Consider the following 932,082-nt stretch of genomic DNA (forward strand, 5'->3'; position numbering starts at 1 on the left):
TTTATCTGTACCGCATCAGCCCCAAGAGAAAGCAAATTCATCTTTCAGAGTTACTTCATTGTGTCCCAGGATTGAGTCCAGCTGGACCTCTTTGGGTCACATGACCAGCTTTGAGCAAGAAACAGTGACAAGGAGACTTTTAGTGCCTGATTAGCCAGACCTGTGTTCTATTGCCTGTTTAGTACTGAGGCAAGAAACTCTCTACCAGAAACACATGGGCTTACTTTGAGGGTTGGGTAGTTTCCCAGGGAAAATCAGGAATTCTCAGAGAATATGGGGATGGGCGAAGCATAGGGTTGCTGGATAAAATGACAGGATTCTCATTTAAATTTGAATTTCAGACAAACAACGAATGTTTTTAGTATAGGTATGTGCCCAATGTTGCATCAGTTTTAGTATAAATAAGTCCCATGCAATATTTGAGACATTCTTACACTGAGAAATTATTCATGTTTCCTTGAAATTCAAATTTAAATGGATGTCCTCTATTTTTATTTGCTAAGTCTGGCAACCCTAAATGAGCAGAAGCAGCAGAGGTCCACTACAGAGATCGTATTATTTACATTTTTCACATGAAAATACTTTAGCCCAGAGCAATTTCATAACAAGCCCCCAAATCATACACATATCACAGATCTTGACAGGATATTATCTCACGGCTACCTGGTTATAAAGCCCCTGTTTATTCTACTCCCAACCTTACCGATCCCAAACCCCTTAAAATGAGAGGCACCAGGCATTCCCTGGAACTAAGGAACTAATCTTGGCATTCAGCTTAGTAGTGCTTACCTGGGGTTCATTGAGATTAGCTCCTGACTCATCAACACTAACTTCAGGAAGATCAGCAAACATTTGCAAGCTTCACTTTTTTCTAAGAATTCAAATTAACCAATGTTGTATAAAACGTGCCTTTTCCCACTGGGTCCCTTGAAGAGAAAGATAATCTGGGAAGGAACACAGAGATTACACAGAAACTGACCTCCATCACACACAGCTTACTGAAAAAGCAATAAGAAAGAAAGGGTTTTTTCTAGTGTTGGAGCCAGAGGGTTCCTCGTGACAAGAAGAGCTGACAACTTGGATTTTACAGCAGATCAGGAAGGTAAAAACCTAACAGAGGGCTTAAAAAGAAGAAAAATCTTGTTTCATTGGCTTTAAGTACATAGAGTAAACACCTAATTTTAGACTCAGTTTTATCACACCAGTGTCACCTGCTTTGCTGTCATTTCAGGAAGAAAAATGCAACTGGTTCCATTTCGTTTCCTGATACAGCAGATCCACAGTTTTCTTTAATCACCTCACACAAATTGTATATTAAGGTTAAATGAACCTTTATTTTAACTACCGATCTTCTCACTGTGCTTACGAACGTCCCTCTGGAGACGAAGTACAAAGAATTGAGAATGTAGACAGGGAAAGGGCCAAGAGAATGCCTGCTTAGATGGATTTATTAGCTCATTCGGATGAAGATTAGCCCGTCACTTACGGACACTCCGTCTAGATGAAACCAAAACAAGAGGTTGCTTCAGACAAAATAGTAAGGCGTAGTAATGAAATCAATAATTGGATTCAGTTAAGGAGTAATAATCGGAGTCAGTTAATGATGACTGAGTCCTGTTCAGTCCATCCATGTTTCAAGAATTGAGATAGGCTGGAACCCTTTCCCAGAGTGCTTGCACTTGCACCTGGACAGATGTCTCCTCCAGCAACAGCATACAAAGAAACTAGAAGGGACTAAAAGTACCTACACAAATATTATAACTACAGGCATGGGCGGGTGGGGGGGGGTCAGCGGGGAGCAAATTATGAACAATAAGATACAAAGAGGGCACAAACTAACTGCCGCTTCTGAAGTCCTGGGAGCAAAAGCAGGGTACTCTGCACACATAGCACCACCAAGGGGGTGGGCAGCCCACCTAAGCCACTCTCCAGCCCGACCCACCAGCCCACCTACCCTCACCCCATTTAAGGACCAGGGCACCAGTTTCTTGTTTTTGCTCCCTCCTGCTGCCACACAAGCCCCAATGAAGCCTTGCCTGAATTCCTCCTGTGGTGTCCTATCAATTTCTATCGATTAAAGGGTCCAAGGACCCTAGTTGGTAACAGAACGATCCAGCACCACCAAGTTGAGATAATCAGGAAGAAAACAATCATAACCATGACAACAACACCACTTTCAATGATGTAGACTCTAAATACTTGTATTAGCTTATTTAACATTTGCAACAATTACATGAGGTAGGTTTTCTTTTCACATTTTACAGATCAGGAGCCTGGGGTTGCAGGATTTGTAATGAAACTTGCTCAGTGGCAGAGCTGGGGTTTTAACACAAATCTATTCAGTTTCAAAATCCATGCCGTTTACCACTGCACCATACTGCATCTCTGGGTTGCAAAATAAGTATGAAAGCAAGGTCAGAAAAAGCTTTAAAAAACCTTTTAACGATGTTCGAAAGCATCTTTATTCACACACTGGCTACTCATCAAAATAATGTAAGTAGATGCCCTCTAAGATGCTTTTCAGGAAAATAATCAGGGAATCTGTCTTAACTGTGGGACGCAGAGCTTTCACCGGTGCGCTGATGCTCAGGGCTCTCATCTCAGGGCCTGACCTAGCACTTCCTTCCCTGTTTGGCGCCTGAAGGTCCCAGCAGAATTCCCCCACCTGGAATGGGCACTGTGGCTCTTATTATGTGGAGAATCTCGGGTGGTTCTTTGTGGCTAACACCCCAAGCAGAAGGGGATGAGACAACCTCATCAAACACCACATCCTGGGTGCTGTATTCTCAGCCCTGCTGCTCCTCTCTGTACCCCCTTTTATTTCCAGTCCAGGATGATCCACCAACCAGTTAATTTAAAAACTACTATTCTTCAGGACACAATTAAAGAACCATCCAGACATATATTTTGGAGGTAAAACTCATATAGGGGCTGGTATTCATTTTTCCTGATGCCCCCAAATTCCCAACCTGACCCCCCACCACTTACTCAGCCGTTCAGACCACCAATCCTCATGGATTGGTCAGATAACTAATCACCTATGGCTGTGGGGTTGATAGGGTGCGTGTTAGGGTGAAAAATAAACCACAGCCATCTGGCTGAGGACTCACAACGTGTTTAACTCTCTGATCAGTTTTGTGCGTGGTGTTACCTCTCAGATTAACTGCGTGCTCTTTAACAAGGACAATACGGAGTGACCTTAAACCCAGGAGAGTGAGTCCCCAGTCCCAAGTGATGAGTACAGAAAGTTATATAAGGAGAACTGTTATTTTTTTCATACCTCAAGTCATACTTTCACATTTCATGTTTATCCAAAGCCAACCTTAGTGAGGTTGAAGGAAAGAGCCTGTACTGGGAACTGAATCCAGAGAACCCTGTTATTATATTGGCTGCCACTAAAAAGGGGGGGATTTGGGGGAAAAAAACCTTTTAATCCCTTTAAGACTGATTACAGAATTGTAGAAGTTCTCTAGAACTTTGTCCAGATTGCTATGCTTTTATGATTCTATATAATCTAGTAAGAGGAATCTTTTTACCTAGAAGCATCTGAGTACTTGACTCAGTTCAGGCTGCTGTAACAGAATGCTTTGGTGGGATTGGGTGAGACCGTGTCTCTGGTTTGCAGATGGCTGTGTTCTTGTTAGGACCTCATGGAGGCTGTGTGGAGTGGGTCTAGGTCTAGTGTCTCTTCTTTTTATAAAGGCATCACTCCCATCATAAAGGCCCCATTCTCATGGCACACTGGCATCAGGGCTTCAACATATAAATTTTGGGGAGACAAACATTTAGTCCATAATAATACTTTCTGTCTAAACATTATTATCATTATACTCATTAAAAAGTATTTAAGTGTCTGCTAATGTTTCTGTGCCCACAAGAATTCCACAGACAGGGAACTTTCCTGGGTAATTCTTTTTTTTTTTTTTTTGCAGTATGTGGGCCTCTCACTGCTGTGGCCTCTCCCGTTGCGGAGCACAGGCTCCGGACGCGCAGGCTCAGCGGCCATGGCTCACGGGCCCAGCTGCTCCGCGGCATGTGGGATCCTCCCAGACCGGGGCACGAACCCATGTCCCCTGCATCGGCAAGCGGACTCCCAACCACTGCGCCACCAGGGAAGCCCCTGGGTAATTCTTAAATAGTGCTTATTAAGCACTTGCTATGCTCCAAAAACTGTGCCAATACATGTTCTAATCTTTAAAATAACTCTTTAGGGTAAACATTATTACTCCCTCTTTGCAGGTAAGAAGACTAAAGCTCAGTGAAGTTTGTAACTTACCTAAGGTTAAAAAAAGCTAGTTGGTAGATGCAGTAAGATTTAACCCTAAAGAACTAGATTCTGCTTCTGGTCATAGGTATGAACAGAAAATTAGTATCCTTTCTGTATTACTTTGTTGATGAAAGTAATAAACAATCTAAAATAGGAATAGAAAAGATTTTTTCTGAGCCAAACTGAGGACTGTAGCCCAGAAACTAGCTTCTCAGATTACTCTGAGAAACTGATCCAGAGACGCATGGTTTTCAGCACAGTTTTATGTCTTGTCAGAACAAAGAACAACATCAAACGAGTCAGGGATATATTCCTTCAAGGTTTCAAAAAAAAACAAAAAAAACAAAAACAGGTCAGCATGTACACAGCGAGTCTCTATGGCCTTGGCACCTGGGAAGGGAGTCTTATTGAAGGAGGACCAGCATTGGCGTCCCAGGAAGGGAGGCATTTAATCTTTATTTTTAACACGATATTCTTTACATCTGGTCCGTGTGCCCTTTAATAATTAAAGCAGATCTACAATGTTCGATAGACCACAAACAGGCAGTTTTCATTAGCGTAAAATTCAAGTTAACTCATGTATAAGCCGGAATGATTTCCCCATACCTCAGTATGTGAAAATTTCTTTTATCAACTGCTAAGTGGAGTAAACTGGACAGAAAATGCAAGAGATGGAGGAATATCATGTCATTCCTCTGATGAAGTATAGCAGAGTTATTAAGGGATTGATAGTTCCGTAGCCAGGGTTCAAATTCTGCTTCTGTTACTAGCTTTGTGACCTTGAGTGTTACCATGTGTTTCTGATGTTCTGACATCTGAGACCCCTGGAGAGGCTGCCCCTCCCAGGCTTAGCCTATTTCTAGAAATATTAAAGGACTCACCTGGAAGTTCACCTTTTCCCTGCAAACCGACCAATCCAGAGCCTGTATCCTCAACAGCCTCCATTAGGGGACTCCTACACACCAGGCCACAATCCGCCTGCCTTAATCACCCCTACCAGACAGCTAGGGGCAGCCCTTACACCCTAGAGCCAGCTGAAATTGTTCAAACTAGCCAACCAATCCTAAGCCTGTTTACCCTGCCACGCCCATTCCTTGTCCTGGAAGGAGAATAAAGGCTCTGGCCGTGTCTTCCTCCTGCTACTTCTGCCTGCTGACCAACCCTGGTGCTTCTCTGCGTGGCCTTCCGTGGCGTGGCGTCATCAGTGTGGTGTATCTCCTCCACCCGGTAACAGTAAGAAGCTCTTTTTTAAATTACAGTTGTTTCCTGATCTGTTGGCTTTTCCATACCTGAAAGTTAATGAAATCTATGTTTTGAAACACCTTGGGAAATTCATTTAGCCTCTTTGAGCCTCATTTTTTTTCTTTTTCTATGAAATTGTTGCTCACGGGTTTCTATATGAAAATGTGCATGAAAGGCTCAGTACAGAGCCAGGCTTGCGGGAAGAATTCAACTGGTAGTATTGATATTATCCTTAATCAGATTATTAGTATTGTTACATAGCATGCCTCTGGAAAGCATAGGCCAAATCTGGTTCACCTCTGCATGCATCTCTAGTAGCTGACAGAGAGAAGACACTCAAAAAAATTTGTTGAATTTTAAGTAAGTTAAGGCGTTTATTCTTCTCAGAGGTCCCTGTGACTGAAATTAAAGACCTAATTAAGCAACCTGCCTTTATGAGCAGAGTGCCGTGAATTAGCTGCACCTTTGCAGGATGGCTGAGCAAAACCATTCGTTCTTGGGTATATGTATTTTAATTTATTTTCTAGGTCAACACATGAACATAGCTAAACACACAAAAACAATGAAGTGACGGGACAGTTCTTCCACGTACACTTTTCTCAATCCTGCACTATAAACTATTAAGAGTTTGGAATTTGGGATATATCCTTTGAGGAAAATTTTTAAAAATGCAATAAATAATAGATGTTCTTCCCTCAGAGCCTGGTGTCTGCCGGGGACGAATCATTGTCACATTAAGTGGAAACGGTGTGCATCCTTTATTAACAGGGCTCTTCTAAAATTGCTGCATCTTCCTTGTTTTATTCTGATGGTGAATTCCAGTGGCATAGCGTAGCAGTGAGTCCTGGTAAGTGAAGTGGAGCCACTCTCAGGAACGCTTTGGACTCAAATGACAATTAGTGAGGAATGAGATGGTCTGAATTTCTGTCCCATATGTGCAGGCTCTGATCTGCCTCCAACATGGATTTCTTTGCTCTGCTGGGGAAACGTTACCCAGTGCGCCAAGCAGGAAGTGTTAAGAGCAGATACTGTTGTGTCTGGGCAATCATTTCTTGGAACCTAAAATTCTCTATAATAATTTCAGAACTTATGGTGGCTATGGGGGAACAGGATATGAGAGAGAAAAAATGTGGTGCTGTGGGAAACTCCTAAATACCATCAGCGCTGATGCTGACTGACAAGGTGATTAAGCGGTAATGGCTACAGAATTGCGCACGGATCCCCTTCTCTCCTTAATCTTGCCTCTCAGGTTGCCCTCTCTGTGGGCTGATGCGGATTGGTTTAAAAAGGAACAGAAGTTCTCTTTTTCCAGGTCATAGAGTCTCCCTTCTTTTCTTGCTGTTTGTCTTTTCACTTGTGTTGCGATATTTAGCCCTTATTTTAATATATATTAGGGCAATAGACAAGTTTGGACCCATATCAAGAACACATACCTTCTTGAGAATTTATGATTTTCTTTTTTTTAGAGTTTTTTTAAAGTACTTTTAAACACTGATTTTACATGGCCAAAATTGCTTGTTTTTTTCTAACAATGGCTAACTATTAGGGTTGGCCTGAAAAAATAATCTCTAAATAATATTAAAATCATTACTGTGTGCTAGAAACTGTGCCAAGTTTATTGCATTTATTACTTCTTATCATTACAAAAGTTCTCCAGGTTATACATACGTATGTTACAAATGAGGAAACTGAGACTCAGGTTCAGGTGGGCAGCGAAAGTCACTCAGGTGTAAGTAGTGGCTTATAAACCCTACAACTGAGGTATTTTTCTATCTGCTCCATTTTAGTGCTTCAAATCACTATCATTTTCAGTGAATTCCTAAAGTATGAAAAAAGCATTTATTTGGTTATTTAACATAGACATTCACATTATTTGTGTCCCTGGGTAGATTAAGAAACAGGAAAAAAGGATAGATTTTCTGGTTGATTCAGATATGTCTAATTCCATAGCATTTCTGAGGAAAGCTGATCTTTTCAGTCTTGTCCAGGCTCCAAATTGCGTGTTTGTAACTGGATGCTTTTTCATTTCCTGTGGAAACTTTCTCCTCAATTGTGAGGAGTCCCAGGAACGCACCAGGCCCCCTCCTGATGTCACAGTCCCCAAAGCTGAGCTAGGGTGGCAGACATGACAGGATTTCATGAAGACCTGGGATTAGGTGGGCCTTTTGATGAGGCATTTAATTTGGAGTTTAGCTTTAGCACTCTTTCACACAGCAGTTACCGCTGAGTGGTGGATAATGCCTGGGGCCTAGGCCTTTAATCACCGGATGTTTGTTCTGTCTTGCTAGAGTGATGTCTTCAGCTTAGCATAGAAAACAATACAAGTTATCAAACAAAGCTGCTAGAATGTCAGCGAACAAGCACGTGTTTGAAAAGTTTAATAAAAGTCGCCCACAAAAGGCTCATCCTAGGGATAAACAGTGAAATACAGAGGAAGGAGAGGGCTGAGTTTCTCCCCTGCCCCTGCCCAGGACCCAGGGAACCAAAGGGCAGCCAGCTTTCTGGTTTGTTCCCTCTCTTAGCACCCACAGGAACCAAAGGCCATTGTGGCTGTGATTTTTTTTCCCCCCATCTCTTTTTCCTTCCTTTGTTTTTGCTTCTCAAGTGTTCAAGGCTTAAAGCAGAGGGGGTTTGCTTGTTGTTTTCCCCTAGCCTTATCATAAAGTGTTAATGCTGAGAAACTGGAAACCTCTCAGGACTCATGCCCCTCTGTGGCTTCAGCTGTTCAGTGGTGACAATCCCCAAAGGCTACATACCGTACAATTCCAACTATATCGCATTCTAGAAGAGGCAAAAATATGGAGACAGTAAAATGATCAGTGGTTGACAGGGTATGAGGAAAGAGAAGAGTACATAGCTGGAGCACAGAGGACTTTTAGGGCAGTAAAACTATCTGTATGATACTATAATGGTGGCTATATGTCATTAAATACGTGTCAGTACTCATAGAATATACAAGTCCAAGGGTAAACCCTATTGTAACTATGGATTTGAGGTGATAATGATGGGGCAATGAAAATTCATCAATTGTAACAAATGTGCCACTCTGGTGTGGAATGGTGATAGCAGGGGAGCTTCGCGTGTGTGGAGAGGTGGACAGGGCAGATGGGGCGTATATGAGAACTCTTCCTGTACTTTCCACTCCGTTATGCTGTGAATCTAGAACTGCTCTAAAATATTAAAAATACACACAAAGATGAAGTGTTAACAAAAATATAATGAGAATTTTTTTTAATCAACATAGTTCGATGTTATTTTCTAGATATCAAGATAGGTTGAATGATTTATAAATAGATGGATAAGATAAATAGATATAAGTACTTGTATAAAATTATAAAGTACATGTTATTTTAATAACAAGGTGTTGACTATTCTGGGTCTTTTGCCTCTCCATATATACTTTAGAACCAGTTTGAGATAGCTATAAAATAACTCGCTGTTAATTTGACTGGGATTGCATTGAATCTATAGCTCAAGCTGGGAAGAACTGACATCTTGACAATATTGAGTCTTCCTATTCATGAACATGGAATATCTCCCTCTTTTTTAGTTCTTTGATTTTGTTCATTGAATTTTATAGTTTTCTTCATATAAATCTTGTATGTGTTTTGTTTGATTTATATCCAAGTATTTCATTTTGAGGGGAGGTACTAATGTAAATGGTCCTGTGTTTTTAATTTCAAATTCAACTTGTTTATTGCTAGGAAAGCAGTTGACTTTTGTACTCAAACTTTGTATCCTGCAGCCTTGGTGTAATCACTTATTAGTTCCAGAAGATGTTTGGTCAGTTCTTTCAGGTTTTCTGCCTAGATGATCATGATATCCATAAATAAAGACAGCTATATTTCTTCCTTCCTAATCTGTATCTCTTTTATTTCCCTTTCTTGTCTTATTGTATTGACTATGACTTCCAGTATGATATTGAAAAGGAGTGGTGAATGGGGACATCCTGTCTTCTTCCTGATCTTAGTGGGAAAACATCTAGTTTCTCACCACTAAGTATGATGTTAACTATAGGGCTTTTGAAGATGTTCTTTATCAAATTGAGGAAGCTCCTATCTATCCCAAGTTTGCTAAGAGTTTTTATTATGAATGAGTGGATTTTGTCAAAGGCTTTTTTCTGCATCTGTTGATATGATCATGTAGTGTTACTGACTTCCATATATTATATATTTTTTGGAATTGATACTTTTACAGTCAATTTCTCTCTGACTGATTTAATCTTCAGCCCACCCCTCCTAAAGATTGACTTTGCTTCTGTTATGGGGTTAGGCTAGGGCAGATTAATCCAGTCAGGAATTGAGCTAATTTGAAATTGGGTTTCTGTCTTTGAAAACTCCCTGTTTCCAGTTTACCTTTATTTCCAGTGTGTGACCCCTATTGTGTGGTCCTTTAAGGTTGGTTACAACTGGAAATCTGGAATACTTGACAAGGCGCTTTCTCCCTAGTGGTTCCTGAGCTCTAAGTTTTGTTGTTCATTCCTGTGAAATAGCCCAAATCCCTGCTCAGATTCTCAGTTTCTCTACCCTCTGCTCACATTCTCAAACTCTGTGCCGCAACTTTGAACTAGCAAAGCTTAAAGTGAAAAAGTGGCACAAATATGGGCTTCACCTCTCTGTGATTCCCCTCACTCTATGCTTTTAGCCCTGGACTAACTTTTTGCTTTGTTTCTTTTTTAATCTCCAGTAGTGAATTTAAATATATTTAATAATATATTCGTGTTTTTATTTACTGAAGGAGAATTGGTCTGAATTGTTTGTCCACCAGTGCCAGAAATGGGATTTTTGTTCTTTGTTTTTGAAAGATATTTTAGCTAGGCAAAATTTTTTTGACTGTCTTTTTTCTCAGAACTTTGAAGTCATTGCTGTTGTCTCTGACATTGAATAATGCTGGGAGAAATCTCAGTCTCACCTTGACAATGGATTTGAGTTTTCTGCTTAGGTACCTAGCCTAGGTATCTAAAAATAACTTTTCTGTTCCTGACCTTTTACAGATTGCCTAGTGTATGTCTTTGTATAAAGCTTTCAGGATATATTTTTCTTAAAAATGAAATAGAAATTTTTTGATATACAAATTTTTGTCTTTAGAAATTAAAGTATTCTTGCATTATATTTTTCCTATTTCTTGTAGTAGTCTCTACCAGTTAACATTGTGGTATACTGTTGTCTGTTGAATTTCTTTAACTTATTTTTACTGTCTTTGTCTTTTTTATTTTCTGTGTTTATATTATGTTTTACATCTATGTCAGTAATTTGAATAACAGAAATATTCTGTTACTTTCTAATTTATTTAAATGCATAATGTTTTTGGTTTTCTTTCTCGTAACAATGGTTTTTGTACTAGTTCCCTTCTTATGCATCATTTTGTTTTAATGTGTTGTCTTTTGAGTTCTTTTTGCACTAAGATTTTATAATTTGAAACAATGAGACATTTACTTCTAATCTTTGAATTTTATTTTCATCTATCATGGACTTGTTTTCTATTATTTGCTTACACAGTGCATTTGTTAAGGTAATGCTAGCTGCCATAACAAAGAAATAAAAAATATCTATAATGTTTCATATGCAATATAAGTTTATCTCTTATATGGGCATTCCTGAGAGTGGACAGCTCTGACAGGTTTCCTCCCAAGAACCCAAGCTCTTTCTCTGTTGTGGCTTTACCATTTTCAACACGTAATTTTCAGAGTCAACATATTTGTCTGTATGAAGCTGGTAAAATGCAAGCAGCCATATTGTATCTAATTTGGAATTTTTCAATGGGCCAGTTCGTTCTTCCTTCTTCCTTTGACCCTCCTTCTCTTTCTTTCTTTCTTTCTTCTTTCATCCTTTCTTTTCCTTTTATTTTTTCTTTAGACTAGCCTAGTAGCCAAGGTTGCTTTATTTTCTATTTTGCTCCTTTTTGGGAGTCTGAATCTACACATTCTATTTCTTCTGATACATTGTGGTTAACCTTCAGACACGCCCCATAGAAGTATATCTTTGCTTTATTATTTTATTTTTATTTTTCATCATGAGCTCTAGTGAGAGCTGAATACTTTGTATTATTTCCATTTTTCTGCAGCCTGAGGAAATGGCAAAGAAATGGGTAAAACTTAGCTGAGGTGGTGTGTATTCTTAGTTGGAACAGCTTTAATCTGTTCTCTCTCCTGAGACTTTCATAATGGAAATAATGCAGTAGTAACATTTATTACTGTGGCTAGGGTGAACTGGTTACACCATTCTGATGAGAATAGACCAGAGAGATTGCTTTTCCAGGACTCATTGCACTTAATCTAGGTGGGGGAGGGAGGGATGCACTCTTTCCTTGGCAACACACCTTTATATAGCCCTCAGGCTTTTCCATCTCTACGAGAAGGTTAGTTCCCTACTTCACTTTTTTCAATTACCTATTATAGGGATTTACAGTCTTCTTTCCAGTGTTCTTGTCATTATAATCCAGAATTTCCAAAGTGTTCTCAAGTATGCAAGTTGTTCAGTTCCTCTGGATCCTTAGAAGCTAGAGTAAATATCCGTTACCATACAGTCACACAAAGCAAAATAAACATGTCACCTCATGTCCCCTGACTATAAACAGGGCAACAAATAATAGATTCCTGATAGATAAGAAGCCACCCTACTGTAAAAATAAATGGTCTACCTACATCTCTAATAAAGGAAAAGGGGTTCCTAAATCTTATTTCCTCTAATGAGGCTTTTAAATTATTTCCTTTTGCCAAAGCCACACAGAAAACTTAGGGCTCCCCTAAAGAAAAGCTTGCCTTGGATAAACTGGATCTAGCCTGGCATTAAGTGAGGGTTTCTACCTCAAAACTCTCCTTTTGGCAACCCAAATAATATATTGAAGGGTAAGACATTTATAGTCAATTTAGATTTATTAATGAAAGAAAAAGAAACAACTTTTATGTTCCCAAATAGAGAAACAATTATGTACACAATTGTAGTTCTCAATCGTGGAAGGATTGTGATGCCTAAAAATGCTTAAATAGTTGTAAATGACATAGCAAACACTGTGATAAAATGTCATACCAAGTTGTCAACTCTGCAAAGTCAGATACCATGTCTGCTCTTCACCATTTTATCCCTATGCCTATTACAGTGTCTGGCTGTATAGATGGACTGGAGGAGCAAATAAATGAAAGGTCAGATCTGACCATAGTTGACCCTTGAACACGTGGGGGTGGTGGCGCTGACCCCCTCACAGTCAAGAATCTGCATATAACTTTAGAGTCAGCCCTCCATATCCAAGATTTCACATCTGCAGATTCAACCACCCACAGATCATGTAGCACTACAGTACGTTTTTTTTTTTTTTTTGGATTTGCTTTTGTGTATTGTGTTAACTTTTTCTGTGTAACAAATTTCCCTAGAACTTCGTGGTAAAATTTATTATCACACACTTTCTGTGGGTCAGGAACCTGGGCATAGGTTTAGCATGTGCCTCTGACTCAAGGTCTCTTAAAGGGTTGCAGACACACTGTCAGCTGGGCTGGAGGTCTTATCTGAAGTCTTCACTGGTGAAAGATTCATTTCCAAGCTCACTCATGTTCTTGGTAGGATTCAGTTCCTTCCAGGTGGTTGATGAACTGAGGGCCTCAGTTCCTCACTGGCTATTGGCCAGAGATGCCTTTAATTCCTTGATACATGGGCTCCTCCATTGCGTACAGTAGGTATTTATTGAAAAAAATCCACATATAAGCAGATCCATGTAGTTCAAACCCATGTCCAAGGTCAACTGTACTTTCCTTCAAGAAAAGGCAGATCAGGTGATAGGTGCTCAATGTAATCAATTCCAAGACACCACTTCCAAATAGAGGTACATATCTAAAGGATACTACCTAAGATACTACACAAGTTAACTTTTTTTTCTCCAAATGGAATTTGAAGTTTTTGAGTCTTCTTAATGAATTCAGTCCATTTAAAAATCTCAAAAGAAATATACATCACATTGAAATTCTACCAAGTTCTAAGCAGCCACATTCTTTTTTTCTTAGCTCAGCTCCTAATTACTATAAAATTTTAACAAGTAGTTCACACATTCAAAATTCTGTGCTCTGCTCTTCAGATACCCCAAATCCTTTAATCATCTCAGCACTGCCAGCTGTGTCAGCACAGAACCAGGGAGGAGTACCATAGCCAGTGAGGAGTGGAGTGGCCCAGGGCTTCCTTCTTTCAAGCCTAGAGTAGCAGACAGGATGCAAAGTAAAGCACAGTCACAAAGCTTGGGTGTGTTTTTCAAAGACCAACTGAATATTTAATGAAAGGGGAAAGTTTTCATTAAGCTGAAGAATCAGAGAAACCAAAAAAGTTTGAGACATTTCTCTTTTAGAAGAGTCAGGAAATAGCAACTTTGAAATCAAAGAATGTTTAGCGTTTTGAATACATGGTCAGGTATTTTTAAAATACCGACTCTGCAAAGTTACCTGTAAGCGTACAAAGGAGAACAGTATGACAGTTTTCATTTCTCAGCACTTCAAAGTTTATTCATCTGATCATCACAATTTTGTGAATTACTTGACTTATACTCAATGGGCTAATAATTCATAAAAGAGATACGTTGTCCATTCATTCGTTTATTTATTCATTCAGCAGATGAGTGTAGAGTTGTTTTCTAAGCACAGGAGAAAAATACACATCCAGACCGTGTTGTGCAGAGGCAGACAAATGAACAGATAAGTAAGTGCAGTAAAATTCTGGCTGGCTGTCAGGAAAAGACACATAGTTTCATCCCTACCTCATTCTGTGAAGTAAAATAAATCCAAAATATTCATGTGGCATTGCTTAAAATGCATACAGAAAGACTCAGCTTAAATGTTTATGCCTCACCTTTTGAATGGTGGGAACAGATAAAAATAGTTAAGCAGGAAACATGCTGTTATATGTAAAGACTTCAAGTTCTTCCAGGTTTTCTAGGGGCCAGCCAGCAGAGGGAGAAGAGTGTGATTACCTGTGTTTGCATCCCAGCTCTGCTTCTTTCCAGCTGGGCGAACTTGACTAAATTATTTAATTCCACATACCTCATCGTCCTGAAATTTGAACAGTAATAGCACTTAGAGGGTTTGTGTGGGAAGTACATCAAGTTAAGACACCTAAAGAACTTAGACTGTTGCCTGGCCCATAAAAAGTGGTATATGAGTAAAAGCTATTATTACTCGAGATAATGTCATTTCATAAATGAAACACACAGTCTGAGCACAATAATGTAAAGTCTATATATATTCATATATATAAGTAAATGCACATATAAAACCATTTCTGAAGCATATAAATTCAACTGTTAACAATAATTAACCTTTAAGTGAAGACTAGGAATGTGAGGAATTTTTTTGACAATGAGAAGCTTTCCAATTGTCCCAGCAACATGTATTGAAAAGACTTATTTCCCCCACTGAATGTTCATGGCACTCTTGCTGAAAATAAGTTGACCACAGACACATGGGTTTATTTCTGGACTCTTGCTTCTATTCTGCTGATCTTTATGTCCTTATGCCAGTATCACACTGTCTTGATTACTCCAGCTTTGTAGTAAGTTTTGGAATGGGGAAGAGTGAATCTTCCGATTTTGTTCTTTTTAAAGACTATTTTGGCTACTCTGAATCACTTCCAATTCCATATGAATGTTAAAATCAGCTTGACAGTTTCTTCAAGAAATCATCTAAGATTCTAATAGGGATTACCTTGAATCTCCAGATCAATTTGAGGAATATTGTCGCCTTAATAATATTAAGTCTTCCAACCCATGAACATGAGATGTTTTTTCCTTTTTATGTAGATCTTTAATTTCTATCAACATTATTTTGTATATATTATGCACTTCTTTTGTTAAACTTATACCTGAGTATTCTTTGTAATGCTATTGTAAATAGAATTGTTTTATTTGATTGTTCATTGCAAGTATATAAAAATCCAATGGCTTTTTTGTATATTGATCTTGTATCCTGCAGTCTAGTCAAACTCACTTATTCTAATAGTTTTCAAGTGGATTCTTTAAGAATTTCTGTGTATATAGTCATGTCATCTACAAGTAGATACAACTTTACTTCTTCCTTTCCAATTTAGATGCCATTTATTTTGTGCCTAATTTTCCTGGCTCGAACCTCCATCACAATGGAGGCAAGAGTGGACATCCTTGTCTAATTCTTGGTCTTAGGGGGAAGAAACCAGTCTTTCATCATTTCGTATGATGACAGCCTTATATTTTTCATAGATGCGGTGGATCAGGTTGAAGTTCCCTTCTATTCCTACTTTTCTGCATGTTTCTTTAATCTTAAAAGAAGGTTGGGTTTTGTCAAATTCTTCTTCAGTATTGATTGAGATGATCATGTGGGGTTTCTTTGTTTATGCTTTTTTATTGATAATAGTGTGTTAATTTTCAAATGATAAATCAACCTTGCATTTCTGGGACAAATCCCACTTAGTCATGGTGTATAATTCTTTTCATATGTTGCAATTTGGTTTGCTTGTATTTTGTTGAGAATTTTGATGTCCATATTCATGAGAAATGTATTTGTAATATTCTTTACCTGTTTTTGGAATCAGGGTAATATCAACCACATAAAACAAATTGAAGAGTGTTCTTTTCTATATTTTGGTATACTTCATGAAGAATTGGTATTAATTCTTTAAATGTTTGGTAAAATTCAGCCATGAAGCCATCTGTTCCTGGGCTTTAATTTGTTGATAATTTTTCAATTACTAATTGAATCTATTTAATTACTGTAGATTTACTTAGATTGTCTCTTTTTTCTTGCATCAGTTTTAGGAGTTTCTGGCTTTTTAGAAAATGTGTTCATTTCATCTTAGTTATTTAAAAATAACTATACAACTTTTCATAGTATTTAATTTTTTGTGTTTCTGTAAGATCAGTCATAATATTCCCTCTTTCATTTCTAATACTAGTAATTTGAGTCTTCTGGGGTTTTTTCCTTAGTTAATCTAGCTAAAGGTTTGTGAATTCTATTGATCTTTTCAAAGAATCTGCTATTGGTTTCATCAATTTTTTTCTATTTTGCTATTTTCTACTTCATTAGCACCTACTCTAATCTTTAGTATTTACTTCTTTCAGCTTGGTTTAGGTTTAGATTTCTTTTTTTTTTTTTTTGATCAGTTGCTAAAGTGAAGGGTTATGCTATTAGGCTGAGATGTTTCTTATTTTTTAAAATAGAATTTCCCCTAAAGATTGCTTTAGCTGCATCCCATAAGTGTTGGTATGTTGTGTCTTCACTTTCATTAATCTCAAAGTATCTTCTAACTTCTTTGTATTCCTGTGACCCACTGGTTGTTTAGGAGTGTGTTTTTAAATTTCCACATATTTTTGATTGATCCAGTTTCCTTTCTGTTATTTCTAAATTATGCATATTTTAACACAAAACCAATAGATAAGATGGGATGAAATACTGAAAATATCCTATTAACTAAAAGACAACAGTAGTCAAATAGTGACATGTTAGACTTACACCCAATCATAGCAATAATTACATTAAATATAAATCAACAAAACACTTCAATTAAAAAGCAGAGATTATCAGATTAGATAAAAAGCAAGATACAACTTTATGATGTTGATATTAGGTACTATAAGTATAGATACTGTAGGTATCATTAAATATAAAGACATTAAAAGTAAAGAACAAAAAATATATATTATGCAAATATCAAGCATAATACAGCCAGTATGACTGCATTAATATCATACAAACTAAACTTCAAGACAAGGGATATAACCATGGAAAAATAAGGCAGTGTTATAACTATAAAAGGGAAAATCCTTTATATAAACATGTATGCATTTAATAGAATTTCAAAATATATAAAGCCAAAAAAATAAAAGTTAGAACTAAAAAGAAAATAAGCAGGTCCACAAATACCTTTGGATATTTTAACACTTCTTGCTAATTGATAGCAAAATCCAATAAATGATTAAGTGTACAGAAGATCTGAGTAACACTTGGATTTTTCTAAGGTTAGGTTTCCTGAGAAACAGACTCAGACAGATGTTAGTGCACAAAAATGTAATGAAGACTACTTTTGTAAACAACTTTAAAAAAGTGGAAGAAGCAGAATTGAACAGAGAACTAAACTGCTATGATATAAAATCAAGTATGGTCTTGGTGTAAGGGTAGACAAATACTACAGTCAGAAATGACCAATACATATACAGTTCAATAGGTAGCTGATGATGCCGGGATAACTCAATGAGAAAAGAATGGTCTGGCTGACAAATGTGACTTGAAAAGCTGGTTATCCATATAGAAAAAAATGAGCATAGATAAATATAGCATATTTTTATATCTATCATGACAAAGGACTTTTGTCCAGCATATCAAAACTATTATGAATCAATTCTAAGAAGAAAATAAATTTAAAATGATAAAAGTCTTGAACAGCACTTTTCAAAATATAAGAATGGCTTATAGGCACATATTGTTCAACTTTATTGTCGGGAAAATGCACACTGAAATCATAATGAAAAATGGAATCAAAATCAAAAAGAAATTTAATACTTTACTTTTTAATTCTTGAAAAATAAAATTAAAGATGAAATCTAAAATCAGAAATTGAAGCTAAGACACCATGGATGAAGTCATGGTTTTAAAAAAATGAATTTTTTAAAATACAGAATTAAAATTAAATGATTATAGAAATTATGGTCATGGTATAGAACATAAATTTTTAAGTTTGATCATGAAAATATCATGTGCATATTAGGATCAGAAGTGGGAAGAGAACATTAAACACTTTAATTTCATCAACTATTATATAAATGATGTTCTAGCTATTGTAGGTAAATTTTTGCTACAGATGTCAACTAGATGCTTATAGATATATAAGTAAAATACTTTCTGGTCAAAATTTTCAAAATAATTATTTTTCTATACGTATATGAAGTAACTATAAATGTGATGAGGTAGCCCAAGGATGCATTTATGTTGAAGTACCATGCTCAAAATCATCGTCAGGCTCAATGATGAAAGGTGTGCATTAGAGTCTATAGAGGTTTTTCTTGTACCTACATACAAACAAGTTCTGTTAACGAGAGAGCATTTGTAAGTCCAATGTGTTCGTAAGTCCAACAAAATTAGCCTAGGTACCCAACTAACACAATCAGCTATATAGTACTGTACTGTAATAGGTTTATAATACTTGTCACACAAATAATACATAAAAAACAAAAAATAAAAACATTTTAAATCTTACAGTGCAGTACCTTAAAGTACAGTAGTACAGTACAACAGCTGGCATACAGGGGCTGGCATCGAGTGAACAGGCAAGAAGAGTTACTGACTGGAGGAGGGAGAGGAGATGGGAGATGGTAGAGCTGAAGGATCATTAGTAATAGGAGACAGAGGGCAAGCTGCAATTTCACTCACGCCTGACGTTGACAGAAAGCACGTTCACATCTTTGAAAGTGTGGAACTTTGAAGGTTCGTGTGTAGGGGACTTACTGTATACGCAAAAGGAATATTTAAATAAAGTAGTGAAACAAAGGTAGAAAAAAAATCCCCAGAAAGCCGAGATACCAACAACAAGGTTACAGGAATATATCATGTATTTGAAATAAGCTTGGAACTGGCAGAAACTAAAGAATTTCTGCTCAACTCAGCAACATAAGTATATGTGAATATTCTGAGAGTTTTGCCATCATCAGTATGACTCGGCTCCAAACTCCCAATCTCTATATGCTTCTATTACAAGTTACATATTCCTTGAAGGAAAACGCTAATGGGCCCATCTTGGATCAGGATATCTGGCTGTGGACAAGAGGAGAGGGTGATATTAAGCAGACCTGGGCTAGTAGCACCCTCTCCAGTACTCTCAGAGAAGAGGAAATAGTTTTGAGCTAGGAAGACACACCAAGATATTCATACTACATCAAATGTCCAGTTTTCTTTTATTCTCCATCTTTTATTCCCAATTTAGAACATTTGTTATTTCTTTTGTTGAAATTACCTTCTTGCATGTATCTCAGGAAAAGCCAGACAGGATTTATCTAGTTCCATGCAAGTCATTTTTCTCCAGTTGTTTTAATGGTGATAAGTTTTCTTAAAACATTTATTTGAAGAATCATCTAGATCAATTAAGTAAAAAACTAACAATGAGATTTTTCACATTGTTTCTCTGAGTCTTATACCATTAAATTAAAAAGCAGTTCTAGGCTTACATTGAGTAAGCCCAGTTTAGCTCTCAAATAATTACTAGGTAGGTCATGTGAAATTAATTTTTTAAAAGTTACATTATGAGGCAATTAATTTTATCTCAGTTACCTAGATTTGTCCAAAGAAATTCTTGAACCTTAATTATTTGCCACATACTGTCAAATTCAACAATTCTATAGCATTAAATCAAGAAAGTAAACAACTTTAAAGATATACATATTAGGAGTAAAAATATTAATTGCAATTTATCAGTTTCTCATTGTTAATATTTCATTGCTGGCTTCATGAGGAAATTAGATTTAATAATACATATAGTTTTCTCATGCTACCATTTATAAAAATGGTACAGTAGAAGGATCATTGGCTTTAGGAGTAGACAAACTGAATTCAAATCTTAATTCTCTTTTAGCAGGCATATAATTGTCTTCAATTTCCTTAACCACGGTGATCTCATTTGAGTCACATATAATAGAAAAATGATGTATAACATTATTTGTTATGAAATAAATTGATAATGAAAACATTAAGGCAGAACCTCACACATAGTGGTTGTTACATAAATGGTTACACTTATAAGTTTTTCTTATAAGATATGAGAAGGAATGAACAGAGAAATGCTGACATATGGCTGAACATAAAGGATAGTGAATGAATCCTTGCTGAAGAAGGGGGAGGGGAGAGAATGAGAATGAATAGAGAGAATTTTATGATTAGTATCAGGAGACATCAACAAAGGTATGGAATAGACAATCTTAAAAACAGCAAATGGAAAACAAGAAGAAAAGCTAATAGTTTTCTATTTCCAGAAGCTGTATTCTTCTTCAAATATACAGAATCTGTGGTGCTTTAGAAATAACAAAATGCTCTTTGATAATTTTGTCTACGTTCTGTGGTGATAAATAACCTTTCTTACGGCCCCTATGTCAGATAACTTAGACTAAGTATCAAATAACTCCCTAAATCTCAGTGACTTCAACGGAAGTTTCATTTTTGCTCAAGCTATATGTTCATTCGGGGTTAAATTTAACTCCTTTTCTTCATTCTGGGACACAGGATGAAGGAATGACCCCCATTTGGGACATTTCCAATCTCATGGCAGAAGAAGAAGGGAACAGTGACAGAAGGACATGATAGTTCCAAAAGCTTCTACTCATCAATAATGCCCATCACTTCCGCTCACATTTATTGGGCAAAACAAGTTATGGATAAGACCGAAGTTTGTAATTTGGGATATTCAGTCTTCCCACAGGAAAAGTAGAGAATATGTTGTGTAGTAATATAATAATCTAAAAGAGGCTCCATCCCTTTCTTCTCTTCCAAAAAAATATCTTACGGATTAGATAAGTACTTAAATACTGCTATGGCCGTAATTTGATACTTTGCTTTTCCTTAGCAGTAGAATGCAGGATCCTTTCACTGTATGTCAGGTATATCCTAAACAAACAAGAATTCTCTCGCATGTCTGGGGATGATCTCAAGATATATAAAGGGTTGAACACTGGCCTTTATCATGCTATCAAAATATTATCTTTAGCTGACATGAATTGTTATACTACCAAAATATTTGGAGAACGATTGAAACCCAATTCTGAGGAAAATTTCTGAAGTCTAAAACATGTAAGAGTTAGAAAAAAAAAAACGTTTAGTAGGAAATAGAGGAAACTAGCCTTGTTAGTTCAGCAAGTTCATCGCTGATATCTGCTGGATAGAAAATTAAGCAAAAAATTGAGTCAGCTTAGGAGAACTGTTGTTCTGATTGGCATGTGTTGCATTAAAAAAAATTCTAGAATTGGCTATTAATTTTTTGGGGGGGACCCATCCAATTACACTTGGAAGTCACTCTTTTATGGTATTATGATAGTAGCTATGGCCAAACCCCCCCCCCACTATTTCACAGTAATAGTTTATTGAAAAATTTGACCAATCGCTCTGTCAGTATACATTAAGCTTTCCTGTGTGCTAAGCATTGTGATATGCATGGGAATGATCTCTAACAGCTTCCAGTATTAAGGTTACTCACTGTATTAGAAACTTGATTAGCTACCTATGTATAACGTTTCACCTTGCCTTATTGTCGTGAATTCTGAAGGTTCTGAGATTTTACTCTTCTTGCAGACTAGCAAGTTAACCTGCCACAGTTTTATGGATGCTGGTAGATTACAGAGACTCCTGGTTCAGAAAAGGACTATTTATTACTCATAGTAATAGTGAGAGCTAGAGTAGTTCCCTTTTTTTTTTTTTTTTTTTTTTTTGCATTGTGAGTCCAAATCCCAATTCCTATGTGGTTACGTGAAGAGGAACAGAAAGCCCTTGCACATGTTCTACAGGAGAGAAACTGTGATTAGAACCCTAATATTTTGTAATAGGAACTAAGCACGCCTGTCCTTCGCTCCAGTGGGAAATGTTACTGTCATTATATTTGAGAGTAAACATGTTTTCTCTTAGCTCTGGTGTGTGGAGGGGAACACTGTATTTTCAATGCTGTTCTCTCTACAAACATCTTTAAAAGGATCAGAGTAAATGACTGTAAATTCCTCCTTTTATAAGACATGCAAAAATATGAGAGGTCCCTGGAGAATTCTTTCCCAACAGTATCTGCTCATTGGTACTCATCTTGTCTTCTGGCGAATTTCCCCATGAGTACGCCGCTGTTTTTCATACTTATTGATCTGAACAATGTAGTCCATTGATTTGCTTTATATGCCTTAGCTATTTACTGTAGTTACAGTTGATTTTACGTTTTTTTGTCTTTTAACCTTCATACTAGCTTTTTAAGTGGTCGATCCACTGTGCTTACCATATATTTGCCTTTAGTAGTAAGATTTTTTTAAAATATATTTTCTTATTTCTAGTTATGGCCTTTTTTTTGCTTAAAGAAGCCCTTTTAATATTTCTTGTACGGCTGGTTTAGTGGTGATGAACTCCTTTAGGTTTTGCTTGTCCTGGAATTCTCTCTCTCCAATTCTGAATGATAACCTGACCAGGCTGAGTATCCTAGATTGTAGCTTTTTTCCTTTCAGCACTTTAAATGTTATCACACTGAATGAAGGAGGTGGAGAGTTGGGTGAAATAGGTCAAGAGGATTAGGAGGTACAAACTACCAGTTATAAAATTATAAAATAAGTCACAGGGATGTAATGTACAGCTCTGGGAAAATAGTCAATAATATTATAATAGCTTTGTATGGTGTGTAACATATAAAAATATCACTATGTTGTACATCTGAAATTAATGTAATGTTGTAAGTCAACTATACTTCAATAAAAGAAAAGAAAAGGAATGCATCAGCAGGACTCCAGCTAGCAGGAGGCAGCCAGTCTGCAATATTGACCATTCCCCACAGCTGGACGCAGCCAACCGAATGAATTCCGTAAATCTTCAGGGTCTATTACAGAAATACAAGTGACTTTCTTAAAAATATGCACTGACCTTTCTACGTGGTCCAAAATCGTAATCCAGGTACAATAAGGGGCATCAGTGATTTCAAGTTTCATCTTGTCCCACAAAGAGGAAGTCTGTGGCAATTCTATCCCATATCACAGCTCTGGCCATTGAGTTGTTGCTTACCTGAATGGATTTTAGAGCTGAGATGGTATGATTGATCATGTCAGCCAAGTTAAGGGCCAATTTCATACAATCTTTCCTAACTGTGTATCTCCCATTATAAGAATAACTGCCCACAGGGTGTGTATAAATAATGAGCCATTTATCTCTCAAGAAATCTCCTGAGTAAGTAAGGGTGACCAGAGTTGGGGGAGATTTCCACAGTCATCTGAGGGTTATATGGTCTACTGATAGTGTTTTCTTAAATGCTTGAAGGTCTTCTGAGGTCAAGTCATCGTGCTTTCAGGAGGAAGTCAAGTTAAAGCCTGACTTACACACAAGAAGCAAATGGACATGGTACCCTTGGGAATAAAGTGCTATTTACAATCGTTGGTGACCCCAAAGTAAAACCTCCATTGGTCAGGGTCACAGGTTAACAGGGCATCCAACATGCTCATTTGTTTAGTCGATAGATCTTAGGATCCCCAGCTCAGTTAGATGAGAACTTGTCTCAATTATATTTGGAGAAACTGTTTGAGGGAAGCCTGTCCCGTTTGTCTGTGCTACCAGTTGGGAGGAATTAACCTCATGGGACTGAGGAAGGGCTTTAAGAATGGAGGTGGGAAAAAGATCCAGATGTGTTGACAGATGTACTAAATGGGAGATATAGGAGATGCTTTTTCCAATAGACTTCTCTGTGAGGTTAAGAAAGATGGTGATCAAATCATGGTCACAGATACCTGGTGGGGGACGGAGATGGTACCTCAAGTGGTCAGTTCAATTTAAAGCTCTTACAGCATTTTTGGAGGACAAAATCAGGAAATTTTCCTTTGTGAAAAGGCTCTAGAGGTAGTTCTGAAAAACAAAGATTGTTAACATTCCTCCCTTCTGGTGTCTGAGCCGTTTCTCGCTCTGGTGCCAGGATGTTGTTCTCTCTCCACTGCCGCAAAATCAGTGTGCCCCATTTCATTATCAGTAACTTCACTTTTTTTTTTTTTTTTTTACGATCATCCCCTACTCACAGCTAGACTTCTCATTGAGAAAGGCCATGTATGAGAAAAAAGGGCATTTTTACAAAATTACAGAAACCTATCATGTTCCCCAGTTTGGCCTGGATGGGCCACTGCAGGGGGACTCAGTGAGCAATGTAGTCAACCATTATCCTGATAAAGGACAATGTCAATCCAACGAGGGAACTCAAGTGGTTGAACCAGAATTAAGTTTATGTCCTTTATGCCCCCTTTTGGCTGCCATCCAAAGGGTATACCAACCAAGCTGGCCTGGGGTTTCCCTTAGGGGAAGGTAAAAAGCTTCATGCCCAGGAATGGTAAGGGAAGAATCCTGAATTTTTAAAATGGGTTTGTATAACCTTCTACCCCATTGATTTTGATCATTACCCAAGAAACAGCTGAAAGGAGATGATACTTTTCTGGGGATAGTTGCATCCAGTGTCCAAACTGCCTTACTCTAAGGTAGGTTGGAGCAGGAAGAAATGAGAAAGGTAGAATTAAAAACTGACAAACAATTTCAGGGAATGATTTCACAATGCACAATATCAGATATATGTGGATGGAAGGAAACATTGAAATTTCATCAAATATCTTGATAATCAACTCATTAAGTGATTTTTTTGTGATAAAAAACTTACTAGACTGCAAATAATTTGGAAGGCCAAATACATGACAAGGACTAGTTTCAAAGGACACAACTGTGGCCAGATACAGCTGATCATACAGGAACATCATGACAAAAAGTGTAAAGAGTACTGAAACACCACTGTTAGCCTTCAGAAGGAGTCAAAGCTTTGATCTAGTCAAGCCAAATGAGTGGGTAAGAGCTATGCCTTGTCCAGTGTGGTTTCCCACGCTACAAGACAAATGGGTCAACTTTTGTCATGAGTAACAAATCTGGCAAGTGGTGGTAACAGAAATGGTACATGGGACTTCCCTTGTGGCACAGTGGTTAAGAATCCACCTGCCAATGCAGGGGTTGTGGGTTCGAGCCCTGGTCTGGGGAGATCCCACATGCTGTGGAACAACTAAGCCCGTGTGCCACAACTACTGAGCCTGCACTCTAGGGCCCGTGAGCCACAACTACTGAGCCTGTGTGCCACAACTACTGAAGCCCACTTGCCTAGAGCCTGTGCTCCGCAACGAGAGAAACCACTGCAATGAGAAGCCCACACACTGCAACGAAGAGTAGCCCCCGCTCGCCACAACTAGAGAAAGCCCGTGCACAGCAACGAAGACCCAACGCAGCCAAAAATAAATAAATAAATTTATATATATAAAAAGTGGTACATAAAAAATGGAGTCCTTGAAATTGTGTCCAGCCTATGATGGTGGCTGTGTTGCCCTATCTGGTATGATGCTGAATTCAGGCAGCAGTGATGGCAATCTGAATAGCACAGGCTCTAGCCGTCAGTCTTATCAAAGAATGGACCCTGACCATGGTCATCTACATGAGTAACCAAGATGACTCCATTAATAGCCATGATTTGTTTTCACAGTTTGTGGCCCCAAAGAGGGTTTACTTTAGTCTACCAGTATGTAATGTAACAAGTGGTAGACCAAACAGCTAGGCCATTGGCAAGAGCCCAATAGCCAGTACAAAATAAGAAGGTTCACCAAGGCAAGTATTACCTGCCAAAGAGAGCGATCGCATCCATTTTGGTTCTTCATAGCTGGTGCTGAGGTTGAACAGCACCATTGGGTTTCAGCTTAGGCGTGCCATCACACCAAAGACGCACAGCCCAGGCAGTGTATTGAGAGGACAACTGCACCAGTTATGCTCTCAATACACTGCCTGGGCTGTGTGTCTTTGCTGCGATGGTTGCTTCAGACAGTGGAGTTGCTGAAGCAACTTCAGACAGTGGAGTAAAGGATAAAGATTCCCCCAAAGGCATAATTGTCAGGTTAATAGAAGGCCAAGTTGCTGCCTGGGACAGGCTTACCGATTCCATTTGGCAAGTGAGACTTGATGGGCCCTTTCACAACCTGTTAGCCATTGAGTCTAAACCGACCCATGCCAAGATGGGACTATCGGGCTGGAGAGTCATTAAAGAGTCTAAACTGACCCATGCCAAAATGGGACTATCGGGCTGGAGAGTCATTAAAGCCGCCATAGGGCCAACGTTCAGTATCAGCAAGAATCCGATAGCAAGCCAATAGCTGCTTTTCCTTAAGAATGTTCCTGGTAGCCGTGGGAAGAAGTGGCAAGTCCAAAACCCAAGGGAATGCCTGCAGATGGAGGCTGTCTCTCTTTGCAAGGGGACCCAATCGACAGAATCATCAGTTACAGAGATGTGTAGCTTAAAGGGTCATTAGAGAAATCCAAGCAAGATGAATATAATGAAAGCTATACCCAGGCACAAACATAACCAACCTGCTGAAATCTAGGGATTAACAAGAAATTCTTTCAAGAAGTAAGAGAAAAAGTGATACATTACATAAAAAATAATAACCATAATAGCCAACTTCTTGTCAGAAAAAGGTCAGCAGAAAATGGAAGGGCATCTTTAAATTGCTGAAAGAAAAAAAAATTCTTTATCTAGAAAAACTATCCTTCAAACCAGAGGGCAAAATAAAAATATTTTTAGATTAAAAAAAAAAAGTAGAGAATTCATCTCAAGCACCTTGTGTTGTAAGAAATGCTAGAAAAAAATCCTTCAGTCTAAAGGAAAATGATACCAGATGATAGCCTGAATCTCCAGAAAAAATATCATGGGCAACGGTAAATACAGAATACTATATATATAAAATACCAATTTCTTCTCTTAGTTAAAAAAACCCCATATATTTAAAACAAAAATTTAACACTGTATATGTTAATATATATGGATATGAATATATGATAGCACAAAAGGCAGGGTGTTAAATGAAAATATTGTTACAAGGTTCTTATACTTTACACAAAATGTATATTTTAAGTAGATTGTGATAATTTAATGATTTATACTGTAACCCCTAGAGCAACCACTAAAAAAAGCAATGCAAGGAAGTACAGCAAAAAAGCCGAAAGATGACTCAAAATGGAATACTAAAAGTATATTTGTTTAACCTAAAACTGGAAAGGAAAGAAGGAACAGAGTGACAAACTGATGATCCAAATAGAAAAATATTAAATGGCAGATTTAACACATGCATATTAATATATAGGTGGGTATCAGCTCGGTGCTTTGTCATCACCTAGAAGGTGGGATAGGAAGAGTGGGAGGGAGACGCAAGAGGGAGGAGATATGGGGATATATGTATACGTATAGCTGATTCAACTTTGTTATACAGCAGAAACTAACACAATAATGTAAAGCAATTATACTCCAATAAAGATGTTAAAAAATAAAATTTTAAAAAGTGAAAGAACTTTAAAAAAAAAGGCAGAAATCAGACTAGATAAAAAGCAAGATGCAACTATTCTCACAGAGATGCATTTTAAATATAGAGTAATTTGTACTTGATATTCTCGTTGACAATAGTCACACTATCTTAGCTAAACTTAAGTCTATAGTTTGCAAATATATAGGTAAAAAGTGTGGAGATTGAGAGAGTCAGACTGGAATTTATTATTGTTATTCTCACAAGAGAGCAGTCCTAAGTCCTACAGAGAAAAACATGAAAATCTGAAAGACAAAAGAAGAAAAAACTGGAATGGGGGACAAATTGGATACAAAATGGGATGAAAGTGTGAGAAATGACTTAGGACTTATTACAGAGGCATTTTGAAATTAACATTGAGCAGCGTTTTTTTTGCCCAGTGATTTTAGTGGTTAGCATAAAGAGAGTAAATATAGTTTTGTGCATTTGATTTCTTCTCCCTCTTTCCCCCCCTTTTGACCTCAATTAGTGACAAATATGTTCCAGAATGGGGAGAAGCTACCGTCCAGAGCCTTAAATTGTAAGAAATGGCAGAATTGAAGCAATTCATGAGAGAAGAGAAATTTTCTACCAATTTTGTTCATAAAGGTGTTTTTTTTTTCCCCTCCTATTCCTTAGTTAAATTTCTCCTTCTAGTACTGTCAAAATGCTCAGCTATCTTTTTCTCCTTACTAATTCTTACATATAATCTTACATGTAATGGAAAAGCTTATCATCCCCAGGAAGTAAAACTCCAGGTACAAAATATAGTCATAGTACAAAGAATCCATTGTGTGTTCGCCATCTCAACTCAGTATACAGAGACATGCACGTTATCACATTATGAGAATCCGAAGTGAATTCCACACATACAAACCTATTCAATTTCAGTATCTCTACCTTTTGAATAAATGATACCTAAAATCAAATCTGCTTTGGTTTTTCCATGAAGCAAAAATAGGATTCATCCTATAGGATGAATCTTATTTTTGATCCTATTATAGGATTCATCCTATAGTCATTCTAGGGACCCGCCTGGAGAGTTGAATTGATTGGAGAGAATGTTGTGTTCATTACCCTTTATATTTGTTATTTTTTGGCCAAGTCTCATGGAGATGTTTTCTGAACAGATTTTTTGATTTTTTTTTTTTAATGTCAGTGGTGCCCCTATGTTCAGATTAGTTTTATAAGCTCACAGCAGGATAAAAAATAACCTCATGGGGAGAATATCCCTGAAAAAGAGACATTAATAATCCAAACAAACCCACTGTCCTGAAGAGATAAGATAGGAAGAAATGAGTAGAAGGCTGAATGTAAATTGAACAAGAGACATCAGGTACACAAAAGACTATTCTAGGAAGGAACCTACCTAGTATTCTCCATTTGAATACACACAGTGTTAGACACTGATGTAGTGATTTACTAGAGTAAGCATTGCAAGGCTGATAAGAGTTCCTGTATCTTCCAAAAGCACATATCCTAAGTCTTCAAACATACTGCATTACAAAGTCAGTTGAGAGAGCACCATCTAAAGTAATTCTACAGTTTTCTTCCCTTCCCAGTCCTGCTGAGATGTCATCAGCTAAAGCAAGGAGACTTCGCATTCCATGGTAAATAGAAAGTATTTTGGAATGTAAATCTGTTTCCATAGTGTTAAAAAGTACAGTCTTGGATAAAATATATACTTTTGGAATAGTTATTGATTTTGTGTCTTGGGCTATATATTATTCATTTGTGTGGAATGTACGGGACAGAAGCCTTATTAGGACTGTGTTCTGTACACACAACTGCTTACCTGTTCCATCCACTCAGGGCACCAGAGTTTTGACTCTAATTTTATAAGATGGTTTCCATTCAATCCTGTATCGCAACAGGGAGGACTCTTTAATTTGGTAGTGTATGAGAGGACAAAAAAGGACCATAAGAACTACATAACATTTCATGTGCTCACATATAATGAACTCTAAAGTAATTCAATGGCTTTTGGTGTTTATTTGCTGTTCTTATTACCAAGGAGCAGATAATTTCTAACCGTGTAATAAGGGTCTAGTTCTGCTCTTCTCTGTGTTCTCTTTTTGGCTATGCTCAAAAAGAGAAGTCTGCTTCTTTCTTTAGGTTCTAATGCCTTATTTTGTTTTCACTTTTGCTCATGGGACAGCCTTTAGCAGTTGATTTCCATAGAAGCTGTATTTTACTCCCGTGAGTTCTGCTCAATGCTAGCTTCCAATTTTTCACATTATCAAAAATAGCTGTGGGGGGCTTCCCTGGTGGTGCAGTGGTTGAGAGTCCGCCTGCCGATGCAGGGGACACGGGTTCATGCCCCAGTCCGGGAAGATCCCACATGCCGCGCAGAGCGGCTGTCCGGAGCCTGTGCTCCGCAATGGGAGGGGTCACAACAGTGAGAGGCCCACGTACCAAAAAAAAAAAAAAAAAAAAAAAAAAATAGCTGTGGGCTCTTGCAAGCTCCTTCCCTCTCTCTGAGGCCTGTGGCTGTGCTCTCTGTCATCTGTGTCCTCTCTGTGAAGTCAGTATTATCCTGGGTGCTGTTGAGATGGGAGGGGCATTTCAAAACCTCTTCAGTGGAGAAAGTCATTTTCTGCCCAGAGACTTTATAGAAAAGGCACTGCACTCTAAGCCAATGTAATATGATGTTTCAAAATTGTGAGACTCTCTTTTGGTTGGTACTGGGAAGTCTCCAGTACCTTGGAGGTGGTTGAGAGCTATAGGTATTTCCCTTACAGACTCACTATGAGGTAGTAGGTTACAGTGAAAACAGATTCTGTTACGCATATCAGGATTTGTTAGCAAGCGTGCACAAAAATAATCATGGAACATGTTCGGTAATATTGATGTGGTCCCAGGTCTCTGTCCATTTCACTGTTCCAACATCACCGTATGTGATGACTAAAGGCAGATGTGACATCATTCTAGAGGCAGCACTGACAATGTTATAGTTGGGGCAGATGTCAAATTCTCTGATAGGCGATTATGATGGTTAATTTCTTATGTCAATTTGACTGGGCCATGGGGTGCCCAGATACTTGGTCAAACATTATTCTGAGTGTCTCTGTGAGGGTGTTTTTGGATGTGTTTAACACTTAAGTCAGTAGACTGAGTAAAGCAGATTGCTCTCCCTAATGTGGGTGGGCCTCAGCCAATCAGTTGAAGGCCTGATAGAACAAAACAGCTGCAGTTCCCCCAAATAAGAGGGGAATTCCTTCTGCCTAAATGCCTGTGAGCTGAGACATGGGTTTTATCTTGACTTTGGACTCAGACTGAAACATCAGCTCTTCCTGGGTCTCAGGCCTGCCTGCCTTCAAACTGGAGTTTTCACCATCAGCTCTCCTACGTCCAGCTTGCCTCCTGCAGATCTTGGATCTTGTCAATCTCTGTAATTGCTTTAGCCTGTTCCTTATAACAACATAATCTCCTATTGGTTCTGTCTCTCTGGAGAAAGCTAATATAGTGATAAAATACAGGTCTCATTACATAAGCCTAAGACAACATTCTGTAGGACTGGGTTTGCTGTCTCTTACTCTCTGTTCTTACAAAGGTCCTGGAGTGGGCCCTGCTGCCATGAGCAGTAACTCTCCTCCGCACTCATATTAAATGCCACTCAGTTCACTGATGAAAACACATTGTATCACCCAGTATGTTAACTTTGAAGGGCCCTGATGGTGACTGGAGATAAAGACAGCTAAAGCCTCTGGACAGGAGAATACAGAGTTACAGGCTGGTGTATTCCCAGTCAAGGCACTTTAAATGTTCACTCAGTGCCCCTAAGTTATAGATTAAAATTAACACACACACATATATTGTCTGTACTGAGGTATTTTAAAAGTAAGTACAGACAATATAACAAAACAGGCTCCTTATTGCCGGTACATTGGCAGCAGAACCCTTTCTACATAAGCTAGGAATTTCCTCTCAGCAGTGTAACTTGAGCCCTTCCTGTTTTAGTCTACATTCTATATTATGGGGCTTTGTGAGAAATATGGCATTTCCTCTTTTGTACAAGACCAAATCTTCAGATTCAGGCTTTCTTATCAACTTTTAAGAGCATTTAGAGACAGGTGTCTTCACGTGACACATTCTCACAGGCTTGTATTCAGAATCTTAGCACACAGGTTTTTCTGAAGATAGGACATTTCATTTTCCAAGTATAAATGCATCTTGCAGCATTTCATGGAAGCAAATTGCATGGCTTCTGGGTTCTTTTGAGTACGTGAATTCACAGACACAAAACAGATATTCACTCCATATTATCCCAGCCTCTCAGTTGGATAGCTCTTTCTTTAAAATGATTCCAGTTCCTACACACTTTCCTTCATGTTCATGTTCAGTTCCTTGGAATAAGAAAATAATATATACTTCCCTGTCTTTTTACAATGTTTTAAAAAAGAATACCTTAGGACATGGGGCTGGTCCTCACTACCCCCCTGTGAAACCCTGGCATATAGATGGAATTATCCAGGGACTAAAACCTCTTCTCTTTCGATAATAACCTTCGTACTTTAACATCGCCATTGCTGGTCACCTTCCAGTGTTGACTCAGCTTAGCAATGCCACCAACGCACTGATTATCGATAACCGCTAGCTAACCCTGCTAACTGTGCTGGTTTTCAGCCTCAAATGCAGTGACCAATTTAAATTCCACATATATGAAAAATATGTGGAAATATCAAGCCAAAGGCGATATCAAATAAAATGTCTCTCCCATCAATTTGGTACTCAACACAAGAGAGCAACACGTTGAGGGAACTTCTGCGTCTAACCTGAGTGCTTCTGGGGAAACAGTTGGTTCCTTTCCCCTGGATCCTTCTCGAGTCTCATCAGGCCATCAGGAAAGCTTCAGCTCCATTTTGGGTTTTTCGGTATCATAACAACATACTCCTTAATTAAGCTCACAGCTTATTATTGGGGAAAAATGTGGGCTGTTTCCCTTGGATACAATCTGAAATGGAGGCATCGGGCCTGGTCCCCAGGTTCCGCCAACTAATGTGCAAAAATAGTTTTCACGATTCCTTAATAACAGGCCAATTAGCTAAAAGCAATAGGCCAGTGAGTTATTTGACTGAGTTACCCTGGTAATTGGCTGAATTTAGCAGCCTGTTTAGTTAAAATAAGTAACCTGGAAATATCAAGTTAATTAAGTGGGGTCCCTTCTTCCTAGTATGTTAGAAACTACTAGCAATCTCTATGGCCTGATTGGATGGATTGTTGCAGCACTTTCTAAATTCGATGACACAACCAGTGGGAGAGGAAACAGTGATTTTATGATTAATTTTGCTCTTGCATCCTCCTTCCCATCTCCAGAGTGATTTTGGAAGCCCCTGTGAAGTCCAGAGAGGCTGCTAGAGGCTACGAATGTCAGATAGTTTTATTTTGGCAAGTTTTAGTTTTACTCCATGGATCTGAATGCCTGGAGGGTATGGGAGGGTACAGGGCTGCAGCTTCAGACTGCCTTTGGGTCTCAGGTAGAAAAAGTATCCTGAAACAAGATTTCAAGGGAAGAAAAAGAAGAGCATAGTAGAAGCTTATGTGGGTGACAGGGAAGAAGTACAGTGCAGAAAGCAGAGAACGTAATGACCTGGCGTGACTGGGCATCACCCCAGTCACCCCCAAAAGTGACACAGCTGAATTGGTTTGGAGGGATTAGAGCACCTCAATGGGCTGGGGCAGCAGAGTGAAGTGCCTATTCAATAATCAGATCAGGGGCTCCCCTGGTGGCGCAGTGGTTGAGAGTCCGCCTGCCGATGCAGGGGACACGGGTTTGTGCCCCGCTCCGGGAAGATCCCACATGCCACGGAGCGGCTGGGCCCGTGAGCCATGGCCGCTGAGCCCGCGCGTCCAGAGCCTGTGCTCCGCAACGGGAGAGGCCACAATAGTGAGAGGCCGCCTGTGCACTGCGATAAGGAAATGCAAATGTGACAGAGTTCAAGTAGGGGGGATAACGCACCATGTCTTCAATTGACAAGTTCTAATTGTCCTGTAGGGCTGGGAAAGGCTCAGCTTTCTAAGGAATGCACTTCTAAAAATACCAGGCAGAAACCTCAGGCCTTTCAGGCTGCTTAGAAATCTGCGTGCCCTTTCAGTATCTCTCATTTAAGAGAGCACCCAGCCTTGCAGTGTTCAGCTGGTGTTAAAGCCACCGAAGGGGAGGAGCTAAACAAATGGGCGTGTAGCAGGCTGAATTTCCAGGTCAGCATTTTGGAAGCCAGGGTTAAGACTGTTTTTGTTTTGTTTTTCCTTAAAGCGGTGTTGGTAACTGTTCAGAAGAAAAGTTCTGGAGTCATATGGCTTCACATTCTGAGAGCTCTGCCACCTGTTCTGCCACCCTGAGTCGCTTAATTTCTGTGCCTTGCTTTACTCAACCTGTAAAATGAGGAGACTCATGTTGTTGGGAGGATAAAAGGGACGATGGGTATGGAGGGCTTCAGGGAACTTGGCACAAAAGGATTGATCAACCAGTGTTCGCTGTGATTTCTCTTGGAGCCCACATCCTGTATGTGCCTCGGCTGAAAGAAAGCCTTTAGAATTCCATGCCTATCTATGAAACAGAAACAGAATCATGGGCATAGAGAACAGATTGGTGGTTGCCAGGGGGAGAGGGTTGGGGGAGGGATGGAGTGGGAGGCTGGGGTTAGCCGATGTAAGCTTTTTTATATAGAATGGATAAACAAGGTCCTACTGTATAGCACAGAGAACTACATTCAATATCCTATGATAAACCATAATAGGAAAAAAAATAGAATTCCATGCTTTCTCTTGACAATGAGAATGTGCATGGTGGCGTGGTCCCTTTCTGTGTGCCTTCTTAAGGGAGGGATTTGGGTGGTGATTAAAGGAAGGAAGCTGACAAAGAGACCTCCAGGGAATGGGGGTCTCCCTCAGAAGTGTGCTCAGAGGAGAGTGCCGGGCTCCCACACACAGACAAGATTGGGGGATCATTGCTGTTTTAGTCTTCTTTTCTTTCCATATTTAACTGAAGCAACAAAGCTTCTTCATGTCCATTCTTGGCATTTTCATCACATGCCTTTGTCTGGTCCCTGGTTTCACAGTGGGATAGCTTGGTGGTGCTAAGCTATTTCCAAAAATCTGTTGGAAAACAGCTTTTGAAAGAAAGAGGCCAAGCACCTTACCCAGCTAAACTACATCACATACTGTGAGGAACCAAAACCGTTTGCTCAGTTAATGAAATAACAGTCTTTCACCTACGGCTTACATCACCTTGTCAGTTCAATTTACCTTCTTGCCCATTTTCCCTTCAGAATGCAAGGCTTTCGGAACTGAGCTTCATTTCTTTCTGTGGAGACACTTTTTATATTCATTTAGTTACTGTGTGGCATTTTTCTGTCAGAAAGACCGCATTTGCTGTCATGAAATGACCCTAACATAATAAACCATGAATTATCTTTAAAACCTGGTAAAGGATTTTGAAGTTATAAACAAGTAATAAAATAATTTGCAGGCACTGTTATTTCCCCACCAGATTTCCCTAAAGAGACTATTCTGTGGCAAGATCGATTTATTATACAAATCATTGTAACGCTGGTTAATGGCTATTCCGATTTTCATTTACTTTACTTTCAAATTGAGAGAGAGCTACGGGTGGAAGGTGTGAGGGAAAGTTCCAGTATCAGGTTCACTGAAGAATTAGAGAAAGAATTTTAAAGTGAGTAAGCACTTTTAAGATCTCACATCATGTTTAATGTAAGTATAAGAAAGGGGGGAAATTGCTTTGAATCTGGTATGGAATAAAATTTTAAATGTTCTTGTATATGCATACACGTTGACATTTTATGACAGCAAGTGGTATGTCATGCTATGAAAATTGCTAGGATCAAAGATGTACCAAGAGGACTGTTCTTTTTCTTTTTTTTTTTTCTTTTGCCAGTAATATGTGTTATCATTTTATAACAAAAGCTCTCTCCAAAGAACACTGACCAAGTGTGTGTATAACACACGTGTGTGTGTGTATGTGTGTGTGTAGCTAGTTCACTGACACTGTTAGTCATTGTGTTTGCTAAATTATCTCCTCTTTTTATTTTCCAAAATTTCAGTATCTCAGGCATTTGGGACGGTGAGAGAGAGAGAGAGAGAATCAAATATTAACTGATTTTTCATAGTTGTATATTTTAAAATGCCTAAAATGGAAAAATAGATTAAAGAAGAAAAGAAATGGAGGTGAGGAAGAAACGATAAGAGAAAAAAGACAAAGGAGAAAGGTAGAACAAGAAGGAAAGTGATGGGATATTGAAGAAAAAGAACTGGAAATCAGGGAAAGGAAGTGAAAAAGAAAGAACGAGGAGACACTGTCTCTCAATTATCCACAAGTAAGGGGCTCAGAAATAGTTCCTTGAGGGAAGAACATCTTTATTAAAGAATGGGAGAAAAAGACAAGAAGGAAATGACTACTGCCTGTCTCATGATTGAAGAGATAATGGGAAAAGGAAATCTTGCCAACCGTTTACTAAAAGGACAGAAAGCAGACCTGAAAACAGTTTTGAAAAATCACCATCTCTTATAGTCCACCTCCTCCAATACACATAATTCACTCCCTTTTTATTTATTTTTCCCTGAGCCCTGTAACTATTAGGGGTTGAATTTGTTTGCCTGGCTTCCTGTCATTTAAACAAATTGGGAATTTACAGTCCACTCACACAAGAAGTCTGAAGCCAGGTGCTTGCAGACATTGGTCCTGCTGCCAAAAGGTCTCCACACCAGGTTTCTTTGTCTCCCTTGGCTTTTCATGAATAGTTTTAAGAGGACTATTGCAGCACCAGCTCTCATTCTGGCAGCAGGCACGAGGGAAGGTGATGGCAAAGGGTAAAAGGGTGTGAATCCATTGAGACTATTCCCTTTAAAGAGGCTTTTAAGGAAGATCTGTTAATTACTTGGACTTAGATCTAGTTGGTCAGAATTGCTCACTTGGCCATCACTGTTTGAGAGAGGGACAAGCTAAAGCAGGGGTTTTGGTTGTCTGTTTAAGCTTAGCCCTTTGTTGCTGCCCTTAAAATTGGGATGCCAGTAAAGAAGGAAGGAATGAAAGCTAGGTAGACAGCTCTTTTCAAACTATATACATTAAATATACTGATGTTAAAATAATAGATGGGACTGGCCTTACTATTTTGTTGCTGATGATATAAAAGTATTGTATATTTCAGTGACTACTTACGTCTTAGAAAAAATGATTCGTCCTAAAACAGAACTAAATGTTTACCAGTGGCTGCATTTTTTTCCTTTTTAATATACTCCAGATAATCACTGGGTGAAGTTGAAAAATTGACTTAAATAAATGTAAAGAATGAACTATCTACATGAATGAAATCAACAGGAATAAAAAATATGAAAGTACTTGTGTCCATGACATGGATGTCCGCAAATCTCTGGAAACACTTGGGAATCGTTTGTAAGCAAGATTCCTTATTTTAAAAATAATAACAAGCATGTTTGGCACTTTCTCATGGGGTTTTATGATAAAATAAGTTAGGATTAGTTTGTCTGCATGAAAGAAAAAAATAACAATGAGATAAAAACACGTAAAAGGAAGCTAATCCAGTCTCATCTGGTGATTTCACGAATGACTCAGCCACCTCCTAGTTTTCTGCTCAATTATCTTCACTACAGGGCTTCCATTTTCAAGTTTGCTTCATGAACAAAGATGACTTCTAGGGTTAAGTCATCTTTATCTTCAATACAGACAATACACAAGTAGAAGGAAGGACAGAGAGGCTGTGGAGCTGAGTCAACTTCCCCCTAAGTAACTTTTGTGGATGTCCCATACTGCACCGCTGTATATGTCTTACGGGCTGTAATGTAGTCTCATGCCCACACCTTGTGGAAAAGAAGGCTGGAAAAAGCAGTAGAAGGTTGATTATACTGTCACTCTAAATAAAAATTGAGTTCTGTTTTTATGGAAGAAGTAGAGAATGGATATTGGGCGGCAATTCTCAGCATCTCTACTTCCAGCAGTTAGCAGGGTTCTTGACACACTGTGTACCTCAGTAAATAGGGCAGTGGCCACCCAGCCCAGTGCATGCTTAGAAATAGTTACTTCATGCCGTACATAATGCAACAATTACAGCAAAGCCAAAAGGTTTTGGTTGCTAGTGGTAACATGTGTACCTCTGCAGCCTCTGCCCTGCTCGTGCTCATGGTCAGGCTAGTCTTAGCTTTTGATAGCCAAACCCCCAAATCCAAAATATCCGACCTTGAAAGCTTTGCTAAATAATAAAGATATCAAGGAAGCTTTGTGTGGGGAAAGAGATGTTGATCACTGCACGTCCTGCAGGAAATGTCCCTGGATGACACTTTAAACCACTTGGTCTTCCTTCATGGGTGTTTCCCTCTGGTAACATCTCCCCTCTCTTCCAATCCTTTCTTCAGAAGTTTCTCCTGCCTTCTGTTCAGGCCAAACTCTTACTCAAATTCCCAAAGCCTTCGTATCTCATTTATGGTAACACCAACAGCCCGGAAGTCCTTGAAACAAGGACCAGTGTCCCTTAGTTAACCTTATTACTTATTCAACAGTTGTTAGCTAATAGATACGATAAGGTTCTGGATTCTTAGCAGAGTACAAACGTGTATAAAGCATGGTCACAGGCTCCAGAAGTTAACTTTGGTATAATGTAGAATGTCAGTTCCATGGGGACAAAGCTTGTTCTGCTTGGTTACCAGTGAGTGCTGTGAGCATCAGTGAGAAAACTCGTCAACAAGGCTTCATTTCTAATGGGGCCCAACATACCTTTTCTGCAGCTCCTTGATTCGAGAGATTTGATTTATTTGTAACAGTAGAAGAAGGTGTGCTCCCCACAGGGCTAATAAACATAGCTATATTTATTACACTTTAATGTGTGCCAAACACAGTGCTAGGTACCTTACAGATGTAATTTCATTTCATCCTCTAAACAGTACATTGAGCTAAGTATTTCAAGCAGAGGATAACTAAAATACTTGAGGGAGACAGGGGTCTTGACTAAAATTGGATAGTGTTTTCACCAATACAGAAAAAAACTATAAATTGTGTTTCATAATTTATGTGGATGTTTTCTACTTTTGACGGTTTTATTATAATCTCAGTGATTAAGATATTTCCTACCCAGCAATCCCTGACCTGCATTTTGGAGGTTGAGAGCAAGGTACCTGTCTCTGTTCTCTGTACCTGGACCACATATACCTTACCTAAGATAATTAACATATCTATGAAGTATAGATGAGGAAGCTGAAGCCTAGAGACATGAAATAACTTGCCCAAGGTTATGTAACTAGTAGCAGGACAGGCATTTAAAGCAAGAAGTGACCAACCAGAAAGTTCATTCTCTTAACCATTATGCTGTTCAGTTTTTTAGGTTCTTAATATTAGGGGGGGGCTTTCCCATAAACAAAGAATTAAACTTTTGGGGGTCAAACCTTGAAGGACCAGATCACTCATTAAAAAGAATATTCTGGTAAATGTTTAATGACTGGCTGTCAAAGAAAGAAAACCAGCCCCGATTTTTAGCATTTGCCAATTCTGTGCCATAAATACCCCTCTCCTGGCTGGTTTCAAGCAACCAAGGTGACAACATCCAAAGAGGGGCTGGGAAAGGATGTACACGAGAGGCTCTTGTTAGCCACTGTGAGCCCACGTGTCACTGATCTATGATCATTAGTAACAATACCTGTGCTCTGCGTTAACAGTTAATTAGATCACTAACCAATCTGTGAACTAACAAAGGTAGTATGTTGTGTGGCAAAGGCTTAAACGGTTTAACCAAGTCAGTCAGAATTGAATCCTGGCCACACTACCAAATAGCTACGTGCCCATGTGATTGTGGGCAATTTACCCACCCTCTTGGAGCTGCAATTGCTTTATCTCTTACATGGAGGTTAACACCACCTACCTCAGGAGATTTGGTGAGTTTTTAATGTAATAACATATGGAAATTGCCTGATAAGGGTGAGTGTCAAGTATATTTAGTTGCCTGTATACTAACACTTATTTCTCTTCACTCATTTCATTGACAAGCACTAATTGATTACTAAATATAAAAGAATAATATTTACTGGCTTTATGAACTATTTTTGTTTTCTTAATCATAATCTTATCTTACCTTTTGTTTTCCAACTTTTCAAAGAGATGCTAATGTAAGAAGTATTTTAGTTTCCTCTAATGCTACTATTAAACAAACAACAAACAAAACAATACACAAAACTAGCACAGGTTAAATAGTGACTATTACCTTGGTCTCAGTAGGGAGTAGTGGGATTTCCTCCATCTAAATAAAGCAGCAAATACTCAGATCCTGCCAATTATTCAATACTATGAGACGGGCTTCCCTGGTGGCGCAGTGGTTAAGAATCTGCCTGCCAATGCAGGGGACACGGGTTCAAACCCTGGTCCAGGAAGATCCCACATGCCGCGGAGCAACTAAGCCTGTGTGCCACAACTACTGAGTCTGCGCTCTAGAGCCCGCGAGCCACAATTACTGAGCCGTCATGCCGCAGCTGCTGAAGCCCACGTGCCTAGAGCCCGTGCTCCACAATAAGAGAAGCCACCGCAATAAGAAGCCCGTGCACCGCAACGAAGAGTAGCCCCCCACTCACGGCAGCTAGAGAAAGCCCACGTGCAGCAACGAAGACCCAACACAGCCACAAATAAAATAAATAAATTTAAAGAAACTACTATGAGACAACATGCAGGCTCAGTGTTGCCAGATCGTTCCATTTTGCTGAAGAACCAGGAATCAATCTTCTGGTGAAACCTCCTAATTTTTAAACATCTTCTTTTAAGACACTATAAAACCAGTACTCTGTAAGCCAGATCTGACAGATCAGCTACCAGTTTGCAGCTTCTGAATTAATGGATAAGGAGGGCTTGGGTAGTAGAAAAAGTGGAGAGAGAAGCCTGAACTAGGCAGAGAGGCAGGGATGATGAAGGGAGGGGCATACTCAGGCAGAGTAGGGAGCCTGCCATGCTGGAGAGAAGCACTCTTGCGTAGATAAGCTAGGACCAGTACCTTTGGGAGAAATTGAGCCTGGTCTATCTAGTAGTCCAAGAAATAGGATTTTTCTTCCATTAAAAAATGGAGAATTTTTTTTGTCACCGAACGTGACATAATTAATCTGATAGTAGTTGGAGATGAATTCAAGAATGGGAAGCGGAACGTGTGTTTTCAGAGCCTCATCCTTGGTGCCAAACTCGGTGCCAAGTTTATATCTGGCTTAGCACTTTATACTTCTGCTGCAAATGGGGAAGATATTTTATCCCTCTGGGTCTCACAGTAATAAGACTGTTATGAAGATTAAATGAATTACTGATTCTGAAGTGTTGAGGCAGTGCCTAACACATAGGAAGCATTCAAAACAAACTTAGCTGTTACTGTCAGTGTTCAAATAAAGGAAATGAGCAGCGTGAACATTAGTTAAGAGGTTGCTGTAAATTGCAGGTGTAAATGGTTCGATGAAAGGAAGTCATTTATGGCCATAGATAAAGAAATGAAAATGTAAAAGTAAAGACAGTGTTTTTCCATTTTTAAAAACATGGCTAATAAAAATGTCCTACCTTGACAAATATAAGGACTTGTTAAAGAGAAATCTTATGATCATGGGAAGATGAGTTCAACTTGAGATGTGAGTAGAATTCGAGATAAAATATATATAAGGTGCTGTCATCAGTTGTGTAGAGCAAGATAGATTGCACTTTAGATACGACACATTTACTGAAAAGGGAATGGTGTGCAGCACCTTGTGTTCAGTGCTTTAGAAGAAAACCAGATATGTGAAATGCAATCTAAGTCCTTCATCAAACGATATGCGTTTTATTTAACATGGCAAATTGGACAAGGACACACATGGCCATTCCACCAGTAAACGCTGGACAAATGGCGGCCACGAGTGCTCTGAGTGTTCACAGGACAGAAGGATAAAGTAAGTTGGAGATGGAGGAGCGTGGGGGACTAAGTCTTCCTATGGGATGTGTGACAATGCGGTGCAGAATCTGGAGGGAAGAAAGTAAGCTTGAGAAAAGATACACTGGGGAATGTATAGGTATGTTGGTTGGGGATCAAGAATCAAGTTAGTTTGGCTGGAATGTGGAGTTTTTTGGGTGTGTGTACACATTGTTGAAGCAGGAAAGATTGGGTAGGGGCCTATTAAAGAGGGTTCTACTGTCAGGATGAGGACTTTCCCTGTATAAGGTGAGGAGTTTGCACTGTGCACTTTGGCAATGCAGTAATACAAGGAATCTCTGCTTTTGAAACATGGCCATTTGTCTACGGGACTGAGTCGACAGATGAGGCAAGTACATGAGGTACGATCTGCATGATTTTGTTCTATATGAGGGTACTTGGAGGAGGAGATTAGATATGCCTTTAAGAAAAGCAGCAAAATTCTGCAAAGCAGCTGGTGCCCAGGAAAACATCTGTAATTCAGGAAAGAGAATGGGATTTAAATTGCAAATTTAATAATCACCTAGAAAGCATTGTTGAAAGCAGAAATTAAACGAGATTTTCAAAGGAGCATATTCAGAAAAAAAGAGATTCTGTGTTAGAGCCTTGGGTGATACCCACATGGAAGGAATGGGAAGAAGAAGAAAACTTAGTGAAAAGGACAGAGAAAAAGGGTCATTGAGGTGGAGGAAAAGCTGAGACAGGGCCCTGTTGTGGAAAACAAAGATGCCAGAGTGCTGGGCAGCAGAGAGCCAAAATCATGCTTGGAGGTGAGTTCCTGGGGCACCTCCACTCTTTTCCCCCAAAGAAAAGAGGACCTGTGGAAAAAGGATAAGGGACCCCTGAGCTCACCCAACTCTGCAGAAGTCCGTAGTATTCCAAATTATAACTACAGCTGCAATTGGATATATTGGAAATTCATCTATGTGATATATGCCTATGTAAATTAAACTTATTTAGATTTTATAAAGTTGCTTACTTTTAATGGAAATGTCTGTTTCTATGTAGACATATCTTGATAATGAAACCCCATAGCACTAAGGTAATAATTCTGTAGTTGAAGATTTATCAAACTTGGCACTAGTGACATTTTGGACTGGATATTTTGTGGTGTAGGACTGTCCTGGGACTTGTAGGATGTTCAGCAGTATCCCTAGCCTCTGCCCACTAGATGCTAGAAGCACCTCTCAACAGTTGTGACAACCCAAAATTTCTTCAGTAGCCAAATATCCTTGGGAGGGCAAGATTGCCGCTTCCCCCTGCATTGGGAAGCACTGCTATGGTGTAACAGTAGCCAAGGAAAGTTTTTTCTTTCTTTCTTTCTTTCCTTCTGCAAGGGGAGAGAAAACATACCTAGGCAATGAAGTTCTTGGAGTAATAAAATTAATAGTTACCATATTTGTGACATCCAGATCTTTATATGACATAAACATAGACATAGACATATTCATATATTTGCAAAGAGAAGGTTACACTTTCGACCATGGAGAGGAAGAGGCTGAAGTTATAAAACCACAGAATAAATTATTATATCTAAACAGATATGCCAGAGGGTAGTATTTTCATTTAGTGGCAAATACAATTAAACAGACATTCAGTTTGAAGCAAATAAAATCCTCCACGTATCTGGTGGCATCTTTATACTGATATAAATTGCAATGAGAAGCAATTTGTATAAATCACTATTATTCCAGAGAGAGAGATATAGACCAAGCAAATCTAATGTGACAGATGTTATAAATGTCATCATTATGGTTTTTCATTTCAATTCAAACGGTTCATAGACTTCTGATGGTATCAAATAGGGGATTGGAGCTTCTACTGTCCAAAAAGACAGTAGGCTTGTCACATAGCAACTTTGCGCAGGTTGAGCATTTTTACCTTTTTGTGGATAAAATGGGCTCCATTATATGGTCTTCAAAGCAAATATCTTAGAGTCTCAGCCTATTCCTGATCCATCTGAAATAACAGATTAAGACGGAACAAGAAAGAAAATAATTCTAGTCAGTGTGTAAACAATTTTTGATGTCTATGTAAAACAATAGTGGATTTTATATTTTTCATATCAAAAAATATTAAAATGCACGATACAGGGCCATATCAGTAGTTCACAGAGGTCTCAGTTCTCATATGCAGAGAACATAAAACTGTCCTGTGCAGAAGTTGGCAATTTCATTTTCCTCCCTCAAATGCAGTGGATGATGTAGGGCAGAATTTATGTGTCTATAAATGTAGGTTTGTAAGGCTATTTCATGAGAAATATTATTTCCCCTGAAGATCTTCCCTAAAACAGCAATATATGGCTATCTACTGGCTAGAGAGTCCATCTTCCATATTTGTGGGTTTCTCATCTGCTGATTCAACCAACGGCAGATCCAAACGTGGTTCGTTGAACTTGTAGATGCAAAACCAGTGGATACAGAGGGCTGAGGGTCAAGCGTATTCTTTGCACTATACCATTTTATGTAAGGGACTTGAGCATCAGGAGATTTTGGTATCCAGAGGGACTCCTGGAACCAATCCTCTGTGGATACAGAGGGAGGACTGTATATTCTTTTTGTGTGTGTGTGTGGGGGGGGGAAAGTTTAAGGAGTTTATTTTAGGTTAATACAATTTAAATTATGTGACAGCATGATTTAAAATATGTGACAGCATGATTTACTGTTCTTTTTTAAAATTAACTGTAGTTGACTTACAATATTAGTTTCAGGTGTACAACATAGTGATTTGATGTTTTTATACATTACAAAATAATCACTAGTGATTTAGTTACTCTGAGTCTAGTCACCACCTAACAGCAAAGTTATTACATTAGTATTGACTACATTGCCTATGCTGTACATTATATCACAGTGACTTATTTATTTTGTAACTGGAGGTTTGTATCTCTTAATCTCCTTAACCTATTTCACTTATCCCTCTGCCCCTCTCCCCTTTAGCAACCCCTAGTTTGTTCTCTGTATTTATGAGTCTGTTTATGTTTTGTTATGTTTGTCCAATTGTTTTGTGGATTCCACATATAAGTGATATCACACAGTATTTGTCTTTCTGACTTATTTCATTAGCATAATGCCCTATAAGTCCATCCATCCCTTATTGGACATATCATGTGCAAATATCTTCTTCCATTCAGTAGGTGGCCTTTTCATTTTGTTGATGGTTTCCTTTGCTGTGTAAAAGCTTTTAGTTGAATGTGGTTCCATTTGTTTATTTTTGCTTTTGTTGCCCTTGTCTGAGGAGACAGATCGAAAAATTACTGCTAAGACGGATGTCAAAGAGCATACTACTTATGTTTTCTTCTAGGAGTTAATGGTTTCAGATCTTACATTTGAGTCTTTAATCCATTTTGAGTTTATTTTTGCATACAGTGTAAGAAAGTGGTCTAGTGGCCATTTTTTTACATGTCCAGTTTTCCCATAAACATTTATAAAAGACTGTCTTTTCCCCATGGTATATTCCTGCCACCTTTGCCATAGATTAATTGACCATATAAGCATGGGTTTCTTTCTGGGCTCTCTATTCTGTTTCATTGATCTATGTGTCTATTTTTCTGCCAGTACCATACTGCTTTGATTACTGTATCTTGGTAGTATAGTTTGAAATTAGGAAGCATGATACCTCCAGTTGTGTTCTTCTTTCTCAAGATTGTGTTGACTTTTCAGGGTCTTTCATAGTTCAGTACAAATTTTAAGACTATTTGTTTTCATTCTATGAAAAATCCCATGGGTATTTTGATAAGAGTTGCACTGAAACTGTACTTTGCTTTGGATAGTATGGACATTTTAACAATATTCTTCTAATCCATGAACACATTACATCTTTCCGTTTATTTGTGTCATCTTTAGTTTCTTTAACATCTTGTAGTTTTCAGAGTACATGTCTTTCACCTACCTGGTTAAATTTATTCTTATGTATTTTATTCTTTTTGATGCAATTGTAAACGGGATTGTTTTCTTAATTTCTTATTCTGATAGTTCATTATTAGTCTATAGAAATGAAACAGATTTCTTCACATTTATTTTGCATCCTGCAACTTCACTGAACTCATTTATTCTAGTAGTTTTGGGGTAGAGTCTTTAGGGTTTTCTAGATATAGTATCATGTCGTCTGAAAATGGTTGATAGTTTTACTTCTTCCCTTCCAATTTAAATGCCTTTTATTTCTTGTCTGATTGCTGTGACTGGACTTCTAATACTATTGTACATTGAATAAAAGTGATAAGAGTGGGCATCCTTGTTCCTGATCTTAGAGGTAAAACGTTCAGTTTTTACTGCTGAGTATGATGTTAACTGTTGGCTTGTCATATATGGCCTTTATTATATTGAGGTATGTTCCCTCTATACCCACTTTGTTGAGAGTTTTTTTTTTTTAAACCATAAATGGATGTTGAATTTTGTCAAATGCTTTTTTTGCATCTATTGAGATGACTGATCACGTGATTTTTATCCTTCGTTTTGTTAATGTGGTATATCATATTGATTGATTTGTGGATATTGAACCATCCATGTATCCCTGGAATAAATCCCACATGATCATGGTGTATGTTCCTTTTAATGGATAGTTGCATTCAGTTTGCTAATATTTTGTTTAGAAGTTTTGCATCCATGTTCATTAAAGATATTGGACTGTAATTTTCTTCTTTTGTAGTGTCTTTGTCTGGTTTTGGTATTAGGTTAAGGCAGGTCTTGTAGAATAAGTTCAGAAGCTTTCCTTCCTCTTCAATTTTTGGAATAATTTGAGAAAAACAGGCATTAACTTTTCTTTAAATGTTCGGTAGAATTCACCAGTGAAACTGTCTGGTCATGGGCTTTTATTTTGAGGGGAGTTTTTTGATTACTGAATCAATTTTACTGATAATTGGTCTGTTCAGATTTTTAAATTTCTTCCCGATTCAGCCTTGGAAGAGTGTATGTTTCTAGGAATTTTTCATTTCTTCTACAAGGGCTATCCAATATTTTGATGTATAATTTGTATTTTTGTGGTATTGATTGTAAATTCTTTCATTTCTGATTTTATTTATTTGAGCCCTCCCTCTCTTTTTCTTGATGAGTCTGACTAAGGGTTTGCCAATTTTGTCTTTACAGAGAATCAGCCCTTAGTTTCATTGATCTTTTCTATTTTTTTTAGACTTTATTTCATTTTTTCTGCTCTAATTTTTTTTCTTTCTTTTACTAATTTTAAGCTTTGTATTTTTCTTCTTCTTCTTCTTCTTTTTTTAGTACATTTAGATATAAAGTTAGGTTGTTTATTTGAGATTTTTCTTGTTTCTTGAGGTAGGCCTGTATTTCTATAAACTTCCCTCTTAGAACTGCTGTTCCTGCATCCCACTGATTTTGGAACATTATGTTACCATTTTCACTTGTTTCCAGGTATTTTTGGATTTTCTCTTTGATTTATTTGTTGACACTTTGGTTTTCAGTCACATGTTGTTTAGTCTCCACATGCTTATATTTTTTCCAATTTCTTCCTATAATTCATTTCTAGCATACTGTTGTAGCCAGAAAAGATGATTAATATGACTTCAATCTTCTTACATTTACTAAGACTTGTTTTGTAGCCTAGCACGTGATCTATCCTGCAGAATGTTCTATGTGCACTTGATAAAAATGTGTATTCACAGTTTTGGGGTAGAATGTTTTGTAGATATCTATTAGGTCATCTAGTTTAATGGTGTCATTTAAGGCCAGTGTTTCCTTATTGATTTTCTGTCTGCATGATCTATCTATTCATGTAAATGGAGTATTAAAACCCCCTATGATCATTGTATTGGTGTCTGTTCTCTCTTTAAGTCTATTAATATTTGCTTTATATATTTAGGTGCTTCTATGTTGAGTGTATATATCCTTACAAATATTATGCCATCTTCTTTGATTGGCTCTTTTATCATTATTTAATGCTCTTTGTTCTAGTCTTTGTTTTAAACTCTATTTTGTCTGACATGCGTATTGCTACCCCAGTTTTTTTTTTTTTAACATCTTTATTGGAGTATAATTGCTTTATAATGGTGTGTTAGTTTCTGCTTTATAACAAAGTGAATCAGTTATACATATACATATGTTCCCATATCTCTTCCCTCTTGCGTCTCCCTCCCTCCCACCCTCCCTATCCCACCCCTCTAGGTGGTCACAAAGCACTGAGCTGATCTCCCTGTGCTATGCAGCTGCTTCCCACTAGCTATCTATTTTACATTTGGTAGTGTATATATGTCCATGCCACTCTCTTACTTTGTCACAGCTTACCCTTCCCCCTCCCCATATCCTCAAGTCTATTCTCTAGTAGGTCTGTGTCTTTATTCCCATCTTACCCCTAGGTTCTTCATGACCTTTTCTTTTTTTCTTAGATTCCATATATATGTGTTAGCATACGGTATTTGTTTTTCTCTTTCTGACTTACTTCACTCTGTATGACAGACTTTAGGTCCATCCACCTCATTACAAATAACTCAATTTCGTTTCTTTTTATGGCACTACCCCAGTTTTTTTGTTGTTTTGTTTCCATTTCCATGAAATATCTTTTCCCATCCTTTCACTTTTAGTCTTGGTGTGTTTTTAGATCAGAAGTGAGTCTCTTGTAGGAGGCCTATACAAGGGTCTCATTTTTAAAATCCATTCAGCTACCATATGTGTATGTATGTGTTGTGTGTGTATTTTAATTGAAGTACAGTTGATTTATAATGTTGTGTTAACTTCTGCTCTACAGCAAAGTGATTCAGTTATACATATACATACATTCTTTTTTATATTCTTTTCCATTGTGGTTTATCTCAGGGTATTGAATATAGTTCCCTGTTCTACACAGTAGGACCTTATTGTTGATTCTGTATGTAATAGTTTGCATCTACTAACCCCAAACTCCCAGTCCATCCCACCCCCAGCCCCCACTTGGCAACCACAAGTCCATTCTCTATGTCTGGAACTCTGTTTCTGTTTTGTAGATAGATTCATTTTTGTCATATTTTAGGTTTCACATATAAGTGATATCATATTTGTCTTTCTCTTTCTGACTGACTTCACTTAGTATGATAATCTCTAGTTGCATCCATGTTGCTGCATATGGCATTATTTCGTTCTTTTTTATGGCTGAGTAGTATTCCATTGTATATACGTACCACATCTTCTTTATCCATTCATCTGTTGATGGACATTTAGGTTGTTTCCATGTCTTGGCTATTGTGAATAGTGCTTCTGTGAACATACGGGTGCATGTATCTTTTTGAGTTTTAGTTTTGTCCAGGAGTGGGATTGCTGGATCGTATGGTAATTCTATTTTTAGTTTTCTGAGGAACCACCATACTGTTTTCCACGGTGGCTGTACCAACTTACATTCCCACCAACAGTATAGGAGGGTTACCATTTCTCCACACCCTCTCCAGCATTTGTTATTTGTAGGCTTTTTTTTTTTTTTTTTTTTTTTTGCGGTACACGGGCCTCTCACTGCCGTGGCCTCTCCCGTTGCGGAGCACAGGCTCCGGACGTGCAGGCCCAGCGGCCATGGCTCACGGGCCCAGCCACTCCATGGCACGTGGAATCTCCCCGGACCGGGGCAGAACCCATGTCCCCTGCATCGGCAGGTGGACTCTCAACCACTGCGCCACCAGGGAAGCCCATTTGTAGGCTTTTTAATAGTGGTCATTCTGACTGGTACCTCATGGTACTTTTGATTTTCATTTCTCTAATAATTAGTGATGTTGAGCGTCTTTTCATGTGCCTATTGGCCATCTGTATTTCTTCTCTTGATAAGTGTCTATATAGGTCTTCTGTTCATTTTTGTATTGGGTTGTTTTTTGTTTCCAGCTTTCTAATTGTTGCCTCTGCACTTGGACTTGGAGTGAGTTTGTGCATGAGCCCTTTAAGAGCAGAGTTTCAATTTAGTACAGCCCTCTGGATCTCCCAAACTGAAGCCCCATTGGATTTCAAAGCCAGTTATGGGAACTTATCTTCCATGTGCCTATAGTCAGACCTGGGGTGTTTGATGTGGGGGTTCAAACCCCTTGCTCCTTGGGGAAGACCTCGATGGTTGTGATGTCCCCTCCTGTTTGTAGGTCACCACACTGGGGTTTGGGTCCTGACTAGATGGTGTCTCTGCTCCCTTTATCCATCTCAATGTGTTTTTTTTCCTTTATATCCTTAATTGTAGAGGAGACGTTTGGCTACTCTTTAGGTTGTTCTGAGAGTGAGTTGCTCTATATATTGTGGCTTTTGTGTGTTCGTGCAGGAGATGAGCTTAGGATCTTCCTACTTCACCATCTTTTTTTTAATTTAATTTTTATTTTTTATTGGAGTATAGTTGATTTACAATATTGTATTAGTTTCAAGTGTACAGCAGTGATTCAGTTATACATATACATATATCAATTCTTTTTCAGATTCTTTTCCCATATATAGAATACTGAGTAGAGTTCCCTGTGCTATACAGTATGTCCTTGTTGAATATTTATTTTATATATAGTAGTGTGTATATGTTAATTCCAAACTCCTATTTAATCCCCTGCCTCAGCATTTCCCCTTTGGTAACCATAAGTTTGTTTTTGAAGTCTGTGAGTCTGTTTCTGTTTTATAAATAAGTTCATTTGTATCATTTTTTAGATTCCACATATATGATATCATATGATATTTGTCTTTCTCTGTGTAACTCACTTAGTATGATAATCTCTAGATCCATTCATGTTGCTGCAAATGGCATTATTTCACTTTCTTTATGGCTGAGTAATGTTATTGGGTTGACCAAAAAATTCATTTGGTTTTAAGTAACAATAAAAGACACATTTTTCATTTTCACAAAGAACTTTATTGAACAGTGTATTCACTAACCAAACAAACTTTTTGGCCAACCGAAAACATCATGTATATGTACCACATCTTTATCCATTCCTCTCTTGATGGGCATTTAAGTTGCTTCTATGTCTTGGCTCTTGGGAATAGTGCTGGGATGAGCATAGAGGTGCATGTATCTTTTCGAATTATAGTTTTCTCTAGATATATGCCCATGAGTAGGATTGCTGGGTCACACTGATAGTTCTATTTTTAGTTTTTTAAGAAACCTCCATACTTTTCTCCATAGTGGTGGTACCAGTTTACATTCCAACCAACATTGTAGGAGGATTCCCTTTTCTCCACACCCTCTCCAGCATTTATTGTTTATAGACTTTTTGATGATGGCCATTCTGACCAGTGTGAGGTGATACCTCATTGTAGTTTTGATTTGCCTTTTTCTAATAATTAGCGATGTTGAGCATCTTTTCATGCTATCTCACTGTCTTGATCCCATCTCTTGACCATGTAATCTTAACAGCAAAATGAAGACTTTATTTTGAGAATCTTTTCAGAATTTTAAGTGTAATACTCATTATATGCATAAATATGTATTATATAATAATCTTTATATGATTTATTTTATATCAGAATGCAGCAATATTAAAGATTATTCCTTTGACAGGGCAGATACCCATGATATCCAAGAATCCCGAGTTTTATTAGATCTTATGGGCTGGATTGTGTCCCTCCCAAATTCATGTATAGAAGAAGCCCTAACCCCCCACTGTGACTATATTTGGATATAGGATCTATAAGGAATTAATTAAGATTAAATGATGTCCTAAGGGTGATGCCCTAATTCAATATAATTAGTGTCCTTATAAGAGGAAGCGACATCAGGGTTGCACATGCTCAGAGAAATGGCCATGTGAGCACACAGTAAGAAGTTGCCATCTGGAAGCTGGGAAGAGAGACCTCAGGAGAAACTTAATCTTTTGACACCTTGATCTTGGACTTCGAGCCTCCAGAAATGTGAGAAAAGTAAATGTTTGTTGTTTAAGACACTCAGTTTGTGACTGTGATATTTTGTTATGGCAGTTGTAGCAGACAAATACACCAAAGAAGGTCACCTTTGCCTGAATTTCCCAAAAGTCCTATGCTCACTGCTATCATCTCTTAGACTTACAGGAACATACAGACTTTGAAAGATTCTGCCTCTTCAAACATCTCCAAAATTCCCTAGGAATGCGTATGTTTATATCCACAACTGAGAATTTAGTGAGACTTGCTATTCTCTCCCAGTAGAATAGCAATGCATGTGTGCCTTTCAAGAGAGGATTCTACAAACCTTTGACTTAATGATGTTACCCAGGAAAATTTGGACTACTACCATCTTGTCCATTGCTCCACAAAGATAATCATATAAAATCTGACATAAATGCTACTGTTCTTGACAGATTATCCTGGAAATTTCATTGCTGCCATGATATTCTAGATGTCATTTCTACAGAAGTGAATGGGGCTGCTGCTACCACCTCTGTGGTATTTTGTGGGCACAGATTTAAGAGCAGCAAGGGCAAAGCCCCTAGTCACATGAAGCTTGTAATATTGTGGGAGAAGCAGCAATTGAGTTATCTTGTAATTAAAATGAGAGCATTTTCATGTAACTGAAGTACCTAATCTTGGAAGTTGGGGAAATTTTCTCTGAAGAAGCACCTTTAAGGCTGAGGCCAGAATGATGAATAGGGGTCAGCTACTTGAAGAGTTAACCAGTGAAGAGAATTAATGAAGACCTGAGGAAGCACAGAGCTGGGGAAACCCAGGCAACAGAATACCCATATGCTAGACCATAGTGAGCATGCTCAATGGGGCTGGGTTAGCAGTGGGAGAAAAGCCTGGTAAGAATACACACTAGAGGAGGATAGGGAGAGCCCATGTGACATGATACCTTGGAAACCACATTTTGTGTCTGGCAAAAAGTGAAATATACTTTGTAATACTTCCAGGTGATTAATTTTACTATGCCAAGTAATCATAAAACAAATTACCTTGAAGTGATAGTTAACATGTGTATTGGCAGTAACTGAGTGGTCAAGTGAGATTAATTCAATTGATTTCGTTATGTGAGAGTATTTCTTTGGAGCTGGTGCAGAGACCACCTGTGTTGGATCTGTTGCTTGAAATATATTCCTGTGGGAAGCATTTAAGGTGTTGGAGACAGAGCTAGAGAGTGTGTTCACAGTATGTAAAAACTCTGACTCTTGATAAGAGTCTCCGCTTGCCAAAAAAAGAATGGGGTTGTCTCTTAGTTTGTGGCAGCCCCAGAAGTCAGCTGCCTGAAGACCTCTGAGACTAATTGTTTGCCAAACCAGAGAGTTGCCCAGACTCTGAGAATTGATACTGCTAGGAACAGAACTCCACCTTTCTGCCATATGCTGTGTCTCCAGCAGGAAGGCAGAAGTGTGGGTTCCTCCTGCTGCGTTAAATGCCTCACGTAGTCTTAGATAAAAGAACATTATCTTTTATGACAGGTCAACAGAGCTAGTAAGTTTATCCTCAGTTTACAATGTTAGTAGAGAAATACTCCTGCTTACTTTAGAAATCATTTCTAAGTCAAAGTAGTTTTTGAAAGTCTTAAGCAGCAGGTGCCTCAGCCACAATCTGTTATAACGCAGCCTGATAATTCCAGCAAATGAGTCTTAAATGCAAATGGCTCAACAATGCCTTTAGCTTATAATTTATTTCTAAGACACTTACTATTGTCTACCCCAGAGCTGTTGAAATTGTTTAAGCTAGAAAAATAGTGATGGCTTTAAAAATGAAAACTAAGTAATTAGGGATGGCCCTCACAATATCCCCTGGGTAATCACTGGATCCATAAAGCAAAGATAATTGGTGAAATAAGACTTTAAGTGTGTATCATTGTGGAACTAGTTGGTAGTCTCTACAGTAAAGATTGGGACATTGTAGGTAAAAGAAATCTTGGTTTGCCCAAACTTTATTTTCACCTATTTCTCATTCAACCACGCACTGAATTCTTTTTTTTTAATCAATTGCTCCTGGGTCACATGGAGGCACAACCTAGCAACTTAATACTGAGCACTGGCTGTACACCAGACATGTACTAGGGGCTGCCTGGGTATGATGGGGAAGACGAAAATAAATAAGAGCAACACTTTTTTTCCTCAGGAGAATAACACTTAATGGAAGACAGAGAAAGATACATTAATAAATATAATACTGTGAAATGACAGGTACTAAAAGTGAAGAATGAAACGTGCCATCAGACCAGGGCTTTGGTGCCAGTTGATCATGAAATAAGGAAAATGTATAGAAATTTTTCATAAAGTTAAATATTTAATTGAAAGGACTTAATTCTAAGGTAAATGTCCTTCCTGATTTTTTTGAGGTGAACATGATTCTTTTATGAAAAGATGGTGATATAGACGGTAACATGGGAAATTCTGTGATGGACTCAATCTCTTTCCTTTAATGGATAGAACAGCTAAATATCTGAGATCCACTGTTTCGAGAGCTGAAGAGGAACCATTCTGTGACTGTATTTAAGGATGTCTTCAGGAAGGAGGTAGCTTTGAGGTGGGTCTGCCTTGAATGAACTACTCAGCATTCTATCTGATTTTGTTCTCTGCTGCCCACAATTCAAAACTAAAATGTTGTTGATAGAAGAATAAATGTTGAACAGATCAATCTAGTCACCTTAGCATTCTGAAAATAGTGAAAATGTTCTTTACAATCAAGAGATGTAACTCATACATATTGTATTAGTAAAGTCTCTTTCCTTGAAAGAAAAAGAAATCAGGTCAAGGAAAAATGTAAACACTAAATATAAAAACCCATAAGTATTCCCTAAAAGTCAAGAGAGAACTACAGCTGGGCCTCAACAACAACAGCAAAATTAAGCATAGCCACAACCACAACTCCTAAGTTCACTTGTTCCAATTCAAGTTATGAACAGACACTAACCTGTTCTCTCAGTATAAATTCCATATTCCCAGGAGATCATCTGCTTAACTCAGCATGAAACAGTCAAATTAATTCCATCCTGGGATGAAGATGGGGAAATGGACCCATGGGTTTCTGTAAAGTAATAATCATATGTCAGATACTCTCTTAAAAGCAGTACTTGTATCAATATTATTTAGGTACATTAGAGAATCAGAATCAGTATTGTATTTATTATTTAGTCCACCGAGCAATTCAGTGAGGAAGTATTATAATCATCATCCTCAATTTGGAGAAAGGGAACTAAGGCCCAGTAAGGTTAAGATCTTTGTTCAAGACCATATAACACTTAAGTAGAGGAGCTGGTATGAAAACTTATGTAACTTGGCTGTGGAGCCAGAGATTATGTGACATAACCCCTAGGCTCTCATGCCTGTGGATGAGAGAGCAATTCCCTCAAAAAGGGGGATCATTGTGAGCTGCAGGGTAAATATATGAGAGCTATTCTAACTGCAATCACTGAAGGATTCAATCATTCAAATTGCAGGAAGAGCTTTATTTTTTAAGATAACTACAAATGGAAAGTTAATTTTTAGAATGTGCAATTAGGATATGACCACAGATATAGCATATTATTAATCTTGTTCTCATTTTGATACAGTTACGTAAATATGTTCTACCTGACAGAGAAAAATCAATTACACTGTATTAAAATAGGGGTAAGATAATTGTCATGCTGAATTCTTTCTTATTGAAATTACAATATTATATAATCTTAAAATTAAGAGAGAGAAGAACAACTTATGGATATTTTAGTATCCACACATTAATGAATATACTGCTTTGGACATTAGAATATAACTTGACCATAACAGTTATAAATATCAAGTCATTTTAAGTACCATAAGACAATGCAGGGTTATCACTGTGATAAAACACGACATCCAAGATGAGATGGGGAAATGTTATTTAAAAGATAAATTTGTGCAGTCCCTCCCATTAGGAAACTTGCACAAGCCTCTTAGATAGCCTCATCCACCAGAGGGCAGATAGCAGAAGCAAGAAGAACTACAATCCTGCAGCTTGTGGAACAAAAACCACATTCAAGAAAGATAGATAAGATGCAATGGCAGAAGGCTAGGTACCAGATAAAGGAACAAGATAAAACCCTAGAAAAACAACTAAATGAAGTGGAGATAGGCAACATTCCAGAAAAAGAATTCAGAATAATGATAGGGAAGATGATCCAAGACCTCAGAAAAAGAATGGAGGCAAAGATTGAGAAGATGAAAGAAATGTTTAACAAAGACCTAGAAGAATTAACAAACAAGGGCTTCCCTGGTGGCGCAGTGGTTGAGAATCTGCCTGCTAATGCAGGGGACATGGGTTCAAGCCCTGGTCGCGGAGGATCCCACATGCCGCAGAGCAACTAGGCCTGTGAGCCACAACTACTGAGCCTGTGCGTCTGGAGCCTGTGCTCCACAACAAGATAGGCCGTGACAGTGGGAGACCCGTGCACCGCGATGAAGAGTGGCCCCCGCTTGCCACAACTAGAGAAAGCCCTCACACAGAAATGAAGACCCAACACAGCCAAAAATAAATTAATAAACTACCCCAACATCTTCTAAAAAAATAATAAATAAATAAAGAACAAACAAACAGATGAACAATACAATAACTAAAATGAAAAATACACAAGAAGGAATCAATAGCAGAATAAGTGAGGCAGAAGAATGGATAAGTGAACTGGAAGACAGAATGGTAGAATTCACTGCCATGGAAGAAAATAAACAAAAAGGAATGAAGAGAAATGAAAACAGCCTAAGATACCTCTGGGACACATTAAATGCAAAAACATTCACATTATAGGGGTCCAAGAAGAAGAAGAAAAGAGAGAGAGAAAGGACCCATGAAAATACTTGAAGAGATATAGTCAAAAACTTCCCTAACATGGGAAAGGAAATAGCCCCTAAGTCCAGGAAGTACAGAGAGTCCTGGGCAGGATAAACCCAAGAAGAAACACTCTGAGACACATAGTAATCAAATTGGCAAAAATTAAAGGCAAGAAAAAATTATTGAAAGCAACAAGGGAAAAACGACGAATAATATAAAAGGGAACTCCCATAAGATTAACAGCTGATTTCTCAGCAGAAACTCTAAAACCCTGAAGGGAGTGGCATGATATATTTAAAGTGATGAAAGGGAAGAAGCTAAAATCAAGATTCCTCTACCCGGCAAGGATCTCATTCAGATTCGATGGAGAAATCAAAAGCCTTACAGACAAGCAAAAGGAAGAGGATTCAGCACCACCAAACCAGCTCTACAACAAATGCTAAAGGAACCTATCTAAGTGGGAAACACAAGAGAAGATAAGGACCTACAAAAACAAACACAAAACAATTAAGAAAATGGTAATAGGAACATACATATCAATAAATACGTTAAACGTGAATCGATTAAATGCTCCAACCAAAAGACACAGGCTCGCTGAATGGATACAAAAATGAGACCTATATATGTGCTATCTAAAGAGACTCACTTCAGACCTAGGGACACATACAGACTGAAAGTGAGGGGATGGAAAAAGATATTCCATGCAAATGGACATCAGAAGAAAGCTGGAGTAGCAATACTCATATCAGATAAAATAGACTTTAAAATAAAGAATGTTACAAGAGATAAGGACACTACATAATGATCAAGGGATCAATCCAAGAAAAAGATATAACGATTATAAATATATATGCATCCAACATAAGAACACCTCAATACATAAGGAAACTGCTAACAGCTATAAAAGAGGAATCAACAGTAACACACAAGTAGTGGGGGACTTTAACACCTCACCTACACCAATGGACAGATCATCCATACAGAAAATCAATAAAGAAACACAAGCTTTAAATGACACAAGAGACCAGAAAGATTTAATTGATATTTATAGGACATTCCATCCAAAAAGAGCTGATTACACTTTCTTCTCAAGTTCACATGGAACATTCTCCAGGATAGATCACATCTTGGGTCAGAAATCAAGCCTCAGTAGATTTAAGAAAATTGAAATCATATCAAGCATGTTTTCTGACCACAGTGCTATGAGATTAGAAATCAATTAGAAGGAAAAAATGTAAAAAAACACCAACACATGGGGCCTAAGCAATACACTACTAAACAACCAAGAGATCACTAAAGAAATCAAAGAGGAAATTAAAAAATACCTAGAGACAAATGACTCTGAAAACACGACCATCCAAAACCTATTGGATGCAGCAAAAGCAGTTCTAAGAGGGAAGTTTATAGCAATAAAACCTACTTCAAGAAACAAGAAATATCTCAAACAATCTAACCTTACACCTAAATGAACTAGAGAAAGAAAACAAAACCCAAAGTTGGTAGAGGGAAAGAATTCATAAAGGTCAAAGCAGAAATACATGAACTAGAAACTAAGAAAACAATAGCAGAGACCAATAAAACTAAAAGCTGGTTCTTTGAGAAGATAAACAAAATTGATAACCATTAGCCAGACTCGTCAAGAAAAAGAGGGAGAGGGCTCGAATCAATAAAATTAGAAATGAAAAAGGAGAAGGTACAACAGACACCGCAGAAATACAAAGCATCCTAAGAAACTACTACAGGCAACTCTATGTCAATAAAATGGACAACCTGGAAGAAATGGACAAATTGTTAGAAAGGTATAGCCTTCCAAGAATGAACCAGGAAGAAATAGAAAATATAAACAAGACCAATCACAAGTAATGGAACTGTGATTAAAAATCTTCCAACAAACAAAAGTCCAGGACCAGATGGCTTCATAGGTGAATTCGATTAAACATTTAGAGAAGAGCTACACCCATCCTTCTCAAACTCTTCCAAAAAATTGCAGGGGAAGGAACACTCCCAAACTCATTCTATGAGGCCACCATCACCCTGATAACAAAACCAGACAAATATACTACAAAAAAAGAAAATTAGAGAACAGTATCACTGATGAATATAGATGCAAATATCAACAAAATACTAACAAACAGAATCTGACAACACATTAGAAGGTTCATACACCATGATCAAGTGGGATTTATCCCAGGAATGCAAGGATTCTTCAATATATGCAAATCAATCAATGTGATACACCGTATTAACAAATAGAAGAAAAAAAACATATGATCATCTCAATAGATACAGAAAAAGCTTTTGACAATATTCAAAACCCATTTATGATAAAAACTCTCCAGTAAGTGGGCATAGAGGGAGACTACCTCACCATAATAAAGACCATATACGACAAACCCACAGCAAACATCATTCTCAATGGTGAAAAACTGAAAGTATTTCCTCTAAGATCAGGAACAAGACATGGATGGCCACTTTCACCACTATTATTCAACATAATTTTGGAAGTTCTAGCCAAGGCAATCAGAGAAGAAAAAAAACTAAAAGGAACACAAATTGGAAAAGAAGAAGTAAAATTGTCACTGTTTGCAGATGACATGATACTATACATAGAGAATCCTAAAGATGCCACAAGAAAACTATTAGAGCTAATCAGTGAATTTGGTAAAGTTGCAGGATACAAAGTTAATGCACAGAAATCTCTGGCATTTCTATACACTAATGATGAAAAATCTGAAAGAGAAGTTTAGGAAACACTCCCATTTACCATTGCAACAATAAGAATAAAATACCTAGGAATAAACCTACCTATGGAGACAAAATACCTGTATGCAGAAAACTGTAAGACACTGATGAAAGAAATTAAAGACGATACAAACAGATGGAAAGATATACCATGTTCTTGGATTGGAAGAATCAATATTGTGAAAATGACTATACTACCCAAAGCAATCTACAGATTCAATGCAATCCCTATCAAATTACCAATGGCATGTTTTACATAACCTGAAAAACAAAAATTAAAATTTGTATAGAGACACAAAAGACCCCCAGTAGCCAAAGCAGTCTTGAGAGGAAAAAACGGGACTGGAGGAATCAGACTCCCTGACTTCAGACTATACTACAGAGCTATAGTAATAAAGATAGTATGGCAACTGGCACAAAAACAGAAATATAGATCAATGGAATAGGATAGAAAGCCCAGAAATAAACCCACGCACCTATGGTCAACTAATCTATGACAGAGGAGGCAAGCATATACAGTGGAGAAAAGACAGTCTCTTCAATAAGTGGTGCTGGGAAAAGTGGACAGCTACATGTAAAAGAATGAAAGTAGAACACTCCATAACACCATATACAAGAATAAACTCAAAATGGATTAGAGACCTAAATGCAAGACTGGATACTATAAAACTCTTAGAGGAAAACATAGGAAGAACACTCTTTGACATAAATCACAGCAAGATCTTTCTTGATCCACCTATAGAGTAATTGAAATAAAAACAAAAATAAACAAATGGGACCTAGTGAAACTTATACGCTTTTGCACAGCAAAGGAAACCATAAACAAGACAAAAAGACAACCCTCAAAATGGGAGAAAATATTTGCAAGTGAATCAACTGACAAAGGATTAATCTCCAAAATATATAAACAGCTCATGCAGCTCAATATTTAGAAAAGAAACAACCCACTCCAAAAATGGGCAGAAGACCTAAATAGACACCCCCAAAGAAGACATACAGATGGCCAAGAGGCACATGAAAAGCTGCTCAACATCATTAATTATTAGAGAAATGCAAATCAAAACTACAATGAGGTATCACCTCACACCAATTAGAATGGGCATCATCAGAAAATCTACAAACAACAAATGCTTCAGAGGGTGTGGAGAAAAGGGAACCCTCTTGTACTGTTGGTGGGAATGTAAATTGATATAGCCACTATGGAGAACAGTATGGAGGTTCCTTAAATAACTAAAAATAGAATTACCATATGACTCAGCAATCCCACTACTGGGCATATTTCCAGAGAAAACCATAATTCAAAAAGACACATGCACCCCAATGTTCATTGCAGCAGTATTTACAATAGCCAGGTCATGGAAGCAACCTAAATGCCCATTGACAGATGAATGGATAAAGAAGATGTGGTACATATATAGAATGGAATATTACTCAGCCATAAAAAGGAATGAAATTGGGTCATTTGCAGAATTTGGGTGGATCTAGAGAGTGTCCTACAGAGTGAAGTAAGTCAGAAAGAGAAAAACAAATATTGTATATTAACGTATATATGAGGAACCTAGAAAAATGGTACAGATGAACCAGTTTGCAGGGCAGAAATAGAGACACAGATGTAAAGAACAAACGTATGGACACCAGTGGGGGAAGTGGTGGGCAGGGCATGTTGATGGAATGAATTGGGAGATTGGGATTTACATATATACACTAATATGTATAAAATGGATAAGTAATAAGAAACTGCTCTATAAAATAATAAATTTCAAAAATCCAAAAAAATTTTAAAAACAGAATAAATAAAAATAAAAAGATAAATTTGTGTGTGTGTGTGTATGGTAAATTTTCTTGATCCAGGAAAATAATATGACAAACTAGAATTTGCTATGGAAAAACTGTGATGTATCTCAATGTCTTAAAGGAATATTCAAGAAAAATTAATCAACTGAAGGGTGGAAGAGGCCAATTATTCTTTTATATAAACATAAAAGTAGGTTGAAAAGTAGATTAAATATACACGAATCATATAAAACAGCAATTTTTATTAAATATTTGCCATAAAAAGATGAAGAAGAATAAAAATATATTCATAAGGAAGAAAAAAATCAACGTTAGAAAAGGGAAGCGTGGAATCCTCTATGTAATTATTAACTATTCAAATAAACATATATTGAGTATTTCAGATGCAAGGTAGCTGAATGGAAAATACAATTTCATTAAATTAGTAGGTAAATGTTTTGGTTTAAAAATTCTATCATGAAAATGCTATTTTTATAAATGTATTAAAAGTCTTGCATAAACAAATAGTATGAAAAGTACACTTATTTTTAGTCAATCTAAAGTGAACATGAAGATGTTTTTAACCCTTAGGAAGCTGGAAATAGGAAAAAACAGCCCTAATTTTTCAGCCTAAAAAAGAGCTGGATTCCCCCTTTTCCTGTAATGCAGGTTTAAAATCTAGGCCAGCTGATCCTACAGGTACCTCAGATTAGATGTGTCCCCAAATCATCTCATCATGTTTTTCCTCAAACAAGACACACATAACTTTTCAGTTCATCTCCTTTTCATTTCCATAGCAACTTCCTCCTTGCCTCTATTACCCTGCCCCTATTCCATGTTACTAAAATACAGATCAGAGTTGTGTTCTGCTTAAGTATATTGAATGGATCTCTAGGCCTTTGGATAATATGCACGCTGCTTATTATGCTATGGATAACTCTCTAGAATTCAACTCTCCTCTACTTCTCAAGAATTCATTCCATATTCCCACTTATACCTGTGCTCCTGTAATTATGGTCTAATTATAGTTTCTGAATATTTCAGGTATCCTATACCTCCATGATATCCTGCCTCTGTTTTATTTGCCTGGAATGCCATTCCCCAGTCTATCCCAAAACTTAGTTCTAAATCCTTTGAGAAGACTTCTCCTGATCATTCCAGGCAAATTTAGTATCTTTGGGCCTCTAATATATTCTGAACATGCTTTTTATAATGCTAAATATTTTATTGCTAAATGTTTTATTGTACCATACCATTCATGAGTCTTTCTTCCCATAATAAACCATAAGTTTCTTGAGCATAGCATGCATATCTATTTCATCTTTCTGTCCCCCAACCCCTAATGTTGAGTAGGTGTGGTTACATACTAGTATCCTAGCAGTTGTGGCTACACAATGTCCTAGATAAACTAGAAAAGACAAAGACATCCTGGATTGTAGTGACTTATGAGATTTTATTATCTTTCTGAAATCAGGACTATCAAAGCAAGTAGCAAACAGAACTCCCATGGCTATCTCAAAGGCATATATTTTGACATATGTTTATATCAGAAAAAATATTTCTTCTCTCTTTTTAGTTATAATTTGCTTATGGATTTTGGCCTTTATATGTTAACAGTGGCATCATTTTGAATAATGATAATGCCTTTCCATTATTTGTCTTACCTTACCACACACGATAGGACGTTTAAAATAATATTGAATAGTAGCAGTCATACTGTGCACCCTTGAGTTACTCCTAATTTTCAGAAGAATACCTCTGACATCTTCATTAGCAATGATAAGTCATGTAGATGACTCACATTAGGCTACGGGAGTTCCCATTTATTGTTAGTTTGCTAGAAGTTGTTATCATTAATGAGTATTGAATTTAATCAAATGCTTTTCATAATTTTGAGATAATTATTTCTCTTTAATTTCTAAATGTAGATAGTTACACGTATAAATTCATTTTTAAATGTTCACCATCCTTGGGAAAAACTGATAGAGTCATGACATTTAAAAAAAATTTATTTTGTATTGGAGTATAGTTGATTAACAATGTTGTGTTAGTTTCAGGTGTACAGCCAAGTGATTCAGTTATACATATACATGTATCTATTTTTTTTCAAATTCTTTTCCATTTAGGTTATTACAGAATATTGGGTAGAGTTCCCTGTCCTATACAGTAGGTCCTTGATGGTTAATTTTTAAAATATAGTAGTGTGTATATGTCAATCCCAAACTCCCAATTTATCCCTCCCTCCCCACCTTTCCCCTTTGGTAACCATAAGTTTGTTTTCAAAGTCTGTGAGTCTATTTCTGTTTTGTAAGTAAGTTCATTTGTATCATTTTTTTTTAGATACTGCATATAAGCAGTATCATATGATATTTGTCTTTCTATGCCTGACTTACTTCACTTAGTATGATATTCTCCAGGTCCATCCATGTTGCTACAAATGGCATTATTTCATTCTTTTTAATGGCTGAGTAATAGTCCATCGTATGTATGTGCCATATCTTCTTTATTCATTCATCTGTTGATGGACATTTAGGTTGCTTCTCTGTCTTGGCTGTTGTAAACAGTGCTGCAATGAACACTGGGTGCATGCACGTTTTGAACCATGGTTTTCTCCAGGTTTACACCCAAGAGTTGGATTGCAGGGTCATATGGTAGTTCTACTTTTAGTTTCTTAAGGAACCTCCATACTGTTCTCCATAGTAGCTGTACCAATGTACATTCCCACCAACAGTGTAGGAGGGTTCTCTTTTCTCCACACTCTTGTCAGCATTTATTGTTTGTAGACTTTTATGATTGCCATTCTGACTGGTGTGCAGTGATATCTCATTGAACTTTTGATTTGCATTTCTCTAATAATTAGTGATGTTAAGTATCTTTCTATGTGCTCTTGGCCATCTGTATGTCTTCTTTGAAGAAATGTCTGTTTAGGTCTTCTGTGCATTTTTTGATTGGGTTGCTTTTTGATATTGAGCTGCATTGGCTGTTTGTAGATTTTGGAGATTAATCTTTTGTCGATCGCACCGTTTGCAAATATTTCCTCCCATTCTGTGGGTTGTCTTTTCATTTTGTTTATGATTTCCTTTGGTGTGCAAAAGTTTTTGAGTTTAATTAGGTCCCATTTGTTTATTTTTGTTTTTATATTCATTACTCCAGGAAGTGGATCAAAAAAAGATATTGTTGTGATTTATGTCAGAGTGTTCTGCCTATGTTTTCCTCTAAGAGTTTTATAATATCCAGTCTTACATTTAGGTCTTGAACCCAGTTTGAGTTTATTTTTGTGTATGGTGTTTAAAAATGTTCTAATTTCATTCTTTTACATGTAGCTGTCCAGTTTTCCCAGCATTACTTATTGAAGATACTGTCTTTTCTCCATTGTATAGTCTTGCTTCCTTTGTCATAGATTAGTTGACCACAGGTGTGTGGATATATTTCTGAGCTTTCTTTCCTATTCCATGATCTGTATTTCTGTTTTTGTGCCAGTACTGTGTTGTTTTGTTGACTGTAGCTTTGTAGAATAGTCTGAAGTCAGGGAGCCTGATTACTCCGGCTCATTTTTTCTTGCTCAAGATTGCTTTGGCTATTGGGAGTCTTTTGTGTGTCCATACAAATTTTAAGATTTTTTTTTCTGGTTCTGTAAAAAATGCCATTGGTAATTTGATAGGGATTGCATCAAATCTGTAGATTTCCTTGGGTAGTATAGTCATTTTGACAATATTGATTCTTCCAATCCAAGAACATCTTATAACTTTCCATCTGTTTGTGTCATCTTTGACTTCTTTCATCAGTGTCTTACAGTTTTCTGGGTACAGGTCTTTTGCCTCCTTAGGTAGGTTTATTCCTAGGTATTTTATGCTTTTTGATGCAATGGTGAATGGAACTGTTTCCTTAATTTCTGTTTCTGATCTTTCATTTTTAGTATATAGAAATGCAAGTGATTTCTGTGTATTAATTTTGTGTCCTGCAACTTTACCAAATTCATTGATGAGTTCTAGTAGTTTTCTGGTAGCCTCTGTAGGGTTTTCTATGTAAACAGTGACAGTTTTACTTCTTGTTTTCCAATTTGGATTCCTTTTATTTCTTTTTCTTCTTTGATTGCCATGACTAGGACTTACAAACTTATGCTGAATAAAAGTGATGAGAATGGAAATCCTTGTCTTGTTCCTGATCTTAGAGGAAATGCTTTCGGTTTTTCACCCTTGAGTATGATGTTAACTGTAGGTTTCTCATATATGTCCTTTATTATGTTGAGGTGGATTCCCTCTATACTCACTTTCTGGGAGTTTTTTTTTTTTTAATCATAAATGGGTATTGACTTTTTTCAAAAGCTTTATCTGCATCTATTGAGATGATCGTATGGTTTTCATTTTTCAATTTGTTGTTGTGGTGTATCATACTGATTGATTTGCAAATATTGAAAAATCCTTGCATCCCTGGGATAAATCCTGATCTAGTCATGACATATCTTTTTAAAGTAAATGTTTGGATTTGGTATGCTAATATTTTTAAAAAGATTTTTGCATCTATGGTCAAAGTTGGCCTGTAATTTTCACTTTACTTATTTTTGGTCTTTTATACTTTCTTTTAGGGCTTTAATAATTACATTTTCTATTGTTTATCTTGTATTTACACTACTGTTCATTAACTGTAAATGTGGTCATATTATTAGGGTTGTATTTTTCTTTTTAAATGTGCCTAATTCTGTTGTTCTCGTCTTTCCTTGTGTATCAATTCTAACCTTCTATCTAAGAATGTAAGCACTATTGAGAATTTCTCCAAGATCTCACAATAATGTATAAATAGGAATATGAATATAAAAGATATATTAATATGCATTCAAACATATAGATGATTTTATAAAAATTGAAAACCCTACACCATTTTCTTACTTTTCAGCACTTTGCTTTATTCACTTGATATTTCACAGAAATATTTCCAAGTTAAATGATAACTCTAATTTCTTCTAATGGCTGCATATCGTTACTTATTAAACAGTTCTTACTGAAAGCCATTTACCTCTATTTTTTTTACTATGAAAAATGCTGCAATTAACATTATTGTATACATGTTGTTATACACTGGTGGTCTAATTTTATTATATCCTAGGAAATAGGTTCCTGGAAACATGTAAATGTATATTTGATTCTTTCTCAGTAAACTTTTAATAACATACACCATACGTACTGAATGGTGCACAAATCATAAATGCACATCACATAGTTTAAGATATAGAAGATTAGTAGTACTCTATAGTTGAACATTACATAGACTCAGACAGTATACACTCTTTTTTTTTTTCCTCTGAGTATTTGGGTTTTTTTGTTTTTAATTTTTTTTGCCTATCTTTAATATTTTAACAAACATTTAAATGTATACATTTATTGGCAAATCTTTTAATGTGGAGCCAAGGCCTTTCCTTTGACTAGGATCCAGTGATGGAGCTTCTCACTGTCTTCTAGGCATAAATAACACCCATGATACAATGTCAAAGATTCCCAGGTTTGTTTTCTTTAACAAAGAGTGAAAATGTAAAGACACTTGTGAAGCAGTATGAAAACAGAATCTGGCAGCTGCCCATATTTTTATGATTTTTCCCTAATCTTTTATAATTGACTCATCTTTATCCATCTGATAGTAATTTGTCTTTATGGAGTCTTTCCAAAGGTTTTCACGGAAATGATGGCTTTCTCTATTTTAGCACACACATTTCATCAGTTTTCATTCCATTTAATTAAGTTATGCCAATCACAGTAACAAGAAGACCACATATAAACAGATTTGGGAACAGAGTGCCTCTTGGTAAGCATTTAACTCAGTGAGTGGGCATCTTCCCCTTTATTTAATTTTTATACAGCAGGTTCTTATTAGTTATCTATTTTATACATATTAGAGTATACATGTCAATCCCAATCTCCCAATTCATCACACCACCCCCACCCCCCACCCCTTTCCCCCCTTGGCGTCCATACATTTGTTCTCTACATCTGGGTCTCTATTTCTGCCCTGCAAACCAGTTCATCTGTACGATTTTTCTAGGTTCCACGTATGTGTGTTAATTTACAATATTTGTTTTTCTCTTTCTGACTTACTTCACTCTGTATGACAGTCTCTACATTCATCCACATCTCTACAAATGACCCAATTTCGTTCCTTTTTATGGCTGAGTAATATTCCATTGTATATATTTACCACATCTTCTTTATCCATTTGTCGAAAGGCATTTAGGTTGCTTCCATGACCTCGCTGTTGTAAATAGTGCTGCAATGAACATTGGGGTGCATGTGTCTTTTTGAACTATGGTTTTCTCTGGGTATATGCCCAGTAGTGGGATTGCTGGGTCGCATGGTAGTTCTATTTTTAGTTTTTTAAGGAACCTCCATACCATTCTCCATAGTGGCTGTATCAATTTACATTCCCACCAACAGTGCAAGAGGGTTCCCTTTTCTCCAGCATTTGTTGTTTGTAGATTTTCTGATGATGCCCATTCTAACTGGTGTGAGGTGTTACCTCATTGGAGTTTTGATTTGCATTTCTCTAATAATGAGTGATGTTGAACAGCTTTTCATGTGCCTCTTGGCCATCTGTATGTCTTCTTTGGAGAAATTTCTATTTAAGTCTTCTGCCCATTTTTGGATTGGGTTGTTTGTTTTTTTTAATATTGAGCTGCATGAGCTGTTTATATATTTTAGAGATTAATCCTTTGTCCGTTGGTTCATTTGCAAATATTTTCTCCCATTCTGAGGGCTATCTTTTCCTCTTCTTTGTAGTTTCCTTTGCTTTGCAAAAGCTTTTAAGTTTCACTAGGTCCTATTTGTTTATTTTTGTTTTTATTTCCATTACTCTAGGAGGTGGATTAAAAAAGATCTTGCTGTGATTTATGTCAAAGAGTGTTCTTCCTATGTTTTCCTCTAAGAGTTTTATAGTGTCCGGTCTTACATTTAGGTCTCTAACCAACTTTGAGTTTATTTTTGTGTATGATGTTAGGGAATGTTCTACTTTCATTCTTTTACATGTAGCTGTCCAGTATTCCCAACACCACTTATTGAAGAGACTGTCTTTTCTCCATTGTGTACCCTTGCCTCCTCTGTCATAGATTAGTTGACCATAGGTGCGTGGGTTTACCTCTGGGTTTTCTATCCTGTTTCATTGATCTATATTTCTGTTTTTGTGCCAGTACCATATTGTCTTGATTAGTGTAGCATTGAGGTATAGTATGAAGTCAGGGAGTCTGATTCCTCCAGCTCCGTTTTTTTTCCCTCAAGACTGCTTTGCTATTCGGGGTCTTTTGTGTCTCTGTACAAATTTTAAGATATTTTTGTTCTAGTTAAGTAAAAAATGCCATTGGTAATTTGATAGGGATTGCACTGAATCTGTAGATTGCTTTGGGTAGTATAGTCATTTTCACAATATTGATTCATCCAATCCAGGAACATCATATATCTCTCCATCTGTTTGTATCATTTTAATTTCTTTCATCAGTGTCTTACAGTTTTCTGCATAAAGGTATTTTGTCTCCCTAGATAGGTTTATTACTAGGTATTTTATTCTTTTTATTGCATGGTAAATGGGAGTGTTTCCTTAATTTCTCTTTCAGATTTTTCATCATTAGTATATAGGAATGCAAGAGATTCCTGTGCAATAACTTTGTATCCTGCAACTTGACAAATTCATTGATTAGCTGTAGTACTTTTCTGGTGGCATCTTTAGGATTCTCTATAGTATCATGTCATCTGGAAACAGTGACAGTTTTACTTCTTCTTTTCCGATTTGGATTCCTTTTATTTCTTTTTCTTCTCTGATTGCCATGGCTAGGACTTCCACAACTATGTTGAATAATAGTGGTGAGAGTGGCCATCCATGTCTTGTTCCTGATCTTAGAGGAAATGCTTTCAGTTTTTCACCATTGAGAATGATGTTTGCTCTGGGTTTTTCATATATGGTCTTTATTATGTTGAGGTAGTTTCCCCCTATGCCTACTTTCTGGAGAATTTTTATCAAAGGCTTTTTCTGCATCTATTGCGATGATCATATGGGTTTTTTTCGTCTATTTGTTAATATGGTGTATCACATTGATTTGTGTATATTGAAGAATCCTTGCATCCCTGGGTTAAATCCCACTTGATCATGGTGTATGATCCTTTTAATGTGTTGCTGGATTCTGTTTGCTAGTATTTTGTTGAGGATTTTTGCATCTATTTTCATCAGTGATATTTTTCTGTAATTTTCTTTTTTTGTAGTATCTTTGATTTTGGTATCAGGGTGATGGTGGCCTCATAGAATGAGTTTGGGAGTGTTCCTGCCTCTGCAATTTTTGGAAGAGTTTGAGAAGGATAGGTGTTTGCTCTTCTCTAAATGTTTGATGGAATTCACCTGTGAAGCCATCTTGTCCTGGTCTTTTGTTTGTTGGAAGATTTTTAAACACAGTTTCAATTTCATTACTTATGTTTGGTCTGTTCATATTTTCTATTTCTTCCTGGTTCAGTCTTGGAAGGTTATACCCTTCTAAGTGTTTGTCTGTTTCTTCCACGTTGTCCGTTTTATTGGCATAGAGTTGCTTGTAGTAGTCTCTTAGGATGCTTTGTATTTCTGCAGTGTCTGTTATAACTTCTTTTTCATTTCTAATTTTATTGATTTGAGTCATCTCCCTCTTTTTCTTGTTGAGTCAGGCTAAATGTTTATCAATTTTATCTTCTCAAAGAACCAGCTGTTAGTTTTTCTGATATATGCTGTTGTTTTCTTTGTTTCTATTTCATTTATTTCTGCTCTGATCGTTATGAATTCTTTCCTTCTACTAACTTTGGGTTTTGTTTGTTCTTCTTTCTCTAGTTCATTTAGGTGTAAGGTTAGATTGTTTATTTGAGATTTTTCTTGTTTCTTGAGGTAGGCTTCTATAGCTATAAACTTCCCTTTTAGAACTACTTTTGCTGCATCCCATAGGTTTTGGATCATTGTATTTTCATTGTCATTTGTCTCTAAGTATTTTTTGATTTCCTCTTTTATTTCATCAGTGATCTCTTGGTTATTTAGTAATGTATTGTTTAGCCTCCATGTGTTTGTGTTTTTTACGTTATTTTCCCTGTAATTGATCTCTAATATCATAGCATTGTGGTCAGAAAAGATGCTTGATATGATTTCAATTTTCTTAAATTTACTGAGGCTTGGTTTGTGACCCAAGATGTGATCTGTCCTGGAGAATGTTCCGTGCGTACTTGAGAAGAAAGTGTAATCTGCTGTTTTTGGATGGAATGTCCTATAAATATCAATTATATCTATCTGGTCTATTGTGTCATTTAAAGCTTGTGTTTCCTTATTAATTTTCTGTTTGGATGATCTGTCCATGGGTGTAAGTGAGGTGTTAAAGTCCCCCACTATTATTGTGTTACTGTCGATTTCCTCTTTTACAGCTGTTAGCGGTTGCCTTATGTATTGAGGTGCTCCTATGTTGGGTGCATATATATTTGTAATTGTTATATCTTCTTCTTGGATTGATCCCTTGATCATTACGTAGTGTCCTTCCTTGTCTCTTGTAACATTCTTTATTTTAAAGTCTATTTTATCTGATATGAGTATTGCTACTCCAGCTTTCTTTTGATGTCCATTTGCATGGAATATCTTTTCCATCCCCTCACTTTCAATCTGTATGTGTCCCTAGGTCTGAAGTGGGTCTCTTGGAGATGGCATTTAAATGGGTCTTGGTTTTGTATCCATTCAGTGAGGCTGTGTCTTTTGGTTGGAGCATTTAATCCATTCACATTTAAGGTAATTATCAATATGTATGTTCCTATTACCATTTTCTTAATTGTTTTGGGTTTGTATTTCTAGGTCCTTTTCTTCTCTTGTGTTTCCCACTTAGAGAAGTTCCTTTAGCATTTGCTGTGGAGCTCTTTTGCTGGTGCTGAATTCTCTTACTTTTTGCTTGATTGTAAAGTTTTTGATTTCTCCGTCGAATCTGAATGAGATCCTTGCTGGGTAGAGTAATCTTGGTTGTAGGTTCTTCCCCTTCATCACTTTAAATATGTCATGCCACTCCCTTCTGGTTTGTAGAGTTTCTTCTGATAAATCAGCTGTTAACCTTATGGGAGTTCCCTCTATGTTATTTGTCATTTTTCCCTTGCTGCTTTCAATAAATTTTCTTTGTCTCTACCTTTTGTCAATTTGATTCTATATGTCTTGGCATATTTCTCCTTGGATTTATCCTGCCTAGGAGTCTCTATGCTTCCTGGACTGGGCAGCTATTTCCTTTCCCATGTTAAAAAAGTTTTTGACTATAATCTCTTCACATATTTTCTCAGGTACTTTCTCTCTCTCTCCTCCTTCTGGGATCTCTATAATGTGAATGTTGTTACACATAATGTTGTCCCAGAGGTCTCTTAGGCTGTCTTCATATCTCTTCATTCTTTTTTCTTTATTCTGTTCCATGGCAGTGAATTCCACCATTCTGTCTTCCAGGTCACTTATCCATTCTTCTGCCTTAGTTATTCTGCTACTGATTCCTTCTAGTTTATTCTTTATTTCAGTTATTGTATTTTTCATCTCTGTTTGTTCTTGAATTCTTCTAGGTGTTTGTTCTTTAATTGTTTTAGGTCTTTGTTAAACATTTCTTTCATCTTCTCGATCTTTGCCTCCATTCTTTTTCCGAGGTCCTGGATCATCTTCCCTATCATTATTCTGAACTCTTTTTCTGGAAGGTTGCCTATCTCCACTTTATTTAGTTGTCTTTCTGGGGTTTTATCTTGTTCCTTCATCTGGTCCATAGCCCTCTGCCTTTTCATCTTGTCTATCTTTCTTGAATGTGGTTTTTGTTCCTAGGCTGCAGGATTGTAATTCTTCTTCCTTCTTCTATGTGCCCTCTGGTGGATGAGGCTATCTAAGAGGCTTGTACAAGCTTCCTGATGGGAGGGACTGGTGGTGGGTAGAGCTGGTTTTTGCTCTGGTGGCCAGAGCTCAGTAAAACTTTAATCCACTTGACTGCTGATGGGTGGGGCTGGGTTCCCTCCCTGTTGGTTGTTTGGCCTCAGGCGACCTAACACTGGAGCCTACCTGGTCTCTTTGGTGGGGCTAATTGCGGACTCTAGGAGGGCTCATGCCAAGAACTTCCCAGAACTTATGCTGCCAGTGTCCTTGTCCCCATGGTGAGCCACAGCCACCCCCCCTCCCGCCTCTGCAGGAGACCCTCCAACACTAGCAGGTACGTCTGCTTCAGTCTCCTATGGCATGACTGCTCCTTCCCCTGGGCCCTGATGCACACACTATTTTGTGTGTGCCCTCCAAGAGTGGAGTCTCTGTTTCCTCCAGTCCTGTCGAAGTCCTGTAATCAAATCCCACTAGCCTTCAAAGTCTGATTCTCTGGGTATTCCTCCTCCCGTTGCCAGACCCCCAGGTTGGGAAGCCTGACATGGGGCTCAGAACCTTCACTCCAGTGGGTAGACTTCTGTGGTATAAGTGTTCTCCAGTTTGTGAGTCATCCACCCAGTAGTTATGGGATTTGATTTTGTTTTTGTTTTTGTTTTTGTTCTGTGGTACGCGGGCCTCTCACTGTTGTGGCCTCTCCCGTTGCGGAGCACAGGCTCTGGACGCACAGGCTCTGGACACACAAGCTCAGTGGCCATGGCTCACGGGCCCAGCTGCTCTGCAGCATGTGGGATCTTCCCAGACCGGGGCACGAACCCGTGTCCCCTGCATCGGCAGGCGGACTCTCAACCACTGCGCCACCAGGGAAGCCCTATGGGATTTGATTTTATTGTGATTGTGCCCCTCCTACCATCTCATTGTGGCGTCTCCTTTATATTTGGATGTGGGGTATCTTTTCTGGTGAGTTCCAGTGTCTTCCAGCTGATGCCTGTTCGGCAGTTAGTTCTTTGTTCCCCTTCTGATGAGAGGTCTGTTAGAGGCAGTCAGCCATCTAGTGCCTAGCTGGTTTCCTTGGAAATGGTGCCATTTGGATCTCAATGTTGGTCTCTGTTATTAACAGGTTTTGCACACAATAAGTTTGAGCTTTGGTGAGAGAAATTTCAGGCTGCTGAGCTTTGTAGAGCCTCTACCGCTCTATCAGGGGTTCATTGAACATGAGCTCATTGAGCAAACATCAGAGTGCCTGGAGAGAGAGGCTGACTTCAGAGAATGAATGTTGTGCATCTAATTATTGAGAGTGTCTGATGTGGATAACCTCTGGTGGGTATTTATGTAGAACATTTTTGTACTCTGTGCCAAGATATACATCAACTTACTTCACTCTCAGACCTCACTGTCAACTTTTTTCAAGTCTGTAATTTATCAGCCAGCATATAGTGTCACCTAGGAATTGGTGTCAGTTTTTACTATGAGCCATCTCCATCTTATGTAAAGTGGAAAACCAACCCACTGGGAAGATACCCCATCACCACTCTCTTTCTCTTTTCTCCATTTCCACCTAGGACAGCACACTGTGTGTGTACAATTAATAATGCAGATCTTTCGTTTTTTCTTTTTCCATTAACGGGTCTTACAGTATTTTCTGTGAGGCTGTAAGTTGGGTGAGGAAGAGACAGTGAAGCAGAAGGTGTAGGCACTGAAATCTGAACCACTTTGTGCATTTTACCCACACACTCTGGATTGCTAGTGTTGGATTGTGTGCAATTTCCACTTTACAGTGCAGTGACTGCTGAAAATGTCCCAATTTTATGATTGGTAAATGTACAACACCAAGTACATAATAAGTGATTTAGATTGCATAGATACTTGGTACCCTGTAGTCATGTATTCAGTTTCTTCTTGTGCCCAGTCAGCAAAGCAGAGGCTGCTTTCCAACTTGAGTATAGTTGTCAGATAAAGAAGGCCAGCAGGACATAACCCAGCTCCAGAGTGCTCAGGGTCTGCAGTGTGGTTCTTCTATGGGAGTTTGCTAGATGTTTTATTCAGCATCTCTCTAGCACAGATATTTCCAAAACAGTATGTCCACAAGTCCCAAGTCCCAAATGACAGGGCAGCATGCACTGCACGCTATACTTGCTGCAGAGCCTTTTTGCTTCAAGCCCTCACTCAAAATCAGGAGGCTTTCAGTTAACAGAGTAAATACCTTGAAACAGTGTGCTGGAATAAATGATAGTTACCCCCAAATTTAGAGTACCACTACCATTGGGTCTCTTTCTTCATTGGTGAGCCGCCATCCTATTCACGGGCTCTGCTCTCACAGAGTCCTCTGTGAGAACCCATGCAGAACCCATGGATACGGAGGGCTGACTGCACTACACCATTTTATGTAAGGGACTTGAGCATCCACAGATCTCGGTATCTGTGGGGATCCTGGAACCAATCCCCCGCCCATATCGATGGACGGCTGTGTAGCAGGGTTTTTTTTGGTGGTGGTGGTGGTGGTTGGGCTTTTGTTGTTATTGTTTTGTGGTGGTGTTTTTTGTTTGTTTATTTTACAGAAGATACTCCAGAGTGTTACAGATCAGTGGGTCCAGAAGCCTCACTGTGGCAGGCCTCTAAATGTTCATGGGTATTTGGTGCCCACCTCTGGCACACATTAGTTAGTTAGTTCTTACTCATTAGGTTCAAAGAGGAAAATATTATCAATATAAGGAGCCAGAATAATATTTTTTTGGCTATCAGGAAAATCAAGCTCCCTTTGGAATATATTATGGACAGAGAATAGGAGGGTTAGTATAGTTCAGTGACAAGATAATAATAGCATACTGTTGTCCCAAAGATGTGAGGACAAACAGCTTCTAACTAACTTTGCACATAGTAATAAGGGAAGAAGTCGTCAAGTTAATATCTGTATACTGGGTGCCAAGGAATGTGGTGTTTTGTTCCTGAAAACTACCACATTCACGAAGACCACTGTAATTGACATCATTGCCTCATTAAGTTTGTGCTGATGTATATTAGAAAACATGATGGCTTTTGCACTGTTCAGACAAGATAAAAGGGGATGAATGGCTCTCATTACGAGGGTCAGAAGATCATTTTTTGAGGACTGCTGACTTAGAACACCAGTTGGTTACCTGAACCAAAGAACAAGGGCTATTATGATAGGTAGGGTTCTCAAAATATGATGCCCAGACTAGAAGCATTGCTATCACTTAGAAACTTAGACATGCAGATTGATGGGCTCCATCAAAGCCCTACTGAGACAGAGACTTTGGAGGTGGTACCCAGCAATCTGTGTTTTAACAAATCCTCCAGAAGACTGTGATGTATGATAATATTTGAAAACTACTGTTCTCTACTATTTAAATCTATACCAAGTCTTAATTCTTGGACAGCGTAAATCATCACAGGATGTCTTTGAGCTTTTGAGATGGATTGGAGTAATAAGTCTACCTATCACCTGACCTCTGTAAGTCCCCTCTGTGATTTGTGAAACATATTAATATTTTCAGTACCTAGGGATTAGCATTAGTGACTAGCCAGTACCTAATTTTATCCAGAAGGTCTGTGCATTTCCACTTGTGTAATGCACAGAAATGGTGGGAAATGGCCACAGGCATCTCTGGGTAAGGTTTGATCTATGATTTTTAGTATACTGCTCTGGTTACATTGTAAGGTCTGCTTTTCTATCAAGGAATTCTAGGTCCCTTAAATTAGTTTAAGTCTGGGCATTTTATAAGAGGCCACAATCCTCTACTGTAGTTAGTCAGATCTGTGCCACCAGACATTGACTCTTTCTCCCTATATATGTAAAGCACTACCTTAATAAATTTTAATCTATTTTTAAATTGAAGTTTAGTTGATTTACAATATTTGTTAGTTCCAGGTATACAGCAAAGTGATTCAGTATTTTTACAGATTATATTCCATTATAGGTTATTACAAGATATTGGGTATAATTCCCTGTGCTATACAGTCAATCCTTGTTGCTAATCTATTTTATGTATAGTAGTTTATATCTGTTACTCCCATAGCCATACTTTGTCCACCCCGCCCTTTGGTAACCACAAGTTTGTTTTCTGTGTCTGTGAGTCTGTTTCATTTGTATATACATTCATTTGTATTGTTTTTTAGTTTCCACACATAAATTATATCATATAGTGTTTGTCTTTATCTGACTTATTTCACTAAGCATAATATTCTCTAGATCCGTACACATTGCTGAAATTGGCAATATTTCATTCTTTTTTATGACTGAGTAATAATTTATGGAGATTTTATATATATATATAAAATCTCCACATCATCTTAAGCCAATAACTTGTTGATGAGCACTTGAGTTGCTTCCGTGTCTTGGCTATTGTAAATAGTGCTGCTATGAGCATTGAGGTGCATGTATCTTTTTGAATTAGTGTTTTCATTTTTCCAGGATATACACCCAGGAGTGGAATTGCTGGATCATATGGTAGCTCTATTTTTAGTTTTTTTGAAGAACCTCCATACTCTTTTCCACAGTGGCTGCACCAATTTACATTCCCACCAACAATGTATGAGGTTCACTTTTCCCCACATCCTCTCCAACATTTGTTATCTGTAGACTTTGATTCTGACAGGTGTAAGGTGATATCTCATTGTGGTTTTGATTTGCATTTCTCTAATAAATAGCAATGTTGAGCTTTTTGTGTGTGTGCCTGTTAGTCATCTGGATGTCTTCTCTGGAGAGATGTCTATTCAGGTCTTCTGTGCATTTTCTGATTGGGTTATTTTTTTTGATACTGTGTTGTATGTATATGTTGGTTGCATTGTTGGCAAGTATTTTCTTTCATTCCATAGGTTGTCTTTTTATTCTGTTGATGGCTTCCTTTGCTGTGCAAAAGCTTTTAAGTTTAATTAGTTCTCATTAGTTTATTTTTACTTTTATTTCTTTTGTCTTAGGAGACTGATCCAAGAAAATATTACTATGATTTATGTTAAAGAGTGTTGCACCTGTGTTCTCTTCTAGGAGTTTTATGGTTTCAGGTCTTACATTTAGGTCTTTAATCCACGTTGAGTTTATTTTTGTATATGGTGTGAGGGAATGTTCTAATCTCATTGGTTTACACGTGGCTGTCTAGCTTTCCCAGAACCACTTGTTGAAGGGACTGTCTTTTCTCCATTGTATAATCTTGCTTCCTTTGTCATAAATTAATTTTAGGTGCAAACGTATATTTCTGGGCTCTCTATTCTGTTCCATTGATCTGTGTGTCTGCTTTTAGCCAATATCATGCTGTTTTGATTACTGTAGCTTTGTAATATAGTCTGAAGTCTGGGAGGGTTAAACCTCCAGCTTTTTTCTTTTTTCTCAGATTACTTTGGCAATTCAGGGTCTTTCATGGGTCCATATACATTTTAGGATTATTTGTTCTAATTCTGTGAAAAATGTCCTGGGTATTTTGATAGGGATTACACTAAATCTGTAGATTGTTTTGGGTAGGTTGACCATTTTATTGATAATAATATTGATTTTTCCAATCCAAGAGCATGGGGTATCTTTCCATTTCTTTGAATCATCTTCATTTTCCTTCATCAGTATTTTATAGTTTTCAGAGTATAGGTCTTTCACCACCCTAGTTAAGTTTATTTCTAGGCTTTTTTATTCTTTTTGATGTAATTTTAAACAGGATTTTTAAAACTTTCTCTTTCCTATAGTTCATTATTAGTGTATAGAAATGCAACAGATTTTTGTATGTTAATCTTTTTTTTTTTTTTTTTTTTTTTGCGGTACGCAGGCCTCTCACTGTTGTGGCCTCTCCCATTGCGGAGCACAGGCTCTGGACGCACAGGCTCAGCGGCCATGGCTCACGGGCCTAGCCGCTCTGCAGCATGTGGGATCTTCCGGGACCGGGGCACAAACCTGTGTTCCCTGCATTGGCAGGCGGACTCTCAACCACTGCGCCACCAGGGAAGCCCTGTATGTTAATCTTATATGCTGTAACTTTGCTGAATTCATTTATTAATTCTAATAGCTTTTAGGTGGAGATTTTAGCGTTCTCTATACACGGTATCATGTCATCTGCCAAGAGTGACTGTTTTACCTCTTCCTTTTCAGTTTGGATACAGTCTATTTCTTCTTCTTGCCTGATTGCTGGGGCTAGGACTTCCAAAAAATATATTAAATAGAAGCAGCAGGAATGAGTATCCTTGTTCCCGGTTTGGAGTGCTAAAGCCTGTGCCGGGCTTAAGGCAGGACTTCCTCTCTGCACCAGGGCTGTCAGGGGCAGGGTCTGCTCCCCAGGTGCTGGAGCAGAAGCCCTGAGGGTCAAGTTTGAGCAGGCTCTGTTCCCTTAGAGTGCATGTTTTGCCCCAAAGGAGGGGAGTGCTGAAATAAGTGAGGGTTGTGCACTCACTAAGGTTCAACATGCTGCCTGTGCAGCTGTTCACTGCTCTGCTTTGATGAAGGCCAAGGTTGTGTCCCTTCCCTGTTGTGGTTGTCCCAGGTCTAGTACCAGACTGTGGCATAGGGTAGGTGGGGCTGACACATTCGCTAGGCTGGGGCTGGGGTTCGGGCCATCGTGCCTGCAGGAATTGAAGGGGTGGCACTGCTATCAGAAGTTTGTGTTGCTTCTGTGGTGCTGATTGAGTATCAACACTGGCTGCTGCTGGCCCTCCTGGACCACACCCCAGGCCCCTGAGCCTCCTCTGCATCCCTGGATCAAGTCTTCTCCCAGGACCTGTCTGCCCCAGATCCCTCACCAAGCAGTGGTGTGGAGTGAGTAGAGCAGGGCTGTTCACCCAGCTTGGACTGGGGAGTGCAGCAGGGTGACAGCTGCCAGTGCAGAGCTCTTTCTGCCCTGTTTGCTAGATGGCACCCACACACTCCTGGCAAGTGGAGTCTAGGCTTCTCCACCCCTTTTATCTATCCTAGTGGTTTTCCCAGCAACCAAGGGGGCTTGTCTCCTCTGCAGGGGACCCCAGGACTGGGCCTCCCAGTTTGAGGCTCAACCTGCTGACTCCCCAGGGCGAGGATCTGCCCTTGCTGCCCTTCTTTTCCTTTCATATCCCTCCCAGGGTCACTGGTCCCAACCTGATACCCCTTTTCCATCTACCTGGTTATGTGGAAATCCTTTGATTATATAGGAGTTCTGCTGGCTTCCAGTTAGTTTTCTGTAAGAATTGTTCTACATGTAGATGTAGCTTTGGTGAGTTTGTGGGGAAAGGTGTGCTCCATGTCCTCCCACTCCACCATCTTGGTCCGACTTCTCAATCTGTTTTATTTCTAGGGAACTTGTGATCAATTAACAGTCACCACAGACCCCTATGGGTCGGAATATCCTGATTATCACACTGTTCCTGTGAATTTTGGTGAAAATTGTGCCGAAGTTTTGTTGCTGACTTTTCAGTATAACAACCTGCCCCTTCCCATGTAGAATCTTATTATTCTCTTTAAAAACAGGGATCTCAATTCCATTGCAGCATCCTCCAGACTTATGTCTGACCTGCAGAAGTTAGCTACCAGAGAACTTGTTTTGGAAACTGGTGCTCTTTTGTCAATGTATTTTTTAAAATTTTTTCTTTCGGTTTTATTGAGATATAATTGACATAGAACACTGTACAAGGGTAAGGTGTACAGTATAACGACTCGACTTACATATATTGTGAAATGATTACCACAATAAGTTTAGTTAACAGCCAGCTGGGGGAGCCAGATGTCCACCCCGGGTTCTCTTTATCCCACCGGAGGAACTACCTGTAGGCTCAGGGGAGTCCTCTAGGTTTGGTGCTTTTCCAGCCTGGGGGAAGGGCGAGGTGGTCAGTGTGTAGCCATTACTGTTACCCTTCTAATGCCGTCCGTCTCTGTCTCTGAGGTGCAGGGTGTGCTTCAGCCACACCCCCATGTGCTAGGATTTTCAGTGTCCATAAATAGTTCTTAGTTGTTCTTGGAAGGGGAAGTGAGGTCAGGAACAACCTCTGACGCCATCTTGGTGACATCACTCTCCCAATTTGCCAATGTATTTCTTAATGCGTTTCTGAGCCTTCCATGAAGACAAACTTAGTGGGTGGCTGAGCAGCTTCAAAGTAGTTCCATTCAGACATCTCCGTCTCCTTAAGCTTTTGTTCTCTTCTTCTAGAGCAGGTTTAATCCACCATTGAATCCAGGCTTAAATTAGCCAACCTAGATGTCTATTAATATGACTGCTAGATGCTCAAGGTAACACATTAAATCATGAATTCTGGGCGACAATATAAACTCAGGTTAATAAAGTCTTATATTGTTTTGCATTTTTGGTCTAACATCCCTAGAATCTACTCACATGAATGCTCCTCAGATTCCTGCCTAAACAAAGTTGATGAATATTTTCGTTTTTCTCACCAGGTCTATACTTGATATTGTGATCTAATTCTCCTGTGAGCCTCTAGGAAGTAAGTAGTGATGGTAATTGGTCCTGAGAAGAGTTGGCATCTTCTGTGATAACAACTTCCAAATGTTTCTATGCAGGGAGAAAGCTAGTTCCATTAAAAAAAATAAAATGGGGAGAGGAGATGTCTGTTTGGTAAAGGAGTCCTAGGGATATTTGATGGTTTAAAGCAGCAGTCCCCAACCTTTTTGGCACCAGGGACCGGTTTCATGGAAGACAGTTTTTCCATGGATTGGGCGAATGGTTTAGGTGGTAATGTGAGCAATGGGGAGTGGCAGAGGAAGCTTTGCTCGCTCCTCCACTACTCACCTCCTGCTGTGTGGCAGGGGTTGAGGACCCCTGGTTTAAAGTTCACAAGATTATTTGTGTCTGCTTAAATGCCTGGCCCCATTTCTCAGAGTCCCATGATTATAATCAAGACTTGGGCTTATGTTTCAGCCATAATTGTCTGGATCCACCAGCTGGCATATAGGTGTTCTAATTTTTCACCTAAGTTCTAAATTGGCATTCAGGGCCTTTGATTTCTTTCTTTCCCTCCCACCCCTCTAGGTGGTCACAAAGCACTGAGCTGATCTCCCTGTGCTACATGGCTGCTTCCCACTAGCTATTCCTAGGTATTTTATTCTTTTTGATGCAGTTGTAAATGGGATTGTTTTCTTAATTTGTCTTTCTGGTTTTTCCTTTTTAGTGTATTGAAATGCAGCTAATTTTTGTATATTGATTTTGTGTCCTGTAACTTTACTGAATTATTTTGTTAGTTCTAACAGTTATTTTGGTGGAGACTTTAGGGTTTTTTATATATAATATGTCATCCACAAAAATGAAAGTTTTACTTCTCTTTCCAATTTGGATGACTTTTATTTCTTTTTCTTGTCTAATTATTTTGGATAGAACTTCCAATATTATGTTGAATAAAACTGATGAGAGTGGGCATCCTTGTCTTGTTCCTGATCTTAAGGGAAAAGCTTTCAGCTTTTCACTGCTGATAATGAAATGATGCTAGCTGTGGCCTTGTTATATATGACCTTTATTATGTTGAGTTATGTTCCCTCAATACCCAGTTTGTTGAGAGTTCAGTATCCATAAATGGATATTGAATTTTGACAAATGCTTTTCCTCCCTCTATTGAGATGATGATATAATTTTTTTATCCTTCATTTTCCTAATGTGGTGCATCACATTTATTGATTTTGTAGATGTTGAATCATCCTTGCATCTCTAGAATAAATCCAGCTTGATCATACTGTGAATTTGGGTTGCTAATATTTTGTTGAGGATTTTTGTATTATGTTAATCAGGGATATTGGACAGTAATTTTTTTTCTTTTGAATTCCTTGTCTGATTTGATATGAGGGTAATGCTGGCCTTGTAAAATGAGTTAGGAAGTGTTCCCTTCTTTTCTAATTTTTTGGAGACTTTGAGAAGGGGGTGGTATTAATTCTTTGAATGCTTGGTAAAATTCACCAGTGAAGCCATCTTGTCCTGGACTTTTCTTTGTTGGGAGGTATTTGTTTACTGATTTCTCTCCTTACTAGTAATCAGTCTGTTCAAATTTTCTATTTCTTCATGAATCAGTCTTGGTGGGTTGTATATGTTTCTAGAAACTGATCCATTTCTTCTAGATTGTTGAATTTATTGACGTATAATTGTTCATAGTAGTCTCTTATCCTTTATATTTCTGTGGCATCAGTGATAACATCTGTTTCATTTCTGATTTTATTTATTTGGGCCCTCTTTTTTTCTTCGTGAGTCTGGACAAAGGTTTGTTGATTTTGCTTATCTTTTCAAAGAACCAGCTGTTAGTTTCATTGATCTTTTCTATTTTTTTTAATCTCAATTTTATTTATTTCTCCTCTGATCTTTATTATTTTCTTTCTTCTACAAACTTTGGTCTTTGTTCTTCTGTTTCCCTGAGGTGTCATGTTAGGTTGATTATTTGAGGTTTTTCATGTTTACTGTTGTAAGCATGTTTTCCTATAAACTTCCCTCTTAGAACTGCTTTTGCTGCATTCCCTGTTTTGGTATGTTGTATTTCCATTATTATTTCTCTCAAGGTATTTTTTTAAATTTCTCTTTTGATTTCTACTTTGACCCATTGGTTGTTTAGTAGCATGTTATTTAATCTTCACAATTTGTGAATTTTTTCAGTTTGTTTCTTGTAATTGATCTCTAGTTTCTTGCCATTGTGGTTGGAACAGATGTTTTATATGATTTCAGTCTTCTTAAATTCATTAAGACTTCTCTTGTGGCCTAATATATGATCTATCCTGGAGAATGTTCCATGTGCACTTGAAAAGAATGTGCTTTTGATGGAATGTTCTGTATACGTCAAGTTCATCTGGTCTAACCTGTCATTTAAGGCCAATGTTTCCTTATTGATTTTCTGTTTGGATGATCTAGCCATTGATGTAAGTGGCACATTAAAGTCCTTTACTATTATTGTATTGCTGTCTGTTTCTCTCTTTAGGTCTGGTAAATTTTGCTTTATATATTTAGGTGTTCCTGTGCTGGATGAATAAATATTGACAAATGTCATACAGTTGATCCTTGAACAATGCAGGGGTTAGTGGTGTTGACATCCCATGAAATCAGAAATTTGCATGTAACTTTATAGTCAGCCCCTTGTATAGATGGTTCTACATCTGTGAATTCAGCCATGGATTGTGGAGTACTATAGTATTTTTTGAAAAAATCAACATAAAAATGGACCTTTGTAGCGCTCTCTCTCTCTCTCTCTCTCTCTCTCTCCCCCTCCCTCTCTCTCTCTCTACCCTCCCTCCCTCCTTCTCTCCTTTTGGGATCCCTATAATGTGAATGTTAGTCTGCTTGATATTTTCTCATTAGTCTCTTAAGCTATTTTTACTTTTATTTTTAATCTTTTTTATTTTTCCTGCTCTGATTGGATGAGTTCAAATGCCACGTCTTCAAGTTCACTGATTCTTCTGCTTCGTCTCGTCTGTTGTTGAACCCCTTTGGTGTAATTTTAGTTCGGTAGTTATATTCGTCAGCTCTGTGACTTCTATTTGACTTTCTTATATTTTCTGTCTCATTGTTGACGTTCTCACCATATTTATCTGTTCTTCTCCTGAGTTCAGTGAGCATCCTTATGACCATTACTTTTAACTCTTTATCAGGTGAATTACTTATCTCTGTCTCATTACGTTTTCTTCTTTTGTTTCCTTCTGAGTTTTATCTTGTCATTTTGTTTGGGACATTTCCTTTGTTTCTTCATTTTACTTGACTCTTCGTGTTAGTTTCTATGTATTAGATGAAACGACTCTCCCAGCCTTGAAGAAGTGGCCTTGCGTAGGAGATTAACCTTATTGTTCAACTCTTCCCTAGCTCTTGGTTATCTTTCAAACCTTTATGATTGTCCCAGCAGCCTATTTTATTTCTAATAGCTTCCAGTAGTTGAGTATTTGCCAGGACCTGTCAGTATCCCACAGGGGAGGATCTCAGTCAGCACCTAGATGCAGGCTGATGCAAGCCAGATCCTAAGGCAGCAGCTTTTAAAATGATCAAATGTATATAGTCCTGTGGGACCACAAGTGTATGACCTACTGGTCACCAGAGCCAGGCCATCTGGAGTCGTCACCTGGGTGTCAGTTGCAAAACTCCATGCTCCAAGCAGGTGTATAAACTCCTATCTGGGTGATACTGGGGAACTGTAGCAAGGCAGAGGGAGAGTGTAAACATAGCATCCATTGGCCTACATTCCCTGAGAGCACCTCCATAGGCCTCTCAGTGTGTGCCCAAACCTGAAGCCTGGCCCTCGGGCTGAAACTCCAGAACAAGCAAATAGGCCTCTTTCGTAGAAGGACTTGGGGTGCGTTTCAGTCTGCTACCTGTGCAGTGCCCTGGGGGTGTAGCCTGCCGAGAACTGCAGGGGTGTTGCAGTCCCTGGGACCCAGTAATGCAAGCCACTTGACCACCAGACCCCTGGGTGGCAGTCATAGAAACTGGGGTGCCAGATGTGTGTCAGAGCTCCCCTCTGGGAGACACTGGCACTCAAGAGCACTGCAGAGGGAGAGCACACGTATAATGCTGGCCCTCCAAGGTCTCTGGAAAGCGTTATACTCAGCCCTTAGGTGTGTGTTTAATTAGAATTCTGCTCCTCAGGCTGAAGCTATGATGAGAAACTAATAGGCCTCTTTCACAGAAAGATTGAGCTCCTGGGTCTGTTGCCTTTTGCTGAGCCCTAGGAGTGGTCGCCCTTTAAGAATTATTTGTCGGTTGCTTTTAGTCCTGTGGGACCTGTGAGCATAAACCCCGCTGGCCACCAGGGCCAGGTGATGTAGAGCTGTCCCCTGGTAGCAGCCAGTAAAATTGGGGCACCAGACAAGGGTATAAGTTCCTTTCTAGGGAATACTGGCAAGCTAGAGTAAGGCAGAGGGAGAGTGCAAAGATTGTCTCGACTGGCCTCTGTTTTCCGATAGCCCCTATGCATGCCCCTAGGTGTGTACTAAACCAAAAGCCTGACCCTCAGACCAAAGCTCCAGGATAAGCAAGTAGGCCTCTTTCTCAGAAAGATTGGGAGTGTGTTTCATTCTGCTGTCTGTGCAGTGCCCTGGGGGTGGTAAACTGCCAAGAGCCATCCCTCCGATCGTTCTAGTCCCGCAGGACTGGCCCCCTGACCTCCGGAGCCAGGTGATCAAGGCACATGCCCAGGGTGGGCCCCACAAAAACCAGAGAACCAGAGAAGAAACCCAGAGCACCAGACACATGTAAAACTTCCCCTCTGAGAGATCCTGGCACACTGGAGTGTGGCAGAGGGAGAGTGTGCAGATGGTAACTGCTGGCTGGAGCGAGGCAGAGGGGGAGAAGAAGGATAGTGCCGCTGGAAAGAAAAAGAAGATGGTAAGTGAAGATGGTGCCCACCAGCCCCTGACCCCAGAGATGATCCCAGCAGACTTCTAGGTATGTGGTAATGTAGATGCCTCCCCCTCAGGCTGATGCTTTAAGAGTAGCAAGTGAGCTTCTTTCAAGATCAGCTGTTTCCCTGGGGCGAGTGAGTACGAGTGTGTGAGCCCTTTAAAAGCTGTTTCTTAGATTGCTATTGCCTTGTGGGTCTCGTGGTCATGACCCCCAGTGGTTTTCAAAGCTAGGTGTTTGGAGGCTCATATCTCAGGTGCAGGTCTTAAAAGTTGGGGTGCCCAATGTGGGGCTCAAACCCTTCACTCTACAGGGAGAAGCTCCTGATGGGGGTCATTACTCCAGGGGCGGGCCTTATGGCAAGATTGCATCTCAGCTTCTCCTACCCACTTCATTGTGGGTTTTTTTTGTAGTTCACTTGATATGTAGTCATTGTTTAGCTAGTTCTTAGGTTTTTCTCAGAGGAAATTGTTCCATATGTAGCTGTAGATCCAGTGTGTCTGTGAGACGAGGTGAGTTCAGGATCTTTCTATGTTGCCATCTTGAGCCAATGACATCAATATTTTGATTTCCTATCTGTCTAACTTACTAAATTCTCTTACTTACAATTTTAAGTGTGTCTGTATATTCCTTTGCATTATCTACTGAGACAGCTTTTTATCTGTAAATATTTTTTTTTTCCCTGATTTCACAATCTTTGTAACTTTTCCTCCCATCTTTTCTGGTTTGTTTCTCACTGCCTCTTTGATCAGATCTTTATTCCAAATGAGCTGTCCAAAATGATTTGACCTTTATGGAATAAATAAATTTAAGTTTATGCAGCAGCCTTCTGTGGATTTCTTTTCTGCTGGCTTTTCAGCTGGCGGTTTCTTGGTAGCAACAGCCTTTTTTTCTTTCCCTCCAAAGCTTTCAAACACCAACAGTCTTCTTTTCTTTCTACACTACCACTGGCTTCTTGCCTGGAGCCCCCTTCTCATCTGATTTGGCGTCTAGTGCTGTGTTGTCTACCTGGACTTTGTGATTCTTGGCCTGGTGAGGAGTGATGTTCCAGTGCACGGTTTTTGCGTATGGGTTTAGCTTCAACATGATTCTCAGGTTTTTAAGTGGATTCTTCTGTAGGAGTCTGTGATGAGTCTTCTTGCGTGGTTCTTGGAAGGATCTTTGGATCTCTGGGCTTTTCAAGATTCTGCTAAGGCCTGTATTGAGCATTTTATGCATGGGAAGGTCGCAGTCATTCTTGAGGGAGGCAGCTTTGCACCAAGTGCCGTGCACATCACATCCTTTTGTGGAAAAGCGCTTTCAGTCCAAATGCAGGAACGTCCCACACGCCCACCAGGAGCAAGTTTCAACACGTTTGCTTTGCTTATTTTAAGCTGAGTGATTTTAGGAATGTTTCTGAAGTCCTTGATAATGCAGGGCCCCCTGTGCTGGATACAGTGATAGCTTCTCATTTTGCTTTGCCAGCTCTCATTGGCTGAGAGGCATAGACCTTTTTGATATCATTCCAGGCCCTAAGCTTCCTAAGAAGCAAGATAACCTCCTTGGTCTTCTGGTAGCCTTCCGCTTTATCTTCAGCCACCAAAGGAAGTTCAGAAACTTCCTCAGTATGATGAGCTTTAGACAGGACCAGCACGGGCAAGGCTGAGACAGGGCACAGCAAATGGTACATCACTTCTGTGTTGCGTTCATGCTGTGGGTGCCAGTTGTGCCAGTGTTTCTGGTTGATGCCAACATGCAGCCCACAGTACGTATTTCCAAAAGCACCCTGGCCGTAATCATGGGCTAAATACTGACTACCTCGTAAATAAAACTGTAGGTCACTTTCTGGCATCCCTTGTGCTTTCTTTCTAAGACACACACGCTTATTGGACATCTCACTCTTCAAAGCAAGGAACGAACTTACTGGGTGCGGATTGTGGAGGTACCAGCAAGGTCATGCTAGTCTAAAGAAGAGTGAATTCGTTGGCAGTTCCAACCCAGAATTCTTGATGGCTATCTGGGGGACAGGTACCAACACTAGAACAAAAACAAAGGTTCCTCAAAATTTGGGAACTGGACCAATGACCAGATGAAAAGCAAGCTGGATGTGCACATGTTCTGGGATGGCTGCCTGAAGCCCAGAGGATTTCTGATGCACTGTCTTTATGGACAGGCGTTGCTTGCTGTGTGTATTGAGCTGGCATGAAAGTATAGCAGCAACTGGGACACACTGGCTTTTGTCTCTTAATCTGCAAGCCCGTGGTTTTCTAGTGGGTGACAGTGTGATGATGATTCTCAGCTCATATGAAAAAGCTAATTCTTTATGGTAATATAAATCCATCAACCATGAGCTGAGCATAGCTGTGAAGAAAATTTGTCAGGTTAAGCAATTGTAGCACCTTGGTGACACAATATTTGACAGAAACCACATTTCTGTTACATTAAGGCATCCAAGTTGATCTTTTAAAGCATGCCTTTCTCTTTTTTTTTAAACTGTATTATTGTAACACGTCACTTTTGAGCATCTAGCAATATACCATCCTGCCCTATTGCTCTTGAATTTGATATGAGTGAATGTCTGCCTTAAAATGCTCACAGTAACACGTTCTTTGCTCCCCAGCCCCCAGGGAACAATGTTTTAATTAACATATACATTATACAAATATCTGCTCATCTTGGTTTTCTGCATGAAAGGGATTGAAACTTATTCCACCAAAGAAGCAAAATCAACACACTCAAAGGCTGGGTACGGGTGTATTAGCATTTCAGAGGCTCAAGTGTCATAACTGGTTTAACTAAACAAAGCTGTAATGTACATTTCAGAAAACTGCCAGGAAGGAAGATCCATTCTGGATTTGAATCGAATTCAAATAAATCCAGCACCATGTATCCGCGCTCAGCATATCCCTACTAGGGTTTCTACAGTTTATTTGCAATGAAAATCTTAAACTTGTTTGAAAAGAGACAAAACTGAAAGGTTTGTCCTCACAGAGTCATGGAAATATTTTGTGTCCTTAAGAGTGGTTAATGGTGACAAGCTGTTTTTCAATTTCTACCTTGGTATAATTATTAAAATTTTAACCTTTAATTATAAATGTATTCATTTTGTTTGGGAGGTGGACTAAGTGAATAGATGGTGTATAATGCCTAGAGTCAGATTGATCAATGGTAGTGAGGAAGGCACACCAGCTGTTATGTGTACATTTATATGTTTCTGCAAATTGATAGGAAATCGGTCTTTTAAAGGAAATCTAGGAAGCTAAGGAATTGGGATTACTCTTTAGTACTTAAAAATTATTTTTCATCTATTCTGAATCTTCGGATGAGGCAAGATGCTGGTGTAGTGTTATAATATTTCAAAGATACAGTGCAGATGGAAAGCTAACAACTTTAAGATCTGTTGAAAGAATAAAATCAACAGAACACAGTTTTTCAGGTTAAAAATAAATTGATAGGATTTCTTTTTTCCTTCAAGTCTCTGTTTATTTGTCACTCTAGTTTGTGTGAAACATTGTATCTTATTCTTCAGTTAAAATATAAAATATGAAAAGTTTCTTTTAGAAATACTAAAATGAGAGGCAATTATTCCACATTATGAAGCCCACCAGAGCTGCAGCATTGCACAACTGCGGTTGGAATTGTTCATATAGAAAATGGCAGCCCCGCCGTGCACCTACTTGTGAATGGAACTTGCCGGTGCTGAGCAATGCCCGGCAGCCTCCATGAGGGCTGTGAATGTTTCTTATCTCTTGTATCAAGTACATAAAGAGGAGGACTTGAAACTCTTCACTAGTTTTCCACTCTCTGTCTCTCCCCCACTACTGACAGCTCTTTAAATTACCTGAGTATCTTCTCCATTCCCCTGGAGGTGATTAGCCTCATTGGCTTGTCCTGTTATTGTGTCCAAGGGAGATGCAATACAGAGCCCTTAAGAGAGTACTAGCTTCTTTTTCTGTGAAAGATAAAAGAATAGGAACAATAAACCCGGATTCTTCAGTGACCCTATGTAGAGCACAGCCACACCTTCTTGCTTGACATCACAGACAAATCTGTATGAAGATCTTAGTTTGCAATGTGATACCCAGCCATTCTTAACATTGGTTAGGCTGGGAGATTGCAGATCATAGCCTGTCTTGGTTAAAAGATTAATACCGTAAGTACTTGCAGGCCTATTCTAGTGGATTCGTTACAACTTATTGATGGAATCATGTTTCAAAGTACTTACCTCATCTGTAAAATGAGGACAATTCTTTCTTGGCTAATGTAGTGACTCTACAATGTATTAATATATTAACTCTTGAATGGTCTCAGGTCTCCTCTTGTTGGTCTTAAATTTGGGTCCCCTGAGGAAATGCATACACACCTATGTATATGTGTGTGTGTGTGTATATGTATATACATACATGTGTATCTGTGTATACACATCTCTATATGTATTCTCAGACAATTTGAGTTATGGACAAACTTTCGTAAGTTGTTTTCTTGTGGCAATGGCTTTGGATCCTTTCAATTTATGATGCAATATTTAGTGATTGAAGATTTCTGTACATTTTTACCTCTTTTTATTCAATATCTCTGCCACTTTTTGCTATCTCCTGCCTGTGTTCCAATTGCGTGTTTCATGGTAACATTTTTTGTTATATATAAGTACAATGATGTTAGCTAGGTATTAAGCAGAGATATTTGGGTAAAGGGTCTGATAATAGAAAACTTGGGGGAAAGTGCCTATTACTCCATTTTAAAGACACCCTCTATAAAAATAATGTCTGTACTGATCATATGTACTAGGGGTGAGTGATCACACACAAAAAGTCCTTTGACTGCTCCCCTTGTGCTTTTAAGTATGCAGCAAATCAATAGTGTTTGGTAGGGCTTCCCTGGTGGCGCAGTGGTTGAGAGTCCGCCTGCCGATGCAGGGGACACGGGTTCGTGCCCCGGTCCGGGAGGATCCCGCGTGCCGCGGAGCGGCTGGGCCCGTGAGCCATGGCCGCTGAGCCTGCGCGTCCGGAGCCTGTGCTCCGCAACGGGAGAGGCCACAACAGTGAGAGGCCCGCGTACTGCCAAAAAAAAAAAAAAAAATCGTGTTTGGTAGAAAGATATTTGGGAGATTTGAGAAATAAATTGAAGCTGTATTTTTAGTATCCAAAACAACAACAAAACGAGGCTCAAGTGGTTATTTATCCCGGAAATGAAAACCAAGCCCATGGAAAATAAACATGCATATCTAAAACTCTAATGTATTCATGGCCCTTCAGAAACACAATTCTGATTGGCTGTGTATCAAAATCTCTTTGGGATTACATTCTCCGGATTTTAAATTTATAAGGGAAACACTGCAAAACACAGCATCTGTCAGATATGATGTGAACTACTAGCTTAAGGCAGTTAATATTTCTACATTAGTTTGCACTCCATTTCTTTTGATGATGTCATATCTTTAAGAAGCTGGGTTTTCATTGATTGTTCTGACAAAAAATAAATACTGAACAAAAATCAACATGGAATGGGAAAGGAGGCTGGCAGCATCCAATCTGATGCCTTGATCTGATAAGTTCCAAGAGTTGGGGACTTCCCTGGTGGTGCAGTGATTAAGAATCTGCCTGCCAGTGCAAGGGACATGTGTTTGATCCCTAGTCTGGGAAGATCCCACATGCCGTGGAGCAAGTAAGCCTGTGCACCACAACTACTGAGCCTGTGCTTTAGAGCCTGCGAGCCACAACTACTGAGTCCACATGCCACAACTACTGAAGACCACGTGACTAGAGCCCGTACTCCGTAACAAAGAGAAGCCACTGCAATGAGAAGCCCGCGCACCGCAACGAAGAGTATCCCCCGCTCGCCACAACTAGAGAAGAGCCTGCATGCAGCAACGAAGACCCAATGCAGCCAAAAATAAATAAATTTATTAAAAAAAAAAAAGTTCCAGGGGCACAAATCCATTTAGTGTGTAACTGTGGCTATTTAAAAATGAAACATATTCTTTTTCTCTTTTAATTTATATGTATTGTTTATTCAAAAGTTACTAAGTTGTTAAGACATAAATTATTAACTTGTCTGAACCTAATTACTTCATAAACAGGATGATTAGGTTTTTGTCCTATCGAATGTCGTGGAAATATTACTGAGACACTAAGTGTCCTGTAAACCAAGGGAATCTGGGAACCTCTGAATTACACAGTTTTGTTGTTTGACACTTGAAAACTTTGGATCTGTTGTTTTTCTTTGAAAATAATCGACAAAGGCCAAGCGATACCCTAGGAAGTTTTTTTGGCAGGTGTGCGTATGATTTCTAGACTATGGCTAAATGTTCCCCAGATCACCAGTCTCTAACTCCCAATGAATTGAACTGGCGTTTTCTTATTTAGATAGTTTAGTTTAGTTTAGTTCTACTTTCCACAACGCTCACTTCTGGTGTGAGACCGATGAGGCGGCTCCACGGTAGACAAAGAAGTTCTTTACTAGGGGGACTCCTAGTGATTTGGTTCTGAGAAGCCCAGCCATAAGGAGGTGTAAGTGGGAAACCATTGCACACTGCTTGATGAAGGAATTGTTACATCCAGGTTTGGGATTCATTCTTGGACCAACCTGAGAAAGTGAAAATTATTCTCACCTTGGTCCTCATTCCAAAGGACGTGAAAATTATTTTAAATCTCCAGGGCAGCAATACGGAGCCAATTAGCCGTCACCTTTCCTCTACCTCATCAAAAAGTCTTCACTCTTCAGTGTTTAGCTCAAATTCCATTTTCTTCCTGAGTCTCGCCTTAATCCCCCAAATGAAGTTAGTCCGAGGCTTCCTTGGGTACTCATTTATATCAGTGTTCCTTATTGTTTATTTGTGCTTCCCCTAGTTTGTAAATTCATGAAAAATATAAATATATTTAGGAAATCTTTGTCCAGTTGTCCTAATGAGCTTCATAATCTCAGCAGTAGCCACAGACTCAATGACTTTTTTTGTCTTTTGGAAAACAAGTATCATTAACAAATTATTACTATTGTCCATTGCAAGACTTCTTAACCTTCTGACACTCATATAAAATGATAATAATTCTATAACATATCAGGATAAATGGATAAGGGGCATGACTGACTGAGGGGGAAGGCTCTGGTCACCCCCACTGTTGTGAGGCATTGATATCTCAGCGCACCTGTAACCCATGGGTGGCACACCAGTGCACTCTGATATATCGATTGGTAAGCTGGGTTTTATTGTACTTTGGTTACAATAACATTTTTGTGTATTCTCAGAAGACAACTTATAAACATTATAACAAATGTAATGTGTAAATCTTACAAAACTCCCATAAAATCTCTCTGTTCCAAAATCACTGAGCTTGCTATTTAACATTGTTACTGAAGTACTGTGCAGAGCTTGCCAGGAAACCCATCTCTCCCTGGGGCTTCTGCCCACAGAGGGATGTTCTGGGGTCGAGTCATTGAACAGTAGTCTTTTGAGATTCCATTACTGTAATCGTTTCTCATTCATGGACTATTTGCTGGACTGAGATCTGGAGTGTAAGTCAGGGAAGTAACACAGATGCATAGGCCTGAGTCAGTGCAGGGTAAGGAATGTAAAAAGTCATCAGACCATAGTCGTCTGGATCCATCATGTAACTCCACTGTTTAAAACCTTACAGTTGGGCTTCCCTGGTGGCGCAGTGGTTGGGAGTCCGCCTGCCGATGCAGGGGACATGTGTTTGTGCCCCGGTCCGGGAAGATCCCACATGCCGCGGAGCGGCTGGGCCCGTGAGCCATGGCTGCTGAGCCTGCGCATCCGGAGCCTGTGCTCCGCAATGGGAGAGGCCACAGCAGTGAGAGGCCCGCGTAACGAAAAAAAAAAAAAACAAAAAAAAAAACCTTACAGTGACTGTCCCAAAATTTGGAATATAATTCAAATTCTTCACCATGATTTCCATGGTTGTACGCTGTACACTGCTTATTTCTCTAGCCTTTCAATCATTCCACAAATAGTCATTGAGTACCTACCATATTCCAATCACGTGGGATATGTATGTGAACAAAATTAAGATTTTTGCTCTCATGGTGTTAACATCTGAATGTAAAGAAAAAATAGATGATAAGCCATAAAATAAACATGTAAATAGAATTTTAGAGGTGACAGGGCTGTGAGAAAAATAGCTGGGGAAATTATAGGGGATTGAGAGTACCAACAGGAATGGAGTCAGCAATTTTTTGTGTGTGTAAAGGGCCAGATCATATTTTAGACTTTGCAGACTGTAGGGTCTCTGCTTATAACTCTTTGCAGACTGTAGGGTCTCTGCTTATAAAGACAGCTACAGATAAGATGTCAACGAATGGGTATGGCTATGCTCCAATAAAGCTTTACAGAAACAAGCAGTTGGCCTGATTAAACTGATGGGCTGTAATCTGAAGACTCCTAGATTACAGGATTAAATCATCACTCAGGAATGCATCATTGAGAAGGTAGAATTTGGGCAAAGTTACTTTCTGTCCCATTGTCCTATATCATTTTAATCAGAGCATTTATCACGTTAACATGTTTTACTAGGATGTTTGTTGGCAAGCTTTGTTTCTGTCTCTCCTAATGAGTAGGTACCTACCATGAGAGCAGTGAGCTGATTTCCTTTTTGCTCAGCACCTAGAAGAGTGATGGTACATAGGAGATAGTCAGCAAGTATTTAAGTGAATGAGTGCAGAGTGAATGTCATTCTAAAGAGAGCAGCCTATATTTAGTTCCAGCAAATTATAATCATGAGAGATTGAGGTGTTTGTCACTAGATCTTCTGAGTTTGCAAGAGATTCTAGAGATCCAAATTTATATGTAAAATCTCTCAGTTTCAAATGACTGCAACTAATAGAAAATATAAAAACATTTGCGTGTCAAACTAAATATTTGTGCAAACATTTATCCAGGACTTCTATATTCATTTATGGGGTGAATCAGTTGGTGTTTTCACTTGAGTATCTTTTCTACACTGTGTGGTATGAAAGGTGATTTAAGTGACTTGTGTAGGTCAATGGGTAGTTAGTAGCAGTATAAATTGCACTCACTTCTTATGACTTCCTACCAAATATATTCTCTGCCGGTAAGAACTGCACATGTTAAAATCCCATAGATTTTGGTTTGTTGTGTATTCCTTGTCATTTGTCTCTAGGTATTTTTTTAATTTCCTCTTTGATTTCTTCACTGATCTATTGGTTGTTTAGTAACATATTGTTTAATCTCCACGTTTGTGTTTTTACAGTTTTACTTTTGCCTGTAATTTATTTCTAATCTCATAGCATCGTGGTTGGAAAAGATGCTTGATATAATTTCAATTTTCTTAAATTTACTGAGGCTTGATTTGTGGCCCAATATATATCCTGGAGAATATCCCATGTGCACTTGTGAAGAAAGTGTATGCTTTCTTGCTGCTTTCAGATGGAATTCCCTGTAAATATCAGTTAAATCCATCTGGTCTAACCTGTCATTTAAGGCCTGTGTTTCCTTATTGATTTTCTGTCTGGATGATCTGTCCATTGGTGTTAAGTGGGGTGTTAAAATCCCCCGCCAGTATTGTGTTACCGTCATTTTCCCCTTTTATAGCTGTTAGTATTTGGCTTATATGTTGAGGTGTTCCTATGTGGGGTGCATATATATTTACAATTGTTATATCTTCTTGGATTGATCCCTACATCATTATGAAGTGTCCTTCTTGTCTCTTGTAACAGTCTCTATTTTAAAGTCTTTTTTTCTGGTATGAGTATTGCTACTCCAGCTTTCTTCTGATTTCCATTTGCATGGAATATCTTCTTCCAATCCCTCACTTTCAGTCTGTATGTGTCCCTAGGTCTCAAGTGGGTCTTTTGTAGGCAGCATATATACGGGTCTTGTTTTTGTATCCATTCAGCCAGTCTATGTCTTTTGGTTGGAGCATTTAATCCATGTACATTTAAGGTAATTATTGATATGTATGTTCCTACTAACATTTTCTTAACTGTTTTGGGTTTGTTTTTGTAGGTCTTTTTTCTTCCCTTCCTCTTTTGTTATCTTCTCCTGTGATTTGCTGACTATCTTTGGTGTTGTGTTTGGGTTGCTTTTTCTTTTTTGTGTGTGTATCTCTTGTAGTTTTTTGGTTTGCTATTCCCTTGAGGTTTTGATATAGCAGTCTATATATGTACAAGGTTGTTTTAAGCTGCTAGTCACTTTCCCACCTAGAGAAGTTCCTTTAGCATTTGTGGCAAAGCTGGCTTAGTGGTGCTGAATTCTCTTAGCTTTTGCTTGTCTGTAAAGCTTTTAATTTCTTGGTTGAATCTGAATGAGAGCCTTGCTGGGTAGAGTATTCTTGGTTGTAGGTTTTTCCCTTTCATCATTTTAAATATATTATGTCACTCCCTTCTGACCTGCAGAGTTTCTGCTGAAAAATCAACTGACAACCTTATGGGGATTCCCTTGTACGTTATTTGTTGCTTTTAATATTTTTTCTTTATCTTTAATTTTTGTCAGTTAGATTAATATGTATCTTGGCATGTTCCTCCTTGGGTTCATCCTGTATGGGACTCTGCACTTCCTGGATTTGAGTGTTTCCTTTCCCATGTTAGAGAAGTTTTCGGCTGTAATATCTTCAGATATTTTCTCAGGCCCTTTCTCTTTCTCTTCTCCTTCTGGGACCCCTGTAATGTGGATGTTGGTGAACTTAATATTGTCTCAGAGGTCTCTGAGATTGTCCTCATTTCTTTTCATTATTTTTTCTTTTCTCTGTTCTGTGGCAGTGATTTGCACCACTCCATCTTCCAGCTCACTTATTCATTCTTCTGCCTCAGTTATTCTGCTATTGATTCCTTCTGGTGTATTTTTCATTTCAGTTATTGTATTGTTCATCTCTGTTTGTTCTTTAAATCTTCTAGCTCCTTGTTAAACATTTCTTGTATCTTTTAGATCTGTGCCTCCATTCTTTTTCTGAGATTTTGGATCACCTTTACCATCATTACTCTGAATTCTTTTTCAGGTAGATGGCCTATCTCCTCTTCATTTAGTTGTTCTTGTGGGTTTTTATCTTGTTCCTTCATTTGCAGCATATTTCTCTGTCATCTCATTTTGTCTAACTTTCTGTGTTTGTGTTCTCCTTTCCACAGGCTGCAGGATCGTAGTTCTTCTTGCTTCTGGTGTCTGCCCCCTGGTGGGTGAGGTTGGTCCAGGGGCTTGTGCAGGCTTCCTAGTAGGAGGGACTGGCACCTGCCCTCTCGTGGGTAGAGCTGTGTCTTGCCCCTCTGATGGGTGGGGCTGTGTAAATGGGTGTTTTTTGAGGTAGCTGTGAGCTCAGTATGACTTTAGGCAGTCTGTCTGCTGATAGGTGGAGCTGTATTCCTGTCTCGCTGGCCTGGGCATTCCAGCTCTGGAGCCTATAGGCTGTTGGGTGGGGCCTGGTCTTGGTCCAAAATGGGGACCTCCAGGAGAGTTCACGCTGATCAGTATTCTCTGGGGCCTCTGCCACCAGTGTCCTTCCCCCACAGTGAGTTATGGCCAACTCCTGCCTCCCCAGCAGACCCTCCCAGACTTCTAGTCAGGTCTAGCCCCAGTTCACATGGACGTCTTGCTTTGTGGTGGGTCCCAGTGCACGTGAGGTCTTGTGTGCACACTCTAAGGGTGGAGTCTCTGTTTCTCCCTGAGTGTGGAGCTCCTGGACTCAGGCCCCACTGGCCTTCAAAGCCAAATGCTCTAGGGGTTCTTCCTCCTGATGCCTGACCCTCAGACTGTCTTGGAGGGCTATTTTAATGTGGAAACATCCCTGTATAGCCTCTGCATGTTTAATATTTTTTGATGCAAGGGCTGTTTTTATTTTTATTTATTTATTATTATTTTTTAAAATTTATTTATTTTACTTATTTTTGGGTGCGCTGGGTCTTTGCTGCTGCACGCAGGCCTTCTCTAATTGCGGTGAGTGGGGGCTACTCTTAGTTGTGGTGAGCGAGCTTCTCGCTGCGGTAGTTTCTCTTATTGCAGAGCACAGGCTCTAGGCACGCAGGCTTCAGCAGCTGTGGTGCACGGGCTCAGTTGCTCTGCGGCACATGGGATCCTCCCAGACTGGGGCTCGAACCCATGTCCCCTGCATTGGCAGGCAGATTCTCAACCACTGCGCCACCAGGGAGGCCTAACAAGGGCTGTTTTTAGAATGGATGTCTGCTACCTCTTCCCTCAGTGTATGCTGGCCATTATCCCCTTGATAGGAGGTGTGACAGTTGTTGTGGTGACCTAAGCCTGCAGTGGATATTAAGCGGGGCCTCCCCTTTGCTCGGTGGCTGTTACTGCTTTGTCAGGGGCAGGGTCTACTCCCTAGTTGGTGGAGTAGAAGCCCCCAGATCTGTTTCTGAGCTGTGTTTCTGATCTGTGGTGTGAGCTAGGTGGGATTGGAGCACTCCCACTGGGAGAGAAACCACTGAGTTTTCCTCCTCTGGAGGTGTTCACCTGTGAGTATACTCTGTTGTGTCACTTTTCACTCATTGTGCTGGCTCACAAATTACACTGTTGTTGGAACTGCTCTCAGCCCCACCTTAATCATGGGTATGAATTGATGAATTGGCCCTGGTGTCTCTCGGGCATTGTTTTCACCAGGCCACCAGCACAGATCCACCAAAGGCAGGTCCCAGAACTGCAGGAATTGTGTACGTGGACCTGCTGTGGGAGCTATGGAGGCAACTCAGATTCTGGCCTGGTCCAATCCCTGCATGTACATGCCCACAAAGCCCACAGCTGCTAAAGCTAGACCCATCTCAGCTGTGGGAGCACTCGTCCGTTCAGATACTCCACAAGCACTGAATTTACAAAGCAGCATCAGGGGTGTATATTGGTGGTTTCTGCAGCCACGAGGAGAGATTTCAGCTTCTCTTCCTTCATTACATGGCCCCTGGTTTTCAGCTGTGGTTTCAGCCCCACCTCTGCCTGTGTTCCTCCCATGAGCATCTGCGTCTCTAGAGTATCTGCTTCCCTAGAGCATCTGCTTCTCTAGGCTGCCCTAGAGCACACACAGCTGCCCAGGCAGGCGGGGGCGGCGGCAGTGATGGGTGGTGGTGGAGGGGATGATGGGCGAGGCGCATGAGCCCACTGGGCCTGGTGGGTCCAGAGGAGGCATTGGTGGGCAGGGCAGGTGAACCTGCTCAGGCACATGTCCCTCCTAGTGCCCACGGAGGCAGGAGCTGGTGCATGGGGAAGGGGGCTGCAATGGCAGCCCCGCCTCTTATGCACCACTCAACAATTACACCCTGCTTCTATGGTGGCCTGGGCTTCTTCCACTAACATTCCCAGTTGTGGAGCTCCTTACTCCCATCCCTTCACTATGTCTCTTCACAGCCAACAGCTGTCCCCTTCCTGGGTCTGCTCTCCAAACCCCATGTTCCAGCACCCAGCCCCCTTCTGCACCAGCAGACACATGACTCAGGCTGGGGCATGCAGGGTTGCAGCATGTACCATCTGTGTAGGTTTTTTTCTGTCCTGCCTGCCACAGACCAGATGCTGTGCTCTCCTTTGAGCCCCCAAAACTTCCTTTCTGTCCCAGTTGATCTCCCTGCTACTGAGGGGGCTTCCCTCAGAGGGGGAACCTCTCCTCTCCTTCAGCTCCCCACACCCGGGGTGCAGGTCCTGTCCCATTTCCTTTTTTCTTCTTTTCTTCCTTTCATCCTAGCAGGTTGTGTGGGGATTTTTCTTGTCCATTTAGGTGTCCAAGGTCCTCTGCTAGTGTTCAGCAGGTGCTCTGTGAGAACTGTTCAATTTGTACATGTATTCCTGATGTAACTGTGGGGAGAGGCGAACTCCACGTCATCCTATTCCACCATCTTGACTCTGCCCCCTAAAATCACATTATTAATCTTATACTTAGTAAATGGTAACAGAACTATTAGTACATACTAGTAATTTTAGTTTTTCCTACATTTTTCTTTATTTTTCTTAATTGAGATAAAATTCACAGATAACATTAAGTTAACTTCAGGTATACAACATAATGATTCAATATATGTATATATTGTGAAGTGATCACGGCAATAAGTTTAGTTATTATCCACTACCAAATATAGTTACAAGTTATTTTCTTGTGATGAGAACTTTTTTTTAAATACTGCAGGTATTAGTCATCAATTTTATACACATCGGTGTATACATGTCAATCCCAATCGCCCAATTTGTCACACCACCACCCCTATCCCCCCGCGGCTTTCACCCCTTGGTGTCATACGTTTGTTCTCTACATCTGTGTCTCAATTCTGCCCTGCAAACCGGTTCATCTGTAACATTTTGCTAGGTTCCACATATATGCGTTAATATACGATATTTGTTTTTCTCTTTCTGACTTACTTCACTCTGTATGGCAGTCTCTAGATCCATCGACGTCTCAAAAAATGACCCAATTTCATTCCTTTTTATGGCTGAGTAATATTCCATTGTATATATGTACTACATCTTCTTTATCCATTCGTCTATCGATGGGCATTTCAGTTGCTTCTATGACCTGGCTATTGTAAATAGTGCTGCAGTGAACATTGGGGTACATGTGTCTTTTTGAATTGTGGTTTTCTCTGGGTATATGCCCAGTAGTGGGATTGCTGGATCATATGGTAATTCTATTTTTAGTTTTTCAAGGAACTTCCATACTGTTCTCCATAGTGGCTGTATCAGTTTACATTCCCACCAACAGTGCAAGAGGGTTCCCTTTTATCTACACCCTCTCCAGCATTTGTTGGCTGTAGATTTTCTGATGATGCCCATTCTAACTGGTGTGAGGTGATACCTCATTGTAGTTTTGATTTGCATTTCTCTAATAATTAGTGATGTTGAGCAGCTTTTCATGTGCTTCTTGGCCATCTGTATGTCTTCTTTGGAGAAACGTCTAATTAGGTCTTCTGCCCATTTTTGGATTGGGTTGTTTGTTTTTTTGATATTGAGCTGCATGAGCTATTTATATATTTTGGAGATTAATCCTTTGTCCGTTAATTCATTTGCAAATATTTTCTTCCATTCTGAGGGTTGGCTTTTCGTCTTGTTCATGGTTTCCTTTGCTGTGCAAAAGCTTTGAAGTTTCATTAGGTCCCATTTGTGTATTTTTGTTTTTATTTCCATTACTCTAGGAGGTGGATCAAAAAAGATCTTGCTGTGATTTATGTCCAAGAGTGTTCTTCCTATGTTTTCCTCTAAGAGCTTTATAGGGTCCAGTCTTACATTTAGGTCTCTAATCCATTTTGAGTTTATTTTTGTGTATGCTGTTAGGGAGTGTTCTACTTTCATTCTTTTACATGTAGCTCTCCAGTTTTCCCAGCACCACTTATTGAAGAGACTGTCTTTTCTCCATTCTATATCCTTGCCTCCTCTGTCATAGATTAGTTGACCATAGGTGCGTGAGTTTATCTCTGGGCTTTCTATCCTGTTCCATTGATCTATATTTCTGTTTTTGTGGCAGTACCATACTATCTTGATTACTGTACCTTTGTAGTATAGTCTGAAGTCAGGGAGTCTGATTCCTCCAGCTCCATTTTTTTCCCTCAAGAATGCCTCGGCTATTCGGGGTCTTTTGTGTCTCCATACAAATTTTAAGATTTTTTGTTCTAGTTCCGTAAAAAATGCCATTGGTAATTTGATAGGGATTGCACTGAATCTGTAGATTGCTTTGGGCAGTATAGTCATTTTCACAATATTGATTCTTCCAATCCAAGAACATGGTATATCTCTCCATCTGTTGGTATCATCTTTTGTTTTTTTTTTCCAGTACGTGGGCCTCTCACTGTTGTGGCCTCTCTCGTTGTGGAGCACAGGCTCAGTGGCCATGGCTCACGGGCCCAGCCACTCCGCGGCATGCGGGATCTTCCCGGACTGGGGCACGAACCCGTGTCCCATGCATCAGCAGGCGGACTCTCAACCACTGGGCCACCAGGGAAGCCCTGTTGGTATCATCTTTAACTTCTTTCATCAGTGTCTTGTAGTTTTCTGCATAGAGGTCTTTGGTCTCCCTAGGTAGGTTTATTCCTAGGTATTTTATTCTTTTTGTTGCAGTGGTAAATGGGAATATTTCCTTAATTTCTCTTTCAGATTTTTCATCATTAGTGTATAGGACTGCAAGAGATTTGTGCATTAACTTTGTGTCCTGCAACTTTAGCAGATTCATTGATTAGCTCTAGTAGTTTTCTGGTGGCATCTTTAGGATTCTCTATGTATAGTATCATGTCACCTGTGAACAGTGACAGTTTTACTTCTTCTTTTCAAATTTGTATTCCTTTTATTTCCTTTTCTTCTCTCATTGCCATGGCTAGGACTTCCAAAACTATGTTGAATAATAGTGGTGAGAGTGGCCATCCATGTCTTGTTCCTGATCTTAGAGGAAATGCTTTCAGTTTTTCACCATTGAGAATGATGTTTGCTTTGGTTTGTCATATATGGCCTTTATTATGTTGAGGTAGGCTCCCCTCTATACCCACTTTCTGGAGAGCTTTTATCATAAATCGGTGTTTAATTTTGTCAAAAGCTTTTTCTGCATCTATTGAGATGATCATATGGTTTTTATTCTTCAATTTGTTAATATGGTGTATCACATTGATTGACTTGTGTATACTGAAGAATCCTTGCATCCCTGGGATAAATCCCACTTGATCGTGGTCATGGTGTATGATCCTTTTAATGTGTTGTTGGATTCTGTTTGCTAATATTTTGTTGAGGATTTTTGCATCTATATTCATCAGTGATATTTTTCTGTAATTTTCTTTTTTTGTAGTATCTTGTCTGGTTTTGTTATCAGGGTGGTAGTGGCCTCATAGAATGAGTTTGGGAGTGTTCCTTCCTCTACAAGTTTCTAGAAGAGTTTGAGAAGGATGGGTGTTAGCTGTCTTCTAAATGTTTGATAGAATTCACCTGTGAAGCCATCTGGTCTTGGACTTTTGTTTGTTGGAAGATTTTTAATCACAGTTTCAATTTCATTACTTGTGATTGGTCTGTTCATATTTTCTATTTCTTCCTGGTTCAGTCTTGGAAGGTTATACCTTTCTAAGAATTTGTCCATTTCTTCCAGGTTGTCCATTTATTGGCATAGAGTTTCTTGTAGTAGTCTCCTAGGATGCTTTGTATTTCTGTGGTGTCTGTTGTAACTTCTCCTTTTTCATTTCTAATTTTATTGATTTGAGTCCTTTCCCTCTTTTTCCTGGTGAGTCTGGCTAATGGTTTATCAATTTTGTTTATCTTAGCAAAGAACCGGCTGTTAGTTTTACTGATGTTTGCTATTGTTTTCTTTGTTTCTATTTCATTTATTTCTGCTCTGATCTTTATGACTTCTATCCTTCTGCTAACTTTGGGTTTTGTTTGTTTTTCTTTCTCTAGTTCATTTAGGTGTAAGGTTAGATTATTTATTTGAGATGTTTCTTGTTTCGTGAGGTAGGCTTGTATAGCTATTAACTTCCCTCTTAGAACTGCTTTTGCTGCATCCAATAAGTTTCATTTGTCTCTAGTTATTTTTTGATTTCTTCAGTGATCTCTTGGTTTTTTAGTAACATATTGTTTAGCCTCCATGTGTTTGTGTTTTTTACCTTTTTTTCGCCTGTAATTCATTTCTAATCTCATAGCATTGTGGTCAGAAAAGATGCTTGATATGATTTCAATTTTCTTAAATTTACTGAGGCTTGGTTTGTGACCAAAATGTGATCTGTCCTGGAGAATGTTCTGTGTGCACTTGAGAAGAAAGTGTAATCTGCTGTTTTTGGATGGAATGTCCTATAAATATCAATTAAGTCTATCTGGTCTACTGTGTCATTTAAAGCTTGTGTTTCCTTATTTATTTTAATTTTGGATGATCTGTGTATTGGTGTAAGTGAGGTGTTAAAGTCCCCCACTATTTTTGTGTTACTGTCGATTTCCTCTTTTACAGCTGTTAACAGTTGCCTTATGTATTGAGGTGCTCCTATGTTGGGTGCATATATATTTATAATTGTTATATCTTTTTCTTGGATTGATCCCTTGATCATTACATAGTGTCCTTCCTTGTCTCTTGTAACATTCTTTATTTTAAAGTCTATTTTATCTGATATGAGTATTGCTACTGCAGCTTTCTTTTGATGTCCATTTGCATGGAATATCTTTTTCCATCCCCTCACTTTCAGTCTGTATGTATCCCTAGGTCTGAAGTGGGTCTCTTGTAGACAGCATATATATGGGTCTTGTTTTTGTATCCATTCAGCAAGCCTGTGTCTTTTTGTTGGAGCATTTAATCCATTCACATTTAAGGTAATTATCGATATGTATGTTCCTATGACCATTTTCTTAATTGTTTTTGGGTTTGTTTTTGTAGGTCCTTTTCTTCTCTTGTGTTTCCCACTTATTGAAGTTCCATTAGCATTTGTTGTAGAGTTGTTTTGGTGGTGCTGAATTCTCTTAGCTTTTGCTTGTCTGTAAAGCTTTTGAATTCTACATCAAATCTGAATGAGATCCTTGCTGGGTAGAGTAATCTTGGTTGTAGGTTATTCGGTTTCATCAGTTTATCATGCCACTCCCTTCTGGCTTGTAGAGTTTCTGCTGAGAAATCAGCTGTTAACCTTATGGGCTTTCCCTTGTATGTTATTTGTCATTTTTCCCTTGCTGCTTTCAGTAATATTTGTTTGTGTTTAATTTGTCCCATGTTTATTACTATGTGTCTCAGTGTGTTTCTCCTTGGGTTTATCCTGTATGGGACTCTCTGCACTTCCTGGACTTGGGTGGCTATTTCATTTCTCATGTTAAGGAAGTTTCGACTATAATCTCTTCCAATATTTTTCTCGGGTCCTTTCTCTCTCTCTCCTCCTTCTGGGACCCCTATAATGCAAATGTTGTTGCATTTAATGTTGTCCCAGAGGTCTCTTAGGCTCTCTTCATTTCTCTTCATTCTTTTTTCTTTATTCTGTTCCGCAGCAGTGAATTCCACCATTCTGTCTTCCAGGTCACTTACCCGTTCTTCTGCCTCAGTTATTCTGCTATTGATTCCTTCTAGTGTAGTTTTCATTTCAGTTATTGTATTGTTCATCTCTGTTTGTTTGTTCTTTAATTCTTCTAGGTCTTTGTTAAACATTTCTTGCATCTTCTCGATCTTTGCCTCCATTGTTTTTCCGAGGTCCTGGATCATCTTCACTATCATTATTCTGAATTCTTTTTCTGGAACGTTGCCTATCTCCACTTCATTTAGTTGTTTTTCTGGGATTTTATCTTTTTCCTTCATCTGGTACATAGCCCTCTGCCTTTTCATCTTGTCTGTTTTTTTGTGAATGTGGTTTTTGTTCCACTGGCTGCAGGATTGTAGTTCTTCTTGCTTCTGCTGTCTGCCCTCTTGTGATGAGAACTTTTAATAATTTAATCTCTTAACAAATTTATATATATAATAGTATATTATTAACTATGGTCACCATGCTCTGGATTACATCTCTAGGACTTATTTATTTTCTAACTGGAAGTTTGTAACTTTTGATGTTTTTACCCATTTTACTGACCCTTACAATCCCTACCTCCCAACTCTGGTAACCACCAAGCTGTTCTATGATTTTTTTTTAAGATTACACATATGAGATCATATGGTATTTGTCCTTCTCTGATTTATTTCACTTAGCAAAATGCCCTCAAGGTCCATCCATGCTCTCATAAATGGCAGAATTTCCTTCTATTTTATGGCAGAATAATATTCCATTTTATAGATATCACATTTTCTTGATCCATTGATCTGTTGATGGAGGGAACAACTTAGGTTGGTTCCATGTCTTGGCTATTATAAATAGTACTGCAGTAAAAATGGGGTACAGATAGGTTTTTTAGTTAGTGTCTCATTTCCTTCAGATAAATGCCCAGCTATTGAATTTCTGGATCATATGGTAGTTCTATTTTTAATTTTTTGAAGAACCTCATACTCTTTTCCATAGTGGCTGCACCAGTTTACATTCCCACCAACAGTGCACAAGGGTTCCCTTTTTTCCCACATCCTCACTAACACTTGCTATTTCTTGTCTTTTTAATAAAAGCCATTCTAATAGGTGTGAGATGATATGTCATTGTGGTTTTGATTTGCATTTCCCTGTTGATTAGTGATATTGAACACATTTCATGTACCTGTATGTCTTCTTTGGAAAAAAAAATTTCAGATCCTCTCCACATTTTTTAATAGAATTGTTTGGATTTTTGCCATTGGGTTGTATGAATTCCTTAAATATATTAGATTTTAATTGCTTATCAGTTATATGATTTGCAAATATTTTCTCCTGCTTTTTCATTTTGTTGATGGTTTCCTTTGCTGTGCAGAAGCTTTGTAATTTGATACAGTTCCACTTGTTTATTTTTTGCTCTTGTTGCCTTTGCTTTTTTTTTTTAACATCTTTATTGGGGTATAATTGCTTTACAATGGTGTGTTAGTTTCTGCTTTACAACAAAGTGAATCAGTCATACATAAACATATGTTCCCATATGTCTTCCCTCTTGCGTCTCCCTCCCTCCCACCCTCCCTATCCCACCCCTCCAGGCTGTCACAAAGCACCGAGCCAATATCCCTGTGCCATGTGGCTGCTTCCCACTAGCTATCTACCTTACTACGTTTGTTAGTGTGTATATGTCCATGACTCTCTCTCGCCCTGTCACAGCTCACCCTTCCCCCTCCCCATAACCTCAAGTCCATTCTCTAGGAGGTCTGCGTCTTTATTCCTGCCTTACCCCTAGGTTCTTCATGACATTTTTTTTTCCTTAAATTCCATATATATGTGTTAGCATACGGTATTTGTCTTTTTCTTTCTGACTTATTTCACTCTGTATGACAGACTCTAGGTCTATCCACCTCATTACAAATAGCTCAATTTCGTTTCTTTTTATGGCTGAGTAATATTCCATTGTATATATATGCCACATCTTCTTTATCCATTCATCTGATGATGGGCACTTAGGTTGTTTCCATCTCCGGGCTATTGTAAATAGAGCTGCAATGAACATTTCGGTACATGACTCTTTTTGAATTATGGTTTTCTCAGGGTATATGCCCAGTAGTGGGATTGGTGGGTCATATGGTAGTTCTATTTGTAGTTTTTTAAGGAACCTCCATACTGTTCTCCATAGTGGCTGAACCAATTCACATTCCCACCAGCAGTGCAAGAGTGTTCCCTTTTCTCCACACTCTCTCCAGCATTTATTGTTTCTAGATTTTTTGATGATGGCCATTCTGACTGGTGTGAGATGATATCTCATTGTAGTTTTGATTTGCATTTCTCTAATGATTAATGATGTTGAGCATTCTTTCATGTGTTTGTTGGCAGTCTGTATATCTTCTTTGGAGAAATGTCTATTTAGGTCTTCTGCCCATTTTTGGATTGGGTTGTTTGTTTTTTTGTTATTGAGCTGCATGAGCTGCTTGTAAATTTTGGAGATTAATCCTTTGTCAGTTTCTTCATTTGCAAATATTTTCTCCCATTCTGAGGGTTGTCTTTTGGTCTTGTTTATGGTTTCCTTTGCTGTGCAAAAGCTTTTGAGTTTCATTAGGTCCCATTTGTTTATTTTTGTTTTTATTTCCATTACTCTAGGAGGTGGGTCAGAAAGGATCTTGCTGTGATTTATGTCATAGAGTGTTCTGCCTATGTTTTCCTCTAAGAGTTTGATAGTTTCTGGCCTTATTGTTGCCTTTGCTTTTGATGTGAGATCCAAAACTATCACCAAGAGCAATGTCAAGAAGCTTATCACCTTTGTTTTCTCCTAGGAGTCTTATCGTTTCAGGTCTGTGTCCAAGTCTTTAATCCAATTTGAGTTAATTTTTGTGTATGATATAAAATGGAGGCTCAATTTAAATCTTTTGTATGTGGCTGTCCAGTTTCCCAGCACCATTTATTTGAAGAGACTATCCTTTTCCCCACTGTATATTTTTGGCTCCTTCATAATCAATTAATTGCCCATATATGTGTGGGTTATTTCTGCATTCTCTATTTGTTTCCGTTGATGTATATGTCTATTCCATACCAATACCATACTTTTTTGATTACTAAAGCTTTGTAATATAGTTTGAAATCAGAAAGTATGATGTCATCAGCTTCATTGTCCTTTCTCAAGATTCCTTTGGCTATTTGAGGCCTTTTGTCATTGCATAAAAATTTTAGGATTGTTGTTCTATTTCTGTGAAAAATGCCATTGGAATTTTGATGGAAATTGCACTGAGTCTGTATATTTCTTTAGGTAGTATGCACAATCTAACAATATTCATTCTTCCAATCCATGAGCATGGAATATTTTTGCATTTATTTTTCTTGTCTTCAGTTTCTTTCATCAGTGTCATGTTATTCAGTGTAAATATCTTTCACTTCCTTGTTTAAATTTATTACTAGGTATTTTTTTTTTTTTTGCAATTGAAAATTGGATTATTTTCTTAATGTCTCTTTCTGATAGTTTGTTATTAGGGTATGGAAACACAACCAATTTTTAAAATATATTCATACTGCATTCTCTAAATTAATTTATTAATTCTAACAGTTTTTTTGGTATAGTCTTTAGGGTTTTCTATATATAATATCATGTCATCTGTAAATAGTGAATTTTTATTTCTTCCTTTCCAATTTGGATGGCTTTTTTTTTTCCCCCTTTTTTCCCCCTAATTTCTCTGGCTAGGACTTCCAATACTATGTGGAATAAAAGTGGCCAGAGTAGACATCCTTGTCTGTTTCCTGATCATAGAGGAGAAGCTTTCAGTTTTTAATATTAAGTAAGATGTTAGCTGTGGCCTTCTCAAATATGTCTGTATTATGTTGAGGTACAATCCCTCTATACCCAGTTTTTTGAGAGTTTTTATCATAAATGGAGGTTGAATTTTGCCAAATGCGTTTTCTGCTTCTATTGAGATGATCATATGTATTTTTATCCTTTGTTTTGATAATGTGGTATATCACATTGATTGATTTATGGATGTTGAACCAACCTTGCATCCCTTGGATAAATCCACTTGATCATGGTGTATTATCCATTTTAATGTATTTGAAAATTCAGCTTGCTAATATTTTATTGAGGATTTTTGCATCACAATTAATCAGGGATATTTACCTGTAATTTTCTTTTCTTGTAGTGTTCTTGGTTTAGTACCAGGCTAGTCCTGCCTCATCAAATGAGTTTAGAAGTTTCTTCTCCTTTTCTATTTTTTGGAAGAGTTTGAGAAGGATTGGCATCAGTTCTTTAAATTTTTGATAGAATTCCCCAGATGAAGTCATTTGGTCCTGGACTTTAGTATGTTGGGAGGATTTTGATTATTGATTCAATCTCCTTACTAGTAATTGGTCTGTTCAGATTTTCTGTTAACTGTTGTCTTTTAAGACTCCATTTCATTTAATTCCATTCTGACCTTTATTATTTCCTTCCTTCTACTAACTTTGAGCTTTATTTGATCCTCTTTTCTGTTTCCTTGAGGTGTAAATTTAGGTTGTTTGAGCTGTTTCTTGTTTACTAATCTGGGTGTTTATTGCTATGAACTTCCCTCTTAGAACTGCTTTTGCCGAATCCCATAAGTTTGATACGTTGTATTTCCATTTTCATTTGTCTCAAGATACTTTATTTATTTATTTTTGCGGTACGCGGGCCTCTCACTGTTGTGGCCTCTCCCATTATTGAGCATAGGCTCTGGACGCGCAGGCTCAGCAGCCATGGCTCACGGGCCCAGCCGCTCCACGGCATGTGGGATCCTTCTGGATCGGGGCACAAACCCGCATCCCCTGCATTGGCAGGCGGACTCTCAACCACTGCACCACCAGGGAAGCCCTCAAGATACTTTTTGATCTCTTTCAATTTCTTCTTTGACCCTTTGGTTGTTCAGTATCATGTTGTTTAATTTCCACATATTTGTGACTTTTCCAATTTTCTCTATAATTGGTTCCTGTCAAAGACACCTGATATGATTTCAATCTATTTAAATTTATTAAGATTTATTTTGTGGCCTAATATCTGATTTATCCAGGAGAATGTTTCTTGTGTGCTTGAGAAGAATGCATATTCTGTTGCTTTTGGATGGAACGTTCTTTATATGCCTGTGATGTTCATCTGCTCTCATGTGTCTCATAAGGCTAATGCTTCTGCATTGATTTTCTATTTGGATGACCTATATATTGATGTAAGAGGGGTATTAAAGTCCCCCTACTATTATTGTATTATTCTTGATTTCTTACTTTGGGTCTTTAATATTTGCTTTATATATTTAGGTGCTCCTATGGTGGGTGTGTAAATATTTACAAATGTATCCTCTTGTTGAATTGACATCTTTATTATTGTACAATGACCTTCTTTGTCTCTTATTAGAGTTCTTTGCTTAAAGTCTATTTTGTCTAATATAACTAAAGCTACCCTATATCTCCTTTGGTTTTCATTTCCATGGAATATCTTTTCACTTTTAGTCTGTGTGTCCTAACATTTGAAGTGAGTCTCTCATAGGCAGCATATAGACAGGTTTAAAAAAAAAAAAAATCCATATAGCCACTCTGTCTTTTGACTGGAGAATTTAGTCCATAGACATTAATGTAATTTTTGGTAGATATAGACTTATTGCCATTTTGTTAATTGTTTTCTGGCTGTTTTCTAATTCATTTCTTTCTTCTACTCTTGCTCTGTTTCCTTGTGATTGGCTGATTTCTCTAGTGGTATGCTTAAATTTCTTTCTCTTTAGTATATCTGCTGTTGGTTTTTGCTCTGTGGTTAGCATGAGGCTTACATATAACAACTTATATTTATAACAGTCTATTTTAGTTCATATATCATCAGTTTGAACACATTCTAGAGCTCTACATATTTACTCCTCCTCCCACATCTTATGTTTTTGAATTCACAATTTACATCCTTTTTATCTTGCATATCCATTAACAAACTGTTATATTTTTACTACTCTTGTCTTTTAACCTTCATACTCCCTTTTTAAGTGATTAACTCACCAACTTTACCACATTAGATTATTAGATTATTCTCACTTATACTATGTATTTGCCTCTACCAGTAAGATTTACATTTGCATACATTTTCCTGTTACTAATTAATGTCCTTTTGTTTCAGCTTAAGAAATTTCCTTAACATTTCCTGTAAGGCCTGTCTCATGGCTTTTTGCTTCCAGACAGATGTTGCTTGTCTGGAAATCCTTTATCTTTCTTTTAATTCTGAAGAACAACTTTGCTGGGTAGAGTATTCTTTCTTGGCAGTTCTTTTCTTTCAGTACTTTGAATATATCATGCCACTCCCTTCTGGCCTGCAAAGTTTCTGCTGAAAATTGCTGATATTCTTATGGGGTTCCTGTAGGTAACGAATTGTTTTTCTTGTGTTGCTTTTAAGATTCTTCCTTGTCTTTACCTTTTGAAAATTTAAATATAATGTGTCCTGGTTTGGGTCTCTCTGTGTTCATCTTATTTGGAACACTCTGGACTTCCTGAATCTACACATCTGTTTCCTTCCTCAGGTTAGGGAATTTTTCAGCCATTACTTATTTAAATAAGTTTTCTGCCCTTTTCTCCATCTCTTCTTTTGGAAATCCTATAATGAAAATCTTGCTCCACTTAATTTTGTCCTGTAAGTCCCTTAGGTTTTCTTCACTCTTTTTCATTATTTTTCTTTTTGCTGCTCTGATTGAATAAATTTGTCTTGTCTTCAAGTTTGCTGATCTATTCTTCCATTTCATCTCATCCATTGTTGAACTCCTCCTTTAGTCTGTTTTCTAGTGCAGTTATTGTATTCATCAGCTCTGTGACTTCTGTTTATATGGTCTTATATTTTCTGTCTCTTGTTGGAACTCTCAGTTTGTTCATGCATTCTCTTGACCTTGATAAGCATCTTTATGATGATTATTTTGAACTCTTTATCAGGTAAATAATTTATCTCCCATTTCATTAAGGTCTTTTCTGAGGGGTTTTCTTGTTCTTTCATTTGGAACACATTGCTCTGATTTTTCATTTTCTTTGACTCTCTTTGCTGGTTTCTATGGAGTAGATAAAACAGCCATCTCTCCCAGTCTTGAAAAAGTGGCTTTTTGTAGGACATGAACCTTTGCATTCAATCCTGACCTTTCTTGGTTCTCTCTCAAACCTCTTTGATTGTCCAATTAGCTTACTTTGTTCTTAGTGGCTACCAGTAGTTGAGGGTTTGCCAAGAGTCGTCAGTGTTCCAAATGAGAGGATTTCTGGTAATAACACCTAGATTCAGGCTGAATGGATGCTGGGTCCTCAGGCAGCAGCTTTTAAACTCTGCAGATATACTTTTTCCAGAAAAAGACTGGGAGATGGACATTTCTGTCTGTCCCTTCTGCACCTAGCCCTGGGGTAACAGACAGTTAAGAACTGTCTCTTTGTTTGCTATCATGTTGAGCCCATGAACAGACTGCACTGGCCAGAGCCAGGCTCAAAGGGATGTGTCCACTAGGCAGCAGCCACAAAAGCTGGGGTGCCAGACATGTGTACGAGCTCCTTTTTGGAGATACCAGTGACCTGGGGTGAGGTAGAGAGACAGCCCAAAGATAGCACTCACCAGCCTTTCTGGTTTCCAGAGAGGATTGCAGTTGGCTCCTAAATGTGTGCCTGTGCTTCAGACGACAGCTATAAAGAAAAGCTAATAGTCCCCTTTCATGGAATGACTGGGCATTTCCGTCTGTTGCCACCTTGCTGTGCCCTGGTTGGGGGGAAGCTGGTTAAGAAATGTTTCTCTTATAGCCCTGTGGGACTAATAATGTGTGGGCTAATATAAGCCCCACTGGCTACCAGATTTAGATGTTCAGGATGCCCAGATGCCTGGCTGGCAGCTGTAAAAACTAGGGCACTAGACGTGTGAACAAGCTCCTTTCCCGGAGATGCTGGGGACCTGGGGTAAGACAGAAGGAGAGCTTCAAGATGGTTCCCACCAGCCTCCATGGCCTTGGGAGAGTATTTCAGTTAGCCCCTAGATGTGGATTAAATTAGATATCTGCCCTTCAGGCCAAAGCTTTAAGATATGCAAAGAGGCTCTTTCACAGAAATTCTGGACACTTTTCAGTTGGGTGGCTCTGTGTTGGGCCCTGGAAGGTGCCCACAATGAGTCCATGCAAGCTTTTTAAGAAGTTTATTTGTTCACTATGGCCTTGTGGGTCTTGTGGTCACAAGCCCTGTTGGTTTTCACAGCTAGATGTTTTGAACGCCTGTCTCTCAGGTGCAGGTCTTAAAAACTGGGGTGCCAAATGTGGGGTTCAAACCTTTTACTTCTCAGAGAGAAGCTGGGGATTGTGTCTCCTGATGAGGGTCATTGCACCAGGGGTGGGGCTTACGGGTGTCTCAGCCTCTCCTACCCATTTTGATGTGGGTTTTTTCTTGTGTGCCTGATGTGTAGGAGTCACTCGGCTAGTTTCTGGATTTCTTTTGGAGGACTGTTCCAGAGGTAGCTGTAGATTTGGCATGTCTGTGTTCAGAATTCTTCTGTGTCGCCATCTTGAACCAGAACCCCCTTTTACATTTATTGTTAATGTCTACCTAAGGAGGAAAGTGATTTCATTATCTCACTTTGTGAGTCAAACAACTGAGGCAGAGACAATTTGTCATCCTTGCATAGGCTCATACAGGCAGTAAAGGGCACAGCTAGGATTCGATCTCCGAAGCAGGGTCTCTTGAACTACCATGAAGACTACTGAAACTTTAGCTAAAGTGAACTAATGAAAGGACAATTCTAGGAGCTGTTTCCTCAACCACAGTATTGACATAAGCTATTCTCTTTTCATGTACTTTTTTCCTTTAAAACCATGGTGCCATTGAAGAAAATCAGTTAGTGTTAAAATGGTTAACAAAAGTCCTAGTATAAATGAAAACATCCTCTATCTTGCTCATCGTATCACATTTCTAACAAACAGTTCCATTTTCTCGGGCCTCTCGGTTCATTTACATGTCAGTGTTTGCATTATTATTAGAGCGGTTTGTTCTAATGTTAGCTAAGCTTTAAATATTCCTTCAAAGCTACTCTGTGTAATCATGCTTGGCTCCATTTCATAGCATAACCATTAGTGCTGAGAATGTGGGGTAAGAGTCCTTTTTCTCTGTCAGTGATTTCAGCTGTCAACCTCTAAAACAGTGACACAGGGAATCTGTTAGCAAAGCTGTTTTCGTCGAAGCATGGGCTGTTCAGGAGGGAATAAGAAGTCTGCAACAGTTAACATTTCAGTCTCGTGAGCACTTTATTGGCTATAAATACAAGTCAATACCACAAGAGGGCACCGTCTTACTTTCCAACATCTACAATTACAAACATCGATCTTCATAAAATGGTTTCAGCTTTTTCATGTGTTGTTTTAGATTTTGAAACCTTATAAAAGCAAGACTTGCTACAAACAGGATCAGCGTTCGATATATATTAAATGAGGTCAGATAATTAAATTCAGAAAAAGAATTTATAAATAGTCAATAAGAAAATTGAAATTACAAAAGCAGCGTTTTTCATCCTTAAACTGAATTACAACTGTGTGTGGTTAATGCTATATCTACATGGCTAAGTTTTTGTTCAAATACACAGTTTTAGTGATGAAATAATTAATTTACCTCTTTCTCCAATATAACCACCTATTACTTCATTTGTACACCCTAACATTCAATACACATTTCATTCAAAACCACCTAGCTTTCATCTAGTCCAGCAATTACACACGTTCCATTTGTTTTCAATAGATGCAACCCATGAAGTACCATCATCCCCCTGGCTACAAAACAAAATACAATTTGTAAAGGTAAAAACTCAGAGAATTTCTGAAATGGTAACCCATTCTCTCTATGTTCATGAAAATAAGCAATCCAATTTGAAAGTCTTTGAACTGATGTAAGCTCTAGAAAACTCAGTGTTGAAGGATGGGAAGAATAAGGATTTGCACTAACATAGTGCATAACAATGCAGTGTCAGGCGACTCATCATTTACAGTAAATGCCTTGGTTGGACTTTCCTCTGGATTGTCATCATGCTGCTAAGGATAAAGTTTATACTCGAGTCTGTGGGAATTCCATCATGTTTTCTTCTTCCCATTTCCAAGCAGGAAGAGAAGGGTTTTCAGGTCCCTTGGGGAAATCAAAGAATTAAACACACCCACAAACAACTTGAAAGCAAAATGGCAGACAAAATAATCCTTGACTCCGTGTCCAAATGAAGTTGAGTCAATATTACTTTCACAATATTTGTATCCTGCCTCATATAACGCATCATGAGATTCCTCAAAAAACTGAGAATTCTGAGAGCTACAAAAGAGAAAGCAGTTAAGGCAGTTGATGTCTACATTTGGATTTCTTCTTCAGGTTACATGTCTACGTCTCCGTCGTAGGCTAAGGTCAGAGGCTTCTGTTGGGGAAGTGTGCTTTGATGTGGTTTTGGCTTCTTGCTGTAAAGGGAAAAGAATTCCTGAGATAAAGAAAGTTCACAGAGCTCTGTTTCACGTGCCAGACACAATTGTGAGGTACAGAAATTCAAGTGGTTAGACAAAAGATTGATTTCTCTGGACTGGTGGGTTCCTTTTTGGAATATTGGTGTACTTTGACCCTTAAACCAGGAGAAGCGTTTGTTTTTTTTTTTTCCAAATCTTAAAAATGGTTTAGCGGAAACAATGAATTTGGTAAAGGCTACTTTCCTTTGTTTATATGCAGTAATGCGAATATCTGTTGCTAATTCCTGAACTACTACGACCTCCACGGCACAGATGTTTAACATCATAAGTAGCTAGCACAGCCAGACTCCCACGCCTTACTCTGCTCTTGTTTTCGAGTAAACATGCTTCTGCTCTGGCCTGAATCCTGACATCTAGCTGCTGAGTCACCAGAGCCTGTCACGAAAATTTCACTGGTTCTGCACCAGCCAAAGCTATTCTCCCCTGGTCTCTGTTCTCCTTGAGGTCTACCACGTTGCCAGATCAGGGGGGGCTACCATTCCTTCTCACAGAGAGAGAAGCTGAACTTGAGTTACATTCCTAAATCACACAGTGATGCCCCAGATCTGGGCGAAACATGCTGCATTACGCTCTTTGATTCTCAGTGTGCGTGAATCTCAGTTGAGGAGTATTTATAGTTTGAATTCTACCACGCAGTGCCCCACCTCCCACGGTTCTGTTTCCCTTCCCTCCTCAGTGCCTTGGCTTTGCTGTGACTTCAGAGCTCAGCTCTCTTCGGGTTGTCCTAAGCAGCAGGGGAACCATCAAGTGTCAAGCCCTGTGCTGAGGATTTACAGAAGGTATCTCAATAAAGCCCAGGACAGCACTGAGAGGGAGGCATTAGGATGACTGCTACTTGACAGTGAAGGACTAGAGAAGTTATTTACCTTCCCTCAAGTCACTGAGTGAGTGGCACAGCCTGGAATCTAAGTGCATCTAAAACACACAGGACAAATGCCTTTAACCCTTCAGTGCATCCTCCCTCTATCTAATTCATTAATTAGGCACTTGGTGGAAACTTTGTCTGTATGTATTTTTATACTTCGAGTGAATGTAAATTAAAAACAAACATTTCAGTGTGTACAACTGGCTGGCATTTCGAACACTGTGTTAGAGTGTTGCATAACCATCACCCTAAAGGGAAACTGGTCCCATTAAGCAGTGTCTCTCCGTTCTCTTACTCTGTCCCTGGCAACCACATATCAACTTTCTGCCTCTGTAAATTTGCCTATTCTCGATATTTCATATGGAATCATACTATATGTGTGGCCTTTGGGGTCTGGCATCTTTCACTTAATGGTTAAATTAGAGAATCGTTTGATATGTGAATTTTACCACAAAAGAAAAAGATGTTTGATAACATGGTTGTAGGGAGAATCTCCTAGGTTAAAATACTCAGGTTCTCATTCAGGAGAAATTGTTTTTTGATGTTTGAAGCGATTTATAGATGCTAAAGAGGTAAATTACAACTACAAGGAACCAGAGATCCTACTGTGTCCCTACCCGGCACCCAGCGTGTAGCAGGTGCTCAGTGTATGACTTGCTGAGTGCTGGCTGCAGGCAAACACCTGCCTCTCAGCAGAGGGGAGGAAGAAATATGCTTTAAATTTTCTGTGGAGGCGTCCTTGGCCTATGATTTCCCGTTTCCCAGGTCTGTTCCACTTCTCAAGAGCAGTTACTGCATAATTATCTGAATAACATTCAACTTTTCTATATTAAATATATGTATATTCCAGTGTCTCTAGTCATATTGCCAGGCCCAGGCTCCTGATCAGTTATCTATTTTATATATAGTAGTGTGTATATGCCAATCCCAATCTCCCAATTTATCCCCCTCTCTTTCCCCCCTGGTAGCCATAAGCTTGTTTTCTACATTTGTGACTCTATTTCTGTTTTGTAAATAAGTTCATTTGTACCATTTTTTAGATTCCACCTATGAGCAATATCATATGATATTTGCCTTCCTCTGTCATACTGAGCAAAGTAAATCAGACAATCTCTAGGTCCATCCGTTTGCTGCAAATGGCATTATTTTGTTCTATTTGGCATTTGCTAAGGGCTGTTTGACAGAGAAATGGGAGAGCTGAGTCCTGGGGCGTGGGGAGGAGGGATAGAGATGGCTGGATCTTTACAGAGACAATAATATTTGGTTACCAAAGTGGATGGGGGGATGAGAGATAAATTAGGAGTTTGGGATTAATATATACACACTACTCTATATGAACTAGGTAAACAACCAGGACCTACTACATAGCACAGGTAACTCTCCTCGGCATCTTGTAATAGCCTATAATGGAAAAGAAAGAATCTGAAAAAGAACTGATGTGTGTGTGAGTGTACAACTGAATCACTTTGCTGTACACTTGAAACTAATACAACATTGTAAACGAAGAATTCCATAAAAAGAGACAATAATAAAGTTGGCCAGCCTCTAGGACTGTGCCTGGAAAATTCTGCTCAAATATGAGACAGATTTTTATAGCAGCTTCCAGGTATGGAATTATTATGAACACTGTGTTCACCTCTAGGAAAAAAAAAAAAGAGAAAGGGGGCTCCCAGTATCTAGGTCTTGGATTTTTGTGGCTCGTGGTGTGTGTTGGGATGGTTGTGATGAAGGCTTCATTTCATATGCATCTTTTCATACTGTGTAAGCTCTCAATAGACAGATACTAAAGTCACGTCTATGAATGTGTGAGATCCGAGAACTTTTAGAGAGTTTAAAAGTTAGCAAGCACTGAATAAGGCGGTGATTTTGCTGGGGAGCTGTGGCTTTACAAAGCTTCCTGGCTGGTTAAAAAGAGCCCTAAGAGGAAGAGCTGAGTGGGAGGCTGCCCTCTGCACAGGAAGCAAATAGGAGACTTGTCCTTCGAAGTCCCTGCTCCCTTTCCTTTATTAGGCAACTCATTTAGGAGCCATTTTGTAAGTCACTTTCTCTCCTCAACTCTGGTATCGGGGAAGGTGTGACCTCCTCACTCCTACTAAATCAGGAGCCACCAATGCCTGGCCCATGGGCCGCCGCCACCCCTAGGCATCCTGTACCCGCGGTGGACGTCTCCTATCCATCACATTATTGTTTACTGCTGAGCCCAGGAATAGCCTCATAACTCTTCTTGACAGCCACCATCACTTTCAGAGTTGGCCCAAGGGAGAAAACCAGTATGCAGCCCCGGCTGTAAGAGATCATTGATGGACACGTTTTAAAGTCACCTCTTCCATGACCATTTGCGTTTTAGCAAAGGATCAACCCATTAAGCCAGAAACGTGAGCTCATTGTAAACGGGCAGGCAAGTGCTGGCACTTCTCAGCGCTCTTGAAGTCAAGCCACAAGGACCCATCCCCAGACCAGAAGACATTAACAGGCAGCTACTCAGGAGGACCGAGCCCCGGAAGTGGCGACACCACCTTCAAACTTTCAAATTTGAGAGCCCCTTTCCTGCGTTGTGCTGAGCAAGGTAGAATAGCTGCAGTTCTCTGAGTGATTTCCAGACACTATGTCTAGATTACCTACAAGCTCACCCAGTGGTCGTCTCCACTAAATTACCTCATGAGTCTTTATTGCCAGGGGAGCTGGGCATCAGTAATATTATTTCAAAAACTCCAAATGCTAATGGCAGACGTGCAAACGGTCATATCTGAACGAAGCAGTCCTTGAGAAGACTGTTTTTCTCCAAACATGTCCAAGTTTTTATCATAAATTGCCTTCATCTAAAGTGTACACCTAACACCTGGCATATTTACTAGAGCAGCTCTCTTGTCCCAAGCTTTTTATGTTGGGGAAGAAAATATAAAATCTCCAAAACTGTCATCCTCTAACTAACTCTTCTGCAAGCTATTTAATAGAAATAGATGGTGTGAAAATAGGTATTTGGATTCTTTAGGCAGCTCCTATATATCACAGTAAATGTTTTGATATCAATAGGTCTGTACCCAGGTCTGTAGCTTACTTGGGAAATGAAGAGCCCCTAAAAAATGTGAAAGGTGTAGACACTACCTCGAGTCTAAAGAGTTTTTAGGATTACTCAAGGGAAAGAAACTACAGAGACTGCAAGTCCAGTGGAAAGAGTGTACATTTGGGGGTTAAGACAAACGTGGAGCTGATTTCACCAGGCTGATGTCCTTATGTAAGTTATTCAACTTTTCTGAGGATTACTTACTCCCCCTTTAAAAGGAAGGTGATACTAGCAACGCCTCATTGGATTATTATGAAGACTGAATAAGGCAATCTATGCAAAGCACTTTGTTTGATGTATGAATATTAGATTTTTTTTTTCCTGGCAGCCCGGGTGTGATCCCTGGTCAGGGAGCTTGATCCTACGTGCAATAACTAAAAAAATCCCACATGCCACAACTAAGAGCCGGCACAGCTAAATAAATAAATAGGCCTATCAACACACCAGGGTATAAGGAAACAGTAGAAAATGAAGTTGAAATTGTTGTTTGGGCTCAAATAGTGGAAGACTTTAATTGACTGGTAAGGCAGCCAGAACATGACTTTCATTTTGCTGTCAATGGGTGTCTGTCTGAGGAGGAAAGGGGCTGATCACTTGGCTAAGTTTTAGGAAGATTAATCTGGCTACAGACTGCTGAAGGCAGCATTTGTAAAGAATCCAAATATGGAAGTAACTGTGCTACTTCCAACAGGGGATTATTAAGGCTGGGCATTGAGGATGAAAAAAATAGGTATGAGAAATACTGTACATAAATATTTATATAATTTGGGCACAAAAAAGTAAGGGGCAATTCCATTGATCTTTTATAAAAAAATTTTCCAGAATATTCTGTTTGTCATCAGAATTCAGTGAGGCACCTAATTAATCCCTAGCACCTAGAGTTATACAGAAAGGGCCGCAATAAATATTTATTGTTGAAGGAATAGATTAAGGGTAACACAATTTTAAGTTGAAGGAAATGGAGAAATGTAAAAGGGTGAAATTTACGACTTATTAAATTTTAATTTTTAATCTTTTAGATATTCTAGGGAAGAAGGAACCATAGAATCTGGAATTGGGGATGTGGCTATGAAGTAGAACACATCCAAGCTTTCACAGACTAATAGACTAGCTGATTAGCTTACACTGTATTGGGCCATTGCTTTGAGAGCAGTGTCTCTTCTGTCAACCCCTTATGTTCTTTGTTGCAATTTAAGACCTTTTCCTTCTTCTAATCTTTTTTAGTGGTGAATGCTTCCTATCACTCTCAACCTCATATTCAACCTCATATAGGCCTTTCCACTTCACATTTGTCCATTAAGACAGGACCTAGACAATACTCACAAAACTTACCAATTCAAACATAATTGGTCAAATCATTTGATTTTAGCGTAAACGACTAACTGAAGGTGTTCCTTTTTACTACAACACTGTGGAAATGTTAGTTGGATAGAAAGCCAACTTCTAGAAATTCAATCACTATAGGTGGCAGAAAAAAATGAAAGTCACTTAATTTTCTTCACTAACCTTCACTGACCAAGAGCAAAGATTTAAAAACCTGTGTAACCTTGGAAGTACAAGCTAGAAATACAAAGAGTGGATTTGAGTTGCAATTAAAACTTGGGTGAAAATTCTCAAGGAAATAGTTTGAGACAGATGATGAATATAAATATCTTGATTTAGAGAAAAAAAGGAATACTTTGATCTCATGAAAATTAAAATCCTTTGAAAATTCTTCTTAGGAAGCTAATAAAATATTCTCAACACACTTGAAAACATTCAAACGTATTTACTTCTGTCTGGTTTCAAGACCAGCTCATCAAATAAAATATATTCTATACAATAACTAATCATCATTTTCTGAGAATAACATATTTTTAGGAACTAGTCACTTACAAATTGGGGTTCCTGGAATGGACAGTTAAATTTTCTCTCATGGCTGGTCAATGTAGATAAACAGCTGGCTCTACTATTCAAAATTTACTAATAGGTTGTTTGAACCAACTGGTCAATTTAACATAACTGGTCAAAATTGGTCAGTTTGAGAAGAAAATTTAAGAACTAGAATTATCTAGAGTGATGGTTCTCAGCCTTGCCTGGATATTAGAAATACCTGGGGTGCTTTTAATTATTCCTGCATGTGGTCAGGTTGTTCGGAGGCTTAAATCAGATTCCCTGGGGCTAGAAATATCAAAAAGGGAATGTAAAGATACAATACCTTTTAAAATCGCACCTCCAAAATAAAATACTTAGGAATAAACCTGATCAAGAAGGTGAAAGACTTATATGCAGAGAACTATAAAACATTAATAAAGGAAATTGAAGATGATTCAAAGAAATGGAAAGATATCCCATGCTCTTGGGTGGGAAGAATTAATATTGTTAAAATGGCCATACTGCCTAAAGCAATACACAGATTTAATGTGATCCCTATCAAATTACCCATGACATTTTTCACAGAACTAGAATAATCCTAAAATTCATATGCAACCATAGAAGACCGAGAATTGCCAAAGTAATCCTGAAGAAAAGGAACAAAGCAGGAGGCATAACCCTCCCAGACTTCAGACAATACTAAAAAGGCACAGTAATCAAAACAGCATGGTATTGGCACAAAAACAGACATATGGATCAATGGAACAGAATAGAGAGCCCAGAAATAATCTTCAACAAAGGAGGCAAGAATATACAATAGCAAAAAGACAGTCTCTTCAGCAAGTGGCATTGGGAAAGTTGGACAGCTGCATATAAATCAATGAAGTTAGTTAGAACATGCTCTCTCACCATACACAAAAAAGACTTAAGACATGACACCATAAAACTACTAGAAGAGAGCATAGGCAAAACATTCTCTGACATAAATCGTACCAATGTTTTCTTAGGACAGCCTCCCAATGCAATAGAAATAAAAACAAAAATAAACACATGGGATCTAATCGAACTTACAAGCTTTTGCACAGCAAAGGAAACCATAAACAAAAGGAAAAGACAACCTATGGAAGAGGAGAAAATATTTGCAAATGATGCAACCAACAAGGGCTTAATTTCCAAAATATACAAATAGCTCATACAGCTCAACAACAAGAAAACAACCCAATCAAAAAATGGGCAGAAGACCTAAATAGACATTTCTCTAATGTACAGATGGCCAATAGCGCACATGAAAAGATGCTCAACATTGCTAATTATTAGAGAAATGCAAATTGAAACTACAATGAGGTACTACCTCACACCAGTCAGGATTGCCATCATTAAAAACTCTACAAATAACAAATGTTGGAGAGAGTGTGGGGAAAATTACACTGTTGGTGGGAATGTAAGTTGGTGCAGCCACTATGGAAAACAGTATGGGAAACTCTTTCTCAGAAAACTAAAAATAGAATTACCATATAAAACAGCAATCCCACTCCTGGGCATATATCCAGACAAATTCTAATTCAAAAAGATACATGCACCCCTATGTTCACAGCAGCACTATTCATAGTAGCCAAGACAGGGAAACAACCTAAATGTCCATCAACAGAGGAATACTACTCAGTCACAAAAGAGAATGAAATAATGCCATTTGCAGCAACATAGATGGACCTAGAGATTATCATACTAAGTGAAGTCAGAAAGAGAAAGACAAATACCATATGCTATCTCTTATATGTGGAATCTAAAATATGATGCAAATTAACCTATCTATGAAACAGAAACAGACTCATGGACATATAGAACAGCCTTGTGGTTGCCAAGGGGGAGGGGGTTGGGGGAGGGATGGAGTGGGAGGTTGGGGTGAGCAGATGTGAGCTTTTATATACAAAATGGATAACCAACAAGGTCCTACTGTATAGTACAGAGAACTATATTCAATATCCTGTGATAAACCATAATGGAAAAGAATATAAAAAAAGAATATATGTATGTGTAACTGAATTGCTTCTGTACAGCAAAATTAACACAACACTGTAAGTCAACTATACTTCAATAAGCAAAATTTAAAAGAAAAAAAGAATCAAAGCTAAAAAGTACAGATCTAAATCAAAATTCTAAAATGGGAAAGCCCTGACTAATGACTCGCCTCTTATACCTTCTGATAGTATTTGAAAACCAAATAAAAGAATGTTATTTCAAACAAGGACAATAAAGATAATGATTTCCCATTTCAACTATTCACCATTTCTACTGTTGATGATTATTTGTGAGTTCAAGGGTCCTGTTATAATGGCCAATGATCTTAAGTTTTCTTTTAGTATAACATGCCACCCATGAAAATATGGAATATTAACTTTTTACTAGTTAGTACTTACCAAACAAAGTAGGAAGTAAATACGAGGAAAATCACGATAAGAAAACCACCACCTGAAACGCCATAAACCCAGATTTTCACTCGGCCATCTGTTTAAAATAGAAAATAACAAACTTATCAACAAAAGCTTTATTTCTTATCTAAATTAGTGTATTATTTATTTCTCAGCTGAATTCTGAGATTTGCGTAAGTCAGAAGCATAGGTGGAAATACCCACATGTGACAGCTATCAGATGTCAAAAAAAAAGATGAAAATATAAAATGTAAGATAGTCTATCATTTTTTCACAATGCCAAACAAAGACCAGAAATCAGTACTTCATAAAATCTAACAACTGGCAGGATAGTTTGAATTTATTTTCATTTGTATATACTTCTAATACAAAAGTACTACAAAACATATACATATGTGTACAAGTATATATTATTTTGGACTTGTTATCTGCTGGAGTTAAAAAAATAGAACCAAACAGTCTAATCTATTTTGTGATTTTTACTGTGTGAGGTATACCCTGACTGTATGTATGGTGTGTGTGTGTGTGTGTATAAATTTGAGTTGTTTCTGGAAATCTCATGGTTTTTGCTCTTCTTTACATGAGCGCACAGTTAACTAAACTTAGAATTGCACTGATAGTAGCAATGCCTTAGCATCTCAAAGGAACTATGTTCCTTTCTGAAAGATATACACACAAAAGGTTCATTATACTACATGAATGTAATTAACTGTGGGTCCAAAGAACATATCAAACTCTTAGGCTAAAGACTTTTGCCTTCTGGGAAGATGGCAGAAGAGTAAGACGCAGAGATCACCTTCCTCCCCACAGATACACCAGAAATACATCTACACGTGGAACAACTCCTACAGAGCATCTACTGCATGCTGGCAGAAGACCTCAGACCTCCCAAAAGGTAAGAAACCCCCCACATACCTGGTTAGGGCAAAAGAAAAAAATAAGCAGAGACAAAAGGATAGGGACAGGTCCTGCACCAGCAGGAGGGAGCTGTGAAGGAGGAAAAGTGTCCACACACTAGGAAGCCCCTTCGCGGGCAGAGACTGCGGGTGGTGGAGTGGGGGAGCTTCGGAGCCGCGAAGGAGAGCACAGCAACAGGGGTATGGAGGCCAAAGCAGAGAGATTCCAGCGCAGAGGATCAGGGCCGACCGGCACTCACCAGCCAAGAGGCTTGTCTGCTCACCCGCCGGGGCGGGCAGGGCTGGGAGCTGAGGCTCCGGCTTCATTCGGATCTCTGGGAGAGGACTGGGGTTGGCGGCGAGAACACAGCCTGCAGGGCGTTAGTGCACCGCGGCTAGCCGGGAGGGAGTCTGGGGAAAAGTCTGGACCTGCGGAAGAGGCAAGAGACTTTTTCTTCCCTCTTTATTTCCTGGTGCGCGAGGAGAGGGGATTAAGAACGCTGCTTAAAGGAGCTTCAGAGACAGGCGCGAGCCGCGGCTAAAAGTGCAGGCCCCAGAGACAGACATGAGACGCTAAGGCCGCTGCTGCTGCCACCAAGAAGCCTGTGTGCGAGCACAGGTCACTATCCACACCCCCCCTTCGGGGGAGGCTGTGCAGCCCGCCACTGCCAGGGTCCTGGGATCCAGGGACAGCTCCCCCGGGAGAACGCACAGCATGCCTCAGGCTGGTGCAACGTCACGCCAGCCTCTGCAGGCCTGCCCTGCACTCCGTGACCCTCACTATCTGCCCCGCCCCCCCCCCCCCCCCCCGGCCTGAGTGAGCCAGAGCCTCCGAATCAGCGGCTCCTTTAACCCCGTCCTGTCTGTCTGAGCAAAGAACAGACGCCCTCCGGTGACCTACACGCACAGGCGGGGCCAAATCCAAAGCTGAGCCCCTGGGAGCTGTGAGAACAAAGAAGAGAAAGGGAAATCTCTCCCAGCAGCCTCAGAAGCAGCGGATTAAAGCTCCACAATCAACTTGATGTACCCTGCATCTGTGGAATACATGAATAGAAAACGAATCATCCCAAATTAAGGAGCCCTGTGGATGAAAGGCTCTTGGTGCTGCAGCCAGGAGTTAGTGCTGTGCCTCTGAGGTGGGAGAGCCAACTTCAGGACACTGGTCCACAAGAGGCCTCCCAGCTCCACATAATATCAAACGGCAAAAATCTCCCAGAGATCTCCATCTCAACGCCAGCACCCAGCTTCACTCAACGACCAGCAAGCTACAGTGCTGGACATCCTATGCAAAACAACTAGCAAGACAGGAACACAACCCCACCCATTAGCAGAGAGGCTGCCCAAAATCATAATAAGTCTACAGACACCCCAAAACACACCACCAGACGTGGACCTGCCCACCAGAAAGACAAGATCCAGCCTCATCCACCAGAACACAGGCACTAGTACCCTCCACCAGGAAGCCTACACAACCCACTGAACCAACCTTAGCCACTGGGGACAGACACTAAAAACAACAGGAACTGCGAACCTTCAGCCTGCAAAAAGGAGACCCCAAACACAGTAAGATAAGCAAAATGAGAAGACAGAGAAACACACAGCAGATGAAGGAGCAAGATAAAAACCCACCAGACCTAACAAATGAAGAGGAAATAGGCAGTCGACCTGAAAAAGAATTCAGAATAATGATAGTAAACATGATCCAAAATCTTGGAAATAGAATAGACAAAATGCAAGAAACAGTTAACAAGGACCTAGAAGAACTAAAGATGAAACAAACAATGATGAACAACACAATAAATGAAATGAAAAATACTCTAGATGGGATCAATAGCAGAATAACTGAGGCAGAAGAACGGATAAGTGACCTGGAAGATAAAATAGTGGAAATAACTACTGCAGAGCAGAATAAAGAAAAAAGAATGAAAAGAACTGAGGACAGTCTCAGAGACCTCTGGGACAACATTAAACGCACCAACATTTGAATTATAGGGGTTCCAGAAGAAGAAGAGAAAAAGAAAGGGACTGAGAAAATATTTGAAGAGATTATAGTTGAAAACTTCCCTAATAAAGTCCAGGAAGCACAGAGAGTCCCATACAGGATAAATCCAAGGAGAAATACGCCAAGACACATATTAATCAAACTGTCAAAAATTAAATACAAACAAAACATATTAAAAGCAGCAAGGGAAAAACAACAAATAACACACAAGGGAATCCCCATAAGGTTAACAGCTGCTCTTTCAGCAGAAACTCTGCAAGCCAGAAGGGAGTGGCAGGACATATTGAAAGTGTTCAATGAGAAAAACCTGCAACCAAGATTACTCTACCCAGCAAGAATCTCATTCAGATTTGATCGAGAAATTAAAACCTTTACAGACAAGCAAAAGCTGAGAGAGTTCAGCACCACCAAACCAGCTCTACAACAACTGCTAAAGGAAGTTCTCTAGGCAAGAAACACAAAAGAAGGAAAAGACCTACAATAACGAACCCAAAACAATTAAGAAAATGGGAATGGGAACATACATATCGATAATTACCTTAAATGTAAATGGACTAAATGCTCCCACCAAAAGACACAGATTGGCTGAATGGATACAAAAACAAGACGCATATATTTGCTGTCTACAAGAGACCCACTTCAGACCTAGAGACACATACAGACTGAAAGTAAGGGGATGGAAAAAGGTATTTCATGCAAATGGAAACCAAAAGAAAGCTGGAGTAGCAATTCTCATATCAGACAAAATAGACTTTAAAATAAAGACTATTAGAAGAGACAAAGAAGGACACTACATAATGATCAAGGGATCAATCCAAGAAGAAGATATAACAATTGTAAATATTTATGCACCCAACATAGGAGCACCTCAATACATAAGGCAAATACTAACAGCCATAAAAGGGGAAATCAACAGTAACACATTCATAGTAGGGGACTTTAACACCCCACTTTCACCAATGGACAGATCATCCAAAATGAAAATAAATAAGGAAACACAAGCTTTAAATGATACATTTAACCAGATGGACTTAATTGATATTTATAGGACATTCTATCCAAAAGCAACAGAATACACATTTTTTCTCAAGTGCTCATGGAACATTCTCCAGGATAGATCATATCTTGGGTCACAAATCAAGCCTTGGTAAATTTAAGAAAATTGAAATTGTATCAAGTATCTTTTCTGACCACAACGCCATGAGACTAGATATCAATTACAGGAAAAGATCTGTAAAAAACACAAACACATGGAGGCTAAACAGTACACTACTTAATAACGAAGTGATCACTGAGGAAATCAAAAAATACCTAGAAACAAATGACAATGGAGACACGACGACTCAAAATCTATGGGACGCAGCAAAAGCAGTTCTAAGAGGGACGTTTATAGCAATACAATCCTACCTTAAGAAACAGGAAACATCTCAAATAAACAACCTAACCTTGCAGCTAAAGCAATTAGAGAAAGAAGAACAAAAAAACCCCAAAGTTAGCAGAAGGAAAGAAATCAGAAATAAATGAAAAAGAAATGAAGGAAATGATAGCAAAGGTCAATAAAACTAAAAGCTGGTTCTTTGTAAGGATATCAAAAGAATTAGAAATGAAAAAGGAGAAGTAACAACTGACACTGCAGAAATACAAAAGATCATGAGAGATTACTACAAGCAACTCTATGCCAATAAAATGGACAACCTGGAAGAAATGGACAAATTCTTAGAAAGGCACAATCTGCCAAGACTGAATCAGGAAGAAATAGAAAATATGAACAGACCAATCACAAGCACTGAAATTGAAACTGTGATTAAAAATCTTCCAACAAGCAAAAGCCCAGGACCAGATGGCTTCACAGGCGAATTCTATCAAACATTTAGAGAAGAGCTAACACCTATCCTTCTCAAACTCTTCCAAAATATAGCAGAGGGAGGAACACTCCCCAACTCATTCTATGAGGCCACCATCACTCTGATACCAAAACCAGACAAGGATGTCACAAAGAAAGAAAACTACAGGCCAATATCACTGATGAACATAGATGCAAAAATCCTCAACAAAATACTAGCAAACAGAATCCAACAGCACATTAAAAGGATCATACACCATGATCAAGTGGGGTTTATTCCAGTAATGCAAGGATTCTTCAATATATGCAAATCAATCAACGTGATACACCATATTAACAAATTGAAGGAGAAAAGCCATATGATCATCTCAATAGATGCAGAGAAAGCTTTTGACAAAATTCAACACCCATTTATGATAAAAACCCTACAGAAAGTAGGCATACAGGGAACTTTCCTCAACATAGTAAAGGCCATATATGACAAACCCACAGCCAACATTGTTCTTAGTGGTGCAAATCTGAAAGGAACAAGACAAGGTTGCCCACTCTCACCACCATCGTTCAACATAGTTTTGGAAGTTTTATCCACAGCAATCAGAGACGAAGAAGAATAAAAGGAATCCAAATCGGAAAAGAAAAAGTAAAGCTGTCACTCTTTGCAGATGACATGATACTATACATAGAGAATCCTAAAGATGCTACCAGAAAACTACTAGAGCTAATCAATGAATTTCGTAAAGTAGCAGGATACAAAATTCATGCACAGAAATCTCTGGCATTGCTATACACTAATGATGAAAAATCTGAAAGTGAAATCAAGAAAACACTCCCATTTACCAAAGAATAAAATATCTAGGAATAAACCTACCTAAGGAGACAAAAGACCTGTATGCAGAAAATTATAAGACACCGATGAAAGAAATTAAAGATGATACAAATAGATGGAGAGATATACCATGTTCTTGGATTGGAAGAATCAACATTGTGAAAATGACTCTACTACCCAAAGCAATATACAGATTCAATGCAATCCCTATCAAACTACCACTGGCATTTTTCACAGAACTAGAACAAAAATTTCACAATTTGTATGGAAACACAAAAGACCCCGAATAGCCAAAGCAATCTTGAGAACGAAAAATGGAGCTGGAGGAATCAGGCTTCCTGACTTCAGACTATACTACAAAGCTGCAGTAATCAAGACAGTATGGTACTGGCACAAAAACAGAAATATAGATCAATGGAACAGGATAGAAAGCCCAGAGATAAACCCACGCACATATGGTCACCTTATCTTTGATAAAGGAGGCAGGAATGTACAATGGAGAAAGGACAGCCTCTTCAATAAGTGGTGCTGGGAAAACTGGACAGCTACATGCAAAAGTATGAGATTAGATCACTCCCTAACACCATATACAAAAATAAGCTCAAAATGAATTAAAGACCTAAATGTAAGGCCAGAAACTATCAAACTCTTAGAAGAAAACATAGGCAGAACACTCTATGACATAAATCACAGCAAGGTCCTTTTTGATCCACCTCCCAGAGAAATGGAAATAAAAACAAAAATAAACAAATGGGACCTAATGAAACTTCAAAGCTTTTGCGCAGCAAAGGAAACCATAAACACGACCAAAAGACAACCCTCAGAATGGGAGAAAATATTTGCAAATGAAGCAACTGACAAAGGGTTAATCTCCAAAATTTATAAGCAGCTCATGCAGCTTAATAACAAAAAAACAACCCAATCCAAAAATGGGCAGAAGACCTAAATAGACATTTCTCAAAAGAAGATATACAGATTGCCAACAAACATGTGAAAGAATGCTCAACATCACTAATCATTAGAGAAATGCAAATCAAAACTACAATGAGATGTCATCTCACACCAGTCAGAATGGCCATCATCAAAAAATCTAGAAACAATAAATGCTGGAGAGGGTGTGAGAAAAGGGAACCCTCTTACACTGTTGGTGGGAATGTAAATTGATACAGCCACTGTGGAGAACAGTATGGAGGTTCCTTAAAAAACTACAAATAGAACTACCATATGACCCAGCAATCCCACTACTGGGCATATACCCTGAGAAAACCATAATTCAAAAAGAGTCATGTACCAAAATGTTCATTGCAGCTCTATTTACAATAGCCCAGAGATGGAAACAACCTAAATGTCCATCATCAGATGAATGGATAAAGAAGATGTGGCACATATATACAATGGAATATTACTCAGCCATAAAAAGAAACGAAATTGAGCTATTTGTAATGAGGTGGATAGACCTAGAGTCTGTCATACAGAGTGAAGTAAGTCAGAGAGAGACAAATACCGTATGCTAACACATATACATGGAATTTAAGAAAAAAATGTCATGAAAAACGTAGGGGTGAAACAGGAATAAAGACACAGACTTACTAGAGAATGGACTTGTGGCTATGGGGAGGGGGAAGGGTTAACTGTGACAAAGCGAGAGAGAAGCATGGACATATATACACTACCAAAGGTAAGGTAGATAGCTAGTGGGAAGCAGCTGCATAGCACAGGGAGATCAGCTCGGTGCTTTGTGACCGCCTGGAGGGGTGGGATAGGGAGGGTGGGAGGTAGGGAGACGCAAGAGGGAAGAGATATGGGAACATATGTATATATATAACTGCATTTTGTTGTGAAGCTGAAACTAACATGCCATTGTAAAGCAATTATACTCCAATAAAGATGTTAAAATGCAAGGAAAAAAAAAACCTTCGTGAGATGAAAAACAATCAAAATCTATTGTAAACAACACGTGTTTGGAGGAAAATCACAATTACTTTCCATTGTATTATGACTACCTATTACAATTTTTGCTTACAAGACACTTTCAAGCCTCAATCAGGTTTTAGAATGAGGTTTCAATGTAGTAATGATATATTTCTATGGTCATACAACTTTTAACAAAGCTTTGATTCTTGTCTCTTTGTACTAATGATGAAATCCCCTATTCTGAATTTTTTACATTTGCAATAAGAAAAAAAAGTCTTTCCTGAGTGAGAATGCATCTGTCATCTTATTACCCCTTAACCTCATAGAGCTGAAGTATTGGAGGATACAGTGTTTTTCAATCCCTAGTACAGAGGTATGTGGTCCATGACCTTTAAGCCATGTTACTTAAGAAGAATCAATATAGCTTTTTATAACAGCATAATGGATAGGATCAACGTTCAAACTATTAAAAAAAGATAATGTAGTAAAAAGTCAGTCTTCCTGCCACCCTCTCTGAGCGCCCTACACAGCCACTACCACTGTAACCAGTTTGCTTGCGAACCATCTTACAGTTTTCTCTGCACATGCAAGCAAATGAGTACAAACACAAAATACCTGCACTTTTTAAAAAAGACGCAAATGGTGCGCATCACTCACTTTGGTACTTCTTTTCTACGTCACAATATATATTGGAAATATTTGCATGCTAGTTCATAAAGACAGGTCTGTCTCATTCTTTTCAATACCTCTATGAGACATATTGCATAGTTGTATCTATTTTTGTTTTTCTGTTATTCTACTTATAGACTTTTAGGTTATTTCCACTCACTTGCTATGTAATAAGCAGTCATATAATGAATATCATTTACATACTTCTCTTAGTATACGTGTGTGTATATTTGTATGATGAATTCCTAGGAGGAAAATTTTAGGCCGAAATGTATGATAGATTTTTGCCCAATTGCCCTCCTGAGAGGCTGCTCAAGTTTACAATCTCATCATGAGAACCTCATGAAAGTTATTAACTCTCCCCAGACTAAATATATATTTTACATATATACTTGCACACATACATACATATGTATACAATAGTGTATATGTGAATATACATATGTGTATATGTGTCTTTGTGTGTGTATCCGTATATATATACACACACACACATGCACATACACGTATACTCACATACGTGCTATTGATGCTTTAGTGAGATCTCCTAAGGTTAAGGACCTCAAGTGTGGATCTGGACACTCATTTCCCTGGAACTTCACCCTAATTCTCTTCCTGAAATAGGGTCTACAAGCAGTGGGTGAACCTACTAGCTACATTTCATATCATGCTTCCCTCAAATTTAAGTCTATTGCTATAAATTAGCTAAATGTCCCTAAACGTCACAAAATGAATAAGATATTTTTGAATACCTGTGGCATGTGCCCCGACATACACAGGAATCAAAGCTTGAGTAAGATATTGTGGCCATCCTTAAAAGTTAGTTAAGGAGTGTACATCTTGTTTCTTCCTCTAGATGTAGGGTCCTTTGTGCCTGGGCTCTGGTTTTGCTTCATTTAAGCGTGTCATCGAGGCACTTTGGTATGGCCAACGCCTAGGGTCTGGGAGGAAAGTTTCCAAGGTATACATTGGCTGAGCTTTCTGCGTCTCTTCCCTCTCAATGCTCCCTTCCCTCAGTCATTCACAGCATTTTATTTTCTAGAAGAGGTACGTACAGTAGGCACGGAGAATTTTGCTTTCATTTTCTGCCCACTTCACAGAGTGCGAAGTAGAGACCAGTGCTTTGTAAAGACCTTATTGGCCTGCCTTTCAAACCTTCCTGTCACTTACTGGTGGTGTGTCCTTGGTCAAATTAGTTTGCCAATTTCAGCATCCTAATCACTAAAATGGGGATAATGGCATCTCATTCTGTGCAAGAACATAATGAGTCATGCACCACAACCAGCATGGAACCACAGGGTACACAGAAAGCATCTAAAAAATGTTCATTCTTGTCCTTAATACCCACTAATTTTTCAGTCCTGCAGGCCTGACAATGTGCTAATAGTCATGACAGTCGTGCAGGGCGGGTGCCCCTAGACTGATTCGTAGATGAGGAAACTGTTCCGGAGAGGTGAAGACACTACAGTCAGTCACAAAATCCGTACCTTCTGAGCTATGATGCCAGTTAAGGTCTGTTGGCCTCTGAAATTGATGCCCTTTACTATTTCACTGGTGTTTCTCAAACCAGATAGGGTCCCTGGACATTCCCCTAGGTACCTACCTGCATGTTCCTGAGAATCTATTCCAATTTTTGCTTTTAATTTCAATTATATACACAAATTCACAGTTATAAAAATAAAGTCTTTGGCAGAGATAATTTACAATTCAAATATTTTTAAAGATTAATATTTTGGGGCTTCCCTGGTGGCACAGTGGTTGAGAGTCCACCTGCCGATGCAGGGGACACGGGTTCGTGCCCCGGTCTGGGAAGATCCCACATGCCGTGGAGCGGCTGGGCCCGTGAGCCATGGCCGCTGAGCCTGCGCGTCCGGAGCCTGTGCTCCGCAGCGGGAGGGGCCCCAACAGTGAGAGGCCCGCATACCACAAAAAAAAAAAAAAAAAAAAAAGATTAATATTTTGGTTCCTTAAGTCAGTGTCTCTTAAACTGGGATTGACAGACTTATCTTCAACCACCCCATGAGAACATTTTACACCACACAACACTCAAATTTGAGAAAACTTGAACTAGACCATGTTGGTTTTTTCCTTCTCTCCTCTTTTCCTTCTTCCCTCCATCATGAGCCGTGGTCACAATCTGAACCCCAATCCCCCATGAGAGAATTTACATTTCTGACTCATAACCGATATGTACCTGGATCAAGGGGTTGAAGAGACCATCCTTTAAAAATATCATGTATTTTTGAATTCACAGGTCTGTTTTTCCCAGCAAGATTTTTCACATCAGCTTTTTTGTCCTCTGAGCCAGGTACTTTCATGCAGTAATCCAGGAAACCATTGGATCTCATGATCTCTGTATAGCCCTTCTCACAGCCGCACACTCCACCCTATAGCAGAAAAAAATGTTGACGGTTACACAGTTGTGTAGATGAAACAAGAACGCTTTAACTGCTGGGCACCTAACATTCGCATGGTATGTCATGGCAATTTAGGGTTTTCCAGCACCAGACTTGCCAAAGAGGTGAAAATTCAATAAATAGTTCATCTTTTTGAATTCCGATGTCAACCCTTAAATAAATCATCAGTTCTTTCTGGTGGTTTATAATTCTTATACCTTCCAAATATGAAATCACAATTCTTTGTCGATAGTGGGCATTAACTACAACCTTTTCTCTCTTACAGAGATGTTTAAAGCATCTAATTAAAAATTAGCCTCAACTCTTCCCCCAGCTGTTTCAGATTCCTGCCCACTCACTCCAACCTGCCCTTGACACTGAGAAGCAAAGCAACAGGAGTTATGTACATATCTTCTTTGAGGTCTATTTCTGCCTCTATCACTTTCTGCCATTGATCACTAACTAGTCTGAACTGCCTCTCCACTCAAAGGCTTAGTTCTTCACTCAGAGGAGACAGCCCAAGACTGTGGAGAAAAAAAGACTTCACCAAAGGCACATGTCCAAGAGAGGGAGGAGAGAGAGAGACAGAGAGAGATAGAGACATTGATATCTTGTAGTAATCCGAGTGTCACATCACATCATCACATTCCTAGTTGGCGTAATGACAATATGACCTTCATATTTGTGGATTCTTGGTAATTTTCATGTACAATAAACCTTTCCAAGAAACTGATTATGATAAAGTATAATGGACAAGGATTTCTATCTGTCTCTGGAAGTGAAACTGAAAATAACTGCTCTTCCTTCCTTCAGCAAACATAAAAGCAAGAGAAAAGAATAGAAAATAAGCATACGATTATGAATCTCTATAACTCTGCTATTAAGGCTCCTCACATAAAACTATATCTGGAATTTTCTGAACAGCTTTAATAGCCACTCACATCAGTCCTTATGCATCAGCCAGATTTACTTAGGTCATCAACTCTTGAACACATGATTTTGAGAAGCAACAGATACTAAAACTAAAAATAGGGTACCACAATCTTCCACAAAAAGTAAAAGAGACTTCCCTGGTGGCGCAGTGGTTAAGAATCCGCCTGCCAATGCAGGGGACACGGGTTCAAGCCCTGGTCCGGGAAGATCCCACATGCTGCAGAGCAACTAAGCCGGTGTGCCACAAGTACTGAGCCCACGCACTGCAACTACTGACGCCCACGCGCCTAGAGCCCGTGCTCCGCAACCAGAGAAGCCAACGTAATGAGAATCCCACGCACTGCAATGAAGAGTAGCCCCCACTCACTGCAACTAGAGAAAGCCCGCGTGCAGCAACGAAGACCCAACACAGCCATACATACATACATACATACATATTTATTTTTAAAGTAAAAGTCAGAAAAGCATATAATTAATAAAAGCCTACAGTTTAGGTAGCACTCATATAATAATGCCAATTATTATAGTATTTCCAGTGGTTTTAATTGAAGACATTATTCAGTGTTCAATGGGGAGAACTAATTACGAAAAATTGGTATATGCTCAGCTATGAAAGCCATCTTTTCAAGATGCATCTCTATTTAGTTTGAGTGAAAAGTTGTAACCAGTCACATGCCAAAGTTTCGAGGGAAATGGTAATTTATGTTTTATTAAAGAGGGTATCCAGAGAGTTGGGGGAAAGCCACACCTTCTACTTAGCAACAGCCTTAGCCCATGAAGTTGCTGCTGATCTCTTTTTTTCCAAACTGGAAGCTTGATCACTCACTCGCTTTTCTGTGGTAAAGAATTAACCTAACTTGAAGTAGAAGAGCCATATTAACAGGATGGAGCGCTTGAATCATTTTTAACCAAATCATTTTTGGAAAGAACACACTATAAGAAGAAACTCATTTCTTTGAAAGACAGGGAACACCTTTCTTCTATGCGCACCGCACACAATGAGTGCCACTGTTGAGAATACATGGCACATTTTGCATTAATTCCTGAGCAGTGGTTGATGGGAATTAAGGCAGGGAAAGGGGAAGAAAAAGTTCTGCTTTAAAAAAATGTATACACACACACACATATAATTATTACCCATAACCACATATTCAGCTTATGTAAAATCAACTAAAATTTAGACACAGTACAGTAATCATAGTGTAATCAATTTTAATACATAATATTTAGCAAATATGAACATGCCCTTTTTAATATCTTTCAAAATAGTTTAGGTATATGAAAGGCTAAGAAGGAGGAAATAAATCAACTGAGAACACGTTGATAAACAGAGGATAAACAGAGCTAAGATAGATTAGATATCTGAAAGACGGGGTCGGCTATAGGTGGATTTAGAGAAAAAAAGGCTGCTTTCTTGAACACATGCCCTGGAGAGAAATTCTTAATAGCTGTGATTACTCCTGCAAATGCCTCTCTGTGGTATCGTGGGCCCATGGAATTGCTACTTGGGCTGCAGGAGACTGGAAAACATCAGACAGCATACATATAACACAGCGATTACCATACTCGTCCAAGCCTCCAGCACATGACTCACCTGTGTACAGTAGGAGAAAGGTTTTCTGCAGGCCGGGTTACACTGCCGAATAGCAGCAGGGCGTGCCTGAGGGGAACAGCCTCCTACAAAGGAAATCCCACCGTCATTTACAGATTTTTCTATGATGAACACTCATTTCTTTTCCTCTCTGGCACTGGCTACCTTGTAACAGTATTATCTTTAAAAAATCTGTTTGCTGACAGTGTGGCCCAGTTTTATATGATTGATTACAGTACTCCAAGGAAGGGCTGTTTGAGATGGGAAACTCTGCTACAGTAGAGAAGCTGTTTACAGTAGAGATTTTATACCTGTGCATTGGCAATGTGATTCTATCATATGGCCATGCTTCAGGGCAAAGCCTGTGCGTGTCAGGATCAGTAAAAGAATTGATGAAATCTCAAGTGAAGTTCAGGAGCAGAAAATACATATGCGCGAAGATCTTTCTACATGTTTTTTTTCCATCTCCCGCATACCCCAACTAGGCACTAGACCAATTCCCAATAACCAAACGGTAAAAGAATGCCACTAATCAATTCATGGGACCACAATATCAAACATTTTGGTAACATTTTAAATGTATTTCAACCCGAATACACACACACACAGTCACATACATACTCCCACACCTATTTTTAACAGCAAATGTATACACTCCAGGAGGGATAATCATAGATCTGACATAGTACTTGCAGGTCCTTATTAAATATTTTTGGGTAAATGGATGGAATAATGTCTCTATAATCTGAAAATCACTGAAAATTAGTCATGCCTTCCTGGATTCAAGGTACTAAGCAAAGGAGTTGGCATATTACTCAAGGGCAATATTTAAACTATATTTATATACTACTGGTTGCATTTATAGATTCTAGCCTCTGCATTACTATAATTGTCAAACAATTATAGTTTATGATTTTGTAACTAGCGAAAAGCTTTGGGCTTAAGGCTGTGTAGGGACTAGATCTACATTTACCCTAAGAATGAAACAGCTAAACTCTCACTGTTACTTGAAAAAATAAAACAAATAATCCTCGCAGGAAAAACAAAACAAAACAAAACAAACCACCACCAGGATCCGGAATGAGCAGGTAGGTGTGAAATTGATCATGTGGGTGTTCGTGCTGCCAACACAGCCCCGTTGCTGCCAACAGAGTTTGGAGGGGGTGTTTTGCACTCAAACCAGGGATCGCCACCATGCAGTGTGTGAACCCCATGGGGAGAGGATCTCCTGGGAGTCGGGAAGAACACGTTAGAATTTGTACAGTTTATCTAACATGTTAAATTTTAAGAATGAAATTAAGCTCTAATAATACTTAGCAGGTGACACTGGTAGCCTGAACTCATTCATCAGAGGGCCCCGTGATGTACACTGGGCACTCCATACAGAGAATTTGATAGTGGAACCCGTACCAGTCCATTAACTCTCAGCATATTGCAGCGTGTGATGCTTTCTGTGTTCCTGGTTAGGTAGATTTACAGTATATTAAGTTTTAACAGTAACTTACAAAATGGACGAGCAGCTTCAAATAAATTATTGTACGGAAAAACTGTGGATTAAAGGGACAACCACTAATGCAAAAACAGGTAAACTAGAAAAAGGTGACGCTAACAATCTTGCTATTCCAAAAGAAAAATCAAAATTCTCCTATTCTGATGAGCTCTTAATCAGCCACAGGACTAAGTAAAAAGAATGACAATTTAATTTTCTTTGATAAGAAGGCATGAAAAAAAAAGCCCTTTAAAATGACTGAGAAGACCATTTGTAGAATCAAATTGCATTCACTGTCATAAATGAAGACACCTTCCCTCAATCTACAGTCAGATATTAAATAACAGTCATGACTAACACATTGTTAAAAAGTGAAGCTTTCAGTACCTGAACATAAGCATCTATAATTTAAAGCAAAATGTTTTTTTACATCATTAATGTATTTTAATTTTTATTATATCCTTATCAACCCTTTTAATTTCACTTTCTGTACATGTTTCATATCATGATACATTAGCACAGTAGTGAAGGATTTTAGAATATGTTGAGATCTGTTCTCAAATACTTTTTACTGAAAAGGTACATCTTTAAAAATTTTAGAGACCATTGTTTTAAACTAACATCTGTCTCTTTCAGTCTTTGTCTCAGATCATGATATTTAAGGAAATTTTATTGTGTTTCAGCTTATTTTTTTTAAGTTGTCTGATATATGGGACTTCAAATAGAAGTGTTTGCTTTCTAAGATGCAAAGGTCTAATGGCAACTTGTCGTGAAGCTCATCTAAGGCCACTGCCCAGTCCTCCTTTGCTTATAATTTGTACGCTAATTCTTCTCACCACCAGCAACACTCAGAGATCTTTTTGAAGTGCCCACGGGAACCTCAGGCAGGAATACCTGTGACGTTAATGCCATCTGAACGTTGGCACCATACAGTTCGTTCATTATTGTTCCAAAGACTTGCTTTCCATGTGTAGTGATAACATTTACCTCCTGCAAGTAAATATGAGAACAGCGGTTCTATTATACGTCACATCGAAGCAGAATAAGCATTGATCAATCAAGGCTAAGAGTTGAAAAGTGCTCTTGGTACCTGTACAAGGGCGTGTTTCTACAACCTGCTGGGGGCAACTGTCTTGGTTCTCAAAAGACTGAATTATAAATGTCCTTGACCTAGACTGGCGACCCATAGTCTCGAAGCTTCTTCCCTCGATGCAGGTCAGTTCACACGTGCTCCACTCTGACCATTCCGTTAAATGGCAGTCTCCTGGAGGATTGCGCAGCACAGAGCAGAGGAAAGAACGTGAAAACTGGCCCTTAACACCATTTACATGCACAGGTTCACGGTGAGATTTGTGTGGGGGTGCAGTGATGGGGTGGGTTCCAGAAACTATGCATTCCACACTGATAAATTTTCTAATTAGAAAGTACTAAGAATGAGGAAGTAATCTATGGTTTAATCTAGTTGAGCAAAAGAGCATCAAACACTAGACTACCATCATTTTGCTTCCAATCATGGCAGTTTTATCTAGAGAGCACTGACTACTAGTGATAATAAAATTTTTAAAAGGAAGTGTAAAGATTACATCAACTCAGTTTTTAAAGAGCAGCGTAACATCATAAAATAGATGTTCACAGAAATCATATAAAGGGAATAAGTCAGTTACTGAAGTGGAATATCTTTGAACTTAAAGAATGTTTAATAATCTAAACATACACACATTTATGTGTATACATATATGTCCATATGTAGGTATGTGTTTTTACACACATATGTTACATGCCATGTTATAAGGATATATAAGGATATATTAAGCCACCTTAAACTCATGTCATATAAGCTAAGCTGTGTTATTAGGATTAAGATAAACTCATAAATCTTCTGTAACTAATAATGACCTTCACGATTACATAGAACTCGCCTGTTTAACAGAGTGTTTCTGTGCACTTATAGCCTTACTTGTCCCCACCCATGTCATCACCCAGGGGTTCATCCACTCATGGATTCCGTCAATATTTTTTGAGCGCTGGCCAATGTGCTCTCAGGTCAGGTGTTATTAACACATTTTCTAGATGAGGCAACCTCTGCTCAAAGGGACCAGACTGTATGTCCCAGGTAAAACACCAGTGAAGTGATACTGACAAGATTCTAACTTAGCTCTTAAATTTCCAAGTCCAGTGCTTTTTTTCCCCCCTCTGGCCTACTTTGCCTCTGTTGAAGCTGTGAGGTATATTCCAAAGTGATAACCACAATGACAAATGAATTAAAGTTAGTTAAAAACTTCAACTTGGACGAGAGAGAACTCAGGAAATTAATAGAAAAGAAAGAAATAAAAAGGTCACCGTGGAAGGCACTCCTGATCATTTAAAATTGCCTACCTGGGCAAGGCACAGAACATGGCTGCTTCAGGATGCCGTCTTGAAAGGGCATCTCTCCACACAGTGCCTTGTCTACAGGTACAGTCCAGTGAGACATTGAACCACTGTGGACCACACAGGAGAGGCTGCGGGTCTGGACTCCTTCCCCACAGGCTCCACCCTGTCAGAGGAAAGGACGCTGTCAGCAATACCCAAATCATGATCATCTCAAAGTTTGGGCTCCTGCCATCTCTTGCTCAAATAAACCCTAGTTGCATATTTCGGCAGCTTCCTCCTCTTGAGAGTTATCTTTCAATTGTTGACAATAAGGCATCCCTGAGCAATTCTCCTAGAGCCGATAGAGCAACTAAAAGTACAAATGCAAATCTATGCCTTGGAACTTATGCACTCAGAATATGATGATTCATTTTGGAACTCAGCCAGGATTGACTGAAAGAGAAAAACAATACCTAATTTGTCTAGGTGTATGTGATAAGATGGCCCAGTCCATAATCACTCCCCCAAGAGAGCGTGTACAGCCACAGAGCATACGTTTCTCGTTTGCTTTGCTTGTTTTTCTTTTGTAGGGAATTCCGTAGTTTCTCACATGGATTAGGTGTGGGTTTCCAGTAAAACGCTGATTTTCTCTATTGCCACGAGAAGTTGTTTTCCCAGAATGCCTTCTTGTGCTGAATACTATTCTTTGAAGATATTTCATACAAGTCCCGCTTATATTATTCTTGGCGACTAGAAAAAAATTGTGCAGTGTCTCACAGAAACAGAAGCTTAGAATTGGAAGGCACTTAGTGGTTAACTAGTGCAACTGTCTGCCTGATGAAAGATTTCCTAACGTAACATTTTTAGCAGATACTCGTGAGATGAGTATTATCTCCTCCGTTTTAGTCAGGTGCTCATACTTCAAAAAAAGTCCACTGGCTATTTGGGTAACTGTAGAGGGGTAGCTCTGTTTTTGCATAAATGCCTTAGAAAACAGAGCCTAAGACAAAGCTTCTATACTAAGGAGGTGAAATCCCGGGATAGCAAGAGTGAGGGTGAAAGAGCCATCGCAGGTATGGAGGAAAAGGAAATATAAGGTAGTGTGTTGTCAACTGGCCTAAACTTCCGAGCAAACACAGCTGGTTTCTTGGTCAATCACATCTTCTAGACAGGCTGTAGGACCATCCATGAGGTGGGGAGGGAGGAAAAAGGGGGAGGCATTACATGCAGCTCCTCCTTGGATTCAGTCCTCACTGATCAACCTTCACCCCACGGAGTATTAACTCCTCTGTACTTCCAACGTATGTTACTCAGCTCCCACTAAGTCCAGAAATTGATGGAAGAGCTAGAGCTTTCATGACTACTACTGGTATGGATGGAGAGAGAGAGAGAGAGAGAAGGAGAGAGAGGATAACCCTCTGCACGGGCTCTGTTGCTGCAGATAAGGATGCTCCACGTTACAAATCATTATTAGGTGACGGTCAGACAACTGGGCTCTGTACTGGGAAACTGAGTTTCAGCTCCTTCTTATTTCCCACCCCCCTCCCACCCCAACAGAACCCAGAAACTGCATTGTTAGGCCTGGGAGCTTCTGTGGCCGTGGCAGCAGCAGGAGTGAAGAGGGACGGGGTGGGCAGCGAAAGCAGCCATGACGGTGCTTCTGGGCGTGCAGCAGGGGACCCAGGGGTTGACGGGCCTGCTGAGCACCAGCCAGGTCAAGGCACTGCGGCAGCGGCGGCTGAGCGTCAAGGGCAGGTTGTGGATGGACTGCCGGATGTGCAGGATGGTACAGAGTGGCTGCTGAGAAAAATTCTTTACAGAAGGAAGTTCGGATTCAAAGCCACCCTGGCAGAAAGGAAAAGGGGAGACTTGGAGGAGACTTTTCCTCTCCTCCTCCTGAGTTGCGGCAACGTAGGGCCTGATGAAACTGAGTAGACACACACATAGGAACGACCACCTCCTTTTCTAGAGCCGTCTTAACAAGAATTATGATTTGTTTATCTAACAAGGGCAAGCCCCGCACTGGATCTATCAATACCTCATAGCTGCTCTAATCATCTCTACGGTCATTGTGAAATTGTTTAAAACAGGCACCCTAATTTTGAACCTAAGTGTGCTTTTTTTTTTGGAGAAGTAGAAGTTCAATACCAATTCACAGTATATTCATTCAAACCAAATGTTCTGGTAAATGTTCACTCCCTAAAGTGGAAAATACCTAGTGTAAGTTAAATTTCTGTTTGGGGGAGGATTCTCTCTATCACTTATTATTCCAGATGATGGATCCATGGCAGAATTGTCTAAGGTGTATGTTTCGCTATAGAGTGTCGGAATTCGTGAACTTGGAGTCTGAAGATACTGCAGCATGTCTGCAATTTGAAGTTACTGCTCTCTGGAACCTCAGGTAACAAGGAGATGCAATTGATTAGAGCTTTGTTTGACATTCCAGGAGATGGGGTTTGCAGAAATGACAGGAAACAAGTCTACATCAGGGATCACTTTAAAAACCAAGACGAACAATAATATGCTCCTAGTATGTATCCACGATCAACCTTAATCTCATACCTTGACAACAACAGCTACTATAGGAAGAGAAATCACCATCAGCATGATAGCTTCATTCATAAAGCAAGCATTCATTCAATCTCACTCACGAGACTTCACACGCTAGGGCTTGAAAACAGAGCCAGGTTTCTTGAGCCAGATGGTCAACAGCAAGGATTCTGTCACTGACTCTCTCCTGTCCAGATCATTAAGGGACTTTATACTCTGAATCGGCATCACCAGATGTGGATCAGCAGATGGTGCTAATAATCATAATCAGAGCTGTAATCAAACCTGTAACAACAGCCTCAATTTATTGAGCTCTGAACTTACGTCAGATACTATGCTAAGCACGACATATTAGTTTGTCTATCCCTACCAAAACCCCCTAGCAAAACAGCTACTCTTGCTACCCCCCATGATACACATAAGAAAACAGAGGTTTGGAGAGTTTGAGAACTTGACACAAACTGCAGAGCGAGGAACTGGAACAAGTTTTGACCAAAATGAGGCCCTGCTGGACTCCAGAGTCTGAGCTCCGAAACGGGTTTTGCAGCGTACGTGTGGATGCGTGGTAGCAGCTGGGGAACTTGGAAAGAGTTAGGAAACCCTGAAAAAAAGTGAAGCCTGAGGATAAAGATGTCCATTTGCAAATCCCTTTCCACATAAGGTGGAGGCAGGATTGGCATATCCACTGAGCCCTGTGCGAGCTCCTCTTATTAGGGTTCGGTACATTTGACGGCAATCGGCCACTTCAACATCTCTACCACCTCCAGTGAATGAGCTTTCAACCTGCATTTGGCAGGTCAGGATATTACAGAACGAGGAGAAGCAGGACAGCTGTGGGAGAAGTGCGCTTCCTTTGTGTGTGGAGGCCCACGTGTATTTTAATCAGGAATTCCCCAAACTCAGCTTACATAAATGTTTAAGAAAAGGCAACTCGTTGAAAAGATACTGTGTCAATTTACCTCACAAAGCATTCACAAGTAGGCTTTGAAGAGCGGGAGTACAGTTCAAGCTCAGGAAAAACTCAACTCAGATATCATCAAGATTCACTTTCTCTTTTGCCTCTGCTTTTTAGTGTCACCTTCTTTGTTCTTCTTGCTTCTAAGTGACTAACTTTACCTACAAGGTGGGAAAATGTGGCAGCTAAGAGTTCCTGAAGATAGTATCTTTGAACAGCTTCAATGCCATTCCAAATTCTTGGGGAAGAATGCTGACTGGCCTCCTTTGGGTAAGGTGCCCACACAGGAATAATTACTACAGACTTGGTTTTTGAGAGCTTTGCCTGGATTGAGTCCAACTCCAGTTGCCTCCCGAGTGGAAGTGTCAGTGAGGGAATAACCTCATCTAGAAATCTGAGACACTTCTCAAATTTCTAGATACACCTGCTCTCGTGGTCTCCAGGGCCTCTGTGCCCAGGTATCTCCGATAGATGCCACAACGCCCCCTCTCTATCCCCACCAGCACTGCTACAGAGAATGTTCGCAACCCACCACTCCGGCCCCTGTGGTTCTGGCTAAAGCTCAATACGTGACAGCAAACTGAAACATTACATTCGACATTTCCCCTTAATGTTCCTATGGGACAAATCGGCAGACATGTCTATTAGAAAAAAAAAGGTTCCTGATACCTGAGAAGGTAAAAGGGAAAGCACAAAAGAACATGTGAGGTACAGTAGCAGTTGTATGGCTGGTAAGACATGGAGTGTGGAGTTTGTCCCCCATCCTTCCCCTCCCCTTCCTGTGTTTTCTCTCCTTTCCCCTGCAATAGGTTCCTGAATTCTTTGAATTTATTTTCTCTACTTTCTCAACAACTATCAGGAGACATCTTCCTTCCATTTTCTTAATTGTAATTCCAAGCAGCACTTAAAAAATTGCTGAAGGTTCAGGAAAGAGGGTTTTAGACTAAGTAGACAAAGTATTCATATTTAAAGCTATTAGGTTACTATTTAATTAATTAGCATGGTTACCTTATTTTCTGTAAAAAGGAGACTGAACAAATGTACCCCGCATTTTTGTTCCTCTGGGACTTATTAAAATACATGGGCATTTAACTTCTGCAAGATAATAATACTGCATGACAATGTCATCCTGACAGGAACGCTAAACATCTCCATGAGAATACTCTGCAGATTTCTTAATGCATAATCAAAATTACTGTTACCTAATTAAAATCTGCTTTGGAATATGAACTGAAGGATAAACCAGTAAAATAAGAATAGAGAAAATCAACGTGCTTTTTCTTATACAAGAAGCCAGAGAGAAAAATGCCGTAGAGGATCTTTGCTGACCCAGCAAAAGTTCTGGGTATGTGATATATTATGATGTTACTAGGCATTTATATTTCAGGTCAATAAAAAGCAATCATTGAGGAAAATGTAGTAACCTTGGTTCGTGTAATAATGTTAAAATATAACTTTCATACACTTTTGGTTTTCTGCCCACATGCAAGATTTTGTCTAAGTCTAAAAGTGCTTTTTTAGGAAATAGAGTCTACAGCAAGCTGTGCATTTCCATAGCATCAGGGTTTTGCCTAATTGCATAATGCTTTGATATTTCCAACAAGCCAAGAAGATAGAGAATTTTTGAGGATGCCAAAGAGACTGGAGGTCCCCTGAACCAGCTTATTATAAATAGTGCCTAATGAACGGCTATTTATTTTCCTAGCAATATCACTCTGTGTGAGGTTAAGTCATTTGGTTCTTTTTTCCATGTTCTCCATTGCATAAAAATACACCATGCCAGGCCCCTGGTATTGTGAAATTTGTTCCATCAGCACATAGGTTTGACTAGACAAGTGCTTTGGACATACTGAGAAGCATTTCTCTGTCATTCCGTGACCTACCTCCAATTTACATGCAGACCAGTTGCTGAGGACCCAGCTGTAGCAGGGGGTCACTGGGCAGGTTTTATGCTGGGTAAGCTCTGTGGGGCATGGCCGTCCTTCTCCTTGGGTTGGCATAATGATAAATCGAGTCCGGCTCATTCGACCTAAAACGATAAGGAAGATGTCAGCTTTTCCCTTAGAGTTTGGCTTGGAAAGGGAATTAAAGGACAGAATGTTGCCTTACATACAAAAGGCTTCATTAAAACACACTGAACTTTGTCATGTCCAGGTTTCAGTTTTTCTGCCATTTTAATTGAGGTTTCTATGGAGACACAAGTTATCTGAGGTGTGCATCACGCTTAAGGATCTGAAATTCTGTCTGTCTTCACTTTAGCCGGCTTAAGTCCAAACTCTGTATTGTTGCCAAATAGACTGATCCCCATAAACACTGGCTGAATGTTAACAAATATTTATCTATTAAGCTTTAAAATAATCCAAGCATCCTGCCTTGGGCTAGGGATATAGTGGTGAAAACGCCAGATGTACCTTCTACCTTCACAGACTTTATATTCCATGCTAGGATTACAAATATTAAACAAAAATAGAGTTGTATCTTCTTTGTTAGGTTCTAAATCAGAAAGTAAGGTAAAAATGGCATATAATCCAAATTACCCTGGAAAATTCCCTAGGAAGGTGCCACCCTGAGGTTCCAATAGTGTCTCTCCATTAATTCAACATGGCCAATTTTCCTAGATTTTAGGACCAATTTCTTTTTTCACTGAGTACAAGATAAAATTGTTGACTTGTGTGAAGAAGCCATGTTGTTTGAAACACATATGTTCAAATGCTGGTACTCCATTTCCTAATGAAAGGAAATTGGTTAATAAGAATAGCTCAAGAAAGAGTAGGGCTCCCATGTCATCTTATACCCACTCCTAGGCATCAGGTCACAAGCTCATTAAGTGGAAGAGTGGATGGAATTTAAGTGTCTTTGTTTCTCTCTCTTGCTCTCCCTCCTGCTCCCTCTTGTCCTTGGTCCTTTTTTACTGATGAGGTATGATGTGCATATAGTTTCATTACTATTAGCTATCTGTGAATTATCTGTGAATCCATGCCCTTCCATTGGTGTTATAAAGTTAATTATGTAATTGTATCTGTGATAAATGTTAAAGGAAAAACAGAAGGTTCTATGAGAGCATGTTATGGGGATGCCGCCCAGTCTGGGAAGGAATCAGTTGAGCAGTTGAGCTTTAAGCAGAAATCTGAAGGAGCAGAACAGGTTTGAGGGCCTGACAGGCCAGTGTGGCTGGACAGAAAGAGCTAAGAAGAGAATAGGTTGAGGGAATACTGTTAAAGCTATTAAAAGTGGGGTCTTTTAGTTGATGTCAAAAGATTCTACATTTACCTCGTAAGAGAAATGGAAAGAGAGTAATGACTTCACTTCTGCATAGAATTCACTTGAAAACCTTGGCTAAGAATTCCCACATGCCCTCAAGTTCAGGGAGAAGTAAGGGTAACTCACACCTTCAGTGAACTAGACCTCTTAGTGACCACCAGAATATTATCATAGATTTGGTGGTAAACTAATTCTCTCTGAGAAGACCCTTTAGGAAAACTAGGAAGTTGTAGTCATTGGATTCTAAATTCCCTGAGGCCTGGGATTCTGTCCCTAACATGGTACTCCATATGTATTAAACACTAATGGAATATTTGTTTCATTCATATTTTTATTAATTGTCTATATGATATTATCTGGTATCTGAAAATGTGTGACGATATATCACCGTAATTATTTGGAAGATACCATGTGGTAAGCAATTTTCTAAATACTTTAAATATACTGACTCACTGAATAATCGTAACAACCCCGGAGGAAAATGCTATTATGTTTCCATATTATAGATACCACAGGCTTTGCGAATAACAGAATCTACCCATTCTGCCCCCTGGGCACTGAGGAGAACATATGCTTTGGACAGATGTTCCTTCCCAGCACCACTCAAATCAAATCATACAGGTTGGACGTCACCTTATTCATATGAAACACTGTCCCTGCTTGGTGAACACATGTGGCTCAAGATTTCACATTACTTCTTGTTTCAATACTCTTCAGTTTTATGATAATCTTTATGTTTATTCTCTTGAACTAAGTATCTATTACCCAAATGTCATTATCATTGCACTCTGTTCTCTATCCATCTGTGTAAGAATAATGACAATGTAGTATCACTTTTATCACAGCTAAAGAGGTTCTATTTCATTAAAACCAAATAACTTCAAGCTTGTTCTTGAATTGATGGCATGCATCACGGCCATTGCTTTAGGACTATTTTATTTATTTCCATTAAAGTGACAGATATTTTCTGCTGGACATCAAGGTGGGGGGAACCTAATGAAGTCAATGGAAAAAAAAATGATGCCATTACGTTTTGAAATAATGAAGTCTTACAACCACTCATTGAAAGCACATCCATATGATTTCTCTGCCTGTTGCTATCCAAACACCAAGATACGATTTTCAAACGATGCCAGCTTCTATCAAGAAGCATATGACCTTGGTCCAGTTGGTTTGCATATCAATAAATTGATTTTTTAATTAAATAAGATAAAAAAAAAAAGAAGCATATGATCATTCTACATTTTGAAGTATATTATCATGTTTAATTGGCTAATATTAAAGTTCGTAAGAAAAATATTGCTAATGAAGGCACGAGGGTATAAAAGGTAACTACTGCACCTCAAGTTTCTTTGGGTTACTTGATATCTTTTAATAAGTTCCTTTTTCTAAGTCAGGGGTATTTGGCTGTATAAGTTAAATAATCAGAGAAAGTATCCCTTAAATTAGGCACTTTCCCCACAATTCCTGAAGTTGTAAATATAAAATCTAGCTACATGGAATACAGATGGTATAGAAAAGGAGGCCCACCATTTCCAATGGTCTCTGGAATTCTAAACATCACACTGGATGTAATATTCAACCTTGCACCTATCTCTCGGCAGTAATTATTCTATTATAAAAGGGACCTCTAATGGCAGGAGACTTAAGGAATTGTTTTGTGACAGTGATTTTTCATGAGAGGAGAAAGCAGGGGAGGATGTGGGCAAATGCAAGATATATAAAGTTATGATCTGATATAGAATATGAGAAAAAGAACATTTTAAAATAGCTGATGAATGGCGCAAAGAAACCTGGACTTGGCATCAAAATTCTCTAGTTGGAAACAGTTCTCTCAAATTAACAGCTAGTAAATGATGTGACTGTATGAAAGTACTTTAACTCCTCTGAGCATAAATTTCCTCTCCTGTAAAATAAAATTAAGTATACGGAGAGTCATTATCTGAGGATAATTCATGCTGGGGAAAATGCCACTTAAAAATGAATGTATTTCAAATAGGAATTCAATTATTTTTAATAAATAATGAAAGATGTCTAAATGGGACTTTTTCTGCAAGTAAAAAGTATGCAAGTGGGTTTATTTTATCTAATATCAACTACCATGCAGGTAATTGCAACTATGCAGTTATTATTAGGACAAAGAATAAATCAACCATTGATATTTTTTACATAATTTTATGATGACCCTATGAAAGTTTTATTCTATTGTGACTAGCTTTTGCAGTTTGATCATAGAAGCTTTGTTATTTGAGTCACTTTTCATCCATTTTCTCAAGAGCTCTGCTTAATCTTTGGTGTACAGATTGCTCCATTTTGTGCCCCTTTTTTGTGGGTAAACATTCCATTTGCAGCTAGAGATGGACCAACAAATACCTTGATGCAATGACAGGGCATGTGCGTTAATCCAGGAGACTCGTTGACTGGGGGACGGCTTTATAAGTGGTCAGTTCAACAGCAAATACTTTGATAGTATGAGGGGTTCTGCTTCCTATAGATCTCACAATTATGCTGATTCGGGTGAAGAATACTGAGATGATGAGGACTCCTTGGACTAATCTCATGTTGCATATGAATTTAAAAATACCCTATATGAACTACCTTAACAACGTAACTAAAATAGAGTAGGTGCTGGCTAAATCTTAATATTTTTAGTCATTTATTTTGACAACTACTATTTCATATCAATTCCTAGAACTGGCCCTGGAACAAACCTGTAATGGGTATATAAAGCATGCTACTTGTATTCTATTGGGCTTTTTCACATTAAATGCACACAGCTGCGAAGTCCACAATGATTTAGCCTGGTCCCACCCAACCTCTTACACCCTAGCCTACACTCCTTTTGCCCTCAGAGTAAGAGTGAAGGTGGCTGCCGTCCACATCCTCATGCTTCCAATCTAAGAATAAGAGAAATTTCTTGGACGCTCTCCAGACAACTCATTTGGGTTTATGAATCTATTTGAAACCTGAATTCAATAGTTGATATAGACAATATGTTTAATGGGTAATACCAATGAGATATAGAAACTGATTCTCTTATTCATCTGCACTTCAGGCTATAAAAGAGAGAAAAGTACTAGCTCCAAAATGTTTCCACTTGAATAAAAACCCAGATTACAGTAGGTTAAGTTTGCTAGCAATTCTCTCTGAAACTTTTCCTCCCCTCCCTTTAGGAATATTGGGAACTCATTATAAGCAACAGTGATACTAGGCCTACTGTTAAATTAGCAATAATTTCTGGCATTGAATGAAAAAGGATTGCACGGTAAGACTTCCAGAAGAAAATAGATAGTGGGGCACACTAGTCGTAACACCCCCCCCCCCCAAAGAAAGGCCAATACTGGTATCTGCATACAGGTTTAAAGCATATTGGACCAGATCACACTCCCATTGAACTCAGCAGCGGTCAGGCTTCACTCTGAGGTTCCACTGACAAAGGGGATGTGGGAAATTTTAAGCAGTAAAAAAAAAAACCCTCAAAACTCGTTACATAGGGCTTCCCTGATGGCACAGTGGTTGGGAGTCCGCCTGCCGATGCAGGGGACACAGGTTCGTGCCCCGGTCCAGGAAGATCCCACATGCCGCGGAGTGGCTGGGCCCGTGAGCCATGGCCACCGAGCCTACGCGTCCGGAGCCTGTGCTCCGCAACAGGAGAGGCCACAGCAGTGAGAGGCCCGCGTACCGCAAAAAAACCCCAAAACAACAAAAAACTCTTTATATGTTTGTCAATGTATACATTCATAAAAAAGAGATGGAGTCAAACACAATGGTTCTCTGTTCTGACCATACACTCAGATCCAGGGAGCCAGCCACCAACACTGTTACAGTGATAGGCTCTACACAATGGTTCTTCTGTGGCCCTGACAGATGCTCATTGAATTAACTGAAAATCATGGTTTTGATAGCTCTGGACAATTTGAATACGACCCAGGCACACAATGCAAAGTACGTTTGAATGGGAAATTGGAAAAGGAAATATAAGAATAGAGCAATGACGAACTTACCTGTTTAATCTTAAATAGTTCATTAAATATCTGAGCAATTTATATGAACATACCTATAAACTCCAACGTACCGTAGCCATGTAAATACGAAGACAGTAGTATATGAAGTCACTTTGAGCTTACAGAATGGTATTTGAATATTACTATTACTGGTTCGCTTTCCACCTGGGAACTATTTTTTTTTAACATAAGTTACATTTTCAAGGCATGTGCGCAACCGTTGGCAGGGAATGGTCTTCCTGAGCTGACATCTGTAAGGGTTGGCCAACCTACACCACAAAGAATGATGTTCAGTGTCACTAACCTCAAGGTGATGATGGTCCTTCCTGATATGCACCAAAAAATTAGGTTACTGAATAAAATGTTTCCACTTTTAAGTATTTGCTACTTTGAATTGACTCTTAAGCCTTTGGTGGCTGTTGCCTAGTATTAGTCAGTTGAAAATACTAGCAGATTACAAAATAAATGAAAACAGAAGCAAAGGGATACTAACAACCACCTCGTTAATAGCTGGTCAGGTCAATCTATTAATCAATTTTCATCACATATGTCTCTGTGGTTAAGGCAATTTATTGTATAATACCTTTTGTCATTATAAAAGTATTCCTCATTATGGAGGGAGGGTCTAAATTAATTGAGTGAATACAATGTTCTAGGATATAGAGACGATATAGCATATTCTTGCTTAGTTCTGTTCCCTTCCTTATCCTGCTTTCTTTGTTTTCTTTCCCCTGAGAGCACCTGTTCTCCCCACCCGCCTCAAATCTATCGCTTCAACAAGAATCCCAGTCTCATTTCCTATGTGATAAACTGAAGCCCAGAGAAATTAAATAATTTTTGCAAAGTCACACAGCTAGAAGGATGGGAACAAAAATTGCTTTTACTCCAAAAGCATCTGCTTTCCAACAAATCTCACCTGGTCCAAGTCAGGTATCAGATGCTATGCTGAGGTCATTAGGCCACTTGAACAAGTTTGAGAAGTACACTTAGGCCTCCCCTCTGCAATAAATGGGTTACCTGTATTCATACATTTCATATTTTCCTTTAGAAGAAACTACTTACAATTATGGTATTAACACCTTACTCTGTGATAACTCTTTATGTGCTTTGGGGTACTTGTCAGAGTAAATTTCTGAAAGCAGAAGTAAGTTAGATTGTCTATAAAATGCTCAGTTAATTTCATGCAGTTCTTTATGCCGGACATCTGGTTTTTACTTCTCTTAACACACATCATCTGGAATTTTTATCCAAGTTTATTTTTTAAGTGCCAAGTTTGTTGTAAATATACAGCCTGGATTGACATGGATTGGGGATCAAGGTTATTTTCTAATATGACGGAGTGGAGAAAAACTACGATCTCGATCTGCAGCCTCAAGATAGATCTTCAGCATGTGTCTGGCATGGCTGAAGACGGAAGGTGCAGTAATGATTCTGCCTTCAGAGCTACAGTCCATGAGTTTCCCCTATAGAGGGACTCCTTGGCTTGTCTAAAAATGGCTTCAGGCATCCAGACACCTTTCATCATAGAGAACACTCAAGTTAGGCAAGGCAAAGAGTCCATGAGTTTTTCAGAGTAAAATAGATGAGCCCCAGCCATAACCATCTATTTGGGGGTGGGGTTAGCGAAGTAAGGAAGTAACAAGACCACAGTTTTAGAGGTCAAGATAGACCATGGTATCACGGGAGTGAGCTAGGTCTTTTAAAGGCAGAAGATTAGGCACCGTTGCCTTTGCTTGGAGATAGAGCTCCAGATTTCTCTGTGACAGTGCGTATGCATTCTAGCTGCTTATTTTCAGTTCTATTCCCAATAATCACATTTCAGACCCATTAAGAGGTATCAAAACTTGACAGACCACTGTTAAGTATACAGCAGAAATACCCCCAATGAGGCTCTCTCCATGAGATGCAAGATGACAAAGTCACAGAGAGTGATTTTAGCAATCCTGGAGCTATTCTATCAGTCTCACACATTCCCTATCTGGAAGACTGGCTCCCTGCAGCTATATTCCAATTAGATGGAAGAGATAATAATATGCAACACTGCTAATTATGAGACAAGTATACATTTAGGAGGCTTAAAATTCAGAGAGACTTAAAGCCCTCACTGTCCTTTATGTTCCAATCTGAGATCCATTTCCTCTGCTTATTCTTAAATACACCTAAAAATTATGAGAATTTTTATAAAGTGACATAGCACCCAACCCAGGACCAAGTACATAACATGAACATTTACATATACAGTGTCAGATGTAAAGGGGCACAGTGGAGAAAATGGGGCTTAGAAGACACCTGAACTTGGGTTCAAATCTTTCCTCTACAACTGACAAGCTGTGTGACCTTGAACAGGTTACTTATTTGCCTGTCCCCATACCTGTAAAGTTATGCCTATAATTTCATACTACTCTTGTAAAGAGCTAAAATACTCCTGGTACCAATAATTGTGCCTTTGACCAATAGATATTAAAAAGTAATTATTCTAATATTTCATCTTTTTACCGATAAAAGATAGTGGAATAAAAGGCTGGCTCAGTCTTACAACTGGCCATTGGAAAAGCCAGCTTTAAAACTGGATATTCTTCTCTAGTCTTTCTTTTTTCCCATTCTACAATTCAGCTGCTTGTTCTCTGTCATAGGAACTAATTACTTGATATAGTCAATAAGTTTGAGCTGTTATAACTATTGGACTGTGTGTGATCAAGGATATGACACTGATCATGTTTTATTCAGACACAAACTGAAGGTTACTGGCTTGCCTTTTAAAATCTTTAAACAAAAAGAGAAAGAAAAAAGCTGGAAAGCACAAACTTGTGGTGCTTTGGAGTTAATACAAAATTATTATTTTCATTATGGACCAGAGTGGACAGAAAAATCATATGCCGTCTGTGAAACACAAGAGGCAGGCTGGATTACATAGTATAGAAAAATATTATAAACTCATACACCCTGAATTAAAAAATATGAAAGAGGAACAAATCATAATCTGGGATTAACAACCTTCTTGGAACGTTTTGCTTAAATAATAATTATGAATAATTCATGATATGCTAAATTTAGGGAGTTCTACATTCCACTGAACTGATGAAAATTCAACAGACAAAGATCATGACTAATCCAAATATTAAGCTCTTCTATTACATGCTTTGATCTTTGAAATCTATCTAAAAAGATCCCTTAGTGGAAGTCTAGAATCAGTCTCTCTTTAACGTGAAATAAATTGGATTCAAGCTGTTCTAACCTTGAAATCTTTAACACAATTAGAAAGTATATGCCAAGCATCGGGTGTACATTAAAGAGACAACCCAGACGCTTGGAAATAAAAAAGAGCTCCCTTCAAAGTTTCCCCTCAGATCCATATAGTTCTGTGGGTTTGATGGGGAAGTGTGGCTATGGGGAAGCATCCAGGACACCCAGCTTGCCAGGATTTGCCCGACAGCCCGGTGATTTCCTAAACGGAGACAACGGTGTGCAGTTTGCTCTTGGTAGAGAAGTCAGCGGAGAGCCGCAGGCGCTGAAGCCAGACTCCCTTGCAACTTGCTTGCGCACTTTCATGTGGCTAAATAAACTGTCTCCTCTTGTGGTCCCTGCCCCATTGCCGTCACCACTTGGAAAAAAGAAAGCAGCTAATACAAAAGACAGCTGCGGGCCGCATAGCACAGGGAGATCAACTTGGTGCTTTGTGACCAGCTAGAGGGGTGGGATAGGGAGTGTGGGAGGGAGACGCAAGAGGGAAGACGTATGGGGATATGTGTGTGTGTATAGTTGATTCACTTTGTTATACAGCAGAAACTAACACAATAATGTAAAGCAATTATACTCCAATAAAGATGTTAAAAAAAAAGAATAATAAAAGGTGGCAAACTTATATTAATATAAACTGACTATGGAAAGGCCCTAAATAAATATATTCTGAATTGGAAAAATAAAATAAAATAAAGTGATTATTGGAAAAAAAATTTAAAAGGACAGCTGCGGGCACACCGTTTTAGAAGAGACAAGGCGCAGATGTTTTTCAAGGGTAGTTTCCAACCTTTTCGGCGCCAGAGTTTGGTCTCTTTTAAGAAACAAGTTCATCTGTGCCACACATCGCTGCATTTGATTATTTGCTGTTTGTCCGTCACTTTTAGCTTGTGCTGCATGAGGATTAAGGCATGATTTAAATGCAGAGTTGTCTCATTTTGGAAACGGTACTATCTGCCAGGGGGCTGGTGATCAGAAAAGAGAGGTGCTGGAAGAGTACTGATAGTTTGAGGGCTGGTAGAATAGAATAGAATAGAATAGAATAGAATAGAGCAGAACAGAACCACAAAGGCGGTCTCAGCAGTGTCCTGACGGTAGCTGCCTAAAAATTCAAGGACTATGTGTCCTATTCTTTGTACTGGTCATTTTATTTATTTTTTTTAAGATGAAGATTGGGCACAAATATAATGTATAAATAGTCCTTTTTATATTTTTGTTTGTAGGTTCTTATATAGAGCCTTGAATGCAACAGGTAGTCAAAAAATGCCTGTGAGATTGAACCCTGAGAAGCCTAGCAAAGAAAACGCCAGTTACAAGAACTACGGCACCTTGTCATTCAATTCTGACATAAATATCACCTCCTCAGTGGCCTCTCTTCCCACATCCCTCACTCCCCTGCAAGACACTTGTTATTGTCCATCACATAACTTGTTTTTTGTTTCGACACAGCACTCATCAGTGTCTGTTACTTTTGTGTGTATTCACTTGTCTATTTGCCGTCTCCCTGTCTTGTCATCACCATCTAGTTTCCTACTAGAATGTTAGTTTTATGAAGTCAGGGGACTTTGTTTCCCTGGGATCTTGTCCTTTCTATACATGGTGTATCCTCAGCTCCTGGGAGAATGCCTGGCTTTGGGGAAACTTCCAGTGAGGATTTGTGAAATATATGAGTAAATGTCTCTACAGCCCTGACTTAAGAATAGACGTCAAAATAGCAGGATGACCATATAATGTATTTTCTGCACTGCCACTTTTGACAATGAAAGAGTGCACCAATAGGTGTCAGGATAAGGATAATAGATGTAAACTTTATAAATCCTGGTTCAATGTATAAAGGAAAAATGGAATACATATACATTTAGATTCCTGGAAGGTTTGCCAGGAGTATCAGGATTATGGAATATTTTTTAAAAGGCATTATTACATCTTAATTCAGGAGATCAAGGCATCTAAAGGTCAAGAAAGGATTCTCAAGAACTTATCCTAGCAGACCCTTAGAAGCTAGCTAGAAGTGATTTAAAACTAGTGCTATATTTATGTGCCAATGGAAACTATCAAATGACTTCCAAGTGCTTTACACAATTCGATTTCTCTAGGTAGTTAACATCCCTTCTTTAGTCCTTCTGTGCCTTAGGTCACACGATGACTTTCCTTAGGAAATTTTCCATCGTTTGTCTTTGTTTATTATTCTAAGGATTAGAAAAGGTGAATTTAAGTTCAAACTCAAATTGCCTAGAAATCTCTAATAGTGGGATTCAGATTTGGAAAGTAATTTTCCTTGTTTGTTTTTGTTTTTCAAGTAGACTAACGAGGTCTCATGAGCCCACAGCACTAACAGAACTGCTTGAAAAATTAAAGTCATATTTTATAATACTAAACTTACAATTGGGGGTCTTAGTTTCAAAGGTAGTGTATTAGCATAACATGGAGATCTGTTACGTTTCACTGACTTTGTACAGTGGCAGAATTAGGATATTTGGGGCAAAAATAATGTTAAACAGATCTTCTGTCTCCTTGCATTGAACACGTTCTTGAGTAATGATACTCGACTTGTGAGTTTAATTAGAGAGAGAAGAAAATAGCCCCTGGCAGGGGTTGGCTGCCTTTGGGCTTACGATCCAGTCTGCAAGCTTTTCCCCTTCAAACTTTCCCCTATAGTCCAGAACCACCTGGGCAGTGACAAACGTTAACTGAGATTTCCCCCATGTGCCAGGTACTGTGCTTCATGGGAATTAGAGGGGTTCACCCATGAAGAACCCAAACAAGGTCATTGATTCCTTAGACAGACAGATATTAAAATTGATTCAGGGACTTCCCCGGTGGTCCAGTGGGTAAGACTCCACACTCCCAATCCCCGGTTGGGGAACTAGATATTTGCATGCATGCTGCAACAAAGATCCCGTGTGCCGCAACTATGACCCGGTGCAGACTAAATAAATATATAAATAAATAAATAAATATTTTTTTAAAAAAATGCCATTTGAAACATTGTAAATGTTCATTCTAATATATCTATATTGACATGATGACAAAATAAAAAATATAAAAAAACTGATTCAATTTATACATAATTAAAGTATTAGAAGGTGATAGTGGGGGTGATGGTGAGATATTCCACAGGAGGCAAGGAATCAAGGTGGAAGGGAGCATACACTCAAGATCGTGACTGAAATATACTATATCACAGCAGAGAGATCCAACATGATAGTGGAGGGTGATGGGGATAGAGAGGCAGGCATGCGGGAGATCCTGCAGGTCCTCGTGGACCATGCTCACAATACAGGACTTCATCCCTTCTCTACTTTTCCATGCTACCCTTTATGGCTGTTCTCATAGCCGTAGGAGAGTCACACCTCCTAGCAGAGGCCCATGAGGACAAGACTGCAGTGCTTCTGGCTGTGGGATAACCAGGGTAGCTCACGCTGGACAGGGAAGCAACCAGTTATTCACATCACTAATGCAAATAACACCTCTAGTTTAATGAACTCATCTACATGTAATATTACCTATTTGTTTACTGTGTACTGTCCCTCAACTAGATTGTAAGCATCATGAGAAGAGGGAAATTGTCTTCCCGACCCCCTCACTGCTTCATGTCCAACACATTGTACTATGACTGGCACATTAGTATTTGTTTAATGGATAAATGACTCTTAAGTCAATAGGAAAACAACTGTTCGGATTTGCATTTTCAAAATATTACTTAGGCTGTGATTTTAATGTATGGACTTTGAGTGGGGTAAAAGGACGAGATGTGAGAGTGGACCATGAGAGGAACTGAGTCTATGGGAAAATCTTTACAAGACCCTAGGGAGTCTCTGATAACACTCTTTCCTGCTGGTGCGTAGGAAGGTGGAGATGGAAATTAACACATAATAAACACCAATGCTGTGTCAGGTACTGTGCTACACGCCTACATATACTTCATAGCATTTAATTCTCAAACCCCAAACAAAGCCTCTAACATGTGCATGAATTCCATTTTAGAGATGAAGAAGCTGAGACTCAGAGTAAGTCATTTGCCTAAAGAGCTGCAATTTGAAACTCGATTTACCCAACTTTAAAGTTGATGCCCAGCTGGGAACTATACATGCTGCCCAGTCAGAATATTTGAGAAACTAATATAGGTCAATCAATCACTGAAATCTTGGTTCTAAGATTTGCCATTTGGTTTCCTGAGGTGCTTTGCAGGCTCTCGATTGTGCAGGAAATGGCATGCTGTTATTTCTGGACATTGTGATTCCCAGATTTTCATTTTGAGTGATGCTCTTTATGGAAATAAATTTCAGCTTCCTTAGCTGTGTTTTTCTAAGGCATATCCTGAGTACTGTTGTCAGCTCTGCCCTCTCCAGGATCTTGGAGTTGACTTCGCAGGTGAGCCCCTTTTCCTGCTACATCCTGCGTTTGCTCCTCAGACAATCCCAACTAAGGCAGAGAAGTATTGATAGCCCCAGTATGCTCATTTGTGAATAGCTTAGCAATGAGCCCATATCCTAGTTCCAGTGGTCCAGTCACAGAGCTTCTAAAAACCTCCTTCCAAATATCTTTGTTTGGTGATCAGATCCAGGTCTTTTAACCCCTTTCCCCATCAGATTCCATGATTCCTCCAACATGCAATTCTTCTTCCCTCTTCCTCCCCTACTTAATGACTAACCATATAGCAGGATTTTCCCTAGGTCCCTATTCCAAATTTCTGACATTTACCTTGTGATAAACTGTAACTCTTTTTCAGGATGAGAACCCTATCCTGAACCACAGCTCTGTGCTTGCCTGTTACGCTCTCCTCGTTCTCTTTACATGGACACATGTTTTGGTCCCTACTTTAGCCTGACGGCTGGAGTGCCACATATGGCTGCCATTTGCCTAGCTCGCGAGTATCAGCTGAATTCCTTGCCATTGTTCACTATTTACCCAGGAACTTATAGTATTAATAGCTATCTGTTCAGCAAAGATTTATACTCCCTTTCCTCCACAGGAACTGTTTCCTCCATAACACTGTTGCTAAGAAGTGACTGGCCATCCAGAAACTACATTTCCTACTCTGCTGTCTTGCACTGAGCTGGAGAAGTGCAACCAAATTTTATCCGATGGAATATAGATAGTAGAGATATACGCAACTTCCAATCTGGTCCATAAAAACCTCCACAGGACGAGCTGGATAGCACCCTCCAGAGAGACTTGATTATGTTTAAGCGGTAAGGCCTCCATCAAGCTGTGTCCGTGGTTGACTTCGTGAAGCAGAAACTACCCCTTCCTTTATGGGAGTGAAAAATTAGTTTCTAACCTATGATATGAAGCCACTGTGACTGGGGGGTTTTACCTGATACAGGAACTAATTTTACTTATAGGATACATCTTCTAAAAGCCACAGAGGCTAACATTTTTTGAATTGGTTGAACTTAGGACCTTTAAAATAAACACCATCCCATGGGGTCAGTGGCCCCTCTGGGGTCTGTTACTGTTACTAGGCCAGTTCTTCACCCTCTGCCTCATTATAAAGGACTGATACTACTCAGCCAGAAAAAAAGAACGAAATAATGCCATTTGCAGCAACGTGGATGCAACTAGAGATTATCATGCTAAGTGAAGTAAGTCAGACAGAGAAAGACAAATACCATCTGGAATCTAAAATATGGCACAAATGAACCTATCTATGAAACAGAAACAGACTCACAGACATAGAGAACAGACTTGTGGTTGGTTGCCAAGGGGGAAGGGTGTGAGGGAGGGAAGGTCTGGGAGTTTGGGATGAGCAGATGTAAACTAATATATAGGAAGGAAAAACAACAGGTCCTACTGTGTAGCATGAGGAACTATAGGCAATATCCTGTGATAAACCATAATGGAAAAGAATATTAAAAAAAAGAACGTCTACTATGTGCATAACTGAGTCACTTTGCTGACAGCAGAGACTGGCACAGTATTATAAGTCTACTATACTTCAACAACAAAAAAGAAACATTAAAAAATAAAAAAGGACTGATAGGAGGCCAGGCTCGTTCCCTCTGCTCCCCTGGGTCAGCCTCATGTGATGTCCAGCTTGGCCAACATGCCTTATCCCGTGTGTCAAGCTATGGCATACGGAGAGATACTTAAAGACTAAATTGTTTTGTGGGAACCAACACAGGGAAGCCACATACCTCCATGGCCACAAGTCTGTGAGCACTCTGTCCAAGCCGTCCACCCCGAGAGCTGACAGTTGACCACGCATTCCACCAGGCAGTGAAGGCTCATCCTCTGAGGCTTCTCCAAGTTATGCTGCAGATGGGAGGGAAATGTGATTGTACTGGAGAATTCACAGCAACATCCAATCAAATCACTATCCTTTTATGGGATAATAATCTTTATTCTATGAGAATAACCTTTCTACATTTTTGTGGGGAAAAATATCCTGGCTTGTAGAAACTGATGGCAAGCCTAGAAAATGATGGTCCTTACTTCACGAAATAGAAACTTGTCAGCCCCAATTTTTTTTTGATAAAATCCTCAACTTTAGAAGTAGATTGGCAGTTAAGGTACCGGGAAAGCAGGCAGTTATGTGACACAGAGATCTGTCCTGTCACTCAGCCAGCAAGGAACCAGGAGGATGCCTCACTGTTAAATCTAGGCTCCTTGCCCTCTAGATGGGCCAACAGTACATAGAGAGCTCAAATTAATAGCTACCTAGGCTAAAATAATAAATAGAAAAAGAATAAAACTCAAATCTACAAACCATCTAAAGTTTGTAAAAAAGACCAATTAGCTAAAAACAATCACGGTCTTAATCAAGGGAAAAGTTGATGATACTGTTTCTTTTCCTCTTATCCTCTCTGAAATCCACATCTAGGCAAAATTACACATTTTCTAATGGCCAAGGTAGAAGAGGTCTTAGTGAAAGAATAAATCATCCAAGAAACACAGAAAGAATAATAAAAAAAATTCTGTTTTAGGAATCACACACTGTGTGATCGGGGAAAATGCTAACACTCAATACAAGTTAAATATTAGCAATGTCCACGCTGAGATAAAATTAATGATTATAGCATGCTTACTTGCTAAGTGGGCAAAATAGAAATGACCACATGGGATCTAGGACCCATTTGAGATATATAGGTATTCTAGTTAGGTTAATTTGGGACTTTAACGTTCTTTAAATATTTGCTGGATATATGGGAATTTAGAAAGCAGAGAAACTGATTTTTCTATTAATGAATAGTTTATATCGCTCTTTGTATCAAAAGGAAAGATTTATTATGTACACTAAATGTAAGATTTTCACTTATTTGGAGTTGTTGTAGATTGGTGATTTATTTGTCTTGAAGCAGACAACATCTTGACAGGGAGATGAAATTAAACAAAATGTTAAAATAAATCACTGACACTTGCTGGACGGAACTCTGCCCTGTATTAGCCAGTCTCAGCATTTCATGAAATGGGATGTTCAATTTCAGATGGTCTAGTCTCAGGGCTGGTGTTGGTCCATGGTGATACTGTTGGTTTAAAGAGATGTTATGGCAGTACTTAACAAGGCTGAATCAGGATCGGTGAGGAGGGTTTTGTTCTGATTTTAATTTCCACTTGTGGACTCTTCTTACTTAAGGAGAAATGGGACAACTTTTATTTTGCTGGTTTCCGTGGAAACCTGAGCTAACTGGCCCCACCTATTTCCAATTATTCCAAAGACTGTTTTAGTGATTCTTATAATGGGACAGCATACGGTCATCTTTATTTCTATTAAACTGCCCCCATCGTGCGTTTCACTTATACGTTGGGAAGGAAACGCCAACTTTCTTGGAACAGGTTTGATTACGGTTTTTGTCCAAACTCCACATATTTTGTCATTGGGAAAAAAAGGGAGCAATAAAATGACAAAAATTCAAAAGCCACTAATTTGAAACTTGGTAGGCAGGCATTTTGACTTACCTTGCAAAGAAAAATGCAACTGCGCTAATTACCTAGCAATCATTTGCTCAGCAAATTAGCAAAGTATTCTAATAGCAAGTGTCAGTATTCATCTTATATGCAAGGAACAGTGTTTCCTATTTAGGCAAATGAATCACCCGCCCGATACAAAGAGTCATATTTAAATATTAGAGTCACCTGATGTCAATAGTTTGTTGGCAAATAAGATCTTTAAAATAATGGAAAAAACTATATTTTTAATGAATCCATTTCCCCAATGCAAAATGACCTTTCCTGGTCATTTTAACTAAGTTCAAACTAGTGAGATATAACTGTATGATACTAGTACCTCTACTCTAACTGAACCTAAGCTGTGATGAGAAGAAATCAGACTGTCATTTATATCAAGCATTGTGGAGGCTGCAGACCAATATTCAAAAAAATAAACAAACAAACAAAGCCATGGGTGCGGGATACAAGTATACACAACTCACCTGCTCACACTGGTCCACACTAACAGGCTTGCCATCACTGCGCACACAGCTCAGAAGGCGGGTCCTGACGCCTTGCCCACAGGTCGCATTTTCACTCAGCTGGCACGTGCTCCACTCTACAGGCACAGGGTCACCACACTGAGTTTCCAAGTTATGACCATGTGAGCAAAATACAACACACCTTTGATCCTCTGCATTGGTGGAGGAGAGTGTGCACAGAATCCTGAAACCACTTTCAAGTGGCTTCTAAAAGCATCCTGCAATTCTTTTATTGAAAAACAATCAATCAGATCACCAGATAACAATGTGGGCTACCTTCCTAAGTTTGGTTTCTTGAGGTCAAAAGCCAAGTAATTTTTAGAAACCATCTCATAGTTGGCTGAGGTAGGAAAAGAGAAACACTAAGCACAAGGGCAAGGAAAACCAGTTGGGAATCATCTATTTGCTGGGGATAATTGAGAGAGGAAAACACCAACAACAACAACCACCAGAAATGATGCTAGTCTTTGATGTAAACTTGAAGATGTTTTCAAGGAATAAACATAATTTTCTAAATCATTTGGTATATTTGGTACATTGGAGCCAAGAGAGGTACCCCAGAAGGGAAAGGGGGCAAGATATATGCACTATTTCAGGAACTCTCGTTTTAAGAAAATTATTCTCTCATGAGAGAAGCTTTTGTCAGTTTGGCTAATTGTATTACAAACTGGACACCAGGAGTTAGAATAAACCATCCCATGACTAATTCTTTTTAAAAAATCTTATTTTGTTGTTGTGGGTAGAAAAAAAAAAGATCCTAGATCATATACAGTAAGACCCTATCTAAGGAGATTTTTCATATGTGGTAGATGATCTAAGAGTTTAATAGGAAGAGCAAAGCCATATATAGTAAAATCAGCATTTTAAAGACATGCTCTTCCAGTAAAAGGAAATTTTACTGTATTTCTCAAAAATTATTATGAAAACTAATGATCCGAAGGACCTTTAACTAAAGAAAAAGGGAACATACGCCAGGTCAATGTTTACCTATAAAGACAATCAGACAGCCCCATAGAATTCCCTAGGAGGTTCTCTACACGAGAAATCTCGGTAGTGCCGCTGTGTCCTCCGTGGGGAATTAGTTTCAGGAAAAGGCTATTGTTTTGCCTCTGCAGGCATGTGGCCATTTGGTCATCAGTACTGAATTCTATGCTGAGACAACCGCTTCCACATTTCGTGGCATTCTGTGTGTCTGCCGCTCCAGGGAATGGCAGGGAGCAGATCAGCGTGACTACACAGTCCTCTGGTATCAGACACTGAGCCCTGTGGTGCCCAAGAGAAGCCCGAGCTGTGTCTGAATGAGGCCGTGGTGATTTTCAGTGCCTCTAAAGCATCCCTATCCAGTCAGGTCCCCCATTCATCCTGCGTGAGCCCCACAGAGCAAGTACAGCACGAGCTTGGCTTTCTTGAAATGACAAAAGCCATGGACCAGCTCCATTCTATGACAGCTTGGTTCCTTGCTTCGTGGTTTTCAACCGTACCTGTTAGATTGTACTGGAACTGGAAGCAATTTTCGTTGAGGAGGCAGGGCCGCACCTGTGAGTCTTCAGCGCACGTCCTTGAGCTCAGTGACGGCCTCAGCAGATGGCGGGTTCTTCTCTGCGTTGTGTGTGGATCACACGACTGTGAAGATCAAAGAGCAGGCAGAGTCAGAAAGGACCCCGTGTTTGTTGATAAATTCTACGTGCTTATCTGTATACACGGAGACACACGTACAGCAGCCACAGGGTAGAGACTGTTGAGAGTATGAAACAGAATATTTAGAAAATAAAACCATTATGGGATTCAATGTAAATAGTTTGGGGGGTTTTCACCTGACAGCTCTTTCTTGTTCTACATTACGATGAAGCCTACATTTCTATCTCCCATGTATAGGTAGGCACATGAGACTATTTTCATCCATTAAACACTCTCTATTCTAAAATTCGTCTGCCACGTAGCAAGAGACGCATGCATTTTGATGTTTCAATGAATGAAGAAAAGGAAGATAATGTCCCTTGTGCCCTCAGATAGTCTAGCCGAATAGAAATAATCACACAGAACATTTTAATGAGAAAATCATTTAAAAAAAAACAGAGAGAGGGAATTATGAAATCAATATTGCCGGTGTACCAAAACTTTTCTCTTATTTGGGAGGACCTCTGATCCACAGAAGATGAGCCACTGCATGCTGTTGCCATTTCAGCAAAATAAATGTACAGATATGAACTTCAAAGATCTCCTGCAAAAATCAAAATCTACCCAGGGGTCTCACATGTCCTCTTATAGCCTCAACTCATATGACATTCTTGAGCCAGGTAAAGCTACCTGCTACCTGTCATCCATCTGCTCTACTCACAGAGGACCTTCAGAAGTTCCCCCCTACTGGAATAATCTCCTTTCACGTGTCCTAAATCCTATACTTCTTCTTCTTTAGAACACTAACCAAGGCTTCATCGTTGACAGTCTTTCTCTTAAGAATGACAGATCCTTCTCTTCCTTCCTAAGCAACCCATGCTGAAGAGCACAGGCTTTGATTCTAAACATATACATATATGTTCCACCTGCCCTTACATGATCATTCTTTGTTTCTTTATTACTCTGTCTCCTTTTCTTTATAAACTCTTTGAAGGCATGATGGATCATGATTTCTACTTCCCATATCACTCCCTGAAAATCTTGGTATACATTTTACCCACAGTGGTTGTTCAATAAACACCATTAAATATGGTCACTACAACGTAATTCCAGACCCAGAAACCTCGGGCACATAGATGTTTAAGCCACAGGAAAAAGAAAAGTCTCTGAAGTGATGTCATCAAATCATCATTTCCATATTTGGGATGTTTTGTTTATTTTTTTATTCCTTTACCTTTTCAGATATTGTAGCAAGAACAACCTGTAAACTTAATCTTGGCTGTTAATCAAAATGATAATGTTGGATGGCACTGAAATATGCAGAAAAATGCCACAAAAGTCTCTTCTAATTTTAAATGTTTAGAGCCATTGAAACACATTTACTATCCATGTGGCTTTATAGTTAAATCGTCTGTCAATACTTTTAAAGTCATTTTATGTTTTAATTGTATCAGATTGTCTCTAGATGATCAAGAAGAGCCATTGAAATCAGGTAATTATTCTGCATTATCTGAAAAGGAATCCCATGCTAAATGCTTACAAATAATTTCTTATTAGTTCACCAATTTGTTCTCATGGGAAGGAATAATAACTTAAATGATTTACCAATGAAAGAAAATGAAAGTATCTTAAAAGATACTCCTGATTAGTGTTCCACTACTTTTCTACCTTATTAAAATCAATTAATGTTTGAACCAAAGGAGCATGTGTAAGGATTATGAACCTGTTTAGCCTAAACCATCAAATAAAGCAAAAGAGAAAATAACACACACAAACATGAACACACAATTGAAATTACTATGTAACCTTGAACAATTCACTTACATATTCTGTATCTTAGTTCTTCATCTAGACCTGGGTGAGAAAGGGGTTTGAAGAAGACAGGGGCATAATTTGATAGTCTTTAAGAATACCTTCCCTCAGACCTCATATGCGTATCAGTCTCTAGTCCGCTGGATATGCTTTTAAGATGATACCCTCTCTCTGCCTGTCATTCATAGCCATGTAGACTTTAATGATCACTTTCTAGAAATTAATATATTGAAAACCAACACTGCAGCTAACTGTCTTACTAACGCTATCCATAGAAACAGGCAAAGAAGAGGTGCAGATGACTGAAATCCACAAACACAATCCAACCTAATCTCAGGTGATATTTGTACATTCTACCTTTTAAAATTGCCCTAGTGCTGCTAACAGGTCATAGATTGACTTGGTGGGTCTCCTCACTCCTTTCTCTTCATTAGCTATTTATTGGAAGTTCATAAGATAATGAATAGGTCACTAGGGAGATGAGGGTGGGCTAAGAAAAAAAGAATGACAGAGGCAGCTTACACCCAGATGATTTCTTTATTGGATCAAGACTCTTCAGATATAAACTGGGATCTTTTCTCCCCTACAGTATTTATACAAAGACATACTGTCAACTTCCTGAATAGAGAAGTGAGAAACTGATGTGTTGATAACTAACTGAAAGTCAACTTTGGACCAGTCTCATTATAAAGGACAAAGTTATATAGCTAAAGTTTATTTGCTAGGGAAGGAGATGACCAATAAGAACCAGTAGAATCTGGTACATAAGCCCTTTTATGAGACTAGATTTTTGAACTCTGAAAACCAGCACTTACCTTAAAGTTCAATCCTTCATTACGACATTGTGCCTTCACACCTTTTGTTCTCTCTAGCAACAAGGCCTTTACCCCTGGACCTGACCTAAATATTTGTATTCATCTGTCAAAATTAAATCAGATATTCCCTCTGAGAGCCTCCACTGACTTCCCTGTACTCTTATAAATGGAATCACCACGTGTAGTAAACATTTGCACTGCACTAGTATTGATATGTGTGTATTCCTTCCCATGGGCTATTTGGAGAGCATGTGTCTTAATTTTCTTAGACATTGAGAGCCTTGTCCTGTGTCTGGCATACAGTATGTAAATAATAAATATTTGGTGGTGTAGGATAATTTGGTTCTTTCTGGGCGATAAGACCGGATTTTTGTAAGCTGCCATTAGCAGACAAAAGGTCAACCCTCGACCATGATCACACTGTCTAAATGTAAGGGTTCCCCATAGGTCTGTATGTCTGATAAAATGAGAATATAATATTTTCTCTCCTTCCCATACTTTTTCTATAAAATCCAAATGGTATTTCCCAGAATTACAGTCTATCATTAAACTAATAAATTATATCAGTAAATGAGTTTTTAATTTACTCATATAAAATAACAATTTAGATGATTTATCTTCAATAAATCCAACTAAGAATGTATAATTTGATACTTTTCTCACAACACTGAACTATTAACAATGACAGTTTAATAAAACCTGGCATAAATCCAGGTACCTGTGAATTGAAGTCGCTCTGTAAATTTCTTGTCTTGAGATAAGCATGACTCCCTAAGGCCTGGCCTTGTCAGCGCCCATCAGATATTGAAACCCAAGGCCTTTACTCTGTTACAGGGTATCTCTGATAATTCTGAGAGTGTCTCTCCCTCATTTAGCCAATTAGCCCTATTGTCAGTCAGTAGTTCTGCGTTCTGTCTTTCATGAGGCAAAAAATAAAAAAAAACCATTGCGATGCTTTGTAAGGAAATTTTTGAATGAAACTAAACCCTGATTCTCAAAGGTTGATAAGAGAAAACCTCTAGGATAGAAAAATTGCCTGAAAAATGTTACTCATGCCTCTCTTGTTTAAAATATTTCTCAGAGATTCTGAGAAACCCATTACAGGCATGAAAAATAAACGTTCTTTGTCTATCATAATGCAACAAAGAGAGCAAAGTCAAAACCATACAGACTATATGCTCAGTAAAATGAAGTGACAAGTTGTCTCCACAAACCTCAAACTATGAACAGGTGGGGACCAATGACTGAAGTTACGGAACTGTGTGAAATCAGCATCCAGCAGGAGAAAGAAGAAGGTAAAAATGGGCATCTGACATACCCAAGAATACCAAACTGGAAGACTAAACCTGGGAGTAGGAGATTTTTACATTCTCCAAAAGCAGATGACTATAAGGGATCCATGGAGAGATCAGTAGGTGATTATCAGTTTGGGCAAAGTTTCTCCTTACAGTAGTACTTCCACAAGGAAATGAGAAAGGATGAAAGAATTGGAAGGTTGCCATTTTGTGTTTCCTAAATGATAAAGAGTTTAGGCTTTGACCATCAATGATAGCCAAGCACATAAAAAGGGATAACCACACCTCGCGTGCCTCCTGAAGAAGAGCACATCTTCTATGGAGGAGTCTTGCCAAAGACCCGAATCTGATTAACTCTCTGCATCCAACTTCCAATTTATGGGAAATTCCAGGACAGGTGAACATGTTAAACTTCACCACGGGGATGCAATTTAAGAGACAGACTGGGAAATTCAATAGGAAAGGTGACCTGTTTCCTTACCAATAAATTGCTGGAAGTAAAAAAAGAAAGAAATGGAAGAAGCTAGATTAAAAGAGATTTGAAGACATACATAAAAACAAGCTTGAACTTAATGGCTAGCCCACACAGATTACAGATCTAAAGAAAAAGTAAGAAAAAAGATTATCATAGAAGTCTGTGCAGAGTTGCCTTTTGAGGGAAGTGAGGAGGTTATAAGCTACGAAGCTTTTTGTACGTCACTGGCAAGTTTCTATCTCCTAACCTGGGTGGCTACTTCAAGAGTGTTTACCTGATCATTAAACTGTACAGTTTGTTTTACATGGTTTTCTGTATTTGTGTTAAAATTAATATTTTAAAACATTTTAAAAAGTTATCTCTCCTATCATCCTTGGAAAATTTAGGTTTCTTTTCATTATGGGATTTGATATTCTCCTGATAGCAGTCTTTCCCGAAGTATGTCGTTTTCTACAGTGTGTTAACAGGAGCCGAGAGACAAGAGTTTCACAGTCAAACGCATTTAGGAAATACTGAGCTAAATAGTGCTAAACAAGGATCTTTGTAATAGATCTTTACTATGTTTTTACAGAGTCTTCTATTAAGGCATCAAAATCTGTTTTCTCCTCTCTTCCAGGGCACGGGAGTAGACCATATATCCCAGCCTTCCTTGCAGGTGGGCGTGACCAGGTAACTGAGTTTTGACAAATGAAAGGTAAGTAGGAGGCTATGTGTGACACCCCACCTCTCACCCCAAAACCTCCCACAGGCTTTCCTCTGTGCTCTTCACCCTCTCCAGGGATCTGGAACGGTGATAACTGGAATGGCTTTGAAAGCCAAGCTTGAAGATGGCAGACGCTCCATTAGCCTGGATCCCAGGATGACTGTGTCGGGCAGAGTGTCCTATCGCTACCATGAAATCCCACCTAGGACTGTTTGCTGGGAGATAAATAAAATTTTATTCCATTTCAACAGTTACAATTTGGGGTTGTTTTTGCAAATAATCTATTATTATACTATATATTGTGATTCTCTCAGAGTCTCAAACTTTTATGTATCCATTTAGCATTCCACATAACACATTTTGGGAAGCATGGACTTGCAGATTTTAAGATATAAATGAACAGGAAATTCTTCATAAATTACAAATGTATTAATTTATTATCCATATGAATCAGTTGCTCTCCTTAAGAACTCTTCTAGTAAGGTTTCCTTTCACTATTTTTTTTTTTGGCCATGCCATGCAGCTGTGGGATCTTAGTTCCCTGACCAGGGATTGAAGCCAGGCCCTCGGCAGTGAAAGTGCAGAGTCCTAACCACTGGACCCCCAGGGAATTCCCTCCATTTACTTTAAACAAATAGTTTTTGAGAAAACATTAAATGCAAGGCACTGTACCAATGAATAAAACATCATCTCAGGGAGGATTTTCCTTTTATGCTTTGGATTTCCAAGAGATCATGCCTTGTCTCCCCCATAGATTTACATTTTAGAAGCACATTTTAAGGGTTTAGAAGGAAATACAGTTTTTTCATCTTCCCTATAAAACAAAGGTGTTTACTAAATTTGCCTCTGAGGAAGTTAAGTTTAGTTTACTAATTTGTGTCTGTTGTAAGGGAAGGTAGCAGGTGAGATTGATCTAGGTCATCTGAAGAGGTGGTTTTTGCAAACTTCAAGTTATGACAAATTAGTGGGTTGTGAACACACTTTTAATAACTAATAATTTTATAGTGCTTACTATGTGCTGGTCACTGTTCTAAGTTCTCTAACTCATTTCATCCTCATAACAGCCTTGTAAGGTAGATATATTATTTTCCCCATTTTACTGATAGCACAGAATAGTTTAGTAATTTCATCAATATCACACAGCTAGAAAAGGGAAAAGCCAAGATTTCAACACCATCAGTCCAATACTACAGTCCATGTGGACTATGTTCTCAGTTTAGTGGGTAAAAATCAGCACTTTAAAAACTGACAGAGCATAGCATGGAATATGTCTGTCATATACTCAGGGTGAGAATTATTTCATGAAACTGTTATTTCTGAGACATATATATACATGTATGTGTGTGTATATATATATATATATATATATATATATATATACACACACACACACACATATATACATATCTCCAGAAGTAAGTGATGACGTATGTGATCATTTGTGATATAAAATGGATTTCTTACAGTGTGTCATGGCCGAAAATGTTTAAAAGCCACCAATCTAATAAAAAATGCTTATCAAAGGAACTTTTCCATTAGACTGTCATGATCATTGTTGCAAAACTGCTTTTTCCATTATGTAGGTATGTGGTTTTTATTTTCCAGGTATAAACTATTACTCTATTTAAGAGGTAGATGTTCATCCTATTTTTCATTCTACAGTATTTCTATCAAAAAACCTCTTTTATTCTTTAAATACCAGGATTAATTTCAGGATAGAACAATTATTAAGTTTTTATCTATAAAACCCACACTTGGTCTTCCCTGGTGGCGCAGTGGTTGAGAGTCCGCCTGCCGATGCAGGGGACACGGGTTCGTGCCCCGGTCCGGGAGGATCCCACGTGCCCCGGAGCAGCTGGGCCCGTGAGCCATGGCCACTGAGCCTGCGCATCCGGAGCCTGTGCTCCGCAACGGGAGAGGCCACAACAGTGACAGGCCCGCGTACCACACACACAAAAAAAAAAAAACCTCAGAAAAAAACAAAAATCAAACAAAACTCAGAAACCACTGTTCCCCATTTAGGCATGAGCTAATACACAGTGATCTTAGCCCTAAGGGGGTTCTCCCACAGTAAGGCACAAAGAACATTCCAGCACCTGTGATTTCACTCATCTCATCTAACGATCTGGGCATTCTCTTAACCTTAGCCAACCTCTTCGGCAGATACACCCAGTACTAGAGTAGTGGTTCTCCAAATGTAGTCCCAGTACCGTACCAGCTGCATCAACATCAACTGAGCACTTGTTATAAAGGCAAATTATGGATCCCATTCCAGACCCACTGAATCAAAAACTCTGGGTGGGGGAACCCCCAGCAACACCAGGGGTGGGCTTCAGCAACCTGTGTTTTAAGAAGCCCTCCAGGTGATTCTGATATACTCTGTAGTTTGAAAGCCACTGTCTTTGAACCACTGTTTGAACTTTCTATGTACGATAACAAACTCCTAATTTTCCATACCCCAGCATCTTCCTCTAGTCTTTCCTATCTTTTTCAATGGCAACTCCAGCCATCCAGAGGCTCGGGTCAAAAACTCCAGAGTCAGCTTTGATTCTTATTTACCTTACACCTTGTAACCACACCCTGAGTAGATCCTTTCAGCTCTAACTTCAGAGTAAAATCCATGATCCAGCTGCTTCTCATCCCCTGCACCAATCCTACCCTGGTCAAAGTCACCATCACCTTTCACTTAGATTATAACAATAAGCTCCTATCTGATTCTGCCCTTCCCATTCGATGATTATGTTGAACTATGGCACCAGAATTATCCTTTTAAAATAATGCAAGTTAGATCACTCCTCTCTGCCACACTCTTCAGTGATTTCCCAACTTAGCCTGAAAACCAAGTCCTTTCCTCGGGCCTACAAAGTCCTGCCCAGTCTGGCGCAGCACTGCGTGTGAATGCTCACGGCGTTCTATGCTCCCTGTACGTGGCTTCATAAACCACTTCCTAGTTGTTCCTGGACAGCTGCAAGCACTCTTTGTCTCAGGGCTTTTGTTCTTGCTGTTCCCTCTGCCTGCAATGCTCTTCCTCCCACATCTGCATGATTTGCCCCCTTACTTCTTTCAGGCTCCTGCACAAATGTTCTGCTACTTGAGAGGCTTTCTTTGAGCAGGCTATATAAAAACATCAGTAACTCTTCCATATCACTTTGTTTCCCTATAGATTTTTTCTTCTCCATATCACTTACTACTACCTGATATGCTATATACTAAGTGGGTGTTTCCTGATGTGTTTTGTTTGTTTTTAATTATCTCTCTCCCCTGTATCAGAACGTAAGCTCTGTGAGGCCTGGAACTCCTAGAGGAAAACATAGGCAGAACACTCTTTGACATAAATTGCAGTAATATTTTTTGGACCCATCTCCTTAAATAAAGGAAATAAAAACGAAAATAAACAAATGGGACCTGATTAAACTTAAAAGCTTTTGCACAGCAGAGGAAACTATTGACAAAATGAAAAGACAGCCTACTGAATGGGAGAAAATATTTGCAAATGATATGACCAATAAGGCATTAATATTCAACATATGTAAACAGCTCATACAATTTAACATCAAAAAAACAAACAAAAAAAACAATTAAAAAATGGGCAGAAGAACTGAACAGACATTTTGCCACAGAGGAAATGCAGATGGCCAACAGGCCTATGAAAAGATGCTCAACATGACTCATCATCATGGAAATGCAAATCAAAACCACAAGATATTCTCATTGATTCCTGATATTTCCAGTACCTGGAATATGCCCAGGCCCATGAAAAATACTCAATAAATAGATTTTCACAAACTGTGTATTAGTGAGTGACAACCCACACCTTGCAAGGGCACTCTGGCCTTCTCATTGGCTCAAACAGAAAAAGCATTTATCACTTAGTCTCTCCAGGACTTTGGGATATGTAATGAGTCAGATGAGATTAATGAATGTAAGCATTCTGAGTTCTGGAAATTTTGGATTTTGCAAGTGCAGGGTACTCTTATTATTACTGTAGTTTGCACAGGTCAAAAGATAGCATACAACAAAGGAATATTTACTATGACATCATAGCAAACATGATCACAAATTAAAATACTGTAAACTAAAATTACCGGTCAATCAGAAGGGCCACAGGTTAAATTCCTGGGTCCTACAATGATTGGCTCTGTTTCTTCTGATACTTTACCCTAGATGTGAGGGGTCCAAAAAGATATGCAAACCTATGTATAGCAGAATAGCCTCTTAGAGCTTCTGCTTGTCTTTCGAGAGATTAAATGGATAATAACAATAGAGACTGAGACTATATTCTGGATGTGGCCCTATCCCCCAAATAATAGCAAAAGGCAACATTTATAGTATGAAGACATACCTAGCATTGTGTGGTGAACATTCCGTGAGATTATCTCCTTAAAGCCCTTCAACCTCCCAGTGATCTAGGTGTATTTTGAAGATCCTTGTTTTTACAGATGATAACACTGAAGGTCAAAGAATAAAACAACTTTATAGTAGGTGCTCCAATCAGGATTTATATCTGGCAGGGCCCTTTGTCCCTCAGTATCTTCAACTGTTCTGCTTGAAAAGTAGCAGTATTTGTGGACCATGTTGAGGTGGGGACAGTGGCTAAAACAAGGCATCACAGTTTCACTGTGGTTATAGTGACTGTGGTTGTTGTGACTGCTATTTATTTTAACCTGGAAAACATTTAGTATGGACAATGGTAATGAGAGATGGAAAGGAGAGAGAGAACAGACACAAGGAACTATGGCTTATAAACCAACCAAAAAGCCAGGCAAATCACAGACTGAAGAATGGGAGAGTCAAGCTAAGGTTAGGACAACAAATAAGGCTTCCTGCCTGCCTTTGAGGAGCCTGCAGTTCATGAAAGATATTCCCAGTCTAGAGGCTGGCTCGTCAGATTTAGGGAGTTAATTGGAAGGAGTACCAGACACGTGTCTTAGTATAATGGGACTGACAAGAGCAGGGGCAGAAGCTACGATATCATCAAGATGATATAATGTTCCCGGGAAGGCTTTGCCGGACCATTGCAAAGAGGAAGTTAGGATGACACATAAATATCAGGAGATTTTTGCTTAGCTAAGATGTTTGGGTAAAAATTTTATAATGGTCAGGGACAACCCCACATAGTTCTTTCGGCTGGTATTTTATGACACCAAGGAGTTGTGAAGGTACATATTTATAACCCAATCAGAGGCCTTGGAACAGATGAGTGATGTATGGCATATCCAATCAGAGAATGCTACTGTCACCTATTTATATTATTGCTGGGGCTTGGGAATGAAGAAAGGAGAATGGCCTAAACACAAGCCAAAATACTTTCAAAGTCATGAAAGAGAAAGAAAGATGGAAGAGACTTAAATATGCTTAGTGAATGCAGTATGGTTTGGAGCCTGTAATGAAAGGAATGGAAATGCTACAGAGGGCATTATTTTGACCACTGAGAACATGGGAATATGGCCTACAGTTAGCTATAAGTATTGTGTCAATATGGCCTACAGATTAGCTATAAGTATTGTGTCAATAGTCAAGAATTCCTTCACTATTCTGTGATTATGTTAGAAAATATCCTTGTACTTAGGAAATGCATACTGAATTAACAATATTATGGTGCAAAGGGGCATGATGCCTTCCTCATATGCTTAAATGGTTCAGAAGTAATAATAGGGTGTGTATGTACGTACACATATACCATTATGTTTTCATGTGTGTGTGTGTAGGGGAGCAGAGAGAGTTAATAAAGCTTAGGTGGCTAACTTCAAGATTGAGGTTATGAAGTTTTTATAAATTTGAAATATTTCTAAATAATTTTTGTTCAGTAAGAGAACTATAAATGACACTGGCACACCAATGTTCAGGAGACACTAATGAATGTCATAAATGAAGCTCAATTCATAGCCATCTCTTTGGCACCCAGAGGATCCTAGGCAACTCCTACTTGAATTGAGGGCAGATAAACTCCTAATCTCAATCTCAATCACTCTCCCTCTCCTTGCTTTCCTTCTCTCCTTCTCCTTCTTCCTTTTTAAAAAATGTCCCATGTGATGCTTACCTCTCTTTCTTTACTCTAAACTCCAACCATTCAAGGACCAAATAAAAAGACAAGCCAGACTAAGCAATAAACTGCACTGGGGCTCCTGGCCTATAATGGGCCCCAGGATGCCATCTGGAATGAGAATCCCAGGATAAAAGGTTTGGTCTCTGTCAGCAGTGTAGGAGTGCCGGACCCCTCTTTCGACCCCAGAGAGACTGAATGAAAGTCAATTCTCTGATATTTTTGTGCCCCATTCCATTTCCAGTCCCCACCATAAACTAAAGAAAAGGGGTCCATCACTGCATCAACAGAATGTGTCAGGGATCTCATTCTCCACTTTTGCCTTTCCTCTCCCACCGAAGAGTACTGGGCCCCTTTCCTCTCAGAAGTATCTTATCCTCTGGTAGCCAAAGTCATTTGACCTGCTAGAGGAAGAAGTGTTATCAAGTTCTGTACACGGGGCTAACGACATAGAGGGCGCCCGCACGGCACTCTGATCTGGGTTCATTCTTCCTAGTCATACCATTGCTCTAGGCTCTCACTCACACTGAATCTTTTCTTCCTTTTTTCCCCTCCTTCCCCATCACTCCTCTCCTCTCCTTTGCCGAACTAAACCTTACCCATCTCTGAGATTTCCTAAGAATGTTCTCTCCCTGGAAAACTTCCCTGATCCTCCCAGAGGTTAGAAAATGTGCCAACGTATGCTCTCATCACACCCTTCGCTTTTTCCCTATTAACAGCTTCTACTCTGTTGAAATGGATTAGGAATTTTCTGCATTCCCCATTAGACTGGAGGTTCCATGAGGACACGGAATCTTCACTGCCACAGCCCCAATGCTTAATATAGCATTTATCACAGAGGAGGCACTTAATACTGGTATTCACATAATACTTACAATTTATTTTTGTACTTATATGCTAGACACTGTGTTAAATGATTTACACATATCAGTCACCACTCTAACTTCTGAGATGTGCACTACGATTCCAACTATTTAACTTCCTGAGGTTAAATAACTTGCCTGAAGTGCCAGTACTAAGAAGGGAAACAAGGAGGAAAGAAAATACAGTGCATTGGGGATGCTTCTAAGGCTCAGACTTATTTCCCACAACTGTTATTCAGCATTGCTCTGTACCTAATGCTTGCCTCTCAACATGGAAATGAGGATCTCCAAAATAGACATGCAACCAAATTGCATTTTATCTGGGCACCTCCTGGAATGGGGGAAAAATCTGCAGGAGGAGACTATGGTCTCCATAAAATCTGTAATTATAAACTAATTTTAAGGTTAAAAACGCCCACAGTATTTCTACCTGCAAGTACTATTATTTTTCTCTATTACTACCATGTAGCGAATATAGTATTTTAAAACTTAAAAAAAAAAAAACCCTGCAAATATGAAAACCTAAGGAATACTAATAGGATATGATGAATCTAATATAGTCAAACACATTACATCCTTCTTTAAGAAACCATAGTTCACTTGAAATTATTCATAGGGAGTTTTCAAGGTAATATGTATATTGTGACCAAAATGGAAAGGAAGTTAAGACTTGGAGAGGAACACATAAATTTTAAAAAGCTGAAGTGTGTACAAAAATCAGCAAGAGAGCTCTCTGTCCATTAAGACCCGTCAGACATAACCATTTTACGGAGAGGTTCCCTGGCAATCAGTGCTGTAGTGCACCGTAAGAGAAATTATTTTTTCACATTTTTTTTCCCATGTAACCAACCTGGGGGATTAAAACGATGCAAAGGAGGACCTGTAGGATAACCCTCTGGTTCTATAAACACATGTTTAAAATTCAAAGTGAAAACCTGGCCTTTTCTTCTTGGACATGAAACATACATTTGGGATGGAATAGAAATCACAAGTAAAATGGAATACGGATCACAAACCTGAGTTCAAAACCATTAATACATAGTAGTTTCACAGGAAAGTTAATAAAAGCCATCATAATAATGAAATATCATTGACAGTGAAGACAGATCTCACATAGATCAAAGAGGAACTGAGTCATTTCAGAAAATTAAATTTTATAGTTCACTATTTTAAAAAGTTGAAATAGTTGCTCTTTTCATACTTTTTGAAGAAAACTTTGTACCTACTTTCAGAAAGCTATGAGCAGGGCTTCCCTGGTGGCGCAGTGGTTGAGAATCTGCCTGCCAATGCAGGGGACACAGGTTCGAGCCCTGGTCTGGGAAGATCCCACATGCCGTGGAGCAACTAGGCCCGTGAGCCACAGCTACTGAGCCTGTGCGTCTGGAGCCTGTGCTCCACAACAAGAGAGGCCGCAATAGTGAGAGGCCCGCGCACTGCGATGAAGAGTGGCCCCCGCTTGCCACAACTGGAGAAAGCCCTCACACAGAAACGAAGACCCAACACAGCCATAAATAAATAAATAAATAATTTAAAAAAAAGAAAGCTATGAGCAATTACAAATATTTATTATAAGTGAATTTGGGCTCTGCCTCTGATGTTTTTAAACATTACTAATGCTTTTAAATATTACTAATTTTTGATGTACTTGTAATGCCAATAAAATCATATTTGATACTCCAGAAAGCAGTTATTATACACACTTTTACAGACTAGTAAACAGAGCTTCAAAGAGTGTCAGCAGCCTGTCAAAGTGACACAACATAAAAAGCAGAACAGAAATCAGAACCTCAATGTCCCCTCTTTGCTGTCTTCCTGAATGTCAAGAACTGCATCAAGTACTTTTTGTTTAAATTTGCTAACACCAACATATTCATTTATTAAACAAATTATTTTCATCCAGTACTATCTTTATATGTCTGCTTTATGAACAATGTTTTACCAATATTCATTCAATACCAAGAAGACTAATATTATTATTCTAACAGTGGCTAATTAGTCTTCATTTCCCCGTTTTAAATTATATGGGTGACTAAAATCCTCCAAGTATACTTCAATGATCTGGATGCTCCTATATCAAAACTGTCCTATAAAGAAAGAGATTTTTCAGAACCTATGTTAGCACATGGTGATTATGAAGCAGGCACTGGCAGAAGTCAATTTCCTTAAAAACCTGAAGTCATTGCCTCCATAAATAAATAAATGTCATTTTCCTGTGTCTTTGCTTCTTCACTCATTGATTTACCCTATGTGTAATTCACAATGAAGTCAAGACAGTGAAATGAGATCAGATTGAGAGTACTGTGAAGAACAAAAAGCATTCTACAAATACAAAGGAGTGCTGTCCGCACTGCAACTGGGGGGGCACTCAAGTGAGGGGGGAGCTCATTCTGGGCTGTGCCGAGAGACAGCAGTTCAGCAAAGCATCATCTGAATGAAAACCAAGAGCTAGCAAGTTCCAACTCATCACCAATTACCTGAAGGTTGGAGCCACTCAATCAAGTGCCAACAGAAACAAATTGAAAACTGGTGGAGCACAAAACAGATGGCAGTCAGACAGACCCTGGAATGTGAGTTAGTGAGCATGAGAAGGGCTGATGTCCGTTGAAGCAGCGTCTTTGGGGAGGGTAGACGCACATGTGTGGTGTGGCACTAACAGCCCCATTGCAAGGAATCTCTCTACTCCCTATTGCCACAGACTCAGAAATAAGTAATATTTTTTTTAACATCTTTATTGGAGTATAATTTCTTTACAATGGTGTATTAGTTTCTGATTTATAACAAAGTGAATCAGTTACACATATACATATGTTCCCATATCTCTTCCCTCTTGCGTCTCCCTCCCTCCCACCCTCCCTATCCCACCCCTCTAGGTGGTCAAAAACTACCTAGCTGATCTCCCTGTGCTACGTGGCTGCTTCCCACTAGCTATCTATTTTACATTTGGTAGTGTATATATGTCCATGCCTCTCTCTCACTTTGTCACAGCTTACGCTTCCCCCTCCCCCTATCCTCAAGTCCATGCTCTAGTAGGTCTGTGTCTTTATTCTCGTCTTACCCCTAGGTTCTTCATGACCTATTTTTTTTCTTCTTCTTAGATTCCATATGTATGTGTTAGCATACAGTAACTGAAACCATTTCCACTAAGATCAGGAAGAAGACAAGGTTGCCCACTCTCACCACTCTTATTCAACATAGTTTTGGAAGTTTTAGCCACAGCAATCAGAGAAGAAAAAGAAATAAAAGGAATCCAAATCAGAAAAGAAGAAGTAAAGCTGTCACTGTTTGCAGATGACATGATACTATACATAGAGGATCCTAAAGATGCTACCAGAAAACTACTAGAGCTAATCAATGAATTTGGTAAAGTAGCAGGATACAAAATTAATGCACAGAAATCTCTGGTGTCCTTATACACTAGTGATGAAAAATCTGAAAGTGAAATTAAGAAAACACTCCCATTTACCACTGCAACAAAAAGAATAAAATATCTAGGAATAAACCTACCTAAGGAGACAAAAGGCCTGTATGCAGAAACTTATAAGACACTGATGAAAGAAATTAAAGATGATACAAATAGATGGAGAGATATACCATGTTCTTGGATTGGAAAAATCAACATTGTGAAAATGACTCTACTACCCAATGCAATCTACAGCTTCAATGCAATCCCTATCAAACTACCAATGACATTTTTCACAGAACTAGAACAAAAAATTTCACAATTTGTATGGAAACACAAAAGACCCCGAATAGCCAAAGCAATCTTGAGAACAAAAAACGGAGCTGGGGGAATCAGGCTCCCTGACTTCAGACTTTGTAGCTATACTACAAAGCTACAGTCATCAAGACAGTATGGTACTGGCACAAAAACAGAAACATAGATCAATGGAACAGGACAGAAAGCCCAGAGATAAACCCACGCACATATGGTCACCTTATCTTTGATAAAGGAGGCAAGAATATACAGTGGAGAAAAGACAGCCTCTTCAATAAGTGATGCTGGGAAAACTGGACACTTACATTTAAAAGTATGAAATTAGAACACTCCCTAACACCATACAAAAAAATAAACTCAAAATGGATTAAAGACCTAAATGTAAGGCCAGACACTATGAAACTCTTAGAGGAAAACATAGGCAGAAAACTCTATGACATAAATCACAGCAAGATACTTTTTGACCCACCTCCTAGAGAAATGGAAATAAAAACAGAAAGAAATAAGCAATACTTTTAAAGGATAATTTAAAGTGTATGCCGTCAAGAAGCCTGGTGTGCTCTCTTAGCCTGGAGGCCCAATGCAACCAGAAAGAGGCAAAGGAAAGCAACAGCGGTAAACGTGTGAGGGAGCAGATCACTGCAAGTTTGGAAACTCAAGCACGTTAACGGAGGCACAGTTTCAGAGCATTCTACTGAATAGACATGATGAATTTTCATAAGAATAGAAGAGCTTACCATAGTTATGAACAAATAGGTCAAGTTGAAAGAACACAGATGCTGGCTTTTGAAATAGGCTCAATTTCAAATTCGGACTCTGCAACCTCAGGTATTATGAGTATAATTATTTATTCTACTTCTGTATCTTTCACTTTCATCCCTAATAAAAGAAGGCTATATTATGAGTATTAAATGATATAATGCTTACCAAATGCCTAGCACAGAGAAACACTTTTTTTTCGCCCTTATTTACAGGAGTGGTTCCAAGGATATAATTGAAATCAGTGGGCTATATTGTTTCCAAAGCTGAATGCCCATTTTACTTCTGATGTGTCCTAAATTCTAATAAAATTGATGGCGTCCAGAGGAGACAAAATGTGTCTGCATTGGTTCCCATATGATAATGTGGGGGGGGGGGAGCGGGAAGAAGGAGGAGGAGGGAGGAGAAGAAGAAAGGGGAGAAGAGAGAGCACAAAGGAAGCTTAAAGGCATTGGAAAATGGTTACCCCCTGTGACTACAAGCCTACAGGGAATTCCCGAGTCTTCCAAGAAGGATGGCTTTGTACGGAAAGGGCAAAAGGATACCTGAGTGAGTGACCCAGCTGTGAACAGGGAGTCACTCCATATGCTTCTGGTGGATTCTTTCCTATTATATATTAAACCCTCTACCTTCTATTAAAAAGTAAAGCTTTATAAAAGCATTCAAAATGAATTTCTTTGAGCTAGATGTTTGCCGATCTAGCTCATATGAGAAGGGAGAATAAAAAAAACAAGAGAAAAATCTCCAAGGTTTTCTTTGGAGAGTTGCAAATCATTGAATTATGAATTACACAGGTATTTACAAGCTTGGCCTACGTAGAGTATAGTAATCTATAAATGCTGTGCAAGTGATTTATGGCACAACTGTTCTAACACATTAACAATAGCAGGAAATAGATTTAATTTGTTCTCAGGGAGGCATATTTACATTATTCACAACAAGCCATTTACAGGGAAATGTGCAACCCTTAAACTAAAGTGAATGCATCTCTAGTGGGCTTTGAACAGTAATAACTGTCTAATAAATGCTTGTAACCTAACTTACTGTACAGCCAATGTAAATGTTCACTAGCTATCCTGTAAGCACTTTATTCTCTGAATTAGCAAACAGCTGTGGGACGCATGGCAGAATCTGTAATCTGACGAAGTTCTCTGAGTACTGAATGATAAAGAACCTACTTTCCTTGCTGAGATTTTGCTAAAGTGTGCAAAAGAAAACAGTCTTTTATTCCTGATCCTATATTCTAGATTTTTCAGATGTAGCAGAATGATATATTTCAAGATTCTGAAGATCTCTAAGCATATGTGGCAACTGTCTGAAAATGTACCACCTGGCAGACTACCATGGCATTGGACTAATTTGCATTCTACTGCACCAAGACAAAAAAGCTGTCATAAAATTTATCCTGTTTTTATAGCTCCCATATATCTTACTTTTTCAAAGTTGTGCTGAGATTTACTCTTAAACTACCCCTAACATTAGGTACTTCCAATATACTAATCTCCATTCTACCAAATTTCAAAACCACACAACACATTACCTCATACTCATGATTCTGGAACCTGGACTACCAGAAATACTAGTTTCAAACGTTTTTTTAACTTTTTGTGTGTGTGAAATACCATATAACAGCTTAAATATTTATGAAAGCAACAAACGTTATAATTCTTATATTCTATTGTTTCTATGGCAATGCACGTTCTGTAGCATCTCTGAAACTTATACATGCTCATCTTGCTTTTATGATTACTACCTCACTTCAAACCTTTATAAATAATGTCAAATATATAGTAATGGGGGAGTAAATGTATTGATCAAAACACTGTTACTGGACCATAGAAAACACCACACACTGCTACCAATTGTGAAGAGAAATGAAGAAGAAGGTTCTTTAAAAAACTAAAAATAGAAGTACCATATGATCGAGCAATCTCACTCCTGGGCATATATCCAGAGAAAACCATAGTTCAAAAAGATACATGCACCCCTATGTTCATAGCAGCATTATTCACAATAGCCAAGACATGGAAGCACCCTAATTTTCCATAGACAGATGAATGGATAAAGAAGATGTGGTACATATATACAATGGAATATTAATCAGTCATAAAAAAGGATGAAATAATGCCATTTGCAGCAACATGGATGGACCTAGAAATTATCATACTAAGAGAAGTGAGTCAGGCAGAGAAAGACATATATCATAGGATATCACTCGTATGTGAAATCTAATTTTGAAAAAGATACAAATAAACTTATTTACAGAACAGAAACAGACTTACAGATATTGAAAACAAACTTATGGTTACCAAAGGTGAAACATGGGTGGGGAGGGATAAATCAGAAGCTTTGGATTAACACACACACAACATTGTATACAAGATAGATAACCAATAAGGACCTACTATCTAACACAGGGAACTCTACTCACTATTCTGTGATAACCTATATGAGAAAAGAATCTGAAAAAGAATGAACGTATCTTTATGTATAACTGAATCATTTTGCTGTACACCTGAAACTAACACAACGTTGGAAATCAACTATATTCCAATAATATTTAAAAAGAAGAAAAAAAGAAAAAAAAAGAAGAAAGAGGAAGAAGAATAATATGAAGAGGAAAAGGAAAAGAAGGAAGAGAAGGGGAAAGAAGAAGGGGGAGGGGAGAAGTCAGAAGAGGAGGAACAAGATGAAACGGGGGATGGGAAGGGAAGGGGAGAGAACAAAGAGAGAAGGAAGAAAAGAAGAAAAATAAAAGAAGCTATACATGTTAGAAACTCATAGCACAACTCAATTTGTGTGCACTTTGATTAATGTGACTGAAGTCAGTTAATTTTATTTCAATGTAAGATAAGTACAAGTTGAGATACAGCTAGGAACTGTTTGATACTTGATCAGAGTCTGTTTAACTATGAGGATAAGATTTTGGTTTCAGGAGCATTACCTGCTTATCTGAGCAATCAGAAAATGATGTTGGAACACAGCTAAATGACGTGCCATTAAAGGAATATTTTTAATGGAAGTCTTTAAGAAGTGTGCAGTTTTCAAAACATACTAATTCTATATGCTGGCAATTTAAAAATAATTCCTTAATTTGCCATGCAAAACCTTTGTTCTCTGTTCCCATTTAGATGAATCCCTGCAGTTTGTTAATAGCTACACCGTACTTGAGGTAAGACACATTCTGCCCTGTCCATGGAGGATGCTATATCATACAGTATGTATTCTTGCTTTTTGCCCGTGTTTGATGACTTGATCATCTTTCTCAGCTTCTTGGGTTTACAATGATCTCATGACCCCACAATAAGATTTAAAGGCTGAAATATATTTGACTATTTTGTATTGCTCTCTGTTTTTGCCACTTGTACCATTATTCAATACTTAATAATTTGAACTTAAATATTAAATAGACATCTAATATAACCTTCCCCTAAAGGAGTTTGTAATAAATTACATTATTTTAAGAAGTTTTGTGTGACTAATACATCATTCATGATGCATCTATACCTATGTTCATTACCGTATGTGTAAATGTGTGTATGTGTATTTTTTAAATCAGATTCCTCATAAAGGACAATCAGCAAAAAGGGATATTAGCTTATATATAAAAGATCGTTCATTCTGATCAAAGTGAAAGTTGAGTTCTCCCAAACCAAGCCAATATAGTAAATATTTACTTAAATTGCTCTGGATCAATATTTGAAAAAGTTTTAAGTTAAACTGATTTGGAAATATACAAACAAGACAACAAAAGTGTTAGGAATCAGAAAGTTTTTTTTTTTTTTTTTTTTTTTTTTGGCGGTACACGGGCCTCTCACTGTTGTGGCCTCTCCCGTTGCGGAGCACAGGCTCCGGACACGCAGGCTCAGTGGCCATGGCTCACGGGCCCAGCTGCTCCGTGGCATGTGGGATATTCCCGGACGGGGGCACGAACCCACGTCCCCTGCATCGGCAGGCAGGCTCTCAACCACTGTGCCACCAGGGAAGCCCAGAAAGTATTTTTATGTATTATACAAACAAGACAACAAAAGTGTTAGGAATCAGAAAGCATTTTTATGTATTACATCACTCTCAGCCTTTTGAGAATGTGTGTGTCTCTTGGTTTTTAGGATGTGTTTCCTTTAGGGCTGCTTAGTTGGCCATATGCTATATATATGATATAAAGCATGCCAAGACTTATGAAATGCTCCACAACAATCTTCTCATACTACTTTCCATGAGAAGATATGAACAGACTGACAAATAAAAGGAGCAGGTGTGACACTTTCATATCTTTTCATATCTCCTTTTAATTAAATATTGTCATTTGGAATAGATAAAGCAGTATAGGAAATGCATCAAAGAGGAGGATTTAGGTTTTGGAGACCATGATATATACTGTGGTGATGAAATATAAGGAAAGGAGTCCATCTCATGAAGACTGGAAAGACTGTGTTTTCTACAGAAAAAATAGTGCTTTTAGCACTAGTGCTTCTAGCATAGTTATGACATATAAGGTCAATTTTTGAAAATTAATGAACATCAATCAACAATGGGAAAGTGAAAATAGCAATTTCATTTATAGTACTGAATAACATCAAAAACCAGAAGCAATAAGTTAACATATGCAAGACGTCTATATTGAAATCTATAAAACATTGCTGAAAGGAACTAAAGAAGACCTTAAAATGGAGAGATATACCAGATATTAATCCTCTCCAAATTGATCTACAGATGCCATGCAATAGCAATCAAAAGCACAGCAGCGTTGCTGGAAGAAATTGCTGATTCAATTTTAAAATTTATATGGAAATGCAAAAGACACAATAGGTATGACATTCTTGAAAATGTTTAAAATGGAAGATTTTACTTACCAGATTTTAATTCTTACTTTAAATCTATAGTAATTAAGACTGTGATATTGGTGTGTGGATACACAGATCAATGAAATAGAATAGACAGTCTAGAAATAGAAACATACATAACTGTCCACTTGATGGTATACAAAGAGAGGAAAAGAAGATCTCTTCAACAACTGATGCTGGAGAAATGAGCTATCTGTATGGACGAGGGGAGCATTCATTCTACAGTATATACTCTTGGTGCACTATTTAGATTACTTTGCATATTTTTAACAGTTCTGAGTACCCTTTGTCTCTGTTTCTGCATGCTTTGCTGCTAAGGACTTATAACCGAGACTCTCAGATGATTGCACTTGGACACTTATCCTACCTTTCTGAAATCTTAAGGAGAATCAAAAGTGCCTATAAGATTTAATACTCAACCCAAAAAGGCATCTTATAGTGGATTAATGACTAGTAGCAGGATACATGAACCTAGTTCTTTTGTCTCAAGAAGGGAAAACTCTGTAGTGTAATTATGCTCCAGATCTGTTTTCAAAATCAGGCTGAATCGTGGACTTCATTTGAAATGGCACCCTTGCTTGGCTTCTTTACCTTTTCAATTCTGCTTCCCCACTACCTTATTGGTTTCTCCTTGGAATATTTCCTTAATAAATCATTTGTACTGAATTATTGGCTTAGGCTCCAACTTTGGAAGAACCCAACCTGATACACACCTAAACCATGCTACACACATACAAAAAATTTTGAGGTGGGCCACAGATCTAAGTGTGAAAATGAAACCTATAAACTTTTTAGAAAAAAATATAGGAGAATGCTTTTATGGCCCTGGGTTAGGCAACGATTTCTTAGGACAAAATAGATATGAAACATAAAACAATAAATTGGATGACATCAAACTAAAATCCTCTGCTAAAACAAAACAAAAAACCTATGGTAATGAAGGTAAAAAAGATAAACTAGAGATTGGGAGAAAATATAACATATCTATCTGACAAAGGATTTATATCCAGAATATATAAAGAACTTCTTTAAATCAATAATAAAAATAGGAGAGTGATGTGTGCAAGATGGTGAAACAGGTGGTTCCCAACTTCAATCCCCCTCATGGAAAGGCCGAATAGCAACTATCCACAGACAAGATGCCTTTGTAAAAATCCCAGAACCTGGAACTAAGACTGAAGCAACCCCTTGGACTGCAAAAACTGAGAAAAACAAACTACATTAGAAGGTAAGACAAATGGTTTCACTTTGACTGCAATGCCCCAGCCCCATCTAAGCTAGCACACTGCTGCCTCCAGAGGGTCCCCCTGGGCCTACAGTTTCTCCAGTGGGAAAAAGAGAGCTCAAGATGGGCATCTAGCTTCCCCAGTGTTGCAGGACACTTCCCAGAAGGCCCACCTAGGTCTTGCCTAATGGGGATCACTAGGAGAATAGGCAAGCTAGACCACTGTGGGTAACCTGGAGATAGAAAAGTGGGAGGGGGCTCACAGCAACCAGCACATAGATCTTGGCTGACTATGTTTCTGCTGCTGGTGGCACCCAATATACTTTGCCCATGTGCATAGCTGAGCTGGTCGCTCTCTGTGGCCAGAGATCTCGATCAGCAGATCTGTCTGATTTGGGTCCCCAGCAAATGGGCCATCCTGGCCATGGACCCCATTTTAGAGCCCAACCAGGACAATGAAGCACATCAGCAGCCCTGCTCAACTACTGAGCATAGCCTCTAGTCCCATCTAACCAGGAAGCTTTGCCAGAGACCACAGTCAGCCATGGAGTTCAGCCAATGGCCAGCCTTAGTCAGCCAATGACCAAGCCAGCAGCCCTCCACAACTGTTAGGGAGAGCTTCTAGTCATGCCTGACCAGGGGGTCCAGCCAAAGACCCTAGGCAACCATGGAGGTCATCCTACAGCCCTGCTTAGGCAGACAGCCAAGCCAGCAGCTTGGCCCAAATGCAAAGCATAACCTCCAGCCCTGCCTAAGCAGGGAGCCTGACAGTGATCATGGGCAGGCTTGTGGCCCAGCCTACAGTACCATCCCACTTTGCAGCTCAGCATACCACCCCACCAAGCGAAAGAACCTGTCCTGTGGTCCTTCCCAATTGCTGAGCACAGCTTGTGGCCTCACCCAGGCAGGGAACACTGCCAGCAACACTGCCCAATTATGGAGTCTACCAAGTGGCATTGCCCTATCATAGAACACCGCCTATGATCCTGTCCGACCAATGGTGGTTGCTGAGGCCAGGTAGTGGCTCCATCTGATGCCAGAGCCCAACCAGCAGCCCAGCTTCACCAGTGAGCCCAGCCAGTGGTCCCACTTGAATGTGGAGCCTAGCCAGCATTCCCATGACCTCAGAGCCTGGGCAACGGCCTGACCCAACTAGAGATCACAACAGCAAGTCTCATCTGCCTGCATACGTTACCAGATAACCCATCCAAAACCCCAAACTGAGCTGACGGGTGAGGTCTTTCCTTGCTGAAGGGAAACTATAAAGCCTGGAAGAAGAGGCTGCTTCCTCAGATGCACAGATAACAATGCAAGGACACGAAGACCACAAAAATATAAGGTAAACATGACTATATAAAAGAATAAAGATCCAATAACTGATTCTAAATAAATGAAGATCTATGTACTATCTGTGAAGAGTTCAGAATGATCTTCTTAAAAATTTCAGTGAACATACAAACAGTTAAACAAATTTAGCAAACACTGCATGAATAAAATGAGAAGTTCAACAAAGATATAGAAACCATCAAAAAAACAAGCAGAAAAACAAACCAAGAGCTGACACATACAATGACTGCACCAAAAACATTCAACAGAGTTTTAACAGCAGACTTGACAAAGGAGGAGGAAAAATTAGTGAACTCAAAGACAAGTCATTTGACATTAACCAGTTAGAGCAAAAAGAAAAATGAAAGAGTGAAAAAAGCCTTTGGTGCTTATGAGACAACATCAAACAAAACAATATATATGTTATGGGAATCCCAGAAGAAAAGGGAGAGAAAGGGATAGGAAGTCTATTTAAAAAATAATGGTAGAAGGCTTCCCTGGTGGCGCAGTGGTTGAGAGCCCGCCTGGCGATGCAGCGGACGCGGGTTCGTGCCCCGGTCCGGGAGGATCCCACACGCCGCGGAGCGGCTGGGCCCGTGAGCCATGGCCGCTGAGCCTGCGCGTCCGGAGCCTGTGCTCCGCAGCGGGAGGGGCCACAACAGTGAGAGGCCCACGTAACACACACACACACAAAAAAATGGTAGAAAATTTTCCAAATGTGGGGAGAAAAATGAACATCCAGATTCATGAAGCCCCAAATCCCCAACAGGTTGAAACTAAAAAGAGTTAGAGCAAGACACATAAATAAATTGTCAAAAGTCAAATACAAAGAATTCTGCAATCACAACACAAAATATACATAAAAACATATGAATGTATAAAACTCACAAGTAAATATATAGTCAAGGTCAGATTCTCTAGTATGTATTGATGGTGCATAAACTGAAATGGAGCAGGACCCTACGGTCCTTCCCCCACCACGTCCTCTGCCTGCCTTTTGCCTGTGGAAAAACTTTAGCCAAAGAATAAGTTTAATCAGAGAAGTAAGAAGATGCTGAAGCCAAGGAAGGCAGTCAAACAGGACAAAATAATAATAGTTTAGTCATTAAGCAAAGTCAAGGACCTTTAGTTCCTCCTCAAGGGCTATACATAGTATTCTGAGCCATATCCTGTGAGCTGTGTTATAGATACTGAAAGCCCCACCAGGTGGCAGGAGTTAACTACAGGATGACCAGGCTGTAGCCATAACATAAGCTGCCACCATTCCGAGAACTGGCCTCAAAGAAATGGGAACAAACTGACCCTGGAACTGAAGATTAACTGTACCTAAAACGATCAAGATGACACTGATCAGACCACCAGATGACCAATTTCAAGGTGACTGTCAGAGCTCACTGTGCTGTTTCTATATGTAGCCCCCTCCCTTGTCTATAAAAGCTCTTGCCCTCGGATTGTCATTGGGGGGGAGTTGGCCTTTTGACAGCAGTCTGCCCTCCCTGCCCCCCACCCAGGTTGCCAGCATCCAAAATAAAACAAACTTTCCTTTCCACCAACCTTGCCTCTTTATTGGATTCAGAGCGGTGAGAAGCCAGATACCCACTTTTGGTAAGAAAATCACTTTCAACTCTAGTTTAAAAGGTAAAATAAAAGGTATTAAAAGTAACTATAATTACAATAATTTGTTATTGTTTATACAATATTAAAAAAGATGCCAATTGTGACAGCAATAGCCTAGAATGTGAGGTGAGGGAAGAAAAAGTATAGACTTTCTCTATACTATCAAAGTTAAGTTATCAGCTTAAAATAAGATATTACCACTATAAGGTATTTTATGCAAGCCCCATAGTAACCACAAAGGAAAAATCTGTAGCAGATACACAAAAGATTAAGATAAAGGAATTAAAGCATATCACCCCAAAAACTTATCAAGCCACAAAAGAGGACAAGCAAGAGAGGAGGAAACTAAGGAAACTAAGGAACAGAACACAATTAACAAAATGGCAATAAGACAACATAACGATAATTACTTGAAACATAAATGGATTAAATTCTCTAATCAAAAAACACAGAATGGTATAATGGATTTTTTAAAAAATCCAACAATATGCTGCCTACAAGAGAGTCATTTTAGCTTTAAGCACACATAAGTTGAAAGTGAAAGGAGGGAAAAAGATTCCAAGCAAATGGAAACCAAAAGAGAGCAGTAGTGGCTATACTTATGGCAGGCAAAATAGACTTTAAGTTAAAAATAGTCACAAGAGACAAAGAAGGTCATTATATAAAGATAAATGGATCAATTCATCAAGAAGATGTAACAATTGTTAAGTATGCACCCAACACTGCAGTGCCTGAATATATAAAGCAAATACCTACAGAACTAAAAAGAAAAATAAATAGCAAATAACAATAGTAGGGGACTTTAATACCCTATTATCAACAGTGGATAGATCATCCAGACAGATAATCAAAATGTAAACAGTGGATTTGAACAATACCGTAGACAAAATGGACCTAACAGACATTTATGAACATTTCATTCAGCAGCAGTAGAATACACATTATTCTCAAGAGTACACAGAAAATTCTTTAGGAGAGATCATACGATAGGCCATAAAACAAGTCTTAACAAATTCAAGAAAATTCAAATTATATCAAGTATCTTTTCCTACCACAATAGTATGAAACTAAAAATCAATAACAGGAGAAAAGTTGGAAAATTCACAAATACGTGGAAATGAAACAACACACTCCTGAATAACCAATTGGTCAAAGAAGAAATCAAAAGGGAAGTTAAAAAATATTTTGAGACAAGTAAAAATGGAAACACAACCTACCAAAATTTATGGGATTCAACAAAAGCAGTTCTAAGATGACATACAGATGGCCAACAGGTACAGGAAAAGATGCTCAACATCTGTAGAGATGTTGCATCAGGAAAGTGCAAATCAAGATCACAATGAAATATCACTTCTTAACTGCTAGAATGGTTATCATCCAAAATACAAGAGATAACAACTGTTGGCAAGGATGTGGAGAAAACCACTGTGCACTGTCACTGTGAATATAAACTGGTATAGCTATCATGCAAAATAGTATAGAGGTATCTCAAACAATTAAAAATAGTATTACTGGGCTTCCCTGGTGGCTCAGTGGTTTAGGGTCCGCCTGCCGATGCAGGGGACATGGGTTCGTGCCCCGGTCCCGGAAGATCCCACATGCTGTGGAGCGGCTGGGCCCGTGAGCCATGGCCGCTGAGCCTGCACGTCCAGAGCCTGTGCTCCACAACAGGAGAGGCCACAACAGTGAGAGGCCTGCGTACCGCAAAAAAAAAAAAAAAAAAAAAAGTAGTACTACCATAATATTCAGCCATCCCATATCTAGGTATATATCCAAAGGAAGTGAAATCACCATCTTGAAGAGGTATCTGCACCTCAATTTTCATTGTAGCATTATTCATAATAGCCAAGACATGGAAACAGCCAAAGTGTCAGTCAACAAATGAATAGATAAAGAAAATGTGGCATATATATATATATATATGTACATATATAGACACACATATATAAATGTAATATTATTCAGCCTTTAAAAAGAAAATCCTGCCATTTGCGACAACATGGATGAACCTTGAGGGCATTATGCTAAGTGAAATAAGTCATACAGAGAAAGAAAAATACTGTTATGATCTCACTTATATGTGGAATCAAACATGTCAAATTCATAAAAACAGAGTTGAATCGTGGTTGCCATGGGCTAGGGAGTACGGAAAATGGTGAAATGTTGGTCAAAGGTACAGACTTTCACTTACAAGATGAATAAGTTCTGGGGATCTAACATATGGCCTGATAACTATAGTTAACAATACTGTACTGCATACTTGAAATTTGCTAAGAGAGTAGATGTTAAATGTTCTCACCACAAAACTTTTACAAAAGGCATTTGTATGAGTTGATGGATGTGTTAACTGACCTTATTGTGGAAATCATTTCACAATACATATACATATCAAAATATTACATTATATACCTTTAAACTTACACAATGATATGTGTTAATTATTTCTCAATAAATATGGGGGGGAGAAGAAAACCACCTCCTCTCCCCCCAAAATAAATCGATGCATTTAAAAAACAAACAGGTAAATGATTTGAACAGGCATTTTACAAATAAGATACCTAAACGGCCAGAAGCCTATGAAAAGTTATTCAATATTATTAGTCATCAGGGAAATGCAAATTAAAATAACAATGAGATATTACTACAAACCCAATGGAATGTCTAAAATTTAAGAAGGAAAAATAAGAGAAAAAACCCCAAACTCCAAATGTAGGTGAGGTTGTATTGGAACTGAAACTTTCATATATTGCTAAAAGTAGTATAAAATAGTTCTGTAACTTTGAAAATTGCCTGAACGTTTCTAATAATAAATATACTCCTATTTTATGACCTAGCTCTTTCACTCTTAAATATGCACTGAAGAGAAATGAGTGCATATATCCACAAAATAACTCAGAATGTTCACAGTAGCTATATTCATAATAGCCCTAAACTGAAAATGACTCAAATGCCCCCTAACAAGAGAATACATAAATAAATGATGCCTACAATGAAATACTATTTAGTAACAAAAAAGGACAAACTACTGACCTTCTCAACAACACTCATAAATCTCAAAAACATTATATTGAGCAAAATAAGCTAGACACACAAAAACATACTGTGTGATTCCATTTCTATAATGTAAAAGACAAAATATTAAGCTAATGATTTCAGACATAAAAGAGTACATATTGCATTATTCCAACTATGTGAAGTTCAAGGCAGGCAAAAGGAATAGGTGTGAAAGAAGTACAGAGAGTGACTAACTTGGGGCAGGGAACTAGGCATATAAACTGAAAAGCGGCATTAAGGCACCCATAGGGTACTAAAATTAGCCTATATTTTGATGTGTTTGGTGCTTAATCAGATGTATAAAAAGTAAAAATGCATCAAGTTGTAACCTTAAGATTTGTGCATTTTAATGTATTACACTTATACCTCATCAGAAGATTATTAAAAATTTCCTAGAATTGGAAAGGGAAAATGCAGATATAAAGACCTAAGCCATACAACAGTGGATAATAGAATAATGCAACACGGATAAAGAAGCATCTAGTAATAGGTGAAAATGAGAGGTAGTGTAGGAAAAATGGTTATGGGCTTAGAATACACTAAAACACTTGAACTTGAAATTTTGTTAAAATGAAGTAAAGAGAAACATGAGGTTTCATTTCAACTTACTTGAGGTGATATAATTAAAACACAACAATTAGAGTGTAACGTGCTCTTAAAAGCAAAAATGGTCTAATAGGAAAAGAGAAAAAGATTAACATTTCCTATGTTGAAATCTACAAATAATATGTGATTATGTAAGATACAGAAACTGACAAAAAAATCACCTACCTATAATACCAGATTATATTGACAAAGATAGGAAGTTTTGGAAAGAAATAAAACAAGCTAAATATCTTTGATATACAGGGTTCATAATTTAATATTTTTCATAAGTTTGAAACAGAGATATATATTCAATATTGTTTATAAAAATGAAAGAAAGTAGTAATGTTAAATTATGCAAGTGCATAGAAAAATGAAAGCAAATGGAAACAGTCAAAACTTCAAGGATCCTTCTTTTAAAGCATAAAACACAACAGATGCCAGTTTTAAAAATTAGAATAAATTTTAAACGGTCCTATGAAAAGCCAAAGAAAATGAAGGTATACTTGTAATAGAAGTCTTTTTCAAAAGAAAATAGCATAGAAAATATTGAGTGAAGATAACACAAATAAAAAGAAAGTAAAGTAGAAGGAAGACAAAATAGAATAAAAAGGCAAAGTTTTGATGAAAAAGATCCATTGAAGCAAACATTTATGAAGTTTATTGTGCTAAATACCATGGTATCAAACTATAGAAATGAAACACAATTATAAAAGCAAGGAGAATCTGACAGAAATACAATCATAATAGCATGCTCTAGTAGACCACTGTCAGTCTATAACTTTTCAAATGGCTAATGACAAATATGGACACAAGAATATTGAAAACTACTATAAATAGAGCTGAATTTTTCCATATATGTGCATGCATCCTAAGAAAGGCAATAACTCATTTTTTTCAAGCATAGCATATTGTTGAAAAAAGCATATGTCAATATTTGTTGACATCAACAAATATCACACACAAGTCTCCTAAGCAAACCACATTTTTTTTTACCATCTTTCTTGGAGTATAATTGCTTTACAATGTTAGTTTCTGCTTTATAACAAAGTGAATCAGCTATACATATATACATATCCCCATATCTCCTCCCTGTTGCATCTCCCTCCCACCCTCCCTATCCCACCCCTCTAGGTGGTCACAAAGCACTGAGCTGATCTCCCTGTGCTATGTGCCTGCTTCCCACTAGCTATATAGTTTACATTTGCAAACCACTTTTTTTAAAATGGAAATAGAAATAAATAAAAAAAGATTAAATAAGTAGGAAAAGCTTTGAAATTTAAAAACGTAAACAGCTGTTTTACAAAGTGTATGTAAGACACAGAGCATCTGTATTTTGATGAGCTTTTTAGATAACACTGAAAATGGGAATACTTCATATCAAACTTAAGGTCAGAGCAAAACTCTTAATATTCCAGCTGGTCTCACCCTGCCCAATTCTATTATAAATAAATCCTATAATATCCTTGATATTAACATCCTTGAATGTTTTCATTACTACAAAATGCAGTATTAACACACATTAACAAGTGTTTTATTTTAGTTGGAAAAATATGCACCTTAAACCCCCCCCAAACAGATTAAGTACAACAAACAAAAATAAACTAGAAAATAAAAAGACTAGAATTGAGAGAAAAAAATTAAAACTAAAATAGACAAACTTCTGGCTATCTAGCCAAAATAAATGAAGAGAAAAAAAATAAATGAGATGAAAATGAAAGGAGATACAATAACAGAAACAGAAAGCCTCCTCCCCAAGGGAAACTTTAAAACTTACTGAAATATATGTATATTATTCTCACAATTAACTCAAGGGATAATATGGAGTGGAGACAAGCCCCCTTGGCTGGTTGGACGACAACCCGGAATAAAAGAAGGGCTGTTAGAAGCCTGGACTCTGCTCATGAGGAATGTGTGGGGCTGGCTAGCCCCCAAGGCAGGATGGAGAGGGGTCTGGCTTTAGCAGCTGCTGGTTTCCCTGGGCTGCCCTGACACATGCCCCAGCCTGAGACAAATGAACACTCCAGCTCCACTCACTCCATGCTGTGACACTGGATTTGGAGTGGCCACAAGCAGGGAAAGGACTAGACCATAGGACGCAGAGGCGACCTGATCCCAGGGAGGAGCCCGGGTGGGGAGGCGGTGGCCATTGGTGGTGTTTACACAAGCAGTGCCTCAGCAGGAGCCCAGATCTCTGATGGCAGCTGCTCCACCACAGCTCACCTCCTGATATAAGCCAAGAGTCTACAGGGGCCCTGCCTACCCTGTGGAGCAGTTCCACAAAAGGGCAGGGGCAACAGAGGCTGGGGGCAGTGATTAGCTCTGAAGGACCAAGGGGACTTGCACCTAAGGCTGCATCTGAATGGAGCCATGAGCACCTGTACAGGCAGTGTGTCTAACCTCTGTCTGCTGCTGATATGAGCCAAGAGCCTGCATGGGCCCCTCTTGCTTCAACACTCTGCCCCTCTGAGGTAAGGGTCCTGGTACAGGGAGAGGGAAAAACATACATTTAAAGGGAACAGGACCACCTTGGGGCCAACTCTCAGAGCTTCTGCTCTAGAAACTTGGGATCAGACCCCACCCTTGACAGTGCAGTGATGGCCCTTGAACAGAGGGGAAGTCCTGCCCAACATCTGGCACCAGCTCTAGCATCTAGCCCCTACCAGGCAAAAGCTGCCAGCAACCCTGAGGAAAGATGTGACTTGCATCCACATCAAATCCAGCTCTCCCACCAATGACACTGGGCACATGCAGTCTGTACAGGGGTGCTCCCACATAAGAACACCTTTCAAGACTGCTATATGCACGAAAGGCAGAGAAAGTTAAGCCAAATGAAAAGGCAGAGGAACTAGTCTCAACTGAAAGAGCAAGAGAAAACCCCTGAAAAAATACATAATGATACAGAAATAAACATTTTACCAGATAAAGAATCCAAGGCATTGGTAATAAAAATGTTAACTGAATTAAGGAAAAGAACTGATGTCCACAATGAATGTGTTAATAAGAAAGGAAATAGAAAATATAAAAAAGACAAAATCATAAATGAAGAATTCAATAGCTGAAATAAAAAACACACAGGAAGGAATGAATAGCAGACTAAGCAATAAAGAAGGCATAAAGTGATCTGGAAGCAGAATGATGGAAATCATCCAATCAGAACAGCAAAAAGAAAACAAATTAAAAAAATAAAAACAGGACTTCCCTGGTAGAGCAGTGGTTAAGAATCTGCCTGCCAATGCAGGGGACACGGGTTCGATCCCTGGTCTGGGAATATCCCACATGCAGTGGAGCAACTAAGCTCATGTGCCACAACTACTGAGCCTACACTCTAGAGCCCGCGAGCCACAACTACTGAGCCCGCACGCCACAACTACTGAAGCCGCATGTCTAGAGCCCATACTCTGCAACAAAGAGAAGCCACCGCCATGAGAAGCCCGCGTACCACAGTGAAGAGTAGCCTCCACTCACTGCAACTAGAGAAAGCCCGCACACAGCAATGAAGGCCCAACACAGCAAAAATAAATAAATAAATATATTAAAGGAAAATAAATTTAAAAAAACAATTTAAGAGATCTATGAGATAACATTAAGCATACCAAAATTCACATTATAGGGGTCCAGGAGGAGAAGAGAGAGAGAAGGGGATCAAAAATGTATTTGAGGAAATTATGGCTGAAAGCTTCCCAAAACTGAAGAAAATAGATATCTGGGTACAGGGAGCACAGATGATCCCCAACAAGATGAACCAAAACAGACCAACAGAAAGACATATCATAATTAAAATGGCAAAAGTTAAAGGTAAAGAGAGAATTCTAAAGGTAGCAAGAAGAAAAACAAAGTGTCACATACAAGGGTATCCCCATAAAGTTATCAGCTGATTTCTCCACAGAAACTTTGGAGGCCAGAAAGGAGTGTCATGAAATATTCAAAGTGCTGAAAAGGAAAATCCTGCACCTAGGGTACCCTACTCAGCAAGATTATCAGTTAGAATAGAAAGAGAGATAAAGAATATCTCAGATAAGTAAAAACTAAGAGTTCATCGATCCTAACCTCGCCTAAAAGAAATGTTAGAAGGTCTTCCCTAAGTAGGAAAAAAGTAAGAATCTACAGGAAAGGGAAAATTCCACTGGGAAAGGCAAATTTATAGTAGTGATTGAGGATCAACCACTTAAGTAAGCCATTATGAAGATTAAAAGACAAAAAAAGTTGTAAAAGCAACTATACAAGAGAGAGTTAAGGGATAAGCATGAAGCTGTAAAACATGACATCAAAACCACAAAATGTGGGGGAGGGGAGTAAAAAATGTAGACCTTTTAGAATCTGTTTGAACTTAAATGATTACCAATTTGAAACAAGTAGATATAGTTAGAGGTCAACGTATATGAACTCCATGGTAACCACAACTCAAAACCTACAACAGTTAAACAAAAACAAAGGAACACAAACATATTGCTAAAGAAAATTATCAATCAACAAGGGAAGAAACAAAAAGAAGACATGAACAGGAAGAGCTACAAAAACAACCAGAAAACAAATAATGAAATGGCAAAAGTACATACCTATCAATAATTACTTTAAATGTCAATGGACTATATCTTCCAATCAAAAGACATTGGGTGGCTGATTGGATAAATAAAAAAGACCATTCAATATGCTGCCTACAAGAGACTCACTTTAGAGCTAAAGAAACAGACAGACTGAAAGTGAAAATGAAAAGAAAAGATGAAAAGAAAAGTGAAAATGTGAAAGTGAAAAGTGAAAATGAAAAGAAAAGAAAGCAGGGGTAGCAATACTCATATCAGACAAAACAGACTTTAAAACAAAGGCTATTACAAAAGACAAAGAAGGGCATTATATAATGATAAAGGGACAAATACAAGAAGAGGGTATTACACTCATTAAAATATATGCACCAAGTATGGGAGTACCTAAATATATAAAGCAAATAATAATAGTCATAAAAGGAGAAATTCACAATAATACAAAAAATAGAAAAATAGTCGGGAATTTTAACACCACACTTACATCAATGGAGAGATCATCCAGACTGAAAAAAAAAAAATAAAACAAAACAAAACAAAAAAAACGTCAATAGGACAACAGCAGTCTTAAATGACACATTAGACCATAGGACTTAATGGACATCTACAAGACATTACACCCAAAAACAACAGAATACACGTTCTTTTCAAGTGCACGTGGGATACTCTACAGGATAGAATACATGCTAAACCACAAAACAAATCTCAACAAATTTAAGAGGATAGAAATTATATCAAGCCTCTTTCTGACAACAGTTATGAAACTAGAAATCAATTAGAGGAAGAAAAATGGGAAAATAACAAAAACATGGTGTCCAAACAACATGCTACTAAAGAACCAATGGGTTAATGAAAAAAACCGAAGAAGAAATCAGAAAATACCTCAAGACAAATGAAAATGGAAACACAATACTCCAAAACCTATGGGATGCAGCATAAGTCGTTCTAAGAAGGAAGTTTATAGCAATGCAGGCCTTCCTCAAGAAACAAGAAAAGTCCCAAATAAACAACCTAACTTACTACCTAAAAGAACCAGAAAAAGAACAAACAAATCCCAAAGTCAGCAGAAGGAAGAAAATAATAAAGATAAGAGAAGAAATAAAATAATGATTAAAAAAATAGAAAAGATCAGTGAAACCAAGAGCAGGTTTTTTTTTTAAAAGATAAACAGTATTAATAAACCTTTTGCCAGGCTCACCAAGAAGAAAAGAGAAGGGGACAAATAAACAAAATAAGAAATGAAAGAGAAGGAATGAAAAATGATACAACAGAAATACAACAAATCATAAGACAATACTACAAACAGTTATTATGTCAACAAATTGGGCAACCTAGAAGAAATGGACAAATTTCGAGAAAGCCACAGCCTGACAAGACTGAATCAAGAAGAAACAGATCATTTGAAGAGACTGATCACTAGTAATGAAAGTGAATACAAAAATTCCTAGCAAACAAAAGTCCAGGACTGACCAGAAGGCTCCACAGGGGAATTGTACTAAACATACAAAGAAGAACTAATACTTATCCTTCTCAAACTATTTCAAAAAATTGAAGAGGCTGGAACATTCCCAAATTCATTCTACAAGGCCATCCTTGCCATGATACCAAAACCAGACAAAGACACTACAAAAAAAATAAAATTACAGGCCAATTATTCTGATGAATATGGATGCAAAAAATCCTCAACAAAATATTAGCAAACCAAATCCAACAATATGTAAAAAGGATCATACAACATGATCAAGTGGGATTTATTTCAGAGTTATAAAGATAGATCAAGATTCACAAATCAACTAATGTGATACACTACATTAACAAAAGGAAGGATAAATATCACAAGATCATCTCAATAGATGCAGGAAAAGCATTGGACAAAATTCAATATTTATTCATGATAAAAACTCTCATCAAAGTTGGTATAGAGGGAATTTATCTCAACATAATAAAAGCCATTTATGACACGGCTAACATCATCCTCAGCAGTGAAAAACTGAAAGCCTTTCGTCTACATTCAGGAATAAGACAAAGATACCCATTCTCACCTCTCCCCCACTACCATTTAACATAGTATTGGAAATCCTAGACACAGCAACCATACAAGAAAAAGAGAAAATAAAAGGCATTCAAATTGGAAAAGAAGAAGTAAAACTGTCACTATTAGCAGATGACATGATACTTTATACAGAAAACTCTAAAATCTCTACCCCAAAACTATTCAAATTAATAAATGAATTCAGCAAGGTTGCAGGATTCAATATTAATATACAGAAGTTTGTTGCTTTTCTATATGCTAATAATGAACTATCAGAATAAGAAAGTAAAAAAAAAAATCCCATTTAAAATCACATCAAAAAGAATAAAATACCTATGAATAAACTTAACCAAGAGATGAAAGGCCTGTACTCTGAAAACTATAAAACATTGATAAAGGAAATTGAAGATGATATAAAGAAATGGAGAGAGATCCTCGTGCTCTTGGATTGGAAGAATTAATATTAAAATGGCTATACTGCCCAAAGCAATCTACAGATTTAATGCAATACCAATCAAAGTACCCATGACGTTTTTTACAGAACTAGCACAAATAATCCTAAAATTCATATGGAATCACAAAAGACCTCTCATTGCCAAAGTAATCTTGAGAAAGAAGAACAAAGCTGGAGGTATCACCCTCCCTGACTTCAGATTGTACTGCAAAGTTACGGGAATAAAAACATCATGGTGCTGGCACAAAAACAGAGATCAACGGAACAAAATAGAGAGCCCAGAAATAAACCCATGCACCTACAGTCAATTAATCTACAGCAAAGGAGGCCAGAATATACAAGAGAGAAAAGACAATCTCTTCAATAAGTGGTGCTGGGAAAACTGGACAGCTACATGCATAACAATGAGATTGGAACATTACCTCACACCATATACAAAAATAAACTCAAAATGGATTAAAGATCTAAATGTAAGATCTGAAACCATAAAACTCATAGAAGTGAACATAGGCAAGAACACTCTTTGACATAAATCATAGCAATATTTTTTGGATGTATCTCCTAAAGCAAAAGAAATGAAAGCAAAGATAAACAAATGGGACAAACTGAAAAGTTTTTACATAACAGTGGAAACCACTGACAAAACAAAAAGACAACCTGTAGAATGGGAGAAAATACATGTAAATGATATGACCAACAAGGGGTTAATATCCAAAATATATAAACAGTTCATAGAACACAATATCAACAAAACAAACAACCCAATCAAAAAGATGGGCAAAAGAACTGAATAGATGTTTTTCCAAAGAAGACATACAGATGGCTAAGAGGCGCATGAAAAGATTCTCAATGTCACTATTAGAGAAATGTGAATCAAAACCACAATGAGATATCACTTCACACCTGTAGCATGGCTATCATCAAAATGTCTGCAAATAACAAATGTTGGCAAGGATATGGAGAAGAGGAAACCTTTGTACGCTGTTGCTGGGAATGTAAATTAGTGCAGCCACTATCAAAAACAGTATGCAGATTCCTCAAAAAACTAAAAGTAGAACTACCATACAAACCAGCAATTCCACTCCTGGCTATATATCCAGAAGAAAACCCAACTAAAACAGTAATTCAAAAAGATGAATGCACCCCAATGTTCATATCAACACTATTTACAATATCCAAGATAAAGAAACAACCCAAATGTCCATCAACAGACGAATGGATAAAGAAGATGTATTTTATATATACAATGAAATATTACTCAGCCATAAAAAAGAATGAATGAAATTCTGCCATTTGTAGCAATGTGGATGAACCTAGAGAATATTATGCTTAGTTAAATAAGTCAGAGAAAGACAAATAATGTAAGATATCACTTACATATGGAATCTAAAAAATGATGCAAATGAATGTACTTAGCAAAAGAGAAAAGCCTCACAAATACAGAAGACGAACTAGTGGTTACCAATGGAGAGAAGGAAGTAGAGAGGGGCACGTTAGGGGTATGAGACTAAGAGATACAAACTACTATGTATAAAATAGATAAGTAATAAGGATATATGGTATAGTATAGGGAATTACAGCCATTATCTTATAATAACTTTCAATGGAGTATAATCTAGAAAAATACTGAATCACTATGCTGTACACCTGAAACTAATATAATGTTGTAAATCAACTAAACTTCTATTTAAAAGAATGGCTCAAGCATCACATTATGATTGAAACCAGTAAAAAACTGAAATAATTTTTATTTGATTGTTAGCATTATTTAGAAAGTTCCTTCTAATAAAATATGTCCAGAATAAAATGATATAAATATCAAAAAGCTAGATAAAAATAGTTATTTTCAGATTATATGATTATATATAGGTTGTATGATTATATGATGAGGAAAACCTAAATACATGAACCAATAAAGAAAGCTACCAGAATTAATAAGAAAATTTAGAAAACATGCTGAATGCGAGATATATATACATATATATATATATATATATATATATAAAAACATTCAATAGTTTAATTAGACATCAGATCAGAGCTCAAAAAACAAAATATTATTAGCAGTGCCTAAGCCCAGATCATGCCTTCTTCTAGTCACAAATCACTCTTAGACATTGTGAATGTTACACTGTTCAATTTTTATTTAATTAAAACAAATTTTGTCTTCCATTTAAGTGTGCTGAAGTTTGTTCTGGAAGGCAGTAAAGTTACTGGTGGATCTCCTTGATCCTTCTAAGGTTTGTCTAAATTTCATTAGGGTAATTGCAGAGTAGACTTTACACAAGGGCTAATTTAGCCCTTCTTCTAGGGCATAACCCTTGTCAGGTCATTGTCAAACGGCCTGAGGGCTTGAAGAGGTATCTCTGAACTGGCTGGGTAGAATTGAAATATCTCCCAGACTTATGTGACCTTCGGAATGTGTACACCTTGCAGCTTCCCAGGAGTCATTCTTTGTCTGAACTCATGGAGCTTCACTCCATGCATGTGCAAATTAGTTTTAACCAAAGACTTAAAGGGACCCCTATATGGAGATCTAGATTTCTTTCTTTGCCTAGCTCTACTCTCTTCAATATTTTGCCCTTCAGATTTCAGCCTCCTCTACCTCTCAGACCTCTGATTTCTGCCGTTTCACTATATTCTTGTTGGGGTATCATTCCTGGCACCATAATCCAGAAAATTCTCTATCCAGAAAGCCATGGTGATTGTAAGGCTCACCTCATTTGGTTTTCTTCCCTTAGGATCATGGTTCCATGCTACCTATTGACCAATGTCTAAAAACTGTTGTTTTATATATTTTGCTTTTCTTTTAGTAGTTTACAATGGGAGCATGAATTGAATCTAATCCAAATAAAACAACTGATATTCCGTCCTTGCTAGAAGTTCTCTGTCCTCTCCAATTCTCCTTGAACCTTACAATCATGCTGCTTTAATCATAAATGAGTTAATTAATTTTTGATACTTTGTATGAGAGTCATGTTTTTAATTTTTTGAAAATCATCCTCCTTCAAGGTGTAAAAAATACTGCGGTTTTTCTGTTGTCATTGTAATTAGTCTTATTTCTTAGGAAGATATATAAAAGTATTTATGGATGAAATGATACAAAGTGTGGGATATACTTTTATAAAGTCATTTATAGGAGAAGGGATAAGAACTGGGGAAGAAGAAATGAGTAAAACTGTCATATGTAGATAACTACTGAAGCTGGGCGATCAATATTGAAGTTGGGTGATTAATTTATGGGGCTTATTACATAATTTTTTCTGAGAATTTATATTATAAAGTAGAGATAAAGACAGGTAGAGAGGGTGGGAGGGAGGGAGACGCAAGAGGGAAGAGATATGGGAACATATGTATATGTATAACTGATTCACTTTGTTATAAAGCAGAAACTAACACACCATTGTAAAGCAATTATACCCCAATAAAGATGTTTAAAAAAAAAAAAAAGACAGGTAGAGAGAGAGAGGGAGAGAGAAAGACAAGCATAGACAGAGACATTGAGAGCAATGGAACCCTTATTTTGTACTTCAGATTGGTGTTAGTGAGAGTCAGAAATTGTACTGCATAAAAAAGAACGATAACAAACATTAAATTTTAAAAAGTGGAGCAGCTCAAAGACTGCTTCTATAGGATTGTCATTTGCTGCTAACCTGAATGAAATGAGATACCTTCTGTTATAGGACCTAATGTGGTTGTGGAAATCAGAATGGTTCTGAGTGATATGAAAGCTCACTGCACACAGGGGTGAAATACTCCACAAGTCCCTGAGTAATGAATTACTGGCTTCTGACAAGAGCCAGTATCAATTTAACAGAAGCAACCAGAATTTGCAATCCAGAATATAGGAAATTATCATCTTTCTCCTCTGGCTTTCAGTTGTGAGTCAAAGGAAAGCACTGGGCAGCCTCAGGGTCGTGATCATTACACATGCCCTCCAGAGACAAATAGAGGGTGTCATGTGCATGTTACAGACTGTGAGGAAAGGCTGATGAAGCACTTGGAGCTGAGGACAAGTCGTAAACATTGGGGTAAATTGCTTTCCTGGAAACGAAACTTTCAGAGGTAATGCCAAGGTACTGAAAATGCTGAGTCATCAGCAATAGAAGGTCACTGTTGATAGCCCTTACCAAAAATAACACAGGAGCACCATGAAAATGAAAAAAAAAAAAAAGAAAAAGTTATTTTTCTTAACTTCAAATGTTTAATTCTGGAGCACTTATCAGAAAACTGGCATGAATTTCTCCTTCTCTTTTAAAGCAGTGTCTGTGTCTTTGCCTGCAGGAGTAATAGCAGTGTGTACATGCTGGTATATATCTGCACTGGCTTTCATTAGTGTATGCTGCATAGATAGAGAATTAGAGAAAAGAGTAAAGTCTAGAAAAAATATGTATTTTGGAAGTACACTAAGACTATGATAGAATCTAGATTTGATGACACTTAAGCCCTATATAGTTTCTTTGCAAAGTTTCCCTTTATGATCTTTCTCCAGAGGTTGTTCTGGTGATAATGCAAAGGTTTGAATCACTGTTTGATCGTGAGGTTGCATTCGGACCACTGTTTAATGAGCCTCCAATTTCCACAGTGTGAGAAGATGCCCAGCTGCAGCTCTAGCCAGCCTTTGATGCATTCAGCTGGGAGTGAATCAACTGAAGTTCAAATACGTTTGCTAAACTTAAGTCATCTTTCTGGAGAGGGTTTGTGCAGGCTTCCTTCTGTAAAGTATACAGCAGCTTGGAAATTCATCTCCAAGACCCTCCTCGCTGCTTCTTATCAATACAATTGTTTAAGAAATTTCTTTGTCAAGCCTCCAAGGAGAATCATAAATAGGAACTCTTTAATTCTCAATGGAGATTTTCTGTTGGGGTTGGTATCATAAATGAAGAGAACCATGTATCCCTTCAGGTGTGTCAGGGTCTGAGAAGTTTGTGAATTCAGTAATTTATAAACCTCTCCTGAAGATTCTGTGAATACTCATCAGCATAATTTTGAAGTATGAAGGATAAGGAATAAAAACTGGAAAACATTAAGTAGATTAAAGAGCAATATTGGGTAATAAACAATGAACTATTAAATATATACATATATGTACTTATACATATATGTAGATACATACACACATGCCTGTAGAGAGTGAACACTATTTCAAAAGGTTTTAGATGTATAATTCCAGAAGCTTCCTTTCACATTAAAGCATTCTACAGAAGTGAGCATATTGGAGTCAAAAAATATACATATATGTTGATGTGTGTGTGTATCTTATGGGAACAAGAAAAAAAACAGAACATGAAAATAAGTGAAACACATAGTTTTCCATTTTCTTCAAATTCTGCTTTGAATTGTGTTTGTTTCTGCTTGATCCATTTATAGTCTCCAGTTCTTCCCAGGACAGTTAAAATGGTCCCATTCCAATTTTTACTGCCTCTGTCTTGTTTCCTTTTCGTTATAATTGGCAGTTGGCAGTTACTGTACGTGCAGTAACCCATCCATTCAGAGTTGTCATTCGGATGCCCTGCTTTTGGGGACCACTATTAAATTAGGCATAAGTCATTTTTCAGCAAAGAAGGTGACATTTTATTTCTGTAAGACCAAGCGTTAACTCATTTTGTGTGGGGGGAAGGGATATTTCCCGTATGTCTTAGAAAATGTACAGCTGTCTTCTGTTTCCTGACATTATGAACAATATAAGGGGGAACTGTGATTTGCTTCTTCTTCTTCCTCCTTCACCTCCTGCCTCCTCTTTTTTTTTTTTTAAACAAACCTGCATTTGGTAATATCCTGTGCTATTCATTTTACAGATATTATCTCTAATCCTTAAGCAATCTGGAAAAACAGTTGTAATTATCCTTATTTTTCTGATAAGGAACCTACAACTCAGAAGTGTAAGTAACTTGGCCACAATCACATAGCCAGCAAGTATTTCAGGGCATTAGCTCGGACCCTCTGTCATGACTCCCTTCTCTTCCTTCTTTGGCAAACTATTCAAATGAAGTAGACTGTTCAATTTAGAAATATCTTCCTTCACAAATATAATAACCACGTAAACCAGAAAAGGAGACTACAAGTTTACAGGAAGTGTGGCTTCTATTTCTTTTGCAGTGGGGTAGGAGGGTATATGGTCTCCTGTGCTTACATAGTCACTGTGCCTCTTCCTGCTCTTTAAAAGCAAGAGGTTACTCATTTCTCTGAGACTCAGTCTCCTCATCTATACATTGTGGGGATAATAGTATCTATTTCATACTCACATTATGCAGATTAAGTGAAATAATAAAGTGCTAAGTACATTGTCTGGCAGGTGGAAAGCATCTATAAATATAAGCTAAGTTTCCACATAATGCTAGGTGCTTATTCAGTATTCAACTGAAGCATGTTGTGTGACAGGAACTTACAAAGTGTTGTAGGTCAATTATACTTCAAAAACAAACAAACTCATAGAGAAAGAGATCAGCTTTGTGGTTAGCAGAGGCAGAGGTGGGGGGAGAGGGAACTGGAGGAAGGCAGTCAAGAGGTACAAACTTCCAGTTATAAGGTAAGTATGTACCAGGGATGTAATGTACAACATGATGCATGTAATTAACATGGCTGTCTGTTACATAGGAAAGTTGTTAAGAGAGTAATCCTAAGAGTTCTCATCACAAGAGGAAATATTTTTCTATTTCTTTAATGTTCTATGTAGATGAGATGATGGATGTTCACTAAACATACTGCGGTAATCATTTCATGACGCATAAGTCGAATCATTATGCTGTATACCCTAAACTTATACAGTGGTGTATGTCCATTATACCTCAATACACGTGGAAGAAAATAAATTTTAAAAATGCCAGTTCCCCCAAAAATGAATAAGTAGGATTATGCAAAAAACTGTAATTCAAATGAGATTGAAAAAGAACATGACTTAGAGGTAATGACCAAGAGCCTTGTGAGTGGAAAGGTGTTTCCAGAATAGCAGAATCAGCATCACCTGGAAAGTTGTTAGACATGGAAATTCATGGGAACCACTCCAGGCATACTGACTCGGAATTTCCGGGCTGGGGCAGAGGATCTGTGTGAAGATCATTGACCCAGAGGTTAGAAAAGTCGATTTTTAATTATTTTATATAGTGCCTACCATCTTATCAGGGAACACTGTGTGACTACTGAATCCTCTGCTGCACCTATACAGTACGTATTTATAAAAGATACTGAGAGCTGTAAACTCCTCGACGCACTGATAGTCTGGTAGACATGTTTGGCCTCAGAGGGTAGGACACATACAGGAATTCAAGAACTAGTTTTAATTAGTTAATTGGCTTTGCTGAGTTTCTTTTCATTAACTGCCAAATCTATTACTTAACCATGTTTAAACACATTAGTAAGCTTATTTCACAATAAATAACGTTTTTATAGCTAAATCAAAATATAAATTTCAGAGCATTTTGTGGATATATAACAGAAACATATTTTTGTCTCAGAAATACTGGTGGGTTTTTTGGGAACTTATTTTTTTGTTTGTTTATGCATTTGGCTCTAAAGAACTGTCCTGGGAAGAAGAAGAAGAAGAAAAAATAACAGTGAATTGGTTTCATTAACATATGTCACACTGCAGACTAGCAAGGAGAACTTGGTAAAATAATGGCCAATATTTAGAATCCATGAATCCGCACAATTATACAATAATGGTTTCCTTTTTTCTCAGGAAATGCACACTGAAGTGCTAATTAAACTTCAGGCACGCGGATCCAGCTTGCTAACTTTGCTATAATCATGACCATGATCACCATCAAGCACCACTTAAGTACCCGTGATGTTGGGGCATTATGCCAAGATGCTGCAATTTATTAAAATGATGCAACGTATCTGGAGATAGAGAAAACACTCAGGCATGAGTCCTGATTACCTTTTTTTGTTTCCCCCATTCTAAAGTCTTTATTTACACTTGAGAGCAGGGTGCCTCTGAGAAAGGACGAGGCCATTGTGGTCGGATAGACCTGAGTGACCGTGGATAAGTGTTCTAACATCTTAGCAAAGTGCAGTTATGAAACTTCAGCACGGTGTCAGTTCCCTAAGATGTGCTCAATGACAGTATTGTTGTTGTTGTCCGAGCTATTATTATTACTATGTAACGAAGAAGGAATAGAAGCAGTTTAAAAAACAACCTTCTCACTTCATGCTGACAGGCAAGTGACTGTCTGTGTCATCTTCCACAGACACATGAAAGGAAGTTAAAATAGTCTCTCTAGCTCCAATTTCTAAACACTCCAAAAATAAAGTGATTATGTTTAGAGAAGCAGACCTTAAAGGAAATTGCCTCCAAGAAACCTGAAGAAGCAAACACAGAATGCCAGGGCCATCACAACATTGTATAAAATGCTCCCAAGACAAATATGTTAGCTCAGTGGCCAGATGCCTTGACTTAAGGGGGCAACGTTTTCATGGCAAAGTGATTACAGCTTGATGGAGTCTTCTGTGAGCAAATTAGAAAAAAAGAAGTGAGGAAGATAATGACCTCTGCAATTAATTAAACTTCTTCAGGTTGCTAATTCTTCTGCAGGTTGATTAATAAAGAGTATATGCTGCCACACTTTCTAAAGTGTGAATGTATGTCCTCAGTCATGGAATAATCATACAGACAGCTCAAACAACTAGCTTTGTTCTTAAAATAAATGTTGCAACTTAAAGAAAGAGAAGTAGTGAGTCTAAATCTACCTTAATTCTTCTAAGATAAGTGAGCCAAGAATGTGAGATCAAAGGCACTGGCTCCATCAGACAGAATACAGCTCATCCCCAGCTCCGTCACTTAGTAAATGTGAAACTTTCTGAAAGCTACTTAGCCTTTCTGAGAATCAGTGTCTTCGGCTGTCCAATGGGACTGGTAACAGGAGGTACTTAGCAGGATTATTGGAAGAGCTAAAGGGAATCATTCTTACACGTCTTGCACAAAGTAAGTCCTCATGAAATGTGAACTCTCATTATATTCAAGTTATACACAAAATAAGTGTATAACTTAGTAGGACGAGCATTCCACTCCTACAAATTATCCTTTATTGGTGCCTCTTTATCTTTTTTTTTTTTTTTTTTTGCGGTACGCGGGCCTCTCACTGTTGTGGCCTCTCCCGTTGTGGAGCACAGGCTCCGGATGCACAGGCTCAGCGGCCATGGCTCACGGGCCCAGCCGCTCCGTGGCATGTGGGATCTTCCCGGACCGGGGCACGAACCCGTGTCGCCTGCATCGGCAGGCGGACTCTCAACCACTGCACCACCAGGGAAGCCCCCTCTTTATCTTAATACTGTATTGTCCTATCCCCAAAGAACAAGGAAAATCCCTTTCAGGAATAGAATTATAGAAACATCAAAGATAAATTTTCAATAATTAATAAGGAATCAACAATTAAAAACTGCTAATATAAGGTATTAACTAACTTCAAAAATATTTTCCAGGCAAAACATTCTCTGACGTAAATCATGCCGAAGTTTTATTAGGTTACTCTCCCAAGGCAATAGAAATAAAAACAAAAATAAACAAATGGGACCCAATCAAACTTACAAGCTTTTGCACAGCAAAGGTAACCATAAACGAAGTGAAAAGACAACCGACAGAATGTGGAATGGGAGACAATGTTTGCAAACAATGCAACTGACAAGGGCTTAATTTCCAAAATATACTAATGGCTCATACAACTCAACAACAACAAAACGAACAACCTAATCAAAAAAATGGGCAGAAGACCTAGACATTTCTCCAAAGAAGACATACAGGTGGCAAATAGGCACATGAAAAGATGCTCAACACCACTAATCATTACAGAAATGAACATCAAAACTACAATGAGTTACCACCTCACACTGGTCAGAATGGCTACCATTAAAAAGTCTACAAATAACAAATGCTGGAGAGGGTGTGGAGAAAAGGGAACTCACCTACACTGTTGGTGGGAATGTAAATTGGTGCAGCTACTATGGAAAACAGTATGGAGGTTCCTCAAAAAACTAAGAATATGGAGTTGCCATATGATCCAAAAATCCCACTCCTGGGCATATACCCAGATAAAACTATAATTTGAAAAGATACATGCACCCCTATGTTCATAGCAGCACTATTTACAATAGCCAAGACATGGAAACAATCTACATGTCCATCAACAGAAGAATGGATAAAGAAGGTATGGTGTGTGTGTATATATATATATATATAAAATAGAATATTACTCAGCCATCAAAAAGAATGAAATAATGCCATTTGTAGCAACATGGATGCAACTAGAGATGATCATACTAAGCGAAGTAAGTCAGAAAGAGAAAGACAAATACCATATTGTCACTTATATGTGGAATCTAAAATATGATACAAATCAACATATCTGTGAAACAAAAACAGATTCACAGATATAGAGAACAGACCTGTGGTTGCCAAGGGGGAGGGGGACAGGGGAGGGATGGATTGGGAGTTTGGGATTAGCAAAGGCAAACTGTTAGATACAGGATGAATAAACAACAAGGTTCTACCGTATAGCATAGGGAACTATATTCAATATCCTGTGACAAACCATAATGGAAAAGGATATGAAAAAATATATATGTATAAATGAGTCACTTTTCTGTACAGAAGAAATTAACACAACATTGTAAATCAACTACACTGCAATAAAATTTTAAAAAATATTTTCCATTTTCATACAAAGATTTCCACAATCTTTCCATAAATTGTCAGTATCACCACTGAAATCAAAGTATCCTAATTCTTTCCTTCCCAACATTTGGAGCCATAAAATATGCTCCTCATCCTCATTTTGATTTTTAGCTTTTTAGGCAGAAAGGTTAAGTATAAAATATCCAACGTTATCTTCTGAGATTATTAAGTCGAACCACGCTACGTGAAGAATATTTTGTCATACTCCTCTTATGCTTCCATTTTTTTTTTTGAAAAAAAAAAAGAGGAAAAAGGCAAGTGCTTTAGACTTTTAAAAAAAAAAGTGTTTTTTTGGTCAGCTTTGGAAGAAGACCATGGCAAAAGAACACCTCATTTTGGGAAAATAGCACAAGGCAAAAACAGATCATCACTAACGGAAGCTAAATCACACAGTGGAGTTAAGCTACTTAGATATATTGATTCTGCAAGGGTAACAATGGATTAGAACCAACAGATTATAATGAGGATCATTTTGGTACCAAAGAAGCCCCTTTAACAATGGGCGTGCATTCGAATCCTAGTGTGATCATTACAGGCTCATTTTCCTTGCTCGTGTTCCCAGGATAAAGGCCTTAAAGGAAGCACTGGCATTTTAAATTGCTCAGTTTCACTTGTTGAAATTTTTTTTTTTTTCTTTCTTGGGCAAAATTATTTTCCCATGTTATGAGAAGAATGCTTTGGAGAGAAGCACTGTGAAAGTGCAGAGAACAAAAGGGATGGCAGCCCTGGAGGATTAGGCCACTGACAAGGGAAAAGAAATTACCTGTGGGCATTTGCTCCAAGGTCCCCACTCAGACATGACACATTCGCTGGGACACAGAAGAGAGCAAGACTGGGTTTCTGAGGGAATTTCATCCTGGTCGCAAAGGCTGTTATCCACTGCTCCCCCTTCACCATCGGCAGCATTCACGCATCTGCAAAGCAAGATCATGAGTTAGCTTGATCGTTTAAAACAGTGGGGAGTAAATTTAAAATAGCTGTGATGTATCGTAATTACTTACCCCTCAGAGATAGTTAAACATAAAATAAGACCAGCAGAGAAACCAGGAAAAAAAAATCCTTTCTCAGCCAGTCCAGCTTTACTGAGTGATAACTCAGGGCAGAGCCCTTTATTCGGCAAAGCAGAAGGGACAATTGTCATCTTTGAAGAACTCTCCATCTAAATAGAACTATCTACAATATATTTACTCAGGTCTCAGTACAGAGAGAATTTTTTTTTTTTTTTGCGGTACGCGGGCCTCTCACTGCTGTGGCCTCTCCCATTGCGGAGCACAGGCTCCGGACGTGCAGGCTCAGCGGCCATGGCTCACGGGCCCCGCCACTCCGCGGCATGCGGGATCTTCCCAGACCGGGGCACGAAACCCGTGTCCCCTGCATCGGCAGGCGGACTCTCAACCACTGCGCCACCAGGGAAGCCCTTTTTTTTTTTTTTTAATTGTAACAAATCTTGAAGACTCTCCTCTGAATAAATCCATCACTTTGTAATAACTAGACCTTTCACAGTTCCCGTGACTCTCTCAGACCTTTCCTAGACTTCTCTTTCAGAGCATCTAAGCTTCCCTAGTTTTTGTTTAGTACAATTAAGGTCATAGCAAAGTTATGCAAAAAATAATTGAACATATTTTTCTTTCAGGTATTTTCTGCATTTCAGTAAGGAATTTTCATATCATAAACCAAAGGGCAATTAGCAAGCATTTTCATGCAGCAATTGAGCACATGCTATATAGATGCACATATTGTAATTGCTCTGAGATAAGTGCTGATGAAGATGAGATAAATAATCATGTTATTGATTCAATCAAATTAAAACCAAAGTGTTATACTACTATATACCCGCCAGAACGGCTTAAATCAAAACCATGGTAAATATCAAGGGCTGGCAAGAATGTGGAGCAATTGTAGCTCTTCTCACTCTGCTGGTTGGAGCATAAATGCTTTGGCAAACTAGTTGGCAGTATCTACTAAATCTAAACATATATATACTATGTAACCCAACAATTTCACTTCTATTTATATACACAAGAGAAATGTGTACAAATGTGGACCACCCCCCCAAAAATAAAACCTGCCTGAAAATGTTCATAGCACCACTATTTATAATCAACCGAACTAGAATCAACAGTAGAATATCTACAATATTTATTCAGCCACAGTAAAACAGAGAAATATATTGTGATAAACTCATTGAATTAAATGCTATAAAGTAATGAGAATTCATAAACTACTGTTGCATGAATGGAGCTCACAACCATAAGGTTGAACAAAAGAAGCTGGACACAAAAGAGTATAGTCTGCATGGTTCCATTCACAGAAAGTTAAGAAATAGGCAATACTCATCTATGGTGTCAGAAGACAGAATAGCAGTTACGCTTGGTGGACTGGTTGATACCCAGGGGCTTAGGTAGTCCTGGTAATACTTTGTGTTTTGGCCTCTGGGTTGGTTACACAGGTGAGTTTATATTGTGAAAATTCATGGAGCTGCCCCCTATGCTGTGGGCATTTCTCTGCATTTATATCATATCCCAATTAGAAGTTCATATTTAAATTATTTTCTCAAAAATGTTTAATAAAGACTCGCTATATATAAGCCTCTTTTGCTAGGTGTTGGGATACAAAGATATTTATTACTAATGATTCATTTCATAAATATTTTGAGCGGCTTACTCTGCACCATGCCCTTACTTGGGTGCTGGGGTACAGAATTGAAAAAGAAAAATAGGGACAAGATCCCTTCTTCTTCCAGTGATAATGATCAAGGTAAAGGTGAAAACGACAACGATGATGAGCTAAATGATGCCATGTGCTGATCTGGTAATTTCCGACACAAAGCCACAACCAAGGAATAAGCATTTTAAGAGGGCTGCGCTGGAGAGCTTTTGGTGCTCCCCAAATCACGCTATGCTGGAATGAATTACCCTATGCATTCTGAGTTTCTTTTCTGCAAACAATATATTTTTTTTTTGATTCAGGAAAACTGCAAAGTAGTCTATCAGCTGGTGCAAAATAAAATAAACTTTATGAGGTGCTAAGTAATACAAACTTAGATATTGTATAAAGCAGGTTAACAGAGGACGGTAAAAGGAGAGAAGATGTCGTGCCTTCTAATATAGGGAGGCAAGGTACAGAGTCATCTACGGACTTTAATCTCTTTTGTGGTAATAGTCAATAGTGGAAGGAGGGACCACGAAATGGCTTTAATGTCTTTCCCTGGGCAAACTTAAAAGCTGAAAATTGCTTTCCTTCTTGCCTGCACACTCTCAGCTGATGTTCTTTTATGATTTCACTGAAAAAGAAGAGGTAATACTTCTGGTCAGTGGTGTCCAGTTGAACACATGCATTAGTCTTTGTTCACTCCCAGTAAGCCACAAAAACAATAGTAAAGGAATTTGTTACAAAAAGACTAACAAAACAAAACAAAGGAGGGAGGGTAAGGCAGTATCCTACAAGGACAAAGAACATGGGAGAGGACAAAGGCAAAAATGGAAAATAGATGGGCTAGTGGTAACTGACTTAGCACACCCAGAAAACTGATCACTAAGCCTTCAAGGGAAAAGAAAGTCACTCCATTTACACATCAGAACACATGGAAAATTCAGGCATTTACCTTTGGAAATGTGAATGAAGGTGAGGTAGAAAAACTGGAGGATTTATTGAGAGTGTGTTTAAGAAGTACCTAAGCTCTCAAATCCCAATTCCCCAATTCCCAGAGCTAGGTGATGGCCCCAGCCCTGCCCCTGCAGGTAACTGAAGGTTTATTATCTGGAGAGGTTCACAAAACAGGTCTTTGGATTAGAGAACACATGGCCCAATTAAGGATGGGAACATCATATTGAAAACAGGGTTTAAGGAGAAGTTAACATATTGAAAAGAATGACTACTACCTTAGTGACTTAAGAGAAATCCAACATGGAGCTCACTAGGCTAACGTCAGTGCTCTGGTGGAGCTGCATTCCTTTCTGGAGGCTCTAGAGGAGAATCGTCTCCTTACCTCTTTCATGTTCTAGAAGCCACCCCCATGCCTTGGGGCCATGGCCCCTTTCTCTGTGTTCAAAGTCAGCAGCCTTGTATCTCTCTGTGTCTTGCTCCTTTAGTCACATTTTCTGTTTTTCCTTTCCCATCTCCTCATCCACTTTGAAGGACGCTGGTGAATAAAATGTTCCCATCCAGAGGATCCAGGACAATCTAATCTTTCCATCTCAAGATCTTTAACTTAATCACAACTGTGAAGAATCTTTTGCTATTTAAGGTAACATATTCACAGATTTCAGGGGTTAGAATGTGGATATCTTTGGGAGCCACAATTGTGTCTACCACATCAGCCTTTTTTCATTGGGTTTCCCAAATACTGGTTGCTAGGATTATCTGTTTCACATGTGATTTAAGAAGAGCGTCTTCTAGGGGTCCTGACAAGCACAAGAGTAAAGACTTAGAAGACTGAAATTGAAGGTGTTCCCAAATGAAAATGCCCCTGTAGTTACATATCCTGCATCACCAATTTCCTTGCCATATCTCCCTTTGATCATCACCTTCATTTCCACTCAGGCTCATTACAAAACTGCTTTAAAGCATGTCTATATTTGCTATCTCCACATCCTCTCTCCTCTTCCTCCATTATTACCTCTTGGACTTACTTTAATCACACTTTTACTACCATTCCAGAGAAAACTCATATCAAGATCATCAACAGAGTCCCCTTTGCCAAACTCAATAGCCAATTCTTATCTTAGTAAACTTCTCAGAACCATTTGAAACAACTGATTACTCTTTCTTTTTTGAAAAACTCTCTTCTTCCCATTTTCTTGGTCTTCCTTCTAGTTGACTGGCTCTTTCCCAGTCTCATTTGTAAGATCTTTCCCTTTGCTCTAATCTATGAATATCTGTGTTCCCCAGGGCGCAATTTCTTTCTTTCTTATCAATATATTTCAGATTTATAGCTGACGCCTAATTTACACCCCCATTACTCTCTGAACTCCAATCTGTCACTCCAAGCCTTCTCAGTTGGAAAGCCAATATCTCAAATTTATTGTGTTCCAAAGCTAGCTTTTGATTTTCTCTCTCAAATTTGCTTCTAATATTTCTCATCTCAACAAATGACACCACCATTCTCATGATTGCTCAGGCCCTGAAACCTAGCAATCATCTTCGATACTTCTCTTTCTTCCACATTCTACAATCACTTTATAAGCAAATCCTGTCATCTGTACCTTCCAGATACAGTCCAAATGTGACCACCTCACCACCTTCCCTAGTACAAAGCCCGTCTAACCATCAGCCTCTCTCACCTGGAATTCTGGGATGTCATTCAAACCTTCATCCCTGCTGCTGCTTACACACCCCAAAATTCCTTCTCTATACTCCACCTAGCAAGGTCCTTTTCAAACGTAAATAAGAGCACGTCATTCACTCTGTCTCAGACCTCCCATAGCTTCATGATGCTGTTAGAAAAATATATTTTAACCTTATTTTAGAAGACTATACAATTTGAGTACTGACACCAGCCATATGGGACGTGGTGTAATCCATCTTGTTATAACAAGCCGAGAAGGTTCCTGCTTTGGAACTCCTTCCCCTTGGAATTCTCTTAATATAGATCTTTACATTCATTTAAGTCTCTCACATTTTTCGGGTCTCTGCTTAAATATTTTGCTGACCAGCCTCTCCAAAACAGTAGCCTCCATCACACTAATCCAATTTTATTTTTTTCTTGGCATTTCATAGCAAAGACATTCCATTATATAGTATTTTATGCATTTATTTTTTTCCCTGCTGCTCTAAGTTCTTTGAGGACAGTAACTTGTTTTGTTCACTTTTGCATCCCCAGCGCCTGATACATAGAAGGCAAATATTCATAAATATTTTTTGAATTCATAAATGATTGCTGTCATGTATGAACCATGAAGATGTCCTCTAGTTTGGAGGTTTCACCAAAGATAAACGGATAAACTGTTTCACTCATTATAACACCATTTTATTAAGGTCAATAATGGTTTGGAAAGCAATATGGCTGGAAAACCTGCTTCACATATATATAAAGTATGTAACACAGTGAGTCTGCGTTAGTTAGCTAGGGCTGCCATAACAAAATATCACACACTGTGTGGCTTAAACAACATACGTGTAAGGCTTGAGGCTGAAAGTCTGAGATCAAGGTGTTGGCAGGGTTGGTTTCTTCTGAGGGCTCTCTCCTTTCACTTGTAGATAGCCACCTTCTACCTGTATTTTCACAAGGTTTTTTCCTCTGTGTGTGTCTATGTCCTAATCTACTCTTCTTATAAGGACATCAGTCAGATTGGATTAGAGCCTGCCCCAATGATCTCATTTAACATTAACTACCTCTTTAAAGACCCTGTCTCCAAATACAGCCACATTTTGAGGTACTGGGGGTTAGGACTTCAATACATAGATTTGGGTCAGGGGGACACAATTCAGCCCATAACACATATCTAGTGGTTGTGTTATTTTTATTATATCAGGCTTCATCCATTTGAGCTGAGAGGCATGGCTTAAAGGCCCTCTTGTTCAAGTGTGTTTTTCCTCAATCAACCTGCCACAATTCTGCCACGAGCAATTTATTCTCTTAAAGCTTTCCTTTCTCTCCTGAGACTTTGCTTTAATACTGCTAAGAGGCCAGGCTGGGATGAGAGTGAGAAGTACCACAGCTCATTTACACATATTACTTGATAAGCTAGTCTGGTCAATCATTTCTCAAAGCCATGAGAAAATAGGACGGAAGAGACACAGATTTACCATATGCTAACACATATATACGGAATCTAAGGAAAAAAATGTCATGAAGAACCTAGGGGTAAGACCGGAATAAAGACACAGACCTCCTAGAGAACGGACTTGAGGATATGGGGAGGGGGCAGGGTAAGCTGTGACAAAGCAAGAGAGAGGCATGGACATATATACACTACCAAACGTAAAACAGATAGCTAGTGGGAAGCAGCCGCATAGCACAGGGAGATCAGCTCGGTGCTTTGGGACCGCCTAGAGGGGTGGGATAGGGAGGGTGGGAGGGAGGGAGACGCAAGAGGGAGGAGATATGGGAACTTATGTATATGTATAACTGATTCACTTTGTTATACAGCAGAAACTAACACACCATTGTAAAGCAATTATACTCCAATAAAGATGTCAAAAAAAAAAAAGAGACACAGACTTTGAAGAAAAAGAGGTAGACGCCCAAGTTTGGCAGCCTGAGCAACTAGCCCCCAGGGGAACAGGCAGTGAACAAAGGGAAGGAAAGACAATTTGTCTATTAACCCTTTGCCTGGGTTGGTGATCAGGAGCACGTCTATGATTGTGGTAGCAGCTATTTCTTCCAACAGGCTTACCAGTGATTTTGCAACATTGGGACTAGGTAAGACTCAGAATTGGTGGGTATTGAATTACTGAATCAAGTAAGTTCACTGGTGTTGAATAACAATAAACACATAGAAGTAAGCTCTGCCTTGGCAACTGACTTCATAGATAACTTGATAGGGCGTTACCTGCTTTGGGCACTGTGTGTCCACTTGAAATGGAACTTCCTAAATCTAGCAAAATGATACACTATGCTCATGCAACTGAATAGTTGACCACACTGGGTTTTCTTCTTGATTTTACATACTAAATCATTGTTTACGATTAATATTTTGGCTTTTGCTTATTCATTCTCTAACATTTATTGCTATTTTCCTCAGTTGGTAATAAAATTATCCTTCTTTCTTCCCAAATCATTTCTAAATAGACTTTTTTGATGAACTCAGGCCAGCTGTTTCCTTTGCACCACTGCTGTATTTACCAAACAAAAATGTTAAACAAACTCCCTCAGTAAATAACTGAGTATTCACTAAATTCTTTCAGAGCTGTGTTCTTTTTATATTAAAATATATCATTACTGTTCATAGGTATTCTCATATTAGTTTCCAAGGCTAACAGTGGAAATTATTAAAGGCCTTAAATTGACCTTTCAATGTACTGACATCCAAAATTAAGACAATGTCCATCAATTTTACTAACACAGCACAAAAGAGAGACATGGCATCACAGTCAGAATCACCTAATTTGTTAGCAGTGATGGCCACATATCACTGCAGGGATGTGGGCGTACTCCATGCAGTTGGTTTTTCCACTGCTATCATTTGCAGGAAATGTTAAGGATTGTGGCTGCGATGCAGACGGAATCCCACAATATACATGGCAGCTCAAGGCACATATACTTCCAGGGATACTTAAAGATGACCCAAAGCCAGAGGATATTGTGTGAAAATCAGAGTGTACCTGGATAAGCAACACTGTTGTTTTTATAAAAATATATAAATTCCACTGCCACATTTCCCCAGTGTCTCCATTTCCACACACCTGATTTTCCTAGATTGCATTCCTCCTCCACAGCGCAGGGACCTCAGCTCATTGTGGATTTTGCATGGAGACCAGTGTTCTACAACCCAGGAATACTGATTGCACTCACTGTAACACGGGACTGCCTCGTGTACCTGTCAAGAATAGGAAAAGGAAAAGAAAATTATGTGGCACTATCCAAGTTATGGAAAAATAGCCTATCTTTTAGTAAAGTCGGCTGAACAGAACCCAAGAACTCTACTCTGGCCCCAAGAGCCAAACTGCATTCCCCAAAAGCAAGATATATTTGGCTTCTCTGAAATTACTGACTTACCTAAAGAAACATACAGGGGAAATCAACTAGAATATGATGGCATGCCTTTGTAGAAGAGAACAAAGGACAGTCCTTACCTACCGCCAAGAACAGGAATTCCATTACCTTTTCATTTCCTCAAAGAGCTCACACAGCATCTATTAAGATGGTCCAGCTCTCAATTATATGGTATACTGTATTCTCAGATGTACTTTACAATGTCAATTGACACAAATAGAGGTAAGGCAAATTTACTCTTGAATATAAGGTTCTTAGAAAGCAAAAGGAAAGTGGTACTATTTGCACCAGAAATTTCTTTTTATGTCCCCAAATGATCAATGCTAATAGGCAATCATTTAGCCTTCTGGGCATTGTGGTTTTATATGAATTTAGAGATGTGTAGGGTGTTTTCAGAGCATAGCTAGAACACACAGACACACACATACACAAGACAAACACACACGTTAGAGGCTGTGCATGATTACTGACTGTGAATATATAGAGATTTATAGTAGAAACAATAAATACAGTCAATGAATTCTTAGGTTACTTCCTATGCATTTATTTGTGATGATTTTCTCCTGAAATTTTATACCATTGGGTGGTCAATTGAATTTGCCTCTTCACGACTGAATTTAAAAGGCGTTACTCCTCAATAGTGAACACAGCGTTCTCCCTTGGTAAGAAAAAAAATTGTTGTGTCATATGATATGTTACTCTAGATCACAAAGATGGTTCTAGCGTAGCATGCCGATGAGTAGTGATTCAACCTATTACCAAAATAGTTAATTAGTGCTTTTCCTTTTAAACAAGGACTTAAGCCCCATGCCTTTCCTCCCCCTTGCCTTTCCAATTCCATAAAATTGCAAATGATGACTAGGCTGTGCTATCCAAACAGAACCATTACTTGCAAGTTTCCACTAAATGCAAGGGAAAGCACTATGTAATGGGATAACCAGAAAGCGAGATTGGAGCACTGTCAGCAGGTGAGATGGAAATCAGATGAGAAAAGGTTATTGGCGAGACTACATCTTAGGAATCACAAATAATGTCAGAAACTATTTTTAACTGTGGGGTTCGATTTGGCTCTCATGTAGAGCATACAACAATAAGGGAAACCGCAAAGTGAAAAATGTGTGAGGGCAAAATGAAAGGAGATGGGAAAACAGAAGTGGAAATGGATGTGAGGAAAGGAAGGAATTAAGTAATAAAAGAATCACATTTCATGCTGTGAATGCTGACAAGAATGGAATGAGAGGGTCAGCAGCAGTGCCTACATTAGAATAAGGAAGTAATAACTTGGAAAGGAAAAAAGTCTGCCCCCTAAAACTCATAAAGGTAAGGGAAAAAAATCTATGAAAATGAAAAGACGTGACCCGAATCTAAGAGACACCAGGGAACGAAGCTCATGACAGTTGAGGGTTTAGCTGACCCAGCTTCACCATGGAAATTAAGCTGTCACTGAATTTACAGGTTTGTTCTATAAACACTTCAATATGTATCAGACAATTTAAAGAAAGCTTTTTGGCTTTCCTATGAGATATAAGAAAGTCTGCTAAAGCACTTTGCACAAATGGGGGAGATGAAGAAATTAATTAAAAAAGTAATTTTTCCCACAGCTCATGCATGAATCTGAGAGCAAGCGGATAGGATAGACTCTGAGATGGACCTATTTTTCTAAAGCTCTCGATACTAAGCAGAGCTTACACTTTCCCCCTCCCTCCCGTATAAAGCCCCAAGGTCAGATGGAAAATGAAAAACTGTTTAGTTGCATGTACCTTTGATACACACATTTGAACACCTGGTCAGGTACTGGCTTACTGTTTTTATTCTCTATGCCCCAGTGATCTACATCTGTAGCAGAGTCGCTAACCTCCTCGCCAGGCCACTGGAAGGCAGGGAGCAGGTCTGCGTAGGGAGATGTTGACCCACCTTCTTGAATAACGGTGTAAAAACGGGACCTCTTGAAGGAGATTCTCCATCACATGGATTTACCTGATTTTTTCCCCAATGTGTCTGCCATTTTAATATTGCTTATACTGTCACTTCTGGCTGACAAATCCCTACCTTCATCCAAAGTCCAAGTGACTCCCACCACTTCCACAACGCCTTTCCCATGACTCCATTGGGTATGTCTTTGTTACTCAGTGAGAGTTTCCGTTTTAAGCAGATTTGTAGCCAGATGTAGTCAGGTGCCATGTGCAAGGCTGGGCCAGTGGTGGCAATTAGGGCCACACTGTGTGGAGCTTGGGGAGGAAACACATTCAAGGAAGTCATCACCTTGACTCCTCTCTATGTGTCTCCTATTCTCTCATCTACTTGAGCTTTTCTGCTAACTTTAGTCTTAATGTCTCCTTTGTACTATAAATCATACTGAAAGAATATGCCAAGAGAAAAACAATGTGAACCCTCTACTCATAAATACGCTTCCGGTTTTAACCAAAGCCAGACCTGGACTCTCAGTGTTTGTTTATATGACTACCTGAACAAAACTTGTGAGTCTTAGGAAGCCAGGGACTATGCTTCTACGATGTCTGCATTTTGTAAAACATTCAGAGGAGGGGGCGATGCCCAATCAGTATTTGTTGAATTGAAACCAATTTTTGAAGGGGCACAGATTGTTAAATGACGCTCACTTAATTTTCTAGAGAAAACAGGCTCATAAATGGAATGTAGAAGGGGTGTTTTACAAAGCTCAAAGGACAATAAGAGGGAACAAAAATGAAACCCTTTTCTTTCCATTACGGGGCTTTGGTGAAGAACAGCCATCATTACATTAGCAAAAGGTGCTGCCTGACGACTTCTGTTATGGGAAAGAAAGGCTGTCCCTAAAGAAGTGTGAGAGCTGTTTGTTTAGAGATCTTGTTCATCAGGCAAGGAATCTTACCTAGAGGATCAAAAACACCCACAACAGGCAAAAAGGCAGCAGGCCATCAAGAATAAACATTGACTACCCAGATGCCCAATTTCTTCTCATGTCAGTCCTTTATGTGCTGGCTATTTCATACTGGTATCTGGTTGGCACTTATTATAGTTTCATAATGGAAATGTGTTAAAGCATGGACTTTATCGGGGAATCATGCGGAAATGTTCTGAAGGAGAAAAATGAGCCATGGGAAAGTTAAATGAAAATCATTTCTAAATGGCACAAATTAGGAAGAAAATAACAGGGTTTAACAGGGCCACCGATGCTAAGAAATGCCACTGAAAAATCTAAATCCTCTGAGAGAAGTAACATTTCATTCTCCTGGTAATGAGTCCTATTTATTACTTCTTTATTGGGGAATTGTTTTTTTAACATCTTTATTGGAATATAATTGCTTTACAATGCTGTGTTAGTTTCTGCTTTATAACAAAGTGAATCAGCTATACATATACATATATCCCCATATCTCCTCCCTCTTGCGTCTCCTTCCCCCCTGTCTAGGTGGTCACAGAGCACTGAGCTGATCTCCCTGTGCTATGCGGCTGCTTCCCACTAGCTAGCTATTTATCTATTTTACACTTGGTAGTATATATAAGTCCATGCCACTTTCTCACTTCGTCCCAGCTTACCCTTCCCCCTCCCCGTGTCTCAAGTCCATTCTCTACATCTGCGTCTTTATTCTTGTCTTGCTCCTAGGTTCTTCAGAATCATTTTTTTTTTTAGATTCCATATATATGTGTTAGCGTACAGTATTTGTTTTTCTCTTCCTGACTTACTTCACTCTGTATGACAGACTCTAGGTCCATCCACCTCACTACAAATAACTCAATTTCATTCCTTTTTATGGCTGAGTAATATTCCATTGTATATATGTGCCACATCTTCTTTATCCATTCATCTGTCGATGGACACTTAGGTTGCTTCCATGTCCTGGTTATTGTAAATAGAGCTGCAATGAACATTGTGGTACCTGACTCTTTTTGAATTATGGTTTTCTCAGGGTATATGCCCAGTAGTGGCATTGCTGGGTCGTATGGTAGTTCTATTTTTAGTTTTCTAAGGAACCTCCGTACTGTTTCTCCATAGTGGCTGTATCAGTTTACATTCCCACCAACAGTGCAAGAGGGTTCCCTTTTCTCCACACCCTCTCTAGCATTTATTGTTTGTAGATTTTGTGATGATGGCCATTGTGACTGGTGTGAGGTGATACCTCATTGTAGTTTTGATTTGCATTTCTCTGATGATTGATGTTGAGCATTCTTTCATGTGTTTGTTGGCAATCTGTATATCTTCTTTGGAGAAATGTCTATTTAGGTCTTCTGCCCATTTTTGGATTGGGTCGTTTGTTTTTTTTGATATTGAGCTGCATGAGCTGCTTGTAAATTTTGGAGATTAATCCTTTGTCAGTTGCTTCATTTGCAAATATTTTCTCCCATTCTGAGGGTTGTCTTTTTGTCTTGTTTATGGTTTCCTTTGCTGTGCAAAAGGTTTTAAGTTTCATTAGGTCCCGTTTGTTTATTTTTGTTTTTATTTCCATTTCTCTAGGAGGTGGGTCAAAAAGGATCTTGCTGTGATTTATGTCATAAAGTGTTCTACCTATGTTTTCCTCTAAGAGTTTTATAATGTCTGGCTTTACATTTAGTTCTTTAATCCATCTTGAGTTTATTTTTGTGTATGGTGTTAGGGAGTGTTCTAATTTCATTCTTCATGCCTGTGCCCATGGCAGACATTACTAGTCATGTATAGTGTTCTTTTTCAGCATCTTTTCCTACACTGAAGGCCAGGCAGCCACTACCAATGGATTGCAGTACGTGTGTGCAATCCTGATTGATGTATATTAGAGAGAGTGGGCAGCTGGACCAGCAAGACATCCCTATGACACCAGATGGGGGAAGGGGTGTATTGCTACAGACCCAAGGAAATAAAATTTTATAACATCAACTTAGGTTTCCACACCTTCCAAGAGAAATTAAGGAAACACTCCCATTTACCATTGCAGCAAAAACAATAAAATACCTAGGAATAAATCTACCTAAGGAGACAAAAGACCTGTATGCAGAAAACTATAAGACACTGATGAAAGAAATTAAAGATGATAGAAACAGATGGAGAGATATACCATGTTCTTGGATTGGAAGAAACAACATTGTGAAAATGACTCTACTACCCAAAGCAATCTACAGATTCAATGCAATCCCTATCAAACTACCAATGGCATTCTTCACAGAACTAGAACAAAAAATTTTACAATTTGTATGGAAACACAAAAGACCCCAAATAGCTAAAGCAATCTTGAGAAAGAAAACCAGAGCTGGAGGAATCAGGCTCCCTGACTTCAGATTATACTACAAAGCTCCAGTAATCAAGACAGTATGGTACCGGCACAAAAACTGAAATACAGATCAATGGAACAGGACAGAAAGCCCAGAGAAAAACCCACACACATATGGTCACCTTATTTTTGATAAAGGAGGGAACTGTGTTTTTATAATTTTGTAGTTCTAGAGTCATATCATAAACTCATTCATTTAGTCAGTCTTTTAATATTTATTAAATAAGCCTTTGCTCACTGTAACTGATCAATTTAACTAAGGACTGTTTTCTGAAATTACTCTCCATCTATGGACTGACTGGTATAAACTTGGAAGTAGGGTCTCATTGGGGTTCAGCAGGTATCATTATTGTACATCTGAGTCTTAGGGTTCAAGGGCTCAAATAAAGCAAAAAATCCAACAACAACCAGAATTAAAAAAGAAAAAAAAAAGAAAGAAAGGAAAAGTCATGGCCTCCAATTTTCTATAGAATAAATTTTTGCTCCAGTGAAGCTGCCAGTCAAGACCCAGGTAGAAAACTTCAGGCTTGAGACCTCCATGCTGGGCACTGTGCTGCTTGGAACTTGAACATGAGTTCAAAGGTCCAATTGGGACTAGAGATTCCTGCAAGGCAGAGCCAGGGTCTGTCCCATTGGAATGTGAGAGGAAATGGTCTCTAGGAGTGGTAAGATCGGTAAAGCACTACGGGCTTCCTTCTCCTGCAAAAGGTTGTGAGTTCTCAGCCAAAAGTGCACAAATTTGCCTCTGATTAGGTCTACGATTCTCATCCCTTAATTCAAAGAACTTCCCCGCTAGCCATTTTCTGCTGGTCTATACTTTCTTTCTTCCTCTAGGGTTTACTCTTTCCTTTCAGAAGGGTCCTCTAGGCTACACCTTCCTTCAACTTACCAAATTCTGTCCCTTTTCTTATTCAGTCAGCCGTGAAGTTATGCTCTCCTCCATTACGACTTGTCTTACTGGCTGGAAATTATCACATTTACACAAATAATCTTTGGTTTCCATTTTTGTTCATCATGCATTTATAATTTGCTTGTGTACAACGTAGTGTATATATGCAATGCTAAAAAGTTCAGTTCTAATGCAACTGCAGCCGCATGCTTTACAATGAGCCCACCCATCACTAGTCCTTGGTCATCAGTGGTTACACAGTAACACTCTGTGGATCTTTATGGCTTATACAAGACATTCCATGTCTTAGGTCTTGATCACCACAATCATTTGAGTTAGAAAATGTTGGTGTGATCCCTATTTACAGGTAAAAATAACTGAAATTTGAAGAAGCTAAGTGAGTCATTTATGGCTTATAAATGACGAGGCTGGTGCTTAAACTGAGATTATTTGAGAATCCCACCCTGGTGATGCCAAGAGTTCACCGGCTCTGCCTGTTTAGCTTGTACAAGCACATCACCATGCTTCGAGAGCCAGTCACTATCTTTTCAATGATGAAGATAATGCTAACATTTATAAATTCCTGAAAAAGGAAGACCAAGAGCTGAATATTCAAAGATGTCTATACAGTAAATGATGCATTTAACTTTATGTAGAAAGGAATATTGCCTAAGCGATTCATTCCTAGTCTTTAGGTATGGAATATCTTTTCACAATTTCAAAAATCCAAAAAATGTCTCAGAAAACTTGCAAATTTAAAGCAAGATTAGGCCTGTGTCTTTTGAAAGGTTGCAACCCTTTGTGTGAAGATGATGGGTTAAAACAATAGTCCACGAATGGTTTTAAATTGGTATCTGTGGGAAAATCATTATGCCTGTCATTTTGTGCTATGAGTTGCTCAAAAGGGCAGCACCTGGAGTCAGGATTTTATGGAGATCTGGAGTCTGGTGATCCACAATATAAGGTGTGGGTAACTGTCAGTTTTAGCCTAGACGTTCAAGTCTGAGGCCCTGACTAACCTCCTCTTCCCAGATGTTTTCCCACACTACCTCCTTAGCTTCTTGAGAATTCTCTGAGCTTACCATCATCCCTGGTATGTTAGATTCACCGTTGGTTTTATTTCTTTCTTTCTTTATTTATTTAATATATTTGGCTGCGTTGGGCCTTCGTTGCAGTGAGCAGGGGCTTCTCACTGCGGTGGCTTCTCTTGTTGCAGAGCACGGGCTCTAGGCACATGGGCTTTAGTACTTGTGGCTCACGGGCTCTGGAGCGCAGGCTCAGTAGTTGTGGCGCACGGGCTTAGTTGCTCCGTGGCATGCAGGATCTTCCCGGACCAGGGCTCGAACCCATGTTCCCTGCCTTGGCAGGTGGATTCTTAACCACTGCGCCACCCGGGAAGCCCTCACCATTGATTTTAAACATGCATTATATATTTTCTTTTCAATTTTGATGTTAAAAAAATCTAAAAATGAACTTAATAATGCTGAATGAGTTTTATTTGCAAGATTTATTGACAAAGTGTTGAACTTTAAAGCCAATGGGAAGTTTATTAAAATAATGACCATGGTAGTTTCATTCCCTATCTCCTAAGTATAGTGGTTTCCAAGCTTGCAGATCCGAAGAACTGTCACATTGTTGCAAGGGGCCCGTGAGTGCATTCTCGTTCCAAACCTTGTCTGTAGTCTCAATGAATAAATAATCTCATACATGTCAGTCCCACCACTTGTCAAATGAAGGCAGGGAATGTGATTTTAAAGTTTTAATTTCATTTGAAGGAACTGCTGAATTTGAAATCACTCATTAGGAATTTTCTCAACCCAGGCTAACTAAGAGCACAAGGTCCTCGTATCAAACACTCAGGGAACCACTGCCTTTACATGTAAAGAAGAGAATAAATAAACTGAAAAGGAGGCTATGCCCTACATTGTTTATATTTTGATAAGATGTTCTACAGAGAAGCCCTCTTTCTAAAAGTGAATATTGAAATAAAATTTTCCTGAGAAGTTCTAACCTCTAGATTCTGTACTTTTTATTTTCCAGTGGTCTATAACACTTAACCCCTTCCCTCTGGTCTGAATATCACTGCTGACCTTTTAAGCACAGGGTCCTCATTATCAAGACCGACACCCATGCACGGCTAAACTGTCTCTACCATCCACATAGTCTTATTTTCCTCCCCCCATGGCAGGGGGTGGAGGGATGGGAGATGGGAGAGCTGGGTACTGAGATTGAGTAAATGTGGCCTCAAGCCATGCATGTACTTCTTCCCCTTCCTCATGTTTCCTTCCCATTCAAGGATGTCACACACGGGCCACCCATTACAGAGGGTATTTAAAAGAGAAGAACCACAAAGCCCTCATCCAAAAGGCCATGGTTAAGCTCAGTCATCTGTGCTGATGTAACGTAGATTATTTATAATGGTGAATAAGCAGAAATGCCTTAGTTTTTTTTACTGCATAGCATTATATTTCTCCTTTGGCAGATTTACATTTCTTATTTGTGACATTTAAGCAACTATAAAAATAAACTATGGTCTTAAAGTGGACTACATGGTAAGGGACATTAGCAACAAAAGCTGTTGTTGTGCAGATCCCATAAAGCACAGGATATTCTACAGTAAAGTGTGTGTGCGCACGCACACGAGCACTAAGCAGAATCCCTCTGTGCCTGGTATGTGATACAGAACTGGCAGAGCACACTGACACAGGCAACTTGGGGCAAGCTGAACTATGAAGCCCACTCTCTGTACCACAGCAGTGTAAGCAATCATAACCCATAGAATGAGAGAGGGAAACTCACTCCAGAGTCTGGATTGCCTTCTCCAGTCCCCTGGGAGATGCTGCCCACTGCCACGCTGTGATATGAGAGCAGATGGAATTCTGTAGATTGCTCACAGTATACCAGGGACTACTGTCACAGTGGCCCTTTGGATTTTCATAGAACAGATTGCAGTTATCAGTCAAGCTGAAGTGGAAAAAAAAAACCCGAAAGAAACAAAAAGCAATCCCATGCCAGCTATGATCGATACTTCCAGAAGACTTTGGAAGAGCTGAACACGTAACCCTTCAGAAAAGAGGTTATGGATGAATCTTGAGGACATTATGTAAAATAAGCCAATCTCATAAGGATAAATACTGTATGAATATACATATATGAGGTATATCCGATAGTCAAACTCACTGAAGCAAAGAATAGAATCGTGGTTGCCAGGGGCCGCAGGGAGGGACAAACAGGGAATTGCCAATCAATGGGCAAAAAATTTCACATGAAAAGTTCTGGAGATCTGCTGTAAAGTACTGCCTATGGATAACAATACTGTATTATCGACTTAAAATTTGTTAAGGGGGTAGGGCTATCTTATGTTAAGTGTTCTTACCACCATAAAACTAAAAAGAGTTACATGTCTCAGAGGGGGTTGGATTGTACCATGGAAACCTGACCAGTGAAAGAACCTTTCTGCTCTTAGCATCTATAAGATGCTGTCTAGGGGTCTAGTGTACAGATTAGATAGATAGAGAGAGAGACAGATACAGACAAAGTAAGTCTGGGTCCAGAATATGACCACCAGAAATCAGGTGAGAAAGAAAAACTTTCTTTCTCTGTTGCAATACAAAAGAGAGTCTGAAACAGAGACCACTTTGGCTTCTGGCAGGTAACAAAAATTTTACAAGTTATAGGTATAAGGCAGTGCTAAAGCAGAGATTAGCGGATCTCAGTTCTCACAAACAGATGCCCAAAGGATAAGTCAGAAAGGTATATGGTATTGTTTGAGGTTTATCAAGAAAGGGAGGAGAAGGGATTTAAGCCCGAGACTTGCAACTCATTATGTAAGTGTCCAACACAAGTAAAGGCTTTGGGGAAAACCGTTACCTTCCTTTGCTGGGAAGCTCTCACTCATTCTCAGTAGTTGAGAGCATCATGCTATCCTTACTCTAGGATACAGGCAACTGTCTCTGCACTCGAATGTAAGAAGCCTATTGGAGCACGCCTAGGAAATCAATGTAATTTGAGTTATAAAAAATGTATTTGTGTAAAGAAGCAGTATGATCTAAGTTGCACATTCCTTGGGCAAAGAAATCCTATGTGTGTGTGGCTGAACTATCAGATACAAATGGACAAGGATGGGTAGCCTTAGTTGGGATTAATCTACTAGGACCTACTTCAGATGAGAGATTTGTCAATCAAGCAAACAAACCAAAATCTAAATCTAATTCTCATAAACTGTACACAAGGCCCTGATACATACAGGATGAAGCTTGAAGACTGCAGCCACCTGGGGTAAGAAAATGGGAAATTTGATGAGGGAGAATTTAATTGGTAGATAATGGGCACGCGCCACTAAAACGTCTGAGATTTATATCAAGAGAGACATTCCAAATGAAGTTCAGGACACGTAAGTCATCTTTAATGTGAGGAAGAGGAGATGGGAACGTGTGAGAGCACTGAGAAAGGTGAAGTGGTCCCAATATGAGGTTACGGTTATGAAAAAATAATCAGCATATCTACTATTTTCACAAAGCTTCCAACATAACAAGGAAGAAGAGATACCAAGATTTGGTGGTGAACATGAAAGAGACAAGTAAAATCTTAATCCTACTTTTTGCACTCATTTAAGATTAGCATATTCTAGAACCTAGTGACGCATTCAAGTTTCCTCTTTTTTACCAACAGAATTGGAAGAAAGAAGACAAGGCATCAGCTTCCCCAGTGCCCTGAATCCCAGGGGGTATTGCTAATGAGCAGAGCGGCAGAAACTTGGATGTTTGCCAAGAAAACTTCTTCACATAATACTTTTACCATCTTATTTCATCTTTTCTTGGCTTAGTTGGGCTAAATCTGAGATCATGTGTGACCTGAAAAGCAATCTAGTCTTTGGGAGGTTTGCTCAGAACTTCCCAATATTCACAGTAGGCAAGCATAAAACTGGCTTCTAGGACCAAGTCCCAAAGGAAAGGCCCAAATTGGCAAGAAATGACTTTTCACGTGTTTCCTATCGTGCAGTGAGAACTCTGGGCCCACCATGTTACCGTCTCTTAATCATTGCAACAAACAAATCTTTCCTACTCTAAAATGCATTGGTTCTCATCTGTCACTTACTCCAAAGTCTATCAGGGAGTTAGAGAGAACAGAACAAAAGAAGGAGCCCTCAGAAATGGCCTTCCTTCTGCCTAGTAGAAGGAAAGAGATAAGAATTGCAGTCTGCAAACTCCATTCCTAATGTGGCTAATTTCTAAATGCTCCCGCTATCACAAAAGGCAGGAGAGGACAGTATATTTTTCACCCAAGAAAAAAACCAGATAATTATTATTTTCATATAGTTTGGGGCAAGAAAGAAAGAAAATAAAAAAAAAATCATAAAGAGACTTTTGCACAAAGATATTATGTGTCACACACACAAAGTAGTCTTTTTCTTCTGCAGATAAATGCACAAGGAAACAGTTCTAAGGCTGCATTGTGCCCTAACAGTTCTCCCAGTTAAAATACAAGGCCAGGCACAGCACAAAATGGCTTTTAAAAATATGAACTCTTAGTGTGAGTCCTTCCATAACAAACCTGAGGTGTCTAAGACAAAGTTAAAGTGAAACAGAGCCACAAGTGATGCTTTATAACCAAGGGTGGCACAGCCTGACCTTTGCAGAAATGAGAGGCAAGATTGATTGGCTAATGGAATCCCTGCCATTCACTTACATGGTGATAAATTGCGATCCTGGCTCTGATTTCCACCCTAATTTCATCAGTTGGAGACTCTTATTAGGGACTAATTGAAAGCTGCTTCTTTACGGAATAAAGAGTATTTTGTTGGAAACAGGCTTCCCCTGAGGCAGAAAGTGAAGAAGAGACAAAGATTGATACAGACCTTTTAGGCCCTTCACAAGATAAAACCAGAAGATGACTGCTGAAGGAAAATGCTAGTTTAAGGCAGACCTGTTCCTGACCTCCATTTGAGTAAATTTTGTTTTGACCAAAGGAAAGACAGCTGATGGTAAAGTAGAAGTCATGTCTAACAAGCAAATATCACTATACACAACATAAATGATGAGCCTATTCCTGGGTACTTGCAAAACACAGGTTATTTGAAAAACTTGACAAAGAAGTTCTTAAAATGTGTTACAGGATGATCAATTAACCCATTTACATATAAAGTGGGCAATGTTCTACAAACCTGGACTCAGTTAAAAACTAAAACATGAATACATAGCACGTGTGCAACCAGTGACAGCTTTTCTGAGACATTTACTGAGAACTAAGATTTCCAGATACCATATTTTCTATAAACAATCCTTCCTCCACCTCCACCCCCCTAATAAGAGAACTTATACACTGCGTCCCTGGGTTATACTCTGTGCTCAATAGATATATATTGGTATAAAAATGAACAAATGACTACAGAAATATCCTCCTAAGCATGTTCTTAAAAAATGTACATAGACCAAACCATGATGCTGGTATGACTTGGAGTTAAAAGTTGTGCCCTCTTTGCAATTAACTTTACAGGAACATTAGTATTATGTGTCAATTATTCAAATCTAATTGCTTGTAGCTGTACTCTGGTCCCAACATTTCAAAGCAGATATCCAAATGAATTCAGAGATTTAGATTTTATTATTTCAAAATTCTCTCATCTCTGATTTCATTTTTCATTTCTCTGAATATAGATGATGGTAATTGGACAGTGTAACCCCAGTTCCCCATCCCAATCGTGGATGCCTTGAATTAATTATGAAAAATACAAGCTCCTGAAAGGACTTTTTCTTTCCCTGAAGGCAGGTAATATTCGAGGCGTCCAGGACTCAACATGTCTGCTAACTAAAAGCAGTATGAGGGAGCCAGGTCACAGTGACCACTGGATCTCTCTGAAGATAGGGACCATCTCTTGCACATCTCTTATGTTGCACTTAGCATCTGACATGTGCAGGGCCCATAATAGGCTCACGATAAATGCATGTTGAACTGAATGCTAGGAAGTATAGGGCTTATGGTTCTAGACCTGAGCTGGCATCTCACTTGGTGTGTGTGTGTAGGTCTGTTAAAATAGTCTTCCTTAGCAGGAACCTCACTGCTTTGGACTAATGACATGGCATCCGTAGAGCGATTTAGGAGATGGGCGGCATCAAGTACTTTACTTGGATTGAATTCCTGCCCTCCATTATTGGATTCCTTGGTTGGATCCTATTACGTTGATAATGAGTTCCTCTGCGGGGGTGGCTTCATTTCAGTGATGGGTGACGTGATCCTTTATACTGTGTTAAAGATTATCTGTGGTCTAGTGAGCAGAGGAGTATGAAGAGAGCCATGAGAAAGGGGTTATGATTCAGGTTCCGCCATTGATTCCTGGCAGCTAACTTAAGGGTCTCTTGGGGTCTAGCTTTTCTCTTCATAACCTGACATTAATACTTATTCTCAAGAGAAGTACAGTCATGGTATATGAGCTTTAGAAAGTCTGAGAGAGTTCACTATAAGAAGTAATGTTTGTTTGAGTAAGATTAGCACTGAGGCATGGAGTGGAAGAAATTTTGGAGCTGGAAGTAAACTGTATGATCATCTCTTCCAACTGCGTTATTTTCTTCATCAAAAATACACCTGCACTCTCATCTACATTAACCTAATTAACTTTGAACAGTTATTAACACTGCACCCTCAAAACTTGGGAGATGTGATACACTGAAAGAGACAAATGTCTTGGATTTTTATCCTTCCTCATCCTCCGTATCACCTAATACATTAAAGAGAAAAAGAGATGCCCAATCAGTAACAGCTAAGCCAGCAAAACAACCTGGATCATTCTAGACATATTATTATTTCTGATAAAGATACAAAAGACTATTTACAATTCCATAGTCACATCAATTTTTGACATTTCTCTTGAGCACGAAATGATTCCTTCTAAAAAGGAAAAGTCTTTAATTTTATAGCTGAGACATAAAAAGTGCCCTATGCTGAAAGTTTTAATTTAAAACTATTCACAATTTAGGGATCAGTTACTACATACAAGGTAGAGATTAAGTTATTGATTAGGAATAGAAAGAAAAGAGTATGAATATCATGAAAATTATTCTTCATTAAAGATAAATGTCATGTGATAACAACAGTTAAGGATCTTTTAACAGTTGGAGCTTTTAACAGTTGCAAGCAGACCTCTTGTACTTTCTTTTTTGCTAATGCTTTAATTCACCAGGCCTTTACTGATTTTCTACTGTGTAAAACCCAGAATCTCCTTAGACACTGGATAAAGAGCACACAAATTGTTTTCTCTTGTGTTGGTGTTGGAAAATTATGTCCATGGGTCAAATGTGGCTTACCACCTACTACTTTCCTTCTTCATTAAAAAAATGGTATATAATTTATATCCCATAAAATTCACTCTTTTAAAGTATACAATTCTGTTTTTAATATATTTACAAAGTTGTGCAACCATCATCATTATCTCTAACTTTATAATATTTTATTCACCTCAGAAAGAAACCCTTTATCTGTTAGCAGTCACTACCCATTCTCTCTTTCCCCGTCCCCCTGGCAACCAACCACTCATCTGCTTTTTGCCTCTATACGGATTGGCCTATTTGGACATTTCATATAAATGAAATCATAATACATGGCCTTTTGTGTCTTTTTACTTTGACTTAGCATAATTTTTTCAAAGTTCACCCATGTCATAGCATGAATAAATATTTCATTATTGTTTATGAATGAGTAACATTCAATTTTGTGGATATACCAGATTTGTTTATCCATTCTTCAAGTTGATTAACATTTGTGTTGTTTCCATCTTTTGGCTCTTATGAATAATGCTGCTACGGACATTTGTGTACAAGTATCTGTGTGGATATATATTTTCAGTTCTCTTGGTTATTTACCTAGGAGTGCAACTCCTGTGTCATGTGGAAACTATGTTTGCCTTTCTGAGGAGCTGTCCATGAGTTTTCCAAAATAGCTACAACATTTTACATTTCCACCAACAATGCATGAGGGTTACAATTACTCTCTCTACAAGGCAGAGGTTTCTTATCAACCCTTATTATTGTCAGTTTTTCGTTTTGTTTTGTTTTGTTTAAGGCCAGACACTATAAAACTCTTAGGGGAAAACATAGGCAGAACACTCTATGACATAAATCACAGCAAGATCTTTTTTGACCCACCTCCTAGAGTAATGGAAGTAAAATAAAAAATAAACAAATGGGACCTAATGAAACTTAAAAGCTTTTGCACAGCAAAGGAAACCATAAACAAGACGAAAAGACAACCCACAGAATGGGAGAAAATATTATCAGTTTTTTGATTATAGGCATCTTAGTGGGTGTGGAGTGCCATCTCATTGCGGTTGCATTTTGTACTTCCCTAATGAATACTGATGTTCAGCATTTGAGCATCTTTTCATGTGCTTACTGGTCATTTGTATATCTTCTTTGGAGAAATGTCTATTCAAGTCCTGTGCCCATCGATTAATTAGGTTGTTTGTCTTCTTAATTTTGAGTCATAAGATTTCTTTATATATCCTGGATACTAGATCCTTATAAAATATATGATTTCCGAATATTTTCTCCTGCTCTGTGGGTTGTGTTTGCACTTTCTTGGTTACGTCCTTTGAATTGCACAAGTTTTAAATTTTGTTGAAATCCAAACTACCTTTTTTTCCCTTCGGTTACTTGAACTTCAGGAATCCACTGCCTGATCTAAGATTACGAATATTTATACTGGTGTTTTTAAGAGTTTTATAGTTTTATCTCTTACATTTGGTCTTTGATCTATTTTGAGTTAATTTTTGTATATGCTGTGAGAGTAGTACAGATTCATTCTCTGCATGTGGATATCCAGCTGTCGAAGCACCATTTGTTGAAAAGACTATTTTCTCTTCATTAAATTGCGCTGCCATCTGTGTTACGCTGAACAATAGCTTCACCATGTCCTAGTCCCTGAGGCTAGTGAAAGTTACTTTATATAGTAAAAGGGACTCTGCAGATGTGGTTAAGTACCTTGTGATAGAGAGATAATCCTGGATTATGAGGTGGTTAAGATGTAATTAAAAGGGTACTTATAAGAGAATCACAGAATGGCCCAATACAGAGGGCGATATGAAAATGAAGCAGAGGTTAGACTGACGTAGCCACGAATACCAGCAGCCTCTAGAAACTGGAAGAGGAAAGAAACAGAATATCCCTTGGAGCTTCCAGTAGGAACTAGTCCGGCTGACACCTGTGAGACTTATTTTGGACTTTTCACCTCCTGCACTGTAAGACAATTTATGTTGTTTTAAATTTTATCACTAACTTTGTGGTCATTTCTTATAGCAGCAATAGGACACTAATGCAACATCTTCATCAAAAATCAACTATCATATCATGGTACATGTTTAGTATATGATTATTTTACAAGATGTGACAGATCCATATTTTCTGGCATAAAAAATGTCCAAGGTATACTGTTGAATGAAAATATAGTCACAGAAAAATATATTATATAACATCCATGTTAAAAAATATATACACACTTAACTATGTCCTGAATATAAATACCAGTAACTGCGACAAAACATTCTGAAGTGATAGCTATAAAACTTTAGGGATGCCCCCCCCAAAAAAATCAGCTATCATAAATGTGTGGTTTATTTCCAGATTCTTGGTTCTATTCCATTGATCTATAGGCCTGTCCTTATGTATAATACAATATACTGTTAATTATTGTAGCTTTGTAGTAACTTTTGAAAATGTGAAGAGTTCTCAGACTTTGTTCTACGATCGTTTTGGCTATTCTGATCCCCTTGCACACTTTGTATGATTTCAATGCACTTAAATTTACCGAGACTGTTATAGGCCCTAACATAAGCCTATCCTGAAGAATGTTCCATGTGTAATTGAGAAAAACACATATTCCAATATTATTGGCTACAGTGTTCTGTACTTATATGGTTTTCCTTTACCTTTACCAGTACTCTTTATTTCTTCATGTAGATTTGAATTACTGCCTAGTGTCCTTTCATTGTGACATGAAGTACTCCCTTTAGCATTTTGTGTAGGGCCAGTCTGCTAGCAATGAATTCTTTCTGCTTTAGTTTATCTGGGAGTTTTTAAAGTTTTCCTTCATTTTTGAAGAATGATTTGACTGGATATAGAATTCCTGGGTGAATCTTTTCTTCCCCTCCTAAATGTTGACTATGTCTTCCCACTGCCTTCTGGCCTTAATGGTATCTGATGAGAACTTAGCTGTGGGTCCTGACACTGATGATCACGTGAATATGATGAGTCACTTCTCTCTCGTTGTTTCAAGATTCTCTTTGTGTTTTGACAGCTTTTATTATGATGTATCTATGTGTAGATCTCTTTGACTTGATCCTACCTGGAGTTTGTTGAGTTTTGGAATGTGTAGATTAGTGTTTTTTTCACCAAGTTTAGGAAGTTTTGACCCTTATTTCTTTAAAAATTCTTTCTGTTCCATCTTTCTTCTTGCCCTGGGACTCCCATCATGCATATGTCTGTATGCTTGTTAATGTCTCACAGATTTCTGAGGCTCTATACATTTCCCTTCATTATTTTATTTTCTTTTTTCTTCAGACTGGATAATCTCAATTGACATATCTTCCAATCAAATGATTCTTTTTTCCACCTGCCCAGATATACTGTTTGGTCCCCCTAGTTAATTGTTTAATTTCAGCTTTTGTACTTTTAACCTTCAGATTATCTATCTGATTCTTCCTTATAATGTCTATTTTGTTACTGATATTCTCTATTTAGTTTGACATCATGCTTGGACCTTCCTTTAGTTCCTTAAATATATTTAATTAAAATAACCAATTCAAAATCTTTGTCGAATAAGACCAATTTCTCAGTCTCCTCAGAAACTGTTTCTATTGCCTGCTTGCTACGTATGGACCATACTTTTTCCTTTTCATGCCTCATATTTTTGGCTGAAAACTGAACACTGAAAATAACATAATATCGCAACCCTGGAGACCAGATTTCCCCCTCTCTCTAGTGTTTGTTGCCGTTGCTATTTATTATTGCTACTGTTTGTTTGTTTAGTAGCTTTTTTGAAGTCATTATGAGAAGTCTGTGCTGTTTGTCATGTCTAATGATGTTTCTGTCTGACAGAGATTCCCTTTAATGGCTGGCACCAGTGAATCTCCTAGTCTTTGCTGAGGGGCTCTACGTGTTGGGGCACACATTCAACACTCAGCTAGGCTGTTTACAGCTTCACGTTTGTCCTCACTTTCTGCTTGCACAGAGACTCAAGGTTAGCCTGAGGAGAGAGGGTCTTGCCAGAGCTCTCCTAAATACGTGCACTGCCCCATGCTTGTGCACGGCCTTTTACTTTCCAGGAATACATCGCAGTTTTTCAAAACCCCTACGGACATCTCATCCCCTAGCCTTTCCTTTTGAGCACTTTTTAAAAATTGAAGTATAACTAGCATATAGTGTTATACTAGTTTCAGGTGTACAACATAGTGATTCAACGTCTATATATATTTCTAAATAACCACAGCAATAAGTCTAGTTACCATCAGTCACCACACAAAGTTAATCCAATATTATTGACTATATTCCCCATGGTTTATATTATATCCCCATGACATTTGAGCATTGAGACGAAGCTTAGCCACAACAGGAGTTATGACATCACAAAAGTCTTTGGATTTGCTACCTAGCCCCCAATCAACAAAAGACTGGGTAGGTCTGGAGTTGCACATTTTATACCCTCCCCAGTACATGGAATCCAAACTACTTAGCCATTTTAGTTTTCCTTAGTCCTTGTAAAACTTTGCACACGAAAAAAATCTGGATTCTCCTGTGACTGACAAACTCAGTTTAGCTGCACTTAGCTCCAGGTCCCTAAGGCATCATAAACATTACTTCAGTCTACTACACAGGTAGCCTCTGAAAATATTACTGAGTTTTGGGGTTTTTTTATTACTGATGTTTTTGTTCATTATATGACCAACAATATTTCAAATAAAATTGTGGTGGACGGAAATAGCATGTGGATTTATTAAAACTATAAAAGTAAAGAACCTGAGATTTATATGAGATATTGATGTAATCTTGAAAAAAGATTAACACCTTTAAAAAACAAGAAGAGACAGAGATTGAGAGAGAGAAATCTACTGATATTCTGAAGACTATTTGTTAAGAATTTGGTGATCCTAGAATCAGCATCTTGATAGGAGGCTACGTATGGAATTCTCCATACTAAGTCTGGAGCTGCAGAGATCGTGCACAATGCCATCTAATATTACTCTGACAGTAGAAGGTTAATATCAGAAACCTTTTCAGTCTGGTATATTCTGCTGATTCTAAAATCTCAGAGCATTGTTTTCTTTATATCATAAAATAAGCCAGGCATGGCCAATTCAAGAAGACATAAATCCGTTTTCTGGATTTCTGAAATAGTCACTTTGCTGATGTAAAGGAATTCATTCAACGGCAACATATACGTAACTAACTCTCCTGTGGGAGGATTTTTTTCTTCCATGTGTGAACAATGTTTTGATCAGGATTTACAAAGAGAAAAAAAGCTGATTTGTGAAAGAAAACATCAAAGCTTCTTTTCACTAAATGAAAACAGTAAAGATCAAAACAGATTGCAACACCAACCTGAGCCTTTGTAGAAATCCATGTTGGCAGTGCATGACAAGCAAAAGGGAAAGAAAATTATATATGCATTAGTTGAGCTGCTATTATAATGCAAATTAGAAAAAAAGTAGAACTTCTCTCCCTTGGTTATTCAAAATTAACGGCTTACACTTTAGCTCGAATGTGAATGTTTCCCTCCCATTTTTCAAGCAAAATACCCCCTCTAAGTGGAAATCAAATGTACGGGTGTGTGGAAAAATAAAGAACACGTGGATCTGAGAAGGCTGGGCAGACTTCCTCCAGCTGTCCTCTGGTTATGATAGCTGATTCCTAAGACCAAGGCTTAAGGAAATACAATAAAGCTCTGAAGCTTATCCCAAACTCCCTAAGAAGTAGCACAAGTATCACAGTCACAGCTTATTAATCATGGCAAAGAAAGAAAAGAAAAGAAAAAATACATAAGACTTACTACTTTTGAAGGTTATAGCACACACAGACCAGACTAAATCTTAGAATATGGATTCCTTGACACTTGGTTCTACTGCCCACTCACCCCCACCATGTATTTTTACTCCTCAATCTTACCACAACTATAATTTTTAATTTACTTAAGTAGTTATCTAATTACTGTCATCTCTACAAATAGACCGTATGCTCCCTGAGGGCAGGGCTCGTATCATTTTGTTGTTGTTGTTCATCAGTGTATTCTCAATACTTATCCAGTGCTTGGCATTGAGTAGATACTTCAAAAATATTTTGGAAAGGTGAATGAATGAATGTAGTCCCAAGGCAATATAAATTATAAATATTTAGATTTATCTAAAAATTATAAACCAAATCAAAAATTCATGTTCAATTTGAATTCAAGTTTTACTCTTTTATGTAATAGATGGAAATCTTAATTTACAGAATATTTCCACAGGAACTAGGTTGGGTAAATTGATCAAACATCCATTTACCTGCATCTTGGGAATTCAAATCACATTGAAATCAACCCACCATCATCACAATGTATAACTAATGATTGTTTACACCTAGAAGCCACTGAACCCAAAGGGCTTCACAAACTTAGCAGGAGGCCAGACTTAACTATCACTACTTCAAAAATAATATTAAAATTGATATATTTGCCAGCTATAAATTATATAGGTTAATCAAAAGAAGAATATCTTTGGCTTTAGGTAGAGATATTAAAAGGCTTAAAAGTCCTTAAAGATAAGAAGCTCAGGAAAATCTCTGACCTGAGAAAATGTCTGTTTTCAGGATAATAGCTAGATATAATTAACTCAGTTAAGTGCTCAATGAACAATCTTCACAGGATTATTTTACTGCACATTAGTATCACATCTTATGGAAATGATTTATGGGCTCTTTTAATATAACTGTCAAATCTTGATGACTATTGCCCATGGATGGATTTAAATCAATGAACCAGGAAACTTGGGTGTATCGTCTCTTTCACTCCTGTTTCTGTGTAGACCTCCTACACATTTTGGACTGTCCAGAACTTAGAGTTCTAGGTATACAGCTCCATGGTTCAGTGATTGCTACAACTATTTAATTTCAGTTCACTGCACTTCTAGAGCAAATATGTACAAATATGTGTAAAAAAAAACAAACATATTATTAACATTAAAGGCCAAGAATTCTCTCCATGAATAATAGTAGGTAATTTCCTTGATACAGATGGTTAAATTTCTACAAGGCAATAAATAAAGGCAATCAAAAGTACCTCTTTTGTTATTCCCCAGGATACATACTGAAGAAGCTTTCCAAAGCACTGGTGAACATGTTGGATATGGGAATCTGACTGTACTTTGAAGAACTAAGCTCTCCAGAAATTACATTTATTACTTTTCCTTTTGCTGCCTTTTAAAAAATTTGGTGCCATAATTATTTAATTTCTGGTTAAAATATATACATTTGAGATAAAGATTAATCCTCTATCCTCCTGGCTCAAAAGTCTGAGATGTTTCAACGTGCAGCTTCCATTTTTCACTTTGGCTTTAGTCAAACTGCTTTTTGGCTATTTCTACTTTAAATACTACTATCATATAAATATAGGTGCTTAAATAGACCCTGCTTAACATTTCCTACTGGGCCTCCATTTCTACATGTCTAAATACTATTCTTTCTTTAAGATCAATTCAGGTCTTAATTTCTCTTACCTTAAATTTTCCCAAACCTGGGCTTCCATACTCCCCTAATTTCCTGAGGCTCAACAGATAGTTCCACAGATGTGGTTTTTTATACATATGTTCTATCTCCCTAGATGAAGCTCAGGTGTGTTTGGAGACTGGGCTCCATAGCACATCCATTAGACAAGTTCAGACCAATTCACTTGACTACTCAAAACACTGCAGGGCTATCACACTTAGAAACATACCTGTGGTTCTCTTCCTCATGGCCCACTGAACTTTAAGTGATCCCACCCTGCCATTTGCCTAAAAGTATCTCCGACTCTTTCCCTCTAGCTCATTTTCTCCAGCCGCACCACCCTTCATGCACATAAAATTTCCCCAGAAGTTATGCATTTATTTGGTATTTAGTGGATGGTGGTAAGAATGAATTAGGTATTATATACATTTTCCAATTAAAGATAGAAAAGTTGAACAACAGACACAACTCAAACATGCTTTCTCTTTCCTTAGAGCACCTGTTTTTTGCTGTCTCCTCAAAGACGAAATGAGAAAAAAAAAAAAAAAAATGCATTGTCCCGGAATCTCATCAATGTTATTTTCAAAGAGTACAACTGCTAGTTGGTCATAATATGCCATTCTATGCCCACAATCACATAAAAGGGATTGCTACACTATTTAATAGCCTACAATGACTTCTAAAAAATAGATGTACTGCTGCTAGAACCCTGGTTCTCATTAATCCTCTGAAATCCTCCAAAAATAGGCAGGAAGGCAGAAAAAGAAATGACTATTTCTATCTGATGGTACAGAAACTAAAAATGGAGGAATAAACCTGGATCAAAGGCAAAAGGGGAAATGGAAGGATTAGGAAAATAATCAGTGTTTCAAACTCTGTGGAAAATCAAAGTTGGAACAAAACAAGCTCCTTTGCTAACACCGTTAACTGTGGTGTGTGTGTGTGTGTTTGTGTGTGTATGCAAGCACACGCATGCCCATGGGCACGTGTGCGAACATGTGTGCATGGCAGAGTTATTTAACATATACTTTAAAAAAATAAATTTATTCATTATTTATTTATGGCTGTGTTGGGTCTTTGTTGCTGTGCGTGGGCTTTCTCTAGCTGTGGCCAGCGGGGGCTACTCTTCGTGGCGGTGCGCAGGCTTCTCATTGCGGCGGCTTCTCTTGTTGCGGAGCACGGGCTCTAGGCACTCGGGCTTCAGCAGTTGTGGCTCGTGGGCTCTAGAGCGCAGGCTCGGTAGTTGTGGTGCATGGGCTTCGCTGCTCCGCCACATGTGGGATCTTCCCGGCCCAGGGCTCGGACCCATGTCCCCTGTATTGGCAGGCGGATTCTTAACCACTGTGCCACCAGGGAAGCCCTAACGTACACTTTTACAATATTTGAATAAACAAGAGTGATACTGGAGAGAGAAAGCTCCTAAGATTGGAGCTGACAAATCAAGTGTTTAGTCAAAGTTTTCATTGTGATTCCATCTAATAAGAGAACCAATCAGGCAGTCAAACAAACAACATTATCAGAGGCAAATTGCTGGGTCTAAGAGTCCTTTAATCAGATGCAACTTGCTGAAATCTCAATGACCTAGAAAGTCCAGTGGCAGCCAAGGCTAAGGGCATGCATGCTATGACTACATTAAGACAAATATATTAATCTATCTAGGGAATCATTACTTTCTTCTTTTGCAGAGAGCTATTTACATAACATTTGAAATATGCTGCTTTGCCTATCGCTGGACTAGTCACTAAACAAAGCCTTTGTTGGAATGGGAGATCCAAAACAAACAAGGCAAAATCCAAAACAATAACAACAACAACAACGAATGCTCCCACAGCTTTGCTTAACTTCTTGCTATCTATCAGAATAGCAAGAAGCTTTTTTTTAAAGTAGGGAGTTGAGATGAAGGATGGGTAGTAGAGTTACTGGATTAAGGTAAGTCTGATAGCTATAAAGTAACATGACAGAGGAGTTTTTATTCATGTGCATATAGAGAGGAGAGGTAGGTTTAACCAGTGTAGGAATAACAGGTTTTACTCTGTATTTTACTTATTTTCTATGAGACAAAATTCTGGACAGCCATGTTATAGGGAATTGGAACATTCCCAATACTAAAGGAATGAGTTAGGAATAATGCATTCTGAAGAAACTAAATTAGCAATAGGGAGTCATTTATACACAAAGCAATTTCATGAGTTAAAATAAAACAAATATATTTTGTCTTCTCCATCTAATATTTCTAAGCTACATTGTTAAAATTATGCTATTTCACTATGCATTTCTGTATCACTATGTGTTTATATATAAATATTATGTATTGTGTCTATTACATAAGATACATTCAGTATTACATAGATATGTATATATACCTAGATATATACCAGAGATATACCAGATATCTATACCATATAACAATATCTATCTTATCTGAGCAAACAATGTGTGGGTCAGATACTCACTGCCCCATTTTTCTAACCCAAATACTTTAAGATGTATGAATTAAATTTTTAATATCAAAACCATGGCTTATCCACTATTTTGATTCATTATTTGTCATAAAATTTATTTGTCCTAATGACTGTGATTTTATTCCTACAGTCACTAACAAGTTTATGGACTTGTTTTCATCATGATCAGTTATTGTAAAATTTCTAAATCACTCATCATTTAAAAAGAAACCAGAAGTGAGATCATAAAACCCTGCAGATAAGAGGAGAGTCAGAATAAGAAACAGAAACGAGGATACAAGGAAAAAGCCAGTCATACTCTGTATCTGGAGACAAACTCTGAGGGATATGAAAAATGTATTTAGTCTAAATTCCATAACCAAGCAGTTCAATTGTTTATAGCAAAGCATTTAATTTCTTGCACTCTCTAATAAGAAAATCTTACCTCTGAGATGTTAATTTTTCCCCAAAGGCTGTGATCTCATCAAATTAAATCTAAATTAAATGTGTTTTATATAGGAATTCAGTAAGTTGTAAAACAAATAGAATCAGAATAATCTAGAATAATTCTATTTTTTCCTTAATCTAAAAGTTTTGCCTTTTCTATAATTAGATTATCTCTAGTTTCTTCAGTGATTAGTAATAGCAAAGATCTAAGAATTTCTCTTTTAGATGCTAAGTCAGTAATAGCTTCATCTGTTTAGAAAAACATCCTTTACTGGCATTTAATATGCAGAGAAACTAGCAAAATACATTTGATCAAGATGGTTCTAATGATACCCCAAGATGCAGATTCAAAATGGTCCTAAAGTAATTGCATTCGCCAAACATTTATCGACACCTACTGTGTTCTCAATATTATGCTAAACAATTACCTTGGTAAATCAGAGCTTCTAAACTCACTTCTTGAAGATTCAACTCCAAAAATACAATTAAAATGAGTTCTTCCTTTCAAGTACACCTTGCTCTGTCAAATACACTCCCTCTGTTTACTTTATAGAAGTTTAATCATCTCTATTTGGCTCTGAGCCCTAGATTAGGGCTCATTTCTTTGCCCTAGATCAGGGCTCAAGAAAACACTGCTTCACATTCTGTGAGCAAAATACTGCAACTTACCCAAAGTCTCCACGTCACTCCAGGAAGACACTTTACCTACTGAGAATTTAAAATAATGCTAAATTAAGCATAAGATCCTAGGTAGTGACAGAAAGCACACAAGCACTGAGGGGAAAGTCACCCAGGCTTCTTTTCCTTACGTGCACCTTTAGCCCTTGCACGTAACTGCAGGGGTACAGAATTGCATGCAGATATAACTGCACCTGAAATTAGCTGACTGCAGGTGTAACTGGTCAGTTGTACCCTCCCAAGTGAGTCTTTGGTTAATTATGCCAATTATTAGCTAATTATAGGTATAATTATATGAAGTTCCATGTAAGTTTATTGCTTAAAAAACCCTACTGCAGAAACTCAGATATGAACATAAGCTTTCATAAAGTTTTTCATTAAGTGAGAGCACTTCTGGGTTTGAAGTGCTTAAGCACTGAATTTCCCACTAACAGTTCTTAGCCTGGGGGCCTGCCTGTGTAGGCAATCGTTGTTTACTTGAATCATACCCATAGGTTTTCCAACAAAGTGATATGTCAAGGGCATCCGTGACAGGAGATTTTCTTGGGCTCAGTGCCTAATGGGCTCTTGCCTAAATGCCATCGTTCATTGGAGAAAACATTATACTCTGATAAGACTGCTTTACTGATCTTCAGAAACCAAGCAATGTAAATACTGTACAGTCCAGTGCTGTTGTCAGAAGAAAGCAGGGTATGTACCTCACCAGGTCAGGCCTTACTGCTGTGAGATAGAATGCCTAAACTCCCCTAGTAGACTGGGCTTGCTCATTGTGATTTTATTTTCTGGCAGTGGAAACAATGAGGTTGCAATCTTTAAACCCACCTTTTAAGAATAAGATCCAGGCTACAGAAATGCTCAGTACTGGGACTCCCCTGGTGGCGCAGTGGTTGAGAATCCGCCCACCAATGCAGGGGACACAGGTTCGATCCCTGGTCCGGGAAGATCCCACATGCCTTGGAGCAACTAAGCCCTCAAGCCACAACTACTGAGCCCGTGTGCTGCAACCACTAAAGCCGGGGCGCCTAGAGCCCATGCTCTGCAACGAGAGAAGCCACCGCAATGAGAAGCCTGCACACTGCAACAAAGAGTAGCCCCTGCTCGCCGCAACCAGAGAAAGCCTGTACGCGGCAATGAAGACCCAACACAGCTAAAAGTAAATAAATAAAGTTAAAATGAAAAGAAAAATGCTCAGTACTGATAGAAAATCTAACCCGGTTTGAGAATGGATAAATCTAGCTGGTTATACAGCAAAATTCAAAGACCAATGGTGCCTCTCCCCTCCTGTGTGTTCTGATTCCAGCTACTAAGTTCTTGCCATATTTCTCGTGGGACCATACCCTGTCACTTATCACAATTCCAATCAGAGGTCCTATTCTTGTTCCTATATGCTTTAGTCTACTCTGTGCTCTACACAACCCTGTTTGCTCTTTGCAGGCCTCCTGGAGTCCTGCTTCTGCACCCTGGCCCCCAAAATCAGACCTATAATATCGATCACCAGGACTCTCCTTCATGCTGCCTCTTTGGACCTTCCAATTTTGCCCGCAGCGGTGTAACTCATCTTCCTGTGTGAGGAAATGAAAGAGCCTAGTGCTAAAACAGCATCATTAACCAACCAAGGCCAGCGATCAAGCTGACTTGAAGCTCTATCTTGTCATCATTGTAGGGATCATCTGACAAGTCCAAGAAACACCACTTCTTTTACAATTCAGTCTCATTTCAGTCGTGCTCCAACAACAACATTTGCAGGGACGACAATATATATAGTGCACCTTGTCACTGAGAAACACGGTGAGGTCTGGCAGGTCTTTTGGCCACGTGCAGCAACACCCCATGCAAATCTCACAAATGGCTTAACAGATCGGATTGCAGCATCTTTGTGGTCAAAGAAAAAGCTGTACATCTGTGAAACATCCACAGTCTCTGAAAAGGTATGCAGTCAAAAATATTTGTGAGACATTGCATTATATATGTATGTCACCTTTCTTTCACAATGCATATTTATATATCAGAAGTTCTGAGACTACCAGAGAGAAGCAGTTTTGAATTTGTTAAAATTCATGTTTTTCAAACTTACTTTAATACAGAATCCTTTTGCGAGCAGAATATCTGATAATAGCCTTTATCACATCCCTGGGACATGCTCTGAGAAACACTGTTCAAAAGTTCCTTTTGTAAACATGGCTCACTCATTTTGGATCCCTAGAGCTTCTTTACTCACAGTTTAGTCAACTGACTACTGCAAAGGGTAGAAGAGATAGACGCATCTCTATGCTAATTGCAAGAGCAAAGGTAGGATGCTAATTTTTTCCTACAGATTCGCACAACTTTTAAGCTCTAATCCTTCCAGGTGTACTACAGAACACACTGCATTATTAACAGTAACTTTTTCAGTTAACAGTCAATATTTAGAGGGAGTAGTAAAAAAATTTGAAAAGGCTCCTTTCCGCTTAATTTTCCCATGTACTACTTAAAAGGCACTTTCTTCCCTTTTAATGTTAATTGACTGATCACCCACTTGTCACTCAAATTTCAGTTGCATGCAGGACACTTCTCTAAGGGCTGCCATGTAGTTATACGGCCACACTCTAAACCCACATGTCTCTATTCTCACCTCTCGTCTCAATCACAGCAAGAAAAGTGTGATATCTAAAGGACAGTGTCATTCTCCTGATGGTTAAAAACATCCCTCTCTAAAAGCTTCAACTTTCTATTTGAATTTTTGAGGTCTCCTATGGTTTCTCTCAGCACAGATGAACTTAAGATGAGAACAGACTTGTGTTTGCCCAGGGAGGGGCGAGGGAGAGGGATGCACAGGGAGTTTGGGGTTAGTAGATGCAAATTATTACATTTAGAATGGATAAACAGTAAGGTCCTACCGTATAGCACAGGGAACTATATCCAGTCTCCTGGGATAAACCAGAAAAGAATATAAAAAGTGAACGCATATATGTGTATAACTGAGTCACTTTGCTGTACAGCAGAAATTAGCACGTCACTGTAAATCAACTATACTTCAGTAAAAGAAAATTGGGGGGAGGATTCTAAGTTCCTTTTTAAAAAATTTTTAAAAAAATTTTTGTCTGCATTGGGTCTTTGTTGCTGTGCGCAGGCTTTCTCTAGTTGCGGCAAGTGTGGGCTACTGTTCGTTGTGGTGCGTGGGCTTCTCATTGTGGTGGCTTCCTTTGTTGCGGAGCGTGGGCTCTAGGCATGAGGGCTGCAGTAGCTGTGGCTCGCGGGCTCTAGAGCGCAGGCTCAGTAGTTGTGGCTCACGGGCTTAGTTGCTCTGCAGCATGTGGGATCTTCCCAGACGAGGGATTGAACCTGTGTCCTCTGCATTGGCAGCTGTATTCTTAACCACTGCGCCACCAGGGGAGTCCCTATATTCCTTAAAATATCCAGACTCCTTAGACATTCTACATTACACTTGCCTGTTTTTACTGCTTGTTTATTCTTCTCCTTCAAGGCTCAAGTCCTACTTCACCTTCTTTATGAGGCCTCCCTAAGCACAGTGAAATTATTTAGCCTTTATCTTTCAAACAATAGTTAGTCCCTTAGCACGTGCAGGCCTTATCTTGTTAAATAAACCTTAGGTGAAAGAGCTAATTCCCCAATTGCACTGAAAATCCTCACTTTGCCTGTATGTCATTGTATTTCTAATGCCTGCTACAACGAATCATTCATTCTGTCTTTCATTCATTTATTCAACACACATCTATAGAGGACCTCATTACATAATAGTGATCATATCTCAATTACTCATAGTCCCGTGGAGAAAATAAGGGAGGGGAGGTGACAGTCATGTAAAAACAAATAATTCATAAAAGTGAAAAGGGTCTTAGAAAGAAAAAGGACTATCTCTGTCAAAGTGGGGGAACCCTGAAAGATTTCACTTAACCTCTCTCACTAGAGATAAGTAGGAATTTGCTAAAGAGTGAAGGGAAAGATTTTTCAGGTGAAAATGATCCAAGTATGAAAATTTAATGACTAAAGATAATTGTATGCTCAAGGAATGCCAAGAATTTTTGGTGTGGCTGGAATGTAGAGGATGGAGGAAGAACTAAGTGGTAGAAAGATGAGTCTGCAAAGTGCCAGACAGCTGAGAGCTTTGTGTACCATCCCAAGCAATGTGACCTTTACCCTGTGGGCCAGTAGGTCTTGAACTTTGGCGTGTACTTCAGAAACTCCTAAGGATTCTAATGGAGGAGGTCTACAGTGGAGTCGAGGAATATGTATTTGTAACATCTCTGGTGATCCTGATACAAGTTGTCCACAGACGACACCTTGAGAAAGGCCATGTGTGTGCAATAGGAAACCTAAGGGGGTTATGAAACAGGCAATGTGGAGGCCAGGTTACACTGGGGAGTTTAATTCTCCATTACTTCGAGGCTTTGGCATTAGATCAGGCAAGAGGTGTCAATTTTAATGATATTGATTATAAACAGATTTATTTAGTTAACTCCTTGCTACTATTCTTGCATAAAACAAGATTGTACCTGAATGATCTACAAGTAAAGGCACGGAAATATCTTTCGTTTGATTCACAATATTCCAGCATCTATCACTCTTCTCTTGTTATACAATATGCTATCCCACTGAAGCCTCATAAAAACCCTACGAGGTAGTCATTGCTGTGTCTGACAGATGAGAAAACAAGGGCTCAGAGAGTTGAAACGACAGGCTCAGTGTTACACAATACATACATAATAGGAATGTGAATTAAAATCTAGGTCTGTCTGACTCCTTTTCCTAGCCATGTTGCCTTCCCAAATAACTGCAAAGTAACTTCCAAAGTATGCCATGAAATGCAACAGACATCAATTCTGTGCACGACAAAACTGAATTTGATATTACTACAGGTTAAAAATGTAGGTATCCAGGGAATTCCCAGGTGGCCCAGTAGTTAGGACTCAGCACTTTCACTGCTGGGGCCTGCGTGGGATCCCTGGCCAGGGAACTAAGATCCCACAAGCTGCACAGCACAGCCGGAAAAAAAAAAAAAAAAAAAAAAGAACAGAAAAGAAAAAAATATAGGTATCCAATTAGCTTGTAACAGGATTGTCCTTACTGCAAACGACAAAAACTTAAGCCCAAAGGGTTTAAGCAAAATGGGAATGCATTGATACTTAGGGCTGAAAAGCCCACGGTAGGCTCTAGGTATTACTTGATTCAGGACACCAAAAAAGTGACTCTAGAAAGCAGTTTCTCCCTCCGCATCTCTCGAGCGCTTTTCCTGTTATCTCCGTGTCCTGTTCCACTGATCCTGGCAAGATGGCTTCCTCCAGAGCTCCAGCCTCAAATCCTCCAAAGTTCAAGTCTAATGGAATACAGTGCATTTTTTCCCCAGCAATCTCTGTCAAAGGTCAATCGCAGCTCTTATTGGGTCACATGTCCACTCCTCAGTCAACCCCACACCCAGGGCCACTCAGTGCTCTGATTCTCCATGTGGGAGTCTCCCGTTTACCTGTGGATCCAGCATAGAGTCAGTACCACCCAAACAACACAGACTACATGTGGGGGAAAGTGGTTCTTCAAAGTAAAGTTGGGGTTTCAACCTGGGGACGGCAACACTAGCAAATATCCACCGCGTTCAGCTAAAGAGAAGAGCAAGATAACTGACCACAGTTTTATAGTTTTATGACAGAATCAATTAAACTCATTGATGAATTAGATAATACTTCCCTAGATTGCCCTATTTCCCTAGGATAACACACCACCAAAATAAAAACAAAGAATATGCTTATTTTATTTTATTATTTTTTCACACACACTGTATTTTATTTTTACAAGAGATGAATCAACTGACACCAAGCATTGTAAATGGATGACCACAACAGAAGCAACAATGACTGCAATTACCAAACACGAAACACACTCACACTATGTCATAATACTGATATTCAGTCCAGGAATCCTCCACTGTAACAGCTCCTTTATATCAAAGAATATGTTTTAGATGGTCTCTACACACACACACACACACACACACACACACACACACACACACACACACACAGATTTCTACAAGACTCCACTGTTGATATGAATTGAATCCATAAATAAGATTACTCTGTAAACAACTGACTGAATTCTGTCATTTCGTTTTCAGAATAACCCACTGATCGATCTAATTCAAGCACTTAAAAAAAAACACTTTAATTTGTGTGCACACAGAGCTAGCATCATTCCTCAGTCAAAATACATTGGTTCTTTTAATCCTTTAATCAATACTTCCTTCCAGCAATTCATATTTCTTTACTCCCTTTCCAAAACCATTCACTTCTCTAAAGAAAGTAGAAGGTTTTTACTGATCCGTCTCTTTGGTGGTTTGTTTCAGATTGGAGAAGCAGTACAAAATTCCTGGCCGATTTCCTGTTTGGTGATATTTTATGTACCTTTGAGTGTATGTGTTAATTTTCAACCTGCTAATTCTTCAAACCACAGTTCAAGCCTCTAAGACACCACTCCTCTATACTGATACCCCCTTATTTCAAACATTTAGCACAGTGGGTCACAATTATTAAGTATTCATACCATCATAATAAAATTAATTACACAAATAAAAGTAATTTAATTAAACTAAAAAAAATCAGTTTATTCCTGCATCAACTGAAAGCTCATTGAGGTCACAGCCCTGATTTTTCAGCCTCCAGCGTGGTGTCTTGTAAATAATGATGGTTGGTTGAATGAATGAAGATATTCTACGCAGTTATATGGTAACAGTATTTTGTATTTTCAAAAAGCTGATTTTGCTCCATCCTCCTGGATGAAAAGGTTAGAAATGGAATATACCCAGGAGCCAGGAATGCTATTCTTGCAAGGCAGAGGCTGGTAGGGGACATAGGTCTATCCCTCCCTCTCTCTAGGCAGTAAGTGTACTGACACTGGGGAAAGGAGAGAGAAGTGAGTCAGAGAAAACAGGTCAAATAGCTGTCAGATTGGGAGGAATTGGCTCCGTGCAAGTATCTGGAGCTGAAATGTCAGACGGAGCTGGCAAGCAAAGACCCAGGGGCAAGAGAGGAGATACTTACAGACTAAGGAGGAAAGGGGCTGGCTGGCACTCCAACTGTGACAGGCTGGGTGAAGCTGGCTCTTATGTGATCCCTAAATCGGGATGTATGACTATATTATGAGCTAGAAACAGAGGGAGTCATTTGGTTACAGACACTTATCCAGCCCCCTCTGACTCATTAGGTACTTATAAATGTGTGAACGCACCAGCAGCGCTTTACTCTTCAGCTTTGCTTGCCATTAGTTGCTCCTTTCCGACTGTAAGATTTCCACTTGTAAGCAGGGCACATCATGAGATACTGGTATTAATGATATTTAAACAAGTTAAACTGCACTATTATTTTTGCCAAGTGTGGCCCACATCGATCAACACAACAAATTACAAATGTGAAATGCTACTTAGGCTGCATAATGACAGCATATTTTAAAATCTGTCCCTGAGCGGCAGAGAGGAGTTTCAGGAGAAGAGAGAAGAATTGTAACATGGCTGGGAAATGGATAAATAAGTAACCTGTTCTTGCAAAAGGGTTTGCCTCATGCAATGTGTGCTCCAAAGGCATGCCAGTAAGCTGCCTGCAAAGTGAGGAGGCATCTGCTGCTATCAAAGAAGTGAAAGTTCCCACCCCAGCCATCATCTGGGGCGGTGGTTCTCTTTTTCAATGTTAAGAATTAGAACAAACTGAGATGTCTGGGGTCAGTCAGAATGAGTGCTAGAAATTGTGCATGGTATGTATTTTATTGTCTCTTTAGCAGTTCACGCTCTGGAACTATCGACTGGAGAAAAACGCACAACCTAAAAATTGCCAGTTAGGGGACCTTACAGAGGACTAGAGCCTGGGAGACAGCCTCTCAGATGCTCTGAGGAACTGCTCCAAAGACGTACGGAAGGAGCCAGGACACATAGGAGTTTTTAGCTGGAAAAAACCAAAACAAAACATGTAGTCGAACATCAAAAGATTACTGCTAATCACGAAAACAGACATCTCAAGTTAATGATTTTAGCACTTTTCTATGTATGGTAAAATGCAAGGATCTGAGCTCAATGAAATTATTCTTTAGATATGCAACTTAACTTTCTAGGGCCAGTATCCAAAGCGCATAATAGGTCCAGTTTTCCTCTATCCTGAATTCCCCTAGGGCACACTGTAAAGGGGGGTAGCTGATGGCTCGATCCTTTACTGGAATGGCAGGCAACATCGCTTGTCCACAAAGCCATCCGTTGTAACCGTATTGCTCGAGTGAACAGAACAGGCATGAATGATCCCACTGCTCTTGGTACTGTGAACCTCCTAAGCAAAAAATAAATATTTATTTCATACTAAGTACCAAGGATGTGCCAAGCATATGGGAAATATAAATCAAACTCAAGCCAAGGAACAAACAAAAAGTCACACCAACAACAACCCCACAAAACATGCAGTGCAAACTCCTCTCTGTCTTCAGTCCCGGTTGTTGTCACTCATGAAAAAGAGGAAGCAGCAAAATACCAAAAAATACCATCAATAAGTCAAGTGAATAAAAGTTCTAGAGCAGTGCTGATATTCAAAATACTTCAACCTGTTTGGCTGTGTGACATAAGAAGAAATATATATTTAGTCTGTCCCCTGTCCCTGACCCAGAGCTCCTAAATCCTAAACCCCTTGGAGTTCCCTGGGTGATAAGAGCATCCTTTGTTCTAATGAGGCAACTCTTGATGGTCTCCCAGATAGCTTCAAGATGTGGACTGGTCACCAGGGAGACCAAGCCATGATTAGGAGCCTGGATCTTTCAGCCCCAACCTTTGACTTTCAAGGTGGAGAGAGGGGCTAGAGATTGAGTTAATCACCAATGACTTATGATTCAATCAACCATGCCTATGTAATGGAACGTCCATAAACTCTAAACAAAGGGGATTCAGAGAGCTTCTGGGTTGGGGAACACATCCATGTGCCAGAGGATGACACATCCCGCCTCCGAGAAGAAGAAGTTCCTTCATACGGGACCCTTCAGGACCACACGCTAAGTACCTCTTCAACTGGCTGTTCATCTGTATCCTTTATAGTAATACCCTTCATAATAAATCAGTGAATGTAATAAACAAATAACTGTTTCCCTGAGTTTTGTGAGGTGTTCTAGCAAATTATAAAACCTGAGTTGGGGAGGACTGTGGGAACCCTTGACTTTATAGTCCAGTCAGACAGAGATGTGTGGTACCTTGGGGGCCCAATACTTGTGACTGGCATCTGAAGTGAGGACAGTGAACCCTGAAGCCTGTGGGATCTGAAACTAACTCTGAGTAGTTAGTATCAGAACTGAATTTAGTTATAGGATATCCAGTTGGTGTCCAGAGAACATGTCTGTCCTAAGAGGATGGGCTGCCCCACCTAGGAACGACCTAAGATTGGAAGCTCACCTCAAACCACTGCACGTGGACTTCGTGACCTTATGAACGCATATTCTTTTCCTGCACACTCAAGGCCTAAAGAGCAGAATCTAAGCTCTTTGTGAATTGGCACTGTTTCCTATTCAACATTTAATGCATGGCGGGTGACTCTCTAACACTGGTTTGGCGAACAGAAACAAGGAAACTGGAGACACCTATTCGAACTGGAGATACTCCTGTTCTTGATTGTGTGGGAAGCTGAAGAGGCACACTGTGCTCCAGAATACCCTGGACCCAAAAATGGTAGTGAGCAGGAAAGACAGCAAAATCTCCCGTGAGCTCTAACAAGCATGGGCCCCGCCGTGCTGCCCACCAAGCAGCAAATTCCAGTAGCCAATGGCAGGGATGGGGAGGAGGGGGTTCCACACAACAAACTCCTTCATGAGTTGGAAAATGTCTCTTAGGCGAACTGCACAGCCTCCCCAAGCTGGGCTGGGATTTTCCAGTGGCTTACCGAACCTCAAGGCATTCTTTTAAAAATGAGCTTTTGATGTCAAGTCTTTTGATATTTTGACAGGTTACAAAACTCAAAGCAGCAGGAATTTCCGTTTGTTGCTGTTGTTTGGGTTTCAAGGCAGTAAACATACATGCAGTTTCACTCAGTAGACTGTAAATAGAGCTGGATGAAATCCAGACATTGATTAGTAGACTATTTTAATGGGGGAAGAAATCCATAAAGAAAGTACCTTGATATAAATTAAATCCCCTCAATGTGTTTTTTAACTAAGAGGCATGTGTTGAGAATGTATTTGTTCAAATGTGCTACAGCAGTGGTTTTCCACCATGGCTTCACATTTAGAACATAAAATAATTTTTAAAAAATGATGGTACCCTATGCCAAACAACTAGCAAGACAGGAGCACAACCTACTCATTAGGAGAAAGGCTGCCTAAAAGCATAATAAGTTCAAAGACACCCCAAAACACACCACCAGACATGGTCCTGCCCACCAGAAAGACAAGAACCAGCCTCATCCACCAGAACACAGGTACCAGTCCCCTCCACCAGGAAGCCTACAAAACTCATAGAACCAACATTACCCACTGGGGCAGACACCAAAACCAACAGGAACTATGAACCTGCAGCATGTGAAAAGGAGACCTCAAACACAGTAAGTTAGGCAAAATGAGAAGACAGAGAAATACACAGCAGATGAAGGAGGAAGGTAAAAACCCATCAGAACAAACAAATGAAGAGGAAACAGGAAGTCCACCTGAAAAAGGATTCAGAGTAATGACAGTAAAGATGATCCAAAATCCTGGAAATAGAATGGAGAAAATACAAGAAACATTTAACAAGGACCTAGAAGAACTAAAGAGCAAACAAACAATGATGAACAACACAATAAATGAAATTAAAAATTCTCTAGGAGGAATCAATAGCAGAATAACTGAGGCAGAAGAATGGTAAGTGACCTGGAAGATAAAATAGTGGAAATAACTACCACAGGGCAAAATAAAGAAAAAAAGAATGAAAAGAATTGAGGACAGTCTCAGACCTCTGGGATAACATTAAACACACCAACATTCGAATTATAGAAGAAGAACAGAAAAAGAAAGGGACTGAGAAAATATTTGAAGAGATTATAGTTGAAAACTTCCCTAATATGGGAAAGGAAAGAGTCAATCAAGTCCAGGAAGCACAGAGAGAATCATACAGGATAAAACCAGGGAGAAACATGCCAAGACACATATTAAGCAAAATATCAAAAATTAAATAAAAAGAAAAAATATTAAAAGCAACAAATAACATACAAGGGAATCCCCATACAGTTAACAGCTGATCTTTCAGCAGAAACTCTGAAAGCCAGAAGGGAGTGGCAGGGCATATTTAAGTGATAAAAGGGAAAAACCTACAACCAAGATTACTCTACCCAGCAAGGATCTCATTTAGATTCAACGGAGAAATTAAGACCTTTACAGACAAGCAAAAGCTAAGAGAATTCAGCACCACCAAACCAGAGTTAAAACAAATTCTAAAGGAACTTCTCTAGGCAGGGAACAAAAGAGAAGGATGATGGGCTTCCCTGGTGGCGCAGTGGTTGAGAATCCGCCTGCCAATGCAAGGGACATGGGTTTGTGCCCTGGTCCAGGAAGACCCCACATGCCGCGGAGAGGCTAGGCCCGTGAGCCATGGCTGCTGAGCCTGCGCGTCTGGAGCCTGCGCTCCACAACAGGAGAGGCCACAACAGTGAGAGGCCTGCGTACCGCAAAAAAAAGAAAGAAAGAAAGAAAGAAGGATAAGACCTACAATAGCAAACCCAAAACAATTAAGAAAATGGTAATAGGAACATATATATCAATAATTACCTTAAATGTAAATGGATTAAATGCTCCCACCAAAAGACACAGACTGGCTGAATGTATACAAAAACAACACCCGTATATACGCTGTCTACAAGAGACCCACTTCAGACCTAGGGACATACACAGACTGAAAGTGAGGGGATGGAAAAAGATATTCCATGCAAATGGAAATCAAAAGAAAGCTGGAGTAGCAATTCTCATATCAGACAAAATAGACTTTAAAATAAAGACTATTACGAGAGACAAAGAAGGACATTAAAATAATGATCAAGGGATCAATCTAAGACTAAGATATAATAACTGTAAATGTTTATGCACCCAATAGGAGCACTTCAATACATAAGGCAAATGCTAACAGCCATAAAAGGGGAAATCGACACTCACACAATCATAGTAGGGGACATTAACTCCCCACTTTCACCAATGGACAGATCATCCAAAATAAAAATAAATAAGGAAACACAATCTTTAAATGATACATTGAACAAAGTGGACTTAATTGATATTTATAGGACATTCCATCCAAAAACAACAGAATATACTTTCTCCTCAAGTGCTCATGGAACATTCTCCAGGATACATCATACCTTGGGTAACAAATGAAGCCTTGGTAAATTTAAGAAAATTGAAATCATATCAAGTATCCTTTCCATCCACAGCACTATGGGACTAGATATCAATTACAGGAAAAAAATCTGTAAAAAATACAAACACATGGAGGCTAAATAATACACTACTAAATAACCAAGAGATCACTGAAGAAATCAAAGAGGGATCAAAAAATACCTAGAAGCAAATGACACTGAAAACACGATGACCCAAAACCTATGGGATGCAGCAAAAGCAGTTCTAAGAGAGAAGTTTATACCAATACAATACTATCTCAAGAAACAAGAAAAATCTCAAATAAACAACCTAACCTTACACCTAAAGCAATTAGAGAAAGAAGAACAAAAAAACGCCCAAAGTTAGCAGAAGGAAAGAACTCACAAAGATCAGATCAGAAATAAATGAAAAAGAAATGAAGGAAACGATAGCAAAGATCAATAAAACTAAAAGCTGGTTCTTTGAGAAGATAAAGAAAATTGATAAACCATTAGCCAGACTCATCAAGAAAAAAAGGGAGAAGACTCAAATCACCACAATTAGCAATGAAAAAGGAGAAGTAATAACTGACCCTGCAGAAATACAAAGGATTATGAGTGATCACAACAAGCAACTATATGCCAATAAAATGGACAACCTGGAAGAAATGGACAAATTCTTAGAAAAGTACAACATTCTGAGACTGAACCAGGAAGAAATCGAAAATATAAACAGACCAATCACAAGCACTGAAATTCAAACTGTGATTAAAAATCTTGCAATAAACAGAAGTCCAGGACCAGATGGCTTCACAGGCAAATTCTATCAAATATTTAGAGAAGAGCTAACCTATCCTTCTTAAACTCTTTCAAAATATAGCAGAAGGAGGAACACTCCCAAACTCATTCTACGAGGCCACCACCACCCTGATACCAAAACCAGATAAAGATGTCACAAAAAAAGAAAACTACAGGTCAAGATCACTGATGAACATACATGCAAAAATCCTCAACAAAATACTAGCAAACAGAATCCAACAGCACATTAAAAGGGTCATACACCATGATGGAGTGGGGTTTATCTCAGGAATGCAAGGATTCTTCAATATACTCAAATCAATCAATGTGATAAACCATACTAATAAATTGAAGGAGAAAAACCATATGATCATCTCAATAGATGCAGAGAAAGCTTTCGAAAAAAGTCAACACCCATTTCTGATAAAAACCCTCCACAAAGGGCTTCCCTGGTGGCGCAGTGGTTGAGAGTCCGCCTGCCGATGCAGGGCACATGGGTTCGTGCCCCGGTCCGGGAAGATCCCACATGCCGCGAAGCGGCTGGTCCCGGGAGCCATGGCCGCTGAGCCTGCGCACCCGGAGCCTGTGCTCCGCAACGGGAGAGGCCACAACAGTGAGAGGCCCGTGTACCGCAAAAACAAACAAACAAACAAAAAACCTCTGCAAAGTAGGCATTGAGGGAACTTACCTCAACATAATAAAGCCCATATATGACACACCCACAGCCAACATCATTCTCACTGGTGAAAAACTGAAACCACTTCCACTAAGATCAGGAACAAGATAAGGTTGCGCACTCTCACCACTGTAATTCAACATAGTTTTGGAAGTTTTAGACACAGCAACTCGAGAAGAAAAAGAAATAAAAGGAATACAAATTGGAAAAGAAATAAAACTGTCACTGTTTGCAGATGACGTGATACTCTACATAGAGAATCCTAAAGATGCTACCTGAGAACTACTAGAGCTAATCAATGAATTTGGTAAAGTAGCAGGATACAATATTAATACACAGAAATCTTTTGCATTCCTATACACTAATGATGAAAAATCTGAAAGAGAAATTAAGGAAACACTCCCATTTACCATTGCAACAAAAACAATAAAATACCTAGGAATAAACCTACCTAGGGAGACAAAATACCTGTATGCAGACAACTATAAGACACTGATGAAAGAAATTAACGATGATACAAGGAGATGGAGAGATATACCATGGACTGGATATCTTGGATTGGAAGAATCAACATTGTGAAAATGACTCTACTACCCAAAGCAATCTACAGATTCAATGCAATCCCTATCAAACTACCAATGGCATTCTTTACAGAACTAGAACAAAAAGTTTACAATTTGTATGTAAACACAAATGACCCTGAATAGCCAAAGCAATCTTGAGAAAGAAAAATGGAGTTGGAGGAATCAGGCTCCCTGAGCTCAGACTATACTACCAAGTTACAGTAATCAAGACAGTACAGCACTGGCACAAACACAGAAATATAGATCAATGGAAAAGGATAGAACGCCCAGAGATAAACCCATGCACATATGGTCATCTTATCTTTGATAAAGGAGGCAAGAAGATACAATGGAGAAAAGACAGCCTCTTCAATAAGTGGTGCTGGGAAAACTAGACCAATACATATAGAAGAATGAAATTAGAACACCCCCTAACACCATACACAAAAATAAACTCAAAATGGATTAAAGACCTAAATGTAAGGCCAGACACTATAAAACTCTTAGAGGAAAACACAGGCAGAACACTCTATGACATAAATCACAGCAAGATCTTTTTTGACCCACCTCCTTAGCAAAATGGAAATAAAAACACAACTAAACAAATGGAACCTAATGAAACTTAAAAGCTTTTGCACAGCAAACTATAAAGAAGACAAAAAGACAACCCTCAGAATGGGAGAAAATATTTGCAAATGAAGCAATTGACAAATGATTAATCTCCAAAATATACAACCAGCTCATGCAGCTCAATATCTAAAAAACTAACAACCCAATCGAAAAATGGGCAGAAGACCTAAATAGACATTTCTCCAAAGAAGATATACAGATTGCCAACAAACACATGAAAGGATGCTCAACATCACTAATCATTAGAGAAATGCAAATCAAAACTACAATGAGGTATCATCTCACACCGGTCAGAATGGCCATCATCAAAAAATCTACAAACAATAAATGCTGGAGAGGGTGTGGAGAAAAGGGAACCCTCTTGCTCTGTTGGTGAATGTATATTGACACAGCCACTAAGGAGAACAGTATGGAGGTTCCTTAAAAAACTAAAAATAGAACTACCATATGACCCAGCAATCCCACTACTGGGCATATACGCTGAGAAAGCCATAATTCAAAAGGAGTCATGTACCAAAATGTTCATTGCAGCTCTATTTACAATAGCCAGGACATGGAAGCAAGCTAAGTGTCCATCGACTGATGAATGGATAAAGAAGATGTGGCTCATATATACAAAGGAATATTACTCAGCCATAAAAAGAAATGAAATTGAGTTATCTGTAGTGAGGTGGATGGACCCAGAGACTGTCTTACAGAGTGAAGTTAGTCAGAAAGAGAAAAACAGTACTGTACGCTAACACATATATATACGGAATCTAAAAAAAAAAAAAAGTTTCTGAAGAACCTAGGGGCAAGACAGGAATAAGGACACAGACGTAGAGAATGGACTTGAGGACACGGGGTGGGGGAAGGGTAAGCTGGGACGAAGTGAGAGAGTGGCATGGACATATACACACTACCAAATGTAATATAGATAGCTAGCTGGAAGCAGCCGTATAGCACAGGGAGATCCGCTCAGTGCTTTGTGACCATCTAGAGGGGTGGGATAGGGAGGGTGGGAGGGAGACGCAAGAGGGAGGATATATGGGTGTATATGTATATGTACAGCTGATTCACTTTGTTATACAGCAGAAACTAGCACACCTTTGTAAAGCAATTATACTCCAATAGAGATGTTAATAAAAAAAGAAAAAATGATGGTGCCTGAGTCCCACCCTTGAGCTTACAAAGAGATCTATAACTAGAGATTGTAAGAACTGGGTCATGGGCTGACTAAAGCAGCATCATGGAATAACCATGGCTCGCTTAGACCATCTTGATAAACTCATTGGAGCTGAATGTGTAATTGACTGAACACATTTGGGTTCTACGAGCATGAAGAAAGGAATGGAAAGAAGAACTGCTATTGGCAGTTAATCATTGGGTGGGCAACCGACTGTGTCTGTCATATAATCTAAGTATCTCAAATGGTTCTTAGAAATTTTCAGAGCGAGATGAGAAACTTACCAGAGCACAGTTTGAAAATAAAGTAGTTATCGTATCAACTCTTCTAGTACCCTTCCTGTTCTGTGTGAGGGCACAAAGTAATTGACAGTGGCTCAGGAAACGATGGATTGGATTCAATAATTTCTAAGCTTCTCCTTACCTCTAAAAGCCCATGATTCAAGACACTATGGGAAATTCCAAATGTGAGAAGAACCAGGGCTTTCTGGCATTGAAAATACGATGATCTCTTATGGAGACGTAACATGGACACATGGAAAACATTTGAAGACTATACTGACAAATGAAATTAATGGAGCAAAACTTGAACTTTGAATTAATGAAAGCAAAAGCGATTAAGATAACGAACACAACCTATAATCAGAGCACTGACTATCCTCACGGTCCATTTCTGTATCCGTGAATCTGATCTGATATTTATAGCATTACATTGGCCTAAAGAAAGTACATCACTCCTTGCAGATTTGTAGATTGTGGCATTTACAATGTCAAACACTCATCCTCCAGCATATTCACTCAACACACATGTCTGTTTAGTAACTGCGATGTGGAACATCCTCCACCACGTGTTAGGGATATTTAAAGATGAGTAAGATGTGATCCTTGCCATCAGACAGACACACAACTAGTTTGAATGCAATCACCCAGCACAACTGGTAGTAACTGGCAGAGTTTTAAATGCAGAAATGATCTATCTGGAGTAAATATATATTGTATCACAACGAATAATTCTAAGTGCTCCATTCTGCTCTGCTCAGAGATTTCTAATCAAAATCTGCTTTGTTCTCATTCAAGCAGCAGGTGGGTTTACTGCAAAACTTTGCCGTCATGAAGCTGGGTTTATAACGTCAATGAAATAACACAAAGGAAAAGAAAGTGCAGAGCCAAAGGAGTTGCAACTAAGGTTTCTGACTGCTAAGGAATTTCATTGTTACCCCATCCTTATTCTTTCCTCATTTATTAAAAAAAAAGCCACTTGGAATTGCTTCCTTTCCCTCTCCTGAAATTCATTCAACAAACATTCATCAAGTCATTCCTACGTGGCCGGAAATATGCGAACCACAGAGAAGAAAAGTAAACATGAAAGGCAGTCACAACACTGTGGGATTTCTGGGTTATCATTCTGCTTCTGAGGTGAAGAAACTGAGACACAAACCGACCTACGTTACAAAAGAAACATGCACCAACTGAGGAATTAAGCTTAGGATTTTGACACCTAGATGCTATTTATTCAGAGCATCCATGGGGATGCTGTGGTTACTGCACCAAGAGAAGGTTATCTGAGCTGGTCCAAACCGCAGAAAAAGATGGCCCAGCCTATACAGTCCTCAGGCTGAGTTCAGGAGAAAGGGACATTTATCTCCTTGTAGGAGGCTGTACAGGTTGACGGAGGGCAGGGCCAAGGAGGACTGGGACTGTGCTTTATAACCTCCCCAGGGTGTGGGGGTGAGGTGGGATTCAAGCACTGGGTATCTCATGATCAAAAGTAACACAGGAGGACATGGGCTGAGGTTACTTAACAGACCAGGGATACCCGCCAGGGACACATGCCTGCTCGGCTGTGTGGATGCCCTATAACTGACAGGCCCTCCAATGCTCTGCCGTTCGACACGGTGGCCACATGCTAAGGAGCACTCCTGCTGTACGGGAAGCCAAATTGTCAGAGAAGTCTCAACAGCCAGGCCGATGCCAGCATCCCTGTACTGTCCCTGATCTTCCAACAACAGCCTTGCCAGCTGGCATCTCCGCCCCCTCCAACCATGCTCTGATCACAGACAACAAACAGGGCTGAGACACTAACAGCTCGATTCCCCCGTATCAGGACAGCCCTGCCGGTGAGGGATGAATGCATGGGCCAGGGAAGGGGTCCAAAGAGAGGGCAGAGAGGCAAGGGGTGAGTCTGACTGTGCCTTCCTCTGGGCTTCTTTTCCTTAGACAAGCCTGCATTGCACTTTGCATGACCCATTCTAATTTATCTCTTGAGTAGTCTCCCCTACCCATCAGAGTCCCAGCTTCTTGGTGACAGGGATGGTCTCACAGTCCTCAGTGGTCACAGCTCCTACCTTGCACGATGGCTGGGACAGAGTGAAAGTTCAATAAATATGTTTTGGGTTTTTTTGGTCAAGAATGATGCTGTGGTGATGAATTGAGATAGATTTCCTTCCAAACAAGGACTGTGACATTTCCATAAGGTGGGACCCTGAGATCCCAGGAACAGCTCCTTCTCACCCAGAGATCCCTACAAATTACATGTCGTTCCACACACTATGCCCAAATGGCTAATTGCCTCTATAGCAATTTCATCCCTGTGCCAGCTATACCGCCAGGCGGCAGAAACAACCACCACCACCACAACCCCACTCCAGGTCAGAGAAATGACTGGAAATCAGGGGTGCTAATATTAACTTCTGTCTGACCACTGAGTTCACCCACAACAGTTCACTAGACATAGCTTTCAAACAATCTGGAGATGTGTTCAAAGCCCAAGTGCTGATGACTTCTAAGCACTAATCATGACTCATCGAGGACATTAAATTATCAAATGTAATTCTGTAGAAATTACATCACCCTCAAGCATTATGAAAGCAATAATATATACTTGCAATTCAATGTGAAGCATTGCCCTATTTATTGGTTTCCTAACATCAATACATATAGTGTGCTGAAGTATAAAGACACAAAGATGCTGAAGATAAAGTAGCTTATACCAAAGAACAGTGCGTGACTGGACTGGTAAAAAGGAATCAAGCGTTAAATGACCTTACCATTCTCCCAGGTGCTCCTGCCGTAACAGTGCCTACCTAGGAGCCTTCGGATGTAAAACACATCTAGTTAGTTACAGGCATCTTTCTCCTACACATTCAATGCTTTTATCGGAGAGTTGAAAATTAGTTTCAGTTCTGGATTCAGCTGTCTTCACATAAGCAGGGTAACTAGTTCACTTCCTTACGCCTAATTTGCTCCTCTGTTAAATAGGGGTGCTTCAAATATATTAATTAGGATGATTATTTTATGTACAGAGTGTAGAGTCTAGTGTCTGGCATGTGGTTAGCTAGTTCAAAACAATTAGATTCTATTAGTTATAGAGTTTGTCCTCATCATCATCTTTGATGAAACAGAACAAAAAAGCTGGACAAGACCTTAAGAGACCTAACTAATCCAAGCTCTCTTTTTTCTCCAGAGAACAGAAAGCACACCGTGTTAACCAATATCGTACACCAAAATCATCCAACAAAGCAGGGAGAAAAATGAAAACAGGAGTGCATCCTAACTCCAAGTCTAGAGCTTTTTCATACAACTGTTAAATGACATGTTTTTAGGTTACTAAGGGCGTTGGAACAGGAGGTCTCTATCTGTTAGCATATCTTTTGCCAAGTTCCTGTGACGATGCTTCCCATACCTCAGGGCTCTCTGTCAGAAAGGAAATGGCAACAGGTATTGAAAACTTTTTATAGTTTTTTGCTAACATTCATTCATTCTTTGACGTGTATGTTTCCTTTTAAACGTCTCAGTGACCAGGTAAAGTTATTGTTTCTGCATTTTAAGTATTATAAACTGTTTCTAAGAAACCATTTTTAAAGAAGACTTGAAAGACATTATAAAAAGGTCTAAATGTATAAAAATAGGACCCCTAAAACTCCTACCTTACGACAGATGCTTTAGCTTTTGTTTCCTTTTAATCTGTGAGACATTTACCTATTACTTTTCAGGCCCAAACTTGTCCTTCTAGGTTGCCCTTAAACCTGCTAGGGCAATTTGCAGGCTTCCTTGCTGGCAAGTGTCTGGTTATATTCTGTCACTTAGAATTACTCCTGCCAAAATGGAAATCAGTAAAAAGTCAGACATTCTGTTTCTGGCGGACAATCTCAGAAGTGGTAGCGACAGCAGCAGGATCAGCAGCTCAAGTTCCACTAATGAAGCATTTGAGAAGCAGGAGCTCCGTCAAATGAAGAGACAACGGCTCCCGCTCACAGCTACCTGCTGCGGTTTCAGCAGCACCGAACGTGGCAGTTCTAACAATTTGGGGGGCAAGAATGCTCTTATGGGTATGGGCCTGCAGATGGTGGTGTCTACCTGACATCTGGGTAAGGTCTTCTCCTTTCACTTCTCCAGCTCTTCGGACTCTTTCATAAGCTTTTCTATGAAAAAAGTCCTTCTCTGACTTAAATATCAGATTGGTGTTGATTTCCTGACTGGACAATGATACTGGATTAAGATACACTTAATGTTTACAATGACTTTTACAAATTTAGAATGACTCTTCAAGTCCGTATTTTTATCTCCACTTTACAGATGAAAAAAATAATTCTTAGAAAATTTAAGTGATGTGCCCAGGGTAAGCTGGCTAACAAGTAAAAGAATTAGAATTGGAACTATAGTTTTACTGGGCTCAGATACCCTCATTCTTCAATGTTAAGTACTACCTATTTAAGCAGGTTATGAACACTTTAAGTGTGTTTTATTCTAATTTTAAAACAGTCCACGGTAAATTTTAAAAACTTGGAGTAAAGAAGAAATAAACATTGCCTTTCAAGTCTCCAAATGAACTGAGCAGCTCTCTGATCATTTCCCACGGGCCTTTCATTGATGTGATATACAGTATAGTATATTTCACATACCTGTCATATATATCAGCAGTAAGGGAGGGTACAAGGTCAATTTTAAGGCATTCATCAATTTTCAGTTGCTGTCCAGTGAAAAAACACTATCAATAATGAAAAGAGACCATCATCAGAGAAAGGGGGAGAAAAAGAGAAATACAGTGAGGTATAGAGGTTGAAAACAACTGAATTACTACTTTGAGACACATAAAAATTATATTTAACAAAGGTAAATGGAATGGTATAGTCAAGCTCTGCGTCTGACACAATTCATGTGCCCTCTCAGAGCCTCTGGATATGACGTGTCTCCTAGTACTCGGGCTTTGTCCATAAAGACTCCCACCTTCCACCACTGCCCCATCTGCAAACTCTACTTGTCGCCTGGACAACCCCTGATTAAGCATTTGGTTCCAGAACACCCCTCACCATGCTTCCTCTAGATCTGTACCAGTCTCTGTTTCCTAGGGTACCTTGAATAAGACAGAAGGCAAAGAAAATCATTCTTAATGAAAAGTTTACCTATTTGAGTTAAATTACAATATTTTTGGCCAAATTCATACTACAAGATTCTTATTGGGTTTAGTATGTGACTATATACACTATAAGTTATTAAAAGTTTGAAGTTATCAATGCACACAATGTATTTATGCCTACCTGCAATATTTGGATCATAGTTTTCTGACTATAAATTAAAGGATTTTATTTTCGCTTTTCTGCTCTATTGATCAAGTCTAGAATTTTAAGTGAAGCTGAATCCTATACTCTCCATTTCCTCCCTCTCCAATTAAAACATCAATGCTATAGAGAGGTCATGAATTTTTCAACAATTCACTTTATTATGCCCTTTCAGATACATGTTGCAGCAAAACCTCCTATCTTCCCCAAATTCTTGACCTCAAAAAATTCATGCAGAGTGGCAATGCAACCTACTGCATATTACTATTTCACTGGTTGACAGTACTAAGTATGGGGTGCTAGAGAAATAAACACCATTGTTAAAAATATGATGAATATGTCCCAATGGCTTAAAGAACCTTGAATTTTTCTATGTGGGAAAGCTTTCGGGAAATATCAGAAATCTATACTTTTACCCTTCTGAGGTTTTCAGTGGTGTTGCTTGGACATTTTCAGCTTTTTTTTTTTTTTTTTTTGGTTAATTCAGCCAATGTCAGAAGGTGAATAACAGTCTTTGAGAACTTCTGATATGATGTCAGGTTTGTTTCTCTAATATTATGAAAGAAGAGATCGCGTATGACAGTGATTGTCCCAGAATGCCTGAATTTGAACTCTGTCTCTGTCATTTAGTAGCTGGGTGGTCTTAGGCAAGTCATTTATTCTGTTTGTGCTTAGTTTACTCATTGAAAATAAGGATAATAATAATACTCCCTCATAGGAGTGCTGTGAGGATAAAATGAATTATTATAGGTAATGAATTTAGAATTGTGCCTGAATTAAGTTAATCTTTAGGAAGACTGGGATTGACATATATATACTAATATGTATAAAATAGATAACTAATAAAAACCTGCTGTATAGCACAGGGAAATCCACTTCGCTGTACAGTAGAAACTAATCCAACATTGTAAAACGACTATACCCCAATAAAAAATAAATAAATAAAAAAATAAAAGTTAACCTTTAAATATATGACATCTTTTATCATAGGCTTTTCAAGGACCTTTAAAAGTCTCTAATGCTGTTTGAAAAGAAAATAAAACTTATATACATATTCTATGAATGATTTAAATAATCTATGGAAACATTTAAAATAAAGTTAAAAAATTTTAATTGGTCAAAATTATTAAAAATAATCATTTCAGGACATTGAAATATGACCAAAGGTAAGTGATTTGAAAATTGTTTATTTGTGAAACACTGCTAACTCATTCATAAGACTAGTGATTTTGTGGCCATAGTGCTGGACACATTTCCTTTCCCTCACCTCAGGTGGCACAATCCTGTAGCTTTACCAATTGGTGTTTGCAGACTCAGTTCAGGGCAGGTGGCAAAGCAACTAGAAATTTCAGTGAGGAACTTTGGAAGTGAGGAGGATATAGAAAGCCTGGAAAAATAAACTCTCCACACATCCCTGGCTTATTCTTAAACTATACATGCAAGTAGGACACACCAGGGATCCAGGTACAAACTGAACATCTGGGGAGAACTGAGCATTTGTCATGCCTTTGAGACCATCTGTCAAGCAACACATAGTTCAGGTGACAGAGGATGGAAATCTTACTGGAGCATAACGTCTGCATATATCACTGGTTGACCATGAACTCTACAAGGGATCCAAGCTATCAAACACTGAGCACACACATTAGAACTGTACACTGTAGGGCATACAGATATTGCAGCTTAAATCCAGGAAATCTAACTGCCTGTTAAAACAGCACAACAACCCTCAGAATAAAAGGACACTGACATAAAAGGAATGAAAACATATCATCTACATGGTTCAGTTTCTCACAAAGTAAATCACTAGACATGTAAAGAAACAAGAAAGTTACCAACGCCCAGGGAAAAAAGACAGTCAATAGAAATTGACTTGAAGTGAATTTAGCAGACAAAGACTTCAAAGTAGGTATTCTAAATGTGCTCAAACTTAAGGAAAATATATACAAAGAACTAGAGGAAAATACATTCCATATTTGAAAATATGGAAATAATAATCAAAGAAATAAATCTGAGGACAGATCAATATCTCATTAAAAGAACAGAGAGAAAAAGTGCTTAAGAGAAATGAACTAGAGTCTCAGAAATATGTAATACAGTATCAAGCATTCCAACACTCATATAATTGGAGCCCCAGAAGACAGTGAAAGCAGGAAAGGGGAAGAAAAATATTTTAACACTGATGGCCAAAAAATTCCCAAATTGGTAAAAAATATTAACTTATGAACCCAGGAAACTCAGCAAAACTCCAAGAGATTGCACCAATATACATGATAGTGTACTGCTGATATAGACTATCTTAAAAGTAGCAAGAGAAAAATGACAAATCACATACAAAGGAAAAACTATACAATTGATGGCAGAATTTTCTTCAGAAACAGTGGAAGCTAGAGACGTTGGGATGCCATTCAAAGAGCTAAAAAAAATCAGAAAAAAAAAAAAAATCAATGAAGAATTCTATATCCAGCAAAATCATTCTTAACTTCTTTAAGACTTAGAATTGTATAAAGCAGAATTTATATTATATTTGGGGGCTTATAATAATACAGACGTAGCATACTTAACAGTGCAAGGATGGGGGAAATGGAGCTACACCTGTGCAAAGTTCCTATACTTTATCAGAAGTCAGTGTTATTTTATGTTAGATTATAATAAGCTAAAGATGGTATTATAATCCCTAGAGCAATCACTTTAAAAAAGTAAAGGAATACAGCTAAAAAGTCAATAGAGGGTGAAATTATTAACGTATATAAATGAGGATAGAAAGGAAAAAATAGAGGAATGAAAAATAAAGGAAAGAAATAGAAAACTAGTCAAATACCATATGTAAATCCAGCCATATCAATTATTATATTAAATGTGAATTTACTAAACATATAAAATGGTAGAGATTTTCAGACTGGATAAAAACCAAACTCCAACTATATAATGTCTCTAGGAAACACGCTTTAAATTCTAAGACATAAATAGGATAAAGGGTTAGAAAAAGTTAAACTAAATAAATAATAAATAGGAAAGAGATGGGATTGCTATACTAATACCAGACAAAACAGACTTCAAGAGAAGAAATATTAGAGAAATTATTAGAGAAATACTAGAGAAAGGAATTTCATATTTAATGATAAAAAGAATAATAAATCATAGCCTATAACAGTTACAAAAGTACAAGTATCTGTGGGACTCGAGGGACATTGTTCCAGCTAATGATTAAGAACTCTCCAGACAATAGGGGCTTCTTAGACAATGGGTGAATTTCCAGGATGTCCGGCCCCCTTCCGAGAAGGAGGGAGATAACAAAATGTAAAAAAGGTGTCTGTCAAAGACCAATCAGGCAGCTGGGGAGAAGGAGGGAGATAACAAAATGTAAAAAAGGTGTCTGTCAAAGACCAATCAGGCAGCTGGGGACAAGTTCCCTCTCTGGTCCGAGCCTAAGCCGGGACCAATCAGCAGGAGAACACAACCAAATCTATAATTTACATACGGGGAAGTAGGAACCTATAAAACTGACATATTCGCGCCCAAAAGGGTTCCTTCTTCGACCTCCTGCGTGAGGACCAAGGAACCCCGGTGCACCGGCCTTCAATAAACCTCTTGCGTTTTGCATCGACTTCCGACTCTTGTTGTTTCCTGGGCGAGTCGAAACTCCTAGGAGACCGCGCAGGTCTAACATATCTAACCAGAAGAGTAAATGCAAAAGGGCAAGAGGGAAATTTAAGGGATAATGGAAATGTTCTAAAACTTGATTCTGGGAGTGGCCAAAACTCTTCTCACAGTATAGTTAGAATGGCTGGATTTTATTGTACATAAAGAAAGCTAAAGAAAATAAAGAAAAAATGACACACACACACACACACACACACACACACACACACACAGAGGAGGGTGACCTTAGACTACATAGGGCTGTCATAGGGGTTGCAAGTCTCTGGGCAATTATTTTTGATGGCCCTCCTGTCTCCATAAATGAGTCCTCCAAAATGAATGTCAGCACTCTTCTGGAAGCCTGATCTCATATGATGCTGAAAAAGAAATATTGCTCTGGTGGGCAAGAATAATTCCCTTGCCAGGTTTTCCTTTAAAAACCAGAACTTGGCCATCATACACTAAGACAGTGGTGAGTCTTGGGAATTCTTGGTTAACCCTGCATTTCTCTGAGGCACAAAACAAAACAAAACCCCAAGTAGGTCAGGTCTAGTTCTGGCTCAGGACCCGACCCAGACAGCACTGCTGATCCTGGATGATTCTAGGCTCAGGATATTTTCTATCAAGGAGGGCATTCCAAAAACTCAAAGTCCTTGAGAAGGTACAGAGGCCCTGCTTTCCCAGGTATAAGGGCAGTACTGAGACTACACTTACGCACATAAATTCACTGAAACTAATTCACTTTCAAAATTATTTCTTTCAAACCACTGAAGTCTAAACTCAGGTCAACTCAGCTTTTCACTTTTCAAATAATACTTTAGGCATCTTTTCATGTAACAAATACAGTGATGATCATATGCCAGTCAATATTTTAACTGTTTTGCAAATATTAACTTATGGTATTATAACAATCTCATGAAGTAGATACTATTTTTTTTCCCACTTTAAAGATGACAAAACTGATGCACAGAGAAGTTGAGTAACCTGTCCGTATTTACACAGCCAGTTAGTGGGAACAGGATTTAATCCCAAGGAGCCTGGTTCCATAATACCTGCTCTTAATTACTAGGGTACGTTAATTAAAGCCTATATATGCAGAAAACCTATTGTTTGGGGTAATGCTTTCAGCCCAAAACATCTTTCTAAAAAAATCTATTTCATGCAACATAATTTTCTTTTTTAAAGAAGGGAAAGAAGGAAGGGAGGAGAAAAGAAAAGAAGATGGATCTGAACGTAGCAAGGATTCAGGTTTGATATTAATCTACTATTTGGAGAGAAATTACAACTTTTCAAGGAGCTTGGTTTCCCTTTATTACCTATTTCAGGCCTTTATTAAAGTCAAGAGGGAGGAAGTGGGGATTTATGACTTCATGGAGGTTAAGCCACCTACCCAAAGTGGCAAAATAGCTAGTAACAGAGCAGAGCTGATTCTGACCCTACCGAGTTTATTCCATCAAACAGCACTCCAGAATTTTTAAATCACAAAACTCCAAAGTCAGGGGAATTTGTTGCTGAGGACTTTCTCGTATGATTTATATTCTGAAAATCCCAAATTTACAACGCGTGATTGCTGTTTGACCTCCCCTGGGGCTGGCCATTCTTGGACTTCGTGTTGAGGTGGCCCTATTTCAGCGGTTTGAAGAGACACCTGAAGGTAGAGCGTTACCCACTTGTAACTTCCCTCCTACTGCTGTCACTGTAAGATGATGGTTGAGAGGCCAGATTTTGGATGAATGAGAATACTCCATTCCTGGAGGGATTATCTATTTCCTTTACAAGGATATAATTATGCACTGTGTTGCACTCCCAAATATCTTCAAGCACCTCAAGTCTGCCAGCTGAGCTTCTACTGTTATTCTAAAGTAAACGCTACTTTCTTCAGAGAACACCGATTACGATTACGATTACATGATTGTTATGTTTTGCAAGCCTCTGGGAATGAGTGTGTTTGCTTAGTTGAAGGTTGCCAACTCACCTTTCTTTAAATGTGCTGTGCAGGACTCCTTTCTGATGCAGAGATTTTTACTATTTGCTGCCTCCTGAGCCCAAGAGACCAGGCAAGTCGCCGTAGCTTCCAGGACATTCCCAGACAACAAAGGCTTCAAGTGCATTACCACTGAATTGGGTTTTCCTCGGGAGGTCATCACAAAACTTGAAAGGACATTGTAAAAGAGCTAGTTCTGGAGAGAAAGATGCCACTCTGAAGCTTTATTTTGTGGTAAATGCTAATGTATGAGTCTCCTTGTGGGCCTTCCTGACCCCCCTCCTGAGTGTTTACCTTCCACTTCCCCTTTGCTCTCCACAAAGCAATGTTTGAAACTCAAAACTACCAGAAGTCAAAGGAAGGTAGATTCAGCCTTCTTAGAGAAACAAAAGGGTTATTTTAATTGACATTAACTGGTATTTGTACAGAAGGAAGGATTCGCTTAAGTTTTCATCCAGGAGTATTAAAGAAATCAAGAGGAGGGGTAGAAAATGCTTATTCTGACTAGAAAGTAGTTCTCCCAAGGGCATAACAAACCTCTAGAGCAAATCCCCCCTTGGGTATAAGTGAAAATGCTTAGGATGAAGAGGCATCTAAGGGCTTTTTCTGCCCACAAGTCACTTCTGAAACAAAGCCCCTGTCTGTATTAACCACAGTTCTAGCTTCTGTAAATTTGATACTTCAACATCTAACCTACATGCATATGCCGGACATCCTCCCTAGTTCTGGACAATCTGACAACATGCCAGAGCCACCTTGCCGTGGCCGCTTGACTCCCTCATCCAGCCCCACCACTCCTCAGGAGGAATCCTTTTTCCTGGGGATGCCCTTTTCAAACACAAGCCAATCAATCCAGAGCCCACATTCAACCATCTCCGTTATTGGGCTCTCACACTCTGGGCTACTAAACACCTGCCCTCATCACCCTAGGGCCAGATATCAGACAGCTAGAGACAGTGCCTATGTCCAAGAGCCTGCTGGAATCATTCAAGCCAGTCCATCCTACGCATGCTTACCCTGCCTTGCCTGTTGCTCCCTGTGGCAACCACAATAAAGACCCTTGCCCACCATCCCCCCCACCCCTTCCCCACCATCCCCCCCACCCCTTCCCTCTACCTCCTGCCAACCCTCGTGCTATCTAGTGTGGTTCCCCATGGCGTGATATGCCCCGTCCTTTCGGGATCAGTGAAACCATCTTTTCCAAAGCAGGCATTTTCCTGATCTATAGGCCTTCTAGACATCCAATTTTCTATTCATTCACTGAGGGCTCTCTACCACTGCAACCCAATGGTGGGCCTTGAACCAGTGGGTTAAGCAGTTCCTGGGGGCTAGTAAGAGCTGCAGAATCTCAGTTCCCTCCAAAGACCTCCTGAAACAGAACCTGCACTGTAATGGAAATCCCTAAGTGGTTTGTATGCTCATTAAAGTTTGAAAAGGACCACGTGTGGTAGTCATGAGACTGAGTCGCTCAGTACCCCAAGCTGCTGAACTCTGAAATCCTTCACTGTGTTTGCACGGAGGCCAAACTTCCCATGGGCTGCTCCCAATCTATTACTGATTGCAACAGGAATACTATGCAGGCCCGTTCTTGGGAAATGTGGGCCTCCCCTGACAGGTAAATTTGGCTCAAGGACTCTGATGGCCTTGGTAAATTTTCCTTAGAACGGCATTCTAAGATGTTTGCCCCATCCTTCCTTCCTTCCCTCTATCCTTCATCCAGGGTCAGACCTGCATGGTGGTCCAATGGCTCTCTCAACACACTGCCATTCCTTCTCACTGCCATTGCCCCCAATAAATTGCTCAAGACTTTAATTCTGCCTTGGAGTCTGCCTTTAGGATTAACACACAGGTCTATACCATTTCAAGTGGTAGCTTTCCAGATCTTCAGAGGTTACAAAACTGACATAAAGAAAGAAACTGGTTGGAGTTGCAGTTACATGATTAAGGCGATATATATATATATCCCTAATGATGCCTCACTAACCATGCAACCGTCTTATATATCCCTTCCTGAGTTTATGACCCAAGATTGAATATTGGATAGATGTTGGACCCAAGATGACTATGCAGAAATGAGCAAAACACCTTGTTAGACCCAAGATGACTGTGCAGAAATGAGCAAAATATGTAGTAAGACTCCTACATATGAACGAGTTCCATTCCAAAAGTGTGTTCATAAGTCCAATTTGTTTTTAAGTCCAACAAAGTTAGCCTAGGTACCCAAATAACACAATCGGCTATACAGTACTATACTGTAATAGGTTTATAATACTTTTCACACAAATAATACAAAAGAAAATAAAAAATAAACATTTTTAATTTTACAGTACTGTACCTTGCAAAGTACAGTAGTACAACAGCTGGCATACAGGGGCTGGCATCGAGTGAACAGGTAAGAAGAGTTATTGACTGGCGGAAGGAGAGGAGGTGGGAGAGGGTAGAGCTGAAGGATCATTAGTAATAGGAGACAGAGGGCAAGCTGCAATTTCACTCAAGCCTGATGTTGATGGAACGCACGTTCGCATCTTTGAAAATTTGCAACTTGAAGGTTCGTATGTAGGGGACTTACTGTACCAAATCTGCAATGAGTATCTAATTTTTGTTTGACTCAATTGTATTTGTATTACATCAACAGCCATTTTTTGTTTGTTTGTTTGTTTGGCGGTACGCAGGCCTCTCATTGTTGTGGCCTCTCCCATTGCAGAGCACAGGCTCTGGACGCGCAGGCTCAGCGGCCATGGCTCATGGGCCCAGCCGCTCCGCGGCATGTGGGATCTTCCCGGACTGGGGCATGAACCTGTGTCCCCCGCATCGGCAGGCAAACTCTCAACCACTGCGCCACCAGGGGAGCCCACATCAATAGCCATTTTAAGTAAAGAGAGTAGTAAGTATCCTTGTTTAAAGAATAGGTGTACCATGGAGAACAGTATAGAGGTTCTTTAAAAAGTAAAAATAGAGCTACCATATGATCTGGCAATCCCAGGCCTAGACATATATCTGGAGAAAACCATAATTCAAAAAGATACATGCACTTCAGTATTCACTGCAGCACTATTTACAACAGCCAAGACATAGAGGCTACCTAAGTGTCCATCAACAGATGAATAGATAAAGAAGATGTGGTATATTTATACAATGAAATATTATTCAGCCATAAGAAAGAATGAAATAATGCCATTTGCAGTAATATGGATGGACCTAGAGATTATCATACTAAGTGAAGTAAGTCAGAGAAAGACAAATATCATATGATATCACTTATATGTGGAATCTAAAAAAATCATACAAAGGAACTTATATACAAAACATAGATAGACTCACAGACATAGAAAACAAACTTATGGTTACGAAAGGGGAAGGGGGTGTTAAATTAGGAGTTAGGGATTAATATATGCACACTACTATATATAAAATAGATAACCAAAAAAAAAATAGATAACCAACAAGGACCTACTGTATAGCACAGTGAACTATACTCAATAGTTTATAATAACCTAAAATGGAAAAGGATCTGAAAAAAAATAGATATATGTATATGCATAACTGAATCACTTTGCTATACACCTGAAACTAACACAACATTGTAAATCAACTATACTTCAATAAAATAAATAAATAAATAATTAAAGGACAGGTGTTGGAGTTGCTGCTGTTATTTTGGGTTAGCTCATAAAGAAAAAAAGTAGTCAGTCTATGTGGATTAGATGAGAGGGAAATAATCCAACACCACCCTTAGACCCTGATCTCTCAGCAGCACAATAGGAGTTAAGGGAGAATGGCTAGGACATACTTAGATTAGACAGATGTAAGAAAGACTATCTTCTTAAAAACACACAGGGAAAGGCTTTTTCCTATTACACTGTATTCCATGTATGAACATATATACTTCCCATGAATTTCTGAAGTATTCTAAGAATGCTAGAAATTCAATTCATCATCCTGAACATAAACATTACAAACCATAACCCATGGAGTTAGAGATACTGTCCAGGGTTAAGACAGACCAGAAGTGGTCTTCAGAGTAAAAGGAATTTGAGGATAAGGTATGGCTTAGGACCTTAGAGGTGACAGTCACTGCACTGAGTGAACCATCCATGGGATCTCATTTACTCTGTTGTATTCTCTATAAGTAGATGTCCTCTCCATTTAACAGGAGAGGAAACCAGGCTTCACAGAGGTTATGTAACTTGAATAAGAAGGAGGCATCAAGCAAGTAAGTAATCTGGAACTTGAAAGCACTGAAGCCCAGTACTGTTTTCATTACTCTCCATCTGCTTTGGGTAATATTCTCCCCATGAGAACGGTATAAACATAAAATTTAAAAAACTGTAGTGTTTACATGTACAATTTTGAAAATATTTTCATATGTCTCTGTCCCCTAACACATAGCTTGTTTATTAGTACTGAATATGAAGACAAGCTTAAAATGGGGAATATCTCTGATTTTCAACCATACCATAGAAACTGAAGCAAGAGTGATGGTGACTGAATAAAGGGCATGAGGAAACCTTTCTGGGGAGGAATGTTCTATATATTGAGTGGGGTGGTAGAAGTAGTTTGCATTTCAACTGGGTGGCAGTTACACAAGTGTATACGTTGGTCACAACTCACTGAGCTGTACTGTACACTTAGGAATGAATTTCATTATATATAAATTAAATCTCTAAAGTTGATAATATGAGTAAAAAAAAAAAGTCCCAGGGTTACAATAATGGTATGCTTACAGATTATATGTTCTTTTTGGATACATGATTCTCTGCAAATAGCAATGACAGAATGAAAGTTTTACTTAAAAATATGCATTTTCCCCTGCTACTACTTTGAAAAGATTTCTTACTGTTTATAGCCTGCTATTATGGAAAATATATAATATATAGTAATGACTATCATCTTCTAAAAATGACACAGAGAAAAATTTTTTTCCAATTGCCTTGTATTCTACGAACATATGCACTTTGCATGATTTTCTTCAGTACTCTAAGAACATAAATTCTTCAGCCTGAAAATAAACATTCCAAACCATGACCAATGTAGTCAGAGACATCACACAGGGCTGAGATTCACTAGAAGTAGTCTTCAAAGTAAGGGTAATTTGAGGACAAGGTGTGCCAGTGAAACCGAGCAGGACCCTGTGGGGCTCCTGGTACAAATCCTTTCTGTCCCCCATTTCCTGTTTGTAGGAAATGGGCTTCAGTCAGCCTCTGTGACCTTCCCGGAGTTCCAAAGGGCAGGTTCAAACAGCTGCTAATCAGGGAAGGGAGGGGATGCAGAAACAAGGGAGGAGCAGTCAAGAAACAATAGTGCAGCCTTGGGGCAGGGTCCTGTTTCCTCCTCAAGGGACATATAGAACAGTACCTTTGAGCTCTTCTGCAGAACTCAGTCCCCAACCCAGGTGGAGGATGGCAACTTCAGGCTGAGCACAAGATTCCTGGAGCACTGCCTTGCTACCTCACCACCAGCCAATGAGAAGAAAGTCACACACCCTGCAGCCCTCACCCCAGATATTGCCTATGAAAACTTTTCCCCATAAACCACTGGGGAGTTCAGGGTTTTTGAGCATAAGCCACCCGTTCTCCTTCCTTGGCCCTTGGAATAACCCTTTCTCTGCTCCGGACACTGACGTTTCGGTTTGTTCGGCCTCACGGTGCACAGGGTACACCAATTTCATTTGGCAGCATCAGCTCCGGATTAAATACAGTGGGGTTGTCCCAAGGTGTAAAAATCCCAATTCATTTACATTTATCCAGCTAATATTTATTGCAGCCATGATGAAAATTTTAGCTTGACAGTCAGCTGGTTTCACCACATTTTAGTCTTAATCCTCAAGAAAGGTAGTGCTTTGGAAGTGTTTACTTAGTGCCAAGGGTCAAGTTTAGCAAGAAGCTAGATTGTATTATTTTGCCCTTGAAGTGTTATTAACAGAGTCAGTGCACTCCCTTTCAAATGTCAGAGTTGTTTCCTCTCTTTCTCTGGGTCTCTGTCTCTCTTTCTCTAGATGTATGTACATATGTACACTAATACGTATACACAAATACATATATGTATGTATGTATCTAGTTCCCTATCATTAGGATTTATGTTGCATAGTGAACTGCTAATCTGATTTATTCTCTGACTTAGTAAAAGAACTGCTAAAGTGCAAAATCATTATGATGAAAGAACATTAATGTTGGAAGAATAATAAATACAAGGATCCTATCCTTAATGCACAGAACCTGACTTCATCATTCTTGGTTTTATTAGCTAACATATTTTCAGATTACGCTAAAACGTTTCACTATGCATCATTCATTGGTTTATGAGTTTCCTGTATTTAGGATTAGGATAAGCACTGAGAGCTGACAAATCAACACTTTTATCTTATGCATTGATCATCAGTGCCCATTTAATCCTTTCCTGTTTAAAACTACTCAATTCATTAGCCAAACCACAGTCACCAAGACACTTCCACTTGCATTCAGGGGAAACTCAATGTTCTTCATTGAGGGAGAGCCCAGTTTAGATTTCTATAACAAATTCCCTTACAATTAGCTGGTGATTTTAACTTACCTCTGCTCTTCTGTGGTTTCAGAGATGTTAATTTCCTTACTAACTCACAATTAGGGGAGTAAAGCATAGGCAATTTTCTTGAAGAAATCCTGAGTGAAATGCAAATTACTTGAGTGATTCCTATAAGTAAAATCAAATTGCTAATGCACTGATGACCCTTTGTGTGTGTTTGGAGGAGGAGGTTAGGGTGCGGAGGATAGGGACCGTATGTCTATTTTATTCTACTTTAAGGAAAGTTTCCCATCTCTGAAGCAATCTAAAGCGGCATCAACCAATATGAGAAAAGCAAAATAAACGGAGGAATGGATTAATTTTCACAATGTCATAGAGTAAAACCCAATCAAAAACTTTTTTTTGAGATTACGTATGTTGACCTCTGATAAAATACCTTTATCAAATATATTATTTTCTTTTAAAAGATAGATGCAGAACACCTCCATGTAGTACTGACGTGATCCTAACATTAGGAATAAATTCATTCAGCATTCCACACATATTGGGCTAGCATTTTATTACTTTGTGGGGAGAGAGATACCCACATATTCTATTGTAGGTGAACAAAATTCTGCCACCTCCAAGTGTCTCTTTGGCATGCTGATTATTTTCAGCTAAAAACAATCAAGGACAAAAAGACTCAGGAAGAAACTTTGACCTTCTCTCTAACTCCCTAAAGAATGTAGATAGAGGACCTGTTCCAGGAAGGGAGCTATCACCATAGATAAAACAGTATGAACTAGGTGTATAGACAGGGAGGAACCTAGGAAAGTCTGTCTGTCAAAATTCCTCTCTGTGTCCCATTATCGCTTCATGCCCCAGCAAACTTTTGTTTATGAAACATTTGCTTTTCCATCTCCATGTGAATTGCCTTCTTCCCCTTTGAAGTCCCAAATCACTACCCCCAACATCCTCTTTTGTCTTTAGCTGAAGATGGTATTTAAGGTGAAGGTTTCAGCCATTTTGGCAAGTTACTCAGTTTTCCTGGGTCTCTCCCATGTATATATGTTACTAAACTTTTGCTTGATTTTTCCTGTTAATCTGTCTCATGTCAACTTAATTCTTAAACCAGCCAGAAGAACCTAGGAGGGTAAAGGAAATTTCTTCCTTTCCCTCACGTTATTCTATCAAGAGAGGTACTTCTATTAGGAGAGGTAATCTGTCCCCCACCCTTTTGCTAGATTGTGGAATCTCTTCTTTTCAGTATATGAATACCCTTCAATGTTGATTCCTGTTGCCAACTAAAAATTGTCACTTGCCATCTGGTTCTACAAGAATGAAGTCACTAGCCACTGCAGTTACTGACCTTCAACACACCCTGAAAGGAGTTCAGGGCAGAGATCAGGAATGAGGCACTCTGTGCTCTGGGAAAAACTGGCAGAACAGACCTTCAGATAGTTAGATATTTTCAGAAGAAGATTTTATGAGCCCAATTTTTTGCATCTTCTCATATCTAGAAAGGCACTAAAATCATTAATGGAGACATCTGCTCCTCGTGACTGGCCGCAACCTTCTTGAGACTAGCAGCCAGCCTCTGCCAAAATGTGTACTTGACTGCACGTACCCCCTTCACCCAAATCACGTATATACTGACCTCCTCCCTTGCTTCTTTAGATCAGCTCCTCAGAGCTCTCTGAGATGCCATTATCTGGGCTATAGTCCTAATTTTGCCCCAAATAAAACTTAACTCACAACTCTCATGACGTGCATTTTTTTTTTTCAGTTGACACTGTTTCCCTATATCAATGGCATCTAATTCCAAAAGGAAGGAGGTCTTAGTTCTATGACTTTAGAAAAGGTAAAGCCCTACAAGAACTGCCCTTTTAAAGTAAATGTCACAATTCAGGCAGTTGATTTTACTCTTGTGTGAGGCACTAGAATGTTTAATCTTACAAATCTAACAAAATTGGAAGATGTTCCTGTTTTTCTTTACTTTTTTTTTTCCTTCATAAGATAAGAAGCCACAAAATCTATAAGGTCTGAAGGTCAAAGTCACAATGCTCATTTTCAGTAATTCTTTCTTGTGTAACTGCCATGATCTAGGCTGTAGGTGAGGCTGCAACAAGGCACCACGTGATAGACTTAGTGGATATATAGCATCCACTTCTCACGTGTACTATAGTACTTAGAAATGTCCCCAATACGTTTTACGAATGTGTGTATAAACAAAATGATACACATTACTGAATGCTTGCTGAATGGCACATTCCATGTTAGAAAATGTACACACATCATTTTGCTTAATCCTCATGGAAAACCTCGGAAACACAGGACATGTATGCCTGTTTTACAGATTTAAAGAATAGCTTCAGAGAGTGTAAGTGACTCTCAGGGTTGCACTGTTAGTAAGTGATGGAGCTGTAAAGCAAACAAAAGTGAGCCGGACTTACAACTTAGATCTTTTTCTCATTTGCTTCCTTTGCTTTGTTGGTGAGTCAACTCTATAGGCCCTGGAAACTTGACAGAACTGTGGCACATACTGAGCTGAAATGAGGACTGAGCCATCAGCCTAAATATGCACACCTACACTATCTAGATCTTTGTTATTGAGTCAAAAAGACGTGTCTCTCAATTATCCACAGAATTGCTTTAATGTATAATTCCTATGGGAGATCTAAACATAGAGTCAAAGTTTATACTTCTGTTAGGTGGTTATGATATTATCTTATGCACTCACCTAAGTTTTGTTATTCAACATTCAATTCTTTATTCTGAGATTTCAAAATGGATATCTTAATTAGGTCAGGATTTCGCTAGTGAGTGATGAAAGAATGGGTTTTTCAAAGAATAGGGAGACTCTAATTGGAATGGAGAGTTTTTGTCTCAACTCTGTGCTGAAACAGCGGGTGTCTTGAAATCTACATGCTTTTGTTAACTTTTCTCTATATTATCAGGGATGAGACACCACTACAATTTTTTATTATCCTAATTTTCTTCATAATCTGCCTTTTTTTTTCCTTAGAAGATTTTACCCTCATCTTTTCCCCTAGGATTTGTATAGTTTCAGTATCCTCCTCATTGATTCTAGATTATACTATATTGCCTGATCTCTTGCAATGTACTCCTTCTCCGAGAATATGACAGTCTTCAAGGTGTGGAGCCACATCTAGCCACTTTCTTGTCATTCAGCTACAATCACCGCATGGTATTTCTCAGTCAGTCAGTCCTCTCCTGGCCCAGCTCATGTTCCCCATTGCCGCTGTGCTCTGTTCGTGAGGCCACTTGAAGGAGCTTCAATTGTCATGGCTCATGGTGCAGCTGGAGAGAACACTATTATCCATTGATGGACATTGGTAAGAACTTAAGCAATTTAATACTTTTCATATGTAAATAACATTTGGAACATATGAAAACCCTTTGGTGCTGTTGGCTGGTAATCTTTGCTACAAAATGTTGAAAGAACATAAGAAGAAGATGAGATGGATCCTCCAATGCAAAATTGGGAATGAGTGTAAAATTAGAGAATTTGTGAGAAGATGATGAATGTTGCAATGAGGAAATTTTGTTGTTGCTTATGCAAGCATTCATTAGAATATACTTGTGCCTTTGCCAGGCTGAAAATATCCATATGCTTTTTTCCCCAAGATATATTCAAAATTTCTCAAAATTCTGCAGGTTGGACAGGTCCCTGCAATCTCTATTTTACCTTATGTTTACAATAAACAATTGAGTCTAAAAGAGAAATTGGATCCTGGAATAGAATAGTTTGAAGCAGTAAATAATCACTGTATCCTACTATTACAGACATATAATTGGTCCCATTATACTAATTATTGAGATTTCCTGATCTTGCCTCATTTGCTCCCAACATACCTCCACATTTACCCCTCCTAGAAGAGGTTCCCCAGCTACCCCAAGTTTCCTATAGTTCTGAACAGGAGTCTACAGATGCTTGTGAGTCAGACTCTCAATCACGATGATATGCAAGAGCTTCAGAACCTCCTTGCCCATATTCTGTGCCCAGGAAGCCACCAGAGGTAGGCTCAGTACTGCCCCTACTGGTGGTCACGGTCATGCTCACATCCATGTCAAATGTTCACTCTGTCTTGATCCCTCAGAGGTAGAACACCACTGTATTCTCGGCAGAAGTGGGGAGTATATCCCTTTCTCCAACGTAGCACAGCTCAGTCTCATTTGGGCCCTGGGATAGTTTTGCTCTCTCCTAGAGTTTCACAAAGGCTACCATGAAGATCATTTTCTTCAGGTTATAATACTCATCTCTCTACCTTCTTACTCACATCTAATCCAGGTGGCCAATTCCTACCCTTTCCCTTTGTGTCTCCCTTTGTCTCTGAATGATTTCTATAGGTGACTACAAAATATCCAACAAACCATTAAAAGCCTCCTTCTTCCACCTTTGACTTCTCTCCTCAAAAATAAAATACCCCCATAGAATATATCCAATGAAGGTCACTGGCCAGTAAACTTTATAAACTCTGAGCTTAGTTTGAGATTGGTAGGATATCTGTTCTAGATTACTCAACTTGAGAAGATACATACGATCACCTGGTCTGATGCTTTCATTTAAGGATAAGAGACTGAGACCTCAGAGGCATACCCAGTGTCTTAGAGCTACTTGGTGATGAACTCAATTAAAATAATCCAAATCATGATAATAAACTCTGCACGTAAACCAAGACTTCACTCTCCCTTTACAGAGATGTGATATACTAAACTCAATAGTCTTAATTTTTTTTTTGATGTGGAGCACTTTTAAAGTCTTTATTGAATTTCTTACAATATTGCTTCTGTTTTATATTTTGTTTTTTTGGCCACAAGGCATGTGGGATCTTAGCTCCCTGACCAGGGATCAAACCTGCACCCCCTGCATTGGAAGGCGAAGTCTTAACCATTGGACCACTAGGCAAGTCCCTTAAATTATCTTTTTATTCCCTGTGCCTAACAAAATACCTTGGCATACAGGGAGTGGGGTGGCTCAAAAAATACCAGTGGTGGGGGGGCAATATAGGGGTGGTGGAGTGGGAGGGTCAAACTATTTGGGTTTAAGATAGGATACAAGGATGTATTATACAACATGGGCAATACAGCCAATATTTTGTAATAACTGTAAATGGAGTGTAACCTTTAAAAATTATATTAAAATACATTAAAAAAGAATGAAATCACAATAAAAACTATGTTCTCAATGAAGTCAGAGAAGGTAGTATAATCTCTAAATTCATTTCATTTCATATTTACCTGAAAATATTTAACAAATCACAAGAAACATTAGTTATCATACTACCATTTTATATCTGGCTAAGTTCTTTATGCCTTAGATATTCAGATTGCAGTGGTAGTGAAGCCAGTATTCTGTGGTACAGTGAGTTCTCCTATGATGCTTCGCATCCAGGATTACAAGAAAAATAAATGACCCTCGAATCAATACTCTCGACAGGAAGGTTACATGTTGTCTCATCTTGGTAGAAAATATTCCCTTGAGATTTTTGATCCTTAAAATGAAACCAGCTTTCCGTGAAAACTAATATTAGTTTACTCTTTTAAAGTTGAACATGTGTGACTTTAAAAATGGGAGCCATTGAAGGAGTCACGAAACCTTCCTGCTATTTAATAATGCCTTTATTTCATAAGGGTAATTTTAGTCGGCAGCCTCTAGCAGTCGGAATTAAGTTATACTGCTGTTAGAGATTTTTTGAAGTAGTCAACAATTTTTCCTCAAATTTCCAAGGGAAATTCTTCATTCAGGTAATTTTTTTTTTCGCTATATTCTATCACAGAAAGATTATATGCAATTGGCACATTTGGAAATGAATCTAGTCTCAAAACAAGGCTAAAATAACCATGGTTAATAATATGTTGATCATGGATATGATATAGTTTACCAAAAAGTTGAAAAAACTTTTAGGATCTCAGGTTCTTTTGCCAGGAAGTTGAAAGAGAAGCTAATTATATTAAAAGTAATTGTATCATCAATGTTAATAAACAGGCCTTTAGGCAAGGGTTGGCTTGAATTAGTATTTCTTAACTTTTTTTTTTTTTTTTTTAATGAACCTTTGAAGAACCAAATGAAAATTATGGCGATTTTCTGCAGGAAAAAAAAAGAATAAACAATCACATAGAATTTTTCCTACAATTTCAGGTGGTTCACTGATCCCAGAAGAACAATAATTGGAACCTCTCAAGGGCAACCACTGAGTGTATTAATTTTTCAATCCTTAAGGTCAGGTACATTGTAGACACTCAAAAACTGTGACTAGATTAAAAAATTATTTTTATGAAAAAAATTAATGAGAAGTCACAACTCTATGTCTATAAATTATATCCAATTTTTTAAACTGTCCCTACTCAGAGTATTTACAACATAATAATAAGTAATTCTAATCACTTTAGAATTCTTCCAATTATAAGAGTTTATCTTATAAATAAGTGGATCAGAGATTTATGCTGCCAGAAAGATCAAATACTGCCCATGGTTGTTTAAAAGTACAGTTGAAAGAGAGAAGTTATTGATGTAATGGTAATTATAACTAGTAATAACTTAAAAGAGCTGGCTACATGAAAGAAATCTGTATATAATAAAAGCTGGCCATATTTTTGGGAGTGAAAAAAAATTGTAAAACAAAGAGGACTCAAAGACGTAAGAAATGGGCCTATGGGTGGGAGGGAACAAAATTTTGACAGAGAGCCTGATTAATACACCTAGACTTAAATCTTTAAAATGTAAGAGGAGACAGACCTAGATTAGCTAGGGTGGTAAGTGTACTGATTTGGTTGTCAGGAGACCAACAAATCAGTCACTCTTTGGCTACAGAAGGAGACCTCACAAAAGTCACCTAAGAGCGTTGGGTCTGGAATCTATCCATTACTTGTAAAATGAGGGGGCTCATTACCCGAGCTTGAAAGTCTTTGGTAGCTTTAAAAATTAACTTTCCTTTTTTTTTTTTTTGTTTTTTTTTTTGGCCATGCTGTGCAGCTTGAGGGATCTGATGGATCTTAGTTCCCCAACCAGGGATGGAACCTGGGTCCCCTGCAGTGGGAGCACAGAATCCTAACCACTGGACTGCCAGGGAATTCCCCCAAATTAACTTTCTTTGACACCTCTTTACTTACAGAATTTCAAAGGATGGCTTAAACTACAACTCACCAATTTCTTTTGTACAAAAATTATTTAGGAAGCAAAATACATCTTAAGACAAAAGTAGATACAAGGTAGGAAAAATATGCAGGAAGAGTAAAAAGCGTAGTGAGGAGGGATGGTCAAGTGCTGTTTAATAAATGCATGTGCTTCCTAAGGAAGATGAGATTTCTATTTTGCTTTTATCTGCTAAACTAGATCCTTAAAAAGGGCAGGAGAATAAGTAGACAGATTGTATTCCCTGTCCATATATCACATGATCATTTCTGGTTAGGGTACAGAATGAAACCAGAATGTATAGGATCTCAACTAAATACTATCCTCATTTTTGTTTTTTTTTCTGTACTTAACTTCCAGAAATAAAGACATATGAAGAAAAACTAGCAATAAGTACCAATTGATTTTTTTTAACAGAGTAAATTACAAGGAATATATTATAGTTGATACAAGATACAACTTACTTGCCTATATCTTATGAATTATCATCTACTGTACTCTTAGGTACAAAATGATGATACTAAGGAAATATAGGGATACAATCATCAGAGAATATTCTATTCATTATATCCAGCATACATCAGAGAATATTTTATTCATTACATCCAGCATACTATTTAATAAGGCTATGAAGTAGAATAATAATTTTTAAGCTATGCAACAGTAAAGATTAAATTAGTACCTTTCTGTTAACCACAGCTTTAAAATATAATAATGAATGAACTCTCCTCACGCATCTTGGTTAATCAAGAGGCAGGAAGATTGACTTCTCTTGGGAAAATGATATGCTATTCTTCAATTTACTAGTAAAAATGTATAGTCAAAAACAGTGTGCATCAAATTTAATTACTAAGCAGATCATTCCATATAAAAAAGCATAAAGTAATATGAAGTGTGAAGATTTAAGTTGAACTTTTAACACTATCATTTTCCAAAATGATGCAGAGAGTATAACATCCAATGGTAGGTAGATTTTTATGAGTATTCATATCACTCTTCTTAAAATACATCTTGATCAAAATGAAAAATTAAAAAAGTAAAGTAGGAGCAGGGGATAACACTTCCATGATGTTACTATACTTTGCCTTTTAGAAAATTTCAGATTTTAAAGGTTGTCAGCATATTGCCTTATATTTGTGTGGCTTTGTTTCTCTATGATCCAGAAACCAAAGGTAAAATTGGACTCATGGCCTGACCTTTACCACCAGCCATTCTATTATTTGAAGATGATAATGGATTTTCCTTATGGTGGAAGTTGTGAGCCAAGAGTGCCCTCACTTAACTTACTGTTCAGGCGTGTGAAGTGGTGATAGCAGTGGGGAGCAAGAGGAAGCAGCTCTTAGGACAACAGAAGCCAGGCATAGCTGCATCACGGTTTATTAGCCTCAGAATGTTCTCTGATTACATATAATAAAGTTAATCTCCTGCTGACATTTAACCTGCATCTTTGTGGCCAAAATAATAAGACCCATTCTACAAGCTGTTAGAGAAAGCAATTGTTAAAACTATAAAGGAAAGGCCTCTGTGAATTTGGCTCCTAGCTTCCTATAAATCTCTATCCAGAAAAACAAGAAAGATTCAAAGAATACTATGGATATAACATTAAGAAAACAAAAAAAAAGAACTGCTGTCCAAAAATATCTTCCTTAGTTTATTGCCACAGTACTTAAAATTGCACCATTTCTAAGTGCTAATTTTTTGTATTATTTATTAACTGCAAACTTATATCAGATGCTATGCTTGGTACTTCAGATACATCACCTAATTTAATCATAGCAAGATTCCCGAAAAGTAGCCATCGTTAAACCTTTTTACAAAGGAAGCTGAGCAATAAATGCGGCTGGAATGACTACTCAAGTGTTCTGGACTCCAAATCTCAAATTCTTTCCATTAAGCCCTTTCTACCACCTCTTTACTTAGCTTGAATTGGGAATTTTTCTTTTGCAAGGCAAATTATATTGGGAAGATGACAATACTATGCCTATCAGCCACTTACTCAGTTATACTATAGGGTGACTTGTTTCATGTTAGATGATTTCCCCCCTAGAGTTGGTTTAGTTGATGTAAGAGTGGGAGCAGGGAGGCACCTAAATAGAGAGAGATGATAAGAGGCTCCTAGCAGGCACAGGGAGACAATGGATATTTGGTAGACAAGAACACTGAATCCTGGAAAATAGGCGTAAGATGGAATGAAAAGGAAGATTTAAAAATTAATCATTTTGGTGTTAGCCAGCCCTACTTAACTAGGGTTAAAATCTGTTCTGAAAGTTGGAAGATAAAGTCTCGTAGATAAGAAGAACAAAGAGTGTCACTCATCATTCTGTTATATAAAGGGTTGTTACAACCCACTGAAGTTGTCCAATGACAGTGCACCCTGAGGGGAATTTGGGAGGGGAAAAACAGGATGATGGCTATATGGGCCCCTACATAATGAAGATACATATCTAAGGAAGAATTTCAATGATCCCAGATTCTTACATCTTCCCATACATAGAAAAGCAGTAAAATCATTAACTTGAGTTATTTTTTCCTTTAGCAGTAATCTTTCACCAGGGTGTACCCTTGACAACATGTATTTCCCAGGGAAAAAATTCATATATATATGTACTGGCTCCTCCCCTACCTCTTTGGAGCTACTGAGAGGCTGTTTCCAGTGCTATAGTCCTTAGTAAGGTCCCTGAATAAAACTTAACACATAACTTTTCCATGGTGCATTTTGCTTTCATTCAACAGTTTTGGCAACCACGAAGGGGCTGAAAGCAGACTTTTCTCCCTCACTTGAACTCCACAAGGATCTGGAGCTTTGTTACCAGCAAGGGCCCCTTGAGCCCATTCAGCATCTTGGTGAATATGTCGTAGGCTGGCCTGACATTTTTCCTTGAATTGACTACTCTGAGTTTGTTGGAATAAAAGTGAAAATACCATATGAAAGCTCTCAGCTCCAAAAGTAAGGGATACAGCTCCTCCTGGCTGGTTATGGCTTTCTCAGGCAACTGTGAAAATTACAGGAGTGGTAGAGGCAAGCCTTCACACTATGCAACAGTCCCATAGAGAAATCCACTCATTAATTTAAAGAAACTTGCTCATCCAGAAGCACATACACAAGGATTGGCCATCCAGTGTTCCAAGTGCCCGAGGTGGTTTTAGATTGCCAGAGGGAGAAACCAAGACACGTCAAAGAGCTAAAATGACTCTAGGGTGCCACCTAGAGGAGTGAAGCTCACAAACAGCACACCAGCCCACCACACAGTCTTCAACAGTAACTTTATCCTGACAAACTGACCCTGATATGGAAAACAAAGCTTTCAAAACAGAAGAAAGAGGGATGCTAGAAAACTAACCTCCAAATAACAGCCTGGCCTGGTTTATGTACATATAGACATTATACTTGCAAGTACTTATTTAATTGGGGACTAAGAAAATCTTGCCCTTGAAATGGCCAAATGGGGCACTTTTGACATTCCCAAACTGGAGAGAACAAAAGTCCTTCTAGGAAGATCTTGCATTTCTCTCCCTGTGCCTTTGAGATGTAAATATTCTACTAGGTCAGGGAACACTTATCTAGATCATCTCCAATTCCAGAGATTAAGGGGAAAAAAGTGAAAAGAGTCCTTTTTAAACTCAAGCAAGGAAACAACTTATTCCAACTGTTACTTATAAACTAGTGAGTTTTATATTGTAATACCTGATTCCTAATAAGTTTTAACATAAAGCTATGAGGTCTGTGGTTATGACTGCTCTGCTTTTATGTCTGTGTGTACATTATAGATATGTTATATCTCTACCTTCAGATGGTATTATCTACACTAATTTGTAAAAGAGCTCTATTTAATTAACTTAAAAGTTCTTATAGGGCTTCCCTGGTGGCGCAGTGGTTGAGAGTCCGCCTGCCGATGCAGGGGACACGGGTTCGTGCCCCGGTCCGGGAAGATCCCACATGCCGCGGAGCGGCTGGGACCCCTGAGCCATGGCCGCTGAGCCTGCGTGTCTGGAGCCTGTGCTCCGCAACGGGAGAGGCCACAACAGTGAGAGGCCCGCGTACCGTGCAAAAAAAAAAAAAAAAAAGTTCTTATAAATTATTTCTAAATATAGTAGAAACTAACCCAAATGAACTTCAAGTTCACATGATCTGGGAAATGTTCAGTATTAAATTAACATGTGATATTAAAGTCTGTTGGTTTAATTAGTATAGACATGTTTTACTTCTATTGCATATAGGTTTACTAAAAGTCAAATAAGATCATATTACCTCTGTTACAAAATATATCAGCAAGAAAAATAGCTTGGGGTGATAGCTGACTTGGTCTAATGTCTCATGAAGTTTTCGTGGGTAATCTAAACATAATTGTTGGGAACAAGTGAAGTAAATAAATACAAATGGGGTAAGAGCTTTGAAGTGAATTTTTTAAGAATAATCATGCTTTATGATATTCTACTTCAAAATAGTTTCTTCAGATTTTTGGTAACTTGAAACTTTAGAGTTTTGCTAAATTAAGTTAAATGATAAAAAATTTTTGACTATGTCATTTCCAAATAAGATAAAATACTGAACCACTAATTATGAAACAGACTTCCTTTTACAGAGAAACTAAAGATATTAGTATCACGTATGTTTGGTGCCACACTAAGAGATTTTCTATAAGAAAGCACATGTTTTTAGAAACTATAAACAGTATTTATAAGTTTGCCGATATATTGGGCTGGCCAAAAAGTTTGTTCAGGTTTTTCCGTTAACATCTCCTGAACGAACTTTTTGGCCAACCCAAACCCAATACAAATGTTAATGTAAAAGAGAGCTCATAATTGCGTGCTTAATAGTTTTCACTAGAAAATAAGGTTTTTAAAGGTTAAGGCGTTTAATTAAAACATATAATTAAAACCACTAAAACCACTATAATTAATAACCACTAAAATTAATACGGAAAACATCTTTGTATGCACGGGAAAAGAAGGTATAAGGAATTGAAATGCATTTTGTTAAGGGAAAAGAAGGTACTTTTGTCCAAGAGAGAGGTTAAGAGAGAGGGAGGGAGGGAGGGAAGGAAGGAGGAGGGGGAGGGAGAGGGGGAGAGAGAGAGAGAAAAGAAAGTCATAGGACAAACTCTGAAGTTAAGGAATTTATAGAAGGTTATGGAAAAGGAATCCTGGGGAAAGAGTTTAATGGGTGGTCAGGACTGGCTAAAAGTAGAATAAATTTAATTGAGTAGATAAATTTTTAATATTAAAGGTAAGGTAATACAAAATAGAATTAGGTTTTCTTTCTCTGTTAAGAGGACAAACTTTTCTTGATATATTGATCTGCTTCTGATAACAGATTGTAAAGTTTCTTTACCTTTTAAGCAATCTTGTTATAACTGTAAATAATTTGCTTTTAAAATCTTTTCCTGTCACTTTGGTTAAGTGAGTAAGTCTTGTTTCACAGTGACCTATGATCCTATTTGACAAAGTGTTTTAAAACCTTTTGACAGCTTTGAAAAACTTCCTCAAATCAAATTCTGAATGAAGTTCTTTTGATCTCTAGCTAACTTTGGGATGCTCCAGAGGGCCCATGAAACATCTCAAAGAGAGATATTAAACTAATTAGGCTTACTTGGTATGTTAAATTACATGGTAAACATGGTCAAATGAGTGATGATAAACCTTCTCAGGTTATACTGTACAGCTAAATGTTATTATAAAAATTACTAAAATTTGGATATTACTAACATATGTCCTGGTATGTTATCAGTCATATTTCTAGTTATTATCTTAAAATGTTGTATGTCACAGAAATAACCAAAATTCCTTGTCAGTTATATTGTAATCAGATCTTTAACCATGCCATTTAAAGCCTTTTGTCATTTCTTGACAGGTATTATTTTACTCTAATACTTTTATAAAAATGGTTCATCTTCAAGAAGTTCATAGAAAGGACTTTTTGACATGTATAGATTTCCAGAAACATTCAGATCACACCACTGAACTGGGTAAGAAATTAGAGAATTCTAATGGAAAACCTGATGGCTTCATAAAACTGTTAACAGAAGATCAAGATTCACAAAAATTAGTTACATAGGGTTGAATTATAATATTTATGGCTTTTTGTCTGAAATATTCCTGGCTTTAGATCTTTGTTTTCAAGATATGAGAAAAACCTTTCTCCCTGGAGCTAAGTATAACTTACAGCAATTAGGCAGATTATACCTTTGTAAACAGAATTGAAACATTTACCTTTGCTCGCTACCTGATCCCTCCAGAATTTGGAGACTTTTAGTGAATATTCTTATTTTCATGGCAATAGTTATTTGCATAAGTTCAATAAGAATCTGTTCTCCTTATAACAGGACATAGTTGTTATATGACCATGGCTTTGACTAGAATGTCATATTTGAGACTATGCATAGAATCAGATATGACCAGACAGCTTCAAAGAACTAAGATAGACTTTATGAAGCAGTAAAGTCCCTTGGAAAAACAGCCGAGTACTTTGCTTAAAGGTCTCCCGAGCAGCTTTATCAAGTGAATAAGGAAGGATACTTCCTGGCAGGTGCAGAAATGTCAAGATATATTGGGGACCTCAAGAAGAGAGGAATCCACCCAAATCTGTATGTATTACAGGCAGAATGTGATGACAAGTCCTTGGCATGGCTTTCCTGGCCTTGAGAGGCCTTCTATAGCTCAATCTGAGATACCTTATGAAAAGGTCCACCAAAGTTAATTAAAAAGAGCTTACCTGATCAATTACAACTATGTAAATAATCAGGCCAAGTTTATTGAAGCCAGACTTATTTTGCAAACACATTAGTCTTAATTTGCCTATATTTGGTAAAAATGAGGGTAATTTTAGAGAGAAAAATTATGTTTCAGTGGATATTAAGTTCTAGTATTGTTAACTGTATTTGAGGTTTGGTGTTTACTACCTAAGACTCACTTCCTAGATGGTTCCTTGTTACTATTTTGCATTATTGTAAGGTTTAATTGAATTATTAAAAGGACATCCTAAGCTTGTTTCTGGAGCTTATCACTGTAATCTATCTTTGGATGAAGATCAGATGTCCTACCACCAGGAGATTATGTATGCTGGAAAAGGCACCGTTTAAAGGACTCTCTCCAACCCAGATGGAAGGATGCTTATTAGGTACTCAACCAGCTCAAGTGCAGCAAAACTGAAAGAATTGACTCTTGGACTCATATTTCACACTTAAAAACACGAGTCACTTACAGAGAGGACTGCTGACCACAAACTCACCTTAAAACAATGCTCTAACAGAGAGGAAATGGCACCTATGCCAAGACAAGAAGACAGCATCACAAGTAGACAACTATCTTAAAAGGCTAGACCTTACCCGTATGATTATTCATAGTGTTTTCGTGAATTCTTGAACTTCTGCACAGGAATCAAATGTTTTACTGTCATAAGCACAATCTTAACGCAGATTTTATACATCAGTCCAATTGTTGGGTTTATGGTCAATTACCTACATCTAGTACTTCTGGTTTACCCTGGTGGATTTCTCTTCTCCAAGGCTCTGATGGGATGGCCCTTAAAATTTTTATTTTAGAAGAAAAAAGTGGTAGTTCTTTTCAGGCCACTACTGATATAACTCGACGGGATCCCCTCACTTTGCCAATAGATCATATTTGCTCTGACCCTGGCCCTAAATATGAATTTTCTTTCAAAGTTACTCAAGCTCAATGAGATCAGTGAGCTGAACTTCAGTCAAAGAATATAAATTCCTGATTATTAAGAGGGACCTTTCCTCAGTTACAGGGTAGATTTTTATGACTAACACCAGGCTATTGTCATTTAAGTTTAAAGTCCTCCTCTATGTTGGGAACAATTAAATTATACTAAAGATAAATAGCCTAATAGCACTTGGAAACTAGGCTGGGTGCCTTATGGAAAATGTCAACGTCTCATTTCCCTTAAAGAGAGCAATTGGTATGAAACAGACAGGATTAGGCAATCAGGAATTTACTGGGTCCTAATGGAACTCAGTAGGTTTGCAGCACCAATCTGTGGCCCTGGCTTCTATCAAGATGGATAAGAAGATGGTCCCTAGGATTATCTTGAGTCAAGATCACATGTATACCAGTTTGGATCACATGTATGCCAGCAAATTTATCATCAGTGCAAGCCCAATGGATCAAGAGATCTGTATTTCACTGGTATAATCATTTAGCAGCCATTTTTGTGCCCTTGCTAGGATTGGAAGATGTAATCGCCCACATGGAGGCCTTAACAAAATTCACCTAACGGGCCTTAAAAGATAGAATCAGGCTTTTAGCTTACTGATAAAAGACGTATTACAAAATCACGTGACCCTCAATATCCTTACAGCATCTCAAGGAAGTGTCTGCAACATAATTCAAAATGAATGCTGTCTTTTTATACCAGATGAATCCTCTAATATAAGACATTTTAAAATGAAAAATCAGATTTCTGCCTTAAGTGATCCACTTTCTAGTGTTGGTTATCTTTTAAAGAGCCAGTTTGATTCTGGAAACTCATAGTTTAAATCCATATTTATGATCTTATTACTGTTACTAGCTATATTACCTATATCCTGTCTATTTTATAAGATTGCTGTTTCTTGCATTACCCAATGGGTAACCAGATCTCCAACAAAATTAATGATTGTTAAACATCCTGAAGCAGTTTATCACATATATAGCTCTATATAAAGTTAAATGGAATAGTGCAACTCTAGATATGGGAAGAAGCAACAAGGGAACACATTCCCCGGATCATAATAGACTAGTAAAACAGATAACCCAGAGAATTTTGAGGTTATTAACAGGGCCTAATCCAGATATAGCACATGAACGGCCTATCATTGAAATCCTGACTTGACCTAGGCGTGAGCCTTCCTAGCACCGTGGGAAAACTGGTCATGTAATGCCTCCCAAACCTTTGTCAAATTGATGTCTAAAAGGGAGAAGCTCTAAACAAAACAAAGAATGTCACTCATCATCCCGTTATACAAAGGGTTAAGTCACAATCCACTGCAGTGGCCCACAGAAAGTGCACCCTGAGGGGAATTCAGGAGGAGCAAAACAGGATGAAGCATTCCGTGCTTTGGACATATGGGCCCCTAGAGAGTTAAGATGCATATCTAAGGACAAATTTCAATGACCCTAATTCTTGCAGCTTCCCATAAATAGAAAAGCATTAAAATCATTAACTTGAGATATCTATTCTTTGTGATTATCAGTAATCTTTTCCCATGATGTATGCTTGACAACGTGTATTTCCCAGCCTATATATATATATATATATATATATATATATATGAATATATAAAAATATATAAAAAAATATAGGTGTATATGTGTCTGTGTGTGTATGGCTCCTCCCCTGCCTCTTTGGGCAGTCTCCTTAGAGCTACTGAGAGGCTGTTTCCTGGGCTACAGTCCTCAGAAAGTCCTCAACAACACAACTCACAACTTTTATATTGTGCATTTTTATTTCAGTTGATAGTCTCATTTCCCTTCCATTGCAATACTGGGTATGTACTTGTATCCCAAAGTAGCAGAAAAGGAATTCAGGGTTAAATGTAAAACTATAAAGGATGGATACATTTGAAAATAGAGCTAATCAAGAAATTGAAATGCAAAGATTAGCTCAGACCAAGACCAGATTAGAAGTAGTACTCTTAAAAAAAAAGAAAAATAACAGCTTTAGATTTTGAAAAGATCAAACAGCACTGATTGCTTAATAAAATCAGGTAATAATCACAGCACATAGAATACCGGAAACAATCTGGAAATTAATAGAGTTGTACACTAATCTTCTAGGAATAACGTAATTCATTTCCTTCAAAGAATTTTCCCCCAACTTGTAACTTTTAAATAGTTTAGCTTTCTTTCAGTTGACACTGAAATTAGGAAAGGCAAAACCTTTCAAAAAGGAACTGGAATATAATTTCATCCAGAGTAGCATGAAACAGGTTTCAGCTCAAAGTTGTGCTGGCTTCCAGCAGGCTGGGGTGAATGAAGCTTGTCAACAGCTAAACCTATTGGCAGTCCTGCATCCAAACTTGTACTCATCTGACAGTAAAGAAATAGTCCATCTAGATAAAAATATTGAGGATAGGGGAATAAAAGTCAGCAATCAATAGATTGCTTGGTATTATGTAAATAGAACTGAGCAGTTCACTTGACTTTATACATTTCCTTTGGTTCCCAGCTGTTACATAAGCCCAGATTAATGGACAAAGTCAGAAATATTGATAGTGCAAATGAAAAAAGTTGGTCACACCTATAATTCCTGATAGTCCTTTTCAGTAGTTAATTCAGGAAAAAAAAAAGATGAATGTGTTTTCTCTCTCTCTTCACCCTTCTCTCTTCTCTTTTCACTTTAAATCTGGTTAAGGGTGAAAAATAATCACTATTTCTGGTGTGTGTGTATGGGCTGCATGTGTATTTCCTTCAATGATCAACTGAAAAGTTCATCTTTGTTTTGAGAGTTCCTAGCTTTATTACACAGTGGGTTTTTTCTTCACATAGTAAGTACTCAAATTGAAAACAGCCTATCTGCTGGAGAATACATCCTTGTAATAATCTGGAACAACGTGTCTCTAACTTAAAATACAGGGACACACGGAAAAACTCTGATCCTATGTTGACTGCAGCATTATTTACAACAGCCAAGATGCAGAAATAAGCCAAATGCCCATTGACAGATGAATGGATAAAGAAAATGCAGTATATACATACAATGGAATATCATTCAGCTTTAAAAAAGAAAGAAATCCTGCCATATGTGACAACATGGATGAACCTTAAGGACATTATGCTAAGTGAAATAATCCAGTCACAGAAAGACAAATATGGTATGATTCCACTTGTGTGAGGTCTTTAAAATAGTAAAACTCATAGAAGCAGAGAGTAGAATGGTCATTGCCAGCAACTGGAGGGAGGGGGAAATGGAGAGTTGCTATTCAACAAGCATAAAGTTTCAGCTATACAAGATGAATAAGTTCTAGAGATCTGCTCTATTACATTTTACATTGTGCCTTTAGCTAACAATACTGTCTTGTACACTGAAAAATTTGCTAAGGGGGTAGATCTCATGTTAAGTGTTCTTACCACAATAAAACAAACAAAAAAAGAGAGTCAGCTGTCACTGTCACTAGTCTGTGGATCTCAAATTAAGATTTAAGGTAAACCATTTAATTAATTACTTGTTATTAGTGTGACTAGAACCAGAAATGTGAAAAAGGTTCAACTAATCATATCACTTGTTTGCCTATAAAGCATTTATTTGGATAATCCAGAATAAGTAATACATAAATTTCTTTTCACAAGAATTATCTTTGTAATTAAAACAATCATAAATACACGCATGCACAGTTCTCGTCAACAATTTATGGGCTGTCTAGACTATGTCCATTATCCTCTGGGGATACTTGGACCCCAAAGGGATAAACTTTCATATAGAAGATTAGCATATTCATCACTTTCTCAACAACAGTGCTTCTGTTAGAATCTTGTGAGGGACCACAAAAATTTTTTTTAATTTAAAAAGCTCTAGCATCCTATTAAAACCTTTAACTTACTTTAATTTCTAACATCATTAGGAATGAATTTTTAAAAATATGGTCTTGTGTATTTAAACTGTGAATTATCAACATGAAACAATTAAAATTTACACTTGGAATTCTATAACATCTAGCAAAAATAAATTTCTGAAAAGTCACCGTCCTATCAGTTACCAACTGCACTTAGTTGGTACTTAATGACTATCTTTTGAATGTTCATAAACAAATGCTAATTAATGGTGAGGAAATATACACATTTTAGCCGTACTCACTTTACCACTCTTGATAACATCATCCATGCTAGCTTGGTGATTACTCTGATTTTATGTTCTGTTCCGTGGTGAAACCCAAGTTACCATGGTTTCTTTGATGGGTTTTTCTAATGAATATCTATTGTTCTTGAGTTGCTCAACTGTTTTTTCTACATGATAACCACACAGAAAAAAAAAATGCCCTTCTATGGACTTCACAATCAGTGGTGTTTGTGTAGCAACTGGGGAGGGAGACAATGAAGGAAGGAGAGGTTTTCTCTTCAAACTCTGAGTGGTTTGAGATATGATCAGTGATTTTAGGATGGCAACACACAAAAACATTCTATATTGAGGATGTATTTAGGAGATGTATGTGTGTGTGTGTGTGTGTGTGTGTATGTGTGCGTGTACATGTGTATACATTAGGAATAATACTGGGTTCCAATTCAGGATTTCCTTTTTATTTTTTCATTTAAAAAATTTATTGATTGAAGTATAGTTGATTTACAATATTTCAGATGTACAGCAAAGTGATTCAGTTATATATATATATTCCTTTTCAGATTCTTTTCCATTATAGGTTATTACAAGATATTGAATATAATAGTTCCCTGTACTATACAGTAGGTTCTTGTTGTTTATCTATTTTACATACAGTAGTGTGTATTTGTTAATCCCATATTCCTAATTTATCCCTCCTCTCCCCTTTCCCCTTTGGTAATCATAAGTTTGTTTTCTACATCTGTGAGTCTATTTCTGTTTTGTAAATAAGTTCATTTATATCATTTTTTTAGATTCCACATATAAGTGATATCATATGATATTTGTCTTTCTCTGTCTCACTTATTTCACTTGTATGAAAATCTCTAGGTCCATCCATATTACTGCAAATGGCATTACTTCATTCTTTTTTACGGCTGAGTAATATTCTATTGTGTGTGTGTGTGTGTGTGTGTGTGTGTGTGTGTGTGTGTGTGTGTATGCACCACATCTTCTTTACAGGATTTCCTTTTTTTTTTTTTAACAGCTTTATTGAGGTATAACTGATAGAGTAAAAGTTGTACATGTTTGATATACAGAGTTTGGTAAGTTTGGCATGTGCATGTTATGAGCTTGACATGTGCGTTATCAACCCATGATATCATAAGCACAATCAAGGGAATAAACATATGTATCATCTCCAAAAGCTTCCTTGCGTCCCTTTCTTTGTAAGAACCCTTAAGATGAGATCTACTCTCTTAAATTCTTAAGCGCACAACACTGTATTGTTAACTATAGGCCCTATGTCAGGATTTCCTATTTTCAACCATTCAAATCATGATTAATCTGGATCATATCATCTACAGAGTGACTCAACCATGATTTTTAAAGCTGTGGTAAAATTTTTCAAATATACATTTGATTTTAAATCAATGAATGCACTTCTTAAAACAAAAACAAAGCAACTTATGGTCACTAAGACTAAATTGGTAAACACTATTAAGAAAAAAAACTAATTATATCTATTCTAGCTGTTATGGGATTGAATGGGTTAATGTTTTCTTGAGAAGAGGCGATATATAAGACCAAATCATCAGTTGCTATGTCTTTTCTCTTTGTTAGCATTATAATTATACCCATTGTAAATTATGAGTAGGTCCAGTCCAAAATAGTCCCACCCCCAAATCTACTTCTTGATAAATGTTTTGAAACTCAAAGTGCTTTTTCTCATAGAATTTTATATATATAGTATATAATATATATATAGGTACAAATGCATTATAATATGTATGTGTATACATACATAGGTGAGAAGACCTTACCTAGGTATTAAGTATTATTTATTTCATAACATTCTTTAAGTATAAGAAGTTACTTCTGATTTTATTACAAAAGTTACTCTCAGTTGAAATATTTCACCCTTTTAGTTACACCTCAGTGTGTCCCGTATTGAGCATTTTCCTACACTTCAGATCTAATATCCATCTATTGATTGGAAATCCACACCTAACTACCTTAAGGAACCTCAAGCTAAGCATGTCTGGAAGTAATCACATCACATCCAGCCCTCAAGGTGTTCTCTGTCTATTAATATTGTTAGCATCTCACCATCCATCCAAGCTTGAAAGATGATTCTTCCTTAGCCCTCTCTGCCTCAAGTTCCAATCCATCAACATGTCTTATAAATTCTGTCTCTGAAATGATGCCATGAGCTATAACCAGCTGTACCTGACATCTCACTGTTCCCCGCCTACACCAGGGGCTGTGGGCATTTGTGTTTTCTCCTGCTCAGAACGACTTCCTTCTGCTTTCTGTTTGTTAAAATCCTCCTACAGACTCAGCTCCATGTCACTTCTATGGAACCTTCCCTAACTTCATTAACTAGAATTAATTGCTCCTCCCTCAGTGCTTCTGAAAATCCATCTATAAAACAATAAAAGCAAATACACAGTAACTAGTGAAGCAATGCCGTGGGTAAGGACCTTCAGGGAAAATGGTGGATCATATTCACTTCTGAGTGTCCTGCTTCTGACGCAGTGCCCAGCACATTCAGTGATCACTAAAAGGCTTCAGCTGGGATTAGGGGTGTCTGCTCCCTTATGCACTGGGTCATTAGAGACAGGCATTAGCTAGGACTCTGGAGACAAGTTCCCCGGGGTTTCAGTCCTAGATCTACGACATACTAGCTATGCAACTTCGGGCAGTAACTTAGACCTTTTTCCTCATCTATAAAAACAGCATGATAGTAGTACCTTCTCCTCAGGGGATTAATCCAGCAAGTAAAACAGATGATAGAGGTGAAACATTCTGCTTATTAGTTGGAACTCTTACTTTTATAATTCCGTGGAGCAGGAGAGCCACTAAAACACCAGAAAAAAATGACAGCTGGTGGGCTTCCCTGGTGGCGCAGTGGTTGAGAGTCTGCCTGCCAATGCAGGGGACACGCGTTTGTGTCCCGGTCCGGGAGGATCCCACATGCCGCGGAGCGGCTGGGCCCGTGAGCCATGGCCGCTGAGCCTGCGCGTCCAGAGCCTGTGCTCCGCAACGGGATAGGCCACAGCAGTGAGAGGCCCGCGTACCGCAAAAAAAAAAAAAAAAAAAAGACAGCTGGTGCAGAAGAGGGTAATGGGATGAAGAGTGGTAGGTTCCAAGGCATCTTTGTGGGGACACTTCTCAGTTCCACGTAGGACAAAACATACTCTCATAGCTTTTACCCATGGCTTGTCACTTGCTAACTCCCTATTCTTTCCCCCTCATTAAACTGTTTGTTAGAACCAGAGCACTGCGTGTTTATATATCCAGAGGTCTTAAGTATATTTTATCTCTATTTTAGAGAACGTAGGTTGTTTCAGGCATAAGGATATCCCCCAGCTTTACTTTTTTTTTTTTTTTTTTTGCGGTACGTGGGCCTCTCACTGTTGTGGCCTCTCCCGTTGAGGAGCACAGGCTCCGGACGTGCAGGTCCAGCGGCCATGGCTCACGGGCCCAGCCGCTCCGTGGCACGTGGGATCTTCCTGGACCGGGGCACGAACCCGTGTCCCCTGCATCGGCAGGCGGACTCTCAACCACTGCGCCACCAGGGAAGCCCCGCCCCAACCTTCTTTTTTTTCTCCTCACCCTCGTCCGTTCTTCCTGTTCTGGAGCAAGGGGAGAGTTTGGAACACAAAGTGGAAAAGGTGGTCTGAGAGTACAAGCTGAGGAGAGACAGCCCTAAATGGAGGCTGACGAGATACCCAAGTCAGGACTACCTAGACTAGCATTTCTCAAACTATGTTCCATGAATCTCCCATGATTACTCCATGGGGGTTCTATGATTAAATAAGATTGGGAAACATATCATCTCCACACTGTCACCCGGAGATTTACAGTGTATCACAGTATATTAAAAGTTTTATAAATAAAAACTGTAAATAAACACATTTGATTTTGTTCAATTCCATGTTTCTGAAAATTATTTGGACATGAGAATTTACATAACCATCTCTACCCTTATTATTAATTTCTTAGTGACCATGCAGATTATAGATGAAAAGTTGCCCTATACTAATAGCTAAAGTAGCCAACAATTTTGTATGCAAAAATGAACCTTTGGCTAAGCATTTATAGAATGCAGTTTCCACTAGCCCAAAGGAGCCACAGCATCTAATTTTATAGGCACTGTGCCTGAGAGTCCTTGGATGTGTGAAGGGGCTCTGCTATCTATGTGATTTCTGATTTTTAATATCGTTGCTAACTCCAGATGTTCTGAAAAACTCTTCATTTATAGGGGTGAGGGTTGGTAAACTGTAGTCCACAGGCCCAATCCAGTCCACTGCCTGTTTGTGTAAAATTTTTTGTGGAATCCGGACATGTCCACTCGTCTACGTATCGTTTATGGCTGTCTTTGCCATACATCAGCAGAGCTGAGTGGTCCTGGCAGAGAGAACATGGCCTGCAGAGCCTAAAATATTTACTAACTGGTCCTTTATAGAAGAAGGTTGCTGACACTGATTTCTCAATTATTTTTGATTTAGAATTAGACATCTTTCTAAAACTAATCTTACAGAATTTGTTGTCCACATTATTTCAATCTGCAAAATGTCTAGTTAATAATCTCCTCTAGTGCCAGGACAAAACCTTACAAGTGTCACAGAGGTAAAACTATAACATCAAAAACTGGTATTTCTATATGAGCTGCAAAAGTCATGGCATGAAGAAAGTCTCAGAGTTTTGAGAGGTAACTAACATTTGGACATACAGTACTTCTGGGAGAATTTTTTTCCCCAAAATTCTGACTTCATTTTTCAAAAAGATAAATCTATTTATTTATTTATTTATTTTTGGCTGCGTTGGGTCTTTATTGCTGCGTGCAGGCTTTCCTCTAGTTGCGGCGAGCGGGGGCTACTCTTCGTTGCAGTGCACGGGCTTCTCACTGCAGTGGCTTCTCTTGTTGTGGAGCACGGGCTGTAGGCGTGTGGGCTTCAGTAGTTGTGGCATGTGGGCTCAGTAGTTGTGGCTCGTGAGCTCTAGAGCACAGGCTCAGTAGTTGTGGTGCACGGGCTTAGTTGCTCCGCAGCATGTGGGATCTTCCCGGACCAGGGCTCAAACCCGTGTCCCCTGCACTGGCAGGCTGATTCTTAACCACTGAGCCACCAGGGAAGTCCTGACTTCATTTTTAAAACTTTATAAAGTTGCCTTTTTAAAAATCTAGATGCTTCCCACAGTCCTTCACACGGTTAAAATTTTAATATTGTTAATTCATTACTGAATGCACTTAAATGTAGCCTCTTCTGAACACTAATGAACATCTCTATTTGAATTATAATTAATTAGAAAGTTCTTGAAACGTGCAATTTAGGTTAATCAAAAGCGAAAATTTTCATCTTTTCTCAATAAAGAGAACTCCAGAGTAATTGCTCAGTATGTAGAACACTCTACATGCGAAGTTAATAAAATAATCCAATACTTAGAGCTAGGTTTTTGTTGAATTGCAGAATTTGATGAGAACTACGTGAGTATTATGATAAATATCTTGTGTTGGTATTTTAAATTAGTGTAATATACTATAAATCAAAATGAGTTTCTGAAAACTCTATAAGATAGCATGGGCACAGACTTTTTGTAAACACGGAGATGATAGCTATGATTTTAAACTGTAGATGAAAGAATACCCTGAGCATATTCTTTTTAGAATTGCAAATGGTAGTCTAATCCTATATTCTTATCCCAAATGTTAAAGAACATTCCAGAAGTACTTCAGAAGTGATAAAGTCCAACGACGTTAACATTCGTTAAGGTTAAATACATAAGAACAAAGACTCCAACATGATGGATAGAAATACATATATAAAAATAAATGACATCACTCAAGCGCATTGAGGACATTGGCCTTTCTGAAAAGAGTTTCTTTCTTTCTTAGAGTCCCTGAAAAAAGAATACCCAGTCCTGGGCTTCCCTGGTGGCGCAGTGGTTGAGAGTCCTCCTGCCGATGCAGGGGACATGGGTTCGTGCCCCGGTCCGGGAAGATCCCACATGCCGCGGAGCGGCTGGGCCCGTGAGCCATGGCCGCTGATCCTGCGCGTCCAGAGCCCGTGCTCCGCAACGGGAGAGGCCACAACAGTGAGAGGCCCGCGTACCGCAAAAAAAAAAAAAAAAGAATACCCAGTCCTGGTGAGCCTTACACTTGGACAGAATTACATAGAGCTAAGAGGAAAAGTGAGTAGAAATGGGAGATAAGCTTTTAGAATGACTTATTAACATTAGCAATGACAGCTATCATTTACTGAGGATTAATATAGCCACAGACTGTGGCATCTTTATATTATTTTTATGTGCTAATAATGTAAATACTATTATCACCATTTATAATCAGGACACTGGGATTCTGAGAATTTAATCTTGCTGGAGATCAAACAATAAATAAATGACTACAAATTTTAAGACATGTTTACCAGACTCCAAGGCCCAGGCCCTTCTAACTGTGTCCTAAGACACTAAAGAGAGGTTCTCTAATTAGAGCAGATCAAAAGATGGGCCAAGAAAATACAGCTAACACTTTAAAAAATCTTAATTGTCTAAGGTGTATGTCTTTTGATCAGAGTTTTGAACTAACGCCAAGCTTACAGGGGTATACAAAGGAATACTTCAAGACTTCCCTGGTGGTGCAGTGGCTAAGAATCCGCCTGCCAATGCAGGGGACACAGGCTCGGTCCCTGGTCTGGGAAGATCCCACATGCTGCGGAGCAACTAAGCCTGTGCACCACAAATACTGAGCCTGCACTCTAGAGCCTGCGAGCTACAACTACTGAGCCCACACGCCACAACTACTGAAGCCTGTGTGCTCTAGGGTCCGTGTGCTGCAACTACTGAAGCCCATGTGCCTAGAGCCCATGCTCCACAACAAGAGAAGCCACCACAATGAGAAGCCCGCACACCACAACGACGAGTAGCCCCTGCTCGCCACAACTAGAGAAAGCCCATGTGCAGCAATGAAGACCCAACGCACCAAAAAAAAAAAAAAAAAAAAAAAGTGTACTTCTTGAGAAATATCTGGCAGTCCCATACATCTTTGTCAAGTTCAGCTGACTCTGTAGTCTCTATCTTGGGAGGCTGGAGAAAGAAAGTGGAAAAAAAAAAAAAAAAGAGAAAAGCCTCAGACTTTGACAAGTAAACCTGAAGCCATTCCACTTCTTCCTTCCAGGTCTGATGACTTAAATGAGACCTGGAATAAGAAGAAAAGAATCCAAGGGGAAAGACTGATCAATGACTTACAGAAGTTTTTAAAAAGCTGAAAGTTACCAAAAACAAAAATACAGAAGATCGAGGAGCAATTTAAGAGCAGTATTTACAGAGAGGAATTATAAGTGACGTGGGAAGACTCTGTACTAACACAATGAAAACTTCAGTAGGAAGGATTTTGGTCATCAGTGAAAATAGCTTTCTGAAAGTGAGCAGCATAAGAATTGCAATGTCTTGGAAGAAGAGGTTAGGCAGCATTCTTAAAAAAAAAAACACCTCAAGTTGTTTTATAATGGGTTTAATATGACTAAGTGGGAAATATAAGAGGAAAATGCAGTTTTCTCCTCCTTTATCTTTCAGAAGGTTCTACACTCATCCTTCTACTTATAAGGTAGTGGTTTTCAAAGTGTGGTTTGTGGCTACCTAGGGAGTGCTTGAGACACTTCCAGAGAGTCTATAGGTCAAAATTATCTTCATAATAATACAGATGTCACGTTTTAAAACTCTTAAGACATTTGTAACAATTCAAAAGCAATGGTGGGTAAAAATGCTGGTCCCTAAAATGAACCAAGGAGTGGCACAAAACTGTACTAGTTGTCATTGTATTCCTCACCACTACATACTGATTACACATCTTTATAATATTCTGCCTAATTTTAAATGCGTAAAGCACTTCTACTGCATACTGAATTCTGCTGGTTCTGTCGAGAAAACACACTTGTGAGACTGAGGCGCAGGCTGAACTAGTTCCTTTGACCATAGAATAACACTTTTACTTAAAAGAATGTTTTGCAGACCAACTCTGGTTATATAGAGAGACGTTAATATTTAGCAGACAATTTCTCAATAAGTGGAGTCTGTCATTTTAAGTAAAACAGCTAAGTGTATTTGTTTGCAATGATAAAATTCAAGCTGTTAAGTGAAATTAAAATTTTGGAAAACTTGATTCTGTCACCATAAGCTTGGGAGCTTCCCAATACTTAAAGACTTTTCTGATAAGTGGCGATATTAATAAATATGAATTTTTGATACTATGTAGTGAAATAGGTCAACATTTCAGAATAACTCAATAGACAAATAAATTCCAAATGACCCATGCATGATGTTCCAAAATCATGCATGGATTAAAGATTTATTCAAAGTGCCAGGTAGCCCAATGGATTTTAATGTAACAGAGTAGAAAAAGTGGACTGTTATGATTTCAGATTTCACACTGCAATTAAACTTCAAAAAAAACTACCACCTGTCAAGTTTGTGTATATTATCAAACACTATCCAAAGTTACCTAAAAAAGGTCTACTAAAATACTTTTCCTTTTTCTATCTGCATATCTGCGTTAAGTCTGGAATTTCTTCATATACTTCACTAAAGCAACCTATTACAAAAGGCTGAATGCAGAAGCAGATTGAGAATTCAGCTAAATTCTGTGATGCCAGATATCAAAGAAATTTGCAAAAATCTAAAACAGTGCCTCTTTTTACAACTATTTGCTTTGAAATATAGTTATTTTTAATAAATGTTAGCATGTAAGGGATTTCATTTTAATTACTTCTAAATAAAATAATACTTTTTCAGTATCTTATTTGAAATTTAGAGAACAGTAAACATAAGAAGACACAACCCATATAAACAAAAGCTCTTTGAGATCCTCATTCCTTCTTGAGAGTCTAAAGGTTACTAAAACCAGAAAAGCTGAGAATCACTGGTTTAAGGACACTTTCCTAAAAGGCATTTTAGATGAAACTCTCCTAATTTCTTTCTTACTTCGACTGAAATAATTTAATAAGTGTTCCACAAATCTCACACTCTGGCATCGTAACAAGCAATTAATAATCGTTAGCAGCCACTATATCATAAGCAAGACACTACAGCCTAGGTAGGAAGAAGATGATTAAACCAAGGGCCTCAAACTCAAACACCTGCAGGCAAATACAAGGCATATGATATGAGTAATCTCCATCTGAAAACTAAGCCCTTTCCATTTTCTTGAAACTCTCTAAGTTATTTTTCTATCATTTATGTTGTTTTATGATAGAGACTTGAATTCCAAAATTAACGTTGTCATCTTAAAGGTACCCTAAGAAAGCAGTAGTGCAAGTCTCATCATAAATGGTCACTGACGGTACTGCCTTTTGGCTTTCCCCTCAGCACAGAGAAAGCTTCTCTGCCCTCCTCCAGCTGTACCCCTTCTGGATGGGTGAAGAGCCTGCGGAGACAGGCCCCCGGCAGCCTTCTCTCTGCCTCCTTCTAGAGTCTGTTAGATCACATTCCACAAACCCTGGACCCCAGAATTCTCTGCCAAATGAGTCTGAGCCGCCTTCATGCCCCAGATCTGTCCTCCTGAGGAGTGGGGCTGCATCCCCACGTGAGGATCCCTAGGCCTGGGCATGGGGTGTCTATCTGCAGCTTGTCCGAGGAACTAGGCTGTCTGGACAGAGTCGAGGCTGCCAGCCCAGAAGCACAAAGCACAGGCTGAAAGTTGGATCTCCCAATGGCATCACACTCCACCTCAGAATTGTGAGAATCTCAAATCTGAACTTAGCCTTCTGGGCTGTGATGAAGGTATATTTGGTAAGGTCGGATGATAAAACATGTTTTAAAGAACAGTTCTCTGCCTTGGTTTGTAACTTAATTATGGAAACAGAGGAAATGTGGGTGTCTTTTTGTCTTCTCTCCCCAGCTCACAGATATTTAGAGATGAACCTGGCTACTGATGCTTGGCCTAGGTGTAGGGGAGCACTGTGGGGAGAGAGAAGGAAGGTAGTCATTATACTGATAGAGTCTGTTTAAAGAGGACAGGCATTCTCAGATTCAGCTGAAACTGGCTAGATATTCTGATTTTAAAAAAGATTTTAGAAATCCAAATTTTCATGCAAATTTTTCTATTTTAAAAGTCTTGACAACTAATCAAAAGTATTAACACCTGGTAGCAAACACTGAACAGTCCACATAACACTCTGGCATCTAGAGCTTGCCAACAGACCACCAGATTAGAAAGTCTGGGCTTGAAGAAAGTTTGTAATATGGTGGGGTTTCCAAAGACTTTCTCCCAGAATCCTCACCAGACTCATGATTAATAATGATGTGACTAATAACAGCTACTACTTAGAGAATGCCCAGTACAAAGCCAGGCATTATTTTAGGACCACTGAACACATTATGTCAACAGCATTCATACTTTCGAATGTTTTTTCATCTATGAAAAAATGTTTTGGAGTTCAGCCATCAATTTTCACCTAGCCAGTCTCCTTTATAATGAGTCTTATCAAGAAATCTGTTTATGCTTTTGCATGGTGCCTTGACTGTAGCAGGGATAAAGTATGTGCATATAAGTTAGAACAATTTACTTGGTCTGTGGAGGGATTAAACTTTGGCACAAATTGTAATTAAGTGGATTAACCTGCTTCCCATATCGATTCCAAGCCTGTTATTCAGTAACAGATTCTGGGCAAGTGAAACCTGAACCCCTCTGAGCAAAAACTCTTCTGCTTCTGTGCCAATCAAGTGTCATCTCTTGATTATGACTTCGTTTACAGCCTTTCCATAACTCCTTCAAATGTCATTCTGGATGGGCTATAAAGTAGTTAGTCAGAATAAATTAAAATTTGTACTTAGCACTAAAATGTAAATTAATTGTATGTTTTCTCCCAAATCTAACCATTTTAAACAGCTGGTATATATATTTTAGTGATTCATTCACTCTAATGGTGATAATTTTAGCAAGTTGTTAAAACTGCTTTTCACTTCCCCATCATAGCAGTCCAAGGGATGCAGCTAATGTGTCAGCATTGAAGCATCTCTTACAAACTCATTAGAAAAACAACTGGCCCACTTTGGTTCATCATAAAGTAAAATAGAGCAGAACGTTATCATCTGCCCACTGCCAACCACACAATGAAACCACTGGCCTTACTGTGAAGAAAGCTTAACGTTTTCACCAATCAAGGGCATTGAGTACAGAAAATTAATCTTTCCACTGTCATGTTTTATACTTTTGAATATCAATTTTCACCAGCTGTGAGAGCTTTTGTAGCATCTGCTAGAAAGTAGAAAAAAATGTACAGCGATTGTACGTAAGCACAGCAATAGTTTTTTTGATGATTAAGGCCAACAGAATTATGGGAAATTCATGACTTGTAAAAAGATACAAATTATATAAAGATTGAATATGCTCATAACTTACTTTTAATTAATAAGCCAGAACAGATTTTTCTATAGTTTTGATTAATGTGCATTTCAAATGACAGGCAATAATTCATGCAAAGACTATCATATATTGAGTTCAAGATGTCCATATTTCACTTTTACGTTCCAAAGCTGTTTCAGTTCCTCTCTCTTAGTTCTTTGCTATTCCTATTTAGCATTAAATAGCTAACTTGACCAATTGTTCCCCCAGAATTATTCAGCATTTTAACTCAATTATCCTTCTGGTTTGATTTCCTAGACATAGAGGGCTTTAATTCCAATGCTTAAAATTCCAAGGAGGATTAAAAAAACAGAACGCAGATAGGTTTATATTCAGGTCACCAAATGTTCCATTTTCATGGATTCTTTTCCCTTGACTTGACTGAATTTGTCATTTGTTTCAGCTTCATATAGACATGGCTTCAGTGATTACACGTAGAAAAATCACCATTTTTTAAAAAGTGGACACAGTTAGCAATTCAGATTTTAACAAAAAGCTGCAATCTCTTTTAACCAAAAAGAGGAGAAGGAACCATTCTGATAGAGCAAAATGACTCAATTAAACTTTGCTTCTTACTCTAGATCCCAGTGCTTGATTCTGCTTGTCTAATTGCTAGTTCTGAGTGATAAATTCAAACACCGTACTGAATCCATAAGGGCAGTAAATAATAAGGCTAAACATGGAATCTGAACATAAAGTGTCTAAATAGTTTAGTTGGGGCTTCTATAACAGAAATACCATAGACTGGGTGGCTTATAAACAACAGAGACTTATGTCTCACAGTTTTGGGGGCTGGGAAGTCCAAGATCAAGGTGGTGGCAAGTTCAGTGTCTGGTGAGAGCCTACTTCCTGGTCCACAGACAGCCATCTCTTCTGTTTCCTCACTTGGAGAAAGGGTTTAGGGAGCTCTCTGGGGTGTCTTTTATAAGGGCACTAATTCCATTCATGAGAGCTCCACCCTCATGATCTAATCACCTTCCAAAGGCCCCATCTCCAAATGCTATCACATTGGGATTTAGATGTCAAAATATGTATGCTGGGTAGAAACAAACATTAAGCCTACAGCACTCGGCCTATTCTCCAATGACTCATAATTTACTCAGAGCAAAGAATATTACACTTTCATCATGTCAGAAATTCTATACACATATAAAAAATCCATTTGCCTCTAAAATATTTTTCTTTCCTTCTTTTTTTAATTGTTAGGGGAGCACATGGAATTTACTGACATGGTTGTGAGTGCTCAGTCCTTGGAAGAATTATGATGGCAGTAGAAAACAAGATGTTTACCTTCTAGCAGCCTAAAGGTCTCAGCATGAACTAGGACAGACACACAAATAAGAAGAACATTACAGATAACTACATGGGTATGTACATATGAAACCACGCTCTAAGTGTCTGATGTCTCATTGTTTTGTATTTTCTAAGATTCCACCTGTACCTATTCTGAACGTATCATCCCTCAGGGTCTGTTAAAATGTTTTCTAGCAGCTATATATCTAAATCTAAATATATAAATCTCTTTAAATGAACAATTTCACTGAGATTTCTTGTCCATAAATATGAGCTCTTATTTCACCTTCATACAAAATGATATTCAGCTCTACTTATTCCTGCCATCTGCTATTGTTACCCACAAAACCAAATGGCGCTGCAACACTGAATAGTCTATAGAAGGTTTACTTGGATCAAAACACTCTGGAGAAATCCAAAGGAGATATTAGACTTGGCTTCCTTCATTAGTGTTGTTGAGCCCTCCCCAGTACATGCATAATTCCAATATGACTTAAATTATTGATAAATAACCCAAGAAAATGTTGCATGGGCTACATAGAGTAGGGAAAACAGGAGAGACACATGGTGTATGAATGTATTACTTATCTGATATTTAAGTCTGCTTGTTTATCATTTAGAGTGAGGCACTGGTAGGTTGGTTATGCCAAATAACTTGCAAAATGGAGTGATGTCCTTATCAAAAAAAAAAAAAAGCGTCACGGAAGAGCCCTAGTCGAGGCAATTCATATCCTCATAGGGAAAGTATTAGGTCATATTTCTTAACACAATAGACTTTCAGATATTCAATTAAAAACACTACTTAATTTTTGCACCTTGATATAAGGCTGAAAATGTGACTTAAAACTAATTATACTCATCAAATTGAATGCCAAAAAGAGTTAAAATTAAGAGTATATAGTGGACATTTAGGTTGCTTCCATTAGGAAAATGTGTATGTATGCACATAGATTAGAAAGAAATAATTAGAAAGAAATAAGAATTGAGACTCTTGATATTCATTTTCCATATATTTACTGTAATTATTTGAAGAGCATGAGGTTATCAATGCATTTCTTTTTCACATACATAAAATTAATAAATTTTCCAAAATTAAAAAAAAAGAGTATATAATGGATATTTTCATTCACTCTTCAACATGCATTCCACCCCAGGTAATGTCTAGGAGAGAGCTCCCAGCTGGTACACGTTAGCATCTCAAGGAATAATGTGTATACCAGCAATTTTGCCACCACCTGGAAGCTTGTTAAAATTACAGTCTCTTTGTCTGTCCCCGCAGACCTACTGAATCAGAGTCTGCATTTTAGCAAGCTCTGTTATGTAATTCATATGCACAAGAAATTTCAAGAAGCAGGGCCCTACCATACCAGGGTCTCCTGTGTGGATTTCAGGGGAGCCTGAGACATTGCTAGCACCATCCCATGGAGACTAGGGTCGCAGACCAGTCACTCCTGACATAAGTAGCTTTGAATACATTTTCCACTTTGCCAGATGAATATTAAAGTTTTATATGTCATGAAGTTTAGAAAAGTTTTGGTTGGAAAATACTTGTTTGAGCTAACAAGTTTATCCCATGACTCGTTCCAGAGATTAGTTTAGGAATGGACACAAAATCCAACTTCAGTCATTGAGGTGTGAGGTGAAGTCCTTCCCGGGAGTGGGGGAAGTTCTGGGAAAACCGTACTGTTCCTAGGATTCCCAAAAGAGAGACACTCTCTTACTCTTTTGGTCATTGCTGCACCAGGAGGCTATGCCTGGCACTGCTGATTGTGTTAACACCCTGAGTTTCATCCTTCATTCTTCAGTTGGCTTCATGCCAACACTGATGACGGCAAAGCAGAGACTGAAAAAAACTATGTCCTTGATGACACTGCTGACAGGACCAACCAACCCTGGAGCCCACATGATCACTGTGTTTCTTGTTATATGAGGTACCATTAATACTTTCAACCTACCCAATCCCTCACTCAAGTTTCCGGGAACGCAAGTTCCCAATGGAAACTCTCGGAGGAGTGGCGTTGAAATGAGCTTCGGTAACTCCTCCTTGGCACTTCATTCATTCTTAGAAGTGTTGGCTGGATGAATGAATAATGGCACAGATGCAGAGAATTACAGTTTTCTTCCAAAACATTTACAATTACCCTAAATTCAATTTTGTTTTTACCTCTTCTCTTTTTGAAAGCTACCAAAGCTCATTAATAAATTACTGTTGCTTAGAAGTCCATGTCATACACTCACATAATTTACCTGCCACATTAATTTTTTATATGTCTCCCCCCAATGTCCCTAATTATACAGCATGAAGACATACATGTGAGATTTGTTGAATAACACAAAGAAAAATACATCCACTACCGTATCATACCACTCCAAACCACGGATCTATGCAGTATATTTTTCCACCTTTTCAGGGGTATTTGCTCAGCCACCAGGTAAGTTCCCTCATACAGGAAAAGGAAGTTGTTGGAGGCCTTATGATCAGTTAAATCATCTCCCAAAAGAGGTCCCCTGCTCATGGTAAAGGCCATTTGCCTTTAGTGGGCAGAGAGGTGAGCGGGGAGGATGTTGCAGGATGAGGTCAGAGGGCCCCGTACTTGTTTTCCTAAGTGAATAACACAGGGATAGAGCACATTCACATCACTGACATTTCTTACTGCACTTGTGTTCATTCGGACGGAAGAGGTGTTCAGATAGGAAAGGAACGACAGACAGGCAGGGTCCCCGTTCCAGGTGGTAATTAGGTGTCAAGTCACCTCCCTGAGCTCCAGTTACATCATTTACAAGATGCTGCATTCAACAGTTCTCAGCCCTAGCTGCACATCAGAATCACCTGAGGATTTTAAAAAAGATTGTTGGATACCATCAGCAAAAATTCTGATTTAGTTGGTCTGGGTGGGAGGTAGGGAATGTAACACTTCTCTCTAGTAAATCAAATGGGCAGCCATGACTGAGAACTGGGAGACTAGATACTTTTAGGTTTCTTCCTAACCTGAACTATGATTGTCCTGGAACTCCTTAGTTGTGTTCAGACAGATACTATTTTCTCATGCATGGAGAATGCTGCCTAAGTCTCACATGCCAGTCCCAGCCTGCTCTGCCTCCTCTTATATCTATTTTCAGGCGAACAAAACAGTATTTGGTAGTAGCCATAGAGAAAGGGATATAATATGCTGTACAGCACCTAAAGGAAAAAAGGAGGATATATGTAGGGTGGTTCTGAAGCCCGTTGAATTATCTTATTTCTAGCTCATGAATCGGGACGTGGTTTGGTCTCCGTACCCAGATTTCCTCTTTCCCATCACCTTGGTCCAGCATCCACAAAGGGCATGGGACCAGTTTCGAGAGAACAGATGAGACTGCACAGCCAGATAAAGATAAATCTACTTTTACCCCAAATGCAAACTACTCAAAATACACATTCCACCGGCCACTGGGCTGTAGTAAAGTATAATTTTATTGGAAAAAAGTGGACTTCTGGTTATGACATGGATTATACAGACTACATATAACCCCAGTTAAAAAAACAAAAAATACTAACCAAGCAACTTCAATGCATCTTGGTACTGTAAACCACAGAGGGATGACACCAGTAGCAACCTTTCACTGTGCCCTGGTTAAACTACAGCTGCCAGTACCTGGATCTCTGTGCTTATGAGCTTTTTCCAAAATAGAAGACTGCCTATGCTTAGCCCAAAGTGCATAGACTGAACATTCTCCTCAACGAGGGACTCTCAGAAATTTCCATACAAATAATCCAGTTTCCTGGCTCTTGGGGTCTGATCAAACCATGTGTTCTGCACAGTCTGCCAGAGTTTAGGCTTCCACAAGCTTAGGCTTCAGTGGCCACTATGGTACCTGGCTTCGTAACACAGGTACCATATTGTTTCTTCCCTTCCCTGTGACACTTCTTATTCTACCCTAATGGTGTGCCCTGCACTTGATAAACACAATTCTTGCTCTTGAATCCTATCTCAGGCTCTGCTTCTGGGAGAATCCAACCTAAGACAACACTATTGTCAGCTTTCAAGGTGCTCAACGAGAACTGGCCAGTATATCTGTTTTGGGGGGTGCTGTGGAGAGACAGCCAAAAAATAAAAGCAAGAGTAAATGAGGAAATCATATAGTAGGAAAAGTAGAGCTAAGTAAGTGTGAATGGAAGGAGTGAGGGTGGTCAGGGAGACAGAATACAGTACAGATGGTCCCTGACTGTAAACATAAAATAAAAATAAACATTTAATGCATCCGTATGGCTTTCACACCTCTTTTCATGGTGTCAGACAGGTCACATTTCAAGTCATTATCTAGAATTATGTACTAGCTATGTTTAGAAAGATCTGTGATAGTTTACAAGTGAAAATGAAATGCCAATTATCTATTGAAGTTGAATATATGCATAGCCTGCGACCTAGGAATTCAACTCTTAGGTCTGTATGCAACAGAAATGCACACATGTGAGCACCAAAGACACAGACAAGAATGGTTGCAGCAGGGTTACTTGTAATAACCCCAAATTGGAAACAACCCAAATGTCCATCCATTAATGAGAACAGACAAAATGTTGTATATATAATCTAATAATGTGATATGTACAAGGACACAACATAAAGCAATGGAAATGAACAAAATATTGCTATGCATCGCAACATGGATAAATCTCACAAACATCATGCAGAGGAGAAAAAGGCAGACACAAAAGATTATCGTGCAGAATCCATTTATGTAAAGGTTTTTTTAAAATGATAAAACGAATTTATCTGTTAGAAGTCTGAAGAGTAGTTCTATTTGGTGAGAGGAAGGTGGTAGAGAAGGAGCTGGAGCTCAAAAGGAGGCACGTGAGATACCGATAAAGTATTATTTCTTGATGTGGGTAGTAATCGAATGGGAAGATGCGATTTGTGAGAAGTCATAGAGCTCTACCCATAATGATTTGTGTATCTTTCTGTTACACACCTTAATAAAAACATTTATATCCAAAGAATCACAAGTTGATAGAAAATTAGTTATAAACATGTAAACAGTTACATCCCTTTTTGCCACCAGGAAAAAAAATGCAATGCCAAATAAGATATTTAGAAATAAAATAAAGCAGACTTCCCATACAGGAAGCAGTGACAGTAGCTTTTCCTATATATATAAGCTGAGTGATTACATCTAAAATATTTAACTTCAAATATTGCAGTAGCTAAATATGAAAAGAAAAGCAATCTGTATAACTTATGTCTAAAAGGTAATATAGATGAAAACAAACTGAACTGGAAACAGAAATTATGTGTTAGAGACCACGGAAACATAATCCTAACATTTATCAAGTACTTAACTATTTGCCAAACAACATTATTTTCATTTTATATTAATTAATACAATAATTTTATAAGGTAGTTGTTATCGTTATACCCATTTGACAGAACATGAAACTGAGACTCAATTTGACAGAACATGAAACTGAGACTCAATAAGGTTAAATAATTTTCTCATGTTCTCACAGCTAGAAGACGGTAGGGTAGCATTTGACCTAAGACCTGAATGACTCTTAACCCATTATACACATCAGTGGGTAAAGTTGGTCAAGTAATTACACCCTTCTAAGCCTTAGTCTCCTCCTCTATGAAATGGGAGGTTCCTCCCAGATTTGCTTTGAGTAGCAAAGAACTAGTGGTTGTATTCATCGTTGATATTAGTAAGGGCAGGTTAAGTCAACTGCAGAGAAATTCTTTCCCAGAGCTGACTTCAGCAAAAATGGTAGCCTCAGTGACAAGACTCTCAAATCAGCAGTGTTCCTCAATTTGCCTGATCAGAAAAAGGAGCAAAGACAAAGCTTTGTTAACAAATACACTTTCCTGAACTTACTCTGAACTTACTCAGAGCAGGAGCCTGGGAAACTGTTTTTATACCAATTTTTCCCCCACCCATATGGTGATTTTTCTACTCTTATGATCAGTAAAGGTTATGAAGCAATACTCTATATCCCAAAAGATTTAGATAAGCTTCTCAAGGAGACTCTTTTTATATGGACTCTTAAGTCATACAGAAAAATTAAATCATGATTCAACAAGTGCTTTTCTGCAGGGATCTATCACAGGACCTAGTCAGGACCTAGGTAACTTGCTTTCTGGTAATTTAATAGTGGGATAAAGCTTGAAAAATCTAAAGGGTATAAACTTGCAATTAGTAGAGAAATAAGTCCTGGAGATCTAACGCACAGCACAGTGATTATAGTCAACAATACTGTATTATAAATTTCCAAGCGGCTAAGAGACTAGGTCTTAATTATTATCACCACAAAAAGGAAATGATGATTATGTGATGTGAGAGGTGTTTTAACTAATGCTATGGTGGTACTATTACAATATATAAATGTATAAAAATCCACACAGTGTACATCTTAAACATACACAGTGTTATATGTCAATTATATCTCAATAAAAAAAGATCTAGAGAATGAACATGCCATTTAGAATCTTTCTTTTAAAGGAGTCTTAAGCAAGTTATTTGTAGAAGGTGCTACGCTCCCATCAATACATGGTTTAACATTCTAAATGCTTGTGGTTAAAGTCAGAGCCCTATTTTTTTAATGCATGAGAGGAGGAAGGAAGTTTCCATTTTGCATTCAAAGGTTAAAAGACAGGATTATTCAGGAAAGATCTGAAAAGTAGGTTCTGTCAATATTTTTTTCTAGAAAAGTACATAAACACTTCTACTTGAAGTCCCTGGTTAAGAAGACAGTTTTGCAAAATTTCCAATACATATGATGTGATTTCCTGCTGAGGCTGATGTTATCTAATATAATATTTCAGAACTTCAGGAGTTCAGAGGCTAGGGATAATATGAGGTATGACAGCACATTGAAAGGGTTCCAAAGACAAAATTTGACAAAATTTGCCTGTTTCACAATTTTATAGCTGTCTCCTGCCAATCCTGGAAACCCTGCCTAGGGACAGCATTAGGGAAATTTGCCAAGCCAGCTTAGTAGAGAACGTTCTAGAGGTACCTCTTGCATAACAACTAAAAATGAGTTTGAATATGTGCAGAGTAGCAATACCCAGTATAAAAAAAAAAAAACACAGTAAAAGACAAGAGAGAGTGGACAACAGGTAGAGGAAAACTGGTTCTCATGAGTGACTCTGGTAGTTCTCAAGAAAAATGATCAAAGTTGCAAAAGATTTCAACAAGCATGAGGGGTAGTCCTATGATCAAGAATAGGGTATGTGTAGACACAGGTGTGGCGGAGAGGAATCTCTTGAGAAGAAAACATAATTTGTTTGCTTGGAAATGGTGACAGGGCAGGAACAAAAAAGAAAAACTGCCTCTCCTGCAGGCTCTACGCAGCTCAGTTAGTGCAATGTCACAACTTGAGAGCACAGTGTTTGCGTTGGCAGACAGGCATAAAGGGTATGAATGGATGAACACCAGCCTTTAGAAGTCATTTCACTCTGCCTCTGAGATGGGGTGTGGTGTATAATAATCAGTATAATAATTTGCTATCATAATTAGTATGTTGGCGAGAAGTAAAACGTTTTAGGAGTATCTGCCTTTATTAAATCCTCCCAAGTAACCCTGAAGAATAAATCACTCTGCATCTCTTAATTTTATGACATATGATATTTCACAATTAAAACAAGTTCTTCTCAAAGGTGCAGTCACCAACCCGTACTTCCCGACACAAGAACGGTACACCTGAATGTGCTTCATCATGGATGACTGTGGGCTTTCCGTATTAACGCCCAAGATGATGACCTCTAGCTCCATTATGGTCTGGAGCTCCTGCCAAAGTGCTAAGTCCAAGGTGAGCAGGACTCTGCCAGGAATGATTTGGACTAGGTTAGGACGAGTGGAAGTCGGGCAGGTCCAAAAGAAGCAAGAGGCCAAAATTGGTTAAATCAAATTAAACCTTTTTTTTTTTTTTTTTTGCGGTACGCGGGCCTCTCACTGTTGTGGCCTCTCCCGCTGCGGAGCACAGGCTCCGGATGCACAGGCTCAGGGGCCATGGCTCACGGGCCCAGCCGCTCTGCGGCATGTGGGATCTTCCCGCACCGGAGCACGAACCCGTGTCCCCTGCATCGGCAGGCGGACTCTCAACCACTGTGCCACCAGGGAAGCCTCAAATTAAACTTTAAGTGAGCCATATTGTTCCGGGTAAACAAACATTCAGTTTGAATGACAGTTATCCTCTTTCCACATCCTAAAATGCTATTAATAATTAATGAAGCAGTATCAAAATGAGCATAAGATACTTCTCTATAGAAAATTTTCTCATCCAAAGCCACCTTATAAGGGAGAAATGATCTTGCGAAAATATACCTGTTTATCTTTGGAAAGAAAGTATTCTTGAAAATAGTATTACCCTGCTATGGAAAAGAAAAAGCACTATACTCGTTATTTCCAAATTCAGGCCGCTTCTCTTTGTAGAGAAGACACACCTTTAAAAGAGCAGGTGTTTCTAGAAAACCCATATATTTAATTTATATCCACTCGTTCAGTTGCAAGCACAATCAAAACTCTTTCAAAATTGTTTTTAAATAGATGCATTTTAAAAAGCACAGAGAATGAATCTCACTGCCAGATTTTTATTCCAGTACATGGGACACACAAATGTGCAACATATAAACAACATAGAATTTCCTGGCACTCCCTTGCCTTCAATTGTGTAAAGAACTCATAAAGGGAAATGTAAGTCCAATGGAGCTTTAATGTCCCTGTATTTAATCTTCTATTAAGCAGAACTCCACAAGCAAAAAGATACAGTACAAGTGCACTTAAATCCACTCACATCATAGACTATAAAAAATTAAAATACATTATGTATTAGATTATGCACAGCGTAGTCAAGGGTATCAGTCAACTGACCTGATAATTCAATAAACTATTTAGCAGTTTTCCAACTAAATAAACGCTTTGGGTCAGCTGCATGCTCGAGCTATTTATCATCACAAATCCACTTAGCAGAAAGCCACCAAAGGACTGCTGTCACTTTGGCACTTCTGGAGGAAGAGCTATCATGTTGATAGGTTTTCGTTTAAAAGGGAGGTTTTTTTTATGAGATTATAAATATTGATTTCACAAACAGATTCAGAGCAGTTTATGAGCTTGTGTAGGTAATACCAACCTTTTCATTTATATCACTGAGTTAGATTTCAGTGGGGATGCAGACACCCAGGATTTTTCAGGAAAATCATGAAAAACTCTTTGGGCAGTAATAATGTGGAGGTTTTTTTTTCTTTCTTCTAGAAGAGCTCACGTGTTTTGACAATTCGAATGACAAATCGCAGCTTAAGAGACCAGAGTTCTAAAATATCTTTTCTTTCTATGGAGCTAGGCACACACTCATCCAGAGAGAAGGTTTCTTTTCAGCTAAAGCATCCAATGAATACAACTTGACAATCCACAGGAGGGTGTACCAGGGGCTAGAATGAGTTACAAAAGTACAAAGACACCCTTTGCCCTCAGAAAGACCTCATGTTCTAAAGAGACGCAAAGGAGGAGAATGAGTAAGTACATGCAGGTATACTAACATTTACATAGTATATGCATAATATATATATACACATAAGAAAGTTCTTTTTCTTTTTCTTTTTTTTACAAAAAGTATGTTAGACTCAATATGCCATATACTGAATTTTCCTCATGCACAGGTATTAAAGATATGTACCTCTCTTACTGCTATAATTTGGTTACATTTTTTGTAAGCTCTTACTTATGGGTGAATGGATGAGAGAGGATTAATCTGGTTCCAAAAAGAGAAAAATAAATCTAGACCTAAAAACCAATTGGAAAGGAGACCAATAACCTAAGGCCAGTAGTAAAATTGAACTTTAAAAAACAGCCTCAGTGGGTGTAGCTCTCACTAGATCGTATTTCCAGCTTAGGGAAACAAATAGTGAGCTCCTCTAAAGAAGAATTACCATAAATAATAGAAGCTGAGGAATATTTCCTAAATCACGAAGATTCCTGACAACCCAATTTATATTCAGATGAATTAAGAAAATATGGATATCTTCAACAATTTCAATATATAACACACACACACAAAGGGGATTCTACCATGTATAAGAGCAAATACATAATGAAGTCCACAGATAGCTTTCCACAAATATACTTACAGGTAAAAGTGTGCTTTCTTTAGAAAAGGAAGGGCTCTGGGGACAATTTCCTTTAAATTTAGGATTTTTTACGATAGCATTTTTCCTTGACATTCACAGACTTACAAGTGAGACGGAGGGCTTATGATTTACTGTCTTGATCAATTAACTTATGTTAAAATGTAAAGTATGGATTGGGGTGAAGTTTTCCAATTCAAGTTTAAGCCACATACATTCTAGATACCTGAAACCTCTTTACATCAGAATATATGCTACACTAAATTTGATTTCTGATAATTAAATCCCAGGATTCACTTCTGAGCATCACAACACATGTCTTTGGAATGCTACAATTTCCTTCCCGAACTCAAAAGCTAGAAACAGCTCCTGCAGACAAACCCACCCTTGCTTAGTTTTCACATATGGGATTTATCTAAATTAGTCTTGAACTTGGGCTTAATTTCCAGCATGTACTACTTCTTAAGGTTACAAGTTTTATATGTCAATTAAGTGTTTAGAACAAGTTTTCTTTAAGTCATAACAGGCTTACAAGTACCCTTATCTTACGCATACTCTCAAATTTGATAGACACATTTCCATGCATTTGCCTATACACACTGAGAATACAGTTTTAGCGTCTGTGCTCCAATGAAGTCCTTTTACTCACTTGATAATTTCCTAGTTCATAAAATTAGCATATTAAAATTAGTGTTTAACGCTAGTGCTATAAAGGCTTAGGTTTCATTGGTGTTGAGGAGAGAGAAGAATTTTCATACGTTATTTATAACTATAAATGCTTAGTAGTCATTTCCCTTTTTAAATGCCTGGAAAATCCCCTAGGGAAGGTCAAATAGCCTTCATATGAGTATTCATTTGAAAGTTCTTCTCCTGACCATCAGCCTGTATTATTCCTTTCTTCATACTGAAGAGGCTTCTCTCCTCAGACTCTCTCTGCTCTGATTATTTCCCTCCTGTTTTCATTAATCATATCCCACTTTTCCCTTCCCCAAACTACTGTGATGTTGATTTTACAATCCTCTGCCTCATTTTTTTTTCCCAAAATGCTTTATATCTGCTTTGAAGGAAGAAACCAGGGTCATCACTTTATCCCACGTAACCTTAAAAAACAAGACCCGCCTAATACTATGCCCTGTCTTGGAACATAAATATTTTTTGCCAGTATGATAATTTTTCATTTTCAGTGAGTTATGTGTCTTTTATCAAAATTTAGGGAAAAAACAGCTAGAGATGTCAGTCTTGAAATGACAAATGGTATCTACATACAAGCAGTACTAGATACGCTATTCAAATTAATTAACAACAGATGCGTGGATTTCCCTTCCATTAAACAACCTGTAGAGAAAGGCTAATCAAAATGGAGTTAAGAGGGCAGAAATGAACACAATAGAATTAGGAATAGAAGCCTGTGTAGCTATTTTCTTAAAAGTTTCGGAGTCACAAAGGATCTACAGACCCATATAAGACACAATTCACCTCTCTAAGAATAAAGAACTTTTCACAATCGTCATCTTGTACTCCACCTATTGAATTGATTAAAATGTATATATCAGTCCTAATATAATAGCAGTATGCAATCATGGGAGAAATTTTAGTTCTTTATTATAATTCTTAATTAAATCTCAGACTCCATTATGTAGGTAAGGCCAACTGAAATACTCTAATCAACTTTGATTGCTTAAGATAGAAATTTTATTAGATATCTACATGGAAGAGTATCCTTTAGGGTTCCATTTATGAAAACAGCTTTGATCTTGGGGGAAAAGGTAGAGAAATAGCTCAGGAGAGACATGAAGAGCTGTGGAAACACTGATAAGATTAGGAACAAAGAAAATTAGTATGAAGAGTTAGGTGTGGGAAAATTAGAACACCAGTTTTGGAGTATGTGGATGAGACCCCTAATTGTATCTATAGCCATAAAGTAATTGACATTCTCCCGACATTATGACACACACACACACACACACACACACACACACCTTTCATAATATCATGATTAATCAAATGACATTTCAAGGTAATTTAAAAACCAACTGGATTTAATTTTTGTAAACATTATTATTTCTAATATTACCAAGTCGTTCTCGGCATTGCCTGGAAGTGGGCAAGGCTTCTCTTCCTAATTCTATTATATTCATTTGTACCCTCTTATCCACTCTTCTGAGCTTGTATTAACTTTTTGCGAGCGACTTATAACAAGATGATGACTTCAATTTCAACAGGAAATAATAAAGGAGATACTTTGTCAGCTTTGTATTTGTTGCTTCATGCACTTTACCTGATTCTTGAGATCCAGTTTGGGACACGGGCGACCTCCATTGTACGGTTTTTCTTTCAGCCATTTGGATCGAATTCTCACTCCAACACAAGATGAACTGCAAGACCCCCAACTAGACCAATCACTTAACTTGCAATCAAATGGACAGGGGATGACACATTCTTCTTGAATATAACCTGAAAGAAAGAGATTTAAAAGAATGGAGGAAAGTGGGATCAAAATATACTAATCAAGCTTACTTTCTGTTTCTATTATCACAGATCACACTGCCTAACAATACTGCTGCAGAGGTTTCAATAAACAGACAAAAGATGTCAGAGACAGATACATATGATTATTTCTGCATTCCAAATCTGTGCCATCTTTCTCCTTCACAGACAATTCTGGGATTGAGGAAGCAGGGAAAAGTGCACAGTAAGTCCTGCTTTCTAATAAAAAGAAATTAAGAAAGAAGAAATGACGCAGCTCAGGGCTAATGGTGATACCATCTCCCTCCAATGGACCTACAATTCCCTGTCTGGGAATAGAGAGCATAATAGAGTCAATCTCAGTGCCTGTGATCTGCAAGGCTTTCACAAAGATTCCTTTTTTAAAATAAAGCAAAATTATTTTTTTAATTGAAGTATAGTTGATTTACAATGTTGTACAGCAAAGTGACTGAGTTATACATATATATATATATACACACACACACACACACATTCTTTTTTTATATTCTTTTCCATTATGGTTTACCTTAGGAGATAGGATACAGTTTCCTATGGTTTACCTTAGGAGATAGGATACAGTTTCCTATACAGTAGGACCTTGTTGTTTATCCATTCTGAATGTAATAGTTTGCATGTACCAACTGTAAACTCCCTGTACATCCCTCTCCCCCTCCCCCTTGGCAACCACAAGTCTGATCTCTATGTCTGTGAGTCTGTTTCTGTTTTGTAGATAGGTTCATTTGTGCCATATTTTAGATTCCACAAATAAGTGATACCATATGGTATTTCTCTTTCTCTGAGTTACTTCACTTAGTATGAAAATCTCTAGTTGCATCCATGTTGCTGCAAATGGCATTATTTCATTCTTTTTTATGGCTGAGCTGTATTCTATTGTATATATGTACCACATCTTCTTTATCCATTCATCTGTTGATGGACATTTAGGTTGTTTCCATGTCTTGGCTACTGTAAATAGTGCAGCAATGAACACTGGGGTGCACGTATCTTTTCGAAGTATGGATTTCTCCACGTATATGCCCAAAAGTGGGATTGCTGGATCATACGGTAGTTCTATATTTAGTTTTCTGAGGAACCTCCATACTGTTTTCCATAGTGACTGCACCAACTTACATTCCCACTAACAGTGTAGGAGGTTTCCCTTTTCTCCGCACCCTCTCTAGCATTTGTTACTTGTAGACTTTTTAATGATGGTCATTCTGACCAGCGTGAAGTGGTACCTCTTTAGAGTTTTGATTTGCATTTCTCTAATCATTAGTGATGTTGAGCATATTTTTATGTGCCTACTGGCCATCTGTATGGCTTCTTTGGACATCACAAAGGAAGATCTTGATTCTCACTTCTGTGTAGTGTGACTTAGAGGTGGGAGGAGGACAAAGAGTGGACCACAGACTAGGAAGAGCAGGATATTATCGAAAGAAGAAAGAGGAATCGTGAAAAGTTGTATATGAGATATTGGACTGGAATCAAGAGGTGTGGGTTGAAATACAGATGCAGATGTTCTGGCTTTGCTAGCTCTTGCTCCTGTCCTCAGCCCACTTCTTGCTACAGTCTTTCTCTGGATGGTTAACTGTCACCTCCACCGATCACTACCAAACACGTATTTCCAATTCCCATCTCTTTACTAATTTCTATGCCACCTACTGATCCACTCTAATTGGGTGCCCAAATACCCCCAAATTCAACATGTCTAAAACTGAGGCCACCAGTTTCCTCCTAAAACATTCTGATTCTCTTATATTCCTCATCTTAATTAACTGCAACATATCTGACTCCTGTATGCTGGTGTATATGAGTGTATAATCTCTTCCCTTTGAGTTTGGGCAAGACCTGTGAATATGATAGGAAGTCAGCCCCATGATTAGGTTATGGTATGTGGCAAAGGGGAAGGGAATGCACAGATACTATTAACATGCCAAATCATTGATTGTGAGTTAATCAAAAGGGAGATGGCCCTGGCTGGGCCTGAATTAATCAGGTAAAAACCCTTAAAAGAGAGACTGGGCCCTTTTTGTGGAGAAGGAACCTCTCCTGCTGGCCTTGAAGAAGCAAACAGCCATGCCATAAAATGCCTATGGTGTGGCCACAGGGTAGGGGACTGCAAGCAGCCTCTAGGGCCTGAGGGCAGCCCTTGGCTGTTAGCTAGTAAGAAAACAGGGGTCTCAGCCTTATAGGTGCATGAAGAGGAATTCTGCCAACAATTCCAAGGGAGATTGGAAGAGGAGCTTTCCCCAGTCACACCTCTGCTGAGACCTGACTCTTGGTTCACGTCTTGGTTATAGCCTGGTGAGACTCTTAAGCAGAGAATTTAGAGAGGCCATGGCTGTACTCTTGACTCATGGAAACAGTGAGATAATAAATGGTTTGAATGGCTAGGTCGACAGTAATTTGTTATGCAGCAGTTTAAAACTAGCAAATTATCCAAAGTAAAAAAAAATCTCACAGTTATCTTAGACCAGCCTTCATCATTTTACACATATATTAATGGGTGTAATAAGCTCTTATGCGGAAGCATCACTCTATAATTCTTTTGCTCGTCCCTGGTTCGAGATCATACTCTTTCTGGCCCAGAATACTGAAATATTCTCTCCACTAGGCTCCCTTTCTCCTAATCATTCTCTTTTGGTATTGGTTAGTCACTCTGAGGAAAAAGTTACTTTTCTAGAATAAATGATAATTTACACTATCCCTTTTAAACCCTTTGCTGATTCTCCATTGCCTTGAAAATAAAGTGACCACCACTTTGCAAAAACTGTAAGATTCTTTATAAGAGGCTCTAAACAAGGGTTTTCAACTTTGGCTGTAAAATATGTTCCCATTGCCCAGGATATACTATGGACTAATTCAACCAAATCTCAGAGGACGGGAACTAGGCGATGGTAGTTTTCAAAGATCCCCAGAGAATTCTAATGTGTAATCAAGTCCAAGAACCACCTCCCTAACTTGTTTTCCTCCTTCCCTTCCCCCTCCTATATCTTGAAATCTTTGCACATAGACTACTTCATCTTCTGCAATAATATTTATGCCTTTCCTCATGAAAAACTCTGCCCTTTCTCTATCCAGTTTAGCCTTCATTACTACAATGACTCTCTGGCCAGTAGACCATCTGGCCCCGTTGCTCCTTCTGCCATGCCGGTCTGGCAAAACTTCGGAGCTAGATTGGTCCAGCTGTTTCCCTACTCTGTTCTGAATGCTGGACATCAAGTGGAGACTAAGGCACTGCTAATGCCACACACTGTCTGGTGATTCTTCTGAGCTTTCTTCTCACTCCCATTCCACTTCACAGCTTTTTCAAACCTTCTCTACCTATCTTCAAACTTCTTAGATCTCACCTCTTCTTTCCCAGAAAAAAATAGAAAGAAATGAATAAGAAGAACTCCTTCAATTTCCTATGAATATATCTGTATGAATTTCCATATTCTTCTTCTATCTTCATATCATGATGGAAAAGGCACTCATTTTCTTATATAAGGCCCATTTTCACCACTTGCTATCTCTCCAAGCTCTCTCACTCTCTCTCATTTTATAGTTATATTTCTCTTACATTAATAGTAGAATGACTTTACAGTATCTAAATAATACTCATTGACAAGAGAGAGTACATCAAACACCTAAGTCACCAGGAAGGATCTTTCTAAGGTTGAAAAAAAAAAAGGTCTATTTGAGATTGTTAAAAATTCTCTATTGTTTACCATAGTTACAATTCTACAGTCCTTTCTAAGGAGGTTTGACAGTTAATTCAGTATTAGGCATATAATAAATGCTAACTATAGGATTAAATATAGGCCACAGGCATTACTTAGTTTTACAGAGAAACTGAGTCACAAAATGATTCCATTTGCTACTGAATGAAAACAGCAGGACTAGTAATTAAGCAGAATTAACTCTCACGGTGTAAATGCTTCAAATATGAAATTTCAGGAGACTTCATATAAATAACTTGTAAATATCTGAGGGCCTATTTAGATCCTATTTTAAAGCAGATTTTGAATCAGATGGCCTTTTAATTTAATGAGATTTTAAATCATTTTCATATATACTTGCATACTGATGGATTTTAATTAGAGAGCCTCTTAGCAATACTGTTTTCTTTTTATTCCCTATGATAAGACATAAACCCAGAGGATCTCTATGAAAGTCAAGGTCATAAATTCAGTGAGTATAATTCTGAAATTCAACAGGTCCAAGCAACAGTGACATTTATTTTTCAGAAAAGTTATTTTCATGCTAGCGTATACCCCAAAGGAAAGCCCATAGTGAGAACCATTAATAACTGCATATTCTTATACCTATCTCATAATGGAAAGGATCAGTTCTACCCACATACTTAATACTTACAACTGTTGGAAGCAGAGTATGACCAAATGTGACTACCTACAAGGTTAACCTCCCATAAGAGAATTCCAATTCCTGACTATGGAAACTTCACTAATGTTTTAAAAACTCATTTACATAAAATATACCACAGACTAGCTGAACTGGCAACATTCAGAAATCTAAATCTAGCTTCAATGAAAGAAGCAATTTTCCTACTGAAAATATTTGATGCTATAATTTATATGCAGAATACACTGCTTGGACCATCATATTACTTAGCCTGGGGATGCTTTCATGTTCTATTTTAGTTATCTGTATGCATATGAAATTCAGTAGGAAGTAGTCATTACAGAATTATCAATAAAGAATGCATCCACCATGGTGATTCTGTAAGCCATATACATTGTACATAGTACGTGTTCAAAAAGGATCTGTTGATATTATAGATGAAGATGAACTAAATAGAATCCACTAATAGAGTCTCTATGTTATAACTGGAGGAATTTATTGAATGACTTACACCCAATAGGGCTGAAGCCCAGGAACCTGGCTTCAGTCTATATAACTAACCCCCAAATATTGCTCCAATAGACGTAGGTGAAAACACTGCTCTCTTAACACAGTGGTCTCATTGCTAAAACCACTTCCCAGGATAGTACCTGCTGTGCATTTTTTTCTCTGGCATTCAAGTACTAACATCTCCCCTGCTCCCCTGCTCCTCCCCCTGCCCCAGTAAGATCTTGTTTTGGAAGACGTGAAAAGAGATATTGATGACATTAAGCCTGAGGAAATAACCTAGGTTAATTTACTTATATTTTCCTACTGTGTAAAGTAATGGCAAACATCCTCCTAGACAGTGAATGTTCTATTTACTGACACTTCGCTGAAATAATGAAAACATACTACCAAAAATAAAATCAGGAAAAGATAAAGAAAATGCTGATCACCTCCTTCCCTAGTTCAAAGTGAAGATCTGGGAGAACTTTGTGAGTTAAAATGATATCATGTCTTCATTTGTCAATATTTAAAGATTTATTATTTTAATTTATACATTTTAGTTCTACTATTTATCTAGTAACATGTACTATACTTAAAAGTATCTGATGACTTAAGTCAGAGTGGTTTAAAGTAGATGTCCTTTAGGAGAGGTGGGGAAAGTATGGGGGCCAATGTTTTGATATTGTCACAAGAAAGAATTTGAGAAATTAGACCAATACTTTGCCATTGTTCTCAAGGGAAACACTAACTGTTAAATATTTATTTAAAATCTCAATCCATTAGTGTGTGGCTATGTAGTGCAAACTCAATAAGGTTGCCAGCTTGCTTTGGTGAATTTATATTTTGGCCTGGGAATACCGCTTATGAACAGCAGTTACATTCTTTCAAAGATACAGTCTTTCAAAGATGGGTCCAACCTTATTTAGGCTTCTGTGGGGCCTGAGAGGGGAGAGCTAGAAAGCACCTTAGTTATCATTATCTCTTCCTTTAAAATTTTGAATTAAAAGAATATTTTTGAAAACACTCCCTACTCGTAGAAAAATACCTTTACTACATATATAAGAACACATCAGCAAAGACTCTCGAATATTAACCATTATAAAATGATGGTTATGGTATTGCAGATAACAAAATACCTTATTTGGGACCCACAACCTAATCAGATACCTGAATACAGCTGAATGAGAAGTTATACAAAGTTCAAATAGTCACATTAAGGAGAAAGTTTTCCTGGATTCCTTAAAACTCAAATACTTCACAGCATAATTATGTATTAAAGTTTATTACATCTACCAGAAAAAATCATCTAAGTGTCAACCGGTTTTCTTAATTAACAATATAATTTACTGGTGAACTTTTAGATCATGAGCTATTCAACGTCATCAAGGCCAAAAGCTTCATTTTATAGACTGGTCAGAATTAGAAAGGGATCTTGAATCCAGACTTGACGGAGATACAGAGCTCACTATCAAGTAGAAAAAAATCATTATTATGACCTCAGAATGTTCTCTTTAGTGCTGGAGTGACAAAGTAGATAATCAACCCTGGCCTTAAAGAAATTCGTATTTTGCTAGAGAGCAGTCTTATAAATAAGAAAAAAAAACATGGTATATAATAAATGACATATTAAATGATACAAATACTATCTACAAATTACACAACAATCTGAGGTAACAAATGGATTCTGGCTTCAATTTTCTAAGTATTTCATGTGAAAATATTGGCAAATTTTTGCAGTAGACACAGGCTTTTGACTAATTGCTTAACCTGGTTCACTTGCTCTAACTAAATGTATCAGTGTCAATTTAATCAATCAACCAAATCATATAAAGAACTGATCTTTTAAATTGAATTGGCCAGGCAATTTAATCAAGAAGGTATCTGCAGCTGTTCATCCAGACAGAGTTTCAGCATTTACAGCCTCGTGTCTGGTTCCTCCAGGCAGACAAAAGAGATATTTTGCTCTTAGAAGATATTAAGGATGTTAGGGACAAATGAGATGCTAGACACAGAATCATTTGAATCGTTCAATTAGGACTGTATGTATCCATTTTTAGCATTACTGCAAATAAATGCTGTTAAAATTTAAGTGACTGAACGCTTTAAGCACATAATAAACTTGGCATTTGAAACACTACAAAGATACAGATTGTTGACAACATAATATTACTGGGTAATTTGTATAACTGTGGCTGCAAGAGCCTGTATTAAGTTCTCTCATGATATCTCCTTGCCCTGAGAAAATCTTGACTTAAATTACAACAGACATTCTATAGTTTACATTTCCTTCCAAAGTTCTGAAAGCTGATCTCAGAGCATGTCTGAGTCAGCGCTATTCTCCTCACGTTGTCAGTGCTATTCTCCAAATATTTTAGGTTTACTCCTGAACACGTGGTATGACTACACTTCCCTGCCCCTGGAAATTAGGTGTGATCTTCTTACTTGCTTTAGCCAATGAAATGTGAGCAGAAGTGAAGTGTGTCACTTCTAGGTGGCAGCTTTAAGAGCCTGAGTGTAACTTGCCCCCCTCTTTCTTTCTCTGTACCACAGGGTACAAAACTGTGTCAGAGAGTGGCTGCCCCATCCTGGAGTGAAGAAGAAACCCAGCCAACGCAGGATGGACATGGATACTGAATGATCTTGCTGGCTTTCAACAGCTGAGATTTTGAAGTTGTTTGTTTCATTTGTTCCCATACTACAACCTATCTTATGCTAATGCATCAACCTTGGCGTAGGAAAGTGTATCTTCAGAAGACAAAGTAAAAAGCCGCATGGAACAAATATTTAGAATACTTTGAGAATCTATATATAATGTCCTGAGAAAACAAGATTAAGCTATATAAGCAGTTAGCACAGTCTGAATGGCAGCACTAACCATTGAGAATGTGACTTTGCAAAAGTTGAACCTATATATATTTCAGGAAAATGTATACTTTATTATTTTAAAAAAAACTAGCGATATGAATTATAAATCAAGGTCTGAACTTATGTGATCTGAAATAAAATATTAAACCTCAATTGTTCTGTTTACTCATGTGAAAATAAAAATGTATAATACGTGTCCTTTTTAACTCCCTTTAATACTGTAAGGTCAAAAATTATAGTAAGTAGGAGTCTGTGGAAAAATTAACATACAATGTAAGTGGCATACTAGTATTTTACCACTACTAAAAGCTATATAGCAAGGTAAAAATGCTTTTTCTTAGTCTGTTTTTCATGCTAGTGATAGAAAATATAATTCTGTAAAGATGCTTAAGCAGAAAAATTATAGGGTAATAATTTTCAAATTTGGGTGCCATTTCTCATTCCAGATTATTTCCATGATAATTAAAGGCTAGGATGACATTGACAAAATGAGTGATTCTGTATTGGATCGGTAAATCAGTTGTGTTTTGAGTCCATCTCTGTCTTTCCAAGTCTTTCCAGCCAAGGCCAGATGCTCATTATCTTTCACCTGGACTATTAGAATGGCCCCTTAACTGGACTCCAGGTGTCCAGTCCCTTCTAATCCATTACATGTCTGATCAGCTGCCATATGAATGGTCCATAAGTACAGCTCTAAATAGATCATGGCCTAACTTAAAATAAATAATCTCTAAAGCATGGCAGAATTATGATAAAACGAAAGACATGCAGAAGGCAATCTAGGCAGGAGAGATCCTACAAATTAAATTAAGAAGACAAGCGTGAACCCCAAATGTTCACAAGTCAACAGAGGAATCTTCTGTGCAGGAATTGAGGTTGGGGAGAAGTAAAAAATTGGCTGTTGGGTGGATCCACATTGGGAGGTCATGCTGGAGGGCTTAAAGAGTTAAGAATTCTGATCATTAATTCAGGTGTGCTATTGGATTGAAGAAAAGACAGCATGAAAACAGGGCACCTTCTCAAGAGATGACTGGAAAATTCACATGTAAAGTAACAAAAGCCTTAGGCTAAAAGACCACTAAGTGTAATTTTATATATATATATAGAATATTTATAAATATATAAATATTATATATAAATATATTAAATGTAATATATATTGTTAACATAATGAAACATGGTAGAATATTACTTATAATTAACTAGCTCTGACAGGTACGCATGGCTAATATACTGTCTAAATAAAATAGACTATTCAAAATGACCAATGAAGCAGCTCTTTAAATAGCAGCTTCATTTCCTGTTAAGACAGGTTTAATATAACTAATTCTAACAACCAGCAATGGCCAGTTTATGAGTAGATAGATACTTCTAAGTATCCCATGGGATTCAGAAATATATGCACTTAGAAGAAAAGTGTTTGTCCTTTTGCTCCATCTCAAAGGTCCCTAGAGGAAGCTCTGACCTGAATCCAGACATTATATTGGAATAAAATGGATTTATTATCTACCTGCTTATTTACTTTCTTGTTTATATATTTCTTTTGAGACCCAAAGTTCAAAATTGGGGGATTTCATATAAAAATAAAGATTTCTGGCTTCTCTTGAAAAGTGGAGCATCTGTGAACACTGGGTCCTCATTCTAGCCTGTCAACCATTGGCTAGAACCAAGAAGTCAGGCCTCTTCAGATAAAATATGCCTTTGCCGTCCACTGCGGTCTCTTAGGTGATCATTTAAATTTCTAAACTAAGTATTTCTCCCCCAACTAAAGAAAAGCAAAAACTCAATTCATAATTCCAATATAAAGCGAGGCCTCTTGTATTGTAGGAAAAGGCGGAAGATACAGAGATCTGCCAGTCAGGGCTCCCCCGCTACTCATCACATGAAGGGAGCTAGGAGGAGTCTATCTAGAAAGCTCCACCTTAGAAAAGGCCCATGCAAGAGACAGGTCCTGAAGTTTAAGCTTCATTGTGTGGATTGAGTTCTATTGCCATCAGTACCCTGAATATCACGAACACCAGCATTTAAACATAATTCCTAAAGGTGGCAACAAGAGACATCAAAAATACCTACAACAGCAAGAATACCTAGAAGGAGGTAGACGAAGGCATCCTCCATTCAGAGACAACCTCCTCCAAGCCCTGGAGCACAGAACAAAGCTCATCAAGTGATAAGGTGTGCACGGAACAAACTGCAGGATGAAACTCCAATTATTATTTCTTTTTAAATATGAAATCTTGTCTTCTTGGTCAGTACATTAGTCCTTATACCTTACATTTTTATGTAGAAGCCATATTCTTTTTAACTTTTTATTTTATGTTGGAGTATAGTTGATTAACAATGTTGTGTTAGCTTCAGGTGTACAGCAAAGTGATTCAGTTTTATTCTTTATTTATATTTTAGTTTTTTGGCCACACCATGCAGCATGCGGGATCTTAGTTCCCCGACCAGGGATCGAACCCATGCCCCCTGCACTGGGAGCACAGAGTCTTAACCACTGAGCCACCAGGGAAGTCCCGAAACTCCAATTATTTTTTATTTGCTGGAATGTTGGGTCATCCAGACAATAATTTGTATTCATGAACAACGAAATAAGTTGTTACTATAAATTCTGAATTATGGATTATGTGACCAAGCAAATTTACCTCCAAAAGTTTGCTTTCACCAAAGAACTGCATCTTTCACTGAGCTAATGCAGAAATCAATGTACTGGAATGAATGCACAGCACATTAACTCCTTGCAAGTTACTGTAAAAACCTTTGAAATATCACCAAGGTGTAAAATTAAATAGGGCTCCCAGCCTTGATTTATACTGCATGCTGCTGCTAACGGTGAACTTGTTTCACTTACCAATAAATTCGTTTCCTAATGGATTGTGCATTGGCCAATCCAGAGACTTACATTTAGGCTTCTCTTGTCTTCTGTAGACAAACGGATAACTTATGATTTAATTTAATTATATTTAATGATATAACTGCTAAATGAACAAAAGAAGAGGCAGGGGAGGGGGAGATGTTTAATTTTAATTAATTTTCTGAAATTGAAATAGTCAACAATCTTCTAGCTGAAGTAATCATGTCAAGGAACTGTGGATAATTCCAATTCACAAAGAGAGAGGGCCTTTTAAATCAGGAAAAAGTCTGAAGAGCGACCAGAAGTATCTCTCGGACGAGAGAACAAAAAGCGACAGAAGAAGAGCGTTTATTCGTTTCCTGGGGCTGTCATAACAAATTGTCACAAATATGGTGGCTTAAAACAGCAAAAAGTATTCTCTCATAGTTCTGGAGGTTGGAAGTATGAAATTAAGGTATTGGTAGGGCTGTGTTCTCTTCGAAGTCTATGGGAGAAAATCCTTCCTTGTCCTTCAAGTTTCTGGTGTTCCTCACGTTCCTTGGCTTGTGGGAGCGCACCTCCATCTGCTGTCTTCTCTTCACAAGGTTGTCTTTCCTGTGTGCCTCTGTGTCTCAAATCTCCCTCTCCTTTCTATTAAAAGGACACCAGTCATTGGATTTAGAGCCCACCCTAAATCCAGGATGATCGAATCCTAAGTTCCCTAACTTAATTATACCTGCAAACACCTTGTTTGAAAATAAGGTCACATTCACAGGTACTGGAGGACTTTAACACATCTTTTGGGGACAAAATTCAACCTACTAGAGAGAGGAATGAAGTCTATGATAAGGAAGATGATATAACATGTGGATGAGAATTTGGCCTTTGATATCATGCCTTCCTAGGCTCATACCCCATTTTAACAAGAGCTACCTAAATCCTCTAAGCTTCACTTTCATCATCTATAACAAAGATTGGCCAGCTGTGGCTTTCAGGTCAAATCCAAATGGCCTCTTTTTGTAAATACAGTTTTGTTGGAATAAAGTCGCAGTCATTTGTTCAAGTGTTGTCTACGGCGACTTTTCCACTGAAACAGCAGAGGTGACTAGCTGTGACACAGACAGTATGACCCACAAAGTTGAAAACATTTATCATCTGGACCTTCATAAAAATGTTTGCAACATCTGATTTATAAAATGGTAATAGTAATAGTACCCACTGCATAAGATTATTATGAGGATCAAATGAGAGCACCAAACAGTGCTGACCACACAGCAAGCACTCAGTTTCTATAAGACAGGAACAGTGCCATGTTGGATAACAGCATGGGCTTAAAAAATGAGAAAGAATTAATTTCAAAATCAACCAGGACACTTCTATTAGTGGCTTTCATTTGCAGCTGTCACTGAACCCCTTCAAGCCTCAACTTTTTCGTCTGCAAAATGGTGGTAACTATTACACCTACTTCAGAGAATTGCTTTGTGCATTAGAGGGTCTGGAACAAGGGGTTAACCATTGCTGCTGCTATTCTTATTTGCAAAGAAAAGGTATAACATCATCTTCAGCCCATCAAATGGGGATGGGTGGTAGGAAGATAGTCCCAGCTTGAGAAATCCCCTATAGGAGAAGATCCAACATCTTGAGTCTTCGCACGAATGCTGCTTTCACATCAAGACCCAGACCTCTATTGCACAGAGGGATGGGGAGAGTGCACATGTGAATTTTTGTCTATTTGTTGATCAAATAAATAGAATAGGTAATGATTATCTTTTGGTACATGTCAATAGTCCCATGCTAATTATAATAGGCATATTTAAAATACTGAACAGAGCTTGAAGGCCACTAGAGACTGAGGCAACGTTAACAGGACCTTAAGGAAAAACACATTGAACTCATTACCATCTCCAGTCCTAACCAATCATGTTCCTCCTTCTGAGTTCCCCATCCTACTCCTATATTAAAGTCCTATCTCTTGAAATGACTTAGAGGGACTTCCATAAACTGTTGCTTCCACGTCTCTCCATTATGAAACTCTGTCCATTTACAATGTTCAACATGTGGTAATAATTTCAAAAAGTAGAGATATAATTCAGGAAACACGGAAAACGGCTTCTTTTGTTTTATTTCATGCTCTACACAACCATCTTAGCTTTATATGGATGTCTTTACAATCATCAACATATCAACAGAGACTATGGCTGTGTATCTTTAGAATATAACTCTGGTCCAGGAAAGGGCTGAATTATTCCATCTGGAGTTAAAAGGCACTGCACTCATCCTTCTAATGCCCCAAAAGATGATTCAGAAAAAGAGATAAGATAAAATCCTCAAGTCTTATCATTTAAGAGAATTGAGATAGTACCAGCTAAGGTATTTTAAGGTGTGAAGTTTTGTTTTGCAGCTGTTGGAAATACTCAGGGGACACCAACCCATACCTAGATTAAGCAAAACTTCAGGGACACAATATACAGACCACACACCTAAAAATTTGCCTCTAGCTCTGATTTCATATATGAGACTCAAAATCTGAGGGTTGTCAATGGTACAATTCTAAATGTAGAGATACAGAAATGGAAAGCAAAGAGAAGAAACAGTTGGAGGAAGAAAACATTCTCAGATTTCAAATGCTCTCAACTATTATCATTTTGGTATATTTATCCTTATTTTGTTAACTTTCTCATTTTGTTTTTCTGGTAAATTATACTTATACTATCTTACTAGCTACCTAATGATCAGACTGTAGTGCCATAATAGGGCTGTTCACATCAGTAGTTGATTGGCTAAGACTGGAATGAAGCGTGGATAATTTATCACTATTGGAAAAGAAGTATAAAATGATAAGTATGTGTAAAAGATAGAATACTACGCAGTGCCTGCAAAAGAATAAATAAATCTACATACAGAAGAATGAACAGAGGTAGTGAATATACTAATTGAGAGACACACTCTGGAACCATATTGCCTGGATGAGGAAACAAGCTCTGACATTCCTACTTGAGCAAGCTTATAGAAGCTCCTTTACCTCTCTACTCCTTGATTTCCTTATCTGTAACATAGCAATAAAATTAACATCTAATTTAGACTGTTGATAGAAGAATAAAAAGAGTTAATAGAGAACATTTAGAGACAGGTACAGCCTGCTGTAAATGTTCAATAAACGTTAGCTATAATTATTTATCAGGGAAAAACTAAAGAAATAAAATAGCACTACCCTGTGATTCAGCAATCCCACTACCAGGTATAGATTCAAAGAAATTAAATCAATGTCTCAAAGAGCTATCTATACTCCCATGTTCACTGCCGCATTATTCACAGTAGCCGAGATACGGAAACAATCTAACTGTCCACGGATGAACAGATAAAGAAAATGTGGTATATACATACAATGAAACATCACTCAGCCTTATGAAGGAAATCCTGCCATTTGTGATAACATGGATGAACCTGGAAGACATTATGCTAAGTGAAATAAGCCAGACACAGAAAGAAAAATACTGCATGATTCCACTCATATGGGGAATCTACAATAATGGAACTCATAAAACCACAGAGTAGAACCGTGGTTGCCAGAGGTTAGGGGAGGTGGGAGCAATGGGGAGATGCTGGCCAAAGGGTACAAAGTTTCATTTGTACAAGATGAATAAGTTCTGGAGATCTAACGTACAGCATGGTAGTAACAATACTGCATTATATACTTCAAATTTGCTAGGTGGGTAGACCTCAATTGCTCTTACCATACACACAAGAAATGGTAACTATGTGAGGTGAAGTACATGTTAACTCTCTTGATTATGGGGATTATTTCACAATGTAGATCAAAACATCAAGTTGTATACCTTAACTATATACGACTTTTATTTGTCAATTATATTCCAATAAAGGTGAAAAAAGAAGATGGATATATACTCTGAATATACATTAAAACACAAGCTAAATAATTATGTTTATACTTCAGGAATACAAAGGCTTTAATATAAGCAGATGCAGAGAGGATTGGAAGGTTATAAATTAAATATGAGGGAAGCTAATAGGATTGGAGATATAGAGTAATAGGGGAAATTATGAAACCAAATTAAAAATAAAAGAAGGATGTGCATGGACTGAAGATGAGAGCACACAGCAGCTCAGTCTAGGCTGTCAAGAAAGACTCAGGAGACCAAAGGCACAGTCACAAGAATGAGAGAGTCATACCATGGGGAGTAGAAGCAAAGAGCAGAACCAGGAAGCACCGTGTTCCCTCCCGAGATGGAGAAGGTTCTTTTTGCTCCCTTAGCTCCCCATGTACCCAGCAATGGGCCCTAATACATGAGATTACTTCAGTCTGTCCTCATACTTTGAAATTAAAAATAGCCTAATACTACGTCTGTTTGATGGGGCACTCCACAGAGAAAATTTCCCTAGGACATACATGATAAAGTGCTTTAGTTCAACTTCAGACATAAAATACAAGGACGTAGAAAACTATTACAATGACCTTCAAGATAACTGTTGTTATTTTTGTCCTGCTCAAACCCCAGCAGGGGACATGCTGTGGGACAGCAATGGGAAAAAACAGTGTACTTAAGATCCCTGTGCACGGTGACCCATTGTCCCACTCCTTTGTATCATGTCAAGAGCTTGAAAAGATGTTAAATATTTTAGTTTCTTCCAATGAGATACCATATTGAGAGGGAGCTGTGTGGGCCTTGAGATTTTATTGCTGTTAAACAGATGTTATAAAAAAAAATAAAAGAAAAGCCCCTGGCAGAGTGCCTGACACACAGCATACATTCAAAAAGCTAAGATTTTAACCCTAACCTTCCCCAACTATGGCTCCAATCTCCAAGAAAAACCTGTCAAGCTTGTAAAATTAATTGATTGCAACTTACATAGATGATATAAGTGGAAAGGAATATGACTACTGATGAGAAATCTGGAATGAAGTTCCTGGGACTTAATAGTCTTAGATATGAGGATAAGGAACTTTGTGGGGAGAGGTAGATACAGCTGGTATTAATAGTTTTTTCCCCTAGAAGAAGCCTTTGAGAAAGAAGAGGAAGAAGGACATAGAAAGTAAAGTGCTTGTAGTATAGATAATACTGAAGATCATAATTAAGTATTTTAGGCTAAGAAATAAAATGGACCTCTTGGCAAACAAGTACCAAGAGGGGAATCAAAAAATGTTTTGCCACTGACATGAACCATAGGGATTTAAGCCAAATTTGAAGGAGAGGAAAAACAAATGGACAGGAGAAATTATAAAACTGAGAACAAGACTACAGTCAAGAGTAGGGGAGGTCCAAGTTCCTGTAAAGAAAATAACAGGGTAGGAACTGAAGAATAATAGTTGTAGCCACTGCTATCTTTAGACCAACACACAGAATATGGAAAATAAATACAGGAAAACCAAGACTGGGGTTAAATCAAGGTAAGAAATATATTCTGCAGTTATATCCCCACATTTCTTGCCTGCCTACTGAATAGCATCACTACCTGAAAGGAACTATGAACTGTTAAGAGACCCATACTCAGTGGATGCAGCAGCTTGGCCTGGGCTTCAAGCCACTAAGACATTACCTTGGCCCAGGGGGGCTAGGCCTAGCCCAAGGGGATAGAACTATAGGTGGTTACCATAAAGCTACGGCAGCGCCCAAATCTGACAAAAGTCCATAAATCTACTATTACAGAGCTTTTCAATACTTCAATATAGAAGTAGTGGGCATTGGACAACAAAATGAGCTCACTGAGGTCAATTCAGAGAAACGGATCTAATTTTTTATTATTATTTTTTGATCTAATTTATTTTTGATGGATTTAGACTTCTCTAGACAAGTAAAGAAGAAAGAAGAAGATGCTATAGGTAGAAAGTAACATACCAAAAAAAATCTCTCCTGACACCCTCATAAACAATTTTAAGGAGCTGGATGAATTTCTGTAGTTACCCAATGCTGATTAGCAGATCAGGGCCATCAGGAGGGCTGGCTCCCTGTAGCTGGATGCTGAGAGGGAAATGCTTTGTTCTTTTTTGGTTAATATTTTGATTAACAACTTAGATAAAGACACAGATGGCATGCTTATCAAATTAGGGGATGATATAAAGCTGAGAGTTATAGCTAATACGTTGGATGTCAGAATCGAGATTTAGAGAGCTTAACAAGCGGGGATAATGAACCACAACTACGACTATGAATGGCAACACAGGGAAAAGCACGGTTTTGCATTATGGTACCCAACAGACAACTGAACACATATACTCAGAATGGGGGTTCAAAACTTTATAGTTGTTCCTGAAAAACAGACTTCAGGATTTTTTTTTTAAATGCGAACTGAAAATACATCAATAGTCAATAAATTAAAAATTTAATTAAATTTTAATGTAAAATTTCATCTACCAAGAAGTATTTGAGATGGTTTACAAAACAAAACCTGACAAAAGTACTATGAAAATGGTCCAAAGAATGTATAAAAATACAATGCAATATTGGGAAAATCGTACTTCTATTTATTCAAAAGACATTATTTGAGCATGTACTCTGGCTGAAAGAGTATTCTTTGCCTATTATACACTCATTCTTCACATTTTAGATCCTATTTTCTTCCCTAGAGTGGCCTTCTCTGATTCCCCAATTTAGATAATGCTCCCTTTTACTATTCTATCACAGTACCCCCATCAAGTTTGTCATAGCACTTAGGACAAATTGAACTTACATATTCTGTGTCTATATTTTCTTAATCTCTCTCAAACACTAGACCGCAAGCTCACTGAAGGCAATGACCACGTATTTTGTCTAACACTATGTAACCAAGATGCAGCACAGTACTTGTTTGGAAGGTAAGACGTGTAAAGACATGCAAAGAGGTAAAGTCTAATATAAATCATGTCCTACATGAAAGTATGGCTATATTTCTGTGAAAATACAGAATTGGTCTAGCAAAGTTAGGGAAGAGGCTCTTTGAAGAAATCAACGTGATTTCTGGCTCAAAAGATGAGCAGGAGTTCACTTTGAAAAGAAAAAGACACCTGACAAAGGAAGGAACATGGGCAAAGGAATGAAGTGACACAAGGACAGAAGGTGTGTGGGGAACAATGGGAGGAAGTCCAGTATGGATGCAGCATATGGTACATGAAACATGGGGTTGAAAGTGACACTGGGACACCTTGTTCCCTTAAGTATCACTTAAGGTTTTATTGCCAAATGGAAACATACTGGAGAAAAATAAGCACAATAATGAAGGAACTAGAAATTGTACACGAGTCAGAGTACAAAGCACCCTGGATATTTAATCTGGAAAATAATTTATATATTTATTAATATGTCATTACATATATTTTCAGATTTTGGGAATGTTCTTAGGTAGATAATATTTTAGATTTTTAATTGAATAAAGTTAATTTGGAACCAACGAGTGAAGGAAGTTGCATTTCGATTTAAAAAATAAAGATCTTTCACATTTTAGAGCTGTTCAGTTGACTGTGATAGTAATAAACTTCTAGTCGGCAAGAAGGTTTAAGTCGAAGGAAGATGACTCTTCTATTACCATCTCAAAGAAAAATATTTCTTAGAGTTCTGTCTGGGGTCATCTCTTCCAACTGTCAACATCATTTGTATCATCTACCTTGCCACCTATAAGCTATTCTAAAATCTCTATTCCAAAATCTGTAATTACAGAAGTTTCTCTCTTGACTTCAAATATTCTCAGTTGTGTGGGGTTTTGTTTTTACATCTCTAATAATTTTTCTGCTCAGTCCTCAAACTGTCCAAAACTGAGTTTTCTATTTTCTACTCTTGAGTTTGTACCTTACCCTTGTTAATGTCACCATCCATCACTGACCCAGTTTTCAAAAGTCTTCCCAATTCTGCCCTGTTTCTCTACTTTTAATAAGTGTTACCCCTCCTGACTTTCAAATACTTTCTTCTCTCCCCATCCCCATGGACTCTGCCTTGTTTCATTCTCACAGGTGTCACTGCAACCCTCTTCTGAGGATTTCTCTACCTTTCTCTTTTATCTAATCCAACTTCAACCCTGAAGCCAGAAATACCTTGCTAAAATAAACACAGAATCCTATCACAGCCCTGTTTAACAGCCTTACTTTCTAAAGCAGCAATGTCTTGACAGTTTGGGATTTGAAGAATCAGTGGGAGAGAGAAAGGTAGTTAGGACAAGGACTTCTGGGTTTCTCATACCCTCAGGCAGTCTTATCTATGAGGCAGCCTGTAGGAACTATCCACTTCCAATGAGTATCTCCTAGGTATCGATACTTCATTCTTCTAATTGTCAAGATAATTTGCATTATATATGCTACATTTTATTTATCCACTTATCAGTAGATGAAAATATGGGATGTTTCCGCACTTCGGCTTTCATGAGTAATGCTGTGACATATTTGTGGGTTTTATGTGAATACATGCTTTCACTTTTCTTGGGTGTATATTTCATTACTGTTGGGTCATATGGCAACTCTGTGTTTATCTTTTTAAGGAACTGCCAAACGTTTTCAAAGCAGTCCCATCATTTTACATTCCAACCAGCATGTATGAGGATTCCAATTTGTTCACATCTTCACCAACACACTGTCGTTTTGACTGTAGCCATCCTAGTGTATATGAAGTGATATATCATTATAGTTTTGATTTCCATTTCCCTAATGACTAATAATATTGAGCATCTTGTCAGCTGCTTATAAGTCATTTGTATCTCTTCTCTGGAGAAATGTCTATTTAAATCCTTTGATCATTTTTCAACTGGGTTGTCTTTCTTTTTGTTGACTTTTAAAAGACTTTATTCCAGATACAAGTCTCTTCTTATCAGATATATCATTTGCAAATATTTTCTTCCATCCTGTGAGTCTTTATACATTCTTGATGGTGTCTTTTGCAGTATATACATTTTTAATTTGGATGAAGTCCAACTTATCTCTTCTTTTGTCACTGGTGCTTTTGGTGTTGTATCTAAGACAACTTTGCCTAGCCGAAATCACAAAGATTTACTGCTGTTTTTCTTCTAAGAGTTTTATACTTTTAGTTACCACGCTTAGGTCTATCAACCACTTTGTGTCCATTTTTTGTGCATGGTATAAGGGAGTGGCCAAACTCTGTTCATTTACGTGTGGATATTTAGTTGTTCAGATATCATCTGTTGAAGAGAATATTCTTTCTCCATTGAATAGTCTTGGCAGACTTCTTAAAAATCAGTTGAGCATAAATGTAAGGGGTTTATTCATGGACTTTCAATTCTGTTCCAAGGATCTATATGTCTATCCTTATGTCACTGTCTTGATATCCACAGCTTTGTAGTAAGTTTTGAAATTGGAAAGTGAGTCCTCCAACTTTGTTTTTTTTCTTTCAAGATGTTTAATTATTCTTGGTCTCTTGAATTTTAATATCAGTTTGCCAATTTCTATAAAAAAGCCAGCTGGGTGCTTCCCACTAGCAATCTACCTTACGTTTGGTAGTGTATATATGTCCATGCCTCTCTCTCGCCCTGTCACAGCTCACCCTTCCCCCTCCCCATATCCTCAAGTCCGTTCTCCAGTAGGTCTGTGTCTTTATTCCTGTCTTACCCCTAGGTTCTTCATGACATTTTTTTTTCTTAAATTCCATATATATGTGTTAGCATACGGTATTTGTCTTTCTCTTTCTGACTTACTTCACTCTGTATGACAGACTCTAGGTGGGAGGGAGGGAGACGCAAGAGGGAAGAGATATGGGAACATATGTATAACTGATTCACTTTGTTATAAAGCAGAAGCTAACACACCATTGTAAAGCAATTATACCCCAATAAAGATGTTAAAAAAAAAAAAAGCCAGCTGGGATTTTGATAGGGATTGTGTTGAATCTGTAGTTGAATATGAGAAGTAGTGGCATTTCAACAATATTAAGTCTTCTGGCCCATGAAGATGGTATATCTTGCCATTTATTTCTTCAATTTCTTTTAACAGTGTTTTATAGTTTTTAGAGTACATACTTTTTACTTATCTTGTTGAAATTATTCTTAATTATTTTTCTCCTTTTGTGCTATTATAAATGAAATTGTTTTAATTTCATTTTCTTATTATTTATTGCTAGTGTATAGAACTGCAACTGGTTTGATATATTGATCTTTTACTTTTTCCAGCTTTGAGATATAAGTGATGGTATATTGATTTTGTACCCTGAAGATCTGATGAATATCTTTATAAGCTCTAATAGCTTTATAGGAAAATTCTTCAGGATTTTCTATTTACAAGGTCATGTTGTCTGTCAGTAGATACAGTTTTACTTCTCTCTTTTTAATCTCGATGCTTTTTAATTTGTTTTTCTTGCTTAATTGCCCTCACTAGAACCTCCATTAGAGTGCTTTAGAAGTTAAAAGTGGACATCCTTGTTTTATTCCTGATTTTAGGGAGGTTTTTTCTTTTTTTTTTAAGGCAATGTAGGCAGAGAATCACTTTGCACTTCATAAGATATCTAGTTGTTTGCCTCAAAGGAAAAAAGAATAATAGATATTGATTTCTTGGAGAAAAACAGTTTAGACGTCCTGGTTATTTCTGATTTAGAATAAGCTATGCTGCTTTTTATCTCAAATAGGTTAAACGAACGTTGTAGAAGGATTTCATCATGGGCCCACAGTTTCTCCAGAGGAAGATTACAACACACACTGCATTTTCTAGAAAGGTATTCCAATCAAATCCACAGATACTAGGCTATAGGGCCCTAGTCAAATCTTCTCTCATTGTCTACCTCTAGTCACCCAGAGAGAAACCTTTATTCCACATCTGGACATATTTCTGGATAAGAAATATAAGGTACATGAAACTGTTTGACTGGTTGATGTACTGAAATTTTTGTTTCATTTTAATTCCAAAAACTAAAGTATGCTCTGACTCAGAGACGGAAGACAATCTCAAATTTGGAAATCCCTAAAACAGTCCTGCATTAGATTATAGATATCTCCAATGAGCATTACTTACTTATCTTTATACACTGTTATGTTGAAAAGAACATGATGAAAACCAGATGTTCCTTTGATGTTAAAAAGAATAAATGAATATATAAACAAATGAATCACTGTTTCCAATGTATCCTTTCATTAGGTGAGTTCTTGAAACATTTTCAGTAACAGAACCAATCCTCTCTTCAAATGAGATCTTATCAGTAAATCGTTATCTCTAGTAATTATTAAATAGGTCAAAATTAAAACACAAAATGTAAGAAACAAATAAGGTAAAGCTAATATATGACCTGGAGACAAGGGTGTAGCCCATACCCTATTAAAAAAAAAAAAAGTGAAAAGAAATACTGATTCCATATATTGTTCAAGGAAATAACCAAAAGCTGCATTTGCTTTCTTCACATTTTAGCCATTATATTTTGCCTAATAATTTTCCAGATGATGGTATCAACTGTTCACATAAATCCCCTTGTGTAGACACTACACACATGAAGAAATAAAGAAGGTAACACTACGTGAGTGTTTCCAACACTTGAGAGAAGTTTCCAATTCTTTTTCATCTGCACATCTTTAAAAGGTTTAGCTTCAAAAATACAATAGCCTTAACATATTGTGGTATGCTAAATAATGGCTCCCCAAAATATCCGGGTTCTAATCTCTGGAACCTCTGAATGTTACCTTATATGTAAAAAGAGACTTTGCAATTGTGATTAAGTTAAGGATATTGAGATAGGAAGATTATCCTGGAATATCAGTGCAGGACAGGCAATCCTAAGTGTCCTTATAAGAGCGGGGGGAGATTTGGCACAGAATTGACACCAAAGAAGGTGATAAGACACTGAAGCAAGATGTTATGCCACTGGCTCATGGAAGAGGCCATGAGCCAAGGAATGCAGCTCTAGAATCTGGACAAAGGCCAGGAAACAGATTACCCTCTAGAGCTTCTGAAGGGAGTGAGACTGACTACATCTTGATTTTGACCCAATGAAACTGATTTTGGACTTCTGACCTTTAGAAGTGTGAAAGAGTAAACAAGTTATTTTAAGCCACCAAGTTTGTGGTTTTGTTATAGTAGTCATAAAAAAAAAAGAAAAAACGAATACCTATATATATGTACATGAAAATTCTTTACACAGAGCACAGACTTATATTCTGTTTTGTTAACAATTATTGAGTATGTATGATGTGCTGACACTTTGCCAGATGTTTGTGATGACACAGTGATGAAGTAGACACAGTCCTTCCCTCAAGAACCCCACACCCATCTGTGGCAGGACAGACTAGCTGTATAGTAGGTAAAATATGAGAAGCACTAGGATTGGGGACCTGCATCTAGGGGTTGGGGAAGAGCGGACTGGCAAGACTGCCTGGTGTTTCCCAGAAAAGGTGAAACCTAAGTTTCTAACCTAAGTCCTGAAAGGTTATTAGGAGTCTACTAGACAATTAGGCCGTAAGGAGGAAAAATTAAAGTCATAGCAGAATTAATGTGTGTAAGTAGAGAAGGCAAAAGTCCCATGAGAGAGAACGGTATGGATTGAGATATGCGAGATTCCAAGATGGCTAAGCATGGGAAAGAAGAAGGATGAGGTTTCAGGGGTTAACAAAGGGTAAAATCATGAAGAGACTTGTACGCCATACTAAGGGGCCTGGGCAGTTGGTTGACAGTGAGAGTGATCATCATATTGGCCTGGGGGAAAGATTCTTCTCATTGAAATGGGACAAAAGGGTGGTGGAAGGAAGGACTGAGTCCCCACTGCAGTGGATCTAATGGAAAGGTGAGAGAAGTCTAAGCAAGTAAGGGAGAGCCACTGAGATGGAGAAACATGGATAGAGGAGAAAAGCATCTCTAAAGTAGTGATTTCATATGAATTTTTATAGCAACATTCACATGAAAAAAGAAAAAGCAAAGGAAGCAAAAATCTCAACATGAAAAACACAGAAACATATTCATCTTCTCAAACCTAAATTTCTTTGCCCCAGAGTAGGCACTATTACTCCTCCTTGAGTGGTGATTTGAAGAGCTTTTCAAAATCTCAAAAAACATACAGGTGTAGAAGATTTAGGAAACAGGTCACTTGGCAAAAATTGCGGATGACTAAAGAGTTTCTATTTCTTTCTGCAAGAAACATAATTATTCAGTCCCTCTGCCTGGTAGATTCATAAAGGAGAGCTCACAATACTTTTAAAAGTTTGTCCCATCTTTGACACAAACAAGTCTTTGCCAGGACGCTTTATAAAATGCTCTCTTAGCCAACTCAGTTAATAAAGATGTAAATTTCAGTCTCCTATCTTGGCCGAAATAAACTTGTCCATACGTAGTTGTGATAAATCTTTCAATAATACAAATTCAATACATACACAGAAACTAAACTTTCTAAAGATATTAAGATTACATTCACATTTTTGCCAGTAACTTCGAATACATGAAATATTATTCTTTAAATCACAAAGATTTTATAGATTATTTTGCTTTGTCTGCTATCCATACCTCCTTATATATGACAGCAAATTACTGAAATTGCTGTACTAGAGTTAACCTGCAAATGCCAAGTTATTTCTGGATGAAATATTAATGATAATTAATTGCCTATCAAAATCAATCATAATTTACCTAGAATCAGATATGAAATAGTTTACATTTTCACTTTATAATCGGATGAGTTAAAGTTTTTTTTGTGTTGTGGTACACGGGCCTCTCACTGTTGTGGCCTCTCCCGTTGCGGAGCACAGGCTCTGGACATGCAGGCTCAGCGGCCATGGCTCATGGGCCCAGCCACTCCGTGGCATGTGGGATCTTCCCAGACCGGGGCACAAACCCGTGTCCCCTGCATCGGCAGGTGGACTCTCAACCACTGCGCCACCAGGGAAGCCCAAGTTAGTTTTATTCACATAGTTATCACTGGATCCCTAGGAAAATTGTTTTTCTGCAGTTTTTCATTCTTTCAAAAACATTCCTTGTCCACTGGTTGCAGAGCAATTTCATTTCTTCTAACCCCAAACTGTATATAAAGGGCAAAATAGAACCAAATATTCTAGTGTTTGTCTGACAACTTCTCTATGGCTCTGTGTTTATTATACATAGCTATTCTACCCAAACATCTCTCCACACACACACACACACACACACACACACACACACAATGCAGAACTTTTATCTGGGCATGCGTGTCTGAGGCAAGAGGCAGATGGGCTCCAGGTTAGAATTTACAGCCAGCATCTTGTTTACACTTCCAGACAGAAATAACAACAGGAGAAGATTGGTTCAAGATGGCAGAGTAGAAGAACATGCTCTCACTCCCTCTTTCGAGAACACAAGAATCACAACTAACTGCTGAACAATCATCGACAGGAAGATAGTGGAACTCACCAAAAAAGATACCCCACATCCAAAGACAAAGGAGAAGTCACAGTGAGATGGTAGGAGGGGTGCTATCACAATAAAATCAAATCCCATAACTGCTGGGTGGGTGACTCACAAACTGTAGAACACTTATACCACAGAAGTCCACCCACTGGAGTGAACGTTCGGAGCCACATGTCAGGCTTCCCAACGTGGGGGGCTGGGCAACGGGAGGAGAAATTCCTAGAGAATGAGACTTCAAAGGCTAACGGGATATGACTGCAGGACTTCGGCAGGACTGGGGGAAACAGAGACTCCATTCTTGGAGGGAACACACAAAATAGTGTGTGCATCGGGACCCAGGGGAAGGAGCAGCGACCCACAGGAGACTGAACCAGACCTACCTGCTAGTGTTGGAGGGTCTCCTGCAGAGGCGGGGGTGGGGGGGCTGTGGCTCACCAAGGGACAAGGACACTGGCAGCAGAAGTTCTCGGAAGTACTCCTTGGCGTGAGCCTTCCCAGGGTCTGCCATTACCCCATGAAAAAGCCCTGGTAGTCTCCAGTGTTGGGTCGCCTCAGGCCAAACAACCAACAGGGAGGAAACCCCGCCCCGCCCATCACCAGACAAGCGGGTTTAAGTTTTACTGAGCTCTGCCCACCAGAGCAACAGCCAGCTCTACCCACCACCAGTCCCTCCCATCAGGAAACTTCCACAAGCCTCTTAGATAGCCTCATCCACCAGAGGGTAGACAGCTGAAGCAAGAAGAAATACAATCCAGCAGCCTGTGGAACAAAAACTACATTCACAGATAGTCAAGATGAAAAGGCAGAGGGCTATGTACCAGATGAAGGAACAAGATAAAACCTCAGAAAAACAACTAAATGAATTGGAGATAGGCAACCTTCCAGAAAAAGAATTCAGAATAATGATAGTGAAGATGATGCAGGACCTCGGAAAAAGAATGGAGGGAAAGATCGAGAAGCTGCAAGAAATGTTTAACAAAGACCTAGAAGAATTAAAGAACAAACAAACAGAGATGAACAATAAGAAAACTGAAATAAAAAATACACTAGAAGGAATCAATAGCAGAATAACTGAGGCAGAAGAACGGATAAGTGACCCAGAAGACAGAACAGTGGAATTCACTACCGCCAAACAGAATAAAGAAACAAGAATGAAAAGAAATGAAGAGAGCCTAAGATACCTCTGGGACAACATTAAATGCAACAACATTCGCATTACAGGTGTCCCAGAAAGAGGAGAGAGAGAGAAAGGACCCAAGAAAATATCTGAAGACATTATAGTCAAAAACTTCCCTAACATGAGAAAGGAAATAGCCACCCAAGTCCAGGAAGCACAGCAAGTCCCATACAGGACAAAAAGAAAGAGAAACACGCCGAGGCAACTGTAATCAAATTGGCAAAAATTAAAGACAAAGAAAAATTATTGAAAGCAACATGGGAAAAATGACAAATAACATACAAGGGAACTCCCATAAGGTTAACAGCTGATTTCTCAGCAGAAACTCTACAGGACAGAAGGGAGTGGCATGATATACTTAACGTGATGAAAGGGAAGAACCTACAACCAAGATTACTATACCCAGCAAGGATATCATTCAGATTTGATGGAGAAACCAAAAGCTTTACAGACAAGCAAAAGCTAAGAGAATTCAGCATCATCAAACTAGCTCTACAACAAATACAAAGGAACTTCTCTAAGTGGGAAACACAAGAGAAGAAAAGGAGCTACAAAAACAACCCAAAACAATTAAGAAAATGGTAATAGGAACATACATATCGATAATTACCTTAAACCTGAATGGATTAAATGCTCCAACCAAAAGACACAGGCTCACTGAATGGATACAAAAACAAGAGCCATATATATGCTGTCCACAAGAGACCCACTTCAGACCTAGGGACACATACAGACTGAAAGTGAGGGGATAGAAAAAGATATTCCATGCAAACGGAAATCAAAAGAAAGCTGCAGTAGCAATACTCATATCAGATAAAATAGACTTTAAAATAAAGAATATTACAAGAGACAAAGAAGGATACTACATAATGACCAAGGGATCAATCCAAGAAGAAGATATAACAAATATAAATATATATGCACTCAACATAGGAGCACCTCAATACATAAGGCAACTGCTAACAGCTGTAAAAGAGGAAATCGACAGTAACACAATAATAGTGGGGGACTTTAACACCTCATTTACTCCAATGGACAGATCATCCAAACAGAAAATTAATACAGAAACACAAGCTTTAAATGACACAATAGCCCAGATAGACTTAATTGGTATTTATAGGACATTCCATCCAGAAACAGCAGATTACACTTTCTTCTCAAGTGCACACAGAACATTCTCCAGGAGAGATCACATCTTGGGTCACAAATCAAGCCTCAGTAAATTTAAGAAAATTGAAATCATATCAAGCATCTTTTCTGACCACAACGCTATGAGATTAGCAATGAATTACAGGGAAAAAAATGTAAAAAGTACAAACACATGGAGGCTAAACAATATGTTACTAAATAACCAAGAGATCACTGAAGAAATCAAAGAGAAAGTCAAAAAATACCTAGAGACAAATGACAATGAAAACATGATGATCTGAAACCTATGGGATGCAGCAAAAGCAGTTCTAAGAGGGAATTTTATAGCTATACAAGCCTACCTCAAGAAACAAGAAAAATTTCCAACAATCTAAGGTTACACCTAAAGGAACTAGAGAAAGAAGACCAAACCAAACCCAATGTTAGCAGAAGGAAAGAAATCATAAAGATCAGAGCAGAAATAAATGAAATAGAAACAAAGAAAACAATAGCAAAGATCAATAAAACTAAAAGCTGGTTCTTTGAGAAGATAAACAAAATTGATAAACCATTAGCCAGACTCATCAACAAAAACAGGGACAGGACTCAAATCAGTAATATTAGAAATGAAAAAGGAGAAGTTACAGCAGACACTGCAGAAATACAAAGCATACTAAGAGACTACTACAAGCAACTCCATGCCAATAAAATGCACAACCTGGAAGAAATGGACAAATTCTTAGAAAGGTATAACCTTCCAAGACTGACCCAGGAAGAAATAGAAAATATGAACAGACCAATCACACATAATGAAATTGAAACTGTGATTAAAAATGTTCCAACAAACAAAAGTCCAGGACCAGAGACATCACAGGTGAATTCTATCAAACATTTAGAGAAGAGCTAAAACCCATCCTTCTCAAACTCTTCCAAAAATTGCAGAGGAAGGAACACTCCCAAACTCATTCTATGAGGCCACCATCAGCCTGATACCAAAACCAGACAAAGATACTACAAAAAAGGAAAATTACAGACCAATATCACTGATGAATATAGATGCAAAAATCCTCAACATAATACTAGCAAACAGAATCCAACAATACATTATAAGTATCAGATACCATGATCAACTGGGATTTATCCCAGCGATGCAAGGATTCTTCAATATATGCAAATCAATGTGATACACCATATTAACAAACTGAAGAATAAAAACCATATGATCATCTCAATAGATGCAGAACAAGCTTTTGACAAAATTCAACACCCTTTTATGATAAAAACTCTCCAGAAAGTGGACATAGACGGAACCTACCTCAACATAATAAAGGCCATATATGACAAACCCACAGCAAACATCATTCTCAATGGTGAAAAACTGAAAGCATTTCCTCTAAGATCAGGAACAAGACCAGGATGTCCACTCTCACCACGATTATTCAACATATTTTTGGAAGTCTTAGACACAGCAATCAGAGAAGAAAAATAAAAGGAATACAAATTGGAAAAGAAGTAGTAAAACTGTCACTGTTTGCAGATGACATGATACTATACATAGAGAATCCTAAAGATGCCACCACAAAACTACTACAGCTAATCAATGAATTTGGTGAAGTTGCAGGATACAAAATTAATGCACAGAAATCTCTTGCATTCCTATACACTAATGATGAAAAATCTGAAAGAGAAATTAAGGAAACACTCCCATTTACCACTGCAACAAAAAGAATAAAATACCTAGGAATAAACCTACCTAGGGAGACAAAAGACTGGTATGCAGAAAACTATAAGACACTGATGAAAGAAATTAAAGACGATACCAACAGATGGAGAGATATACCATGTTCTTGGATTGGGAGAATCAATATTGTGAAAATGACTACACTACCCAAAGCAATCTACAGATTGAATGCAATGCCTATCAAATTACCAATGGCATTTTTTACAGAACTAGAACAAAAAATCTTAAAATTTGTATGGAGACACAAAAGACCCACATAGCCAAAGCAGTCTTGAGGGAAAAAAGCGGAGCTGGAGGAATCAGACTCCCTGACTTCAGACTATACTACAAAGCTACAGTAATCAAGACAATATGGTACTGGCACAAAAACAGAAATATAGATCAATGAAACAGGATAGAAAGCCCAGAGATAAATACACGTACCTATGGTCAACTAATCTATGACAAAGGAGGCAAGTATATACAATGGAGAAAAGACAGTCTCTTCAATAAGTGGTGCCGGGAAAACTGGACAGCTTCATGTAAAAGAATGAAATTAGAACACTACCTAACAGCATACACAAAAATAAACTCAAAATGGATTAAAGAACTAAATCTAAGACTGGACACTATAAAACTCTTATAGGGAAACATAGGAAGAACACTCTTTGACATAAATTACAGCAAGATCTTTTTTGAGCCACCTCCTAGAGTAATGGAGATAAAAACAAAAATAAACAAACGGGACCTAATGAAACTTAAAAGCTTTTGCACAGCAATTAAACCATAAACAACACAAAAAGACAACCCTCAGAATGGGAGAAAATATTTGCAAATGAATCATCAGACAAAGGATTAATCTCCAAAATATATAAATAGCTCATGTAGCTCAATATTAAAAAAAACAAACAACCCAAACCAAAAATGGGCAGAAGACCTAAATAGACATTTATCCAAAGAAGACATACAGATGGCCAAGAAGCACATGAAAAGCTGCTTAATATCACTAATTATTAGAGAAATTCAAATCAAAACTACAATGAGGTATCACCTCACACCGTTAGAATGGGCATATCAGAAAAATCTAGCACCAACAAATGCTGGAGAGGGTGTGGAGAAAAGGGAACCCTCTTGCACTGTTGGTGGGGATGTAAAGTGATACAGCCACTATGGAGAACAATATGGAGGTTCCTTAAAGAACTAAAAATAGAATTAGCATATGACCCAGCAATCCCACTACTGGGCATATGCCCAGAGAAAACCATAATTCAAAAAGACACATGCACCCCAATGTTCATTGCAGCACTATTTACAATAGCCAGGTCATGGAAGCAATCTAAATGCCCACTGACAGACGAATTGATAAAGAAGATGTGGTACATATATACAATGGAATACTACTCAGCCATAAAAAGGAACAAAATTGGGTCATTTGTAGAGATGTGGACGCATCTAGAGACTGCCATACAGAGTGAAGTAAGTCAGAAAGATCAAAACAAGTATCGTATATTAACGCATATATGTGGAACCTGGAAAATGGTACAGATGAACCAGTTTGCAGGGCAGAAACTGAGATACAGATGTAGAGAACAAACGTATGGACACCAAGGGTGGAAAGCCATGGGGGGTGGGGGGTGATGAATTGGGAGATTTGGATTGACATGTATACACTGATGTGTATAAAATGGATGACTAATAAGAAAAAAAATTAATTAAAAAAAAAAGAAACAAGAACAGAAACATGGTATGTAGCTGGACTTTGCCTCCGGTGAACACTTCAAGATAATAGTAATGGCAAAGGCAGAGAGGAGCTGAGTCTTGCCCAGACAAAAGATAAAGAGACCACATATTTCTCATTCTTAAGGTCAAGGAGACCTCCCCAACTACACATGTGCAGAAAGGCTCTTGGGGGTCAAAAAGGAGAGGGCACCACCCTATAATAGGTAATGCCAGCCCTCCCATAGGCCTGTGGGCTAGACTCTATCTTTGAAAAAAGTTGTGCACACATGTTGGGGCGGATCTTAGGGCGGGTCAGGTGTGGAAAAAGAAACAAGATAATGGGCCAAAGGTAAACAGAGAGGTGGAAGAAAAACCCTATATAAATGACTTAACTGCCTCTTTACTGCACTCCTTCTCATTAGGGGGGATGCCCACACCCTTTTCTCTCCAGATGTGTATCTCTGCCTTGCTTCTCTCTTAAATAAACTGTATCTCTGCGTGCTCTCCCACTTCTTGTTCTGTGTTTCTAATAATAAACTTTGTTCCAGTTTTTTACAGTTTTTGCCTCCTTGAGAAATGCATTTTTCAGTGGGGGCAAAAGCCAGGGGAACTTTGCTTCTAGCCTCTAGCCTCTGGTGGTCTAGTGACTAGGATTCCTGGTTTTCATCCAGACTACCCAGGTCCAATTCCTGGGCAGAGAACTAAGGTCTCGATTCAAGCCACCACTTGAATCTGAGATCATATTGACTCTTGTCATATCTAAACTCATCTTTTCATTCATTCAGCCAACATACACTCAGAGCCTGTGATGAGCCAGACCCCGTGTTAGGCACTGGGCATGGAGAAATGAACCCGCTTCAGTACACCTGAAAGGAGCCTGATTCAATAAACAATCAGGTTAGTAACAGAAATAGAAATATACATGGGGATTTAAAAAAATAAAACTAAATATATTGATAAAGAAAAGCATAGGACTCATTGGAATCCTCAAGGATGATCCCCTCACACACCCTGGTATAGGAAGTAGGAAAAATGCTTCCTGGACTAGGCATCACTTGGTCTTATCCCAAAGAAGGAGGAATCTCACGAAAGGAGGATAAAGAGCATGCCAGGCAGACTACATAGTCATGGAATTCCTTTGATGTCCTGTCAAGGGGCTGGTATGTGAAGAAGAGACGGGGAGAAACTGACAGCAGAGCACGGGCATGGCAACATTTGCCTTTTCCTGTGATGGCTGATGGCTCTTGGCATAATAAATATCAGGTGTGAAAACAAGATTGTAACATCTGTCACTGGGTGTAGTAGATCGCAAGAGAAAAGGAAAAGTTTGAGAAATGCTTACGAGGTACAATTATTAAGACCTGATGGTACAGTCATGTACTCAAAAATACATTTTAAATACCTACTAACTTTCAGGTACCATTCTAGGTGCCATGGATACAGTTGGAAAAAAAAAAAAACCTAAAAAGCAGTTCTTTCTTTCTTGGAATTTTACCACCCAATCATAGGAGACAGTGTTTTGGTTTTTTTTGTTGTTGTTTTTTTTCCAGTACGCGGGCCTCTCACTGTTGTGGCCTCTCCCACTGCGGAGCACAGGCTCCGGACATGCAGGCTCAGCGGCCATGGCTCACGGGCCCAGCCGCTCTGCGGCATGTGGGATCTTCCTGGACCGGGGCACGAACCTGTGTCCCCTGCATCGGCAGGCGGACTCTCAACCACTGTGCCACCAGGGAAGCCCAGGAGACAGTATTTTTAAAATGTAAATGAATAATATTTTAGTTGGTGATTAAGTACTATGAAGAAAGATGAAAACTGGTAAGGGGACTAGGAAGTGATAAGGTAGATTGATTTATTAGAGGAGTTAGGCAAAGACTTGCTATGAACAGAGACTGCAGTGAAGGGAGGGCTGAAGGCAGGGAAAGGGAGAGAGAAGAATGAAGTGTGTTGAGGTGTGGGGTGCTTTTATGTCCTATTCTTTCTCCAAAAAAATCACTGGGATAAGAGACATAGTTGGAAGTAATTCACCTCAAGTATCTTTATTTTGGCACACGCTATTCTGTTGACTGAATTAGGTAATCAGAGTCAACATCTGCCCTGTTGTCACACACAGTTGGGAACTACATGCAACACTTTAACATTAGGCAGTGATGGAATGCAGTAGGAGCAAACAATTGCTGACAGGATATAGATACAAATTCTACTCTGAAGTTTTTTTGTTTGTTTGTTTGTTTTAATGAAGTGTAATTTTACTACTGGTCTCCTCAGTGATATTCCTCAAGACAAAGAGACCTGGCTAGTATTATCTGTGGTTTGAATCTTCCATGAAATCCATCAGCATAGATAATTCGGAATTTAGTGAACTGTGTTGCCCACAGCTATATGTACCAGCAGGGGCCACCTAGGGCACCTCAGCATGAGGAATAATTATCCTCATGAGGAAATTTCTCTGATATTATCTTGGGGAATCCCGTTTGTGTCTTCCGGAGGCAGATGGAAGACAAACCTATGTTGAAGCTTAAAAGGGCAAAGCATTTACTGTTCTTATTAGGAAAGCCAGATTGAGGTCACTGCTCTCTGCTTCAGTTTGTCTGGGATGAAAATAGAATTCTTAATAGTGAGTTAGTACTCAAGGATATTAAAAAAAAAACGTCTATTAGTGACCATTAAACGTTTTCTTTTCCCTTGATAGATGGATATGTCTCTTACCCTTAGAAGTGACCCATTGGGAGTATTTTCATTTACTATTCTTAAAAATCTTTTTTTTGAAAAATGTAATGTAAAAATATCAACACAAATATCATAAAAGTTACAAGTCTCTGGTAAATCCTGATCAACGCACTGTTTTCATTCAGTGAAATCTTTTAGATCCTCTAACAGCTTTTGCTATTGCTCTGTAAATTGGTTCCATTTTCAATGCCTCCTCTTCCTTGAGGATATGTTCTTTTCTAATATGAAATGATTATTTCTAAATTAAACACCACATACACACATATAAACCCTTGAAAAATTAGAGATGAATGATAGATCATATATTTTTAAAAAGATGACTGGCATTTGGAATAATCTTAATTCTATCTTTGAATTTTATCTTAACACTATATTTGCTCTATTACTGTCATCTTAAGTCTTACCTAAAATCATGTATTACATTGACTATTGCAATAGTCTCCTAATGGCATCCTTGCTTCATTGAAGCCAATCTATACACACTAGTCAAAAGTAATTTTTTTAAACACCTAACTTGCATCACATCATCTACCACTCTTCCCACCGAATGACTTCACTTGAATTATATCCAGACTCCTTGCTTTATCCCACAAGATTCTGCCTACTTCTTCCACAGCATTTCAAAACAACTCTCCTCATTCCTGAGGGCTTCCTTTGTGTTTTTTTGCTGGTACTTCATTTCTGCCTTATATGCTCTGGACATGCTTACCCCACTAACTGAAATTAACTTGTATGTATTTTTCACATGGTTGTCATCTCACTCTTCACATCTCAAGTGTATGTCACTTCAGTGAGGACTTCCCTAAAGTCTCAAGATTTTCTGTTCGGCATCATAAGGGCTAATCAAGACTTGAAATTCCTTTATTAATTTGTTTTTTCTCTATCCTCCACTAGACAATAAGCTGCACAAGTCCTTGATTTCCCCATAATTGTATACCCAAATCATACAAGAAGACTAGGTACATAGCAGGTGATCAGTATACAGGTTTTGATCAAACGACTAATAAACCAATATGTAGGTGACATCAGCATCATGGTGGTGTCTCTCTTCTCTCTTCTCTTCTCTTTCCTCTTTGTAACAACTAATTAGACATTTATTACCAAACAAAAGTGCTTCTGCATATTTCACAAAGGGATGTGGAGGTTTCTAGTCCACCTGTGCATCCAAAAATAAACAAGGGGGATCTCAGTGAGGGTTGCCGATACAAGGGAGTTGGCAAACTGGCCCCAGTCCCACTCACTGAGATTAGAAAAGAAAGAACCTGGAGAGTGCAAAACTGGGCAGATAACCATGGAGAAGAGAATGCTTGGAAGTCCAGCCTGCCTAAAGGGAGATTCCAGAATGCCACTGGAGTGAGAAAGAGAAGAGTTTGGAAGCAGAGGAGAGGTAGAAAATTTCCAAGGTGGCCTCCCCTCCCCACAGATGAACAACAAGGGGCTGGGCTTTTGGAAGCAGCACTGGCTACCTCTCTGGCAGAAGAGGTAGACAGTGGTGACCTCTTTCATAGAGGAGGTGATAACCACAAAGCAAAAATCTAGAGTAGATTCACAAAACGTAAAAAGGGGGAGACAGAGCATACCACTATAGAACACCACTGCTTTGCAAAGGCAGGGAGAAACAGGGGGAAGAAATAATGAACATACAAAACAACCAGAAAGCAGACAATAAGATGGCAGCAGTAAGCCCTTACATATCAATAATCACTCGAAACATAAATGGACTGAAGTCACCAATCAAAAGGCAAAGGGTGGCTGGGCGGATAAAAAACAACAGCCATGAAAACATACAGAGAACAAACACACAAACAAAAAACAACCAAAACAGAAAAACAAGATCCAACTATATGCTGCCTACAAGAATCTTCTTTCAGTTCTAAAAACACACAGAGGCTCAAAGTGAAGAGACAGCACATATTCCATGCAAGCGGAAACCAAAAGTACGTGGGCATAGCCATACTTATCAAACAAAATAGACTTCAAGCCAAAAACTGTAACAAGACACAAAGAAGGTCATTTTATAATGATAAAGGGGTCAATATACATAGAAGATAGAACAATCATGAATATATATACACACCCAACATTGAAGCACCTAAATATATTAAGCAAATACTAACAGATATGAAGGGAGAAATATACAACAATACAGTAATAGTAGGAGACTTCAATACCTCAGTGTCAGCAGTGGATAGATCATCCAGACAGAAAATCAACACGGAAATGTGGGAATTGAACCATACTTTAGACCAAATGGACTTAACAGACATATATAGAACATTCCAACCAACAGCAGCAGAATATACATTCTTCTCACGTGCATACAGGATATTAGATCATGAGAGGACCAAGATAAATCTTAGCTAATTTGAGGAGACTGAAATACTATCTTTTCTGACCACAATGGTATAAAACTAGAAATCAACAAGAAGAAAGCTGGAAAATCTACAAATATGTGGAAACCAAACAATACACTTCTGAAAACCAATGGATCAAAGAATCAAAAAGGAAAAAAAAATCTTGAAGCAAATGAAAATGGAGAGAAAACATATCAAATCCTAGGGGATGCTGCAAAAAGCAGTTCTGAGAGGAAAGTTTATAGTGATAAATGGATGTATTAAGAAATTAGAAAGATCTCAAGTAAATAACTTTACATCTCCAGTACCCAGAAGGAAAAATTAAGCCCAAAGTTAGCAGAAGAAAGGAAATACAGATTGGAGAGAAAACAAATGAAATAGAGACCAGAAAAACAATAGAAAGAATCAATGAAAGAGCTGGATTTTCCAAAAGATAAAGTTGACAAACCTTTAGCTAGACTAAGAAAACAACAGAAGACTCAAAATTAGAAATAAAAGCGAAGACACTACAACTGATACTACAGAAATGAGAGTACTATGACCTGCTATATGCCAACAAATTAGACAACCTAGAAGAAATAGATAAATTTCTAGAAACTTATAACCTACCAAGACTGAATCTGGAAGAACAGAAAATCTGAACAGACCAATAATGAGGAAGGAGACTGAAACAGTAACCAAAAATCTCCCAATACAGAAAACCATAGGACTAGATGGTTTCACATGTGAATTCTACCAAACATTTAAAGAATAATTAATGCCAATCCTTCCCAAACTCTTCTAAAAAATTGAAGACGAGGGAACACTTCCTAACTCATTCTACAAGGCCAGTATTACCCTAATACCAAAGCCAGATATAGCCACTATAAGAAAACTATACACCAATATTACTAATGAATACACATACAAAATATTTCAACAAAATATTAGCAAACTGAATTGAGCACACTAAAAGGATTATACACCATGAGCCTGGGATGCAAAGATGGTTCAAACTGATAAACGTATTACATCACATTAATAGAATGAAAGAAAATAATCGCATGATCATCACAATAGATACAGAAAAGGATTTGACAAAATACGACATCCTTCCATGATAAAAACCTCAAAAGAGGTACTTCCCTGGTGATGCAGTGGTTAAGAATCCACCTGCCAGTGCAGGGGACACGGGTTCAAGCCCTGGTCTGGGAAGATCCCTCCCACATGCCGCAGAGCAGCTAAGCCCGTGGGCCACAACTACTGAGTCTGCACTCTAGAGCCGGCGAGCCACAACTACTGAGCCCGTGTGCCACAAATACTGAAGCCCATGTGCCTAGAGCCCATGCTCCGCAACAAGAGAAGCCACTGCAGTGAGAAGCCTGTGCACCACAACAAGAGTAGCCCCCACTTGCCACAACCAGAGAAAGCCCGCGAGCAGCAGTGAAGACCCAACACAGCCAAAAATAAACAAATAAATAAATGTATTTAAAAAAATAAACTCAAAAGATCGTGTATAAAAGGAACATACCTCAACATAACAAAAGCCATCTATGACAAACCCAGAGCTAACGTTATACTCAGTAAAAAAAAAAAAAAATTGAAAGCTTTTCCTCTAAGATTAGAAACAAGACATGGTTGCCTACTCTTACCTTTCTTATTCAGTATAGTATCAGAAGTCTAGCCCGAGCAATTAGGCAAAACAAAAAAAATAAAAGATACCCAAATCAGAATGGAAAAAGTACAGCTGTCACTATTTACAGATGATATTATTTTGTATATAGATAATTGCAAGATTCAACTAAAAACTGTTGGAACTAATCAATGACTTCAGTAAAGTTGGAGGATATAAAAATCAAAATAAAGAAATCAGTGTTGTTTCTATTTGCTAATAATGAAACATCTGAAAAATAAATTATCCCATTCACAATAGCATCAAAAATAAAAAAAATACCTAGGAATAAATGTAACTGAGGAAGTGAAAGATCTGTACAATGCAAATTATGACTTCATTGAAAGAAACTGAAGAAGGCATAAGAAATGGAAAGACATCCTTTACTCATGGATAAGAATATTGTTAAAATGTCCATACTACCCCAAATCATATATAGATTCAACACAATCTCTATCAAAATTCCAGTGGCATTCTTCACAGAAATAGAAAAAGAAAACTCCTAAAAGTTTTAAGGAACCACAAATAACCCAAAGGAACCAAATAAATCCTGAGAAAGAACAAAACTGGAGGTATCACACTTCCTGATTTTAAACTATACTACAAAGCTACAGTAATTAAAACAATGTGATACAAGCATAAAAATAGACACAGACAAATGGAATAGATTAGAGAGCCCAGAAGTAAACCCCCACATATTCACTTAACTAATATTTGGTAAGGGAGTTAACTAATATTTGGTAAGGGAGCCAGGACCACCTGATGGAGAAGTGATCGTCTCTTCAAAAAATGGTGCTGGGCGCATAGCACAGGGAGATCAGCTTGGTGCTTTGTGACCACCTAGGAGGATGGGATAGGGAGGGTGGTAGGGAGGGAGATGCAAGAGGGAAGAGATATGGGGACATATGTATATGTATAACTGATTCAGTTTGTTATAAAGCAGAAACTGACACACCATTGTAAAGTAATTATACTCTAATAAAGATGTTAAAAAATAAAATGGTGCTGGGAAATCTGGATAAACACATGTAGAACAATGAAATTGGACCCTTATCTTACACAACTCACAAATATTAACTTGAAATGGATAAAAGACTTAAACATAAGACCTGATACCATAAAACTCCTAGAAGAAAATGTAGAAAAGAAGCTCCTCAATAGTGGTCCTGGCAATGATTTTCTGGATATGACACCAAAAGCATAAACAATAAAAGTAAAAGTGAACAAATAGAATCACAACAAACTTAAAAGATTTTGCACAGAAACAGAAACAACTAACATAATGAAAAGACAACCTACAGAACGGGAGGAAATTTGCAAACCATATATTGGATAAGGGGTTAATATCCAAAAATATATAAAGTATCTTACAAAACTTGACAACAAAAAACAAACAACCCAGTTAAACACTAGGCAGAGAACCTAAATAGACTTTTTCCAAAGAAAACAACCAAATGGCCAAGAGGTACATGAAAAGATGCTCAACATCACTAATCATCAGGGAAATGCAAATCAAAACCATATGTGCTATCTCTTGACACCTTTTAGAATAGCAACAAGACAAGAGATAATAAGTGTTAATGAGGATGTAAAGAAAGGGATACTTGCACACTGTTGGTGAAAATGTAAATTGGTGCAGCTACTATGTAAAACAATATAGAGGTTCCTTAAAAAATTAATAGAACTACCATATGATCCAACAATTTCACTTCTGGGTATATACCCACAGGAAATAAAAACAGGATATCAAAGAGATGTATGCACGCCCACGTATATTACAGCACTATTTACAATAGCCGAGATTTAGAAATAATCTACGCACCCATAAGCAGATGAATGGATTAAGAATTTGTAGTGTATACACATAATGGACTATTATTCAGCCATGAGAAAAACATCTTCCATTTGTAACAATCTGAATGGACCTTGAGGATATTATACTAAGTGAGATGAGTCAGACAGAGAAAGAAAAATACCGTGTTATATCACTTATACGTGGAATCTAAAACAGCCAAACTCACAAAAGCAGAGTAAAATGGTGATTCCCAGGGCATGGGAACAGAGGGATAGACAGGGATAGAATAGTTTGTTTAGTGGTACAAACTTGGAATGAGTAGTAGATAAGTCCTAGAGATCTAATGCACAATACAGTGAATATGGACAACAATATTGTGTTATAATCAAACTTGCTGAGACTAGATTATTCCAACCACTAAAAAGAAATGATAATTATATAATGTTATAGGTATTAATTATCACTATAATTACAATCATATTACAACCTATAAATGTCTTGAATTAATATGTTGTAGCATTGCATAAATTCAAGGTATATATGTCAAATATATTTCAAGAAAAAAATTTAAAAATAAACCATTATGTATATTAAAGGTGAAAAACAAAGACCAGAGCAAACCAACTTTGGCCTCTGTAAAATGGGTCCATTACTTGCTTGTGATGTGTTTAATGTTTCTGAAAGTAAAATCACTGAATGCAATTCTGTAGACTAACCTAGGAAGTAGAGCAATGATGACACTAATTAAAAATCGTTAAACCTTAAACTGCATTCCTATAATGATCCAGGTATATCCTAACTAAAATGAACCGATACATCGGAAATAAAGAATAAGGATGAACTATGATTTACTTGTGTGTTAAAAGTGAATTCAGTTTGCCATTTCTGGTATTATTAGGAAGCTTATTAGGATATAAGACCTTGATGACAGAGACAAAAATCTTTCATCTTTTTTCAGAGTCTGCCATTCCAGCATAAATTCTCTCTATCCATACCTTCTGTAAAATCCCTAACTTCAGTTTCTTAAGGTAAATTAAAAACCGAAAAATAGAGCAGGAAATTCGTAAGTTCCATTGTAATCATTAGTCTCAGCCTCTTCCATCAATGTGTACCCCAGCTGTATTTAATCATCATTCCTTTCTCTGTTCCCCATATCTTTTAAATTATCCCAATGCTCAAAGATAAATAAAAATACAGTCTTCTCCTTGATTAACAACTCAAAAATTCTGCCAGATTGCCTCATTCCTTTTCTACAGTTTTCGTCTATAAATTTGGATATACTTACACATCGTACCATAAAACATTTAAAATTAACTTTTTCATTGGTATTTTGTCAACATCCTTATAAGAAATTCAAGGACTGATGCCTTCTATATATATATGATCAGAGTACCAATAAACACTGTAAAATATATTCATTTGCATTGGGCTTTGGCTTTCTTAGAGGAAGAGCAACTGAGCTCACCGCCAGGAAACAAGTGGCCAGAGGTGAAGTATAGAGTGAGGTGAGTCAAAGATCCCAAACGATCACGTTCCAGATAATCAGTGTGATATGGATATGTGCATTTCATATGTCCATATTTTACGAGAGGTGGTGTGTTTCTGACAAAGAAGAACTGAAGTAATTACTAAGGAACGAGGCTACCAATTCTAGACCTGGGATGGCCCTCCCAGGCTGTATGTCAATGTCCTCATCTGTTACTCCTCACCCATCTCCTTACCAGAGCTGTTGCAGTGGGTGGGGTCAACAGGTCTTCCGTTTTTATCAGAGCAGGCTATTGCTCGAAAACGCATGCCTTCTCCACATTCTTTGCTGTCTTCTTGTCCCCGCAATCCTCTCTGAGGCTCCCTTCTGCCTTCAGGAAGAATGCAGTCTGACCAATTTCCGTAAGGATGAGATGTAAACACATCACAAGGACATGGTTCTGTTTCCACTAGAGGGTACAGGTCAGCATCCTGGCATTTCTCCTTCTTCCTGCTTTTCCCTGTTCCAATGAGAGACATTGATGTATTAATTTCACATCTGCTATTGTGTTAAAAGTCGCTCACATTTTATGTAAAAGCTCTTAGACTATTAAGTCTTAAATAAAATAAAGCCTTTCTTTTTTACACTCTTTTTTTTTAAACACAGAAGGAAATCCTAGGACAATGAAAGCAATTCCCACAGCAACTGTGAAATTTAAGTTAATTTGAAAAAAAGAGGTCTCATATTAGAGAGAGGCAAAAAATACTTAGAAGATGTTTGCTACAGTGGCTCAACAGATAGAAAAGTCCTTGATGTATTTAATATTGGTTTCCCTATAATTTGTTGATAAAAAACAGATAGATTACCTTGTCTCCATTTTCCGTGAAATTATGGTTACCAGGGAAATGAACAAAACTTTTTCAAGTAACTTTTTAAAAGCAGTTTATTTATTCAAGGAACAAAATGATATCCTCCCTCCCAAAATGATGGCCCTGGCGTGAGCCTGGGTGTCACTTGGTGTGTGGTGGACAAACTGGAACTTATTTTGGTTCCTCTCATCAGGCAGCTCACAAATGCTGACAGAAACAATAGATTGAAATAAATGCTCAATTCATTTTGGATAATTTAATCTGAGAAAAAGGTATGACTTGCACTTTGAGAGACCTTTTTAGGTTATGTATTTTAGAATATGACCTTACCTGACCAATTGACTTTGATGGACATTTGAGGTGTAATCCCAACTTTGAGTAATGACAAGGCAGAGTCATTTTTCAAAGCTGTGAGTACTTGATCATTATGTTTAATGGATTCCAAGATGGCCTGTAACTTGACTCAACTTTGCTACCAACACACTTCCTCTAGATTTTTAAAAGTTTTCCTAGATCTAATAATTCCACTTTGTTTCCTTATTAATGGGTCATTAGTGAGAGTCTTGGCTGGTTATATATATATATATATATATATATATATATATATATATAAAATAGGCAGCTTTATTAGTTTATCTCCAGTCCTTACGGCTGTTTTGGAAACGCTTGCAGTAAGCTGATGCACAGACTACTTTCTTATTGTCAGTTAGTTTACTTTACACACAGCAATTCTACAGTTGTCACCTGGACGATTGGCTTTATGCCTTCTGTGACGCTTATGGCCACAATAAATAAGGATTCCTGCAGGACCTGAAACGATCTTGTAGAAGCTTCGGCCACACCACTGTCCCTCTGGGAGGAAGTATTCACTTGCCTCTACCATTAGGGGCACGTCCTGAGAATACGTTTGAGGAGCAGAGCATCTATCACCACTGTGAGAATTTACTGCATGAGAGATACATCAATGGATGAGGAGGACTGGCGCCTTCTTATCAGCGTTTAACACGTAACCTAAGTCTCTGGTGCTTTTCAAATGCCCACAAAGTACCGTTGTCTCCATTGCTTATATTTCCATTCTATTCTCAACACACTTAACCCTAGATCTTGACTCTACCTATTCTTTAAAAGTACTTACTCTTGCCAAAGTAATAAAGTCATGAATTTTACGTCTTGTCTTTCAGACCTGATCATTCAACAATAGTTCTGAGTGTTGACTATGTCATCATTCTTGAAATATCTTTCCCAAGTTTCATCACACCTTACCTTTATGTCCCTCACCCCTACTCCACACCCTCACCATCTCTCTGGGCACACCTTTTTTGTTTGTTTGTTGAATTCTTCTCTCTCTGTACCTCTCTTAACTGATAGCTTTCCTCAGGGCACTGCCCTAGATTCTCTTTTCTGATCCTACACCTTCACCCCCCAAAGAGTTTAAATAATCATCTACAACCTTTAAATCCCTAATTAGTATCTTCAGCCCAGATTTCTTATTCAAGCTCTGAGCCATAGACTGGAAATCTACACCTAAAGAACCAGTCAAACTCAACGTGGCAAAAGCTACACTCACCTTCTGACCATCACAACCATCCTTTCTCCTGCATTTCCCAGTTCTACCAATATGACTGAGTCAAAAACTGGAGTGTCACATTTGAATCATTCTGTTGTGCTACCTGTATCTGTTTAATGACAAAGATCTATCATTTCAAATACCTAAATATCTCTTGAATCAGTCCGCTGTATCCATTCTGACTGATACCACCCATATTTAGCCCTCCTCCAAATCTCCAGCTTAAATCACTACAATGGCACCTTCCAAGATCTTATTGCCACCATAACTCACTTCCTTCAATCTATTCCCTGCACTGCAGCCAGGACCAACTTACAAATCTGGAAATCCGATCACATGACTCATCTATTTAAAACTCTCCAGTGACTTACCACAGCTCACGGAATGAAGTCTAGACTCCTCACCTTGGTCATCAAGGTTCCATAGGATCTGGGTCTATTAGTGTTTGCCTCCGACTGTGTTGCATCACTCTGCCTCTGGCACGTTATAAGTAATACTGAACATTTTTTAGTTCCTAGAAGCTACTCATTTAACTGCTGGCCTTTGCACGTTCTACACCAGAAATTGTCACCAGTTCTACCTTCCCATTTCCTAGCTAATGACTATTTGTCCTTTAGGTCCAAACTGATAGATCACTCCCTCCGGAAAGTCATCCTTGAATACACTCTTCATCTCAGTTCTAGCAGAGGTGTTCTTATGTACTTGTGTAGCATGTGGTAGGCAGAATGATGGCTCTGCAAGAATTTTTTACATCCTAATCCCTAGAACATGTGAACACGCTACTTCAGATGGCAAAATGAACTTTGTAGATATGACTAAGCTTGCGGATCTTGGGATAAGGAGATTATCTTCCTGGGTTCAACATAATCACATGATCTTAAATTCAGAGAACCTTTCCTGGCTGAGGAAAGAATCAGAGGCAAAATAACTATGAAAGAATGATCAAAAGATGATGTAATGTTTCTGAATTTCAAGACTTTGGAGGAAGGGAGCCATGAGCCAGCGCCTAGAAGCTGGAAAAGAAAACATTTTCCCCTAAACCTTCCAGAAAAAAATGCTACCCTGCCAACATCTTGCCTATAGCCACGTAAAATCTATGTCTGACTTCAGACCTATAGAACTGTAAGAGAATAAATTTGTTGTTTTAAGCTATCAAATCTGTGGCAATTTGTTAAAGAAGCAATAATAAAAAACGAATACAGCACCCTATATGACAGCTATTGTAACAGGTACTATACTGTGTTGTAACTGTCTGTAGCAAAACTCTATCTCTCATTAGACTGGAAGCTCTTAAATTAGGGTCATGTCTATCTATTCCCTTACAGTGTCCCCAAGGCCTAGCACACATAAATGGTAAACAAGAATTGTCCCTTGAATAATTGAGCAAAGTTTTTTTAAAAAAAGGAAAAAAAAAGTAAGGAAGAAATGAGAGAGAGAGAATAGGAATAAATAATAAAATGTTCATGTACAAAGTAACCAAAAGTTACTGGCAGAACAAATATTTTGTACAAATATATGCTGTCTCTATATTTGTGATATCCTTCTTAATTACATGGCATCACTGTTTGAAGAAGGCTTTGAGCAAGTTAGTTAATGTAGAGATGGTTTTCACAATAAGAAACCGATTACCAGTGGTCCTTAACTTTGATTACATTCTAGTCATAATCAGTATTAAACCTTGGATTCAGGACCAGCCAGTACTTTAAAAATTTTAAAAATCAATCTCTACTACAACTCTAAAGACATTTTTTCCTCTTAAGTCAGAGAGAAATTTGTAACTGATTCCACAAAAACACAAAACTACAATATTTAATAGGTATTAGTTACCCAGTTTTTGTTTTGTTTTGTTTTGTTTTTTGCGGTACGCGGGCCTCTCACTCTTGTGGCCTCTCTCGTTGCAGAGCACAGGCTCCGGACGCGCAGGCTCAGCGGTCATGGCTCACGGGCCCAGCCGCTCCGCGGCATGTGGGATCCTCCCGGACCGGGGCACGAACCCGCGTCCCCTGCATCGGCAGGCGGACTCTCAACCACTGCGCCACCAGGGAAGCCCTACCCAGTTATTTTGAATATATAGATACATATGAATAACCTAGATAGATTATACTATTTGAAGGATTATTTACAGCATTGGGTAAACAACTGCTTTAATTATCACTAAATCTGAAACCTGTGATTATCTAGTTTGCATACAACAAACACCCAGATATTAAATTAAGGTTTCTGGTTAAAAAAATGGAAAAAGAAAAATAAACACTGTAGATGGTCCCCTATACAATGAAGATGCTTGTACTTGTGTCTGTATGCTCCTGTGTGTGTGTCTGGGTTAGAGAATCATACTGCTTTAGTCTAAGCCCATCCCTTTTTACTATCATTCATGTTAGAAATTGCTTATTAAGTTTAATACTAAATTACAGGGGAAAAACCAAAACACAAGCATTAGTATCACAATAAAAATAAAGCTTGAGAACTGCAGATTTTTCACTACTTGTTTTTCTACCAATGATACTGCAAACAAAAGAAGAGTGAAGAGTATTTTGCTCTCCATCTATGTCTACAAAGATTAAGCCATTGAAGTTGCTGACTGACAGTGATCTCAGTGTTTCACACAGAGGAAATTAAAGACGATAACAGGATGCTCTGTTCTTGGACAGACAGACCCTTAGATAGTTAGATGCATTTCAGGAAGAATTTAAATAAACCCTACTTCTTGTATCTTCCCATACACAGAAAAGCATTATGATCATTACCTTGAGATTGCTGTTCTTTGTGACTAGCTGTAAGTTTCTACCAAGATGTATGCTGACTGCATGTATTCCCTAACAGCTACAAAATCACATAGAAACTAGCCTTCCCTCCCTACCTCTCTGGAGCACTTCCTCAGAGCTATCTGAGAGGCTGTCTCCTGTGCTAGAGTCCTCAGTAAGACCCTGGATAAACCTTAACTCACGACTCTCATGTTGTGCATTTTTCTTTCAGTTGAATGTTTTGGTGACCACAAAGGGACCAAGAGCTGCCTTCTCTCCTTTGCCTGAACTCTACAAGTATCTGGAGCCTTGGGCCCAACATGGGCTCCTTGTGCTGGTCCACTTCCTTGGGGAGTCCAGACAACTGGGTATGTCTCTCCTGGGTCTTGGATCTCACATCTTGATTGATGATTCTGAGTTTTATTTGGTGGTTGTTAAACTCCTTGCCATGAGGGGTAGGTTTTCCTTGAACTTAGGTTCAAGAAGAGGTAGCTGCGTTACCAAGTCGAAAGACACTGGGAAAAGTTTGCTCAGTTGAAAGATACTGAGTGGGTTACCCCCGCGGAGAGACAGCAGGAGGTTGCTCAGTTGAAAGACACCAAGTGGTCTGGACTAGGTGATTAGGTAGGGGGCTAGCCTGGTGTCTTTCTTGAATACCTTAACAGAGTTTGTCTGAATAAAAGTCAAGATACCATGTGAGAGCTTTCAGCTCCGAAGATTAGGGACACAGCTCCTCCCAACCAGTTGCAGTTTTCTCAGTCAACTGGGAAATTTATGGGAGTGGCAGAGGCAAGCCCTCACACCATTCAGTGTGAGTAACCCACTCATTAAAGAAATTTGCTCTCGGGACGCACACATAACATTGGCCAACCAGTGCTCCAGTCTCCATGGAGATTTTATACAGCCAGGGGGAGAAACTGAGACCTGTGAAAGCCCTGAGATGACTCTAGGGTGCCACCCAGAGGAGTGACATCAGCCCACCAGTCTTCAATAGTAATTTTATCCTGACAAACCAACACTAAAATGGGAAACAAAGCCTTCAGATCAGAAGAAAGCGGTACCAGATAAACCCGGCAGGGTATGAGCCAGAGGTTTATGTTTATAAGGAGCTTATACATGCAAGTAGTTAATTGGGAAATGGAGGAAATGTCATCCTGAAAAAGGTCAAGATGGGACTCTCCTGACATTCCAAAACTGGCTTTTACATATGCAGTCAGAGGAAGCTGGCTTTATAAAACATCTTTTCAAAATTCTGACCCAAAGGGAACAGAAGTCCTTCTAGGAGGAGCTTACAATTATCTCCCTGAGCCTTTGAGATGTAAATGTTTTACCAGGTCCTCTCAGGAAACTCTTATCTAGACTATCTCCAATTTCTGAGATTAAAAAAAAAAAGGTGTGTGTGTGGGGGTGGGGGGAAGAAGCCTTTTAAAACCCAAGTGAGTTAACTTATTCCAACTGTTATTATAAACTAGCAAGTTTTATATTGTAATACCCGATTCTTGACTTAAGTTTTAAAATGAGGCTATGCGATCTCTGGTTGGGCCTATTTATATGTCTGTGTGTACATTGTAGATATATGTTTCTACCTTTGGTGATGGTATTATCAAAATTAAACTGTAAAAAAGAGCTATTTAATTGGCTTAAAGAAAATTAAATGCTTGTATACATTCTCGGAAATACAATACAAATTAACCCAAATGGTTTTTTTAAGATCACGATTGCCAACTGGGAAAAAAAAAAAGCACAACCTGAGAGTTGTGAGTGAAGTTTTATTTGGGGCAAAATGAGGACTATCGCTTGGGAGACAGCATTTCAGACAGCTCTGAGAAACTGCTCCAAAGAGGTAATGGGGAAGGTCAGTATATATATGATTTTGGTGATGGTGTTTCAGCTAGTCTCATGAAGGTTACTGCTAGTCACAAGGAGCAGATATCACCATGAAGGATTTTAGTGCTTTTCTAGATATGAGGAGATACAAGAATTGGGTTCATAAAATCATCTCCTGAAAATATCTAACTATCTGAAGACCTGTTTTTCCCAGAGCACACAATGCTTCATTCCTCATCTCCACCCTGAACACCTTTCAGTGGGTGTTGAAGGTCAGCAGCTGCAGCAGCTCCTGATTTAATCCTTGTAGAGGTCGATGGCAAGTGCCAATGCCGAGTGCCAGTTCGTAGTTGACATGATCTACGATTAATCTTTACCCCATAAAAACAAGTTTGTTGGTTTAACTAAAAGAGTCCTATCTTTAGAATTAAGAACATTATACGTACAACTGTTACTGTGTCCGTTTACTAAACGTCAAATAAGATCATGTTATCTCTAACAATTTGTCAGCAAGAAAACTAATGATATTTTCATAAAGAAATTTAGATCCAAATGGGCTAAGACTTTTTTAGATGAATGCTTTAAGAACAATTATGTCTTATTGTATGTCTACTTAAAAATAGTTTCTCCAGATCTTTCAGTAACTTGAAATTTTAGAGTTTTACTAAGTTAAATGATGGGAATTCATTGAATGTCTAGATCATTTCCAAATAATAGAAAATACTGGGAAATTAATTGCTAAGCAAGTCTAAATTTATCTACTTTTGTTTTCCTATTTAAAAAAAATGCCTAAAGATATTTGGTTTATTGGTCACTTGTCTCATACCACAGTGAGGAAAAATTACACTGTGAAAAAATGTGTTTCTAGAGGTAATGGAATATGTTCGTAAGTTTGCCAATCAGGCACGCTCATGTGACAAACAGTTCGTAACTGCTGACTTCTTGGTTTTTGCTAGAGATTGGGGTTTTTAAGAGTTGAGAATTCTGATTAATATGTGTAATTAGAACCACTAAAATAAATAAAACACCTTTGTATGCAAGAATACTTTTTAAAAGGGTAAACGAAAAGGAAATGCATTCTGTTAAGGGAAAACAAAGTAATTTTGTCCTAAAGAGAGGTTAAGAGAAAAAGAAAAAAAGAGCAAGGGAAAGCATAGGACACAATCTGGAAGAAAAAAGGCAAATTACAGGGTTATGAAAAGAAACCCTGAGAAAGAATTTGATGTATGACCAGGGCTGGCAAAGATTAAAATGAACTTAACTGGCTGAAAGAATTCTAAGGATATTAAATTAAGCTGGTGCAAAACTAGAATTTGAATTTCTCTCTGTTATGTCCTCTAGCTAATGTTGGCATGTCTCCAGGGGACCCTGAAACATCTCAAAGAAAGATATTAAACTAATTAGGTTTATTTGTTATATTAAATTACATGATTAACATTGTTAAATGATGATAAACCTTAGATAATATTGTATGAGTAAATGTTATCAATATAAATATTCTAGAAGTTCTAGGAAATTCCTACAATTCAGATGTCCTACTCTAATGTTATCACAGTCCAATTATCTTAAAATGTGTGCAACAGAAATAACCAAATTTCTCTGTCAATTGTAATCGTATCTTTAACCATGCCATTTTAAGTCTTTTGTCATGTATAGATAGTATTATTTTACTCTGTCGCTTTTATTAAAATTTTTCATCTTCAAGAAGAGTCACAAAAGGACTTTTTTTTTTGACAATTACAGGTTTCTGATAGCTTTCAGATTATACTGCTGAACTGGGTATGAAATTAAAGAATTCTCGTGAAAAATCTGATGACTTCATAAAACTTAACAGGAGATCAAGATCAACAACACTTAATTGCATATGACTGAATGAACTGATGAATATGGTTATAATTGTTATGACCTTTTGTCTAAAATATTACTGTTTATCTTTGTTTTCTTGATATAAGGGAATCTTTCCTCTTATGCTATGACTAACACCAATTTGATAAATTATACCTTTGTAAGCAGAATTGAAACATTTATCTTTTTCTCTCTTCCATCCCTCTAGAAGTGGAAACTCCTTATTCTTATTTTCATGGAAATATAGTTATTTGCGAAAGTTCAATAAAAATCTCTTCTCTGTTTGACAGGTTACAATGGCAACGCTGGTTATATTAACATAGCTTTGACTGGAATGCCTTATTTGAGAATATGCATAGAATCGGATATAACAAGTCAGCTTTAAAGAACTAAGATGGGCTTTATGGAACCATAAAGCCCCTTAGAGAAACAGCCTAGTGCCTTATTTGCAGGGTTCCCAGCATCCTTATCAGGTGAATAAGAAAGGACCCTCAAGGGCTTCCCTGGTGGCGCAGTGGTTGAGAGTCCGCTTGCCGATGCAGGGGACACAGGTTCGTGCCCCGGTTCGGGAGGATCCCGCATGCCACGAAGCCTGCGCGTCCGGAGCCTGTGCTCCGCAACGGAAGAGGCCACAACAGTGAGAGGCCCGCGTACCGCAAAAAAAAAAAAAAAAAAAAAAAAAAAAAGAAAGGACCCTCAAGATATTTCGGGAACCTTGAGAAGGGAGGAATTCACCCAAACCTATACAGGGAAATCTGATGGCAAGTCCTAGGCATAATTTTCGTGGCCTTGAGAAGCCTTAATGAAGTTCAGTCAGGGACTGTTTATGACAAGCTTCAAAAAACACAAATTTAAAAGAGCCTATATAATCAACTGCTATTCTTGGTACACTTATGTAAATAATCAGGCCTAGTTTATTGAAACCAGACTTACTTTGTAAACAAGTTAGTCTTAGTTTGGCTGTATTTGGTGGAAATGAGGATGACTTTAGAGAAAATATATGTTTCAGTAATATACGTTTATAGATATCAAGTTCTTGTGCTATTAATTATCTACAAGGTTTTGGTATTTACTGCCTGAAACTCACTTCCTAGACGGCTCCTGTTGCTATGTTACATTATCACAAAAGTTTAAGTCACTTGTTAAAAGAACGTTTTTAGCTTGTTTCTGAAGTTTATCACAGTAATCTATGTTTGGATAAAGATCGGATACCCTATGACTACAACCAGAAGAATATATACTGGAAAAGACATCATTTAAAGGACTCTCTTCAGCTTAGATGGAAAGGCCCTTATCAGGTACTCTTAACTAGCTCATGCACAACAAGACTAAAGGGAACTGACTCTTAGATTCATATTTCCCATTTAAAAAGGGCCCTGCACTGGACTGGTATATAGAGAGGATTGCTAACCTCAAACTCACCTTGACACAATACTCAAACAGAGAAGAAGCCATACCCACAGCAGGAAGAGATGAGGGCATCAGAAGCAGATAGCTATTCCAAGATGCCACACCGGACCTTGATTTCTTGGATTTTTACATGTGAACCAAATGTTTTTGTATCATGGGCACAACCCTATGCAAATTTTTAAAAATCTATCTCATTTTTTGGTTTACGGTCAATTACCTACATCCAGTACTTCTGGTTCACCCTGGTGGATTTCTCTTCTCCAAGGATGTGATTGGATGGTCCCTTAGAAAATTTATCTTAACCTAAATATGAATTTTCTATCAGAGTTACTCAAGCTCAATCAGAGCAATGAGCTAAATTTAATTCAAAAAACATAACCTCCCACTTATCAGGAGGGACTCTTCCTCAGTTATGGAATGGATTTATATGGGTAACACCAGGCAACAGTCGTTAAAGTCTAATGACTCTGTTGGGCTTGTAATAGAACACATTTAATGACTCACATAAAAAAAATCAGATTTGTGCCTTAAACAATCTGCTCCCTAGTCTTGGTGATCTCAAGAACTGGTTTGATGCTGGAAGTTCTTGGCATAAATCCTTACTATGACCTTATTAATACTTCTAGCTGTAGAACTTGTGTTCTGCTTACAAGATAGTTGTAGATTTGGTAATGCAAGAATAAACAGCGTCTCCAACGAAAGCAGTAATGACTAAGAGATTTGAAATGTTTGATCGAATATATAGTTCTATATAGAATTAAAATGATTATAATAGTGTAACTCTAGATATGGGAAGAAACAATCAGGGAGAATCATTTCCTGGACCGTAAGAGACTAGTAAGACAGGTGGTCCAGAGACCTTTATGGTAACCATTAGAAGGGCCCAATTCAGTCATAGCACATTGGGTGGCCTTTCAACGAAATCCTATGAAATCCTTGACGTAGGGCCCTAGGACAAATTGGTAATGAAACGGCTCTCAAACTTTGGTTGAATTTATGACCAAAATAGGGGAACTTCCAACCAAAGAAGAGCAAAGAGTATGTCATTCTCCATCCAGGTCTACAAAGATTAACCCATTGCAGTCACTGACTGACCGTACACTCAGTGCTTCTAACAGAGGAAATGAAAGACCATAAAAGGATACTCTGCTTTGAACAAATAGACCCTTAGATAGTCAGACGCACTTCAGGAAGAATTTTAATAAACTTCACTTCTTGCGTCTTCCCATACACAGAAAGTGCTATGATCATTACCTTGAGATTGCTGTTGTGACTAGCAGTAAGTTTCTACGAAGATGTATGCTGACTGCATACATTTCTTAACAACAACAAAATCACATAGAAACTAGCCTTCTCCCCTACCTCTTGGGAGCAGTCCCTCAGAGCTATCAGAGGCTGTCTCCAGGGCAACAGTCCTCAGTAAGCCCCTGGATAAACCTTAACTCATAACTCTCACGCTGTGCATTTTTCTTTCAGTTGACACTACTGTATAATTCATTTGGTTGATTTTAACAACTCATGTGTTTCATGAAATTAGCCAGTTGTTTAGGTGTCATCTAGACACTGAAATATACAAAGATCAACCAGCTAGGCAAAAGCATAGCAGTTAATAATTTAGAAAAGAAATTCTAAATATTAATGTAATTCTTAGGATAGAGTTTGCAAGCAAAAATATAACAGTTCTTCAGTATTTACCTTAAAAGTATATATTAAATAAAAGTCAAATTCATCAAAATTTTGACAATTGATAACACAAACTGTACTGGTTGCAAAATGAATAAGTATCCTAGGATTTTCAATTATTTCATTCTCAGTTTACAGATACAAAACATCATTAGCAAACCTTCAAGACAAAGAAAAAAATTGGCCATTAATTAAAAACTTTCTTTCCCTCTCAAGGAAATTTTCTCTCATCTCAAAGATATAGACAGAGTTGCTAGGATAATGGCTTCTGAAGGATTATGTAGGAACATGCAAACCAAGTTCCATTAAACTGCCCCTGAACTTGGAATTATTCCTGTCATATACATTCTATCCCATCATATTGTTAGAGAATAAGAAATTTGTTTTATCTTAGAAACATAAGCAATGTTACATAAAATTATATATGAACAAATTTTTATAGAATAAAGTATAACATTTAATTTGATATTTCTATTTGTGAGTATACGTTTCACCTGGACTTACAAATGGGCTTCTGATTTGTGCGCAGAAATCCTGTTAAGCGCTCTCATGGATTTTGTCAATCCATTAGAGTGAGCTAAATGTAAAACAATCTGGTATGCAATGCTTTCAAACAAAGGTCTTGAAACTGAGAGAATTAGCACTTGAATTGCTCATGAGAAAAAATGGTCATCTGTGCTTAATTCTTCAATGTCAACACCAATTTTATTAACCCAATTATTTTGGCATTTTCCTTTCATTCTTCATTCCCTGACTTAAGTTTTCTGCAAATATGAAAAAAACATTCAATGAAGAGATATTCTGCCATATTTATCTAGATAAGAAGTAGGATATATATTACTACATCAATTATTTGTATATTACAGGCAAAAATTGCTCTAAGACCTTGATTAAACTATTCACTGCTTTAATTTCCATTAAATTTCAAGGATGTAAATAGAACCAATAATTAGCATATGCCACAAAAGCAGAATCTATGTATGTAATTCGATTTGAGTTTTCTATTTTTGGCTGCACTGGGTCTTCCTTGCTGCACACGGGCTTTCTCTACTGAGGTGAGCAGGGGCTACTCTTAGCTGCCGTGTGCAGGCTTCTCATTCTGGTGGCTTCTCTTCTTGCAGAGCATGGGCTCTAGGTGCAAGGGCTTCAGTAGTTGCAGCACGTGGGCTCTAGGGCATGTGAGCTTCAGTAGTTGTGGCGTGCGGCTCTGTAGCTGTGGCTTGTGGGCTCTAGAGCGCAGGCTTAGTAGTTGCGGCACGCAGGCTTAGTTGCTCCGCGGCACATGGGATCTTCCCAGACCAGGGATCGAACCTGTGTCCCCTGCACTCACTGGCAGGCGGATTCTTAACCACTGCACCACCAGGGAAGTCCCTGTAATTCAATTTTTGCCTTCCACCACTAAAATTTTAAAATATCAAGTTACTTATAAGGTAATGGCAAAAGATAATGACATAGGTGAGATCTGCCTTTGATGTTCTTTACAAATCAGAGACTGCTTTCAAACTTGCTGAGATCCTGGCATGGAAAACATCAGAAACTCTGCCATTAACTACTCCAGGAAGTTGGTGGATATATTGCCATTTATGACTACAAAGATTATAAGCTGTATAGAGAAGAACTTCATAGCTTTGGAATGGTTCACATCTTTCATTTGTTTTACAAGTATTAATTGAGTATCTATTATGTGCCAAGCTTTGGCACTGAGGATGCATAATGGCAGGGAGGGAAAGGGAGGGGAGAGACCTGATACAATTTCCCATCCTTCTGGAACATATATTCTCCTTGATCAGTTTCAGGAGAGCATCACTTGCCTGAAGCTAAAGAATGAAAAGCACACCCTACCTGTGAGCTGTCGCCGTCTACTTCGAGTTGTTTCACAATTCGTGGAGCAGGGCGTAAACCTGGACCAAGCAGTGAAGGTGCAGTCATCATGACAGGGTACTGTACATTCTTGAACAACGGGAGGCATGCCATTTGTCTGCTTGAGGCATTCCGTCATTTCTGCCGACTGGTTATTACCAGAGATGCACGAGACAGCTAAAAAAAAAACATGGATTCTTTTGTTATTATTTTAATTAAATCAAGCTGCTGGTTCTTGGACGAAATTGCAGAATTCCCCAATGTCTGAAAAGTTTGGTTATCACTGTGATTGCAAAAGGTGTTCAACATAGCTAACCTTATTTCTCTCTGGAAATTAAACATTTATTGTTGTCAGTGGAGGTATTTGAGAATTTAATTGGTTTCGTTATTAATCCGAACCCAGCATTGACAGCAACCAAAATAACATTCAGTAATTTTCTGTATGTCCTGCCTGTGAGCATTTGATCTCTAGAGATGATACAAAACTAGAAAAGAGAATCTGTAAAAGAATAATAATAGGACGTCCACCCACATCTCTACAAATGACCCAGTTTCATTCCTGGATGGACCTAGAGTCTGTCATACAGAGTGAAGTAAGCCAGAAAGAGAAAAACAAATATCGTATATTAATGCATATATGTGGAATCTAGAAAAATGGTACAGATGAACCGATGTGCAGGGCAGGAATAGAGATGCAGATATAGAGAACGGACATGTGGACACAGGAGGGTGGAACGAATTGGGAGATTAGGATTGACATATATACACTATCGTGCATAAAATAAATAGCTAGCGGGAACATCCTATAAAGCACAGGAAGCTCAGCTCGGTGCTCTGTGACGACCGACCTAGATGGGCGGGATGGTGGGGAGGGGTGGTGGGAGAGAAGTCCTAGAGGGAGGGGATATAGGTATACATATAGCTGATTCACTTCACTGTATAGCAGAAACTAACACAACGTTGTAAAGCAATTATACTCCAAAAAAAAAAAAAAATCAACAACTAGAAAAGAAGAGTAATAGGAGGACAAAAAAGGACAAAACCACCAAAAGATCATCTGAACTCTTCCTAGATTTGATTTTTGTTTACTTGTTTAAATGGCACTTATGTAAAATGGACCTATTTTTCACTTCAGTCAGTATTTTAAAAGGAATTTCTGCTTTCTACAAGTAAGCTTTTTTTCCCTTGCTAACATTTCAGGATCAGTTAAAATTTTTATTTTTTTTTACATACAGGCATAATCTATCCAGATAATCCCCAATACAAATATCCTACCAGTTGCAGATGTTTCTCACATAATTTTTCAGCTGGAATGTCTCCAGTCATACCATGAACTGATAATCTCAAGATAAGACATTTTTGAGATTTTGCTTAATTTTTTGAGTCTTTGGACTAATGCCATTTATTTTATTAAGAATGAATGATATTTTTGTGCATCTTTTCTTCACCCTAATTATGGACTCTAAGGATGTATCTTTATTTTCTAGACCAGCATGTCTCAACCTTGGCACCACTGACGATTTAGATTGGATAATTTCATTTTGTGGGTACACAAGTGTGTCCTGTGCATTGTAAGAGACTTAGCAGCATTCCTGGCCTCAACCCACTAGATGCCAATAGCACACACACCCTCCCAGTTTTGAAAACCAAAAATGACTTCACACAGTGCCAAATGTCACCCCCTGTTGAAAACTATACTTCTCAACTGATTCCTAATCACCGATGTCTTTGAGAACATAGAGATCTGATGGCATAACTTCAGACCTACTAAACCAGCATCTCCGGGGGAGAAGTCCAGGAATATTTTTGTCTTTAAGTGTCCCAAGTGGTTCTGATCCAGCCTGTCCACTGACCACCCACTTTTAGCGTGATGCCTTTGGACATGGTATTTGTTAATGGATATCTGCTGCGTTCATCATCCTAAAGAAACTACGGTTTAGGATCATTTTTATTACAGCTCTTTAAAATCTACCAAGTCACAAGGAATAAAGAGACCACAGCCTAGGAACAATGTTGTTAAGAACTTTTTATATACACTTCTTTAACACAGGGTAAGTATACACAGGGGCTTTCGGTGGCCCATTTCTCTTATATTCTGAATTCCTTTCTTTATTCTGAGCACAGCAGAGAACAAGTCAATCTGAACACCATTTATCCAACTATCTATCTATTTACTGGTGAAAGCCAAACCTAGCTAATGCTTTAGGACAAAGGAATCAGCCAAGATGACAATGAATACACGCACAACACTTCCCAGTTTGTACATCTGCTCCTCAGCAGGTGGGGCTATTCATTAATTTTGAATAGTTTTTGCTCTTGTTTTTATCCACATCCTAGGAACAAAATCCATGGCACATCAAACCAACATCACCTGAATTTTCTTTGTTGGGACTGTTATAGCCATGAATGATGAATAAAGTAAGATACTTTCTTAAGTAGTGTACAAGCAAATGTTACTTGAATTTCATGTTTAGATAAATAATTTGGAGTTAATTTAGGGGATTTTTATCATGCCAAGTTTTCTTTTCCAAGATGACAATGCACTGAATAATATGAAGAGGAATTTTAAATACTTTCAAAAAGTACTGCTATTTGAAAATTAAACCTCTATGAATATACAAATGAAGAGTTTTTCCAATGATAATACATTATTTTAAAATATTCACTTTCTAGGACTTCCCTCATGGCACAGTGGTTAAGAATCTGCCTGCCAATGCAGGGGACACGGGTTCGAGCCCTGGTCCGGGAAGATCCCACATGCCGAGAAGCAACTAAGCCCATGTGCCACAGCTACCGAGCCTGTGCTCTACAGCCCGCGAGCCACAACTACTGAGCCCACGCACTGCAACTACTGAAGCCCACGCACCTAGAGCCCATGCTCCGCAGCAAGAGAAGCCACCTCAATGAGAAGTCCGCGCCCCACAATGAAGAGTAGCCCCCGCTTGCCGCAACTAGAGAAAGCCCATGCACAGCAACGAAGACCCAACTCAGCCTAAAATAAATAAATAAATTTATCAAATATTCACTTTCTATATTTCATGTCAATAAGTTTAAAATTTGAAAGCTATGATAAACATTCAATGATATTTTTAAGTTCTACAAACTGTCTCAATTAGAATACACTGGATTTATGAACGTCTGTATTGAACCCTTTGCACAAGAAACTAAGAAAGAATAGCTTTAGCGTATGACAGAATTCACAGACACTGTTGTTAAGTGCCATGAATGCAAATTCCATCCCCAAACACCTGGGTGTTACGTGAACTGAGATGAGTTATTTAAATTGTTTATGCTTTGGTCTCCTCATCTTTAAAATGAGTATTATAAGAGCACATAAACAAAGGGCTGTGAGAATCCTCAAAGCCGTGTGTCACACCCACCAAGAGCCAAATAAAGGCTATTATTATTATCCTTTATATTCGTTTTAAATCAAGCAGGCTGATAGTTCTAGCAAGCATACATGCACACACTCTCGCTCACCACACCTCATTTCTTCCTTGGCCATCCTCCGATTAAGGTGAAGAGAAAACTGGGTGAATCTTCACCTGATTCTGTACTACACTTATAATCACCATTAGTCAACCGGTATACTAGATATGCCCTTAACACATTCAATGCATTCACAGGACTACGTAGAATAAATCAGATCCGTCACTCCTGCACAAAGTGACCCAGTAGTCTAACGGAGGCTTTGGAGGATCCTAAGGGCCACAGAATGCATTCAGAGTTGTAGTATGAACTTGACCCACATTAGACTGAAGACCATTGCTCTAGGTTATCACTGATGATCAGCTCAGGGGTGAGTGGCAATCGATATGCTACATGGCATGCAATCATCCGTTTAGGCCAGGCATTATGGTTCTCAGATTTCTTCAGGTTCAAGATGCTAATTTACTTTCAAGTGTGAAAAGAACCACTAGAAATAAAAACATGAACAAGTTGAATAGAACAATTTACTTCTTGGGCATGTTCTAGTATAAAAGGAATCATTCAGTAAACATTTATCAAATGACGGGGCATTGAATGATACTAGAGGGCAGGCAGAAAATGAAGAAATAGTGGGCGAGAAGTATGCAGGACTGGAAACCCAACAAAGGAAAGATGACAGATACATACAAAGGAAATGAAAAGGGAAGACATTTGGAGTAAGCGGGGATAACTAGTAGCTAGAGGTACAACCCAATTCAGAGGCCCCTTCCACTGGGCAACTCATGGGCAAAGGATATTTTTTTAAATTTCTATCTTATATTGGAGCATAGTTGATTAACAATGTTGTGTTAGTTTCAAGTGTACAGCAAAGTGATTCAGTTATACATACAGATGTATCTAGTCAAAGGATATTTTTAAACTATGTTATTTTTAACCTACAATATAGTTCTGTGGCCAATATTAAGTGTGTATGGACTCCTTAAGTCAAATAATTTCTTTGAGGACTAAATCAGAGGTGGTAAGTAGAGTGTACTTATCAAATTGCGGGCCTTGGTGTTTAACAGAACTAAAGAGACTTTTTTTTTTTTTTAACTGTTACCTTGGACAAATTATGTAAATTCTACTAAAACAATTAACCCATCCATACAACGGGAATGATAACACCTACATCTTATGATAAATTGATGCAGATGAAGTGTTTAGCACAGAACTAAGCACTCGGTACATCTGCCTAGAGAGTTTCTATTATCATGAGGAAGGCTATTGGAAATGAAATTTAAGGCATGGCTGCAAAGAAGATTCCACCATCTCTTGCCTTGGCTCAGGAAGAATTTTCCAAATCCTACCAAACCTCTTGACCCCTAAGAAATGTGACTGGAGCCTCCCTTCAATTATAATATTGAAGTCAGTAGGCTCTTCCAAGGACTGCATGGCCCTCCCAAGGATACTGTGTTATATTTCCAAGTGATGCTCTTGCACTATGCTTAGTGTCTATAAAAATGGGGCTACAGTAAAAGCTACCATATAAGACCACAACTCCAGGGAGTCAGAAACTGGAATCTAAGGTCTGCTGGGAATTCTTTCCAGAAGCACCAAGCTCAAAATCCCTAGTACTTAGAAGAGTCTAATGAGAAAAGCGTGAGTATTTGCACACAAGAGCGCTGGCCATATTTTCACCTCCCTTACGGAGGTGGTCATCTCCAACAAAAACAGTGCCACGCCCCTCTGTGCTAATGCTGAATTCATGAGAATTTTAACATCTAAGTAATACTTAGGGGCATATATTGTAGCAACGCTTTTCAGACCATTAGGAGCATTTGAGCTTCATTACTGATCACAAGAAGAATAAACATAAGGCAGAAAAAATAGCTCATGCCCTGGGATCAGGAATAAACCTTCTTAAGGCCACTTTCTCTACCCCCATGGCAGACTAGACACTAGGCTGCTTATACACCTGGATCTTTATTACCTATACCTTCTTCCCTAATAGACCTTACTGAAATTGACCCGTTTATTCATCCATCCATCCAATCACTTGGTCACAAAATATAAGGAACTATGAATATTTATAAAAGTATTTTCTGTGTGTGTATGCAGATATACATGTACATATAAATAATCTAGCTTTTGGGAGGCTACAGTAGTGGCAGTGACAGGCAGGTAGACAGATAATAGGAGCACAGTAATGTAGTTTCCCTAAAGGCAATAACCCATGGGGAAATCCTGGTAAACAAGAGAAAAGTAGGTACTTGCCTTGAATGGAAAGGATGTGCTCAGGGCAGGCATGAAACAAACAGGCCATTACAGAGAATGGACCTGTCAGACACCTGCTATTTAGGTGAACTCTGAGTTCTGGGACTTGTGGATCACAGCACATCACTTGCAGGTCACAATCTAGAGAAAAGATGTCTCTTTTGATGGTTTTTAAGTCTTTAAAATACTGTACTATACTAGGGGGAAAGGTCTTTCCATCAGGCAAGGAAGAGGTATTCACTAGTGACCATTCCTGTCATATATTTCTACCTGCAATGAATCATTTAAGCAGAGTGGCAATTTGATGCTTAATTATATTTTATTTATTAAACTTGAAATACTGCTGTTTTTACTGGAGGAAAATTGTACTCCCAGGTAAAATGAGCTCAAATAGCCGCAGAACAATCTCATTGTGCATTGTTTGAAATTTAGCTATCTTAAGCTTTGAGCAGAAAGCTCTCAGAGTAGCTGCCGGGGACAGATGGGTATTCTCATTAAGGAATGATGGAGAAGCAGGTGGCTGAGCTAAGCTATCGAGACAAGAGCTCTCAGACAAGAACAGTCACCTGGTAAGTGGATATGGTCGGGTGACCTGGAACCTTCCAAACATCTCTGTGATGCCTGAGGTCACATTTTCCTATTCACAGTGTCTAGCAATGTACATAACACATAGAATTGAGTTCAGCTTGATCTTTCTCTTAATCACCACACAGCCTGAGCCTCGGGAGAAAAAAATCACCAAAAAGGGGAAAAAAGTTACTAATTGCTTTCCACTGTTATCTAATTATTTTCAATTCTAGCAACATGAAAAGGAATGGCTTAGCAGGAAATGTAAAATTATCAGAGAATTTAGCTAAAGAAATAAAGCAAGGACTTGTATGAATTCTCAGTGTGTCTCGTAGTTCACTTTTTGAAGACGCTGGCTGTCAATGTGGGACGGTTAGGTGGCCTCCTTAGGCTTTAATAGTGACTGAAATCAGCAGATTATTAACTACTACTAAATGGCTAGTCTTTCCGTCCCCTATCACCTCTAAACTCTGATAGTCAGACATGGATAAGTTTGTCTTCTTTTCAATTATGGTATGAAGAGGGCAGGGGCTGCTGGCCTTATAATAGGAAATGATAATGTTCTACCTGGAAAGACTAAGTAAGCAATGGAATCTGCTACTTCAGATCTATTCACATTCATCATCTTCACCAAGCACACCCACATTACTTCCCCAAAGTTGCTCCTGACCAGGGTTCAACTCTAACAGTTGACAAGGAAGAGTAGGAAGAATTTGTTTCAAGAGGTCATGATTTCCAGGAAATGATGGTGACATGCTAGAAAAATAGAAGAGCTGTGAGCTTGCTGTCCTGCAATCATGAACAGCTTCAATCAGGTACAGAACCCAGTTTACATGCACATCCAGGAGAGGAGAGGAGGGGAGGGGGCGGGCAGCCACTGCTCAGCTAACACGACATTCGAACAACGTGTTCTATAGGGCAGACCCTGCACTGGTGGCCTGGGATACACAGATGAAAGACACATGGAAATGAAAGTTCACTATGCCCAGGGTCCTGCAAGAGCATGGCTCTGGGGCCTCAGGCACTGCACAGTCAGGAGCCTTCCTGGATGGAGGGGACGCACGAAGGATGAGTAGGATACACCTAGTGAAGACAGGAGCCTGGCACACCTTATGCCTGTGCAAACGAACAAGCGATATAACAGGCCAGCTTCCTGCCCTTGCTATGCACGTTCTAAGACCCTTGACCTCTCCTTTGATAAGGCTCGTAACATTTGTAATGACACGTTCCACGTCTGTGTAGCAAGGTCCCTAATTTAATGAAGCAATGCCAGGTTGCCCCTAACACACGTGGGGACCAGCATTGGAATGTAAGAGGTCACAAACCACAAGACTAAAGAGTTAGAAGTTATCTTTGAAATTTACAAACCTGTAATAGATCAGTTCTATTCTCTTACTTAACATGTATGTCTTCATGACTTGGAACGTGAGGGTTCAATAAAAATCCTGGAATGACTTGGAGTTTCAGGCTGGAATGTGGCAGCACAGGGACTGTGGGCCCAGCCCTGGGTGTCTGGCCAGCCCTCTTCTCCTTTCACTCCCAGCTGGATTCTACCCCCGGAGGGACCGTCTTACACTTGTGAGTGGGCACTACAGTCAACCCCCCGAAGCTCAATTCACAAATCAGCCACCCCTGTCCACCCATCAGATCTAGGCTGTAGAGTCAGACTCAGAGAAGAGGCCCCATAAGTTCTTGAAGCTGGTTCAGGGCAATTAGGACAGGGAATTCCAAGGTCCTGACAGCTGAGCAGGGTTTAGATAAGGGGATGGATGGGGCAGCATGGGCTCCAGTGAGGCTCCTTGCCTGTGGGAAAGAACAGGCTAGAAGGTCAGAGAAGGACCCTCTAAGGCACGGGGAGGCCAGGGCAGGCCAGCTCTTGCTGAGTCTAAGGACAGAAATGCACTCCACTCCAATGATTTCATTATAGACTGATGCAATCTTTCTTAAGAACTCCCTTCCTAGCAGGTAATCAGGAAAGGTACAAATGCCAATTAAAGCTCTCTCAGTTTTGGCCATTTTAATTAGCCTCCTTCCTATTTGAAATAATTATTTTCAGGTAAATGTGCAGTTTTTCTTCTGGCCATTTCCCTTTCCCCCCTCCAGGATGGTATCTGGGTGCCTGACAGCCAGCAAAGGTCTCAGATCTGCATGAAAAAGGGCTCTGCCAGCGTCTGCAATAAGAGTGGCCCTCGTCCACCGGCTGGCTGCTCACCCGGGTGACATCCACCAGGAAAGTCTCACTTCAGGGTGAAAATCTCGCAAACCATTCCCTCTCGGCCTGATGAGGGGCTGTTGTCATCTAAGCTGATGAGAACTCAGCCCACCTGGCTCCCTCCTGGTGTGGCATATCCGGCTGGGGCCCCGTGATCAGTGCTCTGGGAGAGTCAGAGCAGGTTCTCCTGTGAAGCCTGCCGGCACCAGCAACTATCCCACCCTTCCCCGGGGCATGAAGGCATTTCTGCAGAACTCTCTGTAGCACGGGAAACCCAGGGAGCTTCTGGGGCGGCAATAAGGCCCTACTTCTGGAGCGGCGCCTCGTAGGGCATCTCTTCCCAGAGTTCTTTTTTTGTTACTTTTTATTGTGGTAAAAGTCACTTAATATGAAACACACTATTTTAACCATATTTAACTGACAGTTCAGTGGAACAAAGTACATTCACATTGTTGCGCAACTCTCACCATCATCTCCTGAATTTTTTACCTTCCTAAACTGAAACTCTGTCTCCATTAAACACTAACTCCCCTTTCCCCCTCCCCACCCCCTCACCCCCGGCCCCTGGCATCTACGGGTGTACTTTCTGACTCTATGAATCTGACTATTCTAGGTACCTTGTATAAGTGGAATCCAACAGTATTTGTCTGCACCTCATGCGTACTGGAATGCATTTTTAAGGTTAACTCAATATATGTCCTGCAAAGAGATTGCACCTTTTTTTCCTGTGCTATATACAGCAGGCATTCACCAGCCATCTACTTCATACATAGTACTGTACGTACATCAATTCCAGCCTCCCAATCCATCCCAGAGTTCTTCCCAGAGTTCTAAACAAGACACATTGCAGAAAACCTTCAGCTTTCTTGTTTCCTTAGCCAAACTCTCACCTCTAAAACATCAGCCCTGAGTCGGGGAAAACCACGACACACGTTTCTTCTGCTCTGCTTCCCCACCCTGCAAGCCCCCCTTCTCTTTTACTACCAATCACCCACCCTGGCAAGAAGGAGGGCTTTTCCTTCTCCCTGTTTGAGAGACACATCCGCCTCCCATCTGAGGTGGCCTTTATCCTGTCCCTTTCCCTGAAGCCGTAATGGCAGACAGGAGGCAGAGAGAGAAATCTGATTGGATTAAGGACACAAATTTAAAAGCATTTAAAAAATATTGATGTGAAGCCTGCTATACATATGCTTCACCACCAGATGCTGAGGCCCTGGAGAGCTGAGCCTGAACTGACGTGTCTCCTGAAAAGGGAGCACACACATTAAGGCACCCCTAAATACAGCAGACAGATTCTCTGAAGCCCCACAATGAGGTAGGAGGCAGGGGTTGTTGGGCAACCCGCCTCTGGAGAGCTAGGTGTCGGTGCTGAGGACTTAGATGCTCTCCTGGACAGTTCAACATCATTGGTCCTTTACTTTCAGGAAAATTTCTTTTTTTTGTTTTTTTGCGGTACGCAGGCCTCTCCCATTGCGGAGCACAGGCTCCGGACGCGCAGGCTCAGCGGCCATGGCTCACGGGCCCAGCCGCTCCGCGGCATGTGGGATCCCCCCTAAACCGGGGCACGAACCCGTGTCCCCTGCATCGGCAGGCGGACTCTCAACCACTGTGCCACCATGGAAGCCCCGGAAAGATGTTTTTTAATGTTAATTTGTTTCCAGGGTATTACTGTTTTCTGTTGCCACTGTAACAAATTACCAAAAATTTAGCCTCTTAAAAGAACAGAAAATTTTTTTCTTACAATTCTAGGAGTCAGAAGCCCCAAATCAGTTTCCTCAGGCTAAAGTCAAGATGTCAGCAGGACTGCTTCCTCCTCGAGGCTCTACGGAGAAACAGGTACCTTGCCCTTTCCAGCTTGAGTGGCTGCCTACACCCTTCACTCCTAGCCCCTTCCTCAAACTTCAAAGCCAAGAGTACGACATGAGCACGGCCGCTTCTTCTCTGTCTCTTTGCTTGCGTCATCATACTGCTTCCTGCCTCCCTCTTATAGGGTCTTTTGTGATTGCATTGGACCCACCTGAGTAATCCAGCCTGTTCTCCCCACAAGATGCTTAACTTAATTAGTCACATCTGCAAGGTCCCCTTTGCCACTTAAGGTAAGATATTCACAGGTTCTGGGGATTAGGGCCTGGTCATTTTGGGGGCTGTTAGGCAGCCTACAACATAGGGCAAAGGTATTTCTTCCTAGCTCTGAGGCACTGCGTCATCCACTGGAGTAAGAACCAAGCCTACCCCGTCGACTTCCAAAAATAAGAAGAAAAACAGAGTTGACACAATCAGGTTTACCGTGCCTTCCCCAGTCATTGTTTTCACAACAGGTTGGTTTTGTTTTGTTTTAATTCTCTGGTTTTTCAGTCACCCTGCCCGGCTTCCCTCAGCCACTCAGGCTACCTTTAGAATTACTCTGTTGGGTATCCTCAGGGAAAAGAAACAGGCAGACTTATTTCTTATTCAAGACGAAGCATAAGTAAGAATGTACATCTATATCAAACAAAAGTGCATTCCAACGTCAAATACCAGGATTTGGGTGAGTCTGAGCCACGTGAAATGCAAAGCCACTTTCTCCCATCCAACTATAACGCTTCGATTGTTGGCTTCATGAGTGAATGAAGGGACAATCTCTGCAGAGAACTATTGAAATTGAGAAGGGAGTGAGAACAGCTAGAAAGAAAAGGAAGTTCTAGGTCCTGGAAAAGAAGGCTACGTCCGTCTAAGCTGTCATTCACAGCAAGCGTGTCTTGTTGACCCTGCTCTGAACTGTCCACTGTGAATGATACAGTCCACTCCACGCTTGAGAGCCAAGAGCTGGCCAGGGTTGGGATGGACATCAATATGAGCTTTCAGACGCTGTGTGGAATCGTCTTGCCAGCTTGCCTGTGCCTAGTTAGTCTGGCCTCAGGGAGAGGGAAGGGCTGCTCAAATCCTTCCCCTAGGTGGCCAGCACTGGTGTGGGGCATGGCCAGGAGCGTGGGTAGCATAAGTGGGAACTGACAAGGAGGCCCCCTAGCATTGCATCTCCCAGAACAGAGACGGGGGTCACCCTGGCCTGACCAAGCCAACTTCACTCAAGGACCAAACCCAGGCCCTCCCCCTTCAGACGTCAATCACCTGAGCTCAATCTACCGGCCATTCCACTTACTGTAATTCTCCCAGTGGATGTCCTAGCGATTCCATTTCTGTGCCACATGTATGTAGTAGAGAAGACATTTTCACTTGCTGTTATCCAAATGAGGCAATTTGGAATTAAAAGCCAGTTCTTGCCATATTCCAAGGGTTTTCATTTTCCCCTTGTGCTTTTTCTCTGTGCAGAGCACAGTGGGTTAAAGCACAGTATTTGGAGATCCCATTCTTCAAAAACTACATTTGAATAAAATGTGTGATTATTACATGCTAAATGACATAACATGCAACTTTTGAGTGGAACACTGTGAGCTGTGGAAATTGAATTAAACAGTAAACCCGTAATTGCTTGTTAGGGTGCTTTAATTGACTCATAAGTACCATATGGGAAGCTGTGTGCCTGCAGGAGCCCAATTATAAGCTTGCTTATGGAAAGACACAACTCACTTTGCATGTTGGAAACATATTCCTCAGTTATTGTTGCCCTCTCAGGAAAAAAAAAAAAGAATTTTCAAATAAATAAGAAATGCTTAATAAGCTAATAATGTAAACATAGTCCCTTGGTAACTTTGAAGCATTGTATTCAGGTTCTAATACAAGATCAGGAAATGAACAGTTAAAAATGCCCATTCACTTTATTCTAAGGGATTTTTAAGTCCTGAATCTCTCTGTGTTCACAGCTAACCAAGGAAATATACACAGGTAGGGCTCTTGGCTTCAAGGGATTTGTCCCCTAATTGAAAAACACTGGCAAGAATGAAACACTTCAGGAAAAAACGGAACAAAATAAAATTACAAATGATTCATAAATTATATTAAAAACAAACAGAAAGGATAGCTAATACAGGTGAGAGTAACAAAGGAGGAAGGGAGATCTTAAACTCTGACAGCTAATCTGCTGCGGCAGATTCCAGAAGGGAACGCTAGGACTTGTGGTCAAGTTACCCAGCCATGGTTGGAAGCAAAATGATCAGGATCATCTGTGGGCCTTGGGGAGTGGGAAACACAAGTCCAAGCTGACTACCAAGTAAAATCAGGAAATCAGAGTTTCCAGACAAGCAGGGTGGGCACCTTCAAAAACTCGAGTTGAGGGCTTCCCTGGTGGCGCAGTGGTTAAGAGTCCGCCTGCCGATGCAGGGGACGCGGGTTCATGCCCCAGTCCGGGAAGATCCCACATGCCGCGGAGCGGCTGGGCCCGTGAGCCATGGCCGCTGAGCCTGCGCGTCCGGAGCCTGTGCTCCACAACGGGGGAGGCCACAACAGTGAGAGGCCCGCGTTCCGCAAAAAAAAAAAAACCCAAAAAAAAACCTCGAGTTGAGAAAGAGTAGTCATTAAGAATCCTAAATCCAAGGGAAAAATCATGAAATTGTCCTTCTCTAGGACACAGTGTAGCCTGACAACTATGTCTGCATGCACACAAGTGGTAGCTTTAGACCCCCAACGATCTCCATTAGCCACAATGAAACCAACCAAAATATATATTTAAGTACAAAGAGTAGCTTGCTTGTTGATGAAGCTGCAAGACAAGGCTCTTAATTCATCTCCAACCACTCCCTCCCCTAAGCCAGACCAAAAAAATATATACTCAGAATAGACAGGACAGGTTATGCAAACTCAGCTTTAAAAGTTCTCAGCCTCTCCTTCCATTTGAACTGCCTCTCTGAGTCCTTCCTCCTATGGAGAAATATTAAAACCTGTCTGGAAGAAGACCATTTATAAATGCATATAAATCATCACATTCAGTAAGACATTTGGTAGCCATCACTCTAAATTAAATCATGACACTGAATAGGAAGGAGCCGTCACCACAACCAAGCTTTTTATACATCAGTGACTCTCCCCCTGATTTTACAGCACCTTAGAGTAGCTCCATTTATCTCAGTTGACTTTCTTTCATTAAAAATAATTCAATGGGAATGACTGCTCATGGTAGAGTGCTGCTTTTGGGGGGTGATGAAAATGTGCTGGAATTAGATTGTGGTGATCATTGCACAACTTTGTAAATACACTAGAAACTACCAAATTGTACACTTTAAAGAGTGAATTTTCTCTCAATGAAGCTACTAGAAAAACTTCATCATTTAAATATTCTGAATCTCAAATAAATCGATATAATTTTAGAAAAAGAGCTCAGAAGTCCTATCACAAAATTGTCAATTAGATGCTGCATTTCCGGAAATCCTGGGAATTAGAATTCTTTACCAGCCAGCCAAGAAATTATTCTCGCAAAACTTACGCTCAACACCGTTTATATTAACTTTCATAAACAATTAGTAATAAAGTTAAGATTTTACTATTAATGCAGTTCTTTTCTCATGTTTCTAACCTGCCAGGTTTTATTTTTAATTTTTTTCCTTCATTAAGAAAAAAAGACACTTGCCTAGACTTTCTGAGGCGCCATGTTTACCAAGTTAGAATCCTGCAGAACCCTATTTGGAGGATATAACCTAACAGTTTAATAGAAGACAGAATTTCTGCCCTATGAGGGCTCATAAAACGCAACAGAATACTCAGCTTCCAGCAGGTGAGGAGCAAAGGCTCACTAATCAATATCTATGAATCACCTGCCTTTAAATGTGTTTAGAATATACGAGCATCGCATGGTGGTTAATTTCTCACCATGTGATAAAAATCTGTCAGGTAAGAAATCACCTAACTCCCCTTATAAACGTGTGTTCTTTTTCTTTCCTTCCTTCTATATCATGGGCTCATTAGAGGTGTAAACTAATGATGAGATGCTTTCTAGTGTTTCCAAGTCATTTTTCTCACAGCCACGAAAAAGACATCAGATGAGATTCCTTCAGAAATATCTTCCACGTCTAAATTCTGTGTTCTTCTGTCGAATGAAGCCCTCAAGTCAAACTGTATGAAAGTGTTTTGAAATTTCTTTCATGTGTCTGGAAAAAATTCATACACACTTTGTTCTACAGAATATTGTCTATAAGCATGCAATATGCTAGAAGCTTTACGCTTCTCCGGTCCCTATTTTATGTACACGTATAAGGGAAATGTATATTTGGCAGGTGTGAAAGAATGAATATGCTAATTCACACACTGCATGTGGAAAGTGGTTTATTCCATCTTTAAAGGAATATGGCAGTATTTACATAAGATTCACCTGTATCTCTGCAAACAGCTGTTGTGGAACCAACGACTAAATCAGGAGGAAAAATGGGCTGGGTATTTTTTAACAGTTGCTCTAAGTTTGACAGATGGATGGTGCTTTAGTTACCTGCTGCACTTCACAGAAAGGCACGGGGAAGAGTTGGGCCAAATCACTGCAGCAAATAATTATAGATTTAAAAAAAAAAAAACGTACTTCCTCTTGGAGCATAAGATTCTTCAAAGCCTTTGTAAAACAGAAATTTTAACTATATCTGCCACGAAATAAGCTATCTTGATAATGAGTGCTATATTATTACTCAGAAAGCTAAACTTCATGTCATATAATCATTCCAGTACCAGTAACTAAGTAACCAATGAGATGTGAAACTCGAATTTAGAAATAATTTGGTGTTCTCTATTGCAAAGCAACTTCAAACACCCAGGATATTAATTGTTGCATTGCTACAGAGAAACGATAAATCAGCCCTGTATCCACATTTATCTTCCCCCCACCCCCTTACTAAAGCATACTACATTTTCTTGTGGATCTGTTTACTTAAAACATCTAAGGAACTCTCCTTTTTCTACAAATGATTTCCTCTTTGTAGATCACTATGGGTACTCACGCTTTACATGGAACCATAATCACTGCCATTATAATAAAGTGTCTGTCATGTGCAAAGCTGATGTCATGTCAAGAAGACATTCGTTTTCATTTTCTTGTCTCCTTCTCCATAGACTGCCAAGATGCTGCTGAAATTATGTTTATCCTTTCCCATTTCCTCTTTGGTCCTCTGGAGACCATGCATTTGCTACATCCTTTACGATAAGCAAATTTGTTACACTTTTTAATTCTGTTCTAGAATCTCAAACTTAATAAAACCCCATAATAAAAGTCTGAATAATGGTGTACTCAGAGGATCATACGCACTATATATATTCACTGGTCATACAATTTTGTTTCTCTCTCAAGACTTTTTAATGAAGAACAATTCACTTCCCGTAATATGTAGATGGATTCTTGAAAAGTTGTATGCAAGAAATGTGAGGGAAATGAATCTATTTTAATGCAACAGGGAAGCCTGCTATGGAAAGGTCTTCTATCCAGAATAATGGTATTTAACCTCAAAGGTGCATTTTTTTAATGTAAACAGCCAATATTGTGCTTATTGTGTGAAACTGAATTTGTTTAAAGTGATATATATCTCAAAACCAAATGCCTCCAATTTCTTTTTCTAGATTTTTTTTTTTTTTTGATGTGGACCCTTTTCAAAGTCTTCATTGAATTTGTTACAACATTGCTTCTGTTCTATGTCTTGGTCCTTTGGCCGCAAGGCATGTGGGATCCCAGCTCCCCGACCAGGGATCGAACCCGCACCCCCCATATCCGAAGGCTTAGTCCCAACCACTGGACTGCCAGGGAAGTCCCTCCACTTTCTTATGTGTAATTTTTTACCAGCTAAAATTAGCTGAATTAAGGTTCGAACTGTCTTCCAATGTCTTACCAGTTATGAGTGAAGTTGGGAACTTGATCTAATTTTACTTTTAAGCACTGAGAAATAATGAATCTTAATGTGACTAACAATATTCAATCCATACATTTAACTACTTTGAGGAAGTACTGGCCACCTGCGTGATTGTAATCAGATCTTCTAATAACACGTTTTACACATTTGTTTCAAATCTTCACAGCACCCAAGTGAAACTTGCTTTACAGCCAGAGTTCATGCCAACAACCCAGACCCAAGGACAATCTGAAGAGGCAACATGACCAGTCAGGAGAATGAGTCTGGCTCTGGCTTTTCCTATAATAGCTGCATGACCCACTGGGCTAGGCTCATTGAGACTTAAGTGTATTTATATGCAAAATGAAGGAGATGGACCAGGATAATACTCCTTGATTATATTATGGGTACACGCACGTACAAAGCATTTTGTTGTGTATTGTTACCATCCAGTGTTCTACTGAGAATGTGCAAGATTAGCACAGTCAGCCGGTACTAAAGCATTTATGCATAATTGTTTTTATTTCACTTAGTGACATATTGTTAAGTACACACAGCATGCTAACATACGATAGAAAACATTCTACAATTTTGGTAAAAACGAATTCCATACTTCTTTTAAGAAGGCATTTTAGATAACAACTATAAATTAATTAGACTTCCAGGTAAAGCTGGCAGAGTGGGAACTTGCATACACTTCTGATTCCTGCTTAAACTTCATTCAAATTTTGTGAGTCCTTAACACACTAAAAGAATGGGACAGAACAGAATGGTGTCATGGTTCTGGAAGCTGTAAGTCAGGGGACAAGAGGTAAAGGATTAAACAGACTGAGGAAAATATTAAATTCTAAAGTGTAAACTGCAAAAGCCAAAGATTAAGCTGTCTTACATCACAGAATCTCTAGAAGTGGGGTTGAATGGGGGGAAACAGGGGTGTTTAAAAGAGTAGAAATTGCCCAGAGTGTTTATAAAGCAATCAGATGCCCAGCTCACTCCTCATGACACATTGCAAGAATATTGACTCCCCTCCACCCAGCCCCTTTGCAAAAGACTGGAGGCTAAAATGACCATATCATAGGCTCACTGAACTGGAAGCAGCCAAAGACCTAGTTGAGAAGATTTAAGATTACTTGATCATGGTCATACTGCACACTGAAACCTCTGACCTTCTTCCCTAACTCAGCTCCCAGAAACTGACAACGAAGTCTACCTCCTCAAGGCACCCCATGTGGAAGTCTTCTTTAGGAAATACAAAGTACAAGAGGAAAGACCTAACTCTGTTGACATGAAAAGTTTCCCAACTGAACAGCCCAGCTGGACAATGCTATTCTTAAGCTAGCAGGGGCAGCCGAGTTCATGTAACTCGACTTTGCGACTCGTAAAGAGAAGCAGAAAAACAAGGATTATCAGGTATCTGAGGAAGATGTCGGCATAAAAGAAAGAGTAACCAATACAAACCATGAGATAAAAAGTTGAAACACACTGAAATCTTGTAAGGGGAAGAAAATTGAGAACAAAAGGACTAACACTAAAACAATATATATATAAATATTTCAACCATGACTCTGGAACTGAATAATCTGGAAGAGGAATGTTGAGCAAATAAAGATCCTTTAGAAATTAAAAGAAAGTAGCAGAAACTAAAAAAGAAACTCAACAGAGTGTAGGATTAAGTTGAGAAAATCTTTTTCAAAAGCAGAGTGAAAAGACAAACAGATGGAAACTAGGAGAGGAAAAGATTTAGAAAATCTATCCAGGAGGTCTAACATCTGGATTTTAGGAGTTCCGGAGCTAGAGAACAAAAACGTTTACGGGGAGAGAAATCATTAAAAAAATAGTTCATGAGAATGTAAAGGGTATATATTTCCAAATTAAAAGGTAGTTCTGAATGCTTAATAAACACAATATAGATCTATTGAGGGTACATCTTAGTGAAATTTTCGAACAATGTAGACAAAGATCTCAAATGCTTCTAATGTCTCACCCCTACTAAAATCCAGAAGGAAAATATCTACAAAATTCTGTTTCCAGCTTAAAATTTTATACCTCATCTAATTATCATTCAAATGTGAGAACAGAATGAAGGTGTTTTCAGACATTCATGGTTATGAAAACTTTACCTCCAAATCCTTTCTCAGGAAACTACAGAAGGATGAATTTCACTAAAAGAAGAGAGTAAATCAACAAAGAGCAGAAGACAGAATGAGAAGAGAGGATGATGTTAGAGAGAGGTCCCAGAAGGACAGATATGAATATAGCAATTGAGCCGAGATTGAATAGGTCAGAAAGATCCATGAGAGTTTTTCTGAAATATGAAACTGATGGATCTGATCATCTTAAGAAGACATTTACTCAATCGGCAAAGTTTGCGGTTTTTTTCAGGGCTGAGAAGATGAAAAACAAAGTAAAGAAAAAAATCTAGAAAATGATTAACTCCAGGCATAATAAAATGTTACATGAAAATAATGATTACCATTGTTTACTTACACATGTTAAGGCTTTCAAAAACACTGATACAGTTACGCTAATATAAACATTGAATATATTGATCTAATAAAATTACATAATTACTGTACGGGGTAATGGGAATTGTGCCTGCCTAGTTAGGGCAGGGTGAGACAAGAGAGCTCCATCTTTATAATTCATAGTGGGAAGGCAATAGTTAATGCTTAAATTTGAAAATAGAAGAAGCCACAAACCAAACACAGTTTTTGGAGACATGGCTCAAAAAACAACTTAATTAGTTAGAATAAATGACAGTAGTTGACTCTGGGGAGGGGCAAATGGAGGCAAACATCACAGATTATTTAAATTTTTTAGTTTTGTTGTAGAACTATTTGACCCTCCAAATTATGGACATGTATACATCTGATAAAAATAAAAATTAAAATGAATGAGGGAGTGATTAAAACAGATTAAATCTAACACTTAAAAATACTCTCACAAGTATATATAATAGTATATTGAATCAAATGTATAATATACTGGAATATGTATCATAAATACATACAAAGCCTTTCAATTTTCCTCCTTTGGCCAATATAATACAAGGGAGCACAATTCTGTATTTTGGTACTCTAGTATTCCACCTATTTATTTCTTATCTTTCTCAACAAAACCAACAGAACAAAAAGTGGCAGGTTTCTTTTTTCTTCTGACTTTGTGAAAAGAGCAGAAACAGCTAGTCCTGCATTTCATTTATTAATGGCTTACTATGTGCCAGTTATTCTATTTAGCATTATGAACTAAAAACACAAAAAAAGAAGTCCAGTCCTCGGCTTTTGACAGCTTACGTGGTTGGTTGAAAAGGAGGTTGGTTAGATGTAATTTACTTTCAACCTCCAAAGGAGAAACTAGAACAGGATGCAGAGAAAACTGCTGATAACAGAAGTCAAACTTACGAAGATGAAATGCAACGGTTATCAGCTCATAATGAGACAGGAACTAGCAGGAACACCAGGGCTTCCAAGAGAGAATAGTTATTACTGATGTGTGAGGAAAGGTAAAGGTAGCTGTTTACTTAGAAGTTCTTGGTTCACTTCCTTATTTAGAACTATTCTGCCTTTTTCAGGACATTCAACCCCCAGTGGTTACTGGTTAAAAATCACATAATCTCAGGGGTTTTTTCTCCCTGTTTCTATTTCTCTATTTCTAAGAAAGTAGCTTTAATTTCTGTATCTCTGATTTCACAAGTCACAAAAAAATAGTCCAGTGCAAATCCGAGACACTGGACATGAATTCTATTATTGAGGGCATGTCTATTCCTCCAACCTGCTGCTTGCTAAAGCAAATAATGCCAGAAGTCAATTTGAGAGACTGCTGACTACAGTTAACAAAACCAAGTCGAAATAATCTCATTTTCTTCTCATCCAAGACAAACTCATTAGTGACTGTGAGGGATCTGCTTCTGTCCAAACTGTGCAACCTTTTGGGGAAAAGAGATGCAAAGGTACATTATCTGAAGTTGTTTCAAAATAAAACAAAACAAAAACCAGGAAGGATAGTGGGCAAGTACAACCCAAAACATCCAAGAAAATGGTTGGTGGTCTGGGTGCGAAAATGATAAAAATATTCTTGAAGTACTTGGCTTTAACACGTTTAAGTACTGCTAACATTCAACTTTCCCAGTAGCCTGTTTTCTCAGAAAAGTTGAACCAACGAAACCAAGAAGACTCAGTAATCTACATCAAAGTGAGAGTGAGTGTGAAAAATTCTAAGCAGAGTTAAAAGACTGCTATTTAAATATGATTGAAGATTCCAAATGTCATATTTGTCTTTCTCTCTCTGACTTACTTCGTTTAATACAATAATCTCAAGTCCCTCCATGTTGCTGCAAATGGCATTATTTCATTCATTTGGGATTGACATATACACAGTACTATATATAAAATGAATAACCAACAAGGACTTACTGTATAGCACAGGGAACTATACTGAACATTTTGTAATAACCTATAAGGGAAAAGAATCTGAAAAAATAGATATATATGTATGCATAACTGAATCACTGTGCTGTATATTTGAAACGAACACAACGTTGTAAATCAACTATACTTCAATAATAAACAAATAAAAAAATAAATACAACTGAAGATTCTGAAAATTACACAATGGAGTTTTTTGTGGTCAGGATTTCAAATGCAAATAACATAATGAACACATTTTCTGGGTAAGTAAGCATTAGGAATTAATGAACCAGGATAGAGTTAAAACACGCAGTCTTCAACCTAATGGGTTGTTATGAAAATTTAGTTTCCTTTTAAGTTACTTTCCGAATGGTGGAAACTTTCATTACATCTGTTTTTTTAACTGTGAAATGTTCTTGGCTCTATAATGTTCAGTTCTGATTGTCTAAATTAGCACAGTAAAAATATGTCTGGAATGAAACACAGACATTTGAATAGGACATCATGGACAGAATGAGTTTGCGCTAAAATCAATTGAATTTGTATGTTACCCTTTTACAAACACTTGAATGGAAGCTAGCAGAAGAATCCAGTATTAATTTACCTAATACCCCCTTTACTGATAACTTAATTTTCATATGGCTAGGAGAAACCTAAAGGGTTAAATAAATGCCTAAATATAGTGATAAATGCCTAAAAAAAGTGATCCACACTTTTTTTTTTTATTTTAAGAGAAAAAAAATGAGGGAGAAAAGAGGAGAACAAATAGCTTAGTCTTTTGGTAAGGAATCTTAGCACAAAGTTTTCTAACTTTTTTGTAATCTGGAGATTTGGTTGACTTTCAGATAATGTTTATTTTATATATCCTAAATTCATCCCTCTTTAATTTTGGGGAGATAGTTCCTTTTTCTTTCATTAACAGCAAAAGAAAACAATGCGCTCACATTCTCTGCATAATCCTCAGATATAGGAAAGCTTTTCTTCCTTCTCAATCATCTACCATCAAAGGAAAATAGCCTTGAGTCCTTTAGAACCTTTAACTACATAACCAACCCTTTCCAATATTTTCAGGCAGACACACTAAAAGGGTTATGTTATGGACTGAATATTTGTGTTCCCTAAAATTCAACATGAAGACCTCACCCCCAATATGATGGTATTTGGTAATGAGGTCTTTGGGGGATAACTGGGTTTAGATTAGGTCATAAGGATGCACCCTCATGATAGAATTAACGGTCTTAAAAGAAAAGGAAGAGAGATATCTCTCTACGTGTCCACAACCAGGAAAGACCATGTGAGGACACAGGTAGAAGGCAGCCATCTGCACGCCAGAAAGAGACTTCTCACCAGACCCTGATCCTACTGGCATCCTGATCTTGTACTTCCAGTCTCCAGAACTGTGAGAAGATAAATTTCTGTTGTTTAAGCCACCCAGTCTGTGGCATTTTGTTATGACAGCCTGAGTTGGCTAATACAGGTTATAAATATTACAGAATTTTAAAGCTGGAAAGGTATTCAGAGATGACTCATACCAAGGATTAAAAATTGGTGGCCTTTTGAACTAGCCTATAGATTTGCTTTGTAGGTGTCCACAGAATTTAAAAATACCTAAAAACATACCTTAGGGGTGATACCTCTGTAATTTTACACAAGCCCCGTCATTGTCAATTGCATTGTCCCGCCCTAATAACACATTTGTGTTAACTTGATTTACGCTCGCGACTCTGGTTACTGCTGATCTTCTCCTTTTATACATGGGGAAAATAAAGTCCAGAGATGTAAGGTGACTGCCCAAGCTGAGACAAGTAATCAAAATGAAAAATGGGTCTAGGATCCAGATCTCTTGATAACCTATCTGTTTTATTCTACACAGCCTGCCTAAGGGATATATCAGTGAACCATAGCACAAGGATATGAGGCTAGCAAATAATCTGATTACCTGAAGCAAGGATATCAGGGAAAAATATCAAGCAAAAAGGAAAAAAAAAAGGTCATTTTTACAAGATTTTATCTATTCATCCATCCAGATGGATTAATTCTGAAATAGTACACAGTAACTTTGAAGATGAAATATCCTCACTTCGGTAGCAAAGGCAAAACAAAAATTCTCATACTCTATTCGTACTTTGAGTTCTGTTACTGTTGACTTCAGAAAGAATTTAAAGTGCTTTTGGTAGGAAAATATAATAGAGATTATATCAAAGGAAATAACATAAAAAGTAAAAATAATTATGGAAATTCTATATTCTATTATTGTAATAGAGTAAGTAAATCTATTAAAATGTCTGCTTTTTAGTCTAATTACATCATGTAATTCTCCATGAAATATTAAAGAATTATTACAATTGGTAATGCAAAAGTTTCCCTTTCCAACACAACCTGTGTGCTACATCCCCTTATGATATTTCTTCCCTTCAAAATGTCCTACTGATATACAATCAGCAAGATAAAACTAGGCATTGATAGGACTTTCTTTCAAATCTTGCAAAGACCTGAAAAAGGCCAAAAATCAAAGGCTCATTCCCTAGATAGCAGGCCCTTGAACTCCTCTCGCTGTAAATGTGTGTATCAGTAAAAGTGAAATGTAACATTTGTATGATGTGATAGTTTACCAAGAAATGTCCATAGGTATTATTTTATTTGATCCCACCCCAAATTCTGGGAAACAGATAAGGCAGGGAATTATCTCCATTCAGAGAAGAGGGAAACGAGGCTCAGAAGTGCTAGACCTCATGTCCAACAGTCAGCCACAGATCCACATTTTCTGCAGCCTTACAATTCCACATGTCACGTGTTAGGAGGTAATGTTTCTGAGGACATTGCTATATTCATGTGAACTTCAAAAAGGTTCACAGAATTCAACATGTCCTTGTTGGGCAGGGTAACTTTTAGCATTATCTAAGCCTAAAAAATTTGCAGTTACTCACTTCACGTAGCCCTGCCAGACATATTTTAAGCCTGCTTTTATATTTCGTACTGGACTTCATGTTAAGAGTCCTATATTACAAGTGAATCACCTATTCATTAATTTATTCATTATTTCAATAAAAATAGTTTGAGTACCAACTGTCTTGGGGACTTGTATGTGTTTGTGATTGTGGAGTCCGAGGGTTGTGGGGAGGATAGAAAGATAAATCTAGAACAAACCCCAGAATCTACACAGGACCTTACAGTAGAGCAGGAGAGATATATCACACATACAACTCAAGAGTACCTGGCATACGGCTTGTTTTCCTAGAAGTTCATGGATCCCCAGAGGGGACTGAATGTTCTTCCAAGTGTCCAAAGTTACAAGAGCCCATAGGTTATCATTCCTCTTCAAATGGTAGGTCTGGAGTAAATCCAGACCAGATAAAGGCCAGAGGCCTGTTGTAGCATCCTGCACCTCTGTCCTACTGCCCACCTTCAATGAGAACCTATCTTGAAAACACCCACCCGCCTCTCGGTGGCCTTCCTTGGTTGTGACAGAGTTTAAACTTCCACGTAATCCCTCTAGATTTCACCTCTTTTTCCTCTGCTCTGATGCCTTGACACTGACTCCCCTTTGCTTTCATTTAACCCGCATGTCATTTTTATGTAAAGCAGTTATTTTCTGTATCCTGGTGCTAAGCCCCATCAGGTCTCTCTTTTAAATACAACCTGTCAAAGTCCCAGTCCATCCCCCTCTGCAGGTCCCCCCACCTCTGGACAGAGTTGTGGCTGAAATGCCTGGAGGAATCCCCTTCCGAGGACCAGGAAGGATGCATACAATTTTGCCTGATAACATGGGGAAGAGAGAGATCCTACAGAGAAGGAATGGCATGGCTAATTAGCCCTCCTCTGACTAAAACCTTAAGTTTCTGTAGGAAACAAGACTATAAAAGTAAGTACATGCAAAATTGTGGAAGGCCCTGAATGCCCTATTAAGGGCTTTGGTCCCTACAGGTAATGGGAATCTGTGGAATTTTTTTGTCTACTTTCAGCAAAGGAATGTGTGTTTTAGGATATGAGATGAATGTCCGTAAGTAAAAACCTTCTTTGAAAATAGCTGCAGGCACCCAGAGAACCCACAAGTCCATGAATTTACAACCAAAGACATTGATATAAACGGTTTACGAAAGCTGATCATGTTAAGATGTCTGAGAAAAGTTACCAAAACCCCGTTGAAATAGTCACCCTCTGAATAAGTATTTACTAAGCACCTTCTAAATTCGAGATACTGCATTTGGCACCGAAGGTATCTGAAGTATAACATATGGCTTCTGCTCTCAATAGGTCTACAAGCAACTCCCGAGAGCTCTCACTTCCCTCAAAGCTCTATGTGGTGACAAGTAACACCACAAGCAGAATGCTGAAAGTCACTAAAGCTGCCAGCAGGGCTGCTCATTGGAGAGCTGCTCTCCAGAACATATTCCCTTTGTTTCCTGGGATGTTATCTTTCATAAACCAATAACATGTTTGGCACTGTTTAAGATATTTTTCAAATTAATTTAGGATAGTTATATCTACTCTTAAATAAACATTTTTTTTTGTAGTTGTAGTAAGTTTACATCAAAGTCATTTACTGACTGCAAATTAAATCAGACCTTGGGGCTTCCCTGGTGACGCAGTGGTTAAGAATCCGCCTGCCAATGCAGGGGAAACGGGTTCAAGCCCTGGTCTGGGAAGATCCCACATGCCTCAGAGCAACTAAGCCCGTGAGCCACAACTACTGGGCCCACGTGCTGCAGCTACTGAGGCCTGTCCGCCTAGAGCCTTTGCACCACAACAAGAGAAGCCACCACAATGAGAAGCCCATGCACTGCAACGAAGAGTAGCCCCCACTCGCCAAAACTAGAGAAATCCTGCGTGCTGCAACAAAGACCCAATGCAGCCAAAAATAAAGCAAATGAAATAAATTAAAAAAAAATAAATCAGACCTTAATTGTGACCAAAAATACTATCACAGATGCTATTACATGAGATTGAAAGGTTAGGTCTATTTGAACCATTTCATAAAATAAGAGAAAGAGGAATAAGGTTCTCATTAGAATCTTGGCTAGCAATTTAAAAGATGTGTCTTTTCAGGGAACATGTCCTTGAGGAAATTTCAGTAGGAATCTCAGAATTCCTTTTAGGTTAAAAAAAAAAAACTGACTAAAGAGACTTCTACCCTGCACAAGAAGCTTGCTTTACTTGTTCTCTGATATTTGAAATAGGCAGCATCTCAGGATTGGTACCCAAGGGCACAAATGCTCACTTATGCCAGGAAAACAAACAAACAAAGAAAAAACATTAAGAAAAAGAAAGTATCGGGGCAAAGGCACAAGGGAATAAATGGAGAAATACTCTGCTCTGAAATGTGAAAAAGTGGTAAGATTAAAATGCACACTTAGAAGGGAAGTATTTGAAGCACAGGCTAAAACCTCACCATCTGAAATATTCTAACAGGTGCGAATAGAGTGAGCTGCAGAGTGAATTATAGCTCTTCCAACAGTTACTACAGGGGCTACTGCACTTTCATCACTATTATCTGTCTCATCCTATAGCACTGTTGATCAATGTCTTGATTAGAAAGATTAGAGAGTGGGGTAGCAGCACTGGAGCTGCACTAGTGCTCAAAAGAGAGACAAATTAGAATATCCATTTTCTCCAAATATAGTTTTCAAACAGGAATTATTTCCAGTGGTTTCATTTAAAGTATGTCCAGATGTCCTCAACACTAGCAAATAGAAATAGGAAGAAGAGAGAACTTACTAAACAACTACTAAGACATTGAAGGCCCAGTATTTTTTTTTGAGGAATAATTGATATACAATATTAAATAAGTTTCAGGTGTACAACATAGTGATTCACAATTTTTAAAGTTTATACTCTATTCATGGTTATCAAATATTGGCTATATTCCCTGTGTTGTACTATATGTCCTTGTAGCTTATTATTTTTTTACATAGTAGTTTGTCTGTCTTAATCCTTTTGTCCTTCCCTCATTCCTTCTCCTGACTGGAAACCACTAGTTTGTTCGCTATATCTGTGAGTCTGTTTCTTTTTTTTTTTAACATCTTTATTTTTTTTTTTTGATAAATACCCAGTAGTGGAATTGCTGAGTCATATCGTAGTTATATTTTCAGTTTTCTGAGAAACTTCCATACTGTTTTCAATAGTGGCTGCACCAGTTTACCTTCCCACCAACAGTGTCAAGGGATCCCTTTTCTCTACATCCTCGCCAACATTTGTTATTTGTGGTCCTTTTAATGATAGCCATTCTGACAGGTGTGAGGTGATAGCTCACTGTCGTTATGATTTGCATTTCTTTGATGATTAATGAGGTTGAGGATCTTTTCATGTGCCTGTTGGCCACCTGTATATCTTCTTTGGAAAAATGTCTATTACAGTCTTCTGCCCATTTTTCAATCATGTTATTTGTTTTTTTGATGTTGAGTTGTATAAGCTGTTTGTATATTTTGGATATTAACCCTGTTGATCATATCATTTGCAGATATTTTCTACCATTCAGTACGTTGTCTTTTTGTTTTGTCAATGGTTTCCTTTGCTGCGTAAAAGCTTTTAAGTTTAATTAGGTCCCATTTATTTATTTTTGCTTCTATTTCCTTTGCTTCAGGAGGCATATATCCAAAAAAAAAATATTGCTACAATTTATGTCAAAGAGTGTTCTGCCTATGTTTTCTTCTAGGAGTTTTATGGTTTCTGGTTTTACCTTTAGATCTTTAATCCATTTTGAGTTTACTTTTGTATATGGTGTTAGAGAATGTTCTAATTTCATTATTTTACATGTAGCTGTCCAGTTTTCCCAGTACCACTTACGGAAGAGGCTGTCTTGTTTCCATTGTATATTCTTGCCTCCTTTGTTTGGATTAATTGACTATGTGTGTGGGTTTATTTCTGGTCTCTCTATTCTGTTCCATTGATAGATATGTCTGTTTTTGTGCCAGTACCATACGGTTTTGATTACTGTAACTTTGTAGTATAGTCTGAAGTCAGGAAGCATGACTCCCCCAGCTCTGTTCTTCATTCTGAAGATTCTGTTGGCTATTCAGGGTCTTTTGTGTATCCATACAAATTTTAAAATTATCTGTTCTAGTTCTGTGAAAAATGCCCTGGGTATTTTGATAGGGATTGCACTGAATCTGGGGATTGCTTGGGTAGTATGGTCATTTTAACAATATTAATTCTTCCAATCCATGAACACACTATATCTTTCCATTTGTGTTGTCTTCAATTCCTTTCATCAATGTCTTACAGTTTTTGGATTTATAGGTCTTTTACCTCCTTTGGTGGGTTTATTCCTAGGTCTTTTATTTTGATTGTAAATGGGAATATTTCCTTAATTTCTCTTTCTGATAGTTTGTTGTTAGTGTATAGAAATGCATCCGATTTCTGTATATTAATTTTGTATCCTGCAAGTTTACCAAATTAATTGATGGGCTAGAGTAGTTTTCTGGTGGTGTCTTCAGGATTTTCTATGTATAGTGTCATGTCATTTGCAAACGGTGACAGTTTTACTTCTTCTTTTCCAATTTGGATTGTTTTTATTTCTTTTTCTTCTCTGATTGCTGTGGCTAGGATTTCCAACACCACTTTATTTTTTATTTTTATTTTAAACTTATTTATTTATTTTTGGCTGTGTTGGGTCTTCTGTTGCTGCACGTGGGCTTTCTCTAGTTGCGGTGAGTGGGGGCTACTCTGCGTTGCGGCGCGTGGGCTTCTCACTGCGGTGGCTTCTCTTGTTGAGGAGCACGGGTCCTAGGCACGCAGGCTTCAGTAGTTGTGGCACACAGGCTCAGTGGTTGTGGCTAGCAGGCTCTAGAGCGCAGGCTCAGTAGTTGTGGTGCATGGGCTTAGCTGCTTTGCAGCATGTGGGATCTTCCCGGACCAGGAATCAAACCCGTGTCCCCTGCCTTGGCAGGTGGATTCTTAACCACTACGCCACCAGGGAAGCCCTCCAACACCACTTTAAATAAAAGTGGCAAGAGTGGGCATTCTTGTCTTGTTCCTGAGCTTAGAGGAAACACTTTCAGCTTTTCACTGTTGAGTATGATGTTAACTGTGTGTTGTCATATATGGCCTTTCTTATGTTGAAGTATGTTCCCTCTATGCCCAATTTCTGCAGAATTTTTATCACAGATGGATGTTGAACTGTGTCAAAAGCTTTTTCTTCATCTACTGAGATGATCATATGGTTTTTAATCCTTCAATTTGTTAATGTGGTGTATCACATTGATTGATTTACAGCCTTTGAAAAATTCTTGTATTCCTGGGATAAATCCCACTTGATCATAGCGTATGAGTGTTTTGATGTATTGTTTAATTCGGCTTGCTAATATTCTGTTGAGGATTTTTGCATCTATGCTAATCAACGATATTGGCCTCTAATTTTTTCTGTGTGTGTGATATCTTTTTCTGGTTTTGGTATCAGGGTGACACTGGCCTTGTAAAATGAGTTTGGAACCATTCCTTCCTTTGCAATTTTTTGGGAATAGTTTAAGGATAGGTGTTAACTCATCTCTATATGTTTGGAAGGATTCACCTGTGAAGTCATCTGGTCTTGGACTTTTGTTTGTTGGGAGTTTTTTTTTTTTAAATTACTGATTCAATGTCATTACTGGTAATTGGTCTGTTCATATTTTCTATTTCTTCCTGGCTCAGTTTTGGGAGATTGTACATTTCTAAGAACTTGATATTTTTTCTAGGTTGTCCATTTATTTGGGCATATAATTGTTCATAGCAGACAAGGGCTCAACATTTTGCTACATGCCTTAGGAAATCGCTGTCTAGCACTTGCAACAATCCTTTAGATAATATAGTGTTTGGTTTGTAGGCAAACAAATTAAAGCTCAGAAAAGTCTATTATTTTTCCCCAAATCAAAACCTAGTAAATGGAACTTCCAAGATTCATACCTATGGCCACCAAGCTTCACAGCATGTGGTCATTTGCTTCTAAATGGGGAAATAGATATTTTTGAAGTATAAGCGCATTAAACAATGTTTAATTGTCAATTTTTTAATATTTTTTTTTCTCTTCACATTTTTTTTAAGGGTTACTTTTCTTAATACCCAGTAAAATCTTTTCCTGGGCATTTACTAAGTCTTACATTTAGTGAATCATGTACATATAATGTCAATAATATGTTTTGACAGTATAATTAAAAAACACATTTCTTAAAAACACATAATGTATTTGCAAGACAATTTTAACAATGTCTTCTACTCCAGAATAAAAGTGTGCATGTGTGTGTCTTAACTAGGGAGAGAAGTATTTGAAAGTACTGTAGCTTGAATAGGAGGCATTGACACTGTATCCATTACCTATTTCTGCATACAAACTACCCCAAAACAATGGCTCACAACTATGGGTTGCATGGGAAGTCTCCTGGTTTTGCCTGGGCTCACTCATGGGACTGCTTTCAGCTGGAGGGTCAGCTAGAGGCTGAGCTGAGCTGTCACAAATGGGAGAGCTGGGCTTCTTTTCCATGTGATTTTGCACCCTGAAGGAATACAAGACTTCCTCAAGTGATGATGGTAGCTATCTAAGAGGGCAAGTCCCAATGGGCAAGCTCTTACAAAATCTATGCTTCTGTCATCTTTACAGATATCCTATTAGCCACAGCAAGTCACATGCATAAGCACAGAATCAATGTTGGAGGGGACTATACCAAGGACATAGATTATTACGCTATAAGACTCACTAGGAGCTATTAATGTAATACTCTACTACTGATACCTTTTTGGACTTGAAAATAGCTTTCCTTTGGAAGGGAAGCCTTGTTGTTCAGGATCATAAAGAAATGTCATCAGATGATTGCTGTTTGACGATTTAGGAGGAAAGGTGTCTAACCTCTAACGTTGATTCCTATAGAGATAAGAGGGGAAGTTTTAACCCATGAATTGCTGGTTCAGGTACTCAGTCCTGAATGGACACTGTAGGCCTGGTATAGCCCTCAGATGTGGATATGTGTGAGAAATAAAAGTATTGAGCATAAAGATATGCAAAACTGGTAACCCACTACAGTGCTCCCTTGGGTCAGAGTTCACCCTAGGGACTGCAGAACTGTCTTCACACTAAGAACCCCGGTGGCCCAGTGATACTCAGTGAGGATTAACATGACAGGATCACCACAGTAGACTAGCCTTCAACAGGAAGTCCCTGCGTCACTGAGAAGCCATGCCTGCAGTGGACTTCACAGATGCCCATTCTTTCCCTGTTTGGATGTGCATGACAGACTACCACCTCTATAATTTTCAGAAAAAAATAAGATAAAACAGGTGGGCAAAGAGCATAGTGTTAACTTTACAGAGTGCTTACCATGTGCCAGGTACCATTCTAAACACTACAGTTGGATGCTATTATCATTTCCATTTTATAGAGAAGAAAACAGAGGCAACAAAAAAGTTATTTAACTTTCCAAGGTATTGTTATGGGGCAGAGCTAGGACTCAAAGCCTGGAAGTCTGACTCCAGAGATTGGGTTCTGAACCACTGGTCATTCTGCCTTTGTAGGGGACCAATTAATTAAAAAATTAATCGTGTGACTATATTTGCAACTCTTTGGAAAGTCCATGCTGATTTTTAAAAGCATTCATGAATTGGGAATTGTCTATTAGTATGTTTTAACCTTAACCATACTTCTACTCCCTTCCCAGATACGTGTGTCTGAGAAAACATATATTTATTTTTCTTGATAGTGAACTGATATTTCGTACACTTTTCATCTTGTCTTGAGCAGATTTTACTTTTAGAAGAATATATTGGTGTTAAAATATATCCTTACAAAAGAATTCCTTTATTTTATGGAAATCTTCCTGCTTATGAGTGTGTCATTCGGTTCATGTAAAATAAATATCAATCATGCAATATTACTTTTTTTGTAACACAACTTCCATGGACCATTCTGATCTTTGGGCCTTGTGGTACTTAAATGACCATCCACGTTTCAATGTTAGAGCTGATGGCAACTGGTTTATTTTTATTGCTTTGGCTCCAGCAAAAATAAAACCTACCCTAAGAACATGAGGCACTTAAAAAGCTTTAAAGTTTGTGGCTCTTCTTAAAAACCATAAATATTTGAGGTCTGAAATTCATTCATGATTACTCCTTTCACAAACCATCAAAAACTCGAATCATTCCAAATAAATCTATTAAAGATACTTACAGTGACTGCTTACTAATTTTTTTTTTATTTGGTTGTTTACTTTGCCATTTCCTTGCTAGACTGCAGTAGTCCCTTGTTATTCTTTTTATTTAACAGTTATTTCCTGTCTCTCATAACATCTGCTTGAAGCCTCACTGTTAATTTCAGGCAAAATGAAAATGCATTTAGAATATTCCCTTTTGATTAGATGATCAAGACACAGAAAAAATGACTGCTCAGATACCCAGAGGGACCTGAAATTCAAACATCAATCAAAATAGGACTGAGTTTATGAGATGTTTTTTGAACAAAAATAGTCCCACCTTGATTCTAAATTTCACAGCTACCAAAAATATGCAAGATTACCATAGATTTCGTAATAGAATATGTAACCATAAAGGCAACCACCAAACAACTCAGTCACAAGCAATGATAAAACCTGATGCAAAACTCTTAACTTGAGGCTATTTCCTACCTGCTAGATGTACCCTATGTTATTTAAAAGGAGAAAAGTATAAAACTAATTAATTATAGTAAAATATATAACAGAAAGAATCTAAATGTAACAATATATGATTTTTATATTGCTGAGCAGAGGATTTGAATATATGAATATTAAAGAAAAATCCATCCATTTGGTCAAACTATGAATAAGATTCTAAGTTATTGGTTCTTCCCAACAGTCTACCTGCACGGTATTTAATCAATTTCTTTTCTTCTTAAAAGAGAGATTTTTCAAAGGTAACGTGCTGTGCATTACACAGTTATCAGAATTAAGATATCCAGAGTAAGGAGTTCTTTTCTGATTGTATTAATTATATTCATGCATTCAACACCCAAGATCTACGAAGCTGTGGGAATGGCAAAGGCAAGTAAGACACTACACCAGCCCTTAAGAAGCTCATCATCTCATGGGAAAGATAAATATATAAACAAATAACTATAATAACAATGTAACGAAATATTTCAGTGGAGGGATGCATATAGTTGTCTGGAAGCGGAAGGGAAAGAAATACTAGCTTTGCCTTTAGGACCAGCCATGTAGCTACAAACACGATTAGTCTGAGACAGAGAAGAAAGATCAGACATCAGACCCAGTTGGGGGGCTGGAAAAGCAGACCATATGGCTGGAAGATTGCCCTTCTCTAATAAAAAGTGACACAGAAATTGATTTAAATGTGTTGTATTTTTTTTCTTGTAGCTACAGCCTACTAATTCTTCCAAAATATACTTTACCTCTTTTGCAACCATATGTGGAATCTCCTGCAGTATGTAAAATAAGGATTCTGAAAAGTTTGAAGGAAGGCTTCTATGTGGTTGAAGCCTCTATTTTATTTGGCAGAAGTAAGTATATAAGATCCTTTCTATTCATATGTATTTTTTTCATATTTTTAGTTTCACATGATGCTTTTTTAAAAATTTATTTTATATTATAGTTGTGAATGGATATATGTATATGTATTCATACATATTTACTTACCTTTATCTAGAAAAGCCTTTATCTAGAAAAGCCTTTATCTAGAAAAATGAAGAGGAAGAATCCAGATGGATTCTTGCTGATAAAGAGTGCCAGGCCTGAAGACAAACTACCTCATCTACAATGGGCTCTAGGAAGTCTGGAAGAATAGACTCGTCACTCCAGTGATTCTTTGGGGGAAATCCAGGCCCTTGTCCAGGATACCATATAGAGTCACCTCCTGCTCTGGACACACTCCAGCTTTTTAGGAAAAGGAGCCTGGTTGGTTAGAGCAGTGAAGGGTACACAGGGAAGCCGGGATGCATAGACCACTCACTGTTCATAGCCAAACACTTGGCCTTGTGGAGAATTAGGACAAAGCTTCACCCCCAACCAGATGCCAACAGCAACAGGAACCATCTAACAGTAACTCTGGTAACTGACACAAGCTGCTAAACTCTCAGATGAGGCTGCTTGTGTCTCCCTAAGTTAGCATTCCACTGTTATCACTCAGTTTTTTCTGACCATTCTTCTAACTATCCGCATCTCCACATACTCCTGACTTCCTTCCAACTCTGCATCTCTGTCTTTCCAAAAATGAGAGTCTGACATTAGTCACTGACTAACACAGAACATCTAAATTGAACAGAATTCCAGACCTAGGCCAATTCATAGGTACCTAGTCCTTTTTATGGATAACTCAACATTTGTATTGTATTCCAGGGGACAATGATTCTAGGAGATGTTAATCAGAGTTTATTCTGCCTTCAAAAGAGCTACAGAAAATTCGTACCAAATCTACCTGTTGGAAACTCACAATACAGACTTATATACTGAAGGCTCTAAAATGTTACAGTATAAAAAAAAGCCTGTTTAACTCTATTGAATTGTTTAAGGAATCTCTTTTAAAGACAAGACCTTATTTTTGTCTTGAACACTTTTTATTGCTCTGAACATTTTAAAGCATTGCCACAAAGAGCTTAACCTTTAGCCTAGTTTGAGAAGCACTGCTTTAGTTGGCTTCAAATAGGATGCCGAGATCTGCTTCCATGAGCTGTGGGCGGAGGGTCAGAGACACATGACACATACTCAGCAATTTACATGTCAGGACCCACTGGTGGACATTTGCCTCAAACGAGGCCTGCAGTGATGGCAGGAATTTTGAATCCTGTCAATCCCACTCTAGGTAAGCCCCATAAACCATGAGACAATGACTTTAAGAACAAGACTGGTTAAAAGAGTCTCTAAGGCTGAGAGGATTAAGTTATTCAACGCATGAGCCAGCTCAGGTTCCTGAAATCCCAACAGAACCAAACTGTTTTTGAGTGGGAAGGGAAAAAAGTTTTTGTCCTCCTTAAAAAGAGACACATTCAAACATGCAGACTTTCAGAAGCAACTACGGTTCATCTCATATGATTCATCTGTCCATTAACTTCATCTGGATCAGGCAGGCAGATGAGAAAAGAGAGCAGAGGCTCTGTTTTGTCCTGACTAGCATTCAGAATCCATCTTTCCCTTATAATTATATAAAATGCTTTTTTTCCCCCTTCTCTTTTCCTTTCCCTTTTTAGGCAAAGTGCTGCTTTGAAGATAGAATAAATAATGCAACTCTTTGGTGCTTTGTGGTTTTTAGGGAGGATTAAAAGAAAACTATCAGTATGATTAAAGGGCCATCCTTAAAATAAACTTGCAGTTGGCAACATTTATGTCCATGCTTTCCCATCTCCTAGTTGTCTTAGCTACATCTGGGTCTCCCCTCTACCTCCCTTGTGTTCAGGGTCCTTACGCTGCAAGTCACCTAGAGTCCCATACTCTTAATCTTCTACATTTTGTCTGTTTCCTAACCTCTATCAAGACTCACTCATCCAATGCCTCATTCTATCAGAACTGTTTTCTATTTAGCTGGAAAGAAATCATCCCTAGTAAAAATGTCTGCGAAAGTGATAATCTACTCTGCTTATGCACAGTTGGGTAGCCTTTAATTTTACCAACAAATAAACTGAAGTTTTAGAGGCCATGACTTGCCTGTAGTCTCAGAAATACTGTATGTGTCCTGCTGAAAATACAGTACTTCACTGGATGGCAGTTAAAATATATATATCACGGAAACAAGCTTATGGTTCCCAAAGGGGAAAGGGGGGAGGGATAAATTAGGAGTTTGGTGTTAACATATATACATTACTACATATAAAATAGATAAGCAACAAGGACCTACTGTATAGCACAAGGAACTCTACTCAACATTTTGTAATAACCTATATAAGGGAAAATAATCTGAAAAAATATATATAACTGAATCACTGTGCTGTACACCTGAAACTAACACAATATTGTAAATCAACTGTACTTCAATACAGAAAAGAAAAAAAACCAAAAAATACCAAATATATGACTTTGATGTTCAATGTTAAGCATACCTTGCTAGTTACTTAAGTTATTAAGTGACACCTAAACTCATACGATGTTCTGCCACTTGCCCTTTAAATGCTGGAGTTCCTCAGGGCTTGGTCTTGAGCTTTCATCTCTTCTCACTTAATATACTTTCTCTCTCTCTCTCTCTCTCTCTCTCTCTCTCTCTCTCTCTTTGAGACTAGCAGATCGCATCCAATCCCAAGGATTCAATTACCAATAGTGACACCACTGACTACCAGGTTTGAATCTGCAGCTCAGACCTTTCCATTTAGCCCTAGCTATCTACCAGGCACCTCCTCTGGGGTATTTTTTCAGGCTATGCAAACACGACATGTTCACAGTTCTATTAAAGATCTTCTCTGCATCTTGCTCCACTCTAAAGGTTAACTCACTAGTGGCCATCACCATCAATGCTGTCCTTGCTCAAGCTGGAAACCTGAGTGTTGTCCTGAATACTTCTCTCCTTTTTACTCCCCTATTTGATTAATCTTGGGTATTCTACTTTTTAAATATCTCTTCAGCACATCCTTTTCTCTCCATCTCCCTGGCATCTTGATAATCAAAGTCACTCTCCTGTCTTTACTGGATTATGAAAATAGCTTCTTACCTGGCCTCTCTCCCTCTAGCCTTCCTTCCTCCCAACTCATTCTCCACATTGCTGCCAGAGTAGTCTTTTTAAAACAGAAATCTAATCATGCCACTCTTGAGCCCGACACTCTACACTGGTTTCATTGCTTTCATCACAAAGCCTAAGTACATTACAGTGGCTTACGTGCTTCTGTATGATCCTCCTTCCCTTTCCACTGATGTAGCTTTACTTCAAACACTCTAACTCTATTTCCAGCTATAGTCACCACAGTTCTATTTCAATTATTCCAAATGAACTGAACAACGTCCTTACGTACAAATTAACACATAACATTCCCTTTGTTGGAAATATCCTGTCTCTTCTTCTCGACCAATCAAGTTCCCTTTATCCAGTCTCAACATTATTAAACTCACTTATTTTACTCTGAACATTTCATGTATAACACAGAATAATAATTGCTAAAAATATATTTGTGAGAGGGAGATCAGCTCGGTGCTTTGTGACCACCTAGAGGGGTGGGGTAGGGAGGGTGGGAGGGAGGCACAAGAGGGAGGAGATATGGAGATATATGTATATGTATAGCTGATTCACTTTGTTACAAAGCAGAAACTAACACACCATTGTAAAGCAATTATACTCCAATAAAGACGTTAAAAAATAAATAATTAAATATGTTAAAAAAAAGGAAAAAAAATATATATATTTGTTTAATACATAATCACATCATTAAAAGACCCACAAGGGTAACATTGCATGTGTCCTGTTCTCCATTCTATCCCTGGTACCTTGGTACATAGCAGGCTATCAAATAGTACTTCTTTTTGTAAATAATTGATAAGAAACACCTAATATTTAAGAGACATTTTTAGTGACATTTGATAGCAATATCACTCTTTCCAGCCCCTAACTGTGTGTGTCATAGTAGAAGCATGAGAAACTTAGTCTAGTAAAAATTGATTAACAACTGCCACGCCTTATGATTTATCTCAGAGTTAGCAGAGAAGAAAGATACTTTTAAAAAGACATTTCTGCCTCCTAATCTCTGGTGTTTTTTTTTTTTTTTTTTGCTGTACGCGGGCCTCTCACTGTTGTGGCCTCTCCTGTTGCGGAGCACAGGCTCAGGACGCACAAGCTCAGCGGCCACGGCTCACGGGCCCAGCCGCTCCGCAGAATGTGGGATCTTCCCGGACTGGGGCACGAACCCGCGTCCCCTGCATCGGCAGGTGGACTCTCAACCACTGTGCCACCAGGGAAGCCCTCTGGTGTTTTTTTTGATGTTATACCTTTAGCATATTTTAATTCTCGTTGGCTGATCAGTGAGCAAGGTTTTGAAAAAGCATGGGCTCATTTTTAAAATGAGAGAATAGAAATTTGAAAGAACTATCACAAGTAACTACCTGGGTATTCAAGAGTCAAAGAAAAACGGTCTCAATAAAATGTTGAACACAGCAGGCAATGGCAACAGCCTACTTTGAAACTGTAACTGGAAACAGAGTTTGCAATAACTATAAGTGGGTCAGACAATGTTGCCCCCATGGCATAAGTTTTTAAGGTAATTGAAAGATTCATGAATTAAAGATAGACCTCTCTAAAATATTACAAATCTATTGCTATCACCTGGCACATTATTTAACAAATTGCTAAGGATTTTCATGAACTCTGCACACGCCAGGCATGATTCTTACAAACAGCGTTGGGGTACTGCGTCCCAGCTGGCTTTAATCAGCTGAAATGGAATGCAATCAGCATCACAAATTAATAATATTCCTTTTCATGGCCATTTTGTTCCATAAAGAAATGACAAATGGGTATAAACGCTGTTAGAAAAACATCACAAAATAATGTCTCCACAGGAAACATAAGTCAGTGTGATTTGAAGATTCCCATGATTGCTCATACATGACTTCCCAAAGCAATAGACTTGAATGGCTACTTCTGAAGCCATTTTCCTTTTTGATCATAGAGTCAAATAGAGAGCTTTGCTACAGGACAAAATGTATCACCAGCCTTATCTAAATGTATAACAGACTGTGGAAATAGTTACACACACGCAATACAGTTACACACACACACAGGCGGACATATCCACATTCAGGAAATCACCGTTTTAGATGGCCAGAAAACTATTATTTCATAATTATTTTATACTGTTATTGATTTTTCAAAACTTTCAGATTTATTATCACTTTTTAAAACCTCAAGAAAAGTAAAGAACAATATTTTGTAGCCAGCGATATTCTATGTACATGCACAAATTTCTAAACTTTCAAGACAACAGGAATGAAAAACACAGCATTTAGATTCCAGCACCTTGACTTTGACCTTAAGTTAAACTTTTGTGCTCCACCACTCCCTAAATAAAACTGGAAAGGTAAAAAGGAAAAAAAAGAAAAAAAGGCGTTCTTAGAGATAGGATAACAAACTATTCTACCCAGCTCATGAAATACGATCACTGTTTCAGATAGACACTTTGATTGAATGTGCATTGGCAGACAACTCAAAAATTATGACTGGGTTCTTATGTAACAAACGTACTCGCTACAAAGCTTGAATTACTCATTTGTTTATCTCATAAAGCACAGGCTGGTGCAACATAAGGGCATTTCTAGCATACTCCATGGAGACATAATCTGTAACTGTTTAAAATGATAAAAGGCTAACAGAACGGATTGAACATGGCGTATCGAGGGCATATGATTAACAGCACTCAGGAAATCAAAAACCAGAGAAAATGTCAAGAAAAAGCATGAGTCTGAACATCTGGCCTTGCAGTTATGGATATTGCCACTAGGCATTCAGTGGCAAACAACTGCTTTTTAGTTACTAAATCACGCTTGGCTTTTGACATCACTTTGTATAACCTGAATTCAGATCGTCTACTGGTGACATTTTAATCATATCTTTTGCTGAGTGTCTACAGCAATTGGATATCCATGAAATGTTGCACTTGGTTCTTTCACAGAATCTTTCTTCACACAAGAGCCTTTAAGATGGATCAAATGCCTCCATCTAGACTTTTCCACAATGCTGAATTAACACAAACAAAATGATTAATGGTCCAGTTTAAGTGCAGCTACTGTGAAACTGTGGTCTAGATTCTCCAAGTAATGCCACTTTTTTTTTTTTTTTTTGGAAAATGAATCTCCTACAACTCAACAACAAAAAGAACAAATCACTTGATTAAAAATGGGCAAAGGACTTGAAGAGCCATTTCTCTAAAGAAGATGTATAAATGGCCAACAAGAATATCAAAAGAGGTTCAACATCACTAGTGATCAGGGAAATGGACATAAAAGACCACAATGAGATTCGCCTCACACCCATCAGGATGGCCACTATCAGAAAAACAAAACAAAACAAAACGAAAAACATAAAGTGAAAACAAGGTTGGTGAGGTTGTAGAGAAACCAGAACCCTTGTGTACTCTTGGTAGGGATGTAAAATGGTACAGCCACTGTGGAAAACAGTAACAGTAAGATGATTCCTCAGAAAGTTAAAAATAGAATTACCATATGATCTAGCAATCCCAAAGAATTGAAAATATATATCCAAAAGAATTGAAAGTAGGATCTTGAAGAGATTTTTTCATACCTACTTTCACTGTAGAATTATTCACAATAGCCACGCTGTAGAAACAACCTAAACGTTCATTGGCAGATGAATAAAGAAAATGTGGTATGTACACACAGTATTATTCAGCCTTAAAAAAAGAAGGAAATCCTGTCACATGCTGTAACATGAATGAACTTTGAGGACATTATGCTAAGTGAAATAAGTCAGTCACAAAAAGACAAACGTTACATGATTCCACTTCAGTGAGATTTCTAAAATAGTCAAATATGGGAACAGAAAGTAGAATGGTGGTTGCCGGGGGCTGAGGGGAGCAGGTGGGAGGAGTTGTTTTTGAATTTTGAATGGGTATAACGTTTCAGATTGGCAGGAAGAAAAAGTTCTAGAGATCAGCCGTACGACAATATACATATAGTTAACGTTTCTATACTGTGCACTTAAAAATACTTAAGGTGCAAATTTTATGTTACGTGTTTTTTACCACAGTAAAAAAGAAGAGGCCCTCAAAACAAAAGTAAAGGGTTACGGAAGGTACATGAAGCCGAGAAGCAGCTGGCTGGACCTCAGCCTTACACAGAAACAAAGGGGCAAGTTCTCTGCCCCATTCTCCCCACCACACCAAGCATCCCAGACACTTCATCAAAGGGGGGTGGGGCACAGGTGTTCACTAAATTAAAAAAAAAAAAAAGAATATATCTTGTTTAGATTTCTTATACTGTTTCTTACTTTTTCCTTTTATCATTTATTTATTTTGCATCAGCTGAATTGCTTACATCCCAGATTTAGTTCCTAATCTCACAGGCTATCAAGTCCATGATATCTGCATGTCCCCGTCTTCCTCCTGTTCTAATCTAGGTTAACTGCTCTCTAGGCCTGATGCACTGCTGAGTTCCCTTGTCTTTGTTTAACTGATCTTCTTGGTCACAGTCACTACTTCTTGGACCCCATATTCCTTCCTTCCTTCCTTCCTTCCTTCATTTATTCATATCCTCTCTCTCTCTCTCACTCTTTCCTCCCCTTTCAATTTTTATCTCTAATCTTGACTGCAGATATCCTTAAGTATCTAAGTAGCATTGATTCTTATATTTCATTATTTTCCTAAATTATTTTTCTTGTTTCTGAGACCCATCTTTACTTTTCCTCAGAGAGGTCTGTGTCTGGAAAGTCTAATTTTTTTAAAGTTTTATTTTCTCTTCTCACATGAATAGAACAGTGGGGCTTGGCATGACATTCTAGGTGGCAAGTTGTTTTCCCTTAGTTCTCTAAGATATTGTTCCATTATCTTTGTGTAGCCAGAATGCTGAACCAAAAAAACCAATAATCACAATCCGCTTTATTCTACATGTGCTTCCTCAATCAACTCTTTTTTTGTAGGAGATTCTTCCATTCATTCAGTTTTCTTCCTTGCTTTGGTGATGGTGTCTTTCCTTAAATGTTTGAAGACTAATAGCTATTTGGATTAGTTTATAGTCTTCTGTAAGACAACTGGATGTATCAGTACATACAGCCTATCTGAGGGTGGAGGTTAGGAAAGTCAAGAAATGACTTCTTTGGTTTGTATTCACATTTGTTTTCAGAAGGAGCGAATAGGGGGCTGAATATGTAGTCAATGAAGACCCTGGCGTCAGTCTCTGCATGGGATACTCCCTCTTCCACTTGGATATCACCAACTTGTCTTTCCCATATAAGCTACCACGTATCAGGCTCCATCTTATAACAAGTCTCCCCACCACTGATGTTCGACCCAGGTTGGAGTAGGGAGATATGCAAGGGTCCACCCGTTTCTCTTCTGTTAATGATATAACTACCCATTCTTTCATTTGCCCTTGGACCACCCTCATGCTCTTTATATCCACTCATTCCAGGCATGGTGCCCTCTTGCCTTCGCAACAGTTAATTCTTATGTAATCATTAGAGAAAAATGATTCTTCCCAACTTGTGATCTTTCCTCCACATGAAGGAAGCTTCGCTAGTTCTAACACTCCTGGTCTGTCCCATCCTTTTCAATATCCCTCTCCTAGAGGGGAGGAAATTGACTGAGGTATTCGGAATAATGTGGGCAACCCAAACCCAGTGCCTTCCTTTTTCTTCTCACCCCAAAATGGCTCTGCCTGTGGAAATCATGGGGTCCTCTCCACTCAGCCATATTATGGATGCTACGAGGGCATCAACCACATTTTTCAATGTAGGAAGGTCTGCCCCAGTCCGGTGTTGCCACAACTGGCTGGTAAGTCTGTTTCATTCGCATATTCAGAAACTCATTTGTCCCTAAGCCACATTCTCCAATATCAGTTTAACAAGTGAAATATTTAATTTCGAGTCTTAGCCCATTGACTTTATTCTCAATTGATTCAGAACTCAAGGAGCAAAGAGGACCACTATTTATTAGGCACCTCACAGCTGAACGTGTGTATCTGAGACCATCGCTTTCATCGCCTATCTAATCTTCCATTTTAGCAATTTCTGGTCCACCAAGGAGTCAATGTATTGCAAAAGAAAGAAGTTATGCATTAGTTAAATTACTTTTTCTATCATTTCTAAGGATTAAGTGTGGGAGTTGTGCACTATAGTATGTGATCAGTCTAATATCTGGAAATATATCCCTTCTTATGAAAGAAATAAATATCTAGTCTAGTCCAGAGGTTTTCAACTGGGGGTTAACAGTGCTCCTCTAGGTAGAATTTAAAACTGAGGAGCACTGTGGCTGTCACAATGACGAGGTGGCATTTGGTATCTAGGGACAGAAAGGCTAAACATTTTGCATTTTCCATGTCAAAAGAATCCTATGACGTAATCACTAAATCACCACCCTAGAGAAAAGAAAACTAGGGTATCAGAGGATTCAGCGACTTGCCAAATATCACCTGGTTGGTAAGTAGAGAAACTGGGATAGTCTCAGGTCTATCTGATACAGGAAAAAGCCCCATTATTTTCCTAAACTATTTCTCTTCTTTCTGAGGTACATCTTTCCATATTTTCAGAGCAGCCTGTGCCTAGAACAATGCATGCTGCTTCCTCCACAGGCTGGCCCCTTCTCCTAGAGTCACATCACAATAATCACTTGGCTCAAAGCACTTGCCTTTATTCCTCTCACTGAGAGACCAAGTTATTAACAATAACTGCCTAATACATTTCCCCCAAACCTCAAACCACAAGTGGAGAGTCTTTTTTTCTTTTTATAATTCGATTTAGAAATGAGGGCATCCACGTTAATAACCCCAGTTCCCAATGCCTCCCTTCACAGTCCTGTGCTTTCCCCCTGCTTTACCCCTTCCCCTATTCACAAGTATGGCGAGAAAGACTTTCTCTGGCTACTTTTATTTTCCCTTCTTTCCCAGCACTCAGCAGAGCATTAAGGAACTTGTGCTCATTTGCTCTTCTCTAGTTATTTTTGCGTCTACCACAATCACACCTGCTCCAGTGACTTCTGGATGCACTGGACGCCTGCCATCTGACAGGAACAGTTGTGCTTATTTGTTTGAGCAGAAGGACCGCGTTGTTCACAGCACAGGACTCTGACTGATGACACCGTTCGTGGAAGACAAGGACCAGAGGTCAGTCCTTAATTTGTCTTAAAAAAATTTTTATTCAGAAAAAAAAAAAAGTTTGTCCTTTGTCAGATTTTAAAAGAAAGTTCAGGCTGGTAGTACCTTATGTTACAGAGAAATAGTTTGTAAGTTCCTTGACAGTGGAGACCTGTATTTATTATATATGCTACCTGTGACTACATGCAACTAGTCAGTTACAGAATCACAAAAAGAATAAATTCCTGATGCTGAGGGACCTTCATAAAATCTCTAAAGAATAATTCACAACCACAGACATGAGTTTTACTATTTTTTCTGTCCTCGACCCCATCCATCTCCCTCCATCAGTAAATGATTTCATAATGTGCAGTATACCTAGAGGCTTTGTAATTAATTAAACGATGAGGTTTTGGTGTGTCAGATTCAAAACCTCAATCTCTGCAGCACTCAGGACCACATCCTAAGCAGAAGTTTGGTTTCAGTGAGGCAACATCAACTATCATGTTAAATTAATATTTGTTAATCAAAAATACATGGGAATTTTTCCTTGCATTTAACTTGTATTACTGTACAATTCCTAAGCCCTGTAAGCATAAAGAATATTTCTTAGTTTTATGTATTTAAACATAAAAATGACATTAAAATTAAACTAATTTAAATCAAAACTAGGTGTGTATAGCGGTTAGTCTCTAAGATGTCATCATCAATTTCTTCTCTCCATTTTGTGCAGCCCATTCCCCCATTGAGAGGAGGAGGCCAGGCCCCCAACTTCCCAAACTTGAATCCACTGACCTATAACTGCTCTCATCAACAGAATACAGCAGAAGTAATGATGTATGACTTCTGAGGCTAGGTTTTCCAGAGCCTTGTAGCTTCCACTTGAATCCCTTGGGACATTTGCCCTGGCAGAAACTACCTACCATGTGAGATGTCCACCTATTTTGAGACGGCCATAATGTGAGGAAGTCTAACTAGCCATGTGAAGGAACGACATGGAGGAAGAAGTACCTGATGAGCCCTCATGTTTTCCAAATTCTTGGCCAGTCTTCAAACACGTAAGGACAGAGGCCTTCAGCAGTCTTAGCAGCTGTTTGACTGCAGCTATTTGAGGGGTTCCAAGTGAAAAACACCTAACTCGGTGTATCCCCAGAAGCACAGAAAACAATAATATAATGTCGTTTTGAGCCACTGAGTTTTGGGTTTGTTACATAGCATTAAATAAGCAGAATGGTGTCCATATTCTTTTTCCTCTTTAGAAAAATGTTAATACGCAGAACCAACTTGAATGAGCTCCCAATGGCCAAATTTGGAACAATCTGAACAACAAAATAATGATAGTAATGGATTATAACTCACTGACTAAAATAACTATCCCTGAGTCCATACTGTTATAAATAATTGAATAATTAAATTGATGGGGAAGAAGAGACAATTTTCCTGCCAGTGGTATTCAAATGAATAAATATAGTTAGAATGATGGAAAATCACCACTTGACAAATATTACATTTATAATTTTTGCTGATAAGAATCATTGATGGCTGCTAAAATCCACAGGCAAAAGAATGATGAGAAACAGGATATTTGTAGAGCCTCAAAGTAACTTTCCAGAAAAACACTATCACAGAGAAAAATAGCTACTTTACAGTGGAGAAACTTACCAGATACCACATTAGCAAAGTGCTCAAAATGAATCTATAATAAGACATGCTGATATCATGTAACTTTCATGCTATTCCTGCCTAAAACTGTATAACCTCAATCTAGGCACGAGAAAAAAAATCAGACAAACCCAATCCGGGAAACACACTGTAAAAATAAATGATGATCTTAACGATGGTCAGTGTCACCAGAAAGACTGGCGAACTATCTCAGATGGTGGGAAATGAAAGATGCATGAAAACGAAATGCAGTGTGGAATCCGGGATTGGCTCTTAAACCAGAAAAACAAAAACAAACCAAAAAAAAAGAAAGTCATGGGATAAGTGGTGAAATTTGAGTAAGGTCTGAAGATTCCTAATAGTATTACATCTATACTACTTTCCTGGTTTAGATAACTATATTACTACTGTTATCGTGTAAGATGTTAACAGCAGGGAAAGTTGGCATACAAAAAATTCCATGTGTTACTTTGCAACGTTTTTGTAAGTCAAAATTATATTAAATGGAAAGTAAATATCAATACATCACAGGATTACGTTGGAGGAAGACTGGGTGTGACCTCAAAGTTGCTTCATTTTATCCTTGAAGAAGAGACATTTAAATGGTTATTTTAAAAGACATTTAAAAGAAAATAATGGAGAACTTTAGTGCATGTCATGTTTTAATAAACAATTCACAAAAAAGTTGGTCTATTACTCAAGGTTGACAAACACAATTGTGTGGACTTCTGTCCAAAAACACAGTTTCATAACTTAATTGCCTGTCCTGTGGTCTCATTGCTGCATTTCAGGTTCCCAGCACAGAGAACAAGACCGTGATAAGAGCTGCCATCTCGCAACTGTAATTGATCTGCTGACAGTTTTACACGTCTTGATTTTGGTTTGATGTGCGACCCATTCTGGAGGTGGACATGGAAGGGAAGGAGGTGTGGGCTCTCTAACACCATCTTTGTAGAGAATTTTCTGATGCACAGGGTAGATCCTTGGCTGGCAACTGAATACTGCAAAACCCTGCCCCACTGGCCATAGCAGGTTGAACCAAGAGTTGAAAGATGAAAACAAAACTTTTGTGGGTTGAAGTGGAGTCAGACAGAGGCCATCATCCAGTTCCAGAAGAGTTTCCACAGATTATAAAAGTAGAGGGTGGGAAGGAGGCACGTCACTTACTAGCTTCTCCTGCTTCAGCTCTTTATACTTCAGACTTGGCAGGCAGTTTTCTCAACATCAGACATAAAGAGTAAACTATTAATAGTCCCCAAATATTGAAAGTCACCTTGAATATTTTGGATAATCTAATCCTCATGATTAACTGCTCCCCTGACGCATTACTATTGATAATTGAGAACTTTCTTCTACTGTCTCAAGAAAGCAACACTTAACTTTTAATGACCAACAAACCTTGATACTTTATACTTTTTTTTATACTCCTCTAATTAGTAAGCATCTGTGTTCTTTGAAAATTAAGGCTATTAAATAATATTCATTAACGGTTCACTAGTGGAATATCTTACCACCAGAATGAAGTCCCAAGTAGACCAAGAAAATATATAAATAAAAATAAAGCAGCAGAAAGAAACAAACCACTAAAAAGTTAAAAAGGAAAGAAAAACAATATGGGAACATATGTATATGTATAACTGATTCACTTTGTTATAAAGCAGAAACTAACACATCATTGTAAAGCAATTATACTCCAATAAAGATGTTAAAGAAAACAAACAAACAAACAAACAAAAAACACTTCATTTCAAGCTTGACAGGGCAATATTCTTCACTTAAAACCCAAGAAAGTTTCCTCTGAAGGTGTTACAGCTGAATCCTAATCACCATTCTCTGTGCAGGTGAAATCACCTAAAATCAATATTCTGGCCTTTCTTAGGCTTTTGTTATCTTCCAAACCAGCATTTGGCCTATTTACACAAAGTGCACTGAAGGGCAATAACTACTCAAAATCACCTTACTACCCCCTCTGTCCTTACTCTGGTTCTAATCTTTCCAACTAATGTAATACACGTCAAGCATTATTTCTCTTCCAAAACTTATATTATCACCAACTGTTGCCAATTTATTTAGAGGCTGTGAGGATGGGTCACTCCCTTTGGCAGAAAATTCAATGTGGATGAGAGAAAACTCTTTCCAAGAGCGGGAGGATAAAAGAAAGGCTAAAATAAAACTCCTTCCAAGAGGAGAGAAAGAAAACAAGCAAGAATTGATGTGTCAGTTGCTAATCTGTTCTGTGTTGTTCTACGAACACTTTACGGAAACAGCAGAAGGATGAAGATCAGAGACTGTTTCCAGAACCTATGGAGAGCACTGCCCCCTTGGCCATCTATGGCTCACAGCCAGTGCTCTGGTTACCTTATCTGTGAGCATTCAAAAAATCCCAACACTAAGCAATTCTTGGCTTAAATAGGATGAAGAGGTAGTTTCTAATTTATGAATGGTTGTATTCTAAAAGTTCAAATGTTATGACTAACTCATTTTGAATCTCCAAATAACTACTGTATTTGCCTATATAAAGAAAAATTCCCTGGGATACATTATAGAAATCTAGTTAACCCAATTCTAAACATATTCAACTGTCTTCTATAACATAATCTATATGGGAAAAACACACTCACAAGTACATGTCTTTGGAAGGCCAGGGGTATATGTCCTTGGCAGATGTCCTGCTGGGTCAGTCACTGGCACTGACCTGCTGGGGCAGAGGTCACAGGAGAGGGCGCCCGGGGGGATGAGGGGATGGAAGCATTTGTGGGAGGCATGATGAGGAGTTAATACTGGGCTGAAGGGTCAGGAAGAATTTGGCACAAGACATGGGGTATGACAGAAGGGCTTGGGTGTGGAATCAGGGTGTGGAGAAAAAGACAGGCAGGGTTTATCTTCCCCCTCCCATCACTTCCCTTCTCTCTCCCCATCCACATCCTAGCTCTAGTGGAGCTGATACTGGGCTGGATAAGCTGAGAAGGGAAGGAAAAATGGTGGAATAAAATGTATCAAATGTTCTTCTGGCTTTCTCTCCTCCTTCTTTGGCCACTAGCATTGAGGTAGAAAAGGGATGGTGTAGCTATGAATCAGATTTGGACTGCTGCCTGTTTGTAAATAAACAACAAGGTCCTACTATATAGCACAGGGAACTATATTCAATATCTTGTAATAAATTATAATGGAAAAAATATGAAAAAGTATATATATACATATAACTGAATCACTTTGCTGGAAAGCAGAAATGAACAAAACACTGTAGATCAACTAACCTTCAATAAAATTTCTTAAAAAAGAAGAAATAAAGTTTGACTGGGTTGCAGCCACACCCATATGTCCACGTATCATCTATGGTTGTTTCTTTGTTTAATAGCAAAGTTGAGTAGTTAGGAGAGACATCATACGGTCCACAAAACCAAAAATATCGACCCTCTGGAGCTTCACAGAAAATGTTTGCTGACTCCTAGTTCAGATTCATACTGAAGAATGGGTTGAGGTATGGATTAAGAAAAATCGTATTGAGAGAGAGCTTTTCCATCCTACCCTCTCTACCCTATCCTACCCCTGATACAGGCTACTGTGACACTGGAATCATGCAAAAGAAGGAGACCAGGGATGATACGGAAGGATACCAGGGAGACTAGTGGATCAGGGATAATAAAGGATGATAAGTGGTCCAAAGTGCAGAATTAAGGAGAGGAAGTATAGAGAAAGTACCTGGGAAATCAGAAGGAAATGAAGTATCTTTAGCTATCCAAGGAAATCCACCTTTCTCACCAAAGGTTAAAAGGAGGCTCTTTGGGATTCTCTTTTATCTAGTTGTCTATGCTATAAAATTTTGGATTTCATCTTCTTTCTGGCTCTCTTTTTAATCCACATGCAGATCTTATTTTCCCAACCAGGCAATATCTTCTTTATGTGCAAGAGCTATATGTCTTTTATGTCTTCCATGGTGTCTGGCACAGTCCAGGTACAGGCTGAGTAACATAATCAAGAGTGGCTGATTGATGGATTAGGTACAGAAGCTATTTAGTCGTGTAGAACTGCTCAGAAACAAGAAAATACAAGATTTACTTTAGTCCGGTGAGCATCCCTGAAAATTCTCTGAAGGGACTGATTAAAGTACTACTATTTTTACATATCTTCCCTAAATTTTCCTGAATTTCAAGAAGTTGCAACTGGAAAATAAATGTATTTGTATTAAAAGATTTTTGTTTCTTATCCATTTTAGGAAATTGCATCCTGAAAAGGTTGTCATTTTATCATTATTATTTTTTTCTTTCAGTATTGGCTCTCCATTGCATGCTTGTTATGCCAACATTCATGAGACGCTGAGTGGTTACATGCTGAAGAAAGACACTACAGAGACATTCCAAAGACGAAAGAAAGCCAGTTAAAAGAGATCCAGATGTTAACAAAATCCAAAATTTTATAGCACAGACAACTAGAAAAAAGTAGACAAAATCTATAACCTAGAATTTTTATAGCATAGACAACTAAAGAAAAGAGATCCAGAAATAATGTTCAATTCCTAATGTCTGATGGCTCAAAAGAATTTCAAAGAAATACCAATAAAAGACTGCATTTTTAGCATCATACTAACCATGCAATTTGGCTAGCTTGCTATAAATTGCCCTTAAGGGAAATCAGAATGTTGATTAATGCAATATTAACATAGAGCTAAATATAATAGCAATGCATAATAGTAATGGCATAACATTCCTGGCAATAATTTTATTGAGACATTATCTAATTTAATCTTTACAATCACCATGTGTCACATTATTAGCCCTGTGGGAAACTGAGTCTATGAATGATTATGTAAGTTGACCAAAGTAAGTGCTTTGTAGTAAGTGCTAGACGACATGAGGCATCATAGAAAGATGTCAGCAGTCTAGGGGACAGAGAAGTTTTCACCAGTTGAGGAAAGGATCTCAGAAAGAAGGGAGAGGTCTGCAAAGGACTGGAAGTGGAAGAGAGCAATATCTGTGCTAGGATCTGAGAGGGGACTGGTGTGGCTAGAGCACGGAGTCTGAGGTGTTTTTTTTTTTTTTTTGGTACGCAGGCCTCTCCCCTTGCGGAGCAACAGGCTCCGGACGCGCAGGCTCAGCGGCCATGGCTCACGGGCGCAGCCGCTCCGCGGCATGTGGGATCCTCCCGGACCAGGGCACGAACCTGTGTCCCCTGCATCAGCAGGCGGACTCTCAACCACTGCGCCACCAAGGAAGCCCACCGAAAGGTATTAAGCAAGCAAATGGTATCATTTAAGACACCACCTGGGCAGCAGAGGAGAGCATGGATTGAAATGCGACTCTGAACTAGGGTAGTGGTGGTGGAGACAGGGAACTCTTAGAAGGTAGATGTGTGAGAACTTGGTGCTGGGCTGGAGGTGAAGGGGGAGAGATGTCCAGGATGACCTCTAAACTGCCAGCATGGGCTACCTTCTTCTCCACTTGTATAACTGTTTCCTCAACCGCACAGACCCTCCCAATATTTCTCTGGGCAACTTACGGTGAATTGATGCCCTTGGTTTCTTTAGTTCTTGGATACATATGATTATGTGAACACCTAACTCATTCTATGGCTCACTAAACCTTTCTGTGTGAAGAGGATTTGGGAAGGTATGTTGGAGAACAGGAAAACTACTCAGGCATCCCTGGACAGTAACTTTCGAATGCCTCCTTTCAAAGGAAGAAATATAATCACTACTAGTATATATTCTGCTACTATGTTTTCTTTCTTTTTTCTTATTGAAGTATAGTTGATTTACAATGTTGTGTTTGTTTCAGGTGTACAGCACAGTGATTCAGTTATATATATATGTTCTTTTTTACATTCCTTTCCCTTATAGGTTATTATAAAATATTGGGTATAGTTCCCTGTGCTATACAGTAGGTCCTTATTGTTATTTATTTTATATATAGTAGTGTGTATATGTTAATCCCAAGCTCCTAATTTATCCCTCCCCCCCTTTCCCTTTGGTAACCAAAAGTTTGTTTTCTATGTCTGTGGGTCTATATCTGTTTTGTAAATAAGTTCATTTGTATCTTTTCTGTTTCCTTCATTCACATTTTAGATTGATAATAAAAAAGATTTTGGTTTTGTTCGTCATAGTAAAATAAAAATAATGGGATAATTTTTTAATGGGATAATTAACAGTGTCCTGTTTAACATTGAATTGTTTTTAATGAAATTTCAGAAGTGTTCTCCATGAAATTCAATAAAATCAAGCCTTAGAGTAAGGGGACAACCTGTTGCTACTGGAAACTGCCTACTGTATTTGTTCATGAACACTTTTCTGTATAATTTTTAGTAGAGAAACTCTTATGGGGTAAAATAAATTCAGTGAAAAAAATTAGATATTTTTTCAAATGTATTTTCTAAAATTATGTGTTTTCTTTATCTAATTGATTAGATCCATACATGTTTTTCTAAGGATAAGATGTCAAATCTTATAGAAGCATGTCCCACTTACAAAGAGGAAGCAGTGAAAAATGCCAATTATTTCTAAATAGCTAACTAGGAAGCAAGAATCCCCGTATGAATACGGGAAAGACATTGCAAGAACTTTGTAATTTTTCGCCTTAGTGTTGTCTTGAAAATTCATCCAGCTGAGGAAAAATGTCAACTTGGACTATGTGCTTTTCAAAATGTCAGCCTACCTTTCACAAAAAGGTCCCTGAAGAATAATCGGGGAAACTCCGAAGGCCACATCAGTAAAATCTGACAGCTTTTATTTAAAATAAATAATGCCGTTTAGCTATTGTGCTATAAAGAAATACATGTTTAGGACTAGAAATTCGAATTACTTTCAATCTAACAATTCTGAAACTGTTGCTGGAAAACATCTTTTTACTATATCGAGCTCTACATATTTCAAAGTCAGAGCTCACTTAAAATTACACACTATAAATCATGGTCTCACTCACGTTTACTGATCTATCTACAATAAGCTTGCAATAAATATTTAATGAGGGAGAAAGGTAGAGGAGAAAGGAAGGAGATGAGGGAGGAAGTACAAAGGGAGTAAAGAAACGTAAGAAGAGAAGAGGATCGGTAGAAGGGAAGGAGAAATGGAGGAGACTAGAGGTTGTGAAGAAGAAGAGCAAATGAAGAAGGAGGAGAGTCAATAGAAAGAAGAGGAGAAAGGCATTATTGGAAAAGCATCAGCCAGAGGTCAGATTACCTAATCATAGTAAGACAATGTGAGTTTCCCCTCCTTGGTATCATATGATAAGTTAAAAAGAAAAGAAAAAACACTATAATGAAGTACTTCTAATATTAACAAATCAAAACGAACCAGTTAAATCCTGAATCCACTGGCTAGTTGATAGGGACCAACACTCTTGGGCAAGATCAATAAGGAGGTCCACTTGGATACACAGCAAGGCCCTGCTGTGTAGCACAGGGAACTATATTCAATATCCTGTGATAAACCATACTGGAAAAGAGTATGAAAAAGTATGTATAACTGAATCACTTTGCTGCACAGCAGAAATTGACACAACACTGTAAAGCAACTATACTTCTATAAAATTAATTAAAAAAAAAATAAGGTCCACAGTATTCAGCCTGTGTCACTGAATGTCTCAGGCTTGGCAGTGGCCTGGCCTGGCCAGACCCTTGCCTGGCCAGATTGCCCAGCTCTCTCTAATGCTTGCCCGCTCTTTAAAACAGGGACCTCAGACTTCTCTGGTGGTCCAGTGGTTAAGACTCTGCACCCCCAACGCAGAGGGCACAGGTTCGATCCCTGGTCAGGGAACTAAGATCCCACATGCCGCCTGGTGCGGCCAAAAATATAAAGAAAGAAAGGTAAAGTAAGAGCAAACATTAAAATACATACATACATACATACATACATACATAAAATGAAACAGGAACCTCAGTGGGAGACAGGCAAATCCTGCAAAAAGTAGACTCAGCTTTCATTTGGAAATGACAAATAACTCACTAGCCACTAAAGGAAGGAAGGATGACTTAGTCAAGTAGAAGTAAAACCACTAAATGTGTGGATAAATGTGTTTTCCAGGAAAGAATCAACAACTTAAGTGTTCTAGCATTGACCCACAGAGAGATTTTATGCACTTGTTATATTCATACGTGAACATTTATCACAAAACACATTTCAGCATCCCTGCTGTGTGTAGGAATTTGCTCTCCAGCTTACACTCTCAGAAAGTCTAGTGTTTACAAAGCAAAAGGACACATATAGACATACAAGTTAACAGGTTGACAAACAGCCTTTGAAACTACTATTTTTCAACTGCATATATCAAGGGCGGGGGGTGCTTTCTTGTGACATCCTTATATTGATTTGTGCTGGTTTACTTGCTATCTTGTGAAGACTCAAGTCATTTTCCCCTGTGTACATCTAGTTTCATCAAGTATTTTGTTTCCAAAGAAAGTTCATTCCAGTGTCTTCTATTTATTTTGATATCTCCAAACAGCTCTGCATTTCATAGGCCTGAAATCAATGCCTTGGACTGACAACTTTTCTTACTAAGAAGGGCAGTACGGGAGAACCTGCAGGCATGATTTTGGGTGGATATATATCGTGATTAAAAAAAAAAAATAGAGTACCGTTGCCTGTCAATCATTTGCCTACCACTTTTAGGAATCTAAGTGGCCTTGTATAATCTGCTATGAAGTTTCACTGGTTAAGTGTACACTGAGCAACTACATGCCTGGCAAAGATAAAGCATGTTCACATATTGTTGAAATGCTGTTTGATGTTTATGCATCACGTATTCACTCTTCCCCTTCTCTTCCTGATGGAAACCTCACTTTCCTTTGAGTATCTACTCCCCACCACTATGATCATGTACCTCAATAGAAGTTAAGGCCCTCACCAGTGCCAAAGCTAGGCTTGAGGAGTCTAAAGGTAATACTTCTGGAACTACTGATTGGATCAAGAACTCAAGCAAATCCATTCTTGATATTCCCTTATTAAAAAGATTGGTTCTGGAATGGGCTTGCCACCCAAACCAAGTCAGTGATACACGAGGAAATTTCCAAGGGCTTCTAGGGAAAATGCTCCCTCTCACTTAAGAGAGGACCCTGGAAAGATATGTTTCCTCTCCTCTGGATGTCGTGGCAACATACGGATGTTAAGTCTAGAATCGTCTAGCATGTAGAAGCCACTAAATGAAGGCTGCAATGAACAGAGTCAAGACAATCAGAAAAAAAATGAGGCAGACACAAATCTCGACATCTGGGTAGTAGGAGAATATGAAGAGAGTTGGCAGCCACAAACATCCTTCCAAACACAGTCATTGCATCTCATTCTATCAAACATAAGAAATAGGTATTATTCCCATTTTACAGATATTAAGCTTAGCTAACATGTGTTCAGTGCCAGACACGGCACTACATTTTTTTTGCAGATAATCTCATTAAGCTCTGAAGCAATCATCTGAAATTGTGTCTCCTCATGTTAAAGATCATGAAACTGACGAAGGATGTGTAATTCCACCATCATCAGGCAACTAATGCATGAAAAAAACTAGTGCAGGTCCGGTAAACCCCATCAACAGGTTTCCTTCTGAAAAATCATTTTGTTGGGCACAGGGATTTTCAACCTGATTTCACTCCTGCCCTTGCTTTTTTCCAAAAAAAAAAAAAAAAAGAGAGAGAAATTAAAAAAAAAAAAAAAAAGCCATGAACGAAAAGCAAGCCAAAGTACAGGTTAACTGCTTGCTTTCTCTTTGGTTTAGAGATTTCCTTCTCCCTGCTCCAGGTGTGGACTTCCTGTCTTAAGTCCAGCATTCTTTTAAAAAAGAGGAGGTGGGGAAGACAGCTAGAAATCAGAGATGACTTCTCATTAACCTACAACTGCTTGTCTAGTGACTACTTCTTTCTACAGCAACAAAATCCCTAACAGACCTCCCCACTTAATGCCAAAACCTATGGCAAAATTGCAGACTGGATTAGAAATAAAAACCACTGAATTTGAGTAAATCTGTCACATCATATAATAAAAACCAAACAACCAGTTGATGCAGTTAACTATGAAATGGAGTTGGCTGACCTCTCTTCATAAGGAAGAAGGCTGTATTGATCAAGCTGACTCAGGTCTCAGGCTTTCTTCCTCCTGGGAGAAAGCTCCTCAGAAAAGGGTCAGTCATATGGAGTTTCGATTTTGCTCGGACTCCATTTTAATTTGTCTTCTTGGTTCTTTCTTTGAACTAATCCCCTTCTGTTTTTAAACTGTTGATTTTATTAGTATTTCCCTTGGTTTATACAAAACAATAATTTTTGAATTTTTCTTTTTCTACAGGAATACACATTTGTTTGCTTAAATTGTCCACTCTTAACAAAGGGAGAAAAACTTTGCTTTAAGAATCAATGAGTAAGTAGCAATCCCTCCAAAAAGTATGTCTGTTAGAAATCATGTCATTTAGTTCCTTATTAACTATAACCATTTTGAGGGTAGGAACTATAGAGGTGATTTTCTTTTTTTGTTATTTCAAAAGGTGTCTAATAAAATTCAAAGCAATGAATGAGTGGGTTCTAAAATATTTAGTAATTTCTCATTGAGTGGAAGAAACATGATAGATTTCATTAATTATTGGCTGACTACATTTTTCTCCACAGGAATATTAATTCTAGCATTGTAAATACAACCCTGCACACATAACTCATTAAGGATGAGATATAACATCAATTAGCTTACATTTTTGTCCATTAAATGTACAAACATTTATTGAGCACCAATTGTGTGTCCAGCTACTCAAGGCTTCAAGGCTATAGATGTTAAAGGGTTTGATCTCTGCCTTAGGGTGTTTAGGACACAGAGAAGTAATTACAAATTGCAAAACAGTGTGACAAGTGAAAGAAAAATGGCACTATGTGTCAACTTCCCAGTGTAACCTCTCACTGTTACTTCTGAAACACATTCTATCCCTAAGAGTTTTGACAACAGGGGAAAAGATAACCAAAGTCTAAAATGATGATATCTCTTTGGGTCATTCATTGCTGTGAGCCTCAAAGAGTGATGTATTTTCCTATTTAAAATTCACTTGCAAAATGATTACGACCTAGGGAAAACATGGAAATAAATGAAAGGCATTACTGCTGACAATACTGCAGCATTTTGCTTTGCCAGGACGGGACCCTTTATTCTTGTCAAAAACAATCTCATTCATCTTCCTAAATTTTCTTATGTCAAATGATGAATATTCATCTGTGAAATTTATGGAATTAATATCTTAAAAAATTACCAATTCACGGCAGTTTGTTTCCAATGTGGCTTGGAGACCAATTTGTCATCAAGTTTCCAGTCAAATTCATTCATATAAGCAAGAGATGAAACACTCAGTCACTTAGTCACTACTACTTCATCAAAACAGCTTCCTTCACTCCCTCAGTAGCTAATAAGTGTCAGAGAAGAGGTTCCAGCCCAGAGCTCTGTGTAGTCAAAATTCTTTCCTTAATGCCACACACTACCTTCCAGCATAGTCAGTAAAGAAAAGACGCTTTCATTGTTTTGATTGAAAATGAGAGGTACTTACAATATTTCAGTGGAGAGTGGGAGAGTGCTGGCAGGTTATTCTGTCAGGCAAGAAAAGAGGAGGACTTCACGGGAATACAAGCGGACACTTTGAACACCAAGCTCCCAGTGTGAGAAAGACACTAGGGTCCACAGCAACTAGAAGGTTAAGCTACTTGTTCCCTTGCTCATGGGCTGGACGGTGATTCTATTATGCCATCTCTACCTCTACGTTAATATTTGCTCCACTCTCTCTGTCAGCTCTGCTCTGTTTTATTTTTATTTTATTTATTTATTTATTTTTGGGGGCCTCTCCTGTTGCGGAGCACAGGCTCCGGACGCGCAGGCTCAGCGGCCATGGCTCACGGGCCCAGCCGCTCCGCGGCATGTGGGATCTTCCCGGACTGGGGCATGAACCCATGACCCCTGCATCAGCAGGCGGACTCTCAACCACTGCGCCACCAGGGAAGCCCTGCTCTGTTTTATTGATTGATCGATTGATTGATTTGCTCTTCTATTTTGTAGATTATTTTTAATCCCATGGTTTCTGCTCACATACAGTTTTTCCCATTCAAAATTTCATATTGAACATGAGCCATCATGGCCTTTTCGGCTTCTTTATCATCACATTCCTTGAGAGTCCACTAAACTATGTGTATAATTATGCGTTAACTGGCTTAGGTCAATGAGCTTTATCCAGGAGCTGGGAATGTGATGCCAAATTGTAACAACAGTGGTTGGGTAAGGGCTGCCCTTTCAGCAGGAGCTTTGGAATGACTCTCCTCTACAGAAGTTGAGTGTCAGCCAATATTATCGATGTGTTTTGTGACAGAGGTAACAAAACATCCTCTTCTACGTGTCCAACTCCCACACCAGCTACGATTAGGTTTCTGTACCTTCAAGACAACAAGGTGAAGCGCTGTGACATACAGAGATGTTCCAAGTCTGGAAATCAGAATGGATCAGAGGCTATTCTTGGAAATTTCTTATATCCATCTAAATTTATCACAACCATTCCTAAGACTATGGATAATGTCTGATGACATCTCAACTCAAGGTCTAAGTGATTTTTTTTATCAGCTTTAGTGAAAGATTTACCAGCTAACACTCATGAAAAAGAGCACAGTTCAGGATGCCAGCTCTGGTGTAAAACTGCACGAGACTGAATCCCGCTTCCACACTTTCTTAAGGAATGAGCCTGGCAGTTAACTTCTCTTGAGATTTAGTTTCCTCAAACATAAAGTGGGTACAAAAATAGTACCCACCTAATAGGATTTCCTAAGTACTAAATACAACAGTCCATATAGTTAGAGCTGAAAAGTCACTTTAATTAGTTATTGTTATTACTACATGCCAGGCTCCCTGCTACATGCTCTCCTCCTGTAATTGCACATTAATCATCGTAACATCTCTACTGGGAAAGTGTTATCACCTGTCTTTGACAAGAGAAGGTGATTGATCTGGGACTGGAATTAACGTTTTCACAGGAACTTCCAGTCCAGCGATTTGCAACTTTATAAAAGCATCTACTCAAAATCAAGATTAGGGTTGAAATTATGATGCCACACCAGGGAGGAAAAGGGAACAGAGTTTTGGAATGAGCAAATGACTTTTTAAAGTTTCAAAATTATATTTCCACTGTTATTAACACTTGACAACCTTCATGCTCTGCAACCTCAAAACCCTGCTTAACTCAACATATGAGGAGTAATGGCAACGCATAGGCAGCCACAATGCAGAAGCTTGGAGTGCAGAAAAAGCATCTGCTTCTCCATAATGTCTCAATGAATCATTATGACAAACAGAAATAAAGCCCAGGCATCTCACTGTAGAGCTGATCCTGCTTTTCTGCTCAAAAGGCACAGGAGTTAATTATTATGAACAGATTGTGCTTAGACTGGACAAGAATTTATACTCCATGAAATTCAGCCTGGACTATGTGGTTGGTATATCTGTATTTCTTGGTGGTTGCTAAAAGTGACACTCACCATCCCTGAGTGTAGATTGGAACGCCCTTGTGGGCTGGATTTTCCTGTTGCCAACCACTTCACATACACCTCACTCCAGAAGAATCTACTTTATGCATTGCCATACTGCTTCACTCTTAAGGTGTCTGTAATTGGTTGGCTCAGTTGTTGACGTGCCAGACTGAAGAAGCTAGGAATATGGGTATCTTTCACATCTGGGGTGTCAATTTTATTCAGTATCTCACCCCTTTCTCACACCTTATGATCAGATAAGAATACATGGATTCAGTAGCACAAACAAAATACTTCTCCTATAATAGCTCAGAATGCATATGCATATCTCTATATACAAAGTACAAAGCACACAAACTCAATTATTAATTAATCCATTCATTCAAAAGATACTTGTTCTAGATTTATCCTCTTCAATAAATGTGTTACTTACCATTTAGGTCGAGGCTACTCAAGGACAAATAAGAAACTTTTCCTTTTCTACACTGTACAGAATTTAGCCTCTAAGAGACACAATGCTCTAAGCCAATGGCCTAAATACATAGAGATGAACTCAAAATGAAGGACAAATTCTTCGTCTAATGTTTTTTCCTTAATCAAAGACTGATAAACATTACTGAAGTTACATGATTTCAAAATAGTTATACTTTCCAATAAACTTGGAAGATTCTTTTTGGAGAAAAAGGGCACATTTTTTCCTACTCTAAGTATTGTACAGTAAGCTAAAAATATTCAACAGCACTGTACTATGTAACAAAATACACCGATACATATAGAAAAATATATAATATCAGAATATATGATGGGCTACAATGTAACATAATTAGATTTAGACTTGTATGAGATCATACGCATATGACAAGAACAAACAAAAAGGGAAAGTCTATATGGGAGTCTATCAGTTAGGAATTATATTCAGCTGCAAATAACAGAAATCCAGCTATTGTGATTTGAAGACATTAAATTCTCTTCCAATTTTATTCTCTCGTATAAAACGAATCCAGTGATAAGTGGTCCAAGATTGCTAGAGCAGCTCCCCTGGGCTCTTTCTGTCTTTGTGCTCTATAATCCTTGGTGCATGCCTACCATCCTCAAGGGCACAAGATGGCAGCTGGAGCTCCAACAGTCTCATCCACAAGCCAGGCCAGAACAAGCTGAGTGGCAAGCTGAGTCAGCCCCATTTAAGAATATTTCCCAGAAGCCCTACCCAGTAATTTCTGCTTATCATTTACTTGCTAACTCTAGCTTTGAAGCTTCCTTGAGGAAGCCTGGGAAGCGATGATTTTTTTTAAAGCTGGGAACCACTAAAAACATCAAAATCTGTTATTAGGGGAAAAGGAGAGAATTAAAACTGTGTAGACAACTAGAAGTCTCCACCATAGTGTCTGATGAATAATCCAAACTGTTAAATAAGTTGAAAAAATGGCAGTGAGAGTAATGATGACATCTTTGTAGTGCTTTACACTTTATAAAGTGCTTTTGCAGTCCACACAATATTGAACATGAAGCGATTAAACAGCAATTACCCAGATTAAACAGACTTGAGCATGCAGATACTAAGATACAGAAAGTGTCACTGAGGGATTCCTAATGAGAAGTAATTCTTTCAGTCAAGGGCATTCTAAAGCACTCCTCTGTGGCCATCACAGACCAAGTGGCAGGTGAACATAGATACATTGTCCTCAGGTGAGAATTATAGCTGTAGGTAGCAACATGCAGCCGTGTTCATTATCATATGGAAAAGGAAGTCAGCAGCCGGCAGAGAACACTGGAGGCAAGAAAAATCTTCCAGGGAAACGAACAGATGAGCACTCATTCCCTAAGCTTTGAACGAGGGCACAGTGAATAAGTACTCTGTATATGAGAAAAACAAGACTAGCACCCCTCTGAAGAGAGTAGTAAGAACCTTGAAGCTGGAGGCAGACATCACGAAACAGGTCATTTGCAATAAAATGAAGGAGACCTACCAGCACTCCCAAAGACATGGAAGAAGAGTACAGAAAGGAACGTCTCCAAAACCCAATGTGAGACACATTACGCTCAGCACCTTAGTGAGGATGAGCTGGCTCTCAGGACACACTACAAGTGCTTCACCGAAATATACACATACACAACTAGTAAGATCCAGCTGCATAAAAAAATAAAATTCAAAAAAAAAAAGAAATATACACATACAGAGTAGTCACTTTAACAAAGCGTTTTCTTTGTTTGTTTTTGGTTTTTTTTGCTTCAAAAAGCCCCAAGTTTAAGAACACTCTGTTCTTCATGTGATTATAGAGTAGAGAGAGATACCTTGTAGGAGGTATTATACTCTAACAGAGTAAAGGTTTTAGGGTCAGAAAGAGTAAGACAGAAAGGCAACTTCCATTCCAAAATCCTGCTTAATGAGTCTTATTCCTAGTTTTGCTGAACATGACACCTTTCCAAATTTGATGCAATTCAATATTCATCCTTTGAGAGAAATTCTTCCCATTTTAGAGATGGGCAAACTGAGGGACGGGGGGTTAGAAGGTTAAAATCAAGGTTACACAGCTACTAACTGTAGAGACATAATTCAAATACACATAATTAGATTCCAAATTCTATCCTGCTTCCACCAGAAAGGGATAGAGAAATGATGTAGGGCCATGGCTTTCCAAAGTTACTGTCACCCAGCGGACACTCCTCTCCATCCTATTCTGTCAGCAGCCTGCTTTTTCCTTGGAGGGGGACTAGCTTTTAGTAAATGTGTTTGTGATACTCAACCCCATCTCACACCTCCTGGGGTGGGTACCAGTCTTAGGACTGGCATAGGAAAGTAATGGTGATTGGTTTGAAGACATGACCCCAAATCAGGGCATTAAGCCTCAATTTGCTGCATTCTTTGGAAAGGCAAAAGTTCTCACTGTCCTATGGTTATTAAGTCTGAACCAAAGAGGTACTTCCTCATGGCTTGGGGCAGCCAGAGAATGTAAGAGAAAACTCAAGTCCTGATGACATCATTTGATTCCTCAAATTCACTCATGCTTGACACAAGATCTAGATTCTAGTTTTCAACTATGTGAGACAATAAATTCCTTTTTTAAAATTAGCATAGTTTGCTATATTTTCTGTTATAATAAGTAAAACAATCTCAACTAATGAAGTTTATAAAAGATAAAAAATATGATGTAACTATAGGATGTAATTAATATTGATTATTTAGAACTTAATCAGGAAATACTACATGTAACCTAGGATCAATACTTTTTATTTTTATTTATTTTTTTAAGCATTTCTGGCCCATCCTGACATAGACAGATAGACATATACACATATATATTTATATATACATACACACATGCTTATTATATACACATAATTTATTTTATATGTAAATTTATTACATATGCATTTATGAAATTTAATTACAGGTAGGCATAACTCATTTTATTGCATTTCACTTTATTGTGCTCCACAGATACTATGTTTTTTTAAAAATTTACTTTTTTTTTTATACAGCAGGTTCTTATTAGTCATCCATTTTATACACATCAGTGTATATATGTCAATCCCAATAGCCCAATTCATCACACCACCACCACCACCACCCCCCGCCGCTTTTCCCCCTTGGTGTACATACGTTTGTTCTCTACATCTGTGTCTCAATTTCTGCCCTGCAAACCGGTTCATCTGTACCATTTTTCTAGGTTCCACATACATGCATTAATATATAATATTTGTTTTTCTCTTTCTGACTTACTTCACTCTATACGACAGTCTTTAGATCCATCCACATCTCTACAAATGACCCAATTTCGTTCCTTTTTAAGGCTGAGTAATATTCCATTGTATATATCTACCACTTCTTCTTTATCCATTCATCTGTCGATGGGCATTTAGGTTGCTTCCATGACCTGACTATTGTAAATAATGCTGCAGTGATCATTGTTGTACATGACTTTTTTTTTTTTTTTTTTTTTTTGCAGTACGCGGGCTTCTCACTATTGTGGCCTCTCCTGCCGCGGAGCACAGGCTCTGGACGTGCAGGCCCAGCGGCCATGGCTCATGGGCCCAGCCGCTCCACAGCATGTGGGATCCTCCCAGACCGCGGCACGAACCCGTGTACCCTGCATTGGCAGGCGGACTCTCAACCACTGCGCCACCAGGGAAGCCCAGTACATGACTTTTTGAATTATGGTTTTCTCTGGATATATGCCCAGTAGTGGGATTGCTGCGTCACATGGTAGTTCTATTTTTAGTTCTTTAAGGAACCTCCATACTATCCTCCATAGTGGCTGTATCAATTTACATTCCCACCAGCAGGGCAAGAGGGTTACCTTTTCTCCACAACCTCTCCAGCATTTATTGTTTGTAGATTTTCTGATGATGCCCATTCTAACGGGTGTGAGGTGATACCTCATTGTAGTTTTGATTTGCATTTCTCTAATAATAAGTCATGTTGAGAAGCTTTCATGTGCCTCTTGGCCATCTGTATGCCTTCTTTGGAGAAATGTCTATTTAGGACTTCTGCCCATTTTTGGATTGGGTTGCTTGTGTTTTCAATATTGAGCTGCATGAGCTGTTTATATATTTTGGAGATTAATCCTTTGTCTGATGATTGGTTTGCAAATATTTTCTCCCATTCTGAGGGTTGTCTTTTCATCTTGTTTGCAGTCTCCTTTGCTGTGCAAAAGCTTTTAAGTTTCATTAGGTCCCATTTGTTTATTTTTGTTTTTATTTTCATTACTCTAAGAGGCGGATCAAAAAAGATCTTGCTAAAAAAAAAAAAAGATCTTGCTGTGATTTATGTCAAAGAGTGTTCATCCTAAGTTTTCCTCTAAGACTTTTATAGTGTCCGGTCTTACATTTAGGTCTCTAATCCATTTTGAGTTCATTTTTGTGTATGGTTTTAGGGAGTTTATTAATTTCATTTTTTTATATGTAGCTGTCTAGTTTAACCACCACTTGAAGAGACTGTCTTTTCTCCATTGTATATCCTTGCCTCCTTTGTCATAGATTAGGTGATCATAGGTGCATGGGTTTATCTCTGGGCTTTCTATCCTTTTTCAATGATCTATATTTCTGTTTTTGTGCCAGTACCATATTGTCTTGATTACTGTAGCTTTGTAGTATAGTCCGAAGTCAGGGAGTCTGAATCCTCCAGTTCCTCTTTTTTTCCCTCAAGACTGCTTTGGCTATTTGGGGTCTTTTGTGTCTCCATACAAATTTTAAGATTTTTCCTTCTAGTTCTGTAAAAAATGCCATTGGAAATTTGATAGGGATTGCCTTGAATCTGTAGAATGCTTAGGGTAGTATAGTCATTTTCATAATACTGAGCCTTCCAATACAAGAACATGGTATATCTCTCCATCTGTTGGTATCATCTTTAACTTCTTTCATCAGTTTCTTATAGTTTTCTGCATACAGGTCTTTTCTTTCCCTAGGTAGGTTTATTCTTAGGTATTTTACTCTTTTTGTTGCAGTGGTAAATGGGAGTGTTTCCTTAATTCCTCATTCACATTTTTCATCATTAGTGTATAGGAATGCAAGAGATTTCTGTGCATTAATTTTGTATCCTGCAACTTTACCGAATTCATTGATTAGCTCTAGTAGTTTTCTGGTGGCATGTTTAGGATAGTACCATGTCATCTGCAAACAGTGACAGTTTTACTTCTTCTGTTTCAGTTTGTATTCCTTTTATTTCTTTTTCTTCTCTGATTGCCATGGCTAGGACTTGCAAAACTATGTTGAATAATAGTGGTGAGAGTTGATATTCTTGTCTTGTTCCTGATCTTAGAGGAAATGCTTTCAGTTTTTCACCGTTGAGAGTGACGTTTGCTGTAGGGTTTGTCATATATGGCCTTTATTATGTTGAGGTAGGTTCCCTCTATGCCCACTTTCTGGAGAGTTTTTATCATAAATGGGTGTTGAATTTTGTCAAAAGCTTTTTCTGCATCTACTGAGACGATCATATGGTTTTTATTCCTCAATTTGTTAATATGCTGTATCACATTGATTGATTTGCATATATTGAAGAATCCTTTCATCCCTGGGATAAATCCCACTTGATCATGGTATATGACCCTTTTAATGTGTTGTTGGATTCTATCTGCTATTATTTTGTTGGGGATTTTTGCATCTATATTCATCAGTAATATTCATCTGTAATTTTCTTTTTTTGTAGTATTTTTGTCTGGTTTTGGTATCAGGGTGATGGTGGCCTTATAGAATGAGTTTGGGAGTGTTCCCTCCTCTGCAATTTTTTGCAAGAGTTTGAAAAGAATGGGAGTTAGCTCTTCTCTAAATGTTTGATAGAATTCACCTGTGAAACCATCTGGTCTTGGACTTTTGTTTGTTGGAAGATTTTTAATCACAGTTTCAATTTCAGTGCTTGTGACTGGTCTATTCATATTTTCTATTTCTTCCTGGTTCAGTCTTGGAAGGTTATATCTTTCTAAGAATTTGTCCATTTCTTCCAGGTTGTCCATTTTTTTTGGCATAGAGTTGCTTGTCATAGTGTCTTAGGATGCTCTGTATTTCTGCGGTGTCTCTTGTAACTTCTCCTTTTTCATTTCTAATTTTACTGATTTGAGTCCTCTCCCTCTTCTTCTTGATGAGTCTGGCTAATGAGTTATCAATTTTGTTTATCTTCTCAAAGAACCAGCTTTTAGTTTTACTGATCTATGCTATTCTTTCCTTTGTTTCTATTTCATTTATTTTTGCTCTGATCTTTATGATTTCTTTCCTTCTACTAACTTTGGGTTTTGTTTGTTCTTCTTTCTCTAGTTCCTTTAGGTGTAAGGTTAGATTGTTTATTTGAGAAGTTTCCTTGTTTCTTGAGGTAGGATTGTATTGCTATAAACTTCCCTCTTAGAAATGCTTTTGCTGCATCCCATAGGTTTTAGGTCATCATGTTTTCATTGTCATTTGTCTCTAGGTATTTTTTGATTTCCTCTTTGATTTCTTTAGTGATCTCTTGGTTATTTAGTAATGTATTGTTTAGCCTCCATGTGTTTGTGGTTTTTACATTTTTTCCCCTGTAATTGATTTCTAATCTCATAGCATTGTGGTCAGAAAAGATGCTTGATATGATTTCATTTTTCTTAAATTTACTGAGGCTTTATTTGTGACCCAAGATATGATCTATCCTGGAGAATGTTCTGTGTGCACTTGAGAAGAAAAAGTGTAATCTGCTGTTTTTGGATGGAATGTCCAATAAATATCAATTAAGTCTATCTGGTCTACTGTGTCATTTAAAGTTCTGTTTCCTTATTAATTTTCTGTTTGGATGGTCTGTCCATTGGTGTAAGTGAGGTGTTAAAGTCCCCCACTATTATTGTGTTACTGTCGATTTCCTCTTTTAGAGCTGTTAGCAGTTGCCTTATGTATTGAGATGCTCCTATGTTGAGTGCATATATATTTATATTTGTTATATCTTCATCTTGGATTGATCCCTTGATCATTATGTAGTATCCTTCCTTGTCTCTTGTAACATTCTTTATTTTAAAGTCTATTTTATCTGATATGAGTATTGCTACTCCAGCTTTCTTTTGATTTCCGTTTGCATGGAATATCTTTTTCCATCCTCTCACTTTCAGTTTGTATGTGTCCCTAGGTCTGAAGTGGGTCTCTTGTAGACAGCATATATATGGGTCTTGGTTTTGTATCCATTCAGTGAGCCTGTGTCTTTTGGTTGGAGCATTTAATCCATTCACGTTTAAGGTAATTATCGATATGTATGTTCCTATGACCACTTTCTTAATTGTTTTGGGTTGTTTTTGTAGGTCGTTTTCTTCTCTTGTGTTTCCCACTTAGAGCAGTTCCTTTAGCATTTGTTGTAGAGCTGGTTTAGTGGTTCTGAATTCTCTTACCTTTTGCTTGTCTGTAAAGCTTTTGATTTCTCTGTTGAATCTGAACGAGATCCTTGCCGGGTTGAGTAATGTTGGTTGTAGGTTCTTTCCTTTCATCACTTTAAATATATCATGCCACCCCCTTCTGGTTTTTAGAGTTTCTGCGGAGAAATCAGCTGTTAACCTTATGGGAGTTCCCTTGTATGTTATTTGTCATTTTTCTCTTGTTGCTTTCAATAATTTTTCTTTGTCTTTAATTTTTGTCAATTTGATTACTATGTGTCTCAGCATGTTTCTCCTTGGGTTTATCCTGCCTGCGCTTCGTGGACTTGGGTGGCTAATTCCTTTCCCATGTTAGGGAAGTTTTCAACTATAATCTTTCATAGCTATCTGAGAGGCTGCCTCCTGAGCTTGAATCCTCAGAAAATCTGCCAAATAAAACATAATTCTCAACCCTTGGGTTTTGCATTTTTTCAGTTGACATAGGGAAAGACAAAAAGCTATTATAAAAATAGACAAAAACATTTGAGAGGCAGTGTTTACAAAGAAATATAATTGACTAAGAAATACTAGCAATCAAAGAAATAAAGTAGAAAAACAAGTTATCACTTATCCATTTTGACTGACAAATACTAAAATTCTTGACTAGACCTAGCTTTAGCTAAAGGAGTGAAGAATAGGCACAGTCCTATGTTTCTATGTTGAGAGAATAAAATGATACATTTCTAGAAGCCAATTTGGAAATATTTAGTGAAATTTTAAAGACACATGTTCTCTCACTCAGCACTTCTAGAGGTAAATTCTAAAGTTAAAAGTGGACAAAGTTGTCGTGAGTTCTATTTCTAATAAACACCTTCACATCTGTCAGTCACAGGTTGGTTACCATAGAATGGAACATTCATGTAATGAGTAGCTTTGTATCAATAATAAAGGGACTCTTAGAAAGGTCTATTTGTATTAGGAAGTATTAAGAAGGAAAAAAGTAGGTATGTTTCTACATATATATGTATAAAAAGCTGTTTGGAATGTTGCTAACTAACATGTAAATAGTGGTTTCCTCAGGCTGGTGAGATTTCTGGTGATTTTTATGATATTATTTTCCTACAGAATTCTGTGAAACAAGGGGAGTTTTTTTTCAAATATATATAACATTTTTCAAATATATATAACATTTTTATCATGATAAAGTAAATTTTATTTTGGAAACTAAGAAAATTATATAACTACATAAACCAAGCCAAAAAAAAAAAAAAAGAAGTGGCTTGTCTGAAACCTGTAACTTGACAATTATGTGTTAATGTGTGGTAATGGACAATTTAGGGCTAGGATACATCAAATACGTGTAATGATTCTAAATGAAATCTAAAATAGGTCTTCTGAAATGTGGCATGTGATATCTAATGGTACTCCATCACTTAGAAAGCCCGTACATAACTTCAAAGTAGAAAATTGGTTTTGCTGGATCTCTATTCACAGATGAAAGAAGCTTAAAGAGAAAATAACCTGCTCTGGAACCTGGTCAGGAAACTCAGAGCCATTAAAATGAATCATCACACACTGTTTGAAAAGGCTCGGTCTTTTCCTCCTGGTGATCTTTTCTGCTTGAAGCTCAAATAGAGCAGGGCCATCTTCATCACAGCTGGGGTTGTGGCTTGAGTTTGTGTGAGTGTGACGTGTGCAACGTTGTAGGGGTAAGTGGAAGAAATGAGAAGGTGTTCATGGAACACCTGGAGGAAAGGATAATGGGGAGCCTCCATATTCTCCCCTCTGGTGCATCACAAATGCTTATCAGATGAGACAGCAGGGACAGAATGATAAAGAGCTCGTATGACAGGAAATATTGCCCTACTTGCATCCCTACCTCCCAGAAGAATTCTTACCTCCTGCTGGCAGGTGATAGCTGCTTCTGTGCATGAGCTCTAAGACTTCCTCTGTCAACAGAAAAAAGTCCCCAGAGAGGGATATCCCTGCTGGTCAGATTTTGGAGTCCTCTGACTAACAAAGGCACCAAAGCCAAGAATGAGAAATCCTACAATACATGCTAATCCTACAATTCATTCTGAGAAGAATTTAACTGACGTTTGTGCAACATATATCCAATTGATGCCTAACAGTGTCCAAACTGCACACAGAATAGTAATTTTCAGTGGTATATGACCATTGTTTTTTACCTTTCATGAAGATATCTGGATGGTCTCCTAGGAATGGAAGGCTGATAGGATTTTTAGGGACACGGTTCACATTTGGCATTTGAGCTTCCCATGTCCACACTTTGATAAATAACACTGCAGTTTATCCAGAGCATTCTCATGATTTTTCTAACATTATTCATCAGGAGGTAAGTGAACACCACCTTTGAATTCAGGATGAAGTAGAAATTGCTGCTGACTCAGAGCTTCCTCTTATTTTGTCATCACACATTCCTGGAAAGTTTAGTGTCTCTTTTGTTCTTTACATGCCTATGGTCACCTCATGCTCCCTGTCATAGTGGGGTTCTGGAAGTTACCTTGACTGAAGGTGGTCTCTGCTAGGAGGGCTAAAAAAGGAGCCTCTCCCAGGTCTGCTGGGAGCACCGGCACCAAAGGTTATTAGTAGCAAAAAGTCAACCTGACCTCTTCTTCCATTAAAAAACTGCATGTGTTGTTAAACATGAAAGAAAGGCTAATCCCCAAATAATCCTTCTCTTCCAAGGGAATATGCCAATTTGTAAAGCTGCTGCAGAAGCCCATGTTTCAAACTAGTCCTTCAAAGCAAATATAAGTGAACAATGAAGAATCCCAAGACATATGAGGAAAACTAAGGCTTAACGGCCAAGATGAACAGAGATAATGCAGATTACAGAAGAGAATTTAAAACAAGCCTCTTCTCAAAGATTTAAAAGGACCTTGCATCATTTATTTTAAAAGGCTGTTACTTGAAAATATTGTTATGTTCTATGTATCATTTATCTATCTATCTAATCTATCTAGCTACATCTTTCTTATACTTTTTGAAAAAGCAATCAGAAAATAAGAAAAAAATAAATTAAAAAATAACATGATTGATATTTACAAACAATAATGTTAACAATGTTAAAAATAGAATAGACATGGCTGAAAACCATACCAGAAATCTGGATGATAATTTTTTTTTTTTAATTCAAGGGGAAAAAGAAAGAGATAGACAATAAGAGAAAAATTAAGCTATAGAAGATAGAGATAGAAGTTATTCATCAGTCTAAAGATATAGAAAAAAGAATAGAAATTATTGACACCATAAAATAGAATTCTTTACTACAGAGATGTAAATTTTCAAATTTTGCCTACAAACTATAGAGAAAGACTACAATAACAGTATCTTATTAAAACAATAAATAATATAGATGAGGATGAGAATAAAGATAATGGTGATGACAAACACATTGGCAAGTTCTGGTAAAATTTTAGAAGTCCAGGGTAAAAAGAAAAGAAGTTTGGAAAAAAAAAAGAATAAAAGGACACAAAAAAAGGCTACCTAAAAGGCCTGTGATAGTTTTGAATCATGTCAACTTGGCTAGTTTCCCAGAAACTTGGCTCCTTTTCACAGAAAACCCTTACTGGTATATTTCAGGTTACACTGACCCATAAGGGAGATTTTTAGGGATTTGGAAGGAGGAAAAGAAGCTGTAGCCATTTCGTAGCTCTTATGCATTGTTGCTGATCTGCTGACTTGCTTCCTTGGCATGAAGCAGTAGCTAATCCTACAACTGTTCTACTTTCTGGGTCCTCTTTTAGCTTCTCCCACTCCTGGGCTAGGTTGTGTATTTAACTCTGACAACAAACAAACAAACAAACAAAACCAAAAAAACCTAGCTTCTGCAGGATACCCTCATGACTAAGGTCAGAGACAGACCAGAGTTTCAGTTCATCCTCCAAACAGTGCTGATGAGTTTAGGCTACTCGTGATTTCTTCTTCCTGAGTGCGTAGCCTGTAGACTTCAAGCTTCAGTATCAGATTCTACAGAGACTTGCTTAACTAGTTTCCACAATTCTGTAAACCAAGTCCCTTAATAAATCCACATCCCCTACTGGTTCTGCTTTTCTGGTTGATCCCAGACTGATACAGTGAATGTCGGATTGGCATAAGATTTCTGACCTGCAACACGGGAAAAACTATTTCAAAGCCAGAAATCTTGTACTCAGTCAAACTGTCACTTCAGTTTGAGGGGAAAATAAAATCATTTTTGAACACGCAGGATCTCAGAAAATTTACCACCTCAGGACTCCCAAAAAGTAAGCCAAGCAAAATTAAATATAAATCCAAGAGAAAAGGGACTTCCCCGGTGGAACAGTGGTGAAGAATCCGCCTGCCAATGCAGGGGACACAGGTTCGATCCCTGGTCTGGGAAGACCCCACATGCCACAGAATAACTAAGCCCGTGTGCTGCAACTACTGAGCCTGCGCTCTAGAGCCCGTGAGCCACAACTACTGAGCCTACACGCCATAACTACTGAAGCCCACACGCCTAGAGCCCATGCTCCGCAACAAGAGAAGCCACCGCAATGACAAGCCCGCACACCTCAACGAAGAGTAGCCCCCGCTCGCCGCAACTAGAGAAAGCCCACACACAGCAATGAAGACCCAACACAGCCAAAGATAAATAAATAAAATAAATAATTTCTTTAAAAATCCAAGAAAAAAGAAGTAGAACTAAATCTAAGTTCAAGCCTTAGTTTTATAATCATGTAATAGGTCCAGAAAGTTCCACGGATATGTGCTCAAGAAGACGGTATACACCATTAAGTAGACTGTATAATCAAAATCCGGAAAGTACAGTTATGATGCACAGTTGCTAAGAAAAATGCATAACATCTTTTTTTAAACACGTAAACAAACAAAAAAGGAAATTTTAGGGGAAAAATGTCCTAAGGAGAGCCATGGTTCAGAGACGAAATAAGCTAAATGTGGTGTGACTTGAAGCAATTAACAGCACATACCAGAATTTTCCAGAAAAAACAACATCATACACATACCAGTGAAGAAACTGCAGAGATTTGGGGGCCTACTGAGAATATGAAGTTATGTGATTTATCATTTTATATAATTTATAAGTATTATTATAATAATTATCTAACGATGTACTACTTTTTCTTTAAAAATCTTGTATCACTTATAAGAATTTTGCCTTTAAGTTAACCTTTCCTTATTACTATTTCTAAAAATAGATTTATATCTGAAAATGTATTCTTGTTTTTAAAATAAATGTAAGTTTCAGAGGCAAGGCTTCTACCTGCACTGAAATTATTGCATTTGCATTTTCTAAAATAATGCCTAGCACAGAGTACTTGATAGATATTTCCTGAATTAGTTAATTTTTAAAACTTAGGAAGATATAGTTTGCTGCTTAGACATCAGTGGCACATTCTAATTTTTAGGATACAATTGACTAAGTGTTATTACTGAAAATAAACATAAGACCACTAAGAAACACACAAGTAAGATTACAATAACTCCAACTTATTAATGTTTCTCAATTAAATAAAATTGCAAAGGTTGTTATACAGTATGAACTTGTATTTTTAAAGTGCGTCTCTGTGTGTGTGGCTATGTGCACATATATTTCTGGAGAGATACACACTAATAATTACTTCTGAGTTTATTTGAGAGGTAAAATTGTGGTTGGAGGAATGAAGGGTAAGGATTGCATTTATAATATATTGTTTTTCTTTTCTTTTTTAATGGTTATAACTTCATTTTTTAATACATAAAAGAATAAAAAAGTAAAACTCATCCCTTCTTGCCTTTATTTAAGGACATCCTTCCAGCAATTCTCTTCTCTTTGTCCCTCCTGAGTTTCTCTCTCCACTGAATCATTCCCTTCATCTATTATGTTTCCAATATTAGAAACAAGATCAATGAACAAAGCCCCTTCTTTATTTCCAGCACATCAAAAGTTGTTACAAGGTTTTCATTTTACTTTATTTTCCAGGTCACTGTCTCTAGCTATCTCTTGACCCCCTGTAATCATGGTCTTGCGGTCCTCTCCACACCTCTGTGTAACTTTTCCTGTCAAGATCAACAAGGACCTCCACCTTGCTACATTTTATGGACAATTCTCCAACCCACCTTACTTGTTCTTTCAGCAACATTTAGCCAGTCAATCCTTCCTCCTCCTAAAATATTTCCTTCTCTTCATGCTCAAGACTCCACACTCTCCTGGTTTTCTCCTATACCCCTGGTCTTGTTTCCTGTCTCCTTTACTGGTTACTCCTTATTTCCCTAATCTCTTAGCCTTGGCTCAGTCCTTGGACCCTTCCCCAGCTACATGGAATCCCCAGGTGATCTCATCTAGTCCCATGGTTTAAATATCAACTATGTGCTCATGACTCTCAAAACTGTATCTCTAGTCATCCTTGGATAACCTTTCTCTCGTAACATTTATCCAATCCTTTTTACAAACCCCCAACAACCCTGCTTGCAAAACATATTCAAAATCTGACCATGTGACCATTTCATACCTCTAATCATTGTGTCTCGGTCAAAATCATCACCTCCATTCCTCATATCATTCTAGTAGCCTCCTAATTGGATTCTTGCTTGGATCCTTCCACTTATAGTTCACTATCCACTCAACAGACATGTAAGTCAGATCGTATCAGTCTCCTGCACGATGCCTTCAATGGCTGCCCATTTCACGTAGAATAAAAATCAAAAGTCCTTATAGAGCTGTTCACAATTTGTTCCCTCTCCTTCAACTTTCTGGCCTCCTCACTCTCTTTTCTCCTCCTAGGTTTTCTGCTCAACCTTCACTGTCTTTAGCTGTTCCTTGAATGCAACAAGTTCTTTACTCTCCCTGGACTTTTGTATTTCCCTGATATAAGCATCATTCACTCTGTCCCCTCCTCCAAATCTTTGCTCAAATACCACTTTCTTAGCAAAAGCTTCCCTGATCAACATATTTAAAATTACATCATTTTTCTTCTGCGTTCATTATCCCTCTTTCCTGATTCATATTTCTCCAGCACTTATCACCATGCAACACACATAACATTCCTTTATTTTGCTGACAATTGATTTCTCTTCATGATAAATAAGTTCTAGGAGGTAAGAGATTTTTATTTTGCTTATTATTATATTCTACCATCTAGAACTGGTTGGTGCTCATGATACAGTAGGTGTGAATATTAATAAATTAAAAAATAAATAAGTGAATGAATTAATAAACAATAATGTCTGAAAGAGTCACAAGTAAGTATTGACAACTGGGGTCCACAGTCAGTTACTTGAGAGTCAGGAAGGGAAAAGCAAGAGCAGCAGTTCCAAAGGAAGCTGAGAGCAGTTGGGTTAATGCCCATAATAAACATTGATGGGCCAGCTGTGATGCAATGCCGGGTGTAGTAATTTCTGTAAAGAGCCAGTGGGAGGGAGGTTTTTATATTGTTTTATGAATTATAAGAAAGGTGATAAATTACAATTATAAAAAGACTTTAATTCTTTTGTCAGTGATGAGAATTGTAATAAAACACTTCATACCTAGCACTGCTACCTATACTCTATTCTCCACACTCCCTCCAGTGTGGTTTGTAGAGCTTCAATGCTTTTTTCCCAGATATTCTCTGCTGTCTCTGTCCTCACTGGCCTGGTTGTCTTCTACTCTCCTTAGTCACTGCAAAAGCCTTTTCAATTTTTCTTCCCATACACATTTGTTCCATCATCTCTTACTTTTGCCATATTCCAGTATCAAATCCACCATCATCATAAGTATGAATGTTTCTTCTTGACTGATTTCACTTTTCCTTTTTCCAGATTGTGCCTTCAATTACTGCTATCCTCTCATGAATTCTTATAAGTTTCCCATCTCTAGATTTTCAGGCAGTATATATTACATGTTGAGGACAACTTATTCCTTCTGTTCCACATAGAGTTGTTAATAAATTTTGAAATTTCATTTTCCACATGGAAATGTCCTAATGAACAGCAGTTGGATAGGCACACACACGTACACACACGGACGCACACATACACACACACACACAAACTTATCCTATAATTCTGGACCAAGTTGTGTCACTAAAAAGATAGATGAAATGCAGATGACATAAAATACCATTATTATTCAAAGAAAGGAAGGAGGGAAGGCAAGCTTCGAAATTTTCATAACCTTGTATAATTACAAAATAAGTTGCCCAGGTTAAGTTGGTCATTATAGCCTTTAAATGATATTGCAATAATCATTATGGGTATTTTGGCTGGAATAGTTTTTTTTGTTTTTCTTTTGGTTTGGAAACATGAAGAAGGCAGGGGCGTGTAGGAAAAAGAAGCAATAAAAATAGAATTAAATTTTATAAATACTAAGTATGAGATTCATATGTGATTTCCCTTAGCACATAAAATGTAGAGGAACAATTTCATCCATGAAAGAGACTTCTGAGAAATCATAATCAACCTTCATCTATTCCTATTCATTCCATAAAGTAGATAAAATATCTTTCATCAAGCACATAACAGACAGACATAGCAATGCTCCTGTAAGGAACATTGTTTAATACTTTATTGCCCAATTGAGAGAACAGATGTAAAAGACTGCATATAATATCATGTTTTATGGTAAAGACAATTTCTCAACAGTATAAATCTATAGAGAAAGTTTAAAGATCATATCTATCATTCACTGGTGGCAAATCAATTTCCTATACTGAATAGAGAAAAACCCATGATATAATAGCAACAATTCAAAGTTAAAAATATCTAAAATGTTTATGTTTAATAGCCAGTTAAGCACGGAAGTTTAGATATTTTTAAAAGTGTATTGAGAGTGTAATGTTGTTTTTCAATCAAAGATGTTTCCCAAAGTCTTTCTATATCTTAATAAAGTGGCTGATAGTTGCACTAAAATTTTGCTGTTTTGTAACCTTGCCTTCTGACATTTCTTGATCTGAAAAATCTAAATGCAACGTTTCAATAGCACAAAATAAAATCAATAGCTCTTGTAGCTCATCATATATTTATACATGTTTAAATAAAGACTACTACAAATTAGTTTAGTAAAACTGCACTAGAATATTGTTTGTGCTATAGAAGTTAGGCACTTTGGATTCAGTCCAAGAGTAGGAGAGGAGAAAATGATGTACAATACCAACTTCAAGGTCATGTAATGAGTCATGATGGAACTTGGCTTTAAATATTTAAATTGCCACACTTATGGAAACACCTTTTGGTGATAAATTGATCCCCTTTTAAATATCTGAGTATTTCTGGAATTTGTCGCTTTAAAAGAATTTCAAATATGACCAAGTTGAACTCAGTATATTTACCTATAAAATATGTGGAAAGGCTTGGGAAAGGATGGTACAACAGTGGGGTCACCCTACCAGCTATTTTCTGAGATCCCCTCCAGTGCTCACATCTATAATGCTTTGGAAAAGCCAACAAATCTAAACAAAAGTGCACAAGTCTCAGCATTCAAATAATAATAATAAAACCATTCACTGGAGACAAAAACAGAAAAGGCAAAGCAGTACATGAGCCAAGTAATATGCTATGCCAATTATAGGGAAGTAGGTTTGAAGAAGATAGGTTGTTTTTTTGATTTTTGTGTGTACGTGTGTTTTGTTTTGTTTTTTGGGGGGCAGGGGTGGGCAGGAGCAGCTGAGTGCATTAGAATGGCCCAAGAAACCAGCAAGGAAGTCACAACATCCACGAATTCCTAGTCACTGTGAAAGCAGCTCTTTTGCCCCTTGCCTGTTTGCCTATTTCTGTCCCCCTCTAACCTTGAAAGAATGTAATTAACCTGTTGATTCCCTAGATAAAAAGAAGAATGAAGAATTAAGTAGCTGAAGAATGACTAGCTCTCTACTCCCAACAGTCCCCTTAGTAATCCTGCAGGCAGATCACGTGGCAAGATAACAGCTGAAGAGAGAGTCAGCCAGCCTGCATGCAATGGAGACTGATGCAGAACCCAACCTCCTGCCTCCGTGATTCACTGAGATTCTTCCCCCTTTTTCCCCTTTAAAAACTGTCATGGCTGAGAAGAATTTTCGGAGCTGGTCTCAGGACATGAGTCCACCTTCTCCCCAGATTGCCAGCTTTTTTGATTAAAGCACATTTCCTTTCTATTGACACTTGCCTCTCGAATTATTGGCTTTTGAGCGGTGAGCAGCTGAACTTGATTTTGGCAATAACAGGAGCTTGCCCCTAAGGACCAGATACTGGTGAAGGTTAATTTTGTATGTCAACTTAACTCAGGTGCCCCGATATTTGCTCAAACATTACTCTGGGTGTGTATGTGAAGGTGTTTCTGGATGAGACTGACGTTTGTACTGGTAGACTGAGTAAAGCAGATTGCCCTTGTGGATGTGAATACACTTCATCCAATCAGTTGAAAGCCTGAATAAAACAAAAAGACTGAGTCAGTGGGAATTTCTCCTACCTGATTGTTTGAGCTAGAACAGTGTTTCTTTCTGGTTCTTCCTGGGTCTCAAGCTGCTGACATTCACATGCAAATTTACACCATGGGTTCTTCTGGGTCTCCAGGTTGCCCACTGCAGATCATGGCTTTTCAGCCTCCATAATTATGTGAGTTAATTCCTCATAACCAATCATTCTTTCTCTCTCTCTCTCTTTCTCTTTCTCATTCTCTCTATTTTTCTCTCTGTCTCTGTTTCTGCCTATCTATATGGTTTTGTTTCCCCAGAGAAGTTTCTGGCTTGGTAACCAAACCAAATGGAGGCCCAGGGGATACGAGCTTTATTCTGCGCCCGACGGGTCCTGCTTCTACGCATTTATTGCCCACGATCACGATGGTTAGGGAATTAGGGAGGTCCTTCAAGATATCTTCAATTTATCTGTCCGTGTACGTGCCGAGTATTTGCTTGTCAAAACTGTCATTTAGCATTCAATTGTCGTATTGGTGTTAGTCATTGCTAAGTATGAGCTACACAAAATGATTTTAAATCCTCTCTGGCATCATAGGTGTAGAGTCTAAGGCAGCTACATTGCTCCCAATCGCAAAATCTGAAAGGGACAAGGAATCCCTTCTACAGCATTCCTAAGAGATAATCACTTAGCATCAACAGCTCCGTGAATGCTGCCTTATTAACTCACATTTTAGGGCTTCATATTGTGGAATGTCTCTATTTCATAGAAAGTTCTGTGTTAGCTGGGTAGCAGACTGAGTCACTGCAACCAAGAAAGTAACACCAGATAATTTTTAAGAAATAGGTGAAAGAAAGAAAGATAATCTTTAAGTGGAATAAGGGTAAAACTGAAGAAAATCGGTAAAAAAATCTAGTTAAACATAATATAAATGACAATAAATTTGCAAATAATACGGCATGAATTCCCTTCATAAGTCTAGGAGCTCATGGGTCAATAGAGAATGTTTGGAAGAAATCTGTTATATGGAGTATAGGAAGAAAAAAGTCATTTTCAACCCAAATGGATTTTCCCCCAAAGAATCCTGATCCACTTACAACAGGAGAATAATGGTATTTGATTTTTTTGGGTTTTTTTTGCAGTATGTGGGCCTCTCACTGTTGTGGCCTCTCCCGTTGCGGAGCACAGGCTCCGGACGCGCAGGCTCAACAGCCATGGCTCACGGGCCCAGCCGCTCCGCGGCATGTGGGATCTTCCCGGACCGAGGCACGAACCCATGTCCCCTGCATCGGCAGGCGGACTCTCAACCACTGCGCCACCAGGGAAGCCCTGGTATTTGATTTTTGATGTTCTGGGTTAACATGCTATACTGTGACTTACTCGTAGCCATAAAACATGTATCACCAAAAAAAAAAAAAAAAAAAAAAAAAAAAAAAAAATCAAAGGAAGAACTCAATCTTTAGTGAGTGAAAGAGGTCAGGTCACGAAGGACATGGATTTACATAGCTTAATCTCGCTTGGCCAACAGAAGATAACGTATTTTGGGACTCCAGATATAATGGAAACAAATCAGTCACCAAGAACCTGACCATTTAAAGATGCAGAAGCCTGGAAATTCTACAAACTAAAAGGACATTTTCATTTCACTACGGTAAGATGTTCTATTTAATACTGATAACATTTTTCATTGTCTGTTTGGCATCTGTGCTCTGTTTGAGGGGTGGGAACATGATATACAGCAAAGTTCAAAATCCCCAAGGGAATCATATAAAGGGACTAGATACAGAGGGAAAAAAAAGACAGGTATACTGTATGTGTATATTAAATATATTTTAGAGAAAATGGCAAAGAATCTGTCATTCCAATACAGTATTATAAACTAGATAAAACAAACATAAATATTTATTCAATTGACAGTTTGTGTCATTTATTCACATTATTTCTTTAGCATTTGTTGTTATGATATTGCTGGCTGTGCTAGTATTTTAATTGGTACAGACTTTGTCGTTTTTCTTTAGTGACTCCGATGAGAAAATGTGCAGAAAATGGAGATAATTACAAGGTCACCTAAGAAATTACAACTGAGAGGAGTGAGCAAATATCAGCAGTGATGCTAGGAGAAGAAGGCGGGGGGAAGGAAACATGAAAGTAGTATATTAATAATTAGGTAATATGGGTATGAGTTGTAGTTTTGAAACTTTTTCCATAACAACAAGTAAAATGTCAGTATTAGTTAGAATTCCATGACAGTAAGAAAAGATAAGCAACAAATTATCAATTTTCTAGATACTTATTGGAGACCTAGAATGTGCCAGACACAATGTACAGGGGATACAGAGATGAATAAAGCACAATTTGGCCCACTGCTAGGACACAGATAAGTAAACCAACAATTACAACTAGCACTAAATGAACCTAAAAGAAGGATACTATGGAAGAAGAGAATCTCCCATCCTGAAGAGCACAGTAAAGACTTTGAGCAAACAAAAGAGAGTGGACAAACAATCCAGGGAAAATTCTGTGTTAAAATAACAAACAACCCAATCAAAACAATGGGTGGAAGACCTAAACAGACATTTCTTCAAAGAAGACATACAGATGGCCAAGAAGCACATGAAAAGCTGCTCAACATCACTAATTATTAGAGAAATGCAAATCAGAACTACAATGAGGTATCACCTCACACCAGTCAGAATGGGCATCATCAAAAAATCTACAAACAATACATGCTGGAGAGGGTGTGGAGAAAAGGGAACCCTCTTGCACTGTAAATTGATACAGCCACTATGGAGAACAGTATGGAGGTCCCTTAAAAAACTACAAATAGAATTACCATATGACCCAGCAATCCCACTACTGGGCATATGCCCAGAGAAAACCATAATTCAAAAAGACACATGCACCCCAATGCTCATTGCAGCACTATTTACAATAGCCAGGTCATGGAAGCAACCTAAATGCCCATCAACAGATGAATGGATAAAGAAGATGTGGTATATATATACAATGGAATATTATTCAGCCATAAAAAGGAACGAAATTGGGTCATTTGCAGAGACGTGGATGGATCTAGAGACTGTCGTACAGAGTGAAGTAAGTCAGAAAGAGAACAACGAATATCGTATATTAATGCATATATGTGAAACCTAGAAAAATGGTACAGATGAACCTGTCTGCAGGGCAGAAATAGAGACACAGATGTAGAGAACAAACGTATGGACACCAAGGGGGGAAAGTGGCGGGGGGGGTGGTGGTGGGATGAACTGGGAGATTGGGATTGACATGTATACACTCACGTGTATAAAATGGATAACTAATAAGAACCTACTGTATAAAAAAAATTGAATTAAAAATTAAAAAAAAGAATTTAGCACTACTCCAGCTTAAAATGCATTTGTAATGAATTTACAGATATGCATGCAATTAACCAATTATTAACAATGAGCTCGTTGTAAGAAATATTATTTATATGCGAAGCATTCTGATTAGTCCTTTAAATGAAAGGTATTTTTCAATTAGATGTGTTTAATCATGAGGAAGTGAAGCTAACACTACACTTCCGGTGCTAGAGGCAGGATTTCTTGACCTCAGCACTACTGCTATGCCAGAGCTACATACGTCAGTTGTACCTCATGCTCCCCAGTCATGACCATGAAAAATGTCTCCAGATGTTGGCAAATGTCCCATGGGGAGAAGATTCACCGATGGTGGAAAACCACTATTTTGTAGGAAGTGAAGCAACATCTTTTGTCCACTCTGCTATAGGTAAGGGATAAAATCCTCCCACTTTCACATGCATTCATGGAAAGACACCTACCTGATAACTATACAAGTTCAGTTCATGAACCTGACATCAGAGAATTAGCTTGTATGGTATTTTATCATCACCTTTGAATCCTTCACTAGAAATACACTTTTGAAGCAATTTGTAAAATATACACACTATAGAGTAAAGCTGATACAGCCCTACCCTCTAAGAGGCTAAACTCTCATAAGTTCCTTTTTCCATTACTTGATCTAAGCATAGATAAAATATTTTATAATAGTAATTTTAATGTCATAATTTCTGTTTCTCCCTTTACAGAATAAAACTATACGTGCATTACAGGTACCTTTATTCATCATATTTGGCCAAAGTTCTGAACTTCCTATTCTAGTACACAGAGTAATAATTATTGAGCAAACATGTATTGAGCAACTACTATGTATATAGTATGGGGATATTTGGGAGCATCGGTGATATGAAGGTGAATACGGTACATTCTCTGCATTTTGGAAGTTAAGAGATATAATAGGGCTTCCCTGGTGGCACAGTGGTTGAGTGTCCGCCTGCCGATGCAGGGGACACAGTTTCATGCCCCAGTCCAGGAAGCTCCCACATGCCGTGGAGCGGCTGGGCCTGTAAGCCATGGCCGCTGAGCCTATGCGTCCAGAGCCTGTGCTCTGCAACGGGAGAGGCCACAACAGTGAGAGGCCCGCGTACAAAAAAAAAAAAAAAAAAAAAAAAAAAAGTGCACTTAAAAGCAAGGATTATGGGGAAAAAAAACCCAACAATGATTATGCAGAAGCCTCCAAAAGTTTCCAAAATTCCAAAATAGCTTCACTGCAAGATTAACTGTAAAAGGCTAATGAAAAACACTGACATATAAGACTGACATCATTTCAATGGTTCGTCTCTATCCTCCTTTATTTGGGTACTATGCATTTTAAAATAAGACCACCTGAGACTACAGGAGATCCTATTTCGATATCTTTTACTCTTAGATCAAAGGTCAATCTAAGGGTCATAGTGAATTTCTTAAACCCAGCAAGGATCCTCAAAAGTTTCTGTAAATGGATTACTTCCTAAAATTCATGAATAAATAAAAAGATGAAAAATAAAATGGGAGGCCACCAGTCTGACTGAACTTTGATCACGGCTGGTTAACAGTGCCTGCCAAGGATCTTTCTTTCTTTTTTTTGGCCTTCTTCTAAGGTAGATGTACCCAGATGGAAAGAAATAGTTCAATAATACATGAATTGAGTGTGTCAGTCTTTTTGCCAATTCCAAAACCTCCCCTATTTATCTCCAGATACTTGTAGATATTGAGACCTTAGAAACAGAAATGTCCCACAAATATGGCCTCCAAACCTCCATGTTGGAGGAATCTTGAATACCTTCACTGTGCCTTTGTGATATAGATTTTCTACCTCCATCTTCTCTAGGAGTTAAGAACCATTCTTTGAAGTGCAAATGTTTCTCACCAGAAGGGAAAAAAGGAAGCACTTGGAAATTGGGCCAAAGAGAAGTCTCACAAATCTTCTCAACAGATATTAGAAACTATACGGTCGCTGGGTCTTTGTGCCTGTCTGTATGTCCATATATATGTATGTTGCAGACAGGTGGTATTTTTCTCACTCTAGATGGTATTACCAAAATTAATTTGTAATGAAGTTCTATTTAACCGGGTTGAAAGTCAAGCATTTGTAAGGACTATTTTAAAACTCTCATCAGAAATATAGAAACTAACCCAAATGATTATTTCAACTTCATGCGATCTAAGATCATCCTTAGTAAATAAAAGCCAGTTTACTTTGTTAGTTTACTAAAACAGACATGTCTTTAGAGTTATCAGCATTCAATATAATAATTTTATTCTACCTAGGCTTACAAATTTGTCAGCAAGAAAAACAGCTCAGTATGATGAAGTTTTCGTAGGTAATCTAAACCTAATTTGGGGGATCAAATGACTCAGATAGATGTAATTGGGATAAGAGATATTGGAAAACTTTTTAGTAATAATTACATTTTACAGTATATGTACTTAAAAAACAGCTCCCCAAATGTTTTTTGTTAACTTAGAGTTTTGCTAAGTTAAATGATGAGAATTCCTTGAGTATCTAGGGTATTTCCAAATAAGAAAAAAGAAATACTGAAACATTAATGAACACAGGTTTTTCCACTCTGGGCTTCTTATACAGAAATACTAAAGATAAATTTGGTTCTATTAGTAAACACGTTTAGTGCCATGCTAAGAAATTTAGATGTCTCTAGAGATTATAAAAAACATTTATTATTTTGTCAATATAAAAAGTGGTAGTTTAAGAGAAAGTCCATGATTCTTTACTTCCTAAATTCTCACTAGAAATTGAAGTGTCTAAGGGTTAAGAATTCTAATGTAATTAAAGCTACTAAAAACAAAAGAAGGAAACATCTCCTCGTGCAAGAAAAGTAGGACGTGTTTTTAACTAAGGAAAAGGATGAGAAATAAAGATGCATTTGCGTTTTGGGAAATGAGAGTAATTTTGTTTAAACTAGAACTTCTGCACATAAAGGACAAACTAAAAGTATATAAAAGGTTGAAGAGAGAAAGAGAATTTTTCCTTGTGTAATCAGGCAAAAATTAACTTATTATTATAAGGGGCTTTTAATTAAGCTTTAATATCAACACTGTACTTATGCAAAACAACAGTGAACTTAATGCAAAAAGCTTTAATATCAACAGTGTACTTATGCAAAACTAGAACCTAATTTTCTTTCAACTGCTAAATAGGTAACTATTGTTTCATATCTATCCGTGATCCTATTCAGTCAAATGTCCAAACCTTTTGATATCTTTGACAAACTTCCCCAAAGCAAATTCTAAAAATAAAGTCTTTATGACCCTGAAGAAACTGGGATTTTTCCAGAGAACCCCTGGAACATTCCAAAAGATGTGTTAAGCTAATTAGGCTAATTGATACGTTAAAGTACATGGGAAACATTGTCAAATGAGAAGTTGTGATGTTGTGTCTGTTTAGGAATATGTGAAATTATGCGAAATTCCTAGAAATCTGATATGTCCTGGCATTAACTGTTGCTAGTCATCAAAATTGATGCTCACACTAAGAAGACTGAACCTGAGAATCAGGGAAGTACCCTAGCTGACTTTCAAATAAAGGCAGCAACAACAGAATCTATAAAGATTGTGGCACATGTGGATAAAGTCCATTTTACTTCTGCAAAAACTAACCTCTCATTGCCAGACTTTTGCCGTCCTGATGTCCTTGTGACATGGCAACAGTCTGCTCCTGAATCAGAGAAATTAAGATGGGTAAACAACGGCTGTAAATGAGACAGACAGCTGGGGCCACGGGGAAGAAAACCCAAGACAGCTGCTTGGTTATTCCTGGCTCTCTGGCAAACTCCAATTTAGGGCTTTGCATTTCTTCACCCATCATAGTGCATTTACGCAAAACTATTTTCATCCTTAGAGGCCTTAGACCTCCTCCCTCTGGACCCCTTGAACACATACAGTGGGACTTTTTTCAACTGCCACTTAGTACGAGTTGTCAGTATGTTCTTAGTGTATGTATGTTTTCCAGGAGGGTCAAAGCCATCCCCTCTCACAGGCTGGTGCCCTCACAGTGGCAAAGAAACTGTTAGAAAATGCTTCCCACTTGAGGTACACCTTCCACAATCTTCAGTGATCAAGACACCCCTTCACTGGGCAAATCATACCACTCTTTATGAAAACCTTGCAAACTTCTTGGAATTATCACTGTCCCTATCACCCTCAATCACGATTGAGAGAACAAATGGGAAAACTGGATTCAAGCAGAACAAGTATTATTTACATGGAACTACATAAACTGAGGAGGACGCTCTAATGTTTTGTTTTTCCAGATTTAAGGAGACCTTTTCTCTTAAGCTATCTATGACATACAGCAACTTGGTAAAGTATACCTTTGTGAACACAGATGAAACATTTTCTTTCTCTCCTTACCTGATCCCTCCAGAATTCAGAAACGCTCAGTGAATATTCTTATTTTCATGACAATATATTTGTCTGCATAAGTTCAGTAAGAATCTGTTCTCCTAGTAACAGGACGCAATTGGAAGCAGTGGCTATATCACCATGGCTTTCACTGCAATGTCATATTTGAGAGAGATGATCATAGACTCAGATATGACTAGACAGCTTCAAGCAACTGCTTGGAAAAAATGAACCTGGTACCTTGCTTACAAGGTTTCAGCAAAGGTGTCTTAAAAAATACTTTATAGGGCTTCCCTGGTGGCGCAGTGGTTGAGAGTCCGCCTGCCGATGCAGGGAACACGGGTTCATGCCCCGGTCTGGGAGGATCTCGTGTGCCGCGGAGCGGCTAGGCCCGTGAGCCATGGCCGCTGAGCCTGCGCGTCCGGAGCCTGTGCTCCGCAACGGGAGAGGCCACAACAGTGAGAGGCCCGCGTACCGAAAAATAAATAAATAAATAAAATAATAATTTATATGGTCAATCATTACTCTTGCTTCACTTTCATAAATAACTAGGCCAAGTCATATATTTTTTATAGAACTAGAACAAAAAAATCTTAAAATTTGTATGGAGACACAAAAGACTCCGAATAGCCAAAGCAATCTTGAGGGAATAAAACGGAGCTGGAGGAATCAGACTCCCTGACTTCAGACTATACTACAAGGCTACAGTCATCAAGACTATATGGGACTGGCACAAAAACAGAAATATAGATCAATGGACAGGATAGAAAGCCCAGAGATAAACCCACGCACCTATGGTCAACTAATAAGGGAGGCAAGGATATACAATGGAGAAACGACAGTCTCTTCAATGAGTGGTGCTGGGAAAACTGGACAGCTATATGTAAAAGAATGAAATTAGAACACTCCCTAACACCATACAAAAAAATAAACTCAAAATTGATTAAAGACCCAAATGTAAGACTGGCCACTATAAAACTCTTAGAGAAAAACATAGGAAGAACACTCTTTAACATAAATCACAGCAAGTTCTTTTTTGACCCACCTCCTAGAGTAATGGAAATAAAACCAAAAAAAAAAAAAAAAAAAGGAACTTAATGAAACTTGAAAGCTTTTGCACAGCAAAGGAAACTGCAAACAAGATGAAAAGACAACCCTCAGAAAGGTAGAAAACATTTGCAAATGAATCAACAAAGGATTAATCTCCAAAATATATAAACAGCTCATGCAGCTCTGTATTAAAAAAACAAACAACCCAATCCAAAAATAGGCAGAAGACCTAAACAGACATTTCTCCAAAGAAGACATACAGATGGCCAAGAAGCACATGAAAAGCTGCTCAACATCACTAATTATTAGAGAAATGCAAATCAAAACTACAATGAGGTATCACCTCACACCAGTTAGAATGGGCATCATCAGAAAATCTACAAACAACAAATGCTGGAGAGGATGTGGAGAAAAGGGGACCCTCGTGCACTGTTGGTGGGAATGTAAATTGATACAGCCACTATGGAGAACAGTACGGAGATTACTTAAAAAACTAAAAATAGAATTACCATATGACCTAGCAATTCCACTACTGGACATATGCCCAGAGAAAACCATAATACAAAAAGAGTCATGTACTACAATGATCATTGCACCACTATTTACAATAGCCAGGACATGGAAGCAACCTAAGTGTTCATCGACAGACGAATGGATAAAGAAGATGTGGCACATATATACAATGGAATGTTACTGAGCCATAAAAAGGAATGAAATTGAGTTATTTGTAGTGAGGTGGATGGATCTAGAGTCTGTCATACAGAGTGAAGTAAGTCAGAAAGAGAAAAATAAACATCGTATGTTAATGCATATATGTGGAATCTAGAAAAATGGTACAGATGAACCGGTTTGCAAGGCAGAAATAGAGTCACATATGTAGAGAACAAATATATGGACACCAAGGGGGGAAAGTGGGAGGGGGCTGTAGTGGTGTGAATTGGGAGATTTGGATTGACATATATACAGTAATAGGTATAAAATAGATAAGTAATAAAAAAAAAAACAAGGTCCTACTGTATAGCACAGGGAACTATATTCAATATTCTGTGATAAACCATATGGAAAAGAATATGAAAAATAATGTATATATATGTATAACTGAATCACTGTGCTGTACAACAGAAATTAACACAACATTGTAAATCAACTATACTTTGATTAAAAAAAAGACTGAATGCACAAAAAAAAGAAAGAAAAGATATACACACCCCAGTGTTCATAGCAGCATTATTTACAATAGCCCAGATATGCAAACAATCTAAGTTTCCATCAACAGACGAATGGATAAAGAAGATGTGGTATAAAAGGGGAAACATGGCAGAGAGGGATAAATTAGGAGCTTGGGATTAACATACACACACTACCACATATAAAAGAGATAACCAACAAGGACCTACTATATAGCACAGGGAACTATACTCAATATTTTCTAATAACCTATATGGAAAATGAATCGGAAAAAGAATGAATATATGTGTATGTATAACTGAATCACTATGCTGTACACCTGAAACTAACACAACATTGTACATCAACTATACTCCAATAAAATTTTTAAAAAAAGAAAAAAAATTGTGGATCTGAAATTTTGGCCTGTGAATATCACCAGGGTTTAGCAAAAACATCATGACCTATGATTATCCCACCAAAGATCGGCAAAGCTGCAAAGCAATAGCTGAGAGTAATGCTAACGCCTTAAATTTTGATCATATTTCTCAGTTAGGCTGATATCCGGTCAAAAGGGGGTAATTGTTAAAGAGAAAAAACACAGTCCCACAATGGTGTTACATGTGCAAACTTGGTAGCAAACGCAGATTTAATACCTAACCTAATTGCAGTTCAACCTTCTCCAGAAATGTACCAGTCTAGAATTTGCTGGTCTGTACCAGTGAGGTACTTTGCCATACAGGCCCTCTGCAAGCCCTGAGGAAGAAGGGAAAATATGCATGATCAACCCTAATATCATCACCCTTCCCACAAAAAAAGGAAGTCCTGGCTTCAAAATCCTTTCTTTTCTTTTGTTAATAGCTCGCTTACCCCATCCTTCTTCCTATGTAAACCTTCCATTTTGTACAACCCCTTGGGGCATCCTTCTAGTTGCTAGAGGGGATGCTGCCCGATTCATGAATCACCTAACAAAGCCAATTAGATTCTCAAATTTACTAGGTTGAATTTTTTAACAATACTCAAATATTGTATCTCTCTCTCTCTCTTCCCATTTTTATGTTGGTTATTTATGTCAATTATATCAATTTTTTGTGACAATATTGTCCATTTTCATTGACCTAAAACCACTGAATCTTTCAAATTCTTCACTATCCTTTACTCTGTATATAAATGTAGCTAAACATTCTGATTTTTCCATAACATGCCTTTTATGCATATTCCTTGTAATCCATTCCCTAAGTCGCTACTGTGGTACAGGCCTTCAAAACCCTTTGCGGTGTAATTACAAAGCCTTAGTGACTCCCAACCCAATCTTCCTACTTTCAGTTCCTACCTTCAATATCTTAAGAGGTTAATCATCTTATAAACGTACTGAGTTTAATTGAGTATAATAGATTTTTAATTCTCATTCTTCATGTGTCTGGGTTAAAAGATTGCTTTGTGTCCCACCATGTGAATCCTTCAAAACATGGTTGGCCTAAAAGAATCACCTGTTTTGCAACTTCTGAATCTACAGTCAGCCCTTGGTGTATGAAGGGCTTTGGTTCCAGGACCCGCATTCGGATGCCAAAGTCCATGGATGCTCAAGTCCCTTATAAAATGGCATAGCACAATCGGCCCTCTATATCCACTGGTTAAACCAATGCCTAATCTGTGGATTCAAACAGCCACGGATTGAAATTTGATCTGCAGTTGGTTGAATCCTTGGATATAAAACTCATAGAAATGGATGGCCACCTGCATACTTACTGAAAAATATCTGCATATAAGTGGCCCCATGCAGTTCAAACCCATGTTGTTCAGGGGTCAGCTATATTCAAATCCAGAGCAAAGGTGTGTCTGAATTTTGATGCTTCTCTGTTAATTTTTAGGGCGTCTCTAAAGTGGGGGGCTCCTTCACGTCTTGCTTCTACTAGAGGAATGTTGAAGCTTCTGTTTTCTTTAGAAATGCAAATTAAAATGTAAAAACATAACCTCCTTTTGATACAATCCTAAGATTGCCCCTGGGCCAAACAGAAATGAATACCTTGACCTTAGTAACCTGAGAGCTAAGGGAAGCCAGGAGATTCACATCTATCTGAAGATACTAAATTCTGGTTCTGAACAAGAGAAGGATAATCCTATTACATTTACACAGTTTGCAGTAGACTTTGAAATTCATATTAACATTCCTGAAGGGGAAGATAGTTCGGTAACTAAGAGCCATGCAGTCAGAAGAGAAAATTATTGCTCCTAGTTTAGCAAATAACTGCATTCCTCAAACAAACAAACAAAAAAAAAAACCCCTTCCCATCCCCACTCCTCATCAGGGAAATACCTGCTGGTGATGTGGGTAGCGGGGAGGCGGACAGAGGAGTTACTCTGTGGTTTGCATTATAACTTACTATGTTAAAAACGGAGAGGCTGGCATGAGACAACATCTCTGAACCTTAGTTCACATTATGTCACTAAAGCATCATGCCTTAGGTCACTCACTTCCTTTAATATTTATTTCTAATTTATTGCCAATTTTTGAAAAATGTACAGATTTTACCTGCAGCAACCATGAAAGCCACGAAGCTAATCCTACCCTAAAACATGCAAAGGAGATGAAAAATAACTCTCAGAATCATTATTCACTTATTAAAATGCAATCTGTGCTATAAGTCCCACACTTTACTCTCTAAACCAATGCCTATGGTATTGTAAAACCTATTCTTTTGTTAAAATCTAAGGATATTTTCACTTAGAGAGTTGCCCTACGTTGTTAATTTAATTTCTACACTCTAACCTGATCTTTCTTTTATTTTCACACTTTAAAAAATTATATTTAGAAGAGATTTTTTAAAGTTCCTTAAAATATTTATAATGAATCATTTTGGTATCAGGGACTGACTAATAAGATAAATTAGCAAAGAACATTATGTCCTCCAATTGGTTTTTCTAATGTTTAAGTCAGAACTGGTTAGAAATCCCTCCAAGAATGATATTTGATACAAAGAATAATGGGGTCTGATCTTTTTTCCTATGAGATGAGCACTCAGTTATCAAAAATGAAAACACAAAAGTTATTGATAATAGTGTTTCTCATTGCCTAGATTGTAAACCCTAGCACTTTGATTTGGGGTCACAAATGGTGTCATGCACTCCCTTCTTGAAATAGACTGGAAAGATATCACCAAATATATTTGCTCATTTAAGAAACAGTTACAGGGCTTTCCTGGTGGCAGAGTGGGTAAGAATCCGCCTGCCAAGGCGGCATACACGGGTTCGAGCCCTGGTCCAGGAAGATCTCACATGCACAGAGCAACTAAGCCCGTGTGCCACAACTACTGGGTCTGCGCTCCAGAGCCTACAAGCCACAACTACTGAGCTCGCGGGCCACAACTACTGAAGCCTGCATGCCTAGAACCCATGCTCCGCAACAAGAGAAGCCACCGCAGTGAGAAGCCCGTGCACCGCAATGAAGAGTAGCCCCTGCTTGCTGCAACTAGAGAAAGCCCGCGGCCTGCAACGAAGACCCAATGCAGCCATAAATAAATAAATAAATAAATAAATAAATAAATAAAAATTTATTAAAAGAAAGAAAGGAACAGTTACATCTATGGACGGAGTTCTGGAGGTAGCTAGAGTTACTCCTGATTCTCCAGGAAATGCCCACAGTTCATAGTTATGTAACTCAGTTTTGTTCAAATCTTGAAGCAAATGGAAGAAGTTACCTTTCCCCTCTCCCTCCCTCACCAAATATGGAGATGACAGTGACTGTCTTTGTCTTAGACTATTGCTCAGTCTAGTTGAATCCTGTATGTTTTTTTCCCTCTCTGAATCCACTGAAACGACTTCTTGCTGGATCTATGCAGATGAATATGACAGAAAATAAACTTGTGCAACTTCTAAGGTTAAATGACTATGACTGCCTCCATGTGGAGAATAAAAAGTCCAATCTTCCAGACTCTTAAAATGCAAGGATACGGGCTTCCCTGGTGGCGCAGTGGTTGAGAGTCCGCCTGCCAACGCAGGGGATACAGGTTCGTGCCCCGGTCCGGGAAGATCCCACATGCCGCAGAGCAGCTGGGCCCGTGGGCCATGGATGCTGGGCCTGTGCGTCCGGAGCCTGTTGCTCCGCAGCGGGAGAGGCCACAACGGTGAGAGGCCCGCGTACCGCAAAAAAAAAAAAAAAAAAAAAATGCAAAGATACCTGTAAACTTAACTTCTTCCTATTTCTAACTCCCTGCCTTTTAAAAATAAAAGTAATCCAGAACTTATTCTGAAAGTGGATGACTTTGCCCAATTTTTTTTTTTTTCTGGAAGAGCACCTTTTAAAGAGATCTCTTGATTAAGAGGTACAGACTGCCACCAATAACGTAAATAAGTCATGGGGATGTAATGTACACATAGGGAATACAGTCAATAATATTGTAACAACTTTGTATGGTGATGGATGGTAACTGGTCTTATTGCTGTGATCATTTCATAGTGAATAAAAATATCAGATCACTATGTTGTACACCTGAGACATACAATACTGTATGTTAATTATAACTCAACTTAAAAGATAAAGCGATCCTTTGAATGAAAAGAAACACACAGATTCCGTCAAAACTATTCTGGAAGAAGTCTGTGCCTCTCACTGTAACAAAAACCAATTTAAGGAAGAACAAAAAGATTTGACAGAAGATTTGAGATCTTCCTCCTTTGGTCCACATAAACATTGTTCAGTGAGAGCAAACCAAAAAAAGAATGCAGGTACTTCCTGGAAGTCAAGGATATCTAAGGCAGCACAATTTTGATCTCCGGCACCTACTCTGTAACCATTACAGTGTCATAGATGTCAAGTCTCTCCGCTAGGATAGAGTATACGCATAAACTTTTGAATGAGAGGAAAGCACTACCCTAAAGAAAATTACTGGCAAGTCCATTAAGCCAGTTTTAAAGTAGCCACTGTTGAGTAGCAAAACAAGAATCAGATCATATCCATAGACAAATTCACTCCCCCGGCATCCTCACTTTGTCTTGTTTTAGTACTGATAGTCTACCCTATGAAGGGCCGCTACATCAAAGTATGTTGCAATATTTAAGTTTCTTACTCTTATATTTTCATTTGCCATAGAAGCTGAGCTATCATCCCTTCTTAATTCAGATAAAGTACAAGAAGCTGTGCAGGGAGAATACCCAGCTCTCCCTGAAGGATGGTACAGCTAGGACGATGGAACCCAAATTCCCATTTCCTTGAAGATGGTATAAATGCTTAGTGACAGCTGTAATTCTACCTGCCCTTCTGTGTTCTTTTCTTTTTCTTCTTTTTTGATTAGAAAAGTATTAAAGTATTATATAAATGTATTCTTACTGTAAGTCAATTAACCAGGTCAGCAATATAAACACAATGAGATAAAACAAGGAGCACTTCTGTCTGGGGCAGTTTAATGGCTTAGAAATTATAAAAGACCTTTCTAATGAAAAAGGGGAAAAAAAAACTGGATCAAATATATATCTTCTAAATGGATTGCTGGGCTGGCCCACAGGAAAGGAACCCATAAAGGACAAAACGAAGTAAGAACTTGGGATGCAAGGTAAGCAAGAGAGACAACCTTTATCCTCAGGGTTTCTATTAAATTTTGGAGAACCAAGTTTCCAGTTTCATGACTTCAAGAACTGTTATGGAGAACCTCATAAAATACCCCATACTAGAAGTGATGACCACAAAGGCTGGTCCTTAGCATAAGGGTAGACTGGAAATAGACAGGCCAAGTAACATGTCTTGGCAAGACCACGTACATGTCTACAATTTAACACTGGGTAGTGAGAGGATCAAAATCTCTTGTGAGAATTTATAATCCCAAACTGGCCTGAATTCATGCCTCCCTCTGTGATTTAAAAAATCCTGGGGCTTCCCTGGTGGCGCAGTGGTTGAGAGTCCGCCTGCCGATGCAGGGGACACGGGTTCATGCCCCGGTCTGGGAGGATCCCGCATGCCGCGGAGCGGCTGGGCCCGTGAACCATGGCTGCTGAGCCTGCGCGTCCGGAGCCCGGGCTCCTCAATGGGAGAGGACACAACAGTGAGAGGCCCGCATACCGCAAAAAAAAAAAAAAAAAAAAAAAAAAAAAAAAAAAAATCCTGAAATAGATATTTAAATGGAAAGTGTTTTCAGCTTGCTCGGGCTTCCATGGGACTGAAGGGTGTAAAAGCTGCCTGACCAGAATGCCCAAGCAGGGGGAGGAAGGGACTGAGGGTCTCCTAATTCCTTCTTCAGACTTTCCTTTGATCCTCCTGACTTCAGTATAGCCCCTTGCCTCCACTCTCCTCTGCCTGTTGTCCTAAGTCCACAACCTCTCTGGTTCTAACATCCACAGAGAATAAACCTCCAGGCTCCCACAAAAATAGCAATAGGTTGGAGCCTGACTCTGCAAGGTGAAGGGCTGGGTGTGGAGAGTGTTCACTGCTCTTTAGTCAGACCCTCAAAAGCTCCTGATTTTTCTCCCATCCCCTATACACGCGCGCGCTCACACGCGCACACACACACAGCCCGCACACACACACAGCCTTGCCCACTTCCTTTTGCAGAGGTGGTGCCTTCCCAGAGTTGTCCAGGCCAAATCATCTTGTTTCTCTTCAGCCTCTACACCTTCAACTGCGCCAACACTTAGGCATAATCCTGCTCTGCAAAGTACTTTCCCTATATCTCCATCCACTTTCTACATCATACAGTATGGTTGAGGTTACAGATGGCCCTAATTTACTTGAAGGTGAACTTATTGCGCTCCTTGTTTTTAGGAACAATTTTATAAAGGGGATCTCATTGAAGGTTACTTTTTTGTTACTCTTTCATGTTTTCCGTGCTGGTTTTGAAGTAATTCTAGAGAAAAGATGGGAGTAGAAATATCTTGGCTCTACTGTCTTAAAATTGGAGACCCATCCTACTGCTTTAAAAGTGTAAATTTCCCAACAAGTAAACACAAGGAATTCTCTAATGGTGGAGTCTAACTTGGGGAAAACTCAGGTATCTACTTTGCCTACTTTAAAGGATGATCTGGCCTCCAGCCGGAATCCATTTAAAATACTTCTAAGACAGATAGAATAAGTTACCGTTATAGGATAAGATTCCACACAGTTGAGGAGCAATGTCTCTGCAGAAGGTACTAAATGGCTTTGCAGTGAAAACAAACCGTAATGATACTCTAGTATCACAGAGCATCAGAGTCCAGGTCAACATATAGAGTTAAGTTGTGCCCTGCACAAAGGTACCATTTTTAAAAGACTATTTATGTAGATTTTGCTGATCTAGATATTTTATAGCAACTCTGCAGCAGAAAGCAAGCACAAGTCTTGTAATAACAAGATTATATTATTATAATTTTCTGACATATGGAAGTAAAACGTTTTCAGGAAGTGGTCCCTTCTTGTAAATTACAGAATCACTGTATAGCCTCCTAGCAGCCCTGAATCAAACTACCTTGCAAATCAAATTTACATTTGCAAATGTTCCCACAGGGACATCATTTCCAAGGCGTAACTATTATGGACTGAATTCTAACCCCAAAAATTCATATGCTGGAACCCTGACCTCAAATATTAATGTACTTGGAGAAAATAAAGACGGCAGAAGCAGTCTGCTCTAATCTGGAAGGCCAGCAATATACTCTCACTGTCCTTCCTCGAGGGCCTATCAACTTCTAGCCCTATTTCATATATTAGTTTGCAGGGATCTGATCACTTTTCCTTCAACAACATATCACATTGGCCTTTACACTGGTGACTATCTTGATGGGACCTAGTGAGCAAGAAGAAACAACTACCCTGGACTCATTGGTAAGACATCTTCATGTCAGAGAGCGGGAAATAAAAAACTTGAGAAAATTCAGTAGCCTTCAACCCCAGTGACATGTCTAAAGGTCCAGTGGTGTGAGGCATGTTGAGATATCCCTTCTACGGAGAAGACAGGTTGTTACATCTGGCCCCTCCTACAACCAAAATAAAGACACAACATCTATCGTGCCTCTTCGGATTCCAGGCAACATAGTCCTCATTTGGGTGTGTATTCACTCTAGCCCATTTGCCAGGGGATCTGAAAAGCTGCTAGTTTTGAGTGGGATCCAGAAAAGAAAAGGCTCTGTAACAGCTCCAGACTGCTCTGCCACTTGGGGCACAGGATCCAGCAGATTCAATGGTGCTTGAAGTGTCAGTGGCAGACAGGGATGCTGCCTGGAGCCCTTGGCGGGTTCCTATAGGTCAATTGCAGTTTAGGTCCTTAGGATTGTGGAGCAAAGCCCTGCCATCCTCTGCAGGTAGCTTTACTCCATTTGAGGGACAGCTACAGCCTTAGTAGAGGCTGAATGCTTAACCATGGGCCACCAGAGTTACCATGCAAACTTGATATTATCTGACCCTTCAAGCCACAAGGTAGGGCATACACGGCAGCACTCCATCATCAAATGGAAGTGGTATATGTGTGACTGAACCCAAGTAGGCCCTGAAGGCATAATAAGTTACATGAAGAAGTAGCCCAACTGCCCATGGTCCCCACTCCTGCTAAGCTACCTCCTCTCTCCCAGCCTGCACATATGTCCTCTTAGGGAGTCTCCCACAATCAGCTGACAGAGGCAAGAAGACTTGGGCCTGGTTTACGGATGGTTTTGCATGGTATGTGCGCACAACCCCTAAATGGGCAGCTGCAACACTATAGCCCTTTTCTGAGATATCCCTGAAATACAGAGGGGAAGGGAAGCCTTCCCAGTGAATAGAACTTCAAGCAGTAAACCTGGTTGTTCACTTTGTTAAGAAGGAGAAATGGCCAGATGCGGGATCATGTACAGATCCACAGGCTGCGGCCAGTGATTTTGCTGGCTGGTCAAGGACTTAGAAGGAACATGATTGGAAAACTGGTGACAAGGAAATTTAGGGAAGTGGTACGTGGCAAGACTTTTCTGAATGGCCAAAAATGTGAACATATTTGGGTCCCACGTGAATGCTCCCTAAAATGTGACCTGGATTGAGGAGGATTTTAATAATCCAGTGGATAGGATGACCCATTCTGTGGATACCAGTCAGCCTCTGTCCTCAGCTACCCCTGGCATTGTCCAATAAGTTCATGCACAAAGTGGCCATGGTGGTAGGAAGGAAGGTTATGCATGGGCTCAGCACCGTGGACTTCCATTTATCCAGGGCGACCTGACTGCAACCACATCTGAGTGCCCGGTCTGCCAGCAGCAGGGGCCAATGCTGAGTCCCCAGTATGGCGTCATTCCGCGTGGTGATCAGCCAGCTACACGGTGGCAGATTGATTACATTGGACGACTTCCATCATGAAGGTGCAGTGTTCTGTTCTTACCAGAATAGGTACTTACTCAAATAGGATAAGGATTTGCCTTTCCTGCACACGATGCTTCTAGCAAAATTACCTACCATCCATGGACTTACATAATGCCTTGTCCATAGTCATGGTATTCCACACAACACTGCTTCTGATAAAGGAACTCAGTTCACAGCAAGTGACATGTGGCAATGGACCCATGCTCATTGAATTCATGGTCTTATCATGTTCCCCACCATCCTGAAGCAGCTGGTTTGATAAGATGGTGAAAAGGTCTTCTGAAGACTCATTTATAGTACCAATTAGGTGGCAATACCTAGAAGGGCTGGGAAAAAGTTTTCCAGAAGCATCCAATATATGGTGTTTTCCCTCCCATAGCCAGGACTCACAGGTCCCGGAGTCAAGGGTGGGAATGAGAATGGCACAACTTCTTATTACCCATAGTGATCCACTAGTAAAATGTCTGCTTTCTTTTCCTCTGCAGTCTTATGCTCTGCTACCCTATAAGCCCTTATTTCCAAAGGGAGGAATGCTTCCACTAAAAACACAGCAATGATTCCACTGAACTAGAAGTTAAAACTGCCACCCGCCCACACTGGGCTTCTTATGCCTGTGAATCAACAAAGAAGGGAGTTACTGTGCTCGCTGGGATGACTGATCCTGATTAATACAATAACCTATCCAACAGGAAGCAAAACAATTCTCAATATGCCTTTTAGTTGAATTATGAGACCAGTGACATGCAGTTGGTCCTACAAGGTCTGATTTTGCTACATACACCCCTTTAGTAACAGAGTGGTCAGATTTTTAAGAATAAAGCACTTCTTCTCATTCCGCACTTTGGTCTGAGTGCTCCCTGGTTGCAAACTGTCTTTTTGGTGTGTGCACAATAAACTTCTACTAATTAAAAAAAAGAATAAATAAAATGAAAAAAAAAGAATAAAGCACTTTTTATCAAACCTCAAATCATTGGCATCTAGATTATGAATGAAACAAAACAGTGAGCAATCTGATGAGTTTCTGAGTGGTTTTCAGAGATTTCAAAATGCCACACCTTCTAGACATTGATGATAAATGGCACTTTTACTCAGATCCAGAAGCCTATGCACAGCATCTTCCAGAAATTTTAATGGTTCCTTTCTATGTATATTACATATAAAACATACTCTAAGTATGTGTATAACAACCAGGTTTAAGTCATGATTATTATGATTAGTTAATTCATTCAACAAATATTTAATGAGCAGCTAAAAAGTACAATATGTACTATTGGGTCCAATCTTGACACATCCTTCATTCCTTGACTAATATCCAACATGCATTTGGACCACCAGCACTGGCGTATGCTAATGGCTGAGAACAGATATTTGCTTACATTGCATTAGTCCTTAGGTGCACTAGCTAGTTATGGTTAAAATATCACCATTAACTAATGCCAAACTTAAACTCAAACAGTAATAAATATAAATAATCCAAGCCAGTAAGATCACAACTTATTCAAATATAAAAATAGGCAACAGTTTATAAGAGCAACATAATTTTGAATTGCATTTGAATAGAAAAACTGTTTTAAAGTTCCCTTACCTCTTGTTTGCACCCCCTTTCCGCAGGCTTCACTGGTGCCCATTATTCCCTGCCTGACAGACTCTGGCACTAAGATACAGGGGCTCCATTTCTGTGGCCTCCACCTGTGATGACAAAGAATAGCAGACTAGAAATTTCACCATGACAAACATACAAAAGAAATATCTGAAACAGGTGAATTTGAAATCCAGAAACATAAAGGTAGTAATTCAATAAAAATGGATTTGAAACCAATGTCATAAAAGGGAGCTCTGGCACACACTAGGGATGGTAACAGTCCCTCTGCCCCAGATCCATGGTTAATGCAATAATTCCACTTTTTAAAATGTGGACATTCTGCACACAAAGTGGCCATAAAAAGCATTAGAAGCATAGAACAAATCTAGAAGGCTTAGCTCTTTACGAACTAAAAATTGTTTAAAGAAAAACAGTAAAAGAAAATAAAAGAGAGAAAATCCCTATGTCCCACTGGAGCATTAGAGAATCAAGGTTTGAACACCTGAAAATTTTGGGTGCAAGCTTTCACACTTGATCTTCTGCTTCAAATTTTTCACAAGGTGTTTCCTAGGACTTTGGCGTAGCTCAAATGTCTCAGTAGGTTATAGAATAAAAGGGAGGTGGGGGGCCATGGGGACTTACCTTATGTGATCGTTCCTCTCAGGGAAGAGGAATGGATCTGTCTCTGAAGAATTACCAATATTTCTTCTCCACAGAGGAAACAGGATCTAAGGAAACCTTCTGGCTTTCTTTTAAGGTGAACAAAACTCTACTTTTATGACCCACAGGACAGACTATGATTTAAGTCCCTAAACCTGTGTCTTCAGAATAGTCCAAAAAACCCAAACTCTAAATGTAACCATAGAGTCTCCTCTTTCACCGGGTATATTTTTACCCTTTTTCACGTGGGCCAATACCTCTGATAACAGATGCTACTTCAAAAAATGAAACAGAAACATGAAGTAAAAATATTACTGACCAGTCTTGCAAGATGAAACAATTCAGAGATCTGTTGCACATCAACATGCGTGTAATTAACGCTACTACCTTGTATACTTAAAAATGTTTAAGATGGCAATCTCTGCTCGACAGCAAAGTGACTCAGTTTTACACATGTACACATTCTGTTTTTTAATATTCTTTTCCATTATGGATTGGCAAAACATTGTAAATCAACTATACTTCAATTTAAAAAAAAAGTGAATTTAGCAAAAAAAAAAGTTTCAGATGGTAAGTTTTATGTTATATGATTTTACCGCAATAAAAAAGAAGTCTCAGCAAAAGAAAAAATAATGTATATCAGAACACGGAGCAGACTTTCTTTGCTCAGGAAAAGTCACTTCAAAGGATTCTCTTAGTCATGTGAATATAGATTCATATAGCGTGTGGAGATCACTTAACATAGCCCGGCTTTAATCTCTGCACTCACCACCACCTCTCCTCCATCTAGACTAGGTGAGTCTCAGGTGTCTTGAACAATTGGAGGTAAGTGAGGCAGTGGTGGTGTTAAGGGAGAGATAACAGACCATCTTGCAGAATCAAGCAAAGTACATTAAAATATAAAAGTAAAAAGTACATATCATTGAACTCATTCAAGTGGCCTCCATAATGAGAATAACTGAAGAGCTAGGGAGAAATCAGGAAACAGGTAAATAGAAAAACCTGTCACATTTAAAGAAATCACCTATTACTTTTAAGTAGTAGAAATTTACTTTGTAGATGCATAGATGCATTAAGCATAGTTCCAAAACACAGAAACTGAAATGGTAGGGGGTTTAATTTAGCTTTTCAACTAGGACATGTCATTCACTCAGATCCCTCAAGTTCACAAAAGACTTTCTAATGTGAGATCAAGGGATTCAATCTAGCTTAGCATGCTAAATAAAAGGAAGACATGTCCAGGACTCTCTTGCTAGAGTCTTAGTTTTAGAAGGATAAGCCTGGGCTCAGAGATGTTAAGCGACATGTCTGAGATCGCACTCGTCAGGGCAGGCCAGCTGTCAGTCCTAAAGCCCTCAATGCTAAGCCACAAACTCCCGCGGACGCCCCACTGCCAATTCTATACAGGGGCACATCGCCCATGCTGTCTTCCCTTTTGCTTATACTGCTGGCCACTCCAAAATGTGCCTCAATTGCATATTGATTATTTTGAATTAAAGTTACTTTAAAAATGGTTAATGTAAGAAGGACACTCTGACCCTCCCTTCTGTCTCCCTGAAAGCAGGAAATAGATCTCTCCTGTGAAAGGTGCCCTCCCTACATCTGGAGGTGGAAGGACACCCTTATCACCAGAGATAGGGAATTCCGGGCTATACAAACAAACCTGTTACCATTTAAACTTACTACCCCAAGCCCAAACTCTTTCATGTCAAGATTGAGCACCCAAACCCTACGTTTCTTCGTCCTGTCAATTCTTCACAGATTTATTGTTGCTCTGTCTAAAAAGTATAAAAGTTGCCTGTTTTGGCCACTTCTAAGGTACAATTTCTATGGGACCTCCGTGCATATGAATTAAAATTTGTTTCATTTTCTCCTGCTAATCTGTCTCATGTCAATTGTATTATTAGGCCAGCCACAAGAACTCAAGAAACGTAGAGGAGGAAATTTCCCCTCTCCGACACTTACTAAATTAACATGGTGGGAAATGCTCAAACTTACAGAAAAATTTCTATAGGCATTTTGATTCTGTTTTAATTTGGTAAACGTGAGAATGTCTCACCTTAATGGAATTAGAAAAAGAAGAATCAGAAGAAAATGATAAAGGTCTACATTAACTTGCCTCCCTAAGAAACCAATGAGGGGAAAGCAAAATCTAAATTGGAAACATATTGCTCAAAATTCAAGGATGTTTGACTAAAGGGCATAGACTCACACTGGCAACTTGGACACATGTTAAACGACGCATCAGGAGACATGATACAATCATCCCATCCATGTACAGTGGAACTGATTTCCGGGGAAAATGGCAGGAGGTCACTGATGGAAACTAGTTCAAACATGAGTGACTAAATTGAAGTGCAACACGAGAGTAAAGAGAGTGGACAATAGGAAGGAGAGCCCACTAACAGTTTCCAGGATTTTCTCTGATTATAATAGCACTGGGCTCATAAAATGTCTAAAAATATTTGATTTGGCTAATTTTTTCAATTGGCTACCTTCCCTGAGAGCTTTTCTTGCTGAGCTCAGAAGTCTCCATATTTATATGTGGCACAAAAGGAAGGATATTGACAGTGTTCCCACAATGGCCCTGTGGATGATGAGCAAAAACTGGTAGTCTGGGCTTGTTCCAGTGGTTTTTTTTTGTTTTTTTTTTTTTTTTGTTTTGCGGTACCCGGGCCTCCCACTGTTGTGGCCTAACCCATTGCAGAGCACAGGTTCCGGACGCACAGGCTCAGCGGCCATGGCTCACGGGCCCAGCCGCTCCGTGGCATGTGGGATCCTCCTGGACCGGGGCACGAACCCGTGTCCCCTGCATCGGCAGGTGGACTCTCAACCACTGCGCCACCAGGGAAGCCCGCTAAAGGCATTTTTAAGTGTGCTGATAAACAGCACAATTTTTAAGACCATGGTCTTGTTTTCACAAATAAGTAAAACTCAACAGTGATTGAATTTAATCCAGAAGTCCTTTAAAGAAGTGTTTCAATCCAATGTTAAAAGAATGGAAGTTTATGACTAAACACACAAACCTCAGGTGTTGTTTTTATAAACAGTAATCACCAACTTGCCAAGGGGCACATATAGGTAACATATAAAGTTGAAAAGGTACTCATTTTCTTTTCTAAAAACAAAAATTTCTCCATAGGTTAAACTTTTTTCTAAGATTTCTTAAAATGTGTATATGACAAAAATTGCGAACCAGAACCATTTTTGAACTACAATACACAATTATTATAGAAGTACACATTTGTTCTTAGTTCTTGATTAAAGGCTTTAGGATGAGAACAATAGAATGAGGTAAGTTGTGTGTGTGTGTTTGCAAGGACCTCCTTCTGAATCTCTCTGGATCCTGATCCTGAAAATTGATTGCCTGGGTGGCGGAGCTCCAGCAGCTCACTTACCATCAAAACATGATTGTTTCTTTTTTTCTTCCTGTTAATTAGACTTTGATATTCTTTACTTTCAAAATCTATTCCAGATAAGAGGGGAAAAACAGTGAGATATCTGAAGATAAACAATGCTACTACCTCTTTGTATTTCTCACTACAAATATTTCATATAATAATCATGTATTATATGAAAGGAAATGGGTCATGACTTATTCTAAGGTCTAATGATTATTTTAAAAGGTAATTAATTACCGATATATGGGGCACAATGACACATCTTCACACTCTCGCTCTTCAAATAAGGTATCTGGGCATTCTTGGCCTCCGTTGGCTGCTTCTTGGATGATAATCCTGTATCGAGACTGTTTTATTGTGGCATTTCCTGAAGTAAAGAAAAAATAAAATTATAGTGCCCTTCTATGTGGATGCAGAAAATAGTCCAGGGTTAGGGAGCAACTGATAAAAGACAAAAAGAAAGAGAAGAAATAAGAACCTGTGGAAAGACTACTTGGGAAACGAGAATAACAAGCAAAGACCAGGGATTAATACACAATCTTACTTCTATGAGGAAGACACGTCACACTTAATAATTGTAATTTCAAATCTATATGTTCTAATATGCGAAGACTGTTTCCCACTGTCTTAATATATTTTAAATTAATCAGAATCTATATTACGTTTGGCATAAAAGTTCTATGGCATAATCTGAGAAACTTCAGAAATGCTCTTTAATCTCAAAACAACAGCTCAGGGGGCTAATATTTTACTATTAGCGATTCACTCCCTCAGGAGGGACACTTCCTTCTTTAGGCTACTTTTTACTCTGCAAATACTCTTATTAAAATTAATACATTAGTAGCATATTTATTTATAGGTATTAGTTTATTTGATTTCTTATTCCTCATAACCTGAGATAATATGGGTATAACTGGAATTTAGAGAAGAGGCACTAAAATTATGACCGAACGAAACACAGACATATGTCTTGCTGGTGATTCTGCTGAGCTGCAGAAGTGGTAACAGGCGCCTCGATAAAAAGACAGCTGATGTTCACTTTACCATGGGAGGGCATTCATTTCATAATCTGTAGATGCCTTCTAGTCAACAGCAACTACCAAAATCAATGATGCTGTTTAGCAGCTACTTCAATTACCGTGTGTAAGATATTGCACTTGATACGCAGATACAAATTCTTGAACTTACAGTTAAACAGAAAGAAGGGGAGGCAGATAGATAAGCAACTACTTATGAGACGTTGTAGAGTAAAAAGCTTCAGACGGTGGACACTGTCAGGAGAGTATAAAAGGAAACGTAATCATTTTTAACTCTGGAAATCTAAGGCAGCTCCTTGGAGAAGGCAGATTTTATCCTGGCACTTGAGGGCTAAGTAGAAAAAAAAATTATTTTTCAGAAAGAGAAGGACAAATACCACATGATATCACTTTATGTGGAATATAAAATATGACACAAATGAACTTTTATGAAACAGAAACAGACTCAGACATAGAGAACAGACTTGTGGTTACTAAGGGGGGACTGGGGGGAGGGAAGGATTGGGAGTTTGGGATTAGCAGATGTAAGCTCTTATATATAGAATGGATAAACAAGGTCCTACTGTATAGCATAGGGAACTATATTCAATATTCTGTGATAAACCATAATGGAAAAGAACATATTAAAAAAGAATGTGTATATATGTACAACTGAATCATGTTGATAGGCACTAAGATATAAGGGTGCATGGACTTTACAGAGAAAGACATATAATTGCATTCAGGAGGAAGATGGGTGTGTGTGTGTGTGTGTGTGTGTGTGTGTGTGTGTGTGTGTGTGTGTGTGTGTGTGTGTGTGTGTGTGTAGGGCTTGTGGGCCAGTGCTTCTAGGGGCTTGGGGAGAAGCACAGAGAGGATTATAAAGAATGGAGAGAAGGGGAAGCATAGGAGAAAACTGAAAAAAATCTTTAGGTTTAAGACAGATAATGGGGACTTCCCTGGTGGCACAGTGGTTAAGAATCCACCTAGGGGACACAGGTTCGATCCCTGGTCTGGGGAGATCCCACATGCCAAGCAGCAACTAAACCCACGAGCCACAACTACTGAAGCCCGTGTGCCTAGAGCCTGTGCTCCACAACAAGAGAAGCCACCGCAATGAGAAGCCCGCGCACCACAACGAAGAGTAGCCCCTGCTCGCCACAGATAGAGAAAGCCCGCGCGCAGCAACAAAGACCCAATGCAGCCAAAAATAAACAAAAATAAATTAATTTTAAAAAAAAAACGGGGGCTTCCCTGGTGGCGCAGTGGTTGAGAGTTCGCCTGCTGAGGCAGGGGACATGGGTTCGTGTCCCGGTCCGGGAAGATCCCACATGCCGCGGAGCGGCTGGGCCCATGAGCCATGACCGCTGAGCCTGCGCGTCCGGAGCCTGTGCTCTGCAACGGGAGAGGCCACAACAGTGAGAGGCCCGCGTACCGCAAAAAAAAACAAAAAAAAAAAACAAACAAAAAAAACGAACCTAGGAGACTTATACCAAAAAAAAAAAAAGACAGATAATGGACATAACCATATAAAGAAGAAAATTTCTAGAAAGCCAGTACACTAAGCAGAGCAAAACAAAAGGACAAAAAAGGAGCTTTCATTAATATTATATATTCACATGGTTTCTAAAAAATTGTAGCACAAAAAGACTTACTATATAAGTATAGTGAGAAGCAACTGACCTAAAACCCTTTCTCTGTCCTCCTCCCAGAACACCCTGAACTCTTTCTGTATTTAGTTCTTCTGTGGTTACCTCCAAATCTATAAATAATATGTTCATGTCATCGCTTCTCATTTTATTAACTTTAGACATCATCTATTGATTTTCTGCTATAACTGATGAGTATTTACTCTGCACCATCTTTCAATTTTTTATAATTGTATCACTATTTTTATGCCTCTCCCAGTTATTTAAAGGCTTTAAATAACCTGTATTTTTTTCCATCCCATCCTCATTCCCGTCCTCCATCAGATCAGCCACCAGGGTTCTAAAGGGTCTTCCTGGGTAGACGAGCTTCCTCGTCTATTGCCACCCACTTCCTGCTAAGTTAGGTCCTGGCTTCCTGTGCTGCATCGCCAGTTTCTCTGCTCTTCACTCTGTCCACTGAACCTTTCATAAATGAGTTTAGATCTCTCACCCATTGGTGGTCCTCTCCTTCTGTTTTTGACAAGGAACTGGATCTTTTAAAATTCATTTCCACCACTTTAAGAGATTATGAAAAGGGGAGACCAACGCACTTGTATATTTCATGATCCTGAACTGAGTTAAGGAGATGCATGGGGTCTTTTCCATCTACTCCATTTTTTTGGCTCTTCTTTAACCTGCTTTGTACTGAGAGATCTGACTATAGAAGGTATGTATTAGTGGCCACCTTGTGCATTGGCTTCTGGTTGGCTTTGGCCCTAAGTGATTTGGGGCACACAGTGGAAGGAAAAAAATGTTGATAAAAGGAGGGAAAAGGAGAGAGGGAGAGAGAGAGAGAGAGAGAGAGAGAGAGAGAGAGAGAGAGGGAGGGAGGGAGGGAGGGAGGGAGGGAGGGAGGGGGAGAGGGAGAGAGAGAGAGAGAGAGAGAGAGAGAGAGAGAGGGATCAGCGTATTTATTCCTCCAGATTTCATTCTCTGAATCAACTCACAAAGCCACAGTTCCTATGGAGTGGTGCTCTCCTGCAGCTACTTTCTCTGAGTTCTTCTAACTGCTCCTACCCATATCAACTTTCAGCCTCCCAACTTTCCCTAGCCAGGTACTGTCAGTTTACATTAACCCTATCCACTCCTTTGTAAACAGTTCCTTCATTGAATTTTCCCCAGTTACCCAATATGAGTGGGCCACCTATTTCCTACCAGGACATGCTTATAAAATCAAAGGAAAGTTGCTACTATTTGACAGAGAGGAATGGTATAAGTGGCCCCTTTATAATGTAGTTAAAGCTCAGTGAGGAGTATGGGAAAAGAAGCTTAAGAAGAAAAAAAAAGTGTAATTAAAACAGTTCTGTATAATAATATATTAATACAATCTATCTCCATTTGGGTGGAGACAATCTAGATAAATAATTGTGCCTTTAGGAAAAAGAAAAAGTCTCTTCCACCACTGTCAATTCATTCCAATTACACTGTACTTACTCTGATCATTATCGTTTACCCTTAGGATGTACACATGAATATGTGTGTATGTGTGTGTTTTGTCCAAGTGTTATCTTAGGAGACAGGAAATAAAGATTGAAGACCATAGGAAAAATTAAAGGGTTGACTTTACACCACATTGAGAGAGAGCATGGATCAATGCCTCTCCCTTCAAAGGGCATGCACAAGCGTGCACACACACACACCACACACAGTGAACACTCACACATAGAGATATTCTACTTTAAGGTGTAATCCCAGATCAAATAATTTGCAGTTTGGGAAAAATAGCTGCATTGATTATCATGCCCTGTAGATGTTCAGGTGAAGGCTGAGAAGGGTGGGTTCTATGGGCAAAACAAACTTTTAGAATTGAGTTCAGGTTTTTTAAAGAGAAAACCAACTGGCACTGTACAGAAATTAAGAAATATTTATATGTCTTTGAAGAGAGAGAGAACCAAGGGAGGATCCTGATGAAGGGAAACGCCACCAGGATCTGGGAGACACCTGTTAAGAGTTTCTAAGTGAACATGTGTGTTTCTTTTGCCTTGAACATTGGAATGGTCACATTCAGCATTCAGTTTTTTGTTTGTTTGTTTTTAACATCTTTATTGGAGTATAATTGCTTTACAATGCTATGTTAGTTTCTGCTTTACAACAAACTGAATCAGTTATACATATACATATGTTCCCATAACTCTCCCCTCTTGCGTCTCCCTCTCTCCCACCCTCCCTATCCCACCCCTCTAGGTGGTCACAAACCACGGAGCTGATCTCCCTGTGCTATGCGGCTGCTTCCCACTAGCTATCTATTTTACGTTTGGTAGTGTATATATGTCCATGCCACTCTCTCACTTTGTCACAGCTTACCGTTCCCCCTCCCCATATCCTCAAGTCCATTCTCTAGTAGGTCTGTGTCTTTATTCCCATCTGACCCCTAGGTTCTTCATTATCATTTTTTTTTCTTAGATTCCATATATATGTGTTAGCATACAGTATTTGTTTTTCTCTTTCTGACTAATTTCACTCTGTATGACAGACTCTAGGTCCATCCACATCACTACAAATAACTCAATTTCGTTTCTTTTTATGGCTGAGTAATATTCCATTGTATATATGTAACACATATTCTTTATCCATTCATCTGTCGATGAACACTTAGGATGCTTCCATGTCCTGGCTATTGTAAACAGAGCTGCAATGAACATTGTGGTACATGACTCTTTTTGAATTATGGTTTTCTCAGTGTATACGCCCAGTAGTGGGATTGCTGGGTCGCATGGCAGTTCTATGTGTAGTTTCTTAAGGAACCTCCATACTGTTCTCCATAGTGGCTGTATCAATTTACATTCCCACCAACAGTGCAAGAGGGTTCCCATTTCTCCACACCCTCTCCAGCATTTACTGTTTCTAGAATTTCTTTTTTTTTTTTTGCGGAACGCGGGCCTCTCACTGTTGTGGCCTCTCCTGTTGCAGAGCACAGGCTCCGGAGGCGCAGGCTCAGCGGCCATGGCTCACGGGCCTAGCCACTCCGTGGCATATGGGGTCTTCCCGGACCAGGGCACGAACCTGTGTCCCCTGCATCAGCAGGCAGGCTCTCAACCACTGCGCCACCAGGGAAGCCCCTGTTTCTAGATTTTTTGATGATGGCCATTCAGACTGGTGTGAGATGATATCACATTGTAGTTTTGATTTGCATTTCTCTAATGATTAATGATGTTGAGCATTCTTTCATATCTTTTTTGGTAATCTGTATATCTTCTTTGGAGAAATGTCTATTTAGGTCTTCTGCCCATTTTTGGATTGGGTTGTTTGTTTTTTTGGTTATTGAGCTGCATGAGCTGCTTATAAATTTTGGACATTAATCCTTTGTCAGTTGCTTCATTTGCAAATATTTTCTCCCATGCTGAGGGTTGTCTTTTGCTCTTGTTTATGGTTTCCTTTGCTGTGCAAAAGCTTTGAAGTTTCATTAGGTCCCATTTGTTTAGTTTGTTTTTATTTCCATTTCTCTAGGAGGTGGGTCAAAAAGGATCTTGCTGTGATTTATGTCATAGAGTGTTCTGCCTATGTTTTCCTCTAAGAGTTTGATAATGTCTGGCCTTACATTTAGGTCTTTAATCCATTTTGAGTTTATTTTTGTGTATGGTGTTAGGGAGTGTTCCAATTTCATACTTTTACATGTACCTGTCGAGTTTTCCCAGCACCACTTATTGAAGAGGCTGTCTTTTCTCCACTGTATATTTTTCCTCCTTTATCAAAGATAAGGTGACCATATGTGCGTGGGTTGATCTCTGGGCTTTTTATCCTGTTCCATTGATCTATCTTTCTGTTTTTGTGCCAGTACCATACTGTCTTGATTACTGTAGCTTTGTAGTATAGTCTGAAGTCAGGAAGCCTCATTCCTCCAGCTCCATTTTTCGTTCTCAAGATTGCTTTGGCTATTTGGGGTCTTTTGTGTTTCCATACAAATTGTGAAATTTTTTGTTCTAGTTCTGTGAAAAATGCCAGTGGTAGTTTGATAGGGATTGCATTGAATCTGTACATTGCTTTGGGTAGTAGAGTCATTTTCACAATGTTGATTTTTCCAATCCAAGAACATGGTATAACTCTCCATCTATTTGTGTCATCTTTAATTTCTTTCATCAGTGTCTTATAATTTTCTGCATACAGGTCTTTTGTCTCCTTAGGTAGGTTTATTCCTAGATATTATATTCTTTTTGTTGCAATGGTAAATGGGAGTGTTTTCTTAATGTCACTTTCAGATTTTTCATCATTAGTGTATAGGAATACCAGAAATTTCTGTGCATTGCTTTTCTATCCTGTTACTTTACCAAATTCATTGATTAGCTCTAGTAGTTTTCTAGTAGCATCTTTAGGATTCTCTATGTATAGTATTATGTCATCTGCAAAGAGTGACAGCTTCACTTCTTCTTTTCCAATTTGGATCCCTTTCATTTCCTTTTCTTCTCTGATTGCTGTGGCAAAAAATTCCAAAACTATGTTGAATAAGAGTGGTGAGAGTGGGCAACCTTGTCTTGTTCCTGATCTTAGTGGAAATGGTTTCAGTTTTTCACCATAGCGGATGATGTTGGCTGTGGGTTTGTTACATATGGCCTTTATTATGTTGAGGAAAGTTCCCTCTATGCCTACTTTCTGCAGGGTTTTTATCATAAATGGGTGTTGAATTTTGTCAAAAGCTTTCTCTGCATCTATTGAGATGATCATATGGTTTTTCTCCTTCAGCTTGTTAATATGGTGTATCACGTTGATTGATTTGCGTATATTGAAGAATCTTTGCATTCCTGGAACAAACCCCACTTGATCATGGTGTATGAGCCTTTTTATGTGCTGTTGGATTCTGTTTGCTAGTATTTTGTTGAGGATTTTTGCATCTATGTTCATCAGTGATATTGGCCTTGGTTTTCTTTCTTTGTTACATCCTTGTCTGGTTTTGGTATCAGGGTGAAGGTGGCCTCATAGAATGAGTTTGGGAGTGTTTCTCCCTCTGCTATATTTTGGAAGAGTTTGAGAAGGATAGGTGTTAGCTCTTCTCTAAATGTTTGATAGAATTCGCCTGTGAAGCCATCTGGTCCTGGGCTTTTGTTTGTTGGAACATTTTTAATCACCGTTTCAATTTCAGTGCTTAATTGGTCTGTTCATATTTTCTATTTCTTCCTGGTTCAGTCTCAGCAGGTTGTGCATTTCTAACAATTTGTCCATTTCTTCCAAGTTGTCCATTTTATTGGCATAGAGTTGCTTGTAGTAATCTCTTATGATACTTTGTATTTCTGCAGTGTCAGTTGTTACTTCTCCTTTTTCATTTCAATTCTATTGATTTGAGTCTTCTCCCTTTTTTTCTTCATGAGTCTGGCTAATGGGTTACCAATTCTGTTTATCTTCTCAGAGAACCAGCTTTTAGTTTTATTGATCTTAGCTATCGTTTCCTTCATTTCTTTTTCATTTATTTCTGATCTGATCTTTATGGTTTCTTTCCTTCTGCTAAGTTTGGGGTTTTTTCGTTCTTCTTTCTCTGATTGCTGTAGGAGCAAGGTTAGGTTATTCGTTTCCTGTTTCTTGTGGTGGGATTGTATTGCTATAAACTTCCCTCTTAGAACTGCTTTTGCTGTATCCCATATGTTTTGGGTCGTCGTGTCTCCATTGTCATATGTTTCTAGGTATTTTTTGATCCCTCTTTGATTTCTTCAGTGATCTCTTGGTTATTAAGTAGTGTATTGTTTAGCCTCCATGTGTTTTTATTTTTTACAGATCTCTTCCTGTAATTGATATCTAGTCTCATAGCGTTGTGGTCGGAAAAGATACTTGATACGATTTCAATTTCCTTAAATTTACCAAGGTTTCATTTGTGACCCAAGATATGATCTATCCTGGAGAATGTTCCATGAGCACTTGAGAAAAATGTGTATTCTGTTGTTTTTGGATGGAGTGTCCTATAAATATCAATTAAGTCCATCTTGTTTAAAGTATCATTTAAAGCTTGTTTCTCCTTATTAATTTTCATTTTGGATGATCTGTCCATGGGTGAAAGTGGGGTGTTAAAGTCCCCTACTGTGATTCTGTTACTGTCGATTTCCCCTTTTATGGCTGTTAGTATTTGCCTTATGTATTGAGGTGCTCTTATGTTGGGTGTGTAAATATTTACAATTGTTATATCTTCTTCTTGGGTCGATTCCTTGATCATTATGTAGTGTCCTTCTTTGTCTCTTCTAATAGTCTTTACTTTAAAGTCTATTTTGTCTGATATGAGAATTGCTACTCCAGCTTTCTTTTGATTTCCATTTGCATGGAATATCTTTTTCCATCCTCTCACTTTCAGTCTGTATGTGTCTCTAGGTCTGATGTGGGTCTCCTGTAGACAGCATATATACGGGTCTTGTTTTTGTATCCATTCAGCCAGTCTGTGTCTTTTGGTGGGAGCATTTAATCCATTTACATTTAAGGTAATTATCGATATGTATGTTCCTATTCCTATTTTCTTAATTGTTTTGGGTTCGTTATTGTAGGTCTTTTCCTTCTCTTGTGTTTTTTGCCTGGAGAAGTTCCTTTAGCATTTGTTGTAAAGCTGGTTTGGTGGTGCTGAACTCTCTCAGCTTTTGCTTGTCTATAAAGGTTTTAATTTCTCCATCAAATCTGAATGAGATCCTTGCTGGGTAGAGTAATCTTGGTTGTAGGTTTTTCTCCTTCATCATTTTAAGTATGTCCTGCCACTCCCTTCTGGCTTGAAGAGTTTCTCCTGAAAGGTCAGCTGTTAACCTTATGGGGATTCACTTGTGTGTTATTTTTCCCTTGCTGCTTTTAATATGTTTTCTTTGTATTTAATTTTTGATACTTTGATTATTATGTGTCTTGGTATGTTTCTCCTTGGATTTATGCTGTATGGGACTCTCTGTTCTTCCTGGACTTGATTAACTATTTCCTTTCCCATATTAGGGAAGTTGTCAACTATAATCTCTTCAAATTTTTTCTCAGTCCCTTTCTTTTCTATTCTTCTTCTGGAACCCCTATAATTCGAATGTTGATGCATTTAATCTTGTCCCAGAGGTCTCTGAGACTGTCCTCAGTTCTTTTCATTCTTTTTTCTTCATTCTGCTCTGCAGTAGTTATTTCTACTATTTTATCTTCCAGGTCACTTATCCGTTCTTCTGCCTCACTTATTCTGCTACTGACCCCTTCTCGAGTATTTTTAATTTCATTTATTGTGTTGTTCATCATTGCTTGTTTCCTCTTTAGTTCTCCTAGGTCCTTGTTAAGTGTTTCTTGAATTTTCTCTATACTATTTCCAAGATTTTGGATCATCTTTACTATCATTATTCTGAATTCTTTTTCAGGTAGACTGCTTATTTCCTCTTCATTTGTTAGGTCTGGTGGGTTTTTACCTTGGTCCTTCATCTGCTGTGTGTTTTTCTGTCTTCTCATTTTGCTTATCTTACTGTGTTTGGGGTCTCCTTTTTGAAGGCTACAGGTTCGTAGTTCCCGTTGTGTTTGGTGTCTGTCCCCAGTGGCTAAGGTTGGTTCAGTGGGTTGTGTAGGCTTCCTGGTGGAGGGGACTAGTGCCTGTGTTCTGGTGGATGAGGCTGGATCTTGTCTTTCTGGTGGGCAGGTCCACGTCTGGTGGTGTGTTTTGGGGTGTCTGTGGCCTTAGTATGAAATTAGGCAGCCTCTTTGCTAAGAGTGGAGTTGTGTTCCTGTCTTGCTAGTTGTTTGGCATAGGGTGTCCAGCACTGTAGCTTGCTGGTCGTTGAGTGAAGCTGGGTGCTGGTGTTGAGATGGAAATTTTCACCGTTTGATATTACGTGGAGCTGGGAGCTCTCTTGTGGACCAGTGTCCTGAAGTTGGCTCTCCCACCTCAGAGGCACAGCAGTGACTCCTGGCTGGAGCACCAGGAGCCTTTCATCCACACGGCTCATAATAAAAGGGAGAAAAATAGAAAGAAAGAAAGAGGATAAAATAAAATGAAATAAAGTTATTAAAATAAAAAATAATTATTAAGAAAAATTTTTTAAAAAGTAAAAAAACAAACAAAAAAAATGGACAGACTAACCCCTAGGACAAATGGTGGAAGCAAAGCTATACAGACAAAATCTCACACAGAAGCATACACATACACACTCACAAAAAGAGGAAAAGGGGAAAAAAATAATATATCTTTGCTCCCAAAGTCCACCTCCTCAATTTGGGATGATTCGTTGTCTATTCAGGTATTCCACAGATGCAGGTACAGCAAGTTGATTGTGGAGCTTTAATCCGCTGCTTCTGAGGCTGCTGGGAGAGATTTCCCTTTCTCTTTCTTCTCACAGCTCCCGGGGCTCAGCTTTGGATTTGGCCCCGCCTCTGCGTGTAGGTCCCCTGAGGGTGTCTGTTCTTTGCTCAGACAGGACACGGTTGAAGGAGCTGCTGATTCGGGGACTCTGGCTCACTCAGGCCGGGGGTGGGGGGGCGGGGGGGGGGGCGGGGGGGGTAGGGAGGGGCATCGAGTGCGGGGCGGGCCTACAGCGGCAGAGGCCGGCGTGATGTTGCACGAGCCTCAGGCGCGCCGTGTGTTCTCCCGGAGAAGCTGACCCTGGCAGTGGCGGGCTGCACAGGCTCCCCGGAAGGGGGGTGTGGATAGTGACCTGTGCTCGCACACAGAATTCTTGGTGGCGGCAGCAGCAGCCGTAGCGTCTCTGCCGGTCTCTGGGGTCTGAGCTGATAGCCGCGGCTCACGCCCATCTCTGGAGCTCCTTTAAGCAGCGCTCTTAATCCCCTCTCCTCATGCACCAGGCAACGAAGAGGGAAGAAAAAGTCTCTTGCCTCTTCGGCAGGACCAGACTTTTCCCGGACTCCCTCCCGGCTAGCCGTGGCGCACTAACCCCTTGCAGGCTGTGTTCATGCCGCCAACCCCAGTCCTCTCCCGGCGCTCCGACCGAAACCGAAACCCGAGCCTCAGCTCGCAGCCCCGCCCGCCCCGGCGGGTGAGCAGACAAGCCTCTCGGTCTGGTGAGTGCCGGTCGGCCCTGAGCCTCTGTGCGGGAATCTCTCCGCTCTGCCCTCCGCACCCCTGTTGCTGCGCTCTCCTCCGTGGCTCTGAAGCTCCCCACTCCGCCACCCGCAGTCTCCGGCCACGAAGGGGCTTATAGGTGTGTGGACACCTTTCCTCCTTCACAGCTCTCTCCCAGAGGTGCAGGTCCCGTCCCTATTCTTTTGTCTCTGTTTATTCTTTTTTCTTTTGCCCTACCCAGTTACGTGGGGGGTTTCTTGCCTTTTGGGAGGTCTGAGGTCTTCTGCCAGCGTTCAGTGGGTGTTCTGTAGGAGTTGTTCCACGTGTAGATGTATTTCTGATGTATCTGTGGGGAGGAATGTGATCTCCGCGTCTTACTCTTCCGCCATCTTCTCAACTCTCCCAGCATTCAGTTTTAAAGGGATTTTCCCCCTCCCTATGATGTAAAGTGCCTCAAATTATGACCAAACCTATAGCAGAGTTGGTTACGCAGAACAGACATGGTTTAGCAGGTGTAATAGGAAACTCAAGGGCACGCATCCTCTACATTTGGGATGAAGTAGCCAATATAGTCTTCTCACATTGTATTGTTGTTTTAATTTTTTTGGCTGCACTGCATGGCATGTGGCATCATAGTTCCCCGACCAGGGATCGAACCCATGCCCCCCGAATTGGAAGTGTGCATTCTTAACCACTAGGGAAGTCCACTAGGACCGCCAGGAAAGTCCCTTCACGCACCTGTATTTTGAAGCCAGCACGAGGGCAGCAGTTTTGTATCAACGTAGGACAATCATTCCAGAAATCTGAGAATTAGCAAGAAAGGAAGTGGATGCCCCTGATAGCACCCAACATCATGGTTTGAAGCAGACAAGAGAGGATGAGCAAAAGGCCAAGTAAAAGCTCTCAGGAAGTGATGTCAATGTCTCCCTTTCCTTTGAATACACAAGAAGAAAATGATTTCTGGGAAGTAATAGAGAGAGGCAAAGACCGTGGCTTTGCAGGTGGAAAACATTTGTATTACATATGTATCTAAAAAGTACTAGAAATTTCCTGGGATTATCACCTTAATCTATATCAGATCCACTTCTAGGCATTTTGCATATACTCTCTCATTTTATTATTACAACACTTTATGAGGTTGGTATTATTACTATTGTTGTTTTTATTATTATCATTATTATTGTCACGATACCCATTTTGCAGCTATGAAAATAGAGGGTAGAAGAGGTAAATAATTTCCACAAAATCACCTACCTAGGATTAAAGTCTCAGCTAAATAGACATCAAAACCCATGATTATTTTTATAGAAGACTTTATAGTAAGATGAAGAGAAATAAAAGGGCATTCCAAGTCGTAGTTCACACTGCAGGTTCTTTGTTATTCCCAAGGGATACCTTTTCTTTCTAATCGATTCTTCAACAGTACCCTGTTGGCAGAAGGCTTCAAGTATCAATAAAAGCAATGTTTGTAGGGCTTTGTGAGTGATGCTTTCAACCTCATTATGAAAAGTAACAATAAATTGAAGTGCCTGTTCCCAAACATAAACAGCCGCTCAAGCATGATTATGTCTAATAAACCACTAGTCTACATTCAATTTTAATTTATGCATATTTATCATTAATAAGTCATCAGGCATAATTAAACTGAAGTTATTAATTATAGTCAAACGAAGTTAACATTTAGAAAAGATGGCAACTTAAAGATCAAGAGCCATATTTCAGAAAGGGAATATATAAGTGGGCTCCAAACGTTGAGGGATATTTATAGATTCTCTGTGAAGTCTTTCCCAGAAAGATGGTAGCCAAGGTGGAGGAAACGGTGCATAGAGAGTACCTCTGGGTATTCACAGCCAGGTAAGCTGGAACACATTACACTGAATTGAAGAGTCATGGGTGTTGAGCCCTGATACCAGGGTTATTCAGTCAATGATTTGAAGTAAAGAACTGGACCTCTAAATTTCCAGTTGATTTGAAATGTGAGAGTAGGGAGCAAGTAGAGCCTGGCAGAGCACAGTGAGTATAAGCACTGTCTGACAGGAGTTGGAGATTCTCCTAAAGGCAAGAGGATGTGCAAAGTAGATACAGGATGGATAGGTAACAGCAATGCACAGAAGTCATTCCAACACCCATCTGCGGAATTCTCATGGTACGTTTATAAAAAATGACCTCTCTGGCTTTCCCTTGTTTCTCAATTGTCTCAATTACTAATAGGTCTAATTACAATTGTCTCTAATTACTAATAGGATTTCAGTAACCCACTCTGCTTCTAGGCACCAATATCCTTCCAGGCTTATCGCCTTGTAACTCTTGATTCCCACCTGACACCCTTTTCTCCTCCCCACTTACACGTCCTGTTTACCATTAAACAAACAAAACCAAAATTCTATTGATCATTCCTCCCTAATCAATCGATCTGGAAGCAAAAGGATGGCACCAGTGATATTTTAAGATCCATATCATGTAAACCACCACACGTTAAATACTTCCTGGGGTGGAGTTACAACTCTAGTGCCTATTAGATTTCAGACAGTTCCTTTAAACACGCTAAGCCTCAGCTTCCTTGGCTATAAAACAGGCCAAAGATAAGTTTTTATTTCATGTGATTTCTTTGAGGATTAAATGAGATACTGCATGTAAAGCATGTCCACGCTGTGTGGTACGGGGAGTCTTTTCCAGCATAGTAAAAGTTCATGAGAGAAGGTGAGAAGAAAGGTTTTGAAAAATAGTAGGAGAAAAGCTTCAATAGTTGAGGCTCTTTCTAATTAAAAGAAAGATGTGAAAAACTGGTCTTCTATTCAGTTCTGGGTCGCATTCATGTTCTGAGCATCTAAAGGTAGACCATGAGTGGCTTGAAATCCTTCCACGTTTCTGGTAAATTAAACCCCAACTGCAAGGCAGTTAACACCAGCCACCTTCTGATAACACTGGAGAGGGATGGGTAGGGTGATCAAACAACCCGGTTGCTCAGGGTAATCCTAGTTAATGCCTGTTATCCTGACTTAAATATTAATAGCTCATCTACTCACTTTCAGAAAGGCCTCATTTTGTATAAAAAATTACGTGATCACTCAGAAAGAGACCATCACTCCCATATGAATGCAAGGAACAAGCACATTTTGCTTCTCACTGCACCAAAGGGTTGCATTTCAAATGTGTGGAAAAAGCAGACTGCACTGCTGTTCTTATCAATTCAATCTGATCACTGGACCTTATTGCTTCTTGCCACAGAATTCTGCTTGAGACAGCAGTTCATGCAGCCCAAGAAAACTGTTTTGTGCCCCAAACACACTTGCTTATGAATCATTAAATTAAAAATTAAAGGGAAAGTAGAGTATAAGGCTTACCTCAAAATCATCGACTAGAGCTACGATATGTGCTGTTATGATAGAAACATCACACAGAGATGCTATGCAACTAAAGAGAACTGGCATTGAATCAAACTGTGCAAGAATATGAGGAGAAAACAAGTTTCACTTGGCAAAAATTCCAAATGGTCATTAAGAAGTCTGTTTCCAAGTCGATTCTACAGACAAACAGAGATTAAAGTAGGATGTTAGGCAGCCCGAGCTTCTTGAACCTCAAATCCCCTAAAAAGTAGATTCTATCTACTGATTCATCATACACAAGAGAATATCCCTTTCTAGCTTATTCACAACCATTTTTGAGATTCAGAGCTCATTTCCTTTTTAGAAAAAGTACCAAACCAGGATTCACCAACCCAACTGTCTCCCACTTAAATTTGGAGAAATACTGTGACATCTGAGTTCTCAGAAGGAAACACTTACCACATACAGTGTTGTCATCACTGATAAATATTTATCAGGTATCTGCTATATATGGAGGAGACACATGTCGGTGCTGTGTGTTATACTGAAGTATACATACATGCATTATTAAAGCTCCCCAGGGGAAGCCTCCTGCACTGTTGGTGGGAATGTAAACTTATACAGCCACTATGGAGAACAGTATGGAGGTTCCTTTAAAAACGAAAAATAGAACTACCATAGGACCCAGCAATCCCACTACTGGGCATATACCCAGAGAAAACCATAATTCAAAAGGTCATGTACCACAATGATCACTGCAGCATTATTTACAATAGCCAGGACATGGAAGCAACCTAAGTGTCCATCTACAGATGAATGGATAAAGAAGATGTGGCACATATATACAATGGAATATTACTCAGCCATAAAAAGGAATGAAATTGAGTTATTTGTAGTGAGGTGGATGGACCTAGAGTCTGTCATACAGAGTGAAGTAAGTCAGAAAGAGAAAAACGAATACCGTATGCTAACGCACATATATGGAAACTAAAAAAGAGGTACTGATGAACCTAGTGGCAGGGCAGGAATAAAGACACAGATGTAGAGAACCAACTTGAGGACACAGGGGGTAAGTGGGAGCTGGATGAAGTGAGAGAGTAGCATTGACATATATACACTACCAAATGTAAAATCGATGGCTAGTGGGAAGCGGCCGCACAGCACAGGGAGATCAACTCCATGCTTTGTGACAACCTAGAAGGACGGGATAGGGATGGGGGGAGGGAGGCTCAAGAGGGAAGGGATATGGGGATATATGTATACATATAGCTGATTCACTTTATTGTACAGCAGAAACTAACACAATATTATAAAGCAATTATACTCCAATAGAGATGTGGAAAAAAAAAATCTCCCCAGTGAAGCAGAAGTGAAACATGATGGATGGATAATAATGTAGAAGTTCTCTATAGTTTTATAAGCATTCAGAAATGATAGTATAAACGTTGTATTTACTATCCAAAGGCCATTAATCTGGTATGTTCTCTCTTTGCTCAAGGAGGAATGGAGGGCTGAAGTGGTGAAAATGCAATGCCCTAGAAGAACTATGAATAGGAAGTTTTCATCTACGTCCTTCCTATCCATCTTGGTCTTCTATATATAGAGCAAATACATCAAGAGCAGCCTCCTCCCCCAGAATTCCCTCCCAGCTGAGACCTCCAAGTACTTCAAAATGAACACTGAGCCTGTCTATATATGGATGAAATTAAACAAAATCGCAAAGCTTTTCTGCTAAACTTCCCAGGAATGTTAAAAAAAAAAAAAAAGGTTCCAGGATACTCATATACGTCTTTCATTTTGAAATGTTGCCTGAAAAAATGTATTCTGTATCCTTAAATTTTCATAATCATCATTCACTTTGCAACAGAGGCCAAATTCAATGGCTCTGGAAATAGACAAGTCCTCCAAGGCTCTGATTTCTAAGCCCAGCTCATTACCAAATTGCTGTATGACCTCGGGCACTGCACTTAACCTTTTAGAGCTTCAGTTTTCTTGCTTGTCCTATGTGGGTAATACCGTTGAGCCAACTCACAGGATAGTTGCTAGGAATGCCTAATTGAATGAGATTTAAAGCATTTTGTAAATTTTATATATATACACACACACACATACAGATATATATGTGGCCACTAAGCCACAGATATATATGGCCACTAAGCTTAATGCAAGCCTTTAACACAGATTTCAAAAGGAGCAACTCATGTTTGTATCTGCATAAACCATCAGGATGACAGTCAAGGCAAGTAGACATTTTCCTTCTATGGCAGGCACTCACGGAAGCCTATAGGCAATAGTTCTCATTTCTAGGGACTATCTCCAGTGTCCTCTACTTCCTATCCTCAACCACCAATGCACTTAAAACATCTCCAATTTGGAGAGCTAACCTTACAAATAGTGACTGGCCCTTCCTCTCTCTAAATATCGAAACTAACGCTTACACAGTTGATCTAGCTGTCAGTTTAGTCCATGTGGTCCTTAACCCTGGCTGCATATTAGAATCTGAAAGGGTGCTTTTATAGACTCCTAACAGCCCTCAATCCAAACCATTTAAATCAGAATATCTCATGGGCGGAGCCCAAGCAACCGTCTATTTAAAAAAATCTCCAGGGCAGAGAACCATTGATTCAGCTCTTGGAGAGCTAGCATCTCCTATTCGTCCAATATGTAAAATAGGAAAGATAACACAGCATGCTTAACCAAGCAATAGAAAACAAATGAGCACCAGCTAAATCATGACTGCTCTCGGCACATTTAAAAAATGCAGCCTGCCCTCTAGCTAAGTATGTCCTAATGGGTATAATTGGAAATGTGTGCTATAAAGGAGGAGGGCTAACAACACTATAATGACGCGTTGCACTTGTCTTTTCTTTTTGCCAGTGTGTGAGGGAATGACGGGGATTTATTTTCCCCTCAACCTGACCCCTTTTCATTTTAGCAGATGAAATGTCTAGAGACTGCCTGCCACAGGGCTACCTAATGTGTTCCACTCCGTCAGCATTAAGACTAAACTACACTGCAACGCCATATTGCACTGTATCCAGGCAGGCTTTTGGGGGGCACAGATGTCATCTAAGATACAAGCTCAAGATGTTGCTATCATTAGTAGGCATGGATCCAGATTTCTATATTAGAAAAATACTTTTAGGTAAATACATGCTGCCCTATCCCGTTAATGCTTTACGCTTTCATGGACATGAAAGGATGATATTCACGCCCAGTATTGTCCTGACAGCTAAAGGACAGAAGGGTTTCCAGGTCAAGCTCATGTTTCCTAGCATAGTAAGAACACAACTCAGGGGCACAAACTTCAGAGGCTTCAGAGATAGAAACTTCAGAACCTCAGATCCTCCAAACTTCTTACAAGAGTGAAATGTATCACTTGGCCACTTGCTGTATGGATGGAGTCTGCTATGTTGTAAATGCACCATCGCTCGTGACGGCTCAACCACATAAATCCTGGTTTCTGCAACTTTCTGCAACACCCTTTCCAGGATGTGTCTACACGTAAAAATTAATTTACCTGAAATGTAACCTGTGGGGAGTCAATCACACATTAATATCAGTTATGATAGTAAACTTTTTGGTTTGGGAATCATGGTAAAACAAGTTAAAGAAAAATAAGTGTGAAGGCAAACCGACTAAAATGAAGTTTTTCATTCAACTATAAATATTAACCCTAATTATCCCTTTTATGCATGAGGTACACGCTATCACCCGTCTTGCTGTTTTGTTTTGCAGTGTCAACCTAAAGTCACTACGTTTCGAAATTCCTTTTTTGGCTAAGTGTGGATGGAATAACAACACTAACTTTAGAATCAGGGAATCTAGAATCCCAGGTTTGTGAACTTGGGAAAATTACTTATCTCCTGGTGTCGCAAAGGGAAATAATTAGAATACCTTCTTTGGGACTTTGAAGAAGAAGAATTAGATAAAGCGATGGATGTAAAGGCGTTAGTTCAGCGTTTGGCATCCGGTAAGTACATAAAATTGTTAATTGGTAGACAGGTTAGTGTGGTAGACAGGTTAGTGTGGAGGACAGGGTAAGTGCATTTCCTCTCCCTCTTCGTCTATATAACCCCTCAACTTTCTTTGAGACCCAACAGAGGATCATCTCTTTCGAGTCTTTCCCACCCAACCCTCACCCAAGGGGCCCTCCCGCCATGCTTCCTTCCCTCTGCTTCTATAAAATCTGCGCTGTATCCTATTGTCTTCTTGCCTCTTTCTGCCTCCAAACAGTAAGCCTCCTCAGGTCTTGTTGTAGCATGTAAAACCTGGTAGACAACTAATGAATGATTGCTGAATAAATAAAAGGATGAATGAGTGACGGTCATGCCTGCATGAACATATAAACATCGACCAAATATTTATTTTCTTAAAAGGGAAGTCGGAGATATTAGTTTCTACCCATAAGGCAGAGAACATGTCTGGAGAAACTCTGCTGGCATCGGAAAAAACAGATTGCTGGAGAAGTTTGTTTTTTAATTTATTTGAAAATGCTTATCTTTCTAAATTTTGGAAATTTTCAAACATATTAAGTACACCCAATGTATCCATCCATCAGCTGCAATAATTACATGCCAAGCTTGTTTCATCTATACCCCTACTCGCTCATTCACACCCAAATTATTTCAGAGAACATTCTGACATCATATAATTTCATCTGTAAATATTTCAGGATAGATTTATAAAAGATAAGGGCTCTTTTATAAACAAAACCATAGGAACACTATCATACATAGAAATATTAATACCAATTACCCTAAAATACTTATAAACACCCAACTGTCATTGAGCTGCAATTTGGGTCCAGTTGTTAACTGGGCTACAATTGGCTGATATGTCCTATAGGAGCCTCCTCCTTTTCTTTTTGTTTCCTTTGCAATTCTCTTTGAAATGAGTTAAAAATATTTTATGAATGCATTGTTTAAAAATTGAACATTAAGGAAAAATTTTGGAGTACTGGCTTTTGGGAAAATTTCTCCATTGCTGATGGTAAGAGCTGGCTTTTAATGGATGTCATAAATCAGGGAACAAGAGACAAAGCCTGTGGCCAGAGTATTCTCCCCTACACACACACACACACACACACACGCGCGCGCGTGCGTGCAAAAAGCCTGAATCCCTTAGTGTGTGGACTGGGAAATCACCTGTTTTGACAGAGAGAAAAGTGGGGTGCTTGTCTGTCTTGGCCTTGGTTCTAGAAGGAATAGAAAAAAAAGAAATCACCCAGAGATTTGCTAATCAGATGCCTACAATTAATATACGTGTGGAGCTGGAATTTTCACTATTCTCTCTGGAAGCAGAATACATAAGACATAACTGTTCATAAGGTGTTCTGGATTATTCTGGAAGTGGAATACTGAAATCCTCTAGGGAGGAGATACTGTCCTAGAAATTGAGAATACAGCAAAAGAAAAACATTATTCCTGTACTCATAGACTTTACGTTCTAGTGGAGGGAGACAAATACAAAATAAGTGTCACATTATTTAGTGTTTCATACGGCAATTAAATGATGTGCAAAAAGCCAAAAAACAAAACAGAACAAAGCAAAATGTAGAAGGGAGTGCTGGGGAATGTGTGTGTGTGTTAGGGGGTAATTTTAAACTTAAAAGCCTCAATGAAAAGGGAATATTTGAGCTGGAACATGAAGGAGGTTGCGGGGGGGGTCATCTGTATAATATGTAAGGAAAGAGAAGTCTAGGTGGAATAAATAATATTTGCAAAGGCCCAGAGTCAAATTCCAGAAAGAGCAAGGGAAACAAGAGTGGCTGGATCACTGGGTATACTGGGGTGTAAAGGGAAGATAGAAAAGGTCAGTGCCTCCACATGGAAAAAGAAATTGGCTTCTTATCTAATATCATACATAAAATGAATTATTACAGACATATGTAAAATTTTCCAAAGGTAAAGATAGGGAAAAGCTTTATGTCTTTGGGATAGGAAAAAATATCTTAAAACACAAAAATGAAAATCATAAAGTAAATGATTGGTAAATTTAACTGCGTTGAAATTCAGTATTTCTGCTCACTGAATGACAAACCGTACCCTGAATGGTAATATGCGCATTACACGGAACCAAGTAAGCTTCATTCTCCGGAATACAATCTCCAAAATAATAAGAAAAGAGACCCAAGCCCTTACCATGTCTCATTCACTTGCCAAGTGTTTTACATGAATCAACTCAATCCTCGTAACAACCCTAAACCACAGTTACTCTCATCATTCCCATTTTTCAGGTCAGAGAACGGAGGCACCGAGAGGTTTGGTACCTTGTCCAAGGTGCCAGTAAAGTGATAGAGAGAAGACGTGAAACCCAAGCGGTCTGGGTCCTGAGCCTGTGTTCTTACCTGCTTTGCTTTGCTGTCACCCTCCCCCACTTCGTTGCAAATCCCTCTGCCCCTTCAACATGCTCAGCCACCTGCAAGAATTGCAATCCAATACAACGGTAATCCAATAATCTGGGTTAATGTCGTAGTCACGGGGTATGACAACTGTTCCCAGGAATCAAAACTCCAAGTCAGTTAGGATCCTTGGCCCCTAGAGGAAGCCTATGAGCGCCAGGACCAGCATCATGGGCATATGATCCGTGCGGGCTCACACGGGCTCAGTGGGGCTCTTGGTTTAATGCTCTCCCGCAGCTAAAAAGTGCTAGTAATTTTTGAGCAAGGCACTCACGTTTTCGTTTTGCACTGGGCCCTGCAAATTATATTGCTGGTCCCTGCTAAGAACAGATGATGGTAATGTGGTGAATTAGTGAGAACCTCTCTGTCTTTGGGCTCATTATCCTCTTTGGAAGTACATACTCAGAGAGGTGACTAGGAAGGGTTTGCTCCATCCTGGAGTTGACAGTTGCTTACTGTGTGTTTCTCTCTTAGCACTGAAATATCTCGAGCCAGAAAGGATTTACATAATAATCCAGTTACGTGAACTCCACAGGATGGGCGAAGAACTCAGTACACACCGGGTCATGAAGACATGCTATTAAACAATGTTGAGTTATGGAAACTTATATGCTTACCTACACATTTTATTTTTATTCAAGAAAACAGATTCTCCTCATTTCTTGGCCAGATAATTGAATAGCCTCATACTTTTCCCAATGGTTTCCAATGCTGTTTAACTTCATTATTTTCTGTACTATTTTTTTCCCCTAAAACACGAGTCTGATTTTATCACACCCATGCTTAAAATTTAACTTGTCTCTCAGAATTCCAGGTAATGTCCATACTTCTAAGAAAGGCACCAATCTCTTCATGAGCTGGCTCCCGCATGTCTCTCTAGCCCTATTTCTTATCACTCTCCCATATGAACTATGCAACTGAAGCATCACAAGCTACCTGTAACTCATTTAATTAAAATGGATTTTCATGCTGCCAAGCCTCTTCACACACATCCCCTCTTCTATCTTTAAGATACTTGTAGTCCATGTTAACCTGGAAACTCCTGATCTACCAAATCTTGTCTCCTCTAACCACTTAGCTAAAGCAAGACACCCTCCTCCTGGCTACTTAATACCCCGTGCTCATTCTTCTTATAAAAGAATATGTTTACATACTTGAATCCCCGAATAAAAAGCCCCCCGATTAAAGTAAACTCATCTTATTCATCTTAATGCTACTAGCAGTTGGCACAAAACTTGGTATAGTCAGCCCTATGCAAAGCTTCCCTGAATGAATGATACCTTCATCCATTATCATTCATTCAATAACCCTTTAGGCACTTACTTTGTGGCAGCGTTTCAGTGTTTCTAAACAGTGAACAAGATAAAGGGCTTATGAGTTTCTAAACAGTGAACAAGACAAAGAGTTTATGTGTTTCTAAACAGTGAACAAGACATAGAGCTTATGTTCTAGCTGGGAGACTGGGCAGTGCAGTGAGGAAACTAACACGGGGTGATGAACAAGAAAGAGAAGGGGAAGAAGGTGATTTCTAAGGTAGTCAGACGAAGACTCTCTGAGATACGGCATTTGAACTGAAAACAAAGCGTTGATCAAAAGGCACCCATGCTAAAAGCTGGGAGAAGAACACTTTAGGGAGAAGGAATAGCAAATGAAAGTCTGAGCAAGATAGAACAAGCTTGGTCAGAAAGGAGGCCAGGGAATTCCCTGGGGGTCCAGTGGTTAGGACTGCACGCTTTCACTGCTGAGGGTCCGGGTTCAATCCTTAGTTGAGGAACTAAGATCCAACAAGGGGCACGGCACGGCCAAAAAAAAAATTTTTTTTAAAAAGAAAGGAGGCGAGCATAACCACAGGAATTTAAACAGTGGAAGGTAGGGCTTGAGTTCACAAAGTCGCCTATTAGAAAGAGACGGTGAGGGTGGGGCCTCCTGATGATTTTGACCATGTGAGGGGAGGTCCACTTCCACAGCCCTCATCATCCCTGGACCCCCTCTACCTCCCGTACTTACGTCTCCTTTGAGAAGGATAAGTGGCCCCTAAATCATGACTTTGCGAGAAAGAAGTGTACAGACATGGCTCTTCTTTCTCTCGCCTTCTCTTTCTTCGGGATACATATGCTCGGAGGAGGCACGTATTCGGATCTGTTTTTAACCAGACTCATTCAAGTTTTTAGGTGTCCAGCAGGGGCTGTGATCTGGTAGTTAAGTCTGTCTAATTCTTTTTTTTTCTTTTTTTTTTTTTTTTTTGCGGTATGCAGGCCTCTCACTGTTGTGTGGCCTCTCCCGTTGCAGAGCACAGGCTCCGGACGCGCAGGCTCAGCGGCCATGGCTCACGGGCGCAGCCGCTCCGCGGCATGTGGGATCTTCCCGGACCGGGGCACGAACCCGCGTCCCCTGCATCGGCAGGTGGACTCTCAACCACTGCGCCACCAGGGAAGCCCAAGTCTGTCTAATTCTAGGGTTGAGAATGAGCTAATATTTTGATCTCCCTCTGCTTTGACGAACTCAATTGTTACTGAATTTGGGAGGGGGGAAATAGGTGAGAAAAGATAGACACCCCCCCTCAAAGTCTAAAACCCCATGTGAGCTTGTTGGTCACGTAAAATGTTATTTCATGTTCCATGCAATGTAATACAATATATATTTACTAAACTCTATTATTGTCCTGCTAGAAGAGTGTGTCTCTCTCTCTTTCTCCCTCTCTCTCATTTTCTCCTCACACATATGTGCGCGCACACACACACACACACACACACACACATACACACCACTAAGTATCTTCTGTTTATAAAATTAACAATTTTTGTGGCTTGAGCTTGAATACTCACAAATCCTACAATTTACCCAGGGAAGGCAAAGTATGACTCAGAGGACAACGTGGGTATTCTCAACTGAGCAACTATTGCTGAGGTAGCCTCTTCACATAGGATAAGAAAACCCTAGGGAGCAAGCTGACTTATAAACTCTGTAGTTCCAAGTTGACATATTAAGATCACAACATTTAACTCTAACTCTAGGCTTTGTTTTAGTAATACAAATTAAATCATTCATAAATCTACCACCAGGAGTCAAAAACCAATGAGTCAAAACCTCCTGAAACCACGCTTTCATTGAAAGTCATCTTAAAATTGGACCAAAGCCAAGGAAGTGAAAAATAATTAATTCATTCTTTTTAACTGTAGAAAACTATTTAATAAACTGAAAGTAACACTCCAGCTAAAGCAAAACTAATTTATTCTATTTCTTTGTAGAAAGTACACTGAAAGTCTAAAAATAAACTTCTAATTAGAATGGGTACCTTGATTTCTAAAAGGCAACTCACTCACCTCTATAGGGAAATAAGGATTACATTGTGTTGCACTGTATTGTCTGAAGAGAATTCTAGAGATATGAGAAAGAAGCCAGCCGGAAGTAAAAACATTTTGACAACAAAGAGCATTCACATTCAAGGAAACACAGACTTTTGCTAACAATAAACCATTATGAACATCCATGTAAGCCACAGGATTTATTTATGGTAATGTAGCTTGACTGTTGAATGAAGAGAAATAGTGTTTGAAAGCAACTTTTAGATGCAGACTAGAAGGCATAACAGTGGATTCCAGGTGTAAAAGACAGAACCTCATGCATCAAATCTACATTCGATTCTTTTGTTTGCTTTTTTATTGATTTGATTTTGTTTGGTATGTTAGCTTTTTCTTTTTTTTTTTTTTTTTTTTTACAGTACGCGGACCTCTCACTGCTGTGGCCTCTCCCGTTGCGGAGCATAAGCTCCAGACGCGCAGGCTCAGCGGCCATGGCTCACGGGCCCAGCCGCTCCGCGGCACGTGGGATCCTCCCGGACCGGGGCACAAACCTGTGTCCCCTGCATCGGCAGGCGGACTCTCAACCACTGTGCCACCAGGGAAGCCCCGCTTTTCTTTTAAAGACAGCCAAGACAACACTGTTTACGATAGACAATGGATAGGAACAATAGCATACGTATTTTGATACGAATTCAAAGTACATGGAGACTCCATATTTTGTTTGAAGTAAACTTTCTGGCTCAGATCACGCCCAGGGTGAGTGCCTTCTCCCTCCTCCCCGTTTCTGTTCTACATGAAGCTGTCATTCGACTGCATTTATAACCCCTGGAGCTTCATTTTCCTTTTCTAGATTTCTACTTAATTTACGGCAGCTCTCTTCCTGAGCTGAAGCTTTGAAGTGAAAAGAGGATGATGTTTGTGGTGGAAGCAGGCGGGCAGGTTCTGCACTCCTCTGCCTATATAGTTCAGCACTGAGAGGGATGGACAGAAACCTAAGGAAGTGAAGGGAGTCAGGGTCTGAGTTCTCTCCCAAAGGGCTGAGCATGGGTGTCCTGGAGAGGCTGGGCTCAGCGGTGAACAATCAGTGTCCCTATCGGTTCCTGCTGCCTTCCAGCACCACTGTCCCCTTCCCCTTCTAGATGGCTCCTGACCTGAAGGGGGCTGATGAATCCACGGGCTGCTGCGTGACTGAAGGACCAATCTGATACAAACTGGGCCATCAGACTCTCTTACTTGGTAACCCGAATAAAGACCCTGAAGGGAAGGAAGCTTCTATGGGTGCTGGGTTCTTGACTTCCCTGGTGTTTTGTAGAGTAAGGACTAGAGAGCCATTCTTGGGCTCTATAACTGCTACTTATGCGAGTAGAGATTCAAAGGAAGCGTGTTAGAAGGGGCAGGACAGCAGGTATCCACAGAGAAGCAGAGATGGAAGAATCACACTGATTCTGACCGTCGAAGAGAGAACCCTCAGCTCCTGTTTGCATTTCTAGTTATTATATGTCCATAAATGTTCTTTTTCTTATTTTCGGACATCTGTGAGGTTTCCTGTTCTAACTTCCCAATAAGCCTCTTTTTACTTACTGTAGATTGGAAAGCTTCACAGAAAAACCTTTGATTCTTGAAAACCAAAATAGACTTGATTAGAACAATATTGTAGAGGGAAGTTACATCTTTTTTAAAGAATCCATTGGCTCATAGTTAAATTAAATATTTCTACAGGTCAGTGGTCCTCAAAGGTTAATGTTTCTTAAAATGACTAAGGCAGCTGGTTTGAAAATGCTGATTTGGGGGCCCCAATCCTGACTTCAAAATCAGAATCTCTTAGGGTTTTAACAAGCATTCCAGGTAATTCTGAGCTAGAATTCCACGGGCCACACTTTTAGAAACGTGTTCAAACTATTCTAAGTTTTATCCCTTAAACAATCCAGGCCACTGAAAGACTGCACATGACCATAATTCTGCATTTCAACATTATACCCTTCAGTCATATATTAAAAAGACTCTATGACTTTAATGCACTTCCTATAGACATATTGCCTCAGTTGATGACCTCAGTTAAAATGTGGAGTTCCAGTAGGAAATTACTTTTAGGAATTAGCAATCAAATAGCCTTTGCTTCCCTTAAGATACTCATACGACTTCATTGAAATATTAATAACCGAAAGAACAGACTGACTGCACAAAAGAATGACTGACTGAATGAGTGAGTGAATGAATGAATGAATACAAGGGATGGAATGTGTTTCCACTTTAACCACATTTGCCAGGAAACCAGAGACAGATTTGATTCCCGAAATCCCACATCTTCTATTGCCGCCATCATCACGTGTTACAAAAGATATTCAGTTGTAAAGGCAGATCACCTTTCCTTTTAGCAGTCTGTTAGGTTTTGCTTAAGCACGTACGTTCTAACTAGCATCCATTTATTTGACACAGATATACTGAATTCTATTCTGTTTTAAGTTTCTTATGAGGCATTTTGGGAGAGAAAACTGAAAACGGTTTAGCTCTCAAAGACTTCGTGTCTCTTCGGAGGGACCCAAAACACGTTTACCGAGAGTGAGAATGCAAGCCGTTCAGACAGCGTTATGAGACTCAGGAGTGAGAAGTGGTTATTTCCAGCAGAAGGATCAGGGCAAGTCCTCTGGAGAAGGTAGGGCTTTACATCTGGTAAGACAGGCAATGAGTAGAGATGAGAAAGATACTCTAGGCAGAGTGGAATTCTGATTTTCCTTACTACCTTTTCTCACAGCTCCTTGAATCTCTGCAGAGCGCATACTATATTTTGTAACTGCATATTCATTTAGGCAATTATATATTCGATGCCTCCATCTTCCGTCACTAGACAGCACTCACCACAGCAGAGGGCTGTGTGTGTTTTCCTCACCACTTTACACCTATACTTACAGTACTTAGCACAGCGTCTAGAACACAGTGATGGTTCAGCAAATATCTGCTACCGAATGAGTGGTTAAGAGCCTAGGCTTCCTCGTGCTTTTGCCATTTATTCGTTTTGCAATCTTGGGACCCATAGCTAAGCCTCTATGTCCTCCTATGTAAGATGGGGTCGTAATAGTCCTTTCCATATAGACATGAGGTAACAAATAGGACAATGTATGTCAATAAATTATAGCTATTATCACTTTGATAGGAAGAGGCAGTGATGTGAAGCAAAGTAGAAGTTACAGGCTTTTAGCAATAAGCGTTTGAACTTGCCTGGATTTTTTTCCCTGTAACTTTACAGGCTCACCAGGCAAAACAGTGTAGCAAGTTTAATTTAAACTGGGTATTTGGACCTGGTCTTTGCTCCTGTTGGACGAGGTGGCCAGGAGGACTTCCCTTGAAGATCGCGTTCTTCTTTTATGGAATAGGACTAACAGAACGGCTGTTCCTTTATCACGAAACTGCCCTGATGGTCAATGAGAGAGCACACGTGAAAGCTCTGTGTGACCGATCTGTGCTGTACAGAGCCTGTGCCTCAGGTTTGAGAGCACCTGGCTCTGAATCCTTGAATTGCTAGTAAACAAGCAAGATGAGCTGTGCCTCTGTGAAAACAGGGCTTGTTGTGGCATGAAAACAGGCAGTCCCTCAGGTCAGAGAAATCTGGATTCCAACCCTGGCTCTAGATCTACCACCTGGGGCCACTGGAGGAAGTAAAGAAAAATCCCAGCTGGCGATACTGTGAACTCCAGGTCCCTGTAAATACACATCAATCTCTGGTCCAGAAAGAAGGGGGGCTAGAGGGTAGGAGGAAGAGTGTGGACTGAGAAGGCGACCCAGTCAGCTATTAAGTGGACTAACATTCGCTCTGAGCGAGGGGTGTAGGTAACGCCCATTAAGAGCCCCGCCCTCTGAGCAGCAGCTCCCCTCATAACCCAGTGGTGTTCTGAGTACTGGGGCTATGTAGTGATCTCTAGGCTTTAAATTATAGACTAAAGGGGGCACATCCTCCCCAATGGAGCCTATCAAAACAAAGGCACCTATACTCTGTGTATTGGGGTTGTGGCTTGGGATGTATATGTAAGATACACATCTTATTTTATTTAGTTTTTCAAAAACACTTGGGAATAGAAAACATCCAAAATTTATAGAGGTTGTAACTTAGATTTAAATTAAGTCACTTTCTCAAGGAAAGTCATTAGATGATTATATTGCCTTCAACACTATTTTGGGGGCTGGTGTTCCAGGACCCAAATCTTCATTACTCAAACACAATAGACTCTTCATTCTTTTTTTTTTTTAAACAATTCCTAAGATTTTTAAAAATTAATTAATTAATTTATTTTTGGCTGCGTTGAGTCTTCGTTGCTGCACGTGGGCTTTCTCTAGTTGTGGCGAGTGGGGGCTACTCTTAGTTGCGATGTGCAGGCTTCTCATTACGGTGGCTTCTCTTGTTGCGGAGCACAGGCTCTAGGCGGGCAGGCTTCAGTAGTTGTGGCGTGCAGGCTCAGTAGTTGTGGCTTGCGGGCTCTAGAGTGCAGGCTCAGTAGTTGCGGTGCAGGGGCTTAGTTGCTCCGCAGCATGTGGGATCTTCCTGGACCAGGGCTCGAACCTGTGTCCCTGCACTGGCAGGCAGATTCTTAACCACTGCGCCACCAGGGAAGTCCTGACTCTTCATTCTTTGGGTATAAATTAGTACTCCATCCTCTATTTCCCAGGTGGAGAAAAGTATAGATGATGGGCCTTAGGGGGGAAGGAAGGGACCATATGTACTTGAAAGGAGTAAGTAAAGAGAGAGGCTGATGCTAGTATGCCTTTGAGTGGGAGAAAGGTGGTTTTTGACCTATTTGACATTCTGAATGACCAATACCTTTTCCCCTAACTGGCCTGGACGCACTGAACACTCTGTTAATGCTTTGATTTCATCTAAATGGAAGCAAAATCTTTAGGAATTAGAGCTGGTAGTAGGACAGATATGGAGTTCATTTAGTCATTCATTCAACAACAATTACTAAACACCCATCATGAGCCTTCTAGATTTTATAATCTAAGAAAAATACAGACATGGAAACAAGTGCATTATACCAGCACATGGATGACTAGATAATGCAGGATAGCAACAAAATAAAAGACAAGTTCCCCAGTCTTAAGGAACTTACATCATCATCATCATCATCATCATCAAAATTGCTGCCACGTGTCCTATTCTCATTTAATCCTATGAATTGGGTGCCAATATTATCTCATTTTAGAAAGGAGAAAACTGAAACACAACAAAGTTTAAAGTGCATCTAATACGACTTGTACAGCAAAGATCGGATTTGAACCAAGGAAGTCTAACTTGAGGTGCCGTGTTCTTAACCACTAAATAGTACACCACCTGGACATTAAAAACACATGACTGTCTTTGACACTGGAAACTCAAGACGTAACTCCAGGAGGTTTGATGCAGGAGCAAAGGATCCCACCAAATAAAGTTGCCTAGCAATTCCCAGCAGTAGTTTGCCTTCGGCCTTCCTATTACCATGACACTGCTCGCTAGCAGGCCTCTTAGAGATGAAAGTTAAAGGAGCTCCCTCAGCCTTAAATTATTAAGACTGATAAATAATTAATCATTAGCTCCATGGTTTCTAGGAATTTACAGGAAGACCTATTTTGAATATGCCACATTTTATCTACTCAAGTGTCTAATAACTTTACCTCTTACATATTTTTCCCTTCCATGGAAGTGATATACACATCTGGGCATCATGACAAAATTAGCCACTGGCAGTAAAAAGGGGGATAACAGTAAAACAAGGGTGGCCATGAGCTGATGGTAATTTTTACTTGGTGACGGTTGCATTCTATTAATCAGTAATATTTTATATTAGCATTATATTAATTTATGTAGATGTCTGAAATTTGTATTATTAAATGTTGAAAATATAAAGTGAGCTCCTTTAAAGGTAGCTTGAGAGAAATCTTGGAAAATCAGTACTGATTTGTGACTTTAAAGTAAAAACATTAAATGGGATAGTTATGAGATCAGTGGCCAAGATAATTAATTTCCAATACTACCCAGGCAAACAATTATCAATGATAATTGATAAATGTATTTGAAGATACCCTGAAAGGATAAAGCACTAAATGAGCGTGTCTCATCCCTGCCCACGTATAAGAGTCACTTATGGTGAGTTTTAATACTGCAAAGTTCCCTTCAACGTGAAGAGATTCTAACATGGGATGAGGTGAGGCATCTGTGTATTGAAAAAACTCCATGGGGCTACCTCTACAATGAACAAACTGTAGTTATTATTAGGCAAACGGTACTGAGTAGTTATGCAAGTATTTGCGTTATAGGCTGAAGGAAGAATAGAGAAATTAGTAAGAACATCACCAAAGAATGGTTCTTGATCATTTGGCTAATTTTTTGCTGGGACTTAAAATGTGGAGAGTCCACAGGAGCGCCACAGCTTGATAGTTATTTGATTTGCTTCGAAGAATGTGGGACCACCATTCATCCTTTAAGGAGAGACTCAGATGAACAGGAACAAGAAGACAGGAAGCAAGGCTAGCCACTAGCTAGAGATTGTTCATGGCTTGAGAATACTTTTAAGTTGTAAGGATTTTTAGATCATGAACACAGCCAGAAGCAAATAAAACCTCATGGAACTCACCCATTACTGACACACAAATCACTCCTGGTACACTCCGCCCCTGGGAAACCACCTTGGCTTTCTGAGAGGTTTAGAATGGATTTGGTTTGGGATTCACATAATCAAGTGATTCTCTGGTCATACCAAAAACCTATTAAATCGTAATACCTTGGAGTAGGCCCCATGCATTGGGATATTTAAGAAATCTCTAGGTGATTCCATTGTGCTGCCAAGTTTAGGGACTAGGAGTCTAAGCTCTTCTCCACTTTGATGACTCAACCTGAAACCACGGGTGCAAAAGAGTTCCCCCATCCTCATTAGTGGAGGTTGCCACCTACTCAGGCCCATCCTTCTCTTGATCTCTCAGCTTAGGTTAAGCCACTGCACTCCACCCCACACCCCAATCTACCTGTGTCCCCACCTGTTGGTCTGTCCCTAGTCCACTCTTTTCACTTTATAACTTTAACCATGTCATTGCCTTGCTAAAAAATGCCTAACCCCACCTCTACCTGGAGCTTTGTAATCAACATACAGGTTATCACCTTGGAGCTTGTAGAAAGGTCTAATTCCAGGTCCAGGTATACTGAATTAGAACGTACATGTTAATTAGATCCCCCAGGGACTTGTAAAAGCATTTCATTTTGACAACTACTGCTTTAAAACACTATTTCCCAAAGTATCTTTTGAAGGATGTTCCCGAGAACAGAGAATCTACTGCCTGGATTCAAAACCACACTCTTCTCTCTCTTCACAGGACATCTGTCCATTCAAAAAATATTAATTGAGTGACAACTATACCTTTTACTATGCTGGGTTTAGAGGATCTAGTGGTGAAGATGACAGAAGTGGTCCCTGCACTTGTGGACGTACACGCTAGCAAAGGCAACAGGATGCTGTGGGATGACCTCCTTAGTAAGGTGCATGGGGAGGGTCTACTGCGGTCTAGGAGATGAACACAACGTTCCTGGGGAAAGGCTGCTATAGCAGGTCCCTGCTGATCTAGAGGTCGGAGGACCAAGAAGGAAGTGCAGCTGAACACAGCTCCAGCACCACACAGGGCAGGTGCAAAGGCTTGGAACGACGATAGAATTGCCTGCCCCATGCCTACCCCACAAGGCACTGAGGGCTCTAAGTACTTTCCTTATATGTAGGTGTGGTTATTAACTCTGTTTCACAGATGAGGAAACTGAGGCACAGAGAGATTAAGTAATGCAGCCACTGTCACAGAGCTAAACTTGGGACTCAAAATCCTGGCCATCTGGCTCCAGCACCTCTGTGCTTAGCCATCATACTCTACCATGCTTGAGCCGGGAAGAATATGAGGCATTCAAGAAGCTGAAAAACAGGCTGTATGCCCAGAGTTCAAGTAGCACTTGTTCACGGATCGATGATCCTTTTCTATCTTCAGGGAGGAAATACATCACCATTCAGTGGCAGCTTCTTACAACGCAAATTTTTGGAAACGTCCCATAGTTACTGAGTCAGAATATCTAGTCATGGAGCTGAACATCTGCATTTTAATAATGCTTCCAGGTGATTCAGACTCAATAAAGTTTGAGAACCATAGATTTAGCGGTACCATTTCCTCCTATAATCTCCTCCCTAACACCACCTCCCCTAATTAACCCATAGTTATTTAAAAAAATATTGGTCCCAAAGTATAAACTAAACACGAGGGTAAACAGTATTGAAGCAGAAAGCTGGAAGAAATCTGAAAACAGAATCAATGCTCCTCCCGGTTGCTGGCTGCCAGGCTGGGAAAAGAATTATCTAGGCTTAAACAACTGGAGGTGAAAAGAGACCACAGAGGCTTAAAACTATTTTCATTACAATGCTAACCATGTAAATAACTAGTTGAATCCCTGGAAGTTGTAGTAAAATCTAAAATTGCTGGAAGAGCAATTCTTTCACATGCCCTATGATTCCTCCATCCTTAGGCAGCACTAGGAGAAGATGCTCATGCAGCAGAGAGAATTTTCTCGAATATAGAATGCATGCAATAGCAGTAGCTGAAGTAATCTCTGGCCACTGGGGCATATGGGCTCAACAGAACTAATATGCCTCCTTAAGTGTCAGGGGACCCTGACAGCTCTAACACCAATATCTGGCTGCCAGTAGGGTATTCTTTTTAATTCAGCCTTTTCCTTTCTTAAAACCATTTAACAGAAGAATTATGTTAATCTCTTATGAGGACGAAACTAAAAGAAATAGCTGAACTTCAATAAACCTCCATCATCATAGCTTATTTTATCTTCTTGCATTTTCCCAATGTTTATCTTTAAGAGCTTGAATGTTTTGCGGGTACATTACTATTAAAATTTCAAAAGCCAACCTGCTAGATGTTACCTTTCAAATGGTTCAGAATAGAGATCACAGCTTTTCTGTCCTACTCTGTCTGGAAATGACATTCCCCTGGCTACTCTACAAACCCTGTTTATCCGGATCAATCAGTTTGAATTTTCATTTAAGAAAATAAGTTTTGGAGCACCTCTGGAAGAGACTGCTATCTCCACCCCTCAAAAGATCAGATAAATATTCCACTGTATTTTCAAAGCTCTTTTGTATTCCACACATTTAGTTCTGATTCTATCCATAAGCAAAGTTTACTGGATGCTACTCGGTTAACACTGACAAAGGACAGTTGAAATGGCAGTTAGAAAACCTTATGCAGGTGCCTCATCACGGAAATACAAGATACCGATGATGATCATCTCCAAGAGCTGTCATAACCCCCTTGCCAATCACTGAGAGGTGGTTTGAAGTGGCAGGCAGATCTGTGTCAATAGTGGCTATCTTGTCATGCCACCGCCACGAAGATATGGGAGTCAAAGAGCAGCTGGGGGATCCTAGAGGCCCAGGGCTGGAATTTTCCGAGGAAAAGTGTTAGTAATCTCAATCTTTGTGGCAGGTTGTCTCTTCGCAGAACTGCATGCTTCCCTCTCCCTTCTTGCAGGAGGCTAGTGCAGAGATACAGTGAGAGCCAGGCCGTGCTTGAGAGGACGTGACAGCCAAGACAAGGCCAGGGAGGTGTGGATGAGACCCATTTTACTCTGAGCACTAGGGTCGATATTCTTCCATCCTTCCTCTTCCTGGATGTGCCTTTTCTTGCTATGGCAGTGGTATGAGCCATAGGACCAAGGCTAGGGTGTCAGACTAGGGGAAACGGACCAAGTTGTGAAGTTTAGGTCTTAGGCCAGAACGGAACTTCGGGACTAGGAGTTTTGGGATCTCCACATGGACTAGCTCCATCACGGGACTGAAATAAGTGTAGGGGAAAAGACCTGTTCTAAGAAAGGCAGTAATTTTACAAAGGTTCTCCTGTGTGTTTATTAGGACTTAGCTATTAAGTATCCTGGATCACAGCACTCCAAATACACCCAGATGTATAAAACATCACCGTTAAGAGTAAAGAAATAGAAATCATATATTGCCAATGTCTGTACCTGTTCAACACTTTTTAATGTATTGGCCCCTATTCTTCTATAGGCTTATATAATTTATCAGTGATGTGCATATAGCATTTAAGGCCCTACATTCTAATGAAGATGCCTGGAGTCAGGCTTAAGCACACAGGAGCCACAAAGGAACTGTGATGGTATTCATGCTTTATAAGGAACCACGTTTGAATGGCTGTTCAAAATGCCACAACAGGGTTAATAGAACATGAGGACCCCTACAACGCACACCTGTAAAATAATGGCATGTAATATGTTTTCCCTGCCAAATCTTAATGGATCTGGAAATCCAAGACTTCATTTACAAATGTTACAAACTTTGCTCCCAGGGTGACACGCAAATGGAAAAGAAGGGAGCCCCCGTACCACCATCTCTCGCTTATTTAGCAGGGGGAGAGGCATTCAGGAGATCAGGAAGGAAAGAAAACGCTAAGAAAATAGCATCCACCTACCTGGTTGGCACAGCCTCGGGCAGGGCGTCCACTCACTGAAGGCGGTCACAAGACAGTCTTTTTTGCACGGGAGCTGGCAAGGGCGTACTGTTTCCGGCCGAGTAGATTCCGGACATCTGCCAATGTGAAGAGACCAGATCAACATTTCCTGGAGAAGGTAAGTGGTTTAGCCTAGAACCATAGGATTTCAGAACTGAAAACACTGAGACCCTGTTGTTCCTTTTATAGACGTGGGAAGAAAGACCCAGGAGGAGAAGCTACTTGCCCAAGGGCTCAGAGCCAGAGGCAGAGCACAAAACAGACTTCATCTCTCTTGATCCAGAGACCAAAATAGTTTTCACTAGACCAGGAAAGGAATAGCAATCGCTGAAACCAACGAAAGACAAATCCTAAGTGAATTTCTCCCCATTGCATGAATTCAAATAACATTTGATTTTTTTCAGAGTGGACAAATCTGATATATTTTTTGAAAAGTGTTTTATCCAGGGTAATACATCAATTCAGTGATATTGTACAAGGCAACATATGGATATACTGGGAAACAAAAAACAGTGAAGACCACTGAAAATAATATACATATTTGATAATTAGCATGATTTTAGAATACTGAAGTATTGGCAGGTGTCTTTTTAGAACATGTAAATTGATGAGTTAGAATAAGCAAGACATGAGAATAGTATGTTTGTTTGCAAATAACAAACACACTAACAAGCATTAACAAGAGAAACATTTCAATTCTGCTATTTTGCTGATAATGTAATGTTCAGACTTGGGAGGAAAGTAGTCAGTGGATTCATAATCACTTGGAAGAACTAAAGTCTCAGAAAATGGCAAGCAAGTTTTTGTTTTTGTTTTTTGCGGTATGCGGGCCTCTCACTGCTGTGGCCTCTCCCGTTGTGGAGCACAGGCTCGCGACGCACAGGCTCAGCGGCCATGGCTCACGGGCCCAGCCGCTCCGCGGCACATGGGATCTTCTCGGATCGGGGCACGAACCCGCGTGCCCTGCATCGGCAGGCGGACTCCCAAGCACTGCGCCACCAGGGAAGCCCAAGTTTTTGTTTTTATATGCATGCTTATCTGCTTATTTTTATGAGTGCAGGGGGCTAAAATCCACATTTATTATCTTATAAAACAGTGATATGCTAAGAGGAAAAACAGGAAAGCACTCTACAACTTATATTTGCATTTTAAAATTGTTTCCTATAAATTTCTTATAAAGTACGGAGATACAGTGTGTACAAAGCCTGATAGCATGAACTTTGGTATTGGATAGTCAGTGGTGAGTGAAGTGCTTTTCCCACATTCTTTCATTTATTCCTAAGGACCGCAGTGAAAGGCATTATAATCTTCATTTTCAGATGATAAACTGAGGTGCTGAAAGAATAAGTAATGGATCCAAAATCACATGGATTAAATAAATTAAATTATTAGTAATTTAATAAATAAAGTATTGATTATCAATAAATTATTAGTGGCATTATTATTAATCATCCTTAATACACACAAAAAATTGTCTATCAAATAGATGAATTCAATGAACCTAAAAATAGAAAGAAAAAAGAGTGTCTTTAGAGGAAATAGGATTATTTAAAAAAGATAATCTGGTAAGGAAAATTTATGTCATACTTTAGTAGAACTAGCAAAAAACACTAAACTCATTCCCAAGTCCTTTGTTCGTACCCTGAAAGCTCCTGAAATTAAATTGAACTGCTATTTATTCTATCTCCTCTCCAATCTCTCCTGGTATCTAGCTGGAAATGAAAGTACAACGTGAGGAATGTCATTTTCCTGTGTGCTCAGCGGGGCAGCAGGACTTGGGGGTGCAGGGACCCAGCTAGGACACACTCACTCAGACATCCACAAATAGCTCAGAAATGCTTGCGGTGCTGGTTTGGTTTCAGGTGTTCTGGGAGGGTGGCTTTTTCTGCAGGGACTTTGTTCGTTTCAATTAGCAGTAGGTGTTAATCTCTTTTTTTAAAAATGTTTTAGATATACCTTGAGGTAGAACTGATACAGAAAGAACTGCACCTATTTAATGTGCATAATTTGATGAATTTGGACATATGCAAACACCTGTGATACCATCTCCACAATCAAGGTAATAGACATATCCAACACCTCCCAAAGTGTTCTTGTGTCTCTTGGTTTTTGTTTTTATTCTTTTTGTGTGTGTGGTGTTAATCTCTTTTGGGGAACTGATATTGCCTACTTTTCAATTTATACTTTATTAACAGCACTCACAATAAATATTCACTGGGCACAATGTCAACTCTTCGTGACATGGTGCCCTGTCTCTACCTGTGTTCTTCTAGATCGACAAGTGAGAAACGGTACCATACCCTCAATGGCAAAGGTCAAGCTCAGGTTACACTGCTTTTATAGAGACCAGGAACTGAGGGCTTTCCTGAAATGTGATCCCTGGTCTGATAGGTGCCAAATATTCTCTTAGGAGTGAAACTGTCTTTTTGTTCATTTCTTTCCCAATAATGTTGACCTTTTCATTAGAGGTTCAACTTCCTCCTCCCTTCTATTTACATGCTGTCTACCTCTCCCAGGATCATCACATTTCTTTGTTTTTCTTTTTTTTATGATTCAATTAAAATATATCTGCATACAACGTTTCAAAATTACATTTATTTTTTGTATATAGTCCTATCTATACTCCTGAGATAACGTACATGCCAATAAAAGATAAATTAAAAAATGAGAATCAGAACTGTAGGGTTAAAATTGGTTTGAAAAGTCATTTACCCCAACCTCTCATCTGACTTTTCTTTTTTTTTGAATTTTATTTATTTTTTTATACAGTAGGTTCTTATCAGTCATCAATTCTATACACATCAGTATATACATGTCAATCCCAATCGCCCAATTCATCACACCACCATCCCCACTGCCCCGCCGCTTTCCCCCCTTGGCGTCCATACGTTTGTTCTCTACATCTGTGTCTCAACTTCTGCCCTGCAAACCAGTTCACCTGTACCATTTTTCTAGGCTCCACATATATGAGTTAATATATGATACTTGTTTTTCTCTTTCTGACTTACTTCTCTCTGTATGAGAGTCTCTAGATCCATCCACGTCTCAACAAATGACCCAATTTCATTCCTTTTAATGGCTGAGTAATATTCCATTGTATATCTGTATCACAACTTCTCTATCCATTCGTCGGTCAATGGGCATTTAGGTTGCTTCCATGACCTGGCTATTGTAAATAGTGCTGCAATGAACATTGGGGTGCATGTGTCTTTTTGAATTATGGTTTTCTTTGGGTATATGCCCAGTAGTGGGATTGCTGGATCATATGGTAATTCTATTTTTATTTTTTTAAGTAACCTCCATACTGTTCTCCATAGTGGCTGTGTCAATTAACATTCCCACCAACAGTGCAAGAGGGTTCCCTTTTCTCCACACCCTCTCCAGCATTTGTTGTTTGTAGATTTTCTGATGATGCCCATTCTAACTGGTGTGAAGTGATACCTCATTGTTGTCCCAGAGGTCTCTTAGGCTGTCTTCATTTCTTTTCATTCTTTTATCTTTATTCTGTTCCGCAGCAGTGAATTCCACCATTCTGTCTTCCAGGTCACTTATCCATTCTTCTGCCTCAGCTATTCTGCCATTGATTCCTTTTAGTGTAGTTTTCATTTCAGTTATTGTATTGTTCATCTCTGTTTGTTTGTTCTTTAATTCTTCTAGGTCTTTGTTAAACATTTCTTGCATCTTCTCGATCTTTGCCTCCATTGTTTTTCCGAGGTCCTGGATCATCTTCACTACCATTATTCTGAATTCTTTTTCTGGAAGTTTGCCTATCTCCACTTCATTTAGTTGTTTTTCTGGGGTTTTATCTTGTTCCCTCATCTGGTACATAGCCCTCTGCCTTTTCATCTTGTCTGTCTTTCTGTGAATGTGGTTTTTGTTCCACAGGCTGCAGCATTGTAGTTCTTCTTGCTTCTGCTGTCTGCTCTCTGGTGGATGAGGCTATCTAAGAGGCTTGTGGAAGTCTCCTGATGGGAGGGACTGGTGGGGGGTAGAGCTGGCTGTTGCTCTGGTGGGCAGAGCTCAGTAAAACTTTAATTCTCTTGACTACTGATGGGTGGGGCTGGGCTCCCTCCCTGTTGGGTGTTTGGCCTGAGGTGACCCAACACTGGAGCCTACCCGGGCTCTTTGGTGTGGCTAATGGCAGACTCTGGGAGGGCTCACGCCAAGGAGTACTTCCCAGAACTTCTGCTGCCAGTGTCCTTGTTCTCACGGTGAGACAGAGCCACCCCCCGCCTCTGTAGAAGACCCTCCAACACTAGCAGGTAGGTCTGGTTCAGTCTCCTATGGGGTCACTGCTCCTTCCCCTGGGTCCCGATGTGCACACTACTTTGTGTGTGCCCTCCAAGAGTGGAGTCTCTGTTTCCCCCAGTCCTGTGGAAGTCCTGCAATCAAATCCCACTAGCCTTCAAAGTCTGATTCTCTAGAAATTCCTCCTCCTGTTGCTGGACCCCCAGGTTGGGAAGCCTGACGTGGGGCTCAGAACCTTCACTCCAGTGGGCGGATTTCTGTGGTAAAATTGTTCTCCAGTCTGTGAGTCACTCACCCAGCAGTTATGGGATTTGATTTTACTGTGATTGAGCCCCTCCTGCCGTCTCACTGTGGCTTCTCCTTTGTCTTTGGATGTGGGGTATCTTTTTTGGTGAGTTCCAGTGTCTTCCTGTTGATGACTGTCCAGCAGCTAGTTGTGATTCTGGTGTTCTCAGAAGAGGGGGTGAGAACACGTCCTTCTACTCTGCCATCTTGGTTGGGATCATCACATTTCTAATTTTCCTAAATTTACTCTTAATCTCCAAAAATACTCTCCTTGACTATTAGCAACTTATGTGTCCTCCACTTCTAAACACTATAATGTTTATTTTCTGTATTGTTTATTGTCACTGACTAAAAAAAAAAAAAACCTTTTGATATCTTCTGCGTTGCTGGTTTTCTGTGTGTGTGTGTGTTTGTGTGTGTGTGCCTGCACATGGGCATGCGTTATACATACACTAATTTTGAATGCCTTGATGGTAGAATTCCATCTCATACCATATCTTAAAAATACCAGATCTTAATGCTGTGTAAGTATTTAGTAACAGTAAGTGAATGATTGACAAGTATTCTATGCTGTGGAGGCTGAAGACAGATCTCTGGGAATATTAGGCAAATTTATCCAGCCATTTTCAAAACAAAATTGAAGTCTTGAAAAGCAGGGTAACATACGGATTCATGTTTTAGTGAGTAAACACAGTATGGCTTCTTGCCTTTTGTTATAATTTATACTTCCTGCTCTCGTGCAACACTCTGATTCTAGATTGGCAATACTCTTGTTAAAAGGGTGAATACACTTCATTTCAACACATATATTTTCCTGGACTTGCGGTGGAGTATTTCATAATGACTGCCTCTTGGTCACGCTGTAGGTTTTAGTTCCTGTGCTGAAATGCATCATACTGAGCTACAAAGATCTGCCATTTCTCAGTTATGTGTCCATAATCATGAGGCAGACACTGTGCTCCATCTCCGGGAGCAGTCCTCCAACCCAGGGACTGAGGGACCATCTCAACCTGCCAACTTTTTCAACATTAAATGTGTAAACGGAGCTCACCATTACTATATCTCACCAAATGCCCAGCGTTTTCCCATGAAAGGCAGAAAGTGTTTTACATGACCTTTGGATGGCTTTGAGTTGTGTGATTTAAATCTTTATTATTATGTTTTGCACACTACAACTGAAAAAATCTACATTGGGTAGTGAAACAAAACCAAACAAAATCCCCCAAATATCCCAACAAGCTCTCACTTCTGTTTGAGTTGTGTCCTAGCTAGTCCTCATTTTCTGATATGATCAGTTCTATTACTCATGCTATGGTAACATTCTCACCTATACAATTACGTGGAAACCAGAACACCAACCCTGGGAAGCAAGACCTTGCAAGGAATTCTGTGCATCCCCGTGCAGTGGGTTTAGAGATAAAACATATCACGACAGCCCATCCAATCCATGGAGACATGCTTCTTTTTTTCTACTGTGAAGGCCCCTCTTTCTTTAGGATATTTTCTTTTTCTTTCCTCTTTCTATTGCCATTACCCTCACCCCAAGGATTTCACAAATGGAGGGAAATTTCTTCCACTGCAATAGCTTTCACATAAAAAAGAGCAAGAGCATATTATTCTGAAAGGGCAAGGCAAAGGAGACTTTCTCTTGCTGATTATCTCACTATTTCACTGTGTGCTTCACTGGACACTAGGTATTATTTTCTTAGCTCAATTAATCTCATTGACCTCAAGAATTTTAATTAACTTTACTTAAGTCAATGCAGGTTCCTCTTGTTTAGCAGGATCCTTTGGAGACATACAGTAAGAATTAAAACTAGGTTGTTAAGTCTCCAGCCTCATTAAAAGTGCAAAAAGTAATCAGCAATGTCTTTCTCGTGTGTGTGTGTGTGTGTGTGTGTGTGTGTGTGTGTGTGTTAGGGAAAACATCTGCGCAATTCATTTTTCTATGTTGGAAAACCGAGTAAAACTGGAGGTTATTCACTGTAATAATATTTTAGTCTGACTTATGTAGATTATCGAATAAAAGCATATGCATTTGTGAATTATGCTTTAAACTATGGACTTTTGGCCCTGTGGTTTTTCTGGTCACAAAATATCATTCAGTTAACATCTGTATAAGCTGATGGGCTCAGAGACTTTAATAAAAAATTGTCATTCAATATAATCATGAGGCTAGACGAGGAGGTACAGGGCTATTTGAACACACAACCCATCCCCTCATGTCCAAATAGCCTTTAAAGTGTGATGATAATGTATTTGGTAGTTGTCAGTCTCAATTCTAATGCTTCTTTACTAAGGAAAAAACCAAATTACATTCATATCAAGTGGAATTTTCCTGTTGTGGTTCAGAGGTAAAAGTTTTGTGGAAGGGAGAAGATCAGACTTCAGGAATGCTAAGTTTTCTCATCACTCTAAAGAATAATAATTTTCTGCATTTCACATAGCATTTATTCCTATACCTAAGCTATATTTATTTCTATTTGTATATTCAAGCTAATATTTCATGCATCTTTTTTTAAGCAGTTGAAAATTTACATCATAAAAATGAACATTATCAGGGCTGCAGTACTTTTCAAGATAAAAGGAGTTCTCTTGTCTGCATAGTATCTTTGTAAGCCTTTTAGGATTGTACCATAACCCCACGAATTAGATTATCATCTGATCCAAGTGATACGCAAACATTATTGTCCATGTTTGGCTATATCGGCCCATTGACCCAATCGGTCCACATGGTATTGTGGATACCAGGTAAGTTGAAACACACAAGTGATATAAATTGATGCTCCAAAAATATCACAAGCAATTTAGAGTTGGATGCTAACGCAGAAATAACGTTTATGAGTTAATAAGAGCAGAAGGTCATACGTATTATCTGTTCATTACTCTTCAAGGCAGTCCCCTTTGGCAAACTTTATCATGGTAGATAAAATATTTTTTCTTAAAGCAAAGGATAAACGTCAGCTTCTCAAACTTCTGCAATTCATATCCATTCCCCGTCAACCCCTTTTACTTTCCTACACACAGGTCTAATTAATTCATGACTTCTAAAAATGTTTATGGACAATAGCTACATGCCAGATACCGTTCTAAAATCTGCAGTGGCAACAATGAAGACTATCCAGCCCCAGCCCTCTGGAAGCCACATTTAGGAGGAAAAAAGAGGAAGTCTTACTGACTGTGCTTCACTTCAAGTCATAGTCATCTTCCCTTGCATTTTCATAGCCACCTGCTCATCAAATGCTCCGAAACCAGCAGTATCTAGCCAGTCTGCCCTATATTTGCCGTTAGCAGTTCATTTCCTTAACTGAGCTTCTATGACTTTCCTTACACACAGCTGAAGCGGCTTCCATAGCAGTGTGGATGAGGCCCAGAGCCCGTCATCATGGGGCCCCCAAGATGAAATTAATCAGGTGTTTGAGTTGCCCATGACAGCAACACAAATTGGACTGAATTAGGCAGAAGAGCAAATGTAGTTGCCTATGTTGCCAGGAAAGGCAGGAGTGTACTTAGGGGGGCTGGGACCAGGGCTTGAGGCTGCCAGCATTTGTTCTGCTTCAGTTTCTGCCTCTTTCTGAGCATCAGCTTTACTCTCTCCTCCTGCTTTTTCCACCAGGCATGACCGTGGCTATGGCAACCCTCCATCCATATACTTAGAACATCATGAATAGAAAGAAGAGAGGGTTTCATTTTCCCAACTTAAAGATCCCTGGGAAACAGCTCTAAGTTGCCTAGCTTGTGACACTAGCCCAAAGCTTGCACCAGCCCATCCTGTTGACCCACCACTACTGTGGCCGGAGTAGGGGTCTTTCATCACTTGAAGGGAACTAGTTCAAACATGGCCACTTGGAAATCTCTATGGACAGGCCAGTTACCCAGTCTCTGTATATGACTTAGGTGCCTTACATTTTCTTTTCCATGAGCCTTCCTGCAGGGACTTGAGGCAGAGTTATGTCTTCTCATTTGGTCTATGTGGGAGAAGAAACTCCCACAGCTGAGTTCTCCAGTCAATTACTCTTCTTCCTCTATCTCTTGCAATTGTTCCTGACCCCTTTTGATATCTATATCCTAGTCCTCATGTCCAAATTCTCCTACAGTTTTTTAAAAATTTACATCTCCATGTGCAGAGTATAGCAGGTATGAGATTGTAAACCTACTTGAGGGCATGCATTAGTCTATTCAAAATACCTATATGGATTTATCGCTCACTGCAGACAAGGTCCATGAGATCTAAAGAACAGTATATAACACGGCCCCATAGTTTCAAAGTACATGACCTACCTTCTTGTGGACCTAGTCTTTATGTAATTGAAAAAGAGCCCAAAATATTGATATCAGCTCTAGAAAGTTCGATGACTCAAGCAGATTCAATATTTGTGGGCATTATATTTACTGTTCTCCATTAATTAACGCATACATAACAAAAAAGTGTCTACCTTTGGTTGAGGCACATTTTTTAGTCTTTAAGAGTCAAAACAAAAATCTCTTACTCTAGCACAGACTGAGACATATTCAGCGCATGAAAAATGTTTCTGACTAAAAATACTCAACTATGCAATAGTCCTATGCACTTTCGATTAATTCTTGATAATACCTTTTTGTCATCACTTGTCCCACGTGACTCTTGACACAGAAGACCCTCCGCATCTGAATGCCCACACCACATGTAGCTTCTCCATTCCAGCCAATGGTTGCATTAAGGGCAGTTACCAATGTGTCTTCAGAACAGGGGCCCCAAGCTGATGTCTCCCAGTAGAGTTGCATACAGGAATGGTCATTGCACGAACGATATTCTTGGAGGGCCTGACTAGGGGGGCATGGTTTTCCACCTGCAAAAATCAAAATAAAAAATAATACAGAGTTGTTGCTGTTATCACCATGTTGCTGTTGCTGTTGTTACTGCCGTTCTTATTTTTTGTTGTTTTTACTGTTTTAATGGTCTAGAAAGACAGCATTTTGATACAATCTTCCAAAGGCCTGGGCCACCGCACCCCATTTCTGATGCTATGGTCATGGTTCTTTTATTCTGAGGACAATACATTGCACCCTTCTCTCCTCAATAACAGGCAACGGTGTGCAATCAGATTTTAAAAATCAATTGATTCTACTGCTCACCTCCGTGTCATGTATCTCTGAGATAAACTCCAAAGAAATCTGCTTTTATTCTAATATGATTATGCCTACATAAATTAGTCAGTTAGATATAATAGCCCATGACCTTGAAGTGATATAAGATCAAACACAAATACTCACACACACACATTACCTACATATGGTCTCTCTTTCCTAAGACAGTATTATGTTTCTCAGAGAACCACTTTAAGACATCCATCCTCCCTCAAGCAGTGCATTTTACTGCAGTTTGAGAAATCCAGAAATCTCTCTTAAAGTTTGGCAGGAGAGAGCCCATCCTTAAACTCTGAAATAATATCTGACAATGTGTTATACACTGGCAGGGAGACCAGACAAATGTGCAGCCTTATACTCTTGGGTGAGTCAGACAATCAGATTTCATTACTATCTTTTCTTTCACAATTTTATATCCATGTCAAAACTGGTATTTATCTAAAGTATTGATTTTTTCCCTACTCTCCCACACTACAATGTTTTATTCAGTGGGCCAAATGCTCGGGAAGACTTGTGACCTTAGTTTTGTTATTCTTGTTATTTTTTTCCCCATTATATTGACTTTTTTCTCCTTCCAGAAATATAACAGACAAGAGGGGGAGGCCACTGCACTTTAAGAATATGAAAATGTTCATTCCTCTTGACCCTGGCCCCATTTCTTAGGACCACAGACAGAATCTTGTCTAAAAAGGAGTCCCTCAAAGCCAGTGGCCATATTGCTCTGCTGTCCCAGCTGAGCTGTCTGCAGATGAAGCCAAGGGAGGGCCTGAAAGAAATGAAATGACGTATGTGTCTGGGGACAGGGACCATTGCTTTAAATGACAGGAACAGCTGCTCCTCTAATTTGTTCTGAAGTCACCCGTTTATATCCCCATAGCACATTTTAGCTTCTTGAAAGCCGTTTTCACAGCCTTCATCTTTTTCCCTCTCACCACATGCCAGCCTGACAGAGCAGGAAATGAGGACATACAGATCAGGTAGTCTGCCAATGTTAGTGGCAGCTCCCAGTCCAGAAGCCATGTCTCTTGATTCCTAATTTAGAACTCGTTTTACCAGACATATTCCAATTATGTTCCCAACTGCATGAGCAATCTGAAGCTGGATGCGTATCAACCAAGCCTTGTTTCCTTCTCTACAAAGGTATAATGAAAACTGACATCCACCTGATTGCCATGGCCTGTACATAGTATGGGCTAAAACGAGTCATATACGTATGGGAAGCCAGCATAGGTAAACTAGAGGATTCGAGAGGAAAGGCATGCATGGAAAGCACACTGTTCACTTGGATTTAGGGAACAGAAACCTTTCCTATTACTCACCTTCTCCAGCCAACGCCAGGATAGTCCTTGACCTGGTCTGTTTCCCATTGGCGTTTTTATTTGAACAAGACTGGGAGCAAGATGACCACTCTGTCCACTCGCTTACCACACAATCCATCCGGCAGGGAATTTCACACACCATCTCTTCAGGAGGAGGAGATGCTGGGCAGAGAGTCCCTGATACATCTTCTCCTGTAGTCAACCAGAGCAAGACAGATGTCGATTAATGCAAGATCGAGGTAAATCCCAGGAACATTTAGGTTCCTCTATTACTTCAGTTTAGCTTAGAAGACTTCACCTGGTGTCTCTAAACCAATAACGTGCAAAAAACTGATTTTTTTTTCAGCTGTTCATAATATTTGTTTCAAGAAAAACTGTCAGGAGGTCATTTGGCATTTAGAAAGGTAGATACAGCATCAAAACTGCCATTTGTCATCCTTCCCAGGGATGAGTGGGCTTCCTTCAGGAACAATTTAGCCATGGATGGCTGGAGACAGACAGGATTGACATGCTATGGACACCATGTGTAACAGGTGCATGTATTTCTGCAAAATGGGAGTCAGAGGAGTCTTTTGGCCTGAAAACCACAATTTATGTTGAGCAATCTATTCAGCAGCCCCCCTCAAATTATCACTCTAATTTTTTATTGGGTGCTTTCACCTCCAAATATGTAACCTTAAGCGAGATTATCACACAGTGATACTTTTATTCTGTTTTTTCTGTTCAGTGGTAAATGTACACAATAGAAATGAATCTGTGGCTAAAATTATCTAATGTGTTGAGATAAAAGTTGAAAGCAAGTCCAAAATTTTCCCTAATCTATTCCCTCTTTGAATGATGTGATGATTTAGTCCAACCAAAATACATACACACACACACACACACACACACACACACACACGCACACACACACACACACGTGTATATGATAAAGGGGGATGGAGTTTTACAATTATCAATGACAGACAAGACTAAGGGGATCATTTCTAAGTTGCTTTTCCATATCTCAAATGATTACAATGAATTTTTTCTAAGCTCTCTTTTAGGTTACTTATTCACCATTTTTAGAATTCAAATATTCTTCTTTATAGATAACAATTCAACTCTTACTATGCCCCCCCCCATTCACAGTCACCTCATAAATACAGAAGACATGAAGAATAGTAAAACCATGTATGGTTTGAAGCAACACATGGAATGTGGAATGGCAACTCTAGGAGACAGGTAGTTTTGTCTTTGTGACTTATGCCCATGGAATTCTCCTGTCAATCTGTCTGACACAAAAAATAACTAATATTTATGCAGTATCTCCCTTGTGCCAGGCACTGTCCTTATAAGATGCTCTTACAGACAGGGTTGACCCATCTTCTTTTATAGATGAGAAGTCAGTGGCTCTGGAAGGAAAACTCACTCAGGGTCACACAGGCCTGAGCTGGGAAGCAAATGAAAACTTTCTGACTCCAAAAATTCTGGTTTCCCCATTAGACATATTGTATCTAATTCCAAGAGATGGATATTCCTTTTCAGAGGAAGTAAATAAAACAAGCTGACAGTAAGCAAGACTGCCTGGAGGAGAAGCTAGTGCCCTCCTAAGATCTGCATTCATATTTGTAAATGAGGCCAGGCTCATTGCCCTTGAGGTACAAATAAAATTTTTCAAGCATATTATGAGAAGTAATGGAGATTCTAGTAGACAATCGAGCTGAAAGACCAGTTCCAATCACTCTCTTTTCAGTCTCAATCTATTTTCAGGTTGAGTCCACACTGTATAGTACATGCAAACATGCACACGGACGTGCATGGACGCGCGCGTGCGTGCACACACACACACACACACACACACACACACAATACAGCAGCTTAGGGGGAGTGCCTTCCCAAGTACAGAAGTAGGCAGGTCAAACTAAACATACAAACTACATCTAATCAAAATTCAATTTCCACATCTGTGAATATTATGAGGATAATTTTTTATAGAAAAACACTTTAAAGCAGTGTCTTGCAAAGAACATTTTGATGAATAAGAGATATTTGAAGAGCTCTTACTTTAAACAGTGGGGGGGAAAGCTGAGACGTCCTAGATTAAAATAGTAAAATTGGTCTCACCGCTGGAGAGTAGTGTGTGTTGAAAATGCCAACTGCCATGTAAACTTCCTTCGATGGAAATGGTATGTAGTATTTTTCAGTCTTATTTGACTAAAGGCCATCCTTTTTTAGGCAGCACCTCTCCCAGGAATGGTATTTTTACTAACATGTTTTGAGAAAACCCTGCCTTCAAGAGTTACAAAATTATCAACTACTATTTGATGAGCATACACCATGTCCAAGGCATATAATGGGATAAATATATAAGTGAAGATACTACAATTTATCCCCCTAGAACTCATGATTAATAACGGAGATGAGCTATAAATACATAAAGATAAAACCTAGTCCAAAAGTAAATGTCAAGTTGCAAATGTGTGTTTTAAATAAAGAAGTGCTGTAGTGATTTAGGGAAGAGAAGGACTTCTGGGGAACTAGTCTGAGAACAGAAGGCTTTCAACAAGGAGAAAGAGACAGGGTGAGAATTGGTGGCAATCAGGGAGGGCATGTCAGTCAATGCAACTGTCAACAAAGGTATAATGATGGGAAAATACAAGGTATGTGGAAGACAGTTAATCCTGAAGCTGCCTGAGGAGAAGAGGAAGCCCGTGTTGGAAGAGTTGTTTGACATCAAATTCTGAATAACTTAGACTGACACACCAATTTTGTTCTATTTCCGCCTTCCTGCAATTCCCAAATGCTCAGGTTTCCCGTGACCTAAATTTAACTTCCTCCCCAGTCATCCATCATTCAGCACCCTTAGTATTCACTTCTGGTGCTGGGATGCTTTTTAAGACCTAAGCTTTCCCATAAACTGATATATCCATTTCCACAGTGCAGTGAAATGTCAATACTCCCACCAACACTTTGATAGCTTGTCGATATGGACTAATTTGGAAATGTGAGCAATCAGCTAAGTCATTCTTTAGCGAAGCCAAGCTAATAGTCATGGGCAGGCTCTTCAATTCTTGTGTGAGCTATTTTATAAGAAATCTTGCCAAAGAAAAGCTGCACGATGGGATCCTAGTCACAGGTGGCCTAGCCAGACACAGTTAAGTATCTGAAGGTGAAGCCCAGCACCACTTATCCTCTGGAGCATATCACTTAGCTTCTTTGAATCTCAGTTATCTCATCTGCAATAATGAAATAATAACACTTACTTTTCAAAGACAGTGTGAGGATTAGAAATCACTTATACAGCAAACACAGCAGGGTGTCCAACAACAGAGGGAGGACTCAATATAGAGGAACCTTTAAAACCTTTTAAAAAATGTTGTTTGGGGCTTTCCTGGTGGCGCAGTGGTTAAGAATCCACCTGCCAATGCAGGGGACACGGGTTCAGGCCCTGGTCCGGGAAGATGCCACATGCCACGGAGCAACTAAGCCCGTGAGCCACAACTACTGAGCCTGCGCTCTAGAGTCTGCAAGCCACAACTACTGAGCCTGCGTGCTGCAACTACTGAAGGCTGCGTGCCTAGAGCCCATGCTCCACAACAAGAGAAGCCACTGCAATGAGAAGCCTGTGCACCACAACGAAGAGCAGCCCCACTCACTGCAGCTAGAGAAAGCCCACGTGCAGCAATGAAGGCCCAACACAGAGAAAGAAAGGAAGGAAGGAAGGAAGGAAGGAAGGAAGGAAAGAAAGAAAGAAAAAAAAATGTTGTTTGCAAAGATGTACACCGCCAAAACCCAATGGCATTCTTGATCTAAAAAATCTAGATACTTATGCCATAACCATGGAAAGCACTTGCTGTACTGTGCATATATGGGTACACATAACCACCAACAACTTCACAGACGAGTTCATATGATATATAAAGACTGCTTATAATTATTCAGATCACTTTATTTATCTGTGGCTCATCTAAACCATTTAAGAGCCAAAAATAAAGCACTTGAGCCTGAATAACCTCATCTGCCCATCTACGCTGGTAATAATGATCTTCCTATTGCACAGAGAGAACTCATTTCAAAAGAAGAGCATTTATACTTTCTTGTTTTCATTTTCATGGATGGATCAATGAGACCAACTGAAATCTCAGGCAAGTGTGGAAAATAAAGCAGCATGTGGGACAGAAACTTAGTCATTAAAAGTGATTTTCACAAGCTCTTAAAATCTAATATTACAAAAAATTGAGTATATTTAAGAGGGAAATTGAATTCATTTTTCAAGAAGACTCTAAAATTACTCCAGTTCTCATCACACTCCCTGGGACCAATAATGACAAACTCCACATTCTCTCCTCATAGAGTAGACTTATTTAAAGCGGTTGTGATTCTGAAAATATGGGATATGGTGCTGCTCCAACCTTGTCACTCACGATTTTTTAATAATTTAATATGGTGAAATCCACATTACATAAAATTAAACATTTTATTTATTATTATTTTTTGGCCGCGAGGCATATGGGATCTTAGTTCCCCGACCAGATATCGAACCCGTGCCCCCTGCAGTGGAAGTGCGGAGTCCTAATCACTGGACCGTCAGGGAAGTCCAAAGTTAACCATTTTAGAGTAAACACTTCAGCGACATTTAGTAAATCACGATGTTTTGGCAACTACCACCTCTAACTAGTTTCAAAACGTTTCATTACTCCAAAGTAAAACCCTTTACCCATTAAGCAGTTTCTCCCCATTACTTCCTCCCTCAGACCCTGGCAGCCACCAATTACTGTTCTATCGCTACAGATTTATCTATTCTGAATAGTTTATGTCAGTGGAATCATGTAAGTTGTGATTTTTTGCATCTGGGTTCTTTTACTTCGCATAATATTCTGGAAGCTCATGCAGGTTGCAGTATATATCACTACTTTGTTCCATTTTATGATGGAATAATGTTCCGTTGTATATATATACCAAGATTTGTTTATCCATTCATCCAAGCTCATACTTGTTTGAGTCTCTGAGTTCAATTATTTTCAGTATGTACCTAGGGATGGAATTCCAGGGTCACATTCGTCACTCAGTTTTGTTTGTCTGTGATTCTGGAGACCTTGGCATACATGACCAGACTGGGGCCTGGCCCTAGTTCATACTACTGTTCTCATGCTTGGCAATTCCTGGCTAAAGACAACAGTTCTTAGATGAGAGAAAGAAAGATTCTTTTCTTTTTTTTAAAAGTATAGTTTATTTACAATGTTGTGGAAGTTTCAGGTACAGCAAAGTGATTCAATTATATATATATATATATATATATATATATATATATTCTTTTCCAGAATCTTTTCCATTATAGGTTATTACAAGATATTGAATATAGCTCCCTGTGCTATACAGTAGGTCCTTGTTATCTATTTTATATATAGTAGTGCGTATCTGTTAATACCAAACTCCTAATTTATCCCTCCCCCTGCCTTTCCCCTTTGGTAACCATAAGTGTGTTTTCTATGTCTGTGAGCCTATTTCTGTTTTGTAAATAAGTTCATTCGTATCATTTTTTTTTAGATTCCAAATATAACTGATATCATATGACGCCTCTCTTTCTCTGTCTGACTTACTTCACTTAGTATGATAATCTCTAGGTCCACCTGAGAGAAACCTTCTTGAACATATGAATAAACTCAGGATTCCCTAAAAAATGCTTCTTTTTCTGGTTCAAATGTATACGGTACTTAAAGTATAAATAGCTCATGACAGACTCTCTTTGGCTACTGGTCAAGCAACCATGTAAATTTAACACTAATGTAGCTTTCAGATTCTGGGCTTTCCACATCAACTAATGTTTAAACCATACCTATGCTATATACTATATCCTGTGGCTTTCTTTGTTTTATAATCCTAAGGAACTAGAAGTTAGTATTATGAGCTACCATCTCTCTTTTGTAATGATAGAACAAACAGCTATAATTCTTAGTTTTCTAACCTATACTGTAAGTGTCCAAAATTAGAAAAGTTATAGACAAAATAGAAAGAGAAACCCAGATATCCACAAATCTACAGTCATATTTTTAAAGTAGACCAGCATTTTATCATTATACACACTTCAAACTACCTTATCTTTCAAAAATAATGCAATTTGGGTCCTTTGTCGATATTTCTCTTGTGTGTTATTACACTCTCTATGGAAAATAATGAAGCAGTTATCAGAAATACATGTCATAAAATTTTATGTCCTATTTCAATCTCAGAAAAGAATGCCAATAAACGTTGATTAAACACCTGCCGACAGCTGAGTAAGATGTCAATGGATGGCACATAGCAAATTTACTGGAATTCATATGTACTTAATTCCGTTTTTTAAATTTAAATATCTCCCTAAATGCAAGTAGCTTCTGGCCACTTCTGGACTGGGACCCTAATCATCTAAGGACATGTTTATATTTCAAACCAATAAAATATGAAAGAAAGCTAAGGGCTAAACAGAAGCCATGTGCAACTATGCAATGCCAGCAATTCATTTAATGTTTCTGCTTGCTGATTTCACCATTTGAAGTGTATTTGTCTATCTAGTTTGCACATATAGGAAGGCAAATTTTAAAACTCTGACGTTAAGTATTATCATATTTATAATAACAGAAACAACAACTGCAATAACAAAATGGCATGGGGGCTTCCCTGGTGGCGCAGTGGTTGAGAATCTGCCTGCTAATGCAGGGGACACAGGTTCGAGCCCTGGTCCGGGAAGACCCCACATGCCACGGAGCAACTGGGCCCGTGAGCCACAATTACTGAGCCTGCGCGTCTGGAGCCTGTGCTCCACAAAAAGAGAGGCCGCGACAGTGAGAGGCCCGCGCACCGCGATGAAGAGTGGCCCCCGCTTGCCACAACTAGAGAAAGCCCTCGCACAGAAACGAAGACCCAACACAGCAAAAATAAATAAGTAAATAAACTCCTACCCCCAACATCTTCTTTAAAAAAAAAAAAAGCCCGATCACACTTGATGTCTCAACTATTCCTTTATAGAAATCTACCTGCTTTAGTTTTATTCTAAAAAAAAAAAAGAGTCACATGGCTTGTACGTGTCTGAGCTAGAACTAGAAAACATACCTGTTAGACATTACAAGCTATATTCTTAACTGTTTTGCTGTATTGCATCCTGGTTCATATCTCACATATGTCTTTCTCATTACACTACTTTTAGCTGATGCCGAACCACAAAGAAGGGATTCTATACAATTCACTGGCAGCTAGCCAGTAAATTTAGTATTGGAAAAAATAAGCCGAAAGGAGTGAGCAGTTCCTTGATTATTTAGGAACTGCATCATAAGATGAGGCGGAATAGGGCAATACTTTTCAAAAATAGAAAAGATAAGCAGATGAAGAGAGTTCAGAATGGAGAGATGGAAGATTAAGATAGAATGCAAGACCAAATAGGAACAGGTATGGACATTCAGCAAAAACAGTACAATGTATGAGTAGATAAATGACACAAACACAAGCAAACACTATAATAATGATGTAAGGATGCTCACAAAGTGAAAAAAAAGAGAGAACGTAAGTGCAAAGGCTAAAATAAACATAGTGGAAAATTCAAATGTTAAAAGGAAAAGACTTTAGGAAAGCAATAATAACAGCTAAAAATAAGAAAACAATATTTCCAAGGTTAAGGTGTTTACAAAAGCCAGAAGTTAGCTGAAATTGCACCTAATGGCAGATGAGTTGTTTGTTCAGAAGCCTAACTGACCAGCTATATGAAGTTCCTCAGCATACAAGAATATAATAGCAGCTCACACTTTGATCACTTAGAATGTATCCAGCATAATGTTACATTTTACACCTATTTATTGACTCATTTAAACATCAACAGTAGTAAACAAAAAAGCATCAATAATAGTAAACATGTATATTGTACATAATAGATGTTAGTGATTAAGTGAACTACATGTATCGACTCATTTAGACGTCACAACAAAACTATGAGGTAAGAATTACCATTATGTTCATTATCTAGATGAGAATATTGAGTCTTAGATAAATTAAAATTACCTGCCCAAAGCCAAACACAAGTAAAATGCTGGAGCTTGAATTGGGACCTGGGCAACGTGGCTCTAGAGTCCATTTCTTAAATACAATGCTTTATTGACAGGCACTGCTTCTACTCACCGTCGGGACAATATATGTACTCGGCTACACAAAACCCGATCTAGCGGAGAATCAGTCAAGTGTAAAGCAACCCAATACCTTTGGCTCATGAATCCTGTGTGTTACGCAGGGTGAGAGAAGATGCAAAACAGCAGAAACAGTATATGATTTAGGAGCAAACTACAATTGCTCAAAAAAAAAAAAAAATCCAGGTAAAATCTAATAAAATGTCTCAGTGGGGAAATGTCACATTTTCTTGGTCTCAGTCACACATTCCAGGGGGAAGTAACCACTATTTTATGTGTGTGGGAAAGGTCTGAAAATTACGCACTTAGGTTTACGAAAAAATAACTATGTAGTTCTGTTTTTGACATCTACCAAAATGGGACCTTGAAAAAAAAATTCTTTTTTTCTAACAATGACATCAATTTGCTCACAAGCCCTAATTTCTGGTTGGTAGCCAGGGCCAGATGGGAGTTGGGGAAGGAGGTGGGGAACAGAAATATATCCATTTAAAGTAACTTAACACTTCATGATCAAACTAAATCTTTTCAAAGTTAACTCAGTCTCTTAACGTTTCTTCCTCTCCCTTCCTCCCTTCTCTTTGGGTAGCAGCTGAGTGTAAGAGGAATGTCTGTTTCAAAGTTGCACATTCTCCTTTGAATTCAGCTGGTTCCCTACTGAGCTATTTCCATCGACTTGGTCTTTGCGTATCATTACCTAGTCTTTGAAGGTGAATCTGCATCCTCTGCTAATTTCTAGGGTCCCTGTCGCAGCTTCTGATTTTCTAATCCACACACTTTATACTCACCTAGGCCTGACTCCAAGCTAGTTCCAGTTTCCTGGGGCAGTCAACACCTCCACTTCCCACAGTGGGGCATGATTTCAGGATCACCCCCATGTTATAAATAAACTGGGGAGACCAGGTTGGGAGGGTGATAAGCAGCTGGCTTACATCCACTCTGTGACTCAACACACCACATCACTGTTTCACTACAGCAATACCATCACTTTACGTTGGGATGCAAGGAACCCTGTGCGCAGAGGCTCTTCCTACAGTCTCAAACCTGGGAATGAGGCACCGGCCCCTCTGCTTTTGCTTTCCCTTAAACCTATCTGAAATGTCCATAGTTTTCATTTCCTCAGCCCAACATTTCATGTGCAGATTGAGATGGGGCCAAGGACCCTCATGTCCATGTACCTCTTCTCAACATCCTCCCTAGATTCCTCCTATCTGATCCAGAAAACTGGCCAATGCAGGATTCTGGCTTATGCTAAATCTGTATTCTGAGTCTTCTGGCCTCTCATCTTGATATCTGGAGGGAGCTCTTTGGAATTTACAAGACACTTGTCTTTCCTATGCCTGGCTCTTGCACGCAAAAGCCTGTTTTTCAGGATTATTGTCTCCGAAAAGAGCTTCAAGATTTCATTTTTGGGCACTAACTTGTTCTGTCTGTTTGCATTTGAGATATAATAATCCTAAGTTTTTTGGACACAGTAGGTAGCTCAGAAATTTGGTGAGGTTGCACCGGGGTGGGGTGGTGATAGGGTGGGGAGGTCCTGTCCGAGAAGGCACAGAAGCAGACACCAAAAGAAAAGCACGCTGATATATCTCAGAACAAAATTTGAGGACACGCGCTTAGTGTGGAAACCCTGCTTCTCATGAGAATTTTAGAGAGAGACTCTGTATAATTTTTTAAAAGATGAATGCAGAATGACAATAATGGAATAAGTGCCCTTAGTAATGCAAGACATGTTTCTTCAAAAGGGAAAATCTTGGAGTAAATAAACAGCACATTATAAAGGGTAGAATATTTGATGAGGAGTTGTGACATCTGGATTTCAGTTCTGCCTTGAATACTTACCAAAATGTGACCCTAGAAAATGGTTAAGCATTTTTAGCCTTCAGATGCCTTGTGTAAGTAGGAGGTGGGGGACTGCTATCATCCTTGATTGTATTATCAGGTCTGATAATAGATCAAAGAGGCTAATGTAAAATAATACTTTGGAAATTGCAAAGCACCATGGATATATAATGTAGCTTTTAATTACTGGTGAAAATGGGGCTAAAGGACATTCCAAGTAGGAAAATGATTGGAGTCAAAGATACTATCCTTCTTCTCCATCCCAATTTTGTCTTAGCTAAAGAAATAAGAGGAACTGAAATGATTATAAAGGCAGAAATAATATGACTCATGTCATCTACCTACTTGTCTAGCTATATATATAGCTATTAAGAAAAAGGATTTGGACCAGCTTGAATATGTGGTATACCTTTAGAAAGCACTGCAAGTTGTCTAAAAGTTTTCAAATGTTTGAAAATCAATATTTTTAAGTTAAACTGGGGAAGTCAACAGAGTAAACTGACATATCAGTAAAGCGTGATCTCTCTGTAATTAACCTACAGGAACATAAGTTTAATGCCTATAAGTGGGAAATATATTATGATTTATTTAACTACCTCACTTTAATTGCACAATTAAGATGTTTTCAATTTCTCTGTGATAAGTAATACTGCAAAGAACATTCTTCACCGTATCACTGACTGCTTTCCTAAGAATACATTTCTAGAAATGGAAAAACAAAGTCCAGGAATGTGAACTTCATTAATGTCCATGCATGAAAAATACTGCCAGTTTCCTTTCTTTCCATTATTTATCATCACCCTTCATTTTTAAATTTATATACAATAAAATTCACTCTTTGTGCTATACAGTGCTATGGGTTTTGACAAAATGCATAGAACCTTCCATCCACTACCAAAACCAAGAGACAAAACAACTCTATCACCACAAAAACTTCCTTGTGATGCCCCTTTGGTGTCAACCCCTGCCCCTGATCTTAATGCTCAGGAAACGCCCATCTGTTCTCTGTCCCTATAGTTTTGCTTTTGTCCCCCAGAATGTCATAAAAATGGAATTCCACAGCATGTAGCTTTTGTAGCAAAGTACATTTGAGATGGATGCATCCACGTTGCTGCATGTATGAAGAATAATTCACTCTTTTTTGTTGCTAAGTAGTATTCCATTGCATGGAGATAGCATGTTTTGTTTATCTATTCTGCTGAAGGACATCTGGGTTGTTTCCACAGTTTGGTGATTATGAATAAAGCTGATATACAGGGTCTTGTGTAAATACAAATTTCCATTTCTTTGGGGTAAATGGTTAGGAGGATAATTGTCGGGTCATATGTAAGTGTAGATTTTTTTTTTTTTTCCAGTACACGGGCCCCTCACTTCTGTGGTCTCTCCCATTGCGGAGCACAGGCTCCGGACGCGCAGGCCCAGCGGCCATGGATCACGGGCCCAGCCGCTCCGCGGCATGTGGGATCCTCCTGGACCGGGGCACGAACCCGTGTCCCCTGCATCGGCAGGCGGACTCTCAACCACTGTGCCACCAGGAAAGCCCAAAGTGTAGATTTTATAAGACACTGTCAAACTGTTTTCCAAAGTGGCCATACCATTTTTCATTTGATCAACAGTGTATGGACTTTCTGGTTGCTCTTTTTTCTTATCAGCACTTGACATGACAACTTCTTTGTTGCTTCTTTAATTTTCATCATTCTTACAGCAGTATAGTGGTAATGCACTGTAAAATTGGTTTGCATTTTCCTCATCACTAATGACGTTGAACATCCTTTTATGTCCTAATATGCCATTTCTACATCTTCACTGGTGAAGTGTCTATTCAAATCTTTGACTCATTTTGTAAATTAGATTGGGTTACGGATTGAATGTTTGTATCACTCCAAAATTCATATATTGAAGCTCCAACCCCCAATGGGATGGTATTTGGAGGTGGGGCCTTTGGGAGGTGATTAGTTTTCCATGAGGTCATGAGAGTGGGACTCTCATTATGAGATTAGTGTCCTTATAAGAAAATGAAGAAAGGGCACACAGTGAGAAAGTGGCTGTCTACCAGCCAAGAAGCAGGCCCTCACCAGACATCAATCTGTCTGACATCAACCTTGATTTTGGACTTCAAGGACCGTTCGAAATAAATGTCAGTTTTTAAGTCACCCAGTCTACGGTATTTTGTTACAGAAGCCGGAGCTAAGACAGGTTGTTGGTTCTCATATTATTGTTTTGAGAGTTCTGTATATATTCTCGATACAAGTTCTTCATCAGACTTGCGATATGCAATTATATGCTCACTGTCTGTGGTTCTTCTTTTCATTTTCTTAAGAGTATCTCTTGCAAAGCAAAGTTTTTCATTTTTAACTAAACTTTTAACTTAAGTCCCATTTGTCAACTTTTTCTTTATGGGCTGTGCTTTGATGCCATATCCAGTTTGCTTTTAAAAAGACAAATTTTCAGGAAGGAACAGAGAGTGGATTGTCTGCTGCAAACAATGAGCTGAAACTTACATATTAGGACCTAAAATTTCATAATGTTGGATATAGTGACCTCTCTAAATAGTGTATCCTAGTATCTAATGCTAACGTAAGTTTTTCAAATATGGTGTGAAAGCCTAGTTTTTCCATGGAAATTATTTACTGATGTAACAGCTGAGAGTCCAGCATTATAACATACTGACAATATGTGTGATGCAATGATAATTAGCTTCTGGGTAAAACCCTTATGTAGTATCCAAGCAGTATAATGCACAATCTATGAAGATGGGACTTTGTCTTTTATAAAACTGCATCAAACATATGGTACAATGTCTGGTACATAGTAGATCTCAACAAATTTGGGCTGAAGGAATGAATGAGAAGGGAAGGTATTTAGTCTATTTAAGATATGAACTGTAGCTTATGCTTTTGTAGTATGCATCCCAACCCCAGTGGAGTATGCACTGAGATACCTGTGATGAATTCATATGAGGATGTCAGGCACTAACTGGGAAATAGGTCAGATTTCTAACCCCAACATTAACTGAGAGATAGTACAGCGTAATGGATTCTGGAGTCAGACTGCCTGGGTTCCAATCCTACCTCTGACACTTATTTCCTAATACTTAACTGCTCTGTGTCTCAGTGTCCTCATCTGTACAATGGGGAGTTCTATTTCATAGGGGACTGTGCTGAAAAGAGTACCTTTTTCCTAGCACTCCTATTCTCCTAGGTTATCGTAAAGATACAATCAGTTGATATATGTAAAGTCCTAAGATGGGAGTCTGCAACCTAGTAGTTAATATTATAGTTATATAATTGTGGTAGTAAGGTACTGAAAGTTACAGACCATGGCAAACTATTTTCATCCCAACAATTTTTTAAGCTCAAGCCTCTGGGAAGCTTGTCTTTGAACAAAGCACAAGAAAATAAGCCTGCTTTTTTCTTGAGTTGGTACATCCTCTTCATTTCTGTCTAAATCACATGCCTGCAACTGTGGGAACTATAATATTGCCAGTTCTTCCCTTCAGACTCTGCACCATTTGAGATCCAAGAAGGATATGTAGAGTTCACGAGCATCTTCTAAGGATTTTTGTACTGGGGAAGAATTCTACAAAAGCAGAACTTTTTAAAGAAGTCAGGGCTTCCCTGGTGGCGCAGTGGTTGAGAGTCCGCCTGCCGATGCAGGGGACACAGGTTCGTGCCCCGGTCCGGGAAGATCCCACATGCCGCGGAGCGGCTGGGCCCGTGAGCCATGGCCGCTGAGCCTGCGCGTCTGGAGCCTGTGCCTCGCAACGGGAGAGGCCACAACAGTGAGAGGCCCGGGTACCGCAAAAAAAAAAAAAAAAAAAAAAAAGCAGTCAAATAACCCGGATTGTGTAATTCTCAGGGGAAAACCATACTATTTCCTTTTAAAAGTGTTGTTGATGCCTTTTTTCTATGAATGATCCCCTGGCTATTAAACTGTTCCTATGCAATTTTGCAGAACATGGCAGGGGTCTAATGATTACTTTTTGTACCACGTTAAAGAAGTATAATAAAAACACCAAACCACAAATCTACATTGAAGGTTTGCAGTGTTGAACTAGTGGAGAATCATGCTTGAATATCATTTTCTTATTGAACTGTTGCAAACTAATTAAGACTCTAAAATCATGATTGGATACTACTTTTACAATTTGTTTCACGAACTTATTTCAGATACAGGATTACAGTGCCACAGACCAGAGAACACATAAACTGATTCTCAGAATATGTTTCATCATCCAGCAGAATTTGAGATCAAAACAGAAAACAAATAGCTTTTAAAAACTTAGTTTGGTCTTTTATAAACCAGACAGATGAAAAAACTAAAATCTCCAAATGAAAATTAGGTAGGCAATAATTAAAAAACAGGATGGTGAAAGAATGAACACTGAAGGTTTATTAAAGTTCTTATTCAAGTCAAGCTGATGTCAGGTGGAAATCTGTATGTATAATAAGTAAAAATGTTTTCACCTAGATTAATTATGTGGTTGGTAGGAGGTCCAAGAATACAACGATTTCCACTATAATAATTTTTACCTACTATACCTCACTAGTATTTCTTAAGACTGATATTGATATCTTCCAGCAATTGAATGAATTCTAAAGTAGAATAAACCCTATCTCTATTTGTCTATCTTCCCCAAACTGATCTACAATTATAATGATAATTCAATTGGCACTGCCGTTTTTCCAGCCAATCTCAAGTAGCCCCAAAAAATCAATAAATAAACTTAAGTAAAGTTTAAAAGATTAAAATAAAATGTATGCTGAGAGACTTCAAAATACAAGGTTCAAAGTCAAGCAAATATTTCAAACCTCACTTTATACCATTGCCAAATTTGCCTCGATACTTCATCAGAGTAATTGTAACATTTGATTCAAGCTGTACGCTCAGAGTAATAAAAGATAAATACAGACACTTGAAATCTGTGTACTCCTTTTTCTCCTGCACTGAGTCCAAGAAGAAATATGTTCTTATTTCATGAAATAAATATTATTTTATTGGATGTCTGCTTTCCTTAAGAGGTCAAATCCTTAATTACATCATTAATAATTATGTAGACATTTACTGCCTGCAAGCCATGGTTTCTTTGGAAGCAATTTAAGAACACTAGATATTTCAGATCATTTATCTTATTCTAACTGGCCCACTGGTTAGAAGAATAATTTTCTAATCCTTCCAGGCAGTTAACATAGCACTTACTAGGTTATTTGTAAACAGGCACTTTTTCCTGAGACGTAATAAATGGAAAGAAACGTCTGCTTAATAGATTTAAGGTTGCATAATGTCTTAAGTCTTTAGCCCATTACACTGATTGCTTGGCCAGAGAAAATGGTGTGTCTTATGTATTTCTGAATGCCCAGTGCCTAGAACAGTACATCGTTCATAATAAGTATTCAATAAATGCTAATTGAACTGAAGTGTAATTGAGCTGAACAGATGTTTTATTAGAGTCTGAGACATTTCTGGCACCCATAGGGGTAGCACAAATTGAGGAAATTTTTAAATGCCTAGGAATGTACTAACACAAATATATCTGATCAAGGTCCTACTGCTATGAGTAATTTAGAAGCAGAAAGGCCTGGGTTTGGATTCTAGCCTGTCCTTAATAGTTGGGCGTCACTGGGTAAGTTATTTCAATTCTCTATATTGGCTTCCTTATCTAAATACACGAATAACGATTCCTACCAATACATCACAGAGTTACGTGATAATTAAATGAGTTACGATTAAAGTAACAGGTGCACAATAAGTGTTCAGTATGTCTTGGTGGTGACGGTGATGATCGTGACAATGACAATGCTGATGACATATGTCTACAAACCTTTATTAATGCCTTTAGATTTTGCGTAAATTCACTGTAGATACAAGCGGATGTGTGAAAGACTACTCTAGCACAGGAGAGGAGTTAGGAAGGATGTAGAAAATAATGAATACACCACAAGGCATTTATGCAAAGATATGCAAGGCACCACCTGATCTGTCAGTTTGCTTGCTTAGGCAGTGGGTTTACCTATCCGTGGCTTTTATTTTGCTTGGGGTAATATTCCATTAGCATACATTTCCTTAGGGGGAGATGCTGAGAAACAATGCTGGCTGGCAAGAGGAACGTGTCAAAAGGAAAAGTTTGCAACAGGGGTTGCCTTTAGGGAATCAAAAATAACTGAAAGCGCCAAGGGGGAAGACAGCAGAATATTCAAAAAAGAGTCAAATTCCCATTATATTTACCTCTCAGAAGATACAGGAGCAAACTTGCTCCGAGGCAATCAGGGGAGGTAAATCAGTGCTACTGAGCAGCCTTAAAACAGGAACGCTGGCATTGGCCGCCTGAGCATCTGATGCGTTCCTCTGCTTACAGACCTGGCGTCCTGTGATTTTCCAATCTAGTTTGCGCAGATCAGCCAAAGCTCAGGAAACCCCATTTTTTTCTTTCCCGGTGAAATTTCACCAACTGTGAAAGCTTCATCACCAGTCTGTTTCATACAGCAAGCGAAAGCCTGGCTGACTTACGAGATCTGCACTAGGCCTATCAAATCCATCCCTGGACATCTGGGTACCACGGGGCACTTGTGTTCAACTCAGAAGTAATTGTACATTGTTTACCATCAGGCTTGACAGAGGTTCCAGTAATGTTATACAGATGAAATTTCAGCAACATAGAAAGGGAAATCTATTCTGTTTCCCTCAATAATTGCTTTACCTGAAATCTCAAGTCGGTAGGGAATAATTTGGACCCACTCTTCCAAACTGAGATGTGCAAATGGAAGAGGAATATGTGTGATAATTTGCCTCAAAATACAAAACCTCCAAAGTTAGAGAAAGAAATATTGTTTCTCTAACTTAGAAAACGCTCTTCAATTCTCTTCATTGTTCAGTTATAATGGAAAAGGATATCCTGACAACTGACTTTGGCAGAAGTTGTTATGTGTGCAAAGGAAGAAGTATGTAAACGGAGAAAAATATAAAACTTTCAATGTTAATCTATATTTTAATACCCAAGCATATCTTGACAAACTTTCAAATACAGAATGCATGAAATCCATAAAATATTTATGAGCATGATTGCATTACTGTTTCTAATTTATTTTCCCCCTCAACAAAATTCTGCCTTTGAATTCTTATTTATTATGCCTTTTATTCAACTGAGTACCCAGGCAAAAAATACAATAAAGCTTTGCTAATTTCATAAAATACTGAAACTGCAAATAGAATTCCACTATCTTTATGTACTCCTGGTCCTATCTCACAGCTTAATCTAAAAACCTAGTTAAGGAAGGCATGATTTCTTAGACCCTTATCCTGATAAATTACTTTCAGCACCTCAGAGAAGAAATTTTCAGACAAAACTCAGAAATAACATTTCCACTTGTTCAAAAGAAGTCAAAGGGCTAATTCACAAAGATCAAGAGATTAAAGAAGACAACAAATGTGGCCAGTGTCTTGACACAATCCTTCCAAAGCAAGTATGTCTCCTACCCTCTTGCAAGGTCTAGAACTGAATCAAAATCTTGCGGGAAAGTTAAAACTACTTCTAGGTGGTCATCTTTATTAGGTCAACATTTTAAAACGTACTGTACTGTCCTAATTTCCTAATCTATATATCTCCTTCTGCTGAAGGCATATGGCGCTCTCCAGGCCACCATTCTCCTCCGTACATTACAGAAAACAAACGCTTTATTCCAAACGACTCCTCTCTCTATAAGGACTTTGACTATCGGTTTTAAGAATTTGTATAACCTGCCTCGGAATCTGCGGTGCCTGTAGGAGAAGTTGAGAGCAGTCTCTGTTAAAATGCTTATATCTCTCTTTACCTTCTACCAAAGGCATGACTTTTAAAACTTGAATATTCATTATAAACCATGCTAGAGATTCTTATTAGAGTTCACATTCTTATTTTAATAGGTCCATTTCCATTTGTTCCCTAGTCCGTAATGTCAGCAACCTTATATGCTAAACACAGGAAAGACAGTAAACAGAAGGAAAATCCAGATAAAAAGTATATAAATAGACATAGTAACAATGTTAAGTGTGTCTTATTTCCTAAAAATGGCTTATATGGGAAAAGCACACATACTACCATTACTACAGAAAGTCTATGGCATAGGTTATCATCTAGAATCAGAGCTTTCAACTTACTAGTTTATTTCTTTTTCTCCCACTTGAAACATACTGGCATGTAAATTCTCATAATAAAGTTCAACATTATTACCATTATTTTTATTCTTATTCTTACATGAGACTCTGAATTTTACTACAAAGGAAACATTTTTAAAAGTCTTCTAGTTTTCATTGTTAGATTCTTGTCAGTATTCTTTCCTCTTTCTCTATTATGTTAACTTGATTCTCCATATATTCTAGGAAGTAAAATATAGTCATCCTATTAAAAACAAAGGTTTATGTCATAATCTAAAGGGCATGTGTATTATAATATATAATATGCACGTGCTTGCTTACGTGTATATCTCACATATCCACATTTACGTCAATCGTAATAACTGCGCACAACAAGAATAACTTTTTTTTAAAGCTATGTTTGTATATCATTTGTTTAATTGAGACACTATACTTTGATGGCAAGTGTGAGCAAATAAAACTGGCTGAGGTCTTTGGTTTAACTTTGGTCATTAACTTTTCCTTCTTTATTTGAAAAGAAGATGAGACTTTCGTCCATACTTTTAGAGGTTAAAAAGGCAATCTTATTTAATTTTAAACAGCGCAGAATTTAATTTTATACACATTAAAACATAAACAGAACTTGAATTCATGACTTCAGCATATTAAAACTCCACCCTAATGCAATAAAAATTTTAATTGCATAAAATATAGAATTGCATTTTTGTGAGGTTAAAGGAATGCCTGGGATGAGCCTGAGTAGTTAGCTGGGTGTTCCTGGATCTGACTGTGACTCAGTCCCACCTGCCACTTGTCATCACCTGGTGGCTGGTGGTTTAAATGAGAACGGGAACAAGTCCAGGTCCTAAGACTGGCTGAGAATTCCAGGATCAAGATCAAGATTCCAAACCGAGTTTGTCAGTATTGGTTTTATCAGCTCAATTTGTCTAAGGAGAATACTGGGGATGAAGGGGGCAACTCTCTGCTTGTCCACTTGAATTTTGTTTCAGCATTAGTAGATAATGATATATGTTATGTATAATAATTAATAGTATGATATGGCATATATAATGGCAGATAATCACACAGATAATCAATAGATCAACTGTTAACATATATGCCATACCATGCTATTATATGTGATCATCTGCTATTATATATGCCATATCATACTATTAATTGCATTATGGTATAATATAATTATATTATATACTATATATAAGCTAATATTAACTTAATGTTATAACCTAAAAATATTGTATCATATATTACCTTTATATTATATAGATTAGACAAACAGTATCAACTAAGATCAGAGGTATTATGTATTATATGTACCACATATTATATATTATACTCTATATTATATTATAATTATATATATATAATTATCTGCTAATTTAGTAAAAAAATTTAAGTGGAGAGAGTTGGTGTTATGTAATACCAGATATACTGAAGATGTGTCAGATATATACAGTATCTGATAACTGATATCTATTTATCTGCATCTATATATATCATTGGAATATAAATTTTAAAAGTAGTCACAGAAAATTTTGACAGAGATTATGTGCTCTTTCAAAGACAAACCAGAGATGGATAGTAGTCAAAGCGGTAAAAACAGATTCTATTCAGGAATCTTGCAACTGGGGAAAAGAGACCTCAGTATAGAACTGGGCTCAATTCTGAACACAATAAGGAAAAGTGGGGCTTTATAGCCAATGAGCACAGCAGTGAGTCGGTGGATGGAAAATTACTAAGAGCGTGGTGTAATCCTTGCTAAAATGACCTAAGAGGATTCTTGCTGAAGCCTGGCCAGGATGATCAGATATCACCTGGGGGTGATAAAGGATGAGGAATTTGGTCAGGTATTGAGGGTGATCAGATCAGATATCATTGGGGCTTCTGTCTAACCTGACTTAGCAGGGATTCTTCTAAAAATGGACACTACAAGGACAGAGATGAAAGCCCAAGGTGTGGCCTAGTTAAGGAGAGGGTTCAGAGGAGTTTGACTAAAGTTTGGTCAAGGAGAGAATCTTTGTCAGCCCCAAGTATGCTACTATTTCTCGGTGTATTTTGAAATAACTCACAGCCTTCTTCAAATGCAAGTTTTCAAAGATACTACATATCTGATAAGGGTTCCCTGTAACATTTTTTTAGCATACAGATATTAGCTTATAGAATTTAGGACAATTTCTGTTTAGGCAGATTCCATAAATCGGGGCCTGAGTTGAACTACATTCCTGTCCTTGAAACTTTATTCAGTTACCAACTATCAAGAAAAGTAGTCTAGTTCTTATTTTGATTCCTAAGCCATAATTTTATATAATTTGCTCTTCATTCCCAGGCCTTCTCTTCCTAGCATTTTAGTTTTGTCCCTGGAGCTGTCCTCAAGACTTAGTGCATCATTTTACATATTAAACATACTCAGAACTCATCGTAAAAATGCTTTATGTTCATGACTGACTAGAGACTGCCTTCAGCTACATAGTTTCTGAACTAAAAGTCACAGGACAAAAATGGCACTCTTTGTATAGTAAAGAAAATGCCAACTTAACGATGGGGCCTGCCTTAAAGCACTTGGTATTACCGTATCAGCTCTCAGTATCGTCCACTTTCAAAGCCACTGGCCTCAATTCAGATCACGTTTTAATTTGCCTTAAAATTATACTACATACTATTTCTCTTGGGCACATTTTCAATTACCCAGTTTGACAAAATTTCTTGACAAATCAAATCAGCTCTGAATAATTTTCAAGCATTCTCAAATCTTTCCAAATATGGGTAAAGAGTTTCCTTGTGAAGGTTTCTTATACTTCTCACATGAATAGCTGCTTCCGTACCATTTCAATGGCCCTCAAATGCTAGTGGAGACACAGCCTTTGAAAATAAAACCAAAAGTTCATTCATGACAAATGAATCCAGGAAAAGACATCGACAAAACTATGGTATCTGCCAAAAACAAACAAAAGGTAAAAACTGACGAGAATCAAAGGGTAGTAAATCCAAAATCCAAAAGTGACATAGTTTTATACAAAATATAGCTTTTAAAGATATGTAATGAAAGAAATATTTAACAAAATTGTTGACTTTTCAAGCACATATTAGAAAGCATCATTACAAGTACTATTGTGGTTTTATATTTGTGTGATTTTTTTTTAAATGCTTGGATTAATGTTAGAATGCCCCTTTCCTTTATTAAGCTCCAAGGTGAGTCTATTCCTATTTTTCTCAGCATGGTATCTTCATTCCCACCATTGAACCTAGCACAGAATATGAACTTAATAAATACATCTTCAATGAATGAATGTAGGCCTAACAGGAAAGACTGATTTATTTTCCCCCCACCTTTACTGAGGTATAATCGAGATAAACATTGTGTTAGTTTAAGGTGTACAATGGGATGATTTGATACACATATATACTACAAAGCGATCACCACAATATGGTTAGTTAACACATCCTTCAGCTTATATAATCACCATTTTTTTCTGTTTGGTGGTGGTAAGAACATGTAAGACTTACTATCGTACACACTATGATACACAGAAGATAACTGACAAGAGCTTGCTGTATAGCACAGGAAGGCCTATTCGGTGCTCCGTAATGACCTCTATGGGAGTGGAGTCTAGAAGAGAGGGGATATATGCATATCTACAGCTGAGTCACTGTGCTGCACAGCAGAAATGGACACAGCATTGTCAGTCAACTCTACTCCAATAAAAATAATTAACAAAATAAAGACTGACTCTCTTAGCAACTTGCAAATATACAAGAGTGTTGTTAACTGTAGCCACCATGCTGCACATTGTCACCAGAACTTATTCATGTTATAACTGAAAGTTTGTACCCTTTGACCAACGTCTCACTTCTCCCACCCTCCAGCCCCTGTCAACCACCATTCTACTCTATGCTACTACACGTTTGGTTTTTCTAGAATCCACATATAAGTGAAATCATACTGTATTTGTCTTTCTCTTATTTCACTTAGCATAATAACCTCCAAATCCATCAGTGTTGTCATAGATGGCAGGATTTCCTTCCTTTTGTGGTTAAAATAATATTCCATTGTATGAATATACCACATTTTCTTTCTCTGTCAACAGACAGGTTGTTTCCATGTCTCGACTACTGTGAGTAATGCGGCAATGAACATGGGAGTGCAGATATCTCTTTGAGATAGTAGCTTCATTTCTTTTGGACATATACCCAGAAGAGGGATCTTATGGTAGTTCTACTTCTAATTTTTTGAGAAGTCTTCATACTGCTTTTCAATATTGGCTGTACCAATTTACATTCCCACCAACAGTGGACAGGGTTCCCATTTCTCCACATCCTCACTGATACTTGTTATCTCTTGTCTTTTAGATGTTAGCCATTTTATCAGGTGTGGGGTGATATGTCCTTGTGGTTTTAATTTACATTTACCTGATAATTAGTGAAGTTGAGCATCTTTTCATGTATTTGTTGGCCATTTGTATGTCTTCTTTGGAAAAATGTCTATTTAAGTTCTTTACCCATTTTTCAGTTGGGCTATTTGATTTTTGTTTGTTTTTGCTATTAAGTTGTGTGAATTTCTAATATATCTTGGATATTGATCTCTTGTCAGATATAAGGTTTGCAAATATTTTATCCCATTCCATATGTTGCCTTTTCATTTTGTTGATTGTTTCTTTTTCTGGGCAGAAGCTTTTTAGTTTCATGTAGTCTCTCACTTGTTGATTTTTGCTTTTGTTGCTTGTGCTTTTTGTGTGATATTCAAAAAATCACTGCTAAGACCCATGTCAAAGAGCTTCTTCCCTATGTTTTCTTCTAGCTTTAGGGTTTCAGGTCTTACTTTTAAGTCCTTAATCCACGTTGAGTAACTTTTTGTGAGTGGTATAAGATAAGCATCCTGTTTCCTTCTGTCAGGTGTGAATATCCACTTTTCCCAACACCATTTATTGAAAAGACTCTTTTCCTCACTGAGTCTTCTTGGGTTTCTTGTCAAATACTAGTTGACCATATATGGGATTATTTCTTGGCTCTCAATTCTGTTCCCTTGTTCTACGTGTCTGTTTTCATGCTAGTATCATACCGTTTTGATTATTAGAGCTTTGTAATATAGTTTGAAATCAGGAAGTGTGATGCCTTCATCATTGTTGTTTCTCAAGATTGCTTTGGCTATTTGAGGTCTTGTTTGGTTCCATACAAATTTTAGGATCGTTTTTCCAATGAAATTTTACTAGGAATTACATTAAATCTATAGGTGGCTTTGGGTAGTATGGACATTTTAATATTAACTCTTCTGATCCACAAACACAGGATATCTTTTCATTTCTTTCATCAATGTCTTAATAAATATTTCATTTTTGTTTTGTTTTTTTTTTTTTTTAATTTTCATTTTATTTTTGGCTGCACTGGATCTTCATTAGCTGTGCACAGACTTTCTCTAGTTGCAGCAAGTGGGGGCTGCTCTTCGTTGCAGTGCAGGGGCTTCTCATTGCAGTGGCTTCTCTTGTTATGGAGCACGGGCCCTAGAGCGTGTGGGCTTCAGTAGTTGCGGCATGCGGGCTCAGTAGTTGTGGCACACAGGCTTAGCTGCTCTGAGGCATGTGGGATCTTCCCAGACCAGGGATCAAACCCATGCCCCCTGCATTGGCAGGCGGATTCTTAACCACCACGCCACCAGAGAAGTCCCCATCAATGTCTTATAGTTTCAGTGTATGGATCTTTCTCCTCCTTGGTTAAATTTATTCCTAAGTATTTTATTGTTTTTGATGTTGTTTGAACAAAATTGTTTTCTTTATTTCTTTTTCAGATAGTTCATTGTTAGTGTATAGGAATAGAACTGACTTTTGTATGTTGATTTTGTATCCTGAAACTCCACTGATTTTGTGTGTTATTCCTAAGAATTTTTTTTTTTTTGGTGGAGTCTTTTAACAATTTTCTACCTATAAGAGCATGTCATCTGCAGAAAGAGACAGTTTTACTTTTTCTTTTCCAATTTGGATGCCTTAAGGCTGCTTTTCAATCCTCGATTTTCTTTTTGTTATCTGATAATAGGCAGGTACTCATGTAAATTCCATGAAAAACTCTTTGAAATAATAACCATTATTTCAATGACAAAAATAACAACAAATAAATTCATGGAGCACTTAACTACCTATTAGTTAATTTCCCACATTGTGAGTTATATAATCATCACCATAGGTATTAGTAGAGATCCTAGCATTAGTCTTATTTTCACAAGGAATCTGAGGTAAAAGAGGATTAACTGGGTTGCACCAAGTCAGCTAATGCATGGTAGAGCCATATCTTAAACGTCTTTCTATTAATATCGTTTATAAATTCTATGCTAAAAGTTCATCTAAATAATTAAGTAATTATAATATTAGAATACACGATTTGAAATAAAAATTACATAATGTACGTATGCTTCCCAAGTAATTTAGTGTTTTGCATTACTTTTTATATAAAATGCTGGCTTTATTGAGAAAATCTTGAGTTGGAGACATGAAGACCACAGTTATGGCATAACCTTGTATGCGTGTATGTGTCTCTGTGTGTGCTGTGAATGTAGGATGGGTAGAGTCTGGGTGAAGTCACAGACAGGCAAGATGGGTTAATAGTTTTATTTGGGCTATGTCCCATTGTTCAATGTCAAATTTTATGAACAAAAATATCAAACAGTTGGACCATAAAATACACTTTCTTATGGCCAGTATCGATTTCTGTTTATGCAAATCTCACCTCCTGAGAGGATGTGAAGGATATTTGAGATCACTTGCTACCTTTGAAACATTAAATGCCTGGGAAGTACCTTGCCATATAATAGGTTCTCAATGAATGTTCACCTTCATAAGCTGCTGAACTCCAGACAAAAAAAGAAAAAACAAAGCCAAAAAATACAGCTAAGAAAGAATAGCTAATATTCCTGCAATCAACAGGATCAAAGTTTGAAAGAAACAACTATAATATGAATAAATTCTCTTTTCTCTCCCAAATGAATTATTCTAAAAACACTTCAAAATAAATGAGAGATACATAAAGAGTTCAAAAGCTGTATGACATCCCAAAGCCTGATGTACCTAAAAGGCTAAGTTCTATTTTCTGAAATAACTATTTTAAAACTCTAACTAGAACATAATCTCATTAAATGACATAATGCAAAAGTGAACATAAAAACTGTACAAGAGAAACATTAAACACTTTTCAGAAGAAGTTAATGTTTATTACCATAGTCTTTGATATACCTCTCATCTCTAGGTTAAACGCTGTGTAAATGTAGTGCTGTGCACCAAACTAAGTCAGCCTAGTAATTTCTTATAAAATCCCCCCACTCATAGTTTATAAAGTTTGGCAATGACTTATAGGTATTTTAGAGAGAGATTTATCCTGGAATGTTTAAACTTGAAAAGAAAATAATAGAGGTTCCTACCTGACTATAACAGCAAATACTTGAATCCGCTTCGGTAGGTAATTTAAAATAAATGCATATATTTTAACATCACTTTACAGAGTGCTTCATGTCCTCATATATCTCTGCACCAATTATGCAAATGTCTTCCAACTACATGTGGCAGAACTTGTTAATATTGTATGCCTACATGCTTAGGCATGAGCTACTTATGCTTATTGATTACTTAGTGGTAACAGCTACTTAAATGTCAAAAAGTGGAAGCTTGATCGGCTATGAGGAACTTAGATGACGTAGCATCATTGAGGAAAAATACACAGCATGCTGTCTTAGTTTGCTCGGGCTGCCATAACAAAATAGCACAGCCTGGGTGGCTTTAAACAACAGAAATGCATTTTCTCACAGTTCTGGAGGCTGGAAGTCCAAGTCAAGGTGTCAGCAGTTTGCGTTTCTTCCGAGGCCTCTCTCCTCATCTGGAGAATGGCGGCCTCCTCGCTGTGTCCTCACATGGTCTTTCATCTGTGAATGCACCTCCCTGGTGTCACTCAGTGCACCTGAATTTCCTCTTTGTATATGGATTCTGGTCACGTTAGATTAGGGCCCTAACTCTAACTGCCTCATTTTAACTTAATCACTTCTTTGAAGGTCCTGGCTCCACATAGAGTCACATTCTGAGGTCCTGAGGGTTTGGACTCAACATATGAGTTTTGAGGGGACACAATTCAGACCATAACACACACCAAGTAACTGTAACTCTCAGGTTTCTTAAATTCAGATAATATTTGGTAACTTGCTCTCTACCTCCATGTACTTAGAATTGCTGGTACATTAAATAATTATTTGGGCATTATTGTAGGGATTTAATCATTTGCAGAATCCAGCAGTACCTAGTTCCTGTTCTTACATTTAAATGTGAAACCAGTTAAGTTTCCAGATATGACCAGATTTTTAAAACAGGTAAAAGGTATAGCAGTAATTACATTACTTCCAGGTAAGCAATGTAGTCACAATTGCATTAGAAATAATTTAATTACCGCTGTACCTCTTAACTGTGTCTGACCACAAATCAGGCACAATGCGGGAACTAGTAATAGTCACTAGTGAAGAGATTAAACTCAGTCCATTCACTCACACGTGTATTTTTTCTTATCCATTTATTTTTTATGAAAGAAAACTTCCTGTGCCAGAGTTACAGATTCAAGAAGAATTAAAGCCTAATTCCCGCCTTCAAAAGGATCAGACCCCAGTGGAGTCAGCCATGTAGGTAAAGACCTATTTGATCAGTGTTAGAGGTATTTGAGAACAGCAAGGATGGCACATAGGAGGTCATGATCGATCACAGGTACCGAGGTCAGAGAAGGCTTCACCGAAGTGGTGGCAAAGGGACTGAGGCTTGAATGAACATGAAGTCACTGAACTCCAGGAGGAAAGCACGTAGCCCAGGTTTCTGTCCTTGTGTGCTTGTCCCATCCCCGACTTCTTGAGTCCCCACCCACTACTGTGTATAAAATATTCAATTCGATGCCATCTCATAACATCTAAAGCCACAATGGCTGCCCATCCTACTGCTCACTTCATTTGTCCTTTTTTCTCTTTCCACCTGTTTTCATGTTGCATGATTTGTTGATGTTTTTCTTCTTGTAAATGATTTGCCTCCTGCTCTGGTGGCCAAAGGTAAAGAGCCAAACACTATGTAGAAATTTGTCATCACCTGCTGCCTCATATGCATTAATTCAATAGATCTTGATTAACTGAGGGTTCTTTATAATATGTATCCATTCTAGGGCAGTGGGGTTTGGTAGAAAAGTGATGTAGTAAAATGAGCCAAGCTCTGGACCAGAAAGACCCAGATTTCTAATCTTCTGGGCTTGAACAAATAATTTCAATTTGCTGAGCTCAACTTCCTCATTTTTATTAAAAAAAAAAAAAAAAAAAAGAATGTTGATTATAAACTCTACTTGGTTTAGTTGTTAACATATGAAAGCACCAAAACACAGTAGGTACCTCACTAGTAGATGCATTACCACCATCTTCCTCCTCTTTTACACCTTGCTTTATCTCTTCATTCCTTCTGACACTGTCCTAAATTACCTATTTAGATATCTCTTTCTTTCTAACATCAGCATCCTCTTTCCCTCTAAACTTTCCTTTCTAGAAAAACAGTGATAACTTTCCTCAAGCATCACCTGATCCACTCCCACCCCTTCCGTGAACAGTAGACACTTCTGCTCTAATTAGATCAAATCCTTGTTTATTTAATTGCTTTTATTTCTCTCAATATATTAATTTGTATTCACAGCTCCAGCCATGAAATTGCATCTATTACTCTTCTCCCATTCAACTTCAAGTACTGCGTCTCTGCAAACAATGTGCCCATGAATAGTGACTGCCTAATAAAGTTAAACAAAATGTACCCCTGCCCTTACGCTGATACATTACCACAAAACATACCTCTTCCCCCTACCCAGAATGCCTCCTGCACAGAACTCTCCAAGAGTTTATTTTGTTCCAAACATGAGCCCTGTTCAATTCTTCAGTAGAGAACAGTGATTCTCAGCCTTGTTTGCATATTAGCATCACGTGGGAATTTTTAAAATATATATTGATGCTAGGGTTCAAACGAAATTCAATTAAATCAGTGTGTTCGAGGATGCAGCGCACTGATATTTTTTTAAAAGTTCAGCAGGTAATTCAAATGTGCAATCAGGGATGAGAACCTGTGAGTGGCAAGCGGCTACACAGGACTGTGTCTTTGGGGCTTTAAGTACTTTCATTTATGCTCATCCTATCTCCTTCATTAATTTTATTGTTGAATGCAAAGACCATTTCCCTGTTAAGTTTGCCCAGGTACTAGATGCATGTCCTTAGGCAAGTCATCTAACCTCCCATAACCAGTGTCCTGATTCTCAGAACTTAATGGGGCCTCCTACTCCCAGGGAGTGTCAAGAATTAAATGAGAGTGCAGTTGTAAGGTAAATATAGAGTATTCAACACCTGCTTAAGAATCACCCACTAAAAATAAAATGCCCCGCCTCCACAATCACCCTCCCCAATCCGCCCCCTTTAAAAAAAAAGGAAATATGAAAGACATGCAGATGGAAAAAAAGCAAAAGGAGACTCTTTGCTGAAAACATAAACTACTTTCTTTGTCAGAAGAGGCACAGATTTGGGACCTCCCTGGTGGTCCAGTGGTTAAGACTTCACCTTCCAATGCAGAGGGTGCGGGTTTGATCCCTGGTCAGGGAGCTAAGGTCCCAGATGGCTCGCAGCCAAAATACCAAAACAGAAGCAATATTATAACAAATTCAATAAAGACTTTAAAAATGGTCCACATCAAAAACGTCTTAAAAAAAAAAAAGAAAAGGCACAGATTTGTATTGTAAATGAAGTTCAGTAATATAAGAAAATAAGTTAGTAAATGCTATTAATGTGGACAAATGTGCTGACAACAAGCTGCTGCTGACATTATTCTGAACACAAGGATAACTAATGTATTAGAAGAGCAAATAGGGTCTGAATTAATGCAAACTACTATAAAATAAATGTACAGCTGTTGCAGAATCACTTCCCTGGGATTTAAGATGCACATAATGTTAAAAGTAAAAATATTTAAATTCAAAAGTAGCGCTCTCCGGGACCCTAGAACCTGAAAAGATGGAACCATTTCTATCTGTCTGCATTTTTGCAAAAAGGAACGAATTTGGATATAAAGAACTTCCAGAGTTGAGAGTGATGGTCAAAGTCATCCAAAACCATAATGCTGTAGAGGTCTCATATCTACTGAACTCAGAGATAACAGTGAGAAACAGCATTTGCCTCTATTGTACTATAACCAAACAAACAAGAACTAAAAATTACATAACTAAAAAACAGAATCAGCATCAAAGGACTGGGTTTAACTATCCAATTTCTTTAATTTCCTGAGAAAATTTTCAGTAAGTGGTCCATCATTACTTGAATTTTTCCAGTAGCAATAAACTTAAAATCTTCCTGATATTGGCTGAAAAGATTTCTTACAAATTCCATTCATTTGTGGTAGAAGAATCTTTGTGATTCTCTGGAGTCCCATCGAGACCAAATAAAACAAGTTTAACACATGTTCTACGTGGCAGACTTTTAGATGCCTGATGACAACTTTTACAAATCCCAGGAATCTTTTCTCAAAAACTTATGGTTTTCCCACTGTCAACACTCTATTCAGCAATAAAACTGGCATTAGAAAAATGGTACCCTGTGGCATCCTGCCATCTTCCTTCCTTCCTTGGACCATAGGGGGATCTGAACCTGGTTTACACAGAGACAACAAAGAAACTGATGATAGTAGTAGATCAAAGACCCTATTTTAGATCATCCACTTGTGGTGTACCCTGACCTTCTCGCTTCTTATAGAGTAATTGGGCATTATATTCAGATCCAGTATTCCGTGATGATGATGATTTTTATCATGCATTAGTGATGCCTCTTGACTCCAATTTTTGTTAATCATTTCACAGTCTTACAAATGCCAATGTTTTAGTGGTTTTTTTTCTTTTTGGTAAATTTGCTAAAATTCTCTATAAAATCACTACATCATCAACTATGAAAACTGCTACATATCATAACTCACACTTTTCAAGTATAACTTCTTAAGATTTTCTGTTGATTCTTGGTTTCCTGATATATTTAATGTAGGTAATATGCCTGAACAAAGCCACATTTATACTAAATAAATGTATGTGCATACAAATAAAAATTGTATATGTATTTCTAAAAGAAAGTCTTATTTTTGAAATGGTTTCCTTTGAAAAAAACATCAACTGTAGAATGTCAATTATAATTTCTCTTTTACCTCAGATCTCAATCACACATAGACAACTGAACACTAGAGCCGCTGACATGCAAAAGGTTGCTAATAAAAATTCACAGCTGATATTGCAGCACAAAAAGTATGGAAATCTGAAGAACACAGCACCAAGGGAAAATAAGACGCACCATGGGCCTCCTGACCATTACCAGGCATTTTCTACTGGAAGTCAAGTAAGTAAGCCGGAGAGCCAATGTCTCTCTTTGTCTCTTCATTAGAATTTGGGTGTATTCATATCTTAAGTTTATTTAGGGAAGGAGTAAAGCAACTTTTTAAAAATGGGCTTTTCTTTGAAAAAAAAGTTGCAACTTTAACAGATTGGAATGTTATTTTCATGGTGCCCATCCCAGGTGCCATGTAACAGACTGTCTTTTACTTAGAAACCTCAGAGGACTCAACAGCACACCTCTTATCTGTCATTCTATTCCAATTATCATCACATCAATACTCAGAAAAAACATTTGATGTTAATTCCCTTGCTCTAAATTGTTCCTTTTCCCTTGAAATTGTCTATGGTAGTCTTTCTTTTACACACTTCTATTTCTCATTTAATGGCCTCCATGCTCCCACCAGACTCTATTTTCTGAAGTTCGAAGACCCTACTTTTTAACACACACACACACACACACACACACACACACACACACACACACACCACTTACTCTTTGTTGATATGATTTAAAGTTCCCAGTGTCAAGAAGGCAAACAGATGACCAAGAAGCACATGAAAAGATGCTCAACATCACTAATTATTAGAGAAATGCCAATCAAAACTACAATGAGGTATCATCTCACACCAGTTAGAATGGCTATCATCAAAAAAAATCTACAAAAGTGAGAGAGAGAGAGAGTGGCATGGACATATATGCACTACCAAAGATAAAATAGATAGCTAGTGGGAAGCAGCCGCATAGCACAGGGAGATCAGCTAGGTGGTTTGTGACCACCTAGAGGGGTGGGATAGGGAGGGTGGGAGGGAGGGAGACGCAAGAGGGAAGAGGTATGGGAACATATGTATATGTATAACTGATTCACTTTGTTATAAAGCAGAAACTAACACACCATTGTAAAGCAATTATACTCCAATAAAGATGTTAAAAAAAATCTACAAACAATAAATGCTGGAGAGGGTGTGGAGAAAAGAGAACCCTCCTACACTGTTGGTGGGAATGTAAATTAGCACAGCCATTATGGAGAACAGAATGGAGAGTCCTTAAAAAACTAAAAATAGAACTACCATATGGCCAAGCAATCCCACTACTGGGTATATACCCTGAGAAAACCATAATTCGAAAGGATACATGCACCCCAATATTCACTGAAGCACTATTTACAATAGCCAGGGTGAGGAAGCAACCTAAATGCCCATCAACAGAGGAATGGATAAAGAAGATGTGGTACATATATACAACGGAATATTACACAGCCACAGAAAAGAACAAAATAATGCCATTTTCAGTGACATGGATGGACCTAGAGATTGTCATACTGACTGAAGTAAGTCAGACAGAGAAAGACAAATATATGATATGGCTTATGTGAAATCTAAAAAATGGTACAAATGAACCTATTTATAAAACAGAAGTTGAGTCACAGATGTAGAAAACAAACTTGTGGTTACCAAGGGGGAAAGGCGAGGGGAAGGATAAACTGGGAGATTGGGGTTGACATATACACACTACTGTATATAGAATAGATAACTAATAAGACCTACTGAATAGCACAGGGAACTCTATTCAATTCTCTATAATGACCTATATGGGAATAGAACCTAAATAAGAGTGGATATATGTGTATGTATAACTGACTCACTTTGCTGTAGAGCAGAAACTAACATTGTAAATCAAATATACTCCAGTTAAAAAAAAAAAAATTAAAGTTCCCAGTGTTATTATCAGCCATATCAGTTCTTAAACGTCTTAAGCAACCTGTGTACCTACTAGTAAATTACACTTTTAATTACTAACAAATTAATTAAAAATCTTTTAGTTCTTCCCTCATCTCATCTCTCAGTGCAAAAGAAAGATGGAGTATTGGGCTATAACGGGAAGCGTGACCAAGGTCCAGTACACTTGTAAAGTAATTAAATTATTTATTAACACATAAAATTAGATACTCTTTATTTTCCATTCCACTACTGAGAACCAGAGAAATGTACCTTATTAAAATTTAAATGATCTGTCTTTACTCCCTTACACTCATACCACTGTGAGAAAATTGAATGTAATTACTATTTTCCTATCCAGGCAAGAAGAAATCAGGAAACAGCTTTATTTCAGGCATTTGAAATAGTAATACCAATAAGGAAGACAGGAGTTCTTGTTCTATTCACTGCTTGTTACCTTAGATCAGGGAATACCTTATTCAAGAATTAGATACAGTTATTTTTCTTTCTAGAGAACGAAGTATATTCAGGAAAAAAGTAGGAAAAGTTCCAATTTTTAAAAAAGTTTACATAAGGGCTTCCCTGGTGGCGCAGTGGTTGAGAGTCCACCAGCCGATGCAGGGGACACGGGTTCATGCCCTGGTCCAGGAAGATCCCACATGCCGAGGAGCGGCTGGGCCCCTGAGCCATGGCCGCTGAGCCTGCGCGTCTGGAGCCTGTGCTCCGCAACGGGAGAGGCCACAACAGTGAGAGGCCCGCGTACCGCAAAAAAAAAAAAAAAAAAAAAAAGTTTACATAAGATTTCTGTTTTGGGCTATGATGGAATAGCTCAATACACACCGACAATCACACAGAGAACAAAGTAGAAAAGTCAAATAAAACACTGTTTGTCTATCTGTCTATCAATCCATTGAGTGATTGCCATAGAACTGCTGAGTCATAGAGAAATCTGCAGGTCAGGATTTCAAAAAGATGGAAGCACAGGGACTAGACTAGAATCTGCAATCTCTGCCCTTAGCACATTTGACAATTCCTGGAGTGAACCTGGGCTAAATTCATGCAGTCATAAACATAAGAAGCCCTATGAAGCCTGTATTAGTTTCCTAGGGCTGCTGCAACAAGTGACTATTAACTTGGTGCTTAAGACAACAGAGATCTAGTCTCTCATGGTTCTGAAGACTGGAAGTCCAAAATCAAGGTATCAGTGGTGCTGATCTCTCTACAGAAGCTGTAGGGCAGAATTTGTTCCTTTATTTTTCTAGCGACCGGTAGGCAGCTTTTGCCAGTCCCTGGCTTACAGTCACAAAAGAACCTGCTTCTGTCTTTTTACTTTGCTTTTTCTCTGTGTTTTCTCCAGTGTCTTCTCTTCTGTCTTATAAGGATCCTTGGAATGACATTTAGGGCTCACCTGAGATAATCCAGGATTATCTCTTCATCTAAAGATCCTTAAACTTAATCATATCTGAAAACATCTTTTTTTCCAAATAAAGTAACATTCACAGTTTCCAGGGATTTGATGCAGGTATCCTTCTGGGAAGCACTGTTCGGCCTACTATAAACCCAAGGAAGATAATAAAAAGAAAATCATACATGAGCTCATTCAGAAAAGCAGAATCATTAAAAGAAAATTGTAATAAATTTGTTACGTGGAAACGAAAAACTTCTCTTCAGAAGACACTGTGACGAATGTGAAATTGCACAGTACACAATGGAGGAAATGATTGTGTGAAACAAAGAACCCATCATCAGAATATGTTGACAACCAAGTACTCTTAGAGATTAACAAGAAAAAGGCAGAGTGACCACCGGGAAAATGGACAAAGACCTGAAAAGGAATTTCACAGAATAGGTATACAAGTGGCTGACAAAGATATGAAAAATCATCTTTTGCATTTAATACAAATTAAACGACACATGAGACACAGCTACTCTCCCACCTAAGTGGCTAAAAGGAAAAAAAACAATGGCACCAAAAGTGACACAGGTGTGTAGAACCTAGCATTCTCCACTGACACTGGGGTCCCAAGTGGTACAGCCGCATTGGAAAACTGTCAGACAGCTTTGACTAAAAGTGAATATATATGAACACCATATGACATAACAATTCTGCACTGATCTTTTAATGCAACAAAGTCACTCACAGAAATGACTGTCGACATAGAATGGATAAATAAATCTATCATAGCCAAAGGATGGAATGCTTTTTAGTAATGAAAGACAATAAACTATGTGTATATTTGTCAGTAATATTCAACGTGGATGAATCTTACAAACACAATGTGGACTGAAAATATGTTATTTCTGCATAAAGTTCAAAAACAGGCAAAACTAGAGTATGATGTTAAAGTCAGAATATTAGCTACTTGGAGAGTGTATATAACTGAGATGGGGCATAAACAGGTATTCCGGGGCTTTAGGAATGTTCTATTTCTTAATATGAGTCCTGTGTAGATATGGGATTATATTTTAAGGCTTCATACAGGGAACAGCAATTTATGCTGATTTCCATATATATATTATAGTTTATAAAAATTTACTTTAAAAATAAATAGGATAAACTCATTTAAAAAAATCAGTTCCTAAAAAACCAAGAAAGAATAAAACTGTGAAGAGTAGTCTAAACCAACTTGAACACTCAAGTTAAAGTTTCTACATAAATTTTACGTATATTAGGCCACAATAGCATAGGTTCAAATGGAAATTTAAATTAAAACTGATGATTTAGTTCCCTCACTAATTCTTCAAGCACATATACATGTCATACCCAAATTAGGGTGGGACTGAGTAAAATATACAGGAATATACAAGATGAAAAAGGCACTCCCATGATCTTGAATATTTTATAGCCATCACAGAGAAAAGATATATATGTCTAAAATATCTAAGGGAGAATGCAGTGGTACAGATGTAACGATTTGAGTAAAAGGAGGATCATTAAAGATTAAAAAATATTCAAGTTTCCAATGTTCCTTGTAGAAGTAAAAGAGGGTAATTATGTAAAGATTCTGCAACAGTCAGGTCAGATTCTGAGGCTATTTCTTTCCAAATATCAGATATGTCTCTAGAAATATCTGGCCACCAGCATTGTTTTCTCATTAATCACTCTGGACACCTGGCCGTTGGAAAATATTTTACACTCGCTTCATAGTTCTCATTTTCTGTATAAAACCTATTTCCAAGTAAAGTTCAAAAGTGTAATGCAAGGTTCTCATCTTTGCATATTTCCCTTAGTTAAGCAGAAGATAAAGAGGAATTTTCAGAAATCTGAGATAGGGAAACAAATTACCCTCACTTATCAAAAGCAAAGATGCAACGTGGTATGTTTATTTTCAAAATTCTTTTAGGGATATTCGTCACAGAATGATTTTTTTTTTCCTTCACTGCATGAAATGAGGACTGGAATTAGCTTTCACAATCCTTTTGGGATGCTCACCACTGAAACCAAATATTTAGGATCCTTAGAGATCAACTAAAAGGAACTAGCCAATAAGTCTGCATTTTAATCCATGACAAATATAAACATATATTTACAGGTATGTATATGGAAATATTTTTTAAAAACATTAAGTTAATATGCCAAGTCTTATCAATCATTGGGGCTAGAGGGAGGGGGTAACTGGGGAAGGGGCTTTGATAAGGGCAACATGCGTTTTCAATGTTATATACAGTCTTATTTATAAAGTATTTATAATGTGCATAAATCTGTATATTGCATATTCTTAAAGTTCTAAAATATTAGGCACATCATATTCTCTTTCAATATATTTTCTAGGGCAGAAAGAGAAATGAAAATGAAAGACTGAGAAGAGCATTGTTCTTAAAGCATGTTCACCATTGCCAGTGAAGAGCTAGACATAGAAGGTTCTGGAATATAACTCACTTGCAGAATGGCAGGGTACAGCCGTTACTCATCCAATCACACTGCAGGTCACACAAGACTCTGCTGGGGATGCTGCATAACTCACCTCTGCCCCCAGTTGGAATGGTGAAGGACCTTAGAATTATCCATTCTTCCCATTGTTCATTTCAAATAAATAATGCAAACCTAGGACATTCAAATTCCCCTACTCAAAATTCTTAAGTGAAACCATAGATATCCTCTCCAGAGGTATCCTAATATTCAAATAATAAGTGTAAAAAAATAACAGTAAAGTAATTTAAATTCTTCATCTAGAAAACAAAAATGCCTTCCAAAAGATTTTTCATGTATAACTGCTCAGTTACCAATCTATCTCAGAGTAAAAGTTTGTTTTGAGAGATATAACCATTTAATGAGAGTCCACGGAAATCAGGAGTTAATCAAGATATGTGTTCCCATTATATGTATAAAGCCCCTCCCTTCAGCCTCTTTCTAAACACATTTTTACCACTCAAGGAGCACATACACAGTGGAGGGGAAAGGGGAACACCCTCCCTCAGATGTTGCAGGCTAGCGGAGGAGACCCTGAGTCTCTTTTCCTCAGAAGGTTAAGTGGTAGCAGTAGTAGCAACGGCAGCAGAATGGTCTGGTCAGTGTAGCTTCTAAAAGCTTTGGAGGAACTGCAGAGGAAATGTAAATTTTTCCCTTTACTCTCAGTGAGCAGATTTTAGTTAAATAGAAGTCATCCCTCTCCAAGTGTCCAAGCCTCCCTTCAGAGGTTTAGGGATGTTGATACAGGTTACACCACTGAAAGATTACAAGGAGAAAATACCACTTCTCATATTCTCCTTTCAGAATCAGGGGAGAGGGACAGGCAGCAGGGAGAAGAATCCCAGAAGGAGGAAAACAAATGAGGACGAGAGAAATCCACTCATCCCGTTGATTTCTGTACCCATAACGCCTCTGAAGAATTTCTGATAAATGACCATATAGACTCAGTATCTCTGCTTCACTTTTTCCCCTTTGGTAAAGAAGTAAGGAAAAGTAGGAACTAAATAATTGAAGAGCAGGCAAGCAGAAAGATGGAGTATAAACAGAGGCACAAAGGATGTACGTGGTAGTCCTTGGACATAAAAACTAAACTTACCCACCGCCCGACCCCTCCTCCCTCACACCCACCCCATGCATGTGCCTACATGCATGCCTGAGTGTGTGTTGCAAAGGAAATGGCCCAGGTCATTTGATTTGATACAGGACTCAGTGGACTATCAATGACCCTGTAGATATGATCTTACTCTCATTAATATAATGGGAACCTCCTACACTGAAGGGAATCATGCATTCTCAGCTTTTACAAACAGTGTGTACTAAACTCTGAAAAAATGTCAATGCCCTAAGATTATGGCAAGGTAATGCTGAGGCTGTTTCAGCGATGTTCCTATGCACCCTTTAGCCGAGAACAAAGATTCCTCCTGCCCTTCCTGACTAGAGCATTTCTGAGCTGCCAACTGTGCTCTATGCATCCCCAATTCATCTTCATAAAACGACTTACTCTGACGTCGCCTACTCAAACCTTCAATAGCTCCCCTTTTCATAATGTCCAAATTTCTCTCTATATATAGTCTGGTATCTCCGTTTACCCTGCCAAATGCTTTTTAACTGACACATATGTTGGTCAATTAATCTTTTTTATTTTTTAATTGGGGTATAGTTGTTTTACAATGTTGTGTTAGTTTCCACTGTACAGCGAAGTGGAGTTCCCTGTGCTATACAGCAGGTTCTCATTAGTTAGTGTATATGTGTCAATCCCAATCTCCCAGGTCATCCCACCCCCTCTTCCCCCCCCCCCACCCTGGTGTTCATATGTTTGTTCTCTACATCTGTGTCTCTATTTCTGCCTTGCAAACAGGTTCATCTGTACCACTTCTCTAGATTCCATATATATGTGTTAGTACACGATATTTGTTTTTCTCTTTCTGACTTACTTCACTCTGTATGACAGTCTCTAGGTCCATTCACGTCTCTACAAATGACCCAATTTCATTCCACTTTATGGGTGAGTAATATTTCATTATATGTATGTACCACATCTTCTTTACCCATTTGTCTGTCAATGGGCATTTAGGTTGCTTCCATGACCTGGCTACTGTAAATAGTACTGCAATGAACATTGGGGTGCATGTGTCTTTTTGAGTTCATTTAATCTTTATTTTTAAATTTTTACATGATTTCATACTACTACAGACTGTGCCCCCAGATTCATGTGTTAAAGCCCAATCCCCAATGTGATGGTATCTGAAGGTGGGGCTTTGGGGAGGTGATTAGGTCATGAGGGTGGAACCCTTATGAATAGGATTTGCACTCTTATGAAAGAGCTCCCTGGCTCCTTCCTGCATGTCACAGACAGCGAGAAAATGGCTGTTTATGAACTAGGAAGCCAGCCCTCAGCAGACCCCCAATCTGCAGGCGCCTTGATCTTGGACTTCCCAGTCTGTCTGTAGTATTCTGTTATAGCAGCCTGAATGGACTAAGACACAGACTTACATAAAAGTTACAAGAATAAACCAAAGTATTCCTGCAAATCATTCAACAAGACTGCCTGAAAGTTATATTTTACTATACATTACACTGGATTATTTTTCTCTCTCTCTCTGCATTTCCGACCTCTTCCTTCCTCCCTCTCTCTCTTCTGCATTTCATAAACAATGTAACTTAACACTGAAAATAATATCCTCATCTAATTTCCAGGCCTTTTTGAGATTTTGCTACCTATACCAATAATGCAAATCCAAATTCATACCATATTTTGCATTCAGTTATTATGACTCTTCTTCTCCTTTAATCTGAAAGAATTCCTCAGTCTTTTTCTGTATTTCATTACTGACCTTTTTGAGGTTATTTTGCAGAATGCTTTAAATTTGTGTCTGTCCCAAGTTTCTTCTTGATTCCATTAGATAATCCCTCAGGATTAGATTCAGGGTACACAGCTTTGGCAGGCAGGGATACCATAGAAGTGATGCTGAGTTCTTCCTAGGGTATCATAACAGGAGGCGCACGCTGTCCATTAGCCTCATTACCGCTGATATTTGACTGTTTAAAGTGATATCTGCCAGTTCTTTTCATATGTAAAGTTACCATTTTACCCTTTGTAATTAAAATGTATTTTGTGGGCATAGACCTTCAGATTATGTAAATATCCTGTGCCTCCTCAAATATTCATCCACTAGTCTCAAAATTCATCGATATTCTTGCCTGACTAAATTATTATGATGATGATTTCAAATGTGATTTTCAAATTCCATCATTCATCGTATATTTATTAGTTAGCTCTTTTCTGCAAGGAAGAGCTTTCCCTTCTCACTCATTCATTCATTCAATCACTCAAAGCAGATTTATACTTTATCTAATAGATTCTAATACTTAACTATAATTTATTTGAAGTTCCAATCGTCCAAGATTTGTCTAGTAGGAACCACTTCAAAATGGCCCCTGCATTCTTTTGCAGTAACCTTACCATTCTTTGAGTATTTTCTTACTTTCGGCACAAGAAGATGTTCCAGTCTCATCTTGTCCTTTTCCTAACCCAATCCCAGAATCAGCTGTTTTTCCAAGGAGCCCAGGGTCATTTCAGTGGAGAATGATATTTAGAAACCAAAATCTTCGATCTAGGCATATTCATTGCTACTGAGGATCACTGCTTCTAGACCCTCTTCAGGAAAAGTTGAAAAATCAATGTATGTTTACATACAGACACACACATATACACATGCACACATATACAAATATGCATGCATTCCTTTATATACAGTGCTTTTTCCAGCTTTTAAATAAACATTTTATATTTATAGAAAAGTTGTGAATATATTTAGTACAAAGAGTTCCCATATATTCCACATCCCACTTCCCATATTATTTCCATCTTACATTGGTATGATATATTTATCACAACTTAATGAACAAATATTGATACCTTACTACTTAGTAAATTCCATACTTTTCCAGATTTCCTTATTTTTTTATCTAATGACTTTTTGTCATCCAGAATCCCATACAAGGTACCACATTACATTTAGTCATTATGTCTCCTTTAGTGCCTGTTGGCTATGACAGTTTTTCACCTTTTCTGTCTTTCTGATACCCTTGACAGTTTTTTTTTTCTTTTCTTTTTTTTTTTTTTTTTGCGGTACGCGGGCCTCTCACTGCTGTAGCCTCTCCCGTTGCGGAGTACAGGCTCCAGACACGCAGGCTCAGCGGCCATGGCTCACGGGCCCAGCCGCTCCACGGCATGTGGGATCTTCCCGGACCAGGGCACGAACCCGTGTCCCCTGCATTGGCAGGCGGACTCTCAACCACTGCGCCACCAGGGAAGCCCCCCCTGACAGTTTTGATGAGTATCAGTCAGGTATGTTATAGAATACTTTTCAGTTGGGGATTTTCTGATTTATTTTCATGGTTGGACAGAGGTTATGGATCTTGGAGGAGAAGACAGAGATAAAGTTCATTCTGATTACCTCGTACCAAGGGCATACACTGTCAAGGTGATTTAACACTGTTGTCAACCATGGCCTCTTGGTGGAAGAACTGAAGTCATGTTGGTCTGGCTTCTCCATTGAAAAGTTATTATTTTCCCCCCATACTACAATCTGGAAGAAAATCCACACGTGCAGCCACATGTAAAGGTTGGGAAGTTATACTATACCCACTTGAGGGCGGAGTATCTAGATAAATTATTTAGAATTCTTCTACTTGTGAAATTTGTTTCTTCTTCCCTATCGATCAATCTAGTCAATCCTTTATTTATATCAGTATAGACTAACGGATATTTATTTTATATTTTGGGTTATAATGCATACTACTTTATTTTCTTGCTCAAATTGTTGCAGCTTTGGCCATTGGGAGCCATTTCAGGTACGTCTGAGTCCCTCTGACATACCCACATCCTTGTGTGTGTATACGTGCATGTGTGCGTGTGTGTAAAAAATGTTTAGCACTTCCTCATTTTTTTTTTTTTTTTTTTGCATTACAAGATACTCCAGGCTCATTACACCTCAGTCTTAGGCCTTATTATTCTTCTTTTCTCCAAGAATCGCTGGTTCCTTTTATTGGAGAATGGTATTAGAAACCAGTGTCTGGGTTCTAGGTGTGCTTATTGCTACTGTGATGTCATTGCTTCTAAGCCCTTTCAGCTGACAGAGTAAGGAAATGTATGTTTATATAGAGCAACCCATGTAGACAGACATATCTATATATATTTCTGTACATATCCATCTGTAGCTACATTAAGCAAAACTGAATTCCTCCTGATGTCTCAAACCTATTACCACGTGGATCATTCTAGCCTTTTTCTCTTCTTTATCTGCAAACCTTCCATTCCAACAGTGAGAAACCTGGCTCCCATCATCCACCATCTATTTATTTAATTCTTCAATTCCAGTATACATGTATAATGGTTTCAGAGTTGTTAACGTACACCCCTCCATGTGGGAAACAATCTAATCACCTGGAGTTGCTTATGTATAGCTCCTTTTGCCCTTACTCTTATACTTTCCAGTCATTTCCAAAGTTACTTAGGTAACTGCCCACACTCTTCAGTGAAGTAATTTCATACAGTTTAACACAGATGGATTATTTTGTCACAGTATGAATTCCATCCTAGGATCCTAAATTATTTAAAAAAAAATAATTTTCCTTATGGCTTTCCTGAAGATTTTCTCTTTATCTTGTTTTCTGAAGTTTCAATAAGATATACCTAGGTGTTTTTGATGCTGTTTTTGGTATTTATCCTATTCTTGAGCTTCCTAAACTGCTCCATTTTCCCCTTCTTCTCCATCTGTCAATTACATCATGTTATACCTTTTGAAATTGTCCCATGGATCTTGCATGTTCTATTCTATCTTTTTCATTCTCTCTTCATTTCATGTTGGGACCTTTCTATTGATCTGTATTCCAGTTAACTGATTCTTTCCTCACTGTGTCCAGTCTATGGATGGAACCATCAAAGGGCTCATTCTTTCTGTTACAGTAATTTTTATTTCCAGCACATCCTTTGATTGTTTCTTATATTACTCATCTATTTTTGCATGTTGCTACTTTTCCCACTAGAGCCCTTAACAGTTTAATCATTATTTTAAATTCCCTCTCGATAATTCCAACATCTATGTCATAGGTGAGTCTGGTTCTAATGACTGCATTTTCTTTTCAGAGCGTGTTTTTCTTCTTGCTTTTGGCATGCCTTGTGATTTTTTGTTGAAAGTTCGACATGCTGTACCGGGTGGTAAGAACTGAGGTAAACAGAACTTTATTGTGTGGATTTATGCTAATCTGAATAAAAGGTGTGCTGTGTTTAATTTTGCTTCTAAGTATAAATATCAAAGGCTTCCAAATTCTTTAGTGACCTTGTTTTTGTCTTCCCTCTTGACTTTGGCTTGCTTATATATTCCTGCTTGGAGAGGGTCTGTGCTTTGCAGCATTTTCAGCTGTAATCTACTGTTATTATAATGGAGCCCTGGTGGTGGGTGCTAATGTCCAAGAAAGGAGGAGCATTCTACAATCTCATGATTAAACCTCAGTCTTTTAGTGGCCCTGTGTCTTGGGACTGTGACTTTAACAGTATTTCTATGATACTATACCTTTTTCTGTCCCCTATTCTGTTCTCTGGCTGCCGCATTCTTAATGAATTCTCTCTGTTGACTTAATCCCACCCCCACTTAAATGAGAGGAGGGCTGGAGGAGGGAAGAATTCCCTTCTCCTGGCTAGGAGAAAGCTTTAGTCTTGAGCTCTGTAAAGTTCTTTCTCAGGAAGAGTAGGCGTTTGTGATGGAGGAAAAATGGCATATTTCGCAAATGTTACTCTTCCTCTCCCGCTGCCAGTGCCAGAAGGGGATCCTCTGATATCTTCAACATAAGAACCTGATGGGGTTCCTGAAGGGAGAGCCCATAAAAGTGTGGGCCCAGCCCTCAAGCCTGAAATCCTAGGAGTTGCTCATTAGCCCACATTCCACCTCTAATAATTAGTCACAATTACTATTTATGTGTTCCTGTTTGTTTACAGTTCCAGCTGTTTCTGCTCAATATACACAGATCTCAGGTGCTGTATTTCTGTGGATGCACCTGTCTCTCCAGATGTTAGAATGACATTTTGCTGAAACCTTAGTTCTCTAATGGGTCCAAAAAACTAGTTAATTTTCCGTTTTTCCAGCTTGTCCTTGTTTTACATATGGAAGCAAAGACTTTCAAGATTTTTACATGCTAGAATTGAAGCTGAAAGTCTCTATCGCATTTTTATCTATCTATACCTATCTATGTATCTATGTATCCACCTATCTATCATTTATCACATAGTGAAAGCCATAATTTCATAGTGATATTGTCAATTCTAAACCAAAACCAGGGTTTATTCCATGATTTCCTCTTTCCAGGTTTGAAACTCATTTCTCCAACAGTGCAAAACCTGGCTCACAGAATGAATAAAAAGTAGTTTCGGAATTGCTAAACAATACTTCTGCAAAGAAAACTTTTTATTAGACAATTAGAGTTCAATATGTCTTTATAGTTATTTAGTTTTCTGTTTGTTTTTTTTTTTTTGGTCTTTTGATCAAAAGCATATGATCCAAATACTCTGTTTGAAAGTTACTTGAGTAAATGCTGGAGAGGGTGTGGAGAAAAGGGAACACTCTTGCACTGCTGGTGGGAATGTGAATTGGTACAGCCACTATGGAGAACAGTATGGAGGTTCCTTAAAAAACTACAAATAGAACTACCATATGACCCAGCAATCCCACTACTGGGCATATACCCTGAGAAAACCATAATTCATAAAGAGACATGTACCAAAATGTTCATTGCAGCTCTATTTACAATAGCCCGGAGATGGAAACAACCTAAGTGCCCATCATCGGATGAATGGATAAAGAAGATGTGGCACATATATACAATGGAATATTTCTCCGCCATAAAAGGAAACGAAATTGAGCTATTTGTAATGAGGTGGATAGACCTAGAGTCTGTCATACAGAGTGAAGTAAGTCAGAAAGAGAAAGACAAATACCATATGCTAACACATATATATGGAATTTAAGAAAAAAAAATGTCATGAAGAACCTAGGGGTAAGAGAGGAATAAAGCCACAGACCTACTAGAGAACGGACTTGAGGATATGGGGAGGGGGAAGGGTGAGCTGTGACAAAGCGAGAGAGAGGCATGGACATATATACACTATCAAACGTAAGGTAGATAGCTAGTGGGAAGCAGCCGCATAGCACAGGGAGATCAGCTCGGTGCTTTGTGACCGCCTGGAGGGGTGGGGTAGGGAGGGTGGGAGACGCAAGAGGGAAGAGATATGGGAACATGTGTATATGTATAACTGATTCACTTTGTTATAAAGCAGAAACTAATACACCATTGTAAAGCAATTATACCCCAATAAAGATCTTTAAAAAAATAAAATAAAATATAGGTTTTAAGAGAAAAAAAAAAAGGAAGTTACTTGAGTTAGTTCTTCTCCCCCCTCCCCCCACTCCACTTCATTGTGACTATGTTTATTCATTTTAAAAGAGTTCAGTTCATTTATTTCAATTTGTTTTTGCTTTAACTCCACCTCCCCCTTAGTCTTATGAACTTTATTTATTTTTTATTATTTTTCTATTTTTAATATGTGAAACATTGACATGGTTCTAAAACTCAGGTCTGTAAAAAAGATGTATTCACAAAAGTGTCATTCTGTATCTACCACCACCACCCCCAATTCCTTCTATCCTTTCCACTCAATTCCTACTCACACACTGTAGGTAAACAATCTTAATCTCTGGGTTTCTTTTCTATGTTTCTTACACAAAAGGTAGCATAGTACAGTAATTTTTTTGTACTCTGTATCTTTAATTTAACAATATGTCCTAGAAATTAGTCTACATCAGTTCATGAAACCTTCCTCATTCTTTGTTTACAGCTGCATATGACTTCAGTAGGTGGATATATCTTAGTTTATTCGCCATTGTCCATTCAACACCTCTCCTACGTATGGGCATTTTGATCTTTACCAGAATTTTTCAATCACAAACAATGCCACAATGAATAACCTTGTGATGTATTTTTTTTTTTTTTTTGTACTGTGGGAGGTGCATTTTCTGGGTAAATACCTGTAAGTGGGAATGCCAAACCAAAATATAAAAGCATATATAATTTCAGTAGGTATTCCCAAATTTCACTTCATAAGGGTCAATACTAATTTTTATTCCAACCAGCAATATGTAGAAATGCCTGTTTCCCCACAGTTTCACCAACAGACTGTGTTATAATTTTCTTAACACATGACAATCTGATAAGTGAGATATCACATCTCAGTGTAGTTTTCGGTTGCACCTTCATGAGTGAAGGTGTATTTTTATAGGTATAAAGGTCATTGATGTATGTGTTTTTTGTGAATTGTCTATCATGCTTTTTCAAAATTTTATATTGATGTTCTTACCTTTTCCCCTCATTTTTAGAAGAATTCATTATATAGAAGGAGTGTTGACCTTTTAGCTATGATATACAAAATAAGCAATGACAAGGAAAAAATAACTTCAATCAGAAGAGATTTAAAAAACACCACGGGAAACTACTTCAGTTAACTTTCATGCAAATAAATTTGAAAATCAAATGAAATGCATAATTTCCTAGAGAAACACCGTTTACCAATATTCACTTCATTGAATATAGAAAGCTGAAACAGATGAATTTTCTTAGAATAAACAGAGAACGTAATCATAGAACCACACCACACCAGGCCCACATAGTTTCACACAGGAATTCTTTCAACCTTCAAAAACCAGACAGCCCTCATGCGCTATACTGTACACTGTTAAAGAAAAGAGCATTGATAACTTAACCTAATAAAGACTATTTAAAATGATACAGAATATAAAAATATGCCTAAATGTTAATGTAAATATTCTAAATAAAATATTAGTGAACACAATTATAATAATATGATTATTATTAATAATATCATACCAAGAAAATAATATACTATGGCCAAGTGGGACTTATCCAAGGAAAGCAAGGTTGGTTCAACATATTCCTAATTTATATAACACAACATTTGACAAAATTCCACATGCATTCCCAATTAAAAAATACATAAGAAAATAGAAACTGATGGATACATTCTTAAAATATATTTACTGTAGTCCTAAAGCCAGCATCTTTCTTAATTGGGAGACACTAAATATATCTCTACTAAGATTAGGTAAGAGCAAAATTTCTCACTGTCTCTATCACTATTCATCATGTATTAATCAATGAATTTAGACAACAGAAATTAATCACTTGGATAAAACCTGAACTAAAATAAAGTAAAATAATATTTTTGTACAGATATAGTTATGTATTTGGAAAACCCTGGAGAATCAATGGTAAAATTAACCCAAATAGCAAAAGAATTTAATAAATAGCAAGCTATAAAATTAAATCAATAGTCTTCAGTTACACAAATAATAATTAGAAGACACAAAGAGAGGAAAATACACCATTTACAACAGCAACAAAAGGATGAAATATTTAGGAATCACTTGAATATGAAATTTACAAAACCTATGTAAGGAAAATATTAAAACAGTCCTGAAAAACACAAAGGTTGACTTGAGCATAGGTAAAGACACCCTCGATCTCTGACAGGAAGAATCACCATTAAAGACGGAACTTCTCCCTAGGTTAATTTATAAAGTGAATGCAATCCAAATAAAAATACGAACATACTTCTTTCTCCCTGAGGAGTATTATCTTTCCAGGACCGCCTGGTCAGATCAGGCATGCACTTTTAAGTCTCTTCCCAAAAGTGAGAGCTCTGAACTGGAGTGCATTATTTTAATATTTTCATATGTAGGGTGATTTTTTTCCGTGGTGACTTTAGGTCAATTTTAGGTCTGCTGTTGGCTCGCCTGTTCTCTCTTTCCTACAGTGCACCCTCCTCTCCCCAACATCAGATACCCTTGTACTCCCTGAAGGCAGGGGTGCTGGAGACAGCCCACTGGATTTGGTGGTAATTTTTCTACTTGATGTAATTGTAAGTTTGGTTCTTCTCTGTCTTCTACTTATACTTACGTTGTGAATTGTGTGTACTTTTATTTGTTACTCTCACTATTCCCTACTGTTTTCAGAGGAGAGGTTGGGAATATCGATTTTACGTGGCCTGCATTGACTTGGCTAGTACCTCATTTAATCTTTACAGGAATACTGTGAGATTAGACTGTCAACTCAATTTCCAGATAAGAGAGCTGAAACTGAAAATTCACACTCTCATCCAGTGTCAAAGAGCTGAAGAGATAAGGAGCTAAGAACTACAGCGTCTGGAGTATTATCTAGGATGCACAAGTTTATTTCTATGATTTGCCATCTAGGCCTGAGAGAAGGCTGATGCTTCCAGACATGCAGGTCAGAAGTTCTGTGTGCATCCCCTATCCTAGGGCTTCTGGCTTTCATAACCCAGTTTATATAACTAGCATCCCTTAAAACACAAGTTCTTCATTTTATAAGATTCCGCTCTTTCTGTTTACGGAAAGTCCAATGGCACGCTTATTACTGGGGGTATCAACAAGGTAGGACCCCTTACTGCCAAAAGCAACTGCAGCATTCTCTCCCTTCAAAATCTGGGTCTACTGCCTCGAGAGGCTTTCTTATCAATCAGATTTGTCCTGTCACTTCTTGTTTCCATCTTCACAGTCCTCTCCAAAATAAGCTAACGTACAGTCACGTACAACCCAGCTTATACATATACATTAACACTCAGGGGTGTGCATGTACGCAGGCACACACACACACACACACACACATACACACACAGCTACTGGTGTGGCATGGTACCCACCAGGCTGCTGGACTGTGAAGTCTGGTAAGTCTTTGGAGAAGGGCTGGGCTGTGGAGGGGTACAGTACCCCATCCACCTAGGAGCAGGTGGGTGAGCAACCATTTACCAAGGGTGCTAAACTACTTTAATATCTCCACAACTAGTACATATCCTCTGAATGTCAGCCAAGCAAACGCATACAAACACACACACCCTCACATACATACACACACACTGACAAGCTTTCCTTTGTAGGTTATGGAAAAACACATCAAGATCAGACTTCAAAATAACATGTCCAATAACTTAGCTTAATATAAAAACCTCATCAAGCATTTTCTATGGCTCCCCTTCCTTTGTCCCAGGTTTTCCAAAAGTTAAGGTGAACAAGGTTAAGGTTTCCTTTTAAGGAGAAATCGTTTTCTTTTTTATACAGTTATTTACTTAACAAGCCTTTTTAATTTCAAAATATATATGACATGAACAAAGCATGCAGTTATAGCAAGAAGCATAAAGGTGGTGTACAACTGACAAGAGTTTAGAAAATAAGCACGGATTTTTCTTATTCATATGGCAATTGGAAGCTCTCACTATTCTGGAAAAAAAATGCCAATTGATTTTCTGCTTCCCAGCTTTGCTTTCACAATTCTTTCTGCTTAGAATTTTCTCTCCAACTCCCAGTTCTCTCCTCCAGTATATCACGCCAATGCTTTGAGTCTCATTTCAAATGCCACCTTATCCAGAAAGCTCCTCTAACCCCAATCACTGTGGTCAGAAAAGATATTTGTGATTGATACCAACAGCACTTTAACTACTCTTCCCTTATGAGTTTTTCCCTGCTTCTACCATTTCTGAATGCATCTTGTTCACCTCATTTACTATAAAATGCTTAGCGACTATTTTACACATCTTCCCAAATCCTAGAACTCATATACATGCCCTCACCCTGTTCTGTTGAATAAACACATACTGTATAATAGCATATTCTTTGTGATACGCCTGTGATCAAACTGGAATAAAGTTACACAGTCACAGGACTCTGTGTAAGAAGGAGGACCCCACCTCCTTCTTTTCTCCCACTCTGAGGTTAACTCTCCAATCCCAATAACAACACAGGAGATAAAAACTCACAAAACACAAGTGGTAACAGCAGTAATTCTTCCTCTAACAACTCATCCTAAGGAAAGCACAAACATTCAGTTTTACACATATTCATCTCAGCATTGTTTATGATAACCCCAAAATGGAAACATCCCAAATATCTAACAATAGGTGAGTCTTAAATAAACCATGGTACATTTATCCTATGATATACAATGAAGCTATGAAAATGATGTAGGAAACCATATAAATGATACATAAAGTGCTCTTAACACAGTGGCAGGACATTATTCAGTATATATACTATAATCTATATCTGCAGAACTAGGGCTGTAAGACTGTACCCACGTTGCAATGGGAGGAATAAATGGGGGTCCTGAACCAAATGGGGGACGAGAGACAGCATCTCACAGGAGACAACACCTAAACTGAGATGACGGATTGAGTGATGATGGGAGGGCAGTGATGGGGGAGTGGTATAGAACACACTCCAGGAAGATGCAATGGTGTGAATAAAATCCCAGAGGCAAGAAGAAGCCTAAGTTTGGGGAACCCCACGTAGTTTACTAAACATGCACAGACACCTCGTAAAAAAAAGGCAGAAGTATGACAAGCACAAGGTTCCCTACTTCTGTGCTAGGCTGGATGAAAGCAGAGGCAAGTCCTCATTCCAACCTAAGCCGCAGACTTAGTTCCCAGCTGAGCCTTGAGGCTGCAACGAAGGAACAATGAAAAAACAAGTGATAATGAGAGAATTCATTGTAAATATTTGAAAACTAATTATATCTGGACTATAGAAAACCACAATGATATTTTGTAATAACAAACTAATGTGGAGAGGATGAAGTTGAGGAGGAAATCATAAACCCTGCTGCTAATGGACAATGTCTTTTATTGAATAAATACTTGGCAGGCCAGTAGTGAAGGGCACTAGGGCGGCAAAATACGTGCCTTTAAACCTGCCTCCCATTCTCGAGAAGACTGATTTCATCTGCCAAGGTTATCACCAGCATCTCTGCAGGCTGAGATTAACAGTAGCCCCTCCTGGTCCCCAAGACCTTTTGTAAGGTCAACAGCACACTGCAGTGGGCAGCTTGGCTTGCGTGATCCCCTCTCAGCAGCGGAGTGGCTGTGAAATGCAGCAGCTCTCAACCCTGGCTTAGCCCCTCGATAAGCGGTCTGCCCCGAGGAGACACACAGCAAGTCGCTGCCAGCTAACAGCGGGCAGCCGTCTCCCAGAGGACCAGCGACAGCAGATGGGGCATGTGCCCATTGACTCTCCATGGGAGGGAAAAGGTGCAATCCCTTAAAGTCCCTGAAAAAAAGCTGACCATTTTCAGAAATGTGATTTCCCGACACTGTGAACGGCAACTCTTTTCCTCTATGAATTCAAGCGGTAGATATGCACATGTGCTTTAACCGGCCCTGGGGAGCCTTGTCCAGTATTTAGTGCTGAAGTTGTCACTCTGACTCATGAAAGCCCAGGAAAGGATAACCAGAAAAGTCACGCAGTACAAAAATCAAATCGGGGCCACAAACACCCAAGGAGACTTTTGCCAAGTGTCGTCAAAGTCAATGGGTTCAGAAAAAGAGCAAGCTCCCTTGCTGCAGGAGGGTCTGGCAGAATCTTTGTCACCATGGCAACCCCACACTCCTTACCCTCCTTGGAGACGGCTGGGAGCAGATGTTCTCATGTTGATGCCTCATCATATGCTGCCCCAACTCAGGCAACTTGCTCCAGTTCTTTAAGCAATTTAAACACAGAAGAATTGGAAACTGGTAATACAACAATTGATATGAACTGTAATATATTAAATGCCTGATATGTCCCAGATTCTGAATAATATATGACATGGACACTGTCTCACGTAACCCTCACCTCGAGCCTTCAGATTTCGTGAAACCACTCCATGCTATTGATGACGGGAAATACTGAAGACACAAAAAAGGGCAAATTCCCTAGTCGGTCAAAGCCAGAACAAGGCTTCAACCATCCAGACGTTCAGAGTCTTAACTGTGGGCTACTTCCCTCTTATGAATCAACAAATTTTCCTGGCAACCTGGATTGACCTTCCACACATAGGTGACCTCATGCAAGTTGCTGGAAATGTTTAAGAGCTGAATGAGATGATGTCTAAAACACCTTCTATAGTTGAAACTCCCTGATTCATTTGAGCCTTACCATATGTGAGGCAAGGCAGGCAATTTAGAATCATTAAGACAGTCTCTATTTTCGAGAAGTATGTATTATAGGAAAGAAGCTCAAATTAAAATGTACAGTTGAGCAATTAAGTGTAAAGCTGTGTAGTAATAACTACACAGAAATAGGAGAAGTAGGGGAAGAAATAAGGAAGTAGTCAATTAAGGTAACATAGTCAGAGCAGGCTCCACCTGCAATGCAGAGAAAGGTACCATGACCAGTAGAGAAAGGGAGTCGATTGACCAGAAGACCCAAGTGAAGAATCAGGAGGCTCCTGTGGATGGAGCAGACTTGAACCTGCAAGCGTCATGAGAAAGGGCAGGGCCTATAGTGGACACCAGGATGGGTATGGACAGCACAGGACCTCAGCTGGACACTATGTTACATGGCCCATTTATGTACAGTCGTCTTGTTGGTTTTAATTTTCTGATTATTTCCCTTAAAGGTTCTTAGCAACAAACATGAAAATTCTTAGGTGGGGAGAAACCAGATTCCATGTCAAGAATTTTGAGAACCTCCCTTCTGGTGAAAAGAGCTGGCCCCCAGATTTCACAAAGCTAGCAGGTGACTCTGCATAATATAGCAGCAATAGGGGAAGCAGCGAGAACTGAACATGTTGTGGAGGAAGGTCAAAGAGGAAGATGAGATGGGAACTAGCTGACAAAGGAGAGAATGAGTTGAAGAGAAATGGTGGCTAATGTGGTGGGGCTGAACTTGGGAAGATTACTATGTGTCCAAACCAGGACACTTCGGAGACTGAAAAGGGGTGAGATGTGTGATTACGGAAGGACGATGGAATAAACTGGGTTTACTGAGCAAATCAGGGTGGACGGTCACTCTATGCAAAACCCTTCTTCTGTCCTTCCTACTCCCAAATGCTTGGGTGTGACTAGTATCTTTCAGGGAAAACAGTTCAGTTCTGCCTTCAGATTATCACACTGCAAAAAAAAACAGGACAGAAAACAGGCTGCTCCAAAGGACTGCAAAGCACTGGGTAACTTGGTCAGCCCTGGAAGTTAGATGCCAGCAATCCCCAAAATGTCATCCCTGGGAACACTGTTCTACAAAGTGTCAGTATGCACATAACAACTAAAGTGTTCAATGCTCCAACAATTTTAGGAAAGTCCCAAGGAAACACAATTAAGTAGGTTTCTTCAAAGGTGTTCTTCTTGGAACCCTTTCTATGGCAATGTGCATTATGAGTTTCCGTAAGAGAGAGAACGTGTGCAGCATTTTCCACTTTTATTTAATCAGAAAATTAATTTTTCCAGCTTGCTCACTGGAAAACCCTGAAACTAATGTCCCATGGTACATAATTTGGAAAATACTCTGTAAAAGGGATAAGTGAGATTTCCAGATACAATATCTACCCACGATGTCCCAACTCATAAAATCAGGGACATCAAAGTAGCTCTGCTTTGAGAAATGGAATATCCATGTGTTGATAAACGGAGTGGGAGAAAGAGGACTTGGCAGGCTGCTAGGTGACTGGATTCCAATCTCAACTCTACAACCTCTTTGAAAAATCAAGCTTTTTTGGATCTCAATATAATGGCAGGATTGAATTCAACGTCTAAGAGTCTTTCGGTTCGTAAATCTTATGATCTCTGTGTGCCAATCTAGCATTCCTTTAACTCGTCCAACAAATCCTGAGTGCCTAACAGGTGTCAGGTACTGTACTAAGTTTGAAAGCTACAGGATGAGCAATGAGACCTACTTTGCAGTGTCTGGAGCTGGTATCTTTATCCCGTGGTGATTCCCCACGAGAAGCAAACAGGTTGCTTTTTAAAATTGGGCATTAAAAACGTAGATCTTAAATAAATACACTGTTAGGAAAGGGTGTGGATGGAGGGTACCATTGACAGAAAATTAAATATAGTTAAAATCAATTACCCAAATTGAAAAACACTGAACCATATAAAGAAACATACATCAGAGGAAATGCTGGTTGAACGTTCTACTCTAATCAGCACAAGATATTATTTCACGCAAAATAAATACTAATATACTTCTCAGCTCAGGCCCCTCTCTCAGGATTCTCATGCTTGGTCTGGGGTGGCAGCAGTGCTGGTTGTTACTCGGCATTTATTTCAGGCCTCCCAAATCATATCTCCAAATCTTGGATTTCTAGCCTCTCAAAAACTGAGGGATCAGGAATGTGCCTGCTAAGCTGTGCACTGGCCTGTCACCTTTATTCAAGATTATTAACACCCTTTCATTTTTAAAAAAATTTATTTTATTGATGTAGAGTTGATTTTACTGTACAGGAAAGTGATTCATATGTACATGCTCTTTTTCATATTCTTTTCATTATGGTTTATTACAGGGTAATGAATACAGTTCCCTGTGCTATACAGTAGGACCTTGTTGTTTATCCGTCCTATATATAACGGTTTGCACGATACCCCTTCAGAGCAGAACTTCCGACAACATCAAGGAATCTAGATTCCAAAACACTCCCTGCCCTCTAAGCCATAAAAAGGCAGTCCTGGTCTTCTTGAGCTTTGTGTAAAACTGGCACACTGTTTGGTGGGTCACTGTGTACAGTGCACAGATTTCCTAAGCAACAGACACTTCATCCCTTCCTGACATGCATCCACACTCCGGTTGGTTCACACACCCACCGGTCATCCTAATCCTTGAGAAGACACCCCGCCATTCCCTGATGCCTGCCTGTCTCTTCACAAAGCAGTTCGGAAGAGCGGTAGCTACTCAGTATGAAAGATTAGGCAATGGTCTACGTTTTCACAGACACAAAAATGCCTTCAAATGTCATCCGTTAGTGAAAGAATCAGATTACGGCATAGGATAAAGAGAGTGTGGGCTGGGCTTCCCTATCGCTTAAGCCACTTGGTTTTCCGGAGCAGAGTTTTTATAAAGCACCAGGGATAAAACTTCACGGCTAGCCCTGTGGCCAGAAAGTCCCCACAGATTTTCTTCCTTAACGAGCGTTGGTTTCGTTTCGTTTTTAATATGTCGGTTGTATTATGGGGAGTTTATTCTTTTCCGAGTTGGCATTTGCCACTCCTGGGGTTCTTTTGGGGGGATATTCTAACATTTGATCAAGCAGGTCCTTTTTATTCTCCAGAATGTAATTCTACACTATCTGTTGTAGTACATTAGTCACTGGGGAAATGACGAAATAAAACAGAAAGCTAAAAGGTGGTCATCTGTGACTATAAATAAGTATATATGATTAAAGACAGAGTACAGAACTCCTCCCAATAATTTCACTTGGGGTGAGTGAAATGAAGCCTCATATCCCGAAAAACCTATCATCACCTCCAACCATATTTCAAATTAGCTTTGGCCCATCTATGCCTTATGAATAGATTTCTAGAACAGTGGACACTATTATTTTTCCTTACCTCTGGCTCCCTAATTCTTTTTTCTCCTCTTCCCAAAAATATGGTCTAGGGAATCAGGGTTTTAGATGTAGCTAGGTATAGATATAGATTTAAAGATATAGATATAGACATAGGTGATATAGAGATGTGGATTTTTAAACATTTCCCCTAGATTACATAAGGGATATAAATATTAGTCAATGTCTCATGTATATTTCATTATTTAGTAATAGCTCTCTCAACTCTGTTTTCCTATATAGAATCCCAGGATTCAGTAGCCAGACCTTGGAAACATACCAGTTCAGGAGTAAGAGGGCAGCACAAGCGTTATGCCTGTGACCTCAGACAAGTTACTTAACCTCTCGTCTTCAATCTCCGCTGTTGTAAAATGAGGGTAAGCCACTAGTTCCTGACTACCACACAGGGCTGTCCTGAAGGGTGAAATGAAATAATGTAGGTGAAAGAAAGGGTTTTGGAAAGTACAAAGTACTCTATAAACGGAAGGGGCCATTATCTTTCATCAAAACTGTGGGAAAACATATGCATTTTTCATCCTTATTGCATACCATAAACAAATTTGAACTCTACAAATGAAATCAGCCCAAAGTAAACTGTTAGAAATGACAATGAGTCATTTTTCAACAACAAAGAAATTGATTTTCCATAGATGCTCTTTCCTGTTGCATGTAAAGTTCCAGATCCATCAATGCCTAGGTCCCCTGTTTTGACCTGGATATAATTATGGCTGATCACATCGTCACTTGGCTCAGTTTACTATCAGAGCTTGAGGCCACTAAGTTTCCTCCCTATTACCACAGGAATATGACAGGATTTATAGTAAGTTGTGCTGTTACCGAGGCATTTTCTTTAATTAATTTGAAAAACAAAAATAATTCTTTTCAAGAATATGATCTAAGCCTGAAGCTTCAGCTAAGCATATACCTTCCAGTTTAAAAGTTCTATATCTTTTACGATCGTTTTCTGTTTTTTGGTACGCGGGCCTCTCACTGTTGTGGCCTCTCCCGTTGCGGAGCACAGGCTCCGGACGCGCAGGCTCAGCGGCCATGGCTCACGGGCCCAGCCGCTCCGCGGCATGTGGGATCTTCCCGGACCGGGGCATGAACCCGCGTCCCCTGCATCGGCAGGCGGACTCTCAACCACTGCGCCACCTGGGAAGCCCCACGATCGTCCTTTTTAAGTGATGCTTTCAAACATCTAAATTGAAGAGTACCAGACACCCTACTTTTGCAGACAAGATCCACTTCTAGAAAAATCAAAATAGCCGCCAGATCCTCCATTAAGCCTTTTTATTATTTTATTTAGTCACCAAAACCAGCTATATTGTACCAGTTAATTATTGTTTTTTAATAATAGAACTATGGTCATGTGAGATGTTAACAATGGGGGAAGTGGGTGACAGATATAAGGGAACTCTTTGTACTATTTTGCAACTCTTCAATTTTTCTGTAAGTCTAAAATTGGTTCAAAATAACAGGCAAAAAATAAAATAAAAAATATCACAAAATAGCATCCTATTCCCAAGAGTCTGAATACTAGACCTCAGAGAGTAATCATTTGCCTAAAGTCAATTATCATTTCCATTACCTTATGCTACCAATTCATTCTATAAAGTATTTAAGGCAGTTTGCTTGCACAAAATACAAGTTAATAATTGTAATAAAAAAGATAGCTAACATTTTTGTAGCAGTAAGCACATGCCAGAAACTGTCTTGGAACTTGACATAGATCAAATCAATACCTACATCAACCGTAAGATGTAGGTCCCATTCTAATTTCTACGGCACAGGAGAAAATGGAGATGCCAAGGAGACTGGTAACTTGCTCAAGGTCACATATCTAGCAAGTGGGGAAATGAGGATGATACCCAGGATACAGGATGACATTCAAATGGCAGGGAAGAAAGGCAGAAACTAAGAGAGAACATGAAGTGAATCAGGAGGGAGGCAATATGGGTGTTGGGTCAACGGTACAGTTTTCTGAGTACATTCAACAAAAGCCAACCGTATGATCAGGTCGTATCTAGGACCAGCCAGTGCTTCTTCTAGGGATCCTCATACAGGACGCTGATACATATAATTTAAAGAACCTAACTCTCATAGCTTTTGAGGAAATGACAGTGAGTTTTGTGGGAAAGAGTCTTATAACCCGACACACTATGGGCAAATGATGTCAGCGATTCTGTAAAAACAATTTGTAGGTTGTCAATATTACATGCTCCAGGCACATAGCTCTCCTCTTCCCTGACTTAATTCAGGGAAAGTTTTCAGAATATCTGGACTAATATTGTTTCTCTCGGCTGCATTTGTGAGAAGTATTGGATGGACATGAGTCTGAGATTGTGCTCCTAAAGTTCAGGGTTCTACTTCTCTCAATAAACTCACTCCCACTTGCCTTACTATTCTTCTAAACAGGAAGACACACTTCCCCTCACATCATTCTCCCACCCTCCTGGAACGTCCTATAACATGAGGAACCTTATTTACATATCAGGAAACTGGCCCTTCTAGATGAGTAAAAGTCCTATTTACCTGAAATCTAAAATTTTAACTTGCAGCATGATCTTATTTTAGCAGGTGCTTTGAATTGCAATTCATTCAAAATATGCTGCAACATTCCTTGTCTTAATTTTTATTAAGTATTTAAAATCGATGAATTAATTAAAATTCATTATTTAATTAAGCATAACCTTTTCTTGGTGACTTTGGAAGGCCTCTGGGCATCTCCCTGTCCGTAGTCTTCCATCAGGAGAAATTCTCCTGGGGGTGACTGGAAATACGTGAGGCCTGATATGGGCTGACACGATGGCTAGAGAACACAACTGGCATTTTATGGGGAGAAATGGAGATGCTAATTATCCTCAAGTACAGGAAAATTAAGAATAATGCAGAACTCTCCTGTCCAAAATAGTAATGAAAGCTCCACAGAGCAATCCTCTCTTGCAGAATAGTGAGGAGATTCCCACCACAGTAACCCTGAGAGGAGGTCTACAGCCTCTGTGTAAACGTCTTCAGTGACAGTGAACTTGTTTTTCTAATCACCATTGCTAGATACCTGTGGGACACGTATTCAGCTGTTTAGCCAAAATTTCATTTCTACCTATTTCTTTTTGGAATAATATGTCATAGAGAAATTATATGCTCTTCTCAATGAATCACGATTCAAGGATATTTTAATAAATGTTGATGTAACCTGAAAAACCACTTTTGTGTGTAGAAATTGTTTACTTTTTACCAAATTCCCTAAATCTTCATGACACCATGTTATTAGTGGTTCTGTTACTGCCTCTCTGTGTAATTCCTCTACTCTGAAGCAGTGAAAAGCTGGTTGTCCCTGAAGAGCTGTCTTCTACTTTCTCCTTTATGGTTTCGCATATCTCCTTTTTCAGAGAATCTGCTTCTCTCTGTACTCTCAGTCTAGTCTGATGAATAAATTCTACTCTGCTTAGCTGCCTGAATACAATAAGGATTAGAACTAAAGTTACCACGGAAAACCAGATAACTAGGTCCTATATATCAAACTCCAAGATAATTTGTGCCAGATGAAAACAGGAAACGTGTGTCGGCTTTACATTTTCATTGTACCCAGTGATCTCTCTCTTGCTGTTAGCTCACACCAGGGGAGAGAGTCAATATGCTTAGTGTGCATATAGAAATGGGTTTCATGTTGTGGACCTACACCGGTCAGCGGGCAGTGGTTGCCTTTACTGCTGCCTTGAGAATGAATTTCAGCCCAAGCCTCACTTAACAAAAAATAACATCTTAACCGATGAAAATTATTGGGTGGGTCTGAGACATGGCAACGTCAGTGTTGTTGGTACATGTGATATGTATTTGCTGACACTGATACGGTAGAACAACTACTGGTTAGAAGTCCTAAGTCTGGAATTCAAAATTCTGGTGTTAGAACTGACTGTCTGAGTGACACTGGGCTATCAACATCGCTGGGCTAAAACATCATCAATAAAATTGAAATAATAATTATAATTCCCAATTGGGCTGCTGTGCAAATCAACTGAAGTAACTAAGTTCTATAAATATTTATTGAGTACATTCTAATATGCCAGACACTCTGGCATCATGCCAAGAGTAACACAAGGAACGAGTCAAGGTCTCTGCACTTGAGAAGTTAAGAATCAAGTGGGAAAAACAGATAAGTAAGCTGATAATTTCTTTTTTTTTAATTAATTAATTAATTTTTATTTTTGGCTGCATTGTGTCTTTGTTGCTGTGTGCAGGCTTTCTCTAGTTTTGGCGAGTGGGGGCTACTCTTAGTTGCGGTGCGTAGGCTTCTCATTCTCTTGTTGCGGAGCATGGGCTCTAGGCATGCGGGCTTCAGTAGTTGTGGCTCGCGGGCTCAGTAGTTGTGGCTCGCGGGCTCTAGAGCGCAGGCTCAGTAGTTGTGGAGCACGGGCTTAGTTGCTCCGCGGCATGTGGGATCTTCCCAGACCAGGGCTTGAACCCGTGTCCCCTGCATTGGCAGGCGGATTCTTAACCACTGCACCACCAAGGAAGCCCAGATAATTTCAATATAATGTAGTAAAGACACTGATAACTGAATAACAAAGTGTTAACGAGAACACAGAATACAGTCACCCCATCAAGTAGGATGATTTCTGCAACAGCTGATACAAACTCTGATAGAAACTGGCTTTATAAAAAGGAAATCTATTGACTAACATTACAGCCAGGGCTCAGACTGTTGATTCAGCAGCTCAGCAATGTCTTCCAGGACTCAGAGTATCTTTACATCTCTACCCTACTGTACGCAGCAGTGCCTTCATCCTGAAGCCAGACCATACAATGGATCGTGGCAGCAAGTGAAATACCTTGCCTTAGCTGTGTCCCTCTTCTCACATCTCATTGGTCCAAACAGATTTAAATTGACACATTTCTGAACCAATCATCTATAAAGGAAATGGAATTATCATAATTGACTGTGACAAGAATCTGAGGTAGATGGTAACTATAATGTTCACTTGAGGTTCTAGACCAGCTTAAAGAGGTAGAGTGGGAGTGGAGAGATGGTTTCCTGTAAGACATCAATTGAAGTTGTTAAAGGATGAGTAAGAATTAGCCAAAGGAAGAAGAAGCGGATGAGCATCTCAGACAGGGAAATAACATGATCATGACTGTGGAGGCAAATTACCATGGAGGTAACAGATAGAGGCAGCACTTACGGTGAGCTATGGATTTCCTAGATGCTTGTTGTTGACTGAAATCTACCAATGGAATAAGAGAAGTATCATGGTCTTAAGATATTCCTAAATTAACTTTCAAACTATTTTTTCTTTAGTTTATGTTTCTTTGATACAAAATGTATGATTTCTCTAAACATTTTTTTATTTCTACTTCTTAGATATCTCTCCATGGAAAATTATGTTATTCTTTGGGCATGGCATACAGCTCACTAAGTATGGAATGAACAACACAGCACAAAGGGTTATACACTATGAATTCTTAATTTTGAATCATCAATCAGTTAAAGTATACATATAAATTATTTTAATTTAGAAATACAAAACTTTCTTAAGTAAAATATTCTTCTAATTGGTTTTGTGTGGGGTGGATTAGCCTATCCAGGAAAGTTTTGCTTCATTATATTTTCCTGAAAACACTCAAATGGGTACAGACTGCACAGGTTATCCTCTGATTGCATTTACTAATTGAGTCATATTGGCTATCTTATCAGTGGAAATTACTCCATCATACTAGAAGTGTGTTTTAATCCACGTTCTTTACTTTTCCTATGTCTACATAGAGGAGAAAGTAGAGAGATGGTATGTCAGGAGTAACCAGTCAAAGGCCATTTGAAACATCCATATACCACTTTAAAATGCATTTCAGAATGAGAAAGCAAAATTATATCCCTGTGACTAATGTTATAACTAATCCCTGTTAGTAATACTAGTGGAATACACAATGGAAGAGGGAAACTCAGAGCATGTCCAGAAAGTTGAAAGTAATGGGAAGGGTGACAATCTCACATTAATTCCCACTGAAAGGTCGGAATGACCATTTAATCATGTGAACTACATTTTGAAGTATCAGTACAATTTAAGATTTATTTTGCTTTTTGACACAAGGAATGGGAACAGAAAGTAGACTGCCTAGTGAGAATTTCAGAAGAGACAGAAAAAGGAGACAGTCTTTCTATGAGAGACTTAGGCACACTCAGGAAGCAATTTACTCTAAGCTATTTCTAAGTATTATAAATCTGGAGAAATCAGACTGTATTTAGTCTGATTGTAGAATACTGCTGGGTAGTGATGTGAACACAGTCATTTCTTTAGGCATCTCAGCAAAAGAGAAAAGAGACAAAAGCTCTCTTGCCATGTCTAGGTAGGTAACAGAGTGGAAAGAGGATATAATTTAAAATACAATACCTGTTTATCGACATACAACATACAGTAGACATATTTAAAACTACACTGCAGCTCCTCTCTCTTTAGCATTTAAATTGATTCACCAGCTTACATCTACTACCCACCTTCCCGTCAAACATGGATGGGAAAAGTCTGATTAGAATGAGTCTATTTTTCTCTTTTGGATCCCCTCATTGTCACACATTATTAAAGTTTCACCATTAATTTCACTGCAAGACATCTAAATGAAAGGGAATGACGAACTTGGCTACAGGAACTCTCAAACTTACTCTCCTTTACAGTCTGATTCCTGCAGTGTGAATAGCAGCCTGATCTTATTGGCACTTTCAACTGCAATGTCAGGTTCATTTCAAAATTTAATACAACGTATTTGTCATCACCACACTTCCTTCGGTAAGGACACTGACACCAAACTGCTATCAGTTGGTGGTCGGAGAAAGATAGCTTGCTGAAAATGAAAATTCTCTCCTCTAAGCCTAAATAACTCATCTCACATATTATTTGTCTTCTGTTTCTGCAAGAGTACACTATTGCTTTCCACTATTTGATCTTCTAGTAATCCATCTAGGTAACAATAAAGAAATAAAAGAATATTTACTCACTGCTTCCTTCTGGAAAGACAGTAATCTATTTCATGGATTTCAAGAATAATTTCCCCAGTAGGAAAGAAGAAACGACAGATTAGAATCAATACCACTGCTGATTATGATGAAGTGTAAGATATGCCTTTCACTGTTCCAGCCTACCTCCGTTATGTAGTAATGTGATGAGGCTGCCCACAGGCCCCTTTCTGCCTGGAACAGTGTTTCGCAAATTATGGTCCCTGGACCAGCATCGTCAGCATCCCTTGGGAACTTGTTAGAAATATCAGTTCTTGAGCCCCATCTCAGATGTACTGAGTCAGAAACTCTAGAGTGCGGGGTGGGTGGCAGACTTCTGTGCTTTTATAACCTCTCTGAGTGATTCTGAGACATACCATCATTTTAGAACCACTGATCTAGAAGAGAGGAGATAAAGCCACATGTCCCCCAACACAAATAAGTCTGTTAACATCCGAAAAAGTCTGATTGTCTCGTTGTTATTCAGAAACATTCCAATACCCTCTGGAATCACTACAAAATGAAAATAGGAATAACCTAGTCCTCCCCTGAGAGTCATAAAATGACTCGACTGTTGGAAAACAAGACTCAGGAGGATGGTATAAGTTACTAGCATTGCCTAACTGGGAAAGAAATAGGATTCAACGGTGTTTTTTTGTTTTGTTTTGTTTTTTGTTTCTTTACGTTTTCAAAGGGAAGAAAGAAGCAGTATATTGAAGCCCTTCAGATATTACCCAACAATTGATAAACAGTCAGAGTTTCTCAAAATATTGAATGAAATCTCATGAGAGACTGTATCATTTCTTCCTTGTAAGGTGAGTTTTAAATGTCATCAGCACTCTGGTATGATTTGAATTGAACCCTGTATCTCCTACAATAGTGGATCCACTAAGTATCTTTCCAAGCATCCTTGCCTTCGTTTGAGATGTACCATAACCAAACTCTGTGATAAAGATTTATCGGCACGTATTTATTGTATTTATTGGAGAATAATGCCAGGGAACCAGTGCAAGAGTAGGGGAGTGAGACAGGAAAGGGAAGGAGGCTGATAAAGTGTGTATAATTTAAAAATTCAGACCATCAGTAAGTGGTGTTTCATCTCACTGGGAGCTCTATGACACAGCATAGAATATATACCTCAAGGTTATTCCATCTGAGGGGCAAGGGAGTTGGTATTTATACATCAACTCTCAATCACTGCTTGAAGCTTGCTCCCTGGCATTGTTAACTCCCTGGCACTTCTAACTCCATATATGGACAAAGAAGGCTCCAGTGACTGAAGAAATTCCTTAGGCAAAGAGATGCAGGTGGTGTCAGTTGAATTTCTGGCTGGCATGCACAGATATGGTAAATTGCCAATAGGATCTGGGCAGGACACAGTAGTACTTGCTAAGTCTGAGTACTCTAAAAAGCCATTTCTCTGAATTTACATTGCTAATATAAAATGCATGTCCATGTTCATTCTCCTCTCTTTTGAATTCCTCTGAACACCTGGCAGCATAGGGCAAAGATTCCCAAACCTTAGGCAAAGGTTAAGTGTTTTGTTGTGGGTTTTTTTTAACTAAAAATAGAAACAAAAAATTAAGAGATTAAGAAGAAAATGATAGTTACTTTTTTAAAAATAAAATCCCAATTACTATTATCATTTCCAAAATGCACATCTTAATAAACTGTATACTTATTTGAACGAAGCTGCCATTGTTCAAAACTTTTAGAAGACCCATATTTGAAATTTAATTTAGAGGCACTGTATTCTCTATCATAGCTCTCATTGTTTGGTGTCTCTTAAATAGGTTGATTTATTGCAGGAATATACTTGAATGGCAAATACATCAAATACCTGATGAATATCCCTTGTTCTTCCTAAAATACAAGAAAATAAATACTGTGCTGAAACAGTAGTTAGAAAGTCTTGTTAAAAAAAGAAAAATATATACAGAGAAGTAAAGCAATACTCATTGACCAACATGAGATACAACATGATCAAAAGGTTTAAAAAATAATGAGTTGAAAACACAACAGGGGTTCTATTTATTGTTCTGGTGAATCACAAACTATTCCGACCAACAATTTCCCATATGAATGGAGTCTGACCTTATTCTCACAGGTCAGCCCAAGAACATTTCTTGAGATTTAAAGATAAAAATAAACAAAACAAAACTTCCAACTCCAATCACAGACTTAAAAACATGTTTAAACATTTTAATCCAACTCAGGTAAACGATTATTCTAGCATGCTTTCCACCAATTAAATTCATCCCAGAAAAGGCATTTATGGTTGTTAAGGATTGCAAACAAATGTCATTTTAGCTAAGATTAAAGATCACATTTTTGGATTGTTCAAGGTTAATGATACAAGGCAAGAACTCAAAAAAAAAAATGCCTCTAAAAGGAAAAGCCAAGTCCCCCTTAATGATGGAAAATCATTCCTCATGCTTTCTGTGCAAATATATATACCACTTAAGGAAAATATTTGCATGGAGAAGGTCAGTGGAACTGTGAAAATAATAAACCTTGCATGCAAGGGAGTGGTGAAGAGGTACCAGAGAACTCTTAACTCCTTGTACCTGTCAGCGTGTGAACCTTGTTCTTCCTGATGTATTACACTCTTCTCCAGCAGGGGTATTAGCTTTCTACAAGTGCAGAATGTACACTGCATTATCTCTGAATAAAGATGCTTGATGAAATATACAGACGCTTTTTAAAGACAGCTTATTTGGTAACTTATGGAGCAAAATACGTGGCGAGTACTCAGGGTCCGACCACACCAGTGGGCAGTCTGGTGTTTATCCAATGACTCTGCGGTGTCTACCCACTTTGCATCCTGGATACATGAACAGTGATAAATAGTGGTCACCTGCCAGCCACTGGGAATGCTGTCCACTGCCCTGGCATTACGGGGATCTTCTCAACCTGCTCTGGGAAGCTGTCACCTGATGCTAAACCTTAATCTATTGCCAGTGAAACCTAGCAACAATAAACCAGTTACATGTCAGAGAAACAAAGTTGAAAACAGTGAATTAACTTGAAAATCTAAGGGAAAAATATGTCAGCATGCAGTTTGGATCACACTCCATTTACTTTCAAATGCCCGCCTTTTTGTTGAAGTATAATTGGTTTAATATGTTGTGTTAGTTTCCAGTGTAAAGCAAAGTGATTCAGTTACACATATATGTGTATGTATGTAACTGACTGTGCTATACAGTAGGACCTTGTTGTTTATCTATTTTACATATAGTAGTGTTATCTGTTAATCCCAAACTCCTAATTTATCCTTCCCTCCCTCCCCCCCCTCTCCCCTTTCCCATTTAGTAACCATAAATTTGTTTTCTCTGTCTGTGAGTCTATTTCTATTTCATTAGTAAGTTCTTTTGTATCATTTTTTTTTAGATTTCACATATAAGTTATATCATATGATATTTGTCTTTCTTTGTTTGACTTCTTCACTTAGTATGACAATCTCTAGGATTGGAAGAATCAATACTGCTAAAATGACCATACCACCCAAGGCAATCTAAAGATTCAATGCAATCTCTATCAAATTACCAATGGCAGTTTTTGCAGAACTAGAACAAAAAATTTTTAAACTTCTGTAGAGCTGGAGAGGGTGTGGAGAAGAGGGAACCCTCTTGCACTGTTGGTGGGAATGTAAATTGATACAGACACTAAGGAGAACAGTATGGAGGTTCCTTAAAAAATTAAAAATAGAACTACCATACAACCCAGCAATCCCACTGCTGGGCATATACCCTGAGAAAACCATAATTCAAAAAGAGTCATGTACCACAATGTTCATTGCAACTCTATTTACAATAGCCAGGACATGGAAGCAACCTAAGTGTCCATCAACAGATGAATGGATAAAGAAGATGTGGCACATATATACAATGGAATATTACTCAGCCATAAAAAGAAACGAAATTGAGTTATTTGTAGTGTGGTGGGTGGACCTAGAGTCTGTCATACAGAGTGAAGTAAGTCAGAAAGAGGAAAACAAATACCGTATGCTAACACATATATATGGAATCAAAAAAAAATGATTATGAAGAACCTAGGGGCAGGACAGGAATAAAGATGCAGATGTACAGAATGGACTTGAGGACACAAGGAGGGGGAAGGGTAAGCTGGGACAAAATGAGAGAGTGGCATGGACATATATACACTACCAAATGTAAAATAGATAGCTAGTGGGAAGCAGCTGCATAGCACAGGGAGATCAGCTCGGTGCTTTATGACCACCTAGAGGGGTGGGATAGGAAGGGTGGGAGGGAAGGAGATGCAAGAGGGAGGCGATATGGGCATATATGTATATGTATAGCTGATTCACTTTGTTATAAAGCAGAAATTAACATACCATTGTAAAGCAATTATACTCCAATAAAGCTGTTTCAAAAAAATTAAAAAATAAAGTTTTTTTCCTCAAAAAAAAAAAAATTTCTATAGAAACTCAAATGCCCCCTTTGAAATGTAGAAAACCTACTTGTCAATGAGACAAGAAAAACCTATATGTACTCTATACTTAGTAGACTTCTTTTGACCCATACTAATGATTAGATGTGCAGAGGAGAGAAATCAAAGCTAATTCACCAGTCAAAGTACTGGAAATCAGATTCCAAACCAGAATACTCATTCATGTAATCTATAATACAATTTTCTTAATGAAAATAAATATTACTAACAGAATATTTGCTACAATCACAGGCTGGGTGAGAAATAGCAACTTTAGTGAGACTGATTGAAGAGTATCACTAATAAATCAAATAGAGAATGGGTCAAAGTACTATATATCAACAGAGATAGCTGTAGAAATTCATAGATGACTACTTGAATTTTAAGTAGTCTGAAGTAGATCACATTCTTAAACTAACCCACAAGATTTACGGATATCAAAACTGCTATTTCCAGTTACTTACTAGCTTCAATGTGGCATAGATTGTGTAATTTTTAAGTTCCCAAGCTAGTGGTATAAAGGAGCTTCTGAGGAACAGAAACATGTCTTTCCAGTGGCAGGAGTTATGCTCCACAAGACACTGTCAAGAGTCCTACAGAATCTTGGGACTTCCCCGGTGGTCCAGTGGTAAAAGAATCCACCTTGCAATTCACGGGACGCAGGCTTGATCCCCGGTCAGGGAACCAAGATCCTACATGCCATGGGGCAACTAAGCCCGCATGCCACAACTACTGAGCTTGCGCACCTCAACTAGAGAGCCCACATGCTGCAAACGACAGATCCCACATGCTCTGGAGCCCACGTGCCACAACTACAGAGCCCATGCGCCTTGGAGCCCACATGCTACAACTAGAGAGAGAAAACCCGCACGCCACAACTAGAGAGAAGCCCATGAACCCCAATGAAAGATCCCGCATGCTGCAACTAAGACCTGACGCAGACAAAATAATAAAGAAAATAAGTAATTTTTTTTTTAAGAGTCATACAGAATCTTGATCACGGCTGTGTGAGAATCTCTTGGCTCCGCTATCTGAATGGGTTGTAGACATTTTGCAAGGATACTGAATGTTCCTTTTGGCATAAGGGATACGTGGAGTGAGTCAATATGGACAAGCCTTTAAATAAAGGACACAGCAAGTAACCTTGGAAATTATAGCAAGCCTCAAGTCCAATTAGATCTAATATGAGTTTGTTTGATTTTTTTAATCAAAAAACATTTATTTCTTTTGGTCTCATCCATTTACGGATGAATAAACTCTGAAATAAAAGGCCTATGAAACAATTAATAAACTCAGAGTGATGAAAAGGAAAGTATCAAAAGTTACAAGAAAAAATCACAGGAGATTCATTAAATAGATCTCAGTCCTTTTTTTCTCACCAAGCATTTAAATGTGTCAACAATTCTGTCAATTCCTATCACTAAGGAAATGCTATGATGATATGTAGAGGGTCAAACGGGAGCATTTCTCCAGCAAACTTTGATCATCAATCATCCACAACCTCATTGAAGCTGAACTTCAAAAAGTGCAACCAGATCACATTTTCAATTTTTCACTGGACAAAAGACTGCTTCAGTCATCAGGAGGCCAGTATGTTCTTGTAACCACAGCTGTGGCTGTTATCCCACAAAACCCACAAAGATTTCATGAAACCGATCTAAACCAGTAGTAATTCCTACTTATGCCATAAAAATTGAGAGGGTAGGTCAATGCTGAAAACTAGTTATTTCACATGAATAGCAATAAAACTGTAGAATTTCTATAAAATGGTAGAGTTGACAGCTCTGTAAAGAAGTGTTCTACGTTCAGTCACAATGTGTGCGTATGTTGGGGGGGGGTTATTTCCCCACCCTACACTAAGAGAATTCTCCAATACCAGCTGGTTATCCTACTATTCAACTCAATTCTGACACTATCTATCTGGAGGTAGCATCCTATTCCACAGGTAAAGGGCTCAGTCCCATAAGGCCGCCCTCCGCTTAAGACACCGATCTCAAGCCCCGGTTACCTGTGCTTCTGACCAACTGGCTACAAATTGGGGGTTCCAATGACCTCCTCCAACTCAGGATGCCAATCACAAGTCCAACTTGTTCCCTGTAGTTCTGACCAACTGGCTATAAATCAGAAGTTCCCATGACCCCCTTCTTGAGTTTCATTAATTGGCTAGAGAGGCTCACAGAACTCAGGAAATCCACTTTGCTTACTAGATAACCAGTTTATTATAAGAGGATAAAACTTGGGAACAATCCGATGGAAGACATGCACAGGGCAAGGTATGGGAAAGGGCAAGGAGCCTCCCTGCGCTGCTCTTCCCAAATCTCCATGCATTCACCAACCCGGAAGCTCTCTGAACAGTGTCCTTTGGGTTTTTATGGAGGCTTCATTACGTAGGCATGATTGATTAACTCACTAGCCATTAGTGGTTGATTCCGCCTCTCGCCCCTCCCCCTCCCCCCGATATCAGGGGGTAGGGTTGAAAGTTCCAACCCTCTATTCACAGTTGGTTCCTGCGCAACCAGCCCCACCTTTAGGTACTTTCCAAAAGTTATCTCATTCATATAAACCCAGTTGTGGTAGAAAGGGGCTTGATGTGAGTAACAAGACACCAATTTCACCTTCATGGAAGTCATTTCAGGAACGGAGGGCCGGAGACCAAACATTATAACAAAACCTACTCCCACTGTTCTGACTCCTCAGGAAATTCCCGTGGTTTTAGAAGCTGTGTGCCAGAACACGGACCAAATATATATTTCTAGCTATAAATCAGAATCTCACACTCTGCAGTACTGTAGAAGGGACAGTACACATCGTGAAAGAAGTTCCTGGCCCTGTGGCCATAGTATGACAGCCTTGTAAAGTCTCCAGTTCCTGCTATGGGATGACAAATCCTTACAGTCATTTGTCATTGGGTCTCAACCCAACAAATGATTATGTTTCCACAGCTGGAGGTTGGGGAGACGAACTAGTATGGTTATTCTAATCCTCATTATTATTTTCATTTATTTCATTTTTTAAAAGAATGCTCTTTGCACAAATCCCCCAGGACAGAGAACAGTAATAAATGTGCATTACAACTAAGTGAGCTCATAGCTTATTTTGAATGGTTATGTGCCAGACACTTCACTAATCACTTTTATGTAAGTAATTTAATTCTCACAAGCTGAGAGTGAGAGGTAGGTTTTATTATCCCCGCTTTACAGCTGAAGGAAAGGATGCCTCCACAGTTAAATAATTTTCCTGATATTATCTAGCAGAAGAGTAGCAGACTGGAAATTCCAACCTGTCTGCCACTAGAGCCCAGGTTTTAAACATCTATACTACTTTTCTTGAATTCAAAAAGTGATCTTATGGGCTGCTGGTAATAAATTTCACACATGTCACCGCGATTCAAAAATTATTCAGTAATATTAGAAGCCACTGTGTTAACTATTTTAGTCAAAAAGGACTGTAGCTAATATAATCTGGTGTGGCCCTACTTAATTAAACAACTACCTGGCTTCATGAGGTAATCAATTACATCACCTGATAAAATGTATATTTGTCTAAGTAAGGTAATGATTAAAAAAAATGAAGGAACAATGGATGGAGGGAGAGAGGGAGGGATAAAAAGAAGAGGGAAGAAGGAAAGAAAGAAGGAAGTGATGGGGGGGTGGGGAAGGAGAGAGACGGGGTGGGGAGAGAGAGAGAGAGAAGGGGAGAGAGGAAGGAAGGGAACAGGAAATTCACTGCTGAATGTCAACCCTGTGTGGATGCTAATATCCGTTCTGAATCCACTTGGAAATTTCCTTCTGTTCTATAGATTTCTTTACTCCATAAGTCAAAACATTTCACTCCACACGCCAAGAGCATTATAAATTCTGACTTCTCATGGCAGAACTGATTAATACACATACTCGATACTCTTCCAAAAGACCGAATTTTTTTAACTCTATTTAAATGTCACTTTTCTCATCTCCATGGGACTTACATATTTTCTCAATCACCCTTCATTTCACACAACCATCACACCAGAAGCTTGGTGATGAAGGAAAGACATCACTGTTAATAGTTTTGTAAATCTTGACAACTTATACTTTAAAATGGTTCTTTAGAAATGTAAGCATTATGTCTAGAACTGATTCTAATCTAATGTTATATAATTGAAAAGATACAGCTTAGTACTTTTTTTTTTTTCTTTTTAACTCGGAGGGAGCTGCAGCCCTGGAATCTTTACCAGGCAGTATTTGTTAATAATATATAAAAGCATATTACATATCAACGTCAATAAAGGCAAATCAAACTTGTTTTGTACTGATAAGTTGAAGACTCTCCAGCCAATTTCTGTATTCTGTTTGTCTTAATGAATTAAAAACTCCAGAGAGTGCTCTGGGTTCACTGTATTACATTTAGGTATAATCAGACAGTGTTCTTTTGTCATGGAGTACTTGGCCCTGTATTAAGTCAAAGCAGCTTACTCTGCAGCAATAGGTCACTTGACTTAAACGTGAGTATTCAAGAATAGGAAAGACTGTGTTTCTCTCCCTGGGGAAGATGGCCTGAGAGTGGTGACACAATCCTCGTGTTTCTTTGAGTCATACCTTGCTCATTCTGGCAGACAGCCTTCAGGATGCGATGTCCGGGGCCACACTTGCCGTGATCAGGGATACAGATCCCTTCAGATGTCAGCCACTGATAACACACCGGATCCTCACAAGGGACAGATTCCACCAAGTGAGGGCAGTGCCCTGCAGGCCCTGTGGACTCCATGAGGACGTGGCGCTGTCTCATTCTAAATCCTAAAATGAGAAAGAATAAAAGGTTCATGGGATTCCATCCTGATCCAGCAAAGGAAAAGCAGCAGCAGCTAGGAAACTGATGGAAATTTTATTTGTGTACCTACAGCTAACTCTAAAGCATGTATTATTTTTATATGTTTTATGTTATGGGAAATGGGGAGATGAGAAGAGGAAAGGAAAGACAAAAGGGAAAAGAACTGGAACAGAAAATCTGTCTTCTAAGGGTTTACAGCTTAGGAGTTAGAGTGGCCAGGCATAATCAAATGGAGTAATAAACAGCGTATGTCCAATGGTATCAGTAAACCAGAACAAATAAACGAAGACTCACGGAAACAGCCTAAACATAGATAAATCCCCATTTTCTTTTTGTTGTTGTTTTTGACATTCTTGTTACTCTGTATTAAGCTGAAATACATCTATGCTTTGACATATCCCAGGTCACTGTTTCAGGCCCTGAGATCTCCCTGTATCACTCTCCTGAGATTTCCAGGTCAGCCTGCCCTGTGAAGACGGGACATCTTTGGGCTGTACTCCCCACCCTGGCTAGACATGGGTCCCTAGACAATTACTCAGTTTTTAAAAATGTACTGTGGGACTAGGCCCAAAGTTATACCATAATAAGGACGTGAATGGGTCTTACATGCTACAAGCCTACAGAGTCACAAACTCAATGTCAAGCAGGAGTCAAGCAGGTACAAATTGAGGGATGGGATATGGGTCAACCACAAGACTGTAGGGAGTGGTGGGGTCTGTGGTAAAACGGAAGATGTGTGCTTGCTTTAAAGTGTTTGACTATTATTCAGTTTCCATTGACTGTTACCACAAGGAAATGTGAACCCTATGTTGTCAAATCTTCCAATTTTGACTAAGAAGCCAGAAATGCAAGTTATGCTTGTTTTTTATATGACATCTCTCTACTTTTAAATGATGGGAATTAATTTACATTTTAAAAAGCCATGTAAGCTTTAAAAAGCCACTGAGAACGAGATGCAACCCTTTTGTTTGTGAGTTTTCCACCTCTGGCCCTCAGGTCACTTCTAAAAACTAGGCCTACCTTCCATGGATCTCATATCTTACCATCCATCCTTTTATTTATTTTTTAAAAGAAGATGTTGCGGGTAGGAGTTTATTAATTAATTATTTTATTTTTGCTGTGTTGCGTCTTTGTTTCTGTGCGAGGGCTTTCTCTAGTTGTGGCAAGCGGGGGCCGCTCTTCATCGCGGTGCGCGGGCCTCTCACTATGGCGGCCTCTCTTGTTGCGGAGCACAGGCTCCAGACGCGCAGGCTCAGTAATTGTGGCTCACGGGCTTAGTCGCTCCGCAGCATGTGGGATCCTCCCAGACCAGGGCCCGAACCCGTGTCCCCTGCATTAGCAGGCAGATTCTCAACCACTGTGTCACCAGGGAAGCCCCCGTCCATCCTTTAATTCTCCAAATTCAGTCAACGGATTTAATTCCTTTTTCTTTTTTTTAAATGAAACCAATCTTATTACATAATAGCATCTTAAGAAATGACCATTTATTCCTTGGGACAGGTAAAAATAAATAAATAAATAAGAGACTTTTAGGAAGATAGCATGAGAACACTGAATTCACAGCAGAAGACTGTGGTACCCCACCACTCTTCCCACAGGAGGAGGGGAGAGAGATAAGTTTGGGAGCATGAGAGGTAACAAAGCCAGGTGTACCCCTCTCAGTTTGCTAGGGCCATGCCTATTTCCCCACAAATAGTAGTGAGACAAAAAGAATACAAGGCTGAAGGTGTAGTTGGCAAAAGACTGTCTCCTCTTAAGTAGCCAAGAAGGATGGAACAAATGGACACTTGGTTTTAGGCCACAAGATGGAGCCGAACTCCCTTAGAATATTGCAGGGCTGGGCAAGTATTTTAGATACAAAGTTGCAAGGGCTTTATCGGTTTTTTTTTTTTGGTTCAGGGTTAACCCACGAGCTCCTTTTAAAAGACAGACTCTTACGTTATGGATTGACCACCTGTGGGCAGGCATCATTTGGCCAGTCAGAGAACATATCCTCATGGCATTGAAAATATTAAGGTCAGAAGCAATTAAAACAATAGATGGCTTCTGCTGCGCCTCATACCTCCAAGTTTATGTCATTTATTAGTCAAAATAAAACCTGCAGGAAAATTCAGCTCCTTTCCCGGGCCGCCTTGAGAAGAGCGGCAGGAAACACACAGAGCTCTAAACTACACTCGACGGCCATCAAACTACAATGACCTCTGAGGCCTCATTGCCACACAGCATGGATGACCCCTGAGCCCTCATTGCCACACAACTTGGATGACCTCTATTCTTACATGTAATGTCCATATGCTGCTTATTTATTGTCTTCTGCTTGTGCTTGTTTAGTTTATATCTTTGAGCAAGACACGGCATGGGGCTCCATGATTTACAATGTTTGACACCCGGCCCAGAAACTTAGCGGTCTTTACGGAGGGATGCTGAGTGTTCTATTACCTAGAGCTTAACACCAGTAAGGGGCAGGTGCAGTTTTCCTCTATAAATCAAGTTGCATCTATCTCGCCATAAATCTGTAGATTACATCTCCTCAGTCAATAAATTCTTGCAGTCACTCATTTGTGCTGCCCTTGTCCTGAATCTAACTAGGATCACATCAAAGCACAAGCTCAGCATAAACAAAAACCTTGGATTCTCTTGTTAGCTCTTAACTATAATCACACACTGGTGTTCATGGCCGCAGTAGACATCAGGCTTCCTCTGGGTACTTCTGTTCTGAGAGATACACAACCGCCAAGTCCACAGTGGCTGGGCCCAGCCAACCGTTTACCTTCATTCACTGAATTCCACACTAATCAGATAGTACCATTCAGTAAACAGTAGCTGCTGTATGGAGATCGCTATGATACACTGTGGGAAGCCACAGGAGGAACAGAAGACATAAATCTATTCTTCACAGAGCCCACAGTCCAACAAGTCAAAAAGCACATATATTAACTAAGCATCCACCCTATACCAAGACTGTGATAGCCACTTTACTTCTATTACCCCAAATTAATAAACCCCCTACGCAATTTCATAAGTTACTATTCTCATTTTACATATGTGAAAACTAAGATGAGATGATAACTGATTACTTCTCCTAAGGCACATAACTGATTCAATGGACACGTATGAGGGATAAATTAGGAGGTCGGTATTAACATATACACACTACTATATATAAAATAGATAACCAACAAGGACCTACTGTATAGCACAGGGAACTATACTCAATATTTTGTAATACCTATAAGGGAACAGAATCTGAAGAATATACACACACACACACACATACACATATATATGCATATATGTACATATGTATACATATATGCATACATATACATACATATATATAACTGCATATATACATATATACGTATAACTGTGCTGTACACCTGAAACAAAGTATTGTAAATCAACTATACTTCAATTACAAAAATGGATACGTATGAAATTCAGCTGAGGTCTTCCTGAGTTGTTACCTCTTCACAAGAAAGAATTAAATTCAGCTCCTGTGTATGATGTGTTCTAGCCCCACTTAGAACAGTGAATCTGACAGGTACAATGGATCATTTCCTTAAAATAAAGCTGTGCAGATTACATATCAGAACTTTAGGTCCTGAGTAGCAAGAAGGAGTTCTAATAATCGCTTCCTGGCCACAGATTCAGTTCACCTTTAGTAAAACTATATTTGCACGGTTTTTCTCTGTGAACCCAAGGATTTAGTATATATTCTACTATTTTAGTGCATATGCTACTGAGGATAATTAAAAAAGAATGATTCGTGGGTTGGGGAAAGAAAAGGAAAGAAGTACCAGTGGCAGAAGAGAGGTCAATGTTTTTTAATTGAAGCCACAGAAAACTTAAAGGAGGCTCAGGAGGGTCAATCCAGGTCTAAGGACCTACATCTTCACATGCTAGTGGCTCAAAAGTGTCCACGTGAGCTTCTACAAAGCCACCAATGCCAACACTTGTCTCTACACTAACTCTGTTGGGACAGACTTGAAGAAACATCCAGCAGGTTGACCAAGGATAACAGAAGCTTATTCTCCTTACAGCATTCCAGTTGCCTCTCACCTCTGCAGCCTTGGACACTGATTAACAACTCTGAGTCAAAGAACCTGAGCAGGGCTTCCCTGGTGGCACAGTGGTTGAGAGTCCGCCTGCCGATGCAGGGGACATGGGTTCGTGCCCCGGTCCGGGAAGATCCCACATGCCGCGGAGCGGCTGGGCCCGTGAGCTATGGCCGCTGAGCCTGCACGTCCGGAGCCTGTGCTCCGCAACGGGAGAGGCCACAACAGTAATGAGAGGCCCGCGTACCGCAAAAAAAACAACAACACACACACACATACAAAAAAACTGTCTTATATATGATCTGTGACAAAGCAAAATTATTTCATAGACTTCTCATTAATGGTGGATCTTTCTAGCAGGCATGGATGAAAATGTAAAATTTCCCCATTCTTGTTATATAAGATCTAAAACACGTCAGTATTTTCCTACTTTAGTGTGTCATCTAAATTGATTTCTTTCAGAGCATAAAAGACTATGTTCATAGATAGTCATGGCTTCTCAGTTTCACAATGTCTTTTCCTATGGGGATTTTTAGACCTTTAGGTGCTATAATGGGGGTAGGGGTAAGGGATACTATACTGAGGGAGGGTAGGATTCCCTGAAGTCCTAACACACAAGCAGTTACCTATTGTAACGCCATATTGGGAAGCCTCCATAAAATTTCTCTTAAGAACAACTTCTGTAGGCAAGGTTGCCTTTCTAGAATATATCTGAAAAGGGACAAGGATGTCATATAAATACATGTCTATGTATCAAAAAGAAGTTTTAGAAATGCACTATACCTATGGGTAGAGTTCGTCCATCAGCAAGTTTTTCAGGGTATTTATCTTTCATATATCTCTAATTATAACTCTCTGGGAAAGTATCAAAGATAAAGCAATGAATGATAAAACCTGATCCAATTTAAATTCCTCTGAAAGGTGTCCTAGCTTCACTTGACAAGTACCGACCTGCCGAACACCCATCCCCTTGTCTGCCTGTCACAGACCTGACGGAAGGAGCAAAGGCTGGGTACAACGGCGGATTTCCTAATGTACTTTGAATGCCTGACGGCCACAAACCTCAGATGATTCCTGATTGAAGGGTGTCTGCCTAAAAATAACAGCCACATGGAAGATAATTTCTATAGTAACTAATTTCTTCTATTAGATAATAAAACATTTCATGCTTTCCCGTCCTCTTCTACTGTATTTTTTAAAATGTGAACAAAAGGGACCACACCAAAGCAATAACATGTGACTGGGAAAAAGACGAGTGAGGAGAAAAAGTCATTACCTCCAACTTTACACATTTATTTCTTGCCATGGTGGTTTGCTTGTTTTTCCTCCTCAAAGCCTCCACCATCCATATAGAAAGAGGAGTATAAAGTATCCAGGAAAATAGGACTATCCTAGATTTCTGCTAGGAGGTTCACTGCATTTCTTTAGGGTAGGCAATTCAAATATGAAACTAAACAGTTCAGTTATATCCCAGAGTTGTGTGATGTTTAATGCATTAACCAGCGTACTCCAGCCTCCGTGGAATTCTCAACTACATTGAGTTTGTGACAGTCAGAGACTCTGGAAGAACCACGGTAGGACCATGGGACAGACCTAGATTGAGAGGATCCTGGAACTCATGCTCACGAGTCAATGGAAATAACAAGATGATTTAGTCTCATCATAACATGCTTGGACTCCTTGTAGGTACAGAATCATTTCCCTGGAGGGAGAACTCTATTTTTTTATTCTTCCCAAGAGGGATGACAGGCAGGTGGTCCTGGCAGGTTTTAGTAAGACCTTACAAATAAAAGTTCTCTCTACTCTAGGGAGACATTTATAAAACTACAAACTCCCAGACCTGAATAACAATCACTGCAGCTTATACTCTCTCCCGTCTGCGATTACTTAGTTCCTAGGGCGGGTCACTTAGCCTCAGCAGTTCTCACCAATCCCAACATGCCCCTAAACTCTGCAGGTGGCTGGCAAAACTACCACCTTCACATAAAGAAGTTCTACTGTCTCTACCCTTTCCTTCAAGCCCCAAAGGCTAAGCCTTTCTTGAAAAATTTATTGTTGAAGGCAAAAAACACACATCCCAGATATCTGGTGCTCTCCAGCTGTTCTTGGAATACCCTCCCCTTCTCATACAACTGAAACTGAAATCTACTTTTGCTCTCTCTCCAAAGACGATATACTGGAGCTAAGGTGAATCCCATGCCTCACGCCATATCTCCTACATCAGGCTCAGTGATTCGCTCTCATGGATAATGGTTCCCACTGGCCTCTGGGCAGAGGGCTTCTCTGCTAACCTCAGTGTTGGACTTGTGCCTTGATCCAAACTTCTTTAGGCTTACGGAGGAAATCATTAAGGAAGCCAGTGTTAGAAGGAACAGTGGACGGAGAAGACAGGAACACAAGTTCTTAGGGCTGGCCTGGCCATTATTAAATCACTGTGGGATTTAGGATAATTTATTTACTTCTCCACACTTTAGTTTTGACATTTCAGGAAGTGTTAGATCCTTGCTGAAACTAAATGCTGATACAAAGTTGGGCAGTATATTAGTTTCCTTGGGTGACCAAAACAAAGTACCACAAACTGAGTAATGTAAAACAACAGAAATCTGCCTCATAATTCTGGAGGCTAGAAGCCCCAGATCAAGGTGTCCGTAGAGCCATGCTCCCTCTGAATGCTCTGGGGAAGGACTGTTTTCATGCCTCTCTCCTAGCTTCTAGTAGTTATTGGCCTATAGAAGCCTCACTCTAATGTCTGCCTCTGTCTTCACATGGCCTTCTCCTTGTCTTCTGTGTCTTTGTATCTTCATAAGGCACTCTCCTCTGTGTGTAGCTGTGTGTGCAGATTTTCCTCTTTGTATAAGGATATCAGGCATTAGAATAGGGCCTAGCCCAATCCAATACGACCTCGTCTCAACCTGATTACATTCGCAATAACCCTATTTCCAAATAAGGGCATATTCACATGTCCAAGGGGTTGGTATTGAACACATCTTTTTGGAGGACACAATTTAACCCACAACAGGTGAAGTCTAATGAACGATGCACCAGGGTGCCTTTGTCAGAGTTGACTTATGCAAGAGAGGGAGAGAAGCCAATGATGAAGTAATTTGGCATAAAAGCATCTTGGGAAAATGGGGTGAATGAAAGCGTCAGAATGTTGTGAGTTTCCCCGATGAGTTCCATGGACCTGTTCTGAGTTACGTGGAAGAGGAAGACAGAAATAAAAGTTGAAAGTGCAGTTTTTCACAAAGGGTTTTGTGAAAAGTTGGCTCAAGTGACCAAAACTGCAACACAGGATTGGGAAAAAGGAGCATTTTCTGAATTGTTACAGAGACTCTATGGGCCAGAACAAAGGGGACAAAGCATTTAATAAATATCTATTACGTTTGACCCCTGCATTGCTTCTATCTTCTTGCAGGATCAGGACCTCGTATTTCCTTAAGGGAGTTGCTCCTGCCCCACTCTCAGCTTGTGAGGCTTGGATGGAGTTGTCCCTCCAGTGGTGGCCACATGCCTAGGACCTGGCTGGTTCAGCCCCACATCCCGCAATCAGAGCGTTTGGGACAGAGAGGAACACGTGACACAAAGAAGCCAGTGAGATTCAATTCCAGGACTCTTCCTGAAATTATTAAGGAAGACACTTCTTGCTACTTTATTTGCCATCGAAAATAAAAATTACCTTATATGTGTATGCGTGGTGAGAACTTTTAAGATTTAACCTCTTAGCAACTTTTAAGTATAAATACAGTATTGTTAACCATGCTATACATTGGATGCTGTACATTAGATCCTAAGAGCTTATTCATCTTGCAACTGGAAGTCTGTACACTTTGATCAACATCTCCCCATTTTTCCCACCACCTAGCCCCTGGCGACCACCATTCTACTCTCTATGACTATGAGTTTGGGTTTTTCAGAATCTACGTAAAAGTGAGATTATACAGTATTTGTCTCTCTCTGTCTGACTTATTCCACTTCGTATAATGCCCTCAAGCTTCCTCAATATTGTCACAAATGGTAGGATTTCCTTCTATTTTTATGGCCAAAAAATATTCATCTCTCTCTCTCTATATATATATATACTTTGTATATATATGATATAAATATATATATGTGAGATATATACATATATATATGTATAACATTTTCTTTATCCATTAATCTGTCTTTGGACATTTTATCTGGTTCCATATGTTGACTATTGTGAGTAATGTGTCAATGAACACAAGGGTACAGAGAGAGAAAAATATTAAAAGTCCTTACCACAAAAAAAAGGTAACTCTGTGAGGTGATGGATATGTTAACTAACCTCACTGCAGTAATCATATATATATATATATGATTATATATCAAATCATCATATATATATCAAATCATCATGTTGTGTACCTTAAAATTATACAATGTTATATGTCAGTTATATCTCAATAAAGATGATACAAATTAATTAACCATAAAAATAAGATATCACCTTTTATAAGATGTTATGTTGATTTTATTACAATGCTCTAGAGAAAAGAAAACCTCCACATAAAATGTGCTTATTGATTTTGTGACACAATTAGATCTAGAAACCAAAACGTGTGAAAAGAATGGATCTAAGAATCAAGGAAACAAAATTTTTATCTTTATTCTCTAATTTGTGATCTGCAGACTATGTTGATGTTAACTGACCTCTGAAAGTTTCTATGAAATTGAGAGATTTTTACAGTCTGCCCCAGTAAAATCATAAATGGATTTTACAAATTGAGCTTAGATAATTACAATGATATAGGGCTGTCTGATTTTTTGTTTTGTTTTAACTCAAACATCAACTGCATAAAATAAGGTTCGAATGTAATACTGCCTCTTAAGCAATAAAAGACAATTATTTATATCACTGAAGGGATTTAGAACAACATCTAATACTTGAATTTTTGTTAACAAATTCTAAGAAATAGATGTTTCAAATCAGAGTGCCTCAAATAGTTACAGAATTTTGTTGTTGCCTTGTTATCCATCTGTCAAGGACACCAATAATCACTAAAAGCATGCATTAACCAAAACTAAATCTACCAACAAGAAGAATATACGATAAAAGTTTAGTGGTTGAAAAAAAGAAAAGAAAGAAAATGAACGCCTGGTCTTTGCTCCATGGAGAGGACATGCCTTAAACTGAAACTAATAAAGGGGAAAGTAGAAGCAAGAGATGGAGAAATAGATTATAAATAGAAGGAGAAAAGAATAGAAGATTGTAGAAACAGAAGATTATAAAGAGGAAGATAAAGAATGAAACTGTGCTCTGCTGACCTCTTGATACTTTGGGATGCCACCCTACCTCCCCTTCTATTTTTAGCTAGATGAGCTAATAAGTTCCCTTATTTTAGCTTATACCAGTTGGAATTGGGCTTCTGTCACTTATAACCAAAAGTGTCCCAATGAATATAGGGCCCACTTGGCCTGGTGTGGGTTCTCCAGCTTTGAAAGCAAAAGAAGGCAACACTCAATGCAGTAACTTTGTGCCAGCAGGGACAGCCATGGCCACAGTGGCTGCGGGAGCCTAAGTCCAGCCTCAAACGATGTTCTAGACAGAGACCTTAAAACAGAGACACACACATCAAACATAAGAGGACTGGTGCTAATAACAGGTAAGTCACCCTGGGGAGCCTCACATACAACTACAAGAGACTTGCATAGTCCAGTTATACACGTGTGGACCACAAGACAACAAATCGTGAGTGTTAGAATTAATGGGCAATTATTTGTACCTATAAGCTAAAGAGGCTTGGGGGGCATTCTGGTTACATGTCTAATACAGGAGTAGCGTGAGCTTTCCAATAGACCCCCATATTCTATTGAGATTCAGATTTCTATTGTTTGACAAAAGACTTAAATTTAGTCTTGCTGTCCTAGATGCAATACACATACTCCTCTTCTACCTTAGAACAAAAGAGACAGAATAAAGAGAAAAGCCAAGGGACGTGGGTGTGTGAACCTGGGCGTGCCCATGTGTGCCTGTGAGCCCTCTGGGGAGTGCTGAAATGTGAGTTTTCAAATGGAGGTAGAATTAAGCTGAGAGCATCAGTATCGTAGCAGCAAGCACTTGGCCATGTGCTCTTCTTTTCCGTGGGATAACTGGAGGGATTAGTGCTTAGCAAACACAACCTAACTTGTGGAATGTCCTTGGATCTCATTTCTCTAAGTAAAATGAATATTTCCTTTTAGCACTGCCATTAAGGGACACAGTATCAAGAAAAACTGAAGGATCAAAAAAAAAAAAAAACTAAAGGATCAATAAAAGAGAAGTCAAGATGCCACTAAAAATGTACATTTGAAGATGCAGATGTGTATATAACAGCAAACCAAAGAAAACAGGACTGCACAGACCTATAAATTTTTTTTTAACATCTTTTCTGGAGTGTGTGTATATATATATTTTTTTTTTTTTTCACTACAGTGCCCATCAAGGGCTTCTTTTCTTTTCTTTTTTTTTAAAATGTTTCTTTGTTTGATTATTTAAATTTCTTTATCTTATCCATTGTATCTGTCTCTTGGCCACTGAAGAGTTTTGTGGGGTTTTTTTTAAACATCTTTATTGGAGTATAATTGCTTTACAATGTTGTGTTAGTTTCTGTGGTATAACAAGTGAATCAGCTATACATATACCTATATCCCCACATCTCCCTCCCACCATCCCTAACCCACCCCTCTAAGTGTAAACAAAGCACCGAGCTGATCTCCCTGTGCTACGCGGCTGCTTCCCACTAGCTATTTATTTTACATTTGGTAGTGTGTATATGTCAATGCCACTCTCTCACTTCATCCTAGCTTACCCTTCCCCCTCCCCATGTCCTCAAGTCCATTCTCTACTTCTGCTTCTTTATTCCTGTCCTGAACCCCATAGGTTCTTCAGAACCTTATATATATTTTTTAGATTCCATATATATGTGTTAGCATACGGTATTTGTTTATCTCTTTCTGACTTACTTCACTCTGTATGACAGACTCTAGGTCCATCCACCTCACCAAAAATAACTCAATTCGTTTCTTTTTATGGCTGAGTAATATTCCATTGTACATATGTGCCACATCTTCTTTATCCATTCATCTGTTGATGAAAACTTAGGTTGCTTCCATGTCTTGGCTATTGTAAATAGTGCTGCAGTGAACATTGTGGTACATGACTCTTTTTGAATTATGGTTTCCTCAGGGTACATGCCCAGTAGTGGGATTGTTGGGTAGTATGGTAGTTGTATTTTTAATTTTTTAAGGAACCTCCATACTGTTCTCCATAGTGGCTGTATCAATTTACATTCCCACCAAGAGTGCAAGAGGGTTCCCTTTTCTCCACACCCATTTATTGTTTGTAGATTTTTTGATGATGGCCATTCTGACTGGCGTGAGGTGATACCTCACTGTAGATCTGATTTGCATTTCTCTAATGATTAATGATGTTGAGCATCCTTTAATGTGTTTGTTGGCAATCTATATATCTTCTTTGGAGAAATGTCTATTTAGGTCTTCTGCCAATTTTTGGATTGGGCTGTTTCTTATTTTGATATTGAGCTCCATGATCTGCTTGTATATTTTGGAGATTAATCCTTTGTCAGCTGCTTCGTTTGCAAATATTTTCTCCCATTCTTAGGGTTGTCTTTTCGTCTTGTTTATGGTTTCCCTTGCTGTGCAAAAGCTTTTAAGTTTCATTAAGTCCCATTTGTTTATTTTTGCTTTTATTTCCATTTCACTAGGAGGTGGGTCAAAAAGGATCTTGCTGTAATTTATGTCATAGAGTGTTCTGCCTATGTTTTCCTCTAAGAGTTTTATAATGTCTGGCCTTACATTTAGGTCTTTAATGCATTTTGAGGGGTTTTTTTGTGTGTGGTGTTAGGGAGTGTTCTACCTTTATTCTTTTACATGTAGCTGTCTAGTTTTCCCAGCACCACTTATTGAAGAGGCTGTCTTTTCTCCCTTGTATATTCTTTCCTCCTTTATCAAGGGTAAGGTGACCTTATGTGTGTGGGTTTATCTCTGGGCTTTCTATCCTGTTCCATTGATCTATATTTCTGGTTTTGTGCCACTACCATACTGTCTTGATTACTATAGCTGGGTAGTATGGTCTGAAGTCAGGGAGCCTGATTCCTCCAGCTCCGTTTTTCTTTCTCAAGATTGCTTTGGTTATTCGGGGTCTTTTGTGTTTCCATACAAATTGTGAAATGTTTTGTTCTATTTCTGTGAAAAATGCCAGTAGTAGTTTGATAGGGATTGCACTGAATCTGTACATTGCTTTGGGTAGTATAAGTAATTTCAAAATGTTGATTCTTCCAATCTAAGAACATGGTATGTATCTCCATATGTTTGTATCACCTTTAATTTCTTTCATCAGTGTCTCACAGTTTTCTGCATACAGGTCTTTTGTTTCCTTAGGTACGTTTATTCCTAGGTATTTTATTCTTTTTGTTGCAATGGTAAATGGGAGGGTTTCCTTAATTTCTCTTTCAGAATTTTCATCACTAGTGTATAGGAATGCAAGAGATTTCTGTGCCTTAATTTTGTATCCTGCAACTTTACCAAATTCATTGATTAGCTCTAGTAGTTTTCTGGGAGCATCTTTAGGATTCTCTATGTATAGTATCATGTCATCTGCAAACAGCGACAGTATTACTTCCTCTTTTCCGATTTGGATTCCTTTTGTTTCTTTTTCTTCTCTGATTGTTGTGGCTAAAACTTCCAAAACTATGTTGAATAACAGTGGTGACAGTAGACAACCTTGTCTTGTTCCTGATCTTAGAGGAAATGGTTCCAGTTTTTCACCATTGAGAACGATGCTGGATGTGGGTTTGTCCTATATGGCCTTTATTATGTTGAGGTAGGCTCCCTCAATGCCTACTTTCTGGAGGGTTTTTATCATAAATGGGTGTTGAATTTTGTTGAAAGCTTTTTCTGCATCTTTTGAGTTTATCATATGGTTTGTTAATATGGTGTATCACATTGATTGATTTGCATATATCGAAGAATCCTTGCATTCCTGGGATAAACCCCACTTGATCAAGTTGTATGATCCTTTTAATGTGCTGTTGGATTTTGTTCGCTAGTATTTTGTTGAGAATTTTTGCATCTATGTTCATCAGAGATTTTGGCCTGTAGTTTTCTTTTTTTGTGACCTCTTTGTGTGGTTTTAGTATCAGAGTGATGGCGGCCTTGTAGAATGCGTTTGGGAGTGTTCCTCCCTCTGCTATATTCTGGAAGAGTTTGAGAAGGATAGGTGTTAGCTCTTCTCTAAATGTTTGATAGAGTTCGCCTGTGAAGCCATCTGGTCCTGGGCTTTTGTTTGTTGAAAGATTTTTTTTTTTTTTTTTTTTGCCGTACGCGGGCCTCTCACTGTTGTGGCCTCTCCCGTTGCGGAGCACAGGCTCCAGACGCGCAGGCTCAGTGGCCATGGCTCACGGGCCCAGCCGCGGCATGTGGGATCTTCCCAGACCGGGGCACGAACCCGCGTCCCCTGCATTGGCAGGCGGACTCTCAACCACTGCGCCACCAGGGAAACCCTGTTGAAAGATTTTTAATCACAGTTTCAATTTCAGTGCTTGTGACTGGTCTGTTCATGTTTTCTGTTTCTTCCTGATTCAGTCTTGGCAGGTTGTGCATTTGTAAGAATTTGTCCTTTTCTTCCAGGTTGTCCATTTTATTGGCATAGAGTTGCTTATAGTAATCTCTCATAATCTTTTGTATTTCTGCAGTGTCAGTTGTTACTTCGCCTTTTTCATTTCTAATTCTATTGATATGAGTCTTCTCCCTTTTCTTCTTGATGAGTCTGGCTAATGGTTTATCAATTTTGCTTATCTTCTCAAAGAACCATCTTTTAGTTTTATTGATCTTAGCTATGGTTTCCTTCATTTCCTTTTCATTTATTTCTGATCTGATTTGTATGATTTCTTTCCTTCTGCTAACTTTGGTTTTTTTTTTTTTTTTTTTGGTTCTTCTTTCTCTAATTGCTTTAGGTGTAAGGTTAGGTTGTTTATTTGAGATTTTTCTTGTTTCTTAAGGTAGCATTTATTGCTATAAACTTCTCTCTTGGAACTGCTTTTGCTGCATCCCATAGGTTTTGGGTCATTTGTTTCTCGGTATTTTTTGATTTCTCTTTGATTTCTTCAGTGATCTCTTGGTTATTTAGTAGCGTATTGTTTAGCCTCCATGTGTTTGTATATTTTACAGTTTTTTTCCTGTAATTGATATCTAGTCTCATAGCGTAACAAATATAAACAAGCACACAAAGGTTGAAGATTTCGCTTTAAGCCTGAGGACAACATCAATAGAAAACAACACACATAAATGCCCCTCATGAAAATTTGAACTATAACATAAAATTCAGTATGTGATTCAGCCTTTGGGAATCTGAAAATAATAAATAGATATGCAAAACCGTTGTTTCTTGATATGATTACAGAAATCGTATCTAATTTCTACAGTATAACCATTGCATATAAAAAAATCATTAATTTATGGTTAGCAGATATTTGATCCAGTCCAAATGTCCATAAGACATTTGGTACATGGCAAAAGCTCCTTGAATTTGGTCCTAATCAAATCATGTGGCATGGGATGAATATGCTCATGGATGTTTTGGACGGGACCAAATATGAAGGACATTTTGGTGTGTCTTATGGACATTTTGGTCAGGACCAGATATCTTGCAGGGTTAAATTATACCAGTTTTCAGTAATAGTCACTTCACCAGCTACGAGCCTAATTGAAAGGTCAACCAAGGTAGGATTCTGTGTCCACAGAAATGTCTCCAATGCTTCCTTAATAACTGAATGCTGTCAGACTTGAGCTGGTTATCTACATTTTACAAACAAATATTGTCCTAAGCAGACTTAAGGGGCTATTTAGTGACCAGAATAAATAGCATGCACTAGAAGGAAACGAACCACATACAAACAAGGCACTCACCTTTTCTTCCCTGAGGATCGTGGCAGTTTTCATGGACGCACAAGCCCCAGGCTGACCAGGAAGATACTATACAGTCTGTAGAGCAAGGGATATTGCAGAGCTGAGAAGCTGAAGGGGCAGGTCCCAAACATAATGTCTTTTCCACGGGTCTAGAGACTGCATGGATAGAAAAAAAAAAAAAATGGCCCGAGTCACATTCTCTGAACATCCCTAGAATTTTTCCCATCTTTATTTGTGTGCCTGCCTTGCTCACATCAGCTTTATGGTTAAACAGATTATATGCAAACAAACTATCAGCACTCTTCCAATATGTACTACTTAGCTGCACATTATTAGCATGTAGGGTGAGGACAGGCAAGGAAAGACAGTGACAAAGGGCACTCATTTGAGTTTCCTGTTCGACAGAGTATTCCCTGGGAATCCAAGAGGACTGGAAACCTAGATTATTATCTAGAGTTATGAAGTTTAAAAAAATTAAGTGGCTTTGTGAAGTTCCAAGATGAGTCTATCTCAACTATACAGATGACTGGGTTGTTGTGAAAAATTCAAAATTGAAACCCGAGGTGGGGTGTTTAGCATAACCAGTCTACTGCTCTTACTCCCCTGAGGGGTGGACCTCTCGAAGACACGGAGGAAAAATGGTTTTTAGAAGAAGAAGAAAAATCAGGATCTGCAGTGGCAGAATTAGTCCCTGGAAGTCAGTTTCATTAGAAAGCCTACCCAGAGGCACAAGGAGTGTCTGCGGAGCCACAGGAAATGCCAACTAGGAACCTTCCAGCCCTTCCTGGTATGCACCTGTGCCCGGAGAATGCCCAGAACTGGGTCAAGGCAGGAGGCAGTAATCATCTGTGCATCAGTGGTGCTCCTCGAGTGTCCTCTCTGTGCAGACCCATGCTGAGAATCGTGAAAATACACAGATGAAGAAGAAGATGGGCTCCTGATTCTCATGGAGATTATAACATAATAGGAGCTGGGAGAGCAATATCCCAAAATGACCCAATAAAAGAACAGCCAAATGCCTGACTACACTTGCACAGAGTGATCCCACACTAAGTGGGTTTCGGAGCAATTCAGAGTTTGTGAGCCAATGGTTTAAGACCAGACGGTTTTATCTTATGGGTTGCCTTGTACTATGATTGAAATATTTCCTATACATCACTTCCATCTGTTAAGCAGATCAGAAGTGCTTCAAAGACGGAGACTGGTATGAGAAAATAGGGAGGTAAATTACCCCATCTACTTTACTTCCTCACTCTTTACATAAGATGTGAATTGAATCAGATACAGATCGAACTAAATCACAGCTGTGACCAGCAGAACTCTGAATGGAAACCAAAGCAAGAGCAAAATCAAAAAAATACTGTCACGAAGATGTTTTAACCATCGGGGAAAGAAGTGGAGCGGCTTGAGGTAACTATGAGGGTGAATGGGAAAAACAAAGGTTGCAAAGGAAAATGATAATAACGGTTTGTTTGCAACTAATTCTTTTACAGTTTACCGAAAGGATTTGACCTGACTTAAAATAAAAGACAGGAACAAAGCAAGATTGCTAACGTAAATGTCAAATGTCAAGCCATGTGGAAGAGACAGGCCAGGGAAGAGAGAGGAGATATTGGGGGAAAGTAAAAGGGTTTCCTGGGAAGGCTGAGGAGAGGTGATGATCAGAGATTGTGCTGAAGATAACAACAGCTGGGTGGGGAGGTTGGAGTGACCAGGACTGTGCATGTACATATGACACTGATGGGTAAAGAAAAACCTGTGAGATGGGGGAGGAGTTTGCAATTCCTTCCCCAGGAGTGAGTAAAAGACCAACAAGCAGCCATTCACTGAGTACATCATGCATTCATTCCAAAACCACTGAGTACCCGTTTAAATTGGGCGATACTGGATGGTGTCTGCTTTCAAGGAACTCTCAGTTGAGAAGGGTACGTCAAGTAGCATTTTAACAAGATTGATGGAAAGAGATGCTTTAGAGTATTGTATACATAGGAAGCTGCACAGCCAGAGGTCTTAAGGCAGAAGTGTGTTTCGGTCCAGGCCCATGCTTGGTTAGCACGTGTTCTCACAAACTCAAACTTTAGTTCCAAAAACAAAACCTAAGTAATGATGGAAAAGGACGTGGGGGCATGTCAACTGATTACTCTGGCTGTTTAATAAACATTTATAGTGCATGCCAGGCACTGTTTATAAACATCAATTCATTTATAACTTTGAGATATATACTATTATTATTCCTACTTTAAAATGGGGAAACTGAGACACACCTTACTCACTTGCTCACATTCCCAATTAGCAAGCAGTGGAGCCAGGATTTGGAACAAGGTGGTCTGGTTCCAGAATCTGTGCTGTGAACCACTGCTCTATGTGGCCGCATCATCGGTCATTCAACCTACATTGCTAAGTACTTACCATGAGTTAACACTGTGTTAGGTGCTGAAGCTAGATTTGTAGTGAAACAGACAAGGTCACTTGTCCTCATGTAGCCTCTTTTTCAATGTGAGTTGCTACTAAGCATTCATGAGTCCATGGCCTCAACAATAAGACTAGAAAGCCATTATTGCTGCTTCTCTTTCCTTTGCCATGGCTGTCTCCCTGTAACACCAGACAGAACTTAAGTGTCTGACGATCAATGCTGAGAAGGTACCCCAAACGTCTCAGCTCCAAGACCCAGCAGACACTTGCTGCCGCAATCTCTGAACGTGAGGTTGGACCCTGCAGTTGAAACTGGTCAATGCACCAGCGCAATACCTAGGCTCACAGCAGGTCTGAACTAAATCTCATTAGAAGCGCCAGAATGGCTTAACTGTCCAGAAGGTAGTTAAGCCTTAGGGTTGGTAGTGCAGTTGGAAAGAGACTGGGGAATTTGACATGAAGCTGCATGTGTCCAGGACAATGTTTTTATAGATATTATGTTTATTTGGCTTATTTTTGGAGGGCTGTTGATGATTACTGGGAGGTGAGGGGTTAAGTCCCCTAAGGTCCCCTTTGATAAATACTTAACTGTCAATCAACTGACTGTTTGACATGAGGGCTAATGGTACTAAGATATGAAATTAGGGAGAGACATGATATGCTGGTGAGGAATGGGGGGATTTCCCTGGAGGCTACTAAGCGACATAATTGGAGGCCCAGGGGTGGGAGTGAGGCCATTTGTCAGAGCACTCATGCCTCTTCAGCACCTGCTGCTTTGAAAGACAGTAGATCTTAATCCATGTCAATAAATTCTTCCAGTCTCAGGGACATGTCTAAGATGCTTCATTTAGGCATTGAATCAATGCGCTTGGGTCAACTTTTCTCTATTTCAGCCCCCTGGGATCCATTTGTTCTAGAAATAAATCATGAGTAAGTCACGAAGTACTTACCAGCTTCAGATCACTTAGGTAGTCAACTCCCCAAGAAAAGTGAACACAGGATATCGCTACGCCTATCGACTCTTAGAGCTAGAAGGGGAGCTTTAGAGCTAATTTAGTTTAATTCAGCAATTTTACTGAAAAACTGAATTCCAAAGACCTTAGGTGGTTTCTCCAAGTTCACTCAGCCAGTCCAAGGCAGAGCAAGACCTGAGCCTTGTCCCTGGTGGCTGACTCACCTCCACCTGTTCCTCTTGGTTTTCCTGCCATGGAATGAAGGCATCAGACAGAATAGATGAGGTAATTCGTACCAAGCATATTTTGTTTATGAATCACAGTGACCACAATGGAGGCAACCAGTGACACGACAGATCCAAGATATTCATGAAGGTTGCAGGCTGTTTAACCCTTTAAACAAAATCCAAATTCCTCTCCTACTCTATTGCCACTTCAATACTCCTTCAAGCTCCATCCCACACCTCCCTGACGAAGCAGGAGGTAGTGAGACCAAAATGTGCTCCACTTTAAACAACTGTTCTTTTATTTGTAGCTGTTCATGATGTAATAAAATTATCCTGGGAGGTGGGTGGGGTAGGGGGCCATACCTGAACCACCTCAAATTGGATGGTCTGGGTAGTTTACTCTCTACTGAGCCCTCAATTCTTCTTGACCAAACTGCAGCCATGATGTCTGTGGGAAGAGAAGCTGCTTTTCTAGTCACCTGAAATCCTTTCTCTAGATATACTGACTGAAACAACTTTATTTCTATTTGCTAATAACTGTCTGCTCTAACGCAATGGATCCCTGCTGCAATCAGTGTACCTATTCAGTGAAGGTCTATGCTGGTCCAGCTTTCTCCAGCTGCCTTAGACCATGTCACCTTGACACCTTCTGCCATTCCTGTGTTGACCAATTGCCTGAAGAGGTAAGCAATTACCCAAGGTTTTATAGGCTATTTAGGTTTTGTAGGCTGCAATGTTAGCCCCTATAAAGACCTCTCATGGCCACAGAGTGTTAAAGAGACAAAGTAACTTTTAACTCAGGTCAACTGAGATCACTACATAGCAGTAGCTTTCTAAAGCTAGGGAATATATTACAGGCTGATAAGTGATTGTACATATGCAGTAGTCATTAACGCTTTGAATATTTCGGTGCCTAACCTGGAATTTTTCATTTGCAATAAGAAATTATTAAATTGACCTGCCTTACAAGAAATGTGCAAGTCTGCTACTAATGACTGCAAAGTCACCTTAAATAATGAATTACTCCATGAACAGAATGCTAATTAACAAAGGGGGTGGGAATATGCTGGAGTTGATACATTTAATGTTAAAGAAAAAACTGTTCTTAATTCTAGCAATGTGCATAGTTCATGATTTTCCTTAAGGACAAAGTGATTTTAGATGAACATACAAATTCAATCGAAATGATTTGTAATTAAGAAGAAAAATGCCTGTTGTTATCATTAGCATGTGACCACCACTGTAAAGAAAACTGAGTGCCTTCACATCTCCTTCTTTGAAACTAAATCAAGCTCTGATCCAAACTAATTTGAATCAACACAGAAATAAGTTGACAAAGATTCAATAAGAGTATATTACCCCCCCACCCCTACTGCTGGCCATTTTGTAAGATCTAAACTTCAATGCCATTTAATGCCTCAAAAAGAAATTAAATGGAAATTGCATCATCATCATCATCATAATTAGTTAATTATAATTAATAACTAGGTACCCTCTGTATTTTATTTAAAAAATGAGTAATGTTTGCTTAGAGTAAAAAATGTTATCACAGGAGCCAATGGCATTTTCTTGTTTTTTAATATGTCTATTATCAGATGAAACATCAAATGAGTCTTTAAAAATTTAGCGAGTGTTTCAGGTAATTCTGCCATGGCATAATGGAACTCAGCTTTCCCTCAGAACAGAAAGAAAGATCTTGATCATGGGCAAGAAATTAGTCAAACATATTGATTTTTTCCCAGTACTTTCAGGGAGGTAGAGATGAAAAGAAAGTAAAGGTGATGCTACTTCCTGGGAACTCTTAAAACCCGGATGATTTTGCCTGCTTTCTCTCTTAGGGGTAACTGAGTACCCCTGCATTCTATCTTCAGTTGATTTTACATAAGATATTTGATTTGCAGAAAGACATCAGCCTTCACAAAGAACTTAGACCAAAAAGTTATATTCACTTCAATTTTCCAAATCAACGCAGGCCCTGTCAATCCCAAAGGGAATTCTCACTCAAAACTCAGAACCCCCTCGTTCCACAGGGTGTCCAGGAAATCATAATATAAACAGCAATTGCTCAGAGTTAATTCAAAAATAATGAAAGAGCCTACTTATGTAAAAATGCTGCTTTCTAAATGGTTTTTGAGAAACAGTATTGCCTCTGGCATATTCATTTAGGGAGCATACTGACTTGGCAGAAATTCAATCCACCTAACTGCTGAAATAAATAGGTTTCTACAAACTGAAGGAGTCAAACGGTTGAAGGGGAAAGATAAATAATATTACAGTTTTAACCAGAAAGCTATTTTCCTTAAAGAAGCCTTCATGTATTATTTCAATTGCCTTTTGCCACTGGGATTTGCAAAATAATACATCATTCTTTTAACTTCGTGGTTAGAATAATAGCAAATATGTCTTCTAGCACTTATAGGCAGCTTAAAGAATTAAATCCCATCTCATCCTATTATATCTAATAAAGCTTAATTTTAGCCATATTGTGACTCTCTTGGCAAAGTACTGTGCAATACAGTTTGGCAGGAGGATGTATGTACCATAAATGTAATATCTAAAAATAATTATCTAATTGCGGGAATTATGTGAAATTTGGCCACATGTCAAAAAATTTTCCAAATTTCATTCATTTCACATAGTGAATTAGAAAATACCTACCAACTAGTGATTTTCTTAATGCTACAGAGTAACAACATGATAAGTAAAGATGGAAAACAATATTCAGAATAAAAATGGACAAAATAAATGAAGTATGTATTCAGTTTTAGAAAGTAATTAGATCAATATCCAACAATTACAAAATTAGGGGAGAAATACAGTAGCCGTCAGACCTATATTCATATATTTCTTTATGATATATTCTCTCCTCTGTTCCTCTATTTTTAATTAATTTTATTGGAGTATATTTGATTTAGAATGTCGTGTTAGTTTCTGCTGTACAGCAAAGTGAATCAGTTAAACACACACATATATATCTTCACTCTTTTATAGATTCTTTTCCAATATAGTCATTACAGAGTACTGAGTAGAGTTCCCTGTGCTATACAGTCGGTTTTTATTAGTTATCTATTTTATATATAGTAGTGTGTATATGTCAATCCTAATCTCCCAGCTTATCCTTCCCCCACCTCCTTTCCCCCTTGGTAACCAGAAGTTTGCTTTCTACAGATGTGATTCTGTTTCTGTTTTGTAAATAAGTTCATTTGTACCATTTTTATAGATTCCACATATAAGTGATATCATATGATATTTGTCTTTCTCTAGCTTACTTCACTCAGTATGACAATCACTAGATCCAACCATGTCACTCCAAATGGCATTATTTTATTCTTTTTTATGGCTAATATTCCATTGTATATACATACCCCATCTTCTTTTGAAAATTTCTTTCTGATCGTTTCTCAGACTAGTAATAATTAATTAGGAAAATGAATAAGTGAACACTATGTCCCCTTCTAAAAAATTCTTAAAGAGAAATAAAATGAAAAAAATAGGTTTAAAAATATCAGTATTAAAGGCCAAACCTCAGGAAAGGTAGGTGTTTTAGAGGAAAATGAGGAGCAAGGTGGGTGTTTTTGATGTGATTCTGAAACGTACTTAAAATTATTACTGGGGCTTCGCTGGTGGTGCAGTGGTTGAGAGTCCGCCTGCCGATGCAGGGGACACGGGTTTGAGCCCCGGTCTGGGAAGATCCCACATGCCGTGGAGCGGCTGGGCCCGTGAGCCATGGCCGCTGAGCCTGCGCGTCCGGAGCCTGTGCTCCGCAATGGGAGAGGCCACAACAGTGAGAGGCCCGCGTACCGCAAAAAAAAAAAAAAAATTACTAAAAGTTTGATGGAGAGGATGAAACTAAATTATAATGATTATTTTCATCTTAAAATTTAAGATTAAAGGGACTTCCCTGGTAGCACAGTGGTTAAGAATCCGCCTGCCAATGCAGGGGACATGGGTTTGAGCCCTGGTCAGGGAAGATCCCACATGCTGGGGAGCAACTAAGCCCATGCGCCACAACTACTGAGCCTGCGCTCTAGAGCCTGCAAGCCACAACTACTGAGCCCACGTGCCACAACTACTAAAGCCCACGCACCTAGAGCCCATGCTCCGCAACAAGAGAAGCCACAGCAAAGAGAAGCCTGTGCACCACAACAAAGAGTAGCCCCCACTCACTGCAACTAGAGAAAGCCCACGCGCAGCAACGAAGACCCAATGCAGCCAAAAATAAAATAAAAATAAATAAATACATTTATAAAAAATAAAATTTAAGATTAAAGTCATTCCTAAGTTATTACCATGAGTTCACAATAAGCAGCCCACCCCTAGATTTTCTTAAAGAGCAAAGGATGACCAAAGAAGCAATTAAGGCAGCTTGGAACTTGGAGAAGGAGGGCTGTAAAGCTGACCCTCCACTGGGTACACATAGCATCACTAGCCCAATTCTTTTTCCTTATCAACCATATCCAACCCATCAACTGAGGAAAAACAGAGGTGACCGTAAAACATCCCTAAGTCCATTGGGCAAGAATTGGAAAGAAAAAGGATATTTTAAAAATACAAAAAAAAAAAAAAAAATGTGGTTGAGATAGAAATGTGTCAGAGAGCAGGGACAGGGAAAGGGACACGGAACAGGAAGATCTGGTAAGAAAGGTCAGAAGGTGGCAAAAGAAAGCAGACCTAAGTCTCCCAGACTTCAGTATCAGTCACAGGGTGCCCTGTTACTCCATCAGCAAGAAGGGCCTTCATCTGATTTAGAAGGTCTGATTTAGGTGGATGTAGAAGGTGGATGTTTCAACCCGGGAATAACTCAATGGAAATTTTAAATAATGGTAACGAGAAGGGGAAATCCATGTTCTCTGAGGTGACACAGTCCTCCAAGAACATCACAAACTCCAAAGCTTAAAGCCATTCCTAAGGGGCCACAAAAGGGGAAATATGTGGTGATTATTTAAGAGAGCCAAGAAAGAACTATTGCTCTCTAAAACAAATACGCGCACCATCCTGTTTTTAAAGGAAGGGAAAGAAAAGGGCTCACTGTACCTGACAGCCTTGTTAGCACACACCGCTTTAAATTTGCAAATTGTTTTAGACTGAACAAGTTAATTTGACTTCAAAGGAAGGCTCATGGGATTCACCAGGTTCCTAAGTAGTGAGGGGAATGAGACACCGCCTAAAACATTTTTAAATGCAGAATAGTTCACTCTTTTGTACGAGAAATTGCATTATACATTTTTAGAAGTAACAGAAAAATTACAAACCAAAACCCCTGCATTGCAAAACTGGTTGAAAGTTCTTTTCCTCCCAGGCCTATTCATACGTTACAAGTCCTACTTTCTATAGCTTTTCACTATGTCAAGGCCAATATTATAAAGTAGTAGCTTCCCACTTGGATAAACCAGTGGGGTCTAAGGTAGATCCAACTCAGAAGAACTGGGTCAGGACTGGAAAGGGGGTAGCAGAGAGTGCAGTAAGGACTTATATCTTCAAAAATCTTTATGATTAGCAGGTCAGGGAGTCAATGTTCTGAATAATTTGAGTATGATTTTGAAAAGCCAGTTGGCCAAATATCAATACTATCATTAAAATCTATTAAACTGAAAGTCTACCACTACCTGTGTAAATTGGGCAAATTGTTTAGCAATTGATCTTCTGTAAAATAAAGAGACTATCCAATGTTTCTCACCTTTGTTGTGTTATCTCCTCCCCAAGGAGCATCTGTAAACATTTTTTCCCTTATTTCCCCTTTTTCCCCTATAACATTTTCACACCACAAATATACTGTGTGTAAGTAAGTTTTATATACATACACTTTATATGTAAAAAGTGTAAGATTTTTTTCACCCCAAGAACCTTTTTTTGTCCCCTTGGGGGCAATATCATCTCCTTTGGGAATGCATGGACTAGACCACATATTGACCTTAAGTTTGTAGACTAAGCAGTCTACAAGTATATTCCGGTTCAATTAGCAAAATATTCTATGAGACAAGTACTACTAGTATCTCCAGTTTCCAGTGCGACAATTGAAATTTTAAAATTCTGCCCCAGCTTCTATAATTAGCAAAAGCAGAGGTAGGACCTGAACCCGGCCAGTGTGATTCTGGTTTTCCCTTTTCTTCACCATGTTAGACTCTTCCAGCTCAAGGCTCTGAAATTCTTGAATTCAGTGCACATTTTCATGACTGTAGGTTGGAATCTATCTTTTTACTTTGACTACAGTGCTTCTCAGTACCTGTGTTTTGCTTGTTTTGAATCTACATGCTGAATTTTTTTTTGCAATAATCAGGAGATAATACATTAACTAATACGATATGTTATTCTCTGGCAGAATTCTGATGCATACAGAGAATACAGACATTTAAAACAGCTGAAATGCTGTAGAATTTTACAAATTTTGTCTTTTGTTTAGACAGTAGTCAAGTTATTAAAAAGCTGTCTTGAGAAGTTGCATACTCCAATTTTTTGTACATTTAAATATATCATCAGAGCAAAACAGGTTATAATATCAAAAAGACAGTGATTTATGTTTTAAAATATTACAGTTGCTTTCTATGAAGTCTTAATTTGAGAGAAAAAGCAACAAAAATAATGAGATAATTATTTAATTTAAAAACACAATTAGATGATTTTATATTAAAAGCAGTGTGGATGTACTCATAGCTTATTTAAATACAAATAAACATTAATTCTGAAAGTATTCCTATGTATTTTTAAAAGGGAGGGTGAACTGAATTTTCCAAAGTAATATAGATGTCTTTATATCATAAAATGAGATACAGCTGCACGCAACAATTTTTTTTTTTTAATGTTTGTATATCTCTTTTTTTTGCGGTACGTGGGCCTCTCACTGTTGTGGCCTCTCCCGTTGCGGACCACAGGCTCCGGACGCGCAGGCTCAGCGGCCATGGCTCACGGGCCCAGCCGCTCCGCGGCATGTGGGATCCTCCCGGACCGGGGCACGAACTCGTGTCCCCTGCATCGGCAGGCGGACTCTCAACCACTGAGCCACCAGGGAAGCCCCTATGGTAAAATGAGAATTTTAACTGCTCAAATATTTTATGAAAATCTCATTCAACCAAAAGCAGAACTTCTAGAAGAATCTATTGACGGTACATTCATAGTGGAAGTTGTAAAGAAAGTAGGGAAAGGAGCTGCTACCCCAGAACAAAGTCTGACAAATGAGAGGCTATGTTTGCCAGTGTAGACATGACAAGAGCACTGGCAGAAAGCAATCTGAATGGGATTAACTGAGATTCTGTCCCCTATAGTCCTATTCAGTGGCAGTATATAGACACTATTTTTCTAACCCTCAAACTTTTGATTGGCTAAATATAGTATGGTTAACATAAAAAGAAGTGAATTGTCCTAAAGAAGGAGAAGAAGGAGAAGGAGGAGGAGGGTATGAGTTTAAAGAAGAAAAAAGATAAAGAAGCCACCAGAGAATAAGAATTTGGAGGATAAAATTGAGGCAGAACACTGTGCCTAATGGTCCAATGAAAAATGCTACTGAGTTGAAGAGTATGATGTAGGATATGTCTCTTCATTGTTTTCTTCCTCCAAATCTTCAGGAAAACATCCATTTCTCATTAAATCATTGTTTCATTGGAGCTCTATTTGGAGACTGCGTTCAGAGACTGAGCCTTGTTCCAAGACGGAGATGGGTCAATTGGGAACCAGCCATGGATGGTCCTGCTGCACCCTGGTTTCCCTTCAAGTTCCTTAAGAGTTGGTGACAGATGCAGGAGCTGAACTAGACTTGCACCCAGAATTCAGAAATGAAAGTTCCAGAAGCCGTGGGCTAAATCTCATAAGATGGAATACATTTTATGTTGTAGGCTCACCCTGAAAGGAATTCTGACCCCCCCCCCCCCAAATTACAAGAACACCATAGAGGATTTGACAGAATAAAGCTCCAAGGGGGCTTGTGGGGCTGCATGGGAACTCTCCGATGAGCACACATTGTAAAGGCTTGCACACATATAAAAAGAGGGAAACACAGCCAAGACCATATGTTAGTGAGTTTAGCATGGCATTATAATAATGTTATGAGGGCTAAAGCTTGGAATAAATTGGGCCTGTAAAAATGCTAAAGAATGCAAAAGAGGGCAAGGGGCACTTTAAAAGTTTTACGGTAAAAAAAAAAATGACTGGATGACTTTTCAGCTTGGCAAATAGAATAATGAGACATAAGGGGAACAATAGCAATGATAGTTTAAGAGTTAACATTTACTTTTCTCAGTGGCAGGTACTGAGCTAATAAGCATTTTATGTTTACTGTTTTATACGATGCTTATAACAGCCCTGTGTAAACAGAGCTATTATTAATTGGTCTTATTTTAGGCTTGGAGAAAACAGGTTCCTAGAGGGTAATAAGTGACTTTGTCTAGGTCACACAGCTTGCAGGGGACATGGACTGAGTCTGAACACAACATTCTGAGTCCAGAGCCTGCCCTTTTAGGCACCTTTCGAATTAGCATTGTTGCTGTAATTACTGAAATCCTTGTCTCCAGGTGAAAAAGGTAGAAACATCTTGGTTAAGAAGGGATCAAAAATCTAAAGTAGACAAAGAGATCCTGTAGCTTCTCAAAATAAAATTAACCTCCTGCTCCAGGTAAATTACAGCCCGGAATAGATGGAACTTATAGAACCAATGCCTCAACCACTGCTGAGATGGGAGAGAAGGGCCCACAGGTTTGCTGTTTCCCTTTGGTTTGCAAACCAAAACATCCAAGCCCTCACCCCACAGAGCTGTGGAAGGCCTGGCCCTGGGAATGGGTCTGAGGATTCCCCCAGAGTGCAAGATCACTTCCTGGGGCAGATCCCATTTCCCCTCTGGACCACTGGGCCAGTTGACCCAGGTGCCTCTGTGGCCTTGGTTCCACCACTGCAGGTATAGGTCCAAAATCCCCCTTACTTCTCCAGCAACCTTAATCCCCACAGGCACGGTCAACAGGCAGCCTCTGTTACTAACCTGTAAGTTAATCAACACCACCAAAGCCTTAAGGATACCATAGGGAAACTACATCCATCCATAAAAAGCAATTTGCACCTCAGTGTCAGAGTTTAGTGGCCACACCCCATCACAGGGAACCATCTTGCCTGGCCTTTCCTTCCCAAACGCCAGGCCCACTGCTCCCATTTCTTGAGGACTTGCTTCCCTCAGAGGGCTCCCTGCCCTGGAGCAGTGGTTAAGAACACAAGCTCCAGAGTCAGACTCTAGATCAAATCCTGGCCCTGCCATTGTGACTTTAGGCTAGTTACTGCCAGTGTAGAGCCTTCTTTCTTATGGGTATAATGGGGAATAATAATGACTCATCTAAAGCACTTATATAGCACTTACGTCTCAGAGCAGTGTTATGTACAAAGCAAGCATCAACACATACTAGCTATTTGTATTATTCCCAGGTTCTGAGATATCCAACTCTCTTATACCTTGAGCTGTACGATCCAATATGGTACCCAGAAGCCACATAGCCACGTGTAGTTAGTGAGCACTTGAAATGTGGCTAATCCAAGAGATGTGCTATAAGTACAAAATACCTACAACATGTAATACAAAAAATAATTCAATAATAATAATTTTAAAATATCTGTTATTGTTATACTGATTCCATGTTGAAATAATAATGTTTTAGATATGTTAAGCTAGACAAAGTATATTACTAAAATTAATTTCACCTATTTCTTTTGACTTTTTTTCCTTTTTGAATTTTTTAATGTGATTCCTGGAAAAATTACTGTGTGTCTCCTACTTGTGACTCACATTAGACTTCTAATGGACAGTGCTGTTCTAAGTGTGGTCCATGGAGCAAAAGCACAGGCATCTCCTGGGAGCTTAGAAACGCAGGATCCCCATCCCAGCCCAGACCTACTGACTCATGATCTGCATTTTAAAAGATCGCCAGGTAATCTGCACGTTCATGAACATCTGAGAAGCACTATTCCAGAGGGAAAACCAGTTAGCCTTCCATATTGTCTGCATGGCAGGGAGGGGAGTCCCTTTTTACGCTGTTAGAGAAAGACACTGGGGCCCCATTTTTCAGACTCCACATAACTAGATGACCCATTAAAATTCCTATACTCCCCACCTTCACCCAGGGAACTCTGTCCCGTTAGGCTGCTTTAAGATAAATTATTTAGGGCCTTACTACATAAGAAATTTTAGACGTGGAAGTGGAGGGAGAAAACAAACCAATTCTGAACAGGGAAAGAGGGTAGATTTCACAGGGTATTCAGTGTGATAATAATCCCAGGCCAAATTCAAAGGCTTATTTTTAAAGGGTCAAGTAACCACAATGAAAGGAAATCATACTTCATTATGAAATGATTAGAGTTCATTAAGCATCCTTTATGATGAAAGAATATGAAAATACGACCCTTGAAGATAAAGTTGAAGACGGGAATGTTTGGTATAGAGAGAAAAAATGTAGGGAGTTTAGTGTGGCTAGCTTTACATTCTGAAGGGTTTTCATATACAAAATAGATCAGTTTTACGTAGCTCCTAAGCACAGAGCTGGGAGAAATGGATGGAAATTAACAAGAAGCAATTCAACATAAGAGAAGTCTATGCAATAACTGGAAGTTTATATAGTAATAAATTAGTTATCACTAGCATGCAATCTCAAACTACACTGAGGGATGCTTCAAAAGGAATTCACCGTGTCAGAGAAAGGTCTGCACCAGCCAATCAATCCAGCCCCTTTCAAACTGCAAACACTATGATTCCACTATCTCAGTTAGTAAAGATAACAGGAATGGTCACGACCACACTGCTAAGGTTATACTTCGACTTCTAGCCTTCACCTACATAAAGAGAGAAGGGTTAGTCTAGAGCTGAGAGACAGTCACTTAAGATTAGGCAGTTAATAAATGTATTGCTACTATGTTACATGAACACAAGTAATAAAGTGTCCTGGTCTATTCCAATACTCTCCAATTAAAAGGAAACATGTCCAAGGACAGATGTGTACATGGCTTCTCTGAAAACGGAGGTGGGTCTGAGTAGGAGTGGGGAGTCTAGTAATTATGGAGATTATAAATGATGATACAGGGCAACCCTTTGAGCAAGTAGGGTAAAGCTACATATACTGTTAAAATATGTGAAGGAATGAGCCGTGCAACATGTGTCTTTTCAGTGACTGTCTCATCCAGGCCCTTGAAATCAACCTCACCTGCCCATATCCACAATTAGTTATGGGCCTCACCCACCTGTCAGTTCCATCCCCCAGCTCCTTACTCTCTCCTCTATCTCTCCAATGCTACCCCCTCCCAAGGTGGCTCTTACTTGAGTTATGAAGGACCTCCTTTTCTCCGCCCCCCCGCCCCCCACCCCCACCCCCTGGCCTCAACAATCCTCTGGATAAACATCAAAACATATTCCGGTATGTCCTCTAACATCAAATATCAAGTACACCTGAATAAAAATTTCTTTCAAGTCCTACATTTTCCCCAAAATGCTCACCCATATACTCATTTGGAAATGATCATGAGGCACTCAGATCTATTTCATAAGTTCCCCACCCCATGATAAAAATGGTCAACAGATAGGTAAAAACTGTTTGTAATTATAAATGGAACGAGGAAACTGCTGTGGAAAGCTGAGTTTATAAGTATTATATAATGTTCAAAATAGGACGGGAAGAAAAAGAAAATAAAGCTCCTTTAGGAAGCCTTCTTTCTGACATAGAAAGAACAACACACATTTACTTGTGACAGCAGGGTCTAAATTATACTGTCTAAGGCTTCCCCCCCTACTAAGAATAAAGAGAAAGCCAGATGAAGTCTTACTAAATTAATATTCATAGACTGATGCCTGGTCTATAGCCACCATATCTTTTAAGCTTTAAGTCTACCTCGAGCCATTTGGAAACTGAGTACAAAGATAATCATCTTCGTCTTTATAACAGGGTACAGATTTTCAAGGATCTTTGACACAGTATTATCACAATAGAAGCTTTCTGCAGGGTCATAAAGAAAAGCCACGTAGCTTCTATAAGATGTAAGAATAACCAGGAAACAGAAACCCATAAAATCCTAGCTGAAAAACAATTAGAGTTAGCAAATCAGTCAAAGCCTCGTTGCTAACGCTGCAGACTCCACACTGAGCCTCGACGTCTAGAGTTATCATTGGAACAAGTCCTTACAGGAGCTCTGTAATCCCTGGGGCTGCTTTCCAGACCCTAGAACTTGAACAGTTGCCAAATTTAGCTGGAAAGAAAGTATTAGACTAGTGAGTGTGAAGACAAAAATCAGTGTAAGTTAGTATAGATGGTGCATATTTTGTAAGCACATTAACTTTTAGGCCAGGGTAACAGGTGAAAAAAGTGGGCAATGAACAGAAGTCCAAGGCACTGGGCTTACCCTTAGGTCTGCAACGAACCAACGCTGAGGATCAGGCAAGTTCAACTACGGCAGGTCTCAATTTGCATATTTAGGATAAAAATATTAAATTGTGTCAATGTTCCCTAACCTTCCTCTTGTATAAGAATCACCTGTTTTATCACTTTAAAAATTTACAAATTTCTAGACCCACTGAAGCAGAATGACAGGGGAGGAGCTGAGAAACATATACATTTGACAAGTACCATAGGCCATTCATATCACCAGGTTTGTTGATAATTACTGCTTAAATGTTACCTAATTTTCCGCTCAATTAGTTCCAAGATTCCATTTCTTTAACTCTTGCTTCAAATAATAGTTTCTCATAGCCTAAACACATAAAGGTGGAAAAGTACTCTTAAATCAACAAATAACTACATAGTTTATTTAAATGAAGTTATCAGTCTTAAAAACGATAGATGTGGTTTCAAGCTTTATCCGGTCTAAAGAATACGAAATGAGTCTGACCAATTTCATAGTATGTCCTGACTAGAAAAAAGAAAATTGCAGGTGTAGAATTTTGGGGAAATGATGTACCTGTAGTGTCTCCAATCAATTCTATTTCAGGGAAAGGAGACTATACAGGTAACTAGAAAAAGATAATTACATATAAACAAATTTTCTTCAGAATGTAACTAACTTTTTTCATTTGTATTTCCCACTAGTATTTAATATACCTATGAGGTGAGAATGAATACATTCTATCATCTTTCATTTATAAAAGGATAAATTGAAGGCAGAATTGAGTAACCCCTCTGCCTAAGGCTAAGTATCATCATCAGTGGTACAGACAGAATTAGAATTCTATTTACTTCATTCTCAGTTCAGTATTTCTTTCCACATAATTCCATTTTATCAAAGTGTAATAACTATTATCTCAATTCCATGTACATCTGAAAATGCCCACAATAAAATCTTTTATTTTTTTTAAAGTTTGTTACCTTGAGATTAATAGGTAGCAAGTTATACGTACAAACCTTTCATTGTCTGGAGTAGAATTTCCAAAATATTAGCTCTACCAACCAACAATTTGGCAGAATCATTTAAAATTTCACATCTCAAAAACTTCTGCAGGAGAAGCCAATCTGTTACATATTTGTTTCTCTACCCTTAATAAATTCTTCTTAGAGCTTGCTGGATAAAGGTGCACATCAATAGCCCAATACTTTTACAGTTTCTGTTTGATTCAGGGAAATAGAACACATTTCCCAGAAGTCTGGATGCTGTAATTTTCAAAATAGAGAGGACATTTTCTAAATAGAAGTATCTGTTGACTGTGTGTGTTTTTACTGTAATAATTGCCTTTTATGAACTAACACTGCAAGACAAGATACTGTAAAATGAGGTTGCTTTTAGCCAATCAAAGATTTTGGAGAGCATGGGGCATTCTATGGTTTCATATAGTGGAGATACTAGGTCTTGATTATAATCAGAAAACCAGCAGATCACTCACTATATACAATTTGTTACATTTTTCGTTGTAAGAGATATATTAACCAATGTGTACGCATGTGTGTTGTTGTTTTGTAGCGAGAGTTTCTCCATGGATCTGTCATATTTCTGCATATCTTGAGATCAGAGATAATGACAGATTTTGTTCCAGACTATTTTTTAAAGTATGTTTGTAGAGCAAACAGCCTTGGAAGAGAAGGATAAAGTCACCCTCTAGGGCAAAGGTTGTACAGGTTTGCTTCTAGCCCATTATGAAGGACTGGGGTCTCTAAGGCTCAATGTCTCTCTCCCCTTGCACAACTCACTATGCGAGCAGGCATCACAGGCCCCTGTGTGTTGCACTATGGGAACTGGGGCTCCAGAAACCAGTACCAATGATGACGTTCTGGCAACTGACATGGCTGTGAGTAACAAATGCCCTTTGTCTCTGACCAAGGGGTCTGATGTCTTCTGCCAGTATCTATGAAAAGATTGCAGGCAAACATGCTTTCTGGCAAGTAGAATAATATCTGAGACCCTTTACTCTTCTTGAGATGTGTGTCGGCTATTCACATTTGAGCTTACTAATAGCTCTTGCTACAATGACTTTGCACAATTTCTTTAGAACTGTTTGTCTTTCAATTCTCTGTTTACATACTAAGAAATCCTGGAGAGTCATTTTATGACTGGTCATTTCAATGAAGTAACTGAACAGCCCTGGGGAACATTCTGAAAAAGTCAAAACTTTTGTTATATGTTCTATTTATTATACCATTCCAAAAATCGCACATCTACTGCTTTTTCTGTGTCAAACTGGTGCTTAAGTCATGGTCTGTGGACTTCATCCATTAAAGTCAACTGGGATGCTTTGAATGGGATGTTTACATACCCACCTCCCAATTTCTAGGGAAGTACCAAATCTGTTAGCAGTCGATTCTGAAGGCACTCGTAGAGAACTCACAGATTAGTGCCATGTTCTTGGTGACTGACTAATCTCAAGAAGATATTAACTGACACGGAGCTTCAGGAGTGACCTTTCCTATACACATCATACCAGATGCAGGGCAGCGAAGTATCAGATGCAGGGCAGTGAAGTATCTGGCCAGTGCCTGAGTCACGCCCTTCCCAGAGAGAACTGATCACATAATCTTATTAGCGAAAGAAACTCTGCTGTTGGATCATATTCTAATTTCCTCATTCTACAGATGAAGAAGCTGAACTATCTGCATTTTAATAGAAACTTTAAAAGACGTACTCCTCTCCTCTTCTGGGTTGCTTGCTTTTTAACCTTGCATTTGAAAAATACTTTTTACACACCTTGAGAATATAATATTCTTTATATTATACCTACATAATTCATTTTTATGTTTCTCCAAATTGGCTTTGACCTCCTGATAGTCAAGGTTGATTTGTGCATCTCTCCATCTCTAATATTTGATACACTGTGCCACCAACGGCAGGGCCCCGATAAATGTGCGAATAGACAAGAAAGCAAAGCTTTTACTCTCCGAAAAAGAACAAATAACACTTTGTACTTATTGAGTGCTCAGTATATATCAGGTACTGGGCTATAATTTTTTTCTCCTTTAAATATGGATCACCTCATTTTCTCCTGACAACTCCACTGTCATCTCCATTTTATTTTATTTTTATTCATGTATTTATTTTTTAGCTGCGCCACACGGCACGTGGGGTCTTCGTTTCCTGACCAGGGATCGAACCCTCACCCCCTGCATTGGAAGCACAGATTCTTAACCACCGGACCACCAGGGAAGTCCTGTGTTATCTCCATCTTACAGAGGAGAAGACTGAAGGCTTAGAGAGGCTATGTGACCCATCCAACATTATATAGGTAGGAAACAGGGGAGGTGGTGGTCAAACATGGCAATCCCAACTTCAGCACCTAAATTCTTAATTATAAGCTAATTGGACCTCTGTACCCCCTAACATCATACTACATACCCATATATTCACAAGGACCACCCTCTTGTTTAATTTTAGTAAACCGCAAGTATTGGTTTATTTCTCGGTAGAGAAAGGGTTTGAGTAGGCAGAATAATGTCTATATCTTACTCCCTACTACCTGTGATACATTATGTTACATGGCAAAGGGGAATTAAGTTGGTGTAGAATTGAGATTCCTCATAAACTGACTTTGAGATGGAGAGATTATTCTAGATTATCCAGGTGGGACCAATGTGATCACAAGGATCCTTATAAGTGGATGAGGGAGGAATAAAGGTTATAGAAAGACATCTGAAGATGTTGCCAGGTAGCTCTGAAGACAGAGGAAGGAGTCACGAGACAAGAAATAAGGGGGGCCTCCCGAAGCTGGGAAAAGTGAGGGATGGATTGTCCCTCAGAGTCTCCAGAAGGAAGACGGCTCTGCTCACATCTTGATTTTAGCCCAGTGAGACCCATTTCACACTTCCGACCTCCAGAACTGTTAGATCATCAATTTGTGTTGTCTTAAGTCATTAAGTTTATTACAGCATCAATAGGAAATTAATACAGGGGTAATTAATTAATAGAAAAGAATACCGGTGGCAGAGACAGCGAGCTGCCCCTCAAAGATCTGTGTTTCTCTTCCAAAGTGTGCAGCCATTGCTAGAAAATGGCTGCTTAGCCAGGGGATTCCCCCTTCCCTCATTCTTCTTCATTGAAACAGGGACACAATGACTAGTCTCTTAAATGTACTGTGCGAGAGTATCAGCTCTGAATCAAGATGTTTAAGATCTGGGTCCATGATTCTTCTGTTCTTTGCTGCCTAGGTGACTAGCCTCTAGTCACAAGATGGAAACTCAAGCACAGAAAGGTCAACTAACTTGCTCAATGCCACACCATGTGGCTGGAAAAGAATGAGTGGAAGGGAGGGTGTCGAGGCTGGAGAGGTATGCCAGGGCCAGATCGTACATGGCTATGTGAGAGACGTTATGAAGTTTTAATTCAGAGGGAGTCACTGAAGTCATTTTGCACGGGAGCGATAGACTCAGATAAGCTTTCTTGTCAAGTTGCTTCAGCTGAGTGTGGAAAAGAAAAATAATAATAGCTCATAGTTATTCAGTGCCTATTGTATAAGGTTCTGTTGTAAGTGATGTGTAAGGGTGTGTGTTCATGAGCTAGGAATGATCATCATCCCCACACGGCTTGTAAGTGACAGAGTGAGAATGTGGACAGAGGTAGTGTGTCTGCAGAGACCATGTGCTAAACCACATTGAATAGGCCCCACTCTATTTATATGGGAGTAAGAGTAGAAGGAGGGAAATAAGTCAGGAAACTATTACAGTAGTTTCAAATGAGAAATAATGCTAGAAGGGAGATAGAAATAAATAGAATAAACAAACAAACAAAAAAATAGTAGAGCTGTAACCAAGCAGGACCCCGTGGGGCTTCCCAGAACAGTCCCGTCCCCCTTATCCTCTACTTTAGCTCCTCTGTGGAATACCTAGATAATAGTATCTGATGCATGTTTCCTGAGTTGCTTTACAGATGCTAAAACCCCACCAGATTAACTACTTGATGACCATGAGCACATAGTCCCCAGGACTACTGGCACCTGAGGATTGATACCGTTAACCCCTGTGTCACTGCCCTGTTACCTCATCATCAACCAATTGGAGAGTTATGCACAAGCTGATCACATGCCCTGGGACACCCCTCACTCACCTCGTCTTTAAAAATGCTTTGCTGAAAGCCATAGAGGAGTTCAGACTTTTTGAGCGCTAGCTGTCCCAGATACCCTGTACAGCGCCTTACAATAAACGCTGCACTTTCCTTCACCACAACCCAGCATCAGTAGATTGGCTTTACCGCATGTGGGCGAGTGGATCCAAGTTTTGGTTCAATAACAGAACTAACAAAATTTGGTGACAGACTGAATGTGGGCAAAGAGGTGAATGACAGTGAAATGCCAAGGATATTGCCCAGGTTTTTAGCATGAACATTTGGCAGCAGGAGAGTCAATATCCTGAAGTTTGGAATCCTGGGAAAAAATCTGATATGGGGCTGGGCAGGACAATAAAAATTACAATGTGGGAACACTGCATTTAAAATGCTACAGCTTATTCAAAAAGAAATATCTGGTTTCAGTACTGAGCTTCAAGCCTAAAAGAATTGGGACAACTCAGGTACATCTCATCAACAGTTTGAAATAAAATCAAAGTCTTAGAAAAGCAGACCTTGAAAGAATAAAATGAACTACAATTATATTCCACATGGAGACACAGAGAATCTTAAAATTAGAAGAGGTATCACAATTCGGCAGCTTTTTCAGCTTTTCTCTTGGCATGGAAAAATTTTTTTTTTAAAGCAAAGTGTCTTTTATTTATTTATTTATTTATCTATCTATTTATTTATGGCTGCGTTGGGTCTTCGTTGCTGTGCACAGGCTCTCTCTAGTTGCAGCGAGCGGGGGCTACTCTTTGCTGCGGTGCACAGGCTTCTCATTGCGCTGTCTGCTCTTGTTGCGGAACACGGACTCCAGGCGCATGGGCTCAGTAGTTGTGGCTTGAGGGCTCAGTAGTTGTGATGCCTGGGCTTAGTTGCTCCACGGCATGTAGGATCTTCCCAGACCAGGGATCGAATCCGTGTCCCCTGCACTGGCAGGCAAATTCTTAACTAGTGCTCCACCAGGGAAGTTCCTTGACATGGAAATTGATTCTTCTCTCCATTATTGAGAAAATGGCCAGAAGACACAAAGAGTAATTCAGCCATTCTTAAACACACAGAGATCTTATTAAGTGACTCTTCCCTCTTGAGGACAGAACTCGGTGTGAAGTTCAAACTAGAGCATGGAAAAATGCTAATGACTAAAATAAATTGGTGAGAAAGTTGTGAAACTTTCCTGCAGGAAGAGCTGGACAATAAGTGGGTATTTCTTCTATGTCCTACTTGCATTCACATATTCAACAAGGCTGTAGAAATAGATTTGGAAGGGATAACTTTGTTTCAGAAATTGCACTGCCAAGAGGAACCTCATTACATCTTGGCCTGGTGTTGGAGAAGAATCTAATCCAGCTGACAAAATGAAGTTTAGTGAGACAGCCAACTAAAGATTGTAAATGCACTAGTCTCAGCAGATTTTTTCCAAATGCAATCTTCGACTCTGAAAAGAACTTAACTCTTTACTAATGAAGTGCAGGTGTATGTGAACGATTGCAAAGAAGAGAAGAGCTGTTCCAATGTGAAAAGAAATGCCTGAAACTGAATGGTAAGACTAGATGCAGGGGTTTGAATTCATTTGTTCAAGAAATACATACTGAGCTCTTCCTCCTTTTGCTGGACGATGTACCAACTGCTGTGAAGTCGACCACAGGTACTGACAATGTTGTTCTCAAGATTTATGCCAGATGAAAAGAAAAGGGAAAGGATGAGGAACAGGAAGAAATGAAAAAAAAAAACTGAATGATACATAAAAGAAGAGGAAGGAAAATGAGGTTGAGAGAGGAAAAAAAGAGAAGGAAAATGAAAGAGAAAAAGAAGAGCTTTTACAGCTGCCACCATCCTTCAGGCTCATGCTATGTCTCATCTAGATTATTATTATAAATCCTTAAAAATAGCATCCTGGGCTTCCCTGGTGGCGCAGTGGTTGGGAGTCCGCCTGCCGATGCAGGGGACACAGGTTCGTGCCCCGGTCCGGGAGGATCCCACATGCCGCGGAGCGGCTGGGCCCGTGAGCCATGGCCGCTGAGCCTGCGCGTCCGGAGCCTGTGCTCCGCAATGGGAGATGCCACAACAGTGAGAGGCCTACGTACCGCAAAAAAAAAAAAAAAAAAAAAACAAAAATAGCACCTCTCATTCTTTCTTTCAATACTCATTGAGTTTTGTTGTCGCTGAGCCCTCTAGAAAGTAGAGCTTATGATGAGAATTAAGGTGTTAATATTTTATCTGGGACTTCCCTGGCAGTCCAGTGGATAGGACTAGGTGCTTCCACTGCAGGGTGCATGGGTTCAATTCCTGGTTGGGGAACTAAGACCCCACATGCCACAGGGCACAGCCCCAAAAAACCCACTTTCTTTGCAAGTTGCAAGGCAAGGAGGCAGTGACAGGGGAAAAAAACACCAGGAGTAAAGCAAGGAAAATATGAAGCAATGCTATGCAATGTGTTTTGCTGGCTACCGTTTTATTGGGTTGGCCAAAAAGTTCCTTTGGGTTTTTCCAGAAGATGGTACAAAAAAACCTGAACGAACTTTTTGGCCAACCCAATACAATAAAACACAAAGGTATATAGGCCAGATTTGTGTATTTGGAAAACCGGATTTCTCTGGAAGGATTAAAAAGAAGATATTGGAATAATATACAGGTGCACTGGGAATAGCCTGGCTCCCTCCTGAATCATGTTTCCCTTGAGTGACGTTTCACTCCTCACGGAGCTAAGTCTCCTACCCTTTCAGGTTGTATCTCCCAGGTTGAACTACCGGCTCCTCAGCTGCTACTCAAGAGGCCAGATCCCAGGCACTACAATACACTGTTTTATCCAAGTCTGAAAATGGACCGAGAACCACGTCCTTGTAGAGCATTGGCCAAGAGAAAGAAAGACAAAGGTGGTGAAAGAAACATGAGAAGCGGTAACGCTTGAATTCAGTTCAAGTACCTTTTATTTACCAGATATTGTGCTAAATGCTGGGAAAATAACAGTGAACAACACAGACGAGGTCCCCAACATCACAGACCTTGCACAGTAGCCTGGTTAACAGCGCACACAAGCAGTGCAATTACAACGCAGTGAAATAACGTGACTGGGGAGCAGAAAGCCTATGTCATCTCAAAGGATTCCCAGAGGAAACAATTTCTAAGAAGTAGAGGTCATCCAGGTGATAGGTCAGAGCTAGGGAGTAGTTCATGAGGGTGAAGGGGAATGAGGGACACCTTAGGATCATGGTCAGTGGTCAGACAGAGACTAGCTCCAAAGGTCTAGAATGTTAAAAAAAAAAAAAAATGTTTAGTATTGTTGGAGCTCAGAGTGTTGCACAGGGATAGAGAGGGTAATACTTCAAGTCCTAGCATCTCATGACCATTATAAGGCCAAAGACCACAGCCTAGCATTCTGTCTCTACCCTAAATCCATGGCCCTCATCTTCATCCACTCCATATCCATGTCTAACTTGATTACTGGTTTTACTCTAAATATGTTCTATGACTTTCCACTTCTGTGTCTTTACTCACATGGTTTGCTTCACCTGGGATTCTGTCCCCTTCATATGAACCCCTGTCTAAAGCATGCCCTTCTGCTAAGGCCCATGTAAAAGCTTTCTTCTTAACAAACATACCCTATCGCCCTCACATCTCACTGGTTTAGCCTCCCCTTCCCTAAAATTCCTATTTTCTCGTAAGGCACTTATTTCTGTAGTTATTTGTTTGTCTCATCTCCCCTCCTAGACTGTTAAAGATCAAAACCTGATAGACATAAATAATTTGAAATCATTTGTGCTTTCCATGATCTCTTTTCTCTGGGGAACAACAAAGGGGGCAATATTTAACTATAAAAATTATTCAAAAATCAACTACCTAGCGTAGTGAGCCAAGACCACTGGGTAAAGCCACAGTTTCAGTCCAAGCTGGCCCAGTGACTGTCTTTGTTGTCTCTCCTTTACCTTCCTCCTCAATCTTTCTGCAAGTGATGGACCATTTCCATCACTTCCTGATCCTCATATCTTCTATTTAATATGATTTCATTCCAGGGCCTCTGGACCACCTGGCCTTGGCATGGAATGCTGATCTCCACATAGGAGATCATTTTGGTTTTGTCAACAGTAAAACAATTTCTTCCACTGTGTTACCCAAAAAGCAAAAAAAAAAAAAAAAAAAAAAAAATTAACAAAACTCAGTATTTCACTCTCACTTGAAGAGCTTTCCATTTTGAATTCCACAGCATTAAAAATTTGCCCTTTACATGACAGATGTTGGCACTCGGAAATTTAAAGAAGGACCCCAGCATGTCTTTCAAGGGCTTTACAGCTTAATGAGTAAAAAAGACAATCAGAATGGCCAGATATCAGGCAAAAAGTGATGTGCTGTTACAGGAGTATGGTCTTAGCGCAATTTTAGGATTAGAAAAGCTAAACTGTTACTGGCAAAACCACTGGAAAGATCCAAACTCACATCTAGTTCTAGGTTCTTGACGATCTCCCTCCTCTGTGATGCCACATACTCTGGTTTCAGTAGTACACTGTGCTGAATCATCAATTCAGTTGTGCTAATTCTGAATAAATATATAACATATTAAACAAAAAAGAACACGTGTTCTTCCTTTTTAGGAGATCAAATCAAGCAGGGCTCACATGTTGTAAAGAAGGCCCATTTTTCCACAAGCTTATTCTCCCCCGCAAGGAGTAACTTCTATTCAATAGTAGACTTTCTCCTCAAATATTCTGCCTCTATCATTTGTCAAGGGAAACTCTCTCCCGCTCTTATTTCAATCATGTGAATTAAACCCTGAGATAAATTAAAAAAAATTTTTAATGTCAAGAACAGCCTGATAATCTAATGAATGCTTAAAGTAGGCACTCTTCAATATTTTCACTAAGTACAGTAACTCAGTAAACATTTGCTATATCATACTAAGATAAGTCTGTTACACTTGATTTAAAAAATCACTAAACTGAGACACAAATGCAATAAAACAGAACCACTAGAAACTAATCTCAATTTAGACACCAGGTGACCTAATCCCCTCTAAGTATTTAATGTTCCTTTCCTTTTAAACTTTTATCAGCTTTCACACTTTTGGAGAGAATATTTGAATTATATTCGTATATACTCTATATATTCCTAATAATTGAGTATGTTTCCAAGGCAGAAATATTACAGGCCAAAAGTCTTCTATCTCTTGGTCTCATGTGAACTGCCATCCAATATCCTGCTATGAATTAGCAAACACTACTTCATCAGTTACCTGTGATTCTCTGTTACTATAAAACAAGAGAAAATGCTGTAACCCCATTGAAGCAGTCTCATTTCTCCTCTAAGGGTTGATGCTAAGGGAATTTCTAAGCATATTATTTTCCTGACACTTTATTCTCACACCCAAATGAGCTTATTGACTTTTAAACCAATTTCTAAAGACAGGTAAAGGACATTTCTAGACCCTCAAATGATGGTGGAATACCTCTTTTAATCGCCCCTTAAGAAATCTGTTCATAAGGTAAATTAGTTTATTTCATATCTCAAAAAGTTCTTGTATAAGTTTTTGCAAAATAAGTTTGCAAATAGGACATGACCATTCACGAGAATTCTCTTAGCACACTGACATTTGTACTTTTTAATCCTATACCCCTATATTGCCCCTCCCCCTTACTCTCTCCCCACTGTTAAACACTAGTTTGTTCTCTATATCTGTGAGTCTGTTTATGTTTTGCTATATTCATCCATTTGTTTTATAGTTTAGATTTCACATATAACATCATGCAGTATTTGTCTTTATCTGTCTGACTTATTTCACGAAGCATAATACCCTCCAAATCCATCTGTGTTGTTGCAAATAGAAAAATTTTGTTCTTTTTTATGGCTGAGCAGTATTCCGCTGTATATATGTATATACCACATCTTCTTTATCCACTCATGTAATTGATGGATGTTTTGGTTGCTTCCATACATTGACTATTATAAATAATGCACTATGAACATTGGAGCACATGGATGTTTTCAAATTAGTGTTTTTGTTTTCTTCAGATATATACCCAGGAGTGAAATTGCTGGATCATATGGTAGTTCTATTTTTATTTTTTTGAGAAACCTTAATACTGTTTTCCAGAGGTTGCACCAATTTACATTCCCACCAAGAGTGTAAGAGGGTCCCCTTTTCTCTACATCCTAGTCAATATTTGTTATTTGTGGTCTTTTTGACTATGTTCATTCTGACAGGTATGAGGTGATATCTCATTGTGGTTTTGATTTGCATTTCTCTGATGATTAATGATGTTGAGCATCTTTCCATGTGCCTGTTGGCCATCTGTATGTCTTCTTTAAAAAACGTCTATTCAGATCTTCTGCCTTTTCAACTGGGTTGTTTTTTTGATACTGTGTTGTATGAGCTGTTTGTATATTTTGGGTATTAACCCCTTACTGGTCACATCATTTGCAGATATTTTCTCCCATTCAGTACACTGTCTTTTTGTTTCATCTATGGTTTCCTTTGCTGTGCAAAAGCTTTTAAGTTTAATTAGATCCGATTTGTTTGTTTTTGCTTTTTTTACTTTTTGCCTTAGAAGACAGACCCCAAAAAAATACTGCTATGATTTATGTCAAAGAGTGTTCTGCTTATATTTTCTTCTAAGAGTTTTATGGTTTCCAGTCTTACATTTAGGTCTTTAATTCCTTTTGAGTTTATTTTTGAATATGGTGTTAGAGAATGTTCTAATTTCATTCTTTTATATGTAGCTGTCCAGTTTTCCCAGCACCACTTATTGAAGATATTGACCTTTCTCCAATGTATATTCTTGCCTCCTTTGTCGTAGATTAATTTACCATAAGTGTGTGGGTTTACTTCTGGGCTCTCAATTCTGTTCCATTGATCTATGTGCCTGTTTCTGTGCCAATACTACATTTTGATGACTGTACCTTTGTAGTCTGAATTCAGGGACTGTGATATCTCCAGTTCTGTTTTTCTTTCTTAAGATTATTTGGCTATTCTTTTGTGTTTCCATATAAATTTGTAAATTATTTGATCTCCTCTGTGAAAAATGCCACTAGTATTTTAATAGGGATTGCACTGAGTACTATGGTCATTTTAACAATATCAATTCTTCCAATCCATAAGCACAGAGCATCTTTCCATATGTTTGTGTTGTCTTCAGTTTCTTCCATTAGTGTCTTATAATTTTGCAAGTACAGTTCTTTTACCTCTTTAGTTAGGTTTATTCCTAGGTATTTTATTATTTTTGATGTGATCATAAATGGGGTTATTTGGTTAATTTCTCTTTCCAATAGTTTGTTGTTAGGGTATAGAAATGCAACAGATTTCTGTATATTAATTTTGAATACTAAAAATTTACTGAACTCATTGATGAACTCCAGAGATTTTTTTAAAGTTATCCTTAGGATTTTCTATGTATAATATCACATCAACTGCAAACAGTTATAGGTTTACTTCTTCCTTTCCAATTTGGATTCCTTTTATTTCATTTTCTTGTTTGATTGCTGTGGCTAGGACCTCAAATATTATGTTGAATAAAACTGTTGAGAGTGGGCATCTTTGTCTTGTTCCTGATCTTAGATGAAATGCTTTCATACCACTGAGCATGATGTTAGCTGTGGACTTATCATATATAGCCTTTATTATGTTCCTTCTGTATCTACCTTGTGGAGAACTTTTATCGTAAATGGATGATGAATTTTTTCAAAATCTTTTTCTGCATCTATTGAGATAATCATGATTTTTATTCTTCGAACTATTAATGTAGTTTATCATATTAATTGATTTGTGGATATTGAACCACAAATGTGGTTAATGTAGTGTTGAATTCGAACTGCTAAAATTTTGTTGAGGATATGTACATCTATGTTCATCAGTATACTGGCCCATATTTTTTTTTTTTTTTTGTAGTGTCTTTGGTTTTGGCATCAGGGTGATGTTGGTCTCACACAATGCGTTCAGAAGCATTACTTCCTTCTGAATTTTTTAGAGTATTTTGAGAAGGATGAGTGTTAACTCTTCTCTAAGTGTTTGGCAGAATATACCTGTGAAGCCATCTGGTCCTGGACTTTTGTTTGTAGGGATTTTTAAAAATTACTGATTCAATTTCATTACTGGTAATTGATCTGTTCATATCTTCTATTTCTTCCTGGTTCAGTCTTGGGGACTGTACATTTCTAGGGATTTGTCCACTTCTTCTAGGTTGTGTATTTTATTGACATAGTTGTTCAGAGTAATCACTTATGATCTTTTGTATTCCTGTGGTGTCAGTTTCATTTTTTCCTTTTTCCTTTTTGATTTATTGATTTGGGTCATCTCCTTTTTTGTCCTGATGAAGCTGTATAAGGGTTTATCAATTTTGTTTATCTTTTCAAAGAACCAGCTCTTAGTTTCATTTATCTTTATATATATATATATATATTTTTAGTCTCTATTTCATTTATTTCTGTTCTGATATTTATAATTTCTTTCCTGCTACTAACTTTGGGTTTTGTTTTTCCTTCTTTCTCTAGTTCTTTTAGGTATAAGGTTAGGTTGTTCATTTGAGATTTTTATTTCCTGAGGTAGGCTTGTATTGCCACAAACTTCCCTCTAAGAACTGCTTTTGCTGTGTCCCATAGATTTCGGGTCATTGGGTTTTTGTTTGTTTGTTTGTTTTCATTCGTTTCCAGGTATTTTTGATTTCTTCTTTGATTTCTTCAGTGGCTGTTTAGTAGCATATTGTTTAGCTTCCATGTGTTTACGTTTTTTGAATTTTTTTTTCTTGTAGGTGATTTATAGAGTCATAGCTTTGCAGTCAGAAAAGAAGCTTGATATGTTTTCAATGTTCTTTAATTTAATGAGACTTGTTTTATAGCCTAGCATGTGATCTATCCTGGAAAGTGCTCCATGTGCACTTGAAAAGAATGTTTATTCTGCTGCTTTTGGATTGCATGCCGTATATATCTATTAATAACTATTAAGTCCATTGGTCTAATGTATTGTTTAAGGCCTGTGTTTCCTTACTGATTTTCTGTCTGGATGATCTGTCCATTGATGTAATTGGGATGTTACAGTCCCTTACTATTATTGTGTTACTGTCAATTTCTCCCTTTATGTCTGTTAATGTTTGCTTTATGTATTCAGGTGGTCCTATGTTGCCTGCATATACATTTATAATTGTTACATATTCTTCTTGGATTGATCCTTTAATCATTATGTAACATCCTTCTTAGAGATTAGCTTTTACATGTTATTTAACTTCCTTATTTCCTTCTTAGAGACTAGTTTTTAAGTGTTATTTAACTTCCTTATTTCCTGTGCTCCTCTCATACCACTTCACATGCCACCACTGAATATAAACATCTCCGTTTATTTTCATATGTTCTCCGTGTCTCCACTTAGAACATGCTTTCATGTTGATCCTCCAAACTCTCTTGAAGCATTATCTCCATTATGAAGATTACTCTCAGGCATCATTAAATGGTTTTAACTATGTCATACATATATATATGGCCTATATATTACAAACATATGTATATATATAAAATGTAACACACTACTGAAGACACATTACCTAAGACATTATAGCATAATTGTTAGTACAATTGTTGTCACAATTAAAAGACTGTATTAATGACGCATCTTTACAATTCCAGTGACTAGGACAGACCCTAAGATATAGCTAGCACATAACAAATTATTTTTGAAAAAAAAAGTTATGTGTGATGGTCATCCACTTTCTACTCACCAAACCAACATATTTAAAACTAGGACATGTTCCCTTATCTTATCATGTACTGTCTTAATGCCAACTCTGGGCCCAGCATTATAGAGACATAGGACTTTCAAGAACTATCTTACTGGTGTGGAGTGGTTCACTAACACAATTAACAATTCAAAGCTAAATGGTGTGCATTCTAAAGTAGCTGTGTCCATTTAATGCCAAATACTGAATTTAAAACATGGTGCTTAACTGTCACCACACCAATATCTTTTCCCAATTTTTGATTTAGTTTTTAGGTTTTTGTTTTGTTTTGTTTTCTTCACCATATAAATACACTGCATCTCTAAGCCATTTCATCCCACATTTGTTGATATGCCAATCTCTAGGCCACACTGTCACGAATGGAATAAATTTTTCCCTGTCTTTATTAGATTTTTGAAAGTGCATCCCTTCTTTCAATGTTTTACCATCTGAGAAATATCCCTTGAATGCAGGCTGAGTGGTTTTAATTTCACCTGACCAAAGGGCAAGAAGAAAATGGCCTCACCAAATCCAAGCTTTTAGATTTATAGGTTAGCATCATTCTTGCTGGTGCTTCTGAACTATAAAAGAGAAATACAATTCTCTCTACAACAATAACTGGTAAACAAAATCATAAATACTCTGCTACATTTTCATTCACAATCTATTGGCCTGTCTACTATTACTAGTAACACTTCTCATATTGATTATTATAGCATTATTTTGGCTGCAGTTAAAACACCACATGGACAGTGAACAGCAGAACCAGGTAAATATGCCATAGATGTTATTATACTATTCCGACAAACACCCTGAATCGAGGTCAAATGGAGACTTGGCTAGCAACAAGAATAAGTTGGCAACAGAACTGCACGGAAGTCCCATTCATCCTCAGCATCCAGCAGGAGACTCTGAGGCCCTTGGGAGAGAATTAGCACTCTTTTCTGGGTTTTGTTGTTGTTGTTTTTATTCTGGTATCTAGATAGTCTATTACATTTTATTTCATGAGAGATCCATGGAAATTAACCTAATTTTTTCCCTAAGACTGTGGGTTCCTCTAAGATCAGGTTCTTGGAATGCAGAGTAATTAATTCACAGTGGATGGTGGGATTTTCAAGGAATAAAAGTCAAGCAATTCCACTTCAGAGAGTGAACAGAGTATCCTGGAGCCAAAGGAAAACTTAACCTTGTGGAAAAGTCAATTATGACTGAGAAAAGAGTTTCCAAAATCAATGCTCTTAAAATCCCCTCTCCCTTCCAAATCTAACAATAATTTTAAAAACCCAAAACAAAAAAGCGGTTCTTTATAAAAACTGAAATGCAAAAAATGTCATCAATTTTGGCCTTTGTTACTGCATTAGCAGAAAGGTTAGAAATATTTAAACTCTGCCTCTTTAATTGGGCAAACACTCTTTGGTCCCTTATAACTGCAATCCAATTGTTCTCTTGAACAATTTGACTTGAGCCAAGAAGACATTTTCATGTTGCCAGATTTGTCAAGGTATATCCATAAATAATAACAGCAGGAAATTAAAGCATTTATAAGAAAGGAAAGTAATGGCTAAATAACCTTTCTGGTTCACTTCCAAACAAGAGCAAAATCAAACCTTTGTAATGATTACAAAGATAAGTAGTAATCTTTACCATGCCTTTAATGCAATGTGGCTGTTCTGTATTTTCCAATGCAGCAATAGTTTGACTACTGTATTCAAATTTCTACAAGAGTACATTGTTGCGTTATATACATCCATGTGTATGTATCTTGTCCCCACATCTAAGTGCCCCCACTGAGAACTGGGTTACCAGGCTTAGGCTTTCTAAGGGCTTTCTGTTTCCATGTGTACCAAAGTATTAATTTGGAAGTATGCCTTGGCCTAAGATATTTTTCCTCTTTTTTAGATGCTTGAAGCACACTGTACCAGGGCTTAATAGGCTGCTAAATCTGCACTTAACACCCCTCCTCTATTTAACATCCCCCAACATGTAGCATACGACTTCCAATGCTAGAACACCATCCTTCCACTTTCCTCCTAAGTACAAATTTCCTGCCCAGCATGTTTCCATTAAGAAAGCTGGAATGATTAAGGTTGAAAACACTATAGAAATAGGTGATCGATAAGAAAGCTATTTTTACTAAAGAAACTTTAGGAAGATGAAGATGTCAATAGAAGATTAAATGTTGAAGCTTAAAATTGATCATAATATACCAATTCTACAAAATTCTTATGTATGTGTTGACCCCTGAAGATCCTAGTACTGTAGACAACAGTAAAAGGGAAGAAGGAGAAAGTAGAAGAGAAAGATCACCAAGGTCTGAAAGAATAATCTGAAGCTTTTTATCTAAATTCGTTCTTCCAAATTCAGAGGAGTAAGCACAGTCATGTTCTATGCTGGAAGAGAAAGTGTGTAAATTGTCACTTTCCAAAGGTGACATTAGAGAAGGAAGAAAATTTAACTACTAATTTTTAAATAACTCTAGCCCTATAAATTTGACACTGTAACTTCAATTGTTGAAGCAAATGCTAAGGTATCTGTAAAGATGATCCTTCTATGAGTCATGAGCTGAATCATCCAAGGCTATGGTCATGGCCTCTGAAATGATGAGAGGCCATGTCACACACACAAGAAAAGGCACCTGGTATGAAAAGCTTTACAGGATGAAATGGATGTATTTCTACAATGAGAAATCTCGCATCTTCTCTCTCTAACCAAGTCCTACAGCAGAGAATGTACACGCACACTCAAGGAAACATTCTCACCTTGACCACTTCTACAGAGGGCACTGTTGGGTTCCCCAATGCGCCTGGAAGAGGCCATATATTTTTCTAGAGTGGAAGCATTACTGCACACTCTCAGCTTTTCAATCCATTGACTTAAATAAATCTGGGCCAGTTTTTCAGTCCTTATATGTTATCACTATCCTAAACTCTGAAACAAATGGATTGTATTACACACGCCTAATAGAGAGCACACCACGGAGAAAGTTGTCTTTCCTCCTCCTTTTCCTCCTTCTTAGTTTCGTATTATCTAAAACCTGGCAATAAATGAATGGATCCTTGATATCTGAAAGTGAAATGTCTGTAGAATTTCTCACACTCACAAATTCACAAAAAACTTCTCTTATAGAAAAAAAAAAAAAAAAGAATGCTACTAACTCTTCATCAACTGACTCACTCCAGCGTACCAGCACCTTAGCCTGTAGCAGTCATTTCTACTAGAGATCTTAGGTATATTTTCTCATTTAAGTTTCACAACAATCCTTTGAGACTGATATTATTAGCAGTACTATTTTGACTATTCCAAACTACTTCAAGCAACAGAACTTACGGATAGCTTGTAAAGAGTCAACCAAACATTAAATTTGTGAATGCTGGCGGTCCATTATATCGAGGAGAATATGAGAAGATGGTGTTGGTGTTGATTTCCCTTCCAATCAGCAGCAGAATCTGTCCCCAGAACTGGCTGCCTACCTTCCTTGGCCCTCTGTGCCGTGGATGCTGGTGTGCTCTGGGCACAGTACACCTCCCGGGTCTGGATCCCACCTCCACAAACGGGTCCCGTCATATGCCAGTGGGGGTCTTGCTGCTCGAGGAGGAGAGAGACTTGGCATTCTTTCCATTCAGAGGTCCTCCAGGAATATCTGTTTGGTTTGTTTAAAAGAAGAAGAAGAAGTAAGGAAAATACAATATTCTACAGGAAACTTAGGTCATCAACATCAAACGTACGTAATCGTCTCTCTTTCTAGTACCAAATCTTTGCCTATGGATAAAGATGTTTACCAGCTTTGAATACTAAATCCCTTTTATTTCCTGCAGCAAAATCACAGCAGCCTATCGTGCTTATAGTACAGGCCCAGAGGAGCGAAGGAAGGAAATATGGATAAACGGTAGATATGTCTCAGCCTCAAAGCTCTAAGAGAGTACAGAATCAAGGGAAGGAGCTGGAAACCAATTGAGCCTAATACATAGCAGGTAAGCTTGTCATGGGGTTTCATTTTACAAACCTCAGGATGACTTTGTGTGAAAGCTGGCCTTTCTTTTTTAATTAGTGGGCCAGTGTATGAATGTCTGAACATATTAGTTTAAATGGACAGAGATTACCTCCGATTTTTCAACCTTCTTGATAGAGGTACTTCTATCAGTTTGACTCCACTAAGATAAGGGTATACATATTAAAAATGAGTTCACAATGTGCCACTGTATTTAATTGACAATTACTTTTTTTTTTCTTACATAAACAGACATGCCATGGTTATACTGGTTTAGAATATGTCTTCCAGGTTTACAACTGGTTGAGATACACTGATAGACACACACGCACACACACAAATAAAAGGAAAAAACACAGTGAAGTTTGTACATAACTTACAGAAAACACAACAACCATAACAACACTACACTCATACCTGGAGAATGACTGCAGACAGAATTTCCTTTTGTGGCTTATTACAGCATTCCTCAAGCCCACAGCATTAACAGAACCCTACAGCACTCCCATAAATACCAGAAGACTCATTAGCTTCTAAACAGTAAACCAAACCTAAGAACATTCTCATATTCGCTGTTCCATTTCAGATTTAAGGAACGTTTTCTCAGTTATGTGATTGTTTAAAAGAAAAAGTAGCAATAAAAATAAACATGTGTCACCAAGGCCCTGGCCTTACAGAAACCAGAGTAAAAATGAAATCAAGTAACAGACATCAAAATCAGGAAGCAAATCTCTAAGAAACCTAAGAGTGAGCAAAGCCTCTCACAATGAGCGTCATCATTCTAAAAAGCTTGAAAGCTGAGGATCAACAGTCTTGTGAAAAGCCCATTGTAGAAAAAGAATTTGGACAATCCTGTGGGGTTTGTTGTAATAATTCTTCTTCCTCTGCCTCACTATTTGATCTTCACAGGGTTTTCCAAGTGAAAATCAGTCACCGGGCTGGGCAAGAGTCTGAAATGTAGAGTTCAGGTCCTGTTTATTACTAGGGGAATATAGACAATAATGTGTTTCTAATTCCTGGGCATGAGATCGAGAAAAGTCCAGGTCTTCCCAGAGACGGTCCTTCTCCAGAGGTGATGCTCCAAAGCCCTTTCTCCTCACTAGACAGAGTTGTCTCCCTTGGCTTCATGGTGACCCAGGCAGAAGGCCTGTCTCTTGTGTCTCTGAGTCTCAGGGTACAGGTAGCTCGTTTGTCTCTGGACTCCAGGGCAAGGCACAGTGAGGCAGGGGTGGGTTATTGGATGGTTATCACATTCTCATTTCAAACCCTCTTCCTCCAATGATTCCCTAAAAGAAGAGCTCTCTGTCTATTAAGGAGGTCAGATATAGCCTTGACTCCAAGGCTCCTATGATATAGTGAGCACATAAGGCAGGCAAAAAGGGGCAGTGCGGTATAGACAGCAAGCAGACCACCAACCGACGTGGTCTGAATCTGAGCCTTGCCACTTACTAGTCATGTGACTTTCACTGAGTTCTATTTTGTAAAATAGGGATAATAATACCAAATGTGAATCAAGGAGTATAATAAATGTTCAATAAATGTTCATTCCTTTTTTTCTTGTGTCCTTCTACACCTGCCTTTTGTTCCCTGCTGATACAGAAAACACACACACACACCCCCAACACTGTACTTATAAGAACTTAATTGATTTCATCCAAAGTCCTAATATTAAGGATCCAGGAATGCCATGGTCTAAGTTCCAAGAACCTAAGTTCAGCAAAGAGCATAAAAGAAACTTAGAGAGTTTAGAATTATAGCAAGTCACAGTAATCTGTTCACTTGTTTGAAAGGAATGGGCCATGCTGTATAAATTGCTTTTTCAATTAATTTATCATGACCCTATAAGAATTAGCAATGGAGGAATTTGGGAAGTCATTATGGAGAAAAATGAAAAGGAAAATTTAATAACTCTATCTATCTATCTCTATATATATAGTCTTATATATAATGTAACAAAAACCCTGTTGCTAGCTCATTAACCAAAAACACCCAAATTCTATTCATTGGCAAACAACGAATTCTCTAAAGATAAAGAAGACATTTATCACTACTGCTATTGTTTACTACCTCAGAGAAAATACCAACCCAGAAAGAGGCAAAGGAAAAAACACACCAGTGAAGGGCTTCTAAATTCCTTTTTAAAATGCAGGTCCTTTCATAGTCTGTCTTTTTTTTCTTTATTTTTTTTCAAATGCACTATCTATGTTTAATCAAAATCACCCAGAAGCCATGAAAACTGAACAGTCTGAATTCCACCAACCTGGGAAAGTGTCTCTAGGATCTGACAGAATAAGAAATCAAAGGAGACCGCTCAGCTAAACGTTGCTTGTTATCTCCTTTAGTAGTCGTTACAGGGATAGTCCTCCAGGCTCCGGACAACTTGGCTTTCTGACTGCCAGGGGCACCCTCTTTAATGGCTAAGTCCACGTCAAAGATCAGGCCTTTCCACCCACTCTCTCTCAACTCTGATGCCTTTCAACCCAGCCTCACTTTGTCCTTCTGCTTTGGAGGGAAACGGGGGGCATTTCAAAGCCCAGCGTCCTGCCCTTTGTGGGTGAGCAGCATTCTGAAACCAAGTGTAGAAATGCCTCAAGTAAATGGCCATGACATGAAAACAATTAGTTGATCCTCATAGCCCCTTACGAACGTGACCTAGGATCCCTTTGTCTTGTCACACACCCCAGCTGAACAGGATAGACAAAGCATTCATTTATTCAGGCTTCTAGGGTATCAGGACAAATCCCCCAAGGAATAATAACATCCAAATTGTTCTGCATGCTTACTCAGTGCCAGGCACTGCACTAACAAATCTAGGTGCATGACTTCATGTCATCCTCCCAACAAGCCTATGAAAAAATATCACTTCCTCTTTTACAGATGGGAGAATTGGCATAAAGAATAAGACATTTGCCAAGGTCACATAATTAAGTAAGTGAAAGAGCAGGATGCAAAGACAAGTATATCTGATTCTAAAGCACATCTTCTTAATGAAATGATTCTCTGGTAGATTAAAACGGTGAATGGTAAACTCATGTAACTTGGTCTGCGGATATAAAAAGCAAGTCCGTAGATGACAGGTAGCTACCTGCCCAGCCGTGATGAAGACAAATAAATGTTGGTCTTGGTCTGAGGAATTGCTTTCTGGGATGAAGCAAAAAAGTATCATCAGTTGATGACAATGATACTGTCACTGACAACTGACCAGTAATATTTTACAGTGCCAGTATAAATTCCTTCCAGTCTCAAACACAAAGACAGTTTGAGAATATCACACAGCCAGTCACTTTATAATTTGAACGCTGTGTGTGGTCACATAGGGTCAGATTTTTAGCACTTTCAGGAGATAAGTACAAGTTAAAAAGAGAAACAAAATATAAGCCAAATAAAGGAATCTCTAATTGTAAAAATTCAAATTTCCACCAAATGGTGCAATGACACTTTATTTGAAGAGTAATGCTTTTTCAAGGCCCTGAAGTCAAATTCTCCATTTTGCTCCCTGGTCACTGTGAATGTTAGGTAAACCTGCGATCATCTGTTCATGTAAAAATGACTCCAATGTCCCCACCATTAGTGACAGAGAACACTGTCAGCCACTCATATACTGAATACACAGGGGAAACAACTTGTGAAAGAATATCTCAGTTAATGTAAAGGTATGTATGAGAGATGGATGGCAGAAGGAACCAAAAAGCAGGACTCCCTAGCTCCCTAGGAACAAAAATAAGCCTGCCCAAGAGTAAGCAAATCATTTACTCAACCATGTGTTCATTCCTCCTTTCTTTCAAGAACTAAATCTTGAGCTCCAACTGTGTGCCAAGTATGATTTCTGACAATAGAAGTGCATAGCAGTGAGCAGGACAAAGTCCCTGACCTTGGGAAGATGACCTTCTAGTGGGGCAGACAGACAGAAATGAACCAATACATAACACGGCATCAGTCACATGTCCATCAGAGAGAAATGGAGGAGGAGAGCTATTTCAGTGCCATGACCAGGAAAGTCTGCAGAATCCGGAATAAAATGAAACAGTGGGCATAAGAAAAGGTGGACAGGGAGAATTCTAGGCAGAAAGAAGAGCATGTTCAAAGGTCCCAGGGAAGGACAGTGCTTGGCACTTTCTAGGAAAGCACAGAGGCCAGTGTGGTTGGGATAGGCAGCTCAAGGCAGGAGGGAGAGGGAGTGAGAGACAGTCGGGGCCCAGGCTACAGAGAGCCTGGTGGGGTGAGGAAGGGCTGTGAGTGTTACTCCAAATGTGCCGGGAAACCACTGCCAAGTTTTGAGGAAGGCAATCATATCATGATGACATTTAAAGTTTTAAGAATCATCCTGGCCACTCATTAAAGAATAGACTATAGGGGAGTGGAAGAAGGGAGATGAATTTGGAGGCCTTTGCCAGTCCAGGAGACATGATGTTAGGCCTTTAACTGGGGCAGTCACAGTGAATGTGATGAGAAGTGATAAGATTCCGGACACACTGTGAAGGTGGAGACAGCCTTCTCATGGATTATATGTGGACAGGAGATAAAGAGAGAAGTGAAGAATGATTCCAAATTGCTTTTGGCCCAAGTACTAGCAGCACAATTGCTTGGCACTGAATTCTTACCTGAGACAGCCCAGGAAAGGGGACAAGAACTCAGACATCAGGGCAACCATGTATTATGACTGTGAAATTCAGTTTTTCTTCATTTACCTTCTAGAATCTGCTTTCTGAAGCTTTCTCCCACACCTGGAACTCACTGCCCGATTTCTTCATATGTACCCCATAATTTAAGTCTATTCTTAGGAAATGATCAATAAATGTATTCACAAGATACATATTAAAAGTTAATATTAAATATTTTATCATTCTAAAAAGGTATATGCAGTTTAAAAGAAGAAACCAAGATTAAGCCAAAGAAAGAAATTTCTAATGGTGGGAATACATATTCCCATGAAGAGATAGAGGAGACAAATTCTGGATTAGGAAAAGCTACTCGAGGGCCAGAAATTCAATCGCCCAGGTAGCCAGCTTGTCTTCCTGAGAGTGATGTTGTCTAACCCAAGGAATCCTGTATTCAAACCATTCTCTAAATTGATGGGGGGAGGGCAGAAGGAATGAGGAATGAATGCATTGTTCTGAAGCAAGGAATAGAGATATCCTAAATTAGCAAAGCCAAAATTAGAAAAGTAGGCACATTTAGTGATTATTTTTAAAAGACTTCCATCCTACTAAGGTGACATAAAGTGATTCTAATAGCAGTAGGACGGCAGGACCATCAGAGTTTTATAGCAACCCCTGCCCTTTAGAATGCATGCTTTGTCACTTTCAGAACGCTTAGAATTGCTTACAAAATGTGAATTTCTTTTCTCCTTCTTCTAAAGGCTTAGATTTAAAGCAAAGCAACATGGAATAGAGTCTTAAGTGATTTAATGATGACAGACTGAAAGAATAATTGCATTAGTGAATGGTCCTGTTTTGACTAAGCACATATAGATTTGCAAACACTCTTGGAATTGAAACCCTAGTGCAAGGTATTCAAATTAAATGCGCGTATATTAAAAATCAGTGTCTGCAGCAAGACTAATTTATGATAATATCTGTTGTCCTTTTAAAGTTGTAAATTCATTTAGAAAAGAATTAACTTGTCATTTTTTGCTGAACAGACGACCAAAATAAAGGGAGCCAATCAAGCTTTATACATCTTACGCTCTAGTAATCTTTTATTGAATAGAGTGGGACTATTGATTATGGAAAGCTACTCTGAAGTGCAAAGCTCTTTGGCAGATGGCTTTGCTAGGCAAACTCCACATATGTATTATTAATAGATTTCTATCCCTATGCACAGCACTTAGTAGTACATTAACTTTCTTACACTAACAGGGGAACAGATCTTCCATCCAGGAGAGCTGAAAGTGGCACAATGGGAACTCATGAAACAATATGCACCAGTAAAAGCTGGACTCAGTAAAAAGGCATCAGTCTCCTTCTGCTGAAACAATTTACAGATTCTTTGAAACTGTCGTTTCTTTCCTGAAACAGATTCTCCTGAGGGTTCCAGGTCATGACTCCTTTACTCCTCAAGTCCTACAAAGAGCTGCTTAATTAAAACAATTTTAAAAAATGCTTCCTTAAAGAACCCATTAATTCATTTAACAACCATTTATTGAGCTTCTATTATGTGCAGGGTGTTAGGTGCTGTGGTAGACGATCAATTGAAAAGATACATTAGAGATGGTAGGTGACGTGTGTGCCATTCTTTTCCAGAAGGCAAACTTACATATTCAGATTGTGATCTCATGACTCATCCTTCTCGAAGCTACTCTTATAACCAATGAAAACAGAAACTTCTTATTTGGAAAACCAGACACACTTAGCAAAAGCAAGGCCGCCATTGGGGACAAAGTCACATCAAGCTCTGTGTGTTTATTCCTTCCCTGGGTCGGCATCCTTACGTAATCTCCTTGATGATGCCAATTTTAGATGCTCTTTATAAGAAATGACTTCGAATCCTGCACACACATAAGATAATAAGTATCAGCCTGGAATAAAGTACCCTGTGCATAATATTGTTCTGGATCTGCCCCACATTTAATGATTCATCCTTTGTCTGCTGAGCATTTACTCCGAGCCAGGCACTTTTATAGGTGCTACCCCCTCTAAAGTAGAGGAGAAAAATGCATTAACAAAAAATCCAGAAACGTATGTTTAGAATGATGTGCGGCAACATTACTAACTATGAAACACTCTTAAAGGACATGGTTATCGGTTCAAGATGCTCTAGTTTTTAATGAGTATATTACACAGCATTCTGAAGATGAATAAACTAAGTGAACACAGACTAAAATTTCCTGAATTCTCCAGCAATCAGCACAGTGACAGTCTGAAGCAGGTGTTGAACAAACATCTCTTTCAAGACATGTCAACGCTGTTCCAGCACTCACTTCGTTCCAACGGGCAGAGGAAGCCAACTACCAAGCCAAGTTCTACTCACCATCCCTTCTGCTGGCACCATTCCTGGCTTCAACACTCATCTAAAAAATCCATCAACTAATCCCCAGAGTTTTCTCAAGGAAAACTTGACAAAATTTTAGATTTTAGAAAATCTAAAATCGGGTTCAGTGCCGTGCCTTAAAGAGATGGTAGGAAAAAACAGGCTGGTCACAGGGGCTTGTTTTAGAAGCACATCGAAGTGGGATGCAGGAGACCCAGATAGATCTCTCAGTATGAGTCTGCACAGACAGACCTTTTGCGAAGAATCTCTAGTTCACCCATAATAAACTCATACATACCAGAGATAAGGAGGGACAAATTATGAGACCCCATGTATTCAGTGCCAGACTGGAGTGTTGAAGCAATGTTTAGGAAATTGGCTTTTCTGTGCACTAATATCACACAGTCTATGTAATACTATCAGCCATGCAGCTTCTGCCTTGAGATCGTCTTTAAAGTTTTACTCTATGTTGGTCTTTATAACAGCACTGTCTGATATTCAATTTTAAACTCTAAATGATCGTTTAAGAAGTAGAACAGCCATCTTGGTGTGAAAGCCTCCTGGTGAGGTGGTGGAAGTTGCTGGTAGGTCATCTGAGGTGTCGCTTCCAAGAAAGATGTTGACGTTTTTCAGTATTCTTGTGTGTTACAGTGTCTTCAGCCAAAACAGGCTCTCTGCTTAGGCACGAAGGATCTGGAGTCATAGCTGTTCCAGCATCAAGTCATGTCTCAGCTACCTGTGTCCTCTGCCTTTCCTTATGCTATCCAGTAAACAGGGCCACCTTATCATTTATGGTCTTAGAATGCTTTTCACCTCCCTCTTAGTTGAGATGGAGGATCTAATGCTTTAGATGTTGATTAGGACAAAAGAAAGAACCCAAGTGCCAAGGCATCTTATAAAGCACATATCTTTCAGTGTTTTGAGGCAGAGAGTAACATAATGCCTAAAGCCATGATGACAATGATAAGAGGTCAACACACCAAGAGAAAAGGTAGCCAGTGACAAGTAGATTTGTCCCATCTCTCTCATTTCTATCCCAACCCCATAATGTACAGCGTGAGTTCTTAGTGTTATGTTGGAGCGGGGAGCACAAAATTTCAAGTAGACTGTATAATACTGAAGAAAGGGGTTTCATGGAGTCTATACATATCTTGGTCAAATAGCATACTTCTGAGGCGAGCTTAAGGCTACACAATGCTAACTCCCTTATACAGCTGACTCTTGAACAATGTGGGGTTAGGGGCGATAATCCTCCAGGCAGTCAGAAAATCTGCTACAACTGATAGTCACCCTTTGCATCCATGGTTCTGCGTCTATGGATTCAACCAACCTCAGATCATGTGACGCTGTAGCATTTACTATTCAAAACTATCCGCCTCTAAGAGAACCTGTGCAGTTCAAACCACTGCCGTTCAAAGATCAACTGGAGTTCTAAAATTTCCCAAGTGAGCTTAACATAGGCTGGCCCCTGTCTCCTTTCAGGTTCACTTATGCTAGCTGCCCTGAGGCGCTTCCAAAGGGTTCGCTCTCAGGGAGCTCCTCGAGAAGGGGTTCCTCATGGTCACATCTCCTTTCATGTAATCATGCCTTAGGGATTGGCACACATTTTGTTCACAGTGAAAATGCTGACCAGTGGAGTCCAGCTGGTGAGATGAGTAGTCCCCAAGCTACGCAACTAAAAACCGTTGTGAGCATTATGAACATGCAGGAACCAGAGCACATCTCTAGCTTATCTCTTCTTGGAATATTCTTCCTCTAATTAGATGAAAGGATAATTTCCTCACTTCCTTCAAGTCCTCCCCACAGATCCTGCTAGTTCAAATGAGGCTTCTCTAAGGACAGCCTCTTTAATTCTGTAACCTGAGCTGATCCCCCATCACAGCACCCCAGAAGCCTCTATCTTTACCCTGCTCCAATGCTTCATTTTTTCCATATCTTGTACACAAAGTATATAGTTTATTTATTTTATTTATTTGGTACATCTTCACTAAAATTTAGGTCCCACAAGGGGGAGGGAACTTTGTCTAATGTGTCCTCTGAGGTATCGGAAACACTTAACATACTGCTTGGCACATAGGAAGAGCTCAGAGTATATTTATTGAGAAAAGGAACACATCTCCTATAGCAAATATGGTGCAAGGGTAAAAGCCAAACCACATTCTAAGAGAGGACATTTCCCTGCTGGGGAGAAGGATGGTGAATTAAATTGCTTGATGCATATGAAGTGCTCATGAATTCTGGGAAAGGAAAAATGGACGTTTTTGTTCCCTAAGAGATTTTTGTTTCCATTTCCCTTGTTCACAATGAATTTTAATCACTGGTGTCCAAGTAGAAACAAAAGTTAGCACACGGCCTTTACGCTTTCCTGTGGTAGAGGCCACAGCTCGGATTTCAGACAAATAAGAATGTCAGCCAATGTTAATTTTGTTGCTATTATTTATACATGCTCTTTTCCACCACAAAGTGGAATCATTAGCTAACACGTCAGTCTCCCTAGGAAACACTGGTTGGTATTCAGTGAATTTTCGAAGACTCCTATTTCCTACAAATTCACTATTTGAGAAGGTTTTTAGAAAATGTCATACTCAGTAACATTTCCAAACAGCAGAACTAGAGGCCCAGGTTCATCTCCAATGAACTTTGTCAGGCCCTGTTTTCAGATGTTACGGTTCAATCAAATGAAAAATACAGAAATTAATCTTGGGTACATCTTGAAGTATTACCATTCCACGGTATATTGTTGGAAAAAAATGATACATACGAATACATGTATATGTGTGTCTATACCCTTATCTGGGTGTGTGTCTTCACTATGATTATTGTTAGGGTCAGTGTGAAGTACTGGAAAGAGCACTGAACATGAAGTCAAATGGACTTTAATTTGAATCCGAACAGTACCGATTTACATCCCTTTTACTCTCAAAAATGTTCTATTTGGATAATACATTCTATGTTATTCTAAATAATCTTTATACAATCTCTGATATAGTTATTGGCCAACAGTAGACGCTCAATAAAAGGTAGTCGTTCTTTAACAAAAGGTTATCCAAGTCAACTTTCTCAATATCGTCAAGGAGGCACTACTCTGATGATTCCAAGAGAATCGTAATAGTTATTAACAAAGAAAAGAGAAGGAAAAAAAATAGGCGGGGCTTCCCTGGTGGTGCAGTGGTTGAGAGTCCGCCTGCCATTGCAGGGGACACGGGTTCGTGCCCTGGTCTGGGAAGATCCCACATGCCGCGGAGCAACTAGGCCCGTGAGCCAAAACTACTGAGCCTGCGCGTCTGGCGCCTGTGCTCCACAACAAGAGAGGCCGCGATAGTGAGAGGCCCGTGCACCGCGATGAAGAGTGGCCCCTGCTTGCCGCAACTAGAGAAAGCCCTTACACAGAAACAAAGACCCAACACAGCCAAAAATAAATAAATAAATAATAAAAAAAAATAAAGGAATTCCTTAAAAAAAAATAGGCGGATGTCTATAAATCAAAAAACTGTTAAAAATATCAGGAAGAGGTCATGCCATTCCGTGAAAGGAATGAAGAAAAAAGGTGCCAAGGTCAAGGTCATCAATAAACCCACATTCTATTCCTAGCAGCCTAACATTGAGAACCGTCCTAAATAATGCCTCCACGGGGGAAAAAAAAATCTCCAAATCACCCAGAAGAAATAACTTTCTACTCCATTAAATTAATACAGTATGCCTTCCAAGGAAAGGAGGGATTCTCTTACTGGAGGAAATGAAACCAAAACCCACCTGCAAAGAGCAACAATAAGAGTCAGTATTCGTGTAGTGCCTCATGTGCTGAACACCAGGACAGACAGTGCTAGTCTGTAGCTGTTCAACCTTCAACACAGGCAGTATAATTAGACACTTGTATTGAAGAGGGAAATGTCTTAGAGAAGTCGTACAGCTTGTCCAAGGACACACACTTTAAGTGTGATGGCGATGCAATTCTAACCCAAAGCCTATCCAAGTTCAAAAGGGACAGAGACCTCAGGTTTTCTTTCCAATCCCATGTTTTGCCCCAAATTAGTGTCTTGAAAGATTGGACACAAACTCAATACAATTAGGGAGGATTCTGTGACAACAGGTTAATCTGTCAAGGATCATGAAATACATCTGCTCTCTCCGCTTTTCAGGCAAGAAATGATGTAAATCTAAGGAGTCATTTTAGTAAAAAATGAACAATCAATATGTAAGGAGTGTGTTGAATCCACCCTGATTTCAATGGTGAGGTGGAGGAAGTGAATGACTATGAATGTGTAAACAGGAACTTGCTCCTCTATACCCGCCCCCAACCTCAACCTCTGCCCCGCCCATACATACTTTATTTCAGGTTTAAGGAATCACCAGGCCCATCAACAACACCAGCTGAGTTTGTAACCCACTTACCCTTCACATATCCCCAGATGATTAATTTCTACAAGCAGTTATTTTTTGCCTCATTTTATTTTTCACCGAGGGAGTGATCTCAAATCTCAGAGACTATAGAAAAGTTCTATCTAAAATAGCTATTTAGGGCTTCCCTGGTGGCGCAGTGGTTGAGAGTCCGCCTGCCGATGCAGGGGACACGGGTTCGTGCCCCAGTCCGGGAAGACCCCACATGACGCGGAGCGGCTGGGCCTGTGAGCCATGGCTGCTGAGCCTGCGCGTGCGGAGCCTGTGCTCCGCAACGGGAGAGGCCACAACAGTGAGAGGCCCGCGTACCGCCAAAAAAAAAAAAAAAAAAAAAAAAAAAGCTATTTAAATCTAAAATACAGACTGAAGATATAGTTCAGGGCAGCTGTCCCTCAGGAATTATTACAAATTCATCCGCAACAGACTTCTAAACAGGCAGCCCCAGTGATTTCTGTCATTATCAGACTGATCCCACTGTAAGCCAACAACCAGAGGAAAATGCACTGGACGTCTTCACCGAGGGCTACACAATCAGGCAAAATATAACTAAGATCAAGATATTAAATTTAGCTACTAATTTATGTCGACCCTTTTCTCAGCATTCTCTGGTTCCCTAGGGACTCTGAAATAGAAACAGTGCCCAGAGCAGCAGTGACTTTCAGAGAAAGAGCATCCTTAGAATCAGGCGGCTGTCACTCATGAACTATGTAACCTCAGAAGTTACTTAATCTCTCTGAGCATCAATGGCCTTATTTGCAAAATGAAGATGCTTATGAATGGCTTCTTAGGTTGTCATAAAAATTAGGTGTGACATGTCAGGTAATGATAACTAATGGTTATTAAGCACTTATGATATGCCAGGTGCTGGATGAAGTAAGTACTGCTAGTAGAAAAGTAAACTGAGGCACTAGATTTAAGTCACTTGCCAAAATTCACATAAATTACAAAGTCATAACAATCACATAATTAGAAATAGGATTGGAGCCCAGGCAATCAACACAACCCATGCTCTTACCCCCCCTAGGCTTTACTGCCTAATATGAAACTCTGCACTGAGTCATAAGTCACAGCTACAGTTATTGTTAACCTCTCTATACCACATAAAGTGAGATTATATAGAACAACTGAACACTCATGCCAAAGAATACACAATACCTGGGACATGAGTGCAAAAGTTCTCCTTCAACGATGCAGGCCTCCTTCTCGAGAAGTTCAGGGCAGTCCTCTCCGCCTCCAACAGCAACGTGCTTCACATTCCGGCTCCTGCTTCTAAATCCTGGCGAGAGGCTCCCTGAACGGCACGTCTTGGAGCAGGGGCTCCAGGAGGACCACTCGGTGGTTTCGCAGTCTTTCGGCATGATGCAGGACTGGATGGTCACAGGCAAGGAATCTTGCGTGCAAAGCCTGAAGGAACAGAAACAGAAAACAGTAGGCCGTAGACTAAATGGGTACAACCAACATTATGAAGTGCCTATTCTGGATGAAAAGAAAAAGCCTGAAATCTGGGATAGCGTTCAAGTAGGAGAATTTTTTTTTTAAATGTTAGAGGCATCATGATAAAATACTGAAGGACGTACATTTTAAGAATGAACGCTCTATTTCATCTGAAACTGTGAAGTTATTTCACTCTCGCAAGACACATGTGTAAGGTGAGTCCACATTGTACCTTGTCCAAAGCATCATCAGAAATAATGGAGGTTCTTCTCATGTGCTTTCACCTCTGATACAGCCTAGAGTTACCCTTCGTTCAGTGGTTCCTAGGTCTCACACACTGTCCTGTACTTCACAGGCACTTACAACAGTCTCTTGAGTATACATATTATTATGTCCATTTGTAGATGACAATACTTAAGGTCAGGAAGGCTAAATCATTTGTCTAAGGTCAAACAAAGGTAAATGTAAGCTTTCGAGTACTGTTCTGTCCATTCTTTTAAATACTGAGCGATTAAAAAATAAATAAATGTGGTATTATGTTTCCCCATACTGTTAGGCTCTGCGCATCCATTTCCTCATCTGCAAAACTGAAGTGCTTTCCAATACTAACAATGTAATTGGAAAACAGATAAATAAAAAGATAACATGATACTGTGATGAACTCAACATAAAAGCACTTACAATGATGAGGAGAAAAACTGATGAGGCAGTGATAGACCACCTGGGAAAGCTGGGGGTAGGGGTGAGGCAGGTTCTAAGACAGAAGGACATCTAAGCTGCATTTTAAAAGATTAATGGAAACTTCTCAGGCACGGAAAGAAGACTATTTTAACTCAAGGAAGTAGCATATTTGAAGCCCTGAGATAAAATTTGTGGGTATAGGAACCAGTGGTATGCTAGAGTTGGATTTACTGTTTAACAAGGACCAACTGTAAAATTTTCAGATATTTTGCAAGCCTGTTGATTTCATGTAAGTAGCTTAAAATTAGCCATGGTGGAAGTATTTACACTATAGAAACCAGCAAATGCCATCAATCAAGTCCCTTTACCCTACCCTGACCCCTTCAACCCCCAGAACTGGTGGTCAAATATTCACAAGCACACCAATGGGGGAAAGTAAAAGCCAACTTGTCAACTGTCATAAATGTGTCCATTTATTACACGTAAAGTTCAAAGAGGAATGTGGATAAATATTAGGTATGTAGTTCTTCAAAACGGATTTCTGGAAAGGCTAAGGAATTTGGATTTATTTGAGCATTAAATAATGTTAAAGGGAGAAAATCAGACTCATGTAGGGAGACAATATTTTGAGTATTATTGGCATTTTTTTCTTTTCTTTGTTGTTAGTATTTCCCTTATTCAGTCAAAGGCATCCATTACTTTGCGGAAGAAAAGGATAATTTTGACAGGAATGTAAATCAAAGAAAGGGTCAGTGTTCAAACACTGACTTCCAAAATTGAGCCTATGAAACTTGGTGGAATAATACACAGGGTTTGGCAATAGTTCCTTTGTATGTGTTTAAAAAGAGAGAAGTATTAAAATGTTTCCAAATTTCTGACCTGAGAAAGTATGTAGAGTAAGGGAGCCACCAACAGAAATGGATTATAGTAGACAGTGTGCAGGGGAGAATGAAATATGTTCATATCTGGCCACAGTGATGAGTAAAATATAGTGAGATTTCCATACTGATATTCATCATGAAGCCATAGAGGATCAGTATGGCTTTCAAATTTCACAATGATATAAGATAAACCTTCGGTCCAATATTTTTTAAAAGCCTATTCAGATCATATTATCCTCTTCAAAATGAAAAAAGCAATGCATACCTCATTACCATCACTCACTCCAATTAGATATTTGGAGGGCCTGGGATCAAGACAAAATAGGAAGAACCTCTCTTGAAAATGCCCCACATAAATCATAATGTATCATCACTGTACAATGTGGAGGAAAGAGGGAAGGCCCACCTATTTTTGGTTTATGATATAACAGAAAGATGTTAATCAACAAGTTTCTACGTTCTGACATTTCAGAAATTATTATTGGCTGAGTTATGCCCGTCTCAAATTCATATGTCAAAGTCCTAACCTCCAGTGCTTCAGAATGTATCTGTACATGAAGATAGTCTTTTAAATGTGGTCACTAGGGGTGGCTCCTAATCCAGTATGACTGGTGTCCTTGTAAGAAGAGATGAGGACACAGACACACACAGAGGAAGAGTATGAGAAGGCTCGGAGCAAAGACAATGGTCTACAAGCCAAAGAGAGGCCTTAGAAGAAACCAACCCTGCTGACACTTGATTCAGCCTCCAGAACTGTGACAAAGTTAATTTCTGTTGTTTAAGTTACAGTCTGTGGTACTTTGTTAAGGTAGCCCTGGCAAACGAAAACAGAACTTTAATAAAGTTTTTAATTTGTGTATGTTTTTAGATAAGGAGTTTTAATTTCTCGGAAGGATTTTCTTCTTCCTTTCCTAAAGAAGATCCCATACTACACAGTTCTCTGTCTACAGAAGTAGTGGTTTGGTTCTTACCATTTCCTAGCTGTCACTCTCATCTTTACCGAACTGACTCTTCCTATTGGACCAGAAGAAGGGGTAAGATTCCATCAGTACAAGTACTTGCATGGAGTTGCAGGGATTAATCAAGGCTTTTTTTTTTTTTTTTTTTTGCGGTATGCGGGCCTCTCACTGTTGTGGCCTCTCCCGTTGCGGAGCACAGGCTCCGGACGCGCAGGCTCAGCGGCCATGGCTCACGGGCCCAGCCGCTCCGCGGCATGTGGGATCTTCCCGGACCGGGGCACGAACCCGCATCCCCGGCATCGGCAGGCGGACTCTCAACCACTGCGCCACCAGGGAAGCCCTAGTCAAGGCTTTTGTAATTTTGAAAAGGGCTCCTAATTCTTGGAATTAGGAAGGGCATATATTCCACTGATTACACATTTACTTATTTTTAAAGTTATTTTTATTAACTTGCCTCCTTGGTTAAAAAAATAATAATAATAAAAGGTATGACATAGGGCCCTGGTCTAATGTGATCACTGAGATTTCTTTTTACCGAAATAGTGGAATAAGCACTAAATGGTGAATCAGAAATATGTGACCTGAAATTTGCATCACAGTACATTAGCAGGACCTTAGTCTCATGGCTACTTAGTTTCATTATTTGCAGAAAAATTAAAAAAAGAATAAAATGTGATCTGCTTAGCTCCCCAGAGTTACAGTACCCTTCAGTTCAAGAAGAATCACCTTATAAACTAAAGTCCAAAACAAACATTCCTGCCTTTACACAGAATTGGGACTCAATCTTTCCACAGAAGGTGGTATGCCTTTTTAATAAAACAGACATATAGTGTTGATTTATCTTTAAAAGAAAGAGAAGCTACAGTAATTAAACCTCCTTGAGATTTATAGAGTACGTTGTCATTTGTAAATTACTTCACAAGTATTCAACTGTAAAGGAAATCTTTGAAACCAAAAATAACTCTAGTTATTGTTACTTCCTCTGGAAATGTAAGGAAATCTCTTTACATACAAATTAAGGACAGAGCTCTTAAAAGATAAAAATCAACAGAAAAATACCCTCATTTCATTAACACTTCAATTACCACTTTAAAATAGTATTAAATATCTCAAACATTCAGAAGAGTAATGTAATAAACACTCCCATACTTTACTAGCAAAGGCTAACATTTACTTCAGATTTCATTAAATAAATAAAAAATGATAAATTCAGGTGAATTCCCTGTGTCTTTTGCAATCCCAGTTCCATCTCTCTTCCCCAGACACAGCCACTATCCTGAAATTGATTTTTATTATGTTCCACCGCATTTTTATACTTTAACTAAATATGTACATCTTCATAAACAGCATTCATTGTCTTGCATGTTTTTACAAGTCTTACTTAAATATTATTTTGTTATACATATTACTGTGGAAATTATTTTCCTCACTTAATATTATGACTTCTAGATCTAACCACGTTGATAAATGCAGATAATGTACCTTCATTTTTATTAGTGAGTAATACCCCCATGTGAATACAGGGCAATTTATTCATTTTCCCATTAGTGCACCTTTTGGTTGTGCTTAATTTCTTCTGATTCCACAGGATTATGTATTAAACCTTCTTTTACATGTCTCTATGTGGTTACACATGTGTGAGAGATTTCCTGAGTATTTTTGCCTGGAGTTAGGCCATAAATAGTCATGTAAACAAATATAATAGGTATTGTGGTATTTTCCCTTTCCTACATGCTCAAAATTCTCGGTTTTATCAGACTTATATTTTCCAAAATATTGAGGAAGTGCACTTGGTTTTTCAGGTAACCACTAAACTTTATTCATATTTTTCTCAAATCATTAGTGATTACTCAGATTTCCTATCTTATGAATTAATCATTCATATTGTTTGTCCATTATGGTAGGTGGACTAATGGTGCCCCCAAAATGTCCACATCCTAATCCCTGAAAGCTGTGAATACGTTACCCTACGTGCCAACATAAACTTTGCAGATGTGACTGTTAAGGATTTTGAGAGGAAGAGATGATCCTGGATTATTCAGGTGGGCCCAGTGTAATTATAAGGGTCTGTCTAAGAGGGAGGCAAAGGGGCCACAGACAGAGAAGTAGATATGATATCAGAATCAGAGGCTGGGATAATACATGACCCAAGGAATGTAGGCAGCCTCTAGAAACTGAAAAATGCAAGAAAACGGATTTCCCCCTAGAAGCTTCAGGAAAAAAAAACAAACACAGAATAATGTCTTCATTTCAAGATTTCTTAACTTTTAGGCTTCTGACCTCCAAAACTATAAGATAATATATTTGCATTATTTTAAGCCTCTTGGTTTGCTGTAATTTGTTACAGAACCTGTAGGAAACTAATACATCTATCTTTCCATTCGGCTGCCTTTTTCTTATTGAATTTCATAAGTACACACAAACAGATGATGATGACAGTAAATAGATATATAGAGAGAAATACAGATTCTTTATAGTACCCTGTTGTTTTCTCTATATGCTACAAATAACTTTTCCCATAATTTTACTTTTAATTTTGTTGATAGTGTCTTTCTGTGGTATATAACATTTTAGTTTGTTTTTCAGTCTTTCCCTTTATAGTTTGTGCTTTCTTTTTTACCACAAACAAGATTTTTTCCCCATCCCAATGCCATAAGTTTTGCTCTCATATTTTTTCTTCTAGAAAAGTTTTATATTTCCAATTTGATATTTAGCTCATCAGTCAATTTGATATATATTTTCATGTACTGCATTTTATAGGAAGGACCTCCTATTTTGGAAACATCAACATTAAACACATTTGTTCTTCTTGTTTAACCTATATAATTCTGATTTCCCCCCCTATTTTCAGTATTCTTTTCTTTCAAAGAGATTTCCTCAAAATTATCTTCAGACCTTTTTTTTTTTTTTTTGCATTTTATTTTGCTGACTTCATTATAATAGATCCCATTCATTGTTCCTTTTGAGGTATTTTCAGTACTTGAATGGCAGATTTGAGTTTTTCAGAGTATGTGTTTTATCTGCTAGTCTTCTCTTCTCTCTTCTTCATAACTTTCTTTCCCCTGACTTGCTCCTTTTGAGTTGCTTTGAGAAATGTTTCTTATGCCTAAATTGGAGGCAAGTGTGATAGAAATTATGTAGCTCCTTATATTGGCAAAGGAGTTCAATATGGTTTAACTTTGTATAGAAGTTAGAACCAGCTATTGTTACATGTAATATTTCAGTTTAGGATTTGAACTGAAGGAAGGGAAGAAAAGAATGTGATTTTTACCTTTTTTAACAAATGTGAAAGAATCAGTTTTAAAAATTTCATAATAGTGAGCTGTTTGGCATTTGTTACATGTATAGAGAGAAGACTAATAATCTATATTTATAACTAAATCATTGAAACAGAAAAAGAATCCCATTGACTCTACTTTCTTACACTTTGTTTTTCTTTCTATGTCCTCTTCAGATTTGGCTTCAGGACTTTGGTTTGTGCCACTAGTTTCCCCTTCCCTCTTTTTTTCCCTTCATTTTGGAAATAAGTTTCTGCATATGTTGTAATTTTAACTAGTTTGTTTTTTAATTAACCCTTTCTCACCCTACTCCTCCCCCCCCTTCCCATGATAAATAATATAATAACCACTGAATTTTCAGAATTTAAAAGTTAACTTTTTTTTTCCATTTAAAGGTAAAAAATATTTGGAGCTAGCAGAGACAAAGTGAGAGGCTTGAACCTTGGTGAGCTCTAAAATAGATAAGATCATATTCATGAAAGAGAAATGTCAGTTACTTAGAGATGCAGCTTCTGACCAGTAAACTGTAGAGATTTGTTATAAACATTGTTCCCAGCCCATTACCAACATTTTTACTGTCTGTGAGAACTTAAGTGACAAAGTACTTCTTGGTAAATAATATTCATGTAAAACACTGGAGAAAGAAAGAATAATGAAATGTGCTTGTTGATAGCAATACTTTTTTTGTTGTTGTTGTTTGTTTTTTTTTGTTTTTTTTGTTTGTTTGCGGTACGCGGGCCTCTCACTGTTGTGGCCTCTCCCTTTGCGGAGCACGGGCTCTGGACGCGCAGGCTCAGTGGCCATGGCTCACGGGCCCAGCCGCTCTGTGGCACGTGGGATCTTCCCGGACCGGGGCACGAACCCATGTCCCCTGCATCGGCAGGTGGACTCTCAACCACTGTGCCACCAGGGAAGCCCAATAGCAATACATTTTTTACTTTAAAGATTTAAAAATGGTCTGTGACCTGTAACATTAATTAGTAGAGTGCCCTCTCTTCTCCCTTCCCCTCCTCCCTTCTCCTCTCATCATTTTAATTGTTTGGCTTTTGGAGGCAGTATTGTCCCTTCTGACATGCCAAGAGCCACATGAAAGGGAAAAATATGTGCTTTGGTTCTGGCTTTTTGTTCCCACCATTCGCTCCTAATTGACTTCACACCTACTTGCCATCCTGCAATAGTACAAATCATGAATAAAAATAATTTTGACGTTTTGGAGTACATTAGGAGAACTTAATATGAGTTTTATTTCCTATCATTCCCATCATATCCCTGTTAAGATACAGGTATAAGGATAGAAATGGCTGGTGGTTTGTTTTTTTTTTAATTGGTAATACAGGAAGGTTTTCACAAAAATAAGTAAGATAATTAGTGAAACGTGTATCTAGAGCACTTCATAGTCTCTGTTTTCAATTTGATTCTTGATTTCATTTTTCTCTGGATTATATTGGCCTTCTACAGCTATTACTGAATTACTTTACAGAAATAAGCTGGTTTATTTCTGGTGGAAAGCTACAGTGTCCGTTGAGTTCCAGATTTGAACATTCTTTGTAAATAGTTGTCTGCATGGATTATGATAAAGAAGATGCTACCAATGAAATAGAAAACCAACTACATGGTATAAGACTGTGATCCTCATGACCACTCTAGGAGGCACTTCCATGCGTAAGTCATAAAGGCCATATTCACTGAATGCAGTGCCAATGCCCCATTCTTACGCCTGTGATTCAACAAAGGCCTTTTCAGTTTACAGAAGCAGTTTGGGGTTTGTATTTACAACTTCCTTGATGGTTACCTGCATGTCCATTGCTGGCAACGGACTTTGTCATTAAAATCTGACTCCTAGGTTAAGGGAGCTACGCTGTCGTTTATTCTTTACTTACTTGGATAAACTAACTTGTAATAGAAATGTACTTTGGTTAATTCTGAAATGTGTCAATTTTTGAATAATCAATCTTAAAAGCAATACAGAATTGTGATTTATTACTTTTAAATTAAAATGTTCACATGTTGTTGCAAGAAAAATTATATCTGAATCAAGATTCATGGTTTTTTTTTAGTAACTGCCTTTTGTAGTTACCTTTTTGTCATTACTTTAGGGTGAAAATTCCCATTTAAATCTAAAAAACAAACTTTTTATTAATTATTTTGCAAACATATTTTGTAAGTTTTTAATGTCCAATATTTCTTTCTTATGTCCTACTTATTTATTTTTAATATTACCTGGCTTTTATTTCATGAGTGAATATTTAATATCTTTGACAATATTAAATGTAACCTTTTTTTTTTACTTTCATGACCCTTTGCTCTTACGGATTAGAATGAAGTATCACAAGCACAGATTGGAAGCTCTCTGATCACAGGTGGGTCTCATCAAATGGTAAGCATTTCTGTTGGCTGATTATGTAGAACTCAGACCATTTTATTGGAGACCCTCAAATGTCGGCCTCCATCAGTCTTTATTCTTTAGTTCATGTTTTTCCTAAGATAAGAATTCCCCTATCTCTTGTACTATGTGTATAGAGCTGGCTGTCAGCTTCTTGAAAACTGATTGGAGAAAGAGCTGTCAGGACACTCTCACAAACTATGGACAGATTTTCACTTAACCTGCATGTTCACAGGATGATGTTTCACACACTATGTTCTGCAGGTAAGGGAGTAATTTTTAGGCACACTGAACACATTTTTAATCAGGGCTGCTTACTACTACCTATAATTCTTAAACCTTCCAAGAATCTTGCACTAGAACAGAATAGGCTATATGGTGGTAACAAATAAACCCTGAAATCTCAATGGTTTAACAAAATAAGTGTTCATTTTCCCTTCACAAAGACTTTGATGCAGGTTATTCATCCCTCTTAGAAGGCTCTTTTCTACCTGAAGACTTAAGGACCCAGTTTGTAGCCATCTTAAAAATTCACCATCTAGAATACATGGCTTCCAAGTTCACCATTAGGTAGAAAGGTAGAGAGAGCAGGAGGATGGCCCAAAGTGATTTATGATTTTACCCTAGATATGGCTTATGTTACTTCTGTCCACATTGCATCGGTCAGATCTCAGTCAAATGGCTCCAACATAAGTGCAAAGAGGACAGTGAAATATCTTTCTATGTGCTGTGAAAGAGGCAAAAATGTGATAGGCAGGGCTTCCCTGGTGGCGCAGTGGTTTAGAGTCCGCCTGCCGATGCAGGGGACAGGGGTTCGTGCCCTGGTCCGGGAAGATCCCACATGCCGCGGAGCGGCTGGGCCCGTGAGCCATGGCCACTGAGCCTGCGCCTCCGGAGCCTGTGCTCCGCAACGGGAGAGGCCACAACAGTGAGAGGCCTGCGTAACGCAAAAAAAAGAAAAAAAAAAAATTGTGATAGGCAAATGGGTTTGTGTCTGGTACAGGTGTGTCATGTAAACTGATTTGCTTCTTGCAGATCTTCCAACTAAAGGGGAGCATTCAGCTTTTTCTACTCTGCTAGGTAAACTGCCACTCATTCATCTACTTTCCAGTTCCCCAAATTCGTTGACATTTCTTTTTAGCTATTATATCCTTTCCCATTATATTTGTCCTTGAGAGTTCATGCCTTTTTTACTACTTTACTGTTATTTAAGTGAGGTTCCAGAATACAGCAGTAATAGATGATTATGTTCAGTTGCCACCTTTAACCAGAAACCTAAAAAGTTCTTTGAGAAAAAGCTTTGTGAAAGCACATAATGATCTAATCTATAAATAAACAAATTTCTACAGAGCTAAATCTGCCCTACGCATGGAAAAAAATACTGGTTAGAAGTAATTAAAAATGGATGAGCAAAGTTTTGAATTGTGAAAGAATTTTCATTTCCATTATACTTGTTCTAAATTATGTAATATTTGTTTATAGAATTTAGTACTTGCAAAATGTGCTTTACAGTTAAAAAGTTACTTTTATAGAAGTAAAATTGCAACTAACTAAGAAAGTACTTTAGCAACCTTTATAAAACTGTGGGTCATTCAAAAGTACAGTTATTCCAGCTATTGAGCAAAAATACTGCTATCCATATGGTAGCAGCTTACCCAAATTATAGCATAATAACAAGGGAACAGTTGCTTCTAGAGCTTACGTATTCTAACTTAGAGAATGATTGCAAGATCACACCATGAAAATAACACCAGGGAATAAAATGTGAATGGTGAAATGAAGAGAAAAGAACCAGAACCTAGATAGGCTTAAAAGAGAACAGATTTGGGAAATCAGATATAATCTATGTTATTTATTTAAATGATTCTGACTGCAAAGTGGTAGCATTTTTCTGCCATAAGTCAACCTAATAGGAATATCTGAGAAAAACAAGAATAATAACTTGAAGAAGGAAAACATGCACATACCAAGGTTTACGTGAAATCCCTGGCTGCTTTAGAAACTAGACTAAAAGTAAGCTGCCTACTATATATATGATTCAGCAAGTGAAGACATTTGAAAAAAAAGTGAGTTTAAAAATTTTTTTCTGGAAGACAATTTTGAAAATTTAAGAAATAATTTCAAATTACCAAGAAAAATATTAAGGATTACTGAGAAATTTTAGCTGGAGGATCATGAGTTTCCTTTTCTAAACTCCCTTCGTGGACAAAGTAGCCTGAGGTAATTTATGTCTTATTTGACAAAAAATATTTATATTACGTTAGAATTTATAACTAATGGGGGCCTCTGATTGAGATATACAAACTTTTTCCTTCTAATTCTCAATAAAATAAAACTGAGCTATTAAAATGTCCCTTGGGACTTTCCTGGTGGTCCGATAGTATATCTGCCTTCCAATGCAGCAGATGCAGGTTCAATCCCTGGTCATGGAACTAGGATCCCACATGCCGCGGGGCAACTAAGCCCGCATGCCACAACTACTGAGCCCGCGCACATCATCTAGAGAGCCCACGTGCCACAAACTATAGAGCCCACGCATTCTGGAGCCCGCACACCACAACTAGAGAAAAGCCCGAGTGCTGCAACAAAGAGACCGTGCACCGCAATGAAAGATCCCACATTCCGCAACTAAGATCTGACACAGCCAAAAAAATAAATAAAATAAATATTAAAAAAATAAAATAAAATGCCTCTTAATGTTTTATTTTGATTTATACCATTTTAAATTGTTCAATAGATAATAAACCTAAAATCATGCACTAAAGCTAAAATAGCAATATGAAATTATACTTTAAATATGCTGTTCAGTTGCTTCTGTAGGATAGAGAGATTTTTCTATGGAGAAAGAGATAAGAGCACAGATATACTGACATATTACATTCCTGAGAAGAAATATCCTTGAGTGATATTATATCAAAATGGAATGCTTTTAGTATTGTGCTCATTTCCTGTTATCAGAAAACATTATTCAACAGAGATTTAAAATGCAGTATAAATCTCAGAATAAAAGGGATTCTATCTTCTCCAAATTTCTTAGAGTCCTAAGAATATGTTGATACATATTTGTGAATGTTTAGAGATGAAAGCAATATCAGCAATCATTTGAAGGTCTTAGCAGCTACCTTCAATTTAGAGAGAAGTACACTGATGGCCAAAAATGCTATGTGACTTTCTAATGGGCACACAGCAAAAAAATTACAGAATGGCCAAGACTAAAATTAAATTTCTCTGTCTTTTAGGCCAAAATTATGTTTACAGTTAATCCATGTGAGAACTCTTCTTAGAGACTCAAATTTATGACCTGAAAGTTGCATTAAAAAAAAAAAAAAGCCTATCTTGACTTTCAGGATTGGAGAACATTGGCAGTTGCCTGACTCTAAATTTCTCCTACCACCATTACCTCCCCAAAAATAATAAGAGTAAAACGAACCACACATTACCCTTGTGTTCACCGTTACTAGATAAAGAGAACACACAAACACACACCCCTTCAGATCACAAGTAAGTAGAAAAGCATTCTAACAGACTACCCGCTGACCTCCTTCAGATGCAATTTACTAGGTGTGGAAAGTAGAGGAGAGGCATCCTAAAAGAGTCTTATAAAAATTACTACAGAAATTATCATACAGAGATTATCATACAAATTATCATACAAATTATCATATCAGACAGAGAAAGACAAATATCATATGATATTGCTTATATGTGGAATCTAAATAAAAAGGATACAAATGAGCTTATATACAATATAGAAATATACCCACAGACATAGAAAACAACTTATAGTTACCAAAGGGGAAAGGGGCAGGGAGGGATAAATTAGGAGTGTGGGATTAACAGATACACACTACTATATATAAAATAGATAAACAACAAGGATATAGCACAGGGAACTATACTCAGTATTTTGTAATAACCTATAAAGGAAAAGAATCTGAAAAAAATATATATATACATATGTATAACTGAATCACTTTTCCATACACCTAAAACTAACACAACATTGTAAATCAACTATACTTCAATTAAAAAAAAAAAAAAGACTACAGAGGAGTTAAAAACTTAGATGAATCAAATACAAATCTTTTCCAGAAAAAGTAAGTTAACCAAACTTCAAAACACACAACACAGGTCAGAAATTGGTAGTCCTAGCACACATACAGAGGAGGGCCTTGAAAGTGTGCAGGACTGGAAGTGGCAGTCTTGGAGAAGCATACCTTTGGAGGATAATCATATATAGAGAGGATGGCTGGTAGTCCATAGAGATGACACAGTGAAGGAAAGGAAGGAAACAGTGGAGGAAATTAAGAATCCTATACAAACAAAGGTGAAATAAGACACACCTGGGACTTCCCTGGTGGTCCAGTGGTTAAGACTTCTCCATCCAAAGCAGGGGGTGTAAATTCGATCCCTGGTCAGGGAGCTAAGATCCCACATGCCTTGTGGGCAAAAACCCAATACATAAAACAAGCAATACTGTAACAAATTCAATAAAGACTTAAAAAAAATGGTCACATTAAAAAAAAAAACAAGGCACACCAATCTTTCCCCACCACCACTACAAGCAATAAGGTGCATAAATGACACGTCACAAAAGATGGCAGTACTCACAGAAGAGGACGTTTTTGAAATATGAACTGTGTTCAGGAAATGAATGAAAACAGAAATAAAGCAGACTACATCCATTGAAAATTACAACAAAAAATCAGAACGTGTGAAAGATTTTCTGCTGGTAAGAAATTTCCTCTAAACAACCAGAAACGGGCTTCCCTGGTGGTGCAGTGGTTGAGAATCTGCCTGCTAATGCAGGGGACATGGGTTCGAGCCCTGGTCTGGGAGGATCCCACATGCTGCAGAACAACTAGGCCCATGAGCCACAACTACTGAGCCTGTGCGTCTGGAGCCTGTGCTCCGCAACAAGAGAGGCCGCGATAGTGAGAGGCCCGCGCACCGCGATGAAGGGTGGCCCCCGCTTGCCACAACTAGAGAAAACCCTTGCACAGAAACAAAGACCCAACACAGCAAAAATAAATAAATTAATTAATAAACAACCAGAAACAAAGTACTGATAGAAAAATACTGTCATTCAACACGTGATACTGCAGTAAATATCCTCAAATAAACATTGAAAGATATTAAAAAAAACAACCTAACTTGAATCAGAAATACAAAAACTAAGACCACAATGGATTTAAAACAAGACATAAAATAAGAATTCACTGAACTCAGGAAGAACACAGAAGGAAAAAAATCATTTAAAAATGAATACCGAATTACAAGATGCCCAAGAAAGAACAAATTCTAATGAAAACATAATATAGGGTACTGAAGGAAAGCAGGGGAGAAAAAAAAAGAGAAATAAGATGAAATAAAGAAGTAAAATGGGTCAGAGAAAGTAGGAACATAGGCAGAGATGTCCAACACACATATTAGATATGCTTGGGAAAAAAGAAGTCAATACACTGGAAAAAGCTAATGTTTACAAATACAACCCCCCCAAAAACCTTTCCAAAAATAAAAGAAGATTGGAATCAATACATTTAAAGGACCCATCAGGTACCCTGGAAATCTGACCCAGAACAATCAGCTCCAAGACACATACTAATAAAACCATTAAACTTTAAAGATAAACAATCAGGTTTTTAGGCAAAAAGATGCAATAATTTACAACTACCAAAAAATTAACTGGCAACAGACTTCTCAAAAACAACATGTAAATCAAGGCTACACTGGAGTAGCACTTTTCAAGAAAAGTAAAGAGAAAATGTGAACTAAGAATATTATATCCTGCTAAGCAGTTCTTCAAATAGTTTTTAATCTACCAAATTCAGGAAATACTGTACACGGTGACTTTACATAGGAATCTACTGGATGTTGAGCTTCATCCAACCAAAGACAACTTGTAAAGCTGTGGCAAAAGAACTGACCTTAAGCATTTCATATATATAACTGTAAAGCTAAGACTACAATGAGAGTGGGATCATGGGCAGAATAATATATAAACGCTACATGTTCTGACAAGTAGAAAGAATTCACCTAAAAGATGAAAGGATAAGAGAGAGAAAAAAATGGGAAGGTAAAATAAAATTAAAGGTCTCAGTTGGGAGTCATTTAAAACTGATGTAACACATGATAATAAATTAGATTAGAAAAATGGGAGTGAAGAGCACTATAAAAAGTTTTAATACAAAGATAAACCCTAAAATTAGAATGCACCAGAAAATATGTAAAAGTAAAAGCTATACACCAAACAAAAATACAGTTAATATGATATTATATATACCGCAACTTAATCTAAGATAATATGACAAAATGAGATGAAACATAAGTCAAGTCCACAAATGTGAATAAACTTAATTCATTTATTATAAGAAATTTAATGTTTACATTGACTCAGGAAGCAAAACCCAACTCCACACTGATGCTGAATATGAGACGTACCTAAAGTGTGATGATTAAAAAGGCTAAATATAAAGGGATAGAAAAATATTTTTCAGGAAATTGAAAACAGTAAGAATGCACATGTTGTAATCCTAACATCAGACAAAGTAAAATTAGTCAAAAAGGTTAGAAGAAACAAATAAGGATACTTTATAATGCTAAAAAGCTACATTCCACAATGAAGATATAGCACCAAATTATACCAACAGCCATGCACAGAAAAAATATAGAAGATACAGGAGAAAAAGAAACACACTAATAATAGGAGAATTTAACAACCATTTTCAATGTAAGTCAGGCTTGGCAGACAAAATATAAGGAAAGATATAAAAAACCTACAAGGTATAATCAATAGGTACAAATACATCAAACAATTCACACCAGTAACAGAGAATATACTTTCTTCCTAAGTGAACATAGAGCATTCATAAAGACTTATAACACAAAGAAAACATCAGTAGGTTCTATAATGTAGAAGTATTATAAACAGCAATCTGCTTACAATGCAAATAACTAGAAATTAAAAGTAAAAACAAAACAAAAAGCCCTTTCTATCTGGAAATTAAAATGTCTTGCATCAAACACATCTTGGGTGAAAGAGGAAAAACAAAAAGAATCTTTTATTTAAAGAATTTTAAATAAAATGATGATAAATAAAAACACTACGTGTTCAGAATCTATGGGATCCATTTAAAGTAGATATCAGAGAAAAATTGATAACCCTAAACATGCATGTCAAAATGAATAAAGATAAATTAATTAAACACCCTATCTAAAAACCTAGAAAAAGAACTAAAATAAACACAAAGTAAACATAAAGAAGTAAATAATGTAGATAATATAAAAACAATAAAGTAAAATCCTGGTTTTTGTGGGGTTTTTTTTGGTCAACCAAATAAACAAACCATTATTTTAAACAAAACTGAAGAGAGAAACACGCATATATAAAAATTAAAAATGACACAGGATAAATAACTCTTTGTACAGGATATACACCAACCGATATAAATAAATTTGAACATCTGGAGGAATGAGTCATTTCTCTTAAGAATATAGTCTATCAAAATTATTCCTAGTATGAACAGATTAGTCTCCATAGAAAAAAATAGAGAAAGTTTTCAAAGAAATACCTCACAACAAAGCATCAGGTCCAGCTGGATTCACAAAGAAATTCTACCAAACTTTTAGTGACCAGATGGTCCCAAAGCTATATTAATTGTTTAGAACATAGAAAATCAAGGAAAACTTCCACATCATTTTTATAAAGCAAGTATAATAATATCTCAATGAGATAAAAAGAGCAAAAAAAGAAAGAAAATGAAAAACTGGTTCAGTATTCAAAAATATATTGATATAATTCATCATATCAATAGGCTCAAAGAAAAATATCATATGATCACCTGCAATGAGACTCAAAAAGCCTTTGACAGAATTCAATATTAATTCCTAACACAAACTCTTGGCAAAAACAGAAATGGATGGATACAGCCTGAATATGATTAATTACACACACAGACACATACACTTGTGACAGGAAGAATACCACTCCCCCAAAAGGTCCATACTTTAATTCTCAGAACCTAAAGGTATTTTGCATATGTGATTAATTAAGAATCTTCAAACGGGAAAATGACCCTGGATTATCTTGGTGGCCCCAGTGTAATCTCTAGGTTCCTTATAAGTAAAAAAGCTGTGCAAGAGAGTGTGGGTCAGGGAAATCTTTCAGACAAGATCTGAAGAAATGACACTGCCAGCCAGAGAACACAAGCAGTCTTTAGAAGCTGGAAAAGGCAAGCAACCAGATTCTCCACTAGAGCCACCAGAATAAGGCAGTCTGCTGAGAACTTAATTTTCTTCCAGTGAGATCCATTCCAGACTTCTGATCTTCAGAACTGTGAAATAATAAAGGTGTTGTTTTAAGCCACTAAGTTTGTGATAATGTGTTATAGCAGTAACAAAAACTAACAGATACCTCAATCTTAAAACCAGGATCTTACTTAATGGGAAAATTCTGGAGGCATTCTCAATGAGATTTGAAAAAGGGAAGAATGCTCACTGTGTTCACTACTATTTAATATTTTTCTGAATTCAATACACTAGACTAGAGAAAACAATGAGAGGCATGATATTAGAACAGAAGATCTAAAACTCTCTGTGTTTACTGATAACATGATATTATATTTGAAACTGACTAAAACATAAATGATAAAAAATACTCAAAAGAATTCAGCAAGCTACAAACTATAAAATTAGTATATATAAATCAATAGCATTTTCTGTTAACTACTTAGTGAATACAACAGATGACAAAACACCTACAGTAGCAACAAAAATATAAAATACTTGAACGAAACAACTTAAGAGTTGTTCAAAATCCCTATAAACAAAACTATAAAACACTAATAGACACAAAAATAGATTTGAGGGACTTCCCTGGTGGTCCAGTGGTAAAGAATCTGCCTTCCAATAGAGGGGATGTGGATTTGATCCCTGGTCAGGGAACTAAGATCCCACATGCCACAGGGCAACTAAGCCCGCATGCCACAGCTACTGAGCTCACCCGCCTCAACTAGAGAGTCTGTGTGCTGCAAACTACACAGTCCACACGCTCTGGAACTCACGCCACAACTAGAGAAGACAAAACCTGCATGCCACAACTAGAGAGAAGCCCGTGTGCCACAACAAAAGATCCTGCATGCCTCAATGAAGATCCCTCATGCCACAACTAAGACCCGATGCAGCCAAAAAATAAAATTAAAATAAATAATAAATAAATCTTTAAAAAATTGATTTGATACAAATGAAAAGACATCCCTTGCTTTTAATTATGATCTTTCAACATCAAATGTTAGTTCTTTGTACTATTAGAAGTTAAATTAAGAAAGCAAATCCCATTTACAATTGCATAAACAAGAACAAAATACCTAGGAAAAATTTTAACCAAGGAGGTGAAAGACCTGTATAATGTACTATTAGACACTAATAAAAGAAATTGAAGAAGACATAAATAAATGGAAAGATATTCCATGCTCATTGATTGGAAGAATTAATATTATTAAAAAGTCCATACCACCCAAAACAATCTATAGATTCAATTCAATCTCTATCAAAATTCCAACAGTATTTTTCACAGAAATAGAACAAACTATCCTAAAATTTATATGAAACCACAAAGGACTCCAAATAGCCAAAGCAATCCTGAGAAAGAAGAACAAAGTTGGAGGCATCATGTTTCCTGATTTCTAACTATATTACACAAATATTGTAAGCAAAACAGTAAGGTACTTGCAGAAAAACTGACGCACAGATCAATGGAACAGAATGGAGAGCCCAGAAATAAACCTCCACCTATATTATAAAAAGAGAGAGCCCAGAAATAAAATTATATCTATATGGTCAATTAATTTACAACAAAGGAGCCAAGAATATACAGTGGGGAAAGGACAGTCTCTTCAATAAATGGTGGTGGGAAAACTGGACAGCAGCTTGCAAAAGAGTGAACCTGGACCACTTTCTTACACCATATACAAAAATTAACTCAAAATGAATTAAAGATTTGAATGTAAAACTTGAAACCATAAAACTCCTAGGGAAAACAAAAACATACGAGTTGACATAAGTCTTGACCATGACTTTTGGATTTGACACCAAAAACAAAAAGAAACAAGTTGGACTACATCAAACTAAAAAGCTTCTGCACAGAAAAGTAAACCATCAACAAATTGAAAAGGCAACCTACTGAATGGGAAACAATATTTACAAACCATATATCTAATAAGGGGTTAATAGCCAAAATATATAAAGAACACATGCAATTCAATAGCAAAAAAACAAGCAATCCAAATAAAAAATAGGCAGAAAATCTGAATAGTTATTTTTCCAAAGAAGGCATATAGATGGCCAACAGGTACATGCCAACAGGTACATGAAAAGCCACTCAACATCAGTAATCATTAGAGAAATGCAAATCAAAACCACAATAAGGTATCACCTTACACCTGTCAGAATGGCTGTTATAAAAAAGACAGAATAACAAATGTTGGCAAGGATGTGGAGAAAAGTGAACTTTTGTGCACTGTTGGTGGGAATGTAAATTTGGCGCAGTCACTATGGAAAGCAGTAGGGAGGTTTCTCAAAAAATTAAAAGTTGGAGTATCATATAATCCAGCAATTCTACTTCTGTGTATCTATCTATATTTTATATTTTATGTATAAGATAATATGTTACATATATATAACGGAATACTATTCAGTCATAAAAAGAATGAAATCTTGCCATCTGCAACAATATGGGTGGTTCTTGAAGGTAATATGCTAAGTAAAGTAAGTCAGAAAGACAAATACCATATGATCTCACGTATATGTGGAATCTAAAACAAAACAAAACAAAAAACCAAACTCATAGATACAGAGAACAGATTTGTGGTTACCAGAGGTGGAAAGTGAGGGGAGAAATGGGTGAAGTAAGGTATAAACATCCAGTTTTAAAATAAATAAGAATGGGGATATAATGTACAGCATAGTGACTATAGTTAATAATAATACTGTACTGAGTATTTGCAAGTTGCTAAGAGAGTAGATCTTAAAACTTCCCATCACAAGAAAAAATATTTCTGTAACTATGTACAGTGATGGATGTTAACTAAACTTATTGTGATTATTTTACAATATACACAGATATTGAAACATTATATTGTATACCTGAAACTAATATAATGTTATATATCAAATATATTTCAGTATCAAAAAATAAAGGGACATATATTATTAAAAAATGTTAGTTCTTCCTATGTTAATTTATAAATGTAATATAATCACAAGAAAAATTCCAATGAGCTAGTTTTATTGAGCTAGACAAATTGATCATAAATTTTATAAGGAATGATTATCTTTCAAGTAAGCTAGGAAATACAGAAAAAGAATATTTATAAGAAAGGACTACCCAATCAGGTATTAAATTATGTTAGCAAAGCCCCTCTAATTACAATAGTGAGGGACTGGCTCATAAATAGACAAACAGAATAGAAGTCCAGTAAGAGACCCAACTATATATAGATACCTAATACACGATAAAGATGGTATCTCAATTACAGGGTCAAAGAGAGAGCTTTTTTTATAAATGGCACTGGAACACTGGAAAGACTTTTGGGAAAAGATAAAATTAGATCCATTCCCCACACCATATGTAAGAACACAGTGTAAATTGATCAAAGACTCAAATATAAAAACAAAATTAGGCACACACTAGGAGAAACTATGTTATATTTAAACTGGATGTGTAAAAGAACATGACTAAATTTCCAAATGCAATAAATTAAATAGAGAGACCAATATGACTATTAAGAAAAATTTTTTTTAAACTTTTGCATAATAAATATTACCATAAGCAAAGTCAAAACCCAAATTGCCAACTAAGAAACAATGTGAGAACACATATCCCAGATACAAGGCTAATATCCCTAACTACAAAGACTGGGAAATGAGAGCCGAGACAAAACCTCCTATAGAAATATAGGCAAACAACACAAACAGGCAATCAGCAAAATGATCTAGAAATATGGCCCCTGAATACATGGGCAAATGTTCAAATTCACACATATTAAGAGAAATGCAATTATGATACCATTTCTCATATTTCAGATGTTAAAAAATTTCAAAAGCTTGACAATACACTCTTTTTATAAATTTGTTGATGGAAATGTAAGATGGCATCACTCCCACGAAGGAGAATTTGGCAATATCTAACAAAACTTGTATGTATTTATCCTTTTACCCAGCAATCACACTTCTAGGAATTTATCTTGAAGATATACCTGCAACAACATCAAAATATATGATCAGAGTTTATTTACTGAAGAATCATTTGTAATTGAAAAATACTGGAAACTACCAAGATGGCCAAGCATAGGAGTTTGTTCAAATAAGCTATGGTGTAGAGTCAGCAAAGTACTATGCAAATGTAAAAAAAAAAAAAATGAAGAAGACCTTTAATAACTGATGTGGAGCAATTTCCAGGAAATAATATTAAGTTTAAAAAAATGCCAAAGAGATTAGATAGTATGCTCTTCTTTGTGCAAGAAAGAAGAGAAAGTATAAGAAACACAAGGAAGATAAACTAGAAAACAAGAAAGTGCATTATCTACAGTATTGAGGACAGAGTAACACTTCTCTGAATTTAACTTTATGTATACATTTGGCTTTAGAAAATGCTAAAATTAAATATATTTTTTAATTAAAATATATATTAAATATATTTTTTAATTAAATCAAAGATGAGGAGGGAAAAAAATCTAAAACTTAAGGAAAACTGGAAAAAAGAACAAAAAATCCTCTATTCCCATTCCCACCAACACAACAAAAGCAACAAAATATTCTCTACTGTTTTCAAAGAACGACGTATGAAAATAACGTTTTTGTTTGGGGTCTGCATGTGTTTGTCTCTGGGGAGTTATAAGAATAGAAAATTTCTTTCCAAATCTACTATGGTGGCAGAGATAAAAAGCAAACAAAGTAATAATGCTATTTGAGCTTCAGGAATGATGCTTCTTTTATGGTCTTAAAATTTACTATCAGGATTTCCTTTCAGGGGAAATCACAGAGTATTCAACTATAGTGGTCTGAGAATTTAAGGTATGTTTAACATGTACCAAATGATCACAGTGCTTAAAAGATTGTCCATGTTCCCCTATATTAAAAGTAAAATTCATTCGTCTGAATTTTATTCATCCAAACAATAAATAGGAATCATTTTCCTACTCATATAAACAGATTGCCTAGTCTACAGCTAAGAATTCCTAACTCAGATGTCCTCCTACTTTAAAAAAAAAAAAAAAAAAAAAAGAAAGTGAAACCAAACAAAAAAACTGAATAGAAAAGACTACTTCATTTCATGAAGTTAAGGCGTGGTAAAATTTCAATAACAGCGTCACTCATGATCTGAGAAAAAGAATGGCTGTAGGACAGCTATGTTAAAATGTAATAATGGAACCTCAGAGAAAGTCCTGGCAAAATAAAAGAAAAAATAGGATATGCAATAAGACAATTAATAGATCTTTAAACCCAAGAGGCAAATCAATGATGAGGGAGCAGAGTGGCACCAAGAGTAATACAAACTGCATACCACGTTGCAAATAGAACTGTGAAGGGAAAATTGCTTGAGGTTATTATCAAAAGTTACAGTAATCAATGAGAGAGCTACTACAGGGCATCAATTAAAGCTCTGTGGTGTCCTAGATGAAGAAAGTGACGTTCCAGCAAGGCACAAGCAGGAGATTGCATTATGGAAGTAAAGACGAGGCCCTCCTATTCTAAATGCTAGGACAACCAGCCATTGCCATAATCGAAACAGAGGAAGCAAAATGACATTTGTCCCTACAGTATCACAGAGTCTACCGAAAGGAAAGCGATCTAAAGGTGCATACAAGTACAGAGTAAAAGGAATCTGTACTTGAGGATAATTCTTACCTACTAAGGGAAACAAAGTTCATCCTAGAAGTCAACAGTTACACAAAAATGACAATGTTTTCTTGAATGAATGAGACCCACAAAAAGAAAAATGTATACTTTTTAGAGTTGGATTTGAGCCTTTTTAGCAAAATCCTGTGGACTATGTTCACATAGTTCATCAGGTTTGATAGAAATAAGACAATATTGTCAATAACTCAACCACACAGTTGTCAAGGATAATGTTTCTGTTTATTGCAGTGGAAGGTAGAGGAACAGAAATGTCTCCACTGAACACCGTCTTTTCCTAGTAACTCTAATAACACCATATTTCCCTAGTTTGTGAGTAATTTTATAATTCTTTGCTGGCTGAATGGAATGAATAGTATAGATTTCATGGAATAATGGTTTTAAAAAGTTGCTTTAGCTAGACATGCTGCCTAGTACTCAAAAGAGAACAGGGTGACTTCTGGATCCCATTTCAGCATGTAAGCAGCTGAGAAGGGATCACTTCAGTCCTCACAACAAGACTGGACAAACTGAAAATCAACGTTTCTTAGATGCCTCAGAGAATTGTAGTCATAGGGCAGATAACTGCTCCAGAAATTGGAGAGACAAAGGTAGATAAAGAGTATCACACATTACTATTGGAGGAGCAGCCCAGGAGCAGAAACTGCCACTGGAGCCAGTGGCAGGGTAGGAAAACTTGAACTGAAATTGACAAATTACTGGTGGTTCAGTACGGACAAGCTTTTTAGCTAAAAACTCCAGGGGATGGGGGGCAGTCCTGTTAAAGAGTCCACATTTTCATGAGTATCACCTCCAGAAGTCCTACCAGGTTATCACAGTGAAGACAAACATCTCTTCATACTTCCAGCAGGGGAAGGGAAACCTAGCCATTCTGAAATACACCCAGAGAATTCTTAAAAAGGTCTGCCCGCAAAGGAAACTATTTTACCAAAGCCTAACCAACTGGGATTTTACCAGAGCCTAATGGACCTGGGGGGAGGAAAATACTCAACTCCAGCCCCCTCTAGCCTTCCTGTTTTACCTAAGTGGGGAGGATGAAATGAGAAGTATTTGTGAAGAATTATCGCAGGGGCACATGTTCAATAAAAGATTGAGACCTAGTCACAGGACTATAAAACACTTCCCCTCTCCTCAAAATTTGACATATCATCAGTAAGTCTCTTGCACAATAAAAGGAGATTAAAACAGAAATAACTGTATGTCCCAGACTTTATTTAGGAAGAATTCTCTAAGTAATCCCCCCCAAAAAAGGAAGGAAAAGGAAAATAAAAACAAGGACACCAGAGGAAAATTTTAACCTTTAACACCTATAGCAGTAGCAAACATAGCCTAACTCCTAGCTAGATAAATACTAAACCTCACACTAAAAGCCTATTTATCTCCATTCCTTATACCCAATACATCATATCCAGCTTTCAAAAAAGATTACAAGGCATACTAAAAGACAAAACACAGAGTTTGAAAAGACGTAGGAAGCATCCAATTCAGAATCAGATATAGCACAAATTTTGGCATTATCAAGCTGGGAATTTAAGACAACTATGATTAATATGCTGAAGGCTCTCTAATGTAAAAAATAGACAATATGCAACCAAAGATGGGTATTATAAGCATAGAGAGTGAAATTCTATTAAAGAATCAAAAGGAAATGATAGAAATCAAAAACACTGAAACAAAAATGAAGAATGTCCCTCAATAGACTGGACAGAGCCAAAGAAAGAATCACTGAGCTTGAAAAAACATCAAAAGAAACCTCTATAACTAAAATATAAGGAAAAAAGAAGAATGAAAAAGATATAACAGAATATCCAAGAACTAAAGGACAATTACAAATGGTTTCAAATGCATGAAATGGGAATACCAGAAGGAAAAAAAAAAAAAGAGAGAGAGAAAGGAACAGAAGAATTGCTTGAAGTAATCATGAGTGAAACTTTTCCAAAATTAATGACAAACAACCAAATCACAGCCTGCAGGGGGTTAGTGCACCACGGTTAGCCAGAAGGGAGTCCAGGGAAAAGTCTGGACCTGCCGAAGAGGCAAGAGATATTTTCTTCCCTCTTTGATTCCTGGTGCACGAGGAAAGGGGATTAAGAGCGCTGCTTAAAGGAGCTCCAGAGATGGGCGCGAGCGCGGACCCCAGAGACGGACAAGAAACGCTAAGGCTGCTGCTGCAGGTCACTCTCCACACCCCCCTTCCGGGGAGCCTGTGCAGCCCACCACTGCCAGGGTCCTCGGATTGAGGGACAACTCCTCCGGGAGAACACACGGCGTGCATCACACTGGTGCAACGTCATGCTGGCCTCTGCCGCCGCAGGCTCGCCCCGCACTCCGTACCCCTCCCTCCCCCCGGCCTGAGTGAGCCAGAGTCCCCGAAGCAGCTGCTCCTTTAACCCCGTCCTGTCTGAGTGAACAACAGACGCCCTCCGGTGACCTACAAGCAGAGGTGGGGCCAAATCCAAAGCTGAGCCCCTGGGAGCTTTGCGAACAAAGAAGAGAAAGGGAAATCCCTCCCAGCATCCTCAGGAGCAGCGGATTAAAGCTCCACAATCAACTTGATGTACCTGCATCTGTGGAATACCTGATACGCAACGAATGATCCCAAATTGAGGAGGTGGACTTTGAGAGCAAGATTTATTATTTTTTCCCCTTTTCCTCTTTTTGTGAGTGTGTATGTGTATGCTTCTGTGTGAGATTTTGTCTGTACAGCTTTCCTTCCACCATTTGCCCTAGGGTTCTATCTGTCCATTTTTTAAAAAAAAAATTTTTTTTCTTAATAATTATTTTTTATTTTAATAACTTTATTGTATCTTACTTTATTTTATTTTCTTTCTTTCTTTCTTTCTGTCTTTCTTTCTTTCTCTTTCTTTCTTTCTTTCCTTCCTTCCCTCCTTCCTTCCTCCCTCCCTCCTTCTCTCTCTCTCTCTCTCTCTCTCTCTCTCTCTCTTTCTTTCTTTCTTTCTTTCTTCTTTTTCTCCCTTTTATTCTGAGCGGAGTGGATGAAAGGTTCTTGGTGCTGCAGCCAGGAGTCAGTGCTGTGCCACTGAGGTGGGAGAGCCAACTTCAGGACACTGGTCCACAAGCGACCTCGCAGCTCCACATAATATCAAACAGCGAAAATCTCCCAGAGATCTCCATCTCAACACCAGCACCCAGCTTCACGCAACGACCAGCAAGCTACAGTGCTGGACAACCTATGCCAAACAACTAGCAACACAGGAACACAACCCCACCCATTAGCAGTGAGGCTGCCTAAAATCATAATAAGTCCACAGACACCCCAAAACACACCACCAGACGTGGACCTGCCCACTAGAGAGACAAGATCCAGCCTCATCCACCAGAACACAGGCACTAGTACCCTCCACCAGGAAGCCTACACAACCCACTGAAACAACCTTAGCCACTGGGGACAGACACCAAAAACAACGGGAACTACGAACCTGCAGCCTGCAAAAAGGAGACCCCAAACACAGTAAGATAAGCAAAATGAGAAGAAAGAAAAACACACAGCAGATGAAGGAGCAAGATAAAAACCCACCAGACCTAACAAATGAAGAGGAAATAGGCAGTCTACCTGAAAAAGAATTCAGAATAATGATAGTAAAGATGATCCAAAATCTTGGAAACAGAATAGACAAAATGCAGGAAACATTTAACAAGGACCTAGAAGAACTAAAGATGAAACAAGCAACAATGAACAACACAATAAATGAAATTAAAAATACTCTAGGGTTTCCCTGGTGGCGCAGTGGTTGAGAGTCCGCCTGCCGATGCAGGGGGCACGGGTTCGTGCCCCGGTCCGGGAAAATCCCACATGCACCGGAGAGGCTAGGCCCGTGAGCCAGGGCCACTGAGCCTGCGTGTCCGGAGCCTGTGCTCTGCAACGGGACAGGCCACAAAAGTGAGAGGCCGGCGTACCCAAAAAAAAAAAAAAAAAAAAAAAAAAACTCTAGGTTGGATCAATAGCAGAATAACTGAGGCAGAAGAACGGATAAGTGACCGGGAAGATAAAATAGTGGAAATGACTACTGCAGAGCAGAATAAAGAAAAAAGAATGAAAAGAACTGAGGACAGTCTCAGAGACCTCTGGGACAACATTAAACGCAGCAACATTCGAATTATACGGGTTCCAGAAGAAGAAGAGAAAAGGAAAGGGACTAAGAAAATATTTGAAGAGATTATACTTGAAAACTTCGCTAATATGGGAAAGGAAATATTAATCAAGTCCAGGAAGCACAGAGAGTCCCATACAAGATAAATCCAAGGAGAAATATGCCACGGCACATATTAATCAAACTGTCAAAAATTAAATACAAAGAAAACATATTAAAAGCAGCAAGGGAAAAACAACATATAACAAACAAGGGAATCCCCATAAGCCTAACAGCTGATCTTTCAGCAGAAACTCTGCAAGCCAGAAGGGACTGGCAGGACATATTTAAAGTGATGAAGGAGAAAAACCTGCAACCAAGATTACTCTACCCAGCAAGGATCTCATTCAGATTTGATGGAGAAATTAAAACCTTTACAGACAAGCAAAAGCTGAGAGAGTTCAGCACCATCAAACCAGCTTTAAAACAAATACTCACGGAACTTCTCTAGGCAAGAAACACTAGAGAAGGAAAAGACTTACAATAACAAACACAAAACAATTAAGAAAATGGGAATAAGAACATACATATTGATAATTACCTTAAACGTAAATGGACTAAATGCTCCCACCAAAAGACACAGATTGGCTGAATGGATATAAAAACAAGACCCATATATATGCTGTCTAAAAGAGACCCACTTCAGACCTAGAGACACATACAGACTGAAAGTAAGGGGATGGAAAAAGATATTTCATGCAAATGGAAACCAAAAGAAAGCTGGAGTAGCAATTCTCATATCAGACAAAACAGACTTTAAAATAAAGACTATTAGAAGAGACAAAGAAGGACACTACATAATGATCAAGGGATCGATCCAAGAAGAAGATATAACAATTGTAAATATTTATGCATCCAACATAGGAGCACCTCAATACATAAGGCAAATACTAACAGCCATAAAAGGGGAAATCAACAGTAACACATTCATAGTAGGGGACTTTAACACCCCACTTTCACCAATGGACAGATCATCCAAAATGAAAATAAATAAGGAAACACAAACTTTAAACGATACATTAAACAAGATGGACTTAATTGATATTTATAGGACATTCCATCCAATTAAGCAGAATACACATTTTTCTCAAGTGTTCATGGAACATTCTCCAGAATAGATCATATCTTGGGTCACAAATCAAGCCTTGCTAAATTTAAGAAAATTGAAATTGTATCAAGTATCTTTTCCAACCACGACGCTATAACTCTAGATATCAATTACAGGAAAAGATCTGTAAAAAATACAAACACATGGAGGCTAAACAATATACAACTTAATAATAAAGTGATCACTGAAGAAATCAAAGAGGAAATTAAAAAATACCTAGAAACAAATGACAATGGAGACACGATGACCCAAAACCTATAGGATGCAGCAAAAGCAGTTCTAAGTGGGAAGTTTATAGCAATACAATCCTACCTTAATAAACAGGAAACATCTCGAATAAACAACCTAACCTTGCACCTAAAGCAATTAGAGAAAGATGAACAAAAAAGCCAAAGTTAGCAGAAGGAAAGAAATCATAAAAATCAGATCAGAAATAAATGAAAAAGAAATGGAGGAAACGATAGCAAAGATCAATAAAACTAAAAGCTGGTTCTTTGAGAAGGTAAACAAAATAGATAAACCATCAGCCAGACTCATCAAGAAAAAAAGGGAGAAGACTCAAATCAATAGAATTAGAAATGAAAAAGGAGAAGTAACAACTGACACTGCAGAAATACAAAAGATCATGAGAGATTACTACAAGCAACTCTATGCCAATAAAACGGACAACCTGGAAGAAATGGAGAGATTCTTAGAAATGCACAACCTGCCAAGATTGAATCAGGAAGAAATAGAAAATATGAACAGACCAATCACAAGTACTGAAATTGAAACTGTGATTAAAAATCTTCCAACAAACAAAAGCCCAGGACCAGATGGCTTCACAGGCGAATTCTATCAAACATTTAGAGAAGAGCTAACACCTATCCTTCTCAAAATCTTCCAAAACATAGCAGAGGGAGGAACACTCCCCAACTCATTCCACGAGGCCACCATCACCTTGATACCAAAACCAGGCAAGGATGTAGCAAAGAAAGAAAACCAAGGCCAATATCACTGATGAACATAGATGCAAAAATCCTCAACAATATACTAGCAAACCAAATGCAATAGCACATTAAAAGGATCATACACCATGATCAAGTGGGGTTTATTCCAGGAATGCACAGATTCTTCAATATAGGCAAATCAATCAATGTGATACACCATCTTAACAAATCGAAGAAGAAAAACCATATGATCATCTCAAAAGATGCAGAGAAACCTTTTGACAAAATTCAAAACCGATTTATGATAAAAACCCTGAAGAAAGTAGGCGTAGAGGGAACTTTCCTCAACATAATAAAGGGCATATATGAGAAACCCACAGCCAACATCGTCCTCAATGGTGAAAAACTGAAAGCATTTCCACTAAGATCAGGAACAAGACAGGGTTGCCCACTCTCACCACTGTTATTCATCATAGTTTTGGAAGTTTTAGCCACAGCAATCAGAGAGGAAAAGGAAATAAAAGGAATCCAAATCGGAAAAGAAGAAGTAAAGCTGTCACTGTTTGCAGATGACATGATACTATACATAGAGAATCCTAAAGATGCTACCAGAAAACTACTAGAGCTAATCAATGAATTTGGTAAAGTAGCAGGATACAAAATTAATGCACAGAAATCTCTGGCATTCCCATACACTAATGATGAAAAATCTGAAAGTAAAATCAAGAAAACACTCCCATTTACCACTGCAACAAAAAGAATAAAATATCTAGGAATAAATCTACCAAAGGAGACAAAAGACCTGTATGCAGAAAATTATAAGACACTGAAGAAAGAAATTAAAAATGATACAAATAGATGGAAAGATATACCATGTACTTGGATTGGAAGAATCAACATTGTGAAAATGACTCTACTACCAAAGTAGTCTACAGATTCAATGCAATCCCTATCAAACTACCACTGGTATTTTCCACAGAACTAGAACAAAAAATTCCACAATTTGTATGGAAACACAAAAGATCCTGAATAGCCAAAGCAATCTTGAGAACGAAAAATGGAGCTGGAGGAATCAGGTTCCCTGACTTCAGACTATACTACAAACTACAGTAATCAAGATTGTATGGTACTGGCACAAAAATAGAAAGATAGATCAATGGAACAGGATAGAAAGCTCAGAGATAAACCCACGCACATATGGTCACCTTATCTTTGATAAAGGAGGCAGGAATGTACAGTGGAGAAAGGACAGCCTCTTCAATAAGTGGTGCTGGGGAAACTGGACAGGTACATTTAAAAGTATGAGATTAGATCACTCCCTAACACCATACACAAAAATAAGCTCAAGATGGATTAAACACCTAAATGTAAGGCCAGAAACAATCAAACTCTTAGAGGAAAACATAAGCACAACACTCTATGACATAAATCACAGCAAGTTCCTTTTTGACCCACCTTCTAGAGAAATGGAAATAAAAACGAAATAAACAAATGGGACCAAATGAAACTTCAAAGCTTTTGCACAACAAAGGAAACCATCAACAAGACCAAAAGACAACCCTCAGAATGGGAAAAAATATTTTCAAATGAAGCAACTGACAAAGGATTAATCTCCAATATTTATAAGCAGCTCATGCAGCTCAATAACAAAAAAACAAACAACCCAATCCAAATAATGGGCAGAAGATCTATATAGACATTTCTCCGAAGAAGATATACAGACTGCCAACAAACACATGAAAGAATGCTCAACATCATTAATCATTAGAGAAATGCAAATCAAAATTACAATGAGATATCATCTCTCACCAGTCAGAATGGCCATCATCAAAAAATCTACAAACAATAAATGCTGGAGAGGGTGTGGAGAAAAGGGAACACTCTTGCACTGCTGGTAGGAATGTGAATTTTTACAGCCACTATGGAAAACAGTATGGAAGTTCCTTAAAAAGCTACCAATAGAACTACCATACGACCCTGCAATCCCACTACTGGGCATATACCTTGAGAAAACCCATAATTCAAAAAGAGTCATGTACCAAAATGTTCATTGCAGCTCTATTTACAATAGTCCGGTGAAGGAAACAACCTAAGTGTCCATCATTGGATGAATGGATAAAGAAGATGTGGCACATATATAAAATGGAGTATTACTCAGCCATAAAAAGGAAAGAAATTGAGCTATTTGTCATGAGGTCGATGGAGCTAGAGTCTGTCATACAGAGTGAAGGAAGTCAGAAAGAGAAAGACAAATACCGTATGCTAACACATATATATGGAATTTAAGGAAAAAAAGTCATGAAGAACCTAGGGGTAAGACAGTAATAAAGACACAGACCTACTACAGAATGGACTTGAGGATGTGGGGAGGGGAAAGGGTAAGCTGGGACAAAGCAAGAGAGTGGCATGGACATATATACACTACCAAACGTAAGGTAGATAGCTAGTGGGAAGCAGCCGCATAGCACAGGGAGATCTGCTCGGTGGTTTGTGATCACCTAGAGGGGTGGGATAGGGAGGGTGGGAGGGAGGGAGACGCAAGAGGGAAGAGATATGGGAACATATGTATATGTATAAGTGATTCACTTTGTTATAAAGCAGAAACTAACACACCATGGTAAAGCAATTATACTCCAATAAAATGTAAAAAAAAAAAAAAAAAAGACTTTCTGAAACAAAAACTGAGGGAATTTGTCACCAAGAGACCTGCCTTGCAAGAAATTTTAAAAGAAGTTCTTCAGAGAAAAGAAAATAATACAGCTCATGATGACATATTTAAGATCATTTAAAAATAAAAATGGAGTAACTATTGTTCAGGCATCCAAAATGGATCCAGGTGGCTATTACGGATATGGTTTCAGACATGTTCCTGCATCACTGAGAACCTGAATTTTCTGAAGTGTATCAAACTCAGGGACACCACCAACCATTTTCAAAACAACATCTGCTAGCAGCTGCCAGCTGCAACCTTATGGTCTCAAGGTCTCCCCCTGTAAAATATGCAACCATTTTTGGACCCCAAATAACCCTTGCTTATCAAGCACCCTTAGTTCTTGACAGCTCCCATCCTAATTCTTGACAAACAACTATGTAACTTTATGGTTTTACCTCCATTTTCCATTTACTCCATTCAAGTACTTCTTGAATATGTGTCTCCCGGGCTATAGTCCTCAGCTTGGCTTGAATAAAACTCTCTTCTGTTCCTTATTATAGATTGTTTACTGATTATTTGTGTTGACACTTAGAAACTTGGATCTACATAAAGAAGGACTGTTTGAAAAGGAATACATGAAGGTAAAATAAAATATTTTATTTTTCTTATTCATAATTGATAATTTGTTCAAAATTATAATAACAATGTATTTGGTGGTTATAGGTTATGGGTAAGTGAAATTAATGACAACAGTGTCTTAAGGGATGGGAAAAAGGGATGGGGAATACTCTATTTATAAGGTACTTGCACTATGTGTGACGAGGTATAGTGTTATCTGAAAGTCACTTGGATTAGTTGTAAATTTACATTGCAGACTCTAGGGCAACCATTGAGAATGGTAAAAAAAAAAATAAATAACTGTTATGCTAAAAGAGGAGATAAATGGCATAATATGAAATGATCAATTAAAATTAGAGAAATGGAAAAACAGAGGAAATAAAAAAGTGGAACAAAGAACAAGGGCAGTGAACAAAAAAATAATAAATATGATAGATATTAATCCAAATATAGCAATAATCATTTTAAATGTCAATGATATAAATATAGCAATTAAAGGACTGAGACTGTCAGACTGTCAGGGTGGATAAATAAACACAATCCAACTGTTATCTATAAGAAACTTACTTTAAGTATAAAGATGCAGACAGATTAAATGCAAAGGCATAGAGAAAAATACATCATATTATCAGTAATCAAAGGACCCTGTAATAGTTATATTAATTCCAGACAAAGCAGATGTAAGAGCAAGGAAAATTATCAGGAATAAAGACAGGCATTACATAACCATAAAGGGGTCAATTTTCCAGGAAGACATCGCAATCCTTGATATGCATGCACCTATCAATACAGCATCAAAATATGTGAGGCAAAAACTGATAGAACTGCGAAAAAAGAATAGATGAATCTGCTATTATAGTTGGAGACTTCAACACCCCTCTATCAGTAATGGACAGATACAGTGGCAGAAAGTCAGTAAGAACAGAGTTGAACTGAACAGAACCACCAATCAACTGAATTATCATTGACATTTATAGAATACTTCATCCAACAATAGCAGAATACACATTCTTCTCAAGATTATACAGAACATTCACCAAGACAGACCACATTTCTGGGCTGTAAAACACACCTTAACAAACCTAAAAGAATAGAAATTATACAAAATATGCTCTCAAGACACAATGGAATTAAACTACAAATCAAAAACAGAAAGATGGCTGGGGAACCCCCAAATACTAGAGGATTAAATAGAACATTTCTAAATAATACATAGGCAAAGAAGAAATCTCAAGAGAAATTAAACACTTTGAATTAAATCAGAATGAAAATGTAACTTATTAAAATTTGTGGGATTCAGTAAAAGCAGTGCTTAGAGGGAAGTTTATGGCACTGAATTCACATATTCGAAAAGAAGAATTATCTAAAATCAGTAACCTAAACTTCCACCATAGAATACTAGAAGAAGATCAAATTAAATCCAAAGTAAGCCCAATGAAAATAATGAAAATTAGACTTGAAAGCAATAAAATTAGAAACGGAAAATCAATAGAGAAAATAATTGAAACCAAAAGCTGGTTCTTTGAAAAGTTCAATAAAATCGATAAACCTTTAGACAGGTTACTAAGGAAAAGGAGGGATGGGGGAGAAGGAGGAGAGAGAGAGAGAGTGGGAGAGAGAAAAAGATATATATAGATATAGATATAGGTATAGATATAGATATATAGAGAGAGAGAGAGAGAGAGAGAGAGAGAGAGGGAGAGAGGGAAAAAACACAAAGCACTAATATCAGTAATGAAAGAGAAGTCATCACTACCACTAATGATCCCCATGGACCCCAAGGATAATAAAATAATATTATAAACAAGCCTATACCCACAAATTTGTTAACTTAGATGAATGGACCAAGTCCTTAAAAGACACAATCTCCTAAAACTCACCCAAGAAGAAATCTATAATCTGAATAGATCTATTATCTATTAAAGAAATTTAATTAATAAGTAATAACCTACCAAAGCAGAAAACATCAGGCCCAGATGGGTTTCATTCTACCAAAAATTCAAGGAAAAAATAATATCAATTCTTGACAATCCATTTCTAAAAATCAAAGCAGAGGACATATTTCCCAACTCATTATATGAGACCAGCATTATCCTAACACTAAACCTAGACAAAAACTTAGTCTTTATGAAAAAAGACTAAGTCTAATATCTCTCATGAACATGTATGCAAAAATTCTCAAGAAACTATTAGCAAATAATATCCAACAATGTATAAAAAATATTAGCAAATAATATCCAACAGTATACTTGGCTATACGTATCATATAGCCAAGTATAATTTATTCCAGGTATGCAAAGAGGGTTCAACATTTGACAATCAATTAATGTAATCTATCCTATTAACAGACTAAGTAAAAAAAATAATATAATCATACCTATATATGCAGAAAAAGCACTTGACAAAAACCAACACCTATGATGATAAAAATTCTCAGCAAACTGGGAATAGAGGAGGATTTCTTCAACTTGATAAAGAATATCTACAAAAACCTACAGTTAGCATCATACTTAATGGTGAGAAACCAGATGCTGTCCTGCTAAGATCAGGAGTAAGGCAAGAATGTTCCTTCTCACTACTCCTACTGGACAGCATACTGGAAGTCCTAGATAATACAATAAGGCAAGAAAAGGAAATAAAAGGTGTACTTACTGGAAAGGAAGATATAAAACTGCCTTTTTTGCAAATATACGCTTGTCAACATAGATAATTCCAAAGGATCAACAAGAGCAATAATAACCAAAAAGAAAAAAAAAACCTCCTGGAACAAATAAGAAATTATAACAAGGTTATAGGATACAAGGTTAATATACAAAACTCAACTGCTTTCTTGTATAACAATAATGAATAATTTAATTTGAAAATAAAAACACAATACATTTACATTAGCACCAATAATATGTAAAATCCTTAACTGTCAGTCTAACAAAATATATACAAGACCAATATGAGAAAAAGTACAAAACTCTGATGAAAGAAATCAAAGAAGTTTTAAATATATGGAGAAATATTCCATGTACCTGAATAGAAAGACTCAATATCATCGAGATGTTAGTTCTTCCCAAATTGTTTATACATTATAAGCATTTCCAGTCAAAATCCTGGCAAATTATTCTGTAAATATCCACAAACTGATTCTAAAGTTTATATAGAAAGGCAAAAGCTCCAGAAGACTCAAGACAACATTAAATACAAAGAAATTCAGAGGACTGACACTACTCAACTTCAAGACTTACTATAAAGCTTCAGTATTTAAGACAGTGTGTTATTGGCAAAGAATAGATAAATAGAAGAATGGAACAAAGATACAGGGCCCAGAAGTAGATCCACACAAATACAGTCAACTGATGTTCAACAAAGAAGCAAAGGCGATTCGATATAGAAAAGATAGTCTTTTTAACAAATGGTGCTAGAACAAATGGACATTCACATGTAGAAAAATGAATCCAGACACAGACCACAAGATTTTCACAAAAATTAACTCAAAATGGATCACAGACCTAAATGTAAAATACAAAACTAAAACTTCTGGAAGATAACATAGGAGAAAATCTGCTTGACCTTGGGTTTGGTAATGTTTTTTTTCCGATATAACACCAAAGAATGATCCATGGAAGAAATATTGACAAATTGGAATTCATTAAGACAAAAAACTACTTCTTTTTTTTTAACATCTATATTAGAGTATAATTGCTTTACAATGGTGTGTTAGTTTCTGCTTTATAACAAAGTAAATCAGGTATACATATACATATGTCCCCATATCTCTTTCCTCCTGCATCTCGCTCCCTCCCACCCGCCCTATCCCACCCCTGTAGGTGGTCACAAAGCACCGAGCTGAACTCCCTGTGCTATGTGGCTGCTTCCCACTAGCTATCTATTTTACATTTGGTAGTGTATATATGTCCATGACACTCTCTCACTTTGTCCCAGCTTACCCTTCCCCCTCCCCGTATCCTCAAGTCCATTCTCCAGTAGGACTGCATCTTTATTCCTGTCTTGCCCCTAGGTTCTTCTGACCACTTTTTTTCTTTTTTTAGATTCCATATATATGTGTTAGCACACGGTATTTTTTTATCTCTTTCTGAGTTACTTAACTCTGGATGACAGTCTCTCAGTCCATCCACCTCACTACAAATAACTCAGTTTCGTTTCTTTTTCTGGCTGAGTAATATTCCATTGTATATATGTGCCACATCTTCTTCATCCATTCATCTCTTGATGGACACTTAGGTTGCTTCCATGTCCTGGTTATTGTAAATAGAGCTGCAATGAACATTTTGGTACATGACTCTTTTTGAATTATGGTTTTCTCAGGGTATATGCCCAGTAGTGGGATTGCTGGGCCGTATGGTAGTTCTATTTTTAGTTTTTTAAGGAACCTCCATACTATTCTCCATAGTGGCTGTACCAATTCACATTCCCACCAACAGTGCAAGAGGGTTCCCTTTTCTCCACACCCTCTCCAGCATTTATTGTTTGTAGATTTTTTGATGATGGCCATTCTGACTGGTGAGAGATGATATCTCATTGTAGTTTTGATTTGCATTTCTCTAATGATTAATGATGTTGAGCATTCTTTCATGTGTTTGTTGGCAAACTGTATATCTTCTTTGGAGAAATGTCTATTTAGGTCTTCTGCCCATTTTTGGATTGGGTTGTTTGTTTTTCTGTTATTGAGCTGCATGAGCTGCTTATAAATTTTGGAAATTAATCCTTTGTCAGTTGCTTCATTTGCAAATATTTTCTCCCATTCTGAGGGTTGTCTTTTGGTCTTGTTTATGGTTTCCTTTGCTGTGCAAAAGCTTTTAAGTTTCATTAGGTCCCATTTGTTTACTTTTGTTTTTATTTCCATTTCTCCAGGAGGTGGGTCAAAAAGGATCTTGCTGTGATTGATGTCATAGAGTTTTCTGCCTATGTTTTCCTCTAAGAGTTTGATGGTGTCTGACCTTACATTTAGGTGTTTAATCCATTTTGAGTTTATTTTTGTGTATGGTGTTCGGGAGTGTTCTAATTTCATTCTTTTACATGTAGCTGTCCAGTTTTCCCAGCACCACTTATTGAAAAGGCTGTCTTTTCCCCACTGTATATTGTTGCCTCCTTTATCAAAGATAAGGTGACCACAGGTGCGTGCGTTTATCTCTGGGCTTTGTATCCTGTTCCATTGATCTATATTTCTGTTTTTGTGCCAGTACCATACTGTCTTGATACTGTAGCTTTGTAGTACAGTCTGAAGTCAGGGAGCCTGATTCCCCCAGCTCCGTTTTTCGTTCTCAAGATTGCTTTGGCTATTCGGGGTCTTTTGTGTTTCCATACAAACTGTGATTTTTTTTGTTCTAGTTCTGTGAAAAATACCAGTGGTAGTTTGATAGGGATTGCATTGAATCTGTAGATTGCTTTGGGTAGTAGAGTCATTTTCACAATGTTGATTCTTCCAATCCAAGAACATGGTATATCTCTCCATCTATTTGTATCATCTTTAATTTCTTTCATCTGTGTCTTATAATTTTCTGCATATAGGTCTTTTGTCTCCTTCGGTAGGTTTATTCGTAGATATTTTATTCTTTTTGTTGCAATGGTAAATGGGAGTGTTTTCTTAATTTCACTTTCAGATTTTTCATCATTAGTGTATGGGAATGCAAGAGATTTCTGTGCATTAATTTTGTATCCTGCTACCTTACCAAATTCATTGATTAGCTCTAGTAGTTAAAAAACTACTTCTCTGTGAAAGACACTGTTAAGAGAATGAAAAGACAGGTTAAAGACTAGAAGAAAATATTTTTGAAATACATATCTGATTAAGGACTGGTATCCAAAATATATAAAGAACTCTAAATTCAATAATAAAAAAAAATAGACAAAAGATCTGAACAGACACCCCACCAAGGAACAGAAAGATGGAAAATAAGCATATGAAAAGATGCTAAACAACATATGTTATTAAGGAACTGCAAATTAAAACAAGGTACTACTACACACCTATTAAAATAGCTAAAATCCAAAACACTGATAACACCAAATGTTGGCCAGGGGGTGAAGCAAAAGGAATTCCCATGATAAAGCGACTTTGAAGAGACTTTGGAATTTCCTACAAAACTGAACACAAATTTATCATAATATCCAGGAACAGTGCCCACTGGCATTTAGGCAAATCAGTTGAAAATTACATTCACATAAAATCTGCACCTGAATGTTTACAGCACCTTTATTTATAACTGCCAAAACTTGGAAGTGACAGTAAAATGATCATTGGTTTCCAGGGGTCTGGGGAGAGGAAAGTTGGGATCAGTAGAGGCAGTACAAGAGATTCTTAGGGCAGTGAAACTATTGTGTATGATATAGTACAGGTGGATACATGCCATTATACATTTGTCCAAACCCACTGAAGGTACAACACAAAACATGAACTCTAATGTAAACTATGGGCTACAGTAATGTATCAGTATTGGCTCATCCATTGTATCAAATGTATTACACAACTTGTACTAATGCAAGATATGTGTATGAAACTGTGTATGTGTGGAGAGGGAGTGATGAGGAGATACATGGGAGCTCTAGATCTGCTGTTCAATTTTTCTGTAAACCTAAAATCACTCTAAAAAGTAAAGTCTATTAATTTGTTGATAAAAAATAGAACATGGTAAAAAAAAAAAAACAACTATAGACTGAAAACATTCTGTGTAATATCCAATATAGGATATTAAGAAACAATGTTTGTACAGAATCACACATATGTATTCAAACAATAATCACCCAACCAAATCATCTGCTTAATCTTTTTGGCTTCACAGAGGCAGTCAATGAAAGGCAGAAAATCACTCTTCAATGGACTTGCCAAGTTACATCACATAAATCAGAAAGAAGCATCAAAGATAAAATATGCTCATTTGTGAGTCGAATGGGAAAAAGAAAAAAAAACAATCCTCACATTACTTTGCTCTGAAATAGCAGAGGTAGTCTTTGAGCCAGCTGTGGATCCTAAGAAAACAGTAACTGATGCTAATGATCAATTCTAGCAATGAGTATTTCATTGTTTGGTAATTCCAGTACTACTGAAAGGCATCTTAATTTGGAAGAAATTTGGTAATATATCAGTGATTTCATTTAAGACCTTTCAGGAGAAAAGTAAACAGATACTACTTTTAACATATTTCTATGATTTACATCAAGATAAGACCATGTAAAGTAAAACAATTACAAATAATTTTGAAGCCTAAACGATTGTTTTTTGGGGGGATTTTTTTGCGGTACATGGGCCTCTCACTGTTGTGGCCTCTCCTGCTGCGGCGCACAGGCTCCGGACGTGCAGGCTCAGCGGCCATGGCTCATGGGCCCAGCCGCTCCGCGGCATGTGGGATCCTCCCGGACCGGGGCACGAACCCGTGTCCCCTGCATCGGCAGGCAGACTCTCAACCAGTGCGCCACCAGAGAAGCCCTAAACTATTGTTTTTAAAAGTTTTAGTCCATTCCCTCTATAGGTTTATAATTCTAATTATTGCTGTGCAAGTTAATATTTTTAATCAAATCAATGCCAAAGAAAACATTCTTGGATTAACTTATTGGTATTATCACTACTATAAAATATCTACAATTCAGATGTAAAAGAAACTGCTTAATCATCGAAACAAACCAAAAACAATTTTAAAAAACGTAAACATGAAGAACAATAAATATTTACATAATTTATATCCCAAATTTGAGAGTGAACTTGAATTTTTATCATTATAATGGTTTAGTCTTTTATTACTGTAGTAACAAAAGACCAATTTTTTTATGGAAGGAAAGATTCTTTAAATTCTATAGTGCTTTACAATTTTCAAAAATTTTACACATATAGTTTCATATAATCCCATAATAACCCCGTTTTTCCCCTACCCCTATATTGCCTCTACCTCTTCCTTCTCCCCCACTGGTAACCACTAGTTTGCCTTCCATATGTAGGTGTCTGCTTCTTTTTTGTTTTATTCACTAGTTTGTTGTATTTTTTACATTCCACATATAAGTGATACCATATGGTATTTATTTTTGTCTGACTTATCTCATTTAGCATAATGCCCTCTGAATCCATCCACGTTGCTACAAATGGCAGAATTTCATTCTTTTTTATGGCTGAGCTATATTCCATTATATATATGCATACCACACCTCTATTCATTTGTTGATGGATAGCTATGGCACAAGGTCTATTTTTTTAAGTGACATATTGATAGAATAGATATGTGAAAATAGATGACTTATCCTATATGGTTGCACTACTACACTAATTACACCAGAGTTCAGAGCACTGCTGGCCTAGACTCTAAAATACTTATACTTGAAATTGAAAACTTCTCAAATGAAACTTTTAAAAACTCAAATTGCAAACCTGATTACAATTTTCCTGTTGTAGAAAATCATAAAGAAATCTTATAAAATTACACTGTAAAAAATTTAAGTGAATCAAAGATATAAACACTGAAGGCCTCCTACCTTAATGTAGCATTTTTTCCGTCACTTCTTGTACACCAAACCTGGCGGGTTTGGTAACCTATCTCTATGTCGCAGGACTTGGAATGGTGATGTGCCTTGTAACTTTGATGTCTAAAGGTGACCAGCTCCTTTGAATCAGAGCTAAAATCCAGAACGGTTCTTCCACTTAGGTTAAGTTCTTTGAGAAGAGGCAGTCGACATTTACTCCACGGTCCAACCTTAAGGCTAAACATATATTCCTCTGCCCCAAGAGGACAGGAAATGGGAGTATCACAGGCTCTTGACTCAGTCAGGTTGGGACACTGCAACCCTCCATAGAGAGGGGGGGCAATGGCTGAGCGAGTTCTATGCTGTAACTGCTTCCCACATCCCTTGCTACACCTGGACCACTGTGAGAACTCAGAGACCACACAATCCCGCGGGCAAGGGATGAGACAAGCTTGTTCCGTGGGGGGCTGAGGGGCAAAGTGTTCACATATCTCATTCACAGCCACGGTTCTGTTCAGCTTCTGAACACAACGCACCGTCCGGTGCTGCAGCCCATGCTGGGCTGTCACGCACTCTGTAGCCCGAGGTCTGGCTTGCCCCAGGGCGGGAGGAACAAGCACACAGTGGTGCCAATCAGAAACCTCCCACTGGAAGAGGTTTCTGTGCCAGTCACAGACTCGGAAGCAGCTTCTTTCCTTCGGAGGTCTATTGTTCTCATCACAGTTAGACAGGTGACTCGTCCACCCTTCAAAATGGAAACACCAAAGAGCACGACTCTGGAATCCTCCTGGCCCACAGTCTCCTGTACACCTTCCCCAGGGGCCTGTAGGCAGAAAGACAAGGGTGTCAGTTACTCCAAAATTCCACACCACCATCCACACAAAAACGGGTCAATCTGCACACCTCCTGACACAACCAGTGTGAAATTATGAATTATGATGAAAAATATAATTGAGTGGCTAAAAATGTGGATTCTACATCAGTTGGCCCTTCTTGAAATCCCCAATCCGTCTCTTACAGCAGTATCAACTTGGATGAATTACTTCAACTTTCTAAGCCTTAGTTTCCTACATAAGGGAGAAGATAATGAAAGCACTGACTTATAAAGATGTTCTGAGGATCAGTGACATAATGTGATGGGAAGTAGACAATACACATTTAATAAATGATTGGTCTCGTTATAATTATTATGTTCCAAAGCCTATATACCTAACTCAATATTAATACTTTCTCGTTAGGCAGAGTTTCATCTAAAAGAAAAGCCCTAAATCCAGGATTTTAATCAACTAGGATTTTTCATGTTTCCAATCCTTCAGCTCACACCTTAAGTAGCTCAGAAGAGAAATACATTTTTAAAAATAGCTTGCAAAGCATCCTAAATATATTTTCATTTTCTAAATAGCTCTCCTCAGCTCTGGTTTTTGCTTGCAGAGTGAATTGCATGAAAAAGAAAAATCTGATACAGAGGGGCGGGGTGTGGGGAGAAGATAAGTTAATAAAAGAAGCAGCAGTACTGAATTGTCTCTGGAAATTCTGCCCCGACAATCCTTGAAATATACTTGTTGGGTAAAGCTTCCAATGTTAGCTTGTAATATGCCAAATCTTTTCATTAATGAATTAGTTTTGTGAGAGAGGGTTCAAAAGATGGACAGATGAAAGAGCTACCCACTGATTTTTTTTTTTTTTTTTTTTTTTTGTATCTAATCCATAGACATACCAGCTGGCCTCATCCAGGAGGCTGATCATCTATCTTTCCAGGAGGACAGCAAGTAATCACATTTTGTGTCAATGGAGAAAAAAAAAAGTTTCCTCCCTTTTGCTTTACTTAAAAATGTAATATGAGCCTGAAAAAAGTGTATCAGCTTAACCATGTTACGTTTAACCCTTTACTAGGTTTGTGGTCATCATAAAGGCATTTCACACCCCGAGAAACATTTTAATTTACACAGGCGAGAGAAAGAAGGTGCAGTCTTTCTTTCCTTCCCCAAATCTGATCAAACCCCAAATGCCACTTAATTACTTCCTGGACTGTATTTTCATGCACATCCAGTACATTTCTAGGAGCACTAAATGTGTTCACAGGCACGTGCCTTTAGGAAGAGACGTGCCTCCCCAGAGAAGCAGGTATTTGCACCTGGGGCCACATGCTGCAATGAGGATCTCTCACTTTAGCAGGACAACAGTTTTGGGGTTCTAATGTACACAGTCCTCCTGGTTCTTCCTCCCAGCCCTGTTCTGGGTGTGCAAATCTGCTGTTCTAGGCAATACCATGTTAGGTACAGTGCCGATGATTTCTGTCTCCTTTCAGTGACCCCACGCTAGAGTCTCCTCTTGATGAAATGGACAGAGGAGTTTTACTGGATTAAGTCAGCCTATAGTCACCAAAATGCCTTTGGGTTTGCCCACACTCTTCCCTAGGTGAGTTATCCCAGCACTGCCTGCTCAGGGTACAGTAAGTGCACATGGAAAATGCGGCTTTCAGCACAGGATGATTCAATCAACCATCCTTAATTCTGATGATTTCCTCTCCAATCACCCACAGTTTAGTACTCTGCAAAATGAGAAGTTCATTGTTACATGACAGCTATTTGCAGGCTCCACATGTCTAGATGTTCTGGAGCAGTTTCAGGTCCAGTATGCCATTCCTTATCCGAATCTCAGACCACACATGAAAATGTTCATTATTACCAAAGACAAAACCAGGTTACTCAGTAAAGGACTATTTCAAAAAATACATGGTTGCAGCAAACTTTAAAAATCTAAAATCAGTCTTGACTTATCTAGGAATTTGGGAATAATATATACACACTACTATATATAAAATAGATAACCAATAAGGACCAATAAGGACTGACTGTACAGCATGGGGCACTGTGGTCAATATTTTATAATCATCTATAAGGGAAAAGAATCTAAAAAGAATATGTATATAAAGAATATATATTCAGTTTATATATATATATATATTATATATATAAAACTGAACCACTTGGTTGTATACCTGAAACTAACACACTGTAAATCAACTATACTTCAATTAAAAAAATAAAATAAAATCAGTCTTGAATGATATAAAACAGTTATTGGTTAAAATGAAAACAAAGTTTTTTTGTAAAGCACTGGGTTTTAAAATATAGGCTGTCAGTTTCTCTCTGTTTAGGTACCAAATACACGCAACTCTCTACTTAGGATTTGTTCACGTAAATTAAAGAATATAAGACCAAGAACGTGGAGCCCCTTCTAACTAATCTTGAAAAGCTAACATTAATCAATCTAGAATATCTTACAAAGTGATCCTTATTCTTACTTTTAAAACATCTGATTAGCACATTTTCTTATTATTAATATTCTGTTTTCTTCTTCTAAGTTTTTGCCTACTTTCAAAATTGTTAAGGTAGCTCTTTTTTATTTGAAATCATTAATATTTTAAACTGTATAAATTACTATTCTTCCCTCAGCCTTCACATTTCCATCTATACAGAATTTCACCAAACAGCCAAATTTTTTTCTAGATCAATGGAAGACAAAATATAACTATTAAGAAATAATTACTACCATTTGTTAAAGGCTAGCAGTGGTGTGCTGGGCTTGGCTGCTACCAGGGGACTGTTAAATATTCAGGAACGTTACCAGGTTGTTGTTAAATCATTCATGATTTAAAATCAGCCATGGTGGGAGTATTTACACCACATTACAAATCAAGTCACATCAAGGCTTTTTTTCTTTTAAAACAGAGAGACAGCTGGTTTATAGTACACCAATGGTGATTTCACAGGTGCCTCCCTTCCTTCCTTCCTTCCTTCCTTCCTTCCTTATAACAATCCCATGAGGTGGGGCTAGTTTGCTCATTTTATCAGTTGTGGAAAATGAAACTCAGAAGTTACAATGCACACCCAAGGTTACACAGCTAGTGCATGCTAGGCTAGAATGGGACTCCAGATCTGTGGGACCCCAAGCATGGGCTCTTGGCCTGCATTTGAAAAGTATCTTTTCTAGGGTGTGCATTGGTATGTGTGATCCTACGATCACAAGGCAGATCCGTTTGTTCGCTTAGCTATGATCTCTCCTATTTGGTTGTTAATATTCCTTTGGATATGAGTAGAACAAGTCATCAAGGTGGTGTGTGCGCCATGATTTCCCCCTCCTGACCCTAGAAATTTAGGGCAGCAGCTCTTGCATATAAGACACAAGTGTGTTTATAAACATTAGTCAGTGCATTTAGGAAGGCACAGTCAAGGGAGAATATAGTTTTCCCACATGTTAAATCGAACTCTGCAGACCACTGAAAAACATGTGAATAACAGGCAAATGTAAAGTGAATTGGGTATGCTTGGAATGAATGAAAAACAAATTGCAAACAAGACATCCAAGATACAGACAAGAACTCTCAGCAACTGACCTAGAACAATTTGCATTTCTCAGGCATGGAGAGAAAATGTGTTCCAGGATTTATTCAGTTGTGTTTGGAAATGAACTTTAAACACACACACACACACACGCACACACACACAGACACACACAATAGTGAAAATCACACAGCCCTGAGAGATTTTGCCATTTCAAAAAATATGCATATTGAAGTAATGAAATGTGACCTGCAGTTTGAAAAATCTTAAATCCCTTGTCCAAGTTCAGAAATAGAAGAGCCAATTAAAATTTTGAGCAGTTGCATGGAGAAAAAGAATATCACTTTTAAGTTTGACATATATATAAAACATATGGTTATATTCGGAATATAAATCTGAGATAAATAACCTAAAGAAACAAATAAGAAATCTATGTGTAAACAGCACTCATTTTATACTTCTTAATTGGAAATAAGCCTCACGTAATACAAATAAAACAAAATTTTCATTACTCTAGGAGATGGACCCTAAAAGATACTGCTGTGATTTATGTTAAAAAGTGTTCTGCTTATGTTTTCCTCTAAGAGTTTTATAGTATCCAGTCTTACATTTAGGTCTTTAATCCACCTTGAGTTTGAAGTTTCCTTAAAAAACTAAAAACAGAGCTACGATATATGATCCAGCAATCCCATTGCTGGGCATATATATGGAGAAATCCATAGTTCGAAAAGATACATGCACCCCAATATTCATTGCAGCACTGTTTACAATTGCCAAGACATGGAAACAGCCTAAATGTCCATCAAAAGATGAATGGATGAAGAAGATGTGGTACATATATGCAATGGAATACTACTCAGCCATAAGAAAGAATGAAATAATGCCATTTGCAGCAACACAGATGGACCTAGAGATTATCATACTAAGTGAAGTAAGTCAGACAGAGAAAGACAAATATCATATGATATCAATTATATGTGGAATCTAAAAGATGATACAAATGAACTTACTTACAAAACAAACAGACTCACCGACTTAGAAAATAAACTTATGGTTACCAAAGGGGTAAGGGGGGTAGGGGGAGGAACAAATTAGGAGGTTGGGATTAACATATGCAACTATATGTAAAATACATAAACAACAAGGACTACTGTATAGCACAGGGAACTCTACTCAATACTCTGTAATAACCTATATAGGAAAAGAATCTGAAAAAGAATATATATATATATATGTATAACTGAATCCCTTTGCTGTACACCTGAAACTAACACAACATTGTAAATTAACTATACTCCAATATAAAATAAAAATTTAAAACAAAAAAAAGAGAAACAAAATTTAGAACAATTAAAGGATTAAAAGTTTAATTATATACGTAATGGGACTTTAAATTAACACTTGAAAACATTTCAATGGTATAATAGGAATAGTAATTTTATACTTGTTTATGTGCACAAAGATTATGTAAAAACACCATCCACCTGCAACTCACTATCCTTTCTAAGAGATAAGCACAGCTACTCTGGAATAAACTGTGAAGTATTTTAAGTCACACCAGTTTTAATTAACACGTTAACATTTTGGTTTAGTAAATATTTTGGACACGAAAGGGTAGCATCAGTGAATTCTCAGGTTACATTCACCTTTAAAACCGTGTGGTTCCTCTTTTTTTGCCTGTGTTTTTGCAGAAAGTGCAAATCTGTGAATGCTCTAATGTAATATTCCTCTAGAAGCAGAAAAGTGCTGGCAAATTGTATTCTCTTAATTAAGTTATCCTTAAGTGGAGTAGTTTAGATGAATGTATCACCCAAACTAAATCATCACAGGTAAGGCAGCCCGCTGGATGCCTGAATTTTAGGTGTAGTAATCAGTAAGAAGCCTGCCACAAAGAAAAAAAGAGTATTCCAGAGAACGGGGAATAAACATATTCCCAGGAGCTTTCACACAGTACTCGCCACTGTTTGAGGCAGCAACCCTGATTTAATACCATTCATTCAATAGGAAGAGATGCTTGCTTTATTTTTAATTTTTTTTCAACCACAGCTTTTATTACCCTGACATTGCTTTATATTTAACTTGGGCAGGAGTACTGAGGAATGACATGAATGACAAACCCGAGCATTAGAGCCCTAAACAAATTACTGGTGGATAATTACTATGCTAAAGCACTCCGAAGCCTCAGCATTATAAAATGTGACATAAAACAGCGCTGATCTACTTGTAAGATGACTCATCTCCAAGAAATGGCTTGAAATTTCTGTCATAATTTTCACATCTCAAAAAGCTTTCACACTGATCATGGAGGAATTAAAGTAATATCTCCATTACATAGTGGACAATTATCTAGGAGATCACACTTTCTAAAATACATCAAAGAACCCAAGGGATGAAAACAAAAGCAGCCAGCGAGCATTCATTCAGTGAAACAACCATTCTTCTTTACCTGCTAGTTGATAAGTAGTGTGTTAGACGCTGGGAATATAAAAATGAATGAGACGTGTCATGAGAACTGTGCACTAACTATAATGGCAACATGCTCATGAAGAGGACATCTGGCCACTCCCTCAGGCCTAGCTACACTGAGTTTGTTCACATTATTAACAAACTTAGTTTGGTTTCCCAGAGCTCATTAGATAGAAAGCAGCAAACCAGAAGTTGAGAGGGACTACTGGCGGCAGGTACACGGGTGAAAGTCAGAAGAGATGAGAGTTCCTGAGTCTACATTTCAAAACCTATCATGATAATTAATAACGTCCACTAGCAGGGGATGCATAAAGCCACCCAACACTTTCTAACCTCTCAGAGCAAACCTGCTTATTAGATATATCCATTTGTGAGTTATGCCTCTGACAGAAACAGACACACAACATAAGAAATGGAGAAACTGAAAAAAATATTGAATGGGAAGGAATTTAAACCCTAATGCATTTCATTTATTTCTTTTTTATTTTATTTTTTAAAATATTTTATTGGAGTATGGTTGATTTATAATGTTGTGTTAGTTTCAGGCATTCAGCAAAGTGAATCAGTTATACAAATACATATATCCACTCTTTTTTAGATTCTTTTCCCATATAGGCTATTACAGAGTATTGAGTAGAGTTACCTGTGCTATACGGTAGGTCCTTATTAGTTATGTATTTTATCTGTAATAGTGTGTATATATCAATCTCAATCTTCCAATTTATCCCTCTTCCCCCCTTACCCCCTGGTAAGTTTTAAGTCTGTATCTATTTTGCAGATAAATTCATTTGTACCCTTTTTCTAGATTCCACATATAAGCAATATCATATGATATTTGTCTTTCTCTGTCTGAGATACTTCATTTAGTATAACAATCTCTAGGTCCATCCATGTTGCTGCAAATGGCATTATTTCATTCTTTTTTATGGCTGAGTAATATTCCATGGTATATATGTACCACATCTTCTTTAATTCCTCTGTTGTAAAAACAACAAGCACGTGGAGGTTTAACAATATGTTACTAAATAAACAACGGATCACTGAAGAAATCAAAGAGGAAATCAAAAAATACCTAGAGACAAATGACAATGAAAACATGATGATCTGAAACTGTGGGATGCAGTAAAAGCAGTTCTAAGAGGGAAGTTTAAGCAATACAATCTTACCTCAAGAAACAAGAAAAATCTCAAGCAACCAACCTTATACCTAAAGCAACTAGAGAACAAAGAACAAACAAAACCCAAAGCTAGTAGAAGGAAAGAAATCATAAAGATAAGAGCAGAAATAAATGAAACAGAGACAAAGAAAAAAATAGCAAAGATCAATGAAACTAAAAGCTGGTTCTCTTAGAGAAGATAAAATTGATAATCCTGTAGCCAGACTCATCAAGAAAAAGAGGCAGAGGACTCAAATCAATAAAATTAGAATTGAAAAAGACATTACAATGTACACCACAGAAATACAAAGGATCATAAGAGACTACTACAGGCAACTATATGCCAATAAAATGGACAGCCTAGAAGAAATGGACAAATTCTTAGAAAGGTACAACCTTCCAAGGCTGAACCAGGAAGAAATGGAAAATATGAACATACCAATCACAAGCACTGAAATTAAAACTGTGATTAAAAATCTTCCAACAAACAAAAGTCCAGGACCAGATGGCTTCACAGGCGAATTCTATCAAATAACACCTACCCATCTGAAACTCTTCCAAAAAATTGCAGAGGAAGGAACACTCCCAAGCTCATTCTATGAGGCCACCATCACCCTGATACCAAAACCAGACAAAGATATCACAAAAAAAGAAATTACAGGCCAATGTCACTGATGAACATCGACACAAAAATCCCCAACAAAAAAACTAGCAAACCGAATCCAACAACACCTTAAAAGGATCATACACCATGATCAAGTGGGATTTATCCCAGGGATGCAAGGATTTTTCAACATCCACAAATCAACCAATGTGATATACCATATTAACAAATTGAAGAATAAAAACCATATGATCATCTCAGTAGATGCAGAAAAAGCTTTTGACAAAATTCAACACCCATTTATGATGAAAACTCTCCAGAAAGTGGGCATAGAGGGAACCTACCTCAACATAATAAAGGCCATATGCAACAAACCCACAGCAAACCTCATTCTCAATGGTGAAAAACTGAAAGCATTTCCTCTAAGATCAGGAACAAGACAAGGATGTCCACTCTCACCACTATTATTCAACATAATTGTGAAAGTCCTAGCCATGGCAATCAGAGAAGGAAAAGAAATAAAAAGGAATACAAACTGGAAAAGAAGAAGTAAAACTGTCACTGTTTGCAGATGACATACTATACATAGAGAATCCTAAAGATGCCACCAGAAAACTACTAGAGCTAATCAATGAATTTGGTAAAGTTGCAGAATACAAAATTAATAAACAGAAATCTCTTGCATTCCTATACACTAACAATGAAAGATCAGAAAGAGAAATCAAGGAAACTACCCCATTTACTATATCATCAAAAAGAATATCATTTAAAAAATTCCACTGCCCTTTTTACAGTAATCAAAAAAAATCCCTTATTAATACTAAAACTATTTTCAAGATACATATTTGTGGCCTGAAAAATAAATGTGCTAAAGAGTTCTAACAATTATCTTCAGAAAAATTTAACAGCAACAGTTAAGAGCTACCAAACATTATTTTCATAAGTATATAGATACACTTTTGAAGACAGTTCATGATTCCGAGTTCAAGACCACCACAGAGTATCTGGACTGAATATTTATACTTCCAGTAAGCATACATACTGCTGCTAACATCCCAAGCTCTTTTTGCATGATTGTGTTTTGTTTGACACCTAACAGCATGTTCTAAGTCTATTTCATCACTGTGGACAGATACCTCTGTCACTTATCATTTATGATTATAAATTATTAGTTGCCAGTGGCTAGAACATCCATTAAAAGCAGCCTGACAGCAGAGCAGATTAGAAATATCTCTGAATGGCTAATCAGCTAATGCAAACACCACAGAGACAGAAAACCACCTTTTAAAAACTATTTATCCAAAAAAACACTATTTATCAATATTTCTGGTTTCTAAAAATTCTGAATCCTAAAAGGGCATCTCAAACCTCATATACTTCATTGCATCTTGACACAAAGTGGGTCTTTTCAGATTACTCAGATCTACAGCCTGCTAACCAGACAGATTGTGGGAATGGGAAGGAAATCTTATAGCCCACAGGTTTTGGAGGAGGAAAATGAACTCCTGACAAATTCAAGGACTTGCTCAAGGTCACACAGTCATTTGGAGCAGAAATGGAATGACAGCTGCCTTCTAGAGGCCCAATCCAGTGATCTTTCCAGTATATCACACTGGCTTCCATTGTAACACTCTACAAATGTAAGGGAAGAAAAAGGGCTCCGTCAGTCGTTGTAATCCAAGGTGTAGGGGAGGGGAGGGAGGAAAAAGAGAACAAACAACTGGAAATTACATAAAAACACACATTGCACAAGCAAGGAACTGCCCGTAAATGCTGAGGGAATTTAGTCTCCTAGATTAGCACCTAGGAGCAGACAGCTGTTCCCAGGGGCCCTTCACAATTGATTATGTGAAATGGGATCCTTCCTGCCTCTGAATGCTTGAGAACATGGACAAAGCTACTGCTCAGGTACATCCAGCAAGGCTCAGGGGTTCAGCACACAAAGAAAGCTTCAGGCACCAATAAGAATGGTGTGTCCCTAGAATAAATATAGGAATAATAGTAACAGCTGTCATTTTTGAAATACCTACTATCTTCCCCAAACCATATGCATATTACTGATGTTGTTGTGCTTTGCTAGATGAAATCATGAAAGCCTGGGGTCAAAGAGCTTTCTCAAGGTAAACTGCTCGGGTGCCCTGACCAGAGCAGTTTCTGGCACTTATATTGACTCCAAATCTTTCCCACAATAATTGCAATTTAGAAGCCATATCTCTTGAGCAAATGAAGCCTTGAAATGCCCATTGGGTAAAATATATTTAGGAGGGGATCCGTCCTGAGTGCAGCTGGTGTGAGGTGCTCGGGGTCCTGCCCTTCCTCTCCTGCCTAAAGCCCCTCAGCCCTGCCTCAGTCCCAGCTCAATGGCCTGGCTCCCTGATGGCCCCGGAACACCTGGAGTACTGATACCTGTCAAGGGATATTGATGGGCTGTTCTCATCCTATAAATATGGCTCCACTCAACTTTGACTTTACCTACAACCAACGCTCCAGCTAAGCCCTCTCGATTCCCTGGAGAAACTGAAGAAAATCATTTATTCAACTGTTTTGTTTTTATTGGAGTATAATTGCCTTACCATGGTGTGTTAGTTTCTGCTTTATAACAAAGTGAATCAGTTATACATATACATATGTTCACAACTGTCTTCCCTCTTGTGTCTCCATCCCTCCCACCCTCCCTATACCACCCCTCAAAGTGAGCTGATCTCCCTGTGCTATGCGTCTGCTTCCCACTAGCTATCTACCTTAGGTTTGTTACTGTATATATGTCCATGCCTCTCTCTCACTTTGTCACAGCTCACCCTTCCCCCTCCCCATATCCTCAAGTCCGTTCTCCAGTAGGTCTGTATCTTTATTACTGTCTTACCCCTAGGTTCTTCATGACTTTTTTTTTTCTTAAATTCCATATATATGTGTTAGCATACAGTATTTGTCTTTCTCTTTCTGACTTACTTCACTCTGTATGACAGACTCTAGGTCTATCCACCTCATTACAAATAGCTCAATTTCGGTTCTTTTTATGGCTGAGTAATATTCCATTGTATATATGTGCCACATCTTCTTTATCCATTCATCCGAAGATAGGCACTTTGGTTGTTTCCATCTCCGGGCTATTGTAAATAGAGCTGCAATGAACATTTTGGTACATGACTCTTTTTGAATTTTGGTTTTCTCAGGGTATATGCCCAGTAGTGGGATTGCTGGGTCATATGGTAGTTCTATTTGTAGTTTTCTAAGGAACCTCCATACTGTTCTCCACAGTGGCTGTATCAATTTACATTCCCACCAACAGTGTAAGAGGGTTCCCTTTTCTCCACACCCTCTCCAGCATTTATTGTTTGTAGATTTTTTGATCATGGCCATTCTGACTGGTGTGAGATGATATCTCATTGTAGTTTTGATTTGCATTTCTCTAATGATTAATGAAGTTGAGCATTCTTTCATGTGTTTGTTGGCAGTCTGTATATCTACTTTGGAGAAATGTCTATTTAGGTCTTCTGCCCATTTTTGGATTGGGTTGTTTTTTTGTTATTGAGCTGCATGAGCTGCTTATAAATTTTGAAGATTAATCCTTTCTCAGTTGCTTCATTTGCAAATATTTTCTCCCATTCTGAGGGTTGTCTTTTCATCTTGTTTATGGTTTCCTTTGCTGTGCAAAAGCTTTGAAGTTTCATTAGGTCCCATTTGTTTTTGTTCTTATTTCCATTTCTCTGGGAGGTGGGTCAAAAAAGAATCTTGCTGTGATTTATGTCATAGAGTGTTCTGCCTATGTTTTCCTCTAAGAGTTTGATGGTGTCTGGCCTTACATTTAGGTCTTTAATCCATTTTGAGCTGATTTTTGTGTATGGTGTTAGGGAGTGATCTAATCTCATACTTTTATATGTACCTGTCCAGTTTTCCCAGCACCACTTATTGAAGAGGCTGTCCTTTCTCCACTGTACATTCCTGCCTCCTTTATCAAAGATAACGTGACCATATGTGCATGGGTTTATCTCTGAGCTTTCTATCCTGTTCCATTGATCTTTCTTATTGTTTTTGTGCCAGTACCATACTGTCTTGATTACTGTAGCTTTGTAGTATAGTCAGAAGTCCAGGAGCCTGATTCCTCCAGCTCCGTTTTTCTTTCTCAAGATTGCTTTGGCTATTTGGGGTCTTTTGTGTTTCCATACAAATTGTGAAATTTTTTGTTCTAGTTCTGTGAAAAATACCAGTAGTAGTTTGATAGGGAGTGCATTGAAACTGTAGATTGCTTTGGGTAGTAGAGTCATTTTCACAATGTTGATTCTTCCAATCCAAGCACATGGTATATCTCTCCATCTATTTGTATCATCTTTAATTTCTTTCATCAGTGTCTTATAATTTTATGCATACAGGTCTTTTGTCTCTTTAGGTAGGTTTATTCCTAGATATTTTATTCTTTTTGTTGTGATGGTAAATGTGAGTGTTTTCTTGATTTCACTTTCAGATTTTTCGTCATTAGTGTACAGGAGTGCCAGAGATTTCTGTGCATTAGTTTTGTATCCTGTTACTTTACCAAATTCATTGATTAGCTCTAGTAGTTTTCTAGTAGCATCTTTAGGATTCTCTATGTATAGTATAATGTCACCTGCAAACAGTGACAGCTTTACTTCTTCTTTTCCAATTTGGATTCCTTTTATTTCCTTTTCTTTTCTGATTGCTGTGGCTAAAACTTCCAAAACTATGTTGAATAAGAGTGCTGAGAGTGGGTAACCTTGTATTGTTCCTGATCTTAGTGGAAATGCTTTCAGTTTTTCACCATTGAGGACGATGTTGGCTGTGGGTTTGTCATATATGGCCTTTATTATGTTGAGGAAAGTTCCCTCTATGCCTACATTCTGCAGGGCTTTTATCATAAATGGGTGTTGAATTTTGTCGAAAGCTTTCTCTGCATCTATTGAGATGACATATGGCTTTTCTGCTTCAATTTGTTAATATGGTAAATACAAGAATCCTTGCATTCCTGGAATAAACCCCACTTGATCATGGTGTATGATCCTTTTAATGTGCTGTTGGATTCTGCTTGCTAGTATTTTGTTGAGGATTTTTGCATCTATGTTCATCAGTGATATTGGCCTGTAGTTTTCTTTCCTTGTGACATCCTTGTCTGGTTTTGGTATCAAGGTGATGGTGGCTCATAGAATGAGTTTGGGAGTGTTCCTCCCTCTGCTATATTTTGGAAGAGTTTGAGAAGGATAGGTGTTACCTCTTCTCTAAATGTTTGATAGAATTCGCCTGTGAAGCCATCTGGGCCTGGGCTTTTGTTTGTTGGAAGATTTTTAATCACAGTTTCAATTTCAGTGCTTGTGATTGGTCTGTTTATATTTTCTATTTCTTCCTGATTCAGTCTTGGCAGGTTGTGCATTTCTAAGAATTTCTCCATTTCTTCCAGGTTGTCCATTTTATTGGCATAGAGTTGCTTGTTGTGATCTCTCATGATCTTTTGTATTTCTGCAGTGTCAGTTGTTACTTCTCCTTTTTCATTTCTAATTCTATTGATTTGAGTCTTCTCCCTTTTTTTCTTGATGAGTCTGGCTACTGGTTTATCAATTTTGTTTATCTTCTCAAAGAACCAGCTTTTAGTTTTATTGATCTTTGCTATCATTTCCTTCATTTCTTTTTCATTTATTTCTGATCTGATTTTTATGATTTCTTTCCTTCTGCTAACTTTGGGTTTTTTTGTTCATCTTTCTCTAATCGCTTTAGGTGCAAGGTTAGGTTGTTTATTCGAGATGGTTCCTGTTTCTTAAGGTACGAATGTATTGCTATAAACTTCCCTCTTAGAACTGCTTTTGCTGCATCCCACAGATTTTGGGTCATCATGACTCCATTGTCATTTGTTTCTAGATTTTTTTAAATTTCCTCTTTGATTTCTCCAGTGATCACTTCGTTATTAAGTAGTGTATTGTGTGGCCTCCATGTGTTTGTATTTTTTACAGATCTTTTCCTGTAATTTGTGTCTAGTCTCATGGCATTGTGGTCGGAAAAGATACTTGATACAATTTCAATTTTCTTAAATTTAGCAAGGCTTGATTTGTGACCCAAGATATGCTCTATCCTGAAGAATGTTCCATGAACACTTGAGAAAAATGTGTATTCTGCTGTTTTTGGATGGAATCTCCTATAAATATCAATTAAGTCCATCTTGTTTAATGTATCATTTAAAGTTTGTGTTTCCTTATTTATTTTCATTTTGGATGATCTGTCCATGGGTGAAAGTGGGGTGTTAAAGTCCCCTACTATGATTGTGTTACTGTCGATTTCCCCTTTTATGGCTGTTAGTATTTGCCTTATGTATTGAGGTGCTCCTATGTTGGGTGCATAAATATTTACAATTGTTATATCTTCTTCTTGGATCGATCCTTTGATCATTATGTAGTGTCTTTCTTTGTCTCTTCTAATAGTCTTTATTTTAAAGTCCATTTTGTCTGATATGAGAATTGCTACTCCAGCTTTCTTTTGGCTTCCATTTGTGTGGAAGATCTTTTTCCATCCCCTCACTTTCAGTCTGTATGTGTCTCTAGGTCTGAAGTGGGTCTCTTGTAGACAGCAAATATATGTCTTGTTTTTGTATCCAATCAGCCAATCTGTGTCTTTTGGTGGGAGCATTTAGTCCATTTACATTTAAGGTAATTATCGATATGTATGTACCTATTCCCATTTTCTTAATTGTTTTGGGATCGTTCTTATAGGTCTTTTCCTTCTCTTGTGTTTCTTGCGTAGAGAAGTTCCTTTAGCATTTGTTGTAAAGCTGGTTTGGTGGTGCTGAAATCTCTCAGTTTCTGCTTGTCTGTAAAGGTTTTAATTTCTCCATCAAATCTGAATGAGATCCTTGCTGGGTAGAGTAATCTTGGTTGCAGGTTTTTCTCCCTCAACACTTTAAATATGTCCTGTCAGTCCCTTCTGGCTTGCAGAGCTTCTGCTGAGAGGTCAGCTGTTAACCTTAAGGGGATTCCCTTGTGTGTTATTTGTTGTTTTTCCCTTGCTGCTTTTAATACGCTTTCTTTGTATTTAATTTTTGACAGTTTGATTAATATGTGTCTTGGCATATTTCTCCTTGGATTTATCCTCTATGGGACTCTCTGTGCTTCCTGGATTTGATTGACTATTTCCTTTCCCATATTAGGGAAGTTTTCAACTATAATCTCTTCAAATATTTTCTCAGTCCCTTTCTTTTTCTCTTCTTCTTCTGGAACCCCTATAATTCAAATGTTGTTATGTTTAATGTTGTCCCAGAGGTCTCTGAGACTGTCCTCAGTTCTTTTCATTCTTTTTTCTTTATTCTGCTCTGCAGTAGTTATTTCCCCTCTTTTATCTTCCAGGTTACTTATCTGTTCTTCTACCTCAGTTATTCTGCTATTGATCCAATCTAGAGGATTTCTAATTTCATTTATTGTGTTGTTCATCATTGTTTGTTTCATCTTTAGTTCTTCTAGGTCCTTGTTAAATGTTTCTTGCATTTTGTCCATTCTTTTTCCAAGATTTTGGATCTTTACTATCATTATTCTGAATTCTTTTTCAGGTAGACTGCCTATTTCCTCTTCATTTGTTAGGTCTGGTGGGTTTTCATCTTGCTCCTTCATCTGCTGTGTGTTTTTCTGTCTTCTCATTTTGCTTATCTTACTGTGTTTGGGGTCTCCTTTTTGCAGGCTGCAGATTCGTAGTTCCCGTTGTGTTTGGTGTCTGTCCCCAGGGGCTAAGGTTGGTTCAGTGGGTTGTGTAGGCTTCCTGGTGGAGGTGACTAGTGCCTGTGTTCTTGTGGATGAAGCTGGATCTTGTCTTTCTGGTGGGCAGGTCCACATCTGGTGGTGTGTTTTTGGGTGTCTGTGGACTTATTATGATTTTAGGCAGCCTCTCTGCTAATGGGTGGGGTTGTGTTCCTGTGTTGCTAGTTGTTTGGCATAGGATGTCCAGCATTGTAGCTTGCTGGTCGTTGAGTGAAGCTGGGTGCTGGTGTTGAGATGGAGATTTCTGGCAGATTTTCACCATTTGAAATTATGTGAAGCTGGGAGGTCTCTTGTGGACCGGTGTTCTGAAGTTGGCTCTCCCACTTCAGAGGCACAGCACTGACTCCTGGCTGCAGCACCAAGAGCGTTTCATCCACACGGAAAAAGAGGAAAAGGGGAAAAAATCATAAATCTTGCTCTCAAAGCCCACCTCCTCAATTTGGGATGATTCGTTGTCTATTCATGTATTCCACAGATGCAGGGTACATCAAGTTGATTGTGGAGCTTTAATCTGCTGCTTCTGAGCCTGCTGGAAGATATTTCCCTTTTCTCTTCTTTGTTCTCACAGCTCCCAAGGGCTCAGCTTTGGATTTGGCCCCGCCTCTGCGTGTAGGTTGCCAGAGGGCGTCTGTTCTTCGCTCAGACAGGACGGGGTTAAAGAAGCCGCTGGTTTGGGGGCTCTGGTTCACTGAGGCCGGAGGGAGGGAGGGGCACGGAGTGCGGGGTGGGCCTGTGGCAGCAGAGGCCGGCATGACGTTGCACCAGCCTGAGGTGCGCCACACGTTCTCCCGGGGAAGTTGTCCCTGGATCAGTGGACCCTGGCAGTGGCAGGCTGCACAGGCTCCCCAAAAGGGGGGTGTGGATAGTAACCTGTGCTCTCACACAGGCTCCTTGGTAGTGGCAGCAGCAGCCTTAGCGTCTCATGCCTGTCTCTGGGGTCCGCGCTTTTAGCTGCGCCTCGCGCCTGTTTCTGGAGCTCCTTTAAGCAGCGCTCTTAATCCCCTCTCCTTGCACACCAGTAAACAAAAAGGGAAGAAAAAATCTGTTGCCTCTTCGGCAGGTCCAGACTTTATTCCCAGACTCCCTCCCGGCCAGCCGTGGTGCACTAACCCCCTGCAGGCTGTGTTCACGCCGCCAACCCCAGTCCTCTCCCGGTGCTCCTACCGAAGCCCGAGCCTCAACTCCCAGCCCTGCCCACCCCCGCGGGTGAGCAGACAAGCCTCTCGGGCTGGTGAGTGCTGGTTGCCCCAGATCCTCTGTGCGGGAATCTCTCTGCTTTGCCCTCCACACCCCTGTGGCTGCGCTCTCCTCCGCGGTCCGGAAGCTTCCCCCTCCACCACCCACAGTCTCCACCCACAAAGGGGCTTCTAGTGTGTGGACACCTTTCCTCCTTCACAGCTCCCTCCCACTGGTGCGGGTCCCGTCTCTATCCTTTTGTCTGTTTGTTCTTTTTTCTTTTGTCCTACCCAGGTACGTGGGGGGTTTCTTGCCTTTTGGGAGGTCTGAGGTCTTCTGCTAGCGTTCAGTAGGTGTTCTGCAGCAGTTGTTCCACGTGTAGATGTATTTCTGGTGTATCTGTGGGGAGGAAGGTGATCTCCACATCTTAGTCTTCCGCCATCTTCCCGGCAGCCCTCAGCTGTTTTTTATTGGTTCAGCAGGAAAGGCAGTGAAGAGTAAGCCAGACACGAAGTGAATCCCACCTAGTGTTTGTCTGAAGGACTTTCTCCCTTTCCTTGTTGACCACTAGGCAGTGATGACCCTTCGAGGGTACCAGAAATCTGTTTGCTTTATACCACAAAGACAGCAAAGTGGAGCAGGTGCTTGGGATGCTGAAATTTTTAGGCTGTGTCTCTGCCCAAAAGACAAGAATCAAGTATTATTTCCACAATGAATAATCAATATGTGTTGGGCTTGACGAAGGAGGCATTGCTTACTGTTGTCTATTAGAGGTTCACAGGAAAGGCAGCAGTGTTGGCACTATACACACAGGCTTTAAAAATACATAAAGCAAGGGCTTCCCTGGTGGTGCAGTGGTTGAAAGTCCGCCTGCTGATGCAGGGGACACGGGTTTGTGTCCCGGTCCGGGAGGATCCCACATGCCGCGGAGCGGCTGGGCCCGTGCGCCATGGCCACTGAGCCTGCGCGTCTGGAGCCGGTGCTCCGCAACGGGAGAGGCCACAGCAGTGAGAGGCCCGTGTATCACAAGCAAAAAAAAAAAAAAAAAAACATAAAGCAAAGGGCTGGATGGCATCCAAACATTTTATTTACCATTAAGCAACTCAAGAGTTAATTTTGCCTAGGATGAAAATTATGCCAGAGCACACTTGAGATAATATTCTTTCTCAGTAACTTCAATATATTAATGGCTCCATGGAGTCTATCTGCCTCTTAACATATAACCTCTCTTTCTAGAAGCAGATCTTCATCTGGCTGATGAGTGAGAGAGAACAAAATGTAAGCTGCATTTGAGTGGACAGAACATCTAGTGCATCTAATTTTTTTCAAAGGAATAACTACTTCTGTTTTGAACCAGTAATTTTAAGACTATTCAAGCTCTACTCTTGTCATCTGGAAAATAATTTCCAAGTAACTGCATTTGAAAAAATATTTCAGAAACTGCAGTACCATGGCATAATCACAGTATTTTTTTCTATCTAGAAACAACTGGAAACATCTCTTTATGCTGTATAGTCTAATAATTATACTGAAGATTCCACAAAGGCTTTACGAAGACCAAACCCAATCAATTACTCATCAGCTTTATCTCCTCAACATCAATCCAATCTGCCCACGTTTCTTCATCCCTACTGTTACCACCCTCGGCAAACTTATCATCTTTTCTTACATGAATAAGAGGAGTAGCCTCCTGTCTGGCCTTCAGAATCCACTGCCTCACCCCACTCCCGGCCATCAGTACTTTCTCCTTATTACAGATATATATCTTTTAATAATTCAAATCTGTACCACTTTTGGTGCAGTGTGTTGTCTATATATCATTTCCATGCTCAAAGCCCATCGGCAGCTCCCTATTCCTCTCGGAATAAATAAAACCAAATTCTTAATATAGCACACAAGTGTCTGCCTGATCGGGCCCCCCATCCCTTCCCCTTAGTATCCCAATCGCCTGACTCACCCACATTCACTCACTGCTCTCCCATGATGTTGGCCCTCTTCCAATTCCTCCGATGCTCCAAGCTCCCTCCCAAACCTGGGCAACCACATGTACTGTCTTTTAAGCCAAATCCCATATTCCACTCCCCACAGCCCAACTCAATTTCTACTCACTCTTCACTTTCTTAGGGAACTCTTTCCTATTCTCTGACTGTACCTTACTCTTATACATAGCATTCATCACTCTTGCAATTGCAAATCCAACGGTATGGTTCATTGTTTAATACTTGTCTCTCTCACTTGATTCTAAACTCCATGATGGCAGAAATGTGCCAGACCTGTTCACCACTCTATTCCCAGCACTAACCCAGAGGTTGGCACATGGTAAACATCCCACCAATACCACACATTATTGAAGCTAGAACAAACAGCATGGTAGGAAGCAGAATCACGTCTTCATGTAATCAGCAGTAATGTCACCACTGAAAACTCATCACACCAATGGGCTGATGGTTTTACCCAAATGAGGAAAAAGTTAAACAGTCTCCTCTGTGTTTCCTTAGCTTATGCTTAAAAGAAGAAACTTCCAACATAATGCCCAATGGAATTCTTAAATACTGGTTTTTACAAAACTCCATTTGTGATAGCCATTACTCTTCGTTGCAACTCTCTGGACTCCTTATTGTCAGGCTCCATAAAGGCCATGCACTCAGGGATGGAGTGTCCAATCTTCTTATGGTGGTTAGCATGTTAAATGTACTGAAATACACATGTCTACAGAAATACCTTTGATCTTAGTCATAGCTCTAATCAGAAAATACTAATTGCTTCAGGAACATCACTGAACAACATGCTATTGTCTTTTTTTTCTTAGAGGACTCAAATAAATAAGAATTACATATCAGATCTTATCATCCCAGCCTATGACTCACATCCTAAAAAGTGGCAGGAGGCAGAATTATCATGGTGGTCACAGGCTTTTTAAAATAACAGCAATAGCACTGTGGCAGACGCTATGCCTGACACTTTATAACAATCATCTCACACAGTCCTCAAAGCAGCCTTGCAAAATAGGCTAATTTAAGAAGAACTTCTGGATGCGCTAAGTTCCCTGGATATTTTCAGGAAAATCAGCAGAAGGAATAAAAAGGGAGCGAATATGATCTTTTCAGAGTTTGTTGACGTGATAACATTGTCACACACCCAGGAAAACACCTAAGAAGGGAAGGGTCTGGAAGGCCCACGTTAAGACTGTTAACTTGGATGACTCCTCAGTCTGAAGAGGAAGCCTAGAAGCAGAGAGAAACCTGAGAATCTGGCCAGGATTAGGTTCCCAGCTGGAACCTTGAAGATTCTGTGGAAATATCTTCATGTTCACATCCTAGTGGGGCTTTGAGTGGTACCATTATTCTGAAGGGTAAAGTTTAGGTCAGAGACCCAGTACCCACATTCGTACGGGGTTGAGGGATGGGAGAACCATGTTTAAAGGGTATGTTTCGTTGACAGAAACACAGAGATTTATTAGAAGGAAAATATTTTTGAAAATGAACATAGCCCAACTAGTCTCTGGCTTTTGTGTTGCCAGAAGTCTAGTCCATTAAGGTTCTGTTGGACGTTCCCGAAGAGAGGTTTCCCTTCCCCTGGCACGTGCCTCCTGGCTCAAAAATAAAAGCTTCCCCTGACCCTTCTCCTGTCTGGAACAAAACTGATAAGAATGGAGATACTGATGTTAGTGAGAGAGAGATAGAGAGAGCCTGTATTTTGCTTCCCCAGAAAGGAAATGGCAGCCATGGGTGTCCAGGCAGAGCAGGCCAAGGCCACTGGGCACCTACTAGAGATCCAGGGCTCAGCACAGTGGGGAAGCAGCACAAAGGACCAGGTGCAGCACAGAAGTTCTAGAGAGAGTTCCCAGCCCACCTATCAGGAATAAGGGCCTTCTAAGTGGTGACCAGTATGAAGTGATGGCTGAGGAATAGGTGGATCTCCCAGACAAAAGAGAAAGGACCCTGGTGGTAGAAGGGTTCAAAACAATCAAAGTAAGCCAAAGTTGAACAAAAAATGGTATACTTCTTGCACACCTAAATTTTGGGGGGGTGTTTCACTAATTTATTCTGGAGGAATCTTGAAAGAAAGTAGAAACATAATGTCATAAAAATGCATATTGTCAGTAAGGCAAAAGCAGGAGGGTAGAGAGGTAAAGCGTAATGCCCACCAGGACTGGTCACTGGTGGTGTCCAACTGGAGACACCCCCTCCCGCCATTACCCATTCTAAGGCCAATGCTTAATTCTAGGCAAAATGAGATTGAGGAACAAAATTAGAATCAATCACCAAAGAGCAGATAAAGGTAATTCATTTCTGAGCTAGTATAAAATCAGTACAAAGAACTTGAAGAGTTGGCTGCGTAAATATTAAACGAGAAATTCTGGAATAGACATTGTCCTCCTTGGAAGAAGGTGGGATCTCAAGAAAACATCCCTTTGAGGTGAAGGCGGCTGCTGGCAAAACTGGCAGCCTGAGTTTTCAAGAGCTAGGGTGCATCAGACATTCTTATAAGTGGCCATGGATCAGCATGAACTGAAGAAGGCTACCTGGGTTCATGATCTACTCGGTTCATATAGTGGTGCACCCAAAGTTTTCAGCTGAGATGGGTACCCAGTATAATAATCACCACCACATATAATAATTAAAGGGAATCAGAGAAGTAATAATAAATACATGCCCCACCAGCGCAAGGTCTGACAGCCCCACAGGACATGCAAGCCCTTCGCTCAATAGCGCATTGAGAAAATCCATCCTCATGACCCTTTTCTAACTGGGTGAGTACAGGGCAGTGGCCCGCAGCCTGTGTCAACTCCTTTTAGCCCCTCCACCTCTCCACTCACGCATGATTGGAATTTCCCAGAGTGCTTTGTGGGAATTCAACTTACACTGAAAGTGAATTGAAGAAATGTCATTTGAGATATAGGGGTAGTTTATATTCACATAATGAAAATAATGATTATTATAAGGTAATAATCACTTGATAGACTTAATATTAGTACTTACACAGATGATCGAGAAAAAAAAAAATACCGGATTTTGTTATTACTTGTTCCTGGGGACAAGTAAGTACTGTGCTGCCTCCCTGCCTTTCCTGTATCATCAGATTCCCACCTAAGATCACACATCATCATTCAGGGATTCCTAAAATGTTTTCAGTGGAACGACGGCATCCTCTGAGATCAGTAGGCAGGGACAAGCTCTGTTATTAAATAAATTTGGGAACAACAGAGAGTTAAACCAAACTTAAGGTTTTCTTTTTTGTAGGACTCCTCCAGTGTATGTAAGAGCTTTTAATATTCATGGCGAATCCCCAAGAATTTATCCCTAGTGTGTAATGTTCACAAATTTCTTTGCCTACCTCACTCTTTTCCAAGACAAACAAAAAGAAAATATTTTGTACGTGTGATGTTTTGCTCTTGTTAGATGAGGTAGTTGATCATATTTTATAACCTTAACAAGTTGAGATAACATGAAATAAAAACCCTTTTATAATTTTAATTTCAAGATCCATATCGTACATCAGGGTTGAAATGCAACTTCCTATTCAACGACTAGCACTTACATCCCTCCCAGCATATGAACACACAAAACCACATAGCAAAGGACACGTCAGAAGTCTAAGATCTGCCACCTGTCTACAAAGGAGGAGACAGATGTAAATCACACAGCAGAGATTGCAGATTTGTTAGGCATTAGTTGAGTGATTTAAAAAGTCTAAGACACAAGACCAAAGCACATGGAATAGTGACAAGGCTTAATGCTGGAAAGGCACAAACCAATTCAGAGCAATCATTGAACATGTCACTAATTTACAGCCCAATAAAAGGATCTAGCATACAGTACCCATCATCTAGGTTTAGATTTTCTGTATCATTTCAAACATAGCTCGTGTTATGCTGGGTTTTACTTCAGGATATGACAAGGTGTACGTTATAGGCCATGCATTAGTGAATTATAGCAATGTAATCATCGATTCCAAGTTTAGAACACAACTTACTGACTCTGTATGCCATGCTAGGAGTATTACGTGAATCCAATATTCTGCAATAATACACAATAAGCAGGACTGGTTTATACATATTTATATAATTATATTAGCATTTTATTATATTAAATATACAGTACATATGATATTATATTAATATGTTATAAACATTTTAGCCAATTCAATTTCTTATGCATGCTATATTTTATATATTTCATTACATATATTATGTACCATACAAAATATATAAATATAACCTTATATAACCATAGATATAGTATGTATGAGTTTGTGTGTATGTGTAAATATATATATATACATACACACACATGCACATATGTATACTGCCCATTTAATCTGTTAAGCTCTTAGTATATTTCAATAGTACATCTCAATACCCACCCCTAATATGTATCACCTCAATTACAGACAGTCCTGCTTATCTGCAACTCCCAAGCCCATCCCACCACCAATAACCTCAAGAAGTCTTTTTCTGCTTCTCTTCCCTCTACACAAACAAATGGGTAACTATCCCCCTTAGTTAAAATTCTGTGCTTATGAATACAAACATCAGAGTACCGATATTCAACATGTGAGAAACGTTAGTTCTCTCTCCATACAGAGACCACACAGAAACTGATGAAATATAGGTATTTCTGAATCATGCCCAAAATGATTAATTTACATTCGTTGTCATTTTAGAGTGAAGTATACTCTGCTATATCCTTGTTCTCCAAAAATCAATACTTAATTCATGGTCTAGATGGGGCCATTTAATGTGGACCATACAATTCTACTCCCTGGGCACTGGCTTACTGTAACACGCTATTAGAACTCTTTATCCCCCTTGTGATTTCAGAGAATTAGTCTGAGCACCTCGTAATTCCTATCCTGATGAAACACATTATCAAAAGCCTATACCACTTGGAAGTAATTGAAGTCCACACTTCCTAATCCACATTAAAATTTATTTGAGGTTTTTTTTTTTTCTTACTCTGTTCAAGACAGATGTAGTCTCAGCATGAATCCCTGTCCTTTACCTTTTTCCAGCTGGACAACATAAACCATGGGATATGTTAAGCAAGGGATCTACTAGGTCCCAGAAAGAGATCACGCGACCTCTTTGTTCACCTAGGGGAAGGGAAGAATCAAAATTAGCTTTCATACTTAGTCTAGGGTTGGGGGAGGCCGGTGACCCAATAGCTCCTGTATGCTTTTCTACTGGAACACATTTTCAGCACTGTCCAACCTTTGGAATTCTCACTGAACAGTCCCTTTGGGAGTGAAACACCCCGACTCCTCTTTGACATGCTTCTTTCTTGTGACAATCACCAAAAACAATGAAGGTAGAGCATCACTCACAATGTGGCCAAATATTTTGCTCTACTACAGGGGTGACTGCAGATGTGAACATTTTGTCTGTGGTCTGGAAGCCTGGCCAGGAAACCAGCACCTTCCCTGACCACCTGGACCTGCTAAAAGGACAGAAACACAGTAGAGTAGGCGGGGCTCTGTTCACAGCACCCCAACAAACTAGCCTTAAATGCTTACATTAATTTATTCTTCTAAAAATCTAAAGTGAAGAGTCAAGGACCTCAACTACTTTAAACTAGGAAGAAACAGGTTTGTGGGAAGTGCTTCGTAGCTATACAGACTTTAGTCCAAATCTTGATTTTGCTGTTCAGCACTCTGTGACCCTGAGCAGTGCTTTTGGCCTCAACCTTCAATCATTGCAACCTGTAGGCACGTGAGAACAGACAAAGTACGTAAAGCTCCTAATGCAGTGCCTGGCACAAAGTGAGCCCTGAATGAACAACAGGTCCCTGCGGGAGGTGCTGTCTGTTACCAGGCGCTTGTCCTACACAAGTGTTGATCCCAAGTTTGAAATGTGACACTTGGGGTCAGATAATTCTTTGTTGCGGGGGGTGGTCCTGTGCGTTGTAAGATGGTTAGAAGCATCCTTGTCCTCCATGCATTAAGTGGCACTAGCACCCCTCCACCCCCAGTTGTGACAGTCACAAATGTCCCCAAACGTTGTCAAACGTACCCTTGGGAGCAAAACTGCCCCGACTGAAAATTGCTGATCTACACTATATCATTCATTCCTAATAAAAATCCTGGGAAGTGGGTGACTCGTCCATTCTACAGAGAAGCTGTATTACCTGTGCGGGACCTGGGCAGTACTAAGGGGGCAATCCAGGAGAGTGAGTCAAGAGCCTGAACTCCGCCCCTGTGTTCCACATCTTTAAAATGCGTATTTTTAAGGAAGAAGAACAGAAGTGTCACTGATGTGTATTCAGCATTCTAAGTTCAACTTCTGGCTGCCCAAAGCCAGAATGTTTATATGATTGCACGTTTCACCTCTCCTCTGTTTTTATTAACTTTCAATAAACAAATTTTCAGAGCCACCCTCCCCATATACTTCAGTGCTACTTTATTAAGGTCCACTTTACCCTCCTCCTCTGCTCTAGAAAACAACCCAGACTTGGGAATCAAACAGACTGGATTTGAACTGCAGTTCCTCCATTTTCTAGCTATGTGACTGAGGGCAGGTAACTTAATCTCACCTTTGTATCCTACATAAAAAGCACACCAGATTTTGCAGACTTCCCAGTTGAGTGGACAGCCAGTTCTCCAGGGCGGCCTGCTATGCAGAGCATGGGTAAAAGGTACAAAATTGCAGTTGTGGAGCTAAACCCTGCCCTCAACCTTCTTCTGCAGGGCCCTCGCCACAGGTGGTGTGATTCTTTCCCCCTCATTAAATGTACTCTGCCTATCCACAAGCTCTAAAAGATTAATTGTATCTTCCCCAGAGACACACAAATTAAAAATAATCCAACTTCCTCAACAAATTGAATACTAGTCAAATGTAACCCAACTGCCCCATTTACTCTATGACAAAGAGAATGGGGAAATGGACCTGGCAATAGTGCCTGTTAGCGGCCAAAGGCAGCAGTGGCTCTTTTCCAAGGAAAGGGGCCAGGGTCATCAGCAGTGGGAACTGTCCATGAGCGGGGAGTCAAGACCTGCTGCCCAGCACAGAGGAATGATTCCTTTTCATCAGGTGCGCTTGAACTTGACCCTTTAGCTTTCAACCCCTTCCCTGTAGTGATTTTGAATGAGGAGGTTTTAACGTGCTGCTTAAAAACCTCATAGAGAAAATGTCAAACATTTCAATCATCTTCCACTCCTAGAACTTCAAAACTCATGAAACATTCTTAGAAAGGACATTTTTAAAGACACACAGCCCCTTAAATTCCAAACTGGGTGATAACTCTATGAACATTTTGAGCCCAAATGTAGAGTGAAATGAAAAACTATGGGTCAGAGTTACATCTTGTGTTAACATTTTACAAGGTTAAAAAAAAAAATCCTGAGTGATTCTCCAAAGGAAGAGACCAACAAAACATTTTTATTTTTCTTAAGCATTAAATAAGATGAAAATCTTAACACAAAACTAAGAACATTTGTGATTATCCTTCTCATAGGTGATATGACCAATGTGGATTCTGCTTTATACATTATTCCTGATTTAAAACATCCTCCTTAATATCCCTAAAGTTATTTTTAATATTCTCTGAATACCCTTTTCCATACTTTAAGAATGCAGCTAATACAAATTGCATTGTTTATCCTACCTTGTCACACAATTGGATACATGTGAGCATGAAGGAAAAAGCAATCCTTAGACACAACTTGTTAGTGCAGAAAGTACTTCAGCCAGATAAACCCATATTTATCTTCTTAAGAGATGAAGAGAGGAGGGAAAAAAGCGAAATTGTGATTTCAGGCCCCCCAGGTCAAGACTTGTTGGGAAATAAAAACAAGATTTTCTCTCAGACACAGAATGTGAAAAATGAAAACAGCAGACTATAGTTACATGGAAAAACAAAGTAGATTCATAAAGGTCCGTTCCTTTAGCACACAAGTACAATATTCATAGCATATATATATATATATATATGCTATATGTATATAGCGTACATATATATGTATATATATATATAATATATATATATATAATATATTATATATATATATATAATATATATATATATATACAATTGTCCCTCACTAGCCACAGGGGATGGGTTCCAGATTCCCTATGGATACCAAAATCTATGGATGTTCAAGTCCCTTATGTAAAATGGTGTAATATTTGCATATAATCTATGCACATCCTCTTGTATACTTTAAATCATCTCTAGATTATTTATAATAACTAACACAATGTAAATGCTATGTAAAAGGTTGCCAGCATGTGGCAAAATCAAGTTTTGCTTTTTGGAACTTTCTGGAATTTTTTTCAAATATTTTCAGTCCAAGGTTGGTTGAATCTACAGATGTAGAACCTCAGATAAAGAGGGCCAACTGTATGTATATGTGTGTGTATGTGTATATTCAGTTCAAAATACATGAGCTCCATTTTTATATGGCCCTTCATAGTCCAAGTAAAAGAATCTAGTGTCCGTTTATATTTAGATTATTTTAATATATAAGCATAAAATATTTTAATAGTTGAAACAGTACCCACCTATATAAAATATTCAATTAAGTATTACGTGCTATAAATAGTATTATGGTAGTATTTAAGTAATATAAATAGCACTGTAATACTAGTTACTACTGTAGTATTGCAGTACTATTCATAGTACTCACATATACAAACTTAATTCAATTCAGTATTAAGAAAATGCTATGCAGAAAACATAGGTAACAAAATTATACAAGAAATATCAAAAATTGGTACATAAGAGGTCATTTCTGCCCTAAGATTGCTTAGAATTCCACAGGGAAAGAAAACTTTGCTCCAACCAATGTACAAAGACTTTAGAAACCTCGAATCAGAAAATTATTTTACTCAGAAAACGGGGTGTCTCGTGGACAGTTGATTGTGATAACTACACTTTCTTCCCAAATATGGATGTGGAAAATGGGAATGATGTGGGTACTTCATTCTAAAGGGTCTTGATCTTTTCAATCAAATGGAGAGAAGCAGAGAGAAAAGTTCAGTCCAGCCACTGTGAGACAGATGAGGAATCCAGTAGGGATGAGTAACTGTCCCTCTAAACCTGCTGGTTGGTATTACACTACACAAATAGCTAAAGGTATTGCATCCGTGATAGAGATACCCTTTCAATGATACTCCAGTCCTTTGCTAAGTCCCTCTGGGAATGGAATGCACACACCATTCTGATTTAATACTTACAGAATGATGTTATTCTATAGACACTATTCAGCAGTTGGAGGTATTTCAAAATAATCTTATTTAAGCAAAAGTCTACTGTGACAGGTATGTCTTCTTATGTTTGTGAAACCCATAGTCAGAGAGTTGTAATAGTTCCCTCAAGTACAATGAAGTGAATAAGCACTCTTTGGCAACATTGGTAATGATAATACATTTCCATCACTCACAGTCCCTCGTAAGTTGGCTAGTATAATTGAGAAGGAGAAATGAGTATTTCTCTGAAAAAAATTGCAAATATATTTACCATGTTGGTGACATAAAACAAAGGTGAAACCAAAAGATGACGTGTGCTGACACTTCATTAAAAACTCTATGGACGTTTGTATACAGCTATTAAGCAGGAACATCAGGAAATAAAGATCACCTTTTTAAAAAAAGAAATCATAAGGTAGTTCTATCAAACATTTTTCAGTGAATAGTATTTCATGAGAATTGGTGAAAATAACTAAAAATTGCAGCGTTCTTGATAGACTTAAAAATACTTAAATTCCACATGAAAAAAGCCTCTGAATCATTTAACTTTTTTTTTCCTGAAGGCAGCTAGTCATTTGTTTTAAGTGTTTGTACATTTTGAGTATATGGAAGCATATTTTATGTACTTCAGAGTACTGCTGATGTAGTAAGTAGTATATCATCAAATCACTGCTGCAGCAATTCTAAGGTCAAAGCTATTGCTTTTGGATTTGATACATTTTGTGTGTGATTTATGGACTAATTTTATGGAAAATATGTAGGCTGTATGTCCCAAAAAGCACTTGATGGTATTATAACAATGAAACATTATAGTTATGGGATGCCCTTCATCTAGGCATATCAAAGGCCTTTCCTGACATTAGTTAATCCTTGCAATACCCTCAGAGGCAAGGAAGTACACCTGCACCACCTTTTTTTTTTAGAACATAAAGAGCACTGGGGATTTTCACAAATCTACCTAGGTTTAGAAATACTCTTAATCATTCATGCCTTTATTCATTCATTCTAATACAATGAGCTTCAGACAATGTGCTAGGATCTGGGGATAGAATGGTGTGGAAAAACTAGGAGCACCAGCCCTGTGCTCCCTCTTGGAACTTACTGTGAAATATGTGAAGTGCTTTCATTTATGGTAAACAAAACAACATAGTAGATTTTCTCTTATCTAGGATTTTACCCTTACAATCTGAAAACACACCACTCAACAATATCTTCTAGCAGCAAAGAAGTAAGCTTCCAAGTTGTGAAAATGTATTACAAACAGGAGTGTTCCTCCTACCACAAATCTTTCTGAGAATTCACTTTACACGTATCCCGAACCCACGTTGGTCAATGGGATTATAAGCAAGAGAGTCAAAGCTAAATTAAGCTAAATGAGCTTCAGATTCCAATGAACTGGGAAATATTCAGTATTAAATTAATACCTGGTATTAATATATGTTTGTTGATCTAACTAACATAGACATGTCTTTAGATTCATCAACATTAAGTATAACACTTTCACGGCACCTAAGTTTGATAGAAGTTAAATGAAATCTTGTTATATCTGTTGCAAATTTGTCAGCATGAAAAATAACTTAATATGATGAAATTTTAAAGTATATGTAAACGAGATAAGAGCAAGAGAGACCTTCAAGATGGCAGAGGAGTAAGACGTGGAGATCACCTTCCTCCCCACAAATACATCAAAAATACATCTACATGTGGAACAACCCTGAACGCTGGCAGAAGACCTCAGACTTCCCAGAAGGCAAGAAAATCCCAATGTATCTGGGTAGGGAAAAAGAAAAAACAGAGACAAAAGAATAGGGATGGGACCTGCACCTCTGAAAGGGAGCTGTGAAGGAGGAAAAGTTTCCATATACTAGGGAGCCCCTTCACTGGCGGGGACAGGAGGTAGTTGGGGGAGAGCCCCTTACTGGCGGGGATGGGAGGTAGGTAGGGGGGAAGCTTCAGACCATGGAGGACAGTGCAGCAACAGGCGTGCAGAGGGCAAAGCGATGAGATTCCCACACAGAGGATCAGTGCCGACCAGCACCCACCAACCTGAGATGCTTGTCTGCTCACCCACCAGGGCGGGTGTGGGCTGGGAGCTGAGGCTAGGGCTTCAGAAGTCAGACCCCAGGGAGAGGACTGGAGTTGGCTGAGTGAAGACAGCCTGAAGGGGGCTAGTGCACCACAGCTAGCCGGGAGGGAGTCCAGGAAAAAGTCTGGACTTGACAGAGAGGCAAGAGACCATTGTTTTGGGGTGCATGAGGAGAGGGGATTCCTGCTCCATGTGCCCACAGAAGGCAGAGCACTACCTAAGAGAGCTCCAGAGATGGGCGCAAGGTGTAGCTATCAGGTCGGACCCCAGAGACGGGTATGAACCACTAACACTGCAATCGTTGACAACAAGAATCATGTGTACAAGTGAAGGTCACTACCCATAGCCCCCCAGGAGCCTGTGGAGCACACCACTGCCAGGGTCCCATGATCCAAGGACAAATTCCCCAGGAAAACACATGGCATGCCTCAGGATGTTGCAACATCAGGCCAGTCTCTGCTGCCAGAGGCTCGCCCTGCATTCCAATTATGACGTCCATACCCCTCCCTCTCTTCGATCTGAGTGAGCAAGAGAGCGTTAATCAGCTGCTGCTTTAACCCCCTCCTATCTTGGCGGGGAACAGATGCTTGAGGGCAGCCTACACGCAGAGGCAGGGCCAGATCCAAAGCTGAACACCAGGAGTTGTGTAAACCAGAAGAGAAACCGAAATTTATCTGTGCAGCCTCAGGAGCAATAGATTAAAACCCCACAATCAACTTGATAAACCCAACATCTTGGGAATACCTGAATAGACAACAAATGTTCCCAAAATTGAGGCGGTGGACTTTGGGAGCAACTGTAAACTTGGGGTTTGCTGTCTGCATCTGACTTGTTTTTGGTTTTACGTTTATCATAGTTTAGTTTTTAGTGCTTGTTATCACTGGTGGATTTGTTTATTGGTTTGGTTGCTCTCTTCATTTTATTTTATTTTTGATTTTATTATTGTTTTCCTTTTTTCTCTTTTTGTGTGTTTGTATGTGTATGTTTCTTTATGTGATATTGTCTGTTTAGTTTGGCTTTTATCGTTTCTCCTAGGGTTCAGTCTGTTCGTTTTTTTGGTGTTTTCTTTTTTCCCTTTTTATTAGTCTCTAGGTGTACGCTTCATTCTGTGATTTTGTCTGTTTAGTTTTGCTTTCACCATTGGGTTTGGGGTTCTAACTGTTCATTCTTTTTTTTCTTCCTTTTCTTCAGAACTGTGTGGCTGGCAGGCTCTTGGTGCTCCGGCTGGGTATTGGGCCTGGGGCTCTGAGGTGGGAGAGCCGAGTCCAGGAATTGGACATCAAGAAACCTCCCGGACCCACATAACGTCAATCAGCAAGACATCACAGACATCTCTGTATCAACACTAAGACCCAGCATCACCCAACGGCCAGCAAGCCCCAGAGAAGGAAACCCTATGCCAGACAACTAGCAAGACACCCATTGGCAGAGAGGTTGTCTAAAGTCATACTAAGTTCACAGACACCCCAAAACACACCACTGGACATGGTCCTGCCCAAGAGAAGGACAAGATCCACCCCATCAACCAGAACACAGGCACTAGTCCCCTCCACCAGGAAGCCTACACAAGCCACTGAACCAACCTCACCCACTCGGGTAAGACACCGAAAATAAAGGGAACTATGAACGTGCAGCCTGCGAAAAGCAGACCCCAAACACAGTAAGTAAAACAAAATGAGAAGACAGAGAAACATGCAGCAGAAGAAGGGGCAAGGTAAAAACCCACCACACCAAACAAATGAAGAGGAAATATGCAGTCTGCCTGAAAAAGGATTCAGAGTAATGATAGTAAAGATGATCCAAAATCTTGGAAACAGCATGGAGAATATGCAAGAAACGTTTAACAAGGACATAGAAGAACTAAAGAGCAAACAAACTATGATAAAAAACACAATAAACTAAATTAAAAATACTCTAGAAGGAATCAATAGCAGAATAACTGAGGCAAAAGAATGCATAAGTGACCTGGAAGATAAAATAATGGAAATAACTGCTACAGAGCAGAATAAAGAAAAAAGAATGAAAAGAATTGAGGAGAGTCTCAGAGGCCTCTGGGACAACATTAAATGAACCAACATTCGAATTATATGTGTACCAGAACAAGAGGAGGAAAAAAAAGTGACTGAGAAAATATTTGAAGAGATTATAGTTGAAAACTTCCCTAATATGGGAAAGGAAATAGTCAATCAAGTCCAGGAAGCACAGACAATACCATATAGGATAAATTCCAGAAGAAACATGCCAAGACACATATTAGTCAAATTTTCAAACGTTAAATACAAAGAAAAAATATTAAAAGCAGCAAGGGAAAAGCAACAAATAACACACAAGGGAATCCCCATAAGGTTAATGGCTGATCTTTCAGCAGAGATTCTGCAAGCCAGAATGGAGTGGCAGGACATATTTAAAGTGATGAAAGGGAAAAACCTACAACCAAGATTACTCTAACCCAGCAAGGATCTCATTCATATTCGCTGGAGAAATTAAAATCTTTACAGACAAGCAAAAGCTAAGAGAATTCAGCACCACCAAACGAGCTTTACAACAAATGCTAAAGGAACTTGTCTAGGCAGGAAACAGAAGAGAAGGAAAAAACCTACAAAAATGAACCCCAAACAATTAAGAAAATGGTAATAGGAACATATGTATTGATAATTACCTTAAATGTAAATGGATTAAATGCTCCAGCCAAAAGACACAGATGGGCTGAATGGATACAAAAATAAGACCTGTATATATGTTGTCTACAAGAGACCCACTTCAGACCTAGGGCCACATACAGACTGAAAGTGAGGGGATGGAAAAAGATATTCCATGCAAATGGAAATCAAAAGAAAGCTGGAGTAGCAACTTTCATATCAGACAAAATAGACTTTAAAATAAAGACTATTACAAGAGACAAAGAAGGACACTACATAATGATCAAGGGTTTGATCCAAGAAGAAGATACAACAATTGTAAATATTTATGCACCCAACAAAGGAGCACCTCAATACATAAGGCAAATGCTAACAGCCATAAAAGGGGAAATCAACAGTAACACAATAATAGTAGGGACCTTTAACACCCCACTTTCACCAATGGACAGATCATCCAAAATGAAAATAAACACGGAAACACAAGCTTCAAATGACACATTAGGCCAGATGGACTTAATTGATATATATATAGGACATTCCATCCAAAAACAACAAAATACACTTTCTTCTAAAGTGCTCATGGAATAGTCTCCAGTATAAATCATATCTCAGGTCATAAATCAAGCCTCATTAAATTTAAGAAAACTGAAATCGTACCAGGTACCTTTTCTGACCACAACGCTATGAGACTAGATATTGATTACAAAAAAAAAAACTGTAAAAAAATACAAAAACATGGAGTCTAAACAATATGCCACTAAATAACCAAGAGATCACTGAAGAAATCAAAGAGGAAATCAGAAAACAGCTAGAAACAAATGACAGTGAAAACATGACGACCCAAAACCTATGGGATGCAGCAAAAGCAGGTCTAAGAGGGAAGTTTATAGCAATACAATCCTACCTCAAGAAACAAGAAAACTCAAATAAACAACCTAACCTTACAGTTAAAGCAATTAGAGAAAGAAGAATAAAAAAAAACCCAAAGTTAGCAGAAAGAAAGAAATCATAAAGATCAGGTCTGAAATAAATGAAAAAGAAATGAAGGAAACAATAACAAAGATCAATAAAACTAAAAGCTGGTTCTTTGAGACGAAAGACAAATTTGATAAACCATTACCCAGACTCATCTAGAAAAAGGGAGAGAAGACTCAAATCAACAGAATTAGAAATGAAAAAGGAGAAGTAACAACTGACACTGCAGAAATACAAAAGATCATGAGAGACTACTATAAGCAACTCTATGCCAATAAAATGGACCACCTGGAAGAAATGGACAAACTCTTAGAAAAGTACAACCTTCCAAGACTGAACAAGGAAGAAATAGAAACTATAAACAGACCAATCACAAGCGCTGAAACTGAAACTGTGATTTAAAATCTTTCAACAAACAAAAGCCCAGGACAAGATGGCTTCACAGGCGAATTCTATAAAACACTTACAGAGAGCTAACACCTATCCTAGTCAAACTCTTCCAAAATATAGCAGAGGGAGGAACACTCCCAAATTCCTTCTATGAGGCCACCATCACCTTGATACCAAAACCAGACAAGGATGTCACAAAGAAAGAAAACTACAGGCCAAAACCTCTGATGAACATAGATGCAAAAATCCTCAACAAAATACTAGCAAACATAATCCAACAGCACATTAAAAGGATCATTCACCATGATCAACTGGGACTTATCCCAAGGATGCAAGGATTCTTCAATATAGGCAAATCAATCAATGTGATACACCATATTAACAAATTGAAGGAGAAAAACCATATGATAGTCTCAAAAGATGCAGAAAAAGCTTTCAACAAAATTCAACACCCATTTATGATAAAAACCCTCCAGAAAGTAGGCATTGAGGGAGCCTACCTCAACATAATAAAGGCCATATATGACAAACACACATCCAACATCATTCTCAATGGTGAAAAACTGAAAGCATTTCCACTAAGATCAGGAACAAGATAAGGTTGTCCACTCTCGCCACTATAATTCAACATAATTTTGGAAGTTTTAGCCACAATAATCACAGAAGAAAAAGAAACAAAAGGAATCCAAATCAGAAAAGAAGAAGTAAAATTGTCACTGTTTACAGATGACATGATACTATACATAAAGCATCCTAAAGATGCTCCCAGAAAACTACTAGAGCTAATCAATGAATTTGGGAAAGTAGCAGGATACAAAATTAATGCACAGAAATCTCTTGCATTCCTATACACTAATGATGAAAATTCTGAAACAGAAATTAAGGGAACACTCCCATTTACAACACTCCCAATTGCAACAAAAAAAATAAAATACCTAGGAATAAACCTACCTAAGGAGATAAAAGACCTGTATGCAGAAAATGATAAGACACTGATGAAAGAAATTAAAGATGATACAAATAGATGGAGAGATATAGCATGTTCTTGGACTTGAAAAATCATCATTGTAAAGATGACTGACTGTACTATGCAAAGCAATCTACAGATTCAATGCAATCCCTATCAAACTACCAATGGCATTTTTCACAGAACTAGGACAAAAAATTTTACAATTTGTATGGAAACACAAAAGACCCTGAATAGCCAAAGCAATCTTGAGAAAGAGAAACGGAGCTGGAGGAACCAGGCTCCCTGACCTCAGACTATACTACCAAGCTACAGTAATCAAAACAGTATAGTACTGGCACAAAAACAGAAATATAGATCAATGGAACAAGATAGAAAGCCCAGAGATAAACCCACGCACATATGGTCACCTTATCTTTGAGAAAGGAGGCAAGAATATACAATGGGGAAAAGACAGCCTCTTCAATAAGTGGTGCTGGGAAAACTGGACAGCTACATGTAAAAGAATGAAATTAGAACACTCCCTAACACCACACGCAAAAATAAATTCAAAATGGATTAAAGACCTAAATGTAAAGCCAGACACTATAAAAGTCTTAGAGGCAAACAAGGCAGAACACTCTATGACATAAATCACAGCAGGATACTTTTTGACCCACCTCCTAGGAGGAATGGAAATAAAAACAAAAATAAACAATTGGGACCTAATGAAACTTAAAAGCTTTTGCACAGCAAAGGAAAGCAAAAACAAGACAAAAAGACAACTCTCAGAATGGGAGAAAATATTTGCAAATGAAGCAACTGACAGAAGATTAATCTCCAAAATATACAAGCAGCTCATGCAGCTCAATATCAAAAAAACAAACAACCCAATCCAAAAATGGGCAGAAGACATAAATAGACATTTCTCCAAAGAAGGTATACAGATTGCCAACAAACACATAAAAGAATGCTCAACATCATTAATCATCAGAAATGCAAATCAAAATCACAATGAGATATCACCTCACACTAGTCAGAATGGCCATGATCAAAAAATCTACAAACAACAAATGCTGGAGAGGGTGTGGAGAAAAGGGAACCCTTTGCACTGTTGGTGGGACTGTAATTTGATACAGCCACTATGGAGAACAGTATGGAGTTTCCTTAAAAAACTAAAACTAGAACTACCATATGACCCAGCAATCCCACTACTGGGCATATACCCTAAGAAAACCATAATTCAAAAAGAGTCATGTACCACAATGTTCATTGCAGCTCTATTTACAATAGGCAGGACATGGGAACAACCTAAGTGTCCATCGACAGATGAATGGATAAAGATGATGTGGCACATATATACAATGGAATATTACTCAGGAATAAAATGAAACGAAATTGAGTTATTTGTCGTGAGTTGGATGGACCTGGAGTCTGTCATACAGAGTGAAGTATGTCAGAAAGAGAAAAACAAATACTGTATGCTAACACATATGTATGGAATCTTAAAAAAATGAAAAAGTTCTGAAGAATCCAGTGGCAGGAGAGGAATAAAGAAGCAGATGTAGAGAATGGACTTGAGGACATGGGGAAGGGGAAGGGTAAGCTGGGACAAAGTGATAGAGTGGCATAGACACATATACATGACCAAATGTAAAACAGATAGCTACTGCGAAGCAGCCGCATAGCACAGAGAGATCACCTCGGTGCTCTGTTCCCACCTAGAATGGTGGGATAGGGAGGGTGGGGGGGGGGAGATGCATGAGGGAGGAGATATGGGGATATATGTATATTTATAGCTGCTTCACTTTGTTATAAAGTGGAAACTAACGCACCATGGTAAAGCAGTTATACTCCAATAAAGATGTTTAAATAAAAAATGGATTAAAGACCTAAATGTGGGCTTCCCTGGTGGCGCAGTGGTTGAGAGTCCGCCTGCCGATGCAGGGGACACGGGTTCGTGCCCCGGTCCGGGAAGATCCCACATGCCGTGGAGTGGCTGGGCCCGTGAGACATGGCCGCTGAGCCTGCGCGTCCGGAGCCTGTGCTCCGCAACGGGAGAGGCCACAACAGTGAGAGGCCTGCGTACCGCAAAAAAAAAAAAAAAAAAAAGAAAATTTAAAGAAGGGTAATAGAAAGATGGGAGAAGGGTGAAATATCTTCAGAAAAAAAGAACAAAAATAAAGACCTAAATGTAAGGCCAGACACTATAAGAGTCTTAGAGGAAAACATAGGCAGAACACTCTATGACATAAATCACAGCAAGATCCTTTTTGACCCACCTCCTAGAGAAATGGAAATAAAATCAAAAATAAACAAATGGGACCTAATGAAACTTCAAAGCTTTTGCACAGCAAAGGAAACCATAAACAAGATGAAAAGACAACCCTCAGAATGCGAGAAAATATTTGCAAATGAAGCAACTGACAGAGGATTAATCTCCAAAATATACAAGCAGCTCATGCAGCTCAATATCAAAAAGCAAACAACCCAATCCAAATTGTGCAGAAGACATAAATAGACATTGCTCCAAAGAAGATATGCAGATTGCCAACAAACACATGAAAGGATGCTAAACATCAGTAATCATTAGAGAAATGCAAATCAAAACCACAATGAGATATCACCTCACATTGGTCAGAATGGCCATGATCCAAAAATCTCCAATCGATGCATGCTGGAGAGGGTGTGGAGAAAGGGCACCCTCTTGCACTGTTGGTGGGAATGTGAATTGGTACAGCTACTATGGAGAACAGTATGGAGGTTCCTTAAAAACTAAAAATAGAACTACTATATGACCCAGCAATCCCACTACTGGGCATATACCCTGAGGAAACCATAATTCAAAAAGAGTCATTTACCACAATATTCACTGCAGCACTATTTACAATAGCCAGGACTTGGAAGCACCCTAAGTGTCCACTGACAGATGAATGTATAAAGATGATGTGGCACATATATACAATGGAATATTACTCAGCCATAAAAAGAAACGAAATTGATATATCTGTAGGGAGGTGGATGGACCTAGAGTCTGTCATACAGAGTGATGTAAGTCAGTAGAGAAAAACAAACACTGTATGCTAACACATATTTATATAGAACCTAAAAAGAAAATGGTTCTGATGAACCTAGTGGTAGGACAGGAATAAAGAAGCAGATCTAGAGAATGGACTTGAGGACACAGGGAGGGGGGAGTGTAAGCTTGGATGAAGTGAGAGAGTAGCATGGACATACATACTCTACCAAATGTAAAGTAGATGGCTAGTGGGAAGCAGCCGCATAGCACAGGGAGATCAGCTCGGTGCTTTGTGACAGCCTGGAGGGGTGGGATACAGAGAGGGGTAGTGAGATGCAAGAGGGAGGGGAATGTGGATATATGTATGCATATAGATGATTCACTTTGTTATACAGCAGAAACTAACACAACCGTGTAACTCAATTATACTCCAATAAAGATGTTCAAAAAAAAAAAACGAGATAAGAGCTTTTAGGTAAAAACAGGCAAATATTGTATATTAACACATATGTGGAATCTGAAAAAATAGTATACATGATCTTATTTACAAAGCAGAAGTAGAGTCACAGATGTAGAGAACAAAAGTATGGATACCAAGGCGGGGGGGATGAACTGGGAGATTGGGATTGGAATATATACACTGTTGATACTATGTATAAAATAGATAACTAATGAGAACCTACTGTATAGCACAGGGAACTCTACTCAGTGCTCTCTGGTGACCTAAATGGGAAGGAAATCCAAAAAAGAGGGGATATATGAATATGTGTAGCTGATTCCCCTTGCTGTACAGTAGAAACTAACACAAGATTGTAAAGCAACTATACTGCAATAAAAATATTTTTAAATAAATCATTTAGCTTTGATTTTTTAAAAACAGTAAAATTAGAAAAGAGAAGGATATAGTTAAATGGCTTTGAGAAGCAGGCACATCAACAGCAAAGATAACACAGACAGCCTAATGATAAGGAAAGAGACCCAGGTACTCCCCAAAGAAAGTCAGTAATAGAGCTCAAAGTTCACACTGTTCTGAGGCCAATTGTCATCAGGAGCTGAAGTCTTTGAGTTCACGCTTTCTTGATGATGCTATAGTAGGTTGTTTGCAAGAAAGCCCCCACATTTTCAACCCTCCCTATATCTATACCTTATGCAATATGACCCTGCAGCAATTCCGTCAAGATGCGGCATTTACTTCTTCACCCCCTGAAACTGAGCTAACCTCGTGACTTACTTTGGTCAAAAGAATGTAGTGGCAGTGATTATGTCAGTTCTGACAGAGGTCTCAAGAGGCCTTGTGGACCCCCGCTTCCTGAGCACTCCTGCCACTGCCACGTGAACAAGCCTGGACTGGCCTGCTGGTGGATGAGACACCGCATGGAGCAGAAATGAATCATAGTTATGACTATCTTAGGTCAGCCAGCTTCTAGCAGACCCTCCCACTGACTAGATATGCAAGAGCAAGTCCAGTCCAGATCAGCTGGGTCCAGCTCAGATAAGAAGAACCACCTAGCTGATCTGCGGATACAAATAAAAAAATTATTGCTTTAGGCCACTGCATTTTGGGGTGTTTGTTACCAGGTAATAACTGACTAATGTAACTGAATTTCAGCCAATATTATCTGTTCCATCATGATGAACTTGACCCACTAGAAAAAATATTAAATTCTACCCTGATCCTCTGTTGAATAAGGCAAAGACACATGAACACATTTTAGAGATATTTCCATCTGAAATGGCCATGAAAAATACATAAAGGGAAAAAATCCAAAACCTCTTAATAACTCCAATTATCCAGTGTGGTTTATTCATGAGGTACCATATAATCTCAGTTTTGCTAGACATGAAAATCAGAATTATAGAAATGACAAATTAGAGGGTACTAGACATATAATATTTTCATGCTTTGTAAATGATCTGTTACATGGCTCCAATATGCATTTAAACTCTAATCTAACTTTTTGAAAAATCTACCTTTCAAGCAAATTTTCAGAAACACATCATATGATACAAAGAACACTTTATTATCTGGACTCCATGCCAACCAGGGCCTGCCTGGAGGAACTTTTGTGCCAAATCTGTGAAAAGCTAATTTGACTAAGTACCCTAATATATTCTAGGGGAGTCATGAGGCTATTCTAAGAGACGTGGAGCATTGGTGAGCATCTGCTGGAGATGCCTTTTTCCTTTGGGGGAAGACCTGGGATAGACAGAAAATATTATGAGTTAAGTCGCCAGCTGGGAACTACTCAATGCCTTATGTAATAGGGAAGAGCAAATCTGACTCCATGTTGGATCCGTTTCTTTTTCTTTAACCTTTCTGCTCTGTGGCCTGTGCTTACTCATGCTGGCTCTGCACCTTTTGTAAAAGAATGTTGCCTGTAGCCTGAAATATACAAGATAACCTTTTCTCAGGGCTCTGACCTTTAAGAGTCCATTCATACAGAGATAAAAGATGGCAGAACAGAGAATAACATTTGTCTTGTTGGAGGTTTGGAGCAACATGGTGACCTGACCTACACGGACAGCTGCAAGAACAAAGGATTTCTGCACCAAGAAGTTTGCAAGAACCAACCACCCTCCTCCCCTTTTTTAGTACAAAAGAAGCCTGAATTCTGACTGGGTTAAGACAGTTTTGGGGGACACTAGTCTGTCATCTTCTCGGTCTGCTGGCTTTCCGAACGAAGTCATTATTCCTTGTCCCAACAACTCATCTCCCAAGTTATTAGCCTGTCGTGTAGCAAGCAGAAGGAGTTTGGACTCGGCAACACTTATAGACTCAAAAAGTACTTCCTGAGCACCTGTTATGTGTCTGGTTAGACAGTGTTAGACACTAATATATACAGGGATGACTAAGACAGCTCCTGTCCTTGAGGAAAGGTGATGTCTTTAAAGAGACCAACAAGTCTGAGTCAGGGATCTAAGTGTCAAACAAAAGACCTGCAGTCAAATATCAACATACAACAAAAGATACTTTTTTTAACCTCATGCCTCAACTCATCAGGGTGCTCTTGGAATGCTGTGTTAAGAAGGTTTCTGAGACCCTATCCCAGCTCATTAAAAAACAAGCAACAGTTGGTCAATAACGTAATATACGGGTAGGAGAATGTGATGTGGTGACACAGGTAATTTTAAAGCAAATATATTTAACAAATATATTGTATTATTCTCCTTTGTGAATACATTACATGAGGTACTACTATGAGCTACGTGTTGTGCTAGTCACTGGGAATATGCTGGTGAACAAAACTTACATGTCCCTGCCTTCACAGAGATTACAGTCTAGTGTCATCCCTGTCATACTGCCTCTAGGGCAAGGTGTGACAAAATGCAAGGGCTTCAGTAAAAATAAGAGACTTCTCAGACCACTTTACATAGAGAATTGGTAATGGTATGAAAATACTTTTTGCTGCTTTAAAATTTCATGCTAGTTTTTTATGGTATGCCAGTAGTAGGGGCATGAATATTTAAAATTAATATAATATTAGTAATGACAAGAACTACAACCTAGTGTTTATGGAAAACTTACTTTGTGTCAAGTGCTTAAAATATGTTATCACTGAATGTTCACAACACACCAGTCATCCCCATGTGGGAAGCTGGGACCTAGCAAGGTTAAAGTATCTCTTCAAGGTCACCCAGCTCCTGAATTGCAGAGATCGGATTTACATGCACAACTTTCTGATTCACAGCCCAGACTCTTAATCAGTAGGCCATGCTATCTTGAATGACATATTCTTGACATATGCTGGTTAAACCTAATATAATATTTCATATCTAATCTAATACTAATGATGAAGAGTTCCAAAGGAATGACCCTAACACCCACATGCATATTAAAATATGTTTTCCTAAGCTCTTCAGCAAGCTGTGAGATCTCCTTTCTCTAAGTATCTTGCATGTCCCTCTCCTGGAGTATTTATTGTGGTCTGTATACAATACAGATATTTGTGTTTATACCACCAACCCTTCTCTACACGCATACACTCATGCCACCCTGCACACACACACACACACATACACACACACACATGCACACATACACAGTTATCTTGATACAGTAAACCCTTAAGGGCAGGATCTGCTTCTCGTATGCTAACGTATGCCCCATGGGGGTGTAGCACAGTCTTATACAGAGCACAAACATTTGATCAATATGAGTTGAATTAAGGGACAACCCTTCCCACCTTAGCTAATATCATCTTTCAGCCAGCAACAGGCTGCCTAAAAGTTATAATAAATCAGTCTCTACAAGTCTGTGCTCCATGGCACACTAGTGGAGCACATGAGGAGTTCTACATAAACAGGATACCACGATCAAATATCTTTGGGAATCTCAACATAGTGATAGACCGCCTCTCTTAGAGATTAGCAATGCAGGTTAGCATATTAAGGGCACCAAGAAATCCCACAATAAACTGTTTTATTCTAAGTAACATTCTGATGGACCTCTTGGTTCACATAACACAGAGGAAGAGAACATGATAATGACTCTAGAAGGACGATCGAGAGATCAAAAGTATCAGAAGATTCTGTTTTGCCGTCGTGTAACCAGGGAAAATTCATTCTTCCTCAATTTTACTCTTTGAGTTATCCTCAGGAGATGTAGATTTTGCCATATTATGACAAGTTTTCCTGACCTTCTAGGCTAGGTTTAGAGACCTCTTTAGCTCATCACTGTAAGCCCAATGTCAAGCACAGTGATTGGATGTAGATGTTAAGTGTTAAACATTTACTGAATAATTGAAAGTTTGGATGTTTTCTCATTTCCTGAATATGCTGCATAAAGTGTGGCAAAGATAATATAATATCAGTATTCTGGAACCAAAATGATCACTTCCCCCTTTACACGGTATCTTTTCTTAAGGCAGCTGATTTGTGGGGTAACTTGTCAATAATTTAAATTTCCCACGAAATTTTATTGACAAGCCATTTCCTCCATACCCAGGTAAAGGGTAACGGGGATCCCTGCCATTTGTTATATAATTCTATCAGCATGACTACCTAAATACTATAAAGTGACACATGCATGGGTGTCATTGGTTATATAATTTTATCAGCGTGACAATTTAAGTACTGTACAGTTAATATATGCTCCTGTTGAAGGCTCTCAATTTGCTTCAGGTTAGAATACAATACTTGAGATTTTTGAATCCAAAACAGTGAACTGTTTTAACATCAAACTCCTGCTTAGGTCCCAAAACAACCATTTTAATAATGGACTCTGTTTTAATTCTACTTAATACTTAATTCTAGTGAAATGCTGTCCAGTTGTCCTCAAATTTTCAAGATATGGTACTTGGGATAGATGTATACATATATAATAACAAGAATAATACTAATATTACCTAATACTTACTAAATGCTTACTGTGTGCTGGGAATGATGCTGAGTGATATATATATATACCTTTTCTAGTCTGACCCTCACTTTATGAGGTAGACAGTATGATTTTACTCTTTGCTGATGGGAAAATTGAAGCAACTATCTTGAGTTTACGATAAATGCCAGAGTCAGGATTATGAACCCCGGAGTCCAATTTGTAATTCCTTCTACAAATATATACAGTCATTCCTTCTACAAATATTTATTGAGTACCTACTCTAATCAAGACATTGCTCTGTATCCTGGGAATAAACAATAAACCAATAAACAAACAGAAAGTCCCTGGGCTTCTAGAGCTTACACTTTAATCAAGATAGACAGAAACTTAAGCATAGGCATGTATGTGGCAAAGATGGCTGAAAGTCCATCAAAACATTTACTTCCTCTTTCATAGAACGGGTTTGTCACTGGGAAGCAGTTGTTCAGCCAGGATTAAAATCTCAGCTCCTGGGCTTCCCTGGTGGCGCAGTGGTTGGGAATCTGCCTGCCAATGCAGGGGACACAGGTTCGAGCCCTGGTCTGGGAAGATCCCACATGCCGCGGAGCAACTGGGCCCGTGAACCACAACTACTGAGCCTGCGTGTCTGGAGCCTGTGCTCCGCAACAAGAGAGGTCGCAATAGTGAGAGGCCTGCGCACCACGATGAAGAGTGGCCCCCGCTTGCCACAACTGGAGAAAGCCCTCGCACAGAAACGAAGACCCAACACAGCCATAAATAAATAATTTTAAAAAAAAAACAAAACTCAGCTCCTCTTGCATGTAGATATGGCCATGTGACTATTTCTTGCCAATTGAATGTGAGCTAAAGAGACTTGTGATCCTTTTCAACAAAGGCTTCAAGGAATCAGGTATGGGGTGCAATCCCCACTTCTCTTTTTTGTTCTGTGATCTGAATGAAGACAATAATAATAATGAAGTCCTGAGAGATAAAGGAGCTTTCACAGGGAATCTGCCTGAGTTTCTAAATCACTACTTGGAGGAAAGATGCTTGCCAACCAGGAAGACATATCCTGGACTGCTCTGTGAGTGATAATAGCCATCTATGGGCTAAGGCATTACAATGCGAGGTCTGTTTGTTAAAGCCGCTAGCACCATCCTAAAGAATATAGAACGTGGTGATTCGATTTGGGTGCTGCCATGAAAATAACCTAAACACGTGGCATTGATGTAATGGTCAAGCACTGAGTGGCACGGAACAGATATCATAGGCTAGAAATATGAAGATCCACAATACACAGTTACAGAATACTCGAGAACACTGTTGCCTACAACAGCTGGGAAGGCTGACCAAGCATCTACTTAGCCTACAGCTCCAAGGAGCACTACTTCTGAGTATTAGTTTGTATTGGGTTATAGTTACTGCTTTTTCCAATGTACTATAAAAAACTAAAAAGCTCAGGGGAAAGGTGACTGCTTAGTAAACAGAAACTAAAGGACTTGCTGGGATGGAGAGACAAATGATCAATGACCATAAATATGAGGAGATGAAAATAAAAAACGAGGACAAATGCTTATTAAAATTTCTAATTTAAACAAATAGACTCCACTAGAAACAAAAATATGATTATGAGTGTTGTTTTCCAATGAATACATATTGTTTCAGGAGGCTGTCATAAGACCAAGGGTGAGAGGCATGGGTTTGAGGAAGCAAAGAACCAAAGCAGTTTTAAAAAGCATATATAGGAAAAAAAAACCATGGATAGGGAAACAGACACACAACGCTGATCAAAAGCAAATAGATTTAAAGGCTAATAAGTTTTGAGGGAACTTTATTGCCAAAGAAACCATGAGTTTAGCCTTTAAAAAGCCTTGGATTCTCAAATCCTTAAAGCAATCCTTGATCTCCCAAAGGTCTCCCATGAGCAAGAAGCAAGTTGCAAATATTGCACTGACTCTAAGGAAGATCAACTCCCAAAGCTCACTGCAGATGTGACCAGGGAAGAAACTGAGCAAGGAAGAGCTTCTGAGAAGGCAAAGCAAAGAACCACAGAGAACAATGGAGAAGGGAGTTCCTCCTAAATGCAGTCTAGGTTCTAACCAGGGAACTTCCTTCACTGGAAAAGCAGAGTCTTCAAAATCCCTGTCCCAAAGACTCTGTCATTGTTCTGGACTATTGACTCTGTGTGCTCCTCAATCTTCCCTTTACTGAATGGGACTTGTGGTGTACACATATTGTCCCTGTTCTACCATTTATTTAGGGGTGGGAGAATAGTAGCTCATCTTTCAATTAAGTCATCAGAACATGAGGAACCATATCAGGACTTGATGGAAAGAACTGAGCATGACTCAGAGATTCTGGACGTTGAGATGGATGTAGTATCTGAAAGGGGGTCTGGGTTGTCTGGCTTGGAGAGGACGTGAGTTATGCTCTAGGTGGAAAGAAAAAAAACAAAAAGGCCATGCAAAGAAATTTATGTTCAGAGGAGCAGGTGTGGCAGACATGTCAAATGACCAAGAAAATCTGCATCTCTCCTTCCGTAGTATAATTTTTGGTGGTGAGCAGCTTGCCAGTTAGGAACTCAATGTCATCACCTCCACCGCCCTGCAAGTAGGTAAGGCCATGTGACTAGTTATCACCAAAATAATCTGAACAGAAGTGATATGGGCCAGTTCTGGGCCAACCATTTTAGGAAGTGAGCATGCTTCCCACACACTCATTTTCCCCTTCTGCTGACTTCAGGCTTGGGAGAATTAGCAGAGCTTCCAGATGAGAGGCCTCTGGGTCCCTGAAGCCTCACAGGAAGCAGAATGGTCAGCCAAACAGGAACACTCACCTTCAACTATTATGCGAGCAATAAATTAACTTCTGTAGTGTTAGAACTAGGATATTATTGGGGGATCTCTTTATTACTACCACTTAGCCTACCCTAAATCATTCACCATCCACACATAAGATTCCAAAGAGTGACGTTCTAGGAAAAAAACAAAACAAAACAGGGTGATGGATGGAACTATATCCCAATTAGTTGGGGCGACTTACTGAAACATGAAGATTAGAGAAGGTCTCTCTGAAGAAGTTACATTTTAGTTGAAAAAGGAATAGTCTGGCAATATCTACGGGACAAGCATTTGGGGCAAAAATTATACCACATAAAACTTTTAAGGTATAAACCAATTTTACAGTTTTAAGGAGGAACAAAAAGACCCGTGTGGAAGACACAGAGAGAGAAAAGGGAGCGAGACAGGGCTAGCTGGTATTTGGGTCTTACTGGCTTGGTGAGAAGATTAGATAGATTTTAAGTCTAACAGGAAACTTTTGGAAGGTTTTAAGCTAAAGGATGACATAAATGATGTAGTTCATTCTTCCGGCTACATGGAGAATGGCTTTAGGGAGGCAAGAGGGAAGGATGAGATCAGACAGGAGGCTACTGCAGGACTAGGCCTGGGGGGATGGTGGATTCTGAAAGGGTGGTGGTGTTGATGGTGCGATGTAGCAGGTTGGGCTGTATCTTGAAGCTAGAGCTGAAATAGCTTGAATATGGATATTGTGGGTGAAGATAATATCCATAGATCAGATATTATGGAGGAAGAAAAAATGAAAAGCCAATGATACTTTTATTTTTGACCTGAAAAGCTAAGTGGATGGTGGTGTTCTTTACTGAGATGTGAAACATTGAGGGAATATTCAGTTGATTAGGTATGAGAAAACTAGAAATTGTGTGTGTATTTTTATCAGAGTGCCTGCCACAGGTTATGTATTAAATATCAACTTTGAATACAAGTATGCTTATACATGCTTGTTTTGCTTCCAGGTCACCCCTATTATAATAAGAGAGGGCTGCTTACTTTTGGAGGTTTTAAATAAATATATCACATCTCCCTTCTCCTCCTAAATTTGAAATCGACTGAGAAAAAAATCCAGGGAGCAACTGTATGGAGATGTAAATATCACTTGTATAAAGGACGATGCTGATTAGAGAATACAAATTTAGACCCTCAACTAAGTACCCTGACTAATTCTAAGCCCCACTTCCTTCCCTGTCACAGGCAGCTCTGAACAAAAACATGCCGACACTGTAGGGAAGTCCATAAACACAGAACCTGGAACACATCGTCAATGCATGCTTTCTGAGAAACAAGCCCAGAAGGGCCTGAGCCACACATACTTAGATTATTCCCCCAAACTCCACCTCCAGTCGGTAAAGTCTGTCCTGAGAAGAGTGAGGCAACAGATCAGGAGTTCAGGAAATGCTACCTACACAGAAATACAGAGAGAAGGGAAAGGAGTTTCTCTCTTAAAACAAAGACAAATAAGTGAATGTTACTGACGTCTGGAAAACATCCATACAGGATACAATGGGGACAAAAGAAGGGAATTTTCAACGGATGGATGTCATTTCAAAGATGAATGAACATGTCCTCAATGGCCTTTGCCTTTACACTTTCAAACCCAGTTCTTGGAACTCAGGAACAGATCGAAGCAAAATTGAGATTTTACCTTATTTCAGGTAGTAAAAGAAGAAGGAAAAAAAAAAAAAAACTGGGAGAGAGGAAAAAAAAGAAAATGTCTTGTCCATTAGTTGGATTTGGAGTGAAATTCTGTTTTCCTATTTTCCAATCTCATATTACATGGGTGGCTCCTACCCAGAGGGAAGAACTGCCTCCAGCTTAAAAAATTCCAGCTCACATTCCATCACTGCCATCACATCTCCCATGCTCCTGATGAGTTACTGACAGAACTGGTAATTCCATCTGAAGACTTTGTTCCCGGGCCGTTCATCTTATTCTTTCTTGACTAAGCATCTTCCCTGAGGGATTAAAGAGTAAAACTACTAAAAAACAGTGCACGCAGAGGAAGGAGATAGGCTGCACAAAATGCTGTTCTTGGCCACCAGGCTAGCTCAAAGCTCCTTACTTCCCTTTAAATTTAGGTTTAATCCGCGGACTGAAAAGGCATTGCTCTGAGGTGCCTTCCCCACACTTCCCAGGCTCTGCTGTGCGTTGGGGGGCACCACATTTCACAGATGCCCTTCCCGATGTAGGACTACCCACTGTCAGGCACCTGTAGAAGACTAGAGATGCAGAAGGAAGGGGGAAACTCTGGCAGCTACTGGACTTCTTCCAGAGTTTGGTCCCACAGGACAGCTGTTCTCTCTGTAGTCCCAACCCTGAATGGCAGCTCCCAATACGGCACTGGTTCCCACCAGGTGGTCTCTGAGAACATAAAGCTTATGTAACTTCATGACACACAGTGTCTAAAATATTTACCTGCTGGCCTTTCGCAGAACATGTCTGCTGACTCCTGCAATAAATAAAACAAGGCCCTCTGTCGAGAGGCCCAGGTGGGCTCTGTGATCCAATCAGTCTAGACCAGCATTGTCCAGTAAAAACATGGCGTAAGCCACCTTGTAATTTTACATTTTCTAGTAGCCACATTCCAAAAAAGAAACAGGTTCAATCGATTACAAAAATATACCTTATCGAAGCCAATGTATCCTATAATCGTTTCAACATGTTATTAATATAAAAAGCTGTTGAGCTATTTTACATTATTTTGAGTAGAGAGTCTGCAAAGTTCAGGGTGGACTGCATACTTAAGCACATTTCACTTTGGCTGCTCCATTTTCCTTACAAATACTTGATCTCTACGGAGACTTCATAAAATTTACAGTTGAAAAAGTAGATTCACACTACACACCTAGCAGAATGGACAAAACAAAAAATAGTGACAACACTAAATGCTGGCCAAGATGCAGAGAAACCGGCTCACGCATACAATGCTGGTAGACATGCAAAACGGTACGGTGACCCTGAAAACAATCTGGAAATTTCTTATAAAACTAACATGCACCTACACCACGATATGGCCTTGCACTCCTGGGTATTTATCCCAGTTAAATAAAAACATGTTCACACAAAAACCAGTATGCAAATGTTTGTGATAGCTTTAGTCATAATAGCCTGAAACTGGAAAAACTGCAGATGTCTTTCAGCAGGTCAGTGGTTATGCAAACAGTGACACAACCAAACCATGAACTATTACTTAGCAATAAAAAGGAGCTAGCTATTGAAATATGGAACAATATGGGTGACTCTCAAATGAATTAAGTGAAAGAACCCAGGCTCGAAAAATGCTTAGTATGTGATTCCATTTCTACAGCATTCTTGGAATGACAAAATTATAGAAATGAAGAACAGATTCGTGGTTGCCAGGGTCAGGGCTGGGGGAGGTGTGGAGAGATGTGGGTGCGACTAGAAAAGTATAAAAGGGCACGTGAGGGACCCGTGTGGTAATGGAAGTGCTCTGAATCTACATCATTGTCAATATCCTGCTTATGGATCTGGTGCTACAATTTTGCAAGATGTTATCATTGGAGAAACTGGGTAAAGGAGACGGGATTTCTCTGTCCTATTTCTTACACTTGCATGTAAATCTACAAAATAAAAAGTTTAATTTTAATAAAAGTAGATTCACATAACCGAGGCTCTGCAATAACTGAAAATCTTTCAATAACTCAAATATCATTTTTTTAATTTTAAAAATTAATTAAACTTAAAAAAATTCCATCTTTAGTCACTCTTGCCACATTTCAAGTACACAATAGCCACACGTGTAGCTAGTGGCCAAAGTATTACACAGAGTGGCTCTAGATCCTCTTTTGGGGCTAGAATGGCTAAAAACAGAGCCAAATTTGAGGCATTAGAGAGGAAAATGGCCACACAATACTACTCCCAGAAAGCACGCTTCCTGCAAAGAAACACACATTTCTGCTCTAAATACTCTGCAGTTCCAAAAGAGGTAATGAAACCTCCATGGTATTAAAAAACTAACCAGTGTGACAAACTGCTTATAGAGAGGCATTGTTCTCTAGACAGTTCCTCAGCCAGCTAACAGGATGTTGTCTCCTAGACAAGATGTGCCTTTCCTCCTTAAACTCACATGTTTGAAAAACATGAATAAGATAAATAAAAGTGAATTATTTTAGATTACAGCTTTCCCCACCAACCCCTATTTCTGCATCAACAATGGAGTTTAGCATGATGAGCGCTGATGACACACGTTTACAAGAAGCTGACACTCAGCTCAGAAGGTCCCTGTCTTTGACAAGCTGACAGATGACATTGGAAGATGAAATGTAATTGTGACTCCTCCGAGCACTGGCTGCCCACCACACAGAAGGACCATGGGAAATGGGGCGGGGGGATGGTCTCTGTTAATGGACCGCTAGAGAGGGATGTGCAGGGTTCAGGGGCTCTGCTCTCCTTGGTGACCACTGTGGTTAGATTCTCCAGGAAATAATGGGGAGCCTGGCACAGCTTCATGTGCTCTTCTGCTTATGTGTGTTCCCAACGGTGGGGCCTTGGGTGCCCTAAGTGCCTTTTAAATGGACAGTAACAGATCACACTGCGAGAAAATCACCAGGAACAATGGTCTAAAGGGATTGCAGCAGCTGATCAGTTCCGGAAAGAAGTCAACAGACCCTCATTCTATTGAGCAAGATCCCCCACCATCTGGACCTTTCTGCCTGCTGGCTTTATGTGCCTCCACCCTCCACTCATGTTGGTTTAACTTGCTTCCTTCCTTCAGAATCCCGCCTGGTTGACCCCCATAGCTTTGCTCAGGCTGTCCCTCTGTCTACACCAGTTCCCTTTACTTAAAAAAAAAAATTTTTTTGTCTTTATTTTTTGAAATTGAAGTATAGCTGATTTACGATTTACAATGTTGTGTTAGTTTCAGATATACAGCAAAGTAATTCCTATATATATACACACACATATGTATAAATCTATTCTTTTTCAGATGCATTTCCCTTATAGGTTATTACAAAATATTGAGTGGAGTTCCCTGTGCTATACAGTAAGTCCTTGTTGGTTATCTATTTTACATACAGTAGTGTGTATATGTTAACCCCAAACTCCTATTTTATCCCTCCCCGCCCTTTCCCCTTTGGTAACCATAAGTTTGTTTTTTGTGTCTGTGAGTCTACTGCTATTTTGTAAATGAGTTCAGTTGTATCTTTTTTTAGATTCCACATGTAAGTGATACATGATATTTGCCTTTCTCTGTCTGACTCACTTAGTATCATAATCTCTAGTTCCATCCATGTTGCTGCAAATGGCATTATTTCATTCTTTTCTATGGCTGAGTAATATTCCATTGTATAAATATACCACATTGTTATTCATTCATCCATCGATGGACACTTAGGTTGCTTCCATGTCTTGGTCATTGTGAAGAGTGCTGCTGTGAACGTTGAAGTGCATGTATCTTTTCAAGTTAAGACTTGACATAAATCCCATTTACTTTTTTTTTTTAACCCATTTACTTTTATTAGGGTCTCATTCCTCCATTAAAGTCCAGGTAAAACCACACCTCCTAGAGATACAACCTCACTGTAAATGATCTTGCCTTCTGCAAGATTTCCATTGCTAATAATAACAGCAGCATTTCATTGGGCAACTATCTGTTCCCAGTTCTGCGGCTGGCAATTTCATACTCCCTAACTTAATCCTCATACACTTACTGGGTGTGAATTATTACCATTTTCCAGACAGGTAAACTGAGGATGTGAGCTATTAAGTAGCTAGCCTAAGGTCACACAGCAGGTGACAATCAGAACCAGTATTCAAACTAAATCTGTTTTTCTGTCTCCAAAAACCTATACTTTTATCTCTGTACTATTCCATTAACTCAGGACACAGTCATTTAATCAGACCATATTTACAGAGCATCTGATAGACGCCAGGCCCTGAGCTAGGCTCTAAGGACACAACAAATAATAACTTAATGATGTTCATAATACAATCATATAAGTGCATTTGGTGAAGAAACGTACGAAGAATTATAAGGCTTCACAGAAATATGTCATTTATGGCGGGTTTGCAAGATGTATGAAAGTTTACCAGGTGGAAAGGACCTGGCCAAACGCATGGCATTGGGGTGGGAAGATGCAGGGTAATACAGTCTACACCGAGAAAATGCATGTGCAAAGGCAAAGAATTAGAAAAGTCCAAAGAGGGCTGCAAAATAATTCAGCAGCATGCTAGAAACACTGTCAAGGACAGATTATAAAGGCTTGCTTTGTCGCACACAGCAGCTGCAAGGTATTCTGTGGGTAACAAAGCCACAGAAAAGGATTTTTCAGCAGAAGGTGATCAGAACACATAGGCATCCCTTTCATTTATTCATCAAGTATATATCGAGTACCAAGTATTGTGCTGAAATTGGAGACATAAAGAAGAGTTTTCAGTTCAGTGGTGCAAAGAATCAAATAAATCAACAATTAGAGAAAAACAGGGTAACTCCTGGACAGAGGTGTGGGCAGGATGATACACAGCACAGAGGATTGGGCACTGGTTAGAATGGCAGGAGGTGCCAAGTGTCGGGAATGGCTCCCTGGAGAAGATGTCACACTGGGAGTGGCTGGAGGATGGACTGGAAGGTGTTAGATGGGGGATACAATGAGGGAATTGAAACTGTAATGAGAATATATTTGAGAGTTATTTCATAAAAATTATTAAAGTATTTAGCGGCTTGCTGGAGGGGGGCAGGGGCAGGGCAGAAGTAGAGAGAAGAATAGAGCTTGTGACTAAAATCTTTAGTCCACTGAGGTTATGGGAAGGCAAAGTACTGGGAACAGAAAAAGCAGTAAGTTTGCAGAGAAAAGAGTCTGCATTCAGTATTGTACACAATAAGAGAAAACTGTCAATAATTCACAAACAGGACAAACAAAAAGAGAATCGAATAGAAATAAAATATTGGAAAGAATAAACGGAAAGTCAGATAACAATAACATCATACTTACGTTAATTTATGTTATGTTAATTTTTAATACTAATTATTGCCTTATTTAGCAATAATGGTAAATATTGAGCCATCTCACTTATCCAAATAGTACATGTTTGAGCTTACTAAAATAATAAATACTATTTTATTTGCTTTCTTGCTCTATAGGCTAAGCCTCTTGCTTATCCATGAATTCCCTGCAACTTTGTAACCTGCACTTTTAAGTATACAATGGAGTCTTCTAGAAGCTATATTTTGTTTGATGACAGCATCACCCACCCTGAGAGCATAAATGAGTGCTTATGCATCCTTGTATGTTTCCAAATTTTTTCAATGTTTAGAGTATAGCTATATACATTTCCAGAGATGAACTCAGCTTGTTTTCAGTACTACTACTGTGCTCTTATGACATTTCTTTGGTTCTACCTGCTATCATCTTTGTAACCTCATTACCTACCAATAAATCATTGTTTTGAGATCTTAAAAATGTTCTTCTGCCTACATGGAAACACAATAAGAGGTAAGTATACTGTGTTGCCTTATTTTACAATATTTTAAAATATTTTTTGAAATTTTTCCAAAGCTTAACATTTTATCTGCGTGCTATAATTTGAATTTAATAATATTTTATTCTAAAGTGAAATAAAATGCATTTATAATGCATTTTCCTTACAGTTTAAGGACAGATTGCTGTTTTTTTTAAAAAAGAGAGAACTCTGAAGACTCACTTTCTCAATGCACAGCAACAGAGATCTACATCTAAAGATGTTGGAAAAGATCAGAGCTCTTGACTGAAGAAAGGGGAGAATCTACTCCAAAGAAAGTTAGGATGAAAATAAGACAGAAAATCTCTTCGGCCTCATAGATGTTGATAATTTCTCTTGTTGAGTCTCATACACCAGAAACTTTGGAAATATATTTATAAAAGTGCAAGCTAAAATGCAGCATTAATTTTTAATCCACTTCTCAGGATTTAAAGAAAAAGGAATTGGATATACCTTTCTGATGAGATATTTAGAAGTTAAAAAGAGTTTTCTGCAGCGTTTCAAACTAGAAGTGAAAAAGCCACAGAAGCGTCTTACGGGGTAAGACGTCGTATTGCACCGAGTGGAGAAGGGCCCACAACACCTGAGGGACTAATAAGGCCTGTACAATTGACAGAACGTAAGGGATGCCCTGAAGTCAAAAGTTTGAGAACCAGGAATCTACACTTCAGCTGCCTCCTCTGCTTTGCTCTTCCACTTGACAGTCTGACTCACACATCAGCATCTGCCCCTTCCAGCCCAAAGGTTGCCCCTCTAACACTGAGATAACACCAGGCCCCTGTGATAACGGAGGACGAGGGTACCAGAGCTGACCTCCATGTCCTGCCTCGGTTCACATCATACAAGCCAGCCGTTTGCCCACACTCTCCCCCTCCTGCATAAGAGTTGGCCATCCTGGCCCTCCTTTTCTCTCAAATGTATGTGTCTCTCTTCTAAGTTCTTCCCCAAATTGGTTCCATCCCTGCTAATAATTAATTTTTTCTTACAAAAAGAGACAGACAGACAGAAAACACACAGAGCCTTCTCTTTCAACTCCAGTTTTGCCTCAAGTTACTATTACATTTTTTTGGTTATACTACAAGTCCACAGTCTCTCAGCCACATGCTAACAGTACAGAAAGCTGTGAAAAGAAATGATTTGGCAACTCATCTGAGGGCCACACCTGATCTTCGAATTTGGCAGTAAAATCTGATGGGAAGTGCCGCCTGAAGTGAACAGTCATATTCTGCTGTGGAAACATCACTCTGGTTGGGTGGTACAGTGCACTGGGTGAGGGGATTGTGACATAAAGTGTACATGCGCTCTATTACATTTTCAGAACATCTGCATTTTGAAAAACATCTGGCCCCAGGCATCTTGGAGAAAGGACTGTAAACTGGCACTATCTTTCATATCAATCTCAAGATTTAGGAGCAAATGCAAAAGTCTTTACACTCTGTCTTTGATTAATACAGAGGCTGATACGAAACACCAGTGGTTTCCGATTTAAGAAGGCTGTCTATAGAACTGTGGTCTAATTCACACGGCAGGACGACATGAAGGTACATTAACATGTCTAGACACTCTTCGTATACCACTTAATATTCTCAGAGGATGTCTCCTTGTGTAAGTACAGAGAGTTGTCTTAAGGAAATAAACCTTGGTGATTCCCATGAGAATCAACAGATATAAAGAGAGAAATAACTATGGCCATTCTCCCTGCCAGGAGCCTCGCAGATCAGTTTTCCCAGAAAGGTGGGTGGACTAGTGACAGCGTTTCACACTCAGATGTCAACGTTTGTCCAACTTAGCATGGAGGTGAGTAAGAGTACATGCACCCTCATTCCAAAAAGAGGGCAAAATTGAAGCTCTCTAAAAGGTGTAGTTCGAGAGAGATGGTGACGTTTGTCAAAAACGTCTCCCAAAGTCTCCTGGATACTATATTCTTCTATACCCTGAGACTCTCCTATGTGTTGTTATTCTTTAGGAAATAAAACTAGGGCTACCTGCTTGCAAAAAGCTGCTGGTAAAAATTCATTTTTATTATTAGGTGGTTAGGAAAACTCTCAAGGGTCTCTTTTATCTAGTTGTTCATTCAACAAATCTTTATCAGTCTTTGGAAGGGAAACAGCAGCAGAGGTAATACTGCAGGCTCTGAGGTGTGTCTGGCTGAGCAGGAATCCCCTTCAGTGACTTTAGGACATGACTTAACCATTCTGAGCCTGTATCCTCACATATGAGATTATTGCCTACCTCAAAGCGTCCTTGTGAGGATGACATGTGATTTTCTACGTAAAGCATTTAGCAGAGTGTCTGACACATAGTAAGCATTCAACAAACGCTACAGTAGCAGAATATGAACACTTGGGCTCCTTTATTATGCACATTTAATTCCTTCGTTTTACCATTCACTACTGTGCTAGGAGAAAGGAACACAAATATTTCCACTTCTCTTCATTTGCCGGGCGGTTTTGATGATTAAGCCCTCCCTGATCTCAAGGGAAGGGGAACTGATGGTTGTGCCACGAGTTTAGATTCTGAACTTTACAGGACACCGAAGTCTACTTTGGAAAGAAAAAGAGAGTGGCTGGTGTTAGGGAGAGATAAAGAGTCAGAGAAGCAGGAGGCAAAGACAGGTTTCCTGAAATTAGAAAGAAACTTTAAAGTACGAGTAATGGTACAAGAGAGGTCTTGGATTCTAGAATAATCAGGGCTCAGCTCTTATGACACTGACTGTACCCAGGGAGGCAAAAATTACCTTCAAGGAATGAAATATGGCATGACAAAGGAAGAATGAAGTTCATATGGAATTTCATATGAAATATGGGATGTCAAGGGAGGCGGCTGGGAAGGCCTTGAGGTATCCATCCTCACCAATGATTTCCAGCGCCATTCATGACACTGAAGCACCAGAAAGCTGCAGAAACAATGGATGTCTCAGCAGTAACCTCTGTGGACACATGAGAGATAAGGGATAACTAGAAAATTTCCAATGTTACGGCACAGCCAAGTCTAACCAAGTTGAATTTCCTAATAGTCCACCAGAGTAACTCAGAATTAAAAAATATGTTGACTCGTAGCAATAAATAAAGGCCACATTTCTTGGATACCCGGTTCTTAGAATGAGACTGACATCCTCTACTTCAGTTATCATCATTATGATGCTGTACTCCTATCTGTGATAGATGCTGGGTATACAGGAGTGAGCAAGACATATGGTCACTGCCCATGGGAGCTCATAGTTTAATAAGGGAAACAGAGACTTTAAAAGTAATTTTAATAAGCAGTGGTGATATGATAGACAAAGTAGAAGATAAAAGTGGATTCAAGGGAACAGAATCAAGCCCAGGAGTCAGAAAAGGCCTCTCTGAGGGAGTGCAGGTAACACTGAGCCTGGAAATGTGAGGAGTTAGGCAGGTGAAGTGCTCCAGGCTGAGAGAACGGTGTGGTCACAGCTCCAGAGACAAGAAGTAAGAGCATGAAGTAGGTAAGGACATAGAAGATATCTAGTGAGACTACGGCACAGAAAGCAAGGAGAAAATGGCTTGAGATGAGGTCTGAGGGAGGCAGAGGTCTGATCATGGGGGGCCAACCTCTCTGAATGACTGTGATGAACTGACCAGGGCAGGTCCCGGTTGGGTCAGGGCAGCCCTTGTTGTCATGACCATGAAAATCAGCTAAAGCCCTGAGGGAGCAGATGAGGGAGAGGCAGATGTGAAGCAGCCTGGATGGGGAGCAGTAAAGGAGGACCAGAGAAGCCTGAGCAGAGCATCGGAGAGCTGGATGTGGTGGCAGTGTATAAGTATTTGTGTGGTATGTTTTCCTGTAAATTAATGAGAGCGTTAAATGGCAATTAATTAGGGAATATACTCTCCCTTGCTGGATAGAGAACATTTCCAGGCCAGGGCACTGATATGAACTGAATGTTTGTGACCTCCCTAAAATTCCTATGTTGAAACCCAAATCCTCAATGTGATAATATTAGGAAGAGGGATTTGGGGAGGGAATTAGGGTTAGATGAGGTCATAAGGATGGGGACTTCATGATGGGATCAGTGCCCTTAAAGGAAGAGACCAGTGAGCATTCTCTCTCTCCCTCTCCCTCTCTCTGGCTCTGTCTCTCTCACCCTTTCCCCACACCCCCCATCCCCCCTTGTCACATGAGGATACAGACAGAAGGCAGCCACTCACCAGCCAGGAAGCTGGCCCTCACCAGAACTCAAACACACTGGCTCCTTGATCTCAGACTTCCCAGCCTCCAGAGCTGTAAGGAATAAATGCCTGTTGTTTAAGCCACCCAGTCTATGGGTATTTTGTTATAGCGGCCTGAGCAGACTAAGACAGCCGTTTACATTTTTATGGACCAAAAAAAAGTACTCCAGGGCTGAAAATCCTTGAAAACCCTAAGCTGAGGGAATGACTGGCTTTAAGAAAGCAGGCATGGCTCTAAGCTGTTGTGGAAAAACAGCAAAGACAGCTGTCAATCCTGGCCTGCAGGAGTGGAGACATATCCTAAGCAAAGGGTCCAGCTGGACGCAGGCACAGCAGCACCACAGTAAGGACCACCGTCGCTCAACGGGCCGATCCCAAGACCACTCACAGCACATCTATCCTGCAAAATTATTTACAGCCACACTAGCCTGTGCTGATGGAAACCAGGACCACGAAAGTACATGCAGTGACACGTGAATACTGAGCACAGGGCTTGAATCCCGACTCAGCCACATCCGAGCTGCACGGCTCTGGGTGAGTTACTACGTTCTTTGAGCTTCACTTTTCTCATTAGGAAAACAGAGGAAATAATTTCTTTCAAGGCTCTGTGGCTGGCAGAAACCCAGTCAACCAGCCCAAGCAAAAGAAGACGACTGTTTTCAGAATGAGGATGATGACACGGAACCTGCTGACAGGACATGCAAGACAGGTCTCCCCAGGGAAGGGAAGCAGGAACCAGAAAGCTGGTGGGAAGCAATTACTCTTCCAAAGGCTCTGATTCCTGACCACTGCTTTACTTTCTCCTCTACATCCTCTGCTTCCCCAACAGGAACCTGATGAACTGTGGCCCCCCATGACCCCCGGGTTAACATTTAGTTACTAGAAGAGGCTGACTAGTTTCTGTGAATCGTAATTTCTAATTCCCAGGAGAGCACCTGAGTGCCCATCTCTGTCCTAGGGGCAGCAAGTCACACACACACCAGCCTGGCCCCCAGAGCCCTCTCAGAGGGAGGTGGAGAGTCGGGCTGCGGAAAGATCTTAAAGAAGGTTCTGTGAAACGACAAGTACCCCAAAGGCGGATCCTCTAAAGGGAAACCTCACAAAAGCTTGTGATTAGGATTTATTGAATTGTTCCATGTGGATCAGCTAGCACATAAAATAATCCGTATGTTATAACCTAGCCCCTTACTGTACCCTCACAATGAATTTAGTAAATATTTGTTTTATACAGAAGGATCCTGAACGGCTAAAATGAATCTGAGTGGGTATGGCCTCCTTCACCACGTGGGCATTTCACAGGTAAGTCTAGACCACAGACAGTTTATATCCAGTTGTTATATTTGGAAATAATTCGGTTCGCTTGACAATTTAAAAGAATTTATTTGTGAGAAGTCTGAGATAGGGCTGTGTCTCAGAAACCCCTACGCAGTCTGTGAAATGTACACCTGAAAGCAGAGGGAGGGCTATCGATCACGACGTAAGCGGAAGAAACACATAAGGAGACATGAAGTGCTAGCAGGTGATGTTAGAAAGCTGTGGTTGTCCTATACTTCTCAAATGTCATTACAGAGACCTTGAATTTGGTTTGCCAACGTTCAATAATTACCTGAATGCCACATGAGTACTGAATTTACTGAACAAACTGATACCCTCTGAATAACAAGTTGTGTTCAGACAGAGAAAGAATTGAACGTGCAGGCTTTTCTTCCAGTGACATCTATGAACCTTCCCTTCAAAAGTTAATCCAAAGCATCAACTTCTGGAAAGACACACGCGCGATTTACCTGAATGGATGACCCTTTCCATATATTCCCCTCAAAGGACCTTATTACCTTGTTACCAATAATGATCTACTTCAGGGTCCTAAGTGGTTACGTAACCATCTTTTGCATAAAGAGCTAAATTAGGTGGAGCCTTGCTGCTGAGGTGGAAGACCATTACTTACAGTGTCTGACTCTCCAAACTCTAGATCACCCTGGGTTAACATCTTCCTTCAGAACAAGTAGTTCTATAAGCTCAGTCCCTCCAGTATCAGTTACTGAACCTCCACTGGCATTAGATGTTAGTTTTACAAAAAAGAATTTTCCAAAATGCTTGATTGTTATAAAGACAATACCAGTGATGTTATCTATCACTTCTCCAGGTTAAAGATGGGGTTCTTGGTGGGGGCTTTTTCTAGATGCTCATGAAGATACACAGGTGACTAAGGCATGGTCCTTTCAAAGAATTCATAATCTAGTTGAGATTAAAAGATGTAAACCTGTCAATAAACAACAGTGGGCTCAGCTAATGGATGAAGATGGGAACGATCAAATAGACAAGCTTCAGAACAGGAATTCGGAAGTAGAAGAGGGGGAACAGGCTACAGTGCATAGAGGAGGCTTTACGCAGGAGGTCAAGTTCTAGCTGAGTCTTAAAGGACGGGCAGGATTCAAATGATGGGAGAAGAGAAAGGAGCCCGTGGTGCTGCACAAGCAAACACGAGTGGGGCAGCAAAAGCCCTTGTATATAGTACCTCCAACTGTTGTATATAGTGCCTCCTATATACAGTGCCTCCTATATACAACAGTTGGAAAGACTGAGAAGGTTCCTAAAACGGAGCAGTTTTCAGCTGGGGCTGACTCTGTTTCTCAGGGGACATTTGGCAATGTCCACAGACATTTTCGACTGTTACAACTAGAGAGAGGGCTCTAGTGGGTACAGGTCAGAGATACTGCTGAACATCCTAGAATATACCCAACAGCCACCCACAGCAAAGAATTACCTGGCTCCAAATGTCAAGAGTGCCAAGGTTGAGAAACCTTTCTAGAAGAAGAGATTAAAAAGGATTTGAAGTGGCTCACTGAAGTTGCCTTCTTTATACCAACAGAGAGAAAAATAATGGGGGGCGGGGGCGGCGGTTAGGAAACAAATAGTATATAAATTTACTTCTAAATTTAGAGGTAAAGCTTCCTTATAGAGGGCCTCTTAGGCAGACTGGCTGATTAAGGCCACAAGTTTGATTCACTCTATGCTCAAAATCTCCATTTCAAAGTGGTAAGATCTACCCCCAACCCCATTTCCTACTGTTGGTCTCAGGGGGAACCAGGTCAGAGAACATGAATATTTCAGCATCACTCCTAGGAAGATGAATCAAAGTACAAGTTCTCCCAATGAAAGGCTAATAGCATCCCCTTGATGATAATATTAATTATGATAATGATAAAAATTACAATGTTAATTATTTCCTGAGAAGCCTTCCCTTGCCACTCTCTATAAAACAGTTCCCTCCATCGCTCTCATCTCATCTTGCTATATTTTTTTGCATAGCACTTACCCATTTACAACTATCAGAAGTTAGGGAGATAGGTAGGCAGTTAGGTAGGTAAGTAGAGAGATGATTAACAGAGGTTTCAGTTCTTATTGACTGCATGACCCACTAGAATGCAAGCTCCATGAAGGCAGGCACTTTCATCTATTCCCTGCTATATGTATTTCTGGATCTAGAGAGTGCCCCAACTTGGCTTTGAAAAGCAGGTGCTCATTAAACATCTACTGAATGAATAAATGACAACTACTAACATTTTTACAGCTTATGCTATTACAAAGCACTTTCATGCCTTTATTTCAGGAAAAACATGCACTGGCATTGTGACCCAAACTCTGGTGAATGAGAGAGATATGAGCCCGCCCCTTACACACCTTACAGGCCAGCAAGAGTGCAAGCAAAGGAAAAAATAATTATAACCAAGCGATGAGTATTCCAATATGGAATGTTGAGAGTAAGAGGGAATCGCATAGCAGAGACGCAAAACAGGGTCAGAGGAGGGAGATCCTACTGTTCTTTTATCAGTGAGAAAACAGCAGGTCAGAGAACTCAGCAGAATTATCCCAAGTCATGCAGTTGAAAGGTGAAGATGAGATTCTTATAACTATATACTGACCCCTTAGATACGAAGCTTCATACAGTGTTACTATAACTGAAGTAGGAGCGTTACCTTCGCTCTGCCAATATCTAGTTTCTTCCACCTCTGCTGGCTGTGAGGGTGTGTATGCATGGCTCTGTATCTGATTGTAATGTATTCCACCACTTCTCAAGTCAAAATGAGCTGGAGATGTCTACACAGCGACATGACTCGCTGTCAGCAGTCTGCCGGCATTGCACAGCTATAAGTCCTCAAGCAGAGACTTGAGGGAATGGGAGGGCAGTGGGGGACACTATAGGGAAAGTCACCCAAATTTACTGAGAGTTAGATAACAGAATTGGTTGGAAAATTGGAGCTGCCTTTCCACCCTGACATGACTAAATAATATTTTCAGAGCCATTCAAACCCAGAATAAACTTCTGTATTCACCGGTAGAGATGTTATCATTTTATGATGTGTCAATAATTGCACTTATTGCTTCAGAAAATATTTACTAAATGTGAACCATGGTCCAGCTCATGTGCCATGAGCTGGTCCTCATCTGGAGACACTTTTTTTTTTTTTTTTTGTCGGTACGCGGGCCTCTCACTGCTGTGGCCTCTCCCGTTGTGGAGCACAGGCTCCGGACGCGCAGGCCCAGCGGCCATGGCTCACGGGCCCAGCCGCTCCGCGACATGCGGGATCTTCCCGGACCGGGGCACGAACCCGCGTCCCCTGCATCGGCAGGCGGACTCTCAACCACTGCGCCACCAGGGAAGCCCTGGAGACATTTTTGATTGTCACGACTGGTAGGCGGGGTGTGCTGGCACCTAGTCAATAGAGGCCAGATATGGTGCTAAACAATCTACAATGCATGAAACAGCTCTGCATCAACGAATGATCTGGATCAAAGTGTCAACAGTACCAAGCTTGAGAAACCCTGATGTAGACCTTAAAGATCCAAAGAAAGAATCCCCACCCTCAAGGACTCAAGGCAGGCAAATAATGCCAACCCAACACGCTAAGCCCCATAACAGACAATACCTAAGATGCCTGAGAAGCACCAGAGAAGCAGCACCTATATCCACAGTCCTGAGAGTCACAAGAGGAAATCGTGGCTCTCTACCCTTGCTCTCAGATACTCAACATTGTTCCGATGTCATAATTAATCTGGGTCTTAAATTCTGGTGCCAGATATCACATCAAATCTTAAGGAAGTTACTCCCAATGATTTTTAACTTATTCTGATCCTTCACTGTCTGCAGAAGAAAAAAGCCCCATGTGGCATTTCAGGTTTAGAGACTGTCAGAAGCATTTTAATGTCAACCTTTAAGAGCAGACCACACTGATGTTTCAAATAACAGAAATTACACTGTAGTTTGCACATGAATGTGGAACAAAGGACTTAGTTCAAAAATGAATGAAAGGAGACCACTTTAAGGTCACTTATATCTCCAGTGGCTAAAAACAGGTGTAAGGTGGAGCTTCCCTAGTGGCGTAGTGGTTGAGAGTCCGCCTGCCGATGCAGGGGACAAGGGTTCGTGCCCCGGTCCGGGAAGATCCCACGTGCCGCGGAGCGGCTGGGCCCGTGAGCCATGGCCGCTGAGCCTGTGCGTCTGGAGCCTGTGCTCCGCAATGGAAGGTATGAACTATCACTATTACCTTCACAAACAACAATATCTTTACTATGGCACTCCTCATTTAAGTGAAACAAAATGTTCTACAAATTGTATAAGATAAGCTTTTGTAGAAAATTTGAGTTCTATCTTTTTACTTTGGACACACACACACACACACACACACACACAGAAAGCAACCACATCAAACAAAAGTGTATACTCAAATTTAATCTTATGCCAAGAGATCATACTTCATCTGATGAACTAAAGCAATACACCAAGCACTTTTGATTCTCCCATAGGTCATAAATTCAGTTTTATTAACTGCTAACAGAGACATTTTACAAATTGACATCTAAAGATGCAATGTGCCCTAAGGGCTGAGTAATTTGTTCCATGGTTTTCCCTTAAAGTTGATTTCCATCTTACTTTTTATTTAACTTTTTTTTTTTCCCAAAATGGGTTTCTTAAAATAATGCGTTTCTACAGGTTCAACTCACTGTCAAAAGGACATTCTCATTAAGACGCATTTCCACCCACTCCTCTATCATGACATCATTTAACAGTGCCCTGAAAAGGGTAGAGAATTTAGAAAGGGCTTTCCACTCTGGGTTGCAAATAGAAATTTTGGCCAAAGGGTATTTTCCCGATCCAGTCCAATCTAGGATACAGTCTTTTTCTGATAATACAATACTTATTCATGCCTTTGCTAATCGAATGGATTAAAGAGGAAACCATTAAGCCTCATAGACTTGACATCATATAAAACTTACCTGGATAGCTGAATCCTCCAAGTAATTACTGCTGAAACCAAGACAACTAACATCAGTTATGCTCAGAAAAGTAGTCCACATATCACTCCATATCTTACAATGGATATTTGTTTCATAGATATTTAAAGAACTAATGATAACATCAATCGACCTGGATTTAAAGTGGTATTTAGGTGATTCACAGTTAAATAAAAAGACTTCTGGCCTCATGAATTCAACATATAGAGTTCTTTGTCCAACTTTTTCATTGGCAATATGATCCCTATAGAAACATTACGGCAGTGTTTGCCTTAATTTCTGCTCTTTTATGTTACCACCAAAATGGCACAAGAGTGTCTTTGTAATTCTTATCTAACTAGGTTGTACCTCTGCAACAATTAATGGTCTGAGTTTAGAATTCAAGGTCTGACCGGGCTATAGACTTCATTTCTCTCTCACTGATGCAAATTTTACGAGCCATCTTCCTTCACCTTGTATTTTTTTCATGAGCTGTTTATTATTCTCTGATATAGAAACATATTAAATGAGGCACCTCTAATCTTTGCTAGAGAGCCACTGCTTCCATTTCTCCATTAGGCGGGCATCTGTCTTTTTTGGATGTTACTGTGATTCAAATCCACAGGAAACTTAATTGCTGAAATGCTTCATAGTGTAATTTAAACATTCCTGTGATAATTAGTATACCTTTTAGTCGTCTAAATTTTCTCAAACCTAATTTACGCTGCCCACAAAGTGACTTTCCCTCAAAGTGACGTATGTCTGACAACTACAGCTTCTTTCACTACTGCCCCTTTTTATAACAGGAATGTCTACCATCTTAGAACTGAGACAGCCTACACATTCACACTCAGGAATGTCTGTCTGCGTGCAAATTTTCACTATCAGTCATATGCAATGATGTGACATAGAAAAATTTCTTAAGTTACCCTTATAAGATTTAAATGTAATACCTTCAAAACTAAGAGGACACTAAGATTAATTTGCTTCTCATCTACACAGCTAGGAAGAAAATGTTTTGTACAATATGGATTTGAGTAAAATTTACATTTTTATCATGGAAAATTCTCTTTAAATTATCTACATTATAGTCTTTGACATCACAGTTTCATAGCGGCTGTGAGTGCAGGTTCAAAAATATTCAAATCTATTATGAGAAATATTTGATAACTATAGAGAACACTGAAGACTAGATGACTTGGCATCTGAAAAATGTAAAATGGTCAATAAATATGAAACGAGACACATGATATTTAATTAATTCATATCTGCTACAGGGTTAACCTGGGCTGAGATAAACATGTAATTATTTAGTTACCTCCTCCTGATGTCTAAAAGGACTTGAGAGACTTGGTTACATTTTCTCTTTCAGCATTAGCGGCAGAGGGTGGACAGGAAGTATAGCAGGGACGTGTCAAACAAACCAGTAGGATGAAGATGACAAGAAGCATTCTTTAACTTTCATTACACAAATTCCAGGCCATGTCACAGTCAAATGCATATGCTTCACACAAACAGCCCATATTTATCCCTTAGAACAACTCAGACGGCACATTTTTTGAGACAGTTCTCATTGCTTTTGCATTTAAAGGTGTGAAAATGGTTCTCTATTCAATGTTGTTATTAGCTCAGGTCTTCTTAACAATTTGAAAAAGATGTAAATTCAATGATTTATTTTAAATTGCACACACACACACACACACACACACACACACACACACACATATAAAATCTCAAATGAGTTCTCTCCCCACTCTGGTAACACCCAAAATTATATAATCAATACTTTATTCGATTTAGTGTAATTCTAAGGGAGAGACAAAAAAAAATCTTTTGAAGGTGAAACAAGCTTCAGTTAACAATATAACACAACTGTGCTATTTGAAACATATACAAAAGAATCTAGAAAAATAAGCTTTTTCTTCCTCTTTGTATAACAAAAAGCTTAGATTGCAGGTTCATTTTTCTCTACACTAGAAGCCAAATTAATTGGCTAACTTGAATTCATGAAACTTGGCAACTGCAGAAGTCATTATGACACAGTTGCCAACAGTACAGGTGTACAATTACTTCTGCTCAGATATCTCAATTTCTTCCTACAATCATGCCAGCACATGCAGCCTGGTCTCCAAGCATTCCAACATCTCACAGCTCAACTGATGTGAAAAGTCACAAGGTGACTACAAAGTAAAGGATGGGCAGCTTCACTGATGGCCAAGCAGAGCTACTGCCCTGGGGAGAGAAGATAGCGGATGGTATTTTCTGGCTCATACCCTACTTTTCTTTTCCTTGGGGAATTCAAACATAAAACAACCGACATGCTTTGGCAGGCTTCAGAACCTTTCAACTCCACCAGCTGACTTGATCATAAACATTTGCTGGCTCAAGAGGAAAATGACTGGTAAAGTATGTTGGCCAAGTACTAAAATCATATTTTCATTTAAAAAGCCTGAAACCATTCCAGCTTTCCTGGGCTGTAGCAAATAGTGCTTTAAGGGATTGGCAGAAGAGTTTCTTCTGATATATAATATACATACTTCAGAGGATTTTCTGAGCAGTAACATGTATTTGTTTAGTAAGACTGTTTATTTTGTGAAAGTATTTTATAAAAGTTAAGAAGAGTTATAAAATGCACTCATGCATGAGGAAATGGTACTTTTATATTATATCCAGCCTCAAAAAAAGAATATGATGATTTAATTATTTACATATATTTAGAAGTGATCTAAGGAAGGTGGAATACATTTTACAAAAAAATTCAGTGAATTCATGAATATATTTCAAATCATTATAAAAACCTAACAAAATGAAGACTGTATACTCTTTTTTTTTTTTTTTGCGGTACGCAGGCCTCTCACTGTTGCAGCCTCTCCCTTAGCGGAGCACAGGCTCCAGACGCGCAGGCTCAGCGGCCATGGCTCACGGGCGCAGCCGCTCCACGGCATGTGGGATTTTCCCGGACCGGGACACGAACCTGCGTCCCCTGCATCGGCAGGCGGACTCTCAACCACTGTGCCACCAGGGAAGCCCTGAAGACTGTATACTCTTGAGAGTAAGTATTCACAAGGAAATCGGAAATTTTACTCAAATAGTTGGGTTCAATAAAATGGCCATGTAGCTGGCTGAATATTTTAAACAGAATTTGAAATTGTATCAACATCATCGCAATACTTCTCCAGAAGAAGGCTGTTGGGATTTTAAAAGCAGATTTTTTAATAGTTTGGTATAGAGCCATAATTTTCCAGAAAGACATTATCTGAGTCAGACATGCAATTTTCCCCTTCATGGGGAAAGACTGTTCCTTTGTATTTCACTGTCTTTTTTAAAAAATCCATCATAGGTGGTACTTTGAAAGACTTTAGTAACCTCCACGAACCCATCAGTAAACAATCGTTCCCTTAAGAATAATGTGATTTACAGAATAAAGAGCTATAGTCACATGACCTTACAGCGATTCTTCTACAATGATGAGTATGTGTGTGCGTGTGTGTGTGTGTGTGTGTGTGTGTGTATCAGATCAGGGGAAGGAGGATAAAGGTGGATGAAGGTCAGAAGACCAATCTATGAACGTGTAAACGTGCACACTTCTAATTTTACACAAAGCCATCTTTGAACCCTCAACATAATGACAAGTTTTCTTTTGACTGATGGAAAAATAATTCCCTCCATGATTATCAATTAATGTTGATTTTTCAGAGACTTCCCATTTTTTCACAACCAAGACATGAAGGCAGAGTTGTAACTGCACCAAATGCACCATTACATTAAGGAGGCACTGGTGAGGGTGGGGAGGGGAAGGGTGTTTTTTTAGGCATCAATGGAAAAGAACAGACCAGGTAGGGTTTTGTGACTACAGTTCATAAAATCTATATGGTATGTTTAACACCAAGAAGTAATGTAGCCGAGGAAAAAAATTTAATGCTGTAAAGTCAGATAAATGTCAGAGTTGAATCTTAGTGTTACCACATGCATTGGTCAACTGTGGACATACTGCTTGACTCTTTGTGACTCTTTTCCCTTGTCTGTAAGAAGGAACTGATAACACTCCACCCAGAATTAGCCGTGACGACTGATGAGCTGATAAACGCAAAGGAAGGCCTAACACATAGTAGGTACAGATTAAACAGGAGCTTATAAGGAGTTTTTCTATGTGAAGAAGGTCGTCCAGAGAAGGTACTGGGTTGGCCAGAAAGTTCTTTTGGGTTTTTCCATAAGATCTTACAGAAAAACCCGAACGAACGTTTTGGCTAACCCAATATACTTTAAAGAAATTCATGTGAAAGTCAGAGCCTTTCCAGTCCTTCGAAGGAAAAGACACTTTCATTTAATGAGTTTGCATCCCAACAGTTGCCATGTCTTGCCTTATATTTCCTTTTGATACCAAATAGGAGATTTGGGGTCGCTGGCTTCAAGAATTTGAGCAACTCTTCTATTCTTAGACCCTATTTTCTCTTTAATCCACTGTTTGATTTCTGTTAAAGGCAGGAAAACACAGTAACCTGCTCCCACTCTCCCCTCCAAAGCAGTAAGTCACGCCTTTTCTCATTCCTGGAATGGTCTTCCCACTTTCCTTAGCAAAACTTTCAACCTTCCTTTTTCAATACTGTTTTAAAAGAGCAGGACTCCAAGACAATCAGATTATATCTTTGAGCTTTGTATGTTATGCATTTATAAAAAGTAATGTCTGGAAGCTTCCAGTTCATCAACACAGAAAAACAGCATCTAGTTCAACTCTTTCCATTAGGCACAATACCATATAGTTGTTAACTGATTTACAAACCAATAAATAGATTTCCCAGTGAAAAATGTCAAACGCTTCAAAAGGTCATGAAGGAACCGCAGTCAGCTAGATAAAAGACTTGAGTTAGACATGGAGGGTTAATTTATTCAGACTCCGTATAAATAAATAAAGCTTAATGATGCCAACAATACTCGACACCCTGCTATTGGTTTTTGCTGCCCACCTGCTAAAAAAAGAGCCATTAACTACCTACCTTTTATCTTCTAACTGAAATCTAGTTATGATATAAGAAATATAAGAAGATATCTGAACACAAAATGGAAAGTTAGTATGAATCGGATAACTATAATTTTAAAAGTAATGAGAATGTGGGACGGGGGAAGGAACTAAGGCCAAAACAAAGAGGGGGAAAAAATGAAAAGAAATGGGAACAAGGATATGGAATCAAATATATGGAAATTAAGGCAGAAAACAGAAAATAAAACTGGTAGAGTGATCCAGACAACATTTAGGAATATTTACCAACATTTAGTGAACCCTTCTAGAGAATTCAATTTGGGTTAGATATTATGGAGGAAGATGGAAGACAAAAAGCAAAGACGTATAGTTCATGATCTGGGATAGCCCAAGTAAGCCACTCTAGACCACAGTTTTCTCACCTATAACACGAGAAGATTGGACTGCATGATCTCAAAGATACTTAGAATAGTCTATGATTCCAGTTCACTGAGGAGGCATACCCCATAATCGAGAGGTAAAAAATTCTTGAAAGAACGCAATTCTGAGGAGAAACTTAAAGAAGGCAGTGGGGGGATTGGATTATTGATAAAGCGCCAAAGAGGAAACAGCAGGCAAACGGAAAGTTATGTACAAAACCCCAAAGCTAGAAATGAGAATCATACGTGAAACGCAAAACTCATACCTGGTTGGCTGCCATGTGGACTCAGTCAGAAATAACAGTAATGAGATGGGGAAAAAAGGGAGGGTCTTAGAGACCAGAAGCTTGAGTGAAGACAGGGCAACCTCAGAAAATACAGAGGTACAAAATAATGCAGAGAGTATCTGATGAATGAGAAAAATATTTTTAAAGGCAAAAAAAAAAAATGTTTGAACAAAGGGAGCGAAGAAATTGAGGTGCAATTAGAAGTCAGAAAAGTAGAAACATAGCTGTTGGATTGATAAATAGGAGAGAAGAGTAAGTAGGTGTGAGAAAATGAATGAGCAGGTAGTTTAGCGAAAGTGGATTCAAGTTAGAAGGTAGATAAATGGTCAAAGATTTGAGCATTATTTCTGAATTGCAGCCTTTAGTGCTGCATCAAAATGGGCATTTCAGGGTCGCTGAAGCAGCCAAGAGAGGTTGGCTTCAGCAAACATTTTAACTGCCAAACTCAAAGCATCTCCAAGCAGCACAAGTGTGGAAGAGGGAGTGAAACTGTTGGAGAATTCTGATGAAATACTTTCTTCCTCCTGAGCTCAAAAGCAATTCATTGGTCTAAAATTGGACTTCCAGAAATAGCAAATGCAATGTAATCCAAACAATAATTATTATCTTAGCTAATATTGAACCCTTCCATGAACCAGGAACCATGCTGTGTTTTAAAGGCATCATCTCATTCAGTGCTTCCTGTGGAAAGAGAGAAAAAGACGTAGGTGGCCAGAAATTGTGATTCTAGCCTGCTTACCCTATCCTCATTTACATATGAAATTCAACACTCCTAGTAAGCGAGACTATTAAAAAGTCAGGTGCTGAGGGCAAAACTGTACTCTTCATCAGTTGTCACCACAGCAGGGAAGAACGGGTAGAAGTATCATTACCACCTCACACACAAGAGTCCAAACGAAACCACGGCATTAAAAAGAAATCAGGGAAACCTCAAATGTGAAAAGGACTGCAGTGCATGAAAGTTAAATGAGGCAATCTAATAGAACACATGCTCTTAAAACCTCCAGCCTCCTGTTTTTATTCTGTAGTGTAAACATAATATTACTACCTGGAGGGTGGATGAGAAACAGCTGAGGACAGTTTAGTTCTCATGAGGAGTAAAATAAGGGAACATCACTCACATTTATAATTAACTACATCGTTTCTGTAACTACTATGGGAACCACTCAAAATGCAATGGCTTGAGGTTTCCTTCTCGTAACTAAAAATTAAAAAATAAAATAAGAACATCGGCAAAGGTACGCCTGGTAGTTCTCTAATTAATGATCAAAAGTGCATTTACTTTGCACAATTTCACATTTTTATGTAAAGTCTTATTTGATTGTAATTAGCACAGACTAGAAAACTTAATTAGGACCAGTCATTCCTTAATGCAATCAGAATCCCAGAAGAACAATATCAACAGATTTTTTATTGGTATTAGTGATGCAAACTTGTAAAATATAGAGCCAATTAACCTATAACAATGCTTCCAAAATAAAAAATAAAAACAAATTACGGTGCATTACCAAACAGTTTAATGAGTACACTAGGAACATAGTAACAGAGTTAATAATCAAACCTCACAGGATCGAGCCTCCTTAAGTACTAAAGACAGCAGTTACAACTGTGAAGCATGTTAAAATATGCTACCTCTCAATGAGATTAAGCATTAAAAGACTTTCTGAGACACTGCAGGTTCCATGATGTCAACACAGCTCCCAAGCTAAATTCTGAGAGATAGGAGTTCCACAATTTCTAGATCACATAACAAAATTCAATTACAGTCTCCGTATGTTTTGAAAAGTTAAGCTTAGGGGAAAAAGTAAAGGTGATGGAACCTTAGTAAACATTTCTGCTTTGCAAGCTTCAGCAGCATAAGCGGCAACTGTATTCCTTTTGTCCATTACATCCTAACTCTGTAAGATTCCCTTTTCAGCCTTATGAAATGGTTTCAAACCCCTCCAGAGAGAAAAAAATATATCTGCAGTGAGACATTCCAATTTCTGAAAAGACAGTCAATAGAATCTGTCTTAACATTGAACTCTCTAATGAAATTTCTCCAATGGAATTGGAATCCACCCTAAGAAGTCTGGAATATTTCACACAATTAGATTTGGAACTCCAAGTGTTCTCCGACCGTTTCGCAAAAGTGCCAAAGTGAGCACGTTAGCTCACGATGGATTCTCTTGACTGAGCCTTGAAGCAAAACTTGAAAAATACAAATTGGCATACAACTTCCACTGAACCAAAATTACTTCCCAGCTGGGCTTTAGTCAGACATTAAGGGGGAGGTGCAATATTTGAAATATGTAATCTAAACAGTATGCTCGTATTTCTTAAATATTGTGAGTTTCCCCTCACAACACTGCAGATTCATAGCAGCTTGCTACTGAGGCAGATGCCAAAATCATATGCTAGGAGGGGAGGGGAACAGACTTTTAGACTTGGAGAATTAACTGATCCCTTACCTGCTGTCATAATTTGTCAGTATTTCTAGGGGATGTTCATCCAAGTTCATACTGATGTGCCAAAAGGATGAATCAAAACCACCATGAGTCAACAGGTAACAAAATCTCTGACTTTGTCTATCATCCTCCACACTTTCAGTCAGAACCTTCCTAGTTCTCCTTTTTTTAGTCAACACACAAGTACATCACGCTCAGCCTTTTATTAAACACGACTTAGTAGAGCTGATTAAAAGGGTTCACCAGGTATTTCTAAAAGATTGTGTTGTTTATTTGGGATAGTTTATTTGTGGCTTTAGCGTTAGCTACCAAGATCCAGTTAATCTCCTTTGTGCCCAGAAGGGGAGGCTGACATGGGTGCTGTCTTTATGGGGCTTATAATCTTGCCTGAGGAAATAGTAAACTCTCATAATACTATTGACAATTCTTGAGGCAAAATATAACGAGTCCCTGGGCTTCCCTGGTGGCGCAGTGGTTGAGAGTCCGCCTGCCATGCAGGGGACGTGGGTTCGTGCCCCGGTCTGGGAAGATCCCACATGCCGCGGAGAGGCTGGGCCCGTGAGCCATGGCCACTGAGCCTGCGCGTCCGGAGCCTGTGCTCCGCAACGGGAGAGGCCACAACAGTGAGAGGCCTGCGTACCGCAAAAATAATAATAATTTAAAAAAAATTATATATATATATATATATATATATATATATATATATATATATATATATGACGAGTCCCTAAATAAAAAATGCAGAAAACAGATACCGAAAAGAAGGAAGGGATGGGATGTGTGCCTAAGACTTCAACAGGAAGGAGAGTCTTGAACCAAATCTTCCCCCACGCTTAAGCTTTGGACGAAAGGAAAGCAGGTATGTACATGCTTGTGTAATGGGAATTATTTCAAGGAACATAAAATAGATGATGATGAGAAGGAATGCCACTAATTCCTTTTCTACCCACCAACAAGTGTGCTTTTAAGCTTCTCAAAGTCGTTACGTATGTTTTTGCTTCTTGTTTGCTTGTTTGCCTCTTGTTTCAGAACTTGAGAACCTGAAACCCAAACGTCCCATCCTCCTGAAAGGAACCACAAAGTGTCCAATGTAGTAAACGAAAGCAGGTTTGTACATGGATGCCAGGAGGCCATTCTCTACTCTAGCCAACAAAGACTATCTCACTCTCAAAAGGGTGTTCATGTAATCCAACACTCCACATAACTTGCTATATAAAAAAGCTTTATGTTTAAAGTCAAATTCCTCAACACACTTTACAAAGATCTTCCAGCCTCTGCCATTAGGAGTGCTTCTCCCTTTCCTCCTATAGATGGGATGTAGAGAAAAGATTCTTAGATATTTCACTGGGAGTTATGGGTTGAAATGTATACATGTCACACTCAGATGTTACAGGAAAACATATTCCTACTCCATTAAAAGCAAGGAGAAAAAAACAAAAAAAACTTAAATTTTCTAATAAAGGTGTCTTCATCTTTTCTTTCCTTTTCCTGCCTTGTTTTATATTTTTTTATGAGATAATCAGTCAGGTGCAGCCAAAAGATGAGACAAAGAGGCTCAGGGAAAAACAAAGCCTACTCTATTCACAGGTCCCAGAGAGACAGTCACATCAGGCCATGAGGGGAGTACCCGGGGGGAGCAGCAAGGTGGTGGGCAGCAGAGAGCGTGAGGAACTGTGAGCAAGTGGCTTCATTAGGAGTCAGGGGGGTCCACGCTGGCGTGTTTGAATGTCATGCCATCAAAGTCACAGGAGGGTAGGAAGAAGAACTTGCGGCAAGGGGCCACCTTATCACACTGGGGCACCTGATCACCGGGCTGGGGTGCTCACAGTCTGTTTCCGGGGATGTTAAGACAGCAGGAAAATACGACTTTTTTTCTTTTGGCCACATCACGAGGCATGCGGGATCTTAGTTCCCTGACCAGGGATCGAACCCACACCCCCTGCAGTGGAAGAGCGGAGTCTTAACCACTGGACCACGAGGGAAGTCCCAATATGACGTTTTAAAGGCAACCATGTAGGTCTTTTAGGCTCTTTCTGTTGATAAGATTATTTTAGGCAGTGAACTCTGTCTTTTATGGATAAATTACAGGGCTTTAGGGTTTCTAATGCATCCTCTTCCCAAAATGGCATCTTAAGGGAAGCAGGAAGCTTAGGTGATGCCATGGTGATTAAATGAGGTACTTGAGTTTTGCGTGGGTCTTTGGTCAGTGTCTTCGCCTAGGCTACGCCCTCCTGAGTACTTGCAAAGTTGTCTGCTAAGATGCGGCTGCTGAATTCCTGGCTTTTTTTCTTAGTTCAGTCCAGGACACTTCTCCACCCACTTTACCCCTTGCTCTTGCAAGGGAACCCTTTATGTCTAAGCATGTCCTGCAGCTCAGCTGTTGGCTTAAGCTATGTATCCTGCAGCCTGGGGGGTACGTACCAGGCTTTGCGCTCAGCCTTCTCCCCCATCCCCAAAAAGTCACCAGGGAACATCCGAATTACTTGTAGGAAATAAAGCAACCACGTTAGGCAAGGAGTCACTAACTCAGACCCTCTCTGTGACTAAGCATTTTTATTTTGCTGTGACTGGAGGGGGGAAACTAGGACATAGTATCAGATCGCTTGTTTCTACTACTACTTCCCCTCTGGTCTTCTACTCTCCTAGATTCAAGGGCTTCATCACATCCTCTGCCACCTGCTTCCTATTTTCCAAAGTGGCTGGAGCAGAAAACCAATGGATGGAGGCAATAAAAAAACTACATTGGTTTTATATTTTCAAAATATTATCCCCACTGAGCCTACGATATGACAACGTGCACTCAAAATCAAGCCCATAACTTGTATATTTTATACTTTGAGCCCCAATTACACAAACTGCTCAAGCATGGTGATTTTGTCTTATAGTTGTACTCTAGCTGCACTCTAGCTCAAGAATAAAGGAAATGTCAATAAAACAATTTCGTAAGTAGGATTTTTACTAAAGAAGAGGAGAAAAAGTGGGATAAGGAGGAGATAAAAGAGAAGAGATGGGGAGGAAGAAGAGAGAAGCACACTCCCACAGCAGGAAGATTCTCAGCTTATTACAGATTCAGCACAGTCCACCTACTCCTCAACTTTATAATAATCCCTGATGCTTATTAGGACTCATTGGTGGTACTGGAAAAAGATATTGAATCCAGAGTTACCGACTACATTGCTAGACTATTTTTCTCAGGCTGAAGAATAGAATACTATTATAGATTTTCAACAATAAGTATTTAAGAAAAAATAATTTCCTTTACTACCTAGAAAATGCATTCAACAAAGATAACCCACTCCCCTATCACTCTAGTCTGTGAAAGTTTAATCATAAATGGTTCCAATTCAGTCCAACATCAGAGAGAGTACAGGATATCATTAGTAAAGTTAAAAGACAGCTCTCGCAATCATTTACTTACACTTCTATATATTTGTTAGATGTATTTGTTTTGGCATCTAACACACTCTTTCCAAAGGTGGCCCATGAATACTGACTGATTCATGATGAAATTATGTTACTAAAAGAACCAGTCTGTGGTCTTAGTGTGTTTCTAAATCACATGTTAAAAACACAGCCTGATTCATTTGTTAGTAATTAAAATAGTCTCAATGTCATTTCCAGTTACCTACTGAATGGTGAAGTAACTGTTTCCTGTCTGTTAACCTTGTGCACAGACAGATCAGGGAAAATAGATGCTCCAGCAGCATCTCTGCAGAGGTGTTTCATACATTTAAAATGTTAATACATTAAAAATTAGTGGGCTTCCCTGGTGGTGCAGTGGTTGAGAGTCCGCCTGCCGATGCAGGGGACACGGGTTCGTGCCCCGGTCCGGGAAGATCCCACATGCCGCGGAGCGGCTGGGCCCGTGAGCCATGGCCGCTGAGCCTGCGCGTCCGAAGCCTGTGCTCCGCAACGGGAGAGGCCACAGCGGTGAGAGGCCCGCGTACCGCAAAAAAAAAAAAAAAAAAAAAATTAGTGTAACTTAAAATAACACTATCACATTTTAAAATTATATGTTGCTGTTCAAAGATACAAAATGTTATATGAAATGGAGAAAACAAACAAAGCTGATTCCTTAAAACCTTTAGGAGAAAAATCAGTTGGTAGATCTAAAATGAGAGCTGAAAAAAAAATTAACTCAAAATTCTACATGAATAAAATTCATGTAGAATTTTACCTTCAACCAGTTTTTTTTTTTCCTTCACTTTCCTCACTAAAATGAGAAGGACAAAAGCAGGTAACAACCACCTTTCTTTCTTAGTGAGATGCTTGAGATTTGGGGTCCTTAAGATGATGCAGTCAGGACAAGTCATTATTTGCCAATCATCTTCTTTTCCCAAGTAAGGGGAAAACGATGGCTTCCATATTGATTCACATCACACTTCCCCCAAAAATGCCCCCTTAAATGGGGTCATTCCATTTCAAGAAACAGAAACATACTCAAGACTAGTATGAATTAAAAATAGGTATTTACTGGAAGAATGAGGAAAACAGAACAGAAATATAGGGAAGACGAAGAGCTTGATCTCAGAGGAGTGAGAGATGAGGAAGCACTGTTACTCTCTCCATTTCTGAGGGACGCTGGTTCCTGCTTCTCTCTGTGATTTTGGCTTTACTACTTACAATCTATCCATCTCCCCTTCTCCACCTCCAACTCCCTCCCAGCTTTTGCTGCTTTGGTGACACATCACATTCAACAGCCACTGGCAAACACCATTTCCCACCTCTGGTCACAGTCCCCACCACAGTTTGCTCTGAGACAGCCATCCTCAGCCATGAAGTTCTGGGTTAGGGAGAACCGACCCTCCCCCTCTACTCCAGGGGCAAGTTTTGAAATGCTCGAGATGTCTGTTGATGGCTTAACACATTGCTCTGAAAAATCTACCTAACCCGTTGGAAAGACTCCAAGAGGCACATGGGTCATGGGAGGAATGCAGTCGGGTTAGGTCAGGCACCATGAAAAGTACAAGCTCTACGGAAAGTCCCCAAATCGAGCAACATTTATCAACCTATATTCCAAACAGGAATATCACACATAAATACAAGTTAATGCCTAGTTCCCTACTTTCTGGAAAATGTAAACAATTTTGGCTGCTTAGAAAATCGTATGTACAGGGCTGCATGCATACTTTAAGGCATATGATCTGTATATGAGCCTTGGTGCTTAATGTGTATTATTTCTATAATCTGGAGCAAGTCGTTTAAATTCTAGGTCTTTGCGTACAGCTATAAATAGAGGGGTGTATTTTCCCTTTGCCAAAATGGTTCCTTAACACCATACAAGATGGTTGTTGGAACCAAATGAGATAACAAAGGGAAGATATCTACACCATACAAGATGGTTGTTGGAACCAACAATCTATCTCAGGACTCAGCACCCAGGAACTCTCAACATATGCTGTTTCTATTCTCAAGCTACGATCCAAAGTCCTTACAAACCTCTCCATGCCTTCCTCTCTCTCACAAAATAAGCAGTGTAAACCTCTTACCTTATGCCAGACCTATCGAGTTATGGATTTCCCTGCAAATCTGCCTACACACTAAGAAACCCTTCTTGCAAAAATCTTTTCTGATAAAGGCAAGGAGTCAGTGATGTGGCAATGGCAGAGTTGGCCTTGAAGTGGAAACATGATTGAAATGGCAGGAGTATATGGAAAATAGTTACCTTTATATCCTCTCTACTCATCCTCTCAGAAAATATACTTAGTTCATTGTCTTCAATAATATGTATGCATATATTTATACACATATAGAAATCTATATATACATTCATCATGAGCACAAAGATGATTCTCTCTCCCTTCCCTCCCATCCTCCCTCCCTCCCTCTGTCTGTCTTATACAAACACACACACACGCACACACACACACACACCTCTTCCACATTCAGCAGTGGAAGTCATCTGGTATTCATACTTCTCTCTGCATCAGAGGCCTCCAGCTAAATTTGGCCTGCATGTTGAATTTGGTCAGAAAATGTGTTTTATTTGAGCTACATAGTGTTTTAAATGTCTATGAATTACCTACTCATTTAAAACTTTCAACAATGTCACATGAGCAACCATACACCTACTATGGAAAGTTCAGTTGATCCATAACCACTGGGACCACGTCTCCACATGGCGACCTGTCCGCTTTAGACAGAGCTCAAGTGCTTCATTTTACAAAAGATGCCACCACTCACATTATATTCTTGACCATGAGGATAAGCGTTACCTACTATCTGTCATATTACACCTGGCTCGCTTTCTCACTCACTTTACGTTCATGGCCATGAGGGGCGCTTGCTTTTGTGCACCCTGGACTATGCTTTTATATCCGTTTCAGGATATAACTGTCTTATTCAGATTTTCGATTCCAGGGGGAAAGGAGCACATTGGTTTGACTTGCTTTTTATATTGCCTAAAAGTGTCATGTCATATTCAAATGGAGATGCCTATGACATGTGTGACATTATGACAGTGACACAAGCACTAGTTGAATTGTTCTTATATTCAGCTGAAATATCTAAAGCATCCTCTTCGTTGCAAAGGCCTATTCTGACAACCCTTGATTATGCATGGTCTGCTTCTCCAGTTTACGAATCATTCGAGTAGCTTTGTTTCTTCTCGTTTTGCCCACTGCCTGATTGTCTCGGAGTATTTCTTCCAGAGAGCATAAATAGAAAGATGAAGGAATTCAAATCTCTTGATTAGACTATAGATAAGGGGAAAAGAAAGACAGAAGTAATGGCTTAAAAAGAGAGCCAAGATTTTAGGATTTAACTTTGTTCTACTCCTCAGTCTTTCAGATAATCTAAAATTGGACCAACCAGTTGTAGTAGGGGCTGTCAATGGCCCCTGTGTTTTCCTGGGACCATTCTGTGTCCTGGGAGTAGGCTGACTGCCAAGTGCCAGTGGCTGACCTTTGTTTCTGGAATGATGGAAAGGTGGGTTGCCCAGATGTGCTACTGCATGGCAGGCCAGAAGTGCCAAGGAGTTAATACTCCCGGGTCAGGGCAGTCTTCAATCAATGTCTTGAGACTCGATGTACTGTACGTTTTGCATCGTTTTCCGGACACCCATTGCAACGTTGGTTTAATAGCTCACCTTTATTGGCTGCCTTCCTTTTCCTGTATCACTTCCTCACTCCCCACAGGCTTTTCCTGCACTTCCCAAGTAAATTACATTCCCTCAATCCTGATCTCTGGATCTGCTGCTGGAAGAACCCATAATAAAACATGTACATCAGAAATAGCTAAACTACCAAGAAACAGACAAGTAAATCGGTTCCCATGATTTCCACAGAATCAAAATGACACTTTAAGATGGAAATGCCTTCAGATCCGTTACAGCCTTCCGTCAGTGAAAGTTTTACTAGGGAACAAATTTTACGTACCATACTTTAGTCACTTAAGTAAGGTCTTGGTAACTTGAGAAGGAAGATTATTGTGAAACAGACACTTGAGTCAAGCTTTTTATCTCGGTTGATCTAAAATGACTTTTTATTGCTGTATCAATCAACTAAATGATTTTTTCTAAGTCTGAAATAAAATTATATATTGGTGTGTTGGGCAAGAGAGACAATGAGGATAAAATTTTAATGTTCGCCTCACCAGAACCCAACACCACACTTGGCCCATTAGAACTGCTCAAAAAAAAAATCTCTTGAGTTAAAATGCTAAATTATATATCTAGTACTTTCTGATGAGGTAAAAATTATAGCCTTTCTATTGAATCTCATAACTGTTCAGACTCATCATATTTAACAGATAACCATCTTTCTTTTTTATTTTTTTTGGTATCCAACTGTGCCAACAGAGATGCTGTGACAGTGTTGGTGTCTTTTCCACGTCTGAATCTCCTGTTTTACCTGCCAATTCGTGGGACAAAAATCACCTCATCTGTCCGGTTATGCATTGTTTCGCTTCTGAGTATTTTACCCTTAACGGAATTTTAATTTGTGAAAATGTGCAAATCCTCAAAAGAGATGCCATCGGCCGGGCACTGTGGCAGGCCTTAAACGGTATCCATGGCAAACAGGGAATGAGAGAGGGAAGGACAAACTGCAAATACCTCCCTGCTTCCTCGATTAATCGAGTGCATTTAACGTAAAAAGCTGTTGTGAACTTGTCCACAGTTACAGGAAATGTCCTATGAAATAAGACCATTCCCCCCATGTTTTGCAAAGCACCTCCATCACGAGTAATTAGTGTCAATGACAGTGCCTCGCGCCCCATGCTCCGACGCAGCCCATCTGCTGACTGTCCTGTGATGCCCTCAGACAGGCTCAGGTTCATCTGCTCCCTGCCTGGCGTTTGCCTCCCACCATTCTGTCCATCTGCTGTCTTCATCATCACTCTGACCTTTTAAAGTCCTGTCGATTTGCTGACTCTCCGCCAACCTTGCTCAGGCATTTTGATCACCTCGGGTTGGCACAATGATCAACTCTGCCAGCTTGTCCTATTAGCTCAGGCCTCTTCTTTCCACTGACCCGTCCATCTGACCCTCCCATCACAGAATACTAAAATGAGTATGCTTTTTGAGCACGGAAACCAGGCTAGACCTTAGGGGAAGGAGCAATCAATGACATACCTGGAGTCCTGAGTTCTACTCTTGGCTCCATCATTATTTAGATATATAAACTCAGACAAGTCAGACTTTCCTCTTGACCTCAGCTGCCTCCATTCCAGAATAAGGAGCTCGCACTATATTACCTCTAAGAACATTTCTGATCAATGATTCAAAGTCATCCTCACTGTAAGTTAGCCAATTCCATGAAGACTATTTAAAAAAAAAAAAAAAAGGAAATAAAGCAGAAGATATGTCACTAACGGATACACAAAGAGTGAAGAGAGAATGCATCATGTAAGGAATCAACATGTGAAACTACTAGAAGGCATTATGATCCTAATAAAAGTCACTGCCATGGGCTGCCCTGCTGGCGCAGTGGTTGAGGGTCCGCCTGCCGATGCAGGGGACATGGGTTCGTGCCCCGGTCTGGGAAGATCCCACGTGCCGCGGAGCGTTTGGGCCCGTGAGTCATGGCTGCTGAGCCTGCGCGTCCGGAGCCTGCGCTCCACAACGGGAGGGGCCCCAACAGTGAGAGGCCCGCATACGGCAAAAAAAAAAAAAAAAAAAAGTCACTGCCATTATCACCTCCAAATGGATCTCCCAGCTTCCTCACATGAAACAGATTCCATTTTACACCCAGCCCTTAGTGTAATCTGAATTAAGTGTTATTAATCAGATCACACCACCACCCCTCTTCCCTCTGCCCCATGGCTTCCTATTTAACTTTGAATAAATTCCAAATGCCATGGGTCCCAGCCTCTCGGATCTCACTTTGGATCACTCTCTCCCTTCTCAAGTTGCGGCCACACCAATCTTGCTTTGGTCTTTCAAACACACCACGCTCATGCCCTGCTCCTTCTGGCCATCACTATGCTCTCTGCTTGGAATGCCCATCTAGCAAGTCTTCTCTGGGCTGGCTCCCTGTGTGACTCCAGTCTAACCTAAAATGTCCATTTCCTCGTAGAAGTTTCTCCTGATCCCCTATTTATATTAGCCCCGCCATCTTGCATCACCAATCATGCCTCCTCTAACACCCTGCTTTGATTACTTTCTATCATCGACCGCTGTCTGAATTTACCTTATTTACTTGTTTATTATTTCTCTCCCCTTACTAAAACATAAACTTTTGGATAACAACTTTTGGGAAACTTCTGGGAAAAGATTTTTTCTTATTCTTATTCTGTCTATCACGCAGAACAGAACAATGCTCACAATGACAAATTCTTGTTCAATGGATGAATAAGAGAAGGGAGAGTTACTGGGATATTAAAGCCTTCTTGGAGGTTTGGCAGGCTTGATTTTGAATATAGCAGGAGTGGAACAGACTTTGAATGGAAAATAAAGAATAGGGCATCCTCGCTTCCAAATCTGCCAGAGAGAGTTGAGAAGCTTCCTTAAACAGTAGTTTGAGATGGTTTGGTCCTTTCTCTGGCCAGAGTGTGACCGCAGGTGATTTTGGGGAAGATTGGCGTCCACTGACATGGAGTAACCTGGCTCAATGTGTGGGAAGCTTCCAGCAAAGAATATCCTTGGTGTGGCTACAGGTGAGAGAACTCTGAAAATATTTCCATTTTCCAGGGAAACTTGTCTATAACCTTGAGAAACCTCTCATGGATTTCCGCATTTGAGCTTGTGAATTTTTCCTCACAAATTCAGAGTAAGTATTGTTTCTTCCACTTCCCAAGGCCATTTCTTGTACAACAGGTAAAAATCAAAAGACTTACAAAATTCAGACTGCAATACCTGAGCTCATAGCTAGCATCCCTACCTCACTTCTGAGGCCAGAGACACCAAAATCCAACCAAAGATCTTCCTGGTCTATCTTGTTCTCCTTAAAGTAAAGCCTTTGTCAAATCTATATAAATCTAAAGTACATTAGTGGTTGCCTATAGCTGAATGGAAAAGGGGATTAACTAAAAAAGGGCACCAGGGATCTTATTGGAGTGGTGCATGTGTTCTAAAACTGGATTTTCAGGACAGCTGGGCAACGCAGTACATTTGCCAAAAATTATTAAATTGAATGCTTAAAAATGGGTGAATTTTATGGAATGTAAATTAGATCTCAATAAAGCTTTGTTGCTGTTGTTTTTAAATTAAATCTTTGGTCTTAACCAGCTGAGTTCCCCTGGCTTTCAGTTTCAAGGGGGACAATATTTCTACTCCACGTAAAAATGATTTTTTTTCTCGTTTCTTCTCTCATCTGCATCTAAGGACCACTTAGATTAGTCACGTGAAAAGACTGCCAGACGAGGTAGTTTCCGCTTCAAAAATAATGTGTTATTTCTACTTTAACACTTTTTGGCAAACAGAAAGTAAAATCTTGCACACATCCATGATCAAATCCAAAAGGACATAATTACTAGATTATGTGAAATGTTTAGGGAACAATCCAAACCGAGTTAAAATGACAGCAGTCTGGAACTAAAGTCAGAAGCCTGCGTTGTGCAATGAAAGGCTGGTGGAAATGATGAGCTTCCACACCTTTCTTACTATCCCCTTCCCAACTTGATGCTTCCAGTCTCCACGGCTGCCTCCTCTCTCTCTCCATGTAGTGAAGATGAGGTCATCATTTCCCATTTAAAGCCATCGTCACATGCTCATTTCTTGTTTCCCAGTCCATTTATAGCTACCCTTTGATTCAGTTTTCACTGTGTATTTTTTACATTTTTAAAAGTAGCCGTTTCATCAGGTAATAAATAAATGAATAGTTCTGGTGGTTCCCACCAGCTTACTGTCCCAAAAAGGACGCACCAATCTTTGATTCTGAAGCAATTATAGCCACCTGCCCTGGCTAAATGACTCTGCAAAATCAAAAGAAGGGCTCTCTTTTAATTGCTCTCTAGCATATATTCTGAATGCCAGATGGGACAGATCTACAGATACGGTTCGTACTGAAATGTGACTTGAACCACTGTGAATCTAAATGTTCTCATTGGAGAAGTGGAGGTATTGGTAACTACCTTTCTGTATTGATGACAGGTAGTAAGACAACACCGTGATGCTGTCACAAGTAGGTGGTGAATTCGGCGGGGGGCAGGGTACTAACAGAGTCAACACTTTTGCCGTCACCAACACCTCTGGACTCTGGGATGGCATCAAGTTACTCCCCAAACCCACTAGACAAATCTTTAGTTTGTCAAAACAGCATTAGACCTATTTCCAAAATTATAAGCAGTCTTCAGAATCATACTTTCTTACCAGTGAAAGCTGACAAAGTGACAGAAATAAACTTTCTGGGATGACGGTTTACAAAGGTACTCTCGCTGCGTTGGCAGGAATGGTTACCTACCCTGTGATTCATGTTCTCAGATAACATCCACTGAACTGACTCTGAACAGCACCAGTGCTGCTGACATTTCCTTAGGAAACCCAGGAGAAGCATTCCAACCATCCCTACATGTAGAAGCCCGTGTTGTTTGTGTCTACATACCTGCTCATTCCACCTCTTTTTCAGCAAGATCATTCGGTAGAATATGATGGGCAGATAATACCTTTTGAAGTGGAAGAATACGGACTTCATACATCATACTTATTGTCCAGCTGATGATTCACCACAGACCTCCTCGTTAGTGCTTACAGAGTCTTTTCTCTAAAAAAAGCTTACTTTCAAGGCTTTCCTGTCTGAGGATAAGTACCTTAAGGGCAGAAACTATGCTTACACTCTGCACCTTGCAAAATACATCAGCTGGCACACTCAGTGCCCAATGAATCTTCACTGATGTGAGGTGTTTGGACTGTCCAGAGACTTTCCATTCCACTTGGCTGCACTACGTACTAAGCACACTCATGAAGTCCAGGTTAGCAAACAGCAGGTTCCTGAAAGGAGGGACTTATCACATTATATTTTCCATATCATGTGTAGCATGCTATTTCTTCCATCTAACACAGGACATATTTTTTCCATAGCTTTCCTTTTTTTTAACCGAAGTATAGTTGATTTACAATGTTTCAGGTGTACAGCAAAGTGATTCATATATATACATATATTTTGTTCTTTTTCAGATTCTTTTCCATTATAGGTTATTACATGATACTGAATATAGCTCCCTGTGCTATACAGTAGGTCCTTGTTGGTTATCTATTTTAGATATAGCAGTGTGTATCTGTTAATTCCTCTCCCCTTTCCCCTTTGGTAACCATAAATTTGTTTTCTATGTCTGTGAGTCTATTTCTGTTTTGTAAATAAGTTCCTTTGTATCATTTTTTTTACCATCTTTATTGGAGTATAATTGCTTTACAATGGTGTATTAGTTTCTGCTGTATAACAAAGTGAATCAGCTATATGTATACATATATATCTCCTCCCTCTTGCGTCTCCCTCCCACCCTCCCTATCCCACCCCTCTAGGTGGTCACAAACCACCGAGCTGATCTCCCTGTGCTATGCGGCTGCTTCCCACTAGCTATCTATTTTACATTTAGTAGTGTATATATGTCCATGCCACTCCCTCAGTTCGTGCCAGCTTACCCTTACCCCTCCCCGTGGCCTCAAGTCCATTCTCTGCCTCTGCATCTTTATTCCTGTCCTGCCCCTAGGTTCTTCTGACCATTTTTTTTCTTTTTTTAGATTCCATATATATGTGTTAGCATACGGTATTTGTCTTTCTCTTTCTGACTTACTTCACTCTGTATGACAGACTCTAGGTCCATCCACCTCACTACAAATAACTCAATTTCATTTCTTTTTATGGCTGAGTAATATTCCTTTGTCTATATGTGCCACATCTTCTTTAGCCATTCATCGGTCGATGGGCACTTAGGTTGCTTCCATGTCCTGGCTATTGTAAATAGAGCTGCAATGAATATTGTGGTACATGACTCTTTTTGAATTATGGTTTTCTCAGGGTATATGCCCAGTAGTGGGATTGCTGGGTCTTATGGTAGTTCTATTTTTAGTTTTTTAAGGAACCTCCATACTGTTCTCCATAGTAGCTGTATCAATTTACATTCCCACCAACAGTGCAAGAGGGTTCCCTTTTCTCCACACCCTCTCCAGCATTTGTTGTTTGTAGATTTTTTGATGATGGCCATTCTGACTGGTGTAAGGTGATACCTCATTGTAGTTTTGTATCATTTTTTTTTTAGATTCCACATATCAGTGAAATCTTTTAGACAAACAGTTCACACTATGTGACACTCAGTGGTTGGTGTGGCTATCCCCTAACTAGGTCGTGATCTCCTTGAGAACACAATGGAGTCACATTCATCTTGGTATCCCAAAAACCTCACCCAGTGCCCCCAGCATAACAGCTCTTGAGAGCTCCGTCAGAACCAGGCATTGTGATACGCGCCAACAACAAATGAGTAAGACAAAGTCTTCAATGTCATGGAGCTCACTGGCCAATAAGAAAGAGAGTTAGTAAACAAATGATCACAAGACGCCACGTGAGGCTCAGGTGGCCTGCAAACTTGAGTGGGCAAAGATCAGAGGAGTCAGGTAAGATTTTCCAGGTAAGCTGACAAAGAAGAGGAAATGTATTGCACAAAAAGAAAAAACTCACGTAGATGATCTAAATTATAAATGCCATATCTAAGGTGTAAGGTGGATCCTCACCGCTAAGTAAGGACACACGGCGGGACCCTTATCGACAGAAAGCACTGCCTCTTCCTGCCCAATACTCAGCTCTTTCTCTTCTTCTCAGCATCCTGTGCTGGGTGGGTAAAACTAGAACCCTCAGCTCCTGCACCTGTCACCATGTTTAAGATTAAGGTCACCAGTAGAGCATCTTCTTGTCCTGTGTGGTTTTAGCACTTGTTTGCAGACAAACACCTTGCTCTCATTTCTGTTTAGAGCTGGCGTGCACTGGTGTCTTTGAACAACACTACAAAACACCTGGCAGTCCTCCCACAGGAAGAAATTTTGCCCAGACCCTCGATCAAGTCTCTAGAAGTCATTTCTTAAGATGCACTACAGAGAAGGTTATTTAAAAATCAACAATTTGGATTTATGTTAAAGAGACTTCTTTGTTGTAATAGATATGGCAAATAAAATCTGCTAAGTTTATTTTTCAGTTTAGTATTAATTTTTTCCGTATACAAAATCTCCTTTAGGGGTTATAAGAAGAAAATTGATATTTTAAGTTTTAATATAAAAATTATTTTGGAAGCTCATTCTATGGATTTCATCCAAAAAGAGGTCTAATACACCATGATTTTTCTCTAAACAGATACTTTAACATTCTAAGTATGCATGTATTCCCAGTAGGAAGATAATTTTTAAAGAAAAATATACTTAATCACATCCCCTTCATGTCTAATAGGACTAGAATTCATTTATTCATTCTCTCCTTGTTTTGAGTATACCAAGTTTAAAAGTACACAGCTACCTTTCATGGAACTAACTATGAAGACAAAGGAGCACATACTAGCTGAGGTAACTGCCCATCTTAGACAAGTTTGGGAAACATTTTAAAAACATACACAATTATTTAAAGTTCTTTTGTTTCTTTCAACGTATTTTTTTAAAGGTAGATTAACACTAATTAGACCTTTTTAGATTATGCACTCATATTCCTATGCAACATTATTTTTTTATTTCGGCACACCTACCCACACACATTCATAAATACAACAAATAGTGATATTGGGCAATGCAAACAAATTAATCTGAATGATATAGATAAATTTTATGAACCAAAACACTTTTAAAAAATTGAATTATGAAAGACAAATTGATCATTTCCCAAACAATTCAGGCATTTGGCAATAGTAGCCAACTCTTAAGCAATTCGATCACTGTCTGTGCCATTTTGCTTGATTACCAACCTGTATAAATTCAGTTCTTGTTTTGTTTTGTTTTGTTTTTTTGCGGTACACGGGCCTCTCACTGTTGTGACCTCTCCCGTTGCGGAGCACAGGCTCCGGACACTCGGGCTCAGCAGCCATGGCTCACGGGCCCAGCCGCTCCGCGGCACGTGGGATCTTCCCAGACTGGGGCACGAACCTGAGTCCCCTGCATCGGCAGGCGGACTCTCAACCACTGCGCCACCAGGGGAGCCCTAAATTCAGTTATTTTGATCATCCTGACAAGTCATACACATCGTGCAACAATCTGATCAACTGCTCAGTAATTAACATTTTTAATCTCAAGACTAAATAAAGTGATAAGCTGTCTACTCAGGGATAACCTGGAAATATGGTCTTTTAAACCTCAGAATGTAAGTTCCATTTATTTACCAATTATCTCTACCCAAGCCCACATCTTCTGTGCTCTGCTTTGTGATCCTGGGACTGGCAGTCTCAGAACTACATACATTTCTCAGATTCCCTTGACAGCTGCCTTCTAGTTAGCTTCTGTCACTAGGAGACTCTGATGGAAGATGAGAAAGATGGGAAGGAGAAAAGGAGAGCTAAGGCTTTGTTTCCAATTCCTGTCAGTACTCTTCCAGCAGTGGTGGATAGATCTAACTTTCCCTCCCTGTGGCATCTAAGGAGCAGCCCCACGGCACACCTGAAGGACGAAGACCAGCCTTGCAGAACTCTCCCAAAGGTCTTAGCCTGCTGGATGGTGCTTCTCAGAGTTACCAGTCCTGGCTCCATGGTGGCCGCTCCTTGAGCTATTTAGGTTCTCATAGCATTGCCTCTTCCCTTTGTTATCCCAGACAAAGAAGTGAAAGCTGCTTCTACAATTACAGTTACCAGTTTCTGGGTTATCGCTTTGTCTGCCTGATACTCTCTCAGTTTCCCAATACCTATACTAAGGTCATTCTGTTTTAAATGCCTATAGTATTTTCTATTTCTTGAATGGAACCTGATTGACATACTATATAATGTATTTTGAAAGAACAAACGTTTAATGTATAAGACCAAATGAGGCACACAATGTGTTTCAAACGTACATCTGCCCCAAGACCTGTGTGGATTCGGAAAAATTCCATAAGCCTCTGTTCACTCGTATAAATTAAATATAATAGCAATACCTATTTAAGAGGTTATTATTTGTTTTGGTGAGGTTAAAAGAAATGATGCAGGTTCATCCTTCACAGTTTCTGGCATGTGAAAAACATCCAATAGGTGTCTATATTATTATTATCATTATTACTATTCACCAAATCAAATGTTTTACCCAGTGTTGCCAGGTGATGGTGCATATTTTCAAAACATACCTAGAAAAAAACCCCATAAAATTGATTTCTAAAACACCATAATTCTAAAACTATGATATTCTGTACCACCCCTTATACAAAGCATCACAGGAGAATGGTCTCCCTTAATTCTTTTATTTTAAGATCAACAATGAAATCTTTATTCGAAATAAAGTTCAGTATCTCTAGTTCCTTAATCACTAAATTTTACCTTAGAAAGTTAAATTCACCCTTTTATATATATTTCAATATAAAATGTAAAGTATAAAACTTTTTATGAAAGTAAAATGGTACGTTTTGACACAAACCATATAAAAGCATTTTTGAATCCTAAGAATACCAAAATATTACAGAAATAACAATACAGAATGCAAGGAGCAAATAATTTTCAATAGCAGGATAAAAATAAATGTCGTAAGTTCAGATGAACATTCATTAAACTCTTACGTAAACCATAATGAGAAAAAGAGCATAATCTGAATCATTACTTAAGCACTTCCATTTCGTCTAACTTTCATTAAAGATAAAATCCTTTTGAAATTTGTCTCTATACAGAGCAGTAGCTCACAATGCTTTAATTTTAAAATATTGTTTCCCTAACCAGTACAAGTCACTAAGGGATAAAATATCTGCTTTCATCAAAACCCCACATACTAACTTTTACCCCCAGAATGCCAGAGTTCAAAAATATCACCCTAAATATTGAAACTCAAGGGTGTTACTCTAATGAGCCTAATTATGGAAAACACCAGATGCAATAATGTGCTAAAAAAAACCCCAGCAATTTGAAACAATTACAACAGCTTGCTACAGATGGTATAGCAGTGCACTCACTGTATTCGTCAAGTTTGGTTTTGATCGGAAAAGTAAACTGAAAACACTTTTCTACTGGTACAATAATAGAATGAATATGTTGAAGACTTGGAAATCTGTTTTCACAAATAATTTTTGAAAATGATGAAGTGTGCTTGTCCTGTAATGACAAATACCAATTTTTAAAAACGCCATTACAAAGAAGCATTTATAAAGAAGAATAAATAAAAACAAAGCTATTTAATCTTTAAATTCAATGTATTTGCCAAAATAGGATGTAAAAGTAGAAACTAAGTATTCCACCTGGAAATGCAAGACCCATTCATATTGAAAGAAACCAAATGTGAGGGGTATAAAAATGGACATTAATCTCGTATTTGAAAGGAGAGTTAGGTCGCTTAAGGAAGCACATAGAATTCTGAATGGCCAGTACAGACAAGACATCGTCTGCTCCTCTAGAAAAATGAGAAGACTGGTTATAATATAAAGTAAGGAAAGAAGAAAGAAGCCATATCCCCGTGTTATAACTTTTGCACTTCCTAAGATTCCTTGCCTTGAGGCATGGTGTTCAGACTGTGAGTGACAGGGAAGGGAAGACTGGAGATGAGAGAAGATATGAAGAGGAAAGTAATGGGTGTAAGAAATTACATAATTTATAATCTTGATTAAATTTATACCAATGACATATTAAATGTTTTTAAATCATGATTTTTTTGGAGGGGGAGGGTAATGATCTCTCTGAATTCAGTGATTTTCACACTTGCGTATTAACTATATCACTGGAAGAATTTTCAAAATAAACCCATGTCTATGAAGCTGCCTCACCCCCAAAAGAAGTTCTGATGCAGCTGTTCTGGGGTGCAGCCCAAGTAGTGAGATATTATAAAATCTCTGCAGGTGATTCAAATGTGCTGCAGCACTTGAGACCCACAATTTTAACCCTTTAGGACTTCCTCCCTAGTAATAACTTGCCTCAAACCCAGGTTTACTTAATGTCTATAAGTATGTCTAAAGTATTTTAAATGAACTAAGTCTCATGCTTCATGACCCCTTCATGATTTGCAATAGCAAAAGTTTTCAACAACCTAAATACTTTTCAATAGGGGGCTGATTAAATGTTATGGGGAACTATGTAATGGAAGGTTATGCTGTTACTTAAAATTATGGTATTAGATCTTTTATTATTTTACTTTTTAAAATAGTATTTTATCAAATGCATGTACATTGTTTAAAACACCAAATAACACTGAAAGACATAATAAAGTATTAAATAAAACAACCCAAAACCCTGTTGCTACTCTCTCTGCCTGTTTCCCAGAGTAACTACTTTGAAATTATTTATACTGCTGATACTGATCACCGGATTTCTAAATAATATACTTCTATATTTTAATTCATCAAATTGGACATCATGTACTAACTTCCACAGTAGATAAGAACATGGCCCTCACTACTTCTGAATACTTCCTATCCCAGCCAAGTTCAGCATTATGCTGGTTACCTATCCAACATTTACCCTTGGTCTAAGACTCTAAGCCCGTCATGGTGGTCCATTCTCCTTGACAGTGATAGGGTTTTAGATGCAGACATATAACTAATCCTGTCATAGTGACCTGATGGGAAGGTTCTGGGGAGTTACTGGGAAAGGTTTCCTAGATCCTAAGAAAGAGATTTCAGCGGGGGTGATCCTCTTTCTGTTTCTGGACTGTTGTGTACAGTGATAAACAATGATTACATTTGCTTTTCTATGCAATAATTTTATTGGAATTTAAAATATGACACATTTTTCATTTGCTTAGTTTTGTGCCTATAGCTTCTTCTTGTTACACCATACATAAGTCATTCAAGATAATTTCTCCCATGAAAGGACATGTCTGGTGTGACCATGTAATTTAATATCCTACCTGGGACACTTCTGAGGGTGAAAGTATGAATTATCAATGATTATGCCAGAACAATAAGTATAAATCAGGACTGTACTGAGAAAAGCAAGACAGTCTCCATAAATATACCTAATAATCTATCAATGCATTTTTAATTAAGGAGCTCCCTCCTTGTGTTCTCCTTTCTGCAGCTACAAACTAAACCAGCTACTTTTTTAGGCCTGCGAGCCATAGTTCTGTAACTTCCCATCACAGACTTACTGGAAATTCCCTCTGTCTTACTCCTTCTTGTTTTAGATATTCTGTACATGGTTCTTGAGTTTTTCTCTTCATTTAGGTAGAGAATATTCCAGTAGTTTCTGCTTTCGTGGATTATTCCACTGTTTTGTTGGAACGCATCATTAAGTAGCTTCCTGAAAAAAGTTAATTTTTGAAATGTGGAAGTATGAAAGTCTCTTTATTCTACATTTAAGTATAATTATCTGGCTAGAATTTTAAAAGCTTTAATATACTACATTATAGCTTCCAATCTTACTAGCCTGAAACCCAAAGTAATTTTATTCTCAGTTCTCAGTATATAAGCTTTTTTTCATTTTTTTTCTCCAAAAAAATTTTAGGATGTTTTATTTCTGATATTCTGTATTTCGTTATTTGTACTTTGGAGTAGGTTTGCTTCATTTAACTTACTGAGCTGGACCTTAATAGGACCTTTCAATCTAGTTACTGATACAATTCGATTCTGGGAAATTTCTTGTGTTATATCATTATTTTATCACTTCTTTTTTAAGTTCTGTATTTCTGAAATTATTATGTGTCAAGTGTTAGAGCTCTAAAGTTGAATTTCTAATGGTTTTATATTTTCCTTTTGTTTTAACTCTTTCTTACACTTTTCCTTTTCTTTCTTTTTGTGTTGTTTTATTTGGTTCCAAACATTCTTCAACTTTATCTTCTAAGATTTTACTTGATTTTTTGTTTGTTTTTGTTTTCTCCAGTTTTAGTGAGAAATAACTGACATACATCACTGTATAAGTTTAAGGCATACAGGATGAGTTGCTTTACATATATTGTGAAATGATTACCAAGATAGGTTCAGCTAACATCTATCATCTCATATATAATAAAAAGAAAAGAAAGAAAAAAAAATTTTCTCCTTGTGATTAGGACTCTTGGAATTTACTCTCCTAACAATTTTCCAATATATCATTCAGCCGTGTTAACTATAATCACCATGTTGTACATTACATCCCTAGTACTTATTTATCTTATACCTGGACCTTTTGACTGCCTTCCTCTAATTTCCCCTCCCTCCCGTCCACCTCTGGTAACAACAAGTCTGATCTCTTTTTCTGTGTTTTGGTTCTTGGTATTTTTTGGGGGGATTTCACATATAAGAGAGATCATAGGGTATTTGTATTTCTCTGTCTAATTTCAGTTAGCATAATGCCTTTAAGGTCCTTCCATGTTGTTGCAAATGGTAGGATTTCCTCATTTTATATAGCTGAATAATATTCATATATATATGCACACATACATACACCACAACTTCTTCATTCATTCATCCATGGAAAGATCCTTTGGTTGTTTTCATGTCTTGGCTATTGTAAGTAATGCTGCTATCTATGTACATGGGGGTGCAGATAAAGCTGAGTTAGCATTTCCATTTCCTTTGGATATATATCCAGAATTAGAATTGCTGGATCATATGATAGTTCTATTTTTAATTTATTGAGGATCCTCTGTACTGCTTTTCTGTAGTGGTTGTACCAATATGGAAATCCCACTAAGAGTGTACAAGGGTTCCATCTTCTCACATCCATGCCAGCATTTGTTATCCCGTCTTTTTCATGATGGTCATTCTAACAAGAGTGAGGTGATAGCTCATTGTGGTTTTAATTTGCATTTCCCTAATGAGCAGTGCTGCTGAGCATCTTTTCACTTACCTGTTGGCCTTTCGTAGATCTTCTTTGGGAAGATGTCTATTCAGGTCCTTGCCCATTTTTTAAATCAGGTTATTAGCTGTTGTTATTGCTATTGAGTTCCATAAGTTCTTATTATTTTATGAATATTAACCCCTTATCAGATATAAGGTTTGCAAATATTTTTCCCACTCCATAGGTAGTCTTTTCACTTTGTTGATGGTTTCTTTTGCCGTAGGGAAGCTTTTTGGTTTGATGTAGTCCCCCTTGTTTATTTTTTTATTTTATTGCTTGTTTCATATCTAAAAAATCATTACCAAGACTTAACAAGGAGTTTTTCCCTATGCTTTCTTCTAGGAGTTTTATGGTTTCAAGTCTTACATTTTTAATCCATTTTGAGTTAATTTTTGTGAGTGGCATAAGATATGGGTCTAATTTCATTCTTTTACATGTGAATATCCAATTATTTCAGCACCATTTGTTGAAGAGACTGTCTTTTCTCCATTGAGTATTCTTGGCTCCCTTGTCAAATATTCGTTAACGGTATATACTTAGGTTTATTTCTGGGCTCTTGATTTTGTTCCATTGGTCTTCCTGTCAGTTTTAAAGTAGAACCATACTGTTTTAATGACTAGTATAGCTTGAAAACAGAAAGTAGTATAGCTTGAAAACAGAAAGTGTCATGCCTTCTGCTTTGTTCTTTCTCAGGACTTCTTTGGCTACTCAAGGTCTTTTGTGGGTCCATATAAATTTTAGGACTGCTTTATTTTTACTTCTGTAAAAAAGTGCCACTGGAATCTTGATAAGGATTGCATTAAGTCCACAGACAGCTTTTGGAAGTATTGACATTTTAACAATATCAATTCTTTTAATCCATGAACATGGGACACATTTCCACTTATTTGCATCTTCTTCAATTTTTTTCATCAGTGTTATTGTTTTTAAAATAGAGATCGTTCACCTCCTTGTTTAAATTTATCTCTAAGTATTTTATTGTTCTTGATGCTATTGTAAATGGAATTAATTCCTTTACTTCTTTTTCAGAAAATTTGTTGTGAGTAAATAGAAATTCTACTGATTTTATATGTTAATTTTGTATCCTTCAACTTTATTGAATTCAGTGATAGATTTTAAAAGTTTTTTTGTTGGGCTTCCCTGGTGGTGCAGTGGTTAAGAATCTGCCTGCTAATGCAGGGGACACGGGTTCAAGCCCTGGTCCAGGAAGATCCCACATACCATGGAGCAACTAAGCCCGTGTGCCACAACTACAGAGCTGAGCTCTAGAGCCTGTGAGCCACAACTACCGAGCCCGCAAGCCACAACTACTGAAGCCTGCATGCCTAGAACCCGTGCTACAAAACAAGAGAAGCCACCGCAATGAGAAGCCCATGTACCACAACAAAGAGTAGCCCCCACTCACCACAACTAGAGAAAGCTCAAGCACAGCAGCAAAGACCCAGCACAGCCAAAAATAATAAAATAAATATATTAAAAAAAAAACAATGTAACACTGAAGCCAAGAGATTTATTTTAAGAAAAAAAGTTTTTTTTGTTGAGTGTTTAGAATTTTCTATATACAAAATCATGTAATCTGCAAATAGAGACAATTTTACTTGTTCCTTTCAAATTCTGATACTTTTATTTCTTTTTCATCCCTGATGGCTCTAACTAAGACTTCCAGTACAATGTTGAATAGCAGTGGTCAGAGTGGGCACCTTTGTCTTGTTCCTGATCTTAGAAGAAAAGCTTTCACCCTTTCACCACTGAGTATGACATTAGTTAACAGCTTGTCATATAAGGGCTTTCTTATGTTGAGATATGTTCCTCTATGCCTAATTTGTTAACAGTTTTTATCATGAATGGATGTTAAATTTTGTCAAGTGCTTTTTCTGTGTCTCTTGAGATAACATGATTCTTTTCTTTCATTCTATTAGCGTGATGTATCACACTGATTAATTTGGGTATGTTTGAACAATTGTTTGTATCCCACTTTATCATGGTGAACAATCCTTTCAACGTGTTGCTGAATTTGGTTTGCCAGTATTTTACTGAGAACTTTTGCTTCTATATTCATCAGGGGAAGTGGCTTGTAGTTTCCTTTTCTAGTAGTATCATTTTCTGGTTTTGGTATCAGGATAATGTCAACCTTGTAAAATGAGTTTGGGATTGTTCCCTCCTCTTGATTTTTTGAAAGAGTTTGAGAAGGATTAGTGTTAATTCTTTAAATATTTGGTAAAATTCACTAGTTAAGCCATCTAGTCCTGGACTTTTCTTTTTTTTTTTTTTTTTTTTTTTGCAGTACGTGGGCCTCTCACTGTTGTGGCCTCTCCTGTTACGGAGCACAGGCTCTGGACACACAGGCTCAGCAGGCATGGCTCATGGGCCTAGCTGCTCCGCGGCATATGGGATCTTCCCAGACTGGGGCACAAACCCGCATCCCCTGCATCGGCAGGCGGACTCTCAAACATTGCGCCACCAGGGAAGCCCCTGGGCTTTTCTTTGTTGGGATATATATTTTTTTTTTTTTTGCCGTATGCGAGCCTCTCACTGTTGTGGCCTCTTCCATTGAGGAGCACAGGCTCCGGATGCGCAGGCTCAGCGGCCATGGCTCACGGGCCCAGCCGCTCCGCGGCATGTGGCATCTTCCCAGACCGGGGCACGAACCCGTGTCCCCTGCATCGGCAGGCGGACTCTCAACCACTGCGCCACCAGGGAAGCCCGTTGGGAGATTTTTGATTACAGATTCACTCTCCTTACTAGTAATAGGTCTATCCAGATTTTCTATTTCTTCCTTCCTGATTCATTCTTGTTAAGTTGCATGTTTCTAAGAATTTTTCCATTTCTACTAAGTTGTCCAGTTTATTGGCATATAGTTGTTCATAGTAGCCTCTTGGGATACTTTGTATTTCTATGGTATCAGTTATAATGTCTCCTTTTTTGTTTATAATTTTGTTAATTGGGTTACTCTCCTTTTTGCCTTGGTTAGTCTAGCTAGGATGTTTTCAATTTTGTTTATCTTATCAAAGAACCAACTCTTAGTTTGATTAATTTTTTCTTTTTCTGTTCTCTTTGTGCTTCCACTTTCATTTGTCTCAAGAAACTTTTTAATTTTCCATTTAATTTCTTCTTTGATCCATTCATTGTTGAGGAGAGTGTTGTTTAATTTCCATGTATTTGTGAAGTTTTCCAGTTTTCCTCCTGTTACTGATCTCTAGTTTTACATCACTGCAGTCAGAGAAGATACTTGGAATGATTTCAATCTTCTTGAATTTGCTAAGACTTGTTTTGTGGCCTAACATATGATCTATCTTAGAAGATCACTTCTAAGGTAGGTCACTTAGAGAAGAGTGTGCATTCCCCTATTATTAAATATAATGTTCTGCACATGTCAGTTAGGTCCATTCTGTTTATATTATTGTTCAAATATGCTATTTCCTTATTAATTCTCAGTCTGGATAATCTATCCATTGTTGAAAGTGGAGTATCAAAGTCCTCAACTGTTATTCTGTTACTGTTTATTTCTCTTTTTATCTCTTGGTATTTGCTTTATATACTTAGGCACGCCAGTGCTGGGCACATAAATATGTAAAACTGTTTTATCTCCTTGATAGATTTGTCATTATGTAATGACCTTCATTCTCTCTTTTTACCATTTTTAGTTTAAAATCTATTTTCTCTGATATAAATATAGCTACCTCTGCTTATTTGGGGTTACCATTTACTTGAAATAACTTTCTCCATCCCTTCAATCTAAGTCTATGTGTGTCTTTAAGGCCGAAGTGAGTCTCTTGTAGGTAGCATATCATTTGATATTAGTTTTTATAATCCATTCAGCCATTCTATGTCTTTTGATTAGATAATTTAATCCATTTACAATTAAACTATTGATAATTATTGATAGGTAAAGACTTACTCTTGCCCTTTTGTTAATTGTTTTCTGGTTGTTTGGTAGATCTATTGTTCCCTATTTCTTATCCTGCTCTCTTTTTTGTATGTTTTGGTATCAGCATGCTTTGACTTCTTTATAATTTTCTTTTGTGTAATTGCTACAGGTTTTTCCCTTGTGGTTACTATCAATCTTAGATAAAATGTGTTAAAATTATAACACCCTATTTTAAGCTGGTAACAGTTTAATTTCAACAGAATTCCTAAACTTCACACTTTTACTTCTCCACCCTGTCACAATTTAGATTACTGCCATTATAATTTACATTATACATTATAAATTATATTACATTATAATTTACATATTTTGATATTGTATAACTAATAACATTGGATTATTGTGGCTATGGTTCCTTTTAACTTTTTAAATACAACTTTTAAAGGTTACACTCCATTTAGAGTTATTACAAAATATTTGCTACATTTCTCATGTTTTACAATACATCCTTGTAGCCTATCTTATACCCAATGGTTTGTGCCTCCCACTCTCCAACCCCTATATTGCCCTTCCCCCTCAACTGGTAACCACTAGTTCATTCTCTATATCTCTGAATCTGCTTTTTTGTTATATTCACTAGTTTGTGGTTTTGGGTTTTTTTTAGATTCCACCTATAAGCAGTATCATACAGCATTTTTCTTTCTCTGACTTATTTTACTTAGCATAATGCCCTCCAAGTCCATTCATGTTGCTGTAAATGGCAAAATTTCATTCTTTTTTATGGCTGAGTAGTATTCCATTGTGTGTGTGTGTGTGTGTGTGTGTGTGTGTGTGTGTGTGTGTATGTGTATATATATATATATATATATATATATCTACCTACCACATCTTCTTTATCCATTCATCTGTTGATGAACATATCTTGGCAATTGTAAATTGGTTGCTTCCATATCTTGGCAATTGTAAGTAATGCTGTTATAAACACTGAAGTACGTGTATCTTTTCAAATTAGTGTGTGTTTATTTGTTTGTTTTTAATATATACCCAGGAATAGAATTGTTTGGTCACATGGTAGTTCTATTTTTAGTTTTTTGAGAAACATCTATTCTGTTTTTCACAGTGGCTGTACCAATTTACATTCCCACCAATAGGGTAGGAGGGTTTCCTTTTCTCCACATCCTGCTGACATTTGTTATCGGTAGACTTTTTGATAATAGTCATTCTGAGAGTCATCAGGTGATATCTCATCGTGGTTTTGATTTGCATTTCCCTGATGATCAGTGATGTTGAATATTATTTCACCTGCCTGTTGGCCATCTACATTTCCTCTTTGAAAAAATGTCTCTTCAGTTCTCCTGCCTAGTTTTTAATCAAATTGTTTGTTTTTTTCTTTTTTTAGCGGTACACGGGCCTCTCACTGTTGTGGCCTTTCCTGTTGCGGAGCACAGGCTCCGGACACGCAGGCTCAGCGCCATGGCTCACAGGCCTAGCCGCTCCGCGGCATGTGGGATCCTCCCGGACCGGGGCACGAACCCGTGTCCCCTGCATCGGCAGGCGGACTCTCAACCACTGCGCCACCAGGGAAGCCCAGATTGTTTGGTTTTTTTGATGTTGAGTTATATGAGATATTTATATATGTTGGATATTAATCCCTTATTGGTCATATTATTTGTAAATATATTTTTACCTTTTAAACTAGAGTTGTAAGTGAATTATGCACCACAATTATCAAATTACAGAATCTAATTTTGACTATGTATTTACCATTAGCAGTGAGTTTTAGGCTATCTTTTTATGTTTTTATGATGTTAATTACTATCCATTTACTTCCATTCAAATAACTCCCTTTAGCATTTCTTGTAATGCTAGTGGTAATGAGCTCCCTCAGCTTTTATTTGTTTAGGAGTCTTTATTCCTCCTATTTCTGAAGGACAGCTTTGCCAGGTTTAGTATTTTTGGTTGACAGTAGTTGTCTTTCAACATCTTGAATATGTCATCCCGTTCTCTCCTAGATTGAAATGTTTCTGTTGAGAAATTCACTGATAGTCTCATGGAAAAATTCACTGATAGTCTCATGTAACTTCTCTCTTTTCTCTTTCTGCTTTTAAAATTCTTTCTTTGTCCTTGACTTTTGACACTTTAATTTTATATTTCTCAGTGGAGCTCTATTCAAGTTCAATCTGTTTGAGGTCTTTGAGGCTTCACGGATCTGTATCTTCACTTCTCTCTCCAGGTTTAGGAAGTTCTCAGCCATTACTGCTTTAAATATACTATCACTTTCTCTTCTCTTTCTGGAATTCAAAAAATGTGAATATTATTTCTTTTCATTGCAACCCATAGGTGTCATAAGATTTCTTCACTTTCTCATTCTTTTTCTCTTTTTGCTCTTCTACTGGAAAATTTCTCATATCCTAACCTCTGGGTCACTGATTCTTTCTACTGCATGATGAAGTCTTCTTTTGAAACTCTTATTGCATTATTCAGTTCCATTATTTTCAACTCTAGGACTTCTGCATTCTTTTTCTATGGTTTCTATTGCTTTGTTGAACTTGTTTGTTCATGCATTGCTTTCCTAATTTTGTTTAGTTATCTGTCTGAGTGTTCTTGTAGTTCACTAAACTTCAAGAGAATTATTCTGAATCCCTTGTATGAATGTGGGCAGGTTGCTTTTTCTTTAAGAACAGTTATTAGGGTTTTATTAGTTTCCTTTGGTGGTATCATATTAACCTGTTTTTTTGTGTGTTCCTTTATTCCTTACATTGGTATCTGTGCATTTGTATAATTAGGTTCCTCTTCCAAACTTTGCAGGTTTGTTTTGGCAAAGACAGATCTTCACCAGTTAGCTCAGTTGGGTTTCTGGGTGTGTCTACTGGTAACGTCCATGGGCAGATGGGGCCCACTACTGTGATCTATTTTGGGGTGAGGCAACTATTCAAGCTCTGTGGTCAGGGATGGGGGGTGTGCCACTGGTTAAGAATAGTTGGATAGGACTGCTGGCCTGGTTCCCTACCAAAGTGAGGATGGGATCCACAGTTGCCAGAATTCTCTGGTCAAACTTACTAGATGGTCAGGACTGGGCACTATATTCAGCAGTAGATGGGGCTATGAATTAGCTTCCCTCCCTGTCAGGGCAACACGATAGGACCTAGGTCCTACATGGTTCATTGTTTGGGGACCTTATTCAGGCAAAAATGTGCACTGAATTCCCTGGCCAGGTGAGGCCATCACTTTTCCTCTCCAGACACACAAAGCCACAAGCTGTGCTTTCTGTTCAAGTGTCACTGTAAGCAGAGCTATTAGATGGGCTACGTAGCTTCCCATGTGCTCTGATTAGGTCCCCTGGTTGGGCAGACTGGAGACTGTATTCAGCAATGAGCAGGGCTATGGATTAGTTTTCCTCTCTGGGCACAGTGAGACAAGCAGCACCAAAGCTGGTAAAGCCCTTTGTTTGTGCCTTACATCAAGTCAACCTGCACCCCAAGTTCCCTGGCTGAACAGGACCATGGGCTTTGCTCTGCAAACTATCAGTTCTGCCTGCCCTTCTCTCGGCTCAAGCAACACTGACCACAGAGATTCCAGATATTCTTGCCAGCCCTTCTGGTCACATGCGGGGGCAGGAGCCACACTGAGTGGGGCTATATCTCAGCTCCCCTGCCTGGGTGGGAAGGGGAAGAGCCACTCCAGGTAACTCTCAATTTCCCAACAGGTTCTGCTGTTGGAAGGGGCCAGGAGCTACCCTCAGCCGTGGCTATGAATCAATCCCTGCTTATGCACAGCAGGGCAACTCTCTGCCCAGTACTGCCTTTGCTCTGGGGGCAATCAGCTCTACCTGCTCACTTCTCGGCTCAAGGATTAGTGGGCTACACAGCTTTCAGGTGTTTCCATCAGGCCCTCTGGTTAGATGTGGTCAGGAGACATTCCCCACAGCAGATGGGGCTGTGACTCAGCTCCTTGCTCCTTGCCTGGGCATGGACAAACCAGGCCTAGGGCCACCAAAATAACTCATTTGAGGATCCAAATAAGGCAAATCTGCACCCCATCAAGATCCCCGGTCAGAATGCACCACCCACTTGGTTCTGAAGATGAGCAAACCACAGGTTGGGATGACTACTTGGCTACTGCAGGGACAAACTCATTTGCCAAGATCCATGTGCTGATTGTTGCAAGCCCTTCCTTCCTTCTCCATCATCATCAGATTCTCAGTAGTTGACTTCCTCAGATTTCCCTGAGGGGCGAGATCAGAGTAGGAGCTCCCACAAAGCAACCTACAATGCTGGGAGTCTCTGGTTGTCCTTTTTGGGTTCTCCTTTCCCACTGGAGGAACCAGAAACTCAGGGGATACCTCTCCAGGTTGTGCTGTGCTGGCCTGGGGAAGGGGCAATGGGTCAACGTGTAGCTGCTTCCCTTACTCTTCTAATGCAGCCTCTCTTGGTCCCTGTGGTACAGTTGCACCTAGAATATGGTACCTCCATATACTAGGATTCTCCCAGTGGGATCTTCTTCTTAAATAGTTGTTAGTTGTAATTATTATGAGGGGAACAAAGTCAGGAACGACATATTGGTGACATCACTATCTGATTTTTTTTCTTTACTGTATTTTCTTTTTAATTTTCTAAAGCAAACTGATATTCTCAGTGTTTTTTTTAAAGTGTCCTGATATTGTGTCATGGATTCAATATGTTCTCCTATTTCTCTCATTATTAATTTTAAAAAATATTTTGTGTCCTGCATTGCCTCTACTTCCTTCCAGTTCCTATTGTGGATGTGTGATTGTCTTCTTGTTCTAGATTATGACTTTCACATTGCAGGTTTCCCTCGCATGTATGGTGATCCTTGGATATTCAATAATATTGCACATGAAATACTGAAAAGCTGACTGGAAGCTTGTCAACCAGTGGGCTTCACTTAAGGTGATTAGGTGGTAGCTTTTTGTTAGGGGGGACTTAGTTCCCCAAATATTGGTATTTCTAGGACTTTCCTCTAAGTTTATCCAGTTTTTTATAAAGAAAAATCCTCTGTGTCCTGCCTGATGTGTTCTGGAAACAACAGCACAGCAAATGAGGGCTGGAAGTCTCCGTGTATTCCTTCCTTTATACTTTCACTATTTTCACAAAATATTTTTGCAAAAAATTACTCTTATAATTATGTAATTTTTATAAACTCATGTTAAGAAAGAAAAAGGATGAATTGATGATGAAAGAAATTAAAAAAAAATATTTTTGAGATTCTACAATATGTAAGGCATAATGTTTGCTGTCCTCTGAAATTCAAAAATTATTAAGATTTAAACATTTGCTCCAAAACAGTTCACAATCTACTGGAGAGAGACACTAGCATAACTAACTAACTAACTAACTTACTTAATTTATTTATTTTAACATCTTTATTGGAGTATAATTGCATCAGCTATACATATACATATGTCCCCATATCTCCTCCCTCTTGCATCTCCCTCCCTCCCACCCTCCCTATCCCACCCCTCTAGGTGGTCACAAAGCACCGAGCTGATCTTCCTGTGCTGATCTCCCTGTGCTATGCGGCTGCTTCCCACTAGCTATCTATTTTACATTTGGTAGTGTATATATGTCCATGCCACTCTCTCACTTTGTCCCAGCTTACCCTTCCCCCTCCCCATGTCATCAAATCCATTATCTAGTAGGTCTGCATCTTTATTACAGTCCTTCCCCTAGCTTCTTCGTGACCATTTACTTTTTTTTTTTTTTTTAGATTCCATACATATGTGTTAGCATATGGTATGTGTTTTTCTCTTTGACTTACATCACTCTGTGTGACAGATTCTAGGTCCAACCACCTCACTACAAATATCTCAATTTCATTTCTTTTTATGGCTGAGTAATATTCCATTGTATATATGTGCCACATCTTTTTTTTTTTTTTTTTTTTTTTGTGGTATGCAGGCCTCTCACTGCTGTGGCCTCTCCCGTTGCGGAGCACAGGCTCCGGACGCGCAGGCTCAGTGGCCATGGCTCACGGGCCCAGCCGCTCCACGGCATGTGGGATCTTCCCGGACCAGGGCACGAACCCGTGTCCCCTGCATCGGCAGGCGGACTCTCAACCACTGCACCACCAGGGATACCCATACCACATCTTCTTTATCCATTCATCTGTTGATGGACACTTAGGTAGCTTCCATGTCCCGGCTATTGTAAATAGAGCTGCAATGAACATTGTGGTACCTGACTCTTTTTGAATTATGGTTTTCTCAGGGTATATGCCCAGTAGTGGGATTGCTCGGTCATATGGTAGTTCTATTTTTAGTTCTTTAAGGAACCTCCATTCTGTTCTCCATAGTGGCTGTATCAATTTAAATTCCCACCAACAGTGCAAGAGGGTTCCCTTTTCTCCACACCCTCTCCAGCATTTATTGTTTGTAGATTGTTTGATGATGGCCATTCTGAGTGGTGTGAGGTGATACCTCATTGTAGTTTTGATTTGCATTTCTCTAATGACTAATGATGTTGAGCATTCTTTCATGTGTTTGTTGCCAGTCCATATATCTTCTTTGGAGAAATGTCTATTTAGGTCTTCTGCCCATTTTTCGATTGGGTCTTTTTTTGTTTTTGTTTTTGTTTTGATATTGAGCTGCCTGAGCTGCTTGTAAATTTTGGAGATTAATCCTTTGTCAGCTGCTTCATTTGCAAATATTTTCTCCCATGCTGAGGGTTGAATTTCATCTTGTTTATCATTTCCTTTGCTGTGCAAAAGCTTTTAAGTTTCATTAGGTCCCATTTGTTTATTTTTGTTTTTATTTCCATTTCTCTAGGAGGTGGGTCAAAAAGGATCTTGCTGTGATTTATGTCATAGAATGTTCTGCCTATGTTTTCCCCTAAGAGTTTTATAGTGTCTGACCTTACATTTAGGTCTTTAATCCGTTTTGAGTTTATTTTTGTCTATGGTGTTAGGGAGTTCTAATTTCATTCTTTTACATGTAGCTGTCCAGTTTTCCCAGCACCACTTATTGAAGAGGTTGTCTTTTCTCCATTGTATATTTTTGTCTCCTTTATCAAAGATAAGGTGACCATATGTGTGTGGGTTTATCTCTGGGCTTTCTATCCTGTTCCATTGATCTATATGTCTGTTTTTGTGCCAGTACTATACTGTCTTGATTACCGTAGCTTGGTAGTACAGCCTGAAGTCTGGGAGCCTGATTCCTCCATCTCCATTTCTCTTTCTCAAGATTGCTTTGGCTATTCAGGGTCTTTTGTGTTTCCATACAAATTGTGAAATTTTTTGTTCTAATTCTGTGAAAAATGTCACTAGTAGTTTGACAGGGATTGCATTGAATCTGTAGATTGCTTTGGGTAGTGTAGTCATTTTCACAATGTTGATTCTTCCAATCCAAGAACATGGTACATCTCTCCATCTCTTTGCATCACCTTTAATTTCTTTCATCAGTGTCTTATAATTTTCTGCATACAGGTCTTTTGTCTCCTTAGGCAGGTTTATTCCTAGATATTTTATTCTTTTTGTTGCAATAGTAATTGTGAGTGTTTCCTTTATTTCTCTTTCAGATTTTTCATCATTATTGTATAGGAATGCAAGAGATTTCTGTGCATTAATTCTATATCCTGCTACTTTACTAAATTCATTGATTAACTCTAGTAGTTCTCTGGTGGCATCTTTAGGATTCTCTATGTATAGTATCATGTCGTCTGCAAACAGTGACAACTTTACTTCTTTTACAATTTGGATTCCTTTTATTTCTTTTTCTTCTCTGATTGCTGTGGCTAAAACTTCCAAAACTATGTTGAATAATAGTGGTGAGAGTGGACAACCTTGTCTTGTTCCTGATCTTAGAGGAAATAATTTCAGTTTTTCACCATTGAGAATGATGTTGGCTGTGGGTTTGTCATATATGGCCTTTATTATGTTGAGGTAACTTCCCTCTATGCCTACTTTCTGGAGGGTTTTTATCATAAATGGGTGTTGAATTTCGTCAAAAGCTTTTTCTGCATCTATTAAGATGATCATATGGTTTTTACTCTTCAATTTGTTAATATGGTGTATCACATTGATTGATTTGCATATATTGAAGAATCCTTGCATTCCTGAAATAAACCCCACTTGGATCATGGTGTATGATCCGTTTATTGTGCTGTTGGATTCTGTTTGCTAGTATTTTGTTGAGGATTTTTGCATCTATGTTCATCAGTGATGATGTAGTTTTCTTTCTTTGTGACATCTTTGTCTGGTTTTGGTATTAGGGTGATGGTGGCCTCATAGAATGAGTTTGGGAGTGTTCCTCCCTCTGCTATATTTTGAAAGACTTTGAGAAGCATAACTAACTTTAAAACAAGATGTGTTTTGTTGTATTCCAGAGAGGTAAATCCGGCAATAGAGGTGTTCCCTGACCAGTGCTGAGAGACAAAATGAAGCAGTGCAAGAGTAGAGCAGACATATCTCATTCAAAGGACCTGGAAAGGTTTTGAGAATGAGCTAGACTTTTGAAGTTAATTCTCATGTGTGAAGAGTAACATGTCATGTACTTTTCATATTTAAAACATACAAGCTATTGTTTTAGAAACCATAAGTCTGGTTACCAAATGTGAGATAGATGAGAGGAGAAAGAAACTAGAGGGCAAACCAAAAAGAGTTAAAAGGTCATTTCCTTCAACTTAACAGCTAAACACAAACCAAAGATGGAATAAAGAACTGAATATTGGGCTTCCCTGGTGGCACAGTGGTTGAGAGTCCGCCTGCCGATGCAGGGGACACGGGTTCGTGCCCCAGTCCGGGAAGATCCCACATGCCGCGGAGCGGCTGGGCCCGTGAGCCGTGGCCGCTGAGCCTGCGCGTCCGGAGCCTGTGCTCCGCAACGGGAGAGGCCACAACAGTGAGAGGACCGCGTACCGCAAAAAAAAAAAAAAAAGAACTGAATATTAAAAGTTTTCTGAAAATAATACGGGAAATATCTGCATAAGCTCAACAATAGGAAAGGATTTCTTAAACAAGATTCTAAACGTGCTAACTATAAATGATAACTTTGTCTACATTAAATTTAAGAACTTCTGTTTGTAAAAGACAACACAGAGAAATTAAAATATATAGCAGGAAAATACATTTGCATTATCTATAACCAACAGAGGGCATAACCCAGGGACATATAAGGAATCCCTTACAAATCAGTAAGAAATGAAGAGAAAACAAAATACATAAGTGGGCAAAAAGACTTGAATAGGTATTTAACAAAAAGAAAATCCAAATGGACAGTAAACATGAAGAGATCCTCAACTTTACCAGTAATCACAAAAATGTAAATTAAAACTACAAAGAGAAGACTTTAAACACATATACATTCACACACCTACATACACACAAATAAAAACACAAAATTTTAAAGCCTGATTATACCACATATCATTAGGGTATGGAATAACACAGATACCCATGTGATGCTAAAACAAATGTAAACTGGTTTCCTTACTTTGTAAAAAAGCTTGTCATTAATAGTAGATTAAAGATATACATGCCCATATATCCAAAAAAAACTCTAATTCAAAAAGATACATGCAGCCCAATGTTCAGAGAAGCACTATTTACAATAGCCAACACATGGAAGCAACCTAAATGTTCACTGACAGATGAATGGAAAAAGAAGAAGTATACACACACACACACACACACAATGGAATATTCCTCCACCATAAAAAAGAATGAAATAATGCCATTTGCAGCAACATGGCTGGACATAGAGATTATCATACTAAGTACAGCAACATGGATGGACATAGAGATTATCATACTAAGTACAGCAACATGGATGGACATAGAGATTATCATACTAAGTAAAGTAAGTCAGAGAAAGACAAATATCATATGATATCACTTATATGTGGAATCTAAAAGAGGATACAAATAAACTTATTTAAAAAACAGAAAAAGACTCACAGATATGGAAAACAAACTTATGGTGACCAGAGGGGAAAGGGGGTGGGGGATGTATTAGGAGTTGGGGATCAGCAGATGCAAACTACTATGTATAAAATCGATAAACAACAAGATCCTACTGTATCACACTGGGAACTATATTCAATATCTTGTAATAAGCCATAATGGAAAAAAAAAAAGATATACATGCCCAGCAAATCCACCCCAAGTGCAAATTCCACAGAAACTCATGCACATCCGTATTATGATATGTTTATAAAATGTTCCGAGCAGCGCTCTTTGCAATGGTAAAAAATGGAAACAACCCAAATGCTCATTAATAATAGAGTGAGAAAACAAATTGTAGAATATTCATTCAATAGAACGATATAGCAATAAAAACATACAGCAATATGGCACTATGTGGATGAATCTCAGAGAGGAATGAAAGAGGCAAATCACAGAAGATCCACATACAATATAATCTAATTTACATAAAGTTTACATAAAGTTGAAAACTGAGTTATTTTCTTTAGGGAAGCATCCATCCATCAGTGGTACCTCTAAAGTAAAGAAATGGACACATTATTACAAACATCAGGGAAAATGCTTCCCTCTGGCTGATGAGGATGAGCACATGGGGGTATAGGAAATACACCACTTCTTGGCCTGGGTCGCTGCATCATGGCTCATTTCACAATTATTCTATGAACTTACATTTACATGTATTTTCTCTAAGACTATCAACCAACAAAAAATAAAATAAATTCATAAAGATTCTGAATACATGAATAAGGCAAAAGACTGGGAGAAAGAAAAAATCAAAAGTAGAGAGATGGGTTATTGTAACAACTCAGGAGAAGACCTGAGGTCTTAAACAATGACAGAAGAGGGGGAAGGAATGGGTCTGAGAGTTATCACAATAGAGATAGAAGTAGTAGGATTTGGTGAATGATTAGATACAATAACAAGGAGAAATAGAAGAAATGAAGATATCTTCAAGATGTTACTCAGGTGACTAGTACGATAAATACACCATTTAGTACAGAAAGGCAATAAAGTAAGGTGAGAAAGTACATTCAACAGGACAAAGGTGGTGAAGATGACAGGAACTGCTTGGGCAGTTTTTTTTTTTTAATAAATTCATTCATTCATTCATTTTTGGCTGCATTGGGTCTTCGTTGCTGCACGCAGGCTTTCTCTAGTTGTGGTAAGCAGGGGCTACTCTTCATCATGGTACGCAGGTTTCTCATTGTGGTGGTTTCTCTTGTTGGGGGAGCATGGGCTCTAGGCATGCAGGCTTCAGTAGTTGTGGCACGTGGGCTCAATAGTTGTGGCTCATGGGCTTTGGAGTGCAGGCTCAGCAGTTGTGGCACACGGGCTTAGTTGCTCCGCGGCATGTGGGATACTCCCAGACCAGGGCTTGAACCCGTGTCCTCTGCACTGGGAGGCGGATTCTTAACCACTGTGCCACCAGGCAAGTCCCTGCTTGGCTATTTTGAGTTTAACCCCCTCTCTGTGATACTGTAGAGATACCCAATAGGCTTGAAATACTCGTTTAGAATATAATTCTATTGCAATCATTTCTTTCAAGCCAGCCAAGAAATGTTTTTTTGAGTAACTCCCACTTACAAGGTACCATGCTGAGAACTGTAAAGGACAAATAAAACATAAGCATCATTTTCTTCCCCAGGAAGCTTATACATTAGCCAAGGACATGGGACATGTATAATGGGAATGGCACCTAAATAAAAGGCAAGGATAAATGAGTTACAGAGATGATGAGTGACAGAGACTTTAGTAGTGGAGGAGGAAGTATGGATGTTTGGGTAGATACATACATACATACATGCATACATACATACATAGGAGAGAGAAAGGAAATCATTTACAACTAGTCTTTTTATGATCTGTGTCTTGGAAGATGAATAGAGCTTAGAAAGAAGAAAAAAGTCTTTCCAGACAGAGATGGTGCTAAATAATATATTCAGAGGACGCTAAAAAGACCAGTCTTGGAAGAATTAGAGGAATGGCAAAGACAACATGAGAATGGTAGAACGGAGCTAGATTTTTTTCATTAGCTGAAGAGGAGATAAGAAAACAAACAGAAGATAAAGAACACAGGTCAGAGATCATGGTACTGCAGTAGTCAAGACAAAAAGATATAAGACCAGAGCTAAAAATGAAAGTGAAGGAACTGTGTCAAGAAATGTTGTTTAGGAAGAATTAATATAAAATTGATGGAGGGGGGAGACAAAAGCTAAAGCCACCTCTGAGGTTTGAAGTCTAGACAGCAAGATCCTTGAGACCACTGTGAAAAAGAAGGTAGGCAGGATGGGGAGATTCTGGAGAGGGACAAGAGCTCAATTTTAAGCACTGGGAAGATAATGAGACAGAAGCTGATTAATCAAGCAAAAAAAGCCCAATACGGTCTTGGAAAATTAAAGCATCCACTCAGGAGAAAAGCTAGCTCAGCAGAAGAATCAAGATGTATGCACAGAAAAGTGAAAGCTGAATCTAGAGAAGTAAAAAGATCTCTAAGGAACTTATTGAAAAATCATGTATCAAGTACCAACCCCATGTGGTATATCATAAAAGGAACTTTGAGTTAAGAAGGCAGAAAAAGCATTATAGGAAGAAAGTAAAAGAAATTCACAAATTTAACAAGTGAGAAGAAAAAAACATTTAAAAATTACCATGATTCGCAACTCCCCACTCCCCACAGCCCTACCCCCCAGCAACCACAGGTATAAAGTTTTAATTATGCAAGCTAAACAGTTTCTAGAGATCTGCTGTACAACACTGTGCCTATAGTTAACAGTACTATATTTACACTTAAAAACCCATTAAGGGGGACTTCCCTGGTGGTCCAGTGGTAAAGAAACCACCTTACAATGCAAGGGATGTGGGATGGATCCCTGGTCAGGGAATTAAGATCTCACATGCCACGGGGCAGCTAAGCCCGCGCTCCATAACTACAGAGCTCATGCGTCTCAAGTAGAGCCCACGTGCTGCAAACTACAGAGCCTACGTGCCCTGGAGCCTGCACGCCACAACTAGAGATGAGAAAACCCGCACGCCGCAACTAGAGAGAAGCCCGCGCACCAAAATGAATGATCCCACGTGCCTCAGTGAAGATCCCACGTGCCACAACTAAGACCTGACGTAGCCAAAAATAAATAAAATAAACAATAAATAAATCTTTTTAAAAAAAGAAACCCATTAAGGGAGTAGATTTCATGTTAAGTGTTCTTATCACAATAAAAAAAATTTTAAGATATGTTCCAAGAAAATAAAAGTCAAAAGCAAAAAAACAAAAACAGCATATCTCAGCTGGACAGGAAAATAAGTGATTGAAGCAAGACTAATACAGCCAAATACAACAGAGATGTCAAGGAGGAATGGACAGAGAAGGAACCTTTAAAATGCCACCGACAATCAGAAAGTTATTGGTGAACTTCAGGAAAGCAGTTTCATTGACGTGAAGTGGATAGAAGCCGTACTGAGAGGGGAGAGTTCTGCACTGGTCCCCGCTACCCAGAGCACTTTCCTCATGGCTGCTCCTTCATCTCCCTCAGATCTTTGCCCAAATGCCATCTTCTGAGTGAGAACTTTCCTAATCCTCTTATTTGAAACTGTATCCCTTCAGCACTCCTTTTCCATCCCCATGCTCTGTTTTCATCACAGCACTTATCAGCATGCACGTTATTACTTATATTTGTTTATTTCCATCTCATCGGATATCAACTCCATGAGAGCAGGGATTCATGTCTAGTGTTTATCACTCCCGGGCCTAGAACAGTGCCTGTACAGAGGATGTCCTGAAAACTAATTTGAGAAAGTGTATCAAGACGAAGGTGTAGTAACTGTGTTACATGAAAGGTCAGGTAACACGAGGACAGAGAATGGACACTAGGATTTTGGAAGATGACCTAAACAAGGGCAATTTCAAATGAGCAGTGTAAAAAAATACCAGGCTGCAATGGGTAAAAGTATTAATGGATAGGGGGGAGGTAAACACAGGAAGTATAAACAACCCTCCTAAGGAGGTCCGCTATATAGAGAAGAGAAAGGAGATGATAGCTAGAGAGATATTTTTGTTTTTGTTTTGTTTGGAGATGGGCGATGTTATAGAATATTTGTATAAGGATGAGAATGTTCAAGTAAAGAAGAAAAAGTTTAATAACGTAAAAGAAGAGAATAGTTAATAAAGTGATACCCTTGCAAAGTCAAGAGAGGGCAGATTCTGGTGCACACAGTTGGGAACAGCACCCGAGCCAGAAGGAGAAACAATTACCCCACTGGGAAAGGCAGCGAGGTCTAGCCTGGATGCAAGTTGACCAAAGATGAGGATATTCTCTTCTGATTCCTTTCTTAGTAAAAGGAGAATTGAGTCTGCTGAAGATTTAAGAAGATATGAAAAAATAGAAGATATGAAACAGTTGTCTTGAGCGTGAGAAAGTGAATCTACTAAGGAGATGTATAGAATTCTTAGGTATTATTGAATGCCAATGGGAATTTCGGGGTACGGAATTTTAAGTGAGATCACTGAGCAACAAAATTGTGGATTCTTTCCCAGCTATGTTCAGTTGCACAGGTATAACTGTAGAGCGGATGAAGGGTTGGGTTTAACCACCATGACTAGCAATGTTTTCTACCAAATGATAACATAGTGATGCATACAGTTGTAACCTAAATAAAGAGCAGAGCTCCCTGTGGCCTAGTCTCACCATTTTAGTACATTAACCCACACATACACAAAGTCTAGTAATCCAAAGGAATTATTTATTCAGACCTCTCAAAGAACACTTGAGAAGATCCAATTCATAACATACAAACACCATGTCCTAATTCTATTCACTAACTGTCTCACCCAGGGATACCCTTGAAACTTTCCACCACGATTTATTCACAACTCTCCCAACCAAAACTTCTGTGACACTCGGTTGGCACCAGCTCTGCTCTTTCATCTTAATTTCCCTTTTCTGTTGTCTTCATTCCTTTCTACTTCTCTCGAGCAAATCCTGAGCCTTTCCAACAAATCGTCTACCTTTCCTTCTCTTATTCTTCCCTACTAATTATTGTGATAGACAAAATAAATGGAGGGGTGGGGTGGGAAAGATGTAAGAGAGCATGCAGGCCATATAGGCCAATCCAAACTTTTCCATGAAGAGTAGGGACAGGAAAGCAATGGTAAAAATTCATGCATTCCTCCCTGTTACATAGCTTTAATTATGTAATTCTTGTGCCAAAGAGCATTGTTTTGAACTCTTGTCTCCATTTCTGGAATATAATATTCAAAAACGGTAACATAATCTCTGTTTGCCATTCCATCAGAACTTCTACTTTGATCCTTTGTTGAAACAAACAGCAAATAAACACAACAACAACAAAAAAACTGGGCTTCAAAATAAACATTTTATGATCAAAATTGAAGTATTAGTTTTTAAGTTCCTTTGTTCAAACTGTATGTATGTTTTTTTAGTTTGATTGAAGTAGAGTTGATTTACAATGTTTTGTTAATTTCTGCTGTACAGTAAATTGATTCAGTTCTCTCTATATATTTTCTCATGTATGTATGTTTCACAAACGGCAAAAAAATACCCCCACAAACTTATTTCCATAAGAAAAGTAATAGATCACTTATCTTTATTAAGTTCCTCAGCAAAAATATATAGTCCTGTAACATCATTTTACTGGGAATTTTTCCTCAAATGTCTTGTATTTCTACAGTGAAGTCTTAGGGAAGTTACTCTAGCCCAGAGCAACCCCTATCTCCTCCCTTTCTTCTATTCAACCATCCCCAGAGACCCTCTTTGCTGTGTCTTCAGTGGCTGACATGACGGGCACTACTTTAGAGGTGCTGCCCTTGTCCTTTCCATTCAAGACTCACTGTGGAGTAGGGTAGAGCCATCCCACCTCTCCACAAACCTGCTGCTTCTAAAGGCAAGGGCTTATTCAACTTTTAGGATTCTGATTGCCATCTACTGTGAAAAAACACACAATAGGTTTTAACAGTATAGATGGTGTATTTGTTTCCTATTGCTGCTGTAACAAATTATCACAACTTGGTGGCTTAAGATAATGCAAATCTATTATCTACAATTCTGGAGGCCAGAAGTCTAAAATGGGTCTCACTGAGCTAACAATCAAGGTGTCCTCGGGGCAATGCTCCTTCTGGAGGCTCTAGAGAAGAATCCATGTCCTTGCCTTTTGCAACTTCTAGAGGCTGCCTGTGTTCTTTGGTCACAGCCTTCTTCCATCTTCAAAGCCAGCAATGGCCAGTCTAGCCTTTCTCATGGGGCATCACTCTGATACTCACTCTTCTGTTTCTCCTTCACACATAAAGACCCTGGTGATTACATCAGGCCCATCCAGAAAATCCAGGATAATCTCCCCATCTCAAGTTCAACTGATTAGGAACCTTAGCTCCATCTACAACTTTAATTCCATTTGCTACGTAACATAACATGTGCCAGGTTCTAGGTGGGCCGAGAGGCCATTAGTCTGCCTACCACAGATACAAAGAGTACAAAATCTAAGAAATCTTTTTAAGTTCTCAAATTCATTTCCTTTAGTTCTCAATTCCCTTGCTGACATAGTAAGTAACTGGAAGTCATCTAAGGCTTCTATGCTCTTCCATTATTATAGAAAATAGAGCTTACCACAATGTCCTGTTCATGAATAGCCCACATGGACCTCCCTCCTCTGTGATCATTTATCTTCCTTAAATATAAAGGTAAAGAATCGATAAATCCACAATAATAAATGCCTCCTGGTTTCAGTTGGACATACATGTGCTGGAAGGCCTCCACAGTAAACAGTACAAATCCTGCCAGGAATGATCCGTTCTGGGCATTCCCTCTTAGTTTAACTATTAACATTGAAAAATATATGCCTAAATACCAGTAACACCTATAAGTCAATATAACAGCTTTCCATCAGAAGCAGAAACCTTAATTTGTACCTGGGAACTTTCCAGAACTATTGGACTCATATTTTCAAGCAAGTCATTGCCCCCCACTGGCCAGGAAGCCCACTCACCCCCCATTCTTTTCTTTGTTGGACTGTAAGTAACAGTGGCAGCTCCAAAATTTCTCCATACAAACAAGATAGGAGATGTGTTGGCTAGGGAAGCCCTGGCGTTGGGGGCTGTGCACTAAAGCTGCTCTTTGAAGGCGCTTATCAGAAAGGACAGTGAAACATCCATTTCTAAGAGTGGAGAGAAGCTGAAGAAGCTCATGGAAAGACTAAAGGCATTCGCATCCCAAAGCCTTCCTTTTGTTACCAGCAAGGATGGACAATCCATGGAAACTTACATTTGAAAGAGACCTTAGAGACCACTCCAGTCTGGGTCCCAATCCCCTGAACTCCCTCCTCTGAGCCTCTGAGCCATGGGTCATCCATCTGCTGCAGTATCACCGCAAACACCACCTAGAACTCACTAGCTCGGAATGGTGAGCATTGCAGCTCTGAGTTCTAAATCTGGGCGATTTAAATTCTGAATCAGGCAATCCTTACTCCAGTCCGGTGTCCTAGTCCTTTCCAGAAACTTAATTTCTGATTCCTGTCTCTGAAGTCTCCCTCCAGAGTTTCTTTTCCTTGTCAGTCCTCAGCTCCAGGTGGAGATAAATGTCAGAATTATTTCAAGCATAGAAGCATCCCTAACTATCTCTGCAATATATATATATATGGGAGGATTCACAGAAGCAGGAACACCTCCCTCTTTTTATGTGTGTGTTCTATTTCTGGTCACCCAGATTTCAGGTCGGAAAACATTTGGCCGAGGAGCAGTAATGGCTTTAAGTGACTTGAAGTTCAGCCCACCGTGCTGAAACACCAACAAGGAAACCCAAGATGATTCCTCTGATCAGATAAAAGGCGTTCTTCGAAAAACTGCATGAAATGAGTGTTCTGACGACCAGGGAATTTCAAGAGAATGCGGGAAGTAGTGGGTTTCTCCAAAACCTGTGTTTAGGGGCAAAGTGATGCAGTAAATTCAGAGAATGAGAAGTTCCACGACAAGAGGAGACAGGACATCACAATGCAGTTCAGTAATTCACTTCGACAAATGCTGTGAATTGGACTGAAAAGTGCTGAGCTGCTGTTCCAAGGAGAGAGTAGGAGCTTACCTGTCTCAATTTCTGCTTTCCTGAGCAACCTCAACTGTTAGTCTGGGGAAGAAAGCTGGACCATCAGACAAAGCAGCGGGAAATGATGACATCATCATGACTGAAGCAAATGAGTTGAAACTGTCTTCTATCAAAGTAGCTCTTGACTCTCAGATGTGCTAAGGACGCCGAGATAGTGTCTAATCTCTTAGGTTTCCTTGCACCTCTGCCCCTGATACCACTTGAAATCAATTCCACTTCTGACAGAATGTACCACAATCCCAGGATGGAGGGAATCCTAAAAGTCAGCTGCACTGTCCCTCTCCACCACCTCCTCGCCACCTTGAGGCTTGTCTGTCTGAAACCCACTCTGGAGGAAATTCAGCCCACTTTGGGGCAGTTCTGACTAGGAGACTGCTAAGAAACCTACCTCTAAGATATTAGGTCCAGCTTTGCTCTCCAGTGCTTGCCCAGAATATACTGACTCACTCTCCCATATAAATGCCATTAGAATATTTAATGACAATTATGTCACCTGAGTCTTCATTCCTCTAAGGCAAACATGTCCAATTTCCTCAGAATACTGACAGATCCTCTCTCCTTTGTTCTCCCTTTCCTCTGAGCCCTACACTTTGGTCAATCTCCATCAAGCACAAAGCCAAAAACCACCACCTGATTCCTCAGATGTGGGATGACAATCCCAGAATGAAAGGTGACCATTACCTCCCTACTGAGTGAAACCAATATATGTATCTGAATCAAGGTGTCCAAATTAACTATTTTGGCCAGTACACCAAACTATTAAATCATATTGTTCTTGCAATCAACTAAAACCACTGAATTATTTTCACAGTGCTGCTGACAAAGCAAACATCTTTATCCTGTGCTCATGCCGTCTGCAGCTTATTTGAAGGACATAACTCTAGATCTTTACCTAAAGAAATTCTTAGAGCTACTTTTGCTTTTAGTTTTTAAAAAATGGAGCTTCCAGTGTTTGCATTTTGATAAACTCGAAAATATCTTTCTTCCATCTCCTTGTTCATTACTTCTGCATTTGAACTTGTTTCCACAAAGTAAATTAATTCAGATGGAAAGAAATATTAATTTGTTTTGGTAAATGCATTAAGAATGCTGTAATTAATAAGAAAAACAAGCGTGACAAATCTTACCACTGTGTTCCATTGTAAAAAAATTAGAACTCTGTTAAATTTCACCTTGTTACATAAAATAATTATTCTACTTATTGGAGACCTTTGCATATCCTGATTTAGGTGTGCAAAATATTAATCATCACTTTCAGCTTTGTGTCCAACTCATAAATATCTCCACGAATGGCTAATTTCAAGATGCTGAGAGAAATACTGACCAGATTTAAACTATTAACAGCCCTAAGGCACACTGTTAGCAACTAGTATTGGTTAATATGGCAGCTTTAATTCTCACTACTTGAGTACAGCCTTTCAATTTGTCAAGAGTCCCTCTAGCTTTGGACTATCATTCAGCTTAAGTGTTTCCCACTTTACCCACAGGTGATGAGCTACGGCATCATGTGCAATACTGAAATGTACATGACCACATTCACTCAGATGGAGACTGTTTTCATCCAAATACAAAACACAAAACCCAGGAGGCTCTTTGCAATATAACAATAAAGAAAATGAAATGCTTTAGTCAGACCCATGAAACTATTTAACAGGACTCTGCTAAAGTTTCTGGAAGAAAATATTAATAATAATGACTGAACCAGTCAAGGTAAAATAGACTGTATTGGCTCATGTAACTGAAAAGTCTACAATAGCCACAGCAGGATTCTGGGTTCATAGGGTACCATAAGGACCTAGTTCCTCTCCATCTCTCAGCTCTGCTCTCCTCCACGCTGGCTTCACAAGACCTCTCGGAATCAATTCCTGGTTGAAAAAGCATGTCTCTTTGTGGCAACACCAGCCCAAGGTCTGGGAATAACTAAATGAACCAACATAGGAACTAAATGACACTGATAGGCCAGACCAACTCACATGCTCCCCTCTGGATTCAGGAGGGAAGCCCTTCCTGAATACAACCTGAGGGAAGCAGTGGGAATTTGAACTACTGTAACCAGAGGAAGGGGCAATGGATGTTGGATGGGCCTAAACCTCAAATGGCTACTACGTTAAGTCTAATTAAAAGCTTACAGTACACTCACCACAGAAGAACACTTTGCCAGATAAAACAGAGAGGTGGACTGCTATCAGTGAGACCAATAGGCAAAGCTGCACTGTTTCCAGGCGCAAAGAGCTGAGAGATCTCTTTCAGATTTGCAAACCATATAACCACATTTTCCATTTTAGCCAGCATAAGTTCCATTCTCACTCAGGGCCAAACTGGCAGTGTATGATGCCAAAGGATTGATTTTGCTGACATGCAGTTAAAAACCAGTCATATCTGCTTTGCAAAGTACCTTCGAGATCAAAGGTTTAGCTCAGAATTCATGCGGCTGGCCCCATTATGTATTTAAAAAATTTAGGGTGAATTTAATCTTACTCTATGCCTGATTTTTTTTTTAATTTCTACTCTGAGAGTAAGAACCTTAACTTTTTTATGTGCAAGAAAACATGTAGTTTTTATATTCCTCTTTTCTACAGATGAAATGCCCTCACTTTTGTCCTTCTTTTATATCCACATCCTTCATATACAACACTGAGATATTTCTGTAGATTTTAAAATCTAAAAAAATTTGATTAAAAAAAAAAACTCACATCCTAAAACTAATTATTACCAAAAAAAATTTAAAAATGTCAGGCAACTACAGCTTTATAGGAACTCTGAAGACTGATTCTGTGAGTGGATTTCCGGAGGTGGCATATCTGTTTCTCTGAGAGCTTCCTTTTTAAGGAGCATGGGAAGCTATTATTAACACATAGGAAGAATCTATACAGAGTAGATTATGTTAGTCATATCAAATCCAATTCGTTTCTGGAGGGAGGCTAATTTAGCTAGGTGATATTCTAAATTAAGTTACAGTTGGCTGTTATAGGCTAAAACTTACTCAGTTAAAGATCAGAGCAAATAATAGTTCTCGAAATTTCCTTTTATACATCAGCTCTATCAAGGTGACCCAATATATTCTAGCTATTTGAAATTCACCTTAAATTGCACACAATTCTGTCACTAAGTCTTTGGTTACAAAAAAGGTCAGAGTTACCCAATTTGGGACTCAGGTTCACCAGTGGGCCGTCCTCATTTCCACACCATTAGGGTGACTGGTCCTCCCTTCACTCTCCAAAATCGTCTTCCAGGCTCCCTCTACTAAAAATCAATACGAATATGTGGACTTGAAGGATAATAACAACTAAGAAAGCAAGATTACAATCTATTGATAAAAAACAAAATGGTTTAACTCTAGAGCCTATTCAAACACAAAAAGAACTTACTACAGACAACCATATGCAAACGCTCAATGAAAAACAAAAAATCTGGATACTGTAGGCTAAAGGCTGAGAACCCAGAAATGCATTCCTTTACAGTCTAGTAGAAGAGGCAAGAGAGAAAACTATAAGACAAAGAATAGGAACGCTTTTATGTGATGTCTTAAAAACAAGGCAGAGACACTAACTGGTCAATAGTTCAAATGAAGAGGAAAATCACTATGAGATGAGAAGACCAAGGAAGATTGCGAAACGCTTTACCTCTTTTCACCTGGCTACCCTCTGATGGATTTCTTTAAATCTCAGTTGAAATATGACCTCTTCAGGGAATCTCCTGACTCCCGGGGCAGATCCATCTCTCACACCCATTAAACTCCTTCAGTAGCCCATTTTTCTCTTTTGGAGCACACTTCACAATCAAGACTTCATAATGAATGGAGTAATGATTTCTTTAAAATATCTGATTACTCTCTTGCAAACTCAGTGACTGCAGGGATCATGCCTTATTTTCCCAGCACTCACTTGTCTGTGTCAATAAATAAGCCACTAAGCAATTTTTGAGTGAATAACTGAACGAACCGTCTAACTCTCTCATTCCCTAGAATACGGTTCTAGAATAAAATCCTGAAATGTATCACTAGATGACCGGGTAGGGCTGTATTTCTGACACATTTGTCACTAAGCAAATATCTTACATCTCTTCCACTCCAGCTCCGGCAACGTGGACAATTTTGACACCTCTCAGTCCCTCAGAAAAGAGTGAGCATAGTAAACAAGGTAACGTCCATGAAATTCTCAGAGGAGAATAAAAAAGCTATTTAAGGATTAGGAATTATCGGTGCTTTCAGAATAGATGCTTATTTGTGTTTTAGGATTGAGGAGATTAATTGATGAGGAAAGTGATGTTTGGCTGATGCAAGAAAATGGGGCAGTGGCTCTGGGGGTCATTTCTCTTCCGCTATGATGCCTCATTTAAACCCGACCCGTGTGATCCCTCACCAATGAATTGCACACATTTGTGCCTAAGTGGCATAATAACAAAATAACTCTAGAAATAATCTCTACATGTACCAGAAAAGCTTAAGTATAAGGATATGCAATTCTTTCTTACTGCTTCTCTGCTTGAGTCCCTTATTACTTGGGTAGTAAATACTGTAACCTAATATGGAGGGAAGTTCCCCAACCTGAAAATAGTTGTTCTTTAAAATAGCTTAATGTGTTCTTTGAAACCAGTAATCAGATTAAGCAGCAGGGTTTTAAAGGAGTTATTTAGCCCTTAAGTCTAATAAAGAAGTTTGTCTTTCCTACAAAATTAATCTAAGAGCGAATTTTCATCCTTACAAAGGGCCTTCGACTATCCATTCCTTTTTTTCTCAAAGTACAAGTTAAAAACTGTAAGTGAAAGATTTTAACCATGTTTATATTACTGTTTTTCCTCTATATACTCCTCCTTTATTTTTGTAATGTTCTGCCACTTTTTATTGAATCAGTAATAAATAAAGTCTCTTGCCATGTTACCAACACAGTATCACATATTAATTTATTTACCTTGGTCTTTATTTTTTTCCTAAGGAATGTATACCTTTAGCCAAACGACATGATTTATCTAATGTGGTTTGGTTAAAGTTATAAATTACCATAAACATGTGCTTTGGAAGAATCCATATGAAACTGTAATTCTAAGCGGTTTATGAATTTTTTATTCCCACTAATAGCAAATTTCAGATATACACAAGGGAGAAGGTAACCCACTATCTTAATGTTCTACACGGGTATCTCTAGAGAGTCAAACGTCATAGGACGTCCAAGGTCAAAGGTGAAATGGGCTCAAAGTCCTCACAGTACTTGATTCGAGAGAACATGATCAAGGCAACAAAAGAATAACACCTTTTCGTTATTTATATTCAACATAAAATTCATGAAGAATTTTAGATTCTTCGAAGAACCTCTTTAGAGGGGCCAGTAAATCATGCATTTGACAAAGTAATTCACAAAGAGGAAAAATATTAAAACGGATTTGGGTCTCTTAGATGATTTACTGTCTTACTCACATGCAAAACACTCCAAAGATTAATCCTTTGCCACTGAACAAGCCTGCACTTAAATCATCTCAGAGATTCCTAGGAAAGGAGAGTCAATAACTAACAAGGAAACAATACACTCAACTAAGAAAGTCTTCTGCCCGGACTATGTCTCTCAGTGCATATGTTATTTTTTTTATGGAAACTGAGAAATGGAAGCTACAGTACATTACTCATATTCAAGTGCAGGAAAACGTCATTAAAACAATTAATCTGAAGAAGAACAATTTAAATCCCAAAATTATTTCCATATCATGATCCACTGAAATATATTTAGTTAATGGGATTTAAATGAGTTCATTATAAGTGCTATTTTTTTCCTGGCCCCTCCTTATTTAAAACATATTAGATATATTTTTTTTAATCTTGATGATAAATTACTTGCATTGCAATGGCAGAGAGAAGCTGATTTATGATTTAGGTTGAAATTGTGATAGTTCTTTTTTCTGACCATCAAGGAACAATGATAATACTGGCAACTACCCTATCTGAAGTATCTGAATTCAAAAACCCACCAACACCATCAAACCATCCTCTCTAGTAAAACACTACCATGTAGCTCTGGAAGTTACCACCTGTGCTTTCTTAGATTTTACTACAATGCTGATAAGACTTAGTTTACAAGGAAAAGGAAGATGTTCATATCAACAGAGAGCTGATGGTGTCATCATTCACAAAGGCAGGACTCTCAGGTGTGGGGCAGAGGTGACAAGAGCCCATTTGGGATACACCAGTGTGACGTGCCTGCAGGACATCCCCATGCAAGTTGGAACATGGCAGGGAGAGACATATTTGTGAATGGTCTAAATTGGGATGCCAAGTTTCCGAGACAGAAAAAATGACAGAGAAAAATGCATCAATTATTACATGCAAAGCCACAATCATGTAAAAAGTGATCTATAGAAATCCCTCATGATTTATGCAAATTAAGAGATTACAGAAGTTCAGTCTGATAGTTCAGTCTGATAGTTCAGTCTGATACGTATGTGTGTGCATCTTAGAATCAATGATGAAAGTAGGATTTCCCTTCTTTTGTTCCTTCATCTAATGGGAGATGACCAGGGACAAGACAAACAGAAGAGAAAGAGGAAAACCAAAATAATCTGCGAATTGGATAATCTCTGATCAGGGTGGGCTGTTATCACAGATCCTAAGATTTAACCTGTCTCTCCTTCAGGAAGTCATACCTATAACAGAGTAACTCAAATGGAAACAACCCCTGACGGGCATTTGACGTATTTTTCTCTGTTATAACAGGTAGCATTGTTTATGAAGGCATTCCAACAAATTTGAAAAATCATTTGAAACATGATTCCCTTACCCGTGCGCTTAAGGAACTTTTTTTAAAGGTGAAAGAATTATTTAATATATCAGAGACTACATATCATGAGAAGAAAACTAATCTCAATAATTCTTCAAAAATCTCAATTAAGCAAATATTTCTAACTACCCATCACATCTGTGCCATTTCTCACCTCTCCAATTTTGCTTTTCAATGTGGTAATAGCTGAAAACACAACAATAAATAGAAAACAAAAAAGCTTCCAATATTTTCCCTGGTTGATGAAAGACGTTCTCTCAGCTGTATACGATCACAGATATTAAGATTATATAAAAAAGACCTATTTGAGGGTTAGCTTTTCAGACCCTATTTACTATACACAAGGAAGGATTTCCTGGCTAGGATAGCAGTTATACACATTACTATATGCAATCCCTTTTTGCACAAAAACAAAAGCTCTGGGTCACCAGTGAGTACTCTGGGATGAGAGGGCAGTGGCAGTCAGTGTGGGTAGTGGGGAGGGAGTACTATATAATTTAAATTCTCTTGTCTGGAGATCCCTTTAATAAATGCTGCCCCTTCACAAGAGGGCTGAACAGAGTTAGGGGTATAATTTGTGTCTGTGAAACAAAATGAAGGGGAACTAACGGTCCAGATGTGAGACGGTGAGAGGCACCTACATTATATTAATGTTATAATAGAGAGAGAATATGCTATGATGGTTCCGTAAAGAAAAAGATCATTGCTATTGGTCAGAGAGAAAGGAAGCCTTCATGGAAGAGACAGAGATGAGCTAAGGCTCAAGAAATAGCTGGTGATAAGGAAAGTGTACACCACATTCATGGTAATAGGAAAGATCCAACTTGGCAAGAATGGTATTAGAAAATCACAGGGCAAAAGGTAATAAAGTGGTAAAGGCCAGCATGCCAGGTGAAAGTGAAGGGGATGCTTAACTATAGGTAATGGGAGGGGGGGAGATAGTTAAAAATACGAGTAGCATGATAACATATGAGCAACTGTGTCTGGGGAAGATGAATTGGATATTTTCCATGCTAGAACTGATGGATAAAGAACATATACACACAATGGAGAAAATCTGGAGGCTGCTGCTAGGGTGGCAGCAATAGGAATGCAAAGGTAATCTGAAGAAATTTTTAAACTAACATGGAAATGAATTGGACTTGGGAGACAAATGAGGGAACTGAGTCAAGGCAACGTGCAGCTACAGGAATGCAAGCTCAGATAACCTGACAAATTATGAAGCCAATGAAAGGGATAAGAAATTCATTTTGATTGGAACCTGCTGAAAGGAAGCAACTCAGGAAAGATGCCAGGGAATCTAGTTTTGCATGGCCAGGTGGATGAGTGGCCGGTAGTGAATCAAGGAATAGCTAAGAAGTTATGTACGATCCTTTTCATTGCTATGGTCAAGGCACATAGATGTATCTTGATTTCTATAGCACTGTGGGTTGTATTATTTTCCTTTTCCCCCCATTAATTCTCTAGTGATTAGAGTCTGCGTGAGAACAAAAATTCTATTTTGGCAACCACCTCTGTTATGCCACACAAAGTCAGATTGGTTTATTCATCAAATTACTCTATTACAGACACGGACACAATGAGGGCTTCATCAACTTGGGTCTTCATTTCATTTTTTCTTTTCAAAAGCTCTGTCCACTCATTACAGCATCAAATAACAACCCCCCCCCCCCACAGTGAGGCGCCGTGGAACAGAAAGGGAAAATGTGTTTCAATACAGTCTAATCCCTGCTGTAACAAAAGCAGAGAACATTATCTGTGACTCCAAACTAAAGGAAAAGAACATCTATTTCAGATCCTACGCACTACAAGTGCTTGAATAAAAGCCAAACACATGAAGAATATGTATGCGTGTGGGTATAATATACATATGGAATAAATTAAAATATTGTATGTGAGGGGAAATGGGGTAAGGCCAGTACAAATATTAAGGTTTAAGTGGGGTTTTTCTTTGGTTTGTTTCAAGTTGAACAGAAAGAAAAGGTATTGTTTTCTTTTTAATTAATTTTTATTGGAGTATAGTTGCTTTACAATATTGTGTTAGTTTCTACTGTACAGCAAAGGTAAGTGAATGTATACACATATCCCCTCTTTTTTGGATTTCCTTCTCATTTAGATAAGTGTTTTAAATGAACGAAAAGAAGACATTTCTGACTGCCTTTCGCCACTGAAGCATAAACTTGAACTGAACTATGCCTTTATCTTCCATCAGCTCCTCAGTTCTGGGTTCAGCATATTTCCCTTCCTTCTCCAACCTTGCCTTAGCATTCTTGGTTATTCAGTGACTCAGGCTTATTTTCCTTCTTTTCAAGACCGGCTCCTCTTAAAATCCCACATGCAGCTGTTTAGAAAGGATGGGTGCTTCATTCTCTCCTAGCACTGCCTCTCCGGTTATCCCCAGACCATCCATCCTCATCAGCATCTCTTCAGTGTAGGCAAAATGCAGATTCCAAAGTACAGCTCAAGTCTAATGGAGTTGGACTTCTCACCCCTTCCTGTACCTCATACTTTTGGGTGAACTTCTTTCACCTCTCGAAATTCCCTTGTATTTTTCCTTTACCCCAACTCAAACTTCATCAAGTTGGGTAGGAGTGGAGTATGTCTTGACACAAACCCTACCCCTATGGGATGCACCTACCTAAGACCATCTCTTAACTATGGCAAGTATGTTATTTACTCAATCACAAAATCAAGCGAGCACTCGACTCAACTGTTTCTTTAATATAGTTAAACTCAAGATCTCTTCAATTGCTAGTGAGGTCATAGTTTTCTCCAGACAAAAAGTATCCACCATGGGTCCAAGAAGCAGATCTCTTTCGTCAAAACAGAACGTAGATGACTTAAAGACTAATTTGGGCAACTGTGTCAAGCAGATGAGTGAATAGAGATGACAGTTAACATTAATTTGTGCTTTGACATGAAAATCAACAAACATTTACTGAATATCAATGCCATACAAGGAACCATTAAATACTCCGTAGGATACTTATAGATCAAGCATCCAGTAACTAATTTGGGAAAATAATGCCAATATACAAACGATTAAATAAGATTTCAGTTTAAAACTGCAGAAGGTTTGGCACAACACTGTATAGAATACGCCTGCCAACTGGAGCGATCCAAGCTCAGAGGAGACATAATTCAATTCACCCTGATGTCAGCAAAGGTTTTACAGAGTAGACGAAATGTGAACTAGGATGAATTGGCTCTACACAGGTAGAAAAGAGAGGGACAGGGTTTAGCAAGGTGGGGGAACGAGATGATGGGACAAAAAGACAGAAATGGCAAAGCAAAAACCATTTACTGGCAAAATGGAGTAAACCAGAGGGGCTGGAGTAGAAATTCTAATCAGAGGAAATGCAAGAGAAAGGCTCAAAACTGAGGAAAGAAAGGAAATAGATTAGTGGTTGCCTGTAACAGGCTGGGTAGTATAGGGAATGGCTGCTAATAGATATGGAGCTTCTTCTGGGGAGTGACAAAAACTTTAAAACTAGAATACAACTGTATAACGAATATTATAAATGGTCAAGTATTTCGGTACAAGAATGCTATCTCAATAAAGCTGTTTTAAAAAAAGGGAGGGAAGATGGTCTTGACAATCATTGTCATTAAAGGATCTTCAAAGTTATCTCTTATATAATTATTCCAAAATCTAACAAATATCTCTGCATATACCAAAAAATGTGTGACCATCAGTGTTCCTTAACTCTACTCCCTGGCAATCTTCACAGAGTATAACCTTCCTTCTCTTCCCCATGTTCTTATTTATTCCAAAGTATGGACTTGGCTAGCATTCATCACAGCTTTGGAAAGAGCAAATTATATTAGTTACATCTGATTTTCTCATATTGGAGAAATGACACTGAGCTCATAGTGTATCTCAATAGTCTGCTTTTAGCCCATGGGATTTTTCCATCAAGTTACAAACATGTGTCCCTAAATTCATTCATTCTTTTGCTATACAAATAGCTTAAAGTGGCTAGTGATTGGTGGATCCTAGGATATATTCAATATATTCCATCTAGCTCTATCCCCTACATTAAAAAGAACAAAAGTGACAATAAAAATAGCTTAACTAGGGCTTCCCGGGTGGCGCAGTGGTTGAGAGTCCGCCTGCCGATGCAGGAGACACGGGTTTGTGCCCCAGTCCAGGAAGATCCCACATGCCACGGAGCAGCTGGGTCTGTGAGCCATGGCCGCTGAGCCTGCGCGTCCGGAGCCTGTGCTCCGCAACGGGAGAGGCCACAACAGTGAGAGAGAGGCCTGCGTACCGCAAAAAAAAAAAAAAAAAAAAAAAAAAAAAAAGCTTAACTACATTGTTATTAGTATGTGCTAAACACCTTCTATAGATTCTCCTCATCAGATCCTCACCACAATGCCATGATACAGGTTTAAGGACCCCCATCATATAGATGAAAAAGTTGAGGCTCAGAAAAGTATGGTAATTTTCCCAACCACTAGGAGGTAGTTCAAGAAGGTCCATCTGACACAAAGCCTATGAAGAAAAGTTCTAAAGGGAGAAAGAGTAGAGTTGTGCATAAGTACAAACATTAGCTGAAGTTAGAACATAGACAAGAAGGTAGTTTTACATCTGAATCACTGCTCAAAAATCTTTGGATGATTTAAGTCTGAAAATGAACCCCTAATTGTCTTTGACATATGAGCCTATTCTCATAATCATAGTCTGCATAAATACTGCAATTTTATCTTGAAAGTATATAAACATCTTTTACATTCATCTTAATTTTAACTTTCTTGAAAGTTCTAGAAATAATGAATTGTAAGTGAGTATTAGCCTGTCTATTCACTAGCTAAAATTATCATGTGCTCTAAGAATAAAAATCAAAATACATATGATTTAGCGTTTTTATAGAATGGACTGGTAGAAATTTTGAGCTAGACTAAAATGATTATAATTTAACATGCACCCGGAAAAAAAAAGGGAAATTACATGTTAAAATACTAAAATGGCTTAGGTATGCCTAATTTCTTTTTGCTACACTATATTTATTTTCTAAAGTTAATGCTGACCAATAATCTCTTTTTATTAAAAATGAATTTTCCCTGGTACATATACAACTGTTGTCTATCTTCATCTACAGAAGAGGCTAAGATTCCTGCATCTTTCCAGACACATAAAAATTCTGTGGGTGTACAAATTCACTTGGCAATAATTTGTTTATGCAAAGATAAAGCAGTGAAGTTATCCATGTTTAAGTGTAAAACAATGAAAGATATAAATTTATTTTTACTGGAAATGAGAGAGTGTTCCAGAGTTCTGCACAATCCATTAACTACTATACCTAAACAAAGTCTTTATAAATGTTTCTCATTTTATGATTTTATAGCTAATGTGTTTTCGGCCGAGAATCATGTGGTGATTAGAAGAGAGTTCAATACAGATATGTGGCAATGCAGTAAGTACAGAGGTTAATGAATTTCTCAGTGACTAGTAAACAATTATTGATCACCAATTTTTGGAAAGCTTTAAATCGAAATTTTTACTACAAAAAGATACTAAAAAAAATTCAAAGGAGCTAGATAAAAGGTTTTGAAACTAATAAGATATTGATTTTTCTAACTTTGTATGCAAATTTGTGGATTTAATAGTCCCTAATTTAATTAGACTAATGCCTTTTGCATGGACTGGCTTGCAGAGAAAGGCTACCTGACAAACTGTCTGAATTTGTGAACTGATGTATCTCCAAAGAGGGGAAAATTCATACACCTCTAGTTTGGGAACCTCAATTAACAGCATAACCTAAATAGCTATGGATTTGGAAGATCCGTGTAGTTTTATACCTGTTTCTTATTTACTTGCCACTTGAGGTCAGTAGAAAAGATTAGGAATTGGTTTAAAATTTGATCAATTAGGTCCATTACCAATTAGGTTAATACAATTCAGCATTAGAATATGAAAGAAGGGTGGACAGTCCATTTCTATGATAATGCTACATGACTGGGGGTGGGGATGGGTAGGGGAAGCAGAGAAAAAAGGGGAGAGACAGAGAGAAAGATATTGATTATAGAAATGAGACTCATGTAATTAACATCTATCAATAATAAAAAATCCAGGTCTCTTCACAAATTAAGAATTTTTTTACGACAGCTACTAGGTAGCTGTCACAGTAGATCTGAATTTAGCTTTTTTGTTTTCTGAGTCTAACCTATTTAAGAATGTATAAAACGAGAGGAGGGATAAATTAGGAGTTTGGGATTAACATATACACACTACTAGACATAAAATAGATAACCAACAAGGACTTACCATATAGCACAGGGAACTATACTCAATATTTTATAGTAATCTATAAGGAAAAAAAATCTGAAAAAGTATATACATATACATATACATATATATATATATATGAATCACTGTGCTAACATAACATTGTATGTCAACTATACTTCATTTAAAAAAAACAAGGCATGGGGAAAAAAATAAAGTCTATCTTTGTCAAAAAAAATGTATTAAAGAAACAATGAAGTAGTTGAGTGCTAAATAGAAATAAAATAGGCAAGCTATAAATGAAGTAATTACCCCCTGAATAAAGTCTGCTATTAAGATACTCCCTGAGTGACAGAAAACAGATTCACAAATATTACTTTTCCCTTCTTTTAATCATTCGCAGCACTACCAATGCTTTATCTACACCCCAGTCAGCCCTGCTGCCTGTGGTGTCCTCCAAGCTTCTCTGGGACATTACCACCCCCTGGTGGCCAGAAAGGGGAACTACTGATCCCTCTTGCTCACTTACCACCGTGTTTCTCCCCCAACTCTAAGTATTCACATTGTACCTTCACTGTTTCTATATCTTCCAAGAAATTCCACCTCAAGGAATCAATGCTGAGATTCATTCATATATCCAAGTATCCATTTCTTCAACTTCTATATCTCTTCCAACTTTTAGTAAATTCTTTAGGAAAATAACTTTCTACCTTTCTCCTTACCCTTCTATCTCACTCTTTGATCTCCATAATGAGCTAAAAATGGATCAATGAGTTTAGGGTTCAGGTAAATCATCACTAATAAGTGTATTACTTCTGGTGGTAGGACTTTAGAAAATTATACCAAAGAGACATAAATGGGATATAACTATATCAAGAAAAAAGTTACAAATGTAACTGAAATAAACATCAGAATTACTACTCTCTACATCAAATGTAATCTTTAAACATCTTAGAGCCAGTAAATCTTCATTAAGTGTAATTGAAAAAAAAAGCAGAATTATAACTGTCATTAAATAATTTTTAAAGTGTCTAAAATGTCATTTGAAAACTCCACTACTGTTTCCCGCACCTAGTAAAACCTTTTAACTAAATATACCTATATACTATAAGTGTCACACATTAAAAGCTAGTCCTAATTTAATTTTGCTGCTTTTTGTTTTGGGCAACAACACATTCTGCTTTTTTTAGTATTAACATGGAATATTTTATAGACTATGAAATAATATAGACTTTTATTGGCTAGTGTTTGACTCAACACTCTTTGCGACACTTTTTCTAGACAGAAAAGCTTTCCATGTTTCATACCACCGAGAGTCACGTGGATGTGGAGGAGAAAATATCACCTTCCTACAGCACACAGCAGAACTACAATGACTGTGTTTGCTGTGAATACACCCTAGAATCATAAAAGAAAGACCAGGAAAGTGCAATTAATTAGTATTTAGTTCGAACAGACTCTCCACCACCATGACGATAGGCAGTCTCATAAAGAAAAAGGTATGATGGTTTGGAACTAAGGCTTCAATTCTCAATCTATCACGTAAGTAGCTATTTAATCTTGACCAAACGGCTAGGTTTCCTGAACCATGATTTCCTCATCTGCAAAATGTGGCTGTAAGCACCTGAAACTAACACAACATTGTAAATCAACCATACTTCAACTTTTTTAAAAATGTGGCTTGTAAGGCTTATATTCCTAGGGCTGTACTAATGTTTGCATGTACATGTGCACACATACACGTGCATACACGCAAACACACACACACACACACACACACACACACACACACGTATTTCCCTCCAACCCCTTAATTATTGATCTTCTCACTACATCTTTCTGCATTGGCTTCACTTTCTCAGATTTGCTCTCCCGTGAAGCTGTAACAATACTGGCAGACAGATCTGGTCTTATATCTTTATGGCTTCATGGCCAGAGAGAAATAGGACTTTTCCTAACTAGAATAACCTGAAAAAAATCTGGGAAAGCACTCTTATTGGCCCACAATGGGTTAAATATTCACGGCTAGACAAATTACCCTACCCCAGGGAATGCACTAATATACTGAACCAGCTTGAGCAGGACTTAAGGGGCACGAGGTCGAGAGAGGCTGGGCGGGCCTCCTGAGCAGACACAGATGCTGGTCTATACAAAGACCATGTTGGCATCTTGATTCCTCATTTTCTAGTATTAATATACTCTTTCATTTTTAAACTAATTACTCACTATTCACTCCTCAAATAATTCTATCCGCCTGAATGACTGTAGTAGTTTTCTAGCTGGGTACCACTTCTAGATTCATCTTCCCACCACTGTCCTTTCAGATAACTTTCAAGTTCAAGAACCAACAAGGGTTTTGTGTGGCCTGTCATAAAAGATCAAACTTCTGCCATATAGCCTTAAAGTCCCTTCAATGCCTGGCTGTCCCTTATCCAGCCATCCTTATCTGCCATCTGTATTCATTAAGAGGAACTGTTCTTCTCAAATACTTTATATTCCCTGTCATGTCACAATCTTTCTCCCCCAGGCCTCTGATTATGCTAATCTCATTAGCTAAACTCGTCTACTCTTGCGTTTCCAAATCCCACTCATCTATTACAAACAAATGTTCCAATTTTGTCCTGTTTTTATATGCAACTCATACTGATCCTGCCCGCCCTTGAATTCTTACAGCATCCAAATGGATTCAATTATATAACAATTTATTACTTCCTATTTGTTTTGCCATCTCTCCGTTTAGGTTATAGGTGCTTAGAGAGGACAGACATATCTCAGAGTTACCTTCCTCTAAGATATCTTCCTTAGAGACACTTGTCCTCACAGTGCGAGGCATAATGGGCACCACGAACAGATACTTGATTTTCATGCCCTTTGCAAACAAGAGAACTTCAATACCCTAAATAGTTAACCCTAGGATAAAAACAAACAGAATTGCCCTGTGATTAGACTCATCTGTCTCATTTCTCTGTAGCTGTCATGAAAATGCTATGTTTCTAATTCAACATTTAAGTCCAATTCTGCTGCTAGATAAAGGTCATCTTCAGATAGGTCATATGATATCCGGGGACTCAGAAACTGGAAATTTGCACATGTTTACAACTGTTCTCATCACATGCAACTCTCCCACAGGGGAGACCCAGTACTCTGGTACACAAATAGGTCAGCAGTCTGTCATGTGGGCATCAGCAACCATCTCATAAATACATCTGAAAAGTTTATCTCCTGAATCTTAAGTAGCCAATTCATCCTTGCATCAAGCTGATAAGAAAAACACCAGTTCTTCATGTCTTAACTGAACTGCTGTCAGTGGTTGCTATTTTCTGGAGTGATGAAAACTTTCCAACTGAGTTGCTTCTTACGCTGCCATTTCTCTTTTTTTAAAAAACTTAATTCACAGAATGTAAAATTTACTAGAAATTAGATACAAATACCTGACATTCTGAAGCAAAGAGATCAGACCAACGACCTTGTAGAAAAACAAGATGTATGTACTGATTTATTTAAGTAGAAAGCCACAGAAATGGGGAGTCAAATCGGGAACGGATCAGGAAAGTAAGCAACTGCTGATTTACAGTGATAAGTATTTCAAACCCAAATTGAATAAACTAAAGCAACCATCTGTTTTATAAACTGAAATTATTAATTTTTAGTAAACTTCTGATGGGGCACTATTTTGGGCAGAGCATTAATTTATAAGAAACAGAACAACAGGCAGTCCAGAACATTTCATAAAGGATAACTACATTTCCCAGTTATCCATCTGGGTCTTCTTCATTTCAGCGGTTTAATTAAAACTCAATGGTATTACCAATCTGTTACATTTTTCATGTTGATGGTTATTACATTCACAGTGCAGCAGGACTACAAATTAAAGTGAGAAGATGATAAATCTCATCTCCAAATTTCATTTCTGTTTTTCTAGTAACTAATACTCTGGTAATATTTTTTAGCTCACTCATGTTTATAGAACAATTTCCATTATTTTTTATGATTAAAATAAAGGAAAAAAAGAGATGCGTGAATTTTTCCACAGCTTTTTTCTTTTTGTATGCATTATATTTTCTCACTCTTCTATCAACCCACTCTGTAGATCTATTCGAGTTGGGCGCCTCGAAATCTGTAATAAACTTGTTTTATGACTTTCTTTTTAAAAACATTTGGGTTTTTTCATGAATGAATCTTTTAATATTAGACTTACTCAAATTGAAGTAAGAAGCATACCATTCAAGTATGAATTCTGGGGATGTAAATTCATATGTAAAGTATGGTTATTTTCTGTTTAAATCATTAACATAAACAAATGATTACCTTTTCATATCAAGAATGCCTCTTCAAACCTATACCATTAAATATATATTCTTTGAGTTATACCAGAGATATAATCATACACTCTTGTTTATAGATGATTGGAAATTGGTTTAAGATAATGTCAAACATAGGATGCAGTGGGTTATACTGAAAAAAAAAGTGCTATACAAATGCTTTCAAAATATGAAAAACTATACAGCTATATGCAAAGTTGTAAAAAATCAGACTGAGGCTGACTTTCAGAAGGAAAAGCATATATACAAAATACCTCTCCCACCTCCCTCCCTCCTGATCTACAGACTTGGAGAGGATGCACATGATAAGAATGGATATAATCCAATGTGTCTTGATAGACAATCAAAAGGGCTTTAACTTGGTGACCACCCGTTAGGAAACAATTGTTTTGAAATAACTGGTGTCAAAAACTGATCTGGAAAATCTCCACTCCTGTCAACATTCTTGCATTCCTAAGCATTGGTTGTTCACTGTCAATGTCTGCCATCAGTCAGTCTTGAATACCTACAGTCTCCTTGTTTGGACCAAGGTGGATTTCATTCCCTGGAGGCAAAATTGACTTGATTCAGCCAACCTTTCTCAGAAGGAAACACCCACTCCTCAGAAATGCTAATGAAATGCCCTGCAGTTTGACAAACTTAAGCCCTGTGAGATTTACACAGATAAAGGCAGCTTTATCTGCTCTACAGTTTGAACAAGGGCTCCATCCCTGAAGCCAGTTATTTAATAGAGATCCCATAACATTATCTAAATGTCAAAACATGTATGTTCTAGTACAGTGACAGTAGAAGAAAATCTGCTTGTTAGTATTCCAGAAGTCAATTTGCCTGAAACTCAAACCATCTTAGGCAACATAACGATAAAAAGACCACTCCCCTGGAAGTCAGCATACCTGGGTGCCCAACTATGGTAGGCCTATTCTCACCAAGTGTGAACGTGTGTGAGGTGGGTGATCAGGGTGGAGCTCACACAGCAGGTAATGTTTTGGCTGGTCTTAAAAAACGACAAAGAAGAGAACTGTACTTTCCTGGAAGGACAAGAAGTTCCATACTGCTCAAAACCGTATGTGATGAAAGACAGAATATAAAACTGAGGCAGAAGACACATTATAAGGAGTATAATACTGTACATATTGTTGTACAAAAGAATTCAGGTTTTATCCTAAAACTGGTAGAGAATTACTAAAGGATTTTAAACAGGGAATTGTTAGAAACAGGTTTGCATTTCATGAAGATAACCTTGAACCAATTCAAAAGTTAGAGACAAGGAGGCCATTTAAGAATGATAGGATAGCAAGGCATTTGAGAAACAAGGAGAAATAATGGGAATATTAAAGGCACAGACAAGGGTAAGGGACTTAGTGAGTGGTGGGTTGCGATGAGTAATTGTCTATTAATACAGCCAGCATGACTGAGAAGATCTCACAGAAATTCATAGAAATGGCAAGTGGAATGGACAGAAGAGGCCCTCAGAGCTGCTGAGAACAGGTGCTGATGAACAACAGTTTGGACCAGCTGAGTATGAGATGACTGCAGCATCCAGGGAGATCTGCAGGCCACAAACATGTCTGGATTTCAGAAGAAATTTGGAAATGTGTGTATGTATCTCCCATGTATATATTCTGTATCCCAAATGAGTATTAAAAATGTAGATGTGCGTTTGAGTGCAAGAGCTCAAGTAGAGTGAGCACAGACAGAAAGAGAGGTGAAGGCAAATCCCTGAGGAACAAAGACACTAAAGGGCAAGTAAAGGAAATGAGCCTATCAAGAAGAAAAAAGGAAGGGTTAGGGTTGTAGGAAGAAAACAAGTAAAATATTTTCAAGAGAGGAAACAATTTCCAGGAAGAAGATACTCCAACAGTGTCAAATGCATTAAGAGATGTCAAGGAAGGTTGACCAACATGTCTGTTTGATGATCTTTACAATCCCAACTTTATAAGGGAGGTATTATCATTATTGTTGGTATCCTTCCTTTAAATGAAGAAAATAAAGGCCCTAAAGGTTTTTGTAACTTGTCCAATATCACAAAACAAGTGACTGTTAGAGAATTTTGAATCCACACTGTTCTTCTTGTATCCAAGCTCACAACCTTTCACAGCCTTTCACAATTTGACTGTAGAAATTCCAGGAGCAGACAGAGATAAATTAAGGTAAATTGAGAGGAGCAATTTTTAAGAGATGAAGAGAAAGCCAGAGAGAGAGACAGAGCTGATATAGAGTAGGACTACTTATTGGTGCAAGTTAATGGAAAGACATCATCAGGATAAAGAATCCTGGGGAAGGGATGAAACCAAAGTAGCAGAGGGATCTACCTGCCTCAGATGTGGGAGAAAGGAGGGAATAACATACACAGAAGCAAATACAGTGCCAAGAAGACTGTACAAGCGGACAGATAATTGGCCTAAACTTTTTTCTTATTGTTTGTTTGTTTTCCTGGTGAAGTTGATCAAGAAGCTATTTGCAGAGGGGAAGGTGACTGAGACTATTAAAAGAAACTTAACATTCTGTCTACCGTTCCTAAATTATTTTACTCTTTTAAAGGAGTATTGTCATATTCCTTTCCTTCTCTAATAATGGCAACAAATACATGTGTTGTGTGTTTTGGAGGGAGGAGAAATCAAGAAAATTGTGTCATCAAATTTTTTAAAAATGTATAAATAGTAAAGAGATTGAAATAGTAATCAAAACTCCCAGTAAAGAAAAATCCCAGGATAATATGGCTTCCCTAGAAAATTCAACTAAACATTTAAAGAATTAACACCAATCCTCCTCAAATTCTTCCAAATAATTGAAGAGAGAACATTTCCAAACTCATTCTATGAGGCCAGTTACTCTGATATCAACACTAGCCAAAGACACAATAGGAGAAGAAAACAACAGATCAATATCCTTGATGAATATTAATGCAAAAGTCCTCAATAAAATACCAGCAAACCTAACTCAAAAGCGATTAAAGGACTAAACACCATGATCAAGTGGGATTTATACATGGAATACAAGGAGAGTTCAACATACAAAAATCAAGCAGTAAAATACACCATTTGGCAAAATGAGGCACAAAAACCACACAATTATCTCAAATGATGTGGAGAAAGCATTTGACAAAATTCAACATCCATTTATTATAAAAACACTCAACAAACTAGGAACAGAAGGAAACTATTTCAACATAATAAATCCATATATAAAAAGCCCACAACTAACATCATACTTGATGGTGAAAGACTGAAAACTTTTCTTCTTAAATCAGGAACAAGGCCAGGATGCTCACTCTCACCACTATTATTCAACATAATACTAGCAGTTCTAGCCAGAGCAATTAGATAAGAAAAAATAAATAAAAGGCATCCAAAGTGAGAAAGCAGTGAGATTATCTCTGTTCACAGACAATATGATCCATATGTAGAAAACTCAAAAGATTCCACCAGAAAAATAAAGCTGTTACAACTATGAAACAATTTCAGCAAAGTTATAGGATACAAATCAACACACAAAATTCAATTGTGTTTCTATGTGCTAACAATGACCAATCTGAAAAGGAAATTAAGAAAACAATCCTATTTGCTGTAGGACATCATAAAGGATAAAATACTTAGGAATACCCCTAAACAAGGAGGTGAAAGATGTGTACACTGAAAACTACAAAACATTGTTCAAAGAACTCAAGGATGGTACAAATTAATGGAAAGATATCCCATGCCCATGGATTGGAAGACTTAATATTGTTAAAATGTCCATACTACCCAAAGCAATCTATAGATTCAATGCAATCCCTATGAAAATCCTAATGACTTATTTTATAGAAATATAAAAAACAACCTAAAATCCATATGGAATCTCGAGGGACCCAAAATAGACAAAACAATCTTAAAAAAAAACAACAAAGTTGGAGGCCCCACACTTCCTGATTTCAAAACATAGCACACAAAGCAGCAGTAATTAAGACAGTATGAGACTGCCATAAAGACAGATATTTGGACAAATGGAACAGAATAGAGAGCCTAGAAATAAACTCCTGCATATATGTCCAGATGACTTTCCACAAGCCAAGACTACACAATGGGGAAAGGACGGTTTGTTCAAAAAATGGTGCTGGGAAAACTGGATATCCACATGCAAAAAATGAAGTTGGACCCTTACCTTATAACCATATACAAAACTTAACTCAGAATGGATCGAAGACCTAAATGCAAGCACTGAAACTGTAAAACTCCTAGAAGAAAACATAGGAGGAAAGCCTCAGGACATTAGATTTGACAGTGATTTCTTGGATATTACATCAAAAGCACAGTCAACAAAAGCAAAATTAGACAAATGGGACTACGTCAAACTGAAAAACTTCTGTGCATCAAAGGAAACAACAGAGTGAAAAGGCAACCAACCTACAGAATAGCAAAAATATTTACAAATTATATATCTGATAAAAGGTTAATATCCAAAATATATAAGGAACTTCTACAACTCAACAGCAACAAAACAAATTTGATTTGATTTAAAAATGGGCAAAGGACTTGAATAGATAATTCTAAAAAAAATTATGTATGAATGGCCAACAAACGTATGAAAATCTGCTCAACGTCACTAATCATAAGAGAAATGCAAATCAAACCTACAGTGAGATATTAGCTCACATCCATCAGTATGGCTACTATCGGAAGAACAAAAAATAGCAAGTGTTGGCTAGGATGTGGAGAAATTGGAACCCTTGTGCACTGTTGCTGGGAATGTAAAATGGAGCAGCCATCATGGAAACGAGTATGGGGGTTCCTCAAAAAATTAAAAATAGAATTGCTATATGATCCAGCAATCCCACTCCTTGATATATATCCAAAGGAATTCAAAGCAGGAATTTGAAGAGATATCTCCATATTTGTGTTTATCACAGAACTATTCACAATAGCCAAGAGTTGGAAGCAACCCAAATGTCCATCAGCAGATGAACATGTGCTATATACACACAATGGAATAGTATGCAGCCTTATATAAGAATGAAACCTTGTCATATGCTGCAACATGGATAAACTTCACAGACATTTTACTAAGCAAATAAACCAGTCAAAAAAGATAAATACTGTATGATTCCACTCATACGAAATAACTAAAGTAGTGAAAACCATAGAAACAGACACTAGAAAGGTGGCAGGTTGCCAGGGGCTGAAGGGAAGAGACTGGGGAATTACTGTTTACTGAGTATAGAGTTTCAGTGTTGCAAATGAAAAAGTTCTGGAGATCTGTTGTACAACAACGTGAATATACTCAACTCCACTCAACTGTACACTTAAAACTGGTTAAGATGGTAAATATCATAGTATGTGTTTTTTACCCCAATAAAAAAAATTAGAAAACAAAACAACCATGGGTCCATGTGAACATATAGAGGAATGGCAATTAGGGTGAAAGAAGGGTTATAGGGCAGCAACGTTCTCTGATGTGCAAATAAGGGGGTTAAAAGTTTGGCTTTGGTGTTCTACTGGAAAGGTGGGCTATGGCTAGCTTGATAAAAATAGAAACTAGTCATGGAAAATAGGGTAGTACATGGTTTTATTTTAGAAAAATATATAATTCTGTCAAGGTTATCTACTTTAAAAGTTAAATATAGCACACAACAGTTCATCAATCAAGTACAGCAAACAGAATGTATATCTCATCTCTATATTTCCAGCTCACTGGAGGAATTGAAAATGGAAACATATAGAGATAAGGAAGCTTATTACATTTTTTAGGTATAATTTCTGGTTGATAGGCTGAAAAGATTATCAACTGGAAATTACATCATGGCCAAATAAGTGGATATTCGCCTCCAAAATAATGTAGCTTGTTAGATACACCTCCCTTCTCCTTTCCACTACCTTCAGAGAGCTGGAATTGGCAAGATTCTTAGCCTAGAGAAATTGATTAAGGGGAGAAGAGAGTAGGAAGGGCATGGTCCCCATAGAATCTGGTGGGGTAAGAAGAGCTGAACTTATGATATATAATTATATAACATATTATAATACTGTATGCCATCTATCCCGTCTGCTCTGTGAATTGCTGCAGTAGCCATCCACTCTGAGTTCACACAGTGGACCAGGCAGCCAAGTGGGAATTAAGGAAAAGTTGATGCCAGACACAGTCACCTTGGACTTGGCTGCTCAGGTCCATCAGAGGCGGGGCACAGGTACTTGAGAACCAAGAGGACAGGCAGTGAAGGAGAAATTAAAGAATATTACAGAAAACAACCAGGTCCTACTGTATAATACAGAGAACTACATTCAGTATCCTATGATGGGATTCCCTGGTGGCGCAGTGGTTGAGAATCCGCCTGCCAGTGCAGGGGACACGGGTTCGAGCCCTGGTCCGAGAAGATCCCACACGCTGCAGAGCAACTAAGCCCGTGTGCTGAGCCTGCTCTCTAGAGCCTGCGAGCCACAACTACTGAGCCTTCAAGCCACAACTACTGAGCCCATGTGCCAAGAGCCCGTGCTCCACAACAAGAGAAGCCACTGCAATGAGAAGCCCGCGCACCACAACGAAGAGTAGCCCCCACTCGCTGCAAGTAAAGAAAGCCTATGCGCAGCAACGAAGACCCAACACAGCCAAAAATAAAATAAAATAAATAAATTTATTTTTTAAAATCCTATGATAAACCAAAATGGAAAAGAATATAAAAAAAGGAATGTGTATACATGTATAACTGAATCACTTTGCTGTACAGCAGAAATTAACACAACATTGTAAATCAACTATACTTCAATTTAAAAAAAGAAGAATATTGCAGAGAACACTGGGGCCTTTTATTCTTTTGCTAAGGTGTGTGAAAGCATACCTGAGATTAGGTAATAAAAACTAAAAAGAAACGAATTCTAAAAAGCACAAAAGCAAACCCAGGCTCCAATTCCTCCAATCTATGTTTACAGCTTGAGAAGCTTCTAAGTATAGTAGCCATTTCCCTGCAAAGTGACAGCCAATCAGAAAGATAAGGGACATCTGAGTTCTCCCAGTGTAGGGACAGGGTGCAAATTGGCCCAAAGGCTCTATTGACTAAAACCACAGTGCTCTGTTTTGTAAATAATGGTTTGCAAAAACAGAAGCTTTATGAATTCCATTATCTAATGATTTTCCATTAACATGCTAATTAATTCTATAATTAAGAAAACATTAAAAGCCTAGAAAATCAAGGAAATGCTGAACTGAAATTGCCATCCAGTCCTTAAGACAATACTGCCAATAGTTAGTAAGATCTGGAACAAATTCCAAGCATTCTACCTTCGTTATCAAACTGCGCTTTCCGCCTTCCTTAGCCTAGTACTCTTACCTGGCCTATTGTCTGACCTTACAAGAGAAATAAAATCCAGTTTATGCTATATATAGAAGTAGCCTTGCACGTAAGTAGAGTAAGATGCCAGCGGATACGGTGTTCTTTGTGGGTCTGCAGAATGAAATGTTCCCTGAACTTCAGTGTGGACAAGCCTGCCGGCCACAGGTGTAGACGGAGTCCTCTGAGTTAAGATGCACATTTAGAATAAACCTATTGGGAGGGAAGCATTCTTATGAGAAAGAAATGATATGATAAACAATCATGAACATAATTTGATCTGGGTCATCAGAAAGAAGCAAGCCAGGCTCCTAAGAAAAGCACACTGCTGAAGGTTAAAAGAAGTGTAGACAAGAAAGGGAGGGGGAGGGCTTCCCTGGTGGCGCAGTGGTTGAGAGTCCGCCTGCCGGTGCAGGGGACACGGGTTCGTGCCCCGGTCCGGGAGGATCCCCCATGACGCGGAGCGGCTGGGTCCGTGAGCCATGGCCGCTGAGCCTGCGCGTCCGGAGCCTGTGCTCCGCAGTGGGAGAGGCCTCAACAGTGAGAGGTCCGCGTACCGCAAAAAAAAAAAAAAAGAAAGAAAGAAAAGGGAACCATGCAAGGGAAATCGCCTCCTTTGGTCCTCAGGAGACTAGTCCTAATTATCTGGAAATAACCAAGAATCCATTTTGGCAGAAGGAACAAGATACACCATGGTATTACTATTTTAAGCAACTATTCCTTCTGTGGTGGTTTTATGTGACTGTCATCTTTAGTCAAGGGTTTCAAGAGAGTAAAAAGGACTAAAGCTATCGAATTGCCAATTATTTACTACTCCGTTCCTAAACCGCATGCATTTTTAAGGAATTCATCATTTGGGAAATTGTTTTGCTTTGGGGCTTAGGAAGCTCTACTTTGAAGGACTAGAACTAAAGCTACTTTTTAAAGGAGTTCTAAATTGAGTGCTTAACGAGGAAGATCCAAGGTAGAAAAGCCTCAGTGAGGAGAATGTCAAGTCCTGCCAGCACTACACTCACAGTACTCATTCCCCAGGCCTCCAGGTGTTAAAAGGAGCTGTGTACTTTATTCGCCCAGGCCAGAAGACCAGTACACTATATGTACTAAGAAAGGGAAGAGATCAATTTGAAGAAACTAACATCCCTTTAAACTCCAGTGGCTGAGTCTAGATAATTTTCTTAAATGGGGCAGCCCATTGAACATTGCACTTCTGGAAATTCACTAAAGAAGCCAGGTTCCCCATCTGGTCCCAGCCGCTCGAATTCAGAATGCATCACAGAGGAGAGTAACAAAGCTCTGGTGCTATCCTTCACTGCAAGGAGTGTGAGTCATAAACCTTTTAGCGGTGGGTCTACGACTATGAGATGTGTAACTTCAGGGATGCTGTCACATGCCACAGTCTACCCCAATGTCTTCATTACATGCAGTCAGGAAGAAATAAGGACAGGCTCAAGGAACAGGTCTTATGCAGACAAGGATAAGAATAGATAGAAGGTAGCAACTATATTTAGCAAGTAATTCAACAAGAGGAAAGGGCAGATGGATTTAGTTCCCTTTTACTTTTCTATTTCCAACTTGCTGAAACCAGAGTGGGGAAATGAACATGAGAGAGACCTGGGCTTTGATTCTTTGCTAAAGTAGGATTATGTGAGTAACAAAGACGATGTACCAGAAAGGTTACTCCAGAAATCAGATGACTTTGGTTGTGGTGTGACCTTCAACAAGTGGATTTTGTTTCTAGACCCAGAGCTCTTCACCTACAAATTAAAGAAATTATAGAAGAATAACCTCTGTGCTCTGTTTCATTTTCCAAACAATCCATGACTAAATACATTTATAATCAAACTAAATGTACAAGTGAAAAAAAAAAAAAGAACTTTTCAGAGTCTATGAAAATGAATGGAGTTTACAGATTCAAGTTTCTTCAGACTACAACTGGTAATACTGTTTTGGAACTGCAATTAGTGTTCCAGAAATTTCTTCCATCCAAGCCTAAACCACTGTATTTCAGTGAAAGGATGCTAAGCTTTTGGATATTGTACTTGAGTCTTTATGCCAAAGTAATCGCTCAAGGCACATTTGAATTTTTATGACTCTGATGATGTCAGTTCAGAAGATAGACTACTTCCCTTGGAAAACAGAGAGTCCTCCAGGTGGCAGAACAGACGGAGGGCCAACTTTTACTTATGGCTCAGGTTACACAGACGCTGCACCTTAAATAATTGATACGATGGGATCATACTTGGGCCTCATCTGTGGGAACAGACTGAACTGAAACCAGATATGCCTCAATCTGTATAGTAACCACTGCTCAACAGCAGAGACACAGTGGCAAGTCCATTAGGCTAGCCAGAGTCGGGAGGCTCACGCTACTTAAGTACTGAGCAGATGATCGATTCTGGCTAAAATGCCTAGTTCCACCCCACTCCCAGCTGAGAGCTCAGCAAAGCTGACTGGCTGCCTCAGTTAAACAACAGCTGGCTTTGGGAGGCCATAGATGAAACGAAGTAGCCGTCAGCCTCTGACATTCCCCCACGAAAGAACCCAATACGGTACGCTATTTCGATGAGCTAAATAATATCTATAGACACCGTGGCAACGTGAACCTACTTCCATTTACTACGGGGAACTAGGCGAATAGGAATAAAGTGGGGAATGGTAATCCTACCATTCCAAACTGAAGAGTTCATATAAATTCAAAAGTTGTGCTCCAAAGTTTGAGAATGGGTATTTTCCTCATTTGGAAAAAAACCAAAGCACGGCTGAAAATGTTCCTCATGAAAGTAATTGATGGTTTATCCAAATTGCCTCCTGTATGAGACTGCTACCAGTGTTAATCTGAGTGCTATTTTTCTAGGTATTTCTACAAATTTTCTTTTTAGAGCCTCATAATAATGCTGACTGTAACACAGGCTGGATAACTCTTATTATCCATTTTATCATTAGGAGCCCTGAGGTTTACTTCCAAGAAGTGCAATGCCATGACTGGAGAATGAAACCACTGATTCATGACCAGCAGCACCAGGATTCAGGTCCTTTTCCACTATAAAGTGCTAAGTGCTCTCTGCCTTCTGCATCCCTACCAATGAGTGTGCAGCGTGGCCAGATGCCGTGGCCACATGCCGTGGCCACATGCCGCCTCCACATAGACGAACTCTCTGGATCAAAAAGGAGGCAAGGGGAGGTGAGAGACTCCAGAGAAAACACATCTGCTGGAAGCTGCACTTCATGCCCAGTGAGAAGCAATGGGGACCAAGCATTTTCTAGATCACATGCTTGGACTACTATAAGAGGCACTATGGGGTGGTGGGAAGTAGGCAGGAGTTGCAGAGATCCAAGCTCAAAGCTGAGTTCTGTTGCTCATGAGCTGTGTGACTTGGAGCAAATTTCTGAACTTCTTGATGCCTGGCTCTTCTCACCTATAATACAGGATAACTAGTCTACCTGGCATGGTAGGTCTTCCATAAATAGCACCTTTCTTACCACGCCTGCTGCTTGCAGCCACCAAGTCCTTTCAAGGCCACGAAGTTCAGTTTGAAACAATAGACCTGAAATTCTCCTTGCCCATCATGAGTAGAGGCTATAGTACATGCTTTTCCCATCCAATTCCCTACAGGCCACAGACAATCAAAACAACCCTACATCTAACAAGCACACTGAAATCTGCTCTCCAGCACTTTTCTTTTCGCAGCTAGTAGATTTTTAAAAAACTAAAATAAAAAGCCTGCCGTGTCTGGTCTCCTTCTTCCCTTTAGCAAAGATTAGACCAAAAAGAAAGCAATTTAACAATTATTAGGTAAAGTAGGAGTGGCTCTTTATCTCTTTTTATACCAGAAGAGAAGGAGATGGTTGGTTATTTCTGCAATCATTATAAAATGTGCTTCACGTACACACACTTGACACAAAGCTGGAAATGAAGGGTCATGTTGAGCAGAGATTTCTTTTTTTTTTTGGTTCTGTTTAACTGTAGCTATTATTATAACCATTCACAAATATTAAGCACTTATTCTATAAGGCATTAGTTTAGGACTCAGGCTCTGGAATCGAAGTGGGTTTGAAACCTGGCCCCACCACTGACTTGCTGTGTGACCTTGGGCTGAGTAGTTAACCTCTCTGTACTTCGGTCTCCAGCTCAACAAAATCAAAACACTACTACACCAACCACAACCTGCATGAGGCAAAAGAATATAAAAATCCATGCAAAGCACTTGGAAGAGTGCCTGACTGTTAAGAAAAAGTAGTAAATGTTAGCAATTATGCTTAGTTATTACTGAGTGAACCTCATAGGTCTTGAGAGAAATGTGATAAATAAAGACTGGTTGGGCTAGTTAAACTCTTGAGAGTTTGAAATAGCATTTTATAATAAAGTCAATGAAAAACTCTCCCATACTCATGTTGCCTGCTGCTATCACAGGAGAGACAACATCCTATCACCACCTGATACAAGACACGCAGCAATTTATGAGAAAGCCTTCTCTCTGGCTCTGGACTGAGTGCCCTGATTATTTCTACACTGTGCAAAACTAACCATTGCACTTTGCTTCGAAAAAGATTTCTTTAAGTCTCGTAGCTCAGTTCCGAGCACAGTTGGACCCCCATGTGAATGTTCCCTCAATACTGCAATGTCTTGAAAAAGACTGGTACCTCACCCTATTGCAGGGATGTGGTTTCCCTACACCTCTCTGAGATCCCACCCTACAGATAAAACCCTCTTCTGTTGGGCGCATTTTATTGTACAAGCAGTCCAACTCCCATCTAAGATAACCCGGAAAACATATTTGTGTTCCTTCTAGCTAAAATCCAATTCTTTTCATCTTGAATTGTTCTACCACAAAATGGCATCTTAAAAATTTCATTGTATTTACCTTATCTACCTCTTTATCTTTTTTTCAATAATGTTACTAATAATATAGCTCAAATTATATAACTATAAGGTACCTGTCATCGGATAGACACTGATCACAATTCACATAACTCATTTTCATCTGCATAATAATAATGTCATAAGGTCATAATAACAGTTATATAATATTAACTATAATGTATTGTATTATAGTTGTATGATATTATATATTGTATAATATCATATAACTATTATTATGACCTTTTCAAAGGTGATAAAACTCAGACAGGGAGAATGTAAGTGGCTCAGGATCATAGAGCCAGAAAGCAGAGAGCCAGAGGCACACATACCACTGTACTACAGTTGAATTCCTCCCTCCCTTTCTACCTTGCACCATCCATCCGCCCCTTTATCCATCTGCCCATCTCCTCATCCGGCTATCAACCAATCAGTAGAGGGGAAAGAAGGAATTAAAGCATTTGCTTAGAAAGGAATTTGGAATTTAACTAATTCAAATATATCAGTAGGATTTGGTGGTTGTAAAGTGCTCACTTGCAGTAGGTTCAGCACGGCATGCATTATTAAAGAAACTGCTTTAAATGAGTGTCAATTTTTCAAAACGTAAAAACTGGCTCCATTCAAGAAACCCAGCAGACTTGAAGGGATGTATACAATATAACTATACAGCGGCCACGTTACTAAGCTGTGAACATTATATCTGAAAGGAAAGACATAATCAACAATTATTCTTTTCTTTCAGTAAGAAGAAAGCTAGGTAGGAGTATGTCTAAACTATCCTTCCTTCCTTAATGAAACTGTTATTGATTGTTCATCCTACGGAAGCACTGCCTTGAAGCAATTTCTTTTACCTGCAGGCTCTCACATTTAATTTGGATGTATGCTTAAGGAAGAGTTTATCAATAAAAGCTCCAGAGGAATGCCAAAAGGTTTGTATTAGGAAGAAACAGTGAAAGCAATTCTATGAATTTTGTTAAACACAAAGATGATCAAAGAATTACTAATGAATGGCATTTAAAGAGCAATTTCCATGTGAATCTGGGTCATATCAACATAGTCATCACTCTGAATGTTCTCAGTGGGTATAAACATTAAAAATTTCCATGCACAAAACATAAATTTGATACTGTTAGAGGAAAGGGCAAATATATTCGTTCACCAACAGCTGGGCTTCAAGTTGACTTTGCTGACCAAAATTAATATCTCCCACGTTCTTTTAGCATCATCCCTTATTATGTACCTGTTACTGAACAAAGCACGATCTATGTACTATCTCATTTGATCTTATAATTCAGGTACCATCAACCACAATATTATACACAAAGAAAGTAAGGCACAGAGAATTTAAGAAATTTGCGCCAAATTATATGAGTACCAAATGGCAGAGCCAGCATTCAACCTCACGTTTGTGTGTTTCCAGAACCCACATTCATAACTCCAGGAAAGGAACAGTTCGTATACACAAAGTACTTTGATTCTCTACCATGTACCAAAAAGCCTCTGAATAAATAAATATTTTCACAACATTCATCAATGCTTCAGGACCATTAATTTTTTTAGACTTAAGGAAGCTATATTTGCACAATGTGACCAACCACAAAACCCACGTGCAATGTTAGAAAATGCTCTTGGGATTCAGCCTACTTTAGATTCTCAAACATATGCTGGAACCATCAAGTCCCACACGGAGATGACTAAGTCCCTCTCAGAACACTGCCCCTTATCCCTAAAAGTGTGCCACCTTCTAGAACGACCCCACCACAGAAAGGACTAGTTGCAGGACCACCTGCATGGTGACTTTTCTCCGCCCCTCCTCTCTGAACTCTCCCCTCATTCTCTCCTGCTTTCTCTCCTGCCCCACACCCCTTGCTAAACTATACTCAGTTCTAAATGTTTATACGTCAAGTTGTTTTCTCCCTCCTGGATTAATTTCTCCAGAGACAGATGACACACTATTTGAGTTCTCTTTCCCTGGGAAGCTGTTCCAGGAGTCCCCAAACCAGTCCTGATCTTGAAAGGAGCTCAAACCAGGGAAGATACCTCCCCAAAGACCCCAGAGGGGCCCTAGCAGTCAATATAAATCTGAGAACATGACTGTCTTCTCTGCCTGCCAACAACTCCTTCCTATGCCACTCTACTCTCAAGGTTCACAGCAAGTCATTCCATTATGCCAGTAATTTGTGCCCCCCCCCAAGGAAATCATGCAGGAAAATGAACAGTGACAATAGCCAAGGCCAAAACAAAACAATCAGTAACAACAGAAAAGGACTTAAGTTGTTTGCCATATTACAAATACTAAAGTATCACATACAATACATTCAGATGTATTCATTTTGAACGCTGATGGAGCATGTTCACGAAACCTCCATTAACAATGCCATCCACCTTTCCCCTTTATTTCCTATATGGTTTTTGACTATATGTTAGACACAACCTGACTAGTATTCAGGGTTTCATAGATCAATAGAAGCTCAAACTGGATTTTCCAAAGTCACGTATGTATTTTGTCATGCATTCATTCTTCTATTCACGACACATTCATGAAGCTCAAAACTGAACAAGAACACTGGGGTGCATGTATCTTTTCGAATTATGGTTTTCTCCGGATATACGCCCAGGAGTGGGGTTGCAGGATCATGTAGCAGCTCTAGTTTTAGTGTTTTAAGGAACCTCCATACTGTTCTCCATAGTGGCTGTACCAATTTACATTCCCACCAACAGTGTAGGAGTGTTCCCTTCTTTCCACACCCTCTCCAGCATTTATTGTTTGTAGATTTTTGGTGCAAACGGACTTATTTACAAAATAGAAACAGAGTCACAGAAGTAGAAAAAAATTATGGTTACCAAGGGGGAAAAGGGGGGGAGGGATAAATTGGGAGATTGGCATTGACATATTCACACTACTATATATAAAATAGATAACTAGTAAGGACCTACAGTATAGCACAGGGAACTCTACCCAATACTCCGTAATGACCTATATGGGAAAAGAATCTAAAAAAGAGTGGATATATGTACATGTATAACTGATTCACTTTCCTGTACACCTGAAACTAACACATTGTAAATCAACTATACTCCAATACAAATTAAAAAAAAAAAGAATATTATACTTCAAATTCCAACTCTACTACTCATCTCTTTCCTCAGATGTCATATGGAGATAATAATCTCATACTATATTTGTGAGGATTCAATGAGATAAAGCATGTAAGAGCAACCAGGGATGTAATAACTGGTCAATCAATATAAGTAGTATCACTGCTATTACTTCTAGAACACTTTGTGAGAATTTTTATAAGATTTTTCTTGTATGTGATTAATTTTGTGCATGACACAGTATCTTATGTAGCTCTAGAGATTTTTAAATGAGCCTAGGAAGCAAATTTTGGCAGCTCTACTCAACATATCTCTGCAAAAAAAAAAATTAAAACTATTAAAAAACATGAAGTGTTTTAAATCAAAGCTGTCTTATAAATTCTCTGAAAAGATTAAATGAAAACTGAATCACTCAATTTCTGAGAACTTTAAGATACAAAATTTTCAGGCAAATATAAAAACTTCAGAAAAATGTTTTTTCATCAGCTATAGCTGCCTATGTCAAATTTCCTCTACTATTAGTGCCACACCTATCACCTAAAATACTGCACCAAAGGAGAAGTCCCACTGCTTAATGTTGGTGACATTTATTCTTCAGCTTGAGAAGGCAAAACCAAAACCTCCAAACTGAACTATCTGTAGGCCAGTGAAATACAGCAGTTGTCTTTTCAAAAGAAGGAGAAAAAGACAATATTTCATGATTTGAGACCATAATTATTACTTCAGCGTCTAAGTTAAACAAAAGTTCTCAGATTTTAAGGAGTTGATTTTCACTACAAAACAGTTCATGAAAGTAAACTGTCAATTACTTCTAGGTGTACAAATTATTAAGATAATAGCTTTTATTACTTAAAAATTAAAATTATCCCATGGCCCTTGTTTATCATATTTTCATTTTATCATTTTCTTGTTTTGTTTTGTATTTTCTCTCTTGGTTATCAAATATTGCTTTGAGGCAGTGCGCACGGTGGTCCCCCGGATCTGTCTCTTGCTTCAAGTGTTTGGACGGAACAGACCCAGGGACGCCCTTTGCTCCAGCCTCCGACCACCCTCCAACCTTTCTTCCAGTCGCAACCTTCGGAGTCAGACACTCAGCTATCCTCAGGACCAGCCAACACCATTTTTTGAGCTTAATTCCTTATCAACTGTGAGCTCCCAGATTTGTCAGAATTATTCCACCGAGGTGGAGGCCGCCGTCAACCGTCTGGTCAACATAACATCTGTGGGCCTCCTACACCTCCCTCTCTCTGGTCTTCTATTTAGACACGCGCCGATGTGGCTCTGGAGGGCGTGGGCCACTCGTTCAGCGAATGGACCAAAGAGATGCACGAGGGCGCCAAGCGTCTCTTGAAAATGCAAAACCAGGGCAGCAGCCGCGCCCTCTTCCAGGACGTGCAGAAGCCATCTCCCGATGAGTGGGGTAATACCCAGGACGCTATGGAAGCCGCCATTAAAATGGAGAAGAACCTGAACCAGGCCCTTTTGAATCTGCGTGCCCTGGGTTTTGCCCGCACAGAACCTCGCCTCTGCGACTTCCTGGAGAGCCACCTCCTAGATGAGGAGGTGAAACTCATCAAGAAAATGGGTGACCACCTGACCAACCTCTGCAGGCTGGCTGGTCCCCAGGCTGGGCTGGGCAAGTGTCTCTTTGAAAGGCTCACCCTCAAGTATGACTAGGAACTTTCGGAGCCCAGCGGCCTTTGAGGAGCCCCTCTGGCGTCAGGGCTTCTGCCTGAAGCCCGTCTCTGCAGCCACTGGGCAGCTTTCTAACCATCCTGGACCCCTCTCCCAAGCCTTGGACCAAATGGAAACAATAAAGCTTTTTGCAGCAAAAAAAAAAAAATTCTTTGATACAATGTAGGTCAACAAGTGGATTGAAATGTACCAACGTGTACAGATTTGAAAATAAAAAATTTAAATTTTCATAAAAAATTTATGAAATTTTATTTATTTATTTATTTTTTATTTCATAAAAAATTTAAATTGTCATAAAAAATTTAAATTTTCATTTAAAATTTTAAAAACAATGTGTGTGTGTGTGTGTGTGTGTGTACGTGTGTGTGTACGTGTGTGTGTAAAACACATTTTCATTATTCATTCAGCTGTCAACAGAAACTTAGGTTGTTTCTATGTCTTGGTTATTGTAAATAATACTGTATGATACACTGCAGTGAACATGGGGGCTCAAATATCTCTCAGGACAGTGATTTCATTTCCTTTGGCTATATACCCAGAAGTAGGATAGCTGGCTCATACGGTAGTTCTATTTTTAATTTTTTGTGAAACCTCCATGCTGTTTTCCATAATGGCTGTATGATGACTCCCAAAATTTCAGGTTTATTTTATGTGACTTCACCCCCACCTCCAATAAATCCTCCTTTTCTAGTAGGAAACACCTGCAAGTACAAGAAAATCAAGGTGTGCACTTTCCCCACCCACACACCTTCCTCAACCCTTTCCCTCCCTCCCCTTCCCTCTCCCCCTCTCTCTTTCTCTCTCTATATATACACACACATATATACATGTATAAGTATATATACACAATATATATAAACACACATACACATTCTTTTTCTTTCTATCCAATATTCAGAACACACTTTGGAATACTAGAAGTTTTTAAGTTAGGAGGCTCTCATAGGGTAGAAATTTTTAAGTTAGGAGGCTCTCATAGGGTATCTGCCTGCAGTTGAAGACAAAGAGTTCATCCCTAACCTCAGATTCCCCTGGAAATCCATCCCAAACAAGGGAAATACGATAAGCAAGGGAATAAAGATTTTTAAAAATCTTTAAATTTTAAAGACCTCTATTAAGAAATGGAGAGGAAATGAGAAAAGGGATCACAAAAAGCAGAGCAGAGGAAGTGGGGGAGGCCAGGTTAAACGGGCTAGGATGCTGAGATTGGGTTCTCCCACCAGCGACTGAGAACCTCAGTTTATACTCGCAGGAAAATGCCACAGCTTGACTCCGCTGGTGGCTGGGAGTGTCTCCCACTGGTATGCAACGTTCAGAGCCGCCTGCATGCCTCCCTACCCTCCCTGATGTAAAGAGGTTTTTCACACTAGCCCCAAATGTGCTCTTCTATCAGACTCTCACTGTTTTTCTGTCTTTGCAAGAGACTACATGCTCCCTCAATTTTAGATAATCCATAATAATAATCTGTCTCAATGTATAATGAGGAATTTGTCTCAAATTGGTTATCATTGGTATATCTACCTACAACAAAAAGTGATACGTTACTCCCGATATATGCTTTTTCATTACATACCAGAACATTCTATGGAAGCTTGGGGAAGAGAATAGGTACTATCAGGATTAGGAAGGATGACTATAAACCTAGATATTAATTTAGGGTCAATGAAATGGTCTTTCTAATACATAAAATAATTTGTGCAAAGCACTTAGCATACTGCCTAGCATACAGATGATGATAGCTCTTTTGTACTGTTCAAAGAAATATTTCTCATACAATCTTTGTATTCTCATAATGCTTTCAACATATCTCTGTTGGCTTTTCTTTCTGCAATTGTCTGCTTATGTGCTATGCCACCAACTAGATGGTAAACTCCCTGAGAGTGAAGAAAAGGAAATCATCTTTGTATCCTCAGGGCCTAGAATATGGTAAGCACCATGGCAACTGCCTCATAAATATCTGACAGCCAACTGAAGGAATGAAGGTAGAGTTCTGCAAAGTTCACTACCAATTAAGTAGGATGATAATAAGAGCACCCAACCACTTATCTGAAAAGCTGGATTTTGATTCCATCTCTACCAATGACTTCCTGCAATGTCCTAAGCAATCCACATGGAATTGGAGACAAAGACTTACCTACACATTCCCTAGGGTTGCTATGAGGATCACATTAGATAAATACGAAGAGGAAGGCCAAGGAGTCCATTACAGAGTCACCTCCCCTCCCACAGGTTCAGTTTTCTTAGTTGAAAAAAATAGAAGGCGGTACCAGCTCCAGCACTGTGTGAGTCTCAGGAATCCCTCGACCAACTACACTAAAGAAGTTCTCAGATGAAAGAAAACAAAAAAATTAAATCAAATGAAACACACATTTGCTGGAAGCAAGAATTTTTTTTCTTTTCTCTCAGCTTGTGCTAATTCCTTTGTCCAAATTATTTCATCTGTTCCAAAATTACCTCCCAGTGAGATCCAAGGGCCAATTGTTGAAGGTTCCTGGAGGTCTCCAGACCCCTCATTGCTTCTTCCCAACTGGGATGCACCATCATTGCCTCAGCACCAGCTGTCCCACCCCTGGGAGGCCAGAGATGGCCCCGGCCAAAGAGCGGGAAGCCTCAGGCAGGTGCAACCATGGTTTTCCCATGCCAACAGTTCAACTCTAGCTCAATTTCACCTCCTCATTTGTGCTAAACGTTTTAGTACATTGTCCAATTTCATATTTTAAAACAGCTTTCTGGGGTACATATGAATAACCCAGCTTGACAGAATACAGCAGAGGCCATAATAAATGCTACGTAAGTGTTTATCAAGTGAATGAGGGAAGGAATACAGAGCTAAGTAGAAGACTGAGGCCGGGGGGCGGGGGGTGCGGGGGCGGGGGGAGGATGCTCAAGTAGGCTAAACTCACACACTAGTAAGAACAAAGCTCTGACACAAACCAGTTTCATCCAACCTCCAAATGCCTTTGTGCTGGCCTAATCTGTAATGTCGGCCATTCTTGGCATTGATTTTAAGATGACGTTTCCATTTATTTATAAAACAGAAATAGACTCACAGGCCAAAAATAAACTTATGGTTACCAAAGGAGACAGCAGTGGAGGGGGTGGGGCGTAGAGGTGGGGAGATAAATTAGAGTCTGGGATTAATAGATACACACTACTATAAATAAAATAGATAAACAACAAGGACCTAATGTATAGCACAGGGAGCTATACTCAATATCTTGTAATAACCTATAATGGAAAAGAATCTGAAAAAGAACACATATATAGACAGATAGATAGATATAGATATAACTGAATCACTTTGCTGTATACTTGAAACTAACACAACAGTGTAAACTTTTTCTCCTTTTTTCTTTTTTTAAATTTTTATTGGAATATAGTTGATTTACAATGTTGTGTTAGTTTCAGGTGTACAGCAAAGCCACTATAAATTAACTATGCTTCCATTTAAAAAAAAGAAACCAAAAAAATAAAATGAAGTTTCTCCCACATAAATAGCTGCTCTCTTCATCCAGTTCCAGAGCTGCAAACTCTGGTCCAGATTCTCAGGTTCTCCTCCTCTGTCTAATGATGGGAGAGGAATCCTGACCTTCTGACAAGCCATTCTGAACATCTCTGCTATATTTTTTCATCTGTCTTTTCTCCTGAGAACTCCCAGCTGAATTCATTGATTTTTAGCTTCCACTTTTAATGACCTCCTATTATTTAGACTATAGAATGTGGCATGGGTACCACTAAAGTCCACCATCTGCCCCCTTATAGGCAGGCTCTGGTCTTTCCATCATTGGCTCACGTGGAAGAGGGAAGTGAACTGTACCTGAAATGGGGCGCGGAAGATGGACTGAGAGGCCCCATGTCCCATTCTGTCCCTGTTGCTCCAAGCTGTCTTCCTGGCCCTCAGCTTGCTCACCTGTTACTGAGAAGGCCAGGTCTGATGATCTCAAGGTCCCTTCCCGCTCTAAAATTCTATGAAAGTATTTGCTTAAATATATGTTTCATAATGATCCAAATAATCACAGTAACCTTTGAAACTACTAAAAGATAAATTGTACATTAGCTGACCTCTGGTGTCAGTACTGACATCGGTGTTCAGGCTGCTAATTTAATCATCCTACAATGTGGTCCCTAACCATCGACTAAATTAAGTATATCCTGCATTTGTCCTTTCCTCCATTTGTTAAGCTCTAGATTCTTTATCGGTGCCCCAATTTCCATTATGAGACAAGTGAACTCATCCCAGATTAAGAGGCACCAATAAATTCAACCTTTGATATGTAGAGTTGAAGACCTAAAGGAAAAGGCACCACTTTTAGGTCAACATGAGGGTATCAGGTATCAATGACATATACGCCACAGCTGTTCACTAATTCATCCTGAACACTGTTTCAACATACCATCAAATCTGATTTTGCTTCTTGGGCTCTGTAATAATTAAATCATTCTCCTGCTCTAAAAGCTGGCTCATCTATTTCAAAATCAATCAAGGACAAATCAGAGAGTCCAACAAAGATGGAACCTTTGAATGCATCCGTGGCTTTAATATTGAATACAAAATGATTTTCAAAAAAACTTTTTAAAAAGTATCCTTGATTTGTGAAACTCCTGTTAAGGATGTACATTTTTCTTGAGTATTACACATGAAACTCCCTGGGGAGAATCACTCCTTGTCAAAGTTCACCCTAATGGAAATGTCTTCAAAATATCAAAAGGACTTAAAGAGCTAAAGCGACTTCCTCAATAAATTTTAAAAATTTAACCTAAGTGCTGAGGAGTGTTTAAATATCTGTGAAATTCTTCTCAGACATCCCCTTTCCAGTCATCTTGTTATCATCCTTTACTGACCTCACTGTCTGTTTCAGAATGCAGTGATTAGGAAGCACTTGTGTATTCTCAGAAAAAACATCCTAGGACTTAAAAAGAAAAAATGCAAGCAGCACAGAGTAAGGGATATATTCTTAAAACATCCAAAGTTTTGCATCAATATAACTTAGAAGGAAATTCTTGGTGTTCTTTCAGGATGGGTCTTCGAGGGCCACATGGTCTATTTGCTCCATGTTGCAATCAGTCAATGGCAGCCCCTCCTACTAAAAACAGGAGCTTGTCTTGCTCCACCCTTTAGCTTTCACAGCATAGCACTTGGCATAGAGTAATGCCCAAGAACTACCTGCTGCATGAATAAAACCTTAGCATTCAAGCGTAAAGGCAGGAAAAAGAACCTAAGACATTTCAGATAAAAACTTCTTTATTAAAACAATCAGCAAATCCAAGGAATGAGAACCCTTTCCTGATTTACAGAAGCACTGAGTAAAAGTTCTTATGATGGTCTTCAAAGTATCACGAATTTATACAATCCTCTCAACTTCATGTCTTATGAGAGAGACTTGTATATAAGAGACACTTTCCAAAAGAAGTATGCATGTGTTCTATTTATTCCGGGATGCACACCCACTCATTTACAGACTCAGAAACAAAACTCATTCAGTTTAAGCTCCATGCTAAAATCACAGCTGTGAATCCTTATCTTTACTTCATCAAAATTTGAACCCACCAGTTTTGATGGATGTTTCATTTTGCTCTTAAAAATTAAGTTTTCAGTCACTTCTAAATTGTCATAAAATATTTATTTTAAAAATTACAGAATACATGAAAATGAAAGGGAGTGGTATGTAAAAGATATATTTAAGATGAAAAGTGTTCCTTGAAAATATGAAGTATCAAATCGATGTAAACTGATAAAGTATTAGATAAATAGACCCTTTTTTTGTTTTTTTTTTATAAAATGTAATAAAAGATTTTTCTCGGTGGTCACACTGCTGTAATATTGAAGATGTTTTCCACACTAGAATATAGAAAGGTTCTGTTGTGCAGTGGTGTGTGTGTGCCTGTGTGTGTTCTAAATTAAGCCGTGGTTCTGAAGCAACCTTGATGCTACTGATCAATAACAACATGCAACTCAAAGGCATCCCTAGGGTAAAGGAGCCAAAGGAACCTTTCCAACTGTCACAAATAGCTTGTTACAAAGACAGAGAACGGTAGCAAGAACAGATACACTCACATAGGTGTGCACTAGGTTATGAGCAAGACTCAATATTTTATAGACCAAGTGGATAAGTATAACTGGTTTAGAGATACTATTCTCAGCACTGGTGGGACACCATGTAAGGGTACAACTCTCCACTGCAGAGATGTCAGATCTTCATTCATGGCGTTCCGATTGGATTCTCTTTGAACATATGCCCTTTCAAGTGAAATTAATCAATCTCTTTATCACTCTCACTGCATCTGGAGTCATAATCATTACTCAACTGCTGAGAAAGAAATTAAACAACTAATTGCACAGGGAGTAGAGCTTAAGTGTTCAGACCGGGAAAGTTTTTATTAAGTTCTAATTCAAAAAGTAATTTTTCATGACCAGTCATAGCAGACATGCTATGTGCAGAAGACTGCACCACCAAAGCGGCCAGCTAAGTATCCACAAGCATGTTATCGACATGTTAACAATTATAGAACTTATACTTTGTTTAAAGTATTGCACGACTGAATCTTAAATATCTTACAAGACTTTACGTGTAGTATTCTGGGTAGGAATATGAGAATCCTTCTGATTCTCTGAACTTAACATAAATGCTGGTAAGCATCAAACACATGAATATCTAGTTATTGGTAATCCTCAAATTTCCCCACCAGCAATTTTAGGAACCCCGCCTACAACTTTAATATAAACCCAATGAAATGCAACGAACAAGATTCTCACCTACTTGCTACTTTCTGAACTTTTTAAAACCTCCCACCATTTCAGGATACTAAATATAGCTGTGATTCACTGGAAACTATAGGCATGTTCTGAACAAAACCAGTTTATGTTAGCTGAAATACACTGTCCAATTGATTTACCTTATAAAACTGGACATGTGTTCCCAGAAGAAAAGTTACAGTGTCAGAATACAGTTTTAAAATCACATTTAAGAAGGCAATAAACATCTTTGCACCATGTAGTTGAAATGATAAATAGTAGTTACTTGAAGCATATAATAATACACAATGGAGATAAATATTAAAACAAAAACAAGATACTTAACTCTCAAGAGGCTAGAATTATAGTGTACCAGGCATAGACTGCAGGACTGATCTCTAAACAGAGTTTTAGGAAACAGAAAAACAATACATCTTTTCCATTCAAACCAAGTACTCTCAAAAATATAAGCTAAAAGATACTGGCCAAGTTCTCCTATGTCTTAATAGTCTCTTCATTTAACTAAGGGTATTTTTCGTAACATGGTCCATTGGTACTTTAAAGGATGTTTTCTCTATTCATTTGTTTGCAGGAAAAAAGACTCTTGCCGTGATAAGGTGCTAGGAGAGGCCTTCTGGACAAGAGAGGTAGCAGAGATCATTAAAAGGCTCAGTTCCCCCCTATTATACCCTAACACTACAAGCTTCTGTTAGGCAGGAAGTACTGCAAATAAATTTTACTCCTACAATTAATATCCAGGAAGTCTAGAAAATTCTACATAGCTCTCTAGTATCATCAATTTTAAATCAGGGAGTAGCTTAATCATCAAATAATAAGCTTAACAACCAGTCATGGCACATACAAGATCTGTATTAAAAATACTGTATAGCACAGGGAACTCTGCTCAATGTTCTGTAATAACCTAAATGGGAAAAGAATTTGAGAAAGAATAGATACATGTACATGTACAACTGAATCACTTAGCTATACACATGAAACTGACACAACATTGTTAATCAACTATGCTCCAATATAAAATAAAATTCTTTAAAAAAATAAATAAATTGTATTTCTTTGTACTACCAGTGAATAATCTTAAAATGAAATTAAAAGAACAACTTCATTCAACATGAATAAAATGCTTAAGAATAAATTTAACAATAGAAGTATAAGGTTTATCCACTAAAAATTACAAAATATTACTAGGGGAAATAAAAGAAATGGAGAGACATTCCACGTTCATAAACCGAAGACACAATATTGCTAAGATAGCAATTCTTTCTAAACTGAACTATATATTTGGCATAATCCCTATCAAAAGTCCATCAGGCTTTTATGCAGAAGTTGACAAACTGATCCTAAAATGGAAACAGAAATGCAAAAGACTCAAAATAGCAAAAGGAATTTTTAAATGAAACAAAGTTGGAGAACTTCCCAGTTACAAAATGTATTATAAAGTTATCAAGATAAGCTACAGTTAGCAAGACTGTGTAGTAATGGCATGAAGACAGACATTTAGATCAATGGAACAGAACTCAAAGTCCAGAAATAAACCCTTATATTTATGGTCAATTGATTTTCACAAAGATGCCAAGGCAATTCAATGAGGAAAGTATAGTCTTCTCAATAAACAATGCTGATACAATTGGATATCCATATCCAAAACAAAAAAATGAACTTAAACCCTTACCCACACCATACAAAAAAGAATTTCAAAACGTATCACAGACCTAAATGTAACAGTTAAAACTACAAAAATTTAAGAAGACAGAGGAGAAAATTCTTTGATAACCTGAATAGGGCAAAGATTTCTTAGCTATGAGACCAAAAGTACAATCCATAAACGAAAAAAATATTGATAAATTGGACTTTAAAATTCAAAACATTTGCACTTCAAAGACACCACTAAAAACTAAAAGGCAAGTCACAGACTGGAAGAAAATATTTGCAAACCCCATATCCAATAAAGGGCTTGTATCTAGAACATAAAAAGAACTCTTGAAACTCAATAACAAGAAGATAACCAATGCAATTTAAAAATGCAAGAAGGACTGGAGTAGACATTTCACCAAAGAAAATATACAAATAGCTAATAAATACATGAAAAGACACCATAATTAGTCATTAATGAAATGCCAATCAAAACTACAATGAGATACTATTTCATACTCACTAAAACAAATTTAATCAAAAACACAGACAAAACACATGTTAGCAAAGAAATATGGCAAAACAGGAACCCTCTTATATTGCTGGTGGGAATATAAAAGCTATGGCCACTTTGGAAAGCAGTTTGCAATTTCTTTAAAAATTAAGCATCTATTTGCTATATAACCCAGCAATTCCACTCCCAAGAAAAATGAAAATGTCCACACCAAGACTTGCACACATATATTCACAGCAGCATTATCCATCGTAGCCAAAAAAATGGAAACAAGCCAAATGTCCATTGACTTGTGAATGGATTTAAAAAATGCTATATCAATACGATAGACTATGATACTATTCAGCAATATAAAGGAATGAAGTATCGATATGCTATAATACAGCATATATCAATTAAGTTCAAAAACGTTATCCTAAGGAAAGAAGCCAGTCACAAGAGACAACTTCCTGTAGGATTCCCTTTATATGCAATATCCAGAAAAGGCAAATTCATAGAGAAAGAAACTAGATCAGTGGTTGCCTAGGGCTGGGGGTGGGAATGGGAATTAACTGTAAATAGGTGGTCGTGATGGTTGTATAACTTGGTAAATGTAGTAAAGATAAATAAAATATACACTTTAAATGGGTACATTTGGGTATATAAATTATACTTCCATAAAGTTGTTAAAAAGAATCATTCTTTCATGGTAATAATTACTGTATTATAACAGCACAGAATGCTGTAATGAGAAGCCTCCACTTGGCATAAAACATTTGTTTATCTGGATCATCAACCACCAAAATGATAACCAATTAACATGAAATCTAAGGAAACATAAATAGTGGTATTTTTTTTTGGCTCACAAGCCCCTCTGTTGAGAATGGCAACACCATTAGCAGTTCTAAGTTCAAAGTTTCAAACAAGGAAAACCAAAGACCTTTGCGTAATGAAAATTTCACTAAAATTTGAAAGGGCACTGGGCTAGTGTTGGTTCCATCACCTACTATCTATGCTATTCAAACTTGTTTTCTTCCTGACCCTTCCCAAAACATCTCAGGCTATTGTCAGGACCAGGGAAGACAAAAGGAAAGGTATTATAATATAATAATTTTTGACCTTATCATCAAATACCAAGGTGTGGCTCACATCCTTGATTTTTCTCATTCCAAATTTGAAGCTGGAGGAAGTCAATCATATGGACCCATCTAAGTTCAATCGCAGGTTTGGTCAAACAGGCTACACATTCTTGGCTCTTAAGTAAGCTTTGAGACTGCATTCTGCCTGGTAAATTGTATTGGCTAGAACCCCTAGCTCTTGCTTTGAAAACAATAAAAGCATTCTATAAATGGAAATGACAGGGGACAATATTATTGGAGATCCAATATTTGAACCAGCTAAGGTGCATGAGGAAGGCCAATAGAAATAAGCAATAAAATGGAAATTTTAAAAACACTTATTTTAGAAGATAAACTTTAAAGTGAAGTAAAAGGATATCAGATGACCTCTAGAGAGAAATAATATTCTTTATACTTGCATGTCTATATATCTAAGCTAAATTGTGTTCTACATGGCAGGCGGTGGGAGGGACAGGAAATAATCTCTTACAGTAGCATCCATTAAATAGCAACAAAAAGGTAGCATTAATTGAGTACTTAATATGACTTTGATCATGTAATACTCTGAGTATAGAAAATGTACTTTTGAGTATGTAATACAGAATATGAACTATGCTTTACATAGACTTTCTCATTTATTCCCATTTTAGTGATGAGAAAGCAAAGGCGTAATGTTGAGGTCACACACCTTCGCTTAGCACCCAGACAGTCTGACTTTGGTACCTGTGATCTGAACCACCGCAGCAGCCTACCTAATGTGTGCTGTCAGCATCTCTATGGTTTACAGGTTCTCTACAAATACAGCTAAGTAATTAAGCCTCAAAATGGTAGTCTAAAAAGATTTAAAAGGAAGCCATTCCTTTTCAACATAGTGAGTATACTTAGCAACAAAAATCCTTGAGCAGCTGTATTCAATTAAAAAAAATTATTAACCCTGAGGAAAAATCCACACAAAAAAAACATATCCATATGTTATTCTTACCAGTTTCATTCATGAAGTGCATCCATGAATGAAATTCACCGTTGGGTGATAAAACCACTTCTTTCCACAGTAGCTTATTGTTTTCCTCATTTGGGGGAAAAATGATCAAGGTAAGAGGGTAGTAATATCACAGATTGCCTACAGGAACCACAGTCTGGCTACCATAGTAATTCCAAAGAATAAAAGAAACAAAAGGATGAGATGGTTAATTCATATGCATACATTTGCTATGAAAATAAGCTTTAACAGTACATAGTATTAAAGAGAGTAGTAAATATGAATGGTGTTAAACATACACTTTTGAAATTATTTCTCTAAGTCTCAGATATTACCTGTGGCACTAATGTCTGTAGCACAGATGTCACCTGTGGCTGTAAAGTTGGGGGAACTTTGTTGATATATCAAAATAACTGCATGAATTAAGTAAATCCATAACCAACCCACAAGAAGCTAGGCTTTTTCTCCTTTTTTAGTTCCAATCAACACTGCCTGTGATTCACGGTAATAAGATGATGGCCATGAAGATGTTCATAAAATAAGCTTTTAAGGTTGCTTTATGAATTTGTAATACTGTCTTTTGGTCTTTAATTCATATTTCAATCCCACTTTGATAGGTCTGACTAGTTTTCATCTTTGACTTTCATACTTCTTTGCACAGAATCCTCTGTTTTCTTAGTTAAGAAAAAATGAAACTTATCTTAAATATCAAAATTTCACCATGAAAGAAAAAGTTGAAGGAAGATAATTTCCAGGTGGCCGTAAAGGAATTGTTCCATTGATAATTTGACCTCCAAGGGGAAATCTTCTCCCTATAAATCCCCAATCCAACAGCTCAGTCTGACACGAATCATACAGAGCCAATGAACATTTAGATTAAATTAAAACAAATTTTTAACCTGGGAAAAGTGTGGTTGGCCAGTGAATTTTATTATAAAACAGATTTTGGAGTACATGCTCAAAGAGAATAACTGAGTCAATCACCACAAAAATTAACATTCAACATCCTTTCTATTCCAGAATAAATAGCCTAAAACAGAAGTGACAGAAAGGTTAGAAGACTTCCCATTAACTTGGGGGACATGACACTTGTGTGTATTTTCACTCCTTCCTAATGCTCCCTTGAAATGACAGTAAAGGTATTAAAAGATAGATATCAATAAGGGACAAAAATATAGAACTAGAGGTGTAGAATAGACAGCAATGAATTTTGGAACATGGGGAACAGGTAGAGGAGCAGTAAGCAACTTGAAAGTGTAAAGGAAGCTGAAGATTCTGCCTACAGAAGAATATGGTAACAACAACAGAAAAAACTAATTTATACTTACAGAACTCTGAGAAAGTTTGTGTCCTAAAGGCCCTAGAAAAAAGTAGTAAGGCTTATGGCTTGAAATGGGGGATAATTAAAAGCCTATAAATGGAATTAATTAGCCGCTCAGATCCCTTCCTCTGTCCCTTCTTCAATATTTGCAGGAAAACAGGCAACAAAATTCAACTCCTCAGGAAGTTTTGTTTTGTTTTTGTTTTTGTTTTGCGGTACGCGGGCCTCTCACTGTTGTGGCCTCTCCCGTTGCGGAGCACAGGCTCCGGACGCGCAGGCTCAGTGGCTATGGCTCACGGGCCCAGCCGCTCTGCAGCATGTGCGATCCTCCCGGACCGGGGCACGAACCCATGTCCCCTGCATCAGCAGGCGGACTCCCAGCCACTGCGCCACCAGGGAAGCCCTATTTTTAAACCATGTACTTGGGTACATCTTTTTTATAGCAGCTTAGCCTTCACCTTATATAATATCCATAATAAGCCCTGGATAAAAGACCTTCAGGTACTGATGGATATAGATTTTTTGAGAAACCCATCCCCCAATAAAAAAAGCCAGTGCACCACTCAGTAGAGCCTGAAAGAGAAGCCCAAACAGCTGAGTCACATACATAGAATGTCAATCAGCTTTTAAGGTCTCACCCTCAATAATCAGAAACACTAAAGAAATAGTCAATGATCAGCAGACATTAGAAGAAAACTCCCCATATCACAGGCCATGATCAAACAAATAAAGGAATAAAAGAGTAACAGATTTAGAGGGAGCATAAATGGTACAGAGAATGAAAAGGAGAAGGTTAAATTATTATTAACATCCTCTCAATGAAAACACACTGCATCTGTAAAACAAGATGCAATTTAAAAAATTATAGGGTGGAGTTAAGATGGCAGACTAGGAGGACACGGAATTCGCATCTCTGCACAACTAGGGCACCTACCAGGCACCGGTGGGGGACCACGTCCACCTAAGAGGGTGGAAGGAACCCCCAGTGACCGGGTAGGACATGCGGTGTGGGGGGAATGAGGGGTGAGGAGAAGTGGAGGCAGGATAGGACCAGCCCCTGAGGGGTGGCTGGGGGTGGGGAAGGGATCCCACTCCCAAAGGGGGAAATTGGGGGGTCACTGGGAGGGCAGAAGATTAAAAGTGAATGTGGCCAGGTTTCCCCTGCCCACTAGGGCTCCGGGGAGCCTGCTGAGATGCCGGGCGTGATCCTCTGCCCACTGAGGCCCACTCCAGCCATTCGGCTCCTGAGGGAATGGAAGTGGGGGGAAAGGGGGAGCCAAAGTAAAGGCCAGACCTACAGGACTGGCAAGCCTGAGGGGCAGCTGGGGGAGGGGAGGAGTTCCTACACCCAGTGGGACCCACCCACTGTTAGGGGTCCAGTGGCAACAGGGGAGACCCTGGGGGAGACAGGCGTTGGGTGGGAGTGGAGGAACAGAAGGGAATGCAGCCAGTGCTTTCCCTATCCACTTAGGCACCGGGGAGGCTGTTGGGCTCCTGGACCTAATCCTCTGCCCTCAGAGCCTCCCTCCTGCCATGCAGAGCCCAAGCACCGCCCCTAAACCCCCACCCAGGGCCCCACCTCTACACTCGGAGGCCCCCTCTGAGACTCCCTCCAACTACGCTGGGCCTAAACCCCACCCACACACCCTCACCCAGGGCCTTACCACCAAACTCCAGAGCCCCACACTCCAGAGGCTCCTCTTTGGACATGATGCTTTTCCCCTGCTGTGCAGGTTCTAAGCAGAGGCCCTGCCCCACGCGTGAACGTCGCCCCGCCTAGGCCCCACCCTCAAGGTCTTTTCTGGCTGTGCCTAGGCACCCCCCCATGCTCAAATGTCACCCCCCCAGGCCTAGGCACCACCCCACCCTAAAGCTCGCCCCTGCCTAAGTTCCACCCCAACCCAAACTCCACACCCCATAGCCAAGGCTTTCTTTTTTTTTTTTCTTTTTTCAGGATGGGGCTCTGTCTTACCTTGTTGTTGTTGATTCATTTATATTTTTATTTTTTCTAATAAATCTTCTATTTTTCTGATTTTATTTTCTTCTTTCTACTTTGTTATTGTTCTGCTCTTTTTGGCTTGTTCCCCCCTCCCTTTTTTTTTCTTTTTTCAGTTGTGGTTTTGTTTAAATTGTTGCAGTTTTTTCAATTACATTTTTATTTTTCCTAATATATTTTTTATCTTTCTAATTTTATTTTATTTTTTATTCTTTTTAATTGTACTGCTCCTTTCTTTCTTTTTTTTTTTTTCTGCTGTGCCACACAGCTTGCAGGATCTTGGTTCCCAGCTGGAGGTTGAGCCCAAGCTCCAGTGGTGGGAGCACTGAGTCCAAACCGCTGGACTAAGAGAGAACCTCAGACCTCAGGGAATATTAATCAGAGTGCGGCATCCCAGAGGCATTCATCTCGGCACCAAGACCCAACTATACCCAACGGCCTGCAAACTCCAGTGCTGGATGCTTCAGGCCAAACAACCAGTAAGACAGGAATACAGCCCCACCCATCAAAAAAAAAAAAAAAGAACAATGAAACGACAAAAAAATATGTTACAGAGGAAGGAGCAAGGTAAAAACCTTCAAGACCAAAATAAATGAAGATGAAAGAGGCAACCTACCTGAAAAAGAATTCAGAGTAATGATAGTAAAGATAATCCAAAATCTCAGAAACAGAATGGAGAAAATACAAGAAAAATTTAACACGGATCGTAAAGAATCAAAGAGCAAACACACAGTGATGAACAACAGAAGAACTGAAATTAAAAACACTCTAGAATGAATCAAGAGCAAAATAACTGAGGCAGAAACACGGATAAGTGAGCTGGAAGATAAAATAGTGGAAATAACTGCCAGGGAGCAGAATAAAGAAAAAAGAATGAAAAGAATTGAGGACAGTCTCAGAGACATCTGGGACAACATTAAACACAACAACATTCAAATTATAGGGGTCCCAGAAGAAAAAGAGAACAAGAAAGGGTCTGAGAAAATATTTGAAGAGATTATAGTTGAAAACTTCCCTAACATGGGAACGGAAATAGTCAATCTGGTTCAGGAAGTGTGGAGAGTCCCAAACAGGATAAATCCAAGGAGAAACATGCAAAGAAACATATTAATCAAACTATCAAAAATTAAATACAAAGAAAAACTATTAAAAGCAGCAAGGGGAAAGCAACAAATAACATACAAGGGAATCCCCATAAGGTTAACAGCTGATCTTTCAGCAGAAACTCTGCAAGCCAGAAGGAAGTGGTAGGACATATTTAAAGTGCTGAAAGGGAAAACCTACAAGCAAGATTATTCTACCCCGCAAGGATCTCATTCAGATTCAATGGAGAAATCAAAAGCTTTACAGACAAGCAAAAGCTATGAGAACTCAGCAGCACACAACCAGCTTTACAACATATGCTAAAGGAACTTCTCTAAGTGGGAAACACAAGAGATGAAAAAGACCCATAAAAACAAACCCAAATCAATTCAGAAAATGGTAATAGGAACATACATATCGATAATCACCTTGAATGTAAATGGATTAAATGCTCCAACCAAAAGACACAGACTGGCTGAATGGATACAAACACAAGACCCTTATATATGCTGTCTACAAGAAACTTACTTCAGACTTAGGGACATATACAGACTGAAAGTGAGGGGGATGGAAAAAGATACTCCATGCAAATGGAAATCAAAAGAAAGCTGGAGTAGCAATACTCATATCATTTAAAATAGACTTTAAAATAAAGACTGTTACAAGAGATAAAGAAGGACGTTACATGATGATCAAGGGATCAATCCAAGAAGAAAACATAACAATTATAAACATTTATGCACCCAACATAGGAGCACCTCAATACATAAGGCAAAGGCTAACAGTCATAAAAGGGGAAATCGACAGTAACACAATAATACTAGGAGACTTTAACACCCCACTTACACCAATAGACAAATCATCCAGACAGAAAATAAATAAGGAAACACAAGCTTTAAATGATACAATAAACCAGATAGGCTTAATTGATATTTTTAGGACATTCCAGCTGAAAGCGGAAGAATACACCTTCTCAAGTGCGCATGGAACGTTCTCCAGAATAGGTCACATCTTGGGTCACAAATCAAGCCTTGGAAAGTTTAAGAAAACTGAATTCTTATCAAGTATCTTTCCCGACCACAACGCTATGAGATTAGATAACAATTACAGGAAAAAAAACAGTAAACAACACAAATAGATGGAGGCTAAACAGTGTGCTGCTAAACAACCAAGAGATCACTGAAGAAATCAAAAAACTAAAAAAAAATACCTAGAAACAAATGACAATGAAAACACGACGATCCAACACCTATGGGACACAGCAAAAGCACTTCTAAGAGGGAAGTTCATAGCAATTCAAGCTCACCTAAAGAAATAAGAAAAACTTCAAATAAACAATCTAACCTTACACCTAAAGCAACTAGAAAAAGAAGAACAAAGAAAACCCAAAGTTAGTAGAAGGAAAGAATCATAAAGATGAGAGCAGAGATAAATGAAATAGAAACGAAGAAAAAAAGCAAAGATCAATAAAAGTAAAAGTTGGTTCTTTGAAAAGATAAACAAAATTGATAAACCTTTAGCCACATTCATCAAGAAAAAAGGGAGAGGACTCAAATCAATAAAAATAGAAGTGAAAAAGGAAAGATTACAACTGACACTGCAGAAATACAAAAGATCATAAGAGATTACTACAAGCAACTCTATACCAATAAAATGGACAATCTGGAAGAAATGGACAAATTCTTGGAAAAGTACAACCTTCCAAGATCAAACCAGGAAGATTTAGAAAATATAAACAGATGAATCACAGGTAATAAAATTGAAACTGTAATTAAAAATCTTCCAACAAACAAAAGTCCAACACCAGATGGCTTCACAGGCAAATTCTATCAAACATTTAGAGAAGAGTTAACACCTATCCTTCTCAAACTCTTCCAAAAACTGCAGAGGGAGGAACACTCACAAACTCATTCTACGAGGCCAGTGTCACCCTGATACCAAAACCAGACAAAGATATCACAAAAAAAGAAATTATAGACCAATATCACTGATGAACATAGACGGAAAAATACCCAACAAACTACTAGCAAACAGAATCCAACAGCACATTAAAAGGATCATACACCATGATCAAGTGGGATTTATCCCAGAGATGCAAGGATTCTTCAATATACGCAAATCAATGTGATACACCATATTAATAAATTGAAGAATAAAAACCATATGATCATCTCAATAGATTCAGAAAAAGCTGTTGACAAAATTCAACATAAGTTTATGATAAAAACTCTCCAGAAAGTGGGCACAGAGGAAATGTACCTCAACATAATAAAAGCCATATACGACAAACCCAAGGCAAACCTCATTCTCAATGGTGAAAAACTGAAAGCATTTCCTCTAAGATCAGGCATAAGACAAGGATGTCCACTCTTGCCACTATTATTCAGTATAATATTGGAAGTCCTAGCCACAGCAATCAGAGAAGAAAAAGAAATAAAAGGAATCCAAATTGGAAAAGAAGTAAAACTGTCACTGTTTGCTGATGACATGATACTATACATAGAGAATCCTAAAGATGCCACCAGAAAACTACTAGAACTAATCAATGAATTTGGTAAGGTTGCAGGATACAAAATTAATGCACAGAAATCTCTTACATTCCAAAAACTAAAAACGAAAGATCAAAAAGAGAAATTAAGGAAACAATCCCATTTACCATCACAACAACAACAAAAAATACCTAGGAGTAAACCTACCTAAGGAAGCAAAAGATCTGTACTCGGAAAACTGTAAAACACTGATGAAAGAAATCAAAAATAACATAAACAGAGAGATATACCATGCTCCTGGATTAGAAGAATCAATATTGTGAAAATGACTATACTACCCAAAGCAATCTGCAGGTTCAGTGCAATCCCTATCAAATTACCAATGGCATTTTTCGTAGAACTAGAACAAGAAATTTTACAGTTTGTATGGAAACACAAAAGACCCCGAACAGCCAAAGCAATCTTAAGAAAGAAAAACGGAGCTGGAGGAATCAGTCTCCCTGACTTCAGACTATACTACAAAGCTACCATAATCAAAACAATATGGTACTGGCAGAGAAACAGAAATATAGATCAATGGAACAGGATAGAAAGCCCAGAAATAAACCCACACACATATGGTCACCTTATCTTTGACAAAGGATGCAAGAATATACAATGGAGAAAAGACAGCCTCTTCAGTAAGTGGTGCTGGGAAAAATGGATAGATACCTGTAAAAGAATGAAATTAGAACACTCCCTAACACCATACACAAAAATAAACTCAAAATGGATTAAAGATCTAAATGTAAGACCCACACTATAAAACTCTTAGAGGAAAACATAGGCAGAACACTCTATGACATAAATCACAGCAAGATCCTTTTTGACCCACCTCCTAGAGTAAGGGAAATAAAAACAAAAATAAACAAATGGGACCTAATGAAACTTCAAAGCTTTTGCACAGAAAAGGAAACCATAAACAAGACAAAAAGGCAACCCTCAAAATGGGAGAAAATATGTGCAAATGAATCAATGGACAAAATGATTAATCTCCAAAATATACAAGCAGATCATGCTGCTCAATATCACAAAAACAAACAAAAATGGGCAGAAGACCTAAATAGACATTTCTCCAAAACAGGCATACAGATGGCCAACAAATACATGAAAAAATGCTCAACATCACTAAACATTAGAGAATTGCAAATCAAAACCACAATGAGGTAACACCTCACACCGGTCAGAATGGCCATCATCAAAAAATCTACAAACAATAAATGCTAGAGAGGGTGTGGAGAAAAGGGAACCCTCCTGCATTGTTGGTGGGAATATAAATTGATACAGCTACTATGGAGAACAGTATGGAGCTTCCTTAAAAAACTACCATATGACCCAGCAATCCCACTATTGGGCATATACCCTGAGAAAACCATAATTCAAAAATACATGTACCACAATGTTCATTGCAGCACTATTTACAAGAGCCAGGACATGGAAGCAACCTAAATGTCCATCAGCAGATGAATGGATAAAGAAGATGTGGCACATATATACAATGGAATATTACTCAGCCATAAAAAGGGATGAAACTGAGTTATTTGTAGTGAGGTGGGTGGACCGAGAATGTGCCACACAGAAGTGAAGTAAGTCAGAAAGAGAAAAACAAATACCATTTCTAATGCATATATATGGAATGTAAAAAAGCGGTACTGATGAACCTAGTGGCAGGGCAGGAATAAAGACACAGATGTAGAGAACGGACTTGAGGGCATAGGGGGAAAGAGAAAGCTGGGATGAAGTGAGAGAGTAGCACTGACATATATACACCACCAAATGTAAAATGCATGGCTAGTGGGAAACTGCTGCATAGCATAAGGAGATCAACTCGATGCTTTGTGACCACCTAGAGGAATGGGATAGGGACGGTGGGAGGGAGCCCCAAGAGGGAGGGGATACGGGGATATATGTATACATATAGCTGATTCACTTTGTTGTACAGCAGAAACTAACACAACATTGTAAAGCATTTATACTCCAATAAAGATGTGAAAAAAATTAAAAATTAAAAAAATTAAAAATTATAGAATAAGATATCTTAGAAATTTAAAATGTGCTGGCTGAAATAAAAAATACTCAATGGGGCTTCCCTGGTGGCACAGTGGTTGAGAGTTCACCTGCCGATGCAGGGGACGTGGGTTCGTGCCCCAGTCCGGGACCATCCCACATGCCGTGAAGCAGCTGGGCCCGTGAGCCACAGCCACTGAGCCTGCGTGTCCGGAGCCTGTGCTCTGCAACGGGAGAGGCCACAGCAGTGAGAGGCCTGCGTACTGCCAAAAAAAATATTCAATGGAAGGGTTGAAAGATGAAATGTAATAAATATTTTAGAAATTAGAATAAAAATGCAAACAGAAGAAAAAACAGTAGAAATATCTAAAATTTGAAGATCAATTAGAGAGGTAAAACACCTGTCTAAGGAGTTTCAGAAGAGAGCCAACAGAGGTAGAAAATCATATAAAAAATAAATCTCAGAACTGCAGAGCATGAGTATATTGCTAAAATATTCTCCTAATTGCCAGTAAAATAAAGGAGAAAGGAATCACCCCAAAGTACATAATTATGAAATTTCAGAACTTCGTGGATAAAAAGAAGATTCAGAAAGAGGAAAAGAAACAAACAGAACATACAGAGATGAGATCAGAATGACAAAAACTTCTTAGCAACAATACTGGAGGCTGGAATACGTAGAGCAGAGCCTTCAAAATTCTGAGGGAAAAGTGCTTTTTAACCTTGAACTCCACACCCAAGCTATCAGTCAAGTATATGACAAGCAGAGACCCTTTCAGACATGAAAAATGACTTCCAATGTACCCTATTTTAGCAGTTCTAGAAAATAAAGCCACAAAGGCAAGGAAGAGAACTGGTACTGGAACTGGGAACAAGGGGTTCAAGATGAGAAGCTGTGCAGCAGTCCACACTGAATCAGGAGGGCAGAGGGCTGTGGAAAGATCTCCCCCCAAAAAACATAATAAAGGGTTTTGAACAGTGCTTAAATGTTTCAAAAAATTAATATGGGGGACTTCCCTGGTGGTCCACTGGTTTAGAATCCGCCTTCCAATGCAGGGGACACGAGTTCAATCCCTGGTCGGGGAACTAAGATCCCACATGCCGCGGGGCAACTAAGCATGTGAGCTGCAACTACAGAGCCCACGTGCTCTGGAGCCCATGCCGCCACAACTAGAGAGAAGCCCATGCACGACAACAAAGAGTCCGCACCCTGCATCGAAGTATCCAACATACCACAGCGAAGGTCCCATGTGCTGCAACTAAGACCCAATGCAGCCAAAAATAAAATTAAATAAATAAATATTTTTTAAAAAAAGATGCTCCACATCGCTAAAAAAAAAAAAAAAATTAGTATGGGTATGTCAGCTGGAGCATCAGGGGGAAAGCAGCAGTAGACTCGAAGAAGGCAAAGCAAAAGAAAAGATGAGGCCATTTTTAATTTCTGTATAAAACAAAAAGCTGAAAAAAAAGGAGGCGGAAGTATGGTACACTGCTTGACTCAGCAGAGAACAGTATCTATGTAGAAATAATAATACAATCACTGTTCATTGATCTAAGTATTTTGATATAACTACTTTCAAGGGAGGCAATAAGGAGGGAAAGGGGTAGGTAGATGAGAGATAAATCTTCAGCTGACATAGGACAAAATCAATAGGAAATATTCAACACAAATCAAGAAATATCAACAATGAGTATATTACTTAGAAATATGGAGGTAAACATCAGGATAAACAGTAAAAAGAGTTGAAACTGGCTGTCTCTGAGGAAATTAAATGGAAGACAACATGCAACTGTAATATCTCATCATGAGAATTGCAGTAATAGTTAAATTTCTTACTATGTGTACCTATTTCTTTTCATACAAATTGTGTTCAACATCTTTTCCAGAGATGATCAGAAATGGTACTGGAACCAAGGAACAAGAAAATACAGATCATTAATTTTCATATTTACTGATTTATAAGGTTGACTTTGGTTTTCATCATTTCATATCCTCTCTTCAATATATATTGGGTTGGCCAAAAAGTTCATTCGGATTTTTCCGTGCCATCTTATGGGAACATCCGAACGAACTTTTTGACCACCCCAATATTTCAAGTTCTAGAATCACATGTATCATATGTTCTATTTCTTCACCTCTTCACTTCTCAACTCCCCTAAATACACACACACACACACACACACACACACACACACACACACACACACAAGACAGTGCCCCTCATTCTACAAGTATTTAATGTGCTGGGGGTATTTTATGCAACATTTATTTATGTTCTGAGTACTGGGAATATATCAGTGAATAAAACCAACAACATCCCTCTCCTCAGGGAGCCTCCATTATAGTAATGTTTCGAAAAAATCGGAGTAATTTATTTCAAATTATTTAGGTAATATAGACTTTTTCTGGCTTATTGGGAACATTACCAAATTAGTACTTGTGGCCTCCAAGGAGAAATAATTAGAGGTTTTAGCAGTGAATCCCATGCCATACATTTCTATGTTTTTTGATATCACAGAAATAACACCATTGAGAATTTATTATACACATAGCTCTAAGATAAATTAATAGCCATAGATGTAATTTAAATGATTCCAATTTAATAAAATTCTCAGAAGAAATATTTTACTAACTTCTAGCACATATTCAAAAAATTAGCTTTATCCTAAGAACACTGTATTGTCTCTAAGGTTCCTAAACTTAAATATACATATATATATAAAATATCATTTTTCTTCAAAGTCCTTTCAACTCTGAAAACGTTATTATTTAAGCTATAATTAAATATTAACCTAAGTGAGATCCTTTTTTCTTACCCAACATCATTTTCATAGTCTCGCTTTTTTCTTTCAAAAAGATTAATTTTAACTTATCTACTTAGTTCTTAGAACATAGGTCATTATTCTCGCCCTTTTTATTCACCGGGAAGGATCTACTGAAATTAAAACGTTCCAAGAGTCTGTCATATAGAAAGTTTTAGAGCTAAAAAGTCAGCAAAATTACCTATGACCATTCACTAAGAAAGTATATATAGCTGTCAAGTTGATCTCACCTCTTTTGTGAGTCTAAAGGAAAAAAGTATGCAAAAACTGCATAACATAAAAGCAAGAATATTTCAAACATCAAATAATTATATAATAATGATAAATAGCTAACATTTATGAGTAGCTATAATACACTAAGTTTTTCAATATATTTGTTTTACTTTGATTTTCAAACCAGTCCTCTTAAGTTATTTACTGCCCTCATTTCCAATAGATAAATAGGTCTCAGAGAGGTTAAATAACTTTCTCCTTTCTAGATGCTTAGGACTTGAATGTGAGTCCGCCTGTGTACAAAGTATACAAAGTATGCTTTTTCTAGTATACGGAGTGACCTCTGAGGATAACTTAAGGCTATTAAAAGAACCTCTCACAAAAAGACAAATATGGATTTTTTTTTCTTTCAGACCTCATTATTCACAGCAAATTGTTTTCCAGTCTTTTTATAAATACTTGTAAAATGTAATTTGGAACAGTGAAAATGTTCTGGAAGTAGACAGTGGTAACGTTTCCAACACACTGTGCATATACTAAATGTCAATGAATTGTATACTTTAAAATGGTTAAAATGGTAAAGTTTATGTTATGTGTATTTTACCACCATACTTTTTTTTAATGTCATTTGGCCCAGAGGAAGTAAATTAGAAACTTATCCTTTATATACACAGGATCACAAATTTCAAGGTCGCCTCTTCATTTCTAAGGCTATACATTTAAATGCTACCTCACTGCTAGGGACTTCCAAACTTATATCTGTCGCAGAGACCTGACTCCTGAATTCAGACCCAACTCCCTGGTCAACATCTCCATGTGAATTTCTAACAGACTTAAAAACTGAACATGGCCAATACCAAGTTACTCATATTCCCTCCATGCCAGCTCCTTCCCAGTAGCCCAGGTTAAATGATGGCAACTCCACTCTCCTGGTTGCTCAGGGCAAATCCTCAGTATTACCCTTGTATCTCTCTCCCTCCCCCTCCCCACACCAGTAAATCATAATGGTTTTACCTCAAAACAATGTCTCTCAATCTGGGCTGACATTTTGGGCAGGATAATTCTTTATTGTGCGGGCTGTCCTCTACATTTTACAGTGTTTAGCAGCATCCCTGGCTTCTACTCACAGATGTAGCTAGCACAACCCAGTTGTGACAACCAGTTGTGGCATTCCCAAATGTCCCCTGCTGGGCACAATCTCCCCTGGTAGAAAACCATGGCCTTAAATATATCCGACCTTCAACCGCTTCTCACCACCTTCTCTGCCATGACCTTCATTCAAGCTATTATCGTCAACTCGTCCTTATTTCTATAGTAGCCTCCCAGCTGGTTTCCTCGTGACCACTTGCTCAACTGACCATCCAAGATAATCCTATTAAAATATTATTTAAAAAAAAAAGATCACGTCACCACTCTCTAAAAACTCCCCCATGTCTTTCTATCTCGCCCAAGAGTAAAAGCCAAAATTGTATTCCAACCTATGAAGACATACCTGATTTGGGCCTGATGACCCCTCTGACGTGACCTCCTATCACTGCCCGCCATGTTCACTCTGCTCCAGCACGGTGGCCTCTTCTCTGGTCCTCAAACATGCCACAGCCACGCCTGCCTCAGGGCCTTTTGCTCTTGTGGTTCCCCCCATCTGGGATTTTCCCTGATATCCCCATGGCTGGCTCCCTCACTTCCTTCAGGTCTTTACTCAAATTCCCTTCCTCAGTGAGGCAGCCCATAGCCCACCCACTTCAAATGTCAGTCTCTCAGATATCACTTACATGTGGAATCTTAAAAAATGATACAAATGAACTTATTTACGAAACAAAAACAGACTTACCAAGATAGAAAACAAACTTACGTTTACCAAAGGGGAAAGGTGGGCGGGGGGATAAAATAAGAATTTGGGAGTAATATACACACACTACTATATATAAAATAGATAAACAACAACAAGGCCCTACTGTATAGCACAGGGAACTATACTCAATATTTTGTAATAACCTATATGGGACAAGAATCTGAAAAAGAATATATATATAACTGAATCAGTTTGCTGTACAACTGAAACTAATACATATAAATCAACTATACTTCAATAAAAAAATAAATTAAGGGCTTCCCTGGTGGTGCAGTGGTTGAGAGCCCGCCTGCCGATGCAGGGGACACGGGTTCGTGCCCCGGTCTGGGAAGATCCCACATGCCGCGGAGCGGCTGGACCCGTGAGCCATGGCCGCTGAACCTGCGCGTCCGGAGCCTGTGCTCCACAACGGGAGAGGCCACAACAGTGAGAGGCCCGCGTACCACAAAAAAATAAAAAATAAATTAATAAATTAATTAAAAAACCACAATGAGAAAAAAACTCTTAGTCTCTCACCTATCACTGCATATCCTTCCTCCTTGCCTTATCTTTCCTCGTAAGCACTCATCACCATCCAACACACTCTCTATTTAATTTCTTGATCATGTTTATTAGCCTGTTCATGAGGATCAAGGATTTGTCAGTTTTATTCTCAACTTATCTCATGTATTTGTAATAGTGCCTCGCACACAATAAGGTCTCAGCAACGATCGGAGGAATGAATGAACCTCTTAGGACCAATATTGACAAATTTTTTAAGAGACCACTAGTTATTGTGGCTTCAGAGTCCATGATCTGTTCATCTCTACAGAGCATGCAGACATGAATAGCTATGTGTTTACTTAAAACAACAAGCAGCATAGCATCACTCCTTATCTGATACGCTTGCTGACATGATCCTTCTTTCTTGGCATGGATGTCCAATTGCCCAACACTAAATATAGATCAACAGATCTCATCACAATGATGACAGCCTGATCTTGCCAGATCAATGACCCCACAGCCTACATCTCATCAGACTCTCACGCAGTAGAGAAATCCTTAGCAACATAACATATCACTCACTTACTCTTCATCAATCCATTGTTTTTCCAAAGCCAGGACTCACTTAGAAATGCTTCTAATTTGGATGAGGTGGACTAACATCTAAACTATGGATTCAGGGGAAAAACAATAGATACCAGCAAAGAGCTTAAGTGACTGGCGCCACAGCCTAAATCCAGAGAATGGTTTCCAGGTTTCTAAAATAAGGTATGTTTATCTGGGTCTCCAGGGAAATCTATTCAAATTCCAGATTACACTGGACCTGAGTTGTTGGATTTGATAATATACTACAAAAAAATGCAGTTAATTTCAACTGCAATCGAGCTTTTCTTTAAATGCAAATGAGAAATGATAAATCATGCATAAGTAGGTACAGATTCTAAGATGTTGAGGTTGTCTTTGAAGGTGATGACCCAGAATGCTCTGGGGCATATGACTCCTCAAATTGATTTACTGCCTTTAAAATAATGTTGCATTCATGTCAGTACTATTTATAATAGCAAAAAACTAAAAGCCACTGAAATGCCAGGCAATAGGGAAAGAAAAGATAAACCAATAGGGCACTGTTTAAATAAATTATTAAACAAAAGTACAAAAGAAAACTATGCAACCATTAAAAGATGAAACTGACCCATGCGCACTAATGTGTAATATTCATTAAGACATCATTATATGATAAAAGCAACCTGGAGAAGATGATTCTGCCAAGTATGATTCTGATTGTTTGTGTGAATGTACAAACGGATGTGTAAAAATTAGATATTTTCAGATCCACATTTTCCACCATTCCACACTTGGTTTCCTGTCCAGGAGGCAGGTCTGTATGGACCTGGGACCTACAAGGCAAGGGATAGGTTCCCTTCCCTTGCCTTGTAGCTTCTGGCTGGATTCAGCCAATGAGATCCCTGGCAGGAGATGTGAGGACAAGGACCATTCATCACCTTGAGCCTCCTCCCAACCTTTCTCTGCACTTTGTTTATATCCCTCTAAAGGCCACAGCATCTCTCAAGCACCCTCTCCATAAAAACGTTTTCTCTCCAGATTCCGGAAACTACTTCCTTCCTTTGCCACTACGGACCCAGTGTCATAAAGATTGATACCTGCTCAGGGGCACTCCACAACTCCTGGTAGCTGATCTTAAACCTTGCTCATACTTTCCTACTTCTGTAAATAGTTCTTTTATTAAACTCTTCTCAATGACCTACTTCGCATGTACCATTTCTTTTTTTGGCAGAACCCTAACTAATAATTATAGTAAAACTTATGTGTGTGTATTTTGTGTGATTAATATACACAACTATGCATAGAGATGTACTTACATGTGCAAGGAATGTTTCTGAAGGATATGTAAGAAAAGCGAGAGTGGAATGCGTGGCCTAGACTTTGGCTTCTAGTTTTTCTCTCTCTGAAATTTTGTCAACTTTTAAAATGTCTGATCACATACAAGTAATAAATTTGTAATTGAGAAATGAAACCATATGGGAAAAGATATGTGTTATTACCTTTTAGATGGCGCACTAATGAGGGAAACAAGTAACGAATACCAGAGAAAATGAGAGTGACGACATGGATATTCATTTTGAACAGTGCAAAACATCTGATGGGAAGGATGCTCACTTCTGAAACTTAAGTGTGACAGCTATCAAAGTGTCCATCCCCACTGTAGAGTGGGTCTGTACCAGCTTGTTCCCTTGACCTACTTTCAGAAAAGCAGGCCTATTTTTAAAATTTCCTTCAAAATAAGCCCAGTTTCTTTTAAATTTATTTACTTTTTAAATTTATTTACTTTTGGCCGCGTTGGGGCTTTGTTGCCGCACGCGGGCTTCCTCTAGTTCCAGCGAGCAGGGGCTACTCTTCGTTGCAGAAGCGCATTTTCTTAATGCATCCCATTCACGTTTCAGATTTGCTACTTTCCGTCTTAACTGCACTTTTTTGAGAACTTTAGACAGGAGTACAGTCATATAAATGTGCTTATTTAGATCTGATAAAATGTTTACTCTTTTCTGATTAAAATAAAATAGCCTCATTCACATAAGGCAATCCTGACTTTTAGAACTATTTCCAAACTTCCTAAAACTACTGTGAGGTAAAAAGTGAAAATCATTAATGTGGTATTAGAGCCCACAATTAAATTAATTTATAGGGGCTTTAATGCACTTCAATTTCCTCCAGACTGTATCCCTAATGGTGCTGGGGTTTTACTTAATATACTTTAAAGCATAATTCATTTTTGTTTTTGCAAAACCATTTAAATATTGCAAATGACACTATTATACATATTTCCATGGTGACATAATATGTTTGCAGTCTATTTAATTTACGGATGATGAGACTAAAGTGAAAACTCTCTGAGGACCATAGATCTTCTACAACATCACATTTTCCAGTTCTAAGATATCAGGTGTATAAGTTATCTCTATTTTCAAGAATGAACTCTTGAAATAGTAATACATATTTTAAATGATCTAATTGTGAAACTTTAAGAAAATTAAAATCTAGGGCAAAGAAAAATCAGTGATACAAACAGTCAAGATATTTGGGGTTCATAATTTAAGCTGATAAAGTATTAGCCTTTAAAATTTAACAGATCTTTTCCAAAGCCACATTAAGGAAATACCTAGAAAAGAACATAAGTTATATGCAAGTCTCCAAACCTCAACTCAACTTATTCATATACTTATGTACGAGGTAGCTAAGGATCTCAGAACACATTAAGGCAACTGTAAAATTATAACTAATGGGCAAAGTTGTTAGGATAATTTTTCATGTTCCAAAACTTACATATACAGAATCTATGCTAGAAAACATTCAATAATAAATAGCTAACTAGTTTGTACCCTAAGAGAAAGAGACATATATTACTGGTCCAAAGCATTTTTAGCTGAGGATATCAGCTAAATTCAGATGCCATTTTTGCTACAAATGTGCTGCACAGCGGTGATATATTTGAGAAAGGAGCAGCAGATGTAACTATGGAAATCATCACTTTAATTGACAACAACATGAAAATTCAGAAGGATAACAAGCATCATGGATGGAGGTGACAATTATGCAGGAATAAGAATCAAATGTATTGTAAAGAAGAAGAACCTAGTTTTTCCCTCTCTGGAGATTTCCCACTACTCCACAAATAAGAAGTACAAGGATGGAAAGAATAGTCTTCTCATTAATGAAAATGGGACAAAGGAAGAGCCAGGACATCCCTACCTGGTTTCCAGATGAACTGATTATCCTTTTTGCCTTCCAAATGAGCTGCATGGGACAGCAAGAAAGAAAGTAATAGAAATAGCTTCCTCAGGCCCCTCCATAACCAGCGAATGACAGCCAGGTTACCCTTTGGACACATTCTTCAGATTTTCAGCCTCTTGACTCGCCTATTCCTAAAAGAAAAAAAAAAGAACATCGCATAAGTTTCTTCTGTAAAGAAATTACAAAAACTCACTTGGACTGCTAGAACCTTTAGCATAATGGCATTACAAATGTGCCATGACCATAAAGAAAGTTTACAAGATATTAACATTTTAAGGTCAGGCGTGAATTAGCCCACGCTTTCAATCCTTACCCATGAAAGGTGTTATCAATTCTAGGGATTCTACAGTCCCCCAATCAGTTTACTTTTGCTTTTAAGAGCAGGGTTGGCAGATACCTGGTTCATTCCCTCCTTCTACTCAGCCAAACTCCTTGAGGAGCCCACGATTTTTGGAGGAAGATCTGTACATACAGCAAAGTCCAAATAGGGCAATGAACATTCTAACAATGGTATTAAGAGAATGACAGAGAAAGAATGAGGAAAAGGCAATCAGTTCTTCTGTGGTGACGAAAAAACAGAGGGAAATCTCCACAAGGTAATATTTGAGAGGAGCCAGGGGAAAAGGGCTTGAAGGTGCCAGGAAGGGCATTTCAGGCCAAGAGAACTAGGTGCTGAAATGCATTTTGTGTTTGGGGACCGGGGAGTGGGCAAGTGGCTACAGTGAAGGACGCATGGGGGAGGGAGTAATGGACAGAGATGAGATTTACAGCATAGGTTGGGAAGCAAATTATAAAAAGCCTTGAATGTCATGTGAGAGATTTGGGTTTCATGCTGTAAATAATAACAGTAAGAATCACAGGAGAGCAAATGACTTTTAAATAACTGACATCAGTGAACATAATGTTCATAACATGATTACAGAGAAGTTGAGGCCAGTTATGAAACTAGAGATACAGTCCACGCAAGTACTGATGAATGAGAGAATCAGGAGAAGTTTGAAAGGTAGTGCAGAGGCTGGGTTTAAAGGATTTGGTTAACAACTGGGTGGGATGTATGAGAGACAGAGAATAGAAAAGACAGATTCCAGACCAATGGGACCCCTCTACCAAAAATGAGAAATGGGAAGAGGGGAAGGTTTAAAAAGGAAGATAAAGAGAATTTTCTTTAGAGAATATTAAGTTTGATGTGCCTACAGGACAACCAGGTAGTTGCCCAAAAGATAATAGGAAAATTCTACGTGGAATTAAAGAGATCTGGGGTAACCTGCCACAATACATGTATTAGAAAAATATATTAAGACAGATAAGTGTAGGGCAATAAAAGGATGGAACAGTAAGAAAGGATGTCAAGGGTAGAAGCTTTTCCCCCTAAATATTTACCAAAGAATCGCTAAAAGTGGGTAGCAAGTCTGACTGTGAACTTCCTAGGGACCAAAAAAAAAAAAAAAAAAAAAAAAAGTGGCTACTATAGCCCTCATATATGTAGGAGTAAAGTATATATTCTTTTTTTATTGTTTTAGGAGAAGCCATTCCCCTGCTTCCAAGCACTGGTGGAATTTTACCCCAAGAGTTCTCATCAACACAGATGCTGTGCTGAGCAATGCACTCAACACATCACCTCATCTATAAAACAGACAACAGCAGTGTGTGGTCAGTGGGGTCCTGGGCTCTTCTAGAACACTCCAAGGGTACAGTGGCAAAGTACAAATCAGTGAAAATGATTCTACGAGGAATCAACCAATAGAGTTCAAGTACACAGCTCTCTGATGTCCTGCCTTGGTCCAGGGATGAAGATAATATTTGGATAAACAACCGAATGCTTTTCTTCAAATCTCCGCATTGCGTGCCAATATCGAAAAGAGTGGACTGCTCCAGCTGAAATTCAACCGAGCTCCCCTGTTTGACAGTTTGTCCCTATGAGTGGCCTGTTGGACTATTCAATGCAACCTTTGGGGCACTACTGGGCCCGATTCATAAACCTCTGGACTAGATGCAAACTGTACCTCCTTACATGAGACATCTCTGTGTATACACACACACACACACACACACACACACACACACACACACACAAACACACACCCTAGACGATGGGTATTTCACTTTGCTAATGGCAAATCCACATGCTTAACAAGCAACACAACAGTGAATGGTTTGGGAACTGTGATATTTTAAAGTCTACACACACACACAGACACACGTGAATAGGTGATTAATTCTTCATAATATAGATTTGCTACAAAACTTTAGTACGGACATTTTTTTAGAAGGCACCATTGCCATGAATTCCATTAAGGCACCTGAAAAACATCAAAATACTGCCCCCATAGAACAAGATAACTTCCTAGTGAATCCTACAAATCAAGTTAGTTGAAAAATATACCCCTGGGAAAGCAGGTGAACTGGCCTTCTGTACAATGATGGATTAAGTCACTGTAATGTTAGAGAACTTTTGATAAGAACGATGATTTGCATTTTGGGGTAGTTTACCTACAGCTATTATTATTACTATTAATAAATTAGGTAACCAGCAGGACCAGCTGTCTACTGAGGCCACTTCTTTTGTGATGGGAAATAACCAGGGTACGGAAGATGACTCTGTTCATTCTCATTAGCGGGAGACATAGTTTCAGCATATCTAAAGGCATATTCATGTCATTACAATGTAAGCCAAAGATATGGAGGACCAGAAGCACGTTTGTTAGACTCTAAATGGCCATAGGTGGGAACCCAAAGAGAGATGTAAAAGGAGTTCCAGCGAGACTGTATGTGAGCTGGATTGATTAGCCAGTGATTTATACATAAATATTTTGAATTTTGCATCAATTTTGGGTTTTAATTGCAAGACCTGAACGCATGTTGCTATGAGCCCTGGTCTTCCTTTAGGCTCCCTCCCTGGTACAGAGCCCTGTATTGACTCTGCAAAGGGACCCACCGGCTTTAAGGGTCCTTTTGTGTTCACCAAAGCCAGTGGAAGATCCCTGAACAGAGTGGCTTGGGGTGCCTACTGGACACCTGCGGTCACCATTATCTCCTGGCTATCACTAATTAACAAGGATAGGGACAGTACAGACATAGAGAACAAGGGGGAGGCAGGTGGGGGAGGGAAGGATTGGGAGTGTGGGATTAGCAGATGCAAACTATTATATATAGAATGGATAAACAACAAGGTCCTACTCTATAGCACAGGGAACTCTACTCAATATCCTGTGATAAACCATAATGGAAAAGAATATGAAAAATAATATATATATATGTATAACTGACTCACTTAGCTGTACAGCAGAAATTAACACAACATTATAAATCAACTATACGGCAATAAAATATTTTTAAAAAAACAAGGATAGTGACAGTAGAAACCTAAGACTAATCTTGACCAAAAAAAAAAAAAAAAAAAAAAATTCAGAAATAGAGCTCTTAGAGAATGCACCAAAACATCTGAGTTCAAGATGCCACAGCAATCTTACTCCTAAAAACACCCACACATTTTTAGTATCTGTATTACCTATAATCCTATACCTCGTTACCTCTCTTTTCCCAAGAAGCGTGAGGACAGAAGATGGGAAACTAGATTTGATGAAGCTTCCACCATTCGCCATGCTGCAAGCTTTACATCCACTAGTAAATGGAGAATCTCTGTTGAGTTGATGGAACGTGCAGGATGGAATTTGAACACAGGTATGTCTTACTCCACTAAACTATGCTGCCTTGCTTGCCTCTAAAGACCTGAAACTCACTAAATTATTCCTCAGAAGACATCGGAAGTCATTCTTGTATCTATTACTTGAATAAGCCACACAAGAGTTCACGATAAACAAAATAAGAGGAAACAAGAAACAATTAGAGCTGCCACTCCTCTGTTAGTCAAACACAAATGGAAAAATGCTGTGACTATGATGAAAAAACATATTATGCAGGAAGCATGTGCTACCCATGATGGCATGAATAATTCATCTCAGGAAGATTGTTGAGTGTCCCAATCAACTTATTTACTCTATATCTTAGCATCCAAAATGTATTTGCAAGGTTAGCTCTAAACTGATGAATATTAAGAGAAATAAAAAAAGTTTCTCCTTTTAGCCTCAGTTTTCTAATCATTTAAAGGCCATTCAAACTATGAAAAATGTGCCTTACACTTCATATGCATTTCATTTCCCCTTAAATGTAATCTTATTGCTGAAGTCCTTGAATATCTAAAAAGGTACAAAACTTAAAAATAAAATAAAAACTGTTCCAATTTGCTTGCAGCCTGAAGGAACAGCAATGAGGAGGAGAAAAGCAAACTTGAACGTGCTTATCCCGATAGCGCCATCTGATGGCAAATGTGCAGAGACAATGGTTCAATAAAGATGGCCGAGTAACAAGGGCTGGAGGGGAGGACGCCCACTGTTAGTGCCGACTCAACTGACCAGGATGGGAACTCCAACCAGTTGCCTAATTCAAGTTAACTAACACTGCTGGAGAAATCACAGAAGCATTTGCTTTTTCTCAGAGATTTGCCTAATTTCTGATTGCAATACGGTGCACTGCATTCCATCCCTCATAATCTGTCAATATACAAAATACTGACCTGAGCACTTCACTGAACTCTCACCACAGCCTTATGAATTAGTTATTCACATTATCCCCTACTTTAGAGATGAGGAAACTGAGGCATGGAGAGGTAAGTGACAGCCCAAGGTCACAGAGGTAGTAAGTTGTTCACAATCGATCTCAGTGACCCTCCTCTGAAAGGAGAGAGACTTATAATGTGACCTAATACCAACGCAAGTAATTTTCCATAGCCCTGAAAATATAGATCCTTTCTAACACTGTGTAGGGTCTCTCAGCAGCTTGTGCAAGGCAATTTACATCTCATTTCACTTAATCCTCACATAATACTATGAGCAATTATTCTTATTTTTAAGATGTAGAAGAAACTGGTCATTGAGGATATTAAATAATTATCCCAAGGTCATCTCAGCTAGAAAACATCAAAGCTGGATTAAAAATGGCCTGAGCACGGCTTCCCTGGTGGCGCAGTGGTTGAGAGTCCGCCTGCCGATGCAGGGGACGCGAGTTCATGCCCCGGTCTGGGGGGATCCCACGTGCCGCGGAGCGGCTGGTCCCGTGAGCCATGGCCGCTGGACCTGCGCGTCCGGAGCCTGTGCTCTGCAACGGGAGAGGCCACAGCAGTTAGAGGCCCGCGAACCACAAAAAAAAAAAAAAAAAATGGCCTGAGCTCACAGCCCTGATCTGATTAGAGGATCACACGTGGTGACCCTGGCTGATCCCCCAGCCTGGGAGCCTCAGGGTCCCACCTACAAAATGAGGAGGGCCATCATCCCATAGCCCTTAGTGAGTAAGGATGCAATCAAATAATGGAGGGAACGTTCTGAGGTGAGTGCCTGCCAGAGAGAGTACTCACTGAAGTTCTACGGTTCCTATTGTCAGGATTCTCTCAAAATTCAGAAAAACCCTGACTCTAGCAATATTTCAGGGAAGGTTTGAATGTTACCCTGCCCTGCGCCAAAGGACTGAGGGATGATTTTTTTCAACCTCCCAATCTTATGACTTCATGCCATATTTTTGAAGAGCTAAAAGCACTCTGTAGCAAGAGCCCCATTAAGGATTCACACCGACCCTGTTAAGGAGAAAGCAGGTATTATCATCTCTATGTTATGAGAGGGTACCCTCTGGCCTTGCAATGACAAGATGTTTAGTAACTTCCTGAAACCTTTTAACTGCCAGCCTCTTCTTCCATGTACTTCACTGCAGAATCCTAAATTACATCAAATACAAGCATGGGAGGCCTGCAAGCATACCATAAAACATACAATGAGTTTGGGTTTATGGTATTAATAATCGCCATAGGTTTGTATCACATAACAAAGGCACAGAAAATTTTGCAAGAAGTCCACACCAATATTTTACCTATCTCTGAACAAACTTGTGCCACAGGACATACTGATAGAAAGAGGGCTTAAAACCAGTTTGCCAAGCCTTCTAAACCAACTTGGTAGCTGTGGCAGACATCACTATATTTTGTCTTCTAGAACTACAATTTTTTTTTTTTTAACATCTTTACTGGAGTATAATTGCTTTACAATGTTGTGTTAGTTTCTGCTGTAAAACAAAGTGAAGCAGCTATATGCATACACATATCCCCATATCTCCTCCCTCTTGCGTCTCCCTCCCACCCTCCCTATACCACCCCTCTAGGTGGTCACAAAGCACCGAGCTGATCTCCCTGTGCTATGCAGCTGCCTCCCACTAGCTATCTATTTTACATTTGGTAGTGTGTATATGTCCATGCCACTCTCTCACTTCGTCCCAGCTTACCCTTCCCCCCTCCCCGTGTCCTCAACTCCATTCTCTAGGTCTCTGTCTTTATTCCTGTCCTGCCTCTAGGTTCATCTTTTTTTTTTTTTTTTTTTTTAGATTCCATATATATGTGTTAGCATATGGTATTTGTTTTTCTCTTTCTGACTTACTTCACTCTTTATGACGGACTCTAGGTCCATCTACCTCATTACAAATAACTCAATTTCATTTCTTTTTATGGCTGAGTAATATTCAATTGTATATATGTGCCACATCTTCTTTATCCATTCATCTGTTGATGGGCACTTAGGTTGCTTCCATGTCCTGGTTATTGTAAATAGAGCTGCAATGAACATTGTGGTACCTGACTCTTTTTGAACTATGGTTTTCTCAGGGTATATGCCCAGTAGTGGGATTGTTGGGTCGTATGGTAGTTCTATTTGTAGTTTTCTAAGGAACCTCCATACTGTTCTCCATAGTGGCTGTATCAATTTACATTCCCACCAACAGTGCAAGAGGGTTCCCTTTTCTCCACACCCTCTCCAGCATTTATTGTTTCTAGATTGTTTGATGATGGTCATTCTGACCAATGTGAGGTGATACCTCATTGTAGTTTTGATTTGCATTTCTCTAATGATTAGTGATGCTGAGCATCCTTTCATGTGTTTGTTGGCAATCTGTATATCTTCTTTGGAGAAATGTCTATTTAGGTCTTCTGCCCATTTTTCGATTGGGTTGTTTTTTTGATATTGAGCTGCATGGACTGCTTGTGTATTTTGGAGATTAATCCTTTGTCAGTTGCTTCATTTGTAAATATTTTCTCCCATTCTGAGGGTTGTCTTTTCATCTTGTTTATGGTTTCCTTTGCTGTGCAAAATCTTTTAAGTTTCATTAGGTCCCAATTGTTTATTTTTGTCTTTATTTCCATTTCTCTAGGAGGTGGATCTAAAAGAATCTTGCTGTGATTTATGTCATAGAGTGTTCTGCCTATGTTTTCCCCTAAGACTTTTATAGTGTCTGGCCTTACATTTAGCTCTTTAATCCATTTTGAGTTTATTTTTGTGTATGGTGTTAGGGAGTGTTCTAGTTTCATTCTTTTACATGCAGCTGTCCATTTTTCCCAGCACCACTCATTGAAGAGGTTGTCTTTTTTCCATTATATATTCTTGCCTCCTTTATTAAAGATAAGGTGACCATATGTGCGTGGGTTTATCTCTGGGCTTTCTATCCTGTTCCATTGATCTATATTTCTGTTTTTGTACCAGTACTATCCTGTCTGGATTATTGTAGCTTGGTAGTATAGTCTGAGGTCAGGGAGCCTGATTCCTCCAGCCCCATTTCTCTTTCTTAAGTTTGCTTTGGCTACTCAGGGTCTTTTGTGTTTCCACACAAATTGTGAAATTTTTTGTTCTAGTTCTGTGAAAAATGCCATTGGTAGTTTGATAGGGATTGCACTGAATCTGTAGATTGCTTTGGGTAGTGCAGTCATTTTCACAATGTTGATTCGTCGAATCCAAGAACATGGTATATCTCTCCATCTGTTTGTATCACCTTTAATTTCTTTCATTAGTGTCTTACAGTCTTCTGCATACAGACAGGTCTTTTGTCTCCTTAGGTAGGTTTATTTCTGGGTATTTTATTCTTTTTGTTGCAGTGGTAAATGGGACTGTTTCCTTAATTTCTCTTTCAGATTTTTCATCATTAGTGTATAGGAATGCAAGAGATTTCTGTGCATTAATTTTGTATCCTGCTACTTTCCCAAATTCATTGATTAGTTCTAGTAGAGTAGCGCTCTTAGCTCTTCCTGGTAGAGTCTTTAGGATTCTTTATGAATAGTATCATGTCATATGCATACAGTGACAGTTTTACTTCTTCTTTTCCGATTTGGATTTCTTTTATTTCTTTTTCTTCTCTGATTGCTGTGGCTAAAACTTCCCTTGATCATTATGTAGTATCCTTCTTTGTCTATTGTAATAGTCTTTATTTTAAAGTCTATTTTGCCTGATATGAGAATTGCTACTCCAGCCTTTTTTTTTTTTTAATAGATTCATTTTGAAAAATTTTCATTTATTTTTGGCTGGGTTGAGTCTTTTTTGCTGTGTGAGGGCTTTCTCTAGTTGCAGCAAGCGGGGGCTACTCTTCATTGCAGTGAGTGGGCTTCTCATTGCGGTGGCTTCTCTTTTTGCGGAGCACAGGCTCTAGGCACGCCGGCCTCAGTAGTTGTGGCACAAGGGCTCAGCAGCTGTGGCTCGTGGGCTCCAGAGTGCAAGCTCAGTAGTTGTGGTGCATAGGCTTAGTTGCTCCGTGGCATGTGGGATATTCCCAGACCAGGGCTCGAACCCATTTCCCCTGCATTGGCAGGCAGATTCCCAACCACTGTGCCACCAGAGAAGCCCCTCCAGCTTTCTTTTGATTTCCATTTGCATGGAATATCTTTTTCCAGCCTCTCACTTTCAGTCTCTATGTGTCCCTAGGTCTGAAGTGGATCTCTTGCAGGCAGCACATATACTGATCTTCTTTATGTATCCATTCAGCCAGTCTATGTCTTTTGGTTGGAGCATTTAATCCATTTACATTAAGGTAGTTATCGATATGTATGTTCCTATTCCCATTTTCTTAATTGTTTTGGGTTTGTTTTTGTAGGTCTTTTCCTTCTCTTGTGTTTCCTGCCTAGAGAAGTTCCTTTAGCATTTGTTGTAAAGCTGGTTTAGTGGTGCTGAATTCTCTTAACTTTTGCTTGTCTGTAAAGATTTAATTTCTCCATTGAACCTGAATGAGATCCTTGCTGGGTAGAGTAATCTTGGTTGTAGGTTTTTCCCTTTCATCACTTTAAATATGTCCTGCCACTCCCTTCTGGCTTGCAGAGTTTCTGCTGAAAGATCAGCTGTTAACCTTATGGGCATTCCCTTGTATGTTATTTGTTGTTTTTCCCTTGCTTCTTTTAATATTTTTTCTTTGCATTTAATTTTTGATAGTTTGATTAATATGTGTCTTGGCGTGTTTCTCCTTGGATTTATCCTGTATGGGACTCTCTGTGCTTCCTGGACTAGATTGACTATTTCCGTTCCCATGTTAGGGAAGTTTTCAACTATAATCTCTTCAAATATTTTCTCAGACCCTTTCTTTTTCTCTTCTTCTTCAGGACTCCTATAATTCAAACATTGGTGCGTTTAATATTGCCCCAGAGGTCTCTGAGACTGTCCTCAATTCTTTTCATTCTTTATTCTGCTCTGTGGTAGTTATTTCCACTCTTTTATCTTCCAGGTCACTTATCCATTCTTCTGCCTCAGTTATTCTGCTACTGAGTCCTTCTGGAGAATTTTTAATTTCATTTTTTGTGTTGTTCATCATTGTTTGCTCTTTAGTTCTTCTAGGTCCTTGTTAAACGTTTCCTGTATTTTCTCCATTCTATTTCCAAGATTTTGGATCACCTTTACGCTCATTACTCTGAATTCTTTTTCAGGTAGACTGCCTATTTCCTCTTCATTTGTTAGGTCTGCTGGGTTTTTACCCTGCTCCTTCATCTGCTGCGTATTTCTCTGTCTTCTCATTTTGCTTCACTTACTGTGTTTGGGGTCTCAGGTTCATAGTTCTGCAGGTTCATAGTTCCTGTTGTTTTTGGTGTCTGCCCCCAGTGAGTAAGGTTGGTTCAGTGGCTTGTGTAGGCTTCCTGGTGGAGGGGACTGGTGCCTGTGTTCTGGTGGATGAGGCTGGATCTTGTCTTTCTGGTGGGCAGGACCGTGTCCAGTTGTGTTTTGGGGTGTTTGTGAACTTATTATGATTTTAGGCAGCCTCTCTGTTAATGGGTGGGGTTGTGTTCCTGTCTTGCCAGTTGTTTGGCATGGGGTGTCCAGCACTGTAGCTTGCTGGTCATTGAGTGGAGCTGGGTCTTAGCATTGAGACGGAGATCTCTGGGAGAGCTCTTGCCAATTGAAATTTCCTGGAGCCGGGAGGTCTCTGGTGGTCCAGTGTCCTGAACTTGGCTCTCCCACCTCAGAGGCTCAGGCCTGACACCCAGCCAGAGCACCCAGACCCTGTCAGCCACACAGTATAGGAGCATCCATAGACCTCAACCCTCATACTGATCTTTCCACTTGGATTCCACTCCAGGGGCACAAAGCAAACAAACTGGGCTCTCACGGAGTGCAGTAACTTGTGGTGTATCACACTGTCAACATTCATGTTTCCTGCAAAGGTTCATCTCGGTAATGGCACCACCGTGTGAAGATTCCCTCAAGACACTCAGTCTTGGTCAGATAGGCTGGGACCTGGGACCTGGGACCTTTTGCTGCAGTGCTTGCATGTGGACCTAGAACTCCAATTTGTTAAGAATGTCCACTGGCTATTTTAAGGAAAAAAATCATATTTGCAAATTTCCTTGTAGCACAGTGGCCACATGAGACAGTTCTGGCCAATGATTTGCAGATACAAGTGTCAAGGAGAGGATGGGATTTTTCTCCAATAAAAATATAAAACCCCCCAAAAGTATGAAAGTATGGTTCTTTGCCATTGGCCCTTTTTCCCATGATCCCTGCCTGGAACACAGATATTAATGCCTGGAGGTGTCAGAGCCATCTGAAGGCCATGGGATGAATGCCACCCACTAAGAATGATGGAGCGGGAGGCAGATGAAGTCTGAGACTCAGACGCCACCATGGAGCTACAGCGACGGTCCTAGATTGTCAACTTCTGGACTTTCTGACGTGTGAGAAAAATAAACTCTTTTGTTTTAAGGCACTTTTTTGTGTGTTTTCTGTTCCACGAGCTGAAAGCAACTCCAATGCCTATGGTATCCACGTCCCTGGATGCAGAGTGTCTATTTACAGGCATACCTATTTGTGTGAGTATGCCTGTCTCTATGACTTCTACAGATTGAAACACAACTTCTCACATGGTTCAAGCAACACGATGAACCTCTCTGGAAACCTGAATGAAGATGTCCCTGTTTCTAAGCAGGTGAGGTTGGTTTATTCCCCAAGTTGGCTTCTTTAGGTAATACGTGCATTATTCAAAGAAAAGTAGCCACATCTACTGTCATGTTTCATAAGTGTCATCACAGTGAAGAAAGGGGCACTTCATCTATGACGAACTGTATGTAAGAGAGAAAGATAATAATTATTGTGGCAAGCTGCCTCAGATTCTCCAATAAGAACAAATCCACCCACAGAGACATAGTCTAAAATAAGAACATATTTCTGGAGCTACCTTCTATGCAGTTGCCAAGCCCTCCCTGGTTCAGAGGGTATTAGGACATGTTCTTGTAATTTTAGAACCAACTCATCATCACCTGACGGAAAAGCATCTTGATACCTCATGGAATCATGTCCTCATGACTGAATCCCTGGTTGTTGCTCAAATCTTCCACGACTCCCTCCTTAACGACTTTTTTCACTTGGGACAGCGCAAACCAAATCTCATTTTTTTACTTCCCACTGGCCCCTTCTTCTCAGCTCCTTTCCTAGTATTTCCTCTCATTTTGACCTCTAAATGGATATACCTCTAACTTTGTATATCCTCAAACTCCTTTTCTTCTCTAACTTTGATCATTCCTCAAGGGATCTTATTTAGTCCCCCCAGCTTTAAATACTGTGCTTAATGATTCCCGTTTCTCCATATCCACTCCCATACCTCCAGTCCTGACTTCTTTCCTGAACTCACACACTCAACTTACCACTGAATATCCCCACTTGGATGTCTGAGAGCAACTCACACAGAACACACATAACGGAGCTCATGATTCTCCTATGTCGTCCACAGCCCATTCTCCCCTCGGTGTCCCCATCTCCATTAAGGCATCACGCTGCCCTAGACCAGAAGCCCAGGAGTCCTCCTAAAATCCTTTCTTTTTCTCACATCTGAAAACCAATCCATCAGCCAAACTGGTTGGCAACACCTTCCTAATCTATCCAGCATCAAACCATTTCCCATCCTCTTCCTTAGTGCCAAGCTGCCATCATTTCTCACCTGAGCTACTGTACCTGTCTCCTAGCTGGTTTTCCTGTCTTCACTCTTGGTTGCTTTTATGCATGCTCCAAAGAAAATCCAGGATCATCTTTAGGAAAGAAAAGTATACTTCCCTGCTTAAAATGCTCTCATGGCTTCCATCATAGCATAAAATTTAAAGATTCTTCTGGTTGGACTTTTGCTTCCTCTCTTACTGACCATTCTCCATTTATTCCTGTAGCCCATAACCCAGACACATTGGCCCCTTTCTTGTTCCTCAGGGATATACCTTCTCAAGGCCCTTGTACATTAGGTATCCACCATACAACGTGCTTTCTCAGTTCATTAACCTCAAAGGCCTTCCCAAACCAATCTGTTCAGCACAGTTGCAATCACTCTATCCCCCTGAGGTTTGTTTGTTTCTCTGTAACACTTAGAAAAGATCAAAACTTGACAATCTAGTGTATGTCGGTTTATTTGTCTACTTTCCTCTCCTCTAGTATCATCTAAATAGTTTATCTTGTTCAGTGTTATACACCCAGCACCTAGTATATTGCCTGGAAAACAGTAAATGTTCAATAAATATTTATTAAACAAGTGAATAGATTATGGAGTCTACACGAGTAAATTTTTCCCTAGTTAAGTTTTCTTGATCTCGGACCACAATCCTGATGAAGAGGCTTTTCCATGCAATGGGAGACAGATGGATAGAAAAGCCCATATTTCCACGTTGGTTTGAATTTCTGAATTATCTTCTCTGTGCTCAGTAAAGTTAATTCAGGTAACTTGTGAAACCCTGAAAATCATGTGGGCAATGGTAAATAGCTAAAAAATTCTTTCCACTTTACAAATAAATTACAGACATCCCACTGTACCACCCCCAAAAGTTATCAAAAATAGAAAAAGTTCTATACTGTCTAAACTTTTTAAATTCTCAAGTAAAGGGCTTTTTTTTTTTTTTTTTTACAGAGTAGGAAAAAATAAAAGTTAAATAGATTGATAGAAATAATATGAAAAAAAATCATAAGGGAGTCATTAAAGAAAAAATAAAATCTATGACATCTCCTGTTTGGAGAAGCTTAGGTTAATAAAAAGAAAATGCATTCAATTTGAAAGCATTACATTCTAGAAGAGTAATAAAATTAGTACAATCACTTCTGTAGATAGTTTAGGAAATAAAACAGGCATCTAATGGTATTAGCCTATAGTAGCCCCGCCTTCTTGAAGATGCAGGGAAGAATTTGATAACCTCTTTTTACCAAATTTTACAAGCAGATAAACTTGTGTGTGTGTGTATATATATGTTTTATACGTATGAGTGCAGACAGAGTAATTTTATGTGGGCTTATATTTAACAGTTACTCTAAAGAGTTTTATAAGAATTCAGGAGAATTTGAATGTGTGAACAAGACAAAATTCTCTTCTCAAATGCTATTGACCTTTGAAATTAAAAAAATAATTACTCATTAATATTTTCTGCAGTATAAGATCCTAAATATTTAATGCCAGGAGAGTTATCCAGTTAAACTATAAATATAGCTTTGTGTTCTCTTGATTAATTATGCATCTACTGTTGCAAAGGAACTTTTTGAAATATGTATCCACAGTTGACATAAAAATAACAACATGTTTATAAGCCTATACAATTTTCCAGCAGTTTCTTCTATTATCTCTTATAAGTGTTCATTTATTATGGTTGGGCATTGGCCATTAACAAGTTGCTCATCACATTCAGGAGATTTGACAGAATTTATTTTTCATCCTGTCTCATCTCATTCTTCTCAAAAGAATGGAGTGATATCTGAAAGAGAACATTCCAAACAAAGTTGAAAAGCAAATGCTGTTTTTAGATTCTTCGTTTACTGCATAAACTAAAAGGAAAGTTGCAAGAACATGCCTGACCAATGGAAAACACTATATTCTTTCTACCAGCATCTCCAAAGGTTTTCTACTGTTTCTAGACATTTCAAACAGATCAACAAAGCCTGGAGGCACTTGTTTTGAAATATATTTCATTTACCACTATCATACATTAGAAAGATGCAGTACATACATTTGATCAATATTATCTACCCCCAATTTCACAGAAACAGGCAGAAATTGATGATACTAAGTAAAAAGTACTTCACGAGGGCTTCCCTGGTGGCGCAGTGGTTGAGAGTCTGCCTGCCTATGCAAGGGACACGGGTTCGTGCCCCAGTCCGGGAAGATGCCACATGCCGCGGAGCGGCTGGACCCGTGAGCCATGGCCGCTGAGCCTGCGCGTCCGGAGCCTGTGCTCCGCAACGGGAGAGGCCACAACAGTGAGAGGCCCGCGTACCGCAAAAAAAAAAAAAAAAATACTTCACGAACTATATCACACTATTAATGTGTGTGTACGTACACACACACACACACACACACACACATTCTTTTAAAATAGTAAAATGATCAAAACGCAAAACCAAAATTTTCAAAGAGTGATTTCTCTCAGAGAAAAAAGAAAAGTTCACTGGATACCCTGGCAATTTGCCACTGGAAATTTTACATTTAGAAATTTAATTACAAACTTAGATAAGTAGATTATAATGAAAGATATCTCTAGCAAGGGAGCCCAGACAGAAGCATCATGAATGCATTAAAGAAAACACCAGAGAGAGAACTTTCCATCAGCAGAAAGACTTTAATTAAACAGCAATAGGATGTATCTCTTCTGTGAAATGATATTTCTGTCACCCGCAGTTCATTAAAACTATTTACTATATATTTTTTGAAACCATCCACTCTAGAAGGTATGTTTAAACCGTTCACTCTCAGTTATGAGGGCAGAAAACTGTGGGTATGGAGAAGCAAAAAGATCCATTGGTAAAATGTCGGAATGAAAAACCATCTCTTTGCATGTTGTCCTTGGTCAACTGAGCCTGAGGTGGTTCCACACTGCATGGGGACCCACAGGCTTCGGGAGAAGGCAAATGAGCCAGCAGTGACCACCAAAGCATCCAATGAATGTTAGCAGTGGTTCATTAGGGACAACCAAGAGGATGGCTGAGATCAGTGTTAATAACATCACTTGTCCACACTTTTATTTTTGGCATGAATTCAAGTATTTACTTGGAGTACTAGGTTGTTAAAGACATGCATTTTCAAAAGCCTCAACAATATTCCTGTGGCTTCTGCAGTGTCCAACCAAAAGTTTTTTCCTCAAGGTCAGGGGTTCTTATCTTCTCCATTTTGTATACCTAGCTTGTAGCCCAATATCTAGACCCAGTAGGTATACAGCAAATGTTGAATAAATGAAGGGATGAATGAAGTGAAGAGGTACAACAGGATGCATTCTATTCTAATAAAATCATAATGAACAAAAAAAAAATTGGGCTCAGAAAGCCAGTAACCTCAAACACAGACAAAAAAATTATTCTAATTATGCTTCCCGCCAACCACTGCAAAATTCTATTCTTCCAGACTTTCTTAGATATCTAATGTTTACTCTTCAACCTATCAACATCACACCTTTTCTAACACACACTTTCCAGACTGTTGCCAATTCCACAGTTGGAATGAGGTACAGTGGTGGAGGATCTCTATGGCCCCAAGGAGGGAAACTTTTCTGAGTGTAATAGTACATGGAAAACGAAATGCCAAGTACATATTTTAATAAAACAAGTAAACATTAATTAAAGAATAGGTAAAGTTCTTAAAATAAAATGATTCATATCTCTTGGACTAGCAGTCTTGTTGAACTGTCAGATGCCTTATGATTCCTAGAAATAATGACTCACTTTTCCAGAGTTAAGAATGAATTTCAGGAAGCCTTCAAAGGACCTGGATCTTTAATATACTTTAATATATTTTAGTACAGTATATTTTATTAAAATTCAAAATATAACTTCCGACACTTCTGCTATATTTTCTATATCAGAGCATAAGATATTAACAGCAACACAGACATGACCTCTTGTCAGTTAGGGGAGGAGGAATACTGCTTAGAAATCTGAAAGTCTGGAAGAGACGTCTGTGGGAACAAAAGCTACAGTCTGAGACAGAGAAACCTCTTAAAATCATTCAAACGAAAACGATACAATCTAAATGCATTAATTCAAACACAAGGTGAGCTTATGAAAAACTAGGTAAATGACAAGAATGAAACTAAAACAGGCATTCTCACAAATGTCTAAAAAAGAAATCTCTTTCTGCCCTGTTGGCTACATCACTGGAAAAGTGACAGTCACACCCACTCCACAGGTATTTATAATATTTTGGGGGAAGCAGAGGTAAGGTTCATCATCCAAGCTGATCAAATCATACTCACGTAGAATTGTATATTAATGAGACAAGAAGTGACATAATATGCCACCTGTGGGTCATTTGTATCACTTTGTTCTGCGGCCACAGGTGTACTTTAATCCACCACCTACTTCAGAACTTCCCACTGTCACAGGGTGTGGGTGCTGACTAAGCCAAGGGGAGATGATTCACTGCAACAAATCTTTGCCATTGTTTTAAAAAAGTAGACTGGTATTTACAGAGGATCGATAGGCTTAAGAGAAGAACACGGCTTCCAACTGGTGATGTCAGCTTCCAGTGATGATGTCAATTCTCAACTGATGATGTCACAGTCCCTTGACAATTTCCAATACATGCCACTGGTTTTCTATACACCTGATCCTCCTCTTCCTCTAGAGAAACTTTTCTTGCATATTCTAGCTCACAAACACAAGAGGAAATGGATGTTGAAATCAATGCTGAAACATGTAAAAGAATATTGATAGCACTGACACAAACAATTAAAGGGTCAGCGTATTCAAAGGATGCTAGAAGAGATTTCTATAACTCAAAGTTTCTCAAATATTCTTAGCAGTAATTCGATATTTTCAGTGATAGGGAATTAATTCAACGCCCTACAAAGCAACCCATTCCATTTCGGGATAGCGCCAGTTACTAGGACATGTGTCTCAACCCAGAATAGCTGTTCTCCTTTCTTTACCTAAAGGTTTTGTTCTTAACTCTTCCCTTTGCACTTATAGCTAAAGGATATCTCATCTGTCTCCCACAAGACAAAACTTCAGTTTTCCTCTTTTCTAGGCTAAATATGTCCAGCTCTTTCAACTATTCCCCATTATTCTTGGTTTCCACATCCTTCACCTATACGACCCCTCTCTCCAGACATTCCTCCAAAAGGTGAAGGTCAGTTCTCTGCAGAGGGACAGGGCTGTAAGCCATCAGTGCTCAGAATCACAGTAGCTGGCCAGGTAAAGGGGATTCGGATGGGGCAACAACTGGCCCAGAAATAATCCTAAGTACAGGGAGGGAAAAAAAAAAAATTGTGCACAGAAGTATTCATATCAGGGATTATTATTAACATTAATTAGAAACATGGTTAATGTTAATTAGAAAGACAGTAACCTAAATGCCTACTCTAAAGAAATGATTAACTTTGCTATATCTACTCAAAGGAGTACTGTGTAGCCATATCACGCCGTTACAAAGAGTACAAAAATATGGAAAATGTGCATAAGTTAAGTTTTTTTAACTTCAATATTTATTATATTTGACTAAAATGATGAGGGAAAAATTTACGCATGACATTTTTTTAAAAAAATTATATGAAGAATGTTAGTTGTATTTAAGTGGCAGAAATAGGAAAGATTTTATTCTTTGTCTCCTTACTCAAGCTTAAAAAAAGTTAATTAGGATATGCAATTCAGACTACCTTCATTTTACAGGTTTTCGAAAGAAACCCTGGAGAATACTCTGTGCGTACCCAACAGCAAACGCGGCACAACTTGGAGCGTATATTGAGTGCTTAATAAGCATCTGGTGCCTGTTGGAAGAAGCCAAGTCAGTCAGGCCATTTTACTGCACTGTGTGATTTTGGCAATTTGTCAGCAAAACTATGTTTTTCCCAGGAAGAAAAATAATCTGCTGCAAAAGAAACGTTAATGACTGTTTTTAAAACAGTGTCGTCTCCCAGCATAGCCATTCTTCTTCAAGTAGCAAAGAGTGGGTGAGCTTCTCCCCTCCTCTGTGCTCCACAAAGAGCATCTAAACACAGTCACCATCAACTTTTTAATGGAAATGCCTGGAGCAAGACAGGAAGCAGGCCCTTGGGTTTTATGGTCCCACAGAAATAATCAAGGCTTGTTGCTGGACAACTTTTATACCTTTTATCATGAAAATTACAAAAAATGCAAACGATTTGCCTCTTTCATGAAGGTAATCTCAGTTTGATTTATTTGTGTTGAAGCTGATCCCGGGCTCGATAATGAAAGCTTAAAATCAAACAGAGATCAAAATGTCTACCTCTTCTGCTTTCCTTTCCCATTCTTCATAGTTGCAGCCAGCCATGGAAGCCCCTTCCTAGTCCCCTAAGCCAACCCAAATACATTGTAATATCCTCTTCTCCCAACATTCTCTGCTCCAGTTGGCTGGCCATTCAGAGAACTGAGGCCAAATTCTACCAGTGTTAGTCACTTCCCCCAGCCAGCTACCAGCTGATTTCATTTAATATTATATGAATTCTAGCACAAAAGCATCTGGGTGGTCCCTTGAATGCTGTTAAAATCTGACACACACGTAACTCCGTGATGTTATGTCTCAGCAACACAGTGAACAGAATCCCATGATTCTACTCCTACTTTAACATGTTATTTCATAGCAAATATTCCCATCATAAAATATTTAATAAATACCAGAATGCAGAGACAAAGGAGAGTGCTGGGCTCAGGTGAAATCAAGAAGGGGTGCGTATGGCCCCCCTCCTCCTAGGATGTTCACCAAGCAATTGCAATTACTGGACATATAATGACTAAAAATTTAATTAACTAAACAAAGTAGCTTACAGAAGTAGCAATTTCCCATTACAGACCCTGAGCATTCTAAGTGTTCCTAGAATGACTTCAAGGAGGAGAATCTGACAGATAGGTAGATATTAAACAAGGTTGAAACATGTAACAATACATGGAATTTCAAGCAAGGGAATGGCATGAAGTCAAGTACTGATATTGGAGATAAAGCTTTAGAAGACTGACCGCAAGGTAAATGGTCTCAAATGTGAAAGCTTCTGATTTTACTCAATAGGAAATGGTAAAGCAATCAAGTGTTTCTCCAACAGAAGACAATTTAAATCTGTACTTTAGGATATAACTGACAGCAACATATAGGGCAGATTAAAGAAGACAGACTCAAGTAGAAGACTAGGGCAGTAACTTACACGTGAAGACCTGCTGGAGATAAAGAGTGACCACTGTGGAAACAGAAAAATGGAAAGGCATCAAGAGACGAGACAAAGAAAGTGCAAACTAGAAGAGAAAAAGAAATAGTCAAAGATAGCAATGAGGTCTCAAGATGAGAAACAGAGTTGGAAGGAGAAGTTGGTTAAGGAAAGTGATGACAAGCTTTGCTTTGTCACACGTTGAACATAATGAAGTAACATTCAAGTAACAGTATCTATTGGAGAGCCAGAGAAGTGGAATTGAGAGGGGTCAAAGTTAGAGAGATGATTTAGAAAATCAGGCCCAGTAAAGTTGGTAGTTAAGTCCATGAAAGTAGAAAATCAGGCCAGCTCTCCAAGTGAGAGAATGCAGTACAGAAAAAGCAGGAAGCTAAGGGCTAAGCCTAGTAGTCTGCTCATACTTGGGAGGAAGAAGAAGCAGTTTTTACTCATGTTGTCTCTTCTGGGTAAAATTCTCTTTTCTACTTGATGGCTTTATGAACTTTTCTGCAGCACAAAGGGCTAGAACAAATGGCATCTCACCTCTGGGATCTTCTCCAGCACATCTGGGCAGAATCACTCACTCCCTAATTTATGATCCCAAAATATGTTGTACAATAATCCTTTATACATCTCTTTCATCCATTAGACTGTGAACTCCACCATGATATTCTGCCTTATCATGTTTTATATTCCTAGCACAGTGCCTAGCACAGAGAGACAATTAATCAATGCTTAGTAAATGTTCACTGTCTAGCAAAGTTGAGGAAAAATGACCTGACAGGTAGGAGGAGACCTAAAGCAGCAAAATTTTGTAGAATAATAGTAATAATGCCTGAACCTAATTTAGATGATGGGATTTTGGACATTGAGCTGATTCTGTAAGATGAGACTGTGGGGGACCAAGATAGGGGGGGAATGCATTTTGCATGTGGGGACATATGGAAGACTATGGAAGCCAGCCCCCAAAATGGTCTCCTACAATTCTCACCTCCTGGTATTCACACCTTGAACAGTCCCCCTCCCACACTAAATAGGAAATTGTGAATGTGAAGGAGGGCAACCTCCTAGGCTAGGTCATAAAAGAGATTGCAGCTTTTGCCTTACGCTCTCTTGATCATTCATCGGGGAAACACCAAGTGCCATGTCATGAGGACATTCCAGAAACCCTACTGAGAGTCCAGGTGGCAAGGAACTGAGTCCTCCTGCCAACAATCAGCACCAATGTACAGTAAGTCCCCTACATACAAATGAGTTCCGTTCTGAGAGCACATACATAAGTCCAATTTGTTTGTAAGTCCAGCAAAGTTAGCCTAGGTACCCAACTAACACAATCAGTTATATAGTACTGTACTGTGATAGGTTTATAACACTTTTCACACAAATAATACATAACAAAGCACAAAAAATAAAGAAAACATTTTTAATCTTACAGTACAATAGTACAGTACAGCAGCTGGCATACAGGGGCACGTTCGCATCATTGATAGTTCGCAACTTGAAGGTTCATATGTAGGGAACTTACTGTACCAGGCATGTGTGTAAGTCCCCTTGGAAGCAGATCATCCAGCCCCCCTCAAGCCTTCAGATGACTAAAGCCCCAGCTGATGTCCTGACTGCAACCTCATGAAAGACTCTGGGCCAGATTCCTGACTTACAGAGACTGTGTGAGATAACAAATATTTATAGTTGTTTTAAACTTATTAAATTTTGGAGAAATTTGTTACACAGCAATAAATGATTAATACATTTAGGTTCTATTTTTCTAGATCTCTCCCCCAAAAGAACGAAGAAAAGGGAAAGTCAACGGCAATGACTTTTATAGAAGAGACACTATTATTCTGCTGATGGATCAAAGACTACAAAGTAGAGTGAACCTGACTCGAAACTAGAAGTCCTCATTCTGTCACTGGCTTACTCTGTGACTCTGGTCAAGTCCCTTCATCTTTCTGAACCTCCCTTTCCACCTGTCCTGCAAAATGAGAATAATAAAACCTAATGAACAGGTTTATTGTGGGGCTGTCTTCAATGAGATAAAATTCCTTGAGCACCTGTCATCATAAGATCTAACACAAAACAGATGCTCAATAAATGAGCTGAATAAAAATCTAAAGACAATTCAAAGAGAAACCAGATTAACAGGCTGAGAGAAAAGTGGAAAAAACCGTTATAGGAGATGAACCACAAAATAATGAGGTCCTAAAATGAGACTTCTGTCTCCCACAAAACATTTCTATGCCAAGTCTTGCCTCCTACATGTGTCAGAACAGGTCCATCTCACTTTTCTAGTAAATCCCTCCCATGCTACCCAAATCACTAACCTTTGGGCACATCTCCTAATTCAAAATAATTTCATTCTCTCAACACATATTTAGTGAGTGTCCACTGTATACAAGTGTTGTTCTTGGTGCTAGGGATACAGCAGTAAACAAAATAAACTTAAAGCAGATAAGGTGAGTGATGGAGATATCTGGAAAACAGTGTTCTAGGCAAAAGGATCAGTAAGTGCCCAACTCCTGAGCCATGGAAGCCAGTGAAGTTGGAATGAAGTAAGAAAGAGGAGAAATAGAGGAAATGATGCTAGAAAAGCAACAGAGTGAGTACAGGACCTCAACAGAATACTATAATCAATGTGGCTTTTACTATGAGTGGAGTGGGAAGCCACTGGAGTGTTTTGAGCAGAAGAATGTCACAATGTGACTTACATTAGCAGGATCTCTCTAGTGGTTGTGCTGGGAATAGACTGCAGGAGGGGAAAATAGAGAAACAGGGGAACTGGATATGAGGCAGTTATGAGCAAAGGTGGTAAGAATTAGCCAAGTTCTAGAAATATTCTGAAGGCAGTACCAACGAGATTTGCTGGTGGATTAGATGTGAGTAATGGAGAAGAATCAAGGATGACTCCAAGATTTTGGACATGAGCAACTGAAAGCATGACTTGTGACTAACAGAGAAGGAAGGCTGGGAGGTGAGAGGAGCAGATGTGAGGTAGGAGGGATGTCGGAGTTCAGCTTCAGATGTTAAGACTGAAATGCTTATTATACAAATGACAATTAGGAAATCATATCCATGAATCTATGGGTCAGGGGAGAGACCTGAGCTAGTGATATTTGGAAGGCGTTACAAAAAGTGAGGTCGGATGACGTTGCCAAGGTAACGGGAGTGCGGAGAGAACAGGGATGGCACCAGGTCCACCATCAACAATCATGTACTCCCTCCACTCACATCTCCAACTCTTCTAGGTTCTCTCTCATCCTACTTCCCTGGCCTCCCAAGGTCCTGCCCTCCACTCCTCAAATACAGCATGACGCATCTTTTCCAATCCACTCCAATATTAAACTGGGCTCCACACTGAACTCTTCCAGTTCCAGTTTCCGGCATGATTTGGTTTCTCTCACTTCTCTCTTCATCCACTGATCAACAATGGGAGAACTGATGGTCAATCCCTGTCGTCATTCCCACCACGGTTCAACTAATGTGCTGGAATTCTCCCTTCCCTTCTCTCCTGACACTTTTAGTTCTGGGCTTCTCTTTTGGGGTCACGCCACTCCTCTTAAGAAAAATACCAAACAGTTTGTAAGAAAGCTGTTTCCAAGGAACATTAAAAACCTCCTGTGGCTGCATATACTTGATCACTCAGTCTTCTCTCTCGGATGCCACCCATAGGCAGGTTTGCATTCACAACCACACCAACCTTCCAATCAGTCCCTTTCTTTCTCATTTTACTTGGTGACTGCCACTCACCCTTCCTTCAAGCTCACCTCTAGGAACTTTGTAAATTCTTTTCTCCATGGATGTGGTCGCACCCTCCTCTGTTGGTTGCTGTAGTGGCCATCTATTAGCACATCTATACAGTGTCTGTTAAACTTCGCTGACTTTAGTCCATCTTCTGCACCAAATCCAGTTATGTGAATGGAGAATTTTTAATTTTAGTTAAAATGGCTTTTAAAATAGGCCCATGCATAATCCTTATCTCCTGACAAAAATTATTCACAAGCATGTGACAGCCTCCTTTCAGACACTTTAAAATAGGTCATGTTTTCTCCTTTTGAAAATGATGAAATCATAGTTCATCAAGATAAAGTGACTTGGGGGCTTCCCTGGTGGCGCAGTGATTGAGAGTCCGCCTGCCAATGCAGGGGACACGGGTTCATGCCCCGGTCTGGGAAGATCCCACATGCCGCGGAGGGGCTGGGCCCGTGAGCCATGGCCGCTGAGCCTGCGCGTCCGGAGCCTGTGCTCCGCAATGGGAGAGGCCACAACAGTTAGAGGCCCGCGTACCGCAAAAAAAAAAAAAAAAAAAAAAAAAAAAAAAAAAAAAAAAAAGATAAAGTGACTTGTCTAAAGTTGTGCTTCATAGTTAGGACTGATGGCTCCTAGTTTAGTAACCTGTTAACACATCACGGTTAAAGAAATAACAAGTTGATTAATAACAGGTGTCAACGGTAAGACACTACTAATTTCAGAGGACATTAGTTTGTTGATATATGTAGCTGAAACGATCTCACATTTCTTCCCATGCATGTGAAAGAAACTGGAATTGTCAGCCCAACCCAAGTTTCCAGGGAGGTCATAAGAATGCACACTTCAAATTGTATCTCTGCTCCCGTAATTTGTCCTTCCCTGCTGTCCCTCCCATTATGGTTCAATTAACAGCAGAAGCTGGGAGCGACTTGATGAACATCTGTCACATCCACCTGGAAATAATTCAATACGAGCTCACTATGGGACACCCTAAGTTTTGTTTTTTTCCATTTTCACACTGGGTGGCAAGAGTAATTCAGATAATGGAAGGGGAAAGGATATTCCATCACCTGGAAATATTAGGTCAATTCCCCAGGGTAGCATTCCAACACATACTGAAAAGGAATATAAAAATAATAACACAAATGGATCGGACTCATGAAGCTACATGATCACAATGGCATCACTGTTTTAGACCATATAAATAAAATATAGTGTTAGCAGAAGCTGCTGTCAAACAAAGTATCGCTATCTAAATAGTGTGTACTGTATAAAAGAACATATTTTTGACATATTACCTAAGCATTTCATGGGATGCCCAAGGATGATCTGGAAATGGACAAAAAACCGAAGTACCATTAGCCTTATATTGTGTGGAATAAATAGACAATGACAATAGCAATATAAGATAAGCCTGGAATGCAACACACGTCTGCATGCCTGAAATTCCCAAATTAAACCCAGTTATCATTGGACAGACCTACAGATTCTTTTTTTAATGTTCATTATTTGTTAATTTCTTCAAACTAGATATTTTCAATGCCCCAAAGAAAGTATTCCAAAAACATAGTAAAAATGTGCTGCCCAAGCCTAAAGAGCTATTTATTTAATAATCACCACTTTTAAATTGTTTTTAATTAGCATATCTAAATAACAAATCTCTTTTCACTTAAATTGTTAATTATTTTCCTCAAATGCTGTGCTCAGTTATGCTGTTAAGACATCTGTTTGTAATGCTACTCCCATCCAGAATAAAAAGCTGTGATACCAGGCTTAGGAAAAAAGGTTACAGAAACTACATGTATTTCAGAATAAAAAAAGAAGACAGCCAGTGAATAAATATAATCGCCTTCAAGCAATACAATGGGTAATAGACAAGGGAGGCAAACCAGTATTCTCTACAGATGCTAGAACAGCAAGAAATGGGCTTAAACTGCAGGTGCAGGAGACAGGATTTAGCTTAGACAGAGGAAAGATGATACATAATGTTCAACAATGGAGAACGATTATTATGAAAGATAAAACTCCATTTTTCTCCCTCAAATGATTGTAAAACTGTTTGATTATTGTGTGAGGTTTTATCAGTCATATGAATTTAGCAACCATATCTGGTGGACTGCAAATCACTCCTCCAGATATACGATTCTGCCTCCACCTGATAATTATGCTAACAAATTTCACATAGCTGTAGGAACATTTCACAGACATTGACTAGGAGAGATCCAAGGGCAAAATTAACCCCAGGGAAGAAACACACACAGGATGCCTAGAAGAACTTGAAAAAGGGACATCTGCTTTAACACTTTCAGGGTTAGGGAAAGAGAAGCACAAGCGTCTGCCACTTTCAGGCACGTACTGCTGCATCTAGTGGAAATGAAAGCACGGACTCGCTGTGGGCACGTGAACCCCGTGGGAGCAGAGCACTTCCACCCCGCAGCCCGAGCCCAGGGAGGACATGCCAAAGGTCTCACGGAGAGCCCAACTCTGACAATTCAAGAACTTGTCGTTTTGTTTGTTGTTAAACATTTCAACTTGGTCACATAATTGTGTGAACTCATATCTCCAAAGTGGTAGCAATTTAAAATCAATATAGCCAGTTTAAATGTTAATTTAATGCTTATACATCAAATGATTTTTCATAGAGGATGAGCCACATTTCTGGTGATGGATGAAATGAATCCACTCAAAATAGAGTATATCACATGAATAAATCAATCTTGGTCTCTATTCTAAAAAAATGAAAATTAAGCATGTGAAAAATGTAGTTTCTGAAATCTTGGGTGCTCTCTCTCTCTCTCTCTTTCTCTCTCTTTTTTTCTCTCGTGCCTGCGCTGAAAGGAAGTATTAAAATGAAGATTTAAGGAAAACAATTCACAGGAACTCTGAACACTACTCAAATCTGAAGCTCATTATAATTGAGTGCTCTATCTCTTGAGGAGATAAGTAAATTGACCTAAGCTCAAGAGAGGATTTAGCACTCACATTAAAGTCATTTTACAGAAAATCTGAAAAAGAACCACGACACAGCAAGCAATAATAAGAGCCTTTAGGTGAAATGTAACAAGCAAGAGCTGGCCTCAGTCTATAAAAAAGGTAATTGGGGTGGGCTTTGAAAGATCCCATAACCTCCCCTTATATTTAAATCCTCCCAACTCCCTAAATGTCCAGATGTGTCTCATTCCATCTTAGTAATGTGGGAACAACTCATTCTTTCATTCAACAGCTATTTATTACAAGTCTACAACACGCCAGTGACTGTCCTAAGACCACGAGTGCCTGCCCTCCAGTGACATGGAGGAAATTAAGAAGTAAATCAATACTTATACAAACGTCTTTCTGAGACTGATGCATGCTATGAAGGAAATAAAACAGGGCAGTATAATACAAAGCAGGAGTATGCAACCCAATCCAAAAATGGGCAGAAGACCTAAATAGACATTTCTCCAAAGAAGACATACACATGGCCAAGAGGCACATGAAAAGATGCTCAACATCACTAATTATTAGAGAAATGCAAATCCAAACTACAAAAAGATATCACCTCACGCCACTCAGAATGGCCATCATCAAAAATTCTACAAACAATACATACTGGAGAGGGTGTGGAGAAAAGGGAACCCTCCTACACTGTTAATGGGAATGTAAATTGGTACAGCCACTATGGAGAACAGTATAGGGGTTCCTTGAAAAACTAAAAATAGAGCTACTATATGATCCAGCAATCCCACTCCGAGGCAGATATCTGGAGTAAACCATAGTTCGAAAAGATACATGCACCCCAATGTTCATTGCAGTGTTGGGAGCCAAGAAGTTTTCGCCATTAGAAGATGGCCGACACCCTGCTTCTCTTCCTGATTTATGAGATAGAAGTTCGCGCCTAAAATGAAAGCCCGCGCACGCAGCACCAATGATGATTAGCCAAGTACTTCCCTCATTCTGAATCCCGCCCCCCTTTCTCTGCAGTGTATAAATACAGCTACCGCAGCAATAAAAGTTTGAGGCTTGATCAGGATTTTGTCTTGCCTCCATTCTTTCGCGTCTCCTGCCCTTCCCCCTTTTTTCAACCCCCACAGGTTCCTCCTCGGACTCACAAGGATTTGTCCTGCTGGTCGGGACTCCCGGGGACGCCCGGGGCCGTACACATTGCAGCACTGTTTACAATAGCCAGGACATGGAAGCAACCTAAATGTCCACTGATAGATAAATAGATAAAGAAGATGAGGTACATATATACAATGGAATATTACTCAGCCATTAAAAAGAATGAAATAACGCCATTTGCAGCAATGTGGATGAACCTGGAGATTATCAAACTAAGTGAAGTAAGTCAGACAGAGAAAAACAAATATCATATGATATCGCTTACATGCAAAATCTAAAAAAAACTGATACATATGAACTTATTTACAAAATAGAAACAGACTCACAGACTTAGAAAACAAACTTACAGTGACCAAAGGAGAAAGGTGGGGGGAGAGATAAATTGGGAGTTTGGGATTGACATATACACACTATTATATTAAAAATAGATAACCAACAAGGACCTACTGAATAGCACAGGGAACTCTGCTCAATATTTTGCAATAACCTAAATGGGAAAAGAATTTGAAAAAGAATAGATACATGTATATGTACACCTGAATCCCTTTGCTATAACACCTGAAACTAACATAACATTGTTAATCAACTATGCTCCAATATAAAATAAAAAATTTTTTAAAGAAAAAAAATAAAGAGGGAGAAAATGAGGAAGTTCTGAGGCAAAGAGAGGGACACTTTAAGTGTATTTCAATGTTTTATCCCTTTTAAAAGAGAGAAATCTGAAAGATATATGACAAAACATATGTATCTGTTCATATTCTGTGGTGGGAACATAATAATCTCTTTTATTAGTTTCTCTGTTTCTTTTTTATTTTAATTGTGCTAAAATACACAGAACATAAATTTACCATCTTAATAAATAAAAAAAAGCAGGAGTATGGACCTGGGTGGTATATAGGAAAAGCTTCCTTGAGAAGGTGCTGTTTGAGCTGAGACTTGAACGGTAAGAAGGTATCAGCCATGTGAAGATCTTGGGAAGGGGCAGGAGTTAATGCAGACGAAGGGAAGAGTTATTGCAAGGCCACACAAAGGGAGTGAGCCTGGAGTATTTGAGGGGAAAGAGGCTGGATTATAATGAATGAGGGAAAGAGTGATAAGAAAGGAAGTAGGGGAAATAAGTAGATGCCAGGTCATCTAGGGCTTTTTAAGTCCTAGTAAACAGTTTGGATTTTTTTCTAAGATAATAGGGAGCCTTTTAAGATTTTAAGCAGTGGGGACGTGGGGTGATATGATCTGATGGAAAAATGTATTGGAAAATAAGATGCTCAAATTTTAGTCAAGATGTACTCACTCTTCACTCTATATATAGAAATAACATCCAAATAAGAAAAAAATACATACATAAACATACAGAAAGTCAAAGAGATATATGTCTATAGACAAGCAGTGAGTAAACTAAAACCATAAGTGTACTGCGTACCATGTTTGGTAGTCACAGAAATAGACAAAAACTCATCTTCTGATACAGAAAGGAAACTAAAAATGCTTTATATAATAAAGGAGACAGAGGTGAAGCTAATTACTTGAAGCCAGTGCCTTGGAAGGGGGTTCTCATATTTGGAAAAGAGATTAAAAGAATAAAAATCCTTTCAGTAAAAGAATACAAATCCTTGCTGACCATCATTAGAGATTCTAGCAACCAGGAACGGAACCAACACACCCACCATGGCTGGATCTCCCACGTCCCCAATGTCACCAGGAGTCACGAGCACAAAATGCCACCTTAAAACCCTGGGCAGAGAGGGTAAGTAAAGAAAGAAAGGAAAAACTATAGAACTACTTCTCTCTAGCTGCCTCTCCTTTCACTTCCTCACTTCCCAAGTCTCCCTCTCACCTTTCCTTCCTTTTTCCCTTCCAGTCTTGGAGAACACAGCTTTGGTGGAAGCAGGGCAATGAGGGAAGGTGAGTGCTGTCCTGAGCCCATAGCAAGGGCATGGAGAAAGCAGAGAAGGTGCATCAACAGAGCCAGGTGGGGTGGTTGGGAAATGGGTTAACTGGGCAAATATGTTCACTGAGCAAAGAAGGAAATATATGAACGATAATGGGAGCCATTTCTCACTGTCTGAGGACTTACAAATACAAAGAGGGAAGACTAAAAACAACCCTGAGGTCTTCGATTAGAATTGGGAGTATTAAAAGATGTGGTGTATATATACACACACACACACACACACACACACACACACACACACACACACACACACACAATGGAATACTACTCAGCCATAAAAAAGAATGAAATAATGCCATTTACAGCAACATGGATGCAACTAGAGATTATCATACTAAGTGAAGAAAGTCAGAAAGAAAAATACCATATGGTATCACTTATATGTGGAATCTAAAATATGACACAAATGAACCTAGCTATGAAACAGAAACAGACTCACAGACATAGAGAACAGACTTGTGGTTGGCAAGGCGGGGGAGGGAGAGGGATGGACTGAAGATGTGTGGTTGGCAGATACAAACTGTTACATTTAGAATGGATAAACAACAAGGCCTTACTGTTGAGCACAGGGAACTATATCCAATCTCCTGGGATAAACCATAATGGAAAAGAATATAAAAAAAGAATGTATATATGTGTGTAACTGAGTCACTCTGCTGTACAGCAGAGATTGGTACAACATTGCAAATCAATTATACTTCAGTTTAAAAAAAGTGAGAAGAAAAAGAATTGGGAATATTAGTATGAACTCATAGAATTCATAATAAATAAATAAATAAAGTGTGTGTATGTATAACTCTACATATATAATTATAGACATAGGTATATGTTTGATTGTAATGTATACATACATATATATTTATTATGTCCATTTTTCCTAGCTCTGTTTCCTAAGAGGAAATGACATTCTTCTTAAGAGCAAATGACACCCAGTCATCCTAAGAGCAATGACATTCCAGTAACAATGAGTATAGAGAGCTTCCCAATCTCTCTTGAAATACCACCCTCCAGAAAAAATAGTTGATTCCAGGCTGGTTCAGGAAAAGTACAAAATAACAAGGTGAGCCTAGAACATCCTGTTATGCCAGAAAGTAAGGAAGTACTGAAAGAATGAGGGGGATATGTCCAAAGGACATAAACCAGCTTGAAGAGCTATCATAGGACAATCTGGGACAATTTGAGCAAAAAAGAAGAAGAAAAAAAGTTAATGAGAGAACAGGATTATTTATACCCTGTTGAATAAAATAAGAACCCATCCTTGCTCGTATAAGTAAAATAAATGAGTAGATAAATGGCATAAAAGGGAAAATTCTTTTCTCACAGCAAAAATGCTAATCTGCAAATGTAAAAAGAGTGAGAGAACTCGATAATCAGCATTTGGCAATCATGACAGTAGCAGCTCAAGCAGGAGTATCAGTGAATGTCAAGCCTGATCAGTGGAGGTCTGGCATAATATAGCAGTATCTCCCCTAATCAGACAAAAAGGGGAAATGGTGGTTACAGAAGTAATAAACATGACAGCCCCCATCTTGACCCTGCAATCAAGTTAGCATCAACAGTGATTTGGTGGGTTTACATTATGTGTCTCCTGATCTTATGCACTGAGAAGAACATAGAATCATTTCTACAGTGCCCTGCCAAGAATGCATAGCCTCAGTGTCATCACGGGAAAACACTGTTAAGGATCATCCTCCAGAACTGAGGCATGTACTTTTTAAGACTCTCGAGGAACATACGAGATGGGAAAAGATGGAGGAAGTGTGCTAGACGGAAGGAGCCTATTGAGATCTGACAACCAAATGCAATACACGATCCTGGATTGCACCCGGACCACATAGAAAAGAGAGACATTCATGGAACAGATGGTGAAATTTGAGCGAGGTCAGGAGGCTGGATAATAGTGTTATTTACATCAGTGTGTATTTCCTGATTAGGAGGGGTATACAGTGGTCACATAAGATTATGACTTCATTTCTGGGAGGCATACACAGGGTATTTAGGGATGATGGGCATTATGTCAGAAAAAAGACCATACACACACACACACACATACAGATGGTGGGGGGATGGGAGAAATACAGCAAAATGTTAACAATTAGGGAAACTGAGTTAAGGGGATACAAGGGTTCCTCTACTGTTCTTTTAACTGTTCTGTTGATTTGAAACAATTTCCAAAAATTTTTAATTATCTATAAAATTTTCTAACCAAAATGCCAAAAAACATAAAGAAATTTAATGGTAAAAAGACAAGCCAGTATCTCAACAAATAGAACATGAATTAACTCTAGATAAAATTAATTTTGTGTAGAACTATAAAAATAAAGTTATCCTGGATGCTCTTTTATTTATAAAATAAAAACAACTTTTAGTAAAAAGAGGAAATGAATCATCAAAGACAAGCATAAATTACATTAAAAGATACCAAATAAGAAAGAATACAATTGAAACCATGGAGATTGGATTCATTTTATACGGCTGATATAATAAATGACCACACCTTTAGCAGCTTAAAAACAACAACTGTTATCATCTCACAGTTTCTTTGGGTCAGAAATCTGGGCACAGTGTGGCTCAACTGGTTCCTTGTTTCCAGGTCTCACAGGACCAAAAGCAAGGTGTCAGCAGGCTGAGTTCCCTTCTGGAGGCTCCAGGGAAGGATCCACCTTAAACTCATTCAGGTTGTTGACAGAACTTCGTTCTTTGCACTAAGACTGTAGGTTCCTGTTTCCTTGTCATCTGGCAGCTCAGGTCCACCCTTAGCTCCTATAGGCTTCTCTCTCTTCTGTGTCTATGTCCCCCTACACCGCAAAACCATTCTCAGTCCTGGACTCTTTCTGACCCCTTCTGTTACATCTCTTCAGCCTTCCTCTTCTGTCACAGCACTCTGTTTTAAGCCACAGAAAGTTCTCTGCTTTTAAGGGTTCATGAGATTAGACTGAACCTCTTGGATAATTCAGCATCATCTTCCTATTTTAAGGACCGTAATATTAATTAAATCGACAAAGTTCCATATAATGTATCCACAGGAATTACAGTGTGAGCAACTTTTGGAAGCTATTAATCTACTATAACAGAAATTTAAAAATACAGTGATTGCAGTCTGCATTATTGGCCTCAATTCTTCATCTTTCCGTGTGGTTATACCTTTTGTCATTGTCTTTGGAATTCCTCCCATAAAAGCAGAATACATCTCCACCTCCTTTGACTTTGGCCCAGGCAACAAAGATTACTTTGTCCATTACAAAGAGGCAGAAATGATGCAAGACTGAGTCTTAAGAAATTTTGAGTGTTTTTATTTGCCCTCTTGTACCTCTACAATCATCATGAAAAGAGCATCCCTCTCTGGACCCCTGGTTCAAGGAAGATGACAGACACATGCAAAACAGCCAACCCAGATGAGCCCAGCCAAGATGAGCTGATTTCCAACGGATCCACAGATGTGTAAGCAGTATACGAGATCGTTGTTTCAAGCCACTGAACTGGAAGATGATTTGTAGGAACGATAGCTAACAATACGATGCGCTAAATGCTAGCCTACACAGAGTCAAAGAAAAATACTAATCTGAAAGTATTATAAGAATTCACCCAGAATCCATACAAAGAAGAAAATAGCAACAACAAGGAAGCTAAGAGACATGGAGAGTAAAATGACATGCAACTGATATCTGCAGAGAAACATGCAACTGATATCTGCAGAGAAAAGAATATCTGCAGAGAAAAGAATAAGAGGCATGATGGACAAGAATACTTACAGGGCTAACAAATGAGAATTGTACATAATTTAGGAAAGACATGAATCTTCAGATCAAAAGAATATGTTTAGTCCAAGCAAGAAAATTAAAGATAAATTTATATCTGGATATATCATAGAAAAACAACAGAATATAACAAATTTTAAAAGACTATAAATTTTCAGAATGAAAAGAAAGATGATCTATAATGGAACAATTATTCTGAACAGCAGCGTTCTCATCAGCAATTTTTAAAAATGGTTGAGGGAAAATCAATTTAAGTCTCTAACTTTATAACCAGACAAATAATCCTGAGTCAATATAGTTTTAGACATACAAATACTAGAAAAAAAATTAAACTATTAAAGAGTACACTTCAGAAAGAAAAAAAGAGAAAATAAAGAGGATATGTAGGATATAAATAATAATGAGCACAAAATATTGATGAGAGCGCATTAGTAAATTTAAAATATAATTAAACATTAGCTATAACATAATTCTTTTTTATGCTTCAAAATCGTTAAAACGGTCCTTTACCCACTGCCAAACATAGGAAAGAAATGTTCAACGTCACTAATTAGGAAAACGAAAATTAAAACCACATTAACATACCATTTTATATTTCCCAGACTGAAAAGAAATTGTATCTGATATTATAGTCTTATAATAAAGAACTCACATACTGCTAGTGATAGCGTCCACTGGTACAATGTTTTTGGAAAACTAGCATTATCCAGGAAATTCAAAGATGCATCATCCCTTTATCCCTGCAATTCCACCTCTAGTTATCTTATATTATTTGCCTTACCTTTCTTTAGCATATTAGAGAAACCTTTCAAAGGTACTCAAGGAGAAAAATATACAACAATCCTCACTGTATCATTGTTTTTAATAGCAAAATATGGAAACAACCTAAATGGCCAGTCAGAAGAGAATGGATAAATGATCTTTAGTGTACTTATACAATACAGCATTAAACAGTTGTGAAAATTGATGAACAAAAATTACATTTATCAACATCGATAAATCTCCAAATACGTAAGGTTGAGTGAAAAAGCAAGTTGCTGAATGATATACAAAGCATGAAAACATTCATGTAAAGTTTAAAAACATCAAACAGTACAATATTTTTCTATAAATGCATATATACGCAGCAATAGTACCAAAATACCTATTGGAATTATAAACACCAAATAAAGGCTAGTGCTTAACTCAGCAGAGGGGCGAAGAAGAATGGGTTTGAAACAACATAAGAGGCTTCCAGTGTATAAAAAAAATTTTTTTAAAAAAGAATATTAGAAAAACTTCTGACGCAAATACAGAAAATTACTAAGATTTGATAAAGCTGGGTGGTATATACACAAATGTTATATTATTCGCTTTACCTTTCTGTATTTCTCTAATATTCTGTAACAAAAAATATCTGAACTTTTTTTTTCTAAAGACCATTCAGCTTCTTTCAGTAGAGAATGAAATGCAATCTGGGAGGGTGTTTTAGTGTATTAGCCCTCCCAAGGGAGGACGCATCTGCAAAAGACGACTGGAGAACAAGGCTGCATTTATACTTATGAAACACTAATGGAAAAATAGCAGGCTCTCCAGCCCCAGAATAGTTTACTAGGGAGGCAGGGTGGGGACAGGGCTTCCCTATACTCTACAAATCTCTCCAGCAAGAAGATTTCCTGTTCTGCCCAGGGGCAGGTCTGACCATCGTTAGGTGAACCAAGCACAACAGTCATCAACTTGAATAAACATTTAAGGGAAGACCATTTCAAGGCTCGGGGAAACACTGTGGATTTAGGATCCAGAAAGACTTGGGTTCAAATACTGTTTCCCCAAATTATTTAGGTAGGTCCCTTACTCTTTCTTGAGGCTTCAGAATTCTCATTCTCAAAAGGAGGTTAACATTACTTCATTTACAGGGTATAGTGAGAAATAAATGAACTCACATATATACAGTATCCAGTAGGTACTCGACATGTCAGAATCTTAAGCTTCATTCAAGCAATTCTGATTTTAACAAAGACAAAGTGCTTCAGAAACCAGAGGTATCATTTGTGGAAAACATGTGTTTTGTAATGAGGAACACACAAGTCTTCACAACCTAAGATATCAAACTACATATGTCTTTGAATAAAGTCACGTGACATTTCTTAGTCTCAATCTCCTCACCTGGGAAATAGAAATAAAAAACAAAAGTATTGGGAGACTCAGAGACCCCACACATTAAAGTGCTAGGCATAAAAAGGCACTCAGTCACACAATAAACAGTAGTTGCTGTTTAGTAGAAAAATTTCTGAAGCAAATAGGAAAAATTTTGCTATTGTTGTCAATGTTATCATTCTCTAAAACCAGAGGAGAGAGGAAAAGAGAAGAGGAGAAGAAATTGGGAATCTGTGATCACAGAGTAAGAATTTAATTATGAATTTTGAAACCACTAAAAATCCTGTTCAATCTAATGCATCTCTGAACAAACTTTCAAGAGAATAAGGACATTTCATCCTCAACAAAACTTTGCATAACTAAAACCCCTACAGCTTTCTCCAAATGATTGGCAGACTTACTCCTTGGCAAAAATGAATAAAAATGATCTAATAAATGCTTAGGTCTTAAGTCTTCATTGCTCTCAACAAATACATTCAGAGGAGCATAATAAAATCTAAAAATTAAGATTTTTTCAAATGAGAAACATACTTGAAAAAGTTATTAGAATTTATATTGTACACCTGAGTTAGCATCTGTCTTCTTATTACATGTTCTTTTGTTCATTTTCAAGTCCCAGGAACCATCCAAAACTGTAGGTTATATATCTTGGTTCTCAAAGTATGGTCTCTGCACTAGCAGCTCCTGGAAACTTGTTAGAAATGCTAATTCTAGGGCCTCATCCCAGGCCTACTGAATCAGAAACCACAGAGGTGCGTCCAGCAATCTGTGTTTCACAAGTCTTGCAGGTGATGGGGATACAGGCTACAGTTGAGAAGCCCTGGGTTATGTCATAGGAGATCCCAGTTTCCAGATCTCAAGAATAGCCCAGTGTTAGTTGTAGTGCCCTGACCACACCTGCCAGAGGCATGCTATGCAAGGAATTCGTACATTGGCCTGCAGCCTGAATTAGAAGACCTCTGAGATCCCTTACATCCTTGATGCTTTAAATAATGGTCTCTGTACTTGCAGAAGGTTCTTCAAAGCATAGAGGAGGAGAGTCCACATGATGAACTTTTAGGTCCCTTCCACCCCAAAATTCCATGATAGACAACCCGGGATGGCATGGGAAGAACTTTGGAATGCACACTGCAATCTTAGCAAATGTCTTACTGTAAGAAGAGATGAATCAGGTGGAAATGGGCTCTGTGGTTTTAGGATTCCACATGTTTTGCTTCTAAGGTATTCACTCAAACTAAATAAAAGCCTGAAGTGGAGAAAGAACCTGCCAGTATCTGAAATAAAAATCAAAGCCATAGACAAGAATCTCAAAACCCAAAGATCTGCTGGCATGCCCTTGGACATGGTTTTGAAGGGTGGGACTTAGGTAGAGCTATATGTGGGCAGTGACAGAGACCCTATCAAGTTCAAGGATTCTGAGCCCCTCTTGAGAATCAGCAGACAATCACATACATACATCTCTTACTCAGGCTTACTACGGAGAAATCTCTTAAAGGAACAATAATACACTGTATATGAAAAACGCACAGTGTACCATTTCAAAGTTAACAATAAATCCAGATATAAATTTACCTTTTTCCAAACTGGCCACTAAAGACTTTCTCTGAAAGGCATGGTGCCCCTCCCAGGAATACCCATCCCCTTGGCCTAGGAAACAAACATCCCAGATGGCCCAAAATATTGGCCCAGATATTTCCCCTCTCAGCCTATAGTCTCACTCAACAGAAAGAGGCTTCTTGACTCTAAGACTGCCTTGCAGAGAGTTCTAAATGGAACTAAACTCAAACAGTCCTCAATATATATTCATCTCCATCATGGAAGATCCACTCTCAGATTCTACTGGCCAAATCTGACTTTCTTATTCTGGGCTTATTCTTGGTTCTCCATGAGTGTATTAGCATACTGGCACCTTAGGCAGCCCCAGAGTATCTTTTAAACAGGGTAGCAGGCTTCCTGGCCAGAAGGTTTATTCCAAATCAAAATGATTTCATTTATCCACACTAACATGTGTTCACGATACATCTTCATTCCCACCTTAAATTCAGCAATAAAAGTCTTCCGTGGCTGGGAGGGTGGGGGGAGTGTGGAGCACAGAGGGAAACTGTGTCAGACGAAAACTTTTCAAATGTGTCTCCTGGGGGCAGAACGAAGCTTCACATAAACTCTAAATAACCCATGTGCTTACCCATGGATCCAGTCGGATCTATCAAAATTGAAATCTCAACTTTTCGCCATTATTTTTATTACTGATATTTACTGCACATCAATAGAGTCCTAGGAAAGAGAGTTGCTAGTAAATTCTAATGCTGTGCTAAAGGTAATATGGAAATTTGTGTGTCATAAAACCCACACAGTGCTTCAACGCGTGACTGTCTTTTCCGAATACCAAGCTCGGGTCATATTCTCCCTGAATTCTACATCACAGCAGTAAAAAAGTTATATCCTAGTAGGGCAATTTTTAATGTATAATTATAATGATGTCCTTGCTGCTTGTACTCTGGATGAATTACCACGTAAGGTTAAAGTGGAATCACCAAGTGCTTTTTAATAAAACAAGGGCATCTATAAACAATTCTCATGTTGATTATTTAGCCTCAGCTTCGTAGCTAAAGAAAATCAGGCAGGTACTGGGGAGTTGCTCCTGCTTCTTGCAATACATAAATTTTATTATCAAATCACCGTAGCAGAAAGTGTTTTCATTTCTGTATTGAACAAAATGATTGCCTTCCCTAGTTATGGTTCCTTTCCCACACGACACTAAGCATAAAAGAGAAGCCTAAGAGTGGCTTTCAGACATTTGTCTCGGTACCTGGTGTCTCCTTGGTCACCATATTTAGATCCCTATCAGAAGAGGCAATGCCTTGGTAAGGCCACTTCTCCAAGCTCAGATTGCTATGGATGTGGCTAGCCATGGCAACAGGGGCCTCATGTTATCAGGAAGGCTTTCCACTCTCGATTCGACCCCTGGTGGTAAGCATACATCATGAATAAAAACAGAAAATCTCTGGTTGATCTCAGGACTCTAAGGAGTGTTCTCAGGGCCAAGATGAGGGTCAGTGACAGGAGACATCTGACCACCTCCTGCGCTCACCAGAGTGCCCTCCTCAGGCCACCCACCGTGACCAGTAATGGCAATGGTCCAAACACGCCTTCTGTGTATACAACATATCCTAGAGTTTTATAATGTCCCAAGAGATCAGTAGGAACTTCCCATTTAAGCTCCCAAATGTTCGGGAATAACTTTTGATGATACCTCTCTTCCTCAACATAGCTATAAAATATTACTTGCATTTTTAGCATAGTTATCTTCTTTAGTTATCTTCTTTAGCATGATAAATTCATGCTCACAGACCACCTAAATCTACTCTGGAAGAAACAGAAAAAGCACACCTTGCCTCTGTGTACTACCATACAATTCCTTTCCTATACCAAAGTTCATAATAATTCCATTATGTAATGTCTTACCATCATGCCTTTCTGACTTTCTTTGTTTCTAATATGAAATCCCAGTAAGTAAAAAGAATTTGTATTTAAACAATGACTTTTTCTACCTGGCTCAATGATGCTTTTGTGATTTAAGGTTTTTATGGGGCAAGAAAAAAAATGAATCAGTATACAAAATCTTGTAAGACAGCTTATTTAAAATCTGCACACCTCTTTCTGCCATACTGTGAAATATGTTTCCCCAGAGGCTGCAAAGTGTAAAAGGAAAAACTCTTTCTCTTATCGTGGCTCCTAGTCCGCCCCTGGAGCAGAATTTAGGACCCAGGACAGGTCCTAAATTCTTGCACTACCTCTTGCACTAAGCATGAGAACTCCCACTATTACACCTTCGACTGAGCTCTTCATGTCTTCCAGAATCCCTCCTTCACAGCCACCCACCTATCCAACCACACACTCCTTTCTTCTCCTCCACGATGATGGGCCCAAGGTCCCAAAGCTCAGAGGACTTGCCCTTTTCTGGTACTTCTCTAATTTGTAAAGAGAACTACAATCTGGTTTCCCCTCCCAGATCTACAACGTGTTCTTTTCTCCCTCTGTCCTGGATCCTGTCTGAGGTTTGAATTGCTAACTATGTCTGTGTCCAAGTTCAAGTTATCTAGAAGCAGATGCTGAAATGGAGTTTGGGGTACAAGATAATTATGAGGTATCAACATCTGTGAAAGGAAGAAGGAGGAAGCAGAATTGGGACCAGGGAGAAGTCAAATTGCCCTTCAGACTTGACAAAGTCTCCAACCCACGTTGGAGTTGTGGAGAGAACATTGCTCTTAGGGTTGTGCCACCTCCAACTCAGATTACTGGGCCCTTACACGTTTTCTAACTCAGGCAGCAGATGTGGGCTGCCCAAGTTGGGTGTAACCGCAGGCCAGCTGGCTCTCTGGAGCTGAGACAAACTGAAACAGCTGACAGTTTAAAGCTGTCTACTGACCACCCTTCCTGCAGCTAGTTGTTGCCTAAAGAAGGGCCCACCTTCACGCTGGTCTCAGCGCTCATCACCTGTTTGCACTCAGGTTCAATCTTGACCCTTCTCTGACAAACTACCTTTCACAAGTTTCCAACCCCCTTACTAGGTTCCAGCAGGAGGTGATTAGAGAGCAGGAGGAAAGGACAAGCCAGGGTACTTCTTGCCCTGTCTCTCTGTTTGGCCTCTCCTCCCTGGTTCCAGCTCCTGCTGAAAAATCCCACCCTCTGGAGATCCAGCATCCAATAGGCGGGCCAACCACAATCCCAGCCTCTACCGAGTGGCCCCAGCTCCTGGGCTTCAGCAACACCTCTCCCTCCCCTTGTTTCTCCAGACTCAGGAATGGCAGTCACTTCCTAGTTGCCACATTGTCCACTGTTTGGCTTCTTTGGCTCTTCCATCACCTATGTTACCAAACCCCTGTGTTAAATTCTCTCTGTTGGAAATATCAAGAATGATTTTTGTCTGCCTGACTGGACCCTAATACAACTTTCTCAGAAACAAAACCATATACAGAAGCCCTACATCTAAAAAAAAAGATAAAAGTCATGGACCTCTGGCCAAAGGGTGTGGGGAGCACTGTGCTCTCTGTCCCAGAAAGCCCTCGGGCCTCTCAGAGTACAGTCTGCAATCCATGATGGATGATCCTTAATTACTACTTTACACACTGCCATCATGCAACTGGAGTAAACTAGAGCTCAGAAGGGACCCCTGCGCTCCTAGGAGAACAAGGAGTATCCCAGAACCACCCAACTACATGACAATACAGCAGATAAGCAGCCACCTCAAAACTGTCAGGGTGCCCTATTCCGGACACCTCCTCACCTGCCCAGTACAGAAAAACGGGCTTACTAACACATGTGCCTTTTTTTTTTTTTCCTGTACGCCGGCCTGTCACTGCTCCAGCCCCTCCTGCTGCGCAGCACAGGCTCCGGACGCGCAGGCCCAGCGGCCATGGCTCACAGGCCCAGCCGCTCCGCGGCATGTGGGATCTTCCCGGACCGGGCACGAACCCGTATCCCCTGCATCGGCAGGCGGACTCTCAACCACTGCGCCACCAGGGAAGCCCCACATGTGCCTTTTATCTGCAAACCAGGGGATAAGTTACTGCACATGGATCATCTTTAGATATCAAAAATAACAGATACATGACTCCATTATAGCACTGTGTTTGCCATTGGTTCTTCATATATCTGTCTCTTCTACTGGAGTACGGCAATAATTCTGTCTTATCTATCAAAAGTCACCCATAAGGAAGCACATGGCGTATTGTCAATTCTTAATTTTCCCTTGAGTGTTAAAATTTTTTATTTAATTTTTTTCCATTTTTATGGTTTACCTATGCAGTGGGATGGTTATGATGCAAGAGAAAAGAATAATGGGACATTCATGAATATGATTCCATTATGAGGAATAAGCATATTAACACAAGTATCATCAGAGATAACTTTAGACGAATCTAGAATTCCTCTTGGGAAATGTATGTAAGAAACGTAATATTTAAGCAGACTTGATAAAATTCTAACTTTCCCCCAACAGGCACCAGTAACTATAACAATGGGACATTGTCTGACTTCAAATGAATGACTACCCTTGACAATAGAGGTATAAACAGTGCTTTAACGCTGTTCAGGTATATGAAAGAGAAGAAAGCAATGTCTTAGTAGGAACCAAAGGAAAAAGCAAAAAGAAAGAAACCACTGGTATGAGTGAACAGTTACTTTGCTCAAATTCAAAATTACAATAACATTTTTTTGGAAAGGGAGACCATGCCAACAACTACCTGATTAGAGTTCATTATTCAGGGAGAAAAAGAACACTTACTGAACAATTATAGTACGTGAAGGATTGTGTTTGATGCTCTCACATATATTTTCTTGTACAATCCCTAAAATAAACCTGTGAAATATCACCGCACTTCATGGAGAAAGAAACAGAGACCTGTAACGATGAAATCACTTGGCCAAAGTCAAGTAGTGAAGTGATGGGATCAAAGCCAAACAATCTGATGTCAAATCCCCATATTTCTCCATCCCCACTGTACTGGGATTTGGGTGAAATTATTGCTCCCTTAGTGAAAACATTTTGTTTATTATTCTCAGAAGTATTTTCCCAAAGAAAAGAGAAATCTACTCTGCACTCCGCTTTCAAATGTCAATTTTAGGAACAAAGCTCACCTTTTATTCTCCTGATGATCCAGAGGCAGAAACTGGAGGTTGCATTTACGGCATTTTTTTCCCTGAAATCACTTCCCTAAATAATTGTTCTCATTATTGCTTTCTTGCTAAGATAATATCTGTTAAATGCATGCCTATTTATGAACTGGTATTCATCCGCTTATTAGAATTAACCTATCTTTGACCCTCATAATGGGGCCAGATTAACATAGTTGAGATTAATGAGTCAATTATTTTTGGACAAGGTACAAGGAATACAAACTGTTTCACACTGACAGTACCTCATGGTATTCTTTACTTCCTGTGTAGCTTTTGACACCCATAAAATAACCCCGTGCAGCTTTTTTTCCCCTGACTTAACAATGATGAACACTGATATTTTCCCCAAAACAGAGAAATCATCTGGATGAAAAAGGCACAAGAGTGCAAGCTATTCTTTAAAAGCAATTGTCTTTAAATCCTGTTATTTGACAAATTCATGCTTCCACAGACTACCCTGCCTAGAGTGTCATTTTTATAATTCAATTAGCCTGCTAGGAGGACTTACGTTCCATTATTGGTGAAGCAGGAGACACTGACAAATTAGCAATAGACTAACACGGAAAAACACTAGAAAGCTCCAGAATCGTTGAGAAAAACTGTCTCATGAGATTCCAGATAAATGTGCTTATACAAACTGATTCTGTCATTTCTTCAAGCAAAATCTAAAAATCTTTATTTTCTTCGTAGAGGGTTACGGTCCATACAGTTGCGAGCGTTGAGTAAGATTTCATTGTGCTTTTTTAAAATTTATTTTCTCCATTTTTTATTTTATTGACAGGTTTCCAAACCTATCAATATCTACTGATGATTTTCAAATAGTTTCCTCTGGCTCTGATTACTAGTCTGAGACCTAGACTCATGTATTCAAGCACCTGGAAGATACCCCCAGCTCAAATTCCCCCTCGCCCCAATTGAAAGTTCACCAAGAACAATAAAGCCACGACTTGGTTTTTTGTGTAGCAAGACCCTGAACGACCATTTTTCTTGTTCCTGTTTTTAGATATTTTCTCATTTATATAATGAGTGATCATTTCCTTTAAAATAGATAATAAATATACAAATTTATAATATTTATTAATATACAAATTCATAATATTTTAAAGCAGATTATGAAGTCAGTAAGACTGGGTTCAAATCTTGGCTCTGACACTTGTAGTTTGTGACTTTGGCCAAGGCATCGAACACTTTGGAGCTCTGGTTCCTGGTATGTAAAATGGGGGATGGTGATGGTTCTTACCTCATAGGGCTATTAGAAGACTTAACTAAGAGTAAGGAACACCAAGGACATGGCACACAGCATGTGCTTAATAAATGCTAGCTGCATGGATGACAGTTTAGAAAGCTCTTCTTGCTGTTTTCCCTGTTCTTTGGTAACACCACCAACTGTCTAATCATACACACCAAAAACTCTGGAGTCATTCCATATTTCCCTCTCATTTTCCACAGCCTGTCCTAACCTCCTGTCCTGTCACTTTACATACTGCATGCCTCTGGTCTCTTTTTCCCTTTTCCCCTGTCGTCTTTGCCACTTGCTACCTGGATTCCCAGCAGGCTCACTCCCCGAGAGGAAATTCTCCAGGCAACACCCAGAGCAAATTCTCTGGAACTCAGTCAGACCATACCCTTCCTATGTTTAAAATTCTCCAGTGGCCCCCATTTTTAGGATAAAGCTCAAACTCCTTTGCAAGACATCCCAGGCCATTGGTGATATGACCCTACTGACCTTTGACAACCTCATTTCTTGACAGTTTCTCAAAATTCCTATGCCCCAAACATATAAATCTATTTAGAGTCCCTGAAACTGACCATGTTTTCCTCATTGCCTCTGCTTACACAGTTCCCCTTCTGCCTGTCTGCCAAGATTTTCTTCAACCTCCGACCCAGTGGTAAACTCCCCAGAGAGCCTATCCTGACCTGCCCTGCAACTACCCAACAGAAGTGCCCTTACCCCTTTCTGTACTCTGTATGTCTTCTTATAGCTGTGCTATCAATCTGGCTTGTACTTATTCTTTTATCTGCCTGTTTTCTTTACTAAACTGCATTCTCCTTAAAGCTAAAATCCGTGTCATTTCAATTTAATATCCCCAGAATCATAATACAATATCACACATATAGCAGTCAATAAATGCTTACTGAATAAAGGTTTAACCTATACTAGCTACTGAAGACTTAGCTGCTTCAATTTAAGCAGAATATTGAATATCTTTTAAATACTTTGTAACTAATCCTTGATAAATGAAAAATGTTCAAAATTCTAGATTAAAAGATGTTACTGTGATTTTTAAAAAACGCTTATTGAACACACGTCCTTGAAATAAGACATGTACATAAGACATATACGTAAAAGATGTCATTTTAAAGCCCACTGACTCTACTCAGGTATATGCATCTTTCCAGATCTGTTTGATTTCTTTGCTGCTTACCATGAAATTAGCAAAAAACAACATAAACAGGTGAGATCTACATGCTCAGCAGGAGCCACAGAGCCAGGAGGAAAAGGGGATTACAAAACACTTTAATGCAGTGATATCATCAATACATTAAAGAGAGGCTTTGATCATTCCTTTGAAAATCTTTTCCCCTTGCACCTCTCGCTTTTAAGGTCAAGTGTCTCCTGAGAAGAGGAGGGAGGGTTCTGCCTGGAGGAAGAAGATCAATGCTGGATGCCGACTCTCCCGCTTCAGTTAATGAGTGCATAATGAGACAATAATTACAAGGTCAAGGTTTTCTAGCAAAACTGAAAATCCTAGGTTTTCTCTATTACAATTAGAAACTCCCCACTTACATAAGAAAAGTAAACCTGTTGAATTCAGATCACAGAGTTTTACAATAAGCCATAGAGTTCTGGGGATGGAGGATGTGATCCCAGGGAAGCTTGCACCTGAGCAGAAGCAGAAGGAATAATTCTTCCCCTGGTTCTCCTTAGGAGCAACTATGGAGAGAGAGGGAGAAGCAACAGATGAAAGGAGCATCCTCCCAGCCAGGAGTGACCCTCAGGCAGTGGGGAGGGGGTAGAAATCCTCAAGTTGAGAAGGAAACTCCACTGTAAGGGCCGCCTGATCTTTGCTCCTCCGAGCAGTGTCTAGGAAAATCTGCCAGCTCCTTTGTCCAATATGGCATGGGGGAAACACAGGAGTGTCTCAAAGGTGATTTAGAAATGGATGTCAAAGGCTTGGAACTGGGTCAGCGCGTTCTCTCGCTGACTCTGGACTTTCAGCCTGGTGAGGCGAAGCAGCGGAGAGGTCCTGGCCTCCTCCCTGCCGCTCAGGGCTCTGCAGGAGCTGAGACAATAAAGGAACCTGAAGAGACCTTTACGTATAGACAAGGCTGGTGGAGACCTCAGGCAGGAAATGGAGATTTTTTTAACCAAAAAAACCCCAACAGACTTCAGCAGCAGTGCCCCACCCCCCAAATGTAGGGCAGGCCTGTCACACCCCTGCAGGCACAATGCCAGATGGCCAGGGCCAAATAGCCACAGCCCATCGGACTCCAAAACAGGCCCAGAAACCAGGGTGCCAGTCTCACACGCCTCTCTTGCCACGTGGACCCGATCCTGGGAAGGAGGACGAGGAGAGCAGAGAAACTCAGGAAAAAAATTTTTACCTGCAAAAAATTAAATGACCAAAATAGCGCAACCCCCTCCACCTTTATTTAATGAAGAGACTGGTATGCCCTTAATTAACAAGTTTACGTTTCCCCAAACTCTGGCACCTGGTGGAGGGAAGCTGACAAGCAAGATGAGATCAATGACAGAAAGTACAAAAACTACATTTATTACACAGCTTCACTTGTATTAGCTTAAATACTGACTCTACTACATATGTAAATGATAAAAGGCCACTGTGCCTCTATCTGAGCCCCAAATACCACCCTTCTTAATTAGGAATGATCAAGCAAACTGGCCCCCCCCTTCCCTCTACATCCAAATCACAACCCAACAAAGCGGATCCTAACAAAAACCCAGAATCACAACCAGATCACCAAACAAAAAAAGACTGACAAATGTGATTGCTTGATGAGCGATGATGTGATCACCAAAAAACTTGTTTGCACAATTCTTTCATACCAAAACTAATAGTAACAGCAAGTACCCTATCTGAGCCTTAACTATAAACTAGGAGCTCTACATACATGATTTTATTTATCCTTTGCCACAAACAAATGAGTGTGGTGTCATTACCCCCAGTTTAAAATAAGGAATGAGATCAGGGGAAGTGAATTAAATTGTCCAAAATTCGCAAAGTCAGTAATTAGACAGCCAGCGTTAAACTCAGGTCTGTTTCTTTCCAAGTCCTGTGCCTGGACCCATTATGCTTTTTTTTGCTGCCTCTTAAATCAGATGCTCCTCTGTTCTAAAGGGACCAGAACATTGTTGAGTATTCATAGCAACACAGGCTGGGATATAAAGAGACAGTTTAAATCATCACAAGATGAAAATTAGATGGGTAAGGATATCAAGGAAGAAAGATTAACATAATTATATCATTTATTCATTCATTCATCACATGCTGGAGACACAGCAACAGAGACACACTGTGCCATGTCCAAAGGGAGTATCCATACTTTCCGAGGAGACAGACAATGAGCAAACAAGTGAAACAGGCAATGTGACTTCAGGTAAGGAGAAGTGCTATAAAATACTTAGCAATGATAAAGAGTAATAGGATCACTATTTTAACTAAAGTAGTCCAGAAGGGAGTTCTGAATGAGATGAGGAAGGAAGCCCTGCAGGCATCTGGGGGAAGGGAAAGGAGGGCTGAATGAGGGCAGGGAGTAAGCCATGCCTATAACTGGGAGAAGCAGGTTGCAGCCAGACAGAAATGAGGCCCTGAGATAGAAAGCTGGTGGCCAGAAGGGAGACCAGTAAAGCTAAAGAAGAGTGAATGACATGGGGCAGAAGAGAAGCGGGAGAAAACGAGTACAGGGCCAGAGGCAATGGCCAGACCATGGCCGACCTTGCAGGCCAGGATAAGGACTTAAGATTCCATTCTCAGTAGGACAGGAAGCCTTTGGAAGACAGGGGGTGGCAGATTCATTTTATATTTTCAGTGGTTCCCTGTGAATATAGGGGGTGGCCACCAGCAGGTTAAGGGTGGACACAAATCTTTTGAGAAGATGAAGTCAGTCCAATCTGGGAAAATAGGTGAACTGCTATGATTTATTACGTGATACATGTGGGATATACCTTGAAAGTATAGTGACAGGACTTGCTAAGAGACTGAATGTGAAATGAACAGTGAGAAAGAGAACGTTCGAGACGAATCCCTGTGTTTTTTGGCCTGAGGAACTGGGTAAATGGTAATGCCATTCACTGAGGTGGGGAAGACAGAAGAGAAGCAAGTTGGGCAGGAATCAATAGTTATTATTTCAGACACACTAGACTTGAGATGATTTTAGACATCCAAGGGGAGATGTACAGCAGACAATGGACACAAAAGTCTGAATCTCACGAGCTACTGGGGCTAGAAATAAAAATATGGACATCTTTAGCATATAGATGACATTTCAAGCTATAGGATTGGATGAAACCACCTAAGGAACAGGAGTAGTTACATAAAAAGAGTGGTCCAAGAGCTGAGTCCTGGAGCACTTCAACACTTTGAAGCCAACAAAGGATGAGGTTGCAGAGGGGGATCGAGGAAAAGTGATGGGGAAAGAGCAGCCAGCAAAGTGCTTAACTCCCTGGGAGGATATTAGGCTGCAAGGTGGTTTTGCTGATTGTCATAATGCATATAAAATGTTAATGTACATAAACTAATGAATCGCAACCCTGCTAACTATGCGCGAGCGTGCACACGCGCGCGCGCACGCGCACACGCACACACACACACACACACACACACACACACACACACACACACCGCTCCTGACAGTGAAGATGGAAAAGGGCTCCTCAGTTCTCTCTTCTCAACTCTGGCAAGAGTTGAGTATGTACCAACTCAAAAAAGGAGACCACATTACTATCTTTGTCCAATTTGTAGCTGTAGCTCAGCATCAGTGAAATTCTCATTTGTGATTACACCCATGGGATGTTTGTATAGCAGCACACATACACGTTTTTTTAATAAATGTTTTTAAAAATGTAATAACATTTCCAAAATGGCCTACACTGTTTTGACTAGCAATTTCTTCAGCTCTGAAATTAACTTCAAATTCTTTATTTTCATATTTGAAAACAGACACCCGCTGAAGGCTCTTCCCACATGCAATGAGCTCCTTTTTAATAATGCAGTCTGCTGTTTTCTGAAACAAAGATTAAAGAGTATAGTCAGAAACTTCCTAAATAACTTTGATGAGATTAGTTTAATTTCTTCCCTGTTTATATCCAACCTTGTCGCATTAATGATTTAAAACATTTTATTGCAACACAAAATACAGAAGGTAACATAAATTTGTCAGAAGCCACCAAGGTCCTCTTCTCTTAATCAATCTTGGAATCAAAAGCAAATCTTGGAGTCAAAGCAATTCAAATAGAATGCATTTGCATCTACACTCACAGATATCAAACCTACAATCCCCAATCCTAAACACCTCCAGCACAAAATTCTGAGAATTCCACTAGTATTTCACACAGTCAATCTACATGCATTCCTTTGGGAAATAATGCTAATGACAAAAAAAGAAAGCAAAAACAAGCATAACTGCACTCACTCTTGCCTAGATATATGGGGCTTTCTAAAGGCGTGTGTCTACCACTTGGAAGACTCTACTACTAATTTTAAACTGGAACAATGTCTGTGAAACAACATTCAAAAGCCAGCTCTCAGCTTGGCAAGGAAGAGGAAAAAGCCATAACCACTGAGCTACAAATCTGTGCCTGTTCCACGGCAGAGAGACTGAGCAAAAACAACCCAGGGTGACAGTCAAAACAGCCACCAAGAGGAGCTGGCAAGGAGCAGGGTCCTTGGTGGCCTCTATGGTACTAGATAGTAATCCTTTAGCTCTTGGATTATGAGAAACTTCAGCAGGCAGGGGCAGTGACTTTTACCAACCACTAGGGAAGTATTTCGATATTTTGATAACCATTGTGGTCATAGGGCTGTGCACTAGCTACATGTTAGTCATGAGAACAACTGCTCAGCAGGAAAAAGTTTGGATATCAGTTCTGGCTACATTATTGAACTCTGAAATTCCAGTAATAAATCTCAAAAATATTTTGGGAGAATTTGGAGGCTATGCCATACATTTTAGACAAGCACTGAAAATTACGGTGAATATTTTTAGTATTTTAATTTTAGTGAATTTGATCATTTTTATGAATTCAAGTGATTATCTGTGTCTCAACAAACTTTGCTTCCACCTGAGCCTAAGCCCCTTTCATTCCCTTGTCCTAATCAAAGGCTGGCTGAGTGAGTGCACACATGAGGGAAAAGAAAAAGGATGTTTAATGATAGTCTAAATTATTCCACTGGCCTTTTGCACTTTGCCTGAGTGAAAAACACTCCTTTCTATGAACCAGGTTCTAAATCAGCACTTTTTAGAAACCTGGCTCTGAATACGTAAACGTAAAATCGCAAAGTAGGATATTTCTCACAATATTCTTTACAGAGTCCTTTAAATTATGAGACCCACACTTGACCCTTCATAGTTATCCAGCCAAGATTAGTTCTAATTATTGTCTTAAATCTAAAAAGGAAAAAGATGGGTCATTAAAGTACCAAACAGCTAACTGCTTTAAAAAAAGAGAGAGAGAGAGAGAGAGAAGTCTGTAGAAAATAATCAAGATCCATGCACCTAATTGCCCTTTACTTTCAAACTTGGAGGCTTAATTTCTACCTGTATGATAATCATCTATCACAGAGTCCATTAACAGATTATTCAAAGAGTGATGATTTTATCTGGAAAGTCCACAAATTCTGACCTAGCTACCAATACCCTCAACAGACGGCAAAGACGAAAGCAAGATTCAAGTTATATCTAGAGGACACTGGGCAGGCCCCAAAAGACAGTGGTGGAAGAAAGAGTACATCCCAAGTCTTCTACTTAATGGGCAAGTTACTTAAATTCCTGAGTTTCAGTATCTCACCTATAAATTGAAGAGACCAATACTATAAGGATCTTGCATACTGCCTGCTACATGCTAGATGCAAGACAAATGATAGCTGTCTTTGCAAAAGATTATATGAATGGTTGGAGACTGTGATGACCAGTGACACACTGGTTGGGCTATCAGGGACAATATCCATCCACTTTGGTCAAACTGGTAATACAAAGAACTTTAAGCATGGTTCCATCCTCGAAACACCTTAAATCCCTTTGAGAAAGCAGAGCATTTACAAGAAAATTAAGACAAAATATTTGTTAAGTGCTAAATGAGCACAGCAGACAGTTATTGTAGGAGTCTCCCAAAAAGAAGAGAACCCAGTGTTCTGGGCAACACGGGAGAAGGCCCACAAAGAAGGGCTGTGTTGGACTTTGAGGAAGAATAAGCCTTTCCTTAAATGGATTAGGGCAGAAGAGGGAGATGGTATACCGGTCATCTGCCAAGACAAAGAAGCATACTCCCAAGTGGGGATATCTGATAAAGCCTCAAATTCTCCTAAAGCCTCCAAAACCATTTGCCTCTAACTACTGAACCTTTCTCCTAGCTACACTGACTTTTGGCAGGTCCACCAAGAGCTGATGTCCATGGATTACTGATCAACTCTTTACTACTAGGCAATATATTGTAATAGATTATATCTTTACCACAGAGAAATACCTTTATCATCTACTTTGGGGGACACCTCTTTATAAGGAACTTCAAAGCACATCAGTATCCACTTATGGGCTAACTGTTACACCAAAGGCATGGTGGAAATGTGTAGGGAAAAGCCCAAAGGCTCTGAAGCCTTTGGATTGGAGCTCAAACTCGGCTGTCCAAGAGATGTAAGGCCTTTGCTTGTTGATTTAATACTTCGGTTTCCTCATTAATAAACAGAATATAAATATCTGCCTATCTATAAGGTTAGTTTGTTGTAAGGGTGAAATAAAAAGATGAATGAAAACCTAGAAGAAATGGACAAATTCCTAGAAATGTACAATCTTCCAAGACTGAACCAGGAATAGAAAATATGAACAGATAAACTACCAGTATTGAAACTGTATCAGTAATAAAATAAACTCCCAAAAAAACAAAGTCCAAAAACAGATAACATCTCAGGTGAATTCTACCAAACATTTAGAGAAGAGTTAACATTTATCCTTCTCAAACTATTCCAAAATTTGCAGAGGAAGGAATGCTTCCTAACTCATTCTATGAGGCCAGCATCACCATGATACCAAAATCAGACAAAGATATAAGAAAAAATGAAAATTACAGGCCAATATCAATAATGAACACAGATCCTCAACAAAATATTACCAAACTAAATTCAACAAGACATTAAAAAGATCATACACTGTGATGAATTGGGATTTACCCCAGGGATGTATGGATTTTTTCAATATCCACAAATCAATCAATGTGATATATCACATTACCAAATTGAAGACTAAAAATCATATGATTGTCTTAATAGATGCAGAAAAAGCTCTTGACAAGACTCAACATCCATTTATGATAAAAAAAAAAAACTCTGGAAAGTGGGTACAGAGGGAACATACCTCAACATAATAAAGGCCATATATGACAAGCCTGCATCATACTCAATGGTGAAAAGCTGAAAGCATCTCCTCTAAGATCAGGAACAAGACAAGGATGTTTACTCTTGCCACTTTTATTTAACATAGTATCAGAAGTCCTAGATATAGCAATTACACAAGAAAAAGAAATAAAAGGAAAACTTGGGAAGGAAGAAGTAAAACTGTCACTGTTTGTAGATGACATGATACTATACATAGAAAATCCTAAAGCCACCATCAAAAAACTGCTAGTGCTCATCAATGAATTCAGAAAAGTTGCAGGATACAAAAGTAATATACAGAAATCTGTTGCATTTCTTATACACTAACAACAAACTATCAGAAAGAGAAATTAATAAAACAATCCCATTTACAATCACATCAAAAAGATTAAAATATCTAGGAATAAACCTACCTAAGGAGGTAAAAGACCTGTACTAGGAAAACTATAAGATACTGACGAAAGAAACTGAAGATGACACACACAGATGAAAAGATACACCTTGTTCACAGAGTAGAAGGATTAATATTGTTAAAATGACCATACTACCCAAGGCAATCTACAGATTCAATGCAATCCCTTTCAAATTACCAAGGGCATTTTTCACAGAACTAGAAGAAATAATTTTAAAATTTGTAAGGAAATACAAAAGACCCTGAATAGCCAAAACAATCTTGAGAAACAGAACAGAGCTGGAGGCATCACACTCCCTGACTTCAGGCTATACTACAAAGACACAGTCATCAAAACAGTATGGTACTGGCACAGAAACAGACACATAGATCAATGGAACAGAACTGAGAGCCCTGAAGTCAACCCACACACTTATGGTAAATTAATCTATGACAAAGAAGGCAAGAATATACATTGGAGAAAGGACAGTATCTTCAATAAGTGGTGCTGGGAAAACTGGACAGTTACATGTAAAAGAATGAAGTTAGAACATTCTCTAACACCGTATACAAAAATAAACTCCAAATGGATTAATGACCTAAATGTGAGACTGTAAACCATAAAACTCTTAGAAGAAAATATAGGCAGAACACTCTCTGACATAACTCATACCAATATTTTTTTGGTATCTGTCTTCTAAAGCAAAAAATAAAAATAAAAGCAAGAATAAACAAATGGGATCTAATAAAATTTAAAAGCTTTTGCATAGCAAAGGAAACCACCAACAAAGCAAAAAGACAACATACCAAATGGGAGAAAATATTTGCTAAGGATGCAACTGACAAGGGATTAATATCCAAAATATACAAACAGCTCACACAACTCAACATCAAAAAAAATCAATCAAAATGGACAGAAAACCTGAATATACACTTTTCCAAGAAGATGGCCAAGAGGTACATGAAAAAATGCTCAACATCGTTAATCATCAGAGAAATGCAAATTAAAACCACAAGAGCTATCACTTCACACCAGAATAATGCAGAATGGCTATCAGCAAAAAGAACACAAATAACAAATGTTGGCAAGGATGTGGAGAAAAGGGAACCCTTGTACACTGTTCATAGGAATATAAACTGGGACAACCACTGTGGAAAACAGTATGGAGGTTTCTCAAAAAGCAAAAGACAGAGCTACCATATGACCCAGTAATTCCACTCCTGGGTATATACCCCCAAAGGCCCACTAATTCAAAAAGATACATGCACCCCAATGTCCACAGCAGCATTATTTAAAATTGCCAAGGTATGTAAGCAACCTAAGTATCCATCAACAGATGAATGGATAAAGAAGATGCAGTATATATACACAATGGAATACTACTCAGCCATAAAAAGAATGGAATTTCCTATTGGAAACAACATGGATAGACTTGTAGGGTATTATGCTTAGTGAAATAAGTCAGACAGAGAAAGACAAATACTACATGATATCACTTATATGTTGAATATAAAAAATAAAACAAACTAGTGAATATAACAAAAAAGAAACAGACTCACAGATACAGAGAACAAACTATTGGTTACCAGTTGGGAAAGTTAAGGGGGGAAGGGCAAGATAGGGGTAGGAGATTAAGAGACATCAACTACTATGTAATAAGGTAAATAAGCTACAAGGATATATTGTACAGCACAGGGAATACAGCGAATATTTTATAACCATAAATGGAGTATAACCTTTAAAAATTGTAAATCATTATGTTGTACACCTGAAACTTACATAATATTGTACATCAAAAATATTAGTTACTAAATATGTACATATATTATTTTTAATCTTTAGTTAAGATCCTTATTTCTTCTTAATGTAAAGATACTATTAGGAAATATCATTTTGAGTTGCCTCTGATGAAAAGAGGATCAGAAAAAAAATCCATTGGCAAAGTGAACACAGCTGAAAAGGATTATTCTGCAGGCCTACGGCACCATCCAAACATGGCAAACTAGGAAATGGGGGCACAGTTCCAAAAGACTGTGAGAAGAAAAGCCAAATAGTTTTACTGATGGCAGTTACCAGCTGATGAATGTTTCGTGTACTTATAATTGATCCACATATGTCATCTTCTGTTAAGTAATGTGACTCCTTCCTTTTCTAAAAACAATCTAAAAATGTATCAATGGGTATTTATGTATCATATGCCACAAGATCTAACTCCTAATTTCAAGAGATGTACAATCAAGATAGAGTAAGAAATTATCAAGCATTAAACTCAGAGCAATTCTTGACAGGGTGTAAGTAAGGAAGAAGTCACGTATCGCACTAAATGCAATAACAATAATACAACCAATGAAATACATTTGGAAAAAATAAGCCACTGTCCATTTGAATAATCTAAGTAAAATATGTAGAAGGGAAAGAGGTTTTAGAACCTGGAAGAAAATGAGTAACTGAAAAGTCTGAAAGGGTAAAGAGAAGAAAAAAATGTGCACTCACAGTGAACTCTGACAGTGGAGAAAGAAAACATTGCAGTATCTTAACTGGAATTCTATTTCCAAATACTTTAAGGTTAGCGAAACTCAAAACACCTTAATGCACTGTCTATGTAGGCTGAATAATAAAGGCAGACACAAAGAACCCCCAAGAGGAAGTAAAAATGAAATCTGAATACTTGAAAAAACATATTCAGAAGATCACTGAGGGCCAAACTTATTTGTTTGGTTAAGTTCCCCATTTTATTCATTTACAATGGAAAAAAAATGTTCATTACAGTATGCAGCTAATTTTCCATCTTTTAACTTAATATACTAAAACAGTTTTACATAAAACATTTCAATTGTCAAACGCCAAACATCTGCACCCTTGATTACAGCCCTGCTATTGAGACTCTGGTTTTTCAGGTACCATATGTCACACAGTATTTCACTTCAGCTCAATCTTTGCTTACGCACATGGAGAGGGAGGGAGGGAGGGAGGGAGTGTGTGTGTGCGTGTGCGTGTGTGTGTGTGTGTGCTCACACATGAGTGCACAAGAAAGAAAAAGGCATCTGGTACCTAGAGAAAGAAAAGAAGCAGAAGGCCTGGTAGGAAAAGCAACGAGATTTGTGTGTGAACATAAACCAAGCCACAAACACAGTCACCGACAATGACACCCTGTGGGGTCACAACTTAAAGCTTGTATGATAAATATATTTTAAAAAGATAAAAGGAGGCAAGAGAGAAGACGACTTTTTAAAGGAATGTTTTAATGTATAATTATTCTATATATAAAAAGTGGCAAAGCATAGGAAAATATAACGTATATGCTTCCAATAAAAATAAATTCTAGACAAAGTTTTCACCTAATATATAATCCATCCCTCTTTCACCTGGCTTCACCCACACACCAATATTTTCCCCCAGGATCTTC

The 932,082-nt window shown here is 38.7% G+C and overlaps 1 protein-coding gene and 1 pseudogene across 1 annotated transcript; both read right to left on the bottom strand.

Moving 5' to 3' along the window:
- Positions 1–85,524: 85,524 nt before the first annotated feature.
- Positions 85,525–86,564, bottom strand: LOC101323991 (large ribosomal subunit protein uL4 pseudogene; annotated as a pseudogene).
- Positions 86,565–112,799: 26,235 nt separating this feature from the next.
- Positions 112,800–877,123, bottom strand: THSD7B (thrombospondin type 1 domain containing 7B). The gene is made up of 27 exons (XM_033860221.1): positions 876,829–877,123; positions 697,385–698,195; positions 657,082–657,330; positions 644,042–644,211; positions 609,822–609,977; positions 594,606–594,803; positions 524,043–524,234; positions 522,191–522,425; positions 513,025–513,140; positions 478,113–478,242; positions 473,818–473,921; positions 376,464–376,658; positions 362,933–363,196; positions 321,923–322,098; positions 218,407–218,540; positions 210,824–210,974; positions 163,098–163,239; positions 161,578–161,693; positions 159,343–159,460; positions 144,584–144,729; positions 139,220–139,379; positions 137,934–138,107; positions 137,738–137,833; positions 135,358–135,440; positions 132,629–132,821; positions 122,273–122,360; positions 112,800–114,009 (listed from the first exon to the last, which is right to left on the bottom strand). Exons 1-27 carry the CDS (start codon positions 876,965–876,967, stop codon positions 113,928–113,930), a joined length of 4,818 nt encoding a protein of 1,605 aa, XP_033716112.1. The 5' UTR covers positions 876,968–877,123; the 3' UTR covers positions 112,800–113,927.
- Between the last annotated feature and the right edge of the window lie 54,959 nt (positions 877,124–932,082).

Source organism: Tursiops truncatus, chromosome 7 (genome assembly GCF_011762595.2).
Source record: "Tursiops truncatus isolate mTurTru1 chromosome 7, mTurTru1.mat.Y, whole genome shotgun sequence".
Taxonomy (NCBI): domain Eukaryota; kingdom Metazoa; phylum Chordata; class Mammalia; order Artiodactyla; family Delphinidae; genus Tursiops; species Tursiops truncatus.

What these genes read in the sequence shown, in the direction of transcription:
- THSD7B (XM_033860221.1), bottom strand. Translation starts at nt 876,967, where the DNA reads ATGTGTCCAAAGGGTAACCTGGCTGTCATTCGCTGGTTATGGAGGGGC. An exon ending in TGTCTGCCAGAATGAGCAAG is followed by an intron (nt 524,235 to 594,605) that starts GTATGACTCAAA and finishes GGTTGACTACAG; the next exon opens with GAGAAGATGTATCAGGGACT. An exon ending in CACCCACTGCAACAGCTCTG is followed by an intron (nt 322,099 to 362,932) that starts GTAAGGAGATGG and finishes TCTTTCTTTCAG; the next exon opens with GTTATATTCAAGAAGAATGT.